This window comes from Nyctibius grandis, chromosome 4, assembly GCF_013368605.1.
Source record: "Nyctibius grandis isolate bNycGra1 chromosome 4, bNycGra1.pri, whole genome shotgun sequence".
NCBI lineage: Eukaryota > Metazoa > Chordata > Aves > Nyctibiiformes > Nyctibiidae > Nyctibius > Nyctibius grandis.
Genome location: NC_090661.1, coordinates 18987954 through 20093325, shown reverse-complemented (window position 1 = coordinate 20093325; position 1105372 = coordinate 18987954). Strand labels below are relative to the sequence as shown.

General features: G+C 42.2%; 12 protein-coding genes and 1 non-coding gene across 29 annotated transcripts; 9 read left to right on the top strand and 4 right to left on the bottom strand.

Annotated features, from left to right (window-relative positions):
* Positions 1-5005: 5005 nt before the first annotated feature.
* On the bottom strand, positions 5006-24280 carry PIDD1 (p53-induced death domain protein 1). Its single transcript, XM_068400087.1, has 16 exons — positions 23917-24280; positions 20414-20785; positions 18287-18700; positions 17397-17600; positions 16482-16536; positions 16092-16293; positions 15283-15411; positions 14786-14965; positions 13998-14145; positions 12828-12963; positions 12446-12596; positions 10776-10899; positions 9480-9598; positions 8946-9053; positions 7778-7983; positions 5006-7144 (listed from the first exon to the last, which is right to left on the bottom strand). Exons 1-16 carry the CDS (start codon positions 24278-24280, stop codon positions 6907-6909), a joined length of 3150 nt encoding a protein of 1049 aa, XP_068256188.1. The 3' UTR covers positions 5006-6906.
* Positions 24056-29004, top strand: RPLP2 (ribosomal protein lateral stalk subunit P2). Its single transcript, XM_068399755.1, has 5 exons — positions 24056-24163; positions 24713-24836; positions 26627-26675; positions 28362-28460; positions 28887-29004. The coding sequence occupies exons 2-5, from the start codon at positions 24714-24716 to the stop codon at positions 28961-28963; spliced, it is 348 nt and encodes a 115-aa protein (XP_068255856.1). The 5' UTR covers positions 24056-24163; position 24713; the 3' UTR covers positions 28964-29004.
* Positions 26834-26966, top strand: LOC137663263 (small nucleolar RNA SNORA52). Its single transcript, XR_011048163.1, has one exon. It is a non-coding gene; the product is annotated as a small nucleolar RNA SNORA52 (small nucleolar RNA).
* A 5937-nt stretch (positions 29005-34941) lies between the features above and the next one.
* Positions 34942-67075, top strand: PNPLA2 (patatin like phospholipase domain containing 2). The gene is made up of 9 exons (XM_068397596.1): positions 34942-35323; positions 51810-52042; positions 52219-52284; positions 56362-56571; positions 57505-57565; positions 58495-58662; positions 59059-59191; positions 60694-60816; positions 61674-67075. Exons 1-9 carry the CDS (start codon positions 35137-35139, stop codon positions 61936-61938), a joined length of 1446 nt encoding a protein of 481 aa, XP_068253697.1. The 5' UTR covers positions 34942-35136; the 3' UTR covers positions 61939-67075.
* Positions 67076-69034: 1959 nt separating this feature from the next.
* On the top strand, positions 69035-124607 carry CRACR2B (calcium release activated channel regulator 2B). 2 transcript variants are annotated; one of them, XM_068399035.1, is made up of 18 exons: positions 69035-69103; positions 96110-96365; positions 97871-97982; positions 100749-100920; positions 103124-103270; positions 103575-103665; positions 103796-103888; positions 107010-107197; positions 107424-107495; positions 107919-107973; positions 112139-112218; positions 115075-115369; positions 115550-115691; positions 115926-116007; positions 118506-118620; positions 120169-120276; positions 120999-121075; positions 122117-122295. In XM_068399035.1, exons 2-18 carry the CDS (start codon positions 96153-96155, stop codon positions 122199-122201), a joined length of 2127 nt encoding a protein of 708 aa, XP_068255136.1. In that variant the 5' UTR covers positions 69035-69103; positions 96110-96152; the 3' UTR covers positions 122202-122295. The 2 variants fall into 2 exon arrangements, with proteins under 2 accessions (XP_068255136.1, XP_068255135.1); XM_068399034.1 differs by lacking the exon at positions 120999-121075 and having other exon boundaries at positions 122117-124607.
* A 3201-nt stretch (positions 124608-127808) lies between these two features.
* On the top strand, positions 127809-166763 carry CD151 (CD151 molecule (Raph blood group)). 5 transcript variants are annotated; one of them, XM_068398425.1, is made up of 10 exons: positions 127809-127895; positions 145614-145734; positions 147769-147806; positions 151558-151661; positions 152885-153076; positions 157655-157729; positions 160218-160322; positions 161221-161376; positions 163685-163771; positions 164584-166763. In XM_068398425.1, exons 4-10 carry the CDS (start codon positions 151578-151580, stop codon positions 164641-164643), a joined length of 759 nt encoding a protein of 252 aa, XP_068254526.1. In that variant the 5' UTR covers positions 127809-127895; positions 145614-145734; positions 147769-147806; positions 151558-151577; the 3' UTR covers positions 164644-166763. The 5 variants fall into 5 exon arrangements, with proteins under 5 accessions (XP_068254526.1, XP_068254525.1, XP_068254527.1 ...); XM_068398424.1 differs by lacking the exon at positions 147769-147806; XM_068398426.1 differs by lacking the exons at positions 127809-127895; positions 147769-147806 and adding an exon at positions 137470-137538.
* Positions 166764-184645: 17882 nt separating this feature from the next.
* Positions 184646-188436, bottom strand: POLR2L (RNA polymerase II, I and III subunit L). 2 transcript variants are annotated; one of them, XM_068398880.1, is made up of 3 exons: positions 188219-188436; positions 187652-187759; positions 184646-185116 (listed from the first exon to the last, which is right to left on the bottom strand). In XM_068398880.1, exons 1-3 carry the CDS (start codon positions 188314-188316, stop codon positions 185008-185010), a joined length of 315 nt encoding a protein of 104 aa, XP_068254981.1. In that variant the 5' UTR covers positions 188317-188436; the 3' UTR covers positions 184646-185007. The 2 variants fall into 2 exon arrangements, with proteins under 2 accessions (XP_068254981.1, XP_068254983.1); XM_068398882.1 differs by having other exon boundaries at positions 188290-188380.
* TSPAN4 (tetraspanin 4) lies at positions 188332-667697 on the top strand. Of its 6 annotated transcripts, none has more exons than XM_068398876.1 (10): positions 188332-188702; positions 267532-267625; positions 352637-352718; positions 445490-445569; positions 581370-581561; positions 611681-611755; positions 649636-649737; positions 658606-658737; positions 660013-660096; positions 662950-667697. In XM_068398876.1, exons 4-10 carry the CDS (start codon positions 445507-445509, stop codon positions 663016-663018), a joined length of 717 nt encoding a protein of 238 aa, XP_068254977.1. In that variant the 5' UTR covers positions 188332-188702; positions 267532-267625; positions 352637-352718; positions 445490-445506; the 3' UTR covers positions 663019-667697. The 6 variants fall into 6 exon arrangements, with proteins under 6 accessions (XP_068254977.1, XP_068254978.1, XP_068254979.1 ...); XM_068398877.1 differs by lacking the exon at positions 188332-188702 and adding an exon at positions 250884-250948; XM_068398878.1 differs by lacking the exons at positions 188332-188702; positions 267532-267625; positions 352637-352718 and adding an exon at positions 365099-365201.
* An 18467-nt stretch (positions 667698-686164) lies between these two features.
* CHID1 (chitinase domain containing 1) lies at positions 686165-813241 on the bottom strand. 3 transcript variants are annotated; one of them, XM_068399361.1, is made up of 13 exons: positions 813177-813241; positions 809713-809862; positions 808163-808312; positions 807137-807269; positions 805978-806022; positions 804617-804723; positions 801716-801777; positions 786837-786929; positions 762689-762790; positions 760155-760310; positions 691886-691966; positions 688523-688565; positions 686165-686434 (listed from the first exon to the last, which is right to left on the bottom strand). In XM_068399361.1, exons 2-13 carry the CDS (start codon positions 809821-809823, stop codon positions 686336-686338), a joined length of 1182 nt encoding a protein of 393 aa, XP_068255462.1. In that variant the 5' UTR covers positions 809824-809862; positions 813177-813241; the 3' UTR covers positions 686165-686335. The 3 variants fall into 3 exon arrangements, with proteins under 3 accessions (XP_068255462.1, XP_068255460.1, XP_068255461.1); XM_068399359.1 differs by having other exon boundaries at positions 809713-809884; positions 813177-813234; XM_068399360.1 differs by lacking the exons at positions 686165-686434; positions 688523-688565; positions 691886-691966 and adding an exon at positions 754123-754206 and having other exon boundaries at positions 809713-809884; positions 813177-813234.
* Positions 813242-819022: 5781 nt separating this feature from the next.
* Positions 819023-872442, top strand: AP2A2 (adaptor related protein complex 2 subunit alpha 2). 4 transcript variants are annotated; one of them, XM_068398306.1, is made up of 23 exons: positions 819023-819200; positions 832906-832974; positions 846796-846938; positions 847571-847764; positions 850132-850261; positions 851239-851340; positions 852978-853086; positions 853593-853740; positions 854186-854354; positions 855509-855646; positions 856999-857181; positions 858212-858309; positions 858487-858718; positions 860558-860731; positions 862658-862821; positions 864555-864632; positions 865543-865625; positions 866412-866501; positions 867290-867413; positions 868200-868316; positions 868524-868593; positions 869246-869380; positions 870193-872442. In XM_068398306.1, the coding sequence occupies exons 1-23, from the start codon at positions 819134-819136 to the stop codon at positions 870268-870270; spliced, it is 2895 nt and encodes a 964-aa protein (XP_068254407.1). In that variant the 5' UTR covers positions 819023-819133; the 3' UTR covers positions 870271-872442. The 4 variants fall into 4 exon arrangements, with proteins under 4 accessions (XP_068254407.1, XP_068254405.1, XP_068254404.1 ...); XM_068398304.1 differs by having other exon boundaries at positions 853590-853740; XM_068398303.1 differs by lacking the exon at positions 864555-864632.
* A 25610-nt stretch (positions 872443-898052) lies between these two features.
* Positions 898053-928926, bottom strand: LOC137663167 (mucin-6). The gene is made up of 29 exons (XM_068400077.1): positions 928896-928926; positions 928385-928438; positions 927166-927406; positions 925412-925538; positions 924160-924247; positions 922894-923003; positions 920831-921038; positions 918906-919028; positions 917830-917950; positions 916834-916972; positions 916566-916670; positions 916147-916219; positions 915739-915876; positions 914692-914853; positions 914024-914118; positions 913236-913368; positions 911715-911964; positions 910610-910662; positions 910395-910504; positions 909463-909614; positions 908577-908718; positions 907995-908105; positions 905781-905966; positions 905084-905323; positions 903961-904117; positions 903068-903211; positions 902480-902542; positions 899474-899641; positions 898053-898354 (listed from the first exon to the last, which is right to left on the bottom strand). Exons 1-29 carry the CDS (start codon positions 928924-928926, stop codon positions 898053-898055), a joined length of 4026 nt encoding a protein of 1341 aa, XP_068256178.1.
* A 62070-nt stretch (positions 928927-990996) lies between these two features.
* On the top strand, positions 990997-1046150 carry LOC137663166 (mucin-2-like). The gene is made up of 56 exons (XM_068400076.1): positions 990997-991066; positions 992719-992983; positions 995512-995626; positions 996319-996409; positions 996805-996914; positions 997152-997368; positions 997824-997949; positions 998661-998778; positions 999101-999239; positions 999801-999911; positions 1000930-1000999; positions 1003569-1003706; positions 1004285-1004449; positions 1005057-1005151; positions 1006081-1006211; positions 1006872-1007123; positions 1008034-1008086; positions 1008370-1008479; positions 1008904-1009055; positions 1009521-1009659; positions 1010191-1010301; positions 1010624-1010803; positions 1011836-1012075; positions 1013305-1013461; positions 1014653-1014781; positions 1016679-1016826; positions 1017697-1017740; positions 1018298-1018495; positions 1018863-1018892; positions 1019263-1019760; positions 1020692-1020910; positions 1022780-1023416; positions 1023690-1023901; positions 1025646-1026854; positions 1028663-1029321; positions 1032374-1032478; positions 1033157-1033276; positions 1033322-1033840; positions 1034986-1035160; positions 1035728-1035975; positions 1036959-1037142; positions 1037273-1037477; positions 1038013-1038191; positions 1038443-1038445; positions 1038839-1038908; positions 1039230-1039330; positions 1039495-1039526; positions 1039701-1039878; positions 1040486-1040590; positions 1041208-1041248; positions 1041898-1042020; positions 1042486-1042584; positions 1043254-1043382; positions 1044058-1044097; positions 1044388-1044517; positions 1045934-1046150. Exons 1-56 carry the CDS (start codon positions 990997-990999, stop codon positions 1046148-1046150), a joined length of 10341 nt encoding a protein of 3446 aa, XP_068256177.1.
* Positions 1046151-1056970: 10820 nt separating this feature from the next.
* LOC137663165 (mucin-5B-like) lies at positions 1056971-1102941 on the top strand. The gene is given in 49 exon segments (XM_068400075.1): positions 1056971-1057052; positions 1058746-1059001; positions 1060459-1060573; positions 1061418-1061505; positions 1063437-1063570; positions 1063973-1064198; positions 1064982-1065107; positions 1065860-1065977; positions 1067247-1067385; positions 1067973-1068074; positions 1071912-1071981; positions 1072234-1072371; positions 1073076-1073240; positions 1074105-1074199; positions 1075647-1075773; positions 1078922-1079174; positions 1080213-1080265; positions 1080660-1080760; positions 1081061-1081212; positions 1082148-1082286; positions 1083030-1083140; positions 1083872-1084051; positions 1084448-1084684; positions 1085600-1085756; positions 1085946-1086074; positions 1086515-1086599; positions 1086805-1086842; positions 1087904-1088059; positions 1089288-1089380; positions 1090072-1090313; positions 1090833-1091010; positions 1091290-1091540; positions 1091967-1092150; positions 1092699-1092891; positions 1093569-1093747; positions 1094274-1094343; positions 1094487-1094608; positions 1094983-1095014; positions 1095461-1095638; positions 1096633-1096737; positions 1097362-1097387; positions 1097389-1097403; positions 1097970-1098092; positions 1099026-1099121; positions 1100311-1100331; positions 1100333-1100447; positions 1101320-1101352; positions 1102068-1102191; positions 1102758-1102941. Coding segments are annotated over 49 exon segments (6336 nt in total).
* The last annotated feature ends 2431 nt before the right edge of the window (positions 1102942-1105372 follow it).

Here is a 1105372-nt window from a genome sequence, read left to right as displayed (position 1 = left end):
ATCAACACAACAAAGCACAATTAGAAGCCTAACCACCCAGGTTCATCAGCCAGGTCCTTTCTTCACATGGTGGGGAGAGATGGGCATCTCCATAGGGGCTGCAGCTACCCCCTGCATGAGCCCCACTCTCTCCTGGACACGCAGATTTGCTGTTTCCAAACCTGGTGATGCTAAACACTTCCAGAAGACCAGGTCTGGCCTTTGGCAGAGACCTGGTAGAGCCGAAGTGGCTGGGACACATCTGGGCTTACTCAGGTCACTGTGTAGTGCCACCTCCTGTTCATACCCAAAGCTCTGAGCTCTTGGTGCTGCCTTGGAGCCATCCCATGGGTGGACCTGCAGCACCCTGGTACCTTTTTTTTATCAGGGAAAAAGGTTTTCTGCATTAGGAAGGAAGAAAACTCAAACATTTCTCAAGCTATTTGTTATTTTATTAGAAATACCAAGGTTTACCCTTGCTGGTTCAGGCAGAGGGCTGACAGGGTGGTGAAAGCCTGGAAACTTATGGCAGCTTGAGCAACTAAAAGGTGAGAAATATTGGCTTGCTGTTTTCCCAAGTCACTCACTAAATGTCTGCAGGCAGCATCCCTCAAGCTCTCATGTCCCATTAGCTAAATCAGACCTTCCCAACTTCTCCATGATGGGATGTGAGGCTGTCCCATATCCCCTGTGACCAACCTATATTCCCTCTTGGCCTCCTGCGACCCAGCATCTGATGGCCACACAGGGCCTCCCCCAAGATGTGGCTCCACCTGGTGACCCAGCGCACAGGACTGTGTGCCCAGCCAGGAGATGCTGGGAGATACCTCCATCTGCAGCTCTCTGCTGAGACGCAGTGAAACCAAGGCAGAACAGATGTTTTCAAGCTTAACATGTCCAGGGTAGAAATCCTGTCTCTCCCTTTGAGCAGTGCTGCCTGGTTTGTTATGGGTCACCATTTAAATTCTCAGTCCAGGAGTGAAGCTCAGCCACATGGCTCCAAGGAGGGGTCCAGGCGACAGCCGCCTCTGACCCATGCAAGCATGGTCTCCCTTTATCCACAGGGCAGCTTCAGCTTCAGCAGAAGACTTGCAGCAGTCTTGCCTTTCTAGAGAAAGCAAGTAGAGATGTCTGATCTGCCTCCTCTGCCTGCTTTGTTTCTCCACATACTCTGTTGCTGCTGTCTTATTCATCTCCTGCCTGAGAAATTTATAATTTACAATTTACAATCTACAATTATCCGTGGGTCACTATAAATCATCTCTTGCACAGCTAATTCTCTCAGGTACTTAATACCTTTTTCCATAGTGGTTCATTTGCTTGGGTGGCATACAATATCATCCTTAAAGGGATACCTGCTCTTTACGGCTGACAAGAGTCGCCTCCAGAGGCTGAGAGTATTTGTCATATTCCCAAGTGCCTTATCAATACCCCCTTCTCTGGCCAGGGATTGGAAAGTTAAAACAGTTTTAATAGACAATAACAATGAAGAAGAGTTTAATAATAATGATGGAAATAATTCAATATATACAAATATATGCAAAACCAAGATGAAGTTCCCCCGATGACAGTCACATCACCACTGGCACTGCAGGGCAGGCTTCGGGAAGGCCCAGACTGGACTCAGCGACAGATGGGAACTGGATTCAGGAACTCACAGATTGGGATCGAGGGCAGGATAAAAACAGACAGAGTCCTGTTTGGACACCAGCCATAGAAGAGAGCGAGGCCCTCGTGATCCCCCTGCTTTATACCGAGAATGACGTGTATGGGATGGAATATCTTGTTGGTCAATTTTGGGTCACCTGTTCTGTCCACTCCTCCCTGGAGGTGCGACCCCCCCCTTCGGCTCTTCACTCGTAAGCAGTGAGGGATTTAGCAGTGACCTTGGTTTCTCTAAGACTAAGTACAGCAAGAGCCTTTCTGCATAACGTCCCTACCAGTGCCTCAGCGATAACTATAAACTTTGAGCATTATCAGTCCTAGAAGCAGACGCTGTCTGCAAAACATGCAGTTAGTTTCAGAAAGTGCAGTTACTTAGAAGAAACTTAGTTGAAAGGAAAAATCACTGAAAGGAAAATTGGTTCTGTTTTAGTCCAAACCAGGACAGAAAGGCAGCCCCAGTCTCTCACTCCTTCCATGTGGGAACGAATTCAGCTTTCCGTATTCGTTTGCTTTTCAGAGGATCTTTTTCCCACCAACTTAACCAGTTACTTTCTGAAGACAACATTTATATTTTGGCCTCAAACATCTCACAGCAATAAGTCAGCGTTAGAACTATGCACAGTGGGGAAAAAAGTACCTCCTTTTGCTTATTTGCAGGTGATGTTGGATTATTTCATTTGGTGCCACCTAGCTGAGAAACAGTGGATGGCAACCATCTATTCACAGTCTTCATCCTTTCCCAGGAGATGTAATACTCTGCTGTAAAAAGAATTAAAAGTACTCTGTACTACTCATCTATGAGCATCCTTCCTGCCCCTTGTACATTTTCCAGTTCCACTATCTCCTGTCTGGAAAAGACAAGAACTGCACCGGTGTTCAATAAGCAAACCAAGCGGAAAGAGCTTAGTCCCAGCCTCCCAAAGCAACTTTCTGCATGGGTTCAACCCACAGACTTACTTACTGTGAGGCAGGGAGGGTAGAGGCTAAATTTTCCATCATCATGGTGCCTACCTGGTTTCTACATTTCCCAGTCACCTAGTTCCTTCAAGGTATCTGAGAACTTGAACAAGCATCAAACTCTCCCTGTGGATTTTCAAGCCACACAGATTTACAGCAAAATAGTGCTTTAAGAACATCATACAGTTTATTTCTGCGGAGTTAAGAAAATGGACACATCCTCCATTATAGCAAAGGTTGTTTTCTTAATTTTAACAACATACAACTGATAAGTATGGTGGGCTCAGTTCGAGGCAGCCCTGGGCTGGGTCTATGATGCACCAGTGTCTGAAAACCAGCCCCACACCTTTCCCAGTGAAAGCTACTCTTGGCTTTAAAGGCTGAAAACATGCTGTGATCCTCCTTTTGGGGGAAAACAGTGAATTTAAGGACCATCAGATCTCCTTTCTCTTTTAAAAGCAATAGCAGCATGACGCTGTCGAGTATGGACACTGTAGGGTACCAAACAGCAGGAAATCTTATCAATTGTCAGGGTATCTTCTAATGCTCCCTCAGTTTTGTATCAAGCTTGGTAGGCTCATGGCTGAACCATCCAGTCCTCAACACACCACATGTATCTCCTTTCCCTTATCAGAGCAATCCTATGGATGTGCTGAATTTTACAGTATTGTTGTCAGGCCACAGTAAATAGACAAACTGAACACAGCCCCTCTGGGCTTCCTCCCACCTTCATATTTCCTTCAGGTCTTTTACTGGGGATTATACAGCATTTTATTGCTGGGACCATGGAAACAGTTCAGCCCCCCTGAAGGATATAGTCAGGCTTTGCCTTGTGTTTTTTATAGAATTAATAAACTGATTTGAGCTTTGCCTGGGCTTTCATGTCTCAGCAATTTCTTGTATTAATCTTTGCAGGAGCTGGAAGCATCTTAACCTGAATCTGTCTCCTGGCAGCTAGAGGACTGTCATGGCTAGCAGAATGTGGAAGTGGAGGGTGGCATGTGGGAAACACACTGTTCACCTCCCTGGGCCACTTGGTCATTCTGCTGGAGATCTACCAGTTTATGAAGCAGAAAAGGATTTAATTATGAGAGTTAAAAAGGTATAGATATTACAGTCAAAAGAGGAGAAAAAATGTTCCCACTCCCAAACAATTTCTCTTTTTATTTTTAAATTTCTTTGTAAGGAGGCTTTTCCTAGTTGAAATTTATTTGGGGGAATTTTGAATGCATCAGGATCATGCACAAAAACCACAAAATATGCCAGACCATCAGTAGGACACTGTAAGGTGCCTAATAGGCACCAGGAAAAGTCAGATAGCTAGAAAGGGAAAGAGACTACTCCAGTATGGGATGAATTCATGAAAGAACCCATAAATGCCATGTTACTTTTTTTTTTCTGCTTCAACCATCTACTGCAACTGTAATGAGCGTTTCCTGGCCATAGCAACTACAGGCTTATGAAGGAGTTGCTGTGCTTCAAAGAGATTATTGATAAAGATAACACACCTGAAAATAACATGCTTTCCATTGATTCTCATCCAGCTCAAATATTTGCTGCCAAGTCAGCTGAAGGAAAGAGCAGTCAGACAGTTGCTCTGATTTCTGGCCAGCACCTCCGTATTCTCAGCTGGGTGCTTGCTTCAGTGTCACTGCAAGGAGAAAACCAGATGCCAGCGAGGCGGTCCAGCCCAGCAGCTGCCACTCAGCAGTGAAGACTGCAGATAACAATACTTGTCTGGGGTAGTTACTTAACTTTCCTTAAGTTATCGGCCCAAATACTGAAGAGCTGTTCTACTGATGATACTGTCTAAGGTTTGGTATCTCCTGTCACCTGGCCTGGTTGTAGCCCATACCTGGCGTAACCTAAACACCTAGCACTCACCTCCCTCTCTCCTAGCCCAATCTATCTGTTATCTGGAAGAGCTGTAGCTCTGCTGATGCCTGGATGAGCTCAGCCTACCCAACCCTTATTTTGGCATTGCCTAACTCAGCTGTTGCCTGGCCATCACAAGCAGAAAGCTAAGTGCAGCCTAGCTTCATCCCATTGTAGCTGTGGATGCTACCTTATGCTACCCGTAGACTTCCTCAGCCTAGCTTTGCCTAGCCAAAAGCCTCCTGCACCTTCACCAGAGGCCACGCTAAGCCTACACACTGTCCCCTCCAGACTAGCCTTGTTGCTCCCTAGACCTGCTCCACCGGAGCCCAAGTCATACGCTCAGATAGTCAGACCCATGCCCCAAATGTTGTGTTTCCCAGCTTAGGCCCAGGGCAGCAAAGCCAAGCTACAGGGATACTATTAACTCAGCTGTAGTCTGTCCTGCACTTTGCAGCCAGCAGTACCCAAACAAGAGCTCTTCTCCCATTTCTGTGCAGCACGGCCAAGCTCACCTGCGTCTTTCTGCCAGCAGGTTTAAAGGCACCTTGCTCTGTCTAACACCTCGAGGCATTTATGGATTAGCAGACGGTGCTGTAAAACAGTTAAGTGCTTATTTTATTCCCAGTGAGAGCAATATGCCCAAATGCATCTCTCCAGAACTGGAGGAAAGAACAAATACCTCGTTGGTATACATCAAAATCACAGACAAGAACATATGACACAGACTACCAGAGCAAACATACATTCAAAACAGAACTGCTGACTTGAGTCCAACAAGAGATTTGAGGGGCAGCATGGCCTAAGGAATCAGATCTGAGGAAGTTCCTAGAGCCAAGGCAACAACTCAAGCCTGCAAGTCCTTGTCCAGTGCTCTGGACTGGACACTAATCACTCTGTGGCCTGAGATGTTAGAATGGCCTGAAAAAAAAAAAAAGGCAGAACCATTTTATGCCTTCCTTTCAAGAGTACTGATGGCAGATCTGAAACACAGCATCAGGGAACCACTGACGATTCTTCACAGGGGGAAGAAAACAGCAGGATTTCTCAGACCTGTAGCTGCATGTTGACTTTGTGTGTTGCAGCTTGGCATTTTTAGACAGACTTTTGTTTTTCAGACTGAGAACAGCCCTTTAAATATTGCTTAGAGAGTGGGATATGCTGAATCCAAACCTGTCTTGAAAGAGTTGAATTTATGTAGATGACATTAATCTTTCAAAAAGCTTGCATGAAATTTCCCGCTGTCATTAGTGGGTCATTAGTTGAGGCCCATTATGAGATGAGGAACAGGAAGAGAAGGGCACATCAGTAGTCAATGACTGAGCAGTTAAAAAGCAATAAACACTTCCAGCCTTATAGATGATGTTCATACGGCAAAACTGGGAGGTTAGCTCAGCACAGTTCATGCCAATCCCACAACAGTGCCTATATCACAGCTGGTCAGACCAATTTTTAAAATGCAAATTTGTCATGCTTTTCACCAGACTTCAAGAGGGGTCACACCTTCACTACCACACGGGCATATTTCACTGGGAGGATGTGAGGAATACCCCTTTGGAACTGCAAAGGAAATTTTAGTTTCACTTAAATTAGAGTCTCTCACAGAACAGCAGGGTTATGGATTTTTACTTATTTGTAAAATAAAAATGGAACTCTGTCAAAGACCAGCAGCATGTAGGTCTCATCTAAAAAGCCTGGCAGGCTGCATGGTAGCAGCCTAGGGACAACGTGAAATTTTATTTGTTCCAAAATAGCTTTTGGAGCAAAAGCAAAAAACAAGAGCAATTTTGCTAGAAATTAGTTTCTTCTCTTTTCCCCACAAATACTTAGGTTTTGGTTTGGGCTTGAGGGAACTGGAAAAGATTTGGCAGAAAACAGAAAACATTTTCATGGGGAATACAGTTCACACTTTCATGTGAGCAAAACACATCATTAACAGAAGTAGCTGAACAGTCCCCACCGCACCACAGGCCTTCGTAACATTACTGCACCTCCACTTTCCCATCAAGCACTGGAGCACAAACAGACCCAAATGCTCACAACCCAGTGTTTCCAGCAGAACACAGTTTCAGGAATAAGTTATAAATAAATATACATAACATGAGTATTAATTCATTGAAGGCTACTTTAGCCACTACTCAGCTGACAGACACTTCAGTCTCTGAATTTCTCCATGTTTCTGAAATCCAAAGCTCAAGGTCAAGAAGTGGAAGCACAGAAAAGGCTCATAAATGCACTCTAAACTGCCTGGGATTGGCAGAAGTGGCATGTGAGTACAGAGTCAAGAGAGCTCAGTGGTCTGCTTACAAGCAAATCAATGTCCAGCTCCTCGGCAAGCCACTGGCCCTTGAGGTGGGAGCAGCCCCAAGACGCTGTCACTCTGGGTACTCAGAGGGACCCCACAGAAAACCCAGTTCTTTTTGCTAGGTGCTACATCATAGCTATTGCAGAGTCCTCAGTGCTGCTCTCCTGCTCCAAGCCCACCCGGCGAATGGACTCCCTGTATTTCTGATGACCCAGTTCAATGATGGTTTCGACCTCATCAGCGATGTCCTGGCGTCCACTCTCTTTCATGGCCGTAATCAACTTGCTCACACAGTCAGGATCCTCTGAGTTTTGCTGAGCCCATGAGAAAAGCATGTCCAGGATCTGCTTATCAAGGTCCTCTCTGAAGAAAGGGGGAAGTACAGAAGTAACCAACACACTCTCCTGACTGGCAACACAAAGAGGCCTTACCTGAGTCCTAGCACATGACTGGAGCCCCAAAGAAGTCATCCAGACACACAAAGCACTCAGTGGGCCTACCTTTTCCCCACCCATCATATAGAAGTTGCAGTTCCTGCACTAAAATCTCTCTTCTCTCCTACTGCTCGGGCTTTTTGGTCAGACTGCATGTCCCATGATGTACCACAAGCTCTTTTTGAATAAAGATGATATTCACAATTAATGCCATAGACCACTGTTCACTGTCAGAGATGGAATCTGGCCAGGAATCCAGATCACCGAACAAAACAGGAATGCGACTCATCTGAACTACAAAGCTCATCAGGTTTGTTATTTCCCGATTTTGTTTTTCAAACATAAAGCTTTGTTTTATAACAGCAAGAGAAAATAATCAGTTTTCCATGAAAAAAAGGTAACGTTTTGAGAAGAACCATTAGTCAACCCATCTTTTATCCAGTGAAACAATTCCAGTGGGAAAACTTTCAACCAGCCAAGCATTAATTTATACTATTACACTGCAGATAGAGAGAGATAGATATAATGCATCACTGTTGATCACTTTGTCCTATCATCTTACCTGTTATTGTATCCTATGCGCTCAATCTGCTGATAGGTCAAGCCCAGGTTCAGGCCGATGGTCTGCCAATCGGCTCCCACGCGCCTGGCAATGCTCAGCAGGTTTGCCTGTGTCAGGTAGCCAGTCTCAGCGTTGCCCAGGTTCAACGGGGGGAAGGAGAAGCCATTCAGGCGACCGGGGTTCTCACCCCAGCGGGGTTTCAATCGCTGTGTCACAGAGAAGAGAGACAAAGAACATGCTAAACAAATTGTTTTTGTAGCAGACAGTGTCTGGCCGTTTGGTCTCCGCACTGAAATTTCCTTCCTCCTTCTGGGGAGGAAGGAAGATCTTGGGGCTGAAGAGTCAGGCTGTAAGAAGCAAGGAGCAGTCACACTGGCAATGACCAGCAATGCTCACTGCCTCTGAAAAATATCAAATCATCGTGTTCACAGTCATAGCTCACACTGGAAATTTCCTTTCTTGTCTTTACAGAGCATTTTTCAATGAACCATCTCCCCAAAGCATATTTGCCTCAGCGGTAAGAGAGCACTTAGTGTAGATTTGTAGTGAAGTTGCGTGTGTCAGAAAGGGATGTGAGATCATGGCACATGATCTGATGGGAAGCATTCAGCCTACAAAGGTATTTATTGTTTTAAGCTTTTCAAAAATCAATTAAATTCCATAAGCAGAAGTCGCATTTATCACTGTAACATACAGCCTAGCCTTTAAAGGCCCGTGACTCACACCAGAATACTTATACCCAACACTTGTGTTCAAATCCAGTCTACCTACCTCATCCTAGACGTTTCTTTTTTCCTGCTGCGTGAGCTGTGTGACTAAGAAATTTATAAACAACACAGACGCTTCCCTTAAGTACAGCAAGCTTCCTCCTGTTCTACATCTTTCATTCATTCAAAGGATCCACCCTCTCTGACTACCCATCCAACAAGCCTGTGCTTGACAGGCAAGATGAGCAGGAGATGGAGACCACTCCCAGCTATTCATGTTTCTCTCTTCAGAAGAGCTCATGGGGAGTGGGGAATCTCCACCATGACAAGGTTGGGCAGCCATTTCTTGCAGTCATTTCATTGCATCCGTTCTCATGGAGGAAGACAAAATTAGCTGAGCAGGAAGGCTGTGCTCTTACCCCATCTAGATTAATTTTTCTGTAGGAGACAAAACAACTCACAGGCAGTTTGATGGGCAGCGTAGCAAGCCAGAGGGAGTCTGGTCCTTTCCTCCTCCTGCTGGCATCTTCAGGGATGCTCTCAGGAACTGCCCCTCGGTAGAAAGAGACCTTTGCAAACAGAAAGCATGCAGTGAAGCTCAGATTCAAGCATAGTGGCAAAGCCTGTTTGCACCATGTCTTTTCTGTCTGGGAAAGAATGAATTCAGCATTTCCCACCTATCCTCGGTCCATAAATATGGACTCCCAATTAAGTGCAACTGGGAGGAGCACTGAGGTTCTGCCATAAAGGCTGGACTCACTGCCAACACCCCAAGAGTTAATGGCAGGAATGTAAGTCAGAGAGCTAAGTGATGAGTGATCCTTCCAGTCTACTCTTCTTGTTTATTCAGGGTTTAGTCAGTGAAATGAAAAGCCAAGGGAAAGAGGGGAGGAAAAAGAGTCATGCCCGGAACTCGGAGATTATTATGAGGAGCATTGAAACGCAGTGATGATAAGGAAGGAAGAAACAAAAAGTCAGTGTAACTGGTTGCTCACCTGGCCTTTTACAGCTTGGCCTTTCCTGTCTACAGGGGAGGTCACATAGATTTCCTTCATGTTCTTCAAGTGGGAGTAAAAAATAAATGAGAGACGTCCATCCACGCAGTCAGGGCGATCTGTGCAGAGAAGCAGCAACACTCAAATTGTGCAGAAAAGTGCGCAGCTTTTCAAGCTTGGCCAACAGCCCTTCACCCACTAGCAGCCTCGTGCAGTATACTATCTACTCCTTCTATTCATGCCTGAAGGAATTGTAGCCCCGCCTTTGTCACTGAGTGACACAGGAAAGCAGAAAACACTGGCTGTGGAGAAAGTAGGTCCTACAGGTGAAAAAGGAGAATGACCACAAGGTGGAGATCAAGTTCAAGAACAGAAGACAAGGCAGGGCAAGACATTCAGATGGAGACAAGTCCATCCTTGGCACCTCCCTCCCATCCTTGGTCCATTCTACCCCTTGGAGAATAAGCTGCAATAGCATCCTGTAATGCACAAAAATAAGTCACGTATCTCTTCACCATTTCTGCAGTGGGTGCAGAAACAGGAATACAGCTAAAGGGAAAAAAATATAATTGGGTACAACATTCATATATGTAATTATCTAGAAATTGAGTCCAGCCTAAATCAGGACAGAGTGACAGACTCTGGCCTCATGAACTCCAGTGAAAGACCAGTGCACTTATTCTTCATAGAGTTGCACTTAATTTGCACCAAAGAAACTGAGCTGTACGTTCAGGTTTTGCAGAAAATGGCTCAGTTTGCATCTGTAATAGGTCCAGACACATTGGGGCATAAAACGTCATCTTGAGTTTTGGTCCTGCTCCCTCTTTACTTCTCTTCTAATGGCTCCATTAGGGGCAATTCTTTGCTCTGGATTATTTCAGAAATACCTTCTCCAAAAAAAAATCTTTATATGTGTTCTCTCAGAAACGGGCAGCATTAATTAGATCACCATGGGCATTCCAGTGTGGTGTCTAAGATGCCAAGAAAAGGGCATAGCTGGCTGCAGAAGCAGATCAGTCATAAAATAAACCCATTTGGCTATTGTATTGTAGCCCTCTGCAGGCTACAACAGCATGAGAGCCTGCAAACAGCACTTTTCTTAGGGAAAAGTGGACACAAAATTTGGATGACCAGAGAATGTGACAAGTTCAATGTCCATGGACTGGCTGCTGTGAGTAGTTGGCAAGCTGGAGATAGAGAGGAATGCCATGGAGGAGTACAGCCTCCAGCAGAAACACGCCTAGGGCTAGAGAAGCTCAAGAGGTAGGAGCAGAAAGGAGCCCAGTACCACCATACCCATATCGATGCTGATGCCTCGCTCAAAAGCTGCAAAAAATTGCTCTCCCTCAAACATCTCCACCATGTCAGATGGCTCAGGTCCTCGATAGCGGTCCTGCAGCTTCTTCAGCACTGGGTCAACCTGACAAGAATGACAACACAGGACCCCGTGTTTGGTCTGAAGCACGTCTGTCCCCTGACCCATGCCCCTATGCCCATGATGTTCCTCTCACTCACCTTCAACAGGGAAAGACCACTGTACATGGAAAGGGTGCAAACAAACGAACAAACATCCACCCCCTCCTATCCCAGGTACATTCACTACAGACAAGGAAGTGGTACTCTGAGTTTTGTGGCTTCCCTTTTCTCAAGTAAAAAGCAGAAAAGCCCATGTGGACTAACAAAGATAGCCCATCCCAAAGCTGCCATCAAAAAAGCATTTTCAGAAATGTCTCTATCTTTTTAACAGGTCAATAACCTTCAGAGACAGGGAGGGATTTACTTGCTACTTTATCCTCCTCACAGTGTGCCATTAAGAGACATTTTCTCTGCAAAAAGCCACATGCTACAATAGCACACAGCGAGGACACCAGAAAGCTCATTTTGGCTTTGCAGTCTGTGATCACACTGTCAGACCTGGGGTCTCAGAGGCAGTGCAAGAGTCAGCCTAGAGCTGAATTGTCTATTCTTCTACTTGTAACAGTAAACCTTCTCTCTCACCCCATGACCATCCCTGGCAGGAATACAGACACGCCTGAACCCCAGTCTCACTGTGAGTGCCATTGCTGCCTCCTCTGGAAACAATTTTAGCCTAGAACCCAAGATATAAAGAATCCTTACAGATGTTTATGCCCACAGCTCATTTCAATACAGGAAAACAAATAAAGAAAAAAAGGAGTAACCAGACCAGAGGATTATGCAGACAGTTGGATACGTAGACCAGTTCTGGCAGTCTGATAAAATAACCCTCACCTCACTGAGCTGCACTGTCTGTCAAGGTACAGGCTCTACAAACACAGATGTGCACTTACTTTGCTAACACCTGAAGCAACACTGCTAAGGGCTGATACCCTGAGGGCAGAGGCAGCAGAAGAGAATGCGTGAGCGCTTCCCCTCTCCTTCCCATCTCCTTCCGTACAAAGTCAGCCAGATTAGCTCAAACTAATAGCATAAACTAACCTGATGTTGCACTGAAGCAGATTAAGGAGGGCTCATATGTTCTGTTCCACTGCTTGAACTGTACACAGCAAGGAACATCGGGAAGAGTACCATTTCTAACCATTCCAGCTGAAACCAAAGCAGTGCTTCTGCTCACACTACTAGCCCATGTCAGACAAGTGACGTGTTAACTTTAATACATTTGACTGAAGTTTAAGCCAACATGTTTTGCCTCATGTTTGCTGGACGCTAACAGCACGCACATGGCCAGTTACTGTGGCTCAGCTGATTTTAGCAGTCTGGTGCCCAAGGTTCGCAGGGGAAGAAATCACTGCATGGCATCCACCGCTGCACAGAATGAGTTTTCCTTCTTCCCTCAGCTCCCAGTAAGCCGGAATCACACTACCAATACAGTGTGGTGACAGCCCAGCCATGACCCTGGGCCAGTGAACAGGACCATTTGGTGCACTGCTGCCCTTACATCCTACAAAGGGAGGCTCAGGAGCAAGGCAATGCCACCCAGATCAGACCTTGTGCTTGGGGACACACTGTAGCAGGACTTGCTCGGGGTCCTTCTTCCTCTGCAGAGCAATGAAGTTCACCTGGTACATACGCAGCCTCTCATAGACTTTCTTGGCAATGCCTCCAATGTAGGTCTTGGTGGTGTACCACAGCCAGTACCTGGCAGACAAGGAATTAAGAAAAAGGAGGGATCCTGTCTAGGAAGAGAAGCCAGCATCACAACCACGAGACTGTAAAAAATAATGGGTAGAGACAAAGTGCTAAGCTGGGCCTGACTTGCAAAAGGAAAAGGGAAGAGGTAGGGTTAATGGCATGACCCCTGGTCAGAGTGTGGGAAAAGCAAGGCAGAGGAACAACCCATCTTTTCCTCAGGACTAATCCTGTACTTACCAGGAGAAGTGGGTGACTTCAAACACTGCATAAAGATGGGTGAATTCCAGCACCACCTGACTGGTAATGTCATCCCAGGTTTGGCCCTCCAGGTCACCATGGAGAAGATGAAGCCTTGACCGATCCAAACTCAGCCCTAAAGACAACAACACTCAAGAGATGCTATATGCAGCAGAAGCCTTTATTCATGGCTTTATAAACCTAGCCACAGTTTTGGGTGATTCACTTTTTAAAAGCACCAAATTAAGGCTCGTGGCCTTCTCTTCAGTATCCAGGACTGAATTTCGGTCAAAGAAGAACAGCAATAAAAAGATGAGGCTACTCCAATGCTTCCAGGATATTCTAGCACAATATGCAGACTTAAACTGATAGTGTGCTGATTTCCACCAACAGATTCATTAGACAATTCCCATCACCAATATCTAGGGTTATTAGTTAAGTTCTATCTCTTTCTAAATGTATATCCCACAGACTCTTCAATCCTGATGGGCTTCAGACATACAAATACCAGGTAATGTTACAATGAAGGTCAAGCCGCACTCAAAAAGGTTTTACTTCTTCACAAGAAAGCCAGGAAAGTTCAAAGAAAATAGGAATTAGGAGACACAGGGTACTCAGCACACAAACAGAGGAATTCCTGGCAAGGCTGAGGCTGTTTATAGCAGTATTCAGACTGGGAGATGGCTTAGTGTATGATTGTACACTTTTAAATGCAATGGCTCAGCACCTGATTCATCATCAAGCAAGTAAGAGAGAAGGCAGACCCCTGGAGGCAGCATCTTCATTACCTGCTTCAAGCTATTCCCAATCATGAATCAAAGCCCTTTTACAAAGCATCTCCTCACTTGGCAGGAGTGCCTCTCCAACCCGTCATACCAAACCCAGCAGTCTAAATACACATGCAGTTCAGCAGAGAAATCCATTTGCCAAGGCCATTCTCACAGCTTGTGCTGCTGGTCTGTGAAACCCAGCACTAGTCTGCTGGACCTGAGCTACCTTCAGCTACCACCACCTTGCACCACCTCTCACTCAGCAGACACACCTTGCTGTTCCTGCAGGAAAAGCAGCAACCTTTATTATTAACAGGAGAGGCAAACAAAACTCCCAGCTTGCCATTCGTGGCTTTCCAGATGCGGCGTTTCTCTTTGCCAATTTTGGGAATAAACTGACCTGTGACCCCGGGTGGGAGGGGCAGCTGAATTCTCACTGGTCTGAGAAAATCCACCAAGGAGTCCTGGGAGAGGCAAAGCAGGGGACTGGCTCTGCACCCTGCATCAGCCGTGATTTCCTCTATCTCTTCTGCAGAGACTGGCAGCACCTGGATGTGGAAGACAGCATGGTGAGCAGAGCAGTCAGGCACCCAAATTTCCGCACTGCTCACTCAGTTCCCCCAGCACCCAGCAGGCCAGTGCTGCTCTTGTCTCAGGGTCCGGTGAGAAATGGAAGCACAGTGAACTTTGTCTGAAATCTGCTCTGATACTGGTGTCAACCTGGCAAGGTGGGACAGACTAAGGTATTACAATAGCATTTAGCACTATCTAGCAACTCTACAGAGCAATTAATTTTAGTGGGGTGGCTTTAAAGTTAGATCCACATAAATAATCCCCACCCAATCTCACCCACTGAGCTGGTCTGCCAGGCTCAGTATGTTTTGCAAGGGAACAAGAGGCACAATCTCCCTGTGTTCCCTTCACAGCAGCTACCTGCTGATCTGCCGGAGGGAGCACTGGCAGAGCTGTGAGGAGATCCCTTTCCCACACAGGGCACCTTGGAGCACAGTCCATTTTGCAGGCAGGGAAACTAAGATAGAAGGTGATCTGAGGTGGGTCAGCCCATGAAGCATCCATGTCAGACACGAATTATCCTAGGGTGGACATCTCACCTTCAGCTCCCCTACTTGGCATGGGACAACAGCTGCACTAGGGCTTACCAAAGCTCATTTTTTAAGGCATGCATACCTGCAGCTTGACACTGCGAGTCTCTTCAGTGACTCCAGGAGGAAAGGTCACTTTGATGCTTGGATCCACACTGGAAAAGAGCAATGTCCCCTCTGCTGGCACTTTGCATTCATTTTGCACAAGTCGAGACACCACGAGGAACCAAGAGAAGTGAAGGACACTACAGTGAGCCACATGCTTCTGTAACAGAAGACAGGGAAGAAGATAAAACATATAGGCATATAACATAATACAATAAAGGCAAGAAAATAAGTGCCGGTAACAGCCAAGCAGATGAAAGCACTAGAACAGGGATGAAGCACGGCAGGCTGCAACTCATGCCCTTCAGGAGACACACCTCCATGAGAGAGGAAACCTGGAGCTGAAATCCACTGCATTTTATAGCAGCTGGTCAAAACACAGCTCACGAGATGTTTCAAATGGGCTCACTCTTGTCTGGGCAAAACCAAAGAGGGGAACAGGAACGATGTGTGTCACTGGTCATCCAATCTGCTTACCTTTGATTTTCTCTTCTGCTCCACTTTTGTTCTCAGATCACTCCAGCTCTGCCCACTGAAGGTCCGAACTACCACCTCACGCTGGTGAAGGGTTTGAGGGGAGGTATATGGCATCCAGATCTGCACCTCCTGGCAAAAAAAGCATTCCCGTGAGACACCAATAGAAAGGATAAAACCAAGCGTAGCTCTGCTCTGTGGCTTCCTGGGCAGACAAGAAGGGAGAGGGCGAAGCACGGCCTGTATGCAGGGAGTGGAGGAGGAGATAAGAACCTGCTCTGTCCTGCAGCCTCCAGGGAGGTGACAGGAGATGTCAGGTCCACTACGTAGTGTGATGGCAGGAAAAGTTCTGCAGCTTGTGGGCAGAAAGGGCAACGCAACTTTTGCAGTGGAGTTACGGTCAGCCATGACGGGGCTGGTGGTTTAAGTACTCACTAGTTTGAATGAAAAACACACAATCAGACTTCTAGGGAAGGATGCGCACCATTCTCCTTGCAGGCTAAGGCCAAATGCTGGAACAGCACTTATCTGCTGGCACAGGAGGAGGGTTGTGAGTGAGGAAGGTTATAGCTCAGCTCAAGCAGGAGCAGTGGGGAAGGCAAAGTAGCCAGACCAGCACAGTGCCAGAGTAGCTGGCTGTGTCCTTTCTGAGTCTTTGCAGTGGGGCTTCTTTGAAAGGCAGTCCTGCAGCTACTTAAAACCAGCAGTGATGGGGGTAGCTGTCTCAGAAGTCCCCAAAGACTCTCTCAGAAGACTCTGCAAAGCTACTGCAGAGGCAGATTGATCAGTAGGTGGCCTGGATGTGTCCTCACCTGCTGGAATTTGACCCCATGAGGCTGCAGCTCCAGGACTCTACTTAGCAGGACATCATGGTGTCTCAGCTTTACCCACTGAGGGTCTGGTGCGAGGGTTCGGAAGTAGATCCGCAGAGGGTCAGAGGCAGCCCCCGGTGGAAAGTAGAAATGGATGCCACAGGCCAGGACCACTTTGCAGCCTTCAGAGGTGACAGTAAAGCTTCCAGAAGAAATGCATGAATGTATGACACCGTGCAATGACTTCAGCCCTCCAAAAATCAACAGAAGAATCTTCTACCTTGTGTTTGACTGGCCTACTGAGGCCGTAAGCTCCTACACACATGTATCAATCCTGTCTGGGACCTTGTTACACCACTGTAATAGAAGTTCTTAATAACAGAGGCTTACCTGTCCTCTCCTGATGCAAGGAAGAGTCTTCGCAGGCCTTTGGCACTGGATTCATCTGTGGCAATAAGAAGGTTTGGGTAGGAGGAGGAGACAGAGGTAACTTAAATCAGGGTAGACAAGAAAGGCTGAATTGCATTTCAGTTTTGGCTTAATCCTAATCCGACAGCTCACACTGCTTCAGATCAAGCACCAGCAGCAGGATGGGAAGAGGCCGGGGGGTCCCAAGATGCACTGGAAATGCTGACTATCCCCCAGGAAAACTCAGAAGCAGGGAGAATGAGAAAATATTTCAATCTACCACCCCTGCAGCTCTCAGGGCCATGTTTGATTGCCATGTTTGATTGCCCCATGTTTGGGGCCACCCCTGAGAATCAGCACTTGCTCCTGTGAACGTCAGCACCATTGGGAAGCCCTGCTCATATTCCTGCTCATTCATCATCTTCATCTTGGACAAAGAGCTGCTCCCCTGCAGCCTGGGAACCACAGGTAAGCAGGAGGTAACTGCACAGCAGAATGACCTCTTATTACTCTCTGTGCTTCTAGCATGATCCACCATGGCCTTAGGGCCATGCAGCAAGTCCAAGAACTGGTGCTCACCTCTGCTAAAAAGGCTGGAACCATTTTAGGAGCCTCTCCTGATCCGTTTCCTGTGAACCCCATTTTCACTTCCACTGTAAAACCTTTGCTAGCAAGCCCAATTCCAGGGACCACTGAGCCCTTCAGACCAGGCTTGGGCTCACAAAAACAGAACTAGTACTGTCTGTATCCTTAAAACCTAATAATTATTCCAGACAAATAAATACTGATCTGATTCCCGCCTGCTTGTCTTCTCTAATCCAAACCCATCCACACCATGCTGGGCTGAGTGGGGAAACAGCTGGGCAGAACCCACAGCAGCAGAAGCCTTGCAATTACCAGCCTGCAGGGATGGCTCAGTTTCTCCTAAGGGATTGCCTCGGAGGCGCACGAATGGCGAGGTCTGGATCTCAGGAGGGACAGCACGGAGGCAATTGTTCTGCAGATCAAGTCTGGACAAGTTGGGCAGGCTGGCAAGCGAGGCAGGGACTGTCACCAGGAGATTGCTGTGGAGATGCAGCCGCCGCAGAGACTTCAAATTGGCTGCAGGTTACAACAAGAAGTGACACCCCATCCATGCTGTTAATTGCATTGCACATCAGCTCTAACCCCCCTTGTTGCCCTCCTCATCACAAGTACTCACACACACAATAAGGGAAAAGCACAAGAGCCCAACATCCCTTTAGCTTACAAAATAAAGGGGTCCAGGGAATTAGCTGAGAGGCACCGCAGCCTCCTCTGTCCTCTGCTGTATGGATGTAAGATGCTTCAGTAAACAGCATCAGTGACAACCCCGGGCACAAAGTAATACAGGACCCAAGAGCCAGGAAGCTGGGCAGCAGAAGTCAGAGCCCGGTTCTGTGGACTGGTCCATACCAGACAGTGTGATTTCAAGCCCAGACTTGCATCCCATTAAACCCCAGCTCTTCTGTTTCCAGTCCTGGGTAAAACCAGCCAGGCCAGATCCTCGGCTATTGTAAATTGTATTGAAATCTAGGCAGTCCCGATGATCCACAGAAGCCAAAAGCATGGTCCAGAGAGTCGTTAATGTTCAAAGGGACTGACCGAACCAAGCATGTTTCTTCTGGATATCCCTTCCATTTGGCTCTAACATAACAGATGGTTTGTGCTAACAACTCTGGGGACAGAGACCAAGGGCCTCAGGGGTCCTAGATTGTACCAAAAGCTCGGGAAGCCCATGTCCTTCTTTTCCCCTAGAAAATACTTACCCAAGGAGTCTGGGATGCTCGATAAGCAATTCCCAGAGAGATCCAGCTCTGTGCAGTTGTGCAGATTCCCAACTTCTTTGGGGAGGAATTCCAAAGCATTTTCTGAGAGATCCAGGTCCTGCAGTGCCACTAGCTCCCCAATGCTCTGAGGTAAGTCCTTCAGCTGATTTTTCATAGCAGAGAAGAAAGTCAGCTTGCTCAGAGAGCCAAAGTCCTCAGGGAGTGCCACCAGGCTGTTGTGGCTCACCAGAAGCACTCGGAGGCTGGGGAGGTGGCAGATGCAGCTGGGCAAGGTGGAGAGGCTGTTGAAGCTGAGATCCAGGTGGGTGAGACACCTCAGGTTCCCAACATCTGGTGGCAAGCTTGTCAGGGAGCCCTGCTGATACGAACCAAACTCATCCCTGGCATGGCCACCTGTGCATGGAGAGAAGTGGAGGAAGAGATCAATGAAACTCCTTAGCACAGAGACCCAGAAGATGGGGAGTTACTGATCACAATGAGCAACACTGATTACAAAGTACTCATAGAGAAGTGGGTTTTCTGCTCCTTGCTTCAGTTTACTGATCAGTGGAAGGGGTATAATGGTGAAGAACTGTTATGAAACCAAGAGATGCCACATTCAACCAGTAGAGCTCTGCTAAACACATCTGGAGTCGAAGCTCAGAAATAGCCAGGCCACTCCACACATCTACCACCCTTCAGCAGGGTGGCCCATACCCCTCCAAGCCTCTTACTCTCCTTCTCCACCTCTTCCCCACCAGCACCAGTGGCCAACACACAACACTTTATGGACTAAGGAGACATTCCTCACCCTACAGGCTTTGCCGATGCTGTTGAGGAACGAACAGCCTTGAGCACTGAGATCTGCCCTTGCAAGACTGGAGAGCAGATGTGAGGAAAGCAGTGAAAATGTGGGGAAAAAAAAGCAGGTAATTCAGTGTTGTGTAGGCCAGACAGCACAGAGAGGGAAGGATACAAGTCCCCCATCCCAGCTTGTGACACTCAAACTGGAGAAGGGCTGCACCCATGGAAAATAAGTTGAGCAAACAAAAGGAAACTTCCAAAACTCTCCATTTCTTCATTGTTTCCTACTCTCCCTCCACAGTTGTCTATTTGTGTACACATACAGCAGAGGGCACCAAACATTTTTCATGCTGCATAACGGTAAAAAATGAGAACAATCAAACTAACAGACACATTGCACTTTGTACATAAGAAAATCTTAGAGAAGTATTTTATTACACTTCAGGATGCTCAGGGTGTGTGTACATCTCACAAAACAAGCCTGATAAAAGGTATTGCCATTATCCTCACCTTACTAAAGGGAGAAAAGACAAATGAAATTATTCACTTGAGAAATCTGTGGCAGATATAGAAATGAACCTCAACCTTTTCAGTGTTCAGCTAGAACCCTGAATTCTGGCCACAAACTCCCCTTTTTTTCTCTCATTTCTTTTTAAAATTCCACCTCCCAAAGAGCAAATGATTCAGTCTGATACAGAAATGGTACTATTTGTATTGAGATCCTCCTACAATAAAGAGATGAGAAAGTCAAAGAATGATCTAATATTTATAGGTCTAACAGTTATTACAGCTTGCCAAATTATGTGCATGCCCTGAGTCATACTTTTGATAAAATGCTGAGCAGCCTCTTCTTGTCTGTCTTGAACTCTGCTAAACCTACGCTCACTGACACTAAGCAAGGATTAAGCTAGGATTGATTCAGATGGAAATGCAGCAAAGACAGCTCATTATACTCCCGAAAATTAAAGGGGAGCTGAATATTTACCAAAAAATCCAACACCTTTCAATCCCCCTCTCCTTGCATAATTGTGCAAAAAATGCTCTTCTTCTAGAAGATGGCTAAAGAAAATATTGCAGCATCAACCCAACCAGACTCCAAAAACTGGTCCTCAGGCATCTGTAGAAACAAGGGAAGGAAATAAGAGTCTAGAAGCTGTATCGTGTTGAAATCTGCATGCAGCTCTGCGCAAGGCTAAGAGCCAAAGCTGTAGTAAGGGGCACTAGAACAAAACAGTTCCAAGGGCAGTTTGTCCTGCAGAGAAGGATAAAAAAAAGCAGAGCCGAGCCTAGAAAAGTTGGATGGTCACAGACCCAGGAATTTACCTTTGAGCACCAGGGATTTCAGGTGCTTCAGATGAGGAAGGATGCCCAGCGTGGCACCAAGGAGGTGATCGTTGCTGCTGAGCCGAAGGAACTCTACCTGGACCACGTCTCCCCGTCGCCCCTCGAACAGCTGAAGGAACCGGCGGCAGCCGTCGAGATAAACATCCAGGTTCAGCCTGTTGTCTGCAAGACAGGAGCCAGCAAGCGCGAGAGCCCCCAAAGCCCCCTCCCCGCACTCGTCCCCAAGCCCCAGCAGCTCTGCCATCTTCTGCGTCTTGTCCACGGGGTCCGGACATGCTCTGACTTGCCAGGCAGGCAGGCACCAGCAGCACCACGAGGCAGCTGGGACAAGCAGGAGGAGGAAAGATGGCTCTGAAAGAGAACACAAGTGCACAATGAAGGCCTCCTGCCCCAGCCCAGAGTGGCTGGGAACAAGTTTATAATCACAGCAAGATGGCCAGAGGGATTACACGCGTGTTACTGAAATCTTTGTGGGCAGAGAGCACAGAAACACAGGGTGACAGATGCCATGGAGGCTTCTTCTCCTAGGGAAAACCTCTGAGTTTTCCCAGCCGACATCTCAGCAGGGAATGGAGCAATTACCCACCATCAGAATAAACAGCAATATTAACTTTAAAAGATAGAAATGTAAATGCCTATGCCTTATGCAGATTTCAAAGTGCCTTAGCGAGAAGCTTTACAAGTGGAGGGGGAAACCAGGGAAGGGAAAGTCAAGTCAGGAAAAGAGCCCAGACGCTGCTCGCAGGTTGTGACAGGTCCTCATTGAACCCTGTTGTGAAACTGGGTGCCAATGGGATAAAAGTGAGCATAGATGAAAATGGGCAAAGGGCAGCAGAGCAAACGTGGCAGGGCCAGGGAGGAGGTTAGAAAAGGCACTTCTGTGGCACAGGAGCACTGGACTGCGCAGTGGGATTGGGGCTCTTACAGATTTGCCTCCACAGGGATGCTCTAATGCAGCAAACCAGGCACGAAGCCATGGCCAGCTAGTTACTGGCTAGTCCTTGTCTCCTTCCCTCACAGCACCCTCCAAACATAAAGGGGAAAAGTAGATATCACATAGTGCATGCTAAGAAGGATTTAAACCTAAAGGAGCAGAGGTATGAAATTTGAACAAATTAATTATTCCTCTGGCTTCTTAGTATGAAGAAGCCTTCATCTACCTAGGACTTTCAAAATCAGTCACTATCATCATAGCACACCAGTAGTGCAAAGATGAACAGAAGCAACATGCTTGTTTTTATACCAGTAGACACATACTCCCAAGTCCCCCATTTCCTGCTCTTTCCACTTCCTTTATCTTTTGCAACTCCTCTTGAGCTTGGCAATTAAACTAGCTTATGGTGTGAATATTGGGAGTTCTTTTTAAACCCTGCCATAGATCTAAGGCAAACAGAAGTTTCTTTTGAGTGAGTGATGCAGAACTACAAAAAACTTGTAACAGCTTTAACACCCAAGGCCAGCAGAAGCAAGCTGATGCCCCTGCAACACCCTGAGGAGTAGTGCTTTTTACTGTGAACCTGTGGGACATGGCGGCACTGATGTTCCCAAGGCACAGTCTGGGGGGAGGAGTTGCACCCAGCTCCCTGAAAGAGCAGAAACCCTGTGGATCATAAGGACAGGAAGAATGGGTAAATGGAAACTACTGCTTTAGTAAAAAGGCAAGTATTTCTTACACAAAGGCTGTATACAACACATACGCAGCTCTCTTACAGAGAGCAAAAAGACCGTCTGCTACAGCTTTGTAAAACTATTGACGGTGAAGGAATCAGGAGGCAGCTCTGAACTGGCCAGGCTGGAAAGGCTCGGAGACCACAGACACAGCCTCATGCGTGCGTACAGGACCCGGGCAGGCACCCTTGTGCACAGGCGCACGGGCACGCACACGGGCACATACACGCACACGGGCACATACACACACACGGGCACACGCCCACACACACACTCGCCCCGAGCTCTCCTCCCCTGCGCTCTGCCAGCTCCGGCAGCCCCAGGCCCCCACAACCCCACAGGGCCCCTGAGCTCAGCCCCCAGGTGTCCCCTGGCAGGACTTACAGCCGAGCAGCCAGGACACATGCACCGTGCCCCGCTGAGCACGACCACGCTTATCTCACCCGCTCTGCCCCCGGTCCCTGGCACACAAAACCTGGGTCCCAAAAGCCCGGCAGTGTTTGGTGTGGTTCCGCCCGGCACAGCTTGGCTCAGCTCGGGCACTTCCTGCAAAGTTTGCAGCGAGATGCGCTGCCGGGGCGGGAGGAGCCAGAGGAGGTGCCAGATGCAGCAGGACAAGGGGCAGGCAGCTCTGGGGACCCAGTCCCGGGCGTCCCACTGTCACGGAAATGTCACAAAACGAGATTTTCCTAACACGGCCCCAGCCTTGGCACCCCAGCCGGCCCCGGTGCGGCTCCCCTGGGTTCACACATGAGCTCAGCCTGCAGGGAACGGGAGGCACGGGCAGCTCCCGGTGTAATGCTCATTCGCTGCAAATTCAGGGAGTGAAATTTAGCAGGAGCTGGGGCTGCAAGCCCGGAAGGGCACAGGGCTGGGTGCTGCAGGGCCAGCCCTCTGTCTGCCCAGAGCCATGGGGCTCTGCCACAGCTGGGCCTCTGCTGCCCCATGTGCTCCGGGAGGGCGCCTGCCCTCAGCTAGCTGTCTCGCAGCGAGGGATGCTGTTTGGTCTAACACCGTGTCCTGGCGAGGCCCCACAGCATTTGTGCTGCTCTCCATCTCGCTCACGAGGGGCAAAGCCGGGTTTTTCTGTAACAGCAAGTTTCTGGCTGGTGCCTCGATGCTGTGACATGGTGGTGCCACTGCGTTAATGCCCTGGGAGAAGCGCCCCTTGCTCAAAGCTGAACACAAGCTGCGCAGCACCCTGAGGGAAATGTCTCTTCCCACAGGGTGTAAACACCAACCGCTGACTGCTCTGAAGCACTTCCTCAGTTATAAAGCTGGGAGTCTGGTTGTCTTCCGGCAGCACCAAAGTCATCAGAGGAGAGGAGAGTGCTCTCACTCGCACAGGGGGTTTCTGGGGAGCCTCCAGGGCGGCAAGGCAGGGGCTAAAGCCCCCTCACAGTCCTGCTGCTGCAGCGGTTTTGGTTTACTTGGGTCCAGTGAATTTTGGCAAATGGTAACTTTTCACTTTTATTCATTTCCCTAATCCAGGAAAAAATCAAGCGAACCAAGCGCGGGCGGTAACTCCTGTACTCCCATGGCAACACCTTGCCGCTGGGTTTCTAACTCCCGGCCTCCCCGCACAGGACAGGCCGCCCGCTCCCTCCTGCGGAGAGCTCTTCCTCGGTGGAGGGGCCTGCGCTTCCCGGGAGGCCACGCCGACCCCGCCAGGGCAGGGTACGGCGTGTGGCATCGCCCGGCCCGCGCGGATACCGCAGTTTGGGGAAAACAAAAACCCTGAAGACGGAAAATTAGTTGCCGCGGGCCTCTGCTGAGGCGGCGCCCGGCGCCCCACCGCCAGCCCCGGGACGCGCCTGACAGCCCCGCTCTGCGCATGCGCCACCGGCTGCGCGGCGGCCGGTAGTGCGGGAGCGGCAGCAAAGCCCGCGGCTCCCCATTGGCCTGCCCTCTCCCCGCCGGCCTGGCCCAATGGCAGCGCGCGTTGTTGAGGGGTGACGGGAAGAAGGCGTTGCCGAGGCACCGCCCCTTCCCTTTCGCCGCCGGGTTGCCATCGCGAGCGCACGTCCCAGGCCTGTCTCCCGCGCCGCCGCCTCCTCCCAAGTAAGCGGGGCGGCCCTTCCCCCCCCCCTCCCGCGGGCATGGTCGCTCCCGGCGCAGCCGCTGCCGCCCGCGGCCGCCAGTGGCCCCCCACTTCTGGCGGGAGGAAATGGCGGCCATGTGCTCTCCTGGCCTGGGCCTGGGCCTGCGGAGGGACGGGACAGGCTTCGGTGAGCGCCGCGGGGAGCCGGGGCAGGGATGCAGCCCAGGGGCCGAAAAGCGGTTCGGGAGGCCGCGGTGCCGCTTTCCTGCGGGAGAGGTGTGCAGTGCCGGTAGTGTGAGGCCGGGCCGGCTGCTTGGGCCTTCGCAGGAGCCCGGCGCAGGGCAGCAGCCGCTGCGCCTTTGCGGTGTTTAACGGGCTGCCGCGTGCGGGGCCCCGTGCTGGCAGGAGACCGGTACGCGGCCTCGCGTGTCGTGGGGTTTCATTTAAAAGTAGAGCAAAACAATTGTAGCCAGGAGGGCGAGGTTTGCTTCCCCCAGTGAGGAGAGAAATGTCCTCCGAGCACATAACTAGATCATTAGCACGGAAGATCCAATTGTGCTGTTTTCCAGGATGCGTTACGTCGCAGCTTACCTTCTAGCGGTCCTCGGTGGCAATGAATCTCCCACGTCAAAGGACTTGAAAAAGATCCTCGACAGCGTTGGCATTGAGACGGACGATGAACGCATGAACAAGGTGTCATTGCCTCTTAATTCCCGATGGTCATGTCCCAGTCAGCATCAGACATTGGAGCTGTTTCCTTGGCTTCAGTGTTTTCGTTGCTTTGCTGTTGATCTAGTCTTGTTTTGTTCAGACGTTCACTGATCCTTACATGTGTGATTTTTAAAACACTGCTTAACCAGTCAGAACTATTTTTACAATGTTTTTGTAGACGCATGGCTTTCTTAATTAACACCTGTCCTGTGCAAAGATCTCTGTCAGTTTCTGACTGTTCAGTCTAATTTTCAATGTGGTGGTGGCTGCAGATAAGTATGTATTGAAAATAAGTTCTGTTCTGACATAATGTATAGTTTGCACTTAACGTTTAATTTTGGCTTTTGGTCAGTATTGATTCAAAAGTTGACACTTTTGAAGGCCTCGTATTCAGTAATAAATTCTTTAGGGTACTGCAAAGAAGCATTTGTTCCTTCACCAAGAAACACAGGCAAATTATAACATGGATGTTAAAGGTACTAAATAATATTATGTAGGAAGATTTTGGAAATTAATGCTGAAATGGTTGTGTTGAAAAACAGGCTTTTTAAGAAGAGACCATCTTAATTAGAATGTTTCTTGTGCTATAATAGATTTTCAGCCTTATGGACTTAAAAATAAATGGCCATTTAAAAAAAAAAAAATAGTCTTATTACCTGGCCCATACTTGTATGTGGAGTGTTTCCACAGAAGTGGAGGAAAAAACAAGTCACTTTCCCAGCTGGAGACAGTGTTTTGCCATAGGCCCAACCAAACGATGGGCTGACCGAGCTGACAGCATCCTTATGGTTTGGGATGTTGGTTTGAACTCACGGTGCTCCTGTTTAAATGCCAGGTCTTTCAGCTTTGGCTTGTTTACATTTGTTTAATACCTTCCTAAATTAGTTGTTTTCTCTGATCCTCCAATATCTGGAAAGCTTCTCTGGAATTTGTTTTGGTCACGATTAATTAATCCTTTTCTATTTGCATTGGCTGTATCTTATGCCAGTGTAAATCTAGTAATCTTAAAAGCACCTTCCAGATGAAGCAGGCACACGTGCACAGCATTTCACAGATCGCATGCTCTCTGTAAGCAGGAGGTGCCTGTTGGAAAGCTCTTGGTTAAAGTCCTTTGGCTTTGGTGACTGCAGTGTTCAGCACTGGCTCCTGGTAGCAGGGACTCACCAGGAAGGTCTGTGGCATTCTCTGGTTTTTGTTGTTTTTTTGGTTTGGTGTTTTTTTTTAAGTTCTTGCTTGCATTAGCAACTTTTGTGTTTTGCTTTCCTTATCCCTGGTTATACAACAATGGTAGTAAAATTGAAGTTGGGACCCTCTGTTCCAGTGCAAGGATACCACAGCCAGCTTGGCTGTAACATTTGGTAACGCTAGGAACAGGACCCTGTGGTTTTGGTCTAGGGCCCAGAGCTTCAGAGCCTCCCAGTGGGTATTAAGCAAGATATGTTAACAGTCCCTCAGTGACTAACAGACCATTAGTGGGGTTTCCTAATTGGCTCCACAACATCTGTGTATCCTTCTTTCTGCAAGGTCCTTGGATTCATTATGAATTTATTGTAACAGATTTCATGAAAAAGCTTTCACAGAAAAGTATGAAAGACTTAGGACATTGAAATGAAAACTTCAGCTGTTTCTTCCACTGAGAAATAAGGAATGTTGGGGCTGTGTAAGCAGCAGGATGGAGGCATTGTGCATGATGATTAATCAGTACTTCTTTAAATGTAGCTTATACTCATGCTGTTTTGAAACTAGTAACACTCTAAACTTAATTTACACAGGTTATTAGTGAGCTGAATGGAAAAAACATCGAGGATGTCATTGCTCAGGGTAAGTACAGCCTCTGAGTGTCACAGATAATTGCCTCTACTACTTTGGTAACTTAGACCTGGGAGTGTAGAATTGCTGCCAGCTCCCTGATTATTCATCAGTTTAGCTTTGCAGTTGAGGACTTCCATGCTGGATCTCGGCTAAAATGACTGAAATCCAGGTCCATTCTTATTCCCTGCAGGTCAGTGCCAGTACCTGCTGGGTTTCGCTTGTGGACCACATTAAACTGGAAAACTTAAGCATGTGTGAGCTTACTGGTAGTCTGCTCATGACATAGTTTTCTGGACACATAGGTTGGAGAAAGAATTAGCTGTCCTTCAAGTTCTCTGGGAGGTTTTTTTCTTTGCATTTACCAACTTGTATGCACCAGTTATGTAAAACAAGAAGAACAGACTATTAAATGTAAATAAGTGTCAGTTCATATTAAGGGTACATATTACACTCTCTGTGATTAATACAAGCCTTTTCAGTACACATCTCTTTCTAGAGCTCCCCAAGTCTGGCATTTCCTTTTCTCTAAGATAGGACTTTGAGTGCTGGCTTCTGTAGAAGCTTGTGCTCTTACCTGGTGGCTCTTACAAAACTGAAACTTATAACATTAACTGACCGGGTCATAGGGCTGAAATAGAGCAGAGCTGAGGTAGTGTAAAGGTTTCTGATTAATTTTTTTTTTTTTTTTTTAACTGCATAGGCACAAGGGAACTGTTAGGCCTGTATTTGCTTAAAGGTTGCCAGGACTTTGCCTGGCTTGGCTGTTACAGGCAGTAACTGAACATTTCTATCCGTGTGGTCTGAAGACCTAAGAGAGCCATTATGCATGTGCTTACAACACACGCTATTTCTTTCTGTAATACTTCTTTAAATAAATCGTTTCCTAGAACATACTGACATGTATATAAAACATGTTTGTTTACTTGGATAGGTTATTAGAGCTTGAAGTAACAGGGAATTATTTAGAAACTGATTCCCAGAAATTGGAATACAGGGAAACATACTGTGTACGCAACCTCTGATGCCAAGGGAGCCTTGGTATGTGAAAGGCAGATGCCAGAGAACTAGCCTAGCTTTCCAAAGACAAGCATGAATTAGAAGTCCGTTTGCTAACCTTAAAGGACATGCAGTAGGGTTCATCGAGTGCTGGCGAATTTGTTTAAAATACTGTACTCTTTGCTATAAATACTTCTTTCCCCCACCCTCTTCTCTCCTGTAAGTGTGATCCAGTCATGCCCTCACAGTTCTCTATACCATTAAAAAAAAAACCTGAGAGGGAAGGGGGAAGCCAGTGCTGCCTATATGTTATTTTTGAGGTATATTGAAATTATCAATGCCTGGGCTATTATGTTGTATTCAGAAAACATACAGTTTTTCTGCATGTGTAAAATTGGATGTGTTTGCTACTATTTTTATATGACAGTTTTGGAAAAAAAGATATAGGGGACTTTGTGTACAGAAGAAAGGTTACTAATAATGTGCTGTCAGTGTTCTCAGGATAAGTCTTTGTGAATCTTAAAACTCTTGAGTTTTTTTTCACAGAATAGTTTATACTTTCTTATCGTGGCTGCAGCCTCTTGTTCCTTTCAGCTAATAGTGACAGGTTCAGTCCATGAATTCTCATTTCTCTTCCTTTTCACCTTACCTCTGTGCTTGGGATGAGCATTTAAATACTTTCTCTTCTGTCCCACTCAGGTAATGGAAAACTTGCCAGCATGCCGGCTGGGGGAGCTGTGGCAGTCTCTGCTGGAGGGGGCTCTGCTGCTCCTGCTGCAGCTGCTGCCCCTGCTGCCGGTGAGTATGGGTGGGGAGGCGGGGAGGCATCGTTACCTGGCAGCTCCGTTTTTCTCTGTTAAAATCTTAACAATTGAGTCCAAATTTCAAAGACTTTTCCACTTCGGCAGTTCACTATGTGACTGAAGTGTAAGCTGAACAGTAACTTTTCCTTTGGGCAGTCAGAAGCTTTGCTCTTTATCCACCTTAAGATTGGTTTGGCTTAGAACCAAGAATAAGACATCATTGTGTAAAGCACATCCCTTCAATAGCAGTGTCTCTGTCCCCTCGGTGTTTATGTTTGGCTATTGAAAGGGAACGAGATGAACCACAGAGGCTGAAATGCCAATAATATGGAAGCTGAGAACACCAAAATGTGTATCTTGAAAGTCTGTGGTGTAAAAAATGTACATACTGACCGTTGGTTGGGTCTTTTTTTTCCTTCAGCCGAGGAGAAGAAAGAAGAGAAGAAGGAGGAATCTGAAGAATCTGACGATGACATGGGATTCGGCCTATTTGATTAATTATTTGTTATAGAGAAATTATTAAAATTCTTTGTTTTAAATGGTTTTTGAGTTTATTTCTATAACCATACAAGTGCTATTGGATTCAGACAGCTGTTCTTAAAATAGCTCTGGCAAAACTTTTATTTTTATCTCTGTCTGAAACAGGTGTGTAAATTTTATGACGAGTCATGGGGCTCAGCTCTCTTAAAGTACTCAGGAAATGGCTAAGCTGGTGTGAACCTGGATGCTTTTTTTGACACTCCTGTTTCTTAAACAGTATGTGGAAGCTGAATCTACCTGATGTTAAGTTCACCTTCTCGATACTATTTTGCCATCCCAGTTACTCAGGAAAGAGTCCCATCTGTTCAGCAATAAAAGGACTCTCTTTTTCAGGATCTGTTTAATCAGTTCCAAAACATGTGAAACTGAATGGACAGCATGTCTGCATTAGTCCAGAAACATTATTGTTTCAGAGCTAGTTATAGGAATTAGTTTTTGTAAATATCTAAAAGCACTGATATCATTGCTATGTCAGATTTCCAAGATCTAGGGGCAATGCCAATAAAATGCTTGACTATGCTTCGATGTCATGTTACATCTGTATGCTTAACATAGAATCTGTAACAAAAAAATACTGCATCCTGCTCTTTCATGGGACACTGAGATCAGTGCAAAAGTGCTCTTCATACTGAATGGCTGTTCTGGGGGCAGCTGAAATATCAGGACATGAAACACCTTGATCTGAACAAAAAAAAATATTCTATGAGGGGAATGGTATTTTTGGAGAACTGATCTCTGGTGTGCCCAGAAGAACACATCAGCTTGGGAGGACAGCAAATTTTGCTTTTATAAAGTGTCTTCTGCTAGGAGATGGTTCTGGCAGGCAACTTACCCTGACTTCTACAGTAGTCTTTGCCTGCCACTCTAAGTAGGTAGAGTACAAGTAGCACATGTGATGATCTTCCCATGCCAAGTCTCCACAGGTGGTGTCAAAAAGAGGTGTCCTGGAGCAGTCTGTACTTTGAAGCTTTTCTAACATAGTTATTTTGGAAAAAAAAACCACTAGCTGATAAAGCTATGTTGGTTATGAGTCATTGGACAAACCATGGCAAGTACTTCTGAGAGAAATCCAAGTAGGAAAAACTATTTTATCTCCCTGTGGTGTACTGAAAGAAAACCCCCATTACTGCACAGCAGCCAAGGGAGAGAGCAGTTGAAAGTTAGATCCTCAGGCCTCAAAATGGCTGTGATTTAAGCAACTAACCCTTGCTGCCCTTCTGTGCCTGCTGCACGAAAGAGCTACAGGGGGTAACAGTGCCAATACCTTTAATCTACTTTATCTCTAAGTCCTGGCAGGGTGATCTTTGTGGTAGTAATGAAAACTCTTCGTGTTCACTCTAGTTCTCTGTCAGTCAGACTCGCAATGGCTGTGGTTTGGCACTGGAAGGGCTGCAGGTACACCCATGTTTCCTTGCTGATTTCACCATTTCAGATCACCAAGAGTGGTTCTTGGATATGGTTTTACTGAGAGGTAGGCCCCCTCACCCTGCAATGTTGCCTTGCTGATTTCTCCATTTCAGATCACCAAGAGTGGTTCTTGGATGTGGTTTTACTGAGAGGTAGGCCCCCCCACCCTGCAATGTTGCCTTGGCCGCTGCAAGAGCAAAGTAAATGTTTTCACAGGAAGGAACTGCCCTGTCACACCACTCAGCAGGGTTTTTCCATGCGAAGGGATTTGTTTAAGTGGCACTGAGCTATTCCATGAGTTTTGCTGTGCCCAGGCCTGTGGGATGAGACTGAAACCTGTGGTGCCAGCTGCTGGCTATTGTGATGAGGGCAGGACTACAGCTACATCTAGACTAACTTCTTCCTTTTTCTCTGTCTTCTCCCTGTGACCTGTTAAACCTTGAGTTATGGACCTGATCCTGCCCTGGGTGTCCTCTTTATCACCTTTAAATTCCTTCCTGAAAGTGCATCATTTTGATGAAAACTCCTGTCGCTCAATCTGCTTTGAGAAAGAGAGGACAGCTCATTAGTTAAACTGCTTAAAGAAACTTTTGGAGGCAGCTCTTGGAGAAAGCACTGAAAATACAGCATTTATTACACTGCCACAGGGAGCCAATGTATTTTACATAACCACCATGTAGGTATTCCTTGTGAAGGTCAGGGGACAGGTCTACTCCAAGATTTCACACATTTTGCAAAATGCAGGGTGAACATTTCCTCTGAATGCAAAATCAAAGCGGTTTTAGCTTTCTTCCCCCATACCTATTTACAAAACAGTTGTCACCTGATGGCTTTGTACATGAGCAGTGATGTGCCTATAAGTCCGTTGCAGACTTGTTTGGTGCTCTGGATGGAGTTCACCACTCTCCGTTCTGCTGACGTCAATGAGCTTCAGCTATGAAGGAACTGGGATCCCTGCTCCTGCTCTATGGACACTGTTCTGAATTTTCAAGTGTCACTGATGCCTTTTCAGACTTAGCAATGATTTCCAAAGGCAAGGGTAGCAGTGGGGTGGATGCGTTGTATTCCATGATGCTCTCAGAGAAAGCTAGTGCCTGCAAACACTTGAAGTAGTGGCCTAGTCTGTCCCCATGCAGAATCAATTTTAGCTAGAACAGATTTTTCCTGACTTCTTCATAAAGAAAGGCTCAAAGGCATTGAAGGGAAAGGAGAGGAGACCTTGTGCCTGGAGATTACACTGGTAACTGATCATTACTAAACTGGCAGTAGGGGAGTGTGATTTTGTCATAGGCTTGACATTGAAACATGCAAGCTTGCCTCACTGGGACACAAATGCTGCACCATCTCAAATCAGCTCTGACTGAAAATCATTGCTTACAAACACCATGGGGCAGGGAGAGTGACATGACATCTTTACTACTTGGAAAGCACAGAGAACGTCCTGGGCACTACTGGAAAGTAATAAGCAATGGCTCCCTGGGGCCACTGTCAAATTAACTGGTTTCACTCTTACTACTAAGGCCCAATTTTGCAAGCTGCTACGTGCAGGCAGCCCTGCTGAACTCAGTAGGTTTGACTTACGTAGGGCAGAGATATCTGTAGTATCTTTCCTAGAAGGAAAGTTCAGTCCCAGGAGAGCAGGACAAGGGGACTGCTCCATTGCCTCAGGAGATGCTCCTATGAAGCAAGTCCCAAGTGTTTGCCAAGGAATTGTCCAATTCCTTATCTGCAAACATCACAAGTAAGAAAAAGACATCAAAGTCAGGCTTTCCAGCGATGTTAACAGCACTGGAGTTGGGCTTCGTGACCAGTGCCCCAGTCGTGCTGACTGCAGGCAACCATACTAAAGTAACATGCTGAAGACAACAGGATAACAGACTGCCTCTCAGCTTCCCTTTAAAATTAATTCCCATTGGCCGCCAACAACCAAGGTCTTACCTGAAAAAACAAACAGAGATTGTTTGCTTGCATGTTATTATCTCATATGTACTAATTGCTCACCATTCATTAGACTAGAAAACAAATGCAATGAAGAGAGATTGCATGAGAAGCTGTCTCAGTGGCATCACAATGTGCAAGGGCATGAGTAGCCTTGCAGTGTTCTGATAGGAGTTCGATACACATGAAAAGCTGCCATGTACATCTTGCTGATCTGGCTTATTGCAGGATTACGAGCAATTGCAGGATTATGGTAATACTTTCTTATTGAGGAGAAAACCAGCAGTTTCAGGGGACAATTTATTTTTGAGAAAAACACGGCTGTTTGCCAGCCTGCTAGTGCCATTACCCAGGCAGCACTCTGCAGGAGATTACTGTTCACGTGGTTTATTTCATTAACCTGTTTCAACAGGGCAGCATTAACCTCCTCAAATAGGTAACCTTGAAGGCCAAGGCAGAGTGATGTAAACAACTCAGGAGGAGATTGCTGTTGAGAAATCAAGTGAAACTAACCCCAGAATTGTCACAGCTTTGTTGTTTCTGTTTTCCAGACATAGCAGGAACCTTAAGGTTTGTGAAATGCTGAAAAAAGAGGAAACAGCATTGGCTCGAGAATGAAGCTGTTCTTGTGGTTACAAATGTTAGGGAGGTATCTGCAAACATGGTTCTGTATTGCCACAGATTTCTGCCAAAGTCACAGCCCATTGATGAGTTCTTCTGCAGCATAATGCTTGTTCTGGAAATTGCAAGACACAATGTTTTCTTTGGGTTTGGTTACATGGAAATACCTTTCCACATCACCAGATGAAAGCACCATGATCATCTTGGCGTTAAGGGCTTTTAAGAGGTTCCAGGCTCAGGTGCGCCAATGCTCATCTCTTCAGGTGGAGAAGATGAGGGCTGACAAGGGTTATGTAACCACATCAAATGCAAGGGAGGAAGGAAAGTACAAAGGCAAATAGCGGTAGGAGAGGAAGAGAAGAAGGGTGGGTTATAGGGCATAAACAGCGGACTTGAAATAAGTGGGGTTAATTCTTTAGGTGCTCCAGGATGAAGTTAGTATGTATGAAGGGTACTTTGTGGCAGCTAGGTGAGGTGGTGGGCTCCAGGGTAGGACCTGGAAGAAAGATAAGTCTGGACTCCTGCCTGTCTGATGGAAGGAAAGCACAAACATTTAATGAAGAAGCACTCTGTCTGTAGAGGCTGGCATACAAGGCCTAACTTGAGCTCAAATATTGGATTTATACAAGGGTTACCTGCTGAATTTGGTTGCTTCAGTCAGACTGTGAGACAGTAGACAGCTGTTCTTAAAACCTGGATGGCCCCTCTACGAGGAGGATACCAGTTCCTCTTGTATCCTCTGAAAGGACATTTGGAGTGGAAGGAACAAGAGAGGGGCTACTTGGATGATCTCCACTAACATAAGTGGTGAAATTCCTGTGGGGAGGAAGACCTAGCTTTGCTTAGTCTGAGAGCTGTTAAGGACAGGTATAACAGTGTCCCAAATGAGAAACTTCTGACCAGTTATAAGAAAACTAATGCAAATATATTTATGCCAAGTAAGTTTTTTTTTTTTTAACTTTGGTAGAAAGTGCTTTTGCCCTGTGTTGGTTCTATTAAAAAACCACTTATGCTTAAGCCTCCCTCCTGCTGATCTTGCTTCCTTGCTTTGAGTTGAGCAGCTGCTTCTCTTTCTATGCTGATCCTTTTGATGTCCTCCTAAACTTTCACACTTATCTAACTGAATGACTATACTCGGTATTGTTTATGACAAGGGGATCTTTCCAGCTTCTGAAATCTATTTTTACCTCCTAATAGCACTGGCCTCTCACCCAGTGCTGCTCTGTGGTGAGCTGATATGCTGCGGGCTTGCCTGTGCTAAGAGCTTGTGCAGAAGCACTACTAAAAATTGCAGTTGCCCTGAAAAAGGTAAGTGTTTTGCTGAGCTTAGAGGCATATAGAGAAAACTGTTAAGAGCAGGTTAGCAAAGGTAACAACTGTGTTTGTTTTGGTGAGTTTAGAGGCAGAGAAAGCTTAAGAGGGGTTGCCTTTCTCTCTGTTACTGCGCTGTGGCTGTGCTGAGCCTTGTCCCTCTCTGGCTCCTGAGCTTTTGTGAAAGGGGAAAGCTTTTCCCTTCCTCTCATGTTTCCTGCCCATCTCCCGAAAAAACAAAGGACTGAACTTGCAGGAAACCCCGAGAACTTGGGAGCAGAGGCCTCCAAGAAACACCATGTTTTGTCGGGGAAGACAGACTGCCGCCCCGGTACGCGGCAAGGTTCGGGGTGCTGGGAGGAGCCGTAATCCCCCCCTTTCCCCTTCTCCTCGAAGGCACTGGCCCAGCCGCTGCCGCTTAAGGGAGGCGCTGGTACGGCGGCGAATAACCGCAGTGCGTACGGGGTCCGGCCGCCCCGGGCTGAGCGAGGGGGTTCACCGGGGGAAGGGTTGGAGGGAGGGGCCGGCTGCCTCCCGCCCAACGCCGGAGCCTGCGGAGGGGCCGAGCTGAGGGGCGGTGGCATCGGCACCACCTCTCAGCTCGGCCCCTCCGCAGGCCGAGGGCGGGCCCGAGGGCCGGGCCGCCTCATATAAACTCGGCGGCTCCCGCTGGTAACCCAGCGGTAGATCCCACCGTGCCGAGTCCCTCCGGCGGCAGCAGCGTCTCCCGGCTCTCGTCCTCCGTCCCGCCCGCCCAGGGGCGGTGTGGTGTGAGAGGAGCCCCGCGGTTTCTCCTCCGTGTCGCGGCTGCTTCTTCACCGCCCACCCCCCGGCTTTCAGCGGGCGCGGAGGCCATGTTCCCCCAGGACTCCACCTGGAATATCTCCTTCGCCGGCTGCGGCTTCCTGGGGGTCTACCACATCGGCGTAGCCAGCTGCCTGCAGGAACATGCCCCCTTCCTCGTCGCCAACGCCAGGAAGGTCTACGGCGCCTCAGCCGGGGCGCTCACCGCCACCGCCCTCGTCAGCGGCGCCTGCCTCGGTAAGCGCGGGGCCCTCGGCACCAGCGGGCGGGCGGCCTGGTGCCGGCGCTGTCACAGCGGGGCCGGCCGGCTGCCGGGGCCGGCCGGCTGCCAGGGCCGAGCGCTCCTTCGAGTCTTCTCTGCGTTGTTGTTAATTTTTTAATTACGACAGCATCGGGGGGTGGGGTGTTGGAAATAGCGCTCCGCCTTCCTCCTCGTTCTTCCTAAATGCGTGAGGCGCCTTGTTTTTAAGGCCTTTCCCTCAGTATTCACACAGACACCTCCCCTTGGTCCCTCAAGCTGAGGCCCAAGGGGGTGCCGGAGGCACCTCAGCCCTGTCAGGTGGTGAAGCATGTGTCACCGGGCCACCCTGGGATGGAGGGAGGGTGGGTGGGTGCCGCTGCACCCTGCAGAGCAGGTGTCCGCAGAAGGGCCCGGCAGCACACGTCAAGAAGGCCCCTCATGGTAGGAAGTCAGCACGGGGGTCCTGGTTTTGACCCCCGCCATAGTAACGTGGACTTGTGAGGGCTCAGTTCTTCGGTTTGGCTTGCTTGAATGTAGGTCTGGTGGGGCTGTTGGTGAGGAGAGGAGCCCCCCTCTCACCGTGTGGGCAGCAGCTCTTAGTGGCTGTGAACAGGAGGTGAAGCAGCTGGAGATGGAGACATCAAGCAGCGTGTCACATGCACAGTTTAGTGTTGAATGGCATCTCCAAGTAACTGGGAAATCTCTCTTTATTCTTTCTTAGCATCTTTATTTCTGGAGGAGGGTTGTTCCTGGGGGTGTAGGGCACTGGGGAATTTTCTTGCCCTCTGCAAGAGCTAGCTCTCCAGTTTAGCTAGATATTATCTGTGTTTTCAAGTTACAGAAGAAACCTTAAAAAGTTATCTCTGAAGCAGGCACACACTGTAGTCTGTCCCTGCTTCGGGCATACCTGGGGAACAGCTGAAGGGAATGGTGTGGGGTGCCTCCTGTTTTTTTGCTGTTTTGAGGTTCAGCTTTTTCGCATATGAGGGGAAAAGTCAACAAACGTGCTAGCGTCTGTACTTGGAAGCTTTTCTTTTGAGAATAACAAATTCAGAAAATTATCTTAAACTTGAAAGGGGAATGTGGTATGAGGGAATCGGGTATATCTATTAGTCTCAGAGAATCACAAGCCTTTCCTAGAGCCAAGTGAAACTGGAGCTGTTTACTGCTTGAGCTCCTTGATCACCTTGATCATAGGTGTCTTTCCACGGCACTCCCTGTTCTTTGGGGACAGGCAGAGTTTTGAGATGTAGCCTTCATGCAGAAAAAGTTAGCTTTTTCTCTGTAGTTAGGTTTGAAGTTTCCCTCTGCTTAGCATTTTGTTTACAAAAATGCCCAGTGAAGTGTAACCATTGCTTCTGGAGTTTGATGGGAAGCTCTTACCAGCTGTTCAAACCCCAGTCTGGGATCTCAAAGGCTGTAGTTGTGCCATGGTGCCAGCTTTTATCGTGGACAAGGGAAAAGGCCTCCTCTAATCCCTTCTCCTGTGGGGATCCTTTGCTGATAGCTGCCTGGGATTTGGTTGCTTTACTTGCTGTTGCTTCTGTTAGAGGTGGCTGCCCAATTAGTTCCCTAACTGTGTGGTCCCTGTGCTACTTGGAGGTGTGGCACGAACATTAGACAGGCTGGCAGTAGTGCCCAAATCCTTTGTCTTACTCAGATGCCATTATAGTACTGAGCAAGTCTGTTATCATGTCTACCTTGTTCTTGCTATGTATATGTCTGGAGCATCCATGGTGCCCTAGGCGTTGCTCTCGGGGAGTTACCTGGCCTGGTAAGAGAGCTTTCTGTGAACTGGTATTAGAATAGGTTTTCCCACTCCCTATGAGGTACAAGGGGAGGCATGATAAAGAGGACTGAGCTAGGGGCCACCTTCTAGGCAGCATTCGCCTCCCTTCTGAAAGAGGACAAACGATGCTGTTTAACACCAGCCAAGGCTTGGATCTTGGGTGTTCAAATTGTGTCTTAAGTTTAACTTCTCTGAGATAGTTTTCTTTTGACTCTGCCTGTGTGGCTGGCGTATATCTTGGGTAGAGAGCAGTTCTAAGGCGACAGACCTGACTTCTGAAAGTAAAAGCAAACGGGGTGCTTGGTTGGGGCATGGTATCGCTGCACTTTGTCCCTGTCGTAAACCTTCCTGACAGTGCAGATTCCAGGCTGAGGTCCAGGGGTTAGAATGAAATCGTAGGGAAGAAGGGGACAGGGCAGAACGTACAGCGGCAGCCTGTACTAGGAGAGTAGTTCATCCTAGTATGGGCTGTTGTAGGATCCCGAGTATTTGTATTTGCCATGCAGTTGGTTTCTGTCAGAGTAGGTGTAATAGCCTGTGGGCTCTGAAGCTTATGGCAACTGCTACCTTGCACTGTCTGTTGCCCTGTCCATCAAACTGGAATGCGATATAGTGTCTCTTGACAGATGACAAGCAGAGGGGAATTTTGTAGAAGACTTGCTTATTTGGCTGTACATAGATAAGGTTAGTGCCTTCAGGCATCTGTACTTGGCTCTGAACTCGATGAGACTTTACTGTGCAAAGATAAATACTTCTGGGGAGGAGTGGAAAAACCTCTTCCTTTGGGGTTTTTCTTTGGTTCTGATCTTTTGAGACCCCGATCAGAGAGAACAGAAATTTTCCTGTACTTCAGAGTGCAAGATCCCACATAGTGGTTTCTTTTCCATTTTTTTCCTTCTGGCCTTTGCATCTGTTCAGCTTGCCTTTGAGCTGATTCTGCCTTCTCCCTGAATTAAGACCACACCATCATCATTTGTATATGGCAGTAAGGCTTCGCTATAGGCTAACACTGAACTGAAAGCCCCAACGAAATGATCTGCAGCCTTGAGAGCTCACTGTGGACTTCAAAGGCGTATTTGAGAATACCAAATATAACAACGTTGGGCATCCATATTAGCTAGGCAGAGGACCTTATTTCTAAATAAGAGGCCAGGAGCTACTTTTGGTCTCATATGACCTCGCCTAGCTCTTGTTAAGCACTTTGCCATTAAGTTGTACGGATCTTGGATTTATTCTCCAGGGCTACAACAGTGGTATTGTCCCACATCTGAAGTACTCTCTCCAGCTTTGAGGTTCTTCTGTTCACTGGCATGAAAAAGCATTGCTATTTTTCCACTAGAATAATCTGTGTGGCTATGAAGGTGCATCAGGCAAAGTCCTCGTGTGTTTACAAGTTACCTGATTGTACATACTGCAGTGTTGTAGCAGGAATCTCTTATTGCCCTGAGGGTCTTCTGGGAAATGAGGAAAAAATCTCTTATTGCCCCGAGGCCTTCTGTCATGCCTGTCTTCTCTTGGGGCTGTGGGAGTCCAGCACACCAGGAAATGCACCTTCATATGCCAAGCAACTGAGAAGTCCTTTTGTGCTGACTTTTGAGGTAGGCATAAGGAGGAGACTGCAATCCTGCAGCTTTTCACAAACTCTAGGCCTGGAGCTCTGAGGATGCTTATCTGTATGAATAAATCCTTAAGTCACTGGGCCTGGATGAGTAAAACTGGCTTACGTGACATGATGAGACTGTCCTTTTTCAGTCACGAGTAATGTTAAAATGTAACCACTGTCAGATTCTTAAATCTTTAATACAGAGTAGGTGATATATTTTTGTTAAGGGTCTTGAATCATCTCACTCCAGTGAGCTGCATGGGATTTGGTGTGCCAGCTTTGGAAGTGTAGCAGGCTGGATGAATGATGGGATGTGAACCTGTAATCACTGAAAAGCTGTTTTTGAGCTGACGCTAAGGTCCTGGACTGTGCTTGTGACTCATAGTTAACCAAGAGCATCTCAATTGTTTGAGTAGCATGTGAATACTGTCCTATACAGCCCTCATCTGAGGGTGGGTTGGAACTGCTGAATTGCTTCTCTTTTGGGGGAAAGAGATGGGTTCTGCTGTGAGAGGCAAAGCTGGCTATCAAACCCCCATCCGTCAGAGTTAGCTGTTCTCCGGAAGTGTGACAATGTCAGCAGAAAATGATAAAGCAAGCTGAGGGGATGCTTCTAGTACTAAGAATACAGAAAGGAGGCTGTATATCTGCTAGATTGAGCAGTGTTGTTTGGGGTGTTCTTTGGACAGCCATTCCTGGGTTGTTTACAGGATATATGTTGGGGTATTTTTTGTTTTTTTTTTTTTTTAAACTAGTATCTTAGCCAGGACTCTGTCTCAGGCTTGACCTGAGATGAAATAACAGTTATTTGACAGTCAGGTTTGCTTGTCAGTTGTCACCATGTGACCACCAGGAAATATGCTGCTGAACTGTAGAGTCTTTTTCCATTGAGTAGCAGGAGGAAAAAACCCCAAACAAACTCTTTTACCTTTTGAAATTGAGATAATGAATGATAGCAGCATCTTAAATGTTGTGCTTCTGGAATTTGATCATGTGCATGCAAAGGCTTAAGGACTGGTCATGGAGGTGTTTTTCTCTGTGTGTGTGGAGTCTAACACCAAATTCCAGATTGAGAGGGAAATAAATCAGCTGAGGGAAATAAATCAGCTTAGTCTCTATGGAGTCCTCAGAGCAATGCCAGTTTCTGCTGGCTAAAGCATGAATCGTGAGGCTTATCCTAGGGGAAGTATATGTGATGTGGTCTTGTGTGGCTGTGTGAAGAGGTGTATAGATCTCCTCGGGTACATGAAGCTTCATAGTATCTGTGGCCTCTCAAAACTAGAGTCCCTCCTTGCACAGGCGGTGGTCATTTGTATCTCCTGCGAAGGCCCTAGCTGGGGAAACAGTTGTTGAGCTCAGCAGCCCCAGCCCAGTCGATGGAAGGAGAGGCACTCCTTTGTACATCCATGGAGATGTGGATGTAATTCATGGGGCACCTACTGGTGCTCCCTGCTGCTTCTTCCTCTGGTGGAAAATAGAGGTGGGTGGGGGAATGTTCTGTGCTGACATAGTTGGAAATGTTCACTGGCTTGGTGGAGACTCTGCTGTGCCTGGATCGGTGCCATCAGCGGTCACAGGGCTGCAGGCTCGGGCGTCCAGATGAGTAAGCTGGCAGCCAAGCAGCCGGAGCACCCTGTAATACCTTTCGCTGTGGGGGAAGGAACTTGTGCGTGCTGTCTGCCTGGCTCTACTAAGGAAGTTCCCATGAGGAAAGGTGCTCTTGCAGGCATCTTGTTGGATCAGTGCAAGGGAAGCCAAGCAGCCACTTTTAGTGAAAAACATAGTCATAGTAATGCATGTGTTTATTCTTTTGTCACCCCACATAGACAGTAGGTGTGCAGAGCATCTTGGTGCCCAGCCTTGCTCCATCAGCCCCAGCAGCAGCTGTGCAGCACCAGTGGCAAGAGCACAAGTGGTCTTTGCATGGTCATTCTTCTGACCCATAATTTCAGCATCTCTCTTGAACTTGTAGCATGTCCACGCTGTTCCACTTCTTTCTGCCTCTTATCTTCCAAAACTCTTCAAGGCACCTGCAAGTCCTCTCTATAAAATATGAGAAGCTGTCATGTGTTCTTTAGGGTTTTATGTCTGGTTATTGATTATGTTTGAAAGTTGTTTAGTCCTGATAAATCAAAAACCTTCCTCAGATTCCTTGCTCTGTCTTCCATTTCCAAACTTCTGCTGCTGTAGTGGTTACAGCAGCTCTGCCTGCATGCCCAGTAGCTGATGCTTCCTGTCTGTCAGAGGGCCATGCTGCCTTCCAGCGTGGTGGGCTTGGGAGTAACTGTACTCTGATGCTAGTCCCCTGCTCGCTCTGAGCTTCTCCACGTTTCCCTCTGTGCCCTCCATGAAGCAGGGATGAAATGTTCACTGGCCTGGCTGGAGGGGATTTTCAACTCTCAAATGGTTAGTTTCAACTCTGCTGTGCTCGCTTTGTGTACTGTATTTGAAGAGGGCCGTGCAAGGGCTGGAGAAATGGTAATTAAGTCAGTATTCTGCTGAGAATGAACCTTTCTTTCTCTTCATGCACTAAAGTTTGTTCGGGTGGATGCTGGTTTTGGAAGCCTTTTGGGCTAGGATTTAAAGGATTGTGTACCATTTTAGTGTTGGAGGCTATGGCAGCGTCTCTGAGGTGCCACTCCTGTGGATTATCTAGTTTAGCATCCTGAAGTAGAGGAGGTGGCATTGGAGGGTGTAAATGAATGAGGGAGCCCTTTATATATGTTAATTACAAGAGCTGCTCTTGCCTGCTTCATTGAACACTGCTGATTCAGGGCTGGGCCTGGCAAGAAAGTTATTCCAGTGTATCACGGAGGCAGGGTGTGGATTCAGGCTGCCATAGTTATGTCATGCATGGAGAAAGAGCCCTGTTTCAGAGTGGGCTGTCAGCACAGGAAGAGTTACATTGATTTATCTGGCCCAATATTCTTACATAGTGGGATTAGTAAAAACTTCTTTATGGGAACAAACGAACTGTTTAACTGCTAGCCACATTTCTGCACACAGAAGAGTTCATTCTGTGTGTGTGAGCTTCAGGTGGACATTGCTATATCTGTCACAGAATCACAGAATCACAGAATGTTAGGGATTGGAAGGGACCTCGAAAGATCATCTAGTCCAATCCCCCTGCCGGAGCAGGATTGCCTAGACCGTATCACACAGGAACGCGTCCAGGCGGGTTTTGAATGTCTCCAGAGAAGGAGACTCCACAACCTCTCTGGGCAGCCTGTTCCAGTGTTCAGTCACCCTTACAGTAAAGAAGTTTTTCCTCATATTTAAGTGGAACCTCCTGTGCTCCAGCTTGCACCCATTGCCCCTTGTCCTGTCAAGGGATGTCACTGAGAAGAGCCTGGCTCCATCCTCTTGACACTTGCCCTTTACATATTTATAAACATTAATGAGGTCACCCCTCAGTCTCCTCTTCTCTAAGCTAAAGAGACCCAGCTCCCTCAGCCTCTCCTCATAAGGGAGATGTTCCACTCCCTTAATCATCTTCGTGGCTCTGCGCTGGACTCTCTCTAGCAGTTCCCTGTCCTTCTTGAACTGAGGGGCCCAGAACTGGACACAATACTCCAGATGCGGCCTCACCAGGGCAGAGTAGAGGGGGAGGAGAACCTCTCTTGACCTGCTAACCACACCCCTTCTAATACACCCCAGGATGCCATTGGCCTTCTTGGCCACAAGGGCACACTGCTGGCTCATGGTCATCCTGTTGTCCACTAGGACCCCCAGGTCCCTTTCCCCTACGCTGCTCTCCAACAGGTCTGTCCCCAACTTGTACTCATACATGGGGTTGTTCGTGCCCAGATGCAGGACTCTACACTTGCCCTTGTTATATTTCATTAAATTTCTCCCCGCCCAACTCTCCAGCCTCTCCAGGTCTCTCTGAATGGCTGCACAGCCTTCCGGCACATCAGCCACTCCTCCCAGTTTTGTGTCATCAGCGAACTTGCTGACAGCGCACTCTAATCCCTCATCCAAGTCATTAATGAATGTCTTGGTGCTCTCCTTGCTTGTGCACTGCTCAGCCTTGCAGGAAGGGTTGAGCAGAGGCTCTTCCCTTGCAGGGGTCTGTGCAGCCCTCTGTGAGTAGCTCCTGTCCTGCTCATGTGGCTGTTTTCAGAACCCAGATCATCTTGATGCCTGGGAGTAGTGGTTGGGGGACTACTGCTGACATCCATGGAAGAAACATAACGTCAGTTTCTAGATATTCTTGTGTCATGGCTCCCAAGGAATGCAGGCTGCCTTGTGATCTGACTGAAGATGCTTCATCATGAAAATGAGATTCCTTGTAGAATAAAATGCCCTTGCCTCTTCTGAGAACTGCTTTGGAACAAATCTCATTCTTGCTTCCTTGCTGGTAGCAGGCTCTGCCCATGCCATGGCTAGTGGGGAAAAAGTTCAGGGGTGTAAGGTGATACTTAACATTCCTGTATGAGATGGAAGGGCAAAGCGGGCACAGTAAGCAGTGTGCTCGCAGGTGCACGGGAAGTGCTTGGCATGGATTGGAGCAGCTGGCTAGCTGTGCAAGCACGAGGGAGCTGGGCACGATGCAGGCAGAGGGCCAGTGGAGGACTGCAGAGCTATTCTTTTCATCTTGTGCTAGGGTGAGACAGTGCTCTAGCAGTCACGCAAGTGTACAGTGAGAAAGGACAGGAGAGAAGGAAGATGGGCTGTCCTTCCAGCATCACAGAGCCAGCTGAACACAGCTGGTGAGCACAAAACAATTGCCACCTGCAAGCATGCAGGAGAGTGTTTAACAGGTGTTAGACTGAAAGCCACCAAAAGCTGTGTGGGGGCCTTGTTTTGGTGTTGGTGAGCCAGCTGAGGGTAATGGCTAGTGTGTGATAAAGCTGAAGTGATGCTAGCAGGGCAGCTATTTCTTCAGGCTCCAGAAACAGAAATGGTGACTGCTCACTCCACTTTGTTTTCATCAGTCTGTGGTGCAGGTTCCTGGCAAAGGTATCTCCTGTTTTATAGCACTGGTCTCTCTTCTTCCAAAGCATCTGACCTCTAGTGATACCTCCACTGTGATGCGGAAACAGTGCACTCTTTCTCTAGGTGTGTGGTGCCATCCTGCAAACCGACCCTGAGAAATGAGTGTGGTGGGAGTGTGTGGAACATTGTGTGTGTGGGTTAGACTTGATCCTTCTGCACTATTCCTGTTCAGAATAACAACCACTGGAGGCTTTGTGTTAGTGGTTTTCACTCGTATGAATAAAGCAAGAGTTTGATGTGGTTCCACTTCTGCCTCTGTGCAGGGCAGAGGAAAAGGGAAATTTGGCATTATTACAGCATGTTTTTTGGTCCGTTTCCCCCCCCAATAGCTTTCTCTTACTGAGTACTTGCTTTTAAAAAGTGATCCAAAACCCAGCATTGCTCTCTCTCAGCACAAGCAGTGGGGATTTGAGCTGCACCTTCTCTTTCTCTGTAAATCCTCTTTTCTTGTCACCACATGCAATTTGAGTTGCACTGTAGCATTGGCAGGGTTTGGTAGATGGATGAGGACAGGACGTGCCCTTCAGTGCGGCTTGCCTGCGGTCCTGAGGAACATTTCTTTTTCATGTGCTGTTATACCATTTAATTTCTCTCTAATGCAATGAACAGAAATGCAGCATTAAGCTTCATATTAGGGAATTACACTGGAGAAAGATTAGGCTAGTGAGGGTAGCTGTTGGGGTTGTGACAGAGAACGATCCTGGCTGCCTGCCTGAACTGAGCTGCCTCTCAGCCTTCCTATTGATTGTTTTGCAGTAGCAGCTGTGCTGTTTTCTGATTTGTGTTGCAAGAGTAAATGCTCCAGTCCTGTCTGCAGAAACAAAGCGGGCCTCAGCTTGCAGAACATCAGTCACCTGGTGAGGCTTTGGTGTGTTAACACCCAACACTACATTAAGTCCAGTGCAAAGGTTCAGCTTAGAGACATAATCAAGCCTGGCAGCTCTTGTGCTTGTTCTCCCAAAGCCTTTTTGCTTCTGTATGAAGCAGAGCAACCTGCCTTAAGGTGAGATGAGGTATAAATTGTGCATCTGCACTTTAGCTTGCACAAGGGTCCTACCCTGTAGGTACCAGTGGGAGGACAGGCAGGTAACAGTCACTGTGGGCTGCCTGGTGAGCTGCTCTGTGCAAGAGGTAAAAACTGGGACAACTTAAAAGCGTATCTTCTCCTTATGCTCCCCACATCCAGGATGTGGCAATAGTTCTGATTTGTCTGTTAACAGGTATCCAGAGCACACAAAATAACCATCTCTTTTGGCTTAAAGAGGAAAAATGTCTCCTTCTGGTTTGGCTTTATTTGCACAGATAAAGTGACCAACAGCTTTTTGCTTTTTTCCCAAATTTTACTTGAAATAGAAAAGTAAACATCTTGGGGACAAACACGGTAATAAGAGGGAAGCTTCTGGCTCTGAAGCAGTTACAGGTGATCTGGATTTACTTAGCCTTCCTGCCGCAGGCTGTTTGTGTCTAGACTGAAATGCTGAGTGCTGAGAATCTGAGCCGGAAAGTGTTGTGGGCTGAGCCCTTCCTTCAGCATCTGCCTCTGGCTGTGCAAGCTGGCCCTACTTGAAAAGCTGTCTCAACTGCCCCACCTGTAAGGTCAGAATAGGTGTTGCTTACCATAGTCTGATAGGGATCCCTAGGAGTTACTCTGGTAGGGTATGTAGCAGTGCCCCTCCCTTGAGCAAAGGGGGAGAAAGACCATTATTTACAGCAGGTGGCCAGGCTTTCTAAGAAATCCCCTTTGCAAAATCATTTGCTTGTTGAGCTTGGGTTAAATCCCTGCACAGAGCCCCTAATGTGAGGGGTTACCTGCCACAGGGATCAGCTGGTCAAGCAGTAGGGCTGTCTGCAGACTGAGTGGGTGTGTGTTGTGGGGAGAGTTGTTTGCTGCCTGTATATCACCAAAAAAAAAAAAAGCTTCCTTCCTGTATCTCTTCTCTGGAGACAAGTCAGCTGAGCTGTTTCTTATCTGATGACAAAATAGGAGAGAAGGATTGAGTGAAAACCTTAAAATAAATGTAAATAAAATAAATATACCTCAGAACAACAAAACCAGAAGAACAGCTTGTTCTGGTACATGGTGTTTCTCAATATTACTGGTTTACAGGAAGATGTGTACAGATGTGAAAAGAATTGGTGCTTTTAGAGGCTCCACTGCTAGGTGCCATCCCCCAGCCTCAAATATTTTAAAATGGGCGTTTTTTCTTTGTGTTAAATAGTGGGAGTTACACAACTTCTGGCAAGGGAGGGATAGATCTCCTTTCCACACTCAGTGCTTTTAGGCATCTGTCTAGGATTTCACACTGAAACTAAAGCGCTGTCACCAGCTGTGGGTGGGTACACCTATCACCTGAAAATGTCTTATAAGGGCAGATCATAAGACATTGCTCTCACTTTATTTCCTGATGGCATGAATTTATCTTTGGGCCCCCCTTTGATATCCATCTGGCCTTGCTGATAGGCAGTCAGAGAACATATTGGGTCAGGTTCCCATTCAGCACAAGTCGGCCTTTGTTCAGCTTAGCTCAGCTGAAGGTCTGTCTGGTTCTTGCTGTCTTGGGACAATGAGTGGAAACTAGGTTGCTTCAGCGTGAGTGTGGGAAGAGGAGCAGAAGTCCAGCCAAGCAGTGGGATCTTTCACTAACTGAGGTCACTGCCTACAAGAATTGGGGTTGTCCATGGACCACCAGTGTGTTTCTATGCACTGTTGCTTGGGGTGAATGAATGGGCACTTTCTGGCAATCTGAGCTACCTGTGAGGAAACATCCAATAAAGTTCTCTGTTAATTATTTCTAGATGTCAGCTTGCAAAATTTTGTTTCGGTGCCTCTTGTTTACAGCTTTGGTTTTGGGCTGATGACAGGACTGTGTTATAATTAGGACTGTATCATCTCCTGGGAGAGGCCAGGCAGGAAAAGCATGCGCATTGCTTACTCTCAGTATTCGGAGAAGAAGCAGGTGCAGGAGCTGTGTGTACTGAGCTGGAGCAGCTTGGGGATTTGCACCCAGGAAGAACACGGGACACCTCTCCTGAAACCCGTGCTCATCATTAGAGACTGGCTTTTAGCTCTTCCATGGATGAGGCAGAGGAACAGCCGAAATAGCAAGGGACAGGCAACCAAGCTAAATTAACCTTGAAGGAGATCATGCTAGTAAATTCCTTCTGACTCATTCTATTCCTAGATTTGAGTCTGGACTGGGATCTACCAATGGGAAACATGAGAACTCCAGTCATGCTCAGCAACTCTGAGTTAAAAGCGCTGTGAAGATTGTAGCTGGGGACTTTTGCGGGGAGCGTCTGTGCTGAGCATCACACAAACATCGCTCCAACAGAATGAGGTCCTTGATTACGGTACACAGGAGCTGGCTCCTTGCAGTCAAAATAGCTTGGTCATGCCATCCCAAACTAACAAGGCATTGGGCTCTGCAGGTACTGGAGGAATGTCAAAAGCACTTGCACTTCCTTCTGCTAGCTGGCTTCTTTTCGAAGCTCTTGGTATCGGTGTGTCTGGCCAGTCTGGAGCGTTAGCTGGGTAATGGGGCTGAGGAGAGATGCCTTGTGCATTGCTGATCTGTAGGAGGGAGTCCATTTGAATTCTTGTTGGTGCTGAATGAGAAGCAGGTTTAGCAGGGATCTGCACAGTTCCCTGCCTGCTTCATTAGTTCAGGCGAGGTACGGCATCTGCAGTCTGAGGTGTAACTTCTCCGTGCGTGCCTCCTACCAGCAGGGACACAAGATGCTGTCCCATCTCCATCCACTGTATGTGCCATCCTCTGTTCTCCATCCCTGTGGAAGAGCCTTTCCTTTAAGCTTGCATCCTGTTTACTGCTGCACTAGCCAGGGAGCAGGAATGTCCCTGGCACAGAGGGTGATTTTTGTGCCGACATGGAGCTCTTCCAGAGGGAGCTGCAGTATCATGGGTGAGCCACAGTCACAGGAGCTGCTGGGTGGAATGTCCAGAATGCCCATCTCCCTCTTCAGCCTGCTCTGCTCCTATTTTTGTTTGTCTCTTACATTTTTTTTTTTTTTTTTTTTCCCCTCTTGAAATACTTTATGGGTCAACTGTCCTTTTGCTGGCTTGCAAATGGATGTCAGTGTGGTCTAATGTCAACAGGTGAGCATCATGGTGCCCTTGGTGTAAAAGCCCTGCTGCTGAAGATGTGGGTCTGAAGAGGCCCTTCTTCCCCACTTGCCACCCCTCCTGCCATGGGGTGTTTAACCTTCGTGATGGTCCTCATCTTTATGCATTGCACAGGCTTGAAGTAGCCTTTCTGTTTCACCTCAGAGCTCTTAGCTGCGGCTAAGGGTCTTCCCAGCCACCTGGCTAACAGTTTTAGCTGATTGATCTTCAGCTTTTTTCCAGAGACAGAGGAGTATCAGGCTACTGTGGCTGGAGGTGTTTGTATACAGTTATAAACAGCACATGCTGCTTGAATGCTTTTCAGGTTAGAGAAGGGTAGTTTAGGGGAATGGGCCTTCTGAGTAAAAGGGGATGAAGCTTGTGATGGGCCTTAGTTCCTTTGAGCTCTCCTTGCAGTAGCTATCTTCTCTCTTCTTGCTTCTCTTGGAAATGGGTGACCTGTATCTTGTTCTAGGCTTTAAAAAATATGTTTATATATTGTGGTGAGCAGCCATGCCCAAGAAAGCAAGGCAGCAGAGACTTAGATACTGGGTTATTTTGGAGTCAAGCATGACTAGTGGGGGTTAAAGCCAGTTCTCTAAGGGAACCATCTTGCTATGTCAGTGAGCTAATGTGAAGCTGGCTTGATGTAACTTGAAAATGGAATGTGAACTAGCAGCTGCCTTCATGTCTTTTCCCACAGGTAACAGTAACTTGCCCCTTGTAGCTGCTGCAGAAAGATGACAGGATGAACCAGCAAAGGTGCAGCACCTGGCCTCCCTTGTCTTGCAAGGGACATGTTGGGGTGTTTCAGGACACAACTGTCTGATGCTCCTTTGTGTCATCACAACGGAAATTCAGATAAGGATGATGGTCCTGCAGTACTGAGGCTCATGTGTAACAACACCCACTGGGGCAGTGGTAGGGGCAGGGAAGGAGGGGATATGGCTTTTCTAATAAAAATGGAATATTCCACATGTTAATATGATTTTTAGAGCAATATTGGCTTAGTAAATCTGTACAGGGAGAAGTGTTGAATTAATTGGTTGGTGGGAGAATAATTAAATGTTTTCCCAGCAATCAATATAAAGTATTAGGGATTGTCTCTGCCCCTTGGTACAATACCTCGGTAAGGGAAGAGGAACTTAATTTAGCTTTTTCACATGACCCTGTGTACTGAATCACCAGATCCATCAAAAAACATAGGAAACTTTTCTGTGGACTGGAGTTGGCACGGGACTAGTCCTAGTAATAATTGACAGCTTGTGGCTGACCCCTGTAGGACTCATCTCTCTCAACCACCTCTCATTCTGCTGCTCCCTCTGACAGGCTGCCAGCAGAATTTGAGCTGGTTTTCCTGGAATAGCGCTTCTGGTAGTAACGGGATTAAAACACTCTCACCTCTTCTCTCCTCCCAAATGTATTTCCAAGAGAGCTTGTCATCTGTCATGGATCTAGCTATGTAAACCTGGCTTCTTTGGCTGAACTCTCAGCTAGCCTGATTTCCAGGAAAGCTGGTGGTGCTGTAGATCACCCTGTGCCCGTCTTTTCCATTCTGCACTCAGCTTTGGTGAAAGTGAACCAGCAAGTCCAACAGAACCACAGCTGCCCTTAAATCGAAAAGCCTCAGAAGTTCGTGTGTGTATGTATGTGTGCACACATGTATAAAATAAACAACCAACCAACCCCAAAAAACCCGAACACCCAGAAAGTATTCAAAGAATGAAATTGCTAATTAGCAATAATGCTTATTTTGTCCTCGGTTCTTCTCTGTCCCCCCTGCCTTACTTGGCTGTGAAATGGTGATAGAGCAGGCAGCTGCAACTGAAGTCTCCCCTCAGTCAGTTTCCTGGCATAGTTGGGACTTTGCTGTTTTGTTTTTCTTAAGCAACTTCCAGCTCATACTTTAGCTCAAGCAGTCATAAGCTCCATTTCATTGCAGTTGTTTTCAGTGTTGCTATTAAATCTTTCCATACACTGAGATGCCAGTTCTGAAAGCATCATTCTCTAAGCACCATGTCTTGGGTGACACCTCCCGCCCCTGACCTGGCCTTTACATGCCAGGTGTTGCCCTACAGCTGCACGCTTGACACCCACCCTTGCGTTGGGTTTTTCGGCTAAGGAAGCAACTCCCTGCAATGCACCCAGTGCAATGGAGTTTCCTGGGGTCATGTGGCCAAGGTGTTCGCCTGGGATTCATTCAGTTTTTGTCTCTGTTGCAGATTCTCTGCATGTCTTTCCTCCCTGTTTCAGATGTGAAGGCATCTTAGGGAGCGTTATGAGTGCTAATGTCATAGTACTGTTAAAATGTAATTTCTGTGAGGCTGACTTCCTTCACATTGGGAAGAATGTTGAACCATGTGGCTACTATCTGGAACAGGCTGGCTCAGTAGCTTATTGCTAACTGAGTAAGATCAGAATTAGACTGCTAAACATTGCTTTAGGACAGAGCAGAAGGCTGGGATTATAGTGCTAAAAATTGCTTCAGAGGAGGGAACTTGGATTTTCTGCTAAGTTGCTACCTCACTGTGCCTAAAATCCTAACCTCAGAGTCTCTGGTCACGTTCAAGGGTCCAGTTCTGTGCGTGCTTGAGCTACTGGTGTTGATGGGTTTCCTAAGCACAGAATCGCATTCCCAGGCTGTGCTGATGGAAAACATGTTGCTGCCACGTGTGTATTGCAAAAGGGTGGGATGTGTCAATATAGCATTGAGGGTGTTTTTACTCTTATCTCCGTTATATTTATTAACCTGTGTCTAACTTGGGTTCTTTCATTCTGCTGCCTCCTTTCTGCAATTGCAAGATGGGTTGAGAGAGCAAAACAGAGGGATTTCCAGTTGGCTTGAACTGATAATCTTTCATCTTTCTCCAGGAACTGAACTTCAGTTTGATTGGAGAGAAGTCTTGATTTGTGAAAGCATGTCTCTCTTTTCCTGGTTTCTTTAATTCTTCCCACATGTATAATCCCGATGCCCCTGGGAATGCAGTGATTGCCTGGTACTCAGAGGAACTGTTGTCTTTTATGTCACCATGGCTAGGAGATGCATGTGGAAGCAGCAGTCAGTGTGTGCAAAGGGCAGCATGCTGGGTGCTGAGGGCTTGGCTTGGGTTGATATTTTTGTTTTGTTTTCTCCCATCCCTCCTTTCCCACTGCAGAGCCTTGATGCTCTTGCCAGACGGGCCTGTAGTGACAGTGAGATAATGAGCTCAGCAGATGCCTTCCCTTTTGTGCAGATGGGGTGTCTCCTCTCCTCCAAACCCAGCTGGGTCACTGTGTGAAAGGGTAAAGCAGACATGCCTTCATGAGTCCTGCTTGCCATCAGGGCCTAGTTTAGTGCTGTGGAATTGCACACAGAATGGACAGGACACCAAAGACTGCAGGTGGCACTAAGTCACTGATTCCCTAATGGAGCATAGAGTCCATCTTGCTCACCTGAGATGTGGCTGACATTCACAGCAGAACTGGGATTGCTTAGCTGGAAAGCACTGACGTTCCTGTTTACTGACACTTTTGCTTGCAGGCAGATGAGTTTTCATGTCAGAAAAAAGATGCTTATTAGAAAAGTTTTAGTGGGAGATGTTTTGAAATGGATTTAGCCATAAGCTCAAAGCTGTTAAAGCATCTTCCTTGTTTTCTTTGTTAGTCTGTTAGTTTTCACCAGCCCTGCATTGGCCAGTGAAACAGGATCTACTGAAAAAGTGTGAGGCCTTAGCCAGATGCATGTCATCTTCCTAGACTTCATAAATCATATGTAAGATGAGGTTAGCTCTTTGCAGTGAGGGCCAATACAGCAAACTTCCAGGACTTCTATAACACTGCCTATAACAGCCTATTGTCTTGAGTAGTACATCAGCCAGTGGGGAGCAACTTCTGAGTAAAGCTGTGAATTAGGCTTTTATGGGCCTTATTTTGTAAAGGAGAAGGCTGGTTTTGCTAGGATTTCATGATGCATTTTTCTTTCTCTCATTGCAGGTGAGGCTGGTGCCAGCATTATTCGAGTATCAAAAGAAGCCCGGAAGAGGTTCTTGGGCCCACTTCACCCATCTTTCAACTTGGTGAAGATCATTCGAATCTGCCTGTCCAAGACCGTGCCAGAGAATGGGCATGAGGTTGCAGCGGGACGTTTGGGTATTTCCCTAACACGGGTCTCTGATGGAGAAAATGTGATACTGTCAGACTTCAATTCCAAGGAGGAGCTGATCCAGGTGAATGAAAACTTATTGCAGAGGGCTAGGCAGGATGTTTTGTTTGCCTTGGTCTCCAAATGTCCTTAGTAACGGTGTATAATTGTCAGCACATGCCAGTGTGGTGTTCTGAGAAGAGTAATAGGTTCAGTAGGCTTTGATCTGCTTTTTACATTCTGAATCTCTTTCTCCCTCAGGCCTGTGTCTGCAGTACCTTTATCCCTGTCTATTGTGGGCTGATACCTCCAACCTTGCGTGGAGTGGTAAGTAAAACTCTAAGGTGCTCCTTCATTAAATCACGTACTAATGAATAAGAAGGCAGAAATGCTGGTACTCAGTTTTGGCAGTCTTATTGCCTGTCTGCTGGCAGCAAATAGCCTGAAGAGGCACAAGAAATTCCCAAATAAACAACTTCCAACAGTGGATGTGCCTTCTTTCCAGTGCTGCCTGCAGTTGGCTATAAATGTCCCAAAGACTAGAGGATTTCATGTGTTAGTAATGTATAGCAATCTGGGCAAGTGCTAGCTGACTTAGCAGATGGTTCTCCTGGCTGCTTGGTACAATGCTCTCCATCACTGAGGCTCCAACCTTCTGCATGTGGAAAGAACTTGGGTCCAGAATAGCAATCATGAGTGTAGTCTCTCTCCCATGTGCCTGACACTTTCTGCGGAGTTTTAACTAGTGGTGCTGATACCAGAACTTTTTTCCATGGAGTTCTTACTGTCCTTCCTCTGAGAATAATGTTCTACTGCCTGCCAGAGCTTGCTTTAACATCACGTCCAAGGCTGTCTAGAGCCATTTCTCCCTGCTGTATTTGTGTGTTAGAAAGAAAAACATTTGAAAGCTGCGCAGAGCTGGAGCATCTCTGTATACTGCAGTCATACTTAAGGGCCTCAGCTGAGCTTGGACTCCCCTTGTGCTGTGCATAGGTTAATGCATAGGTTAAACTGAAAGGCAGTTTATTTGCAAACTAAATAGTCAAAAGGGAGACAGGGAACTGCTGTTAATGTATGTGTGCCCTGGTTTCCCATAAGTGACCTAACCAAGATGCCTCAGTCTGTCAGAGCACAGCATCAAATCTGTTGCCACTGCTACCTGTGTCCTGAAAGTGAGGTCAGTTTTGCTCCTGCGTAATATACAACTTGGCTGGTTTTGTCTTGTGCAAGCATGTTGGGCAGAGAAATGACCTAGAAGAAATGTCTAATGTCCAGCCCTTCAGAGAAGTGACAGAATCAGTAATGGTTTGGCATTTGCTCAACAACTGCAGGCAGGGTTTTTGTCCCACAGCTGGTGGGAGCATAATAGTAGCTCTTGCCTGACACTTCTTTGGGGCTAGTTAAGGTCAGTGTGGATCAGGCAAAATCTCAAAATTCAAAACTGCACACAACATCAGGGTTTCTGGAATATGCAGCTGCCCTGGCACACCAAGGGATGACTGTTCATGTCAAGATTCCTCATGGGGAAAGGTGGGGAAGGGAATATATGAGATGAGGAAATGAATTCCTACCTCTTCCCCAGAAAATCATGGCTCTCTGTGTCTCTGAAGGGGGACTGGCGAGGGGATAGGTTAAATTAGTCTGGGTATGAGCCTGGGAAAAGGCTTTGAAACGGGACTTCATGGTTCCTAGCATGCCTGTGATGACTGTATTTCCCACAGGACAGACTGGCAGACCTGGCATGAGGACCAGTTTTCAAGGCAATATGATTGTGTGCAAGGTGTAAAATCCATATTCTGCCTTCCTGCTAATCTTTTTCCAGCGTTCATTTCTCTCAGCTTTGGTAGCCCCATGGAGTGTGATGAAGATGGGTTGAGGGGGGGAGGGGGAAAAAAAAAAAAAAAGAATTCTCAAATAGTGAGAAACTGAGGGGTCAATAGCTGACCTGTCAACACATGTGCTAGCTGTGAACTGTCTGTGGCACATGGGTGAGATGAACCCCTAACAAGGGTCAAACATCTAGTTGTCAGTTCATGTGAGTGAGGGGCCCTGTGAGGGGGAGGACATGGTAAGGGAATGGAACTGGGCACCCCAGAGCTGACCCCAGTTCATGAACCATTCCCAGAAGCTGCTGCCTCTCATGCCTGCAGGCAGCTGGGGGCTTGAGCGCGGGGCCCTGTGCTGTTAGGGGCTTTGCAGGAGGTTGGAGAGTCGTTAGTCTTGGCTTGCTGGAGATTCAGGCAAATCCAAAGAAGTGGCGGCTGACCTTGAGTAAGGAATGGTAATCAGCATTGCGTGGGGAATGGTGGACCAGAGAGCGGAGCCTGCATGTGTATTCCTAGATTTCCATGCAGTGAGAAGGCTTTGCCTGTCAGCCTTATTGTAGTTAAGCCTTCTTTGTAATGGCATCCCTTCACTCATGCTGCTACCCTCAGTGAAATGTATATTTCTGCATCCTTACCATAAAACTAGTGTTGTCTAAGTGGCCAAAACACAACTACATCTTTTTTAAACAAAGTGGGTGTCTGGTACTGTGCTGCCTGCTTCGTTCTGTCCTCTTCCCACTCAGCCTGTCTTGGCCTCATCCTTGCAGAGGGAGTCAGCCAGGTGTCTCCAGCTCTAGCTGTGCCTTGGGCTTTCAGTGGAGCAGCTCTGGGGAGATGATGACAATGACAGTTTGCTATGGTTGCTTTTGGCTTAGGGAAAACTGTGCCCACTTTAAAAGGTGTCAAGGGTTCAACTGATTTTTGCCACCTCTGTTGTCTAGAAAGCATCCTGTAAGCAAGCAGAGTGTTCCTGTTTCCAACAGGGTGTTTTTTTCCTTGAGTTTAATCTATCCCATCCTTCTATTTCTTTCACTGCCCAAACCCAGGTGGTGCAGGAGTCACTAACCATGTCTGTCTTGATACTGTGTTTGGTGAACAATGCCTGACATGAGGATGAAATGCCCTGTGCTATGAGTTAGTGCTGCTGTAGCCTACAACTGTAATCACAAGCCATCTCCCTTGAACCTGTAGGCTCTAAGCAGAGTTAGCCCCGAGGTTTAGTTTGCCCCCAAGAAACCCACTGTGCAGTCCACCCTGACGCCTTGATGGGAGCTGGATTCCTATAGCTGAATTTGATTGCTTTCAGCCCAAGAGCCTGTGAACTGTTCCCCAGGCTCAGAGGAGTTGCTTGAAGAGGTGTCTGCCTGTCTGCCATCCAGAGCAAGGGAGAGCAAAGTGCAAAGCACCCTCCAGGCAAAGCAGCTGTCATTTTCCTAGGCATTGTGCAGCAGAAGACCAATGTCAGTGGTCAGTCTGCCTGTGAGATGAGGCAAAGTACAACATAGAACAGAGTGCCTCCTCTTCTGATCAGCATTTCCATGCTCTGCCTGGGTTCAGCCTCTAGAAGCTCAGCTCCTCACCCAGCAGAGCTGAAAGATGTTACAGCTGCTGCTTATGGGCTGTGTAGCTGCTGCTGCTGATTTGCATTTGAACCTGTCCAAAGGGAAGGGTTCCAGGGAGCAAATGGCCGATTCAACCCTCATATAAAATCAGCAGGACTCCTTTGTAACTGAGGTTCACAAGAGCTTGAGCTGTTACTCTGCAAAGGTCTCAAACTTCCTGCTCTTTTGGCTTGACCAATGTCTCTTTCCTTTTATCTTCTTGCTCTGCCAAAAGGCCCGTGATAGGGATTGTCTTGCTCAGCTCCTTGAGCAATTATGGTATTTCAAAGAATACTTTGAATTGAGTACATGCTACTGGGGTTGTCCTTCCCGCAAGGGTAACGCAAATGTGCTTATGGTACATATGTACAGAACACTCTCTGATAAGAGTGTGCCTGTTAGGAGCAAACCCAAGACCCTTGTACAATATTATCACACCACAGCAAGTAGATTCCAAATGTGTATGCATGTGTTGGGAGTTCTGCTTGATAAGCCTGCTAGCAACAAATCAGCTGGTTTTACTCTTAATTTAACTGTTAGTTTACTGTTAGTCCACCAGCAGGGATCTGTGTCTCAGCTTATTTGTTTTAAACACAAGTGAAAAATGGCACAATATCACAGTGTGACAGCTTAGAGAAGTGCTAATTTGCACTGCAGGTGGTTGTTGGTGTGTCATTATTTAATTGGACAGCAGTCAAACCCCATAGGAGATGTAAGACAGCAGTCACACGAGTGAATATGTCTTTCTCATTGAACACTTGCGATGAACACACTTAACCATAGGAAGAAAGGCACATAGCAAAAGGATATTGTAGACACCACAGCTGTGCTGTCACTGGTTTTGACTCCTCCAGTGCTGGTGGATGTACTCCATTCTCTTGCCAAGTTGTTGGCACAAATAGGAACAGGGACACAGAGTAAAGAAGCTGCTTGATCAGTTACAAGAATGAAGAGTGCTTCATTTGTCTTGATTTCAGAGATACGTTGATGGAGGGATTTCTGACAACTTGCCACGATACGAGCTGAAGAACACAATCACGGTGTCTCCGTTCTCAGGAGAGAGTGATATCTGTCCACGGGACAGTTCCACAAACATGCATGAGCTGAGAGTCACCAATACAAGCATCCAGTTCAACCTTCGCAACCTCTACCGCCTCTCAAAGGCCCTGTTTCCTCCAGAGCCACAGGTGAGTTTCCTGGCAGCACCAGAACTTGGACAGTAGATAGGCACTGGCTGTACTGTGCACTTTAGCAGAAGATTCCGGACACTGTTAGTTTTGTATCTTGTTTGTCTGTTTTTTAACCTTGACATTATCAACCCAGTGACTTGGCAAACCTTGACCATCTGCACAAGGTTGTATCGGTCACTTGATTTTCTTTTGCTACTGGGAGATCTGGAATTTAGGTGGTAGCAGTTTCTTGGAAAGTATTCTCATGTGGCTCTCTCTGGAGTGGTGTTTGCCAGGAAGTCAGGCTCACTTGTAAACAAGGATGTATCAGCCATTAGAACCAATGTGCTCTTGAGGTTTTTAAGGTCAGGATGGAGCTGCCAGCCTGAAGCCAGTGACTGTCTCCTAAAAAGAGCCAGTAGAGCAGGTGGCACTGCAAACAGCTTTGCTTGCTTCTGAGCAAATGCAGTCTCGGATAGCCCTGGCATTTGGGCATAATAAGCATGCATTCATGTGCTGAATTACTCGGACAAGTTTTTCCCTGTCCCCTCTCTAGTCTTAGCTGGCTTTATCTGCAAATGCAGTGGCCCTTCCTGGCATCTACTGGGGAGTATTCTGCGCTGCTTGGCAGCCTTCAGTGAGTCACTCTGACAACAGCAGCATCAGCTCTAGGTGGGGAAATCAGGTGGCTGCAACTCTAAGCCTGTACTTAGGTAGGATTCCACATGTCCCTACCTATCTGATTTATCCTGTGATTCCCACATCCAGTGTATTCATATTATACCTCCCCTTCCTGCTCAAAACCTGGGAAGAGCTGACAAAGATGAGACTTGTCCTTGGGGTAGCTCAGGAGTCAGGAGAATTCCTCTAAAGCCAGCATTGAGCTGGGTGTTTGCTAGGCTCAGCCAGACAATCTCCAAACAACTTGCTCTTGCCTTCCTCTGCCCACAGGTGCTGCGGGATATGTGCAAGCAGGGCTATCGGGATGCACTGCACTTCCTGAAGAAGAATGGTAAGGCACTGGGTGTTTGTAGGGTGCACTGACTTGCCTCTTCTGTGCCAGGCTGGGTGGCTTGGCTTTGAGGATAGCCAGTGGTGCATATGAAAGGTGAAAGGGCGGAATTGAGCTGTGCCTCAGATATCAGAATGTGGAATTTCCATTAAAAGGTCTATATTAGCACTTCAGGAAGCAGAGGTGGAATGGACACCTTTCAGTGCAATGCAGAAGGACTCTAACCACTCTGATATCAGAGCGGTGGCTTTGGCACAAGTGAGTGTTGAAGCTACTTAGCATGTGCTCAGTGCTACACCGACACAGTTATTAGGAACCAGTGCCGTTTGGACCTCCTGCAGATACCCTGCTCCTTTTTATGCGCAGCTAGGATATGTCTAATGTGGCACAGCAGTGCAGAGTGCAGTTGTGCCCTCAGCAGTGCCCAGCACCTAGCAGTCTGATGCTGCTGTTTCTCTCTCTTCTATGTGCAACTGCTGGACTTTCTTGCCTCCAACTGTTGTAGCAGGTTGTGTGTGTGTTTGATGCCACCTAGTGTCAACCTGTAGCAGATCGAGCATGTTTGCTCTGGGTTATGTACCTTACTGGGGTAAGAGCAGTCACACAGCTGTGTTAGTGGATTAAGCTGCAGGAGGGAAATCTTACCCGCAAGATTGGTGGATGGCAGATTATAGCAACAAAACACTGCCAACCAGCACCCTGCAGTACTTAAAGTGGAAAAGTTGGAATTTATGGTGGGGAAAGAGAGGATGATCTTAAAGCAGCAAGGTTTCTAACTGATTGTGGTAAGCGTTACAATAGATGTAAGGTAAAAGGGCTGGGTATGATGTCTGTCTGAGGGGGGTTAGGGTGAAGCGAGGGCTAACACTCTAAAGGCAAGGCAGGGCAGCTAGTTTGTATCATCCTTATGGTGTGACTTCTCTTCTCAGGTCTCCTTAATCGTCCACGTCCTGCCCGTCCTCTCCTTGCCATAGAAGCACCCCCAGGAGAGAAAAAAGAGGAAGAAAAAGAAGCTGAGGACCAGCTAGAGGACAATACTGCCCTTGCTGTTGTTGAAGAGCACATCTTTGAACACTTGCCTCCCAGACTGAACGAAGGTATGATCCAAAGGAAGAGAGCCCAGGAAATCTTTATATGCTGCCTGGTCCACTGCAAAGGATTATTGGGATGTGGGTATTGCTTGTGATTGGGCTTGGCCATACCAGGGGATTGAACTGGCAGCCACTGCTGGTTAGATGGGGTTGGGGACTCTTAGATAAAGTGTTCTGCTTGGTAAGGAGAGGAGGGGATCTTAATGCCCACTTCTTTGGGAGACTGATAAAGTTAAAAGCTGCTGGTCTCAGCTGCATTCAGAGAATTACTACCCTGAGCAAGACTTCCTTAAGAAATGGAAGGTGGAGAGGGGAGACATCAGGCTGGGTAACTTTTGGGGTATGGCAAGGAAAGGGACAGTCCCATTGTGGGGATTCAGCCATGTTCTCTTCTGTCTTCAGCTCTTCTGGAGGCTTGTGCTGAAAGAAGAAGTGTCTTTACTGATATTACCAACATGCTGCCTATACGTGTGGCCACAGCAATGATGGTCCCCTATATGCTGCCTCTGGAGTCTGCAATTTCCTTCACTGTCAGGTAGGCCTTCGACTGGTTCCCTCAGTGGTTTTCTTCTCAGTGCAACCAAGTGTTTGATGTAGCTGGTGGAGCATGAATGGACAGAGAGTAGAATCCTCTCTAAGAGGAAAGAGCTCCTGCCACTTACCATACATATGGAAAAAAAAATATTCCTACTTGTATTTGTCATTTAGCTACAGCCAATAATTCCAACTGAAAGGGAGATGGCTGTGTGCTGGAACGTGCCCTAGAAAATGGTGATAAATTTTGGAGCCTGGAGAGAGGCTTCTGAACTGGGAGTGCAGGAATGAAAGTAGGAACCACACAAGAGGTGGTTCCCCTCTGGAGCAAGGGGTAGAGTAATCCCAGCCATTTCCAGCTCTACACTTACATGGCTAGGAAGAAAGGTCTGTTACATTTGTTCTTAGTACAAAGTACCTGTCATGGTTTAAAGCTGGGCCGGCTATTAAACCAGTGGCAGATGCTCTCTGTTAACCACCTCCCTGCCAGAAGGGAACGGGAAAAGGGAGACAGACTTAAGGGTTGGAAAGTTAAAAAAGTTTTAATAAACCATAATTATGAAAAAGAGTACAATAATAATAATGGAAATAATTCAATATATACAAAACCAAGATCGAGCTCCCCCGATGTCGGCCCCGTCACCACCGGCACTGCAGGGCAGGCTCCGGGAAGGCCCAGGCTGGGCCGAGCGACGGTCGAGAGCTGGATTCAGGAATGCATGGATGGGGGTCGGGGGCAGCAGGAAAACGGACAGAGTCCTCTTCGGACACCGGCCGTAGCTGAAAAGGGGCGAGAAGGGAGAAGAAGGGGGAGACCCTCGTGATCCCCCCGCTTTATACCGAGAATGACGTGTATGGGATGGAATACCTTGTTGGTCAATTTTGGGTCACCTGTCCTGTCTGCTCCTCCCTGCAGATGCGACCCCCCCTTCGGCTCTTCACTCGTAATTAGTGAGGAATTTAGCAGTGACCTTGGTTTCTCTAGGAATAAGTACAGCAAGAGCCTTTCTGCATAACGTCCCTACCGGTGCCTCAGTGATAACTACAAACTTTGAGCGTTATCAGTCCTAGAAGCAGACACTGTCTGCAAAACATGCCGTTAGTTTCAGAAAGCGCAGTTACTTAGAAGAGACTTAGCTGAAAGGAAAAATCACTGAAAGGAAAAATTTAGTCTGTTTTAGCCAAACCAGGACAGTACCCTATGAAAAGTTTCTGTAAGGAGATAGTTTGTGGTAGAAAGGCTTGGGGGAAAAACAATTTTCAAATCTGAAAATGGATGAAAAATATGGAAAGTGCAGACACACAATGTAAAGAGTAAGTTCCTGCGCTGTTCTCATCCTTCACGGCTTCTCCCCCTTAATTTTGTGAATGGTAGTGTAAATGGCTCTTACTGCATTTGTCACTAAAAATGATGACTAACTATTGATAGGAGGCAAAACTGGTGTTATTTCCATCCTGTCCTTTGTGTGGCCCAACTAATGGTTGTCTCCTGTCTCTTCCCAGGTTGCTGGAATGGCTTCCAGATATCCCTGAGGATATTAGATGGATGAGGGAGCAAATGACTGAAATCTGCAACTATCTTGTGAAGAAAGCCAAGAAGAAATTGGGCAGCCATCTTTCAGCCAGGTATGGCTGCTTTCTTCCACAGCACTATTCTGGAGGAGCTCTCCATTTCCCCTTTCACCTTTGACTTCTGCAGACTCTACTCTATTGGTGCAGAGCAAGTAAGGCACAAATTGACCAGAAGGATTTACTGCCCAACCTGCAATGCAAATCTGGTCCATGGTCTCTTGGCTTCATTAACTGTTGGGATAGACTCAAGACATGATCTCCTTCCTTCTTCCCATTACACAGCAGGCCCTGGAATGAAGTTGTTGCTATAGCAATAGGGCAGAAGATGGAGGTCTAATTAAAACAATATGCTAGCTTATTCCATGTTCCCTGTAGAAGACAGAGGTGCTTGTCCGTGTGGCATTTGCTGGCCCAAGGTCCCCTAAAAGTTCCTTCCCAGGGGTACTTGCATTCAAATGACCTTTTCTGCCTCAAGATCTAGGCCTGGTTCAGGGTGGGAGCGGCACTAGGGTGGCCAGGAAACATCAGAGGGTTTCCAAATGAGACAGAGTGCTTTGGGTCTGTTTGTGTGCCTGTGTTTCTGAGCTGAACTCCCTGCAGTAGGCCATGGCTTGAGGCTGAGGCAGGACTGTGTTGATTGGGTGAGAATAAGAGACTGTGTATTACAGTAGTAGGCAGAGGGTCCCAGCTGTGATTCAGATCCTTGTACAAGGGGGTGATTCTTATCCACAAGAGCTCATGGTCTGAATAATCAAGAGATGTGAGGGGGGAAACAGGCACACACAGAGATTCCTGACTAAGATCATGCAGTCAGTGGTAGAACAAAATAGCTCTATGGTTCTGGAGCTCCGGTCTGGTGACCTGCTCAAGTCTTCCCATATACTGATTCATTGCATGTGTTTGCCTTTCAGGCTTTACTATCACCTTGAGCTTGGAGGGCCACAGAGCCTGCCAATTTCTTCTGCAACAGCTTGTGCTGAAGCACTGCCTATGTGGATAAGAAGCAACCGTTCCCTGTCTGATGCCGTGATGAAGTGGGACGAGTACCAGCGTCAGCTCATGCTGGGCTTACTTTGCATCAACGTGGACATGCAGGCCTCCCTCTTCCCTCGGGAGGGGTTTCAGCTAAAGCTTCCATCTCTAGACTGTGCAAAAGAGTGCCTGCCACTCTTCTGAGCCTGCTGCCATGAGAGGATGAGGGTGGGTGGGAAGGGGAGCAGCCATAGGGTGGGACCAGTCTCATCCCTCAGCAGCAGGGCTGCCCTGTGCTCATGAATATGCTGCAAAGGGGGTTTCCCCGGGATGGGGACTGGTGGAAATGACTGTAGCCATTTGTTGCCCACTGGGCCAGGCAAGGGACCTCTGTGTTCAAAGGCACACATGGGCAGATACCTTGCTCTGGACTTGTGTTGAGGCCTGGCCATTGCCTGTGGCCAGGCTGATGCTGACCCAGCTGGGCTCTCCCAAATAATGCACTTTGAATTGCCGTTGGCTTTTTACCGCCAAATAATCAGGATGTAGAGGATGCTCTCAAGTTCATACAGCTTTTAGCTCTCTCTGTTTTTTAGAGCATGAGTCTTGTTTTTTCTTGAATCATCTGACATCCCTTAGCTCTTTGTGCTACTGAAAGTTGAAGTAGCCTCTTGCCAAACCAATTTTTCTCATGGCTTCCAAATCTCTTATTGACTTTCTTCTTTGCTGAAGCCATTTTCTTTCCTCTGTTCCTTAACTACATCCCCACTGGAAGCCAGAGCTGGCCCTGCTGCAGACTGCACTGGGACTGCAGAAATGTAGAAAAATTACGTATTTACCCTAATTCATGTTGTCATGGTCTCTCCCTTTTTGATTTTTGTCCTCATGGAACTTCTGCAGCTTGAACTCTGAGTGTTAAGTAAGTCATTGAGCTTATTTTAAAGAAGTAATTTAATTTTTTTTTCCAGGGAAATATGTTGAATTTGAGGCCCTATTCCTGTCACTGTGAATGAAATTAGGGTGCGATTGCCCTGGAAAAGCTCAGCCTGACTGTCTCAGGATCAGCTTAGCAGCTGAAGCAATGTGAAGTGCTTGTAGGAAGGTGAGATTGTTCAGGGCATGTTGTTTTTGAGAAGCTTGTGGTGGAATGTCACAGACAGTACTGGGGAAGTGGCTGCCTCTGACCAGGGGTCGGGCTTTACCCCTTAAGGGACCATGCAGCTGAAGGGTGGGTGATGCAGAAGGGGTCTTCTGCCAAACTGGGTCTTGGCTCTGTCTTTTGCTTGAAGAGTTTGGATATTGAGGCTTTGGAGTGAGAAGGATGTAGGCTTGTAGCTGTACCAGCCTCACAGCTTGCCTGTCTCACAGGTGCAGCTCTGCAGCTGGCAGTAGCAGGAGAATGAGAAGTGGAAGTGAAGTTAGGAGTGTTGGGGCACATGCAGCCCGCTTGGAACTGGGTGCATTTGTCTTGTCCCTTAAAGGATAAGAGCTAGTGGATCTGTAGCAGGGCAGGACTCTGCCTTGTAAGGTACTGCCTTCTCAGTGGTGGTCTGGCTGTGACTTGCTGTGCAGAAGCACGAACCCTGTTCCTCACAGGGTGAGACATGGCTTCCTCTGGGGACTGCATATACTTAAGCTTAAGTCCTTGCACGATGACACAAAACCTGATTATCTTTTTTCTGCAGCGTGCCTAGCTGCATGAGGCATCTTCTACCTCTCCTAGCACAAACAATATGCAACTGGCCAAAGCAAACGTATGCTCTCTTTGCTGGGGAGCGGGACAGGGTATCTGAAGCTGATTACATAGCCTATAGGTGGAATAGTGATTTATAGCACTCTCTTTGCACCTTTGATTTAGAAAGGGAAAATAACCTCAGAAGCTCTACTAATATCTGGAGAAAGCAGTGAATCTGCTCAATCAATCACATCTGTGCAAGCAGTGTGGGTGAGGTGGTGGGTGCTGTTTCCTACCAGCACAATTGTGCACTGGGTGTGGGTTTGAGTGTTTGTGGTGGAGACTGTGATAAGCATCAGGACTTTTCTGCAGTAGCCATTGCAAGCTGTGAGGCAATAGATTGGGCAGTTGTGGTGCTAACCGACTGTCCCGGAGACGCCAATGCAAATATGAGCTTGTGACTTAGAGTATCACCCCACTGCCCTTCCTGGATGTAACCTACCTATGTAACACAAGGGCCTGCATAGCTTATGAAATGGGCCTGCACTGACACAGTCAGATTTAGTCTTAAGGTTCACATAGTTAACACAATTAGGGAACAGGAAAGTTGCTACAGGAAGAGGAAAAAAACCTGGAGGATTCTGAATCCAGAATCGGAATATTGGATTATAAAACAAGTCAATCTTGTGAGTCTCTAAAGCCTGCACAAAAAGCTTACTGATAGATGGATATAACTCTAATCGACAGGAACCAGCAACAAGATACTGTCAGTTAGTGGGAGCAGAATGAATTTGATGAAAATCAGAATTGAGAAAAGGTGTTTATTTTGTGGTTTGCTGTGGGATTTCTTTTCTCCCACTGCTTTGGGCTACCTTCTTTAGGGGAATGGCACATGCACAGCTGCTTTGTTTGCCAAATGCATCTCTCTTGTCTTTAATGCACACAGAGCAATTGGCAAGAACCTATAGATATTTAGTGGCAAGAAATGTGGGCATTTCATCTAGAAGCAAAACATCTGTGAGGGGCAAAGCTGAATGAGAAAAATCTTGTGCTTAGAAGCTGCTGCCCTTTTGACTCTGCCTTGTTTCTGTTAATATATGGGTGGAGAAAATGATGCAACTATTTTTTTAATCCCTTCTTCCTGGACTGGTAAAACCACTGAGCGATTATGTAAACCACTAAACTATGAAACAAAATTCTCTTGGCAACAGAGTGCACTAAGAAATTGCAGCTTGGCACCCTTATCCCCTGGATCTCCTCTGTTCTGCTCTTGCATCAGAACCGACTGAGGTGGTGCTGCTGTCTTCCAGTGCTCTGATCCAGAAGGCTTGCTGGTTCTGGTCCATGCATTTCAACAGACTAACCACTGTGCCTGGTAAAAGGCCTGAGTTTTATTCTGTGTTTCACCTCATCTATCATTTATTTCATTATATTAACCTCTCAAAGAGAAGCTTTTGTACACTTCAAACTAACCACAAACCAAAGCCTGGCTTTAAATATAAAGGTCTAACTCTTCAGGGAGGAAACTCCTGTTTTCCCTATGCTAATTTGCAGGGTGTGAACGGAGACTGGGAAAGCACCACTCTGTATTAACGCTTTCTTTGCCTGTGTTTATTCCCCAAGTGATGCAATGGCTGTTGTGTGATAGTTCGTTGGCTTTATAGATTTAAGCTCTGATAAAGGAACTGCAGATCTGTCAAAAATACCCCAAACTATCCTCCTCATCCTTAAGAAAAGTTTCATGTATTTGCTTTAAATTCTTGCTGCTCATTCATCACGGATTGCAAAGGATGAAGAAAGTAGGGAAGACTTTCTAGCCTGCTGATGCAGAAAAAGGGCTTTGGCTGCTTCTGAACAGCTTTTTGTTATGCACTGCTGCCTTGTGTAGATCAGACTCCACTTCTTTGAAATCTCTGGAAACCTCTTGATAGGCTCTGGGTTGGGCCTGGAGGGGTTTATTGTGAAAGTGCTAACTGAAGTTCTTCAAGCCTTTGTTCTACATGTACCTCATGGCATGCATTAATCTTCTGGGCAGCAGCTGCTGATTAACCTACACCTGTCAAGTTCATAGGAACAAGGTAATTGTCTGTAGCAGTCAGTCCCTTCTTCAGCAAAATGTATGGCTGGGCAGCCCAGTGGGTAGTTGCCGGGGCCTGTCTTGCTCTCCAGTATATGGTGGTTGAGAGGTCAGGTTCCTGGACCAAAAGTTTGTATTGCGGTCCATGTCCAATTGTCCTTATAGCATTCACTTGAACTCTGCAAGAGTCCCAACTCTTGCCATTTCCACTGTTTCATGTAAAGGGTCTGTGCATTCAGGAACCCACTTTTTTTCTCCTTCCTGTGACACAGATACTACTTGCTGCTTTTAACAAGGCTAAGGTGAACTTCTTGTGCGTCTAACCTGTACAACACTGTAGAGTTGTTTTATGTTATGCACAACAGTCCGTATCTGTGGCATGCTCTGTAAGCCACGATATATGTGGTATGTTGGAATTGGTTTGCTGCCTGCCCACTGTTAATACTGTTGCAAGCTGATTTTCAAGGGTTAGGAGAAAATACTTCACTTCTGACCACTCTCTATAGGACCTAGGAATTGTTTTCTCATGACTTCTTGGAGGCCTGTGTATCTGCAACACTCAGACCAGAGAATAAAAGAGGATCTGCTGTCTGCCAGCACTGGGGTGTCCCTAGTACTTACTGTATATTCCCCAGTGTTTTTGTCCATTTAAAAAAATTAATCTAGTAATTCACCCCTTCCTCTGAGAGAAGAGCTCTCACTTTTGCCAAAGCAGTTGTGGGAGAAATAGCTGAAACTCCGTGTGTGTGTGTTTCGCTTAGGGGTCCATTTCTGGTAAACACATGCTGGATGATGTGGTGGGTGGCAGGGCTGGACGTTGCCAAAGTCAGAGGGCCTTGCCAACAGGTTTTTTTTCAAGCTTTATTTCCTTATTCCCCTTAAATCAATGACAGAATGGACCACCTCACCTGGCTGCCGCGTCAGCCGGTTTGTTTGTGCCAAACACGCCCTGTGCCTTTACAGTGGGCTCTGGCCTGCCTGCCCTCTGCGTCCCTGCGGTGTCTGCCTTTCTGAATGCAGTGGTACTTGTTCCCCGCTCCTCTCCCTCCTTCCCCTCGCCTACCGCTGGGACGTTGCTCTGTTTCCAGTCTGTAGGCAGCTCCACTAGGACAGTCTCTAAGTGCGTCCATCGCGCTGTGTGGATACACATCAGCCTTCCTGCACGGGGAGGGGAAACCTCTAGTTCCAAACGGAAGACTTAGAAATGTAACTTTGAAGTAAAAACCTTTTTCTTCTGGGGCTTTCTCTTGCTCTTGAAAACAGCATCTAAAGCAGCTCTTTGAGCTAAGTGTGTCCTGGGACTCTGCTGCTGTCACCAAGTTGAGAAGATCCTTAAGCACACAACACACGTGGAGGTCCTGTGGAAATTACTGATGTCAGGGCAATGACTAGACCAGCAATAGCGTACGCAAGTCATGTATTTACAGGGCAATGTCACTAAGTAGTGTTCACAGTCACTTTAAAAGTTCAGTATTAAATTGTTGATGCTTGCTTTTTCTCCTGTTCCTTTTTTCTAATGTTTTGCTGAAGAAAATGTAACTATTTATTTTGGCAGAAATATACCTTCTAATAAAAACTTTCTCAATATATTTACCTGGGTGTGGTAGATTGCTTGCCTTGCCATTTAAAGATTTATTTAATATTTTTTTGAATGCACTGTACGATGTGGGTTTGTTTTGCTGGGCTCTATCCAGTTCATCCTCTTCAAAATCCTCTCAGGTAAACATGCATCAGCATGCGATGAATTGGGGCATTGACCTAGGGATGAAAAATGGTGCATTTGGGCCCAGTTCTGATTTTCTCAAGCCAAAATGCCCCAAATCATACTAGTCTCTGTTTCTTTGGAGCTTCGGGGTCGACCCTGGTTTCCCAGAGGAATTAAGCACAATCTTGTGGGAACTGCAGGTTCTTGGCACTTGTGAACCTGTCACCAAAAGCGGGAATAAAACTCCTTAATGCTGGCTTTTAGCATTAACGAGCAGGCATTACTTTATTCAGCTGAGGGACGTGGGGGATCGTTCCACCTAACATGTCCACCGAGGTGCAAAAGCACACTCATATACGTTATAGAAAAATGAATATTTATACAATTTCCAAGAAAAGCCTGCCTATTCCAAGAAACCTTATGCATATGCTAATACATTACATAATGTCTTTGCACATGTGTACTAAATTGGGGAAGGGGTCTTGGGTGGTCTCTAGTGGTTGTAATCCCCCCCGTAGTTATGCCGTCCGCTGCATAACCCCGCTTCTGCGCAAGCGTGGTCGAGGCCTTTTTGTTGACACATGCAGGTGGCTCCAAGGAGAAGATCCTGTTCTGGTTCCTACAGGATTTATCTCTTCTCCTGGCCCCAGAGCTGTGAATCACGTCTTTTAAGACACTACAAAGACGTTGTTCACAGTCTTGTTTATCTTTGGCCCTTCTTTGTAATTAGGAATTTAGCAGAGACCTTGGATTCTCTAAGACTAAGCGCAAGCAAGAGTCAGTGATAGATACAACTTTAACCATTATCAGTCCCAGAAGCAGACTGTCTGCAAAACATGCAGTTGGTTTCAGAATGTGCAGTTATTTTAGCTGAAAGGAAAATTACTGAAAGGAAAGTTGATTTTGTCTAAAGGTTACACAGAGTGGGGCTTTTAGGGCCTACTCTGAGGCCTACTTTTACTAAACTGTCTGGTATCAAAACAATTAGTAAAAAATTATTCACAAATTTGAAACTTCTGCAAGCCAGGGGCATGTCTTGGGGAAAGTGTGAACGCTGTCTCTTTCACCAGCTGGTGATGATACTGGCTGTTGTGTATCTGCCTGTTTCATTTAGGTATCAAGGCCTCCCCTGGTTAATCTCCAGTCGGGGCGCATGGAAACCGACAGCCCTTGGACTCTGCAGAAAGCCAGGGGCTTTCCTTGGTGTAAGCCCAGGGAGCCGAGCATTGCTCCTCTGGTGCTGCCAGCTGGGCTGCGGAGCTGGGATCCCCAGGGATGGGGAAAGTAACACCGCACGGGTTGGGGTTGTTACTGCAGGTGGCTGATAGGTGCTGCAGGGCTTGGGCTCTTTTTTTCTTTTTCCAGTCTTTTGACAGCAGTGAAGCATAGAGAGATACTTCATACGCTATCACAGGGCAGGCACGAGTGCGGTAATTGATATTATAGCATGCAGCTGAGAAAGCAAAGAGCTTTTTCACCTCTAATGGCAGCAAAACCCCAAACATCCCAACTGGGTGCCGTTAATCGCTGCAGTTGATCTTTCTTCCATAGAACAGCCCAGGCGCCGGGCGATGCCGGGCGAGCGGCTGCGAGCAGGGCTGGGTGCGCAAGCCCCAGCCTGCGGGTGCCGTGTCTTTTGGGAGGTGTCGGGGCGGGGGGTGGGTGTTGCTGCCTGTGCCGGGGACGGGAGGAGGCGGCCGGCGCGGGGCGCTGCCCCGGGCACCCCGCTGCCCGGCCCGGCGCAGCCCGCCCGCACGGCCGGTTTTCCCTCGCCCGCCCGCGGCCCCGCTCATTTCCGGGTCGGGGCCGCCTCCAGCGCTAGCGGCGGCTCCGCTCGCCCGCTCCCCCGGGCAGGGCGGCCGCGGGTGCCCGCTCCGTGCCGCGCTGGTCCGCTCCCCCGTTGCCGAATCAGGTAAGCGGTGTGAGGGGCTCCCCGGGCCGGGCAGCGCCGCCGGCGGCACTGACAGCAGCGGGGCGGGCGGGTGGGCTGAGAGCGCCTTGCCCCTGGGGACGGGTCCCCTCACCGCGGCGGCTGTCCCCCGCCGTTCGTGTGCGGCCGTCGGCGCCCTGGCCGCCGGTCAGGACCCCTCAGGGTCCCGAGCCTGTGGCGGGGAGCCGGCGAGGACCCGGCCGGTGAGGTGTTGGGGAGCGGCTGCCCCAGTGACGGGCCCTTGTAGCACCTTCGCCCTCGCCTCATTGGCCTCCCCTGTCCCTCCCCTGCGGCTGTGGGGAGAGGGGAGTGGAGGGCTGGGGGGCTTCTTGTGCTGCAGGGGTCCTCACCTGTCCAGGGCGACACACCTGTCTTATCCCTAGCTGTCGGTGGTCCCTTGCCAGCGAAGGACAGGTATGGAGGATCCAAGGCCACCTTCTCCACCACATGCTGCTCCTGAGATGGGGTTGTGGCCGTGGGACCGGGAGTGCTGCCCTGGTGGGGTCCCGGCTGGGGAGCTGCTGTCCCTTCTGTCTTCTCTCCTCCTCTGTTGCTCTGAAGTCTGCAGGCTCCTTTGAGATGAGGTCCAGGGGCTTTATTTTTTCTTTTTTTTTTCAGCATCTTCTATTCAGGGAATGTTCTTTCTTGCCACGATCCAGATGCAGATGACACTGCACAGTAAAGATGCTGCGGGTCCCTATAGCAGCTGCATTAGTGCTGTTTCTCCTCTTTGGAAGGAAAAAATACGAGAGCTTTCCCTCTTCTGACTGCAGCGTCTTTCTCTTTAACATCCTGTGCGCATGGGATGCACTTCAGTGAACTTGTGTGTCGAACCTCAGGTCCTTCCTGTAGGACTTCCTGAAAACAGCCAAGGGGAAAAGAGGCCAGTGATCGCCAGTATCAGACACAGAGACATGGCCATGCTCAGGAATATCCTGAGGAGGCAGGATAATCCAAACACACCTTGCTTGTTTAGGCATGACCCCTTGAGTCCTTGCTTATTCTGGTGGAGATGACGGCTGTTGTGCATCAAGGGGCTCAGAAAACTCGTAACTTCTAGCCTTGCCTTACCCAGGTTCAGTGGCAATTGCATCTTATTTTTCACATTCTAGAGCTATATTTATTTCTGAGGATCATATAAGCAGGTATATACAGATGAATATATATATACACACATCTCCTGAAGGCTAAGTGAATTACTTTTCTAGATCAAACAGATAATCAGTCTAGTCTGTCCTTTCACTCACCAATTCAGGTGGTCCAGAGGAGGTTCTGAGAAACTGCAATGGGCTGGAGTGGAGGAATCCTCTCTTTGCCAGGGCATCCTCCTACACAGAGACTGATGTGAGGCCTGAGGCATAAAATTTTAGGATCCTTCATAAGATGGTATAAAATCTCTCCAAAGCTACCTTGCTGGATAAAGAGTTTTATTCTCATTCTTCAGAGCATCACTCTTCTCTTGGTCTCTCTGCTGTGGCAAGCTAAGCTGGGTAGCATAAACTGTCCTATTGGAAAGTCTGCTTGGCTGTTTTGTCCCCATCAAATAGGAAGATTTCTCCCCCCCTTCCCAATTTGATGCATCTAATGAATCAAGACCCTACCATCTACTGATCTGAAGATTGTATTGTAAAGGAGGACTCCATGTAGGGCTGTCTTTAGCAGCACACAGATGGTGCTGGGGGTCTGCTGTGACTCGTGACTTTGCCAGGCAGCCTCAGAGAATAAACTAATGGGATGAGGACAACTGGCAGTAACATAAATCATATGGGCACAGCTCCAAGCACAATGTTCTTCATGGTCAGAGAGCTTTGCAGATATTGATCCTTACGTACAATAAACTAGGTTTGGTTTCCATAATATAGCCCACATGCTACTCACTGTCTACATCTTTTTGTTTTGATAAGGCTGCTCTGGGGAGTGCTCTGCTAATGTGCTGGCTTTCACTGAGCAGAGCAGTGTCTTCCCTGTTCCTGGGAGACGCCTCTGCTTGCTGTCCATGTAAAGTCTGAGGTGGAAATACTTGGTTTACTTGGAACAACTGAATCTTGAATGATCCATTTCATTGTTGCATCAAAAGAGCAGAATTGCCACAATTAGTAAGGCTTTCTGTCCTTTGCCACTGTGTATCCTCTGAGGTATGGATAGTGCAGCAGCCTGAAAGCGAGATGCTGTTGATGTTCGCATTATCCCTCTGATATTTTCCTAGCAGTATTCTCTTTTCCCCGTCCTGTATCCTAAAGCTTTATTTTCTTGGCCAATGCCGAGAAGGATTTCCCTATGCATGGACCTAATTGCACATTTTGCTAAGCAAACCTGACCTCTGCAGCTGTGCAACGGGCATTGGGGTGGATCCACTAAGTATTCCCTGCCTGCTTCTGTTGTGGTGAGGAGCACAATGTGCTCTTTTCAGGCCATGTGTTCAAAAGGTTTGCCAGCCCTAAGCTTTTAAAAACCATCAGCCAGACATTTTAAAAAAAAAGTGCCATGGAATGACATGGTTTTTTTTTAAAAAAAAATTATGTTCTTAATTTGCTTTCTCATGCAGATTTCTGATTATCTTGGAGATTTCTGCGTGTCTGTGTAGGCTGCCATGAATGCTTGGATCTCAGTATTTCACTTGAGTGCAGGACCTAGAGGCTTAAAGTGGAATAACAAATATTGTGAGCTTTGGGAGAAAACGATACCAAAGCTCAGGTTAATAGCTGTTGTGGGTTGTGTATATAGTTGTGGTGCTGTGGAAGTCTGGAGCCATGGTGGGCTTTCCCGTGCTTCATTCAGGTTGGGGTAACATGATTGGGAAGCCATATGGACTTTTTAGCCAAGTGTTTTTCGCTTAACCGTGTGTCACAGAGCACTAAAGCAGGAACAAATACTGTCATGTTCTCTTAGAGACTGTGACCTTAATCGTTGGTTTGTTTTGGAGGAAACGGGGTATGGTACAAGGCTCTGCAAGGTCACAGTGCTCTCACCTGGTTGGCATAACTGGAGGAAAATCTGTCAAGTAATAAGATTGAGAGCAAAGAGGCTTGTAACATCCCTGCTTTCTATCTAGTGAAGTGTGTGATTGCAGTTAATTTAGCAGAGATGTCATCTGAAGGAGGAGCTGTTGTCCCTGCTCCTGTGGTTTTAATCTCTGTGCCGGTACAAGACTTTGTATCACTTTTCTGCACCAGTTAACGGCCCCATCTATGTGGAAGGGACTGCCTGGTTCAGAAGGATGTTTGAGGATTACATACACCTGAAAGCCCTGCAGGAAAGGTTTGTGTTGTTCTGAGGATGGCAGGAGACCTCTAAAAACGTGATTGGGAGCCCCAAACCCGCTGTGGTGGTCCCGTGCTGTCTGGGCATAGGGCTGGCCCGAGTTTGTGATGCTGGTAAGATCCTGGCAGATGCCAAGATGTCACTGTTCACAGCAGATGATGTATTGTGGGCTGAGGCAACCTGCGTTTCTGAAGAGGAGATGAGAGCATGAGCCAGGGGAGAGCTCTTAAGACCTGTTCTGCAGCTTTTAGAAAGAATTAGCCTTTAGCACGTGTGCTGGATGAAGGCTAAAGCAATGCAGTGAAGGCTTGAAAAATGTGGAGTTCGGTTGTTGTAGCTGTGCAATCAAGGTAACAGTATCTAGCTGTTTATTGCTTCCGATCTCAAGCTCTTCAAAAGAATAACAAGCAGGATATCTGCAGACCTTTGGAGGAGTAGGACTGCTAGCTGTGTGGTGCTAAAAATAAAATTGTGGAATTTCTAACCATGTCATTTAGGCTATGGAAAGCAAACCTTTGGGGAAAAATCCAGCTATGTCTGGGCATAGCTAGGCAAGTCCAGCCTCTGGAAAAGGAGGGTTAGAAGCAGACCACAGGCTCACAGGCTAGCTGTAAGCCCTTGGCTGGGCATGGCAGGAGCTTGGGAGAGATGCAGGTGTGGGGAGGCACATCTGACGTGTAATACAGGAAAACATAGTGGCCCTCACTGTTATAGTAGCTGAACACCTCTTCATCTCATTCAGCAAAATATCTCTGAGTAAGAGTAGTGCTTTTATCTGCCTCAGTTTCCCCTCTGTAAAATGAAGAGGATGGAACCGAGCTCATCTCCAGCTGGGAATTTAAGCTGTGGGTGACCTGTATGTTGACAGCATGATGGATGTTGAAGTCTTCTCTCCGGACAAATGGTCTGACTCCCTGTAAAATAAAATTGACGGCCTTATCTGTTGGCAAGGACTAGCATGGTTGTATTGTTTCTAGGGAAGGTGAGCTGTATGCCTGTGCTAGCAGCTGAGGTGAAGGTGAGATGAGATGTGTAAATATTGCTGAGCCTTCTTTTCCCCATAACTCTTGCTTGTGGACTAAATGCCTGGTTGGTTGTGGGGTGGGGCAGGCCAGCACTGGTGTGAATCCATCCCGCTCTGGTGTGAATTGCTGCAGGCTGAAGCCCCTGGCCTCTGCCCAGCTCCCGGCCTCTGCCCAGCTCCCCTCCTTGGCAGGTGCAGAGCTGCTGAGCTTTGCCCAAGAAGGAAGCTGTCATTGTTGCTTAGATAAGATAAAGCATGACCAAATCCTTGTTACCCTCAGCAGGCGTGGCTAGATGCTGTCTGGGATTTGTGCACCTCCAAGAAATAGCCAAGCATTGCAGCTGTGGGGAGGGTTGCAAAGCATCTTTAAAATGTGGAGGCTTGGTGGTGGAGCCCAAAAGGGAAGGAGGGTGCAACCCAAGGAGACAGCAAGGGCCTGAGGGGTGTGAGTGAAGAACCAGCCACCAAATAGCCCTGTGGGCAGAAAGACTTCTGCTGTGTGTTCCTGTGCCTGTGTCCTACTGTGGACTCTGGGGTTGATGTTGCTCCGTGAGCAGCTTCATGAGCTCGGTGCCCTCTGAGCAGGGCTCTGCGGGTGCCCTGGTGTCCGGCAGGGCTGAGGACCTCTTCAGCAGCAGCGCTGCTGGGCGTGGGGCTGGCCCAAGTTTGTGATGCTGGTAAGATCCTGGCAGATGCCAAGATGTCACTGTTCAAAAACCTATCATGTTTTTGAAATTCAAAGGTGTCTGTTGTTCTGAACTGTGCCCTTCTGAGATCACAGAACTAGGAAAAGAATTCTGATTTATTGGCAAGAAAAAGGACACATGAGGTTGCCCCCACAAATGTACACATTTCTTCCCTTGCACGCTTTGCTCCTGTGCTTGAGAGCTGCCTTCCATCCTCCTTACCCTCTTTGCCTCTTAAAGGAGTTTGCCATATCTCTGCTCTATCCTTCCTCCCTTCCAGACACACAGCCAGAGGAGTAATCCTCTGCTCCAATACAGATGCACAAACCTCTTTGATTTAATGTGTTTCCGATGGCAAAAAAAGTGTCTTTCGCTTCCCATGCAAATTTGGTTGCTCAGTCAAAGCTGCTAAATGCAAATGGACCACTTGTAGCTGTTCTTTCTGGGAAGAGTGGTGTGGGCTTTATGTAAAGCAGGAAGATAAGACCTCAGGAGCCTGGAGAGCAGAGCAATATGCAGATTTGTGCTGGAGAGAGATCAGCATGGCTGTAGTTCGTTCACAACCTGTTTCTGGACTTGAGGTGGGATGCTGGGTAGGGGGATATTTCAGGCTGTCAGTATCAAAGAAATAAGCATTTATAGAAATGGATTGACAGTTACTAGTTATGGGTGTGTGGGGGTTGGTCAGTTATTCTGTCCCCTCTCTCCTTATCACCTCCCTGCTGCATCCAAGTGCAGAACCGGCGCCGACTGCAACTTGGTGACTCAACCCGTTCTGACGCCTGGGTTCTTTTTCCTCTGTTCAGGTTGGGCAAATAACGTTCAGTCTGTAATCATGGTTGAGAGCTCTTACTATTGCCCTAGATATGGGGAGCTGTAATGATGCTTAGATTGGCTTAATCCAATTCAATCTGAAAATCCACTTCTCTGAACAATAAATGTTGTGTGTGGGGGGTGGTATTCAAGTATCTTTACTAAATGAAAAACCTTTTTGGCATCAGTGGATGAAGGCTTTTTCTTTTCAACGTGTACCACTAAATACACAGGATGTGCAGTATGGTTGGATTAGCTTTACTATGGGAACCGTAACTTTTTGCATTTCCTGGCCTTTATCCATGTAACCCTAATGATTCATTAATGTGGCTCCAAAATGCTATTTATTTTTTTGTGTTTGGTAAGCTTTTGTGTTCTGGTCAGTACTAAGAGAGGCTATATAAAGGACCCCAGGAGGAGATCAGAGACAGGACAGGCTGCGAGGTCCAGAAGAGCAGTTTGCTCCTTTTTTTGTGATGTTCTAGCAGCCTCACAGCCGAGACCATGGTTCAGTGTTAAGCATCACCTCTGCAGCAACAGCAAACAAAACGGTGAGTAAACTCTCCTGCTCAGGGGCAGGTTACTCACTTGTTCTGGGTTTGCTTGGGTTTGTTTGCCTCAGCTACACAGCTAGAGCCTGCCCCAAAGGATGTGTGGTCCTGGGGCTGAGGCAAAGCTGAGACTGTGAGGAGTGGAGAGGTGATCGTCTTGGTCTGGGAGGAGCAGAGCTGCCCTCTGGCAGCAGAGAGCCCTCCCAGACAGCTTGGAGGAGCTCGCTGGTTCCATTAAATCTGTATTAAAGATAAGTGTGGTCGTTTGTAGCGCTCTTCATGTCCATTTTTCAGTCTGGGGTTTGAAATAACCATCTTAAAATACATAGGGAAGGACTCGTCTTTACCTTTGCTTTCTGCAGGTCCCATCATCGCTTGCTGCTGGGAGGATGAGGCTGTTGTAGCTCCTCTGTTTGCAGGTTGATGAGGTCTCCACTGTTCAGATACCAGCTGGAGTCTTCTCAGTGGGAACTGGTGGAAGAGTGGTTTTTGCTCTCTGTAGGGGCTGGGCTTGCCCGCTTGTGACTTGTATGGCAAAGCTTGTTTGCTGGGCAAATATTATCCTTGAGGGCTGACACGAAGAGGCATTTGGGGCAGGGGTGAGCAAAGGGGACAATACCATACCAGGTGACAAAGAGCCAGCCTGCCAGGGTCTCAATGTGCTCTTTTTTTCTTTTCTTTGTCAGCTTCCAAGAGGTCCTCAGGCCCAACCAGTGGGACCTGACACAGCTGAGGGCAACTTCATGCTGCCTGGGGGCCCTGCAGCTGCCATTTAGGGATGCATCCCCATCAGTATCTCCAACAGTCAGCAGACAGGTGTGGCTTTGCTTCCTTTTGGTGGTGCTGTGGGATAGAGGAATGCTTTGGTCAGTGGCAAGATAGAGGGTGGCATCGCTGGCTGCTTTAGTGAGAAAGTCCTGGGGTGTGCACCCCACCCCTGGGGGGTGTTTTACGGTGCTTTGGGAAGATGCTTCTTGCAGTGTCATCTTGGGCTTTACCTTTGTTTTTTCCTAAGCTCTCCATGCTTCTCTTTGTGAAACAGGTTGCCAGCTATGTAAAAGTGGAATTAAACTTGAGGCAGGATTCATAGGGGTAGTTTCCAGCCCTGCCCTTCTTGAAATTGGATGTGAGGTAGGCAGCAAGCTACCTACAAGCACAGCTAGTTTCTCAGGGAGGATAAGTTCAGCATGAGACAAGGGATCATCTGTTTTCTTAACACTTCTTCCCCTCTTGCCTGAGGCAGCTCAGAAACAAGCCCTTCTCATTCACAGCTGTTTGCCAGGCAGGGTTACAAGGAACTTACCTTGGGAGCTTAATGGCAGTTTTTCTTGTGCTTTCTGAACCGATGGCTGCTAGCCTATGTTGGAAAGGGGATGAGATGCATAGGGAGCATTGCAAACCACACCTCCTAGCTTGGACCTGCTCTGATACTCTATTTACAGTGGCGGTGTTCATTCTCTGCTAGCTTTTTGCTGTGGAATATACTGCTGGTTCCAGGGAAGGGGAGTGATACTGTCCTCCTGCTTGAGGTATGTGGGGACACCTGCAGAGAGAGAAAACGAGGTTGTGTAACAGGGTGGAGGGGAGGGAAGAAAGTGTCTGTCTTCTGGGCAAGGGATTATTTGAGTAGAAGGAAGCCTGAACAAGACTGGGAGTTACTGTGTCTCAGCAGAGTTTCTCCCTAGGAGCTTTCTGTTCCGGCTTCCTGCTTTTGCTTTAAAGCAGCAGCGTAGAAACAGGGCAGAGACTCAGAGTGCAGTGGCATTGTATAGCACTGCAGACAACCGTTGTTATTCCCCTGACGGAAGAGGGAAAATTTATTGATTGGTTTTCAAGAGCTGGAGGTGCTTAATTAATAGATGGTTAATGCTTCAGTTTGGATCACCCGTCTTTGCAAGTGTTGAGCTGAAGAAACTTGCTCTCAGTTCTGATGTGGTTCTGCAGGTCGCTTAACTAATTCTAGTAAGTCACTGGTTTGGGAAACTGCTGATTTAGAGTAATAGCTGCTATGGTTACATTTTCAAATGTAAAGGGGAAAAAGTACATGCTTAGAATATGTGGGATTGTGCTGTTTTCTTATGAAATGGATGTCTTGAGCTGGTTAGATTAAAAACTAAGGATTTTCTGCTGCATACTTTGTGAAGACTTAGAAATTTTTCTTTAAAAATATTTGTCAAGAAATTTTCCACTATCTCTCATAAGCAGACCTATTCCCTCCCCCCCACCTTTTCTGTAATCCTACATCAGTGTTGCTGCTGTGGGCTTCTGACTCAGTGACACCTTTTGTCAGAGGGAAATATTCCCCCCCGCCAGTAATTTCACCTTTCCCAGAACAGTCGTACAAGTTGAACAGAAGCACCTCTCGGACAGCATCCGCTTCCAAGTTTGCTTCAAATGCTGTTCCTTATGTTGATTGCTCCTTGCACTAAGCTGTGCTTCGTACGCAGGGAACGTGTGCCCTTCAGTTGCAAGAGTTATCCCACTTTGTGGAGGAGCAGTTCAGGGCCTGTGGCTGCTCAAAACGTTCTTTGGTTTCCTGTCGTGTAGAAATCTGAGGCTTTTAGTATTTTGTTGTGATTGTCCCCCCAAAAGAAAGGGAGAGGATATTTCTGGTATCTTGTATGAGATCCTGGAATTCTTGGACATTCAGACTGATCCTCTCTCTTTAGGGAGAGGAAGTGATGACTCCCTGGATCCAAGACTTCACCTGTGGCCCTCTCAATGATCCGACAGCCAAGTGGTGTCTTTAGTCAGGGCATGGATTTCATCCTTTTTCAGTGCACAGATTACACTGGCTTTTCAGGAATGGTGTTTTGCATAGCACAGCCAGCACCTCCTTAGCACACAGGAAGGGGTGAATCTTTACCTTTGTACCCACTGTTAGGGTGGATCCTTAGCTGAGAGGTAACCAAGTGTCACGCAGCTATGCGTATGGCCATTTTTATCTCTGTGAGGCAGAGAATGGGTTAACTGTCTTCTTGGAAATTGGCTTCACCCAGCTGCCTCAGCTCTGTTTGTTGTTTTAATAGCATTTGCAGAAAGGTCAAACTGTCCATGGGTCCCATACATCGCTCCTGGGCAAAACCAATACATCACCAGCCACGGAGAGACTTCTCCAGGGAGTTGTGGTGCCTGGAAGTCCTTTCCATACCTATTCCTACTTGTTAATCTTTGCAAACTGTTTTTTGTCCTTTAAGTACACCTCGCAGATTCAGAGTAGTGAGGTAAAGCTTCTCCCCCGGTTGCAGGAAAGGGTATGGAGGTGAGATCACTGTGTCCAAGAGTCTACTGTTCCACTATTCTCAAGAGACTGGAGGTGAATTTCCTGGGATGAGGAAAAGATGGTTGAACTTCATGCATCCCCCTGCAGCTGTAGCCCTCTGGATGAGGAGGTTTCGAATGCTGCAGAGAACTTGCTGGCTCAGCTGGAGAAGAAATCAGTCTATCACATGTATTCATTATGCAGTGTGAGTGGGTGCTTTACCAAAAAGAAGTTTCTCCTTTGAAAGGGGATTGGGTGGTCTGATGTTCTGGTTTGGTATTTTATGTGTGCGTGGTGGCGAAGCTATTTGAGGACAACAAAAGGGTATGAATTTTTGTTTGTATGAGGTTGATTTCAAGATCAAGGATCTTGATCAACAAAGATAAAGCTCTTGCCCCACTTCTGTGAACTTACACCTGTGGTACTCCAGGTGAGATGGGATTGCTGCAGGATTTTTAGCCTTTGCACAAAGAGGGCACTGAAGCAGCGGAGGAAATCTTGCAGCTGGCCAGGAAGGCCTTGAGCTCAGGACAGTGGGTGGCTTTTGGGAAGTTTAATGAAGAAGTGACACAAGTTTGGGAGCCAGCTAGAGGCAGCAGTCAACACCTTTCTCGTTCAGCATCCTGAGGTTGTGTGGCAGAGAGATCATCCTCCACAAAGCTAACACCAGTTGTCTCCCTTTCTTACAACAGAGGTGAGAACTAGTGAAAGGATGCCTAGAGAGGGTGACTGACTTACACAGTGACTCTGCTGGACAAGTGCGCTTAGGTAACAGCAGCCCAGGAGGGTTCCTGCTGAGGTCAGACAAGGTGCGTGGCTGTCAGAGAGAGATTCAGCTTGTTGGAAAGGAAAATCTTTGTTCTGGTATTACATAGACAGCTAGAATCTGAGGACTCAAAGGGAGGTCTGAGTTGAATTTGGCACCCAAGTTATGGGTCTGATGGCAGTGATAGTTGTGGGAAGAAGCCTGACTTTGGCTGTTGGAGTACCAAGTCCAGTTCATAGGACTGTCCTTGGTGAAAATGCAGCAAATGCTGTGATCCTTTTGGCAGAAGACTCCGTGTACTTTGAGGGTGGTTCCTGCAATGAGAAAGCAGCCTCTATTCATGCTGAAGAACAGCCAGGCTGAACCAGCACCGTGCCTCCAACAGCAGCTAATGGCATATACCCTGTCTTCCCAGCATAAATGTGTAACAATACTTTCTAGTACACTCTTTTGGCTGTTTGTGGCTCAGAAAAGTTTCACCAAAACAGATATTTTGTGCAATAGTCCTTTATGGACAAACTCAGGGAAGAAAAAACCAGCCATTTCTGCAGCCCATGAATGCCTGTGACATCCTCAGCATCCTGTGTCATCCAGTCCTATCTTTAATGGTTTGCAGAGGAGTGCTTCCTCCTGTTTGATGTGCGAGTGCCACCACCCAGTTTTATCTGAGGCTCCTGGATTCTCTTCTTAAAGAAGACAGTGACTGGGGACATTTCTTCACTATCTCTGCCATTCAGGAATTGGTTACACTGGCAACTCCACAAAACCCAAATTTTTATATTTGAAGCTTTTTGTATCCATTAGAAGCTTTTATCCATGTATTCAACAAATGGATGTTTCTGCATATATAATTTTGCCCTTCAAGGACACTGATGGAGTGTGTCTAGCTCTCCACCAGCACAGGACTGAGGGATGCCTCCTTTCAGCGTGAATTTTCTGTGCAGGACACCAAGTGTGGTTGCATTCCTGAGGGCAGGGGAAGAGCCTTGTGTACCGGTGGCCCTGCTGCTCTCAGGGTGTGAAAGGAGTCTCCACAGCAGCATTTCTGCTGACATGTCCTTGCTGAGCTGCAGCAGCCAAGGTGGTGCTCATCACATGTCAAGTGTTCCTCATGACATCTTAGCTGTTCTATAACTAGTGGCAGAAGCCCAGCAGAAGCACACTGACTTCTGGTTGTTGTCTCTGGTACAACTTGCTCTGCATGCAAGTGCTTGCTTTGCTAAAGGGGCTGGTAAGGCAGGAGGAAATTGCCAGCAACGTTCAATTAAACAAGCTTCGGAGCTGCCCTGGATTTATGTAATTTCCTGTTAAGACTATTTGAAAAGCTTTGAATGCCAGCTTAGATCTAGAGCTTGTCTTCCTTATGGGGTGTTCTTGCCTGCTGTACCGGCCCTTGGAAAAGAGGAGTAGAAGAGTGCAGGGATCTCCTTTGCCTGGGTTCCCAGTGCTCAGTGTTCACTTTGAATCAAAAATGATCCAGCGTGTCTGATGTCAAGTGCCAAGTTCTCTGTCTTTTCTCCTTCTTTTCCCACATCTGGGCTGGGAAAAAAAGTTTGTTTGCCTCCTGCATACCTGCCTTGCCAGTAGGTATCACCAGCAGAACACTTACTCTGCAGTCAACATGCTTGGTGTTACACAGGCATGATCTACCTACTGATTGCTGAACTCAAAGCAGCGTCTACCTTCAACATCACAACACTGTTAGCAGTGTTCAGCTAACACAAATAAAGGCTGTATTTTCTCTTCACAGCTATAATATCCTGTCTTTCTCAATTATTTTCTTGAGCTGATTGCCTTGGTCCTCTAACAACTGCATATTTGTGGTAGAACATTAACAGCAGTGGCATCAGTGGGAAACTTGATACTGCTCGGAGCCTTTTCTACTTGACTAAATGAATGATATCTACTTATTTACTTACTTGCTGGCTAACCATGTCCTTTATGGATGTGCAGCATGATCTACAGCCTATGGAAATACAATGAATTATTCTTCTTGAAGCCAAAGGGTACAATATTGCTGTTTTTTCCATTACATGAGATGAATCCTTATGTTGTATTGTATGAGATGTTGCAATGTTCTGTATCTTTAAAAAAAAAAAAAGTTGTTTCATGAAACCTGTAAGCCTTTATAAAGTGAAGGAATTCGTAAAAATGAGTTGTTTTTAAACTAGCTGTTGCAATTTGTCATGTCTTATTGCAGGTGTGCTCTTTATTTTCTGAAAAATCAGCTGTGTGCTAGTTATATTGACAGATCCAAGACCATTAGCTGTTTATGGAAAAAATGTGGTTTGGATTTTGTGTTTAATTGCTGAGAATTAACTCTTGGCCCAAATATCATTAGAGGAAAAACTGATGCTTTCTCTCTTCACTCCCCAAGCAAAACAACGCAACAAAGCCAAAACCCCGATTAGTAGGAGAGGTTCCAGTGCAAACACGCGCCCTCAGTGTTTGCAGTGCCAATGCTGTGACACTGTGCCAGTGTGAGAGAGCTGCAAAGTGTCGCTGGGTTGCGATGGGCATGGCTGGGGAATGGCGTGTCGGTGTGATGAAGGGTTTGTGGCAATTTCTGGGGGAAAGAATATTGTTTTGGTATGTCGTGGATACTTGTCTGGGTTGAAGACTTATTACACTGATGGTTCTTGGCATGTGTTGGTGCTTTCTGTTATGTTCTTGAGTTGGGAAGGATCAGTGAGTGCAGTTTTAAGAAGTTTATTTGTTCACGTCTTGAAATAAAAAAAGAGAACTGTTAGCAATCTCGAGTTGCTTGCAGATAGGAGCATAGAGTCTGCATCAAACAAGTTTCTCCATGGCAAGTTTTTTTTGGCAAAGATTAAGAGGTTGGTATGACAAGTCATAAAGAAGTGTTCATCTTTGATGAACTTCAGTGAGGGAAACAGTGAATTGCAGCAGAGCACCTTTTTTAAGATGCTATTCAGAATGATGGGGCGCCTTGAAGCTGTCGGTGTTTCTGGGATATACCTCTCTATCATACTGGCATATCCTATGATGAAGTCATCCATCAATATTGCAGCATGGGTTAGCTCAGGGCTATCAAGCTGGGCTAATCTCCTGCTGAGTAAACACCACAAAGGTTCCTGGATTCGTTCCTGTTTCCTTAAAGGGATACAATCAAGTGCAGCCAATTAAAAGAGAGAGACTGAAGTGCAACTCTAGATATTACATCTGATTTCAGGCGCTCTGCCCAGGGTGTGTATGGGTTTTCTTACGGTTTTTTTGAAGAAAAAAACTCTTGTGCAACAATTGATGTTTTTCTAATTTTTCAGTGTATTTTTTTCCTGCTGTTCCCTTTGAGAAGGGAGAACCCAACAACCACCCAAACAAATTCCAAACAATGGAAACAAGTTTCGTAGAGAAGGGAAAGAGCAAAATTAATTTGTAACAAAGTATACTGAGAAATAACTCTCTTCTTTCTGCTCTCCTCCCAGCCTTTTCACGCACTGTGGCAGAGCCTTTTAAAACAGTTTCCACCAAATGGGTGCCCAGTCCTCCTCCTCCTCCTCCTCTGAGCAACTTTTGGAAATTCAGCCTGTGTGGAAGCAAGTTTGGCATGGGGGTCAGTGTTGTTCCCTGGCCAGAGCCCTGCTCTGCCTTCATCTGGTCAGATTTGTATGGCTGTAATTTTGTCAATGCATTTAGAATATGTGCTTTTTGTATGCAACTAGGATAGTAATTGTAAATATGTGTATTTGATCACTGAATCTCACAGTACTATAAAATCTGGGATGTGTAGATGTGACTGTGTACTATAAGGAGCACTTTTCTGGTAATTATTTGCTTTCAAAACATTGGGAGAGAAAAGAAAGTAGAATGAACAGAGCAAGTGGCATATGTTTGATATAAAGTGGTGTAAGGACCTGTGAAGCTTTTATTGCCCTTCTCTTTTACAATGTACCTGTTACTCAGCTGTTCCTGAGTGATGTTCCCATTCCATGAGCAAGCAACAAATGCTTTGTACTACCGCATCGTGGTGTGCTTCTGCTGTGCGTTTGTAATTTGCTGAAGCAACAGGCTTCTGCTGCAGGGATCCCTTACCCCAGCCCTTCATCTCCTTCTCTTTGTGTAATGTCCTCTCATGCATGGGATCAAACCTGTCTCATTCAGCATATGCGTCAAGAGCATGATCAGTGCACACCTAAACACCCAGTGAATTCCTTTCCTCGAAGTTGTAACACTGTTTTTCTGCACCTGGAGTAGAAAGGAAAGGGTGTGTGTTCTTCTGATCTGTTTAAATAAATGGCTTAAATATTTAGCTTTATTATGGGGGGTGTTTTTGTTGTTTCTAATAATATTGTCTTAGGCAGATATACAGGAGGATGTCTTTTGGGAAACTTGCCAGCAAGCATCTGAGCACTTTAGTTTGTGGTACACCTTGGACACCTACTATGTACCTATAACGATTCTTCTTTAATATTCCCTTCTACGACCATATCACCAAAAATTCGGTGATACGGGAAAGCAAAAACCTGCTTTCCCTTATAGCTCTGCAGGACCAAAACACTGGACTTGCTCTGTCATCCTGGGTAAGCCATTGAGCCAGTTGTGCTTAGTTTTCCTCCTTCATTAACTGTTGATTCATTGTCTTGCATTGGGGCAGGACTGCTAGGAATGCTGCGTATTCAGTGCATGTACACTGAATGTACACCCAGTGCTCTGTGGTGACTGGGGTCATCTGAGGACCAGCTGTGGAAAATTTGGCTGTGCTCCCCACTTTCCTTTCCTCCTTGTCATCAGGTTGTGGAAAAAAAAACCCCCGAAGTTGTGTGCGTATGGTGGTCATGGTCACATAGATAAGGGCTTGGCTGTTGATAGCATTTTAGCTATGACTTTCCTTTACCTCTTTAACACTGCTTACTGCTACAACAAGAAGTTTTCTGAGACAATAAATTGGAAACCATGACACTAATGCTACCTTGAAAATAGTATCTGCCCTTTCCAGGAAAAGCACCTTGGGTCTGTTCTTCTGTTTGTTGAAATTTGCAGTTTCTTCAAGTTCTGTGTTCAAGTCCTTCATTCTTCAGCTTCGACGCTTTGAAACTATTTTGATGCTTGAGTTTCACATGTAATTATCAGTCTCCAGGAATGGAGTCTTAAAATAAAGCGCCAGCTGTCACAAGCATCAGAATCAAATTGGAGGAGCTGACAATCTCTAAGCATAGGCAGGTGACATGACTTACCCAGGGCCATATGGCAAGCTGAGTCAGGATTAAAATTCTGGTCTTGTGATTTCCCCAAAGAACGGGGATCCAGCTGACTTTCTGGCACAGCTTTGCACAGGACAAACAAGTTTATGCCTCAGGTGATTAAAATGCGCAAGTAAGACTGGTCTGAGTTACCACTCTGTAGAAATGCAAGATCTATTGTTAGCTGCCTTCACTGGCAAATGAATTTCCCATTCTGCGCTGTGTCTGAGAAGATCTATGTTTGCTTTCCAGGCTCTCGGAAAGTTGTCTTGCAGGAGCAGGTAAATTTTTGCTCGCTGGGCCGCAGCACGCATCATGGCAGGAGATTTCTGGTGTAATCTACAGGTCCTGAAGACTGCCTTTCACTCGAGCTCGATCAGGTTGTTCAGATGTTGGACATTGCCCAAATCTGGACTGTGCACTGTCAGAGCTGACCTTGAGCACAGGCAGCCAAATTCCTGGGGTGGGGGAAGAGGGGGCTGCAGAAGAACATTACACATCAAGGCTGGCCAGGGTGATTGGAGCCCATTGGTGCCCCCAAGTCCCTGGCATGTCCATCTTCCTGGTGGATCTCCCAGGCCTATTTTTTGGTCTCTGCTATGGTTCCCAGATATGAAGGTGGCAGGAAGCACCTGTCTGAGCTGAAGCTGGGACTCAGTCTCTTGCAGAGTAGGTGCTGGTCAATCCGTGTACCTAGAAAACTGGAATAGACCCGTGAAGCTTTGTCAGCACCCACTGATTGCATCAGGCACCCTGTTTCTATCAGCAAGTTCATCATACGGATTCAAAGGGAGGCTGGACAAGTGTCTTGGAAGGTGAGGGAGGAACCATGTGGCTCAGGAATTGCCCCAGGTTGACAGTGGCTAGAGGCTGGCAGATCTCTTCAGGGAAGCCTTCTCTGTGCTTGCCCTGCTGTTGTTACTCTTCCATCAACAGCCATTCATGGCCACTGTTGAGGGCAAGATGCTGGGCTAGATGAACTCTGCCATGACCCCTTGCGGATGTTCTTATGATGGAAATCAACAGCCCAAGATACAGAGATTGTCCTAACTCCAGGCTAGGTGTGGAAATTAATTCTTAACTGGTGCTGCTGACTGAATGAGTATCTTGTCCTGGCAGAAGAGACCTGGAAAAACTAATCCTGTCAGGAAGTTTTGGTAACAATCCCTGGCTTTGTCACTGGAGGTGGCTTGACTACATCTTGCTCGAGGAACCTGGCAAGTTTGCCTGACCAAAAGCATTAGATGCCCATACCTATCTTCTCTGTCTTCTCCACTTGTGTCAGGCAAACATGGGTCTTCCCAAGCTGATCTTTCTGCACCCAAGCCAGCTCTGCTGGCCTCACTTTTGGGTACCAGTCCCCAGTTTTAGTGCTGTAGTGACCTCAGCCTCTCTCAAAGTTGTCCTTCAGTGATGTTCTGCATCTTGCTGAAGAAGCTGCTTCCCCAGTAGCTTGTGGTGATGGTCTGTAACTGGGGAAGGTATGACAGCACTTGTTAGACTGAGATCTGCTTTGTGCCGCTTCTCATTTATACCGTGCGATGCCCTTACAAACAGGACAAAGAGCTCCTCAGTCAAAGGCCTCTGCGAGAGAAGTTCATCAGAGCTGCAGTGTATTTTGCTTACTGGGGTGCTCTCTTATTTGCCGCTTTGTTCCTCTACAAGTGCTGTCTCACCATGGACAGAGCCACATCTGGCTTGAAGCAGCTTGAACAAGAGACTCTGCTCTCCAAACATTGAATTAATGGGCTTGGTCTCTTACATGTGAGTGAAATCCTTTCAGACTCATGTCCATGTCAGTCTTCCAGCTCTTCTAATTAAGAGGCTTTTAGCTCAGCCAGTGTTTGGGAGCTATAGTACAGTTGGGCTTTTGCTAAAATGAGGAGATGCTAGAAGTAGTGATGTAACGGGTCCAATTTCAGCTTGCAAATATGTCTCAGAGAGAGAACAGAACATCCTCCTTGTATAACCTGTTGTTGCTGCAGCGGAGCTGGGGAGACGTCTTCTGCGTGGGCTGCTCTGGCTTTTGAAATAGAAATGATGAAGCTGCCAACAAGAAAGTAAGATCTTCTTTACTTCTAGGGACCTCAGTGTCTCTTAGGTAGCTAGAGGGTTGTTTCTTATTTGCACTTTTTCTTATTCTGGCTGTTTTCTGCAATCCTGTCGTGGCTCTTGCTTTGAACTCCCATTTAATTTCCTCCACTGCTGCTGCCTGCTCTCACCATCTGGTACAGGATGCTGCCTGTGCTGAGACTGTGTCTTTGTGGAAGGAAAGGGTCTGGCAAAATACATCAGCAAGGTGAACTGTAGCAGCCAATCAGTATCATTCATCAGTGTGGCTGTGTGATTCCTCGCTGTAATCACCTGTAAAATCTATGCAGCATAAGATATCTGGGTCTGTCTTTTTTTTTTTTTTCCTTTCAAGGCCAGCTTTGCAATTTTTGCTTGAATGTAGAAAGTAAGCTGGGGTTCTTTCCGACCTCTTTGCTACTAACACATACAGACTTGCCATGAGAAGCAAGCTGACTGTCCAGCTAATGGATAGAATCAATCTTTAGTCTCCAAATTTTGCTGCGTTGCCTCCGTAACACCAAAAAAAAGCTTGGTAGGAGGGTTTGTTTGAGAAAGAGCAAGAGAGAAAGACACTCCCTGCCTTCTTGCTTTTCCTGCGTTCTTCCCTCCTTTCCTCTGCAGTATTCTACAAAGCTTGTGGCTAGCTCTGTGTCCATTGCTTGCCAGGGATGTCTCCTTGACTGGAAACATATAATAGTACTCATTTATAGGTAGTTTTCTGCAGAGTTTCAAATAAGTATCTTCTCAAGTGAGGCTAATCAGAGGTGCCCTGAAAAAACATTGATTTGAAAGGGGGAGTGAAGTGTTCTGCTTGTTCTTTGAAGCAGAACCACCCTCTGGCTCACGAACCAGCAGTAATAAATGGAGTCAAATAGCGTGGTGCATAATTGCCGTCTGCTTTTGTGTCAGCTTCATATAGTTCTCGCATGTGACATTCTTCCTGGCCATCATGCTCTTTACCCTCCCATTGTACTAAGAGTCCAAACAGAATTAACTTGTTTGTTATCACAGCATCTGTACGTGGCTTTTAATTTCTTGGAGATTAAAGCAAAAACAACCCTCAAGCCCTCTTTGTCAAGTACCATTTAAATCTGCTCTCAGCTTGCTTGCACAGCTCACTTCTGCCCTGCAATGCAGAACACAAATCTGCAGAAGGAGAAGTCTAAAGCAATCATCAGTGCAACAAGGCTTAAATAATGTGGTGATGTTGCTGAAGAAAAGCTGGAGAGTGTTACATGGCATCAGTAAGTCGGAAGGTGGGTTGGGGTAGGGATGTGTTGTACGCATCTTTACAGTCACAGTGCCGTGCTTAAAGGGGTGCTCTCATTCCTAGCCTGTTTGTTTTAGGTAGTTGTAAGTAATGCGAATTATTTTCTTTGGCCTCTGAAATGTCTCCATAGTCGTGTGGTTTCCTTCCTATAAAGGTGAACATTTCAGATTAAAATTCCGTTTGGCAGCTTACAAACTCTCAAAACAGAGGCTGGGAGGCAAGGGGAGCAGGACTGCCCAGCTTAGTAAATTTTTCCCAGTGTAGGAATTTTCTGACCTTTCTTTGTGCTGTAATAACATGAAAGGAGATAGAGTTACTGCTTGGGAAGCGTTCACAAGAAAATGTCAGAGGCGGACGGCCAGCCAGGGGATCTGGGTGGCAGAGGGCTGGGAGAGACGTTCCTTCTTCTCTTTCCTCCGTCACTTGCACAGATCTTCCTCCTCTCTGCCTTTGTCCCGCTCTGGGTTCTTGCAGTTGTGATGCAGGTTTGGTGGTCAAAAGTGGTGCAGAAAAGTAACAGGAGGAGGAAAAGCACATGTTATTACCAGAGGAACCAAGACCAGAGAGAAGCATCCTGGTCAGGGCATCCAGGGAGCTGTGAAAGAGCTGGGAGCTGTCCCTGCTCACAGTGTTCGAGCCCCCTGTCTCAGCTAATGTGAGACTATCACCGTGCTCCCATGCAGATTTACCTGCATGCTTTAATATTCACTTCCCATCCTCTTGGCTTTGCTGAAACCTTCCCCTGGCACCTGGCTTTCGCCAGCAGAGAACTCTGACTGCCATGTAGGTCTGAGCCAGAGGAGAAGAGATGGCGAAAGAACACCATTGCTCGGTGCAGGGTCTGGAGCCCATCACAGGGTGGAGGGTTATGGCTGTGTGGTAGGCTTGGTTATGCGCATGTTGTGTACGGTGTGTACCTATGTGTGGTGTGTACCTCTGACACTGTCAGGGTTTAAAGCTGGGCCAGCTATTAACCAGGTGGCAGATGCTCTCTGTTAACCCTCTCCCCCCCACCTAAGGGAAAGGGAAAGGGAAAAGGGAGAGAGACTTATGGGTTGGAAAGTTAAAACAGTTTTAATCAACTATAGTAATGAAAAAGAATATAATAACAATAATAATAGAAATAACCAAATATATACAAATATGTACAAAACCAAGATCAAGAGCTTGGAAATCCTCCTCAGGCAGAGTTGCTCCCCCCAGTACAGGCAGAGGGGAAAAGGCAGTACCTCCCCCCAGCACAGACAGAGAGCAAAATGCAGAAGCTCCACCCAGCACGGGCAGAGGGCAAAATGCAAAAGCTCCACTGCCATCACACCTGCAGGCTTTTAACTGGAGATTTGGCAAAGCTGGTACCAATCAGTGGGAGACAGGAGGGCCCCTCCCTCCTGGGCCCCACCTCCAGGAGGCAGTGGGTTAGTGATAAACAGGAAAGTGAGAATGACATGTATGGGATGGAATACCTTGCTGGTCAATCCTGGGTCACCTGCCCCGTCCACTACTCCCTGCAGGTACAACCCCCTTCGGCTCTTTACTTGTAAGCAGTGACCTTGGGTTCTCTAAGACTATTTGGCCTGGTTTGAGCCAAACCAGGACATTCCACCCCTTATTCCATACCATTCATGTCATACTCAGATCACCACTACCTTTTCATTTTCAAATATATATATACATATCACTAGTCTATGATTCATCTTTATGCAAAAAGTCCATCAAGTTCATTTGGTTCAGGATTGTGGGTTTGCATCTGGTTAGCAGTCTCTCAGCAGTCTTTCTGGCTAGCAGTCTCTCTTTTGTCATGGTTCGTGCCCACGGGTTGCAGGTTAAAGATGTCAGACTCGAGGAGGTTACTGGACGCCACTTGATGAAGCTAGCTCCGGTCGCATCACCACTGTCTTAACCTAAAAGACACTTATGCAGCAACAACATGCAGTTCAGACTTAAGTAGTCTCACCCATAATCAGATCACCTTCGGGGACACATCGGACTTCACCATCTTGCAACATCACCCACCAAGTACATCCAGGTCCCTGAGCAAAAGCAATCCCACGAATGGGTTTACGTTTGCCCATTACAGGAAGAATCCAGACAGTTTTTCCCAATAGATTCCTTTCATGCACCACAGGGACTTTATCTCCTTCTACTGTATGTAGAAGGTCTGACTGAGCAGGGCCAGCTCGATTGATAGATCCCCTGGTGTTAACTAACCAGGTAGCTTGTGCCAGATGTTTATCCCAGTTTTTAAAGGTTCCACCCCCCATTGCTTTTAGGGTAGTTTTTAACAGCCCATTATACCGTTCAATTTTCCCAGAGGCTGGTGCATGATAGGGGATGTGATATACCCATTCAATGCCATGCTCTTTGGCCCAGTTGTCTATGAGACTGTTTTTGAAATGAGTCCCGTTGTCCGACTCAATTCTCTCTGGCGTGCCGTGTCGCCACAAGATTTGCTTTTCGAGGCCCAGAATAGTGTTCCGGGCAGTGGCATGGGGCACAGAGTATGTTTCCAGCCATCCGGTGGTCGCCTCCACCATGGTAAGCACATAGCGTTTACCCTGGCGGGTTTGAGGGAGTGTGATATAGTCAATTTGCCAGGCCTCCCCATATTTATATTTCAACCACCGCCCCCCATACCACAAAGGTTTTAACCGTTTGGCTTGCTTAATTGCGGCGCATGTTTCACAATCATGGATAACCTGTGCAATAGAGTCCATGGTTAAGTCCACCCCTCGGTCACGAGCCCATCTGTATGTTGCATCTCTCCCTTGATGACCTGAAGTGTCATGAGCCCACCGAGCTAAAAATAGTTCACCTTTGTGTTCCCAGTCCAAATCTATTTGGAACACTTTAGCAGCTTGATCCGCTTGTTGGTTGTTTCGATGTTCCTCAGTTGCCCGACTTTTAGGTACGTGAGCATCTACATGACGTGCCTTCACGACTAGTTTCTCTAGCCGAGCAGCAATATCTTGCCACAATTTAGCAGCCCAAATAGGTTTCCCTTTGCGCTGCCAGTTGCTTTGCTTCCACTGCTTTAACCACCCCCACAAGGCATTTGCCACCATCCATGAGTCAGTATAAAGATACAGCCTTGGCCACTTTTCTCATTTAGCAATGTCTAAAGCCAGCTGGATGGCTTTTACTTCTGCAAATTGACTTGATTCACCTTGTCCTTCTGTGGCTTCTGTGACTCGTCGTATAGGACTCCATACAGCAGCTTTCCACTTCCGATGCTTTCCTACAAGACGGCAGGATCCATCGGTGAACAGCGCATACTGCTTCTCATCCTCTGGTAGTTCATTATATGGTGGGGCTTCTTCAGCACGTGTCACCTCCTTTTCTGGTGGCATTCCGAAGTCTTTGCCTTCTGGCCAGTCCATGATTACTTCTAAGATTCCTGGGCGATTAGGGTTTCCTATTCGAGCCCTCTGCGTAATTAATGCAATCCATTTACTCCACGTCGCATCAGTTGCATGATGGGTAGTGGGAACCTTACCCTTGAACATCCAGCCTAGTACTGGTAATCGAGGTGCTAGGAGAAGTTGTGCTTCAGTACCAATTACCTCTGAAGCGGCTCTAACTCCTTCATACGCTGCCAGTATCTCTTTTTCAGTTGGAGTGTAATTGGCCTCGGAGCCCTTGTATCCTCGACTCCAAAATCCTAGGGGTCGACCTCGAGTCTCCCCTGGCACTTTCTGCCAGAGGCTCCAAGTAGGACCATTGTCCCCAGCTGAGGTGTAGAGCACATTTTTAACATCTTGTCCCGTACGGACTGGTCCAAGGGCTACTGCATGCACAATCTCTTGTTTAATCTGTTCAAAAGCCTGTCGTTGTTCAGGGCCCCACTGAAAATCATTCTTCTTTCTGGTCACTTGATAAAGAGGGCGTACAATCTGGCTGTAATCTGGAATATGCATTCTCCAGAAACCCACAACGCCTAAGAAGGCTTGTGTTTCCTTTTTGTTAGTTGGTGCGGACATTGCTGTTATTTTGTTGATCACCTCTATCGGGATCTGGCGACGCCCATCTTGCCATTTAATCCCTAAAAACTGGATCTCCCGGGCAGGTCCCTTGACCTTGCTTCTTTTTATGGCAAAACCAGCTTTCAGAAGAATTTGGATTATTTTCTCCCCTTTGTCAAAAACTTCTGCTGCTGTATCACCCCACACAATGATGTCATCAATGTATTGCAAATGTTCTGGAGCTCCACCCTTTTCTAGTGCAGTCTGGATCAGTCCATGGCAAATAGTAGGACTGTGTTTCCACCCCTGGGGCAGTCGATTCCAGGTGTACTGGATACCTCTCCAGGTAAAAGCAAACTGTGGCCTGCACTTTGGTGCCAAAGGAATAGAGAAAAAGGCATTAGCAATGTCTATGGTGGCGTACCACTTGGCTGCCTTTGACTCCAGTTCGTATTGAAGTTCTAGCATGTCTGGCACAGCAGCACTCAGCGGTGGCGTAACTTCATTTAGGCCACGATAGTCCACAGTTAATCTCCATTCTCCATCAGACTTTCGCACTGGCCATATAGGACTATTAAAGGGTGAGCGAGTCTTGGTAATCACTCCTTGATTTTCTAATTGTCTAATCAGTTTATGAATGGGGATCAGGGAGTCTCGATTGGTGCGATATTGTCGTCGGTGCACCGTGGTAGTAGCAATTGGCACCTGTTGTTCTTCAACCTTCAGCAACCCCACAACAGAAGGATCTTCTGAGAGGCCAGGCAAGGTAGACAGCTGTTTAATGTCCTCAGTCTCTACAGCTGCTATACCAAAGGCCCATCTGTACCCTTTTGGGTCCTTAAAATACCCTCTCTTGAGGTAGTCTATGCCAAGGATGCACGGAGCATCTGGGCCAGTCACAATGGGGTGCTTTTTCCATTCATTTTTAGTTAGGCTCACTTCGGCCTCCAATACAGATAACACTTGAGATCCTCCTGTTACTCCTGAAATGCTGATAGATTCTGCCCCTTTATGATCCGATGGCATTAGGGTGCACTGTGCACCAGTGTCTACCAGGGCTCGATACCTTTGTGGTTTTAATGTGCCAGGCCATCGAATCCACACAGTCCAATAAATCCGGTTGTCCCTCTCCTCCACCTGGCTGGAGGCAGGGCCCCCCTAATTAAGAAATGGATTCATGCTGCTCACAGGGACTGGACCTTCATTTCTCCTATTCACACTTGGGAAAAAGTGATTTGAGGCCCATCTCCCCTGACTGGGGTCCTGCTCACTGGTAACTGGAGCAGCCATCCTCCTAGAAAAATTCTCTCTGGTATTTCTTTTAGCTTGCAACTCACGTACTCGTGCCTGTAGGGTACTGGTAGGTTGTCCATGCCATCTGCTCATGTCCTCCCCATAACCACGCAGGGCAAACCACAGGATACCTCGTGATGTGTTCCTTTTCCTTTGAGCTGGTCCTGTAGGAGAACGTTTTCTCTTAACAGCTGCAACGCGCGCCTGTGTAGGTAGAGAGTCAAGTTTATTCTCGATCATGGACAGTTTGTCTGACAGTTGTTTAAATGAGTCCTTGTTCTCCTTAGTCAGTTTTTCCACAGCCGAGATGCGTGCCTGCAGTGGGGAAGAAATACTATCTTCATACTGTCGCATACAGTTAGCCATTTCGCCCACACTAGATCGTGCCATAGCATCTTCTCCCCATACTAATATTGACAATGTATGGGTATATGTCGGTGGAGCATTCTTCACAACCTTCCGGAACATGGATCGGTTGCATTCCACTTCATCAGGATCTACAGGATCTACAATGTCCCGTGGGTGTCTATAAATGATCTCTTGCACAGCCAGTTCTCTAAGGTAGTTAATACCTTTTTCTATAGTGGTCCATTTGCTTAGGTGGCTCATAACATCATCTTTATAGGGATACCTGCTCTTTACAGCTGACAAGAGTCGCCTCCAGAGACTGACAGTGTTTGACTTTCTTGCGAGCGCTTTATCAATACCACCATCTCTGGACAGGGATCCCAACTGTCTGGCTTCTCTGCCATCCAATTGCATGCTGTCTGCCCCATTATCCCAGCATCGGAGCAACCAGGTAATAATAGGTTCACTGTCATAACGGCTGAAGTCTTTCCTTATATTTCTCAGGTCCTTCAGGGATAAGGAGTGGTAGGTTATCTCTACGTCCGAGTCCTCTTGTGATAGTTCTGCTTTAGAAGGGCCTTTCTTCTGTGATGGGTGTGCTTTAAAAGGACAATCAAGGGAACCCCCATCTGTGTCGGGCCCTAACTCTGCCTGAGAAGGGCCCTCACCTGGGTCATATGATGGCTCTGTCTTAGAAGGCTCTGAGTCATCATCCTTCTCTTCACGAGCTGATTTCTTTTGGTATTTCTTCCTGGTTACAGGAGCAATTGGTACAGATTCGATAGATGCTGGAGTCTGAGTAGATGCAGTGGCTGTCTTGGGAGTGCTGAGAGTCTGAGTAGCTACAGTGGCCATCTTGGGGGGTGTAGCAGCTGTGGTACAGGCTGCCGAGGTTTCAGTGGCTGTAGTGGCTGTAGCAGCAGTACACACTGTAGGATCTGAGGCTGTAGCGGCAGTACACACTGTAGGATCTGAGGTGGCTGCATAACACTTACAACTGTCCCTGCACCGATATTTAATCTTATCCCACATCAGAAACACATTCAGGACAACCAAAAATAAAAACATGCCACCTAGACAGCACCATCCTAATTTCGCAAAATCTAGTGGAATCAGCTTGGCAGAAAAGGAGAAGGTACTATTTCCCAAAGTAAAACTGGAAGTGTAATCATTAACAGAATCAGCTAAAGGACGCCTGGAGCGTGCAGATGAAGTCGCTGCTACTGATTCGCGATTAAAGCTGCCCATCATTGTGTCATAGAGATAAGAGATCGGAATATTAACTGCCCAGTTTATCACAGCATAAATCAGTATCAAACCCCATACCAAAACAATACATTTCGACCAGCGCCCACTGCTAAACTGCATGTAAACATTCATAAGAAGCAAGCAATAACACAGTGCCCACGGCAGGTAAGGCATCATTGCAATACTCAATTGTGAAAGAAACTCCATAAAAAGATGAGATAACACAGCATTCAAAAATGACATCACCATCTTCACTATCTGTTTTAACTTTCCAACCCCTTGTAAATCTCAAAGGAAGAAATCTGATATTCTCTCAGCTGAGCTCTCCGGGTCTCCTCACACCAGAGCCAGGATTCAACTTATCAGAGTAACCTGTTGGAGCTTCTCTCGAGCCCCACGTTGGGCGCCAATTAAATCTGTCAGGGTTTAAAGCTGGGCCAGCTATTAACCAGGTGGCAGATGCTCTCTGTTAACCCTCTCCCCCCCACCTAAGGGAAAGGGAAAGGGAAAAGGGAGAGAGACTTATGGGTTGGAAAGTTAAAACAGTTTTAATCAACTATAGTAATGAAAAAGAATATAATAACAATAATAATAGAAATAACCAAATATATACAAATATGTACAAAACCAAGATCAAGAGCTTGGAAATCCTCCTCAGGCAGAGTTGCTCCCCCCAGTACAGGCAGAGGGGAAAAGGCAGTACCTCCCCCCAGCACAGACAGAGAGCAAAATGCAGAAGCTCCACCCAGCACGGGCAGAGGGCAAAATGCAAAAGCTCCACTGCCATCACACCTGCAGGCTTTTAACTGGAGATTTGGCAAAGCTGGTACCAATCAGTGGGAGACAGGAGGGCCCCTCCCTCCTGGGCCCCACCTCCAGGAGGCAGTGGGTTAGTGATAAACAGGAAAGTGAGAATGACATGTATGGGATGGAATACCTTGCTGGTCAATCCTGGGTCACCTGCCCCGTCCACTACTCCCTGCAGGTACAACCCCCTTCGGCTCTTTACTTGTAAGCAGTGACCTTGGGTTCTCTAAGACTATTTGGCCTGGTTTGAGCCAAACCAGGACAGACACAAACTCCCTGCACACTGTCTGTCTTCCCCTCTCCCCTCAGTGACAGATAGGGATGCTGAATATTGTTCTTTCAAACCGACAAGGCACATAACTAGTTGTGTGGGGTGGAAGTGGGGGGTCACGTTTGACTGAGGTTTGTCTGTTTTCTGCCCCACAGCTCTTCTGTTTGCCGCTGCCCTGGAGGAAAAGACTTTAAGAAGATGGAGAACCAGAGGGGAGAACTCTTGGCATACGTCCACTGGGAAGGAGAAGAGGAAGGGGATGAGGAGGATAGGGTGGCTCCTGGTGCTTCTCCTTCCAGCCAAATGAGCAAATTGGAAGATGTGCAGGTGGAGATGCTTGAGAAGGCAAGGGAGCTCTTCCAGCTGTGTGACAAGGATGAGAAGGGTTTTATCACCAAGGTGGACATGCAGGTGAGGAAAAGAATTCCTAATTCCTTTTCCTTTCCTGAGAGGAGCTGTAAAGTCATGGGTGGCAGGAGAGGGGAGAATGTGGCATGTCTTTACTTTTGGCAACTGTGGATGTGCACCTGGGCTCTGTCTCATGCAGATTTCTGGGACCCAAACTCTGCTAGTTGCTAGGAGCCAAAAATCCCAGGAGGGCCTTGGACCTCCAAGGAATTCCTGGGACAAGTGGGACTGCAATTCCAAATTCTTAAGGAATGCATAAAATCAAAAAAATTTGCAACAGTTCCTACAAATATTAAGCATGCAGTGGATGGGAATTCTGAAGAGGAAAAATATCTGGTTTAATTTAAAAAAAAACAAAACAACAACCCCCCAAAAAAACAGTCAACAATGAAAAAAAAAAGCCACCAATCTCTTAACAAAAAAAGCTGTATAACTTTTTTGTCTCAATCACAGCTAAAGCCTGGTCTCAAAAACTCACTTTAGGCCTGAACTATCTTTGCTCTACAATAATGTGTTTTGTTGCTTTCTGTTAAAAACAGTATTTTAACTATTAACAGAATCTCTATGGTTCTTTGTGAGTTTTGTTTTAATGGTTTATCAGGAAGGTTACATGCAGATTGTTTCTCTTCTGTCTCATCTCTCCTTCCATCTGTAACTAACACTTGGCAGGTCCATGCTGGTTTAATTATTGACTCACTTTGGTTTGGGTTGTGTGATGCCTAATTTTGTATGGTTACATTAATAAGTATTTATTAAGCTTTTATTTAAAGCTGCATGTTTAACAGACAGTAATGAGGTTTTAGTCTACACCTTTTGTTATTTGGAAGGTTCTTTGGGTGCCCCTTAACACTAGGTGCTTTACACGTGTATTATGAAGGGAAAACTCTCTGCTCCTTGTCTGTGTTGTGGGAATAGTGATACGGTCTCAACAGGCAGAAGATGACAGAAGAAAGCTAACTCTCTGTTATGGACTGAACATTTTGTTCATGATCTGCAAGATTTCCTGCAAGAGCTGGGAACTGAATCCAGACACCCATAAGTCTCTCCTCCCTCTCTGGCCAAAGAGATGGGGCTGGTACCTGATGTGCCCATAGAGAGCTCTCTTGGGAGCAGCAGTGGTCACAGGAGGCTGGCAGTGCCCCCGGGAGCAGCCACCTTTGGACAGGGCTTGGGCAGGGGTGGGAGGGAGGCAGGCAGTGAACGAGAGGTAGCAGTTCTGAAGTGAAGGAGGAAGAGGGTTGAGCTCCCTCCAAACAAAATAAGCCAAAGCTCCTTCTCTGCAGTTCTGTTTGAATCATCCAGAAATGGAAAGTGTTGCTGTATCAGTGGGTCTAAACAGGCATTTGTGTCATCACTCAGCTGTACTGGCAGGCTGCGCATCTCGGCGAGGATGCAGTGCTGAAAGGGCACATCGCTGTGGGCCAAAGCTGAGGACGGCAGGGACAGGATCTAGTCACAGGGAAGACTTGAGTCATGTATTAATTTTGTTCATTCTTTTGTCTCTGCAGCGGCTCCAGAGTGAACTCCCCCTAACCCTTGAACAGCTGGAGACTGTTTTTGACAGCTTGGAACAGAACAATAACGGATACCTGACACCTGTGGAGTTCAGCATGGGACTAGGTAAGGACTGCACAGAGGCAGAGGAAGGGAAAAGCCCACCTGTGACATGATATTTTATGTTGATAAGAAAGAAAGTGCAGTGGTTCTGCTGAAGCCGTACCGGCTATGCAGGGCAATGCACCATGCTTATGTGAGTATCATTGGAGAAGATGTGTGTGCAGTACTGCTAATCCCCTTCCTGAGGCTTTGTGTTGCCTTCTTCCACAACTGTTACCTGCCTACCTGGTAGACTCAGCTTCTGAACATCTCCTACTGGAGATGGTACATCCTGCAGCCTGTGTCTGGCCATGTGATCCACAGTTGTTCATCTGGATAAGGATCCTCGCTGGATGAGGGGACAGAAATATGCCTCTTGGCAACAATCTCCAGCTGGTTTATGCAGTGCTGTTCAAGGACATTAGTAGGAGTCCTGTTAGTAGGCTAGCACACTGGCAAATGAGCTTTTGTTTTCCTTTTGCTGTTGCCTTTTCCAAACACTAGGAGAATGCTAATCCTATACCAAAGTCATCATCCAGCAGCACAAGCAATGCAAGAGGTGTTAAAGACGAGGAGTAACCATAGCAATAATAACCTTTGGCGAGGGTGTTTACTTGCCTTAGCTGGTTGTAAGCTCTCAGAAAATCTGCACCCTGTTAGCACCTTCCTTGGACATGTAGATGTGTTAGTGGGATCAGGTCAAAGCAAGTGAACAGTGGTGGTCTAGGGTTTTCACAAGTGATTGAGGATTGTCCTGAATGATTGCTCAGATTGTGGTTGTTCATGGCTTTCTCACAACTTGGAGAGAGGGGGGGTCTTTTTGGTGCTTCAGTTTGAACGGCCAGAAACAGCCAGCCCTGAAAGGAGAAATTCTAAAGATTTCCTCAGAATAAACATGGAAAGCTGTGGCTTGGGCCAGCCTGTTCTGGGAATGTGTTAACCCACTGAGTGTCTGCTGACTATACCTGTTTCTGCCTTTTGTCCCTGCCTGTGGTGGGTGAAGCCTTCGCCAGAAACAAGAGTCATCTCGGGAGCATGGTCTTTCCTGCCCAGCGCAGTGTAGAAGGTGAACGGGTGCCATTTGGGCACCTTGGCATCCATAGTGCCCTCTGTGTTATGACTGGGTTATTCCGAAATCTCATTGTCTGAGACATTTGGCCCAGCCATAGCCGTAGATGAACATCATGAGGGCACCTGCCTCAGTGCCATTGCTGGCAGAGGTAGGCAAGATTTCTCTTCGTGTCAGCCACCAGTTGTCAGGTACCACACTGTGTTGGTAGCCTGGCTCCGTGGGGCTTGCTCCATTCTAGGCAAAACACTTCATTTCTGCATTTCTTTTCTTTATGGTTGTTCTTTGTGCTTGGCTTCATTGAAATCCTTTTCAGACTTTGCCCCTAACTCAAGAGCTTGGCCTGGCATATTGCTGTCTTCCTTCTGGAGCGTGCAGGGGGGAAATCAAGGGAAGCAGTTCAAGCTGCAATCAACTCTGCTTCTTGAGAGCGCTCCTTGCGTGGCCTCTGAGAGGTTACAGGGTGCATCTGCACAACTGGCAAAAGAGCATACATTTAAAGTGTTCAATTTAAAGCAATCTGAGATCCTTCTAGGATGTCAAAACAATCGTCAGATCATTCTCTACCTCGATTTTCCCAGCTGTAAAAGAGAGATAATGACTATTTCTTTAAAGCAGACATCTGAAGTGTCTAATCTAAGCCCATCTCCTTAATTAACTGTCTGAGCCTCAGGTTTTAAGCTGAGTAGAGCCTGTATCTCCACACTGCAAGTTTTTTTACAGGACATTTTAAGAGCGGGAGAGAAGCAGCTAGGTTCTGGACATATGGAGCTAAGAAGTGGTCAACTTAAGTGACTTGAGGTACACAAATAGTGGATATTTTTCCCCTTAGAGCAGCTTCATGTTCTCATCTGTGCTCTGAACATCCTTGGCTCCTGGCCCTGCAGCTGGGATGTCATTTCTGCCTTTTGAACCAAGCAGATGTGTTTTGGAAAGGAAGAGTAGCTGCTGATAGAGCTCTGACTTCTGTATACAGGATGCGGGCCTGCATTTTGGATAGGATTGCTTGATTTGTTTCTTTTGAGAAGAATTTGTTCCCAGCACCAGTATTTGTCACATGCCTTGCATAGCATGAAGTTCTCATGGCATTAGTGTCTCAGCATGAAACAGGATCCAGATAGCTGGAAGCCATCTGTAGGTGGAATAGGGCAGGACGGGGTGTTCAGAGGGTAAGTTCCTTTGTTCATACACTCTGCATAATCCTAGCAAGAGGTGGTCCTTGTCCCATAGCACTTGAATCAGAACAGATGTGGCACATGAGAAGAGTAATGATTTCCTCCTCACTTTTTTTGAGCTGGGGAACTGAGGCATGGTGCTATTCAGTGCTAGGCTTGCAGTCCCACAGGGAGCTTGTGGGATCGGTGGCAACTGAACCCACAGTGCCACTCCATGGGAGTGAAGTGACCTAATGCCGCATGCTTCACATGCTGAGAATCCAAGGCCGTGGGCGGTAGATCATCTTCACACAGATGTGAGCAGAGCCCTAACAGCTTGTTGTTAGGCTGGGAGCCAGTTTTAGTCCCAGTGTTGCAGACTGGACACTGACATCATGCAGGACGTCAGAACGGAGGCTCTTTACCGACCAGGAGCTGTATTCTACACCAGCAGAGTGCAGGCAGCTTCTCATGGAGCTCTGTTGGGCTGCCATTTAAATAGCAGCTTATTAAATGACATCCAATTTGACTTTCTTTATTCTCCTTCTTCCCTTCTCCTTCCACCAGGAAAGTTATTAGGGATTGAATTGTGTCAAGGGGCTGGGAGAATGGATCACTCCAGACATGAGGAGACCTTTGAGTCAGGCTGGTCAGATGACTTGGACCCAGCAGATGATGATGAAGAGAAACGATTCTATTCCATGATGGAGCAGCTTGGAGCAGCCCACATGTTTGAAGAGTAAGTAGGGGAGTCGCATGGCATTACTTCTACCGTTTTGATCTTGCAATACCAAAATTTCAAAGTACCAGCAAAGACCAAAGAGGTGAAACTGAGCTACTTGCTCTCTGAAGCACTGCTTGGGCTTTCTGTACTGCTGCCTTGGGTTTTCATGTGCTTGGTAACAAATGCAGTGAAGTCTGGGTTTTCCCATCAGTTTACAGTTACTTTTAGTGCAGTGCTTTTTCCAAAGAGTTTCCCAAACTAGAGTTCATACCACAGCTGTAAAATGTATCAGTTGGTGGCATGGAAGCCCATCTGCATGCAACAAATTAAAAAAAAAGCATGTGAGGGCTAGACAAGGTAAGGAGGGTGAGTGTGCTGTCTGTTCCAAAATAGTGTGTCACTGTTCACATATGTTCAGACAATCTCAGTTCTAAGAGTCTCTGTAAAAGATCTGTGCTCAAGGGGCTGTTTGGGACTGGGCTGATCTTGAAGAGTGTGAAAGGCTAAACTGGGCAAGGGATGCTCACCTGAGCCTTGAAATTTGATGTTAATGCCCTTGCATATGGCCCCAGTAGAGTCTGCTGGCCCCAGTGTCATCCAGCCTTTTTTTAGGGCCTTTCCAAGTGAAGCACTATGCATAACTGGTTCTTAATGATGCACATCTGCTGGGGCTGGGGTGCCCAGTAGCATCTGTGGCAGCCCTTTTTTTCAGGCATTGTAGTCCAACAGTGCTGCTAATTTGCAAGGAGCAGCCCGGGTAGGGGCAGGAGACCAACAAGATTGGAGACAGAAGCTGAGAGTGAAGGAGTTTGCTGCTTTCAGAGCTGCATCTGTCATGAAACAGATTTTTTTTGTCTCATTTGCATTGTGATGCAAAGCACCTGCATGTTTCTTTTAATGCTAGACAACTTCTCCTGTCCTGTAAAATTGTGGAAAGCTGTTATGCCTCGAATAATAGAATGACACTGTGAAAGGCCATATTACTGTTCTGGAAAAATAGCCTCTGCTGTTTATAAGTCTGCTTTGAGAAGCATCAAGTCTTAAAGTGGAATTATCCTGTATTTTATTTTGACCACTTACTTGCAGTTTTATGCAATGAGTTCAGTCATGTCATGCCTTTGTGCCAAGCCAGCTGTTGTAAAGAAGTAATATAAAACAGAAGCTAATTGGGGTCGGAGCAGGAATCTGAACTATCTTCACTGTTTCTGCTAGAAAGAAATGGCTTTGTTTATTAACAGGACTCAGTGCGTTCTGTTATCTAAAACATGAAGTTTTGATGAAGTGCTAGTAACTTTTTAACTTGGGACAGAAAAAGGAGGCTGTCATGCAATGGTGGCAGGGGCAATAAAGAGCTTTTTGGTTGTTTTTTTGGTGTTTTTTTTCACAAAGAATATCAAGGGAGATAAATACGTAGACAAAGAAAAATATCTACTTGGATAATGTCTATAGCTATAATTATTCCGTACATTTCAAGGCAGTTCCTCCAAAGTACTTCATGAATTTAAAAAAAAATTAAAATAATAATAAAAAGCTCTTCTCCAAAAAGAACCATGAAGTGACGTCTGCAGGGCTTATAAGACTCTTTGGGAAAGAGTAAGTTTATAAGTGCTGTGTTGAGGTTGCAATGAATTAAATGCCAAAACAGTGTAATCGTTATTGCAGGTTCAGAAAAAAAGATTTTGGGTTTCCAGGGCTTCCTCCATTATTATCTTGATGTGACACCTGGGCAAATTTGCTTCTTTTGTTTGTGCCTCAGTTTCCAAACCTGTAAAATAACAAGGACTGTAGCATCCACCAGTACAGTGCTGGTGTGAGAACACCACCTATGTGATGTGTGCTAAAATCCCTGGGCTATAACAGTTTGCTGCTTGACCATAGCTCACAGTAAATTTGCTGAACGTTCATTTCTTCAAGTCTTGGTTTAGACATCAAATGTGTTATTGCTCAATACTTGAAAAATAATCATTCCAGGTTTGCTTCCTAGATGACTTTTCTTTTCCTTTTTCAGATGACTTCCTTTATTTTAACCTTGTAGATCTCACTCCACATGCATGCTCCGTCACTGTCCAGCTTCCCTCTTTGCTATGATGGTGTAATGGAGGTCATCATAGGAGAAGGGCAGTTTGTCTGTCCCGAGTGCATGTTGGAGTTGGAATAATGGTCCATGAGATGACACAAACTCATTTGCTTTCCTTCTCTCTTGTATGCTTGCTCCAAGTCCACGTGAGATTCGGGAGCTCTGGGCTCGGCTACGAAAGGAGCGTCCGGAGCTCTTATCCAATTTTGAAGAGTTTCTGTTGCGTGTTTCATCATACATAAGGGAGGTGAATCATGAAAAGGAGACTATGGAACAGGCATTGAAGCGGTAAGGAGAACATCATGGTTGTTTGCTGTCAGGAATTAGCTGGTGCTTGGATGCCGCCTCAAATGCAAGGAGACGCTGGGTTACAGGACACAGAGATTTTTCTTGCTGCAATAAAATTACTCTTTATCTTGATCTGATCCCCGTGAGTTTGTTTTGCAGCAGTACCCACCAATAACATTTGGTCTCGTTAAAATCCCACTCGATGCCACACAGCTGTTAGTGGGAATCTGTTTCCACCCTCCTCTTCTGTTTTCTTTCTGTATTCTCTCTCTGTCCTGACCTGTGTGCACCCTGCCTTTTGTAGGAAGGAGACAGACCATGACCGAGAAGTCAGGTGCCTTTATGAAGAAATGGAGCAACAGATCAAAGCAGAAAGGGAGAGGCTGATTTGCCAGGTACCTGATCTCTCTTGGCTGAAGTCAAACTTTCTCTGGTCTGAAGCAGAGGTGGTGGCTCATCTGGCCAAGGAACAGCTCTTACCGTGCTGGGTGTTGTATGCACAGCTGTGTATCTTTACCTCTGCAGGAAGCACTGAGACATGACAGGAGTAACCTGCTCCAGAAGGAACTGTGCAGCAAAGAGCAGGAGCTGGAGAAAATCCTCTACCGCCAGAAGAAGGTAACAGGACCCAAATCCTTTCTAAAGAAGCATGTCCCCTTCTACTGTCCTTCTGCTAAGGCCTTTTCTGAATGAGAATGGTTTTCATCTGCTAAGGGTTGGTACTAGCTAATCTGGTACTAGCTAATCTAGTTCTCTCCTGTCTCTGAAGGTGTTGAAGTGGTTTGTCAAGTGATTGGTTTGTCTTCAATTGTAATGTCTTCCCGTGAATGTTTTGTCCATGTATTTTCTTATCTGCTTTGTTTTCTCTTGGCACAATCTTCCTGTCAGTTATACAATAACCATTTGGCAAGGAAGATGGGGTAAAAATTCGGAAGTTGTGAGTTTTGAGCCTTTTGTGGTGTGTAAGAAAGCTGTATGTGGACATAACGAGCCAAATTTCACTAGTTTGTGTTTTAGGGCTGCTCCAAAATAACCCAGAGTCAACAGTTCTGTGATGCGTAGAGCTGTATGTACTGTATATTTGCATTTCAGCACCTAATGACATACTGATTAATCAGTCACAGAAAAGATCAAAGCAGAAACTTTCCTTTAGCCTGCCGTCCCTGGCGTGGTCCATTCTGGGTGTCTTTTTCCTTTTTGTCTGAAGAACTGAGACATGACCCTCACAGAAACAAGTCATAGGAGGTACCTGGAAGATGCTGGCGTCTGGGAGTATCCAAGTTGGACACCTAGCTGTGATGTGGATGAAACAGCACTTCTCTGAAATCATCAGCTCATTGTGCAGCAACTGGAAAAGCCAGCAAAATTTAGGTGCCATCAGGAAGGATATTGAGAATAACATAGAGGATGTAATTTTCCTGCTGCCCACACCCTTGATGTGACTCAATTGGTGTGTGCAGTTCTGGTGTCCTCTAACTCCACTGTGTCCTTCTTGACTATGAAGGTACAGAGAACTACAGAGTATGAAGGAAATGGAGCATCTGCCTTAGGAAGAGAAACTAGGAAAGCTTAGTCTTGATTTTGGAGAGGAGGAGACTGAGGGAAGATATAACTGAGCTTTATGGACTCAGGAAGGTGATGGATAAGGTCCACATAGAACTGTTATTCCCTAAATCCTACAACAGCAGAGATGAGGGTCACTCAGTGTGACCAGTATGAATTTGATTTAGAAGAACATACTTCTTTACATAGAGATTAGTGATGGACTTTTTGCCGCAGGAGGCAGGCAGTATCAGCAGTTTAAAAACAGATTGGACAACAAAATAGACAACAGGTTCGTAAATGTTTATTAAAAGGAGGAATAGTCAGGGATGTGGCCTCTAACATCCCTAGTCCAGGGACCATAGATGCTGGGGGTGTATGAGGGGAATGGACCATATTTAGGTGTCCAGGCATGCTCTTCCTGGGTAGCATGTCCTCTTGCTATGGGTCAAGGCAGAGTACTGGGCTACATGGACACGTATTCTTACTCGAATAGTCATTTCTGATGCTCTTAACTCTGAGGCTTGTACTAAGCTACGTGGATAATTAGGTCCCTCTTGTGGCGTAAGACCAGTATTGTGATCGTGCTATTCTACGGTATCGCTTCCAAGTACAGACAACATAAATGGGAGAGTTGTGTGTGACAGAGACTTCTTAGGGAGGGGCAGGTGCTTTACTTAAAGCCTGTCCCCTGGCTTATTGAAAGATCCAAAGGCTGTGGGCAGCAGCCGCTGTTTCTTACTCTCAAATCCACTGCTCAGTATGGTCATGCTGAAATTTTCCCTGATGTCCAAAGGACTGGAAGTCTCCAGACAGCGCTGGGTGTGACTTCTGCTTGTAGCCTCAGCGCGGAGAGATGTGGGGCTTGTGTTTCAAGGAACCTAGGAAAGGTCAGCTCCGTTCACTCCTGCTTATGACTGTTGTATGTGTGTGCTGGTGGAGAGCAGAGTACCAAGAAAAAAAAAAGCATTTTATCTTGTGCCACAGTGTGCTGCTTTGCTTTCCCTTTGAGAGTCTATCTGAAGGTTCAGAAAAGGCAGGCTGAAGGTATAAATGGGTTTCCACAAGAGTCCCTGCTCTGTAGTGAGATCACATCTCTCCGTGTCCTTGCCTAACTTTCTGTCTATGTGGCAAGAAGTTGTCACACGTGGTGTTTAAAGGGCTAATCTTGTCTCTGTGCTCAAAACTTTTGGGAACTTTTAGGAAGTGTGATCTCCTGTCCTGTATTGTGCTTGTGCTGCTGTCTCTAACACAACCGCCTAGCCTTGAACTCTGGCTGACTCTGCCACCTACTACACTGATTGGAACTGGTTCCTGGTGCTCCCCTGTGGTTGCATGCATGGATTCTATAATTTTATTTTGGGGTTGTAAGTTCTCAGATGGTTACCACAATTTCTGCATAGCTTCAGCTTCAGCAGAGGGCCCTGGTTAGCTGGTATGACTGGCTAGATACTGAAGGGTCTGTATGATCCTTCTTGAGATGCCCTACTTGTCATCTGTGATGGGTGGCTTTGACTCTTTCCCAGACTACACCAGCCATTTGTGAGGAATCACATCACTGGTTGAGTACGTGACAGCAGTCTTTGAACTTCCCAAATCAGGCTCGTTAGTTGTGCTGGGGTCTTGTGCTATCTAGAGTGCAGCTGTGCCCCAGTGGCATTTAAACAACATCTCTAGCCTGAGGTCTTGTCTCCAACAACAGTAAAGGCCACTCAATCACTTGACTTTCTAGGTGTAGTGTGAGATACCCCTAGCACCTCAATATATCCCCCTTTCAGCTGCTCATGGGCTCAGGAAGCCCCCAAACTAGAGGATGCATTTCAACAACTGTGCTTAATGAGTCCTGACAGACGTACACCTGCTTCTGCCTAAATTTTTCCAGTCTTCCTTTGACCCTCATTTGCACTCTGATTTCTACAATGCCCAAAAGCAGCAAGCTCCTCATGCTGCCTGAAGCGCTTCCTCAGCTATGCCTGACTAATTGCATTGCTTGCTTCCCAGTACTGGCATGATGAGAAACAATTGCTTCCAATTCACCTTCTCGATGCTACTGGTGGTCCTGTAGACCTAAGTTGTGTTTACCTCCCTTCCACCTCATTGTTTACATCTGCTTTTTCAGCCTGTTTTTATAGGCATGATTGTAGCACAAAACCCTTCCTCTTTGTGTTTAACCCCTCCTCCTCCTCTCCCATTGCAGCTGGAACATCAGCTACAGTCTCTGAACTCAGAGCAGCTGGAGACCCGTGTGCAGAACGAAAGGCTCCGGCACCTGAATGAAAACCTGCTGGAAGAGCTGGAGAAAAGCAAATGGGAGCTGGAGGCAGTGAAGGGGCAATTACAGAAGCTCCAGAAAGAGGCCCAGCTTGAGCAAGAGCAGAAGCACAGGTAAGAATGGTCAGGGAAGGGAGTCTCAGGGCAGGGACCCAGGCCAAGGAGAAAGGGTGGGCAAGTAGTTAAAGAATAAGGACCGTGGCAGTGCTGCTTCCTCTGAATCCTCCTAGCATAGGGCAGGCTCTTATCCCTGAGAATACTATGAGTGCCCCTGAGAAAGGGATCTTTGTTTATACTCTCCCATTAACTTATCTCCCCTTTTAAAATCCCCTTCGCCCAGGGATGTGTATAGAGTCTCCAAGAACATGCAGAAAGAGAAACAAAGCCTCCTTCGGCAGCTGGAGCTCCTCAGGTAAGAACAGGGCTGGAGGGAGATGCTGAGCTCTTGTGCACATAAGGGGCTGAGGTTTCAGCACTGTGCTCATTTCTCCTACAGAAAGCTATGGGAGTATATTCCAGCAGTGCTCAGACACTGCTTGTTTTTCTAGGTCCAGACAAGAGTTGTGCAATCTGGCCAGCTCTGGCAGAGTACAGGCTGTGTTATTTCACCAAGTAATCCCTCCACTGGAGGAATTTAGTCTTTCCTGCTGGCTAAGGGGACCATGTGGAGCCCATTACCTGAGCTGGGATGCGTAGAAATCCCAACATGTCTGGCAATAAATAACGTCTTTATCTGTGTCCCAAGCTCCCTTTCTGTCCTAGCTTTCAAATGTTGGTCTTTACTCCATTTTTGACGAGTTCTTCATTGTCTCTCCTGTGTCTTCCTTTGGAGCAGAGAGATGAACAAGAAACTTCGAGATGAGCGAGACGCTTTTGAAGCCAAGAAGCTGGTTAGTCTAAGAAAGAAAACCCTGATTCCTAACCACCCTCCTTTTACCTGCTGCTGTTGTTGTCACCACTTGGGGGCCTGTCACTTCCACGGGGGACAATGACCTGAGCTCACGAGGCCTGATGTGGTGCTTAATACAGACTTCACAGCATCTCTCTTCCTATGCTAGAGATGAGCTCTGCTGGCTGCTGTTGCCAACTGCCCGGGTTTAACCCAAGGCACATTAGCTTGTGACTGTCACACAGCCCCGTGCAGGGCTGCAGTGGGTGCTGTCTGCTGCATGCATGGGGTCTGTGCATTGTGACAGGCACTGGGCACATGCAAGGAGGGGAGTGAAGCTGGATGCATCCCTAGACCTGGGTGGTGAGGAAGAAGATGGATTCCCAGATGTGCTGCCAGCTGACTGGCGGTGGAAGGGCGTGGGAGGGTTTTTGAGTTTCTCTGACCCCTTGACTTGGTAGCAGATGTTTTCAGATGTTCCTCTGGGGCAGCTCCCCATTCCTGTGAACTCTGCTGGGGCTGAGGTGCAGCAGTGAGCCTTGTGTCGTAGGGCTAGGAGAAAGCAGGGGACCTCTTTGACATCTGGAACAGTCAACTCCATCTCTGGCCTTTCCCTGTCTGTTAAGATAAGTACGAATATGTGATCTATTTTTAATTATTATTTTTTCATGAAAAAGTCTTTGTATTCCCAAATGTCATTGGCAAGGCTGCTCTGTGCTCTTCTTGGACCCATCCTGCCACCATGTGTCTTTGCTTGCTCTGCCACCATGCCCCACTTGAAGATCTGGAAGTAGCTATCTTGCAGTGAGGACAGGCAGTGGTAGGCTGCGAGAGACTTTCTGGCTGGTGTATAAGGGAACGTGGGAGGAAGTATAGGTGTTGTGTGGGGGCAAGGGATGAGATACCCTGTTGGGGGAGAGGCTGGAGTTCTTCTCCAAGTGGAGCAGCAGCTGTGTAAAATAACTTCACTATCTGTTCTGGATGGAGGTGAGGTGTGTGTGCATGTGCCTTTGTGTGTGTGTTTCTGAAATCTGAAGGAAGGTTCCCCCCCCCATTTTTAAAGCTGCTAAGTGTGTGCATGCACCAGAGCTTTCTGCACCCTCTTGGAGAAGTAATAAACACAGTCACTCTGTAGCAGAGTCCAGTGCAAGCAGGCAAAGAAAATGTTTCATCCTCCTCTTTCCGAGTGTAGTGCTTCATCAGCTCCTGGGTTCCTGTGGGTGGGGTGGGTGGCCAGTGGAGACCATGGTTCAGGTATGTGCTTCTGTGTGTGCAAAGCTTGTTTGCTTCTCCTCTATTCTCTCCTTTTCCACCACTAGGATGTGCTCAGGGCTGCTCTAAAACATGACAGTTGCAGGTGGACCTAAGAGAAAGCGTAGCACAGACAATCATAGTACAGAGGAGCCGCTTTCTCCCTTCTCCCTGTGCTGACAGTAGGGATGGGGCAGCAGGGTGAAGTTGTCCTACTGTCATTGCTCATCTGGCAAGCCTGTGTCACACTGGGCAGATGAAGCCTGTGCTGGAGTAAGGTTTTTTCCTTTGTCAGCCAGGACATCTTGTTGGCCATTCTCGTTTCAGTCCACAGGAAAGCAGGGCTCCAAGCGACTGCAGAGATGCTGCTATCGTCATACACCTGCAGAAGATCTGCTGTCCAGCCTGTCCCACTGTAAGGGGGAGAGAAAATAGCAATACTTCCCTGCAGCAGCAAAAAGGAGAGTCCAGCCTTCTGATGGGGATCCCTAGCATGTGACACACTCTGCCAGAGAGTGTATCAATGCTTTTACAGGCTAAAATGAAACCCTAGGCCTTAATACCCTCTGTTATGCTGGGAAGGGTTGTGTTATTTCACTGAAATGAAGGTGTGATGAACAGTGGTTCTTTTCTAACAAAGATTTTGAAGTGGTTGGAAGGAGGAGTTGGGCTGTGCACGGCTGATAGCAACCCAACCGCTGCTCATTTGCACTTCTCGTTGCCCAGCTTAATATCTTGCTCTTCATAAGAGTTTCTGCCCTTGCCAGGGTGGGCAGACCCTGGCCCCACAGCACTGTGCAGCACTGTTCTGCCAGAGTGGCTAGGTCACAGATAGCAATGTATGGCTATTTCTGCCTATGTGCCAACCACTGCTGGGTGCTTTTAAGACCCAGGGGTTGCAGGTTCAGTTTCACACCCATGACGCACCTGAATATGGAGTTATGCTTTCATGCTGTATGTTGACAGAGCAAATTTCATGTCTGCTCATCATGAAGAGTGTTTTGGGACTGACTACATTGGACGCATATTTGTATTTCACTGATAAACCAGAATTTTTCCTATCCCACTGATAAACCAGCATCTTTCCCATCCAAAATGCTTGTACCTGTGCTGCTGCTGCTCTGGAGTCCTTGCCATCGTGTGTTGTACAGCTGTGATGTCGCGTCTGTCCCATTACCATCCTGGTGAAGAGCCAAATGTTACACAAACCTGGCAGGCCAATAAAGCATGGCAGAACCAATGGCAAAATGTGCCCGTTGTTTCTCCTTTCCTACCCAGGTATGTACTCCGCAGGCTGCTTCCTCTCCAGGTAGGGTGGTGCCATAGCAGATTGCCAGGGAGTCCCTTTGCTCCATAGGTGACCTGAAGCTTGCGACTCAGCTCCAGTGGGCTGTAACACGATTTCCTTCTTTCTGTGTGTCTAGAGAGTGCCCTCGAGTGAACCTGCTCAAACCCTGAGAACTTCCCCACTGGAGAACCACTGGTTGGCTGAACCACAGCCTGATAACAGTGTTGACCAAAGGGTCACTACACACTTGGGGGTCCTTTGCCTTGGAAGATATGTGTTCCACAGTTGTGAACCTCTCAGTGCTGGATTGTTTCTGAGGCTGGGGCTTCTCTTGAACACCAATTCTACATGTAAAAAATGTTTTGGTTTTTTTTTCCCCTCAAAGTTCCTAGTTGGGTGAGGTCCTCTGTGCAGTCCAGAGTGTCTCCTTTTGTTGGACTGCATTGTGGTAAAGGTGTCCTGGGAGTTCTGGCCAACAAAGCAGCTTCTTAATTTATTGCCTTTTAAAATAAGCCAGGGGTTATTGAAGAAATAATCTTCATAGTCCTCCCCTGGGCTGTGGGCAGCATGAAGAAAGGCCTGTCCAGAGCTGCCTGCAGGTGTTTGGTCAGTTCAAAACTGCTGCCAGAGGCAGATCTGGCAGGCTGCAGGCTCTTCTTTCCCCACCTTTACCCCTAGAAATAACCTGTGAGGACGTGTCAGAAATCTCCAGACTTACGGAGCGAGTACATCTCCCTTTCCCCCAGCGCCGAGGCGATGGGCACCTTGCCACGCTGTCTCTCACTTCATGTTGTGTATGTGTAGCCAGAGCAGTTAGCCAGTTCGCTTGGGGGTGAGGGGGGGTTAGGCTTTAGCATGGCATTTGGGGGAGCTGGCAGGTCAGTCCTCTCTCTGCCACAGCTTTTCCTGTGTGATCTTGGGCAAGTTGCTCATCTTTGACTGTGTTGGGGATGACAAAGCTGCTGTATGGAGGGAAAAGCGTTGTGAGAGTTGTCGTCCTGCTTTCTCCTTCTCTGGGGAGCTGGTAAACACTGGCTGTAGGAAGTGTGTAGTCTGAGGTAAGTAGGAGGAAAGCATGGAGAGGGACGTTCGTGTACAGCAGAGCATGTGCATTGCCCTTTGCAGAGCAGTCTCCTTTGTTTCCTATGGTGCATGTGCAGCTCTGGGTGAATACCAGTGGAGGAGGGGTACTAGTGCCTTCTGAGGAAGGGGCAACTGGTCTGTCCCACAAAACATCAGCATAATAAAAAGGCAGGTGGGGAAAGAGAGATTCAGCTGTGAGACAAAGTGAAGAACAAGCCACAGAAATGAAAGCTCTGCCTGGCTAAAGGTAGAGTTCAGTTTGGAGCACCACCATTTTTGATGGATTTTGTTGCAAAGGGGAAAGCAGCAGCATCAGTGATGCCTTCTTGCATGAGTTAAATGAGCTGAACTGAGAAAAGCAAGCCCTGTGCTCACCTCTGTTCAAGCCCGCTAGCGGGGCACTATGACTGCATGGTGCAGGGCTGCAAGGGCTCCAGCCTTGCCTCCCCGAAGTGGTCTGCAGAGGTGGCAAGTGGTTGAATTGGGGCTGGTCAGGTTCCTGGTCCTAATCGCATACTTCATCCCTTCTCTTTTCAACTTCCAGGCACCTCAGAGCAAAAAGTCCCTGTTGAAGAAAGGGTCAGTGCTAGGCAGTCACCTGCTGGATGACAAGCCGGTCAAACGGTTAGATGGGCGTCTGTCTGTGTTGTGTTCGTGGTGTCAGTGTGTGCCCGCTGGAGTACCCTGTCAGTCAAGCTGTGTCCTGTGTCTAGTTGTCCCACCTTGGTGCTGGCTGGTTTTGGGAGCATGGAGGGGGTTGCAGCTTGAATGTGGCTCTAGCTGCCTCTTGGCATCAGGTGGTGTTGGCTCAGCATGAAGCTGAGGATGCTGTTAGCTAATTCCCACAGAGGGGTGGCCCCTGGGCCCTCTAGGCTGCCTCTACTTGCAGCGGTGAGTGAGCAAACCTAAATGCCATCAGAAGCGATGGGAGTGTTCATGGGATGGGAGTCACGAAGGCTGCCTCTGACAGAGTCAGGCAGGTCCATTAAAATGACTGGTTCATCTCCCAAGTGTGCCAGTTGCTCCTCGGGCAGAAATCCTGTCCACTGGTGGCTCATGCCAGAGCCCATATCCCTGGGGCATGGGAGAGGGTGGGAATTGCACGAGGCTTGTGTTCTCTCTGGCAGCTGAAAGCCCCAAGGAGAGGGCTCAGCTCCAGATGGGTTCATCTTGCCCATCTCCCTCCACACCTATGCAGCCGCTCACCTGGCACACCAGGCCTCCCCTTCAGCCAGGGCAGACAAACACGTCTGTGTGGCCAAGGCCTTTTTTTTTTTTTCCCCCCTCACTATACATAGAGACTGTACAGTGGCTTCAATACCCACATATGCCTGCTTGTCTGAACTGTGCTGGCATTAAGGATCGGCCCTTGCGAACTAGTTGCGTGACCAGCACACTGGTATTGGCCAAAAGCCTGTTTCCTCTGAGAGACAGGTGAGGCCAGCCCAGCCCTGACCGGGCTTGGAGCTGGATCTATCCTGCAACTGCTGGCCCCAAACAGGTCTTAAAGGCAGCACGCTTCCCTGTTTCCTACCAGGTCTCTGCAGAAGGTTCTACCACTTCCCAGTTTCTCCTGGTACCAACCAGAGACATAGGTCTAGGCTCAGAATTTCTTCCAGCTTCAACTCACCCTTAACGCTTGTAATTCTGGTAGTGGCATTTAAGAACTGAGCTTCGGGTTCCTGGGCTCATGGGCTGATGGAAAACCAGGTAGAGCAGGGCTGATTCTTGAGCCCAGGCTAGGGTGTTGCTTCGATAGGTCTGAGGCAGAGCTCTTTCATGCCTGTGTGACTGGCAGACATGCTATCCACGGGATCAGACAACCAAGTTCTCCCATCCTCCTCCCCAGCTATTACTTGCAAAGATTCTGCTAGCTGCTGCTGGCATAAACCCACCAGAAAGACTTAACAGGTGGAGAAGTCTGGCAGTAAGGGTGATGTGAGAAGGGGAGAAGTATTTGTTGGTCCTGTCTCTGTCCCAGTGCTGTGTCACACCACATTGCTTGAGAAACATGAATAAAACCCATTAGATCCGGAGTCACTGTTCAGAAAAGTTTTGTGCTTGTCCCTTTTTTCCCCGCCTTGAAGAGGCTTTTGAGTCTCAGCCCCTCATTGCTGCGACTCCTGCCAGCCCTGGGAGATGGGAGCTGTTCCCCTGATCCTGGGAGGATGTGTCTATTTTCCATGGGTAGAGGTTCCAGCTGGCCTGGCTCTGGGCTGGCATTTGGGGCAGATGCAGGGAGGGCAATCAGGAACATAAGCTCCCTTTCGAGGCAAGGCAGCAGGTGAATTTTGCAGCCCTGATGAGGTGTGCTTGCAGGAGTGAGACAGTAGAGTTGTTGCCTTGATTCCTGCACTAGTAGCAAGAGAAAAATGTTGCAAAGAGGTGTGATGTGTTGCCTCTGAAGAGGTTGACTGTAGTAAGCCTCTGGTCTCTCTAATTTGCTTCCAAATGCAATCTGGTGGCCAATTAAGGCAATGGAGATACCTGTGATGGATAAAGCCCTTTGAGTTCTAAGCCTTCTCATTCCCTTTGTCTAGTTCTTTAACCATGGAAAGCCAAGGCAGAGCTAAGATGCTGCTTTGCTCCTCAGCAATGATTCCAGTAGTTTAAATCAGTTATTCTAGCTGTTCTTCTGAAGACTGTTCCTCCACTTACCATGTCACCCCCAGTGAACAAAGTGCATCAGCCTGCTCTTGTGTAGGCACAGGCAGTGCAACACCCCACTAGCACAGCTTGGGCAGGGGTCCTGGGGGGTTTCTTGCCATTGAGAGTGCAGCGTGGCTGGTTGGAAGCTTTATAAAACAAACATCTTTTGGGTCCTGTCTCCTTTACTTTGGGCCAGGTGTGGATGTAGGCCATAGCAGAGCCAACACCAGCCAAAGTGACCCTGGTATGAGCATGCTCACTGCAATTTGCACACCTGTGGCAGGTTTCTGATGCCTACACGGCTGTGTGCCTTCAGCTGAGCACTGTAATGTGAGTGCACACTGCATACGGCCTCCCAAGGACCATCAGCCAGCCCTCACCATACCACCTGCCATCAAAACCCCTTTCACTAACCTCAAAACCTTTGTTACTTCTTTTTGGTAACAAAAATAGAGGGGGGAGTTGTTGTTTTTGTTTTTTTTTTTTAAAAAAAAAAAATGTTTTTCCTGTTGCCACCTTTTTACGCTTTGCCTCATTTTTCAGTACTGGGGAAGTGGGAGGCAAAGAATCCTTGAAAAATCTGTAAGGTGGGAATTTTTATTAAAATTAATGAAAAATTGCTCAGGTGAGCTCTCTCCCTTTCCCTAGGGGTGTCATTGATGCCTTAGTCACAGGGAGTATGGGGACTATATGTACGAAGTAGAGTTCCTGCAAGCGTTGCATATGCACTAATTGGATCGCATTGGTTGTTTTGGGAATTTGCAACCTCTTCCTCTTCCCCTCCCCCCCACCCTCCCACCCTATTTGTGGTGCCTGTGGGCTTTAATACAGACAACTGGCCTCTGCGGACCTTCCTTTCACCTTCCCAGTGGATGTGGCAGTGGAAGAACCCAACAGAAAGAACTGTAAATACTTCCCAGGCAATGGGACATGGCTGAAGACAGGAGAAGCAGGCAGCACAAGCTTTGGAGAGAAGAGCAGAGACAAGGAGAGGTGGTCATTGGCAGCAGATGTTGAGTGGTTGAAGATGACTTTGAAGGGTGATGCTGATTGTAGAAAAAGTGCAGATGGATTAGATGATGCTCCGTTTCCTCCTAGAGGACAGCCTGTTGGCACCGAAACCAGGGTGAGTCTAATTACTTGGGGTTCTTCCTCAAATACCTGCTACCCAGGGACTTGAGGGTTTCTGACTCTCTTCCCACCTAACTCCAGCTCCATAGGTTTACAGTGTAGGGGTCTAATGCCTAAATCAAAGCACAGTCTGCAGCTGGGCTTTTCAAAACTGCATCCCTTTCTTTCATTGTAGCCCCAGGCACTGGAACCAGCCAGCTGTTCCCCAGACCGCATCTTTAAAGTGGTATTTGTAGGGAACTCCGGCGTTGGGAAGAGTTCCTTCATCCACCGCTTCTGCTATGATAGGTTCTTGGCTGAACTCAATGCAACCATCGGTAAGTAATAGGGTTCCTGACTCATCTGGCTAAGAAGGGTGGAAAAGTCAGCCTGGACACATGCTTTTTGCCTGTATTTTAGCTCAACTAAAGGTAAAGATGGCCCATCACCCAATTTTGAATCAATCTTGCAATTTCCCTGAACTAAATAGTGTTGATCTTGGCCATTGGCCTTGCAATGGCAAGCTGCTCTCTCCCCATCCTATCTTACTATCATTGTTACCTTCCTGACAGGTATTGATTATCAGGTGAAGAGTCTGATGGTGGATAACACCCAGGTTGCCTTACAGCTGTGGGATACAGCTGGACAAGAAAGGTAAGCAATTTCTGTGAGGATCCCCTACTGCCAGGCTCAGGGTAGGAAACAGGAGGAAACAGAAAGAGTGCATGTATGTGCCTGGTTTCTGTCTCTGGGAAAATCTGTTAGCTTCAGAGGACGAGAGAGGTCGCAGCAGCTATTCCAGTGCTGAACCTTCAGCAAAGGTCTGTTCTGGAGATTTCTAGAAGCTGTGGCTGTGAAGCAGGGCCTGGGGAGACTGCTCTGAGGGAAAAGTAGTTTTCCATATGTCTGACCTGCATGCTTGTGGCTTCAAGTAGTCTATCCATAAATCACTGTACGGTGTGGGGTTCAAAGCTCCTCTAGCCCTCAAAGTTCTCCTACATCAGCCTGCTTCTGGGAAGACCTGCAGGACAGGGCTACAGATTAGGATAGAAACGAAGGCTCTGGATAGACATCCTGTTCTCAGATTCAGTTGTGCTACTTATGTCTCTGGCTGCTCACCACCACTTGCTATTCAGATGGTAGAAAGCAGGGTGTCAACCTTTCCAGATCTGATTCAAAGCTAGCTGAATTAGCTTGACCTGTGTGGAAGGTGATTTGAACTACCCTGCTGGACTCTGCCAGTGAGGTTATTGGCCCCTTCCACTGTCCCTTCTGCTGACAGACTTGTGGAAGTGATAATCCTTGGTAGAGGGACAGTGTAGCTTTTTGTGACAGTGAATACAGGTTCCCCATTTGAAGGCCTCTAGTTTCAAAAGCATGGGCCATCACTAGATGTTACCAGCTTTGTTGGTGAGGACCAGAGTAGTAGAGGACACACTTGACTCTCATCTGCTACTACAGATGTAGGCAGACACCACTACCTTCACGTAAATTAGACTTAATTTAGGATGCACTTAGAAGCTGAAGATGAAAAGCTATTTCAAGGCGGCCGTTAACCTCAAGGGCCTGGCAAAAATAAGTACTGGGTATTTTGGGCTAAATATGTTATGGGGGCAGGCCTTCAGGAGGCAGCCGAGGTCATGGGAATATTATAATCCTGAGCTGTGCCAACAGAGTAATGATGCTGTCTATCTCAGTCAGCTAGACCATGCAGACGTGGTGGGAATGTAAAAGTAGGAGCAAATATTGAACAGCAAACTATTTCTTCCGAAATCAAGCTTCATGCTGAAGAAATAATGATTTTTGAGGGGACCCCTGTGGTTATTGCAGTGCTGAAGCTGAGCAGTAAGGGGAGTTGTTATGACACAAAACGTGACATTTTACTGAAGCCAGATTGCATCAGAGGCCAAATTCAAGATATTGTCTCTGCAGAAGGACCTTTAGGGGAAGAAGCAAAAGCTTTTCTTACTTCTAGAGAAATATTAATTACTTCTAACTGGAGGTGTCCAACTGTGAATATTCTATGGAAGAGACAGAGGAACTCCTTGGAGCATGCAAGGAGAACTCCTTGGTGACTTCTCTGAGAGCGGTGCATGCTACATTTGATGTTTCTTCTGGAGCATCTAGCCTGTCCTGTAGTTCCAGAGGTGTACCTTGACTGCCAAAGATATAGAGTCTGTGCTTTCTCAACTGGGTAGTTGCCAGAATGTCATGCCCTGTAGTGAGAAAGAACAGCTTCAGGCAATCATCTGAAGAGTTCAAGAAGTCACTACTTGCTGTAGGTTTTCTTGGCTCTTAATAGACTAGGAGAGCTTGTATCCTATGCAGGGCTGAAATACACAGCTCTCCAGTGAGATCTCAGTACTTGTGTTGCACTTAATTCCTTCAGTTTGCAATCAGTGTGGTTATATCATGGCCCTGTCACAAACTGCTTACAGATTTTAAGGTCTGGTGGGGTTTGTTTGGGTTTTTTTTTTGTTTGTTTGTTTGTTTTGTTTTGTTGTTGTTGCTGTTGTTGTTGTTGTTTTCATTGGAATTTATTCCCAAAATACAACTCTGTGGTTCTAACTGGTACCCACAGGACAAAGTAAATGTCCAGAGTTTCTCCTGGAAATTGCATCTAACTGCTGATTTTATGTATGATGGCATTGCTTTATAGATTCAAAACTGGAAACAGACTGTATTGATGCTGAGATCTTAATTGCTCTTTTGGCAGCACTGGGGCAGACCTTATGCACACCTAGTTTACACTGTGCTACAGCTTAGTCTGCAGATTCTTCCAGACTCTAGAGAAAGGTCATGGTTTTTCCATCCATTTCCCTTTTTATAGGCAATTACTTTTTCCTATCCCACCCAAACAGATTCTTCTGTTTCTTTCCTCCTGACCTGCAAAGGTCTTCCTTCCTGCTTTCCCAGCACCATGCATTTGGAAAGACTCCTGCTTACCCACAGCTGCCTGGCCTGCCTTAAAGGTGCAAGGATCTGACCTGTCTGTCACCAGCCTCTGCACACCAGCCCCAGGGACACATCTCATACGCAGGGGCTGCCAGGCCTTGCAGAGAGCCTGCACTAAAAGACAGATAATCCCATTCTGTTTCTTGTCATCACACAGCCGTGGTTCTGAGAGTGCCTTTGGTTTCATTTGGGCTCAGGTTTCGGAGCATTACCAAGCAGTATTTCCGGAAGGCAGATGGGATTCTGGTGATGTATGACATTACGGCCGAGTGCTCCTTCACAGCGGTGCGGAACTGGATGAGCAGCGTCCAGGTGAGAGCGGGGCCTCGGCTCTCTAATGCTGGTGGTGCTGCCACTGCCTTGCTCCAGACCAGCTCCAACAGTCTGTCTGGGAGCGACATTCTCCAGTGCCCGAGGAGGTCCTATTGACCATGGGAAAATGAATTATCAAAGCAGATGCTGTGGGTACGGCCTGTGGTAGTCAGTTTGGGACCAGGGGCTTCTTGTTGAAGACATCAAAGCCAGTGGTAGCCCATTAAATGAGGGAGGGCTGTTTCTATGGCAGAAGGTGGTAGGACCTGCCAAAACAGCAGTGTGTGTTTATAAGCAGCCCATGTGCAGTGGCAATGTCTCCTAAACGTGGTCACATCACACGTGTGCTCAGGCAAGGAGATCTGGTGTACAGCCTATGCACAGGGAAGGGAAACGGCCCCTGATATATTAGTAATAGCTTAGTTTTTTCCTCATTTGCTTCAACATTAACAATTGATTTTTCTTTTTTACCTGGTGACTGTGTATTGCTAGTGTAGTCTGCCTCCCTGCTTTTTATTTCTAAACTCTCAATAAAAGCATTCATCTGTGGCTTGTATCTGCTAGCAGAGACAAAAATACCTGTCCGTATAATTTAAACTGGTTATGTGTAGATGACTCAGAGCTGAAGGGAAATTGTCAAGGGTGGTTTTGTTTTGATTGTGCCGAGTCTCATAAACCAAGACCTAAGTGAAATGAATAAGCATAGGTTGGAGGTTTCAAAAATTATTAACTTCCACAGGCCTGATGAAGGGGGAAAAAAAAATCAAACCACTTAGCTATTTCTTTGGACTCTAAAAGATCAAAGGTTAAGATTTTCAAAACTAACCAGCCTCTGAAAATCAGGCTCCTTTCAGGAAGGTTAAACTGAGCACACAGAAAATCAAAGCATCTGAAATCTGTAACTTATAATAATCTCTCTTCTTTTCCTTTTCCCATCTTAGTATTTATCTTGCTTTGAAGCTGTTCAGGTACTGTAAGTCATCCAGGGGAGTCAGGTTTGGAAACAACTTGGAGCCCTGTTCTGCAGTCCTTACTCTGGTGATGTTCTAGCGAGCCAGTGGAACTAGAGGGAGTTTTACCAAAGGTAATGGGCTCCAGGAATTGCCTAGGAATAACAGTTCCTACAGAGACGCTGTACAAGAGCTGGAAGTTGCTTAGCTTGCTTGGCCAGTGGATTTTCAACATGGGCTGGTTGAGGTAGCGAAAAATTATTGAACTTAGTAAGAAGCTCTGCCTGAACTTAAATACCAAACAGTCTATGGGGCAAACTGCTTTTCTTCAGGCTTGTCATTTCCCAGAGAGGAACTTACGTCCTGTCTCATCTCTCAGCATCCCAGCTGTACATACCAAACATTTTAAATACTTTCCCATAGTTTAAGCTTCCACAAGTCCCTGGAGCTATTTGAGGAGTGGCCCTCCAATGAGCTAAAGGGCCTGATCCTGCTGCCACTGAAGGTCTTGTTTGCATGAGCTGGAAAAGGATCTGCTCCAAGATATTTTCCTCCCTTAGCTGAGTCTCTAGGGTGCTTTATTCTGTTTCGTTTGCAGGAAGGTATCGAGGATGGAGCTGTGGTCTTTCTGCTTGGAAATAAAATGGATGCTGCGCAGAGGGAGACACGGAACGTGCCCAAGGTGGAGGGGGAAAGGCTGGCGAAGGTCTGACTCTGTGCTCTGCTGTTCGACCAGCTCTGCTGTGAGCAGGGCAGCCTGGCTGGCAGGAAGCCCTTCTTGGAGCCATTTTCCTTCCCCCTCAGCCCCCACCCCCTGTTTCTCCAATGCAAACATGAACCAAAGTCCCTCTGGTACCAGGGAGGATGAGGTGTGGTGGCCAGCATATGGCAGACAATGGCCTTTGAGGCATGCTCATGTATTTCTCTTGAGGCTTGATGCCTCCTTACAGTGATGCTCAGTCTTTCTGCGGGGAGCATGCATGGCTGTTTTCCCCTTTGAGGACTCCCCTAATGCACGCTCTGCAAAATCGCCCTTGCCTCCTTCCTCACTCCCCGCATCTGCATGCCCACTGGTACCTTGGCCCCTGGGCAGGGGGAGGCAGGGTTTCAGAGGTGCTCCCCATCTTCTGGACTCCACAACACAAAGGTAAGGGAATCCAAGTACCCTGGGCAGATATTTTCCCAAGTAACTCCCCCAGTGTTCTCTTTTGGACACTCTGGCTGGCCCCCAATGCTGAAAAAGCATCTCCTTTTGCTGGGTTGGTGAGCAGGGTGTGCATCCCAGCAGGGTGGTAACAGCCACCCTCCTGGCCTCAACTGCTCTTGGCGGAGTTCCTGGTGGCGAGGGTGGGCCAGCTCCCACGGGTGTGGGTGAATGGTGGGGGAGAGCTGGCAGCCAACATGGGTGCTTGCTGTGCTCTCTGGCAGGAATACAAGGCTGTCTTCTATGAGTGCAGTGCGATGACTGGCTATAACGTCATGGAGCCCATGCTGCACATGGCCAGGTCAGTGAACAGGAACAGTCACCCTGGGATGTTTCCCCAGCTGTAGGTGACTGGTGTGGGCCCTCCTAGGGAATGGGCAAGAAGAGGGGGTTGTCAGAGCCTGACTTTCTGCCACATCACAAAGAAGACCTGGAGCCATGTGTTTTTCCCCCTGATGCCAGGTTCCTTGTCTTCTGTGCCTGGAGAGCATCAAGTGTAGACAGGACATTACCACATGCAAAGCTTCATCTGGCAGAGCTGGCTGTTGGAAGACTGGGAATTTAATTTGAATATTTCCTCCCAAAAACCTTCTGTACTGTCCCAGATTTTAAGTTGGCATTTTCAGTTTGAAGTCTGCAAGCATCTCTAAGGGTTTTTCTTTCTTTCTTGTCTTACTAAGCATTACACAGACTGTGATGTTTTGATGGCAATATTTTTAAAGGGAGATAAGACACTTTGTAAGGCTGAAAGAAGTTTTCTCTAAGATTTTTAGTTTTTACAAAAGCAAGTAGTTTTGAAAAAAGTCTTTGAAATCTTGCAAGAAAACTATCCTTTTGTTTTCTCTTATCCCTTCACCTCTTGCTGCATCATCTCTGTTAAATTCACAGCAGGGACTTAGCTATTCATTACCTGGGATGATTTACTTACTAGCTAGGTAAATCGTGTCTCCCATAGCACGGGCCTTCAGTGTGCTTTATTACCATGCTGCTGCCTGAGATGGCCCAGACAGGTGAAGCAAACGCCCTGGGATTCTGCCATCAATGTGGGATCTTGGGAATAAGGCACAGACCACGCAGGCCGCAGTCTGGTGCTCTGACTACTAAGCCATGCTGTCCTCTCTTGTATGTGTCCAGTTTCTTTCCCTGTTCCCTGGAAATTCATGCCCATTTTCTATGTGTCGTTTATCTAGCCCAACTTCCAGAGAAGCCTGATCTTTGGGCCAGTCACTTTTTACAATCCTAAATGTCCCTGGCTGATGGGGAGCAAAGGGCAGAGACAAATGCCTTGGCAGGAAGATCTCAGTAACCAGGTTGTGTTCTTTATCTGTGCTGCTCGTTTCAGGTTGCTGACAGCACAAGAAGACAGGCAGAAGGAGAATGCCCTGCGGCTGGAAGATGCCAGCAGGAGGAAAGGGTGCTGCACATAAGGCACATCAATGTGTCAACAAGAGACATGTGCCAATGCGGTTTCATGAAGCTGGGGTTCCTTTGGAGCAGGCCGAATCTGATTGTATCAGCTCTGCAGAGACCTGGAGAAGCTGCAGCTTTTCCCCATCTGGGAGTTTCAAGGCACTAAATCAGGGCAGAATGTGCATGTGATCTGCACTGTTCCATTTCCCAACTCTGCATGCAGCCCTGGTCTCTGGAGGCCTCTGCTGCTTTGAAGAATTTGGCCGGTCTTGGCTAATATCACAAACTGGGCCTTCTGTCTGGAGAGGTCACGTCCCTGTAAAAGGACGAATTCTTGCTCCTTTTCTTTCTGGCAAAAAGGTGGTCTAGCAGCAGAGTGGAGGACACAGGGGGTGCTCTGTTAAGTAAAATTTTAGTATAAAAGATAAAGAAATTAATTTAAATTTGAGCTAGCTCTAGGTAGTGATCCATCCATCTCAAAGAGCAGCATCTCCTCTTGGTTCTCTAACAGCAGAGCCCAGCTGAATGCCTGCTGTGGTAAGCGGGAGAACATCCATCAGTTCCTGTAAGATCTGGATCAGGCCCTGTATTTACTGTGAAATTTGGTTTAACTTGCCAGTACTGTAGTTAACTGATTCCATATGTGGATATAGTATGAACTGATAAAACGAGTCATCCTGATGGCTTGCTTCACTTTGTTACCCTAATGGACCTTGTCACTGTCCCTCTATTACTGTTTACGGAACACAGAGCAGTTGCCCTGGGACTCGCAGGCGCTGGCACGTGCTGCTGATTCATAACCCGTCGCAGGAGCTGTGCTGTACATACTAGGGGAGCCATATATAGCCTGTTTTAAGGCTGAATGCTGCCTGTTTCTTCCCATTCTCTTACCCTTTCCTGAAGAATCTCCAGCAACTCCAGACTTATCTGCAGCACTGAAAGATCCCACTGAAAGATCCCACCCTGCTACCTGGACCACAGTGCTTTCAAATGTACCTGGGCTGGGAGCACAAGGCAGCTGCCTGTGTGAAATGTACCTAGTGAAGCTTCTTCTCTTGTGTGACCTTGTGCAATAACCTCACTTTCCTGGTGAAGGGCCTGAGAAGGAGCAGGACTGAATCTGTTCCCGTGGGGAAGGGGCCTTCTTGTCACTAAGCAGGGTGAGGGGAGGCGTGGGCTGAAGTAGGAACTGGCCCCAAAAACGCACCTCTCAGCGTAGTGGCCGCTGTGCCTGGGCATGAAGTCCCTGGTGTTCTCTGGGGTGTGATGCTTTCTGGATGTAGCTCTGTTGCTCTTAAAGCCTCGTGGGACTAAGTGAGCTTTTTTTGTAATGCCCTGTTCCCTTTCTTCTTTGAGCCTGTTTCTGTATGTGCCTTTGACGTTTTAGGCGCAAGATGTGATACCATGCTGTGACGCAGTCCCCCCAGTCTTGCAGCACAGAGAAGGCCTGTATTTATCCACTGCCTTTCCTCTCTTGGGATAAGGCGATTACTGTGAATGTCTGTTTATTGCACAAATTTCTCTGGGAATATCCCATGCAGGAAAAGTGCTCTGAGTCACCCACCTACATCCCATCAGTGTTACAAAGAATTTCCATGGTTCCTCCCAGTGCCCTTTACTCCTGATAGGAAAGAGGAAATTTTTCTCCGGAAGAGCAGGATTCCTGACTAAAAGGAAGAGCTAAAAGTAATAAGCTCCTGCTCAGTCCTTACTGCTGGCTAGCTGTGGTTTGTGCTGTGTTTAACTGCAGTAATGCCTTCCAGAGACTGGGAATCAGAAGAGGTCCAGAAGGAGCCAGGGCTGCTGGTGTGGAGTCTAGAGTCACACCAGCAGTGCTGCCAGTGGAACTGCTTGTGTTTGCAAGAAACAATGTTTGGGAAGGGAAATCCTCTCTTTTCAGAAAGCACCTGTAATCTGAACACAGACATGACTTTCTGGCTTTCTAGTCAATGTGGGCATGAAGGAGCACAGACATTGTCACCTGTTGAATAGGTCAAACCCACTACCTGAGTTGGGGGAGCTGCTGTCACTGATTCCTCTGCATCATGCTCCAGTTGCAGGTTAATAAGGACTGGCGCTGACTAAGAACTGGCATCATTAGTTGGGGCACATCAGTAATGCTAACATTTACCTACCTGCAGCAGCAGGATTTGGGAAGTTGCTGCAGAAGGAAGAGAGCAGTAGCCAGCTGGCTAACGCGGTCTGAACGCGCACCTCCCACACTGTGTACAGAGCGCATGAAAGACAAAGGCGTGAAATACAGCTGACACGCAAATATGGGCCAGTCTATGTATTACCTTTATCAGTGCTGTCATATTGCAATGGCAAGACCTACCACGTGGCGTTTTTTAATGTATAACCTTAAGCATCTTTTCTTAGTGTGCAAGCAGAGTACAGGCAATAAAGAAATGCCACCTTACAAATAGTTGTGTTGAGAGATTTTTTTTTTTCAGGGACCGCAGAAGATTCAGCCTCCCTTCTTCAGTCACTGATTGTAGCGTGACCTCCCCTTCTCGCTGCTCAGGAAGTGCTGAGAAGCCTGTCCCCCATGGTGGTACAAACAAGAGGTTTGGAAGTAGGGAGAGAGTTGATCAGGAACCCATGTCTTGGAGGCAGCACTCGAGCAATTCATCTCCAGTCTTATTTTTTTACCTCTTTCAAGCAGCCAGAGTCCAGCTGATCAGAGAAGACAGAGCAAGGCGGAGAAAAAGAGGAGATGCTTCCCCAGTGTCTGGGGGCAGTGTAGTGCTTTCAGAGGGCACGTTCTCACCTTGTACCTATATTTGCAGAACCAAGCATTTATTTTAATAATGTCCCGTGTATCCTTTTCACTAGAGTTAGGAATTTGGTTGCTTTTAATCCTTGTGCCCTGGCACGGCTCCAGATGGATGTTCGTGCGTTACAGAACTAATCTTTCTGCAGCTTTGACCAAAGAAATTATTACTCATTTCCTCTGCTATAAATTGATAGCACAGGTAGCTCATTGTAATGTCTTTTTTTAGCAGGAACAGGGGTGGACTTTTGTTTCAATCATGACAAAGTGGCACAGAGTTTGAGCAGGTTGTGCTTGGACAACAGTAAGCACTAGGGTGGGTTTTGTTACTGGATGGTCTTTTGTTGTCTCTCTGCACAACACTTAAATGTCCTGTTGGAAGACTCAGACACTTACAGTCTAGAGGGGCGTGTTGTTACTTTTTAAACCTGTCTGATACCAGACCCAAACTAGAGCAGACTTCCCACAACATTCCTAATTTTACGACATCCCCTTGTTTTTGTCAGAATCTCTCCTGCCTCTGAATGGAAGCCCTGGGAGCAGCCATCCTTTGCAAGCTGCTGGAGACTGCAGCGTAAGTAAAAAGCAAATAATGGGGATATCCTGAGGTGGCATGAGACGAGGGAGGATGCAAAATAGACTCTGCCTGGGGCTTATTCCTGCGCCATATTGGCTGCAGTCACTTAGTGGACAGGTGACATTTTGCACATAATATGTAAGGCATTTTGGAATCATATCACAAGAAAGTACTCTTATAGCCTGGGAAGCCTTATCCTGGCACATGCAACAGTGCAGCTGTGTATACAATCAGATCTAGGGGCAAAAGCAAAAAAACCACTCTGCTGATAAGCAGCCATGGTCCCACAAAGCTCAGCATGCAGGCAAAGGGACCCCACTGCCTTGCTTCACTTGTCTCTCTTATGTTAATACGCTAAGGATAAGCATAACAGGATTAGCCTGACAGCATCTCTTTGAGAAGCCAAAACAGGGCTGAAGAGAGAGCATTAAGCCACAGTGTTAAGTTTAAAGCTTTCCCACAGAACAAATGCAGGAATTGCAAAGGTCTGGGATGTTGTTTTCTTCGACCTTCTTTATTCCAGCACCCTGAACTCCAAGGGACAGTTTCCATTCACACACATTTAATCAGTTACTGCTATGGGGATCATGCAGGTTCTCACACATTATTTTCTGTCCTGTCACCTTCTTCTGTTTCTTGTATGCTCTTTTTACCTGTTAATTGCTTAGTCCATATGTATATTGACCAAGTACTTAAGCTCCAAGTATAAACGTATCTCATAGCTCATGCTATACACCTTTAAATGCTCCATTTGGAAATCTGCTCGGCACCAATAGTCCTGCAGTTCAGAGCTTCGTTAGCTCTCTGAGCCACTGTCAGGCTGCTCATTACTTATCTGGCTGTTTATGAGTCACACGGAAATTTCAGTTGGTGCAGCTACAATAATCTGGCTCCAGACTCTTCAGGCCTGCAAGGCATGCTTTATGTGCATATCAAGCCATGTGGTTCAATTAGGCCCTGATCCTGCAAATGCAAGTGTAGCTGTGTGCTTCTTCTGAAATGACTAGTCCACAGGAGACCTGACCAGGTAAAAATAGTTTTTTTCAAGGTAAACATGTATCTCCAGTAAATATATATTACTCCAGTACTAAGCTGAGGACTGGGAGGTGAGGAGTCCTGTGGTATATCTCACCTTTACCCACAGGCTTTCCCAAGCACACGACTGCCGCCCAGGCAGAGTTGTGTCTGATCATGCCCATTTGCTGACCCAAATCTGTCAGGGCAGGAGGTTATGCTCTTTCCCGTTTGTATGTGAAATCTCTGGACATGGCAAGAAGGCAGCAGCCCCGTGCAGCTGGCTACCCAGGCCTGGGGTAGGGGTCGGCACCTCTTGTTGCCTCCTGGCTCTGCCACGCACTCCCTCCCTGCAAGAAACCTCTCGTGTGTGAGCTGCTCCCCTAAGGCTGCATTTAATCACTTGGCTCTCCAGGTGCTCTAAGCTAAAGCTTAGGTAGGATCCCCATGGGCTGAGGAGAGAGGAGTTGATTTACGCATTGGGAAGGATGAAGTGATTTTTGAGTTGGGCACATGGGCAGGAGAGGTTAAGTGTCAACAGTTAAGGCAAACACCCAGGAGGTCCTGAACTGGCCTTTTCCCTCCCTCCCTGCTCAGATCTCCTCTCTTCCCACCCACCCCTAAAACTGTGCGAGGCCACTCAGCCTCCGAGGGGAGTGGGCGAGGGTCTTTCTTCTGAGCCCAGCCTCTGTGCAGGGCTGCTGCTTAGCGCAGAGGTATTTGGGCTGAAGTGGGAATGAGGTAATGGAACGATGAGGCAATGTGCCAGTCAGGGCTTGATCTTGATTTACAGGATGTTTCATGGAAAACTCTTTAACAAGCAGGTCTGACGCCTTAAAAAAAAGAAAAGAGAGAAAGAAGCTCCAGCTGGAGTTTGCTGCAATGTGTTGCCTGCGGCAATGGAAAAGCCAGCGTGGGGCCCAGGTGGCGAGGAGCAGGAGCCGCTGCTAGCAGAGGCACGGCTTGGCAGCCTTGCGCAGCGCCAGCAACGCCAAGAGCTCCGCGGCCGCGCCGCGGGCACCGCCGGGCCCGCAGACCTCGCGAACCGCCGGATTTCGGGGCGTTTTGTTTTGCTGGAAACGAAAAGAAGAACAACCGCTGAGCCCTGACCGTACCGGCCGCCGGGCCAGGCCGGGCTGTGCGTGAGGGCCCGGCTGCCGGAGGGAGGCGCCCCTCGACGCGGCACCGCCCGCTGGGCGTCCCGGCTGGGCTGGGCTGGGCCGGGCTGGCCGCGCCGCCCTCCCGCCTTCCCTCTGTCAGTCCCTTCCCTCCCTCCCTCACAGCGCGGCAGGCCGGGGCGTGAGGCGGCGCGGAGCGCTCGGGTCCGGCGCGGCTCGCTGCGGAGGGGTGAGGCGGGGCGCCCCGAAATGGCGGCCGCCCGGGGAGGGAGGGCGCGGCACGGCGGCGGGGGAGGGGGATGGGAGAAGGGGCTGGGGGCGGCGTGGGGAGGCCGGGACGATGGCGGGTGCTGCCTGCAGCAGCCCCTGACAGCCCGTCCCGGGAGGGGGCAGGCAGAGCGCTGCCCGCGGGCCCCGTGTGCCGCAGCCCGGGTCTGGCGCTCCCCTCACCCGCCGCCCCCCGAGCGGCACAGCGGGCCGGGCCGGGCCCACCTGTACCTGGCCGCGTTCACCGGAGGCCAGCTCAGTTGCAGCTTCCCCGTCCGCGCCCACTGGCATTGTAGAGCTTCGCAGGGGCTTGGCTTTTGCATTTTTTTTTTTAAAGTGTTTTAACCTGTTGCGGGGATGGGGGTGTCAGAAGCGTTGCCCAGCCTGTGCATTAGGAAGGGTGTTCTGAATGTTGCCATAATCTTGTGAAACGATATTTTCTCTCTCTCTTTTATTCAGTTAAGTCTCCCTGTTGTACAAATAAGACTTGGCCTTTATGTTGGGCTTGTCGGATGCTTGGAGGTGGCGGGGGAGAGCGAGCCCTTGTTTACCACAAATTCCAGGAGATGTTCTGTTTCTTTTTTTCTGGAAGCTGAAGCTGATGGGTTATTATTGCTCTGTGGTGTTCCTTGCCATGAGGAATCTTTCCCAGTAGCCTTTGCTCCGTGTCATCTCATGAAGAACATAAAGTGCTGTACATTTAAAAATTCCTCACTCTTCCTGAGAGCTTTTGTTATCAACCTGTTGCAGTATCCTGTTGAATTTTACCAATGATATATTTTTATTTCAGGCTACTCTATGGCATCCCTTAAATAACGCTGCTTCACTTCCTTTGTCCCCCTACAGCACTTCCTGGCTTGCTCTGAGGGTTCACGTGGTGTCTGCTAGAACAAGAGTTAATTAAAATGGCATTACCTGTCAGAGATAATGCCCAATGGTGGCCATTTTGTTGAAACAGTTTTGAAACAAGTCCCTTTTGCCAAAATGCGTTTCCTTTGCCATCTGCAAGGCTATTGCCTATGTTTTTAGGGAAGCTTTTGGTGTGATGGGCTATCTACTGCCTGGTATTGTTGAGGCTGAAGAATCTCTTAGCATGTCATCTGTCAGACAAAGGTCCATCCCAGTCTTCCTGTGGGACTCTCACTGCTACCAAAGATGCCTGCCTGTGATGGAGAGAGCAGAACATTTGTGTCTTCTGAGCTGTTGCTGAGCTCAATGGAAGCTAGAAAAGTTGATGCAAAAGTTTCAGTGTATTTAGATGCTCTGAAGGAGTTTATGTGCCTATGACAGGCACTTCCTGATGTGTACATTGTTGGAAGCTGGGCAATGTCCCGGGCAACATCACTTATGCTTTACCTGAGGCATCTGGTGACAGGTCCCTGTCAAAGGCATAATGCTGGCTTGCATAGGTGGGTCTGGGCTCTGGTTTGCTACAGCTGCTCTTAGGTGCCAGTACTTTGTCCTTGCTGAAAGCTTGGGTTGTGAGTCGGAAGAGTTGGCAGCTTTTGAACTCCTCCATGTAAATATCCTGAGATACATCCTTGCTCTGTAGTTTCCTGATGATGTCTTTGGAGTTCCTGCCCTTGATGTCTTTCTGTCCATATGCTGTATTTCTGCAAAAACATGTTTTATTCCAAACTGTCACATACATTGATTGGCCCATGGCTTTTTTTAAAATAATGTCTTACCTTCTTGGTGGAGTCCGTCTGCAGTGGAGGATAATGACTCCCCCATTGCCTGGTAGAAGTCCTGGCAGTCCAGCTGTATGTTGACTCCAGTAACAATAAGAACATGCCTTTTCTATGCGCTTGAGCTAATGCCCCATGTGTGACATCTCATTTTACTCTGGAATCTGAGGTCGTTAGTCCCTCCTGTGGTGCGTTTTGTGGGAGCTTAAGGGTCAAGTTTTCTTTCTCCTGTCTTAAGGCAGGTGTGTTAAAGGAGGATTTGTTCTTAGTGCAGAGAGCAGAGCACTGAGTAAGAGGAACTTTGACAGCTCAGTTGGGGCTGTGGCTCCCCTTCTCTTGGATCTAATACAAGAGCCATCTTCTGAGGAAGCAGGGAATACCAACCCAAGAAGATTTTTCTACAAGGCTTTAGCTTCCCAGCTCCCTTGTGCAGAAGGGAAGTCTTATGTCAGTTTGGAAGCGGGCAGGACTCTGAGGCTTATCTTCAAGTACAGTAAGGCACACACAGCTGAAATCCTGGCTCTGCGAAGGATATTTTCAGTGCAGCCTCCAAAAGTTTGTGTGGATGGGTTTGAGAGATTCTTCAGCAAGGGGGTGGAAGAAAGCTGCTTGTATTCCCTTGTCAAGCAAAAATGCTAGGTGGGAGTGGCTGATGGAGTGCTATCTATCCCCGTTAGGAAGTTTCCAGCAGGCATATTATATTATTCCTAGCTAATAAAAGTTGTAGCATAACTCTAGCTGTTCCCATTGCACATACACAGACAGACAACTCCCTTACTCTTGAGACAGCCCTGAAGGGGTTGACTGGTGAGCTGTGTCTCCTCTAGTTGGGTCATACCACAGGTGAATTCATTTGTTGCTTCTATAAAGTTTGGCTTCTGCTCTAAGGAGTGTGTTGGGCTACTTGTTATGCATAGGAGGAAAATACATATTTACATGTATTTGTACATGTAACATCTCTACCACCATGTATACCTGTGTGTGGCAAACTATTCTATCTGACATTTCCAGGTGATTTGGTCACTTATAAAGTCATCATGCTGTCCCTCTGTTTTTCTTGTGCCTTCTGTTTAAGACAGAAGCTTAGAAAGATAAAAGGTGGATCGACTGGCTCTGAAAAACAAAAAGGGTGAGCTTTGCTTTTTCATGTCCCAGTCTACTACTGCTGTCCCGAGTGGCTTCATCAGTCTTGCTCTTGAAACCTCCAGAGAGGATGCTCTCCTACTCCCCACCTGTACTCTCTTCTCCTGAGCTCGACACTGGGTTATCTGCTGCTCTCCCTGAGCGTGTGCACTGACAGCTGAGGTCATGGAAAGCCTGAGGGAGGATGACTCCTGGAAATTACAGCTCGTCTCAGCTTCCCTGGCTGTGAGGAACAGAAACCTTAGTCTCCTCAGTTGTTTAAAAACCTTCAAGATCCCGAAGGTGAAGACCAGGTCTCCCTTCAGTCTCACTTGCTCATCTTGCCTTTCAGACCCTGAACATGATTTTCTTTTTGCCACAGCAAAGCCAAAATGAAATGAACAGTGTCACTGTAAAATCACCTCATTTTCCCACTCTTTTTTGCACATGCGTTTTGTCAGAGCTTTCCCCCAGGATGGTGACCATCTTCCTAATCTGTGAGAAATGTGCTTTTCCCTGCTACCCCATGCCTGAAGCCAGGGTGTGGAGGGAGAAATGAAGCACGGCAGGGCTGCAGGATGGAGATGACGTGTTTTGTCAGTTCTGCGGAGAGCACCTCATACCATCCCTCCCCATGGCACAAAACCCATTCGCTGCCAGGCCCTCTTGGCAAGGATCAGCAATGTAATAGCAGCACTGCTGATGGGCTCTGCTCTGTCCCGCCTGCCAGACTCTGCTTGTGATCTCAACAGCCTGGCACCCAGGGGGATGAATTCAGTCAGCCCTATTAGTCCTGCATCCTGGCTGCTGCACAGTAATAAAACTCTCAGCAGAATGAGCAGGAGGATAATTACTATTTTGCACTCCTGGTTTTGCATGGCAGAATAAGAGGTGTATTTTGGAGTCTGGGCTGCACTTGGGTATGACCAGCTTGGTCTGTGTTTCTAACCTAAGTTCCTCTTGCTGGTCGGGTGGTTATGGCTCTCCAGTCCGAGCTGGAAAAGTGCAGTACAGCTCGGTCGGTGCGTTTTAGGCACTAGGGCAATGAGCTCAACACGGGACTGAAAGTGTAGCTGGCTCCTTAGAAGGATTCAAGCATGAGTAGCTGCCATGACATGCCAGCTGGGGTCTTCATGGAGGTATTGGTATGTATGTATATATTTGTGTGTGTGTATTTCATGCATAGTTTTGATGCCAGCAGTGCTGGACACTGTTGGAGGCAGGATACTGATTTAGTGGGATAAGGAATGACATCAGGAATTCCATTCTGCAGAGGTTAAGGGAGGGTCCTTGGCAGCTGTTTGCATTCATTTGGGTGTTGACCCACAGCCGCTGACAGCGTGGTACAGCCAACCAAATGCAATTTTAATCGTGCAGAGAGTTGCACGCTGTGTATTGCCTGCATCCAGGTAGGCTGCTGCAGTGTCGCTCTTTCTACCTGCTGAGCACGTGTGTAAGAGGTGAGTGCATCCAAGCGAGGGAGCGTGGAGGATGTGGCACGGCCTCTTTAAGGGAGGTGGAAATGAGACGTGTGGGAGGTGTGAGAGGGGATGTTGCTCAGACCCATGGGTTCTTCCTGGCAGCAGTAATGAGTCTTTGTAAGGAAAAACTGAGCCAGAAGTAGGTGACATAAAATGTTTGGCATTGACTGTTGTTTCTTATCTATTCCTGATGCCAGATCTGAATGCAAAAGGAGCAAAGTTCACTTTTCCAACCCAGGTTCTCTTTCCTTTTATAGGAAAGAAAACAGAGCAGTGGGGAGCTGGTTTTAAACAGAGCAGTGGGAAGCTGGGGCAGTGGAAAGAGTTGTGAGACTCTTAAGTGTGTGTGCTTGGGTGGAGTTTTTCCCCATAGCTCCAAAGTGGAAGGTACACGCTCGTAAGAAGCTGTGGAGTTGGGCTAAAATCTGCAGCATGTTTCCCAGATGTCTTTGCCACTCTAGGAGAGGGACAAGTTGAAAGGAACAAACACCTTCTGGAGATGCAGTGGGAGAAAGATTTGGCTGTGCTGTACAAATGGGTAAGGTGAAAGCATGTCTGATACCTCGCCCTGGAACACTTCTACCTCTGTGGGGGAGAAGGAGACAGGAGAAAGACCAAGCAGATAATTACTATTTTGCACACCTGGTATTGCATGGCAGAATAAGAGGTGTGTTTTGGGGTCTGGGCCATGTATGGGTATGACCAGCTTGGTCTGTGTTTCTAACCTAAGTTCCTCTTGCTGGTCGGGTGGTTATGGCTCTCCAGTCTGAGCTGGAAAAGTGCAGTACAGCTCAGTTGGTGCATTTCAGGCACTAGTGCAATGAGCTCAACATGGGACTGAAAGTGTTGCCAGCTCCTCTATAGAAGGATGTGAGCATAAGTAGCTGCGAGTGGGGCCAGGATACTGGTGTAGTGGGAGAAGGAAGGGCAGTCAGGAATTAGCTCTGTGGAGGTTAATGGAGGCATCCTTGGCAGCTCTTTAAATACAAGTGTATAACTTACCAGTGTAGCTGGAGTATGAACAACAGATTCTTTGGCTCCTTCACAAATGAGATCTGGTTAAAACTGGGACCAAGAGTGGTTTGAGGTAGGAATTTCTGGGGGAGAGGTTTCAGTTTTGTGTGAAGTGGATCATGGTTTGAGCCTAGCTGACCTGTTGTCTGCCAGAGCAACAGCCGCGATGCCTGCGTGGTTATGTTTTCAGGGAGTGCTCTGATCCTCAGTGACCACCACGCTGCAGCAATAAAGAAAATAAGGGGGAAGGATGGTTTTGGTCAAATTTATATGCTAACAGAGCTGGCATTTCTGGCATGCCAGCCAGTGAGCAGAACTTCTGGAGTGCCTGATGAGACAGGCGTGAGTCATGGCTTGTGAATGTCAATATTTCTTCCTAGCTGTGGTGGAATCCAGAAGGGGGGAATTCATATCCAGTATCTCCCTCCCACATTGCCCTGGTGTCGTGGTTTAACCCCAGCCGGCAACTGAGCACCACACAGCTGCTCACTCACTCCCCGTGGTGGGGTGGGGGAGAGAATGAGAAAGGTAAAAGTGAGAAAACTTGTGGGTTGAGATAAAGACAGTTTAATAGGTAAAGCAAAAGCCCTGTGCGCAAGCAAAGCAAAACAAGGAGTTCAGTCACTACTTCCCATGGGCAGGCAGGTGTTCAGCCATATCCAGGAAAGCTGGGCTCCATCATGCGTAACGGTTACTTGGGAAGACAAACGCCATCACACCGAACATCCCCCCTTTCCTTCTTCTTCCTCAGCTTTATACGTTGAGCATGACGTCATACAGTATGGGGTATCCCTTTGGTCAGTTGGGGTCAGCTGTCCTGGCTGTGTCCCCTCCCAACTCCTTGTGCACCCCCAGCCTACTCGCTGGTGGGGTGGTGCAAGAGGCAGAAAAGACCTTGGCTCTGTGTAAGCACTGCTCAGCAGTAACTAAAACATTATCAACAGTTATCAACACTTTTCAGCACAAATCCAAAACCCAGCCCCATACTAGCTACTGTGAAGAAAACTAACTCTACCCCGGCCAAAACCAGCACACCTGGAAACAGGTGATTTGTTATTTTTCTCCATGGTCACTGTAAGCTGCACGCAGAGCTCCCAGGGGGATGGTGGGGAGCTGTGTGTGTGGTCACAGCGGTGTACAGTGAGCACAGAAGCCGGGCACATGGTTGTGTGCGTGGCAGGCGCTGCCTCAGAACAGCCAGCTGTGGAGCAGTGAGGGGTCTCGGATGTGTGTGTCGAGTGCTGTGTGCAAGGAACCTGCGTATGGAAAAGTGCTGGGCTTTGTGCTCGTGGGTTTGGCTGTTGTAGCGTAGGAGGGATGAGTCTAGTCCTGTGTGGAAGTACGGCTTGCTGAGGAGTTGAGCTGCCAGTGAGCTGGAAGCTGTGGTTAGTTGCAGGTCCCCCCTTGCTATATGGGGTAGCCCTCTTCCATCTTTGTTGGGAGACTTGGCTTAGGTGAGAGCTCTGCCAGACGTGAGATGAGAGATTTGATGTGGTCTCCAATTTACCTTGTCCTCTAGGATGGTTTTTGGAGGGACAGATTTCCTGTTATCCGGAGGACCTCTTTCTGTATTTGAGGAGGAGGAACTGTCAGGCTGATGTCTGTGCCTTTGAGTACCAATTTGCTGTTGTTTTTTTTCCTCCTGAGCAGTGAAAGAGTACAAGGGTCCCACTGAGCTCCTGCTGTACATGGAGAATGAGGCTGCACTCAGTGTCGGAGATGGACTCTGGAGAGCCTAACAAAGCCTTCTCTGTCCAGGGCTTACCTCCGGTGTGTGCAGTGTGTCCTGAGACAGGGAAAAAAGGGAATTTAAACCACTGTGCTTACACCAGGAAAAAATCCTGGTTGCTGACTTCACTGGGCTGTTTACCCTCAGAGTTGGTCGGGCACTGGGGAAGTGTGGATCCTGACTCACAGGTGTGCTGCGAGAAGCCTAGAAGGAAGGAAAAGCACAATTACAGAGGAAAAACTCTATTTTCACTGATGTCATGAGCTTTACTTTGGCTGCATCTGTCTCCATGTGGAAGAAAACCCCCTTGTAGAAAAAAGGGGTTTTATTGTTTGCTACTTCATCAGGAATTTTAACAAGTTTGTAGGGGAAAAAAGGAGGGGGAAGCCAACTTAGGTGAGAGCAGTGAGAGTATCCAAGTTAAATTACTGTAGTTATATCAATGTGATTCTTATCAACAGTGTATTTACAAGTGTGTAAGTGGGAAGCTCGTTTCCCTGTGTACAAAGTGCCTAGCTGCTGCAGATCAGCAGTGTCCTCCCAATTTTTGACATTGATAACCATGTCCGGCCAGCCCAGATCCCTTCTCCCTGTATTGCCCTGACCAAACAGTTGTCTTTGTTTTCCTGTGGCTGTGCACACGGTAGTGGTTATCAAGTAAGATGCTGCTGCTGTATGCGCATGTATCACTGCAGTGAGGAGTTTTTCAAGTGACAGGAAGGTGGCCCTGACACCAGAGCGGTCAGTGCTGAAACACCCTTTCCTCTGAGGTCGGTAATAGGTGGATAATTTTCTGTGCCAGAATTGCATTGGTTAATTCCAGCATGAATTTCAGAGTTTTATATAAATTCTTCAAAAGCAAGAAGAGACTTTTGTTTTGTGGGTTCCTCTATGCCTTGATGTCCTAGGGGGACCTCATTTTCACAGTGGGCATTTAATACTGACCAAAACTCAGGTCAAAGTGAAGGTAATTACTCAGTTTCTTTGGAAACTTGTGGCTGTGTTGTTCCTGGATTTTCTCTGAGTATTTTTCACCTTTAATGCTTAAGGAGTTACTGAGCATCTTAAATGCTGTGGACTGCCTTTCCCCTTCTGCTCACTGATGGCATGGGGTGCATTGAGAGACGGATAATGAGTCTGCGCAACGCGGGATATTTGCCATGTTCCTGTCTCTTACACCCAGAGGAAAATGCTCTGCTGCTTTCTGCTGAGCTCTAAGAAGTAGTCCAAATGCTGAGTATGTGCCAGTAACGTTTGGAGAGGCTCCTGAGGGAGCAAAGTATATAGTTTCTCCCATCTCCTGAAGTCTTCTTGAGTCTTCCTGGTATTTGAGGGTTAATCCAGGGTGTCCTAGAGTTGTAGAATGGACTACTTTTAGCCTTTAAAATTTTAACCTTTAAAATAACAGGAGATCGGATGAGGTGATATGGTCCCTCTTAACTTGAAAATTGACCTCGAAGGCAGGGGGGGCGCATGGGGAGGATTAAGTTTCAAACTCTTTTTAGGCTTTTCTTTAGTGAAGCTTTTTGATATAGTGCTGGGGTAACCTGAGGGTGGGTTGGTGGAGAAATACCCTGCAGGACTTCCCGGCTTCGTTTGAAGTCCAGCTGGTTTGTGCTGGCATCTGTTAGAGAAACCCTTTTCCAGTTACTTGTTCCTGCCAGCTCTAAATGAAGTGGATGATACGCGAAGACAGACTTGCCAAAGTTTCTGTACTGATTATAGCTCTGTACCCTTCACGGAGAGCTGCCCTTTGCCTGTGCGTTTATTTGAAGCGGTAGAGAGGACCCAAGCAAGCTCAGCTCCTGGTGGAGCAAGGTGTTTCAGGGACGTGGTTAATGGCTTGGGGCTGGGGGATTTCTTTAGAGCTTGTTGGCGTGTGCTCTGGAGTCAGGGACTTCTTTTCATCTTTTCCTCTGCCCCCAGCCTTGGCGAAGGGCCAGCAAGTAATTGCCTTGAGGACAGCCCCTTGCCTCCCAGTTATTTATTCACATGCTGGTGCCTCCCTGTCAAGTTTGCAGGCTGGTCTAAAAACAGCTGTGTAAATGGTTTTGGTGGAGTCATTAAAACCTGCTAAACAAGAGCAAGGAGGAAGGGGGAGGAACGTTTTATTTTTGGCTGGGGGTTGTTTAATTTTTACTGGAAGAATGGTCCTTTTCAAGGCAGCCTTAAGCAGCGTGGATTGAGCATTGTTTCCAGCAGTGCTCCTATAGCAACAGGAGAGAGACAGCTCCGATGAACTTGGACTTACAGCTCTGGGAAATGAAATGTCATTTAATTTGCCCTTGACTGTGCTTGATATTTGATCTGACTCTAGTAAAGTGTTTTAAGCTCTGGAGAGGAAAATAACTCCTCAAAGCATTCAATGATCACTCCAAAACCCTCGGAGACATGGATGTCAGGGATATATAAGGACCAATGGTCAGAAGAGACTTCTTGGCCATTCCTGGTGCTGCTGTTAGTGAAGTGGGTAATTCCAGCTGTGAGAGTGTGGCCGCAGGAGGCAGCCATCCTGGGTAGGAGGGAGGCTCCTGAAGATGTCACCGGTATATCTCTAGCTGCCATGCTGAGGTGAGAGCTGCTGTCGCCCTGTTCTGTGGCTGCGTGACGTTCCCTTTTCTGTCGGTGCGCTGGGGCGCTGCAGGGTGCGTTACCCTCTTCCCACGACCACAGGTACCAGCTCCGTCACTGACACGCTGAAACGTTTTCTCTGGCATGGCTGGCACCAGTCCTGAGCTAATCAGCAACATGGCTGAAGCGATAAGACTGTTAACCTTGGTTTCCACTGTCAAATCCCTTCTCAGCTGCTTTTAAAATAAGGTCTTTGTGGAGTTGAAACTGAGGCAGGCTGCCTGGGAGAGATCTGTGGGCTGACTCCAGAGACTTTTGCTTTGCTTGTTTACACCACAGAAAGTGCGAACAGGAACAGCCTACTCAAAGCAAAGCAAGTTTTGTACAAAAGCTGAAGCTGGTGCCAGCTTTTTGTGCACTTCTTGCTTTGTGCTGTCTGCAGTCGGGCGTCTCAGGCGCAGGCAGAGCAGTGCTAACAAGTAGCTTGAAAACTTTGCATTTTACAGCTTTGTGTTCTGCAATGGTCTTCAGGAGGACAGAACAGCTCGGCAGATGGAGGATGGATGTTGAGATGAGAGGAGAGTGAATCCACCCCTCCTCTCTGCTGGGAGAGTCCCTTCATCTCTCAGTGCTCCTATTATATCACACTACCTTTTTTCTTTGTTGTGTTGCTTTGGGGATGCAAAGGATCTTTCAGGATGTGAAATTATAGAACATTGAGTCATTGAGAGGCTAGAAATGTACCCTGTGGTGACACACCAGCTGCCTGTCGTCTCTTTTAAAAACTGCTGCATGTATTTTTTGACAGTAGGATTTAAAGTCCCATGAATCATTCTTGAGCTCGGTGAGGTGAAGATGATCGCCTGCTGTGGGATATGCACCTGATACTGTGGGTAGGTAGAAAATCTACTGGCTTTTTAGCTAGTCACCTCTTCACTGCAGAGTTTTGTAGGGAATGAAATGAAAGTACCTCTGCAATGAGACTGCAGCCAAATTTTGAGTGACACTGTGCTAGCTACAACACAGCACGTGTTCTTAGGTTAGTCTTTGCCCTGAGCTCAAACCACTGTGTAAAAACTCAGCAATTTGTAGAGGGTGAACAAATGATTATCATGGCTGCGTTAGTTGGAGATCGCTTTGAATTAATGTACAGAATTGCCTGAATAGGCTTTGTAGGGACTGGGAGGATTTTTATCCTCCCAGGATTTTAGCGCTTGTTGGCATAGTCCTAGTACTGACATGGCCACAGGGCAGGGAGGTTTTGTGAGCACTCCCTGAAAACACTGAGGACCCAGTGGCTTCGCTTCTGAGAGCTGAGCTGAAAATGAATGTAATGAATAGGAAAGTAATGAATAGGAAGGGATCAGGCGGAAAGCTGATTCTGCACAAACTGTTTTGTTTAGAAATGTGGTTTAATGCTACTGGTAAGTTCTCCAGTGCAGACAAAGCCCTACTTTGAAAAAACAAAACAAAACAAAAAAACCCCACTAACCCCACAATGCCCGTGAACAGAGTTGGGAAAACAGATTTAAAATACCAATAGCAGGCTGCAGTGAAGAGTTTGTCTTGTCTGTTGGCTAACCCTGACCTATCTGAACTATTATTCCTCCTCATGGCAAACCCTCATTGCTATGAGCTCTCTGCAAACACATGCCAGGCACTGATTTCTGGCACTTCGAGTGAGAGAAAAGAGACGGTTATTGTTCCTCTCCTCAGTTCAATGACTAGCGAAGTGGTTCCTGTGTATAAATAGCGTAAAGTGTTTCGGGATCCTTCAGGATAAAGGAGGCCTTGTGAGATACAAGAGGGTGGTGTTTGACGCAGAAGGGGTTCCCGTTGGTCGTGCAGTGTGTGCCGGTCTCTGGCCTGCCTTCCAGCTCCCGAAGGGGACTGGGTGCTTGGAGGGGCTGTTTCATTCCCTGCTTATCCACTTCTGGGAGCAGCGGACAGGGGCTTTCTGCTCTCAGGATGTGGCTGGCTGCTACGTTTTGTTAGGACCAGAAAGCCCTGTGAAGGCCTTTTTGTTTGCGTTGTAGTGGAACAGTGCTAGAGCACAGACACATGCAGTCCCAGGCATGCTCGATTGCTCTTTCTTTCTCTCTTACACTTTTTCTTAATGGTTGTGAAATTGGTTTTATGCTAAGGTCCCTTTTATCCTCAAGGATCCCAGAGCCAGCCATGACCTTGCCAAGGTTTGACTAACCCCCTCATAAAACACTGAATTTGCAGGTATGTGTGTGGTGCTGAACATGTAAGCCCTTGTTGAGTTTGAAATTTATGCTCATTGTTATTTGTGCTTCAGTAAGTCCTTCCCCTGGGGAGTAAACAGTCTCGAAAAAATGAGTGGAAGGGCTAAGTGCTCCTCTCCTGAGAGAGAGCTCTTGTCTTGAAGAGCAGGCAGATCCTCAGGTGTATTAGACACACAATTCCTCCCTGCATACCTGTCTGTCATCAAAATTAGCAGGGGCTAACGGTCTACATCTCTCTTGAGGGGTCTATTCAAAATGCAGCAACTACTAGAGCCAGGGTAGAAGAAAGGAAGGATTTGGCAAGCATCCCAAGGGGTGACAGCAGGAATCTGATGCACCTGTGGAGGTGATGCCTAGACCCAGAGGGTGTTGAGGTGAGATCCTACCACTCCCATCAAGAGATGGGAGCTCTCTTGTCCTGTCTTAAGTTCTTCGGAAGGGTGCTCTCCCAGTCAAGAGGTAGGGCCAAGCAGGGTCTGACGAAGATGGCCAAGAGATCTTACTTCTTGTTGAATGTAGGGGCCTTTCTAAGTTGTCTCCACCTCTCCCAGAGCCGTTGTGCACATTCCTGGTAGGAGCAGGTGGTGTAGCTGGAAAACATTGCTTTGTATTCCTGACTTCTTAGCAGCCCCTAAAAGGCCCAGGGCGAGATCCTTTTGTGCTAGGTACTGTATAGTCAAGGAAGATGACTCCATGCCCTCAGGAGTACGTAATCAGTTTGGACAATGGGCTGGAGGAGATAAAGGCAGTTTCCAAGCTGTGGTCTGGGGAATCTCATTCAGCAGTGCCAAATGAGTTCAGCTTCCATGTGAAGGGTCAGGGAGGAGGGTTTTGGATCAAAATCTGTTCTGTGTGCCTGCCCCACACGAAAATATAAATGACAATTCCTGAGAAGGAGCTTCTTTGCCTCACTGGATGTCTGGTTCGTGTTTTGCCTTCTCCCCAGCCCTAGAGGCAGAACTACTTTGAATTTCCAGCACGTTCCAACATGCCGAGATGGAAAGCAAAGCGTTCAGCTTTGCATCCTGGGTTGGCTTTCTCTTCTGAAAGTGCAGGAGTGTGGGAGCAGCATGAGGCAGATGGATAAATGGTAGGGCACAAGGGCTGCTTGAGGAGAGTTTGGGCCCAGACTCAGGACTGAGGATGCTTCAGAGCTATTGCTTGGTTTGCAGGTGACCACGCTGCCTGTGCCTTCCCTCCTCTCCCCAGTTCCTCAGAAAGCTCCCTCGTCTGATCTTTACTTTAGTTAATGATTCCAGGACTTTCTTTGGCCTGCTTCTCAATGGCTCAAGTGCTGGGATTTCCACTGTTTCTCTCAAGAGATGTTTTTATGGTCTGGAGGCTACGTAGTAATGTGAATCAACAAGTTTCTAGTTCTTACTAGAGCATTCTTTTTCATAGGGAATGGAAGCAGGGGTAATCCAAACGGATTATGAATGAGGGTGCGTCACCCATACTATGCTAGGTACAGGCCTGCGGGAACCTCCCCTTGAAGGTAATAGGAAGTTTAAATGGTTATGAATTGTGTTAAATTTAATCCACTAATTAAAAGTAACTTCTTTTTTCTTCCTGTGTGGTTTGCAAACACTCCATTATCCCATCCAGGCAAGTCAGGAAGTATTTCTGCTTCCATATCCCAGTACAGGCAACAGATAAGAGTTTAAGCCTTAGGCTGTGAAGTAAGTTAGGGTCAGGGTGTGCATCAAAGGATCATTAATTCAGTATCCAGACAGGTTAGGAAGGAAGAATTGCTCTTCTTTTCCCCTCTCCATCCTGCTGCCTGCCATGCTGATGGAAACAGATTGCAGGGAGAATTGAACCTGTCTGCTATGGCATGAGGGTGAGATGGCTGAGGATGTGGCTGTACAAATGATAGTGAAAAGTTTGGGACCCCCCATCTTAAAAAAGTAGGGGACAGAGTGGATGCTAGAGGCCATTTTCCAGTACAGCAGCCTTATGCAGCCTAGCTGCCTCCACAGAAATGACAAACCATGGGACGACACGCCAAGTTTAGAGGGATGGGGTGCTAGCACCAGCCCTCAGCCCATTGCTCTACATGTTGGGTACACTGGAGCACACTTGAAGTCTTACAGAGAGGAGCTAGGGGCTCCTGAGGAAATAGGAGCCAACAGGAAACACCGGTGAAATACCTCAAAGGAACTAAGGTGTGTTCCTCTAAAAAGGTGACATGGCCAACAGCCCAGCTGAAGTGCCTCTGCACCAATGCACACATCATGGGCAACAAACAGGAGGAGCTGGAAGCCACTGTGCTGCTAGAAAGCTGCAACCTAGTTACCATTACTGAAACTTGGTGGGATGAATCCCGTGATGAGTGCTGCTATCGATGACTACAAGCTGTTCAGAAGGGACAGGCGAGGAAGAAGGGGTGGAGGGGTGGCCCTCTATGTCAAGAAATTGATAGATTGTGAAGAGCTGTCTGAAGAATAGCCATGAGCCAGTTGAAAGCTTATGGGTAACCATTAGAGACAGAGGCAACAAAGGGAACCTTGTGGCTGGGGTCTACTATAGGCCACCCAATCAAGAGGAGCCTATTGATGAAGCCTTCTTACTTCAGCTAGACGAGGCATCGCGCTCACAGGCTCTCGTCCTGCTGGGGGACTTCAACCTCCCCAGCATCTGCTGGAAAAGTAGCATGGTGAGCTGTAGGCAATCCAGGAGACTCCTGGAGTACATTGAGGGTGACTTCTTAAGCCAGGTAATAGACAGTCCTACCAGAGGGGATGCGTTACTGGACCTGTTAGTCACCAGCGCAAGGGAGCTGATCAGACACGCAAGGGTGACATCAAGACTGGAGGCAGTCTGGGCTGCAGTGATCATGCGCTGGTGGAGTTCGCAGTCCTGAGGGATATGGATCAAGTGAAGAGTAAAGTCAGGACCCTGAATTTTAGGAAAGCAAACTTCCAGCTGTTCAAGGTCAATAGGACCCCCTGGGAAACTGCCCTCAGGGACAAGGGAGCAGAACAGAGCTGGCAGATCTTTAAGGACGCTTTCCAGTAGAGCACAAGAGCTCTCAATCCCCATGTGTAAGACATCAGGAAAGGACAGCAGGAGACCAATGTGGATGAGTCAAGACCTGCTGGTCAAACTAAAGGACAAGAAGGAAATGCACAGGCAGTGGAAGCAGGGACAGGTATCCGTGGAAGAGTATAGGGATGTTGCCTGGTTGTGTAGGGATGGGGTCAAGAAGGCCAAGGCACAGGTGGAGCTGAACTTGGCAAGGGATGCAAAGAATAATAAGATGGGCTTCTACAGGTATGTCAGCCAGAAAAGGAAGGTCAGAGAAAGTGTACCCCCTGTGATGAACACAACTGGCAAATTGGTAACAACAGACAAGAAGGCGGCTGAAGTATGCAACAACATTTTTGTGTCAGTCTTCAATGGCAACCTCTCTTCCCACATCTCTCGAGTGGATGGACCTCAAGGCAGGGACTGGGGAAGCAAAGTCCCTCCCACTGTAAGGGCAGGGACCTGATGAGATGCATCCCAGAGTCCTGAGGGAATTGACTGTTGTAGTTGCCAAGCCACTCTCCATGATGTTTGAAGAGTCATGGCAGTCAGGTGAAGGCCCTGGTGACTGGAAAAAGGGAAACATTGCACCTATTTTTAAAAAAGGTAGAAAGGAGGACCCTGGGAGCTACCAGCCTGTCAGCCTCACTTCTGTGCATGGGAAGATAATGGAAAAGATCCTCCTAGAAGCTATGTTAAGGCACATGGAGGACAGGGAGGTGATTGGAGACAGCACGGTTACACCAAGGGCAAGTCTTGCCTGACCAGCCTAGTGGCCTTCTATGATGGAGTGACTACGTCAGTGGACAAAAGAAGAGCTATGGATGTCACCTATATGGACTTCTGTAAGGCCTTTGACATGGTCCCCCACAACATCCTTCTCTCTAAGTTGGAGAGGTGTGGATTTGATGGATGGACTATTTGGTGGATAAAGAATTGGTTGAAGAGGGTAGTAGTGGTCGACCGCTCAATGTCCAGATGGAGATCAGTGACAAATGGTGTCCCTCAGGGGTCCAGTACTGTTTAATTTCTTCATCAATGACATGGACAGTGGGATTGAATGCACCCTCAGGAAGTTTGCAGATGACACCAAGCTGAGTGGTGCAGTTAATACACGTGAGGGACAGGATGCCACTCAGAGGGACCTGGACAAGCTCAAGAAGTGGGCCCATGTGAACCTCGTGAGGTCCAACAAGCCCAAGTGCAAGGTCCTGCACCTGCATCGGGGCAACCCCCAGTATCAACACAGGCTGGGGGATGAAGGATTGAGAGCAGCCCTGCGGAGAAGGACTTGAGGGTACTGGTGGATGAAAAGCCGACATGAGCCGACAACGTGCACTTGCAGCCCAGAAGGCCAACCGTTTCCTGGGCTGCATCAAAAGAAGCGTGGCCAGCAGGTCGAGGGAGGTGATTCTGCCCCTCTGTTCTGGTGAAACCCCACCTGGAGTACTGCATCCAACTCAAGTCCTCAGTACAGGAAAGACATGGACCTGTTGGGGTGGGTCCAGAGGAGGGCTACAAAAATAATCAGAGGGCTGGAACACTTTCCCTATCAGAAAAGGCTGAGAGAGTTGGGTTTGTTCAGCATGGAGAAGAGAAGGCTCCGGGGAGACCTTATTGCAGCCTTTCAATACTTAGAGGGGGCTTATAAGAAAGATGGGGACAGACTTTTTAGCAGGGCCTGTAGTGACAGTGACCCCTGTAGGACAAGGGGTAATGGTTTTAAACTAAAAGAGGGTAGATTCAGACTAGGTATAAGGAGTAAATGTTTTACAATGAGGGTGGTGAAACACTGGAACAGGTTGCCCAGAGAGGCGGTAGATGCCCCATCCCTGGAAACATTAAGGTCAAGTTGGACGGGGCTCTGAGCAACGTGATCTAGTTGTAGATGTCTCTGCTTATTGCAGGAGGGTTGCACTTGATGACCTTTAAAGGTCCCTTCCAACCCAAACCATTCTAAGATTCTATGATAAATGGGCTAAGGTTGTAGAGAAATAACTCCTGTTTTTGAAAGCACCTCTCTGTGGCTTCTTACTTGTCTGAGGGAGGTACTGTGCATTTACACTGGGAGGTTGAAGCCTTGCTCTAGGAGGGCTGGCAGTGGCAGATGAATTCAGGGGAGCTGTTTTCCAGCAGAGCCTGCCATGGTGCATAGGACCTGTGTCTTGATTATGCTTCAGCAGGGATAGAGGCTGAAAAAATGGTGGCTTCCTAGCTTGCTTTTTCTCTGCAGGGGCCCTGCTGTGGTTCATACTCTATATCCTGAGGCTTGTAAGCCCTGAAAGCAGAGGATGGATGTACGCAATGAGTTCTGGTAGTGTCTGCCCACCTCTTTCCTCTTCCTGTCTAGTTCCCATGGGAGGGCTAGGAGCAATGATCACTTTGAGGCACTAACACCAGCTGGGGCTTCACGCTGCACAGAAGGGTCTTCTTCCTGAGCCTTTTCATGGAGTTACTTTTGGACTTTTGCACCAGAATGAGTTGTTGTTGTGATGCATACACAGCCTTGACAGACATGATAGCAGCATTTACAGGATGTATCAGTGAATATAAACCTGTTCTGACAGCTTCCTACCATCAGAAGGTCTTCACACTCCCCACTGCTGCAGTTTGGCTCTTCCCCGTTGCCCACTGCACACTTTCCAGTTTAATCAAATGCATTCATAAAGTCTATTCTGAAATCATGCGCTCTCTATTAAAAGGAGGACTTGATGGCGGAGCATATTATCAAATTTTGAATCAATCCCAGAATAATCTTTGACATAGCTCATGATTCTCTGCATCTCTTTTCTTTTTCAGCTTTCTGCTTTCCTGAATCCAGCAGAGGACCAAAGCCAGCGAGAAGAGAGGGTGTGGAAGAAAGCACTTGAAGAGGACTGAACATTTGCACTGGTGCTGTGAGCTGCTTTCGTGGTGAAAGGTCAGTGTCAAGAACATTGACCTATGTGGCTGTTGGTTTGGGGTGGATAATGGCACTTGGTAGTTGTGTAAATCAGAGCTCTTCACCTGCAATCTTTAGAGTTCCTCTCCTGGGAAGGCTTTACTTAATGACTTCTGGCTGCTTTCTGGGCTGTGAGATGTGCTGGCAAGTTGATAAGCAGCTGGTGGCCTTTTCTGAGGATGTTCAGTGGGGTAGGTACAGCGGCGGTGGTAATATTTTCATCTTACGGAGAAGGAACTTAGAGAGGTCGTGCTTTCAAAGGTTGGAGTTTAGTCTTGCTGGAGAATGAGGTCTTCAGTCAGCTTGATGAAGATAATAGGTTATTGGCCCACAACTGCATTGCGGATACTGAGGGGAGGATGTCTGCTTTGTTTGCTGAGAGCTGCCTCAGGTCATCAGGCCAAGCTCAGATGGACTCCAGGGTAGCTGAACCTTGCCCTCCGATCCAGCAGCGAGCCCACTGGGTGCGTGGGGTGGCTGTATTGGCAGGGGGCTGATGATGTTGGACTTGCAGCCCTTTGGGAGCTGCATATTCAGAGAAGCGTAGGTGCAGCGGGATTTCCTGCAGCAAGCCTTTCTTGTGTACGTTGGCAAAGATGATAGAAGTTATTTAACTTCTGGCATACAAGTTACCTATGAAATAGATATCACTGATGCATTGGATACCAATTTTCTTGCTATCATTCAAAAATCAATACTGAAAAATAATGATGCTTTTAATGGCCTGGGAGCTATTTCATTTGCTTTGGCATTGTTTCTTCTCCATCCGTCAGATGCTGCTTTAGAGCAGGTTGTACAGAACAAGCCTGCAGGCCTGGCTTTCTTTGCTGTTTAATTAAGTACTGTTACTGTGCAAGTTGAGGCAAATGTACCAAGCAATGTCTGTGATGACTAAATGAATGTCTAGCCAGCAGGAGTGTGTGTGTGTGTGTGTGTGCACGCCACGTGCTTTCTAAGCTGGGATGTGGGTGTGTGCCTGTATGTGCTTTTGGGCCTACAAATAAAAATACAGTGGTCTGATGTGGGGTACCAGAGCACGTCCTGCCATTGAGATTTTAGGTGGCTCAGCGCAACAAAACAGGTGTTTGTGCAGTGCTTGTGTTCTCAGGTGCTCAGCACTTGGAAGTGGAGCCAAACTGCTCAACTTCTGGTGCGTTCCTGTTGTCCAGTTTGTCCTAAGGGTTCAGTCTCAATAGGATGAGAGCCCAAGAAAATGAGGCTGTGGAATGGTTTCACTTTTGAAGTGATCCTGCCTTGCCTGGCAGTCGTGCACAGTATGTTCTTACCCAGCTGGGAGGCTGTGGCTTGCAGTCAGACAGGGTGGGATGAGCTCACTCTCTTTTTTTTTTTTGAGATGTTTGTATAGGTGGGTCATCCTTTCCTTCTTGCTCTTCATGTAGGTGCTTCACTATTACTCTATTCTCTCATACTTCATTACTGGCATCTCTCAATCATTGATGAATTTGAGTCAGCATGCATCATAAATGGTTGCCAAAATCACTTTATCAGACAGCCCTCTCATTAGAAGTATGGATGTTATTAACCCCAAAACAGATTGTTCCAGATCACTGGCCAAAGTAGCCTATACTGGCAAAAGCACTTTTGACGCAGTGAAATTGTGTTGCTGTAGGGTTTTTGCCAATACACCACTCACCTGGAGCCTGTCATGCCTCGCAGCTGGCATTCCTCTGTCAACAGGGGTTCTCAGTGCAGATCCTTACAACATCACTGTTGTAAGAAACAGAGAAAGATGAGGGTCCTGTGCTGTGGAGGAAGATCAGAGGCAAGGGACAGACTAAGGGACTTGCCCAAGGCCATGCAGAAAGTCTGTGTGTCAGAGTGGAGCATTGGATTCAAGCTGTTCAACTCCCAGTTTCTTGAATTAATCCGCACTGTTACCCCTCCCTTTCATGTGCGGGTTCTGTTGCACTGCATTTGTCCTGTTTTTTTCTCCCATCTTTGTGTGTTTTATTTTAGTTAGAGCGTTATTTCTCCTTGTCACTTACATTGCAGTGTGTGTCCGCATAGCAGGAACCTCTTGCTGATTTCTGGTAAGTTACATAAAAATACATCTCTTCATTGTATGACTAAACTTCACAGCTTGTATCCCATGATTGCTTGCTTAAACTTAACTTGCTGATGAAGCTCCTGTCTGTTGGACTGGACCAAGTGAACTTCATTATGGAAGTGCTTTTGGTCTTGTAACCACTTTTTCGGTTAGCAAAGCGCTTCCCATTATGAAGCTCACGTCTAATTAATATGGGTTTTATGCATTTGTAAATACACCCCTGTGGCATAGCTCACCATTTTCTGTCCACTGGAGAGCTTGTTCGTAATTATTGATGTGATTCAGAATAGACCTTTGCCTCAGTGTTTTAAAATAGAATATAACCATGTGTGTTAATTAATGTTGCTTGTTCTTGTCTGGTTTCAAGAGTGATTCGTGTCACTTCTAAGGGTCTGTTATAAAGATGACTGAAGCCAAGAGACCCTGGTCACATCAGTGAATTCAGGATGAGACCCCCATGTTCATCCCGGTGCTGTAGCGCAGATCAACATTTCTGTGCTTTTTGGGACCATGAGGCTCAGAGCCCAAAGTCACCCTTACCTGCAAGGCAGATTGTGGCTCACCTCTCCTCTGCCTGGGCTCTTTGGGAAAGGCATTTCACCAGTGTCTCCTGCCTTTGCTTGCTTTCCCTGAAGGCCAGCATAGCTCCCTAAAAGCCTGACTCAGTCTTTGCAGGCGATGGGAGGTGGCAGGCCACCCTGTGTGAGACAAGGAGCACAAACACATGACTTCCAAAAAGAGGGTCTGGAGAGAGCTGCCTTTCCCTGAATAGCTCGCTGGGTGAGTCATTAAGCATCAGAGGCAGCCAGTGCCATCAGCTCTGCTCCTGGCTGGGAAGGATAGATCAAACAGGAGACAGCCCTGATTGCTTTCTGATTCATGGCCTGCCATCCCTGCCTGAATCACTGTGCTTTATAAACCTGCAGCTCGTCCCTGCCAGCTTTCTGGAAACAGACAGATCCTCTCCTCCCAGCGGCAAAGCCGAGCTGCCTGAAAGGCCTGTACACGGCACTCAGTGGAGCAGGACCTGCAGTCCTGAGGGGAGTTTCAGACTGTCTGTCATCTGAGTGCAAGTATGATCTCAGCTGTGTGTCTGCCCAGCCCTCACCCAGAACAAGGTGCAGCTCGGTCTGGGATTTATGAGCTCTTAGATCAGAAGGAGGGACAAGTTAGCATCCCTTGCTAGGGCTCAGCACCTGCTATATGGTGATATGTGGAAATAGTGGCATTTTTTTTTGGCACGGGGGCATACTTTGAGGGGAAGGGGGAAAGGTTCCTGAAATCCTCTAGAGCAAGAGGGGAACTGGGCCAAGAGCCAGCCCAAGGACAGTAAGCTTTGTTACTGTCCCCTGGCTGTCAGTGATAGGAACCAGGGTCAGTCTCAGCAAACCTGTGGTGCATTTTCCTCTGCCTGCAGCCCTGATGTTAGCAGGGGTGGGCAAAAAGCCAAGCGTAGCCCTTGGAGTCTGTTACTGGAGGGCATCTCTCAGGTCTGGGCTGAGGTACCTGTTTTGGGTTGTGCAGGCGTGTGTGGCTGTGGGAGCCTGCCTCACTGCTGCAGTTCCTGTTCTGTGACTAAATGAAGCCTCTGGGAGCTGTAAATCTGTCACCTTCCATGAACATTGCATTCACGGGGCGTCTTCTCATTGAGAATTTACAAGTCTGTTCAGCCCATACGATGCCACCAGCATCCATTCCTCCCCACTGCCCCGGGCCTTTTTGTGCTGCAACATGGTAATTAATCTGAGCATTGCTGGAGGTTCTGATCTCTTCTGAAGATAAGGTAACCATGAAGAGTTATTCTCCTTGATATAAGCCACCATCTCAGAGCTGCTCCCTTTGCCAGTGAAAGAGCTTTCTGCTGCCAACTGTTGTTGCCAGATGTTATTCTAGAGAAAAATGTTTTCTTGTGAAATAGTGATGGTGGACAGGCATGGCTGGGACTGCTGGCATGTTTTCACCTTTGCCTTCCCTGTTAGCTTCATTTCTTAGTTTCTAAAGCACAGGCCTGGCTGCGGTTTTCAAGTGGGCTGGCGTGAAGCAAAAGGAAACAGTTCCCTGCAAATAAAATGCAGTTATGCTGCAGAAGGGGCAGCTGCTCTTCCCAGCCTTGGTTCATCTGGCTCTAAAGCCAGATGTTAGCAATGTAGCGGCAAAGATAATACTGACTGACTGACCCAACCTGAGAGCCACTCGATGTGCAGCCTGGCTGTGCGTACCCGTTGTGCACTTCTTTACTGTCAGGTGTTTTGCAGTGGGCTTGCCAAGGTAGATGAGTGTCTGTACTGCATGGCTGGGTTGCAGCTGCAGTGGGTCCCTGGAGGAAGCTCACATCACTTGTGAGAAGTTTTGTAATCTAAGCGAGCATGAACTCCATGCATCTAGAAAAGGGGAGAGGCTGTTTGCCTGCCTGCTTCCAGGGAAATTGCTGATTTAGGAAAGCATTTTGCTCTGATATGGGTGCAAGATGTTTGCATCATTCCCTGCTGGCTGGTAGGGGAGGAAAGGGATGATTTTTTTAAAACTGAATTCAGGAGAGGGGGTGTTGATTTGGTTGCACTTCTGCAAACTGCCTCACACAGGTGATGCTGGCAGTGATGCTTTGGGCAGTGCCTTTGTCCTGTCTGCCCGGTCAGGCAGGGGTGAGAATATTGTTTTCGAGAGGTTCAGACCTTCTGGCATTAACAGGAGGCAGTGAAGTGACATGGAGTTGCACTTGCTGCACTTCTGAGAAACCTGCTCGAGTGTACCAGATCTGTAACACTGCACTGGGACTGACCCACAACGAACTCCCATTTGTTATGTATCTGCAGTGGCGTTTTACACTGTCAGATCATCTGATGCCAATGGTTATGTTTCTTCCTCTTAGTAGCTGGGACAGCTGCCCTAGGAGACTGCTAGCCAGTGAGAAGGGCCATGAGAAATAAGCAGAATGAAGAAGAGAATTAATTACTCCAACATATTGCTGGGGTTCAAAAGGATAGGGCATTTGAGTGGATAACAAGTGGATAACAAGTGGATAACAAGCGGATAACAAGTTCCCAGTTACTGCTTTAAAGATTAAAAATACCCCAAATTTAGAGAGGGATCTATTTAAGGCAGTCGGAACTAATGCCAGTGAGGAAAGAATATTCTTTGGAGATAGATTATTCCGTAAATGTCAAAGACAGAGGTCTCTGTCACTGCCTTCAGAAGCAGCAGTTATGGGCTGCAATCAGAAGCCAGATGCTGGGATTTTCTGGATAACAGGTCTGGGATTTCATTTATTTCAGTTCAAACAGGAAGAAGTGAGCATGAACTACACTGAAGTTTTGTCACTGTAATGTTGATCACAATTCATGGTTTTGGATTGACCACTCACACAATGCTAGGTCTGATCCCTCCACTGCAAGTATTGATCTAAAGGAAAATGAGTCTCCAGAAGTGACAGCAGGAAGGGGAGAGAGAGGAGGAGGATGAAGGCAGTACAGGAAGGCCACATGTTGGTACCAACTGCCTCTCATTCACATTGTGTGAGGTCTCGTGCTGTGTAGGTCACCCAAATGGATACAAGAGCTCATTAGCTAAGCAAGCACTGTCTAGCATCCCTGAAGTCACTTGAATGACTTGCCCACTGGCTTACTTCAGCAAAAGGTCGGAAGCGTGAGTTCTTGCAGGAGGAGAGTATTAATGCTGGCTTTTTGGGAGAAGGGGGTGATGCCTGACTGGCTCAAGCTTTTCTGATTTTTTTTCAGGAACTTGCTGAGCCAGAAAGATGCGTGAGTATACGGAAAAGAAGGAAACATGCGGGACCATCTGTCTCAAGTACCTGCTCTTCATCTTCAACTTTTTTTTCTGGGTAAGAAGCTTCAGTCTGTTTCAGAGGCACTGAGATGGCACTGCGGTTTTGGTGTCAGGGGCATGGAAATCTTGGGTTTCATGAAGTCTTTGGCAAAAAGCGCTGACATGAGTAGGAGGCAGGTTTTGTCCTGTGGGGTAAAATCCCATCCCTTGGGCTTGCCCACCCAGGCTTGCCCATGGTTTGACACTGTGATTTCTGGCTGTTCCTAGGTCGTGTTACTAAGTATAGAAAATAACAGGGAGCCTGAAAATATGCTGTGTCTTTGCTTTGTTTTTTCACCTGGCTTGCTTTTTCTGCAAGCCTCAGGACTCCACTGTCTTGCCATTTCTCCCCTCAAAATGGCAGAGGGAGTCCTGGCAGTGGAATAGGACAGCTAGAGCAAGGATAACAAACACCTTCTTGCAGCTGGGTCCACCGTAGAGCCTTCCCAGAGCCGTGCTTTCCACCAGGAAGTTACTGATGCCAAAGGATTGTTTTTAGCTTTGCTGCCTGGGACAGAGCATTGAAGTGTCCAGGTCAGACCTTTAAGGAAAGCTCTGTCTGAGCTTACTAGAAGCTGCATAAAACCCTCCAGAAACACAAGGCTTGCAAAGAGAGAAGGGACTGCTGGGAGTCTGGTTGGCTTCTCCATGTTCATTTGCTGCAAGGGTTAGAGCTTAACCAGCCAGGCTGTTTAACTCCTGGCTGGTTAAACTCTAACCAGATGTATAGTCTAGGAGATCTTAAAGGTCCTTTCCAACCAAAACGATTCTATGATTCTAAGGAGATGCTGGGCATGGTTGTCATTTATTGGTAGTCTTGCTCCCTGACAAACAGTGGAAAGCTTGCTGATGTAAAGCTGTTTCTTCCCCTCTGCTGCTAGGTAGCACCCCAATAGATCTGACATTTTTCCCTGTTTGCCGCGATAAGAGTGTGGCTACATTTGGGAAGGCTTTGGTCCAAGTATGAATTGCTGTGCAGAGGTAGATGCTCCAGATAGCTTGCATCTCACGCTGCCAGGGGTGCAAAACTGGCCATCCTGAAGCCTGGCCCCTCCCAGTGCACTGGGGCCTGCTCCTGGTCCCAGTGAGACCTCTGGAAGTCCTTCCTTTAGTGTAGATCATCTTTGGCTCAGCTTACAGAGCTGAGGCACATCCTGGTATCCCAATCCAGTTGCTCTGGGAGATGAGGAAGTTCACACCTCAGATGCCTCTCATGTGCATTCTTCTCTCACTACCCAGCTGGCTGGCGGGGCTGTAATGGCAGTGGGCACCTGGACCCTAGCTGAGAAGAGTGACTACATCAGCCTGCTCTCCTCCAGCACGTATTCGGCAACTGCTTATATTCTGGTGGTGGCTGGGGTGGTTGTCATGGTTACCGGCATTCTTGGTTGCTGCGCCACCTTCAAAGAGCGTCGGAATTTGCTAAGAGTGGTAAGTTTTACTTGGTTTGTTTGGGGGAGGATTCACCCCGTTTTATCTTGAACCATACTGGAAGGGAGGGAAACGCCTTGGTTGTGTTCTGCACCAGCCTTATTTGTTTGTCCTAGAGCAAATACCACTAAGGCCTCCCGCTCCTAACAACAGTACTGTCCTTCTCCTGGGGGGCAGGTTTTACTGCAGAGCATTTCCTTTCATCCACCCAAAGAATGTGCTTACCACTGCATGGTTCAAAAGTACAAAGTATAATTGCAATACTTATACTTTGTGTAAGAATGTCTATTTTAAACTATTCAAAACAAAATCTCATGGCCTTTGTCCCTCTTCTTCCCTGCCCATCCCATATTCTCTTTTGGAAAATGGGAAGAGAGAGGAAGGTATGAGAGACCTGTAACAAAACTGGCTTTTAATGACACTGGGTTCAAGCCAAATTAACACGCTTTTTCACTTGGTTGTCGAAAATCAGAACATTTCCAGTGAATGTTTTCTTTAGTTGCAAAAAAATTATTTTTGCAGGAGAAAAAGCCACACTCTCTTGATAATCTACTGCTTCTTTTACACCTTTCCCTGTGTTACTTCCTGAGCTCCCTGCTCACCCACCTACACTGAAGTCTTTGACCAGCCCTAAGGTTTCTATGCCGCTTCCTCCCTCTCGAATCTCGCTTTCAATCTGGAGTGTGGCAGCAGTCCCTTTTAGTATCTGAGCTACAGTGGTGAGTGCAGTGTCTGAAATAACAGTGGCTCTTTCCTTTCACCGTTACATAAAAGGATACTTTGGCAACTCTTCACCAGCTCTTTCCTTTGCAAATCCTCATTCACCTGATTGTTCCATTTCCCCTCTTTCATTTGGATAGAGGAGCAGAAATAGGAGTTGTGAGCAAGCCTCATGCTTGTACCACTGTTCTGAAGGCCTGGTAATCCCTGTGAGAGGCAGAGTAGGGCCAGGATGGGAGAATAAAACACAGAGGAGGAGACAGTGCGTGCATTGCTGGTGCTCGTTCATTAGGCTCCTGGTCTGTAGCAGTCCATTTTGGCCATGCTTCACTTACTTTCTATGCCAAAGAGATCTCCCTTTGTCTTTTTGCCTCAGCCAGAAGCTATGGATAAAAATCCAGTGGGGTTTTCTTTGTTATTCTGCCACAGAAAACTAATAATTGTCTCTTGGGAACAAAAGGTCACTCTGTGTCCTTACACCACGCATCCTTTCGGAGTGGCTGGTCGCGACAGGCCTATTGTCTCTTCTTGCTTGTGCTCTGCTTTGGTTGCCGGTGAGTAATCTGCACAAGAGAGAGGGCTGTGCTTGCCAGGGCTGGGTGAGCCTGGCTGGGGGCCTTTGCCAGCTCTGAGCTCAGACAGTAATCCTGACAGCTTCACAGTCAGTGCCCCGGGGTCTGTGCCAGCCTGTCCCAATTTCTCTCTGTACCAGAGGCCCACCTAAATATGGGAAGAAGCACTGTAAGCGGCACTGTCGTCTCTCCCCAGTGCCTCCTTGGTGCTTTAAAAATCAATTATTGACAGCTTTGGGTGCTGTTTGTAAAATGCATATCTGATTTTTAGTTTGTTTTTCTGTTGAAGACTCAGGAAGCTGTGAATGTTTTTGCTGCTTTTCTACCTAACTGTGAGTTTTATGGGCCCAGTTCAAGGCTTTTCATAGTATTTCATTGTTCATCACTCACAGCTGTGCTACTTTTTTTATGTCATTGCTTATTTGCCTTCCTCTCGTCCCTCCTTAGCCAGGTGATGTGCTGAGGCTTGGGCAGCAGTTGTGGAGTTTCTCTGGCCCTGTGAGCAGGCATGGCAGTGGATCTGCAGCCTGGCTGGCTGTGATGCTGCAGTCCGGCTCTTTACAAGCACACAACCCAGTACTATATTATACTTCAGTCAAGAGACACGCTTTCATGCACTAAAGTATGCAAGCAGCAGTCTTGGGAAAGGACCCATCAAATAGAAGGCCTTGCATGTAAAGAAAGAAGGTGGCTTTCTTCAGGCTTGACCCCTCACACTGCCACTTCTAGTTAGCTACCTTGGATAGGGAGAGGGGAACACATTGGTTATGATTTCTGTTCCTGCTGCATTTCAGCCTGGAGCCCTCCCGCTGAAGTGAGATTGCTGATTTAGGAGTACAGTTGCTATATATCTCTTGTTCACGTAGTGGAATGATCTCTCCAGAGAGCGATTTGCATTGTAGGTGGGCTGAACCATTCTTTGGGTTATTCAGAGAAAACACACTAAAGCTTGGCACTCCACTCAAGCACTTAAAAGCTGGATGGAAGAAATCTGGGCCCTGTAGATCCTGAAGAGACACCAGGCAGCCTCTTGGGGAGCGAGCAGGGCATGTCCCCGCAGCTCTGTGCCGGAGCTGGCCTGCTCCTCCCAGAGCAGACCTGTCGTGATGAAGAGCAAGGAGAGCAGCCCTGTGCTCTGTGTGTGTCCAGAGTGAAAGCTGCTGCTCCCCTATTTCAGCATGATACTTGGAAGTGGCCCTGAGGGAATGATGAGACTGAGATAAGGGTAATGATGCAGTGTATTAGCAGAGACAGGTTGGATGCGTGGGTGGCAGATGCACTAACCTCCCTTCTGAGGTTTTACAAGGGCCTTGTGACTCAAATTTTTTAACGTCTGCTGGATACATATTTGTTTCTATCCGTGGTAAGCCAGCACAACAAACCAAGCTGTGGTGACACAGCTCAGCTCTACCTGAATGCCTCTGACATGACGACACAGAGCAGGGAAGAATAAATAAAAGTAAGTTTGCTGTTCATTGGTTGTTCTCAGCATCCTGCCACCCTCCTGCCCCCTCCTTGGTAGAGAGATGATGTCAGAGCAGTTAGGGCGTAACTACGTCCCAACGAAAGAAAGCCAGCCTTTGTGTCAAGGCACGACAATCCTTTCTTGCCCCCTTCCAACCTCCTGTTGAGTGTTGGGACCAGCCTTTAGCTATCCCGAACTCCGCTGAGTGACTCATTCCCCTGGTATGAATGGGTACCTTGTACAGGCGTCAGCGTTCAGCCCGCCGGGGAGAGTGTGGGGCTGGGGGGTGAAAGCCTGAGATTGTGTGCTCAGATTAAAGCCCAGTCTGCAGATAAAACCCAGCTGTCTGTCCTTCGCAGCTGCTGAATCCCAACAGGGGCAAAAGAGGAAGCCTGAGTGTGTCTGTCGTTTTACTCCTGCAAGGGACTTGGAAATACCTAGCGAAGGAGGGTGTACAGTGGGAGTGTAACCCTCGTGCAACAAAAGGCATCTGTGCTGTGTGGGTCAGCTTGCTGTGTCCAGGTCTTCACTGTCCTTCTTTGTGCCAGGGAGATGGTTTGATGTCCGATTACATTTGTAGGGAGCTGTTTTCTTCGTCCCTTGGGAACAGCCGTTTCTTAGGCTCAGGGATAAAACAGAAAATAGGAGATATTTTGTTTGTTCTGTCCTGGGGAGGCCATCTCTTACAGGGACTTGGCATGAGGTCCTTGTTATGGCTGGAAGTGGTGTCTCTTCAGCTTTACCTACAGAAAGATGAATTTAGTAGCAGTCATAGAACAGCCTGGACCTGTAAAGAAACTGTTCATTGCTGTCCAGGAGCAAGGCAGAGGCCGTGTGTCAGGACAGGGGTTCTCCCTGAAAAGCTCTCTTTGACCCTAAGGAGAATGTGGCCACATCGTCCACTGTCTTCAGGCCTGCCCAGTCCTTTTAATCTAGTACACATGTTCCTCCTCATAGGTTTGGTTTCCCTTCCTGTTTGTGTATAGGAACAGTGCTCCCAAACAGTTTTCTATACTGTCCATTTGATTCTCCTTGTGGTAAGCAGGGCACATCCCTTTCTATTTCACTGCCATTAAGCCCTTTTAAGAAATAGTAATATTCTCCTCTTAGTCTTCTAAGAGCCCTTCTCACTTTGGTTTTGAGATACTGAGCTTTTCCCTCTAGATCCTAGTTCAGCAGAATGTAAAGTCACAGTCCTGAGTGTGAATCAGTGCTAAAGTCCATTTGCTTCAATAGTGCCCTTCAGCCTGTGGTTGAGCCCCACAGAAGTCACTGGGAACATAAATCTATGGTTTATGCTTAGGTGGTCTGCTATATCCTTGGTGAAATGGGCCTTTTGTTGCTTTATTGAATCATCATTATAACATATGTAGCTCCTTAGTAACTTGGTGAAATGCCCTAAACAATATCAAAAAAGGCAAAAGTTTCAAAATTTTTTGGATTGATGTCATGATCAGATGTTTTCTATGATATTGAGCATGGTCATCAGGTTATCCAGTGACCACTTTCTTTTGTCCAGTGATCTTATTGCGGTTGCCTGCACTTTTCCATTCTCTACATCCCTCTGACTCTGTGAGTTAAACTCACACTTGCTGCTGCTTATCTTCGGTTATCCTGTGGTTTGGTTGGTTTTTTTTTTTGAACCTGTGGGATTGTTTCTTTCCTACCCTATTGGGGTCTTAATCCCAGCCCCTGCCTTTGAACACTGCTGCAGAAAAAGCATCAATGAAGAGTCATGCATTTTACCGGCTAACGAAGAGCTCGCTTCCAGCATCTCCTTACATTGTGTTCTAATGTCCTGCTATTTCCATTGTTTTACAGTACTTCATATTGTTGCTGTGCATCTTTCTCCTGGAGATCATTGCTGGAATTCTGGCCTATATCTACTACCAGCAGGTGAGTGGGCATTAGTCCTTAGAGACTCAAACGAGGGAGAGAAAACAGCTGGTTATCATCTTATTTCTCCAGCCAGAATTGGGCTTGGAGGCTTGGGACCTAGGGTCTGGTTGTGGTTCACCTTTCTACATGTCTATACTGCCTCCCTTCCCCATACAGAAGACCTTGGATTATTTACTGTTCTTGACAAAGTGGTGGTGGTTACTCTAGGGAGGCTGCTCAGCTCCTTCCTGTGGTTCACCTTTGTGCTCTGTTTTTCTGCAGAGCCTTGTAGAAGACAATTTTTGAGGCTGTGTAGATCTAGGAGCTCTCCCAACTCCCTTCAAGGCATAGTGCAAGCAACTGAAATCACGTTAGTGCCACTTAGTGTATTCAGGACATAGGAACAGGTCCTGCTGCATCCAGCAAGCTACCCACCATGCTTTTGAACTGGCAAAGTTAATAAATGGTCCAGCTGAGAGGTCCTTTCAGGTCAAGAAGTTTTTGAGAGCTTTACTTAACCAACCCAGCTGAGGGGCTGGAGAGCAGCACAGGCTCCCAACAGCTGCAGTCCTAACTTGGCACTTTGTGCAGTTGTGAAGAGCAGAGGCTTAAGTCATCACTTTGTTTTCAAAGGGAGCTTAGCCACCAAGGCACAAATAGCCTGGGAAGTTGCTCTCATGTCTGGAAATTGATTGGAAACGGCAAATTAGGATTGTTGTCACGTGGCTGTCTGAAAAGCAGCTGGACATCCCATCTTGTTGGCTTCACTGCCAGGATTCCTTCCCATTCCTTTTCCTCTTGGGCCTTCTGTGCTTTGCCTCACTAAGGGGGGCACTGATGGTTTGCGAGGAGCTGACAAACTGTGCTGGCTCCTACCAGGAGGGATCAGTGGCGTGAGTGTGCTTATTTAACAGGGAAAGATCAGTCCTGGCAGGCGTGGCAAGAAGCCAAGGCCCATCCACCCATCCATGCAAAAGCACGAAGTGTATATATGACAGTGGTTGAAGAGGAGCTGGTCCTTAGTTTGAAATAAGGGACAATGTATTCAGAGCTGTACCCTTGAGTGCTTTAGATCACTTGAGGGCATCTCTGATCAATAGCTGCACTTACCCTTGCCCTCTGGCTGACTAATCCCCCTTCTTTCCTGGTTGCGGGATGCTTGCTCCATTTCCCACTGGTTTTATTTCAGCCCTTGCTTTGGCATCTAAGGCTTGCATGTGTGTGTCTAAAATGTTTCTTTTGTTATCTCTGTTCCATGCTGCAGTACTTCCCCGTGAGCCCGCAGGTAACTGCTTTTCTCCCAAGTAAAAATTCTGCTAATGGACTCTCCTCTTTATTTGCCTCTGATGCCTTCCAGCTGCTGAACCTTTTCCTTTCCTTTTATTACACTAAGTCCTTTGCACTTCTGTAGAGCTTCCCAGCCCAGGATCTCAAAGCATTTTGCAAATATTAATGAATGAAGCCTCTTACCATCTCTGTGAGGTAGGTGTTGTCCCCATTTGACACATGGGGTTGGAAAAAAACAGTGTTTCAAAGGGAGAATAAACTGCAGACTGTATTTTGCACAGTTCAGCATAAATGGGTGCTTGACCTCTCATTTGCCACTTACTGTGTAGAATAAAAGGTGTACAGAGAGGTTACCCACCTGTTTCATTCATTGACCCCATCTAAACTGTAAGTTGACGTTGTTTATTGGTATAGGAAACTTAGGATTTCACAGATGTTGGACTAAAGCAATGTTGCTATATGAACCAGGATGGAAAAAAAAGATGCAGCTCTTTGGCACTTCTTGGCTGTCACCTGGATAGGTGAGAATTCAGCTAGATTAAAAGAGCCTCCACAGGAATAAATGAATCCAATCACCTGAACATGCCAGTGGTTTATGATGGTGCTTTCAGGAATTCTGTACTTCCAAAATCAGACTTCATCTCTCTGTCACTGTTATCAAGAAAGGCCTTGCAGTACTTTTGCAATCACACACTTGATTCCCTCCTGTGCCATCCTTTTTGATGCCAATACAAGAGCTATTCAGACTACGTGGCTTCCGTCCAGCATGCCCAGGACTCTTAATTTCTTCCTGCTTCTGGACAGAATGATTTATTTTTTAGTACTTTCTCACAGGCTTCAGAGGGAGAAGACTACATGTGGTCTCATAGGCATATTCGTATTTAAGCAGGCAGAGTTTTGTATTCTTTTTTGATGCAGGCATGTCTTGTCAATCTTATATATTCAAGGTGAGGACCTGTATAGCAATGTGTAGCACAGGCTGAAATTTGGTCCTGAAGCACCTCCTTCTAGTTATTAAAATGGAGGCATGATCTGTAATCAATGGGAAATAAGCCCGTCCAGTCAAACCTTGGAGGATGATCTTGAAGGAAGCTGTAGCTTCCACTGGGCTCTCTGCTTTCCTCTTAGAGCAAAGGCAATGAATCATACGCAGGGCTCTGGGTTGCTCTGAGGGGTCAGTTTGCCTTGTGATCTTATCCCACTTGTCTCTTCCATTCAGCTGAGCATGGAACTGAAGCAAAATTTGAAGAACACCATGACCCAGAAGTACCGGAAGGAGGGAGAAGAGAGTGTTACCAGTGCAGTAGACAAACTGCAACAGGAGGTAGGTATCTCTAGAGGCAGGGAGAATTAATGCAATTGCAGGGCTTAAAATCAAACATACAAAAGGCATTGTGGGCTCTTGACATCCATCGTACAAATGTTTCTTCTGTATGTTGAGTGTATGTTCTGCTGTTTCTGATTCAAGACAAGGTTGGGTGAGGTGCAGGGCCTGGGCCATGCAAGTGGCAGAATTGTGTGGGACAGTCTCTGAATTTCATGCCCAGTAGCACTGGGGAAACACCACCTGAATTGCTCCCAGAGTGAACTGGAGCTGCCTAGTCACTCTGACAGCTGTTTCTACTTCCCACTTCAAAGCTTTGGAGAAATTGCTGACGTTTTTCATTAAGCTCCTCAGTACCTTAGAGAGCAAGATATGATGAAAGAAGAACCTTCCTGCCGATGTTGCTAGCTATGCCTGGCTCAGGGGTGGTTCAGGTTAGGGCTGCCGCAGTTCTGACAGGCTTTCCCACAGAAAGGACCTTTGTGCCTAGGCACTTCCAAAGCGTGGGGCCTGCTATACGCATACTGCCATAGCAGGTGCATTTGGGATAGTGACTGGTAAGTAACCTTACCCTGTTATCACCATTAACACTCTCCAGTACGGTGGTTAAGAGCCGAGGCAGCTGCAGGTGTGCTCTGGTTACAGTTCATCCCAGCAGTAACCAGAAGTTACAGCAGCTGAAAGATGGATGAAGCTGATATTTAATGGCCATTTTGGGGACTCTTAACACAGAAGTCACTAATAATTATAATAGCCTAAAAAAAAAAAAATAAAAGCCTGTGAGATAGCTGGAGTCTCTCTGCAAAGGAGGGTGAAGCCCAGGGCTTGGTGTGGGAGGCTGGAGGGAGGAGGAGATTGCAGTGCTTGCAGGCTCAGCCTTTGCTCTGTGTGCATGCAGTTCAAGTGCTGTGGGAGCAACAACTACACAGACTGGGCTGACAGCCTGTGGATCAAATATCCAGAGGCCAATGGACGGAAGGTCCCAGACAGCTGCTGTAAGACAATAACCGACCTGTGTGGCCGAAGAGACCATCCTTCCAACATCTACAAGGAGGTAAAGAGCAAAAGGGCTTCAGAGCTGCCTGTCACAATGTAAAGGTGGTGGGCAGGGAGTGAGGGTGTTGGGTTGATGCTGCAAACTGTCAGTAGGCTTCAAAGTCTGTAGGATGCCTTAGAAAGCAGAATTCATTTCTCTAGTTGAGCGTTCAGCCATCTAGGCTATTATTTTATATGTAGATGTGGAGAAAAATAATAAGTTATATTTGTTACTACAGAATATGCTAGTGATACAGGGAATTGGGAGAGGTTGTTGATTCTGGCAAGAGGCTTGGATGTGAGCCCTGCCTTTGACACAGCTTCCTGTCATTGGAACTACTCGGTGAGGTGCAAATAGAGATGCTTCTGGTCCTTGACTGAGATAGTGGGATTTGACCCACAGCATGAAGGAACAGCGTACGGGGAAGAAAGAGGGCCCTGTAGCAGACAAATTAGGCCAGTTCCAGTGGGCTGCAGGTCGGGCTGAAAAGAAGGCTGGAGTTGAGATAGAGGGGCTTATCTCTTTTCTAGAAGCGGCAAATTGAATCCCAGACTAGCTGAGTGAGTAAACAGGTAGCTCTCAGACCATTTATTCATCCAGTTTGCATAAGGCTGGTAAAAGTTCTTGCATTTGTGGTGGCACCCTCCAGTCCTATCACCTGGCTTTAACTTGCTCACTGTGGCGCGCTCTGTGGGGTAGCATAGTCCTTTTTCTCATCAGTGGAACCAGCACCTTGGCTGGCTGTATTGAGCCTGAGGAGCAGCAACTGGGGCTTTTTCCTTGTTCCCGTCCCCTTGACAGTTAAGGAGGGCTATGGGTGAAGAGGTGGCCCCTTCAAGGCAGGTATTTCTTCTCGCAGTCTGCGCTTTGAGCAGGACTCAGAAGAGGAGTGTGAATAACATCTGCAATTAAGCCAAGCAACTCAAACAGCTAAAAGGAAACCAACCCTCTATGAATAGGGGGACTTTCTGCTCTGCCAAAGGCCCTCTTATGTCCAGCTGCTTGTCTGGGTTTTGCTCTTCAGGAAGAAGGCTTTCCCATAAGATTTGTGCCTTCCAGGCAAGACCCAAGGAGGAAGTGCAGAAGAGAGTCCAAGGGCTGATGACGTGTTTCTGAGAGTGGAAACCCACAACTACTTGAAGTGCAGGGCTGGCAGTTCCCATCCTCTCTCTGTGCTGTGTGAAGCTGGAGGAGGCTGCCCAGCTGCATTATTAAGAGAGGCCCTGTAAGCTGCCATGTGTATTGGGCTAGCTCTAGAGGAGAAAAAGCTGTAAGGGGAGGTTTGGATCTACAGTCAGATGCTGCATATTGTGATATGAAGTATCAGTCAGAGTTCAGAAAGGATTTTAGTGGCTTTGGAGAAGAAAAACCTAGAAAAGGGTCAGATGAGGGAACACGAGTAACTGCTTCATATCAGGGCAGCTGGGGCTGACTCTAAAACCTAATGCTGGCATGGGAAACGTGAGGCCTTTGCCATCCCTCCCTGGAGGGCTGCGTGCTCACTCCTTCCCTCTGCCTGTGTGGGTGTAGGTGTCTGTGTTCACTGTAAACTCCTGGGGCAGGAGGGCCCCCACCACCCTTGGTGCGCTGCTGTAGCCTACACAATAAATCCCCCTATGTTACCATGGAAAACCTGCCTCAATAGATTGAACAGTTTAATTATTTAAAGGGAATTCTTTAAAAAAAAAAAGAGAAAAACAAAACACCAAAACAGCAAATGCTCTTACTGATTTATTTTTGCCTTATGACAACAAAAATTGGGCTTGAAACAGGGAGGGAAAGGTCACTCTGCCAGCCAAGGATGCAGTTGCAAGGCAGGGGCAGGCAGAGCTTGGCTTTCCAGGTCCACACTGAAACTCACTGCTGTCATAAATAGCAGTGGGAGGAATTTAGTCTTAAAAGGCTCCTGTCATGTTAAAGGTCTTGGTACTGGATCCACTTGGCAACATTTCATTGGCCTTTTGGCCTGCTGGGAGTAAACACCCTTTCCAGGCACATGCTAGGCAGGGAGTGAGGGAACCTTTCTCCATATATTTCAGAGAAGAAAGACACGCTCCCTCTGTGTGATGTGGCCGGTGGTTCTTCTGCATGTCTCCTGCCCAGCTAGCAGCTGCCTTGGGTTTATTTGATGGTTCTTGAGCCAGTAGGTCCAGAGCAATAAAAAACATGATGCAGTTTACATCTGCATCCAGTGATGTTGGGTAAAGAGGTTTCTCACAGACACTGCTTTTTATAGCGTTGCTTTCAAAGGTTGCAACCATTGGGTTAAAGTGAACAAGAGGTTAAAATGAAGCTGATGTTCCATGTCCCTTCTTTTGCCCTGCAGAGCGGTTGCATTACCAAGCTGGAAAACTTCATTCAAGAGCATCTGAAAATTATTGGGGCAGTGGGGATCAGCATTGCTTGTGTGCAGGTAAAAGGGCTGAGTGGAGTTTTGGGGGTGCTGGGCAGAAGTTAAATGAACCGTAGAGCTGAGGGATGGAAAAAATAGAATGTTTTAGGCTCCTCCCTGCCTGGCAACGAGAAGTTGCCAGATACTTCAGGGACCCGAGGATTCGCTAGCTCCAAAGCAAAAGCCTCTTCTGTCAGTTTGTAAAATTTGCTTCTAGTGAAGGAGTGCAACCAGCTGGGCAAGGGGGAGAGACTTCTGCTCCAGGGTTGTGGGAAAGGTATCGTTGGCCACGGCCAGTGGTTTGGCAGCCTGCGAGAGACCTCTTGTGGGGCTGTGCTGTGATGGCCCGCACAGCTGCAGCGCCGGTCTGGAAGAGCTTCCTACCCCGCATCATTAGGATTATTTTAAGTCATCCAGAATTTCTCCCTCGGTTGTGTCATATTGAGGAATGGCACTGTGGGTCTGCAAATGATTTGGGAGAAGGTGATGAATAAAGGGGTAGGATATGGATGCCTCCCTCCTCCCATTTTAGAGGGGAGGGCACAAGATATTCTTTTCTTCCAGATGCAGATGTCTCTGGAAGTTCTTCATTTTCCCCTTTGTCGTGGCAAGTAGCCAAATTACACCCCAGAGAAGCTGCTGGTGATTAATTACAAGGATTAGCACAGATTATGTTCTCTCCTGCTGCTTATTGCAAGCTGGAGTGCAGTATCCCCAGGCAGGAGCTGGCTGCTACTTCAGTCTGGGTCCAGGCTGTTAGTTTGCAAGCTGCTGCCTCCACTCCATCCACTCTGGTTTTTCATGCATTTCTCTCTCCTCTTTACACCCTGTAGATCTTTGGGATGATTTTCACCTGCTGCTTGTACAGGAGTTTAAAGCCAGAACCATATTAATAGCTGCAGGAACTCTGTCGCTCCCCCTCTGCCACTTCCCTTAGCGCCTGCCAACCTGACCATTCTCCACCACCACCACAGAAGTATCTGTAACCTGAGGACTTGGCTCTGTAATTAAATGCCTATCAAACCGTGTACCACCTTACCTTCCCCCTTGCGCAAAAGTCACCCTCCTTGTTGTGTACAAGGCAGCCGAGAGTTCAGCGGGTCCTCTTCATTGTCAAGAAACAAAAGAGCTGTGGATCTTCTGCTAGAAGCTTTAGCGAAACAGTCCCTTGATATAACCATGAAGCAAGATTCATCCAAGGCCATTTCTCTTGAGGCTTTTCGTGAGCCAACATGAAGGTATTAGGATGCTCTACATGAACCATGGTTTGCTCTCTGAGAAGTGGCTCAGCAGCATCAGGCATTCACTGTGAGGACAGATAATGATTCTGCACCGAGCTGGAGCCAGAGCTGAGTCTCTCATACATGGAAGATTTCTCTCCCTCCTCCCAAGTGTGCACCAATGTCCTAACACCTCTGTTCTGTGCCTGAGAGAACACCTGCCTGGCTGCCTGGGGCACGAGCTACTCTCCCTGATGACCAGGAACACAACTTGGTGCAGCTGAAATCTTGTCATGACTCTGATGTTCCCAAGATGTGGGTGCCTTAGGATTTCTCGGCAATCCTTCCTCCTCTTCCTTGAAACTTCTCTCGATACAGTGCCATTAGAAGCCACAAGAGGCCTTTTACCTCCTAGCGATTCCGGAGCAAAGATGATGGACTACTTTCTAATTCTTTTGGGTCTAGCTTGTTTTATTGAGTGGCTTCCAGTATGAGTGAGAAAACTTTAAGTTGTTTCCTCCTGCCTATCCCCTGCTGAGGTTTGGTGAAGAACTGGACTGGTTTTGGAGCTGGCATATCTTGCTGCCCTTTGGCCTGCTCAGTTAGTGGAAATATCTTCTTGCATCTCTTACATGTTGAGAGATGCCCTCGGCTTGATTTTTCTAATTAAAACCTCCAGGCTTGTCTCTCTTGGGCAGAAAATGAATATATAGAAATATTTTATCAGCCTCCAAAGAGCTCATTAATCAGCTGAGAGTTTTGTGGCTTTAGTGAGATCTGGAAGCCCACTTTACTGGTTACGGCCGAGAAGGTCAGGAGAGTCAGCTTCAACCAGTTGCCCCAGTGTACTTGGTAAATTGGTAGTGCTGGGTTAACTGTCTGTTTGCTGCAGAGCAATAGGTTTAATTAAATATTCTCTCTGCATTGGGATCCTGGATACATACAGGACATAGACATCACTGCTGCCTTGAGCTTCGTGCCATCATGATGCCAACAGGGTCTTAGCCTGAATTCCTAGGATCTTGTGTGCCTCTTGTCTTGTTCTCACTTTCCTGGTATGTCTGTTACACCCATGAAGCAGAAAGGGCTGTGGGGTTTGAGTGTTTCTAAGCAGTGAAGACAAGCCCTTTTATAAACAAATTTATTCCCTCTCCTGGCCTTTTATTGGTGCCGGCTGAGCCCTATCCCTTGGCAGCAGACAGTTAACATGAGCAAAATCACCCACACCCCTAAAGTCTTGCAGCACCGTGGGGTTTTTAGTTCACAGAGCAGAAATCTTGGCCTGGTGCTAAAGGGTGGCAAGTTAAAATTCAGAGCAGGTCAATCTGAAACTCCCCCATCAACATCAGCCCTGTGAAATAATCCTTAACCAATGCAGAAAGAGAGGTGGAGGAACTGAGGTGTATCCTTGGTTCCATAGCAGCAGGAAAGAGAGGAAAGAAATCTAAATTATTGTGTAATGATCTAAAGGAGAAATCTGTAAATTATTTCTTGTTTTATAATCAAGTTCCTGACAAGTATTGACTACTAACTAAGAGGAAAATATTGAGCATGTTGCTTGAAGCAATATTTCTAGTTTCTTAAGCATATCTTCATAGTTGCCTTTGCCCATTCCCTTCAAATACATTGTACAGGGTTGGGAGAGGCCAGGAAGAATGAGATGAACAGTAAGTTGGCTTGTGTCCATTGAGTTGTTTTATACTTTTTCGCTGTGTAATAATATGCATTGCTTTTTTTTTTTTAACTCAGTTTAAGTTGCTGGCCAATAGAAAAATAAAGCTTAAGGTTCTGTACTTATTCTGTGTAGCAAAACTGAAGGGGTACTGTGAGCTGGATGGGTTATATGAATTCCTCAGATCCTTGAGGAACTGGCTCCTCGGCAGCAGAAGTGGCTGGTCTGAGGGACCAGGCTGACAAGGAAGCTGGGGAAGAATCTGCTCCGTGTCACTGATCTTGCCAGCCTGGTTGTGATCTGGTGCTGTGGACTGCTCCTCTGTGTGGCATCCTGAGAGCTGAAATCGCAGGACATCAGGGTACCAGGTATTGCATCTCAGGGAGGTCTGTGCATGGAGGTGTGTGCACCCAGCACTGCTCCAGGGTCTGTGGTACACCTAATGGTGCTCGCTGGGGTACTTAGTGACCTCTCTTACCATTGTCATGCAGGCTGCACTTTCTTATCACGTGCTGAGGCAGACAGAACAGGGCCTTTGCCATCGGGTAACTTACATTCACCTTGCTGGCCCAGCTGCTGCCTGTGATTACCAGTCAGATCTGCTGAAGACCAGTTGAGGGTACGAATTGGCGCAGGGCTCTGCTGTGCTCTCCTACACACTGTTTCCGCTTACTCCAAAGACCGTGGAAATCTTTCCCCTTTGCATCTTGTTTCTAGGGTCATAGGTGGGCTACTGCAGCAGTGGGATAACAGGGTGTGTGTGGCTGCTATGGGCCGGTGGGTGCTGAGTGTTCGCTTTACGTGCTGTGGAGTAGCTCGTAGCCACCTTGCATCACAGACATGTCAAAAAGAGGGAGCAGATGTATTACCCGTTGGGATCCAATGTTGAAAGTTACACATTACAAATTTCAAATATGCCTGTATCTGGCCAGATGGAAACACCTGCCTGCAGCTAACAGGCATGGCCACTCGGTGGCTCTCAGGGCTCAGCACAGTGCGCTGTGAATTCAGCTCCTGGAATTCTAGTGAGTCTAATCCAAGCTGTGTGGCTCTGTAGGCAGCAGGGCCATGGTGTCACCAAGCCCCAGGGAAGCACAGTACAGGTCACGCTGGTGTTCCCTCACTTGGAAGAGAAGGTTGCTCCTTCCAGCCCTGGGAACGTGCCTGATTTTCATGCTGCAGCAAGGCACTGGTCATGCAAGACAGGCTGGGGGCTTAACCTGGCCTGCACTCGGCTCAGAGCAGGGACTTCTGCTAAAAAAAACCAAAAATGGCTTGGCATATGTCAAAGAGACGGACCTGGGTGGCTCAGTGATGGTCAGATGAGCCAATGCCACTGCTACGGGACCACTGTGAGGAAGGCAGATGCACTCCTGAGATGCATTGGGTAAGATGGGGATGTGGTCACGTCCATTTGTGAGACCTTGTCCCAGGACTTGTGTGTGGCTCCGGCCGCCTGTTTTTCAGGAACGGTGATCTGAAGGTAGGTCACGGACGAAGAAGGGAGGACTTGTCCTGGAGGTCTCTCTACCCAGGTTGGGCTGGAGGAGCGGGGCAGGCTGGGCTCCTGCCGCATGCTTGCAGCAGGGGCACAGAAGGTGGCATGGATGGCTCCATGTTAACAGCGTGTCCCAGACAGCCTCCGGGCCACCTCGGCTGTTCTGCCACGGCAGAAAGAGTAATGCCCACAACCCCCCTCCTCCTGCCTCATCCCGTTCTCCTCTGTGTCCTTAGGGGTGCTGTGTGGCTCCAGTCACCCTTTCCCACCCACAAAGGGAAATTAGCCCCACTTCTGCAAGACTGCCATGGGGTGGCACCTGTGAAGTCTGTAGCAGTGCCTTTCAACATGAAGCGATTGCTTAAAAGCAATTTCTCATCTTTTTTGAACTGGCTCCTTCTGCAGTGTCTGTGCTTGGGGTGCAATTGCCACCTTACAGCATCCCTGTGGGCTGTGCAGCCTCAGGTCTCTGGGTGCTGCCGCCTCTCTGGAGGCTGGGGTGCAGATTTCTCCCTCTCCAGACCTGGAGATGAGGGCTGTGCTAATTGCCCTTCGCAGCAATTAGCTCAGCAGGTGGTCTGCTCTCTCAGGGTGCCCAGGTGATCAGTACGACTTGCTCGGGAATAAAAGGGAAAACAGATGTAGCAGTAAATAGTTTCTGCGAGGGTCCAGCTTTGGGGCAGTCACCCTGTTCATGCAGTTTCAAATAAGACACAAGTATTTGATGCTCCCCACAGGGCTGCTTCTAACCCCAAACCAGTTCACAAACATGCCCTTTCTGCCCCTGCTGTTTAATTGGGAGGGATTTTCCCCCCAGGGGAGGCCTTGGTGCCCATTTGGCCATTAACTTTTCAGCAGTTGTTGTAAGGGCCTTGTTTGCCTGCTGGGCTGGGGCTGAGCAGGGCTGCAGTGGTGGAGAGAGAAAGACGAGGAGCAGGTAGCGATACTCTCCTCCCTGGCGACATACGACAAACGCACCCTGCTGGGGAAATGGCAAAGGGGAACGCGCTCTCCTGTCTTGCTGGGAAACCTCCCCAGGTCTCCATGTGTACTTGTGTGCACGCATCCCTGCGAGAAGATGCTGGGTGCGCTGTGCTGCTCCTTACCACACGGCACCGAGCAGCAAGAAATACCTCAAGCAGCACTGTCACTCAACTGGGGCACGGGTGCGCGTGAGTAGAGACCGACAGCTTCTCCTAGCGTGGCTGGTTTTGCCGTGGGGGTCCAGGGCTGGCTCCCGTGCTACTAAAGAGTGGCCCTTCCAGCTGCTGGCCACGCTGTGCCTTGTCTCCCTGGCGAGCTGCTTCTGCAGGAGGAGCGTGTCTGCCTGCCGCTTCCCTGCGCCAAAGTCCCGTTGGGAGGAGAGGTGATGGTTGCAGTGGTGGCACTGCCCGGCTGGCCAAGGAGGCAACAGGGAGGAGATCGATGCGGTGCCTTCAGAAATACAAATTCCTTGCGGGGAGGGGGCATGATGCTCTCAAATGAGCTGTAATCACATGAACAGCAGGGATGCTGGTGCCCACCAAATTCATTCAGTGACTCATTCCGGCACAGCAGATTGCCAGGCACACTGAGGGTTTGAAGTCCTCTTACTCCCAGCTCCTCCTGCTTTCTTGGCTGCCTGCATTAGCAGAAAGGATGCTGCACGCACTAAGGCCATCAGGATCAGCAGCTTTCTCTCTTCTGATTACTGCTCCCGCCTGCAGGAAAGGAGCTGCCGAGCATCACGCATTTCCAGGCTTCATTTTTTTGAGTAGCGAACTGTCTTGCTGACAAGAGAAGAGCAGTTTCTGCCTGCACTGAGGGTAGAGAGAGCCCAGTGCCCCAGCAGGGCCTGATCCTGCACGCAGCTGCTGTGTCCCCGCATTGGGACACCAAAACTCAGCCCTCCCCCCTTGCAGTCCCAGAGGTGGCTTCGATGGCTGCAGCAAGTGTCGCCAGCAGCTATGGGGGGAGTGTGGGGGTCACACCCAGCCCCTAGCACCCCTCTGCGGTTAGAGGTGAACCCAAACCAGGCATTGACCCTGGGGTGCAGTGTGTGTGGAGCAACACTTCACAACTTTGACCATATTGTATCTATACGTCTCCTCCTGCCATGCCGGAGGATTTCCACTCCCCCCAGGAACATTTACAGGTGAGGTTTGTATTTCGTATTTTGCTCGGAAATGCTGGAACCCCTTTACCCCAGAAACCTGCCGCCATAGAAACGTCCTCGGTCCTTCCAGCACCATGGAAGGACCAGTGAAGGGATGTCCCCTGCCCTGGTGGGTCAGCCGGCAGCCAGGGATGCTCCCTACCTGCCAGCAGTCACAGCCTCAGCCTCCCCTCTTCTAAAGGGCTCCCCAGCCCAGGATTAGCGAAGGACCAAGGTGAATTGTACCACACAGCAAATGGCTTTCTCGTTAACCTCGCGGTGCCCCGTTAAATGTTTGGCTGCACGTCTCCTGCCTGCCACTGGCTGTAAATCAATAGGCATCTGCCTAACAGCACCTTGCTGATGGCAGGAGGCAGGTGCCTGCAGTGACGCCCGGCCATCATCCTCAGGGGGATGCAGAGCAGTACAAAAAAGCTTAAGCTCCCTGCTTTGTTTTACAGGAGAAACTGAGGCAAGTGTTTCATCCATGCTCATGGGCAAGTACGTGATGGGTGCTGGGGCACCTATGGTGTGGGGGTGCCTGTGCCGCTCAGTAGCATGCCACACTCGTAGCACATATTTAAAGTGTTGACAAAGCCTTCTGTTTCCTGGGAGAGCTGCCTGTTTGATCGCCTTTTAACCCTCACAAGCAGTCTAGTTGTTTTCCCAGGTTTTTTTTACACGCTTTGATTTCTTGCTGCTGGTGCTGGGATGCCGCGTTAAGCAATGATGGCCCGAGCTGTGAGGGAGTAGGCTCAGATTTTGGGACCGGGACTTCAACCGCTGTCTCTGCTCCTGGAGGATGTCAGGCCAGTTCCCCCAGGATCCAAATAACAACTAATATCACTACAAAATGACATCTGAAGGCGCATACCTCCACGCCCAGCTCTTACAGCTCCTCTCTCGCATGTTATTTCTCTGTTATATGCTGAGTGTTGTCAGGTACTATTTTATATTAATCTATATTAAATCTTGTCCCATTTAAATGTGCCCAGCTCTCTAAGATATCCCAGGCTAATTCCCGTTTTGTCCTTCCTTGTGTTTTCCATCCCTCCTCTTCTGTCAATCCACAAACGTGATCAATGTTAGAATTTATTTCCTTTTGCTCCTTTCTCCCTCTCCCACTGCTCTCTTCCAGGACTTTAATGAAAGTTTTTAATAGTAGTCAGTCAGTTGAAGGCTGACCTGCGCTTCCCTTAGCCGAATGCCTCGTGCTCCATGGGTGGGCTCATGAATGATTCAGTTGTTTGGGCTTTAGCTGGCAGCTGTGGCAGAATTACTCGAAAGAAACATTTCTGAGGTTTGTCCACACCTCCAAGTTGAACAATCCCAAACCCCACAGCAGGGAGCGGAGCCCTAAATCATAGGGCAGCAAAGGTGGCTGCATATGCATTAAATACAGTTTTCAACCAAGGAAAAAAAAAACAAACCCCAAATGTTATTCAAACATATTTTACAGTTCACTTACCATAGTTAATAGCACTGGACGGGGTTATTAAAATATGAGTCCCTACAAATGTGGGCTCTTGGTGCCCTTTTCACCAAAAAAAAACCCACATTGCCTTCTGGAAGTGAACTGATAAATGAACGTGGGTGAGAGAGGCAGCATTTCACAAGCAGAGCAGTGGGTCGCCAGGGATGCAGTTAAGGTGCTAACTGGGGAATACAGGAGCTTGGTATTGTGTCTCCAGTTTGCCTGGAGGTTTGAGGATACCTCTTGCATCGGGTATTTTGGTGGAGCTCAGTGACAGCATTCAGCTGGAGAAACTGGCTGCTCATGGCTTGCGTGAGTGTACGCTTTGCTGGGTAAAAAAACTGTCTGGATGGCCGGGCCCAAAGAGTTGTGGTGAATGGAGTTAAATCCAGTTGGCGGCCGGTCACAAGTGGTGTTCCCCAGGGCTCAGTATTGGGGCCAGTTCTCTTTAATATCTTTATCAATAATCTGGATGAGGGGATCGAGTGCACCCTCAGTAAGTTCACAGACAACACTAAGTTGAGCGGGAGTGTTGATCTGCTTGAGGGTAGGAAGGCTCTGCAGAGGGATGTGGACAGTGTGGATTGATGGGCAAAGGCCAACTGTATGAGGTTCAACAAGGCTGAATGCTGGGTCCTGCGCTTGGGGCACAACAACCTCATGCACCGCTGCAGGCTTGGGGAAGAGTGGCTGGAAAGCTGCCTGGTGGAAAAGGACCTGGGGGTGTTGGTTGATGGCTGGCTGAATATGAGCCAGCAGTGTGCCCAGGTGGCCAAGAAGGCCAACAGCATCCTGGCTGTATCAGAAATAGTGTGACCAGCAGGACTAAGGAAGTGATCATTCCTCTCTACTCGGCACTGCTGAGACCGCACCTCGAATACTGTGTTCAGTTTTGGGCCCCTCGCTACAAGAAAGACATTGAGGTGCTGGAGTGAGTCCAGAGAAGGGCAACGAAGCTGGTGAAGAGTCTGGAGAACAAGTCTATGAGGAGCGGCTGAGGGAACTGGGGTTGTTTATTTCTGGAGAAAAGGAGGCTGAGGGGAGACCTTATTGCTCTCTACAACTACCTGAAAGGAGGTTGTAGTGAGGTGGGTGTCAGTCTCTTCTCCCAGGTAACAAGTGATAGGACCAGATGAAATGGCCTCAAGTTGTGCTAGGGTTTAGATTGGGTATCAGGAAAAATTTCTTCTCTGAAAAGGTTGTCAAGCATTGGAACAGGCTGCCCAGGGAAGTGGTAGAGTCACTATCCCTGGAGGTATTTAAAAGAGAGGTGAGAAACATAGATGTAGTGCTCAGGGACATGGTTTAGGGGTGGACTTGGCAGTGTCAGGTTAACGGTTGGACTTGATTATCTTAAAGGTCCTTTCCAACCAAAATGATTCCATGATTCTATGACCCCTTTCATGAAGTCACCAGATATTCGTGTGTTGTCGGTGGTGGATGGGAGCGGACGAGCACACAGCACGGCAGAAGCCTGTCCTGCACCTGCCTGAGCCGAGGTCCTCTGCAGCTGCGAGCCCGCTGCCGGAGGCTGCTATGCACGGCAGACAAATGAATTCCTATCAGTGTTTCTTCTTCTTCCCCTCTAATTGTATTTCCTTTTCCTTGTCCCCTTAGATTGAAAACTTCCTCCTGTGGAAGCTGTGCCAAGCCCCACACAGCCCCGGTTGCAGCTGCACCACTTAAGTGCTGCCTGTAATCTAAGTAACAACAAAAATACTGCTCCAAAGGAGTTATGACCCTACGAAACTGCCGCACTCTGGTGGCACTCCTCGTCTGAAACCAACAGTGGGAAACGCAAGTCGGTGTCAAGCTGCAGCCTCTGGTTTAGCATCAGCAATTTCTTCTAGTTTTGCACAGCCTGGAGCTTTGAGTAAACTCAGTTCTGCTCTTGCAGGCAAAGGTTTCCGGAATGTGAATGTAAATAACTTCTGCTTTCCAAGGACCGCTGGAGAGATGCTCTTGTTTCACTGCTTTAGGATTCAGAGTCCTTCCTGGAGACAGGGTCCAAGGATGTTTATTGTTTCCCAGTGGGGACCATGTGCTGCCAGGCTGTGGGTTAACTGGAAGCAGGAACTAGGTTAGAGCAGAGAGGGAGCTTAGGGCTTGGGGAGAGGGAAGTAGTTCCTGCTTCACCTGCTCAGAGCCAGCTCGGGGGAACAGCTTCACTTTTCTGGTCCTGTTTTTAATGCCCCTTTTCCCCTGGAAAGGGTCCTGGAGGGAGGAGGCAGTGAGCTGCAGCCCCTTCGGGCACTTCCACCTGCCCTGCACACAGACCTGACAGGCAGGCGCAGCCCCGCTGACACCACCTCCTGGGTACCAGTCGGGCTATAATAAGGCAATTATGCCTTTAATTAGGGATAATTGAGCTAATGGGTTTCTTTCCAGTCTACATCCCCTCTCCCAGACAACCTAAGAGCCAAGCTCTGAGCTCCCTTTTAGGGCTTGTAGGAGGCAAATGTTCACCCGTTGTTTTCTCTACCTAATTAATCCTGTTCCCAGTCCCACTAGAGGTGGCAGGACATGGCCCCAGTTGCTCTTAACAGAGCCAGTTGGTGCATGAGGCTTATTTGAAGGCCTGAAGGGGCTCCTAGGTGGCTCTTTGCAGGGCTGGGTCTTCCCCTCTGTATCTCTAGCCCAGGAGAGGGGCTGTGGCACCAGCCAAAACAGATTTGGTGTTGGGACTGAGCCCAGCAGTGCTGCCTGAGGCACAGTGGCTGATCTGCAGGCAGAGGAGATGTGCTTTGACCCAAGAGCAGTCTGGACTGAGGGCTGGGTGCAGGGCTGCATGCCGATGGAAAGGCTGCAGGATGGGAGAAACGAAGCTGCGTGTTTTGTTTTCATTGTAGCCCATCCCGCACTGCAGAAGCACTAGGAGAAAGCCAGCAACATGCCCCCGATGTGCCACCACTATCAGCCAGCCCACATGGCTGAGGGCAGGAGCAGCCTCCTCCCCAGTGCCCTGCCCTGGCGAGATGCATGTCTGGCCCTGCCTGGCACATCCCAACCACTGCAGCATCCCTGTCCCTGTCTGAGGGGAAAGCAGTAGCTGCCACAGCCCCTTTTGGGGGGGATTTAGGTTTCTGAGGGCCGCAACACTGCAGGTGGCCTGAGCTCTTACCCTCTGCAGTGCAGAGGGTAAGGAGCAGCAGTGGGATGGCCACAGCACTGGCTTTAGCTCCAGCAGCTCCACAATGAGCTTTTTCCTACGCAGTAGCTGCGGGACAAACTGGGGATGGGGGATGCATCCTGCATGCTGGGAGCAAGGGTTAAATAAACACTGCAGTGAACAAAACAAATGTCACCTCCTCTCAGCTGTGGCTTGCTCCAGTTTTTATTTCCAAGAGCAAACTCAACCCCACTCTTAGGCAGGTAAGTGCTAATTTGCACGTCTCTGACACGAGAGTGGAGGGAGCAAGAGATGGTCCCAGGGCCAGAGTAAACATCGCTCCTGCTGGGCAAGTGATACAGAAATGAAGGGGGAGGAAATACGGAGACGCTTTTTGCTTCAGCCTTTTCACAGAGCTGTGTCTGTCTCTGTGATGACTTTTTGCAGCTGGCCTCTTCTGCAGCTGGGCTGAAACATCCACTTGAACTTGCTGTTGAGCATTTGCCTACTTAAGAGACTCATTCTTCCCACTACACTCAACGAAGGTAAAACCTCTGATGTCTCCTGGAGAGAGGAGACTTCGTCTCGGTCTGTTCTCACATGGTGAGGGATGCTGCCTCAAACAGGTCTGGGGAAAGTGGATTGGAAAAGGGCAAATGGAAGTTGCAAAGGGGGCAGCCACGCTGGGGAAGAGTGGGGCCCTGTCCCGAAGGGGAGCAGTGCTACGTACCCCTTCCCTGCGTTTGCCTCCTGTCAGTGCTGGAATACCTTAGGGACCACTTGCTCTGCATCCTGGGATGCAGCAGCCCAAACTTATGGGCTGGAATAAGCCAGCAGAAATAGGTGGTATTCAGTTAGCAGGAGTGTGAGCAAGGCTTAAGGTGCAAATGGTAGTGACCTTCAGTAGAGTTGGGTATGAAGTTGGGTGGCACAACTTCAGATGCTCCACATCTCTGACCTCTTCTAAGCCAGAAGACCTCCCCAAGGCCAGGTTAGTTAGGTGCAGACAGACATCTCTGCGTTTTGAACCAAGCCCCTGAGACCATCCACCCCTTGCTTTGGAGAGGTGACCTGACCTCATGAAGCTGGGAAGATGCCTTCTTCCTCACCACAGGTGCTGGTGTGTTTATACATGCATACACCCTGTAACTCAAACCCGCTGCCAACTGCACGTCTCGACACTAGGTTGTACATCAGCCATGGCTCCCTGCTGCCTCAGCATGTGTTGGGAGATGGGCAACCACCATCCTCTCCAGCCACTGGGGTCCTGCTGATTGGTCCAGCCTGCAGGCTGAGGTCCATGCTGATAGAGTCTGGGGAGCCCGGTTGGCAAGTTTAATTTGGGGCTGCTGTTTGCTGCACTGACAAAGCTAAGGCTGAAGAATCACCTGCAAGTGAGGTCAACCTTAGCCCTGGTGCTCCCAACTCTGAGCTCTTTGTGGTGGCCCTGAGCTTGGTGGGGATGCTGGCTTCTTCCCACCAGTAAGCCAGCGGTGGCTGCCCTCTCTCGCAAGCCTGCTCGCACCAGTTGCAGTGGCAGCTCGCTGGTGGCCCTCCAGAAGGCTCCTGCCTGAGGCTGGAGGGTGAGCAGCAGAGCCAGGATCAGGCATGTGGCATCCCTGTGCCTGTTCATGTGCTGTCCCTGTTTGTTGCTGAGGAGCGCTGCGGCCACACTTTCCCACCCTTGCAGGCAGCTCTCAAAAGCATCTCAGCGCTTTCTAGGCATCTGGAACCAGTCATCTGGTGGGATTAAATCCAGCATGTATCACATCTGCCTAAAAGTTTCCTGGGGACCTGGGGCTCAGCTGCTCCCTGGAGTAGCATCTCACATTGCCTCTGTAACTCAGGCACTGACATGACTTTATTACAACTTTTTAAAGTATGCATTTGTATCTAGTAAGCCCTTGAGTACAGCAGAGTCCCTTTTATATTGAAATTCAGGCTCCTCAATAACATTTTATTATGAGGCTTGCTATTTTTGGAATTGCTGTTACTCTGTTATGAGCAAGGCACCTAACATCCTTCGATATGAAATCATTAAGGGCACAGCAGAGTTCATTACAGGGGCATTTCTCTGGATTAAGAACAAATCAATACCACATACTAATATCACAGCCTGGTACCTGGCTTTGGTTGCAAATAGCACATCAAGAGAGGCAGATACTCTTCTTTTGGCCTCCTGTGCTCTTCTTCCGATATCTTATTTACTGTTTTCCCCCAAGCTGTTGTGGTGGATTTATGAGCAGATAAAATCCAAAGGTTGTTTTTCCTTGAGCTACCTGAATATTGTAGCTTTTAAAATAGAGAAGAACAAAATAACCAGCTTAAGTTTGTGATATTGCGGTAACCTCACATGCAATATGACTTCCCTGCTTCTGCTGGCAGAGCCCCCTGGAAGGGGACGTGCAGAAGGGAACAAAGGTCTGAAGCTCTTTCTGATCACATTTAGCTGATCACATGCAGAGTTTAGAATAACTTTCAGATGTTTTGAGTTGGGAAAATGCCTTGGGGAGGTGGGCTGGGAGGGAAAAAGGATGAGTATAATTTATAAGAAGGCTCCAATAGAAGGAAGAGCTCTGCTGACCAAGTATCCCCTGGAGGCATCACCTTCTTCTGTAAAATCTGCCCTGGGTTGAGATATGGAAGCAGCTGGAGTTTGTTGGCCTCCTGGGCATGCTGCACTGGCAGGGAGTGAGGGTAAACACCGCTGCCTTGGTGGGTCTGGGGCAGTACGGCCACAGCCTCCATGAAGGACCTTCACTCGGGCAGTGCATGACCACCTTGATCCTGGATGGACGCTCCAGCTTTGCTCCAGACAATGCAGATCTATGTCCCGGACCTGGCCCAAAGCAGGTTTGTCAATCTGTGGTTTGAGACAAGGGCAGGATAAAAAGGGGTTTAACTGTGCTCAGCACAGGGCTGTGGGGTAGATGGGCGATGCCAGGCTGTCAGGAACCACCAGCTGCTCTGGCTACTGCTCAGCTATCAAGAGCCATGTCTTGAGATGTCTCCTGCTGCAGCTGAAATGGGAGTTGCTCCATGTTGCTGCTCCCAGCTATTGCAGCACAATGTGTTCATTTGGTTCAGTAGCAGCTCGGGTAGCTGACATGAAAGCTGCTGAGGCCAATGGCATTTGTTTCTCTTTGTTAGAAGTAATTATTCATCAGTGGAATTTAATTATTACTTTTTTGCTTTTTGAAAATATTGTTTAGTGGAGGAAAGCAGCCATTTGTCTAGGCTGCATTTAATGCTGAGTGGATCCAAAGTCAATTTTCTTCAAGCTGTTTTGACAATAACAATAATAAAAAAAAAATCAAGTTTGTGAGGTGTGGAGCTGTAGGCCATCTCTGTAATGATCTGAAGCACTCAAGCCCTTATTAACTTAATGATTTCATTTACTAGCTGGTTCCTGGAGGAAGACCTCCTGGTCAAACTGCTATTGCTCCTTTAAAAAACTAAAGTTAGTAATTGCTACAGCTGCACAGCTCATTACAAGGAAAGGCCTACAGCTGAGAGCAGCACTCACCGTCTTGTTTTTGTTTTTTGGGGGGATTTTCAGCAAAACCTCTTGTTATACCTCCAGCCCAAGCATTAGCTATTCCATTGCTGTGTATAAATTTATAAACTCAATTATAAAAGTTCTGCATATCCACCTTTTTTTGGAAATGGGAGGCTTTGAGGGCTTGGCTGTATCACAAACTGTTACTGTATTGATGAAGAGCTGGGCAGAGCCTGTGAGCTGGTGGGTAGTGGCTGATCAATGTTGGTAGGAGCACATCCTATTCCATCGGTGCAGCCTTTAACCATAAGTAGTTGACACTGCTCTGATTACCACTTACCCTGTTTTTTCCATTAAGTGGACGTTTTCTCCCTTCCCTCTCCTAGCACTGCCTGGGAAGGAGCATGCTTTTACACGTGCTACCATAGGGAAGAATTAGTTAAAAGGAAAAAAAAAAAAAAGCAGGGGTGGGGGAAGCACTTCAAGGCAGCTTTGAGTAAATAGCTGGAGATAATTGGGCTTTAGCTGTGTTCTTGTACCTTCTGGATTGCCGGGGACAGTGCTGACAGATGCTGCTGATATCTGAATTGCTGCACAAGCTCAGGGCAGCAGTTTTCCATCAGCAGTTCCTGCACTGGGCTCTGCTCACAGTCAAAAGCACTTCTTTTATCTATTTAAAGATATTCCATGAGGATTTGAGGGCAGTATATTATGGGAGTCCTTGATAAGCGGGAGGCAAGAAGGCACCAGGGGCTGGGTGAGATTAGGCTTCTCTTCATTCCTCATCGCTGATGGTTTCTGAAGGGTGGGGTAAGTGCCATCTCAGAGGTACAGGCAGGGAAACTGAGGCACCACACTAGTGGCTTGCCCAAGGCTTGTGTAACGAGCCTATTTGTTCTTGTCAAAGCCTGCCCCTAAATGTAGACCTTAAGGTGAAGCATTTTTCTGTCTTTGAAAGGCATGAGCAATGATGTTACATGAAGATGGGCAAAGGGAGGCTCCCTTGCTGATGTGACCAGCCTGGAGAAAGCAAAGAGAGCGTGGAATGGGATGGACCCAAAGTACACCACTGTTGGAGTAAAGATTCCCATTGAGCTTCCTGGACTTGGACCAGGTCTCTGGAGAGATATTGGTAAGGACAGTGACATTTATGTTAATTTCTGAAGCTTGTAGATACCACTGTGGTGTAACACAAGAAAATGTGGAAAGCAACAGCTCAAGAAAGGTCAACGTGGATGCTGAGCACAGCTGTCCTACTGCTGGCACTGATTTATTTCATATTTTTTTAAAAGCAGTTCACTTCTTGGAGTGCTCCAAGTAGACCAGCTTTTAAACAAAGGAAGTCTGATTCCTAAAGAGCGGGTGTTCACTGTTCATTCTTCCTAGCTCCAAATCCAGCCATTGGGGTGGAGTGTGGGTTAATTCAAAATCATTAGTGCCTACAGAAAGTCTTGACCACAGCCTTTGCCGCTTGCTTTGAAGTTTGCTGTTCTGCTGGTTTCTTGCACTCCCCAAAGTATCGGGCTTTCGGCTTTTTGTCTGCTGTTCCATGCCTTTCTTTGGTCGCTATTTGTTCAGCTCCTGAAAGCAAGAAATAATGAAACCGTTTTATAAAAACACTTGCTTTGTATTTGGGAGGGATAAATGAAGGACTTTCCTGCATCAATTTTCTAGCTTGGCTGTTACAAGACACAATATTCAATATGGGAGCAGGAAGGAAATTGTGGGAAAACTCATGTGGTGCTTGGGAGCTCCATGCCTTCACCTCAGATACATGTGACCTACAAGCACAAGACAAGGTGTAGGTCATCAAAACAGGTGACTGACGAAGTCTGAAGATGTGCATTTGTGGAGAAGGAGAAATAAGATTGGGGTAGGAAGCTTAATGCTCTCTGCATGTCTTGGCTCTACTTCCCCTATATATTTCTGTAAGGGACTGTCAAGGAGAAAGAGATGAGGGTTTAAATGAGACTCCTCCCATGTAAATATTGTGCTGTTTCCAAGCGCTAGCCCAAAGTGAAGCTGGTTGCCTTGCAGCTCCCCCTGGGTGGCTGGAGTCACTGAAGCCAAATGGTAACTTCTTACCTTTTATATTTTTTATGGCCTTATGTGGTGGAGGGGCACATGGCTGAGGTCTGCGTCAAGATCTAAAAGCTCTTTGAGTATCTAAGGCTTGGGCACCTCAAGCAGCTTTTCTTAGCAGAACTTAACAAAACAAATGAATCCTGGACACTCGAGCAGTGTAAGGCACCGCACGCCACCAGGCCATTTTAAGTCACGTTGAGGTTAATGAAAAGACTCCCACAGACTTCAGTGGGCAACGCATCAAACCGGGCAGCACGGCAAAGCCGAAGTCTCAGCCACGTGCTTCCTGTCCTTGGTTTTCAAACATCTCTGTTGTGCTGTCCCTATTGAACAATTAAAAACGCTTTCTCAGTGGCTGGAGGAATTGAATAAAAGTTGGATCTGAAAACAAAGCCACTATGTAAATCATGGCACAAGCACGCTGAAGGGGAAATCAAAGCTGTGTTCATCACCTGGGCAGTCAGAGCCAGGTGGAAACAATATTAATTTGGAGATGTCTCAACTGAGAATTCCAGAAGTAAGAAAATCTCCCTGGCTAATTAAGCTCAAATGGATGTTACATGGGTCTGCTCAGAGAGAGGACTAAGCAGAAGTGCTGTTTTCTTACTAGGATCAGTACTGACGTTAGAAACTATTTGCAATTAAACTGCTTTCAGAGGCAAATAGGCTATTTGGTTTTGGTGTTTTGTTTTTTTTTTTTGATTGGGGGCAAATTGTTTTTTCCTGTAGAGCTATTTGCAGGGAAGGAGGTAGTTCATGTTCTGGATCTTAATAGTTTATATGAAATGTAGATTTGTAGCCACAGGGCTAGTTAGGCATCTCTATGGAAACATACAGCTACGGGGTTTGTGCTCTGGTTGTAATCAGGGTTTTCAGAGTTTTTGTTTTTCTTCATATAGATAAGCAGCATATACAAGAAGTCAGGCTTTAGTATCCAGTTCTAGGCTGCATTTGGGGAAAGGTCATGGGAAGAACAAAAACCCAGCACACATCTCTCAGTAAATCACCCTGGGGTGAGAGTCTCACAAGAGGTTGTTTTTCAGAACAAAACTCCTTTTGAAATCTAAGGTTTGAGGCTCGTTATGGATAGGCAGGAAAGCACTTCACTTCCTTCCTGCAGATGGACTCAGAATTGTGATCAAGAAGTTTTTTTTTTTTTTTTGTTTAAAACTGTCATTTCAGGAAACGTAAAGCTTTCCAAGCACGCACATACCTTGGTGCTGATGGTCCAGGTAGAAGCAGGATGCTGCACTCCACAAGCAGATTCCTCTGTAATTTCATGACCTCATCTTCCATCATGCGCTTCTCAGGCACTACTTCATTATTTTTATATGGCGGTGATGTGTGAAAGTCCTGCCTGAGGCCACCCTGGCTGCAGGGAGGCTGCAGCCTGGGTGACAGGGGTTCTTCTGTTACACTTCTGATGGTGCTTGCTTGCTTTTCCAATACCATGTTAGTGTGATCCCTGCAACGGTCTTTCAAAACAAACTTGAAAAATTTCCAAAATGCTTTATATATAAAGTGAATAAACGACTGCAGAGGAGTGGTGGGATTTTTGTTTTTTCAGCAATTTTCCAATTGATAGATTTTTGCATGTAATTAAGGGCTGCGTATTCTGTACAATTTCTCGTTTTTTGCCACTTCTGCCTATCTGTTGATTCTGCTAAGGGTTCCTTTTTATTAAGATTCGGGGAAAACAAAGGTGTGTTTTTTTTTTTTTCTGTGTATACACATGTGCCTTTTACACTGGCTTTAAAAAGTATGGTTGTTATGAGCATATTTAATGGCTCTTCTCAAAGAGATCTGGCAAGTCAGAAAGCAGATCCAATACACTTACGTTATTAACAGCTGCAAAAGCAAGCACAGGAGAAATGACAGTGAAAAGAGAATTACTTTCCTAGTTACCAATGAGCAGGGGTGAAAGCTGGGATTTATAGAAATCCATTGAAAAATTCACTGACTCTTTATGGAACAGGATTGCAGCTCTGCTTCTGCTCCCTCCCAAGGACAAAACCCTTGAGACAGCCTTTCATGTGAACACGATAAACCGTTTGCTTCGCCATATTACAGAAATGTCTTTGGTCAATGCTGTGTTTGCAAACTCCCGAGGAAAAGCTGTGATGCGGCCAGGTTGTCATGTGCTGCATGAGCTAATATTAATGCCTGCTGTGACTTAGTCTTGCTGCTTGCGTGTTTTTGCTGCTCCTTGTGTAACATCTGTCTGGCAGAGTGATACCAGACTGTCATTGGCTTCCACTGCACCCTGTTACCTGTCTGAGAAACAGTAACGAGAGCGACCAAGGTGGTTTTTCTTTTTCCTTTGACTTTTTGAATGAGGCCTGCTGTGTTTTTGCAAATTGCATCTTCATTTTAAGTATTTAAGAGCCATAGCTTTTCATATCGGACAACTTGGCATCAGCTTTGAAAAGAAACATCTTACTCTGAAGCAGAAAACTAGATTTTAAAATTGCTTTTGCACATAGAACAAAGTCCTGTCGGCTTGTCTAAGCCAGTTCTTTGGCACTGATGCAGGACAGCTTTCCGCACGGCATAATGCACTGCTGCCTCTGCCAGACGTACCAGCCTGGGCTGCTGCGCTTTCTCAGTACAGCTCACAAAATGAGTGCTGGGCCAGGCATTTGGATCTTTCTGTGAACAAGCTGGCACGTATCTCCATGTAACGCTCCACTGTAACATGCAAAAGTGTCCTACAGGAGTTCAGTTTGGAAAGGTCATCCTATATTTCATAATGTCTCTTTTAAAAAAACAGCCTGAAAGAGAAGTTAAGGTTGTTTTGTGGGGGGTTTTTTTTTTTTAAGTGCATTTAGCTAGCTAATACAGCAGGCATGCAGAACATAAGCTATCCAACCAACTATGAAACAAATGCTAGAATTAATTACTTAATTCTCTTTGCATTAGGATCAAGCATATGGTTTTAAAATGTCTTCAGTGAAGAACCGCTGAATATGGGAAACATCTTCTATTGCCTTGCACTAAATTGAAAAGCAAGTGCAAGTGTAAAGATTGGTGGTGTGATAGCCAAAGGCAAGCTGTCCTGCAACTTAGACAGTCTAGTTTTAAGGTTTGTGCATACAGGTTTGAGCCAGTAGGCACACTAAATAATTACTGTCTCTGGAAATCCAGGCTTTGTTCAAACCAACTTCTTTGTAGTTCTTCAACTATGGAAAAGAATCTACAGAGATACTTCTTACCCAGCAGCCAATATGCAAGTGCCAAAAGTTTAACTGCACCAAGGAGTAACAGACTGCGAGTTAAGGGATTATCATCTGTTCCAGCCTGTTTTCTATAAGGCTGCTGTAATGATGATTTGTCCTACATTTGCATACAGGCTAATGCTGCATTTAAACAGAACCCTGAGCATGCACAGATGTAGGAATTGGCCTCCTTCATTGTCACGGTTTAAAGCTGGGCTGGCTTTCAGGTAAGGTGGGTGTGTTTGCCTGTGCATACACCACCTGGAATGATGCCTTTTCTGGATGTCAGAGAACAGCATGAAATGTGCTCCAGCTTTCAAGCCGATAGTGTGACAGGAAGGAGAGACCTTTGGCAGGGTCAGTGCCTGTCTCTTGGTGCAGGTAACCTTCACGAGCCCTGCACTGACCTCTCAGTGTTTCGTCCCACCAGGAGAGCACACAGCACTCTCCGTTTGGCTGGGCAGTACCACACCACACGTGCAGCACAACGTGAAGCCGATGAGATGACTAACAAGCGGAAAGCTTGCATGCGTACCAGCTACAGAGCGGTGCAGGTGCTTGGCAAGAGCGAGACTTTGATCCTGTTCACACCAGCATGTGTAAATTCTCACATCCAGTGCTTTCCGTGGGAACACTCATACATGTTTTACCTAAATGAAGAGCACTGTGCCATGTGATTCACTGTTTTTTATAATACAGCAGCCACAGTGTTTTTTTAAAGAGTTCAGGTAGACACTGCAAGTTGACTTTAACTGCGGTGGAAAGCGCACTCTGCCAGCTCCAGAAGCTTTCAGGAGTAATGCCTCATTCTTACCAAACAAACGTACCCACTTCTCTGTCGCTGGAACCCTGAGCTTCAGTCCCATGTTTCTAACCCCAGCGCAAAACACTGAATTACTTAATAGTACTCCTAACCTCAAAGTAACCAGCACAAGCAAATGGCAAGATCCAAGCATATACTTAACTCCATCCAGAAACTGGAGGAAGGCTACACGGAAAGACCTCCTTTATTTCAACATTTTTATGAAATATAATAATTTTTCTACATGAACAAACATTTATTTTTGCTGGCAGAAGCATCTAAAAGTTCACAAAACAACTCCAAACGCAGATTTAAAAAGAAGCTTCCAAACTTTTAATTTAAGCTCCAAATCTTGGTTAAGTGGACTTCATGTTTCCTTTGTTTCCTTGAAAGAGGTTAGTGGCTCGGGGCAGTATTTTCTCCAGAAGGTAAACATCTCTCAGTGGTTCCACTACAGGTGGCTTTCATCCTTTACTGCCTGAAGTCCAGTTTCAAGTTTAGAATTAGAGATATGTTCCACATGGCTTGCAGCAGGGTACTTTTTTCATCTCATTTCTCCAGGGGTGCATAATTCAAAAGCTTCTCAATCAGATCCACATGGGCTAGGAGCATTCTCCGGCAGCAGTATCTCTTCAGACCAAGGGCATCCAGGGCATCTCTATTAATGAACAACAATGAAAAAAAAAAATGAGGTGAGTCAGAACCATTTGTAAGTGTTCCTAAGCAACGTACTGATTACTTTGAGCTTAGTCACAGAGGAAAACTCGTTTGCAGTTCAAACTAAGAAACAGAAATTTAGCACGTGCTGTTAATGTTCTTTTCCATTTACTGCTGTTGACAGGCTGTTTGCCTGTTCTCCGGCCTGCAAGAGCACACGATCTTCTGTTGAAGATGGCGTCTAGCTGACACAACTACAGCACTTTCAGAGCTAAGGCTGCAGAACTCCCATAGGAACAGAACCGTAACAGACTAACTCTTACAAATTTCCTCCTCTGAACTACCCCACTTGTAAGGGCATACTTGGAAATAAAATTCTAGTCTTCACAGCTGGAAAGAGACATGAAATATGGTACATTTCCAACCTCACTTATTTAGTTACAGTAACTCAGTCTGCCTTTTACAAACACCAGTCTGTAGAAAAGAGAGGAGCCGATCTGGTTAAAATTCTGATCAATCAAGAGGTGTGAATGTAGTAACAGGAACACAGTGCTGAAACATGGGAAGTCATTTCCACTCCTCTCAAAATCCTGGACAGTCCATAATTACCTGTGCTGGCTACAGCTCCTGCTAGTTGTATGGTAGAAGGTAGCACAAAGGCACTAGACAGTCTCCTCACACAGGAATAAGGAATAGCATCTCTAAGCATTGTTACCCATGCTATTGTTAGCATCTCTAAGCACTGTTATAACATTCTGTATAACTGAGGATGATACTTGCCTACTCCACAAGGTAAATTTGTGATCTAAGCCACATTAAAAGGGTGAGAGAGACATAGAAACTAAAATAACTCAAAATGCAAACTACCCCACGTACAGATGGGATGCTAATTCTAAGGAAGGCTAAAATCCTTGCCACTTCCCATATAAGAAGGCATTCAGTTATACAACCTGTTCCCCACAAATATACAAATAAGGATGTGCAGACTGTTCAATGAGAAATTTGTGTTTTACAGTCTTTCCACTGATTTCCTTCTGTGTGACTGCTTCTTATGGTTGGGTAGGGAATGTACGAGTCACCCTAGCCTAAACCACTGCATGTGTCTTCAATGGATATTGCTATATCAGACCTCTTAAAGATAAGTGACATTATCCAAGCTCTCTGGCACCAACCTATTAACCATAAAGCCAGTCTGATACTCCTTCAGAAGTTGACATTCATGAAATAGGATTGAACTCAAGTCTTTAGATCTATATGATGCAGTACAACAATCCAGCATTTGCTTAAAACAAATGTAATTTCCTGAAACCTGTAATTCTCCTGTAGGAAGAAGCTGCCAGATACCTTTTCTAAAGCACAAATGACTGAAAGGAAGCCTCTACATAAGCTAGACCATGGTAAAGATTGTTCGGCTTTAAGCAATACAGTCTAACTGCACGGAATCAAACTCCAGCAGCTTCTCTGATGACATCAAGGGCTTAAATAGCAAGGCGGTTCATTTTAGGACTAGCACTTGCAAAAATCATTTGAGAAGTATATGAACAGTGTATTTTTTTAAAAGAATGTTTATAAATATATTACGAGATCTAAACTTTCCAAAACACTTGAGAACAAAAGCATCTGATGTCTGTTGATATTTAAGTTTTAAGAGCTATCTGGAAAGTTCTGAACTTTCAAATGCAGTTATCAGAGACGCAAAATACTAACATTAACTGCAACTTTAGAAGTCATACGGTACATTTCAGCTAAAACAACTTCAGCTGTATTTCCCTCTTCCTCTAGCTTCCAAAAACTTGTGGAAAAAGAGCAATTTTAAGGGACAAACACAAAGGTGTGGCGTTTTTTTAACCACAAATTGTTTAGACAAGTTTATTTCTTCCATTTTGTCCATCCATTTCTAAGCCACCATTAACAGTGATTCTGGCACTGCACTGTAAGATTTTAAGTGTTCGATATCTGTAAACTATTCTGGCTATGCAAAGCATGCATAGATTCCTTAAAATAGAATTGTTAGGACTATCAGTCAAGTATTTAGAACAGTTAAACTTCCCCTTCCCCCCAGCAAACCAGTGCTTTCCAATAAGGTTAGCAATTCTGGGTAGTGAACACAAAATGCTTTTAAGAAAACCTAAAAGGGGTATACATTGTTAACAATGTTAGTTACTTCTTACACTTGTAACTTCTTTCTCTCCCCTTTAAAAAAAAACCCGACACTGGTGTCAAAGCTGACTGTACTGCTTGTTTCTTTTGTTCCCGTTCTGTACAGAGTTAAATATTTGAGACTGTTTTGGATATAAAGGTTATGACGTGGCAACTTCCATACTACTACCTGGAAAGATTCAGTGGGGAAACAAGTACTTTTCTTATCTATTATACTTTCTAACCCTTGGTTAAATAGTCAGCCTGAGAACGTACCTGTAGTTTTTGGCCTCTTTACAGCTACTTCATAATGCCATGACACTGCACTTATATATCTTATGCACAGTGCAATCTTAGCTAAAATTCGTGTCAAAGAACATACAGAAATAATACCCACCCTTCTGTATATTCCGCTTGCAGGAGGCCAAGATAGGCTTCCCACTTGTTTCCAACTATTTTGCCGCACGTGAAACATCGCACTGGGATGATCATTTTTGCACTGTAGCTGTAACATTAAAAAATACAGTATGACACCTCTGCAAAACTACTAAATACCATATTCACATATAATACAGTAAATTTAGAACTTGTACAGGTCTCAAACGGCAGCTCAGCAGCCTACGTGACCGTAAGCAGCACCAGAGGCCGCGTTACGGAGGTGCTGAATTATAGCGGCGCAACATGGTCGCGCTTCACCCCCCACGGGCAGGCCCGCACCACCTCCCACGCGAGGCCGTTCCGAACAGGCCGGTGGGCAGCGGCGCTCTGCCGGGAGCGGGATACCCAACACCCGCTGGCTGAGAAAACCGGCGAGCGCCCGGGCCCGGGTTATTGTGCCCCACAGCCGGCAGGAACAGGCAGGCCTAGAGATGGCGTAAGAGGCGGCTGTAGGGCCGGGGCAGCCTCGCTCGCCGGGCCACGCCGCCCCCCAGGAGACCGGTCCCAGTTCGCCCGCGAACCCCACCCTAAGGCGGCGAGGAGGGTCCCGGTCCCGGCCCCGCCGAGGGGAGCGCAGCCCCGTGACGCAACTCCTACCGTAACCGCTCCTCCGCGCTCCCGCATCGGCTGCCAGGGCTCTACCAGTGCGGCGAGGCGGGGGAAGGCGCGGCGCCGCGGGGCGGGCAGGCGCGACGGGCGGGCGGGAGGCGATGCAACGCACCCCTGTTTCTGCGCAGGGCGGCGAGATGGTATCGGCCGAGCGTACGGCGTCCCGGGCGGCTCAAGAGAGTGCGCGCGCGGGGCGGGCTTGTTTTCGCGTTTCGCGTGTGGCGGCTGAGTGGCAGCTGGGGCGCCGGGAGCGCAGAGCGGCGGCACCGGCGGTGTGAGCGACTGAGCGCGGCGCCCGCCACCGCTCCTCCTTCCCCTCCTCGTTCCCCGGTGGGTGGGCACTTGTTGCATTGCGAGAGGGCTTTTGCAGCGACGAGACTTCTCATCCCATCCTGGCTGAGGTACCGGAGCCGTCCGGGGCGGGAAGCGCAACTGGTGGCTGCAGCCTGGCGCCCGCCAGCCCGCTCCGGTGTGGGGGGGGCGGCGGGCGTGACGGGGACCCTGGCGGGCAGGGCTGTGGGACGGAGCTGGGGCACCCCGCGGGAGCCTGCCCGCCGGTCCGCTCCCTTTCCCTCACGGGCAGGGGCGCCGGTGTGGCGGTGCCCGCGGTGGCTCCGCGGCTGCAGAGCCTGTCCCGGCAGCAGGCAGGGCCCCTCGCCACCGTGGCTGAGGAGCGGCCGGCCGGGGCAGGGCGTGAGGGGGTGCGGGACAGGGGGACGGCGGCGGCGGGTGGGACCCCGCAACGTCTGCTCGCGGCGTCGCTCGTCGCCGTGTCGCGACTGTAGAAGCGCGGCGCCGCGGCCCCCTCGGGGCTGTTTCTCCGCTGTTTGTCGCGCTCCCTCGGGCGGGAGGAGGCAGCAGCGGCTGCGCCCGGGCTCGCAGCCCGCCCCGCTTGCCCGCCGCCCGTCCCGGGGGGTTCTTGGGTTTATCGTTGTCCTGCGCAGCCCGGACAGGCTTTATTTCTTTGAAGACAAACCCGCCCTCGCGCCCCAGTCAAGTTGTGGGCGCTGTGGTGGCCGCAGGTTTGCCGAGAGTGTTTAAACTCTGGGGTCAGATTGACGCTGTCGCGTTTAACTTTTAACGTTGCTCCGTCCTGCTGTGACCTGTGCACGGCAACATCAAAAAAGAGGCCGTTCAGCAGAGGTACGCGCTGCCCTCGAGGGTCCTGCCTGCTGCTCGGGGCAGAGCCACAGGCGCAGCCTGCGCGGGTCGAGCGTTTCCCAGGTGTCGGAGGGACGAGGGAAGCTCCCCTCGCTTGGGAGGCAGGGGCTGGTCGTCGGCAAAGCAGCCGTTTTTATTGGGTACCCCGAGCCGCGGAGGTTTGGTAGCAGAGGATAATTCATCTTGAAACTGTTTGCTTGTATTTCATTGATCGAAGGATCGGGGAAGCATTAGGGACAGACGATGCGTGCTTAGCGAAGGGAAGCACGCTGTGATGGCTACAGACTTTAGGGACAGACACTGCTGTTCTGGAGACTGGGATGAAGCGTTAGCCTGAACACTGTCAGTCCTTACTGTTCACTTACTATGGCGTTATCATTATGCTGATTGTCCTTGAGCAGAAGGAGAAATTCTCCAAAAGTGTTTTATTTTCCTGCTAAAGTATCTGTGAGTTGATACAGTGCAGAGCGCAGAGCCATTACTGTCAGGCATATAAATAATTGTGTCGTAATGCACATCTTATGTTAATACATCTTTCGTGACTATTTTTTGAACGACTGGATTATTGACCCTCTGCACAGAAATGCCAGACCTAACTTGAACCGTAAAAGAGCAAATAGTTTTGTTTTAACAAATAAGGGTTTGAGGTTGTTTGAAAGCATTTTTACAATTCTGGTTGCTAGTGAAAAGACAGTAATTTTTGCAGTCCCAGGAACAATTATACACACTTGTGAATGGAGCGAGTTGACTTGGCGTGGAGGGTAGATAAACCTCCTGCGATCTAGATTATTATCATTATTGGTATTGTAGGCCAGCGGGAGCCAAACTGTGTCTTTTCTTTTTCTCCTTTGATTTCTTTTCTTTTGGGGTTGAGAATTTGGAGACTGTGCTTTGATGCCTTTTCAGCACCAGGGCTCCAAAGTAATTTTCTTACTGAACTGTTCAGTGCAGAGCATTTGTGTTTGGATTTGGAAATTTGCAATTGGGAGTGAGAAAGAGGGGCTGTCCCAGGGGCTTCATGGCAGAGCCACATCATTAGATGTAGGTTAGTGTCTTACAGCTGCCTTGTAGAAATGTGCTTGCTTATTTCTTAAAAACAAAATGGAATTTAATCTTTCAGACCTAGTACCCATATCTGACTTTGCTTAGCATCTGTTTTCAAAGAAAAAATTACTTGGCTTGTTCTCACAGTATTTGACTTTGTCTTTTCTGGATAACCTGCTTTGGCTGGGTGGTGGGCTTAATGAACTAATAGGTCTTTTATGGCTGTACCTTCTTTGATCCTAGAAAATGTAGGGATTTTTATGGTCGGTGACATGGGGAGATTGCTACATACTGAGAACATTCTCTGCTCAACTTCATGTATCCTCTGCTTATTCTGACTGCTTGCCAAACCACAGAAGTCAGTTTAGAGGTCTTTTGGGGGGATGTGCACACATGTGACTATTAGGAATCAGAGGGAGTGTTTATGGGCTGTAGCTCATGCTGATTAGGGTGACTGTGTGGAGTGAGCCCCCGTTGTGGCATGCCACCTTTCAACTCTTCTTTTTCAGGTGAGCTGGGTACTGCTGACACTCAGCTGTTGCAGTTTAGTATTTAGTCAAATTTGGTCTCTTTAACCACCTTTCTGAAGAGGGTTGAGGGCTGAAAGAATTGGAGAATTAGGTCTCTTTAAGCATCCTTCTGAAGAAGAATTGCAAGAATTGGAGTTCTGTCTCCTAGAACTAACTATATGGGTCTTCCTCACAGTAAGTTCTTGTCCCATTTTTGGTCTCTTGCTACTTTCAACAAGCAGCAGTCCCGAAACTGCGGATTCTTTGGGCCTTCAGAGGCCTGGTAAATCCATTAGAGGTGCTCCTCAGCATTGAGCAGAAGAGACTTCCCTAGAACTAATCAAGTTGAAATAAGTTTGAGAACTGTGGACTGCTTTTCTGATGTGCTTCTGGAGCAGCTTCTGCCATGTGAGGGTTTGGTGCAGGGTATTGCAGATAGTATATCCCATTTCTTGGTTAATGCGGTACAGGACTTCTTCCTGTGATCTGAACAACGTTTGAAAGCTGACAGTGTTCTGTCCCACCATCACTGTTGGGCTGAGGCTTGTTCTTGGCATTTTTGGGGGGGTTTTAGGTGTACAAAATGCAGCTGGGCATGACAGCTCCATGGTAGTGAGTACTGAAATCCTAGACTGGGGACTAAGGAGTAGATCCTGCTTCCTGTTCTCACACCCACAAAATGTAAGGGAAAATATTGCTGCTTGTTTAAAAAACAAACCCAAAAAAAGTCAGTTAAGTGACCTGACTGACTGAACTACTCTTAAAATACTTTTATAGCTTGAGTGGCCATATGACCTCCTGCAGCTCATGTTGGCAGATTGTGTCTGTTGTGACCTTGTCTCTGTAATTAGGGCTGTAGGAAGGAGTCGTGGGATCTCTTCACTTGTACTGGTAGCATGAGAAACCAGTGGCTGAGATTTTTTAATTTTATTTTTTATTTTTACTTTGTGGGTTACAGTAGGTCAAATTAGGTGTGCGCCCTCATGGGTCTGGAGACTTTGCTGTTTTTCACCTTCTGTGGTTGTTCCCCTTCTTCTGACTTTGCTTGTTTCTGCATATGTATAGATAATCACCAGAACTGAAGACTTGGGTCTTCTAAGATCTGATTTGCCAGTTAGGTAGCAGTTGTGTTCAAGGGTAGTGATTTGTTATTTAAATTTAGGACTTTTTAGAAGAACTTTTCAATGAAGGATTGTTTTGGTACTATTGATCATGACTCGCCACCGTTAAACATGTGGATAGCCTGTTTCCTGTTGCTTCCTGGGGTCACTTAGAGAAAGATGTTACCAGTTTTCACTCCATCTCTGACTAACACCTCAGAATCCTGTAGGTGATTGCAAAAGTTCATGGTACAATATGTGGTGTACTCCTCAGATCTCAACGAGCCTCAACCCTAAGAGGAAAAGACTTGCATGAATCTTGAAATGAGTGATTAAATAGGACATTAGTCAGGAACTGAAATGTGACATGGAAAACTTAATGAATAAATATGTAGCAGCGGAAAGCCAGAGCGAGAGGGGAAGATAAGAAAAAAAAAAAATGCAAGATGAAGCTTGGCTGCTGTTTTCTTGTACACATTCTTCACTCCAAGTCTATTAAATCCTGCAGATTTACTGTTGGGCTTTTGCTAGTCCTGGTTAACTACTCAGAAGTGTGTCATTCATTGCGTTTCACAAAAGAGAAAGAAAAGTGGCTCCCTCTGGAGTTAGCTAGTGTGACTTTGGAAGGACTTCCTCCTTTCCCTCTAAAGCTTGCAGGCTCAAGGAGCAAAGACTAAGCTGGAATCTTGATTTGTTTTCTCCTTGATTTTTTGAGTGGGTGGCTTGCTGCCCCATCGTGCCCTTCCCCCCTGCCTGCAATTGGATATAGCTTTATATGTGATGGTGGGGAGGTGGAGAAAGCCAAGAAGGAGAGGCAGGGATGATGGAAGGAGAGAGTTGTCTGCTCTGTTGAGCTTTGTGTTGTTTAGTTACCCTGCACACTGTTTAATGGCTGCTCAGGCCCCCGGGTTTAGTGAAACAAATACAGAAGCTGCTAAGCAAGTGGAGATGAAGAGAAACCTCTCTAAGCTGGGGATGTAACTGCAGCTTCACTGTAATACCAGACAAGTCTGATGCTGCTGATTTCATTAAAAGCAACATTTGGGGCCTCAAAGCAGGGTTTAATACTTGCTATATATTTTTTTAAATATGCTGACCTTCTCTGGTAAGCCTGTAATATTTGTTGCAATGAAAAGCAGCTGCTGCATAAATACCTATATAGTATCAGTTGCCAATTCTGAAAGCTGTGCTGAGACTGTGACTTGTTCAAAGTGGGGTTGCTATTAAAAGGCAGGTGGCAGGATGTTTATTTTACACCTTGTTAATTGCTTGTTTTTCCTGCTGTAATTGGCTTCGTAATGGGGGCAGAATGCACTCGGTTTTGCACACAAAGCTTCATTAGTGAGAAGCGATGGAAAGGATTTGGAGGATGGGATTTATATGAAATATATATATTTTGAGTAACAGATGTCTCTGCTAAATAGAGTGTATGAGGAAGTCCCATAGTTGCATGCAAAAATGCAAATGTTTTTCCATAAAACTGTTGAAGGTGTCCTTGTGTTAGATGTAAAGCTCACTGCCTATTACTTGAGAAGGGGGCAGAGACTTTATCTTGATATTTTTGTGAGGCAGAGACTTTGTTCTGCTTTACTGGACAGGAGTTAAGATGCTGGGATGGTGCTCTGTATTTGGGACTCTGGCAGTGTACATGTATTCATAAAGATATCTATAATGATATAATCTCTGTGGCGTACCTAGGGATTGCTCCTGCTAACGAACTGGTGAGCAGTGGTAGTGTTTAGTAGCTTTCTAAGACTTACGGATCCTTCCCTGCTGCTTGTGTATGTCAGTGCTATTTCAGGTGTCCCCCCATTTGCACTGGGCCCTCGGAGGCAGGGCGTTGCTGTGGAGAAGCACAGCTGGACCAGCTGTATTTTCAGGGTGATCCCGGTTGTGCTTAGAAGTGAGAGCTGAGGTGTTCTGGCTAGGGATAGGTGCTCCACAAAGGCAGTTCTTGTTTTAATAATGACTTTTTAGTGTGGTGTAAGGTTCCTTAGTGTAAGAGACTGGTCTAAGAACTGTTTGTTGATGGTCATCTTGATGATCATCGGACACCATTGCATCTGATGCCATGAACAGAATTTTGTGCTGTTCGGTTTAATATGCTATTGTACCTGTAGAGGTTGCTGTAGGTGGCAGGTGAGTGTAGTTTTGTGTGTGTATGTGTACATGTATATAAAATTATTAATCAAAAGGTAAGATAACCCTTCATGGAAGTGGCTTATCATCCTTAACTCCCCCTACCCCTCCTCTCCCCCCCTTTTTTTTTTTTTCCTTTTAAAAAAAAAAAAGCACTGAGATGGCATTGGAAAAAATGTCTGTCTACTCCCTCACTTCTCTACTTCCTCAGATGTCAGTATTTAACTGCTTTAGGTCTGGTTTTATCTGTCATGTTTGTTCTCAGTAAGATCACTTCAAGGCAAAAGTATAATGTTTGCCAGTCTTGGAATGACATATTTTATAAGAAAAGCCTTTATTACATGAATATATCACAGCCTAATTGACTGTTTCATGTTGGGGTGGGGGAGAGTAATATCCTGAGGCAGCATTTTAATCAGAAAGATCACAGGAGCTGCCCATCAGCTCTGCTCTTCCATGCAGGTGTCCTCAGATGACAAAATAATCCCCTTTCTTGGGATAATGCTTTTAATTTCTGCAGAATCCTTCCTTCCAGAGTAAAGGATGGAATGTGGAGTAGAGGTGAGGCCAGGACTTGTCCATTATTAATACTTGAAGGGAGGAGCCCCAAGGTCTTGTTTTTTCTATGGTGAAAGCAGTATGTGCATTCCCATTGAGCTCATGGATGTGCTTTTGTCTCTGATGTACTTTCTGTCTTTGGTTGGGAACTTTTTTCTCCGTGTGTATAAGCAGATCCTGTCCCATCAAGATTTATCTCTATTTAAAGAGACTACAGCAATGCAGTCCTGTTGTAGTAGTTTGCCCTGGCATCTATGAGTCCCTGAACTCCAATTAAAAGGAATGGGGGAATTTTCTAACTTATTTTTGAAGTCTTACCCCTGAGGCTCTCAAGTGATGATGGATGTATTTGGAACAAAGAATTAAAGAGCAGGCTCTGCTGAAGGCTATCCTTTGGGCCTTTTGGGGATGCTTATGTCTGTATTTAAGCTTGATGCTTGGGCTTTTCCTTCCATTTGTCTTCTGGCTGGTCTTGTGTCTTGCAGGCCTCCATGGGAGAGGGAATAAAAGATGGTTGTTGTAAGTAGGAGCAAAGATCCATCTTGCTGAGTACCTTGTCTCTGACAGGGGCCAATAGTGGCTACTTAAGAAAGCAGGTAAGCTTATAGCAAGTGTGCAGTAGTAGGACAAGGGATGCTTGCATTTTATGTTTCATGAAAGTCTGTGACTGTAGTCTTGTTCAAGAACTGACCAGGTAGGGAAGAAAATGCAATTTTTCTGATTAAAACCACTTACTCATCTTGGGCATGTCAGCCTGTTGTGTCCAGATTAAGGTGCTGTATGGAAGCTTGGTGTCCTAAACCAGCTCCAAAGCTGCCACTGCTGTGTGCTACATCCTGGTGAAAGACAGCTATTTCTGGAAAAGTCCCTGTTGGTGTGCAGAGTCTGAGACCTCCCAGTGTACAGGGCTTCCAGCATGGATGTGGGGAGGAGGAGGACAGAGTGGATACATAGGATATCGTGTACTCAGTCAGATGAGTGGGCTGCTGTGCACCTATCATTGTGCCATCCACAGGGAACGTTCCATTGCTTTGTTTATTGAGCTGCTGTTTTTAAAATTAAAAACAGCCAAATGTTTCATAAAATATTAAGAGGCACTGCTTTAGCGTCTCTCATCAGATTAAGTATGTCACTTTGTATGCCCTTAGGGTGATGAGGCCAATCAGCTTGGTCCTTCTCTCACCTTAAGGATGCATTAAGGTGATATGCTTCATCTCACAAGGGATACTGAAGCTATCACACTGCAGAACTAGTAACCGTAGGGGTCCTGCGCTTTAACTGTGGATTCTCAAAATGAAATTTTGCAGAAGCAATACAGTTCTCTTTGTATGAGTGAATTCCTTTTTGATAGAGAAGTGCTTCTTGAAAAAAAAATATTGAGGTAATACGGTGGTAGACACATGCACAGTGACTGCTCTGCAGGAAAGAAAGAAGTTACAGCATGTTTTGTATGAAGGACCAAGAACTGTTATGTTTCAATGGGTAAAGGAGGAGAAGCCTTTAAATTCGTCAAACATTCTTTATGAATGTGGATTTTGAAGCTGTTTTGCTTGCAGGTGAATCTTTCATTCAAGAGCCAGTTCCATTGTTTTAATCACAACACAGTGGCACTGGAGTAGCAGAGCGTTGGGAAACTGTGGGGTGTAGTAGCCGCAGGACTAGAAAGCTGAGGTAGGGTCTCCAGCTGGCTGCAGAGAAGCCCTGAGGCCTGCATGTTGGCGAAACAGTGTTTTGGAGCTGGGACTGAGCTGTGGAGAGCTAGCTTTCGCTGAGCTTTCCATCATCTCTTGCCTCTGCCCAGCAGTTCTAGCACTCTTCAGCATGTGTATAGTACTTGAGAATGCTGCAACATACTGGATTAAATAGTCGTGGAGTTTTAATAAACTTGATATACAAGACCAACTTGACTTCCAAACATCTTGGTTGTTTGCAGTTGTGTTGCCTCTTTAAACTCAGTAAGCAATGGCACACATGGCATGTCACTCTTGCGTTCCCACTGCGCACAGCTAAATCACACACACGTGCACATCAGGGAGCCGTTATTCAGGAGTCTGTTCTGAAGGGCAGCAGTTCCTTTGTGTGATCTGATACGGTGCTGCTGCTTTGCTTGGTGGTGGTGTGAGGGAATAATAAAGTAAAGCCTTCAATCATATGGCCTGATCAGAGAGGGTCGTCTGTAGTGATTGATAAGTCCTCTCGGAACAATAGGCTGCTTTAGCTGTGCCCAGGGACTGATGGGTTTGGTTGGGGTTTTGTGTTCATTTTTGACCTAAGTAAAAAGAACAGCGAGATCAAGGTTGCAGTTTAGTTTGCAGCTTGCCTTCAAATCCCTGCCTGATCTAAAATGGTACTTAACTCTATATACGTCTGCTCTCCCCAAAGGTATTTGGAGAGCACTTTTCCTGTCTCCTTTAGGATATGCTGAATATTTTGAGGACCCCAAATTATTTTGATTCCTAAAATTAACTCTTTCCAAAGTAGGCATAAAACAAAGACATCTTTCCACCTTTCACCCTTGCACCCCCCTGGCCTGATGAGCAGCATGCTGAGTGAATGAACATGGGGTCTCTTCCCTAGAACATCCCCCTAGCCAGGGCTTTTTCCCTGCAAGCCTCTTGTATGATCTTGTCAAGTTGCTTCACTTCTTTTCTTGATTTGTGACATTTGCCATTCTCTGTAGAGAAGCTAAAAAGCTTAATATTAAGAAAGTGCTTCTATTCTGTGAAAGCTAACTTTTCCTGTTTGTATTGGGAAACCTCTGAAGGTGAGTGTGTGTGTGTATTCTGCTTAGCTCTTCAATAACTGAATTGTACAGTGGTTTACCTGTAATGTGGGTGAGTGTTAGCCATGCAGAGTGTTACACAAAGGATGCCACCTGTCTGCAGCTGGGCCAGAGGGGTATTTGGATGTATGTGCATTTCTGCAAAGGAGATGTATTTTTCTGCTTCTCTACTGAGCTACATCCCCAGTGTGTGGGGTCAGTTTAAAGCAGAGATGCTCTGTCTTCTTAAAATGCATGTTGAACAAATACACTTTCCCTTCTATCCTGCAGAGCAAAATGGTATGTGGGTGAAAGAATGGCTTTCCCCTCAGCACATATGCAGCCACTTTATGGATAGAGGAAGAGAAGAGCTATTGCTGCTGTAGAGGAGTGCCAGTTCAATGCCCTCTTTGAAGCATTCCTACCTTCAGCCACAGTGGTAGTGGGCTAGGGCTGTGCTGCAGTGGCTTTGCCTGTACTGCTGCTGCTGCTTAGGCATTCTGCCTTTGTCAGAGCAAATCAGGACATCTGGAGGAAAGGGGCGGTGGGATGACTAGGACTTTTCTGTGACTGTCACACACACAAGAAGATTTCTTACTTGGGGAATGGGTAATAGAATGCCTTTATACCAGAAAGCAAGAACTGCCCAGAAGATCCTTCTCTGCTACTAGAGGTGAGGACTCAGAGAGCTGTGCTCAGAAGTAGAAAAGATTATTTCTTCATCTAGATGCAGTGGTAGGCTTGAGAAACATTTGTTTTCTGAAAGTTGATCTCTTACTGTTCTGTTGGGGTTTTATGTTTCTTTGCTCTGTCAGTAAATGACCATTTCATTTTGGCAGTGCCCTACTGTTTAAATTATGGTTAGGACCAGTTTATTGTGGACCTGTTTAGCATCAGTTTTATTGCTTGCCTGCATTCCTGCTCTGCTGCGGGATTGTCATTGCAGTGCCTTTTGGGTATCCTCTTTGCTGTCAACTGGCCTGACTCCTAGGGCATGAAAAGCTGTTCGGGGATTCCTCTGGGAGCCTAAGGGAGGTATTGGAAAGAAGTCAAATTCTCATAAGTTCCTGAGAAAGCTGTCATAAGCCTTGTGGCTGCTGGGTTATTGCCAAGTCCTTTATTCATGGGACCCATGATGAGCCATTGGTAGACAATAATGGTTTTGTACTGTATTATGAAAGGAGAACCAGTTCTGGGCCATTGTTTTGGCCAATATGAGTACACATGATTCTCTGTATCAAATAATTTACAGTTTAATAAGCCTTGTTTTCTGGCTTTTTTTTTTTTCCTTTCCTTAGGGTTCTTTCTCCATGCACCCAGCTTACCTGTTGCAGGTTCAGTCCTAGCAGTGATTCATCCAAAGTCAGACTGCTTTTGCTCCATGTGACTTTTGGCAACCGGAACCCCATTTACCATGCGAAGCACTGATTCTGATGGCAAGTGCTGCTGTGGACGACCCAACTGTCCTTTACTACTGCCTAAGTTATTTGTTACAGTGAGGAAAATGGTTTTCATGACCCCTCCTTGTGGTATTTCCTTAGTGTGTGTGTAACTGTATGCACATACACACACACAGAGTGTATGTGTTAACCCTGCCTTTGCCCGTTGGTGACTAGTTCTGTTAGGTGGGCTTTTGTATAAGTTGCAGAGTTGGCTCTGACCCTGCATATTCACCCCACATCCTCAAGGCATTTGGCAATTCGTTGTCCCCTTATCTGCCTCTGCAGTGAAAGGGGGTGAAAGTCAGAACTAGTTTATTTGCTTCATGGAGTTTCCTTTTTTGCTGCTTGCTCATAGCTTTGTCCTGCTTCATGGTGGACGGTGTTTGGTACAAGCAAATTTTGAATAGTTAGTGATGACGTTTTGATTTCCCACGGGAAAGTGGTACTCCGCCTGAACAGCTTTCATTCTGTGCATGTCTATCTTGGTGCAATCTTCTTCTGTTTTTAGTTTAGTCCTATTGCCCTACACTCTAACCACTTAGTAAAAAATGGGTGGATTAAAAAGTTATCCAGATAGTATTGAAATGTTAAGAATGTGCATTCAAAGTAATTTCAAATACTTAAACTTAAAATGAAGTGTGTCGGTGCATTGAAATTGTTTGATACATCTCTCTGTTCAGGACTGAGCTGGGATAGAATCCAAACCAAACCATGCGAGATCCCTGGAGGGAGAAGTGCAATGCAAATTGGAGATAGAAAAGTCAGCCTGAGCTTTGGTTTGGCTTTGTCTTTGCAGTCTCTGAATGTGTGCCAGCTATGGTTGAACAGCAGTAGGACAAATATTTAGGTGCTGCTGTACAGCCTATGGAAGCTTTTATTCAGTGACATGCATTACAGATTTCATACCAGATCTGAAAAATTGTGTTTCTGTCAGAAGCCACACCACTTAATTTCAGGACAATGTTCTGCCAGCCCTGAAACGTGTCTGCATTTGCTCGCAGAGAGCTCGCTCGGGTACAGGGCTTGGTTTCATCTTTTTCTCTCTTCTTGGCTTGCCTTCTGCAGATATAATAATAGTAATAATAAAAAGTCCCAGAAAAAACCTCTCCAAAATGTGGCTATTGCCACTAATGTATTGATGATTTTAGCAGTCGTTTGAGTTGTTTGTGTATTTTATTGTTGTTTTTTTTTTGTTTTGTTTTTTTTTAATTTAGAACTTCTTGTTTTGATTTGAAGTATTTGAAGATTTACGTATGGTAGCACTACAGCAGAGCTAAGCATTTGGTCAGCTACATGGATACTGGCGAACAAATCAGGTGACATGTTTCTGAGCCACAGTTTGGAAGAGCTGGGGTATGAGGAAAAGCTGGAAGTATTGGGGAAAAAGAAGCTTTTCTGAGATCTGATATGCCAAGCTGCCTTAGTGTTTAAGGCTGAAGGGTCAGAGTGGAAAACAATGAGTTTGAGGGCTTGGGGAGGGAAGAAGTCACAGAGGATGCAAACCAGGCTGGTATTTAGCACCTGTGAGTGTAAGTGTATGTGTGTGTGCAGTTGATGAGAGCAGAGTGTGGCTGTTAGTAGTTTCTAGATTTACTGTGGAACAGTTTGCATCACCACAGTCACACAGAAGGCTGCTGCTCACTAGTCTGGCCTTGACTTGTAATAGCAGCCTATGAGCCTTAATGTCAGCAAGGATCTCACTGTAGTGCAATGGATCTGGTACTGTTTACCCAGCACTTGGCCTGCAGCTTGTGCTGAGTGGCATGGACTGGACTGGGTGTAATAAGGAGGAGATGATGTCAACAGGGTGGGGAAGATCCTCTAGTGACTTTATAGGGCAGACTGCTGTAAAAATATGAGGGAATGGAGAGTTGAAAGTCATGAAGGAAGTCAAAACAGGGTTTTACTTTGGTGTAGCAGCATGTGGATAATGGAGATTGAAGGTTGAAGATTCTGACTGTAGATGCTTCAGTTTATCTTCAGAAGTCAAAGGTCTCTCTTGAAAGGTTTCCTTCTAAGACAGTGTGTGTGTAATGTGCATACTGTGTTACGACTGTATGATGTACACATGTAAAATTGCTTCTCACAGTGTCCTGCTGCTGCAGAGTGGATCAGACTGGCTCTCCTTCTCTGCTTATGCCAATGAAAATAAATTGCCCTATCATAACTTGTGAGGAAAGCAGTGTTCTGTAATCCTGTGTATAAGGCCACCGGCCAACAGTGTCGAAAACAAAGCCAGCCCTTCCTGTGGTGTTGGATGCAGGTTCTAGGCAGGTCTGAGAGCCAGCTGGGCAGGGAGGCAACGAAGCTGTCGCTTCTGCAGCTTTCTTACTCATGGCTGCTGAAAGGGGCTCTTCTCCGAACTGTGGACAGTATGTGTTTTTCTTGCCCCTTTCCTCGCCTCTCACCCCCCAATTACTTAAGACAGCCCTGTTGCTTCTGTCAAGGAAGGTGCTGTTTTCTTTTGCAGCTCACAGAACAGAAGAGGCATTGCACATATGGTATTTTGTTCCAGACACTTTTTACACCGCTCCCATTTCATTTCAGATCTGTTTTCTCTTTCTAAAAGCTTCACAGAGCAAAAGATGAAGCTCTAATGACGCAGGAGGAGGGAGGGAGAGGGAACCTTCCCTCTTAATTTTTTGCTGCTTATATGTGTCACTGACAAAGTAGAACATGGTGTGAGTGTCAGTGTCTCTGTATGCACACTGGTGCGGAGCAAGTGCCTCAAATTTGAGTCATATGGGGGATAGCTGAAAGGGGATTGCATGGGCAGGGCTGAAGGAGAGGGGCAAATACTGGAAGCTGGAGCTCTGAGCAGCTGGGAGAAGGGGGCTGCAGCTGACCTAGCTCTGTCCCCTACCCGTTCCTTCTTATTTTATTTTTTTGCCGATTCTGATAGCACAGCACAAGAGCAGATACAGAGTGTGATCTAAGGGGGCTACTAGGATCCTGAATGCTCTCCTCTGCTTGTGAGAAGACCTCAAGCCTTCCAAGCTTGTTTATGCTCTTTTATTTCACACTAGCCATGTGCTGTTCTTGTGATCAGCCTTGCCTGCTCTCTCTTTTCTCAGGTTTATACAGCTGCTCTGTCTGTGAGTTTTCCTGCAATACTTGGGATGTTTCCCTCACTTCTTCTCTGTGTTCTGTATGTGTATTAGGGTCGGGGGTGTTGGGACATGAAAGCTCCCCATACTGTTTTCTTTGTCATCAGTATGCCATGGTCAGCTTGTATTCTGAGAAAACTTACTGGTTATCAGTAATGTTCACCTGTAAGTCAAACCTCTGCTAAAAGAGGACTTATCTTACGGGATATGAGAAGTGAGGCAGAAAGTGAGGTGCCCAGCAAGTCAGTGAAAGGAGCTATGGCTGGAGTCCAGGTTGTGCTGCTGTATTGCATCCACTTGGCTAGCCTGTCTCCTGTTTGATGCCTTTGTGGTTTCCCCTGAGCATCTGAGTTGATACTTGGTTGAACACAAGTGAGTCACCATAGTGTTTCTGGGTTACTAGTGCTGCTGCATTTCTGAGCTTTTTGGCAGGGAATGAAACTATTCTTAAGTATCTTATGGTAGAGTGATCATGGTAAGGTCACCCATTCATGCCCTCAGCCTATGTTTGTCCCTTGCTACAATATAGTTGCTATTTCCAGAAATCAATTTCCTTAGAAAAATGACAATTTAATGCTAGAAAAAAGACTTGTCTTTGCTGGAACTTGGCTGAAGGTTGCATTTGTCTTTGTGCATGTGGTATGGGTTGTAAACAAAGTTTGCCGTGCTGTTTTCCAGAAGGAGCCACAAAAGAAGCTTACGCATTTCTGTGTCTCTCTGGAGATTACTGTGCTTTTACTTTCATCTGAATTGAGCATTGCTATTCAGTTTTAACAATAGTACAGGCCAAGTAAGGGAGCATAATATTAATCCTGTTTAGTTGGCCCTATGTAATCCAGCTGTTCCTAATACACTTTGGCTTGAATTCATGCCATTAAATTGATGGGTCTAAAATAAGAGGTGGAGAGATGCTTATGCCTAGATGAACTTCTATCTTAGTGAGAAGAGGTGTCCATCTCTCTCCATTGACCTTAGAGGAAGCTGACTGTGATGATCCGCCTAATTTGGGTACTTCACAAGTGCCTAAAGCTGGGTCGGATGGAGTCAAGTCTAGTGTTGGAGAGCCCATGCAATGCATGGGAGACCCATTGTGCATGCCACCTTTTTCAGCTTTGCTGCTACTTGGGTTAAAGGAAACTCTGCTTATACTTTTGTAGAGCTGCTAAAAGCTTGTTTCAAGTTCGATCTATTTTCCTTCTCTCTTTTTCTAGTATAGAGTCTGGTCCTGTGCTGCTAGGAATATGAAGGGTGATGCCTTACTTTTGTTTTGCACATGTATCTTGACTAGTTGTTGTGAGTCATTAAGATTCCTCTAAGCCAGGAAGTGTAGCTGCTGGCAAAGGTAGCAGCTTAACAAGGAACACTTAGCTGCCATTTGACCTTTAGTGTGGCACAGCACTTGCCCCATCTCGGACTCCAGGTAATGGTTAACCAAACTCATCCAGAGACCTCAAATAAGGCAGAGCATTGCCTGCAGGGACTTCCTCGGGAATAGCAGAGCACAGGAAGGGCCAGAGGATATCAGTAGCATCTACAAACACAAGATAAAGCTTGGTGTGCAACCTCGCAGATTCCTCTTTTCTCTGAACTTTCTTGCCGTTTGTCACTGATTCAGAATGAGATCTCTGTCCTAGACCTCCCTGTCCATTCCCACCCTAAGCCTGAGCTGAAGGTGAGCCGAGAAGCATCATGTCAACCTGAGACGGTACTAAATAAATGAACTGGGAGGATGCTGTCCCCAGCCTTCCCATTAATTGTACGTGCCTGTGATGTATGATTCAGCCACTGGGTGTCTCTGGGCTGTGCAGAGCTCCGGGCAACACCTAGTCCCGAGGCAGCTGGCTCTGTCACTGTGCTTGTTTGAGGCAGCACTTCGTAGCTGCGCTTTTGTTCTTGCTTTGAAGGGTGTTGTGTTCCCTCTAGGCTGGCCACTCAGAATGGGGCTTCCCCCCCCTTGAACATGAAGTGGGGTGGCACTGTGTGGTGAGGCAGCACTGGGGGTTGCGAGTAGTACCTGTCTTGTCTCGTTCAAAGGGAAGTTAATTCCCCAGCCTGATTTTGCTTTATTGCTGTTTCTGAACACCATATGTCTCATTGCACAGAGTGGTGCAGAAGGTCTAAGGGAGGAGAAAGTTAGCACAGCAACTTTGCCACCTTTCCCGAACTGATTGGCTTTTTTCTTTTTCCCTTAGGTGTGACAAGCTTACTCTTGCATGCACACTGAAGTCGGTAATTAATCTGTCTCTCAACGGGGCTCTGCTAGCCACAGGATTTTCTTCAATTCTATGGAAAGAGTTACTTTTTCATTATGATGCTGGAAGGGTAAAAGGCAGCCTATTCTCTACTTCAAAAATGCCGTGATAGAAGGTAAAACTTTCATTAAACATGCCTGGCTGAATTTATACACTTAAGTATCTGAACTGTGGCTAGTATCTTTTGAAAGAGAGGGAAAGAACAGAAGTGTGATAGTCAGCATTTTGTCTTTGAATGGTTAATCAGTAGTATTTTCAGTAGTTAATCAGTAGTATAGAAAAATAATTGTATTCCTTCCTTCATAGATTTAGGCCAGAAAACCCAAAATATGAATTTCTGTTGCTGTAGGGTAGTTCTCCCCTTCTTTCCATCTTACAACCATTTAGGAGTGTTGACATCTCAATGGTTCGCAGGTGATGGTATCCATATCACAGCTTTCTTTGCTGTTATTAACTTACCTGATGGAAGTTTTGCAGTGTAATAGCTGGTGAAACAGTTGATTCAGCTTTGAGGGGGTAGCTGGTTATGCTGAATGGTGTTTTGTCATTAAAATAGGTGAACTCGCCAGCAGCTGGACACATTGTTTGGTCACGTCACTTGTATGCTATTTGTCACGGACCTCAGCGCACCTTTATGGTGCATAAATGGTGAGATAAGACTGAGCTGGGATTTGAACCTGCCTTATGTGAAGTGGTATTGGTAAGTTTTGGAGGTGGTCAGGATGTTACTCGCTCAGTGCTTTGCTGAGGGACATCTGATGGAATAAGCCCTGGACCTGGGATTAACTGATTGTATAGATTTCAGGCAGTGATGGTAGTAAGATGAGCAAAGGCGGGTATGTTATGTTCAAGACTGAATAATAGTAGTAAATTTTTTTTTTCTGAATTGGTTTGATGGTATCACTCAACTACTGCAATGGATAGAAAAAACCACTGAAGATCAGCTCCTGGGTAATAACTTGCTATACGGTGCAGAGCAGCATGCTTTACAATTCTGTGGGAGCTGAAAGTTTTTTCACTGTACAGAGGTAAAATAATTCTGGTCAGCTTCTTGGTGGCTTGTGTACAGGGCTTAGACTTGCAGCAACAAGAACAACAAAAAACAAAACCCCAAAAAAACCCACAACACCAAAAAACAAAACAACAAAAAAAACCCAACAAACCCACAAATGACTGGACATGGCACTTAGTGCCATGGTGTCTAGTTGACGTGGTAGTGTCAGGGCAATGGTTGGACTCAATGATCCCAGAGGTCTCTTCCAACCTGGTTAATTCTGTGAGCATAAGCTGGAGCTCTGGCCCTGGCAAAGATTCGTTACAAATTCGGTTACAAGTTGATATGTAGAGACAGCCATAGTGTTTGGCTTGGATAAATACCCCAGTTCTGGACACATGGGAAGGGTGATTCTGTGCTTGTCCAGACCATTTGGATGTAGGATAGAAGTTCATAGTCTGTGGCAGAAGACCAGGAGCTGGGAATCATGACAATTCTGTCATTTCCATATTATAGGGTCAGAAGAAGATGTCTGACCAAATAAGATGGGGAACCCAGGACTTTTGGAACAGGTTTGAAAACCATGAATCTGGCAATTGTATTGCAGTTTCAAATAGATATTTTTAAATCTGCCCCTTGTCTTGCCTTGGAAACTTTCAATACTCAACCACATGCAGGCACTAATGAGTTACAAGACCTGACATTGGTTTCTGTTTATTCCTCCTCCGTTTTCAGTTTATGGAGGTTATTTCACTTCCATTGAGGCAGAAGCTTAAATATTACTGGCACCAACCCACATGGCTGTTTGCAGCTGTAATTGGGAAGGAAGGGTTACGCTGCTGGATTTCCTTGTCACCACTGAATCTCAAATAAAAGGACTGATTTGACAGTTGAAAGGCGCAATATAAACTTTTTTGTTTCGATAGTTGAGAATATCACATCATGACAAAGAACGTTTATTACAATAAAACATTCCTTGTATCACCTGCCAAACCCACAGTAATGGAGTAGGAGCTGAACTAAACTGGTCTGTGTGGATGTAACACAGATAAATAGCCACTGCTGAGGGGGTGAAAGAAAGGGGAACTGGTAAGGAATTTTCAAGGTATAGAAAATAAAGATCCTGTATCACTTATTCTCCTGTAATCTCTGTCCCTTTTCAGCAAAGTACTGACAAATCCCTATCCAGCTAAGTATCAGAGGTGCATTTCCAAAGGGTTTCAAGTGTATGAAGGCACAGAGAGCAGCACTTCAAAGGGCTTTCAAAATGTATGTGTTATAGATGCCCTGTACCTACAGAGTCTGTGGAGAATTTCCTTCTAGATCCTTGCTAGTCTCTTTCCTTGAACACCTTGGGTCTTGAGACTAGCCCTGCATTGGTGTGGCTTAGCCAAGGCAGAGCAGCACGTGTCAAAGTATTTCTTGAATCACAGAATCACAGAATCAATCAGGTTGGAAGAGACCTCTGGGATCATCGAGTCCAACCATTGCCCTGACACCACCATGTCAACTAGACCATGGCACTAAGTGCCATGTCCAGTCTTTTCTTAAACACATCCAGAGATGGTGACTCCACCACCTCCCTGGGCAGCCCGTTCCAATGTCTAATAACCCTTTCTGAGAAGAAATGCTTCCTAATGTCCAACCTGAACCTCCCCTGGCGAAGCTTGAGGCTGTGCCCTCTTGTCCTATCGCTAGTTGCCTGGGAGAAGAGGCCAACTCCCACTTCACTACAACCTCCCTTCAGGTAGTTGTAGACTGCGATAAGGTCACCTCTGAGCCTCCTCTTCTCCAGGCTAAACAACCCCAGCTCCCTCAGCCGTTCCTCGTAGGACAGACCCTCCAGACCCTTCACCAGCTTGGTCGCCCTCCTCTGGACTCGCTCCAACACCTCAACATCTTTCTTGAAGTGCGGGGCCCAGAACTGAACACAGTATTCGAGATGCGGCCTCACCAGTGCCAAGTACAGAGGGACGATCACTTCCCTAGACCGGCTGGCTACACTATTCTTAATAGAGGCCAGGATGCCATTGGCCTTGGCCACCTGGGCACACTGCTGGCTCATGTTTAGCCGGCTGTCGATCAGCACCCCCAGGTCTCTTTCTGCCGGGCCGCTTTCTAACCACTCTTCCCCCAGCCTGTAGAGCTGCATGGGGTTGCTGTGGCCAAAGTGTAAGACCTGGCACTTGTTCTTTTGAACCTCATCCCAATGGTCTCAACCCATCTATCTAAGCTGTCCAGATCCCTCTGTAGGGCCTTTCTACCCTCCAGCAGGGTGTCCAATTGGCACAGCAGGTCACTAAGCATCTCCTCCTGGATTACGGGGGGTTCACACAGCCCCCCATCCCTAACTTCAGGCTCTGGGGGCCGAGTCTCCTGAGGACAACCGGTCTTGACATTAAAGACCAAGGCAAAGAAGGCATTGAGCACCTCTGCCTTTTCCTCATCCCCTGACATTACACTACCCTCCTCATTCAGCAAGTGGTGGAGGCTCTCCTTGACCCTCCTTTTGCTGTTAATGTATTTGTAGAAACTTTTTTTGTTATCTTTGACTGTAGCAGCCAAATCAAGCTCTAAATGAGCTTTGGCCCTTCTAATCTTCTCTCTACACGACCTGGCAACATCCCTATAGACCTCCCAAGTTACCCAACCCTTCTTCCAGAGCAAACAGGCTCTCTTTTTTTCCTTAAGTTCTAGCCTAAGTTCTCTCTTTAACCAGGCTGGTCTTTTTCCCTGACGGCTTGTCTTCCTGCACACCGGGGCAGCCTGTTCCTGAATATTTAGCAATTCATTTTTAAAGTACGTCCAGCCTTCCTGGACTTCTTTGCCCTTCAGGACCGACTCCCAAGGGACCCTGTCCACCAACCTCTTAAACAGAGGCCTTTATGATATAACAGATCAAAAAAAAGAATAATGGGAAACTGTGACCAGAACAGGCTTGTTAGCAGGCCCAAATGACCATGTAAGCACGCAGATAAATAAGGATGCCCGCTGTACCAGCGGCCCAAGTCCACTGCTGTCTGGTGGCAAGATGGCCCTTGTGTTCAGCAGCTCAGGAGTTTGCACCAGGCTGGTGGAGGCAGACCCACAGGGCTGCTTTACTTCATGCAGACATTCTGCGTGAAATACACTGTAGGGATTTGAAGGTGTTACAGTGATTAACTGAATGGGAACTTGAATGACAAAATGATCCTGTCACGCTGCTTGGGCTTGGCAGAAAGAGAGGTGTCGGGGTGCTGCTGCAGTGTGTTTCAGAGCTGTGGGAGCTGTGACAGAGCAGAGCAGGTGTGAATGCTCCAAATCATGACTAAGTGATGTCTTGGCTGATGAAAAGCACTGGTTTGTTCCTTTCCCTTCAATGTTTTCTTCCAAATCTAATTTGCCTCAATTATGTGTTTTTCTCTCTTATTTACAGTTACTGATGGCTTGCAGTTCTGTGTCAGCATGTTCCTGGTGCAGGCATGAAGAAGAGGGAATTAGTCTTTGCTGGTTATCGGAGACCCTGTAGCATTAAGGCACTGCATAAGGAAAGAGAGCTCCTGTCCTCAGAAACATGTCCTCTGAATGGAGGAAGATGGGCAGGGAATGTCTCTAGCATACCTGGAGCTGGGAATGGAGCCCGGGTCTCCTGAGCACGTAGTCCAGCCTCCCAGCTACTGATGGGTACACAGGCTTGTGTGCACTCTTTGCTGGCCTGCTGATTTTTGATCTTTGGTGTGTTATGTATTTTAGCTGCTGCTCTCTGGAAATAGCTGTTCTGTTGTGGCTATTCAGCTGAAGAATTTTTGAACTTGGGTGTGCAAATAAATGGAATGAAAATAAGGAAGATCCCAGGTTCCTAAGTAGATGCTGAGATTCTCTTCCTGATGCTTGTAGATGCCTGTGGATTGATATGAAGTCTGGAGGAGGAAGGTTTACAAATGTCTTGCTTACATTTCCAAAATTGCCCCAGGCTGCAGATTTGACTGTTTTTAAAAAATGTATTTTGGTATTGAATTACCATACAGAGGGGTCATTAATGCAGCTGACAGCTATTTTCCTTACGCCATTTAATAGGGAAAACCAGAAAAAGGTAGGGTGAGGAAGATCTTTTAACGGATTTTTCTTGCCCTTTTGGCTTACAGCCACTTCTTTTGAAAAGTACCAACTCATTTCTTAGTCTATGTAGGTTTAATGACCACTGGTCAAGGCATGTGAAATAGCTAGCCCAAGTTGTTAAGCATAATGAAGGAGCATTTATTCTTACAACTGGGATTTACCACTGCCTCTTGAAGGTATGTGTGTATCCATAGATAGGAGATAAGCTTGACTTCTGGGTAAACAGCACTATACTTATTAGATGAGGCTTTTCAGTTATTCTTATTTTCCTCATCAAAATATACATACATAAAACCAGCCACTTGCTTTTTTGAGGCATTTAGATTTTCAAAGGTGGATGGTCTTACTCAAGTGTGTAACTTAAGAAGCACTCCGTATGCTGGATCTAGCTGTTGTACAAAGACTGTCCAACAGACAGTGAGGACTCTTGAAGACCTGACCTTTGAGCATGGAAGTAGGTACCTGATTTTCAGTTAATTGTATAACAACCAATGTATAACAACAACATGTGAGCACAAACACTGCCCCTCCCGTATGTGTATATAAAAATGTTTTTCTAACTACCCTTAAGCTCTGGATAGTTAGGAAAGTGTATGTTCATTTCTTGTCTAGTCAGAATGCACACAGAAAACACTAGCATTTGCCTTAAAGCCCTTTTTGGCAGAATTTCCTGTAAAGAACCCAAGCAATATGTCTGTTTAGAAGACAGGACATTGTGTATTATCATATACATCTTTGTACTTGCCAAAGTGTTGCCTAATGCTGCAAGTAAAATACTGGACTGGTGGCCAAAGATTTATCTTTATTCAGCCTGACTTCCACTTAATGCACCTGCTTATTTCTAACCTGATTGTCTCCCTTTAATGTGTTTCAAAACCAAGTGCTTGTATGTCTTAATATAAATTACTCAGATGCCACTGAGGTAGAGCAAATAAAATATACTGCTTGGTATAATTTCTTTCAGTCACTTCTAAACAAGCATTTCGGAAGAGATACCAAGCCTTTTGTGTTTTGGGGGTCTTGAACAGATACCAAACTTCTGGGAATTAGGACAAGATTTCCTTGGGTTCAGGTTGGCCCAAATTGCTTTCTGCAGAGCATCTTGCATCTTCAAAGTGTGTAGTACTGGCCCTTTGCAACAAATGCAGTGTGAATTAGGACCACAGGCTTCTGTGCACTGATGTTGGACAGTTACTTTGCATTAGGAGTGCATTTTTTGAAGTGAATTCTCCTGTTTGTCCCAGTTTACTGCACTTAAATTTGAATCATGGAGTAGCTTCAGAGTGTATATTTGATTCCTTTTTGGATAAGACTAAACTGGAAACTGTGTTCCAGGAGCACATGATGTTCATAGTCTAGTCTAAAGTACCCCATCCCAAAATGCTGATGATGCAGGTGATGGGGGCCCTTGGAAACAGCTTATTTGCTTTACAGGTTTGTTCCTATTGGGCTGCGTTTAGACAGCCTGCATCTACTTCTGGTTGATGGGAATAACTTGGGTAAGGCTAGTGGTGCTCATCTAGGCTGTGTCTGTGAGGGGAAAGAAAGCGCTGTGAACAAGCAGTGTGCAGAGCAAAAGAGGAAGGTATTCTGCTTACATACATACTTAAAAACAAGGAAGGACTGGTCGGGGATGTGAGAGCTGGGTACAGCCTTGGACACAGCGAACATGAGATGGAGCTCAGAATCCTCAATGGAGGAAACAAGACAAAAAGCGGGATCGCAATCCTGGACTTGAAATGAAGGGCCAGTAAACCTTCCTGGAGCTAAGCAGGGTTTCGCTTATATATGGATAAGAAGAAGCACCCAGAGAACATTAGTCTAAAAACTAAATTGGCAAAACCTTTAATCTAATGGAATATATTTCTCCACTGTAATATGTTTGTATTTGTGGGTAGTTCATAATTTTCTTGGGAACACTGTTCTTTTACTACTTTCTGCCAGAAAAACCTGTTAGGGTTTGGGACAAAAGATGTGCTTTATTGGGGTCAGATGCATGTGAAAGACAGTACAGACTCTGGCTGTTGCTAGGTTACACTTATGTGCTCACATGGAAAAAGAAATCCTTATATGTTGGGAGTCTCGTATGGTAGGTCAAAATATCCCTCTTGTTGCATTATGTTAGTCACTGCTATTGTGTAATGAGTAGAGCCTATGGTTAATTTTTCATGTGATTGGCATTAGTTGAACTCACTTCTGAGTCAGTCTAATGTATGCAAATCTTTCTTGATTCACACACTGGAAGTGAATAATGCATTTTTTCTTCTGGGAATTTGCATTTCTTACAAGCTACAATAGGAATAGCAATTCTGAATAAAGCAGATCTATTTTTAGTAAAAGAAATGTAAATTGGATGTCTTGTTCAAAACTTCTGGAATATGCTATACAAAACGTGTCATTCTCTGTCCTAGCTTCAATATGAAGCCGCATAGGAATCCTGTTTTTAAGCATATGCCTGTTATTACTACTATTTGTGCCTCTATTCAGGAGTTCAGACAAAGACGAGGGCCAGCTTGCATCCTTTACCCCGGCAAGAAGATGCAACAGTGCATAGAAGGCAAAAAGTCTTTCACAGTCTTGTCTCTGAATATTCTTTCATCACATGCTATTGTCCTTGAAAGGCTGTTCTGTGTAATCACTGAAAGACTTGCTAGAGGTTAATCTTTAACCTTTGGGATATTGAGAAGTAACTGAGCAGTCCTGCTCCCCCAATTGAAATGAGCTGCTGTTCTCCCAGTGCAGGTCTCTTGCTTGCACATGGGGATAACTCAAATGTCTTCCAAACATAACTCTTCATTGTCCAGGTGTCTATCCTGGGTGATGTCCTAGGAGAAGCCTGTGATTTCTCTGGGCAATCTTGTAGCTTTTTTATTTTTTGTTTCAGCCCTGCAATGATGGTATTGTGCCACTTGTTGCATGTTTAAGCTAAAAGCTGCATTAGGAAATACCTATAGGCTATGCCACTGATTAAACAGTAGGTTTTGACTCCTCTGAGACTTCTGGGCTTTTGTTCTGTTTGTGGGCTTGATGTCTTTCTGGAATCAGTTATTGTGCTGGGAGAGCAGTAATGCAACAGGCACAAAACTGCTAAGTAACATGGGTTTGTCTTGCAAGGGAGTTTTTAACTTTACCATCGGCTGCACATCTTTTACTTCCCTGCTGCTTCTAAATCAGGTGGTGTTTTCTTGCTCTCAGTAATACTGTTTGCAGTATTGAAATTCACCTGCTGCAAGGCTGAAAGTGTAAGTGAATCTCTTCACAAACCAGCTTTGCTTGCTTACTTGCTTAATGCATCTAGTAAAATAGGAAATAATACCCTGTCTAGGGGGCTGTGTATGCTGGGGCTCTTGAGCATCAAACTTCTGGCTTTGCTTGTTGAACTCAGCTGGGCCTTGAGGTGACATCTAGAAGATGCTTCTTGAAGCCTTTCAGCTGAGAAATACAGTACTGCTGTGTTTGCGAAAGGCTCTTAGGGAGGTCGTGAAGGGCTGTTAGATGCCTTAGGTTCTCTGTGGCAAAACAGCAATGTCTCACTTGCTTGAAGAACACCTAACCTAGAAGATTATGTCTTTGCTCCCCCTGCATTTTTAAAGAGGACAATGAGCAGATGTCGTGGTTTAACCCCAGCTGTCAACTAAGCACCACACAGCTGCTTGCTTACTCCCTCCTGGTGGGATAGGGGAGAGAATCAGAAGAGTAAAAGTGAGAAAACTCATGGGTTGAGATAAAGACAGCGTAATAGGTAAAGCAAAAGCCACACGTGCAAGCAAAGCAAAACGAGGAATTCATTCACTACTTCCCATGGGCAGGCAGGTGTTCAGCCGTCTCCGTGAAAGCTGGGCTCCATCATGCGTAATGGTTACTTGGGAAGACAAACGCCATCACTCCGGATGTCCCCCCCCGCCTTTTCTACTTCTTCCCCCAGCTTTATATGCTTCATATGGTATGGGATATCCCTTTGGTCAGTTGGGGTCAGCTGTGTCTGCTCCCAACTCCTTGTGCACCCCCAGCCTACTCGCTGGTGGGGTGGTGTGAGGAGCAGGAAAGGCCTTGGCTCTGTGTAAGCACTGCTCAGCAGTAACTAAAACATTTCTGCGTTATCAAGAGTTTCCAGCACAAATCCAAAACATAGTCCCATACTAGCTACTGTGAAGAAAATTAACTTTATCCCAGCCTGTCATGGCCTGAAAGGAGCCGTTTAGGACCACTTCCCTCCCCTTGGGACCGAAGACCAGGTTCATGATACCCTTGGATTGAGTTAAGGTGAAAAAACGCCAGCCAACCAGTTTAGCGATTTATTAATGCAAAATACAAGGCATGTGGTTAGATACAATAACTCAATGGCAACTACTTAACTGTATAACTTAACTGGATAAATGAGTCCCATCTTTACTTAGATTTAGTTGTAATTCGATAAAAAGAAAGGCGAGGGGGTGGAGAGCAAGTGAGAGAGACAGACAGAGACAGATAAAGAAGATACCACCTGTGGGTCCAGCAGCGTCTTGTTGGTCCTCTTGATTCTGGGTGTCTTGGTGGTGGGGGTCCCACCCTAGATTCTGGTGGTACCATTTTTATACAGTCCAAGTCCCAAAGTCTCTGCCTGGTTCCAAGTAACTTTATGTATATGCATGGTGGGCGTGATGCCATGCGAGGGTAGGCGTGGTCTGGTTCGGAACGGGCTCGGTGTATCCCGGGTGGTCGCAGGGAGATTATTTCAGGGGTCACATCAGACGAGACCCTCCCCAATGTCAATGACCGAGCACCCTGCACATGCGCAGTCGAAGTCTGCAACAGTGGAAAAATACCATCTCGGTCTCTGCCTCCGCCGGGCCAGAAACCGGGCTTGCCTCTGTGGTTCAATGTGTGCAGCAGAGCTTGCGACAGTGGCTTGCTTGTGGTTGTAACACCTGCTATGCGCAAGAGTCCCTTGCAACGTCTGCAAAACTCGCATCTCACCAAGAAATGTTTGAGGCAAATGTTCGCTCATCTGTCCGCCACACAGCCAAAACCAACACAGCAGGGAATCCTTCAAGTTTAGAAGGAGTTCTAAACATCATGAAATTCAACATCATGAAGGAAAAAATTCCAGTCATTTCCCAGTCCCTTTTGAGGGTGATTGTTTCAGGTTTTTGTTTTTAAAAAGTGAGCAAGAATGCTAAGGACATGATCTCTAAACTATAGATAATCTTAATAAGTAAGAATTTTAATCTTCAATTCAGTTTTCTCTAATTGCTTCCTTTGGTATGGATAGAGGGAGAGTAAACAGACAGCTGTAGGAACTTGGATGGAAGTGACTTTTCAAGTAAATTTTGCGTATGAGGATGACTAACAGCTTTATCCTCATGCATTGCTTGAGAGATAATGGGACTGTCACAATGTTAATATCTACTGCCGTTTGTTTTCATTGTTTAATGTGCATGGTCACTGGAGCTCATAATTAGAAAATAAGTTCCTTTTAGGAATATGCCTTATAAAGCAGAACTCAAAATTAATATTCATTATGAATGCCACTGTGTATATGACTTAAACAAATATGAGCACCTAACCATTGTTTGCTTTTTTTCCTTTGCAATCATTGCATTATTCCCCTAGTGGCCCTTAAATGTTGGCCTGCTTTTGACTTCTGTAGATAATTGTTTAATACAATTCTTTGGGAAGGGAAGCTAACCACCAAGTTGATTTTGCTTTCTGAAGTGTTCAGCTTCTTAGGCAGATCTGTTTAGAGGCTTGGGTTCTTGCTATAATGACTAAACCGTTGGGGGATATTGCATACACAGAAGTGAAAACGTTCACTCACTCACTTGTCCTGATTAACCTCCTGTGTAAAGACGGATTTCAGAATGCAGCTTTTTGGTGGCTTTCTTCCATCCACTTTTGTTTAGCATGTTAACAGTACTGATTTGTGCTTTGGTTAATGTTCGTGTAGGCTAAACCACTTGGTGCTCTGAGCTGTGTGCGTGTGTCTGTGTGTCAGCTCACTGGTTTTGTGTGTATGGATTTTGACTCCTCTTAGTACGCGCATTCAAATCTACTGTCTTCCTTGCAATTACTATGTTGGCTATGTTACTATACTCTTGATGGGAGCCAAAGGTGTCCTGTGGGAAAAGTATTGGCAGAGGAGGACTTTGGATGCCTGCAGCAGGGCTGTTTGTAGCCTGATTCCCCTCATTTCCATTTGATTGCACGCTACCAGACTTGTTCTAAGCCTTTACTGGTCAATTAATTTGGTCTTTTCTGTTCTTGAATTGGAAACTAAATGAGTACTTGTGAAGAGTGCCAGATTAAACTGTTTTTGCTTGGAGTGCCAGTGAAAGTGCCTTTCCCTCCCATGTTTCCTTGGGAAATTGCACTTGAAAAAATGAGCTTACATGATCATGCTATGTGTGAGGTTGTCAGGCACATGCAGACAGTCACCCCATGCTGATAATGATTGACTCTGTCAGCCAATTTTAATCAAGTCTGTCAGAAGGTGGAGGTCCCACGTTCCCACCCAAGTACCCTTCTTGTGTCCTTTAGCTTTGTGAAAGAGCTGGCTTCAGTGCACAGGTGCTAGCATAGGAAACCTAATAGGTGTGTGTGTCCTTGTCTGTTTTGTGCAGAAGACTCAAAGTTTGACCGCTTCTTCAGACAGATCAGAGTCATGTTCTGTGAATGTGTGGTGTGGCTTTTTCCCCCCCTCTTCTTCCCCTTTTCAAAATACAGTCCTGGCTGTAAGGAAGAGGTCTGAGGCTGCAGTGACTTGAAGCTCTCAAGCAACATTTTTGTCAGCATTTTAACTTTGTTTTCTTTCTGCTATGGTAAAGATGAGTAATTCTAGACAGTGGTCTGGCATAAAAGGGAGGAAAACATTCTCTTATTCAAAACTTGCACCAGGATCAGACTGTCTGCCTTAATCAATTAAGTTTGCAAGCTATTTTGGTGAGTGACAATGACTCTTTTGCACTGCTTCGAGTGAATAAAGTTCTCCCTCTTTCCTTGAGATAAAGAATGTTCTCTGATTTTCATGGATGTTAATCACCACTTTCCTTTCTTCCAGGCTACTGACTGGTACGGCCATGGAACAACAGACAACGAGTGTACTCCAACATTGAGAACAGATCAGTGAGGCCAATCAAGCAGTTCAGGAATTGCAAAATCTGCATGTTTCCTAATGTAGACAGGTCTGCTCCCTTGCCAGCTTCATGGGACACATGGGAGTAGAGACTCTAAGATGAGACTCTTCTTTGCTTTGGAAAAGTGTGGGATTTTGGTTTGGTTTTGGTGTTTTGGGATGAGAAGAGCCTAATAAAATGCAGGGCATGTTTTTGTAGAATTGGGATACAGTCCCCCTGGCAAAGGAAATGCAATGGGGGACAGTGGGGTGTTGTAGTGTGCCCCCCCCGTCCTTGCATCATGGAGGAGAACGGTTAGGAAGGGAGGGAAGGAAGATGGTTAGGCTTTCAGAATCTGATGGATTTACAAATAAAAATCTTGTACTCCATTAAATATACAATAGTTTTTCTTCTTTGCGGTATGTCACATCCCGTTTCTTGCTCTCCACCCACTCCCTTGCTTGCATACTTTAATCTTTTTGCTAGGAAGTCCAGGCTACTATGTTTTTTTTTTCCCCATTTAATGTAAAACAGCTTCCTTACCTAGATATTTTATTGCTATTACTTTATGAAATGCTTGAAAAATATCTAAAGTTCCTGTTTGCCTAGGATTAAATGAACAAGCTGGAATAAAAAGGTTAAGGGCTGTCTTCCTGCTTTCTGAAGAGCACTGATATATTTTGGTACCTTGTCACTCCATCACGATACATGAATTTGGATCAGTCGTCCAAAGAAACACACTAAAATTTTTTTGTGCTAATATGTTCCTTCAATTTCTGGGCTCCTCTTCCTTTCCCTTATGAGAAAACAACATCCTTTGTACAATTTTGTAACAGGAAAATGTAGGGGAACCTGAGACCTATGAGAAGAGGCAGATGTTTGTTAGCTTTGGGGATATCTGTGTGTTGCTGCCGAGTTGTGGACTTGCAGTTCGGCTTTAGAAGATTCTCCAGGGGGAGATGTATCCCCCCCAGTCAGGTTGTCCCATGCTAATGGCTGACTATTTCTTTAGAAGGCCCTTTTTTGTGGAGTTTTGTTCTGGGGAAGATGCTAATTTTAACAAAACAGGAACACACAAACATCCATGCTAGGGAGCGGTTCTGGGAGCAGGAGTGAGGTGCAGTAGAGGAAGGAAGGGTCTCTGCTTTGGATAGCAGTACTGGCTTACGCTGGTACCTGGAACCTGCCACAGCCATGTCTGAGCGGGATGTGTCTCATGAGAAGCTGGTAAAAGGGATCCAGGCTCCAGTAGTTACAGCAGCTGTCTAGAAGCTATCTAGCCTCCTATTCCTATAGGATTGACTACAGGGAGCTCCAAGAGAGGGTGCATCTCGCTTCATTTGAGCTTCCAAATTGCTTATTTCCTTGACACCCACAGGCAAAGGTAATGCTTGCTTTTTTCTTTTTAAAGAAGGAGCCAAGAAGCAGAAGCTACTGTGGAGGTATTGCAATATGACTTTGAGAAAGAAGGTGCCGGGGGAGCATGTAGTTTCTCCCCCCTCCCGCCCCTTTCTGTATTTCAGAGGTAATGTTTCCTAGCCTGCCTGCTGAGTAACTGGTATGGGATGGAGCAAAAGTAGAACAGAGCAAGTTCTGTGGAAATACTGAGAGCCAGCGTCAAACACAGTATGCAAGCAGTGATGCAGGAACAACCCTTCTGTCTTATTGTGCATTTCTCCTGAATTTTTGAGTGTTGCAATGCTAATGCCATTTGTTCCTAATTCGTGTGATCTTCTGTCAGGCAACAGAAGACATGACAAATGAAGCAGCAGGAATTTCCTTGAGCAGTGTTTATTTTAGTGACTAACATGCCCCTACAAATTCATTTATTAACTTGCTTGCAGGTCTTGCTCTCTAACTGCATAAGAGTCTGTGGTCATACAAAGTTGCATGCTATTCTGATTTAAATGAGCAAATCCCAGTGAAGTGAGTAGGACTGCTGCAGTGTAACTGAGGAGAGCCTGGTCCTGTCTTACCTGACGATAGTCTGCTTTGGGCAGTCGTGACTGTATTGAGAACAGAGAGCAGCAGCAAACTGGCTGGTTTTTATACAAGTGTTGTACTGCTCGTTTTCTTGTTATTCCCCGAGGCAGACAGGATGTTGCATGTGCACTCTGACCGCTCGTTCTTCAGTGGTAACTGGCCCAATGTCAATTCTTAATAGCTGTGGTAAAAGTTTGGAGGAAGGATTTGATAGTCAACGTATAGCCTTTTTGATAGCCTTTTATGAGGACGTAACCCGGTGGATAGATGATGGTAAAGCTGTGGATATGGTCTATCTTGATTTCAGTAAAGCGTTTGACACGGTCTCCCACAGCATCCTCGCAGCTAAACTGAGGAAGTGTGGTCTGGATGATCAGGTAGTGAGGTGGATTGTGAACTGGCTGAAGGAAAGAAGCCAGAGAGTGGTGGTCAATGGGACAGAGTCCAGTTGGAGGCCTGTGTCTAGTGTAGTCCCTCAAGGGTCGGTACTGGGACCAGTTCTATTCAATATATTCATTAATGACTTGGATGAGGGAATAGAGTGCACTGTCAGCAAGTTCGCTGATGACACCAAACTGGGAGGAGTGGCTGACACACCGGAAGGCTGCGCAGCCATTCAGAGAGACCTAGACAGGCTGGAGAGTTGGGCGGGGAGAAATTTAATGAAATAATAACAAGGGCAAGTGTAGAGTCCTGCATCTGGGCAAGAACAACCCCATGTATGAGTACAAGTTGGGGACAGACCTGTTGGAGACCAGTGTAGGGGAAAGGGACCTGGGGGTCCTAGTGGACAGCAGGATGACCATGAGCCAGCAATGTGCCCTTGTGGCCAAGAAGGCCAATGGCATCCTGGGGTGTATTAGAAGGGGTGTGGTTAGCAGGTCAAGAGAGGTTCTCCTCCCCCTCTACTCTGCCCTGGTGAGGCCACATCTGGAGTATTGTGTCCAGTTCTGGGCCCCTCAGTTCAAGAAGGACAGGGAACTGCTAGAGAGAGTCCAGCACAGAGCCACGAAGATGATTAAGGGGGTGGAACATCTCCCTTATGAGGAGAGGCTGAGGGAGCTGGGTCTCTTTAGCTTGGAGAAGAGGAGACTGAGGGGTGACCTCATTAATGTTTATAAATATGTAAAGGGCAAGTGTCATGAGGATGGAGCCAGGCTCTTCTCAGTGACATCCATTGACAGGACAAGTGCAATGGGTGCAAGCTGGAACACAGGAGGTTCCACATAAATATGAGGAAAAACTTCTTTACGGTGAGGGTGACCGAACACTGGACCAGGCTGCCCAGAGAGGTTGTGGAGTCTCCTTCTCTGGAGACATTCAAAACCCGCCTGGACGTGTTCCTGTGTGATATGGTCTAGGTAATCCTGCTCCGGCAGGGGGATTGGACTAGATGATCTTTCGAGGTCCCTTCCAATCCCTAACATTCTGTGATTCTGTATGAAAAGTTGCTCCAGGAAGGTAGAACTGAACTCCCAAGTTGAGCATACGTGTGGTATACCTGACTTACCACTAATACAACAAGCATAATAATGAAACTGTAAGGATACTTCATTTGAATAGTTAGGATATGAAGCAGTGGCTAATGAACTCTAATAAATAAAGCATTTTGATCCATTAGAGCCTTTGCCTTCACTGGAAATATTCATATTCTTAAGTTCTTTGTTGGATTAGGGTGATATCCTCTAAATAACCTGGCTGATAGACCAAAGGACGGAAACTTTAGGAAAGTATAAGCAATCAGCAGAAATTGGAATTTTTTTTTTTCAGTTTGCTTCTGAGATTAAAATAAGAGGAACCAGATGTAAAATAGCAGATACATTCAGGACTTGAATTAATTTTGTGAATTACCATGTTATGGCTCGGAGAGAGGGAGGCAGAAAGAGCCCTGTGCTCTGCCAAATGGGCAGGAATTTTAAATTTTCTTCTGTTTCTCACTTCTGAGAAACTGAATCAAAAATACCTGTTGCTTGCGTAAGTATCTCTGGTTCATCTACTTGAAGATACTTTCCCAAAGGAAGGGGAGTGTTCGTAGTAATCCTTATTAGATACTGTGCATTGTTTTTGTCTACAAGTAATTGAAGTTCTAGAAACGTTAAGCAGAACAACTTTAGAAAATAATATACAAAACCCCCTTATTTTCAACAGAAGCCTTAAATAGAAGCTGTATAAACTTCTGGGCTGTTATCATTTAGTGAGACTGTAATTCATTTGCTGCTTCCTGCCTCTTTTCTAGAAGTTGGAAGCTCAGCCAAAATATGTTTGGAAGATGAACAAGAGAGTTAGGTTTGCTGAGAAACATAACCTCTTTTGGGGCAAAGAGTGAATCATCACTTTCTGGTCTTTCTCCTGAAAAACGCTTTCTTCCCATTGCTACAGGTCTCACTCAAACTACTTTCCTGCCTCTTTCTGTCATGCTAGAGTCTGAGTTTGCAAATTATGACACTAATAAATTACAGTGGGCTGGAAAGGAAGGAGGCTAGTGGAGTTGTGTCTGTCAGTGGGATGCTGTGAAAGTGCCTCTTCTAGGGCTGTTTATCTGAATTTTTAAGGGGTATTCCATGAAAAGGATGATAAATATTCCTTACACAAAGAGATCTTTTTGCATTAAAAATCTGTGATGCCTGTCATAGTGCGTACCCCACAGCAAACTAGAGGTCAGAAAGGTGCTGAAAATGTAAGCATGGTGTTTTGTTTTATTTTTAAATCGGCTCCCTTTCTTGAGGATCTCTAAGCTCTGATTAAACCAAGGCCTGGATGAAATGCAGTTGAGGGCACATGGAAATGAAAGACACAGACTTTTTTTGTGTACGTGGCAGTGAACAGCCCAGTGATGTGGTGGCACAGTAAGCGCTGCCTCATTGCTTGCAGTCTAGTCATTACTGCTCCATGTCATCAAGCTGATGAAGTAGGAGAGATTTATTTCATTCCCTTGCTCCTGGATCAGTGTGTGCTGCAGGAGCATGATGTTGTGTCATCCTGCAGCAGCTTAGACTGGCCAATTAAGAAAAATCATTAGTGAGGGAGCTGAAGCTGGGAGATGAGGCATGCCCTTGGAAAGGGGGATTTGATGAGATATGAGTGAGCAAAGGATGCATTTGCTTTGAGGAGTGTTGGAGCCATCTGTATGGCAAAGCAAGGAGGGGAGGGGACTTTCCCTGGGCTGCATCTCTGGGCTGAGTACACCACAGTGTTTCTCTAGAGCAGCTAGTTCTCCAGTTGACTGAAAAAAATGCAGAGCTTTTGTTTCTTGGCTTCCCTGGGCTTCCACGAACCCAACTAGAAAAATTACAAAGCAGGGTCTTGCTGAGGAACAAAAAGCTCCTAGTGAAATGATGTAAGTATATGTGTTACAGTTAGGCTGCACTGGGGTTTGAGGGAAGAGGGTAGCAAGGGTCAGTTCCTAAAGAGAAGTGTATGCTCTAGTCCTGGAGATTACATGAGAGCTGAATCCTATTCCTAAGGGAAAGAAATGATGTCTTTCTGAATCCTGTTAGCTGAAGGGAGGGTACTGTTGTGGAGAGACTCCCTGCTTTGAATCAAGTTTGTGTCCTGTCTCTTCAACTGCAGAGCTACAGATACATCCCTTCCAATCTTGTGTGTGAGACGACTCTCTGGGGACCTTTAATGTTGCACTTACCGTGAGAGACAATTCAAAGTGGATTGTCATGCCATCAGAGCTAGAAGATATGTACAAATTCTGTTGTAGCATTTTGCAGAGGTTTGGGATTTTGAATATTTCTTGCAAGAAAAGTATGTCTATTATTTACATGGGGATATAACTGTTTTGTGTGTTAAGCATTTCTGAAATCAAACTAGCTCTATGGTAGAGGACAGCATGGCAAAATAAGTCAGCCTGAAGTGGGTACAGGTAGAAGAACTTTAACTTGGGATACAAGTTTCCCCTGGGAATTGTTGTTCTATTTGGTTGTAGTGTTTTTAAGTTACCTCAATCTCATTCATTTAGTGCACTCATCTAAATCAAAGAAGAATCTTTTTTCCTTACATGTTTATATCTCCATCCTTTCCATTGCCCTGCTTGTGTTGGCTGACACTTTTACCTGCCACAAGGCCTCAGCTGAGACTTGGAGATGCTCATTCTAGAGAAGACCACTGTGATGAGAGCAATGTGCTGTGCACCTCGAACTTATTTTTTCATCCATGAAAATCAGATGGTTATTCTTGCTGGACCCCTACAGTTTAAAACATCTGCTTGCCACCAGAACTTATTCAGTGACTTTGGGCTTAACAGCTTGGGGGCTGAGCTCTAGGCCTCCAGGATCTTTAGGTTCCTGTGCTGACAGTGCTTCTAGCACCCACAGCATCTCAGTCCACCAGCACAGCAGAGATGGCAGATGTGCTTCTTTAGAAACTTCTTTTGTGTAAAGTTAAATCAAGTATCTAAATTTTAATTGATAATTTCTTTTAGAACAGTTTGTCTCTGACCTACATATGGGACTCAAATGTGACTTTCTGGCTCTTAGAAGACTTTTCATTGTTGAAAATCTGAAATAGTATTAAGACTACAGGGATGCTGTTGTCTCTTTTCGTGTAGCTTTTTTTTTTCTTTTCTGCTGGTAATGTGGACTCTAATTCTTCATTGAAAAGAAAGCTACATCAACAAGTGGAGAGTTAGGAACTGTTTTATCCATTGCGGTTCGTACGTCTGCTGGGGAATTACAGGAAAGCTCCTTCTGAGCAGAACTGATTAGTTTTGTCTTCTGCCCTCTCTGTAGGAATCTTATTTTAATTTTCTTGTTTTTTTTTTTTTCTTTTTCTCAATACAGAAAAAATTCTGGTCTGTGAACAAAGATTTTAGTATTAAGGCCTGTAGATTCTGATGACTTGTCAAAAAAAAACAATAACAAAACCCTCAAACATGCCTGGAGACCATTCTTGTCCCATGCAAATGTTCTGCATTGAAAAATCTAGTCCTTTGTTCCAGTGTTATTGGAATTGTTTAATCTGTTTTGCTCATTTCCAAGGAGGAAATGTTTTCTGTCCATCCAAGTGCACAAGCTATTAAGAAAATTTAACTGTATGATGCCCTAGAGATATGTTATTTTCATAATAACATTACTATTCAGGCAATTTCATTCAGATTTCATCAAATATTCTAGACAGGCCTGTTTCAGGAACCGGATGTGAGAAAGCCAAATTAGAGTGAGAAGTAGAGTATTGCCAAGGAACTGGAAAAGAGTTGTTCTAATTCAAGGAGACTAATAAGCATTTGGTGCAAGTGACATGAAGATGAAAGAGCCTGAAAAACCGAGAGGAAACAAAGGCTGGTATCCTGTATTGGATAATATATGAATAGTTCGTCTTATTCAGGGATCCCAAAATACTTTACAAGCATCAGTGAATGGTGTGGTTGTACAGTCATGGTGTACTTCAGTACTAGTATGTGTCATAAAAACTTCCATGGATGTTTATGGTAGGACAGTGGTTGATGATTTGGCTTATGGTTCCGCAGAACGTTGTTCCAAAAGGATAATGCCATTCTTTGCAGACTTCTAATGGAAGGGAGAGGAGAATATCGGCCCTAGTCTGTGAAATCAACTTCTATTGTGCATGATGTGCCTGAGCACCTTTCATTCAGGACATGTGCTTTCAGCTTCAAAAAGAAGCTGTTTGTACCTGTTTAAAATCTATACCCTCTCAAAACAATTCATACTGCATGCAGATGATTCTTCCTCAGGGAAGAGAGGGAATAAGCTGAACATCAGATATTAGCTGCAGCACTTAGTGCACTGCTGGGAGGCACTTGGATACGACAGTGACAACAGTCAGTGTCAAAAGCGATGCAGCATAGAAGAGAAAGTGTCTGTGCCAGCAGATTGTGTTTGATGTTCACTACAGTATTTCTCTAGAGTGCAGATATGGTTAAGCACCTAAGCCAAAAGCATTTTTGCTCCACAGCCCCCAACTACTCTGTAAATACAGCTAGAGCACCTTGTGGCTCCAGCGCAAATGCAAGAAAGTACGGAGGTAGCTCTTTTTAAGATTTGAGGCAAGCTGTCTCTGCCAGGAAAACTCAGCGCAGCTAGCAATGTCTTGCCATCCCTGTGCTCTTTGCTGATCAAAGAATGCATGAATCCATGGTCTAATACAATACAATTTCTTGATTTATTTTTATGGACAGGATTTTTCCAAAACTTTCTTGGGATTTAGGAACCTGCTTGTCACTGACTTTCCTTGGGGTGTGAGCGTTGATTCTCTGAGGCAATCTATAGAGCGTCTGGAGCATCCTTCTGAAGATGCTGGCAATGCTGTATAAGCAATTTATGAGGCCTTATAGGCAAGGGAGAGAAATGGTTTGTTTATGTATCAACTGTGTATCTATGGGGGGAAAAAGGTGGTCTCCACAATGCCTACAGAGTAGACTATAGCAAGAATGTGGGACTTGCAGTGGAAAGTGCTGCCAACTGAAGAAAGTGTGTTGATATTGCAAGGGATGCTGGTGTCAGAGAGTACATGCCTTATACCAGGTTCTTGGTCACTATTTTTATGTAAAATTTACATGCTTACTCTGAAATCAACTGTAGTTATCTAGTGTTTTGGACAGCAGGAAAGATGCTAAAAGGTGATGGCTTTTCTATCTCTTTTTTTTTTTTTTTTTTTTTTTTGCCATAACAAAGCTATTCTGTTCAGTCTGGCCTTTTGATTTTTGAATTTATTTCTAAAAGGGTTTCCTGATAGAGAACTTTATATTCCTAGCCATGAAAGACTGAGCTTTAGAAGCACTGTTTTAATTTAAGAAACTTGATCTTTAAAATTGCTATGTCTGCATGGGCACTCTGTGTTAGCACTTTGGGCGTCTTCCTGTGCTGATTTCTTGTCAAAGATAGGCTTCTCCCCATATCTTGTTCAAAGAGACTTTTACTTCTTTTTGAGGCCTGAAGCCAGTACTGTCATAAAATATGATAATGTCTTCAAAATAACAATTACCTGGAGATATTTTTTCTTGAATAAATTCTGCTGCCTTTATTTTCCTGTCCTGTGTGCAGAAACAAGGCAGCAGTATAATTCTTATCTGCTGTTTTGTTTGACCCTGTTTTATGGAAACCTGTCTTCAAGGGTCACAGTCATGCATTTGAATTGGGACACTGTATGATCCTCTCAGCTGTGCTGGAGAGGCAACATAAAAATGACAGAAGCAACGAGACAAAGTACAGTGTGAATAAGCTCCAGTAGCTTAGTTTTGAAAAGCTTTGTTCAAGGCATCGCATAAAAATGACAGAAGATAGTTTTATGGTTTAAAAAATGAAGAGAGAATTATGTAGGTAATCTTTGCAACCTAGTAAAAATATCATAGTACACAGAAATTGAAGTGTTACAGCCTCCTGTGATCTAAATTGGCATCTAATCTTAGTCAGTAGGTGAAACAACACTTGAGAATGTTGTTTATAGTGATTGCTTTTTTTATCACTTAAGAACAAAGTGGTGTTTTGAAAACCTTCATTATGTGATGAGGCAAATAGGGCAATTCAAGTAATAAGTAAAATCTCTGAAGATCAAGCAAACTCCATGCTTTACATCATATTTATAATTGGCCCAGACCTTTATTTTAATGTTCTGAATCTAAGTCTGGAAGCTGCACTGAGGGAGGAGGGAGAAGTAGTCTGGTTATTAAGAGTAAAATCTCTTTCTGTTTAGAGCCTAAAGCTGTATTTTGCCTATTATCTGGGGTTTTTTTCAAACCAACAAGTTTCTTTTCCTGCAAAGGAGATGCTTGGCTGCTACAGGGACTGCTCTAGCTGTGGAGCAATTTTTTTCTGGTCACAAGTAAAACCTTCAACTTAGGTTAATTCTGTGTAACTAAAGCCGTTAGAAATAAACATCTAACCAGTCATTTAGGGCTTTCTTCTGCAGATGATGGGAAAAGAAAGAGAAAGGGAGCTTGAAGAGGGAGATTCATCCCACCTCAAATAGGGCTTACCTCAAGATGGAATATATTGGAGTTGCTGTTTCTTTTATTCGGTTGTACAGGGAGCCAAGGTGTCCCTCTGAGGCTGCATCTGGCAGTTCAGTGTGTGTAATTTGCATCCCAAGCATAGTCCTTAGAGCAACAACTTGCTTTGTTACAGAGGGTGTACCTTGAGATCATGCAGCATTTGCAACCAGAGACATTTTACTTTGGAGGCTGATGCTCAGTTTGTGGGGTTCTCATGCTGGTAGCTTACATGGATTTAGTTGAATGTGGTGGTAGTTGTGTGGAGGAGACTCAGCTTCAGAACCTGCTTTTCCTGTTGGACAGAGTTGCAAAGACTTCACAGCTGTGCTTGGAAGAAGCTCAGTCTCTGTTGGCTTAGACAGTTAATTGCTTGCTGTAGTAATGATGAAGGCGGCTGGATTTTGTCAGCATGGTACAAAAAAATTTTCATAAAAAACATAGGGAACATATCTTAAATGAAAAAAAGGGCTTGTTGAAATAGGAGCTTATGTTATGTAAAATCAAAAGTTTTGGAGCTGGCAGTCAGCTCTTTGGGTTTGAAGTGTGTTTTCCTCCACTGAATTCACTGAGTAATTCCACTGTTGTTCAAGTTTTACAGACCTTTCAGGGTCCAGCTGGCATTCATCCTGGTAGCTTGTCATTGATTTGGAGGATCAGCTATGTGAGTGAGTGGTTGTCTAGCTGTTGTACCATTTTTTGTCAATGTGGGTATAGTCTCACTTCAAGTCTCATGTCCTGCAGCTGGTTAAAGAGTGTGTGAGGGGCCCTGCTGTAAAGACTCCAGCAAGTTCAGAAGGGGGTTTTTAGCCTCTCATGTGTGGGCTTTTTCTTCTCCCATAATGGAGTGGTTTTCCTGTCTTCTCATCCAACTCCTTGTTCCTCAAATGAATTTTAAAATGCTAAAAATGGTAGATAAATAAAAGCAAAACTCAATCTCATGCAGCTCAATGCTGAGCTGTGAACTCGCGGTTTGACTTCAATTAAAGGGTCTTGTCTTTCAGACCACTTACCCGTCTATGAAATGAAGATAGCTATCTCCAAGTACAGTCAGGATTTTGAGTGCATATACTGAGTTCCCATAGGAGGATGAGAAGGGGAAGGTATTGTGTGTTCCTCCATAACCAGAACGTCTAGTGAAAAGTTGCATATAGCCGATCTTGTTGTGTTTTTTCCTCTTCGCTTCAGTGTTTTAGCTTGAAAGTTCTGAAAAACGTTTCACTGACAAATTATAACTTTGAATAGAGATGAGACTTCATTTGTTTTACCTGTTCTGTTAAGTTTTAAAGCCTTGTAGGCTGCCAAGCTGACAAAAGAAAGATCAGTAGGAGAGTGAGTTTCTCCAGGCAAATTTCCTGACCCAAGACAAAGGCAGCAAAGAACTGTCAGGATATGTTTTTGTCACAGGAACAGAAGAAGAAAACCGGACGCCTATCAATTCGTCTTCACAAATGAGTTGCTCTGAAGAAGCATGGCTTATTCCAGCTGGAGCCTGGGGTCCTGTGCTAGGCCTGGAGTAATAGTGGAGAAAGGATTGCTTTCAGGGACTGTCATGCCATCCTTGCCGTGCTAGGTGCCCGCAGTGCAAAATGTCTTGATGACGGAGAGAGAAACATGAGCTTTGCACTGAAATGACCAACAAACGTGATCTCTTTTCTAAGTGAAGAGTGTCTTTCTCTTTTCCTGGGTTTTTGATGGATGAATTGAACTTCTACAGAGCCTTTCCACACTGGCCTGTGACTGTCCAGGCCAATCGCTTGCTCATTCGTGTTGCTACAGAGCTAATTCTGCTTCGGCGATGGGTAAGAAGTTCTGCTGAATCTCTGCTTGATTACCAGCTCTGTTTACCACAGGGGGACAGTTATTAATGTGGTCGCATTTTTAGGCCTATTATAACTCCTTCACTTTGATTAATCTTATTGTGGAACTCTTTACTCTCTTAGCCCGCATAAGATGCGAGTCTGATTGTAATAAGTGCTTCTGTTTTTTCCCTCTGAACTGAGGGAGGAGGCAAAAGGGCTATTGATTTTTGTATAAAAATTAGTTTAATGAGACTTGGAGCTTGATCCAAGGCTTACTTGGAGTCGGTGGTGATGAGTCATTAGATTTCAGTGGATTCCAGGCTCTGGTAGCTGACTTACTGCCATGGTGTTCAGCTGTCTGTGTAGTAAGGGTTTTGCAGATCTTTGTCAATTGTTCAAAAGCAGCAAATTATCATGGTGAGGGAGGGCAAGGGGAAGTACGCTGACCAGGTATTTAACTACTGCTTCTTTTATTCTTATGATCCTTTTGTTTCATCTTTCTGCACATTTCAACCTTGAATGTGTGGTCATGGCTCATGTGGTGGCGGTTCATAATGAAGTACACGACTCCAGATAATACAGCAGAGCTTTAGCAGCAAGCTTTCAGAGAGAGAAGATTAATATCGTTAGCTCTGACATGAGTTGTAATTTGGTAGGTATTAATACATATATTTTTAAAAAATTAATATTGTAATGTGAAGACCAGGGTGTAAGAAACAGGCGTGAACTAGTGTTGTAATTCAGAGGTCGAACTGTGTCAGCAGTTGGGCCAGATCTGGCCTCGGGGCTGGTCCTGTTCTGTTTTTCTTGCACACATGTGCACATGGTGATGCTTTGCCTATGAGCTGCTGCCTTTTCCTTTAAGAAGGAAAGATTTCTGTGACATGGAACATAGGATGGCCCACAGCACTGCCCCAAGCCAGCTTGTGGCAGGCATCCCCAAAAGATCGGACCATCTTCTCAGCCATAATTCTCTCTGCAAATGACTGCTGCAGCTCAAGCTTCATTTCTCCCCCTCTCCCTCTGCTTTTTCTCTACTGACTTTTGATTGACTGGTTCTCTAGGTCAGCCAAATGCCATCAATTTCCCCTGATAGAAAAGTGCGTGAACAGTGCATCACTCTTACCTCTTCAACCCCCAGGAGCTTGTTCTGTACGGAAGCAGGCTTCTTCTATGCCTTGTTCCTGCAGATGTCATTTTTCAGGCTTATTCACTATACAATGTTAGGTAATGTATTTTCAACTGGAACAAGTTGGTGTGGCTGTCCATTAAAGTTAAGAATAAATGTATTATATCACCACGAGATGCCATTCATAGAAATGGGGAGAGGAGGAAGTTGTCCATGCATCTACCTTTGAAGGAATGCAGCTATTTCTAAGGTCTTTATAAAGACAGATTTAATCTGTACATCTAAAATGTAGTAAATGTAAAGAAAACAGCAAAATGGAGTCTCTCTTCTTGGGGCTTACTCTTTACTGTCAAGCACATAGAAGGAAGACAGAGGTTTTTTGTGTGAGAGAAGGATCACGAAGTATTTTTTGTCTGCTGTGTTTACCATTAGCAATGAAACTGTACAAATGAAAGGAACAGAGTTCATGTACCCTGTGAATGGTAAATGGAAGTAGAATCTATATAATAGCTATTGTAAAATTAATCTATTACCTTTGCTTAAAAAGCCACTGGTTGCCCTCTCAGATACATCATTCAGTTTACTGATAATGAGCATCTGCTTACACTGATAGCTTTAAAACTCAGGACAGAACTAGTACTTTGTCCTTGACTCTGTCTTATTTGTTGCTATAATACCCAGTAAATCCCCCTGGGCTCTTCTCCCTGTTGTCATCAGGTGGCATGTGCAGTGCCATCAGTGAACAATGCACCTGGCAGGTTTCTCTGAGACTACCTGCCTTTCTGAAGAGGCTGTTGTTACGCTGTGACTCAGTTTGGTTCAGCCTAAAGTGTTATGTAGCTGCCCAGAAATGTACTGGCTGTTGTGCCGTATTGCTCATGATGGGCCTGCTGAATCTGTTCAGGTAGTCTGATGGCTTGTATGCACAGACTTTTGTCTGGATGAAATGACAATATGAAGAGAGCTCCTTTTCTGTTGAGAATAAACTTATTGAGGTGGGAATTTCAAAACGTCACACCTGAGCTTGTTAGTTTTGTCATGCAGGATTTCAGTGTGGTGCTATGTGCCTGTTTACTTTGTCTTACCATTTGTTGTTTCCAGTTTATAGGTGCAGTAACTCAGACTGGAGGAGCGAGAAGAGGAGCGAGGCAGTGGTCTACTAAGGCCTGCTTGTGAAATGAACTTTACACAACTTGTGAAAGTGAGATGAACGAAGCAGCTCTAAACTTTTTGCACACTCCAGAGGGTGCAGCGTTTGTTTGCTTGTCATTTTGAGGCTTGCTTTAGAGTCATGCATTTTTGTGTAGAGACTATACGTACCCTACCTCCTCCCTTCCAAAGGAAGATAAGGTAAAAAGATGGTAGAACTGAAGAACAGAGAAAGGGGAGGGGGGAGAATGCTGGCTCCATATTTTTTTCCTTTAAGTAGAAGATGCTGACTGGGAGACATAGAAGGCACCCGTGGCCACAGAGATTTTGTACGCACACTTGGGGGTGCGTGCAATGGGTTAACGTGCTAAAGGCCAGCACTCAGCATATGTAGAAATAGTTGTGTGCTGGTCATTTATGTGAGGCATTACTCTCCACAGAACTGTGTGAGTGCTGTCATCAAGACTAAATATTTTCCTGTGAGTGTAAAGGGCAGCAAAACCTGGACATCCACTTGATTTACTCTGGCTGCTGAGCCTTCATTGAGAACTCAAGACTGCAATTGATCTGTGAGTGAGAGGGGGAGGAGGAGGACAGAGAGGAGGTCTGGGTGATTTGCAGTCTGCTCATAGGTCCCACATTCTCTGAGGATGACCAGCTGCATGTGACCTGCAGGAAGACCTGCTTTTCTGTGCCAGTGCTCCTGCTGTGCAGTGCTGAAAGCCTTCAAAGGCCCTGTGTGGCCCTGTGGCTGCTCCTTCTGCCTTCTCTCTTTGTGGATTTATTACATCCATTTTTGCTTAGGTGGCAAGATGCCTCTGACCCTTCATGATTTTGGTATCTTTTTATCTAGTCAATAGAAGTAGAGATAAACTGACATCTGGAGACATATGGGAGGTGACAGCATAGAAGAGCTGAAACCCTTTCTAATGGACTGGTGCTCTTTCTGCAGTCAGAATTGGTACATGTGACAGTGCTGCTGCTGTGCTTTCTTTTGGCCTAGTTTTCTAAGTGCCTTTGCCCATGCAAATTTCTGAAAACTGATTCTTCCTGGACCTCCACAAGCTGTGCTGCGAGCTGTGGCAGAGGCTTTTGCTCATTTGTTCCAGGTGACTTTCCCAGGGTCAAGGTGAGTCGATGGCTGAGCCATGAGCAGAACTGAGAATATCAGATTCCTGCGTGTTTGATTATAGACATGTGGAAGCTGCTTTGATAGATTGCTCTTTCAGGCAGTGGATCACTTGGTATTTTGGATGCGTTGAGAAAGCTTCCAACGGTAGCTTGCGGTACTAGCAAGTGAGTTTTTTTTTCCTTTGGTATGAGAAAGATAGGAGGGAGGAGTACATATGACTGCATTGGGTGAGATTTTTTTGAGGGTTATTTTCCTCCCCTCCCCCAAGCATTTTTCACCATATGAATAGCCCTTCTTTTTAAGAACAATGTTATGCTTTCAAAGACTTGTAGTCTAGACATGAATTAAACTATACAATGCTAGAAAGTTTCCTTCCTTCCTCTCCAACCATTCACCACACATCTGTTTCCTTGCCAGTGAAGCCTCGGCATTGAACACTGTGGAGTGTATCAAGGCTATTATTATAACCTACTATTTGAAATGAATGGAATTAAGAAGATGAACCACATAACTGTGTGTATGTTTTCTAGATTATCCTTAATTTGAGAACAAGATGCATGCTTTGTTAGTTTTCTCTCTTGTTCTGTGCTCTGATATTAATCAGATAAGAATATTAACGAAACCATATTAAAGTTGTAGTTAGATTTTTCAAAAATATAATTTCATAAGTAACATTGCTAAATATCAGATGCTGTTCCATAGTTAAGTTTGCAGTGAAAGTTAAAAGCTTGGAAACCATACTGTAGCAGGCACAATGTCAGGCTATGAGCTTAACAAGATCCTGTCAAAATTAAAGGTGGTGTATTGAGAGTCTGCCCCCAATGACTCGTATCTTTTGAAGCGTTTGAACTCATTAGTGCTTAAAGGCTATCTTTCTGTTATTTGAAAATCTTTTTAGAACTATTCTGTTGTTTACTTCTATATTTTCTCTATTGAGACAATTAAACTATGTTTGGCCACAGAACATTCTCTGTGCTTCCTCCGTCCCCTGTGTCCCCCCCTCTCGTCCCCCCTCTTATTATTTCATAGCTTTTCTGCACTTCACAAAGATATTTTCTTTTCCAGTAATGGTGTAACTCTTATAACTGCATTTAAAAAAAAAATCCCACTCAAAAAGCTTCTCTATAAAACACCACAAGAAATGATTTCATTTGTGTATAGAAAGATGAGTGATTAATTGTGTGTGTTTAAAGGGAGAACTAAATGTCTTTTACTGATTTGGAGCTTATTTGGAGTCCTGTGCTAACTGTTGAGTTTTACTGATGTCTTGAGTGTGTGATAAAGGAGAAAAGGTTACTTTTTGTTTTAAGGGCAGATGTATTTGAGGAAAATGAAGATGTTGAATGAAATGATAGCTTTGCTGAAGTTCATGTTTCTGGAATTTCCCCTATAATTCTATATTTAAAGTATCACAGAATCACAGAACGTTAGGGATTGGAAGGGACCTCGAAAGATCATCTAGTCTGATCCCCCTGCCAGAGCAGGATTACCTAGACCATATCAAACAGGAATGCGTCCAGGCGGGTTTTGATCAGAGAAGGAGACTCCACAACCTCTCTGGGCAGCCTGTTCCAGTGTTCGGTCACCCTCACCATAAAGAAGTTTTTCCTCATATTTATGTGGAACCTCCTGTGTTCCAGCTTGCACCCATTGCCCCTTGTGCTGTCAAGGGATGTCACTGAGAAGAGCCTGGCTCCATCCTCATGACACTTGCCCTTTACATATTTATAAACATTAATGAGGTCACCCCTCAGTCTCCTCTTCTCTAAGCTAAAGAGACCCAGCTCCCTCAGCCTCTCCTCATAAGGGAGATGTTCCACCCCCTTAATCATCTTCGTGGCTCTGTGCTGGACTCTCTCTAGCAGTTCCCTGTCCTTCTTGAACTGAGGGGCCCAGAACTGGACACAATACTCCAGATGTGGCCTCACCAGGGCAGAGTAGAGGGGGAGGAGAACCTCTCTTGACCTGCTAACCACACCCCTTCTAATACACCCCAGGATGCCATTGGCGTTCTTGGCCACAAGGGCACACTGCTGGCTCATGGTCATCCTGCTGTCCACTAGGACCCCCAGGTCCCTTTCCCCTACAATAAAGTAGTTGCTTTATTGTTTGGTATTTCTTCCTTGTCAGTATAGTAGCTGAGTACCCACCAGCATGTTAAGTGACGTGACTTAACAAGCAGCTTGGTGCAGTTTGTTCTCTTTTTCCTTCTTATAGTTAACAACAAACAAGCAAATTGATCTTATGCATATGCCAGTGATTGGCAATCCCTCTAAAATCAAATTCTCTTCTTGCAGCTCCTTGGGAAGTGTTTCAGAGGAGTAATATTAGGATTCCCAAAAAGGAGCAGAAATATGGGAGTGTATCTTATAAACATCTTAGGTCATGTAGATAAATCATAAACATCAGAGACTATATTTTTTTTTCTCTTCTGTGTCTAAGACTCGCGTGGCTTTATCCAGCTGACATATTTAAGAGATTCTTTTGACCCAAGAAGAAAATGGGGGGTCAGCTGCTTAACTGGTGTAAACACCCAGAGCTCCAGAGAAGACAGAGATGCTCTTGGTTTAGCCAACACAACTACAAATGTTGTGTTAAGTGTTTATATTGCCCTATTGGCTCAAATGAGTGTGCTTCAGCTTTGTTTTTGTATGTGAGGATCTGGCACTGCAAATTCAATTTAAATTCTAATGGGAGCATGACTAGAGCTGTATAAATTACATCTGCATAAATGACATCTGCCTCCGAATTAGAGTGGTCATCTACGGCAAAGATTGCTGTGTGGATTCTTACCTTGCAAATGAACATCCTGATGGCTGGCTGCGTGCTCATGTTCTTCTTTCTCTCCTGTTTACTCTGGCCACCAAGTATAGAATTGTTTATGCCAAATAGCACAATTTATCCAGGAGCAATTGTGAGGCTTGCTCCAAACTGCCCAGTTGTTAATGTACTCTCCTAAATTGTGGGAGACTCTGGCTCAAATCCCTGCTCTGTGTTGATACAGGAAGGATTTGACCTAGGTGTTATGACTGTTGTGGCTGTGAGAAAAGCATCAGCTTGAGCTCAGTCTTTGAGATGCTTGATTCTCAAACTGTGAGGCACAACAGGGACAGAGAAGGAGGCTCTGTTGCCCAGGGCTTGTTTTTTCTCAGCCAAAAAAGCATGGCAAATTTAACCTAAATGCATCAAGTTTTGGGTTAGTCAGGTGGTTTTTCACCACCTTATTTTGGTGGTGAGAAACATTGTTTGGCTAAAACTTGAAAGATTATGCTGTCTCAGTACTTCTCTGGAGAGACCTTCCAAGAAGACAAGCACAAGGGGAATTAGTAGGAATAACAAGGATTCTCATCCTTAGCTTCTGACAAGGATCCTGTGAGATAATTGTTTTTCTTCAGGAGAGAGAAGTCTGATGTTAACTTCTCCAGGCAAGTAAAGAGACTTGACAAATGTGCACAGAGATGTGAAAAGTAATACAAATGTAAACTTATGTACTGTATTTTATTACTGATATGTATGTATTAGAAAATACTAGGGGAGGATTTATATTTCTTCACAAATACTCTTGGTTTTTTGTTATACAAAAATAAACCTTTACAAATGTATATGGAATGCAGCCCTGTCTAATGAACCAATCCAGTCTGTAGTTAAAGGAGGCTGTATTTTCACCTTTTGTAAACTGTAGGGAATATTTATACTTTCAGGAGTCAATGCTTGATAATGAAGTTATGTAGTTCGGTCAGACATACTGACCCATAGCTGAAGACTTTGAGCTGGGCAGGGCACACAGACTACCTCTCCATGTCCTGTTCCTCTTTCTAACCAATCTAAACTAGCATGATGAATCATCTTCCACTCCTTGCAAATTACAAGGTATCAGTGAAGGTTTATATGTGTACACCTGTTATGTTGGGAGAGATGCAGATTATGTCTGATTTCCCCCCTACCCCGTTTGCAAGGAATCTGTCATATGCCAAAAAACTCTCTGATAATCACACACGATTGAAAAGGGTATTGCAGTATTTGAGGAAGGGCAGGTCCTAGGGAAAAAATTTTGGCAGTGACTGTTGTGTCCTGTTGTGAACAGGAGCAGACACTGGTGTCTTGGCCAAATATAGTTCAATGAATTGTGGTGAATTCCTTCACCATGCTGAGGGATCTAATTAAATGATTAGAGCCAGTGGGAGGACAGAAGTGTTTGCAGCAACATGGGAAATGAGAGACTTCCTCTGCTGTCATTTTGGTGTAAATTGGCAGATTCCTAATGAAATCAGTAACCCCCCAATAATTCGTATAATAGGATCTGGCCTACACTGGATGTATGAACAGAGGGTGATATGCCTCCTAGAGATTATGTAGTTCCTCTTTGCAGAAACAGAGTTTTTAATTGCTTTAATTGATCTGGACAGTAGATATCTGATTCTACTAATATGTCTGCTGCTAATGAAATCTGTGGTAGGGAATCGTTATTTATAAGTAGTCTATTTTTAACAGTGCTGCTGTAACAATAATTTAAATGCTCTGAGCCCTAGGTACAGAACATAAACCCTGATGGGCTTTTTGTGTGTGTTTATTAGATGGGAACAGCTGGGTATTTGAGAACACAATATATCAGGGTTTCTCCAGGTGGTAAAAGGCTGTGGCTGTTCCACCTGACTCCTCTGAAGTTTGTTATGAAACCAGACCCTGTTGTATGCTATTCGTAAGAAAATCTGAAGAGGAGAATGTTGTTCTTCTCGCTCACTAGCCGTCTCGGCTATTGCTTCTCTACAGGTTGACCTGGCACTGGGGGTTGGAGAGGATACCCTGAAGCAGGTGGCTGCTTATTGCTCACTCTTCTGTTTGTAGGTTCTCTGTCAGGTTTGTCCAGAGCAAGGAACTTTAAAACTTTATTTCCTGAAGAATAATGAGTTCTCTGCTGTGCTAGCTGTCCTTTGCACAGGGCTGTTACCTTCCTTTCATTCTGTTTCTGTGAACAATGTGTTTAAATTGAAAGGCTGAAAAGCCACATTTGTAGATTCTCTTCTTGTCCTGATGTCAGTGAGGGCACTGTCTCCTTGTGTCATTGTGCAGATCTGGTGATAGCAAATGCATCAGAATTACTGCTGTGTAACCAAGCTTGACTAAAAATTATGGCTGTCTAGTGTTAACTTGTAGCACATGATTCATAGGACATGGGTGAAGTGGCAATGTCTTCTAACATTTTCAGCTGGAAACCCTGTAACCGTTTGTCCTTACTACCATGAGAGCTGATCCTCCTGCTCCACTGGCCTGGTGGAAGCAGATGCCACCACAGGGCTTCTTTCCCAACCATTCTTTCTTCGCTTCTTCATGTGAGTTCACAGGAATAAGAGCACCCTGTCCAGAGTGCGTGACAGCCCTGGGGCCTAAATAGGGGCATGTACAGGATAGATTATACTAATGGAGTTGGGATGCATGTGTTACATGTTGTCTTGAATTCAAGAGAGTGATAAGCTCTCACATGCTTCACACTGTTTGTATTTTGTTGCACGCTCGCAGCAATTACCCAGAAATGTAATGGTTGAAATTACTTTGACAGGATTTTGGTTGCTTTATTACTACAGGATTTTTTCTGCTGGGTTTTGTGTTAACATGCGTCAGCACAAAGCTCCTGACTGAAAGGCTGTCGTTTCCATCCGAAGGCCTGTATAGGCTAAATGGTGAACAGCTATTGTTAGACACAAGTTTTGGACTGGTAACAGTGGAAGCTCAGAAGCAGTAAACCACTCCCAATGTTTTTTGTTGTTGTTGTTTTGTTGTTGTGTTTTTTTTTTTTAACTTAAAAAAACCACACAACAAGCTTTTCTAAGAGAACTGAGAAATAAAACATGTACAATGCAGTTGCTTTCCTCCGTCTTGCTCCATCACATACTCAAAGTTCTTTTAAAAATTCTGATTGTTATTTAAGGATGTTATTAAAGTCCTTGCTTTGGAGAGTTTGGATAAATGTAGAATTTAATTTAATTAACCTTCAGCTGTGTTTCTTTCTGCATGAAAAGGTGACCTTTATAAAATGCCAGTTACATATCCAAGAGCCTGCTGCTTGCATTCTTCTGTGTCTATATATATTAAAAAAAAAAAAGGTATATGTATGTATATAAAGAAAGGCACATTAAAACATGTTTAAACATGTTTTACCTATTTTAGCGCCCTTTAATTTGAACAGTGGTGTTACATATAGACATACATGGAAAAACCGTAGCCAGTGGTATGCTCAGGTTGTTCTTAATGTTATGTGGTTAACCAGATTCCCATCAGAAGATGGGTCTAGAGCTGGGGAGGTTTGAGTTGAGGGCTATTATCTATAAATCAGGTTGTATGTATCTGAGTTATAGCAATGCCTTAGAGGCATGGATAGAGGTCATGATGGCTATGGACTATTGTACAGGTATATAGTAAGAGAGATTCTCTGATCCAAAAAGCATATAAACTCACTAGGCTGAAAAAGGTTGGGAAGATTCTGGCTCAGAGTGGGGAAAATGGCTATCCAGGTCATGTTGCATGACTGCGTTTCTTCTGAACCCCTGCTAAGTGTGCTGTCCCCTAGACTGACCTGTCTTTTCTTGTTCTTAGATTCATCACTCATTCACATGCACAATTTTTTCTGTTTTCTCATGCAAGGCAGTCTAGAAGAGTGACATCTAAAAAGCTTTCTACTACTAAGATAAGTGTGAATAAACACAATTTTTGGAGAATATGAGGTCTAGTATGCTTGTTAAGTTCCCTAGATTGAATTTGCTTTTAATATGCTCTTGGGATTGGATTTCAAATGTATTTAAGTTTCTAAAGATGTGAACAGATGCTTAGTAAAATTTTCAAAGGCTTTTAACTTGCTTAGGTGCTTTTGAAAATCCCTTTAGGTGTCTGTGTGCTTTTAATCTCCTTGATAACTTTACAAATCCTTAGAGCCTGTTCAGCATTCAGGACTTGAACAAGGTCTGGAATCTCTGCCTTCTGTCCATATTTCTTATTGCAGCTGGGAGACTTGCATGCTGACAGTAACCGTAAATGCACATGGGTCCCAGTTTTAAATCTGACCCTCAATAGTGCAGATATATGATGTTTTCATAATAATTGTTTTAGACACAGAGGGCTTGTGGATTTTGTAATTGGCATCCATCCTGTTGCAAAGAGGGGATCCTGCTCTCATTCTCTGAGAAAATCCCTTCTTCAGACAAAGTTTGCATAAAAGAGAGGTTACTTGAATATTAAAATATACTTACACTGATTTATAACATCATACATCTTGCACACAATTACAACCTTACTTTCTTCTGTCAATGGAAACGTGATTGTAAACAGATGTGTATTTTAGGAGGAGGGATTCATCTTAGTGTTTGCATCTCTCTGTTTCTTGCCTGCTAACTGAATAACTTACAGTGGAGATGGATGGCAGAGCTAGTGTAAAAACAGTGCACTAATTTATCCTTGAAATACAGCATGCACACTGTGATTGCTCAGAAGTGTTCCTTCATGGTTCAGAGCTGAAATCAGTCCTATTGCAATGGTAGCTCAGCGGTAGAGGGAAAGAGCTCTTGAGTTTCAGGCAGAACAAAAAGTAGATGGATTTCTTTCCCACAATGTGTTCAGCTTGAATAATTTGTGTTTGGGTGCTCATTTTAGGACCCAACTCCATTTTAGAAACTGATTTTGAAGCCCATTATCTCCAGTAAGCTTTGGAATAGATCACCAGAATAAATATGCAAGAAATACTGCATGCCAAGCAGGGAGTGTAATGAGGTTTGGGGTGATAGTGGGGAACTGGTCCATTGCTTTAAGGAAGCTGCATCTCGTGTTAGAAGCTGTCTCTGGTGTTTCTTATTGCCAAATTATTTTTTTTGTCCTTTGGTAAATGAGTATGAGGATGATGTCACTTAGGATCAATGGAGGAAATTTTAGCGAATGTATTAATTTAGTAAATAAAGGATCTCCACTTGTAGTCTGCATTGTTGATGTTTATTTTTAAGTGGCAATGCTAAGGACTTCAGTGTCAAATGGAAGCAGTGTGTGGATAAATCTCCTTGAGAAAGCTAATCTGCCAATTAACTTTTATTTTGAGAACCAGTTAGGTTGTTACTTTTTCTCAGTGATTATTTTTTCTTTTTGCATTTTCAGGGCTCTGTTTATATAATAAAATGATGACTATTAACCCAAAGCAGTAAAAACTTGCAAATGATGAAATAATTGCTGAGAAATAATTGTCTCTGAAATTTGTACCATACACCACTTATTTTGTTCCTGACATTTGCTCCATCATGTCTTATGGGTGTTCCTTATAGAAAATGGAATTACCCTCAGCAGTAAAAAGTAATGCTTTCTTTTGTCTAGAGTGTGCAGTAGATGATTAAAGGAGGGACCTTTGGAGACTGAATTTAGCGATGCTGTAGCCTATTTTACTTCTGAAATTCCCTGTCTCTCTCTTTCTCTGAGCTAATGCAGTGTATTTATTTCTCCACCTCCATTATTGCATAACCATTCTTATCTCTAATATCTGACACTGTGACTTTTTGAGAGTTGGTGACAGTTTATTTTGACAGCTTTGAAAAAAAAGATAAAAGATGCTGAACCAACTGGAAGTTGCCATTGACCACTGCATCTGCTGAGCTTTGCATTAGGCCCTGAAGGAGCCTGTGGTGGGACCACTGCACTTGTTCCTAAATTGTTGTGCAAGGTGGGATTAAATCCTGGCACTGAAAGGACTCTGTGCCACTTAGACTTGGGCTGTCCCAGCTAGATCTGGGGAGTTGTGTTACACTTAACTGTGAAGGCAAATGACTGTTCTACAGTACGGTGAGGAACCAGGCTGGAAAAATGTCTACCTGATTGCAAGGGGCAGTAAATGCAGGTCAGTGGAGGGAGGGAAAGAGGCTATGGGAATGTTGAGCCAGCTCGGTCAGATCTGTTGGTTTTGAGTGGATATTTGTATCTGAAGGGTGACGTGGTATTTCAATAAATTCTCGGCTGATTTCTGCATAATGTCAGGTTGCTTGTAGCTGTTGCTGTTCCTGAGACGTAGAGAGGCAGGCTGCTCTGGTGCGTGTGCAAAGGTACTGCTTTCTCTGGGAGCTCGCTCTTGCGTAGAACAGAGCTGATCGGATCCTTTTGCCCAATGGTTCCCATGTCTCCTGTAGCTTTTTCAGTGAAAAAGGGTGAGTTGTTTTTTTTTTCCCTCTCCCCTCTTGGTGGAATCCACTTCCTTCTACCTTGAACTATTCTGCAGAGATGCCTTGACTTCAAATTCTGGTGCCAGGAGTACCGACTCTAGGATACTGCAGGCTATCTCTAGTACCTTATCTCTACTACATCAGCACCTTGCTGAAGAGGCTGGTCTTGCTGATTGAAAGCTGCTGTTCTAGTTCATGTGCCTGCCAGTGCAGGGTCCTTCCATCCAGGGTCTTTCTCTTGGCTGCCTGCAGCAATAACTTAAGATCTGCCTGCCAGCTGGATGACACTTGCCGCAATATAACCTAGCAGTGATTTTTATGTCGGTTTATTGTGTAATGCTGTAAATACATATGGCTGTGTATATCTTTTTGCATAACTGCAGCTGTAGCAGTGAGAATGGTGGTTTGCGGGGCTGAGGAGACTGAGCTCTGCTGCTATCTTGCTCTGTGAACTAAGGTGTAGGATGCTTGCTCTCTTTGAACGTAAAACTTTTTCTAAGGCCTCATTTGAAAACTCTTAAATCAGTGTTGTTGTGGTGTTTTTTTTTTCCCAAAGTCTCTAAATACATTTTGAAAATGGGGCCCTGTGATAGTGTTCCTCTTAAGCTACCTGTCTTAATGTTGATGATAAGTCTTTAGATGCAGCTGCATATGTTCATAGTATGCACAGAAATTCTGCATGTGGCCTGCAACACGAGAAAGAGGTTTGTGTATCTTAATCCAGCTGCAGACCAGGACTCCAGCTGTAAAGATGGAAGTGTGTTTCATGCCAGCTGGAGTGATAGATTTACTGTTGGCAGTGCTATCAGTCGTGTTCATGGTAGAGGCTCTCCAAAGCTGTCAAAGAGCATGGGTCACTGAATGTTTTGGTGCAAGACGCACATGAAAGCCAAAATGTTTGTATTGCCATTTATTAAGCTGTCTGTGTAGCTTGCTTGTTTTTCTGTTGTGCTAGGTTACATCACGGAACACTTGGGGAAAATGTGGTGCTTATTAAGTATTTCTCAATAGGTCAACAACAACCCCAAACTGTGGTTACAAACAGAGGTTGCCAAATCACTAGTGTCTGACAAAGCCAAACTGCTTGCAGGGTGGGAGCCAGTTCACCTATCGTAGTCCTCTGTATTGCCAGTCTTGGAGATGACACTTGCTCCCCATTATTTTGAGATGTTACACTTGTTTCCCATAAGCAGGGAGATCACGGGGAAGCAGAGGTCCATTTGTGCCTAGTTACGCAACCATGAGATGAGTGCGTGATTTTGAAAAGATAACTGTGTCCAATCCTTCACAGACCCTTGGTTGTCCTTCAATTTAATGTGAAACATACGGCTGTAGTGCGGAGCTGAGGATAACGATTCAAGCCAGAGACACAGATCCCTGATGGTGACTGAGCTACGTTGGCAAACAGACAGCTTCAACAACCTCTTTACAGCTTGTGTTGTATGCCCTTTTTTTCAGTTAGCTTTGTCATCGGTTGCTATAGCCGAATTGATTACTGGTGATTTGAATACATTTGACTAGAGACTGAAATGACACCCTTACAGTACTTTAATTTTAGTTTCACTTTAACTTATTTTCCCTGTGCCCCCCTCCTTTCATATTCTGAATGCAGGTTAAGAAAAGGGGGCTGGGAGGAAGATGGATTTATCATAATGTGTCCTGCATGTAATATTAACTAAATCTTTAAACAGAGCCATCACTAGGTGGTTGTTTCTGGTCACTGGGACTTGACTTACAAAAAAATATTTTGACACTAAAAGATGCAACTAGGCACTAATTGAAAGAAAAGACAGGTCCTGTGACATTTAGGCTTCTAGAACAAGTAGATTTCTGACTTTTCCACCTTGTTTGTAGCTGTAGAGCAGGAAAGAGAAACAAACTGTCCTGATTTTTCAATGCTCTATTTTTCAAGTGAAGTATTGACATTTGGGGAAAATGCAAATAGGAGCATTCACTCTTTGGTACTTACTGAAAGCAGTACTTGACACTGTGCTATATTTGTAAAGCTTGAGTTAACCTCAAAAGTCAAAGCTCTATTATGTGTGCAACTTTAAAAGGACCTTTTAACACTGAAATTAGGGGGGGGCATTTTTCTCTGGAGTACTCGAAATGTTATTTGAATGTCCTAGGTAGAATATGGAAGAATTAGGCTGTAACATAATTCCTTTTAAAAAATCCTCTTCAATTTAAAACTAGGTTTGCATTCTAAAAATAAGAATTAGGTAAAGATACTTCATGTTGCTTTAAGGAAATAAACTAACTGCTTTTTACTGGTCTTACAGTGAAGACCTTGTTTGTTTGTGTTTTGGTACAAGCTTGGAGGAGAAGGAATAACAAATGCCTTTGTCATGGCTTCATTCCAACAAGATACATGAAATCAACACTAAAAGCCAGTGCATCAGTGCCTATCACTGGCACACTGTTCTGCTGTTGTATGGCTATGCAGGGAAGATGAATTAGCTGAGTGAGGAAATGGGTTTCTAGGATATTTTTCTGCAGTCAGCAAAGTTAAGTGAGATGACAGCACTCACCTCGTTTTGTTGTATTTGAAGTTTCAAGGTACCTAGAGCTTGAAATATTCAACACCCAAATAAGCTTGGGAGAAGCTGATTTGTATTTTTCAGGCTCCATTAAGGTGTGTAGGGGAAAATCAAAGCCACACTGAGTAAAAGGTCCTCAGCCAGGGACAAATATTTCCTTGTTATATGCTTAGAACACTTCAAGCACAATGGCTGTAGCAGGATGTAATCTGCAAAAGTATCTTGTACTGCTCCAGTTCTGTAAGTCTCTTAAAAAATTGTTTGCTTGGATCACAAAATTTTGCCCTTAAGGTGCCAGTGGTGTGGTTTGGGACTTTCTGTAATTCTGAGCTCTCCGAGATGTTGGACTTGGTTACAGAAAAATCTCCATCACAAGGATCTTGTTTGCTCCTTTGCATAACTGTTGTCTGCTTAGTAAAAATTATTTCTCCGTTTTTTTCTTCATGTTAACTGGAGATTCTGAACCTGCCTTTTGGCGTTACCAATGCATGGCAATAAAAAGGATTGAGAGAGGCTTTGGAAAAAGAACAAGCCTTTCCTCTTGTACTAGCACACAAAGCAGCGGAGTTTATTTTTAAGACTTGCTATCCAGATTGTATTTGAAAGAAAATTTCATTCACCAGCTGCATAAAATTGTAACAAATGAACTTAATTTGCTGCTTTCAATTATGAGAGTCTTTGATCCCGTGTGTCAAAACCTAACCTTTTCACCCCTCTTCTCAGAAATGTCCCTGTGTTATGGAAGTGGTGGTAGGCAGAGCTGCAGAAAGCTTGGTCTTCTGCCTCAGTGAGACACAGCTAGCGCAGAGTGCAGCAAGATCCAGATCTGCCTGCAAGGTGCGGCATGCCATCAGCTGCTCTTGCAGTAAGCAGTTTCTCTTGGCATGGAATGGATTGGATATGTTAGGTTTAGTAGTATGCGACCTTCCCTTAAGAGTAAATCACCTACCATTTTCAATCTAAGACATGAGATGCAGGAATTAGCTGGAGTAGCCAACCTGGAGGAGTGGGCTCCTGCCAGAAGGACTGTTTGGGTACTGCATAGGCCATGATTGTGCTATGCTTGCTCTGGAGTTATTAATGTTTTGGATTTAATTTATAAATTACCCCTTCTGGGAGCACTTGTGAGCCCCCGCAACGTGCTCCATTGGCCATGTACAGCTCATAAACTGTGGGTTAGACATTTGTTTTTCTAACGGCTTTTAAGTTCTTGTCATTTGAATTGCAAGAGTGCGTAGCAGGTCTGAACTGCTATGTGGTAGAACGGCCAGTCCCTTCCCCGAGACAGTGTACAGTTTAAGCAGAGAAAAGTTGTGGAACAGGAGGCATAACTTATCCACAATATATAAATGAAATGCAAGGAGGGAACTAAGGAATTAGTGGTGTAATTTGCAAAGAGGCTGTGTTGGTGGACTACTTGGCTTTGTAGCACCAGAAGGAGTTAGACAGCAAAGAGATCACAGAGAGTATAATTTCCATCTATGGGTACGGATTTCAGTCTTCATTCCGGCAGTTCATGTGTGGAACCTGGAAGGCACACAGGAGTCTCGGTGCACCATGTACTATTATTAAATTATTAATGGAAATGAAGACCACAAGAGTTGAACCCAAGTTGTGTATCTTATTCAGAGCCTTTTAAGGGCTTCCTCATTTGTGAACTGGCTGAAGGAAAGAAGCCAGAGAGTGGTGGTCAATGGGACAGAGTCCAGTTGGAGGCCTGTGTCTAGCGTAGTCCCTCAAGGGTCGGTACTGGGACCAGTACTATTCAATATATTCATTAATGACTTGGATGAGGGAATAGAGTGCACTGTCAGCAAGTTCGCTGATGACACCAAACTGGGAGGAGTGGCTGACACACCGGAAGGCTGCGCAGCCATTCAGAGAGACCTAGACAGGCTGGAGAGTTGGGCGGGGAGAAATTTAATGAAATATAACAAGGGCAAGTGTAGAGTCCTGCATCTGGGCAAGAACAACCCCATGTATGAGTACAAGTTGGGGACAGACCTGTTGGAGAGCAGCGTAGGGGAAAGGGACCTGGGGGTCCTAGTGGACAGCAGGATGACCATGAGGCAGCAATGTGCCCTTGTGGCCAAGAAGGCCAATGGCATCCTGGGGTGTATTAGAAGGGGTGTGGTTAGTAGGTCAAGAGAGGTTCTCCTCCCCCTCTACTCTGCCCTGGTGAGGCCACATCTGGAGTATTGTGTCCAGTTCTGGGCCCCTCAGTTCAAGAAGGACAGGGAACTGCTAGAGAGAGTCCAGCGCAGAGCCACGAAGATGATTAAGGGGGTGGAACATCTCCCTTATGAGAAGAGGCTGAGGGAGCTGGGTCTCTGTAGCTTGGAGAAGAGGAGACTGAGGGGTGACCTCATTAATGTTTATAAATACGTAAAGGGCAAGTGTCATGAGGATGGAGCCAGGCTCTTCTCAGTGACATCCCTTGACAGGACAAGGGGCAATGGGTGCAAGCTGGAACACAGGAGGTTCCACATAAATACGAGGAAAAACTTCTTTATGGTGAGGGTGACCGAACACTGGACCAGGCTGCCCAGAGAGCTTGTGGAGTCTCCTTCTCTGATCAAAACCCGCCTGGACGCATTCCTGTGTGATATGGTCTAGGTAATCCTGCTCTGGCAGGGGGATTGGACTAGATGATCTTTTGAGGTTCCTTCCAATCCCTAACATTCTGTGATTCTGTGATTCTGTGATTTTTCTCACATTTCACTTCAGCTTGTTTTGGTTTTATTTTGCATGGTAAAATAAATGTGACTGCCCCACCATCCCAGGTGCCCCTGAGTTACAGGTATGAGGCTCTGCAAGGGGACCAGGACAGTAAGGAGGAGGATGGTTCAACTAGCTCGGAGGTGCTGTGGAGGTCAAGTTGACCTAAGCCCTGTGTCAAAACAGTATCCATAAAGGAAAAAAGATGGGTCGTTGTCTTGGGAGACTCTATCCTGAAGGGAACGGAAGGCCCGATATGCAGACCGGACCTGCTTCACAGGAAACTCTGTTGGCTCCCTGGGGCCCAGGTTAAAGATGTGAAGAGGAAGCTTCCCACCCTGGTAAGGCCCTCAGCTTATTATCCGTTCTTAATATTTCAGGTTGGCAGCAAGGAAGTAGGTACGAGAAGTCAGAGGGCAATTAAGGGAGACTTCAGGGCCTCGGGTCGAATGGTTAAGGGGTCAGGGTCACAAGTAGTGTTCTCCTCTATCCCTCCAGTTGCAGGGTGTGATGAAGGAAGAAACGGGAAGAGCCAGAAGATCAATACCTGGCTCTGAGACTGGTGTTACTGGCACGATTTTGGGTTCTTCAATCATGGGTCGATCTACATGACACCAGGCCTGCTGGCCGCAGATGAGGTACACCCCTCTCAAAGGGGGAAAAGTATCTTTTGCGGAGGAGTTAGCACGGCTCATTGAAAGAGCTTTAAACTAGTACTGAAGGGAGAAGGGGATAAAACCAGGCTCACTAGAGACAAGCCTGGGGGTGGCACACCAGTGTTTGAGGGACGGTGTGCTAGTGAGGTTCTTCGGTCTGCCAGCTCAGTGGAGGCAGGGGATGGAGAGCCGTGTGGCAACAGGGATGCAAGGGTTAGTGATGATTTAGAAACCGCGGAAGTGCCCCAGAATGGACATACAGGAATTAGGGCTTCTCCCCCTACAAAGGTGGCAGGATCAATAGCCCAACTGAAGTGCATCTACACCGATGCACGCAGCATGGGCAACAAACAGGAGGAGCTGGAAGCCATTGTGCATCAGGAAAGCTATGGCATAGTTGCCGTCACGGAACATGGTGGGGTGACTCACACAACTGGAGTGCTGCAATGGATGGTTATAAACTCTTCAGGAGCGATAGGCAAGGCAGGAGAGGCAGTAGGGTGGACCTGTATGTTACAGAGTGTTTTGATTGTCTAGAGCTTGAGGATGTTGACAATAGGGTCAAGTGTTTATTGGTAAGGACCAAGGGAAAGGACAATAAGGCAGATATCATGGTGGGAGTCTGCTATAGACCACCCAGCCAGGATGAAGAGGTAGATGAAATATTCTATAAGCAGCTGGGAGAAGTCGCACCATCAGTAGCCCTTGTTCTCGTAGGGGATTTCAACTTACCGGATGTCTGCTGGACATACAATACAGCAGAGAGGAAACAGTCTCGGAGGTTGCTGGAATGTGTGGGAGATAGATAGCTTCCTGACACAGCTGGTGAGTGAGCCAACTAGGGAAGGTGTCCCGCTGGACCTCTTGTTTGCAAACAGGGAAGGACTTGTGAGTGATGTGATGGTTGGAGGCTGTCTTGAGCACAGTGATCATGAAATGGTAGAGTTTTCGATTCTTGGAGAAGTAAGGAAGGGGGTCAGTGGAACTGCTGCCTTGGACTTCCGGAGGGCAGGCTTTGGCCTGTTTGGGAGCCTGGTTGACAGAGTGCCTTGGGAGGCAGTCCTGAAGGACAAAGGGGTCCAGGAAGGCTGGACACTCTCCAAGAAGGAAATCGTAAAGGCGCAGGAGCAGGTCATCCCCATGTACCAAAAGATGAGCTGGTGGGGAAGAAGACCAGCTTGGCTGAACAGAGAGCTTTGTCTGGAACTTGGGGAAAAAAAGGAGAGTTTATGACCTTTGGAAGAAGGAGAAGGCCACTCAGGGGGACTATAAGGATATTACGAGGCTATGCAGGGAAAAAATTAGAAGGGCCAAAGCCCAACTAGAACTTGATCTGGCCACTGCTGTAAAAGGCAATAAAAAAAGGTTTCTATAAATACATTAGCCACAAGAGGAGGGCCAAGGAGAATATCCATCCTTTACTGGATGCAGGAGGAAACTCGGTGACAAAGGATGAGGAAAAAGCTGAGGTGTTTAATGCATTCTTTGCCTCAGTCTTTAGTAGTAAGACGAGTTGTTCTCTGGGTACCCAGCCTCGTGAGCTGGAGGACAGGGATGGGGAGCAGAGTGAAACCACCATAATCCAAGGGGAAATGGTTAGAGACCTGCTATGCCACTTAGACATGCGTAAGTCTATGTGGCTGGATGGGATCCCCGCAAAGGTACTGAGAGAGCTGGCAGAAGTGCTCACCAAGCCACTTCCCATCATTTATCAGCAGTCCTGGCTAACTGGGGAGGTCCCAGGTGACTGGAAATTAGCAAATGTGACATCCATCTACAAGAAGGGCTGGAAGGAGGATCCAGTGAACTCTAGGCCTGTCAGTCTGACCTCTGTGCCAGGGAAGATTATGGAGCAGATCATGGAGTGCTATCATGGGGCACGTACAAGACAACCAGGCGATCAGGCCCAGTCAGCATGGGTTTATGAAAGGCAGGTCCTGCTTGAGTAACTTGATCTCCGTCTATGACAAGATGACCTGCTTTCTGGATGAGGGAAAGGCTGTGGATGTTTACGTAGGCTTCAGTAAAGCCTTTAACATAGTCTCCCACAGCATTCTCCTGGAGAAACTGGCTGCTCATGGCTTGGATGGGCGTACACTTCAGTGGATAAAAAACTGACTGGATGGCTGGGCCCAAAGAATTGTGGTAAATGGAGTTAAATCCAGTTGGCAGCCGGTCACAAGTGGTGTTCCCCAGAGCTCGTTGTTGGGGCCAGTTCTCTTTAATATCTTTATCAATGATCTGGATGAGGGGATTGAATGCACCCTCAGTAAGTTTGCAGATAACACCAAGTTGGGCGGGAGTGTTGATCTGCTTGAGAGCAGGAAGGCTCTGCAGAGGGATCTGGACAGGCTGGATCGATGGGCCGAGGCCAACCGTATGAGTTTCAACAAGGCTAGGTGTCAGGTCCTGCACTTGGGGCACAACAACCCCATGCAATGCTACAGGATTGGGGAAGAGCAGCTGGAAAGCTGTCTGGTGGAAAAGGACCTGGGGGTGTTGGTTGATGGCTGGCTGAATATGAGCCAGCAGTGTGCCCAGGTGGCCAAGAAGGCCAACAGCATCCTTGCTTGTATCAGAAATAGTGTGGCCAGCAGCACAAGGGAAGTGATCATCCCCCTGGACTCGGCACTGGTGAGGCCGCACCTCGAATGCTGTGTTCAGTTTTGGGCTCCTTACTACAAGAAAGACATGGAGGTGCTGGAGCGAGTCCAAATGTTTAGGCCAAACCAGGACACCAAAGAAGGGCAACGAAGCTGGTGAAGGCTCTAGAGCACAAGTCTACGAGGAACGGCTGAGGGAACTGGGGTTGTTTAGTCTGGAGAAAAGGAGGCTGAAGGGAGACCTTATTGCTCTCTACAACTACCTGAAAGGAGGTTGTAGCAAGGCGACTGTCAGTCTCTTCTAGGAAACAAGTGATAGGATGAGAGGAAACGGCCTCAAATCGCACCAAGGGATGTTCAGATTGGATATTAGGAAAAAGTTCTTCACGGAAACGGCTGTCAAGCATTGGAACAGGCTGCCCAGGGAAGTGGTGGAGTTGCCATCCCTGGAGGTATTTAAAAGACGAGCAGATGTGGTGCTTAGGGATATTGTTTAGGGATATTGTTTACTGGTTGACTAGGTAGTGTTAGATTAATGGTTGGACTCAATGATCTTAAAGGTCCTTTCCAACCAAGATGATTCTGTGATTCTGTATTCGAAGGCTTAGCTATAACAAAATTTTCATGCTATTCCCTTTTTATCTGCCAGAAAGTCCCATTTTCTTACAGCAGTAAGAATCTACTGCAAGATTTAGTGTAGGAAAAGTCAGTAATATTTCAAGATTATAATTATCTATTGGTATGTTTAATATTGAGTTGCAAAGGGAAATGTTTTAGATGAATTAGTGACCAATGGCACTAGTAATGCTAATTGTGGTCCATCAAGATCACGTTATCATAAATGTCAGGAATTAAACATGATTAGGCTGTTACTTTACAGTTGCTACTGTGTCTAATAGTTATTGTTGTTGATTAAAAGGGATGCTGGTAGGGCTGACAGGTGAAAAGCTTGACCCACTTCTCAAATTTTTGTTAATCTGTTAGAAATGTTTGATGAATTCCTGAAGAGAGAGCTTGAGCTCACACGTGAATTTTTTTGAAATCTTAAGTAGCGGCAATGACAAAAACAAAACAAAGTCTATCACCAGCTTTGCATCTGGAGTAATGCTTTGACTTATAGTTCAGATAGGAAGTTTGTTGTCTTGACTGAATACTTGTATAATCTTTGTGAGTTTGAATTGTAACCTTTATATATTGGGGATTGTGATTATTTTTCTTTATTATATAACGTGTAGGTGTGTTAACCCAGGCATAAGAGCCTTATTTGAATTTTCATATATGCTCTGTCCAGGACTTATTGCGTGACACTTGAAAATGTGCTTGGATTTTAGCTTCAGGGCTTGCTTTTTGTAATGAACTTAAAATGCTTTTGCAATGTACATCTAGAGTACTGCAGAAGGGGGTGGTCCTGACTTCCTCTTGCCTGTGGCTGTGTTTTTCTCACTGTTTTCCTCATGCCAGATTTTTTTTTTTTGCAGTGTTACCAACTTCACAGCTGATTCTGAATGCTAATGTCAGCATGAGAGAGGAGACAGGTAAAGAGCAGGTAGGCGGAGGGGAGTGTGAACCAGATTGCCTTTTTTAGCATCATCCTACGCATTGATTAAAGTGATCATGGAACTGCCTCAGGCCCAGGCTCTCCTGGCTGCATCTGTATGCTCTTAGCTGTACCCAAGTACAAGTGAGCTTGTTGGAGTATGTGGTTCAGACTGGTTGTTTTGATGATAGAGTTTGTACCAGCAAACTAGTGTTGCAAACCAGCATTGGAGGCAGCGTAAGTAATCAGAGTGGGTAGTCTATTGTGAGGCGGAACCTTGAGCCAATGTGAATATATCAGTATATCTGTGTTTTCTGGTCTTCATAATGATGAGAACCTGTGTCTCACAGGTGAGAAAACATGCAGTAAAGACTAAGATGTACAAAAATCATAACTTGTGGCTGAGGCATCTATAAACTAACCCACGCATGTTAAAGGTGGACAGATAGGTGCCTTGTGTGAAGGAGTCACGTTCTTTCTTGATACTGATCTTCTGTGTAGTACCTGTAATAAAGAAGAGATTGTAACAATGTGTGTGTACAAGTATACACATGAACACGCACATTGTGTTCAGTTTTGGGCTCCTCACTACAAGAAAGACATTGAGGTGCTGGAGCGTTGCGGAGTTCATGTTTCCACGCTCTTGTGCCTGCTTTCTTCACTGCTGTATGAAATAACTGAAGTATTGTAGACTGAGGACTAGTGTGTGTTAGAAGCTGGTCTCCTTGGAGTATGTTGCACCCCACATACAGAACAGAGATGTCGTTGTCCAGCGAATGTCTTTAGTTGCTGGACTTCCAGAACTTTGCTTCTCCTGAGGTGAAAGTTCTGTTCAGTTGAGAAACTCTCCGGTACTCAAGCAGGATTAGTTCTGCTTCGAAGAAGGTGCTGACAACTATTGTAACAGGCTTGGAAAATGTGCTGTGGTGCACCTAAAAGGGGAGCAAAGCTGACAACTGCTTGTATATTGTCACAGAATCAGCTTGGCTGCCTTGTGAGCTGTTTCAAAGTCTCCTTAGCTTTGATAGCCATTAGAGGATAGAGGTTATCCTTGGCATGTGCTCCTGTAATCTATGTGTATTCAACAGAAAAATGTCACTTGGTGACTATGCTGTATGTGTGCCCGATGCTGTCTGCAGGGCTTGCAGATATATTTGTAATGCAAGGAGAATCAGAGGAGCCACCCACACAACTGAAATGTTTTCAGGAGATAAAGGCTATTAAACTGCTTGAATAGACCAGTTGGGTCTCTAGAGGGTGAAAAGCCAATTTTGACCTTATGGAAACTTTACTTGCTGATAGCAGGAGAGAGAGATAAATCTATAATGGAATTACTTTCTGCCTTACAAAATGTGCCCGGTAGCAAGATCCACAAAAGTTGCGTGCTCCTTAAAAAGAAAATGGGAACCCGAGGATAAAGCATGCTTTCTTCTCTTCCGCAATGGCCACTCCTTTTGTGGAATCCAGCTTTTCACATCTGCATGGTTTAGCATTCCCTTGCCTGGCAATGGGACTGTCCCACAACATGTGATGGTGATTACATCTGTGATTGAGGTGGAGGATGAATACTTTACTGAATAGATTGTAACATTTACTATCCCTGTTGGAGTAGTTATAAATGTACTACTCTTAACTTTCTCTTGTGGGAGTACAAACTACACTAGTATCAGGCTATACCATTCATATTCTGGGATAATAACCCTGGTGGCTAATAACTGGAAAACTTTTCCAGTAATAGGTTATTTTTCAGTAGTTTAGTTAGACTGGTTCCATCAGTGCAAAATGACTACCTTGATTAAACATTGCTTATTTCTTACCTGAAGGGAAGTACTGCAGTTTATTTGCTCTTCTTAAGCTTTGATGCTTTTCTGAAAGGGCTATTTCTCGCACCCATTGCAACCCTTTTGTTTCTTTTCTGTGACTCTTCCTATTGAAGAGAAGACTCTCTTGTGTGTCTTTACTGGCACAGAGGTTAGATGGGTGGAACTAATAGGGCGAGGGAAGTGTTCGTTCAGAAAATATGCTCGTTACTCAATAAATTGGCCAAAACAATGCTTGTTTTTGTATTAATTCCCTGACAGATGCTGCTGACTGATGTAAATGTAGTTCCATTTAGCAAGTGAGAGATGAGAGGAACTTGATGAATTTGTTTTTGATGTTCTCTCTCAGTCTGTGCTCTGGCTTTTAAATGGGAGTTGTTGACATGAGGGTAGAACTGAGGTATGTGAAGTGTCTCCAGTTGGTGACTCAGAGTGGGTGGGTGTTACTCTGAGAAAGCCTCTTAAAAATGGAGAGACTCTGAAGAAGCACATGGTGTTTCTTACATCCTGCAGTAGATGCTAACTGGGAGATTATGGAAGTTGTCCTCAAGTTTGATAATTTGCTAACTTCATTGCCATTTCAAAAGTGCTGGTCAGGTTCTCTATAGGAGTTTATATGTAATCATGGCCAGCTAGAGTTGCTGAGAGGCTCCTGGGTATGGAGATGAAGAATGTACTACAGCGCCTGGCTAGTTCAGAATACAAAGTAGGGTGGCTTTTGTGTACTGTGGCAAAGGCATGACCAGTAAAGCAGATTTCTTAAACTTGACTTTCAAGTGCAGGAGTGAAGGGATCAGAGCCGTAATTAGAATCACGTCCTCTTCCTTGCAGCATGCTGCCTTGCGACCGTAGCTTTACAGCATGGGATTTATGCCTTTAGAGTATCTGTCACTGCCAGAGTGGGGATTAGGGTGTGGAGGCATGAACAGTTGCACTAGTCTCATGAAGTTGTTTCTGTGCTGTGAGAGCACAGGATGGGAAGAGCTGTCCTGAGCTGGTGAGACCAGCCTCCTCCTGCATTCCATCAGCATTTATAACAAAGTGGCAGTGGGCTTCGTTTGGTCTCCTGTTCTTCTCTTGCTTGCTTGATTCTCCTACTCAAAAAGGTATCAGCCCTAGGCTCCCTTCAGGTCGCTTCCGAGAAAGGGTAGATGCAGGGCTTTCTCAGCTTGTTTTGCTGTATTCTTTTCCCACTTGCCCATCCTCCCTCCCCAGCTGGTTGGTTTTTTCTTCTCCCTAGGACCTGTAGACTGTTGGTTTATTTTTATCTTGCAGACACAATTGAAGGAGTTTCCAAGAGGAATGGGTCTGCAGGAATTATCTTCACTAGTCCTCTGTATTGTATATGCCTAAGGTTCCATGTATTGATACACATTCAAATCCATTAATTCACAAGGCAAATTAGTCTGGAACTCCACTGGGGTGTTTTTGTGAGGGAATTTCTTACAGTACTCAGAGAACTGTTACCATCAGTATGAACAGAACATAGCTCATTTGTTGCAGATAGAGCTGGAACTGTTTATGCGAGTGACATTTACATGTGCATTTAAGTCATGAAGTCCAGGAAAACATGATCATTTCTCCTCAGGTAGGGGAGGATGAGAGAAAAATTTCTGTCTGCAGCCAAAGTCCTTCCTGGCCTCTCATGGTAAGAAATGACTGGACACGCTGCTCTTGAAAGGAAAGATGTTATTGGAGTTCTACTAATGAATGCAGATGTACGACTTCAGTTCTTGCTTCTGCCTTAAACTTCCTTGTGTCATCATGAGCAAGATTCTTAGTCTTCTGAAAACGTATAAATGAGGTAAATTGTTTTTCTTTTCTCCCAGCCTCATTTCTTTAAATTGTGACGTCTGTGAGGTAGGGACAGTACACGTTGTGCAAATGTACAGGAGGTGAAAGGGCCCAAGCTATCCTGTCCTGTCTGCTCCCTTGTGCTAACTGTTTTGCGGTAAGTACAGCAGCAAGGGCGTGGGAGAGACTGGAAGATGCAGAGAGGTGGAGTGACCATTTGAGGACTGTAGAGGTTTAGTGTAGAGGAATAAGGATAAGAGAATATCTTTAAGTATTTAGAATTTGAGACATTTCAGAAGGTGTAGGAAATTTTTGTTTGTTTGTTTCCTCATGACTTCAGGCTATGCCTTTATTTGTGTGCTTTATAATGTTGCAGTTCTCTCACTTTTTAAAAGGCAGAAAGGAGAACTGGCTAGTTCATAGGTGACGGAGGGGGAGGATGTTGGGCTTTTCTTAGGGGATGATGAGGAGAGGAGAGTGGTTTTGAGCTTAATTTTACTGAAAGCAGTACACGTGAATTGGTGTTAGCAAAACCTTTACAAAGCAGCGATGCACAGAGTGTAAATGCTGGCAAGTAACACTGTTGTAGACTGCTGGCCTCTGTACAGGGCGCTGATCTATAGATGTTTTTTTCCTAGTAAAGGACATCTCAAGTGCTAGCTGTATTCAAAGGCATAGAGAAGAGTTTTGAAAAGCTACACACAGCAGCTCTCATAATTTACTGTAGTATCCTGCTATTTAGGATAACTAATGAGTGCGTCAGTTCTGTGGATATGTTGAGCCAGATCATTAGTCAGTATAAATTGGCCTTGCTTCATGGAACTGAGGGGAGTTTCATGCATTTCACTGCACTTCAGAACCTGTGTCCTAGCAAGCATGACAGGGCTGTGAAGGCTGAGGGGAAGCTTGAGGTCCCTGGTAGCTTTGTTAATGTGCTGGATTGGCACAGATGAATCTCCAGGATAATCTGTGCTTTCTTTGGGAAGGAGGATGGCTTCCAAGTTGTATGAGTCTCATGCTTCTCTTTTCCCACACTCTTCATCCTCACCTCCCCCAGTGGTTGGATTTCCTTCCAGGTGAAGGGGTGTAGGGAGGACACAGCTGTGTGTATATTTGTGTGGTAAAGAAATATCACCGGTTCCTTGTATCAGGGGCTGTCATGTAATTGTAGGCGTCTTAGTCATATTTGCAGGGAAGTGGAAGTAAGTGGGAACAGGTGATAATTGATACGGTCACCTACATTGAGAGATTAATGTATAGAAAGGAGATAGCGTGGAACTGCTGGCTGGACTTGTGTTGACTGGAGATGAAATTGTGTACCTGGCTTAGTGTTGGGCATATTATGGCATTGGCGTATCACTGAAAGCATGGACCAGGTATAAGAAAAAACTTGTATTTCTAAGTTTGGGGGTTGTTTCTTAAGCCTTTCCCCTGCTCTGTAGAACACAAGCAACTTTTATCAGCTTATACTTCACAGCCTGCCCATGATGGGGAATTGCTTTCTTCCAGCCAGTTCCAGACTTTGCTTGACTTCCTATTGCTGGCTTTCGGCTCTTGTTCTCATCCAGCTGTGAGGCATCATCCCTCTGCCTTATCTCCCATGGACTGCCTAATGTTAAAGCAGACTAGAAGTGAGAGGAAGTTATCTTCATAGCAGGAGTTTACTTATATCTTAAGTGATACAAAGTTTTGATACAGCCACAGCATATTTCTTAAGTATAGTCTCACTGTAGGTAGCAACAGCAGCGTTTCTCATAGTTGAAAATTAAATGTGTGCTTTGGTTGGCCTTCTGCTCACGGCAGGGACCAGCTAACTTATGGGCTTCAGACAACCCCAGTGCATCAGTGATGCTTACAGTGCTGTATGAGCAGGTATTTCCATAAGGGACCTGCTTGCTTGGGTTCTGGGTTGAGAGGCATTTTGTCTTCATTAGAGTAGTGCATGCTATTGTAATGGATGGGCACCAGCCAAGCATTGTGTTTGCAAGAGAGTACAGCACTAGCTGTACGAAGTGAATAACAACATGCATATGAAGTATAAACTAGAGAGTGGTTTTAGACTCTGCCAGGCTGAAGATGAGACAGAAGGGCAGAGGCAGATGGCAGAAACTGCTGGGGAGAGTTAGAGAAAGACATTACAGTTGTTATTGACTTGTAGGCCTGGTACGGTTCTAACAAGAAATACACTGGTTAGCTACAATGCTGTTAGAATACCAATAGCCAGTGAACAGCTGTTATCCATGCAAGTTTAATCTTCACCTGTAGCATTTAATCTACTCGATCAACTCTTGTGTGGTTGGAGCAAACCACAAGACAGAAGGACAATAAAAGTGAAATGCTTTAAATATTGGTTTTCCTGGGGATGGATGGTTTTTGTCTTCTGTAAATTTCTGAAGCTCCAAGATGGGCTCTCTATCTTGTCATAGACTTGTATGGAGCTTTGCATTTATTTTTTTCATATTTTAATATATATAATGTATGTTTTTTCCTGTTTTTGCCTATTTTTGTTATGTGTAAGCAGGTAATTATTTGTATACTCTACTGCCCAGTCTGCCCCAAACAAAAACAGAAATTTCCTGAGCTAGACATAGTAAATAGATATTGTGAGAGATGATTTCTGCTATCAGAGGGCAGACTTTGGTCTCAAGAGGGACCAATTAGTTGGAGCGTTCTCTCTATTGTGTGTGAGAACTGAGGGGCAGAGAAGTGAAGACTCGAGTCCCATTGGTAACTGCTTTGCCTGTATAACAGGGATCTGGAGAGGAGGTAAAGAATTGCATCTGCTGTCAAATTGCTTTAACTAGTATGATGTGATGTGCCATTACTATAACTGACTTGTCACAAAACTTTTGAAAACCTCTAAATAGTTAAAGATGTTGATTCTGAAGCCATTTAGGGTCTCTTGACTGAGTGTAAAGTACTCCAAAATATTTGCAGTGGTTTAAGCCAACCTTTGTTTCTACAGAGGGCCTTGAGGCAAACACAGAAAGCAATGTTGATTCTTCATGAGATGCATTTGGTTTTCCGGAGGCCTAGTGGTGCTAACGATCCTGTTAAAGGAGTTTCTTAAATCCTTCTCCAGAGGGAAGGTGTTTGAGGTACCAGCAATGTGTATAGTTGTTTAGTATTATAGTTATTTAGTATCTTTGGTATAGATACCTAGTATCTAGGTACTGGTTTAGATGCTTTCTAAACTTTGCAAATAAGTGTGAGTTGGAAACTCTTATTGATCCTGCCTGAAAGGTGATAATTTGACTGCTGTAGAGACCACAAATAAATTTTCAATGTATTCTGTGCTGTTATCCTGTGATGAGCCTCTCATCTTGTCACTGGGACTATGTGCTTGGGAGTGTTACGCAAGGCATACAGACTTTTGCAGGACTTGGGGAGGGTAGGGCAGGAGGTTGTGAAGTCCTGGGGGTGCTCTGTGACAAGAGGGAGTAAGTGTGTGTCTAAAGGGGTTTGGCTGGAAGCAAACTGGATGTGAGTGCGCACCCCAGACAGAAGGGGACATGGGCCTATGAGTCTGTGGGGAAATCCAGCGGTTAAGACTGTCAGAAAGTTGCTTAGAACAACACTCGTCAAACTGAAGAACTCTTTGGACAATGTGAATGCTGCTGTCCTGGCCCAGATAGATCTGAGTTGTGCTTTACTTCACCCAGTGACTAGGTCACATCTAGCATTCACACCATTGCCAAACACCAGTGCTCTTAAATTACTGCACAGCAGCTCTTCATTGACCACAAAGTGCCTGCCATAGCTGCAGCGATTCTGGCCCAGCAAAAGAGCATGCTATTCTGTACTCGCTGGCTGATGCACTCGCAGCCGATGCTACATTACTCTGCCAGCACGGCAGCCTGTGGCCAGATCCAGTTACTCTATGGCCAGATGGAGGATCAGAGCAGAGGGAATTGCTACAACCTGAGATGGAAAACTTACTTGGTTTGTGTGTTTTGGATGGTTGGTTTATGAGAGGAAAAGATCTAGACTTGCCTCAAAATTGGGAATGTGTTGTTTTAACTCTGGGAAGTTACCACAGAGGGCAAAGGTAGGATCAGTGTGTTTCCACCATGGAAATACTGTGGTAAAAATTGTATAATGTAGTTTACTGCCTCGGAGATTTTCTGGGAGCAAAATGTGTGTCTTGATGTATCCACAGCAACAGAACTAAGATAAGTCATTTTAAATCACTAGCTTAAAAGGAGAAGCTGAAAAGCTTTAAAAGAAAAAAAAGAGAGGAGTGAGTACTTTGCAGAAATTACAGCACTAGAAAACTTCCAGTGCTGTGTCCTTAAGTGCTTTGCTTGATTGATTGGGGTAGGAAATTAAATGACATGTAAACTGTTGTTACCACCAAAATTTCCTTTGCCTACGCTGTCTGGTTTTCCTGTCTACCTTTCACTTCCACAGGTGCTTCTGGGTGTTTGCTCAGGGCATGCTTGTGGGATGGCATTTACCTGACTGCTCCCCATGGAGCTGGGTGCTTACTGGCAGTGTGGGGGTACTTGGTTCATCGCCCAGCTCTGCAGCAGATGCCTTGGGAAAGTAATTTCTGTCTTGCTGCATGATGTCAAGTGTTGTGGATGATCTCAGGGCAGCTTGAAGTGTTGCTGTGATTCAATGTCATGCCACAATATTAGGTGGGCCTCTGAAAGATTGTGGTGTGACCCTGGGCCTAGCTCGTAAACCATCGGTTAGCTCAGGCAGTGCTGCATTACCCGTGCTCAGCGAGAGCTTGGAGGGTGGGGAGTGTCCTGCTGTTGCTGGTGTTGCCTTCCTCATAGTGTCTCAGGTCCATACCCATTGCAGCATGGAAAGGATAGTCCTTCTTGTGCTTATAAGGATGACAGAGGGACAAATGTGTGCAATATTTTGATACTATAAGAGATGTATTAGCTCTTTGGGAATTGGAGTAACTCCTTTGGAAAATACCTGTGATCTCTATTTAAAGGCTTACAGTGAGAGATAGTTGGCTATGTCCACTGAGAATATATTTCAGGAGCTAAGTACCTGTCGTATTTTAAAAACACCATATGTTTCCAAAAGCCCTGGAACAATTTTAAGGATCACTGGGCGAGTGTTGGAATCGATGCATTTAAACAGTGCTATGTCTATACTTGTGTGTGTGTATATAATCGTATATATGAAATTAAATGTATACTCTGAAAAGAAACCTCTTCAATGGTGAATTTGAAATAATGATAAATCAGGTTAAGATTTAAACTTATGCTAACCATTTAATAGCACTTAAATTAAAAAGTATTTACCAGTGCAGGTTTGGCTAGGGCTTTAAAGAGAAATGAAAGTGCTCAAACCACAGGAAATCAATGGGTTAATTGTCTGGAGAAAGGGTTCACTGCAGTGCCGGGATAACCTGTGAGAGCAATAGCCTATGCTGCAGATGTAGGGAGAATATTTGTAATTTAAGTTTTTCAGCAATATCACTTCCACAACTGGTAACTTGTGAAGTTGTGAGACTGATTGTGAGTTGAGAAGTCTATATAGCTTGTGCCAGGGAGGGATTGAAGAGAGACTGAAGGATGAGGAGATATTATCTTTATTCTGGTAGAACCAATCACATTTCCTTACTTTCTTTCACTATAGATGATACTACTTTAAAAACAATTTTAAATGTAAAGTTTGTTTTGATAAACCTACTTTGTCCTCTTGGAGAGCCATCAAGTTTGGGGCAGTTTAGGTGGTAAAGAAATGCTGTTTCTACAGATTTTAGTTGGATTTCAATTTTCCTCCAAGGAAAGCTTGACATAAAGTAAAAGTTAAACAAACAAAAAACCCTGTCAAAACAGAAGAAGAAACAAACATACAAAAAACCCCCACCCTAACATTAGTAAAAAGGAAATCCATCATTCATTCATCTAAAAATGGCAAAAATTGAAACTTGAATAAGTATATCATTTATTGCATAACTGCTTAGTTAAATGAATGGTGATGTATCTTCCTTAACAAATCTGTGCACTGAACTTCAGTGTATGGGGTATTTTAATCTAAACATCTGTATGTTTTCATAGTTACTAAGCAGGGAGAATCAGCCCTTTTTCAGGCATAACAGCTAAAAATGGAAACCAAGCGTAAAGCTGCTGAATTTAAGGTTTCATATTTCGGACTTCTCATCACTTTGATTTAATTATGAATGTTTAAACTATTAAATTACTAGTGCATGTCATAACAGTGTCTGAATTACGAATGAACTGTCAGCATCAGGCAGCCTCTCCCTTCTGGCAGGTACAGAAAGGTGTTGTGGGAGCTGCTCCTGTGCCCTCTGGTGAGATGTAGCATGTTCCACAAAGAACCTCTACTTATTTCCATGGTGGTTGAGGTTGAGTGGCTCTGTGCCACAAGTGACTGTTTTGAGTTGGTGCTATTATCTCTTCCTGTGTGTCCAGTGCTGGATGTTTGCAGAGCTCCTTAGCCCTGCTTGTGCAAACCTAGATAAATAGTCTAGCACAACACTCTGGGTTTCACATGATTATTAAAGCTCCTCAACAATTTCTGGTCTCAAAGTAATCTGTTTTATTTAACAATATAACACACATCTCCTTGGGATCTAGTTACGCTAGATACAAAGGCAGATGTTGAGCGTTAGATGGTAATGATGGAAAGCAATGGCTGATGCAGAAAGGCTTTCAGGAGTCTGCTACGTTTCAGCCTCCCTTGTAGGTTTATCTGCTTTGGGGAGTAACTGCCTTCTCAGGCTGCACTGGGACAGTCTCATCCTACCCAAAGGACGGGTTGTTCATGTTGCTGATTCCATCTAGAGTGCCCAGGGTACGTAAGAACTTAAAGCCTCATCTTTCTGCTCTGTATTTGGGAATAAAAGTGATAGAAGTGAAAGCTCCTCTGTAGGAGAAGAGGGAACTTTCTAATGGGTCAGGCTGGGACTTGGGAACAGCCAAAGGAGGATCACAGATCTTGCAGCTTTCAGTGCTAAGTGCTGAGCCACAGATGCCTTTGCAAGCAGAAATACAGGATGCGAATATTTAACAAAGCCTTGTCAAGTGAATACTCCAGGCCGTGTAATTCTCTCTGGGATGTTGCTAAAAGATTAAACAACATGTGACAGATGGTTATGTTGCTTAATACAGTACTGGAAAGTGTCCAGTATTACAGTAACACATACAATAGAGTAGAAAGAGGTTAGATATCTTACAGTCTGCCAACCGTGTAGCTGCGCTCAGGGTCAGTCGCTTCTGAATAAACAGGAACACTTGGCTAGTTACTTGTTTTTGAAACTGTAGTTTGGTAAAGCAAAGGTAAAAGAATATTCCCTGGAGCCTCAGTCTTGGACAGAGGAGAGATTCCTTTAGTTGCAAGTTGTACATGGGCTCTCAGGCACACAAGATCACAGTTCATTGGTAACGTTTGCAGCTCTGTACCGTTTCTTGGTATAGGGGATGTAGCTGTAAGTTGGAGGTTTATTGGATTTAGTGTTTACTCAAGAGCTTTTTGTGGTGTTGGACAAAGTTGATTTGATTTTAATATTTATAAAAAACATAGGAGAACCCACAAGTATTGAAGCTTGCACAGATATCAGCTGGAGATAGCTTATCTGCCAGATAAGCTGGGTGTTGGGTACGTGGTGATGGGTATGGGCACAGCAGCAGAGTCATAGTCTTTTCTGAGGGCGAGGAGACAGCTTGCATCAAGCAATAGGAATTGAAGGAAGAGATTTCAAATAAACAGAGTGGTTCCAAGTTGTCAAATGGAGTTTTGTTTGAGGGGAGAGCATGTGGGCAAGAAATACAATGTTATCTTAATTAAAAAAAAAAAAAAAAAAAAGGAAAAAAAAAAGCAGGGGGGTGAGTGGGGGACTGGCGGGTGGTGGTGCAGAGATGAAACTTGCTGACATTTCTTTTTGGTATTTTTCTCTTAAAAACAAGAGCAAGCAGTGTTCATATCTGCTCTAAAATACAATTTTCACAGCTGCTTGTGTTCAGTAGAACTTCACAGAATAGCTTTTTTTTTTTTTTCTTACAGGCACTGCCTGCTAATGCAAGAGTACAGGAAGTCAGTAAATTTCCTGATATAGTTGTAGTAATTGAAAGCAGAGCAGAGACTGAAAAATGCCCCTTGCCACTGGTGGAGGTGGCTGTGCCTAATCTGTGTTGCACAAGGAATTTCTGTGTGTTCCCTTCAAGACAGGGAAGTTGAGTAGTTCTACACACGTATGTCCTGTGTGCTGTTGTGACAGAAATCAGTGCAATTCACTGCTACCCGCTGTCCCTGGTAATATCTAGCCCTGGGTATCTACATGAGCACTGGGAAAAAGAAATCACTTTGTAATAACTTATGGGAAGACCCATGCAGCAAAGCCTTTCCTCATTTTTAGGGTCACCATCGAATGATGTTGATGATGTCTCTCTTGATAACGGTTCCGTTTCTCAGGATTGCTGCCCAAACGGGTTTATCACGTTATGGGTCTTGCCTCAAAATAGGGAGGGTGAAGCTATTTTGTGGTTTAAGGGGAAAGAAAAAAAAATATTTGTTCACTGGGGTCAAAAGAATGAAAACTTAGGCAATATTAGCACATCATGGTACTAAGTGTCTCCTAACCGCCAAGTTTACTCTTTGCCTTTAAGCAGTCCAATAAGTCTGCCCTCTGTGCCCAGCAAGATCATGGAGCAGATCCTCCTGGAAACTATGCTAAGGCACATGGAAAACAAGGAGGTGATTGGTGACAGCCAACATGGCTTCACCAAAGGCAAATTGTGCCTGACAAATCTGGTGGCCTTCTATGGTGGGGTTACAGCACTGGTGGATAACGGAAGAGCAACTGACGTTATCTGCCTGGACTTGTGCACAGCATTTGACACTGTCCCGCACAAAATTCTTGTCTCTGAAATGGAGAGACGTGGATTTGATGGGTGGACCATTCAGTGGATAAGGAATTGGCTGGATGGGTGCATCCAGAAAGTAGTGGTCAATGACTCAGTGTCTGGATGGAGATCAGTGACAAGTGATGTCCCTCAGGGGTCGTTATTGGGACCAGTGTTATTTAACATCTTTGGGGACAGGGACAGTGCAACATCGAGCACACCCTCAGCAAGTTTGTGGATGACACCAAGCTGAGTGGTGTGGTTGATATCTAGGGGGAAGGGATGCCATCCAGAGGGACCTTGACAGGCTAGAGAGGTGGGCCCATGTGAACTGCATGAAGTTCAACAAGGCCAAGTGCAAGGTCCTGCACCTGGGTTGGGGCAATCTGAAACATAGATATAGACTAGGTGATGAGTGGGTTGAGAGCGGCCTTGCGGAGAAGGACTTTGGGGTATTGGTGGATGAAAAATTGAATGTGAGCTGGCAATATGCACTTGCAGCACAGAAAGCCAGCTGTATCTTGGGCTGTATCAAAAGAAGAGTGGCCAGCAGGTTGAGGAAGGTGATTCTCTCCCCTCTACTCTGCTCTTGTGAGACCCCACCTGGAGTGCTGCATCCAGCTGTGGGGCCCCCAACGTAAGACAGATACGGACCTGTTAGAGCGAGTCCAGAGGAAGGCCATGGAGATGATCAGGGGGCTGGAGCACCTCCCCGATGAGGACAGGCTGAGAAAGCTGGGGTTGTTCATCCTAGAGAAGAGAAGGCTCTGGGGAGACCTTATTGCAGCTTCTAGTACTTAAAGGGGGCCTACAGGAAAGATGAGGAGGAACTCTTTGTGAGGGAGTATAGTGATAGGATGAGGGATTTAGATATTAGGAAGAAATCCTTTCCTGTGAGGGTGGTGAGACACTGGAACAGTTTGCCCAGCGAAGTTGTGGATGCCCCCTCCCTGGAAGTGTTCAAGGCCAGGCTGGATGGGGCTTTGGGCAACCTGAACTAGTGGAAAGGTGTCACTGCCCACAGCAGGGGGGTTGGAACTAGATGATCTTTCAGGTCCCTTCCAATCCAAACCACTCTATGATTCTGTGAAGTAGCAGCAAGCTCTGGACAGTACTAGGGCACTGAGAGATGTCCTGCATCTAGAAACCAGATTCCTTAACCAATATGCAGAGAAATAAAAGCCCAAAGGAACAGCTGTCCTGGGTCACTGCAGAAAGTCACCTTGATCTCTGTCTCTGACAGCAATGCCCAGGGAAGAATGCAAGAGTGGAGAGAGCAAGTACAGGTGTTTGAAAGCAAGAAAATCAGAGAGCAGGACTCTTGTCTAGCTCAGGGTGTCCAAGTTCCTGGAAAGCTGAGCTGTCTGTGACAGGTCTTTAATCAGACAGTTTGAATTTAGGCATTAGGACTCAAATCACTCTCTCTTGCTAAGCTGTAGTTTCCACCCTTAAGAACCTGTGAAGTTAGCCTGGAAAAAATCTCCTAAATGGTTGGGAATTGTCAGAGACTTCTCTTTAGATGGACTCCAGGTTGTGTGGTGCATGCCAGAGAGCCAGGAAGTGTTTGACAGAAGCCAGGACAGAAAGATTAAACACAAGCCTCTGTTCTCTGGAGCAGGATGTCTGGTGTAGCTGGGTTTGAGGGGAGCCTTGTAGCACTAATTGGAGTTACACTGCAGCTGACATTGCTGCTGTTATTAAAGTTAATGCTTAGAGACCCTGTTGTGCTCAGCAACACATGATAAATAGACATAAATGTCTCGTAAAAGGTGGTCCCTGGTTAAAAGAGGAGACCGAAAAAAAATGAACCTGAGAATGAAAGTGGGACACAAGCAGACAAAATGTTTTGCCTGGGGTTATACAGCAGGTCATTTGTGGAGAGGGAAGTGGAGCCCTGGTCTCTCTGCTGGTGGTGCCAGCACCTTCTTTGCTGAAACTGGAGTTGCCTGGGCTCACGTGTTGGACAGGTCAAGGGAAATCTGTGCAATGGCTACAGTACTCAAAAGAGGAGGATTTTGGATGTCTTCTAGACTTGAAGGGTAGATTTAGATGTAGCCTACTGAGATCACATCCTCTCCTTAGTGTAATGCTGCCACTTCTGATGGCAGCAACAACCTCTGTTTCAGGAGGCAGGATTGCAGCCTGAAGAGCCACACATGACGAAGCTTTCGTTAACGTTTAACAGGCATGATGAAGATGTGGTGGTACTGGGCTATACATGACTACACAGGCTCACTGGAGGCAGCGTTGTGTTGTGCGCGTGCTTCTGCATCTTCTCTGCCTTATCTCTTGAGCTGGTTGTCAACTGTGTTGAAAGCTCTTGTGACTGCAGTGTAGGTACAGCTTCAGAGACGTACTTCCTCCTGCATTCCTGTAGAAAAGATAAGGCATGAAATACGTTCCCGTGCCTCTGTGTTTACTGCACTCTACTCTCTAGGGATGCAAATAAATGGCAAGACTGGGTCAAGCCAGTAGTCTGTCTTGCTTATTTTCTTTTTCACTGTAGCCAAGAGCACCTGCAGAACCAGCCAACACCAGTCCACAAAAGTCATGGGGAAGGGATTCGTTTGATTGTTATTATTAAGGCTTCTAGCTTGTTCTTACTTCATGATTGGATTTGTTTTTCTAGGAAGAATCTTTGCTATTATGAGTCACTCTGGCTTAAAAGAAGGATTTTGCTTTCAGCTGCCTTTTGCCTTAAAAGGTGATACTGCTTCTGGTATTTGTCAAGTTTAGAAAAAAAATCTAAAAATCATCAGGCAGCTCTCTCTTCTCAAGAAACACTTGATATCTACTTCCTTAGTTCTTTGTTTTAGAAAAAACAAAATAAAGCGATGTTTAGGGAATGCATTGCTGATTCTCCTTTGGGGCCTGCTTGATTTATGTGGCAGTGAAATGTCAGACAGAAACACTCCTGCACGTAACAGGCATGTAGCCTGCTTTCTGTTGTGCTGGATTTCTAGACCATCTGGAAATTAGTGGCATTAAGCACCTGAAATAGCAAAATTTTAAAAAAACTAAAAAAAACCTAGGAGTTACACTATCGCAAACTGGGCACAGTTGATCTACAGACTGAATGTCTTTCAAGAGGGTAGATGAACTGCAGTCTCGGTTGTCTGTGGTCAGTAAGGATGTCATAGTTCTTTTGCAGGGGTTGGCTTTTTAACCCTAAGTAATTTACAGTGGGTCCGATTGCATTGTGCTTAACTAAAATCCATCTGCAGTTCCAAACTTAATGCTAAGGAGATGTGTACACTAGCAAAAATCTTGTGGCACAAGACAGTGGTATAATTCATTATCCACTATAGTGATAAAGCTGCAATGGAAAAGGCAGGGGTTGTTTTTTTTTTGAAAAGGTTTGTCTACAGTACAGACCTTACTGCTGCTTCTGTAGGTAGAACCGAACTGCTGTTTGATTACGCATTTGAGTGTTGCTATGCATTTGGGTATAGCTACAACCTTACTTTTCCCTGTGCAGCATCACTTTGTGCGATTTTACCACTCCCAGCAGAAGGTGCTTTTCATTTGTGGGTATGTGTGGCACAAACTGCTCCCACCAGCTGAGCTTGCTTTGTTGGCATTTGTCAGTCTCAGAAACTTGAATGATTAGAAATATTTGTCAATTTTACTCTCCCTTGCCGTGACCTTCTCCCTGCAGAGGAAACATAAACTTGTGCTCTATTCTGAATGCTTTCTGTGCATTGTTCTCTGGGAGCAACAAAGCTTGTTTTTTTCGGATGCTGGTGTTTATAAATTACAGGGTGCTGTTCTGTAGGCGCTCTTTACCGGGACTTTCCTTTGCATGCTCAGCATGCCTTCTGTCTCTTGCCATTGCATATTCACTCTCACTTTAGTTTATGTGTGGATTCAGTGAGAAAAAGTCACCTCTTTTAAATGTTTTTTAATTCTGTATTGGAAATTGTGAGAAGAGGTCTTCTTCAATACATCAATCTTTATTTGGTGACCTGAGTTTCATTTTAGTAAAAAACTTCATTGAGGTTGAAGAGTATGTCAGGAAGTACAGAGCAAAAGGGGATTGTGAAGCAAGGAGCTGTAGTCCTGGATTGAAATGTCTGTTCCTGAAGTGACTCCTGTTCACCACCTGCCTGTTTTACTCATGAATCTGTTGTTTTGTGTCTTGCAGTGGCATCCCTGAAGGGCCGGCTGTTACTGCTGTGGGAGATCAAAAGCTACTTCCAACTGCATCTTGTGTGTCATCTGCAAAACCACCAGTCACAGTGAGTTTCTCCTACACACACTCTGTTTTCCCCAGTGAGGATTTGTTAGCTGTAATCTGTAATAATAATCATCATCTTTATTTGTACTTTGTCAGTTCACTTACTACTGCAAAAAGATTTGATTTACTGATCTCAAGCCAAACGGATGCATACCTTCCCCCCTGCCCCCAAAAGCTCATACTGGAAGCTCAGCATTGCACTCTTCTTTTCTGGCCACCTGCACACCTCGTGCTGGGGTTTGTGGTGGATGGACGCCGGAAGACTGTGTGCTTTGAATGTGTGTTCTGGTTATTCATCCAATGGCCAAGATGAGAACTGGACAAAATATTTTGTTCCTGAGAACAGCTTCAGAAAGAAAAGCTTTATTTAAGTACAAAGAGGAGAGAAAATTATTGCTTGGGCAAAGGTGATGAACCTTCCCTACTTGTTCGGAGTGCCAGAAGCAAACACATCATACATGTGTGGCATCTAGTCATGGGCAGTGGCAGGTGAAAGAGAGGGTGTCTCAGTGCTGGAATGTTCCCGAGTCTGTTCGTAGGTAAACTCTTAAAATGAGAGGCTAGAATTTTTCCAGCAGTGTAAGGGAGCTAGCTAATTCAGTGCTATTTGGATACCAAATGAAAACTCTTGAAAATCCTCATTCCCTCAAACTCTTAATTTCTACCTAAAAGAAATACAGTGAAGAAAATGCTTCCCTACTCCTGCCAGGTATCTGTGAATGTCCGTGTAACTTGCCTGTGATTTGTTTGTCAATCATTCTCTTCTGCCGCTAACTCAGTAAAACGCACTCAGGTGATTTTGATATTTTGCACCTTTTAAAATATGGCATAATAATTGCTTGCAAAGCCATCTCTGGTTTTCAGACAGTTATTTACCCATCTTGTGCTGGTTGGGAGAGCTGAATATGTCAGTTGTGTATCTCCTGTGTGTAATCCATATGCAAGACTAGAAGGGCAGGAGCAAATCTTTGCATGTGCAAGTGTTTGCTTTGAGGGAAACTTGAAGACTCAATGAACAAAAAAACCTAGTAAGTGCTTAAGGGAGTGTAGGACACTTGTACAATGAAATGGCATTGAATGTTGACATGGTGTAGATTTTGGATTATGGGATTGGGCCTAAGAGAAGTAATTGTGCTCAGGTAACTGATTCTCCTAAGAACTAATGGCAATAGCAGGAGGAAGCAATGCTTTAAAAGGAAAAGGCACTAAAATCTCTGTTGCAAGGTTATAGGAAAAAGAATTGGACACAACATGTGTTTCTAGCCTTTGTCAATATTGCGGGTGCATAAATTATATATAACTTGTAAAATAAGAAAGGCTGCTTCTAGTGAGCTGTTGTGTTTTGCCTGGAAGGATAGAGCCAGCTCACAGCATATGGAGAGAATAATACCTGTCAGAAATTGAATATTGAGTGAAAGTAATCGTTCTAATCAAAAGTAGTTAAATGTGAGGCTGAGTCGAAGGAAAAAACAACTGCTCAGCTGGTATACTGCTTCCAGTTCTGTGGACATGCCCCGAGATGCATATTTTATGTATTAGGAATATTGATCAAGGCCATGGTTATACCTTGCATTACCACTGTTCTTCCTGATCATTGTCATCAAGATTTCTTAACTTCTTTGAATTCCAGTCCTTTCTCTGTGACCAAGACAAAGCACTTGGTGCTGGTGTGATGGGGAACTCAGCATTGTATGATGTGGTTAGCCTGACCCTTCTTTCCTTCTGATTTAGTATTGTGTAGAAGTGACTGTTTTAATCACAAAACAGATAAAAAGCCATGGGCAGCTTGGTCTCTGTACTCTCGTCTGAGGTCCTCTAGTAAACCTGCAAGTGAGCTTTGCTTCTTCTGAAGGTAGCATGATCTTGTCACAGAGGTTGCCTATGATTTCTCCCCGCACACCCTCTTCCCCTGTTAATCACTTAGATCCTTGATCCTGCCTGCAGACATTTTCCATGATGGGTGGATCTTACTGTGGACCATGAATTTTGGCTGGGTAAAATGCAGGAGGGAGAAAGGGTTTAAGTGAGATGTGTCCTGTGTCAGCTGACAGAGAACAGTGCTCAAGACAGAAGCTTCTTGGTGCATGGACAGATACTGGGCTGAATCTACTGGCTGTAGCAAAGACATGCTGATTTACATCAATTAACATTTCTGACAAATCATCTGTAATGATTGCGGATGTTTTCTTAAAAGAGTCATTGTAAAGGGGTGTCACTGACAACAGTGACTGTATGCGCAATCTGAGATACACTGAGCTGAGCACTGTAAAGGAGCCCTAGACTTTGTGTTTCTGGGAAGAAACAGCCTAGGCTGCTTTTTGAAGTGTTTGGCTTTCAGAGCAAAAGCAGGAATGCTTCCACACACTTAAGCCTGCTTTCTGTTTCTCTCGAGTCAATGTCCATTCCCTTCTGATTCTTTACAGTGCCCTGAGAAAGTTGAATCCCTGTTGAACCCACAGAAGCCACCTCCACTTGCATCTGTTTAAAACTAGCTGGCAGCAAAGGTGAGGCTGCAGATGAGTGATGTCAAAGGCCTTTTCTGTGCTATAACGTTTGGCTACTGCACCCTTGAGAAGGCAGGAGTCTGCAGTTGTACTTGCTTGAGCAAGGCTCCCTGGGGAGCAGGTCAGCCCTGGTGTGATACTGGATGCATAGTAGATGCTGCACTGGCAGCCCTGCTGATGCAGTTGCTTTTAACCTTGACCCATACCACCCTTGACTTTCTGCTCCGACTTGCTTGTTCTTTTGTTCAGCCACAAGGCTTTCCGAGTAAGCTGCACAAGTGCACGCTGGCTGGTACGCCTGTTGAAAGGAGAATGATCTGGTAGCTAATTTAGAGCTCTGCAAGTCCAGTTGCAGCTCCCTGGTCTGCTTGCAGATTCTCTCTGAGAATTCAGTAGCATGGCTTAGTCTCTGTGCCAGTTTCCTTTCTGTTAAAGGACACTTCCCACCTTGGATGGGAACTGAGGGTAAACATAGAGACAGTGAATGCTCCAGTATAGTGGTTGAAGAAGTAACATAAGTATTAACCAGGATCTCTTTCTCTAATATTTCTGCATAGCACAAACATTAACAGTGAAGTCTTTTTAGCAGTCAAAATGAGAAGATGAGGTATATGGATGGGGAAATGCAGGGGGAAGATTGTGTACCATGCCAGTGATACCGAGGTGTAAGCATAAGATCCCGGCATCCACTGTTCCACTCTGATCACTGAGTGTGTCTCACCTTTCCAAGTGAAAGTGCTTGCTTGGACCTGGGACACCAGAGGTTGCAAACAGCTTGGGTTCACGTTCCTCAGCTGGGGTTCCAGTAGCAGGTGCTGCTTTGTTCCTCATGTGGCTTTGCCTTAGTCACATCTGCTTAACTCAGTTGCCCTGCCTGTTGTGTGTTGGCTTCCAGCCTTTACTTTAGTGTCACAGGAAAGTCTTTTACCTTGCTTTCCAAATGTCACTGGGCAAAGTTCTTCTCAGAGCCTCACTATTTCACGGCTGCACAGACTACCTCAAAATAGTTGCTGTCCCCGGTGTGTCAATGAATAGGATCTTGATAGGACTGACAACTATAAAACATTCCCTCTGAACTCTGAGATGAAAGTGAGGCATTTCCCTTCTCCTTCCAGAGGGCTCATCTGCTGTAAGAGGCGGGAGGTGGTTTTCTTTTTAAAAATGTAACTCATATCAGGTATCATAGCAGCGTCTATAGCATTCCACAGCAGCATGCTGTGATGCCTCATGCTATGGGAAGCTGGGAATATGGGAATGAAAGGCAACTCTGCCAAGAGGCATTGATAGGATAGTACATGTGACTCTTACGGCATTACTTGAATCTCACTGGTGATACAGTGGAAAAGGAATAGGGCAAAATCAAGTCAGGGTTCAAATACTCAGGTTGCAAGGATGCTCCCCGGCGTTTGATCTTCTTGCTTGCTAATGGCGTAGCATAGGGAACAGAATAGATTAAAGTTCGTTTGTCTCTGCACTGCAAATATATAAGCCAGCCTTGCTTTGGCTCCCAGGCCAGGGTGAAAAGGATGGCTGATCACCCTGCTCTTCCAGTGTTGACAGCTATTGCTGTCAGGGACAGATGTGACTTGGGTCTAAGATAGGGATAACAGCATGAGTGCGTTTTAGTGGGAAGGTAGATTTTAGGAGATAATGCAATTTGTCTGGTCCACAGTAAAGGGAAACAACAGAAATGTTTTTGTATTCTCCTGGTACATTTGTCTTATTTTTTTTCATGTTGGTTCCTAGGATGCAAGGATATTGCTCAAATATTCTAGTACATAACAATCTTGGGTTATATGTTTAGTTCATCCAGTCTCATAACCTGTTCCTCCTCATGCCAAAGCCAGTTACCTTAGCTACAAGGAAGAAGGCAGTTCTGGGATACCGCTGGCTCTGCAGAAATAAGCCTGTGTATTTGATCCTTATGAAAATGTTTTGAAGAAATGAACAAGAAAGCAGTGTAGGAATTTGGTGGGCAGATTAATTGCATTCCTGTTTCAGGCTGTTTATTCATAGCTTGAACTTTTTTAAGGCAAAAAGGAGGCTATTTTTAACTTGCTTTTTTTCCATCCATGTTAACCCAAACAAATTTCCGTCTCAGAGGAGAGGGTGGAGTTGGGAGGAAGGAAAGGTGGAATTGAAACTACTTCATTAAATCAGTTTCAAGATCATCAACACACAATTTTGTTTTCACACTACAGTTCTGAGCGCACAAGAGCCTCTTTACACCCTCCAAAGAGGGGAAGCTTTGTGTACAGAGGGGGAGAGTGAGGGCCTCTGAGACAATGAAGTGGTTATGGAAAGCTTATGACTTTTGCTTCCTGAATTTTTTTTTTCTGGTTACTTCTGTTAGGGTTTGTCTGTTATTTCCAAGGAATGGTGCGGCTTGGTGATAGTTTGCTCTCACAGCTTCCAGCTCCCAGCAAATGCCTCATATTGCAAGATGAAGGGAAGGATTCTGGTCATTTAGAAGGAAGGTCATTTAGATGTTACTAAGCCACTAGTGATAGATGTTCTCCCTGAGATCCTTGTGTATATCTGGTAAGAGATGGAACCTGAGACTAAGGGTAGGAGGTGAACTGTCAGAAGGGTAACCAAGCTCTCCTGAGTCCTAGTATATATGTTTTGATGGTTTTATGGTAAGCTGCTTCTGAAGTATAGAGAGCAAGAAGAACTCTAGCAGCTTCCTTACTAGGTTGAGGTGATTTTGGCTTTCACTTTCATGTGATTACTGACTTTGGTGTGCTTCAGAAAGGGTTGCTGAATCCAGGGCCTGTGGATCTAGTCTGTAGAAAGAAGAATACATACTTTGAGGTGGATTGACAACCTAGCAGCTGGTGCTGCCTGGCCACTGCAAAACACTGCTGCTTTTTTTGTTCTCTGAATCTCCTGGGCTTTAATGTTGATTCTTCAGTACCTGTTAGTTTCCCCTCCGTCTGTTGATAAGAGCTAAAGGATCTTTACAATAGCACGTGTGTGAAGTCCACCTCTGGAGGTGAAGGAGTGGAGAGCTGCTCGTGCTGTCCTGCCTGACTGCACAGGCTACTCAAGGTTGGATCCTAAATTATCTCTTCTTACCATGTGTTGCTCTTGTTGTGTGTTCTCCTGAGCTGCTGGAGAACTGGTGGAAAACAGAGGTTATGTTTGTGTCTAAAGAAAATAAAAACTTTTCTGTTTTAGAAATAAACAGCAAAAAAAAACCCCAAGTAAATCCTTCTCTTCCAGTAATAACTCATTACCAAGTTATTGAACTCTGTGTACAAGCTCAGAGCTGGAAAAGACAACTTGACTTTCCAAGCCGCAGTCCCAGGGAAGACTCCCCACTGCTGAGGGATCAACACGGGGCAGGAGCCCTTTCGGTGGACTCTCTTTTCTTCTACTTCTCCCACTGGGAGGCTGCTCCAGATCACAACTGCTCCATACTCAGATTTTTCTCACCTCCAGCCTAGATGCGTTCATGGTTGGTTTATCTCATTTATGCACCAAGGTAATCCTATGGTTTAAATGGCTCTTCTCATTTCTTGCTGCTCCCGTCCTCAAGTGTATTTGCAGGCAGTGATCCTGTCCCTTATCAGGCTGTGTTTTGCCAGCTTAAACAAGTCAAGCTTTCCTGAGATAGGCCTCTTATTCTTACCAGCTCTTCTGTGCACCTATTCTCAATTCAGTTATTCATCTTTGACTTTTGGTGTGACCAGAACTGCTCACGATAAGAGTGTCTGAGAAAGGGCTGCTTTCATTAACACTGGTTTCAGCATCTAACCATTAACTGTGGCTTAAGCTAGATCATATATTTGAGAAAGATCCTCTGGTCTTGCTTTGAAGACATCAGGTAATGGTGACTCTTTCTGCTCTAGGGGAATTCTGTCAGTTCTGTCAATGTTTGATTACTTTGATTTTTAAATAGGTACCTTAATTTGAATAGGCTACCTTTAGCCACTGCATCTTGAAATGCCTTTCTTTGTTAGTTTACAGAGGCTTTTATTATCAGGAATCTGATTTTTCTTAGAAGTGCTCTTATACTTGTAGACTATGTAAAGCAATTAGTAAATTGCAAGAGTTTGAATTTCAGAAACTGAGCACTCCTATTCCAAGAAAAGATCCATTTAAAGGCATCTTTGAGTATCCAAAAATGGCTCACTATCAGCTTCCATCTCTGGATGACACTGGGCACTGCACCAGCAAGAGTATATGCAACGAATGAAAATAAAGTCCATTATTTATGATCCTCTCTCTGAGCTTCCCTGGTTTGTGTGAGGAAAGTGGAATTACTCGGAAATACTCTGCCTCCCCCTGGATTTCTGGCTTCTTTGAAGGTTGTCTTGATCTTTGTGAATAATCTTTGGCTTATACGTTTGATTTCATGCCAGCAAACTAATCTTTCTATAATGCGCATTCCTTCAGGCTTTGTATATCATAAAGATTTGAGGGATTTCTCCCACTGTTTGGTGTAGTGCTGTTTTCCTTCTGCTGGCACTGAAGAATAGCGGGATGTGGTTGTGAGCAAGGCACAGCCTGCTGTGCCCAAAGTCAGGGTTTGTTACCTGTCTGTGCTGCAGGTGCTCTGCCAGTCTGTTTAGTGAGCTGCACAATCGCTCCCTGTATCTGCCTTTAAACTGAGGGGCAATGACACTTTGCCTGGGCAGCTGAGCTCTTGTGCTTTCCTAAACCCTTCTGATGACACGCTGTCTCTGACTGCTTAGCCATTGTGCTTACAGTGATGGTAGCATAGGGCTGCTAGTGAAGATCAGCTCATGGTCCCCATAAACCCACTTGAAACGATGATCTAGCTGAGCTTAGCACTTTCACTGTTGGGAGTGCTCACGTTAGGATGCTGGTCAGGCTGGCTGTAGTTCTCTTTTTGTTCCTTGTGCTCTCCCAGCCTCTGTCTTTTGTTCCACACTCTCTCTTGTAATATACTCTAATTCAGTGGCTTCTAACCTTTTTGGAGCAATGAACTGTTGCCAAACACAAAGTTTCCGGCAGGCTGAGCTCCTCGTTTATCATTCATCACTGTTCTCGCATTCCGGATGCATTAATTTTGCATATTGGAGAGGCTACAAACATTTAGTGTGGCCCTGTGAACTGCTACTGGGGAACCATTGTGTTACTCTTAGCATAAGGTCTGTTCTTATGCTTCACAGTGCCTTACACTGAAGTTGTGATTAAAGGTGTAGTGATACAAATACATTTGTCCTAAAATCAATGGAGTAAATACCTTTTTAAAAAAACCCCAAAAAACAAATACCAATGGATATAAGTTGCGTTCTGGATTTTAACTGAAATCCTACCACGGGAAAATGAATTGCTCTTTCCTTTCTGTTCTCTTGGAATTTTAGTCCAGAGCTAAGTGATTTTGGCAAAATACTTTCAGGCATTTAACTTCCATGATCATAATTTTATTTATAATAATTAATAAATCCTTTCACAATAACAAGCTTTTGCCTTGAGAAAATGCCTGTGAGCCTCTCCTGCTAGACTGCACTGCCAGTACACATATATAATTTATCAGATATGTATGTTAAGAAAGCACATACCTTTAAGTGCCTTCATCTTCTCTAAGATGGCAGCCATCCTTGTGCTCTGGGCATCCTTTACATCATTTAAAGTATGTCATAAAATCGGCAATTAAAATAACTTGCCATACATCACATTGTCTTTGAATAATTTTTCACATGTGAATTATAGTGCCTTCTACCTTCTCTTTTCAAGTTCTTGGGGGGAGAATGTGCTCTTCTGCTTTTAAAAGTATTATTTTCCTGCTCTGTCACATGTAGGGTTAGTTCATTGTGCAGTTCTCTTCTAGTCACTTGCTATAGTCCTTTAAAAGAGCAATTACATAATTTATATAAATTTAGAAAGGGAAAGATGAAGATCTCTGTACTGGTCTATTTTTTTTATCCTCTGTGGAAGCTAGGAAAAATTCAGGTGACTATTCTGGAAAGTAATTAGCATTTGAAATGGAGGTTAAGATTGGACAGTTTCTCTTGTGTGCTGGAGGAGATGTTTCTGGAGTCCCCTTGCCTTTCGTTGGTAGGAGTAATCTCTCAGTTTTAATAAATCACTACTTCTGAGTCCTGAAGCAGCTTCCCCATAGCTATTTGTCTTTGCCAAAGGAGAAGGTCAGTGCCTGGTTTGCTTTGAATTGAGAGGTTAGCCCAATCCTCTGTATTTAATCTTGAATGTGGGCAAGAAAACAGCCTACACTTTGGAATTTGGTCTGAATAAGGCTGATTTTATTTGTTTGTACCACAGCAGTGTTCACAAGCCCCAACTGGCATCTCATGCTATGTGAGCACTGTACAGCTGCAGGGCAAGAAAATGGACCCAAATCAAAGAGGTTTCAGCCCATGTGGAATAAATGACCACTGCATTAGTAAGTGCTGCTGCCTGAATAGAGACTTCTGCCAGGCCATGGATTTGAACACTTGCTGTCTGCATCATTAAGTTCTATTTTAGGACTCATTTGCCTTGTTCACCAATTAAAAAGTGTTGTTTTAACAGAAATCTGAGGCTTATCATCTTTCCCTCTGTTGCTGGAAGCTGCCTTTAAACCCAGGATTAGGAGCTGAGGGACAGGTCTGTCGACATGAATCTAAGGCAGAATTATTTTGTAAAAGCAAAACTGTCAATCTTGTGAATTTTCCTCCGATGGCTCTTTTCATGCTCTTGAGCATCACTGAAGTCCTGTTTGTATCAATCTGCAGGCTCAAGAATACAGTGTTGCTCCCACTTGCATTTTGCTTGCATTTAAAAGGCTATCTTTGCAACTCTAAGGGCTGCATCTTGATTCATTTTAATTGGTAACGTAGATTGTACAGAAGCTTGGGACTTGTATTTACATTCTCCAGAGTAAGATATCCAGTTGTCATAGTGAGAAGAAAGCAGATTCATTTTTGCAAACCCTGTGTCTGTACTTGAGACTCAAGTGAGGTGCTGCAATCGTTGTGATGCTTGGTGAAATGAGTCCACCATTAGCTTCAGATGCCTACAAACTAGCTGTCTGCATCCTGCTGAGTTATATGGACTCTCCTTCCAATCAGTAAAGAGAAATAGGTATTTTAGGACACAGTTCATCTGGCTCTGTTTTAAACTGCTTTAGAAACAGCTGAATTCTGCCATACAGGTGCCTGTTTCTCCCCATTGACTGTAGCGGCAGTCTGGGTAACTAGTGCAGACATTGATGTCAACATTTGTTCAAATGAATCCCATATGAAATATTTCCGGTTCTAAATTTAACCGTTTCGGCATTTTCAGGGAAGTGTAGTCCCCAACCAGCAAACATGTCCTGGTACCCAGGGAGTGGGCTGCGTGCTGTAACTTTTTCTACTTTTATTCTCCAGCTCTTTATCTAGAGAATGAAAATTATTCCATCATGACAGGAACACTGGCCTTCAGAAAGCTCCTTTTATCTACACAAATACTTTCTGCGGTATTTTTTCACTAGTGTTGGCCTTTTGCTTATCCATCTTAGAGGTGCATTAACTTCAGAAAGGCAGAAGTGCCTTGTGTGGAACTCTGAGGCACATTTATTTCTTTGACCAATAAATCAGTATTATAGTTTCCTGGGGACTGGAAAAGAGGGTACTATTACAGAGTTATACTTCTAAGTCCACTTTCCTGAATGCTGAATTTCCAAGGAAAAGATATAAATCTTGCTTGTGAAGGAGAAGAAGCTATATGAAACAGACTTCGGGGGCCTTATTCTCTTTGTGTTTATGCTTACTTGCCTTTTTTCTGCCTTCCTCCCTTTCCTCAGGTGCTATGGTATATTACTTAATCTCCTTTGAGGTAAGGATAGCTTCTTTGTCACTATATGGAACACATTGGTATTCAGAAGAGCTTTTTCCTGTGTCAGAGCCAATATTTTGTTTCTTTGTAACACTAACCTTCTTGGAACTCACCAGCTAACATTTTTCTTTTCTTCTGTCTGTTATTGACTGTGGCACATGCTTCCCTTCCCAGTAATTTTTTGGTTTTTATTCATGACTAACACATGCATTTTGTGAAGCAATGAAATCTGTTTACAAAGGAAAGTGAAGCTGGTTGCAGGGGCTTGACGGAAATGACAGTAGGAAGCACATGCTCTCGAGTCATGTTTGGTTTATAGATGAAGTCTAGCATGCAGCAGCAGAGAGGTGCAAATTCTGTGTCTCTCCAGAATCCTTCTGGCAATGTTCAGCTGTTCTCTCCTACAGTCCATGTGGGAAGGGTTGTGCTGAGGCTGGCTGGAAAGGGTTTAGTTGAGCAGAGGGTCATGAACTGTGGTCCTGTTTTCCCTCCTGGTGCTAGAGGAGTAGAAATCCCAGGGGTTTCCCCCCACCACCACCATTCTTTGTCTGCTTGAACTGCAAACTATTTCAAGAAGGAACTTTATTCCTGCAATGCTAGTACAAAAGTACATGGACACTTGCATCCCGACTTCCACCTCCTCCCTCCTTTTTTTTCTTCCCTCTGTGTTCTACAGTCATTTTAGGAGACACGGTTGGAATTCCAGTAAATGAGTCTAGTTTTCGTGTTACTTTTCTCCCCTCCCCTCATCACCTTAGTCATATAGTCTTGAAGCAATCTTATCATATGCATGTTTTAGAAGGCTAGAAATTCACGTGGCGTGAAAGGGAGGAAGGATGACTTACCTGCATTACAAGTATTTATCAGCATGTTCAAATGTAGAAGCTCTTGTTTCATTTCTGCCAGGATCTTCTCATCCACAGCAGATGTTTGGGCCACAGAACTGACATTTATGGGGAGTAATAGACTGTGCAGGAGTACCTGGGTGGTTTGCTGGGGTAGATAGGGGATTTTAGCTGCTGCTTTGGTTCTGGTCTGCACCCCCTGAAGTTCTAGGGAGATAATATGCTGAGTTGCCTAGGTATTATGGTAGTGAGGGATTAAGTGAACAGCTGATTGTGGCTGTCAGAAGAGATATTCATTTTTGTTTGTCTATGGATATTATTCCAGAGCCCCATTGCTTTTGTCATAGATTAAATGTGATTGTAGCTTCTCTGGGTTTCATCTGATGTGCACAGGGCTTGGATGAAATGTTGACCTGTGATTCAGGGTTGAGGTCCAGTGTTGTAAGTGTGGTTGAGGTCCAGTGTTGTAAGTGTCTGTTCTGGCCTGTCGTTAGTAGGGTTAATCTTGTTCACAGCTCATCTCTTAAAGGATACAGCTAACTTGTCACGTCCAGGCCACTGAGTCACTGATTCAAGAGCTTCACTCAGTGCTGTTAAGTTATTTGCAGTGAAGTACAAAACACACCTTCAAATAACATTTATTTTTCAGCAATCCACATTTTGATAACTCTCAGCCTTCTCTTTAATTTATAGATAATCCAGTCTCAGTTTTGCACTTCCCTGCTGATGCTTTCCCAGCCTTAAAAGAATGCTGTCCAACCAAAACTGGAAACGGCCACTCTTTGTGACCAGTGAGCTGTTCAGAAAGTTTCGATTCTCTGCTTTGAAAGTGCTAGAAATCTAGTACATAGATGGCAAATCCGGCCATCTAAGCAAACAAACAAAAAAACTCAACACACCAGAATTTTTCAAGATGAAGTGAAGCTCTGATGGGAAAAGAGCAGTACGAAGGAGTTGTTGGTGGGGAAATCTGACAAGTTAGTTTATTTTTGATATTTTAATTGGATAAGTTGGGAGACAGGGAAAGAAAAGATGGTGGTGGAGACAAGAGTCATGATGTCCTGGGAAAGGGGGAGGAAAAGTAATTGTATACATGACTAGCAAAATAATCTACTTCACGTGCAAAGTCCATTTAAATGTAAATTACCCAAAGTGATTTTTTTAGTGGAATTTTTAGCAGCACGGTGTAGAAAGACAGAAGTATTTTTCCTCTTGTTTAAATATGTGATGCAGACAGCTGTAGAGAGCTATAAACATCCCCCATCTCTCTACTTCCTCACACCTACTTTCTTTCCTTTAGGCTCCTTGGAGCTCTTCCCTGCAGCAATGCTACCAGGTAGTGACAGTTAGGATGTTCACTTCAGTCACCAGAGCCCTGTCAGGGCCAATTAGCATCCTAATGACTGGCATGTACCATCTTGATAACATTCACTCTGTGCTCTGTACCAGGGGACCTAGCCTCTTAAGAAACCATCTTGTCTCATCTGGCCCACACCAGTCGTATAAACCTGGATTTTAAAAAAAGAAGAAAATTTCCATTTCATCTTGTCTTCTGAGGCCCAGGGGCTTCAGCACAGAACAAATATACTGACCTTCCCTTTAGCTGGAAATGATGAATCTTGGCTTGGGGGAGGGGACCTAAATCAAACCGCTGCTCTTATAGATACTGAGGACTTTGGGACGAAGCTTCAACTGAGATTAAGCAATGCAGTACTTGTTCTTCAGAGCTGTGTTGAATAAGAGCAATCAAAGACCCAGCCACAAGTCTTTAAATATTCAATACCTGGCCAGTATGAGAACTAGAGTGGTACTGTTCTGAAATTACCGCTACCTGTTGTTGTTTGGCTGTCTGCTGCAAAATCCACTTCATAATAGACTAGCATCTACGGTCAAAACTGCTTTTGTCATTCAATCAAACCAGGGCTGAATGCTGTGCAGAGACCTTTTCTGTAGCACAGACCAGGGCATGGAGATGAGGAGACTTAGGGGAGGTTTCACAGCCTCTCAGCAACGTCGGAGCATGGTGAAGTGTCCAGGGTGTAAACCTGCCACTCGGGCACCATTTATCAGCGTGGAGATTCTCAGGGCTTTGTACTGTGCTGTGCCAGACTGGAGAGGGAACAGATCCTCTGGCAGTGGCAGAGTTAAATGCTGCAGTGTGAAATCACCCCATTTCAGTGCCATGTTTTATTGTTTAGTGACAACATACTTCCCAGAGAAACTCATGCATCCATCCTGGTTTTCAGTGCTAAAAGTCAGTGTTCCTTCTTGTTAACATGGCTTTGCTTTCTAATCCTGCCATGTCCTAGCTCTTCAATGGCTTTAATGAAGTGCTGTGATGCCAGGGCCAGCTGGTTGGCACGTTGTGTTACAGCTGGCACAGCCACACTGGGCCTGAAGTTTAATGGGTCAACAGTTTAATGGTCCTTAGGAGGAGCCAAATCACCCGTGATGCTAAATCAGGCCAGAGTGGCTGAAGGGCAGTGTATTACAGTGGTTGGACTGAAGCTACGGTAGGGAGGATTTCAGTTTACAGGGCTGTGGAGTTGGCACCTTTCACTGGTAGCATAACCATAACATTGTATTATTTGAAATGGCATTGCTAAGATTCAGAGGACAAGAAGAGTTTTCTTCCCCATTAGAGACAGCAAATCCCAAGTGTGAACTTTGGAGAGCGAGTGAGCAAGAATTATTATTATTTTTAAGGTCGTAACTATTCTTGAAACATGCACAAAAAAATACCCCTGCCCCCCCCCCAGCCTGTGAGACTGAAAGACAGCACATTAACATATCCACATGGTGCATACGTTATTTTTAATGTTGTCATGAGAATTTTGTCTTTTCCCGATTTTTTTAATGGCATTTGCATTTGCTGTCAGAATGTTGTCATATTGCTATCATGACTATTTAAATTCTAATCTTAATGTTTTGATGAGATCTTCTGTAGTGTCACAAGAACTTGATGGCTAGGAAGGCTGCAGGTACACAGACGGGAGCACTGACATTTGTTCAAGTATTTGCATGTACCTCTTGTCTCTTCTGGATGTGTCACCAGAAGACCTAAGCCTGCATCCTGGAGCCCCTTTTCAGAAGTGCCACTTTGAATGTCATGATATCTGTTACAATCTGGTTTGTATGCACTGAGCCTGTGTCGTTGTGTATGAGGTGTAGTAAACCAGCAAGGCTGACGTACTGCATGCGCATGCAGTGCATGACTAGAAGCCCTCCTAAGATGGCCCAATGATTTGAACTCTGCCTCTTGTGTTCTGTTATGTGCATGACTTTGTAGATACCTTTGAGCCTGAAGCCCTCCATCCCACTCTTGTGGTCCCTGAGCATCCCCAAATCTGATGTTATAGGCCTCGCAAGATCACAATATGCTGCTTTCTCCAGGTCTTTGTGCATCAAAACCTACTCAAGGTCACGCTTAGTTTTCCTTTAAGTTTTTGACCTTCATATTTGTAATATAAAACATAACTTCCAATGAAAGAGTGATTATTGTATAATGATCTCTCTTGAAAAGCTTAGGTGCTTAGCCAAGTGTCAAGTATAGATAAAATGGGGAGAGTTGGCACAGCTGATGTAACAGATGGATGATAACAGCAGTTTTTCCCCACGTTATTCTGCCTGTATGCCTAATCCTGACCTAGACCTATTCTACTTCTCCCTTCAGAGTAAGGAAGGTTTTTGTGGTCTATTTAACAAGTGGATAGTGCGCTGCAGCTTTCCAAAATGTGTATGAGAAGAGAGCATGTAAGCTCCCAGGAGGGAGGGTTCAGGGGAGGTTCAGGGGCTCTGGTACAGATTTTGGCAACTATGGACATATATGACCTGAAAGCCGGGGACTGATTAGTTGTCCATGCTGCAGAGAGGGGCAGAGCCATAGCATGAGCTGGTCCTTCTGTACTGGTGGAGCTTCCTGGACTTCAGAACCATCCAGTTTCTTAAGACTGAAGCCAGAGGTTGAGAGTTAGGGATTCGGGGCTGAGCCTCGAGGGTGATCCCCAGCTGCCCAGGAAAACGTAAATCTCGTTGGTGTGGCTGTGGACGTATCTATTGTGGCCAAATTTGCAAAAATCATTTAGATCTAACTCCAACTGATCTCAAGAGGATTAAGGTATCTACATGGCTTTGTATGTCAAAACTCTACCTGCTTCAGTTCTCCTTTTGCAAAATCCATAAAATACTACCTCCTCTTTTCACCTCCCAGCCTGGCTGTGTAAAGATGCCAGGGATTTATCCTGAGGATTTGTTTTAAAAAACAGGGGAGACATGCTCTCAGTTGGGACTCTTATCACAGGGTAATTATTGCCTTATGTCGGAATACAGAGCTGTCACTCAAAGGTTTCTGCTCAAGCACGAAGTCAAAAGTCAGAGTCTGCAGCTCAAAGTAATGTGTGGTCGAATCAATAATCTGAACACACTGTGGTTTTCTGTAGTGTAGGACAATTCCCAGAGATTAATGTAAATGCAAAAGCCTTTCTAGTGGAAGCAAACCGCAGGACTGTGTGATTGCATTAGGCATTTCAAATGGCTGTGTAAAGACTTGCAACTACATATTTTTGAAACGCATTTATTCTTGGTGCAGCTCAGATCCTAGCTCAGTGATGAATTACTTTAAACTTGAAAATGATCTCCTTGTCCTGGTGTCAGGATGGATCATAATCTTAAAGGTGACTTGTAAGAGAAAACAAATATTTGGCTTGTGACTTTTTTCATCATATAATGGGTAAAGACAGCACAAAGAGCAGATACTTCTTTGAAAGAGTCAGTGATGGCTGAAGGACTACTAAAATAATGACTCTTCCCCAGCATTTCCAAATATTGGATCCATGCGGTTTTCTTTGAGACTCGTAAAATTTGCGTCCGAGTCAAGTTCCTTTTCTTTCATGTCCACTTCAATTAAACATTCTGGAAAAAAACCCCTTTGTTTCAGAGTTTCAGTGTCCTTTCCAGGTAAGGTGTAGGGGTTTGCAATGTCTGTTTCCAGGACACTTGTAGAGGAGACTTGCAGTTGGCTTTGCCAGTTACTAAAGCTGGCTGCTAAAGAAGTAGGAAATGGAGAGCTTAGGGTTAATTTAAATTTCTCCAAATACTTGGAAGAAAGAAAACTGCCATCGCCTCATTGCTCACAAAACTCCTCTTCTGTTGCTGAGACTGATTTTAATCCCAGTCATGGTCCATGTTCTTTGTTCTGTACAACTTGTTTTTTACCCAGTGACTAATAAAGTCTTGTCCCAGCATCGTTACTGTAAATTAAACCTGGAAACCACATGATCTGATATGATGGATGATTTTTGACCTGAAGCAATATCCACTCTAGCATTTATACTTCTTGAGGTACAGAGTAGGATGTTTTGTGTATTTCGCTCTCTACCCCATGCTTATTGCTTTTTAAAATCATTCCATATGTGTATTTGAAATATTTGAGGGGTTTTCATGAACCTATGTGGAGTTAACTGGTGTACCTTGTGCTTAATAGGATAAATGTTTTGTCATCAATAATCTTGAATATAAATAGTGAATTAATGATTTATGCTCATGTCTCTTATTGAATTTGTGGTCCACATCATTCCTGGTGTGGCATTGTTGTATGGTATTTAGACAAAGCCTTTTGAGGAGTGAAATGCAGCTTCTGTTTGACTTAGACCTTGGGCATATTGTGGGCAGAGCTGTGGTAACAAATTTCTTGGTCTGCCCAGCTGTGAGAGTCCGTAGCTACATGGCTTAAATCTCCTGTGGTTACAGCAGATTGAGGGGACACACGGAAAAACTCCTGTCAGGTACTATGACTCAGTGAGCACACTGTAACCTGCTTGATTTACTGTAATTTACTGATGGATCTGACACCCTGACATGTATCCCTTGGCCAGTCACAACTGTATTGTGTTGCAAGCTCTGGGGCTACTGTGGAAACTAGCAGTTCTGCAGTGGTTTTGCATGAAGTATGAGGTATGGAGTAAGCAACAAGTTCCAGTGGGTAAAATTGCTTTTCTATTAAAATATATTCACTCTCTGTTTTGAGTATTTTCAATTGGCTGCGGATTTGTTGTGAAACAGCATGACACACTTGTGGCCAGCAAGGAGAGGACTTCTGAGCTTGGTATTGGGATCAGTGTATAAAATGGAGCTCTCTGTGCCAGGGTTCTGGAATAGGATTGGTAGCAGGACTGCCATGCAACCTGTGGTCTGCTGATCTCCGGATGAAGAGCTGCCAAGATGTGGTAGTCGTGTCATTAATGAACAGCAGGAAAGACTGTACTTTTTTTCTGCTGTTCTTCTGCTTCTTGAGCTGTGTCTCATCCTGACCAAGGATTCTTGAGTTTAGAGTCAGATGGACTAGTTCCTAAGCCTATCTCTGTGCAGCCCTAGCTTGCTTAGGAAACAAATGGGGAGCATGGGGGAATAGTGGCCAGAACATGAGCTTTGAGGACCATACTCTATTGTTGCAAATTAGATGAAAGTAGGTTGGTTTCTTTTCTGTGTCTGGGAGGGACAACAAAGAACTTAAATGCTGTCACTAGCTGCCTGGAAGGCAGCTGTGCCCTTCTGGTCCGGCTGGCTGCAAGCTCAGACATAACTTAAAATGCAATCCTCCTAGGTTTTCCAAAGTTAAGGCTCCAGGGCACACTTCTAAAACAGTGATCCACAAAATTTCTAGCTGTGCAGTTCATTCTAGTCTGTGTGGCTCCTGAGACAGTTCATTGTCTGTCAGAGCTGCATGTTTTTTTCCTGTTTCAAGAATATGGTTACAAATACTGTATTTCTGGCTTTTTGCTTTGAGCATCTTTTCTGCCACCTCACAGGACTTCTAAGTGCAAAGCACTCACCTTCATTGTCAACTCTTCGTATCCTACCCCTGCCCTGCATATCTTGTCCAGTGCAGCACTGAGACATCGCCCCCATCTGCTCTGTCAGGCTTGAGTGCTCATTTGTCATGAGTTTCCACAAAGTCTCCTTCATGTTTTCTTCCATGTCACATCTGGCATCCAAGAGGAGTCCTGGTTAAAGGTCAACAAAGCTGACAACTTTTCTCATTCTCAGTCTTTCCTTAGCTCTCTCTTCTGCCAGCAGCAAGCTAGGCGATGATGAGAAAGCTGCTTCATGGGGAATACTTGCAGAGCCAGCTCCAGGTGTGGCCCTGGAAGCAGTTGCTCAAGGGAGAAGCTGCTGAGGGTGACAGAGTAGCCGTCCATGTTCCCCTTCCTTTGCCCATGGCAATACCCTGTTGCTGCCCGTGGAGGGTGGGAGAGCACTGCCTGCTGGGGCTGGCGTGGTCCCTGCTGAGCCACTCTGCTCCTGTTCCTCCAGCAGCAGCAAGGCTGCCGCTGCTCAGCTCTCGTCAGTGCTTGGTAAGGGCTGCCCTGCTAAGAAACTTTGAGCTGGCAAGTGATGCCATCATGACAGTCTCCTTCATATGTCTCCCTCACAGCTGTCTGAATCTGTTCCTCTCCTGGGAACTTAGATGACAAGCGCTTTGGGGCAGGGATGATGTTCCTATAACTGTGTGCCCACTGTGTTTGATAAGGTGCTTAGCAAAACATGCAGGAACTCTGAGGTGCTGCTGTGGTCTAAATGCTCAACAATTCCTTCAGTACTTCCACTGCTGGTCACTATATGCTTGATTCAGCTCTTTGATCCTCTCTTGCCCCCAAAAAGCGCAGTGAAATTTAAATTTTGCATAAGGTGGAGAGCATGTTTCCTCATCAATGAGAGAAATAGTGCCAGCTGTGGTTTCAGTACTAATAGCAACCAAAGCCTCCCTAAAAGAGAATTTTTCTCCCTTCCTCTCCCTTGGCAGACAATTTTATGGACTTATTTTTATCTCATTATGTTTTATATGCCTCAATTGTTTGTATACTTTATAAAGCTTCTAAGTAGAATTACTGAATAAACACCCTAATGTTGGACCCATGTGTTTCTCATGGCTGGCTTCACACAGATTTTTTTTTTTTTTTTTTAATCTTTGTTTACAGGGCACAGTGTATTATTCCCCCTCTCAATTCTTGCACTCCCCTACAAGAGCCAGAATCTGCTTCTACTGCTTTTTGTTTAGCTGACTGTAGTTCTGTTCTAATGTGGGAATTAATTCCTTTTAGTGTGGCAAAATGATATATCCAGCTTTGTTATTGATATATGTGCATCACAACTAAGGGTCTGATTGAGGATCTCCACGGGACTGTAAATCTTTCCATTGATTTTTGATAGGTTTTGACTGTACTTATAATTGCCTGTCATTCTCAGTGAATCTGTGCTGCTGTGTTTACTTTGCTTGAAGAGATAAGGATCGTTCTGTTTTTTGGTGAGATATATTCCCAGGAGTCTTCCTTTTTTTCACCTGTAAAATGATCACTTTATATTTTAGCAACCTGATGCTCATAAGTGCTGCAGCATTAGCTGTGCCTTGGAGACAAAGCTGCTGTAGTGCAGAACCTTTGTGCCCATGGGGCTTGCGTGTTCCTCTTGGCCAGGGTATAAATGGGTGACTGCGGCTGCCCTCAACCTGCATTAAAACTCCCACAATATTACTTTCCTGAAGGGATGACGTGTCACTCTGTCCTTTGCTTATCTTGCCCATCTGTTATGGTCCTTCCTTGTCAATTCCTAGTTACTGTTGTGGGTTTTCTCTTTACCTTATGTTCCATTGATATTTTTGCAACTTTTTTTTGTGTGTTTGGCCTTTCTGTCCTCATTTTTTTTTTTTCCATCAGTTTCTACTCCCAACTATGTGAATGTCACTTTCTGTATTGCCTCTTGGTGTTTTATGGCTTGTTTATATCTCCCGTCGCACTGGGCAGGCAGCCGACCCTCCTCTGTGGAGCTGAGTGGGTGCTCCGGGTGTGCATCCAGCTAGACAAAGATCATCAGCTCAGTCTTCCCTGACAGCCAGGAGGAAGATTACAGGAGCAGCATTTGTATCAGGGTGGTTCACTGATGTAGTCACAATTCAGGCACTTGTTTAGGTGAGCGTTCACAGGAACAGGTTATAGCCTGGAGAGCCTGAGGAACCAAGCAGCTAGACCAAAAGCAATGATGCAGAACCAAGATCCCATGACATGTGCTTTGTGTCCTTGTTGCAAGGTCTTTGCTTCTGTTTTGAACACCAGGCACTCACTCAGGTAACCCTCTACTTCTAGTTAACAGTCTAGGTTGTGAAATTGTAAGTATTGAAAGAACCTAGCTATGTGCTGACCTGGACTACGTGACTGCTTGCCTGGAGCTCTGCAAACTTTCTGTCCTGATCCCTGAATAAATGCCTCTGCATGAGCAAACCAACCATCTGCAGATACCCTTGTGCGTTGCTTATGGTGGAAGGGTTGTGGCTGTGGTCATTACATCTTCCAAATCTGCCTTTGTGATTCTTCTGTGCTGGCAAATCTGCCCATCAATGTCTGACTGACTGCCTGGCATCACAAACCCAGCCTTAGGGATACCTGATCCTTAGTTATCTCCACTGAGACTTTGTAGTGATATCATTACCTTCTGGAAGGGCTGAATATGTGCCTGTGTGCCCATTTTCTGTGTTTTTGCCTAGGGGAGTAAAGCTGCATTGTTTGCTGCTTGGAGTCATGTCCAGAAAATATTTCTGGGCATTTCAGGGAGCAGCTAAGAAGTCTTTATTATTTCTTGAGAAAGTTGAGCTTCTGCAGAATCTGAAGCTTATCTGTAGCCTACATTAATTTACTGTATTTAAGTGTTAAGCAGCTGCATTCAGTATGTCAATTGAATGGAGAGATGATTTAAAAACATGAAGTGTTCTGGAGAGAGATTAAACTGTTTTCTTGTTCAGTATTTCATATCTCTCTGCCTGCCATGAAAATTGAAACTGAAAATATTAATAAATTGACATACTTGCTAGTCTCATTGTAATGATACAGCCAATCCACAGGCAGTCAAATGACAAATCATATCCTTAAAAGCAGGAGATATTTTTTGTAAATCATGAGGTTGTTTCACAGTGTTGGGTTTTGTCTTCAATTTGTCTTCTGCTTTATGAGCATTTAGGGTTAGTATTGCCAGGCTTTCTTCTGCAATCAGGAGGAGCAGAAACTTAGGTTTGTACTTTTTTTTAAAGGCAGGGCACTGACGCTCAGGAGGAGACTTGTAAATAGTAAAAGTTGACAGATCTACAACTTTCTCTGTATCCTTTCAATTGTGATTTAAAGCACCTTAAAGAAACAGCTCCCTGTGACAAAGAATCAATAGTTAATTAGGAGTCTTGAAACAGATGTATAGTTGGCACTTTTTATTCCATCCCTTTTTTTGCCCTTTTGCCAAATTCAGAAGTTGTTATAATAACATCAGCCACCACTTTATCAGTGTACATGCACCAGGACCACAGCGCTTTGGACAGGACACCTGAGCAGGGTAAATTCCCAAAACTTTCCTCGAAGTCCCTGTTGCAATTTCTTGTCTTTGATTCTAGCCATTTGTGTGGGAGGATTATTTTCCTAATGTTTTGATGGCTATGTTAAAGCTGTAGTACTGCACTGGGGCCTGATACTAATAAAACATAATGGTGGTGTTGAAATAATCAGGGTAGCCAGATTTAAAAGTTTGAAGTGTTGCAGAGGTTCTCTCAATACTGAGTGACCAAGTGATAAAATGACAGTTAAAATACATCATCAGTGAATCCAAAGTATTGCATGTGGAAAAAAAAATAACCTTCTTCCCTTCCCTACCAAAAACCCCACAAAGTACTTAAGGGTAGTGATGATGAATCATATGTCAACTAATGCTGCTTTGGGAAAGTTGCTCCTAATAAGTCTTTGAAAGCATTAGCTCCATGTTCAGAGATTATTAAAGAGGCAAATAAAATGTAAGATTTTTTTTTTTTTTTCTATTGTGCATCAGTTCATCAATTTCTGGACTCGTCAGTCTGGAAAAGAGGTAAATGAGAGGTCGCAGGAGAAGGCTAATGAAATCACGAAGAAGGGAGAGAAGATAAATTAGGGAATGATTGTTCACCTTCTCATAAATCAGGCATTAGAAACCATCCAATGAAAAAAGTAGTAGTTTTTAAGTAAATGAAAAAATATTTTCCTGCAACACAGAACAGAGCTGTGGAATGCATTGCTACATCATGTTGTTGAGGCTAAAAGCATACACAGACTAGAGAAAATTCATGGAGGAGAGATTCATGGGCTATTAAACAGAATAGTTCAATCCCAGCCTCTAGCTGAGGAGCCATAAGCTTCTAATAGTCAGCCGGAACACTTTAAGGAAAGGGATGCACCAGGAGGAATGTCATGCTACCTTCTCCTAACTTCTGTCTCTTTCCATCTTCACTCCCACCTACTCATTATTTGGGAGTGGATGATGGGCTGGTTACACTTGTGTATTCCTGTGGGGCTGGCTGCTTCTGTTTCCAGTTACTTGGTTTGTCTAAGTCTGTATATCTGAACAGCTTAGAGTCACATGAGCACATTCACATTCCCCATGTCATCACATATGTGTACACATTTTTTTTCTGGAAAGCTTTTCTACGTAATTAGATTGCATCTGTTTTATTTCAATGAAATACGGTCTTGATGCAAATTACATCGTGCAGAGAAATCCACTGAGATGCACTTACAAAAATCTCCACTAGTTGTCACTCGATCCCTATTTTAAAGCTGACTTCAAGACCAATTCGAGCCCTTTTTAGCTTCTGTAAAAATGACGTCCTGAGCTCCAAATAACAAATATCTGTGACAAATTTTGCCATGGAGTCTTTCTGAGACATGGTGATAGGAATCGGTTTAAATCCAAGAGATGGCAGCCTCTGCAAGTGGTGTTCTGTGGGTTTTGGCTTTCTGAATAATTATTCTTATCAGCATGTTGTCCAAGGCCCAAAGTAGTCTGGGGCCTGGTGTGTCAGCTGCTGCTGTATGCGTACTGCATGATAACTCCTCTCTGGAGAGGTGATGGTACCAATGGACGCGTTCCCTCCAGGAGGAGGAGAAGTTACAGAAAAATGAAAAGGCTATGGCAGCACCTCAGTTAGCTTGGGTTTAGTTTTTGATCAATGTTTTCTTGGGGAGAAGTTAGCAGGACTGAAAAGGAGTGTGGTGAAAGGGTGTGGGCAATGATGAGGATTAGGGGGCTCTGTAGAGGTGTTATGCAGCATATTTCCAGGATGGTTTCCTTTCTCTGTTTTCTTTCAGTTAAAAATCCAGTGCTTGTTCACTGTGAATGTAAACTGTTTTACAGGTGCGTGTTTTGCCTGCTTGTGTTTGTTTGGTACTTGTATTCAAAGCCAGTGTGAGTTTGAGAAAAATAATAAATTTCATAAACTTAATAAGCATCTTATTTCTTTTTCCATCTTTAGCTCTGCCTGTCCCGGGTTTATATTCAGAGCACAGTGTTTTGTTGTTTGTGTTAGAGGAAATGTTGTGCTGAACAAATCATGTTCTGTGCCAGTTGGTGCTCAATGCTGTGAAGTTAGGAAGGGAGACATGCTGATTGCCTTGAAGACTTTGCAGTCTGAGTAAATCACAGGAAAATGCAAACATATCACAGTTCAGGCTTTTAATTTCTGATTATTTTTGCAAAATTCACAGAATCACAGAATGATTACGGGTGGAAGGGACCTCTGGAGATCATCCAGTCCAACCCCCTGCCAAAGCAGGTTCCCCTAGAGCACATTGCACAGGGTCATGTCCAGGCGGATTTTGAATATTTCCAGAGAAGGAGACTCCACAGCCTCACTGGACAGCCTGTTCCAGTGCTCTGTCACCCTCAAAGTAAAGAAGCTTTTTCTCATATTGAGATGGAACTTCCCATGTTTCAGTTTGTGCACATTGCCCCTTGTCCTGTCACTGGGCACCACTGAGAAGAGTCTGGCCCCATGCTCTTGACACCCGCCCCTGAGGTATTTGTAAGTATTGATAAGATCCCTCCTCAGTCTTCTCTTCTCCAGGCTAAACAGACCCAGCTCCCTCAGCCTTTCCTCCTAAGAGAGATGCTCCAGTCCTCTGATCATCTTTGTAGCCCTCCACTGGACTCTCTCCAGTAGTTCCTTATCTTTCTTGAACTGGAGGGGGCCAGAACTGCACACAGTATTCCAGGTGTGGCCTCTCTAGGACAGTATAGAGGCGGGGAGGATAACCTCCCTCAACCTGATGGCCACACTCTGCCTAATGCACCCCAGGATACCATTGGCCTTCTTGGTCACAAGGGCACACTGCTGGCTCATCGTGAACTTGTCCACCAGAACTCCCAGGTCTTTCTCTGCAGAGCTGCTTTCCAGTAGGTCAACCCCCAGCCTGTACTGGTGCATGGGGTTATTTCTCCCTAGGTGCAGGACCCTACACTTGCCTTTGTTGAACTTCATGAGGTTCCTCTCTGTGCAGCTCTCTTGTCCGTCTTTGTTTTGATGGTTGGCAAGCCTGTCTTGCAATTTTTCTCTTCTACCAGACTTGTGTTTGGCCTGCTCCACTCCACAAAGGGGTGCAAGTGTAAACCTGGCTAATAATACCTGGGAATTCTGCAGGTTATCATTGTCAGGAGAGCTGTATCATCAGGCAGGCAATATTGGCTCGCTTTGCTCTATGGAAGGAAAAGATGGACAAGGAGTTGCCTGCTTGGCAGGCTCATAAGGAAAAAACATTCCTGCCTCTACATGCTTTGGCTTCAGTGAACGTATATTATTTGGGGTAGTAGTCAATGATGGAGTCAGTGAGCAAGAGCAATTAGGATGTCCTCTACCCTCCTCTCACATGCTCACTTTGTCTGTAAGTACTGTTACGTGCTCTCCTACGTGCGCTCCGGGAGCAAGGATGTAATACAGAGCAAAGCAGCCTGCGCTACGTGGCTGCAAAGGTCTGGTGTACACTTGTTCCTACAAATCAATTGCTGTTTCCAATCCCAGTGCTTAAGTAGTAGGTGAAGCTGTGTTTAAAAGAAAAGAAAAAAAAAATCCTCACCACAAAAAAAAAAAAAGAAAAAAAACACAACCAAAACAACAATAAAAAAATACCCCCAAACCCACCCATAAAACAAAACCAAACCCCTTATATTTTTTTCTGGATTTAAAGAATTTTATTTTCATCAAATTTCCCTTTTTAATGTAATGAAACTGAAAGGATTTATTTTTTAGTGACTTGTTCATGGTAACAGTAAAAGAGTTGTACTGAGTTATTGCTATAAAATTTAATGGAAAGTATTGTTCAGTCCCTTCTCTCTCCTCCTCCTGAATAGAAGGAAAAAAAGGAAGCTCAAACTGAATCGCTTTCAAGGTGTTTCTTCAAGGTTAGAGAATGTTTCCTGCTCCAGCTACCCATTTCCTTTGAAATAATTGTTTTGGAAATGCTTCGAGCCCAGGCCGTCAAAATGAACGTCAAGGGAACAAGGGACTGTTTGAAACCAATGGGCAGGGCAGTTATGCATTTGTATCCCAGGGTTTACTATGTTTCTTTTATATACTGTGATGGGGGTTTTTATTTGCATGAGAAACGTGTGCCTTTTTATCTCTTTTTATCAGTCTATAATTTGATTGCTCTGTTGAAACCTTTATTACACATCTTTGTCTAATATTTTCTTCATTCTTTCATTTTCTAAAAGCCATTTGAAAACCATGGAGATTGGGCAGTCTTCTCCCCCATAAATGTAGGGGAAAATGATCAGAAACTTCTTATTGCTCTTGATTGCCTTTTAATTATTTTATGTTTTAATTAAGTCTCACCATTCCTCATTAAGGGTATTGTTCAGGAAGTATTTTAGTAATCCTGCACAAGCAGCATCTGTGAAAGCTTTTGGTAGCTGTTGCCTTGGCAAGGAGGTTTTTCACTAATGTAAGCAAATAGCACATGATGAGGTTTGCTGCTCCGTTGTCACCTGAGCCAGCTTCGGGGAAGCTGGGGAGCAAAAGATAGAAACCCAAATCTATACAACACCTAGGAAGCAAGTTCCTGAGGCTGGAGCAGCCTAGCCTGGAGATAATCATTGCATGCATAAAGTGACCATTTTCATGGTTTATGCTGCACAGTTCAGAATCTTGATTAGACAATTTGATGGCTTCCTTGATCCAAGCCATTTGGTAATAAAATCAGAGGTGCCAGACAATGACTTCTTAGGTGCTTACATCATGTCTCCTGTGGTGGCAAAAAGTCTGAGGCAGGGATCAATGCTTTATAACTCATGAGATAACTTACACCAGCCTGCTTGCATGCATATGAGAGGAGGATGCTGCTGCCAAGACCAGAACTTCAGGAGCTGAGTTAGTACTCCATGTGACAGGTGTAATTTGACCTGGAGGGGGGTCCTTCCTCTCAGTCCCTGACTTCATTTTAACAGTTGTGCAAAATTCGATTCTACCACAACCAGACCTTGAGCTCAAGTGAAAAATTCCTGTGTCACTGTAATGTGAAGAATATGAATGCTAAACTAAACAACTTCAGCTGCGGGTAAGTCTGAAGTGAAGCTGCTTAACTAAATTTAAAGCTTGAGGATCACTTTGAAGAGAAGATAGGGGAGCAGTTAAGTTTTCCAAACAAGGTCCATGCAGAGACAGCATCTAGATAACTTGGTAGCAAGGTGAGAGAAGCCTGGAAAGTGCAGTAGCATTGAGGGAGGTTTTACCAGCTTGTCCGGTACACGGGATGTTTGTTTAGTTTGATAGGGCACCACTGCAGGATTAGTCAAATGAAAGTGCATCTTCATATTCTGTAGTGAAACTCTCAGTAGAATGAGCCTGTATCTCCTTGATTGACGCACCTACAGCATTCTGCTTTTGCAAAGGTTAGTGTTAGCCATAAGACCCACGTAAGTAGCTTAGCTCCAGGCATTGCTATGAGCATGATATAATTTGGTTGAGTAACTCATAGTGATCAATCTCATATGAGGTCACTGTCCTCTGTCTTGCACAGAGAAGCAGAGATGATCTGCTGCTTTTATGTGTGTGTCTTCAAAAAAACAAGTAGCGTAGCACACTTCAGGGTTGAAGTTGTGTACAACACTGTCTCAACCCGAGTTGACATTTTGGGTATTCAGCTGTGAATAAATGAGAGTCTGCCTATCAGTTCATCAGGGAATCTAGCAAATGAGGAACTGCAGTAATTAAAATCTTGCTGGTGTGAAATCCTACTTAAAATACTTAGCATCTGCCATCCAGCAATTTTAAAATGCCTAACAAGCTTTTGACTTTTTTATGAGGAGGTAGACATCAATATCTCCCATTTTACAGAGACTGGTATACAGAAGAGTCAAATGACTTTCCCTAGTCATGTGCAATGAACCAAAGCAGAGTTCTTTGAGCAGGATTGTAAGATTAATGTTGGGAGGTCTTTCCATACATGCAATCACAGTTATTACAACTGGCAGAGCAAAGTCTTACCTGCTGTAGGTGGAATATGAGTTTTAGGAACTTGTCAGTCAAGGAGAGATCAAGTGGCTTTCTCTGGAAGAACTGAAAAGTCTTGTGCTGTTGTGAAAGAGAAGAAGCTATGGCAGTAAATTAACTTCTTCCTTGTACAGATTTTTTTCATCAATAAAAGAGCAGAACTGATGTAAATTGATTCTTAAGAATTTTTTCCTCAATCAAGAGTATAAGGGCACTTTTAAAATACAGATTAGAGCCTTACTTAGCATGTAATCCATATCAACATTGCTGTGTGAAATGGCTTATTGCAGAAGCAGGATACTTGAAAGCAGTCAGATCAGTAATAAAATGTAGCTTGACCAAGATCTGGTTGAAAAGAATTGAATAATTGCTGCACATTGTAAGGTATTTCAAGTGGAACATAAAACACTCCTTCACCTTCATGGAAATGTAATTGCATTTCACAGAAACCCCTGTAAACTTGTAGCCAGAACCTGCCTTTAAGCTTAGGTGGGATGCCAGGGGAGACGTTAAGAAGGGATTTAGGGGTTGTATAGCCCTGGTCTACATATTGATATAGACTGTGAAAGACTATAGGCAAACCTTGATGAGATTGAAGAGAGAAGAAAAAAGATGATGAAAGAACTGAAAGAAATTTCTTCACAGAAGTCCCTGCTACTTCAGTGTATTCTGATATGCTTTTTTTGTGACATCCTGCTTACAAAGCTGTACCTGGAAAATCAAATAATGCTTAGAGAAGTAGTGTGGTGTTCTGCTGTAATGAGTATGTCTCTAGTTTTGACTAAAACATTTAGTCAAGGCAGCTGACAAATACATAGGGTTTTACTTATTGTGAGCTCTAGGTTTGTAAAACTCCATTGCAACACCATTACAAGATCCATAGCATTGCTATATTTTAAATATTATGTTGGCTTTTTTCACAAGGAAGTTCATAATGAAGTCACTGAAATGTAGTTTATTTCTGAGGTGATATGTTGTATGTTCCTAATCCTGCAGATGAAATCACCGATCACATACGGCAAATATTAACTTAACCCGAAGCAAAATAAATATAAGTGAATAAAATTTGCTTATCTTCCAGCTGAAATGTAGGTAGTTTGGGGGGGGGGGGGGGGGGGGGGTGGCAGGGCTGTGATAACCATTTTGGATGATGCGATACAAATTTAAAGGGTGGGAAGAGGAAGTGATAAGACCTTTCTGTGACACTTCAGGAAGACTGTAAGCGCAATGGTTTTAGTGCCATGACAAGGAATTTGTCCAAGACACCTGCATAAAGACCCATATAATACATTTCTTATTATTTATAGACTTTTATTTAAAGATTTCCAGGTGGTTGAGTTCCAAGACTTCTGTTGTCCTTAAAGAGTTCAGTCTGGCAGTCAGAGAGTGTGGGGTGATGATTCATCAGGTGTAGTGAGCACAAATACATTTTTGACAGATGCAATTAAGCTGTGTGTCTTAGCAACATTTTTCTTAGCCACAGGTCAATGTACTCTGCATTTATTCAGGGCTTTCTCTTAAGTGACAAATGGTGCAAGACAGCTGTTTTAGAAATAGGACTCATTTCAGTGTCAGAGGTGAGAAAACACTTTTTCTTGTGTGCAATGGAAAGGCCAACACCAGGGTCCCCGCAGAGGGAGCTTTAGAAAGCAAGGCAGATTTACAGTATGTGGGAGAACTTTTTGTCTATGAAAGCAAGGGGTAGAGAGCACTCCTGTTTCTGTCTCAGATTGTGGATATTGTGGCTGCCTAACACCCTGCCAGCATTCATGCAAATACAGGAGTCTGACTGTTCCACATCACCTGTGGGCACAGGGCCAATGTCGTATAGCTCCTGACCTCTCTACTGTGGGACAGTAACTACCTTTTACTGTAGCATGTGACCTGCTTTTCCACCTGGCAACTCCCAGCCCTGCCTTCTCTCCCATTGTCCTCCTGTTGCCATACCTGCTTTCTGGTTGCTTGGTGAGCCACCACTCTTATGCAAGAGGATCCTGGGGTTGAAGTCCCCAGTGTAGTCCTGAAAGCCCCAGTCCAATCTGGAAATATGGAGCTCTTTTTTTTTTTTATATATCCCTTTGGATACCAGACTTCCTCAACATTTCTCAAGTCCAGTTGCCTTTCCTGCTTTGTGTCTTGAACTGGAAAATACGGTGGATTAGCCCAGTTCAGGGGCTGAGGTCTGCTTGTTGAAACACTGGACTGGAAATGTATAAAAAGATATACACTAGATTCTCTTGTGAACTGTAGTAGCAGTTCCCAGACCTATAGGGAACCTTTTCTTTTGGGGGGAAAAAATAAGTTAATCTTTCTTCCCTTAGTCCTTGATCTCTGGTAATAGAGGATAAAATAAAACAGGCATTCTTATGGGATGTGATCCATATATCATTTTATTTTCTGACAAGGAATAGGAAGAAGATTCTTCTTGCTTAGTCTGTATGCACGCTGCCCGCTGAGAGCTGTATAAAGCAGATGACTTCATATCTCACGCTGGCTTTCAAGCAGTCTTCTGTGCTCTTTTGTAACAGTCCTGCAGACCAGTATAGGTATGCTGAAGGTGGCAAGGAAAAGAGGAATGCATGTCCTCTCTGAGCCTCTGTGTCTCGACAGACATGTTCAGGGGTTAGCAATTGATGGATTGTCTCTAGCAATTATATTTGCAGCCATCTAAAGGCACAAAACATGATTTGGGGTTGACAATTGGAGTTACTTAAAATAACTGTATTTAAAATGCTAAGCCTGTGGGAACTGTGTTGATTAGGAGAGAAAAATGCCAGATGTTTCAGGTACAGTAGATGTCGAGAAGGGATTAATTAATAGTTTGTATAAATATGTATTTTTCTGTGACTAAAGCTCATATACCGAGAAAAAGTGATTAGTTGTGTGTACTATGGGTTAGTGAGGAAAAGTTGTAGAAAAAGTGATTAGTTCCATGTACTAAGGGTTAGTGAGGAAAAATTGTTGAAAAAGTGATTAATGAGTTTTCACTGCAGTAAGTTTATGAATCACATAAAACCAGTGAGAAGCACAGTGAATTCCAGCTTTCAAGGTCTCATGTTAGATCGTTCCCACAATGCCCTTCTTATTCTCTTTAGGTATTTATCTAAGAATATATGTATGTATATATGTGTATATAAAAAGTAAAATAAGGCAGCCTCATAGATGTGGATTTGTAGAACAACAAACCAGTCCTAAAGTACTGAACAGTCACGTCTGTGTGTTTCAGGGATGTTTACTTTGAACTGGCTCTAGCTGTAGCTCTGCTGGCTGCTAACACAATGTGTTATCCTGCACTGTCTCCTGAGATTACTTGTCAATCTGTGTGGCTCTAATCCATGTCTGAATGGGAGCAGTGACTGCGTAGGTGTGGTGTTTTCAGACAGGCAGCTTGTGATAACACTGCCATGTTTCTCCATGGGCATTTATACAATGTGCATCTGAACAAAGTGGCAGCTGCTGAGATGACTCCTTACTAGCTGCAGTCCTAATTACTCAACAGCTGATGCAAACAGTCATCTCTGAGACAGGCAAATTGCAATGTAACACAAAACTTTAAATTTAGTTGATTAACTTTACTTTTTTTTTTTTAATTTGATTTTTTCTTCTTGAATGTGAAGCATTTTCATTTCACAGTTGCCAGCTTTGTTTATTTTGTTAAATGTGGCATTTCCCCTTGGAGCTTTCATGGGCTGCTGAACTCAAGGAAAATGCACACTCTGTATTTTGAGCCTTTGATGCTACTCTTCAGTATGAAGTGTCTTTGTACTGCTGTCTGCATGAGTTCTGTTATACCTTTAGTTAAAACAAAAAAAATCACCTTTGGATTATGGATTTCTGGAATTTCTCCTTAATTACCTTTAGAAACCGGCCCACCTTTCTTTCCCTTGATTCCTGTTTAAAATCAGTTGATTCAAAGGGATGTGGAAATAGCTATGTGGAGAGTGGAAGGCCAGTTTCCTCTTGCATTTGGAAATTTGTTAAGGATTCTGCTTCCTACTGACATGGAGCAAATCCTAAAAATGTTGAAAGGCTCCATGAAGGAAAACTCTATAGCCTCACGTGTGTGTATAGGGCGATATTTGACTTAGTCTGTATTTTTTTTTTTAAATTTCAAAATTGAAGTATTTCATTTAGATTCTGACATCTGAAGTGTAAATGTAATACGCAGAAAAAAGTATGGAACTTAAAATAAGGGACAGTCATTTAAAAATGAAAAGTGAGCAAAAACCTCTTTCTTCTGGAAACGTGGTGGGGTGGAATGACTTGTATCCCGTATTTTTATTTTTTTAATGTTGTCAGCATTGGTTTGATTTTATTAAACACTAAGATTTCAGCAGAAATGCTTGTTCTGATGAGTTGTGGATCTTCTGAAATGCTCTGATTTTCTGTTGTTGCTGTTGCTACCACTGCATTATTGTGGTGCACAGAGGCAGAATTTAGGTTAGATTTCCACAGTGCTAACTGGAAGCCTTACAATGAAGAGCATCCCAATAAGGTTAGTGTATTTCAACACATAGAGAAGCTAATCATGACCCTGTTGATGTCATTGACAAAACCACAGTGAACTTTGCCCAGATGAGGATTTCATTTGAATGATTAAAGGTTTTGCTTTCTCTGCTAAGCTGAAGCCCTCTATTTTTGAGGCACTTGTTGAAGTGATTTTATCTGGGTTTGTTTAGGCTTTGCTTTAAATGCCAGTTTCTTACTTCTGTTACATATTTTATTCTCTTTCCCATTCTGTTGGGCTTTCTTCCTTCACTATGGAGTCCAAATGCAATGTGTGTAAGTCGAGAGGAGGCAGGAATGATATCTGTTCTAGAAAGAAATGAAAATGAACTCCCTACTCCACCAATTTAATTCACTTCCTCAGCATAATGGCAGAGTCAAGAGTCTGAAGCCTCTTCAAAGAGGCTCTCCTCTACAATGGCAGTTTTCAACCCTGCTAGACTATACTTAAAAAAAAAATTTCTGGGTATTATTTCTGTACAGTCAAAACACTGGAGCTTTCCAGGAGTCCCTTTCACACAAGGTTAACCATTTCAATGCCTTTAGTGCCTAAATGCTAAAAAAAAAAATTAATAAAGCTATTGTTTCTTATAGTTTGTGTTGTTTCTGGACTTAAGTCATTTTAGCCTTGTGGTACCAGCTGAGGCTCTCTGGAAGAGAGGGGGCTCTCTTCTATCCCAGAGTTCATTTTTCACATGAATTTTGCCAGTCAAAGGGAGCTCTGTTTTATGTTCGAGTTCTTTTCCCTTTTCCAGGGTGTTTGTTGTGTTCAAGGAAAGGACAGAATTAATGCACAGTTTCATTAAGGCTGAACCATGAGTTCTGCATCCAAAATTGTGGCACAAAACTAAGCTGGCACTGACTGAAGGTAACGCAGGATTTGTAGGTCACCTCACGGTATCGGTGTGGCTGCGTCTTTACTGACATGACTGGATGTGCCCCACAAAAAGGTGATGGATTCCTGAGAGTGTCTAGCTGTGCACATCACAGGTCTGTGGACGTGGGTCTTTGCCAGGTGAGCATGCCTGCACTCCTCTCCTATGTGGCACCGGCATCTCTTGGGTAACCTGTGGAAATTTCCCTGGCTACAGTCTTACATGCTGGAGAGGATTCATGACCCTTGTAATTTTTTTGCAGCTGTTTCTCTTGTAAGTGTATGTATTCTGTGCTGGATCAGTGTTATACTGTAATCATAAATACATGTACCAGGCAGTTGTTGTTGCCTGTTCTACAGTGATGTAGAATTATAACTGTTTCAGTAAGTACTTATGATTCCTAATTTCTATCTCTGCTCTGTGAAGAGTCTGCTTATAATAAATGGCTTAATTGTGTTTCTTGAAACTTATTTAGAAAACTTCTGTTAGAAGTATATTGCTAAATAGCATTCAGCAAGTTAAATGCAGTTGCTGGCTCTTGTTATCAAAGGCACAGTTGTCTAAGGACAGTTACAAGATGCCTGATTATAACAACATCTTGCATATTATCCATGCCTACTCTCTGCAAATGCCAGTTTCTTCTTGAAAAGTGCCATAGCATTTCATAGCACTCATAGACAGTTTTAATGGGGCTAGGCTGACTTAATGCTGTGCTTACAGTTAGTCCTAAGATGTTTGGGCAAACACCTGGACTGCACAAATACACTGTAAACTGTAATTATGCACTTACGTAGTTGTGAGAACTGGATGACTCCAGTGTCACTTTGACTGGAAGGCATTATCATGTTTGCCATGACATGGCTTGATGCCCTTGTTCCTGGTCAGGATCTCGTTGCACTGTGCTACCTATGAACACCCTGTAAGTCATGTTGAAGAATTTCGCATCTAGATGGGCAAGACAGAAAGGAAATATAATTATACTCCTTTCAGAAATAGGACTTTCAAAATGGTAGACTCGGGTCAGGTCTGTGGGAAAGTGGCAACTGGACCCAGCTCTAAGTCTCAGGCCAAGGGCTGAGGGTCAAGGCTGCCCATCCTTTGCACAGCACTCTTGTCTGTTCTGAGATAGGCATTTCCCTGATGTTTTGTTTCAGTGGTTATTTGCTTTTTTTTCATCTTGTTACATAGCTTCAAAAAGTACTCAGCCAGATGGGCTGTTTGATTTGCTGGATGTTTCACTCTTTTATGTTTAGTTGAGTCAATATATGTCAATTTTTCATCTGTAAAGCAGAGCTAAAACTTTCCTATTTAATACTGTGCTGTGAGGATAAATTAAGAGGTTCATTTCTTTCTTGCTGTGTCAGGAAGAGAGTTAACATGGTTTAAAGATGAAAATAAATATTTTAGATCTGATCTTTCCTACCTCCTTCTCTCACAGTATTCCATGTGTACTTTGTATCTGAGGTTTGTGCTCACACCTACCTATTTAGGTTTTAAGTAACACATTTTAAATGCATTATCCCTTTGGGATTGCACAGGGTAACACCTGCTTATTCCAACTTTCTTTGACCTTGTTTCATAAGTATAACAAGGGATGTTGCTCTTTGGAGGCAGCTTGTTAATACTACTTCTTAATTATCAGGAGAGTGTGTTAAGCGTGATGTTGGGTGACCTGAGATCGGGAGTCAGGCTGTAGTTCCCAAAGGGAGAAAATATAATCTTGTGGTTAATATCAAAGGCTGTGGATTTTGTATTCAGTCCCTCTCTTTGTGCATCCATCAGTATCCCAAAGTCATTAAGTGAGGGAGCTTAAATTTCCCTGTCTAGCCTAGGTGTTGTAAGAATAAATTAATTGGCGTAGATGAGTCACTCGAATGCTCTGGGACTATGGGTTATTTAAAAACCTAAATTTATCACTGAGTCCAGACTTTTCTAAAGGGCTCAGCTTGGCTTTTAAGCTCATGCCAGTAGTTGTTTTACCACTGTCATTTAGGATTTGTATCACAGTTGTGCCTAGAAGCCCGCATGGACATCAATAATGTATTACACAAAGGCTTATTATCCAGGAGTCCTTGCCCTAAAGAACTTGCAGTCAAGTCAGAGGCAATAAACGGTTATGAAGAACACAAGAGAATGGGGACAACATGGCAAGGGAGTATGCAATATATATATAGCTGCCCAGCCACTCACGGGTTGTTGTTTGGGGTTACTTTTTGGCCTTTCTAACTGATGAGATCTCTGATGGGAGCACAGGAAGAGGCCATGAGAATTTTTAACAGGTATGTACAGACACTGCCAGAGGAGCGGAGAGGACAGGACAAAACTGGTTGTTGAAAAGCTTTGCAGATGAATGATACAGACTGATTTTGGTAGGACTGGGACATCAGTGTGTGATAGAGGATAAGTGTAGTGAGAAGCCGAGAAGGACCCTCAATGTTAAAACAAGTAACTGAGAGTGGGTGGAGAGAATCATAGGAGTTATTGTGATTGTGCCTTTAAGTTGGGGAAGAATCTCTACAGCAGCATTTTAATCAAATGTAAGTAGCACAAGATCGCATTTATCAAGAGAGAAGAGGAAGAGGTTTCAGTAGCAAATTTCCTAGCAAGATCATTGCCAGATTAGTGTGCAGAGACCAGTCTGTCTGTGCACTGCAAGGTGTATTTCTACCCTAAATTGAATTATTTTAGCTGTCAGCAAATGCTTGATAATATAGTGATCTGTGCTTGGGAGATTCGCTCTTTATATTAGTGTTGTATTGCATTCAGCGTTGAGGCTAGACGGAGCCACTCATCTTTGCCTCGTGGTCCCACGTGGACTCACTTAAGTTAGTCATGAGTGGGCAATTAAATAAGAAGAGAGACCTTGTCAGCTCCAGGCATTAATATACATCTTGGTGCTTGTAATACATTTAATACATTTACATGGCTCCCCCAGGTCTGTCTGAACTTATAATCGTCTATCTCATTCAGAGATCTTCTGGGATATTGACTGATACTCACTTCTGCTTTGTAGTTTTCTGAATCAGTATTTGGCCCAGGAGATAACCAGCAGTAAGTTTATCAGACAGGCACTTAGTAAACATAGACATTTGCTGAACTTGGTGTGCATAGGCATTGCCTCAAGTAATGCTATACACTCTGCTGGGGAAACAGGGACTCATGCTTAGTAGGCAGCACATTTTACTCTCAAATTTCTCTTGTTCAGATGCATTTTACCTTTAAATGGCTTAGAGTTATCATTTCCCAACGGCTGATACAAGGCCTTCATGAACAGATTTGGTGATCTTTCATTTTAGAAAGAGCACGTCTACATCATAGGGCCCTGAATGAATGAGGGGTTTGTATGTTTGTTTCTCACAGGGATTCTGGTAAGAGGCTCTTCCTAATTTCTTTACCTTAATCACCTGGAGATATGTTAAGGATATAAGTAGTAATATCGTGGTCCTAAAGCAGGCATGATCTGCTAGTTAAGATGTCTCATGTCATAAGCCTTTGTTGATGATCTTGTGGAAGGTCCATGAGCTGAATGGAGCCTGGAGTTTGTTTTACCCTGGAGAAACATCTTACAGAAGAAAAGACAAGATGCAGACATGCTGGAACAGAGTAGTGAAGAGATGCCAGGCTTGATTATGGTTGTTCTCTGTTTTTCTGGACAGCCAGCAGTTTTCTGTATTCAAGTTTCTGTATTCAACTACTGCCTCTGAACACCATGGAATTGCTTATACAAAATCACACAGAAGCAGGGAAGGATGCATGGCTGGAGGCTGGTATGTGTTGTTTTGTGTTCTTTTTCTCCTGGAACCTTAGAAAATGCTTTTTTGATCTCAAAGTTAGTCAGAACTCTTCCATTCATTTCTGTTTCAGCACTCTTGTGTTACTACAAATAAATGCTGGGGCATAATTTTGAGTAGTCTGCACTGGGAGGTGGGGACTTGAGCCTTCATTCTTCCAAGTAGATGCACATTTTACTGGCTTTTACCAGGAAGATTGCCCGACTGCTGCAGAGTCTTAAAGCAAATGTCATTTCTGGGACTTCTTCCCTTCTTCCCTTCTCTCCATAGAAAGCACCAAGGTAGTGTCCACCAGAACAGCTGATGATGTTGCTAGGTACTTGCATTTCTTGTGTAGACGTGTTGTCAAATTTAAAATAAGATTAAAAGATAATGTCAGCAGAATCAAATACTGTCAGAAGCTGATGTCTCTGTAGCTATAGAAAGGGCATTCAGACTGTCAGTGACTATTTTGATAGCAAGAGACATGGATGCTGTGACAAAGCTTTGTTAAAGTGACTCTTTCTATTATACCAAATGATTGGTGCATTTCCTTGCTGCAGCTGATGAATGTTGGTGCAGAGACAGAAGCTGTCCACTCTGTATCTTCATTGATCTTCGGTTTTCAGATGTGTTTTGAGAACCCAACTCATGGCAGACTGCAGCCATTTACAGAGAGCTGATCATGACAGTAGGGGACTGGATGGATGACAGCAGCTAGGTCTGGGCAGCTGATGTGTTTTTCAAATGTAGCTTTCAGCACTATGTGGCTGGGCATTTTCTTTGAGTGGCTGGCACAACCATTCTGTATCACTTTGGGCTCAATTTTGTCCTCGTGTGCACGTGAACTGTTCACAGTGAAGATGATGAATTGCATGTGTATGACTGCGATGGCAGAATTTAGTTCAGTCTTGTGCTAAAGCTGAGTGGCAGCAGTTGGTGAGAGAGTCAAATGTCCTTAGTTGCTTTCTATTTTATTACCTAAACCGCCGTGAGCTTGCTATGCTCCTTGCCATCTTTCCCTCACCACCTTTCCCTTCTGTTCATTCCATGTGGATGCTAATATAAGTACCACACAAGCTGTTAGAGCTTTGGGGTAATTCAGAGAGAAACTGCAACGTTAATTCAAGACTCAGCATCAAAAGCTGGAAACATTCCCAATTGATGAAAGATTTATGTGTGTGCATGTTTATGTGTATATGTATATAGCCTGACTGGTTGATATTTGGGTTTTTTTTTTTAATTCAGTCTGGATGGTGAACACAAAACATCTTCTGTTTCTGCTACTGCAGAGACAATATTTACAGCTGAAACTTTCATAGTGACAGTCCCTCAGTAGTATACGTTTCAGAGTATTGCTGTGCTGCTGACTATGACCTTTCAAGTCTTTGTGGCAACCACAGTAATATTTTCCCTTCCTTTTACTTAGGTCCATTATGCCTGAGGTCAGCTACAACCTTGTCAGCAGGTCAGAAATACTCTGCCTTTCTTGTACCGTTGAAGACAGTTTGCTGCCTTCATACTCCATCTGAAGATTTACAGCAAAAGAGGCTTAGTTACCTGCTGTCCTCTGAGTATTGGGCTTCGAATATTCATCCAGACAATCTTCTTGATTTGGCTGAGAATCCCAGTGCATATACACTAACACCAATTCCTGCAGCAGGTTTCCTAAAGGCTGATGCTGCCTGCCTTTACCTGCAGCTGAGTAGCTGCTTCTCCTCTGGTGGAGATAGAGACTCGTATGAGTGACTGCACATCGGCAAAAGTATAAGACTCAAATTCTGTCATTTCTTCATCTTTATATAACTTAGTGCTCTTTTGGAGATACTTTGCCAGCAGGGTGCACATGAGTTTGTTGACAGCAGAGAAGCAATAAGACTCAGGAAGCATTCATCCTGGTCAGGAGGTGGATATTCAATGGAGCGCAGGATTTATACATGTGCCTGTTTTCCCATGAGTGACCTCTTTTGCCTCATTTTCTACATTATTCTTGTTCCAAGCCTGTCTTTTCCCAGTGTGGCCCTTCAGCCAGTGTCAGGCCCCTTCCACATGGGTCTGCTTCAGTCCCTGTGCCCTTGATCACTTAGCAACTTTTGTGTACCTTCAACCTACAGTTTTTTCAATCTACAGTTTCTGACCCCATCAAATACAGTATTCCCTTATCAGTTTCTCGGCCTTTGCCCAGCCAGTTGCAACTTCGTGCTCCCCCCTTTATTCTTAAATCTTAGTTTGCTTTTCCTCCAGTCCTTGCTGTCCTGTACAAGCTTTTAAAAATGCTTGTGTCTTCATTCACCTACCTGTCTCTGTCCATGGCTGGTGCTTGATTCCTTTCCCTGGTTCACATGCTACTTTCTCTGCCTTAGTGACAGCAGTAAGAGCTCAGAGTACTCCCATATGCTTCTCTCACCTTTGCAGTGTCGGGACCCAGGTATGGCTCAACCTGGAGCTGCTGTTGTAGAGCATCCTGCCCAGTTCCCCAGCCTGGTGCGAGCTCACTGCAGCTGGATGCTTTGTAGGTGTGAGATGTCCTAAAGCCTAACGAATGTTTGCAGAGCCTGTGCAGACTGCAGCACGCAGCTGCAGGTGCGAAGCTACAGTATAGCAGCTGGATTATTCCAGAGTGTGTGAATTAGTCATATTTGGGTGGTTTCTGGCTGAACACCGTTCCTTTTAAAAAGAAAAAAAAAAAGCTGAAATGCTACGTGTGTAAGATGTGCTGCTGCCTCCTGAGGTAATGCAGCACTCTGGTGTGTGCATTACCAAGTTATCTTATTAACACCTAAGTTCTTTCTCTCCCTCTGCCATTTTAAGACAGAGGGCCTGAGATACAGTAAATTGATGCATAAAATCATCTTTTCCTCCTTTGCTAAATAAGATGATGACATGATAGCAATTCTTTGAACGAGAAGGAAGATAATGTAAGGCTGAGTAGTGAAATCAGCTGATATTAGCCCAGTGGACAGAGCTTTGAGAACTACCCTAAAAGAAGGAAAAAGGACAGAAACCAACAAGAAGGCTATTCCCAAGAAAAAAAATAGGGGATTGTCCTTATCTGTGGCAACAGAGAGGAGGGTCCTGTGACCCTTCGTTAGCCCATGCAAAGAAAGATGAAAGTTTAGAGATTCCAGGCTGAGATTTGCTAATGGCTAATATATGCCTTGGGGATGACAGGTCAGATATCTAAGTTGCTATTGGTGTCCATGGGCACATATAAGTTAAGGATCTTGCTAGCACACTTTGTTCTGGAGTAAGATGTAAATGACTGAGGAGAAATTTGTAATTGAAAGGCAGCTGCAGCCAACCTGCATCCTGTCTTAGTGGCTGTGTGCTGCAGTCCGGAGTGCTATTGCCATGGGAAATCTCTCAGAAGAGCATCATCAAGCATTGATGGGTGTCTTAGGGATTAGAGGGCCTTCTCAGATGAAGTCAATTTCTTGTTATTATAATCAAAAGTACTTCCCCCACTGTTTCCTCAGCTGAGTGAATCAACAGTGACCCTTGGTGGTTGCTGGTCTGTCATGCATAGCCTTCCCTTACTCAGCCTGTGTATGTGTCTCCCGAGATCCTGAATAATGCGGGTATTGGCTAAAGCATTGGGCATCTTATTTCACAATTGATCAGACTGATGTTTTAAGATGAAAGTCTCCTCTAATCAGTCCAGTTTGCATGGAATATTAGTTTTTAAATGGAGGACTTTGGCAGGACACTTATATCTCGCTCTTGGACGTTTGGGTCATCACTTTGATGTATAAATTCCCCCACTGCTAATCTGACCATGGATCCAACTTTGTCCTGTTCGAAGAAAAGCACAGGCACTGATCCCCCATCCCTCACTCCATAAGAAGAGCTTTGGAACGAGATATTCTTTAAGGCCCATTTGAATTCATAAAGAGACCAGCTTGGTGAAATTCAGCATCAGGCCACAACTTGTCATTGTCTATGATTTTCTTTATAGACATCTGTCTGCTGCAACAGACTTCCTCACATCACTGCGTCTTAGTGTAACTATAAGGCAAAGACTCACAGTGAGCTGTTATTCTGATGGGTATAACTGATGACAATGATGATGCTATGTTTTTACAGTTCAGCAGTCATTTCTATTCGTTCTTGAACCTGGGCTGTGCTTCAAAACAGAATTTAAGTAGAGTCACCACCTGTTCATTTTTCAGTCAGCCAATCTGCTTTTTTTAATCTTTTAATAAAAAAAACCCTCTTCAGCAGAAGTCAGTTTTTTTCTCTGGCTGGCATCTGATTCCTGGCTCATTTTCTAGCCAAGTGGCATCTCCTCCTCCTCCCCTTTGCATCTTTGCTTCTGGCTGCTCAGTGTAACACTTAGCACATGATGTGGCATCACTGGAAGCTGTGTTTAAACTATTTGAATCCAACCATAGTAGAGTGAGAGTGGAGATATGGACTCATGAGAAAATGGGGTGCACGGGGAGAAGGCATTTCTATGAAATTTTCAACTTATTCCTGCTCTTCAAAAATAAATTGTTGTTAATTAATGTATATAATGTATCCGTATGTTGCTAGAGATTATACTAAATGTATACATAAATGGCACAGGCATAGTGAATGTGTATAATGGTGAATTCTGGGGCCACGATTTCTGGTCCCCAATTTCAGACACTTGAAAGGAGCTACAAAGGGAACTTGAAGTTCCTTGATGGTGTTCCAGGACAAGCATTTGCTGTTGCTGCTATTATTTGAGGATACAGTTTTAGTATATGATCTCTCCCACGTAGCTGTGTTTACATTGTCAGGGAGCTGGACAGAAAAACTCTTGAGACCTTTTCAACCCTCACCTTCAGTAGTGCTTTGGGTGTGCACACACATATGTCAACTGTATATTGATATAAAAACTGTGGAGAGGTTTGAATAAAAATATGTGTTTTCCTCTAACTTTCTTGAATGCTACTGCTAGCTGACTCTGGATGTAATGCAATTTAGGCAATTGTGGAGCTGGCCTGCATGTATCCACTCTTACTAAACTGCATTTAAAAGAGAGCTGTGAGGCAGGTGAACGGTTAAAAATTTCCCCATCTTTCAGACCTGCAGCCATATGAGTAATTTGGGAAAGCTCCCAAAGAGGTTTGAAGAACAAGGCCCTTACCACTTTATAATTTGGTGCTAGTTTTCATTATTTCTTTGGCTACGTTTTTTTGCATTTCAATCTAAACTCGCGCTGCTGGAGCTGGCTGCAGCAGTTGGATCATGGAAGAAAATTAGAAGTTTGGGGACTTTGCTGTCTGAGATTTGTATTGCAAACTACTGTTCATGTTGTTCCATAAAATCTATGCGAATTTACTGTGGCTCCAATGCAGGGGGATACAGAGACCTGTGAGGGTGTCCTGTATTCTGTTTTGAACTGTGATTTCCAACTGTGGGTCATTTGGAATTTATAATTTTGCTGGGTTTGTTTTTTACATGAATTACGCTGTTGTATGGTAGGGAGCCACTTAATGTTCAAATCTATTGCATCTTAGAAATAGCACTTAGACCACAACTAAAATTAAATAGAGAATGGGCGTGGGAGGAGTGCTTTCACCTGAAATTAAACAGGATAAAATTTTAAAACCCTACAGTGATATAAAAATAATTGTCTGGGTGCACTCTTTAGGCTTTTAGTGGTGTGAAGTGCTTTTGTAGGACAGTGCATATGTTAATGATAGCATGTATCTTTCATATTCATGTAATACCTGTTGTCTAAGGCCGTAAAAACACTTAACAAAAGGTGATCAAGTCTTTTGCTCTAATTTTACAGAGGGATGTCTTGCCCTGGATCACAGAGCATGTCAACCGAGGTGGCTCTTTCCTTGGGGACACGTGGTCCGTTCCCACCACAATTTATAACTCTAGGTGAAATGTCTCTTGGCCTTATCTCCCTGCTGTGCTAAGGACAGGTGACATGTGCCAGCACCGCTCCTGGTACCCCAACATGCTGGAACAGGAATCGCACACTGCACCTGTGTGGTAGCTCTCAGTGGCAATCCCTACCAGCTAAAATGCAATAGAACTCCCTCATCTCCAGCAGTACCCTACACTGTGTGGGCATTAGTGAAAAAGCATAAATTTTTGGGGGGGGAATAATCTCAAGAACTTGTGAACCATAAACCTAGTCAGTATGGGAGCTCAGGTCAAATGGGAGCCAGTGAAGTGACATCTGTCAAATGGGATGTTTCACTTTCAGCTTTTTGTGCACTTGAAATCACCCCGTGAATCTTCACTTCCAAAGAAAGAGGTAAATGATGAGACATACTGTAGCTTTGCAAGTCCTCTTACTGGGAGAACTCATCATTTGGCCTCACATGGACAAATTGATGTGCGAGCTTTCATAAAATTGATAGCGTGCCCTTGTAAGCCTGTTGACCTTGAGGGAGTTCCTGCAGTTTCTCACTACCTTCAAACAGAACGTGACTGAAGAAATGTCGATTATACTGAAGCCCCTCCAGGGCAACACTGTTGTTTATTACAAAGCACTGGTGTATGAAATAACAGTGCTATAATAATCTGTAAATGAACCACAAACGAGAAGAACATCCACGAGCATTTTATAATGAGATGTGTTCTCTAAAGTTGCAGTTGGCTGGAATAAACCAATAGCCCAGGGAGTGCACATTTGTTTTAGTCCTAAATGTGTAAAAGGCAGTTTTAAGTGGTTCTGCTTTTGAGAGCACAGACTTTAAAACTTCCTGACTCTAGCCATTTTCAATGCCTTAAGTTGTGCGTTAAGTAAGTAGTAATAAATTTCCTCAAAATGTAGTAGGCCTTTCATCTTTATCTGCTGTGACTTATTCAAAGGAGGAAAACAATTACGGCTCCTTGTTTCAAAGAGCACTGTTCGGTGTACCGATGTTTAATGACTCTTCGGTTAAATGCCATTCCCAGCTCATCACTTTTGAGCCATTCGTTGTTTGTCTGAGGTGCTTAAGAAGGAAAAAAGAGACAAATGAGAGAAAGTACAGGTAGCTCTAAAGTGTATGTTGATGTTTCAGCACAAAGATTGGACAGTAGAGGAATTACTAGTTTTGTTGCTTTAGACATCTGCAAAGAAGTTGTCATGTCATCAAGACTATAGAAGCAAAGAATCTCCAGAACACGCTTGTGGGTAGTGTTCACTTACCAGTTCGATGTCTCTGCAGAATGAGTATTCTCTTGCAAGCCTTCTCACTTTCCTGCTTATTGTGATCTTCAACTGCTCCTTTCCCCCATCTCGTTCCTTCACACCACAAATTGCTTCCTGTCGCCGCCTTGGTCTTTGTTGATTCATCTATTCCTTTCTCCATCTCGCTTTAATACAATCCTTTCATTTTGTGTCTTTATTGCCAAGCCACTTTTGCCTGGGTCTAGTGAATCCTTTCCTTTTGATTGAAAGTGCGTAATAGGCCCAGAATACCCCACCCCAAATTCATTCCTTCTTCCATGTCCTATGATTCCTTCTTCGGGCAGTAGCCTTGCCCACTGCTAAGACCTCTCTGTTCACGAGGGTAAGCTCCTTTCCCACAACCCTCTTTTCAGCAGAGGACTTTACCGTGATCCCATAAGAGCAGCAAAGCAAGAGAGGATGATGTATATAGCACGTCTACATGGTGCTTTCCTAGGACTAGTGTACTGTTGTCCTACATAAGCCTGCAAACCCTTGGTGGCCACAGCTGAATTCACTGCCTAAAGCTTTTCTACTACAGAATATCTGAGAGGGTAGGGAAATGCTCTACTTCGGATGTTTGGGATGTTCAGTAGCGTTGTATGCATTAGATCAATCAGTTATGGGAGGCTGTTCCCCTTCATGTTATTTGAACCTGATCAGATGGACTTGTCTGCATCCACGTTACATGCTGCTGTGGTCTCTTTTTTTTGTGTCATGCGAAGGAGGCTCCTATTTTTCATCAGAGCTGTGCCAAAGGCTGTCTCAACTTACCCTGTGCTGACAGGGCACCTGGTGGGTGAAAGGCAGTCCTGGAGTGGTGTTGGGTAACTGCACTGCTGTAATGTCTCCTAAGCTTGGAACAGGCTTTGTGCTGGACTGATGTTTGTGCTTAACGCTGACAAGGGTGCAGAAGCGTTCTTTGCGCTTAAGAGTAGAGAACTGAGAGGCTGCAGCAGGTTTTAGTTGTATCCCTGGTGTTGCTGCAGGATGTTAAATGTTTCCAATTCTAATGAACATTGTTTCATTAAAATGTTGCTTTGCTGGTTTTAGTCAAACTGTAAGGAGCTCTCTTCATCTGCCTGCCTAGGATCTGCCTTTAACCAGTGGCGGTTCTCCCTTGAATGCTGAAGTCTTCTAGTCCTTTTTAAGTTGAAAGGTGTGTGATGTTTATGGTAGAAGTGGTGGCAAGTTGCTTCTCATCTGAACAAGTTAATTCCCTATATGGCATAGATTTGTTACTGCTGGATCCTTGCTGGGAGAATGTAAGTCAGAGCAAGGTTGCTGACGACAAATAAATCAATTGATGTCAGAGGAATTTATGGTCCATCACAGAAAACAGAATGGGAGCTGTGATTTATGTATTTATTTGCTTTAATAAATATGAAAAAATAAAGTGTGACATTATTCATAGGAGACCTGGCAGTGAGTGATAATGGTGCAATCTGTACATGTCTGCCCAGCAGATGAGTATTTCCTGGGTAGAAACTCATGGACAATGTGCAGCATTTTAAACATACAGGTGGTTTTTAAAAGTGCGTATATATGGGGGGGGGGGGGCTTGTATGACAATATACCTTGACAATAAGTATAAGCACATATGAGTATGAGTCAGGTCACCTGTTTCTCTCTCAGACTTTTTAGATGATCCTACTTTTTTTTTTTGTTGCTTGGCCATTGGTGTAAGCCAGTGTGTTGTTCCCAGTCCATGCTAATTCTGTCATTCCTGTGACGCAGTATCTCATCACTGATACAGCATTACTTGGACACTTAAACATTGACCAGAAAGAGGAGGAGGTGGAAAATTTTTTTCCCAACTTGCCATAAGAAAATTAAGTTGCTCTGATATGTAGAACATCAGATGGGAAACATGCCCAGCTCATGGACACAGAGTACATCTGGACTGGAGGGACTTGTTTGATAAAGGATTGTGGAAGGCTGGCATCCTTTTGGGGCTAGTGTGTGCACTCTGTGATGTATTGTGATTGTGAAAGATTCTGCGGCAAAGCATTCCTCTTTGGAGAGAATGGCAGAATCACTTTGCAAGTCCTTGGTTTCTGTTCTGGCACATGGGCAGCATACCTGACTGTTGCAGAGCAAGGGTTTTTGGGTGGGAAGGAGCAGGAAAGGGAGCTGCCTTCTCCTAGAAGCCAGTCAACCCCAAATGTATAGTCTGCTGCCAAGCTTTGCATTTTTGCACTATTGCTGAATTACAAATGGAGAAATATCTGTGATGTTGTACCATACCATGGAAGATATGAATTCACATCTCTGGCTGCATGCTACACTTGATTTAAGTTCTCATACCCAGGTTTCTTGGTAAAAATATATAGCATATTTAACGTGACTTTTCCTAAATATGAGAGAATTTGGTACTTTTTGGCTCATCTATATTTACATCCACAAAATTTGAGATAGAAGAGAAGGCTGGGAAAGTTGTAAGGTATGGAAAGTAATCACAGAAAATCATATGGGGGAGTCACTGTACAAGTGTTACACAAAATCTGGGGCTTATTTCCTTTATGGTTAACTGGGATAAAGCAGTTTAGCTTCACTTAGACCAGCTGTGGTAGCAGTTGGTAATGATCTGGTCTTTTATTTGGGAAATGGGGAAGAGGAAAAAGAACAACCTTCATTGAGAGGAAAAGGAAATGCTTTTGTTCAAAGGGAATGATCTCAAAGGATAGGGAACACTTCAGCTGATGTCTTCACATATTGTTGAGTTGCTTTCATTAGCTGTTTTCAGGTAATGATTACAGCAAATTCCCTCTGAGCTGCTTCTGCAGTTTCTTGAGAGCTGCCCATCACAGATATTTCTTGTTGGAGTATCTTTTGCAGAGACATTTAACAGGGTAATGCACATTGAGACTTCGCAGTCCTCCAGATGCTAATGCTCTGCTGGTGTGGTTCAGCAGCAGGACTGAAGTATTACCTCTCCTTGTCTCTCAGTCAGGATGTGTAACCACTGAAATGCCTTTATTAAACAGAAAAAAAAAAAAAGGCGGGGACTGATACTTGGAGAGCAAATCAGGCCACGGGACCAATACCTTTCAGTTGTGACAGGCTCTCAGGACTGTCTGCTACAGCAGCCAGAGCTTTATCACACATGCGAGACCAACACATCTGGACCCTCCCCATGTATTTTTCCTGTGATGCCTTCTGATATTCTTTGTCTTTATACCCAGCACCATTGACTAGCCTGCTGTCTCCTGGGCTTAGAGACAGAAAAGTGTGCTGCATTTCTGGCATGAAATGAGACATTTAAGAGGGATGGTTTCTAGCGCTGATGCATGGTTTTATCATCAGCAGTGCAACTGAAGTTAGGGAGAGTGAGTGCTGTTTTTAATTCTTGATTTGTAACCATTTTGAAGGCTTAGGGCTTGTATGACAGATTTAACATGTGGCTCTTTATTATAAAAATAGTGATGACATATCCACCTGTTCTTTCTGTCTCCAGATTCAGGCTGACTATATACCTCTTTCATGGAGCACTTAGTTCCTGGGGAATGATTTCTGTTATTGCTGCTGTTAATAACTGCTAATTAAGGATCAGTCCCGTCTCTTTGCAATAAGTGCCCTGTGTGTACTGCATGTGGAAAATATGGATATGAGCTTGGAGTTTTGAAAGGCCAACTCTGAGGTGCCCAAAAAGAGCTGATAATCTCAGCTTTGGGGCATAGCAAATGGCTGAAATACCTACAAGGTCTCTTAGGCACTAAAAATCAACACAAATCTTATTTATACATTTTGTTTCGTGAAATTTAATCTTACACGCATTAGAGCACACATCACACTTGACTTGTTTGAGATGTCCCTGGACAGCTCCAGTAAGGACAGCAATGGGTGAACATGTGGATAGGCAAGACGGGGCTCATGTTTTACAACTATGCTTTATGGAGGGATGCTCCCTTGCTTGCTATACAAAAGCTTTAAAACAGTAGTGTGGGCTCACCTGGCTGCTGCCTTCTGTATTAGTTGAAAAGAGACAGCTTCTGAATTGCATTACCCTTTTCAATAATATTTGTAAAGTACTTAAACGACACATTTACAATCACTCTCTTCTTTAAATTTAAATCTTTCACATTCAGATAGTCACAGGTCAAAAGTCCTGCTCAAGGCAAAAGCTCGCCATAAAAACATGATGCAGGATAAATGGGCCCTCCTGGCTGCTGAGTGATGAGGCCTGGATCTATTTGAATAGTTCACACAGGCATTTTTCATTACCTTTAGGCACCTCTCATAGATCTTTCATCCTCTTTTTTAATGTTGTTCCTTCTCATGGTTATTATAGTCCAAAAAAAGTTAACCAACACTTATCTAAGGTGTAGAAACTACTGTAGATAAGGATTTGTTGAGTTTCTCTACCAGCTTTGACCAGGGTTATTGTACACCTACATACGTGGTTTAGTAGCTGGTTTTGCAGTTGACATCAGTTAGACTAACCTAGCCCCTTAGTGCAGGAGATATTAGCAATATAAAGATAGGTGTTGCAAGTGTATATCTCTTTATAGTGAGAGTAATTTTGGAGATGATTGATGCCAGAAGGCTGACTGCCCGAGTTCATGTAGCGCCTCAGATCTGCTGGGATGGGAAGGTGAAGAAAGGTAGTGTTGGGAGGAGCCAGCTAATCAGTGCTTTCCAAGCAGTGGAGAACTCTGCATACACTTAATCTCTCTCTTCTCTTTAAATCTAATTTCATGCCAATATTATGGGGGAAGGATTTTGGAATTTAACGTGAGTGGCTCCTTTATGGTTCTGTAAAAACTCTGAAGTTTCTAATTGCAAATCACTAGTGAAAAACACGATCAGTAATTTTAAATCCTAATAATTGTGCTTTCCCCAGGCTGCTGTGTTCACAATATAATCTGTTACAAAAACTGACACGGTACCCCTAACAGATATCTTTCATACACTTTTATTTTATATATATGTGCCCTTTCACACTTGTAGTGCACACGCGGGTGCTTTTGATGAAGCAGGCAGCTGTCTTTGAACTATTTGAAATAACTGAACAGATGCATGACTCTGCCACACATCAGCTCAGTGCAAGGCGTCCCTCCTGTGTAGCATAAATCAGGAGACTTCGGGAGCAAATATACAGTGCTAGACTTCTCATTTCCTCATTTATCTTTGCCACATTGTACCCCCCTGGGGGGGGATAATATTTTGATGGGTGAATAAAGTACCATTAACTTTAACATTATCATCAATCATCATGACAAAGGAGGACAAGTAGTCTTTGTACATGGCCTTGCCACTTGTTTAGTCATCAAACCCTTTGCAAAATGAGTGTGAAACTACTTTATTAAGGCTGTGTTTCTGTGGTACAGGTTTTTCTGACAGCAGTACCTGTTTTTGCTACTGCTGCCGCTACCTTGCACCCCTAAGGCATAGCAGCATTTCCACCCATTGTTCTGTGCCAACTGCACATACTGCCTCCTTTCTCAGGGCACCAACCTGGCCCACCTTTTTAGAGAAAAAAATAACAGAAAACACATTTTGATGAGGGAGGTGGTGGGAGGGTGGTTTTTCTAAAGCTGCCTCAGTTCCCTGGTCCTATTTACTACCTGGCTTTGTGAAGAGCTGACCTGGCACCCACTGAGAGGAGTGGGCTGGGCTCAGGGCAGGTGTACCTGTAGGGTAGGAGAAGAGATGGAATGGTTTTAAGCCAGCATTTTCAAAAAGCAGTGAATTGTACTGGGAAACGAAAGCCTAATTTGGCAACCTGTGTAAGTGTTGGTAGTGCTTTAGCGCCAAGGATGTAGAGTAGGCAGTTGAAAGCTTTTGTAATAGTCTTTTTGTTTTTCCCTTGTTGAGACTTCTTGAGGGGAAAGAAATCATCATGAGAAGTGGGATGTGTTGCACAACAGCAGAGCACGGTAAGGATGTGGGCCAGCACTGTCAGGGGAGTGTGAAGTTCAGAGGCTCGCTACAGGTCTGCTGCCCAGCTGAGAATTGAGGCAGCACCAACTGATTTTTATCAGGTGTCTTTTTCAACAGTAGCCTTTCATGATGACGTAGTACGAAGAATTCCTCAAATATCTTTCCTCCTCTTTTTGCTTTCAGAAAGTCACTGCAGATGTGTCAGATTACAGCTGTGCCTTTCAAAGGGACTACTGTACCTCACAGAGGGATAGATTATTCACTATCGGCCTTGGGTTTTCATTTCATTTTTTTCATTTGAACTATCATCCTGCCTCTTCCTCAAGCATACCTTTTCTCTCCATGGAAGTGGGGCAAATATTGAGTGGATTCTACTGCATTGGTGTTTACTAAGTTGCTGCTTAGAGGCAATTTTCTTGCTTGCTTCTTGGGTGAATGTGGTGAATCTTTAATCTGGTAGAAAAACAAAATGTCGTGCTTCCCCGGATTTCTTCCTGCGTAGCGTTACTTTGTGCTCACTTGTGTTCTCAATGTGCACAAACACTTAGGAGAGCCCATGCAGCAGAAACATTTTCAAAAATAATGCTCCTTCATAATATATTAGGAGTTCAGATCAGGATTTGGCAACTAATTTCCAAGAGGCCCCAGTGAAGAAGCACTGTTTGCCTAACCATATAATTTGCTTGTGTTGCTCACAAAGCTCATTCTCATGCTAAAAAGGCAACCAAGGAAAGAAATCCTTCTGGAAGTTTTATAGACTGTTCTAAGGACAAATAAGAAGGGATCTGACCAAAGCAGGAGACAGTAATTAATGGTATAAAGAAAGTAAATAGGATGAATGCAGGCACAAGGGGATGGTCAGTAAAAATAAGAAACTGGAAAACGATGTAAAGAAATTCATAGCCCTGCAAAGCAGCTGGCCTCAGAAGCTCCTCACCATCACCAGCCAAGGAGGCCAAATAGCTAGGACTCAAAGTCACTAAACCATGCTGGATAGCAGGCATGTCAGATGATAGTGGGGAACACTATAGCTCACCAAGGCTGTAGGAAGGGATACAGTCTCCTAGGTTTCAGAGTCTGGGCTAAAGTCTTGCTGCTGTGGTTTCAGAGGACCCTCCCTGGGAGCAGGTTATGCCCTATTCAGAAAGCTCTGTCATCTGCTTGTGCTTAGCTGCTGGTGGAGGAAGAGTGCTTTCCCAAGACAGAGGACTTCCTAGGATCACTTGTCAGCAGGCAGCAGGGTAAGGATGAAAAAGCCTGGGACCCACCACTTCCTTCACCACTGCCTGAGACACAATCAAGGAAAATGAGTCCTCCCTTAACTGGGGATAAGTCAAGCAAGAAAGTCAAGGAGGAAGAGGCTTGGTAGCAAAACCAGTAAGGTGACTTGATCTAGCTGAACCTGCTTTGAGAAAGGGGTTGAGCTAGGTAACTTCCAGATGTCCCTTCCAACCTAAATAATTTCACACATCTGAGCCTGTGAGTTGCCATAATACATGGGAAATACTATAGCTGCAACTGCTTGCTTGAGACTAGGTTTGACTTTGTTTTTTTGTGGTGTTTTTTGTTGTGGTGTTGTTTTTTTTTTTTTCCTTTGTTGTTCTTTTGAGGGATACCCAACTTGGGTCTCAGTCAGATTAGCCACATCTCCTTTGCCTCCCTTTGCTATTGAGGGAGAAGGGCTCCTCTGTTCAGAGTGTGAGGTGTTGAATCTTCTGCAGCTCCTTTCTCTGTGCTGATCATAGAGGGTATCTGAGGAAGGGAGACAGCTAGCTGAGAGGCAGCGACCTTCTCTTCCCCTTTCTCCTCCATGACTTTCTTTGCTTTTGATGCACATTTTTTCTGAATGTTTTCCCTGGAAAAGGAACATTTATCAGCTAGGCAGTGTCAAACTTGCCATACTCTTACTTTCTCCACACTTTTTCTCCTCTTCCCTTCTTCCTTCTCTGTCCCTTCTAACCATGCTAATCAACTAAGTTAATATTAATTCTTAAATAGTGAGTGTTGAATTCTATGAAATTGTCTTGTGCTGCTTTGTGTGTCTGGACAGTGCGTTACAACAGCTGAATGGATTTTGAAATCTCGAGCACTGGGAGTTGAATAGAGCAACCTGGTTTAAGGTTAATCTGCTAAAGATGAGCACAGGTTGTAATCTGATGGCCTTGAGCAGCATTTTCCATCTTGGCTGATGAAGTTTTTAAGAATTTACCCCAATGAGAGGAATGGATCCATGCTACTTCTAAAAAAAAAAAACAAACCCAAACGACCAAAGAGAGGGATTTGCATGCCCAAATGTGGATGTTTTAGGCACCTGAATTTCCACATTGGAGCTCACTGTTTCTGAATTAACCTGCAGAAGACCCTATAGCCAGTTTCTATCTGGCCATGAAATCCAGTCTTTGAAGCAAATCATGCAGCACAAGATCCATCATGTGCTCTCAGCATATGGCATGACAGAGCACTTTGCTGTTTCAGATCAGTATAATGAGCCCTGCAATACGCTGCCTCCTTCCTGTATAGTACAGTTTAATACACAGCAGAGATGAGATAGATTATCAGTGAAGATTTGGAAGAAAAACATTGGCCTTGCTGGAGGTGCCTGGGCAACAATCATGAATTTGCCTGAGCCTGGATATTTCTCTAGTCCTTTCTGCATGTGCACCAGGGGAAAGCTTGGCAAGCATTTGCCTGCATTGAGATTCTGAACCAGACTCACAGCCATTGCAAACGGATGATCCTAGTCTCTGGCTGAGCTGGCAATGATGAATTGAAGCCCTTGAGATACAAGACTGAGCAGATGCAAGTGACCTTAACTGACACAGAAATGAAGCCTTATCTGCATCAAAGGCGGGGTTCAGCTTGTCATCATCTGCTGTTATAAACAGCAGAAAAGGAGAAAGACACAGAAACTAGCCTAAGTAAAGTTTACCAAAAGAAGGCAGCTGGGAAGAAGCCTGGTCAATTTTTTTTTTCTTTAAATCCAACAACCAGAATGCTAACAAACATTTAAGATTTCATGTGTCTCAGGTGTTTTTTTTTTTTTTTTAGCTATTCTTCCTTCAAGTATTCTTTCCCAAGGATAGTCTTTGCTCTGTGCCTATTTTGATTTTGTGCTGCTTCTGTTTTCTTACCATCCCCTTTCAATGTTTCAGCTGCTGCCTTTACCTTCTCTTTTTCCTGATGTGTTTAGGGCCTGGTTCTGCATACAGATGGACCAGTGGGTTGTTACCCAGGTTAGTGGGTTGGTCAGTCAGTGCTGGGCGCTGCAGGCTATCCTTTATTCACAAGCAAAAAAAGAAAAGCTTCTGTTTCCATCACCAGCATGCTGAGGCCTTGCCTCACAGAAACTAGAGGGATTCTCACAAGTTTCTGGGTAGAGAAATTGTCTCTTACTGCATGTGCCTATGTTGTGCCTAGAAGAACAGGATGTTGAACTTGATTGGAGGTGCTGAGTATAATCAAGGTAGAAAATACTAAGTGTTACTTTTCAGGCCAGAAATATGTTTGGGACATGCGTGTGGACGTCTGTGTGTTGATGGAAGCTGTTCTTGAGTTTGCAGAGGGCAAGGTATGGAGACCAGCAGGCAAGCCTGGTTTGTGTCTTGTTTTTTTCTGCATGTATGTGAAAGAAGCAGCCTTGTAGGAATCACTGCAATACCAAAGCCGGAGTGCAGGCAATTATACATGGCGGTAACTTTAAATTTCTGGGTAGTCTTGTTGCCTTACAGAATCTTCCCACAGGCATAAAATTTGGCTCAGACATAAGGATTTGCAGGAATGTTCTTCTATTTAATGTGTACAGTGGAAACTGTAGTTTAATTTGTTCATGGGGCTATCCTTCCTGTGGCCATTGGAGACTGGTGCTCATTTCCCTGATAGCAGTGGCACAAGCAGTGCTTTCCTCTGCTTCCTTGGTTGATTTGCTTGCTGGCAAAGGCTGCCTGGATAGGAGGTCACTGTGAAATGAGGACTCTTTCTTTGCTCTCATCAGAAAGGGCTGTAGCTAGATGCTTGCCTCCAACAGGAAGAGAGGGAAGGCAGAGGATAGAAATGAAATGTGAACAAGACTGTGTTTGAAGTTGAAAATGTTAAAGGATAGGAGTGTCAGGAAAGCACCATTTCCCTTGATGATTGATTGCTTTTCAGCATGCAGTCATGCAAGAGCACGTCTCCTATACGTGTAGCACTGTGTGCTTTCCAGAACCGTTGATCTGTAGACCTCAAAGAGCACTGTGAACTCAGATGAGTTACATCTGTGGCAATTCTGTGACAGAGATGCAATCACCTCTGTTCTACAGACGAAACTGAGGAAGAAAAGTTCAGGTGCTTACCCAGAATCAGTAATTGACAAAGGTAGGAACTGAATGGGAGCTCTGACTGCCAGTCAAGTATGCAGACAGGTATTAGCCCCAATGAAGCTATTAAGCTGGGCTCTGCACTTACTTGTGTAGTTGAACAAATAAAACTGTTTTTTCTGAAGCATTGAGTGCACCCCCTAGCTCCCATGGAAACCTGCTGGAGTGGTGGTAGTTCAGCTAGCTGTTCTGCAAATCAGACTCTTGAAAAGCAAGAGATGTTGTACAATTGGTTATGTTAGACCTATTGACCCATCTTATAAGAAGAGTTGCATTATGCACAATATTACACAGAAGAAACACCCTCAGGAGGGTGGAGTATTGGCAAGCTTTCTGAGGCCATTTGAAGTGCATAGAGCAGCATAGGATCAAAGTTGAGCAGAAGAGATAGGAGATAAGGAAATGACTGGTGAGAAGGTGAGAAAGTGTAGCTTTGGTTGTGTTCTTTATTCTTATAACCAAAATTTTACCCTGAAAGTGTTCCAGAAATGAATCCGTGTCAGCTGATGTAAATCAAAAACATCTTGTTCCCCATTCTTTCCCTTTCCCCCTGCATCGCTAATGTGTAGCAGATGTAAAAAGACAACAGAATCATAGTGTTTCATGTTGTACAGGGGAAATCAGGTATTAGCTGGTGTCAGACTGTGCTTTACCATGATGTGGGAAGGTGTTGTGGTTTAACCCTAGCTGGCAACTAAGCACCGCACAGCCACTTGCTCACTCCCCCCTGGTGGGATGAGGGAGAGAATCAAAAGAGTAAAAGTGAGAAAACTCGTGGGTTGAGATAAAGACAGTTTACTAGGTAAAGCAAAAGCCACACGTGCAAGCAAAGCAAAACAAGGAGTTCAGTCACTACTTCCCATGGGCAGGCAGGTGTTCAGCCATCTCCAGGAAAGCTGGGCTCCATCATGCGTAATGGTTACTTGGGAAGACAAACGCCATCAGTCCAAACGTCCCCCTTTCCTTCTTCTTCCCCAGCTTTATATGCTGAGCATGATGTCATATGGTATGGGATATCCCTTTGGTCAGCTGGGGTCAGCTGTCCTGGCTGTGTCCCCTCCCAACTCCTTGTGCCCCCCCCCAGCCTACTCACTGGTGGGGTGGTGTGAGAGGGAGAAAAGACCTTGACCCTGTGTAAGCCCTGCTCAGCAGTAACTAAAGCATTTCTGCATTATCAACACTGTTTCCAGCACAAATCCACAACATAGCCCCATACTAGCTACTGTGAAGAAAATAAGTCTAGTTCAGCCAAAACCAGCACAGAAAGGTTGCATAACTGTCCTCTGTGAAGACTGGTAAACTCTGGCTCTTTGGTTTTTTATATTTGTTGAAAGAAAAGTAAGTAAATGTATCTGTGTGAGAGAGAGAGAGAGACTAGGTGAGTGCATGTGTGGGGTGGAGGGGGAACGGTAACCTGTGGTGTTTGTTCCTGCTGGTGTTTCATGGTTAGACTCTTGGGCTGTGATGGAAACCCTGAAGAAACCTGCTTTGAGGACTTCTTGCTGGAGAATGCACAGCATCCTCCTGTCATTGGAAATTTATCACTTGGATGGAAGTCCCGTGTTTCTGACACACTTCAGATCCTCTTTCTTACTTAGAGTAGAGCTTTACTACCAGGGAGTCCCTTTGTAGAAGTCGCTTAATAGAGAAAACAGCCTCAGGAGAACAGTTGCAGTGCTGGTGATGCAAAAACCCCAGTCTAACATTTTTATGTTGTCTTGAGTTTTTCCGTATGGACTTGAATAAGTCAAATAGCCTCTCTATGCCTCAGGTTGCCAGAAATGTGATGCCGAAAGTGGTACTACTCAACTTGGTGGGTGTAGGATGATAAAGGGTTTTGAAACTGTTGAGGTATCCAAAGATAAAAGCTTTTATCTGAGCCAGTAAGTATGTCTGCCTACTCCCTAGATGCTTATGTTGTATTCTTCCGCAGGTATGGAGGGTTTTGTAAACCAGTCCCCTGTAACCTGTGGAAAACCCCAGCAAGGGAACAGAAAGCTGCTGAGTGGCTCCCCAGTGTTCAGTCCTAGCGCTGGAAAAAATCCCAGGGGATTTCCTGCGTCAGGATTTATTTTCTTGTTTCTTCGCACGTGGTGGACGTGCAGTTTACTATTCTGGTTAATCCTGGCTTTTTGGCCACATCTCAGAAAACAACTGCCAGCATCGGTGATGACTTACAAGGGAGCAGGAGGGTGTACTGGTCATTGAGTTTAAAGATCAGAGGCTTCAAATGGCGGTGCACAGATCTATGTTTATCCATGGATCAATACTGAGAGTGAATCCCTGAGCATCCCCAATACATAGGGATGTAATTGTAGGTGACTTCAGCAAGTCCACAGTGAAATGCATGTGCAGCATTGCCCGAGTAACCCAGGATATGGGGAGCAGGCACTTCTGCAGATCAGGACTGTCTGATTTCATCAGTTTGTGCTGGGGCTACCCACGGTCTTCATTGCTTTAAGCCTGGGTCTGACAAGTACTATGATCTACTCAGTTGTTAGAGAGCCAACAAGAAGTCCACCTTAACATTTCAAGGCACTGAAAAAGAATCCTTTGCCCTCATGGAATTAACTCAGGAGAGAAATTATCTTCCAGTTGACTACTAGCTTGCACAGCTGTCCGTATGGACAGATGTGATCTTTGTAAGTTCTGCTTCCTAAAAAAGGACACAACCCTGAGTAGGGCCATCCCTGGGGAATGAACCTGGGAGCTCTGGATCAAAAGGAACAAGTCTGCATTGCTTTTGCTAAATGAATATGTGTGTATTCGCTAGAGGCTTGCAAGTGTCTGTGTTCAGACTCCCCTCTAAAGAAGATCAAGGAGGTACTGTGTGGCAGTTCATTTGTATCTCGGCCTTGACTGCATCATAGTCTTTCAAACCATCATAATCCTGGGTGCTACTACTTTGTGGTGGAGCAGATGCTGACCTGAGCCCTTTGAGCTGAAAGTCAGGAATTGTTTTTGTCTAAGCCAAAGCGTAGCTGATGTGGTGACAGCTCATTCTTTAGCCCCGACATGTGTGCCCTGACCACATGCAGAGAGTGCAGAGCAGGAGTGTTGGACTTCGGAGTGATGATAGGATCTTTTGGGCCCTGAAATGGCAGAAGATGCACTAGAAAATTGCAGTGCTTTCCAGTGGGATTAGAGAGGCTCACTGCCTTGTAAGATCAGTTATGGATGACTGTAATGTTCTCTGGGTAAAAAAGTGGCTGGATGGCTGAGCCCAAAGAGTTTTGGTGAATGGAGTTAAATCCAGTTGGTGGCTGGTCACAAGTGGTGTTCCCCAGGGCTCAGTATTGGGGCCAGTTCTCTTTAATATCTTTATCAATGATCTGGACGAGGGGATCGAGTGCACCCTCAGTAAGTTTGCAGATGACATCAAGTTGGGTGGGAGTGTTGATCTGCTTGAGGGTAGGAAGGCTCTGCAGAGGGATCTGGACAGTCTGGATCCATGGACCGAGGCCAACTGTATGAGGGTATGAGGTTCAACAAGGCTGAGTGCTGGGTCCTGCACTTGGGTCACGACAACCCCATGTACCGCTACAGGCTTGGGGAAGAGTGGCTGGAAAGCTGCCTGGTGGAAAAGGACCTGGGAGAGTTGGTTGATGGCCAGCTGAATATGAACCAGCAGTGTGCCCAGGAGGCCAAGAAGGCCAACAGCATCCTGGATTGTATCAGAAATAGTGTGGCCGGCAGAACTAGGGAAGTGATCGCCCCCTGTACTTGGCACTGGTGAGGCCGCACCTCAAATACTGTGTTCAGTTTTGGGCCCCTCACTACAAGAAAGACATGGAGGTGCTGGAGCGAGTCCAGAGAAGGGCAACAAAGCTGGTGAAGGGTCTAGAGAAAGAGTCGTATGAGGAGTGGAGGGGGGAGTTGGGGTTGTTTAGTCTGGAGAAAAGGAGGCTGAGGGGAGACCTTATTGCTGTCTATAAGTACCTGAAAGGAGGTTGTAGTGAGGAGGGTGCTAGTCTCTTCTCCCAGGTATCAAGTGATAGGACGAGAGGAAATGGGCTCAAGTTGTGCCAGGGGTGGTTTAGATTGGATATCAGGAAAAATTTCTTCACTGAAAGGTTTATCAAGCATTTGAACAGGCTGCCCAGGGAAGTGGTGGAGTCGCCATCCCTGGAGGTATTTAAAAGACGTGTAGATGTGGTGCTTAGGGACGTGGTTTAGTGGTGGACTTGGTAGTGTTAGGTTTATGGTTGGATTCAATGATCTTAAGGGTCTTTTCCAACATACATGATTCTATGGAAGTATGTCCTCCTCAAAATGCTTGGTGGTCAGTGAGCACTGAGGAAGAGGGTGCGTGGCTCTTGTAAATGATAGTTCAGCATGCCAAGTCATTTGGTTTTATGAGTGCATTGGGGAACGTACCTGGACTGGATAGTGACATAGAGTGCATCCCTGTCCCTCACCATGGCTTGAATATTTGCTCTCTCAGCTTCTGCAGTGTTATCAGGAGCTTGGGCAGCCTTTGTGAGGAGGAGATCAGGCAACTGCAGCAAAGCAGAGCATCTCACAGCTGCGACATCAAGGCATATACAGGAAATCTGTTTTTCCCGTGGCTAGCATCTCTGTCTCTGCTGCAGATCTGTCGTGCCACCTCGGGCAGATCTCTTTATTCCCCTGGATGTTTTCTCTCTTGTTTGTTCCTGTCTTACTGCTGGGAGGGGACTGCATTGTGCCTTCTGTTTGTACAGCACCAGGTTGTATGAGCTGCTGGGGTCTCCTAGCACATCCGTCACAGTAATAACGACAGGAAGGAGGGCACCATCAGAAATTTCTTCTTACCTTTTAGTTATTAGTACATTTTCCTTTCTCTCTCTTTTTTTTTTTTTTTCATTTTTCTTTCTTGCTTGAAGGGGAAAAATAAGTCAGTTATATTTTATTCCTTCTAAAAGAAATGAGTCTTGACAGGTCTGGAAATGTGTTTCCTGCAGTTACTCTACGCACACAGGGGCTGTGCTGCCTCGTTTATACACCCACATACCACAGCCCAGACATTTCATTAGCTTGGCATATATCTTTTGTTTGCAGTGATAGGCACATGAAAGTACAACAGGAACAGGGCTGGAGGAGAGAAGAGGGGAGGGAAGGGGACATGCTGCTGCCTGAAAATCACTGTCTCAATGTTTTATTCCTTGCATATGCAGGTCAATCTTCTTCTTTTTATTCTTCTTGTTGTTTACTAGCAGTACTTTCTGTGTACAAGAACTGACATGGACTCAGATGAATGCACTGTAGCCTGGATGGCTGCTTGTACCACTCAAACAAGGTTGATTTGTGATCTTGGCTGGCAGAGGAAAGGAGAAGGGCATGTAGGGGGTTTTCCTATCGGTCAGGAGTGAGAGTGTACCCTGGAGAAAGGAGCATGAGACAAATACTCGGCCAGCCCTTTCCTCTTCCCCAGCCTCGTCTCTGGTGGCTCTTGGTTCTGGGTATCTCCTCCAGCAGGAGCTGATGTGTGTTGGGCCCAGCATGGGGACTGATGGCTGCAGGGTGACGGATGGGCAGGAGGAGAAGGTGGGGGCAGTGCTGATATCTGATTTACATGCCCACAGCAGGGGTTGCCCTTGGCCAAGCACATCCAGGGTGTTTGTGTGAGAACTGAAATGCAGTCAAGGCTGGTTAGATCAACATAAGGTTAATTTTAAAATCCTAGATACGCTGCTGGTCTTGTGCTTCATAGCTCCAGCCATCCTGCTCCCTTTCATCTTGCCACAGCTTCATCTGTGCCTTTCAGAGTTGTCCCGCTATTGCTTAGTGCGATTCCTGGGTGACTGGTTTTTGTCCCTAAGCCCATTTGTGTGCTTGCAGCTAGTGTCCTGGAAATGTTTGCCCTTGTCAGATCTGTCCCTCTCATTCAGCCAGCTACAGAGCCTGGCAGATCTAGGCCTCCTGCCAATGCTTTTGCAGTGCTGCGGTCTCTCAAGCAAAAAGCCACTCTTTCCTGTAGGTAGCAGAGGCTGACAGATGTTTTGACTTCTGCTTTTGTCCCTGCTTGGCTGTCTCAGAGACAGAAAAGGCACATTGAATCCAGCGCAGATGGGGGAGACGTCTGCTGGGATCTACCAAAGGTCAAATGAAAACTGTGGAAGGAAGATATTAATGCCATCTTTATTCTGTCCCTACCTCCATCCCCAGCTTGAGATGCTACAGGGAGGAGCCACTCTTGGTATGTCAGATCTTCATAATATAATCTAGCTTTGTTCTGTCCTGGCTATTCTTTCTCTTGAAGGTTGTGTCAGCACTGACATTCTCCATGCCTCCGTTTAAAGACAAATCTTTGGGTTTCAGGGTTAGTGAAACCTGAAAACCCTCTGAGGAGCTGCGACTGTTCATGCTTCTCATTGCTTGGGGAATGACTGTCCACTTGGCTGACACCAGAGCTTGAACCCCATTGCTTAGTAAGAGCCTCTGTTTTGATCTAAAAAGACTGTGTTTTGCAGATGATTTTTGCTGGGGTGGGGGGGGGGAAATCCAAACCCCAAAGTTCCACAAACTAAAAGAGCTGTAATGACATGTCTCCTGTGAATACGAGGGAACCTAGAATACACTCTAGAGAGCAGGGAGTCGGTGTTAGTCTAGAATCATTGCCCCAGCTCATGCTAGTTAAACAATTCGAAGGCAGTTTGCTACCCCGTCCCTTCGGTTTGCTGAATACAGGTGAAATGCTGGGATTCTTTTCCTGGTGTCACAAATAGAATCTGCTGTGGAGAGCTGCTTTTATGGTCTTGTCTTTGACCAAAAAATTACTGACTATAAAATCAGCTTATGCATCATAGTAAGAAAATTAATAGTGGTGTTCTGTGTGCAGTGCCACAGATTATTTAAGGTGCTAATGCCTATTTAAAGCTGTTGGTTAATTGAACGTCACAGAGTTATAGGGCTGCTCTGCCAAATGCAAACGGAGTAATGTTTTTTATTTATTTCACAGGATTAAATTCCGATCTTCGGTCATGTTTATTGGCTAAATGTCTCGGGGCTCAAGGTTTTTAACATTTGACAGTAAATTCTTAGCATTATGCTGAGAAAAAGAGGGATGAGTGGGATTCTTAAAATACCTCTCTGTTGTGTCCTCATCATCCTTCTGCACTGACGGCATTTACTTGTTCATTGAATTGTCATCCTTGCACAAAAAGTGTGTTTTCAGCAGATGCTAAGTTGTAGCAGGTCCATTGCTCTTTGGTACTGTTTCTTCTTTAAAGTGCTAGACAAACGGTGCTTAAACCTTTGAATCAAGAAATGGTTTTCAGAAGTGCTTAAATGATTTAAGATTGTGGTTCCCTTTGGCTTCTAGTCAGACTTTGTGCTCTTTAATCTTTTTAGGTGCTTAAAAAACATGCTTTCTTTCCCTCCCCCAAGGGTTTGCTGAGTCTGTCTCTCCTAAGTACTAACATGGACCCTTTGTCTATAGTGTGTAAGTACTGTCCAGCCTCCACTATGTTATCACAACAGCCTAGTACAGGGCAAGAGATCAATGTCTCCACCTTACAGGTGAGTAGTTAAGACATGAGGGAGATGGAGTGACTTGCCCCTCGCCAGGCAGCGTTTTTGGAGCACAGATACTCAAGTCCTATACTAAATCACTGAGCAGGAGATTGCTCGGCTTCTTTACAAGGAGGTGCTAAGCGTTCTCTGCCATGCTTTGCTGAGTCAGGGCCTTGGGCTCTTCCTGACATGGTCTATTTTTCCAACATACAAGTACTTGCCAAAAATGCTGAGATTTTGCTATAAACTAAAATGTTGGCATCAAAACCTCTCAGGGTTGCACTCTGATGAATTATTCTATGTGCTGAGAAAACGAAGATAAGGAGCAGGGAGAGGAAAAGGAATTTAAATACCATATTCTGCATATATCATTTGTCATTTCACTCATGATGTCTGACAGTGGAAGAGCATAAAAAGTACAAACTCGCTGGTGTTGAGCTCTTTCTCTAAATAGCCGTTACATTAATGGTGGCTCTATCATAAGATCATCTTGGGTGAGCTTTGGACTACCTCTGCAGGGCTCAGCTATACAGCTAGAGACCTTTGGGCACGGATGGGGGTTATAGGGAATTTAAGCAAGCAAAGATGGAGTGAATTTGAAAAGATTCTTGCTTTGAATTTTCTTAAGATACTGGCTTCTTTGGGATGCAGTGGGGGCTTGTAATTGTTTGGAAACACTGTAGCCTTGCTGTTAGGAGAGAGGTGGGGTTTCTGGGGAGAATGTCCTTTTGAGGGTGGGGGAAAAGCCTCAGCACTGGCCTAGGTTTTATGCCTGGTGTTTTCTTTCTGTGAAGACTGCCTCTCTGCAGCTATTACACCTTGTGCTGTGGACAGTCTTCCCATGGGGAGAAGGACTGGGTGGAGCATAGGAACATTTTTTAAAATGAGAACTTAATTATTTTTTTCTAAACATTTTTAATTTTGAGAGTTAGTTATTTCTTGGCAGTTTTTAACAATGAATGGCAATGTTCAGCATTTTGGCTTTTGTATGCTTTTTCCTTTTTTTTTTTGAGGTTTTGGTTGCTGCTGCTGTTTCTTTCTCTTTCTGTTGATGGGTCCTTGGTTAGTCATGGTGTTTTGTGTTGGCTTGACAATGGTGTGTGTCCCAGGGATTGTGTGTTTCAGTTATCTGATCTGGGCCAATTGAACAGCTGTAGTCCTCTGGCAGGATGTGTTCCTGAAATGAAAAAAATGTGGTTCTAATTTATTTTTGTTTATTTTAAATCCTGTTTGGCAGTCAACACTTTATACTTAACACATTCTGATTATGGACAGCGGCAAAACTAATTTGCTTGAAGTTTAAGAAACCTGAAGTATGTATTTTTGTTTTGTTTTGTTTTTTTTCCAAAGGAAAATATTCTTACTGCTTTGAAGTCTTTTAGAATGCTTCTTGATTGTCTATTTGATGTTGCTTTATTTGAGATTATCAAATTTACTCCCCAGAGATGTTCAGGGGAGCACTTGCATGCCAAAGCTGAGCCCATCAGCTAAGTTGGTGGTGCCTCTGTTAGAACATATTTAACAAAGGGCAAAAACCACACAGGCAGAGGAGGAGGGAAAAAAAGAGAGTGAGAAACAATAGAGGGAGCACCAAGGTCAGGGAAGGAGGAGGAGGAGGTGCTCCATGGTGGAGCAGGTATTACTTGCAGCCTGTGGAAAACCCACACAGGAGTAGATGGATATTCCCAAAGGAACTGCTGGCTGTGGAGAACCCACGCTGGAGTAGAGGAAAGGTAGGAGAAGGAAGGAGGAGCAGAGAGGAGCTGTTACATACTGACCATACATCTTCATCAATGACATAGTGGGATCAAGCGCTCCCTCAGCAAATTTGCAGATGACACCAAGCTGAGTGGCGCTATTGAAAAGCCTGAGGGACAGGATGCCATTCAGAGGGACCTGGACGAGCTCAAGAAGTGGGCCCGTGTGAACCTCATGAGGTTCAATAAGGCCAAGTGCAAGGTCTTGCACCTGCATCAGGGCGACCCCAGGTATCAACACAGGCTGGGGGATGAAGGGATTGAGAGCAGCCCTGGACGTGGGGGTATTGGTGGATAAAAACCTGGACATGAGCTGACAATGTGCAGTCGCAGTCCAGAAGGCCAACCATATCCTGGGCAGCATCAAAAGAAGTGTGACCAGCAGGTCGAGGGAGGTGATTCTGCTCTGGTGAGACCCCACCTGCAGCACTGCATCCAACTCTGGAGTCCTCAGTACAGAAAGACATGGACCTGTTGGAGCGGTTCCAGAGGAGGGCCGCAAAAATGATCAGTGGGCTGGATCACGTCTTGTATGAGGAAAGGCTGACAGAGTTGGGGTTGTTCAGCCTGGAAAAGAGAAGGCTCTGTGGAGAAATTTTTTATGATGAGGGTGGTGAAACACTGGAAGAGGTTGCCGAGAGAGGTGGTAGATGCCCCATTCCTGGCAATATTCAAGGTCAGGGTGGACTGGGCTCTGAGCAGTTGAAGATGTCCCTGTTCATTGCAGGGGGGTTGGACTAGATGACCTTTAAAGGTCCCTTCCAACCCAAGCCATACTATGACCATAACCGCCATTCCCTTGTGCTGCTTGGGGTGGGGGGTGGAGTCTGGAGTAAAGGAGTGAAGTTGAGCCTGGGAGAGGAAAGGTGGTGTTTTAATGTTTGTCTTTTTATTTCTCACTACCTGAATCTATTTTACTTGGCAATAAGTTAAGTAATTTTCTTCAAGTCATGTCTGTTTTGCCTGCAATGGTAATTGATAAGCAATCTCCCTGTCTTTATCTTGACTTTCGTGTTCCTGTTCTTGCTATTTTCTCCATGTCCTGCTGAGAGGAGGGAGTGAGCCAGCGCCTGGGTAGGTGTTTGGCTCTTAGCCAGGGCTAACCCACCACCGTGGGCAAGAGGTTTAGTATCAAACTAAGCAGGTGTCACACTTGTCCGCTGTTGTGTACTGCAGCTGTAAGTAGCAGCTGTAGCTAAACTGGCTCATTTAAACGAGCAACTGCAGCAACACGAAGCTCAGTGCTGGCTTCATGACTTCACCTGGTTGGTTGTCCAGTGTCCTAAGAGGGTTTTTAATGAAAGCCACCTGTCCCTTCACCCTTCTTCCCCTCCTCGCAGGTAACGCAAAATACTTCTGGCAATGTCTGTATCTGCTGAGCTTTCCTTATGATATTCTACCATGTATGTGCAAATGTATTTCTTGCAAAGGTCTTATGCTGGATGTAAATGGGACACTTGTAGTCTTTTACACTTGCAGTAGAAGAGAGGAGCTTGCTGGCTTAGTTGCAATCAGAAGAGATGCATCTCAGCCAGATTTGTTGGTAAGATGCCCTCTTTGATATGAAGGAGGTTAGAAGCTGTCCTTGGGTGCTCGGAGATGGGAGTTGGGCTCCATACAACATTGCTGATCTCAAGATATCAAATGAAACTAAATCATGAGATTCTTAAAATTCTTAAAAGACCAAGCAAATTTATCTTGAATTTAATTTCTCTTTTGACTTTTATGCTGTGTTGGCAGGAGGGGAAGGTCAACAATAGGATTGTGAGTGCACATAAAAATGCATTCACCGTCATAGACTTCCCTGTGGGATGAGACCGTGACTCCTCTGTTATTGTTTCTTCAATGCTAAAGTAAGCTTCACCTACATTCCTTACGATCTTGAGTTTTTCCTCTCCTGCCTTTGCACTTTTTCTCCTGTTGTAGCCCTTTGGTACATGGAATAAGAAATGATGCTGGAGGAAAACTGAGAACAGTGCAGAAGTTGCAGAATGAGAAATGACAGAGCTTGAATATGGTGGGAACAGGTGTGTATTAAGATGGAGGAAAAGATTTTTGTCAGTCCCTCATGGAGAAAAAAAAATCCCCATATCAGACAATTGGGGAGTATTTTGCTTCAGGGTCGTACACAGAACTCTGCTCGGATTAGCATGCCTAAAAATAATAGAGCTGGAGGAGCTACTCACTTCAAGGACTCTTGTAGGGTCCTGCAAGTGCTAAATGCTGTGATCTATGATTTATTTGTGAGAACTGGCAATGCTGTTACGTGATTATATCAGTCGTGGTCTTTGTACCATGCCTTCCTGCTGTGACCCTGCTGTCAGGAGAAAGTAACCATGTACATGATCCACGTTCAAATACAGCATTTTTTTTTTCTGGTGAATTATATTGATTTTGCAAATATGCACTCAATTAGAACAGTCTACTAATTCTAAAAATACGTTTATTTAGCTGTGTCCTTGTTGCTAATGCATACAATATGGCATTGTGCTAGGAGCTGGGTGACCTTTGATTTTGTTTGAGAATATAAATCAGGGCCATTGTAGGCTGTATCCTTCTTTTCTGCATGTCAAGACAGCTCTGTTGTCCTGATAATAATGTACTGATATATATTTGGCAGGATTTGCTTCTCTTAGTAGAAGTAGACTGTCTCTATAATCTAATAAATACAAGCAGGCTCAATAGGTTTCCAGGAGTAGGTGTTATGATCACCTAGGCTTCCTGATTAACTTGGGCTGAAGACCCTCATTCAGCAGTTCCTGTGTCTAGCCCTTAGTTTTTGACTTGTGCTGGAGTGCATTGTCAGAAACTGTACTGCTTTTGTTGAGGATTTGAAGTGACAGACAAAGTATTGTGCGGTTTATTAATTTGTGGCAGTGGTTAATTACGCTTTAATAAATTATTCAGCTTTTCTTCAGTTTGCATTTTGCCCAGCTTTAGCTTGAATGGTTTTCAATGTGCTCTTTCTGCTACTTTAACAGTTCATTTCCATTTCCACTGGAAATCATATTCCTGTATAGGTGATTATAACTGGTAAATTAAGCAGTTTAAAGTTTGCAGTATTAAGTTTCATATACAGGAGAATGTGTTCTGTAGGCCTCCAGTAGGACTAATGGTTATCAGATTTTTAAATTATGATTTTTAAATTATGATTTTTAAATTATGATTTTTAAATTATGATTTTAAAATATTATTTTTAAATATGATTTTAATTATATTTTTTTAAAACTTATTTTAAAATATCTTTCACATCAGAGAACATGCCTTTTGAGTTTCCTTCTAGCAGATTTTTATGCCACTCGCCCTCTTGGGATGGTTGACCATGACTATAAGACCTAGGAAGACCTGAATGGCTTAAAACCTCCTTGGCAGCCAAACATTACAGATCTGTTTTTTTTGTGAGACAAAAATGAAAATGAAATGAAATTACATCTATGAAAGTAGATAGTTGGGATGAGAAGGAAAGTAAATCTCTTTGGGCTCCACATCCTCATTTTCTATGCTGTAGCTGTCTTTGTTCTTTAAGGACATAAAAGTCAGGCAGCTTGTTATATAATGTAGCCTTAACGTGTATATACATAGAAATAAAATATTTTGCCTTTTAACACTTCTAAGCATTGTCTTTCCTGGAGACCAAGCAAATGGTGTTAGTTTTCTTGATGTTCTCTGTTAGCAGCCCATGCTGTGTGATATAGAGAGTTAGTAGTCTGTTGCAGAAGGAGTGTTGAGGCCTTTTGGTTTAACACCTCTACTTTCCTTTTGTAACGAAAACCAAACAAGTGGAGATGTGCATGTATTTTGTCAAACTACTCCAGAAGAGGCTGGTCAAGGATGTAGGTGGCCTTAACACTGTGCATCTAGGGAGCAGAAACTGCTGTGGTGAGACTGCTGGCAGTCAGCCACTCTGGGCTGGAAAGTCAGTACTGCTGGAGGCACGCTTGGAGGGGGGAACAGAGGGTTCCTCCACACCATGCAGATGGACAAGGGAGCTTACAAGTGAGAAGATTTTGGATTAGACATCAAGTCTTGGCTAGGTCTGGTGTAAGGTGGAGCAACTACAGGGCAGCCTGGTGTCTGTGCTGCCAGGGTCCTGATGCACTTGGTAGCACCATCTCTCATTCTTTAACAAGTCCCTCCTTGCAGGTAGGTGTTTGGTGCTGCAGGCAATGTTCCCTCATGCAAGGTGTCCAGCTCTTCCCAGGCCCAGTCATTGTGACCACCCCCCTAAACAGCGACTCCCTGACTCAGACTCTTGAATAGCTGCTAAATTTGGATGCCACAGGCTTAGATGCCCATGTCTGGCAGCAGCATGTGTCTGGTTGTTCCTTAGTTGTTATGGGCTTGGTAGATGTTGAACTCTGACCACAGCACTTGAAGTGAGCAAGCAGTTGCAAGCATCCCAAGCATGTGAAAATTTAGTTGCCAGGTGCCTTTGTAAGCTCTAAACACTTTGCATTTATGTTCTTTCTGTGAATACTGAGGATAAAAAAAAAAGTCTTAAGATTTGGAGTGGATTAAAAGAGAGAAGGAACATAGTTGTTTAGGTAACCCCCATAGCCATGTTTGTGCTACTGGCAAAGTGACAGTTCTATCACAGGAAACAGTTTCTACTGAATTCTCACCTGGGTGCAAGAGCCCAGAGTTACCAGTTCTGTGAGAGCAGGAAGGGCGGGAGACGGTTTTCAAAAACAGCATTTACAGTGGTTGGGTATTCCCGTACTCTTCCGGCTGTGCTTTGTAATGCTGCAGAAGTGGCACATTATAAAGAACATTGTGGTCGTTTGTGTGTTTGTAGTTCTTTATTTTGTTTGGAATTTTAAAAATTCTTAATACTTTAAAAATACAAACAGCTATGCAAATTGTTGAGTTGCACTGAAATTAAATGTCATAATACATTCTAAAACAGTTTTGGGAAGGAAACTTAAAGTCACTCAGTGGATGTAGATTATTTTGCTGCAACCCTGAGCACTGAATCTCATCATGGCAGGATGCAGTTCATCAAAGTGGAGTTCATCTCCTCTGTCTCTAGATGTCTGAACTTAAAGCATCTAGGCCAGAAAGTGCTTCAGTGCACTTTGGGTGCCTGTTTTAGGGTGGGTAAGTCATGCTTGGATGATGTCTGTCTCCTCTGGCTGCAGGGTACATAGAGAACTAGTTTGGATGCTGTGCCTGAGTTCCGCCCTGAGGCAGCCCCACAGTGTGGGAGAGCTTGCAGTCTCATGGTGTCATTTAAGACAGCATTTATGTGCTCTTGGTTGATACTATTTCCTCTCAGAACAGCACTTGGGCACCTCCTTCTCTCCCCCTGAGCAGCCATGTTGTTCTGGAATGAGGCCTCCAGCTCTTACCAGATGTCCCCTTCTGGCTCCAGCTGTGTCAGCGAGGATGTCGCTACCTGTCGCTGCTTCTCAGGGCCAGGGTTGATCCCACAGGGATCTGACAGCAGGGCAGTCTGCGGAAAGCTGAATCTATCGGTTTATTGTAAACAGTTTGCAGCTTTTGGTCTGATCTGTCCTGATGGATTTTACCCAAAGCAGACCCAGCAGTGCTTGCACTAACGCTTCCACCAGCAGGGAGAAGACAGCAACCACTGGACAGTAATTTCAGTGGCACTACAGCGTGTAAAGGGAATGTCTTTCTGCAGTCTGAACGGAGGAGACGGGGAGTTTCAGTCTGGTTTCCATTCCACTGGACTGTGCTGTTCTCTAGCTCCTAATCTCATTTTAAGCCTCCAATGATGCTAAAACACTGCTGTCTTTCAGCTGTGGATGCATAATAGAGTGTTGACCTCTCTTGTTCTGCCAAGCTGAGTAAGATGAACCATGAGGGAATGTGGTGTGCTTTGGGGGCAGGTTGTAATAGGTACCAAGGGGGACTTTAGACAGGATAGCACTGAGGAGGACTACCTCTCTCAGATGTAGTGAGCACATACAGATAACAAAAAGTTGGTTGTACCAGGGGAATTTGTGAGAACAAACTACAAGTTTACTATGGACATTAGCAGAGGATTTCTATGCTTGCACATATTCCTGCAGAGGTATTTTGTTTTCTCAGGCTTTAGAGTCACAGATGTGGTGAGGCTATAAACGCTCTAATCTCTCTCCTTCTTAATTCAGAATTTGGACTCTTCCCTGCTCCATTAAATCCCACATTTAACTTTATTTTGAAGAGTTTTAGTCATAGGAACAGTATTGGGGACAGAAATGGTACATTTAGTTCTGCTGAATGGATAAGGTGTTAGATTGACAGTCCCTGTCAGTGTGTAATTGCAGATTAATAGGATGTAGTATGTCATTATGGCAGCTTGATAGCACAAGTTTTGGAGCTGCGCACAAGTCTGGGCTGTCATTTCTTGTTAGAGGGGCCTAGTCTGACCTGCCTTGCACAATTTTCTCCTTGATCTCTTGTGACGGAGAATAAGGATGTTTACAGTTCAGGTACTTAATGACCCCAGGAATATGATGCAAGACCAAAAGTGTAATTTAAAGGGTATGAAGAGATGGAGAAGAACTGATACAATATGGGAATAACAGAATCCAACAATATGCTGTAAGGAATGAGATATGTATGAAAAGCTTTATGTTGTGAAATGAGCAGCCTTCTGCACAGTGTCTACCAGCGGATGTGAAAGCATTTTTTGTGTCCAAAATGAACAGAGTTGCTGAGCTTTACTAACCAGACCATGAAGTCAAGGGAGGGACCATGTTCATGGACTGGAAAATGAGGGCATTTCATGAAAGGGCTATTGAAGTAACTTTCCCAGTTATTGCCGAGTTGAGCCTTTATCAGATAGTACTTTAATGCTTCATGGCTTGCAGCAGACGCCTTATGCTGAGCTGGTTGATTTGAAGGTGTTCTTGCTGAGGACCATCTTGAGACATTTACCTACCTAAAAAGTACTTTACACCATGAGCAGCCCTCCTTATATCTGCAGATGAAAATAATGCTGTTTGGGAATTGAACAGATTATAGTTTGGCCCTAGGGCAGGAGCTGAGTAAGGAACCAAACAGGTCTTAGAAAGACTTCATCACTTTAAGATGTAATATACCTGCTTCAGTTTGTCTTTCCTTGTAAAATAGCCTGCCAGTGTTGCTGTGCAGGTTCCAGGTACCTCCTCAACAGCCACTTGAGGAGGCCTCTCGGACTTCACGATCTCTTGAACTCCACAACTGATAGTCCTGCTTGTGCAGACAGTGAAGTGTGGACTGCCGTAAGATAGAATGCATTTTTATTTGATGGGGTAGGGAAAAGGTTCCTGTGTGGGAGTGGGCAGAGGAGGTATTTATCCCTCCCTGTCTGACTGGAGTCACATGGAAGAAATGCTAAACCGCCCAGAATGAAAGAAATGCCTTGGAAACCTCTATGGCAAGCACAGAACTGCTTCCTCCTTGGCAGATTTCAAGGCAGCAGTAGTAGTGCTGGTTAAAGGACACTGAGGAGGAGAGAGCCCATAGCTGGGGAGTTTCAGATGTACGTGACGGATCCTCTGGGAATTTTTCCTCATCCTATAATAGGTATGGCTTCCACCATGTTTGCTTGTGATGCACCATTTGTTTATGCTTCCAACACTAGTGTAAGTATTTTCCATGTCCGATTTGTTCTCTGCCATTGTAAAAGTGGAAACCAGCAGGGCTTAGCGAGTCTTTACTCTAGAGGATGCCAAGTCTGTTGTTGAAGCTGCTGATCGAGAGGGGCCAGGGATGCTTCTAGCAGCATGTCTCTTAATAATCTGATGTAGTATGACCTTGACTGTGCTTCTGTGTGAGAGGGTTAGGGACTTCTGAAGAGTTCCTGTGCAAAGAACAAATATACTAGTACCATGCCCAAACCTGCATGTCAGAGTAACAGCCCAGGGAGAGCATCATTGGAGCTGCTCTTGCTTCCTATTCCCTACAAGCAGGTGAGGATGCAGCAGCAAAGTCTGGTGAGTGGGGTAACCAGGCTCTTCCTCCTCTCCCTGTTTGCCTACATGTCTGAGTCACATCTGGGGAAAGGATCATGAGCACCCCATCAGGGCTAGATCTATTGCCACCCATCTGGGAGCAGGGATGCAGACTGCGATTCCTCCAGGGCCCAGGTGTGTTCCTTTGGACCTAGCTGTGCTGGGAAGGAGGAGACTGTCCACAGCCACTTCCCAAAGGTTACTGCCTCCTCGGTCTAGTCTGTGGGCAGAGCAGTGTGTGTGAATACTCCCTTATCTGCTCCAGGCACAATGAGGTTGCCTGGCTCAAGTCAACAATTTGTACTAGCACTGATAATTTATTTTTCCTAAACATAAGTAAGCAATTTTGACAAAAACAGCTTTTCAGGCAGCACTGTGGGTGATAGCATCCAGGAAGGAGTTGCAGTGAGTAGCTGGGAAGTGTGAAACTCTTCTAAAGGTACACGGGGATCTAGGAAAGTCTATGATGGCCTCAGACTTCTAACTCTCTGCGCTTTGCTCAGGGCTTGTTTGACAGCAATGGGTGAACTAAATATTTGTGTATTTACGGTTTGCAGAAAAAAAGTAAATTCATAGACATAGACATATATGTGGATAATACCACAGAACCACCAGCCTATTTCAAGAGTGGTAAGATCCTAATAATGCCTTTGTTTAAAAGGACCGAGACACTAATTCACCCCTAGAACTGAGGAAAGTATTTATCAGTAGTACCATGCTGCCAGATTTAGTAGTATGAAAATAATGCAAACAGTCATCTGTAATGCAAATGTTGATGCCTGATTAATAGAGAAAATAACATGAGCAATTAATCCACAAGGGAACAGATCATTATAAATGTAAATTAGATCATCAAAGGATAAGCCACACCAAAACAAAACTACCCAAAACATGATTGATTATTGAAATTCCAGTAAAAAAGGCATCTTTAACAATAGAGTCCTTGGAAGACATGTCATGCGATTCATCAAAATTCTGGACAGGGTTATTTTATAATCCCAAAATTGATTAGGCTCATTATAAATATAATGGGGACATTTATTCCACCCAAGATAGCATGCTGTTTTAGGGACAGAGCACTGCCTTAGCACTAAACTGACTCAATTCTGATTTATGCACACCCAATTTTTGCTGTAGTATATAGTTTGCTTGAGTGAGTCAGGAGATACCTGCTTGCATTTTTTCAGGAAGGAACGTAGCTTTTACATTAATACATATTTGTACATACATATGATCTTAATCACCCCAAGATACAGTTTTGTAGGAAGGATTGTGTTTCTGGTCAGGGCATACAGTTTTGTCAAAAATTAGTTTCTCTTCTTGCCTCACAGAAAAATTTTCAGGTGACCTTCAGCAGATCACTTTATCTCTGTGCTTTGTCCTCTGCCTTGGTTTTGAATGCTTCAGCTTAATGATGTATGATATGAAATTATTTAAAAGGTCTTCATTCCAAGTAATGCTAGGAATCTACCCTTGTAAAATCCTGGTCACTTTTTAAAAGCTCAATTAAAGATGTTATTCTTTTCTAACAAAATGGGCCTTACTGCTCTTCAATGCTGTTAAATACTCGAGTGACTTTATACTTTGAAGATACACAGTATTTTAGCACTGTTGTCACATTGAAAACCAGGATCATCATCTGCATCTTTCCTGAGGTTTAATTTTACATCTTGCTATTATTAGAGACCTACTTAGGAATACTGGCAGTTTTCCTTCTTTCTATTAAAACTAGACTCAATGTGCTTTACTGCAGTAGTTTAAGTTCATTTTGTATGGCATCATGGTGATGTGCTGAACATTCTGCAGAACTGCCCCTTTGCAACACCTTGCTCCTCATGCAAGGCCAGTTGGAGTCTGAGATCTGTTGCTGGAATGAGTATTTGAAAGCGTGTCAGAGGGAGGAAAAATATGAGAAGCATCTCTGAAGCTGTTACTGGCAAGAAGGCATATGGGTAGTTTGGGAATTACGTGTAGCAAGGGTTCAGAAAAAGCTGACAACAGACTTTTGTATACAGGGCAGGTTGACAAGAACATTGAAACAGAGATAGTATCCAAACAACTGTCTCTTGCTGTTCAGTTTCTTCTTTATTTGAGGAAACAAGATTTTGTAAGTATTATTTTGTGAATAAATATTATCCAGGAAATACCATATCTGTCCTTACTTCCTCTTCTTAATAGAAACAAGTCACATAACCCCTGTCTAGGTTAGTCTCTGGATTAGACAGTGTCTTGGAACAAGTTTTGCATACTGTTTTACTTAGATTTAAGTAGAAGCTCTACTGCTTTGTCTGCCCACATCTTTGTATTACCTTATGTATATGACATCTAGCAGAGAGTCCCAAGTCCTGGTTATGTTATGAAGTCAGGTGGGCACCTCTCTTCAGCCTCAATTTTCTTTTGGTTTGGCACCTTACTTTCCAATTCAGTTTTACTACAGTTTTTTTCCCTGCTTTGAATGACAGCAAGGTTGAAATCTCTGTAAAAGATGGGTCTCCTTGGAGCTTCCCGGCTATTAGCAAACACCGAGTGTTGACTGGTTTCATACAGGAATTGGCATCTCAACCATGCCTTGAAGTTGTTTTCCAAAAAGTTTGCCTTCACTACGAGCCACAGTCAGTAGTTTTTATTGCTCATGAAGATTATTTTCAGCCTTGGCAGACTTATCTTTTGCAAATAGCACTAGAGTGCTGATGCTTGTGGTGCAAATTTCTGTAGCTGAGAAGGCCACCTGATGGTAAATGTTTCTGCTTCTTCATTTAGTCAAATGGCTTTGAGGCATTTCTTACAGGAATTTAGTTGGAATATTGTATCAGGTACCTTTGTGCTTTTGAGTCTCCAACAGTTAGATTTAAATGCTGTAGAACATATACAGAAAACCCAGGCAATGAGAAACAAATACCTGCCAGGAAAAAACACTTTTGCATCTTTATACTGTCATTATCTCTTAAAAATGAACCCTTCTGGCCTGATTCCTGTGTACAGCACTTGCATAGGAAAAAACTTGGCTTTGATTAACCTTTCATTTTGTGCTTCTGAACCTTTGTCACTTGACCAGCAAGTCACTTCTATTACTGTAAGCATCCAAGTTTAAATAGCAGCCTTTTTAGCCTGTAATGGAGAGCATCCCACTTGGTCTTCTTCAGCCTGAGGAAGGATGACTGCAGTGCCTTATCCTAAGGACCCGGGATCATAAACAGAAATGGTAGAATATTTATTTTCCTGAGTTTCCTTAGGGCTGTAGAGAGAACCCTGGAGGGAGAAAGGCAGCTGAGAAGAAATGAATGTTGGTAAATTGTATTAAAAACTAGCAGAGAAAGATACATGAATGCAAGATGCGTAGGGCTGTTAAGTGAGGGAGCAGACTGTGAACCCAATTTATGCCAATGGCATGAGGAACGAAATGAGAAAGGTGGCACTCAGTAGGTTCCCTTGGCTCCTCATAAATTTCAAAGTGGCTGCCTTTCCTTTTTTAGTATCCTGTAAAATGCAACCCTGGGACCATTAGAAGATGTGATGGTAAAGGTGATAGGAAATGAGAGAAGAATTTTCTTCATTCTGGCCTTCATTTCCCAGATCTTCAATGATTTGTTAGTCAATTAACTGGAGGTCAGATATATCTGTAGTTTGTTAAAGTGTTAATGCTCCAGTGGCGTATGTTATTCAACACACTTGGTGTGACAGTATTTTGGGTTCACAGTGATGAAGAAAAGGATTTTAATTTTTCAGCACCGTCTGTGCAGTATGACACTTATGCATTGCATATTTCTGTATTTTAGTAGGAATATAAAGAAGCTGCCATTTAAAACAAACTCTTGGAGGCCAGCTAATTCCTAGAAATCATTTTAATTAAGGGGAAGAGGAGAAAAGGAAGGAGAGGCTGCCTTTTGGTGTTCTTACTGTGGATTAGTTGGCTTAAGTCTGGAGGGTCAGTGACTGGTACTTCTGATGTTCCTCATCAGGATCCTTGTCCTCTCCCCTATTATCTAATGCTTCCTCACTCTGTGGACTCCACCAGTGTTGTCATCTCATCAGGCCATAGACCCTTGGGGGCTGAGACTTTTTTAGCTTTGTGCAATGCAAAATGACCATGTGCTCCCAGAGAACAAACACAAAATGCTAATGAAAAGTTGCCACTGAGGTGTGAGGAGTTGCTTTGCAAAGCAAGTAGTATGCATTTGTTTTTAAACTTTGGCAGTCCCTTCTCACTTCTTCCTTGGCTGACACGCAGCCCTCTAAAAACTGAGGCCTGGGTTCATTTATAATTGATTTCTCAAGTCACCCAGGAGGCCCATTGCAGCTCTGTACGTTGTATCCCGTGATCCATACTTGTAGGAGGGTGGTGGGAGCACCAGCATCACATGTGGATTTGTTCTGCTTGTAAATAGCTGAAGATTGTGTCTTGTGATCTGGTTATAAATTCTCTGGAGGTCAGCCGGGAGGAGTCTGATAAACATCTTGGCCTTTCCATGGGCATCTCCACATGGCCAATAGCTCATTTGAAGTATATATTTTTGACCAATTCTATATGATCTCTAAGAGTGGCCGTTCTGTTTCCTGGCAATCTGAATTCCAGCCAGATAAGGTCTCAGCTTTTCATTGTCCTCTCTTTCCCTCATATGAGGTAGCTGTTTTTCAAGAGGGTGTTTTTGAATGGTGTCTGCCCACGTAAACCTCACAGGCATGGTTCTCACCACAGGGTAGGAGAAATATCTTTTTAAAGGCATTAATGAAAGTAATTCCCTAACAAAATTCATTAATTTCAGTGAACTGTCCCTAGTGTCTGTATAGATAAGACCTCATTACCCTCAGGATTGCTCACTGAGTGATTCCCAGGCCAACATTAACTAACATTCCACTTTCAGTGACCTGCTGGATTGGTTACATATGGATTACAAATGCCTTCTGGCTCTTCCATGCCCACTGGAGACCTCCCATTCATCAAGCGCTCTCTGTTCCTGGTTGTCCTGAGGCAGTGAGCTCTGCCAGCCTTGCTGTAGCCTTCGGTGCAGTACAGGCCTTGATGTACCTCTGTACTCCTCCCTGCCCCCTGAAATTAAGGGGGTTTGTAGCCCCTTTTCATGGGGAACAGTGTGACAGTTTAGATGTCCTCGGCTCTCGTGTCTATACTTTGGAGGCTTTCCAGACCTCCAGGTCTGGGACTCAGGCTTCCTCCCAGGCTGGCAGTGCACCATCTCATCTCTCCGTCTAGCTACAAACAATGACACCTCAAGCTGAGCTCTCCCTGTTTATTAGGGAAATGGTCCAACGCCTCATCAGTGGTGTCTGGTGATTGACCCATGCCATCTGATTGTCCTCGGCTGGTCAGGAGAAGCTCAGTTGGGGGTGTGTGCGTACAGGTAAGAGAATGCGCTGTTATGAGAGCAGCCAAGCTGCTTTTCCAGGAAAGGTTGCTTGCTGTTGGCCAGACGATTTTGTGAGAAGGGCAGACAGCTAGGAGTCAAGGACCAGAGTCACACTGCAGTACAAGCTTCAGTGAGTCACTTAGATCCACACTGATGCTATGGAGTTTTAGGCATGTATCTGAAGTGTCTTAAGTTCAAAGCTTAGGTTAAGAGAGACACTTAGGCTAGCCTTCTTCCCCCCATCTTTTGTGTATGCCATCTAGTTGTGTACTTTTAAAGCGCCGTCTCTGAGTGTATGTGCATGTGCGAGGGTAGTCAGCTCTCACTAAAGTGGGAATCTTCTCCTGTCCAGTACTATGCCCATATTAGTAGTAGTCATAGTATTAATGCTGGTGGGGTAGGTGGGAAATATTTTATTGATTTCCAAAACAGTTAAACTCATTTAATGTAAGGGCAGCTGTTTCAAAGCTGTATCTGTCAACCCTCTCAGTTTCACTCCACTGGTGTCACAGCTTTCTGAAAATGAAAGCCTTGTACTGTCTAGGGAGATTTCTGCTGAACTTTTAATAGTTTTATGATGAGGTGCTGTGCAATTCATCAGGTAATTGGCCTGTGTGTAACCCAAAATGTTTCTACAGGAGTATGTAGGTGAACAGCAGTTGGTACTAATTAAATAATTGCTTTAATTAATCTGAGCATAATTAATACAACTTAGATAACAGGGAAAGGTAAGTTGGTAGTTGTGGGTTTGGGGCAGAATTTTCAGTGATGTACTTTGTGGCAAAGGAAAAAGCATTGGGAAATACTGCTATGGAACAACTTGAATGAAAAGTGATCACCTTGCAGTATGCGTGGCTTCATATGGGACTTGTGCTGAAAGCTTTTTATACTTCTGCAAGGTTGTATGGCAGATTATAGTTAGAGCTGGGAGGGAGTAGGGTGTTTTTTTTTGTCTCAAGAAGCTTTTAAGGCTTAGAAAACTAGAATCTACTTTACAAGGTTGTGTCATTGCCCAAAGCACCCCAGCAGTCTGCAGCCTCTCCCCTACTCCCTCTAAGAGTTTTAACTGACTGAGGTCAAGGCCAGCTCTGATTCTGGGCAGGTTCAGGACCAGGATCCATGGTGCTTGGCTCCAGGCTCAAACATGGTCTGCTCTGCAAGGGAAGGGGAGCTGGGAGCTGAGGGCGACAGCAAGGCAGGCAGGGCAGTGCCCTCACCACCTATGTGGCAAGTCCCACTGCAAGTCCAGTGATGGTAACCAGGGCTGGCCAAGAGTGTAGTGATCCAATGCATAGAGACAAAGTAGGTCCAAGATCAAGTGAGGGTGTTGCAGTCAGGATCAGCAAGATAGAGCACCAGGGCAAGGCCCAAGGGCTGGAGATTAAGTGCAGCCCCATAGCAAAGAGGTGAGGGCCCTGCTGGAGGTATCTCACAGAACTTTCTCATACGTAGCTGTTTCACAGCAGTCTAGTCTCGGCTTATGGTCATGTCATTCTAGGGCTGGGCTTGAGCATGGACCGCCAGACCCTCAGGAAGAGGGGAGAGGTTGCAAAGCATCTTCTGCACCCAGGTTAAATACAAAAAACTTACAAGATTTTCACACACAGAAAAAGAGAGCTGCAGCCTTTTCACCTAACATTGCCAGGGGCAGGCTGGCCAAGGCACTCTCTGGGACTGGAATAACTACATTGAAGACTCTGCTTGTCTTCCTCACAGATCTCAGCTTGAACCTGTATTCTACTCCCAAAATGAATATCTTACTATTCCTGAGATGAATATCTCACCAGGGCTTGGCAGGGATTGGCTTTTTCCTCTTTATTTTAATTTACCTCAATGTTTGTGGGTGGTGTGTATCATCGTAGGAAAGAACATGTTCATCTCTAATGTGGTATTGTAATGCCATTGAAAAATGTGCATTTAATCATAGATTGAAATTTTCTGTGTTCTAAATGCTTGTGTCTAGTCCCAGAGCAAAGAAAGCCCAACTGAAGCAGGCCTTGCTGGAGTGGTTGGGGTAGGATGATATCTTTATTACCAGTCTTGCTGAGCAGAGGCCAGCCAGAAGGCTGTACCCCAGGCCCAAGCAAAAAGCATCACAACTCCTTCATTTCGCAGTGCCTTGTATCTGAGAAATTCCCTGAAAACTCCTGTTGCCAGCAGTGGTGCTGGGTATTGTGGGACTGATGCTCAGTGAATTCCCGGTAGTTTTGTCCTTGTCACTGCTGCTGTTGGGGATGAATCGCAATAGTTCAGTTGTCAGTGGAAGCTGGAGAGGAGGGCAGGTGTGGTCCTACACTTGTTTCCTCCTTGTTCTCACTTGTGTATCTGTCCATGCTCTCAGAGGTCTGAAGTGGTGTGCTGGAGTGCAGGATTTACCTGCCTTGTCTTGTTATTTTAAATGTCTTCTAAGTATCAGCTAAGATCAAAAAACCTCGAGTGTTCTTTAGATAAATGGCCTGCTCTTTGTAAGCAAAAGCAAAAGATTGAATTGTCTTGACATTTTATAATCTTTCCATTTTCACATGTTGAAGCTTAAATGTATGGCAAAAGGCCCCTGTCATTTTTCTGAAGTCTGCTGGGTCTCTGCGGACAGGGGTAATATCCTCACTTCCTGGCAGTCTCATTTCTGTATCTGGTCCTGCAATCTTCAGGAGCCTGATGTCAGGTTTTGTTTTCCTCAGGACCGTGCTGGCTTCTGAACAGTTTAGGCATACCTGTTGCTAAATTATATCTGATGAGGAAATACGAAAAGATCAAATATGGCTTTATTCTCTGGAATACCTCAGCTACAGGAGTTGCTTGAGGGTGGAGCTGGGTGACTTCTTGTCAATCAATACTGTCCTATTCTCCACGGTACTGCATCTCTGTTCAAGCTGCTGGAATGTATTACTTGTGTAATGAGTTTTCTAACCTCAGCTCTAATCTTATTTAGTTGTGAACAATCTGTATACAGCATTGACACAAATCATTTCTATGCCAAGCTAATATGCAGTGCAAGGGAAAACGTATTTAGATGGCTGTGTTGGATTTTGGGAGCATGTGAAGCTCATCATTCCTGCCTTTCCGTATCAAATAGTAGACTGCATCATTCTGGTACCATGCAGTCCGTCAGGAGTAGATGTATTTCTGTCAAGGGAATGAGAGAAAATTCAGTCCCTTTCTCTTTCTGCTCTGATGCTCCAGGAGATGCAGAGAAGAGAAATGTGATCCCTGAGGATCTCTGCAGATAGCGAGAAGAGAATATACGGAGAAGACGAAAATCACCTACAGGATGCCGTACCTCAAGGAATTCCAGATTCAATTGACTTTTGATACCTCAGGCTTTGAGCTGTCTTTTGGTAGCAGGCGTTGTAGATGATGCTGTCTCCAGTCAGCAGACAGCACCACACAGGCCCTTCCAAGAACACGGGGCAGGGTGGTGGTGGTGGTGTGTTGTCAGTGAGCACTCAAGTTCTTATACCAAAATGTCTTTTTTGATAGTCACCTTTTCCACAGAAATGTCAGAATTAGTATGCTTCTGCCATTAATAAAGAATCATTGTCAATCATTCCCCCCTTGAAATGAAAACAATCCAGTTAATAATGCTGAAAGGAAGTGTTTCACAAGGACTGGAAAGTGTACCCATTTTGAATCTTGGTGAAAAATAGAGCCTTTAGTGTGCCAGGATTTTTTTAAAAATTGTTTTCTGACGAGCCTTCTCTTTGTAAGGAATCTCACACATCAGGGGCGATGAGGAGGTAATTATTATCTGGCTGTTGTGTTAGATGTGTCTGTGTGTGTGAGAGTCTGGCGATGATGGTATATAATCTTTGTTACTTAAAAACACACACCCAGGTGGGAGCTACCTGCAAAATGCTGCTGGTTAGAGCTTCCTCCAGCTGCAAGGGCAAGGACTGTGGCTCACATTGCTCGTGTTCAGATATTTCATAATCTAGGTTTGGAGTGTTCCCCACTCCTTTCAGTTGCCTGACTGTCGCTGTCAGCTGACTCAGACCTGCTCTTAACCCGGATTTTGGCCAAGGCTGAACCTTGGGTACCAGGGCAGGGAGGCCTTGAGCTAGAGATGTCTTCCCTCCCAGGAGACAGATTGCCCTGTTAGTTGCCTTTAGGGCATGGTGGAAATATCATTCATTTAATCTGATCTGTTTAACCTTGGCCATACTGCCACTGCCCTTCAGATTTCTTGTTTGCATTTGTGATACTTGTGATACTTCTTCCCCCTGGAAACTGAGGTTGCTTCATCAGTTGGAGTGGCTGCTGAAGAGCAACGGATTCTGCCTTTGTACCAGGCTTTTAAAGAAATTATTTATGATTCTAAGATGATTGGATGTGTTTCAGTGTCAGCACTGGGTATTCATTTTTAAGAATGCTATTGAGACTCTCATACAAAAAATCAGCTAAGCATGTTCCTGGGATGTTATTTTATAGTATTAAAGAAAGTATTGAGTGCAGTACTATTAAATAAAAACTTTCAATTAATTTATCAAAACATTTGCAGCACTTCCTTCCTTCCAGGACAGGCAGAACCTGAAACAAACACCAAGCAAAGGAAGGGGTCAGAAACATTTTTTTGACCTTACATCTTACGTCTTTTTTGCGTTAACCGGGAGTACTTAGGCTGAATACATAATCGTAAGCTCAGAGGCATAATTTTTGTTGAAGGAAACTTCGGTAGCAGGAGTTTGAAAAGTCACAGTGCGATTGATGGTCAAGTAAGCCTGAAGTTGCATAGGCTTTGAGCTTGTTATCTGCAATAATGTGAGTTAACCTCAGTGAACAATCAACAACTGTAGTAATTGGCTAACAGATCATCCAGATTTAACAAAATGTAGATGATGACAACAAAGAGATCTTGGATTTTTTACCCTTTGAAAGTTAAATGGAAAAAGTTTAAAGAAGAACCTTGTGGTTAATATTTTGATGGGGCCAGTATTGTTTTAAAAATTTTCAACAAAATGACATTTCTTATTAGTCTGGTTTTCTGGCAGACATGAAAAAATAAGTTACTGAAACAAAAAGATTAAAATCCGTGAAAAGGGAAGAAGCCATTTTAGTAATGTTGCCTCTACATATGTTTCATTAGGTGGGCAGTAGAGCTGCTCCTCTGCTTCAGGCAAAAGTCCAGAATTTATTTCTGGGCTGTGTGCCTGGTCAGTTGTATTTTCATATGTAGATCTCTGTGCTAAAATGCAAAAGGATTTACAGCAGAGGAGTTAAAGTTGTGGTGGTCTCTAAGAACATAAATCAAGAAAATTCTGTCTCTAAGAATATAAGTCAAGCTAGATCAAACGATACATGAGACACAAGCACTTTCTTGGACTGGAAAAAGGGCAGAAACTTTGGATAGGTACATTGTAGAAACAATTCCTCCAAGTTTAATTTTACTCCCATTTTTGTTGGTGTTGCTGCTTTTGCAATTTGAAACTGAAACAAGCATGAAATTCTGTTTGTTCTGATAAGCTGGAAATGAAAACAAAGACATATCTGTCCCAGTGAGGTCCTTTTTGATATGTAGAGATCTTCCAAGATGTCCTCCTGTTCATGCCTCACTTATGTAAAATCCTCTCTTGAGAGCTTCTGGGAAAGAGAGTTTGGATGCATTTTGTCAGTTGTGAATAATCTGTTCCTGTACTATGGATACACTTTGGACTGAAGACATTGTGGGGGAAAGTAGATTTTGTATCTTGCATGGCACTTTAAGCTCCATGCCTGATGCAGTAATGCTGCTTCAAGCAGCAGAAGTGTTCAGAAGTGGGTAAAGACACATCAGTGCAATCAGTGGTTCATAATCTCCTCCTCTTATAGGATTACTTCTTACTTGAAAGATCTTCTAACGCTGTACTTGAATTGTTTAATTTATGCAATAGATTTTTTTTTTCCTTCTCAGTACTTCTCCTGAACTGTGTGCTTAAATGGGAAGGAATGGCTCTATTTCTCTGTCTAATCTAATTGATCTGTCCCCATTTATTCAGTAATTAGAACATACAGATTTTTTTTTTTTTTTTACTCACAACGTAGAAGATGGGAGTGCAGAACACCTGTGTTTGTTCTTGTAGAGTCTGGTTGAATAGAACACATCCCCTTCACTTGAAACAGGTGTTTGAAGTTCACCCTTTTGGATGACTTTGAACTGAAGGCAAGGAAAGCCTACTGGGAAAAAAAAGTGTCAAAGGCCTTATAGGCCTTTTGAAAGAGTTAAATCATTCTCTGATCTCACTGGTTTCAGTCAGGCTATTAGGTCTTTAAGCATCTTGTCTTTGAGGATTACTCTGAACTCTTAATTGTCCATTCCTGATAGTTTCTATCACTCCAAGTGCACTAATCTTGCCTTAAACAGTAACTACAGCAGTCATTGCATTGGCATAAAACCTCTTTGTTATTCTGCTTATAACATTCTCCACTTAAAAGCTTTCCCTTCAAAGCCTTTCAGCCAGTCCATAATTGGGGTGATGGGGGGTGAAGAGCGTGGACAAAGCTGAGCAGAGCCATAGCACTTGATAAACTGCTTGTTCACAAGTTCTGTGGGCTCCTGGAGGAAGGGAAATGTCACCAAGCTACCTTTTTACTGGAACCTGCTGGTAGCAAGCTGGCAGAGTGTTGATTCCCAGGCGGTTTGCACTGGAACAGAATCTGACATCTGCACCTGCCAAGCACCCTGTGGGCTTTGAGAAGACTTCTTGTGTAGTTTAGAAGCAGTATGCATTTTTATGTGAGTCTTACAGTGACAGAACTGAAGGGCCACAAAGATGAATAAGGGACTGGAGCATCTCTAATATGAGGAAAGGCTGAGAGAGCTGGGACTATTCAGCTTTGAGAAGAGAAGGCTCAGGGGGGATCTTATCAATGTTATAAATAGTTGAAGGGAAGGTGCAAAGAAGATTGGAGCCAGGCTCTTTTTTGTGGTGCCCGATGACAGGACAAGAGGCAATGGGCACAAACTGAAACACAGGAGGTTCCCTCTGAACATCAGGGAAACACATTTTGCTGTGAGGGTGACTGAGCCCTGGCACAGGTTGCCCAGAGAGGTTGTGGAGTCTCCATCCTTGGAGATCTTCAAAAGTTGTATGGACGTGATCCTGGGCAACTGGCTCTAGGTGGCCCTGCTTGAACAGGGTGGTTGGATCAGATGACCTCCAGAGGTCCCTTCCAACATCAACTGATCTGTGATTCTGTGAAGCTAAGTTTTAATACAGAGCATCACATGGGCAATGTCCTAACCTGGGATGAAGGTTTAATTTTCCTGCTGTCCTGTCTCCACCAGTGCTATATGCAGTCGTCTCATTCTTTTGTACAGTATGGTCCCACTCATGACACCTTTTGCTGTTCTATTGATTTTTTTTAATTATTTTTTTTATTTTTAGCTTATTAAAAAGTGTCCAAGTATGCATGAGATTTTGGGAAGATCTCAGCTTTCATTAAAAAACATAAATAAAAAAATCAGTGTTTGTCATTATAGAGAAAAAGATCAAAAGCATAGCTTTCTAAAAAGCCAGAATATTAGGTAATAAAGAGATTCTAATCTCTTTATTGCCAAGGGGCAATGGGTGCAAGCTGGAACACAGGAGGTTCCACATAAATATGAGGAAAAACTTCTTTATGGTGAGGGTGACCGAACACTGGACCAGGCTGCCCAGAGAGGTTGTGGAGTCTCCTTCTCTGGAGACATTCAAAACCCGCCTGGACGCGTTCCTGTGTGATATGGTCTAGGTAATCCTGCTCCGGCAGGGGGATTGGACTAGATGATCTTTCGAGGTCCCTTCCAATCCCTAACATTCTGTGATTCTGTGATTCTGTAATGCTCAGTCTTTTATGAAAACAGTTTGATTTTAGGAAGCTGATTTTTAATTTTTTCTTTAGGTTAACTTGGCAATATTAGTTTCTTTTATTTTCTGTTCTTCAATGATCTTTTTTTCCCCCAAAAATAATGGATTTATCCATTACATATTCTGAATGGTATGCATCTTTTTTGAGTCTCAAGTCCTTGAAGTGCTTATATCTGATCCAGTGTTTAATGTGATTCAGATTATGCAGAGAAGCTGATAATGCTACCTGATTCTAATTAAGTGCTTTTACATGGGCCTAAGTGGAAACATGCTATGTGGGATGTTCAGAAGTGCCCATGGGAGAAAGGAGCTTAAATCCCATTGAGAGTGAAGGGCTTGATCCCACCAGCTTGAGAATGTGATGTCTTCCCCCATACTCTGCTCCCACTGCTGTCAGTGGATGTTGTCATTCTGATGACTTCATGAGCCAAGCTATGGGTTTCATGCACCATCCCTTTACAGTCATGCTAATGAAAACTCTTATACCTTGCCAAATTTTTCTCTATTAGGTTTCAATCCAGTGATTTTAGTATAGTTAATGAGGGAGTCTCTTTTGTCCTTCGCAAAAGACACGGTTAGAGTTGTTTCCCTTGTATTTTGCAAAAGATGTGGCTTCTGACACACAGGCTCTTGTTTTGCAGGTCCCTGGTTTGCTGGTTGCGGAGAGGCCACCATATCAACTGGGATCACGTCAGGTGCTCTGAGCTCCCATTCCTGCATCAGGTACGTGAATGGCTGTGATCAATTTATTGATCTAAAATAAAGTTTTGAATGGGTAATTGCATTTGAACTCAAGGCCTCAATGAATGGCTCTTTAAAGAGTAGAAAAGACAATCTGCAGAAACTATTATAATTAATATAATGGATCTGGCTGGTAACACAGATGTTGCTTACGGCTGATGTGGATTGTGTTTCCTTGTTTCCCTCAGAGTGGGATGGCCTGGAAAGACATTGTGCTGAGCCCTTTGGGTAAGGGGACTGAAGCGGGCAATAAACTGTTATCCAAGGATCCTCTTTTTTTTCTTAGTATTACTGGCAAACTAATCTAACTCCAAACGATGTGGGTCTTGAATACAGAGAGCAACTCTGTTCTTTCCAAGCCAGATCCACTTTTTCATTTATGATGAAGGCTGATATATTATGAGACTTCAGTGTTTAAGAAAAAATAATAATTAAAAAAAAAATCCTGTCTACCAAAGTCATGCGTGAAATCTGTCCATCTTCATTCTTTCCATCTTGAAATTGCATCTTTTGTGCATAGTCTATGTATTTTGAGTAGGGGAAAAAAAACAGCCTACTGCTTTCAATTATGTTGTAGAAGTGGTGGAGGTGTTGAAGAACATGCTATGGTAAGGAAAGGACAGATAAACAGATTAAAAAAGAGGTGCAGCATCTGGCACAGTTCCTGTAAGTATATAGTTGATCACCCAGAAACAAATGACTAAGACACCAAGATATAGTTAGGATAATCTCACAGAGCGCAGCCCCTGAAGTGGGGAGAAAGGAAGATGATGATACACTGGAGTTTGCGTTCAGTCCCCTCTAAAGCCCTGTAGGGAAAAATATTTCTGAATCTTCTGGAAGAATAAAGCTACGAGTAAAACACTGTAATAACTTCCAAGTGGGTGGATGTGAAGCAATGAAGCATTTGAATGGAGGGCTAGTCCTCCCCCTTTCTTTTATTTATCTTAAATACTTCCTTTTTTGGTCTCCTTTTAAACAGTTACAGTGGACATAGTGACCAGCCCCAGTCTCCAGTTGAAAGTCAGATTTTGTCAGAAATCTGGAAAGAAAAATAATTTCTGGTTTGCAGTTGAAACAAAAATCTGTGTGATAGCAAATGGGAAGCACTCACTGTTGACAAGGTACTGGAGACACTCAGAAAAGCGATCGCTGTTGCATGGTGTGCCTTTTAACTGAGAGTTGCGGGTGATTATTTAAATCTGTATAGGCCTGTGAACTTCTGCAGCACATACAAACTGACGATTTGACCAAGGTCTTGTGGTGTGAAGCAGAATTGAGGTCAGGTGTCTGATGTTAATTGGTATTAACTTTTGACTCGGGTATTCTCATACTCTCAAAAGCTGATGTCAATCAGGAATTTGTATGTTGCTTGATTTTCATTGACCCTTCTCCTCTAGCTCCTGGCTATCTGGTTCTTTGTGGGAAAAGGTATTTTCTTTGCTTTTATATGTATCTATGACTTCCATGTTAGTTACAACTGGAATTAAGATCTGTGCTATATAGTTAACATTACCCTGGGTCAACTGAATTGGATCAATCAAAGCTCAGCTATTTATGCTAGAAAATAACTTTTTGCTACTTTTTCACCCTTTGAGTTGTCTGTGAAGACTGAAATATCTGTTGTTATTACAGGCCCCACAGAAGGGCTATTCTGTCCGTGTAGGTTTTACAGTTAAATGGAGCAGGTTAATTTGGTATAGTGGCCGTAACTTACCACTGATAGAGTCTGTAGCTAGACTAGGGGTTTGTTTTGTGTTCTGAATTACTGTATCAAAACTTGAGCAACTTTGCTTTCAATTCTCAGACTGAATTATAGTTTTTAGGCTAAAGAGATGCAGCAAACACAGTTTCCCAGCAGCTGGACTGACCCCATTTTCTGCATTGCCAGTGACAATTTTGGTGTTTTTAAGTGATTCTATATTTAACTCAAGCAGAGCTTCCAGTAGGCAAGGATTGGAGAAGGGTAGGAGATTTCTTTCTTTGCTTTATTACTGTAAATATTCAGTCAGCATCACAGTATAATTTAGAGGGTACAGCTCTTAGGGACATGTTTACTGTCTTATCCTTACAGCATTGTGCACAGAACTGCGGTATAAAGTGTGCAGGAAAAAACCCAAACCAAATCTCTTTCCCTGCAGAAAATTTTGTTATTGAGTCTTTATGATTGTCTTTACAGACTAAGGACAAACCTTTTTTTTTTTTTTTTTTCTGTGGTGTAAGGATTTCTGGTGAAACACAGGGAACGAGTGGTGGGGGCATCTGTTTGGGTTGATAGTGAATGTATTTGATTATGAATATAGCAAGTGTTTGTACTTTAAATTATATGAAAGAAGCGTGAGTTTCCCAAGTAGTATTTCACCATTGAAATCAGGCAGTATGAATTGTCATCTCAAGTGCAACGTCACATGGAGGTGAGATTTAACGAAAACGACCACTTCTGCTGTACAGATGAGCAGTGGAAAAATGGCACACCATCGCCTTCCTTTCACTGGCAGAAAGGGAGGGAAATGTCTGCCTGTGTCTGTGCAGTGCTTATACACAGACAAGGAGTCTAGACCAGAAGCTGTCAGTTTGTAGATGCTGAGGGATTTAAAAAAGTCTTTGTGCTATGAAAAGACTTTTTGCCCATGTGCCTGATGGTAGGAGTGGAGTCATTGTGGAGGGGTGTAAGGCTTTGCTTTCCCCACCAGTTATTGTTTTTCTTTAGCTCTTCCTTCTTCTTGCCTCACTACTGACAGGGAGACTGGTTTGCCATGCTAAACACCTTGAGGCTGACAGGATGGAGAAAACCTACAGCCTCCTTTGACAGCTGTAATCAATAAGAAGTGAAAAATCTCACTTTGAGAAGCTCTTCTCTGACTATAAATGGCAACGAAAGTCATGAAGGTCAAACCCTGACTTTAGACGAAACTGTGAAAGCAGAGGACCAGGAACGTGAGCCCAGGGAAAAGATTTGCAAACAGCAGTTTCTCTCTGCTCAGCTGTGTGTGCCTCAGTCAAGGCAGGAACCACATCGTGCCGGACAGTCCTCAAAAATTCCTTCCTCAGACAGCTCATAAGCTGGAGCTTTGCTTTGCACATCCCTGTGCTCTCAGGGCAGAAACAGGGCTTGCTGCAAAAGCTTTCGTTATCATGTTGCAATCTTCTCCGAAGGTCCCGCTCACCTTCTGAAAGATGCTGAATTTCTCCAACTCTTCTGAGAGTCACTGGGAGATGAGGAAACTTCATTAATAACATCTAGGTAAAAGGAGGGATCAGAATTACCTTTTTAACCTAGCAGGTCTACTTTATTTTTAAAAACAAGTAAATTATTTCTATGGCAGAAAAAAAGTTGTTTCTTTCCAAATAGATTTAATTTCCAGCAAGCCACATTGAAAATAGGAATAACAACTTTTAATTATGATTAGGGATATACAGAAATTCCTAGAGCATCTGGTTAATCAAAAACAGAGGCTGAGTAGTGCAGTATTTTTCATGCTGTATTATGGTGACAATGGCAAGTCATTTGGAAAGCATAACAGGAAAAGTTAAGTCTAACCGATATGTTCTTGTTTTGTGATGTTGAGTAACTATGAGTATGGGCTCTTACTGTCATCTGTGTTTTGCAGGAAGCAATGCAAGGGAATAAATATGGCTGTGTCCCATACTGCTGTTTTACTCTCAAATTAGCTGCTTATATGGTTGATATGGAGTTTTTATTCCCTTTATGTTACAGGTGCTGCTAGGGAATTTTGTAGTAATAAAAATACAGAGCCCTTCCAACGAGCTTTGCGCTGATAGATCTCAGTGTTCCATGAAGCGTGATTAACCTCGCATTGCGTGTGTGTAACAGAGAAACAAGTTTGTCCCCATTGTCACTTGGCTGGCAGGAGAACTGGGATGAGGGTCCCTGCCCTGGAGTCTCAGCATAGGGCTCCCTCTGACCATGCAGCCTCTGCTTTGGTTTGTTAATAGAACTGTCAGTGGTATCATTCCTCCTGAGGGTGTGGGGAAGGTTTTAGGTTCCCCAGATATTAATCAGGTATCTTTTTGCCAGCACTAAATTCATTTTAAAGAAGAGATACAAAAATAGCACATCCTTTTGTATTAGCTATCATACGTCCTCTGAAAACACTTTTGCCAAATGCAAAAAGGAATGCAATTAATGGCTACTCTAGGGGTTTATTGTATTATCTTGACTAGCTTATTTCTAAAGTAGTTTGACATTTTATTTGTCTGACTTATCTGTTGTTGTAGGGAGATTTTGTTTTATTACCCCTGAGAAGGCTGAAACGTTAAACAGGAAATACGGGAGCTCCTTTCATTACTTTTTTTTACTATGGAATGTGGACTCACAGACTGGAGTGTCAACTCTGCAGTGAAGGAGAAATCTTGGGCTCATGGTTGGGACAAAATGGTGCTCAGGAGATTTAGATTTGATTACAAACAATATCCCAGACTCTCTGTGGAAAGCTGTTTATACCTCAATCCTGCAAAGCAGTTTTAAGCCCTGCACACCATACCTCTCAGATGTGAAATTCAGATTAAGCTTTGTCTTCCTCTGGCACTGCCAACATCCCAGCGTGTGCAGTCAGCGTGAATGGGCACTGCACGGGAGGAGCACACTGGAGTGAAGTTGAGTTTCTGCTCCCAGCGCAGACTTAGCTGTAAACAGTAGGACAGATGTAATTTAAAATACCCACTGGTGTTGCTGCTGGTTGTGTACTGTCAGTAATGCGAACTATAATGGTAACGATAATACGTTAACAAGGAGTGCTTTTACCTGGAGGAGGAAGAGCCATTTTTTTCTGGTCATCTTTTAAACTGAACTTGTTTCTTCTTCAGCTAGTCCAGATGTGTTTGACATCAGCTGAAATCTATTAAATTTAATGACTTTCGGGTGTTTTTGTAATGGTATTCTGGTGTCCATTCCTCTCTGCAGTGCTTCGTGATTTCCTGATTCCACCCTTATGCATGCACACATACTCTCCATTTGGGAATACAAGTGATATATTTGATTTGATTATGGCCTTTGGGAGGCACTATAAGCAGGAAGGTTTCTTTGAGTGGCTAGGAGAAAACTCAAAGTCAGATCAGAAGCAAAAAAAACCCGAGAGTGGATTTGCAGTTTTCTGTGTGTGAGCACACTGTTTTACTTTATGTTGCCATTTTGAGTCAAAGAAGATGAAAATCATCTGATTAATAGAAGCCTGGATGAAGAGGTGTGCTGTTATAGTGGTTTTGGAGTCCTGTAGGTCTTGGGCTTGGCACTGAAAAAACCCATCCCTTTATGAAGGAGCTTTCTTCATATTAGAGAAAACTGTAAGGTAAATGAAACAAGCCAGTAGAGCAGGCATATATATTATTAAGCATGTCTTGTGTGAGTAAATGAATATCCACAGTTCCAAAAGGAGTCTAAAACTGAGCTCTGCAAAAATAAATTGCTTTATCTTAATAATATACAACATCCAAGAAAGCCTCTGCTTTTTGAGAAAAAGATACAGGAAACTTTAGACCTTCTTGAAGCAAAGATAACTACACTCTTGCTTATTTTAATTACATTTTCTTAAGTAGGTCACTGACATGCTTAAAACTGTGGAAAGTTTAGGAAAGCTTAGGAAACCTGTCATAAGTGCAGAACAGGGGGACCTTGGTTCCAGTCCCCTTTTACAGATCAGTCCCTGTATTGCTCCAGCATTTTAGCATGGACTGCCTACAGTCAGAGAGAGCATTTACTTGTATCTGTTTTTTAATCCAGACTGGTGTTAGCACTTCTTTTCTGGGTCAACTGATTTCATTACGAACATGTTCGTTGCAGTCAAGCTGTCTTGTAGCAGCAGTGATGCGAAGATAAAATCAGGCTTCTGAAAGCAATGGTGACAAGATTGGCTCAGAGCGGATAAAGAGGCTGAAAACAGGAACAACTTCATATGGTCAGAGACGGTACTGAATATTTGCTTTCTGATTTAGGGTGCGTTTTGTGGCTGTAGAGGAATGAGGCAGAAATTACCAGCTCAGTTCCTAATTCGTTAAATGGGTGGCCCCATCTTCCACGTGCTTAAGATGCTGCATGTCCCTTGGGTACTGAAAAAGTCTGACCTTTGGTGTCACCTCAGGAGCAGCAGAGCTCCAAGCACATTTATAAACTGCTCTTCCCCTCTTCAGCTGCCTAAATGGTAGACCAGAGCTCCTCTGAAAATTTGAGTAAAGGGCTCTTTTGAAAATATTTGGTTGCAAAGATACAACGTGGAGAGTACTAAAAGGAGAACTTTGGTCTCAGCTGGCTTTGCCCTACTTCACTAGTGTAGATACAAGCTGGTCTTTAACCCCCTTGGAGATCCCCAAGAAATATGGTTATGAAGGTGATGTTAATGGGTATAATACATCTGGAAAATACTATCATTTCTGAGGTGGTGGGTTTTTCAGGCATGGCCTATGTTAAGGCAGTTAAGTGGGGCTGCAGTACACAGAACATCTGTTTCAGAAAAAAAAAAAAAATCTCTAGTCTTTGCTTTTTACGCATGTTCTGCTGCTTCCATACTTGGTGAGCTGTTAGGAAGCTGGGTGAATTGCGCAACCTGATTAGTGTTATCACGGTTGTTTTGTTGTTTTTTTTTTTTTTTTTTCTGCTTAACCGTACAGTTAATGGACAGGTCGTGAAAACTTTTTTTTTTTTTAAGCAAAGGGGCTGAGAGAGACCACTTTGGACCATCAGGTGTTTGTAGCTGAAGCTCTGCCAGTGTAACCTGAGGAGGTTATGATGGTGGGGAGTCTTTCCTGGAGTTCAGGAAAAGATAAGGGAGGAAAAATTGCTCTATGCTGTGAGCAGAGAAGTTTGCATTAAGCACACTGTGTGGTGGAAACAAGTCATGCATGGTGTTTAGCAGTGTAACTAATTCTTCCTCTCTTCACTATGAAGCCCACCCTGCACCCCTCTTTAAAAGCACATGGCAGTTATTGGCAGCTTGAACTTCTCAATGGTGTTCAAAGTAATAGGGTTTTATAAGCACAAGATATAATGGTTTCCTTCTGTTAAAATGACAGGTAAGCTTTTTCCAGTTTGGCCAGGACTTCACCAGGCACAGGGAGGAGGGAGAAAGGTAGTAAAGAAGCGGAACCTCTATTTTTTCTTCTTGACTGCTGGGTGTAGACTCACTGTGAGGGATAGGAGCCACACTAAAGTCCTAATCCACAGTCCTTTCAATTCAAAGACCCTCATCTACTCCAAGAGATTTGAAACAAGCTCCAAGCCTGTCTCCTTCAATCCAGCTTGTAGTATTGTTGGCTGGCCAGCTCGGGAAAAAAAAAGAGATTATTTTTAATATTATAATGGAGCATGCCCCTTCAGAGATACATACCCTATCTTCTGCTTGCCTGATGTTTAGCAGCGCCGAGTCACAGCTATGTTCATTAGCTCCTTGCCTGGTGTAATGAGAGATCTTCCTCTGGTTTCAACCCACAAACTGTTATGGCTGGGTACTGGGCGGGCAGAAATGCTGTACTCTCTTTGTAGCCCTGCCTATTCCTATCCCTATTTCTACTCAATGCAGCGGATATTTTTCCTTTTCTAGTTTCTTCTGTAAGGTCACAGCTCGTAGTGGAAGTGACCTCAGTAGGCAGTAAAGACTTGAAGTTGAAACAAAATGAGCAAAGCTCTAGGGAAAGTGCATTTGATTGAAAAGTTTTCTCTGTGTGATTAGCCAAATCCTAAGATCTGCCTACTCTTGGACTTTTCCCAGGATAAACTATTCTAGGTTAATTACATAGATATAATCCCCTGTGAGGACATTTGCTCTGGAGTAAGAGGGTCTATGTAGAAATTGAACTCTTGAAGCCACTTGAAAGTATTTATTCTGCAGTAGCTACTTTGATTAATTTCTAAGCATACCAGGACCTACAGTGATTACAGCTGGCATTGCTTCTGTACCTCACTGCTTGCTTAAAGTAGCTCAGAGTTTCCCAGTAATGAGTCAGGTTCAGAATTGTGCCTTCTCATTTTATTTAAACTAACAGAAGCAAACAATCTGCTCACCTCTCTTTCTAAAAACGTGCACCACAGATTGAAACGCTGCACTACGTATCTGTGTGCTGACTCCACAAAACTCCTACCTTTTGCCTCCATCTCTTTCATAACAGTAGAGTTTAAATGTAGAAACATCTCCTAAGTCAGACAAGGATATTTGGCTCAGAAAATGAGAGGAGGACGTCAGTGTGTCACATGAAGCAAGATGTGAGGGGATGAGATGTGTCTAATGGAAAAGACTGGAAAAAGACAAGGGAAGAGTACTGGAGAGAACAACAGAAGTAAAGGGAGTGGAAACAAAGAAGGAAATGCAGGGAGAGGCTGCAAGGTCCTGATGAAGTTGAAATGAGTAGTTGTTAATACACAGGAATTGCTCGGTGACTTTGGATAGGCTGGGCTCCCTGCTCTTCAGAGCTGGAGCTCTGCTGGCTTCCCCGTCCCAGTTCCCTTCAGCAGAGAACTTGGCCTTCATCACTCAGAGGTTGCTGCCTGTCACAGCCACCCACTGGCTTGTGAATTATTTGTGCCTGCCTAAAGGCACTAACTGCCGAATGTGTGAGCTCTGCTGTCGCTCTAGGATTGATGCTGTAGCTCAACTGGGGACCAAATGGTAGAGTCTCAGCCCCAAAAAAGCTCAAAAGCAGCTCCCACAGGGGGCAGCCCTCAGCCGTGCTGCAGCCAAGGCTATGGGCAGAGTAGCAATATTTAACTGAAAAAAAAATGATGTTCACCTCTGTGGTATCATTCATCTAAGGACCTTACAGTTTTATCATTGTCTGGATGAAGCTTTGCAGAAATTTGGTGAGATAGCTCAGCTATTCCAATAGGAATGGGAAAAGATACCAAGGGCAAATATCTACTGAATAAACAAGAGCTAGGGATGACCTTCAGCTTGCCTGAGCGCATGGCCCCTGCCCTTTCCCCTGGGCAGTGTGCAGAGTTGCTTCTCCATCAAAAAAGTCTTTCCTCTGCATGGAGCTCATGAACAGGCTTGTGTTCTTTGGTGTGTTGGACCACCGCTTTCTTATGTTCTTGATGTTCTTCTTGCTTTCGGTTCATTGCCTGCAGCTCTGGTGAACCAGCATCTTTTACTTGGCCAAGAGCTGACCTGGCTTGGCTGTGTGCAAATGCCTGTGGTCAGATCTCAGAGGATCTGCTTGACTCCAGGTGGAAAATGGAGCACTTAGTCTTGCACTGAAGGTCTTGGCTTCAGATCAGCCCCAAGAGCTTGATACAGCTGCCTTTTGTGGGGTCAACAGAAATTAGTTAATCTGTATTTGGTCCTGATTGCTTCAAAAGGTCTCCCTAGTCCAGGACTGTGGCTGGATAGGAGATTGTTAAAACTAACTGCCTGCAAACAGATGTGAGTTCACCCTCACCTTTCATTTATGCTAAGGGGGAAATACGATACATATATTAGACTATAGCACTGATGAAAATAACTCCAACACTTTGCACCAAGTGAGCAGCTGCATGGTGATCTGTTTACAAGTTGCTGTCTCCCTGCAGTCACTGTTTAGACCCAGATGACAGAAACACAAATAAATTCTTGAAATCAAAAAGTAGTTACAGTTCATGAACAACAAGGGTCAGATTCGAAACTGGTGGTGGAAGTTACCATAGCTTCATTAAAGTTTCATTTATTTATGTTTGCATTATTTTAGCTGCCTGATCTCATAGCTCTAATTTAAAGCATGGCAATACAAGTAATACTGAATCAGCTAAGTAACATGGCAGTGGACTCTGCTGTGAGGAGAGCACAGTTGCACTGGGGGGGAGAGTTAACCCTCTTAAATCAGATGTGCTGTCAGTAAAAATAATTATGTGGAACTACAGACTTAATAGAGTGATGCAATTTTATACCAGCTCCTTATATGACTGGTAAATTGTAGCTAAACTTTAATTTACCCACCGCTCCCTGCTCTTCATGCTGAATATCATAATTGTGAAAGCTCTTCTCATCTGAAAATGGTCTTAAGAGTTACCGGTATGAGAGCACGAAAGGTAGGCCAAGAGCAAGTCGTATACTCCATATCATGAATTCCCAAGGTAGTTATCTCCTGCCAGTGGAATCATAAAAGGAAGTTAGTATTCTGGAAGTCCTTTCCGTAGTGTAAGTGCATATTGCATTTCTATTAATTTAATAATTTAAGCCTAACTTTTAAGCCTAACCTTTCATAATTTAAGCCTAACTTTTCTGAAAGTGCAGAGATGCTCTTTGTAATGGTTTTGGCAGATGCAAGGTCTGTTTATGGGCTCAGTTTCAACGTGTCTTTCTGTTGTTATAGAGCTGTTTCAAATTTAGTTTGAGGTTAAATCTATACAATTCCTTCATATCAACTGAATAATACTTCTGGTGTCTCTGAGATATAGGGGTTTTTTTTTGGTTAATTTTGCCAAATTTTATCTATTCCTTTATAGTTTCATAGAAACTTCCTGAAGAACTGAAGGGAGCTTGAGGTAACAGCATTTTTAAAAATTTTGATAGTGTGCAAGTGAAAGATACTTTATCTGAGATGAAAGGTTGTCCTGTTTTTTGTTGTTTAGTCAGCCCTTAGTTAGGATTTCTGGACATGTATGTGGCAAAGATTTAGATCTTCTTTGCCAATTTGAATTTCTTCAAGTTTCTTTTGACTTCAGCGGATACTAAATCTAATAAGGGCAGGCATGTCACTATAAAATTGAAGCAGAGACAGGAAATAGGCATTTGTCATATGAATGAATTTCAACAAGCTTGATTTCATATTGCTGTTTGAAAAGCAGCCTGGTATGATAAATGACAGCAAATGAAATTCTGCTTAACTGTTGCTGACTTCTTTTTTTTTTTTTCCCCCGGTAGTATATTCAAATGTAAATACAGAAAATAGACTGCAAGCATGTGATGAAGCTTTCCATATGTATAAAGAGTGTTCTCCAAAGCACTTTGAGTAACAAGGTCTTGCTAAGTACGAGCAATTTTGCCATTGTATAGTTCTATTACAAATGTGGAGGAATAGAAAAATGGAGATTCTCATGACAGATGTTAGCCGTGTCCCTTGATGTACATCTGGAAAGTCCTTGGACTTAAATGGAAATGTCCTCACAGACATTAACATGTGTTGGTTGGTCACTGATTCACTGCTCCCTCTCTTGCCAAACACATAAATAATAATGTTTGTCTCCTGACCACAATGTGTAATCTCTATAATTTTAGAAGTATTTATTGCCAGGGTCAAAATGAGGTGGCCTGCCAGCAAAACTGAAGGAGGGGAATAGCTGTTATTTGGAAAGAGAGAAAAGGATGGCCAGTTTATTTAGCAAGGAGTGTTTAATGTTGGCTATCTTCATACCATGCCTTCATTCCATGACACAGAAAAGATCATGGAAGGGAAGACTTTCACTGCTGGGAAGTCTTTCCAGCCATGGGAGAGCTGTCTGGGTTACAGAGGATGCAGCATGTACAGGAGGGTGCAGATTGTCTCATCTCACCTAGTGCATGTGGACAATGAAATCAGCAAAGGTAATGCATAATCCATGGAGAGCAGCCCATGGAGCTGCTACTGCAAGCTGAACCACCTCCTTCAAAATCTTTTTGGGGCACACTGTTAGATGCACATTAGCAGAAATACATTTATTAGTATAAGGACACAGAAAAACCTTTGAATGTACTCATCAAGATCAGCCACTCTGAACAGGGAGAAGTCCAAATATTCTCTCTGTCTCCTTGTTCTATGGGAAGTCTGTGATAGAGATAATTGTTGCAAAACCAAGTTTTAAACCAATTCGATATCACATCTGGAAAAAAGTCAAGGCACTTTACAGCCTTATTTGTAGTCAAGCAAGCATTGTGCAAAAATTTGTGTAAGGTGGCATACTCTCTTCATAATATAATTGTATTTATGCATGTGTGTATATATACATCTTTATTCCTATAGAAAGGCAGACTGTGAAAACATGATGTTCATTTCTTAGAAACCTTTAGTACAATGGTCCCTCATACCCCTTATGGTTTCTGGGTGTATTATTTCTTTTTTTTTCCCATACTCTTTTGTGCCTCTAAGGAAGAGGATCAAAGGCCAACTTTGGCAGCAACCACTTTCCTTTTGAGAACCTCTGTTCTTTGCTGCATGTCAGATGGTGTTATGGGATAGTTTCTAAGCCAGATTAATTGAGTTCAAGGAAAGTTCCCAAGCTTTGCAGAAGCTGTCAATTTGCATTTATTTTTCCTTTTTGTCACAATCTAGTGTCAAAAAGAGTTCAAACTCCAATATGACAGCATGATGCGAAGGTGTTGTGCCTTCTTTCCAATTTAGAAGAATTGCTTTCCAAGTGGGAAGATCTCCAGCATCTCCTAGTGCTGTGAAGACTGCAGCAAGTACGAAGATGCTTTGCAGTAAATGTCTCCAGGAGGCCTGGTGAAGCCTGAGTTTGAACATGGCTGAGCAAGCTGAGACCCTCCCCTATATGAAATGCCTCTCAAGGTGGGACTACGAAGAGCAAGTAATCTGCTGTTTTATCTAATCTACTAACAAGAAAACTATGCTAATGGTTAATGAATTGTTGCATTATGTTTCCTTGCAAATGCTGGTCCAGTATTAGCTTCCTCTTGGGAAAGCCCTGAGTATGAAGGGAAATACAGTTCCAGATAGCACATTCTGGCTGATAAGTTCTTTCCCTTGGACACAGCTGCAGAGTTGCTCTCTCTGTGTATAGTATTAATTCCTGCCTCTTGCTTGGAGTGGGATTTATATCCCTCCCAAGGTGCATCTCCTGTTCATCCCTGTCCACCTACAGTTCGTGTGATAAGGCATTTGGGCATAGTTAGGCTCACTGAAGGAGTAAATAAAGCTTCCTACAGGTTTTGTCAGTCTCTCATGTACCCTCTATAAGCTAACTGCTCACTTGACTTACTGTTGCTCAGTCTCTTGACAATTTTGAAATCCCTGTGGCTTCAGATCTGGGTTTCAGTGAAGCTATACAAGCAATTTCTTAACCTTGAACTGTTGTTTAAACCTGTACTTCCATAACAGAGCATAAAAACAGGCACTTAACTTTATGAACGTGCTTGTAGGCTTGACTGAATACCAAATCAGATCAAGTGCTGTGTCAGTTTTAGGAAGAATTGAAGGGCAGGTTTTTATTTACTATTTTCCCCCAAAAATCATTATCTTGAAAGTATAAGACTTCTTACTAGAATCATAGAGTGGTTTGGGTTGGAAGAGACCTTAAAGATCATCTAGTTCCAACCCCCTTGCCCTCTGATCATCTTCGTGACTATGTTACTAGACTTAAGGAAAAGTCATACTTTTCTAAGAGTTTACATTTCTGAAACAATAATGGTAGGGTAGTGGGGCAAGTTTTAGGGTGAAGGGTGGTTGCTTTTAATTTTGCTTTTTAACTTACATCTTCCACTGTCAGGCTTTAGACTGTAATGACAGATTCCATCAGGCATAATGAAGTACTGGCAGGTCCTAGCTCTTGCGTTTGCCTCATATCCTGTTCTGCTCGGTATTCTGGATGGTGAAGAAGCTGCAATGCAAATCATTAGCTTGGCAGCAGAAATGCTGTCCAGTTATCTCACTGACTGGTCTTTATTACGCTTCGCCTAGTTTTTCTGATTTCATTTCAGATTTGCTAACACTTGGGCTGCAAGTGGTAACAACCGCCATAGGTGTTTATAGGCATATAGCCATATATATGTGTTTAAATGCAGATATATATACATACTAAATGCTTACACAATTCTATTGCATTATGAATTACCATCATCTGTGAGTGTGGGCTATCAGTGTTTTCTTTCATTGCATTGATTCTCAAGGTGCCCTAAATGAATGAATGAAAACGCATTGACTCAGAAGGCGCACATTCTAGAGATTGTTAAGAAGTGAACCAGTTGGCTTGACAAGTTCAATTTTGAAAGCAATCTTTTTCAGGGCACTGAAAGATAACAAGTGAGAAATCCTGAATCCTGCCCAGGAAACAAGAGAGACTCAATTTACCAACTGTCAGACACATGGCATTAACTTTGAACAAAATGAACACCAGATTCTCTGAGGCTTGAGGCTTCAGTGAAGCCCAAAAGTCAGATACGCGTATTTGAATGATGCAGAGGAGTGGCCTTTGTGTGACAAGGTTGTTTTTATCTCCTAAAGTAAAATAATGGCATACATAAAGGTGACTTTGCTACAGGGAGGACTTACAACCTAGATGTTGAAACAAATACCTTCTAAGATGTGGAGAGTAATGATTTTTAACTGTTGCATTCCTCTTTTCCCTGTGAAAACGTCCTTCTACGTTTCATAACATGTTTCAGTTTAAATGTTGATCCTGTTTGAGGGTGTTTCCAATTTAGTTTGAGAAAAAAAAAGGTGATAAATGTTGAGAAAGATATAATGTGTTGAGATAGAATATTCTCTCTTGTAGCCTTCGTGTAGTGCTTTGAGTATTAGAATTAAAAACCCACAAGTTTGGAAAGGTTCATTAACTTGTTGAGCCAGAACAGGCAGAAATGGCAATCAACATTTACAAACGTGATATCAGTTTTTTTGTTTGTTTGTTTGGTTTTGTTCTAGTTTTTTTTTAAAAAAAGCCTCAGCACTCCAGCTGCTGTGTTGGATCTGCTTCAAAAGGTTTTTGGGTAAGCTGACGCATTTACACCTCCCAGCTTGGAAGCTGGGTCTGTACCGTTTCCATCATTTAGGGGGTTTTGAAGAAACTGCCAGGCAGGTACTTTGCAGAGATACAGGAGATGATGGCTGCAGGGGACAGCACACTGCAGGCAAGAACAGCTGCAAGAACAGCCCTTATGTCTTCCTGCCCGCTGTGTCTGGCAGACGTGTTGCTCTTGCTTTGACCCAATGGTGCTGCTCCCAGCATGCGCCAGGCCTTGGCGTGAGCTGTGTGTTAAGCCAAAACCTGAGCAAGAGCTGAGTAAACAGTCACAATCTGCCTCAAAAAAATCATGAAAGTGTGCTACTTCTGCTAGTCACATTCCCTGAAGTATTGACCTCTACAATGAAATGAGAGGTTTACCTACAAACAGCCAGATTGGCCACTACATAGCTGCACTGAGGACATGATTGTGCACCAGTGTGTGCTTCCTGGGGGTCTTGTCCCCAGGGATATCCCCGTGTGTAAGTAAGGAGTAATTACTTGCAGTGCTGGTGGTTCCATTTTGAATTCCGATAATGCTTTAAAAACAACATATTACAAGATTAGATTTTAATTAAACAGTCAAAACAAAGAAGACAAATACAAAGGGAGAGAAATGGGGAAAAACCACAATATTCAGTGGAAGTTTAGATTATGTTTTGATTTTGATACATTCCTCTGTTTTCAGAAGGAAAAACCTCCTACTCACTATGGGGGAAGGTGTTTTTCAAGCCCTGTCTTGCAAGTTGGAAATTTAAATGCAGCATCATCGTGGGTGCAGGTGACACTCAAAAAGTGAAACAAGACTTAAAATAAGGATATAAAAGACGCTTCATGAAGTAGATATAGGTAAAAAGTAAGACTCCAATCCTGTATGCTGCCACTTTGGTCTTCCTTCTGAGGGAGATTCGACCCTAGCAAATTCAATGTCAGGATCAGATTGTAATCTATGGGTTTTAATTTGCTTTACTGTTTAGCATGTTGTGCATCCTTTTGAGCATGGCAGCTTGTTCCAGTTTTGATGTGGATATAGGAGGTACAAAGTGGGTTTGTTGTTAATAGACTCTTGCAGTACAGGATGAGAGAAAGAGGGAAAGAGCTATTAATTTGTGATACATGGGAGAGTGCTTGAAGGAGGATTATATGAGGTGGTTTAAAAAGTGGTTGTGCATTCTTCTGCTGGTTTCATGTGAGGGTTGGTAAATGTTTACAAGGGATGGGCTAGCCACCACAAATAAGTAGTATATTCACTGCAACTATTTAAAAAAAAAACCAACTTTTAAATCTTTGGATTTTCTACCCACTTCTCTGAGAATGGGTTTGGGTAGAAGATGTGTGATAAAAGGCTGTATAGGCTCCTGGTGTTATGGATTCTCACCAGTAGCCCTTACTGTGCTATGTTGAAGAACTGTTCCTGTTGTGTAGGGACTAAAATCTGGGGATGCAGCTCCAGGGAATGACCTATGTTGGTAGGTAGAGTGGAGGTGATTGAGGTAGCTAAGTTAATAAGCGATTCTTCTGCAAACCATCTCTCCTCTCCCAGCGTAGGCACTAAAGACAGTTTGGGTATGTGGAATGCTAATACGATAAGAATCAACTTTTTTCTTCTGTTAAAACCTATGTGATCTCTAGAATGAAGCACATCTCACTGTGTTCTTGAGTCTATATAAGATCTGTCAAATTTTTAGCCTTTGATCCTGTAGGTTACAAAGACAGCTGTAGCTCCCAGCTGTGCTAGACACTATCGTACCAGGGACTCTACAGACATACGGTTATGGAAGAGCTTTGCTTCAGAGATCTCCTTTTATGAGCAGGTTAAGGCACTCACAAAGTGAGTAAATGCGATTGATAACCAATGCTATGATTTCCTGGATGACTGCATGATTTTGAACAAGGATCTGACATTCCTGGATCAACGGGATGGAATTCATCTGAGCCATCTGTGTAACCTCTGCCAAAGTAAGCAAGCACTTTGTCCAGGAGGGGTAGGCATGGCAGGTGAGGTGGAGGTGTCGCACTATATGTAAGGGACAGGTTTGATTGTACAATTTACAGTTAGTGGTGATGTAGTTGAGAGCCTCTGATGAGGATTAGGGGGATGGAAAACAAAGGAGATGTTGTAGTGGGTGTCTCCTACCAATCACCCAGCCAGGATGTAAGCACTGATGAGTTATTCTACAGGACAAATTAGGAGAAATTTCTGGGTCGGTACCCTGGTCCTTATAGGAGATTTCAACTTCTCAGACATCAACTGGGAATACCATACTGCTGTGACGAGCAGGTCTTGGAAATTCTTGAAGTTCGTAGGAGATAACTTCTTGTCACAGGAACTCAATGAGCCAACTAGGAAAGATGCCCTCCTAGATTTGTTGTTTGTAAATAGAGGACTTGTGGGGGATGTGATGGTAGGTGGCTGTCTTGGCCACAGTGATCATGGAATGGTTGAGTTTAAAATTTTCAGTGTAATGAGAAAAAAGGACAGCAGAGTTGTGACCCTGGACTTCAGGAGAGCAAATTTTAAGCTATTCAGGGAGCTATTTAGCAGAGTCCCCTGGGAATCTGCTTTTGAGGGCTTAGGACTCCACGAGTGCTGGTCAGTCTTTAAGAACCACCTTTTAGAAGCACAGGAGCATGCAATTCCACTGTGTCTAAAGTCAAGCAAGTGGGGCAGAAGAACAGCTTGGCTGAACAGGGAACTCTTCGTGGAGCTCAAGAGGAAGAAGAAACTGTATGATCTCTGGAAGGCGAGATCAGGCTTCGCAGGCGGATTACAGAGCTGTGGTTCATGTATGCAGGGTGAAGACATGAAAAGCCAAAGCTCAACTAGAGTTGAAACTGGCCAGTGTTGTTTCTGATAACAAAAAGGGCTTTTTAAAGTATGTTAATAGCAAGAGGATGTCTAAAGAAAACATTGGACTGATACTTGTGGAAGGTGGTCATCTCACTAATAGAGATCAAGAAAAAGCAGGGGCATTCAATGTGTTTTTTGCCTCCATCTTTAATAATACGGATAGACCTTGGGTTGCCCGGTCCCCTGAGTCAGAGAACCACAAGTGTGGGAAGAGTGACTTTCCGTTTGTGGACACTGAAATTGTAAGGGACCAGCTGTATGAGCTGAATGTTCACAAGTCCATGGAGCCTGATGGGATTCATCCCAGAGTTCTGAAGGAGCTAGCGGATGTTATGGTAGGACCTCTCTCTATCATCTACCAAAGGTCTTGGGAGTCTGGGGACGTCCCTGCTAACTGGAAGCCAGCCAATGTTATTCCAATCTACAAAAAGGGAAGACCCAGGGAACTACAGACTTGTTAGTCTAACCTCAGTTCCTGGAAAAGTTACGGAGATGATTATGCTGGGTACTATTGAAAGGCATTTAAAGAATAATGCAATCATCAGGCACAGTCAGCATGGGTTCAGAAAGGGAAAGTCCTGTTTAACTAATTTGATATCCTTCTATGATAAGGTCACCCGCCTAGTGGATGAAGGGAAGGCAGTGGATGTAGTCTTTCTGGATTTTAGTAAGGCTTTTGATACTGTCCCTCACAGCACCCTTCTGGACAAGCTGTTCAGGTGTAGGATGAGCGGGTTCACAGAGTGCTGGGTGAAGGACAGAGCTCAAAGGGTTGTACTGAATGGGGCTACATCTGGCTGGCAGCTGGTCACCAGCAGTGTTCCTCAGGGTTCAATTCTAGGGCCAGTGCTCTTCAATGAATTTACCAACAATCTGGATGCAGGACTTGAATGCACCATTAGCAAGTTTGCTGATGATACCAAACTGGGAGGTGCTGTTGACTCTCTTGAGGGACAAGAGGCCTTGCAGAGGGATCTAGATAGGTTGGAGCACTGAGCTATGATTAATGGGATGAAGTTTAACAAGTCCAAATGCCGAATCCTGCACCTGCAACGGAGTAACACCGGGCACAGTTATAAACCGGGAGAGGAGTGGCTGGAGAGCAGTCCTGCAGAGAGGGATCTGGGGGTGCTGGTCAACAGCAGGCTCAATACGAGTCAGCAGTGTGCCCTGGCAGCCAAGAGGGCAAACTGCATCCTGGGGTGCATCAAACACAGCATAGCCAGCCAGTCAGAAGAGGTGATTATCCTGCTGTATTCAGTGTTGGTGCGGCCTCATCTTGAGTACTGTGTGCAGTTCTGGGCCCTGCAATTTAAGAAGGATGTGAAGGTCCTTGAATGCATCCAGAGGAGGGCAACAAAGCTGGTGCAAGGGCTGGAAGGCATGTCCTGTGAGGAGCGGCTGAGGACTTTGGGCTTTTCTAGTTTAGAGAAAAGAAGGCTGAGGGGCGACCTCACGGCTCTCTACAGCTTCCTGAGGAGGGGAAGTGGAGAGGGAGGTGCTGAGCTCTTCTCCCTGGGATCCAGTGACAGGACGCATGGGAATGGTTCAAAGGTGCAGCAAGGGAGGTTTAGACTGGACATTAGGAAGCATTTCTTTAGTGAGAGAGTGGTCAAACACTGGAACAGGCTTCCTAGAGAGGTGGTCGATGCCCCAAGCCTGTCAGTGTTTGAGGCATTTGGACAATGCCCTTAGCAACATGCTTTAGCTTAGTCAGCCCTGAATTGGTCAGGCAGTTGGACTAGATGATCGTTGTAGGTCCCTTCCAACTGAAATAGTCTAGTATATTCTATACCCGTCGGATGTTATTTCTCCTCTCTCACAGACAGTATCAAGAACAGGTCAGATGAATTTTCTGAAAGGTGCTTATTTCTCAGTGCTGACAAGAGGAAGGGTAATAGCGGGAAAAAGCTTAGACTGGACATCAGAAGTTAGATGACAGGAGACTCATCTTGTATGTTTTTTGAAACACTCTTAAGATGGTCAAAAATGGGAAAAGAAAACAAAAGCAATGAGGCAACGTGCGCAGTCACCAAATGAGCAATGGTTTGAGAGAATACAGTCTAGTGCATTAATCCTTGAAACATGCTGTTTGTCTGGAGAGTCACCCAAACGCCTTACAGCAGCTGGGCAATCCTCTTCAAACCAGAAGCACACATGAAGGCTATGCCAGAGGAAACCGTAAATGAATTGTCCAGACCTGTGTCCTGACTGAGTGTAACGCAGAGGCACGAGAGATCAAGGTTCTTGGAGGAAGGTATATTTTGAGCCATTTTAATCCTATATGTTCAGGAAATGTTTCTGAGAAAACCCTGTACTCTCCCCTTTCCTCCTCTGTCAATATTTATTTTAATATCAATTTTCTAAAGAGTTATAGTTAATTGTTTACTCTGCTGTATGTCTTGGCATTTTTAAAAATCCAGTCATTTTAGTGCAATGACGAAGGTAAAGGAAGATCTGTGGAAAAATCTGCCAGAGTTGGACTGAAGTGTGAAAACACCTCCATGCCTTGTAAACTCAAACTTAGTGATATGTGGAGGAGTCTAATAGAGATGGTGTCAGCGGGGAGCTGGAGAGCCATTACACCTTAATCACTCTTTGCTTGTTTCGGGGAAAAGAAGCAATTCCTCAACTGGTCATCAGTTTTGTTTAACAATTTATTTTAAAGAAAACCAGAAACAAAAAGAGATCCAAAATGAAGGGGGAAATAAGGTTTTTCAGGATTATTTAGGTGTTTGTTGGTTTGGGTTTTTTGGTTTTGTTTGTTTTGTTTTTTTTAAAATCAGTAGTATTCTAGAAGGAAAAAGAAATCCCAGCCTAGAAAAAGAGGCAAATAGCCACAAAGTCATTATTGAGGGGGGAGGCGCATGTGGCTCAGGATCAGCTTTTTGCGTATGGATCAAAGAATCTTATATTTTTTAATAAATGCATGTGGTTAGTGTGTGACAACTATGGCATTGTTTTGTGAAATATAGCCCTTAAACTTATTTTTGAAGGGAGGAAAAAAAAATCCTGCTTGATTTATGGAGAAAAAAGCCTGAAGCTGTAGGTGACATTAGCAATGAAAATGTCAGGCTTTGTAGTGTGTAATACATGACTGTGCTGTGATTTCACTGTATTTAATGTTATAGGACAATAACCAGGACTTCTGCACTTCTGATTACTCATTTTGAGCGCAGCTTTTCTAAAGACAGTGACAGTTTCATATTCCTAAGGAACAAAGTGCAGCTCTCTTAACTACTGCAAACTTTGGCCTTCCTCTGTGGGAGAACGATCAAACCTTAAGAATATGTGTAAAGAGGGAATTTTCAGAGAAAACTTACTTTATTTGCAGCAGCTTTGTTACCAAGCTATCTGCTGGAAAGCTCTTCTCTGTTCCTGATTACAAGGGATGTCTTTCATTTTCATCCAAAACCTGTTTATATCCTGCACAAATATTTTGTCCTTCCACTTCTACTCTTTAAAAAAAATTTGAAAAAATAAAAAGTATATATCTCAAGATTGAAAGCTTTCAGCTCAGGGGCAACAGGGAGAGTACTTTACACTGAGGAAGGATGACTATGGCACTCATAAGTGCCTTGCTTGATTGACTTTTTTGCATTGCATGTTTTCACTTCTCAGCCCCTTCTTACATTATGGCTGAGAGAAATGCTGCTGAATATCTTTGTTCTTATTCACCCATACATCAAAAAATGATGAACAAACCAAAATTTGTTTTCCCTGGCAAGAAGTCTCTCTGTTCTTCAGCAAGGATTGAGGTGGCTGGTGCAGATAAAGTCATTACAGGACCTTGCATTAGGTTAATAGAAGATCACGGAAGTGGCTTAACACTTCAGCAGTTTTATTACTGGAATTGCAGAGGTGAATGCGAGATAATCTCAGTCTTACGATCTGCCTCTGCATCCACTCAGAGGTGGCAGAGCATCATCAAGAACAGGGGAAGCTGCAAATGGATGTGCCAGAATTTCATCATAGCCAAGAGATGGTGCTTATGTAGGAACAGGCAAGTGACAAAAATAACACCAGTAATACTGGAGTGACTTTTTGGAGTCACTTGTGAGTCTCACCTGCTGACTTCATGGAGACTAAACCCATGTAATGGATGGCAAGTTACATCTAGCTGACTCAACTCTACTAGCTGGACTTGTGCTTTATTTTTAGCTTTCCCCACTGTCTTACATGGCTATATCACTACAGTAGGAAGTTTGGTCCAGTTGGTTTGATACTTTTGTATAAGGTAGTGCACAGAGTTACCATTATATCTGTTTTTATTTCTGTTTTTTATTTTGGTATTAAAACACTGGTTCAGTTCTGCTTGTTTGTTAAAGGCTATTGTGATACAGGAGCTGAATTCTAATGAGCAACTTGGCTGATACATTTGCAGGCACCTTTTCTGGGAGGAAAAATGTGAGTTGGAACTAAAATTTCAGTCTCAGGCTGCCACGGGCCAGGCATTATAAAGACAGTTTAAAACTAATGAAAATATTCTCACTGGATAAAAGCTATGAGCAGTGTTAATGCTGCGTTTCCAGTCACTTAGGATCAGTTTTGTGAAGATAGTGCAGTATGTAAAGTTGCAGGTGGATATTTTGTGGAATTAACAAACTTAAATGTCATTGAGGGCCTCGAAGATAAGATTTTTCAAAAAACAAAAATCTAGCTATTTTGGCACTTGGACTGAATCTTTTAATGACACCCAATTTTCTAAGGGAAAGGAAATAGCACTTTTGAACTCTGTAAACTGTTTGAAACTGTACATGAAGAATAGAGAGACATATTACTGCTGTACTTGTTTCTGAAAATTGTATATTTAAGGCACTTCTGAAAAAGGAAAAGGGAAAATTGTACCCGGTTAGAATAGAATGAATCATATAATGGTTTCGGTTGGAAGGGACCTTAAAGACCATCTAGTTCCAACCCCCCTGCCACGGGCAGGGACACCTTCCACTAGACCAGGTTGCTCAAAGCCCCATCCAACCTGGCCTTGAACACTGCCAGGGAGGGGGCATCCACAGCTTCTCTGGGCAACCTGTGCCAGTGCCTCACCACCCTCACAGTAAAGAATTTCTTCCTAATATCTAATCTAAATCTACCCTCTTCCAGTTTAAAACCATTCCCCCTCGTTCTATCACTACATGCCCTTGTAAAAAGTCCCTCTCCTGCCTTCCTGTAGGCCCCCTTCAGGTACTGGAAGGCTGCTGTGAGGTCTCCCTGGAGCCTTCTCTTCTCCAGGCTGAAAAGCCCCAACTCTCTCAGCCTGTCTTCATAGGAGAGGTGCTCCAGCCCTCTGATCATCTTCATGGCCCTCTGGACTCGCTACAACAGCTCCATGTCCTTCTTATGTTGGGGGCCCCAGAGCTGGACGCAGTACTCCAGGTGGGTCTCACGAGAGCGGAGTAGAGGGGCAGAATCACCTCCCTTAACCTGCTGGTCATGCTGCTTTTGATACAGCCCAGGATACGGTTGGACAAGTATCAGCAATAGTAGCAGCAAGTTTAAGACCAATGGGAAAACTCCCTTTGATGTAATGAGGAGTAGTGATATGATCTGTGAAACTGGGATGTGGATGAGATTTCCTTACTCCTTTGACTGAAACAAATGTTTGGATTTCTTCTTATTTCATTGGTTGAGCTGAAAAAATGAAGACTTCTTCTCTTTTTGCATTTCAACTCAAGCTATGTAGCACAGCCTCTGAATAGAAAGTAGAATAATATAAATGAAAGAGAGCTAAAAATAAAATTAAAGTCATTTCCAGCTAGCTCTATATAAGCACTAAAAACAGAAGTAAAGGAGATTTCGTAGTTTCACTGTAGCATCAAGCAATGAAAATCAATCAATTTGAACCAGGTTCACAGTATTAAAACAAACCATCAATTCGTAGTAGGAAGTAAAACAAGAGGTGCAAAATCACAGTAGGGAAAGCAGATGGAAAGAGTGAGCAGATTAATGGAAATATTTGAAATATATTTTTGTGTGTGTGTCCATGGTCTTTTATTACAAGAGAAAATCCAGTCAATTAAATTTATATTGTTCATTGAAGTCCAATTGCATATACCACACAGTAGGAACACGTGGTGGATTGACCCTCGCCAGTAACTAAACACCCACCAGCCAATTGCTCACTGCCCGCTGCTCCCCGCAGCGGGATGAGAGAACGGAAAAGCAAAAGTGAGAAAAAATTAGTTGAAGTGAAGCAAAGCTCTGTGTGGAAGCAAAGTGAAATAAGGAATTTAGTCACTACTTCCCATCAGCAGGCAGATGTTTGGCCACTTCCCATAGGCAAGCAGGCCTCAGCAAGCATAATGCTTACTTGGGAAGATGAACACCGTAACAGCAAATGACCCTCCTTCATCCTCCTTTCCCTGAGTTTTTACTGCTGAGCATGACATCATGGGGTATGGGATATCCTTTTGGTCACTTGGGGTCAGCGGTCCTGGCTGTGTCTCCTCCTGACCTCTTGCCCAAACTCAATGAGAACATTGCCATTCAAGCCTGTTTTTGTCTGGTTTTACTCCAGAGTGTCGAGTTGCTGCTGGAGTTACTGCACCTAGTGGTGGCCATTTGTGCTGGTCAGAAGGTGGTGCTGGTAACGACTGCAGCTGCTGGAGGTTTCTGCTGTACCTTGTCATTCTCAAGGCATCCAAGGGTTTCACTTCGCTATTTTGCCAGACTTCAGTTTCACCATTTTCTCAGATTGACTGAATTCCGTAAAAAATCCATCAAGACGTTTATCTCTCTGGTCACAACTGGAGATGTGGTGTCTTTTTCACTGCTGGAGAGGCTTGATTTTTGTTGCTAATTTATTTTTACCAGCTGAAGTTTTGGAGTTTGTTAGAAATTACTTCCCAGTGTGTACATTGCTAGTATGGGATGGCATATTCATCCCTTCAGCTATCCATAGAGGCCATCTGTCTGGACTTGAAGTTAGTTTAATGTGTTTTGATTGCAACAAAGGACTCTAAATCCTCAGCATTGTTGTTGCCTTCATTTGGACGTGCTGAATTCCACATGCATGTGAATCTCATGTTTCGCAATAGCTTAAGTTTGGGAGTCATAAAGATGCCCTGTCTTTCAGTTGGTGGTTGCCACTTAAGATAAAGCAGAACTGGACACTCAGTGCTGCTGGGTACTTCTGTTTCCAACATATAGGTGTGGCTGTGTTCAAAGCGCAGGAGTGTCATGGTTTAAAGCTGGGCTGGCTATTAAACCTGTGGCAGATGCTCTCTGTTAACCCTCTCCCCCACCCGAAGGGAAAGGGAAAGGGAAAAGGGAGAGAGACTTATGGGTTGGAAAGTTAAAACAGTTTTAATGAACTATAATAATAAAAAAGAGTATAATAATAATAATAGAAATAATCAAATATATACAAATATATACAAAACCAAGACTGAGAGCTTGGAAATCCTCCTCAGGCAGAGTTGCTCCCCCCAGCACGGGCAGAGGGGAAAATGCAGTAGCTCCCCCCAGCACGGGCAGAGGGGAAAATGCAGTAGTTCCCCCTGCCATCACACCTGCAGGCTTTTAACTGGAGAATTGGCAAAGCTGGTACCAATCAGTGGGAGACAGGAGGGCCCCTCCCTCCTGGGCCCCACCTCCAGGAGGCAGTGGGTTAGTGATAAATAGGAAAGTGAGAATGACGTGTATGGGATGGAATACCTCGTTGGTCAATTCTGGGCCACCTGCCCCATCTGCTCCTCCCTGCGGGTGCGACCCCCTTCGGCTCTTCACTCATAAGCAGTGAGGAATTTAGCAGTGACCTTGGTTTCTCTAAGACTAATTGGCCTGGTTTGGGCCAAACCAGGACAAGGAGTTAAGGCTTTTGATCAGTATTGGAAATACGCAGGAGGCAGGTCTGTGAGTTACACATTGACAGTGTATTTAAATAAGGCATTTGCTATTTTTCCACTACTGCTGAAAAAGCCCAACCCTAACAGTAGCTTTGGTTTTAAGTGTTTGGATTTTTATTGCCCTGTAATCGCACACTTCTGTTATATATATCTATTTTAACTTGAGCAGCCATCTATGCCAACCTTTAGCTTATTTCTTCCTGAAAATTCTTGTTTTAGAATGATAAAATCATATAATAAACAGAAAGTATTTATAACTGGTATAGAGTATCTCTCAGAATACCAGAAATATGGAGCTCTTGAGAGCTGAGAACTGTCTTTATACCATGTTCTTATTAATGTCTTACCCTGCCCACTCTTTTAATGGAGAAGATCTGTTTTTAAAGTTTTAGAGATGTGTTTAAAGTTGCTATTTCAGTTTACATTTTCATATTTTCCTTTGCCTGAAGCAGGTGATGCCCCCCTGAATCCTGAACGGGATATTTGTCTGAGATTGAAGAAGCCTTATAGCTATGCCTGTGTAAACACAATTCCAGTTGCTTCTGAATGCCCTAGCAGCATGTCAGAGTGAGGTAAATAAACTAACTACATTAATTGCTCCTACATCCCTGGAGTGCTTCCACTTTGTGGGTTTTACAGGAATGTTAATGTATTGTAATCCATTATTATCTGCAAAATTAAAATTTTCTTTTTTTGCCTGCATCTGCCACTGTTAATTCAGAAGCTCTAATAAATGCATTAAAAGAGGGAAGTAATAAGCAAAAGAAAGTCCCTCTGGGAATGTATAATTTCACTTTTACCATGACTATTAATGCTGGGTTGGAAGAAAATAAACAGTGTAAACATGCAAAGTTAGCATGCTGCTAAAGTGAGACTACAAAGCAAAGTCGTAAAACCCTTTTTTAGCTGTTGCACTTGCATTTATTATCGAAATGGGAAGAATGAGACTAAGTGCAGTGATGTGCTGAAAGCAGGTGTCGGGCTCACACTGAAGGACTGGGGCTCACGTGGAAGCTGTGAACAGTGTCATGCACTTGGAATGGGAAACTACCCCATGGGTCAGTCATTTTTATCAGGGAAAATGATAAACCATCAGAAAGCTGAGATTCATCAAGGAAAGAAGGAAAATCTCAGAGGGACCTGTGTGTGGACACAGCATATCAGTAAGAAAAAAGGTGGCTGAACGGGCAGATGAAGCTTCATCAGACCCAATAGTTTTGATTTGAACACAATTGCCATACCACCATTTGGGAGCTGGCCGGTACTAATCATGCATTTCTCCTACTGATTTTAAGTGCCAGAGGGCATTAGGAGATGTAAGACACGGATATTTACTTTAGCCATTGTGTGACTTCGAAGGAGTAGGTGAGCATGAGACAGCCCGTGACACGTTGAACAACTGGGATAAGTCAAGAGAGATTCACAGAGATCCAGGCAGAGTAAAGGAAGAAATCGGGTTGGGAGCAAGATGGTGAAAAAGAAGGAAAGTAAGTGGAGGGGGGGTGGATGTTTTGGGAAGCCTTTATATTTAAAAGGGTTTTTTTTGCAAGGCTGGGCTTGGGTAGAAATAAGAGAAGCTGAATTGCCTGGAGCAGAAGAAACATTTGAAAGCAGCATGGCCACCCAAGAGGAGCCAGCAAGATAGCTATGTATAGGGAATGTACAGGGAAGCATGTGGCAGAAGAAGCAAATGTGCTTAATTCCTCCTGCTGAGGTTTCAGTGAGTCTTCCATGGAGTTTCAGAGGAGATGCTCGTTTAACACCTGACTGTGGGTGACGCATCTGACAATTGCAACCTACTCACCAGCCTGTCTCCCAGCACCCGGGCCTCGCAGGGGTTCTTCTGTCTGTTTGGGGGGCTGTGCGAACCTCCCGTAATCCAGGAGGAGATGGTTAGTGACCTGCTGTGCCAGCTGGACACGCACAAGGCTATGGGCCCGGATGGGATTCACCCCAGAGTAATGAAGGAACTGGCAAATGAACTTGCCAAACCACTCTCTATTATCTACCGGCAGTCCTGGTTAACTGGAGAAGTTCCAGCTGACTGGAAATTAGCAAATGTAACGCCCATCTACAAGAAGGGTCGGAAGGATGATCCAGGGAACTATAGGCCTGTCAGCCTGACCTCGGTGCCAGGCAAGGTGATGGAACAGATCATCCTGAGTGCCATTACACGGCACATGCAGGACAATTGGGGCATCGGGGCCAGCCAACATGGATTCATGAAAGGCAGGTCCTGCTTGACGAACCTGGTCTCCTTCTATGACCAAGTGACCTGCTTAGTAGATGAGGGCAGGGCTGTGGATGTAGTCTATCTAGACTTCAGCAAGGCATTCGACACTGTCTCCCACAGCATCCTCCTAGACAAACTGGCTGCCCGGGGCTTGGATGGGTGGACTCTTCGATGGGTTAAAAACTGGCTGGATGGCCGAGCCCAGAGAGTGGTGGTGAATGGGGCAAAGTCCAACTGGCGGCCGGTCACTAGCGGTGTTCCCCAGGGCTCAGTTCTGGGGCCAGTGCTGTTCAATATCTTTATAGATGATCTAGACACAAGGATTGAGTGCACCCTCAGCAAATTTGCAGATGACACCAAGCTGGGTGGGAGTGTCGATCTGCTGGAGGGTAGGAAGGCCCTACAGAGGGATCTGGACAGGTTAGATAGATGGGCCGAGACCAACGGCATGAGGTTCAACAAGAACAAGTGCTGGGTCTTACACTTTGGCCACAACAACCCCATGCAGCTCTACAGGCTGGGGGAAGAGTGGTTAGAAAGCGGCCCATCGGAAAGACGCCTGGGGGTGCTGATTGACAGCCGGCTAAACATGAGCCAACAGTGTGCCCAGGTGGCCAAGAACGCCAATGGCATCCTGGCCTCTATTAGGAATAGTGTAGCCAGCCGGTCTAGGGAAGTGATCGTCCCTCTGTACTCGGCACTGGTGAGGCCGCACCTTGAATACTGTGTCCAGTTCTGGGCCCCGCACTTCAAGAAAGATGTTGAGGTGTTGGAGCGAGTCCAGAGGAGGGCGACCAAGCTGGTGAAGGGTCTGGAGGGTCTGTCCTACGAGGAACGGCTGAGGGAGCTGGGGTTGTTTAGCCTGGAGAAGAGGAGGCTCAGAGGTGACCTTATTGCAGTCTACAACTACCTGAAGGGAGGTTGTAGTGAAGTGGGAGTTGGCCTCTTCTCCCGGGCAACTAGCGATAGGACAAGAGGACACAGCCTCAAGCTTCGCCAGGGGAAGTTCAGGTTGGACATTAGGAAGAATTTCTTTTCAGAAAGGGTTATTAGACATTGGAAGGGGCTGCCCAGGGAGGTGGTGGAGTCACCATCTCTGAATGTGTTTAAGAAAGGACTGGACATGGCACTTAGTGCCATGGTCTAGTCGACATGGTGGTGTCAGGGCAATGGTTGGACTCGATGATCCCTGAGGTCTCTTCCAGCCTGGTTGATTCTGTGATTCTGTGTCTTCTCTGCCAAGGAAGCAGCTGCAGGAACGGCTTGCAGGCAGAAGTGCCAGGGCACAAGCTGTATAGGACAGGTAAGCAGCAGCCCAGGGGATAGGAAGTGGGCCTTTCCCACTGGGTAGGATGTGACAAATGTCCTGTTGTTTCAATGAGATAATCCTCTGCTATTAGTCTAATCACTGTAATTAGTCATGCTGTGCTCGCTGGTGATGTCACCTGGGATGTGTTTCAAAAATTTCCTCCTGTGATGTGCCTGAAGGGTGCTCGATTTGGGAGTAAAGAACAGCAGTGCTGTTATTGTTACCCACCATAACAGGAGAGATCTGAGCAAAGGAGGCAGTTGCAGAGCATGACTTTCATCAGTCACAATAGAAAGATATGCATGGGGGAGTGTGGGCAAAAATTGGGAAAGGAATAAGCTCGTTGTGCTGGATGGGATGTATATATTTATACAGGGGCAAGTTAGCTCCTGTTTGGTTGTCTCGGGGTTTCTGCCTTTAGCGTATGTTCTAGAAGAAGAGTGTCAGTCTGCAGCTGCTAGGGTACTTACAAATCCAGGAACAGGCATGTAAAGTTCAGTGATATGGTTTTTATGCAGACATAAAGCAATTGCATTAAAATAAAGGAGGTTCTTTAATTTCATGAGGCTTAAAAATGGGTATGGCCCACAAGGCTGTACAAATCCCTCTTGGTTTTCTAATGTGCAGCAGCATTGGGCTTTGCAGAATAAATGGAGCTAATAATTTCTAGGAGCTGGTTTGATCCATTGCTTGAGAAGCTGAGAGCTAGGGCTTGTTACCCTTGAGTCAGTTGTAACTCATTTCTTCTGTCTTAAAATGTTAATAAACAGAGCTGTGGAACTTCATGGGTGTTTGTAAAGCTTTGTGAATTGCTGCAATGAAAGATTGTCCTCTGTAAAGTACACAGTGTTATTCCTAGACTTCTGTGGGGAAGAGTACCCTCGTTTTGTGTGTATTGGACTTAAGAGCTGAATTGTAAGTGTTGAAGTCTGGAATATTTACAATGAGTTGTGGAAGAAGAATACAAGAATAGATAAACTTTCCATTAACGTAGGTAAAGGAAGAGATATGCGTTTAGTGAACATAAATGTGTATTTGCCAGCCTTTCAAGAACATAAAAACTGCTATTAAAGTAGAACAAAGCAACTTTAACTAACATTAAGTAGAACTTGTCTGTAGGAATAAGATAAATACCAGACAGTAAGTAACTGCAAAGCCCCTCGGAAAAGCAATGCTATAGAAATACGCACACACTTTGCCACTCGCATCATACATTCATTAAAAAGCATCGAATGCTCTGAATGTGCGATCAGCAACATCTGTTTCCTGAGTTCTCATTAGGAGATGCTGATCTACATTTAGTTATATTATTGTCTCACTTCCAGAAACGTCAGATTTCTGCTACTTTGAAGAGTTGTACCAGCAATGCTTTTGGTTTCAGAGCAGTACTTCATCATTCTGTAGTTTCTCTGCCCCTCCCACTGCTTTTTACATATGGTGCAAAACGTTTCTTGCAAGTTCAACAACTACTCTGGTTTATGTGCAAACTGAAGATTTTAGTAGGCAGAGGCAGTGCTTCTAAAGAGGAGCTCTGATTTTTAAAGGTAGCTGCAAAAATGACAGCAAGATGGTCCGTATTTATTGTCTCCCAATGATTTATTAGTTTAACCAGGAAAAAAATATATTCTCATCCTTTTAGTACGTTATAAAAGTTTTATACTAACGTAATCTAATGAAATCAGTAACAATGCAGTGCTGTAAAATAAGTATAACGTAGTGGCAACAAGCACAGTGGTCCTACTTACCAACTCAGAGCTAAACTTTTAGTGTGAGGATTAAGTTTGGTATTTTTGGTCCATCAATGACAATATTTTGTATTTAAAACTTTTAACACTAGAGTAATATAAAACCACTATGACTTCTTTTCATACCCTTGGCATTGTAGCCATCTAATGCTGGTGATGAATTGGACACTTCATCATTACGTATACAGAATCACAGAATCAATCAGGTTGGAAGAGACCTCTGGGATCATCAAGTCCAACCATTGCCCTGACACCACCCTGTCAACTAGACCATGGCACAAAGTGCCATGTCCAGTCTTTTCTTAAACACATCCAGAGGTGGTGACTCCACCACTTCCCTGGGCAACCCCTTCCAATGGCTAATGACCCTTTCTGACAAGAAATTCTTCCTAATGTCCAACCTGAACCTCCCCTGGCAAAGCTTGAGGCTATGTCCTCTAGTCCTATTGCTAGTTGCCTGGGAAAAGAGGCCGACTCCCACTCCGCTACAACCTCCCTTCAGGTAGTTGTAGACTGCAATAAGGTCACCTCTGAGCCTCCTCTTCTCAAGGCTAAACAACCCCAGCTCCCTCAGCCGTTCCTCGTAGGTCAGACCCTCCAGACCCTTCACCAGCTTGGTCGCCCTCCTCTGGACTCGCTCCAACACCTCAACATCTTTCTTGAAGTGCGGGGCCCAGAACTGGACACAGTATTCAAGGTGCGGCCTCACCAGTGCCGAGTACAGAGGGACGATCACTTCCCTAGACTGGCTGGCTACACTATTCTTAATAGAGGCCAGGATGCCATTGGCGTTCTTGGCCACCTGGGCACACTGCTGGCTCATGTTTAGCCGGCTGTCACCGGTGCTGTATCTGTAAGAGTAATTCTGGCAATAAGCATGAAGTGATATCATCACTCTTCCAGGTAGCCTCAGAAGAAACCAAAGGACGATGTCATGTCTAAGCAGTCCTTTAATTCTAGATGTGTCTTTTAATGTCCTGATTTACATGTGTTTCTGCAATAGTGTGAAGTATTACAGTTTACACTGAAGCTATATGTTTTTTTTTTCTTGGACTGTCAATTTTTCAACTTCAGCAGCAGATGTAAATACTTTTCAAGAAAAACTATGTATTTTTTAGATCGATCTCTATATGTCTGCATACATATATAGATCATACACATGTATATTTGGTTTAGTTTTTGTAATTTGGCTGGTTTTTTCAAACCCATGTCCCAGTCCTAGAAAAAGCTTAGAGGAGATTATGTCAGAAAGGTTTCTTGGATTGAATGAGTTTTGTTGTGATTTGTTTGCTTGTTTATTAGAACTTTTCTATACTAACAGCAACCTTAACACCGTTGCATTTCTATTGCCAGAAATGCTTTTGCTGAAAGAATTTTCACTTTTTAAAAAATTCTACACACTAATGTAAATCATAGCAACAAAAGACCATGTCATTGCTATAGGCTGCGCCTATGATAGAATTAGCTGCTTCAGTTGTGCCAAGATGGGTTGTACTTATATAACGATACCAGCAAACCATTTCTGAAGTAGACCTTGCCTGAGGCACATGCTTAACTTTACATACTGCAAATAATTTCACTGATTTCAGAAATTTTTTGCAAGACAAAAACTTGACCCCTGCATTCCACAGACTTCAGTGGAGCTAGAAGCCACCCATGGGGTATAAAGCATTTTCAAACTCTGGACTAGAGCTGATAGAATCCCTGGGGCTACAACAGAGGTAGAAATTGATCTTTTGATATTGAAGAAGAGGTGAGAGAGACTTGTGGGTAAACTGTGGAAAACTTAGCAATGATATGTAATTTATTGATGTGAAAGAGAGAAGGGAATGAGCAGAGGCTTGCACAGAAAGAAATAATATTTCAAAGGGGTGATCTAGGAAAATGGCCTTTAAAGCAGCAGTTTGGATAAATAGCTGTGGAACAAGATTGCATTTGTCAAGAAATTTTTATCTCTGCAGATGAGAGGATGCTATGGATGGCCTATTAGCGACACTGTGGAAAACATCTGCCAGGCTGAGGTATAGCTTAGATACAAAATACAAGAGCAAGCTCCGAGATGAGCATGATATCCAAGTTATGGGCTAGTAAAACAGGAAGATGCTATTGTTGTTCACAAGTGATGAGGAAAGAAGATAATGGGCAGGAGAGTCTTGGGAAGAAAATTAAGATACCTGCTTTAGCCATGATGAGTTCATGGTAATTGCTAAACACACACATAAAAATATAAGAAAACAAGCTGAGATTCCCATTTGAACAGAAGGTGTGTCATTTTGTAAGTCATCAAGATAGCTGAATTTGTGTTTGCAAATGAGATGAAATGTGGAAGGGAAAGAGAAGGAACATAAAGGACAGAGGCCAGTGGAACTACAGAAGAAAACTGAAAGGTGTGGAGCATGAGGAGTGTTCAGTAGAGGACACACTGAGGGAGCACTCAGAGAACTAGGAGAAGGATTCAGGGAATGGTAACTCCGAAGCCATGAAAAGAAACAGCACAACAGCAGGATCATGGCCAAAGCTACTGAAGGACTTAAGAAATTGTAAAGGTATTGTTAGAAGTTGTTCCCATTGACTGTAAGAGCATAAACAAGATGTTTCTAGGCTGGATTTGTTTGAAATAAATGCTGGATAATTACTGTGGTGATCTCAGAGTGGCTTATGTGTTTTGGCATGGATTTTTCAAGATGGGGGGGACTAAAGCGTATTTGAAGTTTATTTGTATTATGAAGGGAAGAGCTACAAGGAGAGAAGGTTGGTTGCAGGGGAGGTCCAAGAACAAGAAGAGATCACCCCCATAAACAGAGTTGGTTAGAGGAGGAGACCCTTTTCATGCAATCGTCAACAAATGATCCCTTGAACAAGAAAATTAATGGCTTGAACTGTAAATGAGACAGTCACATTGGACTAGTCATGTAACCCTATGATCTACAATGTACATTTGATGAGAACTTGGCCTTGTAAGTTTGACTGCTTTTTGTGATCTGTATGACTGAATGTATGTGTAACTCTGGGTGCATTTAAAAGACGTTTATTCTGGCATTTGGAAGGCATGATGGACATGTATGTGAGATCCTGAGGGCTAAAGCAGGGTGAAAGCAGTGTCTTCCTGATGTCATGCATCAAATATTGCATGGGACAGGCTGAGCTGCTGCAAATGCCACATGAAGCTCTTAACCATCCAGGAATTATTCCATGCCTTTCTGGTATCTTAGGCATGCTTTTGTGCCTTAGCTGAGAATGCTTGTCCTGTGCTGCAGGAGACACATGCTCCTGGTTCTTCTCAGCCAATGTTGCACTCCCTTGTGCAGTATCACTGGTACAAGTTAGATTATTTCTTTTGCAGCTGTTGTCCTTTTTAAAGTATGTTTTGCAGAGATTTAACCAAAATTTTAATCACATCTTAGTATAGTCATCTTGCTGTGTTCAGATGGGCCAACTGAGGCATTGCATTAATACCAATACAGATGGGGACTTGTTGAATGATGGTATAATGTGAATGGTTTCAACTAATTAGCACCTGTGTTTCTGTTCCATTTTATTTTCTACAAGCAAATGCAGTAATGGACTGTCCCTGAAGTTGTTGGAAGACAAGTAGATAGCAAGTGTTTCCTGTCCATAAACACCACTGTGAAAATGCAGTGACTCTGTTCTGCTCTTGCTGAGCATGCTCAGCGCCTGTTAGTGTTAATGGAACTCACACATGTGCTCTGAGTGCAATGTACCCTATAGCCTCTGGGTAATAGAAACCCTTATCTTGCATTTCCATATTGCTGCATGGAACAAAAGCCATTGTAAAAACAAATCCACACCATCCCTCCATGGGTATTTTGTCTTGCTTCTCTCTTCATGAGAGCTAATTCGCAATGAGACAACCCAAGGCTGACAAAAGAGAGCTTTGTTACTTTCTGCTAGCTTAAAGAGAGACAAGGGGAGACTTCTTGACACATTGTCATCAATGTCCAGACCTTTTCTAAGCTTTTTCTTCTCTGCCTGCAGAGTTTGTGAGGTGAAACTCACCTCTCCTGAAAATGCCGTACAGTTTCTATAGGATGAAATCACTATCTTCAGGTTAGACTGTGACTCCTGATTTACAGAAGTGTCACTGTATCCAAGTGGCTTCAGGCAACTCTGAATTCTAAAAGCTGTGATAAATACCGGTATCAGCAAAGAAGCCAATCTGAGCACTTACCTGCCCTACACTGCTGTTTGCTGCCCTACCAGTTGCGTCAATGGGACTGTAAATAGGGCTACAGCATGGAACATCAAAATGATGGAGAGTCAGAAACATGGCAGAAAGAGGAAGGGGTCTTTTGATCTTTCAGTGACCCAGTTTATCACATGGCCCCACAGACACTGATATGTGCATAATTAAGGTGCTAAGTTGCAGTACAGGGAAGTTAATGAAGGAACAGGGACTTAGGACAGCCTCATAGTGCCCTTAGACAAATAACAGAACAACTGATGGATGAATTTCCTATAGTGCTCCTTAATTCCTTTAGGGGGTTTCTGCCAGCATCCTAAGCCTTGTGAACCACCTGATTCAGGAGCTGGTTTATTGCAAGTACTGAAGCATGCATTTGAAACCCTAATCCCTGCACCTCGCTTGTACTGTGCCCTGAAACCCAAACTATTTTGGTAACACTGTAAGGTGTAAGTGTCAGTAAATGTCATCTGTAGAAAAACAACCCAACCACCCCCCAGAATCCCCTGCAACAAAACTTCTGTACTTTGTAGGTGAGACTGCAGAAGTTGCCAATGTCTGTATAAATTCTTGGAGGGAATTGCTTTGGAGAAAGTCTCTTTTCCTTTGTATAGGGAAATCAGTTCCCCAGTAATTATGCATTTGGTGTGGTTGTGACTCCTCCTCTTTATTTTGTATGCTGACAGTCTCTTGGGACTGAAATGTACCACTTGTTCACCCTTTTAGTATCAAGATGTGCATCATGCTGCTCGTTTTCAGAATGAGGGGAGAGATGGAGGGCAAAGGAAATGTTTTCCTTGTAGGTGTCCCTATGGGAAAGAGCCATTATGAATGTCTTTGTTCTTCCCTGGTACTTTCCACAGCATCTTGGTTACACAGTACTTCTCAAAAGATTTCTAGGTTAAATCAATCTTTTTTGTAACAGCTTTGACGTCACTCTTATTTATGTATATAAGACCTGCTGTTCTCAAGATAAGTGGTACAAAAAAGCTGAGGAAAGGAGAGAAAGAGCAAAGGGAGGGAGCAAGTACTTTTCTGTCTTTTCCACCACTGAGAAATAAGGAGAGAAAGAAGGGAGAGGAGGAGCACATGTTTGTAGTTGCTTTCCCCCTCCCATTACTCCATCATGCAGCAAATAACCTGAAGGACTGTTTGTACTTCCCCCACTAACTAAGCCGCTACTGGAGATGATGGTAACTGCCAGGAATAGTCAGTCATGACCACAGCTAGCAATAGAATAATAGAATTGGTTTGGTTGGAAATGACCTTCAAGATCATTAAGTCCAACCATTAACCTAGCACTGCCAAGTCCACCACTAAACCATGTCCCTAAGCACCACATCTACACGTCTTTTAAATACCTCCAGGGATGGTGACTCCACCACTTCCCTGGGCAGCCTGTTCCCATGCTTGACAACGCCTTTGGTGAAGAAATTTTTCCTAATCCTTCCCATTGCAGGGAGTGGAATGGTCCATAGCTGTGCAGGGTCCTGCAGATGCTGTCTGGGGCGGGCAGGCAAGTGATAACTACCCTTGCCAGCCATTATACTCTTGCAGCTGTGCAGGCATGGGATTATCTTGATGCTTTTCAAATGTTCCTCTTACACTCTCATCAGACACGTACATCATGCTTCCAGTTTAAGAAATGTGGTGGTATTGCATGGTCTCTAATCCATATTACAGAATCGTGTTCCTCCTCCAACTGTTATCCTTGGAGAAAGTACCTTGAAAGAAAGATCCACGTTTTCATCCTACAGGTTTCATACAACTTGGTAAGGGTATGAATATGTACACTGATAATTCTTAAGATTAGAGTTGCCCATTCATGACGGTGATCTTAGCAGGTGAGGAGAATGAGCATCACTAGAAGGTGAGGAGAATGAGCATCACTAGAAGTCCATAAAAGTGCAGACAGCTTCAAAATAAAGTCAGTTACTCTTTGTGGATGGTGAAATTAGCCTCCAGAGAGCTATGTGGTGCCCAAGATTGTTTCTGGTATCCAGGCTATCCTACCCTATTCCCAAAGTGTAAGAAAAGGAAATAGGATTGTCCTGATTTTACAGATTAGATTGGAAGCAGGGTAAGTGTCAGTTAAATGATTTACCGAAAGTTAGAGAAGTGGCTTGTGTCAGAGCCAGGGTTTGAATCATAATCATGTGAGTCTCAGACTGGTGCCTTAGCCTCCAAAGTAGACTGTTGTTCTGGAGAAGAAAAGCCTGCAGTCAGTTGCAGTTACAGCTTTGGGGAAGTGACTGGCCAGAAAAACGAGTGTTAGCCAAATGTTTTTCATTTTTGTGTTTGTGTGAGAGAAGCTGTGCGTGCTCTAATTTGGTAAAAATTCAACTCAATCTCTTAATTAGAAGTCGTTGTTATCTAAAAACTTTGCAGCACTCCCACATTTCTCCTGACAGCTTGGGCTGTGTGGCACAGACAAGCTAGGATGGCTTTAAATGTCAAAATATGCTTTTCATTCTTGTGTGTATATATATATCAACACATTATCAAGTAAAATAAAACCCTGCAGTGTGACAGATTCCGTTTCTTTAATTGTCATCACTATTTAAATGAATTTATGGCTGTCAAGAGAAATTTGCACTTCTAGAAACACTGGAAACCTTGAATCATCTAGGCTGAAGAGAAGGCTAGGCCTTGCTCTGCATACCTCTTGCTGGAACATTGCTGGAGGTGGCTAGGCTGATCTGAATACATTTGGTTTTGAATGCTTTCTCTCGCTTTGCTGATTATATACCAGTCTGTATTTCCTGCAGAACTCTGGCCATTTTCCTCAGCTTTATCAGTGACTTAACTGTTTGTGGGAATAAAGAAATGGGAAGCTTGTCTCCTGAGAAAGCTGGTTCTTCTCATTTTCCTGCTGGGTGGCCCCTGCTGCTGTGATATTTGTGGAGCAAGAAGCCTGTGCACCCTGGCAAATTAGAGAAGGTTTGTGTTTCTTGTTCAGAGGTGGATGTGAGATAACACTAGGCTGGGGCTGGGAATCTATTAGCTAAATTGTGCTTAACCTGGACCACCTTAGCAGAAGCTGAAGGTGCACTGGCTTCTCCTGAAGGCCACTCCCAGTTCCTTTTCCACCAGTCAGTTTTCCAGCCACTCTTCCCCAAGCCTGTAGCAGTGCATGGCGTTGTTATGGCCCAGATGCAGGACCTAGCACTTAGCCTTGTTGAATCTCATACAGTTGGCCTCAGCCCATCAATCCAGACTGTCCAGATCCCCCTGTAGAGCCTTCGTACTCTCAAGCAGATCAACACTCCCACCCAACTTGGTGTCATCTGTGAACTTACTGAAGGTGCACTCAATCCCCTCATCCAAATCATTGATAAAAATATTAAAGAGAACTGGCCCCAATACTGAGCCCTGGGGAACACCACTTGTGACCGGCCGCCAACTGGATTTAACTCCATTCACCAAAACTCTTCGGGCCCAGCCATTCAGCCAGTTTTTTACTCAGCACAGAGTACACCCATCTAAGCCATGAGCAGTCAGTTTCTCCAGGAGAATGCTGTGGGAAACTGTGTCAAAGGCTTTACTAAAGTCCAGGTAAACAACATCTACAGCCTTTCCCTCATCCACTAACTGGGTCAGATGACACAGTTTGTTTCAAAATGGCACTTTTTTATGACTGAAAATAACTTCTTGTAGTAAAAACAAGAGTCCAAACACCAGACATGCTCAGGAACGCTTCTGTGAAAGGAAATGGCATTCAAGCCATGCTGTTCCCCCTCACAGGTTTTCAGGCCTTTCTGTTTTGCGTGATATGAGTAGGTGTATCTAAGGCCTATGGTTAGGAAAGCTTCCTGTGCTTAAAGAAAACAAGGTTCCTAGAAACTCAAATTAAAGACACCAGACAGGCAGGCTGCAGTGGGACCAGGCTTCCCCAAGGGAGGGGAGCCAGTTGGCTGAATGTGAGCTGGCAGCGTGCCCAGGTGGCCAAGAAGGCCAACAGCATCCTGGCTTGTATCAGAAATAGTGTGGCCAGCAGGGCTAGGGAAGTGATTGTCCCCCTGTGCTCAGCACTGGTGAGGCTGCACCTCGAATACTGTGTTCAGTTTTGGCTCCTTCACTACAAGAAAGATGTTGAGCTGCTGGAGTGTGTCCAAAGAAGAGCAACGAAGCTGGTGAAGGGTCTAGAGCACAAGTCTTATGAGGAGCAGCTGAGGGTACTGGGGTTGTTTAGTCTGGAGAAAAGGAGGCTGAAGGGAGACCTTATCGCTCTCTACAACTACCTGTAAGGAGGTTGCAGCGCGGTGGGTGTTGGACTCTTTTCCCAGGTAACAAGTGATAGGACAAGAGGAAGTGGCCTCAGGTTGTGCCAGGGGAGGCTTAGATTGGATATTAGGAAAAATTTCTTCACTGAAAGGGTTATCAAGCATTGGAACAGGCTGCCCAGGGAAGTGGTGGAGTCACCATCCCTGGAGGTATTTAAAAGACGTGTAGATGTGGTGCTTAGGGACATGGTTTAGTGGTGGACTTGGTAGTGTTAGGTTTATGGTTGGACTTGATGATCTTAAGGGTCTTTTCCAATCACTTGATTCTACGATTCTGTGATCTTTTCCCAGTTCCCTTGATTTGGGATTTCTATGGTTCAGCTCATGGCGAAAGAAGGATTTTTGCCAAAGCAGCTTTCAAGTCAGGGATTTGGCCTATGAAGTAAGTCTCCAAAATAAAGGCACTTCATAAAAAGTGATGGTCTTTGGTGTCTCTCACCCTCTGCATTAGGCAGGAAGGCAGTGACTCCCTACCCTACCCTGAGGTGTAAGCTACGGCTGTTTAAAACTGTAGGACATGGCAAAGGATATCATTGCAATTATTCTCAAACAGAGCTGGAAATGCAGTATTTGATATACAAAATTAAAATTGGGCCTGGGTCCAAATGGCCATAGCTTTTAAGTACTTTTCACATCAGTGTAGATATTCAGGGGAACAAAACTTAACCATATATTCAGACCTGTCTGAAATTTTCTTATGTGGCATATTGTTTATTTTTGTTGTCCTAAAGTTCTTTTTATATTCCCCTTGTCCTTTTACAGAGTTTTGCATAGAATGTATTGCAAAGTATAAGCAAGCAGTGGAAACAGAGATGAATATGTTCCCTTCCCTTTGACAATGAATGCCTTTGTAGCTCCGTCTTGATTTTGATATTTTCTTTTCCTCATTGTTGCTTGTTTGGGATAATACATAGTTATCAGGACCCTCTCTGCTGTGGTGTGCCAGGATGATGGATAGGCATCTCCTTGAAAACATTTACAAAGGCAGCCCAGCATCTGAAAATTGATACTTTCCATATAGTAAGAGCTGTAGGTTACATGAAATCTTGTCTTACCAAAGCATGCCTGTGTTAACTAGGTGTCTGTAAATATTTCAGATTAATTTATGGGGAAAGCTTGGATTTTCATGAATTGTAGTTTTTTGGTTTTTATTTTTAAAAATAAGAAATAGTATGGATCAGCTGTTGCCAATTCTGAGAACATAAGCGGGATAACCATAGTCATATGGCTGCTAGTGTTTTTGGCTATAGAATGAAGAGCATATTTCCAGGCTTAATACTGTGTTGTAGAGGATCTTTGCAAGTTAGGAATCTTAAAACTGGTTTTATTATTAGGCTTTGTAGTATTGCATTATGTATGTGTTATGCAGGCTAAAGAGATGTATGCATATCAGCTATGGATATATTATTACAAAGTTGCTCCCAGGAGCCACTGAAGAACATGAGAAAGGGAACAAGGGAATAAATAGAGGCAAATTGAAACAAAGATGACTTATATGATGCCTTAAACATGAAGGTCACCAATAATTTCTAGCTAGGCAGAAATCAACAACTGCTGTTCCAGTTAGCTTTCCTCCTTCCTTTTAAAATATTTAATTCTGAGTTCTGTTGACTATGCAGGAGCATCCTTTTGTGTGCTGCACAGATCTGTACACAGATCTGAAGTTGTACGTTGTCATTTAAGGGTCCTCAGCAGGGATACTGGAGGTGCCAACTTTGACACTAAATTTTTTACTGTGGTTAAGAAAGCTCAGACTCTGGAAACCTTGAAACTGTGTGTCCTGCTTGTCAGCTGGATCTCTGGGTTGAGAGATGCTGTTCAGATGGCAGTTGCAGGTAGGAAATGACAGACAGACAGCAACAGGGCCTCCAGCATCAATTTGAGTTCCACTTAAGTGCCTGGTGGTTTTTTTACAGCAGATGTATCACATTAGTCAGGGATTGTTGTATTTTCTGCCTTTTGTTTTCCCCAGATCAGTTTACCTGGTTAGATACTCTGTTGCCTTGAGAGAAAATCTGTGAATTAAATGTCTCAGATAGAATTGCCTTTTTCTTTTGCTGCCCTTCCGGATGCAGATGAGTGCACTCTGTATACTCACAGCAGCAGCAGCCACACAAACTGGTAGGTCACAACATTTTTCTTCTGCCTAAAATGAAAAAGGAGAGACTAGTTCTGATTAAAATGCAGCCAGAGCCTCTAATACTGTAGTATTAATCTGTAGTATTAATAGTGCTGGCCTTGACAAAAATAGCTGTTAAATGGGGAGTAAAAAGCTTTCCATGTTTGCCAAAGTTGTAATGAAAATGGTGGAGCTGTCATAAATACGATGTTCTTAGCTAAAATGATTATGGCTTAACAATTTTCCAATGCATTGCACTGGGTTATTTCCAGCACAATTAGATCTTAGTGTTGTAAAGGTTTAATAGAAAATCTTGACAGTGAGTCTTTATCCGTGCCAGAGGAAAAGGTAGGCAGTGTTTATGAAATCCACTCACGTTCTTTACTCACCACCTTGACATTGCTCCCATGCTCATTTGTTGTCGTCTTTACATGTGTCTAACTCTCTCAAGAAACACTTGATCCAGTGCACGGCTGTGGATTGCTAAGTTCGGTTGCTGGTGTGATGCAAACTACATGAACCTAACAATCCTCATAGCCTTTAAATACCCAGGCTGACTCCTCAGCAGGGATAAATCCATGGCATTCCACAGAAGCAGCTGGAGCTGTGCCAATCTACAGTGCTTGAAGACTGAGCACAATGATGCATCTTTGATGCAAATTATTACTTTTAGGAAAAACTGTTTACAAGGAATCGAGCATGCATGGGTTAATGCTGAACTGTGAAGCAGGGCCAGAAGGTACATTTGACAGATCTTTGTTAGATACCAAGGAATTCAGGGAAAATTTAAATACCAGCCTCTATGATAATGATAGAACAATAGTAATTGAGAAAATGCACAGAAGTATTTTATTCCAAATGGCAAAATGACTAACGCTGTTCATTTATGATCTACACAGTGGGAAAGTACATTTGCCTCCGTGTAGCTCTGATTTCAGTGTGTAGCAGACACTTGGCTCAGTAGCAGAAACTTTAATATTGGATGGCTCCAAGCTTCATTAATAGTTGATTCTGTTTTTTATTTCTCCAGAACAGGGGCTGAACATCCCTTGGCATGTTTTCAGTGATCCCTAATGGGCTTTGGAAGTGGAGGGAGAAACATGCATGTTTGGAAGTTCTTCTGCTGGCCTGCAGGAAAATTACTTTTTATCATTTTTGTGTATTTTGAAGTAAAAAGAGAAGAATAATTAATTTCTGCTGAGGCCAAGAACTGCACAGAACCTAAGGTGGCATTATGATCTTTGTAACTGTAGAGAGCATGTTGATGAGTATGCAGGACACCCCAGAAAGAGTGGACTTGATAGAGGTTGTTTGTTTGTCTCTTACTAAAGAGAGTGATTTGGTCTAGAGGAGCATTCCCATTTGCAGTTAGTCAGTGTACCAGGAAATATCCTGCTTTTTATCTTTGGGTGTCTCAGTTGAGGAAAAAATGCAGCATTGCCTTGGTTAGCCTCATCAGACAGCAACAGAGAGCCCAGTGGTTCTCACCTCTGGTTTTGCAGAGTGGTGTATGAGATGGGGCTATTCAGTTGCTTAGTTAAGTATATGCTGAAGTGCCTTTCTGAATCCATAGGCTGCTGTGTAGATTACTTTTATGAAGAAATAATAATAATAAAGTATTTTCTGCACTCCTGTGAAAATTATGTATTTTTTTGCAGAGAAGGTGTATGACTGCACAAGCTAAAGAAATTGGATGTGTATTTTATTGCCTGTTAGTCAGTGTCTTTTCCAAAGCTTGTAAGTAAGCTAGGTACATAAATGTCTTTGGAATCCCTATGTCAGTAATAGCGTTTACTACTAACACCCTAGTAATTGTGTTTTGGTAGCTTTGGTGGTCTAAAGACATATGTGAGGGAATATTTACAGGGAGAGGTGTTATGTTTTAGTAAGTCAGCTGATACTCCTAAAGAGAACAGACAATCTCTGAGAACCAGTAAACTTCAGGAAAAAAAAATCGGTGGAGAGTAATTGTGATATGAGCACTTTCAGAATTTGTTTGCTGAGAACACTTTGATGCAGGTGGTAAACACTTGGAAGACAAGAGCATGTACATACATATGTGTCAGAATAAATAATGTTTAAGCTGCTCTTTTGCTGGTAGCTACAGTGTACATCTAGGTAAGGCTATGTCATGCCCTGTAACCGTGTGGTATGCGTGCAGTGACATTAACCTTTAGGTACTCCTTCCAATATCTGCCTCTCCCATTAGCTGCCCTTTTCCAGGGACGTGGTATCTCCAGGTAGCAGCTGCCTCTCTGGTCACCTGAACTGACTGCTATTGGATCTGTCTTGAATCCCACCTGCAGGTGATCAGGCTTTTGCAGAGTCCTGCTGAATGCTGGATGCCTCTCAGATTTCTTTCTTGGGTACTAAGCGTTACATTCTGTGCTGTTGAGAAACTGATGGGATCCAACCTATCCCCTTGGAGAGATACCCTTTCCAGATTTGATCCATCAGATAAAAGATGTCCTGCTGTGATTGATCAAGGCTCAAATATCTCATTTGATCACAGCTTCAGTTATTGATCCCTGTGTCTACGCTATACATAAACCATTTAGCTTTCCCAGACAAGAGCATCTTGCACCAGCTACCATTCCGGTACCCTTTTGTCAGAACTGAGGGCATTAGCTGTCCTGGTTTAGAAGCATAGCTGATAAGCCACAGAAAAGTGGCAGCTTTGAGCTAACACGGTAACAGCTGTCCTCAGTTTTCTAGCTTACCCTGAAAAATACTGGGCTAACTGCGTGCTACTGTACTTACTGTGCATGCTGGATATGGTTAGGACTCCCACATGTGTGGCAGCCCTGGGTAAATATGAAATATTCTATTGGATTTACCTGGGGAACAGTTGAAGTATGGAAATGTTACACTGAATCAACAGCTGATTCTCACAAATACAAAAAAAATTATTGCTTTCTTAGTCTTCCTCTCTGGGAAGCCTGGAAATGCTGAAAAATGCTTTAGCATAACCACTACTACTTATAAAAGGAGACTTTATGCTAAGGAAGGCACCTGCTACAAGTCATACAAGCTAAATGGCATTTTTTACATGCACTGTTAAAAATTGAATTACCTGAGGAAGAAGAGTAATTTTTTTTGTTTTCTGTTGAATGCTGCATGTGTGATTCCATTTAGGAAAGGTAAATGCTGAACACTTATGTTACTGTCTTGGATATATATTATATTTGGTCCTACATTTACTCCCAATTTGTGTTCTAAGGAACCAGACTAGGAGCAATTATGTGAATGTAGTAACACAAGAGATAATTTTTTTCAGTAGGTGCTATGATATTCCTTATTTGTATATATATTTTTACAGAGGTTGCTGACATTTTAGCTCTTGATGTAGGAGAGTGAAATAAAGAGAGGGAATAAGGGAAGAAATGAAGAGGGAAAGCCCAAGCTATGATCTAAGAAGGAATTTAGGAAGAGTATCTACAAGAATTTCTGAAATAAATCCCTGATTTGATGCATTTTGCACTATCTGACAAGTAACATATAATAATAAAAGAATCCAAAATTAAAGGTAAACACATGAGAGGTGGGCTTCAGTACTGAATTGAAAATGTTGGCATTTTCTGTTGCTGATTTGACATTTTATTGTTGCAGGGAATTTGGTGTTTCTGTTGCGAGTAGAGTTAAGCTTTCCTGCTAACATATGCAACAGGACCACAGGCGCGCCCTCAGATTTCATTGATGGAAAATTCTTTTGTACACAAAAATACATTCAGTTTCAGTAGTTGCACCTCTTTTTGGCAATACAAAAAAATTCAGATAATTTTTATATTAGATAGCTGTGTTGCAGGGTCTTGAGTTCATGAAGGCAGGGAGTTCTGAGTCAGAGCAACATTAGCACAGTATCCTTTTTCAACACTGGGTTCAGAGCAAATGCTTTAGGAAATGGTAAAAGGAATAAGACATATAGTGATGATTCTTGAGGGTCCTGACTGTACTTAGAAGCCATCGAGCAATATGGCTGCATCAGTGCAAGCCCTAAGCAGAAGCTGAGAGATACTGCTTCCAGTTTTCCTCTTTGAAACAGGAGTAAGTGCAAATGTCACAACTTGAGCTTTTCCTTGCTTGCAGTCTGGATTTGCATCAGTGCGGGTGGATCAGTTCTGGGCCTCTGCCTCCCGAGTGGGGTTGATTCTGTAAACATCTCACCCTTGTGAAGTGGGTAGGACTTCTTAACGGCGTTGGGCATAATGTTGCAGTGACGTGAACACAAATAAAGCCTGGAGTCAGCAACTGTCCTGCACTGTGATTGCAAGCCTGGCTCTTAGTAGCTGTACAGGTGTTTTGTCTCTCATGCATGTGCGTTTTGGATGGATAATGATGATAAATATTTATGATTACTATCACATGAGGCTGCTGAAGAAGAGGAAAGAAATGCATGTTTGTGGGTGTCTTTTTGTGTTTGGTTTCTGTCTGCCTGCAAGTGCAAAAGGTTTATCAGGCAGCTTGGGATCTAAGCTAGAAATACACCTCCTTTTTAGGAATCCCTTCTTTTCCCCTCCTTCCTGAGCAACCTCCCCAGAGCGGTGCTAGAAAGCGGCAGCAATTATATCAGCTGTCAGGTCATTCCCCTCACTTTCTGTTTAAGCAGGATCCACAGCCTGGCTGTACTTGTTGAGTATCAGAAAGACCTGGAGATGCCTCTCAGTTTCTGCATTATAACTGCTATTTATAATAATTTGATATTCTCCTTGAAAACTGAAACTATAAAACTGATGAATTGGTTTCAGATTCTTTTTTCTGTTGGTCTTCAGTTGCATGGACTGTTTAACACCAATGGTCAGTAGTTTCATTATAGCTCTTCTCCTATAAGCATATAGGATCTTTACGAAAAAGTGATCTGTGATTTTGGTTTTCTTCATTATGCCTGAAAATGTCTGAAAAGATGCCTTGCATGGTGCTAATTCTCAAAAATGAGATGAGTCGTGTGGATTTTCTGGGAGAAGAAAAACTTTAAAACTTATTGGAATTTGACAGCCTAAATTGCTACTTTTTTGTTTCCTCTCCTTCCTCCTTTCTTATATGTTAAAGCCTCTTTAGTAATTGTCTTGGTGACTGCTACGTTACTTTTGGTGATTTCTTCTTTTGATACCTAAAAACTGCTTGTGTGCTATTTTTTTTCCTTTGTCTTTTTGACCATTGATCCCAAGCCACTTCCATATGGCATAAAATCAAGGACAGAGGGGAAGAGATTGGCTTTTAAAAGCAAGTGCGTGAATAAATATTTTAAACTCTTCATTTAGAAACAAATCAGCAAATGTTGAGGCCCTCACAGATGGCCTCATATTGCTGCTCCCAGTTTTAGACACTCCTCTGACCATCCCTCAACATCACTATATGAACCAGTGAGTTCAGCTGGGAGAATGGTGAATAATTTCCTATGTGGTGTTGGCAGTCTCCAAGGGAGCCTGGTTAAAAATTCATGGAGGCTATCTTGGCTCTTCTCCTTCTGGTTTTCAAAAAGTTTGAAGCTTGCTGAATAAGATATTAAAAGCAGAAGGTATTATCAGACAGCCTCAGGTTTGTATTAGTGTAAGGGTTTTTTTCCCCTTTGAATTCTATTTGGTAGTATGCAAGGAGAACTTTAGATATTCTGCTGGAAAGGAATGGGTTTTGTAAGAGTCTTTTACACTTTCTCTTGTTTGTGAGAGCCAATAATTTGAGGCAGTGTCTGTTCTTGAACTGGTAATTATTTAGTGGGTAGGAAACGCACTTTCTAATTCTTAGGTGAAAAGTAATAGAAACTGTGAAGCTACTTGCATAGGGTTTTCATTAGCTAGACTTGCTCTCTCTTGGCTTTCTGTAGCTGATGGGGTTTCTGGTGTCTCACTGCAAATGACAGGGATTTCTGGAGAGTCAGCTCATTGCAGAAATAGCAGAAGGCTGTTCACTGAGAATAATCTCTCATAGAGACACGATTTCACAGCAACAGCATTTCTTCTGCTTTATTTCCCACAGCACTAGGCTAAAGTGCCTTCCGGACATTACAAGCTTGTATTGCTCCTTTATTTGTTTATCACCTTTTCTGAGCTTTAGGTCATTGATGTCAGATCTGGCCTACTTAAGGTATGTTTCCTGTTCTTCTACACACTCTAGTTGTAGCTTTCTCATTCCCCAAGGGGTCTCCTTCATTGCTGTTTTCCTCATGCTCCCCTACGCTTTCTTAACAGACTCTCTGTGAGTATGAAACAGCAAAGGATAGATTCCCAGTACAAGGTCTTGCTTAAAAGGGCCAGATCCTTCAGAGCTGCAGAAACAGTCTGCGTGATGCTGGAGGTACTCAGTTGTGAGTGATCTGAGAAATATTCCTGTAATTATTCTGTTACTTTTTCATAAATAAAGTGTCTCCAGAATGCCAAGTGCCACAGCTTTGGGTATATCTGGTCAAGAATTTGTCTTTAAGTTACACGTAGCGTTAAGGTTACTCTGGATATACGCGTGTAATATAGGTTCCATTGCAGCTGCTCTTTGAAGGGACCTTATAGGGTTTGCTGCCCCTAACACTCACTAGGAAGCTTGGTAGGTTATGGCATCTGCTGCTTAATGGTGATTGTAACTGTCTCTCTATGAACTTGGCAGTCTCACCCTTTGCACGCTATTTCTTTCATCATCCTGAAAACTCTAGATGGCAGGGACCATTTTTTAATATAAGTTGTGATACTGTTGAGCTGTTAATTCTTACCTAAGCATCCACATGCTTCCACAGGTTAAGAACTAATAATTGACTGTTGTTGGTAGTTCTGTCAGTTTTGTATTGTGCCTCTTGTGTTTTAACCACATATTTCTGAGAAATGCCTACAGTTATTTTTCATTGTCTAAAGCAACATATGAGCAAGTTAAGTCAGTGAGTCCTCTGTTCTTAGGTATCTGGAGCCCTTACGTATGTCCAGCTACGCACTTAGTTGTGGACCGTTCTCTGCCAAAGTGCTTATATATTGTGTTGATTATGCAAAAATCCAGTTAGTTCTTTTTTATTGTTATTTATTCCTCCGCAGTAAGACTAGATTGCATTTTTTATTTCTTGAAGTACACTCATAGAATCCTGTAGGTTCAAGACAGCACAGTTGTAAGAGTTTCTAGTGGTCTGTATAATCTCAAAAAGTTAGTTCAGGTGTCTAGCTCTGATTTGTTGCTAATTATTTATTAAAGACAATTCCATATTTCTGGATGTTCTGTATAAAAAGCCATTGTTGTCTGTTTTGTGAATTTTTTTGAAGTTGCCTTGGCCTTTTGGTTTTCCTTAAAACACGTAGTGATTTCATTTGACATGTAGTGATTTTTATCTGTGTCTGCAGTCTGTCAGTTAGCTGAAGATGTTACTACATATTTGTTAAATGCAGGCTGGGGTTGGTGGTGTGCAAGACAAACCATATAGACAGTCATTGCTCTGAGCTAATCTTATCTCCTGGAGCAAAGCATTTCTGAGGAATTTCTAATTTTGACAACTGGGATCAAATGTCTGACTTCTGAGGGCTGACAATAATGCCAGGGGCTGAGCTGCTTTGTCCTGTTGATAGCAACTGCGCAGTTTAAAAACCACACTAAATGCCAGGGAACCATGCATCTTAGCTGGTTAGGTTCAGGGTGTGTGTGTGTTTAGGGTAAGGCATTAGCTTTAGAAGTCTTTATGGGGCAGAAATGCTGCGGCTGCTCAGGGGTAAAAATAGTTCTGGGTTTTCAATGGCTGCATTCCATGGCTGGAGCCTGAAATCATGAATCAGGGCTCAGCTCTGGGTCGGTGCGAGACCAACTGCGAGAGCCGTGCAGACAGACACGGGAGGGGAGCATCTAGCTGAGATGAGTCTGAGCCCAGCACCGCTGATACTCTGGGAGGGACCTGTGTTGCTTGTACACTCTCGGCAAGGTATTGTACATTAATATTTTGATTTCCAGTAGGAGTGTACTTATTTGAGTGTGAATAATTAAAAATCTACTGAACCGTGCAAAATTTCCCACTAAACCAAAGAGGACTTTTAAAATGTGTCTGTTCTGTGCAAATTCGGCTTCACAGAGTCTTGTAGTTTCACACCTTACGAGCTTCCAGAGACCTGGGATGATATATTGTGTTTGGAATTGCGTGCTGCTCATTCCCACCTGAATACTGTTTTGTGAGAGTGTTTGTCCTTGGTTTTTGCATGGCAATTTTTTTCTAGAAACTTTCTAGCCTGCAAATTCCTGGGAGTTTAGATACGTAAATAGTTAGTAGTCTTTCAAAGCCTTTCTGCAATAGTGCTTTTTAAAAATGGTACCTAAAACATGGATGCTTAACTCAAAGGTCTCTCTAAAGCTTCAAACTCTGTCAGTGTTGCGGCATGAGATCTATGCAGGTTTAAATCCCATTTTGACAGAGTTCAGATGATTATTCTCAGTGGTTTAAAACATGGCACAATTTCATGAACGAGTGAATTTTATAGTTACAGTCAGAACTCGTTGAAAGTGTTGCTAGGATGCTACCAAAGTTTTTGTGACCAACGTTACTTTTGAGAGTGGTAAACAAAAACCTTTTTGTTCGGGATTTTGGTGGTTTCTTTTTTGTCCGTGAGACATTTCAAATATGTATCCTCTAGGCCGTTGCTAGTAGGACCTTGAGAAATCGACGTTCCTGCAGTTTTTGGGATGCCCTGTGAGTTGAGTAACTGTATGATCCTTCTCCCAGAGTGTGTTGCTAGATTTCGTGTTGCTAGAAGTACCCACGCCAGCCGCGTGTGCAGATTGTCTGTTCCATTAGTGCCCAGGGCAAAATTATGCAAATCCACACGTGGCAACCTCGCAGCCAGGCACAGCATTCAAGTGCATTCATCTGTTTTCTTTCTAGGCCCTGGGATGCAGCCGCGCATGCTTGTCTGACACTCTCAGTGTATCTACTTGTGCTGATCTGCTCTGCGCTACCCCTGCATGCCTGGCGCAGCTGCAGACACCTGCCTTTAGCTTTGCTGGCACTTTGCACGTAACACGGGCACCTACAGCTTGCTGTCCCCAGGTACTGCTGGATGGGCTTGTGTTAGAAGAGCTTGATAGCTTAGCATGGCATTGTATACCAGTGATCTTGCTTTAGCAAACCAACCGCCACACCTATTTGCCCCTCATTTTTTTCTCTTCTAGTGCGCTGGCACAGCTTACTTCCCTGAAAGTTGCTGATATTCAGAGTAGAGGGTACTGTTTTCTCTTGCAGCTCCCACATTGTGAGGCTGAGCTGTAACAGGTAACTGAAGTGAATTTGGGAAATCTCACATGGAAAAACAACTTTGTAAAGTGAGAAGCATATCGCTCTAAGATGAGGAGTAAAACTGTAGGAGTTGAAGTAGTTCCATGCTGTAAGCTGTTAGTGAGGTGTTAGGTACAGTTACCTAACATGTAACAGTTAGCAAACATCACGAATTTTTAAATCAGTATTGTTTTATTTTACTTGAGATGTCTTAGTGTGTAAGGCACTGGGCTTGGGTGCAGGACCCAGATTCTATTTCAGCCTTGGTGATGGATTTGAGTCACCTAATTTTCTTGCTTTTCAGTTCCCAATCTGCATAATGAGGATGATTTTAAAACAGAGGTGCTATGGGAATAAAATCTATTTATCATGAATGTAAGTGCTAATGCCATCTTTACTGCTTCAGAGCTGCCAAATTAACTGCCAATACACCACTCCTGGGAGGCCCATCCCACTTCTGAAACAGGAGTTTTGTGTTCTTCTCACTAATGCCATTTTACAGAGGGTGAATATGGACTGCAGATAGTTTAAAGGATATTCCAAGAGTTGTATAAAGTCCGAGGACAAGAATAGATGCTGTAATCCTGCCTACCAGTGTCCTGTGTGCTGGCCTCACTGTATGTTGTTCCCCTTTTGGGAGGTTCAGTAAGAGTTAGAAATATGTTGCAGGACATTAGGTTAGTCATCAGCACTGCACAAAAATAGTTGAATGGGTATTTTAAAGAAGTGACATGGCAAAACTGTTGGTGTAATTCTACCAATAGAAGAGCTGCCTAAAATAACAAGAACATGAGAAAGTCCTTTCTAACTGCAGCACTTTATCTAGTGCCGTTTTTGCCTACTGTGGATAAAGCAATGAGAGGCATCTCGAATATTCAGTCAGTGGTCCCAGATATTATGTGCCCTTTGTGTTAGGAATTACAACACTTCAAACTATCTGCCAGAATTGTCAGCTAAGGTGAATAACTGAGGATTTGGATGTTTGCCCAAGCTGTCCGGATTTAATTATCCTGTGAAACCTCATTAGAGATGAGCTGCACCTGTGATACTGAGGGAACTATTTTGAAGGTAGTTCAGACTCTGATTCATAGCTCAATTTAAAAAATACTCTTTTAGAATCTGAAAGTTTTTGCATCTCCATGTACTTTGTTACAAGTAGCGTTCAGTCCTGATCTGAGTTTCTGAGGGGGCAGGGAAATAGAGAAAATGCATTTGGTAGCCAAAATGATGTTGATAAATTGGAGATACACCCTGAAAAAAAATGGATAAATGCAATATATTTCACTTGGAAATAATCAACTGCATAAGTACAAATAAGCCTAGAAGAGAAGATGTGGGGGTTACTGTGGTTCAGGAATGCTGTGTTGCTTCAAAAGGCAAAGCCATCTTGCAATGCAAAACCAGAACATATCACCCATGAGACCTGTGAAATGATCCATCTCTTTGGCACTTAGTACAGTCTCGGCTGGGATATAGTTCAGATTTTGGGAGCTGCAGTTGAAAGATGTGGATCAACTGGACAATTTGATACAAGTGCAGTGAGAGTGATCAAGGTCAAAATAAAATCTGAAGGGAAGATTGCATGAATTGGAGTTCTTTGGTAAAGAAGAGATTGCTAAGGATATTTAACAACATTTTGCAAATGTGGAAATGGCTGCTGGAAAGAGGAAGGGGGGAAGAGCTCTTCTTTGTAGGCGTAGGGTTAGAAGTAATGGGCTTCAATCACAGAATAGAGGATTCAGGTTTGTTGATAGGTGAAGTAAATGTCTGTCTGGGGTGACAAAGATATGACCTGTTCTGCTGTCATCCATGTGGTCTTTTCAAGTCTCTTCCAATTCTATGATTCTATAATTCTGCATGATTATATGCTTTGAGTTGGAAACTAATGTCCTTAATCCTCTGCAGCAGACAATGTGCTCAGTGTCTTCCAGAGAATCTGTTCCTGCAACTAGGGCTGATGCTATTACAGATAATAGTAGCTGGGCAGAGGGAAGGGGTTGGGTGGACATGTAATCTTTTGGCAACATGGAGACATGAGTCAGGAAAGATTGTTTGTTCTCGGTTTCTCATGGTACAAAAGCTGTAGGACAACCACTTGAATTGTCAGGTGGTAAATGCAAAACAGGGAAGGACTTTTTCACAGCGTGTTAAGTTAACCTGAGGAACTTATTTCTGTTAGATGTGTTGGGTGCTGAAGGCAATTAGACAATATTATACCAGCAGATCTGTCAAAAGCATTTAAACATAAATATACCAGTTCCAGCTTGGGAATTCCCTGAGACATGTTGCTGGAGGCTGGGATTGTATACCATGGAGGCTATTGCTATGTTTGTGCTCTGTTCTTATACTCTTGGCACTTGCAAGTGGTGTCTGTCGGAGTTTGAAGGGAGAGCTGGGTCCAAAATTTATTGAAGAAGGGTTTTCTCTTTCTCCAGTCTGCAGTGCACAGCTTGTAGAGGCATCCACATGCCTGATAATCAGCACATTTAAAATAGCCTTTTGCCTATTAGGATCTGAGAAGAGCCTTGACCGGGACAACTTCTGTTCCCATCTGAGAAGTATTCTGTCAGCACTCCCACTTCAATCCAAGAAGTGCAGTGGAACAGCTGGGGTGGAGTGGGAAGAGGCAGCAAAAATTCAGTTCCAGGCATCGGGCATTCTCATATCTTCACTGGGAATTTCAGGGCATGTGCTTCCTAGATTATTCCAGCCAGAACTGTGCTGTGAAGTATCAAGTCTTTGCTGTTAAGGATAACTTAGGAAGCCCCATCATGAGAGACATTTCTGAGTACAAAGCTTGGCACGGCAAGTGCAAATAGCCAAGAGGTGTGTGAGCAAGGTCAGATAAAAACTGCATAAATGCTATGTGTCATTTTTTTCTCTCACAAAATTGCCCTGTCTTTAGCAGCATGATATTTTGAATGATCCTAAAATAATTTCTGTGGCTGACATGCTGCCATTCTGTTAGGATTATGTGTTGTGAGGACATGACTATGTGGGATTGATATGCCAGGAGGTGGCATGCAAGCAGCAGACTCTTGGTGCTTTTCTGCCTATAAGCTTTCCTCTGCCAATGCTAAAACCAATGCGTTGACAAGAGTAAGCTGTGAATTTTACCTGTGGGGCAAACAATTCAAAGTGTTGGCAGAAGACGATTAAGACAATGGCAGACAGAGGCTGTCTAGTAAAAGAAGACAAGGCCAGGAAAGGCCATAATGAGAGCTAAGCACCTCTGGTCATGTTCAGCTTGTTACAGAATAGGATCTGATGGGTCAACCTGCTGGAGCACATTGTTAGAGGGAGTATTAATGCTTTCCGAATTAGTACCTGTAATGGGATCTCATCATAGACTACTTGACTCAGCACACCTGAACATCACACCTTCCTGTAGCTGACCTGGCTCTCCTTGCCTATCCCTGCCCTTAACAGCCCCTGTGTCCATTCTGGACCATCTATACCAGAATGATGCTGTCTGGGACAGAATGTGCCTGAGGCTGGAAAATGCCCAGCTTGTTTTGACAGCAGCTTTGCAGTTGCTTTGTGTATTCTGAACAGCCAGAATCAGATGAGGAACCGAATAACTGACCTTTTATGTTGCTGTCATGTGCCCACCTTAAAAAAAAAAAAAATCACCCTGAAGGTTAGTAAAATAAAAAAATAAATAATAAAATAAATTAAAGTATTTTTATGCAGCACTTTTAACTCTCTTGCTAGTCCTTGTGGAAGTGACAAATATGCCGTCGGGGTTTGCATATATATTGGGTGTTGCATATACCTTATAATGAATATTCTAGTGGCTATTCTACTGTAGTTATTTCTGAAGTCCCAACCGGAATGGGAGATTTTCCTACAGGATGTCGCACTTGGTGCACACTAATTCCTTCTGAACTGTTGATCTGCTTTGCTGAAATGGAATTTCCCTGCAGAGAATTTGCCTTCCTGATATTGAACTAATAATATGAATATGTATGTGTTTCCATTTGAAAGGGTTGGTAGCCACAGAGCACAACTCAGTTGTAATAATACTCAAGTTATTATTGTGAAATGCGTCAGGTTGTTTGTTTTCTTTTTTTCCTGGAGCTGTATTTAATGATGTTTTAAACACAGCAAATTTCCACTCAAAATGAAGAACAGCTTCTATTACTGAAACATAAGGAAATTCTTCATTCTATTCCCTGTTTCATTACTAGGAATTCTGCAAAGTTTATTTGGAGTTGTTTGTCCCCCGAAGCTATTTTATTGATGCCTATGCCAAAACAAAAATCATTGGTCAGATGAGAGGAAAAATACTTATTTGTACAGTGACATATCTGCAGCGATATCATCTGCCTTATGGAGAAATGCCTTTTAGTTCATCTTGTACATCTGTATCCTTAGCAGCAGGTGCCACTGCCAGACAATTCATCAAAGTTAATGTGATTGCCGAGAAATGCTAAAGCCTTTCTTTTTTATTGCTGTGGGAGGTGGTGTAAAGAACTGTGTACTCTGTGGGAGAGGGAAGAGGCTACGCTGACAAACAAGCTGGAAAGGTGGACTTTTAAACTCTACTTTGTTGAGGATTAAGTGTGAAAAACCCAGAGTGTCCTCTCCTGCGGCTTGTGATGGGGAGCAAACGTGGGACACCTTGTCTCAGCAGGAGATGGGAGCACAAGTTCAGCGCGAAGGGGGCCATCTGGCAGGCGGGGTGGAATACACTTGCAGGAAGGACAGGGATGAGAAGTGAATAGGGATTTTTTCCAGTTGAAATGCTGCCGACTTAGTCATGCCGTCAGCAGAGGCTGGACATTTGCATTCTTCCCTTGGCAGGCGGCTTTAACAGCAGCGCACGCTGCTTTGCAGATTGTACTGGGCAACTGTACCAGCCTACCCCACCAAGTTTTTGGCTTTACTACTCGTAGCCGCTGATGCCTACTAACCGGTGAGCAGCAAGATTTGCTGAGATTTTATGTCTGTCTGAACTTTTGCCCCACACTGACAAGACTGGTCTGGAGACCAGTGGAAATCATGAGTTTGCATATGTGTAGCTGGATAGGAAGTAGCCAGGTTTGGGAAGAGGGAGCCTGGAGCTGTAGTAAACAACCCCCAGGAGCACGTGTGCTAGTGCTAAAATGACAAATGGCTAAGAAAGGATGCTCTATGGCACAAGAGGGTGGAAACATCAGCAGAGAGCTAATCTACAGGAAAAGACAACGGTGCAAAGCAGACAATGACAGAATTAACAACAAAAAAATTCATAGCAATAGATATTATCATCAGCAGGTATGCAAATGAGGATGGAGCGTGCAAGTATGAATGGAGGCATGCACATACACAGACAGTCCCCTAGTTAGACGTATACAATGCTGAAAACCAGGATAGATCCTAATGCTAAGACAGATGCAAGTTTAGGGGCTAGGAGGCCGTGTCCTTCCCTCTCAACATGCAGCCACACATGTAAGAAGCATCTGTGTTATGGAAAGGACAGCTGAGGCGCCTTTTCCTTACTTAAACACTTTTACACACAGAAAACAGCAGCAGTGAAACATCTGAGAAGTTGAGTGTGAGCTAAAGATACTTGGTGGCAGAATAGTGATGCTGGGTAGTTCAGAGAATGCCAAGCAGGGAACAATTTAAGCCGGAGAGCAGGACAAAAGTGACTGTGAAATGGTGAGGTCTCACAAGTGTTTCATGGGACAAACAGCTCCGGCATGTGTATAGTAATGCAATTAAGAGCTCAGTATGGTCATATTAGTAAACCAAACGATTATTAGATTGGCCTTCACAGAAAATACATAAACAGTATCACCTCGTGATTCTGCCACATTCTCTGTGCAAGGCCATAGCTGAGTTAGGAATCAACTTAGTCTCAGGGCACCAGACTTAAATCCCATAACCCAGCTTAATTGCTGTTCATAGCCAAACTTTTTCTAAATTCTACAGTAATACCAGTGCAATATTCTTTTCCTTGTCCTTTGTATAACCTTTCCTGGTCTTATTTGAAATTGGGAAGTCTGGGTATGGAAATTGTTTGGTTTATTGTTTTTTTCATGCCCTAAAGTGAAAGGGCTATCAGCACAATAACTTGGATTTATGAAACAAAGATTTGAATTCTAATTTGTTCAATATTTTAGAAAAGTTCTATTTTCATTTTCGTGGCCAAGTTCTCTTTGAAGCACAGGATCCCCCATAGAATAAGCTTTGATTTCCTAATTTCTTTGTGCTTTTAGGTAGTTTGAGGTGGTTTGATCCTTACCTAAGTGATAATAGTCTTTGTTGTTTTTTCAGGAGAAAGTTTTGTTTCCTGAAGTGGCCTGTAGTTGGGATTTTGGACCCAGGAGTCCAATTTCAAAATGTTGTTTTTTCCATAAAGGAAATAAGTGAGAGCGCACCTTCTTTTGGCAGAGGAGCGAGAAGCAGCTAATCACCATTTGCTGAAAGTGGGGCATTGTTTATGAAGTCTGCTTAGAGCTTCAAACGTGTTAGTCTTGTGTTGAGTAGCATTTGTTTGTGCTTTTATGTATCATTCTTCCCCCAAGTTCTATTAATGACTAGATTGAACTCGAAAAGGATCGACATCTTAATATCTTTTTGCTTAGTGTTAAATGTTAGGGGTGTCTCATTAAGGCAAGTAACAGCATTCTTAATGGTAAGTTCAATCACAAGGTATGACAGGTTTTATCCATCCACTGGTAGAATCTGACCTTTACAGAACTTCATCTTTTCAAGTGTTGTATGTGTTACAAATTCTTCTTGAGATTCTCATTGGGTTTCAGTTTTTTCCTACATTAGATTGCAAGTGAATAGTGACAGAGTTCGGGAAGTTTTCTTTTCCTTCTAAATGGAATCTTATTGCCAAATAAAGTAGCGTAAACAATTTCAAATGCAGGAAGCAAAGTAGGGTTTGGAGATGTAAATTCAGTTTCCTGGCATAATTTAAATAAACAACTCAACCGACAGAAAGTCGCGTAATCTAGTTCACGTGAGCAGAAGTTTGGCAGGATTCAGCGTGGTGAGTTTGCAGTCTCTGCTTATCACAGAACCAGGACTGCGTGCATCACTGCCACATGCTTCTCTTTTTCTCTTCATCCCAGGGAACCTAATCATTGTCAAGAAAAGAAAGTGGGAGGAGGAAATGTATCACTCCAACACAAGCTGGCTACAATTCCTGTGCTCAATGTTTGTTAGCAGAGGTTGGGCTGGGAGATGCCTTGTATCTTTCAGACGGCCTAGTGCAGGTACAAATTTCAATGTCTGGTCTTACTTTTAGAGTATATTTTTTTTTTTACATGTATGAATTATAAAGCTATTTTCTTCAACAGACACTAAAATATCTGGCACTGCAGCATCTCTCCTGTGTGTGGCATATACAAGTGTCTCATTAACTGTCCAAGTGTAATTTCTATTTTATCATAAATGAAGAACAGGAGAGACACGTTGGCACCAGAATCTTCCTATAAAATGGCAAATTTACTTTAAGGTGTCTAAAAGTACCATTAGATTTGGAAGCATTTCCCTTTTCCCCTAAGTGGAGAAAATCTTCTTTCATTAATGTTTCAACCACGATAGTAATATGGAGAGCGTTAGTATAAATAGTTTGTCAGTTATTATACAATAGTCTATACTGTTAACCACCATGGACTAAATTTTCAGTTCTTAGTACCTGAGCTGTAAAAAAACAGGAATTCACATGAAGTAGCTTTTGATGGAGAAGTTTCCCACTTAGGATAACCTACACAGAGTCTGTGGCTTGAGCAACTCCAAGAATGGTGAGGTGCTATGAATAGAGGGTGGACAAGCAGAAGAGTTTTAGTTTATGAAGGAAACTTAAATGGGCTCCTCTGCTGCTGCAGTTAGGGGCTGAGTATCACAGAAGTTGTGGGTGTGTAGGGAAATCAGTGTAACAAAATTCAGTGGGAGATCTTATGGAAGGGGAAAGTAGTATTTGTTAAAAAAATAAATCTTTATATAAGTTGATTTTACCTGCCTGCTGTTGCTCATTTTGTCATAGAGCTCATTTATCTGCTTCTACCCACATGCCCACAAGCACCAGGAGGTATATGACCCAAGTGGTCTGGCAAGAATCACTTGTGTGTGACGTAGAGGACAAAGGATGCAGATGCCAAGTCTCTGGGGTTCTTCCTGATGTAACAAGCATGTTTTTGGATAGATCTTTTGTGCCCTTTAGGATTCGGCAGCAGCTGGAGGGTGGTGCTTTGCTGCAGAGCCTTGTTTGGTTCATCTTCCATAAATCTTAGGCCAGGTTGCCACCCATTACATGTTTTCCTTGTGGGTTAATAAGGGTAGGAGTGGTGGGTGTGATACTGCCACAACCTTTGTGTGATCTTTGTTGGCAATACAGGCCTTTCTTTTAACTCTTTGTCCTTCTGTTTCTTCTGGTGCTTGCCACCTACACATTTCTGTTTGGACTGCATTTATGCCAGTCTTCATAAATATCAAATCTCTCCAGGTGGAATTTTTAAGTGCACCCGTTATTGTCCCAACTCTTTTTGCACTGAAGTTAGTGGTAAAATTCTTGTGGAGGTCAAAGGGAGAGAGTGAGTTGTGTCAGTGCTCAGTACTTTGGAAAATTTACTCCTTAGAAATCCAGTTGTATACCACCTCTCCCCAAATGGGGGAGGCATCCCCAATGTCAAGTTTGGACTAGTTAGAACAATGTCATGACCCTGCTGTAGTTCTAGAAACGTAATGTTGTGTGAGCACGGAGAAGCAGTTAGGCTTTTGCCTAAAACTGAAAATACGTTTTTGTGTGACAGTGTTTCCACATGGCACCTGTTTTCAGATTTTTGTCGCATGAGAACAGCTTTGTTTCTTCATGCTTAGCAGAAAGATTTAGACCTCCAGAAAAGTGAACTTTGCTCTGGTGTTACTATGCTGTCAGAGCTCAGCACTGGATTGCTTATTCATCCAAGTTGTTCTGCATGGTTGCTCCCTCTTGGTCATCTTTAGCTTTTGTACCCCTTGGCTAACTGCAGAAGATTACCTCACTTATCCGAAGATCCAGAGAATAACTGGAAGAGAGAGTACTTTGATGTAGGAGGGCAGTGCCGAGAAGAGCTACTTGCATAGCTTGAGAAGAAGATTGTGGTTCCAAGAATCAGTTCAGTGAGACTCCCTCATGCATACGGAAAAGAGGTACCAACCTTGGACTTCTGGGAAAATTTCTGTACCAACCCCCTCTTTCTCCCCAATTTAGTGTCTCTTGTGATGCATTAGAGTTATTAATACTAAGTTTATCTGCACAGTATAGTTAGTAGTCTTCTGTGGAGAGACCCTGGTGATTGTGTTGCATTAGTACTTCAGCTTTTGCACAGCATATGTGAGTTTCATGCATCGGTGGGTTTTGTCACAAGAGCACTTGGTTATTGAAGCTTTTGAATGAGCCTGCCTGCAGAGATTTGAGTGCTTGATTAAAACTTGATTTGATTCCTCTATCTGAGCTGAATATTCAGCAAAGAGTCCAAAACACCCCAGTGGACTGAGACGAGGGGAAATGGGAAGGGGAGAAGTGGGGAGTGAGGGTAGGGGCAGAAAGCAGCTGCTAAAATGTTCTGCAACCACTTAGAACTACAACTTAAATTCAGTATCATTTGCAAGCTAAAAACAATCTTTTGCAAAATTCTCAACTTAACACTATGTGTTGTGGGTGGCTATGAAGATACTGCCTTTTAAAGAGTTGGCAGTGGGGTTTGGCAGAGGGGAGGATATAGAAAGCAAGTGGTTTTTGCATGCAACCCCAGTGTTGATGAGGTCTCTGTAACACAACTACTGTGGAGAGGATTAAACAAGTATTTGAGACACCAGCTTTGAGGTGGGGTGCTGCCCTAGACTATGTGATTTGGAGGAACACTTGCAGGATTCCCTTTTCTCCACAAGCTGAAGAAGCAGCTTGCTTCCACAAGCTGTGGAAAAAAGAGTGAGAAAGGAACTAAAAATGTTATGAGTGCTAGAAGGAAACTTCCCGCTCTTTAGCACAATATCCTTGAATATATAACCCAGTCTGGAAAGAAATTGAGTTGGTACTCAGGTGTCAACTGTCTGGGAAGCAGCAAGTTTCCTAAGTACTGAGGAACAGTTTGGGCCTTAGTCTGTGGTGAGATGGGTGTGAGGACTCTTGGCAAGCTCTAGTGAGTTGCTCTAACATCAGCATGGAAAAATCCCAAAGCCCACAGAGCAGATATCAATTAGCTTCTGTGTGAAATTTCACCCATGGTTTATTATGTGCTTGCAGCTGTCTGGCTTTTTCACCCTACTGCACTCTCTTCAGATGTTTTTCTGGGACTAGTCCCATCTAAATATGAGAAAAAAAATTCCTTACTTTGAGGGTGACAGAGCACTGGAACAGGCTGTCCAGGGAGGTTGTGGCGTCTCCTTCTCTGGAGATATTCAAAACCTGCTTGGACGCGACCCTGTGCAACATGCTCTGGGTGAACCTGCTTTGGCAGGGGGTTGGACTAGATGATCTCCAGAGGTCCCTTCCAACCCCAACTATTCTGTGATTCTGTGACTCACAGTGCAGCACCAAAGGAAAATACCACTAGAAGACCACACAGCTGTATTTGAATAAACCACCTTTGGGGGCTGGTGGACAGCAATGAAATCTTATGGCACGGTTGGTAGTGAGCCTGGAGCATAATGGCCAAGCCATTGCGCTGTCAGCTCTTCAGGGGTCCTGGGAGCAATCCTGGTAATTGGTTGTGCTTCATCAGGTCTCTTAGAGTCCGACCTAACTTGGTCTGCCCTCTTTGCATGAGCTGGAAAATCTCAGTCAGCAGCACCAAGGAGCTCTGGTTTCCTTGGGAACTTAGCACTGAGTCTTATTTACAATGTGGGATGGATGCTTGGAGCAGCAGAGTAGGGAGAGCATATTATCAGACCACCCAGTGCCTTGTATCTTGAAGTTGCCAGCACTTGGGAGTGCATCACTGAGTGCTGATGGCAGGGGCAAGCCAAAAGGCTATTTTCTTAACTCCTGCTGTTCCCCTCCTGCATCCCCTTCCGTGTCCATCATGTGGCGAAGTTAGCAGATGGGCTGCCCCTGAGGTGACACATGCTTACCTGCAGGGAAGAGGAGCTCTTGTACCAAGTCCCCAGTGAAAGTGCTGCTGCTGGCAGGCAGGCAGCTCTGTCGCTTGGCAGCAGGCCTCAGAGAGAAGATTACTTTGTCCTTGTTCTTAGTCCTGTTTGTCAGGTTCCCTTCTGATTGCCAGGCTGGTAATGCTTGGGGGAGATAACTCTGGTTCAGCGAGCAACAATTCAGTCTGTCATCAAACAGAAAATGCTTGGGCAGAATTAACAGACCCATGTGCTAAGCTAATTTGGTATCAGGGTTGTGGGTGTGGTTCTTTGGTACAAGTATGTTTTTATATGTCTTTCTGCTGAGAGGACTGAAATCTTCCATCAGAATCTCCCTCTGTCCCTTACAGGCCTGTTCACAACTTTCGCGGTCCCCTTCCACACTCTTTTATCTCCAAACTAAGCTGCTGCCTCTTGTCTTTCTACAACAGGCTTCCCAGCAGCAGCAGTTTTGTTCCCTTTTCCCCAGCACTTCCATCACCAGCTCTGCAGTCCAGGAGACTTGTTTGTGCTTTCATTCTCTGTAGCTTGCTGAGCTTCCCAGCCACTTCAGGTAGTCCTGCCAGTCCAGTCCTGTCCCTCCCAATTCCTGACCTCCCCCAAAAGAAATATATACCTCATTGCTTCAGGGTGATGTTCCTTTGTGAAATTTGGCTGCTTTCTCTGTTGAAAAACAGGATATATCTTTCCTATTTTGATTCTTGTCGTCTCATTTTTCCTACCTTCCTAGCTGTTGCTAATGGCTTTGACTGTGTCCAAGTGTGACTGCTAATCCCAGAGGGCATAATTGGTTGAGATCCAGGTCACAAATAACACTTGTGTTCACAGGATCTTGTCTAAATAACCTTCAGTGCGGATTCCTGCCATATTGCTTAGTATGCAAGAAAGTGTGTTACTGTGCCCTGCACAGGTATTAAGACTTCATTATATCTGGGAACCAAAGATGTCTGTGGACTTCACTCAGTAATATAGCTACAAAGGATCTCTTAACCCACTTTACCATGCAGTGATTCCCACACATACTTGCAAGCATCGCATACCACCCAATTTTTTTTAATTTTCCTATGACAGAGCAGACCTCATGTCTGTTACTTCTTAAATTACTTTCTTGTCTATCTTCTGTAGCAAATATAACAGATAATGCACACATGTGTGGGTATATCCACCTAAAGCATTTGTACTCTCTGGCCAGAGTATCTAGCTGTGAAATCACTGGATTCGTTATTTGGTGCAAGGGCCATGAGAAGCATTTACCATGATACTAATGTGTTTGGGATTTACTAAGCAGTAAGTGCAGAAGAAAACACACCTTTTTGTTTATTGGCCACCTTAAGTGAGCTTCCGAAAGCAATGTTTTCTTCAGTGTTTCAATTTAAGATACAAGTTAGCTGGTTTGATGTTATGAAAAAGTCACTCTTCCCTCACCCTCTGTAGGTATAAAGCAGCAAATGAAGGAATAAAACTGGGTGTGGAGGAATGTGAAGCGGTTGCCGTGACTGCATGGGCCACGATAGACAGCAGCAGGGTTCAACAAGGAGAGAGGTTTACAGCATCACAGCTGCTGGCTGCATCTTTCTGATGCGCAAACCTGGGTGGAAATATTTCTGTGCACTCTAAAGTCTTGCTGTTGCTGAACTTCAGGAAGGCATCATGTTCACAAGCACTTTATTTATATGCACATACCAGGCATATAAAGGGGATGAAATTGATAATTGAGTGTGGCTGGGTCAAAGCAGATCTTGCTTCTGTACTCCTTCACGCTTTGGCAGCCTAATAGTGGGGTTTGTTTTGTTGCTGTTGTGTTTTTCTGCAGCCATTTGTTGCTGAGTTGTGATTTCCATGTGTCTGTCGCAGCAGAATCCTCAGATGGCCAGGATTTTCCCTCAAAAACATCACATAGGAGACAGTAACCCAACCACAGAGTAAGGGTCCTAGGCAGTCGCAATTCTCCTTTTTATAATCTGTTCTGGCCATTAATTTTCTCTTTTGGTGCAAAAACAAATACAGAAAACTAGCCAGATTCCTTTCATAAGGCATTGGCTCTATCTGGCATGTTTTAATATTCAGTGATAATGGTGACCACTCAGAGCTGTGCTGGCTGGCCTCCGCTCTTCTGTTCCACTGCAGCAGACACCGAGGTAGTTTTAATGCTGTCCATTTGGTTAGCTTCTGCCTAAAACATCCCAGACCACTGGGGTTCTTAGCATAAAGAAATTAGGCATTTCACCTTTGTGAAAAAATAGTTTACTTTCTCCTTTAGTAACCTGCTGCTGTCTACTCTCCCATGCAGCTAATGCTTACTTGCTGTCACTGTTCAGCTCATCCAGGGTGACGTTATCCTGTTGTTTTGACAATGACCTTAATCTATTTGTGCAGTTCAAAGTAAAGGCTGTGTGGCCAGAGATGGAAATGCATGGGCTTAGGCAGCTTAGAATGAAATACAGTCTTTTACTTCAGCTGCTTTGAAGCCACAAATCAGTTGTTGGATTTGATGTGTCTTCAGGGATGTGAAATGAATTTAGTGGCTTCTAGCTGCTTGTAGTGAATCAGGTGTTCACCTCATGAAATGCTCCAATATAATCAAGCTTCGTGGGTGGCAGGCTTAGCAGGTATGCCAGTGGCTATATCAAACTGGATGTAGCTTACTATACTGACAGGGACTTTGATAAACCAAGTTGGAGGCAATTTAACAGACAGATCATTGAGTAGGAGCTTCCTACTATAGTTGCCTGTACTGTGTGGGTTATAGACACCCAGGATAGTAGGACTTTGAGTAAATGGCACTGAAGAGCTGAGTTAGGTGGTAGGATCAATAATTTTCTTGTTAGCTGGTGTCTCTTAGTGCTGCTGGGATGGGGGAACTGCCTCAGTACAATGTTAGCATTGTGAAAAATCAAAGTCTGGGCTATCAGTCTGGTCCCTTTCAATAGCAATAGACTCAAAGTAGCTGCACAGTCTGTCCCCCACAGACTGGGGACCAATTCAGCCCACATGGAATCAGACACCTTCATCTTCACATCTCAGTTACTCTCCCGACTCCACGAGTGCCCTGACTAGCTCTTCACGTACAGAGATCCACTCTGGAGGCTGACTGTATTTCTCTTAGCAAAACGAGGTAGGAGCAGTGTTCTCAGGGGATTTGTTCTTGCCCCTGGTTAGCTTCCCATTTGAGACTTTCCAGGTCAAGAGGGTTAGGGTATGTCCAAGCCCTCCTGCCCAGAGCACTTTGTACTGTAATTCCCTAGAGTCCTTCTCTTGCTGCCTGAAGTACTCTCCATCATAGATTATCTAACACAGAAACTCAAGGCCTCTGTTCCAGATATCCCAAGACCTCTTGTCCCATACCAACTCTCTACTCTTCTTTTTGCCATAACATGCTGATAATCACATCTGTCCCACAATAAATGGACTACAGTCACCAACGTCATTTAACATGGGTAAAGTCAAACCCAGTTTGACTGAGCAGATAGCAAGTTACTTAAGAGAAAGCAAACTATTTCTGAAGAATTTGAAATCACTTGATTTGTCCTTGCTAAGGAATGGGAACATGTTGTTTGGCTGAAGTGCTTCCTCAGAAAAACTTGTCCCTTCTGGAAGTACTGGTGGGGAGAAAATGTCTGCAAACCATCCCTTCATGCCACATACCATCAGAAATGTCTACTGCGAGGATGAGACTGGAGCAAGGCACATTGCTTATGTTACATGGATTTTTGGATTGATAGTGGCTCTAAAATGTAGCTAGTTGCATTATATTTTGGGAAATGCATTTGTGGAGATCTTAGAACTTGTTGGGCTTCTTAAATGGAAGTAGCTGTGCACCAAGTATTAACACCAGAAAACTCTTGTCACAGGCCATAGATGCCTAGTATTTTGCCCTTGCCTGGCAAATTTTCTTCCTTACTTAATGCCAGAAGTCAGAAACAGCACAACATTCCTTCCCTTTTGCCTTTTTGGGCTTGAATTTTCTGGACTCTGTAAACTAATATGTAGCTCAGTAAGTATTCCAGGAGTCATACATTTCCTTTGATTTACATTGTTTAGTCAGTGAAGATGTGGTGGAAGCATATACTGTGAACAAGACAATCTTTATTGCAATCGCTTTTCTGACTGAAAGCCTCGGCTTTCAAGGCAATTAAAAGATAAGCTCACAAGTATGTAAAACTGCCTCCTGCTTGTTACAGTGATAGTGTTTGCTTAGGCTATTTTCTGTTTTTCTCTGCTGCCATCAAAGCATTTCCTGCTAGTAATTTCTGCTAGTCACCAGAAACTTAGCTGTATAAATTCCTCTCCTTCTCCTTCCATTGATGGGAGTCTAAGCCAAATCAAGAGGGACATTCAAGTTCTGTCTATGGATTAATGAGAGTGTCCTGTGGTGGAAGTTGTTCCTGTGTTACAGGAAAAATACTAAAAATAAGGAGGTGTTTATCTACTATGGAGCTTTTCAATATCGGTGCTGCGGTAGAGGGAAGAGCCTAGTCATATGGGAGACATCATCAGTGTGCATTGGATGAAATATAAATGCAACTTTAGCAAGCCGAAAAGGTAAGCTGTTGTTGAACTGTCTTCAGCCTGTGTTCTTTGTGGATCTAGACTAATGACGAAGCGATGAACAATAAAATGTGTGTTGACTTCATGAATAAGAAATGCTGCTGAGATACAGGGGACTGACTCCATTCCTATCATTCTCGTTCCTCTGCTGAGTAATCTTTCCTTATTTGTGCTTCAGTGCCTTTATCTGTCAGATGGCAAAAATTATAGTAATCTCCCATTTTAAAGCTTGTTGGTCTATACCAGTGAAGGGCATACATAGGATCTGGACACAAACGGGTTTTTTTATTTTCTTCACCACGGGCCAGGAGTGAAAGAAGGGGAGACATAGTTGCTACCTGAAAGATGAGCGTCAGGGACTTCAAATGCCTTCTGAAGTTTTTTAGAGCTGCTCTGTCCGTGGTGCTTTTTCAAGGATTTGAGGTCAGATAATATACCAATTTGTATTGCGATAGTTCCCCAGATTTCAGTGCTTTGTAAACCACTGTCATTGTGATTCTAGGTCCCCAGTCAGTCGCATCTGATGACCTTTTCTTGTGTTTTGAATCACTTTATTCTCATCAAGTCGAAGAGGAGAGTTTGTGATGAAACATTCTCTCTCTTCCATTTCTTATGGTCACTGTGTCTGGTCTTTTACAGATGCTTCAGGAGTGGAAATGACTGAAAAATCCTGTGATATGTGTATGCTCTCCTCCTCTACAACTCTCTCTGATCTATGGTGGTATTACTTCTCTGCTATTTATAGGTGATACTTTTGCAGAGCTATCAGTGCACAATACTTCCAACTTTGTCAGTTTGTACTTTATATACATCTCAGGTCAACTAAAGTACATCCATTTTTAATGTGATTGATAGTCCTTTGGGCCTGGCCCCTCATCCTACATTCTGGGTGTTCAGCTTTTCTACCATATATCTTCTTTATAAACATAACTGTGTAAATAGGTTGTGCCTGTGTGGCCATACTTAAACTCTCCATGTCCCTTCTGTGACAAGCCACTTACAATTTGTAACCACGTTTCCATGAATTTTTGTAAAAAGTCTCTGTATAATTTTCCCCTACTGCTCAGGTCTGCCAAAGTATCTCTTGTTGTCTGTCAAGGGACCTGCTCTCAGTAAAAATATATTCCTCATTTAATGTTTGGAATGCAATCTGAGACACAGTAGGTCCATCTTCTGTCTCCCAAGCAGCCTGTTGTCTTGTCACATTCTTCTTCCAAAACACTGTGATTCTTGTACTGTTTCATCTCCTGCCTTGCTCTCAATATACAGCCTGTTTGAGTTCTATCACTGTGTTACACAGTCCTAAATTTCCTGTAGATCATGGAATCGGAGAATAATTCATGTTGGAAGTGACATCTAGAGGTCATCTGGTCTGATCCCTTGTGCCAAGCAGAGTCAGCTTTGAAGTTATATTGGGCTGGTCACTCGGGGCCTTTTTAAATCTTAAGTTTTGTCTTCATCTCCAAAGATGGAGATTCCCCATGTCTCGGAACCCCTGTTCCAATGTTGGACAACCTCCCAGTGATTCCTCCTTTCCCTTTCTCCCCAATATCTAGTGAGAATTTCCCTTATAAACCGTGGCCATTGCCTCTCCTTCTATTACTATGCAGCTCTGGAGAGACCCTTGCTTCATCTTCTGTATACCTTCCCTTTATGTAGTTGAAGCCAGCAATACCATCCCTTAACTCTCTGTTAAGACTGCTCGAGCTCAATTTCCAGCCTTTCATTTATCACGTGCTTCTGCTTCTTAACCATCCTGACACCCCTCCATTAGTCTTGCTCCAGTGTGTCAATGTCTGTTTTGTACTGGGGAGTCCTAAACTGGCCCCATAGTCTTGCAAGTGCTGAGTGGAGCAAGCTAATAGTTTCCATTGACCTTCTGGTTTCCTTTCTTTTAATACAGCCCAGTACAGAGCTGATCTTTACCCTTGAGGGTGATTTATTTTTAATTTGTTGGCCACCAGAACCCCAGGTCCTTCTCCACAAAGCCATTTTCCAGCCAGTTGGCTGGAAAATAATTTACTGTCCTAAATTATACAGAATATAATAGGATGGTATTATATGTTTATTATCTTAACTCTATTTTGAGTTTTTGAAATTTGTTTTCAAGAGATTAGTATTATTCTTCCATGTTCCTTTTTTTCAGAATTTTCTTTACATCATTTTTAGCCCAAGGCTTAGTAAATACTTGTAATATCCATAACAGTTGTTATCCTTTTATAAATTATTTGAGAGTCTTTATTTTCCAGGCACTACTAATCATTCTGCAAAGCTCAGTATCAGGAAAATACCTAACTAATGCTTCTCAATATTTGGAGCCCAATGTGAGACAACTTACCAGGGCCTGTTTTTCAGAATATGTAAAAATGTCCTGAAGATACAGCATTGAATCTTAGTGTCAGGTTTTATTGGAGTTTTTTCCCCCCCCTTTTGTTGTCACCACAGAACAAATGGAACTAGAGGAGTGAGCTATATTTTGGTATATTTGGTATAATTGGTGGTTCATTTCCATGTTTATTTCCTAAATTCTAATCTGCTGCTTCTGTGCAAGTCCCTTGAAATCTGTTAGCAAGAAGGAAAGAACCCAGCTGGAGTTTTGGGACTCGCACAGTGAATTTACAGGATTTGGGGAGTAAGATATTCTTTCTTGCAAATAGAGTCTATTTGATTTGAAATTCCATGAAGAGCATTAGCACGAGAATACCACGGTGCTGCTTTAGAACCAGCTTTTGGATGAGAAGGATTTAAGCAAACATTTTCTGAAGAGTTAGGCCTGAACTCTTCTTTTGAAATGACTTTTCAGTGCACCAGTTCTCAGTTCAGTCTTTTTTCTAGGGGCTCTCCCTGTGTTGCTCAAAGAGATGTAAAGCTTGGAAAGCTCCAGGTATCACTATGCTGGGAGGAAGACTTGACAACGCAGCAACTTTGCCTCTGAGTAGAAAACACTATTTTGCAGGCTTTCTTAGAGGATGTTATTATTCTGCTTTACACTGGTGTATTTACTAAACTGGAATGTATTTTGTAAGTGTCAAAACAAAAGTATGCTGCTGTTCTTACCTTGAAGTGCCAGCTCTTCCTCTCTTTCCATCCCTTGCATCCTGAACATTTTCCATGTCAAAACCCAAATGTCTTTCTAGTGACGTGCTAATGACCATAGGTCCCATTAGACCAGAATGTGAAGGTCAAGTTGATTTCCCCTCTGGAAGCAAGGTACCCTGCAGGTTTCTAGATCAAACAGAATAATTTCCCTATCCCATCCCAGAAGCACTTAAATGTAAATATGGCAAAGGATGACAAAATTAAAATCTGTCATCCATACAATATGCCAAACTAGGGCAAAGTCAAAAAGGTAACCCAGTAGTCACTGTATCTATTCCACACAAGTAACAATAAACACTAGGCTGAAATGGCTTTTCATGGATGTCCTGAGCTGCTTTTTTTTTTAAACCGCATTCTCTGCCCTGTGGATCAACTACAAGAACAGAAATCACAGTCTGCAAAGATACAGTCGGTTCCTGGTCCTGAAGCAGTGGCAGGCTGAGGTGATCTGTCATCAGGAGAGTCACTCATGTCATGATACGTTACACGAGCAGGGTTTTTACAGCTGTATCCGTGTTCTTAAACATGGGACCCACCTTTACTGTTAGAACCCTCTTTTCTGGGTTAACTTAAGCTGGCTTCTGTGTGCACTAAAACCCCAACCAAGTTCAGCAGAGCTGCAGTGGTGACAAATTACAGAAATTAAATTTGCCAGCCTAGAGACAGCTGTAAAAAAAAAGATGGCATGTTAAAAACCCTGTTCCACTAAGGGCTGTGTCCATAACGGATAGCCCCAAACTACTTAGTTGCATTGCCCACCTACATAGGCAGAGTTATTAAATGCCTTGTTTAGTTGTGCAGTCAGAGTAGTAAGAACAATCTGTTCTACTGAATATATATTTTGGTTAATCAGATATGATTTAACAGCTTTGGTCTTCTGATTGATAAGGCTTTTTTATAGGTTCATCAAAGATTCCTTAAACATAATAAATGCTCTCCTATAAACTTGACTTCAGAGGTACAACACCAAGAGAGGTGCCTCTTTTCCCAAGTAGTAGATTGCAGAAATATTATTGAAGTTTGCTGCTGAGTGGGAGAGCACTGGAGCTCTGTCTCTACTTGCCTGCAAAGAGCAGAGGAAGTAAGGTGAAGCTAATAGGGAAAGACTGATGAAAATTTATTCCTGCCTGAAAGCCAAAGGGTATTCCTAGCAAGGCGTCGTCCTGAAGTCCTGTGGTGTTTCAATGAAGGGAGCACAGAGGAGCACACTGCCAGCAAGAGGACCCTGAACCACAGGGTGCAGTTGCTTATTATTTGTCCTAAACCAGACTGGTGCCATGTCCGTCCCCTTCAGTTCATGCGTGCAAGGACTGTTTCTTCATGAAGCAGGTTCCGACATTTTTAGCTGGTGGTGTTTTATGACATGATCCCTTTTTGTGCACACATGGGAGGCAGGAGTGTTCCGTCTCTTCTCCCAGCAGCACTTAAGAAATGTGCTTGAAATGCTTTCATCCCTTAGAGTGTTTCATGGAAAACAGGTTGCTTTGTCAGGCCTGTGTCTTCAACAGCTATTCCTGTGAGTGAGCTCCGCCATGCAAACACGTAATCATCTCTTTCAAGAAGTCAGCAATTGCTCCAGGATATGTATTCCCAATCTGTATTATTAATTATTGGTCTCTTCCGATACAACAGCTTAGTTGTTAACGTGGAATTGAAACATAACTTTAAAATATCACCAGACACGATGTCCTCATGTAACTGAAAGGTAATAGTAAAGGAATAGTAATTCACAGCCAGAATATCAAGGAACTGTAACCTGTCTTTCTTCTCTACCAGTTCGTAATGACTTTTTCAAATTCCTAGTGGATGGTTAAGGGGGATGTCGGAAATAAGGTGGTCATTCCATCATGCTTGGAAATCCACCAGATCCAGGTTATTTTGGGCAAAATGGGGAAAATAATTCAAAAACCACCAAGCATTTTGTTCATGCTGTTACAGCTGTAGCCCTGTACTGCATCCAGTGCTGGGGAGTCTGGTGCATATGGGGAGGGGCAGCCTTGGTTGCTATGGCCGTGTGATTGTGACTGTGCGGTAGCTACGGCGATCACTGTGACGACTGTCACTGTCACGGCTGTGCTGTGTATTGTGAGCCAGTTCATCGCTGAAGGTAAAGACTCAGGACCCAGTCAGCTCCTGGATCCTGCAGCAGGAGGATGGCTGGGTTCCTGCAGCACTAGTACTCGGTGGGAAGGTAAGAAAAACTTCACAGCAGCTTCCTGAAAAGCAACTGGTCAAAATAATGAGGGTGACGATCCCTAGAAATTAGTGGATTTGACGAATTTTTCAGACATACTTTCCAACTACAAGACAATCTACCCATGACGTTTACAAGGAGAACTGCAGCACTTGGGTTTCTGTTGTGCTTGGTTAAAACCAAGCAAACTTGGGCACTAAAGCAAAGCTGGAAGAGGGTAAATTTATTAGGGTAAATGTAAAACCAGGATATCTTCAAATGATAAACCTTCAGGATTAGTTTTCTGAAAGGCTAGTTAGGAACAGGGTGAATTTCTTAGTAATACTGACAGGTGCCAGCAGAGGGCGTTTGGAAACTTGGCTTTTCTGCTCATTTATCTTCCTACATATTAGGGCCCCTGTGTAATTTCTGTGTGAGGCTGATGTCCTGCAGTGCTGGTGGCTTCTGTGTTGGTGCAGGTCTATGGTGAAAGCAAAACTTAGGTTTGGGTTTTTTTTTTAGTTAACGTACAGAATACCATCAATAAAATATGTATTTCTGAGTAATTTCCAAGTTAGCAAAATTATGAGCCAGAAAGCTCTGGCTTCTGTCAGGAGAGAGTATTTGGGTGTGAGGTGGATAAACAGCCAGGAGAAAGTGAAGAAACAGTGTATTCTTTTTGTTTTTTCCAGTGTTTGTTATGTGTACATTAGCAATCTGAAGTGGAACCTGATTGCTTGGTATGAATTACCGTATTTAGATATTAATTACACCTTCTCTACCCTACTATCGTCGGCACAAGGCTCTCAGCAGTGACCATTTTAGCCCAATACTCTGTCTTGAGTACCAAGAAAATTGCACATGTAGGCATAGTAAAAAAAGACGAAATAGCCACTCTTTGTATTCATGACCAAAAATCCAGTTGCATTTCTGTTGATTAGGGCTTTTGTTATTTGTACTGGGGAATGTAACATGGTGCAGTACAGAACAGGTCTCACACTAGCAATACAATTGGAGAGAGCTGTTGTTAGAGCCCAGATCACTGAGTATATGTGCAAAGCCATAAAAGCATAACAGCATTTAATAATAATGCTGCTTTTTTTTTTTTGTTCTGGGGCTTTGGATCAAGTGATTCCTATCCATCAGCTTTGATTCAGGCTCTGGCAGCATCTTTCTGGAAGAGACTTTCACCTGGACTTTTTAAAAGACAGTCTCACATAATCTAGTAAATGAGGACAGGGTTGAACCTTGAGACTGGTTTGGCCCTTTCAGTTCTACAGATTGGGGTCTGGAGAGATAGAAACAGATCTAGCTTAGGTCTTAAACCCATATACATACAGGAAAATTTCACTGCATAAAGCCTTTAGTAAAGCATGTAGCAGAAGTGGTGGTAGGACTCAGATCTCCAAACTCTACGTGCTGTGCTTTGTTCCACAGTCAGAAATTAGCCTTTGTCAGTTTGCTTTGAAAGCCAGAGTATACGGCTAACATGCGGGGTGTGATTGTGAAACCAACTGAAGTGCATTTCTCACCTTTGCAATATGATAGATGGCTCCAGCACTGTGAGGCTATTAAGGCTTTCACCTTTTTTAGCTCTTTGGAAACATGTTAATGAAAACTAGGGAAAGATATTTTTTTAAGCTGTGTAAAGATGCATTAAGTGGACCTGTTTGTGGTTGCTTTGTTTGCTATCGTGCATGCTAAAATATTACAGGTGTGAATTTTAATAAAAGGGGTGGTTTTATTGCATATGCTAAGCAACTACATTTGGAAATTAGTTCCTCTAAATCTCATTTGTGGTAAGATATGATTTATACTGTCAAATATGATTTATTAAGTATGTCTTGATAAAGTGGATGGAACAAGATCTTTCTGGGAGCCAAAAAGATATTGATTTATAATACAAGTGTCAGTAGCAGAGAGTAAAAAAAGAGGAGCTGAAGGGTACATTTATTGATATATATTTCATATATACTTTACTTGCTGTAACATCTGCTAACAAAATCCACCTGACACTTTCTTTTATTTTGTTGTATCCCCGTGGCAGAGCTTTCCTTTGGCTTTTTGAAAACGCTAGCTTGTTAGTGAATGTTAGCTTGTACTGCAGTACCTACCTACATTGCATTGTGCTTCTACATGCACATGTTATAAAAGAATTCATTGACTTCACCTGAAATAACTTGCAGAACCCCTAAACTTGATTATTAACATTTGGGTGGTTGGTTTCAAAGGTGTTTGCTTGCACCTTTTCAGCATAGACATCTATCAGCTATAAAAAGTGAACTCTTCCTTTGTGGAGACTTGTCATTGTGCCTGAAAAACAACTTGTTCCCTTCTTGTAAACATGTTTGAATAAGTTGAGAGAGGGGCTGTTGGGAGAGGGAAGGGAGAGCAGGGCTTGCAGTGGAGTGTCTGTTGTGAAAGGAACACAGAAGAGGGAAGCAATTTACTCAGACCTTGGATGAGTGGGTCCAATGCTGTAGTTTTGCGTCAGTCTGATAGGAATGCAGTGGTTACCACTATGGAAAAACTGTATGTTTAGGAAATGCAAAGCTGTTCAGTACTGCATGCCCAAATCCAACGGAATTCTTGGCTCTGACTGTGCGGCTAGCAGCTCCTTTTGGTATGTAAGATGTGATTTCTTTAAGCAAACCTTAAATACTCTGTGTGATGACAGTGTGTCTCACTCCTTTTCACTATCACCACCTGTCCATATTGTATTTCTCCATTTCCGTGTTGTCTTCCCTCACTTATACTGAGTGCTATCTGTTAGTGAACTACTTTAGGACAATGCCAAGATTACTAGAAATGTGGCAGACCTCCATTTCCATTTGCAGGCCCGTCTCAGAGGAATCAAGTCAATACATAGGTTGTAATACTTGTTCTGGCTGAAGTGAGTTTGCATCCAGACAGTGTAATGATTGAGCACAGAGTAACGTTGGAATGACTAACCACATGTAATTGCTCTTGTAGTAAAAGCACTTTAGTGAAGACTAGTAGTTGTTATAATGGTAATTAACAGTAAAGTTTTCCTCTTGCTCAGAAAAGCTCTTTCCTGGTACCCACTGATACCATTAAAAAAGCATCTTGGCATATGTTATGTATTGACGAGTTCGTGTTCATGTTCCTTGTGCTCATAGTTGGATTTCAGGTTTGTGCTGGGTACCTCCTCCTTATCGCTATCATTATGCTGTTATTACTGCTATCATAGAGCACGTTCATCGCCAGTAGTGTTGTACTGATACCTAGAAACCTCAACAAGCTGGTGAGAGATGGTATTAAAAAAAGACTGGAGAGCAAAATTGAAGCACGGGGATTGAATGACTTACCCAGCACTGGAGGTCTGTGCCAGAGGTGGAACAGAAACTTTGTTTCTGGCTTCAGTCCGAAAGCATACTTAATTTTTAAGGACAAAGTCTTAGTCCTAGTTTCGTCTGCAAAGTAGACTGACTCCCATCTTTCCCTTCCTTCTTCTAGCAAAAGGCCAGATCTAATCCTCTCGTTCAGCACATCAGGAGGCACATCAAGTTTTTCAAACTCTACAGGCTCAGTGTAGAAGGGCAGCTGTTAGTAAAGTAGCTGCAGATGTCTGATATTTAGCTATTTCACATCTACAGGGAGATGGCTTCAAATTATTCTCTAAATGAAAAAGTTTCTCAAAAGTTTGTCTCTGGGCTCTTCAGACTCATAGACAGACCTCCCACTGACTTCAGTGGGTGCTGGATTGGCCCACACAGAGAGAAGGAAAAGAACATTTGAATTTTGGAATAAACACTAGCTGAGCTAAGAAATCCCAATAGCTTTCTCATTGCCATGGCTGCCTGGGTGCCTACCCCAGGGAGCCATTCTGCCACCTCGTCTCCTCTTATCTGCTTTAGGGAAATTTCCATGCAGTATTGCATTGTGCCTCTGTCCTGGCCAGTCTTCATTGAGACCATGCATCTTCCAAAAACACTTTGAAAAACATAAAACAGGGCTGTGATGAACAGCCTGATACAGAGTAAACTATGGCATTCAGCAGCAATGGGAGGCTATAACAAAACATGTATTCAACAGCAGTGTCCTGCTACCCCTTTGCCTGGAAGGAAAAATAAATCTAACAGCCAGATTCTCAAATGAAGCTGGCTTGGGTACATGGATTGGCAGGTAACAAATAACAGTGTGAAGTGACTTTTGGCCCTTACTGGCTGCTCACCTTGAGAGAGAAAGGAGCCAGCCATGCTCTCAGATGGAGGAGCAAGAGGGAGTCTAATGTTGCAACACATGAGGTTCCTCTGTACATGCTGAGGCCCGGCTGGCAGCTGATTCTCCAGTGAGGCTGGTGACAGCTTGAAGGAAGGGCATTCTCACGTGTGCCATAGCAGCATAAACTATGTGAGTTGAGCCTTGGCACACATACATAGCGCAACTAAATCAGGAAAACAGAGCCCCTACTCAAATAAAGGGGGAAATGGAAGTAAATGCCAGGGCGCAGTTCAGAAATGCTGCTGCAGGTATTTTCCACAGCAGCAACAGGAATGAAAAAGGCATCATATATATGGGGGAGAAATACTTCAGCGGTGGTGCTTGACTGAGCGGAAGCCTCTGCAATTTTAGGACGGTTGGCTGGGTTCTCAATTGGTGTAAACCCATCCAGTGCTTTTGATTTCCTTGTAGTTAAGTTGTTTTGCAGTGGCTGAGAATCGTGCTTATACATCTGAATCATGACTGAGGAGCATGAGCCTCTGAGGGTTTTGTATTAAAACCTGGTGGTTAATTAGCATATGGTGTTAAAAGCAGATCTGGTTTAAGTGAACAGCGCTTCAATGCACCTGTCCAAATAGAGATTTGATCCTTGATTCTAAAGAATAAAGACCCTCAACCCTGACAAAGTCCAACCCAAGAATAAAAAGTTTTAATATAAACAAAAAAAAAACAAAGTTTCCATTTCTCAGGGGTATCAGTGAAGTTCTTAAGATTCTGATTTTCTGTGAAAGTGTATACACTGACATGCTTATTAATATATATATATATATTCATCATAAATGTACACACCAAAACCAACCTGAAACCTTCTAAGGGCCCAGGGAGTAATCCAGTGAGGGGAAAGAAACTGCCAACTAATGTAGGTAATCATATCGGAGTAGAATAGCAAACTGTGAGGCAAATACTCGAAACAGCATTTTTTTGTGACTGAAATATGTTTGCAACAGACTTGTGAAGAGACAGAAGATTTTCAGATATATAGAAGGGAAACAGGCATCCGGCTTCCACTGAAACCCATCTTCCCTATTTAATACATTCCCTGATCCTTTTTCATAAAAATTATATACTGATAAACCCCAGTCATCTCATAGATGATCTGTAAATGGTAATGTAAGAATTTTAGTCACTGCTACATATACAGTAATTGACTGCATTGAAAGTCTGCCTTGTAAATACAAGATTGTAGTTTATTTGTTGTGTAATGAATTGTTTCTTCTGCTGTGATGCCAAAAGCTGTTGCCATGAACACTACAAAGTGCTGATTTACTTGCTGTCAAGTCACTCTGGTTATTTACTATCCTGAGATCCTTGCCTCTTCATCCCTTCCCTTTGCATACAACGGGAGAAAACTGAGAAAGTGGGAGCGTTGTTTTCATACCCAGAAGAGGTGAGGGCTGTGCGAGAGAAACACTGATTTCCACAAGCAGCCATCAGAGAAATCTGCACAAACGGTGTGTGGCAGCAAAAGCCCTTTGCCAAAACTCCCCTTTGGTGACAAGGTGGAGGAGCAGCAACCTTCAGGGTTGCTTGGAGTAGATAAGCGGGGGATTTTGGAGGCAGTGCATTTTTGGGTCTAGCTGGTGTCAAGGGTGCTGGGCCTGCTGTCACACCGTACAGGGACTGGCTGTATTTGCAGGCCTGCCTATGACCTCTGCCCGACGTGGTGTGACAGAGAGCACCTCTTCCAGCCCCAGTGAGAGCAGGTGGTGGTCCTGGCTTCCCTTGCTGCTTCATGGGGGCCAACTGTAGTCTGGAGAAGACCCAAGTCCTCCTGTGTTCCAGCCCTCTTGGAAGGAGGGAAATCCTGATGATGGTTGTGAGGTCCAGGTGCAGTTAAATGGGTCCTTTTCCCCCAGGATCTTTTCTTTCCTTTGCAGTCGCAGTTGTGAAGCCCCTAAGGCTGTCTCGTGGGTGCCACGCTTTCCTGACAGCTCAGACTGTTATGACAGTAGCACTGCCTGTTCCAGAGTTTCCCCCTTGAAAGATCCTTATTTAAAATCCTAGCCATCAGGCAGTCTAGTTAGCTAATTGTCAGAGCTTGTCATGACATGTAATTAATTTTTGGACAGCATTCAGATGCCTCTTCAAGAGTGTGTAAGGGTATGCGTGGAACTGCATCTCCTCTGCCCTGTTACCGCAAGAATTGACTCACACTTCTTTCTGGCTCAAACAGAGCTGCAGACATCATCGCAGTAGGTTTGGTGGAGGATTTAAGATTAGGAGCTTCTGTAACCTGATCCCACAGAAAAATCCTAGCAAACCTTGCTGCTGGTGCAGGGATTTGTTTGCAACTGGCTGGGGATGATTCTTTTAGTCTCATCAACCTGCTGTTAGGAGCTTGCTTATTATAGCCTAATAACTCTGTCCTGGAAGCAGTGAGATGAGACAAGCAGCCCCCAAGTTAAGGTCTCTGTCTTGGAGAGGAAGGATAAGGCTTCAGCGTCATGGATTTGGGAGAACCATGCTGCTCACTATTTCTGATGCACAAACACAGTTCTTCAGGTAAACAAACTCCTTCTCATGCCTAAGTGTTCATGCACTTCAAAGACCATCCTGTCTCTGCCCTGGCTGAGTGAGGTAGGAATAAGCCCTAGAGCTTCACTGATCTTGCAAAAAATAAAGTGCCTGTGTGTATACACACACGTATATTTTTTTTTTTTTTCTGGGAAAAATGCCAACATGCTGCTTCTAATTTTGAGGCATTGCCATCCTGGGTGCAGTCTATTGAATTTTGGGGTTGTTTTGTTTTTGAAGCCGTATTATAGAAATTAATGTCAACATGGAAAGTGTTTTTTTTTTTGCTTAGAGTGTAATAACAAAAAAATAATCTTTAAGGTCCCCTAAATGCCCAAGCATTATTGCAGAAGAATGTTTTGCTTTTAAACTCTGTGTGCAGCACCTGTGCTGTTCTGATTAATCCTAAGATTTTCAATAGCATCCTAGTGGAGGCAGAATAAAGCATGGCTCTTGCTGGAGCCCCTCTTCTGTCAGAGCTCAGCATGGTCAAAAAATAAACTTAAATCATGGCAAAGTTGTTGAAGCCAGTTCCTTTGAGGTGCTCCCAAACTGGGAGGAAATAGTCTTGGAACACCCCAAAAAAATCATCATCTGCTTTTATGGTACTTCAAGAAGTGTAGACAAGCCGGGATCCAGGACTGAAATGTTTCTGTTAGAGAAATGCCGACTCCATCAACAGGGTCCTTGTGTGGGTGAATAAACCAAGATTAAAACACTCCAGATATAAACTAGTAAAGCCTTATAGTGGCTTCTGAACCCAGCCATTTTTGTGTGGCATGCTTATCTCTCACTTACTAAGTACTGGCTCCTGTGCCCATAGCCATGTGCCTTTCTCTGCTCAGGAGGCCCAGGTGAGATGACTGCTGAGTTATATACTCTGCTCATCGCTTCTGGTGACAAGAGCTGCTTGTCTTGAAATTTTGTCGTCTTCATCTAAAGGAAGTGACTTCCTTTCTCTTGATTGCTCTTCAACAACCTCTGATTGATCACATTTCAGACATGCCCAATGACTCTAGAGTTTCTTTTTTCACTTTTGATTTAAGAGAGCACCTAGACGTGCAGTTCGTCTTCCTAGGTGATAAGTAAAAAGGGAGATGGAAGCAGGCTATGCCCGGAAAAGTGCAAAATGTGGATATGAAAGGCAGAGGAAAAAAATGCTTTTCTCTGTGCTAAGAAACAGGGCCACAGAGAGATTTACAGCTGTACCGTATAATTACAGGTGGAATCTGGTAGAGGGCCAGCTGAATTTCTGCAGTAGCTCCCACTGATATGAGGCTCCTGGTCTACCGGCATTGGCCTGTTATTGTTCCCAATAGGCAATGTTCTTCCCCTGTCCCTCACTCACATCCCAGCCAGCTTTCCCTGCCATTTGTGCTTCTCCACCACTTCTCAGGAGCTTGGGACATTATGGCCTCACATACTAGATAAGCTGACTGTTTAGTAAGAACCTTAACATTTTGCAAGCCTGGATGCAAAATAGCACGTGGGCTCTGTGCATTGATCTGATAGGTGGGTCCAGATGATCTTGACATATAATCTCTTTGACAAGGTGGGTAAATCCCACCTGCTGTTTGGCAGGAGGAGAGGAAAACCTGCAAGTTGGTGTTGCCCTGCTGAGGAAGGCAGCCATAAGGGAACATTGCCAGGTTGAGCTCAAACCTGTTATCTTATTATTGAGAACCACTGGGACTCCAGGAAGAAAAGAGGATGCTTTTGAAGTCAAGTCTTGTCTGTTTATGAGCTTCAATAAGCAGCATAGACCAGACTGTCCTGAGGGCCAGGAAAAGAGGAACCTCTGATCTGCAGGTTTTGTTATGGGGATTTTTGTGAGTTGTAGTTTAGGATTTAAAAGACCAAAGACTTTTCAAGTATGGATTTCATTCTGCTGATTGTGTCATCATCCACAGATGTGGAGCCAGCCAGTGTGCAGCAGACCCTTCATCAACTAATTAACTCGAGTTGTCAAGCTGCAATCAGTGAGTTGCTCTCATACTAAAATAATAATGATGAATTCCTCTCATCTGAAGCTGTCAGCTTCCAGCTGCATGAGGCACAAGCTTGCACGATCTGTAACTTACTCCATGAAGGAAAATCAGATTTGCACCTCTGTCTTGCCAAAGCCAACTTTGGCTTGGTTCCCTTTCTAGCAGATTGCTGTTGGAGGAGCAGCTAAGGCCAGAACAAGATTGTGCCAGAACTCGTAGTGGGGCTAATACTTCCATGATCAGATGTAGCGTACTGCAGCGGTGAGTCCTGCTTGTTTCGCAAGGAGCGTAGGTGTGAAGAATGTGTGCCCTTGCTGTGCCAAACCAGGGGAGTTTCACACTGCTAGAGCTCGTGTTTTTCTAGTTTCAGTTGCTTATCAATAAACTGATGTTTGTTGGTTTCTGTTGGGTTGCATTTTTAAAAATTTGTCTGAAAGGGCTATGTTTCTGTTGAAATTCTTCCCGTGCTTATTTTGTGAGGCAAGAAAGGTGATACACATTTCACTATAGGACAGGGTCTAAGAGCTGGCTGAAGGACAAGTGTCCCAAATGCCTTTGGGACCACTTGTCTGACCCACAGAGCTGGCAGGCCAGCAGGGAGCCCTCGCAGGCTCTGGTGAGGATGTCAGCCCTTCTCCTCTCCCAGTTCTTGGAGCTTTAATGCGCTGTTACATCTGTCCTGTCATACTTATCATACCTATCCTGTCTTAAACAGATCAATAAAGAAATCCAATTCCACAGTGGTGAAGGGAGTCCTGGATTCAACCTTCCTGCCTCTTTATCTTGCGTAGAAAAATTTAATGCCATCTCATCTGAGTATGACCAATTTATAGCAGTCCTGCTCACAACAATATCCAGACCTCAATGGGGGCAGAAGCTTGCTCCAAGATTTGCCTGGACTAAGAGCAGTCAGACTTTTGAGTTGTTGAGACTGGAAGAGAACCTTGCAATGATTTCAGTGTGTTTTGGATCAGGCTCCAAACACAGTGTGCTGTTTGAGCCAGGCAGTGAGTATGTTTATCTTCTGGGTATTTTCACTTTTTGCTCTCACAAATACATTCAGCATCTTGATTCTTGGCATGTGGAAAGCAGCAGAGGTACGGTTTTGGCTTTGTAGTGTTTGACTCCTATAGGAATTGGTAGAGTTGTGTTACAGTTTGTTTAGCTTTTCTATTTCCAAGCAAAATGGAAGCAAACAAAAAAGATTGTTTGCTTTATCCAGACAGACTTTGACCAGGGAATTTGTCTAGTCTTCTAAGAAATAATGACTAGCTTTTACTGTAATGATTCTCTTTGCACAGTGTAAACATAACAAATAGAAATTAAAAGTACAGTTTACCCTACAGCATAGGTTTGGGTGACACTTATAAAAGGCTATAAAGCATCTTAATTAAAGTTTTATAGGCTCATAATTATGCATTATTTGAGAGAAATATCATTAGCAGTACCAGAGCTATGCAGAAACTTAATATGGTCTTCAGATACCTAGAAATACGTGTAAAGTAAAGGTATTTCTAAAGAGGTTCTCTTTCCCCATCAAATAAGAAATCCTGTCTAAAGGCAGAAATGCAGAATACAGAAATCAGGAGGCTGGTTCTTATTTCTGCATTCCCTGTCATCTCTGAAAACCGCCATGGAATAGATATCCTTTTTTTGTGGAAACACTCCTAATCACTTTTCACGTGGCTTCTTGATCTGATGCAGAAATCACTTTTTAGGATATAAATCTGCCTTCATAAAAATCCCCATAAATATAACACAGTAAACAAACTGCTTGGAGGTCAGACCATGGAAGAGGTTGACCTTGCATTTTTAGCAGTTTAATGTATGCTAGGGCTTAGATTTAGCAGGATTAAATTTTGCAAAGGTCCTGTGCCAAGTGTTCTTACAGAGCAGGAATATGTGAAAGCCTAGTGCAAACCAATAGGAAACACTGAGCACAAACACTCAGGTGAAATTTAGGCACAAATTTGGTTTTGATTAAATCCAGAATCTTAGCCAGTGTGCAAAATGGGTGATGACTCTAAAGACTAAACAGATACTTTGGAAGTACCTTTTCAATGAGAGCATCTAAATTCAGGCACTGATTATCTTTCATTTTTTATCATTAAAGCTCTAAGTTATGTCCTTATTTCTGTCCAAAGTCCCGTGATTAAAGTTAATAGCATTAAGCGCCTTAATAAATAGGGGTGAGTTTCTCATTTTTTTTTCAGACAACTTGGATTTGCTGAATTAGGGCCTCTGTATTATCTTTGGTAACTGAGTTTAGGTATGTTTTGCAAAAAGGGTATCGCATCTGTGCTGCCTTAAAATACAGGCACCTCTTCGTTCTGTTGTAGATCTACCCTTCCTTAGGGAAATGAGCTTATTTACAGATTTTGACAGTGAAATACAAAAAGAGCCAGATTGTGGTGATGTGAACAAGTAGAGATATACAGTTTCCAGTGCAGGTGATACTTTTTCTTCCAAAAGAGCATTTTTATTTCAAGCATTATCACTATTATACTCACTAATATGTCTTTTAGGAGTGTAAATCCTAGGCTGTTGTTTTAAATTGTTTACCTCTATGTGCTAACTGTTCAAAAAATATATTTGAAAGTGTGTTTGCTTGGTAGCACTCCTGAAGTTATTTTTGACTGTTCACTGTTATGAATGCTCAGAATGGCAAAGCAGAAAGCCAAAGCTTGTGCTCCTACCCAGATTTTTATTTTTTTTTTGATAGCAGAAGCTCTTCTCTTTTTGCTTGAATGGTTACAAAGATGTCAGGGATAAGAGATCCACTGCTGTTTACTTTTACTATGTGGGATGATATAAGCCCTATAATTCCTTACAACATCAAGAAAAGGAGTAATAGCTGATAACATAATATATAAAAACATACATAGCTAGTTGCATTTTATTTGTACAGGTCCATTCCATTGTAATATCAATATTTAATCATCGTCTAGTTTTTTTTTATTATTCCCTTTCAGATAGACTTTTAATTTGCTGCAGGCTCTTTAATACTTCATTTTTAATTTTAAGCTCTCTCCAGCACAGCTTGCACTGTAAGAAATGCATTGAGTTGTTGTGACAAAACTTCTGTGTTGTAAAAAATAATATCTGTTTGCTTATTCCAAAACGTTATCTTTCAAGATGAAAAGGACATCTATTGCTCCCTTAGAGGTTTTATTTTCAGTCTTTTTTTGGAAATAGAAGTATATTTATCTTTAAGCTAGGATTTTGGAAGGAGCCTAAGGGAGCCAGGAGCAAATTGAGGTCTTTTGGCTGTGAAGAGAAAGATGAAGACCCAGCAATGCAGCAGCAGAGATCACTTCTCTGGCCTGCCCTGGGGTCTTGGTGTGCTTTCTCACATCTATTGACGGAGTTGCTGGTAGGAGAGCTCCTTACCCCATTTCTAACCACCTGAACTAAATTTGCTTGTTTTGGCTGAAGGCACCTCCCAGCCAGCTCTGCACATAGACCTGCGAAGCAGTAGCCTCAAAGATGTGTGCTTAGGGAGTAATTCCTTCTGCTACAGCAGCTGCATACAGAGTCCAGATCAATCTGCAGCCTTTTAAACACTGCATTTCTTATGCTTATGTACAATTCCGTTCACGAAAGCATTAAGTGTGTGCTTACTATTTAAGTACATGAATATCTCAATGCAATAAAAACTGTGGTTGAGACTTCACTGAAATGGGCTTTCCGTGACCTGATTCTCAAAAGTGCTGAGCACACGGATCCCTGTGAGGTCAGTGAACGCTGCCGGGCCTTCATTGCTTTGGAAATGGAGCTGAAATATGGTTCTATGAACTTTGCTTCATGCTCATATGCTTCCAAAACCCTAGCCCTGTTTTTAAGGATGCAAGATAAGAAGAGAATCCATTTTGAATCTTCAAGGAAAAAATCCATGAAGATGTTAAAAGGCGGACACTAGTTAGGGAACATTAATCAATCTTTGACTTTTTCTAAGTCATTGTTTTGTTTGCTTCTGCTTTAAAATATCTGCTTTCGCAAACCCTCAGAACTGTGTAGTTTAAAGATTTTTGTGTCTGATTGATTCCTTTATACTTGACAGAAGGATCCTGAGTACCACGTGTGTGTTTGAAGTGGTATTTCTTTGAACATCAGCTGATCTCTCAGGTTAGAGAAAGTAACCTGATTTTAAGAAAACTAGCACATAAATTGCATTTGTGCTGCTAAGACCTGCTGACACCGCAAAGATAGGTCTTGACAAAGATTTTCTTTGGGCCACAACTCATCTTGTACGGGGTGTCAGATGGATTCTTTATTTCTGTTCTTTCATTCTTTATTACTGAGGGCTTTGGCAGAGTAACAGGGCTTCTGCTTCTCCAGGACTTCAGTGACTCTGGCACTGCTTGTCTTTCATCTGCAGCAATAATATTCTCTGTCCAGGACTTAATGCAGAGTTTGCTGGGGAAACAGGGAATCTCCTTACTTAAAATTTTTATTACTGGACAAAAGAAATCATTAGCAAAGAATAAGATGACAAAAGCCCAGAAAGCACAAATGGCAAGGGAGCTCTGTGGTGCACAGGGTTTTGGGGCCCAATCCTAAGTCACTTTTTAAAGAGATTTTTTTTTGTTTAGTCTGACTTGGCACCAGCTGTTCTGCATGCACGTACGTTCTCATCACTGTTTGAACACATAGATGCTCAAATATAGGTGAAGGAAATGCCTTCAGGGTGAGCAGTGCACGTACCAATACCACTGTGCCTGAATGCACAGGCAGAGGTGATGAAAATCATTATGCAGATGAGAGCATGTAAAAAGCAGTGAGGTTTCTACAAAAGTAACTTGTGCACAGGCTTAAATAAAGAGCATTGCAAATCATACCCAAATATTTTCTCTGTGTCTATGATTATGTTATTTCCATAGCAACTAATTATGCCATAAACCAAAGATCATGACTTCAGGTGGCATGTGAGCAGAAGGAGATGAGCTATTAAGTATTGAAGATCCTTTTTTTTAATGCAAATTTCCTTATTATAAAGAAAAAAAAAAGAGAAAATGGAAAAAAAACCTTGAAGTTGCTATATAAGTGAAATTGCTTCTGACTGGAATATATTTTCAAAGTTTTGTTGGAGGCATCAGTAAATCTTTAAAGGAGTTGCAGGTACAACTGTGAATATCAAAAGATCTTTGTATTAGCTGAGGAAATCTCTGGAACATCTGACTTTCTCCCGTGCAATCAAGGGCTCAACCACTTTCAAGCAAATATAGCCTTTTACAGATACTGAAATTGCTAATGGATGTGCAAGGACCCTGGAAATAAAAGGGAAGGTGTGGGATCTTCTTATGTATGCAATAAGTTTGAGATTTCAATGCAACATACTCTCTTCTACTTGACTTGTTAAAAAAATATTCTTTCTACAATAAAAGGTTCTTGAGATAACCTCATCTTACAGCCCCATGGTAATACTCCTTGAGCTGGAGGACCTGCTGCCCAGAGTAGGAATGATGGTTGTTTGATTTACCTGTTTCTTAGGGGGCCGCGTTGACACGTCTTGCATCTGGTTCAGGAACTGGCTTTATGGCTCCAAGTCTGACCCACTCACACCTCTTTTAAAGCCTTTGGCAACATGGGACAGCACAGGCTCTTTGCACCACGGGAATGTTTAGGAAAGAGGAGGATTTAGGTTGCTGCTTCTTTGCTCTGTGTGGGCTGTCAGAAAGAGGGTTGACATGCAGGGACACTGTCACCAGATTTCTCCATTGCTTAGCCTGTGGATAGAGATGGAGAGAGGTAATTGTACACTGGTGGCTTAACACCTAGGTCCTCCAATGATGTTCATAGAATAGTTTGGGTTGGAAAGGACCTTTAAAGGTCATCTGGTCCAACCCTCCTGCAATGAGCAGGGACATCTTCAACTAGATCAGGTTGCTCAGAGCCCTGTCCAATCTGACCTTGAATGTTTTCAGGGATGGGGCATCTACCACCTTTCTGGGCAACCTCTTCCAGTGTTTCACCACCCTCATCATAAAAAATTTCTTCCTTATATCTAGTCTGAATCTACCCTCTTTGAGTTTAAAACCCTTACCCCTTGTCCTGTCACTACAGGCTCTACTAAAAAGTTTGTCCCCATCTTTCTTACAAGCCCCCTCTAAGTATTGAAAGGCCGCAATAAGGTCTCCCCCGAGCCTTCTCTTTTCCAGACTGAACAATCCCAACTCTCTCAGCCTTTCCTCATGCAAGAGGCGTTCCAGCCCTCTCATCATTTTTGTAGCCCTCCTCTGGACCTGCTCCAACAGGTTCATATCTGTCTTGTACTGAGGACCCCAGAGGTGGACGCAGTACTGCAGGTGGGGTTTCACCAGAGGGGAGTAGAAGGGCAGAATCACCTCCCTCAACCTGCTGGCCACGCTTCTTTTGATGCAGCCCAGCATACGGTTGGCCTTCTGGGCAAGCACACATTGTCTGCTCATGTCCAGCTTTTCATCCACCAGTACCCTCAAGTCCTGCTCCACAGGGCTGCTCTCAATCCCTTCATCCCCCAGCCTGTGTTGATACTGGGGGTTGTGCCAACCCAGGTGCAGGACCTTGCACTTGGCCTCATTGAACCTCATGAGGTTCACATGGGCCCACTTCTTGAGCCTGTCCAGGTCCCTCTGAATGGCATCCCATCCCTTAGGCATGTCAACTGCACCACTCAACTTGGTGTCATCTGCAAACTTGCTGAGGGTTCACTCAATCCCACTGTCTGTCATTGATGAAGATATTAAACAGTACTGGCCAGGGCTGAGCAGAGACTGCAGACCTATGGCAGTGCAAGGCTGTCAGGTTAAAAATCATATTTTCACTCCATTTTGCCTTGTGCTTTTAGTCATTTATATTCATGCAAAATGAATATACAAAAGCAAACAAATCAAAGACTCCATCACAAGGTTTTTTTTCTCCTAGCTGAAACAGCCAGCCCAGCCCTGAACTTTGGTTCACCCTTCAGTCAGAAGAGGTAGTGTTTCTCTTAGTGTTTGGAACAGGTACATTTTTTACAAAGCCTGCATTGCTGAATCAAACGTAACTGAGAGTAGCTGCAAAGAGTGCACTGTGAGGGAGAGAAGGCATTGCTGGCTACGCACGGTGCTGAAGAAGGGGACAGGCGGTGCCAAACAGTTGTGATTAATGCTTTTATGTGGTGGTCTCTGTATGCACATGAAATTAAAAAATTAACCATTTGGAGTGTATTTATCAATTGATCACCCTTAGCTGATAGTAATGCTGTGGCGTGGAGCAAAGTTAATAATGCACAAAAAGCTCCCACTCTTGTAGTAATATTTGATCATAGACGTTCTGTGTGCTGAAACTCCTGGGAAAGACTATCACCTCTCACGTGCGTCCCTTTGCACACCCCATGTTGCAGAGCAGGAGCGGCTGTGACATACGTACCCTGTATTTATATAGTATATTTCAGTAATAGCTTCTAGCAGTATTTTTTTAAAATTTATTTTATTTTGTGGATCACTTCTTAACACTTTTTATGAGATGCTCACAAATAGGCTACTGAGGTTAATGCGAAGTGGGTTATTTCATTAGGAGGATGGAGCAGGTATGCAGTTTTGAAGACAGCGACGAGAGGCATTAGTAGAAGGAAAGCCAGTGCTGCCATTAAAGGATTAATGAAGAAGTGTGTTAGTGGCTGCATTTTGTGTGACCTGAAGGGGCTGGTGTTTTGTGATCATGAGGGTTAAATCATGGAGCAGGAGGAGAAGGCAGTATTCAAAATGGATAAAAGGAAGGCCTGATCCAAAGCGGTATCGAAATACCCGTTGGTTTCAATTGATGGTTCCTTTGGGTCCAGAGGCATGAGGAGGGGAAGCCCTGGACCTGGAACAGGGAAAGCAGCAGCTGGTCTGGAAAAACAGAGTGCACTAAAAGAGGGGCCAAAGGGGAGCAGGGGGCCGAAGAGGCCCAGAAAGCAGCTCTCACCCAAACTGTGGGGACAGGCAGGTTCTTTAGGGATCCTCGGTCGCACGTTTTGACACATTAACCGTCGCCTGAGCTCAGAGTACGCACACGAAGCTCGCTCAGGCCTCGGCACGGCAGGGTCCCTGCGGCGGTCGGGGTCCCTGCGGCGGTCGGGGCCCAGCAGCCCCGCCCGCCCCCACCGCTGCCCGCGTAGCGGCGCTGCGCCGCGTGCCCCCTTGCGTACCTGTCACGTGCCTCATCCTGCTTGGCCCGGGCGGCCGCGACCCCTTTAAAGGAGGAGTGGGGCCGTGAGCAGCCGCCCACTGGTAATGGCCGCCTGCCGGCAAGGTGGTGTTGGAGGGGGGGAAATGCCACTCACAGCAAAGCAGGGCACGGGGAGTAGATTTGGCTAAGGGAGGTAGGAGAGTGGTGAGGGCCTGTGGTGACTGCAAGTGCAGGGTGAGGTGGCAGGTGGGAAGCATGGGCTGAACAAGTAGGTGTGTGTCTTCAGGCCACAGCTGAAGGCTTGGATGAGGCTGTTCTGAGAAAGGGTGTGAGGGATAATGCAGTTAACAGATCTACTGCTGATGCCCAGACCTTTTACGGTTTCCATCTGTTGCCTGGAACTCATCTGACATTGTTAGCGTGCCGTCTCTCCTCTTTCAGGGCCTGGGTTTTGGCTGGAGGCATTGAAGGGTTACCAGCCCCACATTCCATGTGGTAAGGGGCAGAGTTGTTATAATGTAAATGGTAGCGTGCCACCAGAATCAATACAAATTGAACCTCTGCTGACGAGACCGCACAGTGCTCTCTTTCTTGTGTAGAGAAATCAATATGAATTGGCCACAGGATGGGAATATACAAATGCAGTTGGGTAGAGAAAAAGTAGATGGAAAGCTGAGGTGAACGGAGGTCTCCAGGTCCAGGCTGTGATTTTAGGCTCCATCATTAACAAAAAGCTTTGTGAAAGCTGTAATTCACCTGCCCCTTGAGTCACCCTTGGGGACATAATGGCCCAGCGACGCAATGCTTCTGAGGTTTAATTCTTCTTGGTTCATGTAAGTATTACTTTATTGTAATGGCTTAAATGTTGATACGAGTCCCAGCATGTCCCTGCCCTTTTGATCCAATTTCCACCAGGGATGGGCAAAAGTAGAGTACATCAGCCTTCCTCTTCTTATTGCTTTTCCCCAGTTCCCATGCAGGCTCTTACTCTTCGTATAAGCGTGTCATGCAAGCCGTGGTTAGCCTGCCGATGCAATGTTGCTATCTCAAGGATTTCCCATTTAGGCTGGTGGCTCTGGCTGCATTTCCTAGCGTGGAAGATTTAATAAAAGAATGATTCCGGAGCTGTATAATGTCTGTATCCCAAATGACTGTTTCTAATTAGCTGTTGATATTGGCATGAGAAAGAAGAACAGCGACGACTTGAGAGCTAAATTTTACTAAAGTGCCTTTGAAAAGCTGTCATTTCAATGAGGTGTGCTAAGGGATGGTGGTGAAAGGATGCTGGGGTAAGAGTATCCTTTACTGTAAGCGTCGTGTGGGACCTCCACCTTCCTTATGCGTTTTTCTGCATCTGTCTGAAATACAGCCACTGTCTGACGATGTTTATTATTTTTTATTTAAAAGCAGCATTAAAAAACTCACCTTTCCATCTCAGATCTTGGCTTTATAAATTATCCACCCATATTAAGGAGTGAATTCTCTTGGGAATTGATGATTTCTTGCCTTAAGGAAAGGTGAAATCAAATGATTTCTACCCCTTTTCTTATCCAGATAGCAGTAAGTGAGCTCCTTTTGAGCCTTCAGTTGTCTAGTTTACAGTAAATATGCCGAATTGGCCTCTGTTACGTGCTTGCAATACCGTGGGCACCCTTGTTAAACAACGATTATCTGACTTGACGCTGTTTCAACATAATCTGTGTACAGAGCTGTACCAAGGTTTTTACCATTTAAAAAGCTTTGTGCTTTTACCTTTAAAGAGCTTTGTGCAGAGGCATTTCTGTATACTGACAGGGGACATAGAAAATATTTGAATCACCTTTGGGTTTCCACTGCCAAGCTGGTCTAGTGCCATACAGACAAGGAGGGAGATTGGAGGCAGAACTGTTTGGTGCCATAGGAAAAATAAATGGTATATTGGAAACTCAGACCGAGAACAGATCTGCTTGCATGGGACCATCTTTACATCCTAGGAAAGGAGGACTCCTTTCTGGGGACCGAGTTTATACCGTGCAGGAAAGGGAGGCAGGAAGAACAGAAGAGCGAGCTCCGTCGTGGCTGTGAAATACGTCTGTTCTCAGAGGTGGGGAAGTTAAAAAGTGGAAAAGTTGTAAGTTGTCCAAAGTTGTTGAAACAGATGGCACAGGAGTTGTTACCCTTGCTTTTTGTGCTCAAGTTCTTTCTCTCTAGCACTTGCACCAGGTATGCCCAGTGTATTTATAGTTTGTGGAGGAAATGTATGGAAATAATTAGACTCTAGCTTTGCAGTTTGTAAACTAACAGAATTAGGGGGTGGTTTGCAAGGGTGAACTGTTCAAGCTATGTGCAAAACCAGCTCATTTTACTTTTATTAATTTGTTCTTTAATTAATTGGTGCCTGTGTCTCTTCACAGAATCACAGAATCACAGAATGTTAGGGATTGGAAGGGACCTCGAAAGATCATCTAGTCCAATCCCCCTGCCGGAGCAGGATTGCCTAGACCATATCACACAGGAACGTGTCCAGGCGGGTTTTGAACGTCTCCAGAGAAGGAGACTCCACAACCTCTTCTGGGCAGCCTGTTCCAGTGTTCGGTCACCCTCACCGTAAAGAAGTTTTTCCTCATATTTATGTGGAACCTCCTGTGTTCCAGCTTGCACCCATTGCCCCTTGTCCTGTCAAGGGATGTCAAGGGGCAATGTCTCTTGATTTGTGCTGACACTGGCAAGATGCTTCCTGCAAGAAACGTGTTTTCATCTTGATTAATTCTCTACTGGGGCAAGCCTTTTAAAAAATACTAGCCAGCCACCTCCTCACTTAGCTAGCTTCAGGAGCTTACAGTCAAAATCATAAGGCAGACAGAGGATGGGAGATGGATGACAGAGACAGGCCGTCCCGTTTTACAGATAAGGAAGTGGCACATATGGAGTTAATACTGTAATTACCACAGGTTCAGTCAGATTTTTCCTTTCTGAAAAAGTTGTGTGTGGCAGATTTTCAACTCTTTGCTGCCTGTGGGAGTAGCCAGATTTTAGGGAAGTGATCCCCAACGCACGGAGTGTGATGCCAATGGATGAGTTACCTGACGGGGGAGATAGGCTGCTAGAGAAGCAAATGAACTGGCCGTACATTTTGCTGAGCGGTGATTCCGTGGGACCGAGTGAATGAGGGAAGTCCCGGTGATGGATCTGCTGCGGAACACACAAGCCTTGCGGCAAGGGAAGCGCGGCCTGCGCTGACCCCGCTCCCCCAGGGCACCCCGAACGCTTACGCGTAAGAAATTTTTACAAGAGTTACTTATTCCCCTTCCTTTCGGCAGTGCTGCCTGTGCAGACGGGCAGGGCAGCTGCGCGTCAGGCTCCATCTCCGCGCGGTTATTCCCTGCTAGGAGTTTCGGAGCGGGGGAGGGGGGACCCCGGGCGGCCCGAGACTTGCCCCGAGAGGGGGGGCTCCCGCCGCCGTCCCCGCCTGCGCTCCCGCCGGGCTGAGGCGGCACCCGCCGCATCCCCAAGCCGAGGGGAGGTTTCGTATTGCGAGGGGAGGGGTGTGCGCCGGAGGGGCTGCGACAGGCGGGGGGAGGCAGGGGTAGGGCGGGGAGCGCGGGGCGAGGCGGCCCCTTCCCCCGGCTGGGCGGGAGCGCGGGGCCGGGCCGGGGCGGGCGGGGAGCGCGATTGGCGTGGAGGGGGGAGGAGGGGCGGGCGGCGAGCGGAGCGGCGCCGGGCACAGCCTCCCTCCGCGCGGCGGGGACACGGGGATCCTTGGAGGGAGCCGGGCGCCTGGGGCAGCGCGGCGTGGCGAAGGCCAGGGGGCCGCGGGAGCTGCTGCCGTTCGGATAATTCCTCGCCCGGCAGTCCCGCGCAGCGGCACTCTCTTGTCGGTGTGCGACATGTGGAGCTGGGGTTTTATATGGCATTTGCGAGCCAAGGGAGGTCACGCTTCCTTTTTTTAAAATTCATTGCTTTGGGTACAGTATATCTCTCTCTCTTTTCTTCTTCTCTGGTAGCGGGGTGGGCAGGGAGGGACAACTGTGACACTGGAGGGAATGTTTACTTGTGCAGAAGTCTTTCTCACGTGGAAGCACGCTGCTCCCTAACTCCTGGCTAAGCAGACTTCAGTTCACCAACTTTGCTGCCGTACAGCACGAGTAACTCCTTGACAGGATGGCAGACAAAAGAACAGCTGGTGCAAAGCAATAGGGGATTCATAGCAAGGAGGAGGAAAGAAAATCACAAACCTTCCACCCACACCATTGACATCCGACAACTGTCAGAGCAGCAGTTGCGACGGGACGAGCTGAAGCCACCATGCGCAGGTCTAGCACTGATGAGTCGACCTATCACAGGAGCCCTTCCCTGGACAGCAAGGATTACAGTTTCCCAAATGGCGCCTTTCGTCGCTACAGCAGCATGTATGGTGGCCAGTTTGGGGCTGCCAGCAACTCTTTTTTTGGATTCCACACCAACCCAGGCCCTAAGGCCACCAAGGCTAAGTACACGTCCCCCAAGGGAAACAAGTACGTTGTCTTTTACCTGGATCTCTCGTTTATTTTTCTCCTAGAACTGAAGAGGTGCAGCATGGCTCACAACTGCCTGCAGTGTATCAAGTACCTAATGTTTGTCTTCAATCTTCTTTTCTGGGTGAGTACATGTTTGAAACTGTGAGACAGTTGCATTTGTGTCTGCTTACTAAGATGGAAGGTGAACTAGTTGCTGCTTTTAAACTTAGAAGTTTAAACGTGGAAGTTGAACAAAGTGGTGCCTAGGCCACCCTTTCTGTGGCCTCATTAATTTGTGTGGACAACCTGCTAAGGGTTTCCTTCACCCTGTCGTTTCCTGGTCTTCAGCTGTGTTTCAAAACTGTGATACAAGACAAAAGAGTGTGTTTATAGAGGTCAGTTGCACAAATGCCTTCATCACTTTGTTACAGTGAGAGCCGTACACTCCTTTTGTTGCCCTGATCATTCATTCTCGTGTGTGCTTGCCTCAAAAGTCACGCATAGTCTTAGAGAAATCACTGAGGCCATTCATGATTTTAGGGTTGAGCACATGCTTACATCCGTTGCTGTATCGTGGATGGCACACTCGGTACATCACAAAGTTAAAGCTTGTATCAGGAACCTCCAGGTGATCATCCTCTGTCTCAGTCAGTGATGGGTTCTAGCATTGCCCTTCCCTCCTGAAGACATGGCTCTGAAGGGTGAAGGGAGACCAGAGCCCTCCTTACTTCTTCTGGGGCTGCTGCTCTGTGGCAAGAGTTTATCAAATCACTATGATGCATGCATGTGTCAGCAGGATAATGTGATAGGACATATGGGCGTGCATCTCCATATCATCTTTTTAATAAATGAGGTGGCTGTCAACAGCAGGGTGGTTGGGCATTTCACTGCGCTGAAGTGGGGCGTAGGCTGTAGACAGATACTAAAGAAGCTCAGTAGGGGGTTCAGATTACAAATGCTGTTTGTCCTGTAAAAAAGGGAGCAGCATGATTGCTAGGGGAGGGGAGGAAGTGATCTCTAGTTCAAAGTCTCCCATCCAGATTCATAGGTGGGAGGGTCTGTTGCAAGGTCCTCAGGAGGTGCCTTTAAATGCCTCGTTCTTCTGGAGTGGTTTGTTAACATGCTGAGGGAAATAAAGGGGTATTGTGAAGTGACACCACTTCTGTCCTGGCACTTAAGGAGGGGGTGTGCGCTTGCAGTTAGATGTTACCATGTCTATATTACTGTCTGTGCGCTCATGAATTGTCGGAGGTACACGGAGGGCTGTGAATGAGATGGAAAGAGCTGTTCTCTAGTGGGCGCTGCTGTACAGCCGTTTAAAACCAGGCATGCTGCAGTGCTGGTGCATCAGAAAACACCCAGTGCAGGCAACTTCTGCTAACCTGAGCCATACCAAGGAGTCAGGATGTGATAAACTAGTGCAAGTGCAGTGAATTGGCATGCCACTAACCAGAGCTATGAAACACAAGGAGGGTGCTCTCTTTACATTCTCGATAAGCTGGTAAAAAGTGTTGGTAAGTCTGCAGTCTGTCTTTCAACTCTGACTCTGGTAGCTTCTGCATTCCTAAATATTGTCTAATATTTATTGCAGCTTACTCCAGACGTTTCTGAAAAAGACAAACACTCTCTTTCTTGCTGTTTTAAGCCTTGTACCTCTACTGACTGTCCCTGGTTGAGATTATAGCACTGACAGCTAGTTGAGGTGTGTGCTAGAGAAATGCAATAGGATGCTGGTGTTAATAGCTCTGTTCAGGACTATGTGTGGCACTGCTACAAAGGATACTCACTGCATTCTGATTCCTTTTACAATATGTATCTTCCACTGAAGCATATGCTTGTGATAAGAAGAGGTCCTGCTGCAAGTAATGTGTATATATGTACAAAGGCAAGCTGGTATGTAATAATACGTCTTTGGCATGCTTTTCAGTAGGAATGCCTTAATCCTTTGAGAGAGAAGGAAAGGTTTTTGTCTTTCCCCTGAAACCATCAAAGCTATTCTCAGATGCTTGGAGGGAGAGAAAAGACAGGCGTCCCAAAAAGAGAGAATAACTGTATGCCAACTGGGCTCTTTGTGAACTAAAGCATAGGAGCAGGGGAGTGGGTGGTGTCAAATACTGCAGCACGATCTCTGTTTTGTTTCCCTTTCACATGCTACCTGCACAGCAGGAGTGATTGATGATGATCATGTCCAAATGAGGTTTGCACAGCATGTAGTTATAATAGATGCAGCTCTTCACCTTCTCACAGAGGAGAAAGTAACTAAGAAGAGATAATTTTAAAAAGTACTGGCTTAAGCTGACCTATCTTTAGTAATAGCAGAAAAAAATTTTCATTTCTAGTCATCAAAAATCTTGGAATGATTACAGGTTGATGATGCTGCTGTTTTGTTTTTCAAGTTGTAGTCAGTTATCTGTCGTGTTTTACTTTGTGAAATTAAAGGAGAAGCATCTCTGCAAGAAGACAGGATTTCTCTTTGCATATATGCTCACAGAAGTTTTGCTGTCTCCACCTTTCCCCTCCACCTTTCTCTAGGTAGTTGGTTAGTGACAAACAATAGTAAGTAGGAAGAGGAATTGTTTTCTTCATGCTTTGACCTCAAATAAAAACTGCAGTTATTTCCACGTGTAGAGAGCAGTCATTGCATTAAATTAATGAAATGCCTGTTATAGCTTGTTCCTGCTTTTTATTCTGTTTTGAGCAAATGCTTTGATTTCCTTCAGAAATCATATTTTCGTTTTCTTCTTCCTGTTCCTATTCATTAACTCAGTCCATTTTGTGCATCCCTACAGCCTATTTCCCAGTACTTTCAGCTAGCTTTCCCACAGCATGGCAGAAAAATAGTCCTCAGCTCTGTTTAGCTCTGATGGGATTAGAGCTGCATTTCTGAGGAAAAGACCCTTTTCTTATAAGTCTGGTGAATTAGTAGGGAACAAAAGCTCAGAGACCTTGATTTTAAACGTTCCTGGCAAGCTTGATTGGGTTAGGTGCTGCACTCATGGTGTAACATTTTTAAAAGCTGGAATATAACTGTGAAACCAGCAAATTTCTCCTCCCCTTTCTGATCGTTGAAGGGAACACAAAGGTCCTTCACGAGTGTCAGAGGGTGAGGCGCCTTGTCAGTGTTGGTGCTGAATCAGTCCATTGGTACAGCAGACCAGCAGCTATTAATGTAGAGAAAATATCTGATAGTCCTAGAATAGCTCTTTTCCCCTCAAACAGTCCTGAACAAACTGCTTTTGGTGCATTTGCAACTACTCTGGGGTATTAAGATAGTGAAACATGGACAAAACATTATTAGACAGCAGCACTGCCTCTCTAACGGGAATTGCCATTCAGAGGCCATTTCCTGGAATATTGCCAGGTGCAGAGGAGCTGTCATTGTATCACTGCACTGGTTTGTAAGCTCCTGAAATAACTTTTGTCACCTGATACATAATACTGACTTCATTCATTTTTATGGACTTCTATTTTCTTTTGTTGAATTGCTGAACCCTCGAGACTAAAGAGCACCTCAGATGACTGCAAAGCAGAATATTTTTATTTCATAATGAAATATTTGTATTGCACTGTGAAATACCCAGGGAAGAACATTTGTTTTCCACATTCTGTCCTCCAAACAGCCAGGGTTTCTTTATGACAGTCAGTAAAATGAACTATTTTCTTCCTGTGCTTGTAATCCAAGGCACTGCTTGCCTTCTCTTTTTTTTTTTTTTTTGTTAAAAAAAGGTAGGATGTATCCTAAGGGCTGAGAGAGTGCTATAGAAAGAAAAATGTCATCTCCTTAATCCCCCTTGGTTTATGCCAGCATTCCTACTTTCTTTGACTTCTAACTCCCAAACCTCCAAGACTCAAGAAAATGCATAGAACTGTACTTGTGTTTCCAGGGGTTTTTGCTTTTCTTAAGAGGTCCTCTGCTAGAGAAAACTAGCTAGATTGGCAGTGATTTGCCCATCAAAGAACTGAATATCTATATCTGACTCTTCAGGTAATGCTTTATCCAATAGAGAAATTCAGTAAAGCACAGAATTTGCAAAATAGTGTTGTTAGAAGACTAGTTATAGAGAGGAGACAGCAACAAAAAGAAAGGAGACAAAGTAGTTTATTATTTATCAAACTTACCATTAATCATTTCTATGCATGTGTCTCCTTTCCATTGTTAAAACATACCAAAGTTGTATTGCACTATAAAGAAGTCAGTCTTCAACGTGGTAGGTGAAGACTCTAATTCCAGCGGCTAGTCTCCCAAAGAGCCAGGGGAATATTCTCTTGTAGCTTGAAAACTTGGGAGTTGCCATCTGCTGGACACACTATGGCTGGCATGAGCAGCTGGAGCTCTGTTTTCCACCTTCCTGCCTAAAGAGGTGAGGCAAGGCACTTTGCTTTGTTTTGCCATTTGGTCCATATAAAATTCCCAGCTGATACAGCCCTGAGAATGATGTATCTTGGCTTCTGAGACACAAAGTGCAAACCTGAAATGTATGGAAACACAGAGCCAAGGAAGTGGCAGGTAGCACTAGGGAATGAACTAGGATCTGTGTGGAAAAAAACAAGAACCTATTTAATCTCATTCCAGGGACCAACTGGGTCTCTTGCTCTGCCTTTGCTGCTGTTGATGGTTCGTGGACCACAGTTTGGAAAGCTCTGCACTAGTGAGTACTGCTGGCTTGGTGCACTGGTGATACTGCCAGCAGTCAATGTTTATTACTTGGACGTAATTGGAAAGAAGGAGGGGAAGTAATGAAAATGAGAAATCCCTTGTTAGTGGCATAATTTTCCTTCCTTGCACTTCAAATTCAGTGGCACAGGTATGTCTTGTAAGAACTATGAAAATGTTTGATATCTGGAAAACTGAGTGTGCAAGGCAGATGGAAAAAGGAACAACTTGATCTGAAAATGCACCCTGGGGCATTGGATGGTCTTTGAGTGATCCTGGCCAAATTTGGGCAGAGGGTGGAGGCAGAGGGGTGTCTCTTGATTTCCTTATACCTCGTTGGGAAGCCATCTGACATGAGAGGAAAGCTGTTAGCTGAGCTTATTCCCAAAGCTGGGGAATTTTGTGAGAGAAGCTGATTTTGTTGAACTGGATTTTTTGTCCTTCATCTGCATCCTCCATCAGTCAGCTGAATGAGATTGATGGCTAAAACAGCCAGAAACTCTACAGATTGTTGGTGGCTGAGGACAGCAATCATTTTATAGTTATACTTGGTGCAGTCTTAAGTTGGTGGGGAAAAAAATTACCAACAGAGCAGTAAACCATTTTAAAAACAGGCCCACCATCTCATCATCATTATTTGTGCACGTTCTCCTCTGATGGGCAAGGGCTGCCACTCATTGCATGGAGCTGAGCTTATCAGTTGGAGCTGCTGTGTGCTGTTCTGCAGGGAAGACAGTCACATGTCTACCAGTTGGGTGATGCTCTGAGAGGACAGTTTGATTAGAAATAAAACAGGCTGTATGACAGGTGGATAATCTATGACAAACAAAGATTTGGTTAAACAGCAATACAGGCTTTGCTTCTGTGTAATTAAAACATGAGAAGTTTACTCCAGAATGTAATTTTCTCTAACTGCCTCAGAGTCTCTGATTCCTCTTTGGTACTTACCTCCTCCAGAAACTGCTCAGTCTGATGGACGTCTTATCTCTGACCCTGACGTTGTGAGGGCTCTCTGAGGACATATTTTTAAGGAGCATTGCTTTTAAAGAAAGGAGAGTCATTTGATATGGGAATTACAAACTTCAAAAAATGATGTTTCTGTGAGAAGCAGAACTATTGAGGGCTGATATCAAGTGTGAGAGAGAGATGATTGTATTACCTGATGTCTCATTTATATAGGCACCAATTAAAGCTTTTCCCATAGCGGTGCCATTCATACAGTCTCTTTCCTGTGTGGATTCTGATGTCTAATAGGGATTGGGGATCGTGCTGGAGTCTTAATCTCCCAGTGAATTCATTGCTAAGGGGTACATTTGCTGCCTAAATGCACACCTTCTGAAAACCTTTAGGAAGTTAATGACTTTGAAAGGGTGCATGTCTGTCAGATCAGGCTAACAGTGACAAATGGACTCACGAGTTATTTGTGGGATACTCAGCCAACACAGTTCAAATTCATAATCTTCTTTTCCTTAGGAAGCCAGGCTTAGAAGGCTCTTAACAGAGGAGAAAAAAAATTGCCTTAAAGTTGACTATATGATGGATACCATCTTCAAATTGCTCGCTGTGGGCCAGTTTCTGGTTCCGTTACTCATGACAAAGAGTAGCTTCATTGCTTTAGGTGGGTTTGCTAACATATTGATATGCTTTTTGGCAATGAGTATTGGCAAGGACTAAGCACCTTGCCTTGTAAGTTTTGCTGTCAAGTATATCCACTGTACCTAATTCAGACTTAGTGGTAGTATAGAAAACTGAGGAAACCCATTAGTGGATAAACCCACAGGATGGCATGTTGCAGTTGTGGAGAAACTGGCCTTTTTAAAGCAATGAACGAAATGGCTGCAAACATTATTCCTTCTTCTGGACAAAGACAGTAAATCTATTGCAGCCAATACTTTGAAGTATACAAAGGAAGACAAAAGGCAGGTGAGAGAATTTTCGTCATTATTTCTCCTCCTCCATATCTTGGCTTGAAGATTTTTGAAAGCTAGCCAGTGCTTCTTGCACATGATTTCTCATCGTGGGGGCTATGTTCAAAGTCAGAGTAACTGCCACAACATACACTGTCACCTCATAGTTCGTTCTGCCCATGTATTAGATCCTTTTCACCCCCTTTGGGCCTTTGTTTTCAACTATGAACCTTTTGGCCACAGGATTGTTTGCAACTCTGTACCCACAGAATATCTAAAAGAATAAAATCCCAGTCTCAGTTTGTCTTCAGACATTGCTGTTTCAAACGTGATAGCTATTAATACTGCTATGTTATTTATTTATTTAGAACATAACCTTTGACTAAGGTAACAAATCTGTACAAGTTACTATATGAATAATATACAGTATCTATGTAAAATATATAAAGACACTTATTTCTGGTGTTTATAGTGTAAAGTGGGCACTGCTAGGTCAAAAATGAAATGTGGAGTTGGATGGAATGACTTCTGCATACTCATGTAGATTGGCGACAGTAAATTGTGTTTCCTAGTACTGTCCTGTAATTGTTTCTCCAGGAAATGTTAAACCATCACAAGATGCAACAGAAGTAAATGAAATTGAAATTGCAGTCTGTAATTAGACTGTCATACTGTAACGCGTCTTAAATCTGTCTTCAACAGAAAAACTAACACCCTCCAAAAAACCCTCTCAACCTGCTTCAAGTGTGAATGCATGCAGAGCCTTATAATTTAACATGATTCAACTGGGGCTTGCTCTAAAGATGCTATGCATTTGAAATAGTACTTTGGATGAGACAGAAGGTTGAGGTCCAAGGACAAAGGACTGGAATGACTCGGTCTTGTAAGTTTTTATACACAGACTTTCAAGACTTTTGGGTGTTTATTTTGTTGGGTTTTTTTTGTTTGGTTTCTTTTTTTTTTCTGCTTGCTTTTCCAGATTGCTGATATAGCCCTTTTTATTCCTTCCTTGGCCATGATACCTTTGTTTGTTTTCAAGTACTTTCAAAGTAGTGCAGCAGCAGCTATTGCACTATGTCATCTTATTCTTGGAATCCCTCTGAACTGTACGCTTTAGGGGTGGCTCTAAATCCAGATCAGCTTGATCCATACGGGCTTATTATATTACTACTTTGTCTATTCTTATTTCTGCTCTACACATTATGCCATACTTGATTATCTGCTCTTCTCATAAGCATCTTCATGTTTTCACCCCAGTCCATCCTTTACAGGAAAATCCTGGTTACTAAAGCTTCCCTTTCATCTCCAGCTGTATTTTGTAAACTCCTCTTTGAGAAATCATACCCTGTGATGCTTGTAAACGCTGCATCTGATGATTGCGAAATGATAGTGATTTACTAGTGCTGATTTTGTTTATTACCCATGTTCATTGCGCATACCGATTAATCTGTGCTGGCTCTTATTTAATGCTTTTCCTCCTCCAGCATCTCATGCTTACACATTTCTTTACACAAGGTGATCAGGGAGAACTGTTGATAGAGACTTTGATAATGTAGAGGCCTCTGGATATAACTTACAGTGGGAGTGAGCTTTCTTGGCTTCTGCTTGCAGTCATTAGTAGATGCTTTGTTGGTGAATCTATCAAGTGTCTGCTCCCACTCGATGCAGGTAGACAGCCATCATCCCCCTGTGCCTAACCAGATGTAGTCTGAGACTTGGAGAACAAGGAAAACTGTGCTGTGAGGAACGGAAACCCAACCAACCACCTGCCCTTCATGCAGATGTCAGTCAGTTTGCACTTTATTTTTCCATGTGAAGTTTGCTTTCTTTTTCCCTGTGTGGCTTTTCTTTGTCACAGTGACCAACTTTAATGATCAGACAGCCAGCACGGGGTGCAATACTTGGGATTAAACAACTTAAGTCTCTTATTTAAAACAGGCTTAGCACTTAGAAGCAAAATCTCATTGACTTAACAAATGACTGTGTGGCAGGCCTATGGTGGGATTACAAAGCCTTTGCATAAACTGCAGTTACACCAGCAAAATTATGCTTGTGCCAAGAAAGCTTGTTTTGTCCAGAGGACTGGTATAGGCTGTAATGGCACAAAGTGCTTCTGCTAGTATTAGCTGTTCCCCCAGCAGGGGCTTTGCTGGTATAACATGCTGACAGGTGGTTTTTTTTTTTAGCCCACAAGGCTCAAGAGCAGTGATGCTCTCTCTGTGCTGCCATCGGACAGCACTGGACCCAAAGAGGCAGAATGGAGCTGGGTAAAGGGAAGGTGAATGTTGGCTGTAGGAAATGAGATTTTGTTGTTGCTCAGTGGCTGTAGGCTTAAACTATGCAACAGCATGAGGAGGCACTACCGTCTGAGCTGTGAGCAAGGTGCTTCCCCCAGGAGCAGAAAAGGAGAGGTGAGAGCTTAATCTCTAAGGAAAGACAGCAGCCAGCAGCTGCTGTAGCAAAATTCGATAGTGGCTCCTCCTTCCTTCTTTATTTGCCAATTGTTTTGCGCTTGCTGTCTACACAATATGTAGAGGGGGGAGCACAGAAATGGAGCTAGATTCTCAGTAAGTATGTTCATTCACTTCTGTAGAAGCACAAGACCAGGTACCTCTTTGTGCTGCTATTCTTGGAAAGGCTCATCAGATGGCTTCCTCCATAGGAGACAATCTTGTGGGCTTCAAACCTTCTAAGGGGTTTTTCCCCTCCCATACTGTGGTCTCCCAGTAGTGGTACGTGCAATTTCTGGTCTTGTCACAGTTTCTGTGACAACCTGGGAGTCACCGGTAGTAGCAGCAAGGGTACAAGTCTCCTTGGGAAACACCATACATGAGTATGTTTGGTTCTATTGAGCATCTGGATTTTCTCTAGGTTATCTTACTATACAGCATTTCTGTGACATTGCTGATGTTCTTTATTCTCTCAGTATTCACCACTGGAAATTATGAATGTATATACTGGGTGAGATGGTCTTACGGCTCTTTTATAAAATATAAAACAGAGCTCTAGTTTGTCCTGAACCACTTAAGCATTCAAAAAACTATCTTAGTTGTCTTTCAATAACGATTATTTAACATCCCCTCCGCCCCAGTGGAAACTACATTTTTAGATGTGGTTATTCGTGGCCATTTTATTATATTACATTTTTCTTAAGTCCCTCTACAAATTGACCTTAAGTTATATCCTATTCACCACATTGCTCCTGTCAAGTTTGTAAACGGACTGCCTTTATATTGGCCAGTTGAAAATCTGTACTCTTGTTTTGTAAGTGACATTTATCCAGGGTTATAGCACAAATTGTTTACTTACGTCTGAATAAATCTTTTCACTAATCCATTTGTGGCAGCATGGGAAGGAGCTGAGGTGACATGTTTGATACCATTTTCTTCAACAAAACAACTGGAACTCTGGACATGAATCGAGTTTCATTGCCACTTGCAATCTGTTACGAGCTCCCATCCTTGAAGGCCAAAGTTTTTAATGCATCCACCATCTACTTTGTACTTGTTATATCCATGCACAATACTTGGTTGTTTTAGAATGACTTTGCAAACTAAAATAAAGAACCCAGAAATGGTCTGATGCATCCTATATACACGTGCTGCCACTACTAAAGGATACACTGAAGCACCTTTGGGCATGAAAAAGCAGACATTGTTTTATTGTTTATTCATGGATCACTCCACGACCTTCAACCACAAGACTTTTTCACTTCTCTAGTGTACAAGTAATTTTCTGATGTTTGCAAGCCCCAAACTGTGTAGCAGTAAAAGTCTGGTGCAAAAAAGGAGGCAACCTTTCTTTCAGTGCAAAGAAAACCAGGAACAATTTGAGTGTGCATGAGTTCATTCATTGTAGCTGTATGTATTACAAGAGCTCATTTTCAGGTTTTCATTGTTCCATGTGTTTTGTCAGTGGTGGGATTCAGTTTGTACCATGAAGAACACGCTGATTCTATCTTGCGCGGCTGTGGCGCTGTTGCCCTCCTCTCCCAGTGGCAGATGTGATGAGGGATCTCTATTTGCATCTTGATTGGTGTGTTAGAGCTTGATGTCACAGCATGGAGCACCCAGGCATACTACTCCTCTTTGTCGTCAGACTGTTGCCTTCCTGGTGCTCCTTACTATGGAAAGCTGAAACTAGAGGTGTGTACGATCACAGTGTTTCTGGTAGCCAAAGTGGGAAGGGTCTTTAACACTCCAGGCTAAACTCTTGTGTCCCTTTTCCATGTCAGCATTGCTGCGTTCTGCAAAGGCATGATAATGTGGCAGCAAAACAACAGGCCTTTCAGGGGGATCGTATGGCAGGTAAAATTACTGCTCCAGTGCCACAGGGAGGTCTCAGGCTCAAGCAGGGGCAAAGACACAGCGTAGCAAGTTAGGATCTATTTATTTGAAGTAAGTGTCACTGAAATCCTTTGTGTAATTTATGACAACTTCCATTTATATTCCTTGGGTAAATTCACTCAGGACCTGAAATGTTTTTACCATACTCATATCAGTCTGACTTCTTGAATATGCTCTTGTGTGTTAGTTACAACTTGTATCCCTTCTCACTCCAATTTCCGTTTGTAAATAGGCTTTAGGTAGATAATTCTTGGAGAAAAATTGACTAACAATCACTGAGAAAAATGTCCCCTTCCTAAGGAGAGCGTATGTCTCCACTTACGGCACTGGTTTAGTTGTAATCCTGAAGAAACAGACTGGACAGTCCCATTTTTTTTTTCCACTGCTGACACTGAAGGGATGTTTCATTACCCTAGTAAAACCTTAGATGACATTCTGGCATTTTCTAAGTGCTGAATTTCTCTCTGCCTTCATTTCTCAGCAAATACTCCATAGGCTTTTCAAAATTAAGGAACTGTTCCTTCTTCAAGCACAGGTTTTGTTTTCCTTTGCTTTCTTAGCTGCTGCAACATGGTTTTCCTTTTTGTTTCATGAGGTTTTTACAACTTCTGTAAATGTCGCCATTTTTCACAGTCCCTGCAGGATTTGCCTTTTGACCCAGGGTTCATTTGGATTATGAAATTGTTTGCGACACCAAAAGTACATCCTCGCATCATTTTCTCTCTGGCACGCTTTTGTTCAGGAAACATGCGTGTGAGAGTGAGCATATTTCAGTGGTGATAACTCCTAGGCACATATGTAGGGTGGAAAGTTACTAAGGAGAAGAAAGAAAATGAAAGTTGAAAGCAATAAAGGGTTGTTGTCCTGTATACTATATCATGCAGCATATGTACCTGCCCTCCATCACGTGGCCAAGCAGCTGCACAAATGCTTCATCCTGCTGGTGAGATCTGAGCCAGACCTTGATGCTTTAGAGTCACATTTGATCCCATCAATACCTGGTTTTGATTGTTTCCCTCTGCTTGTGAGTTAGTCCTCTCTGCATTATCTTGTTTTGTCCTAACTGGCAATGCTCTGTTAATCTTTTTTATTCCAGCCACATGTTGAGATTTGGGGAGTTTTCCCCCTCTTTTATTATGTCTGTAAAAGTGAAAATGCTCTGTGGCCTCACGCTGTCTGTGAGCTGGGGACTCTGTAGGATTCACACAGTCTTGGCACATGCTTTGCTGTCTGCTGGTATAATAAGAGCTGTTAGGTTGCACAGCAAGTTGTAGGCTTCAGTCCTCATTATGCTCAGTAAAACAGCCATCTTTTTCTCATCACAGATATCATTAGCTATTATGTACTGTTTCAGTTGCTCAATAGAGGTGTCAAATCTTCCACTGAATTACCAAACAGGTCCATTTTCCTTAAACATTGGTCCAGTTTAACCCTTTTTCTGACTACACGGCAGGTTGCTCACAGATCCAGTGCTGCACACAGTAGTTTTAGTTTGATTCTGGTTTTGGCTCTGCAGCTACACTCTGATTTGTTCTGTTCCCAAATTAGGCTTTTGCCCCTATTGCCAAATGCTTTGTCCATTCTTTCTAAACAATACTTATAAAGTGGGAAAGCTGCAGGGGCACAGTTGGTTTCCCAATAGCTGTGGTGTGTTAATTAGACACAAACCTTTAAGCCTCAGCTACCTGTGGACTCTGCTGCAAAGTTTATGTGGCTTCTGCTGCAGAAGACAGGGCAGACAGTGCCAGAGGGCTCAGATGGTGCTTAAAAGCATGTCACTGTGCTGCACAAGGTTGTCCAGCCTGTAGCTCCTGAGCAGGTGCCTTATAGTTTCTACTGCAGAGATTGTCATGGGGCAGCAGGGATGCCAGCATTGCTGAAAAGGCTCTGGGACCCCTGCATACCCTTAGCTCAGCCCCAGGCTCCAAGGAAGCAGTGGGACCAGGTGGAAACCTGTTCCATTGCTGTGGAAGGTGGTATATGTGTTGTGGCTTTCAGACTGGTGCCATGTCCTTGTGCCAATCAATACTGGTACCTCTGCACAGGCGATGGCAAGAAGGAAAGGAAACAGAGCCTCCCTGCAGTATTGCAAGTGCAGGACCAAGTACAACCTTGCTCATCTTGGCACTAATGTTACCATTGGCATTTGCACTGAGAGGTTTTAGTGGGAGTGTAGTGGTGTGTACTGATATATGCAGGTATCATGGAATGAGGCTATTTTCCAGTATACAAGGAAGTAGAGTTCATAAGGTAAAGCTGGGCTCTATAAAAGGCACAGTAAGAAGCTTTTGCAAGGTTATCAAAGTCTTAGATACGTGTTCTGAGATCTCTAGAGCCTTCCAAAAGATCTACAAAAACTTTGTTGTGACAATCCGGTGCTGCTGCTGACTTTGTGCTGAGCTGGAAAAGCAGATGCTTAAAAAAAATGAAGAGCTATAGGAAACAATAGCTGGATATTCACCCCAGACATGCTCTTATTCTGTGCGGAATGTAGAATCATTTGTTTTATCTGAATGGTTTCATCGCTGTGTGCGTGTATGAGAGAGTGAGATAATTGAGGTTTTGTGAGTGGGTGTTCAATTTTGCCTAACAAGATCCTATTTCACTTAGAATTTGAAATAACAAGTGACAGCTGTGGGACTTAAAGATCTATCAGGTTTGGAAGTTATAATGATTACACTAGAACAGTAGGTGTAGATATTGGACAGGCGTATTTTTTTCTAGGGGGAAAAATATACATCAAGGTATATGAATATTTAAGGGTATTAAGAGAAAATCATGTCAATTTCCTTAAAATAAATAGTACAAGATAAGAGATGGGAATTGCAAGAGACACACTGTATATATAGAGGGATACAATACAAAACAATTACTTTACCAAGATTCATAGATCATGGAATAGAAAGTCTCAGTAGACTTTTTTGGTAGGTTACCTGTTAGGGAAGGAATTCACAAACCAGGCTGTTTACTTAACTGTGGAACTCTATTGGAAACTCTTTTTGATAAAATAGAAGATTCTCTCTAACATTACTGGGGAAGTCTCAAAAGATTTGAAATAAACAATTTCCCTCTAGTATCCAATTAAAAACAATACTGGAGACATGGAAATGAATACTTTTGTTCTCAGAAAACCACTTGAGCAATATCATAAAAGAAAATCCTTGTTTCTATATAGTTGCTTTAAAATCAATACAGTGAGCTCAATCTAGGCTTCTGCACAGCCGGCATCACCGCATTTCCTTGTGCTGCATGACCTGATGCTCATCTCCCTCGCCGTAGAGCCATTTACTGTGTCTCAGATAGCTTAACTGCATGTCATTAGGTGTGAAACTGTAAAATTGTGTTGTCTAATACAGACATTGCTTTTAAAAAAGTTGAAGGGGGATTAAATAAAAATGAAATATAGTAATATTTTAGACTGGCTTTACTTGTAGGATTTTCTTAATTTAGTTTTGCACTTAAAATTGAAGACATGATTTTTAAAGATATCTTATATATAAAATGTGGAGGTATTCAGCAGAGCAGAAGTTTTAGTCTTTTGGAAAAAAAATCTCCTTACAAACTCAATGATCTAATAGCAGCCATTCCAGCCTGTTAGGTGGTTAATAGGTGTGCCAGAAGAGAAAAAACATTGCCAAAGTTATAGCTGGAAGTGGAGGGATTCCAAAAGAGTTGTGCTTTGGGTCTATGACATTTAGAGTGTGTAGTTATATACATATGGTAGGAGGAAGGAAAAAAGAGGATGTTTGAAGAGCCTGTGTGTTTCTTCAAGCATTTTCCACTACTTGGTCATTAATTACTATATAATTTCTATGATTGGGAATGACTGAGTCATCTGTACTGGGGAGGCTTTATGATAGTGACAATTTTGAGCCTGGTGTGTTCAAAAGGACTAACATGACTTAAATATCCACGTCCTATTGAATTTCTGGTACAGCTGAACATCTTTTAGGTCCTTTGAAGTTTTATTCCAAGTCTCTCTCTTCAGACTCTTCAGTCAGTTATGACGTCTTCCAATCTGTGCCCCCTACTTCTGCCTGCAGAAGACGGGAGGAGCTTTGCCCTTGAACAAGGCATCTCTGTGATGGATCCAAGAAAGCAAGTCCTCACCTCTCACACTCCAGAATCATGTGATTCTCTTAGCAAATGTCAATACTGAGCAGAAGCGTTAACCATGTCATGTGTGGTGTCATATAATCCAGGATTTATGTGAAAGGCCGAAGGCTGAAGTAATTTCAGTACTCTTAGATGCTCTGCTTCTAGTTCTCTGATCAAGTTCTTTTTTCCAAGTGAGCAAAGCCCTGAGAATGGCACAGCAAGACTGAGTTTTCTTGTAACACTGTGATAACCTTTTAGCAGACTGCATTTAGTTTTCAGCTCATACCTCTGTGCCTACTGCTGCACCTCGTAGTGGAATTGGTTTTTGGAAAACTAGAAAATAGGCAGAGCTTACAAAACAGCTGCAGAGAGTGTAGGCTTCTTGTGTCTTGAATAATTTGTGTAACTTTTATAATCTGAGAAGAATAGATCTGCAATTTTACAAAATGATGTACAATGGAGAAATACCACTTTTGCACTGCTTCTGTGGGTGTTGCTGGGTTGGCAGGCATCCATATACCCCTCCACAAGTCTCTGCTTTGGGACCTTCCCTTTCTAGCCTCAGTTTTTGCTCTTCTGCCTCTATTGGCAATTTACTCTGTCTGTGAAGTTACCCATGCAGGTACACACTGGTGAGTTTGTTCTTTAGATGAATGTTGCAATTGTGTGGATAGTGTTGACAGGGATTTTGTGGTTTTCTTTTTTCTTACTTCATTTGTATAGACTGCACTTTCGTGAGTCTTCAGAAGAAGCACCTAGTGTCATTGAACCAGAGGACCTGTGTATCCCTGAGAGGATTTTATCACCAAGGAAATGTTATTAATGAGCCGTCTCTTAAGTCTTCCACTCTGCCTTGGTTGTTTCTCTCTGTAATTGGTAGGTGCACTCTTCGAGGAAGCCCTGAACTGTCTGCTTCTTTTGAAAACATTATTAGTTAATCAGGATGTTGTATTATTGGCTTAAACTTTATAGCTGCCTTTGACACTCCAGAGTGTTTGTGCAGTGATCTAGATATTGTTTATACATGGCAGTCTTTTTAAATTACCTTTGATCCTAAGTTTTTAACAGTTCCTTCTAATCTGCTACCTGTAAGCCTGACAGAAGGATCATATAACTGGGAGAGTTTAATTCTGGTATCAGGCAGAGCTGAATAAGCTATTACAAATGTTTACTCATGAGTTATTTGACCAAATTCATGAAATGTGAAAGCAGCTTTACAGAAACAGTGTAAAAATGTAGCATAACTTTGTAAACTTCTGCCCTTACTGCCCCCACTTCAAACTGAGTGTTTCAGAGGAGCATATGCCTATTACATAGCATACCAGAGACAGAGGGACAGAAGCAGCAGCACTGTTGTATTTTGTGGGAGTCTCTAACAAATGCTTCATTTCGATCTTTTGGCAGCATTTGATGTTAATAGACTGCAAGGTGCTTTTTTTTTTTTTTCTGCAAGTCAAAGTGGTTGGTGATGTGCCTGGGGCTGCTTCCATCCCCCCTCCTATGGGATTTGTATAATTTTTAGAAGCTGTGAGTCACTCAGTTGTGAAAGGCATTGGTCTTGTATTCAAAGGGTTAAACATGCCAGTTCCTGTGGAGCATTCTTCCTGCTTCTTTTAGCTATGTCATGTCTGGGTGGAAGTGCCATGGAGAGGACTGTGATACCCAACCATGCTCTTTTAGTTGCACATATGATGCAACTGTTGATTACTGAGAAATTATGTCACTAGCTAGGGCTGTTGGAGCCAGACTCTTTTGCCTTCACTCGTTGCCTGAAGAAAATGTGGGTAGCAGGAAGATCTCATGCATGTACAGACATGTGTTGAGGCAGCGAGGGAGGACAAGAGCGCTGAGGACCTGTGTGGGAATTTGCATGTATCGTTCACAATCTGAAAGTGTAACATTCATTTGTACGTCTTACAAAGCTCTGTTCTTATTTATCATTTCCAAACCTTTCATCAACAGTAATTATCACAGCTCTTGCCTGCACAGTGATTTCCTCTCAGCGGATCTTTGAGCAGAACAAGTGCTGCTGCTGCAGTCTGCTAGGATGCGTGCTCACTGCTCTGAATTGCCTTGGTTCTGTGTCTTTTACCAGTATTTTCCATATTGACTTAAGCTTCTCCTTATCTCCTTTAGGGAAAAGATCCTAAGGAAGGTTTGCTACTGAGTCTGCCTTTGCAGAAGTGGTCGCCCATATGAATGTCTCCCTTCTCTTTGTCTGCAGGAGTTGATTTAAACATTTCCTTTGGATGGTTTTATTGCAACTGATTTTTTTGCAACCGATTTTTGTTATTGTTGTTATGATTGTTTTGAATCCACATCAGCTATATCCTCAGCCTTTTTCTGTTTATTTATTTGGCATTCATTTTTCATCACACAAGCATTACTGCGCTTGATCAGACAAGCATTGTATAATCTGAAGCCTATGCCAGACACCTCAGGAGAAGGTGCAGAAAACCTAAAACGGGCAATTATTCCATGTTGGGGTCCGCGCGAGGAAGGAACTACAGCACACCAATATGGTGCTCTAGTAGCTTCTTTATTTTGGTTAACACACACTTTTATAACCTACATACTCTCTTATGTAACGGTTACACACTAAGCTATTGGCTATAAGTATTGTCCATAATCTGGCTGCGTGCCACCTCTACTGTTCTAATTGGATACTTACTATAAACTTAAGCAAGCCACATCCCTATGCTTTCTTGCTCTCTCATGCTGTTACATAACAGTGTACTGGTATGTTCTCTCTATAACTTTCCCACGGTCCAGGCCCCTACAATTCCAGATCATTTATGGTTGTCTTATCTGGGAGTGTTAAGGTCATGTATATAAAGCCCTGAATGGTGTTTCAGTTCTGTTGAAACCAGTGTGAGAAGCTCCACAGACTCCAGTAAGATCAGAATTTTGTTGGCAATTTGTGCCAGCTCTGGAGGATAAGATAGAATTTTTTCTAGAAGACACATACTCCTATAGCTTGGAGACTTTGTAGCTCTATAGTTTTGAAGATACAGTTCCCTCTGTTCAGTCAATAATATTATCTTAGTAGGTTACAGGGATCTTTCAGTAGAGTGACCTTCCCAGAGGTTATGACCTAATCTGTCCTTCCTGGGTGGCATCACATTGATTTTTGTCACTCTGCCATGCTCAGGAAGTGCTGCTTTTGTCAAAGCCCTCTTTTACTGGCAGGTATTTCGACTAATCTGTTTTAGCACTTGAGCTTCTCATATTGATATACAGGCCCTTATTGCTTCTATTTCTGGGCTTGTGCCTTTTTTGCCTCTCCTGCCCCCTTTCTTCTTTTTTTTTTTAAATTCAAGACCACTAATACTCTGAAAGTATCCAAAATGTGCCTCCTCCATTTTGGTCTGTTTTTGCTGTAGTTCACTCGTGGGTATTCTGTCTTTGTCTTCAGTTATCTCTTGATTATTGGCTCAGAATTTTAGAAATTGTCTTTTCTTTAATGTTGTGCAGTAGGGAGTGTTTTGGCGAATAGGATGCTCTACCATAAACCCATTCAAATATCTTAACCAACTTAGCCCTTAGAAGTGAGCACTCGCCTGTGCTAGGGGGAGTTTTATGAACCCCTTAATGAACGCCTCTTTTGCCAGTATACACAGGAACCAGTGACTGAGTTATCTGGCAGAAGCGTCCTTCAGCTGGTATAATCAATTGCTACATTCCTCACCTTCAAACTAATCAGACCTGATTTGACATAAAGCCCATGTGTCTGGAGTCTAAATCCAGGATGCATACGAGAGTCAGGTCAGGGAAGATTGTCCAGAGCGGGTCTGATTAGCACATGCTTTTTAGCTTCTGGTTTTGTAATGGGGGTCGTGATTGATATATTGTGGTTCCTTACGTGTAAGAGAGCTAGTCCATGCAGGCATTTATCCATGCAGGCCTTTATTGTCAGACATTCCCTGCTATCGTCAGATATGGTTTCACTAAATGTGCTCAGTTATAGTGGAAGATGCTGGGTATTAAAAGGTGTTTAAGCAATGGTTATGTTTGATTCTGCAAATCCTTATGCTTGCCTCTTCCTTTCCCACATCTCCACCTTCATTAAATATCACTGATAAACGTCTATTCAGGAAATAGCAATTAGGCACATTCATCTGGTAAGGCAGTGAGCTCCCAATCAAGCAAAATGCTGCACGTCTGCGAAACTCCAGGTCATACAAGGACTGCCAGTCCCGCGGCAGCAGTCTGTGTTGCCATGATGCTCCCGTGGTGCTGTTTGCTGCCTGGTCGCATGGGGGGACGCAAGGGCCACTTTCCTATGGCAGCTGCCAGTCCTCATCACTTCTCAGTCTGTAATGAAACTGCATGTCAGAGTGCACAGGAGTGTTGCAAAGGGTTTCCAAAATTGTGCAGTACAGACAACCCCAGGTGGCAGAGCTGCCTGTAGCCGCAACAGGCTGAATAAAAGGAAAGCCCCAGACTCCACTCTGTCTCTTTTACTGCTTTTCTACAAAAGTGATTCCAGCTTCTAAGAAGCCCTGGTGTTGTCTTCAGCTGTTCCTTATATCTGTATTCCCATTCCAGTGAGACTCTGTCACTCAACAAACTGAAATACTGTAGTCTTATGATTGGATATAGTTGGAGAAAAAATGAACAAGCCTTTTTTTCATAAAAGTCCCTAATGAAGAAATTGCATAGCCAAAAACTAATCTGTGGGGTGTGTTTTTTTTTTCTTTTTTTGGTCATTCTAATAAAGGCTGATATTTTTTCTTACATTCTTGCCCCAGTTATGTCCTTAGACTATAATGACTGTGTTACCCATTTTATTATAGTAATACCGCTACTTCTGCATAGATAGATAAATAGGTGCAGAAGTTTCCCTGCAACGTATTTTTCCTGAACTGAAGCCCCCTATCCCCAGGGTCTCATCCAGGTTTGCCCAAAACATGTTTGGCAGCATCCTGGAGAAGGACTCTCCTTTCTTTTTCCCTAGATTACTGCCTGAAAGATGATGTAAGAAAAAGCTTGCAGATGCTTTCTGCATTAAATAGCGAGCTTTCCCCATGAATTTAAATCTCCTATAGCTTACTTTTTATGATTCAGTAGTTATATTTGGGTTATATTTTGTAATTAGAGGGCAGAACAGATGGCAAACCTTGTGGTTAAAGTGAAGTGTGCTGCGTAACCCACAGTGCCTTGTGCTTTGTTATCTTGCTAACCAGAATTCGGAGAAAAGTTGTGCTCACTTTTCTCAACCTTGCTCCCAGAGCTTTACGTGGAAACAGTGTTATCAGAACATTCACCAAATCTCACTTAATAGCAGCACCATTTCTGCTGCTACTCAGGCCAGCGAGCTAAATCTAGTTTAGAGTAGCTGGGGAGGAAATCAGGGAACATCAAATATCGTGAGCAGACGCATTCGTATGAGACAGACACTGTAAAGTGTCCAGTTCGGCAGCTGGGGGACAAATAAATCATTAGAAGTGAAGGCTTTGGCCAAAATATAAGACCAGTGTAGAACATTTCAAAGGTTCTTAAGTGACAGTCTTTTAGTAGAAGAATGATCTTGATCCTTGGTGAATTTCACTATGCGATACAGCTTGACCACTTCAGTATCCTTGTATCTTTCAGTGATGTACAGAATTTTTCATTCCTTTTGTGTTACTGTGTTGGTTTGTTCCATGGAATAGGCGCAAACAGGACTCCATTTCGGCTGTAGGTAAGCTTATGCTTTTCCCTGCTTCAGCAATTGTTAGGAAGCTTCTATTAATGAAGTATATGCTTTTACTATAATATTTGCTTTTACTTCTCCTACGGAGAAAGTGTAACAGAGCTGGCAGGGTACTGGATGTTCCAGAGATGTAAGCACGTTCTCTTTCAGAGTAAGCAGGAGCAAAGAAGTGGGAGAAGGCAGTGGAAAACGTGTGATGTAGAGTTCCTTGGTGTTGACTTTCTGAGATTCCTTTCCTTTATCACCCATTTAGAAGAGAGTTTATCTGGCGTTGGCTGTAGGTCTAGACAGGTGTAGGCACTAGCTGGCAGGTAGAAATTATTACCAGAGATGCTCCTGCATTCAGTTTACCTATGGGATAAAATAAAGGCCAGTTCAAAGCTTTCCTTTCTCTGCCTCTTTGAATTCTTCTTTGTTTTTCTTTCTTTTTTTTTTCTGTCCTAACATTAATCTGTCTGTTCACCATCATACATCTATTCCCCTGCCTATGGTCTGTATATTTTTAGCAGCAGTTGTGGTCTGTGAAGTCTATATAGTATCATGATAAGAATTCAGAACGACCTAGTGCTATTCTGTGCCACCCCCCGCCCCCCCCCCCCCCCCCCCCCCCCATCCTGCTGCTTTTCCTTTGTTAATTTTTCATTCCTTTTCTTCTTCTGCCAGTCTTTCTTTTGCATTCAATTTTACATTTTGCATCTAAGCTGGTCCTGCTTTGAGCAGGGAGTTGGACCTGGTGTCAATGTGTATCATTCTGTTCACTGAAAAGCATCCTTTAAATTGCAGAGTCCATCACCAGCATTGCTGATCATAATTCTGTTATGTGGAAATATCCACATTTTCATGTCACTGTATGGTGGTCCTATTAAAAGACAAAACCCTCCAAACCTGGAATTTGTCTTATATCTAGGTGGCATCTTGGATTAATAACAGTAATGTTAGTTTGATGCTATGCATCAGCCTTTATATCTTAGTGGGGTTTTTATATGTCTCTGCTTAAAATTTAGGCCTTTGATGCGTGATGGATTTGCCACGTCAGCTGAGTGCTGATGATAGTCTACATATACACTTACAATCCATGATATATTTGAGGTAACTGCTTAGCTTCACTTACAGTGAAAAATTCACATTTCTTGAAGTTACTGTTGCTGAAAGCACACAGGCAGTGTCACAGCAGTTGAATTGACAAGTAATAACCATTTAAACCAAGGTGATTTTATTGTGGATTGAGACCTTAGTTTAAAGGTACTGGGTTATGTATTCTGAATCGAGCAGGGTCAGGCTTTCAGTGACTGAATTTCTCTGGATAGATATTATTTTTCTTATCTGCATTGAATACTGCGGTGTTCAGTTGGTGGCCCTATTGATTTGTGTGATTTTGTTTCTAGTGTGATTTACTAATTATGTGAAAAGGCATCAGAATCTGGTCTGACAGAAGCCAGCAGGAGAGGCTTCCCCTCTCTTCCCCCCTCCTTCCTGCCTTGAGTTAAAGACTCATGACACTTTCCTCTGAAAGTAAAATGTTTGCTGTGTTTAAGACTGCAGTTCTTCCAGAGACTCCTCGCTCAAACTGCTTGGTCTTGTTACCTTACAGCCCTAAGCTGCTTATTTAATACACATTCTTAGTGAAAATTCTGCCTCTGAACACACTTAGCCTTGGACAGAAAGCTTCAAGAAACTTACAATGGTAAGTAGACATGGCTTGGAAGCTAGGTGACATACTCCATGATCCCGTCCCTTACAGAGGTTCAGTAAAAACGTCCCAGTTGTATTATTGTGTTCACAAATTGCTCTGCTGCTGCCAGGCAAATATACTTTTCCTCAGGAGCCTTGTGCTTATTATCCCTTTTTTTTTTTCTTTTTTTTTTGGAGGAGGAGGAAGGAGCAGCAAGGGGAAAAGGTTATAGCAGCATTTCAGTCTGACATTCATATCGCTATAAGAACTGTGTTTTGTCAGCTGCTCTCTGAGCTCCACTCTTTTTACATAACAGATTCTCAGGTTAAGGGAAGCTGGGGGAACGGAAGAGTGTTTCAATGATTAATATCACTGCTAGGCACCAGGATGTCAGATAGCTGCTGCAAAAGAGATTAAAAAAAAAAAAAAGGCGATTGAGGCCAGTTTTCTGCTGGATGCCCAAAGGAGAGAAAGCCAGGTTTGTAAAGGTGTTGAGGAACCAAAATATAAAGTAGGTATTTTCATGTCTGCGTGTATCTTTAGGTGCATAATTATTTTCAGATGAGCAATCTCTTTTTGCTCTTGAAAGATGCCTATTATCCTATAGTGATTAGAGAGTTAAGTAATACTTCTGACTTCAAAGAAATCTGTTCCTTTTTTTGTGGTGAGGAATCAGCAACAAAAAATCTCTGTTATTGTAGAAGTGTGCAAAAAATCCTCGGATCTGGACAGCGAGTCTGAGGAGCCAAATCCCTAGAATATGCACAGCTGTAGCAGTCTTGAAAGCAGTGATGCTCTGCTCTAAATTAGTTGTGAAGGCTCTTGTGCACAATGCGAGGGCAACGTTTAAAATGATGTCTTTTAGGAGTACACTGCCTGTGTTTTCAGTGTTTATCTGTGGGGTGCAGATGACCAAGAGGTGGAAATGGACTTGCATGCTCAAACCTTCTGCCTATAACAGCACATTTTCTGTAGTATGAAGTGGTTAAAGAAGTTGGAAGTGACTTTTATTGATGTCTTCTATTTTTAGTAAGTAATCAGAACCAATTTATTCTCCTTGATAGGGTAGTGTATAAGAAAGCAGAGGAGAGGCAGCTTAGGGGGATGTGAAGCATCTTACTAAGGACATTTCCCTGATACCCCAAATGTAATATATTTAACTGTTTGTGGTGGTGTTTCTATTTCCCTCCCTTCATTTTGTTAAAGCCATGCTATTAAATATTGTTGCTGTTGCTGACCTGGATGCTGTTAGGATTGAAAGTATTGTAGGCTACAGGAATGTGATTACGACTGTAGCCCATAAGAGTCTTCTGTGACACCGTTGTCTACACACTGCTGTTCCCGGGAAGTTGATCTAACTTCCAGGACAGGAAATCTTCTGTAAAGGTGACCAACTCTCAAATGACTCTTCAAGGTGTTTATGTAGGAGTACGATGCTTTCTAATTACTTAATTAACCAGTGAACACCTGTAAGACACCCTGGTGTTTTCTGCCAGTTGGAAACTATTCATGGATGGAAGAAAATTGCTTCTACTGCAGGTTTGCATGGACCTGGAAGGTGCAGGACGGTTCAGCTCTCTAGAGGAAAGGCACTGTTCTCTGCTTCATTACATTCATTAAACTTCATTACCGACCTTAAGTATCTGCAGCAGTGCTAGGGAATCAATACTGCTCTGTGTTTCCTCTGCAAGAGTCGTTTTCTGAGCTCTAGTGCACTCTATGGTACCACTGACCTAATCCAAAGAGGGTAAGAGAGACTTAATCCAACAGCTACTTTATCTTTGTTGCTCCCCACTAATCATGAAGGCCAAGTTCACTCTCAGCATAAAGATCGAGCTTAAAGACAATTTTTCTGGGAATCCAGCCATTGCAAAGAATTGATTTCATCTGCCCTTTCAGAACCCTGGGCTTTGCCTGGGCACGGGCATCCTTCAACCCTGGCAGAATTCCTCCTCCTCTCCAGCCTCACCTTTCATAGCAAATCTTTTAGTTTCTATGATAAATAATGCTGCCCACGTGCTTGAGCTCTCCCCTGTCCATCTAATAAGCAATCACTTCATGCTGATGACAGGAAACTGCCTACAGAAATCGATAGCTGACACGTGGCAGCCCTCTTCAGGTGACGGCAGCAGTGAATACAGATGAGAGCAAGTCCCTTGATATGAAGAGGATTTACAGACTATATTCATGTGGCTAGGAAAGAAAGGGCTTAGGAAAGGGTGCTATTCGGGGTGAAAAGATGGGATTGTGGATTTCAGTGTCAGCAGGTGTAAGGGCTAAACAAATAAGGCAGTGTAGATTTGAGTATGTAGCCACCTAGCATGTAAGACTCAATGTTTTATTTAAGAAATTGTTACAGAGGAGTTGACATCAGTCTTCTGGAGCACAGGTGTCTGTGAGGGTATGGATTTGGGTAAGGATTCTGGGGCAAGCACTGGAATGAATTCAAGAGCTGCTTTCTTAGCACAGCTGGCATGATGTCTGTGGATGTGAACTTTGGAGAGTACAGCACTGCTTGCTCCTGGCATTACACACAAGTTCAGGTTCTAGGTGGTTGTAATGGTCCATTCTGACCTTCAAAAATAAATCTCTGCATGCTCACTGAAGTAACTGTTTAAGATACTGGTCAGCTAGTGTAGAAGGGGAAGGGAGCTAGGAAGCAGTGTTTCCCTCTGATTGAATTGTTTCTATTGATATTTTGATGCCATTGGATTATTTCCATCTGGTTGAATGCTTGTTATTATTGTGGAGGAAAAAATCTTTCAATCTCTGCACAAAGATGCATTCAAGCCTGCTACTTTTTTAGCTCACACGCTAATTCCTTTATTCCTCTAAACTGACACTATCATGTTTGACATTCTTCGATTTTCTTTTCCCAATACTTTTTCTCTCTTCTCCTCTTTAAGCTATTTCCTCTCTACTTATACTGCTGTAAAACTTTATTGTTCCCTTAGGTTGTGATTGACTCTCTTGCAGCAAGGTGATTTACAAGACTTTGCAATGAGCATGTTGTATAAAAATTAATTGTATTCTGTTCTGCAGTCTAGGTTGGGTGGTTTTTTTGGTTTACTTCCAATGTTCCATTCTTCCTTCACCTTCTAACCTATTCTATTGTACAAAACCAAATATTAGTATGAGTGCATATTATTCATTTCAGATAAGAACTTGTGGACTTTCTTGTGGACTTCAGCAAACTATTTCTTTGTTCTGTGCAGTGTGGATTGATTTTGTTCATGTATCCTAGATTTTTTCTTGACTTATGGCTCAATCTAATCTTCTCTAACTTCTCTGGTGCTCTGTTCAGTTTTTCTTTAGTTCTCTGATTAGTTCTGACTGGGGCATTGTTCTACAGTGACACAATGTAATTTCATACTCCTTTTTTTAATTTTATTTCCCTTCTGGAGATACAGCATAGTTTCCTGTGAGGTCTTCACAAGTGGTTGCCATGCTGTGAGCCAGTACTTCAGCTGGAAATAAGAATGCCCTGGGGCTCCTTTAATGCATATTTTAACCAACACAAGGTCCCATGACATATCAAGAATTTCACTAAAATTTCATCAGCTCCATCTTAAATTTTGATTTGTTCTTGTTGGTTAGAGAGACTGGCATGTAAATATTTTCAAGTTCCTTGAAAGCGCTTTTCCTCTCTGATACTACCAAAGAATGTACTTTGTATTACCTTGCAGTAACTGGAAGCAGTTGGGACTGCTCTGTCAGATTACACAGGCTTTTTAAAGACTGTACTGCACAGATTAAACGTACGGGGTTTTATCCTTTACCTGGCTGTGAAGTTTCAGGGAATGGAGAAGATCACAGTCACTGTATTTTACTTTATGCCCTGCACCATTCATTGCAGAGCTTAAGGCAGCTAGAGCAGAAATATGTTTCCTCTTCCTTTGGCCATGCCTGGCTTCCAGGTGGCAAAATAGCAGATATGGTGCAGATCATTGTAAATTATCCTCCTGTCTTCTTCCTTTTTTTTAATTATATACAAAGATTTGTCAGGAATGTTTTTGGTTTTGTTTGCATTCTGCTTAAAGCAGTGGGGTTTCATTCTTGGTTGGTCCTCAAGCACTAGTGTAATGATCCTGATTATTAGGAATAGTAAGATCTAAAAGCTAAGCCTCATCAAAAGCCAGTTAAAGCAATTAGAAAGAAGCTGACTTAATTAGCTTTACAGCAGGCTCTTCTCCAAGTCTGCCTATCTACTAAATAAGAAGTGGTAGGGAAAAGCACTTACAGATTATTTTGTTCTTTTCTCTCTTCTTTTTTTTTTTGTTTTGGCCACCATTTGCAATTGTCCACCTGTCCCAACTGTCTGTTTTCTCATTGCCGCCTCCCTTCAGTAGGGTTTATGAACCACACACAAACTTGCAGGAGGTGTTTTGCTTTTCTTTTCCCACCTGCTGAAACCCTGCAAATAAAGGCAATGTAAACCACTATATTCTTCTTCCTTTACGTGGCCCTTCCCAAGTGCAGAGTGAATACTTCAAAGACAACTGTTTTACTTAATTTAATTGATTTTTTTCATATATTCTAAAACTGCTGGGACAAGTACATTAAGGTTTTGATTGTGCAAGTCAATAAAACTAGTTGTGTGCTTGCACACTTCCATAGACCCCAGAACTGTCAGGGCCGGTGAGAAAGCATCTTCTCTGCCAGCAGGAAGGAAGGATTCTGTTTCTTGCACTGAAGTCTCAAGGAAGTTATTTTGGGTCCTAGTGTTGCACCACTGATTTCAAGGATCTTTTTTCAAATACTTCAGTGGATGCACAATTACACATAGCCTTTAGATTCCCTTTTCCTGCACTTCAGAACCACTTGCACCTTTTAGTGCCTACCATTATGACAGTACAGTTCTCCTAAATAGTGAAAAAGGGCATGAGTGGGCATTTGGGGATCTTTACCAACTCTTGAAGACCTTATGATCTCATTTTAAATGAGGTAGATTACATTTTAATACCAGGCATTTTTTGGAGTAGGATTATTACAGGAGTAGGCTCATTTGGTGGAAGTATACATTTTGATGATTCCAGTGGGATGACATTTTTTGTCCGCTGTGACAATTTTACATACAAAATTGTATCCCTAATGTCTTTGTTGTCAGAATTCAGCTAAGGAGTTGTCAGAAATTTGTAAGGCAAAAAGAAGATCCAGTTGCTCTGAGAGTGCTATATTTAGTTGTGCATTAATGCATGTAATGAATAAAGTCTTGTTTGCATCTGTGAAGTAAGCAGAGATACTTCGATGGTGTGCATGGAGCAAGCATATGGAATTGTTTGTCAAGAGTTAAGTCCTGTTGTTTTCGATGAGGCTCATGCAATAAATTATCTGTCAGCGTAAAGCAGATTTTTTTGATCCTCCCAGAGCATGCTATGTGTATTTCTAGGTTTGAGAGCAGAAAAACAGAGCTCCAGGTGAACATCCTCCATGCAAAACCAGAGACAGGCAAGATTCTATTGTAGATAGCAAATTGACTATTCTCATAAATATTTTGCCTTTATCAGAGGACAGACATGTTTCCAATATTTCATGTGCTGACCTCGTAGTGGATGTATATTCAATGTCTGTGTGTTGTTTGAATTGTTGTCACTGACTGGATCCTTAGAAAAAAGGATTTGAGAAAGAGCATCTGGTTGACATCAATGAGAGGGAGTGTACTTTAAAGTCCTACAGTGCTGCCTCTTGCAGTGTCTTTGGCTGCATGAAGTAGCTATCATGCTATAATATCACATAAGAAGAGTTTTCTACTTGCAGCTCTCACAATTTCCAACACTCGAAATTAATCAGACTGGGTAAAACACTGTTGTAGATTATTTGGGAAACAGCTGAATGAAACCAGAACTCTCTAGAAATGCATTGATTAGGTCGCCCAAGATCTGCTTCACCTTAGTGATGCAGAGAGAGCATCCCTAACGGAAATGGGAAGAAAAGCCTTTTAAGTTTTTGGAACAGCAGGTTCAAAAGCATTGACTTGTAGGAGGTGATGGTGATAGGCAACCCTGGAAGGCACTGAGCAAGAAGTAGGTTGTGCCAGGGCATTGTGGACCACTGTCTGTACTTCAGCAGAAGGAGGTAGGATGGCAAAGACCATTTTCACATGAAGAGAGCAAGCCTCATCTAACTGCTTTGAGACAAGAAATTATGTTGCTTTCAGAGACTTATTGGTGGAATCTAATTAAACTACTGCAGAAAAGGAACTAAAAAATTCCCCTTAAGTGGATTTGTTTGCTGGCAATTTGATACGAAATCAGGGGACTAGGAACAGATGATTAGCTTTTTCCTTTTTTTTTGGTTTAGTTTTAAGAGATTAGGAACTACAAAATGCATAATACAGACTTCTGGCATCATTAGCAATTCCTCCAGCTTTATTTTCCCTGTCACTCTGTAATGAGTAATGAACTAAGCTGGTACTAAAGCAAGCTTAACAAGATATTGCTTTTTACATGGCAAGTCTCCCAATATGTCCCTCTCCTTATTATTAATTTTAAATAACTCTCATTTTTGTTGCTGTCTTTCTGTTCCTTGTGAATTTTGCATAATGTTTGTGTTCACATACCTTCAGTCCTCCCAGCAAAGATGCAGTGATTAGACTCTCTCTGTTACCAGCTTCCAGGACATAAGAACAAAGGACGTTCCTAGGTCAGAAAAAACACAAAGTCAGAAATCTACTTCAGAGGCAAGATAGTCTGTGAAATTCACTGCTGCATTGAAGTTGCCAAAATTCCTGAAAGGCGCTCAAAATTCCATGTCTATTAGCAGCATTTGTAATTGAGCTGCTGAAAATAAGTGGTGAGAGTAAGCATGAAGTTTATCTTCCTTGAAAGCTATCTCTGGCCACTTGGCTGTAAGGAGACTGGGGTTGAATCACTGGTGCTATTCAACTGGCAGCTCATCTAGCTCAAAAAGGGTTTATTGATGAATAATGCAGATCATTGAGGTCAAAAGACATTTTGGCGTGGGAAGAACTTAACATAATTTGATCAAAGAAGGTGTGGTAAGCATAGGACCGAATGATGAATGCAATCTCCTGTGCTCCTATTTTCCATTTACCATAAAATAAGAACAGATGATGTCCAGCAAAGGTGGAAGATCACTTTTCAATGATAAAGGAAAATACTTGAAAATTAACCTACTTGGGCTTGTTATCTTAATGAAGGTAGAAAAAACATTTCTAAATGTGAAATTCGGGATCCTGTGTTCCTCTTCTTTTTCCAGAGACTTTGGCGTTAAGGATACTTAGGTTTCTTGAGTTGCTTAAATTCGTGAGTTTCCTGAACATAATAAAAATTTAAATCTTTATGTGTTAAGAATTAGAACACTTATGGGGTTTGGAAGATGGTTTCTGTATGGAATATATTATTTCATTCTGTGCTCTGGAATTTGCTTTGCCTTCTCTGAAGCATGTGACCCTGTCAGAGATAAGTTATAAGAATCAGTGAATTGCTGGTCTAATTTGAAATTTCCCTATCTAAAAAGACAGTAAAGCTAGCAGTGTGGAAAAAAGTGTCTTTCTATAAATTCAACACAAGTGATTTTTGGATGCCTCAGTTCTGTTGTGCTTAGCCTGTGAGCCTCCTTTGAAGGGCATTGATGTCTCAAAAATTAAGACACTTGCATCTTGAATGTTGTGTGAAGTTGTAGTGCCTCTCATCTCAAAAAGCCTAGAACAACTGTAAAACGTGGAGAAGGCAGGCAGGAGGATCAGAGATAGGGAATGTCTTCTACATGAGGGGTAGTTAAATAAAGTAGATCTCTTCAGTCTAGGTAACAGGGGGCTGAGGATGGACATGACGGATTCTGTAAGCATAAAATTAGGACTTGCATGGAAAAGGGTGAATAAGGAACGGTTTCTTGAAGAATATGTGGCTAAGACTGTGGATGTTATTGCCACAGGACATACTGTGAGCAGCATGAGTTCAGTGAGATAATCAGGAATAAAATCTATTAAAGGCTATGAAATGTGAAGACGCTTCAGACTCGGGAAGTACCCAAGAGCTGGAGCCTGAGGCTGGGCTCTGGGGAGGTGTTCCTGTATGCTGCCTATGTCCTTGCACTTTTTCTTTCTTCTGATGAAGTATGTGGTTAGAGATTCACCACTGTTCTGGGTGGAAGCTTGTTCTGACTTGATGCAGCCATTTCTGAGTAAAATATTGGGCTCTGGCCTCCTGAGAAAGAGGCTGTGTAAAAACACCTCCGTTTAGGCACAAAAAAATAGATGGTTTCAAATCCCTCTTTGCACTTCACGCCATAAAATGCCAGATTTCAGAGCATTAATTGTAAAGAGTGTAAAGAATATCACCTTGCTCTGTGCCTGACCCCAGGAACATGGGGTAGCTTGTAGATTAAGGTATTATTTGCTGCAGGCATGAGGATTGGAATTTAGCCATTATTTGAGCAAAAGAGAATACTTTATGCCAAGTGACAGTGTTAGGTGAGTGATGCCATCTTATTTCTTGCTATGAGTGTGAGTGTAATCCCATCTAAATATGGTTCTACATGATAGAGTTTAGCAATTTCAGAGAGGAGTCATTACAGATGATCAAGTAAATAGAATGTACTTAGAAAGAAAAAAGCCCATGAGCTTGAATAGTTATTTACCTGATGGCTTAGTGCATGTAGGCAGAGGACTGGTTATCCTGTCAAGCTTCCTATGTACCTGTCAGTGTTTTCTGCTTCACAGTATACATATTTATACAATCAGATTGAAGACTTAAATGTGAAGGATCTATTGCCGGCTGTGATATGTACGTGCTCTCTGATGACACAAATATCTTTTGAAATAGAAAAGCAATTCCTTTAAAATATGCAAGGCACAAACTTGTTTTGTCTTCACACCTTCAGGCAAACATGAAAAAAGAGGGGTGGGAAGAGGAGAGGGAAGGTTACTCTAGTTCTTCTTGGAAGAATTCCCATCTCTGTTCAGCCCGGTTTGCCCTCCGGCTAACGGAGCCTTCCCTGCCTAGCACCCAGCAGCCAAAAAATGCTTAGAAGAATCAGTCTGCCAGTAGCGCCTGCTCAGGAGATGGACCCTTGGACTGACATCTTGCTCAAGGTCTCTGGTTCTTTCAAATTTCACTTTTCAAGAACGGCAGGGTAGCAGAAAGTGTTTCATGTGTGCCTGGGCATTTTGTCTTGGCGTTCAGTTGTTGGCCGTTCACTCCACAGGAGGGTTATGCTCATGCAGCGCAGTACCTGCTTGTGTTAGAAGCAGACTCCATAGATGGAGCAAATTAGTTTAGAGGTGTTTTGTTTTTTTTTTTTTGTGCATTGCAGCATCACTGAGGTGTCTCAGCCGAAACTGGGCAATGTTGTGAAAAGTACAGCACAAACACTTAGGAAGAGAATTTCAGCCCAGAAAAATGTAAACAGGGAAGAAAAAATAGAAAGGGGGTTTCTCTCACAGGGAACTGAGCCCTGTGAGATTAAATAACTTGCCTAAGTATCAAACAGGGAGCATGTTCCAAAGACAGCTTTAATACACGATTTGAGCGCGATGAAAAGGCAAGTGCTTCTTTCGTGTTTACTATTGGGTGTAGGCAAAGTAACCTCGCTACAGCTGAACTGCTTAGAGATCTAAGCACCAGCATTGATCCCAAAGGCTCTAAGGAGTGCTTGGCCTGTCACCTCTCCTTGCATCATTTTTCTGCACTTTCCTTAGGTCATTTGACAGGTTGATATGACTCTCAGTCACTGCTCAGAAGAACCTGAAGTGATAGGAAGAGTTGTGAATCTGCACTGAGGGTTGTCAGCAGGGTTGTATTTACAGCCCTGCACAAACACTTCTCCATGTTCTGCCTAGGTACAGCCACTCTGGCCTCAAACTTTGCAGAGCACTTAGATTCGTTCCTGTAGAGAAAAATAAACGTAAATGAGAAAAAATATCTACTTATCCATAAATAAAGTCAATGGGGATCATTAGTAATAACAATTCGGCTTTGACGTTGCTGTGGTACTGGCAGAGGCAACCTCTTAGTCTCCAACCTGGATCAGAGTGGGTTGCAGAAGGCATGGGGCTGCACTGTGGGGTGGCAGTGACAGCAATCTGTTGTGTCACTGCCTGGGCAGTGTGGCTTAAAAAGCAGCCTTAGAGGCGTACACGCTGGGTCCAAACTGGCTTTTGCCAGTTTTTCCACCTGCCACCGTTTCCTGTTACTGCAGGGTTATGTTGATATTTGTGTTTATCGGCTTTCTGTCCAGATATTTAGATATTGGTAGTCTCCCTTCAGTGCTGCTATCTCTGGTGAGTTACGTGCTATATATACATGCCAGAGAATATATATTCTAAAGTGTGATTTTGATCAGGGAAGTGACTAAGTAAAAATAACTCCATCCTTATTCCAGAATGGTTCCCTAGTGTATTGTCAAGACATTTGATTATTTTGACAAATGCAAGTCTTTATGCTGCTTCTCCCTGCAGACCTTGTAAAACTATGGAAGAGTGGCCTGCAGTCTTTTCTGCCTAGAGCATCTGCTGCTTTCACTCATAGGCACAGTCCTGAATATGCAATTCAGAGTCTTTATTTCCCGTGCTGCTGTTAGAGACAGGAGAAATGTAGCACAATTTTTCCAATCTCAAAATGAGATTTCTGAACAGTCAGGGGAGAAAAAGCCCATCACTGAGTTGTAAACTGAGCCGTAATGGAATGAATGCAGGCTCGCTGCTGTTGCTTCTTTATAAACTGATTGCTCTGGTGGTGGGCCTGTTCGTGCTCACAGGGTTCAGCACGGGCCCACATCAGAAGATAAATGTAAGAGGCGCGTCTTATCAGAGTAGAGCAGCGCATAAAATATGCATCTGTGGTGAACAATTTGCTGCTTCCTCCATGTGTTATCTTCTTGCTCCTGTCACAGAGGCTCGTATTTCTGCGCCTTACGAAATCTTGCGCGTCTGGAGAATGAGCATCCGTGTCCAGTGGTTATACTGACAGTAAGCAGAACAGGAGACTTTATACTGTGCTCTTTTTTCACTCCTACCGTATACTGCTGAGGCTTAGCTGCTGCATTACTGATTTGAGATGGAGCTGAAATGTAAAATCTCAATTTCAGCCTGGATTTCAAGCCCCACGAATTTGAGACTCCCTTGATATGAAGGATTTTGTTTCAGATCCTTGTGCAGATGTGATACAGCAGTAATGTCCAAATGGCTTCTGGGTCTGAGTCTTGGCATGACCCTTCTGCCTGTCTGTGAGCAGGGAGGCCGTTGTCTCCTGTTGGCAGCAAACTTGAATCCAGAACTTCCTGAAACTAATAACAAGCGCTCATTTAATGTGTCTCTGGTAACAGAAGTTTGGGTTTTTTTGTCTATTGATTCAGCAAGCTGCTTCTGAAAGTTTTGCAGGGGCTGGGGGAAAGGCAGGGCTGTGAATCCTAGTGTGGATCGAGCCAAGTCAACACTGTAACTGAAAGCGCAAACTAGGGCAACATGCTGTGAAGTGGATGTGGAGACGAGCTGTTTGTTTTAAATTTGCCTACCATGTTACCTCTAGACTGAACTCTGAAGCTGGTTGGCGGCTTGTTCATCAGCATTTGGTGATAATACGGAGAGGATCCATGCCTCTTGCACCATCTGAACTCCCTCTTAAGAAGTGTTTGCTAGAGCTGGTCAGGAATGGATTTTTGTTCTCATGAACAGTCTCAATATAGATCAAATGAATTTTCATTTACATTTTCTTTCCTGTGGTTTTCTTTTGGAAAAGGTCTGAGTAAAGGTGTTTTTTTTTTTGTTAAAAAAGGAAGCTTTTAGGTTTTGTTTAGACTGTGGCTTAGTGCTTTGCTGTGTTAAGATACAAACTAGTAATGAAATGTCCTATACAATTTTGCTACCTTCATCATATAGATGGACACTACCGTCCTAATACTCTTGCATCTATATGGTTGTGAACATAAATCCACTTCAGACAATTATAGAAACAGAAGTTTCATCAAGCTGAGATGCACACTTATTATTTAACAGGTATTTAGTCCTTTAGGGAGTCTGCCTGCATCCTGATGCAGGGATTTGGAAATCTTTTTCTGGGAGGAGGTTTCCAGGTCTCAGCATTGGGATGACACTTAGTCCCCTGTAGTCATTAGTGCCACCTCAGGGAAATGACCTTACTGATTTAAGCTGTATTCAGGGAACAAATTTATGAAAGGAGAAAGACCAAAATAGAAGCCAGTATTTTCTAAAGCTGCCTCTGATTTGGTGTGTTTATTTTGCCATGATCATTAACAGCCTATACATCTGCTGCTCACAGGTTCTTTGGTTGTTAGGAAGTGTTGGATCTTTGGAGAAATCAAACAGAAGACAGAGTTTCACTCATATCACTCAATAATATTAAAAACAAGGGGAGGGAGAATGTTAAAGGAAAGGGAAATGATGTTACAGATTTTATTCTGTCACTGCTATTAGCTGGAATATTTTTACGGATAATTAGAGTCCTTTTCAGCTTAGTACCGTTTGTTTTAAGGTGAAAGTTAATTTAACAGCAAAACAAAAATAACCTGAGATATGTTTGATGCCAACTAATTTGTGAGTGTTCTGACAGTTTCTGAAAACCCCAGTCAGAGACCAAGACCTCCTCAGACCAGGCTTTCTACACCTTTAACAGAAAATGAGTCCTTAACTCAAAACAGTTTGCAGTCAAAGTGTCAGAGGAGAGACAACCGACAAAAATGACAAACAGATGGGAGGGTGTGCAAAGAAACAGCAAGCCAGTTAGGATTAGCATAATAAGCAACACAGTGAGGTTATTGTAATGCTCAGTAATTACACCCAAGTAAGAAACTGATGGGTGGTGAGTTTCTTATTTTCTGCTTGAAAGTGATTGCGTTGTTTCATGCTGTTCTCTGCTGTCTGCATGCAGAAGTGTGTGTATTTTCAAAGCCCCTTCCTACTTTTCGTGTCTGGAAACTTCAATGCTTGGGCACGTTTCCTTGTACTGGCAGATACCCAGTTTGATGGAAGCTGTATCCAGAACTGTAGGTTCTCTCAGCTTGTGGAAAGCAGTTCCCAGGATGATTTCAGACATTCTTTTGAGGCTTATGTTTCAGTCTCTGCATATTTTGCTTACTTACAAGTCAGTGTTAGTGAATGTATAAGGATTCTGTTACCAGGAGAAGAGTGAAATATCTAGAGTGATCCAGAGATAAATGCTACCTACTCTGAATGCAGCCCACCTTTTTTGGTCACATTCGGTGGTGTGATCTGTCAGAGTGATGTTCTGCTTAGAAGGCAGCAGGTCCAAGAAGGGAAGTCTGTCCAGTAAATGAGGCCAGGCATGTGAGCGACTGCAATCAAAATACGGTCTTTACTCCACAGGCAGCAGGACAGATGGCACTGAAGTTTAAGAAATCAGGTTATAGGCTCTGGTGGAGAGAAGCACATTAAACATGTCAGTCAGCCACAACTTGGAAAGCCCCTATTTGACTACTTGAATAATCAGAGCAGGTTCTCCCAGTGCTGGCAAGTTGAAGATCTGTCATCATTTCCTCCAGGGAGTGTAAAATACATAGTAGTAACAAACTAAGAGGGCATGTTTTTAGGGACAAAATGAAAGTTCGTTGATACTCCCTTCGATATGTATGGCTGAGGGATGAGTTCCCTTATGTCTATATGCTCAGCTGCGGACCCAGCAAAGCCTGACCCCAGAAATACCAAGTTGCTGCATTCAGGTTTTAATTTGACCTTAGTTCTTTTGAAGTAAGGTTGACATGCACTGGGTTAGAGTCTCGGAAGATCTGCTCCCCGGTTTCCTTGGCTGTGCAAAATGTGCAGCTTGTAGCTGTGTGCTAGAAGAGCATTTTTTGAAAGAGGGAAGTCTGCTGTCCTATTTTTGATTGTACTTTTGTACAGCTGTCTAATGAGTCCCAGCTCTTGCAGTTATAATAACAGAGACCTTGCACAGTTGGAACCTCTGTCAACTGCTAAGCTACTGCTCTTCACAAAAAGGAACATTTTCTGAAGTTCAGCAAAGTCTTAGAGGCAACAGGAGTTCTCTAAGGAAGCGCCATTGTCTCCAAGGTGTGAGTAGTTTTCTCTGGCAGTAGACCGTGTCTTGGCTTCAGGTAGCTGACTGCCTCCCTACCAATTCCCTTCGAGCCAGAGAAGAGGGAGTGTTACAGGAGAGACACAGCACATAAATGTCATAGGAGAGAGTCATTTGAGAATTTCCTTCTAGTGTAAAAATCACATCTGAAGCATACTAGAAGTTTTCTTTCTACCTTCTGCCATGTGAAGATCTATTTTATTGACGTTGTTTTTAGCACACATCTTTGGCTTATTTTGTTCATGTAATAGATAAATTCAGGATATGTTACGTCAGATATGAATGTTGAAGTGCAATGAAGGCCGGCTGTGCCCCTTAAGAGATGAGGGCCCAGCACCTGAGGACAATAACATGGCAGGCGGGGCAGGGGTCTGGCTGGCCTGGGTGTGTCTCCACTTTACCCCAGAGAGGCAAGTGGGGCCAGGCTGGGGATGGCAGTCAGGGTCAGCTTGGAGTCCAGATCATTAGACATGTCCATGGTAATGAGGCTGGTCCAAAGTCAAGCTGAGAACGCTAATCAGGGTCAGAACCACATGCAGTGACACCAGGCAGGTCCATAGTGGTGAGTGAGGCAGATCTGAGGTCAAGCTGGGAAGTTAGGACACAGAGCAGGATCCAGATAACAAGGTCTGTTGCCAGGCCCAGGCAGGGCTGGAGCTGGAGACAGGCACATCTCTACAGCAGCTGAGGCAGGAACTGAAGGCTCAGGTGTGAGCTTAGAGCGAGCCCCTTGGACAGGGGGGGTGTGAGGAGAGGCCCTAGGGGAGTCAGGGTGACTCAGACCTTGGCCTTGAACTTGCATTGCAGCATTTTGTGTTAGAAAGCTGCATTTCATGCTCTCTTTGCATCACTGTCAGGAGAAGAAGAAAGGTTCAAAGCAAATTGTGAGGCCTTTGCAATTGGTACAAACTCCACAGTGGTGCAGATGAGAGACAAATGCTGCTCTCACATTGGGGAGGGGAACGTTCCCTTGTATAGACTATGGGCTGGCCACATCAGGGAACTGGAAGAGCTCTGCTGGCTGAGATGGACCTTGCGTTGTCAACTGGAAATGGACATAAGTAAGCTGCTGCTTCTTTCATAGGAGAAAAAAAAAAAGGCAAAAAAAACCCCCGAACAACAAACCATCTTTCTCTTGCATAGCTGGGATAGTGGGACTGACAGAGCTGTTGTCCAGCCAGATGGGGTTTGAGCGTAGCTTTACAGTGCCTTCATGTGCTGCTGCAGCAGGAGTTTAAGTTGTTCCCTCAAATGCAGGAGTAGTTCAGGCTCTTCGGTAGCAGCTGAAGCAGCATTTCTGTGGTTCGCTCCAGGGGAAGTTGGTAGGCTGAATGGAAGTGCACGTGTGCTGCCTGGTTGGGGATCTCCGGTAGTTTCATGCCGCTTTAGGTGCTGATGAGTATTTTGGCTGGCTCTGAAGGCTGATGGCTTTAGCTTGAATTTTTTTAGAGCTATTCAATATCCACATCCTGTTCAATCTCTCAAGAAAGGGAAAACATGCACTCCAGGTAAGTAGTGTGTGGCAGAGATAAATCAGCTATAAATTGCTTGGTTTCCTTTCAGAGAGTAGCTGCTTTTGCATAATTTTTTCAAAAATCTTGGAGGGGCATGAGGTGGTTCTGTAGCACAGAGACATGTTGCCCTTTTTCAAGACTGAAATGCTGACTTACATTTTGTTGTGCATTGCTCAGGAGCTGTCTGCACAGGTTTTACAAGCCTCGGATGAAGAAAAGCAAGCTACAGGCAGATGGATGATGTTGAAAGAGTCAGTCAGCAGGAAATTTGTGCAACTACAAGCCCGTGGCTGGACTACATTCACTACTCTTCATTCTTAAAAAAGTTACTCTTTCAGAGGTCCCCAACGAACCTCATTTGCCTTCAGCTTTTTTTTTTTTGAATGTGATTCAAGGGGTAGTGGGCAAATAGAGGAGCTTAGGGAAAAGTGCCTGTTGCCTGTGAGCCTCTGCTCAGCAGTGCCTTTGCTTAATCTGTCCTTTTTTTTTTTTTTTCTTTTTGGATGTAGAGACTTGTCAGCTAGAAATGTGACCTGAACCAATAGTTCATTTCACACAATAGGTACTGCACAGCAGTAGGTATGCCAACTGTCTGAGCCTGGTGGCGGAAGTCAAAAACAGAGAGTAACCCTCCATCTGCTAAGAATTCAAGAAGTGGGGAGGGAACCCAGAGATGAGCATCTGCTGACATCTAATGCAGAGATGGAGAACGAAACTGGGAGGGATCCATGAGTGGATCTGAAAGATGTTTTCTTGTGTTTTAGAGATGTTTTTTGTTAAAGTAAGTGCACAATGAAGTCTACCTTGTGTTAGCTCTAACCTAACAATGAATAATGTTTGACAGTGCAGTCATGTTACAGGTCCAGTCACAGGTCAGGTTGCATTAGCCATAAGAATCTCTATTCCAAGTCTAATTTAGCTATTCATTGGGATTAAAGAGCTAAAAAACCTTCCCTTTCCGTAGCTACAGTTTAAAATAAAATGTCTATTAAAGAGGGGTGATGTTGAATAAGAACTGTACTTGTACCATCTCTATTCCTTCATGGTCTTGAAATCATTCTGGTTTAACTGAATAATTCTGCTGTGGTCCAGTGCTTTTATCATCAGCTAGTGCTTTAAATGCTTAACCATTGCATGCCTGTTGGGCTTAAGTTGCCTTATTCAGGCTGGCAGGCAAGCTTTGTGTCTTTGCAGACCATCATGGGAAAAGTATCTCTCTGTCAACCGAAGTGGAATCGCCACTTTTTTGTTTTGTTGATTACCTCAGAAGAAAATCCCAAGGGGAGTACCTTTTACTTTACCTAGTCAGTAAGGCAGTAAAAGTTCTTGGGATATGACTGCGTATCCTAAAATGCAAAGGAATAGACAGTAAAGTTCTTTCAGTTTCTAAAACATAACGTTGTGTTAAAATTATTTGCACAGAACATGGTTTGAGTGGTTTCAGAAGGAGGTGCTACTCGGTTTTGCGAAGTGCAAGATATCCTGTACGTGTGGAAAGCTACAGTGATACAGAATCTAACAGGCAGGTCTCTGCTTTTTTTGGAGAGGAAAGCTAGAGCTTATCAGCAGACATACAGTATCTTTTGGGAGAGATTCTTTAATGCTTCAGAGGCATCCCAAACCACATTTTAGATACCAGCTGCTGTGTGTGGCTTTTCCTGCTTTATAGCATGTGTCATTTGAATTGGATGCTAAATCTTCGGCTAGATGTATGGGAATGTTTTTCTGCCTTTTACACAGCAGCAATATTGCTATCCCTTGGGAAAATAACTTTCCCTTCAAACATTTGCTCCTGAGAAGGATGCTTGAGGCACTTAACACCTCATATTTGGGAATGGCAGTTATACTGCTGGAGCTGTTATTTTCTTTGGAGTGTGGAACCATTTTTTAAAAGGAAAAGAAAAAGGAAAACCTATAGCTGTGACCAATTCTGGTTGCAAAACCTGAGAGATGAATACTGTGTGCTTCTGTTGATGGTATGCCAGAGGGAAGAGCTTCAGCCCAGAGGCATCGTGAGAAGCCTGAAGATGGTCCAAGAGAGACCCCTAAACAAGAAGTGCAAAATTCTGCTCTTGCAGCAGAGTAACCCTGTGTATCTGTACAGGCTGGGAACCAAGTGACTGAGTAGCAATTGTGCTGTGAGGGCCTTGCAAGTTATGAGGCATGTCAAGCTGAATATTGACCAATAGCACACTCTATACATGAATAAGGGGAACTGCTTGCTGGGCTACCTTTAGAGGACTGTGGCTAGCAGATTGGAGGAAATTATTGTCTCTCTATTTGAGACTGCCAAGGCTTTGCCTCGTATACTGGGTCTAGTTTTGGGTCTCCCACTTCACAAAGGATGTCAAGAAACTGAAGCTGGTCCAGCAAAGACCTGCTGGGATGGCTAGGGGCTGAACGCATGAATTATGGGCAGAGTTTGAGAGAAATGGGTTTGTATGCTCTGGTGAGGGGAAGCAAAGGGGCCATCTAATCGCAGCCTACAACTACTTGAAGGGAGTAACAAAAATGACAGAGCCAAACCCTTCCCAGTAATTGCAGGTGGTGTGTCAAGGGTGCTGTGGCCAGAAGTTGCAGCTTGGAAGCTTCAAACTACTTAAGAAGAGCTTTTTCATTTGTTTGGTACTGCAGCTCTGTAATAAGGTACCTGGAGATGATGTGTCTCCATCCTTGGATATTTTCAAGACTAAGATAGATCAAACCATGGCTGAGCTGATCTAGTGTTGGAAGTAGTCCTTCTTGGAGAACGACATTGGGCTGGAGACCTGTGGAGTGCCCCACCAACACTTCTGCAGGTCTCTGTAAACCCAGACTCCTGGCCAGCCCCCTAATCCAGAGAACTACGATGAAGTGGGGAGCAGCATCACTGGAGTCATGCTCAACTTGGTCTTGGAGCACTGAACTGTTCAAGGTGGGTCATTGACTCAGCTGGTAACAGGGTGAAGGTCTGTGTTTCTCTCTTGGCATTTCTCCATAGTTTATTTGACACAAGCTATGGTTGTTGCTGCCTCTGGATGAGACATTGTTAAAAAAACTCTCAGCTAAAAATAGACTGTAGGGAACCAGACTCCCTTGGTTCATCTGACAGTGTGCCCTGCTTCCACCTCTTGCCATCAGCTGGCTTTTTTCTTTTAATGAAATCTAGGTTTGGTTTTGTTTGTTTTGGTTTTTTAACATTAATTTTTTCCCCCTCTCCTTCCCCTCCCTCTCCAATTTCATTTCTGTACCACAGGGCTGAGTTTCTTCTGGGCTTTTAAAAGTACAGAGTTATTAACTGATACATAGCCATTTCCACTGGCCATGATAAACTGTGGTTTCTGTGATACAGTTTCTAAAGTTTCCTGGATTTTTAGTGCTTCTTGGAACTTCCAGGAGGCTCTCTGGTTCAAGGATAGAGTTAACAGAACACCTTGCCTTGCTGTTTAGTATGGTCGTGCTCAAGTATTTAATGGTGCTTCTGACCAGCAATTTCAGCGGAAGCAAAATGTGTAGTTGTCAGTTGGTTAGACTACTAATGTACTGTAAGAAAAAGTGTACTTTAACAAAAATAAATAGGACTGTATTCTCAGCTTGGTTAAGCTGCTGTAGCTTGGTTCATTTCAGTAAGGTCGTGATGGTAAAAATTGTATCTTCCTTTCAGGTCTTTTTAACTCTATATTGCATGTTGGATGGCGTTGAGGGAAAAACCACAGATAAATGTATCTGTATTATAGTGGAACAGTTGGTAGAGTACTTGAGACAAGACAACTTGCTACATTTTTATTAGTTGAATTAAAAATTGTTGAGAGAAATGTAGGTATGTGCTAATAAGAAGCAGCTTGGTATGGCTTAGATGCTAATAATTGTCTTCCATGAAGTTTTTCCTATTTTCTTAATAAAAAATTTGTGTTATTTAATATCTGGAAGAGCTTCCAATATTTGGAAGTTCCATTAACTATCTGGAAGAAGTGATAAGGAAGATAGAAGTTGTGAGGTCCCCTGAATAGTAAGGAAGATAAAGAGATGTTTTAAAGAAACTTGGAAAGCTGAATAGGGGTAGGAATGAGGTAAATTCATCATGGTAGAAGTCAAGCGAATATGTCTGATAACATAATTTGCACTGATGTTTGAAGGAAACCAGTAATTTCAGAAGTGGTAAACAGGATATATCAGACTGTACATGCCTACAGCATGGTATGGCAATAGAAAGCACAAGCAGGAGTCCAGGCTGGTTGTGTTGAATAAATTATGTCCCATAACAAAGAGGTGACAACTTCTCCTTTACCTGCCTTTCAAATAAGATCTATCAAATCTGGTTCGGAATCCTCTGATAACCATTGGGGGTTCAGACAGTGTATGTAAAATTACGAGAGAGGAATGGGAGGGTAAGAAAAAGCATGGTGGTAACTGTGAGCAGCACGGTTTAAGAATTTGGCAGAATATAGTGGAGGAAAACAAGTATGATAACACGGTGGGTAAAATGAGAGGAGAGGGAAAGGAGTTCTTTAACAGTAAATGAATGAGTTTTAGAAAGGACAAGTTACTGGGGAAAAAATCTCCCTTTCATCTGTGGAAGTCTTGATGGTGCCACTGCAGTAAGACAAAGCTGGATGACTAGGAGGTGAAGTGTTCTTAACCTCAGCCACTGCAGTGGCTGAGAAGTCACTTAGGGTGAATTAAATAGCTTGTGCAAAGTCAGTTCAATAGGAAGGTTCAAAATGAAAGCAGTAGTCAAGCCTCAGAGAAGAATAAACAAATCCAAGATGTGCACCTTGCTATCTACAAATAAGAATTAGTTCTGAATTGAGTCTTTGTTTCTGACTTTGACTTGAGGGCACTGGGTCTTGCCTTTCCAGGAAGAGGCAAAAATAATTGTACATCATTTTCCATTGTGGAACGCTGTGACCTACCTTCTATAGATCTGGTAACTTAAAATAACTCCCAGCTCATTACATGCATTTTAGTGCTATCCCAGTCTGACAACACTTCTCGGTCTCCACAAAGAGGTACTTGCTGCTACCTTAAAAACATCACGTTAGCACTTGCATTTATCCTGAGCTCTGATGAATTTTCGTGCACTGAAAAGTGTCTAGGAGGTGTCACTCTACTAAAAGTGTAGATACTTTTTAATAAAACCAGTAGATGTGTTACAGCTTTGGTTCAGATAAACTCTTCCTCCACATTCTTTAGTTAGTGTCATTCAGAACGAATGTGAAAGGAGCTGAGAGAATTTACCGCCTATTCTTTATGGTTTCTGCATTCACATTTTCAGTTTATAATATTCAGCATAAGTTTTTTTGCACACATAGAAGGTTCAGAATCCTACATTTTTTGCTTTGTCAGACAAAAAGTATATGTAAGAAGTTTGAAGTTTAGAGTCGTAATTCAGGTACTATATATAAATTCTTTCATTTCACACATTGGGCTTCATTCTGTCTTACGCCTATGAGATCTTCCTGTTTTTTTTTTGTTTTTGTTGTTTTTGTTTTGTGTGTTTTTTTTTTTGTTTTTGTTTTGTTTTGGGGTTTTTTGTGTGTGTGGTTTTTTTTGTAATTTGTCCGCACAATTTTTAAAAATTATTTTGTTATGTTCAGGACCATCAGATTTCGTAGTCTTTCCTAGTCTTTCCTATTCAGGGAACCAGATCTGGGTCCAACTGACTTCTATGTGAGGCATTGAATGACTCCAGTAGAATCCAGCTTAAAGAATGGAGGTAACCTCAGGGCCTCCATCAACACAAATGACAGCTGCATTCCCCTGCCGAAGTAGTCACATTGCCACTCTGAAGCTGATTGCTTGAGGAAGAAGTGCTCTCAGCTGCCTTGGACTATAGAAGAGCAATGTAAGATAATAGATTGAAGAATCAGAATAATTTGGATTCAGAAGTATCTCTGGTGATTATGTAGTCCAGCTGAAAGCAGGTCTTGCTAGATCAGGTTGTTCATGTGCTTGTCCAGTCGAGTTTTGAGTATCTTCAAGGGTGGAGACTCCTTACTCTCTCTGTGGACCTCTTCTAGTGGTTGACCGCTCTTAAACAGGTTAATTTCTGTTTCTAGTCGGTAAATACATGGCTACAAAAAGAATGGTGCAACGGAAAAGCTCAGTCTGAGACGTCTGTAAATCTAATGAGAACAGAATGACTTTTCTTGCTCTCATCATTCCCTGTTCTAAACAAGTAGTAACAAGCTGGCTATAAGACAGTGAGAAATGTCACAATAGTCACAGTATCTTCACTAATTCATTGCTGCAAAATGGTCTTTTTCTTCCATCACCATTTGATTGGGTGGAAGAGTTGAGAAAAGGACTTGGGTGATTTTTACAGTCTATATATTTTTTTCCCCATCCATTCTACAGAATCACGTATGTGGTTAAAAGAGGGGAGGAAGCTCTTGCAGCTTATACCCATGAGACAGAATCAGCAGAAGCAGAATATTCTCTTCTTTGCACTATGAGAACCATCCCCATGATTATGGGCAAATCACTTAACTTTTGATGTCTTAGCTTTTTCATGGATGTCGCGCTGCTTTGAGTTCCTTTGAAGTAAATGTTGATGGCTTCATACCTACCGAAGTAAAAAATGAACAGTGGATCATCTAATCTGATCTCCTCTATATCCCACATTGAAGAATTTAACCAAGGTAGTCTGGTTTTGAGCTTGTGTTTCTGTAAATTAGCTGTGAAGTGCCTTAGGCAACATGGTGAGAAGCCTTCTAGGAGTCTTACATTTTCAGTTCCTCAGTGGCCCATAGGAACAGGGGGTGCCTGATCTAATATTCTCAGTCACTCTCTTTTTTTATTGTTCTCATTCAGACATTTCAACAACTTGCTTTCCCCTTCCTTTGGAGAATGTTGGGCAAATCCTGAAGTCTCTGGCTTTTCCTTACATCTCTATTTTACATAAAATGACCTTTCTTTTCACACAACTTAAAATAGAGCTGCTTGCAAACCTGTTTAATTATATTACCTGTTAAGCCTGATTAACAATATCTTTAACTTGTGGAATTATCATTTGGTTTTGGTCTCATGTACAGCGACTTTATTAGCATGCAGCTTTTTGTCTGAACTGACAATAAGCCTGCGTTATCGTGGAGAAGGATCCAGTGTTGATTTTGTCTGTGATCCTATGCAGTATCGTCCGTGTTCCCGGTAAGATGGAGACTAGCAACCTACAACCAGAACTGAGAGATGGAAAAACTGATCATGAACCTTATCAATACTGAAAAGTAACCTTTAGGGGCCAGATTTCTTGCTGGCTGATGGGAGGGAGAAAATGAACCATCAGAATAGAAAAAATGAAGAATCTTTAATTAAAGCCAATAACAAAAACAAACAAGCAAAAATCCTTGAGCTATTATCTCTGATTTCTATATATGCTTTCTCTTTATTTTGTTTCTAGGATTTCCCTACTGCCCTTACTGTTCTGAAAGATTTTTTTTTCCTGAGATTTGCATTTAGAATTAAAATTTGCTTCCTTCTCCCATGTGCATGCAGGAAAGAAAACATTTTTATTGCTGTAGCTGGTGATATCTGCTCATCAGTAGGATGTGAAAGGCCTTGCATATTTGGTTTGCTATTTTTTGTTTCCCCTGGTGCCTTTTGTCTGTGAATGTCAGACTTTCAGATGCAGAGCGGGCTGGTGGACAAAAGGCTGCTTGAGGGAGTAGTGACATGGAGTAGGATTGAATTCTGCATGCTAAAAACTGACTATCCTGCAACCTCATGAACTGAAACCCCAGGTGATTTCCAGTTCTGGAGTCTCTTCCCTTCTCTATTGCCAAGGGTTGTGCTGGAGGAGATGGCATAGCTGATAAAATCAAATGTGTTCTCCAACTTATGTAGGGTTTTGAAATTGTATTTCTATTCTGGAAAATAGCTGTGTAAAAGGTGCATTGCTGTACTTTGTGGACTGTATTGCTTGTGGCATCAGAATTTGAGGTGCTGAATACGGAGAGATGTTCTTTTCTATTTACCCTTGTTATTCTTACAAGACTGATGTAGCAAAATGACAGCATTGTCCTCAGGGAATTTTCTTGTGGTACTTACAATATTTGCTATTTTTCCTAAAATCCCAACTTTTATATTTATGTTAATACTTAAGAATATTAGCTTTCATTTTTCTTTGAGCACATCTGTAACTTAATTTTTCCAGCAGAAAAGATGTCAGTCAAATGTCATACTTTCCAGAGTCACTCAGATGTTCTGGAAGATCCAGACTCACAACATTTAATGAAAGAAATGCATCCTGCATTTTAATCCAGATTCACAGTTTTAAGGAGTTTGATTCCTGATTTCTGTGTGCGTAAGAGCAGCAGTATTAAACTGAGCTGGATTTTATTCCTATTGCATCTACAACACACTGTTCTAAGAAATACAGTGAGCTGACTCAACCTCAGTCAACTATAAATCAGAAGAAACCGTGGGAGGTAATGGGGTTGCCCAAAGATCATTTTGGGCATAATGGGAAGTTGTCAGGGCTCTGTTGTTATTACTTTGGGTCAGCTACATGACTGATAATGTGAAGGATGATTGGAAGGTGCTACTCCTTCTCAAACCTTTGAAGAGAAAATGTCCCATCTTCTGGAATAAATTGCAAACTGTTCTCTCAATTAAGAGAAGTTGAGACAAATGGGGAGGACATTGTGTCAGTTTTGCAACATCATATTTCATGACACAGTAGCAGGCTAACAAATCCCCATAGTCAGAATTTGGGGATCAGTTCCTTCTTCAACTATAACCTTTCTCAGACGTGGTGGATGGAATCAGGAGACAATAAATTCAAGAAAGCCCTTACCTGACACTGAACTTAAGCATATGTAAGTGTTTTAAGTAGAGGACTGCATTGCACCTGGCTCTGAATTCAAGTGACCAGGTGCTTTGTTGGGTGTGTACTTTACATGTGGTTTTATCTTTCTCTAGCCACCTTGCATAAAATAATGTAATAATTCTTGGCCTGCTTCTTTTCTTCCACCGTGTGATCTCTAGCTTAGACTAAACTGTTTCAGAGATGTGTTTGAGCTCCACTACAATGGTTAGGATCTCTGAAAGTCATTATGACAAATTAATCTCTTGGATTACCCACATGCCTTGTTGCTTTTGTCCTGCCTCGACTAACAAGTTTTGACAAGTAAATTATCAGGTCAATAGCCCTTGTCAGATGAGGCTGATTGAGAAAACGGGAAGCAGCTTCAAAGAACGAATGGTTTATTGTCATAAGAAACACAGCAGATCTTCAGGGATGTTGAACCCAATTATCCATATCCTCCTTGAATAATGCCAAGCTGTTTCAAGCTAATTACCCAGAGTTTAGACCAATCTGGATATGAATTTCATCTAGTTCTAATGAACTTTTATTCTTTGGCTTTGCTCATCTCAACTGTAGTGAATTTAACTTTTGAGTTAATGTTGGTTTTGTTTTAATTACATTGCAGCAGACTAATTGGATGGCTCGGGACTAGATGCTTAATAACTTGATACTGCATATTATTAGTGCTGTCATTTAATATTAGAGGATGAAAGAAAGTTATTACAAAGTACAGAGGTTTTGGAGCTTATTCTTCCAGGAGAAGCAGCTTGGATTTTTCCACTTCTTGGTTCAGTCTCCTTTGACTTAGTGACTGAGAGAGCTCTTAGTCAGGTCTATAAAAAGATTCCTATTGATTTGAACGAAGCTTTTATAGTTGCTGATTTAGGTCTCAATTTAGAAAAGTACTTTAGCAGGTGATTAAATAACTTTCCCTATCAACAGAACTTAAGCACATGTTCAAAAAACATACTGAAGCATGAATCAAGACTTAAAAAGGATAATTTATTCAGAAATGCTTACCTTCCAACTCACCAGAAGAAAACACTAAATTATTTTAAGGGAGGGCTAATCTTCTAGTATTCATGGTTCTCTTTTAATTTTGACCTTATAGTCATGAATGATTTATCTTTCCCGTTTCTGCTTTGGCTAATTAGGGAGAAACCTCAAAAGCTCGTTTCCAGTTTGTCTGCTTATCTCATTCACCAACAGCGTGTATTTTTCAAGTCTGCTTCTGTTCTCCCTTACTTTTTTTGATTTCAGTTGAGTGGCATTTGATCTATCTCAACTGAATTGGGAGTATTACTACTTAATTCACAGGGGTTGATATTTGTACCTGCTAACTTCAGAGGGAGAGCTTGTGTTACACAGTTTGCTGTGAGATCAGGATCAGGTCTTTGGTGTACTGTGCCTCCATTTGAGCACTCAGTCTTGCATTCAGCAAAGCACTGGCAGTGAAGTGTGCCTTTAAGAAGCACCAGGGAAGTCAGTGGGAATGTTCATTAAATTTAACATGCAAAAAGTTTTTTTTAAGATTATATTGTCTTTACAAAATGGGATCTCCCATATATAAATCTCCCAAATAATTTCATGTCTTCTTGTGATATTCCAGTGTTTACTGCCTCTGGTAAGGCACGTAATTACGCACCTAATTGTTGCTTTAGCGTCTCTGTGGAAAGTGCAGATGGTCCCAGGGAAGGAAGCAAGTGAGAAAACTAACAGTTGCACTTCACTATGCTCTCGTCTTTGTTTCTTTAAATTTTAGATGGAACTTTTATGGTTTAAATGGAAATTCTTATATTAAAACCTATTTATTATAGTTACTATGTTAAAGCTTATTTAGGTTTTACAATGACTGCATTACTAGGAGAAAAATTTTTTTTAAAAATTGCTCTGCTGCTTTGCTTTCTGCACTTTTCTTAGTCTAAGATAATAAAACCTAGTGGGTCAGTTACAATTTTTGTGTCTCACTAGATGAGCACAGTGCAATTTATTTGGAGTTTTGGAAATAGAAAGACTGTGTATTTTGAAAAAACTATTCTCATCTGGAGGAAAAACGTTACTGTTTCTTGTCATACGAACTTTAATAATGTTTCTCTTAAGTTCCAATTTGTGGCTTGAAACTTACAACGCGTGTTGAGACCTGAAGATACAGCAAGCCGAACTTTAGGTCCTTTTATACTTGTCTGCTTGATGGAATTTACATTTCGTCAAGGCTGGTCACAAGCTTACGTTGCAGTTTCTTTAACTTATGGTGAGGAGCAAAGGCTCAATTTGTTTGGGCGGTCAAACATTCTAGTCCCTAGCTAGAAAATGATGAGACTTTAAACAGAAATGTGAATGCTTTTGTTGTCATCTTATTTTGTTAAGTCTTAAAAGTCTTGTATTTTCTAGCTATTATTTGAAACCATGACCGCGAGTAATTTTTGTTGTTAGCTGAGACTCTGCTGTTATCCGGGGTTCCAGGAGCTAAAACTATAAGGAAACACTAAACAGATTGCAGATGTTAATAATGCTGATAAGCTGCAAGTACTTGTTTTGTAAGTTATTAGAAACAGGGGGAATTTGTATTTTTACACAGATAGTGCTATGCCAGCCCTGTATCGTCTGTGGATCCCTTTATGTTGGAATGACTGTATCATAACTGACTCTGTTGCTGTTACAGTTTTCTGCAATCGATGTCATCTGTGCCTAAGAGAGAATCTGAATCTGTATTTCTAGACCTAATTGAAATTATTGTTGTTTGGATACAGTAACATAATGGGGAATGTGACTAATACATCCATTCTGACCCCTGCCTTTCCATGTTCAGGTGCTGTTAGAGTAAGAAAGATTTGTATGTAGTGCCCCAGAGCTGTGACTGAATAGCAGAGATGGCTATTTTAACTGTCCTTAACAAAAAAAAAATCTCCCAGGCATAAGTAAACTAGTGTAAATGAGATAAAATGCTGCACTGCAGAGTTATTTCAAATATGAGGAAATATGAAAGGCTGAAATGTAATAATACATCACCAGAATGTTCTCTCGTAGAGATTCTTGGCAGGTAATGCACTGAATAGAGTGCAAATAAATCTGTTTTAAATAATAATCAATAGATTATTGTGTTGGTATAGAACAAATTTACTATTTGGAACACACATGGTGATTCTGAACTACATACCCGTTACTCTTTAGAAAACCATCTGTAAATGCCTACTTGAGCAGGAAACCAGAGGTCTGCGTTCAAACACATATTGCAGTCACACCCAACATACAGCTAGACATACAGATATTTTGTAAACGATGGTTTTTATCAGTGTCTCCTCAACTGTAGTTAATCCTTGCTTTTTGAAATGATCCCAGTTACTTAACATTTATCCCAACTCCTTTATGAAAGCAGCATTAAAGATACAATTTCAAAGGGGTTAAGAGCTGTGAACTGCTGTAGAAACACTCTTGTGCCAAACAGGTTGCCAGACAGTGGCCGTGTACCAGGTGGGTTTTCAGGAAGGCCGAGAGGCTGTGCCCATGCTGTCTGACCTGAGTGAGCCAGTGCTGAGAACATGCAGTTGCCAGAAACACGGGGAAATGTGAACACGTTTCCCTGCATTTTGATTTTGTAGGTGAGTTCTTTCGTGGAGGTGGGGAGAAAGTGTAATCCAAGAGAAAGTTTTGTTAGTATTCATATATATATGTAAGGCTGAAAGAAGGAATTAGGTAGAAGATAAGTAATTAGAGTGATGGATGAAATTCTATATCCAACAAAGCACAGGAAATCCATAATAGTAAAATATTGAGCCCTCGTTTTCATTTTCTGAGTCCCCAGGCCAGTTTTCTAACCACAAAACATTGTTAATGTCACCACAGCTAGTTTTATACCAGATAAACAGTATTAGAAATTATTCTTGCGTAGCAGGTTACAGCATGAGTAAGAGTGAAGCCTCTAAGACTGTTTTTAATATGCCTTTTAAAACCTAATGGGAGTAAGAATAATTTTCCAAGAAAGTGCAAATTCACTGCTGTTACTTTACATTTCTTTCAACTCTTATTATTACTGAACTGGGGGGGGAATCAAACCTTTTCTCTCCTTTTTTTTTCTTTTTACAATATGAAGCAGCAGTAGCTATAAAATACGTGTACTGGTATGAAAAACCACCCCAATGTTTTAAACAGTCGGCAAGGAATCATAAACTGGAGTGGAAGTTTTGTATTTCTGAGAAAGCAGTTATTGTAAATTAAGTCAGGTTTATTTATGAGACTTATTAATGTGAAATATAGAATCAGTGTTCTATGGTTTTCACAGATGGCTACTCTCTTAAGAGACATGGTAATTATGGTCATAAATATTGTGTGTAATCCTGATGGGTAGAAGGAGGGGAGGAAAGGTTGGAAAGAAAGGGCTGTGAACGGATTTTGAGGGGACGTGCTGTTGCCAGCAGGGGTTAGCAGTCTGGCTGGAAACCTGATTAGAAATATGAATGCAAAAAAATCTGCATTGCCAGCAATTGATTATTACAGATTTCTTCTTACTAAGTATTTGGGGGAGAAACAGATGTTTGAAGTGGGTCTGCTTCAAATGAAGGCAAGGTAAAAATTATGTTCTTCACAAGTAAGTACCCTTGGCAAGCCTGATGCCCAGTGATGGCTTGCAGAGCCCCTCTTGGGGATTGCCCAGCTGGAGGCTGAGGTGCAGTGTGGGTTCCTTGCAGGGTGGCACAGATAGTGGTGGCCGACGCCTGGTGCCCTGCAAATGTAATACAATTTTCAGAAAAGCAGACATGGCTGAAGGCAATAAGGAGAATTACTGAGCCGCTAATCCAATAACTTAAATTCTGATCCCACTGTTGCTCTTGTTGCCTGCTCTAAAGAGAAAGCTCAAAATCATAACACACCTCTCAGTGTGTGTGCAAAATGTGGAGGGAAGCATTTAAAATAACTCCCTGTCACATGCTGTATATACATTTTGAGACCAAAGCTGCTACTCGTGTGCACAAGGCATTTGGGTGGGTACAGAGGGCACCAGGAGGCCCTGCTGGCCGTGCCCAGCCACCCCGGCCCCATTTTGGCTGGGGCTGCCGCACAGGGAGGCCAGTGTCCAGCCTGGGACCCAGCTGACTGACTGGTTTTCATATCTGGAAACTGGTTTTCCTCTGTGGGTGCTGTTGGTAGCAGTCCCCCAGCCCTGGCTTCAGCGTAGCCTGATGGGGTGCCCTGTCTTCAGCCCATCTCCTGCAGATCCTGACTGAACTCCCTGAGGTGACCCCAGGCTTCTCTCATCACCTCACATCATTGGGGATGGCCAATGGCACCCACTGGTATCCCCAGCTTGCTCTGCCTGCCCCACTGGGATGTGGTGGGATGGTGCAGAGGGCAGTGTCTGGTGCCAGTTGGGTTGCCCAGGTCTCCTGGCCAGTGCCAGATCGTGTTGCGCAGCAGCCTGCTGCAGCGGGCCCACCACAAACTGCCTTCATTGTGCTCAATAAATGCCATACTCGAGAAACAGGGGTTCCTGTCCATGGGTGCCTAAGTGTGTTTGTACCCCTGAGTCTCTGACCTTTCAATAATCTTCAAATACAGGAGATAGCTGTTGTGTTCAGGTGTTGCCTCAGGTGCCTGTCAGTAATTAGTGTTGCTGTTAGAGCATCTAAAGTGCTTATTGCTGAAAGCCTCCCTGTGTGGCTGTCAAGTTGTTTAACTGTACTGCCCGCTATGCAATAAAGGCACAGTTGTTTTCAGGAGATGCATTTTTCTACCCATTTGCCAGAAAAGTCCGGTGACCATGTATTGGGGAGGATTGGGGGCTACAAATACATCAAAGTAAAGCTATACAGGAGAAAGTTGTTGTAAAATAGAAGTATTTCTGTGAGAAAGTAGCCGAAAAGCTGCTTTAAGTCAGACTTAGAAAAAAAAGGAATTTTTCGCAGCCCTTAAAGTTTCCTGTGGTGATGCTGCCTCCTTCAGAAGGAGGTTGTTTTTTTGCCTTGCTCTGCTGCTGAGATAGCTTTGGTATAGCTGGACTGTGGTGATGTGGTTGTCCCATGTGCTTTACCCTTGCATTAGTGCTGCTTTTGGATGAACATTTAGTTGGCAGTAAATAAATGCTCCATACAGTATGACTTATCTCTAGCAAGTTTCTTGTAAACTACCAAATAACCTTCAGGGGATAACAGAGACTTTCTGCTGCGTTAGACTCGGGATTTAGTTTGAACCGGTAACCTGAAGGTGAGTGGCTCCTGTTTTTATTAGCCTGATTCATGCCTTTCCCCCAGGCTTTTCAAAAAGGTAGGGAAAGAGTAAGAGCCACTGTTGGCTCTCGCTAATTGACTGCCTCCAATTTCACTTCGTTGCTTCTTCATTCCTCTAGTGACTCATGCAATACCATTTTGTGTTGGATGTTTTTTGCAAAAGGTAAATATGGTCAGTGCAGCACAGCTGGGTTATAATATATGACTAAATGGGGGTAGGGGAGCAGTACTCTTTCTTGTGGTGCTTCCTGAGCATGGCCTGTCAGCAGAAATGTGCAACGAGGAACCTGCCACACAGCCATTAAAATCCCAAAAGGGAAACTTGCTTCAGCCAGAAGAAAAATTTTCCCTAAGCTGCTGAGTGTGTGACAGGCTATTAATGGTACTGTCCCCCGATGATGCAAACGTGTATAAAAGCGCAAACCTTAGCACAATAAATATTTCAGCGCATAATCTGATTAACAGCTAGGATCAAGCTGAACTTTCCCACGTAGGTTAGTATTACACAGGACTGTTTGACGTAAGGTAGCGCAGTAGTGGCTGACTCAGCACGCTGATGCTAGTGCAGGCAGGGATAAGGATGCAGGAATGAGGATGACTGGAGCTCGTACACCTAATAGATGGAGGAAGAAGGCTGGGTTGGTGGTTGTGGTGATCATCATGGGGTAATCTTGTTGGCTTTTTGCTCTGGCAGTTATTATAGACGTTTAGCAAGGGAATTCTTTGAAAGAGAGGATGGGTAACAGATGCAAGGCCTAATTCATTAGCATGGTCTTGCCTTGTGTTCTGCCAAATACACAAAACATAGGAAAATTCTGTCTGAGTTTACCTGTACATTATATAGGTAGCATAACCACGCAGAACTGAATGGGCTTAGTGCCCTTGTGATGGTATCTGTGGAATGGGCTATGATGCCAACAGTTGCTTTTCATCCTTTTCATATCTCTTTTCTGTACCTACTAAGGGAAGGTTAAAATGCCATGTCACCTCCAAAGCCACCCTGAGTAGCAATTTCAAGTAAGCCACGACTTTCTGAGGATAGAAGGCTTTATAGAATATGGGACTAAACACTACATAACTGAAAGTTTTAGAGTTTTTCTCTGTGATATGAAAAATACAACTTTGTATTTTAGTCAACGTGGCATCAAGGTTTAAATACCTCTAAATACTTGGGAGAACTAACAGGGGTCAAGAAAGAGGGTTGAACATAACGTTTAGGAGCATCATCATGAAAAACAGAGACTAGCAGAAGCTCTCTGGTCTCTGCATGTAAGAGTAGTCATAGACTGCCTCTGTTCATGGTGGAGTCTAGTTAGCTCTTAGGAACTTCTGTTTAATGCTGAAAGACCTTGTGCTATTAGCAGTGTGGGGAGTGGGAAAGATGTGTTGGTGGCTTGGGGAGCTGGCATCTGTCTCTGCCTGCCTGTGAGAAATATGTAGTGTTATTTTCCGTCCTGAAATCAGCACTTGAATGTTTCGTTAGGAGCACCTCAGCTTGTCACACATGTGGTAGCTGCCTACAGCTGCTGCTGACTGCGTGTCACTGTTGCAGGTTTTTACATACCAAGTCAATTGGTACCTGAGAGAAATTCATGTGTGTCTATGGAACAAGAAGGGAAGGATCTACCTACTGCACACAGAGGAGCATGTCTTAATGAGTGGTGATGCATGGACAGTTCAGAAGAGGAAGATTTGAGTGTCATAGTTTCACTGAGATTTGTCTTTGTTGTTTTGTGCAGTCCAGGGGAACTATCTGATCATAATTTTTCCATGTAAGTGTTAGTATTTGTTTACGTGGATCAATGTTGATGTGTCTCATTAATGTGGCTTGATCTATAGATGACCTGCTGACTTCTGTCTGATCTCAATGCCTTGATGTGTCCATATACATTTGATTAGCATCTAAATAGCGGCTCTCCAAACTTCACTGGAGGTGTTCACATTTCAGAAAATTGAGACTTTTTTAAAGGAAAAAAAAAAAACATAGGGAAAGGGTAAATTACTTTCCTTACACGTGACTTCAGGGTTGTCCTTGAAATTAAAAAAGGGAATTAACTGTGATTATAGCTGGGCAAAATTTGAAGTTTCCATCTGTCCTGGTTTGGCCCAAACCAGGCCAATTAGACTTAAAGAAACCAAGGTCACTGCTAAATTCCTCACTGCTTACGAGTGAAGAGCCGAAGGGGGCTCGCACCTGCAGGGAGGAGCAGACAGGGCAGGTGACCCAAGATTGACCAAGGAGGTATTCCATCCCATACACGTCATTCTCACTTTCCTATTTATCACTAACCCACTGCCTCCTAGAGGTGGGGCCCAGGAGGGAGGGGCCCTCCTGTCTCCCACTGATTGGTACCAGCTTTGCCAGTTTCCAGTTAAAAGCCTGCAGGTGTGATGGCAGGGAGCTATTGCATTTTGCCCTCTGCCCGTGCTGGGTGGAGCTACTGCATTTTCCCCTCTGCCTGTGCTGGGGGGAGGTACTGCCTTTTCCCCTCTGCCCATGCTGGGGGGAGCAACTCTGCCTGAGGAAGATTTCCAAGCTCTTGATCTTGGTTTTGTACATATTTGTATATATTTGGTTATTTCTATTATTATTGTTATTATATTCTTTTTCATTATTATAGTTTATTAAAACTGTTTTAACTTTCCAACCCATAAGTCTCTCTCCCTTTTCCCTTTCCCTTTCCCTTAGGTGGGGGGGAGAGGGTTAACAGAGAGCATCTGCCACCTGGTTAATAGCTGGCCCAGCTTTAAACCGTGACACCATCACAGTGGGAGTGCCTGCATTTGAATATATGAGTTTGTTCCAGGTTGATAATAAAATGTGAAACAGGACATTTTAACATAGTGGGAATTCTGAAACAGTCCATTTGACTTTTCTTTAATAAAAATGAAATATTTCAACACTTCTCTGGTTGAAAATGCTTAATTTCTAATATTGATTGGCTCTGAAGTATTTCATTGTGAGCCCGTTTAGTATTTAAGCTACATACAAGATGGGGATTGCAGTTAAGACACATGATGTGTTTTCCATTCTCCCTTTTGCATTGGCTTGCTTTTCTGGACTACATCTCCAGGAATTATTCAGAATTATGCAGTTTCTATAATACATCATACAGATCCCTCAGAGGAAGGTTCTGCATTACATTATAGGAAATGTAATCTTCTGGGCCATTCAGTTTATGTTAGAAAATGTGGGCCCATACTTCAATTTACAAAAATCAACATACTGTTAAGGAAATGCAGTTTAGTAATTTCTTGATCCAAGTTCAAGGGAACATTTTGGGTTTGCACTAAAAAAACCCTACAAACACCTTTTGGGCAAGGAACTCTGTAATGAGATATTTCAGCTTTTCTTAGATGGCAATAGTAATAGTATTTAGTATTTTTCAGCAAATCAGTTTTCCAGTGGAAGATATTGATTTTGTGAAGTTGCATATTTGATTAGCAAGCTCTAGTATTCCTAAAATTTGTGTTTCTACAGGTTTTATTCAGTGACTGAGGTCTTCTCTCTGCTGATGACTGTATAATATACCAGTCAGACCCTATGAAATTTTGCTATAGAGCTTCTGTAAGTGCTGCCCAGTTTCCCCTTGCCTTTCAAGATTTACAGGTCACTGAGATTCAATAATGGTTTGTTTTACAATTGTCAACTCAAGAAAGAAGAAATCTAAAGAAACCTGCTGAACAGGGTGCTGGGATAGTGAGGGTGGTCCTAACCTTACATCCCTGCACTGGACAGGGTTTTAAAGTAATAATTGCCCAGAGTCAGACTGGTTAGGGAGAAGGCTGGAGAAAATGGCTACCACCTGAGTAGGTATCTGGTATTATCTAGTTCATGTTAGCATTTTTAAGCAGCTTAGATTAGGTGTTAGTATAGTCAATCCTATGAATGAGTCATGGGAAGTATTTGGGGATTTCTTTAAAATTTTTGTAGTACTTTTGTAGATGTTGCTTTTGAGTTCTTTTGTTAAACAAAGTGCTGGCTGACACACATGCAGGGTATGGTGGATAAAAAAGTCCTAACAGCTTTTCAGAGCGTCATAAGTAATTGGGATGAGATTTCCCTTAACTAGCTGCAGTCCAGTATTTTCTGTTTAAAGTTGTCTTTGAGTGTTGTGCTGACACCGATTTTCAAATGAGATTAAAAGAGGGCTTTAATTTGAAATGGTATGTGGTTGTCACTGCTGGTGTGGACAGAGGATTTCCTCCTTGTTCAGTTTTTTCTGTCTTCTGAAAGCATAAGTCTGAGGAATTTCTTTCCGTCACCATTACGTCACAGGTATACTTGTACTTGTACATAGTTACTTCTTCTGAAGGTTGTCCCAGGTCACTGCTCTCACAAGGCAAACAAAAGCTTACTGTTTTCCCCTCTTTGTTTTGGGAAGGATGAGGGATGCTTTGTAAGCTTCCTTATGTTAGGAACATAACGGGAAACAATACTCTGTTAATGCAGACTTTGCCATATTGAATTAGCTTATTACCTCCTGTGGCGTATCAGCACACCACCTGTAACAGTGATGGAACCATATCAAGGTGACCCGCAGCTCCTTTCAGTAATTTATCTAATCAACTGTGCAGTAATTTACTTAAGGTTGAAAAGGCAGGGGAGTTACTTCGTGACCTTTGTATCTGTCACTTCATACTCCAAAGTGTGATTTTTTTTTTTTTACTACCCGTTTTATGTGAGGTTGCATAATGATAACACTGGGTCCTTCTTAAAATTCGTTACCCGCACCTGTCTTTAATGAATTCTAGCAATTATGTATTCCATGAACTCCCTCTGTGTTGCCTTAAGAAGTCTGCCTTTGTATTGATTTTTAATTCACTGCCCTTTAGCTTTATTGATGAACCTAAATATTTCAAAATATAGAAGTGCGGATTGTACCACCCAAGCATACATAAACCTTAGAGCAGTGCCTGAAAGCACTCTTGTGTCAAATTTATTCAGACACAATAAATAAGCGTAACTCTCAGTGACTACAAAGACTGGGCCTGACAATGGCATTAAAGTCATCTTAATGTATGGAAATGTATAGTCCTGAAAAAAAGACTATTTAACTAATTCGTCACCTTAAAATTAGCAAAATAATCATTTTTCCAGACTTCATTAAGATCCCTCATGGCACTAGTTGTACAAGTGTCATTAATCAGTAAGCTAGTGTATCAACCTGGACAAATTTTTGAGGCTCAGTTTATTAAATTAAGGGCAGTTCACAAAGGGAATAAAAGGTTGATGTAATGATGAAACACGTATTAGAAATACAGAGATAAAAGCAGTATTTTATACTTCATGAAGTATTTTGTATTTTATAGCCTACTTCGTAGCTTACCCTTATAAAAATCTATAGTCTAGGCACATCTCAAATTGCATCTGGCAGGCATTCCAGGAACAAACTCATCAGAGAAGTCCAACACCACCCGCTGCTGATGGTGCCTCTGCAGCCCTTTCACCAAAGGGCTCAGTGACGACAGCTCCTGCCCAGGGTGCCAAAGTTCAGTTCTCTTCCAGATCTCAAGGGCTTTGGATATCCCAGTTCCTGTGCTATGGTGTGCTGTGATTTATGAGAAAGGGCTGTTAGAAACTCATCTTTAGGGTACTAGGGTGCTAGTTACCTCACTGCAACTTAAAGCCTCATTTCTAATGAGGAATAATGTTTCAGCTGTACTTAACATCGCATTGATCAGGTTGTGTCCTTTCTACTTGGTGTCTAGTCCCATGGTGAGGTAGTTAGGTGTCATGGTAAGTAGGTGAGCAAAAAATGGCATGTGGACTCTGCAAGCGAATGCCTGCCTAAGAACCAGTGTCCCCTATGACTGTGTGTTAGGTAATGGGATATACCACATATATACACTTCACAAAATATATTCCTCACAGTGTAAAGTATTAACCCTGTATATTTATCTACTCTTTCCCACCAAGTACAAAAACCTGGTAATGAGGCAAAATCATCTCATTTTGCTACAAAGCATAGTCCCTTAAAAGTAATTATGAGTACTATCTAAGTACACTGCACCATCTGAGTAAAGAAAGGCTGGGCTCTTGGCAGTAGTGTATAGTCTTGTAAGGAGTCATGTGCACTCACTGGAGAAGGCAAAGCAAAACTGCATAGATTCAGAGATCTTGTGTTCCCTCAGAAGCACAACTATTACAAGGTATTGTTCAAAGTTTTTCAAAAGTACAGAGAGGTTCGGTCTGGTGCAGATCTGTCAGGTCAGGTCCTCTGTTGCCTGGCAGACAGGACACAAATAAGGTTTCACCCCCTTAACCAGTTCAGCATAATAAAAATGATGGACTAGTCTAAACAGAAATAAAAGTTACCCAGTGAAGAACTACCACTGCGCAAGCTTTTATGAAACAGCCATTTTACTTACTTGGAATGTTTTAAGAGTGTTATTGTGCCTCTTTAATCACTCCTTACCCTCCTGTCCAAAGGGGAGTGGCTGTGGACCTGTGTGTAAATACAGGTGTGGGGCACTTAAAAACAAGTGGTGGGAGAGAGGAGAGTATACATCTTGGTTCTGTGTTGCTGAAGAGGGGTGAGTCATTTGAGGCTTGGGAAATGCTATGTTAACCACAGCTCCTAACCTTTTCGTTAGCTTCATTCCCTCCAATTAGAATATATTAAGCAAAAATGGGAAATAAAGTTGGTAAGTAAGAAAATGCCTTTGTTACAAAGTGCATCTCTGTCTTCTGACTGTACTTCCCACAACCTTGCCACACAATTGTCTCATTAATATGAAAGCTTTTGCTTTTCCATTTTTGAGAGGGTGCAGATAGCTGCTGTAACCACAAAGAGCCGTGCATGGGCGATCGTGCCATGTTTCTATTTCTGAGTTGCTCAGAGGCACTAGGCAGTCTCTGACATTGATGTAGTGTGGTACATCCTTTAACGCCTTCATTTTCACTTCAGACACGCTCCCACTGTCCCATTATGGCTAGCTTCAGCAGGTTTTGTTATGATCAGCATTAGCACCTCATTTCCTCTTGCCCTCTCAACCTCCCTTCAAAGCTCCATAAAATCCATCTCATCTCTGGAACCTGACAAATATTTCTGGACACGTTGAAGCACTGTCTTGTGAGGAAGGAAGCAAGGCTCAGGTGCGGCTGCCTCTGTAAGACAGCTAAGGGCAGCATTAACTCAATATAAAACCTGTGAAAGTAGTATCCATCTCTCCCTCCCTCCTCTTCTCCGTTTGTCTTCTTCATTCAGTCCTTCCCTTTCTCTTCCTGCAGATGTTTTCTTTCCTTGCTTACAGAGCCTAATATGCAAACTGAGCTGGGCCTCTGTGCATTCACAGAAGCTAAGCAGATACAGTCTAATCTGCTTGGATTTGATTTGTCTCTGACAGTGATGGGGACTGATGTCCTTATCAGTAAGGAAGCTGTTAGTTGGATGTGACTGGCACTGCTGTCGTGAAGAGGAACTGCTCAGGCTATTTCGAGGTCTGAAAGTTCCTATTAGATTTTTATGCATTGTCTCTTGCAAATGTTTGCGAATTAAAGGATTCCTGCCTGTGTATGTCGGTAGTGGTTAGGACAGTAATGAAAGCAATATTTACAGGTCTGTAGAAGGCAGGAAAACTTCACTGTAACTGAACTTGCACTTACTGGCTTTCTGACTGTATTTGTCTGTTAAGAGGTTTCTCTGTTATGCAGTCAGCAGGTGGCTGAGTCTTTGCTGCAGAACTTTCTAGCGTTCTTCCTGCACATCTATCTCAGCTTATTCTCTCCCCGCTGTTCCAAAAACCTCTGTATTATTACTATAATTACTTATTTTTATGGTGTTAGTGGCTGGAGATCTGCAGATAGTGTCACATCAGGCTACGAATGTTAGGCGGACATGGGTTTGTAGAATAGGTGTGTGTTTCTACCCAAAGAAGCTTGCAAGCCGATACATTTTAAGACTCATTTTATAATATCTTAGCCTATGAAGTTGCTTTGAACTTAGGATGTGCTTCCTTCTGCTTGCTGTAACACCCATCAGGAGCAATAAGGATCATATATTTATGGTGGCCTTAGTTTGTCTTTCCATCACTTTACAAGTGTTTGCTAGCAACAAAAATTCCCATCAGTTGCTTCATCCTCTTGTGCCAGATGCTATGGATACAGTTAATTTTCTGCTGAGACAGGAAGTACAGTTGGTCCAGAGGTGGGACAAGCTTGAAAGCAAAGAGGTGGGAATGGTTATGGAGCCTGTGCCTTGTTATTTTAGTGGTGTACTTACTACGTATGGGAGAGGAGGCAGCAGATGAGCAAAGGAATAGAGAGAAGGAAGCAAGGAGACTGACATAAAGATTAAATTATACAAGAAAATGATTTCTAGATTTTACTTGTAATATTAGCCTGTTGACTTCACTAGTGTTCAGGGTAGCGATAGATAGCTCATACATTGCTCAGCACCTGCTCTTGGCTAATTCTGCAGAAAGCTTGGCTGTTTTGGAGAAAGTGCACTATTCCATTACTCTTAAGGGGGCAAGAAAGGCTGCTGCAGACCCAGCTTCTAGTGAGAGACAAAGTTGCTCTCGCAGACATCTCTACTGAAGTCTGACATGAGGGGAAAGGAGGTCTTTCTTGCTGCAGCTTCTTTTCATTTGAAAGTACAATAAACTCTTCAAATCCATTTAGCTTTTCAGATGCAAACTGGGTTGTTATCCATTTTGTTGAACTCTTTTAGCAAGCAGATTTACGTTTTACCTTTCCATTTGCAGCTGAAGAAGTGGAATTCTATGTATACAAAGTGGGTCTGTGTTAAATCTTTGATTGAATAAGTTGCTATGTAGAGGTATCCTCTGGATTTAGCACTGGGAGAAAGTTGAAGGGGTTCTGTGATTCTAAATTAGATCTGAAAATGTGTAAATGCTGTTTAAAGTAGAGTAAGACTGACTGGCTTCCTTCAATACTCTGGATCACTCAAGGCAAGGACCCTCCAGCAGCCAATTTAGCATAGTAAATCAAAGTATGTTTGGAGGGTTGAAATTTGCTATTGTCTGCTGTGATGTATGCCTGGGAAAGAGTAAAGCATGTCCATGGCCAAGAAACACAATTTAGCGTAAGGGTGAGAAAATTTCCACCCTTCAGTTATCTTAATATCTTAGCCATCTTGCATGTGAAAAAATGTGACTTACTCCTATGCTGCTGTTTTAAATCCAGCCTTGTTGACTAATCTCAAGAAAATGAAAAGTGTGCAGCTCCTACAGAACGTCAATAACATTTGGACACTTAATGCCCTTCATCCACTTTGGAAATCTCAGCCGAACGCAAAGGCATTTTACCAAGTCTTCTGCACTATGCTTTGAAGGGTATTTCAACAATTAAGGCCTTATTGTGGATTTTGATTGGTTATTTTATTCCTAAGGACTCAGATAATTGTGCATTGTGTGAGCTACATTTGCTGTAAACTGAACTTCAGAATTAGGATAGCTTATTGGGTGGCTGATTAGGTACATGCCCTTCTATGCATGACCTGTTAAAAAGCAACCAAGCATCCAACCTACCCTCCCAGTGCCACACATGAATTACAAAAAAATATTTTTTTTCACTTTTTTTAATGGTAAAAACCCATTTGTCTTCTGTGTCCTTAACCAGACCTATAGAAAAAGAGATATAACTTAAGCAATTTACTTTGCAGAATGAGGCATTAGCAATTTACTTGATTAACGACGTGTACCAGCTTTTGCTCTGAATTTGAAATACCACAAAAATCATTTGACCTCTTTCTACAGTTAGCTCTGTAGTGGCAAAGGAAGCCAAGCCAGAAAAATGCGTGCGGTGTTCCTGAGAGTGCCAAGGGCTTCAAGGAAGCTTCCTGTTTCTGCCCAAGATAGCTGACGGGCCCCGTTGGGCCAGGCATGTTTCTGCTCAGTGGTTGCCTTTCATATTATGTTTTCTTTTAAGATCATAATTGTCTTAGCCATTTAAAAAACGAAGTTTAGATGTTGTTTGGATTTGTCTTCATTAATTAGGTCTGCGACAAAATAGCGCCCAAAAGAGTGCTGTTTTGTCTGTTACTAGGCTCATGTTTGAGCATGTTGTTTTGTGCCAGAAACTTCATTATCTAATTAATTGAATAGAAACAGAGCAAAAGTATTATTTTAAATTAATTAACAGGAAACTAAAAATAAATACAAATGAAAACTACTCAAGGATGTTCCAGCAGAGTGAGGTTTTGCTCTGTAGAGGTTTTCAAGGACTCCTGATTACCAGTTTGGACCATCAGTTCAGACCAGCAGTTTGGCTGGTGGGCTGATGTGCAGTACAGGACTGACAGTATCATGCAGTGTACTTTTGTTGTTTTCTTCAGTTAGGGAATATGCAGGTCCTGAATTGAAGGAGGCTGCTCTAAAAGAAAATAGCTTGATTTTATGGAAACAGAGATCATGTATCTCTGTTTTCAGAGGGAATTTTGTTAGAGCAATTGTGTGTCTGAGCCAGAAAGGAAGATCTATAAGGCCCAGTGCTTCTGGCTGGGGATATACGAGTTTCTAGATCCTTCTGCTTTTTCTTCCTCAAATTCTGACTTACTTGTCTGTATCTGCTTTAGGGCTACCTCTGATTGTTTCTAATATGCATGTTTCCCCGTACGTATTTGTTTATTTCAGCACATGGGCTCTAACTTAAGTAATTCAGTTAGTGGGGTTATATTTCATAGTCCTTAAGCCATACTTAATTGGGGCAGGTCAGGAATTAAGATACTAGAACACCAAGTTTTAGAACTTTATTTGGTTTAGTTGGCTTTGAAGTGCCAGAGTACCTTCCAGCTTGGAAGTCACATGGGCCTTGTGCTCTGCCTAGTTTTTCCATATCAATAAAAGCAAAATTGCTAAGGAAAGCCCTGTAAAAGTAGTAGTCAATAAGGGAGCAGTTTTAATACCAGGTAACTACATATCCTCTGAACCCTCAACTACAGCTGAGGTTTGTAGGGGGGGTGGATTTTTTTGTGTTATTCATTTTAATGACAAAACGTCCTTTCAGTAAAATAAGGAGAACGAAGTGCCTCCACTTGGAAAATCAATAGCAAATCTCAAATCCCATCAGCCAGTGCACAAGAGGCTGCTGTTGCTCAAATCCCTTTTATTTTCACCTTTAATGAGGTAGAAAGTCATTCATTTGATATGTTATGCCCTGGCCTTTTCCCAGTAATTGACCTAGACTGCTGGGCTGTCCCCTAATAGATCTGTTGTCTGAAGGCAGGGAGGGAAGAGGAGAGGACCAGTGAGTTTGGTCTAGACTTGTCTTATAGCTCTAGGTTTCCTCATTAGTAATTTCAAGGATCCTTCTTGTCTGAACAAGTTTGCTATCATAGCATAAAACTGACCAAAGTACAAACTGATTTGACATCTGGAATATAGTTTTGCTTTTACCAAAATTGCTGTATATGCAGGGCAGCAGTTAAGGTCTTCTTGATGATACAGTGAAGACCCTTGTCCTTTCTGATCACAGCTATTTATGGCAAAGGACTGTTGTCTGTCTGCTCTTTAAACTCACTTTATATATAGGGGGAGAAAGAGTCACAAGGCTTTTTTCCATGCTTATAGATATCCACATTTCAGGGTAGAGGACTACATGAAAGGTGGGGCTTGTCCATACATTTTCAACCGACTACGTAACTGGATTGGCAGTGGACACATTGCTTTACTGCCTTCCTTCCTAGAGCTCAGGTGTCTCTTTGTGATTCCAGTTGTGATCTCAAGCTCTCTGGATCAAACCATAATTGATTCAGTTTCCAAATTTGTACTCATTAATGTTGTTCATCAGGGGGCACCAAAAAACAGGGGAATCTCTCCTGTCCTTCAACAGTAAGTAATGTTTCTTCTCAGAAACTTGGCTGTTAGTCAACTGTAGGTGTTTTTCCACAGTAAATGAAGTGCTGTAAACCCAGAGGTTTTGGTGTGAGCTTTTGGATGTTGATTCCATTTGAAAACAAAGTCAACTGTGTTTATATACCAATGCAGAGATTACAAGAGCATAACTTAAGCACACTAGGTGTTTTCAAAAAGGGGTTGTAACGGAACCATTTTAATAATTTATATTTCTTTGACTATTATGTACGCTATTTTGAAGATCTTTGTTAAAGCATGCTTGTTTGAACACATAAAACAGGAACAACATTTAATCCAGCCTCTCTGTTTCAAAATAAGCAATGTCTACATTATGAGATATTATTCAGTAGCTGCATAGGTGCATTCAAGCACTGAATTGTCAGTGTACTTGCAAGTGTTCATGTACACAAGCGGAACCATAAAAGTACTTAAAACTGCTAAGAACTGCCTCAAGATTGGAAGCATGTTAGAGGGGACTTGCACGTCAAGTCTCTCTAAAAGTTAGTGAATTGATTATATCACTTTTTAAAAACTAATGCATAAATGGCAATTTCAGACTGTGACATTGTTATTGTTTCACACCTCCTGCTCTTAAAGCTTTCAGCAGCTGCATCTTTCACATTAGCTCTAGGAGTGAAAACCACAAATGCTTGAGTACATGTGGCTGGCACGCTTGAGGAATTGGGTGCCAGACACCAGCAGATGAGCTGGGGATAAGTCAGAGGTAGCCAGTTTTCCCATTTTGTAAACACTTGAGGTAAAACACTAAGATCTTCTGGGTCCTGTAGTTTTGGTTTTACCACTGGGTTACACTTCAATCCTTTAGTTGGTTCTTTTACTGCTCTTTGAATTGGAATAACACAATTTTTTTTTTGTGAATATTCCTTGTCTCAGAATAAAGGCAAACAGGATGCTTTCATTATTGTGATAAAACTGTGCATAAATACCAACAATCTCCATGTGTATTTATGTGCCAAAAAAAAAATCCCAAAAGAATCTTAATAAAACTGCAAAGTGCTTTAAAATTAGGAAATACCAGAACTGGAGTAACCTATGTAGCATTAGTTTGGCATTTCTGTGTTAAATGACAGGGTAAAGATTTAGTACTTACATCCTCCAATAATGGCAATGCTGTTAGTGAGGAAGATGCTTCACATTCATCCATCAGTTTTCTACCAATTTTTTTAATGGAGTAACTGAAATAATAGTAGGTTGTGGCTTTTAATGGAAATAGGAATAAGACATACATTTTCAAATATGTTACATAGCTATTTATTAACAGGAAGGGTATTTTTGAAATGTTGAGATTCAAATTTTAGATTCCATTACAGGCTTTGGAGGTCCAGGGCCTTTTTTAGCATGTAAAAATATTTCCTTGTCTCATCCTTGTAAACTTGGATGCTTCTCTGCTTTCCACACTGACCGCCTTCTTGTGCTGTTGTTTACACTTTTAGACCTTATGGGTTTTTTTTCCTCCGCGATGCCAGAGCCCGGGGAGAAACAAAAAACTGTTTATGTGCTTTTCAGCCTGAATGAGGAGTCCACATTTGTAGAAAAGCCTTGGCTGGCCTCCTGCAGCCCTGGCTCGGGGTGAACGGAGTCTTCAGCGAAGTCAGCTGCAACAAACTTGAGTATCTTTGCTAAGGAGGACTTGGCTCCAGTTTTTCTAACGGCTTATGAGTAGTTATTCTTGGAAAGCTGTTTTCTTGCCAGGTTGCACTTCCACACTGCAAATCTAGACCTTCTTAAAGTATTTTTTTTTCTTTTGTTTTTAAACACGAGCAAAACAATATATTTTCCCTAACCTCCTCCTGGGAATTGCCTGAACTGTTGAGACTGAAATTTTCCAAAACAGCATAGCTAGAGACATGCTCCTAGTATGTTAAAGTCTCTGGGATTTGAATGTTTTCTGCTTTGGTGCTAGAAACAGTCCTGTCCTGTGCATGCTAGCCTTTTAAAACCTTTCGTCATCTGTTCCTCTAAGCTTGCTGCTGCTGACATTGTGTGTCAGAAGTCAACTTGATAGGGCAGACATAGTTTAATAAAGCAAATTTTGTTTAAAGTTGTTACTCATGCTACTGTATACCTTTCTTAAATATGTAAGACTAAATATCACATTGGCCTTTTACAGAAAACCATCGTTTTGGCCTTTATCAGTTCTTTATTCCCTGAGATATTTATTGTTTACCTGACAGACAGGTCTTAGAGAGGGCATAAGCAGTCAGTCTGGAATTTAAACGTAACTTCCTGACCAGAGTACGCAATTCACAGTGAAATCAACAGATGTTATTAGATAAAGAAGCTCTAAGTTAGAGAAAGGACAGTCGTAACTATTCGGAAATAATTTGATGTTTCCATCATCCTTACCTGTGTTTGTTCTCCTTCCTTTTTTTTTAGCATTGCATTGTGTTTATTTTGTAGACGTTCTCTTCCATGTCTTTTCTGCTTGAATTCTTCAACTTTACCTTTTACTTGGAGTCTGAAAATTCTTCCGGCTTACGGAGAGACAATGCTTATTTTTAGCTTAGGATTTTTAGGGTTGGGTTTTTTTATTGTATCAGTACTGATTTTCATATGTGAGCTACAAAATTTATTTTTTCTTATAAAATACTCTAAGGCTTTCCTTCGAAAGAAACTACCGGACTGTAAGTGAGGAGTTGTGATTGTGGGAGCATTCAGAAGAAGAAGTTTTAATGATGAGTATACTCTAGGAACACAGTCCATTTTCATTCTCGTCTTTCCAGCAGAATCCTGTGTATCTCTCTGTGTGGCATTATTACCTGAAAGTAAAGGTGACATTAAAGCTTTCTTCTGCCCATCTCTGATTATATAGGTGTATTTTTAACATTTTGTGGAATGCATAAAAAAGTAAAATAACAACATGGGTGTCATCCTGCTAGTCGTTATCCAGTCAATGCAGCAAATTGTAATGTCAATAAAGCAGTTTCAGTAGAAAAGCCATTAAATTCAGATGAGTAAAATATACTTGTTTGTAGTAATTACAGATCTGCCCCCAACTTTATCCATTCAATGCTAATCTACATAGGAAAAGAATTTGTATGAACAGCTATAAAGATACTTAATTTGTTCCATAAATGCATTTTGAAATGCATTACTCTGAAGCTTCAATGGAGCACTGTCAAGTAAAATCAAATTTAAGTGTGTCCCACAGACAGAAATGGATTCATAGAAGGACAGATTGCCCATAAGTTGTGCCTGCTGTGGTGGCCTTAGTGTTTACTCTGCTACATGTTTTTCTCAGCTCTGCCTTTCTGAGCTTATCCTAAATGTAAGGCATCAATTCTGTGTCGACTATTTTTTTCACTTTTTCAGGAGAGGGTTTTGTCCTTGGTCAGCAGATACAGACACATGCTGAAAAGTGATGTGCAAGTGTGTATAGTGATAGCAAAAAAACCCTCTGTGCATTAAAATGTGTAGTAGATTAATAAATTGGGAGTAACTTACTAAATTTTTTTCGTATAAGAAGCCCAAGTTGGGTATTAGAACATGTTGGTAGTTATTAGATCATTTTTGATCCAGTGTTCTCCAGTACTGGTGTGGCAATGTGGTAATTCTTCGTTAAGTGTTACAGTAGTTATCCCTCAACGAATCTGGAGTAAAAAGAACTCTTACTTCTTCCAAAGGCCTCTAAAATTGAAAATTGTCTTCATGATTTTTCTGAATCCAGTCTCATTAGGTTAATTGTCACCCTTAGGTGGAAGGTCAAACCAAGGTCTGTGTTTGCCTTGCATGCTCAAAAATCAATGTAATTTGGGACTTTGGTGGCTTGTATGTTTTGTGGTGATTCTTTGGAATTCGCTTAAAAGTGAATTGTTAGTGTTGTAGAGAAACAGAAAGGGTGTGGCAAATAAATGTTTGTGTGTGTAGGTATCCTGTATTAAGAGTTTATTCAACCTGTTACCATTGGTTTCCACTTGTGGGAGTTGGTATTGTGAGAAACACTAATATATTTTTGTACATGTTAAATGACCGTCTACTACTCTTCAGGCATACTCTACCTAACAGCAGGAAGCCCATAAATCTCCATTGTCAGTTTAATTCATGCTCAAGATTTATTTTAGTAACTTTCTTTTTTTAACATAAGGATTACTCTGTGGTTTTTTTTACTTCCTTGTTTAATTTTTCTTTTCTCTACTACCTGAAAATTCAAGATAATACAAGATATGGAGCTGGGTTGTCAGTGTGCCACATGCATCCAGCCAGCTGGAAAAATGTCTGTTGACTACTGAATAATGGCACAAAGACTGTTTTGTTGCAATGAAGACAGCTTTACATTACAAACTCCTATGAAGGCTGTGTTCCTGTATGTTACATAAATCACCTACATAGTCAGAGTTGGGGTTTGGCTATTGTAAAGTCAATCTGATGTGATTATTTTGATAAAAATTAATGGATTTGGGGTGAGAGACAGTGTGGTGGGTTAACCTTGTCTAGCAGCCAAGTTTCCACCCAGCCACTCGATCACACCTTCTCCTCCATGGCAGAGGGCAAGAAAATAGGAAGAATAGGAACAAGAAAGCTTGTGTGTTGAGGTAAAGTCAGGGAGATTGCTTATCAGTTACTGTTGTGGGTGAAAGAGGCTTAACTTGTGGAAAATCAGTTTATTGCCAATTAAAATAGATTTGGCTACTGAGAAACAAAAAGACAAACATTTAAACACCTTTCCTCCCCCCTCTCCCAGGCTCAGCTTCACCCTAGACTCCAACCCCTCCCTGCCAAGCAGCACAGGGGGGTGGATGGGGAGAGTATGGTCAGTACATAGTGGTTTCTCTCTGCCACTCCTTCCTTCTCACATTTTTCCTCTGCTCCAGCATGGGCTTTCCACAGGCTGCAGATCCTGTCAGGAAAATCTGCTCCAGTGCAAGTCCTCCACAGGCTGCTGGGAATGTCTGCTCCGCCATGGAGCTGCTCCGCCTCCAAGCTGCTCCTCCTCCTCCTCCAGCCTTGGTACTCCCTCTGCTGTTTCTCACTCCTTTTGTTCCCCCCCTCCTGCGCCCATGTGCTGTTTTCTGCCCTTTCTTAAACGTGTTTTCCCAGAGGTGCCACCACCTTGGCTGGTGGGCTCAGCTGTGTCCTGCGGTGGGTCCATTGTGGAGCCAGTTGGACCCAGCTGGAACCAGCCGTGTTCATCATGGAGCAGCCACAACCTCTCCTCACAGTGGCCGCTCTGCATCCCCCACTGACAGCACCTCGCCAGGGACACCCAGTACGCATGCAGATGACTTTGTGAAAGTGGATCTAAAAGCTTAAAATATTCAGGACCCCAGTCATTTATTCTTACAACCAGTAGTTGATGGTTTATATCACCTGCATTTATATGATTTCTGAGCGTTAGTGATTTAGCAAATAAAATTTTGAGGTGATTTTATAGATGCTAAGTAAATCTCCATACAGTGCCTGCCTGCCTGTCAAGTGGGTGGGTTGTGCGTGTCTGAGAACCGGGCTGGAGGGCAGCAGAAGTCTCGGGTCCTGTCTCAAAAGACCACATGTGATAAAATTCAGAGCTAAATGCATGCTTTTTGGCTGTCCAATGTGCACATTCTAAGCACATACTGATCAGTTGATGCCAAAAAGATTGACTAATGGCTGTTTTTCCTTCCTTCAGTGCCACCACAGGTATGACTTTCCTCTTCTCAGCTGTGGGTATTTTCAAAACCTAAAGGAACTTTATTGTCTTAGAAACATCTACAATTGCTGTCTAAATTTGAGAGACAGAAAGCTCAGAAATTGAATGGATTTAGAAATTGCTGGGGAGGAGGAACAAAGAGGTACATGGATGGACAGGTAGATAGTGTGGTCACCGCATCAGCCTCATCTTCTTAGGAAACCAAGCTAAATAAACTGTGCTAACTTAATTACAAACTGTTTTGTAAATCAAATGTTTTTCATCTCCTGACCTTAAGGAGTTTCGCCTGGCAGTTTTGACATCTTCTAAATATACATAACATGTACTTTATTCTGGCCATAAATTACATTGTGCTGTTGTGTCAAGCCTCCTCTTGAGTATCTACCTGTTTACACCAAAATGATATTTTGTATTCATTTTTGCTTTCATATAGAAAATCTTACAACCCAGTTTCTACTGGTTTATTTTAAACCACAAAGAGCTGCTTTAACTTCTTGAGCTTCTTTCAGATATCCTTCGCCTTTTTTTAGTACAGATCTTGGTTAGAATACATGAAGTCTTTAGAGCATACTGCCTCAGTGTGTCCAGTTTGCTTACCTTAATGACACTTTCTAGAAGCAGTTTACTTGTTTAGATTAACCCTTAAGTTTATTTGATAAATAAAATAGCTTTTATTTGCAAATGTATACATCCGGCGAGCACAAGTATACCATTAAACAGAACTAGGATGCTGACAGTTTCATTTGGCTTTGACATCACCTTTCAAGGGGATGAATAAACAGTGTCTTTGGAAGTGGAAACAGTGGAATTGCCTATTTCAAGTCATTCTTCAAATGGAGAGTTCTAGACTTTAGAAAAGCTGATCAGGTTTACAACCAGCCATTCTTCGCCTGTATCATGTCATCACAACAGGACGTATAATGTCCTTCTGGGGTACTTTTCCTAATGTGCAGTTCCTAATGTCTGTGAAGCTATATAAAGGCCATCTTGTAGGAGCCATGTTTGTAGTTTTGCATCTTATGCCTCGCTCTGGATCCCCACTGGTGGTTAAAACAGTGCTCTGGATTATAAGAAGCTCCTGTTCCCAAATCTGTGCAACTTTTGTGACAGAGGAGAGGAATGGGTGGGCCCATGTGTGTCACACCAGTTGGAGTCAGTGGTAGTAGTTCACAATCTTCTGCAAACCACCAAGTTCCTTCCTGACACACCTGGGGAATGGCTTATTTCTAGACCTGTAGGACCTACAACCTGACGTATGCAACCAAATTAACAGAAGAAAATTGTTTGTATACTAGAGCATAGTTAGCTCAACATTTGTCCCTTCTCTCATTCATCTGCCAGTATACTTTTTTTCCCGTTTCTCTCACCTTGCCTCTTTGGAAAGAAGTACATCATCATTTTTGAATCACCATAACCTTGTCTGACTGAGGACAGAACTGCTTAATATTTTCTTCTCCTTGGGATGTTCCAGCCTAACACTTACTGAAGGCATAGCTCACAACGAAGAAAAACAGAACGCTTCTATGGTGAGGAAATCTTGCTCTAATGACGCTGCATCAGCACTTCTAGTGCATTAATATTTTTATTAGACTGTATAGTGAAGTACTGGGAAGTAGGTGCATTAGTGTGGATCAGCATTTCTGAGCTAGGGTTGTGTTTTATAGAGGTTATCAACAAGACAGTGCATTTGAAAGCTTTGTTGATCTGGATCAGCAATTCATTGCATCAGTGATTCATGCAAATGCTTAGGCCTTGGGACCCAGGGAGAACAGGGACGCATTGCTGTGTGTCACTAATCCCAATATTATTAGCCTTTGGCTTGAAGCTGAAGTTCAGAATTTGATGGATATTGATTATCAGATGAGAACTTTCTTTTTTAATTTATTTTATAGTGAAAATAGGCGAATGTATGTAGCATTATTTTTGCCTTTGAAATTTAATTTATTAAACAGAGAATCTTTTTGGAGGAAGGTAAAATTCAATTCTAATAGCAGCTATAAAAATCCACTCAGCTTTTAATGACTGTATATGGCATGCTATCAAGTGGAAGGAGAACCAAAAATTCAAGAAGAAATGTTTTCATTACATTGAAGCAGCAGTATAGACCTGATGTAATCTCTGGGCTTCCATGTCTTGTCCCTGTCTCCACTTTTTGACTCTTTGGGCTGTTGATCTGAAAGCCCTTGAGGCAGCTCAGTCCTTCCAGTTGCTTGCTTTCTCATGACTTGTCTTCTCCTGACCTGATGGGTTTTCCGTGTGTCCCTGGTCATCGTTCCCTTTGTATTGTAACTACATTGGAGCTAGAAGAGGGATAAGGATCAGGAATGGAGACAAGGGGAAGTTGGGCTTTGGTCTTGAAAAGGGAAGAAAAGTGATAAAGCAGCACAGGTAAAGTGAGTGGGAGAAGATACCTGAAGTGAGTGAGACAGGTAATTGTTAAGATCTGAAATTGAGGGACGGGTGAACTGGGTCTTGAGTGTCATTTGTCTGGGGTTAGAGAGAAGATGCAGAAAGGAGCAAAATCTCAGTAAGTAGAGGAGACAGAGGTGAATCCTACCCAAAAAGAGTCTCGTTTTAATTCACACATACAATATGATTGTTTACATCCAGTAATAAATATATTATAAAGTTATAATCCTTTTTTCTTTCAGCTGTTACAAAGAAATGTGGTCATATAGGAATGGGTACTTGTGACCAACAGAAACTCAAATCATTTCTGGTTTCTGATGTAAGAGATGCAGTGCACCGTTAGGGATTAAGGGATGCATAGCACTGAATTCTGGCCCCAGGTATGGACATGAAGGTCCCGTGGATATTTTGTTCATATCCAAAAATTGTTTACAGATTTTTAAGAAGTGCAGCGTTTTCTTCTGCTTTTGCTAATGGCTTTGACATATTCATTCCCAGTGAGCATCACATTGGCAGAATGTGATGTGCAAAAGTATAAAGTCCACTGAGGGTGAGTGCTAAAGATCCTTCACTCTTTGCCTACCCAAATGAGAGAGGATGCGCTTGCAATTTCAGTACAGATTTTCAACGCAGGAGAAGAATAGAGGAAATAATTCCCATTTCATTTTATTCCTTCTTTTTCAGCCACCTCTAAAGGTAACATTGCTGTATTCTGTGATTTCTTCAGAACTGCAATACAGTTGCACCTACACCCCATTTCACTTTGTGTTGAAGTCCCAGTAGTGTCACAGGACTTTAGTATGAGTTTTAATTTAAATGTGCTCACAGTGCTGTCTCTAGTTCCCTTTATCAACTCTGTTCCTTAATAGCTGCCTATTATGTTATTTCCATCCTTCCTTTCAAGACACAGGCAAAAAAACAGAGTATGTTAACTTGTATTTTGTCCCTGTTCTGGTACTATAAACAGGTGCACAAGCTCTATGTTCTTTTAAAACTTTTAAGTTCTTGTGACACAGGGGAAATGAAAATGTCTAGGCTCTGTAAAGAAGACAACTGGGCAATCAGGTAGGCTGCATCTTGAAGTGGTTGCATTAGTACTGCTAATTTCGCTGGGAGTCTGATCCTACTAGATACAGATTAACTTTGTGGGTTGTGACCTAAAGAGGTACCTAAGAACGGACAAATTACTAGTGGAAGTTTTGGAAAGTGATCTCTCAGATGCTCATTATGGGGCACAGAAATTTAGATGTATTGCTGCTTTGTGGAAAACAGAGAGCTGATATGGCGGTCTTGGCTCTAAAGCAGCTGTCATCTGTGTGTGCTTTTTCTTTGTATCACCAGTCGGAGTAAGTAGCAGCAATGGCAGTGGCAGCAGCAACACTGTCAGTCAGCCTTTTTCTTTCTCTTGAGCCCCTTTTACTGTGCTTTTGGGAAATAATTTTCAGATATATATTGGATACTCAGAGAAAGGTCATACTGCTGTTGGCATGCTGTTCAAAAAGGTAGAATGAAGCTTGCCTTCATGTGTCTGTATCAGCATGTTGCCTGCCTCTGTGTTGTCAAGTCCTGAATAACATAAGGAGTGTTGTTCTCTGGTTCTTCTTTGCAGCCACATAGAAGTATCTGGTTGTGATGCTTATCATTTTAATGTGCTAGCAAATTGCTTCTGCAGACTGAGAGACTGTCTGTAACCCTCCCTTTGGTGGGGCACTTCTGTTCAGGCATCTCTGTGTGCAGAAAGACTGTATAAGCAGAATATATGCCATTTAAGAGTGTACAGTGATAATTTATTGACTAATGCATATAGTAGTCAGCTAGGACGAAAGTGCTACCAGGCTAGCAGAACATTATTGTGTTCTTCATTGCAGATGCAGAGACCTAATGGGTGGTGGATTGATTGCCAGCTAGTCATCAGTCAGGCTGGAAAGGGTTGGCCTCTACTGCCCCTTTGGTCAAACTGGTCTGTGACCATTTGTGTTGAATTGCTGTCTCTTATTCTTCATTTTTTTCTTAGGGCTTTACAGCTTCTCATGTCAGTGTTTTTCTCTTGAGTCACTGACTGGTACTATCTAAACAGTTTCATTTCTGTCTGCAGTTCTGTCTTGCTTTGGCTTTAGCTTACGGATTGTCTCACAACTCAATAACCATTTTTTTTACAATGAAGCTGAGCCAGATTCTCATGGCTGTCCTGCAGCAGGCCAGGTATTAGGTCTTGGACAACTGAACCCCAGGGGATGTGGTTGGTCTTTGGGCAAGTGCTGATAATCATCTATGATGATGCTCCTTTCCGCTGGAAAGGGGAGACACAAGTGGGCTAGAACAAATTTTCTCCCTAACTTAATTTTAATGTTTTAGTAGAATGAAGATAAAACTCTCTTCTGAAACCAGAGGTGTGGGTGAACTGACCTATTGGTGTTGTGCCTGCCTGTGCAAAACACAGCTTCTGCTCTGCAACTTGACTAACAAAACCATCTGACTCTCTACTTGCTACTACTATTTCATAGCATTGGAATTTAAAAAATCCTCTTTTGTTCTATTTGGTTTTTTGTTGGATTTTTTTTTTCATGTGATGTGTTTAGCAGTGTTTGGGGGCTAGAGTATTCTTTTGTCCATTGAAATGATTTCCTACTAAGTGTGTCCTTGTTCTCGTTCTAATTGAACTACATCATCAAACTACTTCTGGTGTGCGTGGAAGAACTGGATTGAGTCTCCCCTATGAGCAAACAGGTGGAGGTATGAATGGCATGAACATCAATAATGGGAATAAAGGAGTGAAGTTTAGCAGATCATGGGCAGACATGAAAAGGGATGCTTTAAAGTGTGCATAGAGCAGTGGGACTGGAGAGAGGCTTTGAGCATCTCAGCAAGAATCCGTTGAAAGTACTCAAAGACTTGAGAAAGGAAAAATACTTGGGGTCCTGTACTTGCAGGAGAGAGGCTGTCCCGGGTGAAAAGTCTGAGTGAAGGCCTCCAAATAGAGAAATCAGAATCAAACCTTACTTCTGTCTCCTGGGTTTTGCCTCTCATACCTACTGTTGCACTTTAAGAATTAAAAAATACAGTGTCTTTTGTGGCTGGAGGTGACCCTGAACATGTAAGCTTGAGAAGTGGGCCCATGTGAACCTCATGAGGTTCAACAAGGCCAAGTGCAAGGTCCTGCACCTTGGTTGGGGCAACCCCCAATATCAATACAGGCTGGGGGATGAAGGGATTGAGAGCAGCCCTGCTGAGAAGGACTTGCTGGTATTGGTGGATAAAAAGTCAACATGAGCGGACAATGTGCGCTCACAGCCCAGAAGGCCAGCCGTATCCTGAGCTGCATGAAAAGAAGCGTGGCCAGGGGGTCGAGGGAGGTGATTCTGTCCCTCTACTCTGCTCTGGTGAGACCTGGAGTACTGCTTCCAGCTCTGGAGTCCTCAGTACAGAAAAGACATGGAGCTGTTGGAGCGAGTCCAGAGGAGGGTCTCAACACCTCTCCTATGAGGAAAGACTGGTAGAGTTGGAGTTGTTCAGCCTGGAGAAGAGAAGGCTCCAGGGAGACCTTATTGTGGCCTTTCAGTACTTGAAGGGGGCTTATAAGAAAGACGGGGACAGACTTTTTAGGAGGGCCTGTAGTGATAGGACAAGGGGTAAGGGTTTTAAACTCAAAGAGGGTAGATTCAGACTAGATATAAAGAAGAAATTTTTTATTACGAGGGTGGTGAAACACTGGAAGAGGTTGCCCAGAGAGGTCGTAGATGCTCCATCCCTGGAAACATTCAAGGTCAGGTTGGACAGGGCTCTGAGATCTAATTGAAGATGTCCCTGCTCATTGCAGAGGCGTTAGACTAGTTGAGCTTTAAAGGTCCCTTCCAACCTAAACGATTCTATTATTTAAGCTCTTTAGCATTCTAGTTTGTCTTTGCCATCACCCACACCTTGTGTTTTTTCTCCCACATTGATTTTTTGTTGAAGAGGATTTGCATCTTTTGAGCCAGGATTCCCTGAAAAGCTGTTTGTCTTTTCTTTTTGGTCTCTATACTGTGCCAGTGATGAGCGCAGCCTGCTCTTCCACACTGTGGAAATGTCAGCTTTGCAAAGGCAGCTCTCGGGGGTCTTCACAGGTGAGAGCATTCCTGATGCTGCTGCACTTCTTAGGGGAAATGCTGCCAGTCGGTCAGCCACAAGGGAAATGATGACACAGAATAATCTTCTGATAAGAACTCATATCAGGAAAGCTTGACAACTCCAGAAAGTATGTATGAAAGAGACACTGAGATCCTGAATGAAAAATAAAAATGGAACCCTTAATTTGTACAGCCTGGTTTTGGCTGCACTTGACCTGTCTGTGATAGCTTTGAGCTTATCATTTGGCTTGGTGTGAACTATAATGCTCCAGCCAAGAGTCTGAAGCTAATGTATATACATGTAGGCACAGGCGCAAATGTACACGTGTGCACACACATCCATTATTTAATGTGAAGTGAGTTTATATGGGCAGACTGGAGTTAATCATGGTGGATAATACATGATTACAAGACTGAACTTCAGTACATGCATGCATAAAGCCAGGCAGTGTGAACAACCCGTCAGGCAGACCAGAAAGGTCACAGTGTTTCAGTCTGTAGGCCATGAGTGTGACTTAGAAGAAAAAAGGGACTGTCAGCCCACAGAAACAGATACACCTTCCGGACTTGTGTGATTGGTACATCAGATCTGAGTAACTGCTCCTTGGTCTTCCTACACACTTTGTTAATACAGAGAACAAATAAAATACCCAAAAGAAGGTGGATAAGTTGAATTTTGAAACAGTGATTCTGGTCAGCCCAATCGGGTGTCTGTTTTTCATGCTGTCTGTATAGTAAATTGAGTTTTATTTACATGCTCAAGAGCACTAAAGGAAAAAGAGACAATAAATATTGTGGTAAATAATTTTGTACTCAGATGCTCAATCAGGATTCCCTATATTAAGCCCAAAGACCAGGTAGTCTGAGGAGTTGCTTTTCTCAGGACATTGAACTATGGTCCTGGCAGAGAGCAGCAGAGATGAGAAACGTATTAATTGAAATATGTCCACATGATTCTAGCAGGCAAGCTATGCACTGTGCAAGGGAGATAGGCAAAAAAGAATCCCCTGAGGCCCTCAGAAAATTCCTTTTCAATGTCACATCAAATGATCTGCATGCTCTTGAGCATCCAAGTAACATTCACCAGCCAGCCCTCACGAAAAAGGACTCTCTTGTATAGCACAGCAGTAGCTCTCCATCCAGTGTCCGCAGCTCTAGCTGCAGATGCTCTGATGCCTCGGAGTAGGAAGAAATATTCAGACAAGGGAAAGCCACAGTGTGCCTGGTCGAGTGTGAATTAGTGGAAAAATTCTTCCTGATTCTGGCCACAGAGCACTCAATGCTGTTCAGTGAGGTTTGACTTTACTCATTTTGCAATACAGAACTGCAGGGTGAGGACAGTGGAAGTAAACTTGGTGAGCTTCTGGGAGAGGTTTTGTAGAGGTCAAGGTCAGGAGGGTTCTCCTGGAACATCTAGGCCAATTTCCTTCTCTTTTTTCCCAGCTATCTAGGCCATAAAATTTCTCCTAGAAGCAGCATTAAGATATATATTTTAAAGTTTCCAGATCCAGGTAAGCCTATCACCTCTCCTGGTAACTAGTTTTAATATTTAATTATACTTTCCGTAAGAAATTGTCTGCGTTTAGCCCGCGCCTGGGCGCTAAACTATAGACAGTTGTTCTATCATGCAATGGCCCCTTCCCAGCCGAGAAGGGGAATTGGGAAAAGGAAAGGAGACCTGTGGGTTGAAATGGAAACAGGTTTAATAAAATAATAAAACTAATATTAGTACTAATGCTAATAATAAGTACACAGAGTCATACTCAGCCCAATGAATGCTGGATGTCGAATACTGGGTGACAGTCACAACAGACGGGAGAGGAGGCCTTGGGAGTGGAATGATGGGCGAGCCTCTCCAGGGGTGGCGACCAGTGGGGAGGAGGGCTGTCCACAGCAAACTTCCCAATTTATAGTGCGCATGACGTTTATGGTATAGAATACTTCTGTTGGCCAGCCTGGGTCAGCTGCCCTGGCTTTCGCTTCTCCTAGCTTAAGCACCTGGCTAACTCGAAAACTGCTAATGGCCTTGATCACCGTGGAAACCCACGTACCATGTCTGGCCATGAACTAAAACAAAATGTCTTATCACCTTTGTTCCTGCCATATTGGGTGCTGCAGACTTCTCAAAAATGCAGCTTTTCTGAACAGAAAATTTATTTTATGATTCTATCCCAGTGAAACAAGGGCAGAAGTTTTGCCTTATTTCAAGGTTAAATCTGTTTCACTTTAGCTTCCAGTCAGTGGATCTTGCTATGCTGTTACCAGCAGGATTAGAAAGGCTACGCTGTCTGATCTGTTTTCTATGAAAACAGTATTTCATGGTGTTCACATCATCTCCAAGTTTATTCTTCATTATCCTAAATACATCAAAAGCTTCTTAGTCCTTACATTGTCAGGATGAATTTGTTAGTTCCTTGGACACTTCTATGATCCTCCTTTGCACTTGCTTTAAGATACCCATAGCCACCTTGGTACGTATAGACCGGAACCGGACACACCAGTCTAATAATGATCTTTCCAATGCTGCACACACAGAGCCAGGAATTGCTTCCCTGGGTCTTACCCTCTTTAGGCCTGAAGTTGCCCTTTCTGTAAGTTTGCTGTTCTCACAGGTTGTTGTCTAATAATTATCTATTAAAACCACAAAGCTCTTTGCTTAGTTATTATTTCTGCAGGCAGTCTCTCATGATACAGGTATAGTTTTATTTGTTGTTCCCATATGCACAATCTTCTTGGAGGGCATGCACTTTAGTCGTGTTGAATAGTGACCATTTATTTAGGTTAGGGCCAACTCAAGGCTTTCAGCAGTCTGGGCAAAATTACTGCCCCAAGTAGAAGGCCTGTGCTGAGCTTGAGTGTGAAGGGAAGCATGGAGAAACAGAGTCAGAAAACCTCACTAGGAGTGAGGCTGGGAGAGCTGTCTGCTTTCCTCTATGCCTAGAGCAGAGCTCCCTAACAGCTGGCTTAGGTGAGGCTTTAACTGGTTGTTCTGTGTTTCTTACAGATGAATGTAGGGAATAAAGTATAGTAAGGATAGAAATATAAAGCAACACACATCTTAAGTACATAAAGAAAAACTGCACTTGCATGATGTTTGGTAAGGCTATCTTCCAGAATATATGTATAACCTATTAAAAAATAGGTGAAATAATGGGGAAAATAGTTGGGATGAAAAGTCATACCCATTTGCAAATCAAATATTTAAAGGTTTAGCAGATAGGAAAACTAATCACTGCTCAAATTGACTTACCCAAAACTGTAAGTATCATTTATGCAATGATAACACATGGTTGGAATCAACGATGAAGCAGACACATAGTTTGCCAGATTTAATACAAACATTGAGCAAAAAATTTCTGTGCTAAGAATTTTTTGATTGCTTCATTATGTGATGATCGTGGAAGAGAATGGTCACAGGTCTGGAGTAAAGCACTGGCTGGCTGAGCTAGTTCATACTCATCTCTGAGGAGCAAGAAGCACTATGGTTATTGCTAAACCCACACATCCTCACGTGCCATCCAGTGTTTGTGGGTTTCTAAAGAATTGTAGGAAACTGTAGGATAGTGCTTTTGAAAATCTAGTGAGGATGTTCCTTAAATTATTACCTAAGAAAGTATGCTCGTTTTGCTTTTTTTCAAAAGCAGCAATAATTTAAAAACTTAACAGGTGAAGCCCTCCTGTGTAGTAGACACAGGGATTTTGGTTTGTCGTCTTTGCAGTCTTAACTCACCCTCTTTGTGCTCATGCACTATGATACAGTCTTTAACTAGGTGTTCACATACTTTTTTGTTCCACAGAGTGCCTTCCTCATGCAGGACACATGGGAAAGTTGCAGGGAATGAGTCTGATCGTCGTATAGCCCTTATCTTAGTTGGAAACTGTGCAGTGAATATGGCCAGGGATTGCTGACAGGCAATGGATAAGGCATTGCAACGCTAAAATACTCTTAAGCCATAGTTTGCGCATCCCTAATTATGTGGGTACTTGGTAGGATGTACGTTAGGCCAGATTTGCATAAATGCTGAGTGTTCCCAGCTCTAAGTGTGACCACTTGGATCTGTGCTCTGCTTGCATGGGGTGCCATAAAAATGATAAGTACTTTAGAAAATCACACTCTGGGGATCTCAAGTTTGTTCTTTAAATGCAGAGTTTTAGCTGCTTCAGCTTTACTCACGGCTAGCTTTAGTTTCGTGTCTGCCAAAAAAAGATTGTAATAATGCCAAATGTTGTAGGAGCATCAAGGAGAAAATTTCTGATGCTAGTTAGTGTAACAAAGAAAGGCCTGGAAGTGTGATGAAGTTGGTATAGGGTTTATGGGTGTACAGAAATAAGATGTGGTGCAGTGTACTGAATGTGGAGGCTGAGAAGAAATACCAGGTAACTATAGATTCACTAAATGAGCCATAATTCCTATGGAAACATAGTTTTTTGGCAGTGCATGCCCATGCACATGCACTGGAGAGAGACCTGAAGTGCAACAGGCAGCCTGTTATTGTCTGGCTTGGCAGTCTTAGCTTTCATGTGCTGGAGGGTTTTCCGGTTTGTTTTAATTTAATAAAAATATGTCACTGCACTTCACTGGCTATTTGTTTGACAGGAAATAAAGACAGCTGAGCCATTAATGCCTCAGGCAGGCCAGGTGCGGCTACGTAAGGAGGTCATATTTCTCTGTGAGCCTAATGAGTCATTCAGGGAGATTACTGTACACAGTGTCATTCAACATCACTGCTGACGTCTGATGGAATTAATAATGCTGTTTATATCAATAAGATTAGCAGCAGATAGGTTCGATGTTATTAATACTATAATTGGTAACTATGAATTTGTATTGATGTTGTGTAGTACCTTCTACATTAGCGCATCATAAAAGCTATCACTGTTAGGAAGTAGATGGCAGATGCTGAGTCAATGAAGCACCTGCTTACAAATAATTGTAATTTAAGCAGCCACATTTAGTTTGGTGAATGTAATCTATTCTCTGACTAGGGCTTACCCTGAAGTTATAGACAGCAAAAGTAGCACCAGAAAAGACACCTTAGAAACATCTAGTCTAGCTCCAGGGATCTTGCAGGTCTGCTCAATGCATCTTTCCCACTAGTGTCTGATTTTATCTGTTCTTGAATATTTACAGTAATGGTTCCTAGCCAGGTTCCCTGGAGATGCTATTCACTTACCGATTATTCTTTTTCTTAACTTATACTGCCAGCTTACCTACCAACTTCTGAGACTGAGTAATTCCCATCTTTCATTTATACATTTATGTTACTACCTTGAAGATATTTATAGACTGTGATTGTGTTCCCCGTGAGTCATGTCTTTTCTAAACTATTAGTTCTTCCAGCATTTTCTTATGTGTTACCTATTTGTCTAATTTTCTGGGTCACTGATGGAGAAGGGGAGCTGCCTACAATACCTAAATAGAGTATGCGTCGAAGGAGAAGAGACCATATCAGAATTCTTGTAAGTGTGAGATACCCGAACTTCCTATCTGAAACTTTTTTTTTTCAATCCCTGCTGAAACGGGTGTAAATTTAACTTGGTAACTGCTGGTTCACACTGTTGGTTCTCACTATAGCGAAGTTAAACATTAGATGAACCTGTCATTTCAGTTCATCTGTACTGAAATAGATGTCCACAGCCACACTGAATTCAGTGAAATAGTGTGCTGAAAAAAAGAAAAACAACCAACCCAATTAGCTTATCACCTGCTCAGAACTCTAATTCAAGAATTAACTTCGAACATATGCCTGTTGTGCTCAGGCTGTTTTACAAATTACAGAAACAATGTAGTATAGCTGGTAGGTTCCTGAGCAAGCTTCTTATTAGTTAACTTGGGTGTCTGCTGCAGTGGATCTAGGCATGATTGAATTATTCTAGACTGAAGGTGTATTACACATACATATATATAAGAACCAAAAAAGCTGGTTAATATTTAAGGATCACCTCCTCCAAGCTCAGGAGTGATGCGTCCCAACAAAGAGAAAGTCAGGCAAAAACACGAGAAGGCCTGCATGGATGAACAAGGAGCTCTGGACAAATTCAGACACAAAAAGGAAGCCTACAGAGGGTAGAAGGAAGGGCAGGTAGCCTGGGAGGAATACAGAGAAATTGTCCAAGCAGCCAGGGACCAGGTTAGGAAAGCTAAAGCCCTGATAGAATTAAATCTGGCCAGGGATGTCAAGGGCAACAAGAAATGCTTCTATAGGTACATCACTGATAAAAGGAAGACTAGGGAAAATGTGGGCCTTCTCTGGAAGGAAACAGGAGACCTGGTTACCCAGGATATGGAGAAGGCTGAGGTACTCAATTACTTTTTTGCCTCAGTCTTCACTGGCAAGTGCTCTAGCCTCACCACCCAAGTCGCAGAAGGCAGAGGCAGGGACTGGAAGGATGAAGAACCGCCCACTGTAGGAGAAGATCAGGTTTGAGACCATCTGAGGATCCTGAAGGTGCCCAAGTCCATGGGACCTGATGAGCTGCATCCGTGGGTCCTGAGGGAACTGGCGGATGAAGTTGTTCAGCTGCTATCCATAATTTTTGAGAAGTCGTGGCAGTCTGGTGAAGTTCCCGCAGACTGGAAAAGGGGAAACATAACCCCCATTTTGAAGAAGGGGAAAAAGGAAGACCTGGGGAACTACAGGCCAGTCAGTCTCACCTCTGTGCCTGGCAAGATCGTGGAGCAGATCCTCCTGGAAACTATACTGAGGCCCATGGAAATCAAGGAGATGATTGGTGACAGCCAACATCATGGCTTCACTAAGGGTAAATCATGCCTGACAAATTTGGTGGTCTTCTACGACGGGGTTACAGTGCTGGTGGATAAGGGAAGAGCGACTGATGTCATCTACCTGGACTTGTGCAAAACATTTGATGCTGTCCTGCAGACGTCCTTGTCTTTAAACTGGAGAGACATGGACTTGACAGATAGACCACTTGGTGGATAAGGAATTGGGCTGTATGGTCACACTCAAAGAGTTGCAGTCAATGGCTCGATGTCCAAGTGGACACCAGCGATGAGTGGTGTTCCTCAGGGGTTGGTATTGGGACTGGTGCTGTTCAACATCTTTGTCAACGACGTGGACAGTGGGATTGAGTGCACCCTCAGTAAGTTTGCCGATGACACTAAGCTATGTGGTGTGGTCGACATGCTGGAGGGAAGGGATGCCATCCAGAGGGACCTTGACAGGCTTGAGAAGTGGGCCTGTGTGAACCGCAAGAAGTTCAACAAGGCCAAGTGCAAGGTCCTGCACATGGGTCGGGGCAATCCAAAGCACAAATACAGGCTGGGCAGAGAATGGATTGAGAGCAGCCCTGAGGAGGAGGACTTGAGGGTGATGGTTGAGGAGAAGCTCAACATGAGCCGGCAACGTGCTCTTGCAGCCCAGAAGGCCAACCGTATCCTGGGCTGCATCAAAAGCAGCGTGGCCAGCAGGTTGAGCAAGGTGATTCTGCCCCTCTCCTCTGCTCTCGTGAGACCCCACTGGAATACTGCGTTCAGCTCTGGGGCCCCCTAACATAAGAAGGACATGGAGCTGTTGTAGCGAGTCCAGAGGAGGGCCATTGTCACGATTTAAAGCTGGGCCGGCTATTAAACCAGTGGCAGACGCTCTCTATTAACCCCCTACCCCCCCGCAAGAAGGGGGAGGAAAAGAGAAAAGGGAGAGAGACTTACTGGTTGGAAAGTTAAAACAGATTTAATAAACTATAATAATGAAAGAGAGTATAAAATAATAATGGAAATAATTAAATATGTATATATATATATATATACAAAACCAAGATCGAGCTCCCCCGATGTCAGTCACATCACCACCGGCACTGCAGGGCAGGCTCCGGGAAGGCCCAGGCTGGGCCCAGCGACGGACAGGGACTGGATTCAGGGATGCATGGATTGGGATCAGGGGCAGCAGGAAAAAGACAGAGTCCTTTTTGGACACTGGCCATAGAAGAAGGGGACGAGAAGGGGAGAAGAAGGGGCAAGACGGTCGTGATCCCCCCTGGCTTTATACTGAGAACAACGTGTATGGGATGGAGTACCTTCGTTGGCCAATTTTGGGTCACCTGCCCTGTCCGCTCCTCCCTGCAGGTGCGACCCCCCTTCGGCTCTTCACTCGTAAGCAGTGAGGAATTTAGCAGTGACCTTGGTTTCTCTAAGAATAAGTACAGCAAGAGCCTTTCTGCGTAACATCCCTACCGGTACCTCAGTGATAACTACAAACTTTGAGCGTTATCAGTCCTAGAAGCAGACGCTGTTTGCAAAACATGCAGTTCGTTTCAGAAAGTGCAGTTACTTAGAAGAAACTTAGCTGAAAGTAAAAATAATTGAAAGAAAAACTGGTCTGTTTTAGGCCAAACCAGGACAGCCATGAAGATGATCAGAGGGCTGGAGCACCTCTCCTATGAAGACAGGCTGAGAGAGTAGGGGCTGTTCAGCCTGAAGAAGAGAATGCTTCAGGGAGACCTTATTGTGGCCTTCCAGTACCTGAAGGGGGCCTACAGGAAAGCTGGAGAGGGACTTTTACAAGGGCATGTAGTGATATGCCCTTGTATATCGGGCGAGGGATAAAGGTTTTAAACTGAAAGAGGGTAGATTTAGATTAGATATTAGGAAGAAATTCTTTACTGGGAAGGTTGGTGAGACACTGGCACAGGTTGCCCAGAGAAGCTGTGGATGCCCCATCCCTGGAAGTGTTCAAGGCCAGATTGGATGGGGCTTTGAGCAACCTGGTCTAGTGGAAGGTGGCCCTGCCCATGACCGGGGTGTTGGAACTAGATGATCTTTAAGGTCCCTTCCAACCCAAACCATTCTATGATTCTATGATATAGGTACACATACACAATACTATAACTAAGTTGATGTTAGCATAGAGTGTTTTGGTGAAAATAAATGCTAGTTATATAAATGCTAGTAGATAAAATGTACAGAGGGAGAGGGCAAGATCTATTTGCCTTGTAAAATCAAATTTTAAGGGCACATATTTTAATGTTTCTGTATATACTAATTTACTCTGGCATCCCTTCATTGTGTCTTCACTGTATGCATTCACTATGTTCCAAATAAGATCAAAGCAAAGCAGATCTCTATCATCCTTCAGTTAAATAAATATTTAATTTCAAAAGAATAGGACAAACAGTTCATTAAGCAAGTCATTCAGTCTGAATTTGATGACCTGACCTAGTTTGTTGTTTGCACAAAGTTCTACTTATGGAGCATCCTAAATTACAAATATTATTTACTTTGGAAAACTCTTCAGCAGCAGTATCATGTCAAGTACAATAAAATAATATGATAGTTCATATGAGATGATACTGTCTTCAGGCGACTCGTAGAACAACATCTGCCATAACACTGATGTATTTTATATGCTGCTTGTTCTTCCTTTAATTCTAATCTGCTCTTGCAATAACCTGCTGGAAGATCAAGTGGTTGTGTACCAGCCATGTAACTCACAACCTCTATTTACAGATGGCTCTTTCAAAATGGCTGCTTCAGCTCATGCAACTTTATCTTAGAAGATTCTCCAACTGATATTTTCTTCATATTTCTAGCAGAATATAAAGTAACTTTTCCAGCCGTATCTGTATAAAACATTTCGTGCATGGTAAAAAAGCTGTCTCACTTGTGCAGTAATCGTCATTGGGCATTACAGAGTGTCATAATCCTGGTACTTGTGGTGTCCCTCAGGCAGAAACAGCCATTGCTATCAAAACCATTCTAAATCTCCAATACGTACATAGAAAACTAAATGGCTGGTAACTGCCCCAATAAATTTTATGGTGATTGTCTTTATGGTTGCAATTAAACATAAAGGCAAAAGCTCAAAATACTGGAATCAACAGTTTTGTGTTTTGTCAGTTGCTTATTGTAGTACTTGGTAGATCCTCAATATTGTTTCTAGACGAGCTTTTGCTTCAGTCTGGTGTCCTGCAGAATTTGGACCTAGCCTGGATTCTGGCTTGCATATAGACTTTACAATTGGCATTTCTTAATCACTGGTGGAAGAGAGAGAAGAAGAGCGTCCTCTGAGAGGCAACGTTAGTGTAGGAACACTGTTTGTGCTTCATTGAGGGGAGCTTTGGGGATTATGAGTAGGGAATAAAGAGAAGGTCTTAGTGAAACAGCGGTGTAACTAGAGAAACTTTCAATTCATTAAGCAATGTACTAGCAATCTCCACTCTCAGATAGGCGAGATACTAAAATATGGAGCCAAGAAAATCCATCTGCATCACCAGAACACTTTCATAAAAATAAAATGTTGCAAAGAACAACAGCTTTAGACTCTCCTGAAAAATTTTGTAAGAGAGTTTATTTTTAACTGAAGCATTTATCTTAATTTCTTTAGAGATGAATCGTCACAGCCTAAAAGTATATGTAAGCATGAATGCCATTATTATCATCAATGTATATAAGTATAATGAGAGATGCAAAACATATGTCAAAACCAAACGCTGTGTACACCCTCCAGATTTTACCTGTGTGTACAGGCAGAAAGCAGTGAGGTGAGCTGAGTCATCTTTGTAGCATCAGTGGTGTAGCAGATTGACCACCTCAGTGAGCCAGAGCTCCTCCAGCACTGTTGTTATGCTTATTCTGGAAAACAGTCCTGCTCAGAAAGAAGATGGAAAAGGGGAAGGTGAGGAAATAGCTGCGAAATTTTCCCAGGTGCAGTTCATTCTGTGCTGCTTGATGCTAACAGGGTAATGACCTCCAGGTCATTCCTCTCACTCAGATGTTAACTGTGAGCAACAAAACTGTGTGCTGTGTCTGTATGCTGGTGGAGACATTAATGGATACACACATCGTAAGTACCAACCATAATTTTTTGGAATCCTAAGGAATAAGGTCACTAGGGGCTTTCTCTAAGGTGCCTTTATGGTGCTTTTCAATATTTTGAAGTCTCTAGTAGGCTCTTCAAGCCAAATATTCTAGAGATGCATCAGTGAAAGTAGAAAACCAGTAAAAAAAAAAAAGGGAAAAAAGTTGGTTGTAATTACAAGTCATAGTGAGAAGGTAACAGGCTTACATTACTTTCTGAACATCATTGCTTTTATATTGAGTAGACAAGGGCCTCTTAGGATGACGAGACTCCAGAGATGATTTAACTGTGCAGGACAGACTGAAGCAAAGGTTTCTTTGCTGTTTTATACTTTCAACAAGTGTGTGATAAGTTGATGGTTTGGGAAGAGAGTGCAATTAATCAGCGCCAAACTCTCAAAATCTTATTCATCCCTTCAGACCACTGATTTCTTTTGGTATGGTAGAGGGCTCCTTGTGTTCAGCATCTTCTCTGTGGGAAGTTGCAAAGGGGCTAGGACTAGTCAATACAGCCTAAAAGCATCATGCATGGATGGATGGACAAGGAGCATGGAGGCCACCCAAGGGAAGCATGACTAGCAGCATTCAGCAACATGGCTCCTATGAATGCAAGGAGGATTCCTTGCTCACTGTGACAGCAGCTCACAGCAGAAGGCGTAAATTGAGGCATGGAAGTCTCTTTGTTCACTGAGCAGATGGAAATGTTTGGCCACTTTGTGGATTTCTTCTTGCCGTCTGGACTGGAGTTGCCCTTGTTTTCATACCATCCGGCATTAATGTTTCCCAGAGTTGCCCCTTAAACGAAGCAAAAATACTCTACAGCATATTAACAACACGAGCGCATCACAGTAAATGGCTTTATACATAATACAACGTGGTCATTAGCCAGCTGTGCACATAAAGCACCAAGTGGAGGCAGCAGGATGTAAACCAGGTTCTTCAGCTCTGAAGGCATTAGTCTGCACAGAGGGCTAACGGAGTTCTCCTGGCCTGCATGTTGCAATGGAGAGTGCTTTTCCATCAGCAGTAGTCGTCCTTCTCTAGGGTGTTTTACACCATTTCAAAATGCCTGTAAGCCATGGGCTAGCTCAGTGAGAACAAACTAATTACACAGCAGGCAACAACTCCTGTGTGATAATCATAGATCTGTTGGCCATGATAATTTTTAAACCTTCCTAACTTGCTGCCAGTCAGATTTGGACAGGTTTATATCTTGTGATTTACCACAGTTAGAAGCATCTCATGCTGGCCTAATGTCTGTATCTACCTGTTCATCATATTACCATATTTCTATATAATTAGAGAAAGAGAAACTATTTGATTATGTAGGATAGAAGGTTTTTATTAGCAAAAGTTTACGGCTATGAGTTTTATTGGCTAAAGTTTTACATCCACACCAAGTTATGTGTGTGATCCTTAACAAGTGCTGATAAAACTTTTATATTGTGCCATATGCGATATCATGTATTCAGAACATACCTCAGGACCACTGTTTCTGTTTTAGTATCTGCATTGCCTCTTCGACAGTTGAAACACAAGAAACAGATCTGATGGTCCCGAAAGCTTCCCCTGTGGGCTCTTTTGCAGAGTTGACACATCTCTGCTGGTGAAAACCAGAGGCAGGCATTGGTGTGGGTTCCATGTTCTCTTTGCCACCGACACACCTTGAAGGTCTCAGAAGTAAATGGTAAGGACTAGTATATTCCATATACGAGTGAGGTTGAACATTGAAGATGTGGCTGGCTAGTTTCTGAAAAGTGAAGTTGTATTTTCTGTTACCCAGTAGCAGGATGGCACTAGGTAGGTAGAAAAGACATAAATTTGATAGACAGATTTTTCAGCAATGTTTTGGCTTGGTCAGTTATTGCTTACAGAGTCAAATTGCAGAGAGTCAGGGGGAGATTTTTTTGAAAGCTCAGTGGAAATTCAGTGAGCAGATAAATAGCAGAAGCAGATAAACATCTTTAAAGGGGCAAAAATGTTTCCTGATAAATAACTGTAAGCAATAAGAGTGGACCAGTTTTCTATAAGGCCTAACCTTAGCTGCTGTAAAGGAAATGAAGCAAAAGCTTTTGTGGTTGTTTAATTTAAAGAAGACAAGTCATTTGCCCTGTCACTTTTCAGTATCAGAGCTCGTGCAGTGCAAATTAGAGAGGAGACAACATCAGATTCAGATTTCTGGAGCATTTGAATCCTAGATTTTGCTCTAGTCTGAAACAAAGATAGAGTCTCCTAACCCTCTGATACAGAGGTGCACTTGCTTTCACACATGAGCTGCAGTGGAGTTAAGTTGGATGGAGTATTTAAGTTCATCTCAAAAACCTCTCTTTGTCTTGGGGGAAAAAAACCCTTGGAACTGCAGTGCCACACTACAGTCTCCGAGATACCGATGCTGTATGAGATCATTGTAAGAGGGGGAAGAAAACAAAACTGGAGCTGGCTCAGAGAGAGATTCAGCAAACAACAGCAAACTGCCAAATGATCATTTTAGTGCTGCAGTTGTTTGCCTCTGCAAAATTTCAAGGACACCCATCAGAAAAGCTTGTGGGGAAAAATCCTTTTAAAAAGGGGCATTCTGTGGTGGTGGTTTTGGTCTGGAAGAGCTGTGTTTTTAGACAGTGCACTATTTCTTTAATAGGAGAAAAAAAATGCAGATTTTATAATAAGCAGTTCCTGTATTTAGTCTGCTACTATTACATCACCTTTTATGAAGCACTCCCATTTAAGGTTATCTCATACCACTATGTGCCTAGCAGCTCTATAGGAACCTGGGATGAAGTTTACTATGTGTTCTCTGTATTTTTGTATCAGTTCCCTATTCCCTTGAAAAGATGCAGACAACACTGAGCAGCTTTACAATACGAAAGCTGTTGTGCTTTCTCATTGTAATGACAACAGAGGAAAAGCAATCAAGAAGGGTAAAACAAAATGCCTTTTTTATTTAAAGGATAGTGAACAGATTCCCCTTTGTCAGTGATAATAGCCATTGCTTAGAGAGAAGGTTTCCAAGTTGAATGGTATGTTTCCGAAGGACATGAATATGACTAAGTTGTAAGCAAGTGTTCCCTGAAAACTCCTGTCAGCCCACAGGGTTTGTATTATTGTTCTTGCTGTTTTGTCCTATAATACTTCCTCTTTTCCCAAAATTGATTTACTGTTATGTTCCTATGTACCAACACCCCCTCAAAGCCTGAAATGATCTGACCAAGCAAATATTTGTGGCAGAACCATTTAATTTCTAGGAATTTGTACCCACTGTCATAATTCAGCCCTGGTTCACTTGTGCTTTGGTTGAGGCAAGGACTTTTCTCAAAACACCAAGTCTTGAACTTGGCTTCCCTCAGTCCTGCTTTTTTTCAGGTATTTTTTCTGATGCTGTCACCTCTGCATTAGTTAGTGAATGCTGAACTAGAGCAGAACTAATGTGATGCTTTACTGTGGCAACTTTACATATAAATAACTCACAAGTGGAGAGGTCATTACCTGACATTATACATTCAATTGTATGATAAGTATATGCTCTTGGAGACCTTTCCACAACAGTCCTGGGCTGGGGGTGGTGGTGGTATTTTTTTATTTTGTTTTGTTTTTCCTGTAGCTATGGAATTTGCACTGTAGGACAGAGTAGTTTTTCAGATACCAAGACTACACATTCTTGATTTTGATTGCATTTGTGGGAAGGGAATTGCAGATTCTGGGGCCAAGGACTACAAAAGATTTGGTTTGTGTTGCGAAGAGTACAGTCTTTGCTATTGATCTCGGCACAATGTCCTTGTTGGCAAACTAAGAGAATATAAAACCCCTGCTCTCTTAAATAAGCTACTGCGTTGGGTTAGCTCTGCTTAGTACCATTGAGGAAACTGAGGATCAGTTGTCTTGTAAACTCATCGTTGCAAAGTACAGGCATACTTGTTAATCATAGATGAGTAAGAGTCTGGGTAAGTCAGCTTCTAGAGGACACTGCCATCCTATTTTGTACAGCTATGGACTTCTCCTGATGCTGGAGAAGGAACAAAGACTCCTTGCAGAGCACCAGGAGAATCAGCTGCTTTATCTGTAAATTCTGTGACTTTTGCTATTCAGACCGTGTCTGTGCCCCATCACAGTACACTAATTTTTCTGTATCACAGGGTTTGTTTTTGCCTGGGCGGCTACTTTGGCATGCAGTAGCTGTCTCAGTTCTGCTGTGGTACCGGTCAGCATAACCAAACTTCTCCTCATACCCAATTCTGCCGTTCTGGGGTCAGGAGCTGCTGCTGAAATATCCTTTCATAATCTTTGATATACTCTTATTATATCTCACTGTACTAACAGTATAGTCTGGGGTTTTTGCATACTGAGCTTGCTGAGATACCAAAAGCAGAGATTATGGGGTACCATGTGGCAGTGACAGCAGTAGTGGCTGCAAATAGCTTTTGACTTCATATCAGGCCATCTACAGAGGCAGATGGCTAGTTGTTCAGTCAATACCCAGTCTTCTCAAGAGAAAATATGGTCATCCTGATTTCTGTTTGTGTACCATAGTTTGGGAACTTTTCACATAGCCACAAGCTCAAACAAGTCATCACAGATCCTAGAGACTTGGATTGGCAGTGGCTGGAGTTTGCAAAAGGAGTATTACAATTTGTCTCTGAAAATCTTTCCTTGGTAAGTTGGTGGTAATGGTCTATTACGTTTCCTTGCTGCCATGATACTGTATTATTGAAAATATCCCAGAACAGCTATATTTTATGCCTCTGCACCGCATCTCTCAGCTCCGGTTTGGTATAGGCATAGACTGCTAATTCATTAGCATTATTGCCAAATCTGTGCAGAGTCATCAGTGATAAGGGTGTAAAACAAAGCAGTCAGGCAAATTTCAAATTCTGTTTTGGGGGAGGAATAAAAAAAAGTGAAGCATGTGTTTTTTTCCTTCCTCCATTCCAGTATTTTACAGAAACTTTAATTACTCCTTTTTCTTTTTGCCACATCAAGTTCAGCAATGTAGTTGAGATGAGTACCAGACCTAGCATGTCAGACTAAAAGGCATGGGGTTATTAGCAAAATAAATTACCTGAAGTTTCTGGTTGTTGGAACAACTGCTATTATAACCAGACTGAAAACTCTGAAGTAACATCTTTTTAAATATTTGAAAACCATCTTTAAGTGCTCAAAAATGTCCTGTGCCTGAGATGAATTTCTTTGTACTTGATGGAAGATTGAATCGAGTTGGACAGTGCTGGTGTCTTATTTCTTTTGCTTGGTTTAAGAGTAAACTTTAATCTCGTTTATCCAGACCATTTATAGTTTGCTCAGGAGTGTCCTTGGCTGACCTTTGGCAGTCCCTTGGTTTGAAGCAGCACTTACTAAATCAAGTGTGTTTCTATTAGAAGAAGAATATTTAGACAAAACGGCCCTTGTCGTTAATGTTCCTGTTCATATGGAGCCTACTTACTAATTTTGATTGAATGAGTAAACACTCATTTTTTAAAATTACTATCATTAGTCTTTTTCTCTATTCTTTTCCTGGTATGGGGCTAGTGAGGAGAAGAAGGGCATTATTTTCTGTGTTTGTAGAATGAAATTATTTTTGTAGATGCAGAGAAAACTGCACCGTTACTGTTTTTAACTTGACTTGTTGGAAATGAGATGCATTATCCACATACTTTTGAAGATTCACAAAACACGTGCATCTTTTTCCTCAACAGTGAATTAAACATTGGTAATAATCTGTCTCAAGAGCAGATTTTCATCTGCAGATAAGACCTCAAAGAGCAGTTAATACCAAATGCACCTTTAAGTGTCATTATGCAAGACTGAGGAGGGTAGAAAAATAGAGGCTGAGAGAAGGAAGAGGTAGCCAGCTCTCTGAAGTCTTCTTGCTGGTAGTGGTCTCTTTCAATTTAAAATGTTTCTTATTCTAAATGCTTATTTTTCTGATAAGTTAGTGGTTTTATTAGCTAATCTTTGTAAATAACTAGGAATTAGTTGATACTAACAACAGAAATGGAGAAGAATTAATTCTTGTATAGTTAAAGAAGGTGAAGTATATGAAATAGGCTGCTAGATTTTTTTGGTTTGTATTTTGTGGACAGTTAGTTCAGTAAAGTGTTTCCATGTATTACATTGCACGGGCTGTTTCCTCCCCCCTGCACATCACTGAGTAACAGAGTCTTCTAATACCATGAGACAGACTTCAGCAGGCTTCAGACCAGGCCACAGAGAGTGACCAGACCTGATGGAAAAGAAATGAGCAACAAAATGTTAAAGATGTGTCAAAATAAAATGAAAATTAAAAAACCCCAAACCTATAAGACTGTCAGCTCTTTGGGCTGAAATAGTTTTTGGATAGCTACTATATGATAGGAGGTCCTATGCAAAGCGGAAGATCCAAATTACAGTTTCTAGTTGATGCCCTGTTGCAGTCATTTTCTGTTTCCTTTCGGTGTGTTCCCACTGTGAGGTAGGGAAAATGTTTTTTTGAAAAAATCTGAAGATGTGGCTGCCTTTTTTCATATTTCAAGATATATCCCTTGTCTAATTCAAGATGATGTAATTTACCCAGTGCAGTACAGTGATATCTGTTACTGTCAGGCTGAGAATATGTAATTCTGTCCATAAGGGAGATACTTTTCTCTCTGCAGCAAGGCACTAGAGATAAGGTGCAGGACAATGTTGACATCTCCAGCTCTCAGCAGAAGATGAAGACTTGACAAAATAAATCTTGTTAGGAGTCAGGGAATGTCTTTGCAGGGTATTCTTTGGATGTGATGAACAAAAGGGAGAGATGGTGTTAGAATGATGCTGTTTGACAAGACCCTTCAGGGAAGAGGATAACAGAGTTCTGTATTCCACTTGGCTCTAGGAGAGGGGATAAGGCGTTTCACGGTGTGTGTGCTGTTGTGTTAATAGCATGAACTTCATTCCTTTGAATAATGTTCAATGTTGCAAGCAGCAGCATATGCTGTAATTGCAGCACGCAGGCAAACGTTTGCGTGCAAGAGTACTATTTTTGAAGAGGAATTGCCTAGAAAGCCCAAGGTTGTCCTTGTAGGTTTACTGGGATATGCGGTTGGTGAACACTACATGAATATTTAAAATTACTTACATGGAATCCTTTACAAGCTTCACTGAATCTGCAGATGGAGGGAAAAGTGGATTTGGATTATATATGCTAACGTACTCAGAGTATTACATACCAGTCTACCACTGAGGAAGTATCATACCTAAAGTCAACAGATTTTCTCCCCTGGTCAGGCAATGGGGTTTCCTTGTATCTCTGAGCCTAGCACGGTGCTTGACAGTTCTTTTACTCCCCTGGCAATTCAGAATTAAGATACTGCTGTGATTTAAGCGTTCTCACCTGTTTCTCTTATCAGTTCTGTTCAGACCCTTGCCCCTGCTTAAATGGTGTAAGGTTGCATTTTGAGTCCCATGAAGTTGCACCTTGCTGCTGGCTGCGACCGTCACGTCCTGTGCAGCGGCCTCCCTGTGCAGGACGTAGCTAGGCAGCAGAGTCCATCCGCAACACTGGTGCAGGATATCTGGTAGTAGGGATGGCCTCCCATTTTCTAGGTACCAGATAATGGAGCCACAGCAAATGTGAGACTTTCCAGGCCTAGAAGAAATATGTTCATCCCAAACAGGCCTGCAATACAGCTAGGGGGGCTCAAAAGTGCAGTCTGTCATTGCTTTGGTCTTTTAGTACTGTGGCTGCAATTTCCTTGTATCCATACATGCTCTGCAGATATTAGTTATATGTTTCCATGTTGATTGCCAGCAGCACAATCTATTACTGCCATAAATTGCAGAGCTATTAAACCAGCGGAGAAGGTCATGGTGATGAGGCTCAATCAGCAATCGTTGGGCAATAAAGTTGTCATAGGCTATACCACATCATTAAAAATTAAGACAACATATTCAGGTTCCACGCGTCATGGTTATTTGGATTTTCACTGTATTTCTATTTGCAAAAAAAGACCCCTGGATGGTGTCTGCTGCACAGCAGACTTTTGACAGTTGTTTGAAAGAAGCAGTCAAGACTTTCCATTACTTTCCCAGGATAACAGCCAGGCGATCATGCTTTGTGACAGGCTGTGTGTTTGACCTGTGCAGTCTCAACTATTTTGCTTGTGTTCCTGTAAATGGGATGGTTGAGTCAGGGGAACCCCACGGGCACGGGAGGGAAATCAGGCCTTCCCTGAACACCAGCTGAGAAGGAGCAAGGGAAGGAAGCTTCAGAGACACTGAGTGTGGGAGGTGGGAGAGTCACTGCATGGAGCTCAGAGCAGCCGCTCAGGGGACAGAGAAAACTTCTTAAGGACCGTGTTCCTTAAGGACTTCTTAAGAAATGAGCAGTTTGCTGCAGAAAGTGACTGTTGGCAGGAATAAAGCTTGGGGGCAAGGATCTGCTTGCAAAGAGACCGTGGGTGAAGGGAGTAGTGGTTATAACCCATTTTCATGTCCCTTCTCTCTGCAGTATTTTTTGGGGGATTTTTTTCTTTAACTAAAATGTTAACTACTCTATTTTATACTTTAGCAAAGCTTGGCTTTTTTTTTTTTCTTCTTATGTAAAAGCCCTTTGGTCTTTTTTGCAGAACTGTCTGTAAAAAGAAGGCTTTGGATCTTTTCACACATTAAATGTAAGTTAATCCTTATCTCCATCCCTGCCTTCTGCCACATGGAAATACTAAAGGGCAAGGTGGAAAGGGATAAAGGTCCTTATGCTGCAACAAGCGAAACAGCTTTGACCTTATGCTCAGTACTTCACCTGAGCACGTGGACTGCAACTCAAAATACAAAAATCAGCAAAACTATTAGGAATGTGCAGGGTTAAATAGGAAGCAGATCCTGTGAAGACAGAGAAATTCAAAATGGTGTTCAGTGCTCAAGGACTGGTTAAGCCCCAGCAGGATCTGTGCTACTGGAAGTAGTGCTGCCCAGCCATCGCCTGCAGTGGGCGTTGCAGGAGGGCTGTCTGCTGGGCAGGGCTCTCTGATTTAAATGCCATCCCATTTGCTTCATGGCAACTCAGCACCCTACACGCAGCATCTGGGTACGCACAAGATTACATATGGATTTATATATAACTACAAATACATTACATGTTCAATTCATTGCAGTTTGGAAATGTTGAGGGAGTTTAACAAAAGGCAAGATCAGTATTACTCTAAAGCATTGCATTTTCCTTTTCTGTTATCCTTGCCACCTTAAAAAGCTGCAGGCCTTTCTGTGTTCTCTTAGATCTTGGAAGGGTGTAAATGTTTGCAAGAGATCCCTAGAGACAGGGCAAAGCACTGAGGTTATAAAGTTGTGCTGTTTTAATTTGAGGAGGCAGAAAGCCAAGTTAGATTGACAGTTTAAGTACCAACAAAATAATAAACTAAATGCAGATTCTGTGTCCAAGCCTCTGCTGCTTTCAGTTCCCACTGGGACACTCTGTTCCAGTGCCCTTGTTCCATTTGACTTTCTTGCAGAGGAACTGGAGGGTATCCAACTTTTAAAATTACCTCAGCTTTAATTTACTCTGGTTTTGGTGTTCATAGCACCATATATCTAATGGTCACCAAATCTTTTCCTTAGTCTCTGAAGCTGTAATTTACCTGCTCAATGTCTGAAAGGCAGATACCACTTACTCTAAAAGTTACGTGTAATTTTAATATTCATATGTTTCTATAATATATGAAGTTTGTGGGGTGGATGAGGAAGGGGGATGATTTATGCTTCATGAACATTTCTAGCCATTTAAAAACAAAAGAATTTCAGTTTTATGAGGCATCTTAGCAGAAAACTGCACAGGTCCAGCATATTTAATGTAACTTACGCTTAGCAAAAAAGCGTAAGATCATGCCTCACAGAACTAGGCATGATCCAGCTAAATGTACTCCTTTTCCATGACAGGTTTTTTAAAAGAAAAGCACTGAGACTGGGGGATATGGGAAAAAGGCATGTGAATTAAGAAGCACTGAATTTTGTATGTCAGGATTTAGAAACAGAGAACTCCATTCCAGTTTACACTGAGGCACCTTTATGTAAACCTGGAAGTGCAAAGGGAAATCAGTGAAACAAAGCTATAGCACTTGCTAAGGCCCCTTTTCAGAATAGGTTAAATTTAGATAAAACTCAGACCAAAGCCTTGTTTCCCACATAATTGCAGGGCTGTAGGAATGGGAGCTATATATATAAGTAGAAGAGAGTTATGGTGAGAATTAAATTCTGAAGGCTGGCTATGTAAGGGCACAAGAATGGCTCAGGAAAGCAAATCTGAGCAAGATGTGCCATGACTGCATTGCAGCTGGTGAAAGTGAGCTCTGGTCCAAGGTGAGCATGATTCCGGAGCCCTGTGGACATTCACCTGCTGACTGCCGCATTGCCTCTCATGGCTCCCCATGGTTGGCTGGGGCAGAGTGTGGATATTGATTTCCTCTTACATCTAAGCCTGGTACAATCTCTGTGCGCTCTCGCTGGTCTCTTGGCATTACGGAGATCACACATGGTAGAAAAGGAGATTAGCCAATTTGCCACAAAGCAAGTTAGTACATCTTCTATCACACATCTACTAGTTTCAAATGTATCATCTCTTATTTTCACCTGTGCATATATGCTCAGGCAGAGCCAAATGTTCACGTGGTTCATGTTGGTGTAACTTCTTAAATTCCGGTGGAGGTAAAAAGAACTTTTAGAGATCTGGAATGTTATCTGACATGAATTCTGATTTGAATATACAGGCAATGAGTATAACTTAGCATCCATTAGCAATAGAAATATAACCCCTTCAAAGAATCACACAAGTATCTCTGTTTCAGTCTATGCTTGAAGCAACCGGTCAGGCTTGTGAAACAGGTAACTTTTCTTACTGTCTAAAATTAACTGTTTTTTAGGGGAAAGAGTGGGCACAAAGACACTGCTTGTGTCATGCCTGCACTGCCCAATAGGTCATCCTAAACAACGTGAAATGTTGTCTTGCGTCTTTCTACCAAGCTGTTTGTTCCCTTTTCTTGCTCCTTTTCCTTTTTCCTCCATAGGTGATGAAATAGATTGGCTCCAGCTCTCCCCTCCTGGCATGCCATATGTGCTGTGTGATACTCTTCTTTGCCAGATTGTTCCAGCCTTTGGAGAGGTGGGAATTTATTCCTGGAACCACTCCAGTGTCCAGATCACTTTCATTGTCTTTATTAGTATGAACTGCAGCCTGTAATCATTGAGGAGAGCAGTTGGTAGGGAGCGTATGAGATAATTGCCTAAAATGAACTCTACCTCCATGGGACACAAAATCGCTCAGTGGCATTGCAGCTTTCTTATTCCGGCTTAAGTCACCTCCCTCCCTCTAGGCAGTAACTGGTTCTTACTTGTGTTATGAGGACATATGCTCAGCTTAGACCCAGTCCCAGGCTTAGACAGTCTGCGTGCTCACTAACTGAGCAAACCTCTGTGGGTCCAAAGGGTCAAACTCTTCCTGTCATCTGCTCAGTCCCAAGCCTGGCACAGCTCTGTGCGGTAGGGCCAGCCTCTCCAATATTGCTGCACCTCGTGCAAGGGTATATGCAGAGTGCTGCACTATTTCATGTGGGGCTTTAGGTTGGTGATGGCTCATGACTGTGTAAGTATGGTCCAAGTCGCTGAAGCTTCCCTTTCCTATATTTGTAACAAGATGAACCAAATCCCAGTGTTGTTTTCTCTGCTGGTCTTATGGAACAGACAGCGTGGTGTACCAGAAATGGTCAAGGATGGGCCTTGCTACCTCCCCAGCTGGAACCAGTTAGCTGATGAGAACTAGGGGCTGCAAACTACCAAGGAGGAAGTGCATGCTGGGAGAAAGCTGGAGGTGCAGGTTTTGGAGCTGCAGACTGAGAGGAACTGTTCAAGGAAAAATGTAAGAAGGGGAGGAATAAAACCAATTAAGAAGATTCATGAAGGATGGGTAGGACCTTTGGTGCTTAATGCATGGTTGCTGGGCTGGAGGCCAGAGGAGGGGCTGGGCTTCCCATTCCCTGCAGAAGGGGAGGAAGCAGCCCTGGAAGCAAATAAGCAGCAGAAAAGGGAAAAGTCCAGTGCTAGATTATATGATAGGAGATTTTGTTGTTTGGAAAAGGAAGAGACCCTGCTGTAGCTACGAAGAAAGGTCATGTCTGCCTCATATAATGCTCATATTATATGATTGTGATAGTAAAATAATTCCTCTGGGTAACTTTGCTTTCCTAAAAAACTGGCTATGTTAGCCCAATTGAAATGCTGTAGCAGTGTGTAGCAGGCTTCCGACGCCTGTATTGTCTTACTGAAAGTTAGCTTCGCTGAATTGCACCATGTAACTGTGTACAGGGTGTTGAGTGGGATGTATTGTATTAGTGGGCACCACAGGCACTTTGGATCATCTGTCTTGTGGTGACTTACACCACATCACTGTTTTTGAAATCTCTTGTCAAGTGGAGTTTTCTCTTGAGGTTCCTTCTCGATACCAATATGGTTTAAGGAAAGATAAGCAAAAACTCTCCTCTTAGAAGTAGCACAGCCCCGCAGCTCTTCTCTGCCTTGGGGCAGCTGTGTCCCATCACAGCTCATAGCAGCTGGAGGTCCTCTCTCATTCCTCTAAGGGGAAGAGAGTTTGGCTCTTTGTTAGGCTCCTGTCTGCCCTCTCACACTTGAATTTGTTGAGTTGTTGTGGAGGGAAGAAGGCAGTAAGCTCTTGCATTCAAACCATTTCTGGACATAAACCTAAACTATAACCATAGCCTGAATTAGAAGTATCAGGGCAAAAGCAAAACCTCATAAACCAGTGATGGGTGGTGATGGGTCAAGACTGTGTAAGTATGGTCCTTTTACAGCCTACTATAAGCATTTTTTTTTTACTCTTCTAAAGGGAAATAGCACACATCTCTTTGCCACTTCAGTGAGCAGGAAGCTTTATTAGAAAATGTTTCCTTGTGTTTGTGTCCTGCTTCGTTTGTTTGGTTCTTATTAGTTAGTAATTGTTTCATTACTCTAGAAATAGATGTCATGTTACTTTTTCATGTTGGTGTTGTTTTTTTTCCCCACCCTATTTTGTGTGAACATTTCTTACAGTTATTTGCTGCAGGGAAAATGTGAAAAGGGCTGTGTAACAGTAGGCAGAAACTGAGAAATTGCCTTAGCTGTGGAAGAGCCTTGCTTCTTGCCCTCAGCTGGCATCCACAAAGCCATCAATATTAAACTCAGGTGTGAGCCAAAATGACCCAGCTTTGCAATTATGAAGGAAGGAGTGGGGGGAGGTTGAACCAGGGCAGATTAAGAGACTGGAGAAGAGTAGTTTGGAGATTTGTGCAGCTGAAAGCACACCAATTTCTAGCTATTACTGGTTGAATCATGGAGGAATGTAAGCTGTGGTGTGTTTTATGGGGCTCTTTACTCCGTTTACACCTTTACACTCTCAATTGCTGGTGGTTTCTGATCCATGGATCTCCAGCAGAAGTCTTCTTTGACTGTTGGCCCTGCCTCTGCAACAGGGTGGCATGAGAAGGCAGGGTCAATGGGTGTGTGTGAGTCTAATGTTGTTTACAGAGTGGCGTCAGTGCTACTAGATTTTAGTGGCCGAAAGAGACTGGTATTAGCAGCTAGTCTGTCTGGCTGTGTACCAGAGGCCATAGATCCCAGCCAGGAATGGCTTTCTGCCAGCAGCCCCAGCTGCAGTGCTGGTAAGATGTGCAGTATTATTTATGGTGAATAATAGAATACTAAATAGTTTAATATATTATGTGCTGATCCTGGTGTGATAGAAATTTAAAGATGTGGGGTAGGGGTTAGAGAGGACTTATCAAAGCTGTCCCTTCCTCATCACCTCGCAACCTCAAATTTTCTGCATCAACTGGGAGGAGAGAGACAGAATATTTAGGACTTTTGGAGGAAATGTATTTGAAGGAGACATGTGGAAGAGATGTTGGATGAAGAACAGGAGGAAGCGCCAGGCTTTTGCAGTTGAAGGGAATGGGAAGACTGCGTGCATGTGAGGGCAGACATGAAGATCGTGTACTGTTTGGCTGGGGTGGAACAGGCAAATAGAAGGAGGCACTTAGAAATAGTCAGTTGGCTGCATAGGTGGTTAGCAAGTGTCTGAAGGCAATCTGAGACTCTACCAAAGGCTAAAAATAGTTAAAAGTTCATGGGAGTCTTTATGTGCACAGTACTGTCATGCAGTAACTCTGCATGACAATATTGTTCCATTGGAGCCTTTGGAAAAAGACAGCGTGCTGCTGGGAGTGCATTGCTTTCTCCTTTGCCCTGTGTATCTTGACAGCAAAGGTTTTCGGGCTTAGGGCTTTTACGAAGGATTGTTTTTTAAACAGAATTAAGTACCAGGCAGTACAACAGCAGCTATATTTCCTATGGCAGAGCTTGGTCTTACATCCCTGTGACCTTCTGTGGCTCTGTCCCATCCTGGGCCTTGCAGTCATGGGGACACTGCTGATGCTTTTGTTTTTATGGTAAATTAAAGAAGCTAACAGACACTTTAAAATTCAGGTGTCCTCTTAATATTTCAAGCAGGGGCTGGATGGACACTTTTTTTCCCACAGATAACTTTAATGCAGAGAAAAGAGCTGCAGGGGAGAGCTTTGCACATTAAGGAACCTGATGAATTATGCATGAAGCGCAGCAGTCTGGTATCGGCAGTTCCTGCTTTATGAGAGGAAGGGAGTGATAGTAACAATTTACATCATACACTAGCTGTAGTTTTTCATACTGAAGCAGTAATGCAAACTGCTGGGCTGAGAACGAACAACGGGGCTCCTCCTTTGAGCCCCTGGGGACTGAGAAGTTATTTGGCAGTGGGGAGCAGAAGACCTGTTTTGAGCAAAGCACAGAGAAAGGGAAGAGAAGGTGGGGAGGACACATCAGGTCCACAAGCTGCTTGGCAGAGCTGTGCTGAAGAGCGATGGAGTCGCTCTGGGTTGACGGAGCCAGCGTGTGCACATTAAACTCTGCCATGTAATGGGACAATAAGACTGACACTGAAAGCATCGTATCAGGCGATCTGTGCTGCCTGGGCTTGCTGCCCTGTGGAGCAAAGGTGAAGAGAGAAAGAGGAAGCAGTGGTTAAAAAAAAAAAATCTCATCAAGGGTAAAGGTTGGCTGCAGAAAAATAAAGGGCTAATACTCTGTAGTGCTTTAATGCGAGGTCTGTTGCTGTGCATGACAGCAGACTTACAGAGTTACTGCATGTCAGAAGCTGTGGAGGTCATGCTCCATAGGTAACTGGTTCAAGCGATCTGCCAGGAAATGAACTGCCCTAGAAGTTCTCCAAGCCTTTGTGATTCAGCAGCAAAAAGAAATTTCTACACTTGCTGGCAAGTTGCCACAGCATATTTATCAGGCAGCTACTTCTTTGGTAGTGGCAGTAGTAGGAACTTGGGCTTCCTTGTAATTGTTTGTTGTTCTCTCTCAAAGAGATCTGTGTCTTCCGTTGCTCTCTTTAGGTTTCTTTTTTGGCCATTCATGATTTTGAACCCTTTATTAGGAAGAGGCAGTCCCTAGAGGTGTTGAAAGTGGGCTGTATTGCCATGAGCCATCTGGATAGCAATAATGGTGATTTTTCTTTTTTATAGTGTTGGTTGTTCTCCCCTTTCAAAAGAGCTTTGCAAACAGCAAGGAAGCTGTATGCTACTTCTTCACGGTGGGGGAATATTTTCATGCTCAGTTTGCAGATGGAGAGACTAACACACAGACAAGTACAGTCCAGCATTTTCAAAAGTGTTTTGTATTAGGAGGCAGACATTTCCCAAGATTTTCAGAGATGCTGATCGTGTGGAGCCTCTTTGAGCATCAACTAAAGTGCTTCGCATTTACGAAACTGGAAAGCGTTTGATACTGGACAAAATCTGAGGCTATTCTGAAAAACGTTGGCCTAAGAGACTTCCTCAGGCTAAAGGGCTCGATAGGAATCTTGGACATTGCTGCGATTCCTACTTCTCTGCTCTGCTGCTCTGCCATAGATTGTTCTTTGTACTTCTTTAGATGGTGACTGTATTTGCCTTGGCCGCCGTGTCTTCCCAGTCTCTGTCAGAATCCTTTATGTGATGAATTTGTATATTTGAGTCTTGCATTTTGGAGTTGTTGTTCTGACTAACTGCAACCATGAGCAGCACAAACAGATTTTGTTTTACTTCAGCCTTTCATAGGACACTCAGATTCAGAAGAGAGGAGAAACCCCAGCACTCTCAGAGAGAGCTCATTGCCCTTGTCTGGGTTCCTGCAGCATTTCAGTTCACAGCTATCCTCAAAGTTAAAAATGTTGATTTAACCATTTAACAAAATGGTTGAAGAACACTGATCAAATTAGAGCTCTCTTTCCAATGAATTGGCAAAGCTTTGATTCTGACTATATAACGTCTCTGGTACACACATGACATTGCAGTATCTCATTACTGTATTTCCAAGCAGGGTTCATTGAACTATTCTATTTTGTGTTCACTGGTGTGGGTATGCACGAAAAATGAAACCACCTTTCTTAACTGTAAGCAGTAAAATATGTCTTGTGCTTTAATTGTTTTAATTTTTGGCAGAGCTACTTTATAATACAATTATGTTTGTGCCCGGGGGCATGTGGGATTGAATTACCGCACCTTCCAGCACTCACTGTCTTTCAGACACCCCATACTTAAATTATACAAATCCTTTGGGAACCAGGCAATTATATAAATGGTAGTTAGAAAAAATCATCTGAAGTTGCATACAAACATATTTCTCTCCAGACCCATTTTGTAGGTAACTTTTCTTTTTATTAATCTAAGTGCTTTGAATATGGGCTTTCGATTTCTGCTCAAGCGACTTCTTATGAAGATGATGTTCTGTGTGCTAGGGCAAGAGATATCCTGGGAAAATGTGAATAACCTCCTCTGGCCAAGCATGAAAAAAAGGAAAAGGTAAAAATAAGTCTTTTGGGAAAAATAAGTCTATTAGCTGAAGTGAAAGCTCTGGTAATCCTTATTCAGACAAGGCTTTTGTTAATATTACACAAATAATCTTCTTTCTTTGCCTATGCTTTTTTGTGTTTTCTTTTAATTTTTTCAACACTTTGTGGAAGATGAGGTGTATCTGACATTTTCACAAAAATGCCTAGTCTGGAGCTACTCATTGCTGGGGAAGAAATGAAGGCCAGCAACTTGTGTCATATGCAACTTGTGTCAGTTTGGCCAAGACTTTTTTGTTTTTAAAAAAACATGTTTCATAAAGAAGCAGAAGCAAATTTTGCGTGGCCATTCTTATGCTGGCTTGTCCCTGTTTCTCAGATGATCTGAAGCGCTATAAACTATTTAAATTGAAGTAAGTGCATGCACAAAGGTGTTCACAGTCAGTTAAACAGAATAACTTTGAGCCAGCTTTAGTATGGATTTACTCTATAAATTTACAGTAGTAACTTGTAAATGGGGACAATACAAACAGGTTTAACGAAAGTTCTGGCCTCTCTATAACCTCAGCTAAGTTGACTGATGCAGATGTTTTACCATGCAAAGACTTGATTTGAAATCTGATCCAAACCGTGGTGGTATGTTCCACCTCCTTTACTGTTGTAAATGGTTGTGGAATGTGCAAGGGAACAGTGAGTGCATACCCAAATTTACAAGGGAGATATATATCTCGATATATATCGTGTCTATAGAAATCCCTTCTCTAACTGAACAGAGACATGGACACTGCTTCTGAGCTGCACCTTCAGATTCATTTTGTGTGACTGTCTAGCAGGTTACTCCTTCATCGTTTCTTATCAGCTTTCAAAGATCTTAGTTCCTCGGTTTTAAATGTAAAGCACCCTTACTCCCATGTATGTTTAGACTATGCTCCTGGTTACTAAAAAGTATCTATTTCTTCATAAGCCAGGCTGATGATTCATTCTCAAGATTGTTAATGTCTGGGGCAAAATTGTTCCCTTCTGGTGCTGGTCCAAGCCAAGTTTCTATGACTGGATCTTTGCTTTTATGCAGAGGTATGCTTGTGATTGCTGAAATTACATGTGGGCGTTATACCTAAGGATAATAATATGCGCTGTGTGTAACCTCTTTCCTTGGCTTTTATTTGAATACTAAGAGGAAAGAAATGATCTGCCTGAAGAGGTTTCCTTTGTATTCCCTCCTCTCACCTGCCTCTCTCACTGTCATGTTCTCTAGCTAAAACCCATTCAAACAAAAGAAGTCCTAAATCCATATTAATCACTGCCACCTTTAATTTTTCAATCACTGCTTGATTAAATTGCTACCTAAATTCATCCTTTCAGTGATAAGGCCTGGTGAGCGCTCTGCAGTGAACTCAAACAGAGAAGTAATAAAGTGCTTTCTGTCATAGGCACTCCCCAAAGCGCCAGACACAACAAAAGTTATTAAAAAAAAATATCAGAGTGAGCTCCTATAAACTGTGCGGAGAGGAAAAAAATGATTGTCCAGGGAAGGGGAAGAAGATTTTAATTTTGCATCTGCAATTACAAAGGCAAATACATCTGTATAGAGGGTATTTCAAAGTCAAAAAGAAATGAGCAAACTCAAATGGCTGGGCCTGTGTCAAGAGCTAGGTTTGTAATGGTTTTACCACTGTCAAAAGGCAAGTGCTCCCTTTTTTTTTTCCTTTTGATATAATTGTCAGCATAGAGCCTGTCTACCAGTTAATAAACTCACATTGATTCACAGCCACCTGCCTGTAAATCTTCCCACCAGAAATGCCCATGTTCCAGATCCAGCCATGCCCTGATTCCTGTGAAGGTGGGGTTCTGCTTAACCCAGCTTACATTGATGTGCAACCCTCTGACATGAGCCAATGGGTCTCTCCTGGCCACTTTCCTCACTCTGGAAGTGAGTTGTAAAGTCGGCTTTGGTGTTACGTTATGATACAACTGAACTTCCATGTGTTATGGGGTGACTGCTGTTCAAAGCATGTTAAGTCAGCGTAAGCGTCTCCTAGTGGCTTAGCACTTGGAAACAGAGTAGGGTATTTTAAGAAGTGCCTGTCCTTCATCTGAGTGTGATAGCTGCCAGCACAAACACCGATTATCCAGTAAATAGAGAATAAAATGGACAAACCAAAGCAGGCAGCTGGGGCTGAGAGTACACGTTGGGCTTCCCTGCCTCAGCTGAGGAGAAGTAACTTCCAGATGAAATGGGTTATTTTCTTTAAAATACAATCTATGAATCTTTTGCAATTACATGAGCATCCCCTTGGCTTTACATCTTGTCTTTGACAAATTCGTAAACTTTGATGTTGGTAAGAGCATATATTGGACAACCTTATTCTTTTTGTTAGGATGTTTCACAGGGCACGTTGCTGTGTTCTGACACAAAGAACACTTTTTTTTTTTTTTTTTTTCCTACTGTGGCCACAACCTGAGTCAATAAAGAGTCAACATAAGCTAAATCATTATAAGTCAATTTTAAGCCAATTCAGGAATGTCCATACTGGCGTTTGTGTGGACAACAATTTAGTGAAATCAATTGAAAAATCAATGTTAGGCATCATCTCTGTCAGTTTAACTAGCTTCCTTCCCATTCAGGTCCCAGCCAACTAATAGCTGGCAGAAAAGTGCAACATAGTGTTATTTTAGGCTTACACAATCTTCATTGGCAAAAGGATTTTAGAGGTTGAACTTACTCCCTTAAGTTTGTATTGTGCAGATGTTTACCCAGCTAAGGAGTGATGGAGACAGCCTGTTTCATGCTGTACAAGCCTGTAGCTACAGCTTTTTGGGAGCAGAACAGCCTTGTAGACGAGATACCAGAATAAGGATCAAGAGAGCTGAGTGCTCATTTCTACCAGTTCTACTTTGTCTTTTTATCTTTTCCCTCCCCCAAATGGCTGCAATAATACAAATCTTGCACGTGGTGTAGGGGGCTTATTTTCATTCATTTGTTCTTGGGAAGCTTTTTAAGAGTCGGTGATTACAAAGGTAACAGGAGTACACTGATGACTGTAGTCATTGGACGTTTGGAGTAGTGCTCGTACATTAGTTGTATTCTGCCACTGTGCCTGCTTGTATCAGTGTGCCTCGATGAAAACCTGGGGCTGCTCTTGCAGTGATGAGGCTGATCTCCTGAAAAAATCTGTCATCACACAAAGCTTCATCTAATTATTTAGCAAGTACCTTTGAAAATTCAGAGGTAAGCGTGGATTCCTTCTGGTTAATAAGGATGCAATTTCTGTGGAAGATACAGTTCTTCCCTTAGTTTTCTTGTACTGTTAAAGGTATCCTGCTATTGCAGTGGTTTTGGTGCAGTGCTGACCGTGATTGCAGAAGCAGCATTGCCTCCATGAGAGTTGCAAACTTGAAATAGAGTCACAACATTAAAATTCCTGCTTTCTGTTGCTTACCTGTGGAAAGATTCAGGAGTGAGATGTGTTTCTATACTGTGGTACCCTTACACGTTCATTGGTTGCCCTACATTAGGCTTCATGGCTCTCAGCTAAAGTTACTGCTGGTGTCTGTAGTGTAGAGACAGGGAGCTAGAGTGGGTAATTGCTATGATATCTTACTGCATAGCAATGTGTGTACACTGTGCCCCTCTGAATAAACACATCTAATACTGCTCTGCAGGTAAATGCAATCATCCCACCGTGAGCAATAACAATTCAAAAACATTTCATAAAAATTCTGTTTTTTAAAAAAAACAAACAACCCACAAGACAACACTGGTATTTCATTTTCACAAAACGACTTGGAGAGCTCTTTGTGGACTGTAGTAGAAATATTATTGGAGCAGTGAGTCGGAGACTTTCCTTCCCTGTGATCTTTCCATTTAGCATCAAAATACATTTGGGCTTCCTTCACTGCTATAATACTGTTGTTTGCAAATCTGCATTTATTGTTTATGCTCTGAAATACGTACTGAGACAGCTTGTGCTGTTAGCTGCTTGCTTGAGAAAAGAATCCAGGGTTGAAGCCTTCCAAAAAGACAATAGGTTGGATGTTGAAAACATCAGCCGGGATATCTGTGTGCTTACCTCTGTTTTTCAGAAAGCACAATCACAGTTCTTAATTTCTGCAAGTCCCTGAGGGAATCCTACTAGAAAAAGCTGATAAGGGGAATTGCTTCTAATTCTGCAGCATTCTCTATCCCTTTACTCATCTAGTTATTATTGTATTGTGCCAACAGTCTTGATGACACATGTTCATTGCTCCCTTGTCACATCATGCGCTGCAATTACTTTAGACATTTCACTAGAATAACACAGTGACAATCGTCATTTCCTGGAGATGTAACATCTTGGGATACTGAGGTCTTTAGGCAGGCATGGGGTTAACCTTTACATCCACTGTAATTATGTCAGCTACTGGAAATTATTACAAGACCTGAGACATGAGCTTCAGAACAGACAAGCACCTGTAGCCAGCATTTTTTAACCTCTTGGACTTATCCCAAGCAATCGAGTATTATATAGCCAAATGACAGATGCCCACTTTGTCAGCGAGTCATTAGTTTAGCAGGGAGATGGCGTTACAACACATATGATTTCTTTATTCTATGAGCAGAGTAACTTCTAATTTAGACAGGTGAATGATTAGTAGAAAAGGGGCTTTAACAGAAGTAAGGTCATTTGTTTTCAGTTACAAAAGCTGGGGTTATAGCATGGGTCAAGAAGGGTGCAGCACGGAGGAAGGTGTGGATGTGTTGATCCTTCAGGCATAGGCTGATTTACCTCTTTGCTCTCCTGACCTTCCTGTTGAACAGTTTTCTTCCAGATAAATTCAGACAGGTGAAAGTGTTAGAAGTAAAGAAACTTGCAGAACAAGAAAAGAGGGATCTGAGGATTTTCATCATGAGCACACTCATCCATCAAATGCCAAAACTCAAGTTATACAGCATGACCAGACTGTCAGTAGAACATCTCTGCTGTGATCTGTTGAGTTATGTGGCTATCTGCAAATGGCCTTTTGGGCAGGGCAAGGGGGTCCATAGAGAAGTGCTGTATCACAGTATAGCATTGTCCAGCTACAGCGGGCTGATAGCTCTGAATTCCCAGAAATGACTGTTTCGGGGATAGCATTCCCTTACATCATATGTGATCATTATGAAGAGCAGCAGTTTCACCTTTTGCATTTGCTTGACAAAAGGTGAAACTTTCTGATTGGAAACTGGCTTTCTGATTTGGTTGATAACAAATGCTGGAGTCTTTTAGAAGAACATATGCTGTCAGCTTTGATTGGCTTCCTTTGTAACTTTGACAATGTTCCCTAGATGTATGACATACAGGATTACTCAGTGAAGACTCTGTCATGTACCAGGACAAAAGGATTTTAAGAATAACGACAAGTAAACATCCATCTTTGGTGGACCGTTCTTAAAATCCTTTGAGAAGACAACTCATATGAAGGGTGTAATCAGAGTTTTAAGAATTGCTGATATCCAGAATGAGGGAGGGTGAATAGTGAGTAAGGAAATTAAATATGATGCAAGGGTTTGGATTTTTTTTCCCCCCCCTTTTTTTTTTCTCCTTTCCTAACAGATGAGGAGGAGCTGAGCAGTGCAGTAAGGAAGATGCAGGTAGGATGAAGGAATCAGACAGGATGCAGAACAGCCAAGAGGTGACAGTTGTATTTGCAGAGGGTAGGGAAACAGCCAGGCAGATGACGGGGAAATTTCATTTGTACAGCTGGGAACTGCTCACTTAGCTGGACAAGGGAAAAAGTATGGGCCTGGAATAGAAACCTTTAGTGAAGGGGAGCTGATAAACAACAGTGCCAGACCTAAATTTGATGAAGTCCTTGGAGCTGCGTGATTTGTACCTGTGGAAGATCTCTCCTGTTATGTATCTCTTTTCTTTTGCCGTTTGCACACACATGAAGTTCAGGTTTGTGTTTTTGATGTCATCCAGGTTTTCTCTTACTTGTCCCCCTTCATTTGGATCTTTTTTTCTATATTTGTATGTTGTTAAGTATTGAAGAATATCACAGTTATTTCAGGCTTGCTGGTTTCTGTAATATAACATCAGAAGGTTTTTTGAGAGCGTGGCATTTACTGAATGGCAGAGAGCTTTTCCAAGGCTGTGAGAAGACCTTTGACTCACTCAGCTGTTACACCTTCCTTCATATAAAGCTGCATGCTTTGGACTTCACAGCTTAGTGATATGGGTGTCTGTCTTTAGAAACACTAGGTTGGAAAACTTGGGTGTGCAGAGAAAAGCTGCACCTCAGCTCTAATTTTGGTGAATTCTGTTGCTGTTTTATTTTCACGTAATATTCTCTGAGTTGCCAGTTCTGTAGGGGTTTTTTTGTTATTTTTTTAAATGCTATTGTTGCAGCAACAAAATGAAGAGCCCTTCTGCCCTTCCTTACTGAATTGTACTTTTTCCAGAAGGGAAATAAAATAAGTGTTAGAAGCAGAACCAACAATAGCAAAAGTATGAGATAGGAACAAAACCACATGATTGCTTCCTTCTTTCTGTTTCCCTCAGCAAAAAGAGAAGGTGAACCAAGGCTGCACAGACTGCCCTGCTGTGGGGAGGCATGGCAGCCTTCTGGGCCCGTCTGCTTTTATAGCAACCAGTAAATAGTCATAAAGCGCTTGAACATGGCGTATTTATCTGCAAGTAGGTTCTATATTCAAAAGTGACAAGAATTTGTATGATGGTGGGAGTACTCATCGTAAAAAACTTCAGAGGAGCCTGACTGTTCAGTTATCTGGGGACATTTCTGTATCTGAAAAACGGCCCTACCAGCTGAAAATGTCTGCGATGGCAAGGGGAATAAAGAAAGGCCTTCAAGCAGTTTTCTTCAGAATTAAGGAATTTGTCTTCAGTGTTACCCTTTTATTTTTAAAAACGTTGCTTTGAAAATACTACATAGTGGTGTTAGGACCATAAAGCATTGCTGAGGTTAAATGACTGGGAACCTGAACCAGAACTCTTTGAAATCAGAGGGAGTTTGGAAATGGCTCCTGGCCATAAAGAGGGCAGGGAGTATGGCATTGGGTAAGAAGGACACACACACATGCACAAAAAAAAATATGCTCTTAGCATCCCTCTTTAAAACCATGTGTTTAATCTCAGTAATAAAATTTTACAGTCGGAATTTCTGTAAGTGTGTCACTGTTGTCATGCCAGTCAAAACTAAGGCCTCTACTACAAAATTTTGCAGCATTATACAAAAGGGACCTGAACGTGGCAATGTTGGCTTTTCCTCACTTCATTTCTTTGTAATTCAGTGGTTCAGTTAGGGGTACAATTGGTGAAAAGCACTGGAAAGGTTTGTTCATACTTGCTCTCCCTGGCTGGCTCAGATACGCTATTTGTATGTGTGTCAGTTTTTCACACCTGCTTTGAAACAGCAAGGGAGGATAATGTGAGAAAAGAGAGAGAACTGCCTTATTCTTTCCTTTTATACAAATGTTCAGGCTAATCCAAGCAGGAGTCTTTCAAAAAACAAAACTTTATCGAGAGCCAGCCTTGCTGTCGCTTTTATGCTGAGCATTATAAATTGGGCCTCTGTTCTGAACAAACTCGGAAAGTGGAATTTAAAAACAAAAAAAGGCATTCAATTATTTTAGCTTCATTACACTTCATGGTGCTGTTACTCCTCCCCCTGGAGAGCACTGGACAGACTCTCTTGCCGTTTCAGACTGTTCTCATTTACAGAATGTGATTGTATGAGTTGACCAGATTTTCCAAACCACTGATCTCACTGTACATGCTCTGCTGACTTGTTTCTGGCTTGTGTGCAGAAAGTTAGTGAGTCGTATGGAATTGCCAATAGTTCTTTTAATTGAAGACAGTTAAGGGGTCTGTATTTTGCTTTTCTACGTTACTAGCTGCTATGTTCCCTACATGTTTAGTAGAAGGGGGAGATATACCATCTGGGAAAAGGCTCTGCATGTTTGCATAGCTTCCTAGAAGTCTGTGGTCTCTGCTGTTTGGTAGGAGCTGGGTTTGGCTGTGTCATGTGACTCATGCTTTTAGACAATTGGAATACTTTAAATTACATTAGAGATTTGGCCAAGGAACACCCCATTAGGAGTATGCATTATATATCACGTGCATGTGAACAAACATGTATGAGGGCACGCAGCTTGCTCTTTTTGTTGTTGTTGTAGCAATTCTTTTTCCTTTCCCTTAACTCCTGTTGTATCACATGTGGCTTTATGTGATGTATTCTGCAGCGCAGACAGACTTAAACTAGTTTGTTTCTTTCTCTCTCATCTCCTCTGCCCGACTGCAGGTTTACTCCATTATAACACAGCAGAGACCAGCAGATTAGGATTGGATGAACTTTCCTGGGAATGTTTAAATCCTACCACATACCCATTATAAAGCAGCTGCAGACCCAGGGAAAGAGGCATTTCATTGATCAAAGTCTACCTAGCGAGCTCTAAACCTTGTGGTCTGTATATATATTGATACCACCACGTTGGTAGCTTTTCGCTAAATCTAAGCAGAGAACAGAGTGTGTGGATGCAAAAAGTCTTTCACAAACTCCTTATATGCAGTTGGTCCAGAGAAGACACCATGGGGGTGGATGGCATGAGCAACACCTGTGTGGAATGTAGATCTGAATAGCACGCTTGTAAAAAAAGCTCTGACTTCAGAAAGGTAGAGGGCATGTCTTGGTGCAGAGCATTATGTGTAAGTGGTTCTTCCCTCTCGCTGTGCCCATCCAGCATCACATAGAAATCACCTTCTCAGAGCTGAACCTGTTGAAGTGTGTCTCAGATGGGCCAGATGAGGCTGGAATTGCTGCAAACTCCCTCTGTCTGCTGCTTGGCTGATATTTTTCTCCCAGTCTATGCCAGAAGGACTTTGGCTGCCCTTGCATCAATCTGTTTGCTGTGGGACAGGTGGTGATAAGCCACTGTGGCCCGCAAGCGTGAGCTTTCCTATAGCCAGTGCCATCAGGAACAGACTGTAGTGAGCATTTGTGGAGGTACAATTTAATGGCTGGGGCTGGATATTGCACAGGATGCAGCGGAACAGTCTTGTAATGTCTCCAAAGCAGCTCAGGGATAATAACCTTAAGGCCTGGGGAAAGGCAACAAGTGTTCTTCAGTCAGCGCGCCAGCTGCGGAGCTGGGACAGCCTCCCACTTCCCTGTGGCCATTGCTTTGCAAAAGGTGATGCCTGGGGTTTGCAGAAGGGTTTGGCAGCTGTTTAACCCCACATCCAAATGCTTCTGCCTTAGCTTCTGTGCAGAGCTGTTGTATATGTTGATATTTTGAGAGGCACCTGGAGAAATGTTGGACTCTTTTTCCTGCTAGAGCCTCAGAGGGTCCGTTTTACAAAGGAGAGCAATAGGGGGGTGATGTAAAGAGAGGAGAACCATTTCTCATTGGCAATGCTGAGCATTCTGTTTTTCATACAAATATTGCCACTAATTAATTCTGCAGTTCGACTTGGCAACAGCAATAAAATCAGCAAGCAGATGCTTTGCAGAGAGGAATTATTTCTCTGCCGTTGGTTTTCTTGCCCTATAGCAAAGTTTTATCATGAGTTGATTGTGTCTGTGATAAGCCCGGCTTTCTGAGAGCTGCTCTTGGGTAGGAGACATGAAAGTTTCACTGTGAGCCTCTTGTCCCCTTTGTCAGAGTTAATTTTCCCTTTCTAGCTGGCTTTAAGGTAATGGTGTGCTTGTTTTGTCAATTTAATAGTGAGGGAAGCCAAAAGTTTTACTTTTCAAAAGCCCTTTTAGGGGAAAGCCCTGAAGTGTGTTCAGTATGCTAAGTGCCAAGCGCTGTTGTGCCACCAGCATCGCTGGAGTTTGGGGATGTTCGAGCTACTTGTAGCTGTTGCAGCCTCACTGAGTGCTTTGCCCTGCTTTCTATTGGGTTAAAGAGAAAGGACCTGACTTTGAATCTGTTTAGAGTAAAGCAAAGCAGTAGGATTCCTGCCTGAGCCAGGGGTTTTCCTCTTCAGTCTGAAACATGTTATATTGCCTGGAAGCCTCTGTTGGACATCTGTACTGAGTGAAAGCAAGTGTGACAGAATCAGACCTCTACCAAACGAGAACTTCTTTCAAGGGGAGCAATGGCTGGGAAGTAACTTCTGAAGAACAGGGTCTCATGGCAGGGCAAGCCATTTCCACTTTCTCTCTAAAATCTCTTCTACTCTGCCTCTTCTAAGGTATTCGTTTGTGCAAGCATGTTGAATGTGTAATTGTACTTACAAAGCTGTCAGGGTAAGCTTGACTGTGCTTTCCTTGGCCTTGGGAGAGCAGGATGATATTTTACATGGAGAGCCTGAAGAGAGCTGACTTTGTAGCACTGAGCTCACTGAAAACGGTGTCATACTTTGATCATGGCTCCTTGGAGATACTGACAGGACTATTTGTTTAAGTATTTCACAAACTAGCTCTAGCTGCTTGCACCAGCCACAGCTATTAAAGGTTACAACTGAGGATGATTGTTCTTTGTAAGACCTAGTTTTTATGAGAGAGGACTAATACACAGCCCTGGTAGTGCCATGCATGTCTTGGTGGTGCTTTAGCACTTTCTCATAATTGTTCACACTAATGCTCCCCAACTGAGCAAATCCTATGGCCATTTCATCCAGATAAAATGGAGAAAATGGATGAGCTTTTCACTGCCCCTGAAGGCTGACAACAAATCTCAGATTCATTAGACCAAGAAGGAAGCAATTACCCAGTCAGCAGCTTGCAAATAGCAACTTTCTCCCTTAAAATAAAGGGGCACAATGACATCATATTTTCATCAGCTCTCACTGTGCAGCTGCAGGAAAGGGAAGGCAGAGGCTAGGTCTGAGAAAGCTGCCTCTTCCTCCAGAGCTTTCCTCTGACTTTTCTCCTTCTTTGTTATTGTATGTCCCTCTGCCTTGAATGTATTTTATTCCCTGCTACCTTGTACCAGAACGACAGAAAGACAGACATTCTCTTAAATTTCATGCTGCTTTGGGCAAATTAATCTGCACTGGCACTTACACTTTGTTTCCTGCTCCATCATATGTTGAGATCCACCACGGAACAGCTCAGACATGGGATATAGATGATGCAAGTGGCATCTGAGGGAAGTGTTTTTGGATGAGAAGAGAGGTACTTGATGAAAAATGAGACAGTGCCTGAACCAGAAGAGAGAGCAGCAGTATGTCAGCAACTATGTAAAGAGTATATTTCACCAACATTTGTGACGTGGATGAGATAGATGAGATGACTGTTAGCAGGTCTGTTTGTCTTGGAGGCTATGCAAGTAAAGTGATAGGATGAATTCCAGATCTCTTCATGGCATATCGTTAAATGTGTAGTATCCAATAGACTGGATGGCAAAAGCCCACAGAGTGTAAGTGGGAAATGCCTTCTAGTCTCATGTCCTTTAACTAGTCTGGTAGCTTTGGAGTTTTCTGGTTTTGAGTGATGGAGATACCTTTCTGTTGGTTTTCTCTACCAAGTGAATGCAAATGGTTTCGTTGAGTTTAGAATAAAATAGAATAGACCGTTTCAGTTGGAAGGGACCTACAATGATCATCTAGTCCAACTGCCTGACCAATTCAGGGCTGACCAAGCTAAAGCATGTTGCTAAGGGCATTGTTCAAATGCCTCTTAAACGCTGACAGGCTTGGGGCATCGACCACCTCTCTAGGAAGCCTGTTCCAGTGTTTGACCATCCTTTCACTAATGAAATGCTTCCTAATATCCAGTCTAAACCTCCCCTGCTGCACCTTTGAACCATTCCCATGTGTCGTGTCACTGGATCCCAGGGAGAAGAGCTCAGCACCTCCCTCTCCACTTCCCCTCCTCAGGAAGCTGTAGAGAGCCGTGAGGTCGCCCCTCAGCCTTCTTTTCTCTAAACTAGAAAAGCCCAAAGTCCTTAGCTGTTCCCCACAGGACATGCCTTCCAGCCCTTGTACCAGCTTTGTTGCCCTCCTCTGGATGCTTTCAAGGACCTTCATATCCTTCTTAAATTGCAGGGCCCAGAACTGCACACAGTATTCAAGGTGAGGCCACACCAACACTGAATACAGCAGGATAATCACCTCTTCTGACCAGCTGGTTATGTTGTGTTTGATGCACCCCAAGATGCAGTTTGCCCTCTTGGCTGCCAGGGCACACTGCTGACTCATATTGAGCCTGCTGTTGACCAGCACCCCCAGATCCCTCTCTGCAGGACTGCTCTCCAGCCACTCCTCTCCCAGTTTATAACTGTGCCCATCATTTGGACTTGTTAAACTTCATCCCATTAATCATAGCTCAGTGCTCCAATCTATCTAATCCCTTTGCAAGGCCTCTTGTCCCTCAAGAGAGTCAACAGCACCTCCCAGTTTGGTATCATCAGCAAACTTGCTAATGGTGCATTCAAGTCCTGCATCCAGATTGTTGATAAATACGTTGAACAGCACTGGTCCTAGAACTGAACCTTGAGGAACGCTGCTGGTGACCAGCTGCCAGCCAGATGTAGTCCCATTCAGTACAACCCTTTGAGCTCTGCCCTTCAGCCAGTTCTTCACCCAGCACACTGTGAACCCGCTCATCCCGCAGCTGGACAACTTGTCCAGAAGGATGCTGTGAGGGACAGTATCAAAAGCCTTACTAAAATCCAGAAAGACTACATCCACTGCCTTCCCTTCATCCACTAGGCGGGTGACCTTATCATAGAAGGATATCAAATTAGTTAAACAGGACTTTCCCTTTCTGAACCCATGTTGACTGTGCCTGACGATTGCATTATTCTTTAAATGCCTTTCAGTAGTACCCAGCATAATCATCTCCGTAACTTTTCCAGGAACTGAGGTTAGACTAACAGGTCTGTAGTTCCCTGGGTCTTCCCTTTTTGTAGATCGGAATAACATTGGCTGGCTTCCAGTTAGCAGGGACGTCCCCAGACTCCCAAGACCTTTGGTAGACGGTAGAGAGAGGTCCTGCTATGACATCCGCTAGCTCCTTCAGAACTCTGGGATGAATCCCATCAGGCTGCATGGACTTGTGAACATTCAGCTCATACAGCTGGTCCCTTACAATTTCAGTGTCCACAAACGGAAAGTCACTCTTCCCACACTTACGGTTCTCTGACTCGGGGGACCGGGCAGCCCAAGGTCTATCCGTATTATTAAAGACTGAGGCAAAAAACACATTGAATGCCTCCGCTTTTTCTTCATCTCTATTAGTGAGATGACCACCTTCCACAAGTATCAGTCCAATGTTTTCTTTAGACCTCCTCTTGCTATTAACATACTTTAAAAAGCCCTTTTTGTTATCAGAAACAACACTTGCCAGTTTCAACTCTAGTTGAGCTTTGGCTTTTCATGTCTTCACCCTGCATACATGAACCACAGCTCTGTAATCTGCCTGCGAAGCCTGATCTCGCCTTCCAGAGATCATACAGTTTCTTCTTCCTCTTGAGCTCCACGAGGAGTTCTCTGTTCAGCCAAGCTGTTCTTCTGCCCCACTTGCTTGACTTTAGACACAGTGGAATTGCATGCTTCTGTGCTTCTAAAAGGTGGTTCTTAAAGATGACCAGCACTCGTGGAGTCCTGAGCCCTCAAAAGCAGATTCCCAGGAGACTCTGCTAAATAGCTCCCTGCATAGCTTAAAATTTGCTCTCCTGAAGTCCAGGGTCGCAGCTCTGCTGTCTTTTTTTTCTCATTACACTGAAAATTTTAAACTCAACCATTGCACGATCACTGTGGCCAAGACAGCCACCTACCATCATATCCCCCATGAGTCCTTCTCTATTCACAACCAGCAAGTCTAGGAGGGCATCTTTCCTAGTTGGCTCACTGAGTACCTGTGACAAGAAGTTCTCTCCTACAAATTTCAAGAATTGCCAAGACCTGCTTGTCACAGCAGTATGGTATTCCCAGTTGATGTGTAGGAAGTTGAAATCTCCTGTAAGGACCAGGGCTACCTATCCAGAAATTTCTCCTAGCTGCCTGTAGAATAACTCGTCGGTGCTTACATCCTGGCTGGGTGATCGGTAGGAGACACCCACTACAACATATCCTTTGTTTTCCATCCCCCTAATCCTTACCCAGAGGCTCTCAGCCACATCACTAACTGTAAGGGCTGCTCAATCAAACCTCTCCCTTACACCTCCACCTTGCCTGCCTGCCTATCCCTCCTGAACAGCCTGTAGCCCTCCAACACTGCAGTCCAATTGTGGGACTCATTCCACCAAGTCTCACTAATACCAATGATACCGTAGCTCTGGGAGCTGACCGACGTTTCCAGTTCATCCTGTTTGTTTCTTATACTGTGTGCCTTGGTGTACAAGCATTTCATATATGCTCCTGAGCCCTTCGTGCTCCAAGGAGCAGTGTAAATGTTCCCACTAGGATTGCCACCCTCTGGCAATGCCATGCCAACCCTTGGCTTACCTACTGCCATCCTGTTGGTATCCCCCCATCAATTCTTTCATTCCTCCTCCATAAGCTAATCGGAGACCGCAGTCATTGAGCAGAAAGGAGTTTTGCTTCGGTGAACACAGGAAGTCTTCAAATTAGGGATGAGTGCAGATCTCCTGTAGAATAACAAAAATTGCTGAGATAGCATGTATCAGGATGAAGGTCAAGGATGGAGAGGGATCCAGATCACTGAGTCTGGAGGGAACTAGTTAAGGAGAACAGGCTACTTACTCAAAGGATTTTCCATCATGTTTTTCCACTTTATCTTTCCACTTTCATTTGAGGACCCTCATTCGCCCTGCTATGCTTTCCTCCCTTGCAATATTTCAGCCGTGTACTTTTCTTAGCTGTCTTTCTCTCTTGTGAGAGAGCATCTTCTTCGTGGCCAGTCACTCTTAGAGCACTGTGGGAAAGAGAGGAGGTGAACTGAAAATTGGTTGCTTCTTTTTTGTTGTTTTTGTCCTGCAAAAGCCCATTGCGTTATAATAGTTCTTGATATGTGCCACATGCCAGGTGATATCTCATCGTTCTAGACTAACCCCCAGGCATTGCTGTTACTCGACAGGCAAAGCTCGCTCGCCCTTGGGAGAGCGAGAGACCATGCTGGGACTGAAATGCCAGCAAAAATACTGAAGTGAATGCCTTTTGGAGCTTCACTTCATCGTCTGAAGACAAGCTGTTAAAGGCAGGCTCTGATGACGAGAGCTTTCTGTCATTTTGATTATGTTTTGCCTGTTAAATGGTTAATGGAATGGGAATGGAGACTGCTGAAATCATCTTGATACGTTTTCTTGTTTCTGAACTGCTCGTTTACAATTTGAAATCAGTCGTTTAGCTTTAAGTGGCTACGGGTCATTAATTATGAGCAGGTTCTCTACAGTACAGCTGCAGACTGGAAGTGGCCTCATGATGAGTTACTGAATAAGACTTTTTCCTTGATTCACAAATACGATTTTTAGCCTGAACTGAGAGATTTCATACTGAGAGTCCCATTGCCGCCTTCTACCTTCCTATCCAGAGAAGCTAATTTTGTATTTAACTCAAGAATATGGTTCACTATCCAAAATATCCTCTTGTTCTTGTTTGGATAAAGTTATGCTTCTCAATGTTTGACTTCCTTTTCTATCCCATTCCCATGTCTCTCTCTGATTTTATTCTCTAGTCAGACCTGTCCCACAGGCACAGACACATTTGCAACAGTCTCTGCGCTGAAGCTTATTTATTCTCTTGCCTACAAAATTTGCATTAAATTCCACCATTTTCTTTTGGGGGGCACCCTAGAATTAGTACGCAGCTTGGTGTCACGAGGCCATTCTCTAGATTTCCTCTCTTTGCTGAAGGCTGTAACATTTATATTTGAAAGCTTTTTATATTTCCACCTGTGGCATTTGAGTTGCAATACACCCTGTGGACTTTTCAGCTTTGTCAGCTTGACTGTATTAAGCTGTAATCATTTATCATCATTGGAAATGATTTTATGTCTGTTTTTTTAAGCAGGTATTGCAGAACATTTATTGGTAAACTGCTGTGAGCATGCAAAGACTTAAATATATAATTTATAAAGCTGTATTTATGTAGCAGTGCTTTATGATGGAAGGCTGTGCTGAGAAAGCATTCGAGATGACGGTTTATTTTTAGATGAGCCAGAAGTCTTTGTTTCCATCTCATTTCAGGCCCCAGCACAGAATGATTGAAGATCTGCAGAAACGCAAAAGCTTTTTCCTCTCTAATGACAAGAAAGAGTGTGTAAATAAAACTGACAAACATAAAAATGGAATAAACTGCAACTGTTTCACGAATTTATAACGTGAGGGGGCAAAGTAATAAAAAAGCTATAAATTTGTGTCAGTCATACTCCTTTATTAAGAGCTACTAAGCAATACACGTAATGGGCAGTGCAAGAATGTAAGTGTGACTGAATGCTTTCCATGAGCATTGACTGGAAGGGACTTGCTAAACTGAGATAATTTGATTCTTCATGCTCTCTGCGTGTATTTGCACACCCGTGAGGTTTTAATACCTATGCGATAGCATGTTTTTATCATAAGGAAGAAAAAAAAAAAGCAATACATAATTTTAATTAATAAGGATAAGGGAGTTAATTTCCAAATTACCTCAGGGAGGGTTGTGAATTTTCCTGACCTGCCATTTGGAGAGAAAATAATCTTTTCTATCTTTTAGGTAACAGGGCGAGGGAGGGATTTTATGTTTAAGTCCATGATGTTTGCTCTGACTACCCTGCAATCACTGCATAGAGTAGGTTTCCCAAAGGGTGATTTGTCCTGGATGCATATTCTAGGATAGGCTGGAGTGACCTTTGGAGATGCCTGTTTCTTTCCAATGACAAAGGAAGGAGAGTCTGGGCAGATGGATTTGAGCTGGGATCCGTGTTGCCCTAACTCTAGGCATCTGGGCTACTGTTGCGGTCAGAGAAATTCTGGTCAATGCCATTAATGGTGTCTAGGGAGCTATTCATCTGACCAAAGGCAGGCTTGGACTATGATGAGCCACATTGATTTCTGGACACCACTAATAGCATTGACATCTAAAGTTAGGTGACCTGAATCCCACCCTAGATGTCTAAAACCTGGTTGTATAGACCTGAAGTTAGAAGAAATATTTGCAGTCTTTCTGTGTTGTACCCTGTAGCATTTGACAAAAGAAGACTGAGTTTAGTCCAGAAATCTGCAGTTCAGGTACTAACTTTTACTTCATAGTCTTTGCGCTCATTTCCGCAGATCACTGAAACAGAAAAAGCAAAATAAAATGTGAAAGCAAGGGATTCTGTGGGCTCTCCGATCGGTATGTTGCAACAAAGCTGCTGATCACAGATTTGTTTAACTAAATGTGTTTGTTTCAAAGCATCTGAAATGCTTCCATAGCAGATATTTGGTTGGTGATAAGAAAGGACTGTAGTGTTTCCTTTGGGGATAACTAGCGCAGAAAAAAAGATTATTTGAGGTGACATTCATTACTGATGGCATACTGCCCATGCTTGGAAGTGGCTTGGGATACAGGCAATTGTATATAAATAGAACTAGTAAGAGCGCAGAAAAGCCTCAGATGTGCTATTGCATAGCAAAGCCTAATATAAATAAACAATCATTAAAAGTTGCTAACATAAAACAAAGGAATAGTCTTTTCTCTCTCCTGTACTCCCACCCAATTAGAATAATTTTCTTGACAAGGCATTTGAACTATTAAAGTGAGAGATGCTATTCCAGTCATAACGCTGGTTTTGCTACAAGGGACTGCTTGCATGGTGTTGTTAGGCAATTGCGATGGTAGTAAATACTTCGTTTGCCTGTACAAATATTATTAACAATGCATTAAAAAGAATCCATAAAAGATTCAGAACACGTTTTGCTCAGCTTTCTGATGGTGTTCAGTGAAAGAAAATAAGCTTTGTGATGTGAGGCTGCTTGTTATTAGGGTGTGATTATTGCTCACAAGTCTGTTATTGATCAGGGGATCAATACTGAACGTGGTAGAATCCCTTCCTATGACCATGTGAGCTGCTTATTGATGGGACTGTTTAAAAAAGACTTCTCATTAAAAGCCAGTTGTGGTGTACAAGTTTGGTCATTCTCCCCATCTCCGTGGAAAGCTAAACCTCAGAAGAAGAAGGTCTCACTGCATCTTAATCTATTTCACATTTTGTCATTAGTGTTGCTTTTGCTGGTATGCTTAGCTGTCCTCCACGGAGCTATGTTTGCATTTGCATCTTGGATACCCCAGCTGGTTTTGGTGTTTGTTGGTTTGTTTTAATACAGGAAAGAGTATTAAGACAGTGAGTGTTCATTTTGCGTGTGAGCTCTTGTGGCAGTCGAGGAGTTAAGTTGCATCCTAGAAATGTGGCAGAGAGGCTGGTGGTGGGGGAGCAAAATAAAGATAAAAGGAGAGGGTGGGAAATTGTGTTGGAGCAATCTGAACCAGTCTTTCATTGCACAATTTTCTTTTATTCGCGAGGCCTCGGCACCCCCACCTTGTGCTCCAGTTGTTTCCTAGTTCATTTTATTCCCAACACTAACCTCACACCTTATGTTACTTCCATTGATTGATTGATGCTGTAGTGTTGTTATGATATGGACTGGAATGTGTCTTTAGCTTTACCGGAAGCATGAATATGAAGAAGCCTCTTAATAAATACCAGTTAGAAGGTTTTCATGTCTGTGACTCATGCAGATAGGAGGGTTGTGCTGGAGTCGTGTCCCACAGCTTTCTAGGAGCTGAGATAACTGCATAAAAATCCTACTGCTTCCCAAAACCTTCCTGTCCCTGCTGGAGATGGGCTCAATTCCTGAGCAGGGCTTGAGCTCCTCAAGGAGAGAGTTGCGTGTGCCAGGAATCAGCCTGAGAGTGCTGTGCTTTTTGGGGAGGGACTTGGAGAATAGTGGGAAGGAACTTCCAGCGATACAGAAGATTTGTCTGTCCTCAGGTGTTGCCAGCACCTGGCCAGAGAGAGCAGGTCACAGGCGCAGTATCTATGATGGGACCGAGGGAAGGGAGTGCTGTGTTGCTGGTGTTCCCACTGACCCTCACCTCCAGCCCTCTGCTGTCAGCTGGTAGATTTAAGAGCAGTATTTGATGGTGACCCTGGATGTCCTTGTTGACAGTGTTACTGGCTGCCGAGTGAACTTCAGAAAGGTGGATGGGAGGGGAGAATGTGGCATAGCTGCGTTGCTACTGGAGGAATTGGAGAAGACCTGTTATATTGTGTAGACCATACGTTTGTAAAGAAAACCAATTTATCTTTGGAAAGGTCTCCATCAGGAAAATTAACCATAATCTCAGTGAAATAGATCAGCACAATTTGGGACCTGGGGAAGGATGCTCTTAAAATCAGTCTCGAGATGTAAGAGCCAAACATGCTGGTAAAAGCCACCTGCCCCCCATTCCAGGACTGAAACCAGAGACTCTTTTTGTGATCTGGCTCAACTTCCAGAACTAAGTTCAGCTTCTGCCGGGGTGCATTGCAGGAGATTCTTTGTTCAGACTATTTAATCAAATATTGGCTTATATAGTCAAGACTCTTATTTTTTGAAAGCTTTTGTGAGGGAGGGTATCAGCTTTAGCTGTCGTCATTTTTTTTCACAGTATCAGCAATTTTCTTTTTTAGGTACACAACTAATTTTGCATTTCAACTATACTATCTATATTCACTATGGACGTTTCTATAGCAACCAGCCTTGTGCTATCTACATACCTCTATGGAAGGATTAAACATGCAATTTAAAAATGTTTTTCATTTTATTTTTCTGCAGACTGTGCCTGTTAGTACACGTTTTAAAAACTTTTTGAGTACTATGAAATAGAAGGACCATCTCTGTCATCTTTGTACTCCTTAAGAAACCTGTTTGTTTATCTTTGCTTTTTATATGACCCCTATCATCTTATTATTTCACTACCTTTTATTCTAAACCCATCCAATGCCTCTAGGAGAGAGAAAAGCACTAAAGACACCAAATAATCTGGATTTTATCCAGTACAAGAAATCTGTGGTAAACTGGGGAATTGAGCTGTGGTCTCTGGAGTCATTATTTGATGCTCATTATCCTCTGTTTCTTTCAGCGTCTCACCAAATAGTTTAGGTAAAATTCTCTGTCAACAGTCTTTACAGAAATCAGGTTTTGTGTTGTATAAAAGACCAAACTTTACCATCTTACTTGCTTCTATTGTTTTCAGTATTTAGTGCTATGTAGGTGACAACAGGTGACTAAAATTGCATCTAGAGCTCCAGATCTGGTCTTTTGCCGGTTTATGCTACAAAGACGTTTAAAAAGTTGTGTATTATTTTGCAGATGGGACAGACCAGGGACTCCAGAGCACACCCAGTTTTCTTCCATTTCTGCTTCTTTTTTAAAAGATTTAACTTCATTTGATGGATTCTGATTCCAGACCACACGCATGTGTTCCTCTTTACAACTGTATCAATTTCATTACAGTCATCCCAGGTGGATTTAGAAATTACATTTGAGGAGCAGATGAAAAAGCTTTAACACTTTCAATTTGGCAGCAGTTAAAACTAGAACCTGAAGAGAGACATATTCTTTTCATTGTTGTCGATTCATCCCTTTCCCTCCTCTAACTCATGCATTTGCTCTGTGTTTCAGTGACTTGTCATTAACTCAGTACTTTACTCATAATCCTTAATTTGAATTAGATTTTAGGCAAGTTTCCAATTAGATGCTTGTGACACTAATAATAACCATTTTTTAATATTCTATGATCAAGTTTAATCTTTTTATCAGCAATGCTGCCTTAATAGGTCATCCTCACCTGTTCTATTTCTACAAGTTTTTGCATCCTCAGTGATATGACTTTGCAGTATGGGGCAATTAAGTGCACTACAGAAGTGACTAATTAAAGTCAGTGGCAGTTAAGCACATGCTTTAAATGCTTTGCTGGATAAGGATGCGATTGAGCACACGTTTAAGTGTTTCAATGAATTTTGAGCGCGTGAAAGGAAAACATCACTTTTAGATTGGGTGTATTAACTCATAACCGTTGTAGTTACGTTCTTTTGTAACTGTAGTTGATAGATAACTATGATTTAGAGGAGCAAGTGCGTAGGAGAAAGCTACTCATAAAACAACAGGGATTACTGAATGACTTTTTATTCACTTTTCCATTAGCGGGGTGTCAGCATGATATTCTGTCTTTTGACGTCTTCAATTGTCACCAAATTTACTTTAGTTGATGAGACCACAATTTAGTGGTGAAACGCAACTGAGGAATTTCTTAAGGCTTAAGCTCTTGAGGCTCAATCCTCACCAGGGTAACTGAAAAAGCAGTATTTTATATATTTCTGTTATTGACACTATGAAAATTAATGTCCTTCTTGTGATGTTTCTTTGCCCACATAGAGCTTCAAAGTCCTGTTTGTAGACTGTCTAGGCTTGATAAAAATGCTCTTGGTATTTGTCAGGCTCATGCACTGAGTGGAGTATCCTAAACCAAAGCCTATTTATAGGAGAGAAGTGTCTAAAAGGAAGGAAAGTAACAACATGAGCTATTGAAGTATGTTTCTTCGAACCTGTGACAGGACTACAGTGCAGTTAGAGGGCAGTGAGGATATGAATCCCAGGATGTCATGCTGGCAGGCAGAACATGGGTTAGGATTGTAGCCCTCATCTACCTGTGTATGCGTAACAGTTGCTTGCCTGTCATGCAGGGTATCAAGTTCAGGCCCGTGGAAGATGGCGTGTCATGTCTACTTTGAAATCATGTTGAGCGCTATACACTGCGTTGCACAACTGACATGACAGTGGCTTGTAAAGGAGAGGCAGACAGTGTGTTAATCAATTCATAAGAAAAAGTCTGGTATGACATTCAGGCCAGATCCTTGGCTGTTGTTGATCAGGGTCAGACATGCTGGTTGACACCAGTGGGGAATGTAGGCCTGCAACTCTTGGAGGTGTTTGGCTGCTGCTCATGTACGTAATGGCCCATATTGCCAGATGAGATTTTTGTATTTGAAACTAATTTTTAAGCAAAATGAAAAGAATATGGGATGGTAAGGTCAAACACCTAGTTTCATAGAGCTTTTAATTTTTAACTGCTTATATACAGGGCTGAAGAGATTGGCATTTGAAATGCTTTGTGCTTTACTCAGTTGTGCTCTTTTAAAGCATCTTCCTGTAAGTCATAGAGATATTAGTGAAAGAGTTCAAAAGTGAAATTAAATGACACCAGAACAAACTAAAATTCTGGCTTGAGAGAATTTACTGCTGTGAGTAGATCACAGAATCAACTAGGTTGGAAGAGACCTCTGGGATCATCAAGTCCAACCTTTGACCTAACACCACTGTGTCAGCTAGACCATGGCACTAAGTGCCACATCTAGACTTTTCTTAAACACCTCCAGGGATAGTGACTTCACCACCTCCCTGGGTAGCCCATTCCAATGCCTAATGACCCTTTCTGTGAAGAAATTTTTCCTAATGTCTAACCTGAATCTCTCCTGGCCCAGTCTGAGGCTATGTCCTCTAGTCCTGTCGCTAGTTGCCTGGCAGAAGAGGCTGACCCCCACCCCACTACAACCTCCTTTCAGGTAGTTGTAGAGAGCGATAAGGTCTCCCCTCAGCCTTCTTTTCTCCAGGCTAAACAATCCCAGTTCCCCCAGCCACTTCTCATAGGACATACCCTCTAGACCCTACACCAGCTTTGTTGCCCTTCTCTGGACTGGCTCCAGCACCTCAATGTCTTTCTTGAAGTGAGGGGCCCAGAACTGGACACAGTACTCAAGGTGTGGCCTCACCAGTGCTGAGTACAGGGGGACAGTTACTTCCCTAGTCCTGCTGGCCACACTGTTCCTGATACAAGCCGGGATGTTGTTGGCCTTCTTGGCCACCTGGGCACACTGCTGGCTCATATTCAGCCATCTGTCCACCAATACCCCCAGGTCCTTTTCCACAGGGCCGCTTTCCAACCACTCTTCCTCCAGCCTGTAGTGCTGTATGGGGTTGTTATGGCCAAAGTATAGGACCCAGCACTTGGCCTTGTTGAACTTCATACCATTGCTCTCAGCCCATCTATCTAACCTGTCCAGATCCCTTCGCAGAGCCTTCCTACCCTCAGGCAGATCAACACTCCCACCCAGCTTAGTGTCATCTGTGAATTTACTGAGGGTGCACTTGATACCCTCATCCAGATCATCAATAAAGATGTTAAACAGGACTGGGCCCAGTACTGAGCCCTGGGGGACACCACTAGTGACCGGACGCCAAGTGGATGCAGTACCGTTCACCACCACTCGCTGGGCCCGGACATCCAGCCAGTTCTTAAACCAGCGAAGAGTGCACCTGTCCAAGCCGTGGGCTGCCAGCTTATCCAGGAGAATGCCGTGGGAGATGGTATCAAAGGCTTTGCTGAAGTCCAAGTATACTACATCCACAGCCTTTCCCTCATCCACTAGGTGGGTCACCTGGTCATAAAAAGAGATCAGGTTGGTCAGATGTTCTAAAAGAAGGCATTGAGTCTGGGAGTAGAGCAGCATCTGTTTGTGATGTGCTATTTATGTGGGATAATGTCTGTGTACTGGGTGGAGCTAGCACTTGTTAGGAGTTGAAGACCAGACATGTCTGAGAAGCAACACAACCGAGAGCCTATCTGAATTAGATGAGGAAAGGCTTTCCTGAGTTGTTTTCTTTTACAGAGGTGCTTTGCAGACTGCAGGCTTGAGGTTTGGGCTTTTTTTTCTTCTTTGTTTTTTTCCTCCTTCTGTGCAAACCTATTGAAATCCCAAGTCTCAACAGGCTTTTGAGGTCTATCCCAAGGCTCAATAGATCTGAGACTTTTCTGCCCTTATTTATGCTTCTCTAAAAAGACTTCTTCAGGGGACTGTGCTGACTCAGCTAGCCTGATAATCAAGGTGCTAAAGATGTGTGGATGGAGTATGGGGTGGAAAGGACGTGTTTGCTTTCAGCCAAGCTTTAAAAGGCTGCTTAGTCCCTAGAGTGGGAAATCAGGGAGACTTTTTACAATGATCTAGAGGATACATAAGCCCAGTTCTCATTAATTTTTTGATGCAAATTATGAGGCAGCTCAAGTGCTCTGGAGTGATGACAGCTGAGAATTTGCTGTCAGCTGCCCAAATTCCATGAGCAATACTGAAAACCTGGGCCACGGCTGCAAGAGCAGAAGGCAGCACTACAGAGGAGAAGGAAGCGCATGTGTGCGAAGAGCTGAAGTAGAGGTATCCTTATTCTGCTTCAGAAATGCAGTTAGGTAATTTCATCCTTTTTTTTTAACGTACTATAGCATAAGCACTGTGTTGTTTCTAGTTTAGCTATTGATTGCACCAACACAAGAGTCTGTAACATGTGGGCATAAGTTCTAGGATTTCCCTGCAACTATTCTATATCAAACTGCAAAAAGTCTAGTGGACTGGGTGTGTAGAGGTTAGCAGATCTTACTCCAGATTTGCTAAGGCTGAAAGAGAAGAATCTGGATAGGATCCATATGCCCACTGGAAAAGAAATACAGCTTTTATAGGTCCAATGGATCTGAGGGAGAGAAAGAGGTTTTGAATTTGTTTCTAAATTTGATTAATTTGGTGAACGAACAGATTTCTAAATTTTGGGTTTAAATAAGCTATACTTTCATTGATACAAAACCAGCAGTATGGTATGTAGATAAGGAGAAACAGAGACTTAACTCTTTGATTGTTGTCTGTATCTATAACCCTGTCTCTAAAAATAGGCTGATGCCAAGCAAAGCAAGCAAGCAAAAAAAAATCAAATTCGAACTGTAAGTGAACATTAAAACTAGGGAGGGGAAGAGGGTCAAGTAAGGAGAACATAAAAATGCCCATAATGTTGAAAAAGTTTCATCTAGCTGAGTACTCTGTTTTTGGTCACGATTGCTCAGGGATGCATAGAGAGAATATAAGAAAAAAGGAGAGAGAACACAGGACATTTTTACCAGCTACTCCAGTTAATGGTTTAAGGTCTTCCACTGCAAGGGCTGCATGCAAAATATCATTTTTAATAAATGCTAGGATACCTTGCCCTCCTTTGATTTGTGTAACCCTTTTTTTGAACCTGCTCGTATTTTGACATCCACAAAACTCTGTGGCAATGAATTCCAGAATTTAATTAAATGTTTTGTGAAACAGTACTTGCTTTTATTGGTTTTCAACCTGCAGACCAAATAACCTCTAGCTTTTTTTATCTCATGAAAAATGAATAATGATCCTCTATTCACCTTTCCCATCCCACATCAGCGTTTATGGACTGCTACTTTTCTAGTCTTTTCACTCCCAGGAATGTGGTCCCTACTAACTGATCTTTTTTCAAGTATTTTTTCCTCATTCTTTTAAAATTGTTGCTAAAAGGACAAATCTCAGATCATGGCCATTTTGGATGAGGTTTGCGCATATCCTTCAGTTCCTCAATACGCTAAGGGTAGAAATGTGCTTCAGTTCCCCATTTACTACTCTATTTAACTTTCTAAAATCAGAGGCACAAAGGGATTAAATTTTATACCATCCTTTATTTGTTAAATTTCTGTATACCATCCCATATTTGTTAAATTTCAGACCTCTGACTAGCAAAAGAAATGAAGTTTGTGCTAGACTGAGGTGATACTACTAGTATATGTCACATGAGCTCTGCTAAAGTGTCCATCCATGTGGTGGGACACTATCTGCAAAATCCATTGTCCTGCGTACTGGCAGTCAGTAGTGGTGGTGTGGTGCAGATGGATGTCTACAAGGTCTTCAGTAGTCTAATGGCCATGAACTGCTGGCTTGAAGGTGTTTTCCAGAAGTGGCCGGTGTGTTTGAAGGTGTTTTCCAGAAGTGGCCCCTCGTTCCTCTAGGACAGGCAGCAGCTACACTGACAGGTTGTTTGCATGTGCTTGTATAAAGCACCGCGGTCTCTGCATTAGCCCACGCGCTTCTGCTTTTTCCATGTAAGACTGTTGATTCATTTGATACTGTCAATGTATGTATGTTCCATTTCCAACTCCTCTATGTGTCTAGCTGAAACGAACAGTAATTTAGGTATGACTTACATTACAAGAACATTTGCTGGATAATGTTCACATCACTACTATTAATACTTAGGTGTTGATTTTTCCATTGTATACTCCATAGTTAGAGGGAGAAGCATATTCACACAAGAGTAACTGGATAGCAAATGGCATTGAGAAAGCCCTTCTAGTTTAAATATATGGAGACTGTGGGAGAAAAACCCTCCACGTGAGTTAGTTTAACTACAAAACAACTGATCATACCTTCCACTTGGATTCTGTTATCAGTGTATTTTTTAATATACGAGGAATTTTTTTTGTTTGAAAGAGGAAGTATGTTGGGTAGATCCTAATCAGATACAATATGAGAAGCCTCAATTAGATGCATTTTCCATGTAATAAAACCAATAAGAAACCCACTTAAAGACACCAACACCATTATAATGAACAATGAGGCAATTTCTCCTTCAGTATTTTAAGTGCGTAGTTGTAACTTCAAAATAATTTTCTTCAGCAACATGCTTATATATGGGGCTGTTTGGGATTACTTTGTTTACCATACTGTAAGATCAATTCTAAACGTATGCACTGAAGTCTGAATAATTTATTTTCTAGCCCATTAGAACAATTTGGAGGATCTAATTCTGTAGGCAGCTTTTCTGCCAAGAGAGAGAGTGCACACGTGTCTGTGTATCTCTTGGGGAAGGAGAGACAGACTGAACGTATGCTTTTAGAGTAAGCCACCGGCTTTGCTGCTTGACTCTACTGTATAAATGCCTATGAGCAATTTGTCTTGAGCGGAATAAAGCTCTCCTTCCACAGCCAATTGCAAAGTCCAGGGCTTGCAAAGAACCCACTACTCGTGTCTTTGTATTCAGGATTTTACAACTCAGGCACAGACATACTAAATAGCCTATTCGAGATTTACACTGAGGTCTGTCCTGGAACAGACACTTAACTCAAATCTCCTAAGTCTTAGGGCTATGACTCTATCCCTTCTGGTGTCCCACTGTTTTGGCCTTAGAAAAAAAGATTTTACAAAAAATTGCAACATTTATTGGAAAAAAAATGCTAGAGGAAGACGCATTTTGTTTCAGATTTTGCCATGAGCTGCCTTGCTTGCAAGAGAGTGGATTATCATCAACAATTAGGCAAATAATGTGTTAAACATTTGACAAGGGAATTAAAAAAATGCTGTTGTCAGTATTGTCAGTAGCCTGACATCTTTGAGGGGGATTTGTTGTTTTTTTTTTTTCTTTTTTTTTTTAAAAAACTCAACCCTGCACTCACCACATAGAGTCAATAAAGACTCATGTTTGGCTGCCAATAGATCAGGTTCAAGCTGTAGACTTCTCGCTAATCTTCTTGTTCTAAAATTTTCTCTTTTAGCCACGAGAGCTTCACTGTGGCTAAGTGAAGCCCCCAATTTGTCAAGAGTAGCCCTGTTAATGGTTTTGTTTAATTTCACATCTCTGCAAACCCTGAAAGCTGTCAAAGACTTATCATCTCATCACTCTGCTTCTAAGTATTTGGCACAAACAAGGACTGGGGGTTGGGGATGGGGTAAGGAGACAAAAAGTGGAGGAAAGGGAACATCATAAATAACTCAGTAAAATTATTTGTAACTTAACAGCTCCTTAGATACCAAGACGAATAAATCAAAACAGGCAGTATAGAACCGACTACAACAGTTTTGTCTTCGCTCTGATCCAGAATAAGTAAATGTGATCCCTCTGATCCCTGGATCTTAGACTGGGAATTATGCTGCTGTTCAGTTCAGAATGGGGAGGGAACAAGCTTTTTGAATGTTTGGGAGCAGAAAATATTCTGCTATCATTGGAAAGGCTCCTGTGGCTGTCTTGGTGGGTCTTGGTTCCCTTAAGCATTTCCTCAACCAGGTGCTTGAGTGTTATTATGGTCATTGGACAGAGGCTTACAGATGGGTTTCCCTCCTTGGCATAAAGGGGGCTTTAAAGAGCAGTTTAGACTAGAGTTAAGGGCAGCCTCTATTTCCCAGGGCCTGGTGGGACAGCTTAGCGACTTTACTCAAGGACCATGAGGGGATGTTGTGGTGTGGGAAAAGGAATAGGGCTGAACTAAGGTGGAGCAGCCCTCAGTAGTGCGTGCTGACATTTCCTAAGTGCAGTGCTTTATTAAATACAGTTTGAGCCAGATGATTTAAGGCTCAAAGGATCCCTTTGTGCATTTCAGGATTTGGTTAATCAACCTAAGGAAGAGCTGTGCATTATCTCTTCAAAAATAGGAAGATAATGGGCTGCTAGAGAGCCTGATATAGAGTATCTCTGAATCAAGGGCAATGTAGTGAGATACTCCTGCTGACAAACTGACATGAGATATTCATAGAATCATAGAATGGTTTGGGTTGGAAGGGACCTTAAAGATCATCTAGTTCCAACACCCCGGTCATGGGCAGGGACACCTTCCACTAGACCAGGTTGCTCAAAGCCCCATCCAGCCTGGCCTTGAACACTGCCAGGGAGGGGGCATCCACAACTTCTCTGGGCAACCTGTGCCAGTGCCTCACCACCCTTCACAAAAAAAGAATTTCTTCCCAATACCTAAACTAAATCTACGCTCTTTCAGTTTAAAACCATTATCCCTCATCCCATCCCATTACATGCCCTTGTAAAAAGTCCCTCTCCAGCTTTCTTGTAGGTGCCTGCTTCAGGTACTGGAATGCTGCGATAAGGTCTCCCTGGAGCCTTCTCTTCTCCAGGCTGAATAATCCCAACTCTCTCAGCCTCTCTTCATAGGAGAGGTGCTCCAGTCCTCTGATCATCTTCATGGCTCTCCTCTGGACTTGCTCCAACAGCTCCATGTCCTTCTTATGTTGGGGGCCCCAGAGCTGGATGCAGTACTCCCAGTAGGGTCTCATGAGAGCAGAGCAGAGGGGGAGAATCATCTCCCTTGACCTGCTGGCCATGCTTCCTTTGATGCAGCCCAGGATACGGTAGGCTGATTCAGCCCTGATCTAAATGGGTACAGCCACGGTCACGGCGTTTTGCATGAACTGTCTCCTGGTTTTGTGATGTTTTGTGCCACTGGTGAATTCCCAGTTTCCGCAGACAAGAATGACTTTGGAGGGAAAAGACGCTGAAATCAAATGTCCTAAGGGCAGCAATGTGTCAAGCATTATGCTTTGTACATCATAAAGAATTTAATGGGCGATGGAGGAGCAGGCAAACAGGTTTTGCCTTTACCGAACACAGCAGCGTCTTCGGCAAGACCCACCTCCCATAATACAAATGATATTTGTAGGTGTCGGTATCACTCAAAGCAGTGTAGCAACACAGGGAGTGCAAAAGGTGATGAAATAAGCTGCCTCTTATTGCTGCTGTTGAATTGCTTCAGAACAAAGAACCAAAGATAATAGCTAAATGGATTGCAAGGTGGTGCCTCTGCTGGTGCTGGGCATCTGCCTTCATTAGGCTTAATTGGGCCATATGTGCAGCCTCACTGTGCCTGCGGCTCCGAGGCTGATTTTGAGGCACAAGGTCCACCATGCTGCAGAGGCAGAAGCGTAGTTGTGCTTTCCATCCCATTCCTCAGCCAGTTTAGTGCTATTCCGGACTACATAAGCACTCTGCCCAGTTTCGTTTTAACTTGGATGTCTGCCACAAATCCTTTGATGCTGTCTTGTAGTCCAGTAGACCTTCAAAGTTTTATTCCCGGTTTAGGGAATTTATTCCTTTTTTTTCACATTTTTTTCCTTGGGCCATGTTGATAGCTTTTGTTTATATCCCCTCAGTTACCATAAATGATTTTCTGTGGGTTACCTTCTTTAAGTATTCTTCCCTCTCCTCTCCCCTGGTTATTCTTCATTCATTTTAGACCATGTGAAAGATCATGACCCGTAAGTGGGCATAGAGGGGAGATACTTCCAGTGTATATGGTCAGAGCATGGACTGTCCCTCCACAGTGCTTGTAGAGGGTACTTTGTGAAAGGATGAATATGGTGATATGGGATGCCTGTATATGAAAAGGCTGCTGAATGAGATGGTTTGAGTCCCTGGGTCTGCCTTCTCTCAGTGGAGACACGCAGGTTGATGCAGCTAAGGTACTTTACAATGGGTTATAGTTTGGCTCCTTAGTTCTGAACAAAACAGACTAGTTTGCAACTGAGGTGAGGAGTTCTGCCTTGAGACACAACCACTTTTATTGTCCCTTATTGAGGGGGAATTCAGTGGCATGCGGAGGCAACCTTAGCAATTAATACAAGAAATTGCTTTGGCTTTTGTGTTTCTCTTCTGTATTTCGTTTCTGAGGCTCAGCTCTGCTTCAGGATTAGCTCTTTTTCCTTCCCTGGTTCATAAGCTGCCTTATGTTCATCCACTTTATGCAGACTTTTAATTGATATGCTCCTATGTCTGGCTTACTACTCTATGAACACAATTTCTTTCCTAGCCTTTAATTGATTTGGATAATAAAGTGCCATTATAAAACTCAATAAAAATTGGTTATTTTAAAGGGAGAGCAGGCAAGAAAGAAACCTAAGTGATGGTCTGCTGTGTGACTGTATAATAATGCAAAATCCCCTTTGGTTTAATTCTATTTAATTGCTCAGCTTTACTCAGACTGTTACAATTCTGCAGGCTTTCTCGCAATTATAAGCAGCACGCTTATAAATGTTTGCATTTTTTAAAAGTTCCTTGTGTATATAATAATTGTAAATTTTATGGTTTTGTGGTGGCTGCTGCCTGCACTGGCATCCTCCCTTCTCCTTGCTTACATGCCTGGGGAGCCTGTACTACCACTTCCTAACTTTTCCTAAACCAGCCAAGTCCTCTTCTGAGGACTGAATTACCAAACCAGTGGCCACATTAGGAGTAAACATCTGTTTGATTTTTTTTTTTTAATGTTAGGGGAGGATTCTCCCTCCTTCTCTGGCCCCTTTGTACTCTAAATGTTCTCTTACTCCCAAGGGAGGCTAGACCTTGGACAGGAACTAACCAAGAAGAGGTATGAGGTGTCCTACCAGGGGATGCTCTGGCAAAATTTGTTCATGGCATCAGCCAGGGATGGGAGTCCATGTATTGGGATGGGAATAAAAGGGTGTCGAAAGTGCTTCAGCCATTCTGGGCAGCTCTCTGAGTTACCTAAATAGGATATGGATTTTTTCAATCCCTTTGAGTTCCGAATCTTTGGGAATTTCTCCTTTACTCAGTGTCTGCTTTTTCACTAGAGAGGAAGAGACCTCATATTTGAAGTTGTGTCTTGGATTTAGGAAATCTGGGTCTTTTTCTTGAGTGTTACATCTTACTGATGAGTTCCCCCTCTATACATTTTTTTTTTCTCCTTTGTCTGTTTTCTCTACTGAAAGTACCATAGGGAGAGATCATTTCTTATTAGGTGTGACTGCTGGGTTTACCCCAGCAGAGCCATTCTACCACTGCCATATTTATATGAATTAATATCTGGGGTTTCTTGGATACGATAACTGAGTTTCTTTGTTTCTCTTTATTTTCCCAGTTGGGAGGCTGTGGAATCCTTGGAGTAGGCATCTGGCTGGCTGTTACCCAAGGGAACTTTGCCACCCTCTCCTCTTCTTTCCCGTCCCTGTCAGCTGCCAACCTACTGATCGTCACAGGGACATTTGTCATGATCATTGGCTTCGTGGGCTGCATAGGCGCCATCAAAGAAAACAAGTGCCTCCTGCTGAGTGTGAGTATTAAGCCACTATGCCATTGCAGTGTTTGCTGTCTTAAGGTGCTGGTGCTATTGCAATGCACGTTACAGTGTTCTATATTTCAACAGAAGTTGCCCACTTGACATGGATGAGATGTGAGTCATGTTTGAATCAGTCTTTGATAGCTCTGAGTTGCTGCTAGGTCATTCCTAACCATGCTTTTAACCTGTCCTTGGAGGATGAGACCTGCAAGAAGGGTGATGTGGGTTTCCTCGAACTCTTCAGAGAAGAGGGAGAGGTTTGTGAAGACATCTTTTGCAGCGTACCCTTTAATTATTTTTTACTCAGCTTTGGTAGCTGTCTACTCCAACTGTCTACGCTGGCAGGGCTGATGATCTGAAGTCCTGGGCAGAAAGATCAATGTAGGCAGGAAACATTGTAAAGAGATCAATTTTGGTTTAAATTGGAGATGAAGTCCTTCAGATTTGTCAATGCTGTTTTTGCCAGTCATTAACTCTCAAAAGGCTGAGATATCAGGAAGCAAAGGTGCCAGCACAAGGAGACTGCTGTGAAATCAAAGATTAATAAGGTGCCAGCTGTCTGTGATTTGAGACACATCCCTGGTATATTTTATCAAATGTAATTTGATGCCACTCATAGCTGGACTTTGCGAGTAGTGAGTGCCTGCTGTAGTTGGTGTTAGTGTATATTTTGGGTCCTGTTCAGCTGAAGTGAGGTAATCTTGCTGCTCAAGTCCAGGACTTCACCATGAGGTTTGGCAAACCTCAGAGTGAAGTGAATCAGGGGTTTAGTTTGGTGAGCTGGTGATTCATTTGTAAAAGGCTGTTACTCACTCTGCTTCACATAGGTTTTGCTCGCCTGGGAACTACAGAATGAGCCGAGGCACACAGCCCTCAAGAAAAATTCACCCTGTAAAAATCTTTGAGTGACTGTGACGTTCCAAGCCTCAATAGAGGACTCTTTCCAGAGCTCTGCCTTAACCATTTGTTTCTGCTGATTTTTAACCAGTAGAAGTCAGGACTGGTCAGTCTGGGCTAGTAAAGGCTATTTATGTGGCAGGTAAGTGGTTTGAAACAAAAATGAACAACGTAAATTGAAATTAAGGCAATTTTGTGAGTGGAAATTTACACTGGGAAGGCTGAAGTCAGAATCTGAGGCTGAAAGTCCTTGACAATTTTAACAGTCTTACTTCCTCCACAAAGTGGGTATTTATATCTGGCCAGGCAGATATAATTAGTGGATTACAGCTTCAGTGCCAATGCAGCAGGAGTCCACAGGGTGCTGAGTCTAATGGTATAGCTTATATTTGCAAACTTCGTCACCTATTTTGTGCTTTTTTGATTAAAGTCCTAGCTCAGGTGTGACCCGCAATGAGCAGTGTCTTCTTATGTGTCAGGATCAGGTCAGGATCTGGCAGTCAGTCCTCGGTACTGGAAGAGTTTCAGACCTTTGTCGCGTGTGGTTTGTTGTCCCTCATCATTCCTTTTGGCAAGGGCAAAAGGACTTGATCCTTTTGATCAAGTCCCTTGATCAGCTATCATTGCTGCAGGTGGGGTGAATGTACTCAGCCAGCCCTAGATGGAAATCCTTTTAGGGAGATGCAAATGTTTGCGAGTACTGCTCCTCCTAACACATACTGCACAGTACTCAGAATCTAATGCCCTTCAATGCGTGATGCAAGGATTAATCTAATGCCCTTCAATGCATGATGTAAGGACTGTACTTGATGGATCAAGTAAAGTAATGCAAAGGAATCCAAATTCATTTGGGAACTCTTTGCATAAGAGAATTGGGAAGCTTGATCTGATTTGGTACCAGCATTTCACTCTGTCTGCCTATCCTTACCTTTGCATACCGTAGCTATTCAGTGTGGCCTTTATTTTACTCAATTTTCTTCAAAATTGAGTTATGTTAGAGCTAATTACAGCTACTTTAATTCTGACTAAGCCCAACTATAGAGGGTTGAAATACAGTTTCATTAGTCTACGTTTAATTTACTTTTTGTTTAGTCAGAGTAACTTTCCACAATGTGCATCAGTACTTACTTACCTTCATTAAATACCAGTGAGGTTTTTGAGCTCTTGTGAGTTCTTCTGTTGAGTCTATCTGTTTGGAAGGGAAATGGATGGTGGTAGGAGCTTCTGCTTCTGGATCATGTAGGTTTGTTCTTAGTCTTCCTTTCCTCAAATTGCTGGTTCTATTTGACTAGTGTTTGAAATAGTGCTTTTAAGTTCAGGGCCGAGGCATTTGGTTTTGGCCAGCTCCCATTTTTCTAGGTAACGTAGGTAGCAAAATAAATGCTTGAATGAAAGAACTTGCTGCATATCAAACCAAGGCTGTTTTTAGGGTGTGTGGTTGCTATGCCTCTTCATCCTTTTCTTGTTTCACAGGTGTTCTCAATACTGTGTTCTGCCAAAATGAAAATAACATCTTCCCAAAATATATCTTTTTCTTTGTTAAACATCCCTAAGAATCCCCCATCTCTACTGCTTTTAAAGAGGACGGTTTTGTTGCAGCTGGGATGGGATAGGATTTACCATATAAGTTGCAAAGGGAAAGCTACTAAGCATTGGAAACCTTGTGTGTATATGACACATATTGTGTTTAACAATCACTGCAGGATCAAGTCCTTACACTCCTTTCTGTATCTCCCATGCCACCACTTAACACCTGGCTTTGTTCCTGGTAGTAGCTAAGATGATTGCTTTTTGAACTGAATTCTGTAATTTATGTCTCCAGAAGGTATTACCAGAAATGTGACAACAACTCATGGAATAAGTTGTCTTGCTCTCATGTGTGATGGCACTACCATATCTTCTTGTGCAGCATTTGGTTTAGCTAACTTTTCCTAACTTTTTCTTCCACTTGGAAATAGCAGCTTTGATAGTACACAGACAGAGAAACTGAAGTCAGCCTGCACAGGTGTTTAAGACGGGCTGATGGTGGCTATTTGATTGCATGGGTAGTATATTCTGTTGCACTATTCGCTGGATAATGTATTTGATTCTCTTAATTTGCCCTCAGCTCCTGATATTTGGTGAACCCCAGCACTAGACCAATAAAGAGGCAAGTGCTAAACAAACTTAGGGAACTGGGATTAACAGGAGTTAGACAAGGTCTGCAGGCAGTTGAAACAGTTTTGTGGTGGGCTTAAGTGCAATGAAAAGCTATTAACAGAGTACTAAAATGAAAGCAAGAAGTAAAAGCTAGGATGTTGTGTTCCTTGCATGTTTCAGTAGTCTGTATGCAATAGTCTGATGAAGTGAGGCTTGGAATGGACAAAAAGAAAAGGAAGTGGAATAAACCAAGCTGGAGGAGTACCCAGGGATGCTATCGTGGTGGGATGGCAGATACTCAAGTTATAACCTACATATATGCGATCAAACATTGCTTCAGTGAGCAGAAGATCACTGTGTATCTCTGAGTGAGTAGCAGGTTTCACTGACCTCCCCCTTTCCTCTGCTTGATATGGTGTGTGAGAAAGTCTGGGATTTTAAGTATGACCATAGACAGTAAAAAAAAGATGATAGAATGTCATCTGGTTCTTCAGATGCTCTGCCTGTACTGTATTCCTGTTACCTCCTTGCTCTGAAATCACACCCTTGAGATCTTCTTGAAGACACTTGTGGCATTATAAGCATACAGACCATACGGACATGCCTGGTTTAACCAAGAACAATTTGGACCTCCACTTGCTGTTATCTCCTGTAGTGCACTCTGTCCTAATGATAGGCTGGTGGTAGTCTTTAGACCTGCAAGGACTGGAAAGACAAATTTCCCATGCAACAGGAGCACCTCTTGTTCTGCTTCGTAAAAGCAGAAGAAAGAGGAAAGGATGTGGCAGTTACAAGTTGGGGAAGGACGTAGTTGGGAGGATGTGCTGCTGTTATTGGGCTGTGTGGTTTGGAGGAAGACATTGGAGATATTGCAGGAGGCATGGAGCACTACTGGGATCCTAAAACAGACTGGGAGGGAGCAGGCCAGGAAGAACTACTAGCTCAACCCACCTGCATTGCAGGAGCAGAATTTTATGTGGTGTTAGACACAGCAGGATGTTTGTGTATGGTCTTGCCTTATGAAGGGTTGGCTTCAGACAGCCAACCGTATCCTGGACTGCATCAGAAGAAGCGTGACCAGCAGGTCGAGGGAAGTGATTCTCCCCCTCTACTCCGCTCTCATGAGACCCCACCTGGAGTACTGCGTCCAGCTCTGGGGCTCCCAACATAAGAAAGACATGGGCCTGTTGGAGCGAGTCCAGAGGAAGGCCATGAAGATGATCAGAGGACTGGAGCACCTCTCCTATGAAGAGAGGCTGAGAGAGTTGGGGTTGTTCAGCCTGGAGAAGAGAAGGCTCCAGGGAGACCTTAATTGCAGTGTTCCTAAAGCAGGCACCTACAGGAAAGCTGGAGAAGGACTTTTTACAAGGGCCTGTAGTGATAGGTTGAGGGGGAATGGTTTTAAGCTGAAAGAGCGTAGATTTAGTTTAGGTATTGGGAAGAAATTCTTTTTTTGTGAAGGGTGGTGAGACACTGGCACAGGTTGCCCAGAGAAGTTGTGGATGCCCCCTCCCTGGCAATGTTCAAGGCCAGGCTGGATGGGGCTTTGAGCAACCTGGTCTAGTGGAAGGTGTCCCTGCCCATGACCAGGGTGTTGGAACTAGATGATCTTTAAGGTTCCTTCCAACCCAAACCATTCTGTGATTCCGTGAATAGTGCTACTGTTTGATGTGGTAAGGGGTGAAATTTCCTAAGGAGTCTGCTTGAGTGAATGAGAAATGATCAGTATCAAAGAGACATTTCAATCTATTTGTATTTCATACACTAGGCTGCAGAGCAGATGGGACTCTAATCCTGTATCTTTGCGTTCTCCATGTATGACATTTGTATTGGGTTGTCAGAGAAAACCTATAAGCTTTTTGGTATTAGGCTGCTGTGATGTTAGGTGTAAATGATAATAATTGCTTACCTCTGGCATTTGACAATGACTTTTGAAAGAAAGGAGGACGGACAAAGTGTTTTAAGTAGCAGAGGACAGATGGAGCAAGGAGCTCAAAAGCAGAAGTAAAGTTTCATTTATAAATGAGATTTTTGCCTAGCTGTGTGCAGTAGTCAAGAATGATCCGCATTAACTCTCTGAATGGAGTGTTTAGATAGCCTAAAGCTTCACAATTTTACTCCCTTGAAAGGACTTACCTGTGTCTACCAACTAAGGAGCTGGCAGATATTCTTTACTCAGTGGCAATGTATAGCCAGGACAATGCCTCATTGATCTGTTAAGAAACAGGCCCATTCCTATTCCTCTTCATTCAGAGGAATAGAGAAATATGAAAATCTAAAATATAGCGTGGAAAAAAATTGATAGGAAACCTCAACCATCCTGTGCGTTCTGCAAAAATACGCATATGGAGTGAGTTGTGCAGCTGTCATTCCAAGATCTTGGTGAACAAAGAATGGATATTTGCAATGACTCTTATTTCCTCCACCTACAACGTGAAAGAATATAAACATTTCCATCATTAGATTTCCCGAGGGAAATCAGAGCAACTAATGTTTCTTGAAGTAAGTATACAACCTGGTTTATATAATCTTGCATCTGAATGTAGATGCAAATTGATGAGTGAAGCAGGCAAACAATGCTTTCTTGCTTCAGTAAGATTCCTTTGACATTTCAGCTATTCTGGTGGCTCAAGACTGTGTAACAGAGGTCCCTCTGCTACAAGCTCAGCTGTAATTAGAAAATGGTAGCTTTGTTCTGATGGGTTGGGTCACTGTCCTGAACAGTTGACAGAGGTAATAAGCTAAGAGTCTGACTTCAGAAAGTTAGTTTATGGACTTCCATTGATTTTTTTCACAGGTATTTGATCCTGCATTGCAGGATTGTCCTGATTTGGACTAGGACGGAACCAATTTTCCTTTCAGTGATTTTTCCTTTCAGTTAAGGTTCTTCTAAGTAACTGCACTTTCTGCAGCTAACTGCGTGTTTTTCAGACAGTGTCCGCTTATGGAATTGATAACGCTTGAAGTTTACAGTTATTATAAGGTAACGGTATGAATGGTATGCAGAAAGGCTCTTGCTTATATTTATTCCTGTAGAAGCCAAGGTCACTGCTAATTTTCTTATGGTCCACAAGTGAAAGGCCATAAAAGAGCGGGGAGGAGCAGACAGGACAGGTGACCCAAAATTGACTAGCGAAGTATTCCATCCTGTACACATCATTCTCAGTTTAAAGCTGAGGGATTGCAAAGGTCGCTCTCTCTTCTTCTATGGCCGGTGTTCAAAGAGGACTCTGTCCGTTTTTCTCCTACCTTCGATCCTAGTCCATGCATTCCTGGTCCCTTTTTTCCCTGTCTTTGATCCCAATCCATGCATTCCTGAATCCAGGAGGTTCCTGGAATGCGTGAATGATAACTTCCTTCTCCAAGAGATAGAGGAGCCAATGAGGAGAGGTGCCATGCTGGACCTTGTTCTCACCAACAAGGAGGGGCTGGTGGGGGACGTGAAGCTCAAGGGCAGCCTTGACTGCAGCGACCATAATATGGTGGAGTTCAAGATCCATAGGGCAGCAAGGAGGGCGCACAGCAAGCTCACCACCCTGGACATCAGGAGAGCAGACTTTGGCCTCTTCAGGGACCTGCTTGTGAGAGTCCCTTGGGATAAAGCCCTGGAGGGAAGAGGGGCCCAAGAAAGCTGGTTAGTATTCGAGGACCACCTCCTCCAGGCTCAGGAGCGATGCATCCCAACAAAGAGGAAGGCAGGCAAAAACACCAGGAGGCCTGTGTGGATTAACAAGGAGCTCGTGGATAAACTCAGACACAAAAAGGAAGCCTACAGAGGGTGGAAGCAAGGGCAGGTAGCCTGGGAGGAATACAGGGAAATTGTCCCAGCAGCCAGGGACCAGATTAGGAAAACTAAAGACCTGATAAAATTCAATCTGGCCAGGGATGTCAAGGGCAACAAGAAAAGCTTCTGTGGGTACATCAGTGATAAAAGGAAGACTAGGGAAAATGTGGGCCCTCTCCGGAAGGAAACGGGAGACCTGGTTACCTGGGATATGGAGAAGGCTGAGGTACTCAATTACTTTTTTGCCTCAGTCTTCACCAGCAAGTGCTCTAGCCAATTCGCCCAAGTCACAGAAGGCAGAGGCAGGGACTGGGAGAATGAAGAACAGCCCACTGTAGAAGAAGTTCAGGTTCGAGACCATCTAAGGAACCTGAAAGTGCACAAGTCCGTGGGACCTGATGAGGTGCATCTGTGGGTTCTGAGGGAACTGGCTGATGAAGTTGCTAAGCCACTATCAGTGATCTTTAAGAAGTCGTGGCAGTCTGGTGAACTTCCCACTGACTGGAAAAGGGGAAATATAACCCCCATTTTCAAGAAGGGAAAAAAGGAAGACCCATGGAACTACAGGCCAGTCAGTCTCACCTCTGTGCCTGGCAAGATCGTGGAGCAGATCCTCCTGGAAACTATACTGAGGCCCATGGAAATCAAGGAGGTGATTGGTGACGGCCAACATGGCTTCACGAAGGGCAAATCGTGCCTGACAAATTTGGTGGCCTTCTGTGACGCAGTGACAGAGCTGGTGGATAAGGGAAGAGCGACTGATATCATCTACCTGGACTTGTGCAAAGCATTTGACACTGTCCGGCATGACATCCTTGTCTCTAAATTGGAGAGACATGGACTTGATGGATGGACCACTCGGTGGATAAGGAATTGGCTGTGTGGTCGCACTCAAAAGAGTTGCGGTCAACGGCTCGATGTCCAAGTGGACACCAATGATGAGTGGTGTTCCTCAGGGGTCGGTATTGGGACTGGTGCTGTTCAACATCTTTGTCAGCGACGTGGACAGTGGGATTGAGTGCACCCTCAGCAAGTTTGCCAACAACACCAAGCTATGTGGTGTGGTTGACATGTTGGAGGGAAGGGATGCCATCCAGAGGGACCTTGACAGGCTTGAGAAGTGGGCCCATGTGAACTACATGAAGTTCAACAAGGCCAAGGGCAAGGTCCTGCATGTGGGTTGGGGCAATCCAAAGCACAAATACAGGCTGGGCAGAGAATGGATTGAGATCAGCCGTGACGAGAAGGACTTGGGGGTGATGGTTGAGGAGAAGCTCAACATGAGCCGGCAACGTGCTCTTGCAGCCCAGAAGGCCAACCGTATCCTGGGCTGCATCAAAAGCAGCATGGCCAGCAGGTCGAGGGACGTGATTCTGCCCCTCTCCTCTGCTCTCGTGAGACCCCACCTGGAGTACTACTTCCTGCTTTGGGGCCCCAATATAAGAAGGACATGGGCCTGTTGGAACAAGTCCAGAGGAAGGCCATGAAGATGATCAGAGGGCTGGAGCACCTCTCCTATGAAGAGAGGCTGAGAGAGTTGGGGTTGTTCAGCCTGGAGAAGAGAAGGCTCCAGGGAGACCTTAATTGCAGTGTTCCTAAAGCAGGCACCTACAGGAAAGCTGGAGAAGGACTTTTTACAAGGGCCTGTAGTGATAGGTTGAGGGGGAATGGTTTTAAGCTGAAAGAGCGTAGATTTAGTTTAGGTATTGGGAAGAAATTCTTTTTTTGTGAAGGGTGGTGAGACACTGGCACAGGTTGCCCAGAGAAGTTGTGGATGCCCCCTCCCTGGCAATGTTCAAGGCCAGGCTGGATGGGGCTTTGAGCAACCTGGTCTAGTGGAAGGTGTCCCTGCCCATGACCAGGGTGTTGGAACTAGATGATCTTTAAGGTTCCTTCCAACCCAAACCATTCTGTGATTCCGTGAATAGTGCTACTGTTTGATGTGGTAAGGGGTGAAATTTCCTAAGGAGTCTGCTTGAGTGAATGAGAAATGATCAGTATCAAAGAGACATTTCAATCTATTTGTATTTCATACACTAGGCTGCAGAGCAGATGGGACTCTAATCCTGTATCTTTGCGTTCTCCATGTATGACATTTGTATTGGGTTGTCAGAGAAAACCTATAAGCTTTTTGGTATTAGGCTGCTGTGATGTTAGGTGTAAATGATAATAATTGCTTACCTCTGGCATTTGACAATGACTTTTGAAAGAAAGGAGGACGGACAAAGTGTTTTAAGTAGCAGAGGACAGATGGAGCAAGGAGCTCAAAAGCAGAAGTAAAGTTTCATTTATAAATGAGATTTTTGCCTAGCTGTGTGCAGTAGTCAAGAATGATCCGCATTAACTCTCTGAATGGAGTGTTTAGATAGCCTAAAGCTTCACAATTTTACTCCCTTGAAAGGACTTACCTGTGTCTACCAACTAAGGAGCTGGCAGATATTCTTTACTCAGTGGCAATGTATAGCCAGGACAATGCCTCATTGATCTGTTAAGAAACAGGCCCATTCCTATTCCTCTTCATTCAGAGGAATAGAGAAATATGAAAATCTAAAATATAGCGTGGAAAAAAAATTGATAGGAAACCTCAACCATCCTGTGCGTTCTGCAAAAATACGCATATGGAGTGAGTTGTGCAGCTGTCATTCCAAGATCTTGGTGAACAAAGAATGGATATTTGCAATGACTCTTATTTCCTCCACCTACAACGTGAAAGAATATAAACATTTCCATCATTAGATTTCCCGAGGGAAATCAGAGCAACTAATGTTTCTTGAAGTAAGTATACAACCTGGTTTATATAATCTTGCATCTGAATGTAGATGCAAATTGATGAGTGAAGCAGGCAAACAATGCTTTCTTGCTTCAGTAAGATTCCTTTGACATTTCAGCTATTCTGGTGGCTCAAGACTGTGTAACAGAGGTCCCTCTGCTACAAGCTCAGCTGTAATTAGAAAATGGTAGCTTTGTTCTGATGGGTTGGGTCACTGTCCTGAACAGTTGACAGAGGTAATAAGCTAAGAGTCTGACTTCAGAAAGTTAGTTTATGGACTTCCATTGATTTTTTTCACAGGTATTTGATCCTGCATTGCAGGATTGTCCTGATTTGGACTAGGACGGAACCAATTTTCCTTTCAGTGATTTTTCCTTTCAGTTAAGGTTCTTCTAAGTAACTGCACTTTCTGCAGCTAACTGCGTGTTTTTCAGACAGTGTCCGCTTATGGAATTGATAACGCTTGAAGTTTACAGTTATTATAAGGTAACGGTATGAATGGTATGCAGAAAGGCTCTTGCTTATATTTATTCCTGTAGAAGCCAAGGTCACTGCTAATTTTCTTATGGTCCACAAGTGAAAGGCCATAAAAGAGCGGGGAGGAGCAGACAGGACAGGTGACCCAAAATTGACTAGCGAAGTATTCCATCCTGTACACATCATTCTCAGTTTAAAGCTGAGGGATTGCAAAGGTCGCTCTCTCTTCTTCTATGGCCGGTGTTCAAAGAGGACTCTGTCCGTTTTTCTCCTACCTTCGATCCTAGTCCATGCATTCCTGGTCCCTTTTTTCCCTGTCTTTGATCCCAATCCATGCATTCCTGAATCCAGGAGGTTCCTGGAATGCGTGAATGATAACTTCCTTCTCCAAGAGATAGAGGAGCCAATGAGGAGAGGTGCCATGCTGGACCTTGTTCTCACCAACAAGGAGGGGCTGGTGGGGGACGTGAAGCTCAAGGGCAGCCTTGACTGCAGCGACCATAATATGGTGGAGTTCAAGATCCATAGGGCAGCAAGGAGGGCGCACAGCAAGCTCACCACCCTGGACATCAGGAGAGCAGACTTTGGCCTCTTCAGGGACCTGCTTGTGAGAGTCCCTTGGGATAAAGCCCTGGAGGGAAGAGGGGCCCAAGAAAGCTGGTTAGTATTCGAGGACCACCTCCTCCAGGCTCAGGAGCGATGCATCCCAACAAAGAGGAAGGCAGGCAAAAACACCAGGAGGCCTGTGTGGATTAACAAGGAGCTCGTGGATAAACTCAGACACAAAAAGGAAGCCTACAGAGGGTGGAAGCAAGGGCAGGTAGCCTGGGAGGAATACAGGGAAATTGTCCCAGCAGCCAGGGACCAGATTAGGAAAACTAAAGACCTGATAAAATTCAATCTGGCCAGGGATGTCAAGGGCAACAAGAAAAGCTTCTGTGGGTACATCAGTGATAAAAGGAAGACTAGGGAAAATGTGGGCCCTCTCCGGAAGGAAACGGGAGACCTGGTTACCTGGGATATGGAGAAGGCTGAGGTACTCAATTACTTTTTTGCCTCAGTCTTCACCAGCAAGTGCTCTAGCCAATTCGCCCAAGTCACAGAAGGCAGAGGCAGGGACTGGGAGAATGAAGAACAGCCCACTGTAGAAGAAGTTCAGGTTCGAGACCATCTAAGGAACCTGAAAGTGCACAAGTCCGTGGGACCTGATGAGGTGCATCTGTGGGTTCTGAGGGAACTGGCTGATGAAGTTGCTAAGCCACTATCAGTGATCTTTAAGAAGTCGTGGCAGTCTGGTGAACTTCCCACTGACTGGAAAAGGGGAAATATAACCCCCATTTTCAAGAAGGGAAAAAAGGAAGACCCATGGAACTACAGGCCAGTCAGTCTCACCTCTGTGCCTGGCAAGATCGTGGAGCAGATCCTCCTGGAAACTATACTGAGGCCCATGGAAATCAAGGAGGTGATTGGTGACGGCCAACATGGCTTCACGAAGGGCAAATCGTGCCTGACAAATTTGGTGGCCTTCTGTGACGCAGTGACAGAGCTGGTGGATAAGGGAAGAGCGACTGATATCATCTACCTGGACTTGTGCAAAGCATTTGACACTGTCCGGCATGACATCCTTGTCTCTAAATTGGAGAGACATGGACTTGATGGATGGACCACTCGGTGGATAAGGAATTGGCTGTGTGGTCGCACTCAAAAGAGTTGCGGTCAACGGCTCGATGTCCAAGTGGACACCAATGATGAGTGGTGTTCCTCAGGGGTCGGTATTGGGACTGGTGCTGTTCAACATCTTTGTCAGCGACGTGGACAGTGGGATTGAGTGCACCCTCAGCAAGTTTGCCAACAACACCAAGCTATGTGGTGTGGTTGACATGTTGGAGGGAAGGGATGCCATCCAGAGGGACCTTGACAGGCTTGAGAAGTGGGCCCATGTGAACTACATGAAGTTCAACAAGGCCAAGGGCAAGGTCCTGCATGTGGGTTGGGGCAATCCAAAGCACAAATACAGGCTGGGCAGAGAATGGATTGAGATCAGCCGTGACGAGAAGGACTTGGGGGTGATGGTTGAGGAGAAGCTCAACATGAGCCGGCAACGTGCTCTTGCAGCCCAGAAGGCCAACCGTATCCTGGGCTGCATCAAAAGCAGCATGGCCAGCAGGTCGAGGGACGTGATTCTGCCCCTCTCCTCTGCTCTCGTGAGACCCCACCTGGAGTACTACTTCCTGCTTTGGGGCCCCAATATAAGAAGGACATGGGCCTGTTGGAACAAGTCCAGAGGAAGGCCATGAAGATGATCAGAGGGCTGGAGCACCTCTCCTATGAAGAGAGGCTGAGAGAGTTGGGGCTGTTCAGCCTGGAGAAGAGAAGGCTCCGGGGAGACCTTCTATCAGCCTTCCAGTACCTGAAGGGGGCCTACAGGAAAGCGGGAGAGGGGCTTTTTACAAGGGCAAGTAGTGATAGGATGAGGGGGAATGGTTTTAAACTGAAAGAGGGTAGATTTAGATTAGATATTAGGAAGAAATTCTTTACTGTGAGGGTGGTGAGACCCTGGAACAGGTTGCCCAGAGAAGTCGTGGCTGCCCCCTCCCTGGCAGTGTTTAAGGCCAGGCTGGATGGGGCTTTGAGCAACCTGGTCTAGTGGAAAGGTGCCCCTGCCCATGACCGGGGTGTTGGAACTAGATGATCTTTAAGGTCCCTTCGAACCCAAACCATTCTATGATTCTATGAATCCAGTTCTCATCTGTCACTGAGTCCAGTCCAGGACTTCCCAGAGCCTGCCCTGCAGTTCAGTGGTGACATGATCATCACTGGGGGAGCTCAATGTTGTTTTTTTATATATTTGTATATATTTAATTATTTCCATCATTATTATTATACTCTTTTTCATTGTTATTGTTTATTAAAACTGTTTTCACTTCTCAGCCCTTAAATCTCTCTCCCTTGTGTCTTTTCCTTCCTCTTCTGGGGGAAGGAAAGGTTAATAGAGAGCATCTGCCATCGGTTTAAAAGCCATCCCAGCTTTAAACCTTGACAAGGATCATCTAGCTGTACTGCAAATCTCTATATGCTATCTTGAAACAAAATTAGGAATCTATTTTTGCTTCCTTTCCGTTTGCAAATGTATTATAGTTCTGATGTCCATCAGAGCTATTAGCCATATCCATCATCTTCAAATTTTAGCAGAAAGTTTAGCTTGAGTGCTCTTAACCCCATTGCAATGCATGTGCTTTTCAGCTGAGGGCTGGTCCTTGCAGAAGATGAGGCATCAGCTTGCTGTACCACTCTAGCACGATCAGTTATGATGACTTGATCATAGTACTGACTTTAGGCAGGTGCTGTATGTACATGTACACATGCCATTGCTCTATACTAAAGAAATTTATGCTTAAGTACTTTTTTCTCTGTCGTGCTCAAATGTTGGCCTAGCTGATCCTTAAGCATCTGTGTAGACATTGCCTTTTAGGTTAATCGCTTAAGATCTATGTTTGAGGACCTAAATTGCCTGAATTCTCTGCCTTTCATACATGTTTAGCAGAGATCTATATTTGTATGCTTGCACTGAAAAGGTCATTATACCATGGCTAGTCCAGGTTAAAAATCTCAGCTCTAGACATTAAATGATGATGGATTATGTTATTTATTATCTGTGTTATAGTATCCCCTGCAGGCAGCGCATGAGATCCGGATGCTCGTTCTGTATAAAACTCCTGGTAAGAGGAGGTCTCTGACCAGTAGAGCTTACCATCTAAATAGATAAGACAAATGGAAAGTATTATTATCCTCATTAGACAGATGGGGAGCTGCAGCAAAGTGAAACTAAGTGCCTTGCGTAGGTTGCACTGCAAGACTGCGGGAGAGCTGTGAAGCAAACCCAAATTGTCTAAACCTCAACTCAGCGCCTTTGTCATCTTTCTCAGATTACAGCAGAACATGTCTAGCTGTCCTGTGTGCTACAATGACCTCTAAGAAGTATTTAGTCCATGTTTCCATAATAGTATTGACAATTTTGATTTCTTTCATCATATGTATTATGTCCAAATGATAAATAAACATCCCAAAGCAAAGTTAGCTCTAAATTTTTGTTTTGTGGAAAGTGCCTAATTGGCACAATTAGCTGATTTCTGTGAGCTCCACTGCAGACTGTCTCAGCCAAGTCAATCAGCCTAATTGCAACGATACCTTCAGTTAAATGGGAAACAGGAAATGCAGAGAAGCTGACAGAAAGGGCATGTGAACGTGGTCTAATGCAAATTTTTTTGCAAATAGGAACTTACTTTTGTTCCAGGGAATCATAGTCACTGATAAAAACCAGTATCAGGCCCTTTGTGAAGGAAGGATTTTTATGTCTATTTGGTTGTTAGAGCATACATGTATAGATACCATGTTTCCAGACACTTATAACTTAAATAATAACCCATGTCCTGGAAGGAGATAAGATCCATTGGCAGTTCTTTATTTCACCCTCTGATTTTGTGGCGCTTTTTGTTTTCCTCCAATGATTTGGTACGAATAACACGTTCTGCTCCTGGTTGGGATGTGCAACATGGCCAATAATCCAATCAAAAGAGGTAGAGGATGAGCCTAAAAAGGCCGTAAGTTGACGCAGAGAATTCTTTACCATGTATTGCCCATACAGGAATATACTAGAAAGGGGAAAGGGCTTGAAGTAGACAAAAGGCTGATTCCTCTCTGATTACCCAAAGCCAGCTGCCACCTTATAAAGCACTGGGGTTGGGTATGTTCCATCAGACAAGTAAGAAGATGGCTTAGATATGCCCTGTTTCACCTTATTCCTGATTTGTGGATAAGCCTGATTTTTTTTTTGTAGAAAAGCTGAAACAATGATTAATGAGAAGGGGAAAGAAGATAAATAACAGACAGATTTATGTGTTCAGCTTAATTTAAATGAGAACCTCATGTTAATAAGCGAGGAGTTCATCACAGTTGCTGAAATGAATAAGATCAGAATTAAACCTTGGTACTAGGTCAGGACCAGCTATGGAAAGAGCTGATACTATATACGTAGCTGAATGACTATCCAGACATCAAAAGGCTCTTATTTATAGAATAGTCCAAGGGGAAAACGAGTGCCCATGATGTTTTGTACTGTGCTGTTGAGAGTTTTCTGAACTTCAGCCAGCTCATCTGTAAGTGAAATAGCAATAAAGAAAATGAGGAAAAAGTTAATGAGTGGGAAGAAAAAGAGAATAAAAAAACCCGTTTTCAATAGTGTCACTGGATCCTATCAGAGAGCTGACAGCTGAAACTCCAATGGTGACAGGGAATTTATTTCAGAGCAGCTAAATGGGAAAGAAATAGCCCGTGAATGACTTCATCTCAGTAATTTAATGGTACAGACAAAACGGTAGATTCTCATTCCAGCTTAGTACATGAGGTTGTGTTCTTTTAGCAATCTGAGTAGCAAAATCAGGGAAATTGTGGCTGTAGCCACAACAGCAAGCAAGTGATGTAAAGACCAGGAAGATACCGTACACACAGCCTGAGAGCATTATACATCATTTATAACACTTCTCTGTATAGTGCTGTGTCGCATATGAAAGCCCTAACTTGCTACCTGTTTGGACTGTAAGTACTGAGCACCAAACTCCCCTAGTTTTGTTCCCTCTCCTTTGTTATTAAGAGTCAGCTCCTCATTGCCTTTCAGATTTTAGCTCCTTCCGCTTGGCTGATACTGAAACTCAGGAGTGGATGGGACCTGTCTGAGTCCTCCCCTTCCTCCCTTCTTTTCTTCAGCTCTGGTAGCAGTTAATCAAAGGACCTGGGAACAGAGGAGAGAAAGAATGAAGATGTTTTCCTTCCCTCCTGTTTTTAGACTTGAGCCTGGGCTCAATGTGTAGGAAGGGCTTACCTCATAGGGGGTGGTATTTATTTTTCTAATGTAGACTGATGCAATACACTAGTGCCTGATATGCTTTGAATAGTAGAATCATAGAATATCTCAAGTTGGAAGGGACCCATATGGATCATCAAGTCCAACTCCCTGCTCCTTGCAGGACTACCTAAAACTAAACCATATGACTAAGAGCATCATCCAGATGCTCCTTGAAACTCAGACAGGGTTGGTGCTGTGACCACTTCCCTGGGGAGCCTGTTCCAGTGACTGACCACCCTCTCAGTGAAGAACCGCTTCCTAATGTCCCCATCCCTTTTTGTATTGCCAAGATGCTGCTTTATGGCAGTCAAACAGTGTGACAGCGCCATGTGCAGGAGTCAGTGGAGCCGTACTAATTTATATCAGTTGAAGGCTTAATCTGTTTGTCTAAATGGCTATCAGTGTTTCCGAGTTCCTAACTCCTGGTTGATTTAATCTATTAACTAGTAGCTGTTAGCTGTGTATTAGCAACATGAGCTTGTCTGACAGTCTATGCAGGCTCAAGATCCCCTATTACTTAGAAAGCCTCTCTCACCCCATCTTTTGTCTCAGCATTCAACCAACTCTCACCTGCAGAGTTTCTTGAAAAGAAACCTAGCTCTGAGCCATTTCAATGTTGTAGAATAAGTTTAGTTAGTTCTTTTAACTGTGTTCTGTTGTCTGAATAGTCTTGCTTAGAGTTATAGAATCATTTTGGTTGGAAAGAACCTTTAAGATCATCGAGTCCAACCATTAACCTAACACTGCCAAGTCCACCACTAAACCATATCGCTAAGCAGCATTGGTAGTTAAGTTGCTGAAGCCCTGGGCCTCAACTGTTACGAACTTACGAGCCTGTCTTGAAGTGTTGCTTGGATACGTGAAGGAAGGCCCTGAGACCAGTGTGAACTGGAAGATAAGGAGGCTACAGCTGTCAGAAGCAGCTGTAACTCAGCAGAAGCTGTAACTCTTGCAGATAAGAAGTTTCACAGCCCGCTTGGAGATCAAGAATCCAATAAGGAAGAAAAAGACCCCAGACCCCTAATTACCATTGGACCAAGAGGCGTGTGCAGGGCACGTGAACAGTGCATGAGGAGTGGGTGCATAGGTTATAAGAGTATAAATGCTCAAGGATTTCTTTCTTCTGGGTTCCTCCCTGGAGGCACCCAGCTCGAGCTGTCCCTACAGCCACACTATTCAGTTAAATCACTTATTTTCCTGGAAACCTGGCTTCTGAGACTCTGCTGTGGGAAACCTAGGGCAATGAAATTTCTTTAACATCAAAAGGGGACCCAGAAACCAAGCCTCATTTTGCCCTACTACTGTCTGTAAGGATTTGGAGTGGGTCACAGATACCTCACTGCACACAAATTACCAGGACAATAAAGTAATCAAGTGAACCTTGCAGTGGAAAAGCAGAGCATAAGACTACATGGTGGTCAAGAAGACACTTTCAAGGAAGCCTGTTTTCTGCCAGAGCTTGCAGTCTCTGGACAGGTGTGTTCATTGTCTGATCTATAGGACTGACCTCTGCTGATGTTGATGGGCTTTTGCCCCAGACTTAGGGTCACCTGCAAGATCAGGTAGGCAATGGAATTACTCCCATTTCCAAAGTAAAGGATAGGAAACCTGTGTGCTCCTTGCCAGCCCAGACATTCCTATCACTTTTGAGCATAACATTTGATTTTTTTTTTTTTTCCTAACAATAAAATTATCTCCTCATATAGAAAGCCATACACTTACCAAAGCAGCATGTGTGCTTACATTCATTTGCTACTTTAGCCACCTTAACACAGCTTCTTAAATTAAAAAGCAACATTGGCTTTTTTCTTTAAGGATTAGAATTACCTGAACCTCAGAAAAATCTAACTCTGGAGGTAAAGAAATGGAGGCTACTTTGTGTAAATCAGTGATGCCTACGCAAGGTGTAGAGCTGATTTGATGCTATAGACATTTCAGTTCTGCAGCAGGACAATATTACCAGCTAAAAGGCAGAATTAGGTAAACCAAACTGACTTGCTGTTCATTTTTTAAGCTACTGCAAGACTGACCCATGTGCATCCTCTGTGTAGCATGTTTGAGAACAGCAAACTGGGGAGAAAACCAGCAGTAGAATTTAAATACAGACAAAATACTCTGCCTTGTCCTTTTTTCTCTTCTTGACCATCTGCTTCTCACAGTTTCCTTCACTTACACATGCAGTGCAGTTTCTAGATGCTGTTTTGAGACTCTAGAAATAAGAGAAATTTTCTATTGTTAAAATTAGCAGGTGAGGTCCCAATCCAAGCTTAGCTCAGGGTTTGCAAATATGTGTAAAAGAAGAACTTAAAAATTTCACAGTATGTTTTTTCCCTTTCATCTCATCTTAAGTCAGCTGAGCAGCGTGGTCATGTCATTTGCTGTTATCATCCTGGGGGAGCTTCTGTCAGTTTGCCCAGCGCTTGGGGTCAGCCAGATGTTTGGTGTGAACATGAGTGTGAAGCCAGCCCTGCTGACTCACTTGCTCCCCAAGCAGAGTGTGTGGGGACCACTCGCTGCTGCTGCTCCTTTCAGGGCACCGAGCTGTCCAATCGTGTTTAATGCTGGAGCTCCAGATGACAGGAAATATCCTGGGGATGGTAGATTCAGGGAAGAAGCTCCCTTTACTAAGTGCACAGGTGTTGTTAAAGTCTGAGTAAAAGGTGTTAGTTTAGACACTAGTTAAATTTGCATGCCTTTGCCATAGATAGAGAATACTGAATTAACCCCCAGCCAGAGCCTTTTACTTGCGTCTGCTATTTCCATTAGCTGTGTTAAATGGACTCAAGCAACTGCTTTGTTATTAATGGAGTGGCACAGGGACTTGTAAGAGCTCGTCTAATGTTTTAGTTCTTCTTCAGCCGCATCATACTTCACAAGTAGGATGAGTTTCTGTCTTGACTAGCATAAAGAGTGACACCAGATCACGTCACACCTTTGCGTTATGTTTGCAGAAGAGATGAAGCAACCGTTAGAGAGTCAAAGGCCAGTGGGACCTTTATTTGTGATGAGGAATAATAATCTGCAATCTGATAGATAGGCCTATACCCACCTACTGTTGTGATGTGAGAGTGACACCTGGCTAATATTTGATGACGCCTCATTGATTCTGAGTCAGTTTTTGGAGAAGATGGAAAATTACTAGAAATGCTGCAAAATGCCGGTTAAAATCCTGCAACACAGTATGGGAATGTCAGGTCTCTCAAGTCTCGCTTACTAATGCAGTAAGACTGAATGATTCCAACTGAAAGTGGTAATGAGACTAAAATGAAACACTGTTAATTTGTTAAAACTGTGTATGTTGTATATCTTCCCAGAAATAACTACTGCAGATTTCTTTGAGCCTTATTGATCAGCAGGAGTTTTTGCACATTCATAAAAAATATAGTCCAAACAGAAACAGAGCCGTACTATATCTCCAGCAGGCATAAAGCATGCACTACTTTGTCACAATCACAATGAATTAACTATTAAGGCTTTTAGAAAATAATAGTTGATGAGCCACATTTAGATACATGCCGTTTTCGTAATGGAGTTTCTGTTCCTAAGTTTGCTCATATACATTACTGCCTTTTTACAGTTTATGAGCAAACTTACCATTTTTATGCTGGAAAAAAAAAGATCAGGAGGCTAAAGAGATTTACTTCCAAGGAAGTATTAAAAGAGCTAAATATGCACAGTATGGCATATAGACGACTCAGATGGGACATAAGTCTACAAATATTCAAGGAGTCTAAATACTGTGGGCAGAAAGGAAGCAGGTATGATGCTACAAAGGGTGGTAAGTAGGAGCAATGGTATGGAACGAACAAAAGGAGAATTCAAACCGAGTGTCAGCAAAAACTTTGGTCCTGAGATGTAGAATCAGAAGCCACTGTGATGGAAATTGATGGAAGCAAGCTACCATTTTCCTTTTGTTGTGAAGTTCATGTGGCAGATCAATACATTTGGATTTTATTGACTGTAATTCCATTTATTATTACTGTCTGGGCACTGTCCTGTCATTTCTCATTCATTGCTCTGTCTCTTTCTGTACAAGTCTTCCAGGCTACAGAAGAAGTAATTTCTAAGGTGCAAGTACAGTTCCCATTGCACTTTTTCTTCTGTTCAGTTCCTTGAAAAGAAAATGAAAAAACATCTGAAAAAACTAAGTGAGTCTTTCATAAACTAAGCGAGTCTTTCATAATTTTCCTACTCCCTATTAATATATCAGATCAAAATGCCTTTGGGGAATTATGTTAAATCAAAATTCTTGTGAGAACTCTAGTGCTACATTAAACACTTTTGCTTTCAAAAGTGGAAGAAAGTTTCAATTTTTTTTTTCTTTTTTTGAGTGCTGATAAAATCTGTACCATATCAGTTTTTAATCTGTGGAAGTCATGTACCAGTACATAATAAAAAAAGCTGTTCTGGGAAACCTTTTAAAATACTTGGAGATGATCTTCATCTTGCTGTGCTTAGAAAGCCAGAGCCAACACTGGCAAACATTGGTACCTGAAAGCAGATACAGGACCCTTATAAAGAGTGAGTGGTTCTCCAGGACTTGGAGTTCTGTTTTCCAGTACCTCAGTGGGAATTCTTGCATTGATTTTGACTTTTCGTAGGTGGCTTGATTTTTTCCAAAGTGTGGAATATGCAGTAAATTTAAATTTGGCAATAGTTTATAGCATTCAGGACCTCTGACAGTGTTACCCGTTTTCATGCTCAACTTTATGAATCTAAGTTTGTTGATGCATCTGTTTTAATTTGGTTAGACATGGGGATGCTACACTTCTGCAGCGAAGATATAAGATTTTGACAATGCCAACCATAGTAATGAGGCATCTCCACTCAGTCTAGTAGATATTATTTCAATATAAATAATATAATTTATGATAAGAGAACAGGGAAATAATAAAGCATATTGAATTCAAGGAAAGTTCTTCATTTTCAAGCAGCTTGGTAAAGTGTGGCAGCTGTAAAATCCATTAAGTTTTTTGACTTTAATGGAGCTCTGTGAATTTGTAGGTAAAGGTTTGTCTTCCTTCAGTGTTAAAGATAAGATGGTATCCCTGCAGAGAAGGTTATGTGCAGAATGTGATGTAACTCTTGATAGTATTTCTGTTCATATCAAATTATAATCTAAAAATCAATTAAAATATTATTTTTGGCAGATAGTTTAGGCCTAAAGCACAGTAACACAATCTGATAATCCTTCTTTTAACTCAAAAATAAAGGACCTTCTCCTTTTGATCAGAACAAGCAGAGATCTTTCAAATGTGTGGAGAGCCTGCACTTTAATATGTGCTTTTGTCTTAAGTCAGAATAAAAAGATGAATGTAATAATTTGGTAGTTGTGGGCCATACCAGTCACCGCATTCCCTTACATTTCTTGACACTGAGGAAGAATAACACTTTCTTTCAGAATAAGATAAAGCTGCATCTGGAGTGCTTCACTCAGTTTGGGCAAAGAGACATGCACATACAAGAGGGGAAGGAGTCCGATGGAGGGCCACCGTGATGATTATGGGGCACATGATGTGCAAGGACAGACTGAGAGAGCTGGGTTTGTTCTGTCTTAAGACATTAAAGCAAGGAGGAGATTTTATTCCTGTCTGCAGCTACCTTATGGTAGAGTCTAAAGAAAATACAGCTTTTGGAAGGATTCGCAGGGATCAGACAAGAGGTAACAGATACAACTTACAACAAGGGAAATTCCAACTGGAGATACAGAATATTTTTGTTATCATGAAGATAGTCAAGTATTGGAAAAAGATGTCCAGTGAGGCTGTGGATGGCTGTCCGTCTTCATCCTTGGAGATGCTCAGAAGGTGACTGGGCACAGCTCTGCACGGCTTCATCTAGCTGACTGTGCTTTTTTTTAGCAAGGGATTGGACCGGATGATCCCCAGAGGTCATTGCCAACCTGTATGTTTCTGTGATTCTAAGAGACTCTGTCTTCTAGCAGCCAGAGCTGGACTATTCTTGAAGACCAAAGTTATATACGTACATGTTAGGACCAGGCAGACAAATTAAAATCCCTCCCAGGCTATGAAGTTAGAGTTCTCTTGCAAGACCAACAATTTTAGCCCAATGAATTATCTGTAATTTCTTCTACATGAGGTGCGTATTAATTAGGAAGTTAAATGTAATGCTGAAATCCAAGTTGATCAGTGAGAACTCTGTAATCCAGCCTGACTAAAAGGCAAAATGCTTGACTGTATCAAACTTGCAGTTGCTGTTACAGAGGAAGGATTGCCTGTGAATCTTCTATTTTTTTTTTTTTCCTCTTCATCCTGGGAGCCTGCTGCAGGTCAAGAGCATTTAGCTTGCTGGAGCACTTTCACAGGAGCAACCTACCTGCTCATGTGTTTTACTTCATACTGTCTCTGTTAGAAGAGAAGCTAACTGTCCCCATTGCAGACAGATTAACAGTGTAGGCACTACGTGTTGCAGCACAGCACAGGCTGACTGTTGAAGTTATTTGTCCAGTTTCTTAGGTAGGTTATGCTAATTTGTAGACTGTTTGGTCTAAACAAATCATTTGCTGAGCCATGAACTTTAAAACTGTTTTGGAATATGTCGGTATTCCAAAGAGACTGCTCGCTTTTGGGTCTTTCCAGTACTTTCTTGCTGTTGTTCAAGAGGATTTGAATAATACTTTGAAAGAAACTTGTGTCTCCTGTCATTAGCTAGCTTGAGAAGAGGGTCTGGCACACTGAGATCTTACTGTCTCCTTCTGAGACAGACTCCCATCAAACTAAAAGCATTGCTTCAGGGATCAGTCTAAACACAGCATTCTTGATTTTGCCATCAGTTATATCATGTTTAGTCTCATAGCAAACTGTTAGGAGACTAACAAGACGATCACAGATTGGTTTTCATTGTACTTAGTCACTTTTGTCTTTGGGATACTGTGACAGGATCAGTTACTCCTGACATGGACAGATGGGCAATTTGAACAAAATGATAGAACTGTTGAGAAGATTTGGGAAGGAGAGGCAGTGGGAAGCAAAAGAACCAATCCTGTGTATTAGTGTGTGATGCTCCGTCATCGTGCAGAGAGGCAAGTTTGTTTGGGAAGAAAATATAATTAACCTGTTGCTCTGTGCCTTTGTGAGCTGTGATGGAGATGCGCTTTAAATGATGTACATCGGGAACAGTTCTTGATTCTCCCACTGATACTAAGAGGCTGGATGAAGGGAACTGGAACTAGTGGGTCAAAAACCTAGTACAGCTCCAATGGGGATGGAGTTGTAAGTTGGGACCTCTTCTTCTCTGATAGATTTTTCTCTCTCTGACATCAGGAGGGTGATGTGTAGCTATGAGGTAGGCTTGATAGCAATTGCATGCTTCCTTTACTCCTTTAATGGGAACCTGTGGGAAAGTCATGGGCTTCATAGAATATGACGATAAGCACTGACAAACTGGCCTTAGTTTTCTTAAGGGTTGGAAATCAGCACTGGTAGCTAGACAGAAAGATGTCACCTTACCTCCCTTCTCATCAAAACTTCTGTGGAGTTATTTCAGGTGTAATTTATGAAAAACTGTGCAGTAGGTACTTCTCCAGTGAACCTCTACTGGATTGCATCCCACTATTTGACAAGAGTGTGCTAAAGCATCTCTCTGTACAAGGTCAGATGAATCTTTTTTTATGGAGTTTTACATGAATGCTTTGCTTTGGGATTGTTGTTTCTCCATGCATAAATCTTTATTATACAAACAGCCTGCAGCCCCAGTGAAGCAAAGAAAAACTCATTTTTATTCTTCTCTGTATTTATCACCACAGTGAGAGGACTCATTTGAAAAGGAGCTGTGAGAGTTTCCAGCGGGTGTGGTGGGGGTGTGGGTGCTGTGAGCCTTCAGTGGGCTTATGTTTCTCCCTTTAAACTTTGAATGGGATATACCAATTGGGCATTGTTCCCTTTGGGATGATACTGAGGATGGAACTGAAAGTGAATTTTTGCTGGAAGGTGCTATGCTAATAGAGGAGCAGGTTGTGCATGCATCCATGCGTGCGCTTTAGTCTGGTGGATCAGAAGATGTGCTGATGCGTGCAGGCTATGCTTTGCAGCCAGCTCAGTCTGAAGCCTCCATTTTCATTTCTGACATGTTGGTTTGGGTTCAGGTAGAGTTGTTCTTTAGAGGGGGGTGCTTGTAGCTTTTACCAGGTGGTGAATTAGAAGCCTGCATCTTGAGGTTGACCTCACCTAATTTACCTTTGCAATAAAAGATTCAGTGTGTGTCTCTACTGTCTGCACACAGTGGGATTACTAATACGTGTTAGTTATCTGTGATATAGCAGTGTACTTTTTGTCAATGAATGCAAATAGTAAGAAAGATAAAACTAGAGGTTTTATTTGTCTGCTGGAAATACAACATGGCAGAGAGGAAGCAATCTAGGAGGTTCCTCAAATGTGTGGAGGACAACTTCCTCATGCAAGTGGTAAATGAGCCCACTAGAGGAGGGGCCCTGCTTGACCTATTGTTTGTGAACAGAGAAGGACTAGGGGGAGATGTGAGGGTCGGTGGCTGTCTTGGGAATAGTGACCATGAAATGTTAGAGTTTTCGATAGTGGGGGAAGTAAGGAAAGGCAAGAGCAGAACTTCTGCCTTACATTTCCGGCAGGCAGACTTTAGCCTGTTTAAGAGGTTGGTGGACAGAGTCCCTTGGGAGTCGGTCCTGAAGGGCAAAGGAGTCCAGGAAGGCTGGACATGCTTTAAAAAGGAAGTGCTAAATATTCAGGAACAGGCTGTCCCGGTGTGTAGGAAGGCAAGCCGTCAGGGAAAAAGACCGGCCTGGTTAAAGAGAGAACTTAGGCTAGAACTTAAGGAAAAAAAGAGAGCCTGTTTGCTCTGGAAGAAGGGTCGGGTAACTTGGGAGGTCTATAGGGATGTTGCCAGGTCGTGTAGAGAGAAGATTAGAAGGGACAAAGCTCAATTAGAGCTTGATTTGGCTGCTGCAGTCAAAGATAACAAAAAAAGTTTCTACAAATACATCAACAGCAAAAGGAGGGTCAAGGAGAACCTCCACCACTTGCTGAATGAGGAGGGTAGTGTAGTGTCAGGGGATGAGGAAAAGGCAGAGGTGCTCAATGCCTTCTTTGCCTCGGTCTTTAATGTCAAGACCGGTTGTCCTCAGGAGACTTGGCCCCCAGAGCCTGAAGTTAGGGACGGGGGGCTGTGTGAAGCCCTCGTAATCCAGGAGGAGACGGTTAGTGACCTGCTGTGCCAATTGGACACCCACAAGGCTATGGGCCCGGATGGGATTCACCCCAGAGTAATGAAGGAACTGGCAAATGAACTTGCCGAACCACTCTCTGTATTATCTACTGGCAGTCCTGGTTAACTGGAGAAGTTCCAGCTGACTGGAAATTAGCAAATGTAATGCCCATCTACAAGAAGGGCCGGAAGGATGATCCAGGGAACTATAGGCCTGTCAGCCTGACCTCGGTGCCAGGCAAAGTGATGGAACAGATCATCCTGAGTGCCATTATACGGCACATGCAGGACAATCGGGGCATTGGGGCCAGCCAGCATGGATTCATGAAAGGCAGGTCCTGCTTGACCAACCTGATCTCCTTCTATGACAAAGTGACCTGCTTAGTAGATGAGGGCAGGGCTGTGGATGTAGTCTATCTAGACTTCAGCAAGGCATTCGACACTGTCTCCCACGGCATCCTCCTAGACGAACTGGCTGCCCGGGGCTTGGATGGGTGGACTCTTAAATGGGTTAAAAACTGGCTGGATGGCCGAGCCCAGAGAGTGGTGGTGAATGGGGCAAAGTCCAACTGGCGGCCGGTCACTAGCGGTGTTCCCCAGGGCTCAGTTCTTTTTATAGATGATCTAGACATAGGGATTGAGTGCACCCTCAGTAAATTCGCAGATGACACCAAGCTGGGTGGGAGTGTCGATCTGCTGGAGGGTAGGAAGGCCCTTCAGAGGGATCTGGACAGGTTAGATAGATGGGCTGAGACCATTGGCATGAGGTTCAACAAGACCAAGTGCCGGGTCTTACACTTTGGCCACAACAACCCCATGCAGCGCTACAGGCTGGGGAAGAGTGGTTAGAAAGCGGCCCAGCAGAAAGAGACCTGGGGGTGCTGATCAACAGCCGGCTAAACATGAGCCAGCAGTGTGCCCAGGTGGCCAAGAAGGCCAATGGCATCCTGGCCTCTATTAAGAATAGTGTAGCCAGCCGGTCTAGGGAAGTGATCGTCCCTCTGTACTCGGCACTGGTGAGGCCGCACCTCAAATACTGTGTCCAGTTCTGGGCCCCGCACTTCAAGAAAGATGTTGAGGTGTTGGAGCGAGTCCAGAGGAGGGCGACCAAGCTGGTGAAGGGTCTGGTGGAGGGTCTGACCTATGAGGAACGGCTGAGAGAGCTGAAGTTGTTTAGCCTGGAGAAGAGGAGGCTCAGAGGTGACCTTATTGCAGTCTGCAACTACCTGAAGGGAGGTTGTAGTGAAGTGGGAGTTGGCCTCTTCTCCCGGGCAACTAGCGCTAGGACAAGAGGACACAGCCTCAAGCTTTGCAGGGGAGGTTCAGGTTGGACATTAGGAAGCATTTCTTTTCAGAAAGGGTTATTAGACATTGGAATGGGCTGCCCAGGGAGGTGGTGGAGTCACCATCTCTGGAGGTGTGTAAGAAAAGACTGGACATGGCACTTAGTGCCATGACCTAGTTGACAGGGTGGTGTCAGGGCAATGGTTGGGACTCGATGATCCCAGAGGTCTCTTCCAACCTGATTGATTCAGTGATTCTGTGATTTAAAAACATAAGTATTTTTCCATGGAGGAAAAGCGTAATCCTACTTATCTAGGTTTTGACTTTCTGAACAGTGTACGTTAATTTTGATTTGCTGTATGACTTCCAACATCTTCAGTGCATGAAACCCAGTTCCCACCAATATTAGCTTGGAGGAACCTCTGAGCCTGTGTAGGGAAAGACTTAGACATGGTACATAACCATCACCGAGAGAACTTTTATTCTAAGTTTTCCTAAATTTTGAGTGCTCGACTGCACAATTTTAGCATCTTTTATGATGGTAATGTCATACTTATATCTCCAGTATAAACTGAAGAAGGCAGGAGCACCATCATGGTCTCACCAGGAGATCCAGCCCATGGGCTTCTGCTGCTGGACACAGCAGCTTAGCTGGCAACAGCAGCTGCCTGCTCCGGTCCTAAGATGGGAGATTTAGCAGAGTTGTATGATTTGGTGTTGCAGGGGAAAACACTCTCAAGTCATGAAATTTCACTTAATTTATTGCAAATTAAGATAAACTTCTAATTACTGATTCTGGTACTGAGAAATAATGACAAACAATTACACGCTTGAGGAAAACACCTCAGCTTCCCTCCAGACACCTTTCCTCCCCCTTGCCAGTCTCCATTCCACTCCCTGTACATTATACTCAGTCATGGGCATCAGTGTGGGGTGCTTTCCTTTTTCTTCCACTCTTTGTTTCTTGCTCTTTTTTTTCCACATCTCCAGCGTGGGGTCCTCCACAGGCCACGATCCTCTCAAAGGTGTAGCTCCTCCTGGGTATCCATGTGCGCAGGCATCCCCTACCTCTGTGCAGGCCTTGCCTTTTTCTCTGGCCTCTCCTGACCCGATCGGCTACTGCCAGTAGGTCCAGTTTCTCTAAAACTGGTAGCCAGATCGTATCCTAAACCAAACCATTCCCTATCTGCTGTTAAAAACGTTCTTCCTCAGGCTCCCTTTTCTCCTTGCAAAGTCATTCCCTGGCTTCATCTGTACTGTCTCTGCTGGTGAGTGGAGAGAAGGGAGCAAAGCCTTCTTCAGAGCACAGGGAAAACAGGTCCCTGAATTTTACTCTGGTTCCTGACCATACCCACTGTTCCAGGTGATGTCCTGTGAAGTGGGACTGGAGGCCATCAGCTCTGAGGGGACGGCAGAAAGGCATTGCACGCATGTGTGGATGCCACGAGAGTGGGGAAGGTGCTCTGTGGGATGGTTTGTGAGTTGTCTGGTCACATGTGATCTGCGGGAAAGATGTGAGGAGGCTTTTTGTGGTTGTAGGCTTTGAAGGTTTTAAGCTGCTGAGCCCTCTCATCTCTACTGGATGTGTGAAATGCGTTTTTTTGAAGGATAATAACTTTCCCACGAAAATCCACTCATAATTGGGTAAGACAAAAGGCATGTGCCTGAAATGAAGTGCCACTTTGTTTCAGGTCTGTTCTCTAAACACTGGAGCATGAGAAGATTTCAAATTAAGCCACCAGAAATTTAACCTGGGCAGAATAACATACTTTGCCCTGCTTCGTTCTTAGAAGTAAGTGAAGTGCTATTTTTGAAGTTCTTCCAAAAGCTTTTATCCTTTAGACAGAAACAAGCTCAAAATATATAAGCATAGACGATTAAGGTTTGGCAGAATTATAAGCCGATGAAATTGGAGTCCTGTGGTAGGAAATGCTGATCGCTGTTTGAAACGGGTACGAGTCCTTCCTTTGTTCTAGAAATTGCCTAATGTAATCCAGGCTACACCAGTGAATTTCACAGGGAGGCAGTGGTGTTCGCATGCACATTTTGGAAAAGCCATGCTTTACGGATGAACAAAAAAGTACCCCACAGCCAAATAAAATATAGCAAAGTATCTGTGCATCTTTGCAAAGAGTGATGTGCTTTGTCCTGTTTCAATTAATGCTATGCAGCAGGCTAAAATCATGAGTGTAAAAAAATAAGCAAGCTGCACCAAGGCCGGTTTGCAAAGCTGTACAGAAGGTCATGTTGGATGGTAATGATATGGAAATCAGCTTGGTTCACGAGCGTGAATGAGTTCTGCGATTCAAACCTGAGCAGTAATAGGATCCAGTATTAGGGTCAGGCAGGTGTGAAGATACTAGTGATGAAGATTTGAAAATAAACTCATTTAAGACATGCGGGGCAAAATGCAATGAGTTCTGTAGACAGTGTAATTGTACTAGTGGAGAAAGGTATTTTCCCATTCTTGACCTTTTGTCCTCCATTCAGTCACAGAAATCCATAGGTTCAAAGGTTTGGTTTTGACTTGCCAGGCAAGTGAAGAAGCTCTGATAAGGCTTCGTAGCTATTAAACTTTCATAGGTTTGCAGCCTTGTGGTTGAAGCTAAAGAGACGGTAACTGTTTTTTTTTCTCTTGGGGACTGGATTTCAATTAAGTCAGTGTTGCTCAGTATTAGAATTCCAGCCTTGCAGGTTGATAAGTGTATGGAATTTGTGTTATAAGGAGCCAGACCTTTGCCTGAGCCTAAAAAGTTTTCAAAATTGCTCTCTCTCCTTTACCCGTCTTTGCAAAACTCAGTTTCATTTAATGCTCTGATAGTGCTTGTTCTAAAGTCTATGCAACTGCTGTGTTGACACTGCTGCAGACCTGTGCTGTAGACCTTAACACAAAGCAGGGGATATGGTTTTCCAGAAGTGTTTGGCATTGCCAGTGGTGCCTCTTGCTGAAGTCAATCAGAGCTGAGGGCTTTAGAGAATCTACCTGAAATCCCTGTGTTAAAAGTTTTTTATCCACTCCTTTGAGTGTTTGACTACTGTGTTTTAGACAGTTCCATGGCTTATGAGGAAAAGAAGAGATGGACTGACTTTGCTTTGATGTCTTCAGTATGAATCAGCCCCTTTCAGTTGAAACATGTGGGTGATTTGTGTAACCGAAACTGTTTGTAAAGCTAACTTGGTATACAAGCTTTTTGGTGTGCCTTTCACTTCTCCCACAACTCCCCTTGAAAGGAGCTATGACTTTATGGTTTGTGGACCAGGCTACCTTCTCTTGCAATGGGAAGTCTAAGCTGTGGATTTCGCTGATATCTTGTTAATTGGAAAGATCTGATGGAGAAAAAAATAACTGGCCTGCTAGGGGGACAGATCTTTGTGTGGTTTTATGCTGTTCTCCTGAAATCAGTGATATAAATGAGCCATACTTATGCCTGGATACTGTTGTGTTTCCTGACTAGTCCTTTACCTGCTTTTTCAGTTGCTGCATGTCATGTGCCTTCTGTTCTGCTGTAACACAGCAGCTTTGTATTTTGCTGCCTGTATGACTCCCACTTCCCATTCTGCATGATCTGCTGAATGTACTTACTGTGCATCCAGAAAAGGCTGAAATAGATGTTGATGGTTTTTGCTTTTTGTTTTTTCCCCATCCCTTCTTCTCTTGACAGTTTTTTATCATGCTGTTAATTATATTTCTGTTGGAGCTCACTGTTGTGATTCTGTTCTTCGTCTACACTGACAAGGTAAGTCAGATTCTTCATTTTTCTTTCCCCTTCAGCAAATTTTTATGCCCCTTTTCCCCATAAATAAATCATGAAGCACTTGGCTTGGTATGCACATCATGCTTCTGGCTTCCTTGAGACACCCCTCTCAGAAGGAGCTCTCTCAGAATGCATAAACAGCCTTGCAGGACTGGGCTCTCTTGCTTGCTCACATGTACAGCTCAAGGTCACAGATATTGCCAAGTGCATCTGCCATTAAAAAAAAAAAAAACACCAAACACCAAAAACCCCCAGAAAAAAGCAAAGAAGCCAACGAGCCTTACTAGGAACATGTAGAAAGAGGCACGCATCAGAATGAACAGGATTTTCAAAAAATATGTTTACAGTTTAAAAGCCACATTAATGTTGTTACAAAGGAGGTGTCCTTAGCACAGCACACAATGCATTATCTTTCCAAGTTGCTTCTTGCAGCACATATGTACTTAAATTCTAGTGGAAAGCCAAGGTAAATGTGTAAAGGTTTAATAAACAAAGCTTTTGTTTGTGGTTTCAAATTTTATTTATGTTTGACCTTTGTTCCTGCGCTTACTTGACATTTCTGTTGTAAGGGCAAGATTGCCTATCTGAATTATCTTTATCCTTAAAATAATTTTTCTAAAAAAAAAACACCCTTACGTGAATAAACCCCAAACAAGGGCATGATGGTGAGTAACCTCCCTATTCAATCAAAATTGTCAAAGAAAGTCTCTTACAACTGAAGACTAAGGGAGCTTGAAAATCACAGGGTAGGTGGCAAAATTTTGCCATGAATTAACAGTCATCAGGTACATGACCAATAAACAGCTTCTTCTGGAATGAAAAGACAAAATGGCAATAAATAAATAAAAATAAATAACTAGAAAAAAATTCAAAATAAAATAAAGATTAACAGGAGACCTAGTTATATTCAGTATGTTTAGCAATAACCTGGACAAGGAGCAGATAAAATGTCAACATTACTTTCTAGAAAGGCCCCAAATTAATTAATGAACACTGTGAGTGATTGTCAGGTGCACTTCTGAAGGACTGAAAAGAACTAGGTTGCCGGACGGCATGCTGTAGCTGGAACATGGAATTAACTTGCAAAATAATTAAAGTAGAAGGGGCAATTTAAAATTACTTGTATGCATTATTGGATTCTGAATTACTTGTAACCTCTAGGGAGAAAGATCTACACGTCATACATGACAGCTTAATAAAGGCATCTACTTAATATGCAATGGGCCTCCAAAACCCAAATACAACATTTGGCATGTATTTAGAAAGGGAATCAGTTAGAAAATATTTCTTGTCATTGTATAAATTGACATACTTGCGTCACTGTGAATTTAATATTGAGTTTTGGTTACTTCATTTCAGTGAAGCGTAACAGAAATGATTAGAAGCGCTAGAAAGGTGGGAGAGAGCAGACATGAAGAGGGATTATGGAGACTGCCCTGATTCAATTTGGGAAAGGAAAGAGATCCTCTGCTTAAGAAATCTTAAAAAGAGAAATTATAGCAGTTTCTAAAATAATAACATACTAAAGACCTGTCCTGAACACAGAAGAAATACTTGAAAACATTAAGGAGTAGGTTTAAAAGATAAATGTTTCTTATGCTCCACATCATCATCTTGTAGAATTCCCTGTGGTTGGCTGTTGTTGAGGCTGATAGTTTGATAAATGTGTGGGTATGGAAGAAAGAAAAAAAAACAATGAAACGTTTTTATTCATAAATCAATCAGCGCTGTTATGTTGAGAAGTGTGTCACAGAGAATGTTGGTCCTCACTCTTCAGAGGTAAAACTAGTGAGAAAGTGTCAGGAAGGATTCCCTTCCTCCTTCACCCTGTTGGTTTGCAGTGGCTTTTATTTGTTTTTAGTAAAGAGATCAGGAAATTTAACTCTGAGTCACGTACTATAGGTTGATGCAGGAGGTACACTACAGTTGTCTGTAAGATCAAAACAGTCTAAAATATGGGCTCCAGTTCAAGTGCCGTTTTACTGAATTAAGAAATTGCCATAGACTGTGTATTGTGGATGATCAAATTTGAGGCTCTTAATATTCCTGTATGACTTTAAATCCATGGTCTTGTGCTGAGGAAATCAATAGGTTGTCTCTGTGTTTCACTTACAGTCCTGCCTACAGAATAGATAATACAGCAGCAGCCTAAAACTAGTATTTTCGTACAGCATGCTTGGAATTTGTGTGCTGGCTTTCCTGCTGGGAAGAACAGTATTGCCATGCGTACTGGTATGGGGAAGTAGCTAACGCAGACAAGACCACCACAGTAATTCAGTTAATGCAAAACTGGAAAATCAGTGAAGGAACAATCTATACTAACACTTGCACATCAGAAGAAAGTAACATTAATATTGTTGTACAAAAGCAGAACAGGACTCTGCAGATTAAGACTTTGAGGGCTCTTGTATCATTCATTCATATATATATATATATATATATAAAATCAGCAGTTTTTTCAAGTACCTGGTAGCCTTCTGTTAATTAGGAATGTATGTACATGTAAAATTCTTCCCTGGATAAAATGGGGGCCAATTGTTATTTTCTGCTTCTGGCTTGAGTAGAGGTTGAATAATGGATTCCCTGGCAGTTTTCACTTACTCCTACTTTGTCAAGTGGAAGGACTTTGGAGTGGATACTTTGTCCCTTGCTACAGAGTTTAATCAATACTCTCCTCTTTCCCTGAAGCAGGGCGGTGTTATTACCCTATTTGGGTGGAGAGGCAGGAGCTGAGAGAGTTGCCCAAGACTGCAGGCAGCTGGGACCAATTCTAAATTTATAGCTCTTGGTGTTTTGGCTGAGGGCAAGGGATTTGAGAGACTGAGCTGTGCCGACGGCAGGGCTGGGTATTGCAGCTGACTTAATAGCACTTGTCCAGTGAATGCTGTCCATTTTGTTCCTTCTGCTGTAGAATGGGCACAGCGGCAAGCTGGTGCTTGCACCACAATGCAGCCACAGGGTGACTGTGCATCCAGGTGCATGTGGACGGAACACATGGGCTCCCGAGCTGTGAAGCAGTCTCTCTGTATCCATTGCTGAGACCGTTGCTTTAGTAGCGTGTTAATTATTAAAAAGCATCAAGACAAAAGTTCTTTACAGCCATTCACAGATAGGTTTTCGGCATAGCACTTTTATTCTTTTGTGGTGGAAGAGCATGCAGCTCTGGAGGTGGACGGGACAGGCTGCTGGGACTCAAGGCAGCCTAGACTGACCCGTTCTCATTCATCAGCTTGGGAGAAGCCCCAAAATTGCCTCTGCCTTTTGTTCTAGTGACTTGGCAGCAGCCTCTCTGAGCTTTTAAGCAGCCAGCTTGTGCCCATGCCCTGGAATGTCATCTTCCCTCGTCTTGATGGAGAAATGTTTGTCTTGATCTCATGAGATAAATGCTGCCCTGGACTTTACAACTCTCTTTCTGAACTGGCTATGCAGTCTGATGTTGTAAAGAGAGAGGGGCTTGGAGAAGGAAGGAAAGGAGTATAGGAAGGAAAAGGGAAAATGCCTTGCTTCTTGGAGCTGCACTGTAGATTTCTTGGCAGGGCCCGAGCTCATGCCTTGTTCGCTATTCCTTCAACTGTCCTGGCTCGTTACGTTGCAAAATATGAATCCCTTGAGTTCTGCAGAAGTGAAATGTGGGCTGTGTGGGAATAGGATGAGAAAATGCATTCCTACAGGATGGTTGTCAGGAAAAATATATAGCGCTTTTATTTTTTCCTGTCTGTTCCCAAAGCAGCAGAGTGACTGGTTCATAGGCTGTCTTCAGCTCAAAGTGGGCACCCAAGGGACTTGGGAGCTCCTGTTGGTGTTTGTGCATGTTCGTATGCAAGCTCCCAAAGTGTAGCTTTTTATTTTTTTGAGGACAGAAATATCAGCCCAAGAGATGTGGGTACTGAATGGAGTTTGTGTGATTATGAGAACTAAGGCAAGTTGTTATCACTCTGAGAGCACTATTATTTCAGGCTAAATTTATGCCCCCATTCAAAGTAGTCCAAGCTCCAGTGACATTGATAGAGTCATGTGAATGGTTATGTGAATGGCCACCCATCTATAGCTTGAATATCTTCTTTAATGTTTTATTTTAATTCCATTAATACAGAGCAGCATTTGACATTTTTATAGGTTGATCATTTCTATGTGAGGCTCTGTATGTATTTATAAGAGATCCATGGAGTACTGATAGGGTTAACCTTAATTTTATTGTGATAAAGAGAAAGCGGCAGGATCCTATCCTGTCAGAGGCTGGATACTCCTTATATTTCTCAACACATGATTAGACCTCGTTAGAATATAAATTATGCTAATAAAATGCGTAGTCTTGTAACAGTTCTAACTTGTATAATCCTTCTGGTTTTAGCATATGTATTTGTTTTTGCTGTGATGATTCTCCTGGAAGCACAGAGGAAAAAGTCCATATTTACTTTTTTGCAGCTGCAATACATGATTTTTTTCAGTAGGTTGGTTTGTTCAGATGTCTGCATTTTTTCTGATTTATGGGCAGAGCTATGGTGCCGCTATTTAATGCCCACAAATGGAAGAACATAACTAAAAGCACATAACGTGCTTTTTTTTTCTTTTCTTTTTGAAATGTCAACCTGAGTAACATAAGCCAGTTTAAGGAACAAAAACACTGAAGGATCACTGACTATGATACTTGGTTATGGGAGCAGTTATTGCTATTGGCAACTCAAAGTTAAGACCAGAATTTTCAATAAAGATTAGGCCATTAACTCACTTGGGGTCCCTGTGAAAATTACAGCCTAAATTCTGTGCCTGCTTAGCTGTGTTGAAAATGGCCCACAGAATGCCAGAGGATTGAAAAATAATGGCTACTTCTGTTTTTCATGAGGTGTGTGAAAATGCTCTTGTTTTCCATGTCACAGTAAATTGTAATGAGTTCCTCTATGGCTTTTACTGCTAGCTTATAAATGGTCTGTAGATTGACGCACTTCTTGCTTTGTTTCTCAAAACATTTTGCAAATTATTGTAATTCCTGATTGATATTTTGCCTGGCCCCGTACAGATTATAGACAGCAGACTGGAATGTAGTGGGTATGATTTCAAGTGTAGTTCAGTCCTCACAACATCTTTCACGTTTGGTTTTAAAGACAAAGTGGAAAAACTTAATCTCTTCCACCCTCTTCACTCATGAGCTGTTGCTTACAGAAATGATCTGGTGTTGCTGAGCCGCTCACCAATATGAGGAAGGGATTCACAATCAAACTGAAGAAATTACTTACACAGAAAGTTTAGTTCAAACCTACTGCAGGAACTGTTGTTCTCACTGAGCTTCAGTCCAGAGAGCTTAAAAGTTTTTCCATGTTTGTCTTTGACAGAGCTTCAGCAGAGCAGGTAGGTGTCTGCTCAGGTAAACAAAATGCCTCGTGCTCCTGGGCAGCCTAGCACGCAGGGCTGTCCAAGGCGCACACAGAGACGATGTTAATCTTTTTGAAAATGGAGAAATGGAGGCTAAACTGAAGGGATGGTGGTCTTAAGTTATTGGAAAACAACAGGCTTTGGAAAGTCCTGCAGAACTGGCAGGGTGGTCACTCTGCACCACTCTTCAGTCACATGGCCTGCCTTTTCTGTCAGTGTTCTTCATCAGCATTTGACTGTGTCTACACCGTCCCATTGTCACATATTTTAAAATTTCTTACTGTTGAAGCTTCTGAGTGGTGATAGAAATACTGGGTCCCTGTATCTTCTTTTGCCATGGTAAACATAGCTGTTCCTGCTGCTGTGCCAGGCTGGGAGAATTTCAGAACAATATCTGTGTGGGTAGTATCTGTGTTTGTCAGCATGCAGAAGGCTCTCAAGAGGACAAGGCCATTTTTAACTCTCTGTGATATTTCTGCAGGGATATGCTGTATTTACATAACATGCTGCCGAGGGTGCAAGTCCTGGTATGTGTATGCAAAGGTTTCTGAGCAGCCTGTGTGTTAATGCTTTATTTTTCAGTTAGAGCTCCTTTTGTTTTTGTTTTTAAAAGAGCTCTCCACACATCGATCAGTTCCTGGCATGTAGCATCTCTCTGGCAGTGTTCTGGAGTTAGGGTTTTGCGTAAGTGCTGACATAGCTAAAAGCTATTTCTCAGATAAACAGGAGTAGCATTGCAGGCGGATGTGGAGGAATCTATAGATTGTCTCCTGGATTGCGATGCACTGCAATTATTGCTCTGTGAAGGTGATGCATTAACCCTGGTGAAGTACTTTATTTCTCTAATGCAAAATAATGTTACATAAATGCTGATATAAGAAAAGACAGAAGTGTCTCTGTGGTTTATTTTACTTGGTAATAAGCTTAATTTTAACTAGTTTATTAGCATTTCAGTACTGGTGTTAGACAATAGGGAGTTGCAGAAATTTCATCAAAAGAATTTAATTATAACCAATTCGTTTTGGCTTCTTTTCAGCAAAGCATTCAGGCATAGGTTTAAATCTGTCCCTATTCAGCAGATAACTTAAGTGCATGCTTAAATCCATGTGACTGACTGAATCATATAATGAAGACTTGTCAAAGTTGAAATGCACCTTTTGTGTCTTTCCTTTGAAAGAAATATTCCTAGCGAAATGCTAATGACAGTGAAAAATTCTGGAGATTGTAAAGATGCATCACATCTTTCACTCCATAGGGAATTCAGTGAAAAATAATGAATGTTTGCTTTAAAGCATTATTGGTTATCTTTTTCTATTTGTTCTGAACAGCTTTCCATTTAGTATCTTGAACTCCAACACATCACTTTAACCTTTTTAGGCAAGAGGAGGTGAGGGGAATGGAATTTATCTGCCTGTTTGGCTGAAAAAAGCAAACACACCAAAGGAAATCCCGATATTTTCACTAATTCATTTGTCAAAGGAAGATTGCATTGAAAGTACACCTCCAAAATGCTATTAACAGGCTTGTTGAAAGATAGCATAGTATTGATGAAAAGAATTAAATGCATGCTCAAAAATAGGTGTTACGTAGGAGCAGTAAATGCAGATAAAATGCATTACAGCTCCCCACTGGGAACCCTTGATCAATGGTTGATCAAGGCCTAATTGATTCCTTGAATAAAGTGTTAGCAGGGGAATGGGTGAGGGGAAAGGAAAATCAAACTTTCCTAAATTAATCTCCGTTTCTAACACAAATACTCTTTGTAAAGATTAGATAATGCAGTAGCCCGTCAGCTCTTTATGCTGCGTATCTTCCTATTTTGGCCAAGTTCAGAAATGAAGATGAATGTAGGTGTCTCATCCTAGTCAGTATGGATTTTTGTTCATATTGCAATGAGTACAATATTTTTCATATTGTCCTGCTGCACAGTTTGGAATAGTGCCTTTTCTCAGGAGAAATCCAGTTCTGACCTCCAACCTGGCTGACCGGGAGATTAATTTCCAGAGCTGTATAGATGAATCAAACACAGCTGCTGCTGCCATTATGCCTGGCGTAAAGCCAGCCAGATCTACCTTTTATTTCCTGACATCACTAAATTCATCTGAGGGTCTCCTGATAAATACCTGGCAATGGATCAGTTAGCCTACAACAGAAAGAGATGTATCTGGGCTTCCTTCTTGCAGTTTGTAATCCTTAATTAGAGGTTAACTCATAATCTCAGGACCAGTCAGAGTATATCTTTGTTGTGGGAGCACTTTTACAATGATTCGTTTCTCATGCCCATGTCTCAAGTTTCAGGTTTTGTAGTAGACAAAATATGAGTGCTGTAGGTCTTCAGCTAACCTTTCCGAAGGAAAACTCTACAATACGGTAATGGTGGTTATTAAATACATTGCACAACGGCATGGTTTTTTGTCCAGGCATCTTAAAGCACATTACAGGTGGTGAGTAAGAAGTTCAGCTCCGCTTTTGCTGACCGGGAGAAGTAATGTCAAAGGCTAAATTCTGAAGGTGCAGTGTCTCCTGAGAAATACTTAGTGCTCTCATGTCTAAATGAATGTAATGCAACCTTACTATTCCAGGGGACAAGTTTTTATGTGACTCATCTGTGGTTAAATAAGAAGCCATTTCAACATCTAAGTGGATCAGGAACTGAATGCATGCTGGTATTCAGTGCTGATAGCACTCAAGTGAACGCCACTGGTTTACGTACACCTGATCAACAGTAGCTTTAGTTGTGACAGACCCCCAGTTTTGCACCTCTTCTAGCTGCTGGTACACATTTTATACAAATTTATTTGAAAAAGGGAAGAATAGAAAGAGAAAAGAATGTTTTAGAAAGGTGATAAAATAATTTTGGCAGCTTTAGACATTTAAATACAGGCAACATCAAATGCAGAGGAATGACTGAGGTAATATATTGAAACAGACAGCACATTTTTTATTCATTCTACGAACGTTTTTGATGTGTCACAATGTATTTCAGACAACATTAGAAAATGACAGTAAACTAAATGTTTAACATTTTTACATACCCAAAAAGAGAAGGGAAGATGACTTTTTGTGTTACCAGACCTTAACCAGGCAAATAGCATACAGTCCTTGTCTTGGATTTGTCAGCTACAATTGAAGACTAATGTGGTGGGTAGACCACTTTATTAGGTATAGTTTGCAGCTGAAGTTCTTTCAACTCCTTCATTTTATTTAACTCAGCAATGGTATACACATAATGACTCCTTGTTGAGGAAAGACAGATCGGTTCATCAGCAGCGCTGAACTATTACTAGTTCTGGGTTCGCTTAGGGTGGAGTGTGTTGATTTTAAGGCCACAAATCATGTTCAGGTGCTTTATATTACCCAAACTCCATGATGTGTACAATGCATCCACTATATAGTGTAGCTTCTCATTGGAAATATTGCTGCACTGCAAGGTGGTGGTGTCTTTCCGGCTGCTAATTGTGGGTTGAATACTTGCTGTGAAGTTCGGGTGTAGGAAGGAGGTTCAGCAAGTGTTCTAGACACCAGCCGTTGTACCTTTTGAAATACATTCCCGAATTTACAAAACCAACATAATCAGTGGTGATTACCAATCAATGGTAAACAATACCTGCTGGCTGTCCATGCCACTAAAACAGCAACCAGGTATATCTGTAATAATCTTTAGTAAGGACTAATTATCTTTAGTCATTTGGGATCTTGGACTCCCTGAATCTTTTTACAAATGTACACCAAAATCGGTGATTGACTTGACTATAGGAAATGACTGAGCTGGAAGAGAGAGAAGTAGATTTTGTGTAAAGGGATATATCTTAACAGGAAGCAGAGAGAGAACTTTATTTTGCAATTTCTGAGTGCATACATTTCCTGCTTGAAGCTTTCAGTGCCTCTGATAATGTGAATGATGGTAGTATAACACAATTTTACTACAGTCTCCTGGCATTAGCACTGAATGAAGCATGTACAAAGATTGTTTTAACCATGGCGCAATCTTAATTCACTTTGTTGTACTGCAGTTATCTTGTGTACCCTGTTCTATGCCTTTAAATTGCAGGGGAGGCATCCTTGAGAACAGAGAATTCTTGTACAGGTTCAGTTCTTTCTTGTTGAAACCCATTCATCTATTTACCCTCCTGCTACTAATTGTCTTTGATACAATTTCTTAATGGTTTTTTCTGTGATAGATTATTGAATTATTATACAACAATATATGTTTTGATTTTCTTGCTTGCTCCATTTTGCACTTTACTGCCATAAGCCAAGGATGTTGTTGCTCTGCCAGACATTTTTGCCATCTGCGCCTTGCCCCCTGAACCACAGGAAAGCAGAACAATACATGTCATCATCTTCAGCTATGCTGATGTTGCCTCTGTTGACGAAGTCCTAACCTCAGCATTTAAGAAACCTTTTCAGAGGTCACCTTGAAGGGCATATTGAAGTGCAAACTGAATTGCATGTTAAAAATTGGTAAATTATGTAAATGAAGCAAAATGGAAAAGATTCAAAAGATCATTTGAAGATATTTAAGAAAACAACTAAGAAGTCTTTCTCTAGAGAATAATGAAAGTGGAAAGTCATGAAGCATGTAAGTGAAAAAAGATTTTGATTCAAAACCAGATGTTTGTTAGATTTATCGCACAAGACATTTAGTTTTTCTTTTGAAAATTCATGACCAAAGGAGTTGCAATAAGATTTTAATTAACCAAAATTGTTGAAGGGATATTTAAAAGCTGTGAAGGGAATCAACATTACTCTCTATACAACACGCATGCACAAGATTTCTGCAGATTTCTTTCGGGTTCGCCTTTTTCTCCATGAATAGAGAATGCATTGTAGTTGGCAGAAAAGCAGCTGAATACATTCAAACAAAGAGAAACAATGGTTTTTTCAAGGTCAGGTAGCTTGGGAAAAAAATAAATGTATTTTCTTTTGGGGACTGTGAAGAAAGCAGGAGGAGAACGTGTTGCATACCTTGAAGGATGTTGAGATCAGACTGGTATTTAAGTAAATGTCAGTGGAGTGCCCTTGCTGCTCCCACCCCCGCTGGTGGCCATTCAGTGGCCACGTGTGTCTTCCCATAGGTGGGTGTTCTCAATGGAAACCTGGTTCGTGCTGTCTTTGACACCGATTTATGTACAAATGGCAGAGGCAGGTCTTTCATAATGACTGTTGTTATCGCAGAAGAGCACTGAACAATAAGGATTGCTTTTCTGATTGCCTATCGTAAGTTTTCTGTCTTTCAGCTCTATTCACATAAGTGTCAGTTTCAATGTAAGAGTGTCAGTTAGAGATGATTAGATGAGTAAGACTGGGACACTGGAGTGACTCTCTGCTGCTGCATATCACAGTTTTGCCATATCCATTTTAAGCCATTTAGGAGTTTAGTTAAATGATACAATATCAGGTGTCAGCACAGAATTAATACACAAGTTACCACTTTCTATATGGTAAAATCCTGGCCCCGGTGAAGTCAGTGGGAGCTGTGTGTTGTCTTCCATGGAACCAAGCTATTATCCTTAATTCTAGGATTTTTGAAATCTTTCCACTTCCCCACATGGTGATCCAAATAATGCTCGCTTGAGTGTGTGAGATGGTGTATTACAGTGCTATAGGAGATTCCACTGCATGGCAATTGCAATTATCAGGGAGTTTTGTTCTCTAGCATAGTTGTCTTAATCTTGCAATGCAGTATGTGTGGGATGCTGCTCCCTGCTAAGAAATTGGTTGAACTTTGGCTGCAGAAAAAAATCGCGCATTTCCAAGAGAAATAAAATTAATGAACTCTAGATTCCTGTGGATATTTGTTTCCTAATCTCTGCTGTGGTAATTTGGCTTTGCCATCTGTGCTCTCAGTGACTGTCCAGCACCCTTGCTATGGTACAGAATTGCAGAATTGTTTAGATTAGAAGCGACCTCTTGAGATCAGGTAGTCCAACCCCCTCCTCAGGCAGGAACAGCTAGAGCAGGCTGCCCAGGACTGTGTCCAGTTGGGTTTTGAGTATCTTCACAGATGGAGACTCCACAATCTCTCTGGGCAACCTGTTTGACCACACTCACAGTAAAAAAAGTGTTTTCTTGTGTTCAGATTGAATGTCCTGCTTTTCAATTTGTGCCCATTGCCTCTTGTAATCTCAGTGGGCACTACCAAGAAGAGTCTCACTCCCTCTTCTTCATTCCTTCCCATCAGTTATACACATTGATAAGAACCTCTCTGAATCTTCTCTTCTCCAAGACTGAGCAGTCCCATCTCTTCTCCATCTCTCCTCATATGAAAAATGCTGCAGTCAAATCATCTTTATAGCCCTGTGCAGGACTCGCCCCAGTAAGACAATTTCTTTCATGTACTGGGGAGCCCAGAATTGGACACAGATATGGCCTCACCAGTGCTGAGTAGAGAGCAAGGATCACATCCTGTGACACAGCTTCTCCTGATGCAGCCCAGGATACTGTTGGCCGTCTTTGCTACAAGAGTGCATTTCTGTCTCATGGTCAACTTAATGTCCATCAAGATCCCGAGGTCTTTCTCTGCAGAGCTACAGGTGTCAAAAGCTGTACTAAAGGCAAGGTAAACAACATCCACTGCTCTCACCTCATTCACAGAGCTAGTTACCATATTGTGGAAAGCTATTTTAGTAGTTAAGCATGATTTCCCCTTCGTAAATCCATTCTGTCTACTCCCAGTCATCTTCTTGTCCTTCCTGTGTTTGGAAACGGTTTCCAGGATTAGTTGTTCCGTTACACTCCCAGGGATTGAGTTGAGAATGACAGGCCTGTAGTTCCTGAATCTTCCTTATTGCCCATGTTGAAGATAGGAGTGGTATTAACTCTCTTCCAGTGTTCAAGAACTTTTCACTGTCCCTAGTGAGACAGAGTCTCCTCTCTTGTCTTGCATGGTATTGCCATTTCTTGTTCAGTACTTCCAGCCATTGCACTGGCAAAAAAACGGTGCAAGTGCTGACTGGCAGGGCACTATATATTCTAGAGCAGATGAAATGTGTATCTGTTACACTCCCATTTCAGCCTTTTTTTCTCATTTTGGGTACTAATTTTGGGTATCTGCAGCAGCTAGTCACCAGTTTTCACAAAAATTATGGAAATTGAGTGTATCTGAAATCTGTGTGTCTACCAACCATTTGACTTAATTTTTTTGCTTTATAGTTATTTGTTGAAGGCCTATAATGGCAAGAACTTTCCAATGACAAAATGCTCCCACTGGTGCATGCCGTAGGTTTGCAGTGATTAAACAAAAGGAGAATACTTGAATTAAAGGCGAATATGTGAGTTAAAGCTTTTTCTCAGTGATACATATTGGAATGAGTGCTTTTCCAATTAGCCTTTCACTGTCATTTATTTGAAATGACTTCTTTTCAATACTTACTTGAAATTTCTGGAATGTGCTTGATATCAGACTGCTAAGGGGACAGCAGGGAGAGACCTCATTCCACATTGAGCTGGACTTCTTGACGATTTAATATGTCCCTTTTCCACATGCTTGTTTATTAGATTTTGGGATTGGATGTGCTTATATTTTTGTATTCATCCCATAAGGATCAGCTAGTGCTATGTATGGTAAAATGGAGCTCGTGGCTTTTTGCTTCCACATCTTTGGCGGGGCCATGCGGATTCCATAGGAGGTGGATTCAGGGTTCCTTAGACATCACACTCCTGATCCAGGGGCAGCTCCTACCATGCTTCTTAGACACCACAGAACTGTCAAGATTACTCTGTAGCCCTTTGAGGAGATTAAATCAGGCTCTGAGATGCAAACTACTCTCCTGCTTGATGTAGGAAATACAAAGGCACTTTTGTGATCTAACGGCCTTCCTCCACCCATTTCAGACATGTTTTGAGCAATGGTCCACTGGAGTAGCTGGCCGTTTGGAGTAGACCTGTTTGCTGTGTGCCTGGAAGAGCTATGGTCTTCCCTGTGAGGCTGGGGCAACACTGTAGAGAAGCTCGTGACATGTCTTGGTGTGAATATGCCTGTATGTGGTCCCTGCTATGTCCTGTTTAGCAGATGCTAACAGCCAGGTTTAGAGATGGACAAATGAACCCTTTTCACATGTCCTTATGAAACAATTTCAATGCAAATGAGCAACATGATATTTTAAATCACTGTTTCACAGCCTATACGTGTTTATTTCTGGTCTCAGTAGGATGCTGTGCAGAGTTATAGCCTGTAAGGGTCACTCAGTTAAGTCCTTATCTGTTCCACAGCTTTTATGTTTAAAGTTGATACATCTCATTAATCTCCCTTTTTTTAAATAGCATATTAAATTCAAGGATTCCAATATCACTCTTTCTCAAGATTTTTCCATGTGGATCCAAAGGATCTCCTCCTTTCTAGAGGAGATTAATTTATCAGAGAAGGGTTAAGAAGTCCTGTTCTATATAGATTTTTGTGAAAAGTGTCACGTTTAGGGACTGAGAAACAAAGCTGATGCAGGCGTAAAATGCACCACTTGAAGTGTGTTTCTTCAGTCACACAATTATTCTCTTTCTCCTCAAAGACTGTTTGCCTCGATCAGCTTAACATCATAAATCCACAGTTTAAATAGCTTGAATTAAGAGGATCAAGTTTCTGATCTCTTCAAGAGAAGAGGACATTGAGATGTCCCCATGTGAATTCTGACTTGCTGATCACTTCACCTTCTGTCCTTGAAATAATTATCCACTGGGAATTTTAGGTTGCATGCAGACAACTGGTGTTCTGATTGAACAGAGTTAAGTGGAGTTAAGTAGGCAAGAATTTGACACCTGTTACAGAGGTTGTTCTTATGCAACTTCTAGGTGCTCTTTTAAGTGGTGGTGGTGGAATCTGATAAAGAGAAAAATTAATGCTAAAGCAGAATGAGATTTAACAGGCAGTTAACTACATCCTGCATAATAAAAATGTGTTTTTAAGCTGAGAGTGATTTGAGTGTCTCTCCCTTGTTGACCCGCTTTGAGATAATTTAGAGAGGCTTGAATTTTGACACTTTATGAAAATTAGACCTGCTGGGATGTGAAGTGGGATGCCCTGAATCCGCTCTCAAGTCTACAAGGCATCTCCAAGAGGGAGTGGCACTGAACAGCAGTACAGTGGTGGGACGTGGTTCAGTGCACTGCCTACCACAGCAACACAGTTTACAAGGGAAGCATTCCTTGGGTAAGAATGAGTCTTAACATTCCCTTTTTTGTGTCCTGTGACCACAGTGCTGAGCCTCTCATATTCCCTTTGGAATATGGTTGTGTATGGAGGGTAACTTAATTATTTGTATTAATAAGCATATTAGTTATTTGTATTAATAAGCATATAGGTTTGAATCACTTCCTTTGGTTTATGAGGAACTAGCAGCTCACCTGGTTCTCCCTTTCAAGCTGATATGGAAGAATAGATTAAACAAGTCTTTTATCTCAGCAGATTGTTATAAAAGTGAGTGGGGAATGAAAGGTGAATTGCATTTTATAAATTAGGAAATTAAATTGTCCTTCCACCCTCTAACTCAAAAATTCAGGAAAAGTCAGGAAATGTTCCTTGCTTTCTGGATGTACCAATATCTCTCCTGAGGTCTAGGCTGTCGCAGAACGTACAGGAAGGCTTTAGGATTTGGGTGGGTCTTTTCCTGCCCATAAAGCTATTTCTTCTAAGAAATATGTATGGCACCTGAAAGTGAATTTGTTGATTTCCAACAAGAGAAGAAACGCCTAGATTGATCCCACAGTGCTCTGTGGCTTCATCTCACCCACAGAGTCTTCCTTTATGGTCCTTATCAGGGACGAGTTCCCTTTTCTGGCATCTATAGTCAGCGACTCTGGGCAGCAGGATTAGGTGGGGGGAAAGTAAAGGCTTTATGCTACTGCTTTTTTTGTTTTCAGGGAGCACAGGCTGCTTCACCTTCCCACATCATGCCTGGGTCAAAGATTGGAGTTGCTGATGAAGGAATTGCGTGAGGGGCTATACTCTTTGCCAGAGATGAATATGAATATGATTGGTCCCCAAGCTGGGAGTAATGTTTTTTACTAAACATTACACAAATTGTGGCAAAAATGGCTGTTCAGGATTCTCCTGGCAGTATTTGTTCTCCGGCTGTCCTCTATACTAAGGAATGCAGTCCGACAGCACGAGTAATTTAATGCGATTAAAAGCTAGCCCCCAGTGAAAGGAGTGATGAGGGAGATTCTTTACTTATTCCCAGTTAGTCCTGAGCAGGCTTGCTCATGAATCCTGTAACCTTGGCAGCAAGAGAACCTCCTATTGCTTTGCTATCTGCAAAGAAATGAGTTACACAAGCATAGAAATTCATGAATGCTGAATACTGCAATTAATTTTGTTAAAGTCTATTTATATATTTAGTTTGGGAAGAGAAGGGAAGGAGAAGCTTATCACCAACTATGAGTCTGAAGCCACAAATCTAGCACAGCTTTCACTTTGAGATAAATATGAATCTGTAAGGAATCCAAAAACCCTTTGTTTATTTTATATATTGTAAGAATGAGAAATTATGAAGGCAGTGATGTAAAGTAGTGTTAACATCACAATCCCCGTATTGAATTGATTAACATGGAGAAGACATATTAGTCGCTTTTTTATTACTAGTCTGAAAACTTTATAATGGTATTTATTGGAACAGAACTGAAATGTGAATGGCAGAACTTTATAAATCTCAGCTCATATGTGGTGGCCTAAACACTGTCTGAAAATATGTTTTTAAAAAAGAGTCCAGACTTTGAACCTTGCCATTTTTTCCCATTTAATCTTTCATTTGTACATATTAAGCAGGCAATCATATTGCGGAGGAGAAGTTGGATGTAAAGCTGGATGTATTGGATGTGCAAATTTTCTCTCTTTATGGCCAAAGCAGGTGCATGTAAATGTTTCATCAGCACACCCATTAAGTTCCCAGTGGTAAATTTAGCCACAAGCATTTGAGAGGTGCTTACTTTGCATTTAATTTAGATCTAAAAAAAGAAGTAGCAGGTTTATTTAAAATGCATTACATTCAGCTTATTTTAATATTCTTATTCTCATATATTCTTATTCATTATGTATATATAAAAAATAAATGAGAAAGTCACAGAAATACCCACACAGCTCAAAGTGATGAGGGCAGTTGTTCTAAAATAGGTAAAATCTGCCTTATCAACCAGCCAGTCATTTCATGAACTCTGTTTGAGGGAACTTAGAAATAACCTCACTGAAGTCAGAGAGCTTATTCCAGACAGAGCAACCCCTTTATCCTGTCTTTTTAAATTGCAGCAAATATTCCTAATTTTTCATGCTGCTGCATAGTGCTAGCCCTATAGGGAGTTGTGGGTCTTTTTCATCTTCTTTCTCTTACCCTTTCTTGTGGGCAGTGTCAATCAACTCGCAATTGCAGCATGCTCACTTCTGATTGCAGTGGAAGTTTCTTTGCCATGTACTTACAGACTTTAACAGTGTTAACTCTTGCTGTGGCACGGCCTCACTCTGCCATAGGTAAGAAGATGCAGGGACTTCTGTTTGTGCATCACCCACCTTTCCATGACAACAGTGCTTTGCACCACAGTAGGAGCGGTGTCTTCTTTGGGAGTTGCATTGAAGTCACTTAATACATGAAATGTATTTTTTATCACATCTGTTCAAAATGGGTGGCCAGAAATCATTATTGTTGGACAAAGGGAATGATGGTATGATAAGTAAAGTACAGTAAATAAAACTGCTATCTGGAATTAAAAAGAAATAGATTCCCTACTGTCTGGCAAGTTGCACTGAAGGGAGATAGCTACAAAGCATGAAGGAGACTTTTCTTGGTAGGATCAGATATATACAGGCCTCCGTATATATAACGGGCCTCTGAGAAGCATACTTGAATACCATTTGTTTGAAAACCATCTACTTGGTAAAGTTTGGACTAACTGTATACTAAATCCTTAAATATCACTCAAAATATAATCGTTATCTTTCTACTGTTTCAGCATGTCCTCAGCCGTAATCACGGGATTCAGCATGGCGAGGGATTAAATTGATAACAAATACCTGGGCTTCTCTGTTGTATTTTACTTGCTTTGGCATGCTTTTGTTTATTCCCTTCTCTTTCAGAGGATGGAGTTTTACTGCATTCCATCCTTAAAATATCTCTGTAAATAAGAAGAAAACAGAAAACTTATTACTTACACTTGTTCTTGAATTTAGCTTGTATCTTCTTACCCAAGTTTTATAAGATAATTTTAACAACTCAAAAACTCTTCTTAAATTGCCTGTTAGGGGGCAAGGGGGAAGAAAAACTAATTTTTTTCTGACAAAATGGTCTTTCGTGGCAGAACAAAGCACATTTTTCCACGGTCATCCCTTCCTATCTTGTTTCATCACAAGTCACGCTCCATTAGAGTCCTAATGTTTCTATCAATAAATGATGGATTTGCCAATGGTGATTTAAGTTTAAAATTACTTGTGAAAACTTAATGAAGCCTGCAAATTGTGAATTAGATTTCAAAGAAATTGTCTCTGACAGTTAAAAACTACAGGGCCAAAGTAATTTCAAGGGTGGCATTTTTTCCCCCTCTATGAATTATGTATCAGGTCAAAACAGAGGTGGTTCTGTAGGAATTATTATTTTTAAAAGCAAATCACAATTTGTCTCACTGCAGTAGCTTGCTCTTATTGGTGTGTAGCAGGGTGGGTGACATGCTCCTGCAGAAAAATAATTGTCTCTTCTGCAATTAGCTGTTGTGAGCGCCAGTCTGCGTCTGATCTATATTTCCAATTGGTTTGAACGACGGTTTCTAATCCTGCTTGCCAATCTTCTGCCCTCCTTATGAGACTGCTCAGACTGCTTGTCTGCTCTGGACAGAAATGATACCCTCAGGCTCCCAGCCATTGTATTTCTAAATAGGGTTATATTTTTATAACCCCAAGTGTTCTTTGCAGATTTAAACTGTCCCTTTTGGCAACCACTTTGCCTGTGCAGAAGAGGACGCCTGATGCTAGTTTGCAGTTTCACAAGGAAGAGAATCCCTTTACTCAAAAGTGCACGTGGGGAATTTGCTGTTGCTTGGAGCATATTCATTTAGTTAATTAGATTTGTGAAAGATAATGAGAAGTTTCCTGTCCTAAATTCAGAATATTTAATGCAGTATGGAAACGGTTGTAAATCTGTCTAAAATAACCAGAAGAACCATAGTTATCCTACCAATTCTCTCCTGTCTTTCTTTTCCCCCAAACCCAAGGAGATAAGTCAAAACTATTTCAAGGCCCTCCCCCACAAAAAAAAAAAAAAAGGGTGTGTGTGTGGAGAGTACTTATAATGCTTTAATAACTGTGCCTATAGACTTTATTACAATTTGGTGATTTTCTCCAAGCTGCATGGTAACAGAGTGGTAGTCAGCATGTTTCTGAATGCTGTCGGTCTCCCATTTGGTGATGGGAGCTACAATTTTACAGACTTAAACTAAAAAACTCCATAATACAGCTAAGAAACAAACAGGAGTGATATGCATTGTTTAGATGTGGCATAAATAGATAATACAAATTCTTCTCCTCTCTGTTAGTTTTGTTTGAATTGACCCTGCAGATGAACCCATTCTTCATCAAACTTGTGGTGCATCTTTTCCATTATTAACATTTACACTGGTTGTTTCAGAAATTGTAGGTATTTTAAGCCCTCACATAGTTTTGGTTAAACAGTCACCTGCTGAATACCCAGCTTTCACAGTTTTCCCCTATTTTTTTCTAATTTGTTAAATGATTTTTTTTTTCCTCCATGTGTCTGCATAAACTGTCTTGGTGGGAGGACATTCAGCCCTGGCTGATTAGTCTAAGCATTTCTGTTGTCCTGTTTGTGTTGTAGAAAAAGGGGAGTGCAATGGGTTTATAATTGAAACTTGTTTCAGTCCTCTCAGTTAAGGATGCCAGGACTCATTTACTCCGTGTATGCTGGGTGTCATTTTTCATCTGCAAAGCTGCTTTGTGCAAAACCTGAGTTTCCGTTGCTTTTGATTTGTTATGGTTTCAGCTCTGTTTCCAAGATTAGATTGTCTGTGGCACATTTATCTATCAACAAATTGTTTGTCTGCGTGATGAGACATCCCCTTTTGCAAGATGGATACTGTTCTTTGTAGCTCAGCCTCCAGCTTACAGTACTTGTGATTCTTGACTGAATGCTTCTCTTACAGACTTCTGTGTGCATTTGGCTGTAAGCTCAGTTGTTACCACTTATGTGAGGTTAAAAAAGAAATCATCATTGCTCAGTGAACCCTGTTCACGGAGATGTGGCCTTTGCAGTTTCAGAACAATTGGAATCCAGTACCTGTCTCAAGACTTTCTGTAGTGCTGTTGTGGTCCTTGGCATTTTAGCTGTGCAAATCTCTTAGTGGTGCTAATGAGCTCTGAAGGACCCTTGTTTGTGGGGACAGCAGAGAGCACTGTCACATTTCTCCTTCAGTGGAGCATTTTGCGCTTGCATGTTTACATGTGGTAGTCACATAGCCAGTTTCTCAAAGCCTTTCGTCCTTCAGGTACACTCTGACTCCTGTGTGTTTACGCCCCGGAGTCTGTCTCAGCGATTTCTGAGTTTTTCCTCCTCTCAGAGTTGCTGCCATTTTGCTCTTTTGGCACTTTTTTCGTTGTTAATACGCGGCAGTGCTTCCAGTGACACTGACTGTGTTTCACCGTTGTTAGCTCTCTTGATGACTTCCAAATCTTCCAAAATCTGGAGACAGGGACTCTGACCACTGACCTGAGTAGCACTCAGAAGAGTATTGCATGTATTTATGTCCCAAAGCAATACTAGATTGGATGGGGTCTTCTGAAATTACACAGTCAACATGTTTTTCTGTATTAATTAGGAAGGTAAGTGGAGCCACTGGCTTTTCTTTTTGCTCTATTTGTCTTCACAGATGTGATGGCAAAAATTTCAGCAACACTGTATTAAGAAGTTTAGTAGTAGGGAAAAAAGACCTGAGACTGTAACTGTCTTTCTTTTCTGTTATGGAAAAGATATCACAGATAAACAAACTTTATCACAGATAAAGAGACTCTAATAATTTTTTGACTACTGCATTTTGCAGCAGTCAACCCCAAGAAAGGTGAAAGTCGGCATAGCAAAGACTTCCCCAACTGTTGTTGTCAGACTGTGTTGCATAGTCAAGCAGTTCTTGTGTGACCAGCTGGCTTCTGCTGATCACAGAGGTACACAGCTGAGAGGATGTGGTCGCTGCCTCTTGTGAAAGTGGTCATGCTTTGTAGAAAAATGAGCTCTACATAGGATCTGATTGGGGAAAAAATATCACAGGTGTATCATAAGAAGGAAATGGTCTTTGGTAATTATTATAAGTGCCTTTTGATGCTCAGGTGAAGGCACTGTATATCCAGTACTGGTTATTTTGTTAGATTCTGAACTAGTATAAACACTCTAAAAAGCTATAGCGTCTGTTAAATAGCCATATCATCAGCCCATGGAGCTATGCCAGAGCTTTACCAGAGTTGAGAAGCTGCTAGCATTCAGTATATGAAATCATGCAGGATAACATTGGTGGTGAGGCAGAATGACAAATACAACTCTTCCTTCTTACTAAGTTGGTGAGGGAGGGGGATTGCCTTTTGTTTTTTAATATTTTCAAACTTTTAGCATAAACCATGAGGCCTCAATATTTTATAATAAACCCTTTTGCAATAAAAGCGAAAATTCTCGATAGCTGCTGGATTCAGTAGCTGGAGTGTTATACAACCCCCCATGCAAGTACTACGTGACTTCTCAAAGCATCCCAAAAGCTGGCAGTATTGGTAAACGTGCAAGATTGTTCCTTTGGATTAGTGACTCGTGCGGACTAGTCGCAGCCTGCAATTTCTTTAATGCTGCTGGTTTATTTTGGGTTTTGGGTTGTTTTTTTTTTTGTTACCTACAAGTTTTTCAAAAAGCTTTCTCTCTGAGTCTTTGCTATTTAATGTTTAGGTTGTGCAGTTCGTCATCCTGGCCAAACAGGGTGTTCTGAATTCCCCTGACAGAATGAAGAAAATGTTTTAAAGGAAAATTATCAAGGGTGAATAATGAATAAATAGCAAAACAAGTCTCAGACAGATTTTCATTCTTGCTAAAGCTGCCTTTTCCAGCATTTATAAGCATTGTTATGAACTCCTCACAGCCTTTCAGTACCTCAAAAAAACTTCACAAGGCACAAAAAACTGCACTTTGCACTTCTGTGTGTATACATTTTATTTTCACTACAGCAACACCTGGGGGCCTCCGCTGTTGTTTTTAAGCCTACAGGATCATGTAAAGAAAATTGTGATCCCATCTCCAAATATCTTTGAATCCCATAGGAGATTTATTGCTATTGATCCAGGTCTATCTATATTAAGTTTTGAAATAAGTATGAAAGCATGTAACAGTCACATCTGAGTGAATGTGAGTTTTACTGTGTTTTGGGTCGTGAATGGCAGGTAGTATCACTGCAGGTAATCACAGTGTTTTCTGAGATGGTTACAGTTTAGATGGTGGAAGTTTTTCAAATAAAAAGTTAATGGTATTCTGAATAGCAGGGATGCGCACAGGATCCCTGGAAGAAAGATACTGCAAAACTGAAGCACCCAGTAGTGAGTGACTGCCGCAAACAGCACCGTGTCCGTGGCTGTAAGTGGCCTTCGCCGCTGCGCTCTGTGTTCAGTGTAGCCCTGTCTGTGCAGATCGGGATTCAAGCCAGATGCCCTGAGTTTATGAGTGTTAATTGGGTATAGACTGGAGATAGACCTGGCGATGCCACACCTTGCCAAGCCAGTGCTGTGATATCTCAGGGAAGTATCTGGAAGGACGGGTAAGGGACAGAGGCGGTGTTACTACTAACCAAAAGCGCTCAACTGTTTGGACTGACAAAATAATCATGTGGCATTGATTACTGAAAGTTAGAGTGAAGGCACTTTTTGCTGTTTATCTAGGAGTCCTGATTTTATGTCAGAGGGAATAAAATGTGTTCGCCTATACTAAGGGAGTTAAGGCAGCACAGCTTAGAGCTGCTCACCTCTGACTCCTTAGGCTTGGCCTTTCCTGTGCAGCCACAGTACTGGGTGATGACTACACTTGCAGGCTCTCACGCTGCACCATGTGAAGCCAGGTAAAAGCAGCCTCTAGGGTGAATGCATGAATGTGCTGCAGGGCAAATGAGCCTACGTGTGGATGGTGACTGTGGAGCAGCTGACCCGGGTAACTTGGATGACACATTTCCCAGAGGACCGCTGCTCTGTCACGCAGTCAGCAGCAGCCCATGCAATACTGGGACCAGCACTTCCGAGTGTTGACATGGGCGAAGAGACGTGGATCTGGCAGTTAGGGAGCTCATTCAGAGAACTTGGGCTGTGATCTAGGAGAATTTGTGCCCCAAAATCACCAGTGCCAGTTTAAAAGGAGCAATGCCTGAGTCTCCAAGATGGGATGTGCTAAATAGACTGATATGTTTTATGTCAACTTTTCTTTCAGGATGGATTTGAAGCAAAGTTCAAGGTGCAGGGCATAGGTGACGTAATCTGTCATGAATAACAAAGTCCCTATCCTTGGAAAACCTTGTAGCCTTCTGGAAAGATTTGTAAATTTTAAGACCAGATGAAACTGTTAAGGTCATCTAAGGTCCATAGCATTTCAATCAGTATTTTTGTCATCAAACTAATTACATCTGAGTTACGACTTTGCAAAATTCTTGAGCCTTGATTTGAAGACATCACTGACTGCACCTCATTCCTCAATAATTTGGTCCAAGTATTTTTTTTCTTCACAGTTAAAATTATGCCTTGTTTCTGTCTTGTATTTGTCTAGCTGAAACTTCTAACCATTAGCTCTCATTATGTCTTTTTCTGGTAGATTAAAGTTCTGTCTACTGTTGAGAATTCTTCTCCATGTAGGTACCTGAAGACTGCAATTAGGCTGCTTTTTATCCTTGTGACTGTATTTAGTTTGTCCAAGAGTGTTAGTCATGTGAAATAAAGCATGCTTCTCAGTGACTGACTTTTTCTTGTAAGTCTTCTCTAAAATCTTCACATTTTCAGTAGATCTGAAACCACGGGTATCAATTCTGCAGTGTAGAGGTAATGATACAACTCTACCTTTATACAGCTTATGTTGAACATACCCATGACTCTGTTTCCTCTATAAGTTGGAAGTGTTGCCCTCAGATCATGTCCATCTCCATTTCCTCAGTCCTTCTACAGATTTCCTGCTTTCCAGAATATGGTTTCCAGTCTTGTAGTGTGACCTCTCATCTTTGTTCCTAAATGTCTGTTCTGGTATTTGGCTGGATAAGCCACACGGCTCTGTAACCAAGCAGGCCATGTGATATTAGCAGATTATTTAAGGCCCAGCAAGTTTTGTGTGTTATTTACAGAATTTCATTAGCAGTGATTTTTATACTTCCTTCCCTAGCAATGAGAAAAATACCAAGTAACTTTGGGTCAAGAACCCACTGAAAACCCCACTGAATGAATCCCCTCTTTTTAATAATGTTCCTTATTTGTAAATTTTACTTTTTAAAATGCATTCAATGTGGCTGCACTGATGTTTCTTTCTCTTAAGCCCCCATAAACCTTGAACCTGATAGCAAATTTCAGTCAAATTTGAGCTCTTTAGAGCTGTCAAAAGCAGTAAGTTTAGATAGGTGGAGATACCCAGATGAATGCCCCATGGAGAAAAAGGTTTCAAGAGCTAGCTCAGACAGTATTACTAGACATCAGAGGATCCAAGAGGGATGAGAGGGAGAAGACAGTTGCCAGCTTCAAGAAGAGACGTGGGATCAATGCCTTTCTTTGACAAAAAGTCAATCTCTTAATTAGGAAAGAGGGGCTCATTTTGAAAGGTAGAGGCACGAGCAGTAAACACAAAACAAGCCAGAGGCAGCTGAGGAGCATCCTCAGAGGTGTTTTTGAGACCATGGTCATATGTGGCAGATTTAACCTTTCACTTTGCTTTCTGCTCCTCTCTGGGGGATAACTCACCCTTCTGACAGAGACTGTTTCTGAATAAAGTAGATTATCATTGGCAATTGCTTAGTCTGACTGGATTACTTCCAGGACCTTGCTTGCATACGGCAGAAACTTGCTTCAGGTCCTTAGCTCAAACACTACCTTTTTGAAACAACACCACCTCTTCTAGAAGGCTTGTATATTGGGTGAAGTCAATCGCATGAATGCAGAGTAGGTGTAAACTACAACCAAAAATAAAATTAAAAAAAAGGTGCAGTGGTTTTGTTCCTGACAGAAAGCTTTTAAGACTTGAGGTTATGTGGAAGAGAGAGAAAGGAGGTGGATTAGCATAGCAGGATGGTAACAGGGATACAGCCCATACCGTAGGCTTGTACTGACTACGGCGGGCAGGTTGAGCTGTAGTTGATTGATAATAAGCTTCAGACAATTTGCACATTTTTAAAGGCAATTCTGGACACGAGCTACATGTTTGAGCCAAGCTAATATTGCTGTAGTTTGATCTCAGAGGCAAGCCAGAGGTGTTTGGAGATTGTCCCAACTAACCTTTACAAATGTGTCAGTGACCTTTAGGTGACTGGCAGTCAATTAAGGTGAAATTATCCAGTGGAGATAAGCCCTTTAAGGATCCTGATTAAGATGCAGTTTGTGATTAGAACTGATTAAAAGTGATTGCCTTCTGAAGTGGTGTGGTGGTGTGGCTAGCAATTATTTTATTGAGTCTGGATTATTGTAGACAGTTCTCTATATACTTTTAGATGTGACCTTGTTCAGTTCTTGTGAGGGAGGCAGGCTGAGAGGGACCAATTCTGCAAATTTCCTTCCATTTTCCTGAACAGTGGCTCCTTTGGATTTGAAATGGGACTCATCTCTATCACTACATGGGCATCCCCTTTCATTGTGGAGTCTGCTTACCTCTAGTCCAGCGACATGTGGTATGTGATCTTCAAATGCTTACTAGTATGCTGGTTTTTATAGGGTTAGGTGAGGGTGGCTGGTGGCTCAAACTATAATGTCTGTACTGGGTCCCTTGCTGCTCACATGACCAGTACGTGCATTTTTTATGCTGGCTTTTGTTGACTTTTCCACTTGGCACCCCTGAGTGCCCTTTCCGTTCATTCGGGACCACCAGGTAGTTGAGGAACTGAGATTCCTTGGTCTCTCCTGATTCTGCTGTCAGTGGGGAGTGGATGGCCACTGATATCTAGATATACAGGCTGTGTGGCACTGTTTACATGACAATGCAATTACAGAAGAAGCTGCCATGTGCCCTGGGAGGTTTGAAACACTGTCTGCCACAGAGCAGTGGTGCTGATGCTGTTCTCCACTGCTCACCCCAGTGGGGTCTTGGAGAGGAGCTAAACCTCTTGGCAATTTGCAGCTGGGTTTGGCAGCCGGGATGTGCACATATCACATTCTGGGATATAGGAGGGCTCCCCAAGTAGCAGCAGTTTGAGGTGAACCTTTCTTCAAGATTTTCGGTTTCTCCTTTCATGCAACTTTGCTGCCATTTAGCAAGGTGTCTGCTGTTCATTTGGTAAATGCCACTTCTTAAGTGAAAAAAAGAACATACATAATTCTGTTTTGTATGGAAATATTGCAGTCATCCAGCACCTTGCTCAGTGAAGGTACTGTCAGTTATCTCTGTTTAACATATGGGAAAACAACCATGTTTCTGTCTCCATGTAACCTGTGTGACTTCCAATGAGAAATGTGGCTTTTTTTCTGACAGTATTAGAAGTAGAGAGGCTGTTGGAAACTTGCATTTTGTGCCATATAAGTGTGACTGGCAGTTTGTTTATTTGCTTGTTTTCTGTTATTATGGAAAGGAATCTCCATGTAGTTTATTCAATTGCAGTGATTGAGTCCCAAATCATTCCATTCACGATAAAATCTGTTTTCTATGAAGTGCGGTGAAGAGCTGCAGTTGTTTGTTTCATTAAAACAAGAGAGGCATTTAATAGCAGTTATTCACTTCTGTTGCTTTTGTTACCTACTCGCTTTCCAAGATATTTTATTTACCGGTTTATAATATCTCCACTGAAAAGCTTACCTGAGGATTAAAAACAGTAATTCCAGTTGCTGAAGGTCAGAACTCTCATGATGTCAGAGACGATATTTTGGAGAGGAAATGATTTACAAGCTTGCATGTACCCTAATAGAAACATAGTTCTGAGCCACTGGAGGCACCATGTGACGATGCCAAGTTGCTAGAAATGTGAGCGACTCCATTGATTTTAGTGGAGCCAGGCAGATTTCTGCTAGCTGAGGAGCTGGCATTTAGCATAACGTGATTCTCGCAAGTACATGTCAATGTGATTGGAAGAAAAGAACATATTTTCAAGGAAAAAAATACAGGTAAGGAGATAGTTACCTTCTGTGGTGTTTAGCCAGGAGGATATTGGGATCCTGTTCCATTTTCTTCAAAATAAAGCCAGGCAACTTTTCCAATGGTCTTGCTGAGTTTCTGCAAAGTAGACAGATGTTCCTCCAAAGCCCTCTGTGTCTTCCCTGGATCTACCATTTGTGCTGCCCTCTCTCTCTGGGGGTGCATTCTGTACTTCTTCCACTTTCAGGCTGAGCAGAGATCACCCTGTGGTAGGCATAAAGCTGGCTGTAGTGAGCCTGACTTTGCCTGCTGGTCTCTTCCCTCCAAGGACAATGGTAGTTCTCCTCACAGCGTTATTTATTTAAAATGAGTTAATTTCAGAGAAAGCATATCTTAAGAATAATAAAGCAGGCTGTGTGCAAATCTCACTTTCCCCTAAGGATTATCGTTCCCCTGATCTAGGAAGACACAGCTTCTTCTATCTATTTCCACAGAATTGCTCTTTCCGGACAAGTTTCTCCAGGCAGAGTAACAGATTTTAACCCTTTGGTGGGTTGGGTTGGTTTTTAACGGGTCTTTTAGTTCCAGCACAGAGAAAGGTGGCTTATCAGAAGACATTTGATTCCCCTTGTTCTAAGGAATCAGGAAAATTTCTTCCCCTGAGGACATGATTTAACCAGCCCTCTCCTCCACTTGCCTTACACCTTACCCTCCTTGTTACTAATTGCCAGTGAAGCTGACAACACTGTGTTCAGCAAGAGCAGCTCTGCCACCAAGAGGTAGCAATGCCAATGCCTGTAATTAACCATGGGGAGCTTGCATGCCTTTCCCATGGTCCCCAGCAAGGTTCGGGTGCCACCAGAGGCCTGATCTAGTTAGGGTGTGATTATGTTGACTTTTGCAGAGATGTATTTACCTTACGGCAGTGGACAAATTCTGTATACCAAAGTCATGAATGTAAGAGGAAATGAACTTGTTACTTGGATAAATGGATTTGCAGATAGCCCACACTTACATGGTTTGTGGGACTCATTCATCTTCTCTTACCACAGTGGGAGCGCACGGTATGGTTTGCCTTTGCTATCCCTCCTTCCGTGATATTTTTAGTAGTGCGCTCTCTTATTTGAAAGCTCTCTCATTCACCTTTAAACTAAGTAAATGAGTATTGTAAATAATTGAAGCAAAGGCTGATCTCATGGGATGGCTGCAGCAAATGGCTTAGTGGGCAAATGGCCAAGTCCTTCATCTCTGTGAGTAAACTGCTGGCTTCTCCTTTCCCAGCTCACAGCATCTGTGAAGGAGTCTGTGTCCAATGTCACTGTTCTGCCTAATACATAATCACACAATGGTCATTAGTTCCTACAAGGAAAGTGGCTTGTCTCCCTGCTTTGAGTTGCCTCTGCAGGGCCTGAAGCCTTTGTGACAGCTAATTGGACCTCAGGCTCTATTGACATGTGCATCCCTAGCTGGTTGGGTTTTTTTTTTTTTTGCTGTTTTTTTGGGGGGGGCTGTATAGGTGGAGATAACAGATTGTTAGCACTTGAAACAGAAATGCAACCCACCTTTCATGTCTCTTGGCAAACAAAGGCTCAACAGCATGTATCATGTTAATTAGCAGCCTTTCCAATTTACTTATCTGAGGTTATACTGATGGTTGTTGAGGACAAATGAAAGTGATTATCCTTTTTTTTTAAAAAAAAAAGGAGCAGGCAGGGGGAGGCAAAGAGGCTGAATACAGATATCCTGGGAATATTCTCAATGTAAGAATAGGTTTTGAAAGAACTGGCGTTTCCCTTTTCTGCTGGCCTGGATTCAGTGTACGTGGAATTTCAGTACATGAGCATAGCTCAGAGGAGTCTTTGCACCCTTGCACAGGTGTGGTCCTCTAGCCACTAGAGATCAAGGCAAAATTACCGTTTCCTGGGACATGCAAGAAAGGAATGACTTACAGGACCGTGTCTGGGGAAAGACTGATCGAGTGAGTAGGAGGAGTGTCACAGGAAGGAGACGAGGGCTTTGAGGATAGATTGTGAGATCTGTGGGGCACAAGACTGATGTGTGAAGACAGAGGAGCATTGCTGAGAGCAGCAGTTGGTGGGATACATAACTGCAGAAAGGGGATAGAAGCTCGTTTGTCAGTCATCTTTGCAGGAAGTATATGGAGAAAAACTACTACAAAGGGAGTTTCGTTCTGGAAAAGAAATGGCAATGGTAGGTCACGATGGCACTCAACTTTGCTGGTGTCACTGCTATTGAGGACATTAGTATCATTTTTTTCCTAACCAGCTTAATAATCTGAAGAAGAGCTTATTTATATGTAAACAAAAGGTTCCTTCTATGGGATCAGCACAAGATGTATCCTGAATGCTGTATAAATAATTAGGTATGTCACAAAAAAACATGCACTTCAGTGATGCCTTACCTGAAATTCCTCCAACATGCTGGTGAGGCTTTTGTCACTCAAAATGCATAACGCCCAAGAAAAATTGACTTAATATCCTGGTAATTAATTAGCTGTGTCACCTTTTTGTGTACGTAATTGATTTGATTTACCTGCCTAGTTTTACCCAGCCCTTTCCCTGTGTTTGCTGCAGCATTCAAACTCCTTTGAAAAAAGAAGCAGCAAGCCAAGAATTCATGTTTAAAGTTTTTATTCCAGGTTCACTACAAAGAAACAAGATTTGGCTTTTTTAAAGGAGGTCTAGGCCTACCTCATTGGGTAGTGCCCGTGCACGGGGTGCCATAAAAGACAGAGACCTGGATGTATGCATCCTCTAAAATAAGCAGTCAGCTGTGCTATTGGCTTCATTCTGTATGCAAGCAAAGCATGTGCATAGCTGCACCTTAACCTTTTGAGCCCGTATCTCTGAGCTAGTTATGAAGCACTTTATTTAAACAAGCTTGGGGACTTGATGCACAAGTTATTCAGCTGTTGCTGAGCGTAAGAACAGATGAAATGGCAGTGGCCTCTCTGGCTGCAGAAAAGCATCTTTTCCCCTTATACTAACAATGACAGGAAGCTAAACATTCGCTTTATATGGAACAATGATAAAATGCCTGTCTCCCCCTTGGACTTTAAAGGAATCATTTGGACAAAATCAGGTGCAGTTTGCTGAAAAGATTTGAATTTGCTCTTGCATGAAATGGCGCTAAAGCTGCTGTTGGGATTCATTGGCATTTTAATAGTATGAATAGTACGGGAATGTTTAGTGGCTCCTTTCTTGCAGCCTCAGCTGTCTGCTGCGTCAGGTGCCTTGATGCCTGCTTTTGAGCACAAGCAGGTGCTTGTGGGTGGAAGACAGTGACTGAAACTGCAATTAATTGTACTCAGAAACCATGGACCCCAGAAAAAATTATTTGGAAAACCCAGGTTCTTTGACTTCCTTATTAGCTTTTTGTTATAAAAACTATTGCAACTTCTTGGTTCTTGTCAGAGCACATGGTGGAAGACTCTCTCATAGTTTCACCAGCTGCATGCTCCAGGCCAATGCAAGATGCACTTGTCCTTCCTTTTGCTTCCTGATGAACCTCAGTTTTGCCATCTCAGTGCCAGGAGGGTTACTGACCCTCTCAGGCTGGTAACTCCATTCCTTGTCTCAGATTCTGTACAGGGCTTCATGTCCCAGCTTGGTTTTGGTATTCAGATACCTACTCCAAATTATATTATTCATTTTATGGCATGAGTGGAGTCAGGTTATTCCTGTTTTACAAATAGAGAACTGAAAGACAAGAGAAACAGTGACTTTTTAAGACTACATAGGAAGCCTGTGGCACAGCTGAAAGGTCTCACCTCTGTTGACCCAAGCCAGCGTGTTTCGGAAATGTTCATTCTTCTTCCCACTCCCAGACCAGTTCCTACAATGTTCTGTTCCTGTATTCTCCACTTTTCCTCTGAAGTTACACAGACAGTGTCAGTGCATCTCTCTTGGTACCAAACACTGCTAGAGCCAATAAGCATTTCAACTAACTTATTGAAGTTTAGAAGATCCGTAAAATGTTTGACTCCTGATGTAGGCTTTTGCAGTCAAACTAGGAAAAGAGAATTCGCTAAGCAAGTGGTTTGCTGTGTTTAAGGAAGCCATAATAAAAAAATGTTAAGTCCTGGAGTTGTTTCACTTTCAGGGAGGAAGTGAGGAAGAGGGAATCCCACAGAGCTGAGCAGAGAGTCCTGAAGGTGCTGAGTAACACTGATGACACTGACAAGAAAATAGTATATTATCCCTTAACTGTCAACCATCAGCAAAGCTCATGCAATGTCTCTTACTTATTAAAACCTTACAAGTTTTCTATTTATAGGCAGATGGTATAAGGAAGATTTCAGCGGTGAGGAGAGCAGGTACTGCTCCCAGCTTCTTATAGACAGGCTTAGGGACATCTCATTTAAAACAAGCCTTACCTGTTGGTACAATCAATCTCATCTCTTCTTAGCAGGCAAGAGGACTCCCACAAATGACCTTATAGATTAGGCACTTTCTGTTTACATTCGATTTCCCACTCCCTGCTATTTGTAGAGAATGATTACCAAGGCATTAAATTAAAAGTTTTGCCCGGTGGGAAACTATTGGATATTTTGTCATTTTCTTAGAGCCTCTCCTGTTCTGGTGGAGGGGCAGAGAGGTAGGGGAAGCAATCACCAGAAAGGTCAGGATTATTTACTTACCTATATTGAAACACTGCTGAGAGAGGCTTTGTCCAGTTTGGGGGCTTGTTGGGTGGAATTTTTGTTCATGATGTGGTAGGGGAGCACTGAGGCTTGAAACTAAAAGTCTACATTTACCTGAAGGTTAGAAAGCTGAGGATGCTGCTGGCATCCTCTGGCTTTGCCTAAAGGCTGTGCCAGAATCTAAGTGACATCTCACACTGTCAGCAAGTTGAAAAGGAATTAATAAGAGTCTCCTCAAGAGCCGCCTTTTGGCCTTTCTTCCAGAGCAAAGCCACCTTCCCCCTCAGTGTGCTGGGACAGTGGAAGGACTTTGCCTCTTCTGTATTGGTATAGCTTCAGTTTAATCAAAGTCTTGCATCGTATTAGCAGTAAATATTGATAATACCCATGTTCTGCACAGATACAACTTTCTTGTTTGCCCAAGAAGTTTTGCTCCAAAGCACTTCCTCCTCCTTATCAGCAGCAAAATTACAGGACTGGGCTTCTCAGGGAGCAGTACTTGTCTTCAGTTTCATGCCTTAACAGTAAGTAGATAAACTCCAAAGCTTTTCATTCACAGAGTGAGAGATCTGTCAAACCATCCCCAGGAACTGAGGCAGCTACTGCAATCCCCCATCTGTAATACGGAGATGGAAATAATTAGGAGCCTCACTGGGTTTTTGCAGTGCAGGATGTTTATGTAGTGCTTTCAGCGTGTCTGTGTCTGTACTAAGCAGGGTTTTTGTTGTTGCTGCTGTTACACAGTTTTTATCTCAGCCTCAATTATTTCTAGGTTGTCTTATTCAGGGAGGCAAGGCAGAGTCTGACAGCTCTTAGTCCTCTTGAAGGATGCTGGCTTCTGCAGCTGGGCTTGTCAGCCAGCCAGCCACAGTTCTGCTTGGAGGCTCCAGATTTCCAAAGCAATGAGGGGACAAAGCTGACAGTAAAACAAGCCTTACATGTAAATTGCTACAGCTTAAATAGCTGTCTCAAGGGAATACAGATTAAGAAGGAACTACTTTTTAATTTGGCCTGAATTTATACGCAGGCTTAAGTAAGATTTTCTAAGGGATGTTTTGTCACAGCTGTAGTTTAGATGAGGCTCAGATAAATCCCTGCCTGTTCTCTCTCACTGCATCAGCTGCTTCCAGCCATTTTTCCTGACCTCTGTGAGTTTCTTTCCAGTCCTGCTGCATCTCTTGTAGCTTTCTCTTCTCTAGTTTAAATACTGAGTTTCCTTCATTGCCTGAAACTCTCTGCACATCACTTGTCTACTTTAGGGTAGTATATGTTTTTTAGAAAGTCTTTTTAATATGACAATGTCCGGGTTTTGCAGGGATAAAATTTATAGAGTCCATTTTTTGTTACATGTTGTTTCAGTTTGTGACCAGCTGTGGTATGGTTGGTGATCAAGGCCATTAGCAGGTAAATCCAGGGCAGCTGACCCAGGCTGGCCCACAGGTGGTGTATTCTATAACATTAACGTCAGGTTCACTATAAATGGGAAGGTTTGGAGGAGGGGCCTCTTTGCCCTTTATCTCTTTGCCCTTTTTCTCCTTCACCTCTCTTCTTGACAGTTGTGATCCCTGGAGGAACTTGCCACCACTCTGTGGGCTGAGTATAACTTTGTGTCTTTTATATTAGTATTGATATTGGTTTTCTTATTTTATTAAATCTGTTTATTTTCAGATCACAGTTCTCCCTCCTTTTCCCAATTCCCTTTCTCAGCTGGAGAGGGGTCTTGGGTGGTAGAACAACTGGTTATTGTTTAGCTCTGGGTGTGGGCTAAATGGAGATAGACAATGAGATTTAAGAGCCAAATTAGAGCCTAATGGAAGTCAGTGAGGAAGTATTTGTGCTCATTGCAGTGGGACAGGATCTTACCTTTGATAAGTGCTAGTAATATGCATGCCTCACTCTAAGAAGTGGTTCTCTTGCAGTCATGGGTTGTAGTGGATTACCACACTAAGCAACAGGACGCATTTAACTTATGTTAGAAACACCACTGAAATCTGATGGTGCTGATAAGCATGAGCAAGCCTCCACTGTGTCTGAAGCCAGAGTCATAGGAATTGACATGGATGGGGTGCCAGCTTGAAGCTTACACCTCTTATCTGTTGACAAATGAATCCTGAGGAGGGCAGGAATTTTTCTGTGCTTCACTTGCAGATTCATAAAAGGTTCTTACTGCCTAACCTTTCCAAAGCTTGCTCTTCTAAGGAAATCTCTGGTATTCCACATGACTAAAAATAGGCATCTCATTCAGAGTAACGGTTTGTCTGCTGAGAGTGTTTATTATGCTTCATTGTGCTCCTTCACTAGATAGAGTTGTGCTTTGTGGAGGGCCTGGCTTGCATATGGGACCATGCAGCGGATTCAAATTGCAGAATATTTAATACAGTACTTATAGTCCCTGTTCTGCGACAGACATTTTGCCTGGCTGAGGACTGGTAGCACAGAGACAAACAAGAGAAGCTGACAGATTGGTGAATGCTGGGTGGGATCATTTGTCAGGAGATGTGATGAATCACTGTGGTGCAGCATTTCATTTTCAGAGAGATCATTTTCTGAAAAACTCAAATTGAAGGCAGAAGAGACAGCTGGGGGTGTTTTGTGAGTTTTCGTTTAAATCAAATATACAATTAGAATAAAGGCATATTGAAAAGTTCCTGCTATTCTAAAAATATTTTGAGGAAGACACAAAACTGAGGTTAGCAGGAAGCAGAATAACCTAGAGGAACATTTGCCAGCTATGCTCCGCAAATAGGTGTTAAGTTTTACTTACCCTTCTCTGGTCAAAGCCAGTGGAATCATATTTCTAGAGCTTCAAGCAGTACTTCAATTAGGAGAAAAAAAAAAATCCATCTGATAACCTTGTACACAGGTTATTCAAGCAGAGGTCAATGTGCTTTTAATAGGACTGCACGTAGACACTGAACTCCTCGCAGCCTGGAAGAGAGAAGTGGGCTTGTTTAATATTGTCTGTGCTCTTAGAAGTCCAAGGCTACTTCTGCGTCAAGACTGATTAATTTGTGCAAGATAACACATTAATAAAAAAGTCTGTATGTAACTGGCTAGAAACGGGGGACACACAGACGGTGGGGGACTTTGTGCACCTCACCTGCAGACAGAAGTGACAGGAGACCAAGGCTGATGCCTGCTTCCCCTTTCTGCTGGTGCCAAAGGGCCACAGACTCATTGTGCTGTACAAGGTTTTTTCTAGGTGATGGTGAAGACCTTTTTGACCCTCGCATAAGCGAAAAGGAGAGCGTGAATGCTTTAAGGAGTAGCTCTGTGAAAAAGAGGTTTTAAATCAGCTGTTCTTCAGAGAATAGCACTCTTCGGTGCATTTACAGCACACTTGGTTAGAAGATCAGTTAGAAACTTTAGTAAAGGAGAACTATGTAAAATCCTACATTTACAATCACTCAAATAAATATAAAGCTCTGTGTGTGTATGTGTGTATATATGTATAAAACTATGTGAGATTTCCAGGTACCTTCACGTGTCAGTGGACGGGGATGTAAAAGTAAAGAAGTATGGAGATACTGTTTCACAACGTGTGTATGCCTCTTGCAGAGTTGCAACATGCATAGAGATGAGAGAGAAAAGGAAATGAGACACACACGTGGTGTGGGATTATAAAAAGCTTACAGCCTCTTCCAAGCAAAATTCAAACAGGCACTTCCTTTTTGAAACAAGAAATAATAATGGGTCACCCAATGTGCATGGTTTGATATTGAGGGACTTGATGTGTTGAGGCTTTTTGAAATAGCATGAGAGAACTGGTCACGAATTGCCTATTTTCTTGAGTAATGCTCTGCTGTTTACTCAGTTTCTGAAGTGTGGAAATGTGTTGCCAGTTGTGTTCCCAGTGAAAGGGTCTTGCACTCTTTGTGCAGGGAAAAGAGGTTAATTTTATGAGGAAGAGAGGACTTGCTTTCATTTTGCCTCAGCAAGTTGCTTGCTAGTGCGTCTTCTCCAGGTAAAAGGAAGAGCAGGAATGCTTGGTGAGGTAATCTCTTGAGACCATGTTATAGCACACGTGGACTAGCAAAATATTGTTCCTGGACTTGAAGTACTTTATAAATGTTGATCATAAGTTATTAAATTATTATTAAGTTGTTATAATTATTATTATTATTAATCTCAAACAGGACATGAAGATGGCATTAACAAGGGAAGCCTGTGAGCCCTGGTAAAAGATTGTCATGATGAGCCACGGCATCAGTTTGCAAAGCAAAATTTGAGTGAGGAAATGCAAACTTTGCATTTTGCATCCTTTTGGTAGCACAGCATTTGCCCTTCAGATGAGCATCACTGTTTCATTTGACCTTATCTCCCTTGTTCCAGATCAGTAGTGTTATGAACTGTAGGCTGATGCATAGCTCTCTCACTTTACAGGGCGGATTTTCTCAGGTGTGATAAATTAATATTTGAAGTAGACCTTTCTCTTTCATCTTTAAGGCAACAGATGACTAGCTAGATTTCTGTCCCCACCTGCCCTCAGCTATGCTGTTCCTCTTCACCTCTCCCTTTCTGAACTAGAATTAGTTTTTCAACAACTAATTTACCTCACTACCTCTGTGGGACATTAACTAAATTTCAGAACCTCTCTCAGAGTAGCAACACAAGTGTGCCCTTCCATCCTAATTGATGGCTGTGCTCGAGACCACAGCTGGTCCAGCTGAGACACAGGGAGCTGAGAGTAAGTGAAGAGCTGAAACCCGGTTCAATCTAATTCTTAAATGAATGCTAGGAATCTCCCACACATATAAGTTTCATATTTATTGCCTGTAATTTTCTCAACTAATTCCAAATTTAATGATAGAAGAGAAAACCAAAGTTGAAAGCTAATTAATGTACCAGTGACTATGTATAACCTCTGTGTAAAGCCAAAAGCAGCTTACATGATAATTACAGTGGGAGCACAGCATCTACTGTTCAAGATAGTGATTCACGAGAAAGTGCTTGCATGATAGTTAAGGTGCTGAGATTGAGTTGTACATCTGTCTTGTACTGTCCCAAAGCGATCTTATTAGTGGCTCAGCTGAATAGTGATAAACTTTCGGGAAGGAAACAGAAGAACTGGAAAGACCAAGCACAACCCTTTGCACGTACAGCAGAGATTTCTTGGACATGATGAACTTCTAAGGTCATAGTTTTTCATGGAGTCATATTGTTGAATAACTTTACATTTACCCCATAATAATTATGATGTAATGGGTTGAAAATTCCACTTTTACACTGTGGAAGATGCTTTGCATCCACTTTTTTTTTTCCAGGAGCAAATGAAAACAATTCTGACTGAACAAAGCAGAAGGAAAATCCAAGTATATGACAGAAGCAGAATACCTTTGTTCCCTCTGTTAACTCAAAATTAGCATTGGTTACTTCATTTTAGACCCCCCTCAGCTGGAATGACTAGTGTCAGAGGGGCAATCACTAGAGAATACACCATGTCTATGTGTTGTCCAATATGGAAGAGAGTATGCATTAACTTAGACTGTCCCCATGAAGCAAGTTGTGAATTTAATTTCGGTTTTCTTTTTGACTGTTGCAGCAGAAAGACCTCAGAGTGGCACTGTATTTTGCAGTCAGATTTATAGCAGATTGATGGAGAAGAAAATGGGATGGGTCTGCTCACCCTTCTTGCTGTACTTCGGATGTCAAACAGACCACTAACATTGACAAACACCCAGGGGAGGGGGGAATGTATGGATGTATTTGAGCAACACTATTCAGTGCTTTTCATTTACAACAGAAAAATCAGGTTAAACCATGAATATCCATTTATTATTTACTTCCTTTTTGTGTTTGCTTGATTCTATAGAAATGTGTATGTATGGTTAAACTGGGAGAGTGGCACTTGCAATCATTTTGGATACTACCTGGTGGTGACCAGTGGATCCAACAAGAGCCTGCTTTACCAGCAGAGACTCTCAACAAGAAAGCACCATCTTCAATTGTAAAAGCCTCTACAGCAGAACTTTGTACTTTCATTAACAAAAATGCATTTATTTAAGAGCAACTCCATTTTGTAACTAAATTCTTAAATCCTGTTTGTCCTGAATTTTGGATAGCTCGTTCCCTGCTGCTTCAATATAACTACATCCATCCTGCTGTAAGAAGTAGGGTGTCCTGGCTGATATAATGAACACAATTCAGAGTATCAGTACAACGTTAATGCCGCTGTTGATCTCACAGGAAGCATGTGGAAGATGCTGAGGTGTACCTGGTCACGATTAAAGATATTAAACTAAAAGGAAATGCTGTGGGTAGATGAATGTTTTCATACATAGGCCTCATTTGCAAAAAACCTCAATCCAGTCTCTCCATAGTACTTTGGTGGTTAAGTGAGAAGGGAAAAGACATTCTGGAGGTCTGTGACGGAAAACATGAACATTAACTCAGAACAGGAACTCCTGATGTTCTTTACAAAATGCAGATACCTGTAATAGATACCAGCTCTACTGGAGAAAGGCTTGAGGAAATGTCAGTTAAAATTCATTTCAGTATAGGACTGCTGTCCAACATCTCCCTGCTCCGTGCACTTTGATTCTTCAGCAAATTTTGAGTTTTGTGTCTTTTGTTGTTGGTTTTAGATTGACAAGTATGCTCAGCAGGATCTGAAGAAAGGGCTTCATTTGTATGGGACAGATGGAAATATTGGCCTAACCAATGCATGGAGCATCATTCAAACAGATGTAAGTCTGAGCTTTTTTTTTTCTTCCTCTTTACCCTCTGGGTTCTGTAACAGCATGTTCTGGGTGTGAACCTAATTAAACCTCCACATCCCAAGCCAACCTCTTCCTCCCACCCAGTCAGTACATTAGCAACTAAAGTCTCTGCTTTTTGTAACAAATGGTAATTTTTATTTATTTCTCCTTTGACCAGGATAGCTTATTTCTTTTAAAAATTTATATTGTGTTGATGCCTAAATATCATACAGTTCTGTGCTGTGTGGAGAGTGAAGGAGATGGTCAGACAGGAAACAAGCAGTACCTTCTCTTTAAAGTCAAAGGGACAGCCTATGTCGAAATGAAGAGCAATACTGTAATAACAAAGAACCACTTCAACCCCTTATTCATTTCTGTCCTGTCTCCTTTCGTTGCTATTGTTGGTTTCCACTAGTATAGTCAAAATGGAAACCGGCCATGGTGTTTACAACTTCCTACTACAGTCAATACGTTTTTCCCAGCAGAATTCGATCATCCTCCATCACAGATGGGCTGGGAATGCTTTTTGCTATGTTGCTACTGCTCTTGCATCTTTCTGATTCTCTGACAGCACTCTGCCAGTGTTTGTCTCATAAGGACTGGTGAATACTGTAGTTGGCTTCCTCCTTTTGTCCTTGTCTGGCTTGCTGAGGAAACACCATTGCTGACAGTTCAGGTTTATTAGCTCTGTCCTTCTCTTTTCATATTCAGTTCAATCAGTTCTCTTGGAGGTGATCTTTCTGATTTGATTTTCTCTGCTTCTTGAATGAGGAAAAGAGATCCAACTTCTCTTCTGCTTTAGGAAGAAGCACTTGTACTGTCTTGGCTTCACTCAAAAAATCTTGCATAGCTTTCTCAAATGCTCCTCCAGAGGTGCTGGCATGGTACAGACAGGCAGGGCTTTAGTCTTGCCTCCTATGTCTTAAATTGGCCAAAGATTATAACCTCTCCCAATGTTTCCAAGATTATGTGAACTATTCGAGATGATGGATGGGCTACCTACCACATTCTGATATGATAAACCTGCTCATTTACCCTTTACTTCCTCTATTGCCATTTGGGCTGAAATGCTGAGTATATTTCAATCGGGTAGCGTCAAGATACACATACACTCTTCTGTACGATAAAATGAGTGGCAGGCTGCTAAGAACAGGTCTGAGAAATTAAAAATTTGGAGTCACTAACAGAACAAAAGAACTGGTTGGCCAAACTCCATGTGCATCTTTGGGGCTGCAGGAGCTGTCTGTATTGAGTGCAGTAGGTTGACAGCAACAGTACCGTGTGTGAAAGACCAACAGCACAGGTCCAGCAAACAAGCTAATAAGCTTTCCAGTCCTGCATCCTAACAACTGCATGTGGAAGGTTCTTTCGGTTACCTTTAAAAGTCCTCAGCATCTTGCTATATTGTTAATATTTTTCTCTTCCAATACTATGACTAAATATTAGAAGGCATCAATTACTGACAAGAGAAATGCATTTTGTGATGCTAGCCCAAGAGTAAGCCATGTGAACTATAGATAAAATTTTTAATATCATTGCTTATATCAAACAGTATTAGAAGTTTACTATGTTACACTAACTTAACTCTGCTTAGTAAAAATGTAGTAAAAATTACTAATATTAAGATGTTTGCAGTAAATATCAATCTGGTTTCAATGACACCCCAAGAACTGTTAAAAGCATATAGCAAAGGTGGGGGGAAAAGCATTATTTGGAGGACTTATGGGATATAAACCCCATGCTTCTGCTCCCCTTCCTATCAAATAGGTGTAACAATTATACTATGTCTAGTTCACCTAGTCACATTTTTTCAAGACGTTCACAAGTTGGATTGGATTCAGAAACGATGTAAAAGCATAATGAGAATTTTGGAAATTTACATTATGGTGAGAAATTTTAAAAGCTTTATATAACCAGGAAAAGATGAAGTAGCGTTGTGATTGTAGTCCTTAGAAAGAGAGCAGGAAGGGAAAAGGGTTTTGAAAGAAAAGGGCTCTGTAATTGATCCAAAGACTAAAAACTGAAGACACAGGTATCTGACGGTAGGATGCCATTGTACAGCAGGATGGTAGATTCTTTTTCTCTGAAGTCAAGACAGGGTTTTTTCTCTAAAAGGAATGGTCTTGTTCCGTGACAAGCTTGGGTTTGAGGCAGGACTCAATAGTCTGTGGTCTGTGTAGTGCTACAGATCATGCTCGATTGTCTTAATGATTCCTTTGGCCTTGAAACCTATTACAGTTTAGAGTGTCTTATAAGGTTGCACTTGAAACCAAAGTTAGCTAGGTCTTAGGAGTCCAAAAGAAAATAGGAAAGTGCCACCTCACAAGCTGTGTACAGTCGTGTTACATCACACTCTCTTCTAACATGGCAACTATCAAATTAGCATGTGCTGTGTTGACAGTACCATGGTGTTCAAGTCTCCATGCTCCCTGTGGTAGGCACTGAGGAGAAGAACAAAAAGCTCCCACAGATCCATTTTTACTGCTCTGCATAATTGGTTTTCACATGTATCTTTCAAAACTATTTAGGAATAGACTATTGCAGTGGTGCAGCAAAGGCAATCCCAGCATGGTTAATTATGTAAAACACTTTGCAGTTGAATAGCTCTATGTAAATGCCAAGTATTATTTTTTGTGTTCAGTAATAATTGTAACCCTTATATCCCTAATCAGTAGAGTGTAATCACTGATAGGAGGATTAGGGCAAGGCAGGGGACTTTCTGAAACGAAAGTCCCAGCCCAGGCTTGCTGTTTGCATTCTGACTCCTAAGAGACAGCTCTCAAAAAACCCCCACATTAGAGCTAACCACGTTGCCATATAGGACAATGTCTCAGCACTGACTTTTCTAATGGGACCAGTAGACATCAGTCATTGGTTGAGCTATGGGCCATGTCTGTACGTGGATGGAAAAGAGCAGTCTCAGAAAAAAGCATGACATGTAAAAAACATGACAGTAACAGAAATAAAGAGTTCTTCTCCCTTGTCCTTTCTGCATTCACACTCCTATCTTTGCAAAAGTATTTGTCAGAGCTTGAGCAGAGGGATGGCTCTGTGGTTAAAGTAGCAGGCTCAGACATGAGGGATCTTAGCTCTGGTATAGTTCTTCATTTCTCCTACTATTAGCTTAGGTAGAGACTTTCCCCACCCTGAGTTTACTAAGTATGGCTGTGTATGGCACCTTTGGCTTAAAGAAGGGGAAAAAGTTTTTCCAGAAACAGAACCACATTTAGATGTCATTTGACTTCTGTGGGACTGTCTGATCACAAATCAGAGGGGAGTTTTGACTGGGAGTATGGATACTTGGTGCACACACAAAACTTGTGAGCGGTGATTACTGTATTTCTTCTTGAAGTGTGGAAGGCCTGAGCACCTTTCGGGGGGCTTTCTTCTCTGAAGCCTTTGTGCCTTGAAAAATGGTTTTGCTCTTTCTAACAGAAGCAAACAATTCCTAAGTAACTGGGAACAACGGAAAAACACGGTCTGTCAGGCCCATCCTTAAGGAGGAAGGTGTAGTTTTGGTCCATGACTGATAAGGTCAGATTACGGATAAAGGAGTTGGGTTGAGCTGCATGCATGCAATGCATGTTAGAGGAAAAGCACTAGACTCGTTTTGCAGTCATATTAAGCCTCTAGGTCAGGGAGCTGTTTCAAATTAGAGCATTTTATTGATTTCTCTTTAATACCTTCAGCTAACCAAACTTACAGCCTTTTTCAGTGGCGTTTCAAACCTCAGAAACACAAGCAGGTGACTTTTGTGTGTCGTGACTGAAGACTATGAAAGCGTACAAAGTGACTAAAATTCTAAGAGTTTAGGATGTAAGTTACCCTGAACTGCATTACACTCCTTACCAATCGTACTGGTTAAAGTTTTACAGGTGGAGATCACTAGGAAATAAGAAATAGGCATTAATTTTTAAAATGTTGCTTCATCCCCAGCATCTTTGTGATCAATATTTGAACACTTCTCCTTTTAACTAACCAGCCAGTAATTTGAGAGGCATGCAGAAAATGCATTAGCTTCACTAAGGTGAGCAAATTCAGCTCACTTCTGCTGCTGTGTGATGCCTTTCATGTCTGTTTAGACCACTGTAACTGAGAACAAAATTTGACCCATCTCCCTCTACCCCAGTCATTGATCCTGTTAGATCAAACCATACTTTAGGATTACTGCTGAAGTAATCCAAACCACCCATTAAACATTATTTTAGAATAAAACTATCTATCATCATCTCATTCACCACTTTTTACAGTGATGGAGGAAAAAGGTGTATAAAAGTCACCCTACCCTGTCCCTTGTTCTCTGTCACATTCACAAAACTGGAAAACCAGGAACTGCTAAAACCTGTCTGCATGAAGAAGTGGGTGTTTGTTTATTTTCATGAACCCTAATGCAGCCTGGCTGATTTTGCAGGCATTTGGCAAAGAAAATAAGGCCTACTTAGCCTTCAGTACTGGGATTGCCTGTAAAATACATATAAGAATCCAACTCCTTACGCTTCTATTGCACCACAATAGAAACTTTGTGTTTAACATCAATTACCAGCCCTGGATACCCCATGCTAGAGCAGCAATTACTTGTTAACACAAAAATAAAGCTATTTGCAAGGAGCGTTGCATTCCATAAATACACACAGAGACCGCAGTGCTGTTCAGTGCTGCTTGGCTGGGAAAAGCACTCCTCCACAGCACGACCTCTGACTGCATCGTTGTGTTGAGCAGCCCCTGCATGTCCTGAGCTCTTGGGAACCGATGAGCCGCTTCAGAACCACACAGGTAATCAATAGGGGAGTGATTTATATCTCTCTAACAAAGGAGGGGAAAAAAAATGTGTTTTGACATCTCAAAAGACAGAGCCTCCCACGTGAAACATGTGAAACAAACAGCAGCATATCATCAGTATTCCTGGAAATGCTCAGCAGCAGGAGCTTAGATACTCAGAGGCGTTTGACAAGCTTTTGCTTGTTTGAGCAACTCTGCCAAACACTGTGCGAATGCCCCAGAACTACTACCCGATGGTCACCTTATTCTGTAAGTACCCACATTTGTTCATGTGGGCAGGCACAATTGTATCTAATCATGCATGCTCCTTCACAGTTGCAAGTGACCTGAGGTGTCCAAATCAAGGTGTCTTGAAGTTACTGCTATTCAAGACAGTAGCTGACATTTTCTACAGATTACCCCCTTTTAAAGTGTGTTAGTCTGGGTACCCCAAAATAAGCACTATTCGTTTGTAATTGTTTCTAAAAAACCATAAGTGTATTGTTCCCTGTTGAAATTAGGAACAGAACTAATCAATTATGCAACCTTGTCTAATTTTATCACTTAACTAGTGAAGGGAAGAACACAACTGTAAATGTGACCAAAAAATGAATGTGGTTGTAGCAAGAATCAAGTCTGCAATTGCTTCATGACAGTGAGGCAGTGTAACTTTCTGGCATCGGCAGAACATCAGCCTTTGTAGAAGAACATGAAGTCTGGTATAACTGGCTACAACAAACTGCTGGTGACAGAAATTATCCTTGATGTGACCTGAGCTTTCTCCATCCTCTAAGTGTAGGACTGTCTCCAACTATCCTTGCTCCGAAACCTTGTAAATTTAAAAGAGAGAACATTGCTCTCAAATCTAAGAGGACTCTGAAAATCCTCTTATTTTGCCGTTTGTCCTCAATATTACCCTTTCTTCTAATAGTCTCTCATCTCCCTCAACAATCTGGCTACTTATCATTTGTAGTAAGGGGAAAACCGGGGGAGGCGCGCTCGCGGGTGCTGGGGGACGGTCCGGAATAAGCTACGCGATCTCAATGTGAGTATGGAAGCTTCTCGTTTATTAACAAAGAAAGCAGTGGTTATATAGACTATGCATATGTTAATCGTGCGCCCCGATCGCACTTGTGATTGGTCCATAGGTTTACATATTCAGAGCCGTGACCGCCCCCTCCCCTCCCGGATGTAGTTTTGCTTCCCGTGAAGCAGGCACCACGAGGTTCTTTGTTCTGCACCGTGCAAGGGGAGTGCAAGGTCGCTAGCTCTGGGCTTAACCCTTGCTCAAAGCCTGGGTTGCTCAGACTGCTCAGTGACTGACACAGGATCGTGCCCCTTCTCACTCAACCAAACCTCTACAATCATTCAGCTTCATGCACACAGGATACATCGGTTGCTTGTTGCATGATCCAAAATCACTCCCACACTCTCTCTTCTCTACTTGGACGTCCATAATGAAGTCTCTGAATTTACTGAGCTCTCAGCTTATCTGGCTTTTTGGCTTCCAGCTGGACCCCTTTGCTGTACTGGTGACCCATTCAGTCCCACTGCTGCTTATTTCCTTGTTCTTGCCTCTCTGACCTACTGCCATGGGTCAGTGCCTCTGCTCCCTAGAGGTGCCATTCACCTGACTTGGTCTTCATTGAACACTGCTTGCTCACTTGCTCATGTGCTCTCTGGTCTCTGAGGTGTTAGCACTCTTCTGTGTTCATCACCTCCTCTCCTTTAGGGTTGTGCATCATCCGCTGCTTAATTCCATCACTCATACTTCCTTTGTCTTCCAAAGACATGACATCTCTTCCAGTTACAGTTCCAGACATTATTTCTTCCAGTCCCAAGACTAGTGACCCTCATGCTACTTCGTTCTTTGTTGCCCTTGATGTTTTCTTAGCCCTTTCTTCCATTGCTGGGATTGCCTTGTCTGCCAGCAGTGACAGGCAAGTATCAATATTTAATCTGCTTCTGTACAATACACAGAGGATCTGCGTGGGCAGGCAATGTGCGTCCAACAGCAGCTTGTCTTTGCAACTGCATCCCCTCCTATTTCCACCTTCTGGCTTACCAGGAAGTTTTACTCTTTGGAGTCCCAACCCTAGCTCACGGCCTAGCCCCCCTTCTGCTTCACAGGCTCCATAGGAACAGCTGTCCTCAACACTGTTAGTGAGCCCTTAACTACAAAACCTGTCCTTCATCTTCATCTCCTGACACCCTCAGCCGTGCAGTGTTATGGGGAGAAGGGGTCTAGTCCTGATTTGTGCAAACTTCTGTCACTTGTTCTTGGCCAGAACATCACTCAAATGTCTCAGCCCTTACTGTTGCAGTCTTTGCATCACAGATGAGCCACATTTTCAAGGCTTGCTATTTACAAGCTGTCACTTCTCACTGTCTGTCAAAGAGCTGCCTCCTGACTCTTAATGATGACAGCCTGCAAGACCTTCTGGTTAGGTTTCCAGATAAACCAGTTTTCCTCAAATGCATGCGATGCGTTTCATGCCACTCCTATCCGCTTTTGGGACCTCTTACACATGAGCTTCTGTCTTGTGTGCAGGAACACAGGGAAAAAAAATGGTCACAAACTTTTTTTACTTTCAAATCAGTTTGTAGAAAGTGAAGCCTGTAAACCTCACAAATCAAACAGTTGCAAGCTAATGATTGATTCCTGCCATGGACCAAATCAGAATTCTGAGTAGAACCTTGGGCAGAGAGATGTTAGTCCGGGAAAAATTTCTGACTTTTGCTTGGCAGGAAAAAAACAGTGCTGTGAGCACTGAAACGTCTCTATTGTGGGCTACTTTCTGCAAGTGCTTGAAACAATATATGATGCACGAGGCAACACGTGACACCTCTGCCCTCTATTGGTCTTGAATGGCAGATCTTGTGTGTGCAACAAGACCTGAACACTCAGGTCTCCGTGCCCGTAGACTCTACAACCATTATATGTATAGGGAAAGCCCTCCCTCAGGCCAATGTAAACATCAGGATCTGAATTAGGTCCTTGGTCTTGGTGATGGAGACATCTGCATGATTATGAGTCTATCAATCAAAAACAACAGGAATGGCCTTTGCAAAAAATACTGTATAGGCTTACATAAAAGCACATTTGAAAAATAAGATCTTAGCAAGTACTTTTGGGGCGAAGGAGGTGGCTGGCATAGCCTTGAAAAAGCGTGAAGTGCTGCCAAAAGCAGAGAGCAATTCTGCAGCCCAGTGTCGTCTTGTTTTACTCATTAGTGGTAAAGTGTCTAAATACTGACAAATTCATACTTTTGAGTTAGCATAGGAGTGACAGATGGTGTATACATCTGTATAGTAATGACACTTAGCTTATTTTGTACCACAGGAATATAACAGTTCCCAGAGGGGGGAGATGGTCACAGAGCCATTCCCTATGTACATTTCCAATACCTTTCATCCCGCTACCAAAGTCAAACCAGCCTTCCGATTTAGCACTGACACAGTCATTGTACACTGTGTCGTCGTGTGCAGCCACTTAATGCAGACACTTAAAGCACCACTATTTAGCAGCATCAGATGATGACATTAAGGAACTGCACCGAAGAGAGAAGAGGGGAAATACATCTTTTACTGACTGACAAAGACTTTCAAAGGTGATCAGTAATTAACAGCTTAGAGAGAAATTTGCCTCATTAACTTACATCATGATTTCAGAAGTAGTGTGCCGTAGAGATCCCAGTGTCTTCATCTCCTCGGTGCTGTATCTGTATCTTAATTTTTTTTCCTGACAACAAGCTGCAAATGATTGTTACAATCCTGCCCAGTCACATCAACTCTTAACCTCAGTGCTTGGCTGGGGTTGTCCTATTTCAGCTCCTGCCATTGCAAACAGGTGCCTTTGCTTCTTGTATCAACATCAGCTACACACAAGACCGTATTTAAACATATAAAGGAGTGGGGGGGAGAAGGTCTAATTGGGTAAATCTGAGGAAATAATATTGTATTTCTTTAAAATTTCAAGCCTCTGCTGATGTAATCACAATGCACTGAATGCCCAGCTCCAGGAGGCAGAAGTCAGAGCGAGCAGAAGTCAGTGACAGGTCATACTTACGGTATTGTCTCAATTCTTCTTTTTTTCAGTTCAGATGCTGTGGCGTCTCCAACTACACTGACTGGTTTGAAGTGTACAATACAACCCGGGTGCCGGACTCCTGCTGCTTAGAATTCAGCGAGAACTGTGGACTCCATTCACCAGGGACCTGGTGGAAAGCGGTGAGTAGCTCTCCAGCAGCAGCTCAGCAGCTGCCTTGCAACCCAGGTAAAGGGCAGGCAGCTAGTCATTGGCAGGGCTATACAGATGATAACGTATGGTGTATCCTTACTCATCTTTAACCAGAAGGTTTCAGAAGGGTCATGTTGAGCTGTGGCTTTTGACCTCCAGTGAAACTGCCCTTTTAATTATTTTTATGAGCCAAAGGCTTTCCTTTCAGTAGGCTTTAAGCTGCTGTTTCACACTGCAGACAAGTACCTGTATGGAGCACAGCCTAGCTAGATCCAGCTAGGAAATGACAGGATTGTCCTTTTTACTGTCCCACCTACTGCAGTCAGGTAGGGATAAAGGCAAACAGCTTGTCCACACACACAAACACAGCACAAGCTCTGGAGCAGCAGCCGTAGCTTATTGGGGCTCAGGCAGTCGTGACGCAAGAGGACTGTGTGGCTCCTGACAGGAACCCCAGTTCAGGGGCTTCCACTGCACAGTGGGAAGGTGGGAACTTCCACTGAATTGCCAGCAGCATTTTTTTTTTAAATGAGTTTCTGTACTTGCCTGTAATCAAATTCAAAACTCCATGGGATAATTTCCCTACAACGTCCTCAGCAAGATCTTTCCAGAGCAGAGAGTCAGAACCTAAATTCTTGTCTGAAGTTAGCTCAGCAGTTCTTTGTGCTAATTACAGGTAGTGCAATTACCCAGGAGGGGTGTGCCATAAGGCCAGCTGATGAAGTGGAATTATAATGAAGTTTTGCCAGTTCTAATGCTTTGTGAAGACAATGAGTAAAGCTCTCTCGGCCACTTTCTAGTGAGATTTCATACGTATGGATTGGCAGTGGCAGAGGCCAAGTTCCAACCAAACGTGTCTCCCTTCTACCTCTCAAGTAGCTCCAAGGCAAATTTTTAATTTAAGGACTTAAAAGTTCTTCTATTTTATTCAGGGTACCAAGAATATGTGGGCAGTAATAGTTTTTCCTTTATACATGTGTGAAAGCCACTAACTGAAGGCTGAATGATTCTTGGCCACGTGCATTTACAAGACAGAGGGCACAATTTTTGCTTTGCATTTAGGAGATGCACTTTTTTGACTCATTACAATTAGTACTCCAGGTTCAAGCTTCAACCCAGAAATACACGGTAGTTGCTCCAATGCTGAAATGATAATCCAGGCTACCTAGCAGTTTAGTCTGATCTGGCTCTTTTTCTGTCTGTATATGCCCAGGGGAATGCTTATGGCTAATACAATAACCTGGTTTTGTTTTTTTTTTTCCTAGCCTTGCTACGAAACAGTGAAAATATGGCTCCAGGAAAACTTACTAGCAGTGGGAATCTTTGGATTATGCACAGCTATGGTGCAGGTACAGTTTAACATCAATTTTCAAATCCTAATTACTCATAACCAAATAAGTAACCATAGATCCAGATGTACTCTGCCCAAGCCTGTTTTATTAATTCCAAATTTTGCATAATGTTAGAGTAAAACTCTGCAAGATTTGTCATTTATGTTTTAATTTAGTTAAAATACTATGTACAAGGTACAGAGCTAAGAATACTGCACACATTTGCTGTCTTACGATGCACTACAAAGAGCAGGCACTCTACCAAGTGGTTTATCTAAGGCTTAGACTAGACTCAGTGGAGAGGTAGTCCCTGACATCCAAAGACAGAAGCATAATCAGGGTAGGGTGAATTGCCTTTTAGGGCACCTGTATTTGTCCAGTATTTCTCTGGAAAGGACCACCTGCTTAGGCAAAATATCTAACTTCAAGATAGCCTGAAGGTAGCTTAAGTCTTCTACCCCCTCATCCTCAGTCCTAGGTTAAGTTACAAGTTGCGATGTTGTTACCATTACTCAACCTTGCCACTAAAACCATGCTACGTTTCCTAGGGAAACTAGGTAGGTAAGCCTGGCATAGACTTGCCTGTCAGACCTTGACCTGCAGTTATTCCCAGCATAACTTTAGTCAGAGAAGAAACAGTCATCAGTGTAGTACCTTGTCTCTTACTCTTACGAACCTTTGTCTTCAATCCAGCTTGTCATGGTTGTGGCCATAGTGTAGCCCCAACAGCACAAACAGCCTGAGGATGCACAGGTGAAAGCTGTGCTGGACCTCAGGCTGTTTCAGCTACATGTCAGCCCTCCATTTATGGCCCAAAATCCCATTCCTGAATGCAGTGAAGACTGAGCTTTACTTTCCAGCTCCACCTCTCTCTTATGCTCAACATGTAAGCAAAAAGGACAGCATTGCTAAGCTAATATTTAATACCATGTAACTCCAGATTAACCCATGGGGATTTTTTTAATTTTGCATGGTATGCCCCTAGCAGCAGCAAGAGAGAGCCTGGGATCAGAATTCCACTCATATTCCCACGAATGCCAGATTAGGCAGCATGGCATGTATCTTACTCTCTCATATGTCATGCGTTGGCTGCAACTTATAATGCAAATGCCTGACTCCTCATAGGCCCAAATTCAGTAGACATTTGGGTTTTGTTTTCCAGTGTACTAAGCAGATATGCTTAGGAAAAAACATAAGCACAAGATGATCATATTGCAAAGAGACAATATAAGACTGTTCTTAACATATTTGGTTTACAAAATATACTAACAGCTTTAAAGCATTTTTAAAATTTTTAAAAATTTTCAGCATTCAGGGAGTCTTTACAAGGTATGTTAAAACCCCAGCAGCCCATGTCAGAGTCCTTCCCATAGACCTTGTTTATATTTAGGGTATTTAAGAGAACACGAATCTTTCTGACCAAAAGAAATTACTAGTTTGCATGGGAGAAAACAGTGCAGATGATTTAAAAAGGCTAACTACTATTCCTAGTAAATGCTGTGAAACACAGAGAAAACACCTCAGAACCTGTCCTCCAGGTGCACTATAGGATTGAATCTAATTGATGATTAAAGTTTTGATCCAGTGTCACCTAAAATGACTTGGGCTCCCTCTGTTGTTGCTGTTACAATGTTGTTCTGTCCCTAAGCACGTGATAGCTTTTGTTTTTTCATGTTAACAATATTATAGTTAGAATCATACAGTGACACAACTTGAAGGACATACAGCACGTGTGGCAGAAGAATCTTCTTCAGTCACATGTGCGAAATTATAAAACAAATTCAGCCCCTGAGGTTTTATTATGCAGCTCTCTCTGAAGGTGTTCCTCTGCTAGGAAGTAGAAGGGCAGTATTCAGGGGATACTTCCAAAAGGCATGTGCTTACTATAAAACAGCACACTCAAGCCTAACAACCTTATTTCATTGTGGAAGAATGGGAAATGAAGACGATAACAGCTTTATAACCATTTTTTTTCTTTATTTATAAAGTAGTGTGTTAATGAGTATTTTGAAAGAGTACATGAGTAACAGGAACTGCTATGTATATAAAGACTAAATTTAAAGTGGTCAAATTAAGTGCTTAAAATAGAATACATACAAAAAATTCCTACCTGGCAAACCCTTCATTTCAACGACAATTTTTAGAGTGGTGTTGCAAGCGAATAGTAACAACCACTTAGTACATTCATGTAAGTACTTCAACTGGAAGGAAAATCCCCCCCCCTTTTCTGATGAAGTAATCTACCAGAGGCAGCACAGCAGGTCAGTAGCTGGGCTGGGAGAAGAACCACCACCTCCCCGCTGCTTCTCTTGAACAGGATGAGTGGAAAGACACATACATTGTTGATGAAGCATTGTCGGTTATGATTAATGCATGGTCAATCTCCAGTGATTCCCCCATAGGGACCTGTGCACACATATGCTTGGAAAAGCAAAGTACAGTAAAGTAAACCACAGCATCCTTTGGGTCAGGGATGAACCTGGTTGTCTTTCAACGTAACAGCTACAGAGATAACCACACAGCCCCACAGCTGTGGGTTGCTACTATAAAATATTTTTGAGCAAGAGACATCCAAACATTTCTTTTCAATATACCTCTCCCAGTATCTGGTGGCTGCCTTTCATGGTGAAACCAGCTCTTCCGTGCTCTCATTATTCGTTCTGTAAAACAGCAATACAGGTAGGGACAAAAGGGAGAGAAACTAGGAACCAGAACAAGGACATGAGCCAGCAGGAAAAGCAGTGTGTGATAGTCTTCTTGTATGTGAACAAAACCAGTGTTAAGCATGCTTTTCTCTCTTTTTTTTGTTTCAATAAAGGAGGGGTTTTTTTACTTACTGAAAACCAATTGTTTTTGTTTTCTTTCTCTCAGATTCTCGGACTCACCTTTGCAATGACCATGTATTGTCAGGTAGTCAAGGCAGATACCTACTGTGCATAGATACCATTCCCAATCTTTCTGCTCCTCCTCCAAAGGACACAGGAGAAATCTCCTTCATGCTCATTCATCTGACCTTTTTTTTTTTTCCCCCCCTTTGTACTATAAACTGTGTATAATGCTATCTTTCTGAAGATTTTGTGAATCACCCCACTTTACTGAAGGAGGAAGAAGAGAAAAAGATCTGTACTTGAACTGGCACAGGTAAGAAGCAGCCTTGTCTTCAAACAGAAGAAAACCTCCAAAGAGCAATGGTTCCTTTTCCATGGCCTACGGCAAGGCGGAGGAGGCTGCGTATGAGGGGCTGATCAGCAAAGCGATGTTAGGAAAAGATTGCACTGAGGCAACCTCTGCGAAACCTGCCAGGTTGCCTTCCCACATTTCACGGTCTAGAAGTGAGGGCATAGAAAACGAGTATTCTTCAGCATGGAGAGAAGGTACAGAGAAGCTAGCACTGAATGCAATTGTAGTTTTACTTACAGTTTGCACACAGCTAAAATGTCAAGATCAAGCAGCCCTGCCTCCAAGTGTCTCAAGATGATTTTGTAGCCAGGAGAGGATCATCTTCAGAAATATGTTATTTTAAAGGAGTATTTTTAATCTTACGCGCTGCAAAGTCAGGCTTTTAATCAGAACCAGTGAAATCTGGCTGTTGAGGGAAAACAATATTGGACATTGTCTCACATATCAATTGCCAGTGGCATATAGATGGTTCACTGTATATGTAATATATATTACATTCATACACACTTACTGTTCTGAAAGGAGGTGAAAATACCCAGCATCTAACCTCAGAAAGAGGGAACCTTTCTGTCCCATTTTACATTCCAACTGAAATAACCGAGTATTCTTTCTTGTAGGAAGCACTATCACTTATATCTCTGGGAAACAAGTAATTACTTTCAGCTGTATCTTCATTACAGTAAACAACTTGTGAGTGGGCTCTCTGTCATTCTACTATGGTTTTATTTTTTATCATCCCTGGTTCAAGTTAGTCTGCCAAAAAATATTACTCATTTCCACACTGGAAGATCTGTACAAAGCTGGCAGCTGTTCCTTCCCGGAATGTCACCATTTCATTAATTTACTTTGGGATATCATCATCTGCAGGTATGATAGAGTTTGCCTTGCTGAGGAAAAATCTTCTGCACGTTGCTCATTTTTCTGAGAGTTATTAAGACTTCAGATGTTTTTATGCTTATCTTTTTTTTTTTTTTCTTCCTCCAGCTGCATGCCTACAACAGCCAAGACACATCAGTCTTTGTTAGAACTGGAGTCACCTCTCAGTTCTGTTTTTCAGACCCATCTCTCTCCATGTGGCTGTTGGCTAGAATGTGCCCCACACTTTCTGGAATTTGCAGAAATCAAAATCATAACTTTCCTTAGTCAGAAAACAGCCACCAGTTGTCTGATTTCCCCACCCTGCATTGGTAACTGAAGTAATTTATGTAGTACCCTTCTGTGCACGCGTTCTAGTGATGAGGTTAAGAATCAGACGTTTCCTATTGTTCAAACAAACAATTCCCCATCAGCAAGCAGCCCCAGATAATGCACATGTGACAGCAAGAAGCTGAAGCACCCCAGGGAAAGGAGACAGCAGGGAACAGGCAGACAGAGCAATGCAGCTGGCCTGCTCCCTGCAGCAGCCAGCCTTTGAGGACCTCTCAGCCACTGACAATAGACCAGAGAGACAACCATGGTGCCCTGTTTTCCCAGAAAGCTCAGTGCAGCCATTCCTACTGTGACAGACCAGAGACATGCATCAAGTTCAGGTAAAAAAAGTTACCCTGTACCTTTAGTACTTACAACAGCAGGTCTCAGGTATGAGTGACATTTTGCTTACTTTAATTTAGGCAATTTGCAGGAGTAAAGCTGGACTCACCAACCCACAGCCTATTGAACAATCTCTTTAACACTCATAAGTGTCCCTTTTCTGGACCTGCACCACTGACAAATACTACTCTCACTGCTTAGGTTTTGGGATTTTTTTTTTTTTTGCTGTTTGCTGATTTTCTGTAGTCTTCTCACTCTCAGGCCCAAACTCCTCCATTGTGGGGAAGTGCTTAGGACAGTCTGATGTGTGAAAGAGCAAGTATCTTCCAAAATCTTACCCCCCAGCCTTATGCATCAACCTCTGCAGCATGGGGCATTTAGCTGTGCAAGCTAAGTCATGTATTACTTGTGTGCATTTTATGTGGCTTCCCAGTCACTCACTATCACAGCAACCTTGCCAGCACTAAAGGATTTTACTGCCATGCTAACAAGCCTTGACAAATGTTAACAGACCTTGACCCAAGACAGAGAGAAAACTGAGTAGCCCACACACAGGCACCCTGTACCCGAAGCAAGAGACTTACTCTTGGTGTTGAAATCACCACAGTCTCAATGCTCTCTGCTCCTGAGCCCAGGCTGACCTGTCAACAGACTTGCTCTTCAAAAGATGGTGTAGGGTCATTGCTTCCCTCTCTCCACTCTGTTCCTTTCTCACCTGCATAAACACAATTCCAGGTGAGATGTACCATTAGTTCTTGCCATGGTTTATAGTTTGTACACACAGGTGCTCCAGCTGACAGCTTAGAGTTTCCACCACTGAAAAGCAGCCTAACAGAGTGATGAACACAACATTGATTTTTAAGAAAAATAAAAGGTAGACAAGTCTATTTGTAGTGATCCCTGCATTAAAAATTAACACAGAGACAGGAGGCTGATGATGGTTCAGTTAGTCGGTAAGAGCAAACCATTGTGCAACAGAGCTCCCACAAGGGCAACTCTCATCAGTTTGTCACGTGGTGGTGTAGGAAGAAGAGAAAGAGACTCGTCCTGTGAGTCTCCCCATAATATGTGCTGAGCTCTTAGAGAAGACTGCTAGACTTCAGCTAAACCTACATAGAAGAAACAAAATGAGAAACAGAGACACAAGACAAGTCACACTCTGTGGTTCCCTCTAATAATTTTCCACAGTTTAGGTGTCTTTACAAGAATATAAACTGCCTCGGTTTTCAAAAATGCATATCTACAGGGAGTATAAGCAATACTCACTCTGTAAATCCCAGTCACTGCAACAGAAACAGCACTAACTGCTGAAAAAAAAGAAAGAAAGAAAGAGAAAGAAAGAAAGAAAAAGAAAGAAAGAAACCACAGACCACACATTGCTGCTAATAATTCTTTTTTTAAACACTATTCTTCTTATACTGCCAACTGAGAGGCTACTGCAACCTCTTTATAATTTGAACTGGACTACTTTCTATATTTGATGTTATTAACTCTCTTCACACAGGCCAAACAGATGTTATGGTGCTTAAAGCATTACCAGCACAATCCAATTTCAGACCTCTGAATATCCTGCATATAACAAGCCTCAGATTTATCATTTTCTTTTTAAAAGCATCGCATCCTTTCTCTGCTGACGAGGTCAGAATATTTTGTGACATATAACAGCAACAATCTTTTTTTTAAAAGCCAAAAAAGAGAGTTCCATAGTATGCGTAAAACTTCATGTTGAACTGGTTGATTATAAATACCTTGTAGTACATAACACCCATTCGAAAGGCTGCTTATATCATACATATGCAGAGCAACACAGAAGTCATTCCTATTACTTCCATTAGTGTTTTGTCACTTTTAATAGTGTCTTTTATGTTATTTTCATGTCTTATCTTTAAACATGAAGGAGGACTCGATACATTTAAATTAAAGACAGAACCAAAGGCAACAAAGACATTGAAGGAGAGCACTCCTAATTTATAGTCATTGCTCTTTCTGCTTAATAACAAGATGTGAAGGCACACGGCACACAGCTGGACCTACTGAATTCAGCAACATTATAGATTAGGTTCTAGATTCAGGCCAATATGCTTCTGGCTTTTCATCTTCACAATCATAATTATATATATACACCTATATATATTTAATAGAATATAGTTTATTTTCCTGTACAGTAACTGTCAGTAGCAGCCAAATCTTGTTGCTTGTACAACAGAATTATTTAGCTCCACATCTTACAGTGCACAATCACTGAAATTCACTCCAGTTTCTGTTCTATGAATACTTCTTTGTTCCTCCCCCTCAAATAATATAAACTCATAAAGGTTTATTCTTCCATTTAATAATTACCATTTGAATGCAGTATTGTACGATTTAGAATATGGAGAGGAAGGAACTGCACAAAGCTGTAAAAATACTTTATCTTGCATCAGCAATATGGCTGCTATGCAGATCCACTCAGCCCCCTCACTACTCAAAAACTGATGAAGACCTGGTTAAGTCTTTCAGTGCACATGGCTCCCAGCTGCCTCTTTCTCCCCTTCACAGACAGGACAGGAGGTTGTTCGCATGGAGAGAGTTAAAGCCATTCACTTACCCCTTAGCTTCATTGTTGTGCTATAAATGTGGCACCAAAGGTAAGCAACAGAAACCAGCAATTGATTGTGGCATTTATTTTAAACCCAGACTCTTTATTACCTTTGTCTGCAAGGATTCTTGCAAGGTGGATCTTCACAGATACCAAGTTAGACAATTCACAGTAAGAAAACAAGTCAGGACTCGCCATGGGAAATTTTGTTTGGATTCCATTGTGAATTCTCCTAGATTGTCACCAGTATCTTACCACAGTGGGCAGGTCTCCTCAGTTCTTTGGATTTTGTCACTGCAACTACAATGATACATTTTTGTGCATTCATATAAAGAACAAAATTTAAAATATACGTTTTATTTTTAAAAATTTATTAAATATTCTTTAAAGTTTACAACAGAATGTCTTTTGTATTCTTTATAATCAACTATACTACAAGCTATACAGTGAGTATATACATACTCAAAGATGTGTGTGTGCAAGCACACACACACAGTGTATGCAATAAAAAAATACACAGCATATTTCCTTTTTTTGTCATTTCTCATTACCTGTCTTTGATTTGACCTATCCTTCCTTATAGATTTTGTTTTATTATTATTATCATCTAAGTGGCTTACCAATTGCCAGGTAAATTTACACCCATTTCTGTTTCCTCTTAAGGGCAACCTGAAGTTATGTGATAGTCGATAACAATTCAGAAAATACTGGGGGATCAGGTTTACAGCGTAACAACATACTTAGACCCAAACCCAATTATTTTCTGTTTAGGACTTGTCTGCTACTGATAATTTTGAAACAAAAGGACTTCTCTTTTTCTGAAGCAGTTGCTTAGATTCAGAAATTACATAGAGTAATGTAGAAAAATTAACACCAGACTGTGTTAAAAATGGAACAACTAGGAAATCCTACTATGTCAAATCAGAAAAAGGTCTGGTTAGCCAGGTGTCTTGTCTGAAGTCATGTCTAACACTGTCTCTTTCAATACAATTAATTCTACCCTCCAGGTCAAACAGCTTTGCAAGTGAAACTGCCTCTAAACTGCGTGCCTTCTGAACAAGGCATACTATTGAAAGTGTAAGGGTAGATGTGGCCTGAAAGTAGAGAACCAGAGGTTTTAGAAGTTGTTGTAGGAAACCTCATAAAGGATAACCCAAACCATTGGTGGAAGTTTCTTACAACTCCCTCAATTCAGTAGGCATGTTTATATTCCTTGAATTTTCTTCATCCCATTAAGTGTACCACTAGATGGTCTCATTAACCACATCTATCTTTAATCCCTTTCTGACTTTGTGAAACATTCAACTTCAGTCTTACATAGTAGCAGTGAATTTCACAATTTCATCATGCCATATACTTTTAAAAGTACCCTTCTCATATGGATTTTAACATGTTGCCTTTCAATTTCATTTATTCACCATTGGTTCTATACTTCAGGAATGCTAACTTAATGATTCTTACAGAAATATATGGGCACAGAGCAGTTGAGTTATTACCTTGACAGCCAAATTTGTCTTTCCACTAAAGCTTAAACCTGGGTATTAGAGTATGCTATTGATTTTCAGGATCCTGTTGTTTCAAAAAGCTAAGCCCAGTGTACCTTCCCCCAGCAGCTATCCTAGTTCAGTTGTCTTTGCTTTTTGAACTACAGGTTGGCATAGACAGAGGTGTTTCTATTTTAATCAATAACTAGCCTAGTATTTCAGCTGACATCTTGCTATTTTTCTCAAAGGTACTTAACACAACCTGGGAATATCATCAAGCTTAGCTGATTATACTAGCTGTGTAATACAAACTACTTTCTGCCTGCATGGCAATAATTTTCAGAGACTTAAGGGTAGCCTATGAAACTTCATCCAATGTTTTGTCTTGACACATCAAAAGTGCAAAATATAGAGCCCTATGTTTCTTACCTTCCCATATGTTAAAAAACCCAAATAAAGAATCTATCATTATTCACTCACCTAAGTGAGTGCAATTGGAAAGGCTGTTTTTCTGAAATCCCATCAGTTGCCTGTGTAGGTCATTGTACCCTAGGCTTTGCTCCCCCTTGCCCCATAAAACAGTTTTCCCATAGAAATACTGTATGTTATTCTGTTCACTAGAAATTGTGTTTTTTCTTGACCTGTACGAGCAGCTTAGTTTACATTCCTCCCTCCAACGGCCAGAAAGCATTCACTACCAAACCTACACCAGTACATGTTAGACAGCTACACAGAGGGCCTGTAAGTCATCTTGCCATGCATGGTTTTTTAATGAAGACATGGCTGATCAGTTAAACTGGTTTCTCAAACAACTCCCTGATATGTTTTATGCAGAAATTCTTTAGGCAGAACATTTTGTTACTACAGAACTGCTTAACGGAGACTTCCCTGTACTTGTGGTTACAAGAATAACTTGAAAGCATGGGATCCTTATCGACTATAAACCTCCCCTTATATTCCCGTGGCACTGCTATTACAGAATATGGTTCAAATCACAGCCAAAAAAATAAAATTTATAAATGTATATAATTAAACCTATATAAAACAAAGTACAGCATAAAAAACAACTGTTAATTTGTATTGCTTATGTGTTTATTTTTCCATATGGACAGCGACAAGAGTTTCAGGTGTGAAGCATTCATCCTGAAGATACTAAAAATTACTGTAGAAATAAAGGGATTTCAGGAACTGGTTTGTGAAAGTCTATTCAGGTGCACCTCATCATCTCCCTCCTCCACAAATACCTTTCCTTGGCTGTAAAGCTTAAGCCCATCGCTGCTCCAGCCCTTCCACCTCTACTGTACCATTTAAATCTATGGTTCTGCACACAGGGATACCTGGTTAATAAGGTCCCAGTCTGCCAAATGTGGAGGGGATTCAGTTATTTGTATTTTATAACTTTAAGTGCCCAAGGTTAGGCATCTTATGTGGCTTTACAAAGTTCAGGTTTGACATTGAGTTAGGAGACCATAGTCCCCACATAGCAGAGAAAAGTGAGTACCGTAACCAAGTAATTCATGTCAGCCAATTATGGACCTAACTAGTGACTGAATCTGAATTGCTCTTGGTGTCCTCAGTTCCCTGATGCAAGCCTGCACATGGCTACATGAGCACTGTTCTCAAGCAGAACTGTCACTAATTGTTTAGCATTCTCCAGAGAGACTAACACTGCAGGTTTTTTTTCTTTTAACACAATTTACCTTGGAAACTCACGCAGTGTTATTGTATCATCCACAGATGCAAGTAACCAATTCTGATATTATATCTCAGCACCCAGAATATTGAGCTGAAAAATGCCTCAGCCTAGAAATGTTGCCACTGCTGTTCTTTTGAAATGCTCACATGCATTTTTTCTACCAAAAAAAAAAAAAAAAAAAAAAAAAAGGCGATTCTCAGTTCTCTCATTTTCAGGCTCTCATTTCTCAAGGAATTGAACCCCAAGGGAGTTACAGCTGTTTACAGACTCAATTAAGATGAAGCATTTGTGAGTACTCCAGGAAAAGAGCACTTCACCGTGGCGCTGCTTCTAGTGCTTTCCTGGAACCCCTCCTCTCACTCTATGAGCCTAAACCAGATCACTTACGACAGGCAAAGTCACTAAAGGCCTCTTTATAATCCTCAGAGCACCACACAGCCCTCCGCCCTCCCCACCAATGGCAACTGTCTTTGCACCTGTATTAATTTCATTTGAAAGTCACATTGGCATTAGCTGAATAGGGAGGCTGCAGGGACCTACAAGTGAAGCTATTTGGGAGAATTCTTCACACTATGAACTCAGCTGCAGGAACTGGACACAGAAGTATGTTAGAAAGAGAAACGAGTATTTCCCCCTTGAAGCCAGAGGTGCTTTGACTATTCTCCTGGCGAGCAGCTAAATTATGGTGCTTGGTCTCTCGAGAACAGAGATGCCTCAAAACCTCATGGTTGAAAATACTCATAGTTTTGGGGGAAGAACAGAAATTGTAAACTCAGACCTGTGCACAACTGAAGGAATTATGGATTTGCAAATGCAAACACAAGAGAGTACATAGACTGAATTGATGTGTCATATAATTACCAACTCACTTTCCCTAAACAAAATAACTCACCAGCTTGGAAGTACAGCTTGTTGTCATGGAACTTGCTTGATATTTGGTGCTAATAAAAACTGAAGTTTTAAATCTCCTTCCTGTGAAGTCTGTGCATTAGAGTTCTTCCCTATTAAACATTTCTTTATTCCTACCTGTGCACCACAGCTGGTTACCCTGACACAATACAATCTTCATTATCAAAAGGTCCTTTGAAATAACTGCTCACAGGTTTAAAAGAAGAATTATCACATGAAAAACTGGCACAATTAAAAGCTTGCTGCAAATCACACTCTCTTGTTCCTGATGAAATCAAGTGTTCATGTACACTCAAAAATCCAGGTTCATACATTCTCTCAGAACTAGAGTCTTCCAATGCAAGCATTCTTTGCTATGGATGACACAGGACTCCAGTTTATCCAGAATTCTGCACCAGGAAAGGTGAGGAAGAAAAGGGAAATCAAAAATTACAGGTATGAAAAAACATAGATGAAAAATACGGGAGAAGGTTGGAAATGGACAAGAGACCTGGGCAGACAACACTTGACACCTGAGCAGACCTGCTGTAAGGTGTAAAAGTAGAGCAGTATCCCATGAAATACATGGTCAGCTGATTTGCAACACAGTGCAGCATGTATAAAGCCTCTCTACAAACGGTTCCTCCTAGTCCCCATGATTTAGCAGATTTGGGTTTCTTGAGTCTTGTGTAGATGCTGGTTCTCAGTTCTAGGACTAAAGCAGTCCTTTCTCTGTAGCACGCTGTGATTCAGGTCTGTATGACAAAAGCTGTGATACCCTAACTGGTACTGCAGCCGGGCGCAACCAGTACATCCCTTCCATAGAGTCTTTATCTCGCCAGCCCTGGCAGTCGTACAGGTAACTTTCTAGCAGTGACACTGCAGCTGATAACTGTCACCAGGAGAAGGGAGGAAGTCACCAACTCCATCTAGCATATACAAGGTCAAAGGTATGCATATATTGTTCAGTGCAATTTTGTTTACCTTTTTTTCCCTTGATCCTGCTTTCATCCTGTTTCAAATGCTTTCCTGCCCTCTTCAGACTGCAGTCCCATCTGCTCCCCTCCTAGGTGCTGCAGGTTCACAGAGCTACTGAAGGACACTGGAATACTCAGATGATGAAAACAGTTACAAGGGGTACAGACATTGATTTCTCTTATATGCTCCAACCTTCAGTACTTCCAGCCTCAGAGGAGATCAATCCAGGGAGCAGTGGGGGTGAATTTATATGTAATTTAACCATTACTGAAAACCGCCGAGATCCATGACATTTAAAAGAACTCAGTATCTCAGCTGATGTGTCACTGGTCACATTGAGCAGAGTGTCCTGCAAGTTAAAAAGCTTTCTTAACATCAGTGCAGTTACACAGAACGTAAAGGTGTTCAGCTGCACAATCAGATCTAGTACTGAATAACCGAGTGCCCTGATGCCTTATTTGCACAAACAGGTCTGGTGAAGTATAAACAGAAATTAAGGACAATGTTGCCATTCTCAGCGCTGATGCTTTTCATTTTAATTTAGTGAGCTCTCACTGAAAAAGATTCCCTGAGACCTTTATAGCTGAAGTGGCAAATTAAATTGAAATTGAGATAATCCCCAGAAATGTGTACACAAATAAAGCAACTCTACCAGACACTTTTCAGACTGGGAAGTTCTTATATAAATAAGAAAATGCAATCTTCTACAGTGAAAATATTCTCAAGCCTTTCAGTTTGTCTGAAGACATCCCAGAATGCATCACATTGTGTCTGCACTGTCATGGCAGTGGGACTAATCAGATCTTTATCAGAGAATGAAGTACTATTGAAATGGGTTACACAAACCAGCAACATCACAGAATTTCACAGACAGGAGTTGGAAAAAAAAAAAAAAAAAAAAAAAAAAAATAGGCAGCCAGCCGAGCCAGTCTTTTTCAAATTTCCTCTGGCTACCTTACTGAGACCACATATCACAAGCCTCAACATAATTTTCACTTCAGTATTTCCAAATAGCAACATTTGCTTATTTGAAAACCTAAGCAATATCTCTGTTCAGGTAGGAAAGTTGCTCAGCTCTGCAACTCTTGTTTTTTAGGTCTGGGTAAAATTGTTCCTGTGGCAACAAGATAATAAGAAGGGAAAACACACAAGGAATGACACCCTGGGTGTACAGATGTACACAGAAGGAATTTAAGCCCCAGGAACAAAAATAGATTTTCCAGTAGGTAAGGTTGTGCTGTAGTTTCAGTTATGTCTTCAGTGCAATTTTTGAAGCAGAGAATATGATGATTCCCCAGGGAAACTGCACAGCCACAATGCCTACACATATTTAAAGATTATCATTCAGGGCTTTTAAATCCAACTCTATGTTTCCATTACTCCACTGAGCTGCCAGCCCAATCTCACATTGGCAGGCTCACTTGCTCTCTAACAATAGAGAGCTTATTAAATATTAAGGTCTTAAGATTAAGTACTTCTGTAGGACTAAGAAATCCTAAACAGTACACAGAAGATAAACATTTTCCCACTAAAATATATATATATACACACATGGTGGTATTAGATAAAGGCAAATGTCCCCAACACTAGCAGGAGAAGTGTGTAATAAATCCATTCATTTTAAAGCAGCCTGTGTGTCCCTACAGCCACATTCTCCCCCACTTGTCTAGACCCAGGGTTCATGGGCTTACCTCTGAAGGACAAACTTTTCTCCTGCCTTGAAATGCCAGCTTGGCAATTAGGAAGAGGTTCATGGCAGGATTCACACTACTCTGATAATGCTGATAGGAAACACTACAGGTAAGGAGACAGATAAACAGTTGGTTAAAGGTAGCAGGACCAGCAGCACATCTGATATTTGATCTCTGCTGCTTTCCATTATAGTATTTTAAAAAAGCGTTCAGCCAAGACAGCTTTTGCTTAACAATTAGGCTAACTAAAATGCATAAGATGGATATGTATCCAATGTAAGATTTTCTAAAAAATAATTTTCTGCCTAACAGGGAAGGGGCGGCATCTAATCAGATGGATTGCTTTCCTCATGTATTTCAGCTGGTTCACTTCAGATCTAGCACAACTTGGGGCAAGGGAAACCAGGAAAGCTTTTAGCTGAGATTTTTAGCTTTTCATACTGTTAAGGCATTCCACTGGCCCCAACAGTAAGACAGATGGTCACCAGGAAAACAGCAGCAAATAAGGGTCCTGTTTGGGACCTCTCCTGTTGAAAGGGGCTGGGGAGTACCCACAAGGGTGCTGAAACACCCACTGGCCTCTTAGACAGAAGATCAGGAGAGATCTGTAGTGCAAGCAGTCCTGCTGCCCCCTGAAGCAGCCCTGTGAGCTCACGGGGAGTGTGCCTTGTTACACTGGCTGAGGAACTAAGACCTTCCCGGATTAAATAATTCTTTTTTCTTCTTCCTCTGTGCCGTTTCCTCCAACCCAAGTTTTCTACTGCAGCCAGATCTGCTGCTCTCTGCACAGCATCACCATTCCCCTGGGGCCTGGCACACTGCAACTCCTCCGCCAGGAATCAAAGGCACAGCAGCTTCTCTACAGAAATATAAACTTGAATTTCCCTTTCTAGACTTTAGACAGGCCCAGATATCAAACAATGGTCAGATAGTCATCACACCCACAGGGGCAAAACTTGGATGTTGCCAAAAACTGAAAGAAATTAGGAGCTTAGAGTCTGTGTGTACACACGCAAACCTAGAGATGAATCAAAATTAGAATACTGGATTTAGTGCTGAGGTAAAACATGACAAAGCAAAACACCGAACAGCTGCCTGCGGCTCTTCCAGCACGCCTACACCAAGGACCTCAGCACAGGCTGGTGGAGACACTGCCCTGCTCTGTGCTAGGGGACACCACTTTGACACAGGGTAGCACTACCATTCCCGTTACACTATTTATATGAGGACCCAAGAGAGAAGTTGCAAAACCAATATACTCACAAAAATTTCCCATGATGTTGTCAGATCTCAAAATGCAACGTTACCATTTGGATGTCTTTGGCTAGAGGTTTAGCTGAGGCTCAGCCTTGTGTTTCCCTGACCCATGTCACGTACAGGCCCATCAGTATGGAACAAAGCCCTTCATTATTTATGTTTGAGGACAATGATTAACATTCCATGAAAACAAGTTCTGCAGGAACTGCAATAAAGTAAGGAGGTACTGAGGGCTAGAAAACACGTAAAGCTTCAAAACCCTTGGAAGGGATAATACAGCATGCAGAATTATGTAAGTCATTTTGTACTGCAAGTCAATCCCGTTATTAACAGGGGATTACAACAATCACAGCATTTGATATCATTCACACACACAGAACCCATGTATTAACTCCTATATATGCAAAACTCAGTTCAGTTATATACTCCTGCAGTGTGCTCTTCCCTGCCCTCCAAGCTTTTCACCTATAAGATGTAAGTACCTCAGATTTAAATTTCTAAAGCTGTCCTGGATTCCCGCAGAGCATGGCCCTTCACAAGAGGCCAGAGGAACACTTCTATAGTTACCCAGAACTCATGAATATCTGTCCTTCTTCCACTAGTGGCCCACATGACCATACCAGTGAAATGGTAGGGTCTGCAAAGTGACTAGTTTAAAACAAATAAGCAATATTCAAATTCTGTTGCAAGACCTACAGGCCAGTCTTGAAACAACTGCAGATTTGGTAATAAAATGATCTTCCACTTAGCAGTTCTTTTTGTGTGTGCATTAGTTTAGTTTGTTCATGCTTTATTCCATACTTGAACACTATTTTATAAGAACAGTCTTTAGAAATACTCACTATACATGCTTACAACTGCTTCTTTATGCAGAAGTAACAAAAACAAAACACAGAATCATTTTAATGGACAAAACACTTGAAATGTAAAATAGTTTGAAGAAAAATAATGTTACTTACGTAAGCATAGGAAGTAATTATTCTGATAATGTGCAGAACAATCCATGAGACATTAAATAAAAATAAGCATTTCAGCTTCTTTCTAAATAAATTCTTATAATCTCCTCTCTTGATAGATAAGCCAAGTTTTCCTTGCCATAAATTCTATGTGCCCTAGTATAAAGCTTGGCAGACCTATCTCATCATAATTTAATTTCTTTCCTCGTCCTTCTTAATTCTTAAAGTTTAATTTAACATTGACAGAAATGAGGTGGAATAGTTCAAATTGAGTGGAGAACAGCCATTATTATGAATGCACATTTTACCAGACAGTTCCAAGTACTGGAAATAAAAGGGATTTATTCTCCAAAGCGTTACCAAGTCCTTAGACCAAGATCCTACAGACAGACATATTAGCACCTAATTTACATTTTGAGATAGACCATATATGGGACACAGCCCATGATGGAGACTCAAAACCAGAGGTACTTTTAAAGGCAATTCAACACAGCACTGTAGGGATCTTTAATTTTGTGCAAATAATTAAAGTCAGCTTCGCTTTCCTAAATAACTTCTAATGCATGTTTTCAATAGCAGTCAGGCAGTTGGACTAGATGATCATTGTAGGTCTCTTCCAACTGGAACTATTCTATTCCAACAGTAATGGCACAAGGATGACACATCTATCAGGACATGGATAATTTTGAAACTAAACCAAACATCCTTCCTCAGGGTGATGCACATTTGAGGGGCTACTTATGAAATCCTGCCTTTCAGCTGAGCATCACAAGTTTTACTGTCTGACAGAAAGCAAAGCTTTACAGTGAAAGAAAAGCGCTGGATCGAGAGATGCCATTAGAGAACTCAGAGGGCTCACCACGTGCTGCTCACTTTCAGCGCTGCGCTTCCAGACCACTCCAACACTATCAGAAATTCAAAAACATTTTCACATGCGGTGATTCATGCCATTATCCTCCTGTTTTGTTAGCGGCTGCAGTCAGTCTGGGTGACATCTCCCCATCATCATGAAGAAACTGTCCAAATTTAAGTGCCTGACACCTGCACTGTAGAATGCTCCTCACTAAGCAAAGCTCTCATTATTTTGGGTTTGCTCTGAAATGATAAGTAAATTCTTTCAGATGCAACCGTTTACTTCCAGAAAAGCCCCAAGTGAGTTATTTGATGCTGCCAGCGGAAATACCTTCAAAAGCAAAAGGGTGTTATTACAAAAGTAGCATTATCAATAAAAACTGGCTGAGCTATAAAACTTCACAGCATAGCTCTGTTCTCAGAAGCGTTCTCCTTTTCATCATTCAGAACCACTCTGCCCTTCCAAATAATGGTTTTAAATTTTCTGCAGGATGGGGGAAAGGCATTATTACTACTTTTGATTCCTCCCATTTTCACTGAGTCAACACAACTGCAGGAGATGAAGCAAGATTATGTTTTCATTTGAGATTCATCAAAAGAGCTGCAATCAAGCTGCAGCTGCACTGCTAACTTCTGTTTTAATTATAAACAACAAAAATCCTAGAAAACAAATGGGCTCCCAGACATGCAAGTCAGTGGCAAAATGGGCCTGCGGAATCTTTAAGCAGTGATGGTGCCTGAACACCAACATCGCTTGAATGCCAGCAAAAAAAAAAAAATGCTTTCACTTACAAAGAAAATGGCTTGGAAATGAAAGTTGAACAGCAGTTTGACTCAGACATCACAAACAGAGAGACCACACAGTCACTATCAAAGCAGAGAAATATACCCCCCTGAAGTACGTACGCAAGCAAGATTAAAAAGCACAAGGCCACCCATGCAAACATGATCCACTACAGATCCTTCTCTCTCTTTTTTTTTTTTGCAGCTTATCCAGGTAACATGCAGAAAATGCCAGATGTACCAAGGTGCTGGAAAAAATGTTCAAATATTGGGGGGAGTTGGGGTCAAGAGAAGATGCCTCACAGGAGTAACAATTTAGCTAATGGCAAGAGAACTAAAACACCATTATTCTCCCTTTAAAGTGTATAATCAGTGATTGCATGACTAGGAAAATATTCAGGCCTTTTAAAGATCCAGCTACTGTCTGTGGCTGTCTGATTTACTGCAGTAGTTAATTCCTCCACCTGATTGCATGCTGTGTAAATTACTATTTCCATTTATCCTTTGTAGAGTTACTTGTCTCTGTATCTACAAGCAAAGCCATCTTCCCTTAATCTGTGGTGGAGAGGGGAGGGACTCATCACTTCTCATGCTATCCCTCAGAACAGCAGCATGCTGTGTTCATTTTGGCACACACACAACCCCAACTCGCTGTCAACAGATTGTTCTGCAGTGAATGATTTTGAGACGACCCTCACAGTGTCAGTGAGGAAGGGCCCTACTTTGCTCTGGCCTGTTCTGGTTTCTGATGACTCAGCAGCAGGGTCTAGTCAGCAGGTGATGAGACAGTCAGAAACCTTGGCTCCTGTTTGACTTTGTGACAGACTTACTACCCAACACTGAAAAAGTAATTTTCTCTTTTGTTTCCCCTTCATCCTTTGTCTTCCAGATCTGTTTAAGGCTGTGTGCTCTTTGGAACACTGTCCTCTGCTAATTCTTCACTCTGGGAAGCCTATCTGTTTTTTTCAATGCAGTTATTATCCCTAACAACCAAGGGCTCCTGAGAGGGAAGGGAAAAAGGCTTCTCATATACCAGATAAACTAGTTTAATACTGCACACACTTGAAATTCAAATTACACGTTAATATGTGTACCTGGGAAGGCAAGAAGTATTTACTACATTCATGTTGTCATTTGCAAAATTCACTCAGTAACTTAATTCTCGCCAAAAAGCACTGGGAGAAGCCATCAGAACAGTAACCTTAGTTTTCACAAATATATATGCCAAGGTACAGCATTGAGTCTGCCAAAACATTTCATATTCCTTGGCTTCAAGACAGACAAGGCTCAAAAATGCACAGGGACAATCTTGGTAACACAGGGCTTTGGGTGTCATTTTGCTAAGTCTATCTCTCTGCTGCTCCTACATAAGGGAGAAAAGGAGAAAGTGTGTTTTTTCTGAAAGTGGTTGCTTCGACCCATTCCCTCCCTCTCATCTCCCTCAAGCAGCCACAAGCACTGTGTTTCCCTTTCCTGCCCTTCCCACCACCTTAAGAGACACAGGGTAAGCTCAATAGCTACTGCCAGGGGAGAAGATGAAATCTGAAAACAAAACTGGGACCTTGCTCATGCCAAAGGTTTAAGCACTCTATATTAGAGAGAACAGGAAAGTCTTCATTCTAGGGATGATATTCTTCCTGCCACTTTATTTATATAATTTTTTTAACTCTCTTATTAAAACAACTGAAAAATCTGGTTCAGTAAAAGCCAAAACTCTTAAAACTTACTGTCCATTCCCTCTTGTATCAAAGGCAGTAATCCCAAATCCTAAAGCAAATACTAAAGGTATAATTTAACCCTCCGTGCTTTAAAATAGTCAATAAACTTCTAAACCGGGCTTTTAAGACATGAGCTCAGCCAATCTCGTGTGTGCAACTGCATCTTCACATCAACCACAATTTCAGAGTTGATGTGAATGAAGAAAGAAGGAGTTAGAATTAAAAATCCTGGCCCACTGTTTGACACAGAAAATCCATCTAAAACAATTCCAAGCTAACAGCAAAAGCAATTTAAATACAAAGTTCTGAGTTAAAAGGCAGAAGCAGCATGCAAAGGCCTGATACAGCAGACAATCTTTAGTGCTATGACTCTAAAGGCATCATTGAATAAAACACTTTCTAATGTTAATTCCAGCTAAAGATACCAGCACGCTACCTGGACTCAAAAACAAATAGTTGACTGATTTTAAGTTGTATCTACAGTTGCAACACGTAAGATGATGTATTTGTGAAGAGAGGTGCTTGCCATTTATGAAGAAACTATTTGTGTACTTGCATTAGCAGAACTGGTCTTCGTTAATTATTCCAAACACCTCCACCTGGTTCAGCACTAGCTCTAGCACAAAACAAAGGTGCTGTGGCTTTCACTTAGCCAGAGTTGTAAGTTGTTTTAATGAGAACAAAATGAAAAATATTATTAGCAGAGGTTTTTCACATAAGGGCATGAAATAGCAGAGCAAAACTAACACAATCACTTGTTTTACATAAAAGCTCCCACCATGGCAACTGAAACAGCACTTATATACAAGAGGGAAATCAGCCTAGAGGTAGCTGCTATGAGCAGAGCTGAGCTTTGCCACCCTACCACAATACGACTGTAACAACTATAGGGACTAGGGAGCGAGCTTTGCGAATACCATAAATCACTCTCTCCTTTCTCTCTCAGCGTGGTCACACAACACTCCCAGGCATCTTTTCCCTAACTTCCACAGCACAAGAATGCTGATGCTGCTACTGCTGGGCCTTCATCTACTCATGATATACAAGCGTGTCCGCTCACAACATTTGTTTTGTTCAGCCCCCAAAAGAAGCAAAGGAAAACACAAAAAGGTTGCAAAAACTGTTAATAACAGTCAAATAATCTATAGCAACTTAACTTTTCTGCACCACATGAGTTCACCTGAAAAATCAGATAAGAAACATTAAAGATTGGGTGAAAATGGATATACAGAGTTATAAATAATTTCCTACATTGGGCAGTAACTGCCTGCTGGCTGTATCTATTCACAGTCCCATTCTCCACAACTGCAAGCAAAGAGAGCATATATTAGAGTATATGCTGTCCACTGGAAGAAAACTCACAGAAATATATCAAAATGCCTACCTAGACCACTCCTAAATGCAGATTGTAAGGAAGAATAGAAATGTTTAGTGAAAATTGGTGATGTCCGTAAGCTTTTTTTGAGCTGCTTTAACACTTGCAAATGTATGCAATAAAGGAAAACAAAATTCAGTCTTACCTTTTTGAGTAGGATGAGCAGCAGAGGTAACCATAAAGTACAGACTTTACATATTAGAGGAAAATGGTGAAACACCATAATCTTATGACTTCTATTCCATGCGCACAGACCTTTGAGGAAGGTGAGGTATATCACTCAGGCAATCCCTGCTGCAGTCATACACATAGCAGGAACTTCACAGTGAAAGATGACAGAGCTAGAACATTAGATAGCCCTGCTCCAAAGAACTGCCTGGATTTGCAGAAAAAAAAAATGCAACAAACTTGCAAGCCTTACAGCTAGTCACTTATACAAAAAAAACATGGCGTGCAATCTAGAAATTGGAGGGTCTGTCCCCTTCTACCACCACGTGTATGTCTGTTGTGGTTAGTGGCTTCTGGTAAATGAAATTAGGAGAGTTAGGAAGTCTCTAGAAAGTCAATATGCTGCTTATCTACACTGAACATTTTCACATGAGCTTCATTACCCTTCTTCGAAAAAAACAGGTGGGCAAGGTAGTGCCCTGTGATTAAGTTCTACTCCCACGTGGGCAGCAAGCTGAGCATTCATACACAGAGGGGCAGCTTTTTAGTTTATTTTGTATTTTGCCTTCCCGCACCAGATAATTGCTAAATTGTACCTTATTTAAACTCCACACAATGGATAGATCAAAATATTATAATCTATGTGTCATGTGAAGGCAACGCAAAAGTGCTCCTCTGCTTTGCTCTCAGCAGTTGAGTGGAGGATTTGTTCTAACACGTTGGAAGTCAGAGTAAGAACTTACTTCATTAAGAGCTTGTAAGAAACATTTTTTTGCTTCTATGAAAATACCGTATAGGTTTTTCTACAGTAGTTATTCTAAAATATTTTTTAATTTACATTGTAACTAAATAAGCATTAAAATATATCCAGAAAAGGTAACTGATATAAGTAGGAATGTAAAATGACTAATTGTTTTCAATTTTGAGTCTTAGATTCCACTCATCTGCATTTTTTTTGCAAAATAACATCTTGTCATAATGTTCTTGTTCCAATAGAATACATTTAAAGGCCTATTTCAGCTTTTAATCTCAAATGCTAACAGGATAAGTTAAGTTATTTATTTTTGCAACTTTTGAATAAGCAGTGTTAATCGAATTCTATTCCAGTTATTTTTCATATTAAAGATTTTTTTTCTAAAGAGACGATATGTTTTTCCCCAACACAGAGTATCAAAGTCATTGCCCAGTAGACTACAAAACACTAATTCGGGCTTAGTTAATTTGCACTTACTACAGAAAAGAGATCACTGAGGGAATGGGATTTTTCAGGAAATAGCTACATACAACCTCTTCAAGCTGCAGAGGTAGAATCCATCTGCTTTGTGCTGCCATTTGTTTAACTGAAGTCAAACAGCTGCACTGTGTATTAATCAAAACAGTAAACTTCAAAAGACACATCCCAAATTCAGGAGAGACTGTAATTACAGTTCCTATGAACATCCATTAGCTTTGCAGTCTCCACAGAGAAGTATGCACAAAACACCACCCCCACCCTTAAAAATAATTACCACTAGTAGCTCATAGTAGAAACAGAAAAGGTATTTTATATTTTCACCCAAGCCCATAAACACCACTAAATTGTTATGACTCGCTCAACAATTCTTTATGACTAAGAAGTGGTTAAAGAAGCTGTTTTCCTATTGTCATCCTTCAGTCTACCTTACCTCTTCTCTTTCACTCCCAGCTTTCTTACCTGGAAGCTAGAGTTAATTCTGGAGTTTGACACCTACATATGATAACAAAAAGGAACTATAAAACAAGGTACTGAAGCAATTTTCCTTGAAGAAGTAGCATCTCACAATGAGACAAGCTAAACAATTTATTTTCCACAATACTCTGGTAAAACCAGAGCGCCTGTGGCAGCTCTGGTTTTCAAGACACTTACCACAAGAGACACATTTCCTGAGATAAGATGCGATGCTGTTACCCCAGGAGTATGGTCTTTGTCATCCTGCAAGTAGTCAGATCTAAGTCCTCTTTTCTGTCTCTATAAGATACTTAGTTGTATACAGATATAAAAAACCTCTTTGCACACTATTAAAATGATGTGTGGGATGATAATTGATGATAAAAATACTAGCTTCATATCAAAGGCCAGCTGCAACAGAATCAGCTATTTCTTTTTCTCAGTGAATGCAATAAAAATTGTGCAGAAAAATTTATTTATCTTAAACCTGCATGAGTCTAACCCAAAAAAGTTAAACTTGGGGAAACACAAGAGCAAAGGCCAGTTGGAAGAAAGCTCTGACTGGCATCAGGCAACCAAATGCTTTAAATTCATAGCACCTGAAATCTTACCCTAATACACAGAAATTTTTCTTGCAACAGAATTGCATTATAGAGCACAGCTTTTTTTTTCTTAAATGTATCTTAGAAAACTGAATGATGAAATACTCTGTTGAAATAAACACACTTCCATTTCCCCACTTGCTATACTAGATGTAAGCTGTTTTAATAGGAACACTAGATAATTTCTCCCTAGTCATACCGTCAGTTCTTTAAGTCCAGTATCTTCGGCCTTGCCCTGCAAGTACCTCATTTAAGGAGTACTTGGTTCTGTGGGAGAACAAACACACATACTTTTTTTTTCCCTTTAGAGAAAAATGTTTCTTTGCATTGTAAAACAGTGCTTTCAGTTCTTTTTGAAATGAGGGAACGAAAGTCACCCACCATGGTCCTTACAGCAGTGCCACTCCAGCACTCCCACCCACCTTCTGCCCTTCGCTCAGTCTTCCCCGCTTGTCTGAGGGAAAGTAATAAAAACAGCTGCTCTGCAGAACCCACTTTCATACCAGCATCTCTCTCCTGTGTCATCTTGTCATACATGCGGTTAGGTGCAAATTTCAAAAGAAACCTGTTTTCATGGTGGTTCACCGATGCCACACTTCTTTGTGGATTCTCTGATACCTAATAAAAGACAACCTGACCTTCCCACACATTGAAAAATTAAGTGAACACAAGACCAATCCATCAGAAGCTGATCTTCCTTCATTCTGGAGCTCACATGCCTTCTGGTGCTCACTTCTTTTTTTTTTTTTTTTTAACAGAGAACTTCACAATAAAGAATTATGCCAACTTTGTTTCTTTTGGAATATTATTTCTAAAGCAACGAACATGTTTTGCCTTTAGAGACAAAAGGCAACATCCTTGGCCTCAAGCACCTATATACCATGGATGGCTCAAAATCGCAATGCACTTCTCATCTGGTATTTATTTTTCATGATACAGCAAGGGTTAGTTTGATCTTTTTGACACACAGAGGTATTCATTCTATCTCTAAGGATGCAAAAGACACTTCTAACATAGCTGTACTCACAGACAAACAGGAATCTTGAACTTCATAGAGCATCATCACAGAATATAAAAAAAAATATTTAAAAAGTGATAAATTACATGTACCTTTTCTACAGAGGAAACAACAAGCTAAAATGAAATATTCTTTTCTTCCCCACACCCAGTTTTGAAAGCTACCTACTAGCTAATATAAAAATGTATACCATTTCAGATCACAACCCCTTCCATTTCTTACAGACTATTTCTGAGACATTCTGGTTCAGTAGTGCCACTGAAAGTAAAAAACCAGTGTAGTAGAATTTAATTCTTGTGCTATTCTAGATACCATTGCCAGAGTGACTTTAAATTGCTTTTGAACGAACTAGAAAGTTCAAGTTAATTGAACACAAGGATTTACGTAGCAAATTATCTTATTACTAATGGTATGGAAGAAAGAAGACTGATTAGTAAACCCTGCTGGATTCTTGCAATGTGAAAAGTCGAGAGATGCCAGAACTAAATCAGAGAGGTGAAGATCAATAGTTCTTTAATCAATGGTGGATTACAGTGGGATTTATTCTGCTGAAAACAGCAGGGGCAGATAAATTCCCCACTGAGATTAATTACTGGGAAGGGTGGATGCAAACAGAGGAGTGCAGTTACCTTTGTGACAACTGTAAGTGGCAAGAAGCACACCAGTGGGAGTACAGAGCTATTGCCTGAGTCTCTGCTGGTGACCAATGACACCCTCATCATTCCCAGCACCTCTTAGCCCTTGAAGCTTGTGTATTTCTACAAACACAAATATTGTAAACCAAAAAGCAGGGACACAATTTTTTGGCTTTGTTTTAAACTGATGGGTTGTTACAGCTTTTGGGTTCATAAAAATTCTGCATTATGGAGACGAAAGCACCAATATGTACAGCTAAAGAATGACAGCTTCATGCACAAAGATGCTGATCACATTCACAGCACCTATGTAAGTCAAGGGGCTGTCAGAGCTGCTCTGGGGCTCTGTCTGTTGGGGCTATCCATGAAATCCATAATTACCATTACAGCCTCTGGTCCTAAACATTACAGTTCCCACAAACTAACCACTAATGCATCATGCACTAGTGCTAAATACTGTAAACTGAGACACTAAGCAGGCTAAGCAGAAGAGTAAAATCACAGAGCATCTCTTGTAACAAAATCAATTTAGAAACAAGTCATAAATTGAAATTACTGTGACTTTGAACTACTTAAGGAATTTACTAACATGAAAAAACAGAGCTAACGGCTTAGCTTGTCAGTGCTTGATTTTCTGCCAGCTTGAGGGAAAAATATCTAATCGGTCTCCCCCCCCGAACATTTTACATTGACTTACCTTATCAGAAGACAGCAAGACGTAGAGGGCCCAGCAGATATTAAATTTGCTGGACATAATCTGATGGATTTATTTGTTCACTTCCTTTGGTTATTACCAGCAATTGTTTGAGAGGTGTCCATCTTAAATTTTGATCAGATGGCACCAAGTTGTCCATTTTATTTCTTGTAGAAAGCATTTCAGAAAATACTTTCAACTCTGATGCCATCCCAGCTATGTTGGTCTATTTTCAATGACTCTGAATTCAGGAGCTTTAAAAGAAATTTGTTTGTTTTTTTTTTCCTCTGAGTTTTATCAGATACCAACAATCACATCTGTGTGGCAAATCAGAAGAGGTTCTTTATTGGGAAAAATGCAAGTTTAATACAGATATGACATAAATTACAAAAAATGTTTTAAAAATCATCTCTCCAGGATACCCAAATTCATTTGAAGATGGAGTCTCAGTGAAGCAAATAAAGTCTTTCCCAGATCATCTCTTATTTTAAAGCAGGTCATAAAAATAGTCCAGGCCTTGTCCCAGTTCCCAGATGGATATTCCAGTGCCCAATTCTTTTGCAAGCTCTAAGCGCAACTGTATGGACTAAGACAAAGACACATAAAGCAATTACCTTTTAGTCAGAGACATTAGACACTCCATGCTGCTATCTCTTCCTGCCATTATCAGACTTTTTAAAAACATCTATCCTTGAACCAGATACTGAAAAAATCTAGTCTGTATTTCAAATACTCTCGGGTTAGCTAGCAATCACTCCGTAAGAGACAGTTAATTGTACCAGTTAATTCAATGACCTAATAAAAGATAACCAGCTAAATAGACAAAATGCCACAGAAATAAATCAGATTTATGAACTATGCAAAGGACTATTCTAATTTAGGCTATCATTTTACAATGTACAGAAATTCTAACTCTTCCCAGAAATGTCTCAGGGGTAAAATAAAACTTTATCACTGAAGACAATTAGAACAACTTGTCAAATACCATCAAGATCTCTTACCTACCCTTGCCTTTGCCCAGGACAGAGTCCCAATTTTCATTATCACAATTCTATTTTAAAGAGATTCTGGGAGATTAATATTTAAAAGTATCCCCATTTGAGCTCCAGCCATTGATTTAGAGTTAGTTTAGCCATTGGTTTACAAGGGAAGCAATGCCATAATTCATGTTCTGCACTTCTTTCAGTTCAGACAATAAAAACAATTATTTTTCAATCTTTTACTTTCAGGTTTTCTTATTTTGAAGTACAGCACTGCAATGTTTAAACTGCTCACACCAGGGATGCGTTTAAAACTCATTTCCATAGAAAGAAGAACAAGGTGTCAAGGCATCATTAACAGATCCACTGGGCCTAGTGTTCATGACTGCTTTTAACTAATCATGAACAAACCAATTTTGAGCAACCTGCCAGTGACTATAACATCAAAAAGGGGAAGAAACACACTGTCATGGGGTAATAAAACTAAGTGTTCCCTGACCATCCTGATCACCATTATGTGAACAATTCTTTGATTTGCCCCAGCATACAAATCTGAAGCTTGTTGAAATTGGAAAGAAAACTCGTTTCCATAAAGTCACCAACCACCACAGTTGAGTATCTGTTAGAGAAGAAGTAATGAAAGAAATGTACAGGAATGAGTGTTCTTAACCTGGTTAGTACTGACAATAGCAGGGAGAAATCCTCCCACAAGGCCAAAGAGAACGTAGCATAACAACATGCAGCATGATCTATCTTTTCTCTGATAGTTTTGCAATGAAACTTCGTAACACTCTAAGACAGGTACACTAGCAAGAACATAGACTCAGTAATGAATATCCCGTATGTGCTAGTAATTCCACCAATATTAGATTAATGAAGGGAAATATCCTTGTACTAATGGAGCTTAAGATAACAATCCTGTTCAGAAAAACAGAGCCTTGGGTCATTTCACACTAGTTTAACCATACAAAATGTCTCTGTTCTCTGTAAATATGATATACTTTCACTACAGAAGCAATTCCTTTCCAATATTAAAAGTCAGCAGAGGCTTAAGATACTCCCTTTAGCTTAATTTGAGAAAATCTAAAGATAGCTTCTTAGGAACTAAGGCTGCAAGTAATCATTTTTGCCTGTATTCGGGTATATTGCAGACTATTGTGTAGACAGAATTTCTCTGTCCTGCCAAAGGACTTCAGTAAGGCCAATTGCTTAAGTTTTCAAAACACTAAAATATGATCCAGGGAAACAGAACTGAAGAAAACAGGGTGATGCAGGCTGACAGGGAGAATCAGGACCCCATTAACAGAGGAAGACAAAAGTTCCCCAAGCTTCCAGCCAACACGACTGGAAAGAAAATTTCTTCAGTCTCTTGCCTGACAGTCAGCATGTCTGCTGGCACATGAACTGTGGACTTGAACAGATCCTCTCAGAGCACTGTTTTGCCCTGGTGTGTCTTATCTGTAGACATGGCTAATCTTCAAAGATCCCAAAACCCCATTATGCATGACATAGAAAAAACAATCTTCTTGTACAGGCAGCTGAAGCTTTGAATCATAACAACTATATGAGGGTAAACTTCTTTCACAAAAGCCTAAATCCAGTTCAACATTTTCTCAAGTGTCTCAATAATGCAACAAGTCAAGTAAACACCTCTTTCCTCTTACAGCCCTATGACATGAAAAAGTGGCACCTACCTTCAGAGTTGGATAGAAGACAGCATGTTTTCCTCCTTTATTTCTGCAAAACAGGAAAACCAAATAGTCGCAATAGCTTTGATAGATTCCCACAGGACTTCTGGCTGAGATTAGAATTCAAAACCAGTTTTATTCCTTCCCACGAAAAGGAAACAAAGACAGTGCTGAAGAAAACTGCCAATTTAATTTGAAGAAGTTATTGCTTTTAAAAATAAGATATGCTAGTATGTTCAGCACTGAGCATTCATACACCCATACCAAAGACAGAGACTACTTGCCATTTAGTAGCTCATATCTTTGAGATTTCTTACCTAGTGTTCATTCCACTCTGGAAGCTGAGCCACTCAGTCTCTGAAATCAGACACTTTTGCCATCAACTTCCATTCATTCCATATTTGCACTCTGGCTACTCTATCTACCAAGGGCAGAGTAGGGCCAAAATCTTCTCTACTTCTCTTCCCTTTCTACTGCAGATAAGAACTCCTGCTCCTGCCCATTTTCTATGGTAGATACAAACATATCATAGCACATAAATCCAAAGTGGTGGTGAAAGAAAGATAAGATAAGGTACACAACATATCTAAAAGTCAAGTATTCAACCATGTCACTGTCCTGCAGGTATCACTTACAGGAATATTTGTCAGAAAGGTCCTCCTGACAAAATCATCCTACTTAAATGGGCTTTGACAATGCTAGCAGCTGGAAAGTTAGAAAGTTCAAAACGTGACTGTATAGAGTCAAAGACCTGCTAGAGGAGCCTTTGCACAGCAATTGCATCATGCCGCAACTACAACAACAAAAATCCCTGGTTATCTAAAAGGATTCCTTAAAAGGCTTCAGGAGAAGGCCTTTCAAAACATCTAAAGAACGAGCACAGTTTCCTAATAACTAACACAAAGTTTGGGAAGAAATCAGGTAACTTTCATGGTTAAGATGAAAGTCACAAACTTCTTTGGGCATAACACTTCATCCAAGAACTGGTTACAACAAAATACAATACAGGCAGAGTTAGACAAGATACTTATTTATGCCATTCTAGTGGCCTTTAAGGAGGATAACTCTTAAAAGACGTGAAAAGGCTGACAGTGAAAATAGAGGATCCAAGAAGAGATCTCACAACAGAGATGGTTTGATACTAGATCTAAGTAAACACACTGAGATATCTTGTTGCAACTGGATTGTAAAACTGTCAGATAGTAAAAGACAGCTGTGCCTACTAAATGTGCATCTGAAAAAGATGAAGCCATTTGGTTTTCAGAAGCAAACTGTGAAAGACTTTCCCCAGTTCCCCAAATTACTATCTTTCAGGTTAAATTAAATGCTAGCAGTATAAAATATATAGACAGGGCAAGCTACACTAGGCACGTATACCAAGGCTGCATTTTAAACCCCTAATAACGAGACGAATGAGTTACAAGTGGCCTCACAGCACCACTTTACCAATTAGGCTAGAAGGAAACACAGAGAGACCAAGCAGGCATTGCTCCTAAAATCTCTCAAATTATGTAAATGCATACTTATCTGTAAAGTGCACTGGGACAAGCACTCAGAGACAACACATTTCGTTAACTATTTGTAATAGTTTGTCTCTGCCTGCTACATGAATATTATTAGCTGTGCTTTGCTTAAAGATTCATTATTTCATTTCATAGCAACTGCAGACATGCAAGATTTCCAGGTGAGATGCTTTACCAGTGAAGCATATTTCAGGCCTGGCCACCACCCTCATCCAATGTAACTGAACCTTTGCAAAGCAAAGCAGTAACTGAAAAAGAGTTCCCTTAAATAACCCTCCCCAGCAGCTGGCTGAACCACTGCAGACACGCTGAGCCACACGGTTGCCTGCAGAGCACAGCGCAGCAAGTGAAGTTTAGAGTGATTTTCAGATCCAGTGTGCTTTATGCATGAAAAACTCCTCCAGGAAGCCCACAAGCAAGAATCTCCAAAGACTGGCTTTCAAAGGCAAATGATGTAGTACTACTGACAAGCTATCCCTTTCCCACACGTTCAGTTTGCAAGGAGACGTTTAGGAAATGTGTTTCAGAAATGAATCCCAGAAGCATGCCACTCAAAGACAGCCCTCAAGTTTACTCTGTCGAGAACAAGTTTTCATCCAGCATCCACATTTCATCATTGTGTCTCCAGCTGGATTGCGCATGAAGATCAGTAAAACAAAGCTTCTGATTTATTTCTCTTTAGTTAACATGAAAAGCCTTGTAATTGTTTGGCACAAACTGATTTTGCAACAGGATACCAAAGAATTAAATATGAAGGAACACAGATCCCAGTCCTTTCATACAAACAAAGAACATAAATTAAAACACTGCTGACCAACAGAATTTTTTTTTTCTAATAAGAAATACATGTTACTGAGAAGTCAGGAGAAAATTACAGGCTGAGAGAAACGTTGAAAATTAAACTAAAAATATAAAAGTAGGACATTTTTGCATTTTGTGGTTTGGTTTTTTTTTTTTAAATTTAAAACTATTTAAACCAAGAAGGTATTTTAGAAATAATAACGTAGTTCAGGTTTTTTTTTCATAAAGTACCCTAAAATATGTTTTACTTTTGTTTTCAGTGGTGTGTCTTCTTCACACCATCAGTGCATTAAGTAATATACAAGACACAGTTTTGTAGAAGTAGTAGGATTTTGTTTGTATAATTTTACCGTATTTTTGTATATTTGCATACAAAAATAGCAAATTATCACTGAGGCTTAATAAGATGCTGCTGTTTTTTTTTAAAAAATCTGCTTTAAATGGATTTTTCCTAGCATCAGGAATCCTCTTGTCATTTCATGATGAAAAAGGGAGGACAAAGAAAGTTATTATCCTTTCCCTTCATGCTCTCAGTCCTTTTAAAAAATTTATCTGGAAGTCACTTGATATTATTCTCATTATACTTCTCTAAAGTCCATTCCATTTAGTGGAAGTCTGTTGCTTGACCAATCTTATCACTAGGACTTGTAAAACAAGGCTCTTGTACCACAGATTTTTCTCAGAACTATTTTTGGCCGGGTTATCGGTAATCATCCAACAGCTCACAGTACTAATCTCAGAGCCTCTGATTAACTGACACTCAGCAGATAACTTTGATGGATAACTTCGAAAGATATGACTCATCAGAATTCTCTTCTAAAGATTGTTTTAACTTATATTATTCCATTAATGCTTCTCTGATTTACTTCCCTTGCCTGAAGCACTCTTTTATGCTGCAGTTTAGTGTTGACACACAGATCACAAACAACAGCAGCATTTCCATTTCCTGAATTCAGTTGCATGCTACAGTTAATTGGTAATCCATTGTGTACTGGGCCATGCCCAAAAATATTTGCAGAACAGTAAGCTAATAAATGTAACTCACTTTTTGTATTCAAAGTAGTGTTCAGCAATTTGTTCATCCCAGACAATTTTTGGTTTGTGCTCCTTCAAGGTTTCAATGTACCTACAAATTAAAAACACAGATATGGAATTAACTTTTCTAAAAAGCAGTTATGAAATTACACTGCCAAATTTCTGAAAAAGCAGTTTTACCACGTTTACATGTTGAACACTGTATCAAAAATATCTTCTTGCTGACAATTAATTTTCCTCAATCACTTTACAATTTGCCATGTTCTCATTTTTAGGCTTTTTTTTTTAAAGCAATGAGTTAATTAATGTTCATCAATTGACAAACCTATAAAGGCACATGAAGGCAGTGCTTCAATATTTCTACAGTCTGATTCTTATATGCCAAAGCAAAGGAAATGAAGTCATCCCTAAGCTGTACCTAATTGTGTCCTCCAAGGCTAATCAATGCAATTCTTAATTATAAGCCACTATTATGTGATCAGAAAAGTTATTCTATAAAAGGGGCTTAGTTAGTCTTCTAAAAATGAGATTAAAAACCAGCTTGTTTTCAAGGAAAAGTTACTGCTAAGTAACTCTGCATATGAATTTTCTCCACCACTAGCTTCTTGGTATTATTCTCTTGCATGGACATTTTGAACGTGGGATGACCTACCTCATACCTACTTCCCACAAAGTGAGGACAGAATACTACTCGTACCCCAAAAACTGCATAGGGAACTAGTGTGGAATAGTTACTATGCTGTAAATTCATGTTCTTGGTTAGCTCACAGTATCGTCTCAGTGTAGAGACAGTGTCTCCTTGTGTCTGCATTTCTGACTGCACAACGGAAAGCAAGCTGCTTGATGCCTCATGTAAGAAGACCAGAAGATGGCAAGCTACTGCCAATGATAGAGGCCACGTGGGTGTCACAGAAATAAGACAACTCTCTATCACATGTTCCTCTGTCTCTTCTGCATCTTTTTAACCTGCATCATTGGCCAGCAAGAAGGCTGAACTTCACTCTGCTGACAGCTTTCCTGACTAAACATTAGGGAGTTTATCTGGCCACAGGCCAAGCACCATCAGTTTCATTTTTACCTTGAGGATTGTATCAGGAATTTGAATCCAAAGTGTCATTATCAGTACTCTATCATGATTATATAAAGCTATCACAGGCAAACATGGTGATCATAAGGTAGCATTAAAATTATTTTTCTATTTTTGCAAAATCTATCAAAACCTTCTCTTCCACAATGTCTCATTCTTGCAATAATTTCTCTGCTCATGACAGGATTTGCATGGAGAAATTTGCCTTCAAAGAATCTTATTTTTAAATAAGAAATTTCTGTCTCCTATGTAAAAGACATTAGAACTGATTTCCATCAGCCACTATCATGACTCCCATCAGTGCTGAAATTCCCCCTCACTATATACTTTCAAAAAAAAGAGAAAAAGTTTGTATTTCTCAGTTTGAAAAAGATTTATTCTCTCCTTCAGTACTATTGTAAATGCAAATACAACATTCAGCATTGTAGGGAATATCTGCTCTCTTTTGCTGTGGCTTGCTCATTCATATACTGGTAAATTGTTGCCTACTGCTAGCAGTTTTAGAGAAGATTTTCATTTTGTATTTAAGTCAAATGAACCTGAGCCAGGCATGCTATTTAAGTATCTATATAAGCAAACACATGGTAGCAGCTATTGCACTCTTCCTCAATACACACATGCCCTGGAACAATGCACCTTTTCAAATAATGCAAGTTACACCTTGGAACCTGCCCCTCCCTTTTTAAGATATACAAAATTTTAAGTCGCCACACTACAGAAATATGGAAAGAGATCTAGTTTTGTATATTTAAAATTTAACTTTTAACACCTTGCCCCATTCCAGAATGGTGACTTCAGTAATGACAGGAGAGAACACTCCTGTAGAAGATGGGACCAAGATTTTACAGCCCAGAAGACAAGAATTACCAGCCAAGACATCCTGGCACACAGTTTTATTCCTGATTTCCTGATGGGAAATCATAATTTCATTTGCTAAAAATCCCAACACAATTAAAGAGTGTTCAACATGCATATGAACAAGCTTTAAAATTAGAAATGCAACTTGAAGCAATTATTATAGCCTATTAATATAAGGTATATTATTATTTTAAAGTTGTTCAGGCATGCACTACATTTAATGAGAACTCATCCTGACCAGGCACAGAGAATTTATTTCCCTTTCTCCTGCCTCTAGGCATTTATCACCACAGTATGTAAGAGCAAAAAATGAATAAGTTCATCTTCAAATCACATCTATGGTGATGAGACTAGCTCCAAGCTTGAGTTGGGGAAAAAAAATTAGGAAGACCTACTTGAAACATATTAACTTGGATGTTACATTTTCTCTATTAAGGACAACAAAAATTCAAAGTACAATGTTCAAAACAATAAGCTCCCATTTACTTCAGTTGTAACTGCACACTCAATGCTTCTGAAAGTCAAGTTTTATATTTTTCAACCAGACAACAAGGTCGCTGTGAAGAATCTGGAAGAGATGCAGGAACAAACCAGAGCTGTTTCACACAGGCTTTCTATTGCCCTAACCTGGGAACAATCCATTCCCTTCCTGTAGTCATTTGCCCCACTCACTATTCATTTTCTTGCAGTAAAACATACAGGAGCTTTACAGGCAACATCTCCCAGATACGCCATATTTCCTATTATCTCTGTGCATCATTACTACGTGCATCATAAGTGGAAGTGTTCCTGTGTAAAACTGCAGCACCTGTATCACAACACACTTGCTTGACTCAAACTAATGCTTACTCAGGCACTCTTAACATTATCTTCTAGATGAGGCAGTACTTGACTCAACAAATATTTGATACACAGTTATTGAAAAAAAAAAATTGAAAAGAGAAATTTTCCATCATACTGAACCAGACAAGCATGGGATATCAGTATGCCTGGGGTACAGAGATCTAGACTCATTTCCAGGTTCTCAAAGAGGAAAAGGGATGGGCAGGGAGCTCATCACAGCCAGCCTGCTGCCTTCTTTCCACGTCTCACCTCAGTATTCTCGTTTCGACTCATATTTATTGCTATTTTTCTCTCCTCTCTTTCTAATTTATCCCTCTTTCTACTGCCACTGTCCCAGTTCGCATCTGCTTTTATACTCCTATGCGGACTAATTTATTTCCTTCCTCATCTGTCAGCTCCTAACTTACTAGCTTTCTTCTTTTACCAAGCCGCCTCAGCAGTTAAGAGTATGATAAACACTGAAAACTCAGCTTCACTGCCTTGCACTACATATTTCCTGGGAAGTTTGTGACCATTTGCAGAGAAAGTCATGCTATTTCTCTGGTCCTACCCTGAAACGAGGTCAGCACAATGAAGTATCTGGAGTGTTGATGCTAGTCTCTAATGAAGCACCAGTGCAGCATGTATAAATGATAAGTTTGCATGGATTATCAGCAATAGTAAGAAAAGGCAGATTGCACCTGCATGTCCACCTTGCAAATACTTGTTCTCAAAAAGAGAACTGCCATTCTGGCTCATTTAAATAGGTCTTGGATTAACTTACCCAAAGCAACATTTTTGTTCCCTAAAACATTCCTTCTTGATAATAGCTAAGCAGCTGAAGTATCAATTCAGTTGTCACAACTGGGCTTTGAAAATTTAAAAGTTACGACCTAGTGAAAACATGGTCATGTAACGCAAAAGTGTTTGGAAACAATTTTAAGCCTGCCTGCCACCTTTCATACAAGACTTCAAATCTGTGGTGTTTTACTGCAATTTCCTGCCATACCTCTGTCAAAAAGGACACTTCTTGGTCTACAGACACCAACTGTTATTCTTATGACTCTGATACTCCTGATTACAAACCTATTGGCCAGGGTTGGACTAAAACAAGCATTCCCTCCCACAGAGTAAATGAGAAGACAAAACATACATATGATGGAGTACCAGTAAAGTCAGTCCTGCCAAAGATGTGTATCTATGAACAACACTAATATGGCTACACCTACACACTACTGCACTTTGCTGCACATTCAACTAATAAATAAAGGATCCAGAAGAAAGGTTCTCAGGATTTATGGCTGGTGTTCCTTTTCTAAGACACTTTTCTGCCAAAACATGAAAAATGGTACGGCACTGGAATATGTTAAGGTAAAACCCACGATCTGTAGTCCCCTTGAAGAAGGTATTTATCTTCATGGATAATGATTTTTCACCAAGAGTATAAAGAAACAAATCTCTGGTGTATCTTTTGCAACAAGAATATATATTCTAGGAAAATATATAACTTCATATATAATTTTTAGAATAGGGTTTATTTATGAAGGTTAACTTCTGTAATCCTCAGGTGCTTTGCTTTACTAGTCCTGAGTTGCTCTTCAACAAAAAAGCTTTAATGAAAAGGAAACCACTACTGAGCATACATCCCATTTTGATGCTTTTAATACTTTACATTTTCTCCTCAGTTTTCACACGAACAAAACTCTGACTAGAAGCAACAGGTCTCTAATCAGAGGAAGGATCATTTGCACCTGCTGCAGCAAACTGAGCTTATCTTCCACTATAGCAAACTTGAGTGATTCAGTCAAAGGTTAAAAAATACTATTCAGCTTCAAAATCTATACCACACATTTTCTTTTCCATCTGCTTCAGTTACAATAGACTTAACTTAGTTTTTAAATCCTGAACCTACCAGGAATTGCATCTCCATAACTGACTATCAACGGTGCCCACGAATGGCAACAGATGTTTTAGACACAACTAGACAGAGTCCATCTTCCCCCTTTTCAGGGAGCTGTATCTCATAATAAAAGTAAGAGGCACCACATAAAATGCCATATTCTAAAGCTCAAGAGTTTAGATTTCTGATGCAAAACAAATATACAGAAATACCTCCAAAACAGTTTTCACCATAGTACTTCTAAGGACATTCACTATTTCCTTTTTGGTGGGCAAAAATGTCAAGAAACAATAGAATCGGGAGACATTTTTGAACTTTAAATTGAAAAGGTTTTAAAACTGAGAATTTTTTTGGCGTTCTCTGCTTTTTAGAAGATCACTTCTAAAGAACAGCTGCACAATTGCTGAATATACTACAAGCTACTAAATAATTCAGCCATGAAACTAACAGTTTTGATAAAGAATGCCTTTAATGGTAATAAATGAAAACACAAAAGGAAGAAAATTTTGAAAAAGAATATATAGAGAGGGCCACAAAGATGATCAGAGGGCTGGAGCACCTCTCCTATGAAGACAGGCTGAGAGCGTTGGGGCTCTTCAGCCTGGAGAAGAGAAGGCTCTGGGAAGACCTCATAGCAGCTTTCCAGTATCTGAAGGGGGCCTACAGGAAAGCGGGAGAGGGGCTTTCTACAAGGGCAAGTAGTAACAGGACGAGGGGGAATGGTTTTAAACTGAAAGAGGGTAGATTTAGATTAGATATTAGGAAGAAATTCTTTACTGTGAGGGTGGTGAGACACTGGAACAGGTTGCCCAGAGAAGCTGTGGCTGCCCCCTCCCTGGCAGTGTTTAAGGACAGGTTGGATGGGGCTTTGAGCAACCTGGTCTAGAGGAAGGTGTCCCTGCCCATGGCAGGGGGTTGGAACTAGATGATCTTTAAGGTGCCTTCCAACGCAAACTATTCTGTGATTGGCACAAGCCAAGCCGCGATGCACCAGCCCAATGAAAATAAGCAGAACCTCAGCAACATTTCTACCATTACTCTGGGCTCTTCAAAAGTGCACTTTGTTTAGCATTCTCAAAGTAATTCAGAAACAATAGTACTTTGGTGGACGCAACTGCAGAAAGGTAGCCAAGTATTCCTACTTTATAGAACTCTGGAGACACAGGAGACAATGTCAAGCTTTTCGGAAGCATCCTCTTCTTGCTCTTCTCTCAGGGAAACAATGAGCATTAAAACCTTTCAGTGTCTTACTACAGCTACAGAAGAACGCACAAACATTACAGCATTTCTATGCATATAGGTTTACACGTTAATACTGTCCCTTATTCTCATTTAACTTCATAGAGGTTTTATGAAAAAAAAAGCCCCATCTGAAAGTGTATGTAATGGTACACTGACAAATTATCCTAGGGAACTGCGAATACAACTGAGAGTACTCTAGTGCATGCTAACTTCTCTCAATATAACCGAAATGGTGACTCTTTACAAAAAAGAAAAGAAAGTGCAGTTTGATATTGATCAAAGAATAGAAGTAATCACACACAAGGCAGAAAAAGATGTGAACATTTAAGGTTTTGACTCAAACTGACAGATACGAGAGGAACATATTAACATCTCCCCAAAGAAAACAAGATCTTTATTTCTAAGTCAATAAATATTTCTCAGACAGAAGAGACACAACTAGATTGAGGAAGAAGGTTTGCATATCTGTTTGCATACCTTCAATAACACGCTGCTGTTCAGCAGCTCCATTTTATTTTGTAATGATACAGATTGGTTTTGTTCTGTTCTTCTATTTTTCAAGACATCTGGGGCTACAAAATGTGAACTTTTTTTTCCAGTGCAAATTATTTATGATAACAACTGTTTATTAAGTTGCTTTTTGTTTATATGCATCAACTTTGCATATTTTCTATCAGAAATCTTTATTGTTCTTGACCATTGCCAAGTCCCAACTTTCTAGCTAAAGTATCAGACAATCTTTTTGCTTGTATTTGTTCAGTTAGACATAGATTTTTCTTCCTGATTTATCCAATCTAACACATGGCAGGTCACTATTTGGTTTTGGCAGCTTTTGCTGTCTTGAAAGAATGAACTTGTTGCCTTTAAAAGCCTGCTGTATCGTCTGGACTTTTCTTTCTTCTCTGGTCAAAGGGGACCCTCCTGTCAGGCAGAAGACAAGTTAATGGTAGAATAGTTTACTGTGCTAGAACAAAAAGCAGGATGCAGGCAAGCTCACAGAAACCAAAAAGCACAAGAGAACTGAATGAAATAAAGCACACTGTTACGGACTAGCTGAAGTAACTAGTCTATTTAGTCATACTAAAACATTTAGTTTGACTATGAGCTAGAGGCTAGAGGTTCCACAGGCAAAGGTTTTTTTTTTTAATTTTTTTTTTTTAAATGAACTCCGTATATTGGTCACTTTGAAGTCTTTGATAAAAACATATCTTCATTTAGTCTTAATTGCCTTTCCACACACTTTAAAAAATGTGACCAGGCAACAAAAATGTGATATTGTCTTTGACATTCATCACAGAATTAATACCAAGTAGGCATGCTACTGGGCAAACAGAGTAACAATATTATCTCTCAAATTAGGAAACAGGTCACCTCAAGGTTAACATTTTTTCTGACTCACTTCAGTTATAAACTATACCAGATAGAACTGTTCCTACATGCTCACTTCCAAGCAAGAATCTTCCCCTTCCCAATTTTAAGTTGAAATTAAGTAGAAAAGAGAAAAAATAGCAGATGTGTAAAACAGTCTGGTATAAATCACTTAATAATATAAAAGTTGATATGAAGTAGATCCTCCCCTCTCTCACACTTCCTATTTCATAATTAAAAATGTTTTCATTAGCCATCATAACTGTCTCTGCTATACATCAGGGACAACTTGAAAAGCCTCGTTTAAAGCAGATGTCAGACTATATTTTGCAGCTCTAAAACGCAGCACACTGTGAAAATAAACTGATTTTCCTCCAAATTCGTACAATCCACCATCACCAATACAAACCACAGATATATTAAATCTCATATGAAACCTACAGGACACACTAATGACCATCACCCCTAAAAAGAGTAAGAAACCCCTTTTCCTCAATTATTAAAAAACAGTGCACCATGGAGGTTCACTAGTCCACATGGCTTGATAAAACCACCATTATTTATACACTTAAAAGTACTGCATGCTATGTCTGTTGGTAACAAAGTTGATTCACCTGTTCTATATTGTCTAAATCTTACAATATAGCTTGTTTATACCATGTAGCAAAGTGGTAGTTCAAGTGTTCAATTGTACCAGCACAATGTAGTTGTTTCTAGCAAGGCCAATCAAAAACCAAGTGCTATTTTGTGAGATATTTAATATCTGCATGCATGCAAATTGTTCTAAATAGAGTTGAAAACATCTTGTTACATTACTAATGAAAAAACAATTTCAACAAAATATGTAGATGTGTCAACAGCAGTACTGACTATACCACTGTATGTCAAATCATATAATCTGCACTTATTTATACTTTATTTTAAAATCAATGTAATGTTTCAAGTATTCATTATGACACTTGGAAAAAGTAGAATATCTCATTTTTACTAACTGTAGTCACAAAAGTATTAGGGTAAAAAAAGTATGAAGGAGAATACTCATCAAAAAAGACTGTCAATAAAGTACTTTACTTAACTTTCTTGCAGGATGTAAAATTTAAGCAGAACTTCCCCGTTCTGAAAAAAAGATAAAATCACAGCTTGCTTTTTTTTTTAAAAAAAAAAATCACTTGCCTAATTAGGTCTTTGTATAGATATATACCTGGGGTTTCTTTACTTTTCTTTCTCTGGATAGGATTTGTAATCTGGATCTTTTATGGTATATGGAAAAAAAAAAAGGACAGAATGTGGAGGTCTATATCAAACTGAAATCTTTCTAGACACCTCCATGTAGTCATGGATAACTGCACTGGGAAAATAACCCTCTTTCCAGGACAAGCCTCAGACTACCAATGCTATTTCAGAATGATAATACCAGAAGATGCTATAATGCAATGCCAGAATTTGCTTTGAGCAGTGAAAGCATTGATCACTCCTACCACACTAAGGTAGTTTCTACCACAATCCAGGATGTGAAGCATCTCAACAGTAAAGATTTTAGCATATGAATTTCCACTAGAGACTAGGAGTAGTAAATGAAAGGTTAAATAAATTATATTGGATAAATTAATAATTGTGCTGTCAAAATTAAATATACATAATGTATAAGTTACATAACAAGCATCTACTAAGTGGAAGAGAAGCAGCTTAGTCACAGAAATGTTATCCTTACAGAATTCTGAAATACTTAAAAGTGCTGCCAGGCTTCTAAGAGAATGACTATGTCTAAAGGCGAATTGAAAATATGCAGAAGCCAATAGGTGATTCTTTCCTCAGTCAGAGTCAAACCACCACACTGACATTACTGCAGCTTAATGTCCATCCTTCATAGAAGATCACAGGTCCTAATAAATTCCTATGAGGCGATATATCATCACGTAATGGCAGAAGCATTAGTCCTTTCTAGACTGTACAACATAAAACCTTAAATTCTGCTCTAGCTCAACCAATAATCTGGTTTACTACAGAGCTTGAGACATGACATAGTCTCTCTGCTTAAAACTACTTCTCAACATGATGAAAACTAATGCTTGTTTATCCCTACAGGCTTGTTTCAAGAATCAGCAGGTTCATTCTAAAAAAAAAAAAATCTTTGAAGTTAAAACTGCTAGTTTAAGGGTACATTTTCTGAAATGCTCAATTGAGGTTGAAGTGTTTTCAAATACATTACTCTACATACAGTACTGTGCTCCATTCTTCCAAGAACTGACATAATAGGCAATGCGTATGAAAAACTGAGGCTGTATATCTTTGGATGTGAGGCTGAACAAAGTTCAGATACACTAATATATCTGCTGTTCAACTTCAGCTGTAAATGACAAAAACTAAAACTATGCTAGTTCTGTTGCATGTCAGGTTGGGTTTATTGGGGGTTTTTTACACACATCATAAAAGCTTTCCAGACTTTCCTCTTGCTGAAAATATACAAATCAGCTATATTCATACAGTGCTATACAGATTAGCTATGAAAACTGTGTTATACTAGATTTGGAGCCTGGTCAGATTTAGATGATCTTAATTCAGTGTATAGGAGATGAAATTTGATCTACAAGCAATGAAAATATGGTAGAGTGCACAGTCACCTGCTTTGATATTCATAATTCTTCCATGCCTACTTCATTAAAAAAGGTAGATATTAAAAAAATTACATTTCTTCTCCATCCTTGCCTAAAAGGTCAGATGATCTTAATGCCAGTGAACATCACTACTAACTCTTCCAGTTGCTTCTTGCATCTCTCTTCAACCATCCCAATACAAACAAAAGGTCAATAGCAACATCACCCACCAGATGTAACAACCACAAAAGCCAGCAGAAACATCTTTTCCTCACCCTGTGTCAGGAAAGGAGCAGCACAGTTCTTCCAAGCCCTCACCTCGGCCCTGTCTGACCTGAGTCTGGGGTACCAGAGGACAACCTTTGTGGTTGCTGGGAGCACTCTGCCAGGTAGGTGCTCAAGCCCACTGTTTCTGCAGGGTTGCTAAGAGGCTTTGGCTGAGACAGATGGGCAGGGGCCAAGCCCCATGCAGGGCACAGTTATGGGAAGGTTGCACTTGATAGCAAAGGAGAATGAAAGGGAACAAGGGTTATCATTTCCCTTTTTTCTTCTGATTTCATCAGTCAACACTGTTTTTTTTCAAAGGCTCAAGAAAAGTATTTGATTCTTTTAATTAAAAAAAAATGGATTCCATTGAATTAAGTCTGGCAAGATACTGAATAGGTTCGCTGCCACAAATAAGTCAACTTTTCTACCTTAAGGCAGGCCTGAGGGGAGAAGTAAAACTTTACTTTTTATTGCAAAGCGCCATTTCAAAACGCGCCATCTAGTCTACAATATAGCTACTGCACCACTTCAGCAGTTCTTTTATTTCAATCCCCTCCTTCAGGATGGCAGAGTTTTCTCTTTACGCAAAGAACTATCACTGCTGGATGATAGATTCTGTACTCAGCATCAAAAGATGGTTGGTGAATCAAATCCAGAAGTCCTGAAGAGAAATAAAAATTACCTCCTCAGACCATGAAAAAAATGGAGGTTCTTGGCTTTTCAATAAGCTCTGATTCCATAACTGGGATCAGTTGAACTAGTTTTTCTGATTGATTTTGGCACTTGCTGACTTGAAATCCCAAATATTATGTTGTGAGTAATATTTTTTCCCCCTCAAAGCTCCACATTTGTGTATTATGATGATTTTTGTCTTTGATTAAATGCTCAGAAAGTTTCCATGCAGAGGATCACACTAGGAGGAAAAACAAAAGAACCTGCAGCAACACACGACTGACAGACAAAATACAGAGAAACACACTGAAAAGGCCAAAACAGATTTTATTGGGTTATTTGTCTATGTGGATATCACCATCAGGGAAGGTCTAAATACATCATACACGTTATAGGTTTCTTAAGCTGACAAGAAGAGACAAAGGAAAAAAGAAGAGTGGGGCCAAGAGCTAATTTTTATCCATTAAAGTTTCTAAGCAAGCAACAACAATTCAAATATGCTGGATACTTTTGGATCCCGGAGAATGAAGAGACATATTATTAGACCTATTAATTCATATTCACGAAATATATTCCAATTACAAGTAGTTTCTGACCTTTCTGGCCCCATAGCCATTGCAAGAACCTCTTTAATTACTTGCCTCTTTTGCAATAAAATACAATTAAGCAGTACTAATTATTTGACACAAGATATTTTAAGTATGGAAGAGGCTAACCAGTTGCTATAACATTATTTAATGAACTTGACTGGCAGGTATTACAGATTCTCCTCCCACGGCACCCGCACTTTCAAACCTATCATCTTTGTTGCTATTTTCTATTTTGTACCTACAATAAAACAAGAACATATTGAATAGAAGAGTGTTGAAAGAATTCATAAAATCATCAAATTGTCACAGCATTTCATGCTTCAGGATGATGCATAAACATTAAGCAATTAAGACAGAGGTGGGAAGGCTACTGATTAAAATAAAGAATCTATTTGGAAACAAGTTCCTTTTCCAAAAGATGGAAGTCTGGGAAAATGTTTTAAGTTAAACTAGATGAAAGCAATACCAATCCAGTCAGTAATTGCAGGGTTTTTGTATAATAAAACAGTGACTTCTCCCTACAAGGGCAGCAACTAAATATGCTGCCTTTATTCTTATGCCTATAAGAAATAAATATTTCTTCAGAAGTATTGCAACAGTATTAGCAGATGTCTAGAAAAAAATAATTTAAGACAGATATCAGAAAACTACAAAAACTTTTGAAATTTCTTTACATGATTCCAGATAATCTTCATTGAGTCCCCAACAAAAGGATGCCTGGTCACAGAGGGCAAGTGGAAGCTAAGAAGTTACCAACTTAACAGAAGAGCAGTTTTAGGGAAGTATATTACATGACAAGATTGTGTAATTCAGGAGCACTTCGCTCTAGCTTACAGCTAACGCAAATTATATTGTTCACCATTTGAATTTGGTCAATCACTCAGATTCAAATTTTATTTTTAACACAAAGAAAGGATGAGTAATTCACAAGGAATTCAGAAAGGTGCTCAATTTTTACAGATACAGCAATATCATTCCATAAAGAATTGGTTCCTTATTTTTGAGTTCAGAACAACAATACACAAGCTTCACAGAACCAGAGATACCATTTAATTCCAGCAAATAGATCTATGTTGTTTATAATAAAATACAAGTAACATATCCAAGTTTTCTTACTTTTTCATTTGAGTTACTGGATACTTAAAATTAAATTTAAAGCTAACACAAGGTACTCGTGTTTGCTTTTACACAGTGGCTAAATCATTTCTTGAAAAGTTTCAGCTCTAATAATTAAAATCGATGGAAATCACTAGAATTTTATAACTATATTATCTGTCACTAAGCACAACCTCAAACATAGAAGAAAAAAATTCTTGACTGATGCCTGACATTCACCTTCACTACCAAACTTTCCTTCGTGACCTTATGATTTCTTTAGCAAGTCAAACCAACTTGTCAGTCAAACCGTGACTGAAGTGCTTTAGAAAGCCACACAGACCTACCATTTTGCCAGTATCACATCAATTATATCTCTCCTTCCTTGAACAAATAGGCAAAACCTACCTCTGCTCCTCTGCTAGTCAGTGCTAGCAGAACACAAATACATGAATTTGGTTCCACAAATATTTCCAAAAGAATTTAGCTAAATCAAAAATTAAGAAATTACTCAAAATATTGAGATATTTTAGTAACATTTAAGGAAACACAAAAAATATAGAAATAAACCCAAAATGTTTATTTAGTAGTCAAAATTAGTTATCTTTCTATGTGTAAACAGCTGCAGCTTTTTTTTTTCTGTTTATTTTGATTTTCAGATGCATTGCAGGGAACTTGTAAGTAAAATTGTGCATCTACTATTAAGCATAATATTCTGATTCTGTAACAAAAAACGTGTTCAAGGTTCTGCTTTGTTTTCAAAAGATTTTAAATCTTACATTAATTTAAGCTTATTTTATAAATTTTATTTATTATATAAATGTATATTTATTTTATAAATGTATATGGAGTTTTAAAGATTCCTATCTTAAAGTCTATTAAATATTTCAGTATAACATACTTGAATATTTTCAGGTGAAAGCTCTTAGGAGTAAAAATTAGGCAATATAACCATCTTTACTACCCCAGCATTAATATCGAAGAACAGCTGACAGAACAAGTGCATCAGAATTAATAACAGGATTCATATACGTGTATCATATTTAACAAAACACATGGAGCTGTTGGAGCGAGTCCAGAGGAGGGCCACAAAGATGACCAGAGGGCTGGAGCATCTCTCCTATGAAGACAGGCTGAGAGAGTTGGGGCTCTTCAGCCTGGAGAAAAGAAGGCTCCAGGGAGACCTCATAGCAGCCTTCCAGTACCTGAAGGGGGCCTCCAGGAAAGTGGGAGAGGGGCTTTTTACAAGGGCATGTGGTGACAGGACGAGGGGGAATGGTTTTAAACTGAAAGAGGGTAAATTTAGATTAGATATTAGGAAGAAATTCTTTACTGTGAGGGTGGTGAGACACTGGCACAGGTTGCCCATAGAAGCTGTGGATGCCCCCTCCCTGGCAGTGTTTAAGGCCACGTTGGATGGGGCTTTGAGCAACGTGGTCTAGAGGAAAGGTGTCCCTGCCTGTGGCAGGGGGTTGGAACTACATGATCTTTACGGTCCCTTCCAACCCAAACCATTCTATGAATGTATGATTCTATGAAATGAAAAGGATCAAATAAGTGTTTTAAAAGGACAGAAATACATCAGGGTTAAGAACAACTTATACACACAAAACAGATTTTGCTAGAAACAGATGTATATGGGATGGGACATTACATTTTACCTCCAATGTTACTGCCATCCTACAGAAGAGTAAGGCAGCTACGTATAATACAAACATCTCCATTTTTTCCACACAGTACTGAAGTCTACTGGCTTAGGATTTCCACAACTATTTAAAGAAGCATCAACTACTATTTGACTTGCCTCTTAAAGTATTTTCAGAGGACGGAAGACTATGTGATCTGCTGTTTAGTTTGATTTTCACAGCTACTAAGAGAACTACATTCATTAGTCAAGAACAGAAAGTCACATCTCAGAGGCGAGGTCTGTTAGACTGTAGGATGCTATTATTGATGGTACTCCACTCCATCCCCACATACACTGAAAGAATATAGTCCTTATGTATGGAAAAAATCTTTCTGCATGGGCCAGCACTGAAAAATTGAAACTGGAGCTTTACATTTTTTTCTGAAAATAGCTAAGATGATGTTTTTCATTAACGCAAGCAAACACAGAATAATTTAACTTCAGCACCTCTTAAACTTGTCTAATTGCTTAATTTTGACTGCACTGGAAGAGTATTTTAATATAAATATGCAATCACTGTATGCAAAACATACTAATAACTTCCATAATTTATGTATTTCAAAGCGTTACAGAGGCTAATGGAAATTTCAAGAGTCTGTAGTTAGGCTGACATTTTATATAGATGAAGTTACAGGTGGATTTCAATTTAAACAACAAAGTTGCTTAGTTTTTGGGTAAGTTTGATAGCTTTGATGATAACTTGTAAATACATTTAGTAAAAATAAATAGATGCAGTAAACCAAATTTGCTGCAGAAGCCAAAAGTGAAAAGCATTTAGAGTTTTTGTTTTATAGGCACAAAGGGCTGTAGTTTGAAGTCAGTTATTTGACCAATACTTTACTTTTCTTTGGAATGCTGTTTTAAGGGGGAGAGGAGAAGAAGACATAGAAATCTTCGAATTATTTGTAATCTGTGAACCTCAAAGGGCTAAATTGCTTTGATATACGTAGAAGATTACTGAGAAGTAATTTAGAATTTTATCTACCATGTTCCAGAGCACAGCTGTGGGAGATGCCAAGTGCCTTGTCACCTTGTTCTTGTCATGAGTTCGGACACAAAGAGCCTCAGACCAAAGCTCTTGCCTTTCTTGGATCTCCACACACACTTCCAGAAAAAGATTTCTGTACTAGGATTGTCACCAACACATCAACGTCCTGCACACAGTCACTTAAATGAAAAAATAGGCTCTTTCTACCTCTGTGTGAATTTGCACAGTGAAACAATTGGTGCTGAGGATGTTCACACAGTGTATGTTTCAGGAGGAGTTACTTTGGACTAGCCCTAATCTGGTTTCGCAGACTGAAGGTTCATGAGGAGAGTGAACTAAATGCACTTGTGCAGCTCAGCTTCCATTTCAGTCTTGTCTGAAAGGAATTAATTTTGTATATTCCAAGACTGCTCTGCAATGTGAATTAAAGTTAACAGAAATAGGAGATTATATGGAAGACTGACTTCAAAAGTGTATTCCAGAACCAAACTAAAATACACCACACTGTTTTTAAATGTTTCTCACTAAAAGAATGATCAGTGGGGGGGGTTTGGTTGATTGTTTTTTTTTACAGTCTATATGAAGTGTATCTTTACCTTTCTTCCTCTTACTTCATTTCTAAAAGTCCATTATGAACAGCCACACTATATGTCAAGTTTCAAGTCTAACGGCATTATAATTATTACAAAGAATTATTACCTGAATAATAACTTCTATCCCAGGAGATGTATCCTGAATATGCACATGTATGATCTTGATTCTATTGCTAAATGGTGTCAGAATTCAGGGTACCTCCAAAATAAAGCTGAAAAGTCAGATTTACCTGCATTACAGGAAAGTGAGAAAAATGTTCACCTTTGGAAACATGATACACATAACAATGGTGATACAGTAGTACATCTGGAATACTTGCTTTTGGCACTCCAGTAAGTTCTATATTCATTCATAAATAAGAGGGACATTTTCAGTAGCTCATAACACTTTCAGATTCTACGAAGTTCAGATTTTATATAGAAAATGCACATGTTGACATACAATTCTGAATATAAAATAAAATATTTCACTTTTTTCACAGCAAGAAAAAATAAGTAGGTTCTGAGTACATTTGCTTGTTTTGTTTATTTCAGAAAGAGACAAACTTTCTAATTCAGAAAAAAAGCTTCACAGAAAGCATCAAAGAGTAATTTCAGAGATAAGGGCCTTAATACATGCTTGCTTTCATGCATCTTTCCTTAAATTTATCCTGAGTTCTTAAGATTCCCACAGTTTTCAGTCACCCAGTTCTACCTTTGCAATGCTTAACTATTTTTGCTAAATTAGAACTCCTGTTTATTTCTGCAAATCAAATGGGTATTTATATGAGTCATTATTTGCTGATGCTTAAGTCTGAGTTCTGAAAAAAACCAAAGTGAAATATGGCAGGGTACTGATGTCATTATAATGGTACACTCCTCTCTCTCTCCTATTCTTTCTGTTTTTAAACAAAATCAAGTTTGATTCTCATAACTCCAGCTACATTCTAAAGTATTCTGTAAAATTTTAGCTTATTCACATAAGAATTTTGCTAAATCTCTTAAGGATTTTTCTCAAAGTATTCTTCTAGTTTTAAAGAAAATACATTTTCTAGTTCTAAGAATGTGTGCGACATTTCAACCTTAAAATGATTGTACTTTTATGCTAAAATTCACAAATCACTAAGCATGTATTGGGAAACCTCTGGAAGAACTTCAGAATTGAGATAATTAGTAAACCAAGCATGTATTAAAAAAAGTTAGTGTGACTGAATTATTTTGAGTTAAATTTTGCATGTTGTTAATTTTGACAAAAAAGCGTACTCTTAAAAACAGAGAAAAGCACAGTACAAAACCAAGGTCATTACATGTGTAGTAATCTAGGAGGGATTACTAGCCTGTTAATCAAGGAGAGAAGAAACTCATGGAGGGAGATTGTGTATGGCAGGAGAAGGAAGAAAAAGAGATCAGGAAGTTATAGAACTGGGAGACTGAAAATTGTAAGAATCTTTAGAACTCAGAATAGATTAAGGAAAGATGAACTGTATATAAGACTTAAGGACCAACATAGAAACATTAGGATTGAAAAATAATTAAAATACCAGTAAGCATGGTTATTAAAATATCAGTATTAAAAAAAGGCAATATACATAGCCGCATGTATTAAAAACGGAATACAAAACAAAATCATCACTCTTCAAAATCTCAGTTTACATCATGGATTATATTTGCAGAGACAGAGGACAACATATCTTTTTCCCTATACTACTCATAAGGAACATCAGTATCTAGTTTGTGTGCTGAAACTTGCTGAAGTTCATGATGATTTTACAATGCTGAACTACATGTTGAGAGCAGGTTTTGCTCGAATCAGTTTAGTAGATTTTGAGGGAGCAGGACCTAGGAGTTAGCACATAGGACAGCTATCAGAGTTAAACACTGATGCTGGTTTGCTACTCCCACCTCTCTTTTATGGTTACAGGCAAGTCATTTATGAACATGGAATATCCCCATCATAAAACAAGGTTATACCTGCTAGACACATTGAAACTTCAGACTGAGTATCATACCGACATGAAGTACTTCCAAGGTTCTTTTAGAGGCTTACATAAAGAGACTTGCGTCTCACTTGTATGTACTGTTCATAAAGAAATTCTGGATTTTTTTTAACATAGGAAAGGACCATGAAGGATTCAGCAGACATCCTTGATTGGCAGAAGTCTGATTTTACCCTGTTCTTCTATCTGTATAAGCCAAATAATTTAGAACTCCTTGCAGTATGTAAATGGCAAGCTAACAACCATTAGAAAATACTCTTAAATATAAAAACAGTGTGACTGATACCAATTTTTATACAAAGGGGTTTTTTTATTACCTTGTTGCAGGCATTCACTGATATTTACATTTCAATAAACCCATAACTTAGTACCTTGAAATACCAGCTACCTCCTTGAAACTTGGGAAAAATTCATAGGAAAAATCAACAGTCAAGAAAGTCGTGCTGTCAAACGAACACCAGCACTACCATCTTCCATTAGAAAGAACTCAGCAAACAAACATTTGGAAGACAAAGAACAAGAATAACACTGAACACAGCAGTACTAAGATCAGTCTTCCCAGTTATGAGCATATTATAATATAACTCTGAGACATAGAAATTATTTTTGGTTAAAATTCTGAAACAGAATCCCAGTATAGAATGTTTAACAGAAAATAAAAATTAAGTCTAACAATTTATCTCCTTGCACGGTGCTACCTTCTATCTTCTTTTCAAAGTCATAAGGAATAGGTGAAATACCCTGCAAAAAAAGGCAAAAATTGTGAGGCAGCTAAGGTAACCCTTGACAGTAAGATACTTGATGGTTATAAAGCTTTTCAGTTGTTCTTTGGCCACAAATAGCCAACTAGAGAATCTCTAAAATTAGCATTCAAGAAAAAGCTACCAGTTGTTGATCAAGCCCTTCACAGCTGGAGTTGAACTGTAAAGGGGTCTGGTTTAGGTGCACTTTCACAGCCGAGGGAAGGAAGTCTAATCCTCAGCAAGCCTCCCAGATGACGCAAAATAGAATTGGACAGCGAGAGCCTTGATACAGAACCTCAAAGTCCCAAAGACATTCATTATGCACTGAATGTCAAACTCAGCCTTAATTCACTAACAGAACATTAAATATATCAAAAAAAATGCTGATGAGTGACATTCTGGCATTGGCCGTCTGAGTGAGGCATTGTGGGCAAAGAGAATTAAATAATTTGTGGAACACTCCCTGGCTGAACCAGGTCAAATGCAGAAGAGGACCTTGTAAAAGTAAATACGTAGTCTGGTAAGACTGATGTGTCAGACACGACAGGTTGAATTTAAATATGATTTCAGGGGAAATAAGAAACTACTTGGGAGAGCACACTGTAGTCTAGAGGTTAATACTCATTCTGTGACAGCAGTAGTTGCTGCTTTTGAACTATCTGTACATCAAAATAGTGAGCAGCTCCCTGTCTACAGTGATAGTACATTGAGTGAAAGGAACATTACTAAAATTTTTAACAAAAAAAAAAAAAGGAGTATTTTTGTTTTCTATTTCTGTGTGTCATCAAAGGTGATGTCATCCCTGGAAAGGTGATGCAACAACTTGCTCTTGGTGCTGTCTCTAGGCACATCAAGGATAGGGGGATCATTAGGGGCACTCAACATGGCTTCACCAAGGGGAAGTCATGCTTAACCAACTTGATAGCCTTTTATGAGGACATAACCCGGTGGATAGATGATGGTAAAGCTGTGGATGTGGTCTATCTTGATTTCAGTAAAGCGTTTGACACGGTCTCCCACAGCATCCTCGCAGCTAAACTGAGGAAGTGTGGTCTGGATGATCGGGTAGTGAGGTGGATTGTGAACTGGCTGAAGGAAAGAAGCCAGAGAGTGGTGGTCAATGGGACAGAGTCCAGTTGGAGGCCTGTGTCTAGCGGAGTCCCTCAAGGGTCGGTACTGGGACCAGTTCTATTCAATATATTCATTAATGACTTGGATGAGGGAATAGAGTGCACTGTCAGCAAGTTTGCTGATGACACAAAACTGGGAGGAGTGGCTGACACACCGGAAGGCTGCGCAGCCATTCAGAGAGACCTGGAGAGGCTGGAGAGTCGGGCGGGGAGAAATTTAATGAAATATAACAAGGGCAAGTGTAGAGTCCTGCATCTGGGCAAGAGCAACCCCATGTACCAGTACAAGTTGGGGACAGACCTGTTGGAGAGCAGCGTAGGGGAAAGGGACCTGGGGGTCCTAGTGGACAACACGATGACCATGAGCCAGTAGTGTGCCCTTGTGGCCAAGAAGGCCAATGGCATCCTGGGGTGTATTAGAAGGGGTGTGGTTAGCAGGTCAAGAGAGGTTCTCCTCCCCCTCTACTCTGCCCTGGTGAGGCCACATCTGGAATATTGTGTCCAGTTCTGGGCCCCTCAGTTCAAGAAGGTCAGGGAACTGCTAGAGAGAGTCCAGCGCAGAGCCACGAAGATGATTAAGGGAGTGGAACATCTCCCTTATGAGGAGAGGCTGAGGGAGCTGGGTCTCTTTAGCTTAGAGAAGAGGAGACTGAGGGGTGACCTCATTAATGTTTATAAATACGTAAAGGGCAAGTGTCATGAGGATGGAGCCAGGCTTTTCTCAGTGACATCCCTTGACAGGACAAGGGGCAATGGGTGCAAGCTGGAACACAGGAGGTTCCACATAAATATAAGGAAAAACTTCTTTACGGTGAGGGTGACTGAACACTGGAACAGGCTGCCCAGAGAGGTTGTGGAGTCTCCTTCTCTGGAGACATTCAAAACCCGCCTGGACGCGTTCCTATGTGATATGATCTAGGTAATCCTGCTCCGGCAGGGGGATTGGACTAGATGATCTTTCGAGGTCCCTTCCAATCCCTAACATTCTGTGATTCTGTGATTCTGTGATCAAATCAGATGTACAGGAATAAGTGAACAAAGAAATCTACAACTGTATAGGTTCTCAAAGCCCAGAGGGCAGACTCAACGGAGGAGAGGGAGAAGCGCAAGCACGCTGGAAGAATCTTGCTAACTGAAGGACTGTACAGTTCGCAACTTCGAATCAGAAAACAATATAACCTTGTTAAAAACAGTAAGTAACAAAGTTAAAGTACAGTCTTACTCCCCTAAATCCAGCAAAATGTCTTGCTAAGTTATTTCAGGCAAATCAACTGTAATCATCATAGGTAAGTCTCAAATGAGTGATTGTTAAAGTGCACGCGTGCTCAAGCTGGTTCATTTTAGGAAAAAGAGAGCAGTGGCAGGCTGCTGCAATGACAGCTCAGCGAGCTGAAAGAACTGTATCCTGTGGTTTGCAATTGACTATCTCAAAACCAGTGTGCACAGCCTCCAAAGAACTGACTAACAAAAACATCAAGTATTTTAAACTGAAACATTTAGAAAACAGTTTCTGAAAGACATACTTGAGAATTTCTGAAGCCCTATTAAAAACAAACATACATCCCTTCATCTCACTTTTTGATTGCTCACAATGGTAGTCAGTACAAGTTTTCTGTAAGTGTCCTGTTTTAGAACGTCATCAACAAATATAACTTGTAAAGCATATAAATTGCACAAAACAAACTTATGGGACCTAGAGCTGGGTACATACAGGAGACCTGAAAGAAAGTCAGAAGCAGTACACGGCTATTCTTGTCTATCATTTGGATGTAACAATCCAGATCTGATAAATCATGATTTATTACTGTTTTTTCTTAAATCTAAATTTCTATTCCTCCATGTTAATTACCAAGACAAATGTTCTTTTTTAAAAATCCTCATCACCAAAATACATAAACAAAATACTGACTATAAAGGTGTATACAAGGCCAAGAAACACAAACTGAATGCTTCTATCTCTGATTTGCACGTGGCACAGCAACATAAAACTTGCATGTTAGGTCTGATCCTCTAACACACTGAGCACTGCCTTGCAGGTGGTGAAGCATAGATCCTCAAACATTTTCACAGGTTTCACTTCTATTAGGATCCTTCATTATAGAAGACTTCAGTAAGAACTAGAGTGCCCAAATGCTTTGTGAAACCTGGCTTGCAGACTCCAGAGCTCGTATGTGAAGTGACTGGGAAAACAGAAGGCTCTCTTTAAGAGTTCCAAATCTATCATATTTTATTTCAAGGTTTGGTAAGGGGCAGGGTGGTCATCTATCATGTCATTTAAATATACCTACAAACTTTAAAGAAGCATCAAAATGAATAATTAGGAAGATCATAAATTTTGCACTACCTATAAAATGAATATACTTTACACTTTTCAAATATAAAAGAAATGCATATTTCATTACAAAACAACATGGATTGTTGGTGGCAGTAAAAGCTGGGTTTATGCATTATTCACTCATGAAAAAATTCATTAATTCAAAGATTGCCTGATGGCGTTCATGCCCTTCTGCAACGCTAAGCCTGAGGAGGAGTGAAGGTTTTTCAAACTCAAAACTTGTGTGTCACTTGCTTTTGCTGGTGGTGGAATGCTGGGAAATACCTGCACGCCATCCAGTCACTTCCAGTTACACGTTGGTCTGTGGTCTACAGAGGGATCTACAGAAAGAGTATGGCAAAGCTACGACTGGTAGGCAGTGTTTCTCCAAGGTTCTCAGCCTGGCCTATACACAGGAAAGAGCAGCATAAGCATTTTGCGAGATCTGAGCACTCCCAGGTTCAGCACCCAAGTGGGTACGCAGTGTCACTTACAAAGAAATGTAATGCGTGGGCCCAGCAGCCTACAATTTTCTGCTATTCATTTTCTGTCAGCAGGTAAATGGGAGCGGAGCGTGGTGTGTAGATTTAATTGAGCAAGCTAAATTACAGAATTGGAAGGCAACAACTGCTTTAGCATAAGGTAGACTAATCTGTGTGACCAAAGGACGTAGGCATGTATCTCCTACTAAGGACAGTGGAAAGGCAGACTGCAAGTAATATTGAGCGTACTGATGTATCACTGAAAGAGAGAACAGCTGTTGTATGAACTTTTGCCATAATTTTATATTTCTGACATCTCAGAAGCCTGGCTTTTTCTGACTTCAAATACTCTTAAGATGGAAAGAAGATACCAGTAGGAATCCATAGTTCTGCACTGAATAAGGCTTTTTCATCAAATTAGTAGACATACAGACTTTTTATCTGGCAATAGTAAGTGGTTGGTTTTACAACAGAAAGAAGTAAGCTACAGCATTTCACAAATATATGGGTTGTGACCTTTGCTGTTCAATCTATACACATAAAAATCTGAAAAAGGAGCAATTAGCAAGGGTGCAAAATTTGCTGAATGAAAATATTCAGAGCCAATTAAAACCAAATTTGACTTAAACAAGTTGCACAAGTTCACAGCAATGAATTATGCGGCAGTAAAATGGCAACCAAAATCTAATGCCAATAAACACAACATAGTAACTAGGAGAAAAGTAAAATATTGGTTCTGAATAAGCTGTTATCACCCAGAAAAATGACCTTGCTGTTTCTATATGTGGTTCTCTGTTAGCATCAGCCTAGCACTCAAAAGTTGTCAAGAAGTCAAACAGAATGTTCGAAATTGGTAAGAAAGGACTGCACAAACATGAACTACAAGTGATAAACTGTTCCACTCACTTTATGAAGTATTCTGAATGCAGTTCCCAGTTCTGGTGCTTGGAAGCCTATGATATATATCAAGTACATTTTATCAAATTATACAGCAACATTCAGCTAAGGGTCACATTTAAATAGACTCTGACCAACCTCCAGCCAGTGCCATTGTCTGCTACACATCCCCTTGAACTAAAATAAATAACAAACCTGAAATAATTTGTATTACTTTGCCCATACATACTGCAATCAGTCAGATGAACGTAAAACCTATCTTGGTTTGAGCACCTATTTCAATTTTGTTTTCCCACGGGGCAAGTAGGTGCCATTGCAGCAGATGAGGGAGACATCTAAGAAACAAAAAAGTCTGGGGCACAGTTCCATTAGTCATGCTTTCATCTCCATACGGGAACAAGCACTAATAGAACCTGTCAATCACCAGAAAAGTTTGTGGGCTGGGGAGGAACTGGAAAAGAGGAGACGACATACTGAACTGTATTCCAACAAGTGCTGATTTGGTGCATAAATCTTGCCAGGAGACATACCAAACTCAAAGGTAAATCTAAGTAAGCATGTTAATTTTACAGTATTTAGAAAAGCATTAGAACTAGAACCAGGTTCTTAAATTTTAATTGCAGCAGACCGGGCATCTTAATGAAATAATCTGTCAACTTGATTGTACAATACATTTAAAGGATCAAGGGGTTTGAAATTTGGTAGAACATTTGCTTTTTAGAAACATATGCTGAGAAACACCTTAAAAAGAGAGTAAGCCCTGATTTGTCATTTATTTATGGGTTCTGTAACACTAACTAGTCATTAAACACGATCATATTTTTTTCAAAATTAAAGTCTGTTAATACTTGGAATTTAAGATCACTGATAAAATGGCTATTATTTTTAATCACTGTTATGTTATTTCAGCAAGTCAACCTCAGATAAAGATGAGCTACATTTTCTAATCTTTTGCTATTTTTTTTCACTTCTCCCATCGTGAGCATTACAAGTTTCAAAACAGACTAGTTACCACCAAAAACTGACTCTAAAAAGTCAATGTCAATGTAATGTCAGTTAATATATAAATAGGTTTGTTACAATAATTTTAACTTCTCTCCTTTATTAAAAAGAAAAAGTAACATCAAAATTATTTTCCAATTAGTGTGATAAAGAAGCAGTAAACACATTATTTTCAAAATTCCAAACATCATTTGAAGAACGTTAATTCTAGCATACTAAAACTTTATTTAAGCAACTCAATATCATAAATGGAGGCAGTACTACAATGGTACCATGGTTGAACATTATGGTTGTAACTTTCTTGCGATATGCTTCAGAGATTTCACAACCGCAAGATCATGAGCATGAGTGATAACACTTAAGATGATGCTGTGAAATCTGAGGATCCAAAAAAGATGTCCCGACTGATCAAAATTCTGAAAACTTGCAAGAGACACTGAAAGATGGGAATTCCTTACTTTTGAAATGAAAATAACAAAGACTCCATAAATAACAAACACTTTAGAGAACACAAAGCACACATATGTCTTGACACTTTGCAGTTTTGGGCTATAGCATAGGATAATCCTGGTCTTCCTCTAAATGTACAATCCCACGAAGTTTCAGCTTACTGTAATTGTTAATGCAAGCAACATTTCTGGATGAGACACAAAACCTTAAAATATTAAACTTGTTTTCCCTGTCAAGAAGACCAGGATAATCTATCAAATGGTACATATTTAAATACTCAAAGTAACTAGTATGTCACAATTTAACCCCACTTTGCCATCCCTCCAAAATGAAAACACACCTACAGGACTGACACCATTTTTATCAGCAGTGCCTAAATTACTTACTCAATTAGAATAAGTAAAATGGGCAAAAAGAGAAAGGAATCTGCACTAGGGGGTTATCAGCATAAAGCTTTGCTAGTTAAGAAGAAAATTTTCATTGCTCTTCTTCCTAATATTTTAGGCAAATACCAGCCTAAACATTCTACATCTTAAACGTCACCTGGAGTAACAATTTTTGCATCATTCCTAACTTGTGCAGATTGTGCAATGTAGATAGACTATGAAAAAGAACAAACTCAAACTATGTTTTATCTGTAAAACTGACAGAGCTGTAAAAAAAAACCCAGTGTTTTGAAGCCACTTGTCTATTTGTGCAAGTGAAAAGAATAACAAAATAGTTAACTATGTAAACAAAGAAAATGAAGATTTTCAAAGCAGAGAAATAGGATTTACAAATGTAATCCAAATGAAAACCAGAAGTTGGACAATCCAGTGCATCTCATATTTCTTTTCTGCTTTTGTAAGCACATTTTTGCTGTTTAATAGCAATTTAAAAACTATGATGCATGCAGTCTGCCTCCTGATAATGGAGTGCACTATTTATAGACTTAAACAGAAATGGATTCCAGAATCCTTGCATTGACAAACTTCATTTTGTGAAAATAATAAACAGACATGTCTTCATTTGCTTCTTTCACATCCATCCATGCCTTTGCAAATACCATATTGCTTTCACTTGCGTTAACAAGCCTTTGCATCGCCATTCCATCCATGTTCTATCCAAAAGCAACGTCACAATAAGCTTTGCAGAACGTTTTCTCATGACTTCTGCAGTACAGGTCATACGTACCCTTAAATAAACCTTTTATATTTCATTTCTTCAAGATGCATTTCTATCAACTTCCTCTGACAATTCAGAGAATGTCGCTAAGTTATGAATTTTGTTTAAGGTTATGAAAATGTCGCATAACTTATGGCCTCAGGGCGCACACATTCTGCAGTTCTCTATGAGAGCGACATCTGGTCTCCCAGGTCAGATGCAATAAAGAATCATTTGCTGACCAGCTATTCAGAGGGAGCAACCTTGGAGGAGGGCTTGCTACATAAAACAAAACTCACTTTACAGTTCTAACAGGCTTTACATACACAAATGAACTTTGATCCTCAGACAAGGCTGTCTGGGAAAGAGACATGAAAAGAGACAAGGGATTATAAAAGGAGGGGTTACATAATGGTTCTTTGGGGAGAAAATAGCAAAGGGACCATTTTTTTTTTCTAAGCAAAAGAGTAAAAACTATGTGCAGGAGGGGAATAATGAACTCTTAGAGGCTCTGATATTGACTTCAAATAATACTTCATGAGGAAAGTAAAACCATAAGAAATACATAGACATTTATTATTTTGCCCTCTGTATGTTTCTTTTTCTAGCTAAAGTGAAAAGTGTTTGTTTTCTTGGGCCCATTAGCAAGTCCCAGTGGGTATTTATTTGTTTGTTTTTTCTGTAAGTATCACAAATATCTGATAAGACAAACTGCAAAATGAAACTGTACAACAGGAGCTCAGGGAGATCATGTGCTAACAGTGAATTTGTAGGATCCACGCTCATCTGTGAACTTAAAGCCAGTTGCAAGGTACAGTCCATTACCGGGGAACAAACAAGGATCTGCCTCCAAGAAAACTATCAGGCGGGCAAGGAGAATGACAGCATTGTAACCAACCAACTAAGACCCAGCAAAGGTATAAGCACAAGGATGATGGTGAACTTCAAACCCAGATCTGCACATGCAGCAACAGAACCAAGTGATGCTTGTGCTGTCACTTCCATTGCTTGCCCAGCAAAGAGTTTCCTAGGTAAGTCCCAGCTCCAGAAACATAATTTTTCTGTGAAATCCCTAAGGAAATCTCACCACATTAACAGCATTAATTACATTAATTAGAACTGCTGCAAGTGGAAAATAAACATGTCAACTTATCTCAAAGAGCTGGGTGAGCTGTTTGGGAGAACTTATCTGTGTACTTAGGAACAGGCTATTACAGGTATATTTTTCTTTTACTCCACCTAGCCACTCATTCCAGTATTTTTTGGAACACAAACACCAGAAAAAAGATTTGGTTACGGCTCACATGAAGAAGTTTAAGTACTTGACTGCACAGCAGATGGAACCATAATTACCACCAAGTGTAATTTCACACACTTCACTGTTTTGAATTTAGACTGTGTTTATAGTGACTTCAGAACAAGAAAGACCTGCTGAAGTCAACTGAAGCCAATACTTTATTGGTTTACCTACAGTCTCTTTATTGGTTCTGTTCATCCTGCAGATAAGTCTTTAAGTTGGTGTAGTAACAGATTTCATCCCAAACTTTTCTTTGTAGAGAAGTTTTTATCTATTATTTATTTACACCTCCAATTAACTCACTGCCAAGAAACCAGAGGTAATTTCTAGCAACAACTGTAGCCTAAGTGAAGTTTTCGCTGGGACTGCGGTGAATGTTATAGGTGTGATTCTCTTCTTGCTGCAGTATTTCTCATTTGGTAAGCGATGAGTTTTTTTGTGTAACAGTGTCTTTCACATACTTTACACTGGAAGTGTTTTCTCTGGTAGCTATACCTACAAATATTTTTAGTGGCAACTCCTAACACTTGCAGACTGTTACAAATATTTATAAAGTGTTCAAGCAAATATTTACAAAAATACTCTGAGATCATCAGTTATTTTAGGTGCAGAAAATTTCCACTAGAATGCTGTGCCAATGAGGAAGACAAAGAAAAATGTTCCAGGACATGAAACAACTCTGTATTAGAGACATCATACATTACTTATGAAGCCTACATTTTTGTGCAAGAATTTCAGTTTGAACTTTTAATGTACGGGGTTTATGTTACATTGAGGTAAGTGCTTTTCATGCATAGAGCTAAAAAGAGAACATAAATTAAGCAAAATTATTTTCCATCTTTATGCATAAGTACATATATGCACACACACGGATCATGGCAATTTCCCTGAAAAACAACCTGAATTTTCAGATGAACTGACATTTCAGTAACAGTATCACTGAAATAACAGTGCTGGACTAACGACAAGTAAAGATGACATCAGAAATTAAAAAATGTAAACTATTAACATTGACAGTGTTTGGAAATTTGGCAAGAACCTCCCAAGATTTCAGAGTTACATCTTATATCAGTCACCCACTTGGAATTCTAGGAATCCCAGTGAATTTAGGCTATAACAGTAAGACTGATTAAAAACTTCTTGAGTTCTTTACTACATAAGGTATTTTTAAACTTTTAGCAATATCTTATCCGTCAGCATTTTACTTTTTACAGCTTCTTAATCCTTAAATATCTCCCTATTATCCTTCTACTTATTTATCCTTAAAAAAACAAAATGCCAGTGTGTAACATTAAATAATCATTTTGGTCCAGAAAAAATAACATTCAGCCAATCAAATATAGTACCAGGCAAGCAGTTACTAAAGTTACTTAAGCCCTGTGGTTTGAACAGTGTTTCCCCTAAAGATGGTTTTGTGTCATATGTAAGTATAGGTAACACCCCCCTATCCCTTCAAACCTGCCTGGTTTTCTTCATCAGCTTTTCTGTGATTGTGCTGTGACTCCATGGCTGGAAGTCTCATCCTTGGCTTAATGACATGGAAAGCTAAAAAGATGCCCCCAAACCCTGCTTTATAAAAAGACTGCTTTATCTGCTGAAGTAAATTACAAATATTCCCTAAACTACCAGAATTTATTTGGAATGATGTCTCCACTCTTACATTTGGCATACAGTCCACTTACTCCTTCCATTTCCAAACAATAATGTTAGTTAGAATTAATGTACTGGTTATGATCCAGCCTGTTAATAACAAGATTGATCCATGGGGTGTTTTATAGCTTGTTAAAAGTTTATTAGCTGTTGCAGATCATCAGTAAAAACTGTTTAATTGGCTAATTGCTACAGCTGGTGCTGTCAGTGATGCTTGTGATTCTTCCCATGTATACAGTAGCATCTACTCCTGAATAGCACCTCTCTGATATTCTTTTTTACAACAGACTGTTATTGCAGTTTTGTACTCTGTGATAACGCAGCAGTTTTTACCTCTTAACAGTTCCTATGAGAAGCACTAGATTAGGTTACACCTGATCTGCAGTCAGAAGAATCTTTTAAAAATGTGTGGAAAATTAAAAAATTAAAAGCCTTTCAAGTGTGTTGGTTTGATAAGTAGTGACCTCAGAAAGTCAGTGCTCTAATGGGCTGACTAGGGATTACTACAACATCTTTGTTCAAGCCTTTATTGCAGCTGTTTCACAATCTCACATGGCTAAACGAGTATTTGCACTGAAAAACATCTAACAACCGAACATTTGGCCAGCTGGAATTATAAGAATGATGATATTTCACAATTATTATTAGATACAATGTCCTTGTATTTGAATTCTATTTCAAGAGACAAAATTATCATTATTGATGTGCAGAAACTTTTCATTTTCTCTACAAACAACTTATTCTAATTGCTTGTAATACGAAAATTGTGTTTAAATACATCAAGAGTGCATTTCTGCTCACTAAAACAGCTCTTAACTGTTGCATATGAACAGCTGACTGCCATGCTGTACTGCAGATGTCCATATGAGATTATCAACTCTTTCAGTGTTCTCAGAGCAACCCAGAAAGTCAACATGACATAAGGAGTATCATCAAGATTTTGCTTGTTAGAATCTGTTGAATGCTGCATGTATTTGAGGGCTTCAAACCTACCAGTGAAGAGCACAGACCAAGTATTCTTCTGAAACAGGGTTGTACTTGCAGAAATTTCTAAGAAGCAAATGCATATGGTGTTTATTTATTTACTCATTCATTCATTCATCTGTTTCTTCTGTAGATATTGAAACACTATATGCCTGAAGAGATGAAGCCCTTGAGGACTGCTCTACAGTAGGTATTTCTACTGTACTCCTCCTTAAAGGTTCTGAATGAAGAGCAGTAGCACAACAGCTGAGAACAGCTTGTTTTGCTTGTGAATTTCTTTATTTATAAGTGTGCAAGCTGAATAAAGGGAGGGAGGTGTTTCTAGGAACAAGTCCCTCTAGACCTTCCAACTATTCTGCTGCCAAAAGGTGTTTTAAGACAGCAAAATATACACACACACACAAGAGGGATCTAATTTCAGTTATTCTTATAGGTCATATAAGGTTCATTTTAAAACTGTATGTCCCTTATGCAGCACAGCTATGCATTCCTGACATTCAAATTCTAAAGCCAGTGTTATATATAGCTTATTGCGTTTTACTTTGCCTTCCAGTACCAACTTGATACGACACACGAATATTGCACTCTGAAATCCAGCAACACAGTATCTTTGCTCGTTGAACAACAACAGTGCAGTTATGACAATCTTTCTCTTGTGGCCTCTCTCTGCCCTGGATTTTGTGAGATATGAGCACAATAGTTATGCAACAGAGAGTATCATCCTAGCAGACTGTTAAACGTGCTCGCTAACTATACATTAAGCGTTGATCAATGCTGAAAGTGAATTAATGCATTACAAATACATGACATGTATCTTAAGATACTATTAAAGCTACAGTCTTCCGAATAATGAATGAAGTAACAAAGAATTTTAACCACAGTTCAACAGGATAATCACATTTCAGAATAATATTTTATGGTACGAAAGCCTGAGCGCATTCAAAGCCAGTATGAGCTTATCAAGTCATACAAAACTATGTCAACTGCAATTCACATTACTGTTTTAGAGTCTTACACATATTACTTTAGATAATCTCTACCAACAAATATAAGTATTCAATTTTTAATAGTGTTCCAATATTTCTTATCCTTCAAAAAGGCATCTTTTAAGCCTACTTACATAGAAGGGCAAGGGAAGAGGAAGAAAAGATGTAATAATTAGATATATGATTAGCACTGCCACCTATAAGTTGTAGGCAAAAAAAACAGATTCACTTCTCAGTGCTGAGCTGCTGCTTCTACTCCAGACCCTCCTATACTCTCGCTTGTTTTCTGATCATTTCCCAGAATTCCACCAGTGCAGCGTACAAATTTAGGAAAATCCTTACAATATTACTTGTGCATAGACACAATGTATCAGAGCCTGGGAAGAGAATATTATCTACAGTTCTGCCTCTCTTGAGATTTGAGAGAATTCACATTCCTGGATCTCAGTTCCATGTTTGAGATAAACAGAAACTCTTGAAGCTCCTAGGAGCTGTGATGGTGACTAGATGCAATTCATTCCATGCATGGCACCAATGTCACAGGGCACTTTTTGACAGCTTTTGGCATATCCCAGCCAATCAACATCCTCTGTTCTATCCAACTAAAATAACTGGAAAAAAAATATTGCATAAGAGAATTTAAATCAGCATACAAAATAAATATTAAGATAAAACACATCTTGACGTTTCCTTTCCCCGTGTGCTTTGTTTCCAAGCTTCATAAGTCCCCTGGATATTCAGAGATATGCAAAACTTTAAAAAAAAAAAAAAAGTTGAGTCTCAGCTCCTGATTATAGCACATCAGTACTGGGACGCAAATAAATAAATAAATTCCAAAGCAATGTGATGGTCAACAGAGCATTCATAAAGCCAAAGAAAAGGTCACTGAAGATGTACAGCTATACGACAAGGCTGAAGTCAGAAAATACCTAATTGCTTTGTGGGGAAATCTGAAGGAGAACAAAAATTGAGAAAAAGATGTTAACTTCCATTGAAAGTTTTTCTTCTAAGACAGAGTCAAGAAGACATGCCAGCTATGCATCGAAGACTATGGATAAGCTCAGAGCAGAGCACGCAGCCACTGACTGTGTGATTTCCACTGCAGTCTATCACCTGCCCATTTAGGGCAAAAACTCAGAGCGCTTTGTGATTTCCAAAATCTTCTACCAGGGAACGGAAACCGAAAAACAAGGATCCTGACAGATGGCATCTTGAGACAGAACAGCCAGCCTTATGGTATGTGTCAGAATCATGGTTTTGTCAAACTTCAACTTTTAAGTCAAATTTCTTAAGAGCAAGTTTTGCCAAATAGGAAACTAAGCAGAGAAAATTTTCTTCTAAAGTAGCAGTCAGCAAGTCTTACTGAAGACCATACTGAACCCCTTCTAATACCATCTGTTAATACCAGATGAAGATATGAGTACTGGGGTTACGCTGGCAATCATTAGTATGTTTTCAGTTGTACCTTGATAAACCCCACATGTTGGTTAATGATACAGACTGTCTGCAGAGTACGGAGTAACTCCAGCTGGGCTGATTAAGAAAATCCAGATGGAGAAGCAACTTTTTGTACCATTGTAGGTTTTAAAAGGCTACTGTTTTCCTTCAATGCAAGGAACTAAAAGACCTAACATGATTGAAAACATGAGCAAACCCACAAGCCAGTATGAAGCAAAGATGCAATCAAATGCATCAAGGTTTTGTTGTGACTGACTGACAGACAGTTCTCATCTAAACACATAGCTGTTTCACACACAAGATGGCTGTTCATAGAGTCTTTTATCAAGAACTTGACTCATTATAATGTAATATACAGCAGCTCTTCCTGGTGACTATCTGAAACTGGAAATACTATATCTCTCTCAAATTTAATGAATATAGCACTGTTGCTTGGAACAAAAAGTAACACTGCATTCAATATGACTAGGGATCAGGAAGAATCCATGGGTTTTGGAATAACTTTTTTAGCTATTAAGTCCTGATACAACAAGTTACTTGCTAGTACCAATGTTTACCTAGTGAAAGAGAATAAATTGTTACCCACTGTGGGATTGTCAGTGTTCTTCCTGTAAAATGCTTATCATGCTACTGAAGATAATCATTCACTTCACTGGCACCTTTACAACTTCTCAGCATCATGACAAACGGAGCTCAGGAAATACAACTGATTCATGCCCTTGTGAACAATCCTTTTGGTGATGATAGTAGATTTGATATCAACTATTTGGTTAGAAATGTTAATGCAATATAAAAACTGAATATAGATACAATGAATAGTGATTTTGTGAGCATGTTACAGAAAATTCTCCGTGTACCAGTGTAGTAGCATTTAGAATGAAGGTTTAAGATATGATATTGGGTGCTGAATATTAACTAATCATAAAAGATTACAGTGAGAGAAAAATCACTGTCATCCTTGGATATCAACATAAAATGTATATATGTTTCAAAAAGTTAATTCAGACACTGTATAAAACTCCAGACTACCCAGAAGTTTATTACACAGCCTCAGGATAGAATCAGCATAACTAATTCAATCACCTTGATCTAAAACACAGATAAACTTGCATGATCTGTTCATAAAACCAACCAACCTCATACGAATCAACAAGTTTGAATCAGTATTTTTTAGCCTGTAGCACTGCAACAGTTTATGTTAGAATGCAAAACTATACTTTTGCTTAACCGAAAACAGTTAAGCTGGTATTTTTCAGTTCATCAATCAAAGAGGCTTAGTACACTGGGTAATAGATGAAATTACATTATACCACTCATCATCTGTGCCCCAAATGTTTGTATTTGTCATACTCTTAACTTCGGCATTACTGAAACCCCTTTCCACCTTAGAAAGCCTTGATGTCCTACGTAGTAGGACAGTATCATCACCACTAAATGATCATTGTGCAACAGTGCTGCCATCAGCTTTGCAATACCCTCGCAGGCTACAACATCAAAGTCTTCACATCTAAACAAACATTTCAGGGCATTGGGGGTTTTTGTTGTCATTTTTGCACTAAGGGAGGGATGGAGAATCCAACTTCACACTCAGATGTCAAGTTCATAGCTGGAGCATGAATTTCACAAATAAAAGTAATTTGAGTTGGTTACAATTCCCTGTGCAAGCATATAATTAATAAAATGGGAATAAACCTTGTTGTACAATTTGTGCCAGCACTTGCTCTAATTTCCCAGACAGCCACAGCCTCATTACCTCCAGATTTGTGCATCTCATTATGATGCTGACACTCACACTTGTGTGATTAGTGCTGAAATTACAGATTCATCCCAATTTAGTGTGGCCTTTATTGCTGTTAATTAGGCAATGAAATGTGAAAACTGTTACCGCATTTTAATTATCTGAATGCAATGAGATTTGTATACTAAAAAAAAAAAAAAATAATGCAATCTTTTCTTTGAAACAGGTGCTGGTTTTGATGGAAACAGCTGACAGAGAAATTTGACAATTTGTTTTGCTGCTAGTTGAGGTGACCCCTCCTGTATGTATCTGCCATGTAGAGTTTTATTTTTGGCAAAAAGACAGACCAAAAAAGCCCTCTTACCAAAGTGCATCAAAATGTACAGTAACAAAAACCTGAATGAAATACAGAAAGATGAATTGATTAATCCAGGTAAACTTTTTCTACTATTTTGGCCAAGATCCTTGCAAAAAAAACAGGACCAGCCACCAGCAGGCACAATTTACGTGCAGAAACACAGCCTCAAGGGAGACAGCATCAAAACCCCAAGGGAAGAAGCAGTGGAGTCTCACCCTTGTTGCTAGACCTAGGTTGAAGTAATTTTATATGCTGAGTGGTCAGCATGGCCCCATCCTCACCAGTTATATCAGACAAGAAGGGTGCCCTCCTGCAGTCAGCTGTCATGGAAGGTGCATGGGACTACAACTTCTCTGGCATAGCCAAGGCGTGGGCTATATACACAGCATGTAACTTTAATGAGTCATGTGTGAGTGAGTATGTGTCTGAGTGTCTCCTATTTGATCTTCTCACTGTTTAAATAAATGTTTCATCAAGCATTATTGCTTTGCTTCACTAGTTTTAGTTATTACTGGTTTATTAATTTTTGCTAACATACAGTAATTGATCAATTGTCATAGCACATTGTGAAGGAATCCGGTTCACGGGCAGAAGAAAGCTTTAAAGAGATGGAGAGCCACATATCCTCGCATACTGGCACTATGACTGCTCTATAACAGCTTGCTGGAGAAGGCAGGCAGCAGGAGACTGCCCCTCAGACAGGGGACTACTAATCTCACTAGTAGTCCTCCACTGGCTGCATACCTCTAGGCTTCACTTACTAAGATGATATTTTAGGCAGACAGATCACATGTGGGTACTTACATGTACATGCAAACGTACAAGGTACAAATTTGAACCCTGAACTGCACCACACCTTGTGTGTTTGTATTTCTGTAAATATGTAGTTACATCAGAGCCTGTCTTTATAAGCACTCACAAGAATGCAGAGCCTGGCAAGCCTGCAGACAGTTGCTGGTAACACACGTGTGGAATTTGTAGAAAAGCACTGTCATCCCACACTTTTTATTATAAACTCAAATTTGAAGGACATTATTCCCACTATACCCATTTAAATCTTCTTCAACAGTGCAACCTACGTAAGTGTTATCTTACTTGATTATAAGTAACTTTCCATACATAATACTTAAATTTTGATAATTCTGATTAAGCTCTCTTAAACCTGTTCACTGCTTTCATCATATATTGCATAGAATTTTGTAGCTTTATTTTACAAGATCACATACACACAAAAAATCAGTATTATGTTTATTTGCAAAAAGGAAATTGAACAGGTGTCATAGTTTTTCAACAGGCATGAGATTTCAAATAGATTTTAAAGAGATAAGCATCAGGAAATTTGAAAAGGAAGGCTCTCAAAGAAATGTAAAATGTAATAGATTTTATGCATACATATATCTCTCACACATATACACCCATCAGCAGTCCATAACACTAGAATATAATTGGCATGATGCTGCACTGGGAACCTCTCTGATCTCTCATTTACATTCTCAATTTAGGTACATTATACATTTTTGGATTAGTAATTTTTTCATGAAATAGTCAAGGAAAATATTCTCAAGTAAGACTATTTTTACTGTTCTGTGTACCTCTAGTCAAATCAAATTCAAAATGCTACGGTGAAAATACTGAAGTACTTGCATTATTGCTACTACAGACCCACTAACTTTCATGATGCAAAAACCCAGCATGCCTTTATCCAGGCATTTAGTGTTGAGAATGCATGGAAAACTGAGTGTTTCAGAGATACTTCATCCATTGTTTATCTCATGTAGATAAAATGATTAGCATCTTTTCTAGCAAAGTCATCAGTTGCTTTCCATGAAAGCTGATTAGGCATGAGGACCACATTTTACTCCAATTAAAAAAATCAAAGGCCATTATTTTAATATTTGGTTTAGAATCCTCCTTGAAAAACGGTATTCTCTTACTTTTAAGCCAATATATTTCCCAGTGTGTTTCTAGAGTCATAAACACATCACCTTTTCCTTCCATTGCCACATATAAAACAGAAGTACCACTGTATTTGGAGATAAATTCTGCTCTACTCAGAAGTGAAGTATGAATATGTGAAGAAAATACGTGATTCCCTGCCTTCTACCCCTGTCTCTACTTTCAATACCACAATCAGCCCCTTGAAAATAATTTTTGGGAACTGTATCGGAAAGAAGATATTATTGGATTGAGCATCTGCCTGAGGAACTAAATAGGGAAGAAAACCTAGACTGATGGGTTTAATATATAGAAATAAATATGAATTTATCCAGCAATTTTTCACTCTAAAGCTAGCTTCCCCTAGAAGCGTTATACAAGAATAAATACTAACATTTTTTAAATACTAGAAATGCAAATATTAGGCAATTTGCCAAAGGCTTCACAAGTCAATAAGAGAATCATGAGCTGAGTCCAGTTCCTTGCTGAATTCATAAAACTACTAATCAGTAAAGTCCTTAAAGTCAGGGCAAGCAACACATATTTCTAATATAAGCACAGAAATTATGTTGACAGAATATATATAAATACGTGCATGCACTCAATGTGACAGTACTGCAGCCCCTTAAGCTTCTTGAAAAAGCAGACATCAAAATCTACAAAAGTAGAGTCATCTCTATCTTATTTTCCACTCAAAGATACTGCATAGTTGCCTGTTCCACTTCAGAAAGTGCTCAAGTTCACCCCTTTATGCATTGTTCCATAGGATTTATCTTCTAAATCCCAGAAAGTAGACGAACTTGGTGCATGAATTCTTAATAAACTTCCTTTTCCCCTTGTACCTTAAGCATTACTACCTTGGTATTATTTTACTTGCCAGCCAACCTTTCCTTTTTTTGACCATTCATTTGCACACAAATAATGAAAAATCTCCAGCTGGATACACACTTCAGGGAAAATTTTACAGCTGCCACAGAACAGTAGAAAGGATGGTACTGGCTTCACTAGGCCAGCTAACTGTCCCAGCTCAGTGCACATGTTCCCAGTGAAATGGATACATCTGCCTATGAATACAATCCTTTTGGTGCACAAGCATGAGTGCAGCCAATTAATGTAAAGCAGTAAGACAGACTCCCAAATGTGAAGCAGTAAGACAGACTCACAAACGTGAATTAATGTAAAGCAGTAAGACAGACTCCCAAATGTGAAGTCAAACGTATCAGAAGGTCCACCCTGACCAGTTTCATTAAACTAGCTCAGAATAACGGACATCTTTAAACTGAAAGCTGAATTAATCCTAAATAATTAATAAAGTATATTTTACCCATAACTTCATAAAGCCTTTTTCAATGGTAACTAAGGAGAAAAGCAATGAAGTTATTCCTGCCAATCCCCTTATTTTTTGGCTCTGTGTGGAGAATGAGTCAGTGAACTGTTACTTCTCTGGCTTAAGATCAAAAGGTTGATGTGTTACACTGAAGTCTAGAAAGTGCTTCCCTCAATACATTTGCAAGTTAATGGCTTACATTTTCATAATCTAGCAGACTGCTATACAAGCATTATTTTCCATACAATAGTATCTAATTGGTACAAGATGGGTAATTTCATTAAATATTTTAAAGTGATGCAAGAATGGGGGCACTCACATGAATTCTAAAATAAGCACACTGAAATATCATGGAACACTTGGAAAAAACCTACTGTAATACCTGGCAAAATTACACATATTATCATAAAAATGTATTCAGCACCTGAAATGTCCCCGTCACACCTGAAATACACATTTGCTGTTACAGCATTCAACTTACCTCTTTTACAAATTCTGTCTTTGCACTGATAGTATACAATATTTCAGGTACAGAATATACACAAAGTTCTCATCTCATACATACCTATTAAACAATTCAAGAATATCTTTTGCCACGGAAGTCAGTCATTTTATGAAGCAATTTTCCATTAAGAATTAAAAACAACTAAACTTTGCCACCAGCAGCATGGGCTGCAAAATCACTCCATTACAGGGTAATACAATATGTAAGACAATTAAGGAACATCTGTTTAAAAAAAAAAAAGGTAAATCACTGTGTGTTCACAACAGCCAGCTTGGGTTAATAACGTAAAGTGGATTGCCACTCATTAAACACTCCCTCCCTGAGCTTGTATTTCTTATATTAACAGATATGAATCTCCTTCTCCATATTCTTTGCTTGTTAAGACTCACTGATTATGACAGTATTTGGTACAAAGGAAGATGGACAAAAGAGATGTTGTACAGGAAACCTGTATGACAGAAAAAGTCAAATTTGCTGAAGAAACATCATCAAGAATTTAACTACAGTCTTCTGCTTAGTAAGAGGGGCTGTGTCTGTCTCTTGCAATAGCTCACAGAATAGGGACAGTGGAACACTAACTTGACCTGAGATTAGAAAAACTCTGCACATAGCTGAAATATGGCAACATCACAGCACTCCAACAGAAGTATTAAAAAAAAGGAGGAAGCTGCATGCACTACCCTGCACTGATACTGCAACTGAACACCAAAACAGTTCAAATTAAGTATAGAGCAGTCCACTTTTAAGAATGGCTGTAAATGATGGTGTATACCTCTGTCCCTTTCCTCAGCCCTTCAACATTATGCTTCGGCATCATCAGTACAGCACACTCATGCGTGGTTAATAGAGTACGTATCATTCCATCATCCAGCATCCCCGTACCCAGCTTATATTTCCTCATGAGAGCAAGGCTGCTTAAGAATCCATTTTAAATCCTAGGCATATATGTTCTGCCGCTTGTCCTCAGCCCCAAGATGACTGCTACATCTTTCATTGTATCTATGAAATTTGAAAGAAAAAAAACAAAAGGAAAAAGAAGGCATCTAAAGCCTGTGATTTAAAAAGAAAACACCCAGGAGCAGAAGAGATGGGGATGCTGGTGAAAAGTAGTCAAGCATCAGTGCATTGCGCAATTGTTGCCAAGGCAGCCAAGAGGGCATTGAGAATACTGATAGACCACAGCAACTACAGGGATGTAGTACACATGAATTCTTTGTAGGTGGCAAACATCACCCTTAGATCATAAAGCAATGGGTAATTGTCTCCTGAGTCTTTTTATGAACACATTAAGTTACAAAGGTTGACTTACAAAAACCACTGTGTGACCATGTAAAACACTTTGAATACCTAACAAGCATCTCAGACTCATGAACAATGACGTCAAAACGTCCTAACACATACAAAGTTTACATAAAATTTTGTGGCCACTGTTATTCAAGACAGTGTTTCAGATATAAGAACTTGCTGTCTTCTGTAAACCACTTATTACCTGAAGGCAAGCTAAGTCTCATTTTACAGAAGTCAAAATATTATGCCTTAATAATATCTCTTGGATCTTAAAATACCCTCCTGATGTGAGACAGTTATGCTTCTGTTGGTTCATCACAAGGATTATGCCCTTCCATCTAGTTCTGGTTCTTTGGCATCAAGGACCATCTGCTTAACATCATTTAAGAAATGTTGACCCAGCTTTCCCTGGATACCACTTCCAAAATTGCATCGTCTTGAAAGAATACATAAAATGCCATGTATACTCTCTGCTAATAGCCACTGTTAAAGGAAGTATACTTATTATCCAGTGTAATTAGCTACAAGCCTCTGAATGTCAATTCACTATGCAGGGCTGAATGACAGGAGGGGAACAGTCAGTTTGACCACTGAGGTCTTTATGAATTGCAGACATTAGCAAATCTCAGTAAGAAAATGCCCTGAAGTGTGTATTTGCAATTTCACTGCTATTAGAGAGTATTAAAAGTTATTCATATGCCACAGCTAGAATGAGACAAAAATAGAAAACGTACATAAGCTTCTATTATGAAGAATGAGTATTGAATGTAAAAGTAATTGAAAATGAGATTGTAGGCAGCCACTGGAAGGCTAGACTTGCCTTAGCTCTAAAAATACACAATAATGTATTTGCTGGTTAGTGACTGTAAAGGACGTACAGCTGATCCGCATCCATTTATAAACACTGCATGTGACCAGGTTACTGAGATAGTTATTGTATGCATATACGAATTTGGCTTAGTAAAAGACCTGTTCAGAAACTATACAGAACCATTGGATTAGCAAAAATTGCCAGGTTATGAATCATTCACCCAGTAAACATCACTGTTTATCTTAAACTTATGTTTAATACTGGATGTCTTAAAGCTCCAAAGTTGCAAGAATTATTTTGCCAAAGTTGGAAGGCAAAGATCTAAAGGACAGTAAACAACTAGGAAGCGGTTTTCAACTTTCAGCTAGGCAAAAAAACATTGCAGGGGCCAGCTAAGCACTCACAGTTTGTACACAAGTGGATTACGCAGCACTTGCTTTAAAAGCAAGTTCTCTTGCAGTTGAAGGAAGCAAGATTAACTTTAGCAGAATCACTCAGTAAGACCAGAAATGGAAACAGAAAAGCAGCTAACACACAAGTCCTGACAAAGACATCTTTAAGAAAGTGCTTACTGTTATTTCAGGTAGAATGTCAAGTATCCTGAAGTTTCCCTTAGGAAACCTCTTTTCTCTAGCATTAAGAGTTTCCAATGTTCAATATCATATATAGATTCACCTGCATGGATTAAGTCATACAGTGACTTAAAGTATTCTATGCAACTAACTTAAATGTCATGCCTGATAACATCAAGATGTTCTAGGCTTGCCTAATACTTTTGAGAGTATGTATGTAAAGAAAACATTTATCTGACAATTGTTCAAACTAAAAAGGTATTTCCAGAGGGTCGTGGTGCCCACTTGCATGTATGTAAAGCAGACACAGCTCTCATGGAAATTAATAACAGCAGATACAATGTCTGATCAGCAACCTATACTTTCACCAAATTACACCGCTCGTTGTTTCACTGTCATCAGTTAAAGAACCCTCCTAGCTGCAACAAAGTGCCACTAAAAGAATGAGGTGCTAGAAAGGGAAAGAAAATTATGTGACCCTGTGACATTCAGAGGTCATGGCAAATTTAATCAGCACATGTTGCCAGGAGTTCAAGCTATCTGGAGGTGAAAGAATGTAAAACTAAAGCTGAACTGTGACTGAGCAGAGAGGTAAGTAACAGCCTCCTTTCATTTTCAACAGGCCTCTTAACAAAATATACTGTGTGTAATGGAGACCTTACCCCTTGAAGATGATGCAATAGAAAACTGGCAAAATTTTTTTTACAGACTGCATTAAGGAAGCCAGACATTTACTCATCTTTTTAAGTGTATCACTAGTAGACACTGCCCCTTGTGAGAATACTCATTGCAATTTAAGAAACAAGTTATGTATTAATCAGTGGTATATTGTTTTGCTTCATATGAAAAAGGAAAAAAACCTAAACCTCTAAAATCCAACAGAGAAGCCCATCAACTTCAAAAGTATCTCTTCAGTGCCCAAAATACGGAAGTAGATCACCAGCAGGTGTTTACAGTTAAAGACTTTCAAGACTTAATGTCCTTAAAACCATATTAGCAATAATGTCATTCAATATCAAATCTCAAGGAGCTTTATAAAATATCATGCTGAAATGCAGCACATCTCCGCAAATGAACACATTCAGAAAAATATGCATAATCATGTCAACCCTGGGAAAAAAGCTGCCCACATAATGCCACAGGATACTCTGTGTGACTGGAAAGCAGCTGTGCTTTTCAGATCTGATGGAAGCTCCTGGTAAACTGCATTTTCTAGAAAGTTACAAAGTGAACCAAAGTTTCCATTTGTACATAAAAGTAGAAAAGAATTATTACAGTGTGGACAAGTATGATTTTTATATGTCATTATTTTTAAGCAATATGCTACGTTGCCTCTAGTATTTAAGGCCAGAGAAAGCAAAAATCTCTCGAATTAAAACTCATCGCAAATCTTATGGTAGTTCCACTTGGGCATACAAAGGCACATCTCACAGGTGACTTTCAAATCACGCAGGGCAGGAGTTCCACACACTGAAAAGCATACACACAACTAAGAACCAACAGCAAACAGAAGAGAGCTGTTCCTTTATAGCAATTCTACTGAACAGCTGCTCTTCAGTTTAATACTCTAGGAAAAAGTTTCTTGGCTTTTTGTAAAGAATAACAGCAAAGTTACCCTTAAAAAAAACAAACAAACAAACCAAAACAAACCCACTCCAAAAAAAAAAAACCAAACCCACTACAAACCCCAAAGTACTGAGCAAATAGAACCCAAACGTGTCTCACCAACCAAGACAACTGAGATGTATTTTCACACTTTGCTTTGTTGAGACAGGTGCAACTTTCTGTTGCAGAAATCAACCCTGTGCTGCTTAATGAAATCTTGGCATGGTGAAATCCTGGTGAGCAATGCTGAAATCTCCAGGGCAGTCTGATGAGCTTGCTACAGGCAAAAATAAAAACTTCAGTGCCTTTAAAAGATTGTTCCGCCACCTCATTAATGTTTTAAATCAACAAATTATAGATTCTGAGTCAAAACATATATGTCTACCTCCATACCTAATGGCTAATTAAATGCATCAATCGTGGTGCTTAGGGACATGGTTTAGTGGTGGACTTGGCAGTGTTAGGTCTACAACTGGACCCAATGATCCCAAGGGTCTTTTCCAACCTAAATGATTCTATACACCTACGTACCAGTTACTTCAAAGCAGCCAAGAACGCCAATGATCTGAGCATGCCTTTAGAACTAAAAATTTCACTTCGCAAACTAAGACAAGAGGCCCTCATTGATTAAAAAAGTGTCTGGTTTTGATTCTTATCAGGGTTTTGGTGTTTCTTATTTCTTAATGATTCTGAAAAATCCCATGAACCCCGAATACAAAAATCAGTCTTAACACCTAAACTTGGCACCACAGAAATCTGTCTGGTTATTTTATAAAATAGGCTTCAAGAGTGATATAAACCAATAAATGCAAATTCAAGCTTCCCCAGCCATTTTATAAACAACTTATCAAACAAGTTTCACATGCAGTTTTTTAAGAATACTCCTTTTCCTGTCTTAGTTTGGAGTATGAAAACAATATACTTCCAGTTTGATGTAATGTCTGTTTTGCTCTCAGGCCCTCTGCAGTACTGAAAGTTTGTTAACAGAAAACATAAAATGGTATTTAAGGTTGTATAGCAACTTCAGTGGAAATTAAACATCCTGGGATGCCTTTTTGCCTTTCATTTACCTTCTTGTTTTGCAGAGGACATGAAAAGGCTACATCACCAGTGAAATACAACCTTACCATATCCTGCCTAAGGTGGGGGGTTGAAATTATCTAAAGTGCTGTAGGATTAATCCCAGCAACAATGAAAAATAATATGAATCTGCAAAATTAATTTGCTTTACATCTTCTGGAATCAACTTACACATTTTGGATTCCCTTTTTGTCAATACAGGATATAAAAGACCATAAAAGATTGCTTTTATTAGTAGCAATCTCTGAATGAAAGCTGGGATACAAAGTACATTTAGGTCCTAACTGCCTGAGCTGGCTATGGAAACTAATTTTCATTTAACAGTCTTCACAGGTTACGCACAGCAGCATGTTTCACAAAACAACTGAGTTTGCATAGACTAAGGCATGTGTGTACTAATCACAGAATCACAGAATGTTAGGGATTGGAAGGGACCTCGAAAGATCATCTAGTCCAATCCCCCTGCCGGAGCAGGATTACCTAGACCATATCACACAGGAACGCGTCCAGGCGGGTTTTGAATGTCTCCAGAGAAGGAGACTCCACAACCTCTCTGGGCAGCCTGTTCCAGTGTTCAGTCACCCTCACCGTAAAGAAGTTTTTCCTCGTATTTATGTGGAACCTCCTGTGTTCCAGCTTGCACCCATTGCCCCTTGTCCTGTCAAGGGATGTCACTGAGAAGAGCCTGGCTCCATCCTCATGACACTTGCCCTTTACGTATTTATAAACATTAATGAGGTCACCCCTCAGTCTCCTCTTCTCCAAGCTAAAGAGACCCAGCTCCCTCAGCCTCTCCTCATAAGGGAGATGTTCCACTCCCTTAATCATCTTCGTGGCTCTGCGCTGGACTCTCTCTAGCAGTTCCCTGACCTTCTTGAACTGAGGGGCCCAGAACTGGACACAATATTCCAGATGCGGCCTCACCAGGGCAGAGTAGAGGGGGAGGAGAACCTCTCGTGACCTGCTGACCCCACCCCTTCTAATACACCCCAGGATGCCATTGGCCTTCTTGGCCACAAGGGCACATTGCTGGCTCATGGTCATCGTGTTGTCCACTAGGACCCCCAGGTCCCTTTCCCCTACGCTGCTCTCCAACAGCTCTGTCCCCAACTTGTACTCATACACGGGGTTGTTCTTGCCCAGATGCAGGACTCTACACTTGCCCTTGTTATATTTCATTAAATTTCTCCCCACCCAACTCCCCAGCCTGTCTAGGTCTCTCTGAATGGCTGTGCAGCCTCCCGGTGTGTCAGCCACTCCTCCCAGTTTTGTGTCATCAGCGAACTTGCTGACAGTGCACTCTATTCCCTCATCCAAGTCATTAAAGAATGCCACATGCACGTTAATACTCTGGTATTAACACTTTGGTCCAGCAAAACCCTATCAGTTCCTACTGACTTTTAAACATATTCCTTTTGAGGCAATTCACAGAATAGTTTGGGTTGGAAGGGACCTTTTAAAGGTCATCTAGTCCAGCCCCTCTGCAATGAACAAGGACATCTTCAACTAGATCAGGTTGCTCCAATCAACCTGACCTTGAATGTTTCCAGGGATGGGGCATCTACAATCTCTCTGGGCAACCTCTTCCAGTGTTTCACCACCCTCAGAGTAAAAAATTTTTTCCTTATATCTAGTCTGAATCTATCCTCTTTCAATTTAAAACCATTACCCCTTGTCCTATCACTACAGGCCCTGCTAAAAAGTTTGTCTCCATCTTTCTTATAAGCCCCCTCTAAGTATTGAAAGGCCACCATAAGGTCCTCCTGGAGCCTCCTCTTCTTCAGGCTAAACAACCCAACTCTTTCAGCCTGTCATAGGAGAGGTGCTCCAGCCCTCTGATCATCTTGGTGGCCCTCCTCTGGACTCGGTCCAAGAGGTCCATGTCTTTCCTGTGCTGAGGACCCCAGAGCCGGACACAGTACTCCAGGTGGAGTCTCACCAGAGCAGAGTAGAGGGGCAGAATCAGCTCCCTCGACCTGCTGGCCACGCTTCTTTTGATGCAGCTCAGGATACGGTTGGCCTTCTGGGCAAGCACACATTGTCCGCTCATGTCCAGCTTTTCGTCCACCAGTACCCGCAAGTCCTGCTCCACAGAGCTGCTCTCAATCCCTTAACCCCCAGCCTGTATTGATACAGGGGGTTGCCCCGACCCAGGTGCAGGACCTTGCACTTGGCCTTGTTGAACCTCACGAGGTTCACATGGGCCCACTTCTTGAGCTTGTCCAGGTCCCTCTGAGTGGCATCCCATGCCTCAGACGTGTCAACCGCACCACTCAGCTTGATGTCATCTGCACATGTGCTGAACATGCACTTGATTCCACTGTCCATGTCATTGATGAAGAAATTAAACAGTACTGGTCCCAATACAGACCCCTGAGGGACACCACTTGTCACTGATTTCCATCTGGATGTTGAGCCGTTGACCACTACCCTCTGGATGCAACCATTCAACCAACTACTCATCCACCCAACAGATCCATATCTCTCCAATTTAGAGAGAAGGATGTTGTGGGGGACTGTGTCAAAGGCCTTACAAAAGTCCAGATAGACAATATCTGTAGCTCTTCCCTTGACCACTGACATAGTCACTCTATCATAGAAGGCCACTAGGTTGGTCAGGCAAGACTTGCCCTTGGTGAAACCATGCTGGCAGCCTCAAATCACCTCCCTGTCCTCCATGTTCCATAGCTTCTAGGAGGATCTGTTCCACGATCTTCCCAGGCGCAGAAGTGAGGCTGACAGGTCGGTAGCTCCCACGGTCCTCCTTTCTACCCTTTTAAAAAATGGGTGCAATGTTTCCTTTTTTCCAGTCACCAGGGACTTCACCTGACTGCCACGACTCTTCAAACATCATGGAGAGTGGCTTGGCAACTACATCAGCCAATTCCCTCAGGACTCTGGGATGCATCTCATCAGGTCCCATAGACGTACACACATTCAGGTTCCTCACATGGTCACGAACTTGATATTCTCTTACAGTGGGGAGGGACTTTGCTCCCCCAGTCTCTGCCTTGAGGTCCATCCACTTGAGAGGTGTGGCAAGAGAGGTTGCCAGTGAAGACTGAGGCAAAAAAGTTGTTAAGTACCTCAGTCTTCTCCTCATCTCTTGTTACCAGTTTGCCAGTCGTGTTCATTGGAGGGGTACACTTTCTCTGACCTTCCTTTTCTGGCTGACATACCTATAGAAGCCCATCTTATTATTCTGAACAGCTTGTAGCCATTGATAGCCACACTCCAGTCATGGCATTCGTCCCACCAAGATTCAGTAATGGTAACTAGGTCGTAGCTTTCTAGCAGCACAGTGGCTTGCAGCTCCTGTTTGTTGCCCATGATGCGTGCATTGGTGCAGGAGCACTTCAGCCGGGCTGTTGGCTGTGTCACCTTTTTAGAGAAACACCCCTTAATTCCTTTGAGGTATTTCACTGGTGCTTCCCTGCTGGCTCCTATTACCTCAGAGGCCCCTGGCTCATCTCCGTAAGACTTCAAGTGTGCTCTAGTGTACCCAGCACGTTTCAGAGCAACAGGCTGAGGGCCCTTGCTAGCACCCCATCCCTCTAATATTGGTGTGTCATTCCACTGCTTGTCCCTCTTCCCCTTCAAGTCTGGTTTAAAGCACTGTCAATCAGCCCCGCTAGCTCATGAGAAAAGACCCTCTTCCCCCTTCAAGAAAGGTGAATCCCATCTGACGCCAGCAAGCATGGTGCCGTGTAGACTATCTCATTATCAAAAAAACAAAAATTGTGGTGGTGACACCAGACACAGAGCCATGAATTAATAGACTGGGTCCATCTATTTCTTCCAATATTGCTGCCCACAACTGGCAGGATAGAGGAAAAAACTACCTGTGCTCTGGATTCCCTTACCAACCATCCCAAGGCCCTGAAGTCTCTTTTGATTGCCCTTGGACTATGTGTTGTGGCTTCATCGCCAACCACATGGAAGAGCAATAATGGGTAATAGTCCAAGGGCTTTATCAGGCTAGGAAATTTCCTAGTGGTGTCCTTAACCCAGGCACCAGGGTGGCAGCAGAATTCCCTAAGCAGAGGGTCTGTCCAGAACATTGGACCCTCTGTTCTCCTCAGGAGGGAGTCAACTACCACTAACCCGTCTTTTCTTCCTCTTGGAGGTGGTTGTGATATGAGCGGTAGTCCTTTCTGATCTTGGCAACACCTCTGGTGTAGATGGACCATCATCCACATCATCCATTGACTGACCTTCCACATCCAGAGCCTCATACCTGTTGTATAGAAGCACCTGGGAAGGTGAGGGGGGCAAGGAGGGGGTTCATCTGCTGCCCTGAGCGTGGACTTGCACCCATTCACTCTTTTCCTTTAAGCTACTGCCTTCTGCCTGGCAGGGGGAGGATACAGGATCCCCTTGATCTTGTGTTTTTTCTGGTGGCTGTTCCTTTTTCTGTCTCAGGGAAGGCAGAGCATGGCTCCATGGTTCCAGCTTAACTCTTTCTCATTTCCCTACTAATGACCCTGTGTTCAACTCTTACTTACTTTGAAATAGCAGTCAAATGTCCTAATAATGGTGGCTGATAAGTGTAGCTCTGCATAACAAAGTGCAATGTCTTTGAAAATACTGTTTTCCATTTCAAGCAATGACATTAAGTGATTCAAAAGTATTATTTCATGCTTCTTATAATAACCACACAAAATGGAAATTTCTTTTTTTGCTCACAGTAGCAGATGAATACACACAAAAATGTATTGCTAATAAAGGGTCATTTGCTACTTGTTTTATGGATTTTAACTGGTATTTGCATCAAGCTTGAGCAGACACTATGTAATATGATTGATGCAGAATGAATTCCATCTTACTCAAATTATTTCGCAGTGCTTATTCTCATTAGACGAGAAAGCTCCTTAGGTCAAAAGGCAATGGAAAAGATGTTTCATTCCACCTCATACTCTGAACTCTACCTAGAATTAAACTCAGTGCTTTAATATCTGGATGTATTTGGATCTGCTCAAATAGGATTTAATACTCTTCTATAAACAGCAAGTTCTGTCTAAGTTATCACTGGTACAGACATAACTCTTGCAAGCGTTCTATTTATAGGTAAAATATATACCATAGTCTATACATGCAGTACTCTATACACATACGTAGAAAATGTAATAATGAAATAAACATTTTCATACTGCAAGTGCTTGTATTTCCACTATGATAAAAGCTATTTTATCAAACAATTCTGCCTGGATTAATAAAATCTCTGCTAATTCTAAAGGAAAAAGCACCTAACAAGTTACCATATCAATTAAATGGATCAGAGCCAAATGAGGAACCTACTATTAACTTCTGGAATAAGAAATGTTAATTCTTTTACGTTAACTGGCCTTTTGGGATTTCTAATAGGCTGAATCCAGCATACTGTGGGATTTTAGCATTGACATGTTTCTAATGAGAGGTTAATGAATGTAATCTCTCATACCATAGTAAAACACAAGACTGGGATTCAGGGACCCAGTTCTGACAGTGTTTGGCTGTGTTCCAGTTAAGTTCACTTATTCATGAAGAAGTTTCCATCAGATGTTCCACTTCCTACTGAAACATTAAGTGAGCTGGAAAAGAAAGGTCCCGGTGGTGTAGAAGGAACTGTCAGCAATCCTAGGAAAAGGCCAAATTAAAACTAAAATCCATTAACCTTCACACCTGTCAAAAGGAAGAAGGAAAAAAAAAAAGAAGGGTGACTACAGTAGCCTGAGACAAAAAAGTTGAAAGATTACTTAGGGTTAATGAAGCATCTATACAGGATCGAAATCACTAAGGGCGAGACAGTGCATTTTTAATTTGTACTGTGCTTATCAAGTCCACATCTGGGTTTCCTACATGCTACTGCAGTGCAAATAATGTATGCTAGAAGTCTGGCAAAAAATCTTTTGCTCTATTCAGAAATTATTTCTTTAAGTTTTTGGTGGGATTTAAAGATGAAAAACTACAAGGAGAAAAGCAAGACTTAGTGCTTGAGAGAAAAATGAAATAAGAGCAGCACTACCAATGCAAGAGAAAAAACAAAAGGCAGGCATAAATTTAAAATGTTTCCTCTGATATATACTGATTATTAGATGTCTACCTAATACTACATCTGTATTTATCAAATACTTCTGCATCTATGAAATAAGCCATTTTAAAGACCTAGTTCCCAAAAGTGAGTGTCAAATTCTGTAAAATATGTAGAATTCGGAATTATAAACAGAATCACTTTTTAAAAAAATGCTTTAGTATGGTGTAGGATAAGAGATCATGTGTGGGTATGGTGAACTTTCCATGAGGTGAACATATAAATTAAAAATATGTAGTAGAAGTATTAAAGATTTTGAATAAATAGCTGAAAAATTGCGCATCAAATAACAAGTCTAAATAGAACAACATGGCAAGTACAATGAGATTTACAGCACTGGTAATGTTATTGGACTGTTATTTGTTTCCAGCATAGAAGAAACCCATTACAATGAGCCTCCAGTACTGCTACAAGACAGTATCGTATATCCCTCTGACAAAGCCTATTCTTTCTTGGATGGACAACATTCAAAACTTTTACTCTGCACACTAACATAGAAAAAAAAAAAAAAGACAAGTAACTTGGAATCTCCTCAAAGTCATTTCAAAGTAGGTGAATATATTATAACATCCCCAGACTATCCTTGAACATATAGTTTTGAGACAATCTTCTACTACAAAGAGGACATTGTAAAATGACCTTCCTTGTTTAGCTATAATGGAGGAAAATGCTGCCAGTTAATATTGTGAAGGAAGAGAAAGTATCAAATGTCAACATTTTCAAAAACACATTTTCAAAATCCAGGATTCCTTGTTCCACAATATTCCAGGATTATTCCTAATAAGGGCCAAAAAAACCCCTCACAATAAAGCAACTCATTTGCCAAATGCTAAACATGTTTCATTCTTTTAAAGGCTATAAAAAATGGTCAAAAAAGCTCCCCTTCAGCACGCTATCAAATAACGCAGAATATTCTATGACTTCCCTTTATTTATTTTCTCTCAGTAGCTCTGGCAACCACAAAGAGAAAGGAACAGAGGGCAGAATTGTTATCCATGGGAGGGCTGGAGAAAGGCTGAGTTCTCTCGCTCATTTCATGAGATGATTCTTGCACTGTCACTTGCATGGTAAAAATTATTTACCTGAACCAGTCTTAGTATGAAACACGTTTAGGAAGCAAAAGTTCAGTTTGTTTCCCATGAGAATGAACTATTTTTTTCCCCCTGTCTTTACAGCAGTCCTGGTGGAGGTTTTGCTTGTTTAATAGACTCCACATTTGCCATTTTCTCTCCCTGACAAAAATCTATCCTCCAGACAAATTGTCTGGAGGGAAAAGGCAAAGCAACTCCATTCATGAAGATTATATTTAGCAATAAACTAACACAAACAACTAGCAAGAGTCTGAAGGTGCAGGATACAAGGCAGTAAATGAGGGTAACAGGAAGAGCCTTTAAGAGAAATCAGAGGAATCAGGAATCAAGAACAGAGATAATACCTAGGACTCATTAAACAACTGATTAAATGTATATGATTAAAGTCATTCAAGAAACTAGAAAATATGAAAAACTATTATTGGGTAAGTAAAACACATCTTTGCTTTCAGTGAAAAGATCAGCTATTCCTTCTAACACCTCAAAAAAACGCAAAACAAAACACAAGCATAGCCCAGTTAAGGTCTCTAGCTGACACCCAAACATTTACTATACTATTGCTGCCCAGTGTTCTTGAATTTTGTATTACCTATTCGCCGTTGCTCTGAACAATGTACCACAGTCTTTTTATGTTAAGTGGTATCTTTTCAATTTTAGATACAGAATCGTTACTGAAGAACAAACTGCGTATTGAAATCAATTCCAAGCTGTTTCATTTGTACTAAAAATCTCAATATTTGCTGAAGTTCAAATGCAGATCTCTTACCAGCAATACGCCTAGAACTAAAATACATACACATTTGCTTTTCTGATAGTTCAAATAAAGGGAAGAGGTTAAATAAACTCCTAAGGTTTCACAGCGAAGTCAACAGCAGAACTGAGAAAGAAAATGAAAAAGGGAAGTTTTAGTTCTATTAAAGATTCTGCCTTTTCACCTTCATATTCCTTTCCTTTCCCTTCAGAAATATAACTTTGAATTTTTATTTTGCTAGCCAAAAGAACAAGGGTCTCTCTCCACAGATGCTTGACTCTTTTGAATAAGCTTTCCTATCATTTGCTTTCCAAACTCCAGAACAGTTCTAGTCTTATATTACACTTTGCTTTAGAGGGGATGAGGGGCTTTGATCCTCCCTGGCATAGCACCATTAGTTATCAGGCATATTGACTGGAAATACAGATTTAGCAAAAATACAGCCAAAAGAAAGGAAAACATTTACACAGCACTGTTCTCCTCAGATACCATGTTGGCAGTAGCCAGTAGTGAAAGACGGGGGCCTCAGTCTGACAGTCCTAGCACAAAAACATTCTGAAGGTGGAAAGTCCTATGTCACAGGGTCAGGTTGTTTAAAGGATGGCTTCAAGTTAGAATAATAAAAGCTGTATTTAAACATAAATAGAAACTGTTCGAATACAGACAGTAATACATGGGAAAAGCTTATGTCGTAGGGGCAAAAGGGTTCTGGGACAGGAATTAGCAGGGCTCATTCGGAGAGCTTTAAACTAGATTTGAAGGGGGATGGGGTAGTAGCTGGGCTTGCACCACTGGGGCAACGCTCTAGTGTTGAGGTAGACCAGGAGGCCTCCCATCCCCCTGGGGTGAAATCGGTGTGCTCAGCTCGCTCCCTGAAATGCCTGTACACCAATGCACGCAGCATGGGGAACAAACAGGAGGAGTCAGAAATCCATGTTCGGTCGGGGGGCTATGATCTAGTGGCAATTACAGAGACTTGGTGGGACGCCTCGCATGACTGGAATGTGGTCACGGATGGCTATGTCCTGTTCAGGAAAGACAGGCCACTAAGGAGAGGTGGTGGAGTTGTTCTTTATGTGAGTGAGCAGCTAGAATGTATTGAGTTCTGTCCAGGGGTGGATCAGGAGCGAGTTGAGAGTTTGTGGGTGCGAATTAAGGGGCAGGCTGGCAGGGGTGATACTGTTGTGAGTGTCTATTACAGGCCACCGGATCAGGATGAGGAGGGTGATGAGGCCTTCTACAGGCAGCTGAGAGCAGTCTCGCAATTACAGGGCCTGGTTGTCATGGGGGATTTCAACTACCCTGATATTTGCTGGGAGGCCTACTCAGCCAGCCATCCTCAGTCCAGGAGGTTCCTCCAGTGCATTGATGATAACTTTCTGATGCAAATGGTGGATGAGCCAACTAGGAGAGGAGCGCTGCTGGATCTTATCCTTACTAACAAGGAGGGTCTGGTTGAAGCAGTAAAGGTTGAGGGCAGCCTTGGCTGTAGTGACCATGAGATGGTAGAGTTCAGGATCTCATGTGGCAGGAACAGAATATCTAGCAAAATCACAACCCTGGACTTCAGTAGGGCCAACTTTGACCTTTTCAAGCAATTGCTAGGGGAAATCCCATGGGACAGGGTACTAGAAGGTAAGGGGGCTCAAGATAGTTGGTTAGCATTCAAGGACTGCTTCTTCCGAGCTCAAGATCAGAGCATCCCAACAGGTAGGAAGTCAAGGAAGGGTACCAGGAGACCTGCATGGTTGAACAGGGAACTGCTGGGTAAACTCAAGTGGAAGAAGAGGGTGTACAGATCGTGGAAGGAGGAGCTGGCCACTTGGGAGGAATATAAGTCTGTTGTCAGAGGATGTAGGGAGGCAACTAGGAAAGCTAAGGCCTCCTTGGAATTAAACCTTGCAAGAGAGGTCAAGGACAACAGAAAGGGCTTCTTCAAATACATTGCAGGTAAAGCCAACACTAGAGGCAATGTAGGCCCACTGATGAATGAGGTGGGGGTCCTGGAGACAGAGGATAAAAAGAAGGCGGAGTTACTGAATGCCTTCTTTGCCTCTGTCTATACTGCTGGAGGCTGTCCTGAGGAGCCCCGGACCCCTGAGGCCCCAGAAGAAGTCAGGATAGAGGAGGAATCTGTCTTGGTTGATGAGGGCTGGGTCAGGGACCAATTAAGCAATCTGGACATCCATAAATCCATGGGCCCTGATGGGATGCATCCGCGGGTGCTGAGGGAGCTGGCGGAAGTCATTGCTAGGCCACTCTCCATCATCTTTGCTAAGCTGTGGGCAACGGGAGAGGTGCCTGAGGACTGGAGGAAAGCGAATGTCACTCCAGTCTTCAAAAAGGGCAAGAAGGAGGACCCGGGTAACTATAGACCGGTCAGCCTCACCTCCATCCCCAGAAAAGTAATGGAACAACTTGTCCTTGGTGCTGTCTCTAGGCACATCAAGGATAGGGGGATCATTAGGGGCACTCAACATGGCTTCACCAAGGGGAAGTCATGCTTAACCAACTTGATAGCCTTTTATGAGGACATAACCCGGTGGATAGATGATGGTAAAGCTGTGGATGTGGTCTATCTTGATTTCAGTAAAGCGTTTGACACGGTCTCCCACAGCATCCTCGCAGCTAAACTGAGGAAGTGTGGTCTGGATGATCGGGTAGTGAGGTGGATTGTGAACCGGCTGAAGGAAAGAAGCCAGAGAGTGGTGGTCAATGGGACAGAGTCCAGTTGGAGGTCTGTGTCTAGCGGAGTCCCTCAAGGGTCGGTACTGGGACCAGTTCTATTCAATATATTCATTAATGACTTGGATGAGGGAATAGAGTGCACTGTCAGCAAGTTTGCTGATGACACAAAACTGGGAGGAGTGGCTGACACACTGGAAGGCTGCGCAGCCATTCAGAGAGACCTGGAGAGGCTGGAGAGTCGGGCGGGGAGAAATTTAATGAAATATAACAAGGGCAAGTGTAGAGTCCTGCATCTGGGCAAGAGCAACCCCATGTACCAGTACAAGTTGGGGACAGACCTGTTGGAGAGCAGCGTAGGGGAAAGGGACCTAGTGGACAGCAGGATGACCATGAGCCAGCAATGTGCCCTTGTGGCCAAGAAGGCCAATGGCATCCTGGGGTGTATTAGAAGGGGTGTGGTTAGCAGGTCAAGAGAGGTTTTCCTCCCCCTCTACTCTGCCCTGGTGAGGCCGCATCTGGAATATTGTGTCCAGTTCTGGGCCCCTCAGTTCAAGAAGGTCAGGGAATTGCTAGAGAGAGTCCAGCGCAGAGCCACGAAGATGATTAAGGGAGTGGAACATCTCCCTTATGAGGAGAGGCTGAGGGAGCTGGGTCTCTTTAGCTTGGAGAAGAGGAGACTGAGGGGTGACCTCATTAATGTTTATAAATACGTAAAGGGCAAGTGTCATGAGGATGGAGCCAGGCTCTTCTCAGTGACATCCATTGACAGGACAAGGGGCAATGGGTGCAAGCTGGAACACAGGAGGTTCCACATAAATACGAGGAAAAACTTCTTTACGGTGAGGGTGACTGAACACTGGAACAGGCTGCCCAGAGAGGTTGTGGAGTCTCCTTCTCTGGAGACATTCAAAACCCGCCTGGACGCGTTCCTGTGTGATATGGTCTAGGTAATCCTGCTCCAGCAGGGGGATTGGACTAGATGATCTTTCGAGGTCCCTTCCAATCCCTAACATTCTGTGATTCTGTGATTCTGTGATTCTGTGATGGAGGTGCAAAAGGCAAGGCAGGTCATATAGTTAAAAGCATATCTTCAGGCAACGGGATTCAAAAGTTCTGGTCAAAGGTTGCAAATGCATCCCTTAAATCAGATGGCTACTTCAGGACAAACTGACTATTTGAAGCCGTTCGTTTTTGTTAAAATAGGGGAACAATAATTCCAGATAAAGAATCCATTGATCAATGATTGCTTTAGTATTCTGTTAAGCTTGGAAACATGGCTACAGATAATTAGTCAGTACATTACAATGATTAAAATGCCAAAACACTAAAGGAAAGAGAACAAGGGAAATGGAGGACACTTTGTGCCATTGCACTAGAGCATTATAACATGGTCATCCACAATGTACGTTACACCTAATATCCTAATACTAAAACTACTTGGGTTTTATGCATCCTTAAAAAGATAACTGTACTAAATGGGAAGATGCTCCAACCTTTAACAGCTATGAAAGGGATTACATACAGAGAATCATTGCTCTACATACTGAAATGAGCAGCTTTTTATAAAGAAGTTAAATTCAGAATTTGAACATTTTGAAGTAAATAAATATATAATTCTATCACTTATGCCACAATTTTATGTTTTTTATGTCTGTCTTCAAGGCCCAGCGCCTGTGTAGAAACAGTCAACCTACTTTTCCTTTTTTAAAAATATGACTCAGACTTATTTCTGCAAGGATTTTTTTCCCCTATTTCTATTAATATTGCTAGTTCAACTCATCTATTACTGGCTACCAGAGAATATAATTAGACTGTGGAAAGTAAAATCAGCTTAAAACTGACATAACAATACTGAATAAATAAATATACCATCATTTTTCACATTATGCATTTATATAAATGAGGGAAGGTTAATTTCCAAAGCCTTCTCTCTCTCATTACTCTTCTTGCCTTTATGTCTGATTTTGTGCTGGCTGAGGACTCATTTTCATGAACCAGTAATTTTTCAATGGATGTAGATTATCCGAGCTACAGGCTTTATGTGTAAAATATGCTAAAATAGATAAATGTTAAAATGTGTTTCTCATTCCCAATAACAATGAAAACAAAGATTTCAAACTGAAAATTTAATGTGAAAATAAGCTCTGAAAAGAAATTTATTATCCTGTGAACAAAAAGTTTTTATTGTATAAATCAGCAGCTTTTTAACAATTTTCAGGTCAAGAAACAACCTATTACTAAAATTCAGATACCAAAGAAATTAAAGCTGCCAAAATATTTTAATTGCAGAGATTTCCAAACTCTTGCAAGGAGGAACAGAGATATTTAAACAGCAGATGAATAAATGTCAGAATCCAAAAGATTCAGAACAGTGATCGAAATATAAACAGCCAAGCAGAAAATATGACCTAGATTAGGTAATACTGCTCTAATGGTCTGTGAGCACATTTTGGAATATACGATACTAAGGAGGCAGAAAAAAAAATTTTGAAATAACCCATTCTTGAGATTTTAAACCTTCTATAGGTATCACAGTGAATTACACTAGACTGCTCTGGTGGTTTTTCTACACAGAATGTACCAAAATAACAGTGTTAAAACTCCAAAGATAACTTCCCATCAGACCCATGTGAACAGAAACACTCTAATTTCAAATGAGAAGCTGTCAACACGTAGCAGAGTAGAGAGGGTGATTTTAAATCGTGTCCATTGCTAAGAAGGGAATTCTAGTAACTAACTGCAGTGAACTTGGAGAAAGTGAACAGAAAAGAAATTATTTAGAATGCAATTCTGAACAGCACATGTCAAAATATGCACATTAATGTCATTTGAAACAAATGGTTCCATGTCAGCTCTAGAAAACAAATTTTTTTCCATGCTCCAGAACTATCACTATTTTTGAAAACATGTACTTTTCCTTACTGCAGCTAAAAGATCACTTATTTTCTTATACAGGATTACCGAGGAGTCCTTCAGAACAAATTGTTTCACCTATTGCCACAGACTCCCTACTGCTTAAATCTATCTACCAATGCACTTGAAGATTTTAAGTTTATGTTCCTAATACACTCCCTATTTATATATCTCTCTCTCACAATACTATAAAACAGATTCTCACAAAACTTTACTTATCCTGGAATATCTTACTGTACATAGTAATGCATGCCATCACTCCTTTATTATGCAGCGTGATAATGACAATTTCACAGAAGACTAATGGCAAACGGTTTCTTTGCAAATTATCAGTGTTTTACTTCAGGCAATCTCATGATTTAATATCAGATTTTTGCTTTAAAGACCCTCAGATCTTCAATTATTCTTAATACAGTTGCTAATTAAATGCTGCCAGTCAACTACAGGGTTCCAGGCGTATCTTATGCTTAATATTCTCTTTATAGATTTCCTCAAGCAAGACTCTAGGGGTAAGGAGTAGGAAGAAAACACTTCATTTTTGGAGAGGTTTTCAGATCTAATTGAAATTTATTGGTGGGGCTCTCTATAAGCTTGACATATTACCACCAGTGGTACGGGGCTTTTTTTTTTTTTTCACATGGGGAGAGACTAAATTTACTTTGTACTTATCAAGCACCTTAGTTTCTCCTGACTTAAATTTTAATTGATTTTCTTAAGACGAAGCTGGTTTTGGTTGACAGTTTCCATGACCAGACTGATCAGGCTTTTTCATGATTAGATTTGCATGGAAGAATAAAAAGAACAGGCAAAATATTCTTGAGTATAATTGTTTCTAAATCCAAAAAAGTATCACACAGATACTGCTATACTTGACTATGCTTTTAAATGGAAGTACTGTGTCTGCTGCCCTTATCAACTCATAGTCCTAAAAATCTTATAATTAGCATCTTCAAGTAAAGGTTATGGAGACACTGACACTTAAGATTTAAACCTTTGCAACATGATATCCACTTTACAGATACAGATGCTTATAAAATTGGTTTCCAGGGTCAAACATAAGAGCAATTACAAATGACAAACAATTTACCATTCATCTTTAACTATTTTACTCATTCCCCTGTCTTTTAATTCATTTTCCCAAGGATACATACATTAGCAAAAAGAGAATTGTTCAGGAGTCCTTCAATATGAAACTCAAGTACAGAAACAAAACAAGGGTAAACTAAACACTTCAGAATGCCTGGATGAAGCTAAGACTTAATGTCCCCCCCAAAAAAACCAGCCAAACTAAACCTGTCAAAAACAGTGCAATCCCAATACAGAAGAAACTAGATTCTAGATTTTTAATTTCTAAGTGTCCTGGTTTCATTGGGATTTTGGTTTAGTTTGTGGCCAGCCATGGTGATCAGGGCCATTAGCAGCTAAATCCAGGGCAGCTGACCCAGGCTGGCCCACAGGTGTATTCCATATCATTAACAATCAAGCTCACTATAAAAGGGAGGGTTTGCTGGGGAGAGGTGGGGCTGTTTTTGCTCTGCTCTCTTCTTTCCTTCTTTCCTTCTTTCCTTCTTTCCTTCTTTCCTTCTTTCCTTCTTTCCTTCTTTCCTTCTTTCCTTCTTTCCTTCTTTCCTTCTTTCCTTCTTTCCTTCTTTCCTTCTTTCCCTCATTGGTGATGATTGGTGTTCCTGGACAACCTGCTGCAACTCTGTAGCTAAGTATACTTTTGTGTGTTTTGTGTTAGCATTTATACTGGTTTCTTTATTTTATTAAATCTGTTTAATTTTAACCCAGCAGTCTCCCTCTTTTTCCCAATTTCCTTCCTTAGTTGGGGAAGGGACATTGGGTGAGAGAAAAACTGCTACTGTTTAGCCTTGGTTGTGGGCTAAATGAAGACAGTAAGTAAGCAGCAATCAAGGTAATATGAGACATCCACATCATATTTATAACTCCAAATTTCCATGTTAACTGCAGAGACACTATGCTCCCCATTATGTTTTCAGCGTGTATTCACCAGGTAATGAAGGCTCAGCAATGCCCGTTTGCAATGATCATATTAGTTTCCCAGGTTTGGTACATAAAGGTCTCCCTAAGGATGCATGTCTCATTGATTTCTCTCCATATGCTCATAATCCACAAATGCTAAAATCTAGGACCAATTCTATAGATTATTATTCCCAATAGCAATCATAACTTCACTCGCACTGTCAATAATAAAATATATTTTTCTTCTATATTAAGTTTTCTCAAACTGTCTAGTGCCTCATTACTATAAAATGTAGAATCCAGTGAAATGTAACTATATCTAAATCCATTAAAACTTATTCAAAGCAGTGCAAGAATATGGAAAGTGACGGCTTCATTGACTTTTACCTTTCCAGGTTTATAGCTCCAAGTGATCAGCATATTAAGCACAGACCTCTATCTCACAACTATTCCTCATCTGGAAATGCCTTAAGAAAATAAGTTACTGGAACTCAAAGCCCAGGACTCAGGGAAATTTTGCTTTCACTCAAACAGGAAAAAATTTATCTTGTAAAACACTGATGTCTCTAAATTTTGATAAATATAAGGAAACACTAATAAGACAACCTCCTCTGGATTTTAACCATTGCAGTAGATAATTTTATATTCAAGATTGCAAGCACCACCTACAATCTACACCCCCACCCTGCATTTGAGTTTGGCAGTAGGACTATCCTCAATCTAACAGGAACTGAGTTACAGAATTTACAGACTCCATTTTAACCCTCTCACCCGATCAACGTCCTCACTCACAAACAGGGAAGTGCACGTACCTGCTCTAAGCCTGGCAATACAGCTACGTTGAACTTTACACACAATACCATTCTAGAGGAATTTTCTTTCCCCTCTCCAGCTTTAAGGGCAGGTAAATAACAAAAGGTAGAAGCTATTTGCAAAAGGTTTACAAAGATGTGGTATACGGAGAGATTTTCAGTTTTTTCAAAGATAGTTTCTTTCTAAAATAGGGTAACAAAACACCATTTGATTTAAACATGGAAATGACATACATAAAACTGTCGAAAGAGGTAACTATTTAGGATATATAGATATATTTTGGGCATAATCTTCTAAATTTCATTGTGTTTCCAAATAACTAATTTGTAGTAATTTTCATAATACTATATTTTTTTCCTAAAAGTAGATTAAGTAGCAGAGTCTGCCTTGAATTCCATTTTAGCCATGAACAACACTACGTTCCAGTAATATTCTGAAATGCAGCTCTCCTATTTTTAGAGCACAAAATCCAAAAACTATTTTAGCCAAAATTTTTTACTCAACATTTCTAGATCCATTTTCCTGAAATAGATATGAACTAATTTAAGGGGGAAAAACCCCACCTCCCTCTACTTCCTGGTGTTAATAATATACTGAAATATCTCATAAAAATGTAAAGAAAAAATTTATTGGACCTTATACTGCTACTGAATGTATCAGCAGAAACCTCATTCAATCTCCTGCTGTATAACTCCAAGTGTAAACAAGCTGTTTGGACAAATCAAAAGCTGTTAATGTTGTGGAACATACTTGCACTTCTATTACTTTGAAGACTATGTAGCTATAAGCTCCATTACTATTTTCTGTAAGTATTACTTCAAAGCTTCAAGTCTATTCCTAAATCTTACATATTTCCATGCTGGCTCTTGCGTCAGTTATCAAGTCCTTCCATTAGGAATTAGATCACTGTGCATACTTCATTGCTGCGATTCTCCTTTTCTCTAGAATTGTAATAAACACACATTTATTCTTGCCCTCTGAAACAACTGTGCACAAAAAACAGCCTTGAGAAATGTTAAAATATTTTAACAGAAATTTTTACACTGCCTTATGCAAAGAGTAATCAAGGTTTTGTAACTTTACCTTTTTTTTTTAATTATAGTGTTTAAAAGCATTGTGTCAAAAAGGAAAGGAGGCATTTAAATTGTATGATTCTGCCTACATCAAACTTCTAGCTCACATCAGGATCGAGCTTTTACAAGAAAAACTAACACCATACTTTGGTCTGCGTCATGGAGCAGTCTCAGAGTGCATGAAGTGGATGCTTTTTTTTTGGATGAAACAACAGCAGAAGAGGCACTCTAACTTCTAATGAATTTCAGTCCATAGGACCAGACTAGAGTCATCCCAAAGAAAAAAGCCGCAAAGACTCATGGTGTAAGCACAGGGTCGCCAGCACCACTTTTGTGCCAGCCTGCTTGACAGCATACACACAGCCAAGTAATGAAGACATGACTTTAGCATATCAGAAAAAGAAGCAAAGAACTGTACTTTATCAGGATTTACCCTAAGTTTCAGAGCTTGGTAAACAAAGCTTTGGAAGTGGTGCTCTTTAGCAAATGAAGGAGTATGTAATTGTCTTCCTACACATTCAACCAACTGAAATTATATTTGAGTTACCAAGAAAGCTCCTTCCAACTTTTAAATCTATACTGATGATATTCAGATTAGTTTCAACAGGCCTGTAACAGGTCGTATCTTCGCTTTAATTCTGACTGCTTCCCCAACAATCATGGCAATTCAATTCACTGAACAGACTAATGTTAAAATTAGATAATGAGGATTGCACAATCAGTTTTAGATTAGAAAAACTTCAAGCTGTTTTCTTTTAAGACTTAAAAGAAAAGCCTGTCTGTCAAAAAATCCAAGCATACACTACACATCAAACAATGCCCCTCCTTCAACACAATACAAATGATCTCATTACTGTCAATGTTCTAGTAAAGAGAAAAGACAATCAGAGTCTGGTTCTATTTAAGTTGCATGATAAACAAGCCCTGTCTTACAGTATCTGTATTCAGAAACAAGTATTCCATTATTTTTCAAGCCAGCCCAATTTTTCAGTCATCAGACATTAATCAACAAAAAAGTGGTCCACTTCATCAAAACCAATGGGGGAAGTAACTTAGACATAGAACACCTGGGGGAAACCAAGAAAAACAAAACCAAAAAAACCCACAAAGAAACAACCCAAGAGCACAGGATGTATTTTTCTCAGGAAAAGGACAAAAACTCTCCCAGGTTAGAAATAAGAGAAAAATATCCAGCTGCCTGGAGCCAACACTCTAGTCCATGCATCCCTGTCAGTGGTGGCTAGGTCCCAGGGTGACTGATAAACTTCATCCAGGACGCTGTCTTTTGGCTCAAAAAGAGGAGGACTTCATGCCTTCAGAATCAGAAGCTTCCCAGAGGAATCTATACTGCACACCATCCAACAAGTCAGCACAGTGCACTTAGCCAGCTCCAGGCTAACTCGTATAAAGACTAAGCATTTTCAGGAGGCCCTTTTCACACTCATCCCCAATTGATCTGCAATGGAATGGAACACAATGAGTATCTTGTGGGGGACAGTCAACACCAGGCAAAAATTAATCATTATCCTTTCAGCACTGAGCATAAGAGAGAATGGGACAATGAGAGCTACGGGACTGACAGCAGAGGAATCTGGATACACACATAGTGTTACCTGTTCTATGTTGTTTGCTATTACAATATATTTGAAGAGATTCAGTCAAGACTAGTAGTGGTTTTAGGTCCACCACTAGTGATCTCACAAGCCCAAATAAGGTTTCCAAAGCAATGAGTTTCTTTCACTTTACACTGGGTGCAGACACCCATGTGCAAATCTATGAACTTAAGTAAATTTAACTTACAGTAAAGGTTTTTGTCTCTTCCCTTTGTTTATTTTAAACCACAGAAGTATTTTTCCCAATTCCATAATGCAATCTTCTAATGGTTAGACTATAACGACAGTAAAGAACTGTATCATTATTATTTTGTCAATATTTGACTGCCTAAATATTGCCTCTAGCAAATTTACTATTGAAAAAGATCCTGAGAGACAGAGAAGAGCATGTTTCACAGCAATATGCCCACCATTTTAAATGTACATCACAACTGACTACGTTCTTTTTAAAACAGATGCACTGAGATATACACACTCACCCACAGCCAATATGCCATTGTACAACTGAACTTCAGAACCAATCATTTGCCTAATAAACACAAGCAACCTTTCCCTCATTTCAAAAGAAATAAGGAATTTATTTTACATAAAAACCAATTATAACAGCTTTTGTATTTAATGTCATATTTTGGACAAGATGAAATATGATAATGATTTTACTTCGTAAGATGTTCTATCTACTTTATATGAATTAACTAGTCTTTCACTTTCAGCTAACAGCTCATGCTCACCTTCCATTCCTAAAGGGAGGGAGAGACAGATATACCATGGAAGCCACAGAAAACAGAATATCCCAGAGGGAATTTAATAGAATAATCTCCTGAAACACTCCTGAATTACTCAGACATTTGTAATACAGAAATAACTTCTTTCCGATTTCAGGCCTAATTGTAACTCCCTCCCAACACTGCCATGATTTTACCATCTGACCCAGCTGTACAATTTAAGAAGAAAGAGCTTAACAGTTTCTCCAATGAAGCACAGAGGTGGACAACAGAACACGGGGATGTTCAATCCTATAGATTTAACTGGTCCATCAGTTTATTTGAAATATTAATATCTCCTCAATGTTACATAAACTATGAGCAAAATGGATTAAATCAGGAGACAGAATCCTGCTATGCAGGGAAGTAATGCAAAGCCTGAGAGAATCATAGCATGAAGAGAAATGTTGTAAAAGCCTTGAAGCTTGAAGAGTAAAAGCATGCCTTGCACAAGTTTTTTGCTACCTTCTGTAAGACAAAATCATGAGACACAGCTGGCCCAGATTTTTTTAAATTGCTGTTAATAAAGACACTGCCATGGTAATTCAGGGAAAAAGCTCACCTCTAACTGTTTCCAAGTACCAATTTTTATTACCTGCTATTTACAGAATGGCAGGCAGCCAATAAAATTCTCAGTAGAACTCTACATCCTCACGTAGCTTGCAAATCATCTTATTTTCTATCTCTGAATAGCACAATGCATTGTCAAATTGGTTTCTCCCTTGCTTCAACTGGCAATTTATTATATCAATCTTCTTAAGTGTCTAAAAATTAACATAAAAATCCCTATTCAGATTCCTTTAAATAAAAGGTAAGCACACACAGCATTGTCTCACAACAATGGAGTTATTCACATATCTATTTTCAACAGCTACGTTTGGAACAAAAGCAGCTGGGATGCAGAATATATTCAAAAGTTACATACAGCCAGGTGGAACATCAGAGATGTATCTTTCCTCTTTCAGCACTACACTAAAAAAAAAAAGGACAAAATATCTTTAACACATTAAACTTAGCGGGGTTGTGCTCAATAAGGAAGGCTGATTATTAAATGTAAGTGGAACCATTGCCACATGATAGCCTTTGATTTACGTTGCTTTTAATTCACAGCTAACAATGAAGTTTATCAGTTCCCTTTTGGCCCAGGTCATAAAGGCTACAGATTTTAGATGGCATGGAACGGAAAACACCACTGCACTGCTGTCTAACCTCCCATGAAAAGGCAAAAGAAAACAACAGGTATTACTGCAACTGAAATACAATATTCCAATGATTAATAGAGATTCTGAAGAACAGATAGCTAAAGGTGTAAAAAGTACATTGGAAGTAAGAAGCTCATGAGATTGAGAGGCTTGCTGACCTACTACAGGTCTCAAAAAGGACTCAAAGGTAAAGATTCTGCAGAAAGGCTAACGAATTTCTTAACCTTCAGGGTATACTGAAGAATTATTTACCCAAGACATACACTTTTGAGGTGAAGAAAAAATACCATCAGGTTGCGGTATCAATAGCGGACATGCTGGAACAAACTGATCATTAGAGCAGCAAGTCAGCAACACCAGATGGTTATGTTCTGACAGGATTTTAATACAGTGGTAAGTTTTAATGATTGCATCTTAGCAGTTCAGACACCTGATTCTTGACAGCCAGAGGGCAGAAAACATGGCCAGAAGCACTAGAGGTGATTTGGGGAATCACAGGCACACCACCTTTATTCCAGGCTTAACATTTCATATAAATTACATCAGAACTAAATATACACAGGAATGTAGCTTCCCTGCAGCTAAACAACAACGGTACTTGCTTGATTAAAGCACCAGAATGTGCTATAATCTCCAAGACTGACTCATTGTATTAACAAGTAATACTTGTGACCGAGCTGCAAGACAAACACATTGTTACTGCAAATACAAGCTGTAGTTCCTACTGTAACAACACCCAAAGACAAACTGCATTGTGCTGTAAAAGAAAAATTGTTTTCATTTCATTTAATCCTGATATATATAGGTACACAAGCACATACACACATTACTTTTTATGGCGTGTATGAAGGAAAAAGGATATTACACGGAAAGGTTGTATATCTTTTCAGCAAAATGGTAACCAAGCACTTCTACCTTTAGATTACATTCTGCAATAAAAAAACACTGCCAGATAATATTTTATGCAAATAGGAATTCTACTGAAAGTTATTTCATGAACTTCGAGACTGAAAAAATATTCAGTGAATGAAATCTACCTACATTCAGGTCTCTTTCCATCGTGTAATTCCTATCCTAAAGAAAAACACAAACATGAGACCAGCAAAGGTTTCTGCACTCTGCATGTAATCATATGTATAACCTATACTAATAATCAGTTTAAGGGCATACTACATTTACATCAAACAACTTGAGAATACAGAGTTTGTCTCTGAAGCTTACAAATCTCCAGCTCTCTTATTAAAGATGATCGGACTGATTAGTACGCTTCAACAAGACAGTACGCACCTTACAGCGTGCCAAGGAGCACTGCCATATTGGAGACCTGAACATGCAATAAGTTTCAAATACAAAAACCTGAAGAGAAATCTACAACAACAAAGTTGATACCCACCATACTGCACTTAACTTAATAGATTTTTAATTAGTTTTAATACCAGTACGTTAGCTTAACATTACTATTGCTAGAACATATGGAGGGTGCCTTAAAGGTGCCATGACTCAATCCTTCAACACTTTTTACAGGTCATGACTAACACTGGATTACAGTCACCAGGAAACTGGAAGCTCAAATTCACTAAGGAGCCAAGGTGAGAAAAACAAATAATCAAGCCATCCACTTCTACACTGGACACAGCTTCTGAGCACACTTTTTATGTAGTATGAAGCAGATACAAAAATGAGAAGGAATAGGATCAGCCTCAGCCATGTGTCTTATTAGAGAATGAGAAAACCTGATGTAGCCAGAGTATTAATAATGAAATAAGAGAGAAGCTTTTTTGGAGACGGGGGGAAGAGCATCTCCGAACAAGCTGTGCCCATTCTGGGATTCAATTGGATATGATAGTGATAGCTTTCAAAGACTCACAGATGCTAGAAACTAGGACTTCCTTATAAACAGCCTGTTACCAATTAAGTGGAAGAAAGCTTATTTTACACTAACAACCTTTTTTCTGTTTTCTTCATGTCAGAAGCTTGTCTTATTTTGAAGCTGGTTTCCCTTGAACCTATTTTATTATTACATTATTACAAGTGACATATACAGCAAAGACTAATACGTAACTGTGCATGCTCAAAAATGTTTTTCTGGAAAAATAAACTTAACCATTGACTGACGTTTAATACATATGGCAGCAAAGTGAAAATTAAAGTGTTTTATGCATAAACTCAAAGTCTCTTAAAGACTTTGTCCAGAACCTTGCTTCTGGGAGATATCTGAAAAATTACAATATCATTGTCTGTCAATGAAGAATATGTTAACAGGAGCATTCTCTGTATAAAATATATTGTCCCATACTGTTGGCCAGTGCCCTACATACAGGTAAACATAGCCTCTTTCAGTAAAAGTTAGATTAATCATGCATGACTCAGTCAGGATACTTTAGCTATTAGTGAAAAAGCAACAAGAATTAATACTATAATACAGTCAAGAATCTATGAAAAGTAAAAGCAGATGCCATCCTAGTGTGCAGCAGGTTTTCAAGTGTGTTTCCATGAAGTTTTTAATTCCCAAAGTTGCAGTTCAGAAAAAAAGCAAGAACCTTTTATTCTGCTAGATAGTGCAATACTCCTACCTGCAAAAGGAACTGTAAATATTACAGTGAAGCTACATTAATTGCACTGAGCTTGTATAATTAGGCTTGTAAATCAACAATGCTTTAACTATTGAGTATTTTTCCTGCCTAAGCACTACAACTAACTTCACAGAAGCCATTCTGATATAGTCACTATATACTTTTCACTGTAGACAATGGCTTTATTTTTCCCACCCTGTAGTCATCTTCTGTTATTCAGTCAGATTCAGACACAATTCAGCACTGGGATAAAACTGTCTCTACAGTATTTTACCTCTGCAAACATCCAAGGTGAAACAGGAAGACAGCAGAGGCAAGTGCAATGAAGACAAAGTGTGTAACTGAAGGCATGGACATAAAAAATTCAGGTCCTTACCTTATATGGTCCACCTCAGATGGTATTTCAATGCCTAACAAAGCAATCTGTTACTATATTGAAATATCCTAGTGTAATGAACTTAGTAACTTGTGAAAGTGAGGACAATCACCTCTTGTGCTTTAGGTTTGTTTCCACTTCGCTTGGTTCTATTTTATAAATTCATAACAAACTTCTGAACAAACCTGATTTTCCTGCGAATTCACACTGTTTTTCTTGCTTTTTCTTCTGGCTTGATGTACTATACCCTGACTGTATTTCTAAAAAGCTCACTGTTGTTATAGGTGGTTATTACCCAAAACTAAAACAACCATTTTCCTCTGGGAATCAATACAAAATTTCAGGCTAGCTTTGGAATACTTCCCTTTATCTTGTTATAGATTTTCGTCTCCAGGTGAGCTTATTGCAGCTTTTTCTGTTCAAAAGAAACTTGGTAGCATATTGCTGTTCGAAACCAATATAAAATTTCAAAGTAACAGGTAACAACTTCAGGAGCTGAGAGAAACAATCTTTAGGTCAGCTGCATGAACCCCCAAAATGATAAAGAGCATAAGAGAATACTGCAGAACATTTTAACACAAAGATGGCAAACTGCATGTACAAACATGGATAAAGGAAAGAGGGAAAACTACACAAATCATCTTTCCATAGGAGTTCTGACAGGATAACTGTGCCATCTGTCTGCACTTCTGTACAAGGAAGAGACGTTGCAGGTCTTACTTTAACTGGTGAGCTAGTACTTCATGTGCAGATTTATCACTTTTGCCATTTCTATGTTACTAACACATCCATATTTCTAAACAAGAACACTTCTGAATTTCTGATTTTTGTGAGAATATATCATACGTAAGCACTTACTGTCCAGAGAAGTCTTACCTGCTACCAAGGATTGGCTCCCCAGAGGCTCCCAAAGCAGAATAGTCCATGCCATAGAAATTCAACCCTAGAAGTATTTTATTCCTCCATTTTGAATCAGGATCCAGTACTTGAACACAGGCTCGTACCCAGGGAAGAGGGGAATTTGGACCAGGTCTGTCAAGTTAGCAAAAATCAAACAGGTTGTCAGAAAAAGTACACATTCATTCTCAGCCTTCTCCTTATAACCAGTGTAACTGTAAAGAGCAAACTATGGCACACAAAAATCAGTGAAGTTTAACCTACAATCCTATGAAGGTTAAATGCACATTCTTCAGTGGCTTGAAGCACTGATGCACAAAACATGCTTGCCCCACTCTTGACTTTGTGATTCATTTCTAGAGGTTAAGGGACACAAAACTTCTTACATTGGGTAAGAGAAGGTTTCCATCTAGCACATTTTCGCTGTCATTGGGCTTGGTACAATGCCCACACAATAATTCAAAACTCTGTATGACTTCAGTTGTTTTCCAATATCAACCTCAATGTATTTACTGTAAACTGGCACAACATATTGGGACAAAATCCACCATTTACTTACAGAAAGAACTATAAAATCGGTGACTGGTAAGCAAGACAGTTTCAATGATTGTTTAACACTTATTTATGGATAAAACCCTAAATAGGCAATTACCTAACAAAAAGCTACATTAAGAAAAAGAATAGAGCCTTAATACACAGAGTGATTGAATTGTCATACATACAGTATTAGGATATTGTGCTCATTCCATTCCTATCTTATCAGGCTGGAGAGCAGACTTTATCGCAAACACTAACATGATAAAAGGCACTCACTAACATGATAAAAGGAAAAACATATTCTAGTCTTACAAATATCAACATCTTCTACTCCCTACTAATTATCTGCCTCAAAGCCTTCAGGATATCTGTGCCATTAAAACTCAATGTGCTAATACAGTACAGGAATGTTGCTGGAAATTGTGTTCATGTTTATGAACACATGAGAAAAATGTGTTATCCTGTATTTCAAATACTCAGACCAATCAAAGCAAATTCAAGCGAAAAATATTTGAATTCTTTTTATCAAATCCTTTCTCAGACTAAAAGCATTACATCTCAGAAACTACATTTATTTCAAACACAATGGGCATGAACCGAAGAATGCTTCCCTCCTCCTTTCAAGTAAAAAAAGATTAGCAGCTCCAAGTTAGGTCTAAGCAACTTAAAAGTGCCAGTGAAAGTATAAAGATGTGACTGTACCATAACAGAACCTGTGATTTTAAGATGGAATAAAGCATGGTGTTGCTTCACCACACAGGAAAGATGCAGCACAGTATTTCAAAATGCATTCAGATGGGTTTGTATAGCCTGTACAAAAGCCTGTAGCACCTCATCTTCATAGATGTCAGATTTACCTAGAGGAAAGCTAAACTGGATAAATCTATGCTGCATATTCCAGCAGGAGATTAACAAAAAACTGTTCTAACTTCAGTACACATTACTGCCTATGTTTGTTCTCCCCTAGGTCACCAGCATTGAAGATGTAGAGACAGGCCTAGGGAGAGATAGGAAGGAGGTATATAAATTCTTCTCAGAAGAGACAAAAGTTCCTTTCTAGAGCTAAATCTGACATTATCAGAATGCTAATATGCTACCAGTGACAAAGGTTTTAGTGACATAATAAATACAAAAATGATGGCATTTCTAAATCTGCTAGTTTACCACAAATATTAACTCTGGACAGCCACCTTGAAGAAGATATACAGAATCTCCCAGGAATTCCCAAAGCATATCCTTACCTGCAATTTGGAGGAGAAATGAATCATGCTTTTGGAGAACAGTAACATAAAGAGCCTCTGTAGAGTTTAAGGACCTCTCAACCACATCGCTGTTCCACTTTCACACAGTTAAAAATATTAAGTTCCTGAAAATGAATATTCACGTACAAGGGTGGGGTTTTGCGTTATTTTTCAGTCAAATCAGCTCCCTGATCCGGTTTGATGAACTGCTGCATGAGCAGTTGTATCAGTACAAGAGAGGGACTAGTGGAAGGATGGAAAAACATATTCACGCATATCCACATTAGCAGTGCTGCTGGAAGGCAGTCTGCTGCCTCAGGATGAAGCAAATGAGTTGTCAATTGTGCTTTAAAGCTAATTTTTTCAACAGTGACATGTACTAGATTATTTATGTACCTATCCTGCAGAACTGTGCTAAATAACTAAAACCAAAACAACCTGGTCTGGAAAAGAATAAGTGTCACGGAACTAGTAAAAGGATAATTTTTTAGCTCGAGTACAAAGCCCTTCACAATATCTGGGTGCCAAATATACACTGCTGTTAAACAATGACCTGAGTTATTGGCTTGTTCAAAAATCACCTATCCTAATTACTAATCCAAAGCTTATCTGATACAGTTAAAAGCCAACTATCCACTTTACTCAAAAAATGAACTCATACTGTAGATTTAATAGTGACTTAACGGGGAATCAGTTCCTTCAGCAATCTTTTTTTAATGTTGGATGGAATCTTACCGTTGTGGTGTTGAATAGTCATATGTCATGAGACTGAAGCTGTCTATTGCTGAGGCCAACTGATCAAATTCTTTCTTTGTGAACATTCCCGGCTGGTTAGTCCTTTTAAAACAAAGCAAAACAAAACAATAGGAAGCGATAAATTACTACAATAACCTGGCTTATTCTCTTCTTTGAGTTTCATACAATTTGATCAGGTAAGAAAATATTTCATTCTGAAGTAGCAAAAAAATATATTTCAGTGCCATTCTTATAATAAATACCTAAGAAAAAAATATTCAATGCTACTTATGTTGTCAGTGGGAAGAATCAGACTTTCACAGCATACGTAACAAATAAGCATTCCAGCATGGCTACAATAGTGACTATAAGGGCTGTGGACAAATCAAATTGCCTTAGGTAGCAATCAACAGAACTCTAAAAGCTTTTACAAAATCTTTAATTGCTTGGTCTGTCAAACTGTTTTTGATACTTACAAAACTAAGTTATCTGAGCCATACTTAAATAAATGGATGGGTGCATTATGTTGATACAACATAAACCACAGGTAATTTTTTTATTAATCTCAAAAAGAACGATAATTTCATCTGTACTGAAGAAATTTTCTGTCACCAGTGAAAAACACTTTGGTCTCTTTCCACTCCCTTCCAAAGAAGTCCTAAAAAGCAGAACGCCAATATGACTGACTGCTTTTAGCAAAAGACAACACAGACCTCTTTTCTTTAGAACAACATGTCCGTTTCTTTCTTTGTTTGAGAGGGGAGAAGAAACCCATTCTGTAACCTTCTCTAGACAAAAGTCTAGTTATGCCTTCTACATATCTTTGTATGAAATATGGAACACAATTCTTACTTCCCTCTTTTTTTTGCTTATTCTTGACTTACAAAATCTAGCACATGAATCAGCCAGAGGGCTCTGAAGCATGTTGAGACAGGTAGAGAAGTAGCATATTGCCCTAAATAGCCTGGGAGAGCAGGGTTCACAGGGGAACATTATAAAAGAAAATGAAAAAAAAGCAGCTACAAACTCTATGTGCAACTCTCCCATTTGAGAGGTAGACTTAGAGGATTGTACAAGATTCTGCTAGAGAGCAGAGGAGACTGAAGAATCTAGACCTTCCCAGTAATATCAGAAATCGCTACTTGATCTAGAAATTAGCAGGCAACCCCTATCTAGACAAGGTACACATTAAAACCACTCATGTTCCATCTTAAATGTAAAAAACAAAAAGATGGTTAGTGACAGATGCAAGTAATAAACTGAAAAATCACTTATTTTGACCCTTATCACTTTTGGATCAGCGTGCAAATTCCCCATCCAACAATATGCGCTGAGTGGATCACCAGAGCATAACAGTGTTCATTTATCAGTTTACAATGACACTTTCTGTTCCATCACATTAGGAAAGAGGTTAACAGAGTACAGGTTGCAAAGTGGGGCAGATTAAATCATTTAACGTGCCTGTCATGTTATAAGGGAGCAAAGCATGAATTATATTTGCAAGTCAGGTCAATGAACCCAACCAAAAATACACTGGATTATGTAGCTGTAATTTCTCTGACGCATAGTGGTGTTCTGGAAGCCTCAAGTTTTCAGAACCACTGATATACTTGTCATATTAAGGAGAAATCCCATCCCTTTCCTTCCAAGGTTTTAACAAATTAAAACAAATCTTCATTTCTGGAACCTATTGGTGAACCTCAGTTTTTTGGATAGTTATCTGCTTGCCATTTACTGCAATTGCAAACTACAGTTGTTCTACAAGAATAAAGAAAATGAAAGACATCTTTGAAACAATGTCATGGCAACTTGGATGTCTGTAGGCAAAGCAATTCCCCAACGCAAACTCCAGCAAAACACATTTTCAGTACATTGACTGTGATTACTCACGAAGGGAAAAGCATAAAAAGTAATTATAATGTGTATTAGACATTAGGGCAAGTTCGATTGCTTTATAGATTAAGCTGCATAGTACTTCAACGAAATTTGTATATGTAACTTGCCCTCTACATCCATTTTTCCTATATACTGGAACACCAACAAAAAAAACAGGTTAAAATGGATATTGTCATAATTTTCTGCAAAACAAGCTTGTAACTGAACTTCTTCCGCTACAAAGGAATGCCATCTGAGAAGCAAGGTCATAAACTTCCAACTTGGAACAAACTCAGAAGCAATGAATACACTTTGTTCATTCATGGATAGTGTTAAAACACCACCAACTCTTCACAGAAAGCAAGCACCGCTCATCAGCTCAATCAACACCACCAGTCAATTTTGCTCTAGTCAAGCGCTTCGGGAAGCTGCCCACCAGAGCAAAAACAAGACTATTTGATTCACGCCTTGAGAATTGTTCTGAGTCAAGACAATTGCCACTCAAGGATAAAAACTAAATATTTTTCAACAGCTATTTTGCTTCTCATTTGAGGTTTTCCAATCATTCTGATATTTAATCATAAATTTAACTCAAGGGCAGGTATGTTCTACTGACTCAAAACAAAGCTTTTTCTTCCTGTTCTGTGGAAGCAGCGAGCCATCTTGCTTCAACTCGAGATGAAAGCAAAACATCTGAGCAGGATACACTTTACGAAGTAAAAATAAAAATCCATTTTTTGACCACTTCTATTTTTACCAACACTGACTATATCGTTAAGAAAACCAGCACAGAGAAAGTCAAAAGACTTGGCACAGAATATGCAAAGTCCACGAGAATAAAACTTTCCAAGTCTAAGCCAAAAGCCTGTCATTCTTCTAAGCCTTGAATACCATTTCCAAAATATTCAGTGAAGTGGCAGAAACTTCATCATCATTTATCAGCACTGTACAGTATACATATTAAAGACAGCTTGTTATTAAATTATCAGATGACTAAAATCTTGGTGATTTTATCTGCTCACTATCAACATCACAAATGGGAAGGATCAGAAGTCAGGTGTATGAACATGAGTAATAGGAAAAGCAAATGATTTAATACATTTGAAAAGACTCTTTGCATGGAATTAACCCTGACCTCTGAACTGCTTCACTTACTTTATCTTTGAGCTCACCATAAGACACAGTTCAAAAATGACATCTCATTTGGAGTCTAACAAATGTACTCATTAAAAGAGTGAAGTTGAACACTGAATACAAGAGAAATCTGCTGTTTAAAGGAACCTGCTCCTACTGGCCTAAAAATATACTGAAATTATGCAATATGCACTATAAATATGAAACTATTTGGATTCAAGACGTAAATTTAAGCACAAAAGGGTATTCTTTTATGTTAGCTTATATTAAATCCTTTTTATTGCTGTTTTAAGAGCCAGACGCTTCATATGATATTTGCATTTGTATTTTTCTAACTCAATACCTTAACCAAATGTCATTCAATTTCCTTAACATTCTGCTCAAATGCACTAGTGTTCTTACCTGATTCTTAAATCATTGTTCAACATAGTTAACTCTGAAACTTACTAAATACTAGCAAAAACCCCAACTATTCAGGTTTGGAAACAGCCATCTAATCTCAGCAAAATTTGCATCTATATGGACTGTAAAAATTGCTCCATGAGGAGAAATTCACCACATAAATGAAATTTATGGCACTTTAACTGCAGTAAAGAACACCTCTGATACTATGTATACAACAAATCATTCGTTTCAGCTGAGGTCTGGATATAATGTCCATCGTGATGTGTATAGGATATTATCCCAGGTGCTTGTGCTGGTCAGCAGCAGGCTCAATATGAGTCAGCAGGGTGCCCTGGCAGCCAAGAGGGCAAACCACATCCTGGGGTGCATCAAACACAGCATAACCAGTCAGTTAGAAGAGGTGATTATCCTGCTGCATTTAGCGTTGGTGCGGCCTCACCTTGAGTACTGTGTGCAGTTCTGGGCCCCACAATTTAAGAAGGATATGAAGGTCCCTGAATGCATCCAGAGGAGGGCACAAAGCTGGTGAAAGGGCTGGAAGGCATGTCCTGTGAGGAGCGGCTGAGGACTTTGGGCTTGTCTAGTTTGGAGAAAAGGAGGCTGAGGGGCGACCTTATGGCTCTCTACAGCTTCCTGAGGAGGGGAAGCGGAGGGGCAGGTGCTGAGCTCTTCTCCCTGGGATCCAGTGATAGGATGCATTGGAATGTTCAAAGCTGCATTGGGGGAGGTTTACACTTGACACTAAGAAGCATTTCTTTACAGAGAGGGTGGTCAAACACTGGAACAGGCTTCCTAGAGAGGTGGTTGATGCCCCACCCTGTCAGTGTTTAAGAGGCATCTAGACAATTCCCTTAATAATATGCTTTACCTTTTAGTCAGCCCTGAAGTGACCAGGCAGTTGGACTAGATGATTGTTGTAGATCCCTTCCGATGGAAAATATTCTATTCTATCTTTCCTGTCCCTTTGTAGGGAACCACTGAGTTACTGAGATAAAAAACACTCTACTTTTTGAGCATAACATTTAAGACACAAATACTTCTAGTAAGTGACACAGTCCTTTTCTTGTACAGAGAACAGCTGTTCCTGAGACACATCAATACTTTTGCTTTAGACGAGCCCATTTCCTTGAGAGGTGATGAAGCTTCTACGACACACTTTTAAGAGACGCATCTTCTTGGATAAAATACCGACTGTCCTGCTGAAACCTTGTTTACATGGCCCAGTATTAATTTCTTCCCATTCATAGGTATATCACTTTTGACTTGACTAAGAAGTTCCTTGATTTTGTTGAGAGATTTGCCATTTCCATTTGCAGGCTCCTGAGCCAAATTTCTGCTAGACAATGCAGCAAGAGAGGAACAACGATTTCCCTGAGAGCACAGGTCTTATTTGCACATATTCCCAACAATTTGTCATATTTTCCAATGGCACACTGCTATACATATATACAAAAACTATTATAGGAACAACATCACAGACTTAGAAGAAGAAATCACATGTTTTCCTCTGTATTTCTGTATACACAGCTTAGAATTTCACAGTCCCTTTTTACCATTCTATCCTTTCATGTCTAAAACAAGTGCAGGGGAGTTTGTTTCATAGCCTAGAATGGTCATTTGTATCAAGATTCCCATTAGTGCTTTACTGATAAGTATTTCTGTAAGGTTTTCACTTTGTAGTCTTTCATATTGAAAGACTGGAAAAAACACTTCAACCATGCAAGCCACTTTCATTTACTTTCAAATTAATCTACATTCTCAAATACTTCTTGTCTCACTATGATTACTCTCAAAATGAAATAAGACAAGAAAAATAAAGGTCTTGTAACTGACTGCTATTCCCTACAAGTTCGAACTGCATTCTTGTTTGGTTACCTCACCTTCTCCCTCCCTTTTAAAAGGGAAGTTTCCTGTATTCTCACATCTTTGAATAGTCCCTCATAATGGAAAACTGATTGATTTTCTGTTTCCTGTATATATCTATTTCAGAAGTCATCTTCTCAGTAATGACTTAATTTTCTTGTTGTGTATAATTCTCTGTTTTCTCTGTAAAGCAACTCTTTGCAAATCTTCCCTTCTCCCATCTTTTTTTCACCATTAGATATTATTGGTTTTCATAGCTCCTTGCAGTTAGCTGCACTGAAGTATAATGCTATTGCATTTTATGAACACAGACCACTGAATTCAATTAATGTACAATCACTGAACAAAAATTCACCATTTCCTTCTGCATCCGGTCTGTTCTACTGCAAATAGGAGAGAGCTAAAATCTCTACCCCGTGCATCACACAATTATAGGCATTGATAATGAAGTAGTCAAATGCATAAACAAGGTAAATCTGAAAACATTTTCATTTCAGGCAAAATCCTCTTGGCAGTTTTGTAACTACCCTATCTTTTTTTAGGTTCTCCAAAACTTTGTAAGGATGACAGCTCAGAAAACAGTTCTACGTGGATCCTAGTTTCCATGGATGTTTTGCGACTAGATTCTCTGGTGTCTTACAGATGTTCCATTTAAAATGCCCTCTCACTGCTGGGTCTTGGGGAAAAAGATGAGTCATCTTCATCTGTCCAGCTGCCTGTTTTCATGAAGTGGCAGGGACTTGACTATTAAACTCTATGTCTATGTCAATTTTGTTTGAAACTGGTCAAATGCTAATAAAGCTTTTGCAGAGAGATGAAGAATGGAGAGATAAAGCTTACAGACACCTTGCTTCCTCAGAAATTGTGTTCAAATTAGAATTAAGGTCTGTCTTCAACAGTATTGGATGAAGCAGGCAAGTCCGCAACAGGACCTTGACACGATACCACTGTTCAAAGCCAGGAACAATAATTACAGATCTAATCCTTGCTGTCAGAAAAAGAACATGACCATACTGAGTGATTAATCAAAAAAGAGAGATTCTCCGACAGATGAAAACAGACTTAATACATAGTGGGGGCTGAATTCCATGCAGTTGATTGGAGATTTTAAAAAGCACAGCATGATCTCCCATCACTGACCTCTCTCCCACAGTGAGCACATCCTTGCAGACAACATATCAAGGCTTTTACAGAGATACATGTTACTCGTTAACCATTTCAGAAAACGTACATACTTAGTATTCAAATACGTTCACAAGCATTTGTAATACAGCATTCTTTTTCTCTATTTCCTTTCTAAGGACAAAAAGTTGCAAGAGCTGAAGAATTGCATGCAATTACACAATCCAAATCTCAGTTAAATCAGAGCTTAAACACACTATCTTATTTTGTGGCCTACAAATGCAGATCAATATGACAAATCAAGGACTGTACCTCGCAAAACCAAAAATGTTAGTCCATTGAACCATAGTGTTGAGGTAGAGTCCGTTGTGGGAGAAACAAATAATACAAATTCCAAGTTAGTGTTAAATTTCTTCCTTTTTTTATAATCTGTATGAAAGTCCCATTCCTCTTAAAATAGAAATAAAAATCAAACTGAAAGGAGGAAACGCCATAAAACCAGTGCAATCACCACTGCTCATATACATTCTTCCAGTTGTGGCTTTTCATCTGGTTCTGCTCTTAGAACACTCTCCCAATTTCACACACTGAAAGTGTTGGGACAGATGAAGGCAGACACAAAAGCAGGAGGTTCCTTCCCCTCCCAGATAACCCCCATCTTCTTAACATCTCCAAATCACGTTTTGCTCATGTAAATATGAAAGACTATTTTATTGTTAATAAGTCAAGAGAAACTTCATCCCAAGAGATAAGAATTATGAAAGAATGTGCAAATGAAAAAAGGGGAATTTTAATGGAAGCATGACAATTTAGCCGTTCATTTCTAGTGAGTTGGAACAGCCTGAATATCCCAAGATAATTACTTTAGCAAGCCTGGGCTAGACATTAGGGAGAACCTTCTAATGGTGCAGGTAGTCTGGGAGCATTGTAATAACATTCATTCATTGGTAGATTTTAAGAGCTTGTTAGATAAATTTCTATCAAAAGTCACATAGTTATAGTTTATTTTGCCTTAGGATAATGCACCTTCCAATACTATTCTCTACTATTCAGAATAGTAGCTTATTCAGAAATAAAAACCTGCAACCCTCCTTGTGTACTGTCTTTGGCTGCTGCACTAATTTCATCATAGGAATGGTAAAATCCAGATGCCTTCAAAGAGCATAAGGGCTATCTGTCAGTTGTCCACAGAAAAGATCACAATTTAAAATAAAAAAATATCTCTATCAAATGCATTTGAAAAACACAAACCTGACTGATTTTATTAGCATTACTGATCATGCTCAAGTTTTCTTAATGGCAAGACTCTCTTTACCAAATTCTCAGCTTTGATTAGGATAGGCATTTAAAAAACAACAACAAAACCTAGCCAGCTTGACAAGCAAGAAAATTGTAACTGAGGGCTACAGATTCACAATACAAAAGAGCTGGGAGTGGTTAATTCACACAATACGAGTGGTTCATATCACTAGGGGACTGTAAATGATAACAGGCTGACAAGTAAAAACTTGTTGTATTTTCATCAGGAAACAAAATGGTATTTATGTACCAAATGAAATTTTTGCAGAACATTGAGGGCTGGCACTCTTCCTTAATACATATATCCCATCCCAGCTGTTGCCTTTGCAGTACACTTGCTCTCCAAATACGGCAAAAGACGGGATCTGTTCTTGTCATGGAGTAGCCTACACAGTTTTCATGAAGCCAAACTCATTACTTGTAGCCCATCTGGCTTAAACCAGTAACAGAAGTCAAGAAGGAAAAACATGCCAACAATTATATGTCCTGAAAAGAAAGCATGAAATCCCAGCAGACACCTAGGGATAAATGAGCCTGAAAATGGCTGTCCTCAGAGCTGAGGCACGCTGGCAGACCATTCTGCACCACTTACACTGTATTTTTCAAATAACTTAAGAATTTGTATCTGAAACTCTTAAGCCAACATAAGAAATTCACCTGTTCGAAAAAAACAGACAATACAAATACCAAAGAAGAAAAAGTTTATTTCGATACTTGTCATTGTATTTACTGTTTCCACTTTTGGGGAGGTTAATTGCTCTCCTTTAACGCTGTTTCTGTTATGTTGCTTCATTCTCTTCAGAGGAGTCATTTAAGCAAGACTATGCATAAATGAACATCCACTGTGTCACCATTTGGTTCTCCTGATTTCCAAACTATTCTAGTGCCTTTCATGCCAGGGCTGAATGCCCAGGCAAGCCATGCTCCAATAGCAGAACATCATGCAAAACAAGCTTGTACCCTGGAGCATATGAGCCTAATTTAAACACTCTAACACACCAAATGTGGGCTTAATTCCACCTTGCAAATATTAAAATGCTCTTTTCTTTCGGAAAGTTTTCTAACTTCACACTGAAACTTACGCAGTAATTGCTCTACAGCAGCTGGCTCAGAATTGGTAGAGCTACAAGCACTAGACATGGTGAGGAATATGTTCCACTCTTTCTTCTCTTCAACCATTGTTAGTTGACCTACAGATTATTTTAATGATTCTCCCTAGTGGGAATTCAAAAACTGATGTGTACACCTGCTTCAGCATGTGTCAGACCTTGGCTGCATTAATTTTATATAGTAAGGCATAGTCTTTAAAAAGCCACTTCTAAGAATAGATTTGTTCCTCTCAAGTCCTTTCTGAATCTATACAAAATGCATTGAACCTTTCACAGCTGCAGACGCAGCCAATGCTGTACTGAGCTGGCAGCCCAACAAACAGCAGCAGAAACAGGGAAGTCATCAGCGAGGGAAACATGTAGTTTAGAGCTGTTAACAAGCATCCAGATTTACTGTAGCTAACAAAACTCAGTTTAAAAAGATGTGACTGACAGACCTATACTTTAAGCCTTTATACAGGGAAGAAACAAAACCCATGAGCCCAACAGCATGACTCTGAGTATGACTCAATAGTATTACTATAATTTGAAGAGGTTATTAAACTTTCTCCAATAACTGTTACTCAGAAGTAGTCAGTAGTCATCTCCTACCCAGTTTTCTGCTCCCCTCAATATAAACTTGTATCTCAAGCTATATCTTGTGATCCAAATCACACATATTTTACAGGTTCTCTAATATGCAACAAAAACTATTATGCCAGTCAGCTAGCCTAGACAGCCCACTTAAGAGTCATTTCTATGCCTTCTTCAGTGCTGAATTTTATGCACAGAGCCCGATTTCAAAATCTCTTGATATGTAACTGTACTCTCCATATTCCTGACAGTGCCTTTTTTTTAGGACACTCACAGGAAGATTGGTGACTGTGGGAACAATGGAGGGCAATGTGTTATTATCAACCAGGCACAACAAACAGGAAACTGTGCATAGTTATAGTTTTCAGATTTTCCTTCCCAAGTCCCATTTTCTGTATATTGCTTGCCCAAAGAGATTGTCTTCCAGCATCAGATTTCTTTACTAGCAACAGCAAGCATGGAAGAGCATGCTTGGTGTATATACTAGCTAACTCTACAATGAATACACACTGATCATTTTTAGAATTGTTTGCTTTTATGTGACCTCATTTGTCAAACTGGAAGGAAAAGTAAGAAAGGTAATCAGACATGGAGAAAGATCAGAAAAGTACAGCAAGAGTACTATTGATTCCAACAAAATAAGATTATTATGGCCAGGTTTCTCACAAACATTTTACCCCTTCATAACATTAAGCATAGGTATTGGTAAAACAGAATCCTACTTAACAAACACTACACTACACTAGTAGCTGTTATTTGACATAATCTGATAATTTAAAACTCCATCTGAAACAAGCAATAAGTTTCCTGCTGTTTTGATCCCTGATATTTACTCACCAAAATTTCATTCTGGCCCGCATAGTCCTGCCTGAGAATGATGTTAAAAACAAGTGACGGTTCCCATTTCACTCCAAAACAGAGACGTCTTAGAAGCTGTTTATAACTTAATTGAATTTGTTTACCACACATTATCATAAAAATTACCCTGTTGTTTACTTGGATATTCTGCATCAGAACTACTACTTGCTAGAAATGGTTCTAAGGAAAACGGTGCATATATACTGGAATAGTGAACCCACAAACCTATCATTCTGTATATGCAAAGTTATGGCAAGGCAATTGAATCTGCAGTAACTTCTGAAGATGACAGACTCCTGGTGAAAAACACTGATTACCTTCACAATTACAAGTATCTGTTCATAATCAGATTCTAAGAGACCAAAAAAACCTGTTTCAATTGTGGCATCCATTGAGCTGGGCAACTGTGAAGTCAACAAGCAATTTTCCATCATGTACTCTTCCTACTTTTCAGACACATATGTATGTATATTTATAGGAAAGGAGGAAAAGAACATGACACTACAAATAAAAGGAGGGACAAGTTGTCTGCCCTGATGCCAATCTTTCCCAAGACGAAGGCTAGCAAAACTAAGCTGATATCCACTGCTACTGGATAGCAGTAATGAATACTGCATAGATTCAGGTAAATTTCATTGCACAGCAGCTCAGGAAACAAAAAGCTGAAGCTAATTAAGAGAGTCCTTCACATCCGCAATGTTTTTGTAGCAAGAATAAAGAATTAACTGAGTAGCTAAAACCTTAATTTTGGAGAAGTGGAAGTTCAGAGATGGCAAATAGAATCACAGAATCGTTTTGGCTGGAAAGGACCTTTAAGATCATTGAGTCCAGCCATTAACCCAGCACTGCCAAGTCCACCACTAAACCACGTTCCTAAGCGCCACATCTACACATCTTCTAAACACCTCCAGGGATGGTGACTCAACCACTTCCCTGGGCAGCCTGTTCCAGTGCTTGATAACCCTTCCAGTAAGGAAATTTTTCCTAATATCCAATCTAAACCTCCCCTGGCACAATTTGAGGCAGTTTCCTCTCATCCTATCAATTGTTACATGGGAAAAGAGACCAACATCCACCTTGCTGCAACCTCCTTTCTGGTAGTTGTAGAGAGCTATAAGGTCTCCCCTCAGTCTCCTTTTTTCCCAGGCTAAACAACTCCAGTTCCCCCAGTTGCTCCTCATAAGACTTGTGCTCTAGACCTTCACCAGCTTTGTTTTTCTTCTTTGGTCTCACTCCAGCACCGCAATGTCTTTCTTGTAGTGAGGGGCCCAAAACTGAACACAGCATTCGAGGTGCAGCCTCACCAGTGCAGAGCACAAGGGGACAATCACTTCCTTAGTCCTGCTGGCCACACTATTTCTGATACAAGCAAGGATGCTGTTGGCCTTCTTGGCCACCTGGGCACACCGCTGGCTCATATTCAGTTGGCCACCGATCAACACCCCCAAGTCCTCTTCCGCCAGGCAGCTTTCCAGCCACTCCTCCCCAAGCCTGTAGTGCTGCATGGGGTTGTTGTGCCCCAAGTGCAGGACCCAACACTTGGCCTTGTTGAACCTCATACAGTTGGCCTTGGCCCATCGATCCAGCCTGTCCAGATCCCTCTGCAAAGCCTTGCTACCCTCAAGCAGATCAACACTCCCCCTCAACTTGGTGTCATCTGCAAACTTGCTGAGGGTGCACTCGATCCCCTCATCCAGATCATTGATAAAGATATTAAAGAGAACTGGCCCCAATACTGAGCCCTGGGGAACACCACTTGTGACTGGCGGCCAACTGGATTTAACTCCATTCACCACAACTCTTTGGGCCCGGCCATCCAGCCAGTTTTTTTACCCAGCAAAGCGTATGCCCCCCCAAGCCATGAGCAGTCAGTTTCTCCAGGAGAATGCTGTGGGAAATGGTGTCAAAGGCTTTACTAAACTCTAGATAGACAACATTCACAGCCTTTCCCTCATCCACTAAGTGGGTCATCTTGTCATAGAAGGAGATCAGGTTAGTCAAGTAGGACCTGCCTTTCATAAACCCATGCTGACTGGGCCTGATCGCCTGGTTGTCCTGTACATGTGTGATGGCACTCAAGATGATCTGCTCCATAACCTTCCCCGGCACTGAGGTCAGACTGACAGGCCTGTAGTTCCCCAGCTCCTCCTTCTGGCCCACCTTGCAGATAGGCATCATATTTGCTAACCTCCAGTCAACTGGGACAGTCAGTACCTACAGAAGCTTTAACTAACAGGGAGAGAGGCTGTAGATTTTTTTTTCTACTCTTACATATGCAAATATGAACATCCAATGTTAGGGACACTTGCCGTATTTTGAATGAGGAGCAAACGTTACGTTCAAATTTTTGAAGAGAGAAAAGTGGTTGGGTTCCTGCAGCTTTCAAATGAAAGTGGCTGCGCTACTGCTGTGCATCTCAAGAAGCCAATAAAGACAGACAAATTTCATATGGATTATTTGCCACGACTGCAGTAGCTTTAATATGCTCTTTTCAAAGCCTAGAATCAAAAAAGTAAAAAATGAAAGACATGCTTAACTACACTTTTAACTGCAAGTGAGCCCTGGAGAACACCATGCCCTTGTAGATGGGCATCATATTTGCTAACCTCCAGTAAACTGGGACCGCTCCCGTGAGCCAGGACTGCTGATAAATGATGGAAAGTGGCTTGGTGAGCACTTCTGCCAGATCCCTTAGTACCCTTGGGTGGATCCCACACAGACACACACAGGTCTATGGGGCTAAGTGGCATAGCAGGTCATTAACCATTTCCCCTTGGATTATGGGGGGTTCATTCTTCTCCCCATCCCTGTCTTCCAGCTCAGGGGGCTGGGTACCCATAGAACATACGGTCTTACTACTAAAGACTGAGGCAAAGGCAGCATTAAGTACCTCATCCTTTGTCACTATGTTTCCCCTCCACATCCAGTAAAGGATGGAGATTCTCCTTGGCCTGCCTTTTGTTGTTAACGTATTTATAGACACATTTTTATTGTCTTTTACTGCAGTAGCAGATTAAGTTCTAGTTGGGATTTGGCCCTTCTGATTTTTTCCCTGCATAACCTCATGATATCCTTGTAGTCCTCCTGAGTAGGCTGCCCCTTCTTCCAAAGGTCATAAACTCTCCTTTTTTTCCCTGAGTTCCAGCCAAAGCTCTCTGTTCAGCCAGGCTGGTCTTCTTCCATGACAGCTCATCTTCTGGCACATGGGGATGGCCTGTACCTTTAAGATTTCCTTCTTGAAGAATATCCAGCCTTCCTGGACCCCTCTGCCCTTCAGGACTGCCTCCCAAGGGACTCTGTCAATCAGGCCCCTACACAGGCCAAAGTCTGCCCTCCAGAAGTCCAAGGTGGCAGTTCTGCTGACCCTCTTCCTTACTTCTCCAATGATTGAAAACTCAATCATTTTGTGACCACTGTGCTCAAGACAGCTTCCAACCATCACATCATCCACAAGCCCTTCTCTGTTTGCAAACAAGAGGTTCAGCAGGGTGCCTTCCCTAGTTGGCTCCCTCACCAACGGCGTCTGGAAGTTATCTTCCACACACTCCAGGAACCTCCGAGACTGTTTCCCCTCCACTGCATTGTATTTCCAGCAGATGTCCAGAAGTTGAAGCCCCCCACAAGAACAAGGGCTAGCAACTGTGAGACTTCTCCCAGCTCCTTACAGAGTATTTCACCTGTCTCTTCATCCTGGTTGGGTGGTCTATAACAGACTCCCACCATGATATCTGCCTTGTTGGCCTTCCCCGATTCTTACCCATAAACACTTGACCCTTTCATCACCATCGTCAAGCTCTAAACAGTCGAAACACTCCCTAACATACAGGTCCACCCCACTGCCTCTCCTACCTTGCCTGTCCCTTCTGAAGAGTTTATAACCATCTGTTGCAGCACTCCAGTTGTGTGAGTCATCCCTCATCACTCCCTGCAATTTGAAGGATAAAGGAGAACACTACCTGTGCTCCTGATCCCTTAACCAGTCATCCCAAGGCCCTGAAGTCTCTCTTTGATTGCCCTCGGACTTCTTGTTGCAACTTCACAGAATCAATCACAGAATCAATCAGGTTGGAAGAGACCTCTGGGATCATCAAGTCCAACCATAACTTCGTCACTGCCTACATGAAAAATCAATAATGGATAATAACCTGAGGGCCGTACCAGGGTAGGAAGTTTCCTCGTCACATCTTTAACCCGGGCCCCACGGAGGCAGCAAAATTCCTTAAGAAGTGGGTCCGGTCTGCACATTGGGCCTTCTGTTCCCTTCAGAAGGCAGTCTCCTATGACAATGACCCATCTTATTTTCTTTATGGAAGCGGTTTTGACGCAGGGTGTTAGTCAACTTAACCTTGGCAATTCTTCCAACCTAGATGAATCATCATCCTCATCACTGTTCAGTTCCACTTGCAGAGCCTTGTACCTATTATGCAAGGGCACCTGGGAAGGTGGGGTAGTGCCTGGAGGAGATGTGCCTGCTGCACCAGCCAGGAACTTGTCGCCATTGCCTCCTATCCCTTGAGTCACCGCATTCAGCTAGGTGGAGAGAGGATAGGGAATCCTCCATGTTATGTGCCCTGTCTGCCTGACAGGCCTGTTGCAGGGAAAGTAGACTGCGATTCCAGTAATCTGTCTCTCTCTCAGACTCCCTGATACTCCTCAACCTACTCACCTCCTCCTGGAACTCTGTCACTAAGCAGAGGAGTTCCTCTCTCTGGGCGCATCTCCCACAGGTGTGTTCACTACTGCTGTCCGGTACTGGCATAAGAGCAGGGCACACCCTGCAGTCTGACACCTGGGTGGCAGCGTGTTCCCTCCGGAGCTCTGTCTGGGAAGCTGCATCAGTTGTGGTTGGCGCAGAGCTTAAAGAGACCATGGCTTTCTGCTGGGTGGATACCATTGCTCCCTGGTCGACCTGACAGAGCTTCAGCGCCCTTCCTGCATTCCTGGCCATGCAAACTGCTGTGCCACATCCTGGTCGCTAGCACTCCCCAGGGGCTTCTTTTATATGTGCGGGGGGGCTTGGCCACCCCAGGCTGCCATTGCTCCTGGTCCCACCCAGGTCTTGTCAGCCGCTGTGGCGTGAGCTTCGGGCTCCTGGTGGCTCTCTCTGCTCCCCGCTGAGGTTCCCCTGGTTCAGGAACTCCCCTGCGCACCGCACCCAAGGGCTCTGCTGCGGATCGTGCCGGCACCAGAGCTGCTCCCTTTGGCAACTGAGTTTACTTGTTTACTTGAGATTTTACTTTTTCTCATTTACAGATTCCATACAGCTTCAAGAGATAAAGAGTCATTTGCTATTCAAGGAGCAGCTACTGTCTTGTAACCTAAAGACAGGTGTTTTAAAAGGATATCCATCACACAGGACAAAATGCTTGGTGCATATCCTAACCACCAAATGCAAGTAAAGAGCACAGTGTTATATTATGAAGTGACACAGCCAACATCATTTTTTATTGCTGCTTTGTGCAAAGGATTATACTTCAGGGGGCAATAAAAGTCCAAGAAAAGTGACCACTAAGAACCAGTCTGTAAATACGCAGTTACTTAACACTGTGTTTAGCAAAACTAACAGCTTTTAATGACTTAGTGTTATACCAAGCTGATCCTTAATACAGTTACACCGTATGTCTAATGTCTGTAGTAAACTACAAATGCCAGAAAGGCCACAGTTATGCAACCATCACTAGATTCAGAATCCCTGTGAAGACAACATCCTGTATCTACAGCTCCTGAGAGCTTTTTGTCTGCCTTTCCTCTTTCTCAGGACAGCAGGAAACAGGAGTATTACTGATGCTCTTCCCGATGACAGCTCATATAAATAAACTTAAGAATTTCCTTTACTCATTGTTTTCTTCACAGTAACTGGGAAACACCATGGATGAAATGGCTGCTGAACCTGGATAAATTATGTAATAATCTAGTCAGATTAAATTCAATTTACTTACAGACAGGAAAGAGTTACTATTCAAATTCAAAGCCTCACTTTTTGCCTTTGAAAAAGCATCCCTAACGTATTATAAAGCACGTAAGTATAGAGAAACAAATAAAATAACTAACTCAATCCCTGTGATTTACAGGCTTAAGAGAACAGGTACAACAAAATTTCAATTCCCATTTGCCATCTCCCCCCTGCCCCTGCCCCAACAGCATTTTTAGGCATAAAGGTAGTTCACTGCAGCACAGCTATCCTATTTGGAAAGATGCTTGTGATACCAGTATAAAAACATCCACACAGCTTTCACCAGTATAATTTCTGCAGTACAATAATCACTGAAGTGCACATATTTAAGCCAGGAATTTAACAAAGCCCAGGATTAGTCAGCACAAATGGAGTTACCCACCATCACCAATGGGCAGAATATGCCTGGCTACCCATTGCCATTTAGAAATGGTACTCATATAGTTTATACATGCATCCATATCCATGCATGTTAAAAGCAGTAACACTCTAACATTTTGAGACAATCTGTTGACAGACAGGCTGGAAGTCTTCAGCAAACCATCTGCTCTAGCAACCATTTACACAACACAGCAAACCTAGCACCTCTCTTCAGACACGCAACCACAAGTCTCCCATCCCAAAGGAGAGTCACAGTGTAACACATACACTTTTTAGAGCATAGCTTTGGCTCCTGCTGTTCCTCTCTCTTGGAAATCACTTACGTTTGCAGGAAAATCTTGCAATTCCTGGACATCAGGTGGATGGAAATACTAACTATCCCAATCTATGTTTGCCACCATGGTAGCTCTACATGCATTCTCTGTGACAGCAAAGCTTGCTAGAGAGATTCCTGTCTCCCGATCAACCTCCACACACATTTCCACCCTTTGATTATGGCAGTACAACTGTCTCTGGACAATGCTGTAAACAGATACATAAAAAATGCTGTAAAGGAATATATAAAATGTCTGGATTTAAAAAAAAAAATGTTTTTTGAGTGAAGTTTTCTTTTAGCCCTGAACATTTCACAAGCAAAGCAAAAACCAAAGGCTTCACTGGATCCTTTAGTTATGAAAGCAAGCTTCAGCTAGAGGATCAGTCTCAACTTAGTTTTTGTTTGCAAAAGCTGAATTTGAGAAGTTAAACAGATGACCCAATATGTTTCCTTCCTGCATCACACACTTGATCTCACGTGCAATGCTGCATTTTCCAGACTGTTTTTCCCTAAGCAAACCAGTATTTTTAGCTCTTAAAAGTGTCTCCTTTCAGGCAGCATTTGCTGCCAGACTGCTTTGATCTTAATGCATATCAAAGGAGTCTAAATTACAAATTCCTAAATAAACTGCTTACATTTAACTGTGCTCTCTTTAAAGTTTAATCAGGGTAGAACACAGAAAGAACAGTGTTTCAGCTCCTAGCATCCCAGCTGGTTAGGGTATTCCACATACAGCTCATGTCTCCTTTATCAGTCTTTTGCCAGCTGCTGAACTCTAAAATATTATTTGATCCTTGATGGTACTCATTTCCATGCCTTTGCTGTATTTTTGATTAACAGTCTACAGTGATTCCAACAAATAAAGAATGTAAGATGCATTAAAGCACACTTTCAACCATGTGTAAGAGTTGAAACCCAAAGTGAGTTTCAAGACACAAGATATTTAATACACAATGGGAAGAACTTTTCACTTGAAGCCTTGTTATCCTATAAATCAAAAATTTTCAAATACAGCTACTATCTAAAAAGTAAAGTAAGGCAGAAAGAAAATTTCAGGATTCTGCTTATTGATATCATTAAATCCAACACACTACTAAGCTTTAAAGCATGCATGGACATTGTGAACGTTTTAGGATGTTTCCGTAACTGATGAACATACTTTCAGCTACCTATTTACTCAAGAAGTTAGTGTTTTTTCTAGTTAATGGAATAGGAAGACATACAGAAAAGACACAGAGAGGTGGTTTATATAACAGTATTCATTGAAAAGCATGTGATTAATGCATTCTCCTAGGCAATAAAGGGTTATGAATAAATCCCAGAACCTTCAGGAATGCATAAAGAAAATAATTGGTTTAGAGGAATAAGACTTTCGGATTCTTTCATACAAACTAGGGTGTTATTTCCCACAGCCAGAAAACAGGAATACTTCACTACTCCTCTACAGATAAGGCCATTTAGGGACAGGCATGTAATACATATTTAAGGTTAAAAATTGCACTTTAGATAAACAGATTTTCCCAGCACTAATAGGGCATCTCTAAATCCCAGTTGAGAAAGGTTTTGGAAGTGTGAACCCACTATCCTGTCAATATGCAGGACAGCAGCAGGAGGGACAAGGACAACACAAGGTCCAAACCTCTGTGTGGTGGTCGACTGCAAAATAGTCCTGAAAGATACAGTTACCATAACACAGCAAATTCTGGTCAAGGCAATATGTGTTTAAGAATCCAGAGGGCTTATAGTGGCTTCAACTCTTGTTTCAGGATTTCAAAAAAAATAGGTTGTAGAGCCCCATGTGACTGTATATAAACAAAACAGATTCAGGTCCCTCTGGCTTTGAGACTGAACCTGGTAATGTCAATAGGCATCACGATGAACAGGAATCTTAAGGTTTGTACTGTTCTCCACTTTGTCCTTACCACCAAAAGGAACAAATGCACTTCAATGTGAACACTGTTGATAGCAATTACTTAAATTCTACCAGAGCATGCATTAATGTTTTAAAAAGCATCTGTGTGATGAAGTGACTGATAAAGCATTTTAGAAAAATGTTTTAAAGTGTTCTCCTTTGCTTTATCCGTAATAGACTACAATTAATAGCAACAGAAAATTGCCTTAAAAAGGAACTATCAATTGGGATGAAATGTAGATCATAAGAGGGCAGCGTGAAAGATTGGAATAAATGACAGACAGGAGAGAAGACATAGTAATTTCTCATTATTTTTGACTTAGCCAAAGCATGAGAATCTCAAAGTACTTATCACCATTGAACATCCATGTGACACTAAGGCATACCAGCCCACAATTTTCCAGAGAAATCTGCAAGAAATTAGAGTATTAATGGTCTGTGAATGTTGCAAAGGTTATCTCATGAGCCAGGAATAGATTTTTTAAGGACTTAGTTTCCATGTCTTCATTTTCAAAAAAGTATTGCAGTTATTGCTCTGTGGTGCAATGAGTTAATACAACAAGGCATATAACACTTTGACTTACTGTGAGCCATGCTAGCATTTCAGAGGCCAATAGCCAAAAGCATGGTCCAGTTCCTGGAACCTTCCCTATAGTAGAAAGTTTTAACAGCAAAGCCATCCATGCATCAGAAGAAGTTCCTAAGCATTTATATTCTGAAGTAAATCTGAATGACTCTCAACCTTCACTTGACAGAGAAAGCTGGCTTCCTAAGACTCAAGTACTACCAGCCACAAAAGTGGCTCTTAACAGAGATGGAAAGACATCCATGTCAGTAAGGAACAACACACCTGCCCTGTAGCTCTGATTACTTGCAACACACGTGATGCCTCATCCTGCGAAACAACGGTGATTAAAAGCTTCCTCCGTTTTAAAATCCTCTGCATCTTATGGCCTTTCTTCCAAATAATTGTGTGGTGGTCAAGTGGGAATACCACAGATGGACAGGGTCTGACTGACCTGAGCAGTCTGCACAAGCTTCAAACTTCAGCTGAGAGCCAATGAAGAGGAAGCAGATTATGGTAAGAAAACATATGAAATAGCCCAAAGTAAAACCCAAGGCTAACAAAGAAACCTCGAGCATGAATATCACATTGCTCCTAAGAAAGACCTCACCACGCTGATGACTCACCTTTCTGCTCAAGGAATACTGAGTGTCAACCTCAGAACCCACAGGAACAGTGGAAGGGTTAGCACAACACCATAGAAAAGCAGTAGAAAGTGGGAAGGCTCTGCATAACAATTCTAGCTGTAACATTGAAGAGGCTTTTCTGTATTAACTAGATAATTTGGACTATCAGACCATTAAAACATTAAGTGGATGAACAATAAATTCTTGACCCCATCTATCTAGTGCATTCCTTTTTGTGCATTACAAGATTTGGAGTGTAGCAGCATGACAAACCACCTCAGGATTACAGGGTGTGTATTCTGACATAGGAAGACCACGGAAAACACAGAGCATGGGGAGGAAAAGGGAACAAGGCACACCATATCTAGAGAAAAAAAACACAACAGCAGAAGTCTAATGTTGTCCTAAGACTTCGATCTACTCTCTTAATGCCATAATGCACTAGAAACTATTACTGCTCTATGAATAAAGTATCTCACAAAACATGATGCCAAAACCACCAGAACTGAGGCAGAAACAGAGGGGCTTGAGTGACAGGAAGGAATCTCTTCAAAATGCAGCTAGGCTGTCAGAGTCCTTCAGTCCCTAAAGAAAAGGGCTCTGCACAGGTATTATTTTACAGGACTGTCAACTTTACCAATTTACATGGAATTGATTTTGTGTGCTTTTGTCATAGTCTTCAACACATTGCTTCTTCCTCTCTGCCTATCAAAATTTGGTGGCCAGCCACACATGGAAGCAAAGGAATTTTTGCATTACACTAGCTACTTCATTTTAAGGATATAAAATGGTTATACCATGCAACAGAGGAAAATATAAAGCAACAAAAAACCATCCTGAAGTACATAGTTTTACAGAAAAACTGCAATCAGATTTCATGCAGCTACTGAAGAGCAAAATTACAGGTAGATATTATTCTGGGCTTAGAGTCTTAAGACAGCAGAAAGTATATATCCGATATTCATGAATTTGTTTGGATGGGATTACACCACTAACTTACAGAAGAGGTGACATCACAGTTACAGTGAAGATGCTAACTGATCTCAGCACATTGACAACTTTTTAGTCACCTACTACAGGGTCCCTGAATCTTTTCAGCAGGCAGCATTTAAGCTCTGCACAAGTTATCTGTAGGCAGAAATGCTTTGTTTCCCCCTCATGCTATCGGACCTCCCCACAAAACTCAACAAAAACTTGAAATCATTGCAGGGAAAAGTCCAGCTGCAGAAGGGAGATCTACAAGCCCGCTCAGGCATTCCATTTTCTCAGCCTTTTTGGCACGTTGAAAATGAACGTACACTGAAAGATTGTGACAGCCTACAAAAAATCTAGGAGGTTGTACAACACCATTCTGAAACTGTGCTGTTGAACTGTCATAAACTGTAGTGGCTGTGAGCCTGTCCATACTGTTATACAGGCCAAGGTGAGAAAAATAAGACATTGTAATATTTTTCTTTAGCTGTCTACTAACTCTCATCTGAAAAATACCTAATAATGGCTCTCTATTTAAGATTGACTTACATTACTGAATTTTCACATGCAGGCATAATGTTGCTGAACAGCTTGAAGGAAAAAGGAAGCTTGGAAAAAAAATAATCTTGCATTGCTGACTATGCAAATATTACAAGTCTTCCTCAGTTATCATTATCAGCAAGTCAAGTCCAGTAAGCCAAAAATATCTGCATAACCAGGAGGAGGTACCTACTCCATTAGGTAAAATTCAGAGATAAGGAATAAGCACAACACAGGATTAGCACACGTACCTCATCTACCACCTATTCTGCAGTTGGCAAAACTCACTGCAACATACTCAATTACTTTATGAAGACTCTTCCGTGTACGTAACCCTCTACAACAGGTTATGCTTCATTATTCTGCAGTCCCATATGACAAGAGCCCCCTCACCTAACCTCTTAAAAACAACTAATAGAGCTTTGGAGCTTCTCACTCTGACAGTAAAAGGCCACCACTCATGACATATAGGTAACTTTAACATTTGGCCTCTCCACAGTGTAACAGGGACACTCATTACCTTTGAGAAGCAAGGAAAGGGAAGACTGGAATACAGAGATTCAGAACCTGGTAGTTTTTGGGATAAGAGAACCCTTATTACCATGCTTCTCTGAAAGGCATGATGTATTCCTTGTATATCCTTGTAGCACTATTGCATACCTGTCCTGCTTTGGCCTAAACCAGGCCAATTTTCCTTTCAGTGATTTTTACTTTCAGCTAAGTCTCTTCTAAGTAACTGCACTTTCTGAAACTAACTGCATGTTTTGCAGACAGTGTCTGCTTCTAGGACCGATAACGCTCGAAGTTTGTAGTTATCACTGAGGCACCGGTAGGGACGTTATGCAGAAAGGCTCTTGCTGTACTTGTTCGTAGAGAAACCAAGGTCACTGCTAAATTCCTCACTGCTTACGAGTGAAGAGCCGAAGGGGTGTCGCACCTGCAGGAAGGAGCGGACAGGGCAGGTGACCCAAAATTGACCAACGAGGGTATTCCATCCCATACACGTCATTCTCGGTATAAAGCGGGGGGATCACGAGGGTCTCGCTCTCTTTCTGCTACGGCCGGTGTCCGAAGAGGACTCTGTCCGTTTTCCTGCTGCCCCCGACCCCGATCCGTGCGTCCCTGAATCCAGCTCTCGACCGTCGCTAGGCCCAGCCTGGGCCTTCCCAGAGCCTGCCCTGCAGTGCCGGTGGTGACGGGGCCGACATCGGGGGAGCTCGATCGTGGTTTTGTATATATTTGTATATATTTGATTATTCCAATATTATTATTATACTCTTTTTCATTATTATAATTTATTAAAACTGTTTTAACTTCCAACCCGTAAGTCTCTCTCCTTTTTCCCTTTCTCTTTCCCTTCGGGGTGGGGGGAGGGTTAACAGAGAGCGTCTGCCACAGGTTTAATAGCCAGCCCAGCTTTAAACCATGACAATACCAAAAACATTTTTCCACAAGGTAGCACAACAGATAGCGATGATTATGATGCAAGGATATCATGCATCTTTTGACCTGGAAGGGCATACAAATGTGAACAAATGTTACCAAATGGCAGATGGATACAGACAAAACTCTTGCTAATAAAGCTCTATAGCCTTGTCATAGTCCACATTTCAATTTGTAATTACAATAATGAAGTCACATCACTCTGCTGGTATTCTAAACCACCTTCCACCCTTGTCTTCAGTTCTATCTGCTCACTCTCACATGGTTGTAGTCACCAATTGATCATACAAAACCCTGAAGGACTAGACACAATCTCCCTGAAATACCAAAATACTGGAGATCCATTTTCTTTCCAGAAAGAGTCTAGAAATATAGTAAAACTGTGATTTTTCAGTTTTACTATAAATAACTTGAAGACAATGTAGAATCTTTTCCTAAAATAGAACTTAAAAGAGGATTCAAATTCCTTCCACATATAGTGAAATTACATGCTCGTTTTCCACAGGGGTTTTGTTTTTTCAACAATGTTAGGAAGTAAATATCTCTCTGCTATAAACATTGAAAGATTAGAACAGCTTACTGCTGTTGAGCCAGAAGAGCATATAAACTGGTACATCCCTCAGATTCAAATCATTGCACAAATAAACAATCATTAACAATTCTAAATATTATCCTTTTACTAAATGCATTTTCTGTACATATGAATTATCATGTCAAAATAAATAATTTTAAAACCCCACAGCCCTATTATAGATACAATTCCTTCCAGTAGCTCTGTTTTTCTTACTTAAAGAATAACTATTATCTGTCATAGCTGAAATTGTGCCCAGAGGCTCACAAAGTTCTTTTATATGCTACTTTTATGACACCCTTTTCACTCCTTGGCAACAAGTTACTAAGCTCCACAACTGTTTCTGCTCTTGTTCTCCTGGAAGTTCTTACCAGACATTTTGGGTTAACACAATAGGAGGTCCCTCTGCAAGTTATTTTGACAAAAGTTATGAGGTGTATATGAATGCACATAGTTACTAGTTACTAAGACTATTCAGTGCAACACGCATGAAGGCAGGACTACCAATCAAACTCAAATAATTTCTTATTCATTTAAGCTGCATAGCTATAAATAAAGCTTTGAATTTATTGTATATCAGACAAGAAACTATTTCTCACCTGGAACCTGCCATCTAAATAGGAATACTCACCCTGCTGCAACTGCAGGAGGGATGACCAGTACAAGTTTAAGTTGTGCTTCACGCAGAGCTTCAGAAAGGTGAATGAGCAAGTGAATCAACTCCCTGAAATACAAATATATTGTTAGAGGGAAAGGCAGTAAAATAGCTGCTATGAATTGGCAAGACCAAGTTAACAAGTAACAGTAGAAATAATTGAAAAGATGTAGCTGGCAAGAGAGCCAAACACAGTTTGTAGTGAATGATCATAGCAGAAAAAAAAAATTAGGAAGACTGATCATAGGTTTACCCTCTTGCAGGACTAAGACCACTGAACTGCTGGAGACAGTCTTTGAAACTGGTGATCACCTTGGGGCTAAAATGTTTCCTAGTTTTATTTTAATCTAACTATGCATTGTCAACATGTAAAACCAGCATATATTATCAGAGCAGGTCACCTCTTGAGGTCACATTCAGTAAAAAGAATCAGATCAACAGAAGAACTGTTCTGAAACAAGCAGCTGTTGAATAGATTCAAGTTGCCACTATATTACTACACATGACGTCTGAGAATTTGTAAAGATGCTTTCACAGCAAGACATGCAATCTTCAAGGGATATTTCTGAGGCCTGTATTTAGAAACACTTCTGCTGCTGTTTTTTTTTTCTCTATAAATAATCCTTTTGTTTCTCAATACATTACTGTATAGCTACAAAATAAATGTTTAACAATGTCATATCTGGAAGTATCACCTTCCATATGCATCATTTAAAGACCTTCACAAAAGTCACATTTTGAAACTAGGAAGGCATACAGTGTAGAACCGCAACCTACAACTGTAAACGAAGGACAGAGATTTGTGGCCTGATAAAGGGGCAGGAGTGCAGTTTGGATTGCTGGTTTTATTTTATAGCTAGCTGACAGGATTCTAACTAAAAACAGACTCCATCAAAACAGGCAGTTCCTCTCCTCTTGCCACCAAATCCAAGCAGTATAGCTCTGTCCAGAAAATAATTAGCTTCAGCTTGGAGGAGCTCAGGAAGAAAAGGGGTAGCTGGACAACTGCAGATTCTTGCTCAAGAACCCCAGATTAACATCCAGGTTAACTAACCTGTCAAGCCAGGTCTCTGGGCCCTGAAAACTTTCTAGCAAATCAGACAGGATTAATGGTTAAAGACTTAATTTAGGCTCACTTCCATTTGTCAGCCAAGACAGATAATGTAAATCAAACGTGCACTCTTCCCCTCTCCCCTAAGCAGCAACAGCAGAATGCTTATTTATTGTGTGATATAAATTAAAACTTTACTGTGTCCCAACAGTGCTTTCCAGTGCTTTAAACACAATATTCTCCCATGTTACCGCTGCTAATTTTGAAAGAAAAGCTACTGACATTTTAAACATTATAATGAGGCGCAGGAAAGTAGGAATAGAATCAGTCTTCCTGAAAAGGCTTCATTAAATATTTACCAGAGACTTCACCATTCTCCAGTTTAACTTCAGAGTAGCTACTAAAACACTGGCAGCTTTAAGACCCTAACTTGAGCTAATTAAGGTCTACTTCATTCCTACTATTTCAGGCCTTCTATTATCACTACCATTTGGTAGGTTAATTTTCCAAGTGTTCATGATTTCAAAGTATCTTGTCCCCTATAAAGTATGCAGACCTCCCAAATCTACATCACCCAAAGTTTGAGGGAAGCTTATTTTTTCAGAACTCCCCTTTTCCAGCATTGCTGGTCTATTGTGTTTGGGACACCTTGTAGTACAGCTTACTTCAGTGCACAAGAGTGGGCTTTAGGTATATTTGAAAAGCCTGCAGAAGACACGTAAGGCTGTTATACCCTTCCCTTCAGTTATGTGACCCTTCAGAACTCTGCAACTTCCCAACTTTTGCACAAGTTGGTAGTCAGTACTCCCTAAAATTTATGCCTTGTCAAGAAAATTAGACAGAATAAAGCTGTCTACTTCAAGAAGAAATTGCCCTTTTGTGCCATTTCATTACCTAGTTAATACCAAGAAACTGGAGTGAATTATGGCAGATCTTTGATTAATAGATTAATTTTTCAGGGACTAACATGAAGGATAGAACTGCCAGAAGAGCTTTTTGCTCCTATACTCCTACCAACATTAATAAGATGTCTGAAGGTCATCTTCTGCATGATACCAAGTGCACATGGTGACAAAAAAAAACCAAAATGTTTTTCAGATTGATTCTGTGTGATGGCAGCGCCATCTGTCAGCTAATGCCAGACCGATCAGAATAACGTGTGCACTTTTATGTATGCTCTGAGATTCTGATGGCTACATTCACACCTTTTTCACAACATAACCCAGGTCTCTGGAGGAAAAAAAAAAACACACCAAATAAACCCACAAGTGAGATCAGCAAGAGAGACATCGTCCCGTGTAGCTGTCAACTAAATAAGCAGGAGAACCTTCACTTGCTCAGTTATCTTAATATTTCTGCCACATACATTTCTAAACTTAAATGCCACAGGATGAATAACTTGGAATGTTTTATTGCAAAATCAGTCAAGAAAGTTTCAGACAAAAGACAGTTCCTTAATTAAGAAGCAGCAAAACACATTAGAATTGAGGTATCATCTGCATAGGATATCTTGACTGATTTAGATTTTTGTTAGGAGACTAATTTCCTACGTGTTAGAATAAAAGACAGGAAGCTGAATACTTTTTCACTGTGCAATGATTGTCAGCATGAGAGCAGACAGCATCAGTTAGATGCAGTCTTTCATCTCACATTAAATTTGACCTCACTGGGATTTGTATATCAATAATTCTATTCCCAGAAATCACACAAAAGAAGTAGGTACCAGTACCAAATAGTGTACTTCAAAGTATCTGTACAAGTTGTCTACAGGAGCCTGAACTGGTCAGTATAAATCCCCTAAAACTTAGGTCCACACACACATACCAAGACAATTCAGGTTCTTCAGATAGAACAGGTGGTATTTTGGCATCTAAACATAAGAATCTAATGCCATTTTATACATCCAAAATTATACAAAGCATGCATACAGGATTGCTGTGTAAGACTCGAGGCATCTAGGACCCCACATGAACAGCTAGAGACCATGCCGCTTAGGATATCTAACATGAAACCAGGCAGCTACACTTAGGCACATAATTCTCTTACATAAAATTTATACTGTTGGTAAAATCAACATTTAAATGAATATGCAAAAGAAAACAGCACAAAGGATTGATATGATTTAAGACTTTAGTCTGCTGAGCATTACAGAGCAATTCCAACCCCAAACCAGAATGATTAGAAAATTTTTTGTTCTTGAAAACAAACAAAAGCAGATTAAGTTAGTTCTGCTTAAGATGTAAAACAGAAGATACATGGTGAGCCTGAAACCACAGAATTTCTTGTCTTAGTGGATGCGAGCAACATAACTTCTTAGCAACATTTCACCTCATCTGTAATGCCAGATAGCATAAACGGGAAACTGAAAGCTCTTTTTAAATAACTCCTCAGGCCTTGCAGGAAGAATTTCATCCATTTCTAATGTTGAAGTGAGTACCCCAAAAATCGAGATTTTCTAGAAACATGTAAAGGGCTGACAGAGAAGTGACTAAATTTGCCTCATTTTAAAAACACTCAGTGATCACAGGTTCTTAAAGAGGCTGGTGACAGGATTTATGGGTTACAGAAGCTTTGCACAGAGCTAACACTGTTACTCTATTATATGGAGATACTTACAAAACTTAATTGTCACAAGGTCTTTAGGCAATTCAGTGTTTCAAGCCCCAACATCAAGACAAAGGGGAGAGCGTGTGTTATGAAGATGTCATCATGCCTCTTTAATCCAACCAAAATTCATGTTCAGCTATTGAAAAAAGGTATCGCATGGGGACACTCACTCAGCTGAGGTCTACTGAGAAGAGAGCTTCAGCTGCAATTAATCCAGCTTTCTGATATATAAAGTAGTGCTTAAATCATAACCCAAATTATTAGTGAGTTAGGACACTAATTTGCAGGTTTTCAGGTTCTTCTGAAGACTCAGATGCCTCAAGAAATATTGGTGCGCCCTGCTAAAAAGCATCACTGCACATTGTCTTTAGAGAGCAGATGCTGATTTTGTAGCTGAAACACCATACCAAGCACAAATGTTCCATAAGCAAATCCCACTCTCTAGTCATTTTAAGTCTAATAAAGAAACCTGTGCTATAATGTCTTCCTGCACCACTAAGGTAGTGCACTGGATGGGATTATGGATCTTTTCCACAACACTATTAAAAAATTAACAGGAATCATTTTCACAGCTTTCCCCTCAATGCAGATACATGAAAGGATGCACTAGAATAATTTAATCCCATTTTATTATTTATTAATTTAATAGCTAGGTATCCACTTACTTTAGGTTTTGAAAAATGAAAATCATAATGATTGTAAGTGAAATATTTTTTACTTAGATCCACACGACCACTCTGTCATTCCATAAGGCAAGCTAGCAGCTCCATATCCCCAGATATTTTTATGCACCTCTGCTGAGTCTCAATAACCTGTTGCTAACTGCTTATGTGAGAGTATTCCTTGTACTTCACAAAAAAGAAAAAACATCTGATTTTTTAAATTTTGTTTTTAAACTAAAACATGTTCACACTAAATAATAGGAATAAATTGTATTAGCTATGCAGGTCTGCTTGTATTGTCAGACAGATCTGAAAGTAATTTGAAAAGGCAGACTATCTGTTCCTAGGAGCATCATTATGATCTTTTCTTCCTTTACATAGAAGTGGGTTAAGCTACTTTCAGGTGCTTGACCTTGAAGGATCTGAATCAGGAAAGCCTACACTATGTACCTAACAGTTAATACAGATGCTTTATATGGAGCATACACAATTGCTGTTCTATGAACACATCTCCGAAGGATTAGGGGTCATCTCTGTGTTGACACCTACCTGTCAACTGACCCCCACTCTTCCAAGGTTAAGAACATGCTTTACTACTGGTGTTTGTCTCTTTTGAGAGACACAGTCGACAAGGAAGATCAGGTCTGACTCATGTTACAATACTGCCACTCTGGGCTAAAGAGGTCACGGGCTGCTCCAATTCTTTTCTGGCAGGGACAAGCGAAGCAAAAGACCGTCCATGCTTTTCCATTTATCAGGAATAACTGCTCTGCTATTCAAAAGCAAATTAACAGATCCCAAAGTAACAGCATTCAATGTTGTTATAGAAATTATCACATAATTGTTGTAGAAGTTCTCATGAGTTAGGAAGATAAGGATCAATAGAGATGAAATAGAATGAAGAATAGAATAATTAATATAAGTCCATCTGAATAAACACAGGTGGCTTTCATACCCCATGAATAATGTTCTCAGAGCCCCTTTGTATCATCCTGACCCATGACTGAACAAATCATCAGTCATAGGTTAATGAGTAACTAGCAGGAGTAGGCCTAGAAATATTAAATTTCTGATGATTTTAGTAAAGGGGATGTATGGTTAACCTTTTCTTTACCTTGAAAGAATACAGAACACTTAGAAATAAAAAATTAATAGAGATAAGGTTCTAAATAATAAACTTTAGCTGTTTAGGTTAATGTTTAGGAGACACTGGCAGCGGGAACCAGACTCCGGTCAACCTGGATCAAGACAGGACGCTGATCACAGCAGGAACATTAAGGATGGGGTGTCAACCGGAGCCACAGTGGAACCAGAAGGGGGGGATTGGCTGACTGATGGAGAAGGATGGACTTTTGTGGACTCCTAACAATTGAAGAAAGAGGAATTGAAATAGTTAGTAGAATTTTAACAGAAGCTTATGAGAAGTTTATGATGTAATTGCTTATTAGTTTCTATATAAACTGATAGTGAATTTGAGTCAGGTACCATTCACTGCGGTAGTGGTCCAACTCTGAGTTGCTTTAATAAAGAATCAGCAAACCTAGAGACCCAGACTCTGACAATTTTAACAGAATTTGGCACCCCAGATGGGACTCTAGGACACTGCTCCGATTCTCTGAGCATTCCTGTCTCCAACACCCAATTGCCGGCAACAAGGGTGAGTTCACCTGGTGGTCTTGGGAGCGGGTATACTCAGAAATTAGGAGCCTGTGTGCTTAAAATTGCTGAGGAACTTTTGGAAACAGGGGTACCCCAAGAAATTAAGGAAAAATAAAATGGGAATTGGACCCAGCATTGAAACAGGGACGCCCCTTGCTGAGGTTTTGGAGAATTGGGATAAAATCCCGTTGACCGGGACATTGGGGAAAAAGAGATTTATTTTGCTGTGTCAAGAAGAATGGCCATTTTTAACTAGGGTCCGAGGTGGAGGACCTAGAGACATCTGGCCCTCTAAAGGGACCTTTGAGGCACATAAGTTGAAATTTTTAAGGATAATCCTTGAGGATGAAGAGAGTCAAGATATTGATTTTTGGTATATTTGGTATTGTTGGTCAAATACAAAGAAAGGCAAAAGGGAGCCTAAACAAGTGAAACCTTCCATTCCTTCAGCACCCATGCTGGAAGAATTGAATCCTTTCACTGACAAGGAATTTGGCATGTATCCCATGAGGTTGGAATACATCTCAAATCCTAGAGCTGGACCTGGAGCTCCGCCAGGAGTTCCACCAATACAAGCTGTTGTGAGACATGAACCTTGGAAACAAGGAGATTTAGTAAATTGGCAATCAAAAATGCCACGCATCAGAGAGGATGCTGAAAAATGTGCTCAGATACTATCTGGCATTTTTACTGATTATTCTCCAAATTGGAATGATGTAAAGACCCTCATGAGAGAGCTCTTTACAGCAGAAGAGAGGGAAAAAAATTTCCAAAAAGATCGGGAAATTGCACAAAGAGGTCAAACTCAAGGGCTACAGCCCTGGCCCGATCAAAACCCAAACTGGAATTTGGCCACTGAGGATGGCGCCAGACTCCAACAGGATGCCTTACAGCAACTGGTGGAGGCTGTTCGCCAAGCTGGCGAAAAAATTACTAATTGGACAAAGGTAATGGAATGTAGGCAAAAACCTGATGAACATCCCAGTGATTACTGGAGTCGATTAAAAGCTACTCTCCTGAAATATGGAGGAATGACAAGGGACAATTTTCAGGAACCCCTTGCAATCAGTGTATTTGTGGATCATTCTGCACCTGATATTAATAAATATTTGAAGAAACATATGCCAAGGTGGCAAGGAGAAAGCCTCACAAAGATTCTTAGTATTGCCACCTTTGTATACGATGGGAGAAGTGAAGAGCAAAAGAAACAAGATCAAAGAAAAGAGAGAAAGGAGCGAGAGAGGGATATTAATCCTTTGGCAGCCGCAATTACTCAGAATTACCAACGCGGCAGGGGAAGAGGTTTTTCGCGAGGTCGTGGAGGTCGTGAAAGGGGGGACCAAGGAAGACAAAGATTCATTCCCTCTCGAACTGATGCTCCTGAATGTTTTTACTGTGGTAATTTAGGGCACATCATCCGGTATTGTCCTCTGAGACCACCTTCTAACAATGGTGGGAGAGACGGAGCGGAAAGACCGGGGCGTCCACATTCTCGCTGAGAAATTTATGGATTGGGACTCTGGGATTAAGGTAGATAACGAGGGACTTATCACAGCTAAGGTAAATGGCATTCCTGTTAAGTTCTTAATAGATACTGGTGCAACTTTATCATCGTTAAATTTTCATGTGTCACAGCTATCTGATGAATTTGTAAAGGTTACTGGGATTTTGGGCGAAGATAAGTTACCACTTTCTCTTCCTCTTCCTGTTGTTTTTGATGATCATTTGATATGGGGTCGATTTGTTATTTCACCAGCTTCTCCTATTTCACTATTTGGGAGAGATTTATTGCAGGAATTGGAAACATGCATAGTTTTAACTCTCAAAGGAATTCGACTAATCATAATGGGAATGCAAACTGTAGAAATTCAAGAAGGTGAGCTTAAAATCCCAAAAGAGTTAAAAAATGTACCTAAAAAATTATGGAGTCTCTCCGGAGATGATCTGTAAAATCTGCAGAACCAGTAGTGATTAAAACAAAAGGAGGGACTCCCCCTTCTATTAGGCAATACCCAATTGTGGCAGAAGCCATCCCAAGTATTGGAAAACAAATAAAATCATTCTTGGAAAAGGGGATTTTAAAAGAATGTCGAAGTTCTTTTAATACATCTATACTCCCGGTTAGTAAACACTGATTTGATAAAGATGGGGATCCAGAATATAGATTTGTACAAGACTTAAGAGCAGTAAATGAATTTGTAATTGTTCCCCATCCAGTTGTACCTGATCCAAATTTGATTGTTACTCAAATACCTGTTTGGGGAAAATTTTACACTGTATTGGATTTGACTGGAGCTTTCTTTAGCACACCTGTGGCTGAGGAAAGCCAGCACATATTTGCCTTCACTTGGCAAGGGAAACAATTAACCTGGACTTGGTTACCCCAGGGATTTACAAGCTCACCAACTATATTCTCCCAAATTTTGAAAGGAGATTTGGCTGATTTGGTTTTTCCATGCAAGTCTGAATTAATACAACATGTAGATGATTTATTGTTAGTATGTTGTTCAAGGAAGGATTGTGTTACAGACACTCGATATTTGTGTAATAAGTTGGTTGCAAAAGGTCACCAAGCATCTCCATCAAAATTGCAGTTCTGTCAGTAAAAAGTGAAGTACCTTGGATTTATATTAAGTCCAGGTACGAGAGAGAGAGATAGACCCTGAGCGAATTAAGATAATTCAAGAATTGCCTAGGCCTGTAACAAAGAAACAAATCTGGGTTTTTTTAGGACAAGTGGGATTTTGTCACCCTTGGATACCAAATTTCAGTGAATTGGCAGAACCCTTGCATGCTGCCACACGAAATGAGGAAATTGAACCAACCAAATGGGGTCCGGAGAGACAAAAGGCTTTTACAACTCTGAAAAGTGCCTTAACGCAAGCACCAGCTTTAGGTTTACCAGATTATAGTAAACCTTTCAAATTATATTGTGATGAGCAAAAAGGAAATGCTAGAGGAGTTTTAGTCCAAACTTTAGGACCACATGAAAGACCAGTAGCGTATTTTTCTGCTCAATTAGATCCAGTTATACAAGGAACACTATTTTGTATAAAATCAGTAGCTGCAGCAGCAGAAATGGTAGAAAAATGTAGATCAATAGTGCTGGGACATCCCCTAACTGTACACGTACCCCATGAAGTTGAAATATTATTGAAACAATGTGCAGAAAAATCGCTTTCACCACAATGGGCACATAGATATGAACTGGTTTTACTTTTGGCTGACAACATCACACTTAAAAGATGCAATACTTTGAATCCAGCCACTTTAATACCTTTGCCTACTGAATGGGAAAAAGATGAACATGACTGTACCCAGGTGTTAGCAGTTTCCAGTAAGCCACGTAATGATCTTCAAGACCAACCCCTGAGTGACCCAGACATCAACCTTTTTACAGACGGCTCGTCCTTTTACGAAGAAGGAAAAAGGTATACTGGCTTTGCAGTAACAACAGAAAAAACTGTGTTAAAAGCTAATCCTCTTCCTAGTGTTGTGGGGGCAAAAGGTGCGGAAATCTTAGCGCTTACTGAGGCTGCAAAACTGGCAAAAGGTCAAAAAGCTAATATTTACACTGACTCAAAATACACTTTTGGAGTTTGTCATGCTACATGCAGCCCGTGGAAAGAAAGAGGATTTTTGACTTCAGCTGGAAAAACCATTGCACACGGGAAGGAGGTATGTGAACTTTTAGAAGCTAAACAGTTACCTGCACAAATAGCAGTAATTTGTATAAAAGCTCACACAAACCACCAAGATGCACTGTCACGAGGAAATTGCTTGGCTGATCAAGCTGCGAACGCTGCAGCCAAACAAATGCACCTTATAATGATAGCTTTGTGTATACCACAGAAACTTGACAGGCTTCCAAGTGCAGAAGAGATGTATGAGGCTCTTCCAGAGGAAGAAGTGAAATTTTGGAGACGACTTGGAGCAGAACAACGAGGTGGACAATGGACCTTGGACAAAAAGCCCCTACTCCCAAAAAGGTATTTACTACCTCTTGCTCAGTGGTTCCATGAAAAATGCCATGGGGGACCTGAAGGACTTGCACTGAGAATTCAACGGCTGCGGGCTGCACCCGGAATCTACTCTACGGTGAAAAGGATTACTGAAAGCTGTAAACTTTGCCAACAATACACTACAACTAAGATTCAGCCACCTCAAGGTAAAAGACTGCCCGTGGTGTTTCCTTTTCAAAGATTACAAATTGATTATGCTGAAATGCCAAAAGCAATGGGGTATTCATACTTGTTAGTGATTGTAGATCAATTATCAGGATGGGTAGAAGCCTTCCCAGCAAGAAAGAATGATTCAAAAACTGTAGTTAAAGCTTTGCTAAAAGAATTAATATCCCTATATGGAGTTCCTGAAGTAATTGATTCGGATAGAGGAGCTCATTTTTCGGCGGTGATTCTGTTACAAGTTTACAATGCTTTAGGAATCACAGGGAAGTTACATACACCCTATCACCCCGAGTCCTCTGGACAGGTAGATTGTTAAAGTGTGTAAAGGAAAAGATTGTTAAAGTGTGTAAAACAACTGGATTGAAATTGCCAGAGGCTTTGAATTTGGTTCTATGGGACATTCAGAACACACCCAGACAACCTGGCTGTTCCAGGCACTTATTTGCCAGCAAAAACAAGTTTATTGGATGGAGATGAACGAGTGACACAATATATACTGTACCTGCAAATTTCTTTCTTTGAAATGCGAAAGCATGCCTATTGGTATCAAGGTGGATCTCCTGAGATACAAGTACATAATATTCAACCAGAAGACAAAGTATTGGTAAAAAACTTCAAGAGGACAAATAGATTTGAACCAAAATGGGAAGGACCCTATGTTGTACTTTTAACTTCTTCTTATGCTATCAAAGTTGCAGGGAAAGAGACCTGGATCCATCAGTCTTATGTCCGCAGAGAACCCGAGGAAGAACAAAATATTTTAGTTTATTCCTTTTTCTTCCACCTGTAAATGTTGCTGTTTCACCTCATGTAAGATTTGCTATTCGTTGTGATGATTCCAATACCAATGCCTCTCGTGTGCTTTATAATAATTGTTCTTGGCGATCTGCAGGCTTCTTTGCAGCAATTAAGACATTCACTGCGGTGGTGGTCCAACTCTGAGTTGCTTTAATAAAGAATCATTTTTATGTCTAGCTATCCAAAGATTGAGCCCAGAGGAATTATTTATCAATTTGGAAAAAACAATAATAAATATATCTGGGGAGACAGAAAAATTAGCCAATGCCTCAATATATGTCTTTCTGACATTGCAAAAAGAAATTACAGAACTCTCTAAAACTACAATTCAAAACAGAATGGCTCTAGATATATTAGCCTCACAAGGAGGAGTGTGTACAGTTTTAAATGTCAGTTGCTGTATGTACACAGACCGATCCAGAGAACTGCTCACAAATATGCACACAATTTGGAAAGTGAGTTCTATGATGCAAAAGGTGGAAAAGGACGACACCTCGTGGGGATTTACTGAAACACTCTCTTGGCTCACATCTTGGTTCCCAGACTTAGCCTTATGGATAAAGAAGCTGACTGTAATTGTCTTGTTTATAATTATTATAATTGTGATTATACTAGTGTTAGGACAATGCTGTATGAGATGTTTCTCTTCTCTTGCTTCAAGAATAGGATCATCATGGAGATACAAATGATTGCAGGGATACAATGAAAACAAAAGGAGGGAATTGTTATAGAAATTTTCACATAATTGTTGTAGAAGTTCTCATGAGTTAGGAAGATAAGGATCAATAGAGATGAAACAGAATGAAGAATAGAATAATTAATATAAGTCTATCTGAATAAACACAGGTGGGTTTCATACTCCATGAATAATGTTCTCAGAGCCCCTTTGTATCATCCTGACCCATGACTGAACAAATCATCAGTCATAGGTTAATGAGTAACTAGCAGGAGTAGGCCTAGAAATATTAAATTTCTGATGATTTTAGTAAAGGGGATGTATGGTTAACCTTTTCTTTACCTTGAAAGAATACAGAACACTTAGAAATAAAAAATTAATAGAGATAAGGTTCTAAATAATAAACTTTAGCTGTTTAGGTTAATGTTTAGGAGACACTGGCAGTGGGAACCAGACTCCGGTCAACCTGGATCAAGACAGCAGGAACATTAAGGATGGGGTGTCAACCGGAGCCACAGTGGAACCAGAAGGGGGGGATTGGCTGACTGATGGAGAAGAATGGACTTTTGTGGACTCCTAACAGTTGAAGAAAGAGGAATTGAAATAGTTAGTAGAATTTTAACAGAAGCTTATGAGAAGTTTATGATGTAATTGCTTATTAGTTTCTATATAAACTGATAGTGAATTTGAGTCAGGTACCATTCACTGCGGTGGTGGTCCAACTCTTGAGTTGCTTTAATAAAGAATCAGCAAACCTAGAGACCCAGACTCTGACAATTTTCTTTAACAATGTGCAATAAAAATACAGGCTTGCCAAGGTGCTAAGTTCACTTAATTCTGCCCCTTAAGATCTGTTCGAAGCACCTGTTCACTCCAAGAAACATCGTTAGGGAAAACCCCTGGGCCACTGGATACCCAAGCTATCCAGTTTTAGAGAAAGCGATAGACAAACTGATGTAATCTCAAAATGAAGACACTGTTCCCATGACTTACAAGCATCACAAGATAAAATTTTAATGTAATGATGCACTTCTACTTTCACAAAACAAGTGTTACTCCACACACAACCCAGCTTCAGCTTGCTGCCTAGATTAGCTTTATTCAGAATGCTTGTCTCTGAGGAGGCAAGCCCAACACAAGATGTTTTGCAACTTAAATACCCTAACCATTTCTAGGGGAGTGGCAATAAAGGGAGGAAAAAAAAACACAGATGAGTTTACAACAAAGCACTTAAATCAAAACTGGTCTTGAAGAGGAGAAAATCTGCAGTTCATAACTTTTGTTTCTACTCATGTTTTTCTGCCAAACATCATCTTTCACATTTTTAGTCAGCATAATCCTAAAGTCTTGTTCACAGATGGCCAGATATGGTCAAATACTACTGACTCAGAGCAAAGGAGGCAGTTACCATTCTATTCTATGAGAACAACCCTTTCCTCTGAAGGTATGGAAAATACTTCCCACTCCTCTCTATCAATAACAGACGGACAAAGGAATATGTAAGTAGCGCCTCTATACTTCACCTAAGTAACACTCAGGTACTGAAGGCTAGAGCAACTACACAGCAGTTGTAGTTGTACTCCTCTAGTACAAACAGTTCTTATCACACAAGATGGGACAAGCAGCGCTGTTTTGAATCAGCATTACTCCTGGCAGAGTCACATTTTTACCATGCCACAAGTAAACGCACCCTGGAGCTAATAAGAAAGTATCTTTGTTCATGTGTGCCATTTGCAACACAGCAGTTTGATGCTTCTAGGTGCTTAAGTTGGTCTTCAGTGAGTCTTAATATTACAGTAATACAGTCTGTCTTACATTTGTGTAAGTTAACTAATAGGAAAAGCATCAATTTTACTGAAATACTGTAAGCACAGTAGATAAACTGATCACTACACCCAACTTCTGGCTGACAGTTACTAATTGCTTAAATCATCTTGTTGGCTGTCTTATTAAAGACACGGCAATAGGTTCAGAGCTCAGTATAGAGATCAACTGTTAAGAACAACCTGACAAATGATCTAATTATGAGCAAGAGCATCTAGCTTAAGGATTATTCATTCCAGAGCAAATGGTGGAGCCCCTGACAAGGCTACAAAGATTCTGCAGTTTCAATTCTTTGTTCTCATGTCTTGATTTTATAGGAAAAAGGTAGGACTCCGTTAATAGCACACTCAGTTCCAGAAGTAACTATTATACGCCGTCAGTCAGCAACATTTGCCCTAAACAGAATAACCTGAAGTAACCACTTTTGAAAGGTGGAAGTCTTCCATAATGAAGTCTGCATTCTGTGAGGCTTTCTTTTAAGCTATTTTCCCCCAGATATTTTAGGCAATAGACAGCTAGTAGGAATACTGTGTTTTAAGGAATGGATGCCTAAATTTCCTGAGAAAACTAACACAAAATCTCCAGATTGCTGCACTGAATCATTCATTTCACCACACATTCTGCCTTTCCCTCCTGAAGCAGCAGTTTGGAGCTTGCCTTACCTTGACTCCGTCCAAGGTGTTAAGACAGCCAAGGTGCTTTTGCTCATTGAAAAAAGATTATAATGTGTCAGGAAACATATGTATGGATAAGCCCTCTAGTTTTAGCAGCTACAATAAATGCAGACTCACTGAAACTTCATAGCGGAGCTATCAAAAGGTAGATCAACTACTCCAAAGTCTAAAATATACTGTGCTTGCAAGAACTGGAAGCCAGTTTCTCCCTAGATTTGCTTTAGGTTGGGGATTTTGGTTTTAGTTTCACTATGTCTAAAAGACTTCTATATAAAGGTTTGGAAGGTTTCCTAATCAACTCAAATTTGGTGGTCTTGAAAGCATCCCACACTTCCAAGCTTCACCCAGTAACCCAAACCAATCTATGTTATAATAAAGGCCAGTGTCAACATCTGAGTAAGCATGCAATTGAGGTACCCTCTTCAGCCTTGTACAACAGTAACATAGAATCATAGAATTGTTTTGGTTGGAAAGAACCTTTAAGATCACCTTGCAGAACTCAAGTATGAACAGCTAATGTGGTCTGTTAGGTCCATTATGAAGATTATTATGTAATCTTTGAGCTCATGTAGAGTAGAGCAGACTCTTCTACTTCATTCTAAGATAAGTGGAACAATCTTCAGTTGTCCTAGAATGAAGTGTATTTACTTATAATGACAAATTGAAATCAACACGGAGCCAATTTTCAGGAATTGCATCCTAGAGACTTATACTCACGTTTGCTTTTGATTTCCTAGTTGACTCCAAACTTCAACTACAAAACCATCAAAATTTTCATTCTAAATAAAGGGAATCGACAAGAATATACAGTTAATCACCATGCTTATTCATTATGCTTGTATCAGAGATGATAACACAGTATCAAAGCACACAATTACTGTAGTTTTCTTGTACAATTACAGATTGAACATGCTTTGCATTCTTACACCAGCCTTGTCTTTACTGCAGCATTTCATGAATAAGTGAAAGAGAAGCACAAATTATTTAACAAACATGAAAAAGTTGAAGATCTCTATTAGTTATCCATGACTCATATCAGAGGTGAAACATTGAATGCACTGGATATGTTCACTGTATCACTGCCACCACTGAACTGACACAATATAAGAACTTTACTTGCTTGATCATGTCATTTTTCACTAGCACAGTAATTACTTCAGGAAAAAATAGTCTGATTAGAAGACAACTTTCCCCATAAAATTTAACAGGTATGGATTACCTCTCCATATGAATCTCTTGAGCCTTTCCTGTTTCACCTATGCCATACTTATTTTACACAATTCGTTACTTTCCTGGACTCCTGTTGTTTTCACAGAATCACAGGATTCACATCTGGATTGTGAACTGGCTGAAGGAAAGAAGCCAGAGAGTAGTGGTCAGCGGGACAGAGTCCAGTTGGAGGTCTGTGTCTAGCGGAGTTCCGCAAGGGTCGGTTCTGGGACCAGTTCTATTCAATATATTCATTAATGACTTGGATGAGGGATTAGAGTGCGCTGTCAGCAAGTTCGCTGATGACACAAAACTGGGAGGAGTGGCTGAGATGCCGGAAGGCTGCGCAGCCATTCAGAGAGACCTGGACAGGCTGGAGAGTTGGGCGGGGAGAAATTTAATGAAATATAACAAGGGCAAGTGTAGAGTCCTGCATCTGGGCAAGAACAACCCCATGTACCAGTACAAGTTGGGGACAGAGCTGTTGGAGAGCAGCGTAGGGGAAAGGGACCTGGGGGTCCTAGTGGACAGCAGGATGACCATGAGCCAGCAGTGTGCCCTTGTGGCCAAGAAGGCCAATGGCATCCTGGGGTGTATTAGAAGGGGTGTGGTCAGCAGGTCAAGAGAGGTTCTCCTCCCCCTCTACTCTGCCCTGGTGAGGCCGCATCTGGAATATTGTGTCCAGTTCTGGGCCCCTCAGTTCAAGGACAGGGAACTGCTAGAGAGAGTCCAGCGCAGAGCCACGAAGATGATTAAGGGGGTGGAACATCTCCCTTATGAGGAGAGGCTGAGGGAGCTGGGTCTCTTTAGCTTAGAGAAGAGGAGACTGAGGGGTGACCTCATTAATGTTTATAAATATGTAAATGGCAAGTGTCAAGAGGATGGAGCCAGGCTCTTCTCAGTGACATCCCTTGACAGGACAAGGGGCAATGGGTGCAAGCTGGAGCACAGGAGGTTCCACTTAAATTTGAGGAAAAACTTCTTTACTGTAAGGGTGACTGAACACTGGAACAGGCTGCCCAGAGAGGTTGTGGAGTCTCCTTCTCTGGAGACATTCAAAACCCGCCTGGACGCGTTCCTGTGTGATATGGTCTAGGCAATCCTGCCCCGGCAGGGGGATTGGACTAGATGATCTTTCGAGGTCCCTTCCAATCCCTAACATTCTGTGATTCTGTGATTCTGTGACTTCTACTCTTACAGGATAAACCAGTATCAGACAGGGAAAATTCAGCCATTAATGAAAGACGGTTGTTAAGCAAATCATTTGACACACATTTACACATATATTGGGAAAAAATTCATGAGCTCTTGAGTCTAAAGATGTAAATGCTAACCTTGCATAGGCATGATTGCAAACATCTCCCGTGATAATTTAGGTTTAGCATGACCAAGGATACTGTTGTACTTGAGTACCCCTTCCTTGAGAGGCCAACTCTTACTGAGGACCTAAGACTGATGTATCAGTTACAAATTTTAAGAAACTATTCAATTTACCTCTACATCTGTTTTCCTCTAGAGATTTCTTTACATGGTGTAGCAAGTGAGAAAATTTATTTTGACAGTAATTAAGCAGGCTGTCATGAATCAACCACTGAAGTTGCATGTCTTTTGAGTGCAACTTGTCTAGTCCTACACATGCATATCTCTAAAGCCATTACGTAAAGGGGCTGTCCAGAAAACCTTAGCAAACAGTAACCTTTCCTTAACGGAAATCCTCTTCTCCTCTCCCCAGCCTCTTAACATTTTAAGGAAACTGGTTTATCAGACCTGAGCAAAACTGTACAGTAACAGATATCCAGTGAGTTATTATTGGTATTAAAAGGGGCTCATTAGCTCTAGCACACTGAGCCTGAATATACTCCTGTAACACAGGAAACAGCACTCATTGCACCCATGACCCTTTTTCTGCCTATTAAAAAATGCCACTAACCAGTTTACGCCCTGCAAATGGTGCCATTAATAGATTTATTTTTTTAATAGAAATTTAAAAGAAAGTAGTCTGCTCACTAGGCAACTTCCATGAGAAGTTTATTGGGTATCCACTACCGCCTCAGTAACATTCAGCCTGTCAGCTGTTTGGAACAGGTTTTATCAATCAAAGTTTATAGCAGGCAAAAGTCACCAGTGCAACTGCCAACAACAACTTAACAAGGTTATGTTGATCAGACTTATATAGTCTCACTTTAGACTTGTAGTTAACTGCACTTAAGTGTTGCTATACTTCATATTTACAGGAACTGGACACATAGTAGGACACACTATTAAGAATCCTGCCTCATTATTGTTTTGAGCAGAATTTTATTTTGTAGAATATAAAACTACTGGAAATGAGGAAAAAAAAAAACATTACAAAAGGAATCAAATATCATCTCACACGATTTTATAAGCATTAGCAAAAAGTCTTTTTACCTTGGCTAGCAGAACCATGTTCTCAGAAAGCTCCTCTATCTTATCCTCACTACCAAAAACACTCTCGAAGTCCTGGTAAGTCCAGCCATCAAACAAAATTCGAGGCACTATCAAGCAAAATCATCAATCAGTAGTGAAAATTAAGACTTTATTATCTACACTGGATTATCTCTGCAGAAACAGAATACAGCAGATACAAGCAGAGATGCCACTAAACAACACATCCCATGACTATGATGATTGCTCTTTTACTCTGACCAACTTTGGCAGCACAGATAAATTGACACTGTAGAACATTCTTCATTTTATGTTAAGTTAAAAGTCAGCACTGATGCAAGTTTTAAGAAAAGATACCTTCATTTCATTAAACTATCTTAATTGAACTTAGGGCCCCAAATAGAGTCTTAAACGAACACCAACATGAAACAGCAATCTTTCTGTAAGTTGTGCATCTCCGCTACTCATCTCAAGACCCTATGACAAATTTTTATTTTGGAAAGTATGGGCACTTGAGCTCATGTAATTTCTTTTTCTAACAACACAAAACATTAAAAACATAGTCAGATGAGTCAGGAAAACTGTTGGAACAGTCGATGATCATGCACACTGGAAAAGCCAACAACTCATCCAGAGCTATGTCTAAGCCCTTTCTAACTACCAAGAATGTAAAAGAGTATTTTAGAAGAGTCTAGAGAGATTTTAAAGGCTTTATCATCTGGCAGCTGAAGAAATTTAAAATACCTGACTGAGCATTCAATTTTTCTAATGTATTTCAAGTTTGATGCTCCCTTCTGAATCAAGAAGGCTTTCACAGTTCCACAGAATTCTTGCTATAAACAAACGTAAGAAATCTAGCACAATATTATCTCTATAGCAATGTTTGCCATTTTCTCTGAAGACACACACCATGGCACATCCTTTGAGTTCCCAGTTTCAAGGGGAAAAGAGCCAAAGAAGGACTTTTCCACTATCATACAGGAAAGTCTGACTGACTCAGATTTAGATTTTTTTTTTTTTCTTAACTAAGGAGAACCCCTGAACAACAAGTTTGAAGACTGCTCCCCCAGACAAGCATGTAGTGTTATATACACAGTACCCCTCCAGAGAGGGCCCTGTGACCCAGGGTTTATACAGAGACAAGAAGTTACGGCAAAACATTAGGGCACCAACAGGATCAACACTTCAGTTACTTAACTATCTATAGTTAACTGCTTTTATTTTTCTTCTCAGGCTTCTTCCTTCAAACAACTAGGCTAAGGTAACCTCCTTTTCTCCCATATACACCTGGAATAATGCCTTCTTTTGCTCTGCTAGCAGTGAAAGAAGATAAAAAAACAAACAAATATAAAACAAAGGCTCACCTATTTTGATATTTTTGGAGGTTTCTCTGACATCTTTCATCCAGCCTGTCAAACAGTATCAAGTAAGAGAACAACTGTTAAAATATAAATGATGTTGACAATGACAACATATTTTCAAGCACTCTTCAAATAATGTAGCATAGCTTCATTATATCTGTCTTCCTGCCACAGACTATTAGTTCATAACCAACACAGACAAAACATCCTCTGATGCACAGAATCTGAAGCTATTCACCTCCACCACAGCATAACTAGCATTTACCACAAACTTAAAATAGTTTTTACCCAACTCCTCCCTGCTGCTTACAGTTCTGCCTCGTCATGGAAACTATCTTACTGCCTACTCAGAGCAACACTTCTGTAGTCACCAAGCATCACCTGGAAGGATTTTTTTTTTTTAGATGGTACTTTCAAGTGTCCCATCCGCTCCTCTTGGCAGTCATTGCACTAGAATGAATTCATTAGCAGGCCCCAACATGGTAAGAATTATAGATGTTTCAAATGAGATTCCACATTCAATCAAGTTCAAAACCATGAACTACTTAGTTATTGTTTAAGAACATACTAGCTGAAATCTGAACTTGTTGCCAGTTTCTTGAAAGTAAAGGAAGAAATTCTCTTCAGATTAAATTTATCTTCCATTTCCAAACCAAATTCACCCAAAGGTTTTTGCAAAGGGAAAAAAAAAAACCACAACAGGTAAACAACTGCACAGTACAAACACCAAAGACTATTTCTACCTGTACAGATTCTTTGTCCCTTCCTTTTTTTAAGAGGGGCTTTGTAGACAGCCTGGTGGAAGATCCAATCTTTCTACTTATTCTTTGGACAAATAAACTATGTACACATGTGGAACCAGGTGGGAACAGAAAGAAGTTCACTCTGAAGAAAACTCCTCAAAAAATGGAACAGATGAAGTATTTCACCATGAGGCAGAGCCAGAAAAACCCACATGTATATATTGCCAAAGCTACCTAGTCTGCAACAAGACCAGTAACCTTACTTGCAATGCATATTCAAAGGGAAAGGGGGAAGCGGGAAAGGGGGAAGCGGGAAAGGGGGAAGCGGGAAAGGGGGAAGCGGGAAAGGGGGAAGCGGGAAAGGGGGAAGCGGGAAAGGGGGAAGCGGGAAAGGGGGAAGCGGGAAAGGAAAACAACACCTTTATCAGCATCATGGAGCCCAGTGAACTGGAACCTTTCCTTCCCTCTCCTTTTCACTTGTAACCAGACTGGTGAGATTAGTGTAAATTTGTTTCCAAATATTTTAGCAATGTCATAGCCATGGCTGTTCCACTTGCAAAAGAAAGGAGGAAAAAAAAGTGAGAGGCTCAAAAGTAAGATATACAGTTCACTTTACTTTTGACCAATACAAAGTCTTTAACACAAATGTAATCATTTGCTAGATCCCCATTTGTTAGTTTGAGGAAACCTTCTGGGACATTATTTTTATTTAAATAAGAAAGTACCCTGGAAACTCTGATAGCTGCATGAACGGCAGTCTTCAAATAGTGCAAATTCACCTGAACTACAGGAATTTGCATGTAGATTCCAACACAGTTTTGAATTTACCAACTCTGCATTTATGTTCAAAAGAACTTGAGAAAGGTGAAAATTTATAGGGCATCTATTTCTCTTTTGAGCAGTGTAAGACTGAAACAAGTTAAAAGCATCCTCTAAACAAAAGGAAGAAAAGGAAGAAACACTTATTATTCAAGAAAGGATGCTCTGAATAATAGTAAGACTAGATAACAAAAGAAATCAGTTTGACAGCAGCATAAAAAATTTTTACTGTTTATTCAGAAGGTTCAAATTGATAGCTGCATGGTATGAGGACATTTAGTAGCCCTCCTGTTCTGACTTTACTGCAACTTCATGCAGCTCATCAAGGACAAGAGAATACTATCATCTCTGTTTTACCAGTGAGAAGAAAACCAGTGTGACCTAGACATCCTCCAAGAGATGGATGGGAGAACAAGGGTTTAGGATCATATGAATCCCAAACCAGCTCTCAAATAATCCTCTGGCTATTTGACAGTATTTGACTGTGTTTGATCAGAAGTTCCCATTATTATAAAAATGCTTTTAAAGCAGGGATGCAAGATTGCAGATTAGCACAGTCTGCTGCATATTCATTCAAAGCACCGATTTTATTAATTTTATTAATTTTATTAATTTTATCAACTTACGGGAGTAATATATCCCAGAACATCTCCCATGAAATGTCTTTCCTTCATCTTCTTGGAGCAATAACTTCTGTGTTCCAGTATAATATCCTTTGCCTTTGGATCTACAACTACCAGCCCCCGGTCCTGCACATTTTTATCAGAATGCAGCGTCTGGGGGGAGAAGACAGTTTTTAGAACCAGCTACACAAAGCAGCCATTTTCAATAGCAACAGACTTCAAAGCGGCGGGGGATTTAATGATGAATCACATCATTAAACTCTGAGCACTCCTTCTAAATGTTTGATTTAAAGCTGAAACAGGAAAGTGCTCAGAAATTATTTGTCATCATCAGCAAACTTACTTTGTTTGCAAGGCAAAAAGCACGTGAACAAAAAAAAAAAAAATCAAGAAGAGATTAGATTAAAGAACATCAATCACCACAGCTGATGGTGCTCTGCTCTCTAGTTAGTGCTTTCTGGCATGTTACTCCCGAAATGATTAAACAGGTTAGGAGTTCTTAAACAAGAATTTGAAGACAACTTTTAAACTGGATGTACTTTAGACTCAGTATGCTGCATTGTGGTTACTTAAGGCCAAGGTTCTGAACACCTTTCTTTAAGGAAGGTCTGCTTCAACTAGAACGCACAAATAGTTTTAGCAGACAGAAACAGAGTGAGAAGGCCTAAAAAAGTGTGCATGGTGAGTATGAAGAAACCATCTATTGATTCAGCATAAGGACTTCAGGGATAAGGCCTGTCTTAACACTCTGTATTATCCTCACACTACCTGCAAACTAGATTTTCTTCCTGGTAGACATTGAGCAAGCAAGTAACACAAACAATGAGAGATTAACTATACTTACAATTTAAGGGAGAGGATTTTGAACATGGCTACTTTTTACCTAACATGCTTAGCAACACTAAGTACATATACTTGGTATATGCACTGGTAAATATACTTCCTCTCCATACACCCCCTTTCTCCTGCACTGCTGTGCCTTCTTGCAGTTTTGAAAGAAAACAGGCAGGAAACAAGAACATGCTCAGCAAGTTAAGAGAGACTTCAGCATGTTGGCTCCACTTGCTCAGATTGCTACGGGACTCTGAATCATTTCTGCCCACAAAGGAACTGCTGGTTAGAAAGCTCTTCAAACTATCAGGATACAGCCTTTCCATTGGCAAGGCTGAGAACACCTTTCCCTCCACCAGTAAATGACCCAGCGCTCTTGGCTCAAACTACAGCTCCCCGCCCCCTTTTCCAAAGGGATGGAAGTATGTCTCCTTTAGCTATGCAAGAGGGGGCAAAAACTTCCTGCTTCTGCAGCTTGCAAGGGAAAAAAAAAAACCTCCAGAAGTCTACACCATTTTGGTTCAAAGAATGAACCATTTGTGACACTCATAAAAGCTGAAGGAAAGGACAGTTTCGGGTAGTCTTATCCGTGAGCATAAGCTTCAGTGGAAATGCATGGTTGCTTTTAACACTGTTTTGACAGAATGAGAGTCCATTTACCAAAGGTCAATTAGTTCACTGCACGTGTTAGATAAGATGTGTGTTTAAGTTATTTCTCTTACCTTTTCTTCCAGTTTTTTTGTAGCACCTTTCTTTGCATCTGTTTTTGACAGGGTACCTTCAGCTAGCCAGCAAATCGTGGTAAGAGAAAGTGAAGTACAGAGAAGCCTCATGGTGTTTTTCCCCCTGTCAAGTTTCTCTTGCCTGAAAACCTGAAAACAGAGGTTCAAATCTCTGTGAACAGAAGAATATAATAGTTTAATTCAGTTTTCTTGTCTAAGAAAAGTCAAGCAATTGTCTTATCTTCTGCCTTCTAGAATCAGATTTATTAAGGCAGAACTGTTTTAATAGTGCTTTTGCTCTGGCAGCAAAATAACAGAGTATTTTAAGAGATTCCTAGCCTCAAACATCTTTTTTTTGTCCCTTGTTTTAGTAGGTGTATCACAGAGAAAGTGAGTTGGACACTTGCAGCTTCCCTTTTAAAGAATCCCTAAAGAAGCATAATGGTTTACAGCTGAAACTGAGATAAATGTCTGCTGCTCAGAATAATTATAGTACCACCCTACATTTTCTATAGAAAATAAGAGATACCATTTGTTTTTGCTCCTGCCTAACCCAGTCATCAAGTCACAAATTAATTAAAAGACAGAAAGAATTATAGCAAATGCTTATAGCTATGTGCCTTTACCCTAACAAGTGAGAACTTTGCTTTCAATTCCTTGCCAAGTCAGTGATACACACAGAATTGAAAAAAAGATACGTGTCCTTTTGGTCTAGAAGAATTACTTTGACAGTTTGTCCCAGCTTCAGATAAAAGAATTGAGAATTAATAAAGAACAGTTCTGTCCAGTGCTATTTATCTATCACACATTAGTTCTCTCAGAGGAAGGACTTTACAAAAAAAATTTCAAATACACCCAGAGCTTGTTTTTCAACCTCTCCCCATTCATGAGTCGCACTGGTTTTCCAGCCGAGTTCCCAGAAGGGGATAAGAAGAAAACAGAGAAAAAATATTTAGCATTAGGGGTACCAGGATGAAAGGAGACAAAATACCAGAATGAAGAAAAGCAACCTGCTTCTAATTGTGGAAGCCCTAAGTATCAAACCGGGACTAGCTTTCATCTACAATAAACTAGTGGCTCTAGATATGTATCCGGCTGCTTATCATAATTATGAGATCCTAATGGAGAAGAAAAAAAGGTTACCCTTCCCATAATTTTCTGAAATTTTGTCAAACTTTAAAAATTCTCGTGCTTCCTGTATTACTCTGAAGAATTAACATTTCTACCACTCACTTTAAAGACTTATGAGTTCATTTCTCCGAGTCATATTTACAAGACTTGTTGTTGTGTTGGCACTGATAACAAGTGCTGCTCAAAGTCTGAGTATTCTGTTTCTGTACAAAACATCAGGTGAGGGCTCACACAACAGCAGACCGAGCACTCTAAGGGAGTACTGTAGCAGTAACATAGTGGCAGAAGGAACCTTAAAGGTTAAATGGCAGTGTACTCAATGCAACAGCAGCTATTTGAGGCCAACAGTGGTAATGCAGAGACAAGATCAACAACCCAATAAAAAAGCATATTTTGATGTGGCTGACTTAGCAGTGAGATTTTTAAAAGCACTGATATTTATTGCAGGAGTTACGGATTCTGCAGGAAATCAGAGAGGAGTACATGATTAGGGAACAAAGTAGAAGGATGACGGCAGTAGAAGTGCTTGGAAAAAACAATGCCACTAGCACCAAAGAACACAGAGCATAAAAAACTTCATGTACAAATGATCTGACTTCACTTTAGTCAAGTCTTATAAAGACTGCAAAATAAAAGCAGAAAGCCTTGTAATACTTCTTGGATCCAGAGGGCGGGGTAAAAGCTAAATTACTATACCATTTGAAATTCACTATTATTAACAGTTAAGGTGTTCTGCTTCTACTTTGACTTCAAGGTCACTGGTAACACCCTTGTTTTCCACATCCTAAAAAATTAGGCAAAGCAGGCTGCTCTTGATAGCATCTACTCTGCTCCATCTAACTTGGCAGGATCTATAAACTGCTGCAGAGAGGAATAACTGAGAGCCTGAATAATCAATGCAAGTCTTAACTATTTGGACAGGATATCAATTCTTCCAGAAGCTGGTATATATTGATTTGAAGGTGTTTCATTTCACTTTCAGAAACAATTAGCAACAGCATCCACTTCCCTGAAAATAAGTTAATTTTTAATGGATGAAGAACAGAAGTTTAAAAAACCCATCACTGAACTCTAATTAGACATCAAAATGTGCTCATTTCCTTGACATGATCATGTCCACCTGCCAATTACTGTTAAGTCAACATCCACTCCTAGATCTATACGAAGCACTGAGCCTGTGGCAAAATGTTTTCTGCTAGTGACAGTCCAATAACAACTCTTGTTGGAACCTTACTTTAATAATTTGTTCTTTAACAACATCAGTTTAGTGAACGTTAAGTAGACAGCATCACTCTCCTACCTGAAGATGAATTAGTCAAACTTTAAATGCTCTTTATGGAAACTACAGGCATGAATTTTTCAAGCTTTACAAAACTAGATCCCCATCAAGTTTTTCTTCTGCAAACCTTCCTTCACCATTTTTTAATTCTCAAACTAACTAAACTGAGTAGAACTGTATGAGCTTGGCACTCTCTTTATTTCCTGTATCACTGCAAAATGCAAGCAAAACTGAGGACTGGCTCTGTTTTTGTCCTTGTTCAACTGATACTATGGACAATTTAAGGTTTAAAACATCTTTTGACAAAATGATCTAAAGCCCAGGTTTCTCTCTAAGCCAGGTCACAAATGTTGTTTAACCTGAGTCTCCACATGAGGTAACATAACTTCTAGTCACTTGTTTTAAAGTTGCACCTTTATTTTTAAATGAGAGAAAAGCTGGCATAGATTTAAGCTGTCCAAAAGAAGCAACCAAAGAAACCAAATAATCTTGGATGCTGGCACAGTAAGTATTTGGAAGTCAGAGTTAACGTTTATACTTTTTTTTCTAAAGAAGAAACCCGATTCTAACTACTGCTGCTGAAGGAGTCTCCATCTCTTAGTAAAGGAAGCCCAGGAAGCACACTATTGATGTGTTTTTAAATTAAAACAACAAAAGCTAGACTCAGGAGTGAAAAGAGTAAAAATAAACCCGTTTCTAACCTGTGTAAACATTACTCTCTTTCCTCTTGTAAGGTGCTCTACTTCGACAGTCAGAACTGCCTCCCATACTCTGACTCTCAAGATAGCAAAGCTTTCCACGCAGACCTCAGGAGACCCCCAGCAGCCTGCAAGCCGGCCAAGCCAGCAGGCTCCCTCAGACCAAGCCCCCGCCGCGGCCTATCCCCGAGCTCGTACCCCCTGGGGCCACCCAGGCCACCCTCAACTGTCCCGTCACCCCCCCCACCCCGGCTGCGGCGCAGGCCGAGGGCCGCCGCACCACCGGAGCACAGCCGCACCGCCCGCCCCCTTCCCTGCCTCCAGACAGCCCTCAGCCGCCCGCTGCCACCACCTACCGCCCGCCGCCGCTTCGGAAGTAGAGGCGGACGGCACCGCCCCGCCGGCTGACGGGGCAGCGGTGAGGCGGCGGGGGAGGAGAGGGCGCCGGGCGGCGGCTGTGAGCTGCTTGCGCCAACATGGCGGCGGGGCATAGCGAGCGATCGCAAGCTCGAGGGAGTGGCTGTCGCTTGGTGCCGGCTCTCCGGGGCGGGGCGCGGGGCGCGGGAGCAGCTGCCTGCCCCGGCTGAGCCCCAGGTGAAGAGAGGCCGGCTGGGCTGTCCCTGGGCGCCGGTTGCGTTGGTGCTCATCAGTACCCAATGAAAGCAAATGCTAGTCACGGCCTAACCGTAAATTCCCTTGGAGAGCCTCTTGGTTTATTCCAGGTTGTAGCGAATAGTGTAGGTAAGTAGGGAGTTTGGGCTAAAACACATGCACTGGCCTGGAGGCAAAATGATAGTACGGACAGGGCTGCAGAGTCAGCAAGCAATAGTGTTAATTCCAGGTGTGCAGAAAGGAGGGATCAAATCTCAGATGGCCGTTAACGGGCTTTAAAATAAAAGTTTATGTTATAAATTGAGATTTTCATTATCTTCTGTTTTGGCCTTTTACAGTTTGTGTTTTTACATACAACATGGCTGCGCTGCTACTATTTTTACTGCAGCAGCAGTTTTGATGTAACCCTGTTATTTCATGGGCTGCTTGCAGGGACTAAATACCATATCAACGCTTGATAAAAATGGATGTGTTATGTTGTGATGTAGTGGCAAGCCTAGCATAGCCTGGCAGCGCGCTTCCCAACAGAAGCCTTTCTGTGACCTGCTTTCTGTGTTGGTTACAGCATAGTGCAACTTCCCAGAAGCTGAACTGGAAGGTTACTTTATTTTCTCCTCATCTGTCCTCCTCTTTCATTCCCTCTTGTGTAATGAAGATCTTCATGGACATTCTTTAGCACTGAAAAGAGAAATAGAAATGTTTTTCCTCTGAACAAAGGTCTTGCCAGTGAACCAGATCTCTCTGGCAAGTGCTAAGAACGTGTACGCTTTCTCTGTGCACTAAATCACCCAGATTTAAATTCTAGCAAGGACTTCAGAAAGGAAACTGGTACTCACTAGCACAGTTGAACCCACACGCAGACTAAAGTGCAGGAAAAAGGAATGTCTCATCCTGCTTTTTTAGTATCACCAAAACACCGCTGAATCCTTCAGCTTTCACTCAAGAAGTGGTGATTTTTTTCATCTCATAGGACTGCTTGATAGGCATGTTTGAAACACAGTACATTTTCATATATAAACTGCCCCAAATTTAAAAGGTGCATAGCTACAGTACCTAAAATAATTTACAATTGATGTGGTACCAGATTTTCTGTTATTTCATAACATGCTGTTCATCTCTCACAAACTTTAAATGCTTCCAGGCTACACTTCTAAATAGCAGCAACAAGAGAGATAAGGCATGAGGACACGAAAAATCAGTCCCTCTGTAATGAAATCTATCATTTCCTGTGTTGCATTCCCATCATGTTCTCCTGTTGACTCTCTTGTAGCCTTAGCAGGACTGATCCAAAGGTTTGCTGCAAGTAGTTGTCAGGGTGCATGCTGCCATTGAGGAGACCTGTAGCTACCTGTAAGGGAATCACAGGTCTTCTCTCTTACATGTAAGGATGCACCCAAATTTTTATCACATCTACAAGGTATTGGGCAGTCCCCACCAGAGGCTGACATTCCGCTAAGCAAGAATAAAAGATAGGAGGATCTTTATGCTTCTACATTTTCAATGTTCTCCAAAGAGACAAGAATCTCTATCTGTTCTGGGAATCACGAATGTATCTTGTTTAACTCCCACTGCTTGTTTAACTACCTCATGCACTACTTACCAAATTCAGTAACTGAACTTGGCACTATGAATTCCTTTCCTTGAGCTAGCTACTTGAAGGCTGGGTGCCACAATGCAGGATTGTAACTCATTAAATTTCACTTTGCTTTTCCTGGAATTATATCTCATGCTTCTTAACTTTTTATTTTTTCCAGAAATGAAAAGGCCCCAAGCTTCAAAGGTATTTTACATAAAATACTGATCAGTTTTCTATTTGTTTTTTTCCTCCTACTGTAGCAGTTACTGATTTTGATTATTATTATTGACAGTGAGTCTTTTGTTTTAATTCTTTGCATTTGTGTCCAGCTCAAAGAGGCATAAATAAGTTTAAAAATGGGGTATGGTTGCCTGTGATAGACCGTATCAGTTTTATTTCAGTGTTTTCAGTCTGTACACTATTATTCCTTTAAAAAAGCAGTACCTGAGTAAGATAGGACACCTGGGGGAGAGTAGAAATGGGCTGCTCTCCTGGCAAGTAGCTGCATACTCAAAATAAAAATGGTATGGCAGCAAGAAATGAGTGGAAGCCTGTAGTTAAGGAGAAAGAAAGCTAAGAGAAACAGCAGAAGGACCTCAGAGATTAAATGAAAAAACCTCCTATGAACTAGAAGGGATTATACAGTTTATTGCAACTCACAAAGCCACCCAGCTGGCTGACATTACTCTGCCAGCATGCAGGTAGCAAAGGAGATCTTGTTTGCAAAACCTTTATTCACCCTTATTTTCTCTCATCTACTCTCTTAGAGTTTATTTTAAAGCTTAAGTATTCTGTTTCACATTTTAATATAAACCTGGTGTTTTGTGTGTACACCCCCTCTGGTCATTAAGGAGCTCACTGGAAAGAAAAGATCTAGGCAGATCCATCCCAAATTTCTGGAAGTTTAGGGTTTCATGATAGTGATATTATCCTAACCTTGTGTTTCTTAATCATGAAAGCAGCACATCCGATACTCTGACATGGCAGAAGGCATGGCTGATAAACCTGTGCTCTCTGTTAAAGGATAATGAATGTTAGATGTCAGGTAGAGAAACACAATTGAGTGTACATGTGGAAGAGCCACGGATTCTGTTTTCTCCATAGCTCTTCTCGCTTCCAGTAATGGTTAGAATGACCATGAGGAGCAGAAGAAAGCAAAAACTGATAGGGTGAGGGACAAATCTGACAGAAGTAACAAAGGGAAAGGAACAATTCCCTTTTTGTAGTTCCCACAAATGGATACTCACTAGCTGAATCCATTCAGTTTAATGGTAATAGTTTTATGAAGGTCAGTGTAATTATTCAAGTCTTTGTACCAAAGTGCAATGAAATTCTGAAAATGATTAAAGCAACTCATGTGTGACATGGGAAAGAAGGGACAGGCATTGTGGATCGGTTGGCAAACAAATGTGCTGCAAAACATTTTGTGTAATAGGAAAGAATTTCTTGAGACTATTTCCCTTTTAATGCTGATTTTACAGTAATTAGAAATCTTAAAATATCACAACATCTTGGGATGGATGGAACTAATAACGTCTGTTTTTTCAGACTGGTGTTTTGTAGATGTTAAGCTCAAACCAAAATGTTTTCCAGATTTATTAACTCAGTATGTTTGTAAAGGGCTGTGCCTAGGGTGAACTCTGCTGTATAATAACAACTGAGCTCACATTGCGATATTTCTTTCAGTCAGGATGCATCTAGAGACCTTTACAGGCTCTCTTTCCTCTAGCTAACTATTTATTCACATAAAAATTTGTATCTTCTCCCTACCAAAACTGTCTGAAATGGACTAATAAATTCTAAATTATGAGGTAGTAAGGGCAGACACATACCTACACATTCACCATAATTGCATAAGCCTTTGTTGGCATAAAAAGAGGACAGGGAGCAAGGATGAATACAGTAAAGCCTCAAAAGTCAGTCAAATGAGGCTGACATAAAATAACCAGGGTATGTGCACTGCATACTGAGCCACTTCAAATGAAACATTTAGCAGTATAATTACAAAACTAGAGAGCTCCACATGGGTTAACTACTTGAATATTTACCCCAGTTCTCAAGCAGAATTTGCAGCCCATGCTTAGCTTGCTACTGGCACACTATTCTGCTAGCAATATTTTAGCCACCACTTAAAATGTAGTTTAAGTGTACCTGCATGACTTGCAGTTGCAGTACTGACTGGAATACAGCCAGAGAGGACTGATATACTTAGCCTTTAGGTGTCACTGTGCTCTTAATAGTAGAAATAGTAGAATTTAGTCACCATTTTGGCTAGCTCAAGAAAGATACTTTTTGCTGAAACAGAAACTCCTACATAGTGACATCTCAAGTTTTCAGCCTCAAAGGTGAATGGAAATACTGTTAAGCATCTAAAGGTGTTTGCAAAGCTGTGAAAAAGGAGAGTTTTCTTCATATAAGCCTACAGATGCAGAGAATCCGAGTTGAATATAAGACTAGTAGTGCATGACTGCCTGTAGTTGCACTTGGTCTACAAAATGGATCCAGGGAGAAACCTCTATCTGTGTGACTACCACACACTGTCATCTTGTCCTTCTAATAGATACTTACACAACCAAAAAAACACTCATGTAACAATGTATCCTGAAAACATGAAGAACAGACACTTGAGAGGTGACCTAACTCAGGTGTATAGCCACTATCAGAGAGAAAGTATCAAGTATTATGTAGTTCTTTATCTATGAGAGAAAAATGTATCATTAACTTAAAGACACTGTAGCTTGATAAATTTAAATGAGATGCAAGCTCTACATGAGGAGGATTAACCACGGGAACAAACTACCCAGGGAAACACTGAATTTGATGGTGTCAGATTAAGACTGAGTGCCTTTCTGGAAGATAGGCTGTATGCAGCTAAAAGCTAGATACTGGGCTCAATTCAGAGGAAAAAAAAAAAAAAAGAAGAACAGGTGAAATGAAATGGCTTGAAGTATACAGGAAAACAGATGAAATGACTGATTGATCTCCAGTAGCTCTAAGCCCTGTGATTCTACAGGTCATTATAATCCACTAACTATACTAATCACTTGCATTACAACTGAAACTCTCAGCATACTTTTGGTTAGGCAGACTAGACCAGTTTTGACACCATTTGAATCTATTTTCAGCTGATGAGATTAAATGCTCTGCGCAGTCCTACCTCCTTGGCATGTTTAAGGCAGTTTAACCTTGAAATGTTTTCAATCTCAGTAATAGATGTGGCGTGGGACTATGTTGCTCTGCGTGTTCACAGCCTTCATGAGAAACAAGTGGCCCTGGGTTTGAACGCCTGCAAAGTGTGAATTGCCACACGTAATGAAGAGCAACTGCGTCACTTATGCAACTGAGGGCAGGCTCACAAGGGATATGTGACAAAGGATGGCTCTGCATATAGTAGCTCTTTGGCTTGCAAATGTTCAGAGTCACTACGCAGGGTACATGAAACAGATCCTGTTCACTGTTTTGGGACCCCTTTTGAGCTGGAGGACGAAGATATGGCCTCCACCATTCCACCCTGTAGAAAGCATGATCTTATGTACCATACCATGGAGAGTCTGTACCCCGCTCTCCACATTTTAGAAATAAGATCAACAGACTGCTCAAAGCTTACGGGTGAAGTGACATTTTCTTGTCACCCGCAGATGCAGCGGTGGAAGCCGCCCTGCAGACCCCTCACAGGGAAAGGCCTCCTGCCCGTCACCTCTCACGTCGGCCTGGGCCCTAATGGCGGTGACCGGTAATCACGTCCTAGCAGCGGCACCGCCGATTTCTGGGGCCCACCCTCCAAGCAGCCACCCCTCCCGGACCGCAGGATCGCCCGGGCTCCTGCGGCGATACCCGGGGCGCGGCGCAAGGAGGCGGAGGAGAGGCCAGGGACCCCGCCCGCCGCGGCCACGGAGGGGAGGCCCGCAGCGCCCCCGCCGCCAGGCGGCAGGTGGCGCCAGAGCCTCGCGCGCCTGCCACCCGCGGGGGCGCGGGAGCCCTCCCGGCGCCTGCGCACTGCAGAGGCGGCGGCGGTGGCAGCAGCGGCCTGAAGAGCCCCGCGGGGAGAGCGGGTGGTGGCGGTGGTAGTAGTAGTAGTTCTGGCGGTTTGGCGTGTCGTTGGGCGGCCGTGATCGCGCGTCCACGATGCCTGCGGTGTCGAAGGGCGATGGGATGCGGGGCCTGGCGGTCTTCATCTCCGATATCCGGAACTGTGAGTGGCGGCTGAGGCGCGGTGGGGCTGAGGCCTGGGCCGGCCGTTGTCATAGGCCGTTGCCCCATGGGGCCGGGGCTTCTTCCCCTCAGTCCCCTCCCCAATGCTCTCTTCTTCATCTACCCACCGCAGCGGGCTGCTCGGAGCGCTCCTGCCTCACGAAATGGCGACGCGCCCTGGGGGGCGGCGGGGGAGGCGGCGCGGCGCGGGGGGGACAGCCTAAGGCTTTTGGTTGTGGGTTTGGGTTGGGTTGTGCATTTTGGGTGGGTTTGTTGGGTTATTTCCCTCCCTCCCCACCGCCCCGCCGTTGCGGAGGGGCGCGGGCTGTTGTGGTCGTGGCCCCGGCGGAAGGCGGTGCCGAGAGGTTGATGCCCGCCGTCGTCCTTGTTTATAAGGCGCTGAAGCGAAGCCGGCTTGTATTCGGGGTGCGGGTGGGTTTGTGGTGGGCCAGAGAGAGGCGTTTCTGGTCTCCTTCCAAATCTGTGAATGGCTTTCAATTCAAAACGTCACTGAAGGAAAGCAGGCCTCTTGTCACGGTGCCTGCGAGCAGGGCCTTCTGTGGGTGTGTCTAAGCTTGGTTTAAAGTGGCTTTAAAATTCTGCTTTGTCAGAAATCAGCTCTTAAGATCTGTGTAATTCAAAATAGGGTGGAGGGGGTGCGAGTAAGTGTCCCCGTGAGGGAAGAGGGGGGAGCATGCCTGTGAGTGTGCAGGGCAGAGAGGAAAAGTACAAATCTGCTGCTGCTTGGTGTTGGGGGGGAAAGGTGTGTGTCTGGGGGCACACTTCAGTGCTCAGCTTTCCTTTTTGACTGAGAATTGCATGTGATAGCAGTTTAATATTAATCTCAGTTAGAAATCTAAGTGTATGATGTGGCAGGAATTGCCTGGGGAAGGCCTAAGGTCAGTGTGGTTGGTGTGATGAAACAGCTCTATTTTGTCCATCTGCGTGTCTCTCTAGATTACTTGAGGCTACTTTAAAAGCAATGGCAGTAAGGTTTCCTCTCTAACAGATGAAAGTGAATTTGGAGAATTTTTAAATGCAAATTATGATGATCTAACCAGGCTTGTATTGGGATAACCACACCAGCTTGGAAAAGTCTTCATGTTGATGATTTCTTATACAATTTTCAGAACTGAGTTGCAGGTCCTTAGGTTTCTTCAGACTTCACTTTTGTATGTGTAGAAGGTGGCATATAAAATGTGTTGTGTTCAAGGTTACATGAATGCTCTTGTGCTTTGTCTGGTTGGCCCAACTAGTCACTGAAAATTTTCCAGTGCTCTAGTATTCTATGCAAGCTGTATGTGTAACATCGTTTCACCTGGTGTCACAGCATTTAAGACTTGCTGTTGTATCTATCCACTATTTTTTTAATGATTGTTTTAATTTATTTAGCTAGAAGTAGTATGATGGTATTCTTCCATGTCTTTTATGTCTTGCAGTTGGTTAACATGCTTGTCCTCTCTTGTTTTCAGTGGAATTCAGTAGAAGAGAATTTCTACAAGAGAAACATTTAAGCTCTCAGGTTCCTAACCTATTTTTAGAGATGTGGAATAACAAGACAAAGTAGTAGGATAGAACAAATTAACTATTGATATCCCCACAAGCTTGCCAGTGTGTAGGCAGTGTGGGAACTCTGATGGAACAACCACCTCGCTGTCCAGATTGGACAACAAACCTCATAATCTCAGTGTCTGCAAGAGTGACAGAGATATAACTCGCTCCTGAAACAAATAAAACGTTAACGCTTTCACTGTTTAAACAAATACTGATATTTCTCAAATGTTTTGTCCCTGTCCAGACAACTATTTGGGAGCTGTAATGACTTTTGTACCTTTCTCATGTGCATAATGAAGAAAGTAACTACATCTTCCAAACAGCTGCGAAAGAGCTGATAGTTCCCACTAGTAGGTGATATATGCAGCTTCCAAATAGCTGTCTAATGGCATTTGAATCTTTTTCCTTTAAGGGAGCTCTGAGCGTTGCCATCTAACCGTGGGCTGGTGTGCGCTGACTAAGATTCCCAAAAATACTTGAGAGCACTCTCTAGAGATTCTGTGCTTTGCAGGCACTGGTATTGGCTTAAGTTCCATCTTTCCCTCTTCAGATTGAGGAACTAGATTTTTGTCAAGAGCAAAAAGTAACAGCTGTTTAGGTGAACAGAGTCTTTTGACTTGTAAATCTAAGAAAATGTTCCTGTTCTGAGATGGGAGGGAAGCTAGACATCAAGTGCAGCCCTTAACCTCTGTTTCTAGCCTTAAAGTTGGACTAAATATCTGACAGTTGTACTGATGGGCAAAATGCCTGCTGGTATTCTGAATTTCAGTCTTAATTTTAGCTTTGTTGGATTCATTTATCTCTTTGTGATACTACCATAAGGGCCTGATGATTTTAGTTTTCCTACAGCCCTTCCAGATTATGAGTAATGTTGAAACATAGTGTGTGGGTTTTTTTCTGAAAGATTTTGCACATGTAAGGAATCTGCATTATAGATGTTGCTGAAAAATGAAAATGTAGTTATGTGCTAACTGTGCTCAGGTGGATGCACAGCATGTGATTTCAAGGTAAGAAAATAACCTGAACTTCAGGGGGATACTTACGTAACTTTAGACTGTCTACCTTTGGAAATGCTTAATCGTACATCAGGTCTTATTTTTTGGGCATTTGTACCTACAATGTCTGCAGCACTAAATAATGTATCATTCTCTTACGAGTTCATTATATTACTGATTTGGGGGTGATGATCATCTTGCCTGTTTTTACCAGTCTGTTACAGACTTCAAAAAAGTCTTACGTGGTAGCAATTTTCAGTGCTTACAACTCTAGTTCATTGTGAGTGAATGAACAGCTTACACTGCTGATCTGTCTTTAATAGTTGAAAGGTTGGTTGTCACTTCTGTGTCAGTTAGGCATATTTTTGGCACTTGGGTTATTTCTTAAACTTCTTGAGCTATGTGTTAAATGCTTCATGCCACGTATGACTTTGACTTTGAGAATTACTTTGTACGTGACTTTAAAAAGTCTGCTTAAAATACGCTTATTTCTCAAAAGTCTGTAAAGCTTTTAATAAAAAAACAAAAGTCAGCATACTCCTTGTAGCAGCAATTGTAGAATATTTTAAGGGGCAAAAGTGCTTCTTAATTCTGACTTTGCTCTAGTCTCTGTAAAACTGTGATATGGAGTGACTTTTTCAAAGCGAAATGTTCTTTATTCATACAAATATCAAGTGAATTTTCAAAATCCAATAATATAAGAATATTAATTATTCTGCAGTTCCTGATAACTCTCCAGAATTTTGTTTCAGGGCAGCTTCTTGTAGGCTCTGTATTTTGCATATAGAGGTCCTAGTGCAGATTGCAGGAAAAAAAACCCTGTTTTTAAGAAAATAACCCTTTTAGATGCCTGACAACTTGCCAATAGATGTATAGGCTTTTCTAGAAACTTGCTGAGTTTGATTCTTTTATAGCATATATGAAATAGTACAGCAAATAGCTTTTTAGCTTATCGTTTGTAGACACCAGAAAAGAGACAGGAAAACTATGGATTGAAAGCTGAACTGAAGTACTTGGTTAAGATAGCCCAGTTAATTAGCACTTAGTTAATGGGGCCCGCTGAGAAAATAGCAAGGCGTAGCTATGCTGTAAAATAGATTGTGGCAGTACTGGAGCTGGAAAGCTCTGAATCCTGTGGTTTGGTGAAGTGCCATCCAGACTTAGGAGTTCAGGTCAGGAAGAGTCCTTGTTACTGCTTTACTTGGATGATTGATGGTTGGACTTCATGATCTTAAAGGTTCTTTCCAACCAAAATGATTCTATGATCTAAAACCCAACAAGATCTGCATGTGTTATAAGCATATGGACTCCTGCAAGAAATACTTATTCTTACATAGTACATTGAATCTTTTTTTGTGTATGTACTGCAAAGCTGCTGAAGTGATTTGGCTTATGCAAGATGGTGCTTTATGAACTCTCCAGCTGTCTTAGCTGACAGATACATCATCAGGAGTCTGTTTTCATTTTTTTGATGTAGCTTTGTGCTTATCTGGTGATGAAATATTTTAAGTCATTTGTCACTCAACCTATTCTGTTGCAACAACAGTATTATCTGCTATTCATCCTGAAAACTAGGAAAGCTTGCTTTTCTCCTTTCTTTTGGAGGTGGTAATGTAGAAATAGTTTGTATTACAATATTAAGGGTACTACTGGCAACCCCCTCCTCCACTGTAAAATCAGGAAGTCATCTACTCTTGGGTTGATGAAATGGGCCTACACAGAGGCAAAAGCTCCTTTTGCCACAGGCTTGGCTGACAAGACAGTTCTTAATTTCCCTCACGACTTTAGATAACTGTCTTACCTTTTCAGTGTCACCTTAAAAGTTGGACAGAGGGAGGAAGGATTCCTTTAGTTTGTTCTCCAAAGGTTTCTGTATATGTTCTGTTCCAAGATACTGTTCCTTTTTCCTGTGGCTGTATTTTTTCCTTAAATAAAACCTAACAGTTATATTACACAAAGTTCTACGTCTTCTCATAGAACTTAATGCATAAATTCTTTTTTTTGTACTGGACAGGGAGACCATCCATAGACTGAAGCCTTTTGAAGTCTGACTTCAGTAGCTTTGTTTCACTGAATTGGTACTGGTGCATCAGGATATGGATAAGCAAGTGGGGCTTAAAAAAGGCTGGTTCATGAAATTCATCATATGATGATCACCCTTTTGACTGGATAGTAGATAATGGAGTGCATTACCAGTCTGTGGGAGGGGCATGCACATTAATTAAATGACCATGTGGGTATGTATAGAGTTATTTGTTCCCCATGAGAACAGCCATACAGCTAAACAAAATTCACATAGGGTGAGTTGGGCGCATACAGCTTGTGTTAGTGCTACATGTCAGTAACATGGCTTTCAGTGTGTAGGCTAAAGCTACTGCGTTGCTCCTCTGAGGTTTAGGTTCTTATTTGCACTGGGTATAGTTTTAAAGTGGGACTTGAGTTACTTCTGTAGAGAGTCAATGACTTTATTTGTATTCTCAGATTACTTATCTCCCTGAAGAAATTTGAAGGCAAGGCATCTTCATTTGTTATCCTATTTCTCTTGTAAGGCTACGGCCGCTCATATAATATGGACAGTTTCTGGCCGGAAAAAGCCCTAAGAGCGTGCTGCTTAGAGCTATAATAAGCGCTAAGTCTTGCATCACTTGCTACTATTTGCAGGAGAGTGATTTAAGGAAAACACAATTAGCATGAGATTAATCTGAGGAGGATGTGTAAAACAAAGCTAGTGTTCTGGCCATGGCTTCTCTGTCTTAGCTTTCTTCTGGTCATTTTATGGAACTCTGAGGGGCTGGGGTTTTGAGGGAGGGTGTTTGGGTTTTTTTATGCTTGTTGAATTTGTGCATGTTTGGCTGAGAAAAGAGGAGAGTAGGCAAAGGTGATAATTAATAGATGAGAGGTAGTAAAGTGCTAGAATCTTTCATGTGACATCCAACCTCTCCATTAGAGACATTGGAAAATAGAATATCTGCTGAAATTGAAATCCTTTGGGTAAAGGCTGCCCATCAGGGCTGGTAGGAGGAAATTAAGGACTATTGCAGAGACTGTTACGTATCTGCATCAATTAATGAGCTCGTATAGGATTTTTTTTTAAGGCCCCTGAAAGAGTTTAGAAGTGGTAGTTAAACTAGGAGACTTCGGATAAGCCTGAAACTTTTCTTCTATTATTTTAACGTGAACTAAGGTAGAAGAGAGTCCACAGTGACTTGTACTAAAGTGCAAATACTGCCTGACCTTGTTGAAGGGAGTGTAACTACAGTGTGAAAATACTGTTCAAGGAAATGACTACTCAAATGCTGCTCAGTCAAGGAAGGAGGAAGAGCTGCTTTATATAGTAGCCTAACCTTGCACTTCTAGTTTTGCATATCTTCTTAGCTTAAAGCTTCCCTTTTGATAGGAGTCGATGTTGTTTAATCAACTAAAATGCCAAATAGATGTTCTATATGTCATAAAGTCACTCAGATATGAGCCTTTCAGTAAGCTTTCAGTTCATTTGGGGAAAGATCTGGTCTTAAGCTAGACCCTATTACCTTGTTACTCCTCAAACTCTTTCACAGTTGGAGCTGTAGTGTTGTTCTTAACTTGTGATGCCTAGTTAGAAAAAAAACATAGCTGGTAGGCAGCTAAAATTATTAAACTTGTATTAAATTGCTGCAATTAGAGTATCTGAATTGTGATAGGATTTGGAAGCTGCTGTGTGCTCTTTTACATTTATTTCCCTTCCCTTATGAGGACAAGGAGTTAATGGATTACTGGGTTACAGTAAAGCCTGTGACTCCCTGCTGTTTCATGAGAAGTGTTATAGGAGCAAATATCTAGCAGCATACTGGATGGAGGGAGAAGTCAGTTCTGTGGATAGTAGTTCACTTACTGTGCAGAATTTTAGAAAATGTACAGGACAGAGTTCTTAAATATGATCAGGAGGTCACTGATCTCTTTGTCTGTAGTAATGGATATCTAATCACAACAGGATGTCCCAAGGCACAACAATCTCCAACTGCCTTTGTGCCATTCATGATCTTCAACGTGACAGACGGGCATTTCTTTCCTCTGATCAAACATATCTTGTGAAAGGACAGCATGCATTCATGTTTTTGTTCATAACAGGATGTTAATCCATCATTAAGCAAAAAGCTTCTTGTTCTGCAGCCTTGTACTGGTCAATTTCTGAATAAAACTGGAGCCATACTAACATCTTGTAGTCTCTTTGGATTAGTTGCACGGTGAGTTTGTAAACAGTAGCACCAGCATACTCTGTCAGACATTCCCAGGTGGACCTGGAACTTGCACCTCTATTGTAGTACTCTAGATAGTTTAGCCAAATGAAGGTATTTACGCAGACATCTTGCATAACGTGAGGGCAGGCATACAGCAAACAGACCACTCTAATGTACTGCTATGTAACCTGCCTCCCTTTTGGTCCTCTTCCTGCTGTGCTAAATAACCAGCTGAGAGATTAGGGAGAGGTGGAGGATGGATTTGGTGTTTTACTTCATGAAGCTTCATGATCTGCATAGCAAATGGCTATCTATACTCTAGAGCTGTAACATGAGTATCTGTCTTGCTGGCAGGTAAAAGTAGTGGTTTAATTTACTGATATGAGATGTAAGTGCTATAAAAGTTCTTTCACAAAGGCAAGAATGGATGCACTGTTTACTTCTATGTGAATATTTTCCTATAAGTATTTGCACCATTTTTACTGTAGGGATGCTAGTGTTTGTTTTGGGCCCCTCCTTTCAACCAGTTTCTTTCTCTGTCCCCTGACAGCAGGGTTAAAGAATGCAGTGTAGTCTTAGCATCATGCTTGTAAGCTGTTTTAGCAATAGGAAAGGCAAATGGGTAATTTGATTGCTTTATGCCAACTAAAGTGCTTTTGAATGGTGAATGTGGTGAACTTGGTCTCTACCTGGTCATGTATTCTGCTGGCATTATCACTTGTAGTAAAGCTGATATGACCTACCCTTTGGATATTAAATAAACCAATTTTGCTTTCAGCTGTTTGGCTTGCTAACTGACCTGAAGCAGTACAAGGTAGTAGCAGGAATGTGTGTGGCAGGAGGAGAGCAGTGCTAGGGAACAGTCTGGAGTTATTGTCTTTTAAGAAGTATAGCCTTGAATGAAACTGATTATGGAACTATATCAGCATATTTTGCTAAAGGGAAGCTAGTAGCAGTTTGACTGTGGTGTGTCTCCCATGTAACTCACCAATCAGCTTAGATGCTTCTAATGTAGAGGCTAATGAAAACAAAACAGAAGAATTCTTGTGTTTGGAAAACGACTCACAGCTCTCAAGGAAAACATCTAACAGCATCTTTAAAATTGAGACTTTATCTTTTGTGTAAGTACTGTGTTCTTCCCAAGTAGATGTTCCTAGCCACTGTGCAGTTCAGAGGAGAAGCTGCTGCTCTTAGCCTTGGCAGTATTTGTATTATTGCTCTCCTAAACAGAAAACTAGAGTTGTCCTGTCTTCAAGGCCTGTTCGATAACAGAACAGAGAGGCATGTTCTATTAGACAAATGGTAGTGCCACAGATAGTAACTGACACTACTACTTGCCTTCAAGAAGCATGACAGAATGCTGGCAAGCTTTTTCTTACGCTAATAGAACCTCCTACCCGACATGCTTTATAGTTCTTAACACTAATAATGCCACGTCTGTAATGATAGGATTGTCAGATGGCCACAGGGCAAGTAAGGCTAAAAGTTAACATGATGTAACGGTTCTGACCTGTGCATAAATTCAAAATAAATGAATTATTGGGTGGGCTCAATTACACTGGCTGCTGACCATAAGTAGATTGGAGCCAGATGAGTACTGGGAACATCTAAACTTTTGTGAAGCAATTTTTTTTTGCTTTAAATGTTGTCAATACACTTGTCTCTCAAGAGCTTGGCTGCGGAAATCTGCTCTGCTCAGTGTTTGTGTAGACACTTGTATAGAACAAGTGCTTCCCTCTTCCTTTGGGAAATAAGTATGTAGTCTTGGTCAGGAATATACCAGACTCTAAATGGTTTGTATGAAAGCTAAGAACTTGTAGCAGTTCTAGTTAATCAGCACAGATGCACTTTGTGCCTCAAACTTTGCTTGGGCAGTCTACAATTAGTATAGCAACAAGTTAGGCAGTGACCTGCTCCATCAGGATTAAGTGAGCCACAGGCAGCCCACTAACTACAACCTTGAAGCACTTGCTTAGTCCTGCAACTCTGCTGCCAAGTTAGTATTAAGATATGTCAAATGTTTTCTTCAAATGAATGGACTCCACAAATCCCTTTCCTGTAACTTCTGTTTTCTCATTCTTCTGTAGATTGTAATGCAGAACTCCAAACTGAGATACGGTTGTGTTATTCATGCAGTACTGAAGCTCTGACTGTAGCCTGGATTACTAGGAGATTTAAGAATAGTAATTGGTTCTCTGAAGAGCTGGATGACTTTTGGTGTTCACTAGTCTATCTTTGTTAAACAAGATGGTAATTAAAGATACTAGTGCACTGCAGACTAAATTTACCTTGCCTAATGAAGGCAGTAGGCAGCACAGTGGAGTCTGAAGCTGGGCAAACTGCCAAATATGAAGTAATCACTCATAAGTGCCTTGGACAGTGTTGTGGCTGGGTATCTGCTCAGGTACCCATCTTGGAGAAGACTTAACAGTAGTCATATACTAGTGCTGTAAGGCTATAAACAATACATGTCTTCTGCAAAACAGCCAGCCAAAACTTACTGACTTGCAGTCACCTCTTTTAATAACTTGTTATGGATATTTAATCATAGTCTTGCTAAACTGAAGGAAACAGGAAAAAGTCTGAATAAATGAAAGTGAGACAGATGTGGCCTGAACTGATATGGAACATAATGTTGTTGTGCTCTGGCTTAAATACTGTGCTACCCATCAGTTTGTATACATGACATGACCTTTATTAAGCCTCTCCAAGTTGAATAGCTTGGCTACAGCACATTTTGTTGGAATACAACTCTGATAATTTCTTGAAACTGGGAGCTGTGTAACAGCCTGGAAGTGAGGCAGAGCGATTGCCTTTGCAAGCTTTGAAATGTAAGCCTCTAGTTCTGCAGCACAGCACTCGTTCAGCTGTCATCAGTAGTGGTCTTATCTTCATTTTTAACCATCCTTAAGGTTACTTAAGTGTTTCTAGTGATGGTAAAAATCAAATATGCATGTAGAAATTCTTCAGTGAGTGTTACCGTGGCTGAGTAATGTGGTGAAAACTTCTCAGTTAATCAAACACATTTTCTTTAACAGTCCCTGTCCGCCCTCGCTTAGTGGGACAGAAGATCTAGCTAAAAACTGGTCCTTGGTTTTTGATACTTTATTTTCTTTTTCCCTGTACATGGAACAAACTGAAGCTGTCTGTCACTGTGAGGTTTTGTTTTGCCTTGTCATCCTCTAATGTAAACAGTAAATTGTTTGAATAAGGTTACTATGCAATATAACTGCTGGAGTTCAGGAAATTTGGTTTTTGATACTTCAGCTTGGCTTTAACTCACGAGTTATCCTTAGCATTGTTATGTGACTGTCCTCTGTGACATTTAACACCCAAAGTGCTAATGCTGCTCCTTAAAACTGCAATTTCAGGGAGATATAGACTAATCAGTAATAAGGAGACAACTTAAGACTTAATCATTCAACTTGATTTCCAATGTATGGTGTTAAACTTTTATCACCAGCTAGTTGCTATGCTGCATATGTTTGGTCAAGATTTAGATGAGATTATATACTGCATTCAAAATAGAACAGCCTGAAGGAATTATTCAAAACAAGCTTTTGTTCATATGCTATACAAGTTTTTAACTTTGAGAGACTAAACCTTCAGATGTGAATTTGTTGTTTAATATGGGTGTTCCTGTCAACTTACTGCTACGTCTGTGTGCGTAGGAGGTGGGATTTTGATTTTTGTGTTGCTGAAGCTGCAATACATTTCTACCAAAGGTGCTGACTTCACAGATTCCTGAAGTATTTTAGTCAGGCTCCCCTTAACGCTCTTCTTGCTTAGGACACAAAGAACACAGTTTCTCGAAGTAACTGATAATCTGTGAGCGTAAGGGGTAGATAATGTTGCTTGAAAGGCTTGCTGAGAGGTTTTGGTGATTTAAAAAAAAGTGACAGCCTTGATTTCATCTTGGGTTAAGAAAACCTGTCTGAGATGTACTTACTCTTATTCCCCCTTCCTCCCCCCATTTTTAACATCAGTGACTATTGCCACACTTGTTGAGGTTAGAGAAACAATTGCTAATAATACAAAGTAAATATTGCAATGCACTTCCCTTACAAACAGAACCTAAAGATAAAGAGCAAGGACCTATCTTCTAAACTTAGGTAACTAAATATCCTGGTCAGGTTAGCAATATCCCAGACTGAGGTCAATGTTCTCTGCCCCGTTAACCTAAATGAAGTACAAGATCTCCAGACTCAGTGGTAACGTTTTAATGAGATGTGCTCTTCACTTGGTAAAAGGGAAAATAAGTTAATAGTTTTAGAAACTAAAACTTTCATCTGGAGCAGATGAATTACTGAAAATAAGGGAATTCTTTTCAAGTCTTTAAAAAGAATGCTAACATAGCTTAGCAAAATTGTAGTGTTGTTTATTTACATAAACACTTGAACCCTTTTGGCGTATGTTACTGTGGCCCTCTGTTTGTAGGGTGTGGACCCAGGAGCAAAAGTCTTGCTTCAGTCTAGTAGTGAATTCCTAATGCTGGCAAGTATCTTAGACATGAACATTTGAGTATCTCTGCCATGTGCACAGGACAAATAATCTAATCCAATTAAGGCAAATCTAAAATCTGTAGTAGAAAACACCTCAAACCTTAGACTGTATGAGCTGCTGCTTATTTATACAGTAAATAGTGTTACTGCTTTAAAACCAGCTTTAGGTTGTCAAGTTAAATTAGAAGAAAACTCATAGTGTGTTACATGATATATTAGTGAAAACTGGTTAAAATTTGTGATCCCAACAGATGCATCTTATAAACTGAGAGAGGTATGCTGTGATCACTAGCCTTGTCATTCTGGAAGTTAATTGGAGTTTCAAGGTCAAATTAAACCTTCTTTATCTGAAAACCAAGGGGCGTACAGATAGCAACTACAATTTATGTTTCAGAACAGTTTTTGTGAATTCTTGAGCTCTGAAAATGCTTAACTTCTTAAAAGCAATAAGTGGACGAGTAGATACAAGTAAGTAGTTTTTCAGGGTTGGGTATGAGGAAAGTTGGGGTTTTTTTGCCATGCGGAGTGCCTGCCAAGGCACCCTGTAGTTCAGTGTTTTGAGCAGTGCCTCTAATAAAACAGTGTTGTAGATTTGGAAAAAATCCATTTTAAGCAAATCTGTAGGTATTTTGTTAAAATGACAAGGCAAACTGAAATAGTTGCTTCTGTTTTGGGCCTAACTTGTTTCCATTTGTATGGTGTGCTAGTCTTGCTTTGTGTCTGTACTCTTGTGGCCATCATTATAGGCATATTAATATAAACCAGTTTTCTGCATCTTATGCAAGAGTTGGTTTTGGAAGTTCATAACTTTAGTTTCTTTTTTTGAGTCTAAATCAAGAAATTAAGCAATCTGGATTAATTTGTATTTGGTGTGGGATTCCCTTATACTGTAAATTCTTTGCTATTAACCTATCCTGAGGCACTTGTTTCCTTGAGTCACTTAATCACCTTTCATCTGGCCTGCTGTCAGATCATCTTTGGAGCGGTAAAGGCGTGATTAGCAGTCATTGGGTGACACGGGAGGTTTGGACATGCAAATATAGTAGGATGTTTAAATGCTGTGAGTTGTTGCCTTGCTTATTTGGAAGAAAGGGGTGAGATTGGAAGGGCTTTGGAATGCTGGTCCTGATCTGCTCTTCCAGCCTTGTTGCATACCCTCCTTGCACTGACATGGCTGTATTCGTGATTGAAGTGGTGTGGGGCAAAGTGGGGTGTGAAAGCAGGGCATCTGATACCTGCTGCTCATAAGGTTGGACCATTTTCAAACAGGGCCAGGAAACTTTTATTCATAACCGTGTAGCCAAATATATGTGATAAAGAGTAAAGGAAGCTGTCTTTTTCTGCTGCTAGTTGATGTTTTAGAAACTGCTTGAAAGTTTGAATAGGTACAGGTCTGAATTTCCGACACGACTAGATGGCCAGTTCTGCATTGCTGAAGTGGACTTCATTTGCTTCCCTCAAACTTCAAGCAACTGAATATAATGCCTGAGTTGGATATTTTACCCTACCACGCTCACTCATGTAGGAGATAATGGGCCCAGACCTCTACAGAATCTCAATCACCAAAAACTAAAATGCTGAAGAGTAATAAGCTGCTTTGGTTGGGCAATGCAAGTGTTGCTTGGATAAGCTTGTATTGTCAGAATTTAAACTGCAGCTTATTTCTCTAAATATCTACCTTGAATTGGCACTAGAAATCCTAATACCTATTATTGGAATCAAAAGTTCATATGAAATATAAACTGGGCTGAGAAGCCTAAGGTGGTAAAGTCACCTAATAAAATGTGAATTTAAAATATTTCTGTTTTTTCAAGTGACTTTCATGGGGCATATTGGAAATCTGAACTTATGTATGTATCCTATCTGTCTGAGGTATTTTGAGTCTTTGGGCTACTTGTAAGTTTACTGCTTTTCCTCTTCAGTGTCTGTTAAGAATGTTTTTAAAGCTGTTGAACTGAATGACCATTGAATAGAGAAACAGTAAACTGGCTTGTCCTTAAGGTGAGGAGTAACACAAACTGTTGGTTTATAAGATTGTGCTTAGGAGACTATTTCCTTCAGAGCATTGTCAACCTAGTAATCAAATTGGAAGTAAAATTCAGTTTTCTCTTGCAAGTTTAAGGAATAGAAAAACTGAAGTGTTTGTGAAAGTCAGTAATAAAGGCATCTCAGATTAATTGTATGCGACTGATACTGTCTAAAGTCTGCAAAGCTTCTTGAAACAAGGGGTCCTTTTAGCTTCTCAAATTCCGTTATAAAGCGATGCTTAAGTTACCTCTGTGATGTTTGCCTTCATCTGGTCCTAGTACTGGAAAGGAAGAGTAATAATTCCTCCTGATGTTTGTATGTTCACACAGCATAGTTGGGTAGGAAGAAGCTTAGGGTGGCAGAGGGCTGTCCAAAGCACTGTATCCTGATGTGTGTTCTTTTGATTCCAGGCAAAAGTAAAGAAGCAGAGATAAAGAGGATAAATAAAGAACTAGCAAACATTCGGTCAAAATTTAAAGGTAAGTGAGGTGATCATACTAAACTATGCATATTTCCTCATATGACATTCTTCTATGGGTTTTTGTTTTGTTTTCACTTGTTTAGACTTTTTTGTCAACTGCTGATGCAAGCAAAATGCTAGAGCAGGCTGTTAGAATAACTATTGGAAATGTTCTCTTAACGACAGAACTTCCTGACAGTCCTGTGATTCTTGACCATAACAGAAGAAAACTCCCTCCTGTATCAAAGAATTGAACTACTGTTCACAAACTTTTTCTAATACTTTGCCTCCTAACCACGTGACTGCTCTGCCTGTTTTCTTTCAGAAGGCCATGAGCTAGTTTGAAGAAACATGGGTGGATGTAATTATTTCCAGTAAAATAGAATCTGTTTAAACTTCTCCTTCCCCCCTCTTCATTCTCCCCTTCCTGGCCTCTTTAGGGAAGTAATGGGTTAGGCTGTCTTCTAGCAGAATTAACATAAAAATGTGTGATTGATGAAGCTATACATCTTGACCACTCCCATAAGCAACAGAAATACAAATTATTCATATGAGACAAAGGATATGCAGTGACTAATTCCAACCTTATGCGTTCCAAGAAGTAGCAATTCACTCTTAAACAACACATGGTAAAACTCATGCTGTAACGGTATTCAAGTTGTGTACGTGTCTTCAAATTTTAAAGATTCTGAGGGGTAGTTGGGATGCTTTTGAATGGAGTTCTACCCGTAGTGGCTGTGGCAAACATTCTGTTTAAATAGATATGGGGCTCTGTGTGTAGCTAGATAAGGCGTTGCAGTGTGGAGGTCATATATGTGGCTTCAGAATTTGCTGTATTCGGATTAAACCCATTTTTCTGAATTATCTATCTTGACTTAGACTAGTGTATCTATTTGGAATACTGAATGCATTAACAAAGCCTGAAGTAACTTTCCTGAACTCCATACCTGTTCCTACTTACTTTTTAAGTGGTATGTCTCTTAAAGGCATATGAAGACCTGCAAAAACTTGAGTGTCAACAACAGCTTGGAAGGGAAAAGTTGACCACAGTGCAAGACACTCAAGAAAAGTTAAGAAATTCTTCTAAATTAGAAGCCATCACATGCCTCTGTGCTAACACTTTTCTCTTAGAAATTTCAGCATACTTTATCCAGGTTGGTAACTTCCGTCATAGGGTAACTGAGGAAATTTAATGTCTATTTTTCTATTGCCATTAAATAGAAAATGGTAAATAGAAAAAGGAACTTCCATTTAGTCACCTCCCTATGCTGTCACATTGTTTTTCAATTCCTTTTCAATGCAAACCTTCCATCTAACACTCATGTTGGTCTGATTTTTGCCAGAAGTAGCAGGCTTTTTTTTTTTTTTTTTTTTAGGTGTTCTGTGGTATTGTCAATATAGATTTCATGGAACCTAGCACTGCCAAGTCCACCACTGAACCATGTCCCTAAGCACCACATCTACATGTCTTTTAAATACCTCCAGGGATGGTGACTCCACCACTTCCCTTTCTTGATCACAGAATCAACCAGGTTGGAAGAGACCTCTGGGATCATCGAGTCCAACCATTGCCCTGACACCACCCTGTCAACTAGACTGTGGCACTAAGTGCCATGTCCAGTCTTTTCTTAAACACCTCCAGAGATGGTGACTCCACCACCTCCCTGGGCAGCCCATTCCAATGCCTAATGACCCTTTCTGAGAAGAAATGCTTCCTAATGTCCAACCTGAACCTCCCCTGGCCAAGCTTGAGGCTGTGTCCTCTTGTCCTATCGCTAATTGCCCGGGAGAAGAGGCCAACTCCCACTTCACTACAACCTCCCTTCAGGTAGTTGTAGACTGCAGTAAGGTCACCCTCTGAGCCTCCTCTTCTCCAGGCTAAACAACCCCAGCTCCCTCAGCCGTTCCTCATAGTTCAGACCCTCCAGACCCTTCACCAGCTTGGTCGCCCTCCTCTAGACTAGCTCCAACACCTCAACATCTTTCTTGAAGTGCGGGGCCCAGAACTGAACACAGTACTCAAGGTGCAACCTCACCAGTGCCAAGTACAGAGGGACGATCACTTCCCTAGACCGGCTGGCTACACTATTCCTAATAGAGGCCAGGATGCCATTGGCCTTCTTGGCCACCTGGGCACACTGCTGGCTCATGTTTAGCCGGCTGTCGATCAGCACCCCCAGGTCTCTTTCCGCCGGGCCGCTTTCTAACCACTCTTCCCCCAGCCTGTAGCGCTGCAAGAGGTTGTTGTGGCTGAAGTGTAAGACCCAGCACTTGTTTGTGTTGAACCTCATGCTGTTGGTCTCGGCCCATCTATCTCACCTGTCCAGATCCCTCTGAAGGGCCTTCCTACCCTCCAGCAGATCGACACTCCCACCCAGCTTGGAGTCATCTGCAAATTTGCTGAGGGTGCACTCAATCCCTACATCTAGATCATCTCTAAAGATATTGAACAGCACTGGCCCCAGAACTGAGCCCTGGGGAACACCGCTAGTGACTGGCCGCCAGTTGGACTTTGCCCCATTCACCACCACTCTCTGGGCTCGGCCATCCAGCCAGTTTTTAACCCATTGAAGAGTCCACCCATCCAAGCCCCAGGCAGCCAGTTTGTCTAGGAGGATGCTGTGGGAGACAGTGTCGAATGCCTTACTGAAGTCTAGATAGACTACATCCACAGCCCTGCCCTCATCTACTAAGCAGGTCACTTGGTCATAGAAGGAGACCAGGTTGGTCAAGCAGGACGTGGCTTTCATGAATCCATGTTGGCTGGCCCTGAACTAAAACTTGTGTCCATTCTCCAGTCACAGTGACCAGCAGATACTGACTTCACGTACTAAGTATGCATGCACACTGAGCAACTAGCACATGGTTCAAGGGACTGCTAGAAACCTGCGTACAAGACTAACAGCCACTTTTCTTAGTTCCAGCTGTATGATCAAAGTGGATCATCTTATTGCCTAGCAAATTTAAGCATAAAATTGTAAGCAAGTTCTATACTAGACAAATTGAGTATATCTTTCAATAAAGAGACTGAATCTGATTAAAAACTAAGAAGTTTCTGTACACCTAAAGTAACATGAAACTTCAACTAACTTACCTTTCAACTGATTTCACTAAGTTGATTAATCTGGAAGATACAGCCACAAAGACTGCTTGTTTTCTATTGGTCTGTGTTTGTAAAACTACTTGCTGTCAGATAGGAGCATTACTGGTTATCAGCTGTTGCTGAAATTCATTTCAGCACCTAAATTCTTTACTTAATTGTTTAGACAGGACAGGTTTTTCTAGAAAGCAGCATGTCACTTTCCCTGTAGGTATATTAATGGTTACTCCACCTATGCCCTTCTGTCATCAAGAACAAATAGACATTAATGCCTAGCTGGAAACCTTGCTGAGGTCACACTAACACAGAAATCTAGTTCTTTCAGCAACTTAACTTCAGACTACACCACCTTTTTTATCTTGATTTGGTTGATGAGCAGTCTTTAGTTTGTTTGCAGAACCTAATAAATTTTTCACTAATGAAACTGGAAGCTTTCAGCAGACTAAGTCTCCAGTGTGCAGTGAAGGCCTGAAAACTTCAAAGGCATGGAAAAATGAAAGGTTTTGAAGCTCCTGTAGAACCTTGCTGCCTACTGTATGTTCCAGTGTGCTTGAAGCATGAAGGAGATTCTGTCAGACCTGCTCACATCACTGCTAGTTAAACATGCTGTTGTAAAGGAATGCAGTAAGGAATTGCAGAAAAGTTCATAATGGTTAAGGCTGTTTTAAGTACTGTCTTGCAGGGATATAGTCCAGTTCTTACTGTTTGGCTGTGGTGAAATCCTACTCAGTTATCCTCTTTAGATAGGAGCAGCTAGTATCTCACTTGCTGCTTACTAGCCCAATTCCTTATGTTTGCACCTGACGTGAAAAGCATTAATCTACAAGCTGAAATGGGGAAGCTAGATTCAAACCTCTATTCCGTATGAAAGCTAAGCATTCTAGAAAAAATGGTGGCTTACATGTTTTGAGTAACGTAAGTTAAACTCCATTTGGGTCCACCCATGCACCCTAACCTGCATACTTCTGTAAACTTGAGAGTGTGAAAGTGAATCTGTGAATTGTTTGGGTACCACAGCAATCAATGCAGCCTTTAAAATTAATGCTAATAATAATTATGCCTTCTGAGTGCACGTACTGGTAAAGTGCAATAAATCCTATGTGGGGATCACAGAATGAACACTGACAGACAATTCAGTATTTTGCCAACGTCAGTCATCCTGAGTCTTACCCAGTGAAGAGTATGAACGTGTGTTCAGGAGGTTGCTAATATCACCTCTAGTAAAATGCTGCCTAACACATGATAGAGCTAGTCTTCACTGTTCTTTTCTGTGAATGTCTTTATAAAAGCAGCAGTATAAGCTGCTGTATTACTAACTCCAAGAAAACTTGGCAGTAATGAAGCTCTAAGTGAACTGAATTCTGTCAGAATAGCATTCTCTGGTTAACATAGGTAGTTTGATAGTTGTGTAGTATCACTGAGTAATCATAGGTTAAAGAGCTGCTGGTGGCACAGTTCATAAAAACCTGTTCAGTTCTGTTCCTCAGTTTTGCAAGGTATTTTGTGGCTTAAGTACAAAAATAGTTAAAAGTATGTGCACAGTAAATTCTTCTGTGGTTAGTCGTGGTGCGGGGGAGAAATAATCATAGGAACCTTTGGCTGTGTAGAACCATGAATCAGGCAATGATCAGAGAATAGAGGTACTTTCAGCAAAGCAGTGCAATAAGTTTAGCCTGTATACCTTGTGTAACATCTATTAAGCACAGTTTAAATTGTTTTGAATAAATATCACTGTGTGCTCATTCAGTAGTTTGAGTGAAAGAGGACTAAACATTCCCATAAGCTGATCTTCATTATGGCTACTTTATTACTGAATTTGTATGGATTTTAGGTGAAAAAACTTAATTAACTGAAGACAATAACTTGATGTAGCCTGAACGAAAACTAGATGCAAATGTCACAATTTGGAAGAAGCTAAGTTTGGACAACTTGTTGTGTAACTGCTTGAGGGCTTGAGAGTGTGAGGAGGTGATAGCTGTGTATCTTTTTCCTGCAGAAGTTCTACATGGGCTTTATGTGGCATGGTTCTTCCTTGCACAAGGGCTGTATAAAGATAAACACACCTTCATAATGCATTTTATTCTTGGTTTAAGTGGAGATCATTCAGTTGAGCTCAGTTTGGTTTTATGTAGCTGGCTTTTAAAAATGTTTTTAAATAGTTTGGATTAAGACAAATAAGTGAGCGTGAACTTAAGATGGAGTTCCTTGCTAAGTATTTGTGGGAATGCTGGTGCCCTGGGTTAATTACCTGGCCGAAGATGCGGCTGTTGGGCTGGCTGCATTGCTGTAACCAGGGAAAGGTCTGACCTTAAGAAGCAAGACTGGCAGTAGTGCCTCTTGACACAGATATGTTCTTGCTTGAGACTAGCATAAGAGACCTGGTATACCACAAGTATCCTTTCCTTCCTCTGGAACTTTACAGCTTTCAGCATACTCTTGCAGTATCTAGACCTTCACCCCATGTAACTTGCAAGGTGTATTCTTATACTACTACAGACAGAGGCTAAGTATTTCTACTTTTATTCTATCATGCAAGTAGCTGGCAAGCCTGTTACCCGCCTTATGTTTGGGTAACCTGCTATTTAAAATACCCTTGTACTTAACAGGCTGGCATGAGGCTGCACATCTCTGGAAAAGCCATACTTTTCTTGAACTGATGGAACGTACGCCATGGCTTTGGGTTCTGATCTGGCTTCTGTGCTCCAAGCTCAGAAGGAATTTAGAATCTCTGTACTTAAGGTGACTTTGTCTCTTGTTTCAGCATGAGGAAGCTCCATTGCTGAGGTCAGTGTGTCCTTGACGGTTGCTTTAAATGCTTCTGCATTAACTGAGATAAGATGCATGTAGTAGAGAGAAACTATACCAGTGTAATAAAGCAGAAGTTGTAGGAGTGAAGTGGAGAAATACTATTCCGTTTGTTTTACATGTTTAGACTGTAAGCTGATTTTGCTCCCAAGCTTGAACCAAACTAGAAGTCTGGCTGTCAGAGTAGTAATTGCTTTGTAAATAAGTGAAAAAAATATCTGGTTTATTAATTTGTTGCGGCATTTTGATCTCTGAGGAGAATTTGTGCAGTAATGAAACTGCTCACAAACCTATAAGCTGTTTCTGCAGTCAAAGGAACTTTGTTCTCTGCTTGATTCAGGCTTATTCTTTTTCCAGATCTGGCATTAGATTTTAGTTTTGTTCTGATTGCTTAATAGGGTTTGTATTACAAGAGCAGCTGCTAGATTTCAGACACGCTAGTGTATCTTAGTTTTGGCTTGTGCAGAAGTGTCCCAATGTCAGTCGATAATCTCTGCTTTTTTTTTTTTTACTTCAGCTCATTTGTTTTCCCAAATTTGAGCAAATCTTCTGTATTGTCCCAAACTACACATTAACCCTTTGCAGGAAGTTCAAGATAAGCCTCTAAATACCTATTTTAAACAGAAGCTGTGTAACAGTAAATTGCTTTCCTGCCTGGCTGTGAAAGCGTAGTCTTCTGATCACCTAAGAGATGCATGAAGGCAATCAGACAGTAAAATAATAGTGTCTTCACTGACAAAGTGAATTGTTGGAAGTAAAACCAGGCTTCAAATATAACCTGAGTTGTAGGACTGCTCTAGTAATACTCTGTTCTGGTGGTAGTAGTATGGTAACTAAATACTAGCTTATGGACTTGTATGGGTTGTCTGCCCCAAATAATCAGCCTTTCATTTATAGAGCTTGGACTGTCACTTTTACAGAAAGACAAATCTTGTCTCAAAGTGTAGATACATTCATGAAAAGCAACTTCCATTTTTCTTAGCCTCTGAGCTAGTAGTAGGCCTTCTGATACAGTATAGCACTGGATTGCTGTCAACTGCATGAACATAGGTCAGTGTTAACCTAGGAAGGAAGCACACTGAATGCAAGGAAACACTTAAGGGTGTTGTTCATTCTGTTTTGCCTAAGCCATTACTGCAGTTTTAAAAGCTAAGATTATCTTGTCTTTGAGATAGCAGTCAACCATCTGGATGCTAGTGAGACTAGACTTGTGAGGCTTCCTTACCCTTTACCCCCCAGAGGACTAATCTGCCTTCTTGCCTCCTCTCTCTGGTAGCAGACTCTGTGCAACAGGCTGTTTTTTAAGCATACTGAATTAGATTCAAAAGCAGGTGTTCTTTCTTAACTCGGGGTCCAAATTAGAGATAGAAGGTGCTGCCTGAGAAGCAAAGGGTCTCATAATGCATTTGTGCCTTATTTCTTCCTTTTGAAGGCTGCGTGCAAGAGATCTGTGAGCAACGGAAACTAAAACTTCCCTGTTGAAATGGTAGAGAGGTGATGCACAGAAATGTGAAATAATTCTTTTTTAATAATAGTACCATTTGCTGATCAGCTCTTCAGAATTTCTTCCTTAGAAAAATGACTAATTAACTTTCCAGGGAAAGCAAGTAGCCTTTGAAATGCCCACTGTGCTCAAAACCTGCTGACATGAGTTCTGAATCCTTCCTGTTTCTGCTGACGTGATTTGCAGTACTTGCAAATGTTCCTGAAAGCATTTAAAAATGAGCTGAGTTAAAAGAAATAATTGTGTATTGCAATAAAGATAACAGAGCATGTGAAATTTCCTTCTGCTCTTTTTTTGGATATTTGCTTGTGGCTGGGGGAAGCTGTACTACTTTAGCACATACTTAAGCAATGAGATTGTTAGTACTGTTTAAAATATGACCTTTGTAACTCTTTTTAGATGCTGCATGGGAGGGAAAGGAATTGAATAGTTAAATTTGAAATTTCAATTAGAATCTGCATCAAAGACTTCTTCAAAACACAGCTGGAGTTAGACAACTACGTTGAGACCTTTGACTGCAATGCTCTTTTTTTTTTCAAATTGCCCAGCTAATTAAATAATAAAATTTTTAAAAATACAATGATGTTCTATTATTGCTGGGAACTAATAAGGCTTTAAATAAGAGTTCTAGTAACTGTTATTTGTCTTAGTTTATAAGCTTGCCTGTTATTGACAACCTTCAGATTGCCTTCACTTCTGCATACAAGGGACAGAAGCTTTTGAAAGCAGTCATGAACTACTTTTTTATGTCTTAAAAAGTGTTTCAGGTAGTGATTTTGCAATATTGTTCTTTGATAGCACATGATAGAGAAGGAAACTGCTTTTTCCGTGTTAGTAGGATTGCTATATGTTTTGAGCTTGGCGTAGCTTCCATCAAAAATGCTTCAAATACCCCAAGATCCAAGGACGTTGCTAATGTGAGCTCTTAAAATACTGGTATCTTGGAAGGATATAATGGTTTAAATAGCTGGGCCCAAAACCTGAAAAAATGAATTGCCAAACCATGACAGTTAATTTATTGTGAAAGTCGATGTGGTTCCGAGTATACATGCTTTCATCTGCTTGTGTTCTTCATTAGGCAGTTGGGTTGCAGTATTGTATACTCTCTTTGCCCTTCTGATCTCACAAAGTCAACAGCAGAGTTATTTGAGAAGATGGGAAACTAGGGTTTATACTTGTGACTTTTGTGTGTAGCTGATGGATTGTACACTAATAGGCAGCTGCTGCTCAATCTCTTGGACTCCTGGGAACTCCAGTCTTGGAGACTGGAGATTTTTCACTTCATGTGAAAGCTACTTTCTGATGCCTCTTGATGTATCTGTATCTCTGAGAGAAGGAACTAATGAAATTAATGCTATTAAGTGCCATAGTGAGTCCGTAATTATGTAGATCTCAGCTGCTAGAGGAACACCGACTAAAATGGATTCAGCTTATTTGGTGTCCCCTTCTGTGAGTCATAGTAGTATCTGGTAATGGTATCCAGCATCACCTGTTCCTTTACTCAGTCACCTGGAAACAGTTGGCTTGTTCTTATTGCTAAGAAATATAAAGCCTCACTGGTTCGTCCACTGATTATATCTTCTCCTTCCAGATCTCATGCAGAAGACCATTGAAAATCAAATCCTAAGAGCATGTAGAAACTTTTCTTAAACAGCTGAAAAATTTAAAAACTAAAGTTGTCACTCTGCTTTCTCTTGTACCTTTTTTCCTTGCCTCTCCTGAGGAAGGAAGGTGTCTTTGATCTGCAGCTCCCTACCATGATGGGATGGGAGGAAGCTTCTGCTCTTGAGTACCATTTTATTGGGAAAATTGTGTAACAGAAGGTATTTATTTCCCTTGTTAAAAATACAGAAACTTTATTCCTTTGCTGCTCAAGCCATAGTTTGAAGGCCACAGCAGATAGACAGACATGGCTGAATATCTACTTTTCCCTCTGGCCATATTTCAAAAAAGAACTTCCCCCCACCTCCGGATGTTTTGTTCTGGTTCTTCTGTTAATTCAGCTGTCTAGTAAAGCCAGCTGCCCTGCATTAGTTTGCTGACTCGGCAGGAAAATAGCTTTATGGCAGCAAACTGTAAATGTGACTTGAAGAAAACATATCTCTGGGCGGCTTTCTGCAGAGCTGGCTGTTGTCAGAGGATCTTGACAGGATCCAGTGTAGCAGGATTTCACCGTCATGAGTATCTTCAGTAATGCTGCTTCATATATCTAAGAAAATGTGACATGTATTGACAGACCTGAAGGCAACTTTTCTTTGCGCAGCATAAAAATAGCTTTAAGGTAAAGCTTCTTTTTGTTGGCAACTGATATGCTGCCTGTGCCAGTTAAAAAAAAATCAACGGGTGTCTAAAGACTCAGATTCGAAGGGTATCATTGTCCATATTAAAATGGCAGTTATGTGCTTAAATTTGTTTTCTCAGTTGAAATAAAACTAAATGAAAGAAGTTTCTAAAGTCAAAACAGAAAGCAACCCCGCAAAATGAGTAGTTGCAGCCTGTAGATAGACATAACCTTTTATCATTGTCTACTTCATTGTGCCAGTGTGCTTTCTCTTGGGTCACTAACATTGGCTTCACGCATTTATGGTAGTGTTCATTCCTTCACAAACTGGAAGTTCAGTTTATAGTGGTAAGGTTTCCATTGTTCTTAGACAGTCAGTGAATGTAGTGTGAAGTCTATGGGCTCTGTAGACACATGTGGCATGTGAAGTCTAACCTGCTTCTGCACCAGTGGATGAGAAGGAAGCAGGAGAAGCTTCTATACTATTAAGATTATTTATTATACATTTAGCTGCCCTTTACATAAATCTGAAGTTTTAAAAAAAAAATGCAGCTTGGAGCTTTTTTGGTAAGGGCAGTGAGTTAGGATATGTTATTTAAGCTTTACTTTATGCAGTGCTAGTCCGGCTGAACTTGCCCATCACTAAGGAATACACACTGATCTGACAGACTAGTTATTCTGGGCCCAGAATGCAGATACTAAGGAGCTTATATAGCCTTTTAGGCACCAGCATCTATCAAAATTTAGCTACCCTGATGGAACTCTCTAGCATTCGGGCTTGCCTCATTTAGTGGATACTCCTTATCTTCTGGTTTGGGGTAGGGAGAGAATGTTCTACAAAAAGGGTATGTTCATATATAGCCCTTCAGGAAAAGAAGTGATATGCCTGATGAGCTGTAAGCTGCTGTACTGTTCCATGTAGCTTTTATAAACTTCTGAAATACAGCAATACTGCAACATGAGGCCAAACCTATTCAGGTTGCATTTTTCTTCTAAAACTGAAACACTTGGGAATACTGCCATTTTACAAACACTTTAAAGTGCTCATGGTAATCTCATTTCATGTGATTTTTTTTTCAAGGCTTTGGGATATACCTCTGTTGTTCTGTCTTTTTAGAAAAGACTTTCTGTTTTTATTTTTTTCTACTGAGTTTTCTACTGTGGTGCACTTCAGGAAGTGTGTTAAGACCTTTTACTGTCATAAAGGTTTGATAATTGGTTTGACAAGAGAACACGTGTACAGCAGACATATAGCTGCTCTTAACAGAAACAGGAAAATCAAAACTGAGTAAACAGGTATGTACTGTCTCTTAGCAAGAAAATAAGGACATAGCAGGATAATTCAGGGACTAGACGATAGAGTTATTTCATGACTGTCCTTTAGGATATAGATAATGGTAAATTGAATTAACACTAAAATCTTCAGGTTTTGGGTGTTTTTTTTTTCCTTATAAATTAATTTCAGATTTAGATAAATATTTAAAACTAGTATCATGTGAATGTCTTGTTGATTCAGTGACAGCTGAGCTTTTTCAGAGTTATGCATTTTTCTGTCTCGGACCATTAGGAAGAGCTAGAAGCTACCTGTGCTCTATGACTGGGAATAATTTTTTTAAAACCCAGGAGTTGTTTGATTGTCTGACATCTGTTGATGTGATGATCTAAAGACTTAGAGTCCTTTAACTCAGAGATAAATAGATATATCCTTAGGGCAGTGAGGAGAGCACACAGCAAGCTCACTACCCTGGCCTTAAGGAGAGCAGACTTTGGCCTTTTCAGGGACCTGCTTGGTAGAGTACCTTGGGATAAAGCCCTACAGGGAAGAGGGGGCCAAGAAAGCTGGTTAATATTCAAGGACCACCTCCTCCAAGCTCAGGACCGATGCATCCCAACAAAGAGGAAGTCAGGCAAAAACGCCAGGAGGGCCAGCATGGGTGCTCCTGGACAAACTCAGACACAAAAAGGAAGCCTACAGAGTGTGCAAGCAAGGACAGGTAGTCTGGGAAGAATACAGAGAAATTGTCTGAGCAGCCAGGGATCAGGTTAGGCCCTGATAGAATTGAATCTGGCCAGGGATGTCAAGGACAACAAGAAAAGCTTCTATAGGTATGTCAGTGATAAAAGGAAGACTAAGGAAAATGTGGGCCCTGTTCAGAAGGAAACGGGAGACCTGGTTACCTGGGATATGGAGAAGACTGAGGTGCTCTGACTTTTTTGCCTCAGTCTTCACTGACAAGTGCTCTAGCCACACCGCCCAGGTTGCAGAAGGCAAAGGCAGGGACTGGGAGAATGAAGAACAGCCCACTGGAGGAGATCAGGTTTGAGACCATCTAAGGAATCTGAAGGTGCGCAAGTCCACGGGACCTGATGAGGTGTATCCACAGATCCTGAAGGAAATGGCTGATGAAGTTGCTAAGCCACTATCCACCATTTTTGAGAAGTTGTGGCAGTCTGGTGAAGTTCCCACTGACTGGAAAAGGGGAAACATAACCCCCATTTTTAAAAAGGGAAAAAAGGAAGACATGGGGAACTGCAGGCGAGTCAGTCTCACCTCTGTGCCCAGCAAGATCATGGAGCAGATCCTCCTGGAAACTATACTGAGGCACATAGAAAACAAGGAGGTGATTGGTGACAGCCAACATGGCTTCACTAAGGGCAAATCGTGCCTGACAAATTTGGTGGCTTTCTACGATGGGGTTACAGCACTGGTGGATAGGGGAAGAACAAGTCATGTCATCTGCCTGGACTTGTGCAAAGCATTTGATACTGTCCGGCATGACATCCTTGTCTCTAAATTGGAGAGACATGGACTTGATGGATGGACCACTTGGTGGATAAGGAATTGGCTGGATGGTCACTCTCAAAGAATTGTGGTCAACGGCTCGATGTCCAAGTGGTCACCAGCGATGAGTGCGTTCCTCAGGGGTCGGTATTGGGACTTGTGCTGTTCAGCATCTTTGTTGGCAACATAGACGGTGGGATTGAGTGCGCTCTCAGCAAGTTTGCTGATGACACCAAGCTGTGTGGTATAGTCGACACGCTGGAGGGAAGGGATACCATCCAGAGGGACCTTGACAGGCTTGAGAAGTGGGCCCGCGTGAACCGCATGAAGTTCAACAAGGCCAAGTGCAAGGTCCTGCATGTGGGTTGGGGCAATCCAAAGCACAAATACAGTCTGGGCAAAGAATGGATTGAGATCAGCCCTGAGGAGAAGGACTTTGGGGTGATGGTTGATGAAAAGCTCAACATGAGCCGGCAATGTGCACTTGCAGCCCAGAAGGCCAATCGTATCCTGGGCTGCGTCAAGAGAAACGTGGCCAGCAGGTCGAGGGAGGAGATTCTGCCCCTCTGCTCCTTTCTTGTGAGACCCCACCTGGAGTAATGTGTCCAACTCTGAGGCCCCCAACGTAAGAAGGACATGGAGCTGTTGGAGCAAGTCCAGAGGAGGGCCATGAAGATGATCAGAGGGCTGGAGCACCTCTCCTATGAAGACAGGCTGAGAGAGTTGGGGCTCTTCAGCCTGGAGAAGAGAAGGCTCCGGGGAGACCTCATAGCAGCCTCCCAGTACCTGAAGAGGGCCTACAGGAAAGCAGGGGAGGGACTTTTTTGCAAGGGCCTGTAGTGATGGGACGAGGGCTAATGGTTTTAAGCTGAAAGAGGGTAGATTTAGATTAAATATTAGGAAGAAATTCTTTACTGTGAGGGTGGTGAGGCACTGGAACAAGTTGCCCAGAGAAGCTGTGGCTGCCCCCTCCCTGGCAGTGTTTAAGGCCAGGTTGGATGGGGCTTTGAGCAACCTGGTCTAGTGGAAGGTGTCCCTGCCTGTGGCAGGGGGGTTGGAACTAGATGATCTTTAAAGTCCCTTCCAACCCAAACCATTCTATGATTCTATGATATTTAGCATTTTGCGCACTGTAGAGTGAATAAAAGCTGAAATAATACATTTAAAATTTGTGAAATTCAAGTACTGCAATAGCTGAACCCTCAGTTTGTCCCTCTTCTGCAGGGTGATACATAGTAAATCAAATGTTAATCTTAATTGTTAGATACAACTGTAAGTCTTGGGGTACCTCAATGGGACTGAGGAGAGGAGGGAACCAGATATAGGAACAACATAGGCTTAATTGTGTTTTGTTTCCTTGCTTTCCAGGTGACAAGGCTCTGGATGGTTACAGCAAGAAAAAATATGTCTGCAAACTGCTTTTCATCTTTCTCCTGGGGCATGACATTGACTTTGGTCACATGGAGGCTGTAAACCTGCTCAGTTCCAATAGATACACAGAGAAACAAATCGTGAGTAACTCAGTCTCTGTAAAGCTGTTCTGTCTAATGTCCTGCTCAGCTGTATAGTCTGTAAAGGACTTTGCTTCATGGCTCCCCCCATGCATCTAGTCTTATTTGGATCTAGCATTGATTCTGAAATTTAAACACCTTTGTGCACAGGGAATCTTGTACTAATTCTAAACGCTAAAATGTGCACTCTGCATAAAATTATTACTGTTGTTAAGAAACTGCCTTGAGTCTTGGATTAAAAGGTAAGTAACCTTTTAATTTTCAGAATATCTCTTTAAATATTCCTAGGTAAGGTTGTGTTTATCAGGTACATGTAACTTACTAGTGTCTGAATAATAAGCCAAATTCTTGATTTGCTCCCGTTCATCTAAAATGATCTTTTGAGTATATATTGAAATAGATTGATGAAACACTTAAAAACTAGTAAATTAGAGTAACACTAAACTTACTCATTTTTGATTACTTCACTTAATCTTTCTAGCCTTCGCTCTGCTATCTAAATATCTATTTCTGCCCATATGTTTGGTATTGGAGGAGAGCTGTATGTCTCGGAGAATTACTTGTGGCATTAACAGAACACATACTTTTAGTCAGCTAAAATGAATTTTCATTTTCCTTTTTCTGAATCACAGGGCTATCTCTTCATCTCCGTACTGGTGAACTCTAACAGTGAGCTGATTCGCTTAATAAACAATGCGATCAAGAATGATCTTGCCAGCCGTAACCCCACCTTCATGGGGCTTGCTCTGCATTGCATTGCTAATGTGGGTAGCCGGGAGATGGCGGAAGCATTTGCTGGAGAAATTCCAAAAATACTTGTAGCTGGGTAGGTATGACATGCCTCCTTCCAAACAACACCAATAAATCTTTGCAGTAACTCGGTTCCATTGCAGCAGCTTAATCCGTGCTTAGAGCTATACAGCCCTGGGCTTGCAGTACAAATACTGACAATTTCCAGTAACTGCAGATACTTTGATATACTGGAGCATGGAGTTGCTTGTATAAGTGTACAAATACAACATGGAAATTAAGACTATGTCAATATTTTGAATAGGCTTTTACAGCTTTGTTGTGATCAAGTTTTTTGTTCTGTATAAATGTGTGACAGTGAACACCCCTGAAATGTGTATGTTTTGCTTTCCCTATATCTCCTGATGAAAAGAAGAAATAATGTAAATATATGTTTACACTACAAATTTTGTTATAAACTGAAGCTCTTATTTAAATGGTCCTGACTTCATAAAGAATGTGAAAATATTCTGTGTGTGAGCTTTCTTGCTTCCTCTACTAGCCATGTAACAGCAATGCCTGTAAATGGCAAATAGTCACCGCCAGCTTTTTAACTTTGTGTTGCTAGAAGTCTCCAAAGAGACTTCGCAAATGTCTGGAGCTGTAGTTAAGTAAATATAAAAGGGAACTTGTGATTGCAGGGCTAATTTATTTTGAAACTTAAAATGTCCAAGTGCAAACAGCGCATTTAAACTCTCTTATGGATATGAAATGTTTTGGAATATGCATAGATCTTGTTTTATAACAAACGAATGTCTTACATTAATATAAAAAAGTAACATGTTGTGTAGTATGTATTAATACTCTAAAGGTCAAGCACTGGGGCTTGCAAATGTTGGAAATGTGCTTGCTTATGCAACACTAATTCTGACTGTGTCTTATTATGTGCACTCCGAGTTGGCGACAAGAGGAAGGATATAATGTGGTATCTAGTTGTGGCAAAAGTCTTGGGAAATACTTCTGAACTCTTGAAATAGTGTCTTTATTATGCCACACTTGAACACTGTTACTATTTTGCAGAGCTGAAATGTAGTAGGGACCAGAAAGAGAGGAATGAGCAGCTAGCACCTGATACTCGGTATGGGTCTGGTCTGGTCGAGGCAATGGGGGAGAATCTATGCTGTAATTCCACCAGAATTCCCCATGTAAGGGTGCATGTTTAGAGATGGCATGTTCTGGAGCCCTGTCAGACTTGTTGCTGTCCTGCCCTGCACTGCCCTTGCCAGGTGCAATTCTTCATGTAGTATAGTGGAGACAACACTGTGATTGAGTCATGGGTTTTAGTAAGATAACCTTAAAAAGTTCCAAAAATTTCACTTAGAGTCATCCATTGCAGACAGAGCACAGCACAGCACCTTCAGTTCAGACTTCTTTGGTCTCAAGACATAAACACAGCTCAGTCTTCTGTGCCTCATTCCTTCCGCATTTCTAAGAGAACATATATAAAATGTGTATGTGTACATGTCATATCTACGTGACCTGTGCAGAATGAGCACTGTCAGTTACATTTGCAACTTTAGTGTAGCTCCCTTGGCTTGAATATAAATTGGAGGGAGGGAATGGACAGCGAGGGGAGGAATAGGTTTGGTTTTTGTTTTTTTAACCAAGGTACAATCTGATCTCATGGAAAATTGGTAAATTCATGAAGAATAGGTGAAATGAACTTCTACTGGGGATGTGTAGGTTTCTGAACATTTAACCAAGATTGCACAGTGTAAACTGCCTCTTAAAACTTTCAGTGCTAATGCTCTGTACATTTTTTTTTTAGCTGTTTGTGCAACATGCAAAATGCTTAATTGACTACTTCATGAAAGGGAGTTCACCTAACTAGAATAGTAGCATGTTGCTATTAAAATAGTCCATTCGTGGATGGCAAGGTGAATAGATTTGTGGGTTGTGTGCTTGGTGATAGCTAGCTGGCTTGCATGCTATCTGTAGGTACTGAAGCTTTTGAGTAGTTAGTGATTTGTATCTGATATGCAGGACCTATCAGGAGATCCAGCTTTGGTCGCATGAATAATATAGTGTACCTTAACTGTTTGACTTGAGTCAGTGTGGAAGAAGCTTGTTCTCATGATTAGATGAGCTTGTGCTCATCTGATGATGAGCTTTCAGTTCTGATAAAAAGATGTGGAATGTCACTCTAAGTTGCAAAGAATCATTATAGAGGCTAATAGACATATGTAATGGTTGAAAACTTGACTAGTTAAACTTACTGGGCAAAATTAAGAATAATAAATACTGTAACATAGGAAGAATTTAGTAAACTTCTGGTTCAGCTTTCGTTGAAAAGATGCTACCTAGCTAAGGAAGCTGAGTCAGTGCAAAGACTAGCATAATGCTGGCCTACAAGTATTGCTGTGATTTAACCACTGTATTTTAAATCCATATTTATGTCTTGCAGAGATACTATGGATAGTGTGAAGCAGAGTGCTGCCTTATGCTTGCTGCGTTTATATAGAACTTCTCCTGACCTTGTACCCATGGGAGACTGGACATCTAGAGTGGTGCATCTCCTCAATGACCAGCACTTGGTAAATCAGCTTCATTATGCTTCTTGGGCCTACTCTGTGTAGAAAATGATGTCACTTCTGCTGTTAAATACACTAGTAATTTCTTCTTGAGTCTTTCAAGCAAGTGGGTTGCTGTTTTCTTCAGGCTTGGGGAAAGAAATGGAAGGAGCGTTGTCCTTTTTTATTTACAATATATATTAATTTTTTATAAAGCTTTGTTTACCTTTTTCTTGGAGACAAGAATGGTATGCACAAGTTCTTTTTCTCTGGCTGTAAATAAATTAATCTTGTGCCTTGTGATCCTAAGTCATATTGCGTAGACATAATACTAATTTTCCTAGGCCTTTTAAGATTAGAGCTGCACTAAAAATGCAAGGTCTGATTTGTCAGTGCTCAAGCTTCCTTGTCCTGTGGTGTCCATGTTGTCATTCCTTCTTGCTGGTTCGGAAAAACCTATTGTTCTAGAACGAGACTCTATTTTTCCCCCTGTCTAGTTACTTTATGAAAGTAAGTCTATTTAAAGACCTGTGCTTCAGCAGCAATAAGAGTGATTTAGTCTGCAGTAATATAAAATATTTGTATTATACAAAGCCCTCTCTTCATGTTGCCTTGTCAGAATTCTTTTCTGGATGATCTGCTGCATCCTATTCTTCTACTCGTGCTTCTCTTGTGTAATAAGACAATTTACATCTAGGCTTTTTTTTAATATAGCGCTCTTATTTTAGATGTACTATCCAAACATGAGACAAAGCTTATACAAAAATAGCATGAAATGCTCTGCAAGTGTGGCAATATCATGCTGTTGAAAATCCTGTTGGATTTTGAAGATGTGTAATTAGTCTAGCTGCTAGCCAAATAAAGGGCTTTTTAATGTGGGGCTTTGTCATGGGGATAAACTTAGTTTTGTTGTATATTAAAAAATACTTGAAGTGAAAGGTGTTAATGGTCAGCATCTTAAACTGTTACAAAATTGAATGTATTGCTTTGTTTTTTTGTAGGGTGTGGTTACTGCAGCTACAAGTCTGATCACGACTTTGGCACAGAAGAACCCAGAAGAGTTTAAAACTTCCGTCTCCTTGGCAGTGTCTAGATTAAGCAGAGTGAGTCCAATGATAACCCTGATAATACTTCACTGTTGCTTAATTTACTCAGCTTTCTAGGTCAGGTTAGCTTGCTGTTGCTTATTTATTCAGCTTTCTAGGTCAGATTAGTTTAGTGTACCATTAAAAGGGAAGATGATTCAGTTTCAATTCATAATCTGGTTCAGCTAATCTCTTTTAACACTTGTTGCTTACCAGGGCAGAGAACCGTATTAGCTTGCCCAAACTTTCTTGGTGTAATCCTTGTTATGTTCCAAGTCTATGTAGCAAAAAGGTGTCTTTCTCTTAACTACTTATATTTGGAAGGATCCTCATGATGCAGTTGAGTTTTTAATCCTCATTTTATGTTACTGTAACACCAAAGAGTAGTTGGATCAAAGACTGATTCTGCGAACTTCTGCACAGAACCCTCAAAAATACAGCCCGTACTTTTAACTTTAATCTAAGCTTCTTACAAGATGAGTCTTCCTATTCCTTCTTTTGAGCTGCTAGGTTAATAATCATAAGCATTTGATATTCTGTAAAGGGGTGTAAGGGGTTAGGCAGAGGCAGGGGATGCAGGGAGGAGTGGAGAGACATTTCTGTAAGTTAGCATCTTCATACTGGAAAATGTACATTACTGTTTTGTTTTATTTTTGTCTTTTGTAAGGTATGCAAGACATGGGAGGACACTACTTTACAAATGTATTTCAGACCCAGATTTATGCAGTGTTATATCCAAAATTACTTTTAGTTCAGAGAAATTTAATTTCTTTTCAAGTATGAAGATTTTGTCTAATACTTAAAAGCAAGGGAGTGCTGCGGGAAGTGCATAGCTGTTCTGTAATGAGCAGCAAGAATTAGATTTTCTTTGAGCAAAGCTAGTACCAAACATGCTTACCCTAGAATCAAAGGGGGAAAAGAAATCCATGAAGAGGGGTACTCCCTCTGAAACATAATCTAATCCTTACCACATTTCACTATGTGTATAAACTTCTTCTGTGGAAGCTGTCTGTTCTGTGCACTGGAGTATGAATATTACACAGAATCACAGAATGGTTAGGGTTGGAAGAGACCTCTGGAGATCATCTAGTCCAACCCCCTGCCAAAGCAGGTTCACCTAGAGCACGTTGCACAGGGTCGCGTCCAGGCGGGTTTTGAATATCTCCGGAGAAGAAGACTCCACAGCCTCCCTGGGCAGCCTGTTCCAGTGCTCTGTCACCCTCAAAGTAAAGAAGTTCCGGTCTTAGTTGGTCCTTCTGCTGTAGTTCAGTCAACTATCAGCAGTCAACTATAACACTATGTTTAGGCTTTCTGTTGGCTGAATCTATTCATTGGTGAACCAAAGAAAGTCAAGCTTCTAGTTAAACGTTTTAGTGTTGCAAGATGGTCATCTTTGTTCTTAAGAAAAGCAAGTATGCTTTCAGGAAGAGAATTCCTAGACTATTCTATCGTAAAACTGAATTTCTATTACTAGGGAACCTGATGGTATGCTCATAGTATGACAACTCGCACCTAATTAATCTACTGAGTTAAACATTGCTAGTGACATGGTTTTGTAAGCCTCCATCAAAGGTGACCTACGGTGTTCTTTGGGTCCTTCTCATGTTTGTGCATCACAGCTGCAGTAGCTGACATGCTGTCTGCTTATTTTACAGATTGTGACTTCTGCATCAACAGATCTTCAGGACTATACGTACTACTTTGTTCCTGCTCCTTGGTTATCTGTGAAACTTCTGAGGCTGTTACAGTGCTATCCACCTCCAGGTAATGCACAAAACACAACAGTGGTCATCTCTTTTATGCAGTACGCTATCTCCAAAGAGCTACTGTGCTGTAGTGTTGCCATAATTTGGAGTGTGAGCACATTGTTTTAAGACAAGGATACTGAAGTCTGTAGTCTTGAATGTTTCAGATTATTAAAATTAAACGCAACATAATTCAAAAGGCCACGTAGCTTAGAGCAAAGTGTCAAACCAGTGTGCATCTTACAAACCAGTTGCAACTGCCATTTTAAACATTCTTTCATGTTACCAACTATATTAAAGCCTTGAAATATATTATAGTGCAGATCACGTTTGGCTTTTGTTCTCACCCAAATAGAACTGTGTCTTAGAATTCTTTTGCCGGCTGTATATTGGGGGAGGGTGAACTTGTTTTTAATGTATTAGAATACTTCACTTTATTCAGATTCAGCAAGGTGAAAGGCCTAAGGTAGGGGTTAGGGTGTTGAGCAAAATGAAGTTGTCCAATGGCTTATTCTTCTCCAGAAGACCCTGCGGTACGTGGTCGTCTAACAGAATGCCTGGAGACTATTCTTAACAAAGCGCAGGAGCCACCAAAGTCAAAAAAAGTACAACACTCAAATGCAAAGAATGCTGTGCTGTTTGAGGCAATAAGCTTAATTATACATCATGACAGGTGAGCTGTGAGAACACTTCTATTATGAGAGGATGTGTTTAAGTGAAAAGCTGTGGCTTCGTCTTGAACACTAAATGAAATTTTTACTGGGGGGAGGGAGGCGGGGGGGACAACAGAATATGAAGTTGCTTGCTACATTGGAACACAACCGCAGCAATGGAATTGAGCAGTATTAATGAACTGTGTTGCTGTCAGCATATTTTTTTATTGCTTTGTTTCTTGCTGCTGCTTTTTTTTTTTTTTGGTGTTTTGTGTTGACCCCACCACTCTAATCCAACAGAGATTATTTGCTCACAATATCTAAATTTTCATTTCACCAGTGGAGCATTCTAGCAGACACTTTGAGGCATTTTAAGAAATTTCCACTGCAGAAATAGTATTCTGTATTGGGTGTTCTCAAACGTGTTGCTTTTAACCCTTTCACTTTCTCTCCTGTTCTGTGCAGTGAGCCAAATCTACTAGTCCGTGCCTGTAACCAGCTAGGTCAGTTCTTGCAGCACCGAGAAACTAATTTGCGTTACCTAGCACTGGAAAGCATGTGCACGCTTGCCAGCTCTGAATTCTCACATGAGGCTGTGAAAACGCACATAGAAACAGTTATCAATGCATTGAAGGTAAATATTTAAGTGTGCAGTCTGTTTTGAGTGTCGTCTTCTCCCCTGCCTCAATGCCCTCTCCCCCACTGCCCCAAGCCTCCCATCCCCAATTAAGCTAATAACTCGTTTGGTCTCCAGATATTATTCTCAGAAGTCAGCTTTATGTTTTTTTCTTAATCCTGCAAAATCGTGCAGTGCTGGCAACGATAGAGGTCAGCTTCAGTTTATTTCTGCAGCTTACTAGTAAATATGATACTTGTAGCTGTGGCCCCTGTAAACACTGTGGTATCTCCTTAAGCCATAGACTGAAGACGAATAATTCTTTCAAAATATGGAATTTCAAAATGGAGAATGCTGGGAAGACTTTGTTTTATTACCGTCTTGCTGGTATCAGACACTGTTCCTTCACTGCAATAGCTTATGGGAAGCAGTACAGCAGATCAACTTCCACTGCAGAATCAGAAAGTCAAGAAACCAGAAAGACACATGCCTAGGCCATGTTTATGTGAAAAAGCAGAAGCTGAAAGAGGAAGACTGATCTGCATGTAAATTTACTTGCACACTTCAGTGTTTACATGTATTGTGTTCTTCCAAGCTCATGCTGTAGCATATTAATACATTTGTCTAACTTTAAAGTACCTATCTGTTCTAGCTGGGCTTCTGTTGATACAATGCAAGTCCAACACTAAACCTGCAGGTAACCAATTGCCCATTGGCCTGGTGACAATTTGACAATTTCAGTCAGTTATTAGTGCATTTGTGGCCAGTGGTGCCAGTTACCCAGTGGACCACAAACTCATTCACCCTAATTAGGGTAATAGTGGAATATTATCTACAAAATCCTCTGTCCTTTCAGCACTTGCACAGATTTGAATATGTATACTACAGAAACAAAACGTGATGATTTCAATTTTTGTAATATTTAAAAGCAGCAAGCTGTCTGAGTCTCCAGTGACCTCTTTCTAGGTGACTGAAAGTGAGAATAACATGAGAAATTCATAGCTTATGTGAAGGGTATATCTAAGTTCATTCTGCATCTGAAAGATTATGAAAATGCATTTGTTTTAAATATGACTATGGATTATAGTAAGTTTCCTCTCTTCAGTGAGTTGCGTGTGCTTTCCAAATAAAGGTGAAATCATCTTGACCTTTTGCTGCGTGTCCTTTTGCAGACTGAAAGAGATGTAAGTGTACGACAAAGAGCTGTAGATCTCCTGTACGCAATGTGTGACCGAAGCAATGCCCAACAGATTGTGGCGGAAATGCTGAATTACTTGGAGACTGCTGATTATTCCATTAGAGAAGAAATTGTGAGATATTTGTGTTTCCTTAATTTTTTCATAGCTGACTTTGGCACCATATGTATCATTTATTGATTGGGATGCTGGATACTCTGTGATAGAGATTCTTCTTCATAGTGTGTTTTTTGGGGTTTTTTTGTTGTTTTTTTTTTTTAAAAAAGAAAACAACCAGCAAAACAAACAAACAAAAAAAAAACACCAAACAAAACCCCTAAGTTTGTAGTCTTAACTGCAAATCATGCTCTTCATTTAGGTTAAGCTAATGAGGGAGAGGGGGGAAAAAAAAAAACCTTGGAAACTAGAAATTTTAAAAACTAATCTTGGTCTCAGGGCATTGCATATAGAACGTTAAGTGAATTTTATCAATGCTTGAGCAAATACAGTCTCTAGATCTGAGGGTTATGTCCTACTCTAGTCAACTGTTTAATAGCTTCAAAAATTATTGATAAATACTTTTTGTAGGTAGAACTTCATACTGTGTATGCTGTGAGAACTGAGTTCTTGCAGTCTAAGGATTCCCAAAAACAATATCTTCTAATCAGCTAAAAGAGAGGCATGATACCTGTCTCCTTCCTCCCAGCAGGAAAAAAGTGCAAAAGTTGAAATACTCACTTAATGACCTTCTTGGAACAGTGGCCAAAACCTGTACTTACAGTAATTATTTAGCTTAGTTAGGTGCTAAAGTTTCTTGATCGGAGAAGTTAACATAGAGTACGGTGTTAGTTGATTTACCTATTGTACTGTCTTGTTGCTGTTGGCAATCTACCTTGACTTGGCAGATAATGTGAATTTCATTCTGTCAATTTACTACTCTTAAAAGAATAGGTCAGTATAAATGCAACTGATAACAAATTATGTGGAGGTCTCTTCCTATGCTGATTCTTTGCTTCAGGATATAGGAATTTTAGTATGACCTGAAAAAGTCAGCTATGTTTTGGTGACTGGTCTGTCTCTGCTAGTTTGAGCTTCCCCCTTTTTTTTTTTTTTTTTTTAAAAAAGATCTCCAATTTCCTACTTGGTCCTGTCTCAGTGATGGTTTAGACGGTGTTTTATAGCAAACAAAAAATGTTCAATAAATCGCTCTTGATCACTTAGGTACACAGTTGAAAAGCCACAGATGGAACATATTTGAATGTATTATGGGGAAAGCATTACGTACCTGGCATCTGGTGTGTTCTAGCACAGAATTTCAATGTTCATCTTTCACCTTAGCTGTGGGAACAAGTGAGCAAGTGGATGCATCTGAAACTGAGGCTTCTGGGCTGCCATGGTGTATCACTAGGTGTATATGAAAGTGAATCTTGATATACAGCTTATAGTAGAAGGTAGTCACACTTCTTCATTCTCTTATGTGTGTTCAGGTTCTGAAAGTTGCAATTCTAGCTGAGAAGTATGCAGTGGATTACACCTGGTATGTGGATACAATCTTGAACCTGATTCGCATTGCTGGTGACTATGTCAGTGAAGAAGTGTGGTATCGAGTTATTCAGATTGTCATCAACAGGGATGATGTGCAAGGGTATGCAGCAAAGACTGTTTTTGAGGTGAGAATAACTGTTTTCAATTCACTTTCAAGATGAGGTAGGAATTAAGTAAACACCATGTAATCTAGCAGGTGTGTGTGCTTCCCCATGTTCGGGAGGTATAAAAATAAGATCCTGAATATTTGAACAAAATGCTGCTGAAGCTTTCCATAGAACTAGCATCATAGATTTTCAGAGCCAGAGACTGTATTGAGAAGCTTCTCTGGCTTAAGTAATGTAGAACACACCTGGTACTGTTCTGGTTTTGGTGAGAGAGGGCAGGGTGGGTTATGCTGGGTTTTTTGTTATTTTGGTGGATGGCATTGAATGGATGGCTTAGTGAGGAAATTATGTTACCTGGAAAATTACTGAAATGTAGTAAAAATAGAAGCCTGTTACAGGGTGGCTTGCTTTTTTTTTTTTTTTCTTTGAGTTTTTTGCATGCAGGAATCTGAAACCCTCAAAATGATAACTTAATGATCCTTCTGGAAGCATATACCCGTTCCTTCTGTTCAGGATCTGATAAAACTGGAATTTGAACTATTAGAGGAGAACACTTTCAAATGTCTGGTCTTGTTGCTCTGACTATGTTTGGATTCTTCATATGGGCCTTCCACTTTTTAAAGTTTCCTTTCCTGAATATTTAAGCTGACTTTCAGAACTCATCCCTGCTATGTGTTTCTTCATACTCAGTAAAAGACAGTATTTTTATCATGGACAACTTCAGCACATTCTTGCAAGGTTTAAGTATATTAACATCCTTCTGATACCCCTAAAGATGGGAGGGGAAACCTAAGCAGCTGTATCTGTCCTCAAAAGTCCACAGTGCTGCTAGATGGGCCTAAGAATGCTCTTAAGCAAGTAATACTTATGTTAGAGATTCTTCTATAAAGTCATACCACCTATCATGCTTTTCTTGTAAGTGCTTTATGGTGCCTAGACCTATGGTCTGTTCTTACAGGAAAGTAGACTAGGAAACTGGACATGGAAGTGACAGAAAAGATCTTTTTTGATACACTACAGATCGATGACTATTAATGTGTTTTTACAGGCCCTTCAAGCTCCAGCATGCCATGAGAATCTTGTAAAAGTAGGTGGCTACATCTTGGGAGAATTTGGAAATCTGATAGCAGGTGATCCAAGATCAAGGTAAAACACCTTTTAAAATACTGAGTTGAAGTAGTAACACTTTCTGTAAAGAATCTAATCTCTATTTAATATTCCTAAAGGCCGGTTAACAAATGATTCAGCTGTTGCTACTAATACATTAAGAATTATCATGTCTACAAAAACTGAACAAATTATTTTTCTTCCCATCTTTTTAAGTCCCCTCATCCAGTTCAACTTGCTACATTCCAAGTTTCATCTGTGTAGTGTTCCTACCCGAGCTCTGCTTCTGTCTACCTACATCAAGTTTGTGAACCTGTTTCCAGAAATCAAAACTACAATTCAAGATGTATTACGCAGTGACAGTCAACTAAAGAATGCTGATGTTGAGCTGCAGCAGAGAGCTGTTGAGTATTTGAGGCTCAGTACTATTGCCAGTACTGATATACTGGTAGGTATAAAGATTATTTTCTTTTATTGTTATGCAGAACTCTTTAGCTGTGTCTTCTGTCAACAAGTAAATTCGAATAAACCTTACCTGATTGCTCATAAATGTTAATGCAGGATTAAGGATCCACAATGTGGGATCCTTATGCAGATGACACCAAGCTGGGTGGGAGTGTCGATCTGCTGGAGGGTAGGAAGGCCCTACAGAGGGATCTGGACAGGTTAGATAGATGGGCCAAGATCAACGGCATGAGGTTCAACAAGAACAAGTGCCGGGTCTTACACTTCAGCCACAACAACCCCATGCAGCGCTACAGGCTGAGGGAAGAGTGGTTAGAAAGCGGCCCGGCGGAAAGGGACCTGGGGGTGCTGATCGACAGCCGGCTAAACATGAGCCAGCAGTGTGCCCAGGTGGCCAAGAAGGCCAATGGCATCCTGGCCTCTATTAGGAATAGTGCAGCCAGCCGGTCTAGGGAAGTGATTGCCCCCCTGTACTCGGCACTGGTGAGGCCGCACCTCGAATACTGTGTCCAGTTCTGGGCCCCGCACTTCAAGAGAGATGTTGAGGTGTTGGAGCGAGTCTAGAGGAGGGCGACCAAGCTGGTGAAGGGTCTGGAGGGTCTGACCCTCCCATGAGGGTCAGACCCTCCAGAGGGTTCCTCTGGAGGAGGAACGGCTCCCATGAGGAACGGCTGAGGGAGCTGGGGTTGTTTAGCCTGGAGAAGAGGAGGCTCAGAGGTGACCTTATTGCAGTTTACAACTGCCTGAAGGGAGGTTGTAGCAGAGTGGGAGTCAGCCTCTTCTCCCAGGCAACTAGCGATAGGACAAGAGGACACAGCCTCAAGCTTGGCCAGGGGAGGTTCAGGTTGGACATTAGGAAGCATTTCTTCTCAGAAAGGGTCATTAGGCATTGGAATGGGCTGCCCAGGGAGGTGGTGGAGTCACCATCTCTGGAGGTGTTTAAGAAAAGACTGGACATGGCACTTAGTGCCATGGTCTAGTTGACATGGTGGTGTCAGGGCAATGGTTGGACTCGATGATCCCAGAGGTCTCTTCCAACCTGATTGATTCTGAGATTCTGTTCTTCCATCACAGAATCGGGGAAAACAGAGGCAAAAGGGGTGCTGATTCTTTTAGTCTACTGAATTCAGATGCAGTCATCTTTAATTTAGAACTAAAATCAAGTTGTTATTGATTTAGTGGGACAAATGACCATTAAAGCATGCTAATCTGGAGCTGGGAAGCCAGTGAAAGTGGGTGTAGTACAGGGTCCTACAGTATTCAGATACCAAAAGGCTTGTGCTTTGTTTTGAGGACTTACTTGATGGTGGTCAGGAAACTTGTTAATTGTGCTGAATTTTGATTTTGTCTCTAGAAGTTCACAGTGTTTTAACATGATGCTCTCAGGTCTGGCCAGAGCATTGGCACACTTGGTCTTGACAGCTAATAAATGCTTAGGTCTGACTAGATCCTTGGTAATTTTCTATGCTTTCAGTCTAAGTCTGCTTGACTTAAAGACCTTTAGGTTTGCTATGATCTAATTTTCTTTTTTTTTTTTTTATTTAATAGCAGTGTACCAGAGAAGTGATATGCTCCTGTTCTCTTAAACGATTGTTTTGGGAGGACTTCAGAAAGTTTTAGATTTTTTTTTGTTTCAAAAGCAAGTTTGCTCCATTATTGTACAATAAACTGGATAGTTGTTTTCTGTGTGGATAATTACTTCTGCTTTTGCCTCATGCAATCTGTAAGGGTATATCTCTTCAAAGACGCAGAAGCTGGTTTGGCTTTTTCTGTAAGTTTAACTAATATACTTTCCCCTCCCCCCCTCACCCTCCGTGATAAGGCTACAGTGCTGGAAGAAATGCCTCCCTTTCCAGAGAGGGAATCTTCTATTTTGGCTAAACTCAAGAAGAAGAAAGGCCCGGGCACAGTTACTGACCTGGAAGAGATCAAAAAGGAGAGGAGCTCTGATATGAATGGAAGCGCTGAACCTGCCTCGATCAATGCCAGTGCTGTTGTGAGTTTAAAAGCTGTTATTTCACTAATTTAGATGGTGTGCAAGTGAGGAAAGAATGATTTCCCTAAAGTGGCTTTTTAGGGGTTTAAAAATTTTCATCTCAAATTTAAGACTATAGGTGTTTGCTATAAAGTAGCAGGGGAACATACAGCTGGATGCAATTTTCCTTTGGAAATCTTTATGTAAATGGGGACAAACTGTCTTCAGCCTAAAAACATCCCTTTTAGGTTGTTACTTTGAAAAAATACTGCTGTAGACTTAGAAATGGGAATTTTCTTGCCAGTAAAATTGCAGTGAAGGTGAGATGATAAAATTAACGTATTTAAAAGGAGTAACTTCAATTTCAAAGTATCAGCTGTTCTTCTGCTTTGTCTAATGTGGGAGATGTTTTGCGTCTTGTTTTGTGGTGTTATTGTTTTTACCAGAAGTGGACAACACTTCACTTAAGGTGGATGTCCTTAAATCAATATATTGTTTTTACTGTTTATTTGACAGTGCTATTTGAGTTCAGTTATGGTAGATGAGGCCACAGTCTTGTTTCTTGTGAGCTGAAACTTCTCATTTTATTGTCAATTAAAGCTGGTAGGGTGAATCGTTCCTGTAATGTAATACTTGTTTCTGGTTTTAGTGACTAGCATAACTTGTAATTACATTTGAGATGTTGTAGTAGATTACCTAAAAGGAGGAAATACTGGGCAGGGAGTGTGCTACAATTTGTTAAAGCATAATCCTTTGACTCTTAGTCGTCGCAGTATGTAAGAGTAGATGCTCCAAGTGCAACGTCTTTGAATGGACAAAAATACCTTTCCAGCAGAAAAGTTGCCAAATTTTCTTTTGCATGCGAAATTGACTGGGTGACTGGCAGTTAAAATTGCATTATGCTTTACGAGCTTCACTTTGTGGGTTGCAGCCACGTAAGAAACTCCGCTATGTTACCTTCATCAGTGGCTTTGGTGTGACCCTGGCTTAGAAGCCAAGAATATGTTCCAAATTGGAGTTCCAAGTGTTCGTTGTCAGCAGTTCTCACTGATTGGCTTCTGAAAATTTTTTGCCAGGGAATTTTTTGTTATACTGTATCAAGTTTTGTTATACTGTATCAAGTTCAGTGTTTGGAGCATATGATAAGTTGGCTTATGAAAACAAAATTTCAGACTCAATCCAAATGCATCTCATGACTCTTCTTCAATGTATCTGGCATATTGTAAGCTGCTAATGTCTAATACATGAACATTTGGTTAACAGTCTATGCTTTGTTCTTGCATGTGACTTGGGCACATATACGTGGCCTCTGTTGCATGATTCTGTGTCCTGGCTACTTGATTTGTTCTATTTGAGAAAAAAAAAAAAAACCTAAAGGTCTTGCCTCTACCTTTAGTGTTTGCAGCTTGAACTACCTACAGGCTCTGCTTTTTTGCTGGTTAGGTTTTACATTGTTTCTAAGGTTTGCCAAGCTTCAAAAACCCAAGACTAAATGGATAGTAAATTTTAAAGATACTGTGATGTCTTAATTTAGGTTTGTGCAAAATCCACTGCTTTTCTTGCTGGATTCTTCATGAAAGAAAAGCAACACATTTGAATTTTATTCCTTACAGTACTTGATTTCCCTTGAAACTAAGAGGGGAGAAGAGAGGGGCAAAAACCACTGTCTTCTGCAGAATCAGATTCTAGACAAAGGAATTTTGTTTTTTTATTTAATGGTTAGATGGACATAACTTTCTTCAAAGGAAAAAAAGAAAACCACATCTGTAAATGATCTTAAGTTGAAATGCAAGGTGATAACTGCATTCATGAAGCCTCCCACATCCATTCAAAGCTTGATTTGGGGTGGGGAGGGGCACTTTGCCATAGCGTAGTTGTCTGTGCAAAAGAGACAGCTTTGGTTTAGTTTTGCTGTAGTGTAACACCAAAGTGTCTTGTTTTCCCTAGTCTACTCCTTCTCCATCTGCGGATCTGCTGGGTCTGGGTGCTGCCCCTCTTGCCAACTCAGCTCCCCCACCATCCTCTAGTGGTAGCCTGCTGGTGGATGTGTTTTCAGATTCAGCTTCTGCGGTTGCACCTCTTGCTCCTGGTTCTGATGACAACTTTGCGAGGTAATTAAGTCACCCTGTAAGGAATCTGAAGAAGAATTTGTCTGCTAAAACAGGATTAGAGAAAAAATACGTACAATAACTTTTGGTTTTGTTCCAGCTTATTGAATGCATTCCTGGGTGGTAGTTCTGCAGCAAGAGAGGTGTTCTTGAACTCTGTGCTGGATGTGCTAACTTTATTGAATACCTCTGCTCGTGGAAAAACTGAATCTATAGTAATCACCCTGAGGATATTAGCCACACAGTATTGCCTAGTTTTCATGCTGGTTTTGCTTCTTTGTTAAACTAAGATGCTTGTGCATCTCAATACGTCTTGAATTTGGGGGTTATCTGGCCTGATATGAATATGCTTATTCTTACCGTATTTCCATAAAGTATTCTTGTGTCCCTCCACTTATGGCAAGCTGATACTGGAACAGTGAGATGGTGTATATCCAGAGATACTAGTTCTCAGAATTTCAAGATATACTTAATTTGTTCTGCTACTGTCTGACAAACAGGTGTCAAAAGGGGAAAAAAGCCAACAAGTGCCTTTTTTTTTTTTTTAAGGGAATTTGATACAAGTATCTTCCTAATTACATTACCAAGTGTAGTGTAGGTGCAATGTGTTATTAATCCCTTTAATATTAAAAGCCTCTGTGGCTATACTCAAATGTTATTCAGCTAAAATTTTGGAAATAAATAGTATAAGACCACAGAATGTCTTTAAAAATCTGTCTTATAGGCAAAAGAACGCATTACTGTTGTCAAGGCCCAAATTTTGAATGATATCATGACAAATTTGCAATGCATCTTAATATAACAGACATAATTAGTGAAACTAATCTGCCTGGATCATTGAGACCTTCATAAAAATTTTATACTAGGCAATGCGTTGTTGCAGGTTTGCAGTGATTAAGACTTGATCCTGTGTTTCTCTTGGAAGGCAATAAGCAACGTTTAATCATGCTACATAATACCAAGACTTTAAGAAGCTACACAAGCTTGTTAGAGGGTTTTTTTTTAAAAGAGGGGAAAAAAAGAAACCAGTACTAGTAGCTTCATAAGCAAAAGTTACCTAAAAAGAGTTTTCTCTTTCTGCAGAAGAAAGTATAGCCCTTGGTCTGTCTGTAGATGATGAAACGCTTCTCTAATGATACTGAGAAGTTGCCTTTTACAGTTTCCTGCCTCTTTTTAGTGCTGTTGTCACTTTTGTTTCTAGTCTGTTACTTGGGTAAGTCATTCTCTGTGTGCCCGTATATTCTTGCCTACACTTAATACTTGTGTGTTTTTAAGAACTGGTCGTGCAGCTATAGTTAAAGTGCCACTAAGGTTGATGAGGCTTCCGCTTCAAAGCGCACATTTGTAGTAGTTAATATACATCTACGTTTATGGTTTAGAACTAAAACTTTTTTGCTGTCACAATTAAACACCTAAAAGGACTTGGTTCTTTAAGAGGCATAACCTTAAGCTACTGAACACCTTCAGCTGTCTCCTGTCTTCGGGAAGATTTGCTCGTTCCTAACAACCAGGGAGGGGTGGGGTGGGGGAGAGAAGCGGGGGAAAACATTGCCTAATGCCTAAAACCTTTCTAGGTGTACTGAGCTAGGGCAGCTAACAAAATTTTCATGCATTAAACTCAGCAGTGCCATTTTTGAGGAAGGAGGTAAAAGAAATAACTAAGCACTAAGCTGTCTGTACTAACTCCTGCTATCTCTGTCGCTACTGCCTTTCTTCCTTTGTGCTGCCTGAACTAGCCCTGACCTGGCTTCATCTGAGGTAGTTTCTGAGGAACCAGCTGATACTGTGCATGATGCTGATGAGCTTTTTCACAAGTAAGCAATACTAAAACCTTGCAAGGCTGGGCAACTTCCAGAATATAGTTATAAAGCAAAACTATATTGTGCATTAACATAATATCAGCAAAACTAGAGAAACATGTACTGTCAGACTTGTAACTAGAAGACCCCTGTAGATGCTGTGGATTTTATGAGAAGCTCATGAATACACAGGTGAGAGTTGCCTTTATGAGTCAGTGCTATAACACACTGCTCTAAAATGAGGCAATGCAAGTTGTATATTAAGTTTTGCAACTATTCACAAATAAAGGAAAAACAGAAAAGAGTAAATTGTCAAAAGTACTGATATTTGGGAGTATGTTTTAAGTGCCTTGTATGCAAAAGGCTGATGTTTGCTGACCCACCTCTTCTACTTTTAAGTGAAGGGTGACAGAAAGGACTGAAATCACTGCAGAATGGGCTTCCTCTCTCAAAATGGAAAAAAAAAATATTACAGCTCTCAGTTGACTTATGTGATACAGAACTGATAAAACCAGGGATTCTTTTTTTCTTTCAGGTTTAAACAGTCAAAGCTTCAAACTTTTCAATTCTACTCCAACCTAATGAGTTTCAGAAGTTGTCAAGAATATGAATAAGAAAAATCCTATTCTGTTGCCTGGTCCTTTATAGACTCTGTGTGTGTGTATATAGCATATTGTGACTTCCTTCATAGTTTCTCAGACATCCTATCAAATAAAAATTTCAGTTCTTTTAATGTCCTACAAGTCGTGGTTTTGGTTGTAAAACTGTCTTTTCTAACTGCAGTTTTCTGCAAAGGCCTCTCTCACAGACTGTTGCACTCTAGGTTAACCACAATCTTCATCCTCTGTGTAAATCCCGAATTTTGTGGTTCTACATATTGTGTAATATGCCCAATTTAAAACACATTTTCCCTCTCTTCCCCTAGGTTTGTGTGTAAAAATAATGGAGTCTTATTTGAAAATCAGTTGCTACAAATTGGATTGAAATCTGAATTTCGACAGAACCTGGGTAAGATCTTTCAGGCCAAGTGGTTAGCTGACTGCATTATCAACCCCAATGCCAGCATGATATTGTGGATAGAACTTACTTTTTAGCTACTTAAAAGGGAAATGTGACTTCAGGCCTAACCTGTATTAGGATCTTCACTGTTTTTGTGTCCTTGGCTTCTGTGTGGGTTCTTGTTTCCTCAAACTTTTTGGTTGTTTTGGTAGCTGAGATGAAATGAAAGTGTTAAGTGGTACTGTAAGCTCCAGCTTTTGCTGCCTAGTTGTAAGGCTGGTGTAGCCAGGGTTGTAAAGGACCCTTCTCCTCAATTTTTGTATCTTACAGTATAGCTTATTGTGTAATATGATACACAATACATTTCAGACGTGTCTATCATAATATATTAATGCACCAGATACTAAAAACATCTAGGAAGGAGCTGGGAATCAAACACAGGCCAGCACTAGTATTGCTTGCTTCTCCCCTTCTGCATCACTTCTGGTACTATAATAGCTTCTTTACATAATGTTCTCCTGCAACTGAAAGATTTCCACTGATTATTTAACTGCCTGTGTGACAGCTACTGTGGGAGAGGTCTGATGGTTTGTTCTAATCTGTAATTTTATTTTGAACTGTGAACAACTTGGTAAGATAAACCAAGTAATTTATGCTTTTTTTTTTAAAAAAAAAAAAGTTGTTCTAAAGAAAGGTAGAAAGAAAATGTATTAGATACTTCAAGCACAAGTAGTTCAATATGATTACATGTGATGTACCTAAAAATTCTGATGTCTCTTATTCTTTCCTTTCTAGGACGTATGTTCATATTCTATGGTAATAAGACATCAACACAGTTCTTGAATTTTACTCCAACAGTAATCTGCTCAGATGATCTACAGTCAAATATCCTTAAATGCAGTAGCGTGTGTCTGTTCTTGTTTGGGTTTTGTGTTTTATGCTGCACAAAATTATAACAAAGCTGCTGGATCAAGGCATGGTGCCTTTGAACATGGAGAAATAAGAAACTTGCTGATAACTTTCTAAAGTTCTTGTAGAAAGAACAAGTCCTGAGCAGAGATGGAAGATTCTCTCCTTAAAGCTCTGGTTACAAACACAAATTTTACTGTTGAAATAATGAGAAATTAGGCTGAGTAAATATGTAGCTTTCTGCACTGTCATGAAGCAGCAGGGGTACAGACGTGGTGTCCTTCAAGTCCTGCATTAGCAGATAACCTCAGACTTGAGATGGAGGTAGAAGAATACGTGTACACAAAGATGATGATACTTTAAAATAAGCTCTTAATTTACAGTTCATCCTTATCACTTGGTATTGCAAATTTAGGATTTCAGGGAGACTGTGTAATCAAGCTTGTTTGACTCAAAGCATCACTGTAATGTTCACATCAAAATGACACAGTCCAGTGGTTTTTGTTGTGAAGTCTGTCTGTGCCTTCGTACCTTTTTGAGGGCAACTTTCTTTAAGAGTATCCAAATAACTGAGAATTGTGGGCGTTATTGCTTCTAGGTGTGTAGTATGGAAAAAAACACCTTTTTTGCTGTACAGGAATTGAGCTTTGAATATTCAGTAGCATATAGAGAATGAGTGGACACAATGCTAATTCCTCATGTAGCTTATTGGAGAATTTGCTTTTTAAGTTATCAATTAATCAGTTTCCTTAACAACTTCTTATGCCTGAATCTTCAGACAAAACCTGTTGACCCCACGGTGGATGGAGGTGCACAGGTTCAACAGGTTGTGAACATCGAATGTGTGTCAGACTTTATGGAAGCTCCAATCCTGAACATTCAATTCAGGTAAAACACAGGTTTTAAATGCTAGTGAATTAATTAGATGAAAGATGTTAAATTTGTCCTGGTCCTCTGACTGAAGTGTAGAATATGGACACATAAATCTGTCTTGGGTAGATGACTTACTTGAAAAAATGATCTAACTAAGCTTTAGGCTGCTAGGGGAGGTAGGGAATCCACTTGGAACAATGTGGTTTAAAAAAAAAAAAAAATCAAGCAGCAACTACTGACAAAATGTCTCCATGACTTCTCTTTCTGCTATCCATATAAAACAGCAGTCTTCCTGTTTGCATAAGAAATCTTGACAGGAATATACACAGTAACTTCTCCCTTCTGGAAACCAAGAACGTTTCTGCAAACAGCTTGGACTGGAAATGTATGCAGCCAAAACCAGAATCATCTTATGTCCACTCAACATCAGCCTTTGGGAAATCCTGATTTCTGGGCTACATCCTGTTATTCTAGTCTAAACTGGTTCTTACTGGTATATTTTCACAGGGATATATTTTCACTCCTCTGATGGGTGCTATTTAGGAGGATAACAACCTATATTGAAAATGCTAGATCCTTATTAGAAGTTCTGCCAATTCACTTTCATGTGCCATCTAAACAGAGCAAATAAGTTTATTTAACAGTGGATTAAAACTGTAGCTTAGAAATAACATCTGCAGTTGGTGGATTTTAGTCAAACAGTTGCATCTTGGTGTTCATCCTCAGTTGCTTGGTTGATTTAGGCTGAGAGACTGCTGACACTGTGCTGCATACACCGTATTCTTTCTATTCCATATGCAGGTATGGCGGAACATTTCAAAATCTTTCTGTAAAATTACCCATCACACTGAATAAATTTTTCCAGCCGACAGAGATGTCTTCTCAAGACTTTTTTCAGCGTTGGAAGCAACTGAGCAAGTAAGACTTTTTCTATACTTGGGCTTGGGGCTCTTGTGGTGGGCCAAGGGAAGAAAAAGAGTACATTGTGAATGTAGCTGGTGCAGTGCCCTATCCCATACTTAATCCTGTGAGTTATAAACTCTCCCAATATGATTAGTTGCTATTGAACACTGCTGTACATCATACGTGTGTTATACCATGTATTCGTCTTGCCTTGTCTTGCAGTCCGAAACAAGAAGTACAGAATATCTTTAAAGCAAAACACCCAATGGATGCAGAGATCACAAAAGCAAAGGTGGGTGGTAGTGTGGTATTCTTAATATGTAGTGTAAGGGTAGTGGTATAAGCAAACTTTGTTCATCTTGGTTTATATGGCAATTGGATTATCCCATTGAAAGTTTAAGTCCATGTTGTGTAACAGACCCTTGGCAGTGCTGGGTTGAATGGAGTGTTTGTCAGTGTGGCTTGAATTAGGTAGTCTTCAATAGCAGCTGGAAACTTGAAGCTATTTAAGAAAACACCAATTCAGTGCTTAAAACTGAATTGGAAGATACTTCAAGCCTTAATTCATACTAGAATTACTATTTAGAAAAGAAAACAAGCAACTTTTGGTAGAACTGGCTGCTGTAGACAAAACCGAAGTGACTGGTGTAAGACAGGAATGGGTTTATAAAAAATAGGAGAGACTTATGTTGAATCTAACTTATTTCTCAGCTGTTTTCAAGAACCCCCTTTTCTTTCAGGAATAGCTCATTATCAGGGTCACTCTGTCACTTCAAAAATTTGTTGTAATAAAATTGGTGTTGGATATTCTTTAATGTCTTGAACACTTCAAATAAAAATCAGTCTCCTACTTGTTTTGCTAGTTGGTGGCGGCTCTGCATGGGTAGACTTGGTATTGGTGTTCTGCTGTCCCCACATCTAAATCTTTTGGGTTTCTTACATAGATAATTGGCTTTGGATCAGCCCTACTTGAGGAGGTAGATCCCAATCCTGCTAACTTTGTTGGTGCTGGTATCATACATACAAAAACTACTCAGATTGGATGCTTGCTGCGCCTTGAACCCAACCTCCAGGCACAGGTATCTGTTTAAGTATCTACAGCTTAAATACAAGTTCTTGTTTGAACTAAGTATCTCTGTATATCTGAAACTCCTTAAGGTATTTATTTAAAATCACTATTGCCATAGTTAATTGTGACTGCAGACTCCAACAAGAAATGAAATTGTAGCAGCTGGTCCTGGCCCAGTTTGGTAAGCTGCTGCTTCATAGCAATTCTCTTTCCTATTGGAAGAGATCATTGTATTATTCCAGACTGTCTATCGAGTCTCATCTTCTCTTAAAGGTTGGAAACATTTAATATTTGTTTTGTGCACCTTAGACAAGATTAAGTATAATTCCCTTTGCCATTTTAAATTAATAAAAGAATGATTGGCTGAAAGAGAAAATGTAAACAAACTAACACAATGTTAAGAGTATTTTTCCTCAAGCATTTTGATAGAGGTTTTATCAAAGTTAGCGGAGGACTAAAAATAAGTTTTAGGTGGTAGGTTTCCTGTTTTCTGAAGAAGGGTGGTGGTAGAGAGTCTTTAGACTTTTCCATGGCATTTACTCCTCTTAAAGAAAAAATTTGGACAACACCTTGCTGTTAAAGCCTAAATATATTAGAACGATGGTAACTCTGAACAAGGGTTTGAAGATGTACTCCAGCCTATGGTTTGAAAAAGCTGTATTACTCGGTGGCTGGCTGCCTCTGAATGTTTTGACTTGAGGTCTTTTTCCTACCAAATGTAATGAAAAACCAAGTATGAGGTAGCTGGTAGCTTTCACTAGTTGACTGTACATTCATTTAATGCCAAACTGTGTTTAAATAATGCTTTATGTTCTTTTTCAGATGTATAGGCTCACGCTACGAACAAGTAAAGAAGCTGTATCTCAGAGATTGTGTGAATTGCTGTCAGAACAGTTTTAATATTAACCATGTCAGCTTTGGTTTTTCCATTTATATCACTGTCGTCATACTGCAAATAAATGTCTTGTACATCACTGTCTGAGTACTGCAATGTTAACCAATACCAGCTCCCCGCCTTAATAGGACTTGACCCTTGTTTGAAATTAAGACTATAAAATGTACAGTACAGGGAAGTGACTTTTTACATTAAAAATGGCTTTTAGTGTGTTACACAAAGGGTGAGAGGACTGTCTTGTGCTCCTGTTTTTTCAGAGGTCAGGCTTTTAAACTTGTTAAAGGGAAATTGATTTAGATGTGGTAACCAAGGATTTCAATTGGAAATGGCTAGCAACGTTCTTTGATTTAGATGTGGTAACCAAGGATTTCAATTGGAAATGGCTAGCAACGTTCTGCCTTAGTGCCTTTAACAGGTACTCCCTCTGCTCTGAGCTAGAAGAAACCCATGTAATGCTGCTCAGTAAGGTTAATTCAGAGTTAATGTAGAGTCAAAACTTTGTAACATTGAATATTGCCACAAGTCTTGTACTGGATGGAAAGGCAGATTCCAAGCTGTGTTTGAATCTGATTCAAGTGAACATTTATATTGAGTGTCACCAATCTTTGTATTTGAAAAATGCCACAGGACCAGAGTCTTAAAGTGTTAATCTTGTAATCCTTTACATCTTAATGTTTTCTGATCTTTGGAAAGTGGATTGAACACAAAAGCTATTCTTAATCCTTCTGCTTATCTCAAATAATGAGGTGAGCTGCTCTGGTAGGTGGTGAATGAGTACATGCTTGTTCATTGTTAGTCAAGCTGAAGTTAAATATTCTGTTCTGTGTTTTTTCTGTTTCCCATCAGACTTAGCAAGTGGTAGTTCTAATGATGTGATATAACTAGCTGCAGAAAGTGGTATTGTATAAAAGGAGAGGAGAAGTGGGAAGAAACGGGCCCTTGAAGGGCTGTAAGGCATGCACTCTTTTAGATGAAAATGGAATTTTAAACAATATATTTTCCCCGGTGTACAGTAATATTAAAGCTTGAGAGGTTGAATAACTGATATCTGAACAGTTTCCTGTCTGTCAGTGGTGGTAAAAATACCCAACATGGTGTAGAAGATTTGTGTTGAGACAAGAATAGAAGGCCCAAAAATTCAGCTTTTATAGTGGTTCTTACAACCAAAGCTTGTAACTCGTTCCACATCAGCAAACTCTTTGCAGCCTCTCTGGAGAAGTAAGTGGACACAACTTTGGCTCACACTCTTCAAGCCTCGAGATGCAACAAAGGCTGCTAAAACAAAGCAGGTGAGGTAGTGCAGTTAGAAACTGCAGGCAGTTGTCAGCGAGTACTACAGGTCACAGTGAAGGCAGTCAGCTGCTGCTGACATCAGAAGGGAACCTCAGATCAAGATTTCCTCAAGGTTATTTAAAGGAAGCCCAGGACTGGTGTCTCACAACACATATGGCCAAGTACGCCCATGAAGTAAAGGTTTTGAGTGACAGTGATGATATTGAAAATACATTAAAATGAGGCTCCTGTCATGCTGCCCAGTGCACAGCAGGGGACAGGGTTGTACATGATTGAGTGTGCCTTGCTTTTTTTCTTCAGTGCTTTGAGTTAAATGGTGGAACTAGGTGATTATAATTTGGTTTGGTTGAAAGCTAGTGATTGTACTTGAGTGCAAGGGAAAAAAGAGGAGCAAAGGTTTGGCTGTGGTGTGTGGATTTTGGGAGATAGTGGTTTGTTTTTTTTTTTCCTTTTTTTCCAGAAATGGCTGGTAACTATGGATGTTATGACTGAAAACTTGGCTATAGACCTGGTCCTTCTGCAAAAGTTCTCTTGAACAATTGGCCTTTTTATGGCCTTTCAAGTAGCTAATCAAGGCTCTCTGATTGCAAACATTGTCTTTGAAAATCTTCATGAGCAGTTCCTGCAGTCAGGTTGGGCAGTTGGCAAAATACTAATGGACTACCTTATGTTTTGTCCTTTGGATGCCATATATCTCTTTCTTAGTCCTGTTATCTTAATCATGCTGTTGGCTGCTACATTAAAAATCTGATGTGCTGAACTAAAGGGAGTCTTAGCAAAGACAGGGGAGGAGCTTCTATTTCATATTTTTCCAAATCCTGTTGTATATCTGTCCCGCTGAAAATGTTCTGTGCCCTCATTAAAGGACACCTTGAGACACTGCACTACTTTGCTTTGCTTTGGTTCAAGCTGTGCTAAAATGTGCATTAAAAATGTGGGAAGGAGGGGAGTAAGGGAAAGTGTCTTTTCAGTGGTGACTGTGTTTAGCTTATGACTGTTCACACTTGTATTAAATGTCAGCTCAGTGAAGCCATGAGCAGAACAGTGAACAAATTAAGAACAAATACTTGATTTTTTTTTTGTGAATGATGGTTAACTTACCAAAGTGATGTATCCTGTCAAGCAAAGTAATTTCTGCAGTAAACAGTGTTATTGTTTTTAAGTGCAGTATTTTCAGGCATTGACATGTGAAAATAACTGAATAGCAAAACAGGTAGCATATGTTCATTCTTGACCTACACTCCAGTATGTAAGATGGTGATTGTCTTATTTGTATAAAACAAAGTTCTGTCAAATTAAGTGGAGAATTTTCATATAGAAGACTATATATTAGACTATATTCATCAGAAGAACGTATTAAGGTTAAATAAATGATTAGAACAGTAATCAAACTGTCCTTTTTTGTCTGGGGGCATGGAAGTGTAAAAAATACTTGCATGGAATGGTTGTTAGGGAACAAAATTGATGTGTAATGGTAGATTCTTCTCTGCAAACTACTGGTGGGTTGTGTTCTGTTGAGTCTTACCTGGCCTGCAGATCTCTGCTCCCTCCGTGAGTTTGTTTATGGCTTTTTTGTTGGTGTGTTTTGTCACATGCTACAGATACTCTGCTGTAAAAAAGAAAACTTGATGTAAAATCTTTCTTCCTATAGTGTTTAACAACAGTAAGTATCTTAACAGTACGTGCTGCAGTAAACTGCTGTAACAGTGGGGTATGGTTGAGGCTTGAAGCACACACCTGTATTACACACAGGCAGGACTTGTAAAAAAAAAAAGTTGATGGCACTGTAAAAGAAAAGTATCTAAACTGCTAAATAACCTCACTCAAGCTTTAAATGTATGCTTCAGATTCTTAGTACATCTTGAAAGCTTGCTAAAATAAAAAAAAAAACAAACAAACCTGGGCACTATGAGCTTTTGTGCATTCATAAACTTTTTCTTAAATGAATTGCAAACAAAGTAGTAAAGAATACTCTCTACTAGCAGCAAGTAGAAATTGCTTGTGAGTGAACTACCAGTGTCCTGTTAGACACATACGGTCTTTGATTTCTTGCAGAGAAATGTCCTGCAAACTTCTGCTTTGTCCAAAAGCTGCCACCTCTCTGTTAATGATGTTTCTAGAAATGTTCCACCACATTAAGTGTGCATGTAGAAACCTCACAATTAGTATTTGGTTCATGTAGCACCTTGCTTTCTGATAGCAGCTGTGTATGGATGACAAGCACAAGTGCTGTGTCCACTTCCAAAGGAAAGGAAATGGGTCATCTTGGTTGTCTCTTCTCCCAGTGAAGTAATGGGCCATTCCACAGGTCCTAGTTCAACTGTAGTGAACCTAACAGACTATTTTAAGTTAAAATAGTTGGTCAAATAATGAGGAATAACTTAGCAAATTCAATTCCTTCTACTTTATTTGAAAATCAGATTTCTGTTATTGCAGAGTGCATAGGCCAGTTTTTAGCCTCTGGTTAAATATCACCCTGAGCAAGGCCAGACAGTCTCTGACATGGTCTTCCCTCCCAACCCCCACCCTGCCCATTTTTTTTTTTCTCCCCTGTACCTCCCCCAGTCCCTTCCTGATCAGTTATAATTTATCAGTTAACTTCATTGACACTCCAGGTAGCTGCTCAGAAAGCCTCACTGTAAGGCTATCCTGTATAATCAATACAAGAGAATTCCCAGCAATAAGCAGTCGCTGTGGAAGTATTAAATTGTGATCAGTGTTTAATTTAAAAAACAATTGGTATCTGAGGCCATCTGGAGATCTGGCTAGTGTATGCAACTGTCAAAGTTACAAACACAGCCACTAAATACAATTATTTCTGTAATGAGCCTTTTTCCAGGGTTATCTGGGTCTTGGCATGGTAGTTGGAATTTCTTCTTAAGAAGTTGAAGTGGCCTACAGCAGCCGCATACTGTGGTGACCATCATCTTCTCAACATTCAACCTGTTTGGGAGAGAGGTAGGATCAGTTAGTATTTGTATACAGCATTTTAGGCTTACAGCTTTTTAAACATTTTTTATTTCTTATGGTGGAACGTTTAGAGGAAAGCACAACCCTTAGAGTTTAACAGTTCTGTCAACTGCAGAACTACAAACAGTGCAGCAATTGACTCTATTTTAAGTTCCCATGATGACTAGTGCAGGAGTTCGGGTGTTCTGAGCTGCTGCCTTTTCAAAGGCCTTACAGTTGTTAGGCCTCAGACCTCACTGGAAAACTTAAGAGGATTTGATTTCCCCGTTCTCCTTTTGCACTGCTGAAAATATAACTATATATTTAAATTTTTTTAAGGTGTGCACTGGACTACTTAACAGTTTGCAAAAGGTCTCTAGTGTGATCTGTTAACAAAGATGCTAAATTGTGCATGCTCCTTTTGCACAGTTCATGGAGGAAGGAAAATCCCTTTCTTCCTCTGAACGGTTAGCAGCAGAATCAAAGCTGATGACCCCATAATGTTAGTTCTGGGCTGTGAGGTGAGTTAACAAAGTAGTAGTAGACTTGCACGTATCTTGCTGAATTAACACGAATAAAGCACAGGTTCGTGAAGTGATAGCTTGAATAAGCAGGTGAGACTTAGCCTCTCTCCTGATAGTACTGTTCTGCTATATTGTTGCTTTTCTGACTCTTCAGCCAGCTGTGCTGCTGGACTTGCACCTATTTTTTTTTTTCTTTTTTTTTTTTGTCAGCAGGAAGTTGTATAAATGTAGGCTAGAATTCAGCTATGGGAACAAGACAGTTACAGAAAAAATACTTTTGTAAAAATCTGCATAAAGGGGAGAGAAGTCCACGTGGTTTCAATTAAAACTGTTTTTTAACCACAGCTTTCTTAGTGATTGTGATGAACCTTAATAACTATTCCTCCAGGCTTCACAGCCCTTTTGAAAACTCTCAAGATAAAAAGTCATTCACTCAGTTTTCAAAATGCTGGGGGCCACCTGAACTCACTTTGAAGGGGAGAGCTTTTAGCTTCAGGAGTAATTTAAATTAGGTATTGCAAAAGCAAAACCCTTCATTGCTCTCCTATTCCTGAATGTTGTATTTGCTTGGATTGGTGGGAATATAACAATTTTAATTTTTTTCCCAAATAACAGTGAACTCTGTAGTACTGCTGCAGTGAGTTTAGTTCTACTGAAGCCTTGACTCCCTGTCTGAATAGTCTCCTAATGAGCAAGCAGAACTGCACAGACTGAGACAGCACACTTGTAACTATAAAATATCCCTGAATTACACTATTAGGAGAACATTATGAGACAACTGAAGTGATGTTATGTATTTAGGTGAGAGAAACTTCTTAACTTGCTGTCTTGGCTATTTGAAAACAAGTTTTTATAGTCTAACTGACCTTTTCCCTCTTTAAAAAAAAAAAACAAAACAAAACAACACAACCAAACCAAAAAAAAAATCCCAAATCAACAACAAAGCAGCCCCAAAAAACTGCAGCACTGATGTCTGTTTTTTTTAAAAAAAAAAAACTTAAGGAAGTGAGAGAACATTCCTAGTTTAAATTATAAATCCCTATGTTCTAAATGAACTTATTAGCATTGTTTCTAGTTAGCGGGCTTATGCTACAACATTATATTGCTGGGTAGATGCCAACCACATTTTTCTCCCTGAATTAGAAAGGTAGGGTAGTTAACAAGTATCACTACTTACAGATGGCCAAATAAGAAAAAGAAACAACTTCAGTACTGTACAATCTGTCAACTATCCTTACTTTGTTGAAGATAGACATGATCCTTCACATCGGCTTAATGTGACAGTTGTAGAACAGCCTTTGTAAGTTATTTTTTCTTCATATTCAAGTTCTTTACAACTCTCTGTCAAATGTAAAAAGAAAAAATTATAGCAGAAATTTATTTTAGTCTTCTTGAGTGACCTTTGCTGGATGCCAAAAGCCTCCATACTCTGTTTCATGGAAAACCATTCCTATTGCATGAGACAATTAACAACTCACAAGTGAGTAACACAGCAAGAGAAGGTTTTAAACTTCTCTTGGCACTGAAGATGCAAGAGTTAATCACCCTGGAGGACAATTAAGAAAATGCAAAGATGTTGAATACTACAAAGGCAATTTATGCACCTCTCACACTGCTCCTGTACTGCTCTTTTGAGCACATTCAAGTTCCCTGCTTGAAGAAAGGTTACAGATGAAACCTGAACATTGTTGTGGGGAAGGCTCAGTTAATACTGTGGTAGGAATTTGGGAGTTTGTCATTGGAAAATACGGCAACTAATAACTGGAAACGACTAAGATACTATACTTGTATCTCATAAATGAAGAGCTAGGAGCTCAGCCAGCATTTAACTTTTCTTTCTGGACTGAAAGGTATTGTTAATATTCTGCAAGACTGACAAGTACCAGAATTTCTCAGTCTAGGGCTGAAAAATGCAGAGAAAGGAGAAGAACTTGTTTGCAACTTTCTGAACTCATGAAATAAATACTGGGAGGTACTGCCTGTTAACTGCAAGGAACAAACCTGGGAATGGCATGGTTGGGAAGATACTGTTCTGCAGCACTTCTCTTAGAAAAAGAATGTGAACAAAATCTAAAGCAGGCACCAAAAACATAATTATGTTGGGGAAAATCCTTCTACTGCTGAGAGTTCCTACTTGGATTCCCATTCTGTGAGGTGAAAATTATGAGGATGCAGGGAAAGCAGGGTTTAAGGGAGTGGGGCAATAGAAAGAATCCCGTCTCTTTGGGTCAAACTGTCATTTCCTGATGCTCACGCAGTCAGTCAATTTAAGCCTCCTTTCTGCTAAAAAAACCTGAAACCAGCCTCTTCTGTACTGCATTACTTGTGTAACAGGGAGGAAGGACAGACTCTGCATTCCATCGCGTGCTCTGCAAGTAGATAATTCTGCCATGCCTTGTGGCTGAGCTGACTGACCTATATAAGCTGCACTCTGCTGACAAGGTTAAAAGAGAGATGAAAGGTTCTGCTACAGGTGACTATACCCTCTGTTATATATTGATTTTCACATCACCATTTGAGAGTAGTAGTTAACCACAACTACAGTTTCTGTAGATGACTATTTGGGACCCTTTGTGTAAATCAGTCTTCTGGAGTAAGACTCAGTAGGTGATGTCTTGGATGACTTGAGCGTGGTGTTCCGCTTTGTTCATTTTTTGTTGCTGTTTGTTAGAGATGAGTTTCTGGTTCAGTTGATCTGATTGTAATGACGGAATGGAGGACCTTGTGTGAAGATTCACAATAACTAAGGAAATAGCATATAGGTCTGTGGAAAAATTTTTAACCCATGCTTCAAAGATAAAAAGATGCAAATACTTATCTCATTATTAAGCAGGGTAGAAAAGAGCAGGCCTATTAGGGTGCTGCCTATCCCTCCTAATTTTTGAAAAAGATAAAGCAAGTGAAGGCTGTAGCTTGTTAGAGGTGAGGTTGCACTTTGTTTAGGAATTAAACACCCAAAAAAAGGAGACAAACAGTGAAAGTGGTGTACTACAGCGGAGAAGGCAATAGGAAAGAAGGGAGTATGACGTGGCTGAAGTACACTTTCCAGATAGTTTCTCCTTTGTATGTTGAACTCTCCCAAAAGAGAAGGCAAAGTGCCTGAAATTGAGATGTTTTAAAACAAAGAAACATACAAAAAAGAGCCACACAGGAAATCCACCTTCTGTTCACAGATTGAACAGTGCCTGTGTCATTCTGGTTTATTCTTAGAAGGGTTAATCCACATCCTAGGAAGCGCTGGATAAAAACTGCCCGCCTCACTATTTCTAAATAGGACGAGAAACTAGGCCTTTGTTACCTATACAGAATACAGTACAAAATATATAGATCTCTCTTGTGCATCCACACCAGTGTTCCTGACTCCTATACTGTAGATCCTAAAGAAGGATGGTTCCATTTAAAATCATTAGAGAGGATGTTGCTTGGTAGGCCTCCCTTTACAAGAAATTGTGCAGAAGTTGCAGAATGTGGTATTCCTTCAGTGAAAACATGCTAGGTTTTAATCTTGCACAGGAGCCAAAAAACCATCACTATACCTTGAAAACTGAGAAAGCAGTATCCTGCAGAAAAGATACCCAAAAACCACTCATGCGTGTAGAAAGAGTATATGAGAGCTAACAGCAGGACTGCAGGGTAAGTCAAGAGATACCTTTTACTTGCACACTATCTTTCTTACACTGCTTAACTGGGATTTTAAGATTAAAAACCAAACGATGCTTTGACTCTCCTGATATGCATCCTGTCAGCATCCTTAACTGACACTTTTTAATGTTTACATCAGTATATAGCAGGGAACGTGTTGTTATGAAATCAAAGACTTCAGACAACTACTCTACAAAAAATAACTGCATAAAGGGCAAAAAGAAAAGATGGAGCCAATGCAAACAAATGGTATCATAGCCAAAGAATATGTAATGTAAGAATTAATACACTCATGAAAGAAAGAATGTGCTAAAAAGCAAAACATTATATAGGAAATGATATGCATATACTTTACCTTGTGGCACTGTTAATGGTGCAACAGAAGGCAAGAATGTTGAAAGTCTAGAGGTGAAAGGAGATGATGTAGTGCGGGTGGTGGTTAATACTGTTGTTCGCAAAGAAGGCCTTTCAACTGACTCTGTAGAAGCAGTAGTAAAAACACTGGGAGCAACAGTTGTAGTTGTAGATAAAACAGTGGGGATCAAAACTGGAGTGGACTTGGCAGATATACTGGTAGGAAATACTAATGATGTTTTGCCATGTTGAGTAAATGTGGTATTTGGGGAGGAAAGATACGTAGTACTCTCAGCAGACCTAAATGTGAAAGTAGGGAGGGGCACAGGCGTAGGCATGGGGCCAGTGGTGGGGGACAAAGCGGAAGAGAATGGAGAAGTGGCAAGAGATGGCAGCCGAGTGCTGAGCGGGCTGCTGGGGGCAGGAGGAGAGCTGGGACTTGGAGACGTCCTTGTCAAAGGGACTTCTGTGCTGGTAGTGGGACTGGCCTCGCTGGAGACAGAGGTCTTGGACGTGCTGCTGGTGGAGGTGGCAACAGTGGTCTTCAGCGTGGTGAGAGCCGGCATAATGTGTGGCACGGTTGTCTTCCTGTGGGTGAGGGCTGCCAGAAGGAAATCATAGGTTGACTGAGTGTGGTAGGCCAAGGGAGGGGAAGACAAAGGAGGTGGGCAGAAGCCCTGGGCTAGGGCCTTCAGGCAAGAAAAGCAGCCCAATATTGCACTGAGTCTTGCTGGGCAAGAGGGAAGATTGGGCTTCTGGCTCCTTCCCTAACCCTCCCTGTCCTGCTTAGACCCAGTCGGGGCCAATGTGTGTTCTGGTCTGTGGTGGGTTGACCCTGGTGGAATGCGAAGTGCCCACCCAGCTACTCGGTCACTCCCCCTCAGTGGGAATGGGGAGAGAATCGGTAGTGCAAAAGCAAAAAAAACCCCACGCGTCCAGATACAGACAGTGTTCAGAAGTGAAGAAACTAAAGGAAAAAACAAAAACCACCCATGAGATGCAAAGGCAATAACTCGCGACCTCCCACCAGTGGCCAATGCCCAGCCAATTTCTGAGCAATGGCTACTTAGGAAAACATCCCCCCCACCCCCCATTTTACTGCTCAGCATGACATTCTGTGGTATGGAGTATCTCCTTGGTCACTCACTTTGGGTCACCTATCCTGGCTGTGTCCCTGACCAACCTCTTGCCCAGCCCTTGCCCATTCCCTGGCAGGCAGAAGGAGAAATAGAGAAGGTCTGGATGCTGTGCTGGCACTCCTCAGCAACAGCTAAAGCACTTGTGTGCTATCAACACTGGCTTGGATACACATCTAAAACACAGCACCAGACAAGCTGCTAAGAACAAAAATTACCTCCATCCCAACCAGAGCCAGTACAGATGCCCAGGACTGCACCAGGTCCCAGGCTGGCCAAAGGCAGCAGGAACGAAAGACAAAGTACAAAAATAAATGCGCAAGCGGTGTATGGTTCTTGAAGGAATGATGGAAGAAGGATGAGTAAGAGCTGGGAAGAGCGGGCAGAAGAAGCGGGAAGGGTAGGAGGGAGCCTTACCAGGCTGTGAGGAGCTCAGCCATGTTGAGGACAGAGCTGAGGAGGGAGAAGAAGTGGGTGAAGGCAGTGGGCTGGTTTTGGCTGTGGAGGGTGCAGAGGACTCCGATGCAGGCAACTCTGTTGGAACACTAGTCGTCGGGGAAGAGGGCTTGCGCCTTAGGATCGTAGGCATAGGCTTGGGGCTGGTGGTTGGGGCTGATGTGGAGGAGACTGTGGAAGTGGTAGCAGATGGCAGCCGAGTGCTGAGTGGGCTGCTGGGGGCAGGTGGAGAGCTGGGACTTGGAGACATCCTTGTCAGAGGGACTTCTGTGCTGGTAGTGGGCCTGGCCTCTCTGGAGACAGAGGTCTTGGAGGTGCTGCTGCTTGAGGTGGAGGCGGTGGTCTTCTGTGTGGTGAGAGCCGGCAGAATGTGTGTCACGGTTGTCTTTTTGTGGGTGAAGGCTGCTGGGAGGAAAGCACAGATCAATTGAAGATGAAGGCAAGAGGGGAAGGCAAAGGAGATGGGCAGAAGCCCCGGGCTGTGGCATGTGCAGGAAAGGTGGCGCTGTGCTGCACTGAGTCTTGCTGGGCCAGAGGGAGGAGTGGGCCTCTGGCTCCTGCCCTCAGGCTGGTTTTTCCCCAAAAAAGGGAGGACAAGGACAGCACCTGAAGGGTGCCTTCCAATGCACAAGCCTCTGCCTCTCCTTGGAAGAGGAGCCTCTTCAGAACTACCAGCCAGTCAGCCTCACCTCCTTGCCTGGCAAGATCATAGAGCAAATCCTCCTGGAAACTGTGCTAAGGCACATGGAAAAGAAGGCGGTGACTGGTGACAGCCAACATGGCTTCACTAAGGGCAAATCGTGCCTGACTAATTTGGTGGCCTTCTACAATGGGGTTACAGCATTGGTGGATAGAGGAAGATCAACTGATATCATCTACCTGGACTTGTGCAAAGCATTTGATACAGTCCGGCATGACATCCTTGTCTTTAAATTGGGGAGACATGGACTTGATGGATGGACCACTCGGTGGATAAGGAATTGGCTGGATGGTCTCACACAAAGAGTTGTAGTCAACCGCTCAATGTCCAAGTGGACACCAGTGACAAGTGGCGTTCCTCAGGGGTCGGTATTGGGACCGATGCTCTTTAAAATCTTTGTTGGCAACACAGACAGTAGGATTGAGTGCGCCCTCAGCAAGTGTGCCGATGACACCAAGCTGTGCGGTGCGGTCGACACACTGGAGGGAAAGGATGCCATCCAGAGGGACCTTGACAGGCTTGAGAAGTGGGCCTGTGTGAACCGCATGAAGTTCAACAAGGCCAAGTGCAAGGTCCTGCATGTGGGTTGGGGCAATCCAAAGCACAAATACAGTCTGGGCAAAGAATGGATTGAGAGCAGCCCTGAGGAGAAGGACTTGGGGGTGATGGTTGACGAGAAGCTCAACATGAGCCAGCAATGTGTGTTTGCAGCCCAAAAGGCCAACCGTATCCTGGGCTGCATCAAAAGCAGCATGGCCAGCAGGTCAAGGGAGGTGATTCTGCCCCTCTACTCCTCTCTCGTGACACCCCACCTGGAGCAATGTGTCCAACTCTGAGGCCCCCAACATAAGAAGGACATGGAGCTGTTGGAGCGAGTCCAGAGGAGGGCCATGAAGATGATCAGAGGGCTGGAGCACCTCTCCTATGAAGACAGGCTGAGAGAGTTGGGGCTCTTCAGCGTGGAGAAGAGAAGGCTCCGGGGAGACCTTCTAGCAGCCTCCCAGTACCTGAAGAGGGCCTACAGGAAAGCGGGAGAGAGACTTTTTACAAGGGCATGTAGTGATAGGACGAGGTGGAATGGTTTCAAACTGAAAGAGGGTAGATTTAGATTAGATATTAGGAAGAAATGCTTTACTGTGAGGGTGGTGAGGCACTGGCACAGGTTGCCCAGAGAAGCTGTGGATGCCTCCTCCCTGGCAGTGTTCAAGGTGAGGCTGGATGGGGCTTTGAGCAACCTGGTCTAGTGGAAGGTGTCCCTGCTCATGGCAGGGGGTTGGAACTAGATGATCTTTAAGGTCCCTTCCAACCCAAACCATTCTATAATTCTAGAATTCTATGTGCACGTCTCCTTCCAAGGAAAAGGGACAGCGTACTGTCTGCCCCCTCCCAGACAGGCAGGCCAGTCTCCCTGGGAGAGACCCGTGCCCTGGGGCTGTACCAAAGGCAGGCCCTAGCAAAGGAAGTGGGAATGGAGAGCAAGTACAACAACAACCCAAGTGGTCTGCGTTGGTAGGAAGGACAAAAGAAGAAAGGAAGTGTGAGAGCTGGGAAGAGCAGGCAGAAGGAGCCAGAAGGGCAGGAAAGAGACTTACTGGGCTGTGAGGAGCTCAGCCATGTTGAGGACAGAGTTGAGGAGGGAGAAGAAGCAGGTGAAGGCAGTGGGCTGGTTTTGGCTGTGGAGGGTGCCCATGACTCTGATGCAGGCAACTCTGTTGGAGCACTCATCGTCAGGGAAGAGGGCTTCGGCCTGATGATCGTAGGTGTAGGCTTGGGGCTTGTGGTTGGGGCTGATGTGGAAGAGACTGTGGAAGTGGCAGCAGATGGCAGCCGAGTGCTGAGCGGGCTGCTGGGGGCAGGTGGAGAGCTGGGACTTGGAGACATCCTTGTCAGAGGGACTCCTGTGCTGGTAGCGGGTCTGGCCTCTCTGGAGACAGAGGTCTTGGAGGTGCTGCTGCTGGAGGTGGAGGCGGTGGTCTTCTGTGTGGTGAGAGGTGGCAGAATGTGTGGCACAGTTGTCTCCTTATGGGTGAAGGCTGCCGGGGGAAAGCACAGATCAGTTGAGGATGAAGGCAAGAGGGGAAGGCAAAGGAGGTGGACAGAAGCCCCGGGCTGGGGCATGTGCAGGAAAGGTGGCGCTGTGCTGCACTGAGTCTTGCTGGGCCAGAGGGAGGAGTGGGCCTCTGGCTCCTGCCCTCAGGCTGGTTTTTCCCCCAAAAAGGGGGGGACCAGGACAGGACCTGAAGGGTGCCTTCCAATGCACAAGCACCCTCTGCCTCCCCCTGGAAGAGGAGCCTCTCCGGACATGCGTGTCACCCTCCAAGGAACAGGGAGAGCATACCGTCTGCCCCCTCCCAGACAGGCAGGCCAGGCTCCATGGGAGAGACCCGTGCTCTGAGGCCATACCAAAGGCAGGCCATGCCGAAGTGCAGATGCTAAAGGAAGTGGGAACCAAGAGCAAGTACAACAACAAGGCCCGATATGCAGACCAGACCCACCTCACAGGGACGTCTGCTGCCCCCCTGGGGCCCAGGTTAAAGATGTGAAGAGGAAGCTTCCTACCCTGGTAAGGCCGTCAGATTATTATGTTATTGATTTTTCAGGTTGGCAGTGACAAAGTAGCTAAAAGAAGTCAGAGGGCAATTAAGGGAGACTTCAGGGCTTTGGGTCCACTGGTTAAGGGATCATGAGCACAAGTAGTTTTCTTCTCTGTCCCTTCAGTTGCTGGGAATGATGAATGAAGAAACAGGAAGAGCCAGGAAATCAATACCTGGCTCCAAGACAGGTGTCACCGGCACAACTTCGGGTTTTTCAATCATGGGTTGATCTACGTGACACCAGGCCTGCTGGCAACACATGGGGCACACCTGTCTCAATGGGGGAAAAGGATCTTTGTGGAGAAGTTAGCAGGGCTCATTGAAAGAGCTTTAAACTAGTACTGAAGGGGGAAGGGGATAAAACCAGGCTTGCTAGAGACAAGCCTGGGGACGACACCCCAGTGTCGGTGGGACAGTGTGCTAGTGAGGTCCTTCGGTCTGTCATCTCAGTGGAGGCAGGGGATGGAGAGCCGTGTGGCAACAGGGACGCAAGGGTTAGTGATGGGTTAGAAACTGCAGAAGTGTCCAAGAATGGTCACGCAGGAATTAGGGCTTCTTTCCCCACAAAGGTGGCAGGATCCACAGCCCAACTGAAGTGCATCTACACCAGTGCATGCAGCATGGGCAACAAACAGGAGGAGCTGGAAGCCATTGTGCAGCAGAAGAACTATGGCATAGTTGCCATCATGGAACATGGTGGGGTGACTCACACAACTGGAGTGCTGCAATGGATGGTTATAAACTCTTCAGAAGGGACAGGCAAGGTAGGAGAGGCAGTGGGGTGGACCTGTAAGTGTAAGGGAGTGTTTTGACTGTCTAGAGCTTGAGGGTGGTGCCGATAGGGTTGAGTGTTTATTGCTAAGAATCAGGGGGAAGGCCAGCAAGGTAGATATCATGGTGCTATATACCACCCAGCCAGGATGAAGAGGTAGATGAAATATTCTATAAGCAGCTGGGAGAAGTCGCACCATCAGTAGCCCTTATTCTCATGGGGGACTTCAACTTACCAGACATCTGCTGGAAATACAATATAGCAGAGAGGACACAGTCTCGAAGGTTCCTGCACTGTGTGGAAGATAACTTCCTGACACAGTGGGTGAGGGAGCCAATTAGGGAAGGCGCCCCACTGGACCTCTTGTTTGCGAACAGGGAAGGACTTGTGGGTGATGTGATGGTCGGAGGCTGTCTTGGGCACAGTGATCATGAAAGGTAGAGTTTTCGATTCTTGGAGAAGTAAGGAAGGGGGTCAGCGGAACTGCTATCTTGGACTTCCGGAGGGCAGACTTTGGCCTGTTTAGGAGCCTGGTTGACAGAGTCCCTTGGGAGGCAGTCCTGAAGGACAAAGGGGTCCAGGAAGGCTGGACAGTCTTCAAGAAGGAAATCGTAAAGGCGCAGGAGCAGGCTGTCCCCATGTGCTGAAAGACAAGCCGGTGGGGAGGAAGACTGACCTGGCTGAACAGAGAGCTTTGGCTGGAATTCAGGGAAATATAAAGAGCGTTTATGACCTTTGGAAGAAGGGGCAGCCCACTCAGGAGGACTACAAAGATGTCGTGAGGCTATGCAGGGAAAAAATTAGAAGGCCCAAAGTCCAACTAGAACTTAATCTGGCCACTGCTGTAAAAAGCAATAAAAAAAGGTTTCTATAAATACATTAGCCACAAGAGGAGGGCCAAGGAGAATCTCCATCCTTTACTGGATGCGGGAGGAAAATCAGTGACAAAGGATGAGGAAAAGGCTGAGGTGCTTAATGCCTTCTTTGCCTCAGTCTTTAATAGTAAGACCACTTGTTCTCTGGGTACCCAGCCTCGTGAGCTGGAGGACAGGGACGGGGAGAAGAATAAAGCCCCCATAATCCAAGGGGAAATGGTTAACAACGTGCTATGCCACTTAGACACACACACACGTCTATGGGGCTCGGTGGGATCCACCTAAGGATACTAAGAGAGCTGGCAGAAGTGCTCACCAAGCCACTTTCCATCATTTATCAGCAGTTCTGGCTAACCAGGGAGGTCCCAGTTTGCTGGAGGTCAGCAAATGTGATGCCCATGTGTAAGAAGGGTCAGAAGGAAGATCTGGGAAACTACAGGCCTGTCAGCAAATGTGATGCCCATGTGTAAGAAGGGTCAGAAGGAAGATCTGGGAAACTACAGGCCTGTCAGTCTGACCTCGGTGCCAGGGAAGGTTATGGAGCAGATCATCTTGAGTGCCATCACACGGCACATAGAGGAGAACCAGGCGATCAGGCCCAGTCAGCATGGGTTTATGAAAGGTAGGTCCTGCTTGACTAACCTGATCTCCTTCTATGACAAAGTGACCCACTTAGTGGATGAGGGAAAGGCTGTGGATGTTGTCTACCTAGACTTTCATAAAGCCTTTGACACCATTTCCCACAGCATTCTCCTGGAGAAACTGACTGCTCATGGCTTGGAGGGGCATACAGTTCGCTGGGTAAAAAACTGGCTGCATGGCCAAGCCCAAAGAGTTGTGGTGAATGGAGTTAAATCCAGTTGGCCGCCAGTCACAAGTGGTGTTCCCCAGGGCTCAGTATTGGGGCCAGTTCTCTTTAATATCTTTATCAATGATCTGGATGAGGGGATCGAGTGCACCCTCAGCAAGTTTGCAGATGACACCAAGTTGAGGGGGAGTGTTGATCTGCTTGAGGGTAGGAAGGCTCTACAGAGGGATCTGGACAGGCTGGATCGATGGGCTGAGGCCAACTGTATGAGGTTCAACAAGGCCAAGTGTCGGGTACTGCACTTGGGGCACAACAACCCCAAGTAACGCTACAGGCTTGGGGAGGAGTGGCTGGAAAGCTGCCCAGCGGAAGAGGACCTGCGGGTGTTGGTCGATAGCCTGCTGAATATGAGGCAGCAGTGTGCCCAGGTGGCCAAGAAGGCCAACAGCATCCTTGCTTGTATCAGAAATATGTGGCCAGCAGGACTAGGGAAGTGATTGTCCCTGTGTACTTGGCACTGGTGAGGCCGCACCTCGAATACTGTGTTCAGTTTTGGGCCCCTCACTACAAGAAAGACATTGAGGTGCTGGAGCGAGTCCAAAGAAGGGCAACAAAGCTGGTGAAGGGTCTAGAGCACAAGTCTTATGAGGAACGGCTGAGGGAACTGGGGTGGTTTAGTCTAGAGAAAAGGAGGCTCAGGTGAGACCTTATTGCTCTCTACCACTACCAGAAAGGAGGTTGTAGTGAGGTGGGTGTCTGTCTCTTTTCCCATGTAACAAGTGTAGGATGAGAGGAAACGGCCTCAAGTTGCACTAGGGGAGGTTCAGATTGGATATCAGGAAAATTTCTTCACCGAAAGGGTTATCAAACATTGGAACAGGCTGCCCAGGGAAGTGGTTGAGTCACCATCCCTGGAGGTATTTAAAAGACATGTAGATGTGGTGCTTAAGGACATGGTTTAGTGGTGGACTTGGCAGTGTCAGGTTAACAGTTGGACTCGATGACCTTAAAGGTCCTTTGCAACCAAAACGATTCTATGATTCTATAACAAAAGCCCAAGTGGTTTGCATTGCTAGGAAGGACAAAAGAAAGATAGGAATTGTAAGAACTGCGAAGAGCAGGCAGGAGGGAGCCCTACCAGGCTGTGAGGAGCTCAGCCACATTGAGGACACAGTTGAGGAAGGAGAAGAAGCAGGTGAAGGCAGTGGGCTGGTTTTGGCTGTGGAGGGTGCCGATGACTCCGATGAAGGCAACTCTGTTGGAGCACTCATAGTCAGGGAAGAGGGCTTGGGCCTGAGAGTCGTAGGTGTAGGCTTGGGACTGGTGGTTGTGGCCGATGTGGAGGAGACTGTAGAAGTGGTGGCAGATGGCAGCCGAGTGCTGAGCGGACTGCTGGGGGCAGGTGGAGAGCTGGGACTTGGAGACGTCCTTGTCAGAGGGACTTCTGTGCTGGTAGCAGAGATTGCTTCCCTGGAGACAGAGGTCTTGGAGGTGCTGCTGCTGGAGGCGGAGGCAGTGGTCTTCTGCTCGGTGAGAGCCGGCAGAATGTGTGGCACGGTTGTCTTCCTATGGGTGAGGGCTGCCAGAAGGAAATCATAGGTTGACTGAGTGTGGCAGGCCAAGAGAAGAAGGCAAAAGAGGTGGGCAGAAGCCCCGGGCTAGGGCCTTCAGGCACAAAAAGCAGCCCCATATTGCACTGAGTCTTGCTGGGCAAGAGGGAGAATTGGGCTTCTGGCTCCTTCCCTAACCCTCCCTGTCCTGCTTAGACCCAATCGGGGCCAATGTGTGTTCTGGTCTGTGGTGGGTTGACCCTGGCGGACTGTGAAGTGCCCACCCAGCTACTTGGTGACTCCCCCTCAGTGGGAATGGGGAGAGAATCGGTAGTGCAAAAGCAAAAAAAACCCCACGCGTCCAGATACAGACAGTGTTCAGAAGTGAAGAAACTAAAGGAAAAAACAAAAACCACCCATGAGATGCAAAGGCAATAACTCGCGACCTCCCACCAGTGGCCAATGCCCAGCCAATTTCTGAGCAATGGCTACTTAGGAAAACATCCCCCCCACCACCCCACCCCATTTTACTGCTCAGCATGACATTCTGTGGTATGGAGTATCTCCTTGGTCACTCACTTTGGGTCACCTATCCTGGCTGTGTCCCTGACCAACCTCTTGCCCAGCCCTTGCCCATTCCCTGGCAGGCAGAAGCAGAAATAGAGAAGGTCTGGATGCTGTGCTGGCACTCCTCAGCAATAGCTAAAGCACTTGTGTGCTATCAACTCTGGCTTGGATACACATCTAAAACACAGCACCAGACAAGCTGCTAAGAACAAAAATTACCTCCATCCCAACCAGAGCCAGTACAGATGCCCAGGACTGCACCAGGTCCCAGGCTGGCCAAAGGCAGCGGGAACGAAGGACCAAGTACAAAAATAAATGCGCAAGCGGTGTATGGTTCTTGAAGGAATGATGGAAGAAGGATGAGTAAGAGCTGGGAAGAGCAGGCAGAAGAAACGGGGAGGTAGGATGGAGCCTTACCGGGCTGTGAGGAGCTCAGCCATGTTGAGGACAGAGCTGAGGAGGGAGAAGAAGTGGGTGAAGGCAGTGGGCTGGTTTTGGCTATGGAGGGTGCGGAGGACTCCGATGCAGGCAACTCTGTTGGAACACTAGTCGTCGGGGAAGAGGACTTGGGCCGTAGGATCGTAGGTGAAGACTTGGGGCTGGTGGTTGGGGCCAATGTGGAAGAGACTGTGGAAGTGGTAGCAGATGGCAGCCGAGTGCTGAGCGGGCTGCTGGGGGCAGGTGGAGAGCTGGGACTTGGAGACATCCTTGTCAGAGGGACTTCTGTGCTGGTAGCGGGCCTGGCCTCTCTGGAGACAGAGGTCTTGGAGGTGCTGCTGCTTGAGGTGGAGGTGGTGGTCTTCTGTGTGGTGAGAGCCGGCAGAATGTGTGTCACGGTTGTCTTTTTGTGGGTGAAGGCTGCTGGGAGGAAAGCACAGATCAATTGAAGATGAAGGCAAGAGGGGAAGGCAAAGGAGATGGGCAGAAGCCCCGGGCTGTGGCATGTGCAGGAAAGGTGGCGCTGTGCTGCACTGAGTCTTGCTGGGCCAGAGGGAGGAGTGGGCCTCTGGCTCCTGCCCTCAGGCTGGTTTTTCCCCCAAAAAGGGAGGACAAGGACAGGACCTGAAGGGTGCCTTCCAATGCACAAGCACCCTCTGCCTCCCCCTGGAAGAGGAGCCTCTCCGGACATGCGTGTCACCCTCCAAGGAACAGGGAGAGCGTACCGTCTGCCCCCTCCCAGACAGGCAGGCCAGGCTCCATGGGAGAGACCCGAGCTCTGGGACCGTACCAAGGGCAGGCCATACCGAAGTGCCGATGCCAAAGAAAGTGGGCACCGAAGCAAGTACAACGACAGCCCAAGTGGTCTGCGTTGCTAGGAAGGCCAAAAGGAAGAAAAGAATTGTGAAAGCTGGGAAGAGCAGGCAGAAGGAGCTGGAGGGGCAGGAGGGAGCCTTACCAGGCTGTGAGGAGCTCAGCCATGTTGAGGACACAGTAGAGGAGGTAGAAGAAGCAGATGAAGGTAGCGGGCTGGTTTTGGATGTGGAGGACTCCGATGAAGGCAACTCTGTTGGAGCACTCATCATCAGGGAAGAAGGCTTTGACCTGAGGGTCGCAGGTGTAGGCTTGGGACTGGTGGTTGTGGCCGATGTGGAGGAGACTGTAGAAGTGGTGGCAGATGGCAGCCGAGTGCTCAGCGGACTGCTGGGGGCAGGTGGAGAGCTGGGACTTGGAGACGTCCTTGTCAGAGGGACTTCTGTGCTGGTAGCAGAGATTGCTTCCCTGGAGACAGAGGTCTTGGAGGTGCTGCTGCTGGAGGTGGAGGCAGTGGTCTTTAGCGTGGTGAGAGCTGGCATAATGTGTGGCACGGTTGTCTTCCTATGGGTGAGGGCTGCCAGGAGGAAATCATAGGTTGACTGAGTGTGGTAGGCCAAGAGAAGAAGGCAAAAGAGGTGGGCAGAAGCCCCGGGCTAGGGCCTTCAGGCACAAAAAGCAGCCCCATATTGCACTGAGTCTTGCTGGGCAAGAGGGAGAATTGGGCTTCTGGCTCCTTCCCTAACCCTCCCTGTCCTGCTTAGACCCAGTCGGGGCCAATGTGTGTTCTGGTCTGTGGTGGGTTGACCCTGGCGGAATGCGAAGTGCCCACCCAGCTACTTGGTGACTCCCCCTCAGTGGGAATGGGGAGAGAATCGGTAGTGCAAAAGCAAAAAAACCCCCACGCGTCCAGATACAGACAGTGTTCAGAAGTGAAGAAACTAAAGGAAAAACAAAAACCACCCATGAGATGCAAAGGCAATAACTCGCGACCTCCCACCAGTGGCCAATGCCCAGCCAATTTCTGAGCAATGGCTACTTGGGAAAAATTTCCCCCCACCCCATTTTACTGCTCAGCATGACATTCTTGACCACTCACTTTGGGTCACCTACTCTGGCTGTGTCCCTGACTGTCCTGGTTTCTTGGAGATAAAATTATATAATCAATTTTCTGCTACATTTTGTTTCATTTTGTGGCCAGCCATGGTATGGTGATCAAGGCTATTAGCAACGAAAGCCAGAGCAGCTGACTCAGGCTGGCCCACAGGTGTATTCTATAACAAACGTCACGGTCACTATAAATTGGAAAGCTTGGTAGGATGGCTGGGACTCATTGCTCTGCTCACCTCTATCTTATCCTCTCTCTTTCTCCTCAACAGTTGCTATCTCTGGAGGACTTGCCACCAATCTATGGGCTAAGTATAACTTTGTTTTCTGTGTTAGTATCAATACTGGTTTTCTTATTTTATTAAAACTGGTTCAATTTCAACCCATGAGTCTCCCTCCTTTTCCCAACTGCCTGCCTCAGCTGGGGAGGGCACACTCTGTGATAGAACAACAGGTTATTGTTTAGCCCTGGGTGCGGGCTAAATGGAGACTCTGACCAACCTCTTGCCAAGCCCTTACCCATTCCCTGGCAGGCAGAAGCAGAAATAGAGAAGGTCTAGATGCTGTGCTGGCACTCCTCAGCAATAGCTAAAGCACTTGTGTGCTATCAACTCTGGCTTGGATACACATCTAAAACACAGCACCAGACAAGATGCTAAGAACAAAAATTACCTCCATCCCAACCAGAGCCAGTACAGATGCCCAGGACTGCACCAGGTCCCAGGCTGGCCAAAGGCAGCGGGAACGAAGGACCAAGTACAAAAATAAATGCGCAAGCGGTGTATGGTTCTTGAAGGAATGATGGAAGAAGGATGAGTAAGAGCTGGGAAGAGCGGGCAGAAGAAGCGGGAAGGGTAGGATGGAGCCTTACCAGGCTGTGAGGAGCTCAGCCATGTTGAGGACAGAGTTGAGGAGGGAGAAGAAGCAGGTGAAGGCAGTGGGCTGGTTTTGGCTGTGGAGGGTGCGGAGGACTGCGATGCAGGCAACTCTTTTGGAATACTGCTAGTCAGGGAAGAGGGCTTGGGCCGTAGGGTTGTAGGCGTAGGCTTGGGGCTGGTGGTTGGGGCTGATGTGGAAGAGACGGCGGAAGTGGCAGCAGATGGCAGCCAAGTACTGAGTGGGCTGCTGGGGGCAGGTGGAGAGCTGGGACTTGGAGACATCCTTGTCAGAGGGACTTCTGTGCTGGTAGCAGGCCTGGCCTCTCTGGAGACAGAGGTCTTGGAGGTGCTGCTGCTTGAGGTGGAGGTGGTGGTCTTCTGTGTGGTGAGAGGCAGCATAATGTGTGTCACGGTTGTCTTTTTGTGGGTGAAGGCTGCTGGGAGGAAAGCACAGATCAATTGAGGATGAAGGCAAGAGGGGAAGGCAAAGGAGATGGGCAAAAGCCCCGGGCTGTGGCATGTGCAGGAAAGGTGGCGCTGTGCTGCACTGAGTCTTGCTGGGCCAGAGGGAGGAGTGGGCCTCTGGCTCCTGCCCTCAGGCTGGTTTTTCCCCCCAAAAAGGGGAGGACCAGGACAGGACCTGAAGGGTGCCTTCCAATGCACAAGCACCCTCTGCCTCCCCCTGGAAGAGGAGCCTCTCCGGACATGCGTGTCACCCTCCAAGGAACAGGGACAGAGTACCATCTACCCCCTCCCAGACAGGTAGGCCATGCTTCATGGGAGAGACCCGAACTCTGGGGCCGTACCAAGGGCAGGCCATACCGAAGTGCAGATGACAAAGAAAGTGGGCATCGAAGCAAGTACAACAACAACCCAAGTGGTCTGCGTTGCTAGGAAGGCCAAAAGGAAGAAAAGAATTGTGAGAGCTGGGAAGAGCAGGCAGAAGGAGCTGGAGGGGCAGGAGGGAGCCTTACCGGGCTGTGAGGAGCTCAGCCATGTTGAGGACACAGTAGAGGAGGTAGAAGAAGCAGATGAAGGCAGCGGGCTGCTTTTGGATGTTGAGGACTGTGATGCAGGCAACTCTGTTGGAGCACTCATCGTCAGGGAAGAAGGCTTTGGCTTGAGCGTTGAAGGCGTAGGCTTGGGACTGGTGGTTGTGGCCGATGTGGAGGAGACTGTAGAAGTGGTGGCAGATGGCAGCCGAGTGCTGAGCGGACTGCTGGGGGCAGGTGGAGAGCTGGGACTTGGAGACATCCTTGTCAGAGGGACTTCTGTGCTGGTAGCAGAGACTGCTTCTCTGGAGACAGAGGTCTTGGACGAGCTGCTGGTGGAGGTGGAGGCAGTGGTCTTCAGCGTGGTGAGAGCCGGCAGAATGTGTGGCACGGTTGTCTTTTTGTGGGTGAGGGCTGCTGGGAGAAAAGCACAAGTTGACTGAGAGTGACAGGCCAAGGGAGGGGAAGACAAAGGAGGTGGGCAGAAGCCCTGGGCTAGGGCCTTTAGGCAAGAAAAGCAGCCCCATATCGCACTGAGTCTTGCTGGGCAAGAGGGAGAATTGGGCTTCTGGCTCCTTCCCTAACCCTCCCTGTCCTGCTTAGACCCAATCGGGGCCAATGTGTGTTCTGGTCTGTGGTGGGTTGACCCTGGCGGACTGTGAAGTGCCCACCCAGCTACTTGGTGACTCCCCCTCAGTGGGAATGGGGAGAGAATCGGTAGTGCAAAAGCAAAAAAAACCCCACGCGTCCAGATACAGACAGTGTTCAGAAGTGAAGAAACTAAAGGAAAAAACAAAAACCACCCATGAGATGCAAAGGCAATAACTCGCGACCTCCCACCAGTGGCCAATGCCCAGCCAATTTCTGAGCAATGGCTACTTAGGAAAACATCCCCCCCACCCCCCATTTTACTGCTCAGCATGACATTCTGTGGTATGGAGTATCTCCTTGGTCACTCACTTTGGGTCACCTATCCTGGCTGTGTCCCTGACCAACCTCTTGCCCAGCCCTTGCCCATTCCCTGGCAGGCAGAAGCAGAAATAGAGAAGGTCTGGATGCTGTGCTGGCACTCCTTAGCAATAGCTAAAGCACTTGTGTGCTATCAACACTGGCTTGGATACACATCTAAAACACAGCACCAGACAAGATGCTAAGAACAAAAATTACCTCCATCCCAACCAGAGCCAGTACAGATGCCCAGGACTGCACCAGGTCCCAGGCTGGCCAAAGGCAGCGGGAACGAAGGACCAAGTATAAAAATAAATGCGCAAGCAGTGTATGGTTCTTGAAGGAATGATGGAAGAAGGATGAGTAAGAGCTGGGAAGAGCAGGCAGAAGAAGCGGGAAGGGTAGGATGGAGCCTTACCAGGCTGTGAGGAGCTCAGCCATGTTGAGGACAGAGTTGAGGAGGGAGAGGAAGTGGGTGAAGGCAGTGGGCTGGTTTTGGCTGTGGAGGGTGTGGAGGACTCCGATGCAGGCAACTCTGTTGGAACATTAGTCGTCAGGGAAGAGGACTTGGGCCTTAGGGTCGTAGGCATAGGCTTGGGGCTGGTGGTTGGGGCTGATGTGTAGAAGACTGTGGAAGTGGCAGCAGATGGCAGCCAAGTGCTGAGCGGGCTGCTGGGGGCAGGTGGAGAGCTGGGACTTGGAGACATCCTTGTCAGAGGGACTTCTGTGCTGGTAGCGGGCCTGGCCTCTCTGGAGACAGAGGTCTTGGAGGTGCTGCTGCTGGAGGTCATGGTCTTCTGCATGGTGAGAGATGGCAGAATGTGTGGCACAGTTGTCTTCTTATGGGTGAAGGCTGCCGGGTGAAAGCACAGATCAATTGAAGATGAAGGCAAGAGGGGAAGGCAAAGGAGATGGGCAGAAGCCCCGGGCTGTGGCATGTGCAGGAAAGGTGGCACTGTGCTGCACTGAGTCTTGCTGGGCCAGAGGGAGGAGTGGGCCTCTGGCTCCTGCCCTCAGGCTGGTTTTTCCCCCCAAAAAGGGGAGGACCAGGACAGGACCTGAAGGGTGCCTTCCAATGCACAAGCACCCTCTGCCTCCCCCTGGAAGAGGAGCCTCTCCGGACATGCGTGTCACCCTCCAAGGAACAGGGAGAGCGTACCGTCTGCCCCCTCTCAGACAGGCAGGCCAGGCTCCATGGGAGAGACCCAAGCTCTGGGACCGTACCAAGGGTAGGCCATACCGAAGTGCAGATGCCAAAAAAAGTGGGAACCGAGAGCAAGTACAACAACAATAGCCCAAGTGGACTGCGTTGCTAGGAAGGCCAAAAGGAAGAAAGGAATCGTAAGAGCTGGGAAGAGCAGGCAGAAGGAGCTGGAGGGGCAGGAGGGAGCCTTACCAGGCTGTGAGGAGCTCAGCCATGTTGAGGATAGTGTTGAGGAGGGAGAAGAAGCAGGTGAAGGCAGTGGGCTGGTTTTGGCTGTGGAGGGTGCGGAGGACTGCGATGCAGGCAACTCTTTTGGAATACCAGTCGTCAGGGAAGAGGGCTTCAGCCTGAGGGTTGTAGGCGTAGGCTTGGGGCTGGTGGTTGGGGCTGATGTGGAGGACACTGTGGAAGTGGCAGCAGATGGCAGCCGAGTGCTGAGCGGACTGCTGGGGACAGGTGGAGAGCTGGGACTTGGAGACGTCCTTGTCAGATGGACTTCTGTGCTGGTAGCAGAGATTGCTTCCCTGGAGACAGAGGTCTTGGAGGTGATGCTAGTTGACATTGTTGCAGTGACTTCCTGTGTGGTGAGAGGTGACGCAATGTGTGGCACTGTTGTCTCTTTGTGGGTGAAGGCTGCCGGGAGGAAAGCACAGGTGAATTGAGGGTGACGGGTAAGACTGGAAGGTGGGTGTTGTGGGCAGTTCTGGCATAGAATCTTTGTGCTAGGACATGGGCAAGGAAGGCAGGACTGGGTTCCACTAGTTCTGTTTGTTTTAAAGATGAATGATAGAGGCCATGACCCCAACATGTCCCATCCCGACCTGCTTCTTCTGAGAATTGCAGGCTGGTGATGGTTTTGAAGGATGTCCTCTAGCAATTTGTCTCTGTCTCCTTCCTTCTGGAGCTCTTGAGAGGGGTAGAGGTATCTCTACTTTCATCTCCAATTCCACTGGTTGACAGGTAGTCTACAATTTGCCTGGCGCAGACTGTGCTGGAAAGGATCCATGGGACAGCCGAGGCTACTGAAGGGACAGGCATTGGCCATGCATGACTTAGCTCTCTCCTGACCAGAGCACTCACCTGTTACTACTTTACTAGTTGGAGTCTTAGCTCTGGTTGGCTCCCTTGCTACAAAGAAAGGGATGAGAGAAAAGAATGGTTGAGTCTTGGGAAGGATTCTAGGCAAAGCATGTTGTTGGAATCTCCTCAAAGGAGGCTGTCCTCTTCAACACCAAGACAACCTAGACATGTGGAGCCCAGCTGGTCTAAGTGAGAGAACTTTAGCCTGAAGTTGAGTGTACACCTTCTTGCCCACCCTCCAGTAGTGACTCTTTTGCACCCAGGGTCAGCATTAGCCAAGAAGGTGGCATTTGTTGACCCACACAGGTGTGCCAGGGCCTTGGCACTCATTGGAGGGAGACCATGCCTTTTGTTCTCTCACCCAAAACTGTCCTGAGGTGTAAACTGGAGACGAGTTTCCAGTTTCATTGCCTTCTGTTTCCCCCCACTGTACATTCTCAGGGTACCACTGTAAGGGGAGGGTGTGTAAGCTTGTCTCTGATTGCTAGTTGTAGGGCAGGAACTCGTGGATGTCTGTACCCTGTTAAAGGCCTGTGCCCCAGAGCCAGACCCCTGAAGTGGCAAGGGAGGAGGATTCAGTCCAGGCCATGTGAGAGCCAGTCCCAGGACCTGCCTGGGTCCCAGGAGTCCCATGGCAAGAGCAGTGGGAATTGAGAACAAATATAAAAACTGGAGCCTGTGTGGGATGTGCTGCTTAGGAGAGGATAGGAGCCCAAAGGGAGCAGGCAGAGCAGCAGGAAGGGCAGAAGGGAGCCTTACCAGGATGTGGTAGTCTCAACCGTGTTGAGGACAGAGTTGAGGAGGGGGAAGAAGCAGATGAGGCTGAGGTGGCAGGTAAAGAGCTGGGGCTTGGAGACATTCTCGTCAGTGGTACTTCTGGGCTGGTTGCAGGGCTGGCCTCTCTTGGGACAGAGGTGCTGCTGGCAGATGTGGCAGGGCTGGTCTTCTGCGTGATGAGATGGTGCACAAGGTGTGGCTCCGTTGGTCTTCTGTGGGTGACAACTACAGACGGAAAAGCACAGGTTGATTGAGGGTGGCAGGGCAAGAGGGGAAGGCAAAGGAAGTGGGCAATTCCCAGGTACAAGCCCCAGGGTATGCGTGGGGGTAAGAAAGGCAGGACTGGACTCCACTGAGTCTTACGGGGCAAGAAGGAGAAATGAGCCAATGGCTCCCCCCCCAAAAAAAAATATGGGGCAGGAACTGGGTCTGAAGGGTGCCCTCTGACAATTCAGCGCCGCCTGCCTCTTCCTGGAGCTCCTGAGGGAAGAAGAGCCTCTCTGGATGTGCATATCTCTCCTCCAAGGTGTTCCAGACTGGGCAACATCATCTGAGAAAGCTTGGGTAAGTGAAGCAGAGTCTTAGGCCAAGGGCATCTCTCAGCTCCCTCTTACTCACCTACTGGGACTTCGTGCTGCACAGTGGTTGCTTGGGTTCTCTCACTCTCTGTAAAGTAAGGAAGAATGGATGTTAGTAATGGTCTGGAGCTGGTAAGGTTCCTAGTTAAAGTGGGTTGTGATACTTCCTCAGAGGAAGCTGTAATTGCTTGCACAAGAAGACCCAGATGTGTGCACCCCAACAGTACTTTGTTGGGAGACGCATAGACTAGGAGAGAGTGTACACCTGCCCTCCCACTACAGTAGACTTCCCACACACTATCCCAGCTTCTGGTATCAGTTGCTAACCTAGCAATTCATGCTGTCATACAGACTCAGAGGAGACTGTCCTTGTTGGCATATGGAGTACCTGACATCCCGAAGTGTAGTTTCCTTTTTTTAATATTTATTTCGGGAGAACTTGTTACAATGGCTAGGGGGAACACATATTCTGCCATCTGTGAGTTTTCAAGTACTCTCTTTGAAGCATAGAGAGATTTTGCCTAAATTTGGAGGAACTGTAGAGTATATGGCCTCGAAGAGAAATGTTAGGTTTAAGATTATATTTGGATGTCAGATGCTTGCTCTGACATTGGCAAGACACATAAATTTCCATTTTCATCACACTTCAGTCATCCATGTCCTTTCCTATCTATTTGCAATGTTAAGACAAGTAGTAAGAATGCTTGGGTTTTTTATAAGGAATACACCGACGTGTCTTGTGAGTGATGGATTCACCTGGTAGATACCAAAAAGTCGTATTTACCTACTGTTGTTAGTTTAGGCTTGCTGAAAGTTGTGATCTGAGACGTGGCTTGAGTAGGTATTGAGGTGGTTGTCGTTTCCTTTTTGATAGTGGTCTTGAAGGGTGGTGTGGTGAACATTACTTGTTCCATCTCTGTTGAAGCAGTGGTTGATGAGGCAAGAGATGTACGCATTGGTTTAGTGGTCACGGTTCTTTTTGTTGAGGTAATTATGGAAGGGGTAGTGATGGTTGTAGTCACGTTTGGTGTGGTAAAAATTGATGTTGTATGTTCTTTTGGAGTAAAGGTAAATAATATAATGTGAGTAATCAGTTCATTGAATAATTAAAACTAGATAAATTATGAAGAAGCTACCCATATTCCAGAGACCCAGTTTCATCCTTGATATTTTGATATTTCCTGTGTAATTGTTTGTATTCATGTTCTCATAAGCTTACCAAATCTTTCTCTACTCATATTTGTTTTCTATTGTCTCATATCTATCTTTGTTCTCATTTTCTGTATTTTTCCTGTATTAGGTTATTTTTTTATATAATTTTCTAAGAAGTTAGCTTTGTTGTCACTTATTGGGTACAATCTGTATGGGCTTTGCCCAAATGACAATTTAATTGGCTATTCTATGTTCCAAATCAGCCACAGTTTCAGCTTTCCATAATTTGTATTACAAACAAAATAACATCATACTATAGGACTTCCATTGTCCCAGCGCACAAATCATCTATCACAATGGCAACCTTTGAAGTTGTGTTTTGACTCCTGTGGGACTCTTTAACTCTGCTTTCCCTGATAGGCTGGGTCCAGGTTGCCTTATTAGTTGAAGCGCATGTTGGTGGGAAGCTACATGTTATTATGAGTCTCCACAAGCCATAGAATCAGGAAGTAATTTATGTTGAAGGAGTCATCCTCCTGAGAGCAGGACTCGAGAATCCTAGACAGAGCTGCTGCACTGATACCTGTGTGATTCTGCTGTGGAGCCTGCTTACATTATTCAGAGTCAGTCAGTTGGGTGCTCCTTGAATATGACTGCATAACTGAACCAGTTGTGGAAGAGAGGCTGAAGCTGAGCCAATAAATCCCACTGGAGCCGAGCTGGCTCACTGCTTATTCAACTTCTAATGTGCTTCTCAGATGAGTCACACAAGTGATTTTTGATTGTATTTTTAACCTAATGTCTATATCCTTTCTCTTTCCATGCACTTTCAATTTACACTTCTGAAAATTTCTGGTTTACAAACTCCTTTCTGGAAGCCTGCTTTGCCTACTTCATTCTCTGGAGTCTTCTGCTTGGATGTTGAGACAGCTTACAATGCTTTCCTAGTAGAGTGATATCCCAACTATGTATAGTAGAGGTTTACTACAATTTATTTTAGACAGTAACACTAAAAACCTACCAGTTGTTGACTTTGATGTGACAAGAGGTGATGAAGTTCTTGGAACTGTGAATTTTGAGGTTATTGTTGGATTTGTAGTCTCAGTTGGTATAGTAGCTGCAGAAGAAGAAATACTAGGTACTGTTGGGAGGGTACTTGTGGCAGAGCTGCTTGTTACTTTAGGCTGCACTGTTGTTACTAAGAGAAAAAAAATCAAAATTAAAGGATAAGAAATGGTTATTGATATTCTATTTACAATATACCTATGTAAATTGAAAATTATTTTTTAAGTAAAAACACTGTCTTAATAACTATTAGGAGTAACTACTATTAGAAACCACTGCCTTTTAGATGAAGCATTTGAGAGAAGTTACCATCTATTCCTTTGCTATTATGCGCAGTGAATACATTAAACAGGAATTCTTGCAGAAGCTTTATAGATTTTTTTTCATCACTTTAAAGTGAATTTGGCATAAGTACTTGTGCATAGCAGCAGAGATGGAATTGTATTTTGTTATTCACACAGCCGACAGTGCAACATTTTCCCAATACAATATGTCTTCAGGGAAATTAATGGAATTTCTAACAAATTTAAGATCAGTATATATAGATTCCTCTCCTGGATCAGGCTATAGGAGTTTTGTATACTCAGTCATACATTTCCATAAAGACCTTCTTAAATTGTTGAAGTGTTATAGAGCCAGTCACCACAAAGAACTGTGGTGAAATTTTTGTGAGATTTTGTACATCATAGAATCAAACAAAGGTTTGGGTTGGAAGGGACCTTTAAAGGTCATCTAGTCCAACCCTCCTACAATGGGCAGGGACATCTTCAACTAGATCGGGTTGCTCAAAGCCCTGTCCAGCCTGACCTTGAATTTTTCCAGGGATGGGGCATCTACAACCTCCCTGGGCAACCTCTTACAGTGTTTCACCACCCTCATTGTAAAACATTTCTTCCTTATATCTAGTCTGAATCTGCCTTCTTTTAGTTTAAAACCGTTACCCCTTGTCCTATCGCTACAGGCCCTACTAAAAAGCATATTCCCATCTTTCTTATAAGCCCCCTTTAAGTATTGAAAGGCTGCAATAAGGTCTCCCTGGAGCCTTCTCTTCTCCAGGCTAAAGAACCCCACCTCTCTCAGCCTTTCCTTGTAGGAGAGGTGTTTCACCCCTCTGATCATTTTTGTGGCCCTCCTCTGGAGCCGCTCCAATGGGTCCATGTCTTTCCTGTACTAAGGACTCCAGAGCTGGATGCAGTACTGCAGGTGGGGTCTCACCAGAGCAGAGTAGAAGGGCAGAATCACCTCTCTTGACCTTCTGGCCACGCTTCTTTTGATGCAGCCCAGCATAGAGTTGGCTTTCTGGGCTGCAAGTGCACGTTGTTGGCTCATGTCGGCTTTTCATCCACCACTACCCTCAAGTCCTGCTCCACAGGGCTGCTCTCAATCCCTTCATCCCCCAGCCTGTATTGATACAGGGGGTTGCCCCAACCCAGGTGCAGGACCTTGCACTTGGCCTTGTTGAACCTCATGAGGTTCACATGGGCCCACTTCTTGAACTTGTCCAGGTCCCTCTGAATGGCATCCTGTCCCTCAGGCTTTTCAACTGTACCACTCAACTTGGTGTCATCTGCAGACTTGCCGAGGGTGCGCTCAATCCCACTTGTCCATCAGAGACAAGACAGAAGTCCTTATTCACTAACAGAGATATTTCAATATTGATATCTAGAAATGCCAAAGTATACTCACGAAACACTGTTCTCTCAGTAATTTTTTTTTTTAAGATGTCTAACAAGTATTTCTGGGAAAATTTTTGTGATAATTATGATACCAAGTTATTTTTCATCATTGCCTCTTATGCATGTGAAACTGGTTACGATGCCATATCACACAAAAAAAGGATATTGCTTACCTCATAAACACATATCAGGACATATATCAGTGTTTAAGTACTAGTTTGGTCAACTATGTAAACTAACCTGTTGAAGGTGAAGATGTTTCAGGTGTGGTACTAGTGCTTTCATCTCCTGTTGTGTAAAGGTAGAACAGGTTACGTTTGTGAACAAAAGCATATTAAAATATTCCAAATAAGGCAAATTTCAGATTGTATTAAAGTAATTGTGTTAATTAGTGAGATATTCTTGAAAACGCTTAATAGTACATATTTCAGTGGTGAAGTTCACATCAAAGGACTTAAACAATGACAAAGAAATCAATACATCTCAAAATAATAAATGAACACAAGTAAGTTTTTGCTACCTTTCTTACGATTTTATGCTTAAGGGCACCTCACTTTTCACGGATAATGGAAACATTTTTTTTATGTATATGAGATCACTCATTTACATACTGGTTACAGAAATTAGAATTCTGTAATATGAGAAGAATTGTCCTTGAAGGTTTTTTACATCTGCATGAAAATCCAAACTGTGCAGCTAGAGTCTATCTAAAACAATTTTTAATACGATAGGTTTTCATAGAAGTAGACCATATAGTAATAAACCTTAAGTTAAAATAATTTTAAAAAAATATCTAAAAAGAGATTTACTAAGAAGAGTCCATTAGCTAGGTCTGATCTTCTTCTATATGTTCCCTTTTTTTATGAAAGGGGTTGAATATATGTGAGACCTAGAGCTCTGCTGGGGCAGCCCCTCACGCAGATCAGAAGACCAATACACTTTCATAAAGACCCACATTTTGAAAAGTACTCACATTTACAATGAACATAACTTTTCATGTTGCTAACTAAAATCAGTTGCGGTCATCCAGCTTCTGTATTATAGCACTCCTTACCCTAATCCTTCTTTTATTTAGTTCTTTTAATTCCTTTATTTACCAACTGAAGTTTTTGCGTACTAGCAGTACAGTAATAGGGTTATTTTGAAGGAAAGTTATGTTTGGATGAACAGTCATTATTAATTGAGAGGTACTAGGAAAAATACCTTCTTTGAGAATACACAAATGTTATAGTATTGTTTTCTAGTTACTGTAGAGAAAGACAATGAGTATATAGGTTGCTGCTTACCACACGGCATGCATCTTTCCTTCTCATGGTCAAAGTATTCATCATGAGAGCAGTTGTAACAACCTGAAGAAAGAGGAAGAGACATTTGTTTTTTTACATTTCTCAGAGAACAGCATTTAATTTATACTATTAATAATCTAATATCTTACATTTCTGTTATTAAAAATTGTATCGATTGCAACATCATCTATTCGAGTAAGCATTTCCAATGTCATTCTCAGAAGAAGGGTCTGTGTATGTAGTAATTTGTTTGGTTTCTCCAACTAGATCCATTTGTCTAATAAAAATATTAACTTCTCTCTCCACATGTCTTCTTACCTAAGTACAGCGTATTCTTTTGATTTGGTGCAAGTCAGAGAATTTCTTTTCAAGATAGGTTGAGCTCAATATAAAGCTAGATGTAGTACAGGTACTGAACAGATTACGTATTTAAAGCAGTAATAATAAGGTAAAGATCAGCAAAACTGCTTCAAAGACAGCATCAATTAGAATACCATTATTTAACTGTGGTATGATTGATTTAAAAAACAGCACTGAAAATAATTACTATGTTACTGTTTCCTGGTTTACACTAGTATATCTTATTACCTTCAATGTTGACATATTTGTAGTTTTGATTTGGACAATTACAAGGCCTGTAATGCCAGATGCAGTTGTCATTGTTGTAGGCATAGGAATAAGCATCACCACTTCCTGTTGTTTTATGAGAATTGTAATACTCACAATAGACAGCTAAAAAAAGGTAAAAGCAAGAGAGAAATAAGAATTTTTCAAATTAATGGCATGTTACTTTTAAAGGACTAAAGGGAGGACAAAATTAATAAACAATTTGAAGCAAAAATTTTGCCACTGAAATGATTAGCTTCTCATGTAAGTTGAAATTTATGCTCCAGTGAAGTCAATTTCTTGTTTGCAAATGCATTATTGCAGGCATTTACACAATTTTTAATGCATAATATAGTGGAATGTTGAAAAGAAACCATCAAAGATGACAACTCTAGCATTGATTTATAACACACATCTTTTTTCCTTCCTATACAGTGTTCTGGAACACCTTGATATCTTTTTCCTGTTTTACAGTGTTCCAACCAACACAGATGTCTTTATTTCCTTGACATCCACACAGAAGGTGATTTCAGCATAGCTAAAATAAAACATTTTTTTACAATTTCATACTTCCTCTGCTGACAGACTGACAGTTCACTATACAGTGGCAGCAGAAGAAACAGTCTGCCTTCTGTGACTACATTCTTTTCTCTCTCATTACTCCATGATAAAGAGAGATACAACATTTTGGTTACTTTAGCATAAATGAAAACTACAGATTTCAAGATCCAGGTGATTGAAGTCAACTATTTGCCCATAGAGAAAATGCAACTTAGAAGGTGCTTATTAAGGAATTACCTATGTTGCCATATTGTTACTAACAGTAACAATAATAATCTCTTAAAGCTGTTTAAAGAGAGCTTAAAGAAACTTACGACAGAACTCAGGAGTCCTCCAGTCAATGCAGATACCTTTATCTAAGCATGCCATGGCATATACTGCAATGGCATCGCACATGCATTCACAGTCCCCTCCAATGTCACAACCACAAGAGTCTCGAACACAGGCATCATAATAGGGCATACGATTCACCTGCATGTAGTAATGACGTAATGAATTTTCTAGGATTCTTTTGTGCCTATTTGTTAAAAAGATCTTTTTCCCTGGGCTAAACAATACATGTTCCATTAAGTGAGAGTAACTAGTATTTCCTCTGAACACTTATCAAAGCAAATACAATCCCACTTCATACAAATCTTTTTAGCAAGAACATAGGTGTCCCCACATGAACAATAGCAACTGATGATGTTTTGCCAGATATGTATTTCTAAATTCATACTAGTCCTGAACATATTATATATAGTCAGCTAAAAAAAACCCCCACATCCATTCAGGCACAAGTGTCTAAGTTCATCAGCTGTACGCCCTCCATGGATATGCATAAGCCCTGCAGCATTATCCACATTTCTCACTTGTTTTCACCTCCTAAAAGTGGAGATTTTCCTTCAGAAGGCCTGGTTCTGATGAACCTTGTGATATTTTCATTTCCACAAAGTGGGCAACTTAAACAAATAGGAGGGTTGATGATATCTTGTTCTTGGGCTGATCTGCATCTTCTAAGTAATGTTGATTTACTGATGAGAACAAGGGTTTTCAGGCTTTTCTTAAGTTTGGTTTTCCCATAAAGGCTAAATGCTTTCAAAAGAGTGAACAGTGCATTGATCAGTATCAGGCATCATCAACAGACTGACTAATTTCTGATACTTCAGTCTTCATTCTTGTTTCAGTCTGATATTTTTAACTAATCAGTTAATGCCATACTTAGCTTTTGTGCTTACAAAAGGGCTGGTGAATTGCAAATAAGAAATTATGAAGATTAACATAAATGAGAGCCATAAAACATTTTATATCTATTTTACTAAAACATAGCAATAAAACATTTTATATATATTTTATTAAAATATTTTGGGGAAGAGAAAATCAAGTGTTGGAGTGTGAGCATTTTGGAAGACTACAGATTATGCCTATAAATAAAAAGAAGGCCAAACAAATTCTTACCTTATTGTGACAGGCAGAAAAGACTTGGGTGTTGATGATGGAGCATGTCTTTTCTGCCCATGCTTTACGATAAGGGTTCTTACTACAGGGGTCCACTACAAAGTATACATCCCCACAGAGCGGATTCTCTTTCCAAGAATTGACAAATTCCAATTCATTTGATGCCACATACTTGCTTCGAGTTTCAAAATCATCCTTCATATTGCCATTATAGTTCCCACACAAACCGCATATAGTTTCCTAGGTTAAATGAAAGCAGCAATGTCAATTCAGCAAGTTACAATTACTCGCCTTCCCTTTCAATTACTGGCAGTTTCCTGTACTTTAGTAGTAAATGTGATCTACAAATACTCTCTCATACATTCTTAGTGTCTCATGCATGAGATTCTATTCATCAGCGGATTAATGTGTTTCTCCTCTAAGCTGGAAACTGTCATCATGTAGAGGTCAAATTCAGCCATGCAGTTGTATAAAATACAAGTACTTAGCTCAAAAATTTCGTGAATGCAGTAGGGTAATCACTTAAAAATCAGCTTCTAGTGAAAATTTCTGCTGTTTTGGAGATAATGATGAAAATTAATTACTAGTAGCATCTCTGAAAAACCTTTGCCATCAAGAGAGTCAAGGCAACCATCATCAAATATGCAGTTCAATCTGAATTGAAGAACAGCTTACTGAGGAAGTTCTTTTGCAATACCTGTGTTTCTCTGGAGATCTTGATGAAGAAGTTCATGTGCTTATTCCAGATAAGGGTCATGTTGTATTTTCCTGGGATAATAATATCAAACATCAGGTGAAGGGCGTTCTTTATCACGTTATATCGTACTTCAGGATTTTCTCCAGAAATAGTGGAGGTTTCGTCTCGCAATATGAATGTCAAGTTCTGGAACAAAATTTATCTCGATGTTACAACTTACCAAGTTTCAGTATTTTCCTTACTCTGTGTCACATTGCTGAAAATTAGATGCTGTGCTACTACAGACTGTCTTGACATTCCCACTTATTTTTGAAAAGTCATGGCAGTCAGGTAAAGACCCCGGAGGCTGGAAAAAGGGAAACATTGCACCCATTTTTAAAAAGGGTAGAAAGGAGGACCCTGGGAACCACCAACTTGTCAGCCTCACCTCTGTGCCTGTGAAGATCCTCTTAAAAGCTATGTTAAGGCACATGGAGGACAGGGAACTAATTCAAGACAGCCAGCATGGCTTTACCAAGGGCAAGTCCTCCTGACCAACCTAGTGGCCTTTCTATAATGGAGTGACTACATCAGTGGACAAGGGAAGAGCTACAGATGTCATTTATCTGAACTTCTGTAAGGCCTTTGAGATGGTCCTCACAACATCCTTCTCTCTAAATTGGAGAGATATGGATTTGATGGATGGACTGTTCAGTGGATAAGAAATTGGCTGGATGGTCACATCCAGAGGGTAGTGGTCAACAGCTCAACGTCCAGATGGAGATCAGTGACAAGTGGTGTCCCTCAGGGGTCCATACTGGGACAAGTACTGTTCAATATCAATGTCATGGACAGTGGAATCGAGTGCAGCCTCAGCAAGTCTGCAGATGACACCAAGTTGAGTGGTAACAGTTTTAAACTAAAAGAAGGCAGATTCAGACTAGATATAAGGAAGAAATGTTTTACAATGAGGGTGGTGAAACACTGTAAGAGGTTGCCCAGGGAGGCTGTAGATGCCCCATCCCTGGAAACATTCAAGGTCAGGCTGGACAGGGCTTTGAGCAACCCGATCTAGTTGAAGATGTCCCTGCCCATTGTAGGAGGGTTGGACTAGATGACCTTTAAAGGTCCCTTCCAACCCAAACCATTCTATGATTCCATTCTATTCCATGATTCTATTTTACAGGCTTTTTGACTCCCTTGGAATTATTTTGCATGCATATGCAAATCTTCACAGGAAACAAAAATATCTGTCATTGTTCCGCTCTCATTTTTAGGTGTGGTGGCATTCTGACTGCATTTGGTGGACATAATATCGTCATCTACATGCAGCCACCAGACTAGAGGAAGTATGTTTTCATGTGTTCCTAAGAACAATCAAAAAGTTACAGAGAAAATAGCTTGAGCTGTCTTGAGCTCTTTTACTATCTCCCACTCTCATGTGTACTCTTACAACTTTACTCTTGTCATATTGCAGTGTTTCAATGTCTAGATAATCAAGAGAAAGTTTTGTCTGGAGCATGCATTTATGAACTGGGATCCTAAGCAAACAAACTTTTTCTCCACGGCACTGACCAGCTGAAACTGCCAGCATTTAGTTAGTAATGTGGCAAACGTGTACTTCTTCTAGTGACTGTTCCTTGGGATAAAACCTCATCTGTCTCTATTTTTCTCTCTGTCAGATAATGAAGGACTCTAAGATGATCTGATACTACTGGGCCCTACTGTCTCATAGATCTGAGAACAGTAAAACTTACCCAATTCTGGAAGCTGTCACACAGCAGTGGAAATGAGGATAACTGCTCATTGCTATAGTTTCATGGATATATCTCGGGTAAGATCTGGATATATTTTGAATTGCAGATATTGCGTGGACTTAGAGAAATTTGGAGATATTTTGCTCATCATCCATGATAAGAATTCCTCAATTTTATACTACTGTTTTCCTGAGTTTGGTGCTGGGGGGAAATCACTATCTTTTGACCGAGCAGTTCACTGCTGAGTCAGTAAAGTTCAAAATTTTACAGCTAGGCAAGAAGTTTGGGGACTGAAACATTGACATGAGAATTGAAAAAAAACTGATGGCAACTCCTACTAAAACTCAAGCTCTAGGTTTAGCACATAATTTTACTTACAAGACATCACTTCAAAGACACAGCTAAAGCTTCCAAAATGGAAGCAAACTTGGGCTTAAAATAGCTGTTCAGCTGGATAACAGCAGAATGAGGATCTTACCCCAAGGTAAATGCTGATGGATCTGGAGCATGTAACCCCTGATCTCCCACAGATTACATTCTCGGTAACAATTTTGAAAGAGGAAACAGGTCTATTAACACTGCAGCCATCCTAAAAAAAAACCAAAACAAATCACAAAACGCACAAAACCCCAATAATCTCTGTGTCTGGAGTCTTCCAACTTAAAACATAAAAGCATAAAAAAGTAAAGAAAGCTTAAACATGTCATGACTGTGATTCTTTGGGAGGTGATGACCTTTGATTTGGTAGTCAAACTGACATCACTTCCCTAAAAGATATAGTTGGCTGGTACAGAATACATATATATCACTGACTATTTAAACATGTTATTAAATCTAAAATTGGTTGTAATTGCATGAAAAAACTGTGATTTGAGAAATAAAGTTTTTTCATCTTAAGTATTGAAATAAGCAGAAAATATAAAACACATTAAGTGTTTATAAAAATTCAAAGTGCTCTATTGGTTACAGATGCATCCTGGGATATTTTCATTAGCCATTTAAATCAAGGTATTTCTTGATGCTAAGATACTGCCAAAATAAGCAGTAAGAGGCAGATTACCATAGCTAATATGTATTCACAGTTGCCATCAAACACAAAACGCTGTCCATCAAAAGTGGTGATGTGGCCTTCTCCATACAGATTACACGTTGAGGAACACTTTGATTTCTGAACACATTTCCATTTGCCTTTTGTGCAAGTGCTGGGAGTGAAAAGAGAAACCATACTCAGATTTCAAAGAAATGCCACCTTAACCTGCTTCTTTTTATATACATGCACTTTTATAGATAAGATGCTCATTTAATTGACTTGTGTACACTGTGACCAAGTTACAATTAATATAAGAATCATAACTAAAGTTATGGATTGCCTAGAAAATTAATTCATAATAAAGAAGAAATCTTAAGTCATTTTTGCTTTCTTTTTTCATGACAGAGAGAATATAAAACTCATTTATTTTTCCTCTTATTGAGAACAGATGTCACTGTTCTGTGTAGGTTGGGGGGGTGGTGTTTTTTTAATACTAGATTAGTAACTGGAAAGGGAATAAAGTACTTTGAGAATGCTGCTAAAGAGACAGAAAAATCTTTTGGGTAGGTTGCTTTTATCTACAGAAAAGAAGGAAGATTGTGTCCTCATCTTTATTTAGGTGGAGCTTTTAATCCTTGACCTTATGTAGTTTACAGTTACAGGCCCTACTCGATGCCCTTATTCCTGGATATGCAGGAATATGGCAGAAATTATCCCTGAAGACAGTACCATAACTCTTTTTATCTACACATGTATATTGCCAAATGCTAAGCTTCTCTTTATGACCTCTGTGCTCTGTATTCCTTCTGTTCAGCTGCTGCTGTTTCCTGCTCTCCTGTCAACTAAACACTTTGTTATGTAGTTGTACAGTTTAGTGAAACAGAGGTTGCACAATGGAAACCCGTGTGATTCTTACCAGATCTCGCATTCAGTTTGGATCTCTTCACCTTTTCCATAAGCTAGACCACCATATTCGCATGGACACTCCTCAGCTGGAACACACCCACCATCGAGATTTTCATATAGCCCATCAGCACAGACACAGCCTGATTCACATTTAGTGGGTATCTGGTAAAGATCAACAGATTGCAAGATGAAAAAAAACGAGATGCATTTTATCTTGTATGTGAATGGTGTCAAAAGTGAACCTGTGCTAAGTTCTAGTTTTGACTTGATTTCACTTTTGTGATTTTCCTTGTACTAATATACTAGTCAATTGAACTAATTTCACTGAAGTTGTAAGATATACCTGTTGTGTGAGATATTAAACATACTTGAAGACTCTGAAAAATTTATCTTTCATTGCTACCAACCTTTCAGACAGAGTACAACAGAAGTTTCTCTATATCAAGGAAGCTTATTACAATTCTTCCAATTAGACTGTTTCCTTAATGTAGAGGCATAAGAAAACCCTATCAGGACAGACCAGAAGTCCACCTAGCCTAGGTCTCCTGCATCCTGTGACCATCAGCAGCAGACAGTTGGGAAAGAATATAGCAGGAAGCATAAACCACAGGTTCTATCAGGTTCCAGAGACACGCAGCTTATGGAGTATCTGAGCCAGAGGTGACAGCCATGTCATTAAGAATCCTTAATGTATTTTTATTCTATTCATTTAATAGAATTTAAGTCATTAATTCATGCAATTTAGTTCCTTTAATCACTGCTTGAATATAAGTAAATTTTTAGTGTCCACAGTCTATGGAAAGAAGTCTGATGTTTAACTGTATCATGTTAGAAGAAATATCTCCTTTCTTTTCACTAGAAGGAATGTAGTCAAGTTCAAGTAACAACTGGAATATTCTTCCTCTCTCAAGAGGGTAAATATCCCAGAGCTGTGAAACTCACACATTCAATTCCAGTAGCCAGCATCTGACAGGTAGGGGCACAAGCAGCTCCATACTTGTTTTCTAAACTGTCAGAACATGATATATATTTCTTAGGAGCTTTGCAGCTTTCTAGGAAAAAGGAAGAAAAACAAACATTGGAGAGATTGTGAAGTAGCAATTTTACAACATAGGGGAAAAGAATATTTTTCTAAGTAAACCATATCAGACCCATACCTGCAGGATTTTGAGGCTTGCCTGTGCAACTTAACCTCCCATTAACGCAGTAGCTGGTGGGGAAAAAAAGAAAAAAGGAATTTCAATGCAATTCTTTCCTAAGAAAGAAATTTTATTTTTTTGCTAAATGGCTTCATGTTTCTCACCATTGGAAATGTTTCATTTATGTTACTAGCTCCTCCCCATCCTTCAAAATGGAATGTGACTCAACATGCCTCTCTTTACTTTTTGTAGTATACATAACATTCACTATTATGATGGCCTATCAAGTCATTCTTGAGGTTTGTATATAGCTGTCCAGATGCTGTTGACAAAATCTCCTACCTAATCAGATCTTACCTATTATTTTCTAATTTTTTCCTTAACATTTCCAAGCTTAAGGTAAGTCAAATGCTTTTTGTTTGTTTACGAATCTTTGTATTTTAGGAAAGGGCAAAAACAATGTCTTAAAAAATAAACCTTTGCTGTTAAAAGTAAAGGAGACTGTACTGGTTTTGTCTGGTATTGAGTTAATTTTCTTCATAGCAGCTTGATGGTGCTATGTTTTGAATTTCTGAACGAAACAGTGTTGATAACATGATACTGTTTTAGCTATTGCTGAACAGTGTCAAGGCCTTCTCTGCTTTTCATGCTGCCCGCCAGCAAGTAAGCTGGGAGGGTACAAGAAGCTGGGAGGGAACACAGCCAGGACAGCTGACCCAAACTGACCAAAGAGATATTCCATACTATACAACATCATGCTCAGCAATAAAAGCTCAGGTAAAGAAGGAGGAAGGAGGGATGTTCAGAGTTATGGTGCTTGTCTTCCCAAGTAACCATTCCTGGAAATGTCTAAACATCTGCCTGCTGGTGGGAAGTAGTGAATTAATTCCTTACTGAGCTTTGATTGCACATGCTGCTTTGCTTATTAAATAATCGTCTTTATCTCAACCCACAGATTTTCTTGGTTTTGCCTTTCTGATTCTCTTCTGCATCCAGCTGAAGTGGAGTGAGCAAGAGGCTGTGTGGTGCTTAGCTGCTTACTGCCATTAACCCTCAACAGAGACACATGAAGACCCCTTGTCTCCATTTTCAGTTTGTTAATCTTTAAACTTGACACACTTACCAGGTAATCCCACCAGTTATTGTTGACTGGTCAGGCAAAATGTACTTTCTATCTTCTAAATAGCAGGGACAATGAGGTTTACGAACACATTCATTCTTGTGGTTCAAGTATGTTCCTTTAGGACAATGGCAGCCTTCAATAGGGATGTCAGTTGGATGACATTCCAGGGCTCGGTTGGAGAGTGACAAGCATGTCCTGTCACATGCCTGAGTGTTGTAGCTGAATGTTTGATTGCCAGTACAAGTAATGGCTGTAAAACAAGACAAGAGAGTATGTTAAACTTCATTTTATTATCCTCTTCCTTGTGAAAGATAACTGTGCTCATAATGTGCTGCATATATTATGTCAACAGCTTCAGTGCTTAATGCTTCCTATTGCTTCTTTTCCTGTGGATGTGGAGCTCTAGCAAAAAATTTTGCAGACCAGGGCTTAACACCAACCATGTAGCTGCTTGGAAGTTTTATGAGCGTTAAATATCTTATTGCTTCTTTCTGTGTCTTGGAATAAAATAATGCCAAGGGAAAGTTTGCAGAAATACCAATGTATTTTTGAATAACTCTGAAACCTGTGCCTATGTCTAAGTTGTATAATAGCAAAATCACATCTGCAACTAGAGTTTTTCCTAGTTCTTTCTCACCTTTGGTACAGTATATCTTTATTATCTGTCTATTCCATCACTTCATTATCAAGTCCTGTAAGCATCCACATGCTCACCTTAAAGCATATGAGTAATCTTTTCATGTAGTCTTAAATAACAATCCTTTTCTGAAACTAGAAGGGTATTCAAAAGTTGGATATCTGCCTTCTCATTTCTGCTTTCCCTCTTCTTTCTGTTCACTACTTTCTTCATTACTCTTAAGATGATTTTGGACACTGTTTAGAATACTGCTTTACCATTTACGTTTTTTTTCATTGCATAATGACACATCTGTGAAGTCAGCAGCTCCTGAAAATATGGCTTTTTATACCTGCTGGTCAGCCTACTGAGGGGAGACCTTATTGCTCTCTACAACTACTGGAAAGAAGGTTGTAGCGAGGCAGGTGTTAGTCTCTTCTCCCAGGTAACAAGTTTTAGGACGAGAGAAATGCCTCAAGTTGTGCCAGGGGAGGTTTAGATTGGATATCAGGAAAATTTCATCACTGAAGGGTTATCAAGCATTGGAACAGGCTGCCCAGGAAAGTGGTTGAGTCACCATCCCTGGAGGTATTTAAAAGATGTGTAGATCTCGTGCTTAGGGACATGGTTTAGAGGTGGACTTGGCAGTGCGAGGTTAATGGTTGGACTCGATGATCTTAAAAGTCCTTTGCAACCAAAATGATTCTATGATTCTATTCTATTCTACTTGAGCAATAAGTAGGTATTTTCTAACAACGGACAAGTAGTTTCAAAATATGTTCTTGCTCTTGTTCAGTTTTGTCATAGATGAATCAAACATTGCAATATTCTAAATGGAAACAGATAGACCTGTATGCATGCATTAATCTGATGGCAGATTATTAAGAGTTGGTTCAGTTACTTACTACAATTGTCCATATTGTTTCTCCAGTTCTCAAGGATTAAACCCATTGAACTGCATGTTCGTGCATATGATCCCAGAGCAGAACAAATGTAAGGAAAGGTCTCTTCATAATTACAGGCTTGGTAGACACATCTCTGAAACCCAATACATGGAGAGTATTCTGTTACTGGGGAGCAGACACTTGAAAGTGCTAAACCCTGGAGGTATTTAAAAGATGTGTAAATGTGGTGCTTAGGGACATGGTTTAGTGGTGGACCTGGCAGTGTTAGGTTTACAGTTGGACCGAATGGTCTTAAAGGTCTTTTCCAACATACGTGATTCTATGCTGAATTGCAGAGGTAAGTAATGCAAAATACATATTGTTGCATAATTAAAACTGATGAAAAAGATCAGACTAATTGCCTGATTGACATGAATAAAATATACTTAGTACCTTAAAAATGCCTTTGTTTATTCTTACTTTTAATTTTTAATTTTCAAAATGTTTTATGGAGATTGGCAAATATAATCAGCTCAATTATGCACAGGAAAAAATCAAATCCTTTGCATAGTTAAAGTTGTTGACATGGACAACTGCAGCATGAGCAAAAATACTTTCTGATCCATAGGGATGGGACTGGTGCCTATGAAAAAACAGACTTTGAGTGTGGTGGAGACATAATTTTCAAAAACACACTTGTTTCCTTAGGTTCTATGCATTGCTTATCCAAATGAGTAGGATACTGTATGTGAGTACATTCTGGTCCGTACTTGGATTCCCTCTGTACAACATCTATCGTCATTTCCTACCTTGTAGAAAGGAATAGGGTTCACCACAGCATGGCATTTCTCAAACACTGTACCCTTCTTTGTAAGAATGGAGCAATGAGTCTCAGCAGATATTTCTAATGAAAGTAAATCATGGACATTAAACAGAGAAAGTTAGGAAAAAGAAATGAAAAAATGAAAAAGAAAAAAAAAAAACCCTGAACATGCTATCTAGCTGAGCTTTTGGCAATGATGGATTGAACAAAAGGACAACTTCTTAGCTTGTTAGCTTGCAGACTATAGTTTTGTTCAAACAGCTCAGTAGGGCTTGCTTCCCTCCCCCTCCGCTTTTTTTTTTTTTTTTTTTTTTTAAGACCAATAACAACAGAGACTTGAGAAGGCAAAGCCTGGATTTCAGTCACAGCACTGCTGACCAAGTCTAAAACATCCATGGATATTGCAATTTCACTGGAAATATCACCAAAAACCTCTCATTCATGAACTCAATCCCAAATCTCTAGAATGGGATCTGAGAAGCTTTCACTAGGTATGTATTCTAGAAATCAGAAATGTCTTGTTGGTGACAGAATTTGTGATGTTCAATTGTCTGAGTCTCTGCTTCTCTCAAACTCATTCCCCTGGTATGGACTTACAGAAGTGTCAGACAAAGCTAGCTGGAGAGATCAGTTACAACAGGAGCATCTACTTACTGTTCAATTGACTCAAAGCGCAAGGGTCAGTATCTCTCTCTAAAGCAGGATGGCAATTTCCTGCCCTCCAGGAATCTACAAACAGGGAGGCTGTCCCTTCAGTGATATCCATGCTAGTCATGAAGTCATCTGTAGTGTCTCCATTGTAATTGCCACACAAACCTAATAACATCAGAAATACAAGGGATGGCTGAAAATTAAAGAATGTGTACACAATGGTCTACGTTTCATTCTATAATAGTGAGAAAATGGATTCAAAAGTTCTACATGGAGTGTCAATGATTTCTATAGGTCAAGCAGCCAGAGAATCTTGATTATGTACATATTCAGTCACTGAGCCTCTGCCTTCTCAAGTATAGATTCTCCACTTCTATTCAATGACTAATTCATACAGAAGTTTTGTCTTGTTTTTAGAAAAAAGGCTTTTTCAATGGTTTTAAATCATGTAAAAGAGAAAGGCCATTAAATACTTTTGCAGTTACACATGTTTTCTTACGTATATAAAATCTGTAGTGACAAAGAATATACATTTAGACTTTTTTAAAAGCTAAAGCCTCTCTGTAATTCCCCACAGATAATTAGAATGCAGGATATGCCTTTGTGGCTAATGTTGCTGTGCAATAAACATAAACATCTCCATCTGGTGCTTATCAGCTGAGAAGCTTTTAGATTCTTAGGCTTATTGTGTTTAGAGTGATTGCGCACTGCGTTCAAATAACCATGTGCTCCAAGATGTAGAGACCACACAGACTAATTTGTTGTCCCTTCATTGAGTCGTAAAGCACATATTGAAAAAGGCACACATAAAGCATGTGAAGAACAGTATTATATTACCCATGAAAAATGTCACCCATCTAATGTCTTTGATTCATTTCGAAGTTATTAGTGAAAAACAAATTCTTAGCACATTGGTTTTCCAATGCAGGTATTTTTGTTGGTTTTTCTTTGAATCCAGAGAAGAAAGTTGATTCCTTAAAGGATGAGTACTAAGCTTTCAAAATTACACTCCCTACATTTTCTTCTTCACATGGGGACTAGATTTCTTACCTAGGGTTCTGCCTCTGAATTGTGATCCAACTTTCACATAGGCCTGGAACACAGGTGATGTTTGAACTACAAGTTCCAGCCCGAAGTTTGTATACATTTGAACGTACATCGAGGATTGTCTAAAAATAGTGATGTCTCCTAAAAGAACAAGGATATTTAGAAATAGAGATTTTGGTGCATAGGATATTGCAAAGTAATGATTTTAATGCATATCTAAGTGTTCTAGCATTCTGTCTACAAGTTTCTCCTTCCACATGCAACTCTCCACAGAGGGACAGATGCAATTGGAAAGATTTTAACCTTCCCCTAAAACCTCTGCTATTGGCAATTGCAAGAGAAAAGCTGCTAAGCTGTGTAAAACAGACATTTAGTGTCATTTGGATTTTATGTATATTCCCTTTTCTTTACCTGATCTGTAAGGTAGCCACTTAAGTTCATCATCGTCAGTAAGGAGTTCATTCTGAGAAATCACAATTTTGTCCTGTAAGAAAAGGACATGGAATCAGAAGTAATTATCTGTACTGATGGTATTTGTATGTTCTTTAATTTAAACAATGGTATTGTCAATGACCTATATAATAGCAAAAGATTAATCCAAGCTTTTTCTCACGTTATTCCATACTGCTTTCAGTTTTCACTGTGAAAATACTCTAACTTCCTGAGCTGACGTGGCAACTGAGATCTTTACTGTGTGTGCATGAACTGGAACATATCTTTAGTATCTGTCCCCCATAATTTTCAGTTCAGGCTACTAGCAATGACTAAGTATTTATTTTGCTAATTTGGTTAATAAAATGCTGAATAGAACCTGTGGAGGGAATACTTACCTTTGTAGATAGGTAAATTACAGCACTAAGCGACGTCTCAGAATTAGAATAACCAGACTTTTCATATACAGCCATTAGGGTTCCGTTGTGTGGCAGGCTGGAACTCTGGAGGAAAATAGTGAAAAGGGAAGTCTGTGTCAGAATAACAATGATTTGTAGAATAAATGTGTATCATAGGAAGACCCCAGTTTGTGTTCCAATAGGAAACGAAAGACAGACTAAAATATATCCATTTGATATTGTGTGTTTCTAGACTGCAGGAAATTACCTTCATAAGAACGTAAGTGCAAACCCCATGGAACCTGTATGATCTAGAATCAAACGTGGTAACAAAGGAGCCTCCTTCCAGTGAACACCTTCCAGGGCAGGGTAAGTCTTTGCAGTTCCATTGACCCATTGTGCATTTACTGAGGAAAACAAGCAATTCTGTGTAAGGTTATTCTCACACTAAGGCACTATTTACCAGCAGACGATTTGATCCTCCTGTCTGGAGGTTTTGCTGTAGTGATCAACATGCAAAATTGGTTAGTGAACACAGTGTAATACACATATACATTCTGAACTTTCATTTCCACTGTTCTGAAATTTCTTTTCTTTATGCTTTAAAAACTCAGCTACTTCCTAGTAATGGAAGATGTAATTTGTATCACTTTTCCCCTTATACTTTCCATGCTTTGATTTTCTTTGTCTACGTATATCAGTTGAAGTTGTTCATCTTAATTAGAAGTTGCTGAACTCTTGTATGGATTGTCAGTAAACTTTCCTGAATAGATTAATCATGAAAAGTGAATTCATTGTTACAGTTCTGAGGATCAAATTCCATTATTTATCCTTTATGATAGCAAGAGAAATAACACACAGAAAAATTATTCCACTTTTTTTTGGAAAAAATTTTCATATTTAAAAATATTGTCCTAAGTAATTATTTTCTGTTGCAAAACAGAAATTCAGTTTTCAGCACTGATTTGGTGGTCAGAAACACTGAGATTTGTTTTGTACTAATTTTACCTCCACTTTCACAGAGGAGATAAAAATGCTACTGTTTTGTGCGGCCTGAAGGAGCATTTATATTTGTACAGATTAATCAGGAAATGAGACATGTACATCTTCAATTACAAATGTATGATTTGTGGCACTCAAAGAAGGAGGCCTCAGAGACGGTATGACACATTTGCAGCTGCTCTCCGAAAAGTTAGGCTGAATTTTCCAATCGCTTGGTGAAGATACTCTCCATCCTCTCATGAAAGTACCTGTTGCTACTCACCAGGTCCTACATGCTGCTTTCATTGTCTCACCAGGAGCATAAATTTTCCCATTCAGTGTACATGGACACTGCTTAATGTGAACACATGTTCTGTTCTTTGAGATGTCATCAAGAACAGTTCCTGCCAAAGAAGATGATAAACAAAATAAATTTCCATATCCATACTTAGCACTAAAGCTATTATAGCTTGAATGCCTTCCAAAATTAGCTTGAGAATGCTATTCTTGCCCATACTTAGAGATATAACATGCAGGACATTTTCTTTTAATTAAAAAAACCCTGACTCTTTACAAGTGATAACAGTATCTGGCTACTTTGTTATATGAAAGTGCAGACAATTGTCTTCACTTGAAATTTGAACTTACTTTGAAATAGCCAAAAGCCTGAATGCTACTTTTTTCAAATTTTATTTTTTGCTATGACATATTGAGTTGGGAATTTTGAAGAATGGACACGTTCTATTTCCTAGCATACTAAGTCTAGTATGTAGCTCACAACACATTACTTTTGACTACTATAAAATGGTGATGAAATTCATGTAAACACCCACATCACAATAACCTTGGAGGATATTTCAGTTCTGAAACTTCAAGAAACTATGCAAATGATAGTCATAATTACAATTTTTGTAGGAAGTTTATCTTGAACTGTTTTAAAGGGATTTTACAAAATGCGCATAATATTGCAGAACTTCTCTGAGGTATGCTACCTCTTGCTGGTGCCCTGAAAGGCTAGATACCTGTTTGGGATAAGAAATTAATTAAGCTTACTCAATGCATATTATAGTACAGAACTTTAAGCAGGCAGCATATAATTATCCCATCAAGTATCACAGTCTTGTGAGAAAAATGCTTTCACAGCTCTATTCTTGCAGATAGTGACCAAAGATCTTTAAGGACCATGGACTATTCAAGACTCCAGTTATATTATCTTACCCAAGAAATGGCAGCTCTAGCAGCACAATGCCCTGAAACGCACTGCTAGTTCATTATTAAGAAGTCTATTTCACTTGACTGGATATATGCCAAAAACATTTGTATAGGCCATTTAGGATATGCTGAATACAGAAATGATACCTTCTGGACAAAAGCAACCATAGGTACAGTGACTGGAACAGCTGTACTCTGGGTTGGAACAGGTTTTAATACATGGAGAACCACATTCCTCATAGATTTGGTTAGCAGAACATTTTCCCACAGCTGCAACAAACAGTGAAAATGTTAAGATTTTAAAAGTGTAAACATAGGAGAATCTCTCATCTACCACCTAGGATGGAGAAGACCTTGTGACTTCTGGCACTAACCTTCTCTTATTCTGTCTCAATACTCAATTCATCATCTGAGTGTTCATCATTACCATCATATTCATTCTAGCTTTTATTCATTTTTCATGCCCTGTTTATTAGAAACTCCTTTCAGAAGCTTGACGAATGGCAAACACTATATTGCAGCCTAATAAACTGCCACAAATCAGATTTTCTGTAGTACTTGAAGGATTTAAATTATATAACTCTTGATCTTCTGTATGGTTCCTGCTTCTCAGACATTATCTGCTTTTCAGAATGCAGCTACCAAGCAATTCTAATATATGGAACTCAGAACATGTTTTATTATGTGATAAATTCAAGCAGAGATTTTTCCTTATCTGAAATTAAAAATAAGTGAGGAAGGGAAAGAGAGGTAGTTAGAGATGAGGCTGACAAAGAAACAATAAAGACTAAAAAGTTCATTGCCTTTGTATATTGGGCATTTATTCACAAATTCTTAGATTCTCAGCTCTGTTTTTTTGGGAAACAAGGTTTCCCATTCCCTTTTTTTTTTTTTTAAGCTTTGCCTTTTATCACTTTACTACCAGACCTAGTAATGGTCTACTGGCAACATGAAAACTTCTATGACTTGGAGAAAACCAGGCTATTATTTTACTGTGATTAGTAAGAATTATTGTGCAGTTCTGTGAATAAACACAGTGCCTTACTAATATTTATCTGAATCTATGAAATGCCACGAGGAGTTTACAATTTTGAAGGATTAAAACCAACTGCAGACCAACCAAAGAATAAAGCTGGTTACCAATTTATGTAAGATGGATAACCTTGGAGAAGAGGGAAAAAATTATTTTAGAAAGAAGTGCAATTTTAAAGTGTCAGGGATAATAATGGAGCTTAGTGGGAAACGTTTTCAGTAAGTAAGAGGAAAGAATGAAAGAAAACTCAATGTCAAATACAAAACAAAAAATGAGGAGTGGAACCAGTACATGAAGATCAAGAGGAGAATAGAAGAATACGGCACCAGAGATGCAAGGAGGGCAAAACGATGTAAGGCCTCGTAAGCAACAACAGTGAGACGATAGACTGTGGCAAGTCAAACGATTTCAGGAATATAATTCAACTGGGATTTCACTATTTTTATGCTAAAATCTAAATGGTAGCCAATCTTAGAGATTTTTGCAGCAGAATAAGAATCAAGGGATAAGGAGAAATACATTCCTGTCAAAGCAATTTATTTTAAGAAGTTTCTACCTGTGACTATCTATTCATATAAAAGATAAATAAAACATGATTAAATGATATGCTTCTGAAGGACAATATCATATTAAACAAAGCCATTTTGAAACCTCCTCTTTTTTGACATGAGCTGCATCTCTGGTAATTTAATGTGTAAGTTGGCTTAGAAATAACAATATCAGTTAAAGTTACTTTTGACTTTTTTATGCTCAGCATGTTCTCTTGTAAAACAATGAATCCTGCTACATAACACTGACTATATATTGAAGTTTCAGGTGGGTTGAAAAAGACTGCAAAAAATGAATCAGAACTTTGATAACAAAGAGGCACTTGAAAAAAAGTGTGTCTAATCATGTACTTTTATATCAGTTGATTTAAATTCCTTTTGATCATCATTCTCCCTCTATGTAAAATATCATAGAATGGTTTGGGTTGGAAAGGACCTTAAAGATGATCTAGTTAAGCACAATCTCCTATGAATTAAACATTCGAACTTACAGCAGAAGTTTTCAGTTCTCCAGTTGAACACCATTTGATGAGACATAGCACATTGTCTTGAATACTCTGACAGCGTAGAGCAAGTGCAATTGTTTTGTCCTGGTTCACTGCAGTCCTGCATATCAAGCTGGCAACGAATGACAAACCCATCCTTTGGCACACTGCAGGTTGGTGACACCAAGTTAAGCAGCTGAGAGCAGATCATGGCCTAAATAAAAAGAGAAAGAAAATCCTTCCTAGTAGTGTTTCCCCCCTGTGAAAGCCACAATAGAATATCATTGCTAGTTATGATTTTCATGTTGGTTTGTTTGCTTTCTTCCCCCTACAGTTTAGTAATATGTATTTGACTTAAAATGCATGAGAAATTCACGAATAGAAGGGGATATAAATCCATTTTATAACAGAAGGATCTTGATATGTTGAATTAGTTCCGCTTCTCATTAAGCTGAAAATTGAGTCAGTCATTCAGTACCATCTCAGCCCTAAAAATGGCCGAGAACATCACAGGCGGGGAATTGTTGTCTCATGGAGATTCAGTTCCAGGACAAACATCCCGGACAGGAAGATTGCAACATTTATTCCCCTTTGAGCAAACATTTGATCCGTTTGTATTGCTTATGGTGTTGCCTACTGCAGTATAAGGTCTCAAAGAGAAACAATGTGAAAAGCTTAAACCTCCCAGGCAACAGAAGTTCTCCACCCGATCAAAGTAATTTTTCAGTGTGAATACAAGCAATATTTACAGAAAAATATCTTGCTCACAGGACCCACAGAAACTCCTGTTCTTTATTCCTGCTCTGCTTGTTAAAGAGACACTACTAAACTATTGTTTCTTTTTTTCTGTTCTGGGGAAAGGAGAATCTCAGAAGGATTCTAGCTGGCTCTTCCTCTGTAGTATGAAAGCTAAACTTTTTAGCAATACGAATGGTTTCTATGTTCAAACTAAGAGATTCTTAGATTGCTAGAAAAATAACATGAAATTATTAAGGAAAAAAGAAGAAAACCCTCCTGTTTCAAGAGAAAACTTTTTAAGCATTCTGTAATTACTAGTAACCTATATACAAATAAGTACATAAGAATTGCAAAGTAAGCTCATATTCTTGTAAGTACAATGGAACCAAAGAGCATGATCATTCTATGTAAAGTGAAATGCTTTTTAGAGGATAGCAATGAGTACTTGACATTAGGTATATGGTGACTTTATGACCTCCTAGGCAGCAAAAAGAACAGGTTGCTGAAAGAAACTGTGGAGTTTCCATCTCCTCAGCCTGGAAGATCCACCCAGGAGATACTCAAAACCTGCTAGGACATTGGCCTGGACAACGTGCTCTAGCTGACCCTGCTTGAGCAGAGGGGTTGAACTAGATGATCTGAGATCCCTTCCAAGCTAAACCATTCTGTGATTCTCTGAAATCTGTGTGGGAATACAAAATTTGAGTTTCCCTGGTGAAACAACTTCACAGGATCATCCTAAGTAGGATTTGATTACTGAATCTGCAAAATCTAAGAAATATAAACCCTTTTGTTCCTTGCTGCTACCAGGCTTCCTCTTTCAACCATAGTTACATGGATGCGTCACGTTGCAGGCACACTGATTTTCTTTTCATCTAGGACTGGAACTGATAGCAGTTGATAGTGGTTGGCCCTGTTATGAACACTGTTATCTGGGAATATGTTTAAAGTGTTGTTGAACATGTTCAAGTCTGTACAGTTTATAATGTCAGGTCTCTAGTTGTTCAATAAAAAGTTCTTTAAACCTTCACTGGTTTCCATGAATTTTCTGTGATAACCTGCATGAAATCTCGGAAAGCTGCGAGCTAAATGCTGGTAGGTTTATATGAGCAATATAAATCCAGCCTCAAAAATGCCCACGGTCCTTTTTCAAAATGTATTTTAATGCAAAGAACTCCTTCTTTGTATCATGCTACACACATGCTACTTTATCCATTTTCATGGAAGTCAGTTTTATGAAACCACTGCCTCTCCATTGCTGATTTCTATCTATCATCTTCCCACCTCTGTTAAGAATCATGCTGCAGAAAAGCCAAGAAGATCTTTCTTACATATTTTTTGTGAGGAATGGTGGAAATTGGTATCTCCTCAGACAGGCAGATCTCTGATGGATCATCCATTTTTTGTAATGCAGCAAATTTATATGTATCCAACAATTTACCTGTAAATTGAAGGGTTATATTTTGTCAGGAAAAAGCCCACATGGATTTGTTTACTTGTTGCTGTGATGTAGCAAAACTCAGATTCTGTTCTTTGACTGTGAAAGGTCTTACTAATTAATCTTTCTCATGATAACAACTACATCTTTTGCCCTTTTACCTGGAGTCTATTCAGTAAAGCATACTTTTATCACCTTGATCACTTCTCTGAGCTATTTCCTCATCTATCACATTCACTACCTTACATGATACCAGCTGCTACTGTTTTTCTGCCATCTGTGTTATCTTCTGCCAGCTGCTCATTCACGCCTCTCCTCCTCATCCCCCATTCTTATATTTTCCCCTACATGTGGGGTTAAACTCATCACAACCCAAAAAATATTGTAAACTTTTTAGAACTCTTTTCTGTGATGCGTATAGAAAACTGCATCTGTCTGTGTTGATCTGAGATTAGTTTACTGTGCAATTTAATGTCTCTAAATTAGCACTGTAGTTCAGATTAGCAGTGTGCTTTTAAAGCAAATATTCCAAACATCCCTACTCTGTACAACTTGATTTCCATTGTGGAGTGGTCTTGGCATACAGAGTTCCTTTAAGATGAAACCAAGCCAGAAGATGTGCTCCAAGAGCATGTGTAACGAGCTCCAATGGCTAATGGGCATTAGTTCAACAGTAGAGTGACTCTGAAGTGAACCCCCCAAACCACATACAATGCAGATGTCAAAGTCCTCAGGCACCAACTATTTTGTTCTAAAGATCCACCCTTATCGGGACACACTGCTTGTTAATGTTCTTCTCTGCTATGTTCTTTTTATCATAGCCTCATTCTTGCTTCTGCCTAATGTAATAATTTCCCTCACTGTGCCTTGCTAGGAACCTAGACTGTTCTGAAAGTTAGGTGAGAGAGAGTGTGATCCTCACCCCCTGTTTCTAAAATATAAGAGAGTCCTTATCACTTATCTGAGGAACCCACAGTATTATCATCACAGCAAATAATAGTGTGTAGCATAATCATATGATAGGTATGTTGGTGACCTATGGGAGCACTTAATTCTGAAACTGAATGAGCAGTCAGAACAGGGTTAGTACAGTATTAAATTTCCACCTTGACTCAGTTTAATTAGTTCTCCTTCCATCTGACATGTCCTTAGTTCTTACCTTCGCTCACAAATTCATTCAATTCATAACCATCATAATTTCCACACATTCCACAGGTTTTCCCCATATATTTTTTTTCAGTCAAAACCTAAAATAAAATAAAATAAAATATTTAAAAGGATCACCCTAAGTAAAATTAGCTATACAGTATTACCTTTCTCAAACAAATTCAGTTCAAGGATCCAATTAAATGTGATCCTTCTCATTCATTTCAGTGACTTGATTGGAGGAAAACTTTTGGAAGCAGTAAATTCTTTTCCCAGCAGGTAAATAATGATTTTTGTGATTTTTTTTTAATTTAATGAAAGAATAATATTCTAAGACATTTACAGAGAATTGAGGGGGGATAATATTCTAAGGAGCCAGAAAAAATAGAAAAGGAAATTATGCTGTTTCCTTGCTCATATCTTTGTTGACAGCATGAATTTCAGGTTTGTTCTCTTAAGAAATTGAAGGTTACAGGAAGAAAATCTGTTTTCAGAAGAAGGTCATTAATTATCTATTGCTCTGGAAAGTAAAGTGCTAATATTACTACTGGCTATGATCAATGAATTATTATGATCAGAGGAAATAATCTGACTATATGTAGAATACAGTGTGTACCCATCACAGTAGCACTTCCTGTTACACGTGTGATAGTAATGCTGGGACATCTCCCAGGCAATTTATTACATAACAATCTCCCTGTTTTATCAAACTTACCAATTTAGAATTCAGTGTCTTTCGTGGCATTAATATCACAGGTCACACTGAAAAAATGTATCCTCTTCTCTAAAATATATATCAGGGATTTTGGAGGGAAAACATGAAAAGATTCAGAAAAAGGAAAGAAACAAAGGAGCTGGTAGGAGCACCATATGTTTGAAACCAAAAGATGTCCAGGGGAAGCACAGTAGAAATGACAAAACTGTGGCATATACTATTAAATTCTACACAACTTTAAACAACTTCAACATTCCTTTAGCAAAACATTGTAGCTGCTGGAATAGCTGGAGGAAAGTTTAAAATTTGTGAAAGTCCACAAATCTCAACACTGGTGGCTTTAGTTAACTACCAATGCTGGAAGTGAAAGGAAAATGCAAGTATAAAAAGCAAAGTTGTTTATTTCAAGAGGAATGGATGAAGCAGGAAAAGAATAAATATCAAAATAGTAAACACATGCAAAAAGCACCCATGAAGTCTGAAGAGATCTTGTCATTCCAGTAAGTCAGTAAGAATTTTCTCTTCTGCTTTATGAGAACATTTTACTAACCATGAGATAGTCATCGTTGTTCCACATGACAACTAGCTCCATCTCCATCAGCTTGGCCACCAGACGGATGTTGTGTCCATAAGGTGCTATTTGAATTCCATTGCTGGTGTAAGGCAATTTAACGACACTGTAATAAGGCGAGAAGAGAAACTGACCTTCTCATACCAATATTAATGCAGGTGCTAGTTACCTTTTTTGGATATAATACACATACAATCTGAGTACTTTCAGCAACACAAAAGAGATTTTTTTTTTCCTTTGCAACTGTGACATTTCAAGATACATTAAAATTTCTGTTGATTGAAAATCCATGTCAGCAGTTTCATACAAGAATCACCAGGAGATGGTTGCATAGTGATTATACCAGTGAAATGTTTGCACAGGACTTGGCATCTTCACTTGGTTTGGTTTTATTAGGGTATAGTTATATGTTTCAAGAACTTGTAACAATACAGTTTGTGTGGTAGAACTACTGTTGATTATCCTGAAGAGCTTCTATGGACTACAGACTGTTAATATAGGAATTACTGCTATGACTGAAAACTGACAAGATTAGAGAAACCCATAATGGGAATGTTGTAGCAGAATTAGGTTTTCATCCTGGCAGCTGAATTCTAATGCTATAAACTAACAATATTAAAGAACAAATATCTTTTCTAAGTACTCAGTAAGTATATGATACAATCATAGGAAAGTTGGTTGGAAGGGACCTTCTGAAGTAGCCCAGGCCAGCCTTCCACCTGAAGCAGAGCTATGTGCAACACTAGACCAGGTCAGTCATGGCATTTGGGTCTTGTGAATGTAGGACAAAAACATAAAATGCAGATTATTGGGTTAGGCCCATAGATTTATATAGGTTTCCTGGGACATAAACTAATAAAGGGAGTTTTCCTAAATACAGTTTGCTAAATTCAGGTATAGCTGCAAGTTGTCTTTTTGTTGTGATGGTTATTGTACCCAGGTAGGTACAATAAGATACAGAGAATCCACAGTCAATTATTTCCCATATCTCCATGTACTCACGGACAAAAATTCAACACTGCCTGTCTGATAAAAATGCTGAAAACTTCCCTGGAGGAATTTCCTTGTATGGGAGCAATTTGTCTAGAAGAACAAATGATGCAGAACCCAAAGTTTCCCATCAGCGTAATTCCTCAGCAAAACAGCTGTTTTCTGAACATAGTAATCCTTGGAATAATGTGAACAGTTAGTGGTCTCATACACAAGGACTTCTTTGGAGGCCCCTCCAATATTTCTCCATTGGATGTACAGTTCAAAGCTTCTCTTATACCCTAGATACATGTTATCTTTAGCACAGACAGTTCAGAGTTGCCTAATTCACAAATCAAATGAACTCTAAGCAAAACACAGGAATTTCAATTAATATCTAGTAAAGGGTATAAGCCGTTTCATCTGTGTTTGTAGTAGAAATAAGCATAAGCAGATGGGTAGTATGTAGGGGACTGTAGTTTCAATGTGAGAACTGTTTTGGTTCTCAGTTGGAGAACTGAGAAGGTTAGTTTATCCCTTTGCCTACACAAATGTACTCTAAGCTCGATTCAAATAACTGCAAATGAAACACTTATCTAGAGAGTGTGAAATCTTGACAGGAAGAAATGGGAGTCCAATTAGGAGTGCTAACTTCTGTAATTTGTTAATTCATTTTTGATACAAAGTAGTCGTCTTTAGTGCAACTGCTATATGACTTCTTGCCGCCTTTAAACACTTTTTTCCCATTGATCGCAGAATCTTACCCAACACTCCTGACAGAAATGGTGCCTTTCTCAACAATGACAACAGAAGGTCCCAGCTCAATAATGATCCTTGCAATTTTTTTGTCCAGCCCACGGCGGAACTGAATGTTGAAGTCTGGACTGGTTTCATCACATACAGTTGCAAAGATGTAGTTGCAGGTCCCAATGAAGTCATACTGGTATTTATCAAAGGTTGAAAAATGCCCTCCTCCCCAGGTAGAACAGGAATCCTTACTCAAAACTATAACAGAGAAAAATGGATTTAGGTCTCCTAACAGTGTATTTGCTCATTCTGATTGCCATTTCAAATAAAATAGCAGGAAAAGCTAGTAAGTTTCTACTCAGATTAATTATGTAAACAACATCCTAGCCATTTTTTTTTCTTGGTAACCTCAAAATTTTATCTCAAGTCAAGAAGTGAAGCAATAGTTGAAGTCAGAGCAATATTCTTATTTACTGTAAGCAGAGGAGAACTCCCTGGCTTCCTAGTTTGGGAAACACTTCCATTTCCTTCATGGGTAATATAAAGGTTTCCCTTCTTATTTCAGTCTGCTTGACCTGTTTGCAAAGGCGACAGCTTGCTACTGGAGAGACCTTTAGCATCTCAGGCACAACATTTACAAAGCTATCTATGGCATTACTGTATCACAATTCATTGCATAGTTAGATCACTAGATATACAAAGCCCAACTTTTAAGTCCCCACTTTTTTGGCTCTGTGTTTGTGTGACAAAGATCTAGGCAGCTTTGTAAATAGATGGAATGTTTTATTGGTTTTCATTTTAAAAAAGTAATCACTTTTCATCTGAATGGACAGATTTTAGGAGGTTGAAATGAATTATAAAAGAGAGATTCAACTCCAGCGCTTGATGTTAGATATTTCTATACCTACTTAAAGCATTTGAACAGTCCCTCTGAAGTTGATAGAACTACTCAAGTAAGTACAATCATGTCCTTGGTTACATATTTCCAGACTCAGATCATTGCGTTTAATTTTTTAATTATTTTTTATTTTGGAGTTATATGAAGCTCAGGTATCTTAGAATATATCTTAGAAGCAGAAACTATCAGGTAAGTTTAGCAAAGTCTACCTGCAATTTATATTCAATGCTTTAAAGCCAAAACATTTTTTTACTCTTTAAGAGTGATCAAATGACTACAGAATGCTACTGGTTTTATTCAGGTCACGTAGAAAATACTGTTTCCCAATGAGCTGTTACCTGTTGGCAAAAAGTACTCCTCTTCCATACTTCTGTTCTGTCCAGAACGTCTGACTGGAAAATAGGAATCGGCTAATTGTTATCATTGATCCTTCATGCCCAATTCCAGCTAGTTTAATATATTGTGCGTAAGTGATACTGACCAGTAAACCCCAGCCTTTTCAGAGTGTGCCAAGGAATAATTACTTGGGGTTGCACAATGGTCAGAGTGCAATAGGTTCCCCTTTCTATAAATACAGGAGTGCCTTCAGTGTATTTGTTTTTATTTAAATCTTATCAGAGAAAAGTAACAAATGGGAATGTCAATAACTCAAGAAAGCTTAAAACTAGATTATATATTTGTCTTTTGAGTTCAGTTTTTATTAAATGATAACTAGGGATTATTTTTAATTTGTGTATATCTCTGCCCTACTGTTCCTCTTGTTGTAAGAACAGACAGAAGACAGAGATTAGTTGCTGAACTTTTTTTTTCTTCTTTTTTGGCTGATCACAAGTACTTAACTATTTTTACCTTTAGAATGAACTTCATGTAGCTTTTCCATAGTTACGCTGAATGAGAATTCACCTCATTCAAGCCACTCTCTGCTTCTTCTGCCTAAAGAAATGCTTCTCATTACAATAAATTTGCATTTTATATAATTCTTTTTGTTCTACACCTCTGCGTTTTCCCCAAACTAGATTAAGAATTTAATTGTCAACCACTGAAATGCAGCAACTTTTGGAGTACAGAAAGTTGCTTTTTAACAGTATGCAACAGTAAAGCACAGCATTTTATTGTAAAACATTAAGATTATGGATTACTAGGAAGAATGTCTGTAAATAGAATATGACAGAAAAATTGTTCAGAATACTAGGACTGATATCCATATTTATTTTAGAAAGGGTCTAGTGAAAATTGAGTGTTTTCAGAAGGGTTATAGCCTTCTGTATCCTGTCTTAGCAGAGGAACAGCATGTCCTGTAAAATACAGTATATCATGACAGCATGATATTCTTGTCATGGGTGTGGAAAACTAAATGTTTAATGAATGAAATTTAAATTGAAAAGTCAGTGCCTCACATTTCTTCAGAAACGAACATGTGAAAAATTGTATTGGTTCTGATCAAGGGCTGATGTATCTCAGCATTTTATTTCCAGCGTGATCATTAAGAGACTGCCCAAGGGAAGAGTACCATCAGGGCAAGCACGTATACTTCCCCAGATACTCTCTCAGTCTTCAATTATTTTCAATTCAGGGGATTTTGTGAGGCTGTTGGGATTTGTCTGCTTACCCGCCTTGTGCTCTGGCTTCCAAGTACTTGTCCAACCTCCTTTTGAACTGCAGTGAAATTTCTTTGTAACAGAAAATACCATAACCACTGCTGTCAAAAGTTACTTTTAATCACAAGTGAACATTTTAATGATATCTGCCTTTCTAACAGTACTTCTGGTAGCTAATATTTTTAGTACTTTAAAGCTATAATATGTTAATTATTTTGTGCTTTGGCATGGCACACATTTTTATTCAAGACAGTAGTATCTTACTATCATTTGTATTTCTGAGACTCAGAAGGACTAGCACAAATTTGCAGTAAGTAGGTGGCTGGAGTTAATTTTGCTTACGGATCTGGGTGCACGCACACAAGCCATTCTTAGAAGTTAAAGAAAAATTCTGGGAAACTACCAGAACTGTGGCAACCATAGCTTCAGCTGGCACAGCTGTATGTTGAAGTGGAGATCTCTCCATACCCTGACTGCACACTGGCTGCTGGTTATAAAGGTGAGGAAGAATTATTCCATATTCTGATCTTTCACTTGCACATAAATTTGTTTTAACCTGCAATCTTTAAAATAATCTCATAGACCTAGCCTATATGGAGAATAAGCTTTATTTCATTTCCTGGATTTTGCAGCATCAAAAGAATCCATTTCCTAAATTCTTAGATAATATTAGGCAGTAATGTGCAGGAATGAAAATCAAACATCACACAAATTACCTCAATAGCAAATTTCTAAACATGGAAGGCTACTAAGCTGCTCAGAGTTTCTATCCTTAGGCATCAAAACCTCAGCATGGCACACTAAAGCACTTCCCATTTAGTGTAAAACTTACCAGAGTGAGACAACATATTTTACTTTCTTTTTATAGGGAAACTCTTACTTTGGAATTTCTAAAACTAATGCTTTAAAATGTATGGTCCTTGAGGCAAGGGCTTATTTTTATTATGTGTTTTGTACAGTGTCTTCTGCAATATAGAATTGATGCTGAATGGAGATGTTATTCATAGTTACAATGTAAACATTAAATACCTGGTCAGGCACTTACTTCTTTGCAGAGATTCTTTCTGTTTTTGAAGAAAAAAGTGGGGCCAATAATTTCCTTCAAAAGCTGTGAAAGGAAAAAGAAAACAACAAAAAGTTATCCTCTGAACACAAGGAAGTTGAATATTTGTATATTTATCTATTTTTAAACATGGTACAAGTCAAAGCAGGGTCAGCACATATGAATTGTGTCCTGCCACACAAAACTGAATGGAAATTATAGTGGAAAACCACATAATTCAGCTTGTAATAAAAAATTCTTCTGCGACTGGTAAAATGTTACCAAAAGCTGCCAGAAATTGTAGGCAATATGGAATTTCCTGTACTTCATCCTCAAATCCTATGTTCCTTGTTAAAAAAAATGTGGGATAAATCTTTCCTTGTGTTTTTGAATTCTTATTTCACCATCTGGGTAGAAGTAGTGGGGGGAATAGCCAAAACTGGGAAAATATGGGAGAAGTCTTCACAAAGCCTGTTCTGCTTATGAGAAGCCAAGGAATGTTTAGCAAATGTGGAGTACAGTATGGTCCCTCTTCCGTCACAAACCCAGACCTACTGCATGTGCATAACTGCACCATATTTCTTAGGTAGTAGAAGCAATATCCCTATTATATGTTTAGGATCTTTTGCAACAGAGAAAATGTTATGGCAGAGGTTTCTTTAATCACATAAACCAGGCCAAGCCTACATACATATCTATATATACACTACAGCTTTGCAGGCTGTTGTTGCTTCCTTATATACTAAAGAGATTAAAAGCCTCTAGGGAGATCACCAGCTGTAATAGACTTTCTAGCCAATTCCATACGGTGCTGCCGAATGTGAGGTAGTATTTACCATGTGGTATCTCAAGGACTGTAGGAAAACAGGTGAGGTTCTGCCTTGTACATGAGGCTAGATTAAGGCACAAGAGGACAACTTGGGGAAAAAGAGTTTCAGCCCATGCCTTTTCTTTGGATCTGAGATCCAGATATCTCCAACTTTCCCATCAGTCCATGCCTCAGTTTTTCTCTGAAATAATACTTACTGAAAAAGATGTTATCTGGATAAACTAATCAAAGATTTTTAAGAGCTAAAATACTACACTGGTGGAATTGTATACAATGAATATCTAAACAGAATGGAAATAAATCAAGGATGTAATTCAGTGACAGAAGTGCTCCCACCCCAAATGTTGTTCTAATAACTTTAAATGACATTCATCTCAGCCAGTTGTCTAGACTATTTTCACAGGCTGTGAAAGTAAATACAAATTTGCTGAGTACAATTTGACTTACAAAATATGTGTCTAACATGGAAAAAATAGATTACACACAAAAATTTTATTTCTCTCATTGGTGTAAAGGAAACCTTAGGTGACTATCTGCAGTGTAAATGCCAAGGCAGAAGTTCAGTGAGATGTATTCTCTCTATCCTTCTTCCTAGATATTGTGTCTATTTCAATGGGACAGTGCCCTACAAAAAAAAAATGAAACCCAGGAGTACAACATAACATAATTTTTCTAAGTTAGAGTAAGTTACCAGCATAATAACTTCTTGATAAACTAAACAAGAACATTTCCACAAGAAAGAAACAGCACAAAGTGATCTCATTAGCTGTTGAGTTGCAAACTGCTGTACTCACTGCATGACCAGCACTTCAATTTCCACAGTTGTCTGACACACTTGTCAGAAAATCACTGTAGATCCTACTCACACTGCTTTGTCCTCTGTAATTGGTCAGCACTGGCCAATAATAGTTTTAAATTTTGCCAGTGTTTCAGTACAACCTCCATGGTCGGCCTGCAACTCAGCAGGCATCTCCAGAATACAGCATGCTTTTTCCTCTGTCCTTCCAAATTCCTACCTAGTGAACCACGCATCACAATAAGTACACCACAAAAAAGTAACAGAGTCAGTCTGTGTGGCTATCAAGCTAACACTCTTTACACCTAGAGTTGCTGCTCCCTTTTTTTGGTATTTCCCTTGATTCTGATATTTCCATCTGTTCAATAATCTGTTATTGTTGGTTTAACAGTTTTGCAGTCGCTACAGTTTACTCCCTAACTACAAACACTACATTAATAGGATTTAAGAGTGTGCAACAGCTGCCTTCAGAGGATATTTGATTTGCAGGAATTGAAGATATGCCTAAAATATTATTTCAAGTGATATCTATCCAGAGAGCTTGATGTAAAACAAAAAGTCTAATACTTTATGGACAAATATTTTAGATCAGAGCAGACAGTTTGGTTTACAAATCTTAGTTGTAAGCTTTTCAAACTCAAAATTCACAAGTCTAAGCATGCCAAACAGTTACAAAATGTTACAAATACTCCAGGTTTGGTAGTTAGATTAAAAAATTGAGTTTAATAATCATCCTGGATTACATGGAGGTACGCAAGAGTTATACTGAAAATAACTAAGGATATGAAATCTACTTTCATGTTTTGCTCAAAGAAGGGCTAGTGAAACAAATACAGAGCAATTTGTTGACTATCTGCCAAACAATCTGTCTCCTGTCAGATCAAACTATTAAACTAATCACAGTACAGTAATTATTCTCAGCATTTACATTATTTTTCTCACACTTAACTCCAAAGAGATTAGGAAAATCATCCTGGCAATGTTATTCACCATTCACAACCACATGAAATGGCAGATTGTATAGATGCAGCAAGTGCTATGGCCCCATGCAGAAGTTTTATCCAGCAACCATTTAGGAATTTTCCATTGAAAAGGCTGTCCTAGGGGTAAATGAGATTTCTAAACTATTGAAATCTTCCTTACTGACATTTTACTATTTCTGCAAGTATTCTGTTTTCCTTTGAGAAATGGGATGATTTTGAGTTGACATGAAATACTTAATTTTGAATTAGCTCAACAGAACTTGAAACAGACTTTCACTTTTCTTAGATAAAGGAAGTTTACTTACAATTCCTACTCTACTTTAGTTGGCCCGAATTTCTTGAGAATTATATTTATCAAAGTGCAGTTTCTGTGTGGTCAGTCTGTCTAGTTCATGACAGCAATACAATCCAGACAGGGAACCTGACTTACTGTGAAGAAATAAGTCATTTTGTTTCCATACTACAGTTACTATGAGACAACCCTACAGGAAAATACAATTTTATGTTGTAATGACTTCAATCAAAGTATTTCACATCAGCTAAATGAATGAAAACAAAACATTTCCATTTGATGTAAAACACTGAAATGAAATCTTTTTTGTACTTCCAAACAGAAATAATTTAGGATGTCTGTTCTGTAAAGGGTTCAGTTTTTATCTTCTCATTTGGGACAAAAATAAATGTTGAAATGTCAGAAGTTCTGGAAAAGACAAGAGCTTTAAAATAAATCATATAAGCCTAAAATGAAATCTAACAGCAAGGGTAGTGCTAGAGTCATAGCTGTAATACTGTAATCAGTCGCACACATTCATGATGATTTCTCTTCAATATGAAATTCTTAACTCCCTTTGTCTCTTGCAAAGCAAGATGGCTGAACAGCATAAATCAAGGTAGCTTCCTAGTTACATACTTAGTAAGAAAAAATATGACTACACATAAACTTCTCTTAAGGATCCATGCACAGTTTTGACTATTGAAATAGCTAAAGTAGTGAAGCCTCAATTTAATCAATGAATCAGCATCTCTTATTAAGTAAAAGTTAGAACTAAGTTTTAATCTGTTTTTAAACTTCTGTAGGCTTTTTTTTAGTCAGGCTAATGCACGTTTACTGCTTTTCTTGAGTTATCAAGTGAAAGAGGAAGTGGGTCTTCCAGTTTCCATCAAACTTCACATCAAATATGTTCTTACAATGAATATTTACATTTCTAGTTAGAGACAGACTCAAGGTATGGAATTTGGATGCAGATCCATGAAGAGGAGAATTGGAGTCCTTGCTTTGATTTAACTAATTCTAAAGAGACAAGACTTGGATCTAGAGTTTGAAACAATGAGCTTCCTGCATATTGGCCAGTTTTAGAACATGCAGATCAATCTCTTATGGTTCAGATATGCCTTCAAAAATTGTCTGATTTCAAAATCTTACTTGACAGAATGAAATCTCTCTTTGTTTTCATAGTCTCCAACCTCGCATGTTATTTCAAAGCCCCAAAATGTTGATACAACCCAACGTGAGAAGACTGTAAGAATTTTCTAGATCCTACTTTTAGGCTGTTATGTTTAAATTCAACTAAAGTTCCATCCTAGACAACACAGTCCTTTATAGATGAGGCCCTGTTTGTAATTGCTAAGTTTATACACAAAACTTGTGGCTGAGTAGGGGTCGACAGTAATTTTCCATTTGATTGTGAACAGTAGTATTTATAGTGATACATCTACTCATCTAACATATGAAGTCATGTAGATTAAGAACTTGCAGGCATCTGCATTTGGGGTTAGGACCCATGTTCAGGTACTTTAATTGATCTTGGTTACAATGGTGCTAATATAGTGAATGGAGTTATACTTGATTTATAACAATGTAGTTGAGATTAGAAATTGGCTCTGAGAGTCTACAAAAGGGTTGAGTTGCTTGTATTTTAATTTTCTTTAGTGCTACAGTTTAAGTCAGTGATTTAAGAGAGTAATACATGTCCTCACACAATTTGAACTATATGGTTCATTAAATATAGCAAACACAATACAGAAGAAATAAATTTAACTTTGTTCAAACTAAAGCAAGTGAAGTATGCTTTTTGGCAGCTTGCAACCTAGTCTTGAAATCAGAACTGTAACAACTGATAATTACAGAGAACATACAGAAGAGATAAAAAGAAACCATTATCTTAAGCAATGCCAAACCATGGCAAAAAAAGGCTCACTCTCAAAGAGTCCATTGAAAACACTACAGGAAGAGGAATGAGTAAGATGGCAGAGTAGCTACAGAATCAATGAACTTACTTGTCAAGTCTTTTTAAAAAATTACGGAGTCATCTGAAATTCAGATGGGTTGGATCAAAAAAGTAATACATAGTCCTTTAAAAGACTAAAGAATTAGATCGAATAATACATAGAAGAATACTTTGAGAGTGATGTAAAAGTTTTAGACAGGAATAATTTGTCTGTTTTCCAGCATAGGATTCTTTCTATCACATCATTCTTCAAAAAAGTCATGCCATCACATAGCTCATACTTAATACTTTTTGCAGTTTGCATAACAAAGCAAAAAGGTTTTGATCATCACTCTACACAGAAGATACACAGCTTCCACAATGGCATCACTAAAGCACTGCATCGTGAACATCTGAAAGATGAAGGCACTCAGCAGCTTGGAAACACAACTTAAGTCCATTAAAAAAATATTCCCTGTATCTAGGGAACCAGTTTTTGGGGATGATGCAACAAATCAGCAACCATGTTTCTAACAAATGTCAAGAACAAATAGTTCTATTTCAGTCATGTATTTATTAAATATGCAGTTGTGTTTCAAGATGCAGTGAGGGAGAAGAAAATGTGTAAACTTAATTCTGACAGCCATGGGAAAGGAGAGAAAACCTGAACCTAATGTGTTGTAATATTATAATGGAGTCACCCACTTTGTTTCAATAATGGGTATTTTCCTTCAGATCATAAACCAAGAGGAAGACAGGCATCTTAGACTTACCAGCAGATTGCAGAAAGATGCAGAAGATGAGCAGTATTACTGTCGGAAACATGATGCATGCCCTAACTGGAGAGTTTTTTCAGTATTCTCCTCCGTTCCAAATGGGCAATGCTGCTGCTGCCACTTTCTAGGCTTACGTCTTCAAGCTTGGATGCTTTATATATAGAATTGCAATGCCCTCCCTCATTCCCATGGCTTTCAGAAATTGCAACTGCAGAGTACCCGCCAAACAGGATCTCCTCTTTATCAAGTTCAACACACCTAAATGCTGTTTAGAAAGAAAAGAAAAAGGAAAACACAGATGTCCTCCAGTTCACTATCATTCTTACAAGGTTTTTATAATGGCTTCTATTTGTAACAGCTCAAACACATTTAACTCCATTTACTGAACAAATTTAGTATTATACCCAAAAGCAATATGCAAAAAGACAAATAATACACAAATTATGATCCCTATCTGATAAAGAGAGGAATAATATTGGACCAGTACACAAAGTGGAAGAATGAAGTGCAGGAGTTTCGGAACTGTTGGAAAGAATGTGTGGATAAAAGATGGTAAGGCATGAATGAACAGAGATAGAGATCTCAGATTTTTTTATTAACTCTTCTTTCATTAACTTTTATTCGCTTTCCTGAGTGATAGTGTTAATCTCTCCCTTGTGTGACTTTTAAAGCAAAGTGATAAACTTTGCCTCAGTAAAAAGGGCTGTCCATGGCACAGCTTCCTTCCTGAGTTTGCAAGGGAGCTAAGTAAGCTCTTGCCTACGACCTTAGAACTGCCAAGGGCAGAGGGCAATCTGTGTTACAAAATGGGAAAGCCTATTGCACTGAGGTACTTTGGCAACTCTGACAAGGTAATCTCCACCTTCTCACCAACATCACAAAAGATCAGTTTCAGTTCTGTAACAACAGTTGGATCTCTCCACATCAGAGGTGAAACATTGAATGCACTGGATATGTTCACTGTATCACTGCCACCACTGAACTGACACACAATATAAGAACTTTACTTGCTTGATCATGTCATTTTTCACTAGCACAGTAATTACTTCAGGAAAAAATAGTCTGATTAGAAGACAACTTTCCCCATAAAATTTAACAGGTATGGATTACCTCTCCATATGAATATCTTGAGCCTTTCCTGTTTCACCTATGCCATACTTATTTTACACAATTCGTTACTTTCCTGGACTCCTATTGTTTTGTCCCTCACCATGTTCTCAGAGTTATCCCTTCTGAGTGGTGGTAAGAAGCACAGGAGAGACAGTAACCATCCTTTAACGTAATTTCAGTCCTGGCTCAACCTGGTTGTAATTAAAATAAAAACATTAAATTTTAACTGAAATTAAAGTCTGCCTTTTTTTTTTTGCCTTTTCTTTTTTTTTTTTCTTCCAGCAACTGAAGGGTAAAGTATATGGTTATTGATAATAGAATTGTGACCCTAAATTCCAAAACTTCTGTTGAAAATTTTCTGCATCTGCCTTATAACAAAACAAAGTAAATGGACAAAATCAAGAAAAAATATTTTCAGTAAAAAAAAAAAATAATCTGTTTAGTTAAACCCCACACACTTAAGAATTTTACACCAGATATTTGACCACGTCTACATACTGATCATTAGCACATCTCATGGTTTCAACATTGTTTCAACATGTTCAAATTGTGAACATTTAGTATTAAAATCCTCCACAAGATAAGACAAGAACAATCTCATCACCCTTGACTCTGTTGCACTTGATGCATCACTTTTTTGTTTACAGATCCTTTTCACCGATTTTACCTTAATGCACTTAAAATAATTGATCATTTAAAATGAAATATAATAATGTGAGAATTACCATTTGACTCCAATATTTAAGTCTTGTATGTGACTTTTACACAGCTCCATTCAGGGATGCAGTTCATATACTGGTAACTGCTTAGCACTTTCTGAATAAACAGGACCTTTTTCCAAAGGGTGTCAACATAAATACCCCGTATCGCTTGTCACTTCTGAAAATTTTGATCAAAACGCAAAAATCTTAAGTCCTCAAAACAGCCTTAATAATTAGACTGATACTACAATAAATCTATATTTATTAAGATTTCACAACTGTACTTATCACATTAATTTCTGGAAAATCAGATCTAAGTTCTTATTAATGAAATCTAAAACAGAATTTCATTTTTCACACTTTTAGGAAAAAAATGCCTTGTGAAGATCAGGAACTATAGTGCTCCCTAACAACTCAAACTTAATCACTGATAGTTTCATACAGAAATTTACCTTACTCTGACAGAAAAGAGGAAAAAAATTTAATCTCTGTTGTCAAATACAATTAATCAAAAGCATCCATCTACAACTACATTTAAGTCAGGACTCCAGAGCAAGAAAAAAGCATTTGCTGCAGGACTATGAGAAGTGACTAAGTCCACGGTACATAGATAATTTTAGGTGGAAGAGCTTTTGAAAAATTGTCTATCCAGCTATAGTGAATGACACCTCTAATTAATGGGGGTTTTTTCCATGTCATAATTATAACTGATTTAGTAATGTTAACTGTCAGAAAATGGCATTGTACAGGTGAGCAGAGATTATTGTGGCCATACACATTATCCAATAGTTTCTCAGTATTTAGGTATAGCTCACTTTCCAGCACCATGTATACTTCTGGAAGATTTTGAAATGTCAAAGGAATTTATGTTAAGCCAGAAATTATGCATATTGAGACAGTCACAACACTTTAACTAAGTGACAGGCCATCTCGCACAGTTTAATTCATCTAGGAAATTACAGGTATATTAATTCTAGAATATTTTGATGCTTTTATGAAGATCCCTAAGAAAACATTCCACTTCCAGTAATATACTCCATTTTTGTGTATGATTTTAGCAGCCTTGCATATATTTGGATAAATAGCTACATGTCTTTAAAAAGAGTGAAACCAAAATACAGTATTTGATTAGCCCCAGGCCTTGTGGCTGTTAAAGTAATTTCCAACTTTTGAAGCTTGTGCCTGTAAGATTCCTTCACTCTTTCTGGTATGTAAAGATACTGGCTACAGCTTGATAGCAATCTGACACAACAGCTAATCTGGTGGGGTTTTTTTCTTCAAGCTCCAATATTTGATTTTCTATCTTATTCAAATTTTAAACCATTGTAAGATATATTGTTTTAGATGAGGCTATTAAAATCATACATACTTTAACTTCCAAGTTATTGTAGATGACTGGCCTTCAAACAAACATTTTATAATATTCATGATAGCATCATTTATGTACAAGGAATATAACATTTGATATCTTAGAAATGCTGTATCAGAATTAGGTAAAATAAGGCTCATGAGTACAACCACGTTATCTTTATTCTTTATGACTGAGACATTCACTACAACTGGCAGGGCAATCTCAGTTTCTATCTGCAGTCAAGCGGACTGTAAAATTTCTGTAGGGAAGTTTGACATTCCAAGGAAACCTGTGGGGTTTCTTTTGGTACAGACTGTCTTAAGGTAACACTATTTATTTTCTATTAGCATACCTTAACTATATGCATATTTGAACATATCTGGTATGAATACAGACTTGGAAAGAAGTTTGAAATCCTTCGAACATGAAATTGGAAAATAGGATTGCCACATGAAGGAGACTTAGGCCAATTTTTATCCACTATCCTGTCCAAAAGAGCACTGCAAATTCGCCTTAGAAATTTCACAATAGGTATGACATAATGTTTCCTTCAGTATCTAATCCATTTTTAAATCTAGGTAAGATCACACTGTGGAAAATTAAACACTGTGCAATAGTCAGAAATATCTCAGTTTCCTTAAAGAATTTTGCAACTGACAAGAGCAAAAGCACATCTATATTACTCAGGATTTTGACTGAACAGTAGTATCTCTGCCATATAAGGCAGAAACACTAAATTCCTATATGGACAACTGAACATATGCTGACTGCATCTCTCATGCAAAATTTGCAAATTATTAATACAAACAGAATTTAGCTACAGACTGAACAAAGCTTTAAACAATGAATGAATGAGAATTTTGTCCTGGACACAGACAACCAAAAAAAGAACTGACTAACCTTTTCTCTGTGCTTTTGTGGAAAAAGAGGAGTATTTTTGATTTCTCCACTACAGTGGAAAGGATTTAAAAGGAAATATTCCTGTGCTGTAACACATACTAAATATTTTATGTCCTGGTCTTCTGTTCTCATAAAAAAATCGCTTAAGTGAAAAATTAAAGAAAGGCAAGTAGTCAGTATTAGGTATTTTACATAAAACTCTTTAAATAAAGGCCAGGAAATTCAGTATTTTGAACAAATAACAGGAAGGAAAAGAGGGATGCAATGACTAGTCAAGTCAGAATGAAATGGGGAATCATTAGCGCTTCACCTTACACAAGGTAATTTCATTACCATTTCACTATTCCAAAATAAAACAAAAGATCAACATAACTAGCACTACTATGCTAAACATAAGAAAAGAAGCTTCCATTTTGTCTGCCTGTTTCTCATTGTTATCTTTCAGGCAATTTAGCCAGGGAGCAAAGGATCACATACACTGCTGCTTCTCTACGCTAAGCTGATTGCACACATCAGGGGCTCCTGTCTAGTTGTCCGGGTAGCTGGCAGGTAATCAGGCAGGCAGGCACCACATAGCCAGCTGATTGCCCCTGCTGCCAACATGCTTTCCAAAGAAACTGCCAGTAAAATAGATACATATTCTGAGAATGTTCCAACTGTGGTAAATAAGAAATTTTTGGCTGAGAAATATTAGCAAAAAATCATAACCAGCTATGCCCTTATCCTCAATCTATGTCCCACCTTTAGAATCCACTGATACTTATGTTCATTCTGTGTGCCTTTCTACCCACCTCTCTTCATGCTTTTGGTACACTTAAACTCCTTCTCCAAACAGTACCTAAAAGAAACCCAGTGTGATTGTGCCATCAGACGCTAAACAATCTACCTTATGGTTTTAGTAGAAATCTGCACTTCCTGCTTTCCTCTCGGTCACCAAAATCAAGAGAATTCTCTTTATCGGTACCTAGAAAATGGTCTATAATTCTGGAATTTATCAGATGCAGTCTTCAAAATAGATGAGATACCCCACACACAACCAGAAAAATGCTATTGAGTAGACTGTCAGGGCTGTCATTCACTTGTAGCCAGCTCTGCTGTCCTTGGGTATCTGACTACCGGTATTTAAATGTAAAATTTCATTTAACAATGTAAATTATGTTTTGTTGCAATGTAGAGAGACACAGTGTCTATAGGTGTTATGGAGGATTTAATTTCTTGGTTTACAGTGCATATAGATGAAAACTTAATACAAACTAAGAAATAATTAATAGCACTCTTTCACTGTTCCAGAAGTAGCACCCTTACATTGTTCCAAAAGTACTTTTGTACTTAAATGACTGTAAAGTCAAGTCTTTCCCATATAGTTGTTAAGAAAAAAATGTAGAAAATAATTTAAAACACATGCCTCTCAAAGTGGTAAAGACTTCATCAACTGGTACTTAACTTTTAATTATAATGTGTTGGGGACAATGGCCTGAGACCTCCCCGTGTTGGCTTTATGCCTCTGGCATTCACTTTGATGAATATCTCAGATACTATAGCTGTGGGGACCTCGGCTGGTGTCATTCACTCTTTGTATCCTGCCAACATGAGAGGCTGAGAAAGCCTGCCACTCCCGCAGTTCTCTGAAGCATATCCGCTGCCCTGAAGACAAACTTGGACAAAATATTTGAAGTTTCTGGAGTAAAACATGGCGGGGGGGATATAAAAGCCCACACAAAACAAAGGAAGGCCTGCCACTGCGAGAGTGCGCTCTCACATGGTACTGCGCTATCCTGTCTGTGCACAGGAACACAGGGAAGGCAAACTCCATTTGCTCTCATCTCCCACACTCTCTTCTCCTGCTCCTGAATTTTGTGTTGTTGAAGCTGTACTCAAACTGGTTTGCATTCTGATCTCTGGAGCAGTTTGGGCTGCACAGTTTGTTCTATAACACTTAATCCTAAATTCTGGTCATTTTAGCTACAGTGCTGACAGAAAAGAACAGAACGATACAATTGTGGAAAGAGAAACCACAGAGGGAATGTCTCCTTTATTCATGTCTGTCTTCTATCTCTTGATACTTGTGTATGACTTTTAAATTTAAATTTGCCTGAAACACTATAATTGTGAACAAAATCTGTGCGGTATCTCTTAAAGCCAAATTTATCTTCTAGTGATTAAGTAGTCTGTAGAGGAAGACATTGATTCTCTCATTTTCATTTGCTTCTAGTAGAGAGAATAAAGGTATTCCTTCTTGCTGTTTCTTGACTACTCGTGATGACCTCATATCAAAGTCTAGAGACAGATTAGACTTTATGCTGAACTAAATCCAAACTTGGTGTGCTCCTTTTTTGCCCAAATAGAAAATGTTGATATCATTTTTTTTTTTTTAATTCCTAACATATTAGCATGGAGAACATTTATCCTATGAGCAAAAATTTGGGAAAGCACAGGTCAAATTTTTTTTTCAGCTTTTAGGCTTTAACAATTAATCAGTATTCCTTTTCTAAGGGAAATTCAGGAATCACCCTGAATTATATGCCAGCAGATCTCCTGGGCAGCATGTATTTTGATCCATACAATACAGCAAAGGAATGGAAAGCATTGCATATGAAAGTGGCTGTGGTTCAAATGTTTCTAGCTTAGTTAGAACTCAGTTTGTTAACTCACATGAACAACCTAAGTTCTCCTAATTGCTATACTCATAATTGCCATGCAGCCGAGCTAGAGCTGTAGTTTGTAATCAATGTTCAAACCGGACTTAGAAAAAATAGTTATTTGCCACTTGTTACATCACAGCTCTATTAATTTAATAATCAGATAGATTTTATTACCAGATATAGAATGAAAAGCAAATATATTGTGTGAACCAGGAATCCATTAAGTACAAGCTTTGACCTCCACGGTCAAAGGAAGTAAAATAAAACCTGTATTTACACAAATATTAAGAGCTGGGAACAGTAAGTCAGTGGCAATTGCATGTTTAACTTGCCCTTTAATATGTGTGCATTTTAGAACAGATAGTCTCCAATTGATGCTAATATAACATATCTGCTAAGATAATATGGTCAAGCATATACTTTTGTTTACCTTTATTTGATATATTCTGATCTTTTTTCTTTTTTATGCATTTTGGTTGACTTGGATTTAAAAAAAAAAAAAAAAGATATTCACTTTGCCAAAGCTCTTAGACTTCTGAATCATGATAGAACAGATTTGAAAAACATGACACGTATCTTGTTCTGAAATTTGGAAACCTCTTTCCAGTTCTAAAGAAATCAAGTTATTGGGAGAATGAAACAAAGATAAGGGTGTAAAAAGCATGAAGGCATTAATGAAGGTAGTTTCCATGCATACAGTTTCAAGAACAAAGGACAGTACAGCTATTTTTCACATGGCCAGAGAGCACTATGTATGGAGAATCGTAAGAAGAATGCTTTTATAGAAATCATACAGTCTCTTGCAGCAAGAATGAACAACTTGCATAACTTCTGTGTGTATTTACTTTTGAATACTACAAATACATGATGGAACTGCAGCTGCAGCTTGCAACTATTATTTACAGCTGCCTGGCCTCTTAGTCCAGACAGCTATGTTTCTGTCATGTCTCCTTTTGTAAACTGATCATTTAATGTATTAAGAGTTCACTGCATGGAGAGACTGGCAGACATTTTGTTTTTATTTTCATGTAGAATAAAGACATCAGCACTGTGTTTCCTCACAAAGATTTGACTTTTTTGTCCTAATTTTTCACCTTAATACATGCTACAGATTCAGAACTGAAAGCTCTTTGCTTCTGTGCAAGACTAAATATAATCAAATCTATATGCTATTATCAGTCACACTGCACTGCTGTCAGCTTTGCTGACAATTCTGTACAGAACTGAACACTTTGACCAGTCAAAGCACTTCATGTGGCCTGGAGCATGTGAAAAAAAATGCAGGGCCAGGTTTTGTTTCACTGATGTAATTCTGGTATGATGTCAGTAATTCCATTTGAGTTAACATCACAGTTGTTTCAAGGCCTGTGACTGCCAAGCTGTGTATATACTTATCTTAGTTTCTCAACAGAGTATCAGCAGAGTACTTGCTTGTTGAGAATATGAGGTATATGAGAACTTGAAATGGCATGTGGGAAATCTGGCAAGTTGAACTGCTCCTGTGTTTACATATTTTAATTAAACAAAAGTAATACACCCATGAATGCTGGCAGTTGCTGAAGTCTATTATAAAACTCTCATGTACTTGAAAGGTAATATTTCCCAAGTCTCAAAAGCAGTGGAAAATTCATATCTGAGAAGTACCAGAATGTACAGAGAATTAAAAAAAAAAGTGAAACTTCAGCTTTTCTTTTATCATCTTTATCTATCTTCCACACATTTCCAGGCAGAACTCAATTTATTTGTGTTGCATTGATATTACCTGAAAAGCTAGAGCTTACGATGTTTACATATACTCTCACCAATTACTACAACCCCTTACCATGTGGTTGAGTGGTGCCTATGTAAATGTGCAGATTCAAGGAAACATGTATTCCTTGCCCTCACTGAGGAAGCGTATGTTTCTGGTTACTTTTGGGTTTGGCAGCCTCTGGATTTTCCATAAGAAGCAGACATTGTAATGTCAGATGTTTCATACAGAGTGAGAAAAGAATGGGGGACCTTCTTTATGTTATCCTTTCTTCTGCAAGAACTGCAAATACAGGTGCAAGGGAGTTTAATTCTCATAGCATCCTTACTGACTACTGCTAGGCTTCATATAGGAAGTTGTGCTTCCCACACAGCTTTATTTTGAGGACTGAGTCAAATTCAGTTTCAAACAGCATATTTCATTCCTACTAATTACTACTGCTATACCTATCTTCTGCTGTATCACTTTATGATCTTGCTTGAGTTTCTTTCAGTAATGCACTGAGAAATAAAACTACATGTCTGCCAGGTATTGTTTCAATCTCTTAGTCTTTCACCAAGGTGAGAAAGATGTATGTAGTGGGGCTCTTGTTTAAAGAGTTGGTGTTTTATAAACACCATTAAATGTAACAGAAAAGTTGAGGTCAATGCCTTGCACATGATGCATGACATGTAGTGAGCACTATGGCAGTCTTCTCTGGCTCTCAGGTAAGCTTGTTCCTCTTATAGGTTAGCTTATTGAGAAGACTACCAATTTGCTAGAAGAGCATTGCCAATGACTACAGCCTTTTTCCGGAGCCTTCAACAGACTTTTCAGAATACTGAATTCAAACAAAGGAGCCTGCTGAAGATAAGGACTGGAACTGGATTTGAAATTGTATGGGAAGGCAGCATAGATAACAAAGGACGTGTATGATATACTTGTAATGGACTGCTGAGAAGGTGCTCTGCAGCATTTTTCATTGGCTGCCATTTCCCATAGAGTGAAAACTTCATGTCCAGATATACCCTGTTTCTTCCAGTCAAGCAATAAAAAGGCCATGTCATTGTTTGGAAAGATGTTTAGTAGCCTGATATCCTTATATCCAATGAGAGACAACAGAAATAACTGTTTGTAGCCAATAGTTGCTCTCTGAGAATACTTATATATTACAGCCTATACTGACAAATGGAGGTAGTTCTTAAGCAGAAAGGAAAACTTCATGAGGGCTGCAAGCTACGAACAGTTATATAAAAATGTTACTAAGCTAAAGTACGTTAGTGACTGTTGAAACATTTCTGCTGATTTTGCCAGTACTAATCATATCTTCTGCTATTTTGTTATGCTTGCAATGATCATGAATGCTGGTGAGAGAGAGGAAATGGTGTTTTCCAGTAGTTTTTACAGCGGCTAAACCTGAATGCTGTTTTTTTAAGATCTCTCTCCTCACATCCTATTTGGGGTGCGAGCACTGAGAGTAAGAAATAGGAACAGCGGAGCAGCTGCTGTTAGGAGACTGAGACTTTTCTACTGTTTTCTACAGCTTCATGTGGCAATGCTAGAATAAAACAAGGAACTTGGCTTAAGGCTGCCTGTATCATGGGATTCTTACTTGGAAAGAACTACTCTGCCCCTCTACTCTGCCCTGGTGAGGCCGCATCTGGAATATTGTGTCCAGTTCTGGGCCCCTCAGTTCAAGAAGGACAGGGAACTGCTAGAGAGAGTCCAGCGCAGAGCCACGAAGACGATTAAGGGGGTGGAACATCTCCCTTATGAGGAGAGGCTGAGAGAGCTGGGTCTCTTTAGCTTAGAGAAGAGGAGACTGAGGGGGGACCTCATTAATGTTTATAAATATGTAAAGGGCAAGTGTCATGAGGATGGAGCCAGGCTCTTCTCAGTGACATCCCTTGACAGGACAAGGGGCAATGGGTGCAAGCTGGAACACAGGAGGTTCCGCATAAATATGAGGAGAAACTTCTTTACGGTGAGGGTGACCGAACACTGGAACAGGCTGCCCAGAGAGGTTGTGGAGTCTCCTTCTCTGGAGACATTCAAAACCCGCCTGGACGCGTTCCTGTGTGATATGGTCTAGGTAATCCTGCCCCGGCAGGGGGATTGGACTAGATGATCTTTCGAGGTCCCTTCCAATCCCTAACATTCTGTGATTCTGTGATTCTGTGATATCTTGGAGCAAACAAGATAAACAATCTCAGCCATTCTATTGACAATCTGTGCTGAGAACATTTGTCATTTATATGATCATTCATATACAATTGCTTTCATAACACTAAGTCAGATAGGGAAACCACTGGACTGCTGAAGGTACATTTGTGGCCTATACAGCCTGTCCCTGCAAGAAAGTTCTTTCCAATTTCATAGATAGAAGCAAGACAACATTTAGGACGCTACTGTCTGTGCTGCTACACTGAGTTGCATCACTGAGATTATAATTCTCAAGATTATTTTTTTAATAATATGTGAAAAATCTTTATCGTGTATGATGTTCAAGATTTAGCACTTTAATACTGTCTCCTTGCTGAATCAAATCTTAAAGCGACCAGCAGAAGGTAGTTAAATTACCATGATCAAAATTCTTGTCAGCAAGCATAAAACTCAACAGGTATCTCAACAATGACATAAACATGATTCAACACATCAGGATATCCTTGAGTGTTTGAAGCTTTGAAATATTTACAGCAGTGTTCTCTAATGGATACAAATATAAGAATATACAAATGGAAGTCGACTCTGGGTTTTTGATTGCTTACTGTCAGTGAAGATGCAACCCATCTGTTCTCTTCATGTTGCCTTTCCAAGTATTCAGCCCATTTTGAAGCATCTGGATTTAGAGCAGCCAGGTTATTGGTTCTGCCAAAGGAAATGTTCACTCATGGCTACTAGCAAGGAAGGAACGATGAGAAACTCTCATCTTCACTACAGTATGTACTGTTAAGTACCAGCATCGAAAATGTCCACATTATTAAAGAAGAGGGTTTAAAAAAAGACACATAATGGTTTCCCCAGCTGTCTCCTGCAGACTTGGGAGACATAAAAGATCATCAAGGTAACTCTTTCTGGATCTGACAGTAATGATGATCCACATAAAGACCAGTAACATACCTTCAGACTGGTGGCTAAAGATTGCTACTGAGCGGAATACCTCATCAAACCGGGAAACCTTTGTCTGATCACCCATACAAAATGGTACTGTACTCGCTGTATCCAATGTAGCAATACAAAAGCAGAACAACAGCATAAGAATTTGAGGAAATTATAAAGCCTCTATTAACACGGCAGTTACGAAGCATCTGTGACTTGTGATTTTAACAAATCAATTTCTTGCTGCTTTTGCCAGAATCGTGTCCAAATGCGCCAACAACTTAACCATCAGTAAAGACCCTGCAGGTGCTCATGAAATCATGAGTCTGACACATACACCTCCAAAACAAAATTCCCATTTTAGTCAGGATTTTTTTTTTCCAGTACTCCATGGGAACTGGTTTCCTAAATTCCATATGGTACCATGTTTTGTTGATATCCTTTCTTTGGGATCATCTGAGAAAGAAACTTCTAAGCAGCTTTAAGAAGCTTGGAGCTATGTGGCATCCACCTGAGAGTACATCAGATAAACTCAACTCGTAATGCCCTGGAGTCAAAATCCAAACATTAGGCTTGTACATTTTTTTGATTCCTCCATTTTTACCAGGTTTCTACTTCAAATCATGAAAAAATGCTGAAGTTCTCCCCTACCTCTCTGACACTTAAGTTCTATGGATACCAATGCAAAAATAGGCAGAAGCATTCAAAAATAGTAAGAAGTTACTGACATGTGATTCTATCCTTTCTAACATGACAGACCAAGACTTTTGGTGATTATCTGTGACATTTTGACATGTAATATTGAAGCTGTTCTCAGCCTTGCCCAACATAGACAGGCCCGAAGCACAGAAAGCCTGCTATCTAATAACATTGATGCTAACTGAACAAAACCATACAGAAGCAGACACAGAAGCATTCATCAGTGGAATAAAAAAACCCAAACCCCACCCTGTAATTATGGCTGTAGTAGCTTGTTTGTGGTTTGTGTGGAGCGAAATACAGTGCTAAAGAGTACCTCTGTCTCTCCAACGACTAGTTAACTATTCCATTTGTATCCCTCATGCTATTGAATATTATACTAAATACTGATTATTCATTACAGGTTTACTTACAAGCCAAGAAAATCAATCATGAATGTGCTGTGCTGGCTGCCGCGGCGGTCTCTTCTCCCAAGTAACAAGCGACAGGACAAGAGGAAACGGCCTCAGGTTGTGCCAGGGGAGGTTTACATTGGATATTAGGAAAAATTTCTTCACCAAAAGGGTTATCAAGCATTGGAACAGGCTGCCCAGGGAAGCGGTGGAGTCACCATCCCTGGAGGTATTTAAAAGATGAGTAGGTGTGGTGCTTAGGGATATTGTTTAGTGGTGGACTTGGCAGTGCTGGGTTAGTGGTTGGACTTGATGATCTTAAAGGTCTTCTCCAACCAAACCAATCCTATGATTCTATATTCAGACAGACTCATCTTGAAAATTACTCTCAAAGTTCCAACAGCAATGTAGGCTCATGCAGGTTTGAAGGGGGTGCCTGATTAAGAAAACCATCTGGTGAGCTCAAACCATTTTAACCCATAAACTCATAATGGAATGCCTTTAAGGCAGGCTATCCTGAAAGAGGTTAGCTGATCACTTTAGCTATGTTAAAAGCAGCACATCTAGCATGCAAATTGAAACTGTTAGGCAAAAGTTATGCCTAGTGACTCAGAACTACTGCAAACACACAGAAAAGGATAAGCAACAAAATTACTTCTCAAGATACAGTGAGTCACTTAATTTTTCAGTATTTATCTGGAAAATGATCCAGACTCCATGACCTAAGATCTCTATTGATTCTAGACTATTCATAGGCTCCTTTTAGGGGGGGAAAAAACCCCAACTTCCTGGTAGTGTAATCCTACTTGAAATGACTTATTAATTTAGTGTCTAGTTGACAGGGTGGTGTCAGGGCAATGGTTGGACTCGATGATCCCAGCGGTCTCTTCCAACCTGGTTGATTCTGTGATTCTGTGATTCTGTGATTCTGTGTCGTTGCAAATATCTGCTGCAACATTCCCCATCCTTCAGCAATCACTTGTGACTCATAGGATGGTGTATTTCTAACTGTAGTGCTTTCACCTCTTGGACTCAGGAATGTAACCAAAACCTGCTGCATCTGGGCCTTCAACATTGCATTATGATAAGTCGAGTCAGACAATGTAGAGGCCTTACAGCAGCCTTCTCAATAAAACTGAGTTTTCCTGAAAAACAGACTAGAATAATTACCATTTAAAATGATAAGGCTCTGAGTGCTTTTGAGTAAAACAAAAAAAAAAAAAAAAGAAAGTAATAGGGAAAAAAAAACGGAAGAAGACTGTAAACACAACTCTCCCCCCACAGCATCCTTACAGCACAGCCTTTTAACTTGAGGCACATTTTCCCCTCAGCAAACCTCCATGGCCTCAGCCACCCCCTGCACAGTCCCCTGTGTGCTCTCAGGACTCCCCCCACCCCGGGAAGGCATCCCTGCTCCTCACCCTTCCCCACAGCGCCATGCACGCTGTCCGGCGGGCTCCCTCACGGCACTTCCAACTCAGCAACACGCCCCTTGCCCCCCGCCCGCCATTTCTGCGCCCTTCCCGCGCCCGCCCATGCGCAGGCGCTCGCAGGGAAGCGCTGCCTTCTCCTCGGGGCTGCACGGAGAAGCTGCTGTGAGGAAGGAGGCGTCAGTTTTCACTCAGCTGCAGTCTTGTAAGGCAAAATACTATAAAATACGCATGAAATTGCAGGCAAGTGGACAAAATGTGTACTGGCCTTGAACTTTGAAAAAAACTGAGTGGGGAGATGGGCTGACATGGCTTGCCATGTACTGTGTTGTGTGACATGTGACTTGTGCAAATACCAGAGAGAGCCTGGATGGGCTTTTCATGGGGCAATGCGCTGAGGTACTATTTGTGTTAAAATCTACCTCCTGTTCCTGGACATCAGGACAATATATGTTTTGTTAGCAGATAGGGAGCTGCGTGAACACGAGTTTCCTTCACCAGTCACTGGAGGAAGTTCCTGACCACTGAAGGGCAAGCGGGTCTCTCCCCTGTCAGCAGGCCAAGAAGCCACGCTCTGAAACCTCCTTGCAGCCACAGCCCTCTGGTGTATCCCTCAGATGCCTCTTTTGGAGTCAGTGATCAGCACCCCGTGATCCGTAATGCCTGTGGTCAGTGTGTCGGAGCTCCCTGAAGCCATCACTCAGAGGGAGCACTTGCTGTAAGTGGTTCAAGGAGTGTGTGGTGGGACTGGGTGAACCCTGGCTGGCTGGTTATCACATGCAGCAAAGTGGGAATGGCATGTAAGCATTGGGCAATATCAAAGTTTTTTTATACCAAAGGATAAATGTCTGTCAGTGATGCTGGCCTGTTTGAACCTGATGGAGTTTGTTTCAGGCCTGGGAGTTTTCTGTCTCAGTGTGGTGTATATTGCCACTGCCTGCAGCACTTCCATTTCTTCTTCATGAGCATGGCAACCTGGCTGATTTTTAACACCAAATTTTACTACTGTGGTTTTACAATATGTTGTGAATAATGAGACTATTGAGATGTCTCAAAAAAACCCCCAACTTGGTAAATGTTGGGTACCTGCTGGTAGAAAACAAATTATAACAGCTATCAAAAATTCTGTTGTCTTTACATCTGTCCATACTTTGAAGGACACAACATCCTTGCATGTGAGTGAAAACCTTTCCCAACCATGTTTCTGCAGTTTAATTTGAACCTAAATCTTCTTTATTTGTAGTATGCAATTTTGAAACTGTTCAAGTACATCACAATAATAAAAAACCTAATAAAACACAAAGGTCATTTATGTAGATACAGTGTATCAAACTGAATTCAGCTATGGGATTGATTTAGTCTGGTTTTTTTCAGTTTTATTCAAACTTTAGTCTTCATTTTCCTTAAATTCTTTACTGTAATTTATGCAAAAGTATATGTGCTCTGCTTTAAAATCAAGTTACCAGTGAGGTGTCAAAAAGCAGCATATTTTTGATGTAATTTAAATCTAGCATACTAATAAGTTCAATTCATGTGTTCTAGGCCAAGAGCAGGATATTAAATAATAGGATTTTTTGGGGGAAAATATTTTTAATTTTGTAGATCAGTAATAATTTTGTGGGGTTTGGGGGGGGGGTTTGTTTGTTTTTTTAATTTTTGTTGGCTGTAAGTATTTTTTGTTTTTAAATCTTAAGAGGGTCAACAGGCACTTTGCTATCTCTGGAATCCAGGATTCTGAGTAGGTTAATAATCTCCAGCATCACTTTTATACCAAGGACTCCAATAAAATTTAAAATGTTTACTCTTAGCTGGGTTTCCAGGACTTTAACTACGCAATCAATACGTATAGTATGTTTACATATTGCTAGCAGTCAGTGAGTCACTATTTAGTATTTGCATTCAGCGATGATGTTGTTAATACCAGATAGTGATATCTCTGCAAGTTCCATACAATTTTTTTTTTTTACACTGCTGGTGTAACAGCCAAGTTTATCTCATCTTGAACCTATGGTATTTAAAGAAATTTTCAGGGTATTTGTATAGATCTTGTTCAAAAGACCAAATTGAATCCTCTGAAGCAGAGCAGATGTGGAGAAAATGGCTGCTTGACATCTTTTGGCAGTATTTCCTTAGGGCAATTGCTGAACTTATAGGAGAGCTTTCAGAGTAAAGTGTTGCCTGTCTGAAATAAGAACTAATTAAAAGGAGTTGGCTTTTTGGCACTTTTAATAGATCTTGCCAGTTAATTTGGGCTCTTTGGATCCAAGCAAGTTCTCTACTTCCATTTAAAAGTGGGGAAAAAAGAATGCTATTTATATATATTACTAATTATCAGGTATTATCTAGTAATTGGTATGAGATTTATGAGGATGGAAACTTTGTTTTCTTCTAGGGCGTAATAGAAATTTATAATCAGGGTCTATTTTCTATGAGTAGGATTAAAAAAAAATCACTTTGTTGTGAAAATGATCTTATATTTTCTTCATAAAATGCTATCCAAATAGGTCTTAGTGAATAATCTTAAGCAGTGTATCTTCAAATTTTTTTCTGAATTTCAGTTCAGCAGGTCTCTTACTCCCTCCTGCTTTCATATTTTTCACTTTTATTTCCTTCCTATTATGAAAGCTATAAAAGTAATGCTAGAAGGTGAATAAAAACATCTAAGAATCACAGAATCATTAATTTTGGAAGGGGTCAAACTCCCCTGCTCAGGCAGGGCCGCCTAGAGTTCGTTGCCTAGGACCATGTCCAGATGGCTTTTGAATATGGCTAAGGACACCACTTCTCTGGGCAACATGTTCCAGTGCTTACTCACCCTTGTGGTAAAAAAGTGTTTCCTTATGTTTAGATGGACCCTCCTATTCTTCAGTTTTTGCCCATTGCCTCTTGTCCTGTCACTGGGCACAACTGAGAAGAGCCTGGCTCCAATCTTCTTAACACCCTCTCTTCAGCTATTTATACACACTGATAAGATCTCCCCTCAGCCTTCTCTTCTCTAGACTAACCAGTCCCAGCTTTCTCAGTCTTTCCTCATATGTGAGATGAGCTCCAGTCCCTTAATTATTTTCGTGGCCCGTTGTTGGACTCTCTCCAATATGTCAGTGTCTCTCTTATACTGGGGAGTCTAGAACTTGACACAGAACTCCAGGTGTGGCCTCACCAGTGCTGAATAGAGGACAACAATCACCTCCCTTGACCTGTTGGCAATATTCCTCCTAATGCAGCCCAGGGTATCATTAGCCTTCTTTGCTGTAATGGTGCATTGCTGGCTCATGTTCAGCTTGGTGTCCACCAGGACCCGCAGGTCTTTTACAAAACTGCTTTCCAGCTGGGCAGCCCCTACCACCTACTGGTGCCTGGGGTTGTTCCTTGCCAGGTGCAGGACTTTGCACTTCCCCTTGTTGAACTGCATGATGTTCCTGTCAGCCCACTTCTCCAGCCTGTCCAGGTCCCTCTGGATGGCAGCACAATCCTCTGGCATATCAGCCATTCCTCCCAGTTTTGTGTCATCTGCCCCATCATCCAGATCATTAATAAAGATGTTAAACAGGACTGGACCCAATACTGACCCATGGGGTACGCTGCTAGTTACTGGTCTCCAACTAGATATTGTGCCAGCTTCATCAGCTTGACTATGAGGATCTTATGGGAGATGATGTCAAAAGTCTTACTGAAGTCTAGATAGACAATATCCACTGCTCTCCCCTCGTCTGCCAAGCCAGTAATTTAATCATACATGGTTACCAAGTTGGTCAAGTGTGACTTCCTGCTGATGAATCTATGCTGACTACTCCTGATGACTTCCTTGTCCTTCATTTGCCTGGAAATGGCTTTCAGGATTAGTTGCTCCATCACCTTCCCAGATATTGAGGTGAGGCTGACCAGCCTCTAGTTTCCTGGGTGTTTCCCTTAGAGGAAGTACCAAGTTCTTACCTTGTATATCAAATGTTCCAAATACTTTGAAATACTTACTTTCAAACAAATGTTGCTAACCTTCAGTTTGCTCCTGGAAAAGCCTAACCCCTAAAAGTCTCTTTCTGTGGCTTAGGGAGTATTTTGATTCCTTAAGTATTGCTTTAAATACTAGCATCTCCAACATTCAAAACATTTCAGGAATTATATTAAGTTTTTTGATTTCTTTGCATGCCTCCCATTAATTATCTGTATTCTTCAGTAAGTACAACAAAAGTAGTTCCTTAAAGAGAATCATTACTATTAGTAACCACTAGTTGTTCAAATAGCTAAAACTAATTGCTTTTTATTCTAGTGATCTTTCCTTCCTGCTGTCTGAGGACATGACTTCTGGCCAATATCCCAGCAATCCTCCCTCAGCTCTCTTCTCTCATCATCCCTTTCATGTGCCAAGCCTCCCTTTGTTCTGGACCATGCAAAAATATTAGATGCTCTCTGCTACAGCCTGCTCTGCAAGTGCTCTGCCCAAATGCCAGGCAGAAGGACTGAAATCACTGGGAGGCTAACAATTAGGAAAAAAGTTGATGTCTCTAGTCCAAGGCAGAGAAACTTTCAAGGCAGTCAACAATGGTAAACAGCATTCTGTAGATGGTTCAGACCTAGAGGTCTCCTACAGAGCTTAGACTGGATTCCTAGCTCTGAAATCATGGGATGCAGGGGTTGTTTCTGTTTTAAGCTAAGCTTTTCCTGCAAGGGCTAAAATGCTATGACTAATTTCCAAGATCTGGTTTCTCTGCCTTCCCCTGAGTTGCATAGCAAGGTGACTTCTATTTTAGGGTAGGGAGCTGTTGTTCAGTCTCTTTTATTCCCCACTTCCATTATTAACTCCCACTACCACTGGCACTGTTCCTTTATACTTCCTAAGCAGTGTAGGGTTAACACTGTTAGGCCAGGCAGGAAGAAACTTATTTGTGCCAACCCAAAGATGAGGATACTAGGACAGGAAAAGATTGCACTGGAACTGGATCTGGTTTTACTGATTGTTCGATTAACAAGAGTTTATGGCAGAACCTGTGTCTCTCAGGGTACCCCTAACAACCATTTGCCAGCAGAAACTGACTACTTCCTCTGCATCAGCCTGTACTATAGAAAACTAGATATGGGTCTATGGTTGTTTTATTCACCTTTAAAATCTGGCACTCTGAGTGACTGGCTGCTTTATCAATGCCAAAAGCAAACCATGATCAAGCAGCCATCTTCTTCCAGTGCTCTGCTTCTGTCACCTACTCCATGTAGCTTTGCATTGCCTTTGCTGTGTAGGCCTTGGTGTAAGCTGAGTAGGCACCACAGAGCTGCAGCCGTTTCTCCTGAGAACAACTTTATGCTGCTAGAAAATAATTCCCACGTCTTCGTATGTGGTAACAACTTTGAGAAACTGTTGACCATTTTGAGGTTTGGCCCCTTTAAACATAAGGAGGATGGGTGGCAGCCATTCTGAATAACAACATTTATGAATGGCAGCCTATTATCTTGTTCTCTTGGAGTTAGTTGACAAAGGTTGACATCATTAGAGGACTGCACAATTTATAAACCTGTACAGTATGCAAAGGCTAGGATGGAAAGAAACTAATTTGGTGTGTACTGTCCCCTCTGAAAAGCATCCCCTCTGAGGAGTATGTAATACTGTACAGCTGCTTCCTCTCTGTGAAAGGAAACCCCTAAAATTGCAGGAGTAGGAGGTCTGATATGCCAAAGAAGGAGGTAATTTGAAAAAAAAATCCTTTCATTAAGCATAGCAAGTACATACAATGTAAAGGGTCAAGATGTATTTTTACTTTTCTGGTCTATTTGGTACAAGATAAATAGGTAATTAAAATGGTACTTAGTGACCCTTCAGACTCACATTAGCTCATGTGCTCAGGGGTCTTAATTTCTATTTGAAAGGCTTGGACAGGACTTTCCCTTACCAAGCAGCCTAGGAAAGGAGCATTATTTTGTGTCATGGTAGTTCATATGAAAATGCTATCTTCAGAAATTTGGAGTGGAAGTATGTAGATGACCTCCCACATACCTAATCATATATTTCTGTGAGCAGAAGTAAAAAGATTTGGTAAATGGTACAATAGCATATACTAGGTAAATGGTGCAATAGCAGAATTTTCTCTTGTCTGGCTATAGGCAAAAGTTTCTCGGTTTCCCTCAGTGTGGGACCGGAAATCCGTTTTATCGTGCAAAGAATCCGTGTGCCTTGGCAGTTCTGCAGTTTAAACTTGATTGCCCACCCAGAACTCCCTATTGTAATCCTCAGGTAGACTTGGCTGCTTCTGCATGCACTCCACTGTCCCTTAATTGATTAATATTGCTTAATTTATAAAGTTCTGTAGGCAGAGGTGACATTTGTATGGTTACATTTGGATGGTGTTTGAAATATTGCTGAGTACCGAATGGCTGTCACATTTGACAGCACAGTAACAGCACTACCCATATTTTATATGCAATTGTGCAAAGTGATTTGGGCATTTCTGAGTTTGAAAGCCAAAAAATTCTTCTTCAATCCATGTACAAATCAATTATTTAGAAAAAAAGGTTCACAAGTTTTCACTTTTGGCTTTACATATAACAGGAAAAAATTGGACCTGACATACATAGATAAGCTCTACTGCTTCATAGGAGTCATTCTCTGGATTTACACAGGTGTAGCACAGCAACATTTATCTACTGGTAAATATATATTTATGCATATTGATATATTATATTTGTTGATGTAAGAACTGCACTCCTGACGAGTAGTGAGCAAGAGTTTACTGTGTACATTATTGGCAGTTGAAGAGCAGGTGTGCCTAGTGATAGGTGCTTGGATTTTTTTAAATTCCTGCTTATACATGAGCGAGGAAGTTATTTGTATAAATCTTGTCACCAAGTCATTGAATTTGCCTGAAGTGAGTTTGCCTTATTTAATTTAAATTTATCCATTATTAATCAGGTGTTAAAGGAAACAAATACCTGGAGGAAAAGAAGTAAATTCTTTTTTCATTTTGCTTTAATTATTTTTAAGAAAAGCACATACACAATTTCAGTGAAAGTTATCTTTTCCAGTTTTTTAAGATTTTAGGTATTTAATGTGATCTATTATGATTTTAGCAAATGTCTTCTTAATATTCCCATGTTTCTTTATCTGGTATTTTTAAAAGAAAACTTAAGAGCAATGAATCAAGGCCTGTTTTACATCCAAATTCAAGTTTTGAAGTCACTGTCCCTTCACTATTGGGCTCTTGGACCCAGACAGAGCTTCAAAAGGAGGATGCAGCTTCTCAAGTCTGAGGCAGCACGGAGTGCCAGGGGCAGGGGCACTTGCTCTTCTGGCCTGCCAAGAGCTGTGAAGTTGTTGAGGAGCTGTGCCTCCAAGTGAAAGAGCTACAGAAGGAGGTCAGCAAACTGTGCAGAACCTGAAAGGATGAGAAAGTGATCAACTGGCACTTCTCTGAGACCCTGCAGCTTCACCAACCTTAACCCTCAACTGTAGTGGAGAGATGGGAAGAGCCTATGCCTATGAATTCGGAAAGTGGAAACTCCCATCATGGCAAAGGCTGAAAGCTGGTGACTTCTCACACAGGGAGGAAGGCTCCAGCTCCACCTCATGACTTGCAGTTACAGAATAGGTTTGCTGCCCTCATAGCTGATGAGGAGCTGGGAGAGCTATCAAATGGAGCATCTCCAGTGGCTGACCCTGAGCCACTCGGGACCACTAGAAGGAAGTGGCAAGTGATCACTGTTGGAGACTCCCTACTGCAGGGGACAAAGGTCTCCATCTGCTGAACTGATTTGTCATTTAGGGAGGTTTGCTGCTTGCTGGGTGCTTGAATTTGGGACGTTGTGGAGAAGCTACCAAGGCTGGCTTCACAGTCCACCTGCTACACCCTGTTGCACTTCCATGTAGGTGCCAAAGATACTGCCATCAGTGACCTGGGAACTATCAGGCATGACTGAAGGGCACTGGGGCAGTGATCAAGTGCATGGGGATGGAGGTGGTATTCTCCTTGATTCTGCCACTGAGGAGAAGGGTCTGAAGATGACTCAATGGATCCTGCATGTTAGCTGGTGTTGGCAGCAGGGCTTCCGTTTGTATGACCATGGGACCCTCTTTGAAGGTTCACAGCTGCTTGTAAGAGATGGGATCCAGCTGACTGAATGGGGCGAAAACATCTTTGCCAACAAGCTGGCCAATTTGATAGGCAGAAATTTAAACTAGAATCATTGGGGGAGGGATTGATTCCTCAAAAATCAACTAAGTAAGTTAGGGAGAGGGTAGGCAAACCAAGGGCCCAGGTAGTAGGAATCAAAGGGGCATAGCAGTCAACAAAACAGCTGCAGTGGAATCTCGAGATTAGACATGTGAAGAAGAAAGTGCTTGCAGAGCAGCCTTATGGTAAAAGCTGTTTTGCTTGTTCTGAGGGATCAGCATGCTTGGGCGCTTCTTTGCTGTGCCTCTACACTGATGAATGCAGCGTGGGGAGCAAGTAGAAGTTAGAAGTCTGAGTGTAGTTACAGGGCTGTCACTTAATCGTGATAATGAAGACATGGTGGGATAGCTCACATGACTAGAGTGTGCCAGTGGAGGGATCTGTCAAGGCAAAATCCAGCTGTTGATGCACATACTTGCTCTCATAAATCCAATACCTTCTCAAAATGAGTATCATCCAGTGTGATTTTCCACTGCTGTAAAAGAACTAAGATTAGTTACAGCAAAGATGAGATAAATGGTGATGATAAAGGAGGAAGTGGCAAATTTAAGAAATAAAGGACCAGAATTTACTAAAGGTAACATTAAGAGAATGACCTTACGTAATAAAGTTTTTTCCTCTGTTCACATTTAGATATTTCTATTTTCAAAATGATTAGCAAACATCTTTAAAATACTATAGCGCATGAGACAAGTAAAACAATTTAGAGCTTAAAAAAGTAATGAAAAATTTTCTAACCACACAGAAAAAAACCCCAACCAATCACAAACCAAAATTAAATGCCACCACAAATAAAAGATGCTGAGGCTAGAATGCTAATAAACAATGAGAAGATAAGTACTCCAGAATATGAGTATAAATTGTGTACTTTGACAGCTAGTAATGTTAAAAACAAAAACAGGAGTGGGATTCTTACTTCACTACCAACATCTCATGGAATTTAAAATAAACATATTAATGTATTTATTATCACAAACAATAATAGTGTTTTAGTAGTGTCATATTAATTGAGGAACTACCTTGTCATTCAGTACTCTGAATGGATCATCATCAGTTGCTGACTTGTTTTCTTTGATGCTCGTTTATGGTGAAGTGCTAGTCTTATCCTTTTTAAAAAAATGTATCTTCTCCATTGCCTCCCTGGGCTAAATACAGATGCAAAATAAAATTAATATCTAATTTAAAGTATTACTTCAAAAACAAAACCATAATTATAGCAATGAGACCTTAAACAAATCTTAGAAATAAGGTATGCTTAAATACCTGGATGTAAAAGTTGAAGTCACGATATGCCTTTGGGAAACTAGTAATAGAAGGAATATAAACCTTTTTTTCATGTTTCTGGAGAAAAAAACAAATGCTAAAAATATATTTAATGAGTCAGTTTTGTACCAACAAAGTATCTTGGTATTCTTTTTTCTCTTCAATGGTTAGTCAGCCCAAAGGAAAGAAAGGCAACATTTCCATTTATTGACTTTATATCTACTAGTGAATTAAAATAACATGGGGTTTATAGGGTAACTGTTAATCCCGTTTGGGATGGGATAGGAAATCATAGTCATCCAGATAGAGTGGTAGCTATATTCTGGAAATTCCTATGCAATTTCTGTTTCTGAGGAAACATCATTTTTCAGGAAAGGTGTGTTTATAACTAGTTGTAGGACACAGATGTTGTCTCATTTAGGACGGGGTCAGAAAGTGGCCTGAGAAGCTGATACATATTTCTAGTAGACCATCTCCATTAACTAGATAGAAAAAAACACTGTTTGAATTGCAGACAATGATGTTACTTAAGCAAATCATATTCATGAACTGAGTCATGTCTTGTTTTTCAGTGCCTGGTAAGTTTCTGATAGGGAGCACCAAAATGATTTTTATAGAACTAAACTAAAACCTGCTTTTGAGCCACCCTAATAGTTGTTGAAGCCAATGTATACTTTAAAAAGAAAGCCCAAATGATTATTATCTTTTCCTTCTCACCTCTCACCAACTGGACTATAGAGCTATCACAGTGAATTTGTTAGGTTCTTGGCTAAAAATCAGAGAGAATGGTAGTGTAATGCTATCTAGATAGAATGAAGCATGTTCTAGACAATTGGATAGCACTGAGTAATGAAGACCTGTGTGTCTATAATACAGTGTACACACCATCTGCAGGACAGAGGAAGTTTCAGTGTTAGGATTTTTCACAGTTTGAACAGGTCTTTCATGATACCTGGGTAGATTCCAAATACCTGCTCTTAAATTTTTAATATCTGGTCTTATGTAGCTTTGTAATTCTTCATAAATTAAGGCTTGTGTTATAACATGTAGACTGCATTAAGAATGTCAGGTAGAAATATGGCTTGCGTTTAAAAAAAATATGCTAGTAGTCTCATGGGTGAGTAATTTCTTTTTGTAATTTCAAGAGCTTAAAAACAATACTAGGTCTCTGGAGCTGATATTGAGACAGGGTTTTAACCTCTTCCCCATGTGTTTATTTTTACAGATAGCAGCTGTTGTGTCATCTTGGAGTCCAATATGATAAGGTTCTTTAATTTTCCCTAACCAGCCTGGCCCTCTAGCCAGCAAAGTCTGATTTAATGTACAGAAAAAAATGAAAAAGGAAAATATAAGAACTGTACTTGTTTTCATAGTGATGAAGTTTTATGGATAAACTCTTGCTGTGTGTAGAGTTTGAGTGAGCACACTCTATATGGCACACTTTTGCAGAAAATGGGAATGGGCTCCGCTGCCAAGCAATAAAGCAGATCACAGAATCACAGAATCACAGAATGTTAGGGATTGGAAGGGACCTCAAAAGATCATCTAGTCCAGATCAACAAATATCCTGCTCATTTATCAGAGCTGGAAATGCAGGTGAAGGAATTTACAACAAGGAACTCCCAAACATAGGTCAGTGAGCAGTCTTACTGCACCTGGATGAGACAGGTCACAGATGTGCATTAACACTTTTCTCAGTGTGTACCATGTGCATGGAATAAATGGGGAAAGCTTAGTCTGAATCAAGCTAGATGATTTGCATTCTCACTTAGCATTTTAAAAAAAGGCAGTTTACAGCTTCTGGAAAATGTAGACTGTAGATTTCTGTCAGCTAGTAAGAACTGTGCTATTACCTATTGACTAGAAACCATTTTGATATTAACTTCAGCTCAGCTGAACAGGATTTTAATTATAAATAGTATTTCTAAATAATAAAAGTAACAATATTCTGCTATTCATGTTTGTGGTTTAGTAGGGCCAGTAATCCACACCAGTATCTTACTTTCTATGTGAAGGCAGTTTGGGAATAATGAAAAGAATGCAGGAAAAGACAGAAAAGGTAATTTTATCCAATTACTATAATCACCCCTAACAGATGAGCAGAATGACTGTTCATAGTGTCAAGCAATGCCAGGCAATCTGTTCTGGGGCATGGAATAACTCTTGTGTTATTTTTTACTGACAGGAACATTTGTCAGTTGCAATTGCCAGGCTGTATGTATTTTGGCATTAGATACATTCTCAGTATGCTTCTTGAATATTTCCTGCCTACTGAATGATTTCTGTCCGAAAGCAAATCTGAGGAACTCCTGTCTTCTCTAAGTAGTTAATCAGAGAGTTCTTTTCCCTCCTTAGTCTGTGGGCATACAAATCCACATTGCTTAGATTTCACCAGGGTGCACTGATCACCCTTAGACTGCCTCCTAGTCTGTGCAGCAATACTCCTTTTTCCCGTCTTATTGATGCTGTGACACTGTGCAGCAAGATTCATGGGAACGGAAATAAAGCAAATGAAAGGAGCACAGTGCTGTAGCTTCCTGGGATAGGGCACTTATCTGGGAGGTGGAAAGATCTGTATATTCAGCCCTCTAAAATTCTAGTTCAGAAAGTTTATATTACGCTGTCATTTAAACCCAGGAGTGATTCTGGAATTTGTACCTGTGTTACACTGTCATCAGCATTGTTATAATTTCACACATACTTGGATGGAGTTTAAAAAGGATTAAATTGTATGTCCTAGTGGACTTTGCATAAGACCAGACTAGGGAGGTTCATCAACAAGGTTCATGGGAGGGTCATGGCCATATTCCTGTGATCGTTGCAGTCCTTAGCAAAAAAAGAAATGCTAAATGCTTAGAGATCTCAGTGCTTAAAACCTGAAACCAATAACTTGAAAGATGTGTTTACAGGCATTTTTTTCATTGTGGACGATTCTGAATGGAGGCAGTGTTTACTTCTATGTGCATATTAGTTTTTCATCAATCCTTACCTCAGGAAATTGGAACTTAAGATTTCTGAGGACTACATTGTAAGAAGTGATTTGTGTAATTAAATCCATGCAGTTATCTTGGTGATTTTTCTGTCATGGCAGATTTTACTGACTAACAAAAAGAAAGGGAAAACTTACTCCTGATAGTTATGTGTAATACATTATCTTGTTCTGTGTTATTTAAATAGTCCCACTGTGATGTCTGTGACTTCTACCTGTAACATGGCAGGGCAAGCAGCAGATGCAAAAGTGTGGTAGAAAGTTGTCTTTATGTCATTTTCCTTCTATCTTCATTCAAGATCAGCTGTGTTGCTGCCTTCTACAGCTCACTCTGAGCTAGTTCTGCATGCTTACATTGCTCCTAATTTTCTCATGGTTTTTAAGTGTAACTTCATTGGGTGGCAGTAAAGTTCCTGCCCTTTTGGAATTACCATTTTGTTGCTGCTCCAGGCATATCATGATTCCAGAAAGTAATTCCCGTGCTCGTTTCCCTCTGGGAGTAGCAATTCTTTTCTGTTTTGGAGCAAAGTCAGTCTCACCTTTAACCAGTACAATAGTATCGCATGATTTTCACAACCAGCATTATTTCCTTTAATAGTTTGATGGCTCCTTGTTTTCCCCTGAGACATGTTTGGCTCTCCTGGGAAACAGCTATCCTGTATTTCTGCCTACTATGCCAGGTAGAGAAGTCATCATTATTCTTCCATGTATCTGGGGCAAAAATGAACTGGATTAATTTAAATACTATAATTTAAAGAAAACACTCCAAATTAGATCACAAATTCTCAATGAATGCTAGTTAGGTGTCTTATGAAACTGAATCTGAAAGAAATCATTACATGGGGAAGTGTCTGCAAAGCTTAGTTCTGGATCCTTAATAGGCCATATTTGAAGCCATCCTGTTACTCTTATTTCAAAGAAATCTCTGGAAACCAGCTTTTCCTACTGGTAGTACCCCAGAGTAACTTCCTGAGATAGGCTGGTTGCTGGTGATTGCAACAGGCTCCCAGCGGTTCTATGGCTGTAGAACTGTGAACAATGCCAGGAAGGGAAGTTGGTTAATAAGTTACAGTGCCCTCAGGTTAGTTTATTGTGAGTGACCTGGATCATGGTGCATGCTTTACAATGCAGTAGTTCGCAGTGTCTTGTTTTGAGTGCCCACTTTGAAGTATGTTGGAATATGTGCAGTGAAAAGCCAATGGGAAACAAGCAGCTCATGTACATTACTGCAGAAAAGTAAAGAGCCAACTTTCAGAGGTCACAGACTGTTTTATTGATTTTTTTTCAGGATTCTGGAATTTGGGCAGCACAATTGGCTGACAGAGGAGCTAATTAGAGGTCACACAGGGCATGAGACTGGCAACTGTCACCTTCCTGTGGGAACGAGCTTGGGTCTGTACTCTTTGGGCTTGCCCAGGAATAAAGGGAGCAAACATGATTATGACAAGAGACTGGTATTACTGTTTGCAGATATCCTGCCCTTTCCCCCTTTCTTTGATCAATGAATTCCTACCAGGGGAAGGTCCTTCCTATTATTTTGCATTTCCTATGTGCTGTCTAGAGACAGTTTTTTTAGCCCCACCATATGTTGCCAGTGAATTTTGATAGGATACTACTGCTTAATGTTTATTCAAATAGTTTAATCTTTGGAACACAGTATAAAGGCTGTCTGCTGCTTGCACTTTCTCACAGGGCTAGGGAGGCAAGTGGTGTTAGTTTTGCTGCAAGAAATGGAGAAGTGACTCTTCCAAGATTGCAAAGCTTGTTGGCATTACTGCTAGAGAGAGAGCTCTGTACAAAACTGTCTCTGAAAATGGAACCTATAGGAAAGGAATTTACCTTTTCATTAGGAAAGTAGTGCTGTTCTGATCAGAGTCACTTAGAATAACCCTTTCAAGCTCCTCCTCTCCCCACTGATCAACTCCATCCCCAGATGGCTAACACAGCTAATCCTCTGCTGAAACTGAGGCTTCTGTCTACAGTGATGCTTTTGGTATTTGTCTTCTAGTTAACCTTTTTATCCATCGTCAGTTGCTCCATGTGCTCACTTTCTTCATGTCTATTGAGACGAAATGTGCACTGCAGAGGAGGTAGCTGCTAGATGCGAGTGCTAGAGTACATCAGGTGACATTGCTGCTTGATCTCAGTTCTTGGAGACTGGGTGCCAAGCGGGGAAGAGCTGCCTTCTTCTTAATTTTACAGTTTAGAAATAAGGTTAGAATTTCATCAGTTCAGCATATTTGCCCACATCAGCTGATCTTTGAAAATCAGGTTCCTAGTTTGAGGCAATGCAAGGTAAAACAGATGAACTTAAACTACTGCATGAATTGTAGAATTTACTGTATAAATTGTAATAATGTATAAATTACTGTGTTTTACCTGCCCTTTCCATCAGTCAGTTACTGGGGCTTCACTAATTCAATTTATCCTGTCACCTAGCATCTGTACTTTGTTTGCCAATGGTGTGTGGGGAGAGATGGAAGAGCATAATGGCAAAGTGGTGACTGAAAAGCTGCCTATGGAGTGAACACTATCGCAGTGAGAAGCTGGAAGCAGCTGCTGCAGCAAACAGTGCTGCAGTGAATCAGAGAACTGAGCACAGATGATCACAGTGAACCACAGTGTTTATGGACTGCGGATGAAGATGCCTTCACTTGGCCGCAGTTGTTGAGGGACTTCTAGTTCTTACTCAGCAGAACTGGAAGCCCCAGCTCTTGCCTCTGCCTGCACAGTGGGTCCTCTCAGTTTGCAGACAGAAATCAGTGTGGTTGCAGGAGAGTTCTGTCTGCGACTCAGGAGGCTGTGTGGGTTTTCAGAATCGCTCCTTTAAGCGGCTCAGTGCTGGAGTCAGGGAGTCTGGGGAGGAGCTGCAGATACTCCCGTTCTGGTATGCGGAGGCAGATGGAACTGTTTGCTCAAGCACCTTTGTCCTGGAATGATCTTTAAACATCACAAATAACATGTTTTCTCTCCGAGTAGTGAATTACTGTCCCAGTGTAGTGAAAAATAGGCCTGATGTGGTTCTGTCTTCTGGGGCAGCATTATATTCTTCTGTCGAACTAATCCTGCAGATGACTATTTTCATATTACTGCCAGAACTGTTTTGTACTATTGCTCCTTAGGCTTAAATAGCTTGTACACTTCATACCAGATCTAACCATGTTTTATTGGTGGGTAAATAATAATTTTAAAATACAGGAATTACTCCTAACATGAAGTATAATTTTTTGATGTTTTCTGTCTTCCTTCTTGATAGTTATCCTAGTATTTCTAAGCAAGTAGTTAGTGGCTGTAGTACTACTGGAGCCATTCCAGATATCAGTATGTGAATAGATTTCGTTAAACACCTCTGCAGGAATATGTGTGTATATGCATATACATACACACTTGTAAAGCAAAAAAAGTAATCTAGGAGATAATCTAAAAAAGACTTACGCGTTCCCTTGTATTAGCTTAATTTATTGGCCCCACCCAATGTTGAGGCATAGTAAGCAAAAAGGTTCATTGCAGCTGTGTGTATCCAGATTTGGAAGTACATTTCTTCAGCTGCATGCATGTGTGCAGAGTTTTTCTGTATTATACGGTTGGGAAATTATTTCAGTGCTGAAAACCAGAAAGGTCTCTGGTAGTTTGTATCAGATCAAATTAGATGCAAGCGTTAATATAAAAGGTTTTTCTGGAGAACGTGACATAAAAGCATAGCTCTCCCATCTCCTTTTTGTCCAGAATGGTTTACTAGTTTGTTTTTATTCTGTCTTTCAGGGAATTTGGCAGGCCGAGGTCTTCACACCTCTTAGCCAAGTATTAGAACAGATTTGGAACAGTATTGTCAAACAGTCATTTTAGGATGGCTTTATGTATTTTCATAGGCTCGGTTCCAGTAAATTCTCTGATCAATCTGTGATAGAGGAAAATGAAATATAAGGTAGTAAAAGGTGTGCTGATCTCCACTGGGTTCTGTTCTTGGAGGGGACTAAGAAGCAGCAATGTATGTTTGTTATTTAAGCAATGCTGTGAAACAGCTGCTGAATATTGCAGGAATACTGTAAGGCTACGTCCCTAGCAAGACATCAGTTATTCCCAATGTTTGGCTTGGTCATCCTCTGTTGTCATTACTGAGGTATAGGATAAACCACCGGAACTCTAAGGACCTCAAGAAAAAATGTCAGTGGGCGGTCTGTAGATGTGGTAGTTGCTGAAAATGAATAAGGTGGTTGAGACACTGGATTTTAAAATCAGGATGCAAAATTTGTGGAGATAAGAGGAAAAAATGGGGTCTTTTTTTTAAAGGGATGCTAACTTGTTTTTCTCTAACCACTGGTTACAAGGATAATTTAGTATCCCAAACCAACTATATTTCTTACTCTTTCTCTGCTTGTCATTATGGACTGGATATAGAAGTTGCTGTACAGAACATTAGTAAAGTTTGCTTAATTTTGTGTAGTGAATAAAGCAGGAAATAGCAGACTAATGATTCTGCAATGGTGCAGAAAATATGGCTTTGTGTACAGTGTGCCAACTTTAAACAGTCTATTGTATTATTGTAATGTACAGGACAAGACGTAGAACATATTAAAGAATCACTATCTGTCAGGTATAAGAAACCTTTGAGTTTCAGATTGAGTGGCAAATACCTTTATCCTGTAATTTGCAGTTATACTGTATCTTCTGTAAAGTAGCAGAGAAAAAACATTTTAAGCCAAAAATTCCAAACCAATGAGACAATGAAGAACTTTATGCACTATAGCCATTTTTTTACCCAACTGATTCTGAGGTCCTATTTTATTTCACTGATGCATACGTTTTTCTGTTGAAGTGTCATTTCTATTTCAAAAATACTTTTCTAGTGTGCATTTCTTTATAAAATATTGTTTTATACAGAGCCAATTAAAATTAACCTATACTAGAAGATTGTTGCAACCCACTTTACCTGTAGAGAGCTGTAGTTGTTTAATATGTAGTATTACATATTAAATAGATATTAATGCATATCATAGAATCATAGAATATCTTGATTTCAAAGGGACCCAAAAGGATCGAGTCCAACTCCCTGGTCCTCACAGGACTACCTAAAACTAAACCATATGACTAAGAGTGTCATCCAGACACTCCTTGAACTCTAACAGGCTTGGTGCTGTGACCACTTCCCTGGGGAGCCTGTTCCAGTGACTGACCACCCTCTCAGTGAAGAACTGCTTCCTAATGTCCAATCTGAACTTCCCTTGACACAGCTTCGTACCGTTACGTATTATGTAGGGGCTGTAGTTCTGTTTAATAGGATTATTCATGAATTATTGCATCACTTACCACCTCTTTGTAGAAATGGAAGAGTTGTTTAAAAATATTGTGATTCAGGGCCTGAGTCGATCTGCATGGGAGGATTAAAAGAAAAAAGTGTACAAAATAGTTTTTATATGTGAAAACATCATAAATAATTATTCAGTATCTAGAAATTTGTATCAGTTTTGAATTAGAGGCAGAACTGTTTCTGTAAATTCTCTCTATGCACTTTTTTCAGAGGCACAAGATACCAGATCTTTAGTCTGCCATTACAATGAGATCCAGCATTTTCTGTCTCTTTCTCTCAGCCTTCTGGTGTGGTCAGATTGTGTATGGTCTTGCTTTTGTCTGTCTCTGTCCACGAGAATACAAAACGAGCACCTAAGGCAAGGGATTCTATTTTATGCGAAAATATAGGAGCAAAAATATCTATGTAGTGGCCATAGCTTTTGCTGATAATACAGATGTTTTTCCTTGATCCCTTTTCCTAAAGAGAAGTGATGATGCCATCTACTGGCAGAGGACAGACCGCTTCTGGGATCTGGTATTTTTTTGATAGAGCTTGCGTCTTCCCCTAGTGGGTTACAAATCCTTTTTTTCCCCCCGTGTTAATTCATTGATCTTGGTCATAAATACCACACCGAGGCAATTATTTCTGTGTGAGGTCTCTGAGTTATGAAGAGTTGAATCAGTAACCCATGTACACAGAAACTTTTCCTTCCAAGTTCCTGTTGGCCTTGTCTTAATAAAGGAGTTTAACAAAACATTAATAATATGATCTTCATTATTATTTAATTAATCAGTGAAACAGTGTTAATACAATTTTTCCTATGAAAGATGGAATAAATTTATGCCTTTGCTGTAAAGCCAGGAGGTCTTTTTCATTACTACCTAGATAGTAAACTGAATTTCCAGACTGTTCTAACCTCAATCAGAGGTCTCAGCAGTAAAGCCAGCAGGAAAACACAACAGGTCCTTCAGACCGTGCTGGCCTTTCTTTTAATGCCCAGTTCATGAATGAATGTTGTGGCATACTCTCCACGAAGGTGTGACTATGTTGCTGCTTTGCAAGGATAGGGACACCAGAACAAGATACTGATTCAGTGGCAGTTGTCATGTTCTTCGTTGTTGTTGAAATATGTGCTCTTTAGATATGCCTGACCAGTGGCATTGGCTAGAAAGACACAGAAAGAACATTACTGTCTCTCTGACACTTTTAATAGTCTGATGCCATATCCAGCAGGTTAATCTTAGGGCTTCTCTTAGTTTAGCTTGGAAGAGCAGTTCACATTCCTCTCCTCTTTCCTGAGGGAAACCTTGAGACTGACTTCACTCTAGTTCACAGAGACTGTCAGATTTTAAATCTTTTATCTCAGGCCACTGGCCCTTTGCAAAATGACTCTGTCTTTAACTCATTTCTTCATCATAAACTTGGATCCATTTTATAATCCCATTTTGCTTATTTCCCCAGATATTAACTGCTATCTCAATAGAACTCCTGGAATTGCAGAAGTAAAAAAACATGTGATTGCACCAGAGTACTGGGTCACCTGAGGACATCTGAAATTCTGTTCATAGTGCTGTACTCCCAGATGACCAGCTGAAGTTGGGAAACATTGAAAGGAAAATTTATAAGAACTACATTAAAAAGAAAAGGATTCACTAGATTAAGATTTGTAAACAGCCTTTTCTCCTTATCTGAAATATATTTGGCTTTATCAGAGTCCCATTTGTCTTCTTTGCTTTCTGCCTTCTGAGCACAAAGTAAATGATGCTGTTCTTCCTCTTCTCAGAAAACTGCTGATCCTGAGGAGACAGATGGAGGAACTTTTCCTGTTTTGATTTTGCTTAATTTTACAGATTTTATGTAGGTCACAGGATGCTAGTGGTTGAAAGCCCAGGCCTTTCGAAGGCTATGTGAATGTTTTTTCATGAGTAACCACAGAGGGGCTCTGAAGGGTGTGTGGTGTTACACCATTCTCTCTGAAAAAGAACAGTATTTCTGATTTTGAACATCTTCAACTACAGGATGAAGCAAGGTGCATTTTGGTTGGAAATGGAATGTTATAAATTTCTCCTCTGTGTAAACAAATCCTATATGTTATGCTAAGGCTATTAAGAAGTGCTTTATTTGTTGTTGGATATAAAATGCTGTGGACTAGAGGAAGCAGTTGCTTTTCATAAGATAGATAGAAATAATCTCATTTGTATAGTAAGGTTGTCTTACAGGATGGTGAATGAGAACAGCACAGATGTCTACAGAGAAAAGATTCTGACTTCCTGGGGTTTTGGCAATTAAAGGCCAAGTTGTAGTAAACTCTGCTTAAGTTCAAGGAAGGAGGAGGAAGGAAACATGATAAGAATTTGCAAAGAACCCTCTTTAGTTTAGGCCTATGCTGATGCCAATGTGGCCGGATCTCAAGAGATCTTAGATCTCAGCCTTTGCGTGACTTGAAGGCATTGTTTGAATTGTAAACTTTCCTCCTTCCCTGTCTTTAGAGACACACAACTAGTTAGGGTTGCTGCAGATGACAGAGCATATCTGACATTCTTTTAATGAACAGACTAGTGTTTGGACGAGTGTGTACTGGAGAAAAAGTATTTGTCACACCTCCTGTAGAAGAAAAGAGAATTAATGCAGAAACTGAAAGCTAATTATCCCTGCCCCACACAGTTGAAAATGGATCAGGCTTCCCATTGCTTCTCCGTCCTCTCAGTTTTGTAACAGCAGGAAGGGAAAGGGGAAGAGGGGACTTTCTGGACGTAGTTGAGGGACAAAGCTGTCTCCTGCCATTTCATACCTAAGCTCAGGACGAAGGTCAATGGTCTTTGAAGTTGGTGGAGGATAATGGGAGCATGCATCGGAGTTGAAGCAGGAAGCTAAAGCATCTATAGTTGATGTGGGGGAGATGGAGTGGGGTGAGGTGAACACAAAAGGAATGAATTAGAACTTGGGGGATGGGAGGGAGGGACTAACAGGAAGTTGAATGCCCTGAATCTTAGGGCAGACTTTTCTGTAACCTAGGTTACTTCCTGTAACCTAATTTTATATTACAAGATCTTGTATTATAATCCAAATCACCTTATTTCTCTGTGTTCTGGAGAGTCAGTTGTTCTGCAGCCATGTCAATTTTGAGTACTGGGGACTTGGGAAAGATAAAGATAGACCAAAAGAGTGATTAAAAACCTTATCCGTGAACTTTCTGTGGTTTGGGTTTTCAATATGTTAGACTGAAAATACCATGTACCTCTGTGATACTGCAATTGAAATCCTTGCATAGCCAATAGTCTTATTTTCTGGTGATTACTTTACAGTTACTCTTATTTTTTCACTATTTTCTCACTGTCTCAGGTGGAGGCACAGCTGTTTTGGATTAGTGCTTTTCACTTAGACTTGTTCAGTTTGTTTTCCCATTCAAGCAAAGTTAAACTTTTAGACACGCTATTAATTTACTGAAGGACGTGTGACCTTAACATTAAGTCTAACTGGATTACTTTTATGTGAGTGTAGACAGGATCTTTCCAATTGTTAGCTGTGGTAATATCCGTTACAGTAGCAATAACATCAATGAGGTTGAGAACTACAAGCTCAGTGAGCAGGTTCCCCATACTAATATTTTGAGAAGGACAGAGTCTTATGAGAAACAACCAAAATGTCTTAATATGAATGAGTGACAGTTAAATCATATTACAAATTTTCCTGTATTTTATCTTATATGTCATGCCAATGCTAGCAAAGCTAGGCTACGTGCTTAAGCTTTTCACTGGACCTTGTTCCTGTTTTGTCTGTCTTTCAGAAGTGAGTCCATAACTGACACCAGCAGAACATATTTAATATGTGGACTCTTCACCTACGTTTAGAGGACACTATACTGCAGTAAAGGCATTCTTAGTAACATCCACTTTGCTAAAACAGCATGGGAGCCAGTGGTCACTTAAGTACAACATTTTGAACGGTTCTTTCTTGGCAGGCCAGCAAATAGGCTTATTCTCTTCATCAGAAATTCTGTACTTGCTGGACTACAGTGCCTAAAGAGCTTACATGGTGAACTGCTACACCCGATTATACTCTATTGAGGTTTGTTGTGATGTTATAAAATGGCGTTAGAAAGCAGAGGATGACTCTAAAATAGCACAGAGGCCTCTAAATGAGATCAGTCCAAAAAGTGCTGCCTGAAATGCTGTGTTGTGCCTGAGATTTCCAGCAGAAAATTCCTGAAGTGCCTAAAGATATGTTAATGTACATGCTTCGTAATCAATGACTTTGCTTTAAGCTGTCTATGTGTCCTGTCTCCTTCCTTGGCACTACAAATCCAGGAACTAAGTGACCTTGCATTTAAACTCCCTGAAGAGACTGGTATGTTTGGCATGCTCTGAACGCACCTCAATCCATCTGACTGTGCTGAGTTAGACTTAGGCCAACACTGACTCTGAAAATGTTGCTGCAGTGTGAGATGATTTAAACATCAATTTTGACAGTCTTCACCACCAAAATTGTGGGAATGTGGTGGTGGATATCCCTCCATTCCTGCTGAGGCTAAATAACTGTGAGAAAGTCAGCTAGTAAATCAGAGGGCGCCCTGATAGGAAAGAGGGAGCCCAGTCAGCTGGGAAGTTGAGAGACCCTGAACAGTACAAAGCTTACATTGTTTTTTGGATCGAACGCCTCATGGTGATTGTACTGTAATGCACAATAACTGCAAGTGCCTAAGTGACTCTGTGGACTCGTCAACATTGTGATTTATGAAAAACAATCTGAAAGAGTTTTCTTAGTTTCTATATCAACTTGAATGCATTTCTTAATCATGTTAAATCTCTGTATTTACCATTACAATTCTCAGTTGTGTCCCAACTGAGTGGGACTTCAGTAGAAGCATAGCTGTAGAACAGTAAGATTCTGGCCCTTTTTTCGGGGTATTTAATTACACTGCATACGAACACTCGGAATTTAAATTCTCTATTATGCTATCATCTCAAGCCAACTTCTATAGAAGAGTGGTTTGAAATTGGCACTAACAGCTTTTTTAAAAAAGTGGTGAAACGAAGTGGTAGAATGAGTATATGGCTTGTCAAGAGAACTTTTTGTTGCTGAAATTTTTACTTCTCCAAATGACAAATGCTCTTTTTATATAACATATGAGAAGTTCCAAAATATGCTGTGTTTTTGTTAGGGAGATTCCTACCACAGCTCCTTACATGGCCTTAGATTTCCATGAAGTTTTTTATGAAGTTTCTCAGCTGTCAGTCTTGGCCACAACAGCTAAACTGCCTTAGACAGATCTAACCAAAACACAGCACTAATTCCTACTTAAGCAAAATAGTTTGTTTGAAAAAGATAAGATTTTTGCTGGATTATTTGGAATGTACAAAAGTAACTTTTTACTCAGTGGTGATAGTTGCCGTAAGATTAATGAATTCCCGTTATAATGAAAATGTTACCTCTATGTGAATACCATTAACTTTAACATTGAATTAAAAGATCTTTGAGTTGAGGAATATAGTTGAATGAGAGGTTACTTAGTGTTTAGCACAACAGGTTCATGTCTGGGTGGACAGATCTATACTACTGCCACAGAATGGGAGATCTTTAAAAGTTTTTTGTCTTGGTCTAAATCTGCCCCCAACAGATGTAGTTACAAAGCACTCATTAAAAAATAATGACAAATCTCCCATAGACTTAAGAATATAAATTATTTTAAATTAATAGCAATAAGGCACATAGGTTAAAATTGGGGAAAATAAAATATACTTACGCACTTTAATATATTAAGTAAAATGTATTTAAGGGGACAATATATTGCTCTATTGAGCCTAAATGTAGGAACATAAACTAAATAATTTTTTTTTTCACATTTTAAAGCTGTTTGTAGCCCTGTTTTCAATCCAGATGCTTTAACAGTTACTTCCCTTCAGTATGATGATTATAATAAAATACACTGTGCAACAGAATATATGGCATTTTAACCTATGATCACAGTCAAAACTTATTGACCTGCTCTGTTTTGCACAAACATGGCATAATATCACTATGTTATAATGTATGAGAATTGTCTATTTTTATGTTACAGAAAGAGGCTAATTTTCTTAGGAAATGATTAGTAGCATCCTATATTCATACAGTTGCAAGAAGGGCATTTGTTTACAAAACCGGAACTCTGTTTCATTGCACCAGGAACTTGCCATAAGTCAAGTCACAAATGTGAAGACGGGTGCAAACTCCACGTATAGGCAATCTCATAATCATTATTTTTTTTATCAGCTATGGCAAGCAGCTGTTGTTAATTCTTCAGCTCCTCCCGGAACGTTTATTGTTTGTTCCCTTCCAAAACTGGGCAGAGTTTAAATAATGACTGTCCTTACTGGGTGTTTATCTTGGGCCAGGCAGCTACTTCAATGAGAGTGCTGTTCTTTACTCTATTGTAAAAAGAGTTTTCATTTTCAGTATCTCAGTGTTACTACAGCATTTTGAGAATTTAAAACTACTTATTCAGAACCATCAGCTGCTCTTCAGTGTTCTTCCCCAGAGCTGGTCTGAGTTTTCTCTGTAGAAAAGTGATGCAATTTCAGAGATGCTTTCCTCCACAGAGAGCAATCACTGACTGCCTTATCTTTTAATTCAGAATCTAACTAATGAAAAATAAGTGTGTTATGTCCAATGAATTGAAAGTGCATGTCTGTGTTGTGATGAAGGAAATATCATTCACCTGTTGAGTTGCATGTCAGTGCAGCTTATTACAATACAATTCTGGAAGGCAGCAATCCTTTGTGGAGGATAGAATTGTGGCGTTTAGTAAGATAGTTGTAACAAGCAGTGGGCTGTATTTGTGGGATTGGAAGAACACTTAGTGCAGAGAGCTGGTAATTGTTTTCTAATTTTCACTGTTCTGAAAATGAATGTGTGCACTGAAACATGGTGTGAAGTATCTATTTTTAAATGGAAAACATACATCAGTACTTAAGGAATAGAATAACTTGCTTCAACTGGGGGCTTAAAGCACTTCATATAAGCACAGAGTTGATTGATATAACACAATCAGTACCAGTTTGTGCTTCTTTACCCTGTCTCATCATAGTTTTGCTGATGTAGAGTGACCACTGGCAGTAATGAAAAATACATGAATTATTGTTGCATTTTATTACGATTTGGGTCAGATGAATGCCTGCTTACAGAAGCTAGAAAGAAAACAGCACATTCATATGCGTACTACTAAAGCTATAGTGATTTAACCTAGGTACCATTATCTAAGTTGGTTTTCAATTTCTGGCCAAGATATAAAAAGGCTCTAAATCCCATTTACAATTATTAAGAAGATTAATCGTCTACAGTGTACAGTACTATGCAAACCATGATACCTGTTTCAGGCTTCGTGCTTCTTATGTGCAACCTTTCTAGATATTAATCTTTTAACCTTTTTTCTAGTCATGCTTGCTTTTATGTGTGATCACTAGAAAAGTTGCCATACTTGTGAAGGTTTCTTTTCAAACTGGGTGTGCAGTGGCTTTACTGTGACTTTAAGATGGTATATAAAAGGAAACAGCTAAGCTGTAATTACATGCTGTGATTTATTACCCCTTAAACTCTGCTTCCCACTCAATTGTTACTTTAAAAAATTGAGGTCAGTACAATGCACTAGAAAGTGTGTGGTACCAATGGTACCAAATGTGAAGGGACCGGTCAATCTGTATGTCTTATATGCACATAAATGCATATATAATGTCTGCAGGGCTTTTTTTCTAATAATTACTATCCTGTTGTAGTTCAGTCATCAATGTGTTTCCTTCTCTGTTTGATGAAGAATATTAGATTGTCCTCAACAATCTATTGCAATGCAGGTATTAACAATACCTGTTAGTTTTGCTACTGTCAAAATGTATATGTTTATGACACACTGAAGATGGCCATACATTTAAGAAGGGCATAACTATTCAGTGTACCAGCATGATTAACTCATGAATAAGGAAAAAACAGAACTGTAGATAGCTACCAAGGGAAATTTAACACTTGCTCACACTTATTCAAAGCCTATAGATGTCACGAAGTGGAATATAAATTATTTCTGGAATGCAGAAATAAGAAAAGGTAACTATACAGTGGACGCTCCTGGAAATGCCATGATTTGAGTAACTTACAGCTAGACTTAAGAAAATAAAAAGTACACTCTAGAAGGCAAGCGTGTGCAAAGAGCAGAGGCAATAAAAAGAAGTGTGTGTCTTTGCATTCAAATAAAATAGGCAATATCTTTCAATCACATTTGTCTGTATTCTTTGACAGGAAAAAACTATGTGCATGATTGATCAAATATATTTTTATATTCAGTCTTTGTTAATGTGACTTTTATTTGTCGGTCTTTTTTGCAATAGCTTGAAATAACTTCTATGACGCAAGAAGGAACTAGCATTAGCATCTGTAAAACTATTGTGTACATAAGCAGCGTAGTTTGTAAAAAGGATACATTTAAATAAAGTGGGTAAATAGAGGTGAAAAGGCAAGTCTTGTCAAGAAATGAACCCTGTAAAATCAGTCTACCAAGTACCATATATTGCATAACATCTCACTGCAAAACTGCTAGGAAGAGACACTAATAAGCAGTCAAGCCCTCACAGTGAGATTAGTTAGTGGTTCTAATTGTGGGGCAAATTGGGGATTTTATTTCAAAAGTCCAATTTTGGCAGAAAGTACTGAATATTGGTGCATTTTCCCCTTCCTTAATAGTACATTTTTCTGATAATTCCAGAGAGGAATTCAGAACTTTTTCTGCAGTGAACAGTTTCTAAAACTGCGCAGAAATCACTGTGCTAACAGAAATCACAGTACTAACTGTAGACACAGAATTGTATCCTACTTTAGGGAAGATGCTGGTTACATGTTAGGACTCTGTTAATGCACTTTTGATTATACATGCAACATTGGAAGAGGCAGAAGTGGAGGAAAGAGTCAGAAGAAGGAGAGAAAGCAGATGAGACTGAGAGAACAGAGTATGTGTCTGCTTAGTAGTGTACATGCACAGCAGTTACATGTTCAAAAGAACTGGCACTGATTTTTCACACACTTTTTTTTTCAAAGATGGTGAAATGGACTCTCAAAAACATACACCTGGAAAAAAAAACCACCACCACCACCAAAAACGTTTTAAATGAGTTTGAAAAAATAAATACTCACTAAACATGCTTTCTGGAGAGTGTTCATCTACTCTGTGAGCTCTCAAGCTGGTCAGACTATGAGACTGTGCTGCAAACACTACAATGCTATATTCTGGCTTGCTGAAGAACATACTTGATGAAAGGGGTGCCTATCAAACATCACATTGTTATATGAGATAGGACTGTCCTAAATTTTATGTTACCTTGTTAGGGTGTCCGTATTCATCACGACCTTTATTGAGAGGCTGTGGGGGTTGCATAAATAGAAATGGCCAAGATAGCATACTTAGAGTGTGTTTAATTACCTCTATTCTTGCAGTGTGTTATTGTTTATGTGCAAGTGACTGTACATAATTTTGAAGTCTTCCTTCAGAAGAATACTTATTAGAGACTAGTAGCATGTGCTTTAATGTATGTTCTTAAGGCCTTTGAATGCAGCGTGTTGTGGAATGGTTTAGGTGCAATGAACTTTGCTGTTTTAATTCAGTTGAGATTTTGGTGCCACACCTCCACAGGCGAGGAAGTTGTGCTCTACTCTTGCAGTAAAGAAACTAATAAAAACATTTGCCTGAGCCAGTTTCTGTTTTCAGCACCACGGCCAGGGCACAAGGTAGGGAATAACATAACAGAGACAAGAAGAATATGTAAATAAGTTGTACTAAAAAATAATTTTACCATGGATGTGTTGCTGGTTGTACTTTCAGTGGATGATCAGTAGCATATGGTCAGCTAGATTTGCCAGGCATGAAACTTGATTTCCTCCTTCTCCTGATAGTCAGCCATTAACAGTATGTTTGTTTCTCCTGTACGTCGGAGCCACCAGCAAGTAAGGTAAATTGCAGCATTATTTGTAATCTCTTAATCAGAAGTGAAAGACGTTATTGATTTTTCCAGATTTTAAATCAGGCCCAAAGGGAATTACACTCATGTCCTCTTCAGTGGTGTCTTATTTGGTTTCTTCCTTAGCACCACAAGTCAGGAGTCCAAATGTTTATTCTAGGAAACATATTCCAAGTATGAGAAAAACAGAGTAAGCATAAGAAACTCAAAACTGAATCTGAAGGTGTAGTTTATCTTCAGGGAGTGAATGAAGAATATGAAGGATGTTCACAATTGTGCTTCTCTTTCTGCCTCTGAATTGCAAGTATAAAAATGGTCTTCTTAAGTTGTGCCTGCCCCCCCCCCCCCCCCCCCCCCCCCCCCCAATCAGTTTGTAATCAGTGTCATATCACTGTGTAAGAAAACTTATGTAATAAAATTAAATGTGGGATCTTATGGAAAAGGAAAATGATAGCTATTTTCAAAATCTCTGAATTAGTTTACTTTATCCTCTTACATTCTTTCTTTCCTGGGTTTGCCATTGCACACCCACATAGCTACAGGCATCGAGCTTGGGATACCAAGTTTTGCCAGGCTTGGCCAGGATTGTTGGTGTGCAAAGCAGAGAACAAGAGACACTGCTGTCAAGTCCCCACTGGATTTTTTTATTTCTTCTTGATTGGTGATGACAAAGTACTTTGAACAGATCTGTGTATCCCTTTGTAGTTATTGGCTGTTGAGATGCAGTCCTTTGCCACAGAATATGACTTACTTCAGCTTTCTTAAATCTTTGATCTGATTACTGCTCATTGTCTGCTTTTCTTCATTTGAATTATATGTCTTTAGTCTGTTTTCTTGGTGAACTAATGGAAAAAGGAATGGTATATGTAACATGCTGCTTCATTGCCATCCTCCTGATACCAGGATGCAGGGTCTTCCACTGTCATCTGTGCTGTGGTTTTAGCAGAGTGCAGGCCTTTTTTTCTGCATGTAAACAACACTCTTCCACTTCATCCCTGGGAATAGTATCTTGGGAACAGTGTTAGTCATTATAATTGTGTGCTGTTCTTTCAGCCCTTGTTCTGCTGCTTCTTGCAGTGCTTAAACACATACACGTTTCCATTCATATTGCATTCACATTCATACCAGCTCCAAATCATGTGTCATTACTTCTGAAAATGTTTTAATGGGCTGAAAATTTTCATCTGTTATCTTGAACAGTTTTTTTGCAGAGTCATAACTAGTTGTGACTGAATGGATGTTTCTGGTTTTGGTCAGGCTGTAGAATTAATCTGCCTCGCATACGCTGCTGTTAATGTTGGCTGTCCATGGCCGACAGAAACAAAAAGCTATGTGAACAAATACAGTGTCACAAGTGCAAGAGCAAGTCTGAGGAATTTGCCGATGCTTTTATGATACCTTTCAGGATAGAAACACCATTTAAGCACCTCAGGAACACTCAACAGGAGATACTCTGTTTTGTGGTGAGCAAGCCAAACACATAATAAGATTTTCCAAAGCTTAATGCTTCTCACTTCCCCATTTTAACTACGTTGTTTGGTATGCATCTCTTGTCCTGGCAGCATTGCTTGATGAATTAGTACTTTTGTTTCAGATGCATGACAAGGGATATTGTGCCTCTGCCCACTAGCCTGCTGTGTCTTACACTAAAGTGGATTTATTCCATTTTAAATTTCTGTAGGAAAACAAAGTCTTTAAAGACACATACTGCGGTTATAGAATAGACTGCCAGAACATTAATGGATCTCACCATGATTTCCAGTTCTGGAAATCGTTGCCTTTTAGTGGTGTAACCCACACTCAGTGGCACTTAATATATAGTACGTACATAAAAAACATATATATACACATATATGTATATAAAACATATATATCCATAACAGTGGAAAACATGGTGTAGAAGACAGACAGACACTGTTGTCCATGTCCATAGCCGTCCATATTCGATCCATGAGATGCATCTGAAGACATCCAAGATCCTTGTAAGTGGTTAACACATTACTAGAACCTTACAGGTGAACTTATTGAACTGCTGTGAATGCATCCCATCCTGACTTTTTCCTTCTCTGCACCTTTTCTAGTTTTACAGTATGCTCCTTGGAATGGACTGACCAGAATGGGAGTTAATTTTTTTAAAAATGTGGTCCCTCCAGGAATACATATAGAGTATTACAATGTTACTTTGTGTTTTGTTCTCTGTGCCTTTACTAACACTATATTAACATTTTAACTGTCACTGGTCACCTAAATGGTCTTATTCTGATACTTGTCACATTGGTTTCAAGGTATTTTTCCTGAGAGCTGAAGACTAACATTGGACCCATTGTGTGTGTGTGTGTGTGCAAGTTAGGAGGGCAGTGTGGGAACACTGGAATTCTTTTATTTGCATTCACTGCTTTACACTAGTAGTTGCTGACTTTTTTCTATCATTTTACTCCCTCTCAGTATTGCAGGCTAATTCTGCAGTTCTCTTTCAGTTTTGTTTTGGCTCTCTTGGATAATCTGGGATCTTAACAAACCATGTAACTTCACAGTTCACCGCTCTTAAACCTTGATGGAGCCCATCAGTAGTTTCTGTCTATTGTGACAATCGGCTTTCCGGCAGTTTGTTTAAATCTCTAAGGAAGTTGCTAATCCAGGAGAGGACCACCTATGTCCATTTAAGAGCTTTTGTTGAACTACCATTTGTTTTATCAATTTATTCTAAAATCTCCTGTTTTCATATCTTGAATTGCAAGAATACCTCAGACTCATACTCCATAAAAAGTGGCTGTTCTGTAGGAGTATCTCTCCATAGTGAACTATCACCTCTGCTGTGAACAGTGGTAGAAAAACATCATTGAACTTTTCAACTGTCATAGTTTCTTCCTTGGATGTTGTTTCTGTCATCTCCCACTTCATTAAGTAGTAGTTGTCCTGCTTCTAATAGATTTGAATAGTAATTTATTGTTTTCTAATGACTCGAGGAGCTAACTGCTCCTTAAAGCCTTTGTAAGCCTGTCATATGTTAAAGTTCATACTTTTTGTTATTATTTGGGTCTCATTTACTTTTGTTTGTTTGTACAAAGATGTTATTTGGCCTCCAATAGTGTGTTGTTTGGCCATGTTGGCTTTTGTTCTGATTTCTAGTCGTTTAAGGTCAGTTTTGATCGGTGGTGTTCACCTATTCAGAAATTCTAATATGGTGCCTTCAAACAGTGACCAGGTCACTCCTTATTTTGACTGTTTCACTTGTTCATGGGCATTTCCTGTTTTTAAAGTTAAATATTCATCTGCTATTAATGGCTTTATTACTCCTATAGGTGTTGAATTATGTACATTAAAGCATTATTATACCATCTTATATCTCCATTCCTATCTATAGTGAACAAGTTCCCCCATAGACTTATTGCAAACCCAGTTCTCCGTATGCTTGATAATCATATTCCCAACACTGTAGCTCTGGTAGTCTCTGCCTTATTGAAAATCTTGTTCTTAGCTAATGTCCATGTGCAAGAAAAACAGACAAGAATCCCCCCAAACAACCCTGCCCCGTAACATTTAAAGAAAAATAAACCAACAACATTATAAATGTGTCACAGTAGAATTTGTGAATCTACCCAGCAAAAAAAAAATTCACCTTTAAAAAGACATGTTGATAATGTAAGCAAAAATTACTCCTTGACTCTAAACTATTGCTGTTTTAGTAGCTGAACTTTCTACATCCCACAAGGATGAGCCATAAACTTGCAACAGAAAGAGGCTACTGTGACAACTTTCTGAAGCAGGTATGTAGCATATGGATGGAGGTATAGGCCTGTAGGTGCTTTAGATCTAACTGTCTTTTCTCATACTGTGTCTGTGACTTATGTTACAGAGGAGATATGCAAACTAAGTCGTAGAACTGGGGATGTATAGAAAGATCAGGCTGTGTCTCCTGGAAATATGTTTGCAACTAGCAATACTCAGGATCATTTGAATGTTTTCACTAGGTTTTTCCCAGAGTCAAGAAAAAGGTTCCTGGGAAATACAATTTGAGTGCTATGTGGTTCATGGTATTTTACAGTACTGACTGAACTTTTTTTTTTTTAATACCTTTTGCTTTTTTTACTGTTCTTTTGCAACTTTTGACTTATATTTGTTTAGTGATTTTTGTATTGAAGCAGTTCCAGACATGAAGTAGCTTTTTTGAGGTGCATTGGATTACTACATGGTAATAGGAAATGAGAAGTGATGGCAATGAAAGATATGAAGGAATTAAAATCCAGTGCATTTTTCTATCCAAATGTCAATATTTAGGCAATCATTATTCTGACATACCTGTCTTAGATTGAATGCAAGTGTCTGTTTATGGATTGTGTAGAAAGTTAGAAACTGAAATCTTCTATTATTTTCTTTTTCACTATGTATCCTTGTCTCCCTTTTGTTCTCTTCTCTTCCAGCTAATCAAATCAGAAAGCTTTTTCCTAAGACTCATGTAGACTGTACATATACTCTTACCTAACTTACACTTAGTGACTCAGCAGTATGCACTAATCTTCTGCTCACATCAGACTCCTTTTATATTTTTTAAATTTACTTTGTGAAATGGGAGGTACCAGATTGTATGGTAGTTTCTCAGGAATCACACAAAGAAGATACACCTTCTTAGTCAATTAGAGAGCTTATTATGAAGGTAAATGCCGTAAGTTAAGCATCAATCGCTTCCAAGTTCATTTAGGTGTGCTTTGTTTACCAGCTATTTTAACATTGTTTATATAAGAGGAGTCAAGATAACATACAGGATCATACAAATACTGTTTAGCTTCATAAAACCAAATTCGGTTAGTTCAAATTTACTGCCTGCACTCTTCATGCAAATGTCATCTATGCATCCCAGTTTAGGATGAGGTGAACCACTCTTTCCAATTTCACTGAATTCCCCTCAGTTAAAAATGATTTTTTTTCTGTCTGCAATTTATTTTGTCTATGTTCCACATACTAGCTTGTATGACAGAGACCTGGCAAGTACGGGGTCACAACATGAAAATGGCAATTTCATCAAAAGAGGAACTACAACAATTACAACAGCTACAAAGTAGCACCTATTAAGACTCAGATAATCCATGTTTTGTAATGTTTGTGTTTAATCAGTTCAGATTCTTCGTATCTGATATAGTTTTGTGTATAATCAGTACTGTACTTTGTATAGTTCATAGCAAATTAAAATCTTATACATCCTCAGTCAATTCAGGGGGATTTTTGCTTTGATTTGAATGACCCAATCTGAAAAGATTCCTGTAATGACAAAATGAAAACAAAGAGTTTAGGACAAGTGATGAAAGAGTTGAAAACTGTGGTTTTGTTTGACATATCTGTATTCCCATAAATTTCTTGCAAAGAAAGGGAAAAGTTTACCCCCAAATGCATTTAACATTAACAGAAAACAATAACTTTTCAGATGATGGCTAGAAGTATGATTTACACTTTGTTTTATTATAATAGTCTTCTTCAAGAACTCATGTGCATGTCTTGGTCTTCCCATTTCTGTAACATCCTAAGTTACCCTGAGCACTTTGTAAGAAATCTGCGTAAAAGTCTGGCCATTTTTTGCCATTTTTGTTGTTTTAAACACCTTTTTGGATTGATGGATGGTTTACAGAGTGGTCCCCTATTGTCAGACAGTGCTAGCACTGAAATTCAATACCTGAAGAGTAGATCTCTAATTGCATTTTTAGTTTGCTCGGTCTGGTCTAAAATACTAGGAAAAGATCCTTTTTGAACCATGTGGCTCTCTGAGATGGTAGAGAGTTGTTTCAGTAATAATTTATGTACAGGTGTATTGGGTTTATGTGGCAAGATTTTGGTAGCAGGGGAGCTGCAAGGGGGCCTCTGTATGAAGAGACTGGGACTGCCCCATGCTGGACACAGATGCTGCCAGCTGGCTCCAGTGGACCCACCACAGCGCACAGCTGACCCCATCAGCCAAGCTGGTGGCGCCTCTGGAAATACATTTAAGAAAGGGTAAAATGCTGGGTAGCAGTGAGAGAGAGGAGGGAGGAAGAAATGTCCCATTGAGGAGGGGGTGTGAGAGAACTGCTGGGTGAGGGTCTGGCAGCCAGCCAAGTTTAACCCACAACAGCAGGAAAAATAAAGAAGCTTTTTATCTAATTACAGGTTTGCCTGACTAGAGCACCACTTAAAGCAGTATTGATGAAGTACTGTTCTGAACTGGAAACTTTACTCTGGTCTCTGTCTTGGGAAAGCACAGAGAAGATGTTATCGCTTATCTCCTGGACCTGCTTTCGATTTAGCTTTTTTATTAAGCTATTTGCTTATAGCAAACATCTCTTACTGAGTTGTTATGAAATACTTTTTCTCCATAATGTTTCTAACATACGGAAGCATTGCTGGAAAAATAACTGTTCTTCAGACTGGACAGAGAAAGATGATTTTACTCAGTTATCCGCATTCTGCGTGCTCTTACACATCAGCAACATTCTGCTGTGGTATGTTCAACTAAGTCTCACTGTCCAGGTCAAGATAAGAATTTAACTTTTTTTTTTTATTTTTTCTCTTTGCATAAACTGAGAAATGTCTTTGTAAACAACCTTAAACAATTTGGGCTTATATCCATACTATCATTTCTATTCCCCAGGACATGAGCTACATTTTATATAAAATGTTTGGATTAACTGAGACCATGCCCCTCGTCCCTCTTCTCATCAGCAAGTCCCTCTAATTTCTGCATTGTAGAGTCATGCTTACTCCTGCTTTCCTTGTCTTTGAAACAATGAAACTCTTAAGTATTCTGTGCAAAGTTGAAGAGTTTCAAAAGTAGGAGGGAGCCTTAGAGCCCAGGGATTCAGGTATTAGGATAAAATTGTTCAGTTGGATGGGACCTACAACAATCATCTAGTCAAACTATATTCTCACGGGAGATGTGAATGTGAGTCCCCAGGACAGATTTAGGTATGTCACCCCTTGCTGAATGCGTACTCAGTGAGCTGTAGAATGAAGAGTCCTCCTCTGGCATCATTTTGAGAAAAGGCTCTGTTTTTTTTTAAAGGCATGAAGCACCCATGTTCATAAAGAGAGTTGTGCCTATGAAGGTATTAGTCATGGTACACAGAGAAGAGTTAAAATTTAGACATACTCCTTTTTTGAGATTTTCCTTTTGACTGGTCCAGTCAGTTCCTTGTTCAGAATGCTGGATGTGTATATCTCGTTTTGAGCCCTTGCTGTATATTACCTAAGTACCTTTGTGGTTAGGTAATACCTGTACCTGTATCTTTGGCTGCGTGTTTAATTTTGCAGTTGTAAGTATTGAGACGGTAGTTTTGTGGAGACATATACATCAAAACTGTGAGGTCTCCTGATACTCTGGGAAACAGTTCTTCTGGACATCAGGTTTTTTTCCAAATTGTTTTTATCTAGCCCTTTCGAAATTGGAATGTAGGTAGTCCTAGTAGATGCAATACATCACTGGATGGCATGGACTCTCAGTCTTACTGCTGATGTTTTATAGTGCAGGTGATTTTCTGAGAATTGACGTTTTAAAAATCAGAAACTGAAAAGGAGAAGCATTAAGGAATGCTCAAAAGTATTTTTTGTTTTTCCTGCTGGTTTTGTAGTCTATTTTTTTCCCTTTCAAAAGGCACCTTAATAAGTGATCTGATTCAGAATTTGAAAATGCATGGAAAATAAACACAAACAGTGCAAAATATCATGGAAGTGTGTAAAGGAAAATATTTCTCAGGTTGTCTAATTCATCCGTCCCTCTCCTTTGCTGTGTGGGATGTAGCAGCTCTCAAAGTGTTCTTCAATATACACTTATATTCACAATGTTGCTGTCATACAGTGCTCTGTATTGACAATGTTGCCTTTTTGATGATTCAAATTTTAATTATAAAGTAATGTTGTTAGAAAACGTGCATGGCAGCTGGAAGACTTGGGTATGAGTCAGATGTATTCTTGCATTTGACGTAGTTTTTCCTTCTTGCACGCAACAGAACGCACTATTAATTATGTAACTGCTTATTTACATAACAGAAATAAAGTTTACCGTAACTATGGCAAGTGTGGTAAATTGTACCAGCAGGATAATATTTGGTGGGAGGAGGAAGAAGACTAAAGATTCTTAGCTAAATGTCATGCAAGTGAACTCAAGTTTCAGTAGTGTCTTGTGGAACCAGCACCATAGTCATACCATGGCTCAGAATATTGTATAGCTCAGCTATTTTATGTTAAATCTTAAATTTATGAAATTCTGTCAGGTCAGTAGAAGTGCTGACTACATGCCATTAAGTAAGCCATTCCATCAAGAGTCGAGCAAAATGGGAAAAGTTTAATCTATTTTAAGATTTCTATGCCAAACCATTTAAAGAAGGGCTGTGAGAATGTTATGCTTGAACAACCCATCTCTGTGCTTGAGATAAAGGGAGTGATGTGTATATTGTTCAGTTGGATGGTCATGTGGAAGGCTTTGTGTGCTCTGGTGAAATGCTGGCAGGTGGAAGAGTAGCAGAACAAAATCCCATGGCTACTTCTGCAGAGCAATGGCACTGATAGAATATTGCTTCTTGGTTTGACAGCCTGTGATCAGCAGCAAGTCAGGAATACAAAAGCAGATATGGAAAAAATTTCAGTCACCAGGTGTAATTGTACTTTCTGAGGTATTTGTACAGTGCTTATCCTTGGATTGCTGTGACAAAGACTGCAAGGAGATTTCCTCTTGGTTTGTTAACAGATAGAAACAGACCCCAAATTCTTGAAAAATTATTTATTCTTCCTAAAACAATAAGCCTAGCTAGGTCTCTGCTTAATTTTATCTTAAAGTAATATAAATTTTCCATATAAGCCATTTTCTTTTGCAGTGTGAGTCAGAATGAAGATGAGCTTCTGTGTAAGTTCTCTTTTTAACAGAAAGTATACTGCAAAATACATTTACACTGTAATTAATATGAAAATTAAAAGTTATATATGCTGATGGAATGATTAGAAATAGTCTATAAAAGTTTAAGAGTAGGAAGACGCTCAATGCGTTGACACAGCTATGACTGAAAACACATTTTTTATCTCTCCTTCTTCATCTGTTGCTATAACAAACATGCTTGCCGTGCAATATATTTTTTTAAAAAAAACTTTGAATTTTAGCATTGCCTGTTGCTATTGTTGTTGCTGTTGTAGCACTGGTGTTGGGGCTTCTAGGTCAGGCATATAGTGGAAGATTATGGGAACTTGTATTTCTACTCATGGACTTCAGGAACTTTTAAAAAGCTATCTCTGTTAAGACTCAGCAGTAGAACCTAAATATGAAAACACTCCTTCTCATCACTGTTCTGGTGATGCCACATGTATAGTGATAGATTTTACCCAGCTAGGATTCCATATCTTCTCAATTGTAGTGTCCCTACTGGGAGAGGATTGAAGTGCATGCAGAATTATAAGAAGTATCATTGGTATTAAAGGCAAATGAACACCTGGTACTGGAAAGAAGAACATGACTTCTGATTAAGATGACCAGAAGCAAGGAATGTCATGAAGTTCCGCACACAGGTCAACTCAGATGTAGAGAATTGATGTAAGCTTATAGCAAAGATGCTAATGCTAAAGCAGAACTATCTTTGTTCCAGAATGGATTGATTACTTCAGGTTGTCACACAATTTATAGTAAATAAATTAATGCTTATATATGGATGCGGAGTTATCTGTGCATTAACAGTAAGATTCTTCTGCATTAAAATGTGTAATCACAGAATCACAGAATCACAGAATGTTAGGGATTGGAAGGGACCTCGAAAGATCATCTAGTCCAATCCCCCTGCCGGAGCAGGATTGCCTAGACCATATCACACAGGAACGCGTCCAGGCGGGTTTTGAATGTCTCCAGAGAAGGAGACTCCACAACCTCTCTGGGCAGCCTGTTCCAGTGTTCAGTCACCCTTACAGTAAAGAAGTTTTTCCTCAAATTTAAGTGGAACCTCCTGTGCTCCAGCTTGCACCCATTGCCCCTTGTCCTGTCAAGGGATGTCCCTGAGAAGAGCCTGGCTCCATCCTCTTGACACTTGCCCTTTACATATTTATAAACATTAATGAGGTCACCCCTCAGTCTCCTCTTCTCTAAGCTAAAGAGACCCAGCTCCCTCAGCCTCTCCTCGTAAGGGAGATGTTCCACCCCCTTAATCATCTTCGTGGCTCTGCGCTGGACTCTCTCTAGCAGTTCCCTGTCCTACAAGCTGTAAGGTTAGCTGAGCATGAAATAAAACAGGCTATGATTGTCTGCCTCAAACACTGATTATTTCTGAAAGTCATATAAAGCAGCTGGTAGACAGGATTGTTACCCTTCTGGCAATAAGGAAACAGAGAAGGTATTGTTTAGGACACTTTCTAGTGCTAGCAAAAGTACAAATACTTACGAATTGTGAAGATAAGGATCTGTACTCACTTCTCAGATCAGCACAGTCATGTAAGCTTGAGTGCAAATTCTGTAAGAGTGGTCTCAATGCTCAAAGGCATGTTGCTTTCCATTATTCTCCAGTTCAGGATGTCACAGCAAGCCACAGCTTCCTATATGTCAGAAGAAGGGACAATGGGAAGTTGTCACTCTGAGAAGAAAAGACTGGAGAAGGAGAATAGTCCTGTTTTAACTTTATAGCCCAAGAAGGAATCATGCTCCCTGTTCAGGCAGGCCAGAGCTGGAGCAGAGAAAATCAGTCACTAAAACATAGTGGTGCTTGGTTAAGAGTAGCTCTTCGAGGGGTTAGACCTATCCATATCACCCAAAGAAAGTTGCATCTCTCACCATGCATAGGAGAAAAATTCCAGCATATTGAACTGAGGGATGGTGCATCTTTACATGAAGGATGATTACATTTCACAGTCCCAGCAAATGCATGAGGCTCACTCCAGATCTAGAAGTTTTTGTGGCAAAGAATCCTGTTTCCAACTTACACCTGTGAGCACACACATCCAATTTAATCTAAAAAGAGGTCAGGTCTGCTGTGTACGTGGAGTTGCTGTTACAGTCGGCAAAGACTATATATGAATTAAGTCATGGAGACTCTTTTTTTCTTGGTCAATAGTTGTTCTAGACAGGAGACTATCAGGAAAAACACAGGCAGGAAAAGACAAGCTCTAAATAAAGTCCTTTGGGAATCTCCTAAGTTATTTTAGGAAACATTTCTGAGCTAAGAGTTTGTGGCATAAAAAAAAGACAGTTCCAAGGTGGGTGATATCTCTGAGGTGTCGTAAGAATTTAGACCTACTAAAGTAACCACTAGTGAAATGTCTCTGTAGACAGTGTTTCTTCTTTTTTTCTCTAAATGGTTTGTTCTAGCGGGTTATTACTGCTTTTATATTCCAAGAAAGAAAATCAATTCTATATTCTCTAGTGATAGACTCCTAAAGGAGAAAAGCGTGACTACTTAATTTCAGTCATGAGTGTTGAGTGAATGATATCCTATGTAAAGGTGAGAGAAGTGCAAATCTGTATCCTCAAATAGGAAAAGCAGAAAGTCTAAAACCTTTAGAGATGTATTGAGGGAAAACAGGAAGATGTTCGAGTTGAAACTAGGCTGTACTTGAGATAAAAATAGCAAATAAAAGAAAACAACAGCTGAAGACCATGCCTTTATGACAAAAGGGTGTTTCTAGTTGACTAGAGCAACCAAAAGGGCTGAGTGAAGAGTTTCCTTGGTGTTTTACAAAATATAAAAGTTCTACTTGAAATTTGAGCAAAGAAAGTAAGGAACACTGAACAATTAAGAGGATTAGAGATTTCTAGGCACTGCACTGAGAAACCTTTGATGAGAAAATACAGAGCCTTGCCTGGGACCTGTAAGAAGTAAACCCTGTTAGTGCTATGAAGAAGCTGCGTTAAAAGATCTGTTGAAATAAGTGTATTTTACCTCAAGGAGCCTTTGTTTTGTCTTCTGAAGCGAGTTGCAGAAACACCTCCTCAAAGGAATTTTTCAGAGTAAAATACAGTGCATGTGGAAATCCTGTATTTCTGAAGCAACATTCTGAACTGGTTCCTGGTTCTGTTTTCTGCTTTCTTCTTCTCCCCAGGGCCCTCTTCATCTTTCTCTGCACAAAGCAAAGCTGACCCTCTAGGTTTTGTAGGATCTGATAGGGGACAATAGACTGTAAATTTATCATTCATGTAGAAGGTAAGCAAGAACGAACTGTTTAGAGGGATTCTATCTGAAAACAATAGTTATTCAGTCTGGACAGTAAAGTTTTCCCCTTTTTTCCTTTTTTTTTTTTTCCCTAAAGCTTAATATATTAGAAGAGTCTCTACAACCTTTTTGATGGACTTTCTGTTGCACCGTGACAGTGTTTGATAGAGCATCTCTTTTGCTGTGAATTCACTGAACTTACCTGGTCACCCCATCTCAATTATGTTTTGGGAACAATATGCAGTATGGGCTATACCTTGTTTTAGATGCTCCCCAGAGAATTACAAATGAAAGGAATCCAACAATTGCCTGCAAAAGAATTTTACAATGCATGGTGTTTCATTTTCATTTGTAAGGGTTAATTATGGTCTACAAGGAGCTTCACAATCATCCTTTAATTTTTACAGAAATAATCCTATGTGATGGTGAAAAATGAAAAATCCTTTGGCTTTGAAGCCATTACTTGAGGGTATCTCATCCTAAACTTCCTTCGCGGGATTTCTTTGTTCAGCCACTCCAAAATTCCCTATTTGTTATGGGAGTTACTGAAGGTTAAACTTGGCATGAGCATTTGAAGGATTTAAAAGCAGAGCATCCTGTAGAAGAAATAGAGCAATAAAAAACTGCATGATTACTGAATCAATATTGTACCACTTCCTGTATACTGAATTCCTTCATTTATGGTGAAAAATACCTGTCTGTTTACTTCTTATCTTCTGTAAATACCACGCCTATTTTTTTTTACCCCTTCTCTTTCCTCCTCCCTTTGTATCTCCTCCCCTGTGATAGAATCAATTGCATCAATGGATATTATATAAAGAAAAGTTTTCAGTGGAGTTCCCAGTTCACCCGCCTTAGCCACCATGGGGCTAAGAGTTGCCAGCCTTTTTATGCTCTGGCTGGCTCTTTCCTACGCAAATGAAATAAGAAAAGGTAAGCTCTAGGAATTAAATGGTAGCAGGTTGCCTCCTGGAAAAAGGGGAGAGAATTAAAATACCACTGCAGTGGCAGTGCATTTAAATAACGCATTGGAGTTTTAAGGTGCCTTAAATTTCTTAAACTTTCAAATACTGAGGCTACATGGCTCGGCCAACATAGGTAGACACTGTTCTCTTTGGAGAGATTTGTACCTATATCTACTGCATTAGTCTTTTGATTAATGTTTGATGTGCTTGGAAGATATTTTCAGTGTTACTTTTCTTTCTATGTGTTGAGACTTTCCTAGGTATGGCAACTGCTTGGCAGAAAGCAGCTATAGGAGTTTGGGAGGTTCATTGTTACAGCAATGGAGAAAGTGGACAATTGTGCATTCAGTTACTTTGGAATGACATAAATACTTTCTTCAAAAGTGAACATAGTAACATTGGACAAAGTTCATTTTGTCATTCAGGACATTAATAATCCTTCTGTAAAAGCTCTAATTTACTCTATTTGTTGTCAACCTTGCTTGAAGTGTTGAAATGGAGCTCTCATACTGAAAACTGTTTTTGGAGGAATAGGTGATGAATTTTGTGCAGTGGTTGGGTTTGGAGTGTTGGTCTTGTCTGCTGCGTCTTGAATTCAGCAATGGGAGGAAAGCATTATCTTGCATTTGGTATCCCACGGTGAGCTCTGGGAGAATCTCTGTGTAGCCTTCATTCTGGGGAGAGAAGCATACCAGCTTGGCTGGGTGTATCTGGGATGAGTGATACCATCAAAGTACAATAACTTAGAGGTCCCCTTGGTAGTTCCACTTTCTCAAATTAAACACTGCAAGAAAATATTGTGAAGTTGAGTGGCATGTATGCTTTTGGTACCTTGGCAAGCTTTCCAAGTATGCTTAGCTTTTATGTTTACTCCTATTATACAATATATTGATATTTATCAGATACTGTGTTAATTTGTATTATTTGTTGGTATAGATGGCTGGGAAGGGAACAAATATCATCAGCTTCATCTTTTGCTATTGCAAAAAAATATTTTTTTTTCTTTTTTTGCTCCTACCATGGTTATTTTCTGACCTATCTTCTGAAGAATTTCTATTCTGTAGTAATAGAAATCACTACTTCTGTTAGGAATAGAAGGAATTCTTTAAAAACTCCTGTTGTGCACATGTCCTTTCATAACATTTAACCTATTTACCTTCCAGAGTAGGAGTGGTTCTTCCTTGGTTTCCTAACTCAGTTTCCTTTCTAGTGCATGTTGCATCAGGGAAGAAAATAGCTCTTAGAAATGTTTAGTATTGCTAAAAGTAATACTGTGGTTCAGAATAAATTCACGTCTGGCAAAGCAGCTCTGTTGCACTGATGCACCAGCTTGTCAGAGGGTTAAGTTTCCCCATCTCATGCAGACAAGTTGCTTCATCTCATTGAGAATTATAAGATATACCCAGGTCTCAGAAGTGTTTGTTAACGTCTTATTCTCCGTTAGAGATTCACATCCATTCTGCTTAAGAGGCAGATACTTGGTCAGGCCTAAGATCTGTGGAATCACTATGCACATAACTGCAAGTGGTTTCTACTGTATAATACAACACTTACCTTTTCTTGATGCTAGCTCGTTCATTTCACTTTTTTCATGCCTATTTCTTTTTCATCACTTATCAGGAAGGACAAGAAACCATGGCCACTATGTCTGCAGCACTTGGGGAAACAACCATTTCAAAACTTTTGATGGAGACGTCTATCAGTTCCCTGGCATTTGCGAGTATAATTTTGCTTCTGACTGCCGAGAGTCTTACAAGGAGTTCTCTGTCCACATTCAGCGTGCTCTGAACAACAATAACCACCCTGAGATCCAGTATATTCTGATAACAATCAAGGACTTTACAGTGTACCTCAGACCAAAACTGGCTGTGGTGGATGGGCGGATGTAAGTTCCTTTAATATAATAGTATTTCAGAGAAATGTACTGGCAAGACAAAAGCAGGATTTATTCTTTGCCCAGCTGTCTGGATGCCATTAAGGTAACTGCTAGAAGCATTTCCACAAGCAAAAAAAAGCCCTTTGAAATCCAGCATAAAAATTGCTTTGGGGAGGAGCTTTAGTATTAATTGACATCTCTACACTGGCATAAGGGGATGATCTAAATGCAAGTCAGGAAGAGGTTTGCGTGAATTGTTCTTTTTCTGGTTGTGCAGGAAACAATGCAGCTCATGTGCCAGATCTTTCACTGGCATAAAATTACATAGCTTCATTTGTTTTATGGCATCACCTTGAGTTTACCTTAGCAGATGGTCTAGCAAATCCTCAAAAATGAAGATGCATTTCTCAGGGGTCTTTTTCTTTTATTTTGTGGCAGAAGAGAGGTGCTTTTTCTGATCTTCATAAATAATTCTTCAAGGTCCGATGCCCATTCCTCAAGGGATTATAACAGATATAATGCAGGTCAAAATTTACACTAATTTGTATATGGCAGTACGTACTTTTTCACAGTGAGCTGCAATATATTTCTCCTCCTCTAACATGGCCGCACAAGGAACTAGTTGGACACCATTACTGGTGCCAAGTAGTGTCTTAACCTAGCCTTTCCTATCATTAGCCTATCCTTTCAGTGTGTGTATATATACACACTGAAACAAGTGAAGCGATTTATAAGTTAAGACATAGTTCTGACGATGGAAGAAACTCGGTGTTAGTATGTCTTAGCATAATTTTAAAAAAATCCTTTCCATTGTCATTGCAGGACTGGGTTTTGTACAGAACTCAGCTTTTACTCTGAAGTTTGGAAGCCACTGCAATGAAAACCTGTTCAAAGATAGAAAATAACATTCAGTTTTCCAAGGATCATACCAGAATGCGTAACAAAATGACATGAAGTTATAAAAAATGCATTCTTGCCCCAAATTGAACAAACCCTTTATTGTGTACTCAGGTCTTAAAAAGAACTCCATGAAAAACAAGTTCAGTAATCCTTTAAAACTGTTTTTCTTAAACCAAGCCTCTTTTTATCTTAGGTAGTGTTCATAAAGCAATAGATCCCTTCTGAATGGAGGGCTTGTAGAACAAGTTTTTGCTGCATGGGGATTTAGGTTTTTTGTAAAACTTAATTTCTCATATTGCTCTTTAAATGGCGCATGATCCATTGTCATGTAAAGTAGCATGTCACACTGCTGAAGTGAAAACTGTAAAGTAGAAAAATGTATGAATTTGTCCTTTGGTACCTGATCCACTGATTGACTGGATGTCCTAGCATGAGGAAAAAAAGATAAATATTCCATACTGTGATAGCTGAAAGGTGAAAAGCTGCGCAATGTTTTATAATCCGTCTTCAAAACATGATCTCTTAAGGCTCATTGTCTAGAGGATGAACAATGCAGCCAAAAGTAGAATAATGACTTCTGAGTTCCCACCTAGTATTTAGACATGTAAGTCACTTGGCCATGTTAAAAATGCCTGAGGTAAATAGTTGGAAAAATCCCAGTGACAGTAAATTAGGAGATAAAATTCTTCTAGTCGAGAGACTAGTTAAGAGGAGATATGAATGGACATACATGAATCCTGATAGGTAACAATTATATTGACAAATCTGTAGAAAATGAACTGGTTATTTTGACTGGATTCCAGTTTACACTACTTCTGTTTGAACAGACTCCAGTTCTTTAGATTTTATAGGATGAGGCTGCTTGCCACAATCCCTTCATAGCTGAATGAAATTCAGCAGTGTGACTTGTTACATAGTGCGCTGTAAAACAGATGTAAAAGAACAGCAGAGAGATCTGGTGAATTGATTCTTTATCATCAGACAAAAACATATATGCTCAGCCTTCTGCAAAGTATCTTCTGTCACATTAACGTACCTTGCTGTCACCATTAACAAGCTTGGCCCTGTCAACCAAAACTAATGAACGAACTACTGAAACAAAAGACTGAATTCCTCTTAACATGCTCCTTTCTTTTCAAATTTTTGTTGGCAGTCCCTGTATCTGCCTGTGCTTTTTGAGCTGTCTTTTGAGGAGGAAGATCCTTGCAAAGGAACATTAATTCTCTCTGAAATGGTTGTCAGATCTTGTGGTAAACAAAAGCTTCCTTTTATGTTGTTACTTCTTTCATTGAAGTAAATTATTAGTGAGTGTTTGAATATCCTCTGTTAATACCACAATGATGATGGATTTTCCTTTGATTAAGTTGGAGAAATCTGACATTTTGGCTTTTTTCTTAAAGAACCCTTGGGGAGGCTTTGCCTCTGAAATTGCTTTGCCTTTTAAAGGCAATGAGTTATCACCTCAAGTGTCAGAGGGAGACGATTTTATGCCTCATTAAAACAAGGCATCTTGTGCAGCTAGGATTAGGTAGACAGAGACCGGTTTCTCTGTTCACTAGGGTATTTGGCTTATTACAGACATTCATGTCACGCCCTATATTTTTGTACTAATGCAAAGTCTCTGATTTTCTTCCTAGTGTGAAGACACCTTACTACAGCTCTGGTATGCTCATTGAGAGCAATGACATTTACACCAAAGTTTATGCCAAATTAGGCCTGATTCTGATATGGAATCAGGAAGATGCACTGATGGTACGTATGATCTATGTCTTTTTTATTACTATTTCCTGGGTTTAACAGACTACTGTATACTGAACAGAAGTAGAATCTCACAAACTGAACAGAGCTAGAGTGTTAGGCTGACTCATGCAACTGACACTCATAGTACCTTATTTTAAAATCATGAAGTTCCTTTCTCTGCAATGTGACAGAGGTAGCAGTATGGCATGCAGATGATCTTACTGGTCTTAAGAAAGGGAGAAGGAGCTTTCTGAGAAATAGCTAATGTTTTTGCTATAGCACCCCCACAGTCCAATCTGCATATTCCTGCATTTGTCTTTTAAAGGACTGCCATCATCAACTTTCCTAATCTATAGCAAAACTTAGATTTTATCCCAGTAAGGAAAAAAGGAAAAAAAAAAAAAGTCCTGTGATTTTAAGAATTATTTCCTTTTCATCTTCATCACCATGATGGTTACTGCCATTATTGACATATGAGAGCTTCAGTCACTTCTTTCTATTTTCTGTGTTACTTTTTGCATCTAACTGTGTGTTTATTAACTATGTTACATATTCGTTTGCAATAGCTACTTCTCCAGGAGTTTTGGGTTCACCATCAGTTCTGTCAGTTAGCAACTTCCCTTTTGAGTAAACGTGTTTCCTTTGGAATGTCTTCATGCTCCAGATAATTCTTTTCTGTTTTTCTTTTTCTTTCCATTACCTAGGTGGAGCTGGACAGCAAATTTAATAACCATACATGTGGTCTTTGTGGGGATTACAATGGAGTTCCAATCTACAATGAGTTTATCAGTGGAGGTGAGTCATCCTACCATACTGACAGTTATCACAGAAGACAGGCTGATAAGCATTGTGCATAGGAGCATCACAGGAGAGCAAATTTCACCTGAGAGATTTCTGTGATTGCCCCAGAATAAACATTATGTTCCTGTGGTGCATTCCTGGTCTAAGGTTATTTTATTCCAGATGAATCATCTTGTTCTTTTCTCTACTGGCCTTTTTTCATTACTACTTTAAATTTTTAAGCACATTTAGACATAATACACATAATTCACAGCAGAGACCTGTCTTTGACAGGCATATTTGATACCATAGTAACTGTTTTCCTTGAGCAGTAGAGTCTCAGGAACCATATGCTCCTTGTTGTCAATTTTTGGGGCTCAGCAAGTCCTCTTTGTAATTTTTTCTCATAGTTGCAAGCTACAATTCAATTACGTATGGGAATTTACAGAAGATCAGCAAACCCAATGCCAGATGTGAAGATCCTGATGAAACTCAGGCTCTTCCAAGCTGTAATGGGCATGTGAGTATTCCTAGTGGTGAACTTCACTTGCATGGGCACATGGAGACATCCTTGTGCTATGAGGAGTTAAGTGTGTGAGGAGCTGGGAAGACTTTGTCCCTTCCAGGGCAAATGGTTTCTTCTTCCTTTCTTGAAAAACTGTTGCTGTTCAGAAGACAACAATTTTTATGACAAGACAGGAAGTGTCTAGAAGCTCAGGTGCTTACAAATCTCTTAAATATTATTCTTCCTCCTTAGCGTAATGAGTGTGAGAGGTTGCTGACCTCCTCTGCATTTGCTGATTGTCGGTTACGTCTTAATTTGGAAATGTACATCCAAGCCTGCATGCAGGACAAGTGTGCATGTAATGGAAAAGAGGACTCCTTCTGCCTCTGCAGCACCATCTCTGAGTATTCTCGCCAGTGTTCGCATGCAGGTGGCCGGCCGGGTGAATGGAGGACACAGTATTTTTGCCGTAAGCAGCTATATAAATTTCACAAAGAAACAAATATTTCATGGATGTAGCACTGTGAAACATTTAAATTAATTCCTTCTTTACAAAACTATAGGCATATATTATAAATTCCATACCAGCAGTGCAATAAACTACATACTATAGTCTTCGTTGTTTTCTTCTTCTATTACCTTTGTTATTAAGAAATCTTTTTCAGCACGTAGAATTCTGTTCCCATTAAAAAACTGTGAGGTCTGATGCTGCAGGTGACTGGGATAATTTGATCTATTCAAGACCAAAAAGAAGAAAACATAAAAAGCAGGGAAAGCAGTTCAGAAAGAGACAAACATGCTTTGCCAGATGGAGTCTGGCTTGGGACACCACTGACTTGAGGAGAGTTGGGGGTATGATCTGTGGTTTCTGAGAAATTATGGACTTTACATGTAAAACTGGTGATGTCTTTCTCCTCCTTTCAGCCAAGACCTGTCCTGATACCATGATATATAGAGAAAGCAGCTCACCCTGTATGGATACTTGCTCACACTTGGAGATCAGCAGCCTTTGTGAGGAACACTACATGGATGGTTGTTTCTGCCCTGAAGGCAAGTGTTGTTTTAGCTATTGTGTATGGAACAAAACCAAGAGCTCTGGCAAAGGAGGTCATAACGAAAATATTAAACGTAATCAAATTGTATCTTAAAAATTAGTACTACTACTCATTATTTTCCCCCCAGGGGAACATAATTACAGGGTTTTTTAAAAAGGAGGTCGTAATTGATTAATTAATCAACGATTTTATATTTAAATCATGTTAACACAATGACAGGTAATAAATCTGCTTTTTTCTTCTCAACAAATGGACTTCTGCTAATATATAGAAAATCATGCTTTTTAGGTTGAATAATCCTGAGACAATAGACATCATTTGCCCAGAGAGTGATAATGAGGGACAGCGAATGAAATTCTCAGACTTACTGTCAACCTTATGAAAAAATATTACAATGATAGTCTACAGAGCATGCCAGAAGGACGGAAATCTAAACATGTAAAATACTGAGATTGTTCTTATATACTTATATTAAGCTTTTCATCTGTGTATAGTTATATAAATGAATAAACTTAGATTTTCAAAGCTGGATAAAAGTGTTTTCCATGTCTCTCATGTTACAAAACATAGAAAGAGCATTCTTCACAGTTTTGATAGCCTCTGCTTTCTGTGTCAAGTTGAGAGCATGCCTCCTCTGAGAGTTTCTTCTCTGTGGAAATTACTTATTTCAGAAAGAGCTGAAATAGTTTACTGTTGTGCTTTACAGGAACCGTGTATGATGATATTACTGAAAAAGGCTGCATACCTGTTAGCCAGTGCCACTGCAAACTCCATGGAAAGGAGTATTCACCTGGAGAAAGCATTACCAATGAATGCGAAGAATGGTAAGGATCATGGTTGCTTATACACCTTTCTTCAAATGATTGTAAATGGGTCTGCATTTTTCAATCTTCCACTTAGTCATAGGAGACTTCCTGAAAACATTCTGAACTTAATGTTTATGTTGCATGTCTCTACAACCAATTTTCTGAAAAGTTTTTTTGTACCTATGGCATATGGCAGAGGGGAAATCTTAAGAAAATGGTCAAAGATACAGTTTTAAAACACCTGGGAATATCTTGCTCTTTGCTAGGTATACAGATGCTTTCAGTGCTCTCAGCTCCTGTAATATTGACAAGCATTTTTTGATTATTTGTCTGTTTATAGCACCTGTGATTCAGGCAGATGGACATGCAAAGATTTACCCTGTCCAGGCACATGTTCAGTGGAAGGAGGTTCCCATATTACCACCTTTGATGGGAAGAAATACACCTTCCATGGAGACTGTTACTATGTGTTGGCCAAGGTACTGTGTACTGTAGGGCTTTTCTCTTGTAGAATAAATACAAGTCTCTGTGTGCTGATATATAATAGCGATGAATTGTTGTGTTATTCCATTTTTATGGGATAAGGGAAGAAGAAATGCTAAAAGCTGTAACTGGAAAATGCAGGATGGGCTGTAATAGCCCTAGAGGGGGGTTGCATGGCTGCGTGAATAGGTAGACTGCAAAAATTGGGAGTTCTCAGAATTAGAAGCTCTCAGCCAGATCTGGAATAGCTGTTTCTGTGTCTGCGTGTCAAAGCCAGCTAGGGAAAGGAGCTAGGCAGCTATTTCGTTCATCTGTCCCTAAAATATCTGGTGTCTGTTCTTGTAGAGAATGACAAAGATCTTGTTGAGCTAGAAACCATACCACTGAATTTGTTTGCAAGGTGGTTCAGCTACCAGAGCCAGTGCTGAAATGGTGGTCTTAATAGCTAAGTTCTATATTAATTGTTATTCTAACTGATGACTTTAGTCTTGATTTTGGAAATCATCTTGTGAGATTTTTGATTGGACTAATGGACATTTATTTCCTTGTGATTGTAGGGTACTGTAAATGACAGTCATGCTCTCCTGGCAGAGCTAGCTCCCTGTGGCTCCACGGACAGGCAGACCTGTTTGAAGACCGTTGTACTGTTAGTAGATCACAAAAAAAATGTAAGTGTTCTGTGGGTTCTGCTAGATACATTGAAAATTAGCATATTTCCCTTACTGTGGAGCAATAACTAATTCTTCTGGAGTCGCTGTTGTGGATAGATAAGGCACCTCAGACAGGCTGAAAAACAGCTCAGGCTTCTGCCTCGAAAACTCAGAATAGACCTAAACTAAACAAAAGATGAGATTCAAATAAGCTGACTTTTTCCCCTCTTCCCCTCTCTTCTCTGTGCTATACAATTATTCTCACTATATTCCAGGCTGGCTGGAAGTAAGAGTACCGTTCTTCCTCACCTCACAGTATTTTACTTTATTCAGATTTAATTTTATAGATCTAATTGAGTCTTTTTCAGAAGAGATCCCATCTTTGAGTGTTGATACAATCCAACCTTCTTAAACATTTATATTTTCATTCACTTTAGTATTCTGTTTGGTTATGCAAATATCTAGACTACATTGATACATAATTTTACATACATCTACAGATAATTTTCCTCCCATGTTTCTGATCTTCTATGTCCTTGTCAGCATAATTAGAACAAAACCAAACCAAATCAGAAACCCATCGTTTTATGTTTCTGTATGTACAGACTAGCATTTTATGAGGAAGTTTAACAAACTGCTTTCTTACTGTGCCAGAATCATACTAAACAATTACACTGAAGCTGTGGCACATGTTTTTATAGGGAATAGGAACTTGCTATAGATCCTGAAGGCACACAATATTTTCTTTTACTTACTGAAACCAAGGTGTCCCATATAAACTAGCTTCGCATTCTGTTACTGCTATAAATTGTTGTAGACAGGTGTAAGTGAAACACTAAATAGCAAGACCAAACCTTATGTATATCCTACAGGTCTGCTGCCACATTCAGTTTTCAGATAGATTCTTCCTTTCAAAGATTTTAAGTTCTAGGACAGTCTAAATATGCAAAATGTCTCCCCTCTTAAGTTGTTTTTTTATTAGTTCCTTTTCCTTTCAGTACCTGGAACCTCATTGGTTCTATTTGCTATGATACAGGTGGTGGTTTTCAGATCAGATGGCAGTGTGTTACTGAATGAGATGACAGTGAACGTGCCTCATGTGTCAGGTAAGGGACATAGCCTTGTGTGTCATGTGCCTCACACCTGACTTCTCATGTGGGGGTGTATTTTTTCAGAGATGGAAGTGGAAGAGGCATATGAAATTTGTTCAGATTTTGGAACAACTTGGGGATGAATGTGATTTAATAGTCATCACTAAGAAATTCACGGGCAGACTGACTCTGTATACAGCGGATGATTGAAAAAAGTGTCCCTTCACTTTTTTAATACATCTTGTATATACTTTGGCATGTAGCTTGGGGAAGAGGAATTATCATGGCTTAAATTTAAAGCAGATAACTTAACCTGCCTATAAAGAGGGGTATTTAGCATTTTCCAAGTCTGGCTAAGTGGTGTGGGCATGATGAGGCTCATGCATGTCTATCCCACCCCACTTCCTCTCCATGGTTTTTTTTTTTCCTGGGGAAGAAAGCCTGGCAGAAGGTAACTGCTGTATTTTCTGGTCAACAAGGGCAGGAAAGAAGGATGTACTGTGTAGTACTCTCTCATCGTCCCAGCTCACTTGAGACATCAGCATCTTTTTATATAATCAGTGGATTTAGACTTTCAGAGGCTGATGCAGATCACCTAATTTAGAAGCCTAACTTCTGGTGGAAGGTCACTATCAGACAGCATCTGTGAGCTCTGGGAGTAACTTTTGAAAGGAGTGTAGAACTCCTCTTTATCACTCCTTTTTATATATGTTCAGGCAGCACACTGACATAGTATGTGTTGCTTCTTATTTACTGGCCTATCTGCAGATGGCAAGTTACTTGCAAGAAAGTAATTCTTTATCTGAAAGAACAAGTATTCATGGGATGATACATTCATGAATGCTTGCATAAAAACAATTACAGTGTGTAGCTGAAAGTTTAGAGAAATTAAAGTGCTCTAGGCAATAAAATAGACCACCTGATAAGTAGATTAAATAGATAAATAGAGCATATGATAACAGATATGCTATAAGAAATTGGCTATCCAGTAGATGTTGTTTTTTTGGACTTTAGCAAAGCTTTTTATACTGTCTCTCAGAGTATCCTTCTGGGCAAAATGTCCAGCATACAGCTAGACGAGTCTATAATACGTTAGGTGAACAATTGGCTGATGAGTGAGGCTCGAAGAGTTATAGTAAATGGGGTCACATCAGACTGGCAGCCAGTCACCAGTGGGGCTCCCCAGGGCTCAATTTTAGAGCCAGTGCTCTTTAATGTTTTTATAAATGGTCTGGATGCAGGACTCAAATGTGCTTTAAGTTTGCTGATGATACTAAATTAGGAGGAGCTATGAACTGCCTCGAGGGTAAAAAGGTCTGGATAGACTAAAGAGCGGGCAATCACCAACCATATGAAACTTAACAAGTGCCAGATTCTGCACCTGGGATGGTGTAATCCTGGGTATATGTACAAATTGGGGGATGAGAGGCTGGAAAGCAGTCCCGTGAAAAGATATCTGGGGATTTGGGTTGATGGCAAGTTGAGTATGAGTCAACAGTGTGCCCTGGCAGCCAAAAGGGCCAAGTGTGTCCTGGGGTGCATCAAGCACAGCATAGCTAGCTGGTCGAGGGAGGTGACTGTCCCACTCTACACCACAGTGGTGCGACCTCACCTTGAGTAATGTGTGCAGTTTTGGGTGCCTCAGTATAAGGAGGACATCAAACTATTAGAGTGTGTCCAGAGGAGGTCTCAAGGGCAGGACTTGTGGGGAGCAGCTGAGGTCACTTGATTAGTTCAGTTTAGAGAAGAGAATGCTGAGGGGTGACCTCATCACAGTCTACACCTTCCTCAAGAGCAGCAGAGAGGGAGGTGCTGATCTCCTCTCTCTGGTGACCAGTGATAGGACATGAGGAAATGGAATGAAGCTGCATTATGGGAGGTTCAGATTGGACATTAGGAAAAGGTTCTTCAGTGAGAGGGTGGTCAGTCACTGGAACAGGCTCCCAAGGGAAGTGGTCACGGCACCAAGCCTGTCAGAGTTCAAGGAGCGTCTGGATGACACTCTTAGTCATATGGTTTAGTTTTAGATAGTCCTGCAAGGAGCAGGGAGTTGAACTCTATGATCCTTATGGGTCCCTTCCAACTCGAGATATTCTGTGATTCTAATTAGGAAGCCCGGTTCCTCCACTATGCTGAATTTGTATATCAGTTCTGCTAATTTTTCTATAATGGCTTGATTAACTTATGTATAAGCATCTAACATTTTATTAGTAGCAGTATTTAGCTATGTATTAGCTTGTAGAGACATGCCTATTGCTTATGTTGTGCAATAGGGCTGGGATAGTACTTCCTCAGAAAATCTCTTACTCTTCAGATTGCTTAGCATTAATGAGTTAACATTGAAGATGTATTGCAGAAAATCTGAATTTGGTTCTGATCCCAGGGTCATTACAGGTAATTAACTTGTTAAGTTAGTGGGGACCAGCACTGTATCTAGTGCTGTGATTTTTAGAGGAAAAAAATTATTAATTTGATCCTGATCTCAGAGTTTTCATGGCAGTTGATACCTTAGAAGCTAATAAGAAGTGTTTCTTTTGGCAGCCTATGTGTGTGTTTATTGCACAGTTCATGTTTTGTTTTTCAGCCAGCTTTTCAATATTCAAGCCATCTTCCTACTACTTTGTTGTACAAACTTCATTTGGACTTCAGATGCAGATCCAGTTGTTTCCAGTCATGCAGCTGTTTGCAACTGTGGATCAATCAGTTCAAGGAAAACTTCAAGGCAAGTGTCTATTCAAATAGGAAGCAAAGCCATGCTGTTCCACAGCTGGAGAGTCATGTATTCTTTCCATGGTTGATAATTTGTGCAACTTACTGATTCAAGAGGAGGAAACTAAAAGCAGAAACCAAAACATTGGAAGAGAATTGACTCAAGCAAACTAGAAATGCATTTTTATTATTTCATATTGAAGTGACCTATCACTCCAGTGCCAGCACATGATGTTTCTTAGAATATTCCTTACTTTTGTATTCAGGTTAATTTTTAACTATCCACAAAACCAGGCTTTTGGTGCGTTTTCTGGTTTTAACATAATCAGAAAGCATAAAAAATACAGGTTGGGGCAGTGATCTCGTGGGGCAGAGATATCTTCATGAAGACTGTTCTTCTCAAGAGGTTAAAGATTTAAAATAGGGCTCCTAAATCTTCACTACTTATAGTATGCATTAATATTGAGGTGGAGTAATCAGCTGTATGAACTTCTGTTTCTAATGTTTGTGATCAGTTGTCCCTTTCCCTTTGACCTTTTACAATGAGAATGAGTAATAATTAGGTAAAATTTTAACCTTCTTTTTCAATAGGTCTTTGTGGAAACTTTAATGGAATGGAAGGTGATGACTTTAAAACAACCAGTGGGCTGGTAGAAGCTACAGGATCTGCCTTTGCTAACACATGGAAAGCTCAGTCCACCTGTACAGACCAGGCAGAAAAGCTGGAAGACCCCTGCAGTCTCAGCATTGAAAGCGGTAAGCACACTAATAAGTCAGATGGTTGGCTTCTGACAGAATGAGTGGCGTTTACTGTATATTACTGCACCAGATGTGTAAGAGTTGTAGTGTGGCATTGAAGTTTTTTTTTAGAGGACTGTCAAGTTAATAGTTAATTTCTGCAAGTATGTATACATAGGAGCACTAATTTCCCATCAAATTGAAGTGAAAGTTTCAGGAGTGATTGTAGAGGAATCCTGAGCTGGAAGATAGGGAAGCAAGGTCATTAATTTATATTTGTGCAAAAGCGGCTTGTATTTCCTAGTATTATTTATCCTTATGTTTAACTTAGCTTTATGGTCCCCAAATGGAAAAGGCTGTCACAATTCCATCTAGACAAGTTGCAGAAGTAAGATACGATTTTTGATTTTATGATTACCGGTCTACTGCTAGATTACTGAGTCAGGGAATAGAAATATATGTACAGTGATTGCGTGTAGTTTCTCCACTCCCCAAAGTGCACACAGTTCTCTCATTTGTATTGTTACATTGCATTTATGTGACAACATAACTAGACAAGGCACAAGGAAAATAAGTGGATGTAATGAATATAATGATATAATTTAATTTTTCTCTTTTTTTGCAGCAAATTATGCTGAGCATTGGTGTTCTTTGCTGAAAAACTCAGAGGGTCCTTTTGCAAGATGTCACGTAATCATTGATCCTTCAGAATACTATAAGGTATTGTAATCTTGCACTCTTTTTAGTACTGCTGTATTTCAGATGGATGACTGTAGGCATTTATCATTGTTCAAACATTTGAGACATTACTGAGTAGCTTGTCCATAAGAGCTGGTGAGGTTTTTACAGTGATTAACTGAGGCAACATAGCATGCATCCAGAGTATTTCCTATGACAAAATTCTTATGGAGTGCTGCTGAAGAAAAAGGTACATTTGTTCTTCTGGTTTCTTATGGTTTGTATTTAATGTACATTTTTATTGGACTGGATGTTTGAACTGGAAAGAAGATTCAAGAGATGCAGGTGTGCACAGAAAGTTTAAGTCTACCCAACATTAGTTGCTATTAGGCAGGAAAAAAAAAAAGTAAATATTTATTGAGTTTCCTGTATTGATTGGAATGTAATACCAAATCATTTTCATGCCAGAATCTGCATGATTTCTTTTTCCCCTGTGCTCATCACTGTTGAGCAGTAAGTAAGGCTTACCTGAGCAAAAAAGAAGAAATTCCTAAGTCTTTGCTCATACCTGGAACTCTGTCTGAGCTCAAATTTTGTGAAGATCTTCATAGATCTGGTTAATAATTTGTCATTATGATTTTTAAGTTTTATGGATCTCTGCATTTCTGAGTTGTGATCGAGAAAGAATGGTATCAAAATCCTTTAAGAAAGGTGTTGTTAGGAGGCTGGCTACTTTTTAAAGGTTCAGGAGGCTTGGCTTAGTTTAGGTAAGCATCCAAACATTTCTGTTGTATATGAAATGAAGCAGCATTGTCAGTCTCTGGTCTTTGTCCATTCCTTCCATTGTTCTCTGATCGTGGGAATTAATAAAAACAACATCAGAAAAAGGACACAAGATATTTCATAGCAACTAAGTTGCAGTTGCCCATTGGTTTCTTGTGGGCTTACTGACCCTTTTGTTCTTTTTTCAGAAATGTAAATATGACACCTGCCTCTGTGACGACAATGAAGAATGCTTGTGTGCTGCCCTGTCCTCTTACTCAAGAGCCTGTGCTTTCAAAGGGATCATACTGGGAGGCTGGAGAAAAAGTGTCTGCAGTAAGTACTGGAACTGTAATTCCCGTGGAATTAATTGGCCAGGAGAAATAAGTGGGTTCTCTCTGAATTTGGTTGTCAGTGATCTCAAAGTTAAGGGATTTGGAGTATCTTAGAAATGTCTAATGGACTTAAAAGAGACAATGCATCTTATGTTCACTAATTCATGTTATATTCTTTAGCTGTCATTTGTTCATGACATATTTAAAAGCAGAAAGCTATATTTTTCATTTTCACCTTCTTTCCCCAGTTTAAATAATAATGCTGTTTCTGTCTTTGACTAATGGAATCCCAGCCATCATAGCTTTTACATTGACTTTGCTTATTAATGTCTTTGTTTATCGTTGTGCGTGCTTTTCATCAACAGTACAGTATTGTTGAGACTAGGAGTTTATTATATTGTGCACTCTCTCTTATTATCAGTTTGTGAAACAAATATGGGTGTGAAAGTAGAAACTATTAGGAGCAGTTGAAAAGAAATCTTCAACTGGTAAATAAAGTTAGGCTAGCATTACTTGTGACATATTTCTGTACTTCAATAAAATCTAAGGGAGTATTTTTACCATTATATGCTGCACAGCCAAAGAAACCAAAATGGAAATGTCAAGGTTAAATTGCCCGTCCTGCATCCCTTTTTTATCAGTTTGTTTGTTTTTCTTCCAGGTAGTGAAGTGTCTGCTTGCCCAGGAAATCAAATATTCCTTTACAATCTTACAATGTGCCAGCAAACCTGTCGTTCCCTTGCTGATGGCGAAAAGCATTGCTTGCAAGACTTTGCTCCTGTGGATGGCTGTGGCTGCCCTTATAATACATACTTGGATAACCAGGATACCTGTGTGCCCATCTCCAAGTGCCCATGTTATTACAAGGGATCATACCTGGAACCGGGGGAATATGTCACAAGAGATGGAGAACGTTGGTATGTTTTATTGTGGCTTCTTGTTTGTGGGTATAAAAGCCCTTTTTAAAATTTGCTTATTACATGTAAGCTGCTTAGTTTTTTTTGGTGCTTTAATGAACATTTGTAATAAGTTTCACACCGTCTTCTTACTGACCAAAGCATCATCCTGTTGCAATGTAATTTATTAATAATTGAAAAGTGCAGCTTTATTTGGAGGTGTGAGTACTGGCCTTCAATGATAAACATTACTCTGAAGCTGCACTGTTAATAGGGCTTTGTTGAGCAGAGGGTCAAAAGAAAGATAAAAGGCCAGCTATAATGTTATATTGTTTTTTCCTTTTCTGTCAGAGACAAATTCCTTGTGTTTTCCACTGGAGGAAGGTCCCCTTGATATGTATTTACTGTAGCATAAGCTTTTGAAAGCAACTTTCACGATCCTCGTTTTTTCTATCATCAGTTCTGTCGACTGTTTGCAGCATGAATCATCAATGCAAACTGTGAAATACTTCCTTCTCTCATCTGGCAGATGAAGCATACAGGCCAACAAATTTGCAGCGTATGAGTTGAATAGGCATGAAAATACACTGTGTATCCAAATGAAGGCATTGATTTAAATTAACATTGTTATCTGTTTCATTATTATCTGTTTCCTGAGTCGTTAAAAAGCATAGTAGTAAGGATTAGTAGCTGTCATTCCTTAAAACATAACCTTTCTGTACTTTATGCCTAAAATCTTGCTATACTTTTTCTCCAAGTGAAAATTCATGAGTGTACTTCAATAGAGTTCACCTTGAAATATCAGTAGAAATTATGCAGGATGTCTCTGATAAATACTCTAAAATTTCTATAAACAAATCCTTAGATTTAAATTGAAGACACTGAGCTTACTTTTTAAAAGAATTTCTATCTTACTTCACTTCTTTTCTAGCGTTTGCCGAAATGCAAAGGTCCAGTGTACTTCAGTGACAGTAGGAGTGAAAAGTAAGTGACATTCTTTAAATTAAGAGAAAATAAAAACCATAACCCAACCTCCAAACCCAAACCTGCACTTTCCATTTGAATTCTCCACTTTTGTTTTGCATGTTTGTTTTTTTCTCTTTCTGTGAAATGATTACGGATTTTCACTTTGTTCTGCCTTCACTGAGGCTCTTTTTTTTCGTAAGGATAGACATACCCTGAGATTTCTGTCTCAGTAACTACCACCTTTCACACAGATTTCTTTTGCCTTTTCTCGATTCATCTAAACCAACAATGTACCTTTCAGATACAACAGAATGTTCTTCTAACAAGACCTACTTTGACTGCAATACATCCCCAGAGTGGACTTCGCAAACGCCTGTACAACTTAGCTGTCATACTCTTCGAACTGATCATGTATGTATTCAGTTTTTCTCTGTGCCATGTTTCCTTTATTCTATATTCTTTAAATGACACAGTGCAACACAGAAAATGCAGTTGTAACTAACAGTTTATTTCTCTTTGGTTTAATCTTACTTTCTTTTCTTCCCAATGATATTTCTGTTTCCAGTTTCATGATGATTCCCCTCATGGTTTCCCTCTCCTATTACTTTTTTCTGTGTCTTCAGTAGAGTTGTATCTCCCAAGTGAAATACGATTTGGGTTCTTAAACAATCAAAAAAGAAAAGAAAAACATTAGAAACCTAGAAAGAAAAACCTTATAGAACTAATCTATACTAGGCTGTTTGGTTATAAATGCAGTTCTTACCAGAGTCCTTATGAAGTGGAAGAAAAATGCAGTGCTTTTAATAAAGTAACGATTTCTCCTTATATTCCTTAGTTCCAGGCAGAGTGTGTCTCAGGCTGTGTGTGTCCTGAGGGTCTATTTGATGATGGGAAAGGGGGTTGTGTTGAGGAGAAGGACTGCCCATGCATTCATAACAACCAGTGGTATTCTCCAGGACAGAAGATAACAGTGGACTGCAACACCTGGTAAGTTGTAATTTTGTGCTCTCTTCTAGAATATATTCTATGCAGTAAATTAATAGTCATGTCTAGGCTTATGTACTACAGTGACTGCAATGGGTGCAAGTATAAAACTTTATTTTCAGGCATACGGTTTGCTATCTGAGGAAATACAGATTGTGCTGAAAATACTGGGGTAATAGCTACCTCTGTTTTCAGTAGGCATCTCCTATTGGGAAAGTGCACTCATTTTTAAAACATAAACTCTATCAGATCTAAAAAAAATGAGGCTGGCCAGACTTAAGAATCATGTTATAGGCTTAAAAACAGGCTAAACTATTGAAGTTGAGACTTAAGACTATCTGTAACACTGAAATGGGTATTGTGCAAATCATCACGTTGTATAAGGTAGCTGCTTGGTTTGTTCTGCAGTTTTCCAAAGAGCACACTCTTGGTGAGATCTGAAAATTCAACTCTTCTGCTCTCTTCTAGTACCTGCCAAAAAGGGGTCTGGAGCTGCACTGAAGATGTGTGCTATGGGACTTGTATGATATATGGAAGTGGCCATTATATCACCTTTGATGGAAAATTCTATGACTTTGATGGGAGTTGTGAATATGTGGCTACTCAGGTAATGCTCATCAGGAGGGCTGAAATGGCATCCAATTGCCTTGGAGATCTACTTTCCTCTTTGATTTTGTCATTCCTATTGCCTGCCATCACTGTTCCTGAGGTGTTTACTCATTCTGCCAAGATAAATTCTGTATTTTCAGTGCAGGCAAGCTGTGTGAATGTTTTTTTTCTGATACAGTGGTCATAAATTGTATCTAAGAGGACTATTTTATAGTGAGAGCTAACAGCTTATTATCAGTTGTGGAATAAATCAGAATTCTAAGTTACAAAACAAAGATATTTATTGTCCCACTTGTTTCCCAGGTATTGCCACACATGAGACTGTATTAGCTGTTTATATGTATGCAGAGATGTATGTGCATAAGTTTGTGTGTCTGTAAAAATAAATGTATGTAGGATTTAACATATGAAGCAGCAGTAACTATTTATACATTGTGGAGATTTAGATGATTGTAATTATTATTAGAATGAACTAAAAATTAAATATTCTACCTATTTTTCTTATGCTAATTTTTTCCTTTTTCAATAGGATTTTTGTGGTGACAAAAATTCCGGCGGCTCGTTCAGTATCATCACAGAGAATGTCCCTTGTGGAACTACAGGAGTCACCTGCTCAAAGGCTATTAAAATGTTTCTAGGGGTGAGTAATGATACTCAGTGAGTATATATCAGTATTCAAGTATTTAAAAAAAAGTAATGCTCCAAAGCCACATCCCTAAAAGCAGCTATAAGAAGTAAAGGTTAGAGGCCCTATCAAATAAATCTGTAATCTGTAATCTGTGTAGATTGTCAGGTACTAAAACCTCTCTCAGACAAAGGTGCTACACCACTTTCTGTCATCTTGGAAAGTCATCCCAGACTTTGAGCTATTGGTTTCAGAATGAGTTGTATTGTTATGAGCGTCTAATATTTTATCTCATCATAAAAGTTAGTGTTATAATATTTCTCTTTTTACCTTTCAGAAAACTGAACTGAAATTGGAGAACAAAGATTATAAAGAAATTCAGCGAGATATTGGTGATGATGTGCATTATTGGAACAGGACAGTAGGCCTCTACCTCGTTATTGAGGCTAGCAATGGTGTGATGCTTATCTGGGATAAGAAGACTACTGTTTTCATCAAGCTGACCCCTGATTACAAAGTTAGGACCTGTCTGTCTTTTTCTGAAGTAGTAATATGAATAGATAAATGAGATAAGGAAACATAGATGTTCTTTTATTCTGACTCTATGTTTAATTCCTGTATCCTCTGCACATTGATGATTAGCCTGTGTTGTGACTATCACAGCTTGTAGAGGTGTTACTGCAGTTTCTTACAGTCCATCACAACGCATTGCAGAGGATGCATAGCATATGATTGCAATAAAGCTAAATGTCTAAGGCATTCTGAGTTTGTGAATATTAAGAGCCAAGCATCCAAAGTAATTTAGAGGATGTGAACTGACTGTACATGCACTTGGAAACCTCAATGGATTCTCAGCCCTGAGTTAAAACCAAACTCCCTATGCAATGTATGGAGATGATTCTGATTTCCGAAAACCAACATACTGAATTATAAAGTACTGAATTCATTTGGCTGAATGAGAAGGTGCAGGGTTGTATAAACAGGGACATACTGTCGCTTGAAGGGGCTGATGTACCTTAAATAGCACTACCAAACATTTACTGTTGTGGATAAGTTGCTAAATTCTTTCTTTCAAGAAAAATGAGTCCCTGACATTTTTTTTTCCATGGATGAAGAAGTGATTCTCAATATATTAGAAGCTTTTAATAAAAACAATTTTGAGCAGAATGAAATTTCATCAGGCTTATATTAGTAACTGAGTTATGATAAATTGAGAAGAATGGAAAATAAATAAATTCTTCTCAGTTGAAAGAGTCTTAGCCACTCTTTAGTGTTATAAATTGGATGAAGGGCCACAGAGACATGGAAAAACACTACATATAATTGGTTTCAATGAGGGAAGACATGGCAGCTGAATAGTTTGCTTAGTACACAGATAAATAAAGGATTCATTGTTGTACAAGTGATTTGGAAGTAAAGATGAAAATGCATCATTTACACGGAGAGTCAGTTGTCCTTTTTAATGTTAATGTTTTGCTCTTTGCTGGAGTCTGTTCCTCACTTCCGTGGTATATCCAAAAGCTGTGGATGTGTTAATTTTCTTTTCCAGGGCAAAGTGTGTGGTCTCTGTGGCAACTTTGATGGCAAGTCTAACAATGACTTTACAACAAGGAGTGGGCTGCAGGAGACGAATGCTCTGAAGTTTGGGAATTCCTGGAAACAGTCTTCCATGTGCCCAGATGTCACACAAGAGATTAAGCCCTGTGATGTGAAACCACATCGGAAGTCCTGGGCAGAGAAAGAATGCAGCATCATCCGGAGTGAAGTCTTTAAAATTTGTCACTCCAAGGTTTGTAGAGGGCAGGAAGTGATGGGGCAGCGCAGTGCATTTGTGTTACTGCAGAAGCAGAGAGATCATCAGAAATGAATTAAGAGATGGTTAAATAGAGTGATCCTCAGATGAGTCTTCAGTATAGCTACAGGTGTTGGCACATTTCAGCAAGCGTTTTTCAAAGTAGCTTGAGTATCTGTGGCAACGGGACTGTGTCACTAGTGGTGCCAGCCTTGGCTGTACAAGCCCATATTCATCACCATGGTTTCACTGCTACTGTTGTGCAAGTTAGCTTCATAAATTTAGCCTGAATAGGTCTGTATGTGCCACAGTTGCACCATCTCTTGTTGAGAGACTGGCAATACTATAAGTTCTGAAAGGACTTCTGATTATCAGACCCATCTTCTGACAGAAGCACATATTATACTTGAAAGGTGGCTGCTGAAGATACCACTGCTCCTTGTAATATTCAACCCACCGAAGGGATCTTCCTGGAAATCACCGACATCATGCAGTTTAGACAGACTTAGCTGCTAGTACTGTGCCTCCAAATTGTCATAGCACACACTGTGTCAGGCCCACAGCTTCCAGAGCATAGTGCACAGAGAGCACTCCTCTCTATTTCTTGTCTCTTTCCTCAAGTATGGTAATATTAACAACAATTTGTTCTTAACTCACAGTGGAAAAGTCACAAAGAATTATTAATTTAATTAACTTAATATGTGTTTCTGTGTTGATTCCTTCAGCAGCTAACATCCAGTCTAAGTTTCTCCTCTTGCAGTCCCAAGAAGGAAAGTGGAAATTTTTTGTTAATGTGTCATTGGATAAATTCCAAAAACTGGCAAGCACAAAATTCTCTGCTTCATATTTGCTGTGAAGTGCAGCCTTTCTGATATTATTCACCACTTGGTTGGCAAAGCTTGCTGGAAGATGAGACTTCATTGGTGTCAGTCCAACTTGGTTTTGAGAGCAGTAAAATGGAACTCTGTTAGAAAATGTGGGCACTGCCAAGGACTCATTTTTTCAGTCATAGCAGATTATGAAGTTGCTATATTACTTTAAGTCTATTATTATCCAAAATACATTAAGCGGCTTCAAGCCTATAACGTTTGTTTGAGATTTGGTAATTCTTAGAAAGAGTCTCATTCCTGCCCAGCTCAATTCCCATATCTCAAGAGAGATCTCAAGCTTACTAGTTTGAAAACTAATTTGGAGATCAACTGGGGCATCATTTCTTTCCCCAACAGGTGGACCCAATTCCTTTCTATGAAGCTTGTGTTCATGATGCCTGCTCTTGTGACAGTGGTGGGGATTGTGAGTGCTTCTGTTCTGCAGTTGCTGCATATGCTCAAGAATGTACCAAGGCTCAGGCCTGTGTTTTCTGGAGAACTCCTGATATATGCCGTGAGTAACAGTTAAACACAGTTGTATCTTTCTGGATGCTGTCAGAAAGCCTATCAAATAAATCACTAATGCTGTCACTGCAAGGTTGTGCTGGCTGTGCAATGCAATTTATTTTCGCAGCATATCAGGAAACAAACAGAACTAGTAAATTTGTATGTTTCTTTTATCTTTTATTTAGCCTGGGTTCTTTTCCTTCTTTTTCTTTTTCTTTTTCTTTTTCTTTTTCTTTTTCTTTTTCTTTTTCTTTTTCTTTTTCTTTTTCTTTTTCTATTAAGGCTAGGTTTCAAGTCATCCTTCTGTTTTGCTTGGTGAACTGCAATTCCCGCTATCTTTCTCCTCTCTCTTTTTTCCAAATTATTCAGAATTTGATTTTAGCAAAAGTATACAGAAGTACTCCTCTGTAGATGAACCTAATCAGTATTGAGTATATTAAGCAGTGTCCATTAGCAGTGCTAATTCTCATACCAGTATGTAATAAAATAATGTAAAATAATATTTAAATTAATATTTACAAAAAAAGTGCTCAAAACAAAATTTTGAGATTCTAAGTGGCAGAAATGTAAAATTTATTAATTTTAAAAATTCATTCTGGTTTGGAATTAAGGCTAGTTGTAGTTTTTAAGTGTAAGATGTCAGTGAAACAGAACTTTTAAGTTTCAGTCAGCTCTAACATAAAAGTTTATAAAAGCTCCTTCCTCTGTCCATAGTCATCTAAGCTGAATTCTGTTTTACGTTGTATGCATAATGCCTCATATGCTTGTTCTTGGCCTGCTGGAGGTGACTCTCAGCCCATGTGATACAGTGAGAGTCTACCTACAGAGAGGTAGAACTATTTTGAATATACTGCAGGAGTTTTTAGGAGTTTGCTAGTAGCTAGGGAAGAAAAATACACTCAGAAATTTACCCTTCATTTTATACTAAAATCAACATTAGTTCTTTAATTTTTTTTGTGACTTGAATCAAACATTTTCAGCTTGAGGCTTGAGTGTTTAATATGAAAATCTTGGCCCCCAGAGTTTTGACCCCAAATTTTGATGTACCCTATGTTTTAAGTATAGTGGAAGAAAGTCCAGGTCCTATACCTCAGGAGAAATTTTACTGTCTAGATTCATTTAGCTCGTACTTTTTAAGACCAGATCAGAGCTGCATTCTGGCAACCATTTTAATCAGCTTCTCTTTTTTTCTCATCAGCAATATTTTGTGACTACTACAACCCTCGTAATGAGTGTGACTGGCACTATGAGCCTTGTGGCAGTAAGCTTATGACCTGCAGGATGATTAATAATGTCATCACCAACTTTTCAGTACCGTACCTGGAAGGTAATAAATTCCTTGCCATTTTTGTTTTATTTCATATAACTTTGTCCAGGTATCATTTAATGAATATGGAATAGTCAGTCAGCTTGACAAGATGTTGCTAAATCTGTTATGTTGAATTTGTCTCCAGTCTTACATAAATGTTTCCTGTAATGTAATTTATTATTTATTAAAATCAGGTAGTGGTAGTTACTTTGCTGTCAGCCATAAAACTAGGTCTCTGCTTGGATAATATCCTGAAACATGCAAGATTATTACACCATTATTATTTTGCATCCCATCCTAAGGGCATTTCAAGAGAAGGAAAACCTTTTACATGGCAAAGAAGCAAGTTACTGATAGTTGGAGGTTTTTAACCTTATCATTCTTTATGCATCAGATCCATCTTGACTTTATTAATGTGCAGCATCCTTCTATCTTTACAATGGAAAATATCTTTGATATCAGACACACTGCTGCTGCTATATATTGGATTCTTAACAGAGACCACAAAATGTTGTCAGAGAGCTACTGGGGGCTACCTCCAGTTTTAGTGTATTATTTAGTTTGTAGTTTTTATTTAGGCTTTAAGACGAAGATGTGCGGCTAAAACAGGTTATTCTGCATTCCATCCCACTTAGAGGATGGACAAGCCATTTAAATCCCATTGAACCCCTGTATGTAGAGATATGATATTAGTGGGTGAAAGTCCTTGTGCTTTATAACAGAAAAGGAATTTCATGTTATGGGGACTGCAATGATCCAAGAATGTGAATGGCTTTACAAATATCTTCTGTTTTGCCACATGATGAAGTTGGAGAAAATAGCCATGTTTTTGGTCACACAGTCTTTTTGGGCTGGACTGGAAGCAATTGTCTCCAGGTTAGGGATTGGAAAGAACTGCCCAGAGTTTGACTTTTCTATTTTAATCCTTGAACTGCTGGTAACAAACCAAAAAAGCCTAAGCAAAATATAAAAATAAAAAGTAAGTTAACTCTGTGTGTTGAAATAGATTTTCTTAGATTATTAGAAATATTTGAAACGTGTCAGAAGGCAGATTAGTATATATCCAATTATCTTTCTAAATTATTTTTGGTTTTTATCTTCAGTGGAAATATAGAGCACACTTAGTTTTGTTAAGACATCTTTAGTACAGTCTGGCAGTGTGAAGCGACTTTTAAGTACCAGTTAATTACATGGTCATTCAGTTTATGGGCTATTTAGAACTCCAGTACTGTATAAAGAGGACTTTATGTGATTAAGAATTAGATTTTATGAGAGTTTATTTGGAAGCAGGACACAATCATTTTTTTAAAGTGTATTTGCATGAAAAATACAATGAGGACTGACAGAGGATTATTAATCCTTTGCAGGTGGGGTTTCGGTCACTGGCCAAGGGTACGGAAAAATGCAGATAGATTATCTGTTTGGGGCGGAGATACCTGGTCTATTAAAGGCACATAAACAAGATCTAGTGTTCCAATAAATGTAGTGGAAAACCTGTTCATTAATGAATCCACTTCCATATTCTTCACAAAAGTATTGTTGATATAGTGATCACATTTCAATATCTGTAGAAAAATCAGGATGTTTCTTTGTCTTAAAATTACTATCTGCCCATAGAAATTAATGTAAATTAGGGATTTCTCCAAGATCTTGAACTAGGAAAAAACAACTTCCCTAGTTTTCATGACTAAACTCTTATTTAATCCTCCTCACCCCAGTACTATCAATGACAGTTGTTTGATTTAAGTCTTTTGGAAAGACTAATTTTCCAACAATTAATTTGAATTGGAAATTTTTTATTTCTTTCACTCTGCTTGATTCAGTGAGAATCATTTACCTTCAGAAGGTATCCTATCACTGAGTTAACTCTATACTTTTTCTTCATCCTGTATACTGTTCTTCTTGTCATCAACAGGTTGCTACCCCAGATGCCCTGAGGACAAGCCTGTTTATAATGAAGAGACAAAGGAATGTGTGCCTGAAGATCAATGTTGGTGTTATATCAATGGAATTCCTATTCTTCCTGGGAACGAAATACCCACAGAAGAGAACTGTACAAAATGGTATGTAAAAACACAAAAACATTTGCAGTAATTCAGGAAAGAATTTATGTATGCTGAGCCCCTCATTTACTTTACTGGGCCTCAAGCAAATAGAGATGCAACTTCAGCTGAAGAGCTGGTATATTCTAGCATTTATCTATACAAATCAGAGGAACAATGCCATTTATTTCAGTTGAGACTTAAAAATGCTGCACTTACAATACGTATAGATTCTAAACTTTTCATTCATAGTTTTCTAAACTTGTAATAATCCAGATTTCAGGTTGATAGTGTTGTTATAATAAGTGTGTTAGCAAATTCACTAAATACACTCCTCAAAGTGTCATAAATGGTGCAATGGCATGAAACCTGGGTGTGTCTCTAAAACAACCTTTTGATTCTCATGGCTCTTTGGGAAGAGAGGAGCCACTCTGCCCTGCATTCTCACTTAAAACGGGGATTTCAAAATCACCATAATCTGAAATGATCTGTGCTAGCCCTGAAAGAAAGAGCTGAGTCCTAACTGCTCATTCCTAGAGCCTTACTGATAGCATTGACATCTATGACTCCACATGGTGAGCAGAGGCAAATACCCCTGATCTAGCTATAAGTTCACTGCTCTGAAAAACAGTTCTTATTATTGCACTATTGCAACTTGGAATAAAAAGCAGTTCTTGATCATTTTAATATGTTGTACTTAAAGAATGGAAGTGATGACTTAGTTTGAAGGAAATCATTATAGGCAATATTGGAAAATATTACACCCAGAAAAATATCCAACAGTATGAATGAAGATCAAGTGACAAATTTCTACATTTCTGTGCTCTTGGCTCTGCTAACAGGTGCATAAAATATCTGCAATATTTTAATTTTTGAAAATTTTGCTTTTAGTATCTGTGGCCCCTCAGGATCCATACAGTGTACGCCAATCCCAGGTAAATAACGTTTGGTTTTTTTCTACAAATAAAAAGGAAAAAAGTGCATAGAACTGCTATGTCTGTCTCTACAAAAGACTTAGCACTGATTTGGAATAGTTCTTTCCAGTGAAAGTTGTGGCCAAAGAAAATTGGGCAGCACTTTTGTTGAACCTTAGTACTTCTTGCTCAACCTTTTCTCATGTCCATTTATTCTTTCTCCCCATGTCCCATATCCAAACTAATGGATTTCACTACAAGAGTATACGCTCCCAGAAAATGTAGTATTATAGAAAAGTGTCAGATAGTAAATTGCAGTTATTATGTCTCTCAGAATATTGTAAAACCTGGTTTGTAAGTCTGTTCATCCAAGCGTTTTATGCAGGGCTTTATTAGATATGTTCTAATGTTCCTCTAACTGTAAAGATAAATTAGTGCAATGTATTAGATCTAAGCTCCAGGTATCGCTCTGAAAGGAGCATGCATGACTCATGTAAATGCTTACTTGTGCATAAGTATTTTGCCTTTGTTTCTTAGCTGGTAGTAGAAAAATTGCACAGTAAAGCTCTTTCTTGCAGGGTGTCCTTGTGTCATCAATGGAACAAGTTATGAAGTGGGTGACACTGTGGCACAAATACAGGATGGCAACATATGTATAACGTATGTTTGTGCAGAAAATGGTTCTATCGTTGTTGGAAGTACTTATCCTTGTCCGACTTCTACTTCACCTACAACCGTTTCAACCTCCTTTCCTGTCGGTACTCTTACCACTACAGGTAAATCTTCAACAGAGATGTGCATCTGAAAATTATTTTCTTAAAGGAAAATACTTTAAAGATAGAATATACAAGTATGTGGGCTTATAGTTGACACAGATAGAGTGATACTTATGAATAGTTTTATCACATTACACTAAGAAGATTTTTAACACGTTGATTTACTTCTCATGGAAGAAATTGTACGTATAAATGTACAGGATGCCTTCCTAATTCTGAAAAATATGTTAGCATGTCAATATCCTGCTGGGATAGTAGAAATTGTCTCAGTAATCTCATAAAAAATATAATTAGGATATTTAAAACTACTATTGTATTTTTTTCTGAAGTTTGCAGATGATGGAATAATCTTTTTTTTCTATTTCAGTTACCACTACAAGCCCTCCAGTAACTACAAGTAAGTTTTAAATAGAAAACTAAGTTGTTAAAAATGTCAAATGAACATTTAAAGGAAGAGTAAATTAAAGATGGCAGCTACAGAAAAGTATTTTTAGAACAAAAATAAATAATTTTTTAAAATTGCAAAAATGTTACAAATATAGACAGAAGAAAGACCTTTAAAGGATTCAGCTTGGTGATTTTATTTTGATGTGAAGCTTCCTGTTGAAAAAGCTGGTAATATAGAACCAGCTTTAGGCCTCTCTTCTCTTGGAATAATGACAAGTTGCAATGCATTGCTCCAGTCCTTAATGGAATAGAATACAAAATTAACCTTCTCAGAATGTTCTCTGTAAGCTCAAATGCTGAATCTTTGTCTTTTCTTGCAGCTCCATGCGTTGGGTTAATCTGTAATTGGACTGAGTGGTTTGATGTTAGTAACCCTGAAGAAGACGGTGGTGACTATGAAACCTATGATGCAATAAGAAATGAACACGGAAACAAAATATGTGAAGCTCCTGAAGAAATTGAATGCAGGGCTAAAGATAAACCCGATATGAGCTTAGAGGAACTTGGCCAGAAAGTAGAGTGTAATGTTACATACGGACTAATCTGTAAAAATGAGGAGCAAGATGCAACTATGTGGCAACTTTGCTATAATTATGAAATCAGGGTAAACTGTTGTGAGTGGGGTGAGATTTCTTGTGAGACTGCAGGTACACCGAGTCCAACACCAACTGCAACTTCAACCACCACCAGCACAACAATACCCATCTCCACTACAGCCAGGCAGTCAACAACAATTACCACCACACCCATTCCCACCCCAACCATCACAAGCGAATTCACGCCATCAGTCACCACCCCAGTAACTTCTACCTCTCCAGGTATTTAGCAGACCAATACTCTCTGCTCTTGCTTTGCCATAGGAGAAATAATGGGCTGTCAGCTACTAAAGGCATGTCATCTCCATATCAGATATCAAGCTGACAGGAAGTCTTACTTACACTGGTTTGAGCTCTACCTTTCTGCTGGAGAGAAGATTCCCACAAGGACCTGTTGTATGAGATTAGAGTAGGCCTTGATTTAGAGTACCATCATTTTAGGCATTGGTTGGGTGGGGCTGTGCAGAATTTCTTCCCTTTCTCTTCCTGGTTTCCCTCCGTCAGTGCTGACGCTTGTCTGTGGTTACAGATCTAGGAAGGAAGGATTCCCCTGGCAGGCTTTTGGGAACAGTTTCACTCTGCAGGCTGCCACTTGCTGTGAACTGTGGTCTTTGACTACTGATATCTGCTGATACTCTGTGAACGTCTCCATCAGGCTGACATTGCACCACAGGGAAATTACATGACAATCAGGCAGGAATATACTCCTGTGCATATTTCCTTCCCAGACCACAGCTTCCCGTCAGTTCTTATGCCATGACATAGCGAGGTGTTCGAAGCAATAAGGCAGGATAGAAAGCCTCCTTGTGTCTTACGCACATAAGGTTATATTATGTACAGGTAGGTATATTAGATTTAGTGAGAAGCACATTACAGCAACATCCCTAGTCTCTTCGCTAGGAAAGGATTGTAATGACCCTATCTGTGAACTGGCTTGAAAATAGTCTGATTTCTGGGGCCAGAAAGGAAGGCCTAGTGATACAGACCTTAACTGTGGCAAGAGTAGGCTGACCTCTAAAGGTGTGTGGAATCTGCCTAAAGCGTAACTTCTGTTCAGTGCGTATTGTGTCCTACTCATGCGTCTAAAACCTTTATCTGTTTTCTCTGTCTCTGCTGTGTCTAACAGCCCCACCTTCATCCACAACGAGTACAGTGTCAACTCCACCTGTATCAACAACAGCTCCCACGCCAACGCCGTGGGAGCCTTCCAGCAGGACCACCACCACCACAATGCCCCCCAGCAGCAGCACCACCACCACGATACCCCCCATCAGCACCACCACCACCACGATGCCTCCCAGCAGCACCACCACCACGATGCCCCCCATCAGCACCACCACCACCACGATGCCCCCCAGCAGCAGCACCACCAGCACCCTGGAAACAACGACTGTTTCTAGCACACTAGAACCCACCACAACTACTGCACGTACGTTCCCAACACCAACAATAGTCACCCAAACCCTGCTGCCTCCGACTTCAGAAGCAATAAGTAATTCTCTGCCTGTGTTGTCCATTGTTGATTTGCTATGGGAGAAATCAAGGTTTATTGGCAGCAACGTGTGTCTTAATTTTTGTACTCTGAGGGAGTGTAGTTGATGTGTATTTCAGAAAAAATCATAGAATCATAGAATAGTTTGGGTTGGAAGGGACCTTTTTAAAGATCTTTTGATCTACCCCCCCTGCTATGGGCAGGGACATCTTTCACTGCATCAGGTCACTCAGAGCCCCATTCAGCCTGACCTTGAACGCTTCCCGTGATTGGGCATCCACAACTCTGGGAAACCTGTTCCAGTGTCTCACCACACTCATCATAAAAAATTTCTTCCTTATGTCCAATCTAAACCTTTCAGTGTAGAACCGCTGCCCCTTGTCCTGGTAACTACAGGCCTTGGTAAAAAGGCACTCTCTGTCTTTCTTCTAAGCCTCCCTTACATATTGAAAGGCCGCAGTAAGGTCTCCCCAGAGCCTTCTCTTTTCGCGGCTGAATAACGCCAGCTCTCTCAGCCTCTCTTCATAGGGCAGGTGTTCTAGCCCTCTGATCATTTTTGTGGCCTTTCTCTGGACCCACTCAAACAGTTCCGTGTCTGTCTTGTACTGGGGACACCAGAGCTGGATGTAGTAGTCCAGGTGGGTTCTCACGGGAGTGTATAGAGTGGGTCCTGTACTGGGCTCTCCATTTAGGAGGCAGAGTGGACAACATGTTTCTGGTTCTCAGTTCCATTCCTTTGATTATCAGGAGCTTTAGGAGTTTTTTCATCCTGGTGCCTCTGCCCAGCTTAGACAGATAGTGAACTGATGAGAAATCTTGTTTTTGCTGCTGTTGGAGCTTGTCCTTCAGCTGGAGAGAATGTACTCCATGGGATGCATGGTGTGCAATGGGAGCGGGGCTTGGTTTCGTGGCACTGTCGTGACGTGCCATGGTCTAGTTGACATGGTGGTGTCAGGGCAATGGTTGGACTCAATGATCTCAGAGGTCTCTTCCAACCTGATTGATTCTGTGATTCTGTCATTTCAGGCGCTGTTTGGGTGCAGCTGTGCAGGCTTTCTTCCCTTTCTTCTCTTGTGTTGCCTCTGTGGCCAGTGCTGCCACTCACCTGCAGTTCTGGCTGTAGGGAGCTTCGAAGGTTTTCCCTGGCAGGGTTTGGATAAAGGTTCCAGACCACGGGTGCCCCCTTCTATGGACCATAGGTCTGGGCAGCCGGGTTCTCCCAGTATTCCCATGAGCGTTGTTCTCCAGCTCTCTGCGTGCCACTGGGAAGCAAGCCGACATTTTGGCAGCAGTGTGTGACTCGTGCCTGCTTACTTTGTGGTCACAATCCTTATTGGTGTTTGGTTTCTCCTTGCGATAGTGGAGTGCTGTGTGTGACATGAGAAGGTGAGAGAGTGGCAGGTGTTCCTGTTTAGTCCTGCTTCACCTCACGTGTTGCCCTTTTGTGAGTGGTTTTTGCACACAAGGAGCGCAATACAGCAAGGTGCCCTAGCTGCGAGGGGGAGACATACATGGCTTAGCAGTACCTGTGTCCTGATTTGGCCCTAGCGTGCTTTGTAGGCCCAAGAAGGGGAGACGTGTCCGCACAAGTGAACTTTATTGTGGCCAGGGTTGGCTGACTGGTGTAGCAGTGCGCGAGGGGCACCTTTGTGTGCAGTGGACACGCCGAGCACCACCTACGCATGTGCTGTTGCCCCGGCTTGTTGGCTCTGTTCCTGCTGTTTCTAATTGTTCCTGTTGTTGTTGCAGCGTGTGACTGCATCTGGACGGACTGGATTGATGTGAGTTACCCAAATAGTTCTGACAGAAACAGTGGTGACTACGAAACCTTTGAGAATATTCAGAAGAAGAACTCCTCCTGGGTCTGTGCGAAAGCTGAGAATATTTCATGCAGAGCAGAGAAATTCCCTGATGTTCCCATTGCAGATTTAGGGCAGATCGTGGAATGCGATGTTAACACAGGGCTCATCTGTAACAATAGCCAACAGCACATAGGAGGTATAATACCGATGCCCGTCTGCCTCAATTACGAGATCAGTGTCTGCTGCGTCCCCAACACACCAGAGTGTATTACAAGTACCACCACGAGCACCACAACGACGACCCCACCTTCATCCACAACGAGTACAGTGTCGACTCCACCCATATCAACAACAGCTCCCACACCAACGCCGTGGGAGCCTTCCAGCAGCAGCAGCACCACCACCACGATGCCCCCCATCAGCACCACCACCACCACGATGCCCCCCATCAGCACCACCACCACCACGATGCCCCCCATCAGCACCACCACCACCACGATGCCCCCCAGCAGCAGCACCACCACCACGATGCCCCCCAGCAGCAGCACCACCACGATGCCCCCCAGCAGCAGCACCACCACGATGCCCCCCATCAGCACCACCAGCACGATGCCCCCCATCAGCACCACCACCAGCACCACGATGCCCCCCATCAGCACCACCACGATGCCCCCCAGCAGCAGCACCACCAGCACGATGCCCCCCATCAGCACCACCACCACCACGATGCCCCCCATCAGCACCACCACCACCACGATGCCCCCCATCAGCACCACCAGCACGATGCCCCCCAGCAGCAGGACCACCACCACGATGCCCCCCATCAGCACCACCACCAGCACGATGCCCCCCAGCAGCACCACCAGCACGATGCCTCCCAGCAGCATCACCAGCACGATGCCTCCCAGCACCACCACCAGCACGATGCCCCCCAGCAGCACCACCACCAGCACCCTGGAAACAACGAGTGTTTCTAGCACACTAGAACCCACCACAACTACTGCACGTACGTTCCCAACACCAACAATAGTCACCCAAACCCCGCTGCCTCCGACTTCAGAAGCAATAAGTAATTCTCTGCCTGTGTTGTCCATTGTTGATTTGCTATGGGAGAAATCAAGGTTTATTGGCAGCAACGTGTGTCTTAATTTTTGTACTCTGAGGGAGTGTAGTTGATGTGTATTTCAGAAAAAATCATAGAATCATAGAATAGTTTGGGTTGGAAGGGACCTTTTTAAAGATCTTTTGATCCACCCCCCCTGCTATGGGCAGGGACATCTTTCACTGCATCAGGTCACTCAGAGCCCCGTTCAGCCTGACCTTGAACGCTTCCCGTGATTGGGCATCCACAACTCTGGGAAACCTGTTCCAGTGTCTCACCACACTCATCATAAAAAATTTCTTCCTTATGTCAATCTAAACCTTTCAGTGTAGAACCGCTGCCCCTTGTCCTGGTAACTACAGGCCTTGGTAAAAAGGCGCTCTCTGTCTTTCTTCTAAGCCTCCCTTACATATTGAAAGGCCGCAGTAAGGTCTCCCCAGAGCCTTCTCTTTTCGCGGCTGAATAACGCCAGCTCTCTCAGCCTCTCTTCATAGGGCAGGCGTTCTAGCCCTCTGATCATTTTTGTGGCCTTTCTCTGGACCCACTCAAACAGTTCCGTGTCTGTCTTGTACTGGGGACACCAGAGCTGGATGTAGTAGTCCAGGTGGGTTCTCACGGGAGTGTATAGAGTGGGTCCTGTACTGGGCTCTCCATTTAGGAGGCAGAGTGGACAACATGTTTCTGGTTCTCAGTTCCATTCCTTTGATTATCAGGAGCTTTAGGAGTTTTTTCATCCTGGTGCCTCTGCCCAGCTTAGATAGTGAACTGATGAGAAATCTTGTTTTTGCTGCTGTTGGAGCTTGTCCTTCAGCTGGAGAGAATGTACTCCATGGGATGCATGGTGTGCAATGGGAGCGGGGCTTGGTTTCGTGGCACTGTCGTGACGTGCCATGGTCTAGTTGACATGGTGGTGTCAGGGCAATGGTTGGACTCAATGATCTCAGAGGTCTCTTCCAACCTGATTGATTCTGTGATTCTGTCATTTCAGGCGCTGTTTGGGTGCAGCTGTGCAGGCTTTCTTCCCTTTCTTCTCTTGTGTTGCCTCTGTGGCCAGTGCTACCACTCACCTGCAGTTCTGGCTGTAGGGAGCTTCGAAGGTTTTCCCTGGCAGGGTTTGGATAAAGGTTCCAGACCACGGGTGCCCCCTTCTATGGACCATAGGTCTGGGCAGCCGGGTTCTCCCAGTATTCCCATGAGCGTTGTTCTCCAGCTCTCTGCGTGCCACTGGGAAGCAAGCCGACATTTTGGCAGCAGTGTGTGACTCGTGCCTGCTTACTTTGTGGTCACAATCCTTATTGGTGTTTGGTTTCTCCTTGCGATAGTGGAGTGCTGTGTGTGACATGAGAAGGTGAGAGAGTGGCAGGTGTTCCTGTTTAGTCCTGCTTCACCTCACGTGTTGCCCTTTTGTGAGTGGTTTTTGCACACAAGGAGCGCAATACAGCAAGGTGCCCTAGCTGCGAGGGGGAGACATACATGGCTTAGCAGTACCTGTGTCCTGATTTGGCCCTAGCGTGCTTTGTAGGCCCAAGAAGGGGAGACGTGTCCGCACAAGTGAACTTTATTGTGGCCAGGGTTGGCTGACTGGTGTAGCAGTGCGCGAGGGGCACCTTTGTGTGCAGTGGACACGCCGAGCACCACCTACGCATGTGCTGTTGCCCCGGCTTGTTGGCTCTGTTCCTGCTGTTTCTAATTGTTCCTGTTGTTGTTGCAGCGTGTGACTGCATCTGGACGGACTGGATTGATGTGAGTTACCCAAATAGTTCTGACAGAAACAGTGGTGACTACGAAACCTTTGAGAATATTCAGAAGAAGAACTCCTCCTGGGTCTGTGCGAAAGCTGAGAATATTTCATGCAGAGCAGAGAAATTCCCTGATGTTCCCATTGCAGATTTAGGGCAGATCGTGGAATGCGATGTTAACACAGGGCTCATCTGTAACAATAGGCAACAGCACATAGGAGGTATAATACCGATGCCCGTCTGCCTCAATTACGAGATCAGTGTCTGCTGCGTCCCCAACACACCAGAGTGTATTACAAGTACCACCACGAGCACCACAACGACGACCCCACCTTCATCCACAACGAGTACAGTGTCGACTCCACCCATATCAACAACAGCTCCCACACCAACGCCGTGGGAGCCTTCCAGCAGCAGCAGCACCACCACCACGATGCCCCCCATCAGCACCACCACCACCACGATGCCTCCCAGCAGCACCACCACCACCACGATGCCCCCCATCAGCACCACCACCACCACGATGCCCCCCATCAGCACCACCACCACCACGATGCCCCCCAGCAGCACCACCACCACCACGATGCCCCCCAGCAGCAGCACCACCACCACGATGCCCCCCATCAGCAGCACCACCACCACGATGCCCCCCATCAGCAGCACCACCACCACGATGCCCCCCATCAGCACCACCACCACCACGATGCCCCCCAGCAGCAGCACCACCACGATGCCCCCCAGTAGCAGCACCACCACGATGCCCCCCATCAGCACCACCAGCACGATGCCCCCCATCAGCACCACCACCAGCACCACGATGCCCCCCATCAGCACCACCACGATGCCCCCCAGCAGCAGCACCACCAGCACGATGCCCCCCATCAGCACCACCACCAGCACGATGCCCCCCATCAGCACCACCACCACCACGATGCCCCCCATCAGCACCACCAGCACGATGCCCCCCAGCAGCAGGACCACCACCACGATGCCCCCCATCAGCACCACCACCAGCACGATGCCCCCCAGCAGCACCACCAGCACGATGCCTCCCAGCAGCATCACCAGCACGATGCCTCCCAGCACCACCACCAGCACGATGCCCCCCAGCAGCACCACCACCAGCACCCTGGAAACAACGAGTGTTTCTAGCACACTAGAACCCACCACAACTACTGCACGTACGTTCCCAACACCAACAATAGTCACCCAAACCCCGCTGCCTCCGACTTCAGAAGCAATAAGTAATTCTCTGCCTGTGTTGTCCATTGTTGATTTGCTATGGGAGAAATCAAGGTTTATTGGCAGCAACGTGTGTCTTAATTTTTGTACTCTGAGGGAGTGTAGTTGATGTGTATTTCAGAAAAAATCATAGAATCATAGAATAGTTTGGGTTGGAAGGGACCTTTTTAAAGATCTTTTGATCCACCCCCCCTGCTATGGGCAGGGACATCTTTCACTGCATCAGGTCACTCAGAGCCCCGTTCAGCCTGACCTTGAACGCTTCCCGTGATTGGGCATCCACAACTCTGGGAAACCTGTTCCAGTGTCTCACCACACTCATCATAAAAAATTTCTTCCTTATGTCCAATCTAAACCTTTCAGTGTAGAACCGCTGCCCCTTGTCCTGGTAACTACAGGCCTTGGTAAAAAGGCGCTCTCTGTCTTTCTTCTAAGCCTCCCTTACATATTGAAAGGCCGCAGTAAGGTCTCCCCAGAGCCTTCTCTTTTCGCGGCTGAATAACGCCAGCTCTCTCAGCCTCTCTTCATAGGGCAGGCGTTCTAGCCCTCTGATCATTTTTGTGGCCTTTCTCTGGACCCACTCAAACAGTTCCGTGTCTGTCTTGTACTGGGGACACCAGAGCTGGATGTAGTAGTCCAGGTGGGTTCTCACGGGAGTGTATAGAGTGGGTCCTGTACTGGGCTCTCCATTTAGGAGGCAGAGTGGACAACATGTTTCTGGTTCTCAGTTCCATTCCTTTGATTATCAGGAGCTTTAGGAGTTTTTTCATCCTGGTGCCTCTGCCCAGCTTAGATAGTGAACTGATGAGAAATCTTGTTTTTGCTGCTGTTGGAGCTTGTCCTTCAGCTGGAGAGAATGTACTCCATGGGATGCATGGTGTGCAATGGGAGCGGGGCTTGGTTTCGTGGCACTGTCGTGACGTGCCATGGTCTAGTTGACATGGTGGTGTCAGGGCAATGGTTGGACTCAATGATCTCAGAGGTCTCTTCCAACCTGATTGATTCTGTGATTCTGTCATTTCAGGCGCTGTTTGGGTGCAGCTGTGCAGGCTTTCTTCCCTTTCTTCTCTTGTGTTGCCTCTGTGGCCAGTGCTACCACTCACCTGCAGTTCTGGCTGTAGGGAGCTTCGAAGGTTTTCCCTGGCAGGGTTTGGATAAAGGTTCCAGACCACGGGTGCCCCCTTCTATGGACCATAGGTCTGGGCAGCCGGGTTCTCCCAGTATTCCCATGAGCGTTGTTCTCCAGCTCTCTGCGTGCCACTGGGAAGCAAGCCGACATTTTGGCAGCAGTGTGTGACTCGTGCCTGCTTACTTTGTGGTCACAATCCTTATTGGTGTTTGGTTTCTCCTTGCGATAGTGGAGTGCTGTGTGTGACATGAGAAGGTGAGAGAGTGGCAGGTGTTCCTGTTTAGTCCTGCTTCACCTCACGTGTTGCCCTTTTGTGAGTGGTTTTTGCACACAAGGAGCGCAATACAGCAAGGTGCCCTAGCTGCGAGGGGGAGACATACATGGCTTAGCAGTACCTGTGTCCTGATTTGGCCCTAGCGTGCTTTGTAGGCCCAAGAAGGGGAGACGTGTCCGCACAAGTGAACTTTATTGTGGCCAGGGTTGGCTGACTGGTGTAGCAGTGCGCGAGGGGCACCTTTGTGTGCAGTGGACACGCCGAGCACCACCTACGCATGTGCTGTTGCCCCGGCTTGTTGGCTCTGTTCCTGCTGTTTCTAATTGTTCCTGTTGTTGTTGCAGCGTGTGACTGCATCTGGACGGACTGGATTGATGTGAGTTACCCAAATAGTTCTGACAGAAACAGTGGTGACTACGAAACCTTTGAGAATATTCAGAAGAAGAACTCCTCCTGGGTCTGTGCGAAAGCTGAGAATATTTCATGCAGAGCAGAGAAATTCCCTGATGTTCCCATTGCAGATTTAGGGCAGATCGTGGAATGCGATGTTAACACAGGGCTCATCTGTAACAATAGCCAACAGCACATAGGAGGTATAATACCGATGCCCGTCTGCCTCAATTACGAGATCAGTGTCTGCTGCGTCCCCAACACACCAGAGTGTATTACAAGTACCACCACGAGCACCACAACGACGACCCCACCTTCATCCACAACGAGTACAGTGTCGACTCCACCCATATCAACAACAGCTCCCACACCAACGCCGTGGGAGCCTTCCAGCAGCAGCAGCACCACCACCACGATGCCCCCCATCAGCACCACCACCACCACGATGCCCCCCATCAGCACCACCACCACCACGATGCCCCCCATCAGCACCACCACCACCACGATGCCCCCCAGCAGCACCACCACCACCACGATGCCCCCCATCAGCACCACCACCACCACGATGCCCCCCAGCACCACCACCACCAGCACCCTGGAAAAAACAACGAGTGTTTCTAGCACACCAGAACCCACCACAGCTACTGCAAGCACGTTCCCAACAATAGTCACCCAAACCCCGCTGCCTCCGACTTCAGAAGCAATAAGTAATTCTCTGCCTGTGTTGTCCATTGTTGATTTGCTATGGGAGAAATCAAGGTTTATTGGCAGCAACGTGTGTCTTAATTTTTGTACTCTGAGGGAGTGTAGTTGATGTGTATTTCAGAAAAAATCATAGAATCATAGAATAGTTTGGGTTGGAAGGGACCTTTTTAAAGATCTTTTGATCCACCCCCCCTGCTATGGGCAGGGACATCTTTCACTGCATCAGGTCACTCAGAGCCCCATTCAGCCTGACCTTGAATGCTTCCCGTGATTGGGCATCCACAACTCTGGGAAACCTGTTCCAGTGTCTCACCACACTCATCATAAAAAATTTCTTCCTTATGTCCAATCTAAACCTTTCAGTGTAGAACCGCTGCCCCTTGTCCTGGTAACTACAGGCCTTGGTAAAAAGGCACTCTCTGTCTTTCTTCTAAGCCTCCCTTACATATTGAAAGGCCGCAGTAAGGTCTCCCCAGAGCCTTCTCTTTTCGCGGCTGAATAACGCCAGCTCTCTCAGCCTCTCTTCATAGGGCAGGTGTTCTAGCCCTCTGATCATTTTTGTGGCCTTTCTCTGGACCCACTCAAACAGTTCCGTGTCTGTCTTGTACTGGGGACACCAGAGCTGGATGTAGTAGTCCAGGTGGGTTCTCACGGGAGTGTATAGAGTGGGTCCTGTACTGGGCTCTCCATTTAGGAGGCAGAGTGGACAACATGTTTCTGGTTCTCAGTTCCATTCCTTTGATTATCAGGAGCTTTAGGAGTTTTTTCGTCCTGGTGCCTCTGCCCAGCTTAGACAGATAGTGAACTGATGAGAAATCTTGTTTTTGCTGCTGTTGGAGCTTGTCCTTCAGCTGGAGAGAATGTACTCCATGGGATGCATGGTGTGCAATGGGAGCGGGGCTTGGTTTCGTGGCACTGTCATTTCAGGTGCTGTTTGGGCGCAGCTGTGCAGGCTTTCTTCCCTTTCTTCTCTTGTGTTGCCTCTGTGGCCAGTGCTGCCACTCACCTGCAGTTCTGGCTGTAGGGAGTTTTGAAGGTTTTCCCTGACAGAGTTTGGATAAAGGTTCCAGACCACGGGTGCCCCCTTCTATGGACCATAGGTCTGGTCAGCCAGGTTCTCCCAGCATTGCCATGAGCATTGTTCTCCAGCTTACCTTGCACTGGTAGGAAGCAAGCCGACATTTCAGCAGCAATGTGAGACCTGCTAACATCCCAGTGAATCTACCTCTGTGACAGTACACCATCTGTTCCTGTATTTCCTTCTGAACATCCTTCCTTCTTTTTCCAGTCCTCACCCAAATGTGAATTAATTTTAGTTGAAGGGCTGTCCCTGTAGACTCTGTGGGCAGAAGCAGTGTATCTTACTTCTTTCTCTCATGCAGCATTATGACTGCACTCTTATTATGTATGCAGTGCTTCTCTACCATGTGTCCCTTACATCACGCTGGAAATGCACAAACAGATGGCTCTGAAGCTTATCTCTGAATGTCATGAACAATTTACAAAATGCTAATCAAAAATTATTTTAAAGGAGCCTACTTTATGGCCCATAATGAAAACTAGCTTGGTCATGTGAGAAAGAAAAAGCAGATAAGTGAATTTGCGGTTTGTAGCATGGCAAAATTGGTTGTGGGTGAGTAGTCTTAAAGGCCTAGGACTGAGGTATGGAACACAGATTGCTCCAGCAACTGTTCAGTTTCAGTAGTATCGGATAACTCTCAGCATAATCAGTGCTTGTATGAACATGCCACATGAAGTAGCACAGGAGACAGTGGTCTATCCATAAAATATAGCATGAAAGCAATACAGAATTAACCAAAGAGTTTACTGATCAACTCAATGAATTCCCCTGGATTTAGGACTGCTGAACTTTTCTCTGCAGTATAAAGGTTTACAACTACAGACGGCTGTTCCATCTGACATTGGTAGTTGATAAGTACATCAATGTCTGCCATGTAAGAGATAGGAGATTTTTTAAATAATCCCTCTGTTATGCAAAAGCCAATAATAAAACAGTTTCAGCTTTATTCCTATCTAAATATCCTGTGCTTAGGTTTGTTTAATTTAATTTGCTTATTATGAAATGAAGTTAATAACAAAAGGAGTTTACCTATGTAAAATAAAATACTGTATTTTCTCCTTGTCTTAAAGAGGGTACAACACCTGAATCAGGAACACCAACAAAGACGAGTACTACAGTTACTCCTTCAGCTACGCCACTGTCAACAACGAGAAAGACAGAAATAGAAAGTACGGTGTCTACCATAGGCACCACTACTCAACAGTCAACACCATCAGTATCAACAAGCCCATCGACAGTCACCACCTCTGGAGTCACTGAGACAGGATCGACCACCAAAACCACCCCTTCGGGCCACACACCCTCAACACCCACTCCCCACAGCACCACAATAGTAACAGAAACATCTAGCCATGAGACCTCTACCACCGGGACTCCGAGCCCTCTGACAAGATCACCTACCACCACTGTCAGCACCACAACCTCAGGACCATCCTCCCCAGAGCCTACAGTCAGCACCACTGTATCACCACCATCAGTATCAACAAGCCCATCAACAGTCACCACCTCTGGAGTCACTGAGACGGGATCGACCACCAAAACCACCCCTTCGGGCCACACACCCTCAACACCCACTCCCCACAGCACCACAATAGTAACAGAAACATCTAGCCATGAGACCTCTACCACCGGGACTCCGAGCCCTCTGACAAGATCACCTACCACCACTGTCAGCACCACAACCTCAGGACCATCCTCCCCAGAGCCTACAGTCAGCACCACTGTATTACCACCATCAGTATCAACAAGCCCATCAACAGTCACCACCTCTGGAGTCACTGAGACGGGATCGACCACCAAAACCACCCCTTCGGGCCACACACCCTCAACACCCACTCGCCACAGCACCACAATAGTAACAGAAACATCTAGCCATGAGACCACAACCACCGGGACTCCGAGCCCTCCAACAAGATCACCTACCAGCACCATCAGCACCACAACCTCAGGACCATCCTCTCCAGAGCCTACAGTCAGCACCACTGTATCACCACCATCAGTATCAACAAGCCCATCAACAGTCACCACCTCTGGAGTCACTGAGACAGGATCGACCACCAAAACCACCCCTTCGGGCCACACACCCTCAACACCCACTCCCCACAGCACCACAACTGTTACGGAAACATCTAGCCATGAGACCACTACCACCGGGACTCCGAGCCCTCCAACAAGATCACCTACCAGCACCATCAGCACCACAACCTCAGGACCATCCTCCCCAGCGCTTACAGTCAGCACCACTGTATCACCACCATCAGTATCAACAAGCCCATCGACAGTCACCACCTCTGGAGTCACTGAGACAGGATCGACCACCAAAACCACCCCTTCAGGCCACACACCCTCAACACCCACTCCCCACAGCACCACAACTGTTACGGAAACATCTAGCCATGAGACCACTACCACCGGGACTCCGAGCCCTCCAACAAGATCACCTACCAGCACCATCAGCACCACAACCTCAGGACCATCCTCTCCAGAGCCTACAGTCAGCACCACTGTATCACCACCATCAGTATCAACAAGCCCATCGACAGTCACTACCTCTGGAGTCACTGAGACAGGATCGACCACCAAAACCACCCCTTCGGGCCACACACCCTCAACACCCACTCCCCACAGCACCACAATAGTAACAGAAACATCTAGCCATGAGACCTCTACCACCGGGACTCCGAGCCCTCCAACAAGATCACCTACCAGCACCATCAGCACCACAACCTCAGGACCATCCTCCCCAGAGCCTACAGTCAGCACCACTGTATCACCACCATCAGTATCAACAAGCCCATCAACAGTCACCACCTCTGGAGTCACTGAGACAGGATCGACCACCAAAACCACCCCTTCGGGCCACACACCCTCAACACCCGCTCCCCACAGCACCACAACTGTTACGGAAACATCTAGCCATGAGACCACTACCACCGGGACTCCGAGCCCTCCAACAAGATCACCTACCAGCACCATCAGCACCACAACCTCAGGACCATCCTCCTCAGAGCCTACAGTCAGCACCACTGTATCACCACCATCAGTATCAACCAGCCCCGTGTCAGTCACTACCTCTGGTACAACTCCAACAGAATCTTTTACCACCACTTCAGGAACAACCTCTAGTAATTTTACCACAATCACTGCAACCACGACCACCACCGAAATTGTTTCCCCTGGCTCAACTAGTACTTCTGGGCCAACTGCAACATCAAGTGCAGTCACCATTGCTGGAAGTTCTACATACAGTACAGTTACTCCACTCAGTGCTTCAAGGCCAACTATAAGTCCACCAGCAACCACTCCTGGAAAAAATTGTTCTATTTTACCTAATGAATCTTACGCAGTGAGTAGATCTCATGAGTTTTTTTAGTATTCTGCTTTGAATGGAGACTAGGCACATAATGTCAACGTTAGTAACGTACAGAGTAGGTATTAATCTGGATAGAAAAGGAATTTTAGTCCATTTCTTTCGGTTTCTTTGCGTATCAGCATGACTTCTAATGATATTCAGTTTCATAGGTTATATACTGCTATTAGTTGTTCAAGGATAGTTTTAAAAAGGCTTTCTTCAAGGTGTTAGACCACAGCTCAATGTTTCTCTTTATTATAGGATATCTTTGATGAGGAGGTAACCGAGGGCTAAGTCATGCTAAACTATCTTTTCCTGTCTCTGCTTTTGAATAGGTCCAGAGCAGGGAAAAGTTGTTTGTGTGTTTATAGTGCAGCCCAACAAGAAACTACAGGGCTGAACTAATCTGAGTTTGGAGTGAGGCATACTTGGTCATAGTCTGGTTTCAGGAGACGACTGTGAAACAGATCACTGCATTCAAATGCTCATGGAATTTGACTCAGAGTTCCGAGTTTTTTGGAACCCTCCACCTCTGACACAGACAAGCTAATGTCTTGTACATTTCTAAAGCCACCTCACAGCTTAGATGTCTACCAACTTGCTCAGTAGATATGCAGGGATAAAAATTATACATGGCTGAAAAACTGTCGGAAGATAGAAAAATGCATACAATCACAATGCATGCACGTAATCACCTGAGACATTACTCCCCAAATAGCTGGTGTTCACTGTAACTTTAGACATTCATGGACGGGGATTGATCTTATATTGATCACTGATATTGATCAGTGTCTGTCACTGTTGATTAGAGAGGGAGTCTAGGTAATGTGATTAGATCAGACATCTAACTTTTAGATAGCTGAAATTAAAAAAGGCAATTCCCAGTTCAGGTTACTGGCTTGGCTTTTATAAATAATGCTTTTCACTTAGCAGCTCTCAGTAGTGCTAGCTCATCTTGCAGGCCTTGATGGTGCTGACTGGTGCACTTCCTTCCCATTTTCAGACTTCTGGTGGGGAAAAAGTTGTCAATAAACGTATGGTGTTTTAAAACTCTGCAAAAGATATTCAGGCATAACTGTTGTCAGTCTGCTTCATAAGGTTTCTCTCTCTTTCCTCTCCCCCTCTCTTTCCAAACACAGCCAGGTGAGTCATGGTGGCTCTGTAACTGCACTATGGCAATATGTATAGAAGACAACATAATCCAGGTGATTCCCATAATCTGTAATCCACCTCCTAAACCTACATGTGCCAATGGGCTTTCTCCTGTGCCAGTCATTGATGACGATGGATGCTGTTGGCACTGGGAATGTGATTGTAAGTATATATTTTGTTGGATATTTTATCTCCTGTGGGAACAATACTAGTATCAAGAGCAACAATATTTATTAGCGGACGAGTATCGCACAAGGCTGTGACCCTCAGACTTCTAGTGTCAGTCTGTTTGGAGCGCTTCATTGATTCTTTTTAGCTAATTGGGGGCTTTTACTTAATTTGCCATCATTTCTACTTAACTATTGTGTTATCAGAATAAATTGGTCTCCCAAGGCAGGATTTAAATGTCCAGATGCAGACATCTATAGGCTAGAAGCCCACATGTAAGTTACTTGTTCAGAGTATTGGTAAAGTTATATCTAGGGTGCAGTTAATCCTATTCTCAGTTTTCTATCAGAAATAAGTTAAGTAAACTGTGCCCTGAAAGTGCCCGTTTTTCTATGTTATTGATGAGTTTAGATAATGAGCTCATGCGTTGACATATGCACTTTAAAAATTTAAATGCTTGAAGTTAGATGAGATGAATCTCACACCTGCGGTTTTTGTTTGTGGTCTGACCTGAATCTGTATGTTGCTATAAGAAGCTAACTTAACTGTGTGCTTTTATAGGCTACTGCACTGGCTGGGGAGACCCACATTATGTGACTTTTGATGGACTGTACTACAGCTATCAAGGGAATTGTACATACGTCCTTGTGGAAGAGATTTATAAGAAAGTTGACAACTTTGGTGTCTACATTGATAACTACCATTGTGATACAAGGGATGTAGTCTCCTGTCCTCGAGCGCTCATTGTGAGACATGAGACTCAAGAAGTGCGCATAACAACAGTCAAACCAAATACTCTACAAGTAGAGGTATTGGAGAATGTTACTTTTGATTTCTTGATTAAAATATTAATACAGCATTTTTATCTCAAATATTTACAGTGCCTTATCTCTCCTAAATACGTAAATGTGGACAAATTGCTAAGAGTTAAGGATATAAAATAAATTCATTTATAATGAATATTAATGTAACAAAAGAAAAGAGTAAATGTTGAATAGGAGGATACAAGGTAAACTAGACATAACAATAAAGTACTGGGCTTAAGCATTTTTAAAAAGTACCATTACTAGCTTTGATTGGTGTCACCTTTTTAATTTTTCAGAATAGGGGCTCTTATGTGTTTATTTCATTGATAGACATGATGCCCCACCTCTGGGGCTTCAAAATTTGGTGAGAAGTGTTTGGTTTTAGGTTTTTGTGGGGTTTGTTTGGTTTATTTTTGTACATTACTGTGTGGGAATATTACAGGATATTGTTGAAAATTTGCAGCATTTAGACCTCTTTTTTTTCTCCAAAGCAATGAAATCTACCGTTGCTGAGTAAAAGTAGTAGTGTTAGTTCCATAGGTATATCATGGCTACTGTTTTTAAATAAATAATGCAGATTTTGGCTTATTTCTTTCATTTGATTTTCCTACAATTATGTTCCCTTATGCCAAGAAAGTTAAAACTGTGTGCATTAGGAATTTAGGAGACTTCCATATTGCACTTCATGGGGTGTCCTCAATGCCATAGTCGCTCTAATAAATCTGTTGAGTGTTAGAATTTTGCTGGTTTAAACTCTGAATTTTAGCCTAGTTTATCAGCAGCTGACAGGCCTTTTCTTTCGCTCAGAGAAGAAAAGTTCAACTTGCCAGTAACATAAAAGGAAACACAGGGACACTTGTTACAAACTAGAAGCACATTATTTGCCTTTAAATTCTATCATCTCCAATGCAAGGAAATGAAAACAATTGTTTTCTAAAGTCAAGCTATATATATATATCTCTTTTCTGTTTTCTTTTATTTATTAGGTGACAGTAAACAAACAGGCAGTGGCTTTGCCTTATAAAAAATTTGGCTTGAGCATCTATGAGTCAGGCATAAATCGTGTAGTGGAAATTCCTGAACTAAAACTGAATGTGACCTACAATGGCTTGTCCTTTTCTATCAGAATGCCCTACAGCCTGTTTGGCAACAACACTCATGGACAGTGTGGTAAGGCTTACTCTTGTAATTTTTGTACTCTCAGAAAACCGCAAACAGGTAAATGACAGCCTATCACAAAGCTGAATGGAATTTGGTAACAAATCTGTGAGTGAATTCTTTCTCCCCTTACCAATTTTAGGTACTTGCAATAACAACACAGCAGATGACTGCATGTTGCCAAATGGAAGCATTGCAGAAAACTGTGAAACCATGGCAGATCATTGGCAAGTTGTTGATCCTTCCAAACCACAGTGCTCTCCAGGCCTAATTCCTACAAAAGCACCTAGCACAACCCCAATGCAGCCTTGCAAAGAATCTTCCATCTGCGAGCTTCTTCTGGGAAGGTAGACATTCCTCTGGGGTTTATAAGCCTTTGATCTTCAAATTAAGTGGCAATTTTAGGATTTGTTTCTCAATAAAGAGTGTTTCTGACTATTGCTCCATTTCTTGTAGCTTTGTGGGTTGCTTCCATTCCTTTTACTGTTTCTAGATGTCATTCTGTCCTGATAGTTTTCTTCCAACCCTCTGGCTGCTACATTAACCTTTCTTGATGTTCTCATGTTCTTGTATGCTCTCTGCCCTTCACTGTCCTATGCTCTTGCCTTTTCCCACACTCACTTAGCAGAAAACAGATTCCCACTGGAAACAGGGATCTTCAGAATTAAAAAAAAAAATCAAAATCTCTTTAGAAAAGTAATTAATACTTTAAGATATGTTGAAAAGTTACAAACTAGATAAGTGTTCCTAGTAACAGTCTCTCAGTAATAGTCCTTGTTCACATCTCCTTAAGCACCACTGTTGCTGCATTATAACGTTAAGCACATTGAGGAATTCATGGATTATTCAGTAACTAATAATGACAAATGTTTCTGTTTCTAGTGTGTTTGAGCCATGCCATGGCTTTGTCCGGCCTGAAAAGTACTATGCAGCCTGCGTTTTTGATAGTTGTGTACTTCCCAATCTAGACCTGGAATGCTCAAGTCTGCAGATCTATGCTGCCACCTGTGCTGATCAAAGTGTATGCATTGACTGGAGAAGTCATACCAATGGTGTCTGCTGTAAGTATTTGGCCATTTATCTTAAACTATTAGGGAAGCTTATATGGAACTGTTTTGGCAGTAATGTCCTAATGGTAACTCATATTGCTTTCCGAGCAATTAAGACACCAATAAATCACACCAGCTGCTTTCCTTAAGTAATTTTACAGGTAACGTTTTTTACAATGGAAGGGATAAATGAGCCTGCAAAAATGTACGTCTGTTGTCTGTGCCAGAAACATCTGTATCAGTAGATTCTCTTTTGTAGACAGGCAGTTTTGTGTCTTGCAGGCATCAGCACTCTGTATTTAGTGACATATGCATTCATTTTCAGCTGTAGTAAGAAGAGGATAGAAGGTAGGAGTACATTCCCCTTTGAGAACTTGTGCAAAAAAAATACGAAAAAAAATGTAAGCAAGATGTAGGCTTTTGGCTTTATCTCCTTAACGTAAAGTATGGTGCTCTATCTCTATGGCTAAATTGCATAAAATAATTCTGTTCAGAGACATGAGTCTGATATCTGGGTTTTTTTTCCTCTTTGCTTCTCAAGATTGTCAAGGATACATAGGAAAATGAGTAGTCAGTGTTTAATTTCTTGGCATAAGGTCATGGGGCTTTTATATGATATTGTTACTGAGCTCTTCCTCCTTTTTATTCTCTCATTCCAGCTTATAAATGCCCCTCAGATAAAGAATACAGAGCATGTGGTCCTATTAAACCGATAACCTGCAAATCAAGGTAAATAGTTCCTTCACTGTTAGTTATAGCTCATATAACTGTTCAGTCATATCTAATGCATAGGTGGATGAGAGAAATCAACCTCCTGTCATATCTTAAATTGACTGTCAAATTTGGTAGCACTGTTCTCTTGATCCTAAATCTGGGTGCCTGTACTGTTTGTATTGTTTGGCTATACCAAACATGAACACTGACAATCCCTAAATTGCAAATGTGCAGATCATTTGCCCCTGTATCTTCAGTGAAAGGTTGTTTGGCATAATCTTCCTCTACATGCCTGTGACAGTAATGGTGTTCCTCTGAACATTTTGTCTCATACAGTCAACAAAACGAAACTTCAACTAAACAAGTGGAAGGCTGTTTCTGTCCTAATGGAACAATGCTGTATGACTCTGGTGTGGATGTCTGTGTGAAAACCTGTGGTGAGTTTTACTGCTTCACTTGGATGCGTGTTTGTTTCCTCTTTGTTGTTTCCTTCTTATATGTGCAACATAGATCTGACTGTATGCAGTACTCATACAACATATAGTAGAGATGTCTACTGTTATATGAGTGGTAATGGAAATTTATTTTGATATTTTCACAGGCTGTGTTGGAGTGGATAAGATACCAAGAGAGGTATGCTGCCATATGCTTTTGTATTTCAAGTAGAGGCTGGGGGTGGGGAGAGGAGAGTGGTCTCCAGTGGTGCAGTCTTGTTTTGTGGTTTCCCAACTTTTCGTTCCTGTTTTTACTTCTGTTCTTTTTAACTGGTAACCATGCAATCACTCGCTTTATTTTCTTTAATGACAGTTTGGAGAAAAGTTTACAGTAGACTGTCAGGACTGTATTTGCCTGGAAGGTGGAAATGGCATTGTATGTGGGCCTCACAAATGTGCCAAACAAAATAAGACCAGTTGTGATGGAGAAGGCTTCTATGAGGTCAATGAAGTAAATTCTGAAGACTCCTGCTGCCCCATTGTCACCTGCAGTGAGTTAATACTTTTGTTTGTAGTCTTTCTATACCTTTTAGGAGTAGAAAGGAAAAGAGAACTGAACTAGTTTAGCACCAGAGACCTGCAGTGGGGAGTCACAAACTAGTATCTTTCTTCATGCTTTTTAAAATCAGCTTGCCCAGTGTTGGGAAAATACATTTTAATATTGCAATGACTCAGCATAACTGAATTTACAATTATGGGACTCAACACAACTGAAGCTATAATTCTTGAGTTCAGGACCACAATTTATTCAAGTAAAATGCAAATAGATTATGGAATTCTATGTGGGTTTTCATTTTGCAGCGGTTGCCTACAACCTTAGAGGGAGTAACAGTTGTCCACTACTTCTCTGCAAAGAGTTGTGATACTTTTTTAACACTTGGTAAATACATAGTAGAAAAAGTTTCATAAACTAGTGCAGTCCCCCAGTCCAGTTCCTGGATTCACTAGGAAAAATGTATTCTCTTTCTGCAATTTGTTTGTTTGGAGAGGATCTGTACTGTTTCCTAGCAATGGAAAGTCTATCCTAAATTCTTTAATAGATGCCTATTTCTAGTAGCCGTGATTTAGTGTACTTTCTGGGTTATTCCTTTTTTTCAGAATGCAATACAAGCTTGTGCACCACTAAAGCACCCAAGTGTACACTGGGATTTGAAGTTCATTCTCATATTCCCAGTGGTCAGTGCTGCCCTGTGTACCAGTGTGGTAAGTCCCTTGGAAATATATTACAATGATTAGCATTATATATTACATAATTTAACATCACACTTAGTAAGACTGTATGCAATAGCCTATTGAAAGAGTTAATTAACACAGATTCTACAAATTGGTTACTAATAACATTGGTTGCTACTGTTATGGTTATGACGAACAGCTACAAAATCAGATATAGCTCACATCGCTCAAGTTCAATTTTCCTGATTGTAAGTACATGTAAGAACAGCTGCAGAATTAACGGGGACTGTGGTCTCAGCTTAATCTAGCAAAATGTCCCTGTAAGCATCCCCAGTAGAAGATAACTTTACAAAGTCTGCTTTGTTCTTGGCAATCGAAACAGGGAACTACTTGTACCTGTTAAGTGGATGTTCTTGGCTATGAACTGGACTGTGTATATTGGGCCAAATCTTCCTCCCTTTTTGCACATGCAGTATTTATTCTTATACTTTATATATGTCATATCTGCTACCAGAAATGGGGAAGAACCGATGTATTTGACCATATACATTGTGATTCATTGTGGAAGAAATTAGTTTGATTAGAGTTGGGTGAAGACCCTTTTTTTTTCCCACTATGTAACCACCTAACTCCTTGCTTGTTAACAGTTCCCAAGAGGGTTTGTGTACATCAGAATGCTGAGTTCTTGGTAAGTTCCTATTTCAACAGTCTTCTGAAAAAGCTTAAAAGACCAGTTAGTATCCTTTATCGAAAGTGCTATGAAGAGGTTTATCTAGTTCAATCAATATTTTAGAAATTTTCAAATTCCTATCAGGAGTTCACCAATTTCACAAAGCCTAAATCTTTTCTGAAAAGGTTGCTGTGTATGAAAGAGACTGAAGAGTTGTTTGTATGTCAGTATCAGGCAGAGATTTGGGTTTAGAATTAAGTGTGCGTGCATTTTAAAAAGTCAGTCCACATTTACTGTCAGCACGTTATTGCAGTTTTAAGACTCTGCTTTCAAAAATGAAGAGTTGTAAACAAGTATTATTCTAAACAGACTTAGATTCCTAATAAATTCTATTGAGTCTAGTAGTTTTTTTATTTGAATGTCACCTGTCCTTTTAATATCTGTGTTCATCATTGCTATATAGGACTTCAGTAAAGACACACATTAAATTAAATTCAGTATTTAAAATTTTCTCTTCATAAATGGTTAGCCAAATAGCTATCCAATAGTGTTTATGATTGTTTCCTTTTCGATTGCTTGGTTCACAGATTTTTTGGAAATCAAGAAATGTCTGTCACACATGTCATCTCATTAATATATGAACTTTTTCTTTTCTTAAAATTTATAGCCTAATTCCTCAGTCTTTGTTGATAAGTGTCAGAATTGTTTCTGCACTAACGAAGTTAATGTCAGCACTCAACTGAATATCATCTCATGTGAACATATTCCATGCAACACATATTGTGAACCAGTAAGTGACAAACTTAAAACAAACAAAAAACCCCCAAAAGACCCGTGCACGTGAAAAGCAGTTTGACCTATGAGTGGCATAAGCAAAGGACAGGGAGAAGACATCCAGAGTCCAACTGCAGCATGGATACCAACTGTCCTTCAGCAATCTATTGCATGAAGCTTGACTGTGTAACTTACAGTATTCAGTTCACGTTGGGAGGATTAGCTGGGAAATTTCTGTAGAGCACTTAATGGAGTGATATTTAATTATTAGGCATATTTGTTATAGTGCTTTAATTTATTCCATCTGTAGCCTGCTTTTATTACTTGTCTTTCATTGGGTTGGAACACAGAAAGGCACAGAAAGGCACAAATCTAGAGTGTACTTCAAAGCACAAGCAATTAATGGGTTAGTATGTTTCATTTATTTCTCAAAAATGCATCTATCACAGTGCTTTCATTTTTAATTCATTTTAATATCTAGGGATATGAAATTAAACCAGTGAAAGGTGAATGTTGTGGAAGATGTGTGCAGACGAAGTGTGTTATACATACAGCAAACAATTCTGACCTCATCTTGAGTGTAAGTATGCTCTACATCTTACATCTCTACCAAATTTTTAAAGTTCCCCCTTTCAGGGAGGGAACATCTCCTTGTCAGAGATAAGGCTTAGTGTAAGTTTCCGCCTGAAAGGTCAGAGGCTTAACTAAAGCAAAGCCTATCTACAGTTTTTTGGCCTGAAGGAAGGACTCATGAAATAAAGTTTTTTGGAAGGCTCTTCCTGGAATGACAAATCTGATACCATTGGAAGGTTTTTTCTTGTGATGTCGGGAAGCTTGGGCTTTTCTGTGTTATTTGATTTCTGTGTACTGAAAAACACTACCAAAGCTTGCATATGAAACAATTCTATTGCCCCTGTAGGGTGAAAGTTTGGGATTGTTCTTAATTACCATATAACAGTTCAGCTTTCCTTAGGCAAAATCCATTGTTGTGGATTATTTTTTTAATAACTCTAACGTACTCTACATACTTCAGAGGGAATTTTCTTTTCCAAGGGAAATCCCATGTAATACTGAAGATTATCTCCATGTATGGCATACTGCAATACATGTAATAATCTGTATCCAAAATGGCTGTTAACCTAAAAATAATTGACTGGGAAACAAGAGGAACGTCATTATCAGAGGACAGGAAAATTTCTGTCTGAGCTCCCTTCAGCTTTCCTTATTACATTTTGTATCTCACTTGCAGCCTGGAGAGTTTAAAAATGATCCTTACAACAACTGCACCATTTATAGCTGTGTAAATATGCACAATCAGCTTATTTCTTCCACATCTGAGATTACCTGCCCAGCATTCAATGAGGAGAGCTGCAAACCTGTAAGTAAATATGGAAAACTTACCCTCTACTCAATGCATAGATTACTTCAGTTTAGTTCAGCCACCTAACTAGCACCGAAAGTCAAATTAAGCTCTGTTGACCTTTCAGCAAAGTTTCTCAGTCCCAAGGGCAAAAGTTTCTGCTGCATCCATGCTCAGACCTATAGAGTATATAAAATAAGATACCTGGGTGAGAGTACAAGGCTTATAACTGGCAGCTGTCTCACAGTAGCCAAAATGCTGGTCAGCACTGAGATAGAAAGTCCTCACTGCCTGCTTTATGTGGGGTCCTGTCTGAACACGAACCATTTTCTTGAATGTTACAGAAACACAAGCTTTTCAGTCACCAGGCTGACAGTAACACTATGCATACTCCCTGTTCGAATATAGAAGTCTCTGAGAAAACATTTTTTAGAATTCTTTCTGAGGAAAAAATGCATGATATTAACTGTAGACTTCCTTCAAAGCATTGTTTTTATTTCCACAATCCTTCATAAATTAATAGATTTCAAGTCTGAAAGAGACCATTATCTTTGTTTATTCAGATCAGTGTTACAGCTTTCGCTGGTTATTTCCAGCCATTGAGGAATTACTCTCCTCAGTTATTGACCTAAAAGCCTCTTTAATACAGCAAAAGAAAATAATATTATTTTTCCTGTTTCTTTGTTCTTTTAGGGAACTATTACATTCTTACCTAATGGCTGTTGCAAAACCTGTAAGTATGCCAGTGTACCTGAATTAATAATACAAAGAATTAATTTTCTTAAAGAATTTTCTTCTTTCCAACCATAGAGGCTGATATGTTTGTATTTAAATAGATACTTTTGTATTTCTGTTTGTTATTCCAAGCATTCATTGTCTGATCTCTCTGGGGAAGTTTAAACTGAATCAGGAAGACCACTTAAGACAATTCTTTGAGTGCACTAGTGAAGCCCAGAGAGTGCTGAACTGCAAGGAACTTCTGGAGCTATTTCACTGAAAGTATTTTCTGATCTTTCCCTATAGGTGCACCTCAGTATAGTCCCACACCGTGCTCTGTCCGTCAAAGAAAAGACTTTATCGTCTATAAGGGCTGCCGTTCTGTAGACAGAGTTGTCATGACTGAATGTGAAGGAACATGTGGAACCGTCTCGCTGTAAGTAAACTGATCAGACAATGAGATTTGAATTCTGCTGGCACTGAGCTTGTTTATGTAAAAGGAACAATAAATAGGGAGACTACAGAATGGTAGGAGACCTGAAACTACCAGCTCCCCAGATCATGGGCACAAAATCATGAAGTCTGTGACTGAGCAGTTGATTCGTCTTAATACAAAGCAGAAAAGTGTATTAAATTGCCTTGGGATTCAAACAGCTATGGTAAGGTCTATTCGTCCATTAAGAGCTGGCTTTTCTGTCATTTGTGTCAGACCACCTTGGCTAGACATCATCACAAAAGCACATGGATTATTTCCTGTAATGGGAATGAGCCCAGAGAGCAGCCAGAACTGATGCTCATAAGCTGAAAAGCTGCTTCTCAGTAATTAACATCTAAAATGAAACACATATACATCTTTTAAAGGAAGATTCAATCATGCACAATTTTTATACAGTAAAGAAACTAGAAAACAAATGCTTTAGTGGTGGTGTTAGTAGAGCAGTTTCACTGTACATTTTTCTCTGAAATGAGAGAATCTACCAGAAAGTGGCTGTAAGAAAGTGGCTAGTAGGACACCTGGTACTGAGCTATTAAAACACTGGAAAAACGTAATTCACACTCCCCAAAGAAACTGTCATATGCTGCCTATCACTGAAAAGACACCTTACATGGGAGAAAGCTGATCTTTAGTCTCAGATTGAACCCCAATTAGCCAGTGGGTTTATTAGTATTTTGAAATACCTTATCATCTTAGAGTCTCACTGTGGTTGCCTCTGCACACAAATACAAGAAAAAGATGGCTCTTGACACAGTGTATAGCCTGATGGTGACAGATTCTGCAGGTTAGGAATGGTGTTTGGGAAGCTGATGAACACAAGGCTGCAAAAAATACTTTGCTGTGAGATAGGAACAGAAAGACCTGCCGCTTCCCCTTCTTAACACTGCCTGGTTTGGGTTATGAACTTTGATTCACATGACGCAATTATAGCCCATGTAGCCGATTGATGTGATGCCATTGTAGATGGCATTGTAGCCACTTGTTTACGCAGTTTTCTTATACAGGTCAGGGCTTTGTCTGCCCCTAATTGTTGATCTGGTGTATTTAACATCCGTCAGCGCTGGGATGATGAGAGGAATCTAAGGAAGCTGAGCTCCTAGAACTCACTGGATTTTTTTACTAGGACTTCGATACTAATTGTTTTACCAGAAAAAATCTCAGCAAATGCAACAGATTTTAGAAGCATATTGTTATAACCATTGTTCTGTCAGATGAGCTTAGCACTTTCATTAGCCACAACTAACTCTTCTACATATTATTCCAAACTTCTAACAGGAGTTCTGTACTTAATTTCGCCCTCTCCTCTGTGTGCTGGCTTCTGGCACAGAGTAATGTTGCCATTTTCCATGTTAACAGATACTCTGCTGAGGCCAATTCCATGGAGCACAGGTGTTCCTGCTGCAGGGAATCAAGGAGTGTTGTGAGGAAAGTGGAACTGAAATGTCCCACTGGGCATTCAATTTCACATAAGTATATATATGTGGAAAGCTGCAGCTGTCAAGACACTGAATGCAGAAGGTCACAATCCAGTGAGTTGGAGAGCACAGAAGAAAAGGCAAGGCAAGCACTCTGAACCGTATCAAGAGGGCCATCAGCTTAACATCAAAATGAAGGGGAAGAAACCTAGCAGCATTCAACTAAAAGGATTATGCACCATTCTCATCTTCCTTGACTACTTTTGAACTTTGCTTTTCCCGGTTACTGTATCCTGTTTGTTCTCTGATTATTTTTAACAGTGCTCTATTTATTTGTGCACAAAATAAGAACACATTTGTATTCTTCCAAGTGCACAGCCTTCTGGGTCCTTTTATAATCATCTTATTTTCTCTGAATGATTAAAAGCACGTTTCAAAAAAACATGAGTTTTGTACTTATTCGCGTGCTGTCTTAATGAGCCTGAGTTTTAAAAGAGAAGAAAAGTTCTTTTTCAAGTTATATGAAGTCAACTGACATATTTCCTAATTTTTTGGGATATCTGTTTCTGGCTGCTTAAAAACTGAAAGAAGGTATTGTCTGGATGACCAAAAGTGTAAGGTGGGGCAGGAGTTGATGCTGTCTGCCAGAACAAATCCAATGATGAATAATGCATCATGAAGTGATTCAGATGACTGAGAGAAACTTCTAGTTCAGCACCAGATCTCATTTTAGCAGGGCTGTGTATGTTAGAACTGTTTCAGTTCATCAGAATTATGTATTTTCACTAAGAAAATAGTCCCTCATCTATGAGAATATGAGGTTCATTCACAGTGCTTGAGGGATGTATGGTTAGTACTATAGTAAGAGGTCTCCAAATTCCGATGTTTGCAAAACAACCTCTGTAAGTAATCCCAGGCTTCCTCTACAGGAAAATGAAAAATAGCCATTTTCAACATTCATTTGTCTCACAACAAAGTACATATCCAAAGGAGGTTAGCTGAATTGCATTCTGAAGTGCCTGTTTATCTGATCTTACTGTAAGGGGAGCTGAAGGAGATTAGCTGAGAGGTGGACATCTCTCTTGAATCATCTGAAGTACAATGGGGGTAATCCACACCTGTTGTGTGTGAAAAATGCTTTTGGTATTATTTATCCTCCTGAGAACTGAAAGTAACTGCTTGAGCCACAGCCAACCTGAATATGAGCATCTTTGCTACCTAAAGAATCGGTGGCACCACCTTGTGCTACTACTAGGCCTGCCAAATGTGTTGCAGGTAAGAATGCAGACACTGGTAGGAAAGCACAGAAAATGAAACTCCTGAAGTTTTGCATCTTTAGAATACTATGATTAGAAAGCTAATTTCTGTGAAGGAGGAGAGGTAACTGATCTAAGAAGGAGGAAGTTTCATCAGTTTACAAAGCAAGCTTTAGAACTAATGAAGCCTGGTTTCTGCTTTAGGATGGGTTTCTGATTTCTGTCTCTAGATTCATTGTGAGGTGTGACTGAGACTTTTCTCCTGGGACACTTACAAGGTCACTTTCCTCTGTGGATTCTTTATTGTCTAACAACTTCTGTGCTGACGCTACAGCCATACTTTTCCTTGAGTCGTTTGCAAAAACCACTTTTCTCAAAGTCTGTCGACATTTAGCTGTCTTTTGAGATCTTCATTTTTGCAGTTAAATTTGGCTGAAGTCAGCAAATAGCTTCTGGAGACAGAGAGATACAAGATATGATCAAACATGCCTTGTTTCCTATGAAAAAAAGGTAAAATATTCCAAGTCAGTAGTGTCATTTTGCTGCACAGTATATTTACACTGAAGACTAAAATCTCCCTTGCTTCATTTTTTTCGTTTGTTCTGTAGTTTGCATGGGCTCTTTCTGTCCCTTCTAGTGATGGGCAAACTGCTTCTAAATGAGGAAGTCAAAAGATCCTGTATAAAAGTCAGTGAGGTTGCAGATTTTGGATTCGCCACTGCAGGGCAGTCTATGGCTAAGAATGTAAAACTACTTTGGACACAAAAAGGCAAGCTGCCTCCGAAAGGGAGTTTGTACTTCATCAAGTAGAGGGTTTTACCTCTGAGAAGAATGAATGCTGATATTTTCCCACAGATACTTGTACAGTCTTAGTAAGCACTGAAAAAAATTATTCTGACAGGAAATTACATGCATGCACAGGATGGTGTTCCTTACAGCGCTCTGGATTATAGCAGCCCCTTCAGTTTTGGTGCTGGGTTAGTGCTGCCCATCAGCACGTTCCCAAGTGGGCGCTGTCAGAGAATTCTTGCTTACAAGTGCTTGGCAGTTCCAGGTCAAACTGTACGTGTCAAACCTCCATGCCTTTCTGCACTCTTAATCACCTTAGAACTTTGAGGTTCAGTTTGCACCTGTATTTCCATTGGAACTGGATAACAAAATTGAACTGATTAAACTTTTTCCAGCAGAGAAATCCACAAGTAGTCTTTTAGAGAGAAAGGAAGGAAAGAAGCTTTACCTGTGTTTACAAAGAGAGTAGCAGTGGCAGTGAGCAGCACTTTTGCTCCTTCCCACAACCCTCTTGGAAGTAAATGGAGACCTGTCCTACCTGATCCCGTGGAACATTTGTTTCTTAAGCAAGAGCTGTTGGATCTGCAGGTCACAAGCAGATATTCATCCGGAAAACCGAGGGGACAAACGGAAGAAATCTCTCAAGGCAATGTCAGCCCTTTAGGGGCTCAGAGGAGATGGTGGAACCTTCTGATTCCATTGTCTTCCAGGCAGGACCTACTGCAAGGGGCACTGACAGCTTCATAAAAAGCATTGGTGCTAGAAGGGAATGGGCTTGACTCTCTCTGTCCTCAAAGAATTACTCCATTCTTCAGGAATTTCCTTGTCTTCTGGAGGCCAGCAAGAAGGAAGCAGTAGCAAGAGCCCCAGCAGAGTTCAGCTGGGTGGCAGAGTGGCTAAAACACTGTCATGTTTCCATGCCCGAGTCCTGTGTTCATCTCTTCTTAGACTTTCTGTCTAGCTTCCCACTTTCATGGGTGGCAAAGGTTTTCTTGTTGGTTTGTTTCTCTTTCCAGTTACTTCGCAGTTTTAGTTTTGCCTTAAAAAAACAGGAAGCCCCCTTGGGAGGCAAGTGGGCCTCCCACTTCTAGCCACATAGCCTTTGAAGGCACCAAAAGCTAGGGTCCTAGCTCTTGCTCTCCAAGAGCTGCTTGGTTTGGCCTCACTTTGTCACATTGTCCCTAAGCAAGAGATGAGCAGGGTTCCTCTAAGCATGGGGTTTGAACATGTCCCTGAAACTCTCAAAGAAATACTTGAACCTGCTTGGACATTCTGGTGAACAAAACAAAACAAATCATAGCCTTATTGCTGCTTTCCCTAAGGGAAGGAAGGGCAGATATGGGCAGGCTGAAATTCCAAAGTACAGGCTGGAGCTGGGATTTACCTGTAGCATGATTATTGCCTTGGTTGTCAGACATTGTGATTTTAAGTCCTTGCCTCAGGTGCAGGCTCCTCCAAGGCAGCTGGAAGCTCAAGCAAAACCTTCCCAGACAGCTGCAGTCTTACAGGAAGCTCCTCAGCACAGAGCTAGCTGTCAGAGACCACTGCCAAATGCTGGAGCAAACCTGAGTGGGTTGGCTGCAGCTCAGGGAGGGTGCTATTGCCACACGAGTAAAGAGCACTGCAGCTGAGGACCTCCAGTGTAGCTCTTGACACACTTGGCTATCTAATAAGCAAAAAGAAAAAGCTCATTGTCCAATTGCATTGTGGGCCATTTGAGGGGGATACACACAAGTATTCCCTTAGGTGTACCCTAAGCCTTCCTTACGGTAGGTTACGTGCTTCCCTGGAAGCAAGGCGATTGTGGCGTGTGCCTTATCTGTGGAAGTACATGCATTTCATTCTCAGTTGTAGTCTTCTCCAAAGTAGTTTGAAGCTCAGACAATTTCTTCCTAATTACCTGGAGATGCACTGGAAACTCAGTGTTGTTCATATGACTCTACAGTAATACAGTGAGAACTTTCATCTGGAGTTAAAAGGAGTTCTCAGAAGATTTGCTGATAAAGTGAGCACAGTTGTTTTATGAACCATTACTGGACAAGTGTTTTGAAAACACCAGGGATGGAAAGGAAATTGCTTCTTAGCAATATGGAAGAATCACTGCTGCAATTTGAGTTGAGGCAGATGGGATTCACAAGTGGGGAAAAAAGCCACATGCAAACCAAGAAGAACCCTCCCCAAAATAATACAAGGTAGGGATTTCTGATCTAATAACTGTCTTGTTTACTGGTGTAACTATGTATTATGACGTTATCATTTTGTGCTGTAGGAGAGGTAGGGTAAGATAAAATTTTCAGTTTGTTTACTGTTGGACTGTACTTTGCTAAACCGCACTTCACTGAATTAAGCACATGCAACTCTGCACATAAGCCCCAATGAAAGGACTTAAGCAAAGGCAAAGCCCTAAGTAAATAATCATGTAGTTACTGTGCTTGTTATACACTGTTTGAACTTGTGTAGCAAAGCAAACTCAGATACTGGGAAAAGAGGCAGAAATAGGCTTACAAACTCTAAGATCATAGGAAAGAAAATTCTTGCAAACTTTAGGTCCCACAAAAACTGAAATACTTTTAAATAACTTTAACATTGATGTTCAATTTCTGAAATTTCATCTCCCAGCAGAAGCTTTGAGAGGTACGGGTATTTTAAGGCAGAACAAGTTCTTCAAGTTACGCAGCCCTCTTCCTAGGCCAAGTTTCCTAAATTAACTCGTTCTTTTCAGGCTGCCACAAACAACTGTGTTCTTAACTGGCAACCTCCCAGACTAACTTCCAACCAGGCTACATAAGCCATATTCCCATCACTAAAGTAGAAAATCCTGTAAGTTTTTTTCAGAATCACCCTTTTAAAATCTGATATGTTCAAACTGGACTTCCTTTAATGTTCCAGTTTTTCAGCATTCATATGTAAAATGCTTGCGTTCCTTTCACAAACTTGTCTCTAGAACAGTGAAAAACACCACTGTATTTTTTCCTTATTCCAAGACCTCATCAAACATAGTAGAACTCATAATGTATTTTTGATATTGCTTCAGTGCAACAACTTCCATATCAGAACATCTTTCTGTTTCAGAGTGGGTTAAAGACAGAAAACACTTTATGTCACCGTTTGCTATGCTTTTGATATGTCTCTCCACATTTGACAAAGAAATGGGTTCTCCCAATTGCTGTTGAGCTTCAGTTCCAGGAAATCACGGATCTTACAGTGATAAGCAATTACTCTTACAAAGAGTAGCTTGTAAGCATAATTCTGGAAATTTGTTCCTAGTCATATTATATGGTATATTTGACAGGCGAAAACCTTCTCATTTTCTTTGAAGACTAAACAGAAGGACTAGTCATGAAAGCCTAATGAGTTAGTTAGTCACACAAATGCTAATCTTTGCACATAGAAGAAGCTACTGCCTGACCATACCAAGGCCATCAATCTCTATCTGACCTCATGATGAGAGAAGCATCACAGATTTTCAAATTGTGCAAAGATTAGTATGTATGTGGGGAGCAAGGTGGAGAAGAAACCTTGGGTACTAAGTGGAGCAACATACATACAGCTACCCTATTTGGCAGAAATCAAGTAGAGAGAAAGTATGGCAGAGCTGGGGTTGAGAAGGAGCGCCTTTGCTTCAAGCAGCTTGCTTTTAAGCAGTAAGAAAAGGCATCAGGAACTGTGATCGAGGAACATGGCTTTACACAGTGCCTGTGACCTGACACAGCAGTGAAATTTCAATAGCCTGTCCCTTTGGACTAGTGTAGCTGAGCACTTCTTGCACTTTGTTTACAGCATCTATGGGAGCTGTATGCTTATTCTTCTCCTTTAAAGCACAGGGAGGCTGAGCTAAACATAGCACAGTAAAGGCAGCTAGCTATTGGGTGGCTAATTCTGACTTCCTCAACATGCTAAGCAGAGCCCTAGTGAAAGGCTGTGGCCCCATTTGTCTTGTTTTTCCTCTCTCTCTGGATAGTCATTTGTATTTAAAAGAAAACTGGTGTTCAGCCACCTACAAAACTGCTTTGGTTTTAGTGGCTACAGCGTTCAAGGCAAGGCAAGCTCTGAAACTTGGATGACATAGAAAAGTTAGCTGCTTACTGCAAAATATCATGGTTCATGTTGGAAGGATCACAATCTTGTGAGTCCAGCAGAAATGCTCTCACAGAATTTTAGATCAGGTCCTTAATAGGGACATAGTGTAAGTCCAATTTAGGAAAAAAAACAAGCCAAGGTTGCTTAGCTTCTCACCTCAACCTATTCTCTGCCCCATTTCTCTGCCTTTCTTTTGGCTTGCAGCAGCTTTCAGTCATGGTGGACATGGTTACTGGGTATGTAATTTCATGTAATTTCAGGGTTATACAGACTTCAGTATTAAGTATGCAGTGGCCTCTTCTGAATTGTCTTGGCATCCATGAAATAATAAATTGCTTTTAAAAAATGAGGTGGAATCTGCTCTAGACTGAAACCCGTAAAGCTCTAATTCTTAAAGCAGAATGTTCAAATCCTTCCCCACATAGGGTCCTGGGTTCCCTTTGTCCTGCTACTCCATACTTTTCATCAGGAAAGCTGTTTAAAGAAAAATCTTTCAAATAGATAAGCTCAAAGGCCCAGCCTCCTGATGAGATGGCTTTCTAGGCAGGGAGTCTTTCTTACATGAGGAAGTGCCAATAGGTCAATGAGACCTGTGTGCACAAACACCAATCAGCCATGTCATTACTCCTTGTTTGTGGATTTTGAAAGATCTACATCTTAAAAAAAAAAGAGGAAAGAGCAGCTGAACTGATTCCTTGCAAACAGGAGTAACTAATGCCCTTGATTAGTTCGGGAAAAGTCAAGGAACCCTAAGGCAAGATGAGAGGTTAAGGGGCTTTATGTTCATTCTAAGGCAAAATGTAAGAAAACACCCAACCATCTCCTATCAAAATTAAAATACTGAAGGTATTCTTCATGTACTTTCATCAACAATTAATGACAGAGATCCATTTACTGCTTTTCCTCGGCCTGTTACAGATCACCTTATACTTACTGCCAGCCATTTCAAATCTGTGGTGAATACAAACCAGATGGATCAAATAAAACTTGGATGTGAATTTCCTAAGTTCTATGGGTTCAAGGATAAAAATATAATCCATGTTGTTTTCAAATTCTTCTGGCTCTTTAGAATGTGCAAAATAGTGTTGTAACCATCAGTAATGTAAAATATTTTGCCAAATTCACTTTAGATATTCTTATCATGTGGATTATTGGCACAAGAGGGCTTGACACCAAATGCAAATTAATTGTTTTCCTAGCTAACATTACCTTGTTAATGAAGTACACAGCATTTCTCTAGAGTTATTATCTAGGCAGTGCTTGTAAAATAACATTTTATAGTAGATTCACATTTTAAGAAGCAGTACCAGCTTTGCCTGAAATGAGTTGGAATATTAGAGGATTTCCAGGCTGAACCCCACCAGTGCTTGGCCTGACCCAGTATGGTGTGTTACAAAAGTCTTGGTAGCCTTAATGCTTTACAGTACATATGGGATCACCTTTTGACAGAAGGGTATGATACAAATGCAACTGCCAAGCTTCAGTACAGTAGCTGGCTATGAATGGCATTAATCCACCAGTTGCCCCCAATTTGAGTGCCTCTTTACCAAGTTTGTATCAAAAAATATGAGATCTGAGTCACTGGTGTATTACATTAGCTTCGTGATGGTTTATCTCCAATGAGTCAGTGGTGATAAAGAAGCTGAGTTAATATTTACCTATTGTATTTACTAAAATCGCATACCCTTTAATAGCAAATGATCCATGAAATGGGCTGTAAAGGGGCCAAGAGGAATTGTTCTTTTTGCTAGTACAGCTGCAGCAGAGTGAACGCTTCTTATGACGCAGGGCCCAATAAAGGGAAGAGTTATTAATCCCAGTATGTCACTGAAGGGGGAATAGTTATAACTTGCGTGCCTGCAATAGCAGTGATTCAGTGGTAAGTGATCAACATATTCACAAGCTCCCTGTCAGTCTGAATTTCCTTCTGAAAAGCTACTGTGTATTTCTTCTGAAAACCTCCGTGTTGCCACGCTTGAATATAAAAACTTAATTTGAATGCAGATATCCTTTCCCTGTCGGTAGCCCTGAAATCATTGCAGGGGGTTGAAGCATCCAGTGATTTCTAAGGAGTGTAGCCAGCACTCTCTGTGGAGAAGCCAGAAGCAGCAGCTCTGGTTAGTCACTTGCAGGAACTCTGCTCCCCAAGAAATGGCAAAGGAATGGCAAAAATGACAGCGCAGACAAGCAGAGGTAAGAAAATGGCTAGATACAGAGCAAGAGGACTGAGTTTCCTGTTTCTCTGAGTAACAAGAGATGTGCTCTTGCTTTTCTCAGGGGAGCATAAGTGGATGGTGGTCCAATGAATTATTTGTTTTCATTCTGTCTGTTTCTTGGACACAATTTTAACATATGCTGTTCATGTTCTTCCAAGGCCCCTAAGTGCTAAGTGGGGCTTGCAGGGGGAAATCATGCCTTAGCTCATCCCTCATGCCTACCCTGGTATGCCCCTGAACCACCCCACATGTAGAAGACAAAGGGCTGGGAGTTACAGTGGACAGCCTCACCATGTCTTTGTCATCTATGGACTACTCCAACCTGAAGGTTATCTTTAGCAAGTAGTTCATACGTGGTTCCTGCTGCTTTTGTGCTTCCCTCTGGGAATAAAGGGATTTTTTCCTAGGGTCAGGTGTCATACTCCCAGAGTCCTATTCCTCTTTCTGCTCTCATACCAATATAAATGAAATAGGTGCCTTGATTGCCTGGGTGGGAATGGGAAAGGAAGAGGACCATGATTTAAAAAAAAAATGGACTCTATCTCAGCAAAGTTCTGCATTTGGATTTTGACACTAGCCTTGATTTGGGAAAATTAATAGGTTTCAGCTTTCTATCTTTATCCTCAACTAGCCTCTCTTTGTCAGTGTCTGTGGTCTACTGACCTATGTGCGTTTCCCCACACCTGCCATTAACACTGTTCTGTGGCCTGAACAAGAACTGAATTTGAAAGTTAGTTACCGTGGGAATCTGCTGAATTTGGGTGTTACTATTGCACTGTATTTGATTTCAGATCATCCTCATATCTACAATGTCATATTCTTGTGGTTCGGTTTATCTACTAGATATTCTGCTGGTTTACTTTGTAGTTATTTGGGTGGAGATCAGCAGGGAATATACGTTGTGATTAAAAGGAAAAGCAGCAGAAACCTGTTACTTCCATCACCAGTGCTGTAAACTCTGTCTGCTCTGTATTCGAGCCAAAATGGCAGGGCTTCAAGAACAGACTTTACCTTCCAGTAGTGCCCTGCCTCAAGTGCAACTGACAATGGAATTAATGGGGCACGGACAGTGGGAAAGGGGTAACATGAACTCATGTTTCATATACTGCACAATGCTCTCGCCTGCTAGAGCAGGATTTTCTTAAGAGCAACAGCAACAGCAAATCTTCATCTGGCAGACTTTTGCACCTGCAATTCTGTAAGCCACTTGATAAGCGGCTCATAACTGTGTAGGGGGAATAGCTGAAAGAAGCAGTGGGCCAGCTTTAGGACACTTAACTTTGTAAATGCCAGAAAGCTTGGTAAAGCAATGAGCAAGATGCAGTTCTCAAGGACTAGCTTGCTGTCTGCCAAAAAGATAAAAGAGCATGCATATTCCCCAGTGAGTACATGGACAAACTCAACACGAGGATTTGCAACAAGGGTGAAACCTAAGTCCACATTCAACTGTATTTGTGCCCACTTACTACTGGCAACCATTCCGGCATTAGTGTATTCCCAAAGGGGCACGGAGTAGTTGAAAGTGTGGGAATGTCTGTTACCCATGTTTGATTTGCTGGGACTAAGTGAGAGGCTTCCTCTGTGTCAGAGGCAGTTCCTCCATGGCATGGATAAGGTGAAGAAATACTAGGTCAGCTTGTGCCAACAGAGCAAGTCAATTTCTAAAGAGATCCTAAAATTACTGACATCAAACATCTGTGACAGAATATCTAAGAACTGTCCTATAGTGGAATGTAGATCAGCTCATGACTGAGCCCACTGGATTTTTTGTGGGTATGTGATAGGGTATTAAAGCACTCCCGTAGCACCAAGGGACCCTTTTGCAGCAGCGTAATTTAGAAGGTGAAGGAATGAATTGTGGTTTACATTTTGGTGGGACTTGGACACTGCTCCCTTATGCTGTTTGGAGAAACCACCACTTCTGTGTGCATAAAGACAAAATTAACTTCCCATGTCTGACTGGCGCAATTAAATCCCATTTGTGCAGTAGAGGTGAGAAGCTTGCACTTTGTGGACTAATATCTTTCCTGGTCTGTTGAAGCAGTAAATCTCTGGCCTTTTTTGTAAGGTATTTTGGATACAATTCTTAAAGGACATTGCCCTCCTGCCAAAAGTTTTTGCTCTAAATAAACCATATATTATGCCTGACCTTACAATATTTTTTGCTCTAACACTTAGAAGTCGCCATCAAGCTAGCAGAGGCAACAAAGACTTTTTCTTAAGCTGAGGGACCATGCTGATGTGCAAGCCAGAGAAAAGCTCTGAAAGAGGGTAATGATTGCTTGTTACTAGTCAGATGTTACGAAAAAGAAAAGCTATTGTTACCAAAGAAAAAGTGACACTGTAGGGGTGGGGGGTAGGAGGACTTATATTAAAGAAAGGAAATAAGAAGAGGACAGTGCTCTGTCTCCACATAAAGCAAGAGAGAACTGGGTACCTGTCTTGTCTGAAAGACAGGAGGTTGCTGAGTGCTAAACATGAACCACTGAAAGAAAACTGAATGAAGCTCCACCTTTCAGGGACCCTGCCATCAATGTTTTGTTCTCACGCCAAATTCCTGGAGTATAAAAATCTGCCTATATGCCAAGAAAAAAACACTTCCCTGGAAGGGTTTTCAAGTCACCACTTCATGGCAAGATGGAATTAAAAAAGGGGAGGTCATTTTGGATCTTCTGCCTAATTTGGAGTTGTTGCAAGGGCAAAGAACCAGTCCAGATAGGTAAGAAAAAAATCTAATTTTCAGATGATTTGCTCACATATTGCTCTACATAGGTGACAAATAGAGTTGACAAATGAAAATGTGTAACATATTCATATAAGAGCTGTAGGCATGTCAGATACTGTTTAATGTTTTATATTTTAATCCTTAATGTCAACCATTTAAGTATTTTACTTTTTTCCTTTCACTACTAGGTAGTTGTATCAACTGTTTTATGTCCTAAGTGACTAATCTTAAAGATGAGACTCTCTGGATGCAGTTTGCATCATAAAAAAATTATGACTGTCTTCAACACATTTCACATATATTCTTTATAGAAGAAGTACGTTACCATAATATCTGCTAGGCTTAATTGACCAGTATGAAATACTGCATTAGACTAATCACATTTTTTGTTGTTTGCTGTACTATTACCTCCTGGTTTGGTTTTGAATGTCTTACAGTTTTCCTAGTTGTTTAATACACAAACAATTGATGTGACAGTTATTGCCATCTTAGTAATTCTAGCAACTCCACTTCCAAGAATAGCCAAACTTTCTCATTTCCCCTCATTATTATGTAGAAAAGTGCTAAATTACCCTACTCCATTTTAGTGTTGCAAACATCTATGGCAAATTATAGTCCCTTTAAAAAGCTGTTTCTGTAAGGACTTCTTGGCACTTGAATTTGTGTTGCACAATTCTAACATCAATATCTGAATTTTTCAGTGTTCTCCTGCTGGTTCTTAGGTAGGAATATTTAATAATATTTTAGAGTTCACTGAGTACATTAATGACTGTTTTTTATTTGATCTGTGATGAATGTTGCTGTATTGATTTTCCTAAGCCTGCTACATAAACAACACAAAGAAATTTACCCATTTTCATTTGTCATTCTTTCAGACAGGCCTAGAAGAAATGCTAAAAGCGTTTTGTAGCAAGCATATTTTATTTAATTCAAGATGATTCATATTGGCTTTGTGCAGCTCAGTGGTATGAAAACTACTTTCTGAAGTGATGTCTTATACGCACTTAAAGTATGTATCGATACCTTTGACAGAGGTACAACTCAAGAGGTCCAAGACATGAGTTTTGGTTGAGATGAAAAACAAGTAGCTCTGAGCTGATTGATGAAGCTGATGGCAGCCTCAACTGCTGAGATCAGCGGCTGCCATTTTGCTGAAGAGTCATGCCACCTGTGATATCTCCTGGAAGGGACTCAATTCAGGACTTTGGACCAAAGCCTTGCCTGTGTTAAGTAGATTTCAAAAGTAGAAATGAGATGTGGGCAGCCAGGATGGGATTCCCTTCACTTCACTTTAGATATCTACAATGTAAAATGTATCTCTAGTGTAAATGTTGAGGAGTGCCATTGGCACCCCTCAGCAGCCTTTATAGACAATGGAAAGAAACATGCAGTCTTGGAGCATCTTCTTCCTAGGTAGATATGTAAGGTAGGGAATCTGAAACTCTTCTGCTTCTCACTGTTAACTTCAAAGAAGGCTGGACTCATCTGCTCACATTGGAGGTATCTCTGGCATGGACTTCAAAAGTTTGATGAGATGAAACTCCTTCCCACAAGCTAGTATCCTCCAGGGGTTAACATTTTTGCCTTTGAAAATCTCTCCTTTAATGTTTTTCAACAAAAAAAAAAAAAGCAAAGCACCTCATGTGGGGTGAATTTCTAAGCGCCCCTTCTCTGAATCTTTCTTTAGTCCAGGTCTCTACTGTCAGTAGGAGTGAATGTGCCACCTGGGGCAATTTCCACTTTCGTACATTTGACCATGTTAAGTTCACTTTTCCTGGAACCTGTACATACGTCTTCGCTTCACACTGCAACGACAGCTACCAGGACTTTAACATCCAAATCAGGCGCAGTAACAAGAATGGCTTCCTGATCTACTTCACTGTCACCATTGATGGAGTGATCTTGGAGGTGAAGGAGACAGGCATCACCGTGAATGGGAACAAGTGAGTAAAGACCATACTACTGTTTTCTTGTGCAGCAGTTTTACTGCTATGTATTAGCAATAAGTGGTATGTCTAGAAAGTGCTTCTGTTTTGCAGAAGTGCAAATGGCTGTCCATGATATGTTCATAGCACTTTGAACAGGGTATTGCAAAGAGTCCACCCCATAGTGGTAGAGGAGGCAAGAAGCATGTAAACTCCATCTCCCAGGGATCAACACCAACATGTTAAACAAAAGGCAATGTGTATATTATAAAAATAGAAGGTATAGGTTTCCTTAATGGTGCTTTGATTTGGGAGGGAGGGGTGGAGGGAAGGAGATAAAATCAACACTTTATTTATAGAAAGTTTTGATTTTGTAGAAACTTTGTGGTTTTTTTCTCAAAACATTATTTCTGTGGTACTAACCCTATAGTTGTATGTTGCTGTTCAGGAACAGATGGTCCTTTTAAAGTTTTCTGTTTCCAGATAGATTAGTCTAGAAAATTGCACTGCTTTGCTTTGCAGATCACAGCTTGCCTTGGGTTCTTCTTACACAAAAGACAGAAGTTTCACAAGTCAAAATCCACACCTTTAATTCCAATCTGAAATGAACCAGAAAGCAAACTGTAAACAGAAGGGTAAAAATACTCCATAAGTAAAAAGTCATATGCAACAGTAGTTGAAAGTTGGGCACAATTTTAAGGGCAGCCCCCATGAGAAGTGCAGTGACCTGCTCCCAGAATACAGGTATGAAGGGGCAAGGCAAGCTTTGACTCTGGGAAAAACCCTCACAATCTTGTTGGAGAGAAAATTACAAGCATATGGGCTGTCTTCTCTTGACACCCTTCTAGAAACAACCAAATATAGAATAGCATCACGCAGATGTAATTATAGTAGCAAAGCCCAGAGGTATCTTCTAAATCAAAGGGGCAAGAAATCTGTTATCTTTTAGCCATTTTCTGATTTTCTAAGTTTTTCAGGCTCTGCGAAAATGAACAGTAATTGTCTTGGTGAGATGAAAATGTAGTAACATGAGTAACACAACAGACCTATTTTCACACATCTGTGAATCCCAAATGTTAAGGAAAGCCTGGAGGGACGATGAGAACCTTAAGTATCCTCATGTGGAGGGCTGTTTTCTCAGTATTGTGATCTTGGTCCTTACAACCTTTTGGGTTAGGTCCTCAGGATATGTAAGCAAGCAGAGCTGCATTAGTATCAGTCAAGTGGTTAATGTAGTATTGACACACTCATGACCAAAATACATTGTGTTGTGGATTAAGGTTGGTAAAAGGTCACAGTGGACAAGGTGATCATACCTGAATTTAATGCATTGTGTGGATGAAGGCTGACCTTGAAAAACATGTCCCCATGGCTTATTTAGTTTCTTTTGACTCTAATTTTTCTTCCTGTGTCTCTGAGAGTGTTTCATCAGTCTTCTTTTCAATGCAATCTGTTTTGTTCCCTCCAATTTCCAGGATCCCCATGCCCTTCAGCTTGAAGAGCATCCTGATTGAGGACACCTGTGCTTACTTCCAAGTCACTTCCAAGCTGGGTCTGACACTCAAGTGGAACTGGGCTGACACTCTCCTAGTATGAACAGCCAGTTAGTTGTTTTTCTCTTGGTGAACCTCATCAATGATGAAAAGCAGAGCTGGATGCAGGCACTGTGTTGGTATAAGAGATTGTAGGGGGGGAGGTATCACTGTATCCATAAGCTGATAGGGATATACCAAACTAGGAGATAGTTTCAGGGGGCAGGGGCATGGAGGCACAATGCCCAGACATTCCCAACTAATTTTATGTGACAAAAGGTGCCACTATTAACCCTGGAGATAGCACCTCTGTAGTTGTCTGCTTCCTCCATGGGGCACTGGCAGCAGCATGGCTAGACCCTCCAGCCCTGACTTGTTAGTTACTCTCTGTCTCGATGCACTTCTTGTGTGGGAAACTAATCTTTGTGGCGGGTTCAGACCTTGGACTTTCTCATTCCAAAGCCTTGCTATGTGGGAGTTCCCCTCTAGAAAAAGCCTTAGATACAGCTAAAAGTTGACCAGAAGATGCTGCTTCACAGCATCCAGCATCAGAGCAGTTATCTGACCTGTCCAGAGCAGAGCTGTGGCACCTTGCAAGAGATACCACATGTCTATATATTATAGAGACAGTGGCCCAAGGATTAGTCCAGCATTCAGCATGCTTCACTTAGCTTTTTGGTAGGTAGGAATGACAATTCCTAGAGGATTATCTTCCCATTTAAATTCAACCTGTCTGCAGTTAAGTTTTATGGCAGGTTTGAATGGAAAAGGAGACTGCTACAAATTGGTAATGAGCATTTCTGCTATTGTGCTTTTCTGTTGTGAACCACTTTGTAAAATGTGCTGCTAATGTGGGGAAAAGTCTTTAAACTCTGTGTTTCCTTTTTCCTTTTGTTTTGTAGCTGGACCTGGAAGAAACATATAAAGAGAAAATATGTGGTCTGTGTGGGAACTATGATGGCAGTGAGAAGAACGATTTGATTTTGGATGGTAGGAATACAGCATATTCCACAGAGAACAGAACTGTTAATACGTGACACGAAACTTGCTGTTTCCTCTAAGCAGGCTTTCAAAATTCCTGACAGACACTCTGAAATACATGAACATTTCCATACACAGGAGATGTATTTTAAGAGGTTCTGGGATGATTTGTGTTCCTCTGCTGTTTGCAGACTTGCAAGGGTCTCAAATCTCTTTGACCCAAATTAATTGCCTGGCTATCATGCAGCAACATTGCCATGTTTCCCACTGATAGTAGCAAACTTTAAGGAACTTGTATTCTCAAATGAGGCATGAGTGCATTTTCTGTCCTTCCATTTTCATCATTTTACAGTTGAGTATCAAGTGTGATTATTTTTGCCTCTGTAATGAAATGAAAGCAGCATCACTGAGCTAGAGTTTTCACTGAGCATCTTTGAAGAAATCGTGGTGCCATCCACTGACACCTTCAGATATTGCACTCAACTGGAAAGAGGCCAACACAGCAAACAGTTGAGGCTACAATCCTGACGCAGTTTGTATGTGCAGAAAGAAAGCTGCATCCTGGGGTATTAGCTGCGATTCTGAAGCCAAAGTTATAACATCATCCCTTCATGTAATACCTGGTCTTCTTAAGTCACCAGAAAAATACTGTCATCTACCTCACCCACTCAGAAGGAATCCTTAGATTTGATTAAAAATATCACTTGTAGTGACAGATGTGGGTTCATTTTCGTATTCCATATTAAGATTTTTGGATGCATCTTAGTCGTGTTTCTGCCCTTTACTTCACAAATGCAATAGGTAAAAACTAAAGCTAGCTCAATTTTTTCTGAAGAAGCAGTTTGTTACTGAGAAGCATTGGTCTAAGAAAAACAGGCTCTTCTTTTATGCATCTGGTTCCGCAGATAACGGGTTCCCACACCAGGGGACCAGGTGGCCTCCTACATCCCTTCTTTCTGCTCTGAACACATCCTCTCCCTGGGCTGAGCAGTCAGCAGTCAGTCTGCCTGCCCACGCTAAGATCCACCGCACATAAAAGTCCAAAATTTCTTCTCACTTTCAGACTCTTTTCTCTTGAGGACAAAAATTATCAGGAAGAAAAATACCTTTCTGTGTGGAGCAGCTCTTCTTGAAACTTTGTTTTTTATATTCTTTAATGTCAGTTGAGATCCTTGACAAGTCACATGGCTCCAAGAGCTCAACGCTTTAGAACAGCTTCTGTTTCCGTAAAAATTAGTGGTAAAGCACCTGAAAACAATGCTTTTGTGGAAGTAATTCTCTCAGGCCTGCACTTAGTTAAGGGACTGAGCCAGTATAGGAGAATAGACCTGGTCAGAGATCTGTCTATTAAACCTTTTTTTTTAAAAAAAAATCAGAGAATGGAAATTTATGCATACTTTCCATAAAAATATATAAATTTCAAGTTTTGTCAGAAAGATTTCTCACATCCAGGATCAAGTTTGTGGTAACGCTTTGGAAAATGCACCCCTTTAGCTAGTGTAATGATTACATACATGCATTGTGTGCCTGTCTTCCTCCTGCTCCCTCTTCCCGTTTCCTCTAACCTATAAAAAGTAACAGATTTCCAGATGATTACAAACATATGCACCTAAGGCTGTACTTTAGGTTGTGATGTATGACCATTACACATGCAAATACAAAACTCTGTAAGATCAAATACATACATAACAAACAGCAGTCTTTGGAAGTGATGAGGTGCAGTAGAAAGGCCTTGATACAAGTGTGCCAAATTCTGGATCTAGCTCAACAGAAGTTATATCAGGCTGTTGTCCTCTATAATATGGATGCTGTGGTTGAACTTGGGCATCTGGTGAAGAGCATACTGCCTTAGAGCCCAAAGATTAAGTGCATCTTTATAGCCCATTAACTGATCTAAAGAATTGCAGGCAGTTATTCAGATGTGTCTGGGGATTTTGCAGGGTATAAAATGCATCCGAGGCAGTTTGGGAACTTCCACAAAGTAGAGGATCCATCAGGAAAGTGTGCTGATGTAAGTCCAGATGACCACACTGGAAGACATCCTAGGAGGGAAGACGATAGATGCAGTAAATATGTAAGTATGTGTGACCAAGAAGTATAAACCCTCCTGAACTACAGCCCTGGAGAGACTGTGTTGAAACAAGTATTAATTACAGAGCATGGACTGAACTGAATTTTTCAGGAGTCTACCCATGAATCTGAGCAAAATGTTGATCTTATAGCTGAAAGAATATCCTATTATAGTGTTAAAGAAATAGATAGTGGGGAAACGCACAATTGAATGACAGCTTCCAGTCCAAGAAAAAGGACCTAATGACAGAAAGTTAGGCTGGATAATCTCCTGAAGGCCCTTCCAACCTGAATTATACTGTGACCCTGGAATTATGTCATCAAAAATTGGGATGCACATCCATAAACCTGAAAGTTGGTAAAATGTAAAGTATTGCTTTTATTTTCCTTCTTTTATTTTTTACAGAAAAAAAGATGCAAGAAACTTATGTCCCGTTTTGGAAACTGCCCCAAAGTGGTTGCATTTGATGACTACGTAGACACCTGCACTGAGGATATGTGCCACTGTGCAGTTCATTCTTCTCACTCTGATTTGGTTTCCAGCTGCATATGCAGCACTTTAAACCAGTACTCTCGAGACTGTGTCCTCAGGAAGGGAGACCCTGGGGAATGGAGAACCAAAGAACTTTGCTGTAAGTAACTACTGCTCTGGAGACATATATGCATGTATTCTGATCCCAGCAGAGCAAAGCTAGAAGCTCTGTTAACTTCTGTGTATCAATCTGTAGAAGTACTTTGACAGAAACATTGTTAATGGAAAAGCTTCTACAAATTTGACTTGATTTTGCTCCTTAAATTCGAACTGTATCTTAATATTATCCCCCTCCTCCTTATGGCTGAGTTTTCTCCAGTTCTTTTTGAATTTTACCGTGCACAGTTAACTCATAAATAGCCTTGTTTTGAATGTTGACATCTAGTCAGAAGAAGTCATGGAGAAATCTAATGTGTTCGTCCTTAGCTTATCCTGTGCTTCCATACTTGGTAGTTGCAGCTACCAAGCAGGTAATCACTGTAAATCCAGGGGGAAGAATACAAGTAGTTCTCCCAAACTGCTTGTGTGGATTGGGATAGAAATTTAATGCCAGAATGACTGGTGCTTCAGGCAAAAATAAACTATTATGACTCCATAAATTATTCCAGTGTCCTTTGCTTGTATCATGACTTCAGCCAACCTTGAGTTAGTAAAATAATGTGAAATAACTCATATTTCCCAGCAGTAGTGTTTTCTCCAAAGATGAAGTAAAAGTGACCATAAAAAGTTCCTTTAGAGGTTACAGAAACATGACACATCTGCATACAGTTTTGCAAACATGATACAGGGGAAAGAAGGAAGAAGGATTTGGCTAGTGATACAATGATTTGAGAGCTCTTATAAATACATCATTAACATACCACATTTTCATTTGGTCTTGCAGATCAGGAATGCCCAAACAACATGGAGTACATGGAATGTGGAAACTCGTGTGCTGACACATGCGCCGACCCAGAAAGGAGCAAGATTTGTAAAGCCCCGTGTACGGATGGCTGTTTCTGTCCTCCTGGTAAGGCAGTTCACTTCTTCCGATGGGTCACATGTATCAAGGAAAAAAGAGGGAGGTTGTTCACTTTCAGTTAGTGGCAATTTTTTTTTTCTTTAACATTTTACACTAAAACCAGTTAATAAATTGTTTCTTCTAGCATAATTTAGTAACTTTCTTCTTGGGAGAACAAGATCTCTAAAGATTTAAGATCCTGACACTGGAGGAGGGGAGGGAAAGATTTCTAAGGATTAGACAGAAAAAAATGGTACAGATGTGGAAAGAGGAGAGGTTTTCTCTAGACAGTAAGCATGCAGGTGAAGATGTCTGGTGAGGTGCTTCCCTGTTATGAGGCTAGATCTTGCTGTAGCTTAAGTCACGTGTAATATAAATACATTGCCAGGTACACGCATGTCTAAGTTTGCACATGAAGTAGAGGCTAAGATGAGAGTCTGATTTCTGTTAGATTCACTGTTAGAAAGGGATGGAAACTGGCTCACATCCTTGCAGTCTGGCACTTGATAATCCTGCTCACAGTGACAACTTCCAGCAACATGCAGAGATATTATTTGGGTTTTGCATTGCTTTCCTTTGAGCTCTAGTAAGAAATGTTTCCATCCACTTGAAAGGGCCTGGTGTGGTGTTTTTCTTAAAACACACACCATTCATTTACAGAAATGCTGAATACTCCAGAGTTTTTTCCTTGCTCTAATCTTCCTTGATGGTGTTTCCCAGACTCACCAAAGGAATACTAACCAGCCAATGTGTCTGAACAGGAACTATCCTTGATGACCTCGGTGGCAAAAAATGCATCCCCAGAGGCAGCTGCCCCTGTATGTTTCAAGGCAAAGTCTACTCATCTGGAGGGACTTACTCCACTTCTTGCCAAAACTGGTACTGTTGTGAACTTGATTGCACTAACAAGGCAGAGGCATTTATTTCAGAGCGTTGATGATTTGCATTCTGTTCTTTTCTTCTTGTTTTTTTCCCTATTCCTAACATTTGTCTGAAATAATAGTGCAAAACCTGGGTCTGAATTTCAACAGTACAGGAAAACTTAGAGCTAGTCCTCAACCTCACATAGTTACCACCCTCACTTGGAACTGCCAGCAAAAACTGAGCTCAAGCTTTCAGAACGCAGAAAAAAGAGACTCTTCGATGGTTAGTTCAGAGGCATTGGGCACTAAAGTGAGGCACGGGGTCATACCATGTTAGTGAGTTACATTTCCAACCACCTCTAGATCTACAAAAGGCTGTTTCAAAGCCTGGACCTCAAAAATCCTGATCCTTGAGAATGATTTGATTTAGAAAAAAACCTGTAGCTTGAACCTGTCTCCACTCTGCACTAGTGAAAGGTGATAAGACCTCAGGTATATTACTTTCAAGACAGTTTTATTTCTTACTCTGATATCCATCCAGTGAATGAACAGTCATATGTGTTATTTGAGCTCCTGTGACACGGCTTCGTTTCTTGACCATAGGCCTAACCTTTACTATAGGGAGGAATGAAATATGCTGTGGTGCATGGTGGGGTAGGCCAGATGTTCTGCAAACCCCTTTGGATTGAATATTTCCTGCATTTTGAGGAAATACTCTTCAAAACCTGCAATTTTGAGGAACTGAACTTGATGGGCTCTGGGTGGTTCCCATCTACCCACATCCTCACTTACTCCTCACAAAGCCTGAGCTAACGTGGCTGGGCTGTTCTCCTCTTGTGTGCACAGCTCCAAGAATTGTAATTGCTCATTATCTCAGGTCCTCCACCATTAGTTGCTGAAATGTTGCATCAGCAACTTGCTGAACAGTTTCATCAGTAGCATAAAATGTTGCAAGATCCTGCTTGAAAAGGTTCTTTCTTAAAAAAGTCAAGTAAACAATTTAGGCCCTGAAAAACATTTCTTGCTTGACCAACTCAGTGTCTCTCTGAGGGAGCTAGTTCAAAGCCCAGTGGAGTTAACTCTCTCATCGAGAGGCATTCAACCTTCACACCTTTAAGGGCCTACTATAAAGTCTTGTTCCCACAGGGATTTAATAAGCCGCTGAATAACAAGCTAAAAAGACAAAGAGGGTGTCATCTGTGCAGATTCAGATACAGATATTATCTCACCTTTGCTCCTTTAAAGCTATGTTTGTTCTAACTGCCCCTTTTTGGGTTTTGTACAGTACTTGCAAAGGAGGCCACTGGAGCTGTATCTCTCTGCCCTGTTCTGGAAGTTGCAATATAGATGGAGGATTCCATATAACAACATTCGATAATAAGAGATTCCATTTTCATGGCAACTGCCATTATGTCTTAGCTAAGGTATGAACAATCTCCTATTTCACTCCTAAATCTCTTGAGAAGCATGAGGCATTAAGCCGTGCCGGAGCTTTATATCACTTAATTATTTAAATGGCACCAATCCAGCAAAGCACTTCAACACACGCTCAGTCTTAAACCCCATAAATTTTCCCATTTGCAATGGATTGCAAGTCAATTGCTTGATGCTTAGCATAAACCTTTTGCAGCTTCAACGTAGTTTTACATCTTTTTTTAATGAATTAATTTGCTTATGAATGTATTAGTGTAGATTTAAGCATTTCTCCTGAAGCTTTCTTCATGTATGACTGTCAAAAGGAAGTGGATGAGTAAAAATTCCTGCAAAAAGATTGAATTACACATGACTGTCTGCAAATACACAATCCGCACAGGTTGATAGCAAGGAAACAGACTGCAGAGTGAACATTATTGATTTTGGCAATGAAATAAAGCAGTTTACAGTTAGAGATTAAATGCCTCAGTTCTTTCATTATTCCATTTTAGCGTTTCAGAGACACCTTTTTTCCCTTCTAGCTCCCTTCCTGTAATATGCTAACAATGTCTGCTCATCCCTTTTCTCATGTTTTCAGAATACTGATGACACATTTGTGGTGATTGGAGAGATCATCCAGTGTGGGACATCAAAGACAATGACTTGCTTAAAGAATGTATTAGTCACACTAGGAAGAACTGTAAGTAACTTGCTTTAATTAGTGACAGATAATATATCACTTTTATTTAGGTTCAAAGATGGCAATGTAGGAGAGGCGGTGGGGTGGCCCTCTATGTTAGGGAGTGTTTTGATTGTCTAGAGCTTGAGGATGTTGACAATAGGGTGGAGAGTTTATGGGTAAGGATCAGGGGGAAGGCCAGCAAGGCAGATATCATGGTGGGAGTCTGCTATAGACCACCCAAGCAGGATGAAGAGGTAGATGAAACATTCTATAAGCAGCTGGGAGAAGTCGCACGATCAGTTGCCCTTGTTCTCGTGGGGGACTTCAACTTACTGGATGTCTGCTGGACATACAATACAGCAAAGAGGAAACAGTCTCGGAGATTCCTGGAGTGTGTGGCAGATAGATAGCTTCCTGACACAGCTGGTGTGTGAGCCAACTAGGGAAGGTGCCCCGCTGGACCCCTTGTTTGCAAACAGGGAAGGACTTGTGAGTGATGTGATGGTTGGAGGCTGTCTTGGGCACAGTGATCATGAAAGGTAGAGTTTTCGATTCTTGGAGAAGTAAGGAAGGGGGTCAGCGGAACTGCTACCTTGGACTTCCGGAGGGCAGACTTTGGCCTGTTTAGGAGCCTGGTTGACAGAGTCCCTTGGGAGGCAGTCCTGAAGGGCAGAGGGGTCCAGGAAGGCTGGACAGTCTTCAAGAAAGAAATCTGAAAGGCGCAGGAGCAGGCTGTCCCCATGTGCCGGAAGACAAGCCGGCAGGGAAGAAGACCAGCCTGGCTGAACAGAGAGCTTTGGCTGGAATTCAGGAAAAAAAGGAGAGTTTATGAGCTTTGGAAGAAGGAGCAGGCCACTCAGGGGGACTATAAGGATGTTGTGAGGCTATGCAGGGAAAAAATTAGAAGGACCAAAGCCCAGCTAGAACTTGATCTGGCCACTGCTGTAAAAGGCAATAAAAAATGCTTCTACAAATACATTAACCACAAGAGGAGGGCCAAGGAGAATCTCCATCCTTTACTGGATGCAGGAGGAAACATGGTGACAAAGGATCAGGAAAAGGCTGAGGTGCTTAATGCATTCTTTGCCTCAGTCTTTAGTAGTAAGATGAGTTGTTCTCCAGGTACCCAGCCTCGTGAGCTGGAGGACAGGGATGGGGAGCAGAGTGAAGCCCCCATAAGCCATGGCGAAATGGTTAACGACCTGCTATGCCACTTAGATATGCATAAGTCTATGGGGCTGGATGGGTTTCCCCCAAGGGTACTGAGAGAGCTGGCAGAAGTGCTCACCAAGCCACTTTCCATCATTTATCAGCAGTCCTGGCTAACCAGGGAGGTCCCAGGGGGCTGGAAATTAGTGAATGTGACACCCATCTACAAGAAGGGCCAGAAGGAGGATCCAGGGAACTACAGGCCTGTCAGTCTGACCTCTGTGCCAGGGAAGGTTATGGAGCAGATCCTCTTGAGTGCTATCATGGGGCATGTATGGGACAACCAGGTGATCAGGCCCAGTCAGCATGGGTTTATGCAGGTCCTGCTTGACTAATCTGATCTCCTTCTATGACAAGATGACCCACTTATGAGGGAAAGGCTGTGGATGTTGTCTACCTGGACTTTCATAAAGCCTTTGACACAGTCTCCCACAGCATTCTCCTGGAGAAACTGACTGCTCATGGCTTGGGTGGGCATACGCTTCGCTGGGTAAAAAACTGGCTGGATGGCCGGGCCCAAAGAGTTGTGGTGAATGGAGTTAAATCCAGTTGGCGGCCGGTCACAAGTGGTGCTCCCCAGGGCTCAGTATTGGGGCCAGTTCTGTTTAATATCTTTATCAATGATCTGGATGAGGGGATCGAGTGCACCCTCAGCAAGTTTGCAGACGACACTAAGTTGGATGGGAGTGTTGATCTGCTTGAGGGTAGAAAGGCTCTGCAGAGGGATCTGGAGACCCTGGCTCGATGGGCCGAGGCCAACTGTATGAGGTTCAACAAGGCCAAGTGTCAGGTCCTGCACTTGGGGCACAGCAACCCCATGCACCGCTGCAGGCTTGGGGAAGAGTGGCTAGAAAGCTGGCTGGTGGAAAAGGACCTGGGCGTGTTAATCGATGGCTGGCTGAATATGAGGCAGCAGTGTGCCCAGGTGGCCAAGAAGGCCAACAGCATCCTTGCTTGTATCAGAAATAGTGTGGCCATAAGGACTAGGGAAGTGATCATCCCCCCCCGTACTCGGCACTGGTGAGGCCGCACCTCGAATACTGTGTTCAGTTTTGGGCCCCTCACTACAAGAAAGACATTGACGTGCTGGAGCAAGTCCAGAGAAGAGCAACGAAGCTCATGAAGGGTCTAGAGAGCAAGTCTTATGAGGAGTGGCTGAGGGAACTGAGGTTGTTTAGCGGGGAGAAAAGGAGGCTGAGGGGAGACCTTATTGCTGTATACAAGTACCTGAAAGGAGGTTGTAGTTAGGAGGGTGCTAGTCTCTTCTGCCATGTAACAAGTGATAGGATGAGAGAAAACGGCCTCAAGTTGCGCCAGGGGAGGTTTAGATTGGATATTAGGAAAAACTTCTTCATGGAAAGGGTTATCAAACATTGGAACAGGCTGCCCAGGGAAGTGGTGAAGTCATCATCCCTGGAGGTATTTAAAAGATTAGTAGATGTGGCACTTAGGGATATTGTTTAGGGATATTGTTTAGTGGTTGACTTGGTAGTGTTCAGTTAGTGGTTGGACTCGGTGATCATAAAGGTCCTTTCCAACCAAGACAATTCTGTGACAACTCTGTGATTCTACGGGATTTCTCTAACATTGTAGATTCATTTTGGTCTGTTGCAGTCCTGAGACTGCAAAATTAATACCAGCAGATGATGCGGTGCATGTGTTTATTGGTTTTGTTCTACAAGAGTTATTTCATTTCCAGTTCTTTTGGACTCTGGCTTTTCCATTTTCTTTAGAGGTAGGTGGCTAAAAATTATCCTTGTTGGCTTTCCCTCTCTTTTTCATGACTTCAAAATTTTTCACGACTTCAAACTTTTTCACTTGTTTCTTTTTGAAAGATTGAGATTTCTACGTGGAAGAATTGCCTTCTTTTTACAACAGTTCTGAGTTCTGAGGTTTTTCTAATGCAATGAGTGAAGTAGCAGAATTTTTGAAATGAAGGCCTGAGGCTTCTCCTACTGAATATTATGCCATGATTCAAACTGAATTCATTGAAAGCTGAGTTAGGGCTGTTATTTATGCCCTAACTATATTTATTTATATTTAAAGTTATACAGATTCATTCTGTCCACCTGCTATTTAACTGGTGCAGTCCTAACCTTGTTAGGAGATCCAACGTCCTGACCTCCTTCTATAGTCAATAAAGGAAGATGGGGATCTCCAAAGGACAAATCAGCCTACCTAAGGTATGAAGTGTTCTTCTGGAGGGGCCTGTCTTCCTCCATTGACTACTGAGGGAGTTTGAGTCAGATAGCTCTCATTTTGTGTATGTTACATTTCCAATGAGATGGATTCAAACCTACATGTAACATCTCACACGCAGTTCTCAAAAAGATAACTAACCTCTTAGGTATGTGAGAGCACTCAAACAAAGCTGTTGCTTATGGAGAGGGTTTTTCATTTTTTGTTATGGTTTAGGGAGAGGGTTTTTTGTTACGGTTTATGGAGAGGGTTTTTTGTTACAGCCTGGAGATTTGCTCTATGTTATTGTGTGGTATCCAGACGTTGAATTACACTGACCCCAGAGGTGATCATGTTTTGAAGACACTACATCACAGTCCTTCATGAAGCTTGTCAGGTTGCTGTTGCCTGTCTCATGTCATATGCATTCACTACTATGGGCTTTTTCTTTTTCCTTTTTCCCTGCAGACTATAAAAATATGTTCCTGTGGAAATATCTACATGAACAATTTCATTGTGAAGCTGCCAGTAAGCAAAGGTAAATTTCCTTCTTCACATCTTCCCCAGACTAGCCTACATCCATTTACAGAGGGGTTCTTGCTCCTTTCTCTGAAAAGAACATGACCCTGCTCATTGTTAGGTCATTTGACTTAGGTGGATACTAGGTCTGTAACTTCCTGGGAATTCCTGCGTTACACTGGATGCACTGATATATGGAAGTTCTTGTTTACTCAGCTTCATAAAGATTTGCATGTGCATACATATTTTATTTTCTTTTTTTCCTCTTTAGATGGCATCACCATCTTCAGACCCTCTACATTTTTCATCAAAATCTTAAGCTCAACTGGAGTACGGATTCGAGTGCAAATGAAACCTGTAATGCAGCTCTCCATAACAGTTGACCATTCTTATCAGAATCACACATCTGGTAGGACACATCATGCTCTTTCAGTTTAGTCTTAAACTGAGTTATAGGCGCTTGTCTATCACTTTAAGTGAATAAATTATTTGATTTTATATTGACTTTGGTATGTTAGAACCCTTGCATAAATCTGTACCCTTCCTGAAACAAAGCGCTGTCTAAACCCTTCAATTTGCTGAAGAAAATTAGATCATCTCTGTGATGTTTAGTGTGTGAAAGTCTTTTAGACTCTATCTGTAAAAGCAGGCCTTCATCAGAGACCTGTGAGATGCAGACTATGTCCTTGGTTTTGCCACCAATCTCCTGTTTACATAATTTAAGATTTTTGTGCTCCTGTTTTCTATCTGTGTGATGGGATTACATCCTTTCTCCCTGACTCGTTTTGTTTTGCTTTTGCGATTTCCTTTTCTTATAAGCCTTTGGGGAAGGCACTTCTCTGCCAGTGTTTACTGAAGCACATTTAAGCAGCTTACAATCTCTGTGCTATCACTAAGTGCTACTGTAATGCAGAAAAAGAATAATTACACTCTAAAGACAGGGTCCTGTCTGATTTGTGGAATATCAGGAAGTCTCTGAAGGAAAATGGGCTTCTCTCAGGCGAGGTCCATTATAGAGCTAAGAGTGCTCATCTAGAAGCCATTCCTTTTTCCACTCATATAATGATTTCTACTTTTCTTTTGCTTTTTTTTCTTTCCTGCCACCCACACAAGGTCTTTGTGGCAATTTCAATAATATCCAAACTGATGACTTCAGAACAGTCACTGGAGCTATGGAAGATTCAGCTTCTGCTTTTGGTAATTCATGGAAAACTAGAGCCAGCTGTTTTGATGTTGAGGACAGCTTTGAAGATCCTTGTTCAAACAGTATGGATAAAGGTAGCAGGCTTTTCATCCCTGGATTATCAGTGCTAAATAAGTTTCAGATGATGGATAACCAAAAAAGCTTTAGAAATCTCATGAACATCAAAAGCTACTGCCTTTGAGGCAATTACTAGAGAGAACACATTGGGTTTTGCAGGTCTTTAAGGTGACAGCTTTGCTTTTAAAACTAAAAGACTGCATTGCAGAAGAAAGAGCCAACACCTTCTTCATTAATGACTTGAAAAGTACACACAGCATCAATGAGAACAATTTAGATTTAAGGCAGAGCATACTTGGTTGCCAATATTTGGGCAAGATCTTCGTCCAGTCTAGGTTGTTACAGCTGTGCTGAAGTCAAAAGGAATAAGTTATCAATAGTACTGACTTCAGCAAGCATTGTACTGTACTAGGTGCCCTGTCTGGTTTCTTACTTTGACTGGATTTGGATATATATAGGATTCACACTGTACTCTCGTAAGTATTGCCACATGTAATTAAAGCTGCAGCTCATAGCCACACAGCTCACTGATTATTGCATACTTGATGTTATTGCTTGACTATAAAGAATTGCCTGACTGTAAAGAATTAGGAAAGTTTGATGGAAAACTATGAAAATGGGGAGTTTTTGCAGATGTTCTGCAAATTCAGCCACAGTAATGTTAGTACTTGGAAGGTGAAACCTTTCTTTTAGGGACATGGCTGGTCACTCATCCAACTGTGCTTATCACCTTGATACGTTAATAACCTGTATTTCCTTCTGGCATTATCAACTGAACACTTCAGGACATTCTAGTTCTGTGTGATACCTGATAAGAATAATGATTCAGATAGTAATGTGGTTTAAGTGACTCTGGACAATGATATTTTTTCCCTCTTCAGAAAAATTTGCCCAGCATTGGTGTGCTCTTCTGTCTAATACAAGCAGTGTGTTTGCTGCCTGCCATTCTGTTGTAGACCCTTCTGTGTACATCAAGGTAAGGCACTTGTCTAAATAGGTGGTTTATTCTAGTCCAGAGACTGATCTGCCTGTAGTCTGGCCTATGGGAGTGAAATAGGTTACAGTAATGCCTGCTTGCAAAGAAGTTCACTGATGCTGCTGAGAAAAAATAACAAAATGAGAGTTTATGCAAGATATGATGGGCCTTTTTTGGCTGCAGCCCTGAAAATATTAAGTGACTGCCATCACTGACAGTTCTGTTGCATGATCCAGAAGCAAAATAGGAAAAAAAATATGGGTTTGCTGTTTTTGAAAACTGTTCACTCTTTGAAAAGCCAAATCAGTGTTTCTGTGTGGAATTGAGCTGAGAGTTTTTTCAGCCCCATGGATTTCCTCTGACTTGGTTTAAAAATCGCATCTAAGGGGAGAATATATACTATGTTTACATTGTTTATATCCTATTTGTTACTGTGGAAGTTAGCTGAGCTAGACAGTTGCCACATTTATGTGAATAGTAAAGAAGTTTCTGCAAAAATGCAGAAAATTCATGTAGAGGGTGTGTGTGATACAACTTACTGAGAAAATACCTGAGCCTGAAATTTTGCCTAAAATGTAATGTGTCTTCAGGTACCTTTAAAAATATTATGGCTTATATTTTACCTGTCCCAAGTTTCCCCCAGAAAATATGTCTGCTTGAGAATTCATGTTAATTATAAGTAAAATAGGAGTTAGCAATTTTCAATTAAGGAAAATTAACAACTAGTTTCATATGGGCATGTCTGTTACTCCTGCTGATCTCATCAGATATTAAGCCATGATTCATGGAAGCGTTTTCCACAACAGCAGTAATGGCAGGATAAGTCACTATCTATGCAGTATGACCCTACTGCTCTTGATACTGGCTGTATTGGGGTTCTTCTGTCCAGCCACCCAATTAAAAGAACTTGAGCTTTAAATCCCCTTTATACTTACCTAACTAGTTCTTCAGATGTCATTACATATGGTTCCCTATTAAACCATCTTCTGTTATGCACCCCTGTAATTTAATTGGGTGTATCTTATCTACACACTAGATAGGTACACAAGTGTCAGTCATCGCTGTGCAATATTTTCAGTTCTGTATATTTTCAGATTACATATTTTGACATGTCCTAGATTGTACATCCTTGTGGGAGGCTGGTATAGACATTTATTAGTTCTTTAATGAACTATAGGTGCCCTTATCATTCTTATTATTCATCTGTTCATGAGTGTTAGACGTAACATCATTGCAGCTACATGGCTTAACCGATTTCCTGTTTTTCAGGTTTGCATAGTATTTCATTAGCATACATTTTCTCTTAAAGATATTACAAATTAAGTTTCATTGGTAATAATACTTTTTCAAAAATATATTGGTTGACTGCATTTTGAGTTGCTGTATTTTTCCCTGTTTCTTCTGTGAGATGGGCATAATAATACCCATGTCCTTTTCTGTCCCCTAGAAATGTATGTATGACACCTGTAATGCTGAGAAGAGTGAAATTGCACTGTGTAGTGTGCTCTCTACTTACTCCAGAGACTGTGCTGCAGCAGGCTTGTCCCTGAAGGGCTGGAGGCAGGACATCTGTGGTATGCATCCTAAAATACCTTGGGTAGGGATATGGGGCAACAGCTTCAGGAGAGCTCAGTGTGTGGCAGTCAGTATCTTTTGTGCTTAGTCATCAAGTTAGTGGGCCTTTGAAAAATAAAATAAGTATATATTCTATATATTCTGTACATTCTTATATTCTATATAAGCATATATTCTATATATTCTATAAAAAACCGTCTGCCTGCCAAAATCAGTTCATGTCCACTTCATGCTCTTATGATGCATGCTCCTTGTGTAAAACATTAGGTGAATTCAGTGCTCAGAGAAGTGAAAGAGTATAAGGTGTATTAATCATATCACAACAAGGAATTGAAAACAGGTTGGTTTTGAACACATGGGCATCCCCAGGTATTTTAGTTCTGATATCTTTTTTAATGGTTCATCTCAGCCCTCTTGTCTCAGACATTGCCCATGCAAATCATATCACTCTCATTAACTGCATTTTTCCATGTTACAGTAAAATAATGATGGTTTTTGTTAAATATCTGTTGGTGATATCTGAGAATGTGAAAGTGTTTAAAGGTATTTTCAGTTCAGGACTACCTAACAAATGAATAAAAGTTCCTTGGACATACACATTGTCACTAAATCCTGGGTTTGGAGTCTACATATGTATATATTTTTCTTTGGCACTGCCAGAATTTATTATGAGATGGTATCAGAGCTGAGAATAAAACTCACAAGTCCCAGCTTCTGAATTTTATGTCAACATTTCCATTTTTCCATTGACAATCAGATAGTTCAAGTGAGATTTGCCTCTATCAACATGAAAATAGATATATGGGTTTCTTGACTAATAATTAATCTGAATATGAAACATAACAACAATTAATTTTATGCAGCTTTGATCAGCTGTGATCTATTTAATTGCCTGACTTAGGGGCTAGCTGGGATATTTGATAGAGACAAACAATGTAACTGGTATGGTGCTTTGTTGAAGGCATTTAAGATTGCAGTAAGAACAATTTAACAAACCTGTGCTGAAATAATTCAAAGGGAACACAGTGTAGTCCACAGCAAATTATCCTAGAATCACGTAGAGTTATGTACTAGACACAGTCCCTGTTTGTTGAAAGCTTTGTTATCAACATAGAATTACTGACATTTTTTATGCCAAAGCAAGACTGGTTTGCAGCATGGGTTAGACTGAAATCTGTGGACTCATGGCACAGTAGGTAATATTGACTCAGCGCAGTAACCTTGGGAAAAAAATGCTAATGGCTTAATCAGCACAATCATTTTAGGCCTTATTTTAAGAAGATATAATCTTTCAGGAACACGCCTGTGATAAGATTGAAGGTTGAGCTATTCATGAGTGAAAGAATAAATGGGCCAGAACAGTCACTCTCAGTGTTCTGTCCCATTGTGGGGGTTGGAAGGGCTCTTCCAGCTCCTGCAGCTGTGTCCAGCTGGGACGGGCTGCAGGCAGCATCCAAGGCAGATTATATCCTAAGGGGACGTCTACATTGCAGTCAGTAGAGTATATGAAATAAGTAAACCCTACTAGCTAACTGTTGGCAGTGCATGTATGTGACACAGTCTTTAGTGGAAGCATGAACCATTACTTGAGTTACTAGTTACCCAGAAGATCACTGGGGTTAGTAGCCTCTGCTAAGTCATGGCACTGTGTTTCTAGTGCTCCTTGTGCAAGCTAGCTTGAAACTATCTTTGGTACGCTCATGTTGTCTGCACTCACGCCTCCAGTTGTGATGTATGTAATCTAAGACTATAAATCTGTGACCATGAGTACTGTATTCAAATAACCTTTTCCTTACCAGATCTCACTTTACCAAAATTGATCTTCTTCCTCTGTGAAAAATTAAAGGGAGAAAGTAAACACTTTATTTTATTGCATTAACAGCTAACAACTGAGACACCCATTCAGGGATATCTGGTGTAAACTCATGTTCAACATCTTTATTAATATCTTTCTTATTAGGCCTATTTTGACTTAAAAATACCAGTTGCTTCATCTTCACAGTATGCCTATAAAGTAAGAGAATATGGCCTGCCTGATTTATTCATGGGATATCGTGCCTGCTCCAGCTAAGACCAGGAAACCAACTTTATTTTATTGGTGGAGGTGGTGGTTTTGAATGTGTACACAAACCTAGCACATTAACTAATCTAAGAAAGTGTACTATAGTCATGGACTGGAAAATCATACAGAGCTTTGTTTAAGCATGGAACCTATTGCCGATACAGTGATAACATTGCTGCAAAGTTGATTAGCACAATTGCCCATTAACAAGTCCCCCGTACATTCTAGAACATCTGTGTGTATCTGAAAAACAGCTGTGGGGTTAAATCTGTGGATGTGAGTTAGAAAGAGGTCCAAGATGACTAGATACCCAGTTCTTGTTGAATTTCAGAGGAATCTGGATGCCAGGCTTTCTTGAAAATCACAGCCTTAATGTGGGTGGTATTTCCTGACAAAATTTGATGTCTTCCTTGCGGATCACTACTGCAGATTCTATGGCAGAGTTTTGAAGGTGTTGTTTCTTGGTAACCTGTGAAAATTAACCAGCTTTTCACTATCTTACAGGGTCTGTTGAGCTCTTTAGATTTTAGTATTTAACTGTTTGGTCCACCCAGAGGTCTTAGAGACTGCTGTTTCTCATTTTCCCAGAGGTTGACAAGAGTTTTCCTCAAGACATCTATGAGAATTCAAACACACTTTCTTTGGTAGCATCAAATGATTAGCAGAGTTCCTTGGCACTGCCCATTTAATGTCAAAATTTACCCCTTACAAAATATACTAATTTCTTAAATTATTCCCAGCCAAAGAAATTACTAGTAAAGGACAGAAAATTAATTTTTAACTATAAGGACAAGTCAGAAGTATTGGTTTCGGTTCCTAGCATAAGATAGAAATGTAAACTCTACAAATTACAAAATTATACTGATTCCCTTATTCAGTCAAGATATACCCTGCTGAGTATTTCAGTATTCAATGTCACGTAGTTTAGTGTATGTGAGTAGACTTCTCCCAGACCGCTGGAAGACAAGGCCTTCTAGTTTGAAAAAAGCACATTTATGGCTACCAATGTGCAGAAAGCTGCATTAGCAGCATGAGCAATGATTGCACAGAGAAGGCCATACATCCGTTTTATTTCTTTTGCAAAGATCCCTCTGCGGAGTGTCCTGAGACTATGGTTTATAACTATAGTGTGAAGTACTGTAACCAGTCTTGCCACTCGCTGGATGAACCTGATCCACTGTGTAAAGTTCAGATCGATCCTATGGAGGGCTGTGGTTGCCCTGAAGGGACCTACCTCAATGACGAGGAGAAATGTGTAACTCCAGATGACTGTCCCTGCTACTACAAAGGCAAGATTGTTCAGCCTGGCAACTCCTTCCAAGAGGACAAACTCATGTGGTAAGCTGCTCTGATGATGCAAAGGCTGCATACCTGGGGGACGTCAGGGCTCGCTGGGGAAGTCCCTGCTCTAATCCCTGAATGGTGTCATTTTATCGTAAGGAATAATGACAAATTTCTCCTAGATTGTACCAAAGCCAATATTCCCCTGGCAGGAAGTGCAGCCACAGCAAAGGTTAAGATCCTATATTCCTGCTAGCAAACAAGAACCTGAAAACATGTTAAGTAATGTTTGCAATCTATCTCTGTGCAAAGTTCATTGTGTAAAAAAAAATCCATATACTGTGGGAGCAAGTTTTCTAGAAGACAGGGGGCTTGGGGGAGTTTTTGGCTTTAAAATGAAAAAGGAAAGTAAAAAGCACCTTCAACACACCATCCCACAGACTATTTAAAAAATAAAAACAGTTCAGGAAAAAAACCCAAAAATCTCAGTTTTGAAACTGAGTTTTTTAAAAAAAGAAAGAGAGACAGAGAGAAATTTTGGGGAAAATGCTAAAAATAACATAATTAATTTGCATCTGCTGTGAAAAACGGTTGTAATTTTCTAATTTTCAAACAGTTCAGGGCAGCAATGCAAACAAATACCAGGGAAAGGCTGTTTTGTTCAAACAGTTTATTTGTATCTTTAGATGTCTGCATGTTCTCTCTTTCTCTCTTCCAAATCCCATATTTTTTCCTGAAGATTCTAGACTATTTTGTAAACACAGATTCATTTAGTAATTGAAGAGGTCTCTTATTTAAGAAAGTATCAGTTTCATCTCATGGAGTGGAAAATAGATACTTAGGAAAAACATTATTTAGGGAAAACACACAGTAAACCAGTGGCAGATGAAGGAAGAGTATTTAAAAGCTGAGTGTCTTAATCTTCCTTCTGGGGATGGTAATTAAGGTCTGTGAACCTAATAGCTGTACCAAATATTCATTTTGATAGGAATTTGTCATTTGTGTGACTAGTGTAGCTTTGCAGTGCCTTTCTCTCTAGTGAGAGAGAAATGTGCAAAGAGCTGATGTGTTCCATTTTTTATGTAATCTCTTTAGCAAATGTATTCAAGGAAGATTAGACTGCATTGGAGAAACAGTCCTGGTAAAAGGTGAGATTTTGTTAAATAATGGCATTATGGTGTCAGCTAGTATTTATAATGTTTTTCTGTGTTATCTCTCACTTTCTGTAACATTTCAGTATTCTGCACTTTTGCCTTCTCCCTGAAATGTGCTGGTTATTGATACTAGTTGTCTTTGTAAAAATGTCACCAGACTTGCTGAATTTTTAAAAGATTTTTAAAAGATTTTTTTTAAAAGTATTTCCCAAAGCTTAGAAGTTATCTGCCTCCTTCCAACCCAATGTTGGTGGGCAGGAGCAATAGAAGCTGTGAATGAGAGACACATTCTGCCCTCTGAAATGCTCCGCTCTGTTTTACAATTGCTGACGGCATCCTTACTGCTTTCACTAAATTACCTTTCTAAAATGTTTTCTTCCTCCTATAGATTGCCCAGCTCCTATGTATTACTTCAACTGCAGCTCTGTGGGTCCTGGTGCGATTGGATCAGAGTGTCAAAAAAGTTGTAAGACCCAGGACATGCACTGTGTAAGGACTTCACCTCCTAGCAGGAGCATGGGACAACATGATTGTGCATGTATGATTGTCCTTAACAAATGCTGATGGTAACGTGTTACACTGTTCACAGACCAACTACTTTACTGATAACGCAGCAGCTATAGCTACCCACATAGCTGTGATACTTGTAGCTTGGTTGTCACTAACTTACAGTTACGGGATTTAAAAAAAAAATCCAAAAGTTTGGCATCCAGAGCTAGCACCTCTGCTGATTCCCTGTACTTCCTGTGTATTAAGGAGTTGCCTTGTGTTGTATCGTTGTATATGCAGTATGTCACAGAATGTGTTTCTGGCTGCCTGTGTCCTGATGGGCTGGTATTGGATGGCAGTGGAGGATGTATTCCCGAAGATCAATGCCCATGTGTCCATGGAGAACATTTTTATAAACCTGGGGAAACCATCAAAGTGGACTGCAACACATGGTATGTTATTCCAGGGAGCCTTGTTTTGTAACAAAGGCTGTTAAAATTGCCTGTGCACAGTGAGCCCATGGGGCAGGAAGTATTTTGAAGCCTTCCTCTTCATCATTAGAGCCATCAGGCTTCTAGTAAAAATAACAGGGTAAACATTTCCTCTCTGCAACACGCTGCACAATCACTGTTACTGCTGATCATAGTGGATAAAATGCTTTGCATCCTTACCCTTTATTTAGTGAGGATGAGACTGTATAGTCCTGCCCAAGAGGATGCACAGAAAATAAGAGGCAGAAAACACTTCGGTCTGATCACTACCGGTACAAGCAATCAAGTTTGACACGTGAAGCCAAACCAGTTGTTATCACACAGACCATTAAGAGTTTTTGTTGCAGTGAGGGCTTTGTTTTCTTATGAGAACAGGACATACATGGGAAGAAAATTGATGTCTCTCTGTCGAGAGTATATCAACTAACATTTTCTGTCTGTGGTCCCTCTGAACTGAAAGTAGTTTGTCAAGGGAAGAGAGGGATAATATTGGTTCACACCACTGTAGTCAGGAACAGAACTGACCACATGGTACCTCACAGATTAATATTCAGAAATGGTTGAAATATTCAGTTCTTCACCTTGAATTTACCTCCTAAATCCCCACTGTCTGCTGCCAGGACTTTGTGATTTAAAAGATATTTGAAGGAAAAAATAGAATAAAATAGACAAAGTTCGAACGTGTCTTGGTAGTAAACATGAACTTCGTGATTAGTAAGCCATCTTATGGCGTGGTCTCAGAACAGTTGAGAGGGTAAGCCTGGAAGAGTGAGAGATGATTGCTTTCTTTGAAGTACTGCAAAAGACAAACCTTTGAATTACTCTCCCCCTGTTTGGGGTTAAGAAAAAACCACGCTTCATACGAAGATTGTGATTCTTTGTATTTTGCCTCCCAGTACCTGTAACAAAAGGCAGTGGAACTGCACAGACAATCCCTGCAAGGGAACCTGCACTGTGTATGGAAATGGCCATTACATGAGCTTTGATGGGGAGAAGTTTGATTTCCTGGGAGACTGTGACTATATCTTAGCTCAGGTATCAATTTTTTTCACTTTCCTATCCATATGCTTTTCACAGCTTACACTGTAGGATTCAGTCTGAGTAATTAAAGGACTATCCCATGCAAAATAGTCAACACTGATTCAGAGCCTACTCCCCTCCTGTTGTACCTAGAGCAGATACAGTGAGATTTTCTTATAAAAGCAAAGCAATTAACACTCAAAAGTGACACAAGAGGGCACTGTGTGATCCTAAACGAGTAACTCCTGAGCTGGACAGACCTTTCCTGTTGTAATTCCAGCACCTGCAAGAAAAAGGGATTGGTGTAGTGTTGAAAAGCTCAGTGTTTTTCTCAATAATCCAGGACTGACAGTATTTTTGTTGTTACAGAAGCACGTAGAGGTTAATGTGTGAGCCTCGTGTAGTAATTGCATTTAATGAGACAGTACTCAGTGAGACATTTTGTCATCCCCAAATTACAGTTGGTTTTGCTAATTTTAAGAAAAAATATTTTTACCTTTTTAGCTGTGCAGGACTGATGCAATGAAAAGCTCATTTTTTTCCTTATTTTTTCTCTTTGAAATTTCTGGTCAAGTATGAACCTGCCACCAGGTCAGATGCCACCACTTTCTTTCAGAATGCCAGAGTTTTAGTAAATAAAAAAGTGACAAAATAGCAGAAGTCGGATTGGAGTGTCATTAATTTAGAGCTCCTGAAAATGTTTGAGACTGGTCTAGTTGCCTGAAAAGATCTAATACAACATTATCTATTTTTCTAAGGATTTTTGCCCCAATAACATGGATGCTGGCACCTTCCGAATTGTAATTCAGAACAACGCCTGTGGGAAGTCACTCTCAATCTGCTCCCTAAAGATCACAGTGATTTTTGAGGTTTGTCTAGAATTGGTTATAACTGAGGAGCTGTAGTCTTGGTTTTGTAGCAGTTAGTGTAGTATCCCCTTATATTCCAACTCAGTTGCTGCTAGAGAGTACTTATGGAAGTCAAACAGCCAGAAAGCAGAGGCAGACAAGCTGGGAAAGGTCTAAGTATTTGGTGTTAACAGGGCTGGACACTTCTGCAGGTGAGGGGACAAATGAGGGAGTCAACAGCACTCTATGTACATGCATATGCATGTGTGTATTTGCACCTGTGACATTAGTGGTATAGGAGTGATGGTAAAGTTTTTAGAGGAGCATGTTTCTGTACCATGGTTTGAGCGCAGAACAGATGTAACTACAGAGGGAAAAGTTTCTTCCCTCCAGCTCAGGCTTAGCATTTCTCCAAAGTGTACACAAAAGAGATTTTTCCTATAGTGGGGGGTGAGGGGATGGTGAAAAAAAGCAGCATGACATGGGGTGTTCTAGCATGCCTGTGCACTCAGGAGCTGCTGTGCCAGCAGAACAGATTTCATCTAGAATGAGGACAATTTCTGTGGCCATGAGGTAAGACTTGTCATGCAAGGGCAAATATTTCCCATTGAACTCAGTGCGTCTTGTCTGTGGCTCACAAGTCTGGCAATAGACCAAGATGTAGTGTAAAGACTACAGAAAAAATGAGATGAAGGACAAGAGACAGAATACCAGTGCTGTTACACTAAGTTTTCTATTAAATTTCTTTGTAGAGCAGTGAAATCAGGCTCTTGGAAGGAAGAATTCAGGAGATAGCCACTGATCTAGGAGCTAAGAAGAATTACAAAGTGGATCTCAGAGGAGGTTATATTGTGATTGAAACAAATCAAGGGATGAACTTCATGTGGGACCAGAAGACTACTGTTGTTGTTCACGTGGCACCATCTTTCCAGGTAGGTATGGGATGGACTGAGAATTATGATTTCAAACTCAAAATTACGCATCCAGAACTGGAGCCCCAGTTGGAAAAGCAGGGCTTGGAAAAAGTGTTCGTTTCAGTGGACAAGAAGAAGTAAGCAGGCCATGTCTTGTGTTTTATTTCATTGCTCAGACAGTATGAAACGCTCCAGAATATTTGGAGCTAGAAGTAAAGCCAGACACAGCGGTATTGGAAGGCTAACAGAGTGATCTTGTCACTTGAAGACCAGCTTTTTCTAAGCCATATTCTGATGGCTGTTTAGAAATTTGCAACTATTTTATCTTGGCCTGTTCTACAGATTATTTCTGTCAAACAGTGGGCTGCACTCAAAATAACCAAACCCTTTATTGTGCCTATGCAAATTACCTAGGGAAAAGTCTGTGGGCTTTGTGGGGACTTTGATGGCCGCTCAAGGAACGACTTCACAACCAGAGGGCAGTCTGTGGAGATGAGCATCCAGGAGTTTGGAAATAGCTGGAAAATAACAAGCACCTGCTCAAATATAAACATGACAGACCTGTGTGCCGATCAGCCTTTCAAGTCTGTCCTGGGACAGAAGCACTGCAGCATCATTAAGAGTAACATCTTTGAAGCCTGTCACAGTAAGGTAATCCTGTTCTCTCATCCTCAGTAGTTTCACACTAGGTATTTGTTGCTATTATGCAGCACATTTGTGCAGAAATGTTTACTATTAAAGGCTATTACACAGCATCCTTGAGTACAAGGGCTACCTCTCTCAAAACCTCACTTTACAGCTGTGCCAGTTGAATCCTGTTGCACAGTACTGAGGAAACAGCAGTGCCTGTTTTGAGCAACTGAAGGCAAAGAGGGTAATAGTTGGCCACCAGAAGTAAAAAGTTACATATCAGTTTGTAAAATCTAGAGATAAGGTAGCATAGGACTGATTGTATGGGGATCCTTGGGAAAGTTTATTCAAATTACCTAAAGAGATTAATTATTTGGTTTATTTTAGACACAAATTGAATTAACCTAAACAGAAACAAGGCTACTAATTCTGAATGAGAATGTCTGTACAAAACTCCAGTGCAGTTTAATAAGCCATTTAAAAAGCAAACTTGGCTTAATTTCCTTGATTAGCTCATATTGGCACAGGTTGAAACACAATAGACGTGAAGTTCATTGGAAATAGGGTTTCTTTTTATACTCACTTAATCACTATCTCTCAGTTAGAGAGTGCACACTGTATAGTTGTGCTAGCCCAAAGCAAGGTAGTTCAGTCCTGCAGAAATTACACTGGAAAGACATTTTGAGCATAAATGCCAGTATTACACACATGAGAATGAGAAGATTTAGAGTCCAGTTCTACCAGGCAGGTGAAAATAGAAAACTGCCTGTTGTAAAATATTATAGCTCCTTCATGACAGTCCTGGTCTGTCACAGACTCAGCCTGGTTCTGCCAAAGAAATTGCCAGTGGATGGCAGAAATTCAGAGCCCTTTCTTTCATTAAAACACAGTGCAGCAGGTACATCTGTGGTAACAGATCTGTTGGTATTTTGATAGGTGAACCCAATACCGTATTATGAATCTTGTATTTCTGACTTCTGTGGCTGTGACAGTGTGGGAGACTGTGAGTGCTTTTGTACCTCAGTTGCTGCCTATTCAAGAAGCTGTAGCAGAGCTGGTGTCTGTATCGACTGGAGAACGCCTGCCATTTGCCGTAAGTATTGCACTGAAAATGCACACAGAAAAGCAGTGCTCCTTGTGCTCAGGCACATGGGAGATAAAGAAGAGCAGAATTCTGACATCGCTGTGCATGTGTGATTTAACAAGCTCTTGTTTACAAGATTTAGAAAATAACCACTACCTGATGTCTGAGACTTGGAGGTCTTTTATTCTTCTGTTCCAGCTGTGTTCTGTGATTATTACAATCCACCTGACAAACATGAGTGGTTCTATAAACCCTGTGGAGCCCCTTGTCTAAAGACCTGCAGGAACCCACAAGGGAAATGTGGGAACTTGCTGTACAGTTTAGAAGGTAATTCTTGCTTGGCTTTGATGCAGTTTATGGGACTTGAAGTTATTAGTCTGGTTTTAAACGTCTTAAGCATCAAGTTTGCTGAAAGGCTAATCCCATTTGCCCCAGAAACTCATTGACCATGCCTCTCCTGGGCTAATTCCCCGGGTGATGGTGCCATTCATAGGATAATTTGCCTGTTGTCTTTATATCTGGGGAGAGATTAAAGGTCATTCAGTCTAAATTTGCAAAGAATAATTATCTGTTGAGAAACAGAGTTAATTAAAACTTTTGGGAGAGAAAGAAAAAGAGGACGTGGGAAAATAAGTGGCAGTGTAAAGAACATTCATACTGGGATCACATTCATTTTGGGATCAAATCTGCATCTGATGGAAGTATTTATGTGTTTTCCCTGGATCTATGTAAGCAGACTAAGAATGTTTTGTTTACTAACTTTCCAGGCTGTTACCCGGAGTGTAGTCCTGACAAGCCATATTTTGATGAGGAGAGCAGGGAGTGCGTCTCCCTCCTCAACTGCACTTCATGGTAGGTTAGTTGATAGTGAGAGAGGTAGAATAGGACTGGAAAGGACAAGCTAGGCAATGTTTGATTTGTATCATAGGCAGTGGCAATTATCATTAAATCCTCCAGTAGGCTTTTATGTAAAAGTAGATACCATTTCAGACATTGTTATTCCACATACTGGTTCAAGTCTATAAACCAAGTCTTCTCTTTTTCCCTTTAACTTCAGCAATCCTGAAGAGAAACTATGTACTGAAGACTCCAAAGGTAAATTTTCACCACCCTCATCATTCATTGAGTGATGATAGGACTGAAACAACCCAACATCACATGCTACTGCAGGTGTATTGGTAATAGGACTGCAGCTAGCTAGTTCAATAGGTGGATGCACAGCAGTACAGATACACTTTGATAAGCAAAGCGCAGCCTTTGACCTGAAGAACTGTCTAAAGGATAATCATAGGGAGGAAGGAGAGAGACGTGAAATGTGGGATTCATCTCATCTAGGTAAATACCACTTCTCCATTTTTACGCTTCCTTGGTAGTCAGTGAAGACAGACAGAAAGTAGCCTAAAGTAGGCCATTCATGGTACCTGTTTCAATCAGCATTTTTAAAACAGGGCAAATCTTGTAGCAGTGCTATTTCCTGTCCACTAATTTCATAATAAGTCTAGACAGCTAGCTTATGAGAGGCATACTTGTGTGCCTAAAGGACACAGTTGCTTAAGGTATGGTATCAGTTCATTCCCATATCTGGGAGAAACCACATCCCAAAATGCAGGGTGACCCAGTAGGCAACACATCTTCAGTTTTGCTGATTTTGTTACAGTAATAGATATATTCCCTTGAGTACCTGAATGTACATTCTCAAACCTGGAGAGCTTCTCATATATTTAAATGAAATTGTTTATCACTGCATATTCCTCATTAGTGGATGGAAATGGCTGTGCAACACCTTCTGAGACAGTGTTTTATCACTCAACAAGGCAGTAATCCTATCATGTTCCCTACCAAGAGGGAATGCACCTGTGCTCCATGCTGGGTGAGGACAGTGCCAGTTCTGATGCTTTCACCAACCAGTAATTCCTCTATGCAAGCTGACTCCAAGAAACACCAGCAACAACAAAAATCCAACCCACTTTAAATAAATGAGGTAGACTCCCAGTGCAACTTCTCAAGTAGAAACTGAGAAAGTTTTTCAGCCAGGTAATACATGTTTGATGATATGAGCTACAGAAGGGTAAATCCAGAGTTTAGTTTTCTTTTAATTTGTATTTATATTACAAGTGTCCCCTGTTAACATGGCATTTGCTCTTTTGATGCCTCAGATTGCCTTTGCTGCTACAATGGAAAGACCTACACCTTAAATGAAACTGTATACAGCCAAGTATATGGGACGGAGTGTGGTGATGCTGTCTGCGGCCCTAACGGAGAGATCATTAAAATACTCATCCCTTGCAGAACACCATCCACACCAGCACAAGGTACTAGATTTATAAGAGGTTTGGTGGTGATTTTATGAATGTCTGTAATGGTAATAAGATTCCTCCATCTTGGAAAAAGTCTTCTACTGCATGTCTAGGATAAGCACAGAACTTAAGGCAGTTGAAGGTTCAGGAATGAGAGGTCAGAGCTTGTGGGTCTCATGGTGGGGACCAAAAGCGTAATTTTTATAGATTCTTACTGTCATTGAGGTAAAGAGAGAATAGAGAGATTTGGCTATTTTTCAGTACAGCTTTTAGAACAAACTTGGGCATACCACAGTTGACCCTCTGGTGTTAGTCTCAATATTTCATGCTTCTAAACCTTGTTTTTTTCCTTCTCATTGAGTATATCACACTATGGTTTTTACTGTACTGTTTTCTGCATTGGAATAAGTCAGTCTGAAATGGGTCACTGGAGCAAGAAAATAAAGCTGCCTGGTGGTTTACTTCCTTTCCAAAAGAGAAGTTGCAGGGTGGAGGGGATGTGAATGAACAGAAAATAGGAAGTAAAAAGAAATAAAGAAAAGGTGGAATTTTGCGACATGATTATAGCAAAGAAAAATAAGTGGCTAAAAAAATGTGTGTTATCCTGGTAGCAAATTATACAAAGGGGACAAGGAAAATTAAAAGTTAGCTTCTTCACCCAAGTGAGTGGAAGAACTAAAGACTTGATGGTGAGCCCGTGTGTTTGGTATTTATTAAACATGTTTACAAGTGGAATAAGAAGTATAATGGAGTACGAGCTAGGAAAGCAAGGACAATCGAAAGCAGAGTGTAGGTAGCATAGTAAAATGTCTAAATGATCTGTCTGTATTTAAACCAACAGATTCTTTGCAGCAAGGCATTAAAAGGCAAAATGGAGTGCCACTGGAAATCACGTCTCAAAAGTCAGGTGAAGTCCTGCAGGATTAGAAAGTTCAAAGAAACCTTAAATTGGAATGAATAAGCGACAGTAGAAGGGTGGTTTATTGCATTCTATACAGAAAAAAAGCTAACTACAAGGGGGAATGTGCGTGTATTATTCTAGTAGCATACAGTGTAATAGAGAGAGTGTATATAAATACAGAGAGGATTGTTTTAGTGTATACCTGTACAGAATGTGGTGGGAGTATAAAAATTATTATTTTTTTTCCTCTTTTTGTGGTTTGTAGAGAATGTAACAGATGCCATAGGGCTTGAAAGTAGAGTAGCAAAGAATTTGAGTATTAATTGATTTCATTTCCTGCAGAACCACATATGCAACCTGTAACATCTGCAGCTCCATCATCAATGGTAGCCTCTCCCTGCTTCTGCAATGACAATGGACAATTGATACAAATGGGTGAGAAAACAAGCAAATTTTTTTTCTGCACCATTGATGTGGGAAGAGGTACTGTCAGATAGACGTGCTTCAGCAAGTGCTTATTCAGCCTGTTGCAGTTACACATTACCACAAGTAGTTACATCTTTGAAATCTAAATAACGCTTTCAGAACTACAGCTCTCCCCTATCCTCTAACTTTGCTCTGGTTTGGATATCCCTAGTGTAAGGAAGCTTATAGCAGATGCTAACTTCAGTGGACTCCAGCACAAACCCTGAATACCAAACTGCTGAACATGAGCTTGTAATCCACAGTCATATTCCAAAAACAGAGGAGGGAAGACTCTTCTTCATCTCTTAGTCGCTCCTGAACGACATATCTCCTCGTCTTTGTGAAGACCAGATATATTCAGTATTCTCTTCTCTGGTACTCATTTTCAGTTCCCACTAATGTACTTAAGAGCAGAATTTCAGATTAGCCGCCTGTGGCCCTCCCTCAGCCTTTGCCATTTGAATGAATTGAGCTCCGGTTCAGTCATTGAATTCAAGGAGTTGCAGACAGGCAGACACACCTGAACATGGCCATCGGGTACAGGCAGACCCAGCTAGTTAAATGCAGGGCTGAGTACGTGGCCAGTCTGTGATGTGTAGGCCTTGAGATTTACCAGTTTCATGCACAGTCCAGTGTTAACAGTCGGGTTTTGGCCTTGCAGGAGAAAATGTTTCTGTGCCTGTGAACATACCAGGTCATTGTGCTTACTCCATTTGCAATACATCGTGTCAGATTGAATTAATATGGGTAGAGTGTAAAATTGGTCGTACTGAGGCCCTCAAGATCTGTGATCCAGACTCCAAATCCTGTCCACCAAAAGCTGCTCCCAGTGCAACAAGCCAAATTCCTGCTTCCATGGGGACTCCTGTGAGTGATTGTCTCGAGCTCATTCCTCCCAGAAAGGTGAGAGACTTGAAAGAAGTGTTTCTTCAGCTACAGCATTGCCTGCAGCCAAGATTTGGTGTTCTCCTGTGATGCTGGTTACCACCATTACAGCTGGACTGTAGGTGTGGCTGAATTAGATGATTTAGAAGTGTACCAGAAGCCCACATATAACTGAGGGAATAAGTTGAAGATTATTCTGTTCACATGAAACATCTAAATGATTGTACGTGGGCAGAGCTACACAAGCTGAACAAAGGCTACACAAGATGAACCACATCTGACAGTGTCCCATCATCAGAAGTGGTCAGGACCTTAATATTGAGTCCTATACAAATTGTTGTAGAATAGAAGTAGTTATCAAGACTCTGTTGATAGCTATATGTTTCATTTTGCCTGTTTCCAGAGAAAGAGTAGATAGCAAATAATGCCATGCTAGACAATTAACTGAATGGAGCGTTGTTGCTGTGCGTGATTTTAAAAATTTTGTTACATTACTTTGATATGTGCCTCTCCTCTTCTTTTTCGATCCGTCAATAGTTTAATGAAACATGGAACTTTGGAAACTGCCAGATTGCCACTTGCCTGGGAGAAGGAAACAATATTAAACTGTCCAGCATGACTTGCCCTCCTCAGCAACTGAAACTCTGTGTCAATGGTTTCCCATTCACGAAACACTATGATGAAACTGGTTGCTGTGAAGTCTTTGAGTGTCAATGTAAGTAGTACAGCAGAATTCCTGGAACTTATGTTATGTTCAGCTGGGCCTCAAGAAAGATAAGTCTATGTGATCAACATCTATATAGTGTAATGGAACAGAAGTCCCATCTAAAACATTGGCTGTTAAGAGCAGGTAAGAGTGTCCTTGCTAAGCTAGTTTTTCTTTATCAAACTGGTTATTTCAGCTCTCACTGAAAGTGAGTAAAAGAGTTAAAACCAGCTTGTACTTACAGGAAGCTCAAAAGACAAACCTGAAGTCTGTCACCCTGTCTTCCAGGTATTTGCAGTGGATGGGGAAATGAGCATTACGTGACTTTTGATGGAACATATTATCATTTTAAAGAAAACTGCACCTATATCCTTGTGAAGTCAATTCATCCTGACTCTCACAACTTCGGGATTCACATAGACAACTACTACTGTGGTGCCATTGATGGAGCAATTTGTTCAATGTCCCTTCTCATTTTTCACTCCAACTCTGTTGTTATTCTGACACAAGCAATGGAACATGGAAAAGAAACAAACTTGGTAAAGTATTGTGTTAAAATGAACTCTCAATATTATTTTGCTGTAGTTATATTACTGTACTGCCAAATGTCCTGTCACAACAAAGGATGAAGCTGGTAAAAAATGGAATGAATAGGAAATGCAATTACATTGCTTTCTCTCTCTCTTTTTTCCTTTGTGTCAACAAAAATTTGTATATTCTAAAAACTTGGGAAATGATCACATAATAGAAAGTTGTGGTTTTCTTCCTGACATGAGTATTCAAATATAAATTACAACATATTAAAAAGGAATCATAGAGAACTGGTTAAATGACTGCCTTTCACAGAATTCCTTTGGTGCACCTGAGGTCTGAATTTGTGCTGCTCTACTTTCCAGTTGCACAAACCGTATACCTTACTCAACAGAAGGATGTCCATAGAGACCTTTTGTTTCTCTTCTTTTTAGATTTTGTTTAATGATAAGAAAGTTGTTCCAGACATTTTCAAGAATGGTATCAGGATAACCAGTTCTGGCCTTTACGTCATAGTTGAAATACCTGAATTAGAAGTTTATGTCTCCTACAGTCGACTTGCATTTTACATAAAACTCCCTTTCGGAAAGTTTTATAACAATACCATGGGACTGTGTGGTGAGTGTCCTCATCAGCTGACAGTAATGAATGCAATAAATTTTCCTTCTTCTTTCTCTCATCCCCTTGTAAACATCCTAAATGGTTACAACTCCACTGATTTCTACTTCTCACAAGTTTTAACAAATTTATCTCTATTTTGTGGAAAGACACTGACAGGAGACAGAGTTTTAAGTCACTTCCTTTCATTGTGTTCACAGTGTTCATGGATGGAGATAGTCTTTCTAAGCCCTCCTCTTGATCCTATCTACTCAATATGGGAGTGTACAAAATCTGGAGAGTCCTGTGCTAGACAGAGCCATCTCTGTTGCTTTAGTCACCAGGAGAAATGCACCAACCAACACGTCAACTCTGGTTTTCATGAGTAACTTGCAAACTCTTTCTTCTAGCCTGCTTTTTCTACAAAAAGTTCTTGTGAATTCATCGAGGACCCCGTGTATTGTTAGTTTCCCACAAGGAGCAGAACTTCCCTCCAGGATTTCTCTAAAAGCAGTTTCATCAGCATCAACTGTCCTCGAACTATCACTTTGCTTTTATATTGCTACCAGGTACCTGCACCAACCAGAAGTCTGATGATGCTATGAAGAGGAATGGTGAGGTTATTGAGTCCTTCAAAGAGATGGCATTAGACTGGAAAGTTGCAGATCCTACCAACAAATACTGTAATCCAGGTGTCTCAGAACGAGCTGAGATTGAATATCATCAGCACTGTGAGCCTTCCAATCTGTGTAAAATCATCTGGTAAGACAACTCCCAAAAGTTCCAGAAAAATAAGTCCCCAAGATAATTTTGTGCTTCACTACGTGACTTGGGTAAACTGCTTATAGGACATAATGAAAATATGAAGTCTATCATACCTTGAAAAACTGAGCAGTGAACTGATGTGTGAATGTTCCTGAGTTTGGCAGATGTTTTTCAACTCATCAAAATCTGTCCTCCCTTAATAGTGTCTGCTACTTGGCACTTCCTCTGCCTGTCAGTTCTGGAGAAGCCAGCCAGGAACTAGCTATAATTCAGTATCTGAAAGCTCTGGATGAAAAGGAACACAGTCAGAATATAGTAGGCAAATGTGTGCGTCTGGTTTTAAAATAATTTTGTGGTTTAAAACAGTATTGTCAAACATGCCGACATAAAAATGTCAGCATATAGAATTATAGCTGTGAGCTGTGCAGGAAACTTTTCTTTGCAGGTATCAGTCAAACATAAAATTGCTTCCTTTCAAAGCATTGTAAAAAATGGGAGGTAAAGCTTATTCTTAATTAAGCTGTGTGGGCATATTGCCTATCAGAGCAATTTGTAGTTGTATCTTTACCCTGAGGCTTTCTCTGGGTGAGGATGGGTTTGGTTCTGAGTTGAATTCTTGCTTGGAAGTAGCCTAAGGAAGTGAAATGCCATGTCTGTCTCCTTGCTTTGCAAAGGAACCTGACCGAGTGCCACAGCGTGGTCCCCCCACAGCCCTACTATGAGGCGTGTGTGGCCAGTGGGTGCTCAAAACGGCACCCCAGCACTGAGTGCCAGAGCATGCAGACATACGCAGCCTTGTGCGGGCTCCACGGGGTCTGTGTGGACTGGAGGAGGCAGACGAACAGGCAGTGCGGTAAGCCTGGGAAAGACCTGCTGGTGGGGAAGCAACTCTGGTCTGTTGTTTCATTACCTACACGCCTGTTTGTGTTTCTCCACATCATCAGGCTTCAGTCTTTCCTGAGCTGCTCTGGACCTGGGGAAAATCAGGAACAGATCAAAGAGGTTGTTCCAGTCCAGAACTGGTGCAAAATAAGTGGGAAACAGGACATAATCTCTCCTGAGCAGCTCAGCGGAGGAGCCCTGTGTGTTACCTAGAGCTTCATCGCTAGATGGCAACACACAGCTGCTCTCTTCGTGCTTTGCCCTGCTCAGGGGGACCCAGTGATTCAGGGGTAAGCACTACTAATACTGCCGCAAGCGCTTTGCTGAATCCATTCATCCCTTCTTGCTGAAGCTGCAGGGACGTCCTCGCTGGGCAGGAGCCCGGGCTGTGTGGACCCGTGGGGCGTGCTGCGTTAGCGTGTGCAGTTCGTCGGTTGTGCATCGAAGGGTACGCATGGGTCTGGGCTTTCTAACCTGTGAGTTTTAATGCTCCACAGAGGCCAGCTGTGCTCAGGATCAGATATACAAGCCATGTGGGAAAGCAAAAAGAAGCACTTGCTTTAGCAGGTGGGTCTTTTCCTAAAGCACTTTTCAAGTTGAAAATTGCCGAAGAAAGCTGGACGTTCACATTCCTCTGGGATTTAGGTGTCTGATTGTCCTGGGGCACATTTTGCCTCTCATTCATTCCTGCTTATATTCTAATTGTGCAGAGAAGTTACGGACCACCCTCTCCTATCCAAAATAACACAACCAGTATTTGTTGAGGGATGCTACTGTCCTGATGGAAAAATTCTGCTGAATGATCATGATGGCATTTGTGTTTCTGTCTGTGGTAAGAAATAATGTAAATGATGGGAGGGGAAGAGGGGTTAAGACCCTGACTAGAAGTGCACATTAGGGGGGATGTTCTGGGTGCAGAGGAAATGGGGGAGACCTTGATAGTGACCCTTTCTTGTTAGGTTGGAAAAGTTTCAGATTGGCAGTTTCTGCCTGCTCTTATGCAGAAAGTGCAACTTTCAAAAGATCAAAGAGGAGGATCTTTAAGATATTTTGGGTACACAACCTGTGACTTTGCACTCTGGATCTCTCTTTCTTTTTGTGATAGTTTCTCAGATTTCAAGACCTTCCTTCCTATTCCTGTCTTCCTGCTTCTGTTGTTTTCCCTGGTTCAGTTATCATTAAAGGAATCTGTAATTCATTTTATAGGTTGCATTGCACAAGATGGGTCAGTGAAAAAGGTAAGAAAAAGGAAAATACTGTCTTTATGCTATAGCTGGGTGCTGTGACCTCCTGTAAAAATGACTGCATGTGTTTCTTCTTTTTATTCTAAGCTTAAATACCAGTGAACTGCAATGACAGTGGGGAAGAAAACAGCAGTTTTTATTAACTCCAGAACTTTATTAATCACTTGATGTACAGAAGCAGAAATAGCAGTTTGTGGGAATAACTGTTTCCTGGTAGAACTACCAGGCTTCCCTTCTGGAAACACAGAAACCTGCAAAGGAAGGTGGCAGATAATAGCATTTTTTCTTACTGTTCCCTTCTCCTCCCTCTGGGATTTGAACTCTGATTTTCCTATGTGATAAATTAGGGCAATCCAGCCCTACACTGTCTTGCAGCAGGCATTCATTAATGCTGCTTCTAGTTTTTGCTCTCTGAACTACTATCCCTATTGTTTTCACAGCCTAGAGAGGCTTGGGAGCACAACTGTCAATACTGTGCTTGTGATGAAGCGACCTTGAATATCTCTTGCTTCCCCCGCCCTTGTGCTAAATCTCCACCTATGAACTGCACTAAAGAGGGCTTTGTACGCAAAATAAAAACACGTCTGGAAGACGCATGCTGCACAGAGACAGTCTGTGGTGAGTACATAACTCAGATGTCATAATGCGGCATTATTTGCCTTTAGCAGCAAACTTAAAGTGAGATCTGGTACCCCACAGGTACCAGATTCAAATAAACACACCGGAGTGGTCATTTCTTCCATCTACATGCCAGAAGCTCTTGCTATCAGAAGAGACCTCTTCTTGTCCAGCTTGTATTCTGAACTAGTACCATGACTCACCAGATACTTACATTGGAAAATTCCCCACGGATTGTTGGGACCACCAGGTGCTTTGTAGGATCCTCTGGCTCTTGTCCCTTGTGAGATGAGAGGGTGATCGTTGCACAGAGATCCATCCAGTAAGGGAGAATGTGCTCATCTTCCAGGCTCCCGCAAGGCCTCCTGTGGAGGTTCTTGATATGTGTTTGCCTTCAGCTTTCCATTTACATCCTGCCAGTCCCAAACACCCACCGTAGCACAGGACCTCCTCATCAGCCTGCTCCTAACCCTGGCCATTCCCAGCACTTATAGGAAGATGCAGAACAGAGGATTCTAGCAATGATGGTGGGATATTTTTCGTTTCCTCATCCCTTCATGCTGCCAGGCAGAGGTCCGTTAGGCTCCTTGGATGCCTTGAGGGAGTAGTGGGCACTGCCAGGGTGCTTTGTATTGCATGTCCGAACCTTTACATCTTCGGCTCTCATCCACTGCCTCTTCATTTTTGTCACTCTCTGACTCATTTACCTTTACCCCAGCTTGTTTCTCTGTCATTTCTCTGAGATCTGTTTACTTTTTTAGAGATGACATCCAGTAGGGGAAGAGAAGCAGGAAAAAGGGCCAGAAGTATATGCCCAGGGAAGAACTTTACAGTAGAGCAAGCTTAGAGATACTTCACATGTCCCAAACTCCAAAAATGTGTGGTTCAAGAACCTTATATTTCTACCCAATTTCTTGGATGTTCAGGCTTTGTCTGCAAGTAACACTACTGGATGGGATGCTTTGGCTTACTTTATCTCTGTTGTCTATTGCAGAATGTGATATAAAAACCTGCATTATCAACAAAACAGGATGTGACTTAGGCTTCCAACCAGTGGTTGCTATATCTGAGGATGGTTGTTGTCCTATCTTCTCCTGTAGTAAGTACCATGTTTCCTTAAGGTGTTTTATTTATTCATTGAACTATTTCATTTTTTCTAAATGAGTCAAAGTCACAAGCAGTAGCCTCTCTCCTTACCTCTCAGCCTTTACCATTGGTACTTTTTTTTTGGAGGTGGAGTAGCAGGTTCTCTGTAGCTAGTATTCAGTGAGTGTAAGTTATTGATCAGATACTGAATGTTGGTTACATTGAACTCATCCAGAAGCTCTGCTGCCAAGTTATATTTCCAGTTTCACATACCCGATCAAGCTTCCCATTGGCTCTCTTACCAGCAAGGTGGTTAACAATAAAGAAAAACTAATAATTTCAAGTATGGGTAAAAAAACATGAGATAAATAGATTTTTCCGTATTGAAAATACCAGGATATAGAATTATCCCCCACTTCATGCATAACATCTGAACAGATGTTACATGTGGGCTTCTGAATAATAATTAGCACCATGTACTAGATACCATTTTCCCCCTTTTGTGCAGGCTATTCAGGCTAGTGAATAAGCTCAGTTCTACTCTTTGTCTCCTCTAAATCACTCACAGTTCAGAGGTGAGTATAGTAACTGTTACATTATTCCTAGTGCATCCATTTCATTTTATTTTTTCTTACAGTACCAAAAGGTGTATGTGTTTCTGAAAGGAGTTGAATTTAAGGTAGGTCTTCTTCCACACACTTCTTCCCATAGGTTAATGCTGCCTGAGTGAGAATTTTCTGAAGTTGTTATTGGTAACACTCACATAAAAAAGCAGGGATTAGAATGACCTGTCATTTTCTCTTCCAGTAGTCTTAATGTATTTTGGGAAATGTTACTGAATAGGTAACACTAGAGACCAGTATCTTGCTTGCTACATGAGATCTTACCTATGTTTTAGAGTCAAGAAGTCAGAATTGTGATTGAATACAAATTTTAAATATCATCAGATGTTGTAAGATTAATTACTAGGTCAAACTGAGCAAAAATAGATGCATGGAATTTATGAGATAATGTAGTAATTCATTTATTACGATTGATGCACTTGGGAGAGTCAGCCTTGTGTTCATTTTGTGGTACTGACAGTGTGAGTTTTTAGAGATCTGGAGGCATTCATTTCAGGAAGTTCTTCCAAAAATAAATCCCAAGCATAAGCATTCATTTTTGGTAGTCCAGGGAACGTATGTTTATTCTAGAATGCACTGAATTCTTCCCATGGCCTGTCTTCTCTCTCCTCTGTATTTCCAGCCTGGGGCAATGGTGCCTAAAAGCTCTTGTGAGGACTGTGTGTGCACGGATGAGCAGGATGTTGTGACACAGACCAACCGCATCCAGTGTGTTCCGGTGAAGTGCCAAACCACTTGTCAGCAGGTCAGAGATGCATGGTCAGCCTCCCCAACCATGAACAATGGCTGTTGAGGGGATGTGCTGTAAAACTGGGGTAGTATAACTGCTTCCTCACTGAAAGATAGCAGGATATAATCTTCTATTAGATTTTTTGTAAAGTCCTTTTTAGGGTGCTGGTTATTTTTGCTCTAGCAAATTTAAGAGGTCACCCTTGGAAAGATGCCCTGAAGGAGAATGATTGCAAACCTGTTAAAGATAAGTTTGACTGCTGAAAGACAACGTTTGTGCCGATCTGTTGGTGTTGCCCTTTGTCAACTCAAAAATTGAGATTGTAAAGAAACTGCACAGTGTTTTATATGTTTCCAGACACTTCTCGGTATTCGTGAGCTGAGAGTCTGCACACAAACTGTTCAGTCTATTACTGAATGTAAGCAAAGAGTGGTTTCTTTTCCATTCTTGCCAGACCTACCACCAATCCTAAAAATGGATAAAACTATTATCCTTTATCCTGAAGCCATCCATACCCACACCCACCAAGAGACAAATGGATACCTAAAACACAGGGGAGGAAATAACTGATGCATGATCTTCACATCTGACAGCAGCAATTCTTGTGGATAATCATATCAGACCAAGCAGTGGTGGTAGATTGTGCAAGTAATCATAGGCTGAATTAATTTATTTTGCCTGGCTTGTGTGTTAGCCTGAAGAAGAATAGCCAATGACAGGGTCTTCGTGATAACTGAAGTGCCCAGAAGTCACTATTCAGTAAGGGAAAGAAATTGTCAGCTTTGATTGTCAGGGTTAAAGTGGTTCCAACAGGTTTCTAAAGACAACAGAAATGGAACCAGAAGTTTGGCTCATTTCCTCTGCCATCTCCAGTGTGACTTTGATCCAAAGGTACTTCATGAACCAGACATCAGGTAACATGGCTAAATGGAAACTTTATTCCCACAGGGTTTCCGCTATGTGGAAGAGGAGGGTCAGTGCTGCAGCCAGTGCCAGCAAGTGGCATGTGTGGCAAATTTTCCATTTGGCAATGTGACCATTGAGGTAAGCACTCCCTTGCTCTACACACAAGGCTGAATTATCAAAAAGACTTCAGCATTTTTTGAACCAGTGTCATACATTTTGAGGCTGGAAGACCTCTAGGAGATTTAAAAATGTCTGTATTTCCAAAGTAAATGTAGATGTTTATACAGCTGCTCTCTGCTGTGTGTATCCGACAGGCACCACTGTGTTGAAAACTATGCATCTCTGGCAGGAATGGAAATCATGTTACCTCCCCTCCTCCTGACATGCAACAGAGAGAAAGAATTTGGAGAAGATGGTGACATTGTGTAATACTGCTCTTGCAGAGATACTTGAGCTGGCTTCACCTCATACTGCTCTGATCTGGAAACAGTGTCATTATCTTGTCCTGGAGATACAGGGCTAAATAGTGTGAGCGAGCTGATACAGCTGTATTACCACTAGTTCTGAATTTGCTGAGGCAGAAATCAAAAGTGGCATAGCTGCCATAGTGTAGTGTGACTTGGTAACCCACTCAGGTAATACATCATGTCTTGTGAGCATAGCGTTGTGTAGAGATGGGCTGAGCTTCAGGCTAGCTCTTTGGTTTTGCTACAGCCTGCTACTCCTGTGAGTGGTTAATGAAGCTGTCTCAACCAGTGACTAGTCTTACATGCTATTGCTTCTCTTGGTAGCTCTTGTGTTCTGCACCTTTTCTATTTCATCCTTTTATTCTTTGATAATTTATCTTGCAAGCTAGCTTCTCCTGTGCCAATATACAATTTTATGTTTCCATGAGGAGGCTTTGCATTTATCAATTAATCTCTATTATGCAGACTTTTCTCCTCTTTCACACTTTTTGATTTTCTTCCATCTGTTAAAAAAAACCCCTGTTTAAATCCTTTAAAAGCATTATTTTCCTTTTGTGTATTTTATTCCACATATATTGACACACCTGCCTTTTGGCATTTCTGTTCATACCTCTATGCTCATTTTGCCACCACCTTTTGATTTTTTCCATGTAGGTGGCCACAGAAGGGATAGCAGTGCATAGGCAGTGGGTGAGTTTGGCACCTAATTTGCAGATGTGGAGTTCTAGACATCTCAGCACTTTCAGAGTGATATGAACAAGCGGTCTCTCTGCCAGTTCATTGACTGTGTTACTGTTCATTATTCTATTTTTATTGCTATACTATATTGGGTTGTGGTTTTTTTCCCTGTTTTTATTCAGGTTGGAAAGAGTTATAAAAGTTCCGTATGATAACTGTACTCAGTACACATGCACTGAATCAGCAGGCACAGTTTCCTTGACTAGTACAGTAAAGGTCTGCCTACCATTTGAAGAATCAAACTGTGTCCCCAGTAAGAGTATTTTAGAGCCAGAAAAAAAGCCTTCTAGAATGAGCCCTGCTAATGGTCTGGGAGTTTTCTTTACTGTTTTGAATGAGCCACTTCAGTATTTCTTGGTCTTTCTGAACTGATCTTTCTTGTTTGAAGGAAACGTGCTTTTTCAGCCCTGAAGGGAATGTCCCATGGAACTAAACCAAAACTATTTGCAAAAAACCCACACATTTTACTTTTTGTGGCATAAGCACTAGAACTTGAAAGAAAAGAGTATTCGGGCAATAGCAAGGTGGGATTTTTCATCACTTGAGAAACACCAGTGTTATGAAATGCAGTTGAGCAAATGGTAACTCACCATGGACCTCTGGGGGAACTGATGAACACAGTGTCTTCTGATAGATGGTGCATCACTAAGCAAAGAAGTGGTACATGAATGAGGAAGGGGTGTCATTCATGCCCTGGCTTTCAGCAATTAGTGGTTTCCAATAACTTTCAGAATCGTTGTAGGGCTTCACAGCAGATTTGAAAACCTTGAATTAGCTTTGGGGTAGGTTCTGCACAGTCAGACTGTTCAATTCCAGGAGTAGCTGTCATTCTCTGGGGCTGAGTTTTTCATGCCTGCTTCAATAGGAGCTGCATAAGGTCAGGCATATGATACAAGACATCTTACCTGGCTTGTGAGAGGATATATAATTTTAAGAAAATTCACTCCTTTCCTTGCTGGATTTTTTTTTAAGCAGTTTTATACATAATTGGTACACAAATAGGTCTGATGAGGAATCTGTGTTGGTTAGAGATGAGGGAATATACCTGAACTCTTGTCGTTGCTACAGGCTGCTTACCAAGACGTGCATCTGAACTGTTCTGGTTATGTTTGCTTTCAATACAGGGGACAGTTGATGTGACTTCAGATGGCTGTTGTAAGACATGTGAGTGCGTTAAATCACTGATTCTCTACTCCGATACTGTTAGGTTCTCCCCTGCTTGTAGTCCTGTTTGTGCATGCACTGAGAGTCTGCAGTTTCCACAGACTGGAAGATGGTTCTTACAGCAGCAGAACTGTTTTGTACTTCACAGCTGAGGCTAAAAATCCACTCACAGCTGAGGCTAAACATCTGCCTCATTCTTCCAATGCGGACACTAAAATTCTTTGATCTCCTTTTCTGTGTTTTTAAATAACTGAAATACTGTTAGTTTGAACTGTACTTCTGGTAAGAAAATTTATAGAATATATGCTCTGTATTCTTCCATCTGGAAATTACATGGAAAAAAGGGTCTTTTTTTCTGTAGCATCCACCCAGAAAACATAGGTTGTTATAGAGTCACAAATGTCATTTACAGCAATTTAAAAAAAAAAATCAAAACCTTCATGTCTCCTTTAGGTCTTGGTTCAACAGTATCTTTACATGAACTTACATAAGTCTTCATTTAAGTTAGTCCACAAATAGAAAAGTGCCTTGACCAGCAGAAAATTGCTTTGCTGAATAAGTGCCTCTTTGCACTCTCATTTGTTTTTTTTTGGTTATGTATTTGAACTGTGAAAAGTTTTACTAGGATAATTTGCCCTTGGTTTCCTAGCAGATAATTTTCAAAACATTTACTCCCCAGTCTGGAGAAATCTAACAGAAGTGTTCTCCTACACAGGTATCGACCTGCCGCATAAATGCAAACGCAGTGTGAAAGAGCAGTATATCGTCCACGACAACTGTAAGTCAGCTGCTCCAGTCCCAGTGCCCTTTTGTGAAGGGACATGCAGTACCTATTCTGTGTAAGTAGAAAATCTTTCTCTGTCCTCCCCCATGTCTGGTCTTCCTGGGTTCATGTTGCCAATGGGCTGCAGCTGTTTGTTCCCTTCCTGCTGTTTCAAAGGACCTGTTTGCAAAACTGGGTGTGCAGAACAGCAGTCATTAGCAATGTGACTAAATGTCTTTAGTGTGGCAGGAGTGCCTATAGGTCCCTTTGAAAAGACATCAGCTAAATTTATTAACTACCTGTTCTTAAACATATCCTTAGGTGGTTTTTGAACAGCTCTGGTGTTTAGTGGAGTTTTTTTCCTGCTCTTTGGTCTCTGCATGAATTGTTCCTTTCTGTTTTGCCAGAATGGACCTAGTCCAAAATCCACTGAAGTTATTGGGGTTTTCCCCCTTGGTGTCACAGGATTTGGCCCTGCATGGCTAGTAGCAGCCTGAGGAAAACTGTTATGAATAAGCAGAAAAACAGATAGCAAATTTTGCTCCTCTGCTCCTTAGAAGTACCTCCATTTGGAGCAGCAAATATGGATCAGTTTGGGAGGACAACAGGTAGCAGACTGATGTGCAAATCTCATTTCTATAGGTATTCCTTTGAGGCCAGCGAAATGGAACACAAATGCATTTGCTGTCATGAAAAAAGGAGTCACGAAGTGAAGGTGGAACTGGTTTGCTCTGAGCATAAGACAGTCAAATTCAGATATGTGCATGTAGATGAATGTGGATGTGTGGAAACAAAATGCCCAAAGAGAAAACATGAGCATAATTAAAGGAAATATTTCAGCTCCCTTTTAATGCTTCCCTAGCAAGTGAGTAGTTTAGAAAATAGTAACCTTCAAAGAGAAAACCGTAAAAGAGTAACCTTCAAATGACTGTACTTCTCTCGTGCTTTTTCCTTCTGGTATTATATGCAGTTATGGAAAATAACTAAAGATTTTACTCTAAATGTTTGTAGAATAAACTGCATTTCAAAGAGGACTTGTTCTCCTGTTTCAGTGATGCTGCTAATGAGGCAAGGTGGCTAATATTTTTAATTCCGTAGTGGTGTATAAACCAAGGTTATTACAAGACACTGCAGAGACAGCTGATGCCTTTCAAAAGTCCTACCTGAAGAAAGCGTATGTTGTAAAACTATAACCACATGCATCATTTAATTTCCTTTAGAAGGGAAACAGCAGTCACTTCCACAGCTGCAGTTCAGTCAGAGAGGCAGGACTCAGCTCAGGGGCACATTTGTGTTCTTCTCCCCAGTGGTCCTGAACCTACTTTGGCTGTGACTATGGGTCACTGGAGGGTACTTTTTTCCTTCTGCACAGTGAGCACTACATCAGGAGTGTGAAAACATGTTTTACATATACACCATAAAATCACTATATTTGCACCCTTAGCATGAGTTCTTATCTCACTGGTGGTTTTTTATTATTTGCCAACATCGAAGTCTGAGCTGTGTGTCAGGTGAGAGACTGGTGTTCAGTCTCACTACTGCTTACATGACTATGATTTGTGTTATAAACAATTGACTCCCAGCTAGCATGTCCTGTGGTACTGCTGACAGTATCTTATGTGGACAGGGATCAAAATGGTCCAACAATACCTTCAGAGTATGCAAGGAAGGCAGATGCTTCTGCTATTTGATCAATTTGGTCTTTTGTGACCTGAAAGAGAACTGAGGATTGTGACTTTCTTAGAGTGTAGTGTCCTGCAGCCTGCTGTGTGGAGGCTTTTGGGAACTGTTTTGAAGGGAATGCCTTTGAACTGATCAAGTACATATGAAGTACATTAGCGTTTAGCTTTCCATTTTAAAATGCTGCAGGTATTGAGCCCCAAGTAATCTTCAGTTATTTAATTCTTTTTCATAATAAACAATTTCAGCTGATGACAGATTACTTTTATGGGTACTGTTTCATTACGGTGTTACTGATTAAGATTGTGGGAATCCTTGACTTTGAATGGACATAGGAGTTGAATGGTACATGTTTTTCTCCACTTTCACCTGAGAGTCCCATGCTTATTAGGTCATCACTGTGATGCAATAGGGCAGTCCATGTTATGCCTCTGCAGGATTCAGCTCAGATGATTGTTTTAGCTAACCGGTTCTCCAGCCCCTTTCTGGAATGATTTGTCTCAGACTAAGACTGGTATAAGAGCCCTTGCGAAGTTATCAGTTTCTCAGCACTGGGTATTTTGAGAGCCAGGGTAGCCAGCTTAGACAGCTGAAGTCAGAGGAGGTGAATTTCATCCTTTGTTTGTGTTCTGTTTCCTTATAAACAATAAAAGAGATGCTGGGTGTACCTAATGATCACAGTGGGAATAGGCGCACTGCAGGTATCTTTGGGAAACATGGACAACAAAAATCCAACAAGGTGTTTGTGCTGAAGTAATGAATTATAGAATCATAGAATGAGAATATCTCAGGTTGGAAGGGACCTGTAAGGATCATTGAATTGAACCTAACTTTCCCATTCCCAGCCTCTGCACTAGTCAGTGGACCAGTTTGCTTGATTATAAATGATAGGAATTTCCAAATAATTAGGTTAACTGTCAGTGCAATGTAACTCCCTTGGAAGGCATGTGTTGCAATTGCTTAACAGTGAGGCTCATGTATAAATTTCACATTAGCCCAGAAAATGTTCTTACTGATACAAATCAAGTGCATGCATGCTTTTACAATGCAAGGAACGGCGACAAAAAAAAGACATTCCTTTCTTTCCTCCTTGAATTTCCCTGAGGGGGAAGAAATCATTCTTGAGTGCATTTGTCATCAAGAGTAAACAGACTCTGTAAGCAGTCAGATACACACTCATGTAAATCCTGCAAATCAATCATTCTCAGTACGATGGCTTAGCAAGAACATGATCAGAAGCCTTTCCCATCTCTGCATTATCTTCAGGAGGGAGAAGGGCATAAAACACAATCTAATCTTACCAGATGTACTTAGATTTTTGTTCTCCTGTGTGTTTTAGTGATGATGAGACTTTACACAGAAACTGAAAATGGCATTGATTTTAAAGTATACTTCCCTGTTCATTTTTGGCATGCATTTTGCTTTTCAGGCAAGTGAAATGCTGGAACCAAAGGCATATTCCCATCTCCAGAGTACTTTTGAACAGAGGATAATGTGAAACTTCACATGCTCCTTCTCCATTCCCAGTTACACCTGGCACTTCATGTACTCGCTCAGTCCAACATCTAACTGGCCTG

What these genes read in the sequence shown, in the direction of transcription:
- RPLP2 (XM_068399755.1), top strand. Translation starts at nt 24,714, where the DNA reads ATGCGTTACGTCGCAGCTTACCTTCTAGCGGTCCTCGGTGGCAATGAA. An exon ending in CGAGGATGTCATTGCTCAGG is followed by an intron (nt 26,676 to 28,361) that starts GTAAGTACAGCC and finishes TGTCCCACTCAG; the next exon opens with GTAATGGAAAACTTGCCAGC. An exon ending in AGCTGCTGCCCCTGCTGCCG is followed by an intron (nt 28,461 to 28,886) that starts GTGAGTATGGGT and finishes TTTTTCCTTCAG; the next exon opens with CCGAGGAGAAGAAAGAAGAG.
- AP2A2 (XM_068398304.1), top strand. Translation starts at nt 819,134, where the DNA reads ATGCCTGCGGTGTCGAAGGGCGATGGGATGCGGGGCCTGGCGGTCTTC. An exon ending in GATACACAGAGAAACAAATC is followed by an intron (nt 846,939 to 847,570) that starts GTGAGTAACTCA and finishes TCTGAATCACAG; the next exon opens with GGCTATCTCTTCATCTCCGT. An exon ending in CAGTGTCTAGATTAAGCAGA is followed by an intron (nt 851,341 to 852,977) that starts GTGAGTCCAATG and finishes CTTATTTTACAG; the next exon opens with ATTGTGACTTCTGCATCAAC.
- TSPAN4 (XM_068398874.1), top strand. Translation starts at nt 445,237, where the DNA reads ATGCGCAGGTCTAGCACTGATGAGTCGACCTATCACAGGAGCCCTTCC. An exon ending in TCTTCAATCTTCTTTTCTGG is followed by an intron (nt 445,570 to 581,369) that starts GTGAGTACATGT and finishes TTATTTTCCCAG; the next exon opens with TTGGGAGGCTGTGGAATCCT. An exon ending in TCTTCGTCTACACTGACAAG is followed by an intron (nt 611,756 to 649,635) that starts GTAAGTCAGATT and finishes TGTTGGTTTTAG; the next exon opens with ATTGACAAGTATGCTCAGCA.
- CHID1 (XM_068399361.1), bottom strand. Translation starts at nt 809,823, where the DNA reads ATGAGGCTTCTCTGTACTTCACTTTCTCTTACCACGATTTGCTGGCTA. An exon ending in GACTATTCAACACCACAACG is followed by an intron (nt 760,311 to 762,688) that starts GTAAGATTCCAT and finishes CTAACTTGACAG; the next exon opens with ACCTGGTCCAAATTCCCCTC. An exon ending in CACTACTTTGAATACAAAAA is followed by an intron (nt 688,566 to 691,885) that starts GTGAGTTACATT and finishes CCTGTTTTGCAG; the next exon opens with AAATAAAGGAGGAAAACATG.
- PIDD1 (XM_068400087.1), bottom strand. Translation starts at nt 24,280, where the DNA reads ATGGCCGCCATTTCCTCCCGCCAGAAGTGGGGGGCCACTGGCGGCCGC. An exon ending in CTCGCAGTGTCAAGCTGCAG is followed by an intron (nt 14,146 to 14,785) that starts GTATGCATGCCT and finishes TTCCACATCCAG; the next exon opens with GTGCTGCCAGTCTCTGCAGA. An exon ending in CCTCCCACCCGGGGTCACAG is followed by an intron (nt 12,964 to 13,997) that starts GTCAGTTTATTC and finishes TGTTGTCTTTAG; the next exon opens with GGCTGAGTTTGGATCGGTCA.
- POLR2L (XM_068398880.1), bottom strand. Translation starts at nt 188,316, where the DNA reads ATGCGGGAGCGCGGAGGAGCGGTTACGGTAGGAGTTGCGTCACGGGGC. An exon ending in ACCCTCCTCGCCGCCTTAGG is followed by an intron (nt 187,760 to 188,218) that starts GTGGGGTTCGCG and finishes TTAATGTTACAG; the next exon opens with CTACAGTGCAAAAATGATCA. An exon ending in CAAGCGGAATATACAGAAGG is followed by an intron (nt 185,117 to 187,651) that starts GTGGGTATTATT and finishes GTTCATTAATAG; the next exon opens with AGATGCCCTGGATGCCCTTG.
- LOC137663166 (XM_068400076.1), top strand. Translation starts at nt 990,997, where the DNA reads ATGGGGCTAAGAGTTGCCAGCCTTTTTATGCTCTGGCTGGCTCTTTCC. An exon ending in CCACTGTATCACCACCATCA is followed by an intron (nt 1,033,277 to 1,033,321) that starts GTATCAACAAGC and finishes GGAGTCACTGAG; the next exon opens with ACAGGATCGACCACCAAAAC. An exon ending in TGCGAGCTTCTTCTGGGAAG is followed by an intron (nt 1,037,478 to 1,038,012) that starts GTAGACATTCCT and finishes TTCTGTTTCTAG; the next exon opens with TGTGTTTGAGCCATGCCATG.
- CD151 (XM_068398424.1), top strand. Translation starts at nt 151,578, where the DNA reads ATGCGTGAGTATACGGAAAAGAAGGAAACATGCGGGACCATCTGTCTC. An exon ending in CTTCCAACATCTACAAGGAG is followed by an intron (nt 161,377 to 163,684) that starts GTAAAGAGCAAA and finishes TTTGCCCTGCAG; the next exon opens with AGCGGTTGCATTACCAAGCT. An exon ending in TCAGCATTGCTTGTGTGCAG is followed by an intron (nt 163,772 to 164,583) that starts GTAAAAGGGCTG and finishes TACACCCTGTAG; the next exon opens with ATCTTTGGGATGATTTTCAC.
- LOC137663167 (XM_068400077.1), bottom strand. Translation starts at nt 928,926, where the DNA reads ATGGAAAAGCTACATGAAGTTCATTCTAAAG. An exon ending in AAACAATATGGACAATTGTA is followed by an intron (nt 911,965 to 913,235) that starts GTAAGTAACTGA and finishes CTTGTTTTACAG; the next exon opens with CCATTACTTGTACTGGCAAT. An exon ending in CAAATATGTCAACATTGAAG is followed by an intron (nt 902,543 to 903,067) that starts GTAATAAGATAT and finishes CTCTTTCTTCAG; the next exon opens with GTTGTTACAACTGCTCTCAT.
- CRACR2B (XM_068399034.1), top strand. Translation starts at nt 96,153, where the DNA reads ATGGAGAACCAGAGGGGAGAACTCTTGGCATACGTCCACTGGGAAGGA. An exon ending in GCAGCCCACATGTTTGAAGA is followed by an intron (nt 100,921 to 103,123) that starts GTAAGTAGGGGA and finishes GCTTGCTCCAAG; the next exon opens with TCCACGTGAGATTCGGGAGC. An exon ending in ACTGGATGAGCAGCGTCCAG is followed by an intron (nt 118,621 to 120,168) that starts GTGAGAGCGGGG and finishes TTTCGTTTGCAG; the next exon opens with GAAGGTATCGAGGATGGAGC.
- PNPLA2 (XM_068397596.1), top strand. Translation starts at nt 35,137, where the DNA reads ATGTTCCCCCAGGACTCCACCTGGAATATCTCCTTCGCCGGCTGCGGC. An exon ending in GCACTTCCTGAAGAAGAATG is followed by an intron (nt 57,566 to 58,494) that starts GTAAGGCACTGG and finishes TTCTCTTCTCAG; the next exon opens with GTCTCCTTAATCGTCCACGT. An exon ending in GCCTCCCAGACTGAACGAAG is followed by an intron (nt 58,663 to 59,058) that starts GTATGATCCAAA and finishes TTCTGTCTTCAG; the next exon opens with CTCTTCTGGAGGCTTGTGCT.